The sequence below is a fragment of the Stenella coeruleoalba genome (assembly GCF_951394435.1).
Source record: "Stenella coeruleoalba genome assembly, chromosome: 14".
NCBI classification, from domain to species: Eukaryota; Metazoa; Chordata; class Mammalia; order Artiodactyla; family Delphinidae; genus Stenella; species Stenella coeruleoalba.
In genome coordinates, this window is record NC_137160.1 from 44326762 (window position 1) to 45480194 (window position 1153433).

The 1153433-nt window shown below is 34.6% G+C and overlaps 1 protein-coding gene and 2 long non-coding RNA genes across 3 annotated transcripts; 2 read left to right on the forward strand and 1 right to left on the reverse strand.

Annotated features, from left to right (window-relative positions):
* Window positions 1-226566: 226566 nt before the first annotated feature.
* LOC307197268 (endogenous retrovirus group K member 5 Gag polyprotein-like) lies at window positions 226567-228594 on the forward strand (the record flags this gene model as incomplete). The annotated part of the gene is made up of 2 exons (XM_079943034.1): window positions 226567-227252; window positions 227370-228594. The coding sequence occupies 2 exons, from the start codon at window positions 226567-226569 to the stop codon at window positions 228592-228594; spliced, it is 1911 nt and encodes a 636-aa protein (XP_079799160.1).
* Window positions 228595-427063: 198469 nt separating this feature from the next.
* On the reverse strand, window positions 427064-500237 carry LOC307197152. Its single transcript, XR_013831334.1, has 3 exons — window positions 500124-500237; window positions 430581-430674; window positions 427064-428298 (listed from the first exon to the last, which is right to left on the reverse strand). It is a non-coding gene; the product is annotated as an uncharacterized lncRNA (long non-coding RNA).
* Window positions 500238-500325: 88 nt separating this feature from the next.
* On the forward strand, window positions 500326-930506 carry LOC307197061. Its single transcript, XR_013831316.1, has 5 exons — window positions 500326-501254; window positions 528863-528958; window positions 713417-713467; window positions 848072-848121; window positions 930422-930506. It is a non-coding gene; the product is annotated as an uncharacterized lncRNA (long non-coding RNA).
* The last annotated feature ends 222927 nt before the right edge of the window (window positions 930507-1153433 follow it).

A 1153433-nucleotide genomic window follows, 5' to 3' on the forward strand; every position in this document is an offset into this window, starting at 1 on the left:
TCTCTATGTACCTCTTCATCTGGGTGTTTATCTGTTTCCTTTTTAATATTCTTTATGATAAGCTGGTAAATGTAAGTAGATGCTTTCCTGAGTTTTGTGAGTTGTTCCAACAAATTATTGAACCTGAAGGAGGAATTGGCAACCCCTATTTACAGCTGGTGATCCAGACCTGCAATTGAATCTGAAGTGGGGAGCAGCCTTGCGGGACTGAGCCCTGAACCTGTGGGGTCTGTGCTAACTCCAGGTAGTGAGTGACAGAATCAAATTGAAAGGATGGACATCCAGTTGGTGTCCGGAGAATCAGAGATTGGTTGGGGACATTAGAAAACACCCCAGATGTAAAAAACACAAAAACGATACACAAAAATATGCTTAACCCTATTATCAATTGAATGTAATTCAAAATATAGTGTATAACAATGAAATTAACTGCAAAATAAATATGTTAAATATGTATAATTTTTTACTTAAAATATTAAAATGACATTTTCATCAGTATTAGCCACAAGGGTCTTGCTTTTAACAGGGAGGAGGGAGCATTGAGTCAGTATTTGTGTATATGTTAATAGTCTATGAAACATTGTCCTCAAATAATCTTTCTTCTCTGTCTTTGAGTAATTAGTGGATGTTACCTATGATCCTAGTGATTACCCTGATCATTGGATTTAAAAACTGAATAAATAAAGCCCACAATCCTAGTATTATATTTACTTTATCTTATTTATTCAACAATACTTGGTAGAACCAGGCATTCTCTGCTCTCCTAGACTTTCCATGTTCTATGGTGGGGAACAGATGACAGAGGTGGGGAGCTAGGTGTGAGAGAGGTAATTGAAGTAGGGTCATGAAGCCTCACCAGGACAGGGACTTTAGGACAAAGACAGTTGGTGAGCAGTCCAATAATGCCACATTATTGTCTGAGATGAGAGGGTTCTCGATGGAGAAAACATTGGTGCAAAGCCCTGAGGAGAGAGCAGGCCCGTAGTGCTCTAGAACCAGAAGGAAAGCAGTCTGTCTGGAGCACAGGGATGCGCAGGAGAAATGAGGTCAGAGATTTTAGGGCCTTGGGGTCACTGGAAGAATGTGAGATGAGAAACCATCAGAGTTACATATCTGCTAAAATGTAAAAGGATCGTTTTGACTGCTTTGTTGAGAATATACCGTAGTGGTGAAAAGGTGGAAGCAGGAATTAGGAGCCAACTGCAACAAACTAGGTGAGAAATTATGGCACTTTGGATTAAAGATGTTAGCAGCAGAAGTGGTAAGAAGTAAGATTTGGAATAAATTTGAAGATCTAATAGGATTTGTTGACATACTGAGTGTAAGCTATAAGAAAAAGACAATTACAGATGACTCCAAAATAACACTCATAATAAGATAAATGAAAATTTAAATTATACTGACATACCATCTCTCACTTGCCAAACAGGGAATACAGTGTATGCGGCTAAATAGACTGTGTTATACATCACTAGTAGGAATACAAAGTGATTCAATGCCTATGGAGGGGTATCTGGCAGCATCTAACAAAATTACATAGTCATACCTGGCAACCTGACTTCTAAGAATTTTTTCATAAAGATACATCATCCATAATTCAAAAATACATATGCACAAGTTTATTTATTGTGGCATTACTTTTAATTGCAAAACATCGAAAATAATCTGAATCCCATACTGAAGTTATTGTTGTATTATCAAGCTATACAAAAAAAGAGGGTGATGTGTATGAATTATTAATTATTTGTGATTTTCAGGATATACTGTTAAGTTTTTTTTTAAAAAAGTAAAGGTAGCATGCTTTTTAATGTCTGAAATTAAGAGGAAATATGTATGTATGCATGTTTGTTTATACATATACAGTCCTTATTTTTGCAAATGAAAACTAGAATGGTATTATAATAAGAAACTGGTCACTAACAGAGGGTGATTTGTAAATAAGGAGAAAGGAATGAGGAATGAATGATACTTCTTTACGTGTGCCTTTTGCATAGTTTTGATTTTGGAATTTGTCAATATGCATATTAATAAAAGAAATTAAATCAACAAAAATGGAGAAAAAAGTAAGATTGAATATAAAAAACCCTGAGTGTATTTCCAATGAACAGCTCATCACATAGGAAAAAAAAAAAAAAAACAAATAATTTTGAACACAGCACTTTGACTATATTCCCTCAGTCTAAAGGTAAAAAGAACTTCAAAAATATGGAGCCCTAATTAGTAAGCTTGTTGTTCATAGTGGTAAGGGTGTAATAATTCTGAAACTGCATTGTGTTTTATAGGACTGAGCAAATGAATAAATATATTGATGTTGGGAGCCAGAGTTTTCCCTGTAGAATGAACACGTTGATATGACATGGGGGAAGCCATGAAAAATTCAGTAGAATGGCACTGAAAATAGAGTTACCAGTAAGAATTTCTGATTTACATGTATATATGTAAAATATATACATATATGAGCACACCTAACACGTAGACCTCCGTTTCTAAATAACTGTCCTCAGTAAAAGTAATGATGGATCCAGGGAGGGTTGTCTGATTCTAATGTTGGGGTAAGGAGTGTAAAAAGTGACTGTGGCATTTCTTGGGTGTTAGAAAATAGGGAAGTAAGAAAAATTAATGAGAGCATGACAAAAGGCCTACTTGAAGGAGCTTCCACTAGTCGAATCTCAGACCATTTAAGCACCAAAATAAATACTGACAGTAATGAAAACCCAAGGGGAAAGAAATAAGAATCTATGAGCTCAAACTTATAAAAAAGTACATAAATAATTGAATTAGCTAATTAGTAAGAAAGATGGGAAAGCTCTTTCTTACAGTGGCATATAAATTACTAACTGTAGAAAGAGTTAAATAGTAATAAAATCATCTTTTTATCATCTATAATCATCAATATTATAGTTATAATTAATTTAGCTGAGAATCATCAATAAATGCTAAGAATATTGGGTGACAATTTGGTGGAGAATAAAACATTTACTAAGTCTTAAGTTGCTTTCTCCCAGATTGCAAATGGAAAGTGGTAACTTTATGATGAGAAACCTGGCAGACACCAACTTTACAAGTGTGAAATTAACATCAATATTGTACCAATATTGAGTACAAACTGTCATGACATGCCTCCTAATGTGATACTCTGAGACGATAACACCACTCATGCTGTGTTCTTGCCAAAACGGCGTAACCTGAATGTAATCATGAACAAACATCAGGCAAGCCCACTCTACAAAAGAACAAGTCTGTATCTTCAAAAACAGAAATGCCATGAAAGACAGTTTCCATAATAAAGGAGGCTGAAGAGATGACAGCTCAATGCAATGGGTATGTTTGGTTTGGATTCTGACTTGGAAAAAGAAATACATAGAGGTAATTACTGGACAATCAGGAAAATATAATATGGACTCTACATTAGGTAATAAAATGCACACAGTTTAAATTAAATGAATTTGATAGTCATACTGATGGTATATAAGTGAATGTCCTTATTCTTAAGAGATACATATTCCAGTTACTCTCAAATAGTTCAGCAACAATAATAGGACTAATAATAATGATAATAATAATGTAAATAAATAGAGAAAAAGAAAATGTGCCAAAATGCTAACAATTAGTGAATCTATATGAAGGATAAAAGGCAGTTCTTTTAACTGTGCTTACAACTTTTCTGTGAGTTTGAAACTACTTCAAAATCAAAAATTAAAATTAAAACAATCTCCACTACAAATCCCAAGGACTTTGTCAGCAGACTGATCTTTAGAAACTTGTTGGAACTACATCAGAACTTTCAGCAATGTTTACACATTACTGTTTCTGCAGTTTGCGCTTCAACTTACTAAATTACTGGTTAAGCATTGCCATATAATTGTCTTGTTACAGATATGTAACATGACATACCATCCGGGTAACTTAGCATTTTTGTTGCTATCTGTAGCACTAATGATATTTTGCCTTATATTTTGAATAATTGTGTAGGACAATGTTCCCCCAAATGGGGCTAAGAGTGATCATTGAAAAAGAAATTAATACTGTATTATCCTCCCTAAAGTGGTTTAACATCTATTCAGGAATACTAACATATAAACAAATATGTTTGATATGGTTTGTGAATACTTAAGAAGGAGTTATATAGAGTATACTTCTGAGGGCACCAAAGAGAGGTGTCTAACTCAATTGAATAAGGTTGGAAAGAGGCAGGTTAGGATAGGTTAGGCATAAGCAGGAAAGGCTTCCAGGAAGAGATAATCGTGGAGCTGAATCTGAAGGAGATGGATGAATTAAGTAGGTGAAAGTGTGGATTCCCCGCAGACAGAGGAATAAAGACTGAAAGCAACAGTTTGGTGCACTTGAGAAGCTACAAGTGAACATAAACTACGGAAGAAGAGGAGTTGATGGCTAGTGACAGGGGTTGAGGTTGGTGGTGAAAGAGCATCCATTTCAATGTTCAAACGTTTTAATGGCCTTTAGATTATGCACGTGGAGCATATATTAGATTACATTATCTCATTAACATTCAGAAAGAGAAATGCTAGTTGTATCTCAGTCTGTATACTACACACCAACTTTTCTACTTAAGAGAATTGTATTAAATTGTATATGGTTTACCTCCTTGTTAGATTTTAAGCTCAGCAAAGGGGGCCAAACCTCATATAGTCAATGCTGTTTAGATTTGCCAAGTTTAAAAGTCTAGGGTACCATTCCTATTGGCATGACATTCCTTCCTATGCCTTCCATTTCTTTCTTTCTGAATTGCCTTCTCCAGAATTTCTTCAATGAGGATCTGTTAATGGTAAACTCTATGCATTATTGTGGATCCTCAACAAGAATGTTATTTAGCTTCATTTTTTGTTAGAAGTTGGTTGTCATATTCTATTTGTTTTCTATTATGATATACTTTTATATTTATAGATATACTTTTATATTTTTATTGAGAACTATTTTCTCTCAACACCTTAAAAATACTATTCCATCTGCCAATCTGTGGATAGATATTATTTCCCCATAAATGGATAAGACAACAGAGGCTCAGAAAAGTTAAACATAACAGGGTGAACAACCAAATGCTTCTTTTAAAGCCAGAATCTTTGGCTCTAGTATATGGATACAGCTTCTCTTCTTGCAGATACTGCCCCTTTGCCTTTTGTCACATGTAAAAGTAGGAAAAGGTCTAGATCAACGAGTGGCTACAGTGGCCCTACTGCAGTCTTAATGAGTGTTTCCATTCTTCCTATTCACACTGGGAGTAACATAGGTAATAGTGGGTTGGTTACAGTACAGGCTCTGAAATCATTTGATTGCAATTGAGTTCCAGTTCCAATTTAACACATTCTGCCCCTTGCAAAAAAATCTCTGTGCATTGGTTTCTTTATCTGCAGTATGGGGATAAATAATGTCATCTATGAGACATTAAATACATATGAGAATTAAATACATGATGAATAAAAATGGTTAGCACAAAGTCTGGCACATAATGCTCAAATGTGAGAAACCATTATGTTGAATGTAACTTAATTTTCCTACTCCTGGTAGGACTGACTGATTACTGCATTGGCCAAATCAAATCTTTCATATGAGTCTGTTTATGCATGGCTTTGAAACAAAAATCTGTAAGACATATATCAGGATAACATATCAATAGATGGGCAAAAATTAATTCAATATGTTAAATATAAAATGAAAAACGAAATTTTGACATATATAGACATATGTAGATGAACATAAAAATTTATAATTTCTACATTATTTATAAGGATAAATTGAATCTAACTTGCTTATATTGCTTTTTCTTCAATAAATTCAAAGAATTAATCCCTGAGTTAAAAGCATCCAAGAAGCAATCATGCAGCAAGGACTATGGGATCATGAGTGTCCATATATTTTTCTTGTTAAATAAATGGAAACATCAGAGATAGCCACAATTCACAGTGAAGGTCTGTGAAAACAGGGCTAATTCTTCAGGTCGAAATACATGGGTCTCAGGGACAATTATCTACCACATCCATCATTTTTGCTACTCTCCAAATACAGGCCTATAAAGTATAACAAATGTCCCTTTTGTCAGGTCTTAATCACCATCTTTTAAGTTTTAAAAGCACTTGTTTTGCGCTGCTGTTTTTAGATGTATACCAAGAAGAATAAAGCAGAAATACATGCAAAATGGAAAATCCATGGTTGCCGTGATAATTTTTACCTTCAGAAAAGATTTCTCTCTTCAGCTTAGATGTTTTCATCCACTAATGGTAATATATCTTAGTGGCAAATACTAATGACTTCTGAAAATATAAAAAGGACCTAAAGATATTTGTTTTAGACCACATACATACTTTTTAACTTTATAAAACAGACCAATACTTGAAAAATTGTGTAATTATATTCACTTTCACATACTGTCTATTTATCAGTTCAATAAGACTTTCCAAATGGTAATAAATTAGTGCTCTTGCAAATCAAATGTGTTTAAACCACCACTTAAACAGAGAAAACAAAAGCAGGATTATATTGTTTTGTTTTTACTTAGTGTAGGGCCTGTCATCATAAGCAAATTTAATCTGCATTATTAATAACTGTCAACAGCATACTTTGAGCATAAGGCAAATACAGCAGGTGGTTGAACGCCAAAAATGCAAAACAAATGATTGCTAGGAAATGCTAACCTATTTTTTGCATAAATTTAAGATAAATTAAAATGCATGCAAAGCCCCCACTGAAGGTTAACACTGGAGAGAAAAGAAAAGAAATTAACCAATTTTTGTTATTAGACCATTTGCCTAAGAGTTAAAGTGCTAAGTATTTTACTATATACTAATTGATTGATTCAAGAAGTGTGGTTTACTTACTTACATTTGTAAAATATGAGGATATAAAATTTGGAGTGTAAGTAACAGTTCTTTATACTAACAAATTTGAAAGTTGTTGCTTTGGTTGCAACACAATATTATTGTTGTGGCATATTTGTTTACTTAAAAAATAGCACCAATTGTAACTAAAAAGAAATTATAAAAAATATAAATAGGAAATGTGTAATGAGATTGTTTTTATCTGGATACAATTTTATCTTGAGTCAATTTAAGATTACCTTTCTGGTTTGGAGGAAAACCAGGTAAAACACATCATCCAAGGTAACCTGCACCTATTAAGATCACTACATATGATTATCTGAGAAGTAAATGACAATTTAAAAGAGAAATAACTTTATGGTTCTCCACTCACTGTTTTCTTTTCCATAGGGTGGGGAAAGCACCAGGGGATATCTTCTGAACTTTCTATAGGTATCACAGAAACCGTCATCTGAATCCATACTGCCAGATATCTAACAGGTGCTTACATTATAGAAGCTATTTCATCAATAAGAAAGAACTTTACTCCAGAGAACCATTTACCCACCTGCCAAACTAGATACAGAAATCTCAAAGAGGCTTTTGTTATTTTAATCTTCTAAAACTTAAAAGGTATGATAAAACAGTTGAGACCAGGGACTTTTGCAATGATTACATTTAATGTCTTTTAGTGTGAGTTGGGGCAAGAATGTGAAAATGCAAGTGAAATGCATATAATCATCAATTAAAGTTTAGGTACCCACAGGATACAGACCCAAGTACTGAGAACTCCTTGAGAGAGGAGAGTTGGTTACACAACACAGAATTTCTACAATTTGTGAACAGTTTTATGTTGAATGGATATTTCTCAGTTTTTATCCAAAGTATATATATTCATTTCAAAAGAGGTCCCAACCAAAGTTAAAGATGTTAGCGGTAACCAAGTTATTGGTTTCTTTGAAAAAATTCTATGAAAATTTTTTTTTTCCAAGCATGGTGGAACTTAAAATTAGAATCTATTTGATCCAATGGCAACCAATGCTGATTCAAACAAACAGCATACCTACAGTGGTCTTTCAACTATATCAGTGCAAGGATGGGAGATACATTAAAATGCACTTCAGGATAGCTTATATTCTGTCTTTATCCCTGCCTGCTCACTTATCCCCTATATAAATGGCATCTTCTTCCTCCAAATCTCTCTACTCCCAAACAAAACTTCTGTCACAAGTTATAGATGCGTTTTCTCTCCCCTTAACTTTTCCTTAAAGCACCATTCTTAGTTCTCTCACTAAATTCAAACTTATCATTTTGCACTGTAAATCCCTACCTGAGCTTCCATCACGTGTGCTTCCTCCTATCCCTTGCCCTAATTTTCTATTAAGAAATCACAGGATTCCAAACAAGAATATAAAAACTTTTGTTTTTGTTGGTGATATTGGCCAGGGAGTAGAATGATGAGAAAAGCTGTGATGATACAAATATTAATATGCACACCTTCCTGTGGTTTACTGTCTAATGGAAAACATGGAAAAGGCAACCGCAAATTATATGGCAACCTTATATTTGGAGACTATCACTTAGGATAAGCACATAACGTAAACTTTACAAAAAAAGAAAAAAAGAAAAGAACTTAACTAGCCCGTAACATAAGTTATACAAATGTATCATTGCTCAGCAAGCAAACCAGGACCACAGAAGAAAGGAGGAGAGGTGGGGGAAGTATAGACATGATGAGTGAGGAGGTGAGAGGCTACAGAAGGTTATCTAGTGTCAACAATGCTAAAAGTCAATACTAATCTTCATAAAGATTTTTTATCCGGACAACCATAGAAGTGGTTTTGTTTGCGTGTGTGTGTGTGTGTGTGTGTGTGTGTGTGTGTGTGTATGTTTTAACTGAGGCCCCACATACTCTTGATGGTTCTGAGTAACAGAGCTAGTTGTTTTCTTTTTCCTTCAGTTTTTAAATACTATAGCACTTTTTAAAGAGAACACAATATAAAGTAGCTTCTGTTCAAGGGCTATGCTAGAAAAAATATCAATAAGAAAGGCAAATTTTGAATATTAGCCTTGCCCTCAATATCAACCAAATTCTTGTAAGATTTTTTTTGCATAATTGCACAGAATGACCTAGTGAGTCATGAGCACAATGAGAAGAGGAAGCCAGCAAGACATAGAACATAGAATGGATTCTAACCCAGACTGAAGTCTTGGGTTAAATTGAAAACTGAAGATTGGGTGTATGAGAGGTTTTTCATAAGAAAATTTTACTGTATGGAGGCTTAAGGGATAAATACATGGTAAGTACCCAAAGGTAAGATGGTTTCAGCTGGTAGGAAGAACAGGTGATAAAGATCATAGTTGAAGTATAGCAAGGCAGGTTTAGGAATTGGATAATGATTGAAAGACTAGAGAACAGGTAGAAGGAAGGAAAGCTGTATCTCATAGTTTTGTCATTATACCAAGAGCAATAGGAAGCCACTAAAAGGGTTTCAGCAGCAAGTGATGTGATCAAATTTGAGTTCAGAAAGATTCATGGAAAGGTGGATAGAACTTACAAAATTGGAGAGCTTTGGAGTTACATCATTTGACCTCGGTTACTAGATGTGTGACCTTACAGAAGTCACTTCTCTCCTCTGTATATGTTACATCAGCTCTGAAATGAGGATGATATAATATCTACTACATAGTAATTTGGTGTAATTATTAAATGAGATCATGCTTATAAACCACTCTTAATGCCAGGAATACATAGTAAGCAATCCATAAATTTTAGCCATTGCTATTATGACTACTAACTACCGAATAGCTCTTTTAAAAATTATTTAGGTGGCTAGAAGTGTTTTATATGAGAAAACTAAGATAATTAATTTATAGTTAGTTATAGTTAAAAATATAGTTCAGTCATGATGTGAATTGGCTTGTAAAAAATTTTAAAAATCCAATTTACAAAATTGGATATTTATTTAAAGTATATCTCTTTATAAACAACATATTGTTGGAATTTGCTTAATTTTCTCCAGTCTCACAATCTCTGGTTTTTTATTAAAACTTTAAATTATTTATATTTACTGTAATTATTGATATGCTTGCGTTTAAGTCAAGCATCTTGCTATGCCAGTAATGGCTGGCCCCACTATTCTGTTTTTCCTTCTGTGCTTTTATTTGGGCTAATTGAATATTTAAAATATTTCATTCTATCGTCTCTATTGGCACTTTACTTATAATTTTTTAATTTTATTCAGTGTTCTAACGATTCCATATTCATCTTTAAGTTATTAAAATCCACCTTAAATTAACAATATATCCCTTTAAAACAAGCCTTACATCAAGTTGATTCCATTTACATCATTTCTATCCTTTTGTTGCCATATTTTATTTTTATTTATGATATTAACTCCATGATGCATTGTTACTATTTTTTGTTTTAAGGAGTCAATTGATTTCAAAGCATTTAAGAAATAAATAAATATTTTGTAATTATTTACATTTATCATTTCCAGACTGAAAGTAAGGGGATGGAAAAAGATATTCCATGCAAATGGAAATCAAAAGAAAGCTGGAGTAGCAATTCTCATATCAGACAAAATACACTTTTAAATAAAGACTATCACAAAAGACAAGGAAGGACACTACATAATGATCAAGGAATCAATCCAAGAGGAAGATATAACAACAGTAAATATTTATGCACCCAACATAGGAGCACATCAATACATAAGGCAAATGCTAGCAGCCATAAACGGGGAAATCAACAGTAACACAATCATAGTAGGGGACTTTAACACCCCACTTTCACCAATGGACAGATCATTCAAAATGAAAATAAATAAGGAAACACAAGTCTTAAATGATACATTAAACAAGATGGACTTAATTGATATTTATAGGACATTCCACCCAAAACAACAGAATACACTTTCTTCTCAAGTGCTCATGGAACATTCTCCAGGATAGATCATATCTTGGGTTACAAATCAAGCCTTGGTAAATTTAAGTAAATTGAAATCATATCAAGTATCTTTTCTGACCACAACGGTATGAGACTAGATATCAATTACAGGAAAAAATTGGTAAAAAATACAAACACTAAATGGAGGCTAAACAATAAACTACTAAATCACCAAGAGAACACTAAAGAAATCAAAGAGGAAATCAAGAAAGACCTAGATACAAATGACAATGAAAACACGATGACCCAAAACCTATGGGATGCAGCAAAAGTAGTTCTAAGAGGGAAGTTTATAGCAATACAATCCTACCGTAAGAAACAAGAAACTTCTCAAATAAACAACCTAACCTTACACCTAAAGCAGTTAGAGAAAGAAGAAAAAACAACCCCCAAAGTTAGCAAAGGAAAGCAATCATAGATATCAGATCAGAAATAAATGAAACAGAAATGAAGGAAAAAATAGCAAGGACCAATAAAACTAACAGCTGGTTTGTTGAGAAGATAAATAAAATTGATAAACCGTTGGCCAGACTCATCAAGAAAAAAAGGGAAAACACTCAAATCAATAGAATTAGAAATGAAAAAGGAGAGGTAACAACTGACACTGCAGAAATGCAAGCAATCATGAGAGATTACAACAAGCAACTCTATGCCAATAAAATGGACAAGCTGGAAGAAATGGACAAGTTCTTAGAAAAGCAGAACCTTCCGAGACTAAATCAGGTAGAAATAGAAAATATAAACAGACGAATCACAAGCACTGAAGTTCAGACTGTGATTAAAAATCTTCCAACAAACAAAAGTCCAGGACCAGATGGCTTCACTAGCAAATGATATCAAACATTTAGAGAAGAGCTAACATGTATCCTTTTCAAACTCTTCCAAAATATAACAAAGGAAGGAACACTCCCAAACTCATTCTACGAGGGCACTATCACCCTGATACCAAAACCAGACAAACATGTCACATAGAAAGAAAACTACAGGCCAATATCACTGATGAACAGAGATGCAAAATTCCTCTTCAAAATATTAGCAAATAGAATCCAACAGCACATTAAAAGGATTATATACAATGATCAAGTGGGGTTTATCCCAGGAATGCAAGGATTCTGCAATATATGCAAATCAATCAATGTGATACATCATATTAACATATTGAAGGAGAAAAACCATATGGTCAACTCAATAGATGCACAAAAAGCTTTTGAGAAAATTCAACACCCATTTATGATAAAAACCCTGCAGAAAGTAGGCATAGAGGGAATTACCTCAACATAGTAAAGGCCATATATGACAAACCCACAGCCAACCTCATTCTCAATGGTGAAAAACTGAAAGCATTTCCTCTATGATCAGGAACAAGAGAAGGTTGTCCACTCTCACCACTATTATTCAACGTAGTTTTGGAAGTTTTAGCCATAGCAATCAGAGATGGAAAAGAAATAAAAGGAATCCAAATTGGAAAGGAAGAAGTAAAGCTGTCACTGTTTGCAGATGACATGATACTCTACCTAGAGAATCCTACAGATGCTACCAGAAAACTACTAGATCTAATCAATGAATATGGTAAAGAAGCAGGATACAAAATTAATTCACAGAAATCTCTTGCATTCCTATACACTAATTATGAAATATCTGAAAGAGAAATTAAGGAAACACTTCCGTTTATCATTGCAACAAAAAGAATAAAATACCTAGGAATAACCCTACCTAAGGAGACAAAAGATCTGTATGCAGAAAACTATAAAAAACTGATGAAAGTAATTAAAAATGGTACAAACAGATGTAGATATATACCAAGTTCTTGGATTGGAAGAATCAACATTGTGAAAATGACTCTACTACCCAAAGCAATCTACAGATTCAATGCAATCTCTATCAAACTACCAATGACATTTTTCACAGAAGTAGAGCTAAAAATTTCACATTTTGTATGGAAACACAAAAGACCCCGAATAGCCAAAGCAATCCTGAGAATGAAAAACAGAACTGGAGGAATCAGGATCCCTGACTTCAGACTCTACTACAAAGCTACAGTAATCAAGACAGTATGGTACTGGCACAAAAACAGAAAAATATATCAATGGAACAGGATAGAAAGCCCAGAGATAAACCCACGCACCTATGGTAAACTAATCTATGACAAAGGAGGCAAGAATATACAATGAGAAAAGACAGCCTCTTCAATAAGTGGTGCTGTAAAAACTCGGCAGCTACATGTAAAAGAATGATATTAGAACACTCCCTAACACCATACACAAAAATAAACTCAAAATGGATTAAAGACCTAAATGTAAGGCCAGACACTATAAAACTGTTAGAGGAAAACATAGGCAGAACACTCTATGACATAAATCACAGCAAGAACCTTTTTGACCCACTTCCTAGAGAAATGGAAATAAAAACAAAAATAAAAAATGGGACCTAATGGGCTTCCCTGGTGGCGCAGTGGTCGAGAGTCCGCCTGCCGATGGAGAGGACACGGGTTCGTGCCCCTGTCCGGGAAGATCCCGCATGCCGCGGAGTGGCTGGGCCCGTGAGCCATGGCTGCTGAGCCTGCGCGTCCGGAGCCTGTGCTCGGCAACGGGAGAGGCCGCGGCGGTGAGGGGCCCGCGTACCGCAAAAAAAAAAAAAAAAAAAAAAGGGGACCTAATGAAACTTAAAAGCTTTTGCACAGCAAAGGAAAACTTAAACAAGACGAAAAGACAACCCTGAGAATGGGTGAAAATATTTGCAAATGAAGCAACTGACAAAGGATTAATCTCCAAATTTACAAGCAGCTCATGCAGCTCAATATCAAAAAAACAAACCACCCAATCCAAAAATGGGCAGAAGACCTAAATTGACATTTATCCAGAGAAGATATACAGATTGCCAACAAACACATGAAAGTATGCTCAACATCACTAATCATTAGGGAAATGCAAATGAAAACTACAACGCGGTATATCACCTCACCCCAGTCAGAATGGCCATCATCAAAAAATCTACAAACAGTAAATGCTGGAGAGGGCGTGGAGAAAAGGGAACACTCTTGCACTGTTGGTGGGAATGCAAATTGACACAACTACTATGGAGAACAGTATGGAGGTTCCTTAGAAAACTAAAATTAGAACTACCATATAACCCAGCAATCCCACTACTCGGCATATACCCTGAGAAAACCATAATTCAAAAAGAGTCATGCACCACAATATTCATTGCAGCATTATTTACAATAGCCAGGACATTGAAGCAACCTAAGTGTCCATCGACAGATGAATGGATAAAGAAGATGTGGCGCATATATACAATGGTATTACTCCGCCATAAAAAGAAACGAAATTGAGTTATTTGTAGTGAGGTGGATGCACCTAGAGTCTGTCATACAGAGTGAAGTAAGTCAGAAAGAGGAAAACAAATGCCGTTTGCTAAACACATATATATGGAATCTAAAAAAAAAAAAAAAGAAAAATGGTTCTGAAGAACCTAGGGGCAGGACCAGAATAAAAACGCAGATGTAGAGAATGGACTTGAGGACACGGGGAGTGGGAAGTGTAAGCTGGGATGAAGTGAGAGAGTGGCATGGACATATATACACTACCAAATGTAAAATAGTTAGTGGGAAGCAGCCACATAGCACAGGGAGATCAGCTCAGTGCTTTGTGTCTACCTAGAGGGGTCGGATAGGGAGGGTGGGAGGGAGACACAAGAGGGAGGTGATATGGAATATATGTATAGCTGATTGACTTTGTTAGAAAGCAGAAACTAACACACCATTGAAAGCAATTATACTCCAACAAAGATGCTAAAAATAAATAAATATGTAAACACAGACACACACACACACAAGAATATTGAGCAGCCTTTAATTAAGTAGATGCACTTAGTATAAAAATAATATGTGAAGAATTTTGACTGTGAGTGGGTAGGGACATGATTATAAATCGAGTAAAATTTGAAGGACAGGGGAAGGTCTGTTGTTTGTCCAATAAAAATACTCAGAAATATTATTTTCTTTACAGATTATAAAAGTGGAGCATGTTTTTTATAAGATGTTCAAAGAAAACAATAGAACACTACATTTCCCTCTATCACCACGTCACCAGCAAAATCATCAGTAACTCTTTATAATAGATCTTTCTTGATATTTGTATAAATATATTTGTATAATAATGGGATTAAAATATAGCATAAGTGTTCTTAACATGGGCTAAATAACTCCCTGGATAAATATCTATACATGGGCTTTCTGGAGAGACAAGCATTCTCTGAACTTCACAGAAGTTTGTGTTTATTTGCAAATATGCATTTTTCTATGTCAAATCCATAGTCCCATTAGTGGCTCCAAATGGTACATTAGGGAAACATATTTAAACGTTTCCTTAAATTGATACAGTGTTTTACCTTCTAGGAATTCATTCTAAGAAAAGAAATCAGAAATGTACCCAAAAATATATGTACAAAGCTATTTATTGCAACATTGTTTAAAATGGCAAGATATCAAATAAATGTCAAAAGTATTTGATTTCTCTATAATAAATGCTATATATTACTATATTTGTAAAGATAATATAGACTATATTTTTTGATATGGGATATTCAATATATTCTCATCTGAAAACAGTAACTGTGAAATAGACTATATTATAAAGAACATCAATTATATAAGTGATATATATTTACATAGATCTACATCAGCATGTATCTCAGATTGTAGAATTTGGGGCTTTTAATATTTTCTTATTATCTGGTTTTATTTTTCCTACAGTGAATATGGATTCTCATGACAAAATCAGAAGAGAGAATAACTACATTTTCTGGGGGTTCTACTCGTTCCATGCTAGGTGCACAATGAGTAGCAAGGAGCTGCTGGAAATGTCAATCATCCTGAAGAGGACTAATCCAGCTTGTGGGGATATGTGCTGGTCTTACTGCTCATGTTCTTTTGATGTTACTTTACTATTGTTTATTAGACTTGTCAGTCTTCCCATCTTTGAGTTTGCGGCCATTTCTACCGATCCGGATCTTAAGTTTATCACTATGGAAACTTTATTCTTAATTTCCCTATACAATAAATGTTTCCATCATTCATATTTATACATGTGGGGAAAAAATCTTGGTTGAAAACCTCTTTTTTAAAAGATTCTTTTTCCATGCCTTCCCTTTGTGAAACACTAACTTATCAGATCCAAATGACCATAAAGATACATCACTAAAATATCTAAATAACTTTCCTGATGGAAATGATTATTACAGGTTTATGCATGGATTTCTAATTTAGCAGTGACTAATAATATCTAAGTGATTAAAAAGCTTTATTTGAGGAATGAAAATCAGCAATAGACATGCACTTTTGTTCTAATTTAAGCCTCTCATATCCTACTCTGAAGAGTTTTAACTATGATGCTTACACACTACAACTTTCATATCATTTGAATTTCCTAATAATTAAGCTTGGAGTAAACTTTAAACTATTTTCCTATAACATAAACTATTTATAGACTTCTAAAGATTGTGGCTGAACCAAATATTGTAGGAAAATAGAAAACATTCCACGTGTTTAAGAAGATGAGCATGATTGTCCAGCGTTTAAACCCAGGGGTTTCTTTGGGTTTCCTAGTATTGATATAGCTGAGCATTAGACCTTCATTTCCAGGTCTTGCCCTTGGCTTAGTGCCCTGGTCTCCGAAAATTCTTCATACTTTCTAAACAAGGGGCCTTGCATTTTTATTTTGCACTGGGTCCTGAAAATTACGTAGCCAGTTCTGCTTTCTTCATTATCTCACCATTGTAAAAATCTCTTTGATATTTTAATTTGATGGGCATTTTAAAGTTTTTATTTCTTTTTTTTTTGACTTGTGTAGCGTTTAATACCATTGATCATTTTGTCTTTGAAATGCTTTTGTATCTACCTTTACTCTGCTTTCTTTTTTCTCTTACGTCTCAGACTACCTATCTCCCTACCAAGCTCATGACCATTTGTGCCTATATAGGTTGCATGTCTATGAAGCTGGTCCAGGGTGGAAAATGAATGGGGTATGAAAGAACAAATACATGATTGAGACTTGTGTTTTAAAACTTTTTTTCTTGCGAGAGAGAGAGCAGTATGTAAAGGAGATAGGGCTATGGAGGAAGGCACTTTGTTTAGGTAGAAATGAACAAGTTTATTTTCACTAAAATGTGAAACGGGAGTCTAAAATCACAAGTGAGAGAGGGGTAACTGATAAAGTAAAATGCAGAGTAAGTACCATCCCCATATGGCAGTGTTTCTCAAAATGTGGACCATGTACCACCTGTACTGAAAACACTTGGAGATTATTTTTAAAAATTCAGATTCCTATGCCTCACCCTACCCTTCAGACAAAGAATCTATGAAGGTAAGATTGAAAATAGGCAGTTTAACCAGTTCCTCACATTGTTTTTATGAACTATAGTTCATGACAGATGACAGTAGATTTCCACCTTGGCCTTACACTGGAATAACCTGGAGCACTTTTAAAAATGTACTGATGTCATGAGTGTGTTTCGTGTTTGGTAATTGCAATCATTGCTGCTTTTGTTGTGGTCATCCATTTACAATGCTTGGTATTAGTTTATTTATCTCTTGTAAAAATAAAATACAGTGTGTGTGTGTGTGTGTGTGTGTGTGTGTGTGTGTGTGTGAAAAAAAAAAAAGAATCTGCCTGCTAGTGCAGGGGACACGGGTTTGATCCTTGGTCCAGGAGGATCCCACATGCCGTGGAGCAACTAATCCCGTGCACCACAACTACTAAGTCTGCACTCTAGAGCCCGCGAGCCACAACTACTGAAGCCCGCGCGCCTAGAGCCCGTGCTCCGCAGCAAGAGAAGCCACCGCAATGAGAGGCCCGTGCACTGCAACCATAACAAAGAGTAGCCCCAGCTCGCCGCAACTAGAGAAAGCCCACAGGCAGCAACAAAGACCCAACACAGCCAAAAATAAATTAATTAATTAAAAAAAAATGTACTGATGTCTGTGTCCACCCTAGGAGGTTTTTAATTAGTCTGTGGTACAACATGTTGGTTCAAATCCACTACATAAGTGTTTCTGCGCACAGTACAATAACCTTCCACAGAACTATGAACATTTCTTTTAAATCAAGAGGGATAGGTGAGGAAATGAGGGAAGACGATGAGAAGAGATGAAATTGAGATGAAACAGATAATTGGAAAGAGTGTAAAGTGTTCACTAAGTGATTTTGCTTTAAAACTTCTTTTAAAATGTATGGCGGGGGCTTCCCTAGTGGCGCAGTGGTTGAGAGTTCTCCTGCCGATACAGGGGACATGGGTTCGTGCCCCGGTCTGGAGTGGCAGAGCCCGTGAGCCATGGCCGCTGAGCCTGTGCGTCCGGAGCCTGTACTCCGCAACGGGAGAGGCCACAGCAGTGAGAGGCCCGCGTACGGCAAAAAAAAAAAAAAAAAAGTATGGCAGTGATTCATCATAGTGTACCCATAGATCAGGTATATTTCTGGGACCGTTTTCTTTTATCAGGGCCATTGCTTTGGATGGATGGAGGAGGGAGGGTTAACTTCTTGTGAAAATCATTCAAATTTAATAACACAACATGAGCTGTCAGATTATTTAAAAATCCTGAAAATTTATGGTATTTGATTTGACTCTGAGCTTTTTCTTTTAATTAAAGTAATCCGTTAAGTGAAATCAACTAAATTCTAAATCAATTCGAGTTATGACAATCAACTTGGTACCATACCTAGGAAAGTGTCACAAAAATATCATGGTAATCAGATTTATAACCTACTTATTGGAATGTCATAGAAATATTTCTTTGTTCAACACATAATTTTAAATTAAACATTTATGTTAGCTGTAGCAATACAGATTTGCCAATCTGTCATTGCAAAAGGTACATAGTCCCAAATGTTCAACAAAACTGATACAATTCAACAGTGTGGGAAAGGAAAAGTTAGATTTTTTTTCCATTTTCTTGTTGCTATGGCTCTAACAGCAGAGCCAAACACGGAGTGAAGCATGTGATTGGGAACGGGTTGTTTTAGCATTCAAATTAGGTTTGGGGGTATGTTTTCGCAGATGCTCAACAAATTAACTGAATGATTTTTCCACCTCACCTGTGGATTGTGCCTTCCATGAAAGGATGCAGATTCTTCTTGGCCTTATCTTCTTGTGTACCTCATCTCACTTGTCCATTAGTTTGTGCCTCTTGATATTGATAGCCATTCAGTGCAAAGATAAACTCTATTTTATGGTAAAGCTGTGCTATTCCATTATTGCTCTTAATTCTTTCTTTTAATTTATTCGGGTATTTGCTGGAGCAATGTATATTGGAACTGGCTGGAGGATTAACAATTCCGATTCTGTATCATAAGAAGTTATGTCCTGAGGGCTAGTCAAGAGCAATGATTGGCCATGCTGTGCAGTTTTCAGGAAACTAGGTAGCAGGACAAGAGTGAAGAGAAATATACAGTCCCTGGTCTGATGATCCAAGAAAATATTTGTGAAATTTACAAAAATGCAGCAAAGATGACTCAGCCCCATCATCTCAGCATTATTCTATTAGACCAAGCTTTCTGGATTTAGAAGTACCTCCCTCATCCTCCCATAGAACCTTCTCTATCAAACACATACAATCATATTGCACATTCACATGCTCTTCTGAGAATATTAAATAGAAATAGACATCTAAAGGGGAAGTGCGGCATGTTTGGACTACTTTTCTCATTGCTGTCAGCTTCCTAGCTGGTATCATTCACCTGGACATAGATAGAGACTCTAATATATCATACACTATAGCTTCAAGTCAAGTAACAGATGGTATAATTTAATAAATGTGAAAAAGTCACAGTCAGGAAATAGGAGATTGTTTTTCTTTTAATACATTAATTAGGGTGAACATGTAAGACAGTGCTCTTCAACCAGTTGTTCATTTCTTCTAGCAAATTTCTTTATCTGTTGAGCTAAGTTTACTATTTAATAAAACCAGAATTAAATTTGTTTATAACTTGTTCATATATGAAAGAGTTTAGTGTAAGAATGATGCTGATAATTTGATTTTTAAGTATAAAACACATAACAAAAAATTGGTTGGTATTAACTGCGAAATTGTTCTTTAAAAAAATTTGTTTCACCTGATGACCCAATCAGTTCCAGTAGAGATTTGACTTAATAATTAGGACACAGAAAGGTATTCTATGTCTAAAAATTGTTTGGGTAAAGAAAATGGATTCTTTAAGAATAGAGTCAGTTTTTAATCATTGTATGTTGGAAGACACCACCAGTGAACTTCCTTTAATGATCTGAGAGTAAAATAAAGGATCAGTCTCTAAAATCTGGCTGTGACTAGACAGAGTTCCTATTAGCAAAGAAACTGTGTGTTCGCTGTTTTCAGTACTACAGAAGCTATGCTACAGCTTGAGGAAACAAACTACTTCAGCAGGCACTGCTGGGCACACAGGCTGACCCTTAAAGAAAAGTAGGTGTTAGGGAGTTATGAATTCTGAAATGTTAGTTCCTTTGAGCATCACCCATTTTTCAAAGAGGAAACTTATCTTAGTTTTTGATTAAACATATAGTGTAAGAAAATAAACTTTTAGCAAACATTATATTGGCTTCTGCTTCTGGTAATGAAGAAAAAGATATATAGACCAACCCTCCTCCTGAGATCACACAGAACATCTGAACAATATATTAAGGAAAAAAAATCTGTTCGAAAGAACAAAGGAGCTAAAAGATAATGAAGAATTGCAAGTTCAAGATCCTGAAGAAGAAAGAAATCCAAATAAATGAGCCCTACCTTTGAGATGTATCTCCGCCATGGACTTTTGCGAGTTCTGGAAGAATCAACTAAGACACTGAGAGGCTGAATCAATAGTTTGAAACTTCAGTAATCAGGGGGACAAAATGTGGAGTCCAGGGATCATAAGGAGGTTCCCTGGTAAATCACTGTGCTTAAGATTGGTACACTCAAGTGTGGAAGGTTTAGGAATACAAATGAAATGCAAATTAAATCATTTCAATTACTGAAATTGGAATAAGGTAATCTCAGAAAGCTAAGAGAAATGGATACCTGGCAAAAGCAAAATTATATCATTTTAAGATTTAAATTATTCATACAAACAACTTTTCAAATACGGTGTCCATTACACAATAAAAAATAATAACCTGGTACAATCTAAATATCAGAACTAAACCATAAAACTCCCAGCAAAAACAAAAATAGGATAAATCTTCATGACTTTGGATTTGGCAGTGAGTTTTTAGGTAGGACATCAAAAGCATGAGCAACTAAAGAAAAAAATAAATAAGTAGACTTCATTAAAATTAAAAAGTTTGAGGCATTAAGGGACATTGTTAAGAAAGTAAAAAGGCAAATTAGAGAACTGGAAAAAAATATAGGAAAATCACATATCTGCTAAGAATCTGGCATCCAGAATATATAAAGAACTCTTGCAACTCAATGACAATAAAACAAACAAAAAATGTTTTAATGGGCAAAGGACTTGAATGGACTTTTCTCCAAAGAGATATATGAATGGCCAGTAAACATATAAAAAGATGGTCAACATCATTAGCCATAAGAGAAATGCAAATCAAAACTATAATGAGGTATCACTTCACAGCCACTAGGATAGCTATAAGTAAGCATCATCATCATCACAAAAAATAGAAGCATTGTCAAGGATATGGGGAAATTGGAACCCTAGGTATTGCTGGTGGAAAGGGAAAATGGTGTAGGCACTGTGGAAAACAGTATGGTGTTTCCTCAAAGAATTAAACATAGAATTACCATATGGCCCAGCAATTTCACGCCTAGGTATATATCCAGAAGAATTGAAAACAGGGAACAAATAGATACTTCTATGTCAATGTTCACTGAAGCATTATTCACACTAGCCAAAAGGTAAAAAACACTGTATTAAACCCAGCATTTGATTATTCCTATTAACATTTTCCAGAGTCACATCAGTCAAGTGTTTTCACTGAAGTTGATATAGTGTTAGTTCATTGAAATTTCTTCTGTAATTAAGCCTTATATTGACCTTATTACTGATTTTTGTTATCAGGAAACCACTACATGAAAGCATTAAGCTATAATGTCACTTAATTTATGTACTTAGTCTTTATATTTAACACAGTTTAAAATATAAATGATCAGATTTACAGCATTATAATTTACTAAAATAAAATGATGTATAAAAATTACAGAATGTTTAGTCATAAGAATTTATGTTGATAAAATTTTGTATATCTGTCACATAATCAAGGAGACTTGAGTAAGTCTCATGGCCAATATTTGCAACTGAAGATGTACTTTTCAAGTCAAATCTTTGTATTCTTTCAAAAATTTGCAAAAAGACCCCACAAAACCTACAATATAATCTTGCATTATAGAATTTAAAACTTTAGACTTTCCTCTTGTGAAAATCTCCCAGAATTGTAAACCATATTATGCCATGTAAACATGTTTTTAATTAAGTCATTCTTATAATTTCGTCTCCTATAGAAATGTGATCTGGATTTTAAAACTATTCAGTACAAAGGCAAAAATGACAATACCTGGGCTTCCCTGGTGGCGCAGTGGTTGAGAGTCCGCCTGCCGATGCAGGGGACACGGGTTTGTGCCCCTGTCCAGGAAGATCCCACATGCCGCAGAGCGGCTGGGCCCGTGAGCCATGGCCGCTGAGCCTGCGGGTCCAGAGCCTGTGCTCCGCAACGGGAGAGGCCACAACAGTGAGAGGCCCGTGTACCACAAAAAAAAAAAAAAAAAGACAATACCTACTAAAATACTTTTTAAGTCTCTGTTTTTTTTACATAGGTTTATGGATATATTAGAAGTAAATCTTAATACCAATTTAAATTGTTTCAAAACGTATTTTGAATTCAATCATTGTTCTCCAATCTGACAAATATGATTTAAAATATTTGGATATATTGGAATGGTAAAATTGACTTAGTTTTAGTTGTGCTATGTGATCAAATTTAGAAAAAAGAAATAGATACCTGACTTTAAAGGCCAGGTATTCCCAGAAATATATTTATATTAAGGACAATTGACAAATTTATCTGAGAAATTCATAAGGTTAGAAACAGTGAAATATAACGACTGATTACTTTCTTTTGTGTTTGTCTACATTCTTATGGAATAATAAAAATGCATCTCAATAATAAATTTTTACTTTTATGAGCATTGCTACTATTTTTTTTCATGTTTTATATTGGCAAAAATTTCACAAATACAAACAGATGAGTACCTATGATATTAGAGCATATTTACATGTTCTCTTCATTAAGGTTATCTGTTATTCAGATATTAAACTAAGCTAAGGTTGTATGTTTGACAGTTTATGTTTATTTTTAAAGATCTGATATGATCTTTGATATTTCATTATTGTTAAGGGCCTAATAAAAAGCCAGTATGAGATTCTTCTATGTAAACTTGTCTTTCAGTAGGCACAGATAGCAGTTTAATACAGTTCTTTCTTAAATTCATGAATAGTCAGCTATGAAAAAGAATCTGCTTTACATGATTGTGATTTTCAAAATAATAGTCAATTCTCTCTTCAAAATAATTAGATTTTTACTGTGATTTTTAGTTAAGTTAAAAATACTTTTCGCTGTGCTGCAACTTTTCTTTCCTTTTTAACTTCATTATTTTTTAAAATGCCAAAAGAAGAATTTTATGTATATGTGGTTTGCACAGGATACTGGTGGAATTATATATACTATTTTGGAAGACATTTTTTTTCTTGATGATTTGGAGTATACTGCTGTTTTTCTTATTTGATCTTATTCCAAATATCCAACATCTCAACGTTCCATTTAGTGATCACCAAAGCCATAATGCCAAAAAAGCCCAAGGCTATTAGAAGTTGGAATCATCTGAAATATCCATAGTTGTTTGCATTGCTCTCTTAGCAATAAAAAAATGTGTCTTAATTTAGATTTTTATACAGTTTCTCATTGTAAATGATCTCCTGTTCAATATTAGTGAAACATATTAAATGTCAATGGAAATAAGTATACATATCAAGTGTACATTTAAATGTACATATTTTATTTAAAATTTGATGTTTAAACTCCTGTGTTCGTAAGTGTATCACAGGTCAATTAATTTAGTCACATATATAAATATGTTATTTGGGGGCTTTTATCATTTAAATTTTAAAAAAATTGAAATACCTTTAATACTTTGGAAAATAAGAAAATGTATGAAGAACAAAAGGTCATGATTCTATACCCTGGAAAATCACTGTTAGCATTTGGATATATTTATTTCCAAAATTCTACTGGGTACTCTAGTTCACATTAGATCATGTTAAAATATTTCTTCTTTTAAAAAGTTTTTCTTTATTAACCTACTTCTAGAATTATTAAACCTCAATTAACAATATTCTGTAATTTACAAAATTATACTATTATTTTAGATAATGGTGAGATAAATATAACTTTGCTGGATATTTGTTTTGCTGAAATTCTGTACATGTTTTGGATGGCTTCCCTTAAAATAAATTTTGAGACATAAAAATGCAATAACGATTATTGTGGATATTTGATGATTTTTCAGCTTCCTGGTGGCTTTCCCAAAAGATGCAATGATTTACTCTTGTCTAAGTGTATATCATTTTTGTGCCAAACATTTTTGTGTCATCTTAACTGTTTCTAAGTGTAAGTTCAATGGTATTATATATATTCATAATGTTGTACAACCATCATCCCCATCTATCTCCAGGACTCTCTTTACCTTGTAAAAGTGAAACTATATACACCCTAAACAAAACTCCCTATCTCTCTCTCTCCCAGGGACTGGCAACCACCATTCTACTATCTATCTCAGTGATTTTGACTACTTACGTAATTTATTAACTGGAACCATACAGTATTTGTTTTTTTGTTACAGGCTTATTTCACTTAGCTAATGTCTTCCAGGCTCATTTATGTCGTAGCATATATAGGAATTTCTTTCCTTTTAAAGGCTGAATAACATTCCATTAAATGTATATACCACATTTTGCCTATCCAATCATTGGTCAATGAACAGTTAGGTTGCTTCCAAGTGTCCACTGATGGATGTCAATGTACTTCCAAACAGTTAGGTTTTAGGCTATCGTGAAGAATGCTGCTAGGAACATTGGTATACAAATTTCTCTTCCAGATCCTCCTCTTAATCATTTTGGGTATATATTCAGAAGTGGAATCCTGGATCATATGGTAATTTTATTTTTAAATTTTTTGGAGCTGCCATACTGTTCTCCATAGTGACTATATAATTTTACATTCCCACCAACAGTGCACAAGGATCTCAATTACTCCACAGCCTCACCAGTGCTTGTTATTTATGGTTTTTGATAGCAGCCATTCTACCAGGTATGGAGTGATATCTCATTGCAGTTTTGATTTGCATTTCTCTACTGATTAATGATGTTGAACATCTTTTCACTTGCTTATTAGCCATTTTGATATCTTCTTTGGAGATATAAATATATCTAATACTACAAGAAAACCAAAGACATCTCTCTCTATCCTATATTTGTGGGTTATCATTTAAAGGATGCCAATGATGTTTTTAGGTTGCCTGTATTTTTAACATAGTCATTTATTTCTGAATGAATTATGCAAAAATAATTTGCAAATTAAAGAGCTCTGCATGAACATCATGAATTAACTTTTCAGCTTCCTTCAGAGAATCAGGATATGAAGGTGTTGAAAACTAAATCTACAACAGTTGGCAAGTGAGGAATCTTGCACACTTTAGAGTTTGAAAAGCCCATTTCTAGTCTTATGTGGATCTTAGATATTCTTAATTTACATTTAAAAACTATGAAAACATTTAGGCCTCAGAGAAAAGTTTCCTTGTCTCTTGAATTCACAAATTTACCCTCTGTCCCCAAATCTTTCACATGTGTTTGTCTTAATATTTATAAATTCTTTAAGTTAAAGTAACTTATACCCACTTGTATTTTAAGAAACATTTAATCTGAAACAATAACAAGCTTGAATTTAAGCATCACCAAACTTACTTTTCTTTCTGGAATAATTTGTGTGAATTTAAATGTGAATATTTAAATTCCCTAATATATTCCACAAAAGGTCATTTCCTTATTTCTTCCTGACAAGCCCTATATCTCACATATACCTATATCAGAATATCAAAAGAAAGAGTGAGAAAAAGTGAGGAAGGAAGGAAGGGAAAATAAACTGCTCTGTAATGAAGATTGAGTAATGGTGACAACAGTTTTTTTGTTGTTGATTCAGTTTGGATAAAAATAGCTTATGGTAAAATGTAGCTTTAATGTAACAAGAACTTTTATATTCATCACTGAATATGATAAATGCTTTTGGGAAGAAGCATTCAAATATGTACATCTATAAAATGTTAAGTCTCGCATGAATTTAAGAAAAAAATCACTTTGTAAATGACAGAATAATGAAACTAAGTGATGCAGGTGCTTTGGCCAAGGTTTCATAGCTAGTGGGTGGCAAGGCTTGGGACTCATGTATTCCGCCTACCAGCCTGGGACTTCCACTGTAACATGCTACCTTGCACAAGTCAAGAATAACATCAAAGAGAGGAGCTTGACGTAGCTCTTACAGTTCATCCTGCTTGCTGATTTTAGTCATTACTTTGATACTGGTGAACATGTGCATTCTCCCTGCTTTTATCTAATTGTAATCAAGACCTCTTCAGATTTTCTTCAGGAGCTTATTAGAATAATAGATCAACAAAGGAATTTATGCTCTCGGATTTTATATAAGGTAACCTTTCATGATTCTCTAATAAAAATTAAAGTAGTTGTGTTATTTAATTATGAAAGATGTGACCTCATTTCAGCTTTCCTATCAGGCAAGTATTGAAGCTGACACTTCAATTGAGTTTACCCAAGGGTTCATAAGCTTGGAGTGTTAAACACAAGCAGCTATCAAAGCACAGGCATCATCACAGACTCCCCATATCTAATTACTACAAGTAAAAAGTTTCCTCCTGAGAGAGACCACTTTCATTCCAAATCTGACAGGTAGAAATTAGTTGCCTAATGGAATGGAATAGTTCTGCAAATTGAAGGAATTAAGTGTGCTTTTTAAAGTTTAAGCTCCCTCTAAATTAGATTTTAATTTGGATCCAAATGTGAAAAGGTTGATGGCATAAAGCAGCTTAGTTTGGCCTGGAGTCAGTTATTTTATATTGCCCTTCTCCAGGTATAGTGTGTGTCTTTTATAGCCGCCAGCCATTATGGGGCAGAAAAACTGTCATGCCTTTATCAAGGGGAGTTTTCCTGAGAGCACTATGTCACTTTGGAATATTGCTAAATGGTTTGCTTCTCTCTTAAGCAACTTCACCATCACAGAGACATCAAAAGTGGAATAAGGATGAGTTAGTGTGTGTGTATGTGTACTTTAAAAAAATATATTGTTAAAAAGAAGAGTAATGAAGAAAGTTTTAGCCCATCAGAAGTGGAATACAATAAAGAGACAATTTATGCAGCCCAATTGTAGCGTGATTCCTTTCTCAAGTGATAAAACAGCAATACCAAAGAAATCAGTAAGGAGATTCTTATAATAGGTAATATACCAACAGATCAAAGTAACTGATGGAAGACTCTGCAGAACATCTATTTCATTCAATAAACATAAATATGCTAGGAGTGTGTCCAATGATACTCAAAGGGTAGCTGTGGATGTTATCGGTATACATATGAATTGAGAACTTCAGTTTATTATTCTAAATGAATATATATTACTTATATTTGAGGACATATCACACTTAACTCTAGTAGGAACAAGATTTTTCTAAATATTTTTTAAAACTTTCAGATGAAAAACCCAGATAACCATGAAAGAACCCAATTAGTCTTTAAACACCTCTTAATATGCATATAATGATAATGACATGTTATCATCATGCCAATATTGGTATATGGAGTCCAATTGATGAAACGGTGATAGGGAAGGAAGGCTTGTGTTAGGGTGTAAGAGAACAGGTAAAGGTATTTTACAGGTAATGACCACTCAATAAATGCCTTCTTGGCAACAGGGTTGAAAACATATTGTTTAACACTCAAACTGGAAAATATCCTTCATTTCTCACCAAAAACAAAGTCAGCCTATTGCTTCTCTATCACTAATGGCCAAGAACTGTGTCATTCCTGGGTAACAGATCATTTCCAGAACATTCTTTAGAAGGAAGAATCTCTTTAATACCTGGCATTAACACTGACTTGCTAAGGAGGTGGGTAATAGGGAAAGGTATGAGAGAAAACCGACTTCAACAAAAGGGTTCTGCTCAAGTTAGAGTTTCAGACAGTTGAGTCTCACTTTTGCCCTGAGAGCCTTTACCGGTAAGGGGTTGTGTGTGTGTGCTTCACAAAATGAGAAGATAAGAAATCAAGGCCCAGTGCTAACACAGGAGGGAAGTTTAACAGAAATCTTCACCACATGAAGCCAGGATCCAGAAGGGTCCACACTCAGGGTAAATGTGAAACTGATGTCCACCTTCCACTGTGAACCTTGACTGTAATAGTCTACAAAGAAGGGCTTTCTGTCGATTCTGTTCTTTGTTTGCTTGTTTAGTTTTGTGCTATTGTTTTCTTTGGCATTAAGTGGGCTAGATACAAAACAGTAAAGGTAAAAACAAAGTCCCTGAGAAGTTGTGGTCACAGCTCAGCCACCATTCCTCTAGCAGACATCTGTAGCCTGGATAAGCTAGGTAGCTTAAAACCACACTTGGTTTGAGGTGGGTCTCAACAGATTTTATGCACAGTTGCATGGAAGAATCAAACGTAAATCCTTTGTGGATGAAGATCTTTTATCCTAGGCCCAGAGAATTCTGAGTTTTAAGCATAGTGACCAACACCAGCACTCAATCAAAAATACTATTAATGAGTTCAGCAGAAGCAAGAAGTACAGTAGGTGCAACCTTGACTTCCATCATTACTGGAAGCAGAAATTCACTAATATAAGTTTAAAACAGAGAAGAGAGAAATTATAAGGTTATAAGGCAATAAAAGTATTTGAGAGATAAAAGCTGACTCCAAAACTGATGAGATAAATCATTAAAAAAAAAAACAACTAATGGCTTACTAGAATAAATAAAATAAACTTTAGATAGAGGTAGTTGAGCTGAAGGAAACAAAGATAAAGATAAATTTTTTAAAGAGAAAAAAGACAAAGGACTAGATCTAGAACATGAAAAGAATTTCTAAACCTCAATAACAAAATAAAGTAATAGATAAATGGTCAATGTCAATCATAGCTCAAAAAAAAAAAAACTGGAAAAAGAAAAAAGGTCAAAAGACTTGCTTAGACATGCCACTAAAGAGAAAATCTAAATGGTTAACCACATTGGATATAAGGGAGAAAAATTAAAGCCTTAATGACATACTATAAAATAGACAAAATTTAAAATTTTATATTAACTACTGTTGGCAAAGAACAGTGCAACAGGAACTCTCAGGGCTGGTGAGAATATACATTGATTCAATCTTTTTATATAATACTTCGGCATTACCTAGTAAAGTTGGGTAAACAGATACCAGACACCCATCAGTTTCAAACCTAGGTATATATCATAAAGTTATGTGTGCATAGGAACACTGGGATAGATAAAAAAGAATGTTCACATCAGTGATGTTCTCAATACTCAAAGCTAGACATCATCCAAATGTCCAGACATCAACTGTAGAAGGGATAAATAAATTGTAGTGTATTCATAGAAAAGTAAGAGTACTATAAAAATAAATGCATTGTAGCTAAACAAAAAAGCATAGGTGTTTTTACAAACATAATGTTGAGTGAAAGAAGCAAGATACAAACATTATATTATGTGAAATTCATTTTGTATAAAGTTAAACTAAATTGTACATGGATGAATGCCCATTTAGTAAAAGAATAAAGAAAAAGAGGAAATTGTTATTACAAATGATGATTATTTTTGTGCCTTTTGTATGCACAACCATTTTCCTTCCCCTATCTAGTCTCTTCTGAAAAAAACAGCCAAAACTTCACGTTTCTAGCCATGGGATTCCTTGACACAGGAGAGAAGACACCACTTTTGTGGTTACACTGCTCAAAAATTAAGTCATCAAGATACATAAAGAATAGTTATTAGGTAAGAAAATAGTTTTCTATTTACAACGTGACAATCTTATGTGTCAATAAAACTGGGCCAGGGGTGTCCAAATATTTGGTCAAAGACTATTCTCGGTGTTTCTGCTAGGGTTTTTTGGGGGATGTGATTAATATTTAAATTGGTAGATCTCACCATTCGATTAAATTAACATTTTAATTAATAAAGTAGATTACCTTCTATAATGTGGTTAGGCTTTATCCAACCAGTTGAAGGCCTGAATAGACTATAAAGACCAACCCTTCTCTGCATAAGAGGACTCTCTAGCCCTCTGTCTTCAGATTTCATATCAACACTGGATCTTCATGCCTGATGGCCTTTGATCTGGAACACTGGCTTTCCCTGGGGCTCCCACACCACTAGCCCACTTTGCAGACTTTGAAATTACCAGACTCCATAATTACGCCAGCCAATTCTTTATGATAAATATATACTTATTATCTCTTTCTCTCTCTCTTTTTCTGTCTATCACCTATCATCTCCTATTGATTTTATTTCGATAGAGAACTCTAATACCTAAGTGTAATAGAAGCATAGCTGTGTTCCATGGATAAGACTCTGATATTGGAAGAATGGAAGAGGATGGATATTGATACCTCATTTATATGTAGCTCCCTGGGAATAGCCGGTACTCTGAAGATGGTGGTTGCACTGTTGCCCATAATTGATCTGTTAAATGACATTTCCTTTGAAATGATAGTCAAGGTCCAGTAGCCGCATTTGGGGAAGAGGGTAAACGTACTGCCACCATGTAGTAATGGACCAAAAAGAGCATCCTAATGAAAATTACAGTTGATGGGTCCACAAAACATTCCTAAGTACTGACCCTACATCCCTCTTTCTCACCTCTGTCCTACAATAAAGAGATATGTTCTCACATGTCCAAAATTAGATGTTCAGTTACCTAGGCAAATGGAGACTAATTCAGACTTAATTTAAGGAAAAGAAGGAAATAATCTTAACCATTCATCCAAGTGGAATGGAGTAGTTTATCCTTATTACACAAAAGAGAGAAGATAAGCCATACTTATTTAACTTTTAACTGTAAATCCTCTATAAAAGTAAGCCTTCCCTTTTTTACTATATTCAACTCATACAAAAGTATGTATTTTTTAAATCAGAAAAAGGATAATTGTCAAGGCAAATTATATCTAAGGCTAATAGAAGGAATTCGCTAGTCCTATTTACATATAAACCTATTCATACTACCTACGTGTAATGTAGTCAGTGAAACAGATAACATAAATGATAAAAACATAATTTATTTAGTAGTAAAAAGAACACATCCAGTTTGATTATTCATAGCCAAACCATAAAATTGTCAGTTGTACTAAAAATACTTACAGAGCTTTGAAGGTAAGCAGAAATCTAGACGTTTCTTGCCCTGATACTGGCCTAGGAAATTTTGAAGCTTCCTTTAAACTTGTGCTTTTCTAGAATGCCCTTTTCTCTCCTTCCCAAATGTCTTGTTCTCTCCCAGGCAAGCCATTATTCAGCATTTAAGGCCCCAAATCAAAAATCACTGAAAATTTTTAAATTTTAACCTGGCTTCCTAAGCATTACTTTATTTTTTTTCATGTGAAAAAAATATATACTGGTAATTTTATGTTTTTGCATTGAATTTGTACATTAATTTGGAAGGCATATAGTCTATTTAAAGTTTATATTTTTTAAATTAATTATTTTCTATTGAAGTATAGTTGATTTACAATGTTGTATTAGTTTCAGGTGTACAGCAAAATGATTCAGTTATACATACATATATGTCAATTTTTTTCAGATTCTTTTCCCTTATAGGTTATTACAAAATATTGAGCATAGTTCCCTGTGCTATACAGTAGGTCCTTTTTGGTTATCTATTTTATATATAGTAGTGTGTATATGTTAATCTTTAAATCTCCAGGGATTCTCTCCCACTTTATTCATTCATTAAAAATTTATTGACTGACTCAACAGCAAAAAAAAACCTGATTCAAAAATGGATAAAGGGCTAGAACAGATGTTTCTCTAAAGAAGGTATAAAAAATATAAGCACAGAAAACGATGTTCCACAGCACTAATCATTAGGCAAATGCAAATCAAAACTACAGTGAGATAATATCTCATACCCATTAGGACAGGCTACTATCAAAAATCATAAAATAGGGAGACGAGGGGAAGATAGCGGAAGAGTAAGACGCGGAGATCACCTTCCTCTCCACAGATACAACAGAACTACATCTACACGTGGAACAACTCCTACAGAACACCTACTGAATGCTGGCAGAAGACCTCAGACCTCCCAAAAGGCAAGAAACTCCCCACGTACGTGGGTAGGGCAAAAGAAAAAAAAGAAAAAGCAGAGACAAAAGGATAGGCACGGGCCCTGCACCAGTGGGAGGGAGCTGTGAAGGAGGAAAGGTTTCCACACACTAAGAAGCCCATTTGCAGGCGGAGACTGCGGGTGGCGGAGGGGGGAGCTACAAAGCCACGGAGGAGAGCGCAGCAACAGGGGTGCGGAGGGCAAAGTGGGGAGATTCCCGCACAGAGGCTCGGTGCCGACCGGCACTCACCAGCCCGAGAGGCTTGTCTGCTCACCCACCGGGGCGGGTGGGGCTGCGAGCTGAGGCTCGGGCTTTGGTCGGAGCACAGGGAGAGGACTGGGGTTGGCTGCGTGAACACAGCCTGAAGGGGTTAGTGCACCACGGCTAGCCAGGAGGGAGTCCGGGAAAAGGGCTGGAGCTGCCGAAGAGGCAAGAGACTTTTTCTTACCTCTTTGTTTCCTGGTGAGCGAGGAGAGGGGATTAAGAGCGCTGCTTAAAGGAGCTCCAGAGACGGGCGTGAGCCGCGGCTAAAAGTGTGGACCCCAGAGACAGGCAGGAGACACTAAGGCTGCTGCTGCCGCCGCCAAGAAGCCTGTGTGCGAGCACAGGTCACTATCCACACCCCCTTTCCGGGGAGCCTGTGCAGCCCACCACTGCCGGGTTCCCGGGATCCAGGGACAACTTCCGCCGGAGAACGCACGGCGCGCCTCAGGCTGGTGCAACGTCATGCTGGCCTCTGCCGCCGCAGGCTCGCCCTGCACTCCGTACCCCTCCCTCCCCCCGGCCTGAGTGAGCCAGAGCCCCCGAATCAGCGGCTCCTTTAACCCTGTCCTGTCTGAGCGAAAAACAGACGCCCTCCGGCAACCTACACGCAGAGGCGGGGCCAAATCCAAAGCTGAGCCCCTGGGAGCTGTGAGAAAAAAGAAGAGAAAGGGAAATCTCTCCCAGCAGCCTCAGAAGCAGTGGATTAAAGCTCCACAATCAACTTGATGTACCCTGCATCTGTGGAATACATGAATAGACAAGGAATCATCCCAAATTGAGGAGGTGGACTTTGAGAGCAAGATTATGATTTTTTCCCCTTTTCCTCTTTTTGTGAGTGTGTATGTGTATGCTTCTGTGTGAGATTTTGTCTGTATAGCTTTGCTTCCACCATTTGTCCTAAGGTTCTATCCGTCCGTTCTGTTTTTTTTTTTAATTTTTTTTCTTAATAATTATTTTTAAATTTAATAGCTTTATTGTATTTTACTCTATTTTATTTTACTTTATCTTCCTTCTTTCTTGCCTTTTTCCTTCCTTCCCTCCTTTCTTCCTTCCTTCCTTCCTCCCACTGTCCCTCTTTCCCTCCCTCCCTCCTTTCTTTCTTTCTTTCTTTCCTTCTGTCCTTCTTTCCTTCTTTTCTTTTCTTTCTTCCTTCCTTCCTTCCTTCCTTCCTTCCTTCCTTCCTTCCTTTCTTTCTTTCTTTCTTCCTACTTCTACTAATTCTTTCTTTGTACTTTTTCTCCCTTTTATTCTGAGCCATGTGGAGGAAAGGCTCTTGGTGCTGCAGCCAGGAGTCAGTGCTGTGCCTCTGAGGTGGGAGAGCCAACTTCAGGACACTGGTCAACAAGAGACCTCCCAGCTCCACATAATATCAAATGGCGAAAATCTCCCAGAGATCTCCATCTCAATGCCAGCACCCAACTTCACTCAATGACCAGCAAGCTACAGTGCTGGACACCCTATGCCAAACAACTAGCAAAACAGGAACACAACCCCACCCATTAGCAGAGAGGCTGTCTAAAATCATATTAAGTCCACAGACATCCCAAAACACACCACCAGACGTGGACCTGCCCACCAGAGAGACAAGATCCAGCCTCATCCACCAGAACACAGGCACTAGTACCCTCCACCAGGAAGCCTACACAACCCACTGAACCAACCTTAGCCACTGGGGACAGACACCAAAAACAACGGGAACTATGAACCTGCAGCCTGCAAAAAGGAGACCCCAAACACAGTAAGATAAGCAAAATGCGAAGACAGAAAAACACACCACAGTTGAAGGAGCAAGATAAAAACCCACCAGACCTAACAAATGAAGAGGAAATAGGCAGTCTACCTGAAAAAGAATTCAGAATAATGATAGTAAAGATGATCCAAAATCTTGGAAATAGAAAGACAAAATGCAAGAAACATTTAACAAGGACCTAGAAGAACTAAAGATGAAACAAGCAATGATGAACAACACAATAAATGAAATTAAAAATACTCTAGATGGGATCCATAGCAGAATAACTGAGACAGAAGAATGGATAAGTGACCTGGAAGATAAAATAGTGGAAATAACTACTGCAGAGCAGAATAAAGAAAAAAGAATGAAAAGAACTGAGGACAGTCTCAGAGACCTCTGGGACAACATTAAATGCACCAACATTCGAATTATAGGGGTTCCAGAAGAAGAAGAGAAAAAGAAAGGGACTGAGAAAATATTTGAAGAGATTATAGTTGAAAACTTCCCTAATATGGGAAAGGAAATAGTTAATCAAGTCCAGGAAGCACAGAGAGTCCCATACAAGATAAATACAAGGAGAAATACGCCAAGACACATATTAATCAAACTGTCAAAAATTAAATACAAAGAAAGCATATTAAAAGCAGCGAGGGAAAAACAAGAAATAACACACAAGGGAATCCCCATAAGGTTAACAGCTGATCTTTCAGCAGAAACTCTGCAAGCCAGAAGGGACTGGCAGGACATATTTAAAGTGATGAAGGAGAAAAACCTGCAACCAAGATTACTCTACCCAGCAAGGATTTCATTCAGATTTAATGGAGAAATTAAAACCTTTACAAACAAGCAAAAGTTGAGAGAGTTCAGTACCACCAAACCAGCTTTACAACAAATGCTAAAGGAACTTCTGTAGGCAAGAAACACAAGAGAAAGAAAAGACCTACAATAATGAACCCAAAACAATGTAGAAAATGGGAATAGGAACATACATATCGATAATTACCTTAAATGTAAATGGACTAAATGCTCCCACCAAAAGACACAGACTGGCTGAATGGATAAAAAAACAAGAACCATATATATACTGTCTACAAGAGACCCACTTCAGACCTAGAGACACATACAGAATGAAAGTAAGGGGATGGAAAAAGATATTCCATGCAAATGGAAACCAAAAGAAAGCTGGAGTAGCAATTCTCATATCAGACAAAATAGAATTTAAAATAAAGACTATTAGAAGAGACAAAGAAGGACACTACATAATGATCAAGGGATCGATCCAAGGAGAAAATATAACAATTGTAAATATTTATGCACCCAACATAGGAGCACCTCAATACATAAAGCAAATACTAACAGCCATAAAAGGGGAAATTGACAGTAACACATTCATAGTAGGGGACTTTAATATCCTACTGTCACCAATGGACAGATCATCCAAAATGAAAATAAATAAGGAAACACAAGCTTTAAATGATACATTAAACAAGATGGACTTAATTGATATTTATAGGACATTCCATCCAAAAACAACAGAATACACATTTTTCTCAAGTGCTCATGGAACATTCTCCAGGATAGATCATATCTTAGGTCACAAATCAAGTCTTGGTAAATTTAAGAAAATTGAAATTCTATCAAGTATCTTTTCCAACCACAATGCTATGAGACTAGATATCAATTACAGGAAAAGATCTGTAAAAAATACAAACACATGGAGGCTAAACAATACACTACTTAATAACGAAGTGATCACTGAAGAAATCAAAGAGGAAATAAAAAACTACCTAGAAACAAACGACAATGGAGACACAAGGACCCAAAACCTATGGGATGCAGCAAAAGAAGTTCTAAGAGGGAAGTTTATAGCAATACAAGCCCACCTTAAGAAACAGGAAACATCTCGAATAAACAACCTAACCTTGCACCTAAAGCAATTAGAGAAAGAAGAACAAAGAAACCCCAAAGTTAGCAGAAGGAAAGAAATCATGAAAATCAGATCAGAAATAAATGAAAAAGAAATGAAGGAAACGATAACAAAGATCAATAAGACTAAAAGCTGGTTCTTTGCAAAGATAAACAAAATAGATAAACGATTAGCAAGACTTATCCAAAAAAAAAAAGGGAGAAGACTCAAATCAATAGAATTAGAAATGAAAAAGGAGAAGTAACAACTGACACTGAAGAAATACAAAAGATCATGAGCGATTACTACAAGCAACTCTATGCCAATAAAATGGACAACCTGGAAGAAATGGACAAATTCTTAGAAATGCATAACCTGCCAGACTGAATCAGGAAGAAATAGAAAATATGAACAAACCAATCACAAGCACTGAAATTGAAACTGTGATTAAAAATCTTCCAACAAACAAAAGCCCAGGACCAGATGGCTTCACAGGCGAATTCTGTGAAACATTTAGAGAACAGCTAACACCTATCCTTCTCAAACTCTTCCAAAATATAGCAGAGGGAGGAACACTCCCAAATTCATTCTACGAGGCCACCATCACCTTGATACCAAAACCAGACAAGCATGTCACAAAGAAAGAAAACTGCAGGCCAATATCACTGATGAACATAGATGCAAAAATCCTCAACAAAATACTAGCTAACAGAATCCAACAGCACATTAAAAGGATCACACACCATGATCAAGTGGGGTTTATTCCAGGAATGCAAGGATTCTTCAATATACGCAAATCAATCAATGTGATACACCATATTAACAAATTGAAGAATAAAAACTATATGATCATCTCAATAGATGCAGAGAAAGCTTTTGACAAAATTCAACACCCATTTATGATAAAAACCCTGCAGAAAGTAGGCATAGAGTGAACTTTCCTCTACATAATAAAGGTCATATATGACAAACCCACAGCCAACATCATCCTCAATGGTGAAAAACTGAAAGCATTTCCACTAAGATCAGGAACAAGACAAGGTTGCCCACTCTCACCGCTCTTATTCAACATAGCTTTGGAAGTTTTAGCCACAGCAATCAGAGAAAAAAAAGAAATAAAAGGAATCCAAATTGGAAAAGAAGAAGTAAAGCTGTCACTGTTTGCAGATGACATGATACTATACATAGAGAATCCTACAGATGCTACCAGAAAACTACTAGAGATAATCAATGAATTTGGTAAAGTTGCAGGATACAAAATTAATGCACAGAAATCTCTGGCATTCCTATACACTAATGATGAAAAATCTGAAAGTGAAATCAAGAAAACCCTCCCATTTACCATTGCAACAAAAAGAATAAAATATCTAGGAATAAACCTACCTAAGGAGACAAAAGACCTGTATGCAGAAAATTATAAGACACTGATGAAAGAAATTAAAGATGACACAAATATATGCAGAGATATACCATGTTCTTGGATTGGAAGAATCAATATTGTGAAAATGACTCTACTACCCAAAGCAATCTATAGATTCAATGCAATCCCTATCAAAGTACCACTGGCATTTTTCACAGAACTAGAACAAAAAATTTCACAATTTGTATGGAAACACAAATGACCCCGAATAGCCAAAGCAAGCTTGAGAAAGAGAAACGGAGCTGGAGGAATCAGGCTCCCTGACTTCAGACTATACTACAAAGCTACAGAAATCAAGACAGTGTGGTACTGGCACAAAAACAGAAAGATAGATCAATGGAACAAGATAGAAAGCCCAGAGATAAACCCACACACATATGGTCACCTTACCTTTGATAAAGGAGGCAGGAATGTACAGTGGAGAAAGGACAGCCTCTTCAATAAGTGGTGCTGGGAAAACTGGACAGCTACATGTAAAAGTATGAGATTAGATCACTCCCTAACACCATACACAAAAATAAGCTCAAAATGGATTAAAGACCTAAATGTAAGGCCAGACACTATCAAACTCTTAGAGGAAAACATAGGCAGAACACTCTATGACATAAATCACAGCACGATCCTTTTTGACCCACCTCCTAGAGAAATGGAAATAAAAACAAAAATAAACAAATGGGACCTAATGAAACTTCAAAGCTTTTGCACAGCAAAGGAAACCATAAACAAGACCAAAATACAGCCCTCAGAATGGGAGAAAATATTTGCAAGTGAAGCAACTGACAAAGGATTAATCTCCAAAATTTATAAGCAGCTCATGCAGCTCAATAACAAAAAAACAAACAACCCAATCCAAAAATGGGCAGACGACCTAAATAGACATTTCTCCAAAGAAGATATACAGACTGCCAACAAACACATGAAAGAATGCTCAACATCATTAATCATTAGAGAAATGCAAATCAAAACCACAATGAGATATCATCTCACACCAGTCAGAATGGCCATCATCCAAAAATCTACAAACAATAAATGCTGGAGAGAGTGTGGAGAAAAGGGAACACTCTTGCACTGCTGGTGGGAATGTGAATTGGTACAGCCACTATGGAGAACAGTATGGAGGTTCCTTAAAAAACTACAAATAGAACTACCATATGACCCAGGAATCCCACTACTGGGCATATACCCTGAGAAAACCATAATTCAAAAAGAGTTATGTACCAAAACGTTCATTGCAGCTCTATTTACAATAGCCGGGAGATGGAAACAACATAAGTGCCCACCTTTGGATGAATGCATAAAGAAGATATGGCACATATATACAATGGAATATTACTCAGCCATAAAAAGAAACGAAGTTGCGCTATTTGTAATGAGGTGGATAGACCTAGAGTCTGTCATACAGAGTGAAGTAAGTCAGAAAGAGAAAGACAAATAGCATATGCTAACACATATATATGGAATTTAAGAAAAATAAATGTCATGAAGAACCTAGGGGTAAGACAGGAATAAAGACACAGACCTACTAGAGAATGGACTTGAGGATATGGGGAGGGGGAAGGGTGAGCTGTGACAAATCGAGAGAGAGGCATGGACATATACACACTACCAAACGTAAGGTAGATAGCTAGTGGGAAGCAGCCGCATAGCACAGGGAGATCAGCTCGGTGCTTTGTGACCGCCTGGAGCGGTGGGATAGGGAGGGTGGGAGGGAGGGAGACGCAAGAGGGAAGAGATATGGGAACATATGTATATGTATAACTGATTCACTTTGTTATAAAGCAGAAACTAACACACCATTGTAAAGCAATTATACCCCAGTAAAGATGTTAAAAAAAAATCATAAAATTACAAGTATTGAGGATGTGGAGTAATTAGAACCCTGCACACTGTTGGTGGGATTGTAAAATGGTACAGCCACTGTGGAACCCAGTATGGCAGTTCCTCAAAAATTAAAAATAAAATTACCAGATTATCTAGCAATTCTACTTCTGGGTATATACCCAAAAGAATTGAAGGTTAAGTTTGGAAGAGCTATTTGTACACCCATGTTCATAGCAGCATATTTACAATTGCTAAAATGTGGAAGCAACCCAAGTATCCATCGTCAGATTGATTGGATAAGCACAATGTGGTATATACATACAATGGAATGCTATTCAGCCTTACAAAGGAAGGAACTTCTGACATATGCTGCAGCATGAATGAACCTCGAGAACATTATGCTATATGAAATAAGCCAGTCACAAAAAGACCAATATTGTATTACTCTACTGATAAGAAGTACTTGAAATAGTCAAAATCATAGATACAGAAAGTTGAATTGTAGTTACCAGGGGCTGTGGGAAAGCAGTAAGTAGGGCGTTATTGTTTAAGGGGTATAGAGTTTCCGTTTTACAAAGTATAAGTTTTGGAGATGAATGACAGGGATGGTGGCATAACATTATGAATGTATTTAATGCCCCTGGACTGTACGCTTAAAAATGGTTAAGGTGGCAAGTTTTATGTTATGTATATTTTACCACAACAAAAAAAATTGGGAAAAATGCTTTGACTATGTACTTTATGCTACATATAATCTTAGACTTACAAGGATGATCAAGAATGAAAATCCCTCAAACTTTTTACTGTCTAACGGAGGACACGAAATAGAGCAAAATATTGGAGTGGGGAACTACAAAGGTACTTCTACAGTGTTTATACTGTGTCAGGACCTAAAAGCATCATCTTCTCCAGGACAGAACTTCTCTCAACCTGTGCTGCCTATTGTGTAATATCTGAAGATATTTCTTTGCTATATTTTGTTAGGTTTCCTTGTTCTTTAAGATGAGAGGGTATTTCCAGACACTGTTACTGATTTGTGGCTCAGAATGGAAATCCTTATTTTTTAATTTTATTTTATTTTTTGCGGTACGCGGGCCTCTCACTGTTGTGGCCTCTCCCGTGCTCCGGACGTGCAGGCCCAGCGGCCATGGCTCACAGGCCCAGCCGCTCCACGGCATGTGGGATATTCCCGGACCGGGGCACAAACCCGTGTCCCCTGCATCGGCAGGCGGTCTCTCAACTACTGTGCCACCAGGGAAACCCTGGAAATCCCTATCTGGCATTTTATCTTTCTCAGGTTGCTAAAGCAGTTATCACTCATCTTTGGCTTTTCATTTTCCAAATTATATTTCTGATCTGTTATCTGCTCTCTCATCCGTTTAGTCTTTTCGAGTTTACACTAATTCTTCTTTTATTCCTTTACTATCATTTTAGCTAGGTTTAAGAAATTAGAAGGTAAATGCTTATGTTCTATTTCCCATGTTAGCCAGAATTCTCTGTATCCTCCAATTTGTTTTCTTATCTTCTCAAGTGAACCAATCTCTTCTTTCACCATGGTCAAATGACATTCTGCTTTTGAAATTGTTGTAATATATTGTATTCATTTTGTATTGTTGCTGTAGCAAATTACCACAAATGTAGTAGCTTAAAGCAACAAAATGTATTCTCTTACAGTCACGGAGGTCAGAAGCCTGAAATCATTTTCACTAGGCTAAAGTCGAGGATTTGTCAAGGCTGTTTTCTTCTGGGGGCTCTGATGAAAGAGTCTTGTTTCCTCACTTTTTTCAATTTCTAGAGGCCACCTATATTCCTTGTCTAGTGACCCTTTGCTCCATATTCAAAACACATCACTCCAGTTTCTGCTCTCATCATCACATCTCCTTCTTCTCGCTTTATACTATCAGCACACCTGTGATTACATTACTGGGCCCACCTAGATAATTCAGTACAATCTCTCCATCTCAAAATCCTTAATTATTCACATCTACAAAGTCCCTTTTGCCATATAAATGAACATTGTCATGGGGTCCAGGTCTTGGCATCTTTGGAGGACCATTTACTAAGAATACCACACATATTCCTAATTCCACTTTTTGTAATATTTTAATGCGTTTTGTTCAACAATTGTCACTAAAAGCCTGGAAGATAGGAACTGAGCCTTTATTATTTTTTTAAATCCTTGCACAATACTGGTTCACATTTGAAAACTATAAAATAAATTCAGGAATTGGTATAGGACATTTGTATATTGTCATCTGTATGTTGAAGCACATGTTCGTGATCGTACTTGCACAGTCATGTTGAAGCATTGTTGAGGAGGTACAGGAGTCATTCTATAAATAGCAGGAGTTTGTATGAGAAGAGATGAGGATCTGAGATGGTACTTGGTGTACTTAACTGTATGTGATTTTAGCCAGTTTCTTAAGAGCATTATGTCCAGGTTTCCCATTTTGAAATGAAGATCTGGATAATTCTATGGCAAGATAACTGTGAGCCTACTGTGGGTTTGTTTTTTCCTCATACTTTATCTATTTTACCCTGAACACAAATTTTAGATACATTTAAGACTGATACACTTGGAAATAAATCTCAATGACTCAAACTCCTAGGCTATTTTGCTATTATATTTGCATTGCTTACCTGTCAATGAAGATATCTGTTATGCCACCTTCATAACAAGTCTCCTTCTCTGATAACCCGTTTATTAGCATAAATTTGGATAAATTCCAAAAGTGTCCTTGAGGAAGCAAAAATCAAGATTTTTTTAGACAAGGCTTTTTAAATAAGCAAATTCAATTCTGAATATAATCCAGTATCTTTGATGACATGCTTTTTACAAACTTCACGAAAAATTACATGACTTTACAAACTAAAGAGCTGAATCAGCATTACCTTCATAACTCTGCGAACATTCTTTCAAGTAGCAATCTAAAGCTCCAAACAGACTGCAACTTCAATAAGTTCAGAATTCATGAAAAAAAAGAAAAAATCCACATTCTTCAACAAAGAGTATTCTAAATGAAAGACAGCATATAATGTGAATCAATAGACAGCATAAATTAATAATTATCTCACATCATGAGGTCAAGACACTAAAATTTGCCCTAGGATATATGTTTAAAAGATACATTTAAAAATAAAGAGATGAAAGAAAAAAATAAGACTAAATGAAAAGCAGTAACATCTAAAGAATGGTGATTTCAAAATTCCAAAATTCACTGAAAAGAAATATTGATTGGCTACTCCCACAAAAAGAATTCTAAAATTACTCACAAGGACAAAAGTGCTCAGCAACGTGGAACTCAGAGGAATGGTCGTCCGGGGAGGTGGTGCTAAGGTTGCTATAGTTACTGACCTGTCCATCCTAGGTGCACACGTAGACTTTACCTAGGGAGTTTACCACATTCATTGCAAAGCATTCAAGAGTTTCCAGATTTTGTCACCTGGGAAACCTATGCCCCTGTCCTTTTCAATCTCACACAAGTTTCTTCTCAAAGGTGACAATCCCTGTTTCATTTTAATCATGTGCTTCTATTCTCTCCTTTGAGAATGCTTGATTTTTTTGTTCTGGAAGAGCCCAGATCTTTGAAAACAATGACCTATTCACTGTCTGTTGAGAACTTCAAAGTTTAGACATCTAAGATATACAACCTTCACTACTTGGGTAGAGAAAATTAACTCTTTATTCATTTTTGTCAAACCTATGTGGTGAAATAAAGCATAGGTGGGGATTAAATAAATTAACAAGTGATGAGTTCTTAGTGTGGTATTAGCTGTTAATTCTCCTATTGTTGTTTTTAATGTTTTTAGATGAACTTGGGAAGAAAGGCATCTAAGAAAATGAAACAAATGTAAATAATTTTGCAACTGTGAATTTCTTAATTTTTTGGAAGCCCTCAATGTTCATATTTCATATCCCAATCCTTTTATCCTTTAGAGTAAAGTATAAAGTCAATTATAGAGTAAACTGTGTTATCATTTATATCTCAGTAACAACCAACAAGAATGTATGTAGTCATTTTATTAATTGTACAGTATACTCAGAGAAATTCAAAGTATATCTATAAATGTTTTTTGGCTTGTCATTCCTGTTTTTGTTATGAACAATATTAATGAATATATTTTAAGAGTATACTGTGAGTTCAAAGCTCACTTACAAAACATACGAAACTTACAAATCAGTCTTTAAGAAATAGTTTAATATTATGGAAACTCAGGAAAAACAAAACATCCAAACAAAATGAACAACAGAGTGGTACAAAAAACAGACTCATAATACACATTTTATCTTTCAGATATCTTGCACAGCTCATTTTCACAGAATTTAATTATAAACTGATTAAAATAATTAGTACAATAATGGAGATTCTGAATTAAGGGTTGAAGTTTATGTTACTTTTCTAGATGATTATTGAAACTGTTTCTTTTCTTTCTGCCTACTTTTTCTAGTAAATGAGATGTATTAAAATATGTTTCTATATCACTGGTATGCAAAAGTAATAAAATGAAGACTACTGAGTTCACCAAGTGTTAGGGATACCACTGGATTGTTTCAAAAGCAGAAGCTTGATTAAGGGCTTGAAATGGAAGATGAGAAATTCCCGGGACAGAGCCCCAGATGGAATATCTGTGATAAGATTTCTCTTTCCTGCACTGTGTTTTAAAGTTTTTTAAAACATTACAAACATTTGAAATTACTGTCTTCTCTGCAGATCTTCACAAGGCTTGCTCTCTCTCACTTCTTTCAGGTTTAAGATAAAAAGGGCTTTTCCTGATCCACCATCAAAAATAACACCTGCCAGTTACTAAATCGCTAACACTTTATTTTTCTTTCTAGCTCTTACCATACCTAAAATCACTTACTATATTCATTTGTGTATTATGTGTTCCCCATTATATAATCTCTATTGTTTTTCTTGTTTTGAATCCCCTGTGCATACCACAGTGATTAAGGGCATAGATTTTAGAGTCATATAGCCAAGGTTTGAAACCAGGTCCACTACTTAGTAGTCATACATATTAACTCTGTGCCATAGTTTTCTAATTTTCAAAATGACAGTTATAATGCAGCCTATCTAATAGGCTTATACTGATGATTAACTGATATTCTAGAATAGTGCTGGCATCTGCTTAGCACTATGTAAATGGTTTGCAATTATTTTCCTTCCTTCCTTCCTCCCTCCCTCTTTCCCTCCCTCCCTTCCTTCCTTCCTTCCTTTCTCTATTCCATTTTTGCTTTCTTTCTTCCATAAGTAGGTTTACCCAAGATGTTCCCATCATGCCCCATTTCTTACTGGCAACAGTTTTTATGCCTTTACATTTTACTAATGAAGTAAAGGCCAGCACCCATGAAACATCCCGACGTTCTCCTAAAATTTTTGAAAAGTTATCCATTCCGTCATATTTTTTGAACTTGATTTCCAAAGTTTTCCATAAGTTGTTTAAAGAGTTGCAAATAATGTTATTTACAGAATATTATAAATCTTAAAATTTTTAAATAGTTTCAGTTCATTTTTAAATGTGTCCAGTGGAATCTAAATATGTAGCAATTTTATACCCAACATTATCCATTTAAGAAAAGAAAAAGATCTCATCTTTATCAATTCAGAAATTTTACAACATTTTTTTCTTTAAACTCATGTACCTGTTTCAATTCTTCCATACAACTTTATATTAAAGCAATGTATTTTATACTTGAAAATAGTTTATTTTTTTACTCTATCATACTTCTTTATAATAATATGTTAATGCATTGAAATGATCTCTTTACTTATGTGCTAAAAATTATTCTGGATTAAATTTTCATTACGGTATCTATTAGTAAACAACTGATCAAAAATACAGTATATTACAAAGTTGGATAAATGATTATTAAACATAAGCAATAAATATTTCTAGGAAAGAGCCTTCTAATAAGATATAGGAGGCTTTGTTTTCTCCTAATTGGTTTAATTATTTGAGAATGAACATTTTCCAATGCATGAACGTGAAATGGTTTAGCATCAACTCTATTTCTGCTTTTTCCCTTAAAATGTGTAAGCTCTGAGAAAATGCATTCACATAAACAAATAGATGGGAATGGAAGGAATTTTATTATAGAAGTGTAACTTAATTATTTGAACTCCATCCAAAAATCATATAATAATCTATGTGTCAAAAATCATAAAATGATCTATCATGAAAAATTACTTTTAATGACTTATCAGCTGACAGCTAGATTAGATTTTGCTTCAATTTCTTTGTTTCCAGAGAGTTCTTAATTGTCTGTTGAAACACTTTTATGATGGCTGCATTAAAATCCTTGTCAGATAATTACAACATCTGATTCATCTCGATGTTAGCCTCTGTTGACTGTCTTTTCTCATTCATATTGTGATTTTCTTGGTTCTTGGTATGAAGAGTGATTTTTTCCATTGCTTCCTGGACATTTTGGACATTACATTATGAGACTGGATTCCTTTCAGTCTTGTTTTTTTCAGAAAGTGGTCACACTTTGAAGTGCAGCATGAGAGCTGGGTGGGTGTGTATGCTAGGCTCACTGATTCCGGCCACCTTGTTGCAGAGGGTGGCTTGGAAATTCAGCTCCTCTCTTTCCTACAGAAGGTGGGAAACTGACTTGTACTTCTCGTTGTTTCCTGCCGGTGGGGACTAGGGGTGTGTCGTAAAAGCAGGTCCTTGCTGAGCCCTGAGGTAATCAAGCAAAGGTAAGCAGAGGGGAAACTCTAACTCCTTTGTTGTCTCAGGATGAATAGGAAGGTTGATGTCAGGTAGAGGTGGAAGTCCAGTTCTCCACTGGCTCTAGCTGACACCAGGAGTTGCAGATCGTGGAGTCTGTATCAGGCTCAACTTGCAGCACCTTGTTCAGTCTCATTAACGCCAGATGGAGGTGGAGGCTGATTCACTCTGAACCCTGCTGACATTGGGGAGGGGGTGAAACATTGGTGACTGGTAGCCCTGCCTTCCACCACCTTATCAAGTTTTGTTTCTTCTGCTGATGGACCCCACTGAGAGCAAACTGGGACGAAACTCTGAAAATAGCCTGCTTTTGCCAGGTAAGAGGATGGAAGAGCAATTTCTTGCTCAGCCTCTCCTCAAGGGTGGGCGAGACAGGGTAAGAAGTGTGAGGTGGGGGGTAGGAAATCAGCTCCCTGCGTCTCGCTGCTAAAATCATGACTGTGGTGGTGTTTTTCCACTAATGGGCTACAGTGGGTACTGCTAAAAATGTGTCCTGTTGTAAGGCCTCCCTTTTCCTGTGTCTCTGGACAGGGAGAACAGTCTTTCCCCAGAGTGTTTTTGATCTCTGCCTGTTGGTGTCCTAGGCTGGAGGCGTTGGCAGTGCCGTCTCGCATATAGCAGAGGCAATGAGGAAACCTAGGGGACTCAGCAGTGTCAATCCTCAGACCCTCAGGTCAATGCATCTTCTTTCCACCTTCCAGAGTCTTCTTATGCTTGTTTGATGTATTATTTCCAGAATTTTTAAAGTTTTAAGTGGGAGGGCCTAGAAGAAATGGAACTACTCCATCTTGGTAGAACCAGAGGTTTCATAACTTCAATTTTTGAAAAGCAAGGAATTGGATACCGTTTGACATGTAAGAACATGTTGTCCAGTTCTTAGATTCATCTCTTTCTTAATTTTAGGTAAATGTATTTAAAAGAGCTTAATAAAGCTCATTAACTAATTCTTAATTTTTCTCTGCTATTTTTTCACTTAAAACCACCCTCTTTAACCCAAAATAATTTTAAGTTTGGTCAAGTCTGATATTTTGTCCAGACTGACCAGTGTGTACAGACATTTCAGCCAATCACTTATGAGGCAAAGAAAAGGAAGTTGGAGGACCTGTGTCTAGCCTTGTCATAGGTAAACAAGGAGGGTGTCTGTGAGTTTCAGTCTTATGGGGAAGGGTGATTCTTTGCATTAGCCATTTCCTGGAACACAACAGAGTGGGTGAATTAAACCCTCACTGTTTTCTGGGATCACAGGACTCAGGTGAAGTTCAACATTGTCAGTTTTAAAAGGATCACCCTGGCTGGTGTGGTAAGAATAGACTCTTGGGGGCCAGCATAGAATGAAGAAGGATAGTTAAGAGTTTATCACTGTAATAATGCTGGCTTGGACCCCATGGGTGGTTAGGTTTTAGATATATTTTGAAGGACCATTATTAAGATGTATGTATTGTCATGTGAACAGCTACTCTTGTGCTTCCAACTGCTGCTTCATAGTGTGTTATGTAGGCATCCACACTACATATGTAAAATTAATAAACAGAAACCTCAAATAAACAGAGCTGGGAGACCACAACAGGGAGCTCTCCTGCCCTGTGATGACAGCAGAGCCCAACAGAAAGAAGACTCTTATTCTTTCCTGTCAAGGACTCAGCCAATGAAAAGCCATGGACTCTTTGTTCACTATAGCCCTCCCAACTTTTCCTTTTCATCTTTATAGAAGCTTTCTCCTTACCCTGCTGTGTAGGGACTTGAAGGTTGTGGACTCTGAAGTACAATTCTCTTCTGATCCTATATAAACCCATCTTTGCTGGAGAAATGGCTGTTAGTCTGTTTGTTTCGGATCAACAACATATAACTTATCCACAGTCCCAGGGATGGATCCTCAGATTGCCTTCAACATTCTGCCACCATAAACATAACTTTGGATCCTTACAGGGTCCATTCGGATATTCTCTTCATATATATACTGAGGAACAGAGTTACTTCAACATGGAGTACAAATACACTAAAGTTACCGAGGTTCTTCTGGATCGTTCTCTAGAAGGGATGCAAAATGACATTTTCATCAATAGTATGTGGAGTTGTGTCTCTCCCCAATTACTCCTGAAATTAACCAATTTTACAATTATCCGAATTTAAATAATTCAAAATGAAATAAAATTAAAATTTTAGTTCCTTAGTTTCACTAGTCACATTTTAAATGCACAAGAGCAGAATTTACATTGTCACAGAAAGTTTTAGAATTTCAAATATCTTTCCCCATTCTCTCATCTCTATATAAATGTTGCTTTTGGTATAGTTTTTGGAATAGAAATTCCTAATTTTGCTGAAAACTAAACAAAAAATCTTCTCCTTAACAAAATGCCCTAAATTATAGAACACCGGAAGCTCTAATCAGATGGTTGTTTTATATATGAAGAAACTGATGAGAAAACTTAAGATCTGTCTATTGAGTCTATGTTTTTCCTACTTTACTACATTAGAAAACTATGGGTTAATCTGTCCATATCATTACTTCCTTCAACCACATATAACCAGAAATGGTTTGCAGACAGCTTAAGGGTGAGTTCTATGTTTAGGGCTTAGAAAATTCAAATCTTGACATTGATTTAAGACATATCCATATTCTTTCGAAAGCACCTGAGTAGCTGGCAAGATATGCAATTTTAAAGAAACCAGGGATCTAATTAATACTGGGGTATCATAAAATTGATTTTGCAAGGGTCTGTATCTGAGATAATGTTCATTAGAGCAATTTATAAATCCCCAAAGCACTGTTCAGATTCCAGTGACTGAGCCAGAGATACTTGGTGAGAGAAATTATGAGCCAGGACTGGAATAGATCCTTCAGAGTTGAACTGGCAGTTTGTCATGTGTCTGAGCTTTGTTTGTTTTGTTTTTACCTTAGTTTTACTTTTGTTCACCATTCTTCCTACTTTTCTGTCATTTGCAGCCACAGATTCACATCTGATTGGGGCAAATGGCTCACTACCTACATGAGAAAACCTCAGCTGTAGTATCTCCAGCAATGGGAGAAATGAAAGGTTTTTTTCCCCCCCTTATCTCTTCAGTGCCATAGTTACCAATCTTAGCTCCTCTGCTAATAATTAGGCAGTTCATAATATGAATTTTATTTATCATTTATTTCATTTCCCAATGCTGGTTTTACTCACACTGTTGCTTGTCCTTCTGCTTAAAGTAGGAAGTTTTCAAATATTTTGGCAACTTGATCCCTGAAATGCTGTGAAATGATCACACCTGGTAAAGGATAAAAATGGCAGAGGGTGTTGTTCATACAATGCAACACAGCTTCTGGGGATACATTCTCAGATTCACTCTGCTATCCTAGGGTCCCTCTCACATCCAATAACAACTCTTCTCTCCCACATTTGGAACACTAGAAAACAAGATACTTAATTTAGTAAATTAATAACTGATTAATTAATAATGTATTAATAGTAATTCTCAAAGAAGGACTTACTGCATAGACTCTTTAGGAACAATGTAACCATATCAGAGAACTTCAACGAAGTCAGCATAACACTTGTATAATATATCTTCCACCATGATGACAGAAAAAGGACATCTTGCCAAGGAAACATAGGTCCTTGCTTAACTTGCCTAAGAATAATAGTTCCAGTCAATTGACTCCATCCAGGGTCCACAAGAGAGACTCAATCATGGAATGTTGGTGCCAGTGGGTTCTCATGCACCATTCAAGAAAATTTCCATGTACTTTCAGAAATTTGTCAAACCGTAGATATTTGTGAGGTGATTGGATTTTATTATTAAAAAGTCAATTCTTTTTTTAGTATATTTTAATGCTCTGCATTAGTCTTCACAACTATGGTGAATTATAAAGAATTATAATAATAATATCTTGGCAGATGAAATAAATGTTTCTTTTTCTTTATAAACATTTAAGTTACACTAATGTGAATTCACAACATGTTTTGCAATGTGCTATGATGGATTGGTTGGAATATTAAGAAGTAATTATGGAGACTGTAGTTTTACAAAGGAGGATAAGCATATAGGGAAAGACAATGTGAAACTTATTTGTTATATCTTTTTATTAAAAATGTTGCCATATTAGAGCATAAGATGCTGGAATTTTTAAATTATAAATTTATCTGATCTAGTCTTTACACATTAGTTGCCCAAGTCTAACAGCCTTCTTTCACCAGAAATAGAGCCTAGTTAGTGCCCTCTGTCATTTTATTTTATATTATATCTTGGTATTTTGGAAGTGTTGCTGAAAGTCTGAAAAGTAGGAGTTGCTGATATAATTTTAATTTGGAGAAATGACTAAGCTTGACATCAAGCGAGAACAAGAAAATTCTATATTTAGTCTTTTCAAAAATCTTTCCATGTTATAGAAAGTCTAGGGTGTATCTAATAAAAACAAGAAGTTGCAAGTTACATTGGATTTACACTCAAAGATTACCTTTGTATCTGTTGTAAAAAATTAATAAACAGAAACCTCAGTTAAACAGAGTGGACACCAGAAGGGGGAGCTCTCATGCCCTGTGACTATAGCAGAGCCCGACAGAAAGAAGGACTCCTCTTCTTTCCTGTCAAGGACACAGCCAATGAAAAGCCACAGACTCTTTGTTTATAAAAGTCCTCCCAATTTCCTTTTCACCTCTGTAAAAGTGTTCTCCTTCCCTTGCTGTGGGAGGCACTTGCATTTGGCTCACCAGGCTTGCAGATGCTGAATTGCAATTCTCTGCTGATCTCAAATAAAACCATTTTTGCTGGAGAAGCATCTGGAAGTCTATTTGTTTCAGGTCAACAAGGTTTAAAGGATTAGACATTTTGCTCAAAAATGTAGCATTTTGTAATAAACATTTATGATTTTATTAAAATTTAAATAATTTAACTTTTCATATTTTGAGAAAAATTAAATACTTTTAGCATATAACTATCATAAATATGTAGGTGAGATGAAAGATACATGTTATTATATATGAAATTTTATTTATAATTTTATGTCCACCAAATTTTATTTCTTTCCTATTATCATTATTGCCACGATGAAATTATTTGAAATGCAAGAAATTGTAAGAATATCTTATGAAAAGTCACAGAAATTTAAAGCATATGAAACTCAGCAGTATTTTAACATACACTGTCTCAGAAGACTTATTACTTTTCAAAATGTCAAATATAATGAGTGACAATTTTGAATTTTTCTAAACAGACAGGCAAAATGTTAACTAGGACATTATTTCTGCAGAATCCTAACTTGTTTTTATAGAAAAATAAATATCAGTGATGAAATGTTATCACCTTAATTTTTCTGTTTTAATGAGGAAGTATTCATATGGAACAAAGAACAGTTCATTTGCTTAACTTGCAGAGGGTTTTTAGATTTAATTAAGACTCATTATATTTAATTAAGATATAAAGTACTGAGGTTAAAGGCAAACAGAGTTTTATTCTATTCTATTTATAATAGAAAATAATATCTTGTAATGAAATTGTCATTAGTGCATTCACTTGGTAGAGGCAGTGTGGGTGAGGTGGGGTGGAGAAGGAAGCATTATTCAATGAGCCCAAAAATCTTCCTGAAAGTACTGCCATATCAGTAAGAAGGAAGCAAGAAACGCAGTAACAAATAGTTCCTTTAAAATGGGTCAAATAGACAGTAGACAAATATACTTTTTTCTCCTATAGAAAAAAACATGATCAAAATACAGTTATGTCCAATTAAAGATTTGAAATTTTCCAATAATTATGCTGGCAGGAAGCAAAGACATACATAAATTGATCAGGGAGAAGGGCGTTAAGCTGTGCAAAATTCACTAATCAGAGAAAAGGTCACGTATTGATATTACCAAAATTTCATTAGGCTCAGGATCCATGTACTAGAAATCAATGTTTCCTTGGCTTCTGCATTTCTGCTCTGTAATATGTCATTCTCCAGAGGTCTCGCTTCTAATAGGAGGGCATAGCAGTGTTACATCCTCTCCGGAGCACAAAGACAGCAAGAAATTAGGAAGAATTTGCAGGTTAAAACAGACAGGGATTGTAATTCCTATAGCTGAGGGACTTAGGAAGCAGAAATGGGAAAAAATAGCTGTGACTATGAAGCTAAAAGACTTGTTGTGCTGGCCAATGCCCAGAGGAAAAATAAAACTGGTCCTGGGAACTTAGAGCTTTTTGCAGCCTTCCAAGTACAATCTAGTCAAATTAGAATAAATCCACATAGAGCCTTGCACTTCAAATTGCTGCAAAGTGGTTGTAGGACAGGGAATTACCAAAGTAATCAGATTTAACAAAGTAAAATACAAAAACGATGAACAAAAATAATTAAGTAAATAAATATAAATCCACTTCAAAGCAGGATTAAATTACATAGGCTTTAGTTTCATGTGATTTTATAGATACAAAGAGGAGCAGAAATATCTGCTTTTACTTAAATTGTATTTATCTCATTTAAATAAAAGTGATAGACAGCATTTATTAAACTTACTACCAGACGGGACAAAATGTTACACATTTTAAAGTGCATTAACTCATTTTTATTTTCATTATCACAATAACCCTGTGACATAGATATTGTTATTCCCATTTCATAGATGAGTACACTCAGTCTTAAATAAGTAACTTGCCCCTTGGCCACACAGCTCAAGGGGCTGTATCACTCAAGTTCTTGTTTGTAACTACTGCCCATGTTGATTGATGCTGATCACTTGATAAACTTGTTTCATCCTGGTTACAATTTACTGTAACTTAACTTCACCCTCTCCTTCCTCCACAGATTCTCTTTGATTATTGCTCTATTCCTTTCCATTCTATCTTCCTTTCTTTTCTTTTTCTTTCTTTCTTTCTTTTTTTTTTTTTGGTAGTTGCTCTTTATTTCCCTCTCTAACGTCCTCTACTCATTTACACCCTTTCCTCCCAACAAACACACACCCCTCACACTGCATGGTCTCCTTTGCATTTTTCCAACCATGAAGATTTTTACTACTAGGCTTCTCCTCATGCAAATCTCAGCTCAAATGTCACCTTTCCAGCTAGAATGCCAACTCCGCAAGGAGACTTTCTTTGACCACCCAATCTACATTAGCTCTCCAAGTCTCTACTACATTATCATGTTTTATGTTCTACACAGGACTTACTAATACCTAAAACTATTTTGTTTTTATCTGCTTGGTTATTAGAATGTAATATCTATGAGATTATTTTAACACAAAGAATAATAGTTCATGATGCGTAGTAATAAATTTTTTGTTTTTTTTGTTTTTGCTGCGTTGGGTCTTCTTTGTTGCATGCGGGCTTTCTGTAGTTGTGGCGAGCAAGGGTTGCTCTTTGTTGTGGTGCGCAGGCTTCTCATTGTGGTGGCTTCTTGTTGTGGAGCACAGGCTCTAGGCGCACAGGCTTCAGCAGTTGTGGCAAGTGGACTCAGTAATTGTGGCTCATGGACATTAGAGTGCAGGCTCAGTAGTTGTGGCTCACGGGCTTAGTTGCTCCGCGGCATGTAGGATCTTCCCGGACCAGGGCTCGAACCTGTGTCCCCTGCATTAGCAGGCAGATTCTTAACCACTGCGCCACCAGGGAAGCCCATGTAATAATAAATTAATAAATATTTTGGGATAAATACATGGGCTGTCATGGTTCAGACACTAAGCTTGCAGGTGATGCAAGTTAAATAACATTTATTTCATGAATGAAATAAATAAATGAATAAATAAGTAAATAAACTAAATAAATCCTCTTTAGGCTACTCAAGATTTTGGTCTATATATATATATATATATATATTTTTTTTTTTGCGGTACGCGGGTCTCTCACTGTTGTGGCCTCTCCCGTTGTGGAACACAGGCTCTGGACATGCAGGCTCAGCAGCCATGGCTCACAGGCCCAGCCGCTCCGCGGCATGTGGGATCCTCCTGGACCAGGGCACGAACCCATGTGCCCTGCATCGGCAGGCGGACTCTCAACCACTGCGCCACCAGGGAAGCCCCTGGTCTATATTTTTGTGAGTACTTATTTTTGTTCTTTTTCAAGATGGTTTTTGAGTTAGTTTTCTTTTTACTACAAGAGCAAGAACTTCTAACTCTCAAGAGAAAATATCTGTAAATTCTTCAAGGCAGTTGCTATACAACTTGGGAAAAATAACTGAAGTTAAGCAGGGTATGAAGTGGAAACTTTGTAAGTTGAACTTTCAGTTCACTTCACTGGAATTCAGTTCTTAACAACCCCAAAGGAGTTTATATATTTTAGAACTGCAAGCAAATCATGCCTTTCTCTGGACATTCTTTTAAAGGCAGAAAAATGTAACACTGGGAAGAAACATAACATTATATAACTATTTACTCTTTTGCTCTGAAAATAATGTTGGTCATGGACTATTCTAAGTATTCTACTTATGTTGTAGGCATTTAGTGCGTATATATGCCCAAGGCATTGCATGTGGCACTGAAGTCATTATGAAAATGAATGGCATCAAGCTTCATCTTTTATGGAGTTCACACTCCCATTGGCATGGCTGGGGCAGCACTTAATGCCTTAAGGAATTTCTTGCGAGACAGAGAAACTTGTTTGAGGTATTAACTACCTTATATGCCCTACGTGCAGATAATTATACTTGAGGATGGAATGGCCTGGGGTATACATCCATAGGGAAAACAAAACCTGGCACAGAAAATTGATCATCAGAAGTAATAATGATAAAAGGATTTATTTATAGTGGCATGTATACCTTTATTAATATACACGATTTTAAAAGTTTCATTTTGTTATTAGAAAAATTATGTATGTTCATGGTAGAAAATTTAGTGATTAAAGAAGTTTTGGATAAGCACAAACAATAGACAATAGCTATTTTTAGGATTCTGTATATATTTCTCATGAACAAATTAAAGTGCCCAACCAAGTAGCCTTAAACATTAGTGAGTGGTGGGAAAATTTTAAATCAAATACAATATCTATCAAAATCGGTTAATATTGGGCTTCCCTGGTGGCGCAGTGGTTGAGAGTCCGCCTGCCGATGCAGGGGACATGGGTTCGTGCCCCAGTCCGGGAGGATCCCACAGGCCGCGGAGCGGCTGGGCCCATGAGCCATGGCCGCTGAGCCTGCGCGTCCGGAGCCTGTGCTCTGCAACGGGAGAGGCCACAACAGTGACAGGCCCGCGTACCGCAAAAAAAATTAAAAAAAAAAAATAAAAAATAAATTAAAAAATTGATTAATATTGTTCCATCATCAAAAGCCATACTACTGAATGGAGATGTTCTAATGCACTCAGTATTTTAAAATCCTGGTGTGCCAAATGCCAACCGATAAATGAAAAAGTTTCCCTTCTAGGAAGTCAAGTGATTTCTGATTAAAAAGAATTATTTAGAATATGGTACTAATGAGTATGAACATGATTGCCTATGGACTTAAGAACTGAGAATGGGAAAAATGAGACATAAGCTTGTTATTTTATTATAAAAAATATTACTTATATTATTACTACTGCTACTGATACTTTTTATTAGTAGTATGAAACTTGCAATACCACTTTCCTTTTAAAACAGTGTGTATATATTATTTTTTAAATAAGAAAAAAATGTAAAAATATATCTTAAGCAAATAAATATACATGTATACAAATATATATCTATAAGGATGTTCTTTGAAGCGTGGATTTAATAATAAAAGGGACAATCTAAATGCCCAACAAGACAAAATCAGTGTAAATATAATTATATATAATGGAATATCCTGAAGCTATCAAAATAACTGTGGAATATTATTTAATGGCATGAGAAATGTTCATTATGCATTGTTAAATGAATATAAAACAGATTATAAAACAGTATGATTGCAATAGTAGTTGTTAACATTTGTTGATTTCTTTTTATGTGGTAGGCACTGTATTAAGTGCTATTCATGCATTTTTCTCATTTGCTCTCCATAATAGCCCCGTGAAATCGGTAATGTTGGTGAATCTAAGTGACTTTAAACAAGGTTATAAAATCTGTACAATAATGGTTCTCTGTTTTTAAAAATAAATAAAACTAAAATACACACGTGTGTGTGTGTACACACACATACACAGATGTTAGCGATTACCTCTATTGTAGAATGATATTCATTTTATCTTTCTTGCTAATTTGTATTTTTGATCTTCTACAATAAACATATATGGTATGTTTAATAAGAAAAAGTTAAGCAAAAGATCATTTAGTCTTGTCTATATAAAGCATTTATTAAGTCCTTATTGTGTGCCAGGAACATTACTGGGTTTGGAGGATGTTAAAATGAAAAGATAGTGTTTTTGCCTCCTTATAAATATATTTTATTTTTTTTCAAGATAATCCCTTGACTACCTGCATGATCATATGTGGAGACCCCAAGGTTGATTACGTTATTACAAGACAGCTTATATTTTTCAAATATTATATTTTCATCACAGGAGTATGTAAACTTTATTTAACAGAAAGAAATCAATATGTTACAAAGTTTTTCATAAAAGGACACATAAAACAGACAAAACACATATAATAATTTGGCTTGTCAAATGTAACGCCTTTGGAGTTTTTAGGCTGATAAGGTTTTCTATTTTAATATTTCAGTTATCCTACTTGGTTGTCTCCTTCATTCAACAAATACTAATTCAGCACTTACTGTGTACCTGATAGTTTTTTAGTGACTGGGACACAGCATTGAACAAGAACAATAAAGTCTCTATCCTAGTGAAACTTATATCCTGATGAGAGAGACAAAGATAAATACACACACACAAATACATTTTGTTTTACTTCCACTAGCAATAATCATTAGTGTCTTAGACAAAAATATCTTGCCTATTGTGTATGTTTTCTCTTGTATTTCATGATTTCCTTCATAGCATTAAAGCTCACCACAATCTAATTTATGTCTTTTTTATTCCATAACTAATTCTCCCACCTATAGCCTCTCTTTAGGTTAATCTTTCCTGTTTACCACTGATAATTGATACTGCTACAGTGTATTTTTCAAACTCCAGAAACACATTATGAAATAAATGTAATTGGTACAAACCAGCATTTTTGTAATAAAACAGAAATGTAAGCGGATAGAATAAAAAAAATCAGAGTGCTTTGTAGTTAGTAAGAATAAGTAATGTTTCATGAAATATTTTTTCAAAGGTAAGGGGATTGAGTCTAATGTAAAATATATTTCTTACAGAAGATCGCAGTCAAAATTTTTGAAAGCCACACTACACTCCTAAACTGTTATGCTCCCCATATTATCAGTCTGCTCAAAAGCATACTGTAACAACCTATTTTCTATCTAATTATATATTTTATTATCAACTCTTGTCACTGCTATGGGATATTTTCTTCTCCATAGTTTCCTCTAACCTCAGATTTATTTCTCTCTTCAACTTGACAGATAGATAGATGATAGATAGATAGATAGATAGATATCTCTATGTGTAGATAGATAGAAAGATAAATAGATATAATTAAACCACATGTTGCTTCATGCTTAATCTTTACTCAGAATATTCTCATACTATCTTCCACATTTTCACTGTCAATTTCCCATGCTCTCCAGTTTACATGGCATTGTTCAAAGCCATTTTTTTATGAAGCAATGTTTTTGCCCAAATTAAGAGCTCACATTTATCTTAACTACATGACTGCTTTATTAACATTCCTCAAAATGTATGTTTTACATGGAAGAGGTAATTTTTTATCATATTCCTTTCAGAACAGCTTAATTATGTCCTTATAGTTCTTGCTCAATAAATTAAGTTCATTGAAATTGAATTGGGTAGAGATGTTAGATTGAAATCCAGAAAATAATCATAGAAATACCCAGGACTTTTCCTAAAACAAGAATGAAAATATGTAGAGATTTTAATTTTATATAGCAATAGCGAATGAGTTTCATGTTCTTTTTTGTTGGTCTGTGCCTAGCATATAAGAGGTATTCAATAAACGACATTTCTCAGAAGAGTTTGTCCCGCTTAAAAAGTCTAATACCCTGATCTACTTTAAAATTTCTCACTTCCTAAATGGAAAGTGTTTGTTGAAAGAAGAAACATGGCAGAGAACTTTTGATTCTTAGGTTGTTCTGGTTTATAACACATTTTCTGCACTTTTACTGCCCAGTATGTCAGAAAATTACTTGAAGAGCTGTAACTTTCCATAATAAATTACTTTATAGAATCTTTTATGTTTACTGACTGTAATATAAATTTTGATAAACACAAAGAAAAAGAAAGTAAACTTGAACAGAGTGATTCTAAACAGTGTTTGTTTATTACAGTAGAATTTCATTTAGTCTGAACATTTGACTTCTCTTTCCGTGTGTTTTCTACTTGCCAAAAATGTTCTTTATTCATATTAGAATTAATCATCACTGGATATAATAGAAAATATGAGTGAATTATAACTGGAATTTTTAATACTGATTTTCATCACAGTTTTATCTTTGTGCAATTTGCATACCAAGTGAAATTTCTCACTCTGGTGTACTAGAAACCAAACCCCATAAAATGGTGTTGCACTTTAATGGTGGTAACATATTCCCATGAAGAAGCATGCATGGAGATGGCCTTAAGCATATTAAATCAAAACAATAATTTGGTATAAATGACCATACCACACTAGATATGTAGCATGAAATACACAGAGCTAGCTTTCAACAATTCATCTTAATGCCAAAAGATTGGCAGTTTGCTCTGTCACATAATTCTAACACAGAAATAATGAAGCATGCCAAAACAGAATAACAATATTTTAGTGCCCTGGGCCAGAAATAATGATAAATTAGAAATCTTCTCCCCTGTCAAATACCCTCATTGAGTTACATTATTAGCCACCATGTGAGAACTACAGAAAAATTTTCATTTTAACAGTGGAGAAGTTTGATATTGTAAGTGCTTAAGTTAATTAAAAATGAAAAGAAATGCTTCATAAGTTATGATATGATTCTAACAGTTTAATTTATGAAATATGGCTAACTAGAAAAGGATATACATTATTAATTGATGCAAAAGTATTTTATGCATAATTGTACAACGAACATTAGTAAGCATGGGGAGACACTCAGAATACCTAAACAAATGTCCTTATTACTGACTGCTCTAACAGTACTGAAATACCATCGACTCAAGTGACTGTAGATTTTCGTAAGTTGTGAGCATCTGAGGAGTCAAGATGTCTATATCATTGGGGAACAGTAGACAGAAAATAGTTTTAGTGCAATTTGGGGAAAAACGAATTTTGAGTCAAGTGTGATAGCACAAAGAGAACTGCCCACTGATGTTTGGGTTCCAAAATAAGTTACCGGGTTTAGAGTTGAATAGGAAGTGGGAAATGGGTTAGAGGAAGAGGACAGGTGGTAAGATGGAGAGAATATACATTAAAAATGTTGAGTTACACAAAATTTTGTATTTTGACACTTTCTCAATTTTCTTGTTTAGGGACGTATGGAAGAAAATAAATTTATAGAAATAAGGGTATTTATTTCGCCATAGAGAGAATTCCCTCACTGAATACAACAACCATAGAAAGGAGTATTATGCCCAAATTACAAGAGTAAGTAAATATTGATAAATCCTGGTACACGCATAGAACAGGATGTTACACATTTTAAAATATTTTTGAATAAGTTTAATAATAGTTAAATTAATTTTAAATAATAAAATAATATATTACTACACATTAAATATAATCTTAGATATTAGTTGAAAACTACTACAATGCAATTCACAAATATCACATATGGTGGTTATATATGTGTTGGTATTATAGGTACTTCTCATTTCATTTTTACTACTTCATCCTTTTCCCAAACTTTTAAATAATAGTTATCCATTCCTTTTAGAATACGAATAAAAGGAAACAGTATAAAAAAATGACTTTGGAAAAATTATTCAGTAATCACAGCCATTTTATTTCCTCATTTTGTTTGATATCAATGTTGCGGGAACTTTTCTGGCTTTGTTTATTCTGGTTGTATTTTCTTCTACAATGTAAACACTTTATAAAGGTAGTTATGGAATCTTCATTATTTCATCATAGCCCAGTTAACTTGAAAACACATATTTTTACAAATCTTTTTCTATTCTGTGCAGAATGATGATGTGTATCAGGTGAATTTTGGGTTAAAGGCTGGGGGCAGGGCAGGAATACAAATGTAAGTAATACTTTGATGTGGACAATATTATAGCAGGTTTATGTTGTGAAAAAAATTCAGGTCTTCCACATTAGCTCCTACCTGTTTGCTAGTGGAAAAAAACAGTTAACTTCTGATCACTTCAACATGATTTAATCATATATGTTCTCTCTAGGGCACTCAGTTTTTGCCAGGACGGACCAGGTAAGTGAATTGGTGCCCTCCCCTCTGTTCCACACACACTCTCCATATGTCATCTAGCTGAATGGGGAAAGGAGACACCATGAGGTCACTTGGTCCCCTTTACTCCTTTCAGCTCTATTTCTGTCCTCTCCTCACTGCTTACCTTCCTGGCATTTAAGGCTAAAGTTACCTAATGGTAGAACTTATAATCTGTTCTTGGCTTCTCTGAGAGACTTCCCTGGCTGGTTTATGTGAGAATCTAAAATTCAGGGCTTCCTTTTTCTCCACCAGGTTCAATTTGACAAGAGATAATTTGACCAAGAATAATGTCAATTTAACGCTAAAAATGTTATCTAAAACACTTGAATATAAAGGTGAAGATAGAAAAGTTTTTTGTAGGTAAAATTTCAAAGATATGTAGTGAGATTTCATATCTTCTAGCTGTGATTATTGCTTTGAAATTTGTGATAACAGATCATGAGTTTTCTACTTTATATTCCTGAGTTCACACTAATATCAGATTAAGTCAGTCTGTTACTTCGTACATAGTAGCTGCATGGCAACATTTTTACCAGGCGTACAAATCTTATTCTCTCACTGTCATCCTTTGGCTAGTCTCTTGATGTTCATTGCTACAGCTCGACGGATTTTTCCTGACTCTAATTTAGCTATTTTTCATGACTCATTATCTTAGCAGTCACCACCACAAGAGTTATTGAGCATTCACTCTGTGCAAAATCCTGTCCTACATAGTTAAAGGCAGGGGGTTACAAAGGAAATAAAATACTTGTTCCCTGCTGTCAATGACATTACAATCTAATGCGCTTTAAAAATCTCTGCTGTCTTAGTGTTTAGGCTGGTGCCGTATCAGTTTCTGTCTTAGTATTAAACACACCAGAAACTCACTAAAACACCTTTTAGTACAGAGCAGAATTTTCTTTGAAGAAGATTAACTTTGACATTATTCTTGGTTAATGATAAATTCAAAAGACTTTTTAAGTTTTCATGGATATTGAGGACAATATTATGTGCCACTTTAGAATAATAATTATTTTAATTTATTTAAATAGCATTTTACATTTAAACTATTAAATATATAAAATATGCTTATTATATAAATATTATTTATTTTATTTTTATATAAATATATATAAACTTACTACTAATAGAAAAAATGGTTGATGTTATGATAGCCTTAAAGTTGAGGAAATCTAGGCTCACAGTAGATTCTATTACTGCTGGCAGAGTATGATGAGAAGTCAGTGTCTTGTTTTCAAGACGAGTGTTTAGAAAGAGGCTCTGCTTTAAGAAGAACTGATAAACATTTGCAAAGAATATATTTAGTTAAAAGGTCAATTGAATATTGCCACTACTTGTTGTCTATGTTAGGTAAAATACTTCTAATGCATTGCTGCCATTTGAAACTCTAATCTCATGTGAGAAAGCTCCAGTCACATATGGAGAAAGGTTGATATAAACTGTAATTCTAACTCTAACCAAATGTCCTGCAAATGTAGGGAACCAACTTAGATAATTGCTATTCAAAGCGGTAATTCCTAGCCAACATGTAACAACATAAAGACCACACTGGTGAGTAAATATCAAATCCTTAAACAGGAAAATAAACTTTATTCTAACTATTGAAATGTATTTCTTTTATATGGGTTTATCCAGCATTTTGGTGCATAAAGAGAAGTAACACAGAACAGGACTTGCAAAATACATGGGAAATACATTTTAGACTCTGGAGAACAAAGAGAAGAAATGATTAAATCTAATTTTCTGAACCCTTCTGTGTTGCATGCACTATTTATGAATCTTTTTCTTAATTGTGAATTTTCCCTTTGTGGGATATTATCCTGTATTTTACCTTATTATGTTTATATAATGCTATATATTATTTGTTATGTAAACAAAATAATTACATAAATTTAGCAAATATGGTATGTATCTACAATAAGATTTACAGTTTTCTGTATTTAGAAAATAAACCTTATACTGTCTTTTTTCAGAGCTATAGTTTTTATTTAATATGAAACTATAGAACCTACTCAACTGACAAAAATTTGATCTTACCTAATTATAACATGATATAACATGCACAGCTGTATATAGGCATGGATTATATGTTAAAGCTTGAAGGATGTACAATTAGCTTAACAAATATATGGAAAAGGACTTCCAATTGTTTAATGTCTCATCTTTACACTTCGAATACTATTATTGCTTGGGCAGCCTATAGGTCTTGCTCACTAGCATTTAATCTTGAAAAGATAAAGGGTGTCTAGGCTGAGTTATTCCTTAGTCTAACAATTTTTGAAGCATTTTAGAATGCCCTCTGATCATTATAGTTCATATCCTTGCAGAGATCAAAATCTATCCAGAGAACACCTTTGCAGTTTTCTTCTTCCCACGAGGTAATTTCGAACAGCATGTCTCTAGGCTGTGAAGTGTTTTGTTTTCTTTTTCCCTACATTGAGAAATAATTTTTTTAGAAGCCAAAAAATTACTTTCTAGTGGCAATCTTTTACTCTCCAACAATCTAAGTTATGACCACTGTGTTTTTTCAGGAGTAGATATTCTTAAAGATTGTATTTATTATTCATATTATTTTCAAATGCTAGATTGACATTTCAATTTATTGATGCTAAAATTCTGGCTAACATACAGTCACAATAGTAATTTTTTTCTGATGTTATCAGAATCTCAGCCCTTTCTTTATATTTTATAATTACTTTTCTGACATTTCCCATAGTCTCAAAACAAAAAAAAGCTTTTAAAAATAGAACATCTTACATTACTTTATTATGAAGATGCCAAAAAGATATAGATTGCTTAACAAAGAGCAAAGCAAGGGACATGTGTAAAAGTGTTTATTAGATGAATCTTAGAGAAAACTGAATCCTTCAAATTAATATTAAAATATGGTCATGATATTATATAATCTAGCTATTTTTTTACCCATGTATTCTACTTATAAATAGGAGTTAAAAAGATTCATGTTGGTATTACCTGGGACAAAACCATTTTAAATATCTGATTATTTGGTTAAACCCAAATCTGTCATATTTTTTAGGGAGTTGTTGGTACACTTAAAATTGATCTATTGATATATTTTAGTGCAAATTTGTATGTCTCCACTGAGCCTGTACATATAATTTACATAACTTATTTCAAGGTTTATTGTCCCATCATTAATTATAACTACACCTTCTATTTTAGTAAGCATGAAGCATATCTACACAATTTATGCTAGGTTTGATTAGGTCATATATGTCTTCTTAGTGACATTAGACCAGAAACAAATCATTGATATCAACATTTTCCAAGAGTCCAGAATATGATGGTTTCTGGTGGGAGAATGTGTGCCATAATCTGAATTTTAATCATCTCCTGGTTAAGAGTATCTTATACTAGCTTGACATAAAGAGTAAGGTAGTCTAAATTTCTAGGTTGATAGAAGAAAATTATTTACATAAAATCTGGAAATAATTAGCATGTCCTGACATCATGAGGTGATATCACCAGGTGATATTGGGATGAGAGTTACATCAGTGTGTGTGCCTGAATTCAGTAGCAGAGGGGGTTCCCCTACCATCCTTGGATTGACGCTCTACACTGAACCACCAGGCAGATCAATAAAATGCAAAAGATGACGGGCAGAAAAATAGCCAGTAGTTTTTTACACATTCCTACTATTGTTTCTTGTATAATGAGGTAAAGAAAGCAGTTGGGATCAAGGTGGGGATAGAAGCATCATCTCAGGGTCAGTGACCCTTCTATGTCACAGACAAGATTTTCAGTGATATTTCCAAGTACCTTAATGTCAGTGAGACTCTAAATGGTACACAGATAGAAAACGAAATTTTTCATCCACCTAAAGCATATTTAAATATTATATTCTGTTTAAAAGAAAGATATCAATTTCAATCACCAGAAAGACTAGTTTAGTGTCAAGGAGAATTCTATTACAGACCCTGAATTCAAGAATAGAGAATCCCTCCTCAAACGTCAGTTTACCTTAGACAGAAGTTGGGAAGAGTATAAAGCAAGAGTGGAATAAAGAGTCAACCATTCAGACATGAATTCTGAAAAACATTAATTATTCATAAAAGGGAACCAACATTGAATAGGAACAGTTTAAGCCTCTCATTATGTATTCCATCCTTGAAAAGAAAACTATTTTAAGCCTCTTATTGAAACATTAATGGAAGGGGGAATCCAACAATTTTATACAAGAAGTTTTCCTTATTTAAAAGATATATTTAAAATCTTCCAACAGTCCCCATTCTACTCAGAGCAAAAGCCAAAGTACGTACAAAGGCCTACAGAGCACTGTATCATTTAAGTGATACAGATGACTTTATCACTTAAAACCCTATCACCTGTAAGACTTCATCTCTAGTATTTGTAACCTCGACTCACTTGAGTTCAAATACACATGGCCCTGTTGTTGTTCACTGAATACATTCAGCATGCTATTGTATAGGCCCTTCATTCTTTTTGTTCCCTTTCAGAAATACTCTTTATAGAGCTATTCCCTTGGCTCATTCCCTGTATTCCTCAAGTCTTTGCTTTAATCACTGAGGACTACTCTGACCAACCTTAAACTTGTAACCCATCCCCTCACCTTGTCCATAGTTTATACTTTTCAACATGTACTATCTTTTAATATACAGTATGCATTTCTTATTTATTATGTTTTTGTTTTCTAATTTTCTTATTATATACATTGTTTATTGTATGATTTTTCCAACTTGAGTGAAAGTCCTATGAAGGTAGGGCTTTTTGCCCTTTTAGTTTTTCTAACTGATGCATCACAAACACTTACAACGGTGTCCAGCACATAGAAGGCCCTCAGTAAATATTCACTGAATGAATGAATTCTAACACAAATTATATTTTTAAAAGAAAGCCCTACAAAGATCATGAATGAAGGTTTAACAATTGTATGATTCAAATGGAGATGTTTTTTCCTTTCATAGGAGAATTGAGTGTTCTCTTCTCCTTCATGCTTTGGCATACCATCCAGGAGAAGGCAGTGAACACTGTGATCCTTTCCACAAATTTTCATGACAATCTGTGCTCCTAACTCTTTTAGTTGCTCAATAACCCCAGGAGTGCTCACTGAAAACAAGTTTTAATTCTCCCAGTTGAGATCCCTTTGGTTTTTTCTTTCTGGCCTCATTCATGTCTGGGCTCCTTGTGTCAACACTTTAGACAAAGTTGGCATTTTTCAATGGTTTTCCCTTACAATTATGGTTTATCTCTCCTGGACAAAGTAGATTCCCTCTTGCTTTCTCTGTATTTGATAAAATACCTAACAAACAAATAAGCAAATGCACACAAAAAGAAAATCTGATCTCAGAGTGTACTTTTGTGTCCTGTCAGCTCTCTCCTCTCTCTTTACTCTTTGAAAAGCCATGAAAACTATATATTTCTGGGGGACAGTTTTTACACTGCACAGTAAACATAGGTTGCAAGAGGGTCTAAGATGAAAAGCTCAATATTCTCCATAAACACACAATGCAATTGATGCCAAGTAGATTTAAGGTGCCTATTATACAGATACCTGCTTAATACTTGAGTGTGTGACTGTTCTCTCATGTATAGACATTCAATGGCAAAACAACTTTGAAGAAGCCTGTAAGCACCATTAAAGACCAACAAAGCTGTTTCACTTTACATTGTATTTTAGTACAACATTTACAGTTGAATTTGTGATTTTGGATCAAACAGGTAGGAACTTACCTTTTTCTCCAAGGGTAGAGAGATAGAGGGAGGGATGATCCTCACTGGAACCAGATTTATTTCCAGTTTGTGATATTTTCCCTTCACCACATGGTTCCCACACAGGCTCTCTAATCTTCTTTTATGAATCCTATTTGGTCTGTTTATATTAGAAGAAAGCATGGAAAGAAGATGAGATTTTCTCCCCCTGTGGAGCTTCAGAGGGTAGTTAGTAGCTAGGATGGCGATATGACTTAATATAGCAGAGTATTCCTGATGTGTCCACTATTTCAGGCAGAAAAATTTTTCTGGAAATTCAATCATATTTAAAATGAATCCTTTGACCCTGCAACTCCATATGAGGGTGGTAGTCTGTCCTAAATACACACACACACACACACACACAGACTATATCAGCAACTGTTTTTCTATTTAGGTGCCCAGTTCCTCATATAAATGTCAATATAAAGAAAGATGACTTTCCTATGCAGCCCATCCAAATGTAAGCATGCTCTAGTGGGTAGGAATATTTAAAATGTCCCTAGCCTTATGAGAATTAGAAGTCTTCTGAGATGTATATTATAGCTTATGTTCTATACTGCTTGTCTTTCAGTGAGGAGGAAAGAAATATAAATGTTAAAACTTAGGTATAATTTACTAGAATAATAGAAATAGAAAGTTACCGGGTAGAGGAAAGTAAGAAAATAGAGAAAAATTAATCAATGAAAAGGAAGTCAGAAAAAAGAAGTAAAATGTAGTAAATTAAATTTCAAAATAAAATAGCAATAATAAACCCTAATATCTCAGCAACTGCAATTAACTTTTAAGTAGGATTTACTTCTCCTATAATTCATGTATTAATTCTAGGAGATTTTTTGTATATTCTTTGTGATTGTCTACATAGACACTTGTTATCTGTGGATAAAAACATTATTTTTGCTACTCAAGTCAGTTCTCTTGCTTTCTTGTACTGCCAGGGACTTCCATCCATTAAGGTAAATCTAAGGTCCTTGACATAGCATAAAAGGCCCAGCCTAGGTTTTCAATTTCAGGGAATTCTCTCTTTTTTACACCAAATGAACCTTTCAGTTCTTCAAAAGTCCTAGGCTCTTCTCTCCTTCAAACTGTCTTCAGTGGTTTCTTCTCCCTGAAACTCTCCCCCAACATCCCTAATTTTGTCACTTGTTAATTACTACTCATCTTTGGGCTTTAGCTCCTTTGGGATATCATTTCCTGAGCTTCACAATCCAGGACATACCTTCTTGTTATTGCCATACAATTACCATGTTCATAGAGCTTTTTAAATTGTAATTACATGTATAATATCCATTTACTCAGTAGACTATTTTCATTTGGGTAGAGACTACATCTATTTGGTTTAGTCCTGCATTCCTGGTGCCTAACAGAGTGATAAGCTACAAAATAGATGTTCTTTAAATATTTCTTGAGTATAGCTGAATAATATGTAAGTTAATAATACATAAAGAAATTGATTACTGCAGTAGTTGATTAAATCCTTGAATGTAAAAATATATTTCTTCTTTCTAAATTTATACATCTGGGATATCAGGTTAATAAAGTCCAACTATAGCAGACTGAATAATCCTTGTCATTATTAGCAGCAGGAGTACAACTTTACCAACTACTATTTACTGAGCACTTTTCACATAATAAGCATAGTAATAGGTGATTTACAAACACTTTATTATTTGTAAATTATATAATCAAATGTTTAGGTATTATAATCCCCTCTTGCCATTAAAAATAGCAAATATGTCCACATATTAGGAATTTTGAGGTGATTCTCTGAATTTCACAAGTGAGATAAAACCACTTTACTAGTGAGATAATCATTTCAGTATGAACACACAATTCATATAGCTATAGCCAGTCAGAGTTTAAGACAATTCTACTATATTCATTAATTACTTACTGTTGGCCTGCTGGTCACTAACAGTTACAGATGTTACAAATGAATGAAACATAATTTCTCCTTTCCCAATTAAAGAACTGTGTCAATAAATACTTTGATGACTTTATGGTAAATCAAACAATTATATATAAAGACCAATGTAGGTACAAAGTGTCTGAGGACTTGAAGAGCGAAAAATTAGTTCTGAAGTCTTTTAGGAGGGACACGACTCAGGTAGATTCTTAATTGATTATGAAAGAAAAATATTTGCTAAGCATAATGTAAAATAAAGAATTAAAATAATGATATGAGTAATTTTGCAAGCTCCATTCTCCTACCTTTTCAATAATCGAATAATATGAATTGATTCTCTTGTGCTTGAAAGAAATAAAAACTCACCCTTAGCAAATTTTTCTTATTTTAAGTCAGTACTCACTATATTAATAACACCCAAACATTTCATTTATATTTCTCAGAAAATGCAGGGAGTCAAGAAGATATTTCTATTAATTTTGAAATATTTCCCTATATTCTCATCTTTATCTTTAATATATTCTAAATGCTACCATTTCACCATTGGATGGCAATATTGTTTATTATTTTCCTTTTAATATTCCAGTAAGCATTTAACTAGTAATGAAAATATAATGTTGCCTAAGAATTAAAATTAATTATTCAATTTTATTTATTTATTTGAGTTATTTTATTTCATACTGGCATATCATAATGAAAATACACGCAGAATGATGTTCCCCGCCAGGCTGTTGATGTAGTCTTAATTAAGTCAGTAGGTCCAACATTCTTTCCTCTGGCTGGAAGATGAGGTTATCTGTCTTATACGAAGCCTGACTGTACTCTTAACTTGCTGTTATGGATAAATATTCTGTGCCCTAGTCCTTCCAGAGCCAAAAATTGCAACAATTAAGAAACATATGAAAAGATGGTCAATAATCATTTGCTATGAATCATTAGAATCTCAATTCCCTGAAAATAACCTTTGCCCAATAAGTACTATTAAAATGGTTTGAATCAGTAGACATAAATTTCAAAGAAGAAAAGTTATAATGTGTTACTTCAATAGCTGTAATTTATGTTCTGATATCACAGTTTACCGGGTCCTCAAAGTAGTCCAGCTCTAGCTAATAATGCAAATGTTAAAGTATTTCTCAAAGGAAATGGTGTTTTTTATAGAATATTATGGTGGCCTACCATTCATAAGAAAGGGAAGAATAAGAATTGTTACAAAATACTATCCCATAAATAGAATGCTAATAGGACAATTTTCAACTAAACAATAATTTATATTATAAGTGGATTAGACTAGAAAGCTATGATCTTGTCCACAGTCAATGACAAAAATATTTTCCTACTATGCACTTCCATTTATGGATTATAGTTATTTATATTCATATTCATAAATAAATAAAATATTTATAATTCATTAGTGAATTATAACTAATTGAGTTTCACTATGACTTCCAGTTTAAGACTAGTTATAAACTTCATAGAGATGTTTGTCTCTGTAAGGATTATTTTAATCAAAATAATATCTATTATTCATCTTAATTTAGTAATGTAGTCATGCATGTTCAATATATCTAATCCTCTAAATAAATTGGGTAAGTTTGTACAAATTATATCTTTTAAAATTAAACACTGTGACTAAGATCATTTCCTAAATTGATAAATCATCTGATCTGATATGTTCATAGTTACTTTTACTTATAGTAGTGTTTCATAGAGTTGAGTAGTATATTTTAATAACTATAAGATTAGCTCATTATTATCCCCACTCTGTTTACTAAAATTTGTTTCATTATGTTAGGGATACAAGTCAGGGTTCGTAGAGAAATACCATTTCAGTCCAGATCAGGCAGTGGATTGGTTCAGATCAGATGAGTCCCAGTCTACGACTTGGGTGATCTTTGATTATTGCATGCCAAGACAGTCCACCTACTATGACCACCATAGTAATATTAACAGTATGTCTGATGTCCTGATGCTATGTTACATAAAAATTCACCATTTTCTAATATCTGATATAAGAACTTACTATTCATTACTCATAAGTCATATTTAAAGTATCTCCATATACGGTAGCACTAGATATATTTCTGGGAAATATATACATAAATTCAAGTTACTTAATAATATTTGCACTTTGGAACAGTAACACCTGTAGTACTTGGTGAGTACACTAAGTATATATTCAGGACAAATGAGAATTCATATTGTTTCAATGGTCCCAGAGTCAGACATTATGAAAGATTCACGGTTTGGAGTTTGTCCTTAGATAGTAAAATAGCTTATAAGTTGGACCCATTTACCAGGATACAGCTTTCATAAAATTACAGATAATCATATTCTGTATTAGTTTGGCATTTGTTGTAGTTTAGAAACACAGGCTTCAGCTTCTATATAAACACATAAAGATTTAAAGGTCTTCAATTTTTTTATACTGACAATTTCAAAGGAAACAGTCTTAACTTTACCACTGCCTCTATATCATCACCAGATTCTTTCTACTGAAATATATTCTTTTAATTCTTTTTCCTTTCACATCATGAAGTTGAATAATGAGACAGTGTTTCTAGAGTCATCTGATAATGCACTACCTCCACATACCTTCATAGGACAATTTCTGTTTTTTATTTTGATGAGTAATAAACTCATCTTAGAAAAACATTAGGATTTTAAATATGAATACACAGTCATTTTCAAACATATAGCTCTGTCTTCTGCTAAAATTATAGGCAGATTTCTATGAAAACTGTGACTCATGCAATATGTTAAAATGAAAATGTTGCATATTTTATAAACCTCATCTCATTCTACAACTGGCAAATAACTTTCTTGAACAAATAAAATGAGTACTGTGGACTTGTAAATAAAGTACTCACTTTTTTAAGAAAACCATTACTCTGGGACATATTTGACAAATGGCACTGAAGTTACTTAAATCCTATTTTCATGTCTATGACCTGAAAGTAACAATAGAAACAGCAAGAGTAGCCTACTGTTACAAGTGGGAAGAAAAATTAGATTTGTATGCAGAGATCAGTGTAGTCTTTGAATTGAAACAGATTCTAAGGAAAATAATTATTGGATACATTGCCAGGGTAAGGCTATACGCAAAGTTTCTATTTGCCCTCTGTGACTTGTGGTGACCTGAAATGTCCTCATGTTCTTTTGGAGTCGTGATGACCTTGCTGGCACCATGTGCCCTGTGCCTCATTTCAAAGAAAATGCACAAGCTGATTACCTAGTGTCAATGATAATGAAAGAGGATTTTGAGAGTGAGCTATTAATGGCTCAGGAAACTATCTGCAAACACAATTAAACACTTCATTTAAAACTTTATATCAATTGGGCTTCCCTGGTGGCTCAGTGGTTGCGAGTCTGCCTGCCAATGCAGGGGACGCGGGTTGGTGCCCCGGTCCGGGAAGATCCCACATGCTGCGGAGCGGCTGGGCCCGTAAGCCATGGCTGCTGAGACTGCACGTCCGGAGCCTGTGCTCCGCAACGGGAGAGGTCACAACAGTGAGAGGCCCGCGTAACGCAAAACAAAAACAAACAAACAAAAACTTTATATCAATTATTAAAAACCAACAGAATTGCTATGGTAACAAGATACCACAATGAATCAAACAACTTTGTTAGATTAATTTCTTGAATCATAAATAAGTGAATAAAAAAGAGATGACAGGGCTATATGAAATGCTTAAACATTCCAAAACTAAATAAAATCTTTTCACCTGCTTGATGATTAGATATAAATAAACCAACTTACAGCACTGATCAGATGTCTTCATTTAGAAGCCATTCACATTTAGTTGTTGAACTTTACCATAGAAATTTCAGGGGAAAGTAATTATAGAGGCAATTTCAATTTAAAACCACACAGGGAAGTAATTAAGGGTAATAATAACAACAGCCTATAAACAAAGATATAGAAAATAGACTCTGTATCTTATTTAAATGAAAGAGGTTAAAAAGAAAATGTGGCTTTGGGTTAAGGAAAACAACAGTATTAATAAAACGTCTATTTCCAGATATACATCACTCACACAATTATGCGTGGCAAGATTGTGCTCTGGTATTTTCTAGCAATATTTTTAAAATATATGATATAGATACACATAAACAGATTGCATATGTTGCTTCTTATATTGTTATAAATATTAGTTTTGGTCTGATCGCTCCAGTCTTCTGATAATCACATTTCAAAGACTTCCCTTTAGCGCTCAAGGGAAGCTCTCTCAGCTTTGCAGCCCTGAGTCTGGTGTTCAGAGAAGAGAAGGCATAGAGATAGAAAGAGAGAATAAGGAGGAAGAAATGTAATAAAGATAGTGCAAGATAGTAGTAAGATACGTGGTTTTATGGATCAAGAGAGGCAGCATATCAGAATGCTAAGAAGTCATCTTAGCAACCAGAGAGTTGTAGGTTCAGATAACAGCTTCAAAATTGTAGGAAGGATGATTTTGAAGTATTTAAATCCATTTTTAATTTTTAATTTGGAACAATAATATCAATCGGTTTTTTAACTCCTAATTTAAAATAATAAAACCAAATTTCATGTTTAATTTACTATAATAATAGTGGAGATACTATTTAGAATACATCGAGCAGAGCTTGGTATGTACTTCATAAGCTCTTAATGATTATTTATTGTTATTCGAAGTTCTTTAACAGCCTTTTCTTAACAAATCTTCCACTCTCACATTCTATTTTTCCCCATTTCAATTCATTATGATCCAATGATTCTGCCCAAGTGAGAGGTTCAGGGGTCTACGTGCTATGCTGTGTTTCTGTCTATCATCTATCTGTCTATCTATCTATCATCTATCTATCAATCTACCTATCTATCTTATTTCTACCTTTATCTCTCTAGCTATCCACCTTTATTTCTATCTCTATCTCTGCTGCTTTTTACTCCTAAAATTACTTTTCCTCCATTTTCACACATTGAAATCTACAGATATTTCATAATGTTGTGTTTTCATGTTTGCACAGTCTTCATGTGCCTTTGGCCATATAGATTCACAAGCATCCTTCACTCTCACTGGGGGAAGTGCAGAGAAGACAATTGAGAGAAGTTCATGGGACTGCTTTTAGCTTGGTTATGAGAGATATGTAGCACTCCAGGTTATGCAAGGAAGATTAGCTGGAGGTTAATACTGTCTTTAAATATTCAAAGGGATTTCATACAAGAAGAGACTTGGTCTGTGTTATACCAGAGAACAATGAGTTACCTGTTAAATGTGTTGGGTCTAGGCTGAGGGACTGCCAGAAGAAAGATTTCAGTTTGGTGTAAAGAAGACTATGCTAACGATTACAGCCAGGTAGTACTAGAAAACCCTCTTTAGTTATCTAGATATCCGCTTACACTTGAACAGGTTATGGGAAACTGGACATCCATTTGTCAAGTAAACCTTTTCCCTGAATATACGTGAGATTACAGTAGATAGTGTATGAGATTCATGTAGCTGCTGTAACATATTACCAAAAACTTGGTTCTCATCGTTTGGAAGGACAGAAGTCCGACATCAAGGAGGGAGCCTCTGCACTCCCTCCAGAGGCTCTTGGGGAGGATTCATCACTTTTTTTTTTTTTTTTTTTGCGGTACGCGGGCCTCTCACTGTTGTGGCCCCTCCCGTTGTGGAGCACAGGCTCCGGACGTGCAGGCTCAGCGGCCATGGCTCATGGGCCCAGCCGCTCCGCGGCATGTGGGATCTTCCTGGAGTGGGGCACGAACCCGTGTCCCCTGCATCGGCAGGCGGACACTCAACCACTGCGCCACCAGGGAAGCCCCATGCCTTTCTTTTAGCTTCCGGAGGCTACTGGCAGCCCTTGGTATTCCGTGACTCACAGTCACATCATTCTAATCTTGGCCTCCATTTTCACATGGCCTTCTCCTCTTTGTATCTGTCTCAAAACTTCGGCTTTTCTCTTACAAGGATACATATAATTATATTTAGGGCCCATCCAGATAATCCAGGATAAGATCCTCCTTTCAAGAGCCTTAAACACATCTTTTGCTATATATGGTAATATTCACAGGTTCCAGAAATTAGGACGTGTACATATAGTTTGCGGGGCCACCATTTAGCCCATTGCAGATGGCTTCAAATGTTCTAAGTCTTAGATTCTAGTATTCTATGATTCAATAAATGATTTCAGTTTTGAATAAGTACTGGAGGAAGCAAATAATAAACAAGCTCCAAGGAGAGTTAGCAATTAACAGGGTCAATGCCTCCAGTTAAAACATAATATATACCAAATTTCAGGTTTACCACATCAGTAGAATGGGCATATCCTGATTGCCCTGCCCACTTTATCTCTCTGCCATATTACGGATTTTGTTAATATAGGACTTTCAGCATATGAATAAAAATATATTACTAAGCCTACAAATATGTGTCAACCAGATGGAGTCAGACAAAAATGGCCCTGCTTCTGAGAAGTAATGTGCAAATATATATGTATTTTTAAAATATACGGACATATTGAACTACTTCAAGACTTGAATTTATTCATAAAAATTAACACATGTGAGAAAAATAAATCCACTTGTTTCATAAAGACTGGTGTATAGGTAAAGAGTAAGGGAAAGTGATTTCACTAATTCTCCTTTCAATATCTGTCATACATACAACATCTTTTGCCCATATTCACTTAGGTGGATAAGAAGCACTGAAAGATGTATCTTGGATCTTGCTTCTCACTTCTCTAGAATGTTAACGATTCTAGTAGCTATTTTTAAAATGAATTAAATCCTCATGTAATTTACTATCATTTCATTAAATTATTCATCTGTATTTTTACAGAAAACTTAAGTTAGACAGATAAAAGCAGTTTTAAATGACTCTAATCATTTTTCAAAACTTAGTTTGACAGTTCAATCTCATGATTGCAGCTTCTACTTTTACTCTGTAGTAAAATAAACAGTAAGTTCTTGGGTAATGGAGCAAAACAAGTATAGGAAATTTCAAACAACTAGCTATTATTTTTATTTTACATAAAACAAATATTTATGTTTTTATGCATGTAAATGTTTACAAGTAAACTTTTTGTATTTAATAATTGTTGCAATGTCTTTTGAAAAATAAGATTTTTTTTCATTTTTTATGATGGCAACTGCCAAGTATGAGTTGGATATAAGAGAATTGTTACTTTAAAGATACATTAAAATGTGTGAATGCTTAGAAAAAACACATTAGCTTATAAAATAGAGTATTACATACAGACTATAACAACATGTTATTATATTTATTAACTTCATAGATTATTTTCATTTACTGATTTATTTAGCACTTCATTTTGTGATTCACATTGTTCTTTGGATCCATCTCAAGGTCGTAAATATAGTTAAGAGATTCAATGGTTTCCTGAAAGTAATCATTTACAAACAGATTGTGGTATCATACATAAATAAGTGTTGTTTTAGGTCAAATTCACATGGTTTACTTTGGAGCATTTTAATTCAATTTAAATTATACCTTAACTAATTAATATGGTGGGTATATAGGTATTAAAGAAATTATCAGACGTTAGAACACTTTCTCTCTTACAAAAATATTTTACCTCAAAAAAGAATGTAAAAAGATTTTGAGATACGCTAAGTGCAAATGATATGCATCCATATATAACTCTAATAAGCTTTACCTTTTTTTTCACGAAGATGATGCTGATGTACCATCTGTAAAATTGGTACCTTATTTTATTTTATTTATTCTGTCAGGTGAAAATTTGCATTGACATATTTTCAGTCTCCTCCTGGCACCTTCTTACCATTTATAATATGATCTTGAATAGAATCTGTGACATAAAGAAAGGGAACTCTTCACAAAGCTATCTCTTTTTCTTAAAAACTTAGCCAAACCTAAAAATTACACCTGAATTAATCTGTGTCACCTTGCTCATAAATTCAGGTTGCTTTGCAAGACCCATATATATGTTGTCTACAAAAGACCCACTTCAGACCTAGGGACACATATAGACTGAAAGTGAGGGGATGGAAAAAGATATTCCATGCAAATTGAAACCAAAAGAAAGCTGGAGTAGAAATTCTCATATCAGAAAAAATAGATTTTCAAATAAAGACTCTTACAAGAGACAAAGAAGGACACTACATAATGATTAAGGGATCAATCCAAGAAGAAGATATGACAGTTGCAAATATTTATGCACCCAAAATAGGAGCACCTCAATACATAAGGCAAATGTTAACAGCCATAAAAGGGGAAATCGACAGTAACACAATAATAGTAAAGGACATTAACACCCCACTTTCACCAATGGACAGATCATCCAAAATGAAAATAAATAAGGAACCACAAGCTTTAAATGACACATTAAACAAAATGGACTTAATTGATATTTACAGGACATTCCATCCAGAAACAACAGAATGTACTTTCTTCTCAAGGGCTCATGGAACATTCTCCAGGATAGATCATATCTTGCATCACAAATCAAGCTTTGGTAAATTTAAGAAAATTGAAATCATATCAAGTATCTCTTCTGACAACAATGCTATGAGGCTAGATATCAATTACAGGAAAAAAACTGTAAAAAATACAAACACATGGAGGCTAAACAATACACTACTAAATAACCAAGAAATCACTGAAGAAATCAAAAAAGAAATCAAAAAATACCTAGAAAAAAAAGGACGATGAAAACATGAGAACCCAAAACCTAAGGGATGCAGCAAAGACAGTTCTAAGATGGACGTTTATAGCAATACAATCCTACCTCAAGAAACAAGAAACATCTCAAATAAACAACCTAACCTTACACCTAAAGCAATAAGAGAAAGAAGAACAAAAAAACCCCAAACTTAGCAGAAGGAAAGAAATCATAAAAATCAGATCAGAAATAAATGAACAAGAAATGAAGGACACAATAGCACAGATCAATAAAACTAAAAGTTGGTTCTTTGAGAAGATAAACAAAATTGATAAACCATTATCCAGACTCCTGAGGAAAAAAAGGGAAAAAACTCAAATCAACAGAATTAGAAATGAAAGAGGAGACGTAACAACTGACACTGCTGAAACAAAGGATCATGAGAGATTACTGCAAGCAACTATATGCCAGTAAAATGGAAAACCTGGAAGAAATGGACAAATTCTTAGAAGAGAACAACCTTCTGAAACTGAACCAGGAAGAAACAGAAAATATAAACAGACCAATCACAAGCACTGAAATTGAAACTGTTATTAAAAATCTTCAAACAAACAAAAGCCCAGGGCCAGATGGTTTCACAGACGAATTCTATCAAACATTTAGAGAAGAGCTAACACCTATCCTTCTCAAACTCTTCCAAAAAATAGCAGAGGGAGGAACACTCCCAAACTCATTCTAAGAGGCCACCATCACCCTGATACCAAAAACAGACAAAGGTGTCACAAAAAAAGAAAACTACAGGCCAATATCACTGATGAACATAGGTGCAAAAATCCTCAACAAAATACTAGCAAACAGAATTCATCAACACATTGAAAGGATCATAAACCATGATCAAGTGGGGTTTATCCCAGGAATGCAAGGATTCTTCAATATATGCAAATTAGTCAATGTGATACACCATATTAACAAATTGAAGGAGAAAAACCATATGATCTTCTTAATAGATGCACAAAAAGCTTTCGACACAATTCAACACCCATTTATGATAAAAACTCTCCAGAAAGTAGGCATAGAGGGAACTTAATGCAACATAAAAAAGGCCATATATGACAAACTCACAGCCAGAATTGTTCCTAATGGTGAAAAACTGAAACCATTTCCTCTAAGATCAGGAACAAGACAAGGTTGCCCACTCTCACCACTATTATTCAACATAGTTTTCGAAGTTTTAGCCACAGCAATCAGAGAAGGAAACAAAATAAAAGGAATCCAAATCGGAAAAGAAGAAGTAAAACTGTCACTGTTTGCAGATGGCATGATAGTATACATAGAGAATACTAAAGATGCTACCAGAGCTAATCAATGAATTTGGGAAAGTAGCAGGATATAAAATTAATGCACAGAAATCTCTTGCATTCCTATACACTAATGATGAAAAATCTGAAAGAGAAATTAAGGAAACACTCTCATTTACCACTGCAACAAAAAGAATAAAATATCTAGGAATAAACCTACCTAAGGAGACAAAAGACCTGTATGCAGAAAACTATAAGACACTGATGAAAGAAATTAAAAATTATACCAACAGATGGAGAGATATACCATGTTCTTGGATTGGAAGAGTCAACATTGTGAAAATGACTATACTACCGAAAGCAATCTATAGATTTAGTGCAATCCCTATCAAATTACCACTGGCATTTTTCACAGAACTAGAACAAAATTTCACAATTTGTATGGAAACATAAAAGACCCTGAATAGCCAAAGCAGTCTTGAGAAAGAAAAATGGAGCTGGAAGAATCAGGCTCCTTGACTTCAGACTACAGTACAAAGCTACAGTAATCAAGACAGTATGGTACTGCCACAAAAACAGAAATATAGATCAATGGAACTGGATAGAAAGCCCAGAGGTAAAGCCATGCACATATGGTCAACTTATCTTTGATAAAGGAGTCAAGAATATACAATGGAGAAAAGACAGCCTCTTAAATAAGTGGTGCTGGGAAAACTGGAGAGCTCCATGTAAAATAATGAAATTAGAACACTCCCTAACACCATACACAAAAATAAATCTAAAATGGATTAAAAACCTAAATGTAAGGCCAGACACTATAAACTCTTAGAGGAAAACATAGGCAGAATACTCTATGACATAAATCACAGCAAGACCTTTTTGACCCACCTCCTAGAGAAATGGACATAAAAACAAAAATAAACAAATGGGACCTAATGAAACTTAAAATCTTTTGCACAGCAAAGGAAACCATAAACAAGACGAAAAGACAACCCTCAGAATTAGAGAAAATATTTGCAAACGAAGCAACTGAAAAAGGATTAATCTCCAAGATATACAAGCAGCTCATGCAGCTCAATATCAAAATACAAACAACCCAGTGCAAAAATGGGCAGAAAACCTAAACAGACATTTCTCCAAAGAAGATATACAGATTGTCAACAAACAGATGAAAGGATGCTCAACATCACCAATTACTAGAGAAATGCAAGTCAAAACTACAGTGAGGGATCACCTCACACGGGTCAGAATGGGCACCACCAAAAAATCTACAAACAATAAATGCTGGAGAGGGTGTGGAGAAAAGGGAACCCTCTTGCACTGTTGGTGGGAATGTAAATTGATACAGCCACTATGGAGAACAGTATGGAGGTTCCTTAAAAAACTAAAAATAGAACTACAATGTGACCCAGCAATCCTACTACTGGGCACATACCCTGAGAAAACCATAATTCAAAAAGAATCATGTTCCACAATGTTCATTACAGCACTATTTACAGTAGCCAGGACATGGAAGCAACCTAAGGGTCCATCGACAGATGAATGGATAAAGATGTGGCACATATATACAATGGAATATTTCTCAGCCATACAAAGAAGAGAAATTGAATTATTTGTAGTGAGGTGGATGGACCTAGAGTCTGTCATACAGAGTGAAGTAAATCAGAAAGAGAAAAACAAATACTTTATGCTAACATACATACATATATATATATATATATATATATATATATATATATATATATATGGAATCTAAAAAAAAAATGGTTCTGAAGAACCTAGAGGCAGGACAAGAATAAAGACACAGACGTAGAGAATGGACTTGAGGATACTGGGAGGGGGAAGTGTAAGCTGGGATGAAGTGAGTGGCATGGACATATATACACTACCAAATGTAAAATAGATAGCTAGTGGGAAGCAGCTGCATAGCACAGGGAGATAAGCTCCGTGCTTTGTGACCATCTAGAGGGGTGAGCTAGGGAGGGTGGGAGGGAGACGTGAGAGGGAGGGTATATGGGAATATATGTATACATATAGCTGATTCACTTTTTTATACAGCAGAAACTAACAAAACATTGTAAAGCAATATACTCCAATAAAGATATATTTTTAAAAAATGTGTCCCTATCAGGAATCAATGATTTTTAGTGATTTTATTTTTATATTTTCCACAACTTTGATGATTTATAACATTAATGTTGACATTTCAACTTTTAATTTTTAGAAACCCTTTTCTGCTGACTGCATAACAAAAGAAAGCTGATATAGAGTCATTCAAGTCTAGATTTTGGTACTTCTTATCTCATGTGATTTTTAGTAAATTACTTCACCTCTCTGACCCTCAGTTTCTTTACCTTTAAAATAACAATGATAATAAAACTAATACCTACCTGATAGGATTGCCATGGTGATTAAATGACATAATGTAATAATATTCCTGGAACCTATTAAAGTGTTCCTCTGTTTCTCTAATGAAGTGAGGGTGAGGGTTATGTTTAGGGTTAGGCTTAGGGTCATATGCAAAATTGCACCCAGTATTAAGTGCAAACCACCGATATTCTACAAGGCTAAAATAACGAGTCCTGTTTTTTCCTGATTGTTTTTCCAGCTATTGTTCATCATTTAAATGGTCTCTTTTGCAGCATCATAATGTTAGGTTACTATCTTCAGAAAGCAATCTGCCCTGATTGCCTTGCTGTTGACTGAGGATTCAAAGCCCCAGTCCTAAGAAGTGGCATTTGATTTATACTAGATCACTGACTTTCTCCTTAAGAGACCTGCACTGATCGTTTCATGAATCTGTAAAACTCCTAATACTATTATAGAATGTAATTTCTCTCATAAAATTCAGTAAAACATGAAACTCCTAAGTGACCCCTTGGACTTTTAATGATTCCATAAATGCATTACTAAAATAATGCCTTTATTAAGGCTAAGTGATTTGTTCAACACATCAGTGTGGGTAATTCAAATAGGTGCTTCAGCAAAATTCCAAACTGCTACAAGTCATGGACCTTACCACTTTACTCCACTTACTGCTAAATGCATCTCCTCAACTACACCACTAACCTTACTTGGTAAATTATGTAAACCTGATGATTCCACATCAACTTTCTCAGATCATTAAATTATATTAAGATTATTCCCTGAATGCAGATGATTGCATTTCTTTACTAAGAGAATTTATCAATCTTTTTAAGGATTTTATTTGTTTCTAAGCACGTTAATATTTGTTTTTTTTAAATTAGTAATAGTAAATACTTCAAATATATTATGTGTTTACTGTGCCTGATGAACTAAAAGTCTTTAATTATTTTTGTAAAAAAACACTCAACTTTGCTTTCATAGACTTTATGGTAAAGGGGCACTTTTTGAGTAAATGAATATCTGGATTTTAATCCAGCTACAATTTTTTTAAAGCACTGTGACTATTCAAGTTACATAAGACTCACTTTCCTTGTCCATAAAATATTGATATAGTATGAGATTGTCAGGAGGATTAAAAAGAGTAAAATATGTCAATATTTATTAAAGGAAAGGTGTTGAATAAATATTAGTTCTCTTCTCATTTCCTTCTAATCATACAGGTTTCTTTTATGCTCTCACATGGTGAACATAGTATTTTAAAAATAGAGAACAAGATTAGAAATGTATTTGCAAGCCCTTTTATTATCATTGTTTATTTCTATATCAAACAAATAGTAAACATTTTCCTATTATCCTCTCTTACATTTAACATCTTAGGATCATATTTTCTTCCCAAACAATTTTATTTGCTGGCTATTCTTTTAAAAAGTTTTTATATTATTTCCTATTGGCATTGCCATTTCTTTGATCTCTATTTAATAACAGACATGATTTCTATTTTTGGAAAAATTACTATTTGGCTTTGTATGAAGCTTTCTTTATTCATAATTTTGTTAACTTTCGGCATTACTGGGCTAATTCATTAAGGAAGGTATTTTATTACCAGTTTTTTCAGATGTATATTGTGATAAGGAAGTAAGTGACATCTAATAGTTTGAATGACAGGGGAGATCTAGACTTGGCAAAGAGTCTATTTATTGTTATTAATTAGTCAGAATCAGGTGTTAAATATGTTGTTTTCAATATCAAGATATTGAAAAAATCATAATTGATTTACAATTAGCCACAACTTAAATATTTATGGATTTTCAGGGTCCCCCTCAGTATTCAAATCTCAGGGTAAGCAAATCTCACAATGCTCATTCTGAAGGGTACACAGAATCAGCACTTTTTATAGAAATTCTCCCTATACTCTTTTCTTTCCCCATAGGTATACTCATTCCACAATATTTATGGAAAATATGGACAGATTTTCATATTCCTGTCATTTCTTCTTCCTTAATTATTTTATTTTCATTATAATTTTTAGTTCTGTCAGTACAGAAGTTATTTTTACATAGCAATTGGGGTTTAAAATGTGCATTCACATTTTTTGTTGAATAACTGAGTTAATGGATTAATGATGTGTGTAGGGTAAATGAAGTAATGCTATACTCTTCTGTGAGTAAAAAGTGATTCTGATAGTTTATAGCTTTGGCCAAGATCCCAGAGCTGGGACTCCAACCATGATTTTCTAAGTCCTTTATGCCTTCAATTATTCTCTACTTTTCAACTTTGCATTTTCTCTTCAAATCTTCCTAATATCAAGATCAGCTCTCTTCCTAAAGATTTTAGTTGATTTATTAGGCCTTGTTTTTGCCTTGCTCTTTATGAAACAATAAGAAGCATAATTTATAAATGTAAGAAGAGTATTAGTCTCTAGAAAAACAAAATCATTATGAGATATATAAATACATATATGAATTGGCTCATGTGATTATGGAAGCTGAGAAGCCTCAAGGTCTGCAGTTGGCACCAGGAGGCTCAGGAGAGCCAACGGTATAAGTTACTATCTGAAAGCCATCAGACTCAAGATCCAAGAAGAGCTGATGTATCAGTTTGAGTCCAAAGGCAAGAAAAAGGAAAAGACCTATGTCCCAGCTCAAAGCAGTCAGACAGGAGGAGTCCCCTCCTACTCACAGGAGAGTTAGTCTTTTTGTTCTATTAATTCTTTCAACTGATTGGATGAGGACCACCCACATTAGGGAGGGCAATCTGCTTTACTCAGATTAATATTCAAATGTTAATCTCAGTTAAAAAACACCCTCACAGACACACCCAGAATAATGTTTAATGAAAAATCTGGGCACACAGCGGCCCAATCAAGTTGACACATAAAATTAACCATCACATCATCTCTTTTTTTCATGCTGTATGAGAGACATCATTTATGTGGAAAGCAAAACAAATTATTAAGGCAATATGCATCACTTAGGCTCTACATAACCAATAAATCAGAAAATGACAAAACTTCTTGAAGATGTACTTAATTTTTTTAGGTTTTAATACTTTCTAAGCATTTTCTCAATGTAGCTGCAGAATCAATTGAAAATTATTTCAGAAGAAAATTTAATTACTTTCCAGGATTAAAATTTTAATTATGAGTAGTCAATTAAATGCTAATATTAAGAATTACTCTTCAGATTTGTATGCAAATATGTACTTTCTTATGCACAAACTGAAGATAAAGCAAGTTCATAGCAGAGATTTTTTGCAGTTCACTAAATCAGTGATAATTTGCTTTGAGAAGCATTTTGTGCTCATGATATGAAAAGTAATAAGTCCACTCTTACCTGATCTACTGGAAAGAAAATTGGTTGGTTGAAAGAGAAAGTAGCTACATAGAAAATTTAGGAGATGGGCTTTTCTTATGCAAAATTGGAAATAATTTAGCATTTTAGAAAAGAAATAAATGAAAATGAATAAAATGGATTTTTATATTTCTCTTTTGTTACTTTATAACTCCCACTAACGTAAAATGTATTTACAGTTTCATTTAATTTTAAATTTGAAAGAGCATCATATTTTATCTAATTTAACTTTCTTAATATTGCTGATGAAAAATGTGAGGCTAGAAGAGTTACATGACTGTTAGTGAAAACCTTATGCTTAGAAAAAAACTTTCCTGTTTGAAACACTGTGCCAGTATACTATTCAACATCACCCGTGGAAGGAAAGAACACTAGCTCACAGACCTGGTGACTTGAGTTTTACTTCCAAACCTACCAAACTAGTATGAGATGTAGATCAAGTAAGTCTCTGTGCTTTTGATTCTTCCTCTCTAAAATGAGGTGTTAGAATACATAATTTTTATGATACCTTCTAACTCTAATGGAGGGGAAGCAATAGGTACCTGTAAAAAAAGAAAAAGAATATAAAATAAAATATGATGGTCTTTACATTGATGAATGGTGATGGTATGCAATGAACAACTTATTTGTTTCACTGGAGATTCTTCCTCAAAATAAAAAGATAATTTTTAAGCATATTACTTACCCATCTGATACTACACTTACCTCTATTATGTGATAAGATTAATATTAATCTTTTAAGTAGTCTGGATTGAAACTTCAAATTATCGGTATATTTCTGCTAAATCGAATTATGAAATAAATTTTAAAATTTAATTTAGCTTAATTTTATAAAGTCTGGGATTTTTATTTGCTACATTTATTTTCTCTTTTTGAAATGGACTGAATCCTTTGGCCAATAATGTAATGTCATATCTTATTGGGGGTTTTGAAGGAAAAAAAAACCCACCAAAATAAGTCATCTGTAGTAAAGTTTTCTTTAAATTTTAATTATTTTATTCATGAAAAAATTAACACTACAATGATTCAATCTAAAACTCAACAAATTGAAAACAAGAATTTTGATAACAATATGGGATAAGGGGTTTATGACATGGTATGATGTCATCTTTATGGATGACAACATGGACTAAAAGTAAAATTTCGTGATAAAAGTTGAAGGAATTCATTGTCAGAGCATCTGAGAATATCAACATTTAGCAGGCATTTTTTTCATTTCTGCACACATCTAAAATGTCATGAAGTGTATTCTGGTTGCTGCAAAGTGTGTAACATAGGAAATCCTTTAAAATTGAATCTACTTTTAACAACTGAGATAAGTTTTCTCCGCTATTTTCTTTGTTGCTTATAAAATATATTTTATCTCTGTCATTGATACTATGAAAAATATCATAATATAAATATATATTTATATCATATATAAATATGATGAATTAATAAAATATATCAGTATATATATTTACACACACAAGATTTCAGCTTCTTTGAATACTTTTGACATAATTAATTTAGAGAATTTTTATGTTGAACTAGTAAGTCTAATTGGAAATTGAAAACATATCTTGTGCATTTATGATAATATTTCTAGAAAAAATCCCATATTAATACAGCTGACCCTTGAACAAAGTGAGGGTTAGGGGTGCTGACCCCTACATAGTCAAGCATCTGCATATAACTTTACAGCTGCCTTCCAGTTCACTGTTTCTCATCTGTGGATTTAACCAACCATGGATTATGTAGTACTGTAGTACATATTTACTGAAAAAAATTCATGTATAAGTGGACACATGAAGTCTAAACCTGTGTTGTTCAAGGGTCAACTGTATGTTATTTACTATGGTTAATTTAAAATGGTATTTTCCAATATAAATAGTTGAGGTAATTTCATAGATATTCTACAGTCTTATTCTACACTCCCTTAAAACAGAGTGTGAGGCAAGTGTTAAGTACTAATGCGTTATTTAGTAGATGCAATCCCGTGCCAGCAGGAGAGAAGAGGAAAGGAAAAGAAGAGGGCAGAATGGAAAAGAAAATAAAAGTGATGTGTTACTCTACTGGTCACCATTCTGCATCAAGTTGTAGAACAGGTGCAGTCACTTGGCAAGAGACCACAGGATATCACCAGACAGGCAGTTGAGAGAAGATGTCACAGAGCAGTCCATAGGAAAAAGACAGTTTTATTGTTCCACTATTGTTTCTTATTGGTCAAAGTACATCCTATGAAGAATTAGTTCTTTTCTTCTTCAGAGTTGCTTTCTTGTACATTTTCCCCTTTGCCAGCTTCTCCAGAAGCCCCACCCATGCCCAGAGGTGTTTTGTTCTTCCATATCTAGAAGTGATCACAAATGGCAGAAAGTCAAAAAATGTGGCAAGTTGGACTTCCAGAGCAGCAGTAACCAAGGGTGAGCTCCCAATCTTATTGGGCAAGGAAGTGCCTAATTAGCCAAAGTGGTAAAGTTGAAAGCATGACTTTAAGAAGTAACTACAGATGCAGCTGAATCAGAACAAGTTGATAATGATCTGGAATTGGGGGAGCCACACTGTATTTGCTTGAGAAATATATAGTAGCTCCTTGAATGTTTTATGTATTTCATTTATGTCATATGTATTTTTGATAACTGACTGGTATATAACTTCTGGATGATATTTTAATACACACAAGCAGCAGCGTATGTGTATTTAATACAAGGAAGCAGCATATGTACAAACCAAACAACATAGCAGATTCTGATTTTTCCCTTTAAAGGCCAAATGATCTAGTGAAAATTAGCAGATATAAGTATTTTGAATAATTTGTACCACATTTAAAAACACATTGGCTGCATTTTTGTCTGATCAGTTCTACCACTATTATTATTTTCCCTTTAAAGTAGCAGTGTGTAGCATACAAAGATTTAAAAATTTTCTCAGATTATCAGGACAACATAATTTAATTTTTAAAACTGTCTTCTAAAATGTCAAGCTGCAATAAATAATTTTATAATATGTAAAAATCTTAATACATCACCAATTTCTACATCTAGGTTTTAGTTATGTTTCTAAAAGCATAATTTTAGCAAATAAGTGTATTTTTCAGTTTATCCCCTTTGATTTTTTCTTCTTCTTAAGTGTAAAATATATTAACTTTTTGGTGTAAGTTTACTGAGTGAAACTAATTATTTGCTGTTATCATTTTGAACGAGGTGGTAACCCCAAAACAGATGCAGAGAAACTTTATTCCAAAGATTTATGAAGATAGAATTATGCATTGTTCACAGTCTGCAAGTGAAACCACTCTCATAAATTGCCTCAGGAAAATCTTGATCAAATGGATTTTGAACAAGCCTGGATCAGGGAGAGCTCTGTGTTGCTTCTGAAGGAATCAATGCCACAATATAAAATTTTACACACTTTACTGCATTAAATAGATTCTGTATTTTCTTAAATATACACTAGTTTTTAAGATGTTTTCCAATTATGCAATTAAATGAAATCAGAAAAAAAATCCTCAAACTATAATATATACTTTGCTTCTAAATTATAATATGTTAAAACATCCTAAAACTTTGACCCACATTTCTGTCACAGTAAGAAACTCAGACTATATTGTGGAAAGTATATTTTCATGTGAAAATTATAACTACATTATTAGGTACTGTGATGCCTACTGGATTAAGCAAATAAATGCATTTCATATAGGATAAGATTCAATAAAACTTGGTGTGCCTAAGAAGTTATTAGATGTTTACTGTAACATGCCTTGTAATATATTAGTTTTATGCAGTTTTACATTTTTAATGTTTGCCAATAAAATATGTACTGCATATAGAATTTTAGACTCAATTTAAATTATTGAGTGTGTTACTATTCATAGCCTTAAAAACAAACTTTACTTGAAATTAACTGTTTAAAAATATAGCATTTAAGTAGTATTGTTAACTGTTTTATCTCTAAAATACATATTTTGCACTACTGATAAAACTGCCTCTACTTTAAGTATTGGAAATACCAAAAGTGGGTGTCCAAAACTAGTTTAATATGCGCATAGATGTTTGTGACTTCTTCATGAGTAAAGATTTCTTGACCTAGATCAGTAAGCTTTGATTTGTTTTCTAGTCATGGTTTATATACATATGTTGAGTTAATCTATGATTAACATTTTATTTCTTCACCTATCATTAATGAGTGCTTATCTGTGATAGACATTGTATTGCACATGGAGGAATAAGCATAAATGAGATTATCATCCCTGCTTTTAAAAGGCTTTCAGTCTTGCATTTTTTTCCTTTATGACCGCATCATGCATTTGTATCTTTGACTAATTGTAAGATTTCAGTGTATGGCCACAGAATAAAGAAAACTAACCATATATGTCACTGAAGCTATGGTTTTTAACTCATTAGTATTTTCAACAAACTGAGCAGCTAAAAAATTAAGAGGTATGGTTTATCATACATTTCCAAAATTTCAGTAATTCTTTGAATATTGTAATCAAAGGTGAATATTTGAAACAAAGAAGTTTTACACATCAATGATCAATATCCATATCAACATGGTTTTATAATTTATACTGTTTGGTGGATAGCTGTGGTTTTGTTATAATATCCACACTTAAGCAGAACCAAGTGAATAAATTCATTGATTTTTGTATCTTTGTGTATATGTTATTGATGTTATACATGTATACTATTCATAGGTAATTTGAAGAACAACGTAATCTGTAGTATTTTACACCTCACATTTTCTTAAGTTCTATTTTAGTATGTTCTATGTAATTTAATAATAACATGCATTCATTTATTCTTAGGATTTATACAGAATGAAATACTCTAGCATTACATAATTCAATAAGACTCTCTTTTCTGATCATCTGGTTTTAAATATGATTTTTTCCATGGCAATCTAGTCTAGTTTCAATAATCTGTCAAGATAATGCTCAGGTATTTTTTCCTTAATAAGCATCAACTCTACCAAGAATATAATGTGCATAGATTAATCCTATTTTACTGGGGTAGATTTACTCATAATTAAGTGAAACTTTAGATAAGCTAATATCTAAAGAGAATTACTTATTAATGTTACTAGATGAAAATCTACCAGCAGAACTGCAGATGGACAAAATAAATAGGGTAACAATGAAGGCAAGAAATTTGGCTAAATTTCTGGAAAATGTGATTAAGATTCCTTGGAGCAAACACTGCAGAGTTTTAAAAGTATGATAGACCAAAGTTCAGGAGATAGCTCTCATGATCAAGGATAGAAGATTTCATGATAGAGTGAGAACTAAATCAAAAGAGTTTCTGTGAATTTTGACAAGAAAAGATGGCTTTAAAAAAAGGATGTTTTGATCTAGAATCAAAGGATTTCCAAGCTGTTGTCCAAACTAAAGCTCTTTCTTTCTCTATAGCAGGCAGTGTGTCGACCCTGATGCTCACTCCATTCTGAAATCAGATTACTTTTAATTAACAAATAAATAGAGTTTCTCAAATTTCCAGCTTGCCATGTTTTTTCTTTAGTATTCTGATAAATTTTTTTAAATTAATTAATTAATTATTATTTTTTTGCGGTATGCGGGCCTCTCACTGTTGTGGCCTCTCCCGTTGCGGAGCACAGGCTCCGGACGCACCGGCTCAGCGGCCATGGCTTACAGGCCAAGCCGCTCCACAGCATGTGGGATCTTCCCGGACCGGAACACAAACCCGTGTCCCCTGCATCGGCAGGTGGACTCTCAACCACTGTGCCACCAGGGAAGTCCTCTGATAAATTTTTTTATCAGTACCCTAAGAAGGTCAGAACTTTAACCTAGGAATTCTGAGGATCTGAAGGGGGTCTTTAATTGCTGTCTGCGTTACTGGTTTTCTCTGCAGATCACCTTTGTCCTCCTCTTCACCATCTCTTCTTGCTTTTCAGCTCTGTCTGTGCCATACCTTTCTCTTGTATCTTGTTATTTGCAACATTAATTCCTGACATGCTGCGTTATGTATGTATTATATATTAACAAATACAGAAGAAGGTCTCAGAATATTTTAAGAAAATTCAGTAGCTTATAGGAGAATATTTTCATTTACTTCTTCTGAGCTCAACATTTAAGAACAGCTGATGTACTGATAGGCATTTCTAGGCCATGACTATGAGAAAGGTATTTATAAAGTGTAATGTGTATTTCACTTTTAATTTTTTCTTTCCAGGATTTTCAACATGATAATTTTTAGGTCTGCCTTTCCCTGAATAGGTTTATGACAAACATCTCAGGTAAACTGTAACTGCAGCTATTTATTCTAAATTTTTTATATCACTTAAAGAATGTGAAAGTGTCAAGGATGAATATAGAGTAAAATTTGTGAAGGAAGGAAAAAAATGTGGACTTTAATAGAGCATCTAGTTCAGAAAAGGAATTAAATTGGAAAACAAATAAAGGTAAGAAAATTCCCTGTGTTCTTCTTTGCAAATTATGACCTTACTTCCATATAGCAAATCATCCTTTCAACCCATTTTGTTATCTCAACTGAATTACATATTATAATACAAAATATGAAAAATAGTTTCATTTATTAAAAATATGTAGCCTCTATGCAATACCAAACGGAGAGTACATTTGTAACCCACAGAAGAGCTTCTAAAAATTTAAGAAAAATATGTGTTGCCTTCCCTCGTTTGGCCTTCACCTTGATATCAATCTCCATCAAATCACTCACAAACAAGACCAAGGAAATTCTCTTACGTCTCCCTTAAAATATCTGTGGCTTAGCTCTCTGTCACACAGATCAACTTAACTCAATCTAAATCATTCAACTTTCTTCTTCCTCTTACATTTGGCTCAAAACTGCGAACTGCACACAACCACTTGCTGGAAGAGGAACGACTGTAGAGGTTACTGAATTTGAATGTTTTACTCTTCATATGTATCTTAATGCTTTGTCCTTCTGCATGTCCCTTCCAGGTCAGTGATCAACGGGGTTTCTGGTGGTTGTGTGTCCATGAAAACTGTCAATGGCATAGCCTGCTGAACCTCACACAGCTCTGCATTTGAAGTGTGTTATCCCTCTTTGTTTCCATAATGAGTTCCAAACACTGTTCTCCATCCTTTATTTCAGGCCATGCTACAGTAAATCCTGAGTTTTTCCAGTTATTATTTTCGTAACAACATATTCCAAAGATTTTAAATTGCAATTATCACAATTGGAACCAAGTCCCCATAGGATTTAGACAAAAGTTTCCCCCAACCCCAGCTAGACCATGAATGTCTAACATTGTCCACATTGTCCAGAAAGACTGGTTTCTTAAGAACTAAGTTACCTGTGGAGACTGTGTTAAAACATATTTTAAATACTCATTATCACAAGGGAATTTTTAGGCTTTCAATAACTGAAATTAAGAGAGGTCTACTTGGTTCTCAGAGAAGTGCATCCAGTTGCATTTTGCACACTAGTCCCAAAATTATCGTGTTGTTCTCAGAGTGATTTCCATCATTGCCTTTTAGTTTTGTGGTATTATTCTAAAACCAACATAGTTCATGTTGTCCCAGTTAGTTAAAGACTAATGTTTCATAACAAACAAAACTTAGTAGCATATAACATAAACATCTATTTCTCACCTTCATTCCTATGTTGTGGCTGAGAAGTGGCTGATCTAGGTTGGGTTCTAGTTAACTTGGTCCATATCTGCTCCACATGTCTTTCATTCTTCTGGAATCACAGACTAACATGGAATGTTTTTCTCATGCTATGCATGACTGCAAAAGCTCAAGAAAGCAAACACAAACATATTATTTCTTGAGATTTCAGCTTGTAACAAGTACATATGGCACTGGCCAGAACAAGTTATTATGCCAAGCCCAAATCAGTGAGGTACAAAAATATACCTCACCTGTAGTGGAAGAGAAGGAGGAGTGAATGGTTGCTGAACAATAATCCAAATTTTACAATGTCCAATAAAATTTCATTATTTGGGGTTATAATGTTAATACTGCAATTTTGTTTCAAAACACCAAATTATAGCCCCCAAATGTAAACTATAGATTCAATTAGAAAGCTTCTGGCTACAAGTAATAAGAATTTTTACTCACACTGATTTAAACAATAAAGAAATTTTAAAGAAATCCAAAGGTACTGCTGATTTAAAAGCAGATTATTTATCACCCAGCAGGGCCCTCCAAATACCCTGATTCTTTCAATTCCTTATTGCTGCTATTTTCAGTGTTCTCTTTACCCTCAGTTTTGTTGTAATGTGGGTATACTGATCTCAAAATTTACAGTAAGAGATGATAACACAAGAGGAAGAAGAAAATATACAACTTTTTACATGGTCTGTATTGGCAGATATAAACTTTCTTTTCCTGGAAACCTTAGTAAATTTTCCCAGTTACAGGCTAAAGTTGGGTTTCATACCCATTTCTGAACCATTCACTCGTAACGAGAATTCTATTGTCTTTAGATCAATTCTTCCTACCTCTGTCTGGAGCTGGCAGAGCTGGCAATAAAGGTAAATTTCTTCAGATGCACTTTGTTTTGTGGGTGGGTGGGTGGTGATGATCTATATCAAAGTTTTGTAAAGAAAAAGGGGAAATGGAAGTTGGATATTAGTAAACAGTATGGCCCACATTTAATTCTTTTTTTCTTCCAGTTTTATTGAGGTATAGTTGACACACAGCACTGTATAAGTTTAAGGTGTACAGCATAATGATCTGACTTACATACATCATTAAATGATTACCACAATAAGCTTAGTGAACACTCATCATCTCATATAGTTACAAAATGAAATAAATAGAAAAAAATATTTTTCTTGTGATAAGAACACTTAAAATGTACTCAACCATTTTCATGTGTAACATATACAGCAGTGTTAATCATATTTATCATGTTGTACATTGTATCCCTAGTGCTTATTTATCTCGTAACTGGAAGTTGCTGCCTTTTGTCCACCTTCACCCAATTTCCTCTCCTCCCATCCCCCACCTCTGGTACCCACAAATCTGATCCTTTTTCTGAGTTTGTTTTTGAATTATAATTGGCCTAAAACACTATGTTAACTCCTGGTGCTTAACACAGTGATTTGGTATTTCAGTACATTTCAAAATGATGACTATGACAAATCTAGTTATAATCTATCTCCATACAGAGATTTTACATAATTATTGTCCATAATTCCCCACATTCTATATTTCAAATCTGTCACTCATTTATTTTGTAACTGAAAGATTGTATCTCTTAATCTCCCTCACCTATTTCTCTCATCTTCCACCCCCATCCCCTATGTCAACTACTTATTTGTTCTCTGTTATCTATGACTCTCTTCCTGTTTTGTATTTGTTCTTTTGTTTTGATATTTAGATTCTACATATAAGTGAAATCATACAGTATTTGTTTGCCTGTCTGACCTATTTCACTTAGCATAATACCCCGTAAATTCATCCATGTTATTGCAAATGGCAAGATTTAATTCTTTTAATGATTATTATTCCATTGTATATGTGTGTGTGTATATATATACCACAACTTCTTTACCCATTCATCTATCAATGGGCACTTAGGTTGCTTCCATATGCTGGCTATTGTAAAAAACACTGCAATGAACATAGGTGTGAAAATATCTTTTTGAATTAGTGTTTTTGTTTTCTTCAGATAAATACTCAGGAGTGGAATTGATGGATCATATGGTAGTTCTATTTTTAATTTTTTGAGGAACCTCCATACTGCTTTCCAATGTGTTCTTACTCAGATAACAATGATATGTTGCCAAAACAAAACAAAAGCACCACTTTTTAATTTTGCATTGACGGCTATATATTAAAAGTGATTTTTTTCTATCAGTGTGTCTGGCAAAATAAAAACAAAAATAATTAATAGCAATTTTATAGATAAAATTCTGAATATTTCATCTATAAAATTTAATTCTAGTAATAAGTTACAGGGGGAAACTAATACAAAGTAAGATACTTGTTTTGTTTTCAGAGTTGAACTATAAAATTTCAGTAATGGCTTTAGCACACTAAAGAAACTTTATTTATTTAAAAATTTTTTTTGAATTTTACTTATTTTTTTATACAGCAGGTCCCTATTAGTCATCAATTTTATACACATCAGTGTATACATGACAATACCAATTGCCCAATTCATCACCCCCCAACCCCCACCCCCCCACCACTTTCCTCCCTTGGTGTCCATACATTTGTTCTCTACATCTGTGTCTCAATTTCTGCCCTGCAAACCGGTTCATCTGTACCATTTTTCTAGGTTCCACATATATGCATTAATATACGATATTTGTTTTTCTCTTTCTGACTTATTTCACTCTGCATGACAGTCTCTAGATCCATCCACGTCCCTACGAATAACCCAATTTTGTTCCTTGTTATGGCTGAGTAATATTCCACTATATATATGTACCAAAACTTCTTTAGTCATTCGTCTGTCAATGGGCACTTAGGTCGCTTCCATGACCTGGCTATTGTAAATAGTGCAGCAATGAACACTGGGGTGCATGTGTCTTTCTTCATTATGGTTTTCTCTGGGTATATGCCCAGTAGTGGGATTGCTGGGTCATATGGTAATTCTATTTTTAGTTTTTTAAGGAACCGCCATACTGTTCTCCATAGTGGCTGTACCAATTTACATTCCCACCAGCAGTGCAAGAGGGTTTCCTTTTCTCCACACCCTCTCCAGCATTTGTTGTTCGTAGATTTTCTGATGATGCTCATTCTAACTGATGTGAGGTGATACCTCATTGTAGTTATGATTTGCATTTCTCTAATAATTAGTGATGTTGAGCAGCTTTTCATGTGCTTCTTGGCCATCTGTATGTCTTCTTTGGAGAAATGTCTATTTAGGTCTTCTACCCATATTTGGATTACGTTGTTTGTTTTTTAATATTGAGCTGCATGAGCTCTTTATATAGTTTGGAGATTAATCCTTTGTTGATTTGTTTGCAAATAATTTCTCCCATTCTGAGAGTTGTCTTTTTGTCTTATTTATGGTTCCCTTTGATGTGCAAAAGCTTTAAAGTTTCATTAGATCCCATTTGTTTATTTTTGTTTTTATTTCCATTTCTCTAGAAAGTGGATCAAAAAAGATCTTGCTGTGATTTATGTCAAAGAGTGTTCTTCCTATGTATTCCTCTAAGAGTTTTATAGTGTCCGGTCTTACATTCAGGTCTCGAATCCATTTTGAGTTTATTTTTGTGTATGGTGTTAGGGAGTGTTCTAATTTCATTCTTTTACATGTAGCTGTCCACTTTTCCCAGCACCACTTATTGAAGAGACTGTCTTTTCTCCATTGTATATCCTTGCCTCCTTTGTTATAGATTAGTTGACCACAGGTGCGTGGGTTTATCTCTGGGCTTTCTGTCTTGTTCCACTGATCTATGTTTCTGTTTTTGTACCAGTACTACATTGTCATGATTATGGTAGCTTTGCAGTAGAGTCTGAAGTCAGGGAGTCTGAATCCTCCAGCTCGTTTTTTTCCCCTCAAAACACCTTTGGCTATTCGGGGTCTTTTGTGTCTCCACACAAATTTTAAGATTGTTTGTTCTAGTTCCATAAAAAAATGCCATTGGTAATTTGATAGGGATTGCATTGAATCTGTAGATTGCTTTGGATAGTATAGTCATTTTCACAATATTGATTCTTCCAATCCAAGAACATGGTATATCTCTCCATCTGTTGGTATCTTTCATTTCTTTAATCAGTGTCTTATAGTTTTCTGCATACAGTTCTTTTGTCTCCCTAGGTAGGTTTATTCCTAGGCATTTTATTCTTTTTGTTGCAGTGGCAAATGGGAGTGTTTCCTTAATTTCTCTTTCAGATTTTTCATTATTAGTGTATAGGAATGCCAGAGATTTCTGTGCATTAATTTTGTATCCTGCTACTTTACCAAATTCATTGATTAGCTCTAGTAGTTTTCTGGTAGCATCTTTAGGATTCTCTCTATATAGTATCATGTCATCTGCAAACAGTGACAGTTTTACTTCTTGTTTTCCAATTTGTATTCCTTTTATTTCGTTTTCTTCTCTGATTGCCATGGCTAGGACTTCCAAAACTTTGTTGAATAATAGTGGTGAGAGTGGACAACCTTGTCTTGTTCCTGATCTTAGAGGAAATGCTTTCAGTTTTTCACCATTGAGAATGATGTTTGCTGTGGGTTGTGTTATATGGCCTTTTTATGTTGAGGTAAGTTCCCTCTATGTCCACTTTCTGGAGAGTTTTTGTCATAAATTGGTGTTGAATTTTGACAAAAGCTTTTTCTGCATCTATTGAGATGATCATATGGTTTTATTCTTCAATTTGTTAATATGGTTTCTCACATTGATCAAATCACATATATTGAAGAACCCTTGCATCCCTGGGATAAATCCCACTTGATCATGGCGTATGATCCTTTTAATGTATTGTTCCATTTTGTTTAATAGTATTTTGTTGAGGATTTTTACATCTATATTCATCAGTGATATTGGTCTGTAATTTTCTTTTTTGGTAGTATCTTTGTCTGGTTTTGGTATCAGGGTGATGGTGGCCTCACAGAATGAGTTTGGGAGTGTTCCTTCCTCTGCAGTTTTTTGGAAGAGTTCGGGAAGGATGGCTGTTAGCTCTTCTCTAAATGTCTGATAGAATTCACCTGTGAAGCCATCTGGTCCAGTACTTTTGTTTGTTGGAAGACTTTTAATCACAGTGTGAATTTCATTACTTGAGATTGGTTTGTTCATATTTTCTATTTCGTCCTGGTACAGTCTTGGAAGGTTATATATCTTTCTAATAATTTGTCCATTTCTTCCAGATTGTCCATATAATTGGCATAGAGTTGTTTGTAGTAGTCCCTTAGCATGCTTTCTATTTCTGCGGTGTCTGTTGTAACTTCTCCTTTTTCATTTCTAATTTTATTGATTAGAGCCTCTCCCTCTTTTTCTTGATGAGTCTGGCTAATGGTTTATCAATTTTGTTTATCTTCTCAAAGAACCAGCTTTTAGTTTTATTAATCTTTGCTATTGTTTTTTGTTTCTATTTCGTTTATTTCTGCTCTGATCTTCATGATTTCTTTCTTTCTGCAAAGTTTGGGCTTTGTTTGTTCTTCTTTCTCTAGTTCTTTTAGGTGTAAGGTTAGATTGTTTGAGATTTTTCTTGTTTCTTGAGGTAGGCTTGTATAGCTATAAACTTCCCTCTTCTAACTGCTTGGGCTGCATCCAATAGGTTTTGGATAGTCGTGTTTTCTTTGTCATTTGCCTCTAGGTATTTTTTGATTTCCTCTTTGACATCTTTAGTCATGTCTTCATTATTTAGTAACATATTGTTTAGCCTCGATGTGTTTGTGTTTTTTATGTTTTTTTCCCTGTAATTGATATCTAATCTCATAGCATTGTGGCCATAAGAGATGCTTGATATGATTTCATTTTTCTTAAATTTACTGAGGCTTGATTTGTGTTTCAACATGTGATCTATCCTGGAGAATGCCCCGTGTGCACTTGAGAAGAAAGTGTAATCTGCTGTTTTTGGATGGAATGTCCTATCAATATCAATTAAATCTATCTGGTCTATTGTATAATTTAAAGCTTCTGTTTCCTTATTTATTTCCATTTTGGATGATCTGTCCATTGGTGTAAGTGAGGTGTTAAAGTCCCCCACTATTATTGTGTTACTGCCAATTTCCTCTTTTATAGCTGTTAGCAGTTGCCTTATGTATTGAGGTGCTCCTATGTTGGGTGCATATATATTTATAATTGTTATATCTTCTTCTTGGATTGATCCCTTGACCATTATGTGGTGTCCTTCCTTGTCTCTTGTAACATTCTTTATTTTAAAGTCTATTTTATCTGATATGAGTATAGCTACTCCAGCTTTCTTTTGATTTCCATTTTCATGCAGTATCTTTTTCCATCCCCTCACTTTCAGTCTGTATGTGTCCCTAGGTCTGAAGTGGGTCTCTTTTAGACAGCATATATGTAGGTTTTGTTTTTGTATCCATTCAGCAAGGCTGTGTCTTTTGGTTGGATCATTTAATCCATTCACGTTTAAGGTAATTATCAATATGTATGTTCCTATGACCATTTTCTTAATTGTTTTTGTAGGTCCTTTTCTTCTCTTGTGTTTCCTACTTAGAGAAGTTCCTTTAGCATTTGCTGAAGAGCTGGTTCTGTGGTGCTGAATTCTCTTAGCTTTTGCTTGTCTGTGAAGCTGTTGATTTCTCCATCAAATCTGAATGAGATCCTTGCTGGGTAGAGTAATCTCAGTTGTAGGTTCTTCCCTTTCATCACTGTAAGTATATCATCCACTCCCTTCTGGCATGTAGATTTTCTGCTGAGAAATCAGCTGTTTACCTTATGGGAGTTCCCTTGTATGTTATTTGTCATTTTTACCTTGCTGCTTTCAGTAATTTTTCTTTGTCTTTAATTTTTGTCAGTTTGACGACTATGTGTCTCAGCGTGTTTCTCCTTGGGTTTATCCTGCCTGAGACTCTGCGCTTTTGGACTTGGGTGGCTATTTCCTTTCCCATGTTAAGGACGTTTTTTTACTATAATCTCTTCAAGTATTTTCTCGGGTCCTTTCTCTCTCTCTTCTCCTTCTGGATGTGAATGTTGTCGCATTTAATGTTGTCCCAGAGGTCTCTTAGGCTGTCTTCATTTCTTTTCATTCTTTTTTCTTTATTCTGTTCCTCAGCAGTGAATTCCACCATTTTGTCTTCCAGGTCACTTACCCGTTTTTCTGTCTCAGTTATTCTGCTATTGATTCCTTCCAGTGTAGTTTTCATTTCAGTTATTGTATTGTTCAGCTCTGTTTGTTTGTTCTTTAATTCTTCTAGTTCTTTGTTAAACATTTCTTGCATCTTCTCAATCTTTGCCTACATTTTTTTTCTGAGGTCCTGGATCATCTTCACTATCATTATTCTGAATTCTTTTTCTGTAAGGTTGCCTATCTCCACTTCATTTAGTTGTTTTTCTGGGGTTTTATCTTGTTCCTTCATCTGGTACATAGCCCTCTGCCTTTTCATCTTGTGTATCTTTCTGTGAATGTGGTTTTTGTTCCACAGGCTGCAGGATTGTAGTTTTTCTTGCTTCTGCTGTCTGCCCTCTGGTGGATGAGGCTATCTAACTAAAGAAACTTTCTTATTATTAGAGTGACAAGCACTTTCAATCAGTAATAATAGCAGGTAGGTTTCACCTAAATTTGTGGGTATTATTCCTCTTGCTTGTTGCAAAAAGTGAGAAGTTTATAATTTTAAATAATTATAAAATTAGATTCATAAGCTTCCCATTTAGTTTACCATTGCAATTATCAAGAAGATTATACTTATCTTTAGGAATAATGAAAGTTAGGAATTAAACTTCAAATGGCTTCTCAGGAAAATATTAGTATTTCAAGAGAGAATATATAATTTTATAGAGACCACAACTTTGATTAGAATATAAGAGGGAAAAAAAGAAATGGAAAAAAAGGAAATATGCAAAGGAAGAGATTACTAAGAAAGGTTTATGGCTGATTATTCCCCATATATAAGAGGTGGTAGAATTAAATGTCAGCATGCTAGTTCTGAATGGGATATCTCCCAGGAAACTGACAAAAAGTGATAAGAAGAAGTGACAAGAAGATTTTTACATGGTACATCCTTTCTTATGCACCAGAATAAATTAATGGTTTAGCATAATCTCAAATAGGCAGTAAACTCTTTCAGGGGCTGCTTTTTTAAAAATTACTTTAAGAAGTACAAATCTTAATCTGAAGCCTTATTATCCATGATTTTCTAGAACACATTCTGGAAAGTAAATTCTAATCAAGATACCCTGTGGCCTTTATATAATGCTAGGCTTAAACTTAAGTATGAATTCAAAATATTAGTGGGTATAATTTTCTTTTTTGTAAACTTTTCTGTTCATCATTATTTTAAAAATTTTAATGGCCCATCTTTTCCTCTTTTCTTTTGTGGGTGGTCACTCTTTGAAAAATCTTTGTCTTTTTGCATCCATATATGGAGGGAGTTTTCACAAGAATGATATAACTTCTGGGTTTTTAATACTTGCTTTTATTTTTTTCCAATACATATTTGTTGGAAGTGTTTTAGTAATAGATTGTTTAAAAACAACTTTGAATGCTTGAAAACTGTATCATATGTGGTTTCAAATAATCCTTTTATAGAGAATAAATGCATGCATTGATTATACAAACATTTAACTAAACAAATACTTTTCATTTTGTGATACTGAAACCCATTTTTCTCTTAGAAAACACAGATGCTGGAAATATAGCCTTGGAGAATTCTAAAAGTGGTATATAGAGATTTCTATGGAAACTCTACAGGCTACATTTCTATGATACTGATATATACAGAATTAAACAGATAGGTAGGTGGTTTTGGATATAAGAGGTGGGGGGCAAATCTGTTGAGTGAGAAAAAATACTGATGATTCTAGCTCTCACATTTACTAATGATTCTTATTCTTAGCAAATGTGATTATAAGTGGATATAAGGGCTTTGGTAAGTTCTTGTTTTCTTTGGTTAAAAGTCACTACATAGATTTGAAAAACTCCTAAAACCTTAAGTCTTCAATATGTGAGAGTAAAAATATATAAATATGTGATTGAATACGGATATTCATTCTGTGGTTTATGTCTTATTTGAAATAACATTTAGATATTTCCTGCTGATTTCAAATGGAGATACAGATCATTAGACATGCAGTAGAGCGTGATGCTTACTAGCAAGTTTTTTTGTTTGTTTTTTTTTTTGTGGTATGCGGGCCTCTCACTGTTGTGGCCTCTCCCGTTGCGGAGCACAGGCTCCGGACGCGCAGGCTCAGCAGCCATGGCTCACGGCCTAGCCGCTCCGCGGCATGTGGGATCTTCCCGGACCGAGGCATGAACACGTGTCCCCTGCATTGGCAGGCAGACTCTCAACCATTGCGCCACCAGGGAAGCCCTAGCATGGTTTTAAAGACAAATTGCCTGGGTTCAGTTATCGATTCTGCCTCTTATTTATTGTCTTACGAACTTATAAAACTTACCTCTTTGTGTTTCAGTTTTCTCATTTGAGAAGTGTACATAATAATGGGATAAAGAAACTGAAGCACTCAAAAAAGTACCTGGCATATAATGCAGTCAAAATAAATATTAGTTTCATAGAAAACAAAGAACTTAGTCAGTGGTTGATGAATTTAGTTGATGTTTAGTAAGACTTGATCAAGAATTGCTTGATTTTTTTTCACATTTTTAGTGACTTAGAATTTTTAATATCTTATCTACTTGGAAGGGACATTCTAATTGAGTTAGAAGTTTGTTAATGAAAGAAAATTATCCTGAATTAAGGAAAATCAGACCAGGATTGGAGACAGAATTTGTGTAACCTATGTAGTCAGGTATAGAGTACTTCTTCCTCTAACAATTCTTTCTTTCTGACCTGGAAGGAGGAGAAGGGAAGGAGTGATAAGTGGTGAAGGAAAGAGATGGGATCATAAAAAAAGACTTTTAATCAATTTTCACTTTTAGGAGAAGAAATGGCTCCTTGAGAGGGCTGATTGATTTTTCCCCAAAGGTTTTAACTGACATACCAGGAGAAATTTGTATAAATACTTTCAGTATCTACATCACAACAACTCTCAAAAGTAGGTACTAAATTTACCAACATTCCATTTTACAGAGGAGGAAAATAGGTCTCAGAGAGCTCAAGCAATAATAAATAAGTAAAATGCTTATTATCACCATTTAGTAGATAAGAAGATTGAAGCAGAGAAAATTCACAAATTACTATTGGAGAAAAAGATAAAGAGCACTAGCAAATAATTCCAGAAGCTTAGAATTATACATTTGAATAATGTCATAATCTACAAGTCCTTTTCTTCATTTCTTCAGTGGCTATAATGTTTATATCCTGTCACATTGGGACTTTAAATCTTTCCTAACAATAATGTTGGAATTGTTCATTAAAAAGAGTAATTTCAAGTTTGTAAGTCATTTTATCTTTAATACACTCAAAGTTTTAAGTAAACATACCAGTTACCATTCTAACCAAATGGAAATCATTTATAGAAAACTGCAAAACGTCTACCTTTAAAAATGATACTTTTAGTATTTAGATATAATTCAGAATGACAGAAAAAAGAGCTATTCTTAATTTATGTTTTTAAAGAGACAAGTATAATACAGAACTAGAAGGCTCTTGTTCTAAATTTAGGACATATAGGTTTCTACTGTGCTCAAACATTATTTAACTGCAGTTAATAATGTATTATTTACTCTAACATCATGCCTAAAGAATTGAAATCATTTGGAATATTATCTCTATTCCACCTTAAAACATCTTTTCGAAGCCATGTCATCTACGGTATTTTTCTGCAGCTGTTAATATCAATTTAGTCTGCAAAATGCTAAAAGATGATTTGCTATTCTCACCACCTCTCTGCTCATGTCAGAGAAGAAATGTTGCAAGTTTACATGCGAGTAGCTCTGTCTACATGATGATCAGGTCTAATGATAAATATAGATTTTGAATGTCTGATCGAGCCAGAGTATTTCTAAATATCAGATGACTTTGGCGGGGGGAGAGGGGAATGTGTTCTCTGCTTCTACTTCTAAAGTATTTACATAATCCCTTTCTGAAGATATGTGATGGTCTTTTGTTTAGCAAAGTGCATTAAAAGGTAACATTTGTTATAAAATGTGTGCAGCTGGGGTAGAGTTTGGATGTAAACAAACGGGTGGCTATATTCCCTCGATAAGAAAATTAAATGAATGTAGGGAGTGAGGGAGCTATGAGAAGGGAAAGGGAATTTGTTGGCTACTCCACAACATATACTTACTCTATAGTCTAATGCATTAAACTGCAGATTCAGAACTTACACTTCTTGGGTTTAAATATGGCTATACAATTTTCTTGCCCTGTGATGTAGGTACTTGACAAACAGGAGATAAATCTCTCCCCCCACCGTGTATATATATATATATATATATATATATATATATATATATATACACACACACATATATATACATATATAATTTCATAAACAGCAAAAAATGCATTTCCCCTACTTTAACCCCAAAATAACAATTTCTAGATATTTTTGAGATTCTTATCACATGTTCATTTACAGAATATATATTATACATTTTTTAAACATCTTTACTGGAGTATAACTGTTTACAATGGTGTGTTAGTTTCTGCTGTATAACAAAGTGAATCAGCTATACATATACATATATCCCCATATCTGCTCCCTCTTGCGTCTCCCTCCCACCCTCCCTATCCCACCCCTCAATTTGGACACAAAGAACTGAGCTGATCTCCCTGTGCTATGTGGCTGCTTCACACTAGCTATCTATTTTACATTTAGCAGTGTATATATGTCCATGCCACTCACTTCATACCAGCTTAACCTTCCCCCTCCCCATGTCCTCAAGCCCATTCTCTACATCTGTGTCTTTGTTTCTGTCCTGTCCCTAGGTTTTTCAGAACAGTTTTTTTTTTTTTTTTAGATTCCATATATATGTGTTAGCATATGGTATTTGTTTTTTTCTTTCTGACTTACTTCATTCTGTATGACAGTCCCTAGGTGCATCCACCTCACTACAAATAACTCAATTTCGTTTCTTTATATGGCTGAGTAATATTCCATTGTATATATGTGTCACATCTTCTTTATCCATTCATCTGCTGATGGACACTTAGGCTGCTTCTATGTCCTGGCTATTGTAAATAGAGCTGCAATGAACACTATGGCACATGACAATTTTTGAATTATGGTTTCTTCAGGGTATATGCCCAGTAGTGGGATTTCTGGGTCATATGGTAGTTCTATTTTTAGATTTTTAAGGAACGTCCATACTGTTCTCCATAGTGGCTGCATCAATTTACATTCCCACCAACAGTGCAAGAAGGTTCCCTTTTCTCTACACCCTCTCCAGCATTTACTGTTTGGAGATTTTATGATGATGACCATTCTGACTGGTGTGAGGTGATCCCTCATTGTAGTTTTGATTTGCATTTCTCAAGTGATTAGTGATGTTGAGCATCCTTTTATGTGCTTGTTGGCAATCTGTATATCGTCTTTGAAGAAATATCTATTTACGTCTTCTGCCCACTTTTGGATTGGGTTGTTTGTATTTTGATATTGAGCTGCATGACCTACTTGTATATCTTGGAGATTAATCATTTGTCAGTTGCTTCGTTTGCATATATTTTCTCCCATTCTGACAGTTGTCTTTTTGTCTTGTTTATGGTTTCCTGTGCTGTGCAAAAGCTTTCAAGTTTCATTACATCATATTTGTTTATTTTGTTTTTATTTCAATTTCTCTAGGAGGTGAGTCAAAAAGGATCTTCCTGTGATTTATGTCATAGAGTGTTCTGCCTATGTTTTCCTCCAACAGTTTCATAGTGTCTGGCCTTACATTTTGGTCTTTAACCCATTTTGAGTTTATATTTGTGTGGTGTTAGGGATTGTTCTAATTTCATTCTTTTACATGGAACTGTCCAGTTTTTCCAGCACCACTTATTGAAGAGGCTGTCTTTTCTCCATTGTATATTCTTGCCTCCTTTATCAAAGAAAAGGTGACCATATGTGCATGGGTTTATCTCTGGGCTTTCTATCCTGTTCCATTGATCTATATTTCTGTTTTTGTCCCAGTACCATGCTTGATTACTGTTGCTTTGTAGTATAGTCTGAAGCCAGGGAGCCTGATTCCTCTAGCTCCGTTTTTCTTTCTCAAGATTTCTTTAGTTTTTCAGAGTTTTTTGTGTTTCCATACAAATTGTGAAATTTCTTATTCAAGTTCTCTGAAAAATGCCATTGGTAGTTTGGTAGGGATTGCATTAAATCTGTAGACTGCCTTGGGTAGTATAGTCATTTTCACAATATTGATTCTTCGAATCCAAGAACACAGTAATATCTCTCCATAAGTTTATATCATCTTTAATTTCTTTTATCAGTGTCTTATAGTTTTCTGCATACAGGTCTTTTGTCTCTTTAGGTAGGTTTATTCCTAGGTATTTTATTCTTTTTGTTGGAATGAAAAATGGGGGTGTTTCCTTAATTTCTCTTTCAGATATTTAATCATAAGTGTATAGGAATGCAAGAGATATCTGTGCATTAATTTTGTTTCCTACTAATTTAACAAATTCATTGATTAGCTCTAGTAGTTTTCTGTTAGCATCTTTTGGATTTTCTATGTATAGTATCATGTCATCTGCAAACAGTGACAGTTTTACTTCTTCTTTTCTGATTTGGATTCAATTTCTTTTTCATCTCTGATTGCTGGGGCTAAAACTTCCCAATCTATGTTGAATGGTAGTGGTGAGAATGGACAACCTTGTCTTGTTCCTGATCTTACTGGATATATTTTCAATTTTTCACCAATGAGAATGATGTTGGCTGTGTGTTTGTCATATATGGCCTTTATTAAGTTGAGGTAAGTTCCCTCTATGCCTACTTTCTGGAGGGTTTTTCTCATAAATTGTGTTGAATTTTGTCAAAAGCTTTTTCTGCATCTATTGAGATGATCATATGTTTTTTCTCCTTCAATTTGTTAATATGGTTTATCACATTGATTGATTTGCGCATATTGAAGAGTCCTTGCATTCCTGGAATAAACCCCACTTGATCATGGTGTATGATCCTTACAATATGCTGATGGACTCTGTTTGCTAGTATTTTGTTGAGGATTTTTGCATCTATGTTCATCGGTGATATTGGCCTGTAGTTTTCTTTCTTTGTGACATCTTTGTCTGTTTTTGATATCAGGGTGATGGTGGCCTTGTAGAATGAGTTTAGGGGTGTTCTTCCCTCTGCTATATTTTGGAAGAGTTTGAGAAGGATAGGTGTTAGCTCTTCTCTAAACGTTTAATATCATTTGCCTGTGAAGCCATTTGGTCCTTTGCTTTTGTTTCTTGGAAGATTTTAATGACAGGTTCAATTTCAGTGCTTGTGATTGGTCTGTTTATATTTTCTATTTCTTCCTGGTTCAGCCTCAGAAGATTGTGCATTTCTAAGAATTTGTCCATTTCTTCCAGGTTGTCCATTTTATTGGCATATAGTTGCTTGTAGTAATCTCCCATGATCCTTTGTATTTCTGCAGTGTCATTTGTTACTTCTTTTTCATTTCTAATTCTATTGATTTGAATATTCCTTTTTTTGTTGTTGAGTCTGGTTACTGGTTTATCAATTTTGTTTATCTCCTCAAAGAACCAGCTTTTAGTTTTATTGATCTTTTCTATAATTTCCTTCATTTCTTTTCGTTTTTTTCTGATATGCTGTTTAGGATTTCTTTCCTTCTGCTAACTTTGGGGTTTTTTGTTCTCCTTTCTCTAATTGCTTTAGGTGTAAGTTTAGGTTGTTTATTTGAGATGTTTCTTGTTTCTTGAGGTAGGATTGTATTGCTATAATCTTCCCTCTTAGAATTACTTTTGCTGCATCCCATAGGTTTTGGGTTGTTGTGTTTTCATTGTCATTTGTTTCTAGGCATTTCTTGATTTCTGCTTTGATTTCTTCAGTGATCTCTTGGTTATTTAGTAGTGTATTGTTTAGCCTCCATGTGTTTGTATTTTTTACCGATTTTTTTTCCCCTGTAATTGCTATCTAGTCTCATAGCGCTGTGGTCAGAAAAAATTCTTGATACAATTTCAATTTTCTTAAATTTACCAAGGCTTGATTTGCAACCCACAATATGATCTATCCTGGAGAATATTCCATGAGCCCTTGAGAAGAAAGCGTATTCTTTTGTTTTTGGATGGAATGTCCTATAAATATCAATTAAGTCCATCTTGTTTTATGTATCATTTAAAGTTTGTGTTTCCTATTTATTTTCATTTTGGATAATCTGTCCATTGGTGAAAGTGGGGTGTTAAAGTCCCCTACTATGATTGTGTTATTGTTGATTTCACCTTTTATGGCTGTTAGAATTTGTCTTACGTATTGAGGTGCTCCTATGTTGGATGCATTTAAAATTGTTATATCTTCTTGGATTGATCCCTTAATCATTATGTAGTGTCCTTCTTTGTCTCTTGTAACAGTCTTTATTTGAAAGTCTATTTTGTCTGATATGAGAATTGGTACTCCAGAGCTCTTTTGATTTCCGTTTGCATGGAATATCTTTTTCCACCCCCTCACTTTCAGTCTGTATGTGTCCCTAGGTCTGAAGTGGGTCTCCTGGAGACAGCATATATAGGGTTCTCATTTCTGTATCCATTCAGCCAATCTATGTCTTTTGGTTGGAGCATTTAATCCATTTACATTTAAGATAGTTATCGATATGTATGTTCCTATTACCACTTTCTTAATTGTTTGGGGTTGTTATTGTAGGTCTTCTCCGTCTCTTGTGTTTCCTGCCTAGAGAATTTCCTTTAGCACTTGTTATAAAGCTAGTTTGGTGGTGCTGAATTCTCTTAGCTTTTGCTTGCCTGTAAAGGTTTTAATGTCTCCATCCAATATGAATGAGACACTTGCTGTGTAGAATAATCTTGGTTGTAGGTTTTTCCCTTTCATCACTTTAAATATGTCTTGCCATTCCCTTCTGGCTTGCAGAGTTTCTGCTGAATGATCAGCTGTTAACCTTATGGGGATTACCTTATATGTTATTTGTTGTTTTTCCCTTGCTGCTTTTAATATGTTTTCTTTGTATTTAATTTTTGATAGCTTGATTAATATGTATCTTGGCGTGTTTCTCCTTGGATTTATCCTGTACAGGACTTGATTGACTATTTCCTTTCCCATTTTAGGGAAATTTTCAACTATAATCTCTTGAAATACTTTCTCAGTCCCTTTCTTTTTCTCTTCTATTTCTGGGACCCCTATAATTTGAATGTTGGTGCATTTAATGATGTCCCAGATGTCTCTGAGACTGTCCTCAATTCTTTTCATTCTTTTTTTTTTTATTCTCCTCTGCAGTAGTTATTTCCACTATTTTATCTTCTAGGTCACTTATCCATTCTTTAGCCTCAGTTATTGTGTTATTGGTTCCTTCTAGAGATTTTTAATTTCATTTATTGTGTTGTTCATCATTGTTTGCTCTTTAGTTCTTCTAGGTCCTTGTTAAAGGTTTCTTGTATTTTCTCCATTCTATTTCCAAGATTTTGGATATTCTTTACTATCATTACTCTCAATTCTTTTTCAGGTATTTCAGGTGCTATTTCCTCTTCATTTGTTTGGTCTGGTGGGTTTTTACTTTGCTGCTTCATCTGCTGTGTATTTCTCCATTTTCTCATTTAGCTTAACTTACTGTGTTTGGGGTCTCCTTTTCACAGGCTGCAGGTTCGTGCTTCCCATTGTTTTTGGTTTCTGCCCCCAGTGGGTAAATTTGGTTCCATGTAGGCTTCCTGGTGAAGGAGACTGGTGCCTTTGTTCTGGTGGATGAAGCTGGTTCTTGTCTTTCTGGTGGGCAGAACTGTGTTTGGTGGTGTGTTTGGGGGTTGTCTGCAAACTTATTATGATTTTACGCTACCTCTCTGCTATGGGGTGGGGTTGTGTTCCTGTGTTGGTAGTTGTTTGGCATGGGGTGTCCAGCACTGTAGTTCGCTGGTCATTGAGTGGAACTGGGCCTGAGTTTTGAGATGGGGATCTCTGGGAGTGCTTTTGCCATATGATATTACATGGGGCTTGGTGGTCTCTGTTGGACCAATGTCCTGAACTCAGCTCTCCCAGGTAAGAGGCTCAGGACTGACACCCAGACAGAGCACCAAGATCCTGTCAGCCACATGGCTCAGAAGAAAAGGGAGAAAAAAAAAAAGAAAGAAAGTTATTAAAATAAAAAAGTATTAGTAAAAAAAGTAATGAAAAGAAAGAAAGGGGAGAGCAACCAAATGAATAAACACATCCACCAATGATAAGAAGCACTAAAGACTATACTAAAAAAAAAAGGACAGACAGACAGGACAAATGGTAAAAGCAAAGCTATACATAAAAAATGACACAAAGAAGCATACACACAGACACTCACAGAAAAAGGAAAAAGTATGTATATGCATATATATATATATAAAATAAAAAGGAAGAGAGCCACCAAATCAATAAACAAATCTATCTATGATAATAAGTTCTAAATACTAAACTAAGATAAACATAAAACCAGAAACAAATTAGATGCAGAAAGCAAACCCCAAGTCTACAGTTGCTCCCAAAGTCCACTGCCTCAATTTTGGGATGATTCGTTGTCTATTCAGGTACTCCACTGATGCAGGGTATATCAAGTTGATTGTGGAGATTTTATCTGCTGCTCCTGAGGCTGCTGGGAGAGAGTTCCTTCTCTTCTTTGTTCACCCAGCTCCTGGTGTTCAGCTTTGGATTTGGCCCTGCCTCTGCATGTAGGCCACGTGAGGGCATCTGTTCCCCGCCCAGAGAGGATGGGGTTAAAGTAGCAGCTGATTAGGGGGTTCTGGCTCACTCACACTGGGTGGAGGGAGGGGTACAGAATGCAGGGTAAGCCTGCGGTGGCAGCAGAGGCTGGTGTGCCATTGCAAGAGCCTGCAGCGTGCCATGTGTTCCCCTGGGGACGTTGCCTCTGGATCACAGGACCCTGGCAGTGGCGGGATGCACAGGCTCCCTGGAAGGGAGGTGTGGATAGTGACCTGTGCTTGCACACAGGATTCTTGGTGGCTGCAGCAGCAGTCTTAGCATTTCATGCCCATCTCTGGTGTCCGTGCTGATTGCCATGGCTTGCGCCACTCGCTGGAGCTCATTTAGGCAGTGCTCTGAATCCCCTCTCCTCGCACATCCCAAAACAATGGTCTCTTGTCACTTAGGCAGTTCCAGACTTTTTCCCGGACTCCCTCCCAGCTAGCTGTGGTGCACTAGTCCCCTTCAGGCTGGGTTCACGCAGCAAACCCCTGTCCTCTCCCTCGGATCTGGCCTCCAAAGCCCAAGCCTCAGCTCTCAGCCCCCACCTACCCTGGCGTGTGAGCAGACAAGCCCTCAGGCTGGTGAGTGCTGGTCAGCAGTGATCCTCTGTGTGGGAATCTCTCCACTTTGCCCTTTGCACCCCTGTTGCTGTGCTCTTCTTAATGGCTCTGAAGATTCCCCCACCGCCCAGCCCATGTCTCCACCAGTGAAGTTGCTTCCTAGTGTGTGGAAACTTTTCCTCCTTCACAGCTCCCTCCCAGAGGTGCAGGTCCCATCCCTATTCCTTTGTCTCTGTTTTTTCTTTTGCCCTACCCAGGTACGTGGGGAGTTTCTTGCATTTTGGGAAGTCTAAGGTCTTCTGCCAGCATTCAGTAGGTGTTCTGTAGGAGTTGTTACACATGTAGATGTAGTTTTGATGTATTTATGGGGAGGAAGGTGATCTCCACATCTTACACCTCTGCCATCTTGAAGGCCCCCCCCATGGAATATTTAGGTCTTTCTATTATATTTACCTTTTTTATATTCACTATTTTAAGTTCTATTAATATATTTATTAAAGGCACATCTGAGTTTTTACTGGAACATTTATTATTCTTACATTGGTATTATCATAAGCATAAATATTATAGAACACTTACAATCCACAAAATTGTGGATTTAGAGAAAATGACTTCGAAATTCCTGTTCAATCATATGCAAAATGACACATAGTAGGTTAGTCATAAATTGCACTTTCGAAAAAGAATGATATATCTATATTTAGGTCAAAGGTATTTGGTTTAGGGTGCTCACTGAAAGTGCTTAGGTCACTTGCTTACTTAATCTATAGCTTAAACACTGGGCATTTATCATTGTTCTAAAATTACTCAACCAGACTCTTACAAGTTGTATTCCTTGGATTAAAAACTTACAGTTTGTTTTAAGCTCTTAGAGACGTATAAACATTACCTACCATATTTCTGAAATGAAAGAAATATATACATATTTATTCTTAATTTGTTGAGATGACATTTTAATTATGTATTCTGCATGATTTTTTTCTATTCAATAAAAAGTGTCTCAGTTGGGAAGAAAAATAATTGATAGCCTGCGTTATAACAACACATCATTTTAGCATCAAACTCTGGTTTATGACATTTTTACTTTTTGGATTTTGTGTTCTTGTATTTCATAATCCTAGAAGTGAACTAATTCAAAGAATGTCTTTGTAATGCCTGGTCAGATGTACTATCTTCTAGGGGTGAGCCATTAGTAGCAGTCAATAGTTAGCTACATTTACTATTTTACCTACCATTTACTCTAAAATACACAGTAGGCCTGTTTACAATATGTGCTGAACAGTTGTAACCCATCTATTCAAACATTTTATTCCAATTTTGCCCCAAATGTACAAAAAAGCATCTATCTATAAAAAACAATTTACTAGCAAAATTTTCACAGTGGGAGGTATATATATACTAAAACATCTTTATATAATATGACTTTCTCACTTTATCTTTATAAAAATAAAAATTGCTATCTTCAACATAATTTGAACGTTTTATTTGTATGAATGTATCAACATTTTATATTTTTCTCCCTGGTGGGTTTGTTTTGTGAAGGATCATGGGGGTAAAATTGCAGGAAAGGCTCTCAAATAAAATAGTTTTAAAACTTCTTTCTCAATCTTAATGCACACTTCCTGGTATCAAAGGAAGATTATGTTAATATGCCTGGGGAAAAGATGAAATGTGTATTCTAGACTGACAGATACGTTTACCAGACATTGCAGAAAGCATCTGAGGGATCAAATAATATACATCTTTTTTTTTTTAATTTAAGTAAGTGGGATACTTAAAAATCTGGTAGAGAAGCTATCTTTAGGGATGAGTAGTTACCTGACCCATGCTAAAGCTTTCAAAAATGTAATCAATGTTATCAACACCTGGTAAGATCATATTGTTACTCCACTCATGAAACATAACTGGGAAATAGGCTTTATACACCATACTACCAAATAGGATGAGGGGTAGAATAAAATTCTTGCAAACCAATACATATCTAAATGAGAACAGGCATATTCTTGACTTCAACTGATCAAATGTAGAAAGAAACACAAAACTTAATGCCACTATGCAATTTCAGACACAACCAGGATGTCCAAGAGACAACTCCTCAGCTAGGCTTTCAGGTCTTTCTTGACTATTCCTTTTCTTTCTTTACCTCTCCCTTCCATATACCTTCCATTTTTTTGTCCTGCTCAAAGTTGTTTACATATTTTTGTAATCATGAAAGGAAAATTAAAAGATTGAGAAGAGAGGGAAGAGGTGGGTGGAAGAGACAAAATCTAACTATTTGTTTCTTAGAAAAAGAAACATGGACAAGAGGGGCAGCCAGTTCTAGAAATGTGCTGGCCCGACATCACATGATGAATGTAAACACTATCAATGAGCTCCCATATTTATGGATCCTGCTCTCATACTCACTGCCATCAGGTCACCATCAATTCAAGCAAAGAGTCAGCTGTCAAGCAGTGGCTTTAGTTTCACGAAGCTGTTGACAACTGTTGTGAAAAAGTTAAAATGTTTCTGCTCCTAGTAACTTGCTTTTGAAGCATATTGTGAAATTATGAAGAGAATCCGTAGGGAAGAGCTGAATGTTTTATACAATGTATCTACCGAAAAACATTTTCATTCAACTCAAGTACGTTGTAAAAATCAGGGAGAATTAAGGAACTAGTCAAACTGGAAAAGAAGTAAGAATTTCCTAAGTGCTGCACTGGGATCTGTTGTTAAAGGGAGCTTTGACCTCTGGTTTCAATAGAACTCTGTGGTAGAACTGAATCCACTCCATGTACCTGGCTGTGTGGTATCTTTGATTTAATTACTTTACTGTTGTTTAATATTCTGAGCTGTTAGATTTGACTTTTTGAATCAGGAGGGGAAAAATACTATTCAGATTTAGAGTTTTATAAAAGTTTAATCAGCATTAAAGAACTAGGCAAAAGAACCCAAGAAGAAAGTATTAATGGTGACTAAAATAAAAATTTTAAAACACTTACTATGAAAAAAGTAGCATACCAAATTTAAAAATGTATTAGTTTTGAAAACAGCATGTATTCTTACCAATTATACTTTAGTTTCTTAAAGGAAATGACGTCTGTCAACTTCAGAACCTAAGGTACAAAAGACCTTTTCAATGCATATATTTCAATGGATAGAGAAATGATTCATTAATATATTCCCTAAAAAGATTTTCAATTAGTGATATTCAATGCAATTTTTGAATGAATAAACAAAAGATTAAATATCAAGTCTGATATGGACTATAGTAGATACCTCTCATGCACTGGTTTAGGTAACCTCTGATCTCTTATTTCAGTTGTCTTTATTCCAGCCACACTGGGTGACCATTTGTGTATGGCCTTCGCAACTTCATGAAGATGCAACTTGACAGCACTTCATATTATGTTTATATCATGTGTTCTTGCCTCGTACTGAGGGCATTTTCCATAATGAGGTTTGAGGCACAAAAGGATGTAGTTTGGTACCCATGAACACAACAGCCAGAAGAACAAGGGATTTAACATTTCATAGGATGAACTTTTGTCCAATGGGACTCAGGACCCATCCCTCCTTTTTTATATCACTGGATGGATTGTGTGAAAATGAAGTTTCTTGGTTATTTAACATACAGTCCCACATGACCAAATCACACTAGCACTTAGATGCAGCCTTTTCAATAACATCTTTCTAACTCTTCTTTTCACCTTTCTTCTCACTCCTTATCCCTAGGTTTGTACTCTTTCATACAATAACAGCATATTTCTTTACTTCACCCTCTGCATTCTTGGAAACCCAGGCAAGGCATGGGTAACGCTATCTGAAAATTTCAGTACTGAATTTGAGACTCTTGGTGTGTGTGTGTGTGTGTGTGTGTGTGTGCGCACACAGTGCTTTGGGTATAGATTAGAACCCAATAAATAAATACAAAAGCAGTACCTCATCCTCTGAGCAAATTTAATAAATAGTTTTTAAGATAATCTGATTACATACATTCCCACCATGAAGCACTAATTTAACTGAGCTATTCTTTGACTAAAACAGACTCATAAAAGTTTACATTGATCTTGACCATAACCTTTTTATTCTTTAATTTAAATTTTATGTATATATATAATTAATATATGTGTAGTCCAGCAATTAAAAATAAATGTATTGCAAGGTTTATTAATATGAAATGTAAAGGTAACTTAATAGGTCATGTCTTCACCTAGTTGCTTCTCCCCCAACTGTGACATCTACTTCCATGTGAAAGAAGCCCCAAGAGTATCTCATCTGTATCTTCTCTCTGCCCCTTTATTCATTTGGTCCTTCTGAATGGTCCTAAAAATGACTTCTATAACAAGTTTAGAGTAAAAAACTGATGCATCACGTTTTTTTCTCTTCTTTCACTGGAGATCAAATAGTTCTGTAAGCAAGATTTCTTCCATGCTCCCAGTTAGCTCAGTGTGAGTAAGCACTGAGTACTACTGGCCTGCCTCATTCCCATATTGTCAATGACTATGTATGGCAAAAATGGATAAACAGTTGTTATGGACATTAATTATGACTAATAATAAAATTATGATTATATTAATGAATATAATGTATTAAATGAGTTCTATTTAGCAAACATAAAAGCTTTAATTATGAACATCTTCACTTCATAAAAAAATTAAAAGCTTAAAATCAGTTCAATGCTCCAAGTCCCAATGCCTGGAAACAAGTCAAAATTCCAAATTACAATTCTGCTCAGGGATCATCTTTATATAAAAGGAAGAACATATTGCAAAATGATAATAGGGCTTACCTCTGGTTAGTGGAATTATGACATTATTTAATTTTCTTCCAGATGATTTTCTAACTTTTAAATGTTTATAATCACAATTATAAAACACCTTTCCTGCTTATTTTGATCATGCCTGTAATTCTTCCATCACAATCATTATTTGAGGCAAATCATTATATTGGTCTCAACTTTTCAAATGCAAATTCCCTTAAAAACATCATAATTTAAACTCTTTAAATATAATAAAAATTAGCTTATTACTTTGTTAGATTACTTTTTCTCTGGCAGGAATAATAAGGAATAAGAAATAATAAGGCAATGCTTTGGGGAGTTGCTGAAGACTATGAAATATAAGATAGTGGAACTATTGATTAAAAATTTTCCATTGTCAATTCAACAAAAATCATTTGTATATTCTGACTTTTTAAGACAATTTGTGCATTTGTATATGAGATAGTTAGGTTTTTCTGGAGAAATACAAAAGATGTCCTTTGCCTGTACAGAAACAGAAGAGAAGTAAATACGGTCTGCACATGACATTTTTACAGAAGTATTATCACTTCTATAACCCTCAATCTCCCTGCTTTCCTTTGTTTTTTATTACAGTTCAGCTTTTGCCTTTAATGCTATGACATCTAGTAGATAAACATCTACATGCGACTTAACAAAGTAGAAAGTTAAGTATTAATCAGATATTCCTGATTCATGGCAAAGTCACTGGCTTAACTGGAATTAATTCTTCAAATTTTAAGTGTTAAATGTTATAGCATTCTCATAACAAGGGACTCTAAAATTAAGTCATAGTTTTTAAGTTAAATTTTATGTCATTGACCACTGGCGCCTGTGTTACGTCATGCTATTTCATTGTTTTCATTGTTTTTACTATAAAAACTTCTCTAAGTGGGAAACACAAGATAAAACCCCAGAAAAACAACTAAATGAAGTGGAGATAGGCAACCTTACAGAAAAAGAATTCAGAATAATGGTAGTGAAGATGATCCAGCACCATGGAAAAAGAATACAAGCAAAGATCGAGAAGTTGCAAGAAATGTTTAACAAAGAACTAGAAGAATTAAAGAACAAACAAACAGAGATGAACAATACAATAACTGAAATGAAAACTACACTAGAAGGAATCAATAGCAGAATAACTGAGGCAGAAGAACGGATAAGTGACCTGGAAGACAGAATGGTGGAATTCACTGCTGAGGAACAGAATAAAGAAAAAAGAATGAAAAGAAATGAAGACAGCCTAAGAGACCTCTGGGACAACATTAAAAGCAACAATATTTGTATTATAGGGGTCCCAGAAGGAGAAGAGAGAGAGAGAAAGGACCAGGAGAAATATTTGCAAAGATTATAGTCGAAGACTTCCCACACATGGGAAAGGAAATAGCCACCCAAGTCCAGGAAGCACAGTGAGTTCCACACAGGATAAACCCAAGGACAAACACACGGAAACACATAGTAATCAAATTGGCAAAAATTAAAGACAAAGAAAAATTATTGAAAGCAGTAAGGGAAAAATGACAAATAACATACAAGGGAACTCCCATAAGGTTAACAGCTGATTTCTCAGCAGAAACTCTACAAGCCAGAAGGGAGTGGCATGATATACTTAAAGTGATGAAAGGGAAGAACCTAAAACCAAGATTACTCTATCCGGCAAGGATCTCATTCAGATTTGATGGAGAAATCAACAGCTTTACAGACAAGTGAAAGCTAAGAGAATTCAGCACCATGAAACCAGCTCTTCAACAAATGTTAAAGGAACTTCTCTAAGTAGGAAACACAAGAGAAGAAAAGGACCTACAAAAAAAAACCCCAATCAATTAAGAAAATGGTCACAGGAAAATATATATTGATAATTACCTTAAACGTGAATGAATTAAAGGCTCCAACCAAAAGACACAGGCTTGCTGAATGGATACAAAAACAAGACCCATATATATGCTGTCTATAAGAGACCCACTTCAGACCTAGGGACACATACAGACTGAAAGTGAGGGGATGGAAAAAGATACTGCATGAAAATGGAAATCAAAAGAAAGCTGGAGTAGCTATACTCATATCAGATAAAATAGACTTTAAAATAAATGATGTTACAAGAGACAAGGAAGGACACTACATGATCAAGGGATCCATCCAAGAAGAAGATATAACAAATATAAATATATATGCACCCAACATAGGAGCACCTCAATACATAAGGCAACTGCTAACAGCTCTAAAATAGGAAATCGACAATAACACAATAATAGTGGGGGACTTTAACACCTCACTTACACCAATGGACAGATCATCCAAAATGAAAATAAATAAGGAACCAAAAGCTTTAAATTACACAATAGACCAGATAGATTTAATTGATATTTATAGGACATTCTGTACAAAAATAGTAGATTACACTTTCTTCTCAAGTGCAAACGGAATATTCTCCAGTATAGATCACATCTTGGGTCACTAATCAAGCCTCAGTAAATTTAAGAAAATTGAAATCATATCAAGCAACTTTTCTGGCCACAACGCTATGAGATGAGGAATGAATTACCGTGAAATAAATGTAGAAAACATAAACACATGGAGGCTAAAGAATATGTTACTAAATAACCAAGAGATCACTGAAGAAATCAAAGACGAAATCAAAAAATACCTAGGGACAAAGACAATGAAAACACACCAATCCAAAACCTATTGGATGCAGCAAAAGCAGTCCTAAGAGGGAAGTTTATAGCTATAAAAGCCTACCTCAGGAAACAAGAAAAATCTCAAGTAAACAATCTAAACTTACACCTAAGGGAACTAGAGAAAGAGCAAAGAAAATCCAAAGTTAGCAGAAGGAAAGAAATCATAAAGATCAGAGCAGAAATAAATGAAATAGAAACAAAGAAAACAATAGCAAAGATCAATAAAACTAAAAGCTGGTTCTTTGAGAAGATAAACAAAATTGATAAACCATTAGGCAGACTCATCAAGAAAAAGAGAGAGAGGACTAAAATCAATAAAATTAGAAATGAAAAAGGAGGAGTTACAACAGACACCACAGAAATACATAGCATCTTAAGCGACTACTACAAGCAACTCTATGCCAATAAAATGGACAATCTGGAAGAAATGGACAAATTCTTAGAAAGGTATAACCTTCCAAGACTGAACCAGAAAGAAACAGAAAATAAGAACAGTCCAATGACAAGGAACGAAATTGAAACTGTGATTAAAAATCTTGCAACCAACAAAAGTCCAGGACCAGAGGATTTCACAGGTGAATTCTATCAAACATTTAGGGAAGAGCTAACACTCATCCTTCTCAAACTCTTCCAAAAAATTGCAGAGGAAGGAACACTCCCAAACTCATTCTATGAGGCCACCAACACCCTGTTACCAAACCAGACAAAGATACTACAAAAAAAGAAAATTACAGACCAATATCACTGATGAATATAGATGCAAAAATCCTCAACAAAATACTAGCAAACAGAATCCAACAACACATTAAAAGGATCATATACCATGATCAGGTGGGATTTATCCCAGGGATGCAAGGATTCTTCAATATACGCACGTCAATCAATGTGATACACCATATTAACAAACTGAAGAAGAAAAACCATATGATCATCTCAATAGATGCAGAAAAAGTTTTGACAAAATTCAACACCCATTTACGATAAAAACTCTCCAGAAAGTGGGCATAGAGGAAACCTGCCTCAACATAATAAAGGCCATATACAACAAACCAACAGCAAACATCATTCTCAATGGTGAAAAACTAAAAGCATTTCCTCTAAGATCAGGAACGAGACAAGGTTTTCCACTGTCACCACTATTATTCAACATAGTGTTGGAAGTCCTAGCCACAGCAATCAGAGAAGAAAAAGAAATAAAACGAATACAAATTGGATAAGAAGAAGTAAAACTGTCACTATTTGCAGATGACATGATACTACACATAGAAAATTCTAAAAATGCCACCAGGAAACTACTAGAACTAATCAATGAATTTGGTAAAGTTGCAGGATACAAAATTAATGCACAGAAAGTTCTTACATTCCAATACACTAATGATGAGAAATCTGAAAGTGAAATTAAGGAAACACTCCCATTTACCACTGCCACAAAAAGAATAAAATACCTAGGAGTAAACCTACCTAGGGAAACAAAAGACGTGTATGCAGAAAACTATAAGACACTGATGAAAGAAATGAAAGATGATACCAACAGATGGAGAGATATACCATGTTCTTGGATTGGAAGAATCAATATTGTGAAAATGACTATATTACCCAAGCAATCTACAGATTCAATGCAATCCCTATCAAATTACCAATGGCATTTTTTACGGAACTAGAAGAAACAATCTTAAAATTTGTATGGAGACACAAAAGACCCCGAATATCCAAAGCAGTCTTGCGGGGAAAAAATGGAGCTAGAGGAATCAGACTCCCTGACTTCAGACTATACTACAAAGCTACAGTAATCAAGATAATATGGTACTGGCACAAAAACAAAAACACAGATCAATGGAACAAGATAGAAAGCCCAGAGATAAACGCATGCAACTATGGTCAACTAATCTATGACAAGTGGGGCAAGGATATACAATGGAGAAAAGACAGTCTCTTCAACAAGTGGTGCTGGGAAAAGTGGACAGCTACATGTAAAAGAATGAAATTAGAACACTCCCTAACACCATACACAAAAATAAACTCAAACTGGATTCAAGACCTGAATGTAAGACCGGACACTATAAAACTCTTAGAGGAACACATAGGAAGAACACTCTTTGACATAAATCACAGCAAGATCTTTTTTGATCCACCTCCGAGAGTAATGGAAATAAAAACAAATATAAACAAATAGGACCTATTGAAATATCAAAGCTTTTGCACATCAAAGGAAGCCATAAATATGATGAAAAGACAACTCTCAGTATGGGAGAAAATATTTGTAAACGAATCAATGGACAAAGGATTAATCTTCAAATATATAAACAGCTCATGAAGGTCAGTATTAAAAAAACAAAAAAACCCAATCCAAGAATGGGCAGAAGACCTAAATAGACATTTCTCCAAAGAAGACATACAGATCGCCAAGAATCACATGAAAATCTGTTCAACATCACTAATTATTAGAGAAATGTAAATCAAAACTACAATGAGGTATCACCTCATACCGGTTACAATGGGCAACATCAGAAAATGTACAAACAACAAATGCTGGAGAGAGTGTGGAGAAAAGGGAACCCTCTTGCACTGTTGGTGGGAATGTAAATTGATACAGACACTATGGAGAACAGTATGGAGTTTCTTTTAAAAACTAAAAATAGAATTAACATATGATCCAGCAATCCTACTACTGAGCATAACCCAGAGTAAGCCATAATTCAAAAAGACACATGCACCCCAATGTTCATTGCAGCGCTATTTACAATAGGCAGGTTATGGAAGGAACCTAAATGCCCATCGACAGATGAATGGCTAAAGAAGTTTTGGTACATATATACAATGGAATATTACTGAGCCATAAAAAAGGAACGAAATTAGGCCATTTGTTGAGACATGGATGGATCTAGAGACTCATACAAGAATGAAGTAAGTCAGAAAGAGAAAAACGAATATCGTATATTAATGCATATATGTGGGACCTAGAAAAATGGTACAGATGAAGCAGTTTGCAGGGCAGAAACTGAGACACAGATGTAGAGAACAAATATATGGACACCAAAGGGGGAAAGCTGTGGGGGGGGGTGTGGGGGTGTGTGTGATGAATTGGGCGATTGGTATTGACATATATACACTTGTGTATATAAAATTGATGACTAATAACCTGTTGTAAAAAAAATGTGCCTTCTTGATAAAATGTTTAAAAACAAATTTTTGAGAAAATATATTACTCAGATATTTTTAAAACTCACAAAAAATGCACCAAAATCTTTGAGAAATTAATATGGAAAGCTTAAAATTGAAAAAGTAATACTGGAAAGAATAGTCAGTAGCAATTAAGCCAATTTTACAAGATAAAAACAGAAAAATAAATTTACTTACCTTACATTTAGAATGATTGTGATGATAAATAGCTGTCATATGTTTGTAACAGAAAATGAAATAAAAATATTTAAATTAAAAAGCAAAGTATAAAACACAGCAAATTAATACAATAAGTAACTTTTGAAAAGTCAAAAGTTGTTTTTTTAATTTCAATTAGGTAAATATGTCTGTAAAAATCTTGGAAAATGAATTTTTACCTAAGGTCTGTTTTGATTAAAAACAAGGATACATATATTCTAAATCATTTCAGAATTATTTACAGAACAAAAAATTCACGAAAGATAGAACAAATACACTAGATAAGGTAAAATGTTATTGTTTAAATTCTGTTTATAGGAAGCAAACATTTGAGATTGTATCAAAATACAAAATTGGGAAAAAATCTGCTTCTAAAGAATTAGATTAAAACGGAATGATGTGGAAGAGCTTAAAGCCAAAAATATATGTTACAGAAACCTACACCCAATTAAGGAAAAGACAACAATATTAATATCCAGCAAAAATAATAGAAGAGTAGCACAGTCAGTGATGAATATCAATCAAACTTGAACTTCAATGCACCAAATTAATAGGCATGCAATTAAAAACAAGGTTAGGGACTTCCCTGGTGGCGCAGTGGTTAAGAATCCACCTGTCAGTGCAGGGGACACAGGTTCGATTCCTGGTCTGGGAATTTCCCACATGCCACGAGCAACTAAGCCCGTGTACCACAACTACTGAGCCTGTGCTCTAGGGCCCACGTGCTGCAACTACTGAAGCCCACACACCTAGAGCCCACAACAAGAGAAGCCACCGCAATGAGAAGTCCGTGCACCGCAAGGAAGAGTAGCCCCTGCTCGCCACAACTAGAGAAAAGTTCACGTGCAGCAACAAAGAAGACCCAACGCAGCGAAAACAAAACAAAACAAAAAAAACAAGGTTAGCCACTGAAAGACAAACCAACAACTCTCTAACAACTTACTGGCATGCTTTAACACGTGACCTTATTTCACCCTACACAAGAATACCTGAATTTAAAAGAGAGGATTTGGTTAATCCAATCAACATAATGGAACTAACGGATACGCAAATCCTTATGCTTTACTAAGATTTTACTCACATTTTACATCTCTATTTGAACATATGTTCAATGGGCTATTTATGTAACTTTTCTTTATAAATTTTAAAAAATTAAAAATAATTGTGTACATTAAAAACCTAAAGTGCTTTTCTTTTTCTTTCTTTCTTTTTTTTGGCCACGCAGCTTGCAGGGTCTTAGTTCCATCACCAGGGATCCAATCCTGCCCTGGCAGTGAAAAAAAAGTCTTTTTAAAAATTAAGACTATAATAAAAACATAGTTATAAATAAATGGAAGTCAAAAAAGCATTACTGCATCTAAGATTTTATTTCGTAAGCCAAAAATTGATAAAAATTAGTTTTTTGAAAACATGATTAATAATAAAAGAACAAAATGGTCCTAATTCATACCCATCAGCAGCATTTTAGGTGACACACAAACATCAGATCTAAGGGGAAAATTGTTGAGGGAAAAATTACCATCTCAGCTTTTATATTTTATAAAAAAAAATTTAGATACTTAATGTGAACACAGATAATGCTTCTTTGAAAAGAAAATAGGGTTAGCCTTGAATTCTAACAAGCTGTGATGTTGCTGAAAAGTAGGCGTAGAAAATGCTGTGTACTTTCTGAGGGATGTATTATATTCAATCTTTGTATATCCTGTAAATGTATTCATTTATACTTATAGAGATTTCAGTGTGCTTTCAAATTTGGTTTGCCTAATTCTAGAAGGTTGCTTATTAAATTGTACAATGGAGTTTTAAAACAGACTTAAAAAAAAGAAACTAAATAGAATAGTTTCTCTCTGAATATGGTTTTGCTGTAACTAACATTACTATTGACCCAATGATTTCTATTTTGCATTGTGATCATCAAAGTTCTATTCTTAACCTTCTTGCTGTACATTTTTTTCCTAGACAATTATGTCCAATTCATTATTTTAACACATACACTGATAATGTCTGATCATTATGACCATCTTAGACCAATAATACCTATGGATTCAATATTTTTAGTTGAAGTCCTCAAAATGCCTCAATTTTGATATAGCTCAAATATAGAACCTAACACGAACTCACCTCCAAAATCTTCATTTCCTTGCACATGCTTATTCAGTAAGTGTATTCACTATTCCCCCAAGGCAGGAATCTGTCAACTATCTAAAGTGCTATTCTTTTTTTTTTTTTTTACCAACCTAACAAATCAAATTAAATTTAGGGTTATATTAAAAAACATTAAGCTACTTTCTATTCCATATCCCTACTGCAATTGCCAAGGATCTCCAAGGTGGTTATCTTCACTCCAAGATTTCAAATTCCTACTTCTAATTTATCCTCCAGACTGCTTCCACAATTATCGTTCCTGCCCTGTAAAGTTTACATCTAAGCTCTATAACATTTGAGACAAGTTCCTCCAATATTCACTTGTTTGCCTTTATAAACATTTCACATCTGTTGCTTTCTTGACCCTCTACTCTAGACTTACCAAATTGTTTTTTGTACTGATACCATGTTTTTTCTCATCTCCATGACATTGAAGTTGTTCTTTCCTGAAACATCTTCCTCATCCTTCCTTGTTGTTCCTCTCTGCATTTCTTAAGGCTGTGTAAGCATGCTCTATAAAGCCCCCTTTGATTTCTTATAAGCAGAATAAGTTGCTTATTCTTTCTTGTAAATTGTCATACTTCCTCAATTACATATTCCTCATCTGCTCTGTTTGATTATATAAGAATTTACTTCTGTTGAGATTAGAAAAAGTTAAAAGAGGCAAAGAGTTAGATCTTTTTAATTTAAGCCTTGGGAGAAATAAACATAGCTGCAATTAAGTTAACCTTAACTTAGACCTAAAGTAAGGATGGTATTCGGAAACAACAGCTACAAGTATATGCTTTGACATGAACTAATCATGCACAAAGCTAAGATTACATTCAAATACATGTTTCTTTCTCCAGATCTATACTTTCTGCACAGTATTTCTCACCATACAACAGCTGTAAAAAATATATTGTAATCTTACCACACACATTTTTCTCTTTGCTGAAGTGTCATGCAAAGAGAAAACTCCTTAATGAACTTGAATTCAGAGTGCTTTAAGATTTTATTGCAAGTCAATTTGAAGACATTTAAAATTGGCTCTTATACCAATCAGAAAATCTTTGCAAGTATTCGCATATTTTTTCCATTGAAATGCCTTTAGAGACAAATTTGTCTTCCCTTACTTTACTATGTTTTTTATATTTTAGCTATCTGAAGACTGTGTTGTTTTATGTTAAATTTGCTTGGTTATTTGTTTTTATAATTAAAAACATTATTATTAATTCCTTAGTATAATATTTTTGCCACAAGTAAAAATAATTGTACTCCTTGGTCTCTAAGTATTCAAACTGAAGGGGAGTTGTCAGGAATAAAGGGAATTTAATTTATTTTATTTTAAATAAGTTATTAGGACTTTTTCAAAAGTTCTTTTTCTTTTTAAAGTTGGCCCATAGTAGTCAACATAATGATCCTCAAGAGATGTTCATTACTAATCTCTGAAAACTGTGAATGTGATACCTTACATAGAAAAAGGGCTTTGCAGATGTGATTAACGATCCTGAGATGGAGAGAATACCATGAATTATCTGGGTGGGCCCAACAGAGTAACAAGGGCCATAATAATGGAAAGAGGAAGGTAGAATAGTCAACCAGAATAGGAGATGCAACTACAGAAGAGGTCAGAGAGAAAGAGATTTGAAGACGCAAGTGGTCTCTAGAAGCTGGAAACAGATTCCTTCCCACTTCCTACCCTGTCAGCACCTTGATTTTAAAACTTCTGGCCCCCAGAACTGTAAGATAATGAATTTCTATTGTCCTAAGCCACTAAGTTTATGGCAATTTGTTACAGCAGCAATAGGAAACTAGACCATGGCCAAGACTAGAAACGTCTTGGATCATAGAAATAATTTTGTAAAACATGGGGAAGAGAACTAATATATATCAAATACTTCAATGTACCAGGAATAACAGAGGCTACACAATTTGCAAATATTATTTTCAAAATTTTGTGAGGTAGGTCTTTCTCCAGTTTTTCAGCTAAGACTTGGTAACTTGAACAACACCAAAAAACAAAAAAACAAACAAAAAAATCACAGTTAAACGATGTAACTGGTTTTCAAAACGAGTATCCTTGGCCTTAAAATGTACTGTTGTTCTAATGCATGATTGACTAATTTTACATCAAAATTATTTCCGAATCTGAAAACATCTGAAGGAACACCATCATCCCTGGCTTATTTTCATTATAAAGACTATTTTTTTATTGACTTTATGAGACCTTTAGGTATTTGTGATTCATAAAGGATACTATATAAAATACCATGCTTTGATTCTGTACCATTTATGTTTCTGATATCATTACTCTGCAAGCTTAAATTTAAAAAGTTGATATCATAAATTGTATTTGCATTTCATTTCAGATATGTAAAAATTAGTTTATATTCTAATTTATTCTATATAATTGTGGGTTTTCCCTACTAACCAAATTCTTAGCTTTATAGAGTCCTTTTTGTCTACCTTTTACTTCTTCTTCCGATGCATCTGTTCGTAAAATAGTGACTTACATCTGGCATTATCAAAGAACCACCAAAGGAAGTCTTAAGTTTTCTATTAGTTTGCATCTTCTGCTGTGGCTAAACACTGCTCTCCTAAATCATTATTTAATATCTCAAAGTTTCAAAATGTTCAGTGTTAGGTAAAGCATGGCACAGACACATTCAGGTGCCACTCAGTATCACTGAGTACAAGTAGAATATTGGAGCTATTGGGGAATCTTACAAGCAGAGAAGCAAAGGGGTTAGAATCATCCCATGCTTAATACCTAGCCTAACTGGATTGCAAGCATCATGGAGAGTGCTCCCGAAAAGTCCTTCTATTTGCTGAAAGCTCTCTATATTTAAGGGAGTAAATGAGGAAAAATCTAAGTTCTCTAATCAAAGAAGGCTTTGCTAGAAAGGGGAAGTTTTTGAAACTCAGTGGTCCACATCGCTCAGATCTTCCATTGAACTAACTCTGAGCTCTAGGAAAAGTTGCGAACCTGCTGAAAAAGAAGAGGAAATGTACCAAGGCCAGATAAATTGCATAAATGGCTAGAAGAATCTAGGAAACTTCAGGTAATTTGCCTTTTCATCATCCAACTGATGTTGGTCCAAACACATACAATGTCTATATTAGAGATTCTTAAACTATTGCATGCTAAATAATCATCTGGAGGGCTTGTTAAATTAAAATGCAGAGCAGTGGGCCCCATTCTAAGAGTTTCTCAGAAGTTCCCAGGAAATGCTGATGCTTCTGATCCACTATGAGAGGCCCTATCTTTCAGAACCTCCCTTACTTCATGGTATATGTGACTTCCAAGTCATTTCATTCAATATATTCCAGCCTGAAAAAGAGCTAAAGTTAACAGATATATACATATTGGCTCAGTCACGTCTGGATCCCAGTTCTACCACCCACTAATAAGCTGTTCCCTGTTGTGAAGTAAAAATGTAAAGTGTAAAACACATCAAAAACGTGTTCTGTTATAACAGCAAATCTGAAATAAACAGAATCTTTTTTAAAAAGCAAGAATGTAGGAGTACAGAGAGCATTTTGTGTATGATTTTAATACGAGAAATACTTCCCTGGTAAACCCGTATGTGGTTTACCAAATACATAAGTGACAACAGAGGAAAACTGTGAAGAGAGCTATGTACACATCTTGGGGCTCTGATTTAATCAGAATTGCTTGAGCATTGCCTCCTGAGATTTTTCATCAGAATGTCACTTTTTGAGATGAAGAATATGAATAAATTGGAATATATATTTTAGGATATGCTGTATATATTTAATATAACATGATCATGGAGTAAAACTTTAAGGTTAATCAATTAACATTAAAATGTGAAAAGGAAATTGTACCGGACACTTGTGAAAAATAGCAAGAAAGAATCTATTAACACTTACTGCAATAGGAAATAATTCAGGTGTAATTTTTGATTTCAGAACTTTCCTGTGGAATTAAGCTGAAATTAGTCTCTGCTGCAATCACATACTTGTTTAGATTTAATCCTTCACTTCTCCTGCCTTCCTCACTCCTCCTGAGGCACTGTTTTCATTTTTTTTTTTTTTTTGCGTTATGCGGGCCTCTCACTGATGTGGACGCGCAGGCTCAGTGGCCATGGCTCATGGGCCTAGCCGCTCCGCGGCATGTGGGATCTTCCCGGACCAGGGCACGAACCGGCGTCCCCTGCATCGGCAGGCGGACTCTCAACCACTGCGCCACCAGGGAAGGCCCTGAGGCACTGTTTTCTAATGAATTGCTTGAACTTCTCTGACTGCTTCTCGGAAATGCAACCTAAGATGATTGCCATGTGGCTGACAGGGTCTTGGTCTTGCTCCGGCCGGGTGTCAGGCCTGTACCTCTGAGGTGGGGAGAGCCGAGTTCACGAATTTGGCCCACCAGAGATCTCCCAGCTCCACATAATATCAAACGGCAAAAGCTCTCCCAGAGAAGTCCATCTCAACGCTAAGACCCAGCTCCACTCAATGACCAGCAAGCAACAGTGCTGGACACCCTATGCCAAACAACTAGCAAGACAAAACACAACCCCACCCATTAGCAGAGAGGCTGCCTAAAATCATAAAAAGGTCACAGGAACCCCTAAACACACCACCGGACGTGGTCCTGCCCACCAGAAAGACACAATCCAGCCTCATCCACCAGAACACAGGCATCAGTCCACTCGACCGGGAAGCCTACACAACCCACTGAACCAACTTTAGCCACTGGGGACAGACACCAAAAACAACAGGAACTACGAGCCTGCAGCCTGCAAAAAGGAGACCCCAAACACAGTAAGTTAAGCAAAATGAGAAGACACAGAGTTACACATAGCAGATGAGGGAGCAAGATAAAAACCCATCAGACCAAACAAATGAAGAGGAAATAGGCAGTCTACCTGAAAGAGAATTCAGAATAATGATAGTAGAGATGATCCAAAATCTTGGAAATAGAATGGAGAAAATAAATGAAACATTTAACAAGGACCTAGAAGAACTAAAGAGCAAACAAACAATGATGAAAAACACAATAAATGAAATTAAAAATTCTCTAGAAGGAATCAACAGCAGATAACTGACGCAAAAGAATGCATAAGTCACCAGGAAGATAAAATAGTGGAAATAACTACCACAGGGGAGAATAAAGAAAAAAGAATGAAAAGAATTGAGGACAGTCTCAGAGACCGCTGGGACAATACTAAACACACCAACATTCAAATTATATGGGTCCCAGAAGAAAAAAAGGAAAACAAAGTGAATCAGAAAATATTTGAATGGATTATAGGTGAAAACTTCCCTAATATGTGAAAGGAAAGAGTCAATCAAGCCCAGGAAGCACAGAGAGTCCCATACAGGATAAGTATAAGGAGAAATACGACAAGGCACATATTAATCAAACTATCAAAAATTAAATACAAAGAAAAAATATTAAAAGCAGCAAGGGAAAACAACAAATAACATACAAGGTAATCCCCATAAGGTTAACAGCTGATCTTTCAGCAGAAACTCTACAAGCCAGAAGGGAGTGGCAGGACATATTTAAAGTGATGAAAGGGAAAAACCTACAACCAAGATTACTCTATCCAGCAAGGACCTCATTCAGATTAGACGGAGAAATTAAAGCCTTTACAGGCAAGCAAAAGCTAAGAGAATTCAGCGCCACCAAACCAGCTTAGCAACAAATGCTAAAGGAACTTTGCTAGGCAGGAAGCACAAGAGAAGGAAAAGACCTACAATAACACACGCAAAACAATTAAGAAAATGGTAACAGGTACATACATATTGATAACTACTGTATATGTAAATGGACTAAATGCTCCAACCAAAAGACATAGACTGGCTGAATAGATACAAAAACAAGACCTGTATATATGCTGTCTCCAAGAGACCCACTTCAGACCTAGGGACACATACAGACTGAAAGTGAGGGGATGGAAAAAGATATTCCATGCAAATGGAAATCAAAAGAAAGCTAGAGTAGCAATTCTTGTATCAGAAAAAATAGACATTAAAATAAAGACTATTAAAAGAGACAAAGAAGGACACAACATAATGATCAAGGGATCAATCCAAGAAGAAGATATAACAATTGTAAATGTTTATGCACCCAACATAGGAGCACCTCAATACATAAGGCAAATGCTAACAGCCATAAAAGGGGAAATCAACAGAAACACAATCATAGTAGGGGACTTTAACACCCTACTTTCACAAATGGACAGATCATCCAAAACAAATATAAATAAGGAAACACATACTTTAAATGACACATAAAACAAGATGGACTTAAGTGATATTTATAGGACATTCCATCCAAAAACAACAGAATACACTTTCTTCTCAAGTCGTCATGGAACATTCTCCAGGATAGATCATATCTTGGGTCACAAATCAAACCTTGGTGAATTTAAGAAAATTGAAATCGCATCAAGTATCTTTTCTGACCGCAACACTATGAGACTAGATGTCAATTACAGGAAAAAATTTGTAAAAAATACAAACACAAGGAGGCTAAACGATACACTGCTAAATAACCAAGAGATCACTGAAGAAATCAAAGAGGAAATCAAAAAACACCTAGAAACAAATGACAATGAAAACACAATGACCCAAAACCTATGGAATGCAACAAAAGTAGTCCTAAGTAGGAAGTTTATAGCAATACAATCCTACCACAAGAAACAAGAAACATCTCAAATAAACAAACTACCATTACACCTAAAGCAATTACAGAAAGAAGAAAAAAAACGCCCAAAGTTAGCAGAACGACAGAAATCATAAAGATCAGATGAGAAGTAAATGAAAATAAATGAAGAAAATTATAGCAAAGATCAATAAAACTAAAAGCTGGCTCTGTGAGAAGATAAAAAAATTTGATAAACCATTAGTCAGACTGAAGAAGAAAAAAAGGAAGACTCAAATCAATAGAATTAGGAATGAAAAATGAGGGGTAACAACTGACACTGCAGAATTACAATGGATCATGAGAGATGACTACAAGCAACTATATACCAATAGAATGAACAACCTGGAAGAAATGAACAAATTCTTAGAACAGCACAACCTTCTGAGACTGAACCAGGAAGAAATAGAACATATAAACACACCAATCACAAGCACTGAAATGGAGACTGTGATTAAGTTCTTCAACAAACAAAAGCCCAGGACCAGATAGTTTCACAGGCAAATTCTATCAAACATTTAGAGAAGAGCTAACACCTATCCTTCTCAAACTCTTCCAAAATATAGCAGAGGGAGGAACACTCACAAACTCATTCTACGAAGCCAGCATCACCCTGATACCAAAAACAGACAAAGATGTCACAAAGAAAGAAAACTACAGGCCAATATCACTGATGAACAAACATGCAAAAATCCTTAACAAAATATTAGCAAACAGAATCCAACAGCACATTAAAAGGATCATACAGAATGATCAAATGGGGTTTATCCAGGAATGCAAGGATTCATCAATATACGCAAACCAATCAATGTGATAAACCATATTAACAAATTGAAGGAGAAAAACTTTAGGATCATCTCAATAGATGCAGGAAAAGCTTTTGACAAAATTCAACACCTATTTATGAGAAAAACCCTCCAGAAAGTAGGCATAGAGGGAAGTTACCTCAACATAATAAAGGCCATAAATGACAAACCCACAGCCAATATCATTCTCATAGGTGAAAAACTGAAAATATTTCCAATAAGATCAGGAAGAAGACAAGCTTTTCCACTGTCACCAGTATTTATTCAACACAGTTTTGGAAGTTTTAGCCACAGCAATCAGAGAAGAAAAATAAATAAAAGGAATACAAATTGGAAAAGAAGAAGTAAAGTTGTCACTATTTGCAGATGACATGATACTATACATAGAGAATCCTAAAGATGCTACAAAAAAACTACTACAGCTAATCAATGAATTTGGTAAAGTAGCAGGATACAAAATTAATGCACAGAAATCTCTTGCATTCCTATACATGAATGATAAAAAATCTGAAAGAGTAATTAAGGAAACACTCCCATTTATCACTGCAAAAAAAAGAATAAAATACCTAGGAATAAACCTACTTAAGGAGACAAAAAACCTGTATGCAGAAAACTATAAAACCCTGAGGAAAGAAATTAAAGATGATACAAACATATGGAGAGATATACCATGTTCTTGGATTCGAAGAATCAACATTCTAAAAATGACTATACTACCCAAAGCATTCTACAGGTTTAATGCAATCCCTATCAAACTACCAAAGGCATTTTTCACAGAACTAGTACAGAAAATTTCACGATTTGTAAAGAAACACAGAAGACCCCGAATAGCCAAAACAATCTTGAAAAAGAAAAATGGAGCTGGAGGAATCAGGCTCCCGGACTTCAGACTAGACTACAAAGCTACAGTAATCAAGACAGTATGGTACTGGCACAAAAACAGAAATACAGATCAATGAAACAGCATAGAAAGCTCAGAGAAAAACCCACGCACATATGTTCACCATATTTTTGATAAAGGAGGCAAGAATATACAATGGAGAAAAGAAAGCCTCTTCAATAAGTGGTGCTGGGAAAATTGGACAGCTCCATGTGAAAGAATGAAATTAGAACACTCCTTAACACCATATACAAAAATAAACTCAAAATGGATTAAAGACCTAAATGTAAGGCAAGACACTATAAAACTCTTAGAGGAAAACATAGGCAGAACACTATGACATAAATCACAGCATGACCTTTTTGACCCACCTCCTAGAGAAATGGACATAAAAACAAAAATAAACAAATGGGATCTAATGAAACTTAAAAGCTTTTGCACAGGAAAGGAAACCATAAACAAGACAAAGAGACAACCCTTAGAATGGGAAAATATATCTGCCAATGAAGCAACTGACAAAGGATTAATCTCCAAAATTTACAAGCAGTTCATGCAGCTCAATATCCAAAAAACAAACAACCCCAACCAAAAATGGGCAGAAAACCTAAATAGACAGTTCTCCAAAGAAGATATAGAGATTGTCAAAAAACACATGAAAGGATGCTCAGCATCACTAATCATTAGAGAAATGCAAATCAAAACTACAGTGAGGTATCACCTCACACCAGTGAGAATGGCCATCATCAAAATATCTACAAACAATAAATGCTGGAGAGGGTGTGGAGAAAAGGGAACCCTCTTGCACTGTTGGTGGGAATGTAAATTGATACAGCCACTATGGAGAACAGTATGGAGGCTCCTTAAAATACTAAAAATAGAACTACCATATGACCCAGCAATCCCACTACTGGGCATATACACTGAGAAAACCATAAGTCAAAAAGAGTCATGTACCACAATGTTCATTGCAGCTCTATTTACAATAGCCAGGACATGGAAGCAATCCAAGCATTCACTGACAGATGAATGGATAAAGAAGATGTGGCACATAAATACAATGGAACATTACTCAGCCACATAAAGAGATGAAATTGAGTTATTTTTAGTGAGGTGGATGGACCTAGAGTCTGTCATACAGAGTGAAGTAAGTGAGAAAGAGAAAAACAAATACCATATGCTAACACATACATATGAAATCTAAAAAGAACAAAAACAAAAAAAAATGGTTCTGAAGAACCTAGGGACAGGACAAGAATAAAGATGCAGAGGTAGAGAATGGACTTGAGGGCACAGGGTGGGGGAAGGGTAAGCTGAGACGAAGTGAGAGAGTGATATTGGCATATATATACTAACAAATGTAAAATAGATAGCTAGTGGGAAATAGCCACATAGCACAGGGATATTAGCCCAGTGCTTTGTGACCACCTGGAGTGGTGGGATAGGGAGGGCAGCGGGGCGATGCAAGAAAGAAGAGATATGTGGAAATATGTATATGTATATCTGATTCACTTTGTTATAAAGCAGAAACTAAGACAACATTGTCAATCAATTATACTGGAATAAAGGTGTTAAAAAAATTAGTGCAATAGAGGTCAAGTCTATAGAGAAGAGATATTAAACTCAACTCCAGTGAAACAAAAGGCAGAAAGACTTTTAAACTCTAGGTGGATGAATCGAAAAGTACTGGAGATCTTAGTGGAGGAGTGGTCTATGTGATTAGACTATCAGGGTTTGCTAACTGGTGCTTATCACAGTAAGGCTCCTACTATCCCACACAGAATGGGAGATACAGGTCTTACTTTTCTAATGATTACATTTCAAAAGGATGGTCCCAGGTCCTAGAGAAAGAACTCATGCATTGTAGAATTTTTATATCTATCTTAAAAAGGTTAGAGAAATAACTTAAAATTGAAAGTTTTCTATAGTAAATGCTTTAAGAAAAGGGAGGTGAGGGGATTATAGTCAGAAAGGAACCTGTCTAAAGTCTAGTGAACCTGAAGGGAATAGTAAGGCCTTTTTGGTCAGCGTATATGGTATATAATTTGAACAACATAATTATAATACTAAAAACATTAAAATTATCTTGAACAAATTTTAATGTTTTCTTTAGGATTTAAAATTTACTATAGAAATGTGATATTTCAGGATGTTCCTTTTTTTTTTTTCACTATCTTATAAATGTATAAAAAGGCCAGTGGGTAAATAATTCAGTTAGTAGGATGTTGGGTTATATTTTTCTCTAGTTCAAGAACATAAGGCAGAAGAATGTTTTTCTAGTATTTTTAAAAACATGACAGAGATTTTTGTTATTGCTATCAATGCTATAAAACTGAATTTTGAACAGTTTGGAAATCTAATTCATACCATACAGGTTTTTGTGAGGAGTACAACTATGAAAACTGGATAGTTCAAACAATAATGGTGATGATTTACATTTTCAATACATTTAAAAATATATATATCAACACAAAATTTGGTACCATCAATTACATAGTTTTATAACCCTGATTCATTTTTCTGTATTTATAATCAGATCAGTAACACGTTGACATGAGTATTGAAAAAAAAATTCTATCCAAGTTTATTATTTTAACTTTTGCTGGTGAGATCAAGTAAATTGTTTTTACAAGTGATGTGGGTGAGGAGAGTTCAGTTATTTTGCTTGTCTAACTGTGAAATTATTACAACTGGTAAAGACAAGAAAACACTTTAAAAAAAAAGAAATAAGTTTTATGGAAATTTAGAATAACAGTACAGAGCTAAGTAATTCTGAAGTAAATTGAAACAATCTCCATTAGGTTATGCATAAAAACAAAAGCAAAAACCAAAACCAAAATACCCATCAAGCAAAGAAAAAAACAAAACAAAACAAAATTATAGGGACTTTATTTAAATTATTCTAGCACTAAGGAGAAAAGAAGAAAAAAATCACCTCTCCAAATTCAGTGCTATTCTTGGCCCACTGAAGGGGGGCAGAATTTGCCACCCCAAAATAGGTATCTTTGGCATTAAGATTATTTTGAGCTGGTTATTTTTAAGGAACTGCAGTCACAGGAGAAGCTGTGAAAAACTAGTAGAAGTTACCGTTTTGTAAAAGACATTTACATTTATACGGAAAATCTCCATTTGTAAGGGTGTTTCCCTCTCTGTACCAGGATTACTTCATGTCTAGAAACTTATCATTGGAGAAGGTGGGAACTTAAATTTGCATAACAACCATACCCTTGTTTACTGTGCTTTGCCTGATAACCTCCCATAACTGACTGTCCCCATACCCAATATCGTCCTTTTGTTTTTAGCTGAAGATGGTATTTAAGGTCATGGCTTGGGCCATTTCAGGGAGTTACTCAGTTTTCCTAGGTGTCTCCCATGTATACAGGAGGTATACATATCACTAAATTTCTGTTCATTTTTCTCCTTAATCTGTCTTTTATTACAGAGTGTCTTAGCCAAGAACATAGAAAGGTAGAGGGAAATTTATTTTTCCTCCCCCACACTCCTGAGATTTATTGCGTATCAGAATAAAATTAGTTTGTGCTTTGAAAAGGGTCCAAATTATCTGGCTGTAGCATTTCCAAGGTTCTTAGGAATAAGACTGAATCGAAGACATCAAATGTCATTGGAGTAAGCAACAATAATAGTGCTATGGTAATATTGATAACGAGGCATATAATGAACTGGACTTCATTTTGGAGATCCTCAGTGACCAAAAAGAGAATTGCAAATGAAGTGGAAATTTAGAGAAGATTAGTCAGGGATGATGAGAAAAGACTATTTTAAAAGGTAAAATTTCAGGTTGGTGACAATTTAGTGTAATGAGATTCTACTCTAAGTGAAAATCCATTAAATGACAGAAATAATTTAAACAATGAGAAATTCTATAAGATGAGACAGCAAAGTCCATATATTCAGAAGAGATGTTCCATCCTGACATCGGTTCCTGAAAACCACAAAACCACAATGAATCTTTTTCAGTCACTAGTCCATTTTGATCAATTCAATCAATGTAAATAAGCCAAATAATCCAAGAACTCTTTTTCTTTACTTCATTGAATTAATTTATTGTTAAACTTTTGTTGAACTATTGTGCAAATTAACAGGTATATTTTATCACTTAAATGTATAAGTCTGTAAACAATTTGCTGAATTTATTTGCTTTTTTCAAGCTTACTTTATAAATTTTTTTGTATATATAATGATGCAAGTCTATCTACCTATCTATCTATGTTTACATAGAAAATAACCAAAAAGCAATCTTTAAAATGTAACAGTAATGATTCACCTATGTAAGTGTTTTTTGTTCTTAGAAAAATGTCCTTTACCATAAAAGCCTCTTTGAGAAAGCCACTTTTCCACTAACAGTGTTGTTTTCCACTGTTATAAGTAGATACCTAGTTCCATCATTTATCATCTGTATGCCAAATTATGGGAATGGGGGTTGGGAGATGGATCATTTAGGGAAGCTCGCTGATGTTCATTGAAGAAATACATAACTGGAAGTGACTTTCCAAAGCATTTAGCCCTTTCCATCATTTACAGATAAGGGAATAAAAGATCATAGAGTATACTGATTTATAAAGGTTATAACATTGAAAACCATGATAGTATTAGAATCCAGTATTTTTAATGTCTATATCAGTGCTTAGAAAGGATTTCTTTAAATATTCTACTAAGTAGATAGCATTAACTGTAGTGGTAATAAAAATAATAAATTACTCTAAAATTGTTTCAACAAACACTTTTTGCCTCCACTTTTAAATTCTCAGCATATTTATTGAGAGTCACATCCAAATTTCCAGTTCATTTTCCATTTCATTTTTTATATTCTAAAAAAATAAGTAAAAGTTTGAAACTAATTTCAAGAAAGATATGTGCCTGCTTTCAGATTATAGTTTTATCACCTATCCTTTCTTCAGGAAAAAAAGGAGTTAGTTGAGTAAATGTACACATATTTTCCTGCATACAGGGAAATACTAAAATAATATGTAATACCCAGAATCTAGAAAGGAAATATGTAAAATTAATCATTTTCAATACCCTGGAAATGTTCCATTTACACACACACACACACACATAATCTTGTAATCAATATTTAAGTAGAACAAACTTAACTGGTAATATTTAAGAAAAAGTCTATTGTAAAGAGGATGCTGGGATAAGTGAAACTGAGCCCCCGCAAAAACCGAGTTCCCCCGCTGAGTCAATTTGCCTCTCTATCCAAAATTTTATTCCCTTTCTTTTCCTTCCCCTGTTGCCCTCAGGACTGAAGAGTATCAAAGAAAAGGTGGGACTGAAATCAAGCAGGACCATGAAAGGCCTTCTTGGGTCCAAAAGTTCCACCATGTTCCCGTTTCTTGTTTGTAGAAAAAGGCTTTAGTCTCCTAGGCCTTCCCTGATTCCAAAGAACAGACTCAAGCAGTTAACTAAATAGGGAAATGAGTGAATGAAGAAACAAAAGAAAAGCAGTCAAGCAAGAAAAGGAATGATATCTTAATAGTTCAGCAATAAAACAGAGTCCTAATTCCTTCTCAAAGGATACACATAACCATCTGTTGCATATCTTTGAGTTGGTTTGCAGAAACTAAGGCCTTCACCCAGGTGGAGGATGGTGACTACACACTGACCACAAGCACATAGACTCCAGATGGGTTGAAACAAGAGGTTGATGATTAAGATTCCTGAAACGTCCTGTTACCTCACCACCAGCCAATCATAAAATCTCACACTCTGCAACCCTCACTCCCAATGTTGCCTTTAAAGCCCTTCCCTGAAAGCTACTGGGAGTTCAGATATTTTGAGCATAAGCTGCCCATTTTCCTTGCTGGGAGCCATGCAATAAAGGTTGTGCTTTCCTTCACCACAACCCCATGTCAGTAGATTGGCTTTGCTGTGCAAGTGGTAAAGCAGATCCAAGTTCAGTTCGGTAACATAAGTACTACAGTTTTGTAGATTTTTCTGTCATCAGTCCTCCCTGCTCTTTTCTAACTGGATAATTCAAGGTTAATTCATAAATTTGGATAGAAGTTTTGGTTATGAGCATGGAATATTCAGTGCCATAACTCCTAATTTCATGAGAAAAACTGAATCATAACATGCTGTATCATCTGGTAGGGTTCAAATATTTGCCTCTGGCAAATAGTAATCTTCGGCATATTGGTGTGTCTTGTTTGAACAAAAATAATTAGTACTTAATATAATAATTGTAATATGTAAAAATAAAAATTTATGTAATTCTTCATTATGTATTTATTTAAAATCTCTATAATCCTTTACCAGTCTATATAATAATTAAATACCAATTAGCTGATATAAAGAAAAATTGGATTTTATGTATTGTAAGTTGTAGTGTTTTCTTACTAATATTTAATTTCTTTTAAAATATCTAATTATAAATACAATAAAACATTTTACCTACAAGTTAATAATTATTAACATTATTATCCTTTTTTTGGTTGAGATTTTGTTTCTTTTTAATGTTCTTCCAAGTGAAATAGTTAGGAACATTATGAGTATAAATGATCTCCAAGATCATTGTCAATAACAAGTATTATTTTCATTTAGTTAATGAAACACAATTATTGTGGTTGACAATTCAGGGTGAAGAGAGAATAAGTAGTTATATTCTCAGCTTGAAACTGATGACTGACTCCTCAGAAGCCTTACTAAAATATTACTTTGTATGTGGATTCCTCCTGGGCCCAAGTTATTGAAAGTCTTAGCAGTAATTTGGTAGAACAGTTTCTCTCCTGTAACATAGACTTGTAGCCTGAATTTGGATGATATTTTCTTTTTATAACAACTCTTTAGTGTGGTTGAAATAAGCTCCATTTTACAGATTGGTCAATCTGTAGGAAAAAAAATTTCCATTAATCCTCATTTAAAATATAAAAAGGAAGCTTAATTTTTTCCTCAATCTGCTCATTACTAGAAAATAGCATAAATGATCAGAAAAGGAATTATCTAATTGATTATTTTTGTGCAATATTTTAAAAATATGAAGTAAATTATTTTATGAAAATTAATGCATATTTTGGTTTTCTCATTAGTCATGTGTAAATGTGCCAGGTACATACATCTACTGCATATATTTATAACCTTTGTTCCATAAGAGATCATGTCCAAGAGGCTGTCAAAAGTGAAATACCACAAAACACCCAAAGTCAATGAAAATATATTTCTGATTTACCAAATAAATCTTGCTCAATTGCCCTAAAACATTAAGCTCTTCACACTTCAAGCGGTCTTCTCTAATTGTTTTCATTAGCTTTGGATTTATCGCATAAGCTGGTCTATTGGGTCAAAGGAGATAGTGGAAAATCAGTTAAGAACACACAAAGGAAGTTGAATAGGGCATTTCAGAATTTAGTTAAGGAAATACCATTTTTCATATAGTAATGGGAGGAGAAAAATGTCTATAATATCGTGTCTTAATGAGTATATCTATTCTATTACTCTTCTCAGTTACTCAAAGCATTTGTGTAAATTTCCAAAGGAAAGCAAGGGTCTATTTCTGCGATGAGTCAGCAGGGGGCAGTAGGTATCACGGAAAGATGACTGAAGAAGCCTGAACAGTCTTTTCCAACGAGTTCCCTCGCAAACTCTTCTAAGAACAAACTTGTTACCAACAAATCATTTTGATGTTTCTTTGTGAGTTCTTTTATACACCTTGTTTGGAAATGAGCTGATGTAAAAAGCCAATTGTTATTCTCAATTTCCCTAGAGTATATTTGTTGAGTGTAGTTATTTTCAATGGGAGAAGTTTAATCCATATAAGTAAAAATCCCTATTGGAACATCAAGAATAACATAGTTAGATTTAAGTGAGCCCTTATCTTGATTTGAACAGCTTAGAATTTTACATGGGTGATACCCTCACCCAGTCCCCCATTCAGTAAAGATATTTAACTATAAATTTTTATTTTTCTATGTATTTGAGATTAAAACAATATTTAGAATGTAGACTATAAAGCTAAGGTTTTCTAAAATAAATCATTAAAACGTTAGAAATACTGTAGTGTCTTATAGTTCAAAAGCTGCTTCAATGAGAATATTTGCTTTGCTTTGTTTTCTGAAGTCCATTTAAAAAATAGCTCTCTGTGGTTACTATGAGATAATGGTTGCTGATTATGTGCTAGAGCTGCACAATAATAATTTGCAATCTGTCATGTGTGAAATCTTGCATTGAAGCAGGTAAACCCAGGCTGCTGAAGTGTGCTCTATATCATTGCATTGGATGTAGTAGCACAGATTGCATAACAGTATATAATAAAAACACTGTGTTTCTTCTATGATTAGAAATCAGATTACTATAAATTATCATTCTGCCAAATGTTTTAAAGATGTTTTATAAGTTTAATTGGAACTTTATACATTAAGTAAAATGATTTCCCACAAAAGTAGAAAATCTATTAGGAAGAAAAAGCAAAGTTTGCTCTACCTAGTTATTTTTCATAACCTCCAGAAGGTTTGAATAAATGTCATGTTCAATTCTACCCATTAACCTATTTCATTTTATTCTGTAATGAATATGGAAAAGATGATGAGGGGAGTTTACAAATGAGACAGGCTATGACACTCACACGCTGAATAACATTACCGTGATTTTTATCTCCCAATGAAACTAGAAAATTAAAATTGTTCTGCAGAATGACCCTCATGTAAAAGTAAGGTCTTGTCCTTGAATGTTGTGATAAAGAAAAAATTCCAAGTGTATTATGCCACCTGTCACAACTTACGTGTCACAACTTGGACATATAAGATGTAGTATGCTGTCATCAAAATTTGCTAGCTGCTTCTAGCAACATTGTTGTTAAAAATTTTCCTAGGTTTGTGCAGTAATCATAAAATTATCTTTATGTCTATGATAAAAAAACAATAACAAAAAAGCAGAAAGAATCAGCTTTGTGTGTGAGTGCATAAATTTTATCCATGTGAAGTATATCTGGAACTTAAACCAAGGTAAATATGAAATGCAAAATGTGGGAAATTAATTTGGCAAGAAGGTTTAACAGGTTGCAAGGCTGGTTAAGAGAATGTAGAATCTTTATGGATGGGAAAGGTCTCATAGTTAATTAACATTAGTTTAGGATGGACCATGTGGAAAGAGACTGCTTGCCCGTCTTTTTAGCAAGAATAGGATAACTGGCTATGATGCCAAGAAAAAAAAGATGCCCCAGTCAAAACCAAGTATGAATAGAGTAAGCACCAACCTTTTTCGAAATTGGGTACTTTCAATCTTAAAAAAAAAAAAAAAAAGAATAAAATTAAGTTACAGGAAAAATCAAATATTAACAACTTACTTTTCTGAGTGAAAAATCTCTATCAATCCGGGATTTCAGTGACATCAAATTTCTTAGGGAATAGGGCAATTACTCCCTGCCACAAAAACAGATATTTAATCAATAATAGTAGTAATGATGATGATAATAATAATAGCTAAAATTTCTTATTCTAAAATGATGTGCCAGGAACATTTCAAAGTACTTTCCCCATGTTGTCTTATTAAATCCTCATGGCAAATGTTTGAGGCTGATATTAATTTCATTCCCATTGTATAGATGAAAATATTGAGGCAAAGAGTGGGTGGCATGCTGAACATTCTGGGAGCTAGTAAGTTGTAGAGCTGCGATTTGAATCTAAGAAATCTGAATTGAGAAATATAGGCTCCTTAATCAGATCTATAAAGTTATTTATTGAGAACTTGAAATAGTTAACAAATTTATGTTCTGATTTTCTGTTTCTAATTAATTTTTTGGACCATTAACATGTTACTAAAAAGCTTTTGGTCATATATTATAATGGTCAAAAATTTAAATCAACTAACACTGAAATTGTCTATTTCTATTAATTAACACACAGTGTAGTGCCTTCTCAACCATGCTTGGAGGTTTTCAATATGTCAGCTCTGATGGAGTTGAATGAAATGACATGAGATTTTATTTCACTAAACAAAAAACTTGTAGAGAACTACATGGGGGTCTGAAGAGGTTTTGGTTTTGTCTAAGCTTTCATATGAGGAAGGGGATAAAAATAGTTTAGGTGGAAAAATGCAGAGTAGAAGTCAGAAATAAATAACATGAACATTCCATTTCCTCTAAGTTGTTAGTTATAATATAACTCATATATTTCTCTGATTCTCTTCTTCTTTGCTTTCTCTATTATATTAACGCTATGCATTTTTCTTTTTATCCCATGATATTCTCACCTGCTTGAGATCAAGGTCCTTATTCATGTAATTTATTGGCCAGAAAAATGCATTGAATGATAATGAAAGAGGACAACATATATTGGGAAGTAACTATGTAACAGAATCTGTGCTAATTATTATATGTTCATTAGTTTCACTTAATGTTTACAACACGAAGTCCTGATAAATAAGTAGCTTAAGTTAAGCTTAAGCAATACTTAGTGGTGAGGTTGGAGTCCCTTCTGCTAACTCCAGAACTTAAGGTCAAAAAATGGGGAGTGGAAAGAAAGTGTGGTGAATAAACGAATGAATAAATGAACATACATATGAATGAGGCATGGTTCTCTGTTTTGCCTTATATTGCATGAAGCTAGTTGTTTCTGTATGTGCTGTGAAGTTTTTTGTTTTTTAAATTCTACTCTCGTAAAGTGTTTCCTTATATTTTAGAACTCTTTCTCACTAACAGAATTTATTTTCAGGATAAAAACTATTGAATGATCTATTCCACTGTGACTGTTTTGAAGTTTACACGGAATTGCTTAAGGTATAAGAAATTTACTGAGCTTTTGATAAACTGCCAAAAGCTTATACTGTTGTAATGTAATTTAAGAAAAATCCTTTTTCTCTGATTTTACATTCTTTTCTTCTAATATGATGTGTGTGTATATGTGTTTATTATGTGGATAATGGTTAAAAGTCAATGCAGTGAATTGTTGAGAAATTTTCATCATTGCTTTAATTTTCAGGGGAGTAAAGGAACTACTGGAGAGAGCTGGCTGCCATTTCTATCACAGACACCTTGCTTCTGCTATGTGTCTTGAATCAGAGAGGTGAGATGGGAAATATAGCCATAAATTATGAAATATGCGACTTAACATGATCTTCAATAGGATTTCTGACATGATCAGATTGCCAATGTTCTGATCCTCACCTCTACAAACAAAGAGAAGTGGGCACAACTTAGGTAGAAGAGAGATTGATTTCATTCATTTTTTTAAAAAAATATGTTTATTCTTTGTCTCTGTCAAATAAATTAAAATCAGGTTTAAAAACATCAAGATTTTAACACAATTATCATGCTATGTTAGTGGATTTATAAAAGCAATAAAAAGCTTTTCTACAATTTCTATGAACTAGATATATTACTGATAGGGAGTTGAAATCTTGTGCTTGTAACTTACATGTATATAAATTGGAACAGAACATGGATATTTCAATTTAAGAATCCTGTTGTTAGTTTTTGTATGTTTTCGTTTTCATATTTCAGGTCTTTTATTATGCAACAGCTACGATGAACATTTAAACAAAATAAAATTTAGAAGTAACATTTTGCTTCAGGAGAAATACAGACTACCAAAGCATTCAATGGAACTTTCTTTTGAATTTATTAAATATTTGTTAGTTCAAGAAGTCATCATAAACTGACCCACCCAAGAAATTTATATATGAAAGGGAATTTTTTGAACTACCTGAAGTAAAAATCATTGAGCAAATAGTGCTTCATATAATCAAGTGAAAACTTAAAAAATCTTAATAGTATGGCCAATGCTCATATTATACTTACTACAGGTCAGATACAATCATAAATAATATTTTTGTGTACAGTTGACCCGTGAAAACTTGGACTTGAACTGCGTGAGTCCACTTATACACATATTTTGTTTCAATAGTAAATACAATACTACAGTACTACATGATCCATGGTTGGTTGAGTCCATGAATGTGGAACCACAGATGTGGAGGACAGACTATGAATTCTATCGGGATTTTCTGACTCCTTGGAGGGTCAGCACCCCTGCTCCTAACCCCCTGCATTATTCAAGGGCCAACTGTAATTTAATTTAATTCATGAGAGGGTCATAATTATCCTCATCTTATAGGTATGAAAACAGAGGCAGAAAGAGGTAATGTAAGTTACCCAGGGACATGTCGTTACCAGCAAACCACTGGTTCAGAGTTTTGAGCCTTTAATTACTACTCTAGACTGACCCCTCTATTTTGCTATCATCTCAAGAATCTAGAAATACTAGATTATTTTTGTACTCACCAATCCTTTTTATCTACAAGTTCATGTTAACATCTATTATTATCATTTGGGAAAATACCTATATCTAGCATTTGACCTCAGGGAGATTTGAGTTTCTTTTCTTTCTAAGTATCTTTTTCTTCCTTTCTTCTTTCCTCCCTTCCTTCCTCCCTTTCTTCTTCCCCTTGTATATTAGATAATTAAAAATAAAAACAACATCTCAGCAAAATCTAAAATCACTTCAGTTTGACCCCACAAATCAGTAACACAGCCCAGGTTAGAATCCACAGCTTTTCCATGATCAAACTTTTGTAAGTGGCTTACCCTGGAGCATCATAAAGACTGTCTATTGAGGTAATAAGTGACAGATGTTTTGATCCAAACTGTCATTGAAATTGATGCTCAGATGAAATTCTTAGAGTCCCCCAAATAGAAATTTTTGATATTCTTCTTGAACAAATCAGAAGTATTACAAAACCTCTCACCCAAATGATAGAAAACTCATCTTTTCAGAAAATTTTATGTCAAAGTTCAGTCAATTGACTTCATTATCCTCAGCATTATTACTTTTGCATTATCTTGAAAAAAATGAATGAATTAATTAACATATTAAGATGAAAAGACTGACCAATAAAAAACTAATTTCAGGGAAACAATATATCAAAATATGAACACAACAATGTTAAGTCATTTGGCAGATATTTTTTTGTATGCTTATTATGTGAAATACTGTACTGTAGTGGCTAAGATCCTAGACTCTATAGAAGATAGTCTTGGTTCAAATTTCCAATTTACCACATTCTATCTGTGCAAACTTGGACATTTTACTTAATCTTTGTGCCTTATCTTCTTCTGAACAAAAAGGGTAATACTAGCATCTATCGCAAAGGATTGCTATTATCTGGGACTTCCCTGGTGGCGCAGTGGTTAAGAATCCACCTGCCAGTACAGGGGACACAGTTTCTATTCCTGGTCCAGGAAGATCCCACATGCCGCGGAGCAACTAAGCCCGTGCACTGCAACTACTGAGCCTGTGCTGTAGAGCCCACAAGCCACAGCTACTGAGCCCACGTGCCAAAACTGCTGAAACCCACATGCTTTAGGGCCTGCATGCCGCAACTACTGAGTCCGCGTGCTGCAACTACTGAAGGCTGAGCGCCTAGAGCCCATGCTCCGCAACAAGAGAAGCCACTGCAATGAGCAGGCCACTTACTGCAATGAAGAGTAACCCCCGCTCACTGCAACTAGAGAAAGCCCATGCGCAGCAATGAAGACCCAACACAGCCAAGAAAAGAAAAAAGATTACTATATCTCTGTCTCTAATACCTATTTATCTATGTATCTATCTAATCTGTCTAAACTCAAACAGAGCCTGACAACTAGTGATAATGTAAAACTTAGCATTTACTATGTGTAGGATATGATATAAGGTAGTGGTTAAACAACAATTGTAGAGTTATACTGTATGGATTCAAGACCTGAATCTTCCATTTACTTAGTCATGCAGTCTTAATCAAGTTACCAAAAGTTTTTGTGCCTCAGTTTTCTCATCTATAAAACTGATATAGAATATAATAAATGCAGCTGTTGTAAGAACCTGGCAAAGGACTAATAGTTAAATGGTTACTATTTATTTGTATATATAGACCTAAAAGTAAATGTAAATTAAAATATATTATCATTTTAATTCACCTTATGTAATAAGTATATTTTTGTATATTAAAAGTGTTTGTAAAGTTCATGTTTGCTTTAGATTCTCTTTTAGATTATATACTTAATATCTTAAAAGCTTTTGCTATTAATACATGTAAAAATTTAAATTCAATTCTGGAGCTTATTTCTATATATTCTCTTCCCTATCCTGTACCAGTAATTGCCAGTTTCAATTGAAAGTAAATTCCAGTGTCACAAAACATTGGTTATTAAACCTGATCATCACATTTTGAAGACTATATACTATATTGTAAATTTGTGAATAATGGGACAAGGAGCAGGATTGGGTTTAGTGATCAAAGGAGACTTTAAATCTTTATAAGCAGAATAATAAGTAATTTAAAACATAAAGTTTAAGTAGTGATTGATAGATAATTTAGTATCTGTTATATGTTCTTATAAATGGGAGTTTTACAGCCCATTTGATTGCCCTCTATTGCTCTAGCTTTTGTCCAGCTATTGAATATTCAGTATCCTTTATCAGATATCATTTCACTCCTGCATAAACCAGCTAAAAAGAGCTCATTTCTTTATGATGTAGCTGACACTCTATTTCTACTTAATTTTTAGTAAGTTTGCATCTATATTAAATCAAATATGTATCTGTACATTTGTACTTTTTGTCATTAAGCAGTTATAAGTGACTGTTATGAATATATGTAGAATTATAAACAACAAATTAGTTCAATCAACCAACAACCACCTACTATTTGTGCAAACTCTGTATCCAGAATGATGCTAAGGACCTATAAGGGTGACCAAAATATAAGGTGGTGTCTTTGCCCACCAAGACCCAGAGGAAATAAGAGAAGACCAATTAAGAGCCAAAGAGTGAGACACTGATTTTAAAGGTAATAGAATTCAGAGAATGAAGGACTCACTGTGGGCTGAAACTCAGTGGAAGAGGTTAGGAGCGAATACTCAAGAAGAAGAAAGAAATTGAAAAGAATAAGACTTCCTGTGATTGAAAGGAATCTGGACCAAAGGAATCCACACAAACTTGTAGTTTTTGAGGTAACTCATAAGGCTAGATATTAGGAGATGACCTAAGCAAGCCCTGGAGAAATCATCGGGGATCAGTAAAGGGAAAGAGACAAATTTGGAAGGGAAAAAATGCCTGAGTCAAGAGATGAATTCTGAGTGAAGATACAGAGGTCAGAGTTAAGAAAAAGCAGTCATTGGTTTCAGACTGAGTCTTAAAGCTTTAGCCTGTAGAAACAGAAAATAAGACAAAATTTTAAGGGAAAATTACATTTAAAAGAAAATTACTAGGTATAGCAAAAATTACAAAAGGGAAGTCACACATATTTATTTTTCAAGAATGGTCATAACTATGATTAGTGGTTAAACAAAACTACTTAAGTGATACTCATTTACAGCTCATTAGAATAATACTAGTATCATTCATTTGCACAGAATTACATAATTTGTTATTGAAAACTTCATGTGTTTTCATATTCAGCGTGATTTAAAAAGAACTTTGGGAAATCAGGGTGGAATTAGTTATTGTTTTGTTTTACTAAATTTTTGAGAGAAGAGAAATATTAATAGATATTAACATTTTGTGATCCTGATAACAAGGCCTGAAAGTGTCAGATAGATCTCAGAACTTTTGAATTCTAGTTGTATGTTCTTTTATCAGTATACCTCATTTGTTCTCCATTATTCATAAATGTGTTTACCTGTATTCAATGTATTATAAATAATATACAAACATATAAAGTCTTCTATATATGTGCATTATATACACATAATATGTAAATTTTTAATTCAAAATAAATGCTTGAGTTTTGTTAACTTTAATTTTAAAATTGTTCCTTAAAGATTCAGTAGCTTTATTTTTTAAACTGCTTTATTGACATATGACGGACATGTAAAAAGCTGTACATATTTAATGTATTCAACTTGATGAGTTTGGGCATAAATATACACCTATGAAATCTTCAACACCATCAAGGGCATAAACATATTCAGGGTTGTGACAGTTAATTTTTCTCCAACTAAATGCTGTATCAACTTGGCTCACTAAAAGTTATTCTAATTGGAAGTGATCAATAGGGTTTAGAGGGTCTGAGCCCAGAACAAGTTTGAACTCTTAAATAACAATGTTCTTTAAGTCCTGGCATTTAGGAAGTCTTAAACAGTGGTACAGGGATCTGAGTTTACAGAACAACCAATATCTTCTCCATGTGGAGGCTGCATTCTTCGAAGGCACTGAGGTAGTAACTGGCTCAGGAGAAAGAGGAGAAAAAAAAGAAAGTAAAGATAAAACAAGGAAGGGAACATGATATGGGAACACTGACAAATAAAGCAGTTTCAAGCTTTTACAGTCTTCATTGGTATCAGACAACGAATTGTTCAGTGAGGTAATGTTTGAGCTCAACTTGCATTTGGAAGCCTCCTCATACTGATTAAATAATACAGGTAAGTGTATAGTCTGATATTCTTTTCTCTTTTTGTTCCAAAGCATCTCTCAAATAAACAATCTTATTTACATTCAAAAGTTCTTCAAAATAACTACTCCAAATACAAATTGTCCTTGATGAGACTGTGCCAGTTAGAAAGAATCACATGATTTAACCTTACAGTAGAAAAAAAAAATTAAAAATAGTGGGTGTTTTGCCTCAGAGAGGTGCAGTTTTGACTGAGAAAACCCCATGAGAACTACAAGGCACAAAGGATGGTGCTTGTGCAAACTTGTATCTCTGGAACTTGGTAAAAGACCAATTTTGTCCAGTTTGAGGTCAGACCCCAGCCAGCAATATCAACAGTGGTTCTTAGGGATTGACAGTGGCCCTTACAAGATTTTAGAAAACAGTTTTATTACTGTACATTAAATATACATCAACGAATAAACTCCACTATCTAGATAATGGGCCCAACTACCACCCCCTAAATTTTCCTCATGTTCCTTTATAATTCCTGCCTTCCACACTTCCACATCCTCCTTCTTCATTCTCAGACAACCACCAATCCACTTTTACTGCTATACTAGATTAGTTGCACTTTCTAGACTTTCATGTAACTGGAATAATGCAGAATGTATTCTTTGCCTGACTTCTTTTATCAGCATAATTATTTTGAGAGTCATTTGTTATAGCCTGTATCAGTGGTTCTATTTTATTTCTGAATAACATGTTGTGTGCCTCTACCACAGTTTGTCCGTTTATCTATTAACGAATGTTATGGACTGAATGTTTGTGTTCCTCTCAAGTTCATATTCTAAAGTTCTAATTCCCAGTGTGAGCATACTTAGAAATGGGTCCTCTAAGGAAGTAATTAAGGCTAAATGAGATCAAATGGCTGGGTTCTGATCCAATAGGATTAGTGGCCTTTTAAGAAGAAACATCAGAGAGTCATCCCTCTTTCTCTCCAAATCAGCATAAAGAAAAGGTGAAGTGATGGCCCAAGAGGAAGGCAGTCACCTGCAAGCCAGGAAGAGAGGCATCAGCAGAAACCAGCTTGTTTGGCATAGTGATCTTGGACTTCTCAGCCTCTAGAACTGTGAGAAATAAATTTTTGTTGTTTAAGACATCCAGTCTTTGGTATTTTGTTATGGCAGCATAAGCAGGCTAATATAATGGATGTTTGGGTTGCTTACAGATTTCCTATTAAAAATAAAGCTGGGGCTTCCCTGGTGGCGCAGTGGTTGAGAGTCTGCCTGCTGATGCAGGGGACACGGGTTCGTGCCCCAGTCTGGGAAGATCCCACATGCTGCGGAGCAGCTGGGCCCGTGAGCCATGGCCGCTGAGCCTGTGCACCCGGAGCCTGTGCTCCACAACGGGAGAGGCCACAACAGTGAGAGGCCCGCATACCACAATAAATAAATAAATAAAGCTGTTATGAACATTCATGTGCAAGTAGAATTACCATAATTAGTAAATAAAAATATAAGGCACCCAGTTAAATTTGAATTATTTCTAACTGCCTACGTATATGTACATTGACATAAAATAATATTGCACTATACTAAAAATTATTCCTTGTTTATTTGAAATAAATTACAATGATCAAAACTACATATTTCTTTCTTTAATTTTATTCCTTTAAAGATTTCACTCTCCTTAAAAGTTTTTTTCTGAATTTGCATATAGAATCCCTTGCAATTATAATCTATGTTCCATTTTCATTATAAGTGGTTATATACAACTTATTCCTCTTTTTTTTTCTTGCCCATTGAACATTCATGATAGAAAACTCATTAAGCATTAACATTATGAGCTGGTATACTGATTATTCTGTCATAAAATTAACAACTCTGAAAATCAATCTTTGATTTGTACAAATCACACAATATCATTCTTGCACATAATATCATCATTCATGCCATAACCTGTGTTCCTTCTTCAAGATTCCATTGCATCTCTTGATCAAGACTCTTAAAAATAATGTTTACTGGGCTTCCCTGGTGGCGCAGTGGTGGGGAATCTGCCTGCTAGTGCAGGGGACAGGGTTTGAGCCCTGGTCTGGGAAGATCCCACATGCCGTGGAGCAACTGGGCCCGTGAGCCACAACTACTGAGCCTGCGCGTCTGGAGTCTGTGCTCCACAACAAGAGAGATCGCGATAGTGAGAGGCCCGCGCACCGCGATGAAGAGTGGCCCCTGCTTGCCACAACTAGAGAAAGCTCTCGCACAGAAATGAAGACCCAACACAGCCAAAAATAAATAAATAAGTAAATTAAAAAAAATAATGTTTACTGTCATAAAAAAGTAACATTGCCATCAATTTTTATTCCCTTCTCTCCAACACCACGATGATTCCATGCTGGAAGAGTATTTAGAAATATCCTTGTAAAAGAATCAACTTCTTTAAAAGATAAAATCCATTTCAAAAGAGTCATGGCAAATGCCATAAGAATTATTCACTTAAAGTTGGAATGCCTTTTGTTCTTTATAAGTAATGTTGTCCCTTTTAAGGACAGCTTTGACACTTAAAAGGATAATTTTTTGGTCCATTCTTTCTTTAACACATTCAGCGATTTCTTTTAAGCAATGGAGCATTTCAACAACACAGTTTTCTTTTCTTTCAATTTGCATAATCCTATTGCTAAAGAGATGTTGAAAACTACTTATGAGAAAGTAATAGGCTTTACTCAGTGGATTATTTAGAAAGTCAACAAGAATTTTCAGAACCTTAGGAATTAAAGCATGATGTCAGTACTTCAAATAAACTGAGGATTCTCTGCATCTGTTAGAAAGCCAGAAGAGTTTTGAAGGCAAGAGGATTCAAGAATACAGAATACCAATAAAATCACAAATATAATTGCTCAGTTCAAACAGTATAAATGAAGTAAGAGTAATATTTCATGACAATTACTTCAATGTTAATAGAAAGGACATTGAATACTATTTGAGAAGCATTATGCAGAATATAGGTAGGACACCCAACACCTTCAAGAGAACCATTCATGTCTTTTTTTGTCTTTGAATAAACATTTTTTGTACCTTTATGCAAGCATCCACAAAAATTTGGATTTATATTATCTTGATGATAAACAGTATGATTTTTCTCATTAACTCTAAACTTAAGACTGTCTATGCCAAAAATTGCTCTTGTTTCTGAAGTCTTATCTGGAAGAGATTTTAGTTGCAATAGACAATAAGCAAGCCTCTTTCATGAAAAAAATATTGCAAGATCAGAATTTTTTCTGCATTGTGATTACTTGTACCCATGGTTATGACATAAAGCAAGGAATAACAACTTTTCATTATTGCAGGGATTTTTGTTTTGTTTTGGTTTTTGGTTGTTTTTTTTTGTTTTGTTTTGTCTTTTTTGGTCCAGGAACTTGAAAATTGGCTTGGCTTTCTGGAGCCATAATGCTTCTGGAAGAAGTATGTTAAACAAGCATTTGGGCTAAGAGACTGTTGATGTACAGTTTGGAAGGTCATTGTATCTTTTGCTGTGATTATTTTATCTCCTTCATCTGAATTTGTCTTAACCAAAATTTTTATTTAAATCACTTTGTTTGGTACTAGCTGAAAAAAATCATACATCTTTTATGCTTAGCTGTTAGTATATACTGATTTATAGCTGACTTTCCATGATTTCTGAAACTGAGTGAACAATAACAAATGTACAAAGAGCTTCAAAAGACATTTTTCTCTCTTTATAAATTTCCACTGTTCAGAATCCTCATCATAAAATGTATACTTTTGTTTTGCCACTTCGGCATTCAAAAATATACAAACAGAAAAACAAATAATATCAAGTATTGCAAGAGTTGAAAAAAATGAGTGTGATGATCTCATGAACACATGAATCTGTTACTCCTGATTCCTCGTAACTGATCATAAACCGAGTTGAATTACTGAAAGGTTTATGAACTTAAAAACTAAAAATAGATTGAAGTATCTTTGCCATTTAAGTGATTAAAACATCAATTACCATGGTGAAAAAAAAAGCTTTAACTACTTAATGTATGTAATTTATCAAAAAAAAAATCTGAATGCAGGATAGTTAGAGTATCCTGACAATGAGAATACAGTATACAAACCCAAATCATTCAATACCTATAAGACATGCATATATATGAGGTATCAGGCAACTTTAAATACAAGTCTTTTTACAAACATATGCTTTAACTTATATCAGGTAAATGCCTTAGAGTAGAAAGGCTACACCTTATGGTAGTATGTATTTAATGTTTGTAAACTATGAAGTTCATTTCCAAATTGGTTGTATCATTTTGCCTTCCTACCAGCATTGTGAGAACTCCTGGCCCTCCATCTCTTCCTCAAAACTTGATATAGTTAGTCTTTTACTTTTTAGCCATTCTAAAAGATATATCTTTTCACTATATATATATATATATATATATATATATATATTTTTTTTTTTTTTTTGCGGTACGCGGGCCTCTCACTGTTGTGGCTTCTCCCGTTGCAGAGCACAGGCTCCGGACGCGCAGGCTCAGCGGCCATGGCTCACGGGCCCAGCTGCTCCGCGGCATGTGGGATCTTCCCAGACCGGGGCACAAACCCGCGTCCCATGCATCGGCAGGCGGACCCTCAACCACTGCGCCACCTGGAAAGCCCTCATTATCATTTTAATACGAAATTCCCTAACAATTAATGATGATATTGACATCTTTCCATGTGATTAGCATATTTGCCATTCTCATATCTATCTTGCTATCTATGTATCTACTTAAGTGTCTGTTCAAATAATTTGCCCATATTTTACTGGGATATTAGTTTTCTTAAAATCAGTGTTTTAGAGTTTTTATGTATGCTGAATATAAGTCCTTTATCTGATATGTGATTTGCAAATATTTTTTCCCAGTCAGTGACTAGTCTTTTTCTTCTCTTAATATCTCTCAAAGAGTGGAAGTTTTATATATTCCTACTACTTTGCATTCCTGGTAATCATTTTTTCTTGTTGGGTGTTCGATATTTTTGTATGCTTATAAATATCCTTAAGCCTTATCGTGGAGTGCAGTTAGATTACTTAAAACAGTTTAAAGCTTTCTAGTCTTTCTTTTAATATTTGTTAGATGAAACTACAGCAAAGATCAGCCTCAGAGCAATGCTTCTTAAATATTTTTCATTATCCTCTAGGAAGCCTTTTTAGATTTTTTTTTTTTCAAATCACCCTCTTCTCATGAAATTTTAATGCCACAAATATACAGCATTTCAATTTATACACTGTGGCTATTTAGAGGTATACAAAATATTTTGATATCTAAGATTTCCTTGTGTCACAAGAACTGATTTTTAACCCCTTGGAAGTGATATTGTCCCTGTTGAGAATACGTGATCTAATAATAATTATTTACACCACTGAGATCAAATCCTCTGTTACTCTGTCCAAGGCATTATGAATCATAAGATTTTCCATCCATCTGTTGGGAACAGGCACTCTTCCCAGCCCTGTGTCAGTACAGCCACTGTTACCTTTAATTCTCTTGAGTTCTCTTCTTGGCCTTGAGTAGTTACCTCACACTTGTGCACTGATCTGCTGTCAGATGAATATTTATGGTGAAGCCTTTGAAGATCTCCAGAGTTCTCTTTCTATGCAGTTCTTTTCTTTCTTATATCCTGCTCTATGAACTCTAGATGTCTTGCTTTTCAGATTCTCAGATGCATTGCCTTAGATGATCTGCTGAGTCTTACCTGTACTTTCCCTCCTTGTTCCCCTTCTTGTAAATTCTTTCAATGTAGTAAGCTGGCACGATCACAGGACTCACCTCATTTGTGTCTCATTTCTCAGGGAGCAGTGTCCTTCATTGCCTGATGGAATGTCTTGAAATCATTGCTTTCTATGTTTGATGTTTTTTGTTCTTTCGAATGTGAGGGCAAATCTGGTCTCTGTTCCTATATATTGAGTTAAGGTAGAAATTTCCCTTTATAAGGTTTTGAAATGGTAATTCAAGACAAAGTTTGTCAAAAAGGCAAGGGTTTTAAACTCTTTCATTCCAGGAGCCAGCTCAAGAACTGCCTTACCATTCCTCTGCCTACCCTCTTCATATAAATTTTTTCTTTTATAGACAAACAATACTCAAGACCTGGGCGAGCATATAGATAGTAGGAGCAGGTATTAGAACACTCGAAATCAATTTCACCCAGGAACAATAAGAATCTGTTCAGATAACCAAAAATGTCCCTGGAAAATTTATTCCTGAGAAAACAAAATAAACTCAACATTGAAAAACCTCAATGAAATAATAATTGGAGCTTGATTCAGTGTGATGCTTTCCACATAGCCATGAAACTATGACCTCACATAGGTGTACACACAAAGGGTCTCAAATATTCACACACGGAATCTCAGATATCTTTGTGTAGGTTTTTATGTGGACATAAGTTTTCAACTCATTTGAGTAAATACCAAGGAGTATGATCATGGCTAATCTTTTGTAAGAAACAGCCAATCTGTCTTCCAATTTACTCTTTTAAAACTCTCAATTTCTTTACCTTTTTTTTTTTTTTGGCAGTACGCGGGCCTCTCACTGCTGTGGCCTCTCCCATTGTGGAGCACAGGCCCCGGGCGTGCAGGCTCAGCGGCCATGGCTCACGGGCCCAGCCGCTCTGCGGCATGTGGGATCTTCCCGGACCAGGGCACGAACCCATGTCCCCTGCATCGGCAGGCGGACTGTCAACCACTGCGCCACCAGGGAAGCCCTAAAACTCTCAATTTCTAAAACAACAATGAGACATCACTTCACAGCTATTTGAATGGCTAAAATCCAACAACAACAACAAAAATGTCAACATGAAATGCTGGCAAGGAAGTAGAGAAATAGAAATTCTCATTCATTGCTGTTAAGAATGCAAAATGGCATAGCCACTTTGGAAGACAGTTTGGTTTCTGGGAAATCAGCATGGGGGCTCTGGGGGTATATGGAAACTCTTTGTAAGTTCTGCTCAATTTTTCTGTATACTTAAAACTGTGAAATTTTTTGAGTCTATTAAAAAAATATGAGGACTTCATAGGGACCTGCAAATCTGGTATTGCTGTGGTAGTAGGAGAATTTTTCTCCAGTATAAATCAATTTTCCCACCATCAGGTACTATAACATCAAGTACTTAAACCAACTTCAAACAGTGAGGGCCTATATCCTTTTTTGAAATGCAATCTGAATATTCACACATGATTACTACAACCACCATATAACATGTTTCTTCCCCATTTTGCAGATTAGGGGGGAAAAAATCCAGTAAAAATAAACCAAGCATTCACTCACAAAGCTCAGGCTGGAGCATGGAATACTTTCTCTCTCAGTACAGGATTGTTACATATATATATGTATATGTGTGTGTGTATATATATATATATATATATATATATTCTATGAAATGTTCTACTACACTAATTCCTTCTAGATCCACGACATTCATGAGAGATATAATTTCTAGTTTTTCCAAATCCTAAATATCATTGAAAACACCGAAAGATAATTCTTGGTTTTTTGTTTTGTTTTGTTTTTTGCGGTACGCGGGCCTCTCACTGTTGTGGCCTCTCCTGTTGCGGAGCACAGGCTCCGGATGCGCAGGCTCAGCGGTCATGGCTCACGGGCCCAGCCGCTCCACGGCATGTGGGATCCTCCCTGACCGGGGCACGAACCTGTGTCCCCTGCATTGGCAGGCGGACTCTCAACCACTGTGCCACCAGGGAAGCCCCCGAAAGATAATTCTTAACTAGGATGAGCATCACCACAACATTTGAAAGTACTATGTAAGCTAATGAATGCCCAGGACCAACCCTCAGATATGATTCAGTAGGTCTAGATTTTGGCCTTGGCATCTGTATTTATGAAAAGTTTTTTAGGTTTCTCAATCTACCTTCCTTGTATTGAAACTGCACTGAATCACAAAACTATCTCCATTATATTAAGATGAATTTAATTGAAAAATTTTAGTAATAACTTTGGACTCAATACATTAATATGGGATTGAAGTAAAATATAAAGACACTATATTTGCTTGTGAGACAAACTTCACACTGTATTAATCCAACGAGTGTTGCACAATTGAGCACACACCTGCTACAAAACCAAAGTGAAGGTGATGACTGATGCAATTCAGTACATGACATGGATGAGTGTAAGGCAATATATAGTATTGCAGGGGAAGCCAGTTAACAGCATCACCTTCTTCTGGGTCATCAGCATCAACCTATATACACAAAGGAAAGCAGGGCGATGGAAGAGAAGGAAAACAGCTGTAACTAGAATGTGAAGGACCAGCTGAAGAGAACAACTTGAGGCCCTAAGTTCAATCTTTACAAAAATATTACCACCACAAGGCACTCATATAGAGGAGGAGGGAAATAGCCTCTTCCTTTTGATGGGGATGGCAAGGCTTTTGGAGAAGCATATGGAGTGAGAATACTGTTAAGGGCAGTTTGGAGAATACAATCTGCCTCTAAACATTAACTTTTTATATCACACAGGGATAAATATAATTACTAAGGGTTCTTAGAAGCTTTAGCTATGTTTTAGATCAAAATTGTTTGTACATCTAATATTTGTGCTTGATTAGTTATGTGAACAGATGATTATTCATTTAAGTTAAGATTTCCTAGGGATTTAAAATCTATAATTTAATAAAAATAAATCTGTTTATTCACCTTTATTTTTCAGAATTTATTAGATTTAAAAATATATTGAAATTTCTTTCATTTTCAACTGTTAAATGTAACAAAACAAGCTTGCTAAGTATTTGCCTCAGTAAACTTAGTTTTTATTTCTTACAAGAAGTGTGATTTCCAGATAGTTATGTGGTTTTTTACTGTTATTGTGATGAAAATTCAGTATAACATATTTAAGTTTCTATTTGAATTTACTGTAGTTCCATGGTGATTCACTATAATACCTCTTAGAGCAGCAACAAAGGAGAACAGAACAGTTTTGTATTTATTTTATGGGATATATTATAACTATAATGGCACTCTTCTTTGAAGGACAAGCTCCCTGTTTGTCTGTTGGACTGGTTGGTTGTTAGGTTTTATTATTTTAAAAAAATAACTGTGTGCTTTTAGTTATTCCCAGGAATCCTGGGAAAGGATAACATCTAGCTGGGCAATAATTTATTATATAACTACATGGAAAATTTTCATTAAGTTTACAAATTGGATGTGGTTTATTAGATAAAAGATTTCTATTGAATCAAAACCATATGATTTTTTTGTTTACAACTGATTTTCATTTCTTACTGTCTTGAAATCAATCATGTGATCATAACAATAATCAATGTAATGATCAAACTATCTATAATTTGACAATACGATCTATAATTGAGATTTTTATGGTAGTCTCATATAGACTTTCTACATCTCACCAAAATGGTTTTTGTAAGATGTGACCAATATTTAGACAGTCTGAGTTACAAAATAATTTTTTATTATCGATTTTTCTCAATTTTTATAATAATGTAGACTGGGTTTACTTTTGCATCATATGTAAATGGGATAGGACTAAACAGTGAATTTAGGATATTTGATTAGGTCCTCTGATTCTAGAGGACCATTCTTATAAAAAAGCACCTTTTGGGAATTAGAGAGAAGAGGCTCTAAATTTTAGTTTTTCAAGTAACTGGCTCTGTGACTTTCAGCAAGTTATATAACCTCCCTAAGCTTCAGTTTCTTCTTCTGTAAAACAATAAAATCTATGACTTAAGTATGTTATAGAAATAAAATTTAAAAATGAGTGCACAGTAACTCATAGATCTTAAACCTAAGTAGATAGTTTACTTGTTTTATCATTTTCTTAAATTTTTTCCTGTTAGAAATGAAGAAACTTACATTTTCAAAATTAGATTGGCTCTAAGATATATGAGCTTTTAAATATCTATTTAACATTATTTTCAAGCAAGACAGAACATTTAAGGGAACTGAACATATTCTGAATTTAGGGGGACATTTTCACCTATTAATATAGAGTTAAAAGGGAAACAGTATTTTAGTTCATGATGAAAAGGGTGCTGAATAATACATGGAGTGAAAAATGCATTCTCAACTCATTCAAATAAGTCTTAGATGAGCAATATTTCTTAACTAGACAATTGAGGTAATCTGTGCATTGCCATGTTTAAACAGATAGTATATTTGTTTCGGTGAATACAATCAGTGTGGACTTAAATAAATTACTATTCAGATTTAAAATCTAGCCTATAAAATACAACATTAAATTTGAAATTTAGCATTTTTGTTTCTTCTAAGTCAAAACTGTACTTGCTTTTAACAGGATGTTAGCAAGAGCATTTTTTGTTTTTCAATGATTTTCTTTTCCAAGGCAAATCACCCAGTTGGTCTCTGAAGATAAATTTTTAAATGCTTGGTGTCTACATTTTTCTGAGCTTTTCCAATCTGTTTGAAATGCAGTTGTGCCTTGTGATTTTGGAGAATTAAATGAAAGGTTCTGTAGTCTTTAGAAATCAGAATGTGAATTTGTCTCGAGCCTGATACATTTACTCAGGTTCTTAGAAATTCAATATATTCACAGATAGATATTTTGTAGCCAGCATTTTGTGGTTCTCTAACATGCAATATATATAACAAATTGCCAGGTAGGCTATTATATGTTTAAGTGTTTTAATTGCTGTGTACTTCAAACATTTCTTACATTGTGTCATCTGGCACATAGAAACATTAATGAATTTTTAAACTTAATTGGATATACTTTGCATTAGGAATGTCTGAAAATTAGTTGCTAACCACTGGTAAATGACAGATTTATCAATACAAACTTCCCAAAATTACAAACCATTGCTTTGTGCCATTAAGGTAGCAACACATTGTTAAGTACTAGTAAAAGTTGCTCAAACAATTGTCTGCATGGAAATAACGATTTATAAATACAGTAGCTCTCTGCTATTTAAATAAATTGCACTTATAATATAATAAATTTTTTCTTTGAAAGCAGTTTTAGAGAAATATTTTTGACATTAAGTAGAAAAAGTCACTTAAATTTTAAACAACTTTTTTCACGTGGTGGAAAAGTCTGATAATGTTTTCACATGCTCTTATTTTATTGAAAAGTTTCTGTTTCTGTCGTTAGAAGAAAATCTCTTCTTATTAGTCTTCCATTTCTATTGTAACTGTATTTTACATACATTAAATCTGGCAATAAAATACAATGACTAGCTACTAGAACATCTATTTCAAAAGAGTATAATCTACCATGCTGTTCTCCCCTAATAATCTTAGTCTCTACAAATGCACTAAAGATGAGATTCCCTGTAGTTATGTCAAAAAGCAAAATGCAAAGAATCAATCAAGAAAGCAAGCAGTAAACAGAAATCCATTCAACAGTATATGAAACAGAGGAAACAACTGAAGCAATCTGTTGGGTAAACTGGAGGAAATCTCTTTACAAAAGAAAATATATGTGAAAATTACAGAGAAATATTATCATAGTTTTTAGAATTATAAATGTACATTTACAAAGTATAAAAAATATGAAAAAACCAACTTAAAACCACCAGTTCAGAATTTTAAAAATTATTATAGGGATTAGCATAAAATTCATCTTAATATTCTCTATGAAAATATCCCATGTAGAAAATTACTAGAATGCCCACAATTATACTAATATAACATACAAGGTTTTGTTAGGCATGGTTATGAGATACTTTGCTTTATCTTTCAGTTGTATTATGTAAATACATACATTATAAGTATAAGCTTTCACTGCTTAAAGTATTGCTTTGCTATGTGAATTTTAAAACTGTACGACTTCAAATATAATTTCATCAGAAAGTTGACGAGAATCAGGATAGATTCCTATTAAAAATAATTTGTCAATCCCTCTCCCTATAGTTGGTGTCATAGAGAAAAACCGCCATTACACATGCCAACCCTTGCCAGGTTGGTAACTACCTACAAATGCAACACATCTTTTAGCCAGGATAAATAGTCTTGTGGGAGCAGGCAAAACTGTCTCATTAGAGAGAAGTTAGAAGATCAAAACGTACAGGGAAGAATAAAAGACCTTCGGAGATATGAGGGGTCAGAGAAGATGGAAGTATGAAGCAAAGGAGAGAATCAAACAAAAGCAATCCTTATCCCTGCCTCTCATAAAGCCGCATTTTATCTGAAGTAATGGTGCTCTACCAATCTCTAGTCAACCATTTTCTGCTTCCTTTCAACTCATGACTGGCTCTGCAGTTATATGCTACCCGCTTTTCACAACCTCAGCTGTTCCAAGTTATTTGTAAGATTGTCAGTAGCAGAGAAATTATACAGGTTATCTCCTTTCCCTCTGTTTCCATTGTGTTTATTATTTAGTCAGTACAAAACAGTTACACACTTAATTGTTTGCTAATTGTATCATGTGCTATTAGCCTGATATCCTCAATGGGATCCTAAACCCCAAGAAGGAAGGGATCCTGTTATAGCTTTTATTGTTTACAACACTAAGTTAGTTCATAGTATATTCTCAGTAAATATTGGGATACTGATAACTATTGACAACCCATGTTTCCCTAGTTTAGTGGGTTTTTTTCCTGCAAGCTTTTGTAGTTTCCTGTTAGATATAGGGGATGGCTGATTTATAATGGGAAAAGATGGTTTACCTTCAGTTGTCACCAACTGAAACATGACATCAGTCTATAAAAATATAGAGATAATAGACTATGATAAAATTGTTTAAAATATTGAACAATGAATTAACTCGAAGTGTAACCAATATTTGCATGAAAGGTAGAATTTCAAAGATAGAATTAGGGCATAGAAATTTTTTTTTTTTTGGTCAGATTTTCTGTCTATTCAGTAGCTGTGTGGACTTTGGGCAAGTTACCAAACTACCCTGCACAGTGTAAAATTGTGAAAACAATTGATCATCCTTCAAGGCATTGTTAAGAGAATTAAATGACTTAATGTTGTATAGTAAAGAATTTCTGGCCTTTGATCCTGGTTCCCTTGAATTTCCTGAGTGATAGGAGGGTCTTTGTTATTCATAGGGGGTCCCTTGGACTACATCTGAGTTTATACTAACAAGGTAGCTCATGGTGGGCCTGTGGATAGTTTCAAGTTGGAATTCGAGTGTTGGGGCTTTGAGCCATGTGATACCAGCCTGACCTCGTGACCTCTTGGTATACAGACTACAGATTGCGCTCCATCACTTGGTTATTGATTCAGTCAATCATACTTCTGTAATGGAACCCCAATAAAAGATCTGGACACCTGAGCACAGGTGAGCTTCCTTAGTTGGTAAGCATATATTTATGTGCCAAGAAGGTGATGTTTCCTGAGGACTGAGAAATTTCCTATTTAGTACCCTCCCAGATCTTACCATACACATCTCTTCTTTTGGCTAGTCTTGATTTTCCCCTTTATAATAAAACTGTAATTGTGAATATAGTACTTTCCTAAGTTCTTCGATGAATTCTTTTTCTTTTTAACATCTTTATTGGAGTATAATTGCTTTACAATAGTGTGTTAGTTTCTGCTTTATAACATTTAATCATCTATACATATATCCCCATATCCCTCCCCTCCTTCTTGCATCTCCATCCCACCCTCCCTATCCAACCCCTCTAGGTAGTTAAAAATAACCAAACTGATCTCCCTGTGCTATGCAGCTGCTTCTCACTGGCTATCTATTTTACATTTGGTAGTGTATATATGTCCATGCCACTCTCACACTTCATCCCAGCTTACCCTTCCCCTCCCCATGTCCTCAAGTCCATTCTCTACGTCTGTGTCTTTATTCCTGTCCTGCCCTTAGGTTCCTCAGAACCATTTTTTTCCTTTTTTTTTTAGATTCCATAAATACATGTTAGCATACGGTATTTGTTTTCTCTTTCTGACTTACTTTACTCGGTACGATAGACTCTAGGTCCATCTGCCTCACTACAGATAACTCAATTTCGTTTCCTTTTACTGTTGAATAATATTCCATTGTATATATGTGCCACATCTTCTTTATCCATTCATCTGTCGATGGTCACTTAGATTGCTTCCATGTCCTGGCTATTGTAAACAGAGCTGCAGTGAACATTGTGGTACATGACTCTCTTTGAATTATAGTTTTCTCAGGGTATATGCCTAGTAGTGGGATTGCTGAGTCATATGGTAGTACTATTTTTAGTTTTTTAAGGAACCTCCATACTGTTCTCCATAGTGGCTGTATCAATTTACATTCCCACCAACAGTGTAAGAGGGTTCCCTTTTCTCCACACCCTCTCCAGCATGTATTCTTTGTAGATTTTTTGATGCTGGCCATTCTGACTGGTGTGAAGTGATAACTCATTGTAGTTTTGATTTGCATTTCTCTAATTATTAGTGATGTTGAGCATCCTTTCATGTGTTTGTTGGCTATCTGTATATCTTCTTTGCAGAAATGTCTATTTAGGTCTTCTGCCCATTTTTGGATTGGGTTGTTTCTTTTCTTCATATTGATTTGCATGAGCTGCTTGTAAATTCTGGAGATTAATTCTCTGTCAGCTGCTTCATTTGCAAATATTTTCTCCCATTCTGAGGGTTGTCTTTTCGTTTTGTTTATGGTTTCCTTTGCTGTGAAAAAGGTTTTAAGTTTCATTAGGTCCCATTTGTTTACTTTTATTTTTATTTCCATTTCTCTAAGAGGTGGGTCAAAAAGGATCTTGCTGTGATTTATGTCATAGAGTGTTCTGCCTATGTTTTCCTCTAACAGTTTTAGAGTGTCTGGCCTTACATTTAGGTCTTTAATCCATTTGAGTTTATTTTTGTGTATGGTGTTAAGGAGTATTCTAATATCATTCTTTCACATGGAGCTGTCCAGTTTTCCCGGCACCATTTATTAAAGAGGCTGTCTTTTCTCCATTGTATATTCTTGCCTCCTTTATCAAAAATAAGGTGACCATATTTATCTCATATTATCCCATATGGGATATATAATATATCCCATATTATCCCATTTATCCCATATTTATCACATAAAAACCCATATTTACATGGGTTTATCCCTGGGCTTTGATTTGTTCCATTGATCTATCTTTCTGTTTTTCTGCCAGTACCATACTTTCTTGATTGCTGTAGCATAGTCTGAAGTCTGGGAGCCTGAATCCTCCAGCTCTGTTTTTCTTTCTCAAGATTGCTTTGGCTATTCGAGGTCTTTTGTGTTTCCATTAAAAAGTGTGAAATTTTTTGTTCTAGTTCTGTGAAAAATGCCATTGTTAGTTTGATAGGGATGGCATTGAATCTATAGATTGCTTTGGGTAGCATAGTCATTTTCACAATGTTGATTCTTCCATTCAAAGAACATGTTATATCTCTCCATCTGTTTGTATCATCTTTAATTTCTTTCATCAGTGTCTTATAGTTTTCTGCATACAGGTTTTCTGTCTCCATAGATAGGTTTATTCCTAGGTATTTTATTCTTTTTGTTGCAATGATAAACGGGAGTGTGTCCTAATTTCTCTTTCAGATTTTTCATCATTAGTGTATAGGAATGCAAGAGATTTCTGTGTGTTAATTTTGTATCCTGCTACTTTACCAAATTCATTGATTAGCTCTAGTAAGTTTCTGGTGGGATCTTTAGGATTCTCTATGCATGGTATCATGTCATCTGAAAACAGTGACAGCTTTATTTCTTCTTTTCCAATTTGGATTCCTTTTATTTCTTTTTCTTCTCTGATTGCTGTGGCTAAAACTTCCAAAACTATGTTGACTAATAGTGGTAAGAGCGGGCAACCTTGTCTTATTCCTGATCTTAGAAGAAATGGTTTCAGTTTTTCAACACTGAGAATGATGTTGGCTTTGGGTTTGTCATATATGGACTTTATTATGTTGAAGTAAGTCCTCTCTATGCCTACTTTCTGGAGGGTTTTTCTCATAAATAGGTGTTGAATTTTGTTGAAAGCTTTTTCTGTATCTATTGAGAAGATCATATGGTTTTTCTCCTTCAGTTTGTTAATATGGTTTATCACATTGATTGATTTGTGTATTTTGAAATATATATTTGTGTATATTGAATCTTTTAATGTGCTGTTGGATTCTGTTTGCTAGTAGTTTGTTGAGGATTTTTGCATCTTTGTTCATCAGTGATACTGGCCTGTAGTTTTCTTTCTTTGTGATATCTTTGTCTGGTTTTGGTATCAGGGTGATGGTGGCCTTGTAGAATGAGTTTGGGAGTGTTCTTCCCTCTGCTATATTTTGGAAGAGTTTCAGAAGGATAGGTGTTAGCTCTTCTCCAAATGTTTGATAGGATTTGCCTGTGAAGCCACTGGGTCCTGGGCTTTTGTTTGTTGGAAGATTTTCAATCACAGTCTCAATTTCAGTGCTTCTCATTGGGTTGTTTATATTTTCTATTTCGTCCTGGTTCAGTCTCAGAAGGTTGTGCTTTTCTAAGAATATGTCCATTTCTTCCAGGTTGTCCATTTTATTGGCATAGAGTTGCTTGTAATAATCTCTCATGATCCTTTGCATTTCTGCAGTGTCAGTTGTTACTTCTCCTTTTTCATTTCTATTTCTATTCGAGTCTTCTCCTTTTTTTTCTTGATGTGTCTGGCTAATGGTTTATCAATTTTGTTTTTGTTCTCAAAGAACCAGCTTTTAGTTTTATTGATCTTTGCTGTTGTTTCCTTTATTTCTGATCTGATCTTTATGATTCCTTTCCTTCTGCTAACTTTGGGGGGTTTTTGTTCTTCTTTCTCTAATTGCTTTAGGTGTAAGGTTAGGTTGTTTATATGAGACGTTTCTTATTTCTTGAGGTAGGATTGTATTGCTATAAACTTCCTTCTTAGAACTGCTTCTGCTGCATCCCATAGGTTTTGGGTTGTAGTGATTTCATTGTCATTTGTTTCTAGGTATTTTTTGATTTCCTTTTTGATTTCTTCAGTGATTTCTTGTTTATTTAGTAGTGCATTGTTGAGCCTCCATGTGCTTGTATTTTTCCCAGAGATTTTCCTGTAACTGATATCTAGTTTCATAGCATGGTGGTCGTAAAAGATACTTGATATGATTTCAATTTTCTTAAATTTACCAAGGCTTGTTTTGTGACCCAAGATATGATCTATCCTGGAGAATGTTCCATGAGCACTTGAGAAGAACGTGTATTTTGCTGTTTTTGGATGCAATGTCCTGTAAATATCAATTAAGTCCACCTTGTTTAATGTATCATTTAAAGCTTGTGTTTCCTTATTTAATTTTGGATGATCTGTCCATTGGTGAAAGTGAGGTTTTAAAGTCCCCTACTATGATTTTCTTACTGTCGATTTCCCTTTTATGGCTGTTAGCATTTTCCTTATGTATTGAGGTGCTCCTCTGTTGGGTGCATAAGTATTTACAATGGTTATATGTTCTTCTTGGATTGATCCCTTGATCATTATGTCGTGTCCTTCTTTGTCTCTTTTAATAGTCTTTATTTTAAAGTCTATTTTATCTGATATAAGAATTGCTTCTCCAGCTTTCTTTTGATATCCGTTTGCATGGAATATCTTTTTCCATCCCCTCACTTTCAGTCTGTACGTGTCCCTCGGTCTGTGGTGGGTCTCTTATAGACAGTATATATATGGGTCTTGATTTTGTATCCATTCAGCCAGTCTATGTCTTTTGGTTGGAGCATTTAAATCCATTTACATTTAAGGTAGTTATTGATGTGTATGTTCCTGTTACCATTTCCTTAATTGTTTTGCATTTGTTATTGTAGGTCTTTTTCTTCTCTTGTGTTTCCTGCCTAGAGAAATTCCTTTAGCATTTGTTGTAATGCTGGATTGGTAGTGCGGAGTTCTCTTAGCTTTTGTTTGTCTGTAAAGGTTTTGATTTCTCCTTTGAATCTGAATGAGATCCTTGCTGGGTAGAATAATCTTGGTTGTAGGTTTTTCCCTTTCATCACTTTAAATATGTCCTGCCACTCCCTTCTGGCTTACACAGTTTCTGCTGAAAGATCAGCTGCTTATCTTATGGGGATTCCCTCATATGTTATTTGTTGTTTTTCCCTTGCTGCTGTTAATATTTTTCTTTGTATTTAACTTTTGATAGTTTGATTAATATGTGTCTTGGTGTGTTTCTCCTTGTATTTATTCTGTATGGGACTCTCTGTGCTTCCTGGACTTGACTATTTCCTTTCCCATATTAGGGAAGTTTTCAACTATAATCTCTTCAAATATTTTCTTAGTCCCTTTCTTTTTTTCTTCTTCTTCTTCTGGGACCCGAATAATTCGAGTGTTGGTGCATTTAATGTTGTCCCAGAGGTCTCTAAGACTGTCCTCAATTCTTTTCATTCTTTTTTGTTTATTCTGCTCTGCAGTAGTCATTTCCACTATTTTATCTTCCAGGTCACTTATCCGTTTTTCTGCCTCAGTTAATCTGCTATTGATACCTTCTAGATAATTTTTAATTTCATTTATTGTGTTGTTCATCATTGTTTGTTTGCTCTTTAGTTTTTCTAGGCCCTTGTTAAACGTTTCTTGTATTTTCTCCATTCTATTTCCAAGATTTTGGATATTCTTTACTACCATTACTCTGAATTCTTTTTTAGGTAGACTACCTATTTCCTCTTCATTTGTTTGGTCTGATGGGTTTTTATCTTGCTCCTTCATCTGCTGTGTGATTTTCTGTCTTCTCATTTTGCTTAAGTTACTGTGTTTGGGGTCTCCTTTTTGCAGTCTGCAGGTCCATAGTTCCCATTGTTTTTGGTGTCTGCCCCCAGTGGCTAAGGTTGGTTCAGTGTGTTGTGTAGGCTTCCTGGTTGAGGGGACTGGTGCCTGTGTTCTGGTGGATGAGGCTGGATCTTGTATTTCTGGTGGGCAGGACTGCATCTGGTGGTTTTTTTGGGGGTGCCTGTGAACTCATTATGACTTTAGGCAGCCTCTCAGCTAATGGGTAGGGTTGTGTTCCTGTCTTGCTAGTTGTTTGGTGTAGGGTGTCCAGCACTGTAGCTTGCTGGTCATTGAGTGGAGCTAAGTGTTGATGCTGAGATGGAGATCTTTGGGAGAGCTTTTGCTGTTTGATATTACGTGGAGCCGCGATGTCTCTGGTGGACCAATGTCCTCAACTTAGCTCTCCCACCTGAGAGGCACAGGCCTGTAACCCGGCTGGAGCTCCACACTCCTGTCAGCCACACAGCTCAGAAGTAAAGGGAGGAAAAAAAGAAAGAAAGAGAGAAAACAATAAAACAAAATAAAGTTATTAAAATAACAAAAGTATTAAATGTAAAAAAATTAAAAAGTAATAAAAAAAAGAAAAGCAAAAGAAAGATAGAAAGAAGAGAGCAACCAAACCAAAAAGAAATCCACCAATGATACCAAGTACTAAAAAACTATACAAAAAAAAAAGAAAACAGACAGAACCCTAGGACAAATGGTAAAAGCAAATGTATACAGATAAAATCACACAATGTCCACTTCCTCAATTTGGGGATGATTCATGTCTATTCAGGTATCCCAGAGATACAGGGTACATCAAGTTGATTGTGGAGATTTAATCTGCTGCTCCTGAGGTTGCTGGGAGAAATTTCCCTTTCTCTTCTCTGTTTGCACAGCTCCTGGGGTTCAGCTTTGGATTTGGCCCTGCCTCTGCGCGTAGGTCACTTGAGGGCTTCTGTTCCCCACCCAGACAGGACACGGTTAGAGGAGCAGCTGATTATGGGGTTCTGGCTCACTCACACTGGGTGGAGGGAGGGGTACGGAATGTGGGGCGAGTCTGCAGCAGCAGAGGCTGGCGTGACGTTGCAACATCTCCCGGGGAAGTTGTCCCTGAATCACGGGACCCTGGCAGTGGCGGGCTGAACAGGCTCCCGGGAGGGTAGGTGTGGATAGTGACCTGTGGTTGCACACAGGGTTCCTGGTGGCTGCAGTAGCAGCCTTAGCATCTCATGCCCGTCTCTGGTGTCTGCGCTGATAGCTGCGGCTCGTGCCTGTCTCTGAAGCTCGTTTAGATGTTGCTCTGAATCCCCTCTCCTCACGCACCCCAAAATAATGGTCTCTTGCCTCTTAGGCAGTTCCAAACATTTTCCCGGACTCTCTCCCGGCTAGCTGTGGTGCACTAGCCCCCTTCAGGCTGTGTTCACTCAGCCAACCACAGTCCTCTCCCTGGGATCTGACCTCTGAAGCCCCAGCCTCAGCCTCAGCCCCCCGGTAAGTAATTCTTTAACAAAGCAGAAACTCTTTTTAGCTCCTGCTGTCTTCATCTGTGAAGTCCAGGCCAACTGGAAAGGGGGCAGGGAAAGCCCTGTTAACAGTCTTCCTGGTTGTCACGTGCAGATGGCTTGCTTTGTACCTTGCTGTGTTGTTTCCCATTGGTGTTGAGGGATTGTCTCCATCCATTCTGTTCTTTGTTGCTTTTCTAGGCCACAAATCTGTATCCTTGACCTCTAAGATATTTTCGGTGCTTTGTGATTTAGGATCTTCACTACTGCTCTGCTGTAGTCTATGCTCTCTGGGCGCTGGCATAGAAGAGGCAGGACCAGAAGATATTCTGAGTCAGATTCCCCTTTATCCTCCCATTCTAACAATTATTTCTGTGATTATCTAAAATTTCTTAAGCACTTCTCTTATCTTTCTTTAGAAGAGTTTATTCTGAAATAGTTGTACAAACTGAGACTTTAAGAGATGGCTCATGGATTTTAGTACCATGGAAGTCAGGATGAAGCCAGCAGCCCAAATACTTCTGATCTTTTTCTGTCCCATTGTCCCCTTAAATCATCTTATGGATTTAACCCCTGGAACATTGTCTCCCTAAATCTCCAAATATGTTCAGACAAGTCTGAATTTGCAATATTGGCTTTGAAGTTCCTACACAATATAAATTAAAATATATATATTTCTAAACTGCTGTTTGAATTACTGAATTCTCTCTTCCTTACAATGCCAATTTAAAGATTACTTTGAGTTATTGTGCAGTGATGACACTGCCTGCTGTGGGAAGACTGGAACCCATGTTGCATGGAAGTGAATTCAATTATTTGTTGCTAAAGATGTGTAGACATTGCTATAGTAAATGTGCAGAGCTCAGTTCCTTTCCAGTTCTACAACTGCATATTTAAAAATTCCCCATTGCCCAAAGCTGCTACAACTGTCATTCATACATATGTATATTTTTTTTCAAAGAAGCTTCTAACTGATTAAATTTGATAACCAATTTTATTAAAACACCATAGGAATTATTTACATTGGAGATTCCCAGGATGGTACCTAAAACCATCTACTCTCAGAGTGCTAGTCACAGATTCAGATCTGATAAAATGACTTAGCTTTACCATCTTGGCTACTGCCACATTTACCTAAGCAGAAGACTGGTTCAGGTCAAAGGTTTGAGTAGGGGTTACCATAATACTTATATTTCATTTATTTTTTTTTAAATAAAAGTTTATAATGAAGGAATGTTGAGGGATCACAGGAACAAATCCATATGTGCATTTGGGATTTTGTAAGGGTCAGCTTGTCAAAATATGTGTTAATAGAGCTTAAACAAAACCTCTAAAAGATGAATGCTAGTGGTAATTCTGAAACTTTGTGGTCCAGCATACCCTGTCTCTAACTTCCTCCTCCTCCTCTCCCACACCTGGATTCCAAGACGTCCCACAGAGAACTCAAGGAGGCCTTGAGCTTGTCTCTCAGTTCAGGAAACTCACAATTTCCTGGTGGTGGTAGGAACTGAGATAATATGCAAAGTAAGGTTCTGTCTTTTGTTGCTATGATCTGTGGTCACTAGGGAAAAACAGAGAGAAAAAAAAAATGCCACAACCACCTTTATTTTTGAGAGAACAAGTGTAGCTGAATGTATAGTTTCAATTATTTTGTTGGAATCCAACCACCACGTTGGAGTTAGTGCAGAAGGAGGAGCCCCTAGAGGAGAAAATATCAGGATCAAATTCCCCAGCTCCTGTCTCTGGGGATAGCCAACAAAGCTCTATGGCCCTCCCCTCAAATTCTCTATCCACCTGTGAAAATGCTCATTCTCAGGATTTTGGGATCCATGAATAGGAGATGCTTTCATGAAAAATAATTAGAAATTTTAATATATATTTAGCAGTCTGGTTAAATTACACTTTTTAAAAATTTGATTTTTACACATTTCAGTAGAACACATTTTATGTAAAACGTGGGTATTCTCTGAAAAATTCTTCTTTTTTAAGGAAGGGCTGAAACTATAGAGTGTACAATAACCCTGTAGGTGTCCTTGGTGTCAGCTTAAACTCCTGCTATGTTTTCTGTGGGAGTAACTGATGTGCCTTCTATTTTATAATTCTGAATGTCAATAGTGAAAACAGTCGGCAGCAGTCACGAGTCCTCATGTACATCTAGACAATGGTATATCACTTAGTGCTAAAAAGAAATGAGCTATCAAGCCGCAAAAAGACATGGAGAAATATTTAATGCATATTACTAAGTGAAAAGAGCTGATCTGAAAAGATTACATACTGTATGATTCCAACTACACGACACTCTGGACTATATGACATTCCAGAAAAGGCAAAATTATGGACAGAGTGGTTAGGGGGAAGGGAGAGATGAATAGGTAGAGTACACAGGAATTTTAGGGCAATGAACCTATTCTGTATGATAGTACAATGGAGGGTACATGTCACTACACATTTGTCAAAACCCATAGAATGGACAACATCAAGAGTAAATCTAATGTGAACCATGAACTTTGGGTGATAATGATGCATCACTGTAGGTTCACTGGGATGTTGATCGTGTGGAGGCTGTGTATATGTGGAGTCAGTGGGTATATGAGGACTCCCTACACTTCTTTCTCAATTTTGCTTTGGACTTAAAACTGCTCTAAAACATAAAGTCTGCTTTAAAAAATATTAAAATGATATTTTCTGATTCTATAAGTGAAATACTAAAAGTCTAAAATCTCATAAGCTTAGTTTTTATTACATTTTTTCTGTGTATATAATAAAGTCATTGATACCATACTGTATACATACAGAATTTATAAAATTTTGTATATAATTTGGAAGTCTGTTTTTTATTTTCCTTTCCTAAGCCAGTCCACATTATTAAGACCTCTTTATAAGTATTCTTTCTAATTACTTAAATATTCATCCATATTAATATACTAATAATTTACATAATCCTTCTATCATTGGATATTTGGGATATTTCCAATTGTTGATTATTCTAATAATGCTCTATGTGCATTTTCTATACATCTGATTGTTTTATTATAATATATTACTGTATGTGAAATGACAAAGTATGGGTTATGAACATTGTTGAATACTGTGAAATACTTTCCCGAAGATTAAATCAAATGTTACTATTACTAGGAGAATATGAGCATGTTTTCACATTCCATATTTTAAATTGAAACTTATTTGTAATTTCTGATAGGTAATAATTATTCAATCAACCTTTCCAGTATTTTTTTAAAGGCATTCCCCTATCTCCTCTTCTTTATCCAGAACCATAAGAATCTGATTAAATACAGAGGGTTGAAATTACTGCTTAAGGGATTTATTCACAGTGCATTTACAGTGTCATTTCATTAATAGGGTTTGACATAAACCCTAGTGACATAATCAACCAGATATGTAAAGTTGTTTTCAGAACACAATGTGTGAATAAATGGTCGGTCTTTTAAAATTTTTTTAAGTTTTGTGTGAATGGATGTATCTCTTTTAAATTCTAGTCCCTCAGATCATGTCCCTGGTAAACTGGTGAGAAATTCCTATGGTAAAGTGGTTTGATGGGATCCTTAGTGACTAATTACTATGAGTATGAACATACATGCTACTAAGACTTTCAACAAATTTTCCCCCCAAAATCATAGTGTACATTTATAACAAGCTTCTAGAATCATGTGATCTTTGAAATCCTGACAAAGTCTCAATTCTCCTGGAAAGTTTGTCAAAGGACATCTTGAGGAAATGCTGTAGGCTCATGAATATTTATAAATACTGTTGTAAATCTGGCAACATCCTCAGGCTTTTTGCCTTTCGCCTTTGGATGTGATATACAATGTGATCTAAATTATGATATGAATGACTAGGAAAACTGATTAGGTGATGCGATTGCTGTGACATTTCCTTAAGTCCAATATATTATACTGCATATATACTACTCTTTCAAGATAGTTCTTGCTTTGGCAAAATATGCACTTTTCATCCTCTAATCTGAAGAATTTTCTTTACTGTAACATTCCAAAGTCATGTTAGGGATTAGTTTGCCTGCAATTTTCAGTTATTTTGAAGGATGTGTAGTTGACAAGCTGTATATAATGGACATTTGTATTAGAAGTTACTACTTTAATTTGTGGTACATTGAATATACTTGAATTTGTCAAACACTGGCTTTTTGCCAGCCTCTGTTCTAGGTGTTTGTTTACCACAATATCTAAGCCTGACTCTGGCTCTACACTCGTGGAGATGCTGGCTATGGGAAAAAAGAATTTGATGACCTATGATGACAGCTACAAAAAAGGAAGCACAGTGTGGGACAAAAGCACATGCAATGGAAACTAAACCTAGAATGATAGATGGAAAATCTTTTTTGGAAAAGCAGTACTTAACCTGAGATTGGAAGAGCGCATAAGCGTTAGCTAAGAGATTTTGTAGAGGAAAGAGGAAGCAATATACTGAACACTATAAAGTATAACAAAGGGACTAGAAAAAAGACCGCTAGAGCTGGAGCATGGACAGTGAATGTTAAGCCCAGAAATGTGGACTGACGCTGTGTTGTAGAGGTACATACACCTAAACCTTGTCAAACATTTTGAACTTTACCTCAAAGGACGTAAGTGGAGACTTTTAAGCAGAGGAGCAATGTAAAAATATTTGTTTTTTGGGCTTCCCTGGTGGCGTAGTGGTTGAGAGTCCGCCTGCCGATGCAGGGAACACGGTTTCGTGCCCCAGTCCGGGAAGATCCCACATGCCGCGGAGCGGCTGGGCCCGTGAGCCATGGCCACTGAGCCTGCGCGTCCGGAGCCTGTGCTCCACAATGGGAGAGGCCACAACAGTGAGAGGCCCGCGTACAGCAAAAAAAAAAAAAAAAATTTGTTTTAAAAATATCACATTGGGTGAAGTAAAGAAAGGAACTGGAATGAAGTAGGGGTAAGGTACAGAGACCTGGTAGAGGTAATGGTGGCAGGGGAGTCATGTTACTGTTGGGGCCAGGGCAGGTCACCCTAAAATACTCCTCAGTGGCATATTGATCATTTTGAATTAAAGTTACTCAAGAAACTGCCAGTGCAAGACCCTACTCTGTCACCTTGAGAGCAGGAAATAAATCTCTCATGTGAAAGGTGCACCTTCTGTGTCTGGAGGTAGAAGGACATCCTTATCACTAGAGATAGAGAATTTTGGGCCCAGAAGCTTGTATAAATAAAACTTGTTATTTCTTTAATTTACTACCTAAACCCAAACTCTGTTTAGATTCCTCACTCATTAAGCACCAAAGCCAAAGTTTCTATGTCTTGTCAATTCCTCACAATTTTATTGTTGATTTTTCTAAAAAGTTTAAAAGCTGCCTGCTTTGGCCACTTTGTAGGCCCCATTTCTATAAGACCTCGGTGTGCAAGAATTAAACTTGTTTCTTTTTTGTCATTTTAATCTGTCTTGTGTCAATTCTAGTATTAGTCCAGCCACAAGAACTCAAGGGGTGGGGGGAGTGGGATTTCTTCTGCCCTAACATTACCATATTGGCTTGATTGGTCTAGTGTGTAAACAATGGCAAAGTGGAAAACAAACTATTTTAAAGAGACACTTGGAGGAGAAAATTAATAGAGCATAGTAACTTATTCTATTTGGAGTTGAGTTAGTAGATATGAGTGAAAGGGTTAGGGTTAGCGTTAGAATTTGAGCATGTTGAAGGGCCTGTGGAACATTAAAGTGGAGACAGGATTTAGGCAGTTGATTACAGAGGTCTGAAGTACAAATGATAGTGCTGGGCTAGGATTTGGGCATTATTAGTATACAGATGATGAAGCCATGAGAGAGGACAAGAATGCCTATGGAAGAAATTTAAAAGAAAAAATAAAGCACTGAAAAACAAAACTCCAAATTCAAATGGCTGTAGAGAGAGCTGACCTCAACATTTCCTGTGGCTTCACAGGGTTCTTCAAGGAGACACGAGTCTGTCTCCAGGCTCTTAATCTCCCTTTTCTTAACCCATTTAGAAAATTAGAAAACTTATCATTGTAAATTCTTTCCCTGCCCTTTGAGATGTAAATCTTTTAAAAAGCTTGTTGCTAGTTTTACAGTACAGGTTTGTTTTTCTCAAGGACCTGGGAGCCATCCTTTTGAAATAGTAGCTCCCAATTTTGTGGGAGGACAAGAGACTAATACTGGAGAATATCCAGCTCCAAGTTGTTAAAATACCTCCTTTCATTAAGATATTAGACCTGTACTGGGAAAACTATAAGATACTGACAAAAGAAATTGAAGATGACACAAACATATGAAAAGATATACCCTGTTCTTGGATCAGAAGAATTAATATTGTTAAAATGACCATACTACCCAAGGCAATCTACAGATACAATGCAACCCCTTTCAAAATACCAATGGCATTTTTCACAGAACTAGAACAAATAATTCTAAAATCTGTATGGAAACACAAAAGATGCCAAATAGTCAAAACGATCTTGAGAAAGAAGAACAGAGCTGGAGGAATCATGTTCCCTGACTTCAGACTATTCTACAAAGCTACAGTGATCAAAACAGTATGGTACTGGACAAAAACCAGACACATAGGTCAATGGAACAGGATAGAGAGCCCAGAAATAAACCTATGAACTTATGGCCAATTCATCTAGGACAAAGAAGTAAGAATATACAATGGAGAAAAGACAGTCTCTTCAATAAACAGTGCTAGGATAACTGGACAGCCACATGTAAAAGAATGACATTGAAACATTCTCTAACACCATATACAAAAATAAACTCAAATGGATTAAAGATCTACATGTAAGACCTGAAACTATAAAACTCCTAGAAGGGAACATTGGCAGAATATCCTTTGACATAAATTGAAGCAGTATTTTTTTTTTTCGATTTGTCTCCTAAGGCAAAATAAATAAAAGCAAAAATAAACTTAAAAGCTTTTGCACAGGAAAGGAAAACACTGACAAAACAAAAAGACAATCTACTGAATGGGAGAAAATATTTGCAAATGGTATGACTGATAAGGCATTAATATCCAAAATATATAAACAGCATATACAATTCAACATCAAAAAACAACCTGATTTAAAAATGAGCAGAACACCTAAGTAGACATTTTTCCAAAGAGGACATGCAGACGGCCTACAGACACATGAAAAAAATGCACAACACTGCTAATCATTGAAGAAATGCAAATCAGAACTACAATGAGCTATCACCTCACACCTGTCAGAAGTGCTGTCATCAAAAAGAACACAAATAACAAATGTTGGAGAGGATGTGGTGAAAAGGGGACACTTGTACACTGTTGGGGGGAATGCAAATTGTTGCAGCCACTGTGGAAAACAGTATGGAGACAAATAAAAAAAAATAAAAATAGAACTACTATATGACCCAGCAATTCCACTCCTGGGTATATATTTGAAAAAAGGAAAACATTAATTCAAAAAGATAGATGCACCCCAATGTTCATAGCAGCATTATTTACAATTGCCAAGATATGGAAGCAACCTAAGTGTCCATCAACAGACGAATGGATAAAGAAGATGTGAGATATATATATATATCACTGTATATATATCACAGTAATGAAATACTATTCAGCCATTAAAAGAATGAAGTATTGCCTTTTGTAACAACATGAATGGACTTGAAGGGTGTTATGCTATGTGAATAAGCCAGAAAAATACTGTATGATATCACTTACATACGGAATCTAAAAAATACTACAAACTAGTGAATACAACAAAAAAGAAGCAGACTCACAGACAGATTTAGAGAACAAACTAGTGGTTACCAGTAGGAGAGGGAAGGGAGAAGGGGAAATATAAGGGCAGGGCATTAAAAGTTACACACTATTATGTATAAATTAAGCTACAAGGATATATTGTACAATACAACACAGTATTTTATATATACTATAAATATTTTATAATATTTTTAATAACTATAAATGGATATTTTATTGTAACTATTTTATGATAACTATACATGGAGTATAACCTTTAAAAATTGTGAATCACTATATTGTACACCTGTCACATATAATATTGTACATCAACTATACTTCAATTTTAAAAAGATATTAGAAAGTTTATTTTTCCTTTGAGTAATACCAGTTAGCAAACACAGATGGCCTACTATGTCCCATTCACCTCAGCTCTTAAAAACCCTACCTCCTGCCTTTCATTTTAGAGAAATTGAGTTCAGACTGAGTTCTGGACTTTCTTCTGTACTGAAACAGCCATGAATACAGTCTTCCTTTATCTGGTCCCACAAAAACAAACTGAAGTGTTATAGATAGGAAGAAAACCAGGATGTTATAGCATTATGGAAGCCAGGGAAAGATAATGGTTCAAGAAAGAAGGAATGCCCATCACTGTCAAAATTTGCTGAAATGTCAAGCACGGTAAGAACTAAACAAATTGTACTGGATTACATGTTACCTAAGATATAAATGAACATATCGAAGTGGAAGTGTATCGAGTGTGTAGATGGAAACCATTGTGAAGTGTGTTCAAGTGGATAGAAAATAAACGGAAATGGTAAGGGTTGACAAGAATAAGATACACAGTCGCTTAATTGGAGGTCTTTATTAAGTTATATATTTGTACAGTTATGAAAACCCATTGAAGACATCATTCTACTACATATCATTTTTATAACAGAACCAATTTAAGAAATCCATATAAGAAATTCTGCAACTATATTGTTGACTTCATTTGTGAAATTCAAGGACCCGTAATGTTGTTACTGAAAAGTGTTCTTTTAATAATTTTACAGGTTCCTAAAATATGTTACTTCTGTGTGAATCTGAAGGCTATGAGAAATCTTATTAGCACAAGAATACAGGATAAAGCCAATAAGTAGCGTATCATCATTCTGTTTAGGTCATTTATTTTGTTTCCTTAAAGATGAATTGAGAACTTCTTAGTACATCATATTTGGACGTTGCTTTACTGACAAAACTGCCATCCATATGTCCTCACTCAGTCATTTCATGCCATGGTTCTGCTCAAAATCTCAGATAGAAATAGTATTTCACAGCTTATTAATAATATTTTAGAATGGATTTCTATGACCTGATTTTGATCAGAATTATTTTTACATAAGGATTTACCCATTTTGATTGGGACAGAATGCTATAGTGGGAAGCTGTAAATACCCAATAAGCGAACAGGCATTAAAACTGTCATTTCTGAAACTGTGACGAATCTCTGTATTGATAGTAGAAATAAGGGCATTGTATAATTATATGGATCCACAAGGAAAATGGCTCATGGTCATCATACTCTGGCTCACGCTTTTCTAACAGCAGCTCAGTGAGGTTTGTATTCTGTTGGACACTGCATTTCATTTAAAGGAAGATAGTTCTACGTGCTCAAAAGTGTTATGTTTTTGACAGTGAGGAGGTGTAAAAAAGACCGGAAAAGAAATTTGAAGGCCTCTTGATGGTAATAGGAGAAGGGTGCATTTTGACACAAAGCTCAATTCCTGTGCTAGGCAAGCCCAGTGCTCTGGGAGAATATATAATCACAGTTTGCAATGATTTCTCCAATTCCAGGAAAGAATAAAAGTGAGTTTATTTTTTCCAAGACATAGCTCCCTTTGGCAGCAAAGCCAATGGGAAGTATTGACAATGCAACATGGGTATTAAGCTGTATGACTTGCTGCACATAATGGCCTGACCACGCTCAGGTAATAACCAGAGGTCTCCAGAAGTACATTCAACTGCTCTTTCATCAACAACTCAAAATCTTCCCCAGCATGAATCTATTCTTTGCCAGTAGGACAACCCAAAGCAAATCCCGCCGCCGCCCCGCCCAGTTTTTCACCCAAGGTTGAGCTAAAGAGTTACTAATTGCTGTTTATTTCATTTACATGATATTTTCCTCATGCTAATGTTATTAGCTTGAAGGTTGTTTTGCCAGGACCACAGGGAGTGGCATTCACCCAACTTCAGTCTTGTTAGAGACCTGGAACCCATCAATCAGATGCCCTCTGTTTTGTCTACTTAAATCTTTTGGTGATCACTAACAGTCCAAATCATTTCACAATTTGGTGAAATTGCTTTTTATCCTTGCATTTCTATCTCCTTAATATCTGGTTGACCTGTATAATTTTTCTTAAATTTACTACTTTAATTCAAAAGAATAAAAGCTCCCTTCCTTCTACATGGTTATCATAAATCCAAGCCCTTTGGGGCTTACATTCCTGTAAAGAATTGACAGTGTGATTTAATTCTCTTAAATTTACTACATAATTTCATTTATTTTTAAAAGTAATTGTTTCATTCTTCTTTTATTATATAATAGAATTCCCCTTTAATCAAGACTACCCACCCAACATGTCTCTTTCTAAATATTTATATCTCCCTAAAGTTATCACATTTATTTCATCATTTAATATTTAATTTCCTTTTTCTTCTTTCATTTTATTTATTTCTTTATTACAAATTACACTAACAAAGAATAATGATTCCCCATTTATGCAACCAGCCTTAACAACACCCCAGATCTGCTTTGTCACTTCTGCCTTTTAGACCACAGCCATCTTCCTTGCTTTGGAACCTAAAGGGGGACTGTCTTTTGCATGGTCACAAAGCGGAAGTTCTGTCCCTCTTGTTTCAACTCTTAGTACACAGACTGTCTCAGCCTCCCCCAGTGTGCAGGCTGTGAGGTAGCAGGTTTTCCATCATGCCTCCCAGGCAGGGTTCCTGGCAATTCCAGCAGAGTCTGGAAGCTCCAACTTCCCAGGCAGTTGACTGCAAGGGAAAGGTAATATAATCCCTATATACCAGGGGTTAACACTTCTTGGGGTTGGGTTTGGCCACCCTGTCCTTCCCTCACCCAGTGGTCTTTCCTGAGGCAATGATTCCATGTATATTCTGCCATGTACCTTCACATGACAGATTCCTTATCTATCATATAGGAAAATCTGTGTTTGTTTTCTTTCTCTCCTCACTTCACCCTCCTGGGACTGCAGGTCTCAGCCTTAGCCAGTAAACTTGAGTCACGCTCTGTTTTCTAGACTCCACTATCACTTCTATTATAATTCTTCTTTCACAGCTACTGTTACATAAACTTTTTCACAGCCTCAATTTCTCCTCTAAAGAGTGGTATCCTCATAATAGGACCCTGGTGCTGCATCCAGGAGTACTAGCATTTCAATACTTCAGAAAATTCTGATCAATTTCATTGTCTTTTTAGTCTAAGTACTGTCATGTTTACCAAACACTGTAATTGCTACACATTGCTACTCACAATTTTTCACTGCTCTTGCAATAAACACCAATATTTCACGTGATTTCCCCTTATGCCATAACCACAGTGTTTCTTCTACCATGTGCCACTCTAATTTAACTTGTAGACCAAAAGTCTTCCATGATGCATTTTGCATGGTCCATGTTTTTGAGTGAAACCAGAGAAGATTCTCAGGGCCTCTTCTCTTCTTCGCAATATAAAATTTAGAAAATTTTATTTTTCCTCCAAATGAACGTAAAACATAATTACGTATCCCTGACAACTGCACTTAGAGCCAGATCATACCCTGTATAACTTTCATCTCAAGCACAGTCTTTTTAGTCCAGAACTGGGGCCCAGATATCCTGGTAGAAGTCAGAGTGACAGTCCAAAGTACTAACATTGACACAGATGGGATTTCCAAAGTTTTGCAGGCTGAGTGACCAAAGTAGAAGATTGCAAAGTAGTTTGATACTAAGAAAACAGGGAAATGCCAAAAAAACCCTTATCACCCCTCCTTAAAATTTTGCATAAATCTTTTTACTTATTTTATCTCCATTTAGAAAACAAGAGCCATGTTTATATCTTAAATCACTTAAATTTTTAAAATTTCAGTTTAGGACTCATATAATTTGTATTGATCAGGAAATTTATATATGCATGTCAATTACTTTTTAATTGTAATTTGTAAGATAGTACCTTTTTCTTGCATCATTATACTTTCATGAATTTTTCAGAAGATTCCACTTATTCTTATCAACTGTAAACGTTGCTACCCTTTTTGATGCACAAATCACTCATATTTGCCCACTAGCAGAACTCTGTTCAGGTTGGCCTATTTGTCCTGTTTAGTAATTTCAAGGAAGATCTGAGAGCATTCTTGTTTTCTTCAAACAACACATTTCAGATTCAATATATTTATTATTTTCTTTGTTGGCTCCAGAGTGTAGGATAAGCTATTCTCTGGATACCAAGGATGCACACTGATAAGTAGGAGAAAGAATAGGTTCAGTCCTTTTTGATGATAAAATAGGAATTTTCTTTTTTTTTAGTATATCATAAACCAATGTTGTAATTAAATTTACTCCTTCCTTTCTATATTTCATATTTTAGTTTACTTGAACTTGAATTTCGAGTTGTCCATTTTATTTTTTGTTTTGGCCCTTTGGTCTGAACAATCCTAAAAGTGAGTCCAAATCACACAGTTCCAGGAAGTACTTATTTTCAGTATCACTGGAACACCAACCATCTGAAAAGTAAACTAATCCCCCAAACACTGAACTATTGTATCAAAAACAGAAACCCAATACATTCATAAGACACAGTGATTAAAAATAAAGACAAATATTGGGGCTCCCCTGGTGGTGCAGTGGTTGAGAGTCCGCCTGCCGACGCAGGGGACATGGGTTCGTGCCCCGGTCCAGGAAGATCCCACATGCCGCGGAGCAGCTGGGCCCGTGAGCCATGGCTGCTAAGCCTGCGCGTACGGAGCCTGTGCTCCGCAACGGGAGAGGCCACAACAGTGAGAGGCCCACGTACCGCAAAAAATAATAATAAATAAATAAATAAAAATAAATAAAGACAAATGCTTACAGATGCTAACTAGACTTATTATGGTGATCATTTCACAGTGTATAAAAATATTGAATGTTGTACACCTGAAAGTAATGTAATATTGTATCTCAATTATAATTCAATAAAAATAATAAAATAAAAATTTTTTAAAATGCTGTTTTTCAAAGTTTGGCTTAATATCTTCTAGCCTTTTGTGTTTGGACCCCACTAACCAAATTTTTTTACCCTTTATATAGTGCTTTACTAGTGTCATTATTTTCTTATTGCATGTGCTTTTAAGTCCTTACTTATAGAATCACAGAGGTCCCTGTATATTCATGTTATTATGGTATTGTTCTATTTCAATTCCCCAAATTAAATAAATGATTCAATAACACCTACCAGAATTAACATCCATAATTATCAAAGTCAGATATGGAAGAACAAATGTAAAAGTTACAACTCAGAAAACTAGTATATACTAGCTTCTGTAAATTCATATAACCTCCTTAATATTAAGCAGTATTTTGTAATACAAGAACTTTCTTAAGATGAATAGATAGATGAAAACTATGTAAATAGATAAAAGATAGATGATAGATAGATTAGATAGATAATAGATGAATCACAAACCAATAGGTTTGGGTTTACTCTATCTGCAATATATTTTCCCCTTTACTTGCTGATCAGCAGTCCTTTCTTTCTCCTGTTCCCAGCAGCAATGGTATAGTAAAGTCACTTTGCATTTCTTTGTAGACCATCTGGTCTATCTCTACTCTCTTACATATTCCGCGGCACAATGGGGAAAATATTGGGTTATATTTTTTTAATGTATCAACATATGAGCTTACAAATGTAATTCAGATTCTAATGATATATTAACAGAAGGCAATGTTGTTCAAATAAAATTATTCTATTTTTTATTTTTAAACTCATTATAAGAAATCGGGTACAATATGTACATATCCCATCAAATTTAAATTCTCTCTTTAAGTCCACTTGAATGCAAATATCAGGTTACAGCTCCATTTTTATAATGCACAGTATATACCAATGCTGGCACCTCTTTCAGTTCCCTTGATACACATCCAAAATATACGGATGAGATTTTGGAGCCTCTTGCTGAAAATTTAGCTGTAATGGCAAGAGAAGTGACTGCACACATCCACAATGCATGTCACTAAAATTACACCTCATGGAGACATAGAAAGACAGTGTTTATCCCTGTCAAACTGGAGGAACACCTGCAAACATAGATGGGGATGAAGGTAAAGAGCACCATAGAGCACCTGGTATAGGGAGTATTTTTAATCATTTATCTCTTGGAAAAGAAACAATGCTAAATCCCTCTCTCAATTGAACTAACTCATTACTAGCAAATTCTTGCCAAGTTTCTGTTGTGGGATTTTTCTATTCACTAGAGGTAGGCTATTTAACCAAGTGAAATACACTCCTTTCCAGAATCAGTGCATTCCTGTGTCATGAATAAGAACAGCCATTGGACCTGTGTTAGATTTCATTTTACCTAAGAGGAACACTCTGCGTATGTTCTTTTCTGTATTTCTATTTTACTCTGCTATCCCCATTAGGCTTATAAGAAAAACAAATGTTTTGATCTTAGAAGAGTAGAAAATATAACGTTATATGCAACTGAAATTTATGGCAAATTGTCATTAAGTGGCTGATTCAAAGGAATTACCTGCCATATATTTTTTTAGTACCTTATTCTTCTCCTAGTTACACAGGAGAACTGCAAGAGTCTTTTAGTTTTTCTAAAGACATGAGAATTTACACAATATTAAAGCAGAAAACACTGTAACAGTTTGAAAAGATTTAGGAGGTATTCTGGTAATATTAGGCTAGGAAAAATACACTGACTGTAACCAGGAGAATTTCAAGATTATAGAGCAGTTGTATTTGTGGACATATAGTCATGAACAATAGTTCATGTAAGAAAAATTGCATTTATAACAAAATGAGTTATTGCTCAGCTTGAGGCAAGATATACAGTTGATACTTTTTTCCCATGCTCACTGAAGACTTTAGAAAATGTAAAAACAACAACAGTAAAACTTCTGTGCTATAATTCAAGCTAACATTATATATATTTACATGTAATTTCATGGGGCTGCTTCTGTGTTAATGCTAAGATGGTCTCACATCTCTGAATGTTATTTGAGTGCTTACATTGGGTCAAGAACTCAAGGTTAACCTTATCCTATATATGTTGTAGCTAGACGGTGCTAGCCATCACATATTAATAATCTGATGAACAAGCAAAACCAGCTCGATATTTCTCCATAATTATGAAATCCTTTCAAGGCACTACTGATATCAGCTGGGCAGGGGAGGCAACCTATTTAATTCTAAATTCCTTTGATTGTTGTGGTAATTCTTTTTTTTTTTTTTAACATCTTTACAATGGTGTGTTAGTTTCTGCTTTATAACAAAGTGAATCAGTTATACATATACATATGTTCCCATATCTCTTCCCTCTTGCGTCTTCCTCCCTCCCACCCTCCCTATCCCACCCCTCTAGGTGGTCACAAAGCAACGAGCTGATCTCCCTGTGCTATGCAGCTGCTTCCCACTAGCTATCTGTTTTATGTTTGGTAGTGTATATATGTCCATGCCACTCTCTCACTTTGTCACAGCTTACCCTTCCCCCTCCCCATATCCTCAAGTCCATTCTCTAGTAGGTCTGTGTCTTTATTCCTGTCTTACCCCTAGGTTCTTCATGACATTTTTTTTCTTAGATTCCATATACACATGTTAGCATACGGTATTTGTCTTTCTCATTCTGACTTACTTCACTCCATATGACAGACTCTAGGTCCATCCACCTCACTACAAATAACTCAATTTCGTTTCTCTTTATGGCTGAGTAATATTCCATTGTATATATGTGCCACATCTTCTTTATCCATTCATCTGATGAATGACACTTAGGTTGCTTCCATCTCCTGGCTATTGTAAATAGAGCTGCAATGAACATTTTGGTACATGACCCTTTTTGAATTATGGTTTTCTAAGGGTATATGCCCAGTAGTGCGACTGCTGGGTCATATGGTAGTTCTATTTGTAGTTTTTTAAGGAACCTCCATACTGTTCTCCATAGTGGCTGTACCAATTCATATTCCCACCAGCAGTGCAAGAGTGTTCCCTTTTCTCCACACCCTCTCCAGCATTTATTGTTTGTAGATTTTTGGATGATGGTCATTCTGACTGGTGTGAGATGATACCTCATTGTAGTTTTGATTTGCATTTCTCTAATGATTAATGATGTTGAGCATTCTTTCATGTGTTTGTTGGCAATCTATATATCTTCTTTGGAGAAATGTCTATTTAGGTCTTCTGCCCATTTTTGGATTGAGTTGTGTGTGTAATTATTAAAGGTAGGACTCGGTTGAGAAATGCCCAATGGACAATTGCAGGGCGGTGTGACATTTTTAGCATTTCTTCAGTCTAATCGTCAGAAAATTATAGAAATCTTTTCTACATGTTTATTCCCTATTAAAGTAAAAATATCTGCAACTGCAGAACTCTATCCTTTGGTGGTGTTTCACATTGTCATATTCATGCAAGATTTTTCTTTCTTTCTTTTTCTTTTTTTTGAAACTGGGTCATTTGATCATTTTAGATTTCCTGGGACAAAGCAGAAATGCAAGTGAAAAACATCTACTTGAGCAATTTTTCCTTACTTTTCCCTTTCCCCTTCATTTTATATTCTGTCTGCCCTCTGAGGATCACTGGAGCAATGGGAATGCAAAATCTCTATTCAGCAACTTCAATATTTAATAGCATGACAAGAGTAAGTCAGTTGAGTTAAACAAATCTCCCATTCTTCTTTGGATTTTTTGTTTGTTTCATTGCTTCAAAGCTATGGGATGGCAAGAATTAATATTTGTCATTTTGATATGAATTTGACTAATTTTACCAGATGAAAATACAAAAGCAAAGAAAAAATTTTCTCTAGCTATTTCTAACCATTTTAGTAATAGAAATATCTTATTTACAATTTTTAGAAGGCAGTCAGTAAGGATAATAAGATGATATTTTATAAATACCTAATACTGAGCATTATTTTCAGTGTTAGCATAGCAAAATATATGGTTTCTCTCTTGAGCTACCTGGGAAAGAAATCCAGGTGAGGAAGACTCATCATTTTTTTGTTTTTTTTTCCCCAGCCAGGACTTTATTTTCCTGCACAACTAATGAAGACTAGAAAGCAGAGTGAAATACTGAGGGATCGGTTTTGATGGGAAATAACATCTGCACATACACATATGCCCCCACACATCATAAATATAATCACATAAAGAAAAAATAAGAGGGGACATCTGATAGGAAAGCATGAACCACCTGTTTGCACAACAGTTGTTTCTCTATTCTATCCATCTTATGTACAGAAGCCATATTTTCTATGGATCGTCTATGATATTGCCAGAATATTCTAACCACCATCAACACCTCCCAAGTAGGCAACTGCTGCCAAAATTATATGTTTACTAAGGCATTTTTAAAAAAAGATTTATTTATATAACAAAACAGGTATAAAGTTTCAATAAATGTGGGCATAAAATGTTTTTAAGTTTTCATGAATTTTTGTTACTTCAAGAAATGTCTCTTGCTACTAAACAAAGTCAGAATGTATCCAATCTAAACTGAAAAATTATACAAGTGTTTGATCTCCCAAGGAAAATAAAATAGTGAATTTCCCTATACTCAATAAATAGCTAATAATGGAAACTATTTCATTAGAAAACAGTCTTACGGATAAACATGTAAGAGTCACTGAAAAGGCTTGCATATTTTTCACACGAAATTAATGACATTTCCTATTAGAGTATAAAGCAAAAGCATGTTGTTAAAGCTTAAAAACTACCTGAAAGTCATCTGTCCATAATTATATTAGCAATATTGGTAGCACTTTAATATAAGTGATGTGACTATTACGTATACTTCTATATAATTTCTACTTTTGCACGAATGAACTCGTCCATTATTGTATAGTGCCACCTAATTTGAGTTCTTCTATATGGCTATGATGATTTATCTTTGAGTTATGAAATATGATGTTTCTATACTCTCAATTAATTAACCATACATATAGTACATATTTTGAATATGCCATTTCTTTAAGTCAATTTACTTATGAGATTAATGAAATGAATCTGAGTAAAGCTCCCAGGACAAGAGTCAAGTCCCCTCTTTTAGTTGGAGGACTGGCAGATTAGAAATAAACTGGCACATGGTAGGACCAAACATTTCTTTACCACTTCTCCCTCAAATCCTTCCACTGTGGAGCCTAGAGCTCTAGCCTCTTCCTGTTTTCTGTACCTCGTAAGGTATGGTGACACCAGTTCGGAACAATGAAATCTCATGGAAGGCTTGCTGACATGGTGCTTGCCTGATAAAAGGACCAAACAAAACTAATGTTTTTTTCACCTTCCTTTCTGCCTCAAAAGAATTATGAGATCTGGAACTGAGATAGCCTTCCTGTAACCATGAAGTACAAAAATAAGTTAAAAATGTCAACACACTAAGGATAAAGGAACAGAAATAAAGAGAGAGCACAGGTCCTCGAGTCTAAACAAATTGTCTTCTACTAGGACTTGTTTCACAAAAAAAAAAAAACCCTCTTTTTATAATTAATATGCTGTTAACTGGGTCTTCTGTTACTTGAAGATATAAATATTCTTAATTGAGTCACATTTCATTTATATTTGTTAAATTTTTAAATAACATAGTTACTGTATTACATTTGGCTATGAGGGACAGAAAACCCCAAATTGCAATAGTTTAAATAGTTAAAAGTTTACTTCTCTCTCGTGGAAAATATTGAATGAAGGTGGTCCATGGCAGATATCCTAGGCTATAATGCTACGGGTCCACGTATCTTTTATATACACATGTATGAAGCTTACATTTCAAGATCATTTTAAGGTCCAAGGAGGATATTTCAGGCCCATATAGCATATTTGCCTTCCAACCAGAAGGAAGGAGAAAAAGTGGGGAAAAAACGTGAAAAATCCACTCCACTTGATTCTTAAGGGCATGGAAGCCTATCTGCATACATCCTGTTCACTAGAACTTAGTTATATAACCACATCTTACTAAAAGGGAGGTTGAGAAACATGTCCAGTTGTAAATTCTATTATCAAAAAGAAGAGGAGACTAATATTGGAGGGTCTGATATCAGTTGTTGCTCCTGTCCTCCTCTTTGGCCTCCTAATTATCCAAGTTTTCTATACATAGAATATTTTTCCTACACATAGACTATTTCACCTTCTTCCCAAGAGTGAAAAATCCTAATGTCTCCTCCAGCTTCTGCAAAGTTCAGTAGCTTTTAATGTGTGGAGCAGTCTTCTTCAGGTATACATATACAATGGTGAAATATATGCAGGAAACCACAAAAACATACAGCCATTGCTGGGTCATAGCAATAATAAATCCATCAGGCAGGGACAGTGAACACTCTTTCCTCTAACAGAGTATAAATTCCTTTGTTAGCACATCTGGAAGCCCTGACTGTACTCTCTAAGAAGAATGTCCTTTTTCATTGTCTTCTGAGCACCATCTGTGCCCTCAGAGTACTGCTTCAATATTCTTTATTCTTTATAACCACATCTATAGTGGGCATCAGAAAATATTTCTTTCCTGGGGACTGGGCAGACTTAGGAGGCCACCTTCTGTTGGTACATATTTGTAATTCTTGAGACTGCTATTGGATAGAAAATTTACTGACTTTTGTAGTCCAGTCTGTCTTTTGTTTTCTGTATCAATATAATCTATTTGTAAGCAACTTATTTGTTTCTACTTAATTTCATACTCATGTTCCCTTAGTAGAATATCTTGCTTAAACCTAGTTTTTAACCTTGAATTCTCTGGTGAGTCCATCTCTCTAAGCATTTTGTTGATAACAATAATAATATTTTCTGAAATGGTAGGAACCATTACTTCTGGGTCAGCAAATGGTCTGGCTTCCAAGTTGCAATAGAAAACAACTACAAGTTTTTCTATGGCATGACAAGGATAACGAATAACTCAGCCTTCATAATCTGAATCTTTGCTACCATTCTCATAAATACTTCCACTAAGCCTACATTTACTGATTCTAAAATGAGAAGTCCAAATTCCAGTAGACAAAATCTTTATCGGTCTTCAATTCAGCCAAAATAACAGAAATTCAGAAGTTCATTTCCACTAATCTAAAAGCCCAAAGGTCAACATGGAAGGATTAGTGTAGCAGTATTGTTCCACTCAGTTCTTCATGACCCAGACTTCTCCATCTCTAGGGAATGGGCTTATTGTAATGGTTCAAGATGGTAGCATTTGCATTCTAGACAGCAAGATGAAGGAAATGATTTAGAAGAAGGACAATGTGTGCACAGAAGCCATGTCTCATAGAGGATACCCTAGATTCTGTCAAACAAACTTCTGCTTATATCTCACTGGCCAGAATTTAGTCACATGGCTGCATTTAGCTGCAAGGGAGTTTGGAAATACAGTCTTTATTATGAGTAGTATTAAGCCCATACAGAATACAAGGAAAAAGGGAAGAATAACATTAAGGGAAAATTGCCATTTTTATTATATTATTCTACCATTGTTTTTCTTTCTTTAACACAATCATTGGAGTATTGTGAATTCGAGGGTGCTATTTGGGGATGAATAGATGGAGGTGGTAACAAACTACCCAATTCCTATTCAAAGCAACAGTAGCAGAGGAATAAGTGATTTCTTAGAATTGGCAATCTTTTGATGTGAAAAACACTTTCTATGTTCCCTAAGGAAAGCCTATGTGAACAATGGGGCATCATATTATCTATATACGATATTACTCAGTCATAAAAATGGAAGAAATCTTGTCATTTGCAACAACATGGATAGGCCTGGAGGGTGTTATGCTAAGTGAAACAAGTCAGACAGAGAAAGGTAAATAATGTATGATCTCACTTATATGTTGAATCTAAAAATGCCAAACTTATAGAAACAAAGTAGAATGGTGGATGCCAGGCGCTGGGGACTTGATGGAATGGGGAGATGTTCGTCAAAGGGTATAGACTTCCATTTACAAGATGAATACATTCTGGGGACCTAATGTACAACATTGTGTCTGTAGTTAACAATATTGTATTACATGCTTGAAAGTTGCTAAGAGCAGGTCCTGCAAGTTCTCACACACACACACACAGAAAAGGGAATTATGTGAGGTGATGGACATTTATTTATCCTGGTTATTATTTTGTTGCAGGAAGAGGGTCCCCTTCCAGGGCGCAAGAGTGGGCTCTTGTCTAACACTCAGAAATGAACTGTCCAAGGAGACACATGTGCTGACAAAGCAAGAAACTTTACTGGGCAGGAGCACCCGGGCAGAGAGCAGCAAGGTAAGGGAACCCAGGAGAACTGCTCTGCCACGTGGCTCGGCAGTCTTAGGTTTTATGGTAATGGGGTTAGTTTATGGGTTGTCTCTGGCCAATAATACTGACCCAGAGTCCTTCCTGGTGGCAGGAGCATCACTCAGCCAAGATGGATTCCAGCGAGAAGGATTCTGGGAGGTTGGTAGGACATATGAACTGGCCTCCTCTCTTTTTGACCTTCCCCAAATTCTTCCTGTTGGTGGTAGCTTGTTAGTTCTGCTTTCCTTACCAGGACCTCCTGTTGTAGGATAACTCATGCAAGTGGTTATTATTGGGCCTGGCGAGGGTGGGCGGTTTTGGTCAGTGGTTCCCCTTACAATTTCACAATATATACATGTATGAAATCATCAAGTTGTACATTTTAAACTTACACAATTTATGTGTCAAGTATATATCAAAATAGCTGGGAAAATTTTTGAAAACTAAAAAAAAAATTTTTAAATGAGGAAAAATAACTTTAAAACATGTATTTGTTTAATAATATGTATTTGTCCATATGTATAAATGAATATTTAATTATATATTCATTTGGAATATGGAAATTTAGGGACATTTAAGTGCATTAATAATTGATAAATACCATTTTATGGTAAAACATATCATGTATATTATAAACAAAAATACTGATTTTAAATTGAAGCTATCACTCATACATACAGAGATAAGTTCTTTTTTTTTTTTTTTTTGCGGTACGCGGGCCTCTCACTTTTGTGGCCTCTCCCCTTGTGGAGCACAGGCTCTGGACACGCAGGGTCAGCGGCCATGGCTCACGGGCCCAGCCGCTGCGCGGCATGTGGGATCTTCCCGGACCAGGGCACGAACCCGCGTCCCCTGCATCGGCAGGGCAGGCAGGCGGACTCTCAACCACTGCGCCACCAGGGAAGCCCAGAAATAAGTTCTTTTAAAGCAACATTCCCATAATAAATGTCACTTTGCCTATTTTGCCCATTCTGTGCAGCTGAAATTGTGACATTCAGGAAAAAAACTTAGAGTAGACAGTCATCATAGTAGATTTTTAGAGGTGTGACACATAGTACACTAGTCCTCAGAAATATTCAGGGAAAAAAAAAAGAATTTCTTGGCTAAATCATTTTGGGATATTACCCCTTTTAGAGATCTACAGTGCACTTCAGCAATTTAGAGGATCCAACAATTCCCAGAATTTCTTTAGAAGCTGTCTTTTTTACACAGAACTAATTACTTTACTCTGAATAATACTGTGATCCCATCCCCTCCCTCCCCCAAGGTTAGGAGTAACTTGTTGGTCCTCTCTGACAAGGACAATTGGACTGATTATTTGCAACCACCTATTCATTAACTTTCCTTCTTTACCTAGAATTTTGCCCTGCAGGGTTAACCGGAGTCCAGGTATGTTTAGACAATGACTGACACTGATTGATAGAGATAAAACACCATGGGTAGAGAGGTGGAGTTTTGCTCCCTCCTGTCCTGGTGTACCATTTGATATTTGCTCTCTTTCTTTGCCTAAGGCAGAACTCCCATCTGGCAACCCCATACCCATGGCTACACCTCTCCCTGGGACGCAGTAGGGTTCCCTTCCCTTGTCTCTTCAGGCCTAGGGATGGTAATGGCTCCCAACTTCACCATTGCTTTCACTTAAACTCCACCCACTGCACAGTAAATCATACTTTATTGAATTCTATTTAACTCAAATAAATATACGTTTTGTTTTTTACTGCAACTCTGATACAGAAATAATATGCAATTTTCAAAGTCAAACTTAAATTTGTCTCTTCTTTATGAGAACTACATAGAACACTTAAATTTATAATGATTACACACTCTCTGAACCAAAACCTTTGACTTTTATATGATAAATTCAACATTTAATCAGGTATGACCTTATAAAATAATCTTGTCTTTATTTCTTTAGCAGTAACCCCTGTATCACTATTAATCTTTTCATGTGTTTATATCTCTATATTTTAAGCTTCTTGAGAGAAGTTAATATCTTATTTATTATATAAATATTTCTTGATTGTATTTGAGTGACTGTATAATAGTGGCCACTAAATACATTTTTATATAAGGAGCTTTGACACAGTAGATTATATTACTTCTCCATAGACATCAACCGTTTCCAAGGAAGCATGTACAGTACATGGACATCTAGTTTGATGATTTAATTTAAAGTCCCAGTTGATATTTTCCTCTGCTGAATTTACTAAAATCATTAACTTTTGATTTAGGTGATTGCCCGTATCAGTCCAGGAAAGTCTTTAATGAAAAGATAAAAAGATATCTAATGAGATGTCAGATCTACCAACTTCTACTTCATTTTTCACAAGCCATGAGACCCAAAATGAAATAAAATAAACAAACAGCAGAACATTAAGGAAGTGAACTGGTTGGTATATATACATAGTAAATACTAATGTAGCACTGCGTATGCATTAGGAGAGGTAGTTCTGAAATCAGCCAGCCAGAATCCAGAATATTGGCTAGTTGTATAACTTTGAGAAAGACACTTGACAGCTCTGAGCTTCTGTTTTCCCCTTTGACAGATGGGGTTATTAGAACTTACTTCAGCGAGTTGTGGTGAAAACTGAGGCAATTCGTGTAACATACAATGGGCTAGTGCCTGGCTGCTTGCACATGCACAAAATAAACAGCAACTATTTTTAAGGTGTATATATTATATTTGAAATTTACAGGTTAAATTACAAAATCAGAAACAGAAAATTAATATACAAATGTGAAAATGTGTATTAATATAAAACAAGAATTTGAACATGATATCCTTCCTATATATCTACATGGACTGTCTTTCCTCAAGGGAACATTGCTTAGGTTGACTTTTCACTTATGAAAAGTGTTAAATTATTATTAGAATAATTGTCAATCTACAATGTCATATTTTTGTAAGCTATATGACCCAGTGACATGTAAAATAGACAAGTGACTAGAGTGAATGTAGTATACATTATTTAGGGTTATTTCTATGACTCCATTCAGATTAGATCCTTTTGATATATTGTCTAAACATATCACTGATAACTGAAAAATTCCATTCTATTTATTTATTTATTTATTTAATTTATTTATTTTTTTGCAGTACACGGGCCTCTCATTGTTGTGGCCTCTCCCGTTGCGGAGCACAGGCTCCGGACGCGCAGGCTCAGCGGTCATGGCTCACGGGCCCAGCTGCTCCGTGGCATGTGGGATCTTCCCGGACCAGGGAACGAACCCGTGTCCCCTGCATTGGCAGGCAGACTCTCAACCACTGCACCACCAGGGAAGCCCCCATTCTATTTATTTTTAAAGGAACCTTAATATATTTTAGTTTGCCACTGTGAGGCATTTATGCCATGCACTAAACTTCTCAAAACTTTCCTTTCTAATAATTTATATTTCTCATCTTTCCAATTGGCTCAAAAGTCTTGTCTACTATGACATTAACCTACAATGACTCTATGTGATTCTATTTGCGACTCTGTTAAAAACATCTCAGAACTTTGGTAGAGTATGTTAAATTCATATTGTAATATTTTGTCTTGGAAAATCATACAAATTTTATAGTATTTCCAAAACATTCTGATAATATTCTGAATATACAGTACCATTGTATGTAATATATTATAGAATGAATAAAATACCAATTTACATAATCTTTACAAATTGAAATGTGGTCATTTAGTTCTGAAAATGAAAGACTAACTTATGACACTGCAATTCTGGGTTTTGTTTCTTAAGAGTATAGAAAAATGTGTCAGCAGATGTCAAGTGAATAAATTTAACAATAAAAATAACAGAATGGCTATTATCAAAAAGAACATAAATTAACAAATGTTGGTGACAATGTGGAGAAAAGGGAACCCTCATACACTGTTGGTGTGAATATAAATTTGTGCAGCCACTGTGAAAAACAGTATGGAGGCTTCTGAAAAAAACTAAAAATAGAACTACCATGTGACCCAGCAATGTCACTTCTGGGTATATATACAAAAAACCCCCAAACACTAATTTGAAGAGATACATGCACACCAACGTTCATAGCAGCATTATTTACAATTGCCAGGATATGGAAGCAACCTAAGTGTTCATCAAGAGATGAATGGATAAAGATGATATGGTACACATGTACAACGGAATGCTCCTCAGTCATAAAGAATGAAATTTTGCCATTTGCAACAACATGGATGAACTTGGAGGGTATTATGCTAAGTGAAATAAATCAGACAGATAAATATTGTATGACATCACTTATATGGGGAATTTAAAAAATACAACAAACTAGTGAATGTAACAAAAAAGAAGCAGACTCACAGACAGAGAACAAACCAGTGGTTAACAGTGGAGGGAAGGATGGTGGGAGGGGCAATATAGGCGTAGGAGATTAAGAGGTACACTATTATGTATAAAATAAATAAGCTACAAGGATATATTGTACAACACAGAGAATATAGCCAATATTTTATAATAACAATAAATAGAGTATAACATTTAAAAAGTGTGAATCACTATGTTGACAATTGTAACTTATATAATATTCTGCATTAACTATATTTCAATTTTAAAAATCCAGAAAAAAAGAAATATTGTTGGTTCTGTTTAGAGATAACTCTATTATAAATTTCCAATGAAAACCTGACTATCCAGAAATATTTGTGAATTAAATATTCTAAAAAGCCAAATAATACATACAGGTAACTGATGGTTACTCTTTGTAGGTGGAAAATGATTTGGCTGTATTTTTTGTTTTGTTTTAATCATGTTAAAGAAAAATTTTGATAAAAAATAGAGAAATAAATGGACAAAAACAAAGTTTTTAAAAAAGAATGGAAATTGAATGTGCTCTCAAATTCCTGGTTTTGGACCACATTTTTACAACAATATTCCTCATAATTTTATTGGATATTACATCACAAAATCTGACTTATTTCAAATATTATTTTCTAGTTCCAGATAAAGAAGTCATTTTTTTTCCCCAAGGAAAGTAACCAAATTAAGAGACACTTCTCTTTCCATGATTCTGCAGAAGCTGAATCTGTTACTAACTGCACTCTCCAGGCACTCTGCAGCCAACTAAGTTAAGAATGTGTGCACTGTCAGCTGAATGACTTGACACTAAAAAGTAAGGTTTCTAGTCAGACTCTAATGAGAAGAGAATTCTTAAGGGGAGGAGAAAAAAAAAGCAAAGAAAGAAAAGAAAACCCTGAAGAGACTTGACCACATTTGCAGACAATTAGGAGGAAAACCTAAGGTTTTGTGTTAGGATGATGATGGGCATTCCTGGAATAAAAATATGATTGTATCAGTTGTTGCAGAACACCTAGCAATTCTCATCCCTGACTGATACCAAAATGAAAATTAAAGCTACCTACACTGGAGGTTAAAAATAAATACATAAAGCAGATATGTATAAAGTTTAAAGACAGTCTATTTATAACCAGTATTATTTTCTCCTCAATAGCATTAATCATGTATATACATTCCCATCACATATCATATATATGATTTATATCTATCTACATAGACATAGATTTACATATACTTTTCAAAGTTTGCCAGCAAATCCCTAGCCTAATCTCTGAAATCTTCATTAAGTTTTTTTTTCCCTTTGGTAAACTATAACTTTAAAAAAAAAACTAATTCCCTTTTCTTGTCCAAAATTTAGTCATTCCTTAATGGTGGTTTATCCTTGTCCTTAACTCCCTTTACTCAACTTCATTCATTCTCCCTTTTCCTCATCTCTACTGCACAGATCCCCTTCTAGCCATGTTTGTCACATAGCAGATTTATCTCATTCAGATCTCTTTTCCTTACCTTAAATATTTCTCTAAACTCTCCAATATCTGAACCCCTAAACTTTGAATCACAATGTAAGGTCATAGCTGTAATGCAGTTGCTGACTCATCTGTCACATCCTCAGAAGTGACCCAAATTTAAGTAGCTCCCCCACCACTACATCCAGGGCATGCTGCACCACATCATCCAGTCATATTTTCTTATTAGCACCTATCATTTGAAATTATTTTACTTTTTATTCAATTTACCATATTTACATTTGTCCTGTTAGATTTTATGTATACTCAGTGCTTGGAGAATCATACAGCCCTTAATAACAAGTACTTGCAAAATAAATATGTGCTATAAAATTTTCATAAATTGATCTTCTAAATCACTAACTCAGCTATTAATCCCAAACAAGGCACATTATAATGAGAATTATATGAGTTATACAGTTAAATTTTATGTTAGGGATGTGATATATGTGAAAAGAGGAGCAATAATTCTTCATATTAAGAATCTTCTATATGCCATACATCTAAATGTCTTTAATATATCTTTTAATTACAGAATTGCCTGTGAGAAAATAATAATAATATTATTATAATTTCTAGTTTACAGATTTAGAAACAGATTTATATAAGTTAAATAACTTGCTTATCTTTTCATCAAAAGTAATTACAAGGTCAGATTTCTAACTCATTTCTGTTTTCCTCCAATGACAATCTCTTTCAAGAATACTATGAGATTCTAAATTTTTTGAAAATAAAGGCTATATTAAACTATGCAACCTTTCTTCACTTTCTAGTATATTATTATGAATTCTAAAGGCAATAAAATGCTAGCTTAAAATCTAAACCGCCAAATTTGGCTCTTAGTGGCTTTCTAAGGACTGGCCCTTTCCTAACCCTTAAACTTTTAATCCTCTCTACATTTTGTTCCTTAGATGTTTCTAACGTTTGAGATACTTGTGTATAGATATTGCAGTCCTATCCCCTTTTATCATTCAAGTTCTAACTTTAATATATCTCCTCAGAGTGGCTTTCCTTTATTACCTCAACAAAAGGGGTCCCTCCTCAGATATCTTCTCTGTGTATTCAAAAAGAAAACCATCATCTGATGCCAGTACAAGAACTGTGTGTATTCAGTCAACGGCAAGATAAGTACAGAAAGTACAGAATATGTCCTGAGCAAAATTTACAACAATTTGGTATTGCTGTAATGTTTGTGTTGTATGAAAATATTGGTCTGCAATGACTTGGGGGAGAGTGAGAGTTTGAGATGTACTGGTGTACCACATTACCTATTTTTATGTTGTTGAGAGCACTTATTGATGCATGGATTTGTTTATTTATTTTTAACTTTTTTTCCTAATCTAATTAGAAAAACTCCTTGAGACTATAGATTTGGGGAAACTTCTTCACATGAATATCCCAAAGCATAGAGCAGTACTGAAGCGCTCAGAATTGCTCAGTGTAAATATATTAAAAGGCTGTGTAATACATATATTCTTGAATTTGGCAGGTAGAGACCATAACAATAAATTGTATAATTTGTAGAATTCTCTGATAGAGAAATTTTCACAATAGATTAGTTCCAAAAATGCTAAGGAAAGTAGGTACCTTGTCAATAAATCATGAGTGGTTAGTGGATATACATACAAGTATATTGGAATCCACTGGGAGTTGCTTATTATCTTTGGAGTTTATTTGTAAAAAAGAAATAAAGATCATTTCCACTTTTTATTTAAATGTGATTTATAGCATTTAAATATAACTCATCACATAGAAGCAGTTGATGTTGACCACAGATCAATAAGATGCCATTTACTTCTGAAGAATAATCAATTATTGAATAACTGCAAGTTATTTTCATCTCCATTAATGTAGGTAGCTGAGAAATGACTATGTATTTTTTAGTCTTATTTAAAGTGCGTTCTCTTTCATGAATAAATCTTTTTAATTTAAAGTTTGTTGACTTGTGATTCCCATGTCCCTTCATGCATCTTTTTTTCAAAATTCAACCAATTATTGGCATTTTCAATACTGTTATCTCTATTATTTTAAGAATAAACAATTATATGCTTGAATATTTATTTGTTTGTTTCTCAAGTTTATAGGACCCTCTTTAAAAATCTTGTTTTTCTAAGGTTTTAAAGCACTTAATAATTAGTTGAAATAGGAAAATTTTCTCCAGTTCAAATCATTTTGTAATGATTTAAATAATACTGTCACTCCACAAAATTGAGATTTTTTAAAAAAAATCAGCATTTTTGAAGTATGATTGACATACAAAAATTCAACAATTTTATATGTACAACTAGATGGATTTTGACAAATGTATACAGTCATGTAATCGTCATAATAATCATTATATAAAAACCTCCGTTAATCAAAAATTTCCTTCATGCCCCTTGCCAGCTAGTTAGTCCTCCAGTAACAAGCCTCTGATAACTGACTTGTCTTGGACACAACTGTTTTTGTTTCTTCTGAAATTTTATACAAAGGGCACCACACAATATGTAGTCTTTTTTTTTATGGTTTTTTACTTATATTTTTGAAGTACACCCATGTTGTTGAATGTATCAGTAGTTTGTTTATACTGCTGAGTGCTATGCCATTGCATGATTATTCTGTAATCTTTTTATCCATTTTTCAGTTGACAGACAATTGGGTTGTAATTGGGAAGATTTGAGGTTGGTTGCAGGGAAGATTTGAGTAAAATATTATATATGCCTATCTATATGTTTTGATTTCTCTTGTGTAAATACCTAGGAGTAGATATGTTGTTCTGTATGCTAAGTGTATGTCTAACTTTATAAGAAACTTTATTTGTATAAAATTGGATTATCTATGCCTGGAATGATTGGTAGATCTAAGCCATAAAGCTTTCTCAAACTGGTGGTTATACTGTGGCGTCATTTTTAACAACTAAATAAATTTCTTAATGACAGTTGAGAATTTCTGTGTTTTCTTGAGGCAGTTTGGATGGCATATGATTCCAAACATTTTTTTTAATACAAAAATTTTAAACACTTTATCACAAAGTCATTTACAGTTTTCTCTTATTAGTTTTAATCTCTATTGTTCTAAATTAATGTCCCCCTTTCAAACTTTTTCTTTTCTCTTAATCAATCTTGCCCAAGCTGTATGTATAGTTTTTCAAAGAGACATTTTTTTGCTTTATTACTGCCCTCTTTTAAATCTTTTAAGTTTTTTATATTTAATATTATATTTATGATTAAACTGTTTTACCTTTCTCTTCTTGGTTTTATTATTTATTCATTTTCTAAATTCGTAAATGAGATGCTTAGCTCATTATTTATCAGTTCTGATATTTTAATAAAAGTTAGGAAATTTAATTCTAAATATTGCTTAAGATGTACGCCATTTTATAAAATAGCATTTTCAATATTGCTCAGACGTGTATGTTTATTACTTTTCTTTGACCCTTGAAATATTTAGAAATGTATTTTCTAATTTTCACTCACCTTTTAAATTAACATTTTGATGATTTGATTCTAAACTGCACTAAGAACAAAAAACAGTGTCTGTATAATATTATATTTTTTTGAAATTTGTTGAAATTTTATTTGCAACCTAATATATTATCAAATTATTCATGTTACTTATGTGCTTTAAACAATATGGATTCTATTAGCATTGAATACAGGCTTTTGCATATACACAAGTCGGTTATCACTTCAAGTTAATTAACCATGCTGATAAAATTTTTGAACACTTTTTTGTTTCCTTTATTAATTACTGGGATAGGAATGTGAAATTATTCTGTAGTCCTTCATTATGGACTTTTACTCTCTCCTTGTATATAAATTCATTTTTGTTTTATATATATCAGAACAATTTTAATTAATACATACAAATTTAGTTTTATCTCCCTGGTAAACTGTATGCTTTTTTCCCCCCTTATAATATTTTCTTAAAATCTATTTATTTCTGGGATTAGTATAGGTACACCAAATTCTTAGTATTCTCTTAATTAATCCCTCCAGTTTATTTTATTTTACTTTACTATTTTTGTGCCAATCAAATATCTGGATATTTTAAAGCTTCCATTTGTTACTTTGGCTATTTAAGATTTTGCATACTCATTCATAGTTCTTACTAAGCTATGCATTTAAAATATGTTTATTATATATTGTCCAGCATGTTTATTGGTTTCACAAAAGAAGAGTTTTTTTAGGATATTTAATACCCATATTCCCCCAAGCTGTGTTCTCAATGAATTTTCCTACTCGAACAAAAATATAAAAAAAAAAATTGAACATGTATGTTTAATATCCTTAAATGGTTTTTCCTTGTTTTTGTTGTTTTTTTTTACCACATTATATGGAATGTGGGAATATGAGGCCAGACTGCCCGTTTCTCCAGCATCAACTTTTGTCAGTCTTAAGTTATTCTTTAAATTCCAAAGAAGGAACATCTTTTTCAGGATGTCAAAATTATTATATTCTTTCTGGACTCTGGGTTTTCATACGTTGCTTTTCCCTCTACCAATAACTTGTCACCTTTGTGAGAAAGCTATCCCAGACTGTCCATAGGTCGAGTGCCTTTCCTAAGTACTTCCATAATACCTGGTACTTTTCCTATTTTTGCATATCTTTCTAGGATTATAATATTCCTTTCTTATTTGTATCATCCATTAGACTATATTATTTGAGGACAAGTATGACCTTTCTTATTTACTGTTGTATCTTTAGAGCCTGATCCTATACTTGATACATGCTTATTAATAAATGAGTGTGACATATTTCAAAATAGGTCAACATTTGGTCAGATTTATGCTGGAATTACTTTCCCTCAGTATTACGAAAAGCATACTGAGAAGACATCTAACTGCTTTAAAGTTCAAATGTTCTGTTATTTTAGGAGCTTTCTTGTATTTGAAAAATATGACAGTACCAGGTATAAATATCTCCATTTTACCTATCACGTAGTTTTATTAGAGTGTGTGTATGTGCGTGTGTGTGTGGGACCTTAAGTTCTCCAAGAAGGAGATATCAATAAGGAATAACATATGTAAAGCATTTTTTTGAGGAAATGTCTGTGAAGCACAAAGAAGAGAGAAATCAGAGGCAGGTGGGGAGAGCATTGAGACCACAAATTGACCCTGGAAAGTTCTGTGCCATAAATAGGATATCATAATGCCTATAGCCCTTTACTTGGCAAAGAGCAAAAAAATGGACATTCAGTCCCCAGAGATAAAGGTAGAGATTCTCCAGTCCAGCTGTAAATAAATTAAATCTTGTACACTTTTCTAACCCCATATTCCATGAGAGTAACCCTCTGCTCAATACCACAACCCATAAAGTACTTGATATTCTATGAATACACCAGTACTGTGCTTAGTAGACATTTCCTTGTCACTTAACTAATCATTTCTAGCTATTGGAGTTCTTCCTTTATAGATACTCACATGTGGATCCCCCACTGGGCTATGAGCTACTGAAAGGCATGGTCCAATCTTATTCATTTTGTAGATGTTTAATCACTGGAGTTAATTTTTCATTTGAAAACAGAAATAAGAAAGTTTTTTTTTCATTTAGGTAGCAATATAAGCAATTTCAGTTTAGAAACATGATCTACTATTAAGACACTATAAGATCTAAAAGTAAACACATATTTTAGTCTCTGGTTTTTAAGTTCCCACATTTCATCTTTTAGAAGAGGCTGGTAAATATACCTAATCAGAATATTCCACTCTCTGATCCTCAGCATTTAATCTCCTGAAATTGGAGCTAATGCTACTGAAATCTATTTTAACTGTCAGTTGCAGCTTCACAAAGTTTAATGAGTTGGAGAGAACGTAAAAGCAAAAGTGGCAATTGGTAACAATTTTCTGAATGAGAGAAAAGTTCTTCAGCAACTCAAGTGTTGTGCACGTAATTATTGTCTTTAACATGATTTTGAATGCACTTTTTGTGATTTAAGTCCGAGATAAGTACACAATCTTTTTCTAGATTAATGCAAGTAGGTTGGCAGATGTGTTAAGAGGATTCTCAGTGTTCCATTTGAACTGTTGCCATCTCCTTTGCACTTAATAATCACTGCCTCTTGATTTGCTAATACCTAAACAGCCAAGTACAGCACATGGGCTACCTTACATGATTTTGTTTTCTATTCATGACTAAAAAAATATTAAAAAATTAGTGTACTTAAATTTTTTAAAAAAGCATTTATAATGTTAGAGAGGGTAGCACCTGGCCTTTGAAAAACTATCCAGTTGAAACATCAATTGTCCAAACTGCATTTCTTTGTAAATTTAGAACTATGTGGAATAAAGAAAAATTAGTCCCATGGAGAATTTAAAGCAGTACAGTTATAGGAGTTAAGAGTTTGTTGACTCTAATTTTGGGCTCTTTACATAAAGTTTGATATTATTTGCTATATTTTTAATACTTGAAGTGCCCTTGAAATCATCTTTAAGTCAATGTGTCATCCTGATATGAGTTACTACTGGCACCTTAAAGAAAATGGTTTATCCCGTTCTTTTACCTATTCTCTGTGTTTCTTTGGGAAAATTACTCTCTACTAGACAGTATGCTTGATGATGCAGAAAATTAGTCTCTATATTTACTGTTCTGGCCCTGAATATTAATAGTGCTTGGCACATTGTAGGTGCTCAATAATTACTCATTCAACAGATTCAGTGAGTAATTATTTTAATACCCAAACCTATTTTAGCCTTGTTTCCTCATATACCTAATGCATTTCTCACAAATACATTGAAAGTATATTCCGATTTTTTAAAGGTAAATAAGCAACCCCCCCCCACCCCAAATTGAATAGCTGAAAACAAAAATAATCACTTTCTATCTGTAACAGCTTTTGTGGGTCTGGAATTTAGAAAGAGACTTACTAGGTGTCTTAGTCCATTTGCACTGCTATAACAGAAATACCATCAACTAAGTGGCTTATAAACAGCAGAAATTTACTTCTTACAGTTTTGGAGGCTGGAAGTCCAAGATCAAGGCATTGGCAGATGAGGTGTCTGATGAGATCTCACTTCCTAAATGGCTGTCTTTTCTCTGTAACCTCATATGGCAGAAGGGGCAAGGAATCTCTCTGGGATCTGTTTTATAAGGGTACTAATCCTACTCATGAGGTTTCTGCCCTTGTGACCTAACCACAACCCTGATTACCACCACTTTGGGCATTAGGATTTCAATATATGAATTTAGGGGTGATGTATACATTTAGTCTATTGCACTAGGGTATTATGCAGTAAAATGGTGACTGTATCTTGAACTGAAGAGGACCAGAGCAGCTGCAAGTTTGCAAGCATCTCTCCCTCTCACTGTCTTTCTCTCTCTGTCTATCTCTCAGTCTCTGTCTCTCCCCCCACTCTTATTTAGTCTTGAGAACTCTATTATTGTCTCTCCTAGTGGAGGCTTTTGGGTTTCCTCACACATGGTCGTCTCAGGGCAGTGCGAGTGCTTACCTACTGGCCTAAGACTTCAAGAAGTAGTATTAGAGTAAGCAAGGTGAAAGCTGCATCATTTTTTATGACCAATCTCAGAACTCACACAGTTTCAGTTATAGGATACTATATTTATTTAAAAAGTCAGAAAAATCCAGCCCAACTGCAAGGAAAGATGACAAAGACCTCACCATTCACTGTGAGAAATGTCAAATAATTTTTATACACATTTTAAAACTACCACAGAAGATTAAGATAATGTATATAAAGATGAATCTGCTATTCATTTGACATTTAATTGAATTAAATGAGGAATGCCAATTTCTAATAAAACCTGTGTTCATCTATAAATGAATATCCAGTCAAAATAATAAAAATAAAACCCAGTGACCTACTGATCGCAAACTTAAATTATAAACTCATGCAGTATCTTTGTATGGGATGAGGACAGCAATTTTCTTATAATTATTAGCTACGTGTGTGATTGGATATTTTTATATTCAAGTTCAGGTTTGAGTAGTAGTTTCAAATACACATTGAATTAGAATCAGATAGTAATTAAAAAGAAAGCACTGATAAAAAAGGACTAGGCTATTGCTCTGGCATCTTAGTTTTCAGGAAATACCCCAGTATTTCCTTATTTCTGAAATTTTATAGGAGCACTCATACTCCCAATGGCACTGATTCCATTAAATATTTGCTTATGTTTTTCTCAAAGATTATCTAAAGATATATCAGAGAAGGCACTTAAAATAGATATAGATATGTAGAAACAGAATTACAGATATATCTATATATTAATAGATGAATAGATAATTTAAAATGACATGAATTAAATAGTTCAATAAAATCTGGTTATTTAGCACTATTTAGGAAGAACAGATTTTGGGGTATGGGGTCTGCTATTCAGCATATTGTTTTGGTATTATGGAGAAAATCTTAATCTCTCTTTTATAAGATAAGACAAGGATGAAATTACTATGTATGTATTTTCAAGAACAGGAAACTGGAGTTTTACGGAGTACCCAAGAAAAGTAGGCAATTCTTACTTAGACTTTATATGCTGATTGTTTCAAGAAATTAGGAAAACAAAAGTCCTCAGACCTGGTCCCAGACAGTTACCAGTGCTTTTCTTAGTGGGAAGGAAAGAATTAGTAGCAGCTCTGTAATACGTCTGCTCTGTATTTAGAACTGGACAATCAGAAGGAATAAGTATTATAAATCTTCTCATAAGCTAACATGCTAATGTAATAACCACCCCCTCAACCCCTACAGACCTCCTGACTGAAGTGCTAATATTATTTACTAGTGGAAAAGAAACAGAGTTCTTACCTATGCAATGGTTTTAGCAGGATTTACCAGAGATGATTAGGCACTTCATTTGTAAATAAACCAGGAATTTATGGCTGGCTGGAGAATGGGGGCTAGTTAAGTAAGCTGTGTAATGAATGAATTATATAACAGGAATGTTCCAAAATCTAAAGTGCTCCCTCCATAAAAGCAATACCTCTGCATATACACCTTCCTCAAGAAGAAATGCATCTTTTAAGCCTGAAAGCAAAAGATGTCTGAATTTGGGAAATTTTTTATTTTATTTTATTTTAAGAACTACATTTACTAGTCTAAGACTTCTCTAAGATAAGAATGTTTCTGCTGACCCAAGTTATTGCTTCTTTTGAATTATTAGTAAAGTTTAATATGACTTATGACTCCTTTGAATCTGATTTACAAATAAACCACCACTTGTCAATAATGCATAAAGAGATAAACATTTATCCAGCAATATGACTCTTGAATTAAGCTCAGTCTATTGTACATGGTGTCAACATTAGCAGACAAAGGTAGGAAAAGAATCTGCACAAGTTGTTCAGTGAACAAACCATGAAATCTGACTTCAATGTAGAATACAAGTCATATTTTTAAAAATTAATCTAAAATTACAATAGTTGATATGTTGACATAATATTAACTTAATGCTGAAATATTATTTTATAAAACTTTCAGTAACTCAGTTAATATTCTGTACTTTTTTTTTCTTCTTGCAACATTTAACTACTTTAATGAAACATTTATTAAAATTTGGAAGCGACTATTTTAACCAAAAGGGGAGAAGTAGGTCAACATAAGAAGAAGCAATTGACTTAGCACCTAGGGCATTAAAAATTACTATCTTTAGATCACTATTAAAAAACATATTTGAATTTTGCCTTTTGGTCCTTATTCCTTCAGGTAAAAAATACTTATTGAAGATAAAAGAAAGTATTCAATGGAAGCTTTAGGTGATCCATAAAAATATGTGTTACCATTACTTTTTCCTTTGTAGAGTGTATTTCGTTATTATATTTCATTTTCCCCCAAATTTTATAAGCTTTGCCACAGAATTATACTGGTGGTTGAATTAAAACAAAATATTAAAACAATTCAATCTGCTGAAAATTTAAATTAAAGAAATATTTTCCCCTGCTTTTTTGACATTGCAATCTATTTATTGAACCCCTAGAGCTAGATGCCATGCCCTGTTCAAGGCTTTGGGGATAGAGCTGTAAACAAATTAGGCATAGTATCTGCATTCAAAGGTCTTATGATCCAGTGGAGGATATACAACAAAAGTAAAAACAGATACACGCAAAAACCACAAACTATATATATACATATATATATATATATGTATATATATATATAATTGGTAATTTAATTACGTGCTATAAAAGAAATATATATATCTGTGAAAGAGATTGAAGTAGATAGTCCATCTACTTTATTTAATTTTTGTTTAGGGAAAATCCTAGAAACAAATCCTAAAAAAATTAAGAAAATCTTAAAAAGTTAAGATTTGAAGCATGAGTACAAGGCATGTTTATTTTTATTCAAAAATTGAGTTGCTTTCTCAGTACATGGACATTAACAATGTAGTAGCTTAAGAAATCACTCAAAAATGTATCCAAAGGATTTGAATAAAATATATTTGTGAGAAGCCTCAAATAGATCTTTACTCACTGTTTAATTTTCATAGGTTGAAGTATCTCAAGAAATATTGGATTGAACATTTGTCTATGACAGGGATTATATCTTACTCATTTTTTTTCCTCTGGCATTAGCTTAGTGCTAATTCTCAATATGGAATCATAGAGGGTATTTCTAACAAGAGAACTAATCAGCAAGTCCTTATTAGCATCCTGCTCTAATAAAATTTTTGCATATTATTTTAAATATAGCTGATATTTTCCTGCCTTAGATGAATATAATCATTCAAGTAGCACAAGCTACTTCACTATATGAGAAAGTTAAGCAGACTTAAAAAACATATTAACCCTTTTGAGTATGCTATTTTAATAATCCAGTGTTCAGTGCAGTCATCCACATCCCAGGAAGAATCAAAATGATTTAGTCACTAAGGACTGTACTGACTAATAGAAAAAATGTTTAAATAATAGTTCTCTCTCCTCCCCCCTCAAATAGAAGGCCAGGATTTTTGAGGTAAAACTTTACTACCTCTGACTTAAGAATTTCTTCTAGTAGTATAAACTGATTTCAGCATCTAAATCTGGATTTTGGTAACATACAACAAATTTACACACTTTAACAAAAACTTACACAAAAATAATTGCAAACAGTACCTAAAATTCTGTTCTATGCAACTAAATTTGATTATGATATATTGAAGAACAATTAATAATTCTCATATTTTTGAATTGATTAAAAATATGAGGTCCAATCAGTAAAAAATTTTAATGCATAAGATTTCATCACCCTTTTTCCTCTGTCTTCTGCAAAGGACTCTGTGGTTGGTTATTAGATTTGTGTTATTAGGTTTGTAATTGATGTAATGCATTCTGTTGTTGATGGTGAAGAAGAAAGTGAGAAGAAACCTAGAAAAGTTAAATTAATTTGTATAAAAAGAGATGGAGATTCTACTGATAGAAAAGTTCAATATCAAGGGCTAAAAAGACAGAGGGTAGAGTTAAGGGAATAAGTAGGACAAAAACATGCCTTTGGGCTGTGAGAATGATAAACAGCTGATGTGATTAGTGAGACTGAAAGCAGAAATGTTTAAGAAGAAATTGAGAAAACTGCTGAATTCCACATACAGAAATATGAAGTAAACATATTTTTTCCTATTTCTCCTGTTAACTAAAGCCAAAATTCTTGAATATTATATAATATAATGAACATAAGAGGACTCGGAAGAGTAAAGAAAAGAAGGCAGTCTGGTTAGGGACTTCAAGGCCCAAGGAACAAGACAAAGATGAATTCTCTGTGGCTTGTTCTTAGTGTTTGTTTATTTGTGCTTTGCTTTATATATTCTAGACTGGGTTCTGGAGAAATCAGCATCCTGGAAACACCAACAGATGCAGACACAAAAAGCCACAAGAAAATCCTACTCCCTCCAGCCAAAGGACCTGGAAAAGGGCAGTCTGGCAAAACAGAAAACTTTCAGTCAGTAAACTACTCTACGACAGGCAAACACCACAGAAGAACTGTAGCCCTACTCCCAACCCCACCATCAAGGCACAGTGAAGAGCCTATATTTCCAATCTTCGTCTGTCACATTCATCCCTACTGGACAGTACTAAGCCCCCACCTTGACGTCAGTGAGACCAAATGGGGAGCCTAGACTTCCACCTGCACCCAGAGGTAAAATGGTACCTCTCTCTCTCTGTACTTGGCTGGTGCCAGTAGAGGCTTACTAGAGAGCAGTAAACAGGTGCTCCTTCCTTTTCTAGCCAGAGTTGTACCAAAATAGGCTTTGTGGAGAGCTTGAATTCCCAGGCCAGCACAATGGAAATGAGAATGCCTTCCCTACATGGGTCATTAGAGGCTGACAGAGAACCTGAACTTCCACCCCCATGGGTCAGTTACTGTCAACTAAATTGTTATAAGTTGTAGATAACTTAAAAGTAAAGAGAAACAGCTTCCTTATATATCCAGAAAATAAAACATTAAACATCAACAGTATTCCAAACAAAAACCACAGTCACCCCTCACCAGTTTATTTAGTCCTACGTAATTGATTCTCATCCCACTCGGTCTTGGGTGAGCAGCCTCATGAACCTACCTGCTTCTAGACTTGTGTTCTGAATATCCTGACTCAGTCCACCTGTACGACCTCAACTGAAAGTTGCTGAAGTGTTGCCCTCTGGAGGCTGTAGCCGAAAGCACATAGCAAGTCCTTTTCCACAGGGCTATACAACACTCCATCTTTATTGAATATAAAGTCCACCGGCCTGAGCTGATAGCAGGAGCCTTTGGGAAAGCATCAGAGCAAAACAACAACAACAACAAAAGTATCTGTTGATGACAGAACACTTAAAATCTTGAAGATTACATGTCCATGTCCATGATGTGCTCATACAAAGTTGATTATTTTTTGTTACTAGAGAAAGGACCTTGATAGTCATTCCAAAGAGACAAAAGGATCAAAAAATGAGAATAGTTATTATTCCTCCAGACTTCTATTTTGAATGGCACTTCTTTCTTATGCACACTTGTACTGACAACCAGCAGGCAACAGTGGCAGTGTTCTCTAGTGCTTGAATTTATGAAAATAGCCTATTCTTAATATGTCAGAATTTGGAAAAAAAATTGTAGCATATGCTTAGACATAGCAATGCATAAAGGGCCATAGGGTCATTTGAGAGCTATCTTTCCATTTTGCAGAGACTATAAAACTCTCCTTTCTCCTACTATCCACAAAAAGGAAACAACAATCAAAATCACCTCCTAAGCCAGTGACTATATATTCTTTCCTTATTTTAGTACACAGCAGCCTGCCAACTCATTTTATTGGTCATAGTCTGTAAATTGGTTTTACAATTCTGCACCCTTTTCAGAAGTGATAAGGAAATAATGATTTCTATTGGAACTCTGAATTACTTTTTAGCATATCACAACTAAAATGTACATTTGCATGATTTTATATATGTTTGTATGTATATATATGTACTTACATATATAGAGATAGATATGTTTATTTACTGATTTTTTTGTGGACAGATGCCTTTAGTTAAAAGTAATACTTTTTCTTTGTTTAAATAACTTGGACTTTTGGTAAATTCTCTTCTGCAGGAACTCAGCCAACATATTCTGCAAGAAAAGCCAGTTTCCAAGAGGTCTTTAATTTAATGAAAGGTAATTCTTTAATGTCATTGAGATGGCCCCTCCAGATGAACACAATGGATTAACAATAATCAATTCAAATTAATTCTGTTCTTATTATAGAGTAGTTCATAAGATTGTATAGTTATAAGCAGACTCTAGTAGATGAATCACAATTTCTTGAATTTCAATAGACTATTTCACAGTTTGAAACAATTTTAAATGAATTTTAGTAATAGAAATAATATACTGTTCTGTCTTATACATACAAATGTATTGATAAACATCTATGGCAATTATGAATTGATGGGGAAAAAGTAAGCCAAATAAAACTTTCTTATTTAAAGATATAGTTTGAAATCACAACAGTCAGAATATTTGGAACAGATTTCTTTAACATCCTCCCAGCTGTTGCAAATATTCTGACCTCAAAGCCAGAAAGTTTTGGATGGAAAGTGTGGCTGATAAATGTGGGTAAGTGAGGGTCCTATCATTGCCTCTGTATTATCCAGCATACTGTCATCTACAATATGGGGCAATCAGATGTGAATATAGTCATTATGTAGGACACAGTCTCTGAGACTAATCAAGACCAATTAAATTCTGAAATTTAGGGCTATGTAGATAGTACATATATTGTAACAGATTCATCTAACGGAAAGCATTATAATAGACCCTTGGACCAGTTGACAGCTGTGAATATTTAAGATGAGTTCAAAGCAACTTAAAGACAATTATTTTTAAAAATGTTTAAATAAATAATTTGCATTTTTAGTAGAGATAGAACATGTTTTAATAGTCCTAACAATTTGTTTGAACAATCTTAATGAAGTCCTTTCAACAGTTTAAGAATCCTTTACATTACAATCCATACATCATAGATTCAAATTCTGAGATACTTCCAACATTTACCTGGTCCCAGGTCACAGTGGGTGGCACGTATTTCCCAAATTATTTCCACCAAAGATTTTAGCAAGTAGAGTGATTTTGGCTTGCATATGGTCTCACCAGTGGGCAAAATTAGTAATAAAATAAAAGGAAACTCCAGAAATATAGTTCTTATGGATTGAATGACATATTTCACTTGATTGGTCTGAGCACTGATTTCATTTTAGAAAGGCAAAAAGTTTATTTCTCACTCATGTAAATGTCCATTGAGGGTTGGCCTCATCTTTTTCTCCACATTGACTTTACCCAGGGGCTTAAGGCTGTCTGAAAACTAACTACATGAAATTTTGGAGGAGGAGAAAAAAGAAAAATGTCAAAATATGCCCTGTATCTTTAGGTTTCTCTTTTGAAGGAAAACCAATCACTTCCACACAAACTTCACTGGATAAAACAAGTTCAATGATAAGCAGAAGACCAATGGGATGAAGGTAAAATATGACTATGTATTTACATCTTATTCACTTGCTCTTATGTTAAACTGACATAAATGTGACCACAAATATAAACTTCACATCGACACAAACACGTATGTTATATATGCAGATTTCCTATCAGAAATCCCCTCTTAAACAACTGTTTGAAAAAAGATGCTTTAATATTCCTACCAAAGAACAAAAAGTTGTCTAATAAATATACTTCACATGAAATAATGGAACTATGATTGGATATATCTCTTGCCCCTTTTATTTTTGTATTAAGATAGAAAGAGTATGTGAACAGTACCTTCCCACCCCTGCATTTAAGCAGATGAATCTGCTGGTAAAACCACATTACTGTTCTATTCAGGGGGTCTACTTCTTCTCAGACATGAAAAGGACTGAAATCTCACAAGCAGAGGGATAAAAACATCATGCTTATATTAAATGTTATAAATAAATAAATTCACATACCTGTAAAGATAAATACAAACTTTTTTTAAAGGTAGAGAATAAAGGGGCAAGAGAAAAACCTTTGGTTTCTAGGAATGTCATATCCTAAAATTTCCATCTCATTATCCATTTTAAAATAAATCAAATAATAAGGCTTAATCTAGAGATTCTGTATTTGAATATATAGAGGGAATCTTTATGTTTTAAATTATCATGGCTTCTTCTTCAGCCTAGTCCAGGACGGGGAATGAGGAGGAAGAATGATTTCTTTGCCCAGGACAAGCCAATAATGACATCCTGGACAGGTAAAAGATTTCCTGGAGGTGGAATCTTTAAGAAAACTGCACAATGATGATACTACAGTGTGGCAGAGATGTACAATGAATATATGATTTTTTTCTTGTTCTTTTTGTAGGGAAGAAAGTAAAAAAAAAAAAAACTTTTTTTTTTTTTAACTATCCTTACAATTCAGTACTTTTACCACTATAGGCCTAGGTGTGCACTTTTTCCAATTCGACAGGATTTTGATGTGACCTTTTGATCTGGAGTCCTCTTCAAAGCCCAGGGAGATAGTCTCTCAGTATTTGTTTAACCCTTGACATTCTTTGAACTGTTTGTTCTACTTATAAATACCCTCCGAGTCTCTTTTTTAAAAATAATATTTGCATTTCAATATTTTTATTGTTTTCTTTGTGATATTTCCTTCACTTGGTTTTCAGGTCATTGTTTTATGTCTCAACAATAACTTTCCTCTCCTTTAATTCCTATACTGAATATTTTTTTTCAAAACCATTTTTAAGCTCAATAATGCATATATGTGTGTGTGTATACACACAAACACACACACACACACACACACACACACACACACACATCTTACTATATATAAGTTCTGGAGGATGAAAGTCCAAGATCAGGGTGCCAGCATGGTGGGCTTGGATATTTTATTTCACTGCATGTAACAGTTTGGGTTCTGCCTAGAAAACAGACCAGTCTAATGTATTTCAAGAATAAAGATACAATATAGGAAGGAAGGTTTACTTAAATATTGGAAAAGTGAGGAATGAAGTCTAGGGAAGGTACCAAAGATCAGAGCATCTGTGGCAGGAAGGTCAGGAAAGCAAAGATTTAGGAGTTCATCCTGAAACACCTAAGCTTTTGATTCGCAAAACGCATCAGGAAATTTCAGCCAGTCTTAAGAGTGCTGAGTGAGTTCCCAAGATGCCTCTACATTTGAAGTAGTGAAATGAATGATGATCAACTGCTTATCAAGAAGCAGTTGTGAATGTCATGGTTGTAACCTTTTCCATAAAGAACCTTCCTTCCATTGCACTTTCACAATCTCACTCAAGTTCCTCTCATGGAGAAAACTCTTAACTCAAAACCAAGCAGGCGAGAGGACTCTGGAAACCATAGCTCCAAAATGCAGAGGAGGTCCTAGATAGAGTGGTGGTGGTCCCAAGTTGAGGAAAGACAAGGGAGTAGTCTGTTTTCACATTCTAATTGTTTTACTTATTCCTTTTTTTCTCTGGTTGCTGGAGTCGTTTAAATCAGCTGCTATTTTGCTCTGTTTCCTGATTTGGGGCTCAAATGCTGGTAACTAATATGTTCTTAATAACACGAATTATGTAATATTGCTAAAATGACCATACTACTCAAGGCAATCTACAGATTCAATGCAATTCCTATCAAAATACCAGTGGCATTTTTCACAGAACTAGAATAAATAATTTTAAAATTTGTATGGAAACACAAAAGAACTCACATAGCCAAAGCAATCTTGAGAAAGAAGAACAGAGCTGGAGGGATCACACTCTGTGACTACAGACTATATTACAAAGATACAGTCATCTAAACAGTTTGGTACTGGCACAAAAACAGACATATAGATCAATGAAAAAGAATAGAGAACCCAGAAATGAACCAACTTATGTTCAAGTAATCTATGACAAAGGAGACAAGAATATCCAATGAGGAAAAGACAATCTCTTCAATAAGTGGTGCTGGAAAAACTGGACAGCTACATGTAAAAGAATGAAATTAGAATATTCTTTAACACTATATACAAAAAATAAAATCAAAATGGATTAAAGACCTAAATGTAAGACTGGAGACCATAAAACTCCTAGAAGAGAACATTGGCAGAACATTCTTTGCCACAACTCATAGTAATATTTTTTTCGATCTGTCTCCTAAGGCAAAAGAAAGGAAAACAAAAATAGACAAATGGGACCTAATTAAACTTAAAACCATTTGCACACCAAAGGAAACCATCAACAAAATGAAAATACAACCTATTGAAGGGGAGAAAATATTTGCAAATAATATGGCCAATAAGGGGTTAATATCCAAAATTTATAAACAGCTCATACAACTCAATATCAAAAAAAACAAAGAACCCAATTAAAAATGGGCAAGAAGACCTGAATAGACATTTTTCCGAAGAAAATCTACAGATGATCAACAAGCACATGCAAAAATGTTCAGTATTGCTAATTATCAGAGAAATGCAAATCAAAACCATGATGAGATATCATCTCACACCTGTCAATATGGCTATCATCAAAAAGTGTACAAATAACAATGTTGGTGAGGAAGTGAAGTACACTGTTGATGGGATTGTAAACTGGTGCAGCCACTATGGAAAACATTATGGAGGTTCATGAAAAAACTGAAAATAGAACTGTCATATGATCCAGTATTTCCATTACTGGTTATATATCTGAAGAAAATGAAAACACTAATTCAAAAAGATACATGCACCCCAATGTCCATAGCAGCATTATTTACAGTAGCCAAATATGGAAACAACCTAAATGCCCATCAACAGATGAATGGATAAAGGAAATGTAGTATGTACATAAAATGGAATATTACTCAGCCATAAAAAGAATGAAATTCTGTCATTTGCATCAATGTGGATGGACCTAGAGAGTACTATGCTTAGTGAAATAAGTCAGAGAAAGACAAATACTCCATGTTATCACTTATATATGTTATCACTCACAGATGTAGAGAGCACACTAGAGGTTACCAGTGGAGAGAGGGATGTAGGGAGGAGCAAGATAAGGGTAGGGGATTAAGAGGTACAAACTACTATGTATAAAATAGATAAACAAGAAGCATATATTGTTTGGCACAGGGAAATATAGCCATTATTTTATAAGTTCAAATGGAGTATAGTGTATAAAAATTTTGAATCACTATGTTGTACACCTGAAACTAATATGATATTGTAACTCAACTCTACCTTAAAAAGAGGAATTATATAATTTCTGAAAGGCTAAGAGGACTCTGGACCTTTGGAATCATGTTGCAAGGAGAGCCTGTTATTTGAGGAAAGTAATTTTTTTTTCTCAATGGATTTTGCATTCACCTAGCTTCTAGATTAGTAACCAATTTGGCCTTCTCTTTGTCAGTGACTAAATCAGCCTCCACTCCATGTCAGATCCACACAGAGCTGAATTTCCCTCTCACTTCAACATCGGTGCTGTATTCCTTGCCCTGGGCTCCAGTGCAACATTCTTGTGGACTCTGAAGACCATGAAGAAGGAAGCTGCACCCCAGTCCTCTCTCCAGAGCCCAAACAACTTTGACCTAACTCTTATCCAGTCAGCTTATGTTCACCAGAACTGCTTGGCTTAGAGAAAGTTTAGATTTGGAAGTTGGAGGGAAAGTGAACAGCAGTCTGGTTGCCATATTCCAAGATTAGCTCCTGAAATATGACTTTTTTCCTGGTGAAGTATTTTTAAAGGGAATAATAATTAATTAAAACCCTTTTAAAGAATAGGATATACACATGGAAACCACTAATTCAAAGATAATATGCCACACACTTGTTGGTTACTTGTTTAGAGAGCTTTTCTTAAAAACACTTTATATAGCATTCTCTCTAAATGTTGGGAATGACTGCTAATTATTTCTAAATATTATGTGTGTTGAAAAGAATGTATTTTATTATAAATTATGGTATTAAATAAAGACACAAATGGTGATCATACACATTTTCTTTTCATTTTAAGAAATTAGAAAATAAAACCAAAACACAGTACTTTATATTATGCTCTTTACTCTGATTTGACTTGAAATTCTTACATATATAGTATTAGTAGAATTATCTTGCCTTAATGTTTATTTACTGTCTACTAGAAGTATGTTATAGAGCAAATGCTAGAGTAATAATAAAAAAATCACAATTGAAGTACTATCAAAACCTTCCCTAAAATCTTACTTGTGAATGAAGGGTTAAAAAAAAGATTTAAAATAATTGTACTGATATTGCTTTTATATTGTAAATGACTAATGTGTGCAGTAAAGTTTTTTAAATGATGGCTGATGAAATGTTTGAACTATTAAAAGCCTGCAAATCTTATATGCCTCCCACTAGTGAAATTTAATGACAACTTCTCTGTTGAATTAGCTTGTTCAGTGAACAAATCTGAAATGCAACAATTATTCAAAAGCAATATGGTACATACAGTGACAATTTCATAAACAAGTAACGACTGTGAGAAAATTTTTCTATTATTATTTTTGATGTTTCAGAGTCAATCAACCTGGAACATTCAATTTTGTAAGGTTAAGTTTTGCATGACTTCCTTTCTCATAATTGTACCAACCTGGCTCTACAATAGTCATATGGGAATTGCTTATGCCTTGAAGCTTGTTCTTAATTGTAACTAACATCTTCTTTGAAACAGCAAGACAATGCCTTTTCATACTTCTATTAAATTATGGTAGACTTGGAATTCTCTAACCTCCATGAGCTAGTAGAGTATGATAAGTAGAATTCTAACTATACAGCTTGAATGATGGGGGGCAGTTTCTAACTCTCCGAGAGCTAAAAACTGTGTGACCTTAATAACACTGGGTAATATCTTTGAGGGTCAATATTTTTTATTTGTGAAATAGCTAACCACTTTGAGTATTGCTTTTTTCATTCATAAAATTTACTTTATTATTATTTTGTTGATTAAATGTTGTAATATATACCAGGTATGAGAAATATAGATGGCTCATGAATGGTTTTCTCAATAACAACAAAAAACTATATATGAGTGTAATTTCTATCAAATCTCAACCGATTAAGAAGAATTAGGCAGGGAGAGTTGCTAAAAAGGACATGCTTGGGGATAATGTGAGGAGGAGAGAAACTCAGAAACCTGAGATCACTCTCTGACATTTCTGCTAAATAGATTTAAACTGTGGGCAGATCACTTCACGGTTTTGTTTCTGATTTCTTTATAGTAACCTAAAGGGCTCAGGTTAGATGGTCACTTTAAAATCTTTATTTTTCTAACAATTCTAAATTCAATACACATTATAAATTAGTGAGGCATGCAGATATAGGTCACATTTGAATGTACACAGAATCTGGTATGTGAGAGTTTTTTACTATCCACTATAAGAAACTAGTGCTGTAAGGCTGATTACAGCAGCTGAATGTCACAGATATCTCATCAGAAATCATTCTTCTTTCATGCCGACTAAGTTCTAGATGCACTGTTACCAAAGAGACAATGGCTCCAACATGAGCATATGGGATGGTAATGGCACATTTGATGGTTATTCAGTCTGAGAATCAGAATGCCCAGTGCCTTCCCTTCTGGCAATTGGGTTAAGATGCTTTCTCCTCAGATCTAAGAGTCTTCTAGCTACTCTATTGTATGGTATCAGCAGGGATTCATGTTGGATCGAATATAGGTGGACACAAATTATCCTCAGTCTTGAAGCATTGAGTTTAATTGACAAGACACTGTGTGTTAAAAATTTCTCAATATATCATAAGGGGTTCCTTTGAATTCAGTCAAAGCACAATTAAAATTTTACTTTTAATAAGGAGTATAAAAACACAAAACTAGTCTTTCTTAAGTGAATTTCTTTTTATAACAGCTGTATTGAGGTATAATTCACATACCTCAGTTTTAAAATGTACAGTTCAGTGGTATATTCACATTAGTGTACCATCATCACTATAACCTAGAAACTCCATGCCACTTTTCAGTCCCTCCCCCATTCCCTGCTCCTCCTGGCCCCCAGCAACTACTAAGGTGCTTTCTGTCTCCATGGATTTGACTATTATGGAAATTTCATACAAGTGGAATGATACATTATGTGGCCTTTTGCATCTGGTTTCTATGATGTGTCATATTTTCAAGGTTAATCCATGTTGGAGCATATATCAGTACTTTCTTTTCATGGCTCTATAAAATTCCATTTTATGATATGCCACATTTTATTTATCCATTCATTAGTTGATGAACACTTGAGTTGTTTCACATTTGGCTATTATTTCAAAAAAGAATAACACCATGAACATTCATTCACAAGTTTTTGTGCGCACATGATTTCAATTCTCTTGTGTATATACCCAGGAGTGGAATTGCTGAGTCATGTTTAACTATTAGAGCAACTGCCAAATTGTTTCCCGAAGCAGCAGCACCATTTTATAGCTCTACAAGCACTGTGTGACTGTTCCAATTTGTCTAAATCCTTGCCAACAATTGCTGCTGGTTTGTTTTTGTTTTGTTTTGTTTTTATGTTATCCATCCTAGTTGGTGTGAAGAGGTATCTCATTGTGTCTTTGATTATTTGAAGTTCCCTAGTGACTAATGTTTATGAGCACCTTTTAATGTGATTATTGGCCATTTATCTATTCTTTGGAGAGATGTCAATTCAGGTGCTTTGTCCATTTTTGTTGTTGTAGGGCTGTTTGTCTTTTTATTGTTAAACATTTAAAAGTCCTTTATAAATTCTGGATTCAAGTCTCTTACAAGAAGTATGATTTGCAAATATTTTCTCATCCTGTGCGTTGTTTTTTTCAGTTTCTTTATAATATTTTTGAAATATAATTTTTTTATTTTAATGATGCTCAACTCATCTTTTTAATTGCTTTTGTTAATTATGCTTTTCGTGTCATATCTAAAAAACTATTGCCTAATCCAAGGTCATGAAAAGTTACTCCAATTTTTAAAAAATTTTATTTATTTATTTATTTATTTATTTTTGGCTGTGTTGGGTCTTTGTTGCTGCATGTGCACTTCCTTTAGTTGTGGTGAGCGGGGGCTACTCTTCATTGTGGTGCGCAGGCTTCTCATTGCGGTGGCTTCTCTTGTTGCGGAGCATGGGCTCTAGGCGCTTGGGCTTCAGTAGTTGTGGCACACGGGCTTGGTAGTTGCGGCTTGCGGGCTCTAGAGTGCAGGCTCAGTAGTTGTGGCACATGGGCTCAGTAGTTATGGCCCATGGTTTAGTTTAGTTGCTAAACCACAGGGTTTAGTTGCTCTGTGGCACATGGGATCTTCCTGGACCAGGGCTCGATCCCGTGTCCCCTGCATTGGCAGGTGGATTCTTAACCACTGTGCCACCAGGAATGTCCCAATGGTAACTTTCTCAGAGAAGATATTTTTAATTTTAATATGTCCACTTATAAATTTTTCCTTTTATGAATCATGCTTTCATTATTGTATCATGCTGTCAGAATTGTATTGTATCTGAAAACTAATTATCAAATTCAAGGTTACATAGATTGATTTCCTCCTATTTTTTCTTCTGTAGGTTTTATATTTATCTCTATGGCCCATTTTGCTAATTTTTCTAAAACTATATGAGTTATGTATATAAGTTTATTTTTTTTGCATACTGTTGTCCAATTTGTCCAGCACCATTTGTTCAAAAGACTATCCTTCCTCTGTTGAATTGCTTTTACCCTTTGTCAAAGATCAGTTGGATATATACTGGGTAGATCTATTTCTTGTGTCTCTATTTTGTTCCATTGATCTATGTATCTATTCTTTTTCTAATACCACATCGCATTGATTGCTGTAGATTTATGCTTGTCTTGAAGTCAAATAATGTCAGTCCTCCAATTTTCTGGGGTTCTTTTCAATGCTTTGATAGCTACTCTGAGTATTCTGCCTCTCTACATAAACTATGAAATCATTTAGTTCATATCTACAAAATAGCTTGCAGAGATTTTGTTGGGATTGTATTAATTCTACAGATCAAGTAGGGAAGAACTGACATCTTAAAAATATTAGATCTTCCAATCCACTAACATAGATTATTTTTACATTTATTTAGATCTTAATTACTCTCATGAGTTTTGTAGTTTTCTGCATATAGATATTTAGATTTATACCTAATCATTTCATTTTCTGGGTGCTATTATAAATTACATTTTTTAATTTTGAATTTCATTTGATTATTGTTGGTATATAGGAGAGCAATTAACTTTTGTAATAGAAACTTCTATCCTGCAAACTTGCTAAAGTCCTGTAAGTGTTATATTCACTTACAAGTTCCAGAAGATTTTTATTATTATTCTTTTTCATACAGAAAAAATAAAAATTAGCAAAATTTTATAGTATGCAGTAACTTTTAACAAAGATTTAACAAAAGGATGTAGCATAAAATAATGGCTAGCAACTTGGGTTTGAAATTATAAATCTATGACTCTGCAACTTAGTAATGTAATCTTTCTAGTCTTCAGTTGTCTCCATTGTAAAACAGGGATATTAATAACTATCTTATAAATTGTTATGATTATTAAGAAAATATATGTTTTTAGCACAATTCTAAAGAAGCAAAGTTTAAAGAAGCAAAAACAAATCATAGAATTTAAACAAAAATAATAAACTAAAATAAATATGTCATTTAAATATTGCTAAGTATTGACAGAATTAGGATATGTCAAAACCAAAATATATATATGGACGTATAACTAATTTAATACATACAGTAGTTGTATAAAAGAGTAACTCTTTTTTCCTCTCAATAAACTCTATCAATTTCAAATAGATCAAACAGTTATATGTATTTTTAAATCTAGAACATAAGATATAATATATATCCTAGTATAGAGAGAGAAATTGAGGAAATAGCGGATGTGGCCATTAGTCACAAAAGATGTATGCAAATATATAAAAATAAAATTTTTATATCAAAAAATAAATTCGAAAGATACATTAAAAACTACACAATCCAGTAATAGTTTGATAAAGTGCTGATCTGTATATGACATCACTTGTAGCAGTTTCGATATGTATGGACATGTGTATGAAGTTAATGAGAAACACTTTTTCTATTGCCCACCAAATAAACGGTTTACACATGGCCTGAGGGACTTCTTGGCATATTTCACTTTTCAGAGGGAGGCACGGTGACCCAGACCAGTAAATAGGCTTTTCTGTTAAACAGACAACATGTCTTTCAGATTCGTTTGGAACGTTGGCTTAGTTTTATATGTAGCACAGTGAGTATAAAATAAAATGAATAAAAAAAAAAAAGGGCTTCCCTGGTGGCGCAGTGGTTGAGAGTCCGCCTGCCGATGCAGGGGACATGGGTTCATGCCCCGGTCCAGGAAGATCCCACATGCCGCAGAGCGGCTGGGCCCGTGAGCCATGGCTGCTGAGCCTGCGTGTCCGGAGCCTGTGCTCCGCAACGGGAGAGGCCACAGCAGTGAGAGGCCCACGTACCGCAAAAAAACAAAAACAAAAAAACAAACAAAAAAAACTGACCAAACGTCTTCTTTGGGGAAAACAACTGTAAAAGGAAAAATAGTTATAATGTATATAAAAGCAAAATTAGCCCTGCTAAAGTTCTCCTTTAAGGTACAGTAACACAAAACACAGAATGAGAGAGGGAAGCCTTCCCCCTTGGCCAGAATCCTTTATACACGTTGGTACTGTGCACCCAGTACATCAGAGATGTGGGAGCAGTGGAGACCAAGGTGCCCTGTGGACCTGCAGCAATCTTAAGACACTTGTAAGACTCCCTTCTGATGACTCTGACAAGCACCTCTCTGAGGGAGAGAATTTATAGGGGACTAAGTGACATCATTTAATATGCACTTAAATGAGACAAGACAATATAATATGTATTATTAATTGATTTACTGTTTCTATTTGTGCCCACAGAATTGTACAATCTGAGTAAATTCTGTTTTCTAAAAGAAAGGAGATAAGTTTACATAAATATTTCATAGGGGAGGAAAGAAAGAAATGGCTAGATATTATGTCACAAATTATAAATTAAAGAAATGTATAGATTTAGTAACAATTAATAGAAACGCAATTAAAAGACTTCTCTAGCACAATCTGAAAATGCATTAAAGTAGCTAAAGTAAACGAAAGTGATAAAAAACCAACACTGCCAAGATTACTGATGACACTCAAATTTGGTTCACTCTTTCCGGAGAGCAAACACATATGTTACAAAAGCTAAAACTGCTCACATTTTGCCTAGTAAATTTTACTGTATGCATCCGAAATAGCTTATAATGGATTTTATTAAAAGTATAATGTATTCATAGATCCAAAGATAGTACTGTTTGTAATATTCTAAGATCAACACAACAGTACAGAAACACCCATGCATCTTGTGATCAACAACGGTATTCCATAAACACTGAAGTCCACAGGAAAAAATCATTGCATTATTTCTTCACATTCTGCAGTGTGTAGTGTATTATGCCAACCTGGAATGGTATCTATGTTGTCTCACAGCCAGGTGGTTTTCAAACGGCCTTGAATTAATATACACAGGAATAATAAGAGTGCTGTGACATTGGAATATGTATTTTTGAATACTGATGATTTTATTTTCTTAAGATCTGTCATGAAAATGCAGTTCAAATCCTGTGCCAGTTACCACAGAAAACAATTCCATGGAATGATCACCTTGTGATGCCACTTGATGAGGGTCACTCAGGTATGTAACACATTCAATTTGCTAAAATCAACTTAAATACATGCTGTGAATTAAGATGTGATGTACGCTGTAATGGTTATATTTTAACAGCTTTAATTATGCCTCATTTCTAGAAAGATTCCTGCAAGTCAAAATAAAGTACTAATGCAATAAAAAAATAATTTCTTCTGATAAATCAAAATAGACAAGAACTCTACCCTGGAGAACAGATGCCTCCTGCCTCCTTCCCCTCTGCTCTTGAGCAGAAGAGGTTCATTGCTCCACTAGTCATTCAAAAGGAGGACAGAAAGTGTTGTTTCAGAGCTGGTGTGGATAAAATAATGTTTCTGGCTTTTACATTATGTGCCATATGCTACCTTATGATAGGACACCAAACACTGGATGGACAACAAAACAACTTGATATGATAAAGGAAGACAGGTAATGGTCAGATAGCATGTCCCTCATAAGCTGAATTCTTTAACACTTGTCAACACAGGTATAAGAAAATTGACATGCTCATTTATACCACATTAACATCTGTTGGCACAGTCCACAGGAAAATAAAAATCAGTGTGAGAAACTAGGTGATTATATGTGACAATGTAGAAAGTATTTGTCATCTTTAGTCATTGTCTTTTGAAGTTGTATTTATTTTGTTGTTTTGAAATAAAGTATCAAATTAAACTCAGAGGAGTGGGTCTTTTTATAGTGACTATATTTTCAGTTGAGATAAAAATAGTTTGTGATCTGAATTGTCCAATAAGATGACTAAAGTCAGAGACCCAAAGGGCATTTAATCCAAATGAGCAGAAGCCTGAGGGATCTCTCTTTTAATTGCACCATTCCCACTTTCAGAGACATTCAGGTGGCACATAGAATCACATACTCTGTCCTTTCTGCTCTCATACATTCCATTCTTAGAGTTGAGTTGGGAGAAATAACATCTTGTGTTTTAGAGTCAACTCTGTCACAGAAATGATCGAATTGTTTCTATTCTTAGAATTAGTCTAAATAAAATAACTTTTAAGTGACAAAGTTCTAGGTAACAATTTCAATGCCAAAAGCATCAGGAGTCATTTATAGTTATAAATCAGAGCCATGATTCCAATTGTTGGTTCTGAATTCCAAATCTTTGTCAGCACAGACACGGAAAGCAGATAAATGTACATGTGCTTCTTACACATACATCTTGGAGAAAACAGATCTAAGACTGAGTTGAGCATGTGATTTTGACATAATAGTGAACATTTTAATAACTTATTTTACTCAACATGTTTTTGCTATTCCCACAGAATCCTTCATATAAATTTGGTAATTGTTCACTTAGAAAATTCTGCAGACATCAATTTGCAACTTCTGGAATTAAATTTATCAAAACAACTGGGAAACTATTTGACAGGCAACAGGAAGAGAGGAAGAGTGCTTGGCATATTCTGTTGTTGGAAAAATGATGCATACAAAAATAATAAGATGTGGTTTCTACAAGGAGTCATCAAGATGAGAATTTCATACTCCAGTAAAATTCAATAAAAATATTTCCACTATTTTTGCAAGTTGAGTAATTAAATTAAGCACTCTTTTCAGCAAGAGAGCACCTAGCATTTTAAAATAAATTCAAGTCTCCAAGCTCTGATGAATTACAATAAAATGCAGTATAATAATTTTTTGTTTTAAAAGCCAATGTCCTAGCCCCACATGAAGGGACTTATACGCAGTATATCACTGGTTTTTGATTATAGGTGCATTGGATATTCTCTTTAATGAATACGTTTTTAATAATAAAAATATGCTTCTATCATTTTAATTTTAATCATGAAGTGTTCATGGGCTCCAGGATTCCTGACTGGGTTACATGGCTAAACATAAAAACAACTTATTCATAATCTCTAGAGCAGCAATTATTCAGTTGAAATAATCCTTATAAGAAAGCTAAAAAACTGATCTAAATATCAAATAAAAATAGCTCTATTGAGTCAGTGCCCCCATCCCTTCCAACATATATCTATATTCTTTCTCTCTCTCAAATACAGGTGTGCATGTATATATATGCATAAATCATGACAGATTTTATTTTATTATTTTTTAACATCTTTATTGGAGTATAATTGCTTTACAATGGTGTGTTGGTTTCTGCTTTATAACAAAGTAAATCAGCTATACATATAACCCCATATCTCCTCCTTCTTGGTCTCCCTTCCACCATCCCTATCCCATCCCTCTAGGCGGTCACAGAGCACAGAGTGGATCTCCCTGTGCTAGGTGGCTGCTTCCCACAGGCTATTTACTTTACATTTGGTAGTGTATATATGTCCATGGCACTCTCTCACTTCGTCCCAGCTTACGCTTCCCCCTCCCCACGTCCTCAAGTCCATTCTCTATGTCTGCGTCTTTATTCCCTGCCCACAGGTTCTTCAGAACCTTTTTTTTTTTTTTTAGATTCTATATATATGTGTTAGCATACGGTATTTGTTTTTCTCTTTCTGACTTACTTCATCCTGTATGACAGTCTCTAGGTCCATCCACCTCGCTACAAATAACTCAATTTCATTTCTTTTTATGGCTGAGTAATATTCCATTACATATATGTGCCACATCTTCTTTATCCATTCATCTGTAAACGGGCACTTAGGTTGTTTCCGTGTCCTGGCTATTGTATGTAGAGCTGCAATGAACATTGTGGTACATGACTCTTTTTGAATTATGGTTTTCTCAGGGTATATGCCCAGTAGTGGGATTGCTGGGTCATATGGTAGTTCTATTTTTAGTTTTTTAAGGAACCTCCATACTGTTCTCCATAGTGGCTGTATCAGTTTACATTCCCACCAACAATGCAAGAGGGTTCCCTTTTCTCCAAACCCTCTCCAGCATTCATTGTTTGTAGATTTTTTGACAATGGCCATTCTGACTGGTTTGAGGTGATACCTCATTGTAGTTTTGATTTGCATTTTCTAATGATTAGTGATGTTGAGCATCGTTTCATGTGTTTGTTGGCAATCTGTATATCTTCTTTGAAGAAATGTCTATTTAGGTCTTCTGCCCATTTCTGGATTGGGTTTGTGTTTTCTTGATATTGAGCTGCATGAGCTGTTTGTATATTTTGGAGATTAATCCTTTGTCAGTTGCTCCATTTGCAAATATTTTCTCCCATTCTGAGGGTTGTGTTTTAGTCTTGTTTATGGTTTCCTTTGCTGTGAAAAAGCTTGTAGTTTCATTAGGTCCCATCTGTTTATTTTTGCTTTTATTTCCAATTCTCTAGGAGGTGGGACAAAAACGATCTTGCTGTGATTTATGTCATGGAGTGTTCTGCCTATGTTTTCCTCTAAGAGTTTTAGAGTGTCTGGCCTTATATTTAGGTCTTTACTCCATAAGGAGTCTATTTTTGTGTATGGTGTTAGGGAGTGTTCTAATTTCATCCTTTAACATGTAGCTGTCCAGCTTTCCCAGCACCAGTTATTGAAGAGGTTGTCTTTTCTCCATTGTATACTCTTGCCTCCTTTGTCATACATTAGGTGACCATACGTGCGTGGGCTTATCTCTGAGCTTTCTATTCTGTTCCATTGATCTATGTTTCTGTTTTTGTGCCAGTACCATACTGACTTTATTACCTTAGCTTTGTAGTACAGTCTGAAGTCAGGGAGCCTGATTCCTCCAGCTCCATTGTTCTTTCTCAATATTGCTTTGGCTTTGGGGTCTTTTGTGTTTCCATACAAACTGTGAATCTTTTTGTCCTAGTTCTGTGAAATATGCCATTGCTAGTTTGATAGGGATTGTACTGAACCTGTAGATTGCTTTGGGTAGTAGAGTCATTTTCACAATGTTGATTCTTCCAATCCAAGAACATTGTATATCTCTCCATCTGCTTGTATCATCTTTAATTTCTTTCATCAGTGTCTTATAGTTTTCTGCATACAGGATTTTGTCTCCTTAGGTAGGTTTACTCCAAGGGATTTTATTCTTTTTGTTGCAGTGGTAAATGGGAGTGTTTCCTTAATTTATCTTTCAGATTTTTCATCATTAGTGTATAGGAATGCAAGAGATTTCTGTGAATTAATTTTGTATCCTGCTACTTTACCAAATTCATTGATTAGCTCTAGTAGTTCTCTGGTAGCATCTTTAGGATTCTCTACGTATAGTATCATGTCATCTGCAAACAGTGATAGTTTTACTTCTTTTCTGATCTGGATTCCTTTTATTTCTTTTTTTTCTCTGATTGCTGTGGCTAAAACTTACAAAACTATGTTGAATAATATTTGTGAGAGTGAGCAACCTTGTTTTGTTCCTGATCTTCATGGAAATGGTTTCAGTTTTTCACCACTGAGGATGATGTTGGCTGTGGGTTTGTCATATAAGGCCTTCATTATGTTGAGGTAAGTTCCCTCTATGCCTACTGTCTGGAGGGTTTTTATCATAAATGGGTATGAATTTTGTCAAAAGCTTTTTCTGCATCTATTGAGATGATCATTTTGTTTTAATTCTTCAATTTGTTAATATGGTGTATTACATTGATTGATTTGTGTATAACAAAGAATCCTTGCATTATTGGGATAAACCCTGTTGGGAGCCGTATAGGAAGTGCTTTTGAGTCTCAGCACGGACAAGACCTATAGTGCCAAGCAAAGCTGGTGCTGTCAGGTGTAAATATGGAAAAGCAAAGTTCTCGTTTGCAGGGCTTCCTGCCTCCTGGTGGCTGGTGCCGTGCAATTGGCCTCTCTTGCCCAGTGCTGTAAGCTGGGCCCTCTCTGGAGGAGAAACCTGGGTTCCCGAAGACATGTGATCAGAGCCGGGGCCCCGCCAGTTGGCGAGGGAATCCCAGGGCAGGTGCTGGGCGTGGAGGCCACGGGGGCATAGGCTACCAAGGTGACAGAAAACTGACCTTCTCTGGGGGCGCTGCACCTCGCTCACTCGCACACCTAACATCTCCCTGCTTGGCCCCGGAGGATGGCTGGTTAGCCAAAGACGGGTAAGATTCCTCAGGGAAGGAACAACCTAAGACAGGCACAGTCGCAGAGGGGCCATCAGGAGAGAACTTGGGGGCCAACAGAGGTGGGGCATAGACCCTCACCCCCCCAACTTTGCAGGAGCCTGAACCCTCACCCCTTTTGAGAGAGGTCTCTTGCCCCCATGGCTGCTTCGCTTCCCACGCCCAGCTCAGATGAGAACCCAGGTAGCAGACCAGAGACCTGGCCAATGGCAACTGCTCTTCCACCACAGCAGGGCTCTGTTTCCCATTTCCTCCGTGAACCATAGCTTTTCTCTGTGTTTTTCCCTGCCTTTGCCTAAGGTGATTTTTATAGGATTGCTATTGGTGTTGGGAAAAATGTATAGTTTTAATGCAGGGGTTTAGGAAAGACCCCAATTTAGGGTAAAAACCAAGAGGAGGATTATAGCTACTTTGGCTCCTTTAATGATTATATTTGTTGGGGAAATACAATGGTGGGAACATTTCTGCAGCAGCTTTGTACTTTAAAAGAAAAATTGCAAGAGTTATGGCCTCCCAGTGGAGTTATAAACATGCTGGGAAATACCTGGGTATGGTGACAAGGTTTTATGCAACAGTGGGTTTAATCAATGAGCTTACGGTACAATGTCCGCTCCCATGGTTTTTTAGAAGTATAAAAAATGATGTGTATTGTTTTGATTGTTTTGATTACTATTGTAGGTTAGGAAATTTTTGGCTATGGTGGTGGGAAGGTTTTATGCTACAGTGGGTACATAATAAATTAGAGTAGGCTACTTGGTAGCCTTTTATAAGTAAAATTGTTTTTTGTATAATTTAGTGCCTTGTTTTGATTATAAAGGTAGAAGAAAATAGTCTATAAATATTTACAATTGTTAAAAGAATAATGTGCTTGAGTTTGTGCTTTGAATAGTTGGCTGATTGAACAAGAACATATAGGTACAAGAACATCTAATTTTCTAAAGAAGACAATGAAACCACAGACTGTGTTCCTGACGTAGATGTGACCAACATGTGACTAACCACAGGAGAAGAAAGAAACTCTGGGCGATGGGAAAATTACCTAACCTGTTTTAATCAATCTGCTGATGTAAATTACCTTTGTTTTGTGGCCTATGTGGGGGAATTTTTGGCGTGGGAATGAGAATGTTAAATTTGAAAATGAGATCACTTTATAGTATAAAAGCTTTTGGAATCTTGAAAATAAATTTGTCAGATCCTTGCATCCTCTGAGGTGTACTGAGTTCTGTCCACGCCGACTCCGTCTTCTCCTTTGGGTGAATCCTGTTCAGCTGGGGCTGGTCCCCGGCAAGTGGCGCCCGAACAGGGACCTGAAGGGGTAAGTATTATTTCTTTTTCGGACGGATAGGAGTCTCACCGTAGGGTGCTGCAGACCCCCAGTTAAAGGAGAACTGGTTAGGAAGGTGAGTAAGGCGGTGTCAAGATGGGACACGCTGAGTCCAAAGAGAGGCTCTTATTTATTGATATAGTTAAACATATGATAAATGGAAGAGGAATTAAGGTAACTAATAAGCAATTAACTCAGTTTTTTCAGTTTGTACAGGAACAATGTCCTTGGTTTCCAGAAGAGGGAACAGTTAATATAGAAACCTGGCAAAAAGTGGGGCAAACTTTGCAAGTATATTACAGTCATTTTGGACCTGAGAAGGTTCCAGTAGATACTTTTACTTTATGGAACCTTATTAGAGAGAGCATTGCTCCCTTGCCTGAAGGTCAAAAGACCCCATATAAATATCCTGCAGAAGTAATAGATGAATGTACTCCGTTACTTTCTCCAAAAACATCAAAAGGAACTGAGGTCTTGGCTACAGCTTTAAAAGGTTGTAACCTTAACGATAATGATTCAGAGGAGGAAACTGAGTCACCTATTGATAATAAGTTTAATTTGTTAAAAAACCCTCCTTTTGATGATGAATTGCCTCCTGCAGATCAGGATGATTTAGATGCTGCTGCATATGATTATGAAAGAAGGAAGTATGAACCTCATGATGCTTTTTCAATACAAGAAACTAAGAAAAATAGGCCTAAATTACAGGATATGCGCCCTTTGGGTCGTTTACCGACCGCCCCACCAGCACCTTTAAGTTCTTCACTTCCCCCTTTAAAAGGGTCAGGGCATTCAATTTTAAATGTTGGGGGCCTACCGCCTCCACCACCTTTTAAGGCCAAGGGCCCACCACCTCCACCACCTTTTAATAATAATCAAGGCAAAAATAAAAAGCATAGGAGAATAAACGGTGAAGATGATGATTATGCTTTTGCAGCCTGTTTTCCAGTTATTTTTGATGATTTTGATGATGATGATGCGGTATATTGGGAACCCTTACCTTTAAAACTTTTAAAAGAGCTTAAAAAGGCCTGTATAGATTATGGACCGTTAGCGCCTTATACTATGACTCTTATAGATGCCTTAGCAAATAGATGGATGACTCCATATGACTGGATTCAGGTTACCAAGGCCTGTTTATCGGGAGGACAATATTTACTTTGGAAGGCAGAATATGAGGAACAGGTGGCTAAACAAAATGCTTTAAATAAGAAATGGGATAAATTTAATATTACTAAAGATATGTTATTAGGTCAAGGAGAATATGACTCAACCCAACAGCAGATGCATATGGGAAAGGAGGCCTTATGGCAAATAACTACATGTGCAGTGAATGCCTGGAAGTCTTTGCCTTTGACTCCAGGAAAAGCTTCCATTTTAACAGATCTAAGACAAAAGCCTGAAGAACCATATGAAGATTTTGTTTCTCGCTTGTTAACAGAGATAAAACGAGTAATAACTGATGAGGATGCAGCTAGCATGTTAGCTAAACAATTAGCCTTTGAAAATGCCAATCCTGTTTGTCAGAATTTAATTCGACCAATTAGAAAAACTGGCAGCATTTTAGATTTTATTAAACAGTGTTCTGATGTGGGTCCCTCTTATATGCAAGGGATTGCTCTGGCAGCCGCTCTAAAAGGAGAAACACTTCCTCAATGTATGATGAATATGGTTCAAAAAACAAAAAACCCTAAGGGATTAAAAGGAAATAATTGTTTTGCTTGTGGAAGTGCAGGTCATTTTAGTAGGGAATGTCCCAATAAAAATATACCTCCAGCAGGCCCTGTTAGAATGATATCTCCTGGTAATGTTGGGGTCCCAAAGACTCCTTGCCAAAGATGTGGGAAAGGAAATCATTGGACTAAATTGTGTCGGAGTAAATATCATAAGGACGGACACATTCTTCCCCCTAATGGGGTTTCTGCAGTGCCTCAGGCTGGAGCTCAGATGCCAATAACTAATTCGGGAAACTTACTTCGGGCCCAACCCCGGGCCCAACAAACAATAGGGGCCATTCACCAGACGCTCAATCCCTTTCTTCCCTCAGGGGAATCGATGAATTGTTTAGGGCCACCCCAGGCAGCGCAGGATTGGACCTCTGTGCCACCTCCGCAACAATATTAACTCCTGACTCTCCAGTTATAAAAATACCAACTGGGATTAAAGGTCCATTGCCCCCAGGAGTAATGGGTTTAATTATTGGTAGGAGTTCAACTTCCTTATCTGGCTTAACAGTTTTGCCTGGAGTAGTTGACTCTGATTATACAGGAGAAATTCAAATAATGGTGGCTCCCTCTAATAAGACGCAGCAAATTTATGTAGGACAAAGAATAGCACAATTGTTATTGCTACCATATTATAAGACAGGAAAGAATGTAATTCAAGAAACTAGGAATGAGAAAGGATTTGGCTCCAGTGATATGGCATTTTGGATTCAAGAGATTACCAGAAATAGACCTATGAAAATTTTAAAAATTAATGGAAAAAATATTCAAGGTTTATTAGACACAGGTGCAGATGCTTCCTGCATAGCAGGAAAAGATTGGCCTAGCAGCTGGCCCACCAAACATGCTGACAATATGTTAACAGGTCTGGGAACTGCTCCAACAGTAGCTAAGAGTGCTCAGATTTTAACTTGGGAGAATACTGTTAATAAACAAGCAGGCTCCTTTTGTCCTTATGTAATACCTGGCTTGCCAATTTCCATTTGGGGAAGAGATATACTTATGCAGATGGGAATGCTCCTGTATAGTCCAGATGATTGGGTTTCCTCACAAATGTTAAATATGGGATATGACCCAGATAAAGGTTTAGGAAAAAATCAGGAGGGAAGATTATATCCTGTGGTTGCTGAGCCCAAAAATGATAAACATGGAGTGGGCTATCCAAATTTATAAAGGGGGCCATTGTTTTAAAAGCAGCTGACCCTATAGTGTGGCTGTCAGAGGAACCTATATGGGTAGAACAATGGCCCCTAACTTCTGAGAAATTAGCAGCTGCAGAAGAATTAGTGGAGCAGCAATTATTGGCAGGACATATTGAACCCTCTAATAGTCCTTGGAATACTCCTATATTTGTTATAAAGAAAAAATCAGGAAAATGGAGATTATTACAAGATCTTAGAGCAATAAATAAAACAATAGAAACAATGGGGGCTTTACAGCCTGGACTTCCCTCTCCAGTAGCCATTCCTAAAGATTATGCTATTATAGTCATAGACCTGCAAGATTGCTTTTTCACGATCCCCTTACATAAGGAGGACAGAAAGAGGTTTGCGTTTAGTGTGCCCTCTCCTAATTTTACCAGACCATATCAGCGGTATCAATGGAAAGTTTTACCGCAGGGCATGAAAAATAGCCCTACCTTATGTCAGAAATATGTAGACCAAGCCATATGTAATATAAGACAAAAATATAAAGAAATATATTTAATACATTATATGGATGATATATTATTGGCCCATAAAGATAAGGCCTATTTACATCAGGCATTGCAGGATATGATGGAAGCCTTACAGGAGTATGGATTAAAAGTTGCTCCAGAGAAAATTCAAACTGAGCCTCCTTATAATTATTTGGGCAGATTAATACAGGAATTTTCCATTCAGCATATACCTTTTCAGCTAAGAACCGATCATTTGGTTACTTTAAATGATTTTCAAAAGTTTTTAGGAGATATAAATTGGATAAGGCCTTTATTAAAAATTATTACTGTGGAATTAAAACCTTTGTTTTTGATATTACAAGGAGATCCTAACCCCTTATCCTCTAGAGAGTTAACTGCAGAAGGAAAACAAGCCATAGAAAAAATAGAAAAAGCTTTAAAAAATGTTTTTATTAAAAGACTAGATTATACCAAACCTTGGGATTTAATTATTTTAAGGACTCCAGTTATTCCTACAGGATTATTATGGCAAGATGGACCATTAGAATGGATACATTTGGCTGCTAGTCCAAAAAAGATTGTTGCCTCATACCCTTTTATGGTTAGTTTGCTAATTATTAAAGGTAGAAAGAGAAGTAGAGAGTTATTTGGAAAAGATATGGATAACATAATTATACCTTATAATAAAGATCAATTAGAGGCCTTGTTGTTGTTAGAAGATTCATTAGGAATAGCCCTGGCCTCATTTGGAGGTCAGATTTTATTTCATCTGCCTAAAAGTGTATTGTTACAGTTTTTTAAGGAACATATGGTGGTTTTTCCTACATATTATAAGATGAAACCTTTAGAAGAGGCCATATTAGTATTTACTGATGGATCCTCCTCAGGGAGGGCAGCCTATATTATTAATAATGAAAAGAAAGTATTAAATACAGAAAATTGCTCAGCACAGCAATCAGAAATTATGGCAGTTATAGAAGTGATAAAATTAACCAGGGATAAAAAGATTAATTTATATACTGATTCCTTATATATAGTTAAATTATTTCCAGCAATAGAAACAGCAGCCTTTCCTGAGAATAAGAGTACAATTATTAAGTTGCTTAAGAGACTACAAAAGAGTATATGGAAAAGAACACAACCTTATTATATAGGCCACATTAGAGCTCACTCTGGATTGCCAGGGCCTTTAGCAGAAGGCAATGCCTCTGCTGATGCCCTGACTAAAATTTTTATAGTAGATGAGAATAAAGTACAAGAAGCAATAGAATCTCATCAGCTGCATCATCAAAATGCTAATGCCTTAAGATATCAGTTTAGTCTAACTAGAGAAGCAGCAAGGGAAATAGTAAAAAATTGCTCTGTGTGTCCTACTCAAATTAATGTACCTCAACAAGGAGTAAATCCCCGAGGTTTGCGAGCTAATGATTTGTGGCAAATGGATGTGACTCATGTACCCAGTTTTGGAAAGCTGTCATATGTACATGTTTGTGTAGATACCTTTTCACATGTAATTGTAGCCTCAGCTAGGACCGGAGAGGCCTTTAAGGATGTGTGCCAGCACTTGATGTTTTGCTTTAGTTATTTGGGTATTCCCCGAAAGTTAAAAACTGATAATGGCCCTGCTTATGTTTCTAAATCTTTTCAGCGATTATGCCAGCAGTTTGGCATAGCCCATAGTACAGGGATTCCTTATAATCCACAAGGACAAGCTATAATTGAAAGAACTAACCAGATATTAAAAAATATGATTTATAAATTGCAAAATGGAGATTTAAAATATTTTTCTCCTCATCATTTACTTAACCATTCTATGTTTGTATTAAATTATTTAAATATGAATGATAAAGAGAAAACTCCTATGATGAGACATTGGGAGATAAATGAAGAAAGTATAAAACCAAAGGTATTATGGAAGGATGTTTTAACAGGAAAATGGAATGGACCAGATATATTACTAACTAGTGGTAGAGGATATGCTTGTATTTTTCCTCAGAATTTTGATTCACCAATTTGGATTCCTGATCGATTAATTAGACACCCTGAGGTGGGAAATTTATCGAAGCATTTTTCAGAAAAGAAATCGCACTGCTGAGATGGCGGAATTACATCCCCGGGAAGAAAAACCAATTAACCCTACGGCCTGCGATAAAGAGGTACAAACTTCTCCTGAATTATTGGAGAAAAAACCTACACTGCCTTCTCGTTCACGAAAAAGAAGGTATGCTGTTTCCACCACTGAAGCGGCTCCAATGACTTGGGGGGCAATTAAAAAACTTTGCCTGACTGCTAAAAATACTATGATTACACAAGAATTGCCGTTGACGACTCCTAATTTTTTTGTGGCTATGCTTACTTTGCTTTCAGTTCAGGTGAGCGCCAATGATACGTATTGGACTTTCTTTCCAGATCCTCCTATTTTACATACGTGTACTTGGACAGATTCCATTATTCCAGTGACTTCTTCATTCCCTGACTTGACCGATGGCATTCGAGGAATACAGGGCTATAAACAATTTGTTATTAATTTTAACTACTCATTTACAGGTCAGACTGACTTTCCTCCAATATGCTTTTTTCTTGGCTCAGGGTCAATAGAAAATAGTCGAACAAAAAATGGATGTTTGTCAGTAGTTGATGCAGGATTTTTGACAGATTCCCCTAAAAGACCCCCTAAAGAGCCAGTAGGAAGAGATAAAACCACAAGATATTTATGGTCATTGTTAGGGAAAGTTGTAGGACAAAATCAAGTTTATGTTAATAAATATCCAGCTAAAGTTGTTCATCCTTCTAGATATGATGATTGTGATGAGGCTGCAGGGGAAGCTACAAATGAATGGATTCAGATAAATATTAAAACTGGATATCCTTTATGGATATATTGTATGTATAATAAAGAGAATAAAATAACCATTCCTGGAACTAGATATTATATTTCAGATTGGAGTACTAATTTTCCTGAGGGAGATTATAGAACATATTTAGAGAAAGGCATATTATATCCATGGAATAATTCCTATATTCCCCGTCCATTGAAGGTAAATAGATGGAATAGTCATGGATGGGTGGCTCCTATTTATACTTTTGTATATGAAAATAAAACCTATTATCAACCTCAGTTATGGAGATTACCCTTAACCACTCGTAAAATAACGTTAATTAGAGCTACTACCCATATGGAAGAATACCATGTTCAAACCTGTGTGTCATCTCCGTATTCCTTATTGCTTTCTAATGATAGTGAAAAGTTGCAGATTATGCAGTATAATATGAGATTTTATATTACCTGTCAGCAATGCATACTGACCACTTGTATTGTTCCTGAAATGAATGTGTCAACCATAATGGTGTTAAAAAGACCAGCTTATATTATGTTGCCAGTAGCGCTTAATGAATCTTGGTATACAGATATAGGGGCGGAAATTGTAAGACAGGTTGGAGAGCTCATACGGCCAAAAAGATTCGTGGCTACTTTGATTTTGGGAATTTCCGCTTTGATAGGAATACTGAGTTCTTTTACTGTTGCAACATATACTTTAGTAAAAGAAGTACAAACAGCTCAATATACTAATGATTTATCAAAAAATATATCCTTGGCTTTAGCGACTCAGGAAATAATAGATAGAAAGTTAGAAGCTAAAGTTGATGCCCTTGAAGAAGCAGTTTTACATATTGGTCAAGAACTTACTTCTTTAAAAATTCGCCTATTTTTAACATGCCATAAAAAATATTCTTGGATATGTGTTACTCCCTTAAAAGTAAATTATTCTGAATATTCCTGGGAAAAAATTCAAATGCATATTTTAAATATATGGAATTCTAGTGATGTAGGAATTGATTTGGAACATTTACATAAACAAATTCATGATATTTCAGCCTCTCAATATGATATGAATCCCTCTAAGGTTGCTGCAGAATTTTTACAAAATTTACAAAGTTATTTTAAGGGTAATTCCTTTATGCATATTTTAATAAATTATGGGGCTGCCGGAGTGGTTATAATTTTGCTCCTTATTTCTTTTCCAGTCATTATCCGATTAATTCAAGTTGCCCTTCGGAGTGTATATAAAACCAAAGTGGAATTGCATACTGCCTTTTTAAAAAATAAAAAAGGGGGAGATGTTGGGAGCCGTATAGGAAGTGCTTTTGAGTCTCAGCACGGACAAGACCTATAGTGCCAAGCAAAGCTGGTGCTGTCAGGTGTAAATATGGAAAAGCAAAGTTCTCGTTTGCAGGGCTTCCTGCCTCCTGGTGGCTGGTGCCGTGCAATTGGCCTCTCTTGCCCAGTGCTGTAAGCTGGGCCCTCTCTGGAGGAGAAACCTGGGTTCCCGAAGACATGTGATCAGAGCCGGGGCCCCGCCAGTTGGCGAGGGAATCCCAGGGCAGGTGCTGGGCGTGGAGGCCACGGGGGCATAGGCTACCAAGGTGACAGAAAACTGACCTTCTCTGGGGGCGCTGCACCTCGCTCACTCGCACACCTAACATCTCCCTGCTTGGCCCCGGAGGATGGCTGGTTAGCCAAAGACGGGTAAGATTCCTCAGGGAAGGAACAACCTAAGACAGGCACAGTCGCAGAGGGGCCATCAGGAGAGAACTTGGGGGCCAACAGAGGTGGGGCATAGACCCTCACCCCCCCAACTTTGCAGGAGCCTGAACCCTCACCCCTTTTGAGAGAGGTCTCTTGCCCCCATGGCTGCTTCGCTTCCCACGCCCAGCTCAGATGAGAACCCAGGTAGCAGACCAGAGACCTGGCCAATGGCAACTGCTCTTCCACCACAGCAGGGCTCTGTTTCCCATTTCCTCCGTGAACCATAGCTTTTCTCTGTGTTTTTCCCTGCCTTTGCCTAAGGTGATTTTTATAGGATTGCTATTGGTGTTGGGAAAAATGTATAGTTTTAATGCAGGGGTTTAGGAAAGACCCCAATTTAGGGTAAAAACCAAGAGGAGGATTATAGCTACTTTGGCTCCTTTAATGATTATATTTGTTGGGGAAATACAATGGTGGGAACATTTCTGCAGCAGCTTTGTACTTTAAAAGAAAAATTGCAAGAGTTATGGCCTCCCAGTGGAGTTATAAACATGCTGGGAAATACCTGGGTATGGTGACAAGGTTTTATGCAACAGTGGGTTTAATCAATGAGCTTACGGTACAATGTCCGCTCCCATGGTTTTTTAGAAGTATAAAAAATGATGTGTATTGTTTTGATTGTTTTGATTACTATTGTAGGTTAGGAAATTTTTGGCTATGGTGGTGGGAAGGTTTTATGCTACAGTGGGTACATAATAAATTAGAGTAGGCTACTTGGTAGCCTTTTATAAGTAAAATTGTTTTTTGTATAATTTAGTGCCTTGTTTTGATTATAAAGGTAGAAGAAAATAGTCTATAAATATTTACAATTGTTAAAAGAATAATGTGCTTGAGTTTGTGCTTTGAATAGTTGGCTGATTGAACAAGAACATATAGGTACAAGAACATCTAATTTTCTAAAGAAGACAATGAAACCACAGACTGTGTTCCTGACGTAGATGTGACCAACATGTGACTAACCACAGGAGAAGAAAGAAACTCTGGGCGATGGGAAAATTACCTAACCTGTTTTAATCAATCTGCTGATGTAAATTACCTTTGTTTTGTGGCCTATGTGGGGGAATTTTTGGCGTGGGAATGAGAATGTTAAATTTGAAAATGAGATCACTTTATAGTATAAAAGCTTTTGGAATCTTGAAAATAAATTTGTCAGATCCTTGCATCCTCTGAGGTGTACTGAGTTCTGTCCACGCCGACTCCGTCTTCTCCTTTGGGTGAATCCTGTTCAGCTGGGGCTGGTCCCCGGCAAAACCCCACTTGATCATGTGTATGATCCTTTAAACGTGTGGTTGGATTCTGTTTGCTAGTATTCTGTTGAGGATTTTTTCATCTATGTTCATCAGTGATATTGGCCTGTAGTGTTCTTTTTTTATGACACCTTTGTCTCATTTTGGTATCAGTGTGATGGTGGTCTCATAGAATGAGTTTGGGAGTGTTCCTCCCTCTGCTATATTTTGGAAGAGTTTGAGAAGGATAGGTGTTAGCTCTTCTCTAAATGTGTGATAGAATTCACCTGTCAAGCCATCTGGTTCTGGGGTTTTGCTTGTTGGAAGATTTTTAATCACAGTTTCAATTTCAGTGCTTGTGATTGGTTTCTTTATATTTTCTATCTCTTCCTGGTTCAGTCTTGGAAGGTTGTACTTTTCTAAGAATTTGTCCCTTTCTTCCAGGTTGTCCATTTTATGGATATATAGTTGCTTGTAGTAATCTCTCATGATCCTTTGTATTTCTGCAGTGTCACTTGTTACTTCTTTTTCATTTCTAATTCTATTGATTTGAGTCTTCTTCCTTTTTTTCTTCATGAGTCAGGCTAATGGTTTATCAATTTTGTTTATCTTCTCAAAGAACTAGCTTTTAGTTTTATTGATCTTTGTTATCGTTTCCTTCATTTTTTTCCATTTGTTTCTGATCTGATCTTTATGATTTCTTTCCTTCTGCTAACTTTGGGTTTTTTTTGTTCTTCTTTCTCTTATTCACTTTAGGTGTCATGTTAGTTCGTTTTTTTGAGATGTTTCTTGTTTATTGAGGTCGGATTGTATTGCTATAAACTTCTCTCTTAGAAATGCTTTTCCTGCATCCCATAGGTTTTGGTTCCTCGTGTTTTCATTGTCATTTATATCTCGGCATTTTTTGATTTCCTCTTTGATTTCTTCAGTGATCTCTTGGTTATTTAGTCGTCTATTGTTTTGCCGCCATGTGTTTGTATTTTTTACAGATTTTTTTCCTGTACTTGATATCAAGCTTCATAGTGTTGTGGCTGGAAGAGATGCTTGATATGATTTCAATTTTCTTAAATTTACCAGGCTCGATTTGTGACCCAAGGTATGATCTATCCTGGAGAATGTTCCATGAGGAATTGAGAAGAAAGTGTATTCTGTTATTTTGGATGAAATGTCCTATAAATGTCAATTAAGTCCATCTTGTTTAAAGTGTCATTTAAAGCTTGTGTTTCCTTATTTATTTTCATTTTGGATGATCTGTCCATTGGTGAAAGTGGGGTGTTAAAATCCCCTACTATGACTGTGTTACTGTTGATTTTCCCTTTTATGGCATTTGCCTTATGTATTGAGGTGCTCCTATGTTGGCTGCATAAATATTTACAATTGTTACATCTTCTTCTTGGATTGATCCCTTAATCATTATGTAGTGTCTTTGTCGTCTCTTGTAATAGTCTTTAAAGTCTATATTGTCTGATATGAGAATTGTTACTCCAGCTTTCTTTTGATTTCCATTTGCATAGAATATCTTTTTCCATCCCCTCACTTCAGTCTGTATGTGTCCCTAGGTGTGAAGTGGGTCTCTTGTAGACAGGAGATATACGGGTCTTGTTTTTGTATCCATTCAGCTAGCCTATGTCCTTTGGTTGGGGCATTTAATCCATTTACATTTAAGGTAGTTATCGATATGTATGTTCTTATTACCATTTTCTGAATTGTTTTGGGTTTGTTATTGTAGGCCTTATCCATCTCTTGTGTTTCCTGCATAGAGAAATTCCTTTAGCATTTGTTGTAAAGCTGGTTTCGTGGTGCTGAATTATTTTAGCCTTTGCTTGTCTGTAAAGGTTTCAATTTCTCCATCGAATCTGAATGAGATCCTTGCTGGGTAAAGTAATCTGGTTGTTTTTCCTTTTCATCACTTTAAATACGTCCTGCTAATTCCTTCTGGCCTGCAGAATTTCTGCTGAAAAATCAGCTGTTAACCTTATGGGGATTCCCTTGTATGTTATTTATTGTTTTTCCCTTGCTGCTTTCAATGTTCTTTCTTTGTATTTAATTTTTGATAGTTTGATTAATATGTATATTGGCATGTTTCTCCTTGGATTTATCCTGTATTGGGACTCTCTGTGCTTCCTGGACTTGATTGACTATTTCCTTTCCCATGTTAGGGAAGTTTTCAAATATAATCTCTTCAAATATTTTCTCAGTCCGTTTCTTTTCCTCTTCTTCTTCTGGGACCCTATAATTCGAATGTAGGTGCATTTAGTGATGTCCCAGAGGTCTCTGAGACTGTCCTCAATTCTTTTCATTGTTTTTTCTTTATTCTGCTCTGTGGTAATTATTTCCACTATTTTATCTTCCCGACATTTATCCATTCTTCAGCCTCAGTTATTCTGCTCTCAATTCCTTCTAGACAGTTTTTAATTTCATTTATTGTGTTGTTCATCATTGTTTGTTTGCTCCTTAGTTCTTCTAGGTCCTTGTTAAACGTTTCTTTTCTTTTCTCCATTCTATTTCCAAGATTTTGTATCATCTTCACTATCATTACTCTGAATTCTGTTTTAGGTAGACTGACTATTTCCTCTTCATTTGTTTGGTCTGCTGGGTTTTTACTTTGCCCCTTCATCTGCTGTGTAGGTCTCTGTCTTCTTGTTTTACTTAACTTACTGTGTTTGGGGGTCTCCTTTTCACAGGCTGCAGGTTTGTAGTTCCTGTTGTTTTTGGTGTCTTCCTCCAGTGGGTGAGGTTGGTTCAGTGGCTTGTATAGGTTTCCTGGTGGAGGGGACTGGTGCCTGTGTTCTGCTGGATGAGGCTGGATCTTGTGTTTCTGGTGGGCAGGACCATGTCCGGTGGGGTGTTTTGGGGTGTCTGAATTTATTATTTTAGTCAGCCTCCCTGCTATGGGTGGGGTTGTGCTCCTGTCTTCCTAGCTGTTTGGTGTAGGGTGTTCAGTACTGTAGCTTGTGGTTGTTGAGTGGAGCTGGGTCTTAGCATTGAAATGGAGATTTCTGGGAGAGCTTTTTCCATTTGATATTTGGGGCTCGGAGGTTGCTGGTGGAGCAATGTCCTGAACTCGGCTCTCCCACCTCGGAGGCACAGGCCTGAAATGCGGCCAGAGCACCAAGAGCCTGTAAGCCACATCATCTGTCTGAGCTTCAGGCTCCTCATTCATAAAATGGGGATAATACCACCACCGAGTTTCTTGGTTCCAGCAAGACACCAGCTGCCTTCCTCACATCAGGAATTCTCCACACCACAAATTCAAATCAATGCAGGTTTAAGTAAGGAGGTTATTCAACATGTATTTTTTTCTTCTGCCGAGGGACTGGCCAATGTGCAAATAGAAGCTTCTCTATCAATCTATCTCCCTAACTGAATAAGACATGGAGAAATTCTGTAGTCAACCACGATGTATATGGATCATGAGCAAGAGATTCTTTGCTGTTATTTGATACCCCTGAGATGCTGGGGTGATTAGCTTTCATAAAATAATTTAGTCTATCATGATGAAGAAATCATGGGATTAGTTGCTTAGTCACTATCATAGGGAACTTATGTTGGAGAGAGCAATTGTGTCATACCAATATATAAGTTGATGGTTAACCTATAGACTGGCTTTTAGTCACATAGCTAATGCTATTTAGTCAGTGGTGGCCAGCAGAGAAGGTTCAGGTAGCAACCTACATGATGATGTGCATGATGATGTAGTCATAAAGAATATGTGAGAAGTGGACTTTGGGCATGGTATGCATTCTTAATAAAAGAGTCATTTAAAACAACAAAGACCTATTGTATAGCACAGTGAACTATATTCAGTATCTTGTAGTAACCTATAATGGAAAAGAACCTGAAAAATAATATATATATGTTTATATATACACATATATATTTATATTTATATATATGCATGTATAACTGAATCATTTTTCTGTATACCTGAAACATTGTGAATCAACTATACTTCAATAGAAATAAAATAAAATCTAAAAAAATTGTTTAAAAGTCATTTAAATGAGAAGCCAACTTGCCTGTTTAATATAGATCCAAGAATGCATGCAATGTAGACACATAGCCAGGAAAATAGTATTTTTCAATTTAGAAAATAAATCCCTTCATAATTCCGACTACTATATCCATGTGCTAAATGTCATTGTGACATAATTTTAAGATTCATGCAACAAATTTTAACCTATAGAGATTACTTTTATAATGAAATCCTTTCTATTTTTCTTTTTTGTGAGATAAAATATCATCAGTGGTAGTTTCAGTGTGATCTTTATTCAAAGTTGCCACTATTATGCTGCATTAAAATATATAAAACATGTACTGCCAGAAAGAACTGTAGAAAAGAAAAAATCACTAATCACACCTTGCAAATATGCAGACACTTTACATGTTTATGAATTTTCATTCACTCAGTCATTTTTTTAATGCCATCATTTGATCAGTGAATATTTATTGAGTGTTTATTATGTGCCAAGAACTATGATAAGTATTTGAAAGGCATCAGTAAAATACACACAAGCCCATGTGCAGCTCTTTCAGCATAGTTGCCACCAAACTAATAAGCAAAAACTTCAGCTTGCATTCACTCTTATGTGTATTTCAACTAAGATTTTCAGTCAAATACGCAAAATTAAAAAAAAAACGAAAACAGAGACCGGATCGTAGTTATTCCAACCACAAAAAGAAATGACAATTATGTGATGCGATAGAAATGTCAATTATATTAGAATATATAAAGGTAGCAAGTCAACGTGTTGTACACCTAAAATTACACATTATGTCAAACATATTTCAGTACACAAAAGTCAAACAAATCAAAGGAAAACAAAGAGAAAGTGGGATAAATATAGATTTTTTTCACTAGAAAGAATAATCTAATAGTAAAGTGCTGAGTAATATAAAGTAATGGAGGATCTTTAAAAATTTAAAGGGGATAGTAGAAAGAGAAATTAAATATAATGATGCAGAGCAAATACAATAGGGTAAGGCCATATAAAGTCTTTTCTTAGCAAAGAAGGGAAACTCGGGCTTCCCTGGTGGCACAGTGGTTGAGAGTCCGCCTGCCGATGCAGGGGACATGGGTTCATGCCCCGGTCTGGGAAGATCCCACATGCCACGGAGCGGCTGGGCCCGTGAGCCATGGCCGCTGAGCCTGTGCGTCCGGAGCCTGTGCTCCGCAATGGGAGAGGCCACAACAGTGAGAGGCCCGCGTACCGAAAAAAAAAAAAAAAGAAGGGAAACTCAAAGTTCTTGATTCTGGTTATGGAAAAGTTTCAAGAATTGAGGAGTTCAGCTAATGACTATACCTTAATTAGGACCAAAATAAATTTTAGCTTAATGTGATAGAATTAATTATGCTTACCCCAAGCTTATTAGTTTTTCATAAATTAATTTTTCTCTTGATAACAGAACCAGGCTGCTAAATAGTTGGGACTAAGAGAAAAGCTCAGCATTTTTTTTATAAGCCATATCACAAGGATTCGAAAGATGATGAAACTGATAATGTATCAGATTTTACATTATTACTTGTCTATATTTGGCAAGCATATATGCACTCTATTATATTGTTTTCTCTTCTGAATACCTAACTCTTGTCCTAAAGGAGCAACTCAGCATATATTTCCAGACAACTTAATACAACTGGATTTTGATGGATATTTGGGTAGAAAAAACTTGGGAACAAAATTCTTTTCTGACAAACTTGCGGTCAACTTATTTGTTAAGTGGTAAGGTAAAAAGTCCATTGTTTCAAAGGAGAGATGATACCAGTGCAATTTCATTGGTACCCATTTTATTTTTTCTCCCACCTAGTTAAGTATGGAGAATGTATTGCACAATAAATAAATATAGAGTGTGGGGTTATCTTTATTATGAAACTATAAGTATTTTGTCTGGAAAATGCACCGTGGTACAAAACAACATATAATAGTAACCATTTAAATAGTATTTAAAAGTAGTATTTCACTGGAAAATAAATGAAGTATAAGCATTTAGGTCATATCTTAATATGAGAGTAAAGAGTTAAAGTGATTATCTAAAATTTACACATAATGATATGATTTTGTTTCAGTTAATTTGAAACATAAAAATATCTTTTCCAAAGGAAACAAAAACACTAATTTGAAAATATATATGCACTCCTATGTTCATTGCAGCTTTATTCACAATAGGCAAGAAAAGCAACCTAAGTGCCTATGAATAGATGAATGGATAAAGAAGACATTTTACATATATATATATATATATATATATATATATATATATAAAATGGAATATTATTCAGCCATAAAAAGGATGAAATCTTGCCATTTGAGATTACATGGATGGACCTAATGGGTATTATGCTAAGAGAAATAAGTCAGACAGAGAAAAACAAATCTGATTTCACTTACATATGAAATCTAAAAAGCAAAACAAATATACAAACATAACAAAATAGAAACAGAGTTTACATACAGAGAACAAACTGTTGGTTGCCAGAGGGTATGGGAGGATGAATGAAACAGGTTAGGGAAATTAGGGGTACAAACTTCCAGTTTTAAAATAAATGAGTCACAAAGATCAAATATATAGCATGGGGAACATAGTCAATAATAATGTAATATCTTTGTATGGTCACAAAGGTGATCAAAAGGTACAAACTTCCAGTTATAAGACAGGTATGAGGTATGTAATGTACAGTATGATTAATATAATTAAAACTGCTGTATGTTATATGTAAAAGTTGTTAAGAAAGTAAGTCCTCCAATGGACAGATCATCCAGACAGAAAAATAATAAGGAAACACAAGCCCTAAATGACACATTAGACCAGACAGACTTAATTGATATTTATAAGACATTCCATCTGAGAGCAGCAGAATACACTCTCTTCTCAAGTGCACATGGAATATTCTCCAGGGCAGATCACATCTTGGGTCACAATCCAAGCCTCGGTAAGTTTAAGAAAATTGAAATCGTATCAAGCATCTTTTCCAAGCATAACACTGTGACATTAGAAATCAACTACAGGGGAAAAATTGTAAAAACCACAAACACATGGAGGCTAACAATAAGCTAGTAAATAACCAATGGATCACTGAAGAAATCAAAGAGGGACTCAAAAAAATATGTAGAAACAAATGACAATGAAAACACAATGACCCAAGACCTATGGGATGCAGCAAAAGCAGTTCTAAGAGTAAAGTTTATACTAATACAATCCCACCTCAAGAAACAAGACAGGGCTTCCCTGGTGGCACAGTGGTTGAGAGTCCGCCTGCCGATGCAGGGGACACGGGTTCGTGCCCCAGTCTGGGAAGATCCCACATGCCACGGAGCGGCTGGGCCTGTGAGCCATGGCCACTGAGCCTGCGTGTCCGGAGCCTGTGCTCCACAACGGGAGAGGCCACAACAGTAAGAGGCCCATGTACCACACACAGAAAAAAGAAACAAGACAAATCTCAAATAAATAACTAGCCTTACACCTAAAGCAACTAGAGAAAGAAGAACAAACAAAACCCAAAGTTAGTAGAAGGAAAGAAATCATAAAGATCAGAGCAGAAATAAATGATATAGAAATGAAGAAAACAACAGCAAAGATCAATGAAACTAAAAGCTGGTTCTTTGAGAAGATAAAGAAAACGGATAAACTTTTAGCCAGACTCATCAAGGAAAAAAGGGAGAGGACTCAAATCAATAAAATTACAAATGAAAAATGAGAAGTTCCAACTGACACCTCAGAAATACAAAGGATCATAAGAGACTACTACAAGCAACTATATGCCAATAAAATGGACAACCTGGAAGAAATGGACACATAGCTAGGAAGGTACAAGCTTCCAAGACTGAACCAGGAAGAAACAGAAAATATGAACAGACCAATCACAAGTAATGAAATTGAAACTGTGATTAAAAATCTTCCAACAAGCAAAACTCCAGGACTAGATGGCTTCACAGGTGAATTCTATCAGACATTTAGAGAAGAGCTTACATATATCCTTCTCAAACTCTTCCAAAAATTGCAGAGAGGAACATTCTCAAGCACATTCAAGAGGTCACCATCACCCTGATATCAAAACCAGACAAAGATATAACAAAATAAGAAAATTATAGACCAATATCACTGATGAACATAGATGCAAAAATCCTCAGCAAAATACTAGCAAACAGAATCCACCAACACATTAAGGAATCATACACCATGATAAATTGGGATTTATCCCAGTGATGCAACATTTTTCAATATACACGGATCAATCAATGTGATACACGAAATCAACAAATTGAAGAGTAAAAATGATATGATCTCAGTAAATACAGAAAAAGCTTTTGACCAAATTCAACACCCATTTATGAGAAAAACTCTCCAGAAAGTGCACAAACAGGGAAATTACCTCAACATAATAAAAGCCATATATGACAAAGCCAGCAGCAAACATCATTCTCAATGGTGAAAAACTGTGAAAGCATTTCCTCTAAGATGAGGAACAGGACAAGGATGTCCACTATCATCACTATAATTCAACATAGTTTTGTAAGTTTTAGCCACAGCAATCAGAGAAAAAAAAGAAATAAAGGGAATCCAGATCAGAAAAGAAGAAGTAAAACAGTCACTGTTTGCAGATGACATGATACCATACACAAAAATTCCTAAACATGCCACCAGAAAACTACTAGAGTTGATCAATGAATTTAGTAAAGTCACAGGATACAAAATTAATAGACAGAAATCTCTTGCATTCCTGTACACTAACAATGAAAGATCAGAAAGAGAAATTAAGGAAACAATTCCATTTACCATTGCAACAAAAACAATAAAATACCTAGGAATAAACCTATTTAAGGGGGCAAAAGACCTGTACTGAGAAAACTGTAAGATACGGACAAAAGAAATCAAAGATGACGCAAACAGATGGAGAGATGTACCATGTTCTTGGACTGGAAGAATCAATATTGTGAAAATGACTATACTATCCAAAGCGATCTACAGATTCAATGCAATCCCTATCAAATTACCAATGGCATTTTTCACAGAACTAGAACAAAAAATTTCACACTTTGTATGGAAACACAAAAGACCTTGAATAGCCAAAGCAATCTTGAGAAAGAAAAATGGAGCTGGAGGAATCAGGCTCCCAGACTTCAGACTATACTACAAAGCTACAGTAATAAAGACAGTATGGTACTGGAACAAAAACAGAAACATGGATCAATGGAACAGAGTAGAAAGCCCAGAGATAAGGCCATGCACCTATGGTCACCTAATCTATGACAAAGGAGGCAAGAATATACAATGGAGAAAAGACAGCCTCTTCAATAACTGGTGCTGGGAAAACTGGACAGCTACATGTAAAAGAATGAAATTAGAACACTCCCAAACACCATACACAAAAATAAACTCAAAATGGATTAAAGACCTAAATGTAAGGGCAGACACTATAAAACTCTTAGAGGAAAACATAGGCAGAACACTCTATGACATAAATCACAGCAAGATTCTTTTTGACCCCCCTTCTAGAGAAATGGAAATAAAAACAAAAATAAAGTAATGGGACCTAATGAAACTTAAAAGCTTTGCACAGCAAAGCTTTGCACAGCAAAGGAAACCATAAACAAGACAAAAAGACAACCCTCAGAATGGGAGAAAATATTTGCAGATAAAGCAACTGACAAAGGATTAGTCTCCAAAATATATAAACAGCTCATGCAGCTCAATATCAAAAAAAACAAGCAACCCTATCAAAAACTGAGCAGAAGACCTAAATAGACATTTCTCCAAAGAAGACATACATATGGCCAACAAACTCATGAAAAGCTGCTCAACGTCACTAATTATTGGACAATTGCAAATCAAAACTACAATGAGGTTTCACCTCACACTGGTCAGAATGGCTATCATCAAAAAATCTACAAACAGTAAATGCTGGAGTGGGTGTGGAGAAAAGGGAATCCTCTACACTGTTGGTGGGACTATAAATTGATACAGCCTCTATGGAGGACAGTATGGAGGTTCCTTAAAAAACTAAAAATAGAACAACCATATGACCCAGCAATCTCACTCCTGGACATATAACCAGAGGAAACCATAATTGAAAAAGATACATGCACCCCAGTGTTCATTGAAGCACTATTCACAATAGTCAGGACATGGAAGCAACTTAAATGTCTATCAACAAAGAAATGGATAAAGAAGATGTGGTACATATATACAATGGAATATTACTCAGCCATAAGAAGGAATGAAATTGGGTCATTTGCAGAGACGTGGATGGACCTAGAGACTCAAACAGAGTGAAGTAAGTCAGAAAGAGAAAAACAAATATCGTATATTAACACATATATGTGGAATCTATAAAATGGTATAGATGAACTTATTTGCAAAGCAGAAATAGAGACACGGATGTAGAGAACAAACATATGGATACCAAGGAGGGAGGTGGGGGATGAATTGGGAGATTGGGATTGACATATATACACTACTATGTATAAAACAGACAACTAATGAGAACCTACTGTTTAGCACAGGGAACTCTACTCAGTCCTCTGTGGTGACCTAAATGGGAAGGAAATCCAAAAAAGAGGGCATATATGTATTTGTATATGTATAGCTGATTCACTTTGCTGTACAGCAGAAACTAACACAACATTGTAAAGCAACTATACTACAATAAAAATTAATTAAAAAACAAAGTCCTAAGAGTTCTCATCGCAAGGAAAATACAATTTTTCCTTTTCTTTTATTTTGTATCTAATGAGATGATGGATGTTCATTAAACTTATTGTGGTAATTATTTCCTGATGTATGTCAAACCACTATACTGTACACCTTAAACATACACACAGATATATGTCAATTATATCTCAATAAATCTAGAAGAAAAAAACACAAAATAAAAGTTCACGTTGGATTATCTAATGTATCCAGTTATGTTAGAAGGCTTAAATGTAGCTAATATTACCCATACACTGTTTAAACACTTCTAAAAATGATTTTCTGGTTATATATGAGTCTTCCTTTGGAAAAAATATTATAGCAATTATTTTATTTTTTTATACTTGAATTAAGTCACTGTTCTAAAATACAGCTATAAGTCCCTTTTACAATAATTATAGAAGTTCTATATCTTGAAGAAGGGCACGTGTTGCTTGATTTACCTGAGATACTCAAGGTCTGCCCTCATGGGCACATACACCTCAGGATCTTGGCTATCCTCCAACTTGGGCAATTACTCTCTGCCTCCTTTTTTTCTTACTGCCATCTCAGTTAATGCTCTTTTTAAAGCTTTCCATTCTTCCCTGCAATGTTGTACTGCCTTTAGAATTGCCCTATAGTGTTCCTTTGTTTAATCTTTAAAATATCCATTGGTTAACTTTTGCTTCCAATATGAGGGTGTAAAGACATCTTTTAAGATAAAGGTTTTCATTGCTGCATATCTAAAGATGATTTGGAAAACAGACTGTGTTAAACAACTTTCGGTTCCCACTTCTAGCCTACCAGTAAATGGAAGGGTATAAAGCTAATTTTAATGACAATTCTGAATTAAATTTGTAATTTTCTTTTTTATTATTAACTACTTCATACTTTTATTAAACAAAAAAATCTCTAGTCTATTCCTCTGTCAAATCTTTTAGAAATAGAGGTCATAAAATGCACTTGTGAGCATCATGTTGGAAATGGAAAAAAAAGCCTAAAAGATGCTTATTTTTCTAGAGAAGAGTGGACAATTAAAGTGAAATGTAGGGAGAACAGATGTCTGACATAATAAAAATCTGGCTATAAGGCTCCATAAAACTCTATCAACTATTTTGAAATGCATATGGTAATCTGAGTCTAAGATTAATTAAACAAATTCTGATTGGTTATATTGAAAATATAAGGGATTATTTAAAATTTGAATAGGTAAACTTTCATGATTGAAAAAAGTAAATATGTCTTTAATTTTTTTACACTACTAATACACAGCATACTTTGAAAGCTGATGTTGGTAAAACAAGTAACAATTCATCTATGAATTAAGCTGAGCAGAATAAATAACAGTAGAGTCTAATATGCATTATTTTCAGACACTGAGGTATTCTGGGCCATTTTATTTTTTAAAATAACTCAAAAGCAAAAATACATTTAGGGATGATGCACTCTTTTGCCTGCCTTAAGCTATGAAGAACAAAAAAGCCTTTTTCAAATAAACTTGGAGAAAAACTGAAACTGTCACATACAGCAGGATGTTCCAAAGAAGGACAAGTACCAGATATGGTAAATCTGGGTTCTGTCTCTTGGTGATTCTGTTTCACCTTGTTTATGCTAGCACTGCGTCAGACTCATTTTCATGTTTGCAAGATGGCTATTAGCAGAACCTAGGGCAACTGGCTCTTTTTCATGTCTAGTGTGAAAGAAAGGAGACTTCTTCAGTAGCAATAAGATGAAAGATTTTTTTTTTTTCATTTGTATCAGGCCAGTATAAGACATGTACCTACCTTTAATTAGTAACATTTACCTTGGGAATACCCTGTTCTATGTCCTGATTCAACTTGGCCTGTTTCTACTTTAATTATAGACAAGTGCGATTGTGTACACTGGACTGGAGGATGAGTTTAGCTTGCTATGATATACAACGTCTCTGTAGCGTAAGAGTGGCCAATTGAACAAAACAGAGATTATTTTAAAAAGTAGGAGAAAATAAATTTCAATTTAGCAAGTGACAGCATCTACTACAGAGGGAGTTTTATTTTTTATATTAAAGAAAACACTGAATAAAGTGACTCAGGTGGAAATAAACAGATTCCATAAATTTCTGGCATTTGAAAATACTTGCAATATGTTGTCAGGGATATTTAAATTTTTACTATGTACTCAATAAATATATTTTTACTATTTAATATGTGTTGGGAATTCATAGATAATGGCCATTAACGATAACATCTGAGCACAAGTAGTCTAGAGGAGCAGCAGAAAATGTACACAACAGAGTAATATGGTATTTACTACACCAATCTGGGATCCAAACCTTCTATAAACTCACTGCAGTGAGTGTACTCAAGTAACTTTGTGACTCTGTTCCAGTTGGCTATCCTTGGTGATGTAGTTAGTTAGTCATCCTGGGTGAATCATCCACCTGGATAACACCACCAATTTACCCCATTACCTCACAGCATGGCCTGATGGCCTAGATTTGGGGATCTGCTTCAGGACATTTACTCAGAAAAACTGGATTTGAAACTAAGCCTTTGTGTGCTTAAACTTTTTTTTTTTTAAGTGTATCAAATCATGCTGGCTAGAAAAGGAAATGAAGCCTATGCGCATTAAAATAAAAGATTTGCAAAGACAAGCCACAATACAAGACAGTTAATTCTGATGATATTTGTTTTCCTAGCTCTAGTTTTTCCTGAGCCCAACCTCATTACTGTCATTGAATTCCTCAAGCCACATTAATAACATTTTATTAAATTAACCTTTTTGCTTAAACTGTCTTGAGTCCTGCTTCTCTAACTTCTGATGGATTGATTCCCAAATAATATAGGCCACGTGTGCAAATAATTATTTTTATATTTGTGACGCACTTCAGGCATCTCACATGATGCGATATTAGGTGTCAAAGTTAATTTAAGCTACACTTTGGGGGCAATCGGTACCCTCCCTGCTCAGGTAATTTCAATCCAGCAGTATGCATCTATGAATTAATTACAAAGCCACACTCAGGGAAGGCTATACTCAGGGAAGTACAGACAGTTCCTGACTTACGATTCTTCGATTTACAATTTTTCCATTTATGATGGTACAAAATTTTAAGCATTCAGTAGAAATTATACTTCAAATTTTGAATTTTGATCTTTTCCTGTGCTAGCAATATGCCCTACAATGCTCTCTCATTGATGCTAGGCAGCCACAGCTTCCAGTCAGCCCCATAATCAGCAGGGTAAACAACTGATACACTTACAATCACTCTTTACCCAGACAAACATTCTGTTTTTCACTTAGAGTACAGTATTCAATAAATTACATGAGATATTCAGTACTTACTATTAAAAAAAGGCTTTGTGTTAGATGATTTTGCTCAGCTGTTGGCTAATGTAAATGTTCTGAGCAAGTTTAACGGAGGCTAGGGTAAGCTGGGATACTTGGTAGGTTAAGTGTATTAAATGCACTTTCGACTTACAATATTTTCAGGATGTTACCGCATTCTAAGTCGAGGAACAGCTGTAATTACTAGGTCTCCTTCAGCTATTTGTGTCATATAACTTTGCCAAAGTCCAAAGGAAGATAAAAGTGGACTTCAAAACTCATCTGGCTCTACTGTTTGGGATTTAAAAAAAGTGGACCTATATTTAAATATAGAGTGTATTTTTCCAAGTTTTTATTGCTCCTTGAGGTAGTTATTAGCACAGCTAATAGAATATTTATAGCTCCTTGTCCTATCCATACAGTAGTATTTCACTTTCTGGCCCCCCTACGTGTGATTAGGTATACTGACTAGTTCTGACTAAGGGGTTGTAGCTAAATGTGACATGCTTACTTCTGGGCCGAGCATCCCCCCAACTTTGGTTTGAGCACAAACAATACTGGAGATTGTGGTGGCCCCATAAACATGTGTCCCTGAGATAATGTGCTGAGCTGAGAGCTAATTGATTAGAATTAAGTAACTGAATCTTTCACTTGACTGTGAAAATTTAGGAAACATTTTTAATAACTAAAAAGTCACCATATTTTACGACATTTTTCCACAGTTTTAAAAGACAAGCAGTGTTTTCATCTCTAGATAACAGCTTGCAACACAGATGTACACATTAGTTTACACCTGTATAATGTTTTAAAGTCACATTACTGGAGACATTCAGCCAAAATCCCTGTGTGTGTTTTGAAAAAGTTTGCTCTCTGATTGATGTGAACAATTGATTTTTGTTTAAATGTATTTAACATTTGAGAAGCTATCCATCAATGAAAGAAATAGCACAATAAAAAGATCAGTCCTCTGAGCCTCATGTAGGAAGGGGAAAAATACACCCGATTGTGGGAAATTTCAGTGAGTGAGAATAAATTAAGTAAAGTTCATCTTCCATCTGGGCTTTTTTGTCAGTATTTTATGCCATCTTGGATGGAAAGGAGAGAAGGAAATTCACACTATTATGCAGTTGTTATTTGTTAAATACTATCTGCAGTAATGCAATTAAGATTTCCTGCTTAAGAGTATTTGATATATTATTAATTATAAGGAACCTAGAATTAGTTATATTAAATTTGCAGAAAGAATATGCTTACTGACTCTTCAGATGTAGTCCAAATATAATTTAAAAATTGTAGTAAACATTGGCTTTCATTACTTATTTGTTAAAAACACATATAAAATTACATTTACTCCTTTTTCAATTATTATAAATATTTTCCCTATCTCTTATGTTCTTTGAAGTTAAAACCATCCTACTGTGACCTTTTTAGTATTCTGTAATTTGATTCGCTTGCCATGCCCAACTTTTCCTGTTTACCACCCCAGAAATTTATGATTGGAACAGACAACCAGTCAAAATGTAGAATACTGAAAAGGTCAAAATAGTTGGATTTATTGTACAACTTTTCCAGGGCAAGAAGGAATATTTACATTTTGAAATATGCTTCAAATGACAAAGTGTCAAAAGAATAAAAGTGGGCAAGATTATATTCAGCTTATGATAACAAAAATAAAAGGCAAAGAGACCCAAAAAGGTGTTATAATTAGTAGTAATCTCTGTGTTTATTATTTTGGATGTTAAAAAAAAAGGCCTCTTATCAATATGCCAAAAGCAACCTTGAAATTTGAGAAGAAAAAGACAAAAGAAAACTGCCTTAATTTCATAATTTTCTAACTGACAATTCATGGGATAATACATGTTTGCAAGGTTTGCTAGCATTAAAATGAGTGTTCTCCACTTCAACAGAAAAAAATGAATAAATAAGATAGAGCTGGGCAGTCCATTAATGCATCTATTTTAAAGTGGGAAAATCATTATATAATTAATATACGTATAACTAGCCAAGTTTTATGACAAGGATTTACAGCATTTTGTATTTTTGCTCAAGCGACATGAATTTGCTTTCTACGAGCATCGTTAAAAATATATTTAATTTGCATGAGTGCATTTTATGTGCTTTCAAACCATAGAAGCTCAGCATAGGCTATCACAATCTAGCATTTCATGGAGGAAGTTCATTCATCCTCTTATGCAGTAAGCATGTTTTTAGTGCCTAATACCAATATGTTCCCATCACTATTTGATTGTTTTGCAAAGAAATGGTGGCAACTAAGATGACTTTAGTCTTGTTAAGCCATAAGACAAGTTAAAAAAGGTAAAATAGAGGCATACACTCATAAAAAGTAGCCATATATATATAGATATATTCACCAGCTGGGAATTATATATAATACATATATATCATCAGAGCATGTTTGGTTTTTGAAGGCTATGGATTTGTGGTTAGAACTTGTAAAAGAAGAAACCGCATTAGCAAAAGTATAGTGAGAATATGTGAGGAGTTTCAAATTCAAATGTAAACAATAGGAATTGAAAATAGTGTAAATTGTCTTCAGAAGGTATATTGGACTTGAACATAAATGGTTTTCAACATTAACCTCTGAATTAAAAAAAAAAAAGCATAGTCATTGGGAATGATTATTAAAAAGAGAATTCTATAATAGAGCATTATCAGCCACTAGAGGAAGCCAGGATGTTTCATTACCTGAAACACAGGGACATGATTAAATATAGGTCATACTCTTGTGGTTCATGCTCAATGGGTAGAATGAAATGCAAATAGCAATCTGAGTTCTATTACTGAAACACAACTTGAAGGTGAGAAGTTTGTAGGAGACATGCTGTCCTGTAAATAGAAAATTTTTAGAAAATGACACATTGATTTTTACAAAATCTTCAAGATGCAATTGCCTTTACTAAACATAAGGCTACCATGGGAAGGCAAAGAGCAGAGATAAGAAGATAATGCAACAAAGCCATAATCTCTGTGGGCATAACATCTTCATTGCATGTATAAAACAGGAACAAATAGTGAGGGCAATTAAATTTAATGCGTGAGAAAAAAATTAAGAAACTGTTCTAGAATGCACAGGAAGTGTATCAGATCAAAAATTGAGATACAGTAACAGATAGAAGGCAATTTATCTGAAACCAACTTGTGAATGATTAAGTGTTCCAATAAAGAAAATAGAATTAGAATAAGGCAATGATCAAAAGCAAAATAAAAGAAATATATTTGAGACATAAGAAGGCAAGCAATAGCTATAAGACAAACAAACAAACAAAAATCACATACAAAAGCAAATCTGGAGTTTCAGAATGCACTGGACAGTGAAAAAAATAAATGTAAAATACTTTTGAAACATTTAGAAAGGTGTTGAAGCATGGAGAAGAGAAATTCACACAACAGGCCCAAAATAAAATAGATCTCAGTTGAGAATTTTGAGGAGAAAATTTCCAACATGCTATTCCCAGTGGAATTTTTAAATAATTGATAATATAACCAAATATAACCAAAAACTTACTGTCTATTAAATATGAAAGAGTTTTTCCAAATCACTAATAAGCTGTTTAACCTAAAGATCTTGATATTGAAAAAGTTGGTAGTTAAAAAAAAAAGAAAAAAAACTACCCTGCAGAAATAAAGCAACTATAATTGTTAATTGCAATTATATTTTTTCATGAGTACTCCCACTATTAGAATGCATAGTTTTTATGATAGGGACTAAAGTTTTTTTTTTTTTAATTCCAAATTTTTAAACAAAGTATCCCTAGAAAACATGTTGTAGATGCTTAAAAATGTAGGTAAGTGAGATGCAATGGAAAAATAAATGCTGATGTTATAGGTTAATAATTCTTAAACCATTTTGACAAAAATGAATAAAAAGGACAAATAAATAATGGACATTTGCAGTTCAGAAAATTATAGACTATTCTTCGCACTAAAAATTCAAGAAAGAAGAGCAAGAACACCAAATTCATATCTTTAAAGGGATACAAGGAACTACTTCGTCATAGTTTGGTGGAAAATAATTTAAAACATTTTGTTAAAAACAATGACTAGAAAATTGGCAAAGGTTACCAACACATAGTTTATATAAGAGAAAGTACAATTGCTTAATAGGCATATGATATGTTTAAACTATTGAGAGAAATAATTGCAGATTAAAACAAGATACATAAAGATAATCACCCAAGTATGATGAGGTGTGTCTACCAGAAGCAATGATGAAAAACAGAAACTGAGAGAGGCAGACATAATACTTGTCAAGGAATAATGTACAAAATAACCTAGATCCCACAAATTATTCTCTTGGTTCAAAATCTAATTTCACTCGAAAGCATTTCAAGTTCCTTGATATTTACTGCTATTATTAAAATCCATACTAACCCGTAACCTTGTAATATATAAATTCTCCATAAACTGAGAAAATTCTAAGTAAAAATTCTTTTTACAAACAAGAAGAGCTAAAAAGTGATACATACACATGAAAAAAATTATCAACTGCATTAATAACAATGCATACCAATCAGTCTTGGACATTAATCTCCTACTCTTTACTGGGAATATATTCTGCAAAGGCCCACCTTAAGTTCATGGGGTTAATAGCAGGAAAGCACAAAAGCAAAGCTTTTGTGAAGATTAATGGAAAAGAAACAGGTAAAAATACCTGCCACTGTGGAAGGAGTCGTCCACCCCTCCCTCTCTGAACTCAGGCTGACATTACAATTTAAGGAAAGCCTGTAACCAATGCTGCTTTTCCTCCAGGTGCTAAAGCTGATGTCCTGACTTGAGGAATTGCTTGATACAGTTATATACACACACACACTACACACACACACCAAAAACCAAACAACAACAAAAACTATCTTTTGAGTGCATGAGGCTTTTTTCCCCATAGAATGAATCCTTACACTACTCCTTGAACTCATCTAGAAAGAGACAGACAAATGCTTTAGCCATTTCTCTGTACTGTGGCCAGAGTCACCAATGCCTATTGAGGAATATAATGTCCCAGACTCAAAATAAGAAAGTTTCTGAGGAGTAAAAGATAATTCTTCAAAAGACAATGAAGAAATATTAGGTGCAGATGTGTCTACATGTATTTACTTTGTAATGAGAAAATAATTTTTATTTCACATTTATTTTACAAAGATAAAACATGAAAATATATTGCAAAAGCACGGGAGAAGATCTTAAAAAAATGGAGATATATGCTATGTTCATGGAAAGGAGAAATTAATAGTGTAGAGTAAAATTCTCTCCAAATTGATCTATGGTTTTAAAGAAATTTTAAAGTGTGTATGAACTTAGAAAGGGCTGAGAATAAGAAAAACCCTCTGAAAAAGAACAATAAGGAGTGAGGATTCTATCTATAAGATATCAGGATCCATGAAAATTGATATTGGCTTTTCTGAAATGATGTAGACTGAAAGATCAATGAAATAGAATAGTGAGCCCAGAAACAGATACCTGTATAGAAGACATAACAGACCCGGCAAGCCAGATCAGAGAGACAGATTTACAGTAAGTGGAGGTAAAATATAATTATCCATATGAACAAACGAAATGGGTCATTTACTTCACATCATTCCAGGGAAACGAACAATTTCCAGGGAATTAAATGTTAAAAACAAAACTTCAAAATTTAAATTAAATAAAATGATGACTTCCTGGCAGCATATAAGTTTTTGAATGACATAGCAACACGGCTTACTCTAAAAATTCGTAAGTTTGCTTAAATAAAAATTAATCAAAGACTCACTCAGATAATTAAAATAAGATTTTGACCTGGGATAAAAATATTATAATTGAAGTTAAAAATTAAATGAAGTTAAAAATAGGTAACACAACTGAAAAGACAATTAAAAATCTTGAAGATAAGACAAATAAAATATGGACATAAGTATGAAGAGGCAGAAAGAGTGTGAGCAGAGGCTAAGTAAATCCAAAGACTAAGTAAACATAAGAACCCAAATAGGATAAATGCAAAGAAAACTATTCTCAAACATATCATAGTGAAACTATTTAAAACTAAAACCAAAGAGTAACATTTTAGGGCAAAAAACAAAGTTATTACTTGCAAAGGAACTAAAATTAGAGTGATAACGGACTTCACAGAAAAAAAAAAAAGAGGCCCAAGTAAAATGAAATATCTTGGAGTGCTAAAAGCAAACAATTGACAACCTTGAATTCTGTAGCTGTCATAAATACCTTTTAAGAATAAAGGTGGGGCTTCCCTGATGGCGCAGTGGTTGAGAGTCCGCCATGGGCGCTGAGCCTGCGCGTCCAGAGCCTGTGCTCCGCAACGGGAGAGGCCACAACAGTGAGAGGCCAGAGTACTGCAAAAAAAAAAAAAAAAAAAAAACAATAAAGGTGAAACCACCAACAAAGGTAAAGTCACGCTCAGACTTTACCCCAGGCCCTTCTACAATGTTATCAGCCCTCAGGATGTAAGGCAGTGTCTTTTGATAAGTTATCTAGCTTAGATATGACAGAACTATTGCTAATGTATAAAACACTTCATTGTATAAGCTTCAGTGGTACAGATGAACCAGAATGAATGTGTATATTCTCAGAAGCTCTCCTTCAATATTCTGTTGGATCATTCTGTTAATGTAACTTGGGATACAACTCTTCATGGTACTACAAACCTCTGTCTCATTCAGTCGTATTTTTTTTTTATCCATAGGAAATAAAGGACTACATTAGGTATAAAGGTGTACAATGTATTCTTATACTGTGACTTCGTCTTTATCAAGACTTTTACACTACCCACAACAATGTATTCATGTGCACTTGCAAAAGGAAATCTTGGACGTGCAAATGTTACCAGAAGAAATCCCGCTTTGTCTACAAGGTGACTGTAACTCAGAACTAAACGTGGGCTTTATAATATGGTGTGGAGTGAAGAACAAGTTGTATGTTACTAACAGCCCTTTGAATTTAACAAAAACTGGTAATACATTTGGAAATGGATTGCATCATGCCTGAACATAAGCAGGACTGCTGAAATTTTTAAAAAATTAAAAAAAAAATTGTTTTGCTGTACGCGGGCCTCACTGTTGTGGCCTCTCCCTTTGCGGAGCAGAGGCTCCGGATGCGCAGCCTCAGCGGCCATGGCTCACGGGCCCAGCTGCTCCGCGGCACGTGGGATCTTCCCGGACCGGGGCACGAACCCATATCCCCTGCATCGGCAGGCGGACTCTCAACCACTGCGCCACCAGGGAAGTCCTGAAATTGTATTTTTAGCTGTTGAAAAAAGTGTTTGGACTCGTACTCTAAAAATGTTCTAATGATAAAGTTTTGAGTCCAAATAGAAAAGAAAAACTCTGCATTCCAGGCTGAAGTTTGTATATTTTTATTGCATTCAAAGTCGCTATTCTGTGATATTGGGAAATCAAGTGGCCTATCGTGTATATCATGTACTTAAAATGTTTTCACGAACTACAGTTGTATTTGTATAAAATATAGACAACAACTGTATTTTGTGTGTGTGCATAAGCTGCGCAAAATAGCAATCACATTATGAAGCTGCAGTGAGACTACCTTCTGAACATCCACATCCAAAGAAGCAGGCTATTTTTTGTCCAGTTACCCAGATATAAAATATTAATTTGCTGCTAATTAAACAATAGTACTGCAGCTTCTTGTGGCCTAGAGTGTTACGTTTGCTGTAAGAAAAAGATATGTGAACTCCACAAAATATGTGAATAGAAATTATAGAATGTTTTTTTTTTAAAAAAAAAGAATAAAGGTGAAGTAAAGCATTTTCAAGGGGGAAAGGAGAGACTTCACAAATATTGACTACATAAACCAACAAACAACAACAGCAAGAAAAATAATATCATCTTGTGAGATTTAGAAGTATATAGAATAAAAATATACAGCAAAAATACCAAATAATTTAAAGAGTTAACTGGAGACACAATGATGTAGGATTCTTTTAAATTCTGAGAAGAAATAAGAATTCTTGTTTCAATTAGACTTTGATAGTTAAGAAAGGATTCATGTTGTTATCTCTTTGTTAATTTAATAAAGTTATAAATAATTTTCTGTGTAACAAATTATCTGCAAATTTATCTCACATAGTTGTTGAGAGTTCAAAATCCAGAAGTGGCCCATCTTTGTGGTTCTGGATCTGGGTATCTCATTAGGTTTCAATCAAGGTGTTGGCTGGGCTGCACCATCTAGAAGACAACTGGGACTGAGATTTTCAGTTTCCAAGGTGCCTCAGTCATATGGTTGTCCTGCAGACCATGGGACACATCATGGATCTGCACGTGGATATTCCCAAGACATAGAAGTGATGTACCCCAGATAAAGAAATCCAGTAGAAGGAGTAAGAGGGAAACAGTGATGTCTTTTTTATCTGAATCACAGATCTGTTTGTTAAATTATTAACACTACATGCAGATTGACCTGAGCACAGTGGACCCGAAGAAGCTCCGAGTTAAAGAGCTAAAGAGGATCCTGGACGACCAGGGGGAGAGGTGCAGACTGTGCAGAAAAGTCTGACTACATCCAGAAGATGCCTACTTCTACTACACACCTTCACTTCTACTACATTCCATTTGTTAAAACTGAGTCATTTTGTACCACCCAAACTTAAGGGGGAAGGGGATTGGATTTTCACCTTTTGAAGGATAATAATACCAAAGAACATGTAGACATAAATTTTAAAACCACTGCACCATCCTGTTGGAAAGTCCAACTGAGGAGCTACAAACACAGCTAAAGCTTTCTAAGCCTAAGAACATCATTTGGTAAGCAATGGAATGCTCTGAGATCGTTCAAAACTTCCGATAATAAGGTCAAATCACAAATAGCTTGCCAAGATCCAGCACACATTACCCTTCTGCTGAGCACGTATAACCACCATCAAGATAAATGAAAATCACATCACCCCCTTCCCTCTCATACAATAGATTTTCTTACACAAGGACTGATTGGATTCATTATTGATTAAAATAAGCTCCATGTAAACATATATGTGTACCAGTCTTTTTTTTTTTTTGGTACGCGGGCCTCTCACTGTTGTGGCCTCTCCCGTTGCAGAGTACAGACTCCAGACGCGCAGGCTCAGCGGCCACGGCTCACGGGCCCAGTTGCTCCGCGGCATGTGGGATCTTTCCAGACTGGGGCACGAACCCGTGTCCCCTGCATGGGCAGGTGGACTCTCAACCACTGCGCCACCAGGGAAGTCCTATGTGTACCATTCTAAACTCCTTGTAATTCACCGACCTGATCTGTTTACAAAACAAAGAATGTCTTTGAAAAAATTACATGTTCTTTTGTAGTAAACTTACAGTAACATTTTTAGTATGTACTTTGAGTGCACTTTTTCATGAACATTTTATATTGGGCAAGAGAAGAACAATGCAGCTATTTTGTTAGGATTGCATTTTAATAACTTGAGTAACAGATTTTCTATGTCTTGTGCACAGATTAGAATTGATTTATGAGTAAGGATGAAAAGGTGTTCATCATTTATTCCCCAAATACTCCTGTTCTAACAAAATGTCAATTTAAATTGATTGGTTAGCTAGTGAAGCACACATGCATACAACTCAAAAAATGGCATGTTCACCCTAAAGCTTAGAAAGCTAACATTTTGGTATCTTCAAATACATTTGCCCAAGGTCTAATGAGTAGCTTTTTATATTTGACATGTATTTGTATTATACTGTTAGTTTAAATAACTTAAACTTTATTGCTTCCTTGATTTAAGTACTAATAATCATTTTGTCTGAAGTTATTTTTTATGAGCAATTTTTATTTACAGATTGATGCTCATTGCAAGTTACAAAAGATCAAATATTATTGAGGATAAACATAATCAGAAATTATACACAGTTATTTTATTTCTTTTATAAATTTATTTATTTTTGGCTGCATTGGGTCTTCATTGCTGTGTGCTGGCTTTCTCTAGTTGCAGTGAGCAGGGGCTACTCTTTGTTGCAGTATGCCGGTTTCTCATTGCAGTAGCTTCTCTTGTTGTGGAGCATGGGCTCTAGGCACGCGGGCTTCAGTAGTTGTGGCACATGGGCTTCAGTAAATGTGGCACGCGGGCTCAGTAGTTGTGACTCGTGGGCTCCAGAGCACAGGCTCAGTAGCTGCGGCGCAGGGTCCCAGTTGCTCTGCAGCATGTGGGATCTTCCGGGACCAGGCCTCGAACCTGTGTCGCCTGAATTGGCAGGCAGATTCTTAACCACTGAGCCACCAGGGAAGCCCTGTACACAGTTATTTTTATTACAATGTTAAGCTTCATGAAAACATGTAAACTCCAATTTTCCAATATGAAAACTCAATTGTTGGTTTGATTTCAGTGAATATATAAATATAATTTAGATGCCTATTAATTTTAGTTTTCTTAAGTGTAATACAGTTTAAAAATGTTTACATTTATATGTAAAATTTGTAATCAAGTGAAAATAACAAACATGCTGAAAACTCCTAAAATGCTTTCATTTTAGTAAAATAATGCTTATTTTAAGTTCCACGGACTCAAGATTCAAGCTGCTTGTTTATGATCAATAGTTGTTGCATCTCAGGAATGAGCAGCAATGAAGGCATCTATTTCTATGCCATCATTTTCTTAATACATCAAATTACTCAGGAAGTTAAATTCACTTTTTTATCATGTTATTGACAGAAAACTGGTACTCCATATTTGAGGTGAATTTTTTTTAACTGCTATAAAAGTATATAGTCAGTTTTGTTATGGACAGTTTTCTATCTATTTTACTTGCCATTGATGTGTTGGTATTTAAACATTAGGCATTTAGATGGGTTATTTTCATCTACTTCATTCTATCACAACACACGAAAAAACATACCTTTTTTAATTTAAAAAATACTGCAAACATCTCAGATATTTTCTCATTGCTGCAGATGTCAATACAGTTATTTTACTGGGTTTAATTGGATTATAATGAAAATTGGAACATTCCATAAATGTCTTGCTTATATCTTTCCTTATCTTAATACTAAAAATGTCTTTTCCTCCCCTTTAAAAAATTATGTTTGTATTCAAAATAGTAAATTACATGGTGCTTCCCTCACATCAGAAACTGATCAACATTGGAAAATGACCAACATATACCTTTCAAGCTTATGAATAATACATATAATTCACATTACTATTAATAGGTGTTATTCTATCTTTTTTTTTTTGTTATTCTATCTTAATTATTTTCAACCCTGCAGTGCAGTGAAACATGGGCATTTCTTAAGTAAGTTAGAAGATAAGCAAGTATAGCTCATAAGACAAAGGGAAAAACATGTCATTGTCTTCAAAGTGACGTGCATAAGAAAACTACATTAATCTAAGATAGCTTTGACCTTCAGTGCTGAGGGGTCACAATTGGTCAAAAAACTTTATACCCCATTAATATCTAAAAGGACAATTACTGAGTTCCATTTTATTTCCAATATCTTCAAATCCTCTCTGTTACACTTCTGCCATTAGTCTTTACATTCTGAAAGTAATGGGAGTTTTATGCCTTTTCTAACAGATCATTCAAGTAAAACCAATTATAAAATTACTCATAAGTCTACCAGCTACCCTGATCACTTTAAATATTCTTAAATCTTGCACTGAAATTTGGATGATTCTCTTTTTGAGTTGTGGAAGACTAGTAACAGCATTTGAAAACATGTTAATTTATCAAGGCATCTGACCATTTGATATCAATACTTTTCAGATTAGCTAAGTTGTTCTATTCTATTTTTAAACACCCTTTGAATTAATAGGTAAGTTCCCTGTATACAAATATATTTTATTTCAGTATTTACTATTCTTTATTAATAGGGTTTAATTCTATTTTATAAGTGACAGCTTAGACTATATGGAGCTTGAAAACTAGAATTCATCAAGAGGAAAAATGGTTCTCCAAAAGAAACACAGACATTATCATTCTAATGTCTATATGTGGTGCTGAAATGAAATGTTTTTGTTTATCTACAACATCTAATCTTATTAGAGCAAAAACTAAACATTCCCTCACCTACCCCCAGATTCTCACAGACATAAAAAAATGCAATGCTCAGCTCCTTCAGTGAAGTTGCTCTGTCCTCCCTTTATTCTAACCCTGAGGGATATATACTGTGGACCATATTGCCATTGTTATTATTGTTATTTCCTTGTTTTGTTTTTCTTAAAAGCCGTTTTTTTCATTGTATCAGTGTTTTTTTGTTTGTTTTCTGGGGGGGATTTTTTGTTTTTAACTTATATTTTAACTTATATTTTCAGTTCCATTCTCTTGTCTTTCATGATTTATTGAAGACATTGATGTGGAAATTTATAATATTTGATTTTATTTCTTAATATTCAAACCTTGCTATCCTACTGAATTAAATGAAAATTCTTTATCTTTCTATTTCTATATTGCCCTTTTTCTCTCCCTTTCCTTCTGTTCCAATTCTTCTGTCATTATCAACATATTTAAGAAGGCTTTCCATTATTCATAAAATGAATGTCTACAAGAAATGAAGATTTCATGTTGCTTTTTTGGTATAACTTATGAATTATTATTGATTGATCTATTTGTTATGCAAAGAAAAATGGAAGGTGAAGTATGTGGGGAATGTTAGCTGTCCTGCTTGAGACAGAAGATGAAACAAAACTTTCTCCAAGAGAAAGGGAGAAAATTTTATTATTTTGGAATTATTTTATTCTATCATTTTGAAATGTTGACCTCTGCCAACAACAACAAAATTATATTTTTGCTGATGATGTGGCTGGAATTTAGCTTCCTAACAAGAATGTTTCAAGTGATATATGTATGACTAATGTCAACCTCTTAGGTAAATATTAATCCCTTACATCATATTTTTCCATTTTCCTATATTGTTTTCATATCACTTGGTTGTCAAATTAAAATCTTAAATGTTTCTTCATTGAATAATTGACTAAATCAAATCGCTATTGAAAAATTAATTCAAGTTTCTCTTAAACTATTACTACCTTATTATGCATAGTTTCTGACAAATTGTCATATTGATTTTTGTTTATTCTTTGAGAAACTGACATATACTGGAGAAAATATTCTTAGAAATAAACCAATGGAAACATGTATTAAATTTTCTGCTGATGCTCACATGATTTTTACAGAAATCTGCCCTGGAATGCTTAATCATCTTTGTTTCTATAACCCCATATCGAAGCATAAATTAACTCTTTTTCTTTCTCCCAAACCTTTCCCTAGGTATTCCTTTTTTTTTTTTTTCAGTTTTTATTGGAGTATAGTTGCTTTACAATGTTGTGCTAGTTTCTGCTGTACAGCAAAGTGACTCTGTTATACATATACATATATCCACTCCTTTTTATATTCTTTTCCCATATAGGCCATTACAGAGTATTGAGTAGAGTTCCCTGTGCTATACAGTAGGCCCTTATTAGTTATCTATTTTATATATAGTAGTGTGTATATGTCAATCCCAATCTTTCAGTTTATCCCTCCTCCCCCTCCCTTACCTCTGATAACCATAGGCAGAACAAGGATTAACTGCATTTCTTCTGATGTTTTTATTCATATTCCCCAGTAATTTTCTCAGGTTAATATTATTTAGTGTTTTTGTTTATACATATTACCAACTGCTAGAATATGAAGAATCCATGAGATCTTATATACCTCCATCTACTTTGCCTTCCTCTATTCTTCCAACACTGTCATTTCATAACGTTTAAATCCATATTAAATATTGTGGTAAGCAGATATCTAAATTGGCTACCATCATCTTCACTGTGTATAATCCCCTCCCCTTGAATGTGGGTGGGACCTTTGATTTTATTCTCATCAGTGCAATATGGGAAAGGTGATAAATAGGCTGCCACTCTTGATTAGAGTATCTTGTAAAACTCTGTATTAGTAAAGTAGTAAGATAAAGCCTCCTGCTTGCCTCCAAGAAGCGAAAAGCCATGTGGTGAACTGCCTACAGGGAGGGGAACATGGCAGGGAACTGCAGATGGCCTCTAAAAGCTGAGGGTTTCTTCCAGCCAACAGCCACTAGAAGTCAGGGCTATTATCACACGACCACAAGGAATTGAATCCTGCCAACAACTACATAAATTTGGAAAAGGGCCTTGAGTTCCAGAAAGAAACACAGCCCTGCAAACACACTGCTTGACATCTTGTGCAGAAAACCCAGCTACACTTTGCCTGGACTCCTGACTTGCTAAACTATGAGACAAACGTGTGTGTTTAAGCTGTTAAGTTTGGTGATAATTTATTACATGGCAACAGAAAACAAATACAAATATTTACATTATTGTGACTGAAAATAGAAGTTATAGTTAAGCTTTGCCTTATCCTAAATTTACATTTCGTTTCTTATACAACTTCTTGTTTCCATGAAATTAATGTGTTTTTCTATTGAGGTTAGTTATCCATATGCCTATGATTAATTATCACACAATTCTCTCTGGATGCAAAACCCTGCATTCATAGTATTAAAACACCTGTACCTTGAGGCCACTCTTCTAGGGCCCCTCTCTTCATGCTCCAAACGTGACTGTGTTCCCTCTAGACGGACCTAATGAACAAATGTCATTCTAGCATCTCCATTTCATATCAACCTGAAAAGTCCTTTCCCTCTCTTCTATGGTGGTTTTTCTGTTCCTTATATCTTAGGGTTTGTACTTCTTTGTTTAATCTTTTGTTTCGAGGAAAGACACCCTCCAGTAGTTTTCAAAAGAAGCATACAAGGGGGATAAATTTTGTAGTACAACCCTAGCAACTTCAGATATGTCTGGTGAAATCCAGTTAGAGTCACTTTGATTCATTTTCTCCAAAATTAATCCTTTCTCTTCTTTCAAAAGAAGACAGGGCAGCCACTTATATGAGATAATTAAAGAAATGAATCTCCAGCTCTCTGCTTTCCCTACCCATTCACCTCCACTTTTAAATTTTCCTATGGCTACCAATAGGAATGCCATAGGAAAGTGGCTTTAGGAATTCAGTCTTAAAATGGAATTTAAGAATTCAGTCTCAAAATTATTTCTGGTGGTTTTGGTGCTGAGACTTTATCTGGCTCAGACTTACTATTTCAGTCAGTATTTATCCACCTCTCTTACTGCCTTCAAATGCTGTTGCTGTCATCTTTTCCCATTTTCTTTGTCACGAGGGTTCCTACCTTTTAATTTTTATCCAATTAGTGTAATTTCAGTATGGTTTCAGAAATTTAGGAGGCATTCCTGTGTTTGGTCTGCTATTTTTTAACCATAAGCTCTAAATTATATTAATAGAGTCATAATTGCCCTGCTAACCACTAGACACTAGGACATAAGCTATTTTAAAGGAATACTCCTAATCTAGATTATTACTTGTGAATGCAAATATGACTACTACATACTATATGCATGCATATACATGTGTAGTATGCATAGTAGAATATATAGAAACTATAGAATATATAGTATTCTTTGTATGTTTATGTTTCTTTAAATACTATATATATGTAGTATGTAGTGTGCTATATTTTATATTTGTATAAAATTTACACACACACCATATATGGTATACATATATTATATATTTTTGTTCATTATATTCTTAATTATTTTGTTTTGAAGCTGAAAAGACTTTTGAACCACACACATTATCTAATTGGCTAAATCATGTGAGATATATATGTTTCTATTTTCTAGGAACATGTCAGTCTCAACAATGCCATTCATGGGAACAAATGGTACAGTTTTATTTGGTAATATCAATGTAGTGGTGATGGGAACATCTGTGATTCAGTTCCTTATTTGAATGGAATCATGGCTGCTCTCTAGTTTGAGGTTTCAAAACTCTCTTCAGATTTGTAATAACCCACTAGTTGATGATGCCAGTTACCTTTATTATACTATTTAGAATAAAATATTGCTATAAGACCTGCTCTGTTAATACATATCAGATTACCTAAAGCTTGGGTAATTTGGGCTCAGGAGTTTTTTGTCATCTTTACAGTCTAGTGTTGCATTCACTGAAATAACACATTAAATTTGTATGTTCTTAAGCACCTGGCTTAACTGAAACCCATGGCAATGACAGCAATAATAACTGGTCTGAATAATAAACTATAGGTAATCACTGTGCAGTGAAAGGTGTCAAAGACATGCTTATATGGAGTCAAAGGCAGTATAGAGGCCTTTTATTTGATTCAAAGGTGGGGGAAGAATTGAAACTTATTTTCCAATGTTAAACTGCAGATTGAGTGTGGCAGTCTGATTTTTTAAATTCTAAATGAACATTGATCTGTTTTAACTACATATCAAAAAAAACATGAAGAAACTGATACACTTTTGTTTCTTTAAATGCCACATCAATTCTGATTGAAAAACAAAGGACAACAGAGATATATTTAAAACATAAAAATTCGTGGAGATTGAATACAAATAATCCAAAGTACAAGGATGTTTTGAATCTCTTAATGATGAGTTCTATGGCTGAAATCAGAAGCAAAAAGCAAATGATTCAGGAACCCTAACAAGAATCCAGGAACTGTAAATCTTTTATTAAAAAGATTTACTTTTGGAAAAAATTCCCTAGGTGGCTCTGAACTTACGCTGAAAAAATTCCAAACACTCATCACCTGGAATAATTGGTACTAGTGTGATCCAAGAATTTTTCATCAAGCTGTAATTGGGCTCTAGTCCCAAATACATGGCATTCTAATTTAACTGAACTACAGACACATGTTTTTATTTCCTCACCAAATTGCAATGTTTTTTAAGGTAAGATTTCACAATACCAGAAATACTGTTGTTCATGCTGATATGTTCACATTTTGTTTGATGGTCTCAGATGGATGACTGTTTTAAGAGGAGGGAAACAATTTCTATATTATGACAAAGCCTGCTGTTATGGGTCAAAAAAGAAAAAAATGCTTTGAGATCATAAAGTGTTAAACCACAAACTCATGTTATTAAAATTTGAAAAATTAATGAAAAAATTTAATTATATTTAATAAATTCAGATTTCTTACTACCTTTGTACTTCTAGATGACAATTTTTGTTTTAAAATGTTAAACACTGGGGCTTCCCTGGTGGCACAGTGGTTGAGAGTCCGCCTGCCAATGCAGGGGACACGGGTTCGTGCCCCGGTCCGGGAAGATCCCACATGTCGCGGAGCGGCTGGGCCCGTGAGCCATGGCCGCTGAGCCTGCGCGTCCGGAGCCTGTGCTCCGCAATGGGAGAGGCCACAACAGTGAGAGGCCCGCGTACCGCAAAAGAAAAAAAAAAAAAAAAAGTTAAACACTGTATTAGTCAGTGTTCTCCAGAGAAACAGAACCAATAGGATATATGTAGAGAGACAGGTAAGATAAAAAGGAAATTTTTATAGGAATAGGTTCACACAGTTATAAAGATGAAGAAGTCCCATGATTTGCCATCTGCAAGTTGAAAAATGAAGAAATCTGGTAGTATAATTCAGTCTGAGCCTGAAGGCCTGAGAATCTAGGTGTAAGTCCAAGTTTGAGTCTGGAAGCCCAAGTAACTGATGTGCTACAATAATTTTATGGCTTAAAATTATTAATTAAGCACTCTTAAGCCTCAACTTCTAGTTGGAAATTGAAAAATAACATATTATCAAGTAATTGGTGTGAGGTTTAAGTTATCTAGCATAATGCCTAGAAAACAGTGAATATTCATTCCTTTTTAATTAATTTAACACTTTCTCCATAGAATATAAAAAACCACAAAGCAGAATAATCTGACATGTCAGAAGATAACTAAGAATTATTGGTACAATTAATGCTGAAGAAAAAACTGTCTAGAGAAAGAGATGTAAAAGAGAATAGAGGAAGCAAACATTCGTGTTCCATTTTGAAGGTTAGTGGAGATTTATAAGAGCAAAATTTTATCAGAAATAATATCCAATGCACAGAAGGTATATAGGATGATACACATCCTATATACCCTACACAGCACACAGATAATTTTATCAGTGAATTTTATGGAACATTTAAGGAAGAGATATTAACACTACAGAATTCTAAATTATTTGAGCAATAAAGGAGTAGAAAGCATTTCCAAACTTATTTTATGAGGAAAGCATACCCTGATACCAAAACCTGACAAAGATATTATGAGAAGAAAAATATATAGATGAATATCAGTAGAAAAAAATGGAGAAAGAGCTAAAGAAGCTATTCCTAGAATGTCCTTAATGTCCTTGCTTGTCCATGGCAAGGAAGGCTTATTTATGCCTGTTGTCCTAGCGTAAGTATTAGTTGAACCTCCTTTCTTTAACTATTAAAAAAGTTCCAATTTGGATAATAAATTATGTGTTCACCCTAGCTATTCTCTACAACGTTCATGGTATAGGTGCTTTCACAGTAGAATTCTACTAAAATTTTGAGGAGTAGATAATTCCAATGGCTTAGTAGATGATCAGTGGTAGTATAGAATGTGATTAAATATGAAATTTTAACTTAATGGTATAAGGATGAATATTTTTAATAAATTTTTTTATCTAAAAAAAGTATTTGACATTATTTACCAGGATCAAATATTTGAATGTACAAAAAAAAAAAAAAAGGAACCATAAAAATACAAAAAAAGAGTAAATTATTTTAACATAAGAACAAGAACTTTTTGAAATTATGCTTCAAATTCCACAAAAAGTAAGAAAAACTATTAATAAAGTTGACCTTAAAAAATGAAAGCCTTACATGTCAATATTTCAACTGCAAAGTTAAAAACACAAATGGAAAAATGAAAAAAAAAACAAATTATATGTTACTCATCACAAAGTTCATCATTTCATATAAGCAGTTACTAGAAACCTGCATGAAAAAGATTAGAAACCTAAGAAAATATGAGCAAAGTGTATATGAAATGGACATTTCACAGTAAAATAATCACAAATGGCCCCAACTATTTTCAAAGATACTCAATCTCACTCAGTAAAATATATAATAAAACTAGACTGAAATATAAATTGTAACCCATCTGATTTGCAAACAATTTAATAACAGACCTTTTTAGAAAGATATGAGAGAAGAAGGTATTTAGACATTTTGGGTAGAAGCTTGGAAACTTCTCCCTCTACACAATCCTTCTCCCTCACTCCACCCCTTCCACAGGGAATTCCAAGAGCAATCCCAATAAACATCCACACTTTTAGCTTCATCTTTGTGTCTGCTTCCCAGGAAACCCAACGTGGGATACTAGATTACTTACGAAATAACATGAATCTGGTTACTCAAAAGAACTGTTTTTTCCTACTTGTAAATATTTAAAAACAGGTCAAATGTAATTATTAAGGATTTGATTAAATTGATTATAATGCATCCAGGCAATTTAATATATGCACCTTAAAAATGAGAAAGCTTTCTATACACTAATGTAAAAAATATTTCCATAATATGTATATGAATGTAAATATGTATATCAAAGTACAATAGCATACATAGACCACTCTCTTTGGTATGAAAAAGGATTGCTTCTCTCATCAAAAAGAAGCACTGAGAGAATACACAAGGAACTATTAATAGTGGCTAATTTTGAAAAGTAGCAGCAAGAATTAGTGAAAGTTAGGGACAGAAAAGGAAGAATTTCCAATGTTTATAATTTATATTATTTTAAGTTTTTTGGACATACTTATTCAAAGCAATATCTATGTATCTATCTATGTATCTATGTATCTATCTATCTATCTATCTATCTACCTATCATCTACATTTATCTATCTCTCTGATTAAAAACTTTGCTCAGAATCTGCCTACCAAAAGTACATTTAATGAACCATTTTTGTATTTGGGTCCCCTAACTGCTTCATATAACTTTCTAGGTTAAAGTCCTTCAGAATGGCTGATTGTTATTTTTCATGGTGTCTATGGGAAATGAATCATTTTCTACTGTAGTGGAAGTGCAAACAGCAATGACTGCACTGATTTCCCATAAAATGTCGTGCAAACTTGCTTCAATCAGCCTGCTTTACGTCCTCCAGATAAATGTCAGGCATCAGTATCCAGAAGCCACATAGGCAAGAATCGTTAAGTCTGACTCCATCAAGAACCCCCTATTGAACTCTACTTGAGTATCACATAGGAGCCAGCAATTGCATCATTTAATATACTTCCACCTAGGAAATATGATGTAAGTCTTCCCTTCTGGCAAGCATTCACGCTCCCCAAATATGGTTCTCTTAAAGTTACAATTATTGGATGAAAGAGGGCATCTCTTTCATCTTTCCCAAATGGAAGGGATTAAAAAAACTCAATTGTACTATCAAGTTCATTAATGTATGCTCTTTATTGTTTCTTGTCTTTTACTTTCTTTAGATTTAATTTTCTGTTCTTTTTCTAACTTTTTAGAATGAATGACAAGATTAGGAACTTTTTGCCTTTCTATTCTAATAAATGTGTATATCTATAAATGTTCCTCTAATAATGGCTTTAACTGCCCTGTACCATTTTGGTAAATAGTATTTTAATTATCATTCAATTTCTAGTATTTTCTAATTAACATTGTGATTTTCTCTTTAATATATCAATTATTTAGAAGTATATTGCTGAAGTTCAAAATATATGCAGATTTTATGACAAAGAAGGGAAGAATATACAATGGAGAAAAGACAGTCTCTTCAATGAGTGGTGCTGGGAAAATTGGGCAGCTACATGTAAAAGAATGAAATTAGAACATTCTCTAACACCATATACAAAAATAAATTCAAAATTGATTAAAGACCTAAATGTCAAGACGATATAAAACCCCTAAAGGAAAACATAAGCAGAAGATTCTTTGACATAAATCACAGCAATATATTTTAATCTGTCTTCTAATGTAAAGGAAATAAACAAAAATAAATAAATAGGACCTAATTAAACTTAAAAGTTTCTGCACAGGAAAGGAAACAAATGAAAAGACAACCTACTGAATGGGAGAAAATATTTGCAAATGATAAGACCAATAAGGGATTAATATCCAATATGAACAGCTCAAACCACTCAACATCAAAAAACGAAAAAACAATTAAAAAAATGAGCCAAAGAACTGAACAAACATTTTTCCAAAGAGGACATGCAGATGGTCAGCAGGCACATAAAAAGATGCTCAACATCACTAATTGTCAGGTAAGTGCAAATCAAAACCACAATGATATGTCATCTTACACCTGTCAGAATGGCTATCATCAAAAAGAACACAGATGATAAATGTTGGTGAGGGTGTGGAGAAAAGAAAACACTTATACACTGTTGGTGGGAATGTAAATTGGTGCAGCTACTGTGGAAAACAGTATGGAGGTTTTTCAAAAAACTAAAAGGAGAATTACCATATGCCCAGCAATTCCACTCCAGAGTATACATCCAAAAAAAACAAAAACACTAACTCAAAATGGTACATGCACTCCAATGTTCATTGAAGCATTATTTACAACTGTCAAGATACGGAAGCAACCTAAGCGTCCATCAACAGATGAATGGATAAAAAAGATGCGATACACACACACACACAATGGAATACTACTCAGCCATAAAAAATGAAACTTTGCTATTTTCAGCAACATGGATGGATTTGGGGGGCATTATGGTTAAGTGAAATAAGTCAGACACAGAAAGACAAATACTGTATGATATCACTTATATGTGGAATTTAAAAAATAAAACAAACTAGTGAATATAACAAAAAGAAGCAGACTTACAGATATAGAGAACAAACTACTGGTTACCAGTGCAGGGGGTGGGTGGGGGGAGAGGAGCAATAAAGCAGTGAGGAAGTGGGAGGTAAAAACTGTTGGGTGTAAGACAGGCTACAAGGATGTATTGTACAAAATGGGGAATATGACCAATATTTTGTAATAACTATTAATGGAGTGTAACCTTTAAAATTGTACAAAAATTTAAAAATTAAATAAAACAAAATATGTGTAGATTTTTAGTGATTTTTTTTTTAAATTTGGTTTTTGACTTGGCTATGGTGAGAGAAGATATGGTTACAATGGTTAAAATGACTTCAACGTTTGAAACATTTTTGTGACTCAGCATATGATCCATTTTTGTAAATGTTTCCTGTGTACTTCAAAAGATTGTGAATTCTTATTGTAAAACTCTATCTTTTATTGTTTTTGTCTGTATGTTCTATCTTTGTTGAGTGTTGGAATTTCCCATTATGATTGTGGGTTTGAGTCTATGTTATTAGGTGTATGCAAATTTAGAATTATTTTACCTTTCTAGTGGACTGGCTCTGTATTATTCAATGTCAGTTTTCTAATGCTTCTTGCTTTGAAAGCTTCTTGGACAAATAGTGTCACTATACGTATAAGCTTAGTTTTTGCATGATACATCTCTTTTTATTTCCCATTATTTTACTTTCAATCTTTTTTTAAAAAATTTTTTAACATCTTTATCGGAGTATAATTGCTTTACAATGGTGTGTTAGTTTATGCTTTATAACAAAGTGAATCAGTTATACATATACATATGTCCCCATGTCTCTTCCCTCTTGCATCACCTTCCCTCCCACTCTCCCTATCCCACCCCTCTAGGTGGTCACAAAGTACGGAGCTGATCTCCCTGTGCTATGCGGCTGCTTCCCACTAGCTATCTATTTTACGTTTGGTAGTGTATATATGCCCATATCACTCTCTTTGTCCTAGCTTACCAATCACCCTCCCTGTACCAACAGGTCCATTCTCTAGCAGGTCTGCGTCTTCATTCCTGTCTTGCCCCTACGTGCTTCATGACCTTTTATTTTTTTTAGATTCCATATATATGTGCTGGAATACAGTATTTGTTTTTCTCTTTCTGACTTACTTCACTCTGTATGACAGACTCTAGGTCCATCCACCTCACTACAAGTAACTCAATTTCGCTTCTTTTTATGGTTGAGTAATATTCCATTGTATATATGTGCCACATCTTCTTTATCCATTCATCTGTCGATGGACACTTAGGTTGCTTCCATGTCCTGGCTATTGTAAATAGAGCTGCAATGAACATTTTGGTACATGACTCTTTTTGAATTATGGTTTTCCCAGGGTATATGTCCAGTAGTGGGATTGCTGGGTTGTATGGTAGTTCTATTTTTAGTTTTTTAAGGAACCTCTATACTGTTCTCCATAGTGGCTGTATCAATTTACATTCCCACCAACAGTGCAAGAGGGTTCCCTTTTCTCCACACCCTGTCCAGCATTTATTGTTTGTAGATTTTTGGATGATGGTCATTCTGACTGGTGTGAGATGATATCTCATTGTAGTTTTGATTTGCATTTCTCTAATGATTAGTGATGTTGAGCATTCTTTCATGTGTTTGTTGGCAATCTGTATATCTTCTTTGGAGAAACGTCTATTTAGGTATTCTGCCCATTTTTGGATTGGGTTGTTTTCTTGATATTGAGCTGCATAAGCTGCTTGTAATTTGGAGATTAATCCTTTGTTAGTTGCTTCATTTGCAAATATCTTCTCCTATTCTGTGGGTTGTCTTTTCGTTTTGTTTATGGTTTCCTTTGCTATGCAAAAGCTTTTAAGTTTCATTAGGTCCCATTTGTTTATTTTTGTTTTTATTTCCATTTCTCTAGGAGGTGGGTCAAAAAGGATCTTGCTGTGATTTATGTCATAGAGTGTTCTGCCTATGTTTTCCTCTGAGAGTTTTATAGTGTCTGGCCTTACTCTTAGGTCTTCAATCCATTTTGAGCTTATTTTTGTGTATGGTGTTAGGGAGTGTTCTAATTTCATTCTTTTACATGTAGCTATCCAGTTTTCCCAGCACCAATTATTGAAGAGGCTGTCTTTTTTCCACTGTATATTCTTGCCTCCTTAATCAAAGATAAGGTGACTATATGTGTGTGGGTTTATCTCTGGGCTTTCTATCCTGTTCCAGTGATCTGTATTTCTGTTTTTGTGCCACTACCATACTGTCTTGATTACTGTAGCTTTGTAGTATAGTCTAAAGTCAGGGAGCCTGATTCCTCCAGCTCCGTTTTTCGTTCTCAAGATTGCTTTGGCTATTCGGGTTCTTTTGTGTTTCCATACAAACTGTGAATTTTTTTGTTCTAGTTCTGTGAAAAATGCCAGTGGTAGTTTGACAGGGATTGCATTGAATCTGTAGATTGCTTTGGGTAGTTGAGTCATTTTCACAATTTTGATTTTTCCAATCTAAGAACATGGTATATCTCTCCATCTATTTGTATCATCTTTAATTTCTTTCATCATTGTCTTATAATTTTCTGCATACAGTTCTTCTGTCTCCTTAGGTAGGTTTATTCCTAGATATTTTATTCTTTTTGTTGCAATGGTAAATGGGAGTGTTTTCTTAATTGCACTTCCAGATTTGCCATCATTAGTGTACAGGAATGCTGGAGATTTCTGTGCATCAATTTTGTATCCTGCTACTTTACTTTAGCTAATTCATTGATTAGCTCTAGTAGTTTTCTGGTAGCATCTTTAGGATTCTCTATGTAGAGTATCATGTCATCTGCAAACAGTGACAGCTTTACTTCTTCTTTTCCAATTTGGATTCCTTTTATTTCTTTTTCTTCTATGATTGCTGTGGCTAAAACTTCCAAAATCATGTTGAATAATAGTGGTGAGAGTGGGCAACCTTGTCTTGTTCCTGATCTTAGTGGAAATTACTTTCAATCTTTCTGTATCCTTATATTTAAATTGTGTCTCTTATAAGAAACATATTGTTTTATTTTAATCCAACCTGACAATATTTGTCTTTTAATTAGAATACTTAGTACATTACTAACACATCTGCATTCACAGCTACAATGTAGCTATTTTCTATTTACCACCTTTCTTCACTAATTTTTTCTCTTCTCTTGTTTTTTGATTACCTACTGCTGTGTGACATACCTCCTACCAAAGTTAATGGTTTAAAAAAATAATCATTTCATTATTTCTTGTGATCTTTGTGGTGGGAGAGCTGTGCTTAGTGAGTGGTTCTCCTGTATTTTGTAGTATCACCTGGAGCAATGGGGCTACAGTCATCTGAGGGTTTGCTTGGCCTGGAATATCCATGATGGTTCACTTACATGGGTGCCAGTTGAGGTTTGATGTCATCTTGGAGCTCACATGGTGCTTTCAACTACAGCACCATACTCTTCCTTCAGCTGGTCTCTCCATGTGGTTTTGAGATTGAAATATTGTGGCTAGGTTCCAAGAAAGAGCATCACTGGTGTGAGTGATACAAGATGAAGGAAGTGAGAGATGAGAGTCTTCTTCAGGTTTGAATCTGGAATTTCCAGATTGTTGTTTCCACTACATTCTATTAGTCAAAGCAATTACAGAGGCAGCACTACTTCTAGGGCAAAAAGAATAACTTTCAACTCTCGATGAGAAGAGCAGGGAGGGGAAAAATTCCTTGGAATCATTTGTGAAGATTAGCTACTACATTTATCTTCTTGTGAGTTAACTGATTTTTTATTACATTATTATGCCCATATATTATCATGGTAGTTATATGTCATTTTGCTAATTTTTTACTATTCGAGGATGGTAGTTTTTTCCAGTCCATTAAGGATATTATTACTTTGTCTTCTGACATCTATTGTTTCTGTTGAAAAGTTAGTTCTCAGGTTTTTGTTGTTCCTTAAAGGTAATGTATCTTTTTAATCTCTAGCTGCTTTTAAGATTTTATTATACGGTTTGCTTAGTTTTATTAGATCATTAGTTCTTGTTATTTTAATTACTCACTGTTTATCTAACTTAAGGTGTATAGTTCTTCTATGGCTTGGTTTCATTTTTTAATCTTGGAAAATCCAGAAAATTATCTCTTGAAAATTGAGTTTCTGCTTCATTTTCTCTCCTCTTTGAGAATGAATTCATATGCATTAACAACTTTTGATTATATCCCTGATTAACGGTTTTTGTTATGACCTCACTTCCAATTCATTTATTTGTGTTTCAACTATTCTGTTGTTAAACCCATTCATTGAGTTCTTACTTCCAGTTATTCTATTTTTAGTTCCAGAATTTTCATTTAATTCTTTTTAATAGTTTTAAATGGTCTGATGAATTTCTCTACTTTAATAAATGGGGCATACTAAGCATTGTTATTTTGAATTTGATGTCTGATAAAACTATTTTCTGGATATCCTATGATTATTTCTACTGTCTACTTTCTGTATTCTTCTTTGGTCAAATCTTTTTATTTCAAAAGTTGTAGTAATAATTTGAGGCTCCGTATCTTAGTTTTGTTTTTGTTATAACACACTAATAATCTGGCTCATCTTTTCCTACTCAGTAACTGAAATTGTTTGAAGCTGGCTTCAGCCCATCTATGTCTGTTTCATCTACATTTCAGCTCCCATGTGAAAGCTTGCACTTTTTACCAAGGCACCCCCTTCTCATTAGGCCTTGAAGGATTTTGTTTTTGTTGTTTTTCTATTCTGTGTTATTCCCTCCCCCAGTCATGTGAGTTTGTTAAGTTTTCTTGGTTTCTCCATATATACTTCACAGTTTTGGAATGAAAACATTATTTTAAAATAAAATATAATACCAAAGATCAGACTTGCCCCTCTGGAATTCCTGTAGGCTCCTTGATTCCAGTTCTAAGGTTCTCACTTTCTTGATAGTATTCTGATACCTTTAGAAATATTTTTAACTGATTCCTCAGGTTTTCAAATTGTTTTTCATTGAAAAATTGGTCCAAACCACCCTGCTCCTATTGTATGAAGTGTAATTTCCCCACAGTGTTCTTACTGTTACGCATCTTATCTAAACAATCTTTCCCTATGATTTACATAATCTTTAAAGTATTATTATAACTCCAAGAGTTGGGAGACAGGAAAGCATTGCATTAATTTTTATCCACTCTTTAGCAAGAAAATAAATATTTCTTTTTTAAACTCTGTTTACTAATTGCACTTTTCCCTTAGGCATGTGGTCTCAACCAAAACTTAACATTAAAAGGAAAATTCTCATTCATGATCTTATTACAAGTATGATACTAAGCAGTTTATTCTTTGTTGTTGGTTCCTACATAGTTTTCTTCTGTATTTCTTTGATTACCCTTAAATGTGTATAAAGTAGAGGATGGCAGGTTTGATATAATGCATTTGATTTGGAAAATATTTTCTTCACAATAGATAGCCTAAAGCTATTAAAAATAGAAGCCTATATATATGTTGTGTAATTACCTTCTACACTCTTATCCTTTCAGGAAGTATTAAAAATGATAGACATGAGCTCTCACTTTAGAAAATCAGAAATACTGAGTAACTTATTTCTGTCTCACAATTATCAAATAATTATAAACATTTTAACGCACAGATGATCTTCAACAGTACTTCACTTTAACACACAATAAACAAACAAAAAAACAATAAAAAATAATACATACATATAATAATGTAATTGAATCTTTACTCTAGGTAAAGCGGTAAGCCCCTTATATACATTACCTGATATAACTCTCAGAATTGTAAGTTTGGCAACAAAGCTGAAGAAGTAGGTTCAGAAAGGTTGAGAAATTTGCTCCAGTTTACACAAATAGTAACAGAGGCAAAATTGGAACTCAAATATGACTCTAAGAAAATTTCTCTTAAGCACTTTATTACTTCTCAGTTGAATATCACTGCCTGAAAGCAAATGATCTCATAGTGAAGGGAGAATTGCTGCAACGGAATGAAGATAAAAGGACGCCAAGTGTTGAGTGAGGGAGAGTAGGAAAGGGTAAGGAAGAAATAAAAGTGTTTAGATTCTGGGAGAAGTATATATGCAGAATGGCTACTTCTTTAATAAGTCACTGCTTCTTCCCCTTGATTTTGCTTTTTATACTACATACAGTACAGACTTACAGGACTCTTGAGTACACTGTACATCATACTCTCTTAAGAGTGCAGGGCTGATATAACAGCATCAGAACTGTTCACAAAACTCTTCACAATGAGAATCCTTTTACCTCAGATCTAAGATTACTTTTCAATAAAAATTAAAGACTCAGAATTATTTTGGATGATGACAGCCATTAAAATAAATCACATGTGTGAATGCTATCAGTGTCTGACATTGCAAATAAATTAAACAGATATAAAGTGAACAAAGAAAAGTTAATCTGGTAAGAATTCAATAAAATTGCAAAATCATTTGCAGTTCAAAAGTGCATGAAACGAAAACATATATTTTATTATTTTGGAATATATGATAAAATGTCTTAAATGTATATGTTTTTTTTCTTTTTGAATACTCTAGGAATTCAGTAACAAAAATTATAAACTGAATTATAAAAATTATAACACAAATTATAAAAAGTTAATAGAACAAAAAAGCATAAATATATACATATATGCATGTATGTGTATAATATATGTATTTATATGAATTCATATATGTATGTACATTTATAACTTTATTTTGAATTGGTATCCTGAGATGTTGCAAAACACACTTGTCTGGGAGCTCTGTGATAGATTCTTTGGAATTTCTACAGAGGCATTTAAGTCCATCTGTGAATAGAGGTTTTAATTTCCATATGTACGTTAATTACTTTGCTTGCCATATTTCACTGCCTAGGACTTCTAAGACTGTGTTGAATAGCAGTGGTCTGAGAAATCATCCTTTCCTTGATGCATATTTTAGGGTGAAAACACAATTGTGATGTTAGCTGTAGAATTTTAGATGTTTTCTATCTAGTAAAGGAAGTTTCTTTTTCTAGTTTTTAACTTTAAATTCAATTTATTTTAGAGATTGTATAGACCTCCTGACAGTTCTTATCAATATAATTGACTGTTTTCAAAGAACCAACTTTTTAGTTTATTGGTTCCCTTAGGTTTACAGAAAATTAAGTAGACTGTATAGAGAGTTCCCTTCACGCACACACTGTTTCTGCTATTATGTCATACATTGCAATCATACAGTACATAGCCTTTTCAAACTGGTTTCTTTCACTTAGCAGTAACTATTTAAGGTTCCTCTGTATCTTTTTTGGCTGATACTCATTTTTTTAAATTACTGGGTAATATTCTATGTATGAATGTTCTTCAGTTTCGTTACCCTTTCACCGATTGAAGGGCATTATGATTGCTTCTAATTTTTGGAAATCATGAATAAAGCTGCTACAAACAGTCATGTGCACGTTTTTGTGTGGACATGAGTTTTCAACCCATCTAGGTGTATATATATATATATATATATATATATATATATATATATATATATATGAATGTGATTGGTGGACTATGTGGTAAGATGGTGTTTAGCTTCATAAGAAAATACCAGACTGTCTTTCAAAGTGGCTCTATCATTTTGAATTCCCAAGAGAAATGAATGAGAGGTCCTGTTCCTCCATATCCTCAAGAGTATTTACTGTTTTCAACTTTTCTGGATTTTAGCCATTCTAATAAGTGTAGTAATACCTCATTGTTTTAATTTGCAATTCCCCAGTAACATATGCTGTTGAGCATCATTTCACATGCTTATTTTCTACCTGCATATCTTCTTAACAGTGGTATATGTTAAGATCTTTTGCCCATTTTAAAATTATCATTGAGTTTTAAAAGTTCTTTGTAAGTCCTTTATCATTGATTTGTTTTGCCTTAGTCATTCTTTCCCAGTCTGTGACTTTTCATTCTTTTAACAGTGTCTTTCACAGAGCAGAAGTTTTTAATTTAATAAAGGCCAACATCAATATTTTCCTTTTATGGATCTTGCTTGTGATGTTGTATGTAAAACTCATGACCAAACTGAAGAATATCTAGATTTTCTCCTACGATAACTTGTAAGAATTTTATAGTTCTGTGTTTTACATTCAGGTCTATGATACATTTTGAGTTACTTTTTGTGAAAGGTGTAAGATCTGTGTCGATACACTTATTTTTTAAAATTCTACTTTATGTTTTTAGCAGCTTGAAACAATAAAATTTATTTTCTCACAGTTTCTGTGGGTCAGGATTTAAGGCCAAGATCAAGCTGTTGGCTGGCTGTGTCCTCATCTGGAGGCTTGACTAGGGAAAGTCAGGCTTCCAAGCTCCCTCATGTTGTTGGCAGAATTTATTTCCTTACAGCTAGGACTGATGTCCTTGTTTTCTTAAGAGCTGTTGCCTGGGCCCACTCTCAGGTCAGGTCCTTGCCACGTGGCTTATTTATTAATTTGCATGAGGGTGTCCAGTTTTTCTAGTACCATCTGTTGAAATAATTACCATTTGTCTTTTGAAGTACATTTGCTCCTTTGTCAAAAATTAAATGAGCTTATTTATGTGAGTCTGTTTCTGAGCTTTGTATTCTATTCTGTTCCACTGTTCTATTTGTCTTTTCCTTCACGACAAATACCACATTTATTATTTCCTTCCTTTTGCTTGCTTTGTTATTAACTTATTCTTCTTTTTCATGATCCATAAGTAGAACTAGTACAGACTTCAGACCTATCTCTTTTAATACAGCATTTTAATGCTATAAATTTCATCTAAACATGGCTTAGATGCATTTCACAAATTTTGATATGAAACATTTTCACTTTTATTCAGATAAAAATCTTTGTAAATCTCTATTGAGACACACTCTCTGACTCATGAGATTTTTTTCATGCTTGTAATTTAGACTGCAAATATTTGTGGATTTTCCAGACAATTTCTGCTGTTGATTTCTAGTATTGTCACAGTAAAAAAATATATATATGCTTTGTATGATTTCTGTTTCTTTTTAATGATTCCTAAGGTTTATTTTATGGCCAGAACATGGTCTATCTTTTTGAATCTTGAGAAGAATGTGTATCTGCTTTTGTTGGGTACAGCATTCTACAAATATCAACTGGATCAAGTTGATTGATAGTGTCCTTTAGATATTCTATATATTTACTCATTTTTCTGAAAATATATTACATTAATTACTGAGAGAGGATGAAAAATATTCTGTTTACTTACTAGTGTACATATGTTGTCTTTTCACCTATACTGCTGCCTTTGTCAGGAAAGAATTTGCTTCTATTTTACCTCTTTACCTTAAAGCCTCAGCCACTCTCTTCTACACTGGCACACAGTGCATCTCCATTCAATGGCTCATCCTTATAAGAAAAATACAACACATTTATAGTTTATCTTTGGAAAGCTATACAAATGACAGCAGAGATCCATGTTGGCAATGCTGCACTTTTTTCCAAGAACTTCATGGTTTTGTATATTCATGTGAAATAGATTAGAAAAAGTGGTAAATCAGAAATTTTAGATCAAAAGACAACTCACAGAATGGGAGAAAATATTTGCAAACAATGCGACCAACAAGGGATTAGTCTCCAAAATTTACAAACAGCTCATGTAGCTCAATATCAAAAAAACAAACAATCCAATTAAAAAATAGGCAGAAGAACTAAAGAGACATTTCTCCAAAGAAGACATACAGGTGGTCAAGAGGCACATGAAAAGATGCTCAACATTGCTAATTATTAGAGAAATGCAAATCAAAACTACAATGAGATATCACCTCACACCAGTTAGAATGGCCATCATCAAAAAATCTACAAACAATAAATGCTGGAGAGAGTGTGGAGAAAAGGGATCACTCCTACACTGTTGGTGGGAATGTAAATTGGTACAGCCACTATGGAGAACAGTATAGAGGTTCCTTAAAAAACTAAAAATAGAGCTACCATATCCAGCAATCCCACTCTTGGGCATATATCTGGATAAAAACATGGTTTGAAAGGATACACGCACCCCAATGTTTATTGCAACACTATTTACAATAGCCAAGACATGGAAGCAATCTAACTGTCCAGCAACAGATGAATAAAGATATGGTACATATATACAATGGAATATTACTCAGCCATTAAAAAGAATGAAATAATGCCATTTGCACCAACATGGATGGACCTGAAGATTATCATATTCAGTGAAGTAAGTCAGACAGAGAAAGACAAATATACGATATCGCTTACATGAGGAATCTAAAAAAAAATGATACAAATGAACTTATTTACAAAACAGAAACAGACTCACAGACTTAGAGAAACAATTTATGGTTACCAGGAGGGAAGGGTCGGGGGAAGGAATAGATTGGGAGTTTGGGATTGACATGTACACACTGCTGTATTTAAAACAAAATGCCTTCCCATGAACAAGAAAATAAATTAAAAAAAAAGAAATTTTTGATCAAACTTTTATTCAGAAATATGATACAATAAAGTTCAGAAGACACTAAATTTTGTGACTGATAGTAATTATAGAATACTTTTTAATACCTAAGACTGTCTAGAAAGCTCAAAAGGACTAAGTTTTCAAGCAGGATCAAAGAAGAATATCCTCACTAAATATGGTTGACCCTTGAACAACAGGGGTGCCAGGGAGTGTGTGTTAGGGTCTCTGATCCTCTGCATGGTTGAAAATCTGTGTAGAGCCTGCTCTCAGTATCCACAGCTCCTCCATATCTGTGGATTCAGCCACCTGTGGATCATGCAGTACTACAGTATTTACTATTGAAAAAAAAAATCATATAAATGCACTTGCACAGTTCAAACCCATGTTGTTCAAGGGTCAATTATACAATTTAAGAGGCTAATGAAATACACATTTTTCTCTTTAATTATACTACCTAAATCTTGCTTATTCAAATTGAGATAAATACATATGTATTTTTGTCCACTAAACTAGAGGATATACTGATTTATAAAGTATATAATAAAAAGCATTGTAGAATATTAGCTCTGGTTGAAATGTAGTCACCAAGTTGTCCATCCTCTGTTTGGCCAAATAGAAGTATTTTATAATTACAAAATCTATGTTTCAGCAGAATAAAGTAACCAAAGACTATAATAATAGAGTTCTTAACAGCTAAGGTAGTAAATATCCTCTGCTTCATGTTGCTATTGGGAATTTGTGTCTGGATTTTAGGCATTCAAATGCTATAAGAATTCACATTGTGGTAATACCTGAATCAGCAGTGGGCTTTAGCAGAATCACACATAAAGGTGCTTTAATTTGCCACCTTACATATTAATAGAGGTCAAGTTAGCTGATATCATTTCATGGAATTGTATATTTTGCAGTCAACTCACTATTAGACATGTCTCATTTAGGATTCTTATGGTAGCTTGACTTTGTTCTAGCCTGTTACTCCTTGCTGTTTCACCATCTTTAATTATTCCTCCCCTCCGCATGTCCTGAAATGGAATGCCTCAAGGATACTGTGATGGCAACACTAAGCAGCATTGTTTTCTCTTATAATGTATCTTGGGAAGGATACTGTTAGACCACTAGGCAAAATAGAAAGGTGGATTTAATTTGCATCAAATAAATATATTAAAGTTAAGTGAATCAAAACATATGCAAATGAATCAAAGATGCAAATTCATTCTTAACATCTAGTTTAGAATGTTTAGGAATTTGTTTCACTTCTAAGTATTCAAACTCATCACTCCTACAGAAAGAAATGTGGCAATCTCTTCTCCAGCAGGGTACATGTCCTGTCAAAACACTGTCACTTTGAATATAAGGTCAGAATGTAAAACACATGTCAAGGCCATTGTTTCTTGCTCCTCTGTGTAGTGTATCAAGCTGTAAGCATGATATTTTCCTGCCTCATCTTTCCTAGACAAAATAATAAGTATTCCTTGGTTTCTATGATTTAACCAAAGGGGAAATAAAGAGAAAGATATTGCTTTGAGGGCAAGTCTTTTTAAAAAATAAACTAAATTAGATTTTTCCTTACAAATTTCAGTGTGATTATTGAGTTTTATTTTAGATATAAATGACGAAGTGTTCATGTGTGAAATATTTATACATTTGGAAATTACTGAAGTTTTTTGCAAGTATCATTCCCATAAGGCTAAAGATTGAGTCCTCTTTCTAAAAAATGTGTTAGACAACTTAAATTACCAATTCTGCAACAAGTAAGACCCACGCAATTAGCAACACTACTTTGATTTATGAATAATCTAACTATAATTTCCTAATAGATAAATCTAACTGATTACCATTTTCATTTTCAGTAGTGACTTTTCAATATTAATACCAGCACTTTCTAACATTTCCAAGCTCTCTTACTGGGATAAGAAATTTATTTCACTAACATGATTTTTTTGTAATGATATAAAGCTAATATTTAAGTAGAAAGCTCCTGGTTTATATTTGAGAGATTTTTGCTTGAAGGAGGCCTTCAAATGTAGGTGATTCAGGATTTTCAGTTTCGAATAGCAATAGTCAGATTTCCTATTTGATTCAATTCAGAGATAACATAAATAATTTTTATGATTATCTTCCTTTCAAGCTATAAACACTGTTTTTTTACACCATTAATTGACCTAAATTCAAACTGATTATTGCAGGTCAATTGCCTACATATATATGTTACTAGGTTATCTACAAATGGGATGTGACATATCCCTCAGATCAGATAATATATTACACCAAATTAATTTTAAATTGAATTATCATGTTCTAACATCTTTTTACTTTCATTCACTTATTACAAAATTATTTAGCAAAGAAAGAAACTAAAAAAGACAGTTTCCCTCTCCTCAAGACCATTTAAGTAACTGTAATAATATTAATACTAGGAAAATGCTAAATGAAGATAGATAATAATGAAGAATGTAAGAGATGAAACTAAATGTTCTAGTACTGAATTCACAGATTTTAACACCATAATTTGTTTACAAAGATTGGAGGGAGCTTAACATATTTCTGAAAATAATAAATAGATTTTCACCATAAAGCAAGGTACTAGAACATAATATTTAGAAGAGGGGAAAAGCATATATAGCAAAATTGCCAAGAAACAAAGGCAAATAACAAAATAAGATTAAATTCTAGAAACTAAATGTGGGACAAAGGCCGCACGATCAATAGTGAGAAGATGGGTATGGGTACTAAACACGTATCTACTAATAATGAAATATACATAGCCACTAAACACCAGAAATAAATTTGTCTCCACCATTAATAGAAGAGTGGGCATTATAATGACAATAAGAAAACATTTACCCTACGGGATTGGAAAGTATTAGAAGAAATGTCAATACCCAGTGTTGTTGAATATATGGGAGAAAAACAGATGAACAATCTCTAATGCTTAGATTATAAATTAGTAAAACGTTATGTAGTATAAATTTAATATCTATTAAAAGCTTCTAAAATGTGCATCATTTACCTGTAGTGTTGATTTACACTTTCTTTTGTAATCAGAAAATATTATATAAATTAATGTTCATGATAAACGTTTTACTAGTTATATTAAACAAAAAGACAGCACTTGGAAAATGAGCTATTTCTTTGTGGTACAGATAGAACCAATTCTAAAGAATTCCTTCTGTCCCTTTCTATTCTTAACTATGCTCACAGCTGTCGCTAGCATTAGTTTTCCAAAAGATGTATCTAATCATCACTTTACTGCTTAAAACAATAGATAGCAGAAACATATGACTGACTATAGCTTACTGCTAACTGACTGCCAGGTCACTTGATTTTTTTTTTTTTTTTTGTCATGAGATGTGCTATAATACATGCACACATATAAACATACATGCACAACCGTGTACATATTATATGTGGCCTTTATAATCTGTTATTATAAATCCCAAACTTTATGTTAGATGCTCAGTGTGGTAGAGACATATATTGGTCGTATAATATTTATCCTACTCCCCTTTTTTAAAATAATAATAGAGTCTTAATATTTAGGTGGACCCAGAGACATCCTGAATAAAAATTGAATTTTTCTAATGGCTTTGCTCCTAAAGTTGCAGATCTGATTTAGATTCCACAAACTATGTCCTGCCATGAATTTTGGAAGATAGAAGATAGAAGTGTTTTGCACTTTTTTCTTCTTTCATGATTTTTTTTTTAGGGTTTAGGTTTTTTTCTGTGGGAAAAGAAGCAGAGGTCTTAATAGCTAGTTGGTACCATTTTATAAGATTTATAGGTGTGAAAAACACATGTAATCACATCTTTCCTTTTTATTTAAAGCTATTAGGCTCAAAATAGATATGGAGTCAATATTCTTGATTCCAGTGAGGCCTCCTAATTTTCCACCTTCATGATTTTTACATATATCTACCCATTATTTTAAATATATTCTTACCTAAAATAGGTAAGAATATATTTAACCTGCCTGATTACACTTAGCTTTGTAAATGCCCTAGGTTAATGGTAATCGACCTTTCTATAACTAACATTTTTAACACTCTGTTATCTTCAAATTAATTTAATAGATACTGTAACTTACATATATAATTTCAGGAACAATCCATTTAAAGGTATAAATACAATCAAAATAGAAAATACAATTTATTTGTAATAAATATATAATTGTCATATATAAATACTCAAGCACAACAAAATTAAAAGATAAATTACACATATGTATATAGAGAATCACTGTGAGTATAACAGCCACAAATGTAAACCAATACAAATATGTTGTATTAGCTGTTCAAATGCTATGTGCTACATTGCCCTCTGTGATGCAGTTTTCCAAACTGCTGAGCAATTTTTGATAAAATTAGAAACTTAAAAATTATAATTTCCCTTTAGTTTACATGTTAGTTGTATTCCTAAAAATTCAAACTGTTCAAAATTTAAAACCATGTAAGAATTATTTGAGTTCACATGTGAAATGCTAAATACATAGTCTCAGGTAAATACAAATAAATTTTCTTTTACCCGAAGGTTCAGCAAGACATTAACAAATCACATGGGAACTGCCACAATTCTTTATGTGCAGAATATTTGTCATCCTAGGCCCCCAGTCAATAAATACCAATAACAGCCTGCAAATTTTTATTAAAACAATACCTATACATTTCTAGGAGCTGATTCCATGTACGCGCGCACACACACACACACACACACACACAAAACCACAAACCCTGCCTTAAGAACCACTTCCTGAGGTTCTTTCTTCTCCTCTTTCTTCAGTCTGAATACTGTTATAACTACTCAATTCTCTAAGGGACAAACTACAACGTAAGCTTCAAGATCCAGATAAAATGCCCCCTGCTTCTGGAGACATTATTAGAGCTCTGAAAATAACATGAATCCCTCATCCTATATTCTATAAAACTACATACATATGTGTAACATATCGAGCATATGTTATGCTGAATGAATTAATTAAAATTTCCTACATTTATAGCTCTTGTTTTCATTTTGCTTCTCCCCCCACCTTATGTCCTTATAAATCACTGCATCTTTACAGAAAATAAGTCTACACCTTAAAGTTCATTATTTAATATTGCTACATGAAATAAGTTTGGACAGGCAATTGTTATTAGTTTACTAAATCTACTAATTTGTTTTCCTCAGATGGGAAAAGTTGGTCAATTATCGGATTCTTCTGTGTTAGTTTCAACCACCAGGGCTTTATTGGAAAAGAAAAAATCACCTGTAGTGTATGCTAAAAATTTTAATTGGAAAAATCTGATTGTCCAAATACAGGAAAGAATGAATTTAATTCACATTAACATACTTGCCCTTTATTATATATTAGCGACTTAAAAATCCTAACATATATAATAGCTGGCATTTACACTAAAAGGAATATTCTTTCACAATAATTTTCATATTAAATATGTCAATTAATAAGAAATAGCTGAATAGAAGAATATGAAAGACTAGGCTGGGCTTTATCTGAATTACATTTCATCTGGAAGCCCCCAGACCTCATAAATCACAATTTTCTTAAACCAGAAAGAAGAGTTATATTGATACTACTATAATTCTTTATAAATAATTTTTCTACTTTTTTTTTATGATCACTTTTGTTAAGCTCTTAAAATGAATCAGGAAGAAATACAAGGAAAGCACATTCAATACTCTGAACCCATCATATATTAACTAGGGGCAAGGAAGGTAACTTGACTTTCCCTAGAAATATAGACATAATAATGGCCTGCAACCACTTAAAATTTTGTCTAAGTGTTTGAGCAAATGGATATCTCTGCAGCTTGCTTTGAGTCAGTGTTGCAAAGAGGAAAGAATACTGTCTCTTGAGTTAGACATATCCTATTTTAAACTCTAGTTTGGCCATTTATTGTGTTGCTTTGGAAAAATAATTTAAATTCTTGGAACCTTGACTTTTTCATAAAAAAAAGAGACAATAAAATATAACTCAGAAGACAGTTGTGTTGACTAAATGAGATAATTGATATCAAATGCAGAGATTACACTCAATATGTACCAAAATATACAGATCATGATCAATTTGAAAAATCTAATCCACCTCTGGTTTCATTTTAACATATTTATAGATCAAAAAGGATTAGAAGTGACAACCCACAACTGGGAGTAAATTCATACATTAAGTCAAACAGATTCCTTCAATATTAACATTGTGATACATTAAGCCTACCAATAGGCTGCTGAACTTGACTTTCAAAGTTTATTTAATCAGGCCTTTTTTTTTTTTTTTTTTTTTTTTTGCTGTACGCAGGCCTCTCACTGTTGTGGCCCCTCCCGTTGTGGAGCACAGGCTCCGGACGCGCAGGCTCAGAGGCCATGGCTCACGGGCCCAGCCGCTCCGCGGCATGTGGGATCTTCCGGGACCAGGGCACGAACCCGTGTCCCCTGCATCGGCAGGTGGACTCTCAACCACTGCGCCACCATGGAAGACCAATCAGGCCTTTTTTTGAAAGGGGTAACTGATGTAATGTTGAAAACTTCTGAGTTTTAATTTGGTGTTTTCAGTTACGGTCCATGCTTACCTCTCTAAGGCAGTGTGATGTAATGGGGCAAGAGCAGTCTAGACTTCAGCTTACCTTGATGTTAACCATTGCTCTGCTGCTTTCTAGCCCTGGGGCCATGGGCAAGTCACAGTGCTCTATGGATTTCAATACCATTTTATGTAAAATGTAATAAAAATTTATCTTCATCTCACATTTTTAAAATCATTATTTGTAACTGTGAATAAAAACACCAAATAGACAGAGGATATTACTCATTTTAGAAAATACATTATTATGTCTCAATTGATATAATATTTTATTGGTAAAATAAAAACACAAAATAACTAAACAAATGAACAAAAATCCCTAAAATCCCATACATTTACTGGCCTCAATCAAATCTTATTGAGTAAAAGTTCTTGAAAAATTTTCAAAAAGAATTAAATCACAATCAGTGGAGTTAAAGGTAGCACACTATATTTTTAACTCTATCATTCTTGATAGACGCTAAGTGATTTTTCTTCTTTTGTCTGAGATTTATTGATATATAGTTGGAAAATACCTTAGAAACTTTCTTACACAGACACGTACTATTTTGAAGTTAAGATACTGTTAAATATTAATTGTTCTTTAGTTTCCTTTTTTATTTATGAAATACTGAGTACCTATTACAGATAAAAGGAGAGGGGTCATATTAAAAATAAAACTTGAGTTGGCCATGGCCTCACCCTTTTAGTGGAAAAGATTGAATGCTAACATATATTTAGAATATTGACCTCCAATTCTTTTAATTAACACATGCATGAGCATTCTATATCATATTGTACAACTTTTGATTGACCAGGTGTTCACAATTGCCTACTTCTTACCCTTTGCTTTGTCTTGACAAAACGTCAGTCAAAATTCTCTCCTCCCCACAGCTCCTTGACCTTTGGCTTGTCCCCAAGCCTGAGCAAACACTAAAGTGCAGAACATGCCCCCTGTATAGCTTATCATGAGAGTAAGTTGACCACAGTGATACACATTTCCTCTCACACCACACTGATCATGCTGTTTACTCTCTCTCTCTTGCTTCCCCAACTTTTCTTGAAAAGCTTCTGCTAAGGTCTGCTTACTCCTCCATATAAAATAACTTTACCATCACAAATTATAAATTATACCATCACAAACTATGATTATACCAACATAAATTATAATGCTGAATAAACTTTTGTTTTTAGAAAGAACACCCTAGGTTAAATGTATTTAGGCTACATTTTGATTCCAAGTGTTAGGCTTATTTAGGCTACAAATCATTTAGGCTACAAATGATTCCAAGCGTTAAAAAGTCAATTTGATAACATCACTTTAATGTGTGTACTGGGTGATAAGGTTCTTGCTGACACAAACTACTACTCCCTTTTAGAAATTTTCACATTTTAAAAAATACTACAGCTTGACACGTGCATATATTTATAGTTCTTCCTTGACAATTGACTTTCAGAAAAATCTCTGTAAAATATTTAAAAATCACAAATTCTTGTTATAGACATTGTCAGGACTAACACAATGAGAAAATGCATGACAATTCAGTGAGGGCTGGAAAAACGGAAGGAAACAAAATCAATAGTACATAAGGAGAGTGAATACTTTTGTTATATTTTTCACAACCAAATCTGGACTTAAGGACATTTAGATATATCTGACGTATTATCTGAGTCCTATCTCATTGCATTAGGTAATGAAAAGGCCAGCTGTAGAACAAAGAATCAGTAAATATGTCACAAAACACAAAGCTTAACCTGGAATGAGTGCTTTTTCTATTCAGCAAGGCTCAGTTTAAGAAAAAAAGGTTTCAATAAAGTTTCCAAGGGACAGAGTTTAATTAGGAGAAAATGACCTTGAGGTTTACACTGCATTTAAAACAGCACCTTGGCAAATCGTTGTGGGCATGAATGTCAGCTTAAGATTGATGTTTATAAGAAAACTCTGAAATGTGATATATGAATGAGAACTTTGTCATCTGGCCGTATATGGCAAATCTTAACCCTGAAAGTCATTCTTTATTCCCTAATGCTGAGAAAGCATGTAACATATTTCATAAGAATGAGTACCCGTCTAGTGAAAGATCTAATCGAAAAATCTATCTCCTTTTCAGAAAAGATTCCACTTCAAGAAAAAAAAAAATCCTTGATTATAATAGTACTCTGCAAATTAATTTTTTTTTCTTTTTTTTTTTTTTTTTTTAGCGGTACGCGGGCCTCTCACTGTTGTGGCCTCTCCCGTTGCAGAGCACAGGCTCCAGACGCACAGGCTCAGTGGCCATGGCTCACGGGCCTAGCCGCTCCGCGGCATGTGGGATTTTCCCGGACTGGGGCACGAACCCGTATCCTCTGCATTGGCAGGCGGACTCTCAACCACTGCGCCACCAGGGAAACCCTGTAGTTTATTTTTTAAGTGCACTGATATTTTGTAATGTGCCTACAGCTTCACCCTTTCTAAACAGCATATCCCCTTCAAATGCAACAATTTCAAAAACATACTTTTTTAATTTTTAATGCAGTAATTTTGAAAACTAAAAATGGAGGTTATTGTCTAAAACAGTAACGCTTTCCTGAATATCACAGATTTCACTCACATTATTGGGGTGGAATTTTGGGGAGCAATGTTGAAAGTATTTCTCATGCCACATTTAACTTTCCCAGTCCAATTAGCATCTCAAGAAACAATTTCTTCTGAAACTAAAATCCTCAAATATCTGGTAATTAGATCAGGATCTCTATTATCTATAGAGAGTGTAATATGAATCGAGGTATGAGTAATTTCACCTATATCAGATGTTTTATTTGTGGTTCTAAAAAATATGTGGCCTGGAACATGGCTGATTTAATACATGTATTTGTATCATGGAGAAGAAGGAAAAATTCCCTGGTGAGTATAAAACAATGATTAGTGAAATGGTCTGATAGTGTGGCAAAGTGGAAGTTCAGAAAAAATTCTAATATAGGATTTAGAAAACATAAATTTTAATCTAAAAGAAACAATTATTAGCTGTGCAACTGAGAAAGTTACCCACTTTCCATAGAGATGCTTTGAGGATCATTAAAGACAATGAATGTGAAAGTGACTTGAAAACAAAGATATTGGAAAATGGTAAAGCACTTTAATATTTGACAGTCCTTACAGAAACCAGGTATTATCCAATGATCAATTTCATAAAGAAATTTCCTTACATCACCCAACAATTTCATTTCAATTGCTAAGCTAGTAGAAGTCATTATAAAGGTAAGGAATATCCTGCAACTAATTTTCCATAGACTTTAACCCCAGTAGCTCATTCATACCCAGGTTTTCAAGTGGTAGATGGATAATTCAATTGTACTTGGAAACAGACCACAGACTCTAGATAGAAAATTTTCTCTTGTGCAATGAAGTCATAATATTAAATGACAAACACTATTTAATGAAATAATGAATAATGAACTAATAACACCAACATAAAAGTGAAAAATCATAAGTGCTCAGCTTGATGAATATGCATAAAATGAGCACAACAATGTAATTACTGTCTACATCAAGAAAAAACAAAATACCATAAAATCCAAAGGTCCCTTTATGTCCTCCCATAGTCACTCTTGACTCCCCGTACGCAAGCTAATTATTATTTTAATTTCTAAATTCCTAGATTAATCATGCAGTATATACTCTATGGTGTCTAGATTCTTTCATCCAACATTGTATGTTTGAGATACATTCTTTGTATCTCTTTGTTGCTTTGGTGGAGAGGTTTATTTATTTTAACTGATAGACAGTGTTCTACAAATATAGTTTAATATAGTTCATTCACTTTTATTGGTGGATGATAAGGATGCATCACCATTTATTTATCTATTGGGCTACTTGGGTTATTTCCAATTTGGTGTTGTTATGAATAACGCTGTAATAAGCATCCTTTTATCTACCTGTATTCTGGGATATATATATATACACATTTCTATCAGGAAAATAATTAGAATACTAAAATATGTATATATTAAACTTTAATAGATATTCCCAGACATTTTTATCAAATGACTTGACCAACTTACATTGTTACCACTGTAAAAAAATTAATTAATAGAAACTTCAATTAAATAGAGTTGGGATACCAGAAAGGGGAGCTCTCAGGCCCTGCGACAATAGCAGAGGCCAAAAGAAAGAAGAAAGACGCTTCTTCTTTCCTGGCAAGGACTCAGCCAATGAAAAGTTGTGGACTCTATTTTCACTATAGTCCTTTCAAATTCCTTTCCTCTGTATAAAAGCATTCTTCTCCCCTTGCCATGCAGACACTTGCGCATGACTCACCATGGTTGCAGACCCTGAATTGTAATTATTCACCAGTCATGAATTTCTGAATAGATCTTTTATTTTTTCTTGATGGAGAAATAACTGGCAGTCTGTTGGTTTTAGGTCAACATTTTGGTGGCCTGTACAAGGACCAGAGCCCCAAAGGCTCTGGGACTGGTGAGTAAATAGGTGTCATACTCACAATTAAGCCCATTGTACTCACTACTTTTCTCACTAACACTGGAGTTTGAAGGTACATCTTTCTTCTGGACCAGAGCTCTTGGCCTTTTTGTGTTTGAAGCTCTCCAGGTTTTATTTGGGACTTGTTTTAAGGTTTAGTTCTTTCTGGTTAAGGCCTTATTCTGTATGTGAGTACTTGTTCATACTTTGCTCTGATTTTAAGGTCAGACTACTTCAACCAAAGCTAAGAAGCTCTTGATCTATTCCTTTGGGAACAGGCTGTTTCACTGAAACTGTGCCAGTTCAGTCATTGGCCCACTCCTGTGGAAGGGACCATTCTCTGGAAACTCACTGAAAAGCCTTTGGCCTGGCTCCTCCAGGACCAAGCTGCTCCCCAAGAACTGGCTGATAGTAGCTTGCAAACTGTTAGAATTGAGCTGTTTGAGCTGTAAGCTGTTTGAGTTGATCTGTATGAAAATTATTCTTTTACTCTAGAGAAAAACCTTTGAGAAATGGGATCCCAGTTATCTAAATATTTTGAGGACATCTCCTCTATAGGGACTCTGGCTGATTCTATGTTTAAAGACCGTGGCCCTTCTTCAAGCACATTTATAAGTAGATGGACAGACCTGACCAAAGGCAATTTAGAATATCAATAGCCATTATGGGGAACTTTTGAAATCCCCAAACTTAATTTTCTAAAAACCAATTTGGACTACAATAGCTCAAAATTGTTTAAACTGAAAGGAATGCCTCTTTCAATTGGTATTTTGAGGCTTCCCAGTGTTATCACGACCCTAAAAGTACCTTTCTCCAAAATGAGATTTTACATTTAACTGAGGCACACAAATGATCACAGAAAGATAAAATGGCACCCGAAGCCTCCGGCTCTTTTTTCTTGGCTTCTTTGCCTCAGATTCTGCCTCGAGTGCCCCCTCATCTCTCCCTGGGCTCCTTGTACTCAGACTCTGCCTTTGGCGCCATCTTCCTCCTTTCCTTCTACACCATCTTCACCTCCTCTATTCTGTCAGTTCCACCATACTGATTATCTTGCTAAACTTTCCCTTTTCTCTGAAAGTCTCTCCACTCCTTTTTCCTCTGAACTTGTCAGAACCTGTCCCTTTAAACTTAAGCCTTCTGAGGAGCCAGAGGTGAAACCATTAAATTCTTATATTCCTTGGACTTTAGTCATAATCTAAACTTTAGTCACAATCTAAACTGTGATTCATAATCAAAAATTTTCCCAAAGTAACCAAAGATCCTCATAGATTTCTAAGGAATTTAATATAGTCATTCAAAATTATTAACCTTGTTTATCTTATATCTGCTAGTTCATATGCTTGTCGGTAAAGGTCAGTGCCAGTGCTGGATGAAAACTTCTAATTGGGAAAATCCTGAAAGGTCTCTAGAATTACAACTGAGAGACCAGCCTGATAATTTATTATATGATCTGGTTTGGAAAATTTCTAGGTGACTTCACTGCACAATTCCTAGGGATGTTCCACAGACTGATGATTAGAACAAAATTCAGTCTTGTACACAAAAATCTGTTGCTCCTGTTCATGACTATTACAATTGACTTCAGATTGTTTTTAAAGAAAATTCTGATTTTTCTTTAGATGTTGATTCCACCCAGTTAGTTTTTAACTCTATGTTTATTAATGGGTTGAACCGGGACCTTTCCCTTCCAGTAGAAAGGACTAGAATAAAATGGGAAACTGTGTGTACTCCAGATTTAGTTAATCTGGCAAACCAGCTCTCTCAAACTCTAGACAAGTCACCTAAGAGGAAGACTGCCAAAATTCTTAATCTTCAGCCCCAGCAAAGAGGGCTCCTAAATGGAATCAAAACTTTCCTAGTTTCTGCTATTATTGCAAAGAGCCAGGACATTGGAAAAGAAATTTAAGCACTTTAGGCAACTTCACTCCTCTAACCAGCCTTTCTAACGTCCCCTCGATTCTTAATGACAGGGCTCCGAGGAACTATAGGGGGTCTTTCCAAAACCCCCTCTTATACTGGCTTGAAGAAACATTTGTGTAGATTGGGGATGAATCTCTTCCAGTCCTAACTGACACCAGAGCCACACTGGTCAACCGCACTACAATAAAGCAGTCCTTGCCTCGAAGTACTAAAACAGTTCAAAGAGTGGGGATCTCTAATGAACGTCAAGAGGTTCCTGTATCTTAACTTATTCCCGTTATTTTAGACCTTTTGAGACATACACATCCTTTTCTTCATAGTTCCTCCACCCTATCCATTTATTACGCTGAGACTTCTTAGAGAAGTATCATACCAGAATTTATTTTTCCCAAAAGGAAGACATTCTATAAATTGACAGTAGTCATCAAAGTAACAGACCATGTGAATTAAACGACCTTTTGAAATCTTTTATTTGTTCTGTCTCTGATGGTCCTAGAGCTGAATCTGGAAACACTGATTATTTGTACCTATTGAATCAGCTATCACCTTCGTTATGAGTGAAATTTCCAACTGATACTGGCAAAATTCACAGTGTACCTCCCATCAAGATTCAAACAGATCCCTCAAAACTTCTTCCCACAATTAATCAACATCTGATAAGTAAAGAAGTCCTTCAAGGAATAAAGCTTACAATACAAGATTACAAGGCTCAAGGTTTCATTGTCTCTTGTTACTACTCCCTGTAACACTCCCATTTTACCAGTGAGAAAACAATAAGGGTGTAGGGTGAGGTTTGTCCAGGATCCCTGAGCAATAAACACTGCAATCCCTTGACTCCCTCCCTATTGTTTCTGACCCTCATACATTACTAACATCCATTCCACTGGAAGCAAAATTTTTACTGTAGTTGATTTATGAAGTGCATTCTTTAGTATTCCAGTTGTTGAAGCTAGCGAACACCTATCTGCCTTCCCTTGGGAAGAAAAACAATTCACCTGGACAATAATGTCTCAGGGTTTTACTGAAAATCCTTCTTATTCCTCACAAATCCTGAAAGCTAATTTGTTTGATATAAAATTTCTTAGAGGTTCTACTTTGTTGCAATAGCGGATGATTTGCTTCTTTGCTCTCCTTCTCAAGCCTTCTCACAGGCAGACAGCATCCACTTGCTAAAGCTTTCAGCCTTAAAGGGACATAAGGTCACGATAGAAAAACTGCAGTTTGCCCAAACCCAGGTTTGATGTTTAGGGCATCTGATGTCAGAGCCAGGGCTACACCTAGATCCAGATATGCTTCATGGTGTACTAAGTTTCCCCAATGCCTAAACTAATTGCCAACTGCAAGGTTTTCTTGGGTTAGTTGGCTACTGCCAAAATTGGATTCCAAATTTCTCTCTTATGGCCAAACCTCTCTATGTTTTACTCAATAATAACAACCCTGACCCAAGTTTATGGGAAGAACCAGATGAGGGATGTAAACTTCAGTGCTTAAAGGAGAGTTTGATGAATCCACTTGCCCTTGGGCATCAGAATTATCAGAGTTCCTTTTTCCTTTTTGCATATTCAAAGGAAGGGAATGCCCTTGGGGTACTCACCCCCAAACACAGGACCACCCTTGACCCATAGGATATTTTAGCCAGTATATCCCCTGTGGCATGGGGATACCCCTCTTATTTCAGAGCCATTACTGCCAACACACTTTTGGTGAAGGCCATTGAGAAAGTTGTTGTGGGATCCCCTTTAACCATTTTTGAACCTCACATAGCAGAAATTCACCCAAATTGTCATCATACTCAACATTTCTCAGCCAGTCACCTCACCTCCTCTGAAGTTCTTTTGCTAATTGTTCATAACATAACTCTTTTACATTATAGTAACTTTAACCCTGCTACTCTTGTTCCCTCTATCAACAACGATGTCCTTACAACTGCTTAATGCTGACAGATCACCTCCTGACTCTTTGTGACGATCTACAGGATATTCCTCTGGGCAATAATGACTTCCCATGGTTCACTAATGGTTCTTATTTAAAAGTTGACAGTGGCCAATACTGTGCTGGTTATGTTAGTGCAACCCCTTTTGATGTTGTTGAGGTAGCATGTACCTGTGCCTACTTAGGCCCAACAGGCTAGATTATATGCTCTTACATGGGCTGGCACTTTAGCCAAGGACAAAACTGCCAATATTTATACTGACAGTAGATATGCTTTTGGAGTATCTCATATTCTGGAATACTGTGGAAGCAACGTGGCTTCTTCACTTCCAATGGATATAAAATTAAAAATGGCCCCTATGTCCAGGAATTACTGGGTGCAATACATTTACCTGCCAGTTTAGCTATTATTAAGATTCAGAGGCATTATAAACTTGACTCTCTGGATGCTAAGGAAAATCACCTTTCCAATATTTCCACAAGAAATGCTGCACTTAAGGGGACCAACTAAATCTAAGTCTAAAGGGACCAGCTAAATCTCCATCATGGTACAAAGAGATATTTCCCCAAATGATAAAAACTGGCTAGAAAAGCCCAACAGTTGGCCTCAGAAAAGCAAAAGCAAGATTGTTAATTCAACAACTGCTGGTTTGATAAAAAGAGAAAGCTCTGGTTTGAATCAAAGAACAACTCCATTCTATGGGAGACTCTAAAATTCTTACTCCTCACCACTGTACATGCGTTGAGCCATTGGTCTACTGACAAAACAATAGCACTCATGAGTCAACATTGGTGGGAAACATTAACAAGGCCGCAAAAAAAATGCCTACTTCATTTGTCCTACTTGTCCAAAGTACAACCCAGGGAAGCATATTTTTACGCTCCTGGATACTTTAAACTGCCTACTGGACCATCTGAAGACTCAGAAATGGGAAATGGATTCCATACAACTTCCTCCATCTCATGGATATAAATATATTTTAGTTATGATCTGTCTGTTTTCACACTGGACTGAAGCCTTCTCTGGCAGACAGGCTGCTGCCTCATCTGCAGCTAAAGTCCTTTTGGAAAAGATTATCCCTACCTGGAGAATTCCTCTTAAACTTAATAGTGATTGAGGGACCCATTTCAACAGCCAGGTGCTTCAACAAGCCTGTGCTGTTTGGCTAGTTTTACAACAATTTCAGTGTGCTTACTACCCTCAGTCTTCTGATTTAGTTGACATGTTAATGGCATTATTAAGGCTCAATTGGCAAAATTTGTAAAGGACCTCCTAGTACCTTGGCCAAAAGCCTTGCTGTTGGTTCTTCTAAATCTCAGATCCATCCCTTTTGGAACTCATAAACTCTCACCTTTTGAGATAGTCACACAATGCATAATGCACTCGGTTTCTGCTTCTTTTGACCCACGACTGATAAAAAGAGAGATACTCCAATATTGCAAAGGCCTAATTGCTTCTACTGAAAATAACCGTGCTTCAGCAGAACAATCTTTTCACAGTGCACTCTCAGGAGACAAATAACTTAAACATCACACCTTGTAACCCAAGGATTTCATCTATTAGAAAAGAAACCTCCAAAAGACACCTTGCTGGAGAAGTCCCTATCAGGTACTGCTAACCAACCTTTGTGCTGCCAGACTCTAAGGAACTTTTGGATACACAAGACACATCTAAGGAAAGCAGCAAACCCAGATGGGACCTGCACATTATCTGGTAACCTAAATGTAAAGATTTCCTGGAATTAAAGCAGGTAACATATAATGATACAGCTTTCCCAGGATATCTGGATCAGGTCTGGTGGAAGTTTGTCACCAAATCTTTCATAATGACATAAAGCTTCAGATGATCGTCAATGTTTATGACCTTGGTAATATATTGTCAATTAGGCAGCAGTAGGAAAAGGGAATGGATGGGGTTAAATCAAAGTGTGCTTTATTTTGCAGAAACTAACCATTAAGTTGCAGAAAGTTCCAGACATCAGATGTTCTGAAAAGGTTACAGTATATTCCAGCCAACATGATAGCACAAATAAACAACCAAGCACTTACTTGCTTGTGGTTTTTAACAATCTAAAGTAACCTTTACATAATCCTTGTCTCATTATAATGATCATGTCTACCTTTTCATGAATATGCAAGCCCCCTAGGCTTAAAACTGCCCTCCATCCAGCTATTCAGGGAGACAGTGCTTTGAGAGCTATGTCCTTGTCTCTTTACTTGTCACAAGCAACAAATGTTTCTGCTTTAATCAAAAGTACTTGGTGTGTTCATTTGCTATGCACCCTAAGAGATGGACCCATTGTGACCTGTAAAATATAAACTTTAGATAAAAAGTGCCTGAAAGTTCTTCCTCCTATCCTGCCTTGTTACTCAAACGTGACTTCAATAGGTTTTTAATCTGTGCACTTTCCCTCTGACTAGAGACAATACACCCAAGAAAGGTCCTCCTTGGCACTGAGGGACAAAGCTGCTGAAACTCGAAAACCTGCCTCTTGCTCAGTGATGCTTTCAGAGAAAGATTTTGATCAAAAGGATTTTGTAAAAAAAAAATGATTAACAGACACTTCAGTTAACGGAGTTGGGAAACCAGAAGGGGGAGCTCATATGTCCTGTGATGACAGCAGAGCCCAACAGGAAGAAGAAAGACCTCTCTTCTTTCCTGGCAAGGACTCAGCCAACAAAAAGCCATGGTTTCTTTGTTTGCTACAGCCCATCCAACTTCCTTTTCCCCTCGATAAAAGTGTTCTTCTCTTGCCCTGTGGCAACTTGCATGTGGCTCTCCATGCTTGCAGACCATGAATTACAATTCTCTGCTAATCCCGAATAAACCCATGTTTGCTGGAAAAATATCTTGCATCTATTTGTTTTAGGTCAACATTATCATTGTTATATTTTTAATTATACTTACTTTCTAAAGATAAAAAAAGAAAAAGAATGAAAGAAATTACAAGAAAAAAGATAGTAAAAAAAGCAGAGGAGACAAAATAATAGCAGAGATAAAATGAATAAGGAGGAATCATGTAGAATAATTTTATGCAAATAAATTTGAAAACAGACAAAATGAACACACTGAAATTGATAACTGCACTGGATTATGTGACAAGATATCCTTATTTTCCAGAAATATACATTGATGTATTTAGAAAAAATGGGTAATGATATACTTAACTTTTAAATGGTTCATGATAAAGTGATTTGGACAATATTAGCCATAAGTGATGTGGGTAATGGCCATGTGAGAATGGCCAAAAATGGCCATTCTTTGTACTATTCTTAAAACTTTACTGTAAATTTGCACTAGAAATTTAGAAAATCTTTATATGTAATTTGTCACATTAGTGTATTAAGGAATTTCAAGAAAGCCAGAATAAAAGAATCTTATAAAATTCAAGACTCATTCATGATTTAAAACTCTTAGCAAAATAAGAGTAGAAGGGAGTATCCTCAGCCTGATAAATAGCAACTTACAAAATGTCCTCAAGAAAATCTTTAATTTTAAATCAATTTTATTGAGTTTTAATTTACACAGAATGAATTGATATCACTTAAAGAGTCTTTAATAAGATTTAACAAGTGCATATTCTCATGTAACCACCACCACTATCAACATATAAAACATTTTCATCATTTCAAACGATTTTCTTGTTCCCTTTCCCAGTCAATTCTAATGTTATTGTCCAAGTTTACATTACCACCAGCAGATTTTTAGGTCTCCATATCATAGCCAACACTTGAGAGGTGTTTATTAATGTGCTGAAAGTTTACTTAAGAACAGCTGAGTCTGAGGTTTTCTTGCTAGGAGATACTTCCAAATCCCCTGCTCAGGTGGTTTAACCAGGGTCTAGTTGGCCTGGTAAATCCACCATCTTTGCTGCCAGCATAAGTGGAATTGATTTGGAGTGGAGGATACAAGCCCATGCCTGGTGGTGGTGTCTTTACATGTAGTGCAAGTCCAGACAGTTGGCTTTTCTTTTTATAATGCAAGCGCCAGACTTAAACTTTGATTGCCTAAGCATTAACTTCAAAGAGGCATCTACTTAAAAGATGGCTCTATTGAATAAATACACTGCCAACCACCAGAGTAGATAAAAAGCCAGGCTGTAACACCCCATCCCACCCCAGGCTCCTTTGTTTTAGATATATTGGTTGATTTTGATAACTGACCTTTTGGATTGCTTGTTTTTTTTCTCTTCCTGCACTTTAAATTCCTGCCCTTACGTTTTAAGTTTGCCAATAAACGGTGATGCCAGAAACCCTATACCCCCAGCTTTGACTCCAATAAAAGCAGAACCCCAGGCCTGCTCACTTGCTCTCTCTCTCAACTCGCAACATCACTATGTGCCCTCAGGTATGTCTATAATTTCCAGGACCTGTGAGTAATAAGCATTTTTTCCCAAAGTTTTCTGATGATTATTGCTGAGGGTATCTTGCAATCATAAGAACCACAAGGGCCACTCCATCCAAAACATTTGTTATGGACAGGCTGAGACCAGCACATAAAACAGTGTAATTGGAAAGCTCATAAAGGAATGAACAGAGCAGGCCCCCAGATCTGTTAACCTGAGCTTGTAATCTAAGTTGGCAAATGTGTAAACCAGCCAGAAATGTAATGATGAGAACGTGTATATGAGAATGATAAACTCTCCAAACCTCGCTGGATGACTGAAAAGCCACCACAGTCACAGAAGAAACAAAAGAGGGCCCAGAAAAAAAGTATAGGCTCGAGGAATGGCTACACTTTGCACTCCCTGTCTGCCTACAGATCCTTTCACAGATGGTAGAAGCCATGGAACTTCTGTCCAAATCATAGGCTGACCACTCTGTGACTACAGGAACACACTTTATCCCCTATGAAATCAGAATAAAAACCAAGAATACATGTAAGAAAACAAACCTGAAGAGACACATCAGCAACTGCACATCCAAGGGGAGAAAGATTCCAGAGAGTATATCTGGAATAGAAAAAAATAAAACAAGGACAGATGACATTAGGATCTGGAAAAATATTCATACTGAACCAAAAATTACAAATCATGAAGAAAACTGGAAAACTGTGACCCATAACTAGAAAAAAAGCATTCATTAGCCATTAACTCTGAATGGGCCTTATGCTGTTTTTAGCAAGCAAAAACATCAAAGAAGCTATTATAAATATAATCAGGTAATTAAAGAAAACTACATTTAACCAAATAAAAGAAATATTATCACAATGACTCAACAATTAGAAAATCTCATAAATATATAGAATTTATTAAAAGGTGAATATGGAAATTCTGGACCGAAACAGACAATAAATAAAGTGAAAAATTGGCTACCTAGGGTCAACTGAACATTTGAGATGGCAGAAGAAGGAATCAGAGAATTTGATGATTGTTCAATAGAAACCATCCAAACTAAAGAACAGAAAACAATATCTGTCAAAGAAGGTTAAAGAAAAATGTACTGACAGAAAGAAACAGTCCACCAATCCTTTTATGAAGAGCAGCACAAATGATGACAGAATAAAGATATTCTCAGAAAATATAAATAAATAAACTGAAAAAATTCATCGCTAGAAGAGCTACCTAACAAGATATGCTAAAGGCCATCCTACAGATCGGAAGATAAATAGAAAAAATGAATGAAATGAAATGAAAATCCCAGGAAGAAATGAAAAAACTTGAAATAATAACCATTTTTGTGTGAAAAACTGTAAATATTTTTTCACTTTCCTATTCTTGTTTTCTTTAAACACATAAGATTTTGTGAATTACTAATTATAGCTTTGTATCTATATATATTTATATTATATACATATTGATATAATTTATGTTATATTATATATGTACTGCCAAGGAGGGGGAGCTATACTGGAGCAAAGTTGTTTTATTTTGCCAAAATTAAACCAATATTACATTGAAGTTAGTAGTGATACCTAAAGATGAATAGTTGAAACTCTATAATAACTACTAAAAATAAATTAACAGAATAATTAAAATGGTAGACTAAAATGTATTTGTTTTACCCAAAAGAAGACATGTCCCAAGACATATTTAATTGTTATTACTGGGAGTTTTCTATTGGCTTGTAGCTGGAAAGGGTGTATAATACTGCTAAACATCCTTCAATGCACAGAACAGACTTCCACACTATGGAATAATCTAGCCCAAGACAACAGTAATTCTGAGGAACCCCACCACGACCAAGTGAGATTTATCCTAAGAGTAAAGTTTACTTTAACATCTTAAAACTAAACTCTGATGTTAGCTAAGAGCTGCTTACCTCCTCAAAACTAAAGTATTTTGTCCATACACAGTAAGTCTGAGTAACACAGATTAATAAGCATTCAAGGCAACCAGATGATTCCATGTCACATAGCAGTTTATCTATTTATGAGCGTTTTTTATCTTTGTCAAGTCCTTTTAATTAGATGCTTTTGCTTCCTAAAATGAGGCAGATCATTAAACTGGCTTTTGAAAAATATAAAGGCTCTGGTATTTCAAAGCAATGAGCACTGTGACACCCACTATTATATTTTAACAATCTGTGACCTTTTGTCATTTCTTTTCTGTCTCCTTATGACTGCTGGGATAAGGGCCTAATGTTCGTGGGTGCCAGGTATCTCATTTAGCACCACAGAAAATTGGTAGGAAAGGAGTAAAAGCTCAAGCTAAGCTGACTTCTCTATGAACCCAAGTTTCTCTGGTAGAGTCATGTCCCAATGCCAATAAGAGAGATCACCATCACCCACCTGTGGGGCACTGCTGGGTGCTAAAAGATGAGGTATGTGAGAGGGCAAGCATGGACAGAAGACGAAGAGTCATAGAATGGTGGCCTGGGAGGGGAAGACAATTTCTACTCTCACCATGGCCAAGCCCAGTCCCGCTGGTATTTACCTTTTACCTGAAGAGAACTTCAGACGTCAACAGTTAGCGGACCAGCAATCACTGGATTCAACCTCTCTCTTCAGCACATTCTCAAGCTGTTTGTACACTGTAGTATCTCTCATCACTAGGTGATATGGACTAAATGTGTCCTCCCAAAATACATATGTTGAGATCCTAACCCTTAATGTGGTGGTTTTAGGAGGAGGGGCCTGTTCATGAGGGTAGAGCCCTCAGGAATGCAATCAGTCCCCTTATAAAAAAGACCCCCACAAAACTCTCTTGTCCCTTCCACTATGTGAGGACACAGCAAGAAGATGGCCATCTGCAAACAAAGGAGGAGGCTTTCATTAAGAATGTGACCATGCTGGCACCTTGATCTTGGACGTGCAGCCTCCAGAACTGTGAGAAATAAAGTGCTGTTGTTTATAAGCCACTCAGTCCATAGGTATTCGATTATATCCGCCCAAACTGACTCAGACACAAGGTTAACAGTTTCTAGCTATTTTCAGAAAATATGAAAACCTCTCTTTACCATTAAACATTTTCTCAGGTCTCCACATGACAATAGCTATATTTCACTCCTGGATGGTTGAGAAAACATGGTGACAAATAGTAACTGAATCCCAGGGAAAATAGCTTAGGGGTAGAGAATTTGACTGTAAATATTTCTTTCTGTAACTGTTGAGAATATCATGTGTTTATTCTTCTTTATTCTATTAACATAAATATTAAGAGGATTACTCCTGTTAATACTCAACATTTTTGGTTTTCAATATTATACTATACTTACATTCCTTTGATAACACTTATTTGGTCAGAACATTTCATGTGTTTTATTCAATATATAGTCCTTGCTTTGATTTGCTAAAGTTTTACAGAGTTTTTTGTTTTGCATCTAAGTTCATGAAGATTATTGGTCTATAGATTCATTTTCTTATAATACATTTGTCTAGTAATGGTACAAGGTAATTATGGCCTCATAAAATGATTCAAAGGGACTGATTTCAGATTTCTCTAAATAGATTCCAACTCTCCGATAGTTTGTCCTGCAAATTAAAGACACCTCAGTCTCCCTGAACTCCAGTTTCTTCAACTCCATAAGATCATGGTGGTACTTAGAATCTGCTTCTCTGCACTGGGGTCCTGTGCTATTTGGGGGCTCACTCCCTTGTTTCTCTTCTTGTAGAGGTCACAGTCCTGCAGAGCTGGGTGTGCAGTGTCTGAAAACAATTGTTTCATGTATTTTGTCCTCTCAGTTTTTTAAAAAAATTACTCATGTATCATTACCCGAAGTAAATGATTAATATTATATACAAAGAAATTGTTAAAGGGCACAAAATTACAGTTATGCAGGAATAATAAGTTGTAGAGATCTAATGTATTTCCTTTGGAGAAATTTTAGTGCGTGTTGGCTTAATTTTTAAAGATTGGATTTTCTGGCCAAACTTCACTCGTGATGGTACAAGGAAATAGGTTATATTAGGGATAAAATTATTTCAATATTAAGAACCAAAAAAGAGCTGGGCATATTTTATTTTTTAAATGAATCATAGAGAAGTGTGGGCTATTTAGAAATATAACTTTTTAATTTTCATATTCTACCTTGATTTTGTAGGATGGCATCTTGACATTCGTTCAGTTTCTTATATATTTATTTCATAATTATTTATTGAAAGATTACTAATTTTCTGGTCCTGGAATAGACTTTGGAGATATAATTGTACATAAGACAGATATAATTCCTGACTTTCTACAGATTAGTCCAAATGGGTGGAAATGATTTTAAGAAGAGATAAAATATGAACTGTGTGGTAAATGCTATTTTAAAAAAAAAAGATAAATATATATAGAAGCACACGGAGGAGAATCTAAGTCAGGCAGACAAAGCTTGATCAAGAAATTGCATTTTGGTTAAATTAATTTGGATATTTCAAATTAGACTGGTTGCTGGAGTTTTATCTTAGGAAGTTGCTGGATAAAACTAGAGGTATAGAATAAGGATGTAGGAACTAGTATGATAAGAAATGATATTTTAAAAAATATGATTGACTGTAAAAAAATTAAAATAAATAAATAAATAAATGATTGACTGGATATGAGAGTAGAGGGAAGGGCATCATCAAGGATGACATCCAGTGTTCTGGCTTGGAAGCTGAGTCAATTAGAGATACTGTCTTGAAAAGCTGAACTTCTAAGGAGAAAGAGCTTCATTTGGGGCATGGTGATTTTGAAAAGCTTGTAAAAACTGATAACAGGTAGTTGGATATATGAGTTTAAGTGGGAAGGGAGATCTGAGTAGGACATAAAAATTTGGGGTCATCAACATTTAAATAGAAAATGCAGCAATGGAAATAAATAAGTTAACTAGAAGGAAATATAGAGCAACACATAAAAACTTGAATGCTAGTGGGGGGTGATGGTGGTGGGATGAATTGGGATGTTGGGATCGACATATATACACTAATATGTATAAAATAGATAACTAATAAGAACCTGCTGTATAAAAAAATAAATAAAATTAAATTTAAAAAAAGAAAAACTTGAACGCCTATATTTTAGGACATTATAAATTTGTTATTATTCCAAGGTATAGTAGTTATTAATGATGAGATGTAAAGTAAATATTTGACTTGTTAAAGCCTCAAATTTATTATCTGTAAAATGTAGGGGCCTAAGCAAATAAAATAGAACATATAACTCTAAAATTCAATGAATCCAAGACTCTTCCTGTTTGTTTTCAGCCCATTGTCTTAGCTGAACAACATAAACGTTATACATATATTAGTGGCTTGTCTTCATATGAACTAGGAATTTCCTATTCATAATACCATGTATATTAAAATAATATTGCAGTTATGCCTGAGGAATACTGATATAAATTCATTACCATTCTCTGTAGTTGGTATTCAAATTAGTCTGATATTTTTCAAAGGTTGTGCAGAGAATATTTATCAATCACCTGCTTTATGCTGGTTGCTAATAATGGAATTTTGAAATTCCTTACTTTCTGGAAGGACTGGTCAATTGTAGAGAGTTTCAAAAATTTCAAGTTGTATCTTGATTTATTATTTATCTTGCCCTAGTTTTAGCATGAGGTTTGTAAAAATAGTAACAAATAAAATAAGCATATGTAATACCATTCCCCAAATATATGCCATATCATGTTCACGAGAAATAATGGTTATTGCCTAAATTCAGTTAGTTAGGAGTAGCAAGGGTTACATTTGAGCTGGTTCTACAGGGGTGAAGACCTGGTAACAAACTTTCAGATCCACTGCTTTCTCAAGTGTTAGGTTCTTTGAAAAGTAGAGAACCAAAGAAAACGCTACACTATTCACAAAGTTCAGCTGCTTTTGTAAATGGCATCTGCTTTGTCTGTTCAGAAAAATCACTTTCAAGTCCAAAGTCTCCTTTCTTTGTCTGTGACACTTATTTTTTCCTATCCGGTGAAAGAATCCACACCAATTTTATGGTGTTTTTCCCCTCTTCTGCCTTATAGGACTCTTCATTTTTGCCCTCTGGAAAGCAGCACAAGAATTACTGGTCAATTGACAATCCATTCAATTTTACAAGGCACATTTCATTTCTTCTCTTACGAATTCAAAGAGTTTTCTGGGGAAGGGGGAAATCTACTTCTATTCACAATCAGGATGGCTTTGTTTGAGTTAAAAATGCCACCCCGTGAAATATCTTTGCTGAGAGGTAATGAATAGTGTTAGGAATACGGGAGAGGCTCAAGGGGTTAGAAAATTATTAAAACTTCCAGTAACCAATAGGGAAATTGGCAATTCACCATTTTTATTAGCACATTACAGCTTTTATAGGATAATTAATTGTAAAACTGCATCTCTCCCATCTCAAACTTCACAGTCATCTGTCTATTTAATGAATGTTTATGAATAATACTGAAGTGGTAGTGATCAGTGATATATACATATATATCAGTATACATATCTATCTATATGATATTTTTGAAAAGATAAACATGCAATAACTTCTGTAATTTCTATTTTAAACAAAGTAATACTAAAATGCATATACACACAAATAAAATAATAAGGCATGATTTCCAGAGCAGAAAATTATTGTTTATTTTGGCCTCCTCTTCCTACTTTGACATGTCGTTGGAATACATCAAATGCATGTGCAATAGATATTCAATACTGACATTATGAAAAAGAGCATTAGGGTTCTATAGATTGACAAACCACAGTTAAGAAGAAAGAGAGCCAGTTACTAAGGGAACTGGCTGCTGCACTTCTGATAAGAACTTGTGCTTTGTGTGAATTCATAGATACATGTGTATTTTGTTGCTATAAATATTTTAAAAATTATCACCAACTGCATATTTCAAAGTTTGTCCATGGACTAGAACTGTAAACACAATTTTGTAATCTGTAGAATTTATAAATTATAAACAAAAGAGATGCAAATGAACACCAGAAAAAGATGATCGACAGTAAGGCTGTATAAGTATTTTAATTTTGGTGGATAAAAATGGAGAAAATTGGATTATACATTACTCAAGTTACTGGGCATGAAATTTGCATGATGCACACTCATCTGTATATCTTACTGTTTCAGAAATAGCAATGGGGTGAAGCATGGAAAAGTAGGTTTAATATTGCTTTATGCTAAAATAGTTTGCATGCCACAGTCCCTTGATGTAAGTAAATGATAGGAACTACATTAATGCATTCAAAGATAATCAAAACAAGAAAGATTTTTAAATTAAAAAAAAAGAATTCTACATTTTGCCAGAGTTCTCTTATATCTGTTCAGACAAAAACTGTTACTGCACTCTACTTTTATTTTACTCTCATTAAATTTTCCTATTATGGTGGTATTTTTTATAAAGGAATTTATAAATTGAATTAAAAGAAACTTCCACTGGAGAGACTCAACAAGTAAAAATAATTACTGAAATAATCTTTAAAGAAAGTATTTCCCCAGAGAAGTCTTCACCATCATAAAAATTTCCATACAAAGAAAATATGCATATTGAGCTAAATGAAAAAGAACATACATTTGAAGAATTAGTAATTTTGAGAGTTCAAAATTACTTTTCTCCCAACAGTTTTTTAATTTTACAGCACTGATAAACCCAAATTGGTATTATTACATCTACATTTTCTTTCTCCTGCCTAGACATTTAGTCTTTTAATATGACTTACAACTGTATTAAAAAGCCTGAAACTGAAGAAGGAAAATCAATTAAATTAAATAAATATTTACTAAATATTTATCATACACAGGTAACTGTGACAAGACCTCAACAAATACCTATTAAATTTCACTGTTCTGTAGATCTGTTGATCAAAAAAAAATCAGAAAAGAAACTAAATTAGGTGCAAGGAAGAAAAATAATGGCAGAATGTATTGAGACTTCCTCTCAACTTCCCCTAAATTATGTTTTAACTGTCTTAAGCCTCCTGGACAGAGGGTCAGAGACTATTTTTGAGTGACTTAAGCAATTCATTTCTGAGAATGCTTTTAATATCATATGAATCCTTTAGTCCAAATAAAATTGCCTCTTAATTTAATGCAGTCTAATATTTTGGAAAAAACTGAGGCATATACAAGAAATACAAGGATCCTCTAAGGAAGAATTTAAAAAATACTGCAAATCACAGAATGAAAATCAACAGAAAACTTAACCATGCAAACCATATAAGGAAAGAGCTTAATTTATGCAATTGATCCATCTTGCTTCAAAAGTAAGTTTCAAGTTAAATGAAAATCTCTTAAGATATAATCAATATACTAGTATGTAATCAAAAGATGCTGGTCTTAGGCATCTACCCAATTTTACTGGATAAAATTACAACACTGTTAGCACAAGAAGTAATTCACCTTACAAGTTAAAAGTAAAGTGTCAGTATTACTTTTCTCACATGTAGCAGCTTTACAAATAATTGTACAATGAAAATAGACTCCAAATGATCTTTTGGGCTAATAAAATAGGCATTGCTCATCAAGAATTTTTTTCTTGTTTCTTGAATTTCATAATTCTTTTAACTGAGACTGTGTGATCCAGAAATTAAAAGATAAACTCTCTAAGGTCCCCCCAATATAACCTTTCTCTGTCAGGTTGCATACTCTAGGGATGAAAAAGAAAATTCTCATGTTCTGAGCTAGAAAATAATTCAACATAATTCTTGTGGTAGGTAAAATTAAGGTCCCTATTCCTTTGTGTATACACCTTATATAATCTCCTACCCTTGAATGTAGCTGGGACCAATTACTATGATGGAATATCACTCCCACATTAGTTTCCCAATCAGTTGAATATGATTCAACCCAAAGGGAAATCATCCTGGGTGGGCCTGACCTAATCAGGTGAGTCCTTCAAAAGAAGGTGAAGTGTGGGAAAGATGTTCTCTTGATGGCCTGGAAGAAAGAAAACAGCAGTTTTGAATTTCCTGTGGAGAGGGTTGGCCTCTAAAAGTTGGGCACATTAATTCTACAGCTACAAGTTGAATTCTGCCAACAATCTGTATCAGTGAGGAGTAGGAGGACCCTGAGTTCCAAATGAAACCCTAGCATTTTTGATACACTGAATGCACTTTATGAGGCTCTAGGAATAGTATCCCCTAGATTATGTCTAGACTCCTAACCCAAAGAAATTTTAAGACACTAAATGTATGTTGTTATCAACTGTTAAGTTTGTGGTAATTTTTTATGCAGCAATAGAAAAGGAAAACAGCTTCTTCCCTGCACCTATATGGATTAAACCATGATTTATTATAAAATACTCATAACTATATATGAAAAATGCCAAGCAAGTGTCTACATTATAGTTTTACGTGCCCAAACAGTATTAGTTTCCTCTCATCTTTATTTCTTCTTTCCCAAGCTTTTCACACGATGACTACTTTGGGGTCAGAAGCCAGCAAATCATAAACCTTTACGCAGGGTTCTTTAAACCACTAATTACAAAATTCTACTTAATGTTATTCTCCAGAAGGCCTAGGAAGAATCATGTAAATGTTATAGTAGAGTAGTGGTCATCTGGAGTGTTATGAGCTGACCTGTGTCTCATCAAAATTCATATGGTGAAGTCCTAAACCCCGGTACCTCAGAATGTGACTCTATTTGGGAACAGGGCCTATTAAGAGGTAAGTAAGGTAAAATGAGGTGGTATGGATGGACTCTAGTATGATTGTTGTCCTACTAAGAAGAGCAGATTAGGAAACAGACAATTCACAGACCAAGGGATGGCCATATGAGGACACAATGAGGAGGTGGCCATCTGTAAGCTAAGGATAGAGGCCTCGTAAAAAACCAAATCTGCTTACACCTGGATCTTGGACTTCTAGTCTCCGGAACTATGAGAAAAAAAATTTCTGTTATTTAAGCTACCCAGTCTGTGGTATTTTGTTATCGTAGCACTAGCAAACTAATACATGGAGTAATATGACTGTGTTGGGAAATGGATTTCCATTTAGAAATGGAATATTTAATCACATATATTGTTTTATTATATGATATATGAATGTAAGTACTGCAGTAAAAGCAAATACTCCTGACTTACCAATACATGGTAAATATGCCTGGTCGCCAATTCAGGAGCTTTAAACAACACAGACAGGAAAATTATAGAGAAAATCACCTAGCTTTTCAAAAGCTTTGACTCTCCCCTGACTTATATCACCACACTGTTGGCATACTGATCTAGTAGTGCAAATTTATACTGAATAACTTTTTGTTGAAGATGTAGGAGGAATATCTTAGCTATATGGTATGCAGTAAAGGGACCATAGGAAAACCCACTCACACATGTTAGGGGAAGACATTAGAATTGGTCTAGAACTTTAACCATTCAAGTATTCTAATACTAAGGAAAATTTTTATGATATTTAATCCTAAATATTAAACAAATACAATTATAAAAGAATGTCCTCAATTTTTAACTTTTTAGGTATATGTATTTAAATTATTTTTATTTTCTTAGTTGGATTAACTATTATCTTTTGTTTTTACTTTCTTTTGAAGGTATGCATCCTTATTCTATTTATCAATCCTACCATTTTTATGATTTCTAAAGTATGTATTGATATTTCTGTTCTTATTTAAATTTTAACTTTCCCAATTTTCTTAGGTGATTATTGATATTCTGTTTATTTTTAAAATATTTTCACTGCACAATTTATTTAACTACTACCCTGTGCATGGATAATGCTAGTATTTGGAGATAAAGACTTAAGCAAGTTAACCTCTGACCCTAACCTTATGATTAGTGAAGACATATTAACAAATTGATTTGTGTACATGGCACACTTTTTAAGTTGTTATTTACAATTCTGACTTTTTTATGAATGAGAGGATATAGATTTTCAAAAAAATCACGCAGGTATATTTACTCATATTTTCATGGCATATTTGAAAGTCCCCTATTTGAATTTACCTGTATTTTCTTCTTATAGTCTTCATTAGTTTATGCTTTACATTTGTGCAAAATTTTTAAATAAACATTTTAGCTTTAATAATTTTGCATTTTCCAAAAAATTGCAAAAGTAGAATGGAGAGTTCGTATAAACCCCACACTTAGTTTCCCCTATTACTAACGTTTAACATTACTGTGGTGCATTTGCTAAAATTAATTAACAAATATTGATACATAAGTCAATACTTTATTCAGATTACCTTAGTTTTCTCTAATGTCCTCTTTTCTCTTCTGGGACTCCATCTAGCTACCACATTACATTTCACTGTCATGTTTTCTGAGGCTTCTCTTGGCTGTAACAGTATCTCACATTTTCCTTGTCTTTGATATCATTAACAGTTTTGAAGAGTAATGGTCAGGTATTTTGTAGAGTGCCCCTCAATTTGCATTAGACATTTTTCGTAGGATTAGATTAAGGGTTTGTATTCATACAGACTTACATTTACATATATATAAATTTCATGTATTCATACATATTTATACAAAATATTTATGTATCAGTTTATATATCAATAACTAAATACAATATATGTGTATGTGTGTATATATGTATGTATATATGTCTGTACATATATACACATATATATAACGATTTATTTTTTCTTTTTCTTCTATAATAGTTAGTCTGAAATAAATTTACCTACTTATGCTGGATATTTTTTGCAATGGAGATTTAACAATGAAAGGAGAGGGCTGAATCATATGCTTTTTAGAGAAGATGTTATAATAAGAACATTATCAAATGTTTACATTTTTTCATTCAATTGGATTAGATTTAAAACTTTGCATGAGTCTATGAAATTCTTAAATCAGACTGATCTTTGCTTTACTTTCATTTTCCTATAGGTCTCAGGAGCTTTGATTTATTTTAGGACTCTATTTTAGGAAAATTATCATTTAAAAAGATTTGGCAGGGTTCTTGTTAAATGTATTGTTAGATGATGATGATCATCATCATCCTGATCATCATAATGATTTTGTGTTATGGTTGTGAGATGACTTGTAATTTTCCTCATCATTTCCAAATATCTATGACTGATAACAAGGACTATTAATGATTTTATCTGACCCTAATTCCCTTTTATGTTCCAGCCAAAACCATATCCCCTGAAAACCTACACAGTCATTGATTTAAAATAAGAGTATGAATAACAAAATGTTGATATTTGGCTTTGCTTTTCTGGGTGAGAATTTAAAACTGACAATACATCAACTTAATTTCACTTATTTTATCCAATGAGGGTTTGTTCTAGACATTTCACTTGTTATTGTAAGTTTTTGTTTTGTTTAGAATCTGTATTCTGCCTGAAAAAACACACAAATAAACAAAGAGACACAAAAATGAAGATAGTGTTTTAAGACCAAGATTCATGGCTTGATAGGTATTAAGACAGAAGAGTATCTTACTTTCTATCACCTCTCCATGCAGATTGTGCCATGCAACCCCATATGTGTCATTACAGTATATTCTTTGTGGTCAAATATGATATTTGGACCTTTCTTAGAAAAGTTTACAGAGGGGATTTTATTTTTTTCCATCTTATTTCATAAATATCACAAGGTCAGGATCATTGTTTACATTTGAAAATTTTTCAGCTTTCAAAAATCCCTTACACAGACCCTAAGGAAAAAAATATAGTATCTTAAAAGATGCTATCAATCAAAGGTGCTCAACATTACTAATTTTCAGGAAAATGAAAATCAAAAGCACAATGAGACATCACATTATACCTGTTATCATGGCTATTATCAAAAAAAGCAAATCATAACCAGAGTCAGTGAGGATGTGGAGAAAAGGACCCCTGGTACACTGTTTGTGGGAATATAAATTGGTACAGTCACTATGGAAAACAGTATGGAGGATCCTTAAAAAATTAAAAATAGAATTACCATCTGATCCAGGAATCCCTCTTCTGGGTATACAACCAAAGGAAATGAAATCAGTACCTCAAAGAGATATCTATGCGCCTATGTTCATTGAAACATTATTCACAGTAGCCAAGAACTGTTAACAACCTAAGTACCTGTCAATGGATTAATGGCATATATATGTGTGTATGTGTGTATATATGTATATAATGCTTCTTTAAGTAAGAAAGAAAAGAAAGAAATCCTATCATTTGTGAGAACATGGATGAACCTGGAAGACATTAGGCTAAATGAAATAAGCCAGACACAGAAAGAAACATGCTACATGATCTCACTTATATGTGGAAAAGAAAATGAATTCATAGAAGCAGAGAGTGGAATGGTCGTTTCCAGGGAAGAGGAAGTGGAGAAAATGGGGAGATGGTGGCCAAAGGGCATAAAGCTGCAGTTATGCAGGATGAACGAGTTTTAGAGCTCTAATGTAAGCCTGGTGAGTATAGTTAAAGATACTGTATTCTATACTGAAAATTTCCTGAGAGTAGATCTCAGGTGCTCTTATCACACACACACACACACAAAATGATTAACTATTTGAGGCAATACTTAATTAATTAGCTTGATAGTAGTGATTTCACTATGTATATGTATATCAAAACATCATATTGTATACTTTGAATATATACAATTTTTATTTAAAAATACAGTAAATGAGATTTAGTTAGTGGCCAGATGAGAATAGGGATGTGGTAACATTAAGAAGATTGGTAAGTGCTTCCCTGGTGGTGCAGTGGGTTGAGAGACCGCCTGCCGATGCAGGGGACACGGGTTCATGCCCCCGTCCGGGAAGACCCCACATGCCGTGGAGCGGCTGGGCCCGTGAGCCATGGCTGCTGAGCCTGCATGTCCGGAGCCTGTGCTCCGCAACAGGAGAGGCCACAACAGTGAGACGCCCGTGTACCGAAAAACAAAAACAAAAACAAACGAAAAGAAGATTGGTAATGGTTGTTACCAGTAGGAGAGAGAGGTGTTCATCACCATCTAGAATATGCTCATCTCTTAGGTCACTAAGGCACCTGGCCCAATATTTGGCTATTTTATATCCTAGCGCAAGGCTTAAAGGAAAACCAGAGGAAAAATTATTTTTTCTCCCTTTGTATTGAATTTTAAAGGCTTTGATAGTGTTCCTGAATTTATTAGATATATAGGTATCTATAATAAACATTCAGAATAACATCTTTAGATGCTAAACTACAGAAAAATTTCTGAAACAGTATTTCTGACTTCAAGCCAGGTTATAGGAAGTTTCCACTGAGGCACCACCAACCAGATGGTGGTATAAAGAATAACTAAGCTTTTGCATTGGAGAAACTTCCACATAAAGAATAGTGCACACCTAAAATAAAATAAACATCAAATGGTTATCATATAACACTCTGTTCTTTCGCAACACTAACAAATGAGTTGTGAAACTAAAAATGGAAACAGTTCTGCATTTGCTGTGGTGTCCTGATTAAAGTGTTGTCAGATGTGTGAAGCCTTGGTTTTTGTGAGGACCAAAATAATCTTGCACCTTTCCCTTCTGTACTTGATAGGAAAACTCACACATTAGCATGGTAGCTCAGCAGTGAGATTTGCAAGGGCTTTGAGATATCAGAAAACTTAAAAATTATTTAGATGATTGATTTCTGGTGTGCTTTTTCATTACACTGAATTGCCCTTCTCCTTACAAGTATATTAGCTATTTATACCCATAATATATTCAAAATGAGTGTTTGAAATAACCTTCTTTAATGATGGCGTTTAAAAAAACAAACAAAACAAAACAAAAAACCTTTCCTCTTCATGGAAAGTTTTCTTTTGCTATTTTTTGTGAAGTTTCTCTCAAATCTCAGTGTCAGTATTGATTATTATAAGACACATAAATAGTAGGAGATAAACAAATGCTTATCTCAACTCATAGCTGCATTTTACTCTTTTCTGACATACAATGTGACAATGGATACATGGACAATTTATTTCCAGAATGATTACTGAATGTGAAACAACTACCCAGAACGTTCAATACATTTAACCTTGTGTGGTATTTTGGGGAGTCCTGAATGTAGCTGTCACCAATATTATCTAAAGAAGACCATTTTAGAAGATGATTTCCACACATGTAACTATATTTGATCTCTATGCCTCTTTCCCAGTTAGATCCCAGGATCAAAACACCTGTAAACACTCCTTTCCTACAAGGTTTATTCCATCTGATAAGATTTCTCCTTTGGAGCTAAGGTGTTCCCTTAGCTCTATGCACTTTAAAGGCAAAGTATACACATGTATATATATATATATACATACATACAGAGAATTAACTGCTACCTAGTAGAAGGGAGTTGTGCAATGTAACTAAAATGTTTTGAGATTAGACACACTGACTGATTTTTAGCTCATTTTACCTAGACATATGGCATTAACATATCCTTTACTTTAAACTGTAAAAATTAGCAGCTCCTGATATAAGATTGTGTGGGCATTATATGAAATGATAAATACATCATCCTAGTACAGGCTTCAGTGCAATAACTGTTAATTAACATCCATTTCTAAAACACTTGAAGCTGTGAAAGTAGACGGAATATCACATGAAAAAATACATAAACAGAAATAAAATAAACAGGTGAGAACTGTGGGGAGCATTTGATTAACAGGAGAATGGAAGTCAATAAGGATAATGACAGAACAATACAAGAGGTAGAAGAATAAAGAGAGATCAATATTTTATAGGTCAAGGATTAACAAAGCAAACTTTATTTTTTGTGCAGAGATAAAATGGAAGGGGGAATGTGAAGAGGTGATTGATTTGGAAATTGGGTAATTATAATTTAAAAGACACTTTAGCAGAATGAAGGGAAGAAGAAGAGGGTGATAAGAAAGGGAGATGAGATGATACTGGAAAAGAGAAGCATGAGGAGAAGTTGAAACTGTATGAAGAAGAGTAAAAATAAAACTGAGAAGGGCTATATTAAAAATGGAAAAGAGGGAAAGAGGAAAATATATTAATACTAATATATATAGTATATGTACTGATATAGACACTGATCCTGATTTAGGCACTGGGATGAAGCAGAGTTAAAAACACACATACACACACAAATGCTGACCTAATATGATTTGAAAAATAATTCAAGGAGAAAGGAGTGGGACTGACTAGACTGTGGGAGAGACATTAACATCGGGCCTGAGGACACAGTCTACTGAATTTAAAGCAAATATAACAAATGTAAGGGTGAGTGAAAAAGAGAGTTAAAAGGTGGGAGAGATGAAGCTTGAGGGAAATCATACATAGTATATTAATTATATACATTTTTGCTTACATGAATGGAGGGCTAGCTTTGAAAAAGTAGTAAAGTTTGAAACTGCTGTAACTGAAATGCTCAAAATGAATAGAGAAGCATGTCTTGATTATATTTTCTGCATTGCTATTCTTGATATTCAAGCTACTGAATATCATCACAACTTCAGGACTCTCAGTAAAAGCTTCAACTGGATTTTACCCCCACCTCTCCTCCCTGCAAGCTGTTACTTTAGAAGGAGATAAGAAATAGAAAACATATTTGGTGATAAACTTGTTTAAACAATATTTTTGGTCAACTTGGGTGAGAAGATGAGAAACTGATGATACATTCAGTTAAATGCTTTACTGGATTGTTTAGTGATTTCTTTAGGTATTTTAAATATTTTAAATAACTGAATGTTTCTCTTTGAAGTCAGGAGATATCAAAATAATGTAATCTTAAAACCTAAAAATATAAAAGTGTTTCTGTAGTTTATCTACCTTTGAAAATGTTGTTTATCCAAGTAAGATATAAGGTTTTTGCTCATTGGAGTAAATATTATCTGAACTAAATGCTTTGGCAGCTGAGCAGTTCTCTGTATCCTATCTATACCTTTTCAGAAGGCTGCCTTTTTTTCATGGGTGAAATGGGTTCTGTGCAGCCCAGAATACCACCATTATTTAACTACTATGTCTTGAAATGTGTAGCATATTTTGTAAAATCAAATCTTGCTTTGGGAAGCTCAAAGTATTTAACATGAAATTCTGCTCTATTTAAAATGGTTTCGGAAACTATAAGATAGTATCTAGGATTTGATTTAAACCTCTATTGCAAATATAATTTATCTTATACTGTAACCTTTGTATAATTACTCATGACCCTGAAATTTCTGCACTGCATAATATATTTGAAGCCAATGTCATTTGTTGCTTTGTTATAATATCTCCAGAAAGACTTGTACAATAAAAATCCATTTGTAACTCATAAAAAAGCATTTTAAGATAGAAAAATTAGAATTCATGCAATAAATTCAATATAATAGTGTGAAAAGTTATAATGTCTTATTTCAGTAGCAGTTGGTTTATGTTACTCTGAAACTTCTGATGAGGAACAGAAATATATCTAACTTTATTCAGTATTTAGATGCCATAAATAAAATTACCTATAAAATCTTCTAAACACACAAAATGTGAATATACCTAATGCCACTGAACTGTACATTTTAAATGGTTAAAATGATAAATTTTATGTTTTGTATATATATATATATATATATCCACAATAAAAAATTTTCTAAACACTAGGACGGTTCAAAAGTACATTTAATTTATATTGATGATTTGTAAAGATGTGTCAGATGTTGACACTGCTATAGTGTCTAAGATATTTTAAAATGTAGTGCTATTAATCATTCATTATTACTTGGCCTCTAGTTTACTAAAAAGAAAAAAAAATGTGTCTTTGCTATAGGAATAGTCTTGATACCTATGTTGGGTGAAATCACTGCCTCCAAGCTACATGTGATCAAAAAGTATGAGTATGATAAGCATAAATATTGACGTTAGAAACAGCCCAAAAAGTTTATTCAGAAATGTTTGACAGATACACTGAGATCAATAATACAGTAACATTTGATCATCGTTTAATTTATAAAACATAAAGCACAGACATTAGTTCAAAGAGTAAGAAAAATAAAGTGACAAATAAATTTTCAAATTGATATATAAATCTATGTGCATTTGTGACTAATGAAAATAAATTATTTAATGACTATTATGTACACTCAATATGTAAGAAATAGAAAAATGTGAGATAACATCTATAAAGTGTCAGAGCATAATAAAAGATCTAGCAGAACATTTTGTTAATGAACATTTTAATATATGCTATGTTTTGACAGAAAATAATGACATCCTTAGCATATATATTTTAAAATTTTAATGGTTACATATTTGAATTTTTAAATGTATAATAAGTTTAAAATTTTTGGGTGAGATGGAAAAAGTAAGCTTTAGAATTAGTATCTATGACTTTCAGACACACAGTAGATACACAATATATTGAGTGAATGAATGAATAAATGAATGAAGAGCAGACCTATTCAGGGTGGCTTTCAAGTATTAGAATGTTAAAATATTACTTTATAATAAAAAATTTCACACTAATTTTTTTTTTTTTTTTGCATTACGTGGGCCTCTCACTGTTGTGGCCTCTCCCGTTGCAGAGCACAGGCTCCGGACGCACAGGCCCAGTGGCCATGGCTCACGGGCCCAGCCGCTCCGCGGCATGTGGGATCTTCCCGGACCGGGGCACGAACCTGTGTCCCCTGCATCGGCAGGCGGACTCTCAACCACTGCACCACCAGGGAAGCCCTTCATACTAATTTTTAAAGTAAGAGGTTTTATTTTATCTTTGGTGTATTTCACTTTCCTTTTAAAGTAGATATTTAAGGAAAAATTTAACCGTGTAAAAATGACTTTTTAAAACTTACTTTTTAAGAAAAAAAATCAATTGGGGAAGAATTGGGCTTGGATGATTGCCTGATGATGACACATTGGGTGCTCTTAAGCAGCCATATTCAGATAGAAGAAGATGCTATGGACCGAAAACTGAATAATTAACGAACAAACAAACAAAAACCCTGATGATGGGAGTAGTGGAATTATACAAGAAAAGAATTTCTCCTATACTTGTAAATTGTTATTTAAGGGCAAGTACATATTCATGTATGTGTGTTGTGTGTGTACTAGTTGTACTAGATGTCCTAACCAGTGCAACAGCAAAGAAAAAATAAATAAATAAAAGGCATACAGATTGGAGGGGAAAAAAAGACCCCAAAGAAACAGTTATTCCCATACGACATGATTGTCTATATAGAAAAACTCCAAAGAATCTATGAATACACATACATACACACACACAAATCTTTTAGAACTAATAAATAAGTTCAGTGTGGTTGCAGGATACAAGGTCAATATATGAAATTCCATTGCATTTCTACATACCAGCAAAAAACAACTGGAATCTGAAAGTAACAAAACAATACCATTTTCAATATTTAAAAAATGAAGTATTTAGATATAAATAAAAGAAAATTAAGAATCTATATGTAAAAAACTACAAAACACTGATGAAAGAAGTCAAAGAATATCCAAATAAGTAAGGAGTTATACTGAACACATAGATTGGAGGACTTCACATTGTCAAAGTATAAATTATCTCAACTCTGTTCTGTAGATTCAACACAATCTCAATCAAAATCACAAAAAGCTCTTGGTTAATATCAACAAGCTAAATTCTAAAGTTTATATGGAATGGCAAAGTTATTATAATAGTCAATCTTAAAAAAAAAAGAGGAATTACATGATTCAATTTGAAGACTTACTATAAAGCTACAGTAATCAAAAGGATATTAGAAATTGACACAATAGTTAGAATAAAAAGCTCAGAAATAAACCTGCATAGTCAACTGATTTTTGACAACATGGGAATCAATCCAATGCAAAAGGATGCTTTTTCTTAACACATGGTGCTGCTAGAACAATTGTATATCCATATGCAAAATAAAGTAAAATAAAATGAAAAGGTAATCTGGATACATACCTCGTACCATATATAAAAATGAACTCAAAATAAGTGATAGGTCTCAATATAAAATGTAAAACTATAAAACTTCCAGGGTAAAACACAGGAGAAAATCTGCATGACCTTCATTTTGGAAAACTTTTAGATATAACCCCAAAAGCATGACCCATGATGATGAGGAAAAAACAACTTTTATAAAACTTTAAAACATCTTCTCTGTAAAAACAAAACAAAACAAAACAAAAAAACACCCAAAGGAATAAGAAGACGTACCAAAGACTGGGAGAAATAATTAAGTAGTATTACATATTATGCCATAACCTTATTGAAGGGAGTGAGGGAAAAAATAAGCTGACATGAATAACTTTAGAATACATTGTTTTGACTGAAAATCATAAGTACATCTAACCCATTATTGCTCTATAATCTGCCTTAGTTAATTGATAGCTTCAGTGCCATTTCTAGGAATAAGTGTATCCCTTTCCCAATTCATCATTACATTAAGCATCTTAAGAGAATAATTAGTGGCTTAATAAACAATGTATAGCTATGTTTTGATAGAATAATGGTCCCATAATATATACCTCTATCTCTACCTCTCTTTTTTTTTTTAATACTTAAATAACTTTATTTAGGTATAATTGACATATAATAAGCTGCACATATTTAAATTGTACAATTTTGTGAGTTTCTGACATGAAACCATCATTATAATCAAGATCTACCTCTCTTATATCTAGCTATCTATCTACCTACCTACCAATATTGATATCATTCATCAGTAGTTATACTATAAACGACAGCACTCAATTTAATTAAAATTCTAAAGAAATATTTTTTTTCTGAAAAATATCAATTTTGAAAATCACGGGCTTCCTGAACATTTTACTCGAGAACAGTTTCTAATTAAAATAAACATGACCGGGGCTTCGCTGGTGGTGCAGTGGTTGAGAGTCCGCCTGCCGATGCAGGGGACACAGGTTCGTGCCCTGGTCCGGGAAGATCCCACATGCCGCAGAACGGCTGGGCCCGTGAGCCATGGCCGCTGAGCCTGCGCGTCCGGAGCCTGTGCTCCGCAACGGGAGAGGCTGCAACAGTAAGAGGCCCGTGTATCGCAAAAAAAATAAAATAAAAAAAAATAAACATGACCCAGCATAGGTCTCTGATTAAAAATATGTTTAAGGTTAAATTAATAAAACATAGCTACTAGGACTCAGAAATTTTTCAGTTTTTTTCAGTGATAAATGACACAAATTCAACAATCTTAAAAAATGGACTATAGCAAATCTAAATTGCTAAATTATACATATTTTAATAAAATTCCTATTTGAGATGTATCAATATAGCCTGTAAGGTGAGGAATTCTAATGTTTGCCCTTAGATGTAATATATTTTCACAATGCTAATATTATTTTATATTAAATATCAAATATGTGAAATTATATTTCTCTAAAAATAGAGAGCTTCTACAGAAAACTACAATGAAATACATCTCTTTGAGGTATTAACTTAGGTAATTTAGATAGTGAAAATATTAATCATATTACTGTTATTTTTTTAAATTATTCTTTTTTGAAAGTGAAGTTTTAATTTATACTTTAGATCTTGTTTATTTTTCCAGAAAGGGTAATGCTTAAATTTATTTTTAAAATGTTTCCATAAATAAGTAGAAAAAACATCCTCATTAATTAGATTGGTAGGTTTTTTTTGGTGGGAGGGGCTAGAAGTTTCTTTCTGAGTTCCAATTGTTTCTTTAACTTTAATACACGTGTTTTTAAAATCACTGTTTCATTTATATGTAAAATAGGACAGCCTTTCTTCTGTCTTTTGCCAATCAGTGGTTTTTCCACTCAAGCAACCCTGTATTTATTCTGTTAGAAAATATCTATTTATGTGAAAAAAAATCTAGCTCTTCCAATTTTCATTTAATTTGCATTGGTATCTTGGAGTTACTCTGAAAGCTGTTTTTCTTCATCACTAAAAATGTTATTTTTCTTCATGCTGCTTGAGTTGTAAGTAACTTCAGAAGCGTAATGTATACACAGTAAGAAGGTAAAAAACATAATATTTCTTTTGTCTATGAATTTAAGTTCAGTAGCAAAAGGTCATATCAGCAAAGCAAAATGATAAGCCTTAATAGGGAAAGAAGACATAGAAGGAAGTGGAAGGGAAGTATCTCTCTACATGCTTCTTTAAAAGAGAAACTAAGGATTACCTGAAGCCTGAAATGCTAATCTAGGTTCAATTTTCTTGAATCGTTTCTCATTTCTAATTCACTGTGAGAGAACAAGCAACATAATATTAAACTCCATGCTGGAAGTCATAATACACAATATTCTATTGAAATTGCATTAGTAGCTATATACTATCTAGGAAAAGTTGGCATATTTCTGCACTAATAACATTGGCGATTTAGGGGGTAATATAGCAAATAAAACTTCATTATCATCCACTTTTATTTAAGATCAAATATAGGTCTCTTTCCTAGTGGGAGGCTATTGTTACAAGAGAAAACAACTGAAATTATTTCTGTTTCATAATTGTGTTTCTGTTCACATTCATGTTTTATTTATATAAGATTTATAACCAGGAGTTTATATCAACTTTGGACAATACATATACACTATAAGTTTTTCTGCTCTACAGTAGCAAAAATTCAGTCAGAGAGAAAGAGGAGGAAAGGAAAGAGGCAGGGGAGGAAGGGGAATGAAGGGTGGGAGGGACAGGGAGAGAAAATGAGGAAGAATCCAAAAATAAATCGGAAATATCAAAAATTTTATATATAAATCACCTCATTTAAAAATAACCTCTGAATCTGCATTACATTCAACAAATATTTACTGAAATTTTTATTGTGATAATATTAGTATGTGGAAAGTGAATATCAAGTTTCTGTCCCCCGCCTCCTCAGCCTTACCAGCTCCCTTCCCCAGCAGAGAGGAGATACAAATTCAAATAACAATGTAATAGTTAATTTAGGTTTACTTAAATGTCTGGGGGATGAGGACATAGTGCCAAAATAATTTTCTAAGTATTTAAAGATACATTAGAAAGTTACTTTTGATTTTATACGGAACAACTGGCTGAACTAGCATGCCTTTCACTTTTTAAGATTGGAATCATTTTATTTTTTATGACTTCATCCCGATTATTATATAATTTTTGTTTTGGTAAGGTATACATAGTATAAAATTTACCTTTTTAACCATTCGAAGTGCATAGTTCAGTAGCATTAGGAACATTCACATTGTTGTACAACCAAACTCTAGAACTCCTGTCATCCCATATAACATCAGCTCTGTACCCATCAGAAAATAACACTCCATTCCCTTCTCCTCTCAGCACCTGGCAACCACCATTTTACTTTCTGTCTCCATGAATTTTTGTCTCCAGCCACCTCATATATGTGGAATTATACAGTATTTGTCTCTTTGTGACTGGCTTACTTAACTTGGCATAATGTCATCAAGGTTTATCCGTGTTGTAGCATATGTCAGAATTTCCTTCATTCTTAAGGCTAAGTAATGTTGTAATGCACATATATACCATATTTTTTGATCTATTAATCTGTTGATGGTCAGTTGTGTTTCTTCCACCCTTTACCTTCTCATAGGTATACAAATATCCGTCCAAATGTTTGCTTTTGATTCTTTCTCCCAAAGTGGAATTTCTGGTCTTATGATAATTCTATTTTTAATTTTGGGGGAACTGCCATACTGTTTTCCGAAGCAGTTTCACCATTTTACATTTGCCCCAGCAGTGCACAATGGTTTCAGTTTCTCCATATCCTTGACAACAATTGCTATATTCAGATTTTTTTTTTTTAAAGTTATCCTAATGGGTGTGAGTAGGTATCCCATTGTGGTTTCGGTTTGCGTTTCCCTAATGATTAGTGAAGTTGAGCATCTTGCCATGCCCTTATTAGCTATTTGTATATCTTTGGAGATATTCTAGACCTCTTTTTTTTAATTTGTTTTTTTTAATCAAGTTATTTGTCTTGTTGTTATTGAATAGTAGGAGTTCTTTATATATTCTGGATAGTAACCCCTATCAGAAATATGACTGGCAAATATCTTCTACTCTGTTTCTCTTTTATTCTGTTGATGCATGAAATATTTTAATTTTTATACAGTCCAATTTATCTATTTTAATTTTCTTGCCTACAATTTTGGTATCATATCCAAGATATCATTACCAAACCCAATGTCACAAAGCTTTTCCCTATGTTTTCTTCGAAGAGTTTTAGCTCTTATGTTTAAGTCTGTCATCCATTATGAATTAGTTTTTGTATATGGTGTAAAGGTCCAACTTCATTCTTTTGTATGTAGATATCCAGTTTTTTTCAATGCCATTTGTTGAAATCTGTCCTTTTCCCACTGAATAATCATGAGACTTGTCAAAAATCTCTGTCTATATGTAATATAAACATATACACACACACACACACACACACACACACACACACACGTGTTTATTTCTGGATTTTAAACATTTTCCAACTTATTTTCAAATACGCTTTCTTTTTTTAAAAAAAATACACTTGCTGCAGGGATGACAAATATGAGTATGAGTATTGGGAAATTGAAGTATACAAAAAATACTGCATCTAGTCTGGGGTAGATAGTTTTTTGGGTAGCATCTATTAATTGGCACTAATTACATAGTAACTATAAAGTAAGTAACAACTCATTGGTTATTTAAGACATTGTTAAGTTAGATAAGTGACTAAATTAATAACTAGTGACAAGTTAACTAGTCACTAAATTATATATTGAACTATTTCCATTTTGTTACTTGTTTTCTGAGTGCTTTGTATATATTTTTCTCATCTTCTCCTTTACTAACTTCCCTCGTGTTTAGCTGTTGTTTTTGATAGCGACACAAATAGCAAATAGTAGGTGCTCTAAAATAATATATAAAAGAGCTGGCACTGGTCAATACAATAGGGGAACCACTATACACGTGTGGCTACTGAACAGCTGTAATGTAGTCAGTGCAACTAAGGAACTGGCTTTTTAATATTTTTAAGTTTTATTTCATTTTAATTAATTAAAATTTCAACACCAATTTAGTTCCTAATGGAAAATTTTAAGTATATTTGGAACAACTTGTGTATGTGAATCTTTTTTTTTTCTGTGAATTTTATAAACTCTAAATTCAGATGAAATTTTCTGATGAAAATTTACCATCAAAATTGAGTTGTGGTATAAATGTAAAATAGAATTTCAAAAAAAATTAGTGAATAATAATGTACAATTAACTTTAAATACTGATTATATAAACAAATGATTTTTTTATATATTCAGTTACATAAGGTATATTTTTAAAATAATTTCACATTTCTTGTTTGCTTTTTAAAAGTAGTTATTAGAAATTTTAAAATTAGGCCTGGGTTTCAAATTATGTTTATACTGAAGAGCACTGATCTAAGACTTTCATCAAATTCCAGATCGAATACATTCCCTTTATGAAATTTTGTAATACCAGTATTTTCTATGTTAATAAGTATTTAATTCCTAGCTAATTTCTGACTTGAATCAAAGTATGAAGTCAGTAAGCTTGTTAAAGCAAGAAACTAATTGTGATATGTTTTGGAGAAAAGTGCATTAACGATCAACATATAAACCATTTTCTAGGAAAAATAATTTCAAAAATCCTTTCTCCTGGTTGCGGTGAATAATATCTTCATGATTTAAACTTATGGTGATTAAGAAGAAAGCTGAGTTAAGCATAGTTCAAATCTTTAAATGCATTTAATTGTGTATTAAAATTTCTTTTAAACTCATACTGCTGATTAATTGTTCACTAATATTAAAAGGTTTTTTTTTACTGCTTTTTATTACATCATTAATGATATTTTATCTCTAAGATACAACTAAAAGAAGTATGTAAAGTGATTATTCAAGAAATTCTAATTCTGATTTTTCTTATATGTGTGTGTGTATATGTGTGTGTGTATGTGTGTGTGTAATGTTTACTTTTCTCCCTATGGGATCTTTGGTTTAAGTTTTTATATAAAAAATGGTTTTAATATTCCCTTAGTTATTTCATCTTGCACAATGTAGAGCAAACAGAGTAATCAAAGGAGGTTTTCAACTTTAGTTTGAAATATTCAACTTTTTGAAATTGGTGAAAACCATTTCATTTTGTCCATTTAGACAAATTAACTGTTAAATACAATAGGGTCAATATAAATTTATTTGTAATATAATGCATATAAATCTTTATAAAATGGCAACTAAAATCAAAATGTAGTCAACTGTTTCACCAATCAAATTTGTTAGTTCAGATGAAAATTATTTTACATAATACTTTCTTAAGGAAGGAAGCAGTGCCTTAAATTTCATTCTCAGATAAGCATCCTGAGTTGTTGAGTAACAGCATTTTGAATAGTGCTGGTCTGGAGTAAGAGACTTTCTACTGGAGGTCTTCAGAATTATACAGCTAGAAATTATGTGGGCTCAACCATCGTAGAAAGTGACTAAAGTCCATATAGAGCAACAAAATTAAGTTTAAACTTTTATGGTAGGACTTCTCCAAATCCTTCACTGAATGAATCTAACGCAAGCCAGTATTTCTACTTTTTTTTTTTTTTTTTTGCGGTATGCGGGCCTCTCACTGTTGTGGCCTCTCCCATGGTGGAGCACAGGCTCCAGACGCACAGGCTCAGCGGCCATGGCTCACGGGCCCAGCCACTCCGGGGCATGTGGGATCTTCCGGGACCGGGGCACGAACCCGTGTCCCCTGCATCGGCAGGCGGACTCTCAACCACTGCGCCACCAGGGAAGCCCTATGATGTTTTCTTTTTTAAAGAACAACAACAAAAACAATTTAAAGAAAATTTAAACTAAACTAGAGTGACCTTTCCTTTGGTGTCAATAATCTTAAAAAGAAAAGAAAATATTATTTCTAAGTGTCCCCTGCCTTACCTTTTCTCCTTTTCTCCTTTGCAGGAAGTGCTAGTTTAAAAAATAAAACTTCAAATAGCAAGATGAGAGAATAAAGATATTTTTAAAGCACTTAGAAAATTGCTAAATGTATGTAATTTAAATTTTAGGAGCAGCAAGGTAGAAAATGGGTCTTATAAAGTGTCATTATGGAAATGTTACATTCTGATTAGTTAACAGCTCTGATACTATTCTAGATTAGAACAAATTTAGGCAATTGAAACTTTTTCTGTATTATTAGAGAATTTCACTAGGTTTCCTAAGAGAAATTTCACTAAGCTTTTCTCAAGTGATTTAAAAATCACTTCCTTCTATTATTTATTTTCTGCAGTGCATAGCATGTACAACCTTCACTAACACTGACAGCATCCATTTCTGTTATCTCTCTCACTCCTCAGTGATTTTCACTTTCCCCATATGTATTTACTCTCCCCTGATTCTTGATCTCTCATTTGGTTTATAATTTACTGTAAATGGCTCATCAGACACATTACAAATTTCTCTCCATGTATGTTATTTATTCAACCCTCATCTTTTATTTGGTAAGCAATAAAAAATTAAGTTCCAAATGAGAAAATATATATGAAAGTGTCGTAAGAGAAGGCAAGTGCTGTTAATGATACTGTTTATTATAATGTTTGGAAGGTTTATAATTTTGAAAAAATATATTTAACAAGAGTTGGCGACAGAGATCTAAAACTACATTTTTTTTTTTTAATCTGTGAGGGTTTATAGTTATTATATTTCTAGGAAGGTAGGATCAATTCTTTAAATTATCCTAATCCAGTGTGGTGGGGAAAGAAAATCTGATCATATTCCTTCCTTAAAGACACTTCAAAAGACAGTGAGTAGTTACTTAATTTCTCATAAATATTTTCCTTTCCTTTAAATTATGCAAATGTTTTGATTTCTATTTAACAGATTAATTAATTTCAAGAATTTTATAACTGGAAAATATTTATACATTTTACTACAATGTTTAAGATGTGTGATCAAATCATGTCATGTCAAACCTTAGGAATCCTGAGTCACTAGATTCTTCTGCTCTTACGAATATAAGGGCTAGAAAGTATTTAGATAGATTGATACTTTTTATGATACCCATAGCCACATCAACTTCCTTCTTGGTGAAAATCTGATATATCAAGGAAGTAAATAGATTAAATGATAATTATTCAGCATATAGCCACATAAAGCAAATCAACTATGATAGAACTATATTTCTTATATTTTAATAGTTGCATCAGGTTGTTTATTTCTTCATATGAAACAGTGTCTGAAAGATATGCCCTCCCTCCATTCCTTTAGATACTCAAAAAAAGCTATCGATTCATAGATTCTAACAGAAGTCTGTAAAGTGAGATGACACTCCTGATTTATTAGTTCACATTTTGGCTTGACAATATAAGCATATATATAAAATTATAAAAATTGTATTAACTAAATTAATCATTGTTGGTTATGCACTAAAGCACCACTTCCAAAATACATTCCACATGTGCCAAAAAAGATCTTTTTTAGACTTTAACCAACATTTTGTATTCACACTTCCCTCACCTTTTGGTTTACTTTATTTCTTTTTTCTTTTTGCATTTAATTTGCCATTAGATTCTTAAATCCGACAAAGGAAGAATATGACTTAGCAAAAACCAAAAAAAGAAAGTTCTTCTGACTTGGGGATGAAAACCTTAGCTAAATAGAAAATAATTCTAGGGAAATAAGGTAACAAGATTTTAGCAAGTGTAAGGATAGAACCCAAGTACCATGTCACAAGTTCTGTGCACTTGCTACACATGAATGTACATTTAGATTTATGTTTTCCAGGGCATGTGTAAAACACAATAACAAGACTGTCACCACCACTGCTACCACTTCAATCAGAAAGGAATTTTCTCTGCAGGTCTTCATAAAGAAGAGTTTCCTCAGCATCTTTAGAGAAGCATTTTCTAATGTTCCCTGTAACATTCTTTAAAACAAAATCTATAATTTATACTCACTTTATTTTGTTGAATTATATGACATCTTTGTGAGTCAACAAATAGTAGTTTGGGAAAAATTAATTAAAGAAAAAAAGAACAACATGGAAGTAATAAGTAAATAAGAAGATAAACGTTTATGCCATAGTATATTTTATCAGGGTTTTATTTAGATTAAGATATATCATGCCTTGAATTCAGACTTTGAGATTAAACCAGTATTATTTGTTTGATTCACATAAATGAGAAGAATCTTTCCTCTCTTCCAGAAAGTGTTATTATCAGAGCCATTCGATTCGTTTGCATTCTAAATTGTTTCTTTAGAATTCTTTGTAATCTCTATGTATGAACTGACATCAAATAATATTTTGTAGTAATATATTTATGCCTTAATATTATTGGTGAATTGTACATTGTTCTCTTCCTTTTACTCTGACATAATACAAAAGTATAATAATTCTATAGTTATGACTGAAATACTTTTTCAAATCTGAGTCAAAGTTACCAGTAACACTGACACATATAAAACAAAAAGTTACAGCTAACTTAAAAGTGGCTTTATTTTCACACCATATCAAGAATGCTATTTAACAAGAGAGAGTTGCCCAATAAAGCTGAATTTTTAAATTAGTATTAAATTTTTCTTAAAATGTTCTTTTTAAAAAAAATTAAATCAATGTAGTATATTTACTAATTCCATAAGAATTAAAATACTTAAAAATTTATTTAGAAAACTGTTTAAGGACTTAATTTATATTTCCTATAACTTATATATAAACTATCTTTCTCACAAGAAGCTCCAGTTCCATTTACCATAAATTTAGATATACATCTACTGTGAATGGCCATTAGCACAAGCCTATCAATGTACCATAATCTGTTTTACCTTGGAGAAATTCACTCACATTTTAATACATAGTATTGTCTTACTGACATTTATTTTCTCTTTAGTTATAATACCTCAGTTTAAAATAAAGTTCAATTTTGAACCATATGCACACTTTCTGACATGTCTGGATTATTGCCTCCCAAAACAGGACATTTTCATTGTGTGTGAATATCACCAAATAGTTTTGAAATTGATATTTATAATTTAATAACTTCTTTATTAGTGTTTAATGTTAGATTTCATAAATTTATGAGGTAAACATAAGATGCAATGTTGGTTAATAATTCTCTACTTGTTCTCAGGGAAACACCAAATGTGGAATATTTTGAGTCAATTCTGATAGGTTTCCTTTTCATCTTATAATTCAGAATAACATTACAAAGATAGATCAATTTGTTCATAACAGTGGTTTACAGAGAATGTCATACTACAAAAATTGTATCTCTCTTTGGCATCATTGTGGTTTTGAATGGATTTTAAAGTTCTGTTCTGAAATTGCTGGTATCATTTTAATCATGTAAATGGTTTGAAAATAGTTCTACTAGGTAACCTCTGAAGACTCATGAAGACCAATGCATAACTATATAATAACCACATATTTTTAAATACTTTGAAATTGATGTCTGCAATCTCAGTATGATTTCAAATATTATATATTTGAGAAACAGTAATACACCTGACATTGATTTTGAGCTAAATATGTGCCAGACAAGTTTATAGGTGTTTAATATATCTAACACAATTAACCACCTCTATGAGGTAGTTAAGTATTCTTTTTCTATACTATAAATGAGAAAACTGAAGCCCAGAATGTTGCAATACTTGTGAAGTTTTCACACTTATATGTAGCAGAGTTGATACTTATTCCCAAGAAGCTGATGCCAGGGCCTAGACTCTTAATTACCCTGTTTGCTTATGTACAAATGCATATTATAGGAAAGATCTAAAATAACATTGTCTCAGTAAAATTATAAAAATAATATTAGATTATGAATATTAACATTGATATGGATTGATATGATCAACACAATCTTCTATTGTATGTCCATTTGTGTTCAAATTTTTTTACATTTTTCTGATTATCAAAAAATTCATATTTTATTTAAATAAATATAAACTTAGACAAAGACTGAGAGCATTATTTGCAATGTCTGTAAAGATGCTTAGTAAAAAAAAGTCACTGACTTCTAATATTGATGTTTTAAAACAGAGTCAGTTTCTTAACTGATTTACAAATTAATTGGAAATAAAAATATATGGGTAATATAAGGAAGCATAAGATTAAATAATTCAAATTAAAGTTCATATTGATTGCCTTTATAAGATGAAATTTCCAATTTTATCTTAATAGACTCAGTAATAAATATGCATAGGTACAAGAAACCTATAATACCATGGATTCAATGTCAACAGTATTTCTGATAAAATGTTGATTTCAAATGAAATTTCTCATTTGCCCTATTATTTTTATTTTGGTAAAATATACATAAAATTAACCATTTTTAAGTGTACAGTTCTTTGGCAATAAGTACATTAACATTGTACAATCATCATTATTCATCAGTATAACTTTTTCATCATCTCAAACTGAAATTCTGTACCTATTAAACAATAATTCCCCATTTCCTTCTCCTCCCTGCCCCTATTAACGACTGTTCTATTTCCTGTCTTTACGAATTTGACTACTGTAAGTACCTTATATAAGTATACAGTGTAATCATACACCATTCGTTCTCTCGTGTCTAGTTTATTTCCCTTAGCATAATGCCAAGTTTCATTCACGTTGTAGTGTGTATCACAATTTCTTTCCTTTTTTTTTTTGCGGTACGTGGGCCTCTCACTGCTGTGGCCTCTCCCGTTGCGGAGAACAGGCTCCGGACGCACAGGCTCAGCGGCCATGGCTCACGGGCCCAGCCGCTCCACGGCATGTGGGATCTTCCCGGACTGGGGCACGAACCCATGTCCCCTGCATCGGCAGGTGGACTCTCAACCACTGCACCACCAGGGAAGCCCTCTTTCCTTTTTAAGGCTGAATAATATTGCATTGTATGTATATACCACATTATGTTTTATCTGTTCATCCATAGATTGATCAAATGAAACTCTCAAGTAAAATGGAATTATTTCCCCCAATATGCATATACTTAGAGAATTTCATGCTATTGATTTAACAATACATTTCTTATTCAGTCAATGTGTTCACAGTTAATTCATTATATAAAAGACAGTCATGAATTTCTGATCAAAGTACCTGGAAGACTCAGGAAAGCATATATTTTCCAGAGAATGATGCTTTTAGAAGCCTCTCTTACAGCCCTATGAAGTCTGCTAGGTCACAAAGTACAGGGAAAGATCAGCAGACAAGTGACATCATTAAAATTAAACACTTCCTTTAGGAATCATTTATAATTGTGCTTTGTTTCTGTTTAGACTCTCTCTGAACATTCAACTTTCAAATTCTTTTAAAAGACTTAAGAATACTTACAATGTTTGAAGCATTTTACTATACCTGGAAATACAATTTAGCAAAGAAAGAGACATTGTAATTGAGCAGGGCCCTGTGGGGCCTTCCTGGGACAGACACCCCCGCACCCCCCCATGCCCTCTACCTGCCTCTTGTTTGTAGAAAAGCTTTAGTCTCCCAGTCAGTCCTCCCCTGAGTCACAAAAGGCTGGCTTAAGAATTAATGACTGAAAGAAGGAGGAAGAGTAGGAGGACACTGGGCCCACATCCCCTCATGAACACACCAAAACTGCAACAACGTATTGAGTGACTCTGGCTGAGATTGACTTGGGGACTTGCAAGATGGCTCTTCTACAGCCAAGCTGTAATAAAAGATCCATACACAGCCTGGTAGGAGGGGAAGAGATGTGATCTGGTCAGGATCTGCACCCCTAGCAGGGAACACAGAAGAGAAAGGAGAGATCACAGGCTAGAGGATCCTCTCTGTGGAGAGAGAGGTTAAAGCCATATATTAGGCACCCCAGCCCAGGGGTCCAACACTGGGCTGTAAGAAACCTAGACTCCATTCTTGAAGAGCACTCACATATTTGCTTGCTCCCAGTCACAGCACCACAGCAGCAGACTGAAAACTGTCTGGAGTTCTGGCTTGTTTGCTAGGACTACATCATGCCACCCAGTCTGCATCAGGCTCCTGATAAAGCCCCTCTGGTCCCGACACTGCTCTCTACTAAGACAGAAGCTGCAATTACCAACGAGAGTGCGCATACTTGGAGGGAACAGAGCCAGCCCTCCATCTGATCAGGGCAGAGGCGGCCATTGAGAGCTCGCACACCCCTGTACACACTCTGGAGGGAGTGAAGCTAGCTCCAGGGTGGAGACTGCCATCTCTGGAGCATGCTCATCCCTGTACACAGTTGGGAGGAGGTGGGACCAGCTCAGTGGTATGGCATCCACATCTCTGGCTCTGACCCAGCCTCCAACCTAAGAGAAACCCAACACCCTAAGGGTCCTTCTCCAGGGACTTGGGTCCCATTCCTGCCCCCAATAGGGCACTAATGGCTGTTGAGAATAGGAGAAGCACTGGCTTACACCTGGCTCTGGCTCTAGGCCCTCCAACTTCACCCTATCTCCCCAAAAAGTAGTGGATGCCAGCATACCCTGGGAGAAATGCAGCCCATACTCACTTCAGATCCAGCACTTGCATCAAAGCTACTGGGCACACGCAGATTGATAGAGATTTTCCCACATAAGAACATGATCTAACAACCATGACAGGTAATTGTTTCACCTAATTTGACAGAGATAGAGAAAGTTAAACAAAATGAGAAGACAAAGGAATATGTTTCAAATGAAGGAACAAGAAAAAAACCTGAAAATACCATAATGAAACAGAAATAAATAATTTGCCTGTTAAAGAGCTCAAAACAATACTAATAAGAATACTAATTGAACAGGGGAAAAGAATAGGTGAACACTGTGAGAATTTTAACAAAGAGCTAGAAAATATAAAAAAAGCAATCAGAGCTACAAAAGTACAATAACAGAAATGAAAAATACTCTAGAGGGGAATTAACAGCACATTAGGTGATACAGAAGAATATATAAATGATCTGAAAGATAGAATAGAGAGAATGGGTAGAAAATGTATTTGATGAAATTATGATGGAAAACTTCCCAAATCTGAAGAAGGAAACAAATATCCAGGAATGGGAAGCACAGAGATTCCCAAACAAGATAAACCAAAAGAGAACCACACCAAGATATTTCATAATTAAAATGGCAAAAATTAAAGATAAAGAGATAATTTTAAAGGCAGCAAGAGAAAACCAGAGTCACATACAAGGAAAACCCCCATAAGGCCTTCAGCTTATTTTTCAGGAGAATCTTTGCAGGCCAGAAGGGAGTGGCATGATATATCCAAAGCCTTAAAAGGGAAAAACCTACAGCCTCTGATAGTCGACCCAGCAAGGTTATCATTAAGAATAGAAGGAGAGATAAAGAGCTTCTCAGACAAGCAAAAAATGAGTTCATCAATGCTAAACCAGCCTTAAAAGAAGTGTTAAAGGGTCTTCTGTAAGTGAAAAAGAAAAGGCTACAAGAAATAAGAAAATATTAGAATGGAAAAATTCCACTGGTAAAGGTAAATATATAAGAAAGGCTATGGATCAACAATTTAAATAGGTTAGTACAAAGACAAAAATTGTAAAATCAATGATAACTACAATAAATGGTTAAAGGATAGATACAAAGATGTTAAATATGATATCAAAAACACAAAATGTTGGGGGATAGTAATAAATGTATATCTTTTAGAATGTGTCTGAATTAATTGGCTATTAGTTTAAAAGAAGCATATATAGTTATAGGTCAACATATATGAACTCCATGGTAACCACAAATCAAAAACCTACAATAAATACACAAAAACTAGAAAAGAAAGGAACACAAGCATGCTGCTAAAGAAAATCATCAAACCACAAGGGAAGAAACTAAAAGAAGAAGAAAAGAACAGAGAAGAACTACAAATGCAACCAGAAAACAAGTAACAAAATGGCAATAAGTACATACCTACCAAAAATCACTTTAAAAGTCAATGGACTAAATGCTCCAATCAAAAGACATAAGGTAGCAGACTGGATTAAAACACACACACACACACACACACACACACACACACACACACACAAGACCCATCAATATGCTGCTTAGAAGAGACTCACTTCAGAGCTAAAGACACACAGACTGAAAGTAACGAAATGGAAAAAGGTATTCCGTGCAAATGGAAATGACAAGAAAGCTGGGGTAGCAATACTATTATCAGACAAAGTAGACTTTAAAACAAAGTTTATAATAAGAGACAAAGTAGGGTGTTATATAATGATAAAAGAATCAATACAGGAAGAGGATATAATGTTTGTTAACATACATGCCCCTAATATAGGAGCACCCAAATATATAAATAAAATATTACAATACATAAAGGGAGAAATTGACAATAATACAATAATAGTAGGGGACATTAACACCCCACTTAATCAATGAACAGACCATACAGACAGAAATTCAATAAGGAAACTGTGGCCTTAAATTACAGATTAGACAAGATGGAATTAAGAGATACTTACAGGATATTCCATCCAAAAACAGCAGAATATACTTTCTTTTAAGTGAACATGTAACATTCCCCAGGACAGATCACATGATAGGCCACAAAATCAAGTCTCAACAGATTTAAGAGGACAAAAGTTGTATCAAGCATCTTTTTTGACCACAATGGTATGAAACTTGAAATCAATTATAGGAAGAAAAATGTTAGAACATAAACACATGGGGACTGAAGAACATGCTCCTAAAAAAAAATGAGTCGACAAAGAAATCAAAGAGGAAATCAGAAAATACCTTGGGACAAATAAAAATAAAAACACTACTTTCCAAAATCTATGAGAAGCAGCATAAACAATTCTAAGAGGGAAGTTTCTAGCAATATAGGCATATCTCAAGAAACAAGAAAAATCTCAAATAAACAAGCTAACCTACCACTAAAGGAATTAGGAAAAGAACAAACAAATCCCAAAGTCAAAAGAAGAAAGGAAATAATAAAGATCAGAGAGGAAATAAATAAAATAGAGACCAAAAAAAAATAGGGCTTCCCTGGTGGCGCAGTGGTTGAGAGTCTGCCTGCCAATGCAGGGGACACGGGTTCATGCCCTGGTCCAGGAAGATCCCACATGCCGCTGAGTGGCTGGGCCCGTGAGCCACGGCCACTGAGCCTGCGTGTCCGGAGCCTGTGCTCTGCAACAAGAGAGGCCACAACGATGAGAGGCCCGCGTACCGCAAAGAAAAAAAAAAAAAATAGAAGAGAAGTGAAACCAAGAGTTGCTTTTTTGAAAAGATAAACAAAATTGATAAGCCTTTGGCCAGGTCATTAAGAAAAAAGTGAGAGAACCTAAGTAAAATAAGAAACGAAAGAGGAGAAATTGTAAACGATATCACAGAAATACAATTAGAATAATATGAACAGTTATATGCCAAAAATTGGACAAGCTAGAATGGATAAATTCCTAGAAACAAACCATATTCCATGACTGAATCAGGAAGAACTAGAAAATTTAAACAGTCCAATTACTGGTGTTGAAATTGAACCAGTAATCAAAAAACACCCAGCAAACAGAAGTCCAGGACTAAAGGGCTTTACCAGGGAATTCTATCAAACATTTAAAGAAGAGCTAATAACTATTCTCAAACTATTCCAAAAGACTGAAGCACTCCCAAATTTATTCTACAAGGCCACCATTACGTTGATACCAAAACCAGAGACAATACAAAAAAAGATAATGGTAAGCGAATATCCCTGATGAATACAAATACAAAAATCCTCAACAAAACATTAGCAAACTGAATTCAACAATATATAAAAAAAGATCATATATCATGATCCAGTGGGTTCAATATCTGTAAGTCAATCAATGTGGTATACCACATTAACAAAAGGAAGGATAAAAATCATATGATCTCTATAGATGCAGAAAAAGCATTTGACAAAATTCAACACCAATTCATGATTAAAAACTCTCAGAAGTTGGTATATAGGAACTATATCTCAACATAATAAAGTCCATTTACAACACACCTACAGCTAACATTATACTCAAGGTTGAAAAGTTGAAAGCTTTTCCTATAAAATCAGGAACAAGGATTCCACTTTTGCCATTTCGATTAAATGTAGTATTGGAAGTCCCAGCCACAGCAATCAGACAAGAAAAAAAGAAAACATCCAAATTGGAAGGGAAGAAGTAAAACTGTCATTATTTGCAGATGACTAATAAATACTATAAATAGAAAACCCTAAATTACCTACACCATAACTAATAAAATGAATAAACAATTTGTTTACTGAATTTCAGTACAGCTGCAAGATACAGGATTAATACAGAAGTCTGTTGCTTTTCTATACATCAGTAAACTATCAGAATGAACTATCAGAATGAGAAAGCAAGAAAACAATCCCGTTTATAATCACATCAAAAAGAATAAAATATCTACGAATACACTGAATTCATACAACATAATATCAAAAAAACAAACAATCCAATTAAAAAATTGGCAGAATATCTGAATAGACATTTTTCCAAAGAAGACATACAGATCGCCAACAGACATATGAAAAGATGTTTAACACCACTAATCATGAGGGAAATGCAAATCAAAATCAAAATGAGATATCACCTCTCACCTGTCAGAATGGCTATTGTCAAAAAGACAACAAATAATAAATGTTGGCAAAGATGTGGAGAAAATTAACTCTAACTCACTATTGATGGGAATGTAAGTTGGTAAAGTCACAATGGAAAATGGTATGGAGTTTCCTCAAATAATTAAAATAGAACTACCATATGAACCAGCAGTTCTACTCCTGGGTATGTATCTGGAGGAAAAAACAAAAACAAAAACACTAATTTGTAGAGACACGCACTTCAAGTTCTATAGCTGCATTATTCACTACAGTCAAGATTTTGAAGCAATGTCAATAAAAATAATAATGTTAGAGTAGCAACGATTACACAGATATGCATTTTCTCTTTTAATACACTCTGTTTTTAGGGCAGTTTTAGGTTCACAGCAAAATTGGGTGCAAGGTACAGAGACATCTCATACATACCCTAGCCCCAAACATTCACAGCCTCCCTTGTTATCAGCATCCCCACTAGAGAGGTACATTTGTTAAAGTGGATGAACTTATATTGACACATCATAATCACCCAAAGCCCATAGTTTACATTAGGATTCACTCCTGGTGTTGTATGTTCTATGGGTTTGGACAAATGTTTAGTGACATGTATCCATCATTACAGTACCATGCAGAGTAGATTCACTTCCCTAAAAACCCTCTGTGCTCCACATATTTAATCTTTTCCTCCTCCAAATCCCTGGTAACCAATAATGCTTACATAGTTTTGCCTTTCCAGAATGTCGTATAGTTGGAATCATATAGCCTTTTCAGATTGGCTACTTTTAATTAGTAATATGCATTTAAGGTTCACCCATGCTTTTTCATGGCTTGATAGCTCATTTCTTTTTAGTACTGAATAATATTCCATTGTCTGAATCAACCGCAGTTTATTTATATATTCACCCACTGAAGGACATCTTGGTTGCTTCCAAGTTTTGGCAATTATGAATAAAGTTGCTATGAATATCCATGTGCACGTTTTTGGGTGGACATAATTTTTCAACTGCTTTATGATTGCTGGATCCTACAGTAAGAGTATGTTTAGTTTTTTAAGAAACAACCCAAATATCTTCCAATGTGGCTGTATAATTTTTCGATTCCCATCAGCAATAAATGAGAGTTCCTGTTGGTCCACAGCCTTGCAAGCATTTAGTGCTGTTAGTGTTTTGGATTTTGGTCATTCTAATAAGTGTTAAGTGTATTTCAGTGTTGTTTTAATTTGAGTTTTCTTGACGACAGAGGATATGGAGAGTCTTATACTTATTTTCCATCTGTATATCTTATTTGGAGAGGTGTCTATTAATGGTCTTTGATCTATTTTCCCATAGAGTTATCTTCTTATTGTTAAGTTTTAAGAGTTCTTTCTATACTTTGAATAACAATCCTTTATCAAATGTGCCTTTTGGAAATATCTTCTCCAAGTCTGTGGCTTGTCTTCTTACACCCTGACTTTGTCTTTCACAGAGACGTTTCTAAGTTTAATGAAGTCTAGTTTACCAATTCCTTCTTTCATGGATCATGCCATTTGTCATACCTAAAAAGTAATCACCATACCCCAGGTCATCTAGGTTTTCTCCTACCTTATCATCTAAGGGGTTTATAGTTTTTTTTTTTTTTTTTTTTTTTTTTGTGGTACGCGGGCCTCTCAACTGTCGTGGCCTCTCCCGTTGTGGAGCACAGGCTCCGGACGCGCAGGCTCAGCGGCCATGGGTTACGGGCCCAGCCGCTCCGCGGCACGTGGGATCCTTTCGGACCGGGACACGAACCCGTATCCCCTGCATCGGCAGGCGGACTCTCAACCACTGCGCCACCAGGGAAGCCCAGGTTTATAGTTTTGTGTTTTACATTTAGAACTGTGATCCACTTTGATTTAATTTTTGTGAAAGGTGTAACATCTACGTCTAGATTCTTTGCTCCATTGTATTGTCTTTGCTCCTTTATCAAAGATCACTTGACTATATTCATGCAGGTCTTTTCTGGACATTCTGTTCTGTTCCATTGATCTATTTGTCTATTCTTTGACCAGTACTACACTGTTTTGATTACTATAGCTTCATGGTAAGTCTTGAAACCAAGTAGTATCAGTTCTCCAACTTTCTTCTCCTTCAATATTGTGTTGTCTATTCTGCATCTTTTGCCTCTCTACATAGACATTAGAATCAGTTTGTTAATATACGCAAAATATGTATGAAATGCTTGTATTTTGATTTGGGTTGCATTTAGTTTATGTCAACTTGGGAAGAATTGACATCTTGACAATTCTGAGTCTTATCATGAATATGGAGATACCTCTCCATTCATTTAATTTGTCTTTGACTTCATTCATTGCAGCTTTGCAGTTTTCCTCATACAGATCTTGTGTATATTTTGTTAGATTTATTATGAAGTATTTAATTTTGGGGGGCGCTAATATAAACAGTATTGTGTTTTTATTTCAAACTCTACTTGAAATAATGATTGACTTTTTTGTATGTAAACCTTGTGTTCTACAACTTTGCTATAATCTATTAGTTTCAGGAGCAATTTTGCCAATTCTTTCAGATTTTACACATAGACAATTATGTCATCTGTGAACAAGGACAGTTTTATATCTTCCTTCCCAAATGTATAACTTTCATTGCCTTTTCTTGTTTAATTCCATTAGCTAGGACTTCCAGTACAATGTTGAAAAGCAGTGGTAAGAGGGGACATCCTCACCTTGTTCCTGATCTTAGTGGGAAAACATTGAGTTTCTTGCCATTAAGCATGCTGTTAGCTGTAGATTTTTATAGACATTCTTCATAAATTTGAAGAAGCTCCCCTCTATTCCTAGTTAACTGAGAGTTTTTATCATAAACAGATCATGGATTTTGTCAAATGCTTTTTATACATCTACTGATATGATAGTGTGATTTCTCCTTTTTTTAGCCTGTTCACATGACGGATTATATTAATTGATTTTCAAAGGTTGAACCCAGCTTGTACACTTGGGACAAATTCTATGTGCCACAGTTTTGTGAAAATATCATACATATGCATATATATATATATATATATATATATATATATATACACACACACATACAGTGTAACACAAAAACAATTATAGGTATTTAGAGGTATTTAATAAAAATTATAAATGAGATTATGCTGAAATAAAAACTAGCTGAAGTAAGAATATAATATGTCAATGAGACAAAAAATAGGAAAGGAATAAAGTACTGTTACTAGAATTATAATTTTGCTGAAATTGGTATAGATTCACAATTTTCACTGTGAATAGTGAATAATGAAATAAATGTGAGCTAGATATAAAAGTCCTCCATAAAACTTTCCAGAGTATTAGAAATGAAGTGAAATTCACTGAGTTACACATATATATGAATTATTTTTAAAATGTGAAAAGATGATGAAAATGCTCTCTCATCAAGTAAGATATGACCTCTTGAAACAGACTTTTCCAAAATAATTTATTTGTGAAATGTTTGTTCTTTTTACCCTTTTCCCATTTGTTCTTTGATCCTACCACAAAAGGAAACACGTTCTCACAGTGCTTCAATTCATAGGGCTTCTAATCAGCATAGCTTCTCTGATACAGAGATAGCTGAAAGTTATACCTAAAGGCCTTAATACCACAGCATTCATTTACATAATTCCTCACTGGGATAAATTCTCTTATGAAGAATAATTCAGATAACATAATTTTTTCCACATTCCTAACTTTCATAAAATTTCCCTCTACATTACCCACAGTGCTCACATTTGAACTGTTTCTCCCCAGTACTACTAATGGGTCGTTCAGTAAGGTATAAACCCTTGACAAATGTCTTTCCACGTTCCTTATATTCATATAGTTTCTTACTATTGTTTCTTCCCTGATGTTGAGTAAGTCACGAGTCTTGTGGAAAGGGCTTCCTACATTCATTATATTCACTGGAATTTTCACCTGGATTAGTCCTCAATTTAAAAAATAAATACCTAAAAAATGATGTTTCTTGAGTTTTAGGGTTTATCATCCATGTACATAATCCAAATATAAGTAAATTATATGTGCAGACTATATATATGGCTATATTCTGTCCATTCATAGAGTTGCTCACCAGGTGACTCTGCTTTTGAATAAGTCTGAGCCGTAAATAAAGTTATTTTTACATTTCTTAACAGAGCATTTCCTTCATTATTCATACCTGGATATAAAATAAAGGCTGTGTGCTGAAAGTGAGCATGTATTATTAGGTGAATATTACATGCTTAAAATATCCTCTTGAGATGTTTTTCTGTTTTTCAAATTGGATATTTTATTTCTAATAACATCTTCAGCCAGGAAATTCACACCCATGTATTCTAATGTTTCCATCCTTCCATTATTTTTCATTTGAATGATCCTATTTCATCTATCTCAGTTCTATAAGATAATTTATTGGCCTTATACCTTGATTCCTAGTCTGAGTGTAGGTTTCTTGTCAGTTTTGTGTTCTCCATCCAAGACTCCTACCCTTACTCCAACAAAGGGATGAATAATGCAAATGTCAGAAAGGATGAATTCATTAAAATTTCTGTTTAAGAGAAAAAATTGTGGATGGAGGCTGTTATTTATTAAAATGTTACAATTTCAGGGAAGGTTTGATCTGCAAAGAATTTGAAATATAAAGTCTCATTAAAAGCAAGCATCTTAAGTTCTGTGTACAGCCCTCTGTGGTCACACCACTGAAAAATGACTTGACTATGAATCATGTTGTTATATTTTCAAGAGATGATCAGTTTTATTCTAGGCCCTTAAAAAAAAATCCTGAGAACTCAGAGCCTCACGGTACCCTATGTGTTATATGGCTTCTGTGGTGGGGTTATACTCTCATTTTAAATGATAGGAAACTGATACTATGAGATCATAAAGACCATCAAATTAGAGGAAGGACTCGTATTCTAAAGTTAAAGACTGATGTCCCATTCAATAATACTTGTGTAATTGTCTCTTGGCTTTGTAAATATATCAAATAATGCCTAAATAAACACAGTATTTCTCCTTTCCAACCAACCATCATGTGCTTTAGGTTCTATTCTTTTTTACTTAATCTCTCGATTTAGGATAATACTTAAAAACATGTTTTTGTTTGTTTGCTTGGTTGGTTTTAAATCGTGTATTTGGCAAAAATTAATCTTATCGTTTTATCTCACAATGTATCTTGTTAAATTTATTTCTTTAGGTATTTATTTTCTTGTATTTTTAATCATGTGTTGAGAATAGAAATGCTAAAGATATAGAAGAGGTATGATTTTAAAAGTCATACACAACACAAGATAATATTCAATAACTTTTACCACTAGAAGTTAATTTTATCTGCTCATGAATAATTTTTTTTTCTTTAAAAGAATGCAAAACACTTGACAAGGGACCATCAACAGAGTGCTCCTAAATCACATTCATCTGAAAAATGCTCTTTGAACAGCATGTAGCCCAACAGTCTTCTACACCCTTAAAAACTCTTCCCCTAATTTTATTAATTTGGGGAGGCAAGAAGAAATGACCATTTCATTCAAAGTAATTAGCCTTTGAATTCACAGCTTGAAAATCTAGATTGATAATATACTATGGTTTGCCAGCTAGGTTACCAAACTTGTGTAGATGGCTAATCAGGACTAAATAGGTTAACAATTTCTAATTTACTGAAAGAGAAAAAGTCTCTCAGAAGAATGACATCACTTTTGAAATAGCACTGTGACATTATGAGTTGTTAGGTTAAAATAACCCCCAAAATAAATATCTGTGAATAGCAGCTGATTGCTGTATCCAATGCTACAGAAAGTTACTGTCCACCTTTAGTGTTTTCTTTGCAGATCAAACCTTCCCTGAAATTGTAACATTTTAATAAATAACAGCCTCCATCCACAATTTTTTCTCTTAAACAGAAATTTTAATGAATTCATCCTTTCTGACATTTGCATTTGTCTTTAAATGCCAGAAGATAACAGAGTTTTAATCATTCCAAATAGCTTTTTAATTATAGACCTAATTACTTTTGCAGAAGGTTAAGCTCCATAAACAGGAATAAAACTGTTTGCTTGCACTTTGTATGAAGAAGGATGTTGTGCTCTTGAGTTAGGTATTTGGTAAATTTATTTGGTCAGTTTTATCTGACTTTTTCAGTGAAAGAAGAGAGTTGAGTTTTAGTAGAATTTGACATCATGCACTGTGAATCAAGTAATGTTATTTTAATTAATTATAGAATCAGAGATGGAGTAAGAGACACTGTACATGAGAAATAGCATTATTAGTAACTGCTAGCTCCAGCTTCCACAGCTGCACCAGAAGCATTGGTATTTCAGTCCCCAGGAAGCAAGAGGTTGTTGTCTTTAGTGTTCATGAAATAATTTACTGCTATAAAGTTCTTGGCAATAAAGAGAATTACTATTTTGGAGGTGTGTTCTGAGTGAGGGCTGGACTATGACTTTTAGAGAAAACAAAATCTACTAAATTCTTATTTGGGTAGTTGTTAAATACTTGTTTTTCTCTTGCGTGCTTCCCATTGCCAGGCTCAAATGAGTGATTTTTGAGTGTATGGTATCACAGAAATAAGAAATTTGTAGTATTCAGTCATCCTATTTAACTTATCCAAAAGGTTATATGTGAACGTTGAGAAGGAGCCCCAAATAGGATCATTTTTGCAAGTTATGCATTCTCTTTTATGAAGAAATGCCAGAATTGTTTATATATTCCTATTTACTGTAGGTAAAAATGGTCAAAGTTCGTGACGATTTGATTGTTCACATCACTATAGAATATATTTTCACATTTCTCAGACTTATTATGCTGCAACAGACAGACAAAAAGAAAAAAAAGACCAATATCATACTGACACTAAAATCCACTAAGAACAATCAAGAACCCATTAGTTGGGCACCTATGTTTAACAAAGAGTGTCTGTTTGGCTAGTTGAGTTCACTCCCTATCCCCATCGAATTCTGCAAACCAGATATGACTCCTGGTCTCTGAGGGAGGAACTTGTGGTTACAGGAGATGCTCTATAGTCACTGACATTTCAAGGTTGGAGAAGAATGGAGTTTCCATTGCTGGGGATCACAATTCACATGAGGAGAATGAGACCATTTAAGATGGAGTCAATTGAACAATGTTTGTAGATGACTGGTAAGTACACTCTTGTGGAGGTTTTTCTAAAGATTAATTGTACGCCTTTTAACATAAAGATTTCTCCGTTCAGCTTAGTTAACCCAGCTTTTATTGCTTGCCCTCCATATATCAGACCTGTGTCATGTGTTTGGGATAAAACAAGAGTAAGTAGTATTTCTGCTTGAGGCTTCTTGCAGTCTGTTCTGCAGAAAAATTAATTATGAGGCACAAAATGTTAATGATGGACTAGGCATAGAAGCATAGAATATGGATGTGGTCTGAATTGGGGGTTCAGGTAAGGCTTCCTAGAAGAGCTGATTCTAGGGCTCTCCCTAGAATAACTATGAGTTATCTAAGTGAAATTGGTCGGTATCTCCTGACACAGAGGAAGCATTAGCAAAAAATGGAAAACTTGAATCATCAGTGTCATGTGCAAGTGAGATACTGTTGCATGGGGCAGAGTATGGAGTGAGAGACAGAAAGAACAAGCAGATGAACTTGTAAAAGTAGGGCGTTGCTAGATGAGTTTTCTAAGTAAGGCCAAGAATCCTGTTCCTTCTCTTGCAAGGATAGAGAGACACTGAAGAAATGTAGTCTAGAGAAGAATATCATGGGATAAAGAAGATTTTTATTTTAGATATATTTATCTATGAGAGGCACTGGGTTGTGTTCACTTATTTGAGATGTTATAGTGTTCAATTCCTACCTCGAGTAATTACTGGTTGTGTAACATCAGGTGAAGTAATTATTTTTTTCAATTTTAATTTTACTCATCAGCAAAATTAAAAACAACATTTCTAACCTCAAAATTCCAAGGATTAAATGTTATAATCCTTTTGAGTAGTTGGCACATGGTAATAGGTAATAATAACTAGTAAGTTTATTTTCTTTCTTTATCTGAATAATGGTTAATCTATGAAGAAATTATTTTTAAATTGAGGAAAATTTCCTTGCTATTTAAAATAATAGGGCTTACATTACACAAGATATAACAAACAAACCCAGATGTGTTAAAGATTTAATATGAAAGTGAAAAAAACCAAAAATCCCTGTAAGACTATCAGGAAAAAAAAAAAATGTAGGCGATAGATAGAATTATAACTCTGTAGTAGAGAAAAATTTCTTTAAATAAAGCACCAAACCAAAATAGGGGAACAAATTTATGATATCAAAATTAAATGATATGGCATGAATAAAATTTAACAAATGAATATTAAGTGAAATATTTGCAATATGAATAACCATTAAAAGATTATTATCTGATGTATATGGAATTCCTGAGAAGTTGCAAGAAAACTCAGTCAATTTCATAAGGAAATGGGCAAGTCAAATTAATAAGTACCAGGAAGGAAATCTCATTGTCTGATTAGCATATGAAGTGATGTTCAAGTTCTTAGTAATAAAAGGAAGCAAAAAAAAAAGTTTTTAGTTTTGCTCATCTTTTGGAACAATAATATTAAACAAAAGATGATAACAGAAGAAACCTTAAACAATATGTACTGTAGGAATATAATGTTGGGAAAAATAGATATATTTTAATCAGGTTTACTGTGCTCATATTATATCACTCAGAAATTTTTCTTCCAAATACATATCCAGAGAAACAAAGAAGTATGCACAAGGAAGCTCATTACTGCAAAATTCATCACAGCAAAATAATGGAAACTACCCACATGTCCATCAACTATTAAAAAAAACTGAATAAATAAAATGTGTAACATGCTAACTATGAAAACCATATAGCAGTTACAAGGAAGAAATTAGATAAGCATGTACCAATATTTAAATATTTAATATATATATTGTATTCTGTGAAAAATGTAAGATACAACATATCATTTATGGAAATAAAAAAGTGACTTGTGACAGAGGATAATGAGATTACAGCTAAAACATAAATGAACAATGATATAAAAACAAAAGCCAGACATCTTATAGAACAATGATGAAATTATACCACTATCTTAATATTATAATCTAATTTTGTGAATCTGAGGCCCAAAATGAAGAGGAAAAGTAAGTGTAAGTAAAATATACCTTGGATTTATTTATAAAATAAACATATGAAGGAGCTAGAAAAATATTATAAAAACAAGTTTTATACCACATGTAAATTCTTCCAAAACTTTGATAGTAGTATGCAAGAATTAAGAAAAAAAGGTCAAAGAGAATAGTATTTTAGTAAGAACACGTTAGAAAAATTAAAGCACAAAGTATATGAACAGCAACAGAAAAGCATACTGGACAAAAGCTAGTTAGGAAGCTAGTCTCACTGATGGCAGGTAATTAATCTAACCAGTTTCTAATCACGACACTATTTACAATTCCTAGAACTAGAAGGACATGGTATTGTGCTATGATACCCTATTTATAACACAAATAGATTTGGCCAGGCCACTGACAGACCTATTGGCAACTTGGAAGAGTAAATAGTGAATCTCTGAGTAGTTAAAGTTGGCTTTTCATCTTGATGCCTTTTAATTTATGTCTCCTATATGTATATAGAAATAGCTCATGCCAAATTCTTGACAGTGGAATAATAATTTGGTTGAAGATAAAAATGAAGTTTCTTCTGAATTACTTTTTTTTTTTTAAAGAAATTTATCTATCTATTTATTTATTTATTTATGGCTGCATTGGGTTTTCGTTGCTGCTCGCAGGCTTTCTCTAGTTGCAGCAAGCAGGGGTTACTCTTCTTTGTAGTGCGCGGGCTTCTCATTGTGGTGGCTTCTCTTGTTGCGGAGCTCGGGCTCTAGGCTCGCAGGCTTCAATAGCTGTGGCACACAGTCTCAGTAGTTGTGGCTCACAGACTCTAGAGCACAGGCTCAGTAGTTGTGCATGGGCCCACTTGCTCCGTGGCGTCTGGGATCTTCCCGGACCAGGGATTGAACCCATGTCCCCTGCAAAGGCAGGCGGATTCTTAACCACTGTGCCACCAGGGAACTCCCTGAATTAGACTTTTAATAAGAATTTTAGAAGGGATTCAATGTAGCACAGGAAACATGCTCAGAGTCTTTAAATTATTCAAAGCACATTCATGTCTCCCTAAATTGCACATAATCGGTGTTTACAGGAAGGCAGAGGCAGATGGAGCAAACTTAGTGTACCATAATCCAAAGTAAAGTAGATGAGCCCATGCTCATACTAACTGTAAGGATGTGAAAGATTCATTGTTACAGAAGATAAAATTAATCCATTCAAAGCAGTGAATACATAAAACCAGGTATCGTCTGGACATTTAATACATATTTAATCAAAATATCTGATTTGTTGGGCTGGTAAATACAGTTCTTTAGTTATCACAGTGTGAAGAAGGGAATGAAAATTTTGTGTTTGCTAATGGATATTTGAGTGCCTGATAAATAAGAGACTTTCCAAGGGCAAAGACACATGGCTACATTAAGTTATTGTCCAATTAAATTCACATACTTATAAAATGTTAAAATAAGAAACTTTTAAAAGAACATCAGTGATTGCACACTTGGATTTTTCAGCGCAGTTCAGAATGAAGTATTTTATAGAGAGAAAGAGTAGCCAAATTTGGTAATTTTTCTTGGTTTGGCAGCCTATGTGTAATGAAAATACCATCTTACAATTAGAACACTTGGCATGTAATATGACGGCATTGCTTTTTGCATTGCATACTTCAGAATAATCTAATTATTCTAACTCAATTTTATAATGATTTCTTTTTTTGCAAATAGCATGAGCCAGGATTTATTCCTCATATGCAATGTTATTAAGACTAACTTATCAGATAGTTTTTATAACTAAAATTTCAGGTCATTTAAATCTTAAAAAAAGTAATTATACTCAGATACCAGAAATCTGGCTTTAAATCCCCAATTACATGAGAAATGGATTTTATAATGTGTAAAATATAGCCATATTTCCGTGTAGAGTGTCATTTTAGTGACTAGTTCTGATGGATATTTGGAAATATTCCAACACATTTTGTGTATGTTTTGCTTACTTGAGGGAAAATATTTATAACTGTTTTTTAAATGCATAGAAACTGGAAAGTAAGGTTCTAATCATGTCACCATATTTAGAAAACAGGTTAGTTTTTCCTCAGGATGACCCTAAAGGAAAGCTAATAGTGTACATATGAAATAGTAAAACCTTATCTTCAGGTGGACAAAGTTTGACATTTATCTGAAAAAAAAATGTAGGTTTATCTTTTGCTAAATATTTTACCCTCAAGCAATAGAAAACTGAGTAAATTAGATAACAATAAATTCATCCTAGATTTTTTCTATTATTTCTTCATTTAGAACTTAAGTGTAGAATTCCAGTAATTTTCTCTACCATATAAATAAAATATATTACTTTAAAATTTTTACTGATAGATTCATTTATTCATTCATACACTTATGGGAACAGTAACTCATTCTACCACTGTGAAACAGTATTTTAATTTTAGCATCATGTAGTCTATTTATAAGAATATTTTCAACTCAGAAAATTTATCATAAGTAGTCTCTAAAAATGTGAAGAAGCTGTCAGTATAGTATAGTGGATAATTTATATATCTTGTTTAATTTTCCATAGAAGTTTTCTCTACTCAACAATAAATTACAGGCAAGGGCAAGTTACCCAGGAATGCAGTGTGTTAAGACTCACATACATGGGAAGAGTTAAATCATGAGAAGTGTTACTAGACCATTGTTAAGCAAATTTGCTGGCAATGGATACCAATTCGTACAGCTGTTTGTATACCTTCACTATACTTTAGTTTCAGTGAAAGAAAATATCAGGATAGAATCAAAGGTTTCAATTTTCAAACTTCCTTCTAACAACTGACTTGGTATGTACCTTAGTAATGATGAGATTTGCCATTAACAATAATTTTTACTCTTCTTCAAGGACTTTTTCTTTTCTCTCATCAAGTAGCTTTCACCATACCCAAGCTAGCCCATCATACATAATTAACACGGTGCATGTCTTATTGCTTTCATTTGCATTAACAGGATGCTGACAAATCTGAGGCTGGTTCTATCATAAATTTATGTATGCATTAGAAAAATATCCACCAAAAACGTTTCTAAGAAAAAGATGGCATAAAATGATTGAATTTGGACCTCTCTTAGGTGACTTTAATTTTCCATTATTTACACCAATATCAGAAAATGGTTGTTTAAATATTTTTAAAGTACTAGTAAATCTTTCAGTATTCTTTAAAATAAATAGTATATTCAGTGTAAACCAACTGTTTATTCTGTGTATATCCTCAGTGATACGTCATATGAAAGACTGAAGGCTTCAATCTGAGTCTCATAGCAGTAAGTAGTACCTTATACGCCAGGTAAAAATGCTATATATACAATTGTAAAGTTTTGATGAAGAGTCATTTTGAGTTATTCCTACCCTCACCATAAATTTAACATTAAAATATGTAATTCAAAATGCTTGAATTGATTTCAATCTAATTTCCCCAACTATATTTACCGCTAGACAAATTGTGAAGAAAACGTTTTATCTCAAAAGAGAATATCAGGAAAACTATGCAAGAAAACTAGATATTACAAAGAATATTTTGGAAGCTCCATTTATGGTATTTGCTACTGAAAACTTTGTAATATTATCATATTACTTTACCACTTAAATTCTATTAGGTTTCCTTTGTTAAAAGCAAAAGTCCAAACTAATTGAATATTAGAATACATATGTGATAAAACATGTGGAAACTCTCACATACTCTATGATAAACATAAAAGCTTCATCCCTTAAAATATGCTTTATAGTTGTTGATAATATCTTCATATAAATCCTGAGTAACTAAACTGTTATCAGAATACTGGATCATTTATCCGGCTGAATATTTAATTATGTAGTATCTGCAATTTGAAAAAATAAGTTTTATTACTTCTAAAATTACTGTTGATTTGCCTGACTTTAAATTTAGATTCATATTATAAATGTGTATTGAGTATAGGATATATTTGTTTTTCACATAATATTAATTTTCTCAACTTTCAGAAGCATTTTTTCTAAGGACCACATTATGATATTTCCTCTGTATTTTAGGTTTAGCGCATGTGCATGTGTCTCAAGTAGGCAAGATGATTTTCCTGAAATTTACAAGTCAATTTTCAATATACAAATAGGAAAATCTCACGTTTTTTTCTACCTCAACCTAAACCATGATTCATGTTATAAAAAGTAAGTTTCTGAGCTTATAATCGTATTAAATGTATGAAAAATGAAATAAAATCAAAACCTTATTTTTGAACAGTTTTGAAGTTTATACATAGAACTGACCACCACCCAGTGCCGTGGAAAGCTGTACAGCATGTAAATCTGCCTTGACCTTGGATTGTTGGTGCAGTATTTTTGCATCTGTGGGATCTACTTTTTAGTTCAGTAGTTTGAACTATATATAAACTGTATAATCTGTAAAATTTTTATAGAATATTCAGCTGTGAAAACTGGTTAAATAAAACAAATATTTCTTAACACACACAGATACATACCTATATATCTATACCTATATATATCTATATATATATATACATGCAGGCCTCAAGTGAGTTCTTTTCTAAATACTCTTGTCCAGATCAACCCAAGAAAATACTGGAATAACAAGGCTATTTTGGTTGTTATCTGTGACCATCCTTTCTTTGCTTTCACCATCCTTTCCCATTCCTGTTACAGCGTTTGAAAACTGTGATAACCACCGCTATTTTGGAAGTTACTTGGGGATAAATCATTTAAATATTTTCTCTATCATATTAGCATACGATTTTCTACAAAAGCAACAATTTTGTCATTTAACATCTGAGAAGTTATGTAATGATCCATAATGAAAAGTAATCATCCCCATCAAAGGATGAGCATTTGAGTGAAGATTTTAATAACAATTATAAGTTTAGAATTAAACATATAACGATAATATTTAATCTAATACATTTAATCTTTTCTTATATCTGTTGTCTAATTTAAATGAAATCTAGTATGATTAGATATCCTCACAATTATTCCATTGAGTCATTAGGAATCCCACTTTAGTACTTCGCTTTATTTCTAGTCTACTACCTTGAAAACTTGGCCTTCGAAGACGTCAGTTGTATGACGCTGTGGTTAAACTTAACTGGAACTAAAAGCAGTCATTATTTTTATGTATTTCTTACATTTTGTCAAGCTTTTGTCCTAGCTTATTTCAGCTCATTTTACCAGATGTATTAGTTTGCTAGGGCTGACATAATAAAGTAACAGACTTGGTGGCTTAACAGCAGAAATTTCTTTCCTGACAGTTTGGAGGGCTGTCAGTCTACAATCAAGGTGTCAGCAGCGTTACTTTTTTTTCTGAAGGCCTCTCTCCTTGGCTTGTAGATGGCCACCTTCTCCCTTTGTCTTTAGATGGTTTTCTCTTGTTTGCCTGTTATAGCTCTTAGCTAGATTTTAGAAGGCACACTATAAATAAATGGACAAGTGAAAACCAAAAGGATCTTATTTTTTTATTTATTCAAATAGAGTGTAAACTTCTTGAAGGCAGGACTCTGTTTCACTCATCTTTGTGTCCAACACATTCACTAGCATGGTGCCTTCTTCAGTAAAACACTGATACCATCAGACTCTGAGATATTAAACTAAGCACACTTGACAGGGAGCCATCTTATGTAAAATATTTAATCAAGCATTCTGAACATGCAATGTAAGGATCTTTAGAGTGTCTAAGGATTGACTCAAGTCAATCTGTAGTGTAGGAATTCTCCTCCCCTCCCCAGCTATGGCAAAACATTGGAATTGTGTGAATATATTAATTTCCTGGGGAAAGCAGCCACCATTTCATCAGAAAAAGTTACATTTCTCCATTACAAAAAATAAAAAGCCACCACAAATTTTACAAATGGTTATCTGACGATTTTCCTCAAGACTTATATCTTGCAGTCAAAATTCTAACTCTCTTAACTCAAATACTGCTTGCCCCATTCATATATCAAACAGAAGGGTGCTTGTATTAGTCTGCTTGGGCTGTCATAACAAAATACCACAGACTGCATGGCTTAAACATTTAAATTTATCTCTCACTTTTCTGGAGGTTGGGAAGTGTAAGACCAAGGCACTGGCAGAATTGGTTTCATTCTGAGGCCTCTTCCCTCGGTTTGTAGGTGGGAGCCATTTTTGTGTGCTCACATGACCTCTTCTTTGTGTGTGCACAGAAAGAGAGAGAGAAAATGCTCTCTGGTATCTCTTCTTTTAAGGACAATAGTCCTATCAGATCAAGGCCCTACCCTTATGACCTCATTTAACCTTAATTACTTCCTCAGAGATCCCCTATCCAAATTCAGCACACTAAGAGTTAGGGCTTCACAATATGAATCTGGTGGGGACATAAACATTCAGTTTCGGAATTCATGTCCTTTTTGTATGCAAAATATATCCATTCCATTCCAACAACTCCAAAAGTCATTCCATCAATCCTAAAGTCTAAAGTTCAAAGAGTCAGGTATATGTCATCTAAATGAGATACGGGTGAGACTAGAGGGGTGATTCTTCCTGAGGCAAAATTCCTCTTCATCTGCAAATCTGTGAAACAAGAAAAGTTATGTGCTTGCAAAATACAATGGTGGGAGAGCCAAGGAAGGCAAAGGACCAAGGAAGGCAAATTCCATTAGATCTTAAGAGTGGAGCATAATCCTCCATGTCTCAGTACCCTGCCTCTGGACCCACCGGGACTGTACTCCCACCTTCTGGAGTCCCGGGGTGGGGGGTCTTGGCTGGGCAGAGTTTGAAACTGAGTCAGTGTTCCTGATAATCTCTGAATCACCTTTGGGGTCATTCTTCCCTTTTCTTGAAGAATAGAACTTGTTGCAGGCAGATAACTTTATGGTCCTGTTGTGCAAAATAAAAAAAACTCACAGGCTTTCTTCATTTTGTATAGTCTCCATCTCCTTCAGTTCAAACTGGCAGTGTGTCTGCTCATATAACCACATAATCTCTTTTTTTTTAACATCTTTATTGGAGTATAATTGCTTTACAATGATGTGTTAGTTTCTGCTTTATAACAAAGTGAATCAGCTATACATATACATGTATCCCCATATCTCCTCCCACTCGCATCTCCCTCCCACCCTCCCTATCCCAAGTAAGTCAGAAAGAGAAAAACAAATACCGTATGCCAACACATATATACGGAATCAAAAAAAAAAAAAAAAGGTTCTGACAGGAATAAAGATGCAGACTTGGAGAATGGACTTGAGGACACATAATCTCTTTATCCAGTGATAGTCCAGTCACATCTTTGGTATTCTCTCCAGAACATGCTTTCTCATTTTTTGAAATATGGACAGGCTCAGAATTTTCCAAATCTTCAAGTTCTGGTTCCTTTTTATTTAACAATTCTGTCTTCAATTTATTTCTACTCTCAAATATTCATATAAGCAGTCAGGAAGATCCAAGTGGCACTTTCAGTATTTTGCTTAGAAATCTCCTTAGCTGATATTAAATTTCGTCATTGAAAAGTTCTATCTTGTGTAAAAACACTAGAAAACAATTCAGCCAGTGTCTTTGCCATTTTTTAATAAAGATTTCCTTTCCTCCAGTTTCCAATTACCTATTCCTCATTTCCATTTGAGACCCCACCAGAATGTCCTTTAATACCTATATTTATAACATTTTGCTAATGACTATTTATGCATTCTCTAAGAAGATGGAGGCTTTCTCTCCAGCTCTTTTTTTTCTTTTTTTTTAATTTCTGAGCCCTTACCAGAATCACCTTTAACATCCATTTTTCTACCAACAGTCCCTTCATGGCAATCTGGGCTTTTTCTAGCATGTACCTTAAAACTCCTCCCAACCTCTAACCATTATCCAGTTCCAAAGCTACTTACACATTTTTAGGAATTTGCTAGAGCAGCACCCCACTTTTTAGTACCAAAATCAATACTAGTCTGCTAGGGCTGCCATAACAAAATATCACAGACTGTGTGGCTAAAACAACAGGAATTTATTTCTCACAGTTCTGGAAGCTGAGGAGTCTAAGATCAAGGATCAAGGTGCCAGCAAGGTAGGTTTCATTCTAAGATCTATTCTCTTTGCTTATAAGTAGCTGCCATCTCTCTTATGTGTTCACATGATGGTTTCTTTGTGAACATGCAGAGAGAGAGAGAGAGAGAGGCTGCTGCTTCTTATAAGGACACTAATCCTATTGACCTCATTTAACCTTAATTACCTCCTTAGAGACTCCATCAGCAAATATAGTTACACTGGGGGTTAGGGTTTCAACATATGCATTTGGGGGAACACAAAACATTTGGTCCCTAACAGTGTTTTAACAGAAAAGATGGCCACAGAAAAAGGAAGTACCCAAGACAATAAAAGTAAAAAGGGTGTTGTACTTAGAGGACAGGAGATTCTGGTTCCTTAGCAACGAAAAATGAGAAACATGCCCTTATAATTGACCTGTTTATAAATTCAACTCTTTGCATAATTCAACCACAGGTAAACTAATTCACTATTTAGCTTAAAATTAAAATATCTAGGTAATATATTTCAATTCTTATGAGCTTGGTGAACACCATCAGGATATAACTGTTATCCTAAGAAGTATTTCTTAAGTGGAAATAAATTGTTCAACTTTATTGCTCATATTACTTGGCGACTTTTTCCACTGAATATTTGCAAGATATGTAATTTCAAATTATCTGTAGAAAGCATGGGTGTTCATACATGGTAGAGTTGTCTAAGGCCCTGCTTCTCTAGCTCTTCTTCACATATCATTTGCAACAACACTTAGTGATACTGATTAAGGGACAGATTCTTGGGTTCCACAAAGACCCACTGGAAAAGAATCTCTGCATGCAGGAATTCAGAATCATTAATTAAATAGTCTGTGATGTATGTGATTTGTAAGTGATGGTCTAATTGAGAATTACTGGTCTAAAATGCCTTTATCTTATGACATACTATTTTAGTGAAAACTGAGAAATATAATTTTTTAAAATTTCCTTTTTGGTGTTACTTATGGAAAATTTGTTATTGATGCAAATCTTTTTTTTTTTTCTGGGAATGAGTTTTATGCTCTTAAATGCTCTGTGGTCCATGTCACCTTCAGAACTGTATATTAAGGCAGAGAAAGGAGTGAGTTAATCAAGAGCTTCGAGCATATTGGTGAATAAGAGCCTCACTGTCATTTCACTTCGGTGCATCTAACTCTGTTGGGCTGTATCCTGTGAACGAGCTTCCACTCAGGATTATGCCTGTCCACAGGGTAAATGTCTATCTGGGAAAAAACAGAAGAAATACAATATAGTAAGTGCCTTTTTAAAAATTATTATTTAACATAAAGGAACACAGCTTCCAGTGTCCAGGACCATCAAGTCAAATCAATTGATATGTATTCCTCATCTAATGTCGCCTTTATCTTTCATAGTCAGAAACTGAATGACAGGTTTTATGTGACAGGCTTTATGCTCCTTTGGTAAGAACATGGCTTGCTCCAAGATGAATTAATAAGTGATTCTATACCCAGGTCACTACAACACAAAATGAAGAAAAGAATTCCATCATTCTCTGCAGAAATTATGCTGTATAAAACAGCAAAAAAATCAGTCACTTTGCCTGGGTCCTTAGGCAATCATGCCCACCATGTATATTCTGATATTATCATTGATCATGACCAATGGAGAAGTTAACCAAGAAAGAGGACATTAGATCAATTTTTTTTTTTTCATTTCACCACATGCATGATCAATAAGTGGAACATCAATTAGAACAGCAATTTCATACAGGGGCCTCTGAAGAAGACTCCATTAAATTCTAATTTTTTCCCTATACATCAGGAATGATAAGGAAAAGTTCCTTACTTAGTAATCAGCATATTTATGAGCTAGAAATTACAAAATATTAAAGTATGAGAGAGAGAGTAAAGATCACTTTGTTATAACATTATTTTACAACTTAGATATAGGAGACTCAAGCAGATTAAGTAGTTTATCTAAGGTCAAAAACATAATAGTGAAAAGTGGGACAAAACCTCTGTTCTACTGTTTTCTAGTGATTTTTTAAAATGTGCTCTGCTGATTTTTTATTTTCCAGAATTTGGAACAGTGCGAATATAGTTAGAGATGACAGTGAAAGGGCCGTACTTTCAAAAAAAATCTTTCTGTGGAAGTTGAAACCTAGGTTTGAAACTTCAAAGACAGAAAATATCATCTCTATATACTTACGCGAGAGGAGAAAGAAGTCTTGGCATGTTGATTATGTGGGACAGAGCACTGGATGTATGTGTTTGCAGTTGCACCATCAAATAAATGTTAGCAAAGAAAAGAGGAACTAATCTATTTTAGGTAGCTTGTACTTTGAACACTGTCAGAGTCACAAAGGTTATTTCTTTCACCAGAGTAGCCTATACCTTTATATAGACAATAAATCTTATTTTTATTTCACCACTATAGATAGTATTCATTGTTTTTTCTCCTGGTGTCTATCAAAAATTCACTTCACTACACTAATGACAAAATTGCTATTTGTATACAATTACTTAGTGAAGTACTAAAGTGATACCTCTATATAAGTTATCATAAGAAATATACTTATGTTTATTAACTATTTATATGTATTTAATTAACTAATGGAATGTATACCCCTAGATGAATTCTAATACTACATTTTATAAATAACAAATCTCATTCCTGTTATAGTTTGTGAAAAGAAGCAAATCATTATCTAGACACACCAAGTCAACTATTCCTATTTTTCTTCCTGAAGACTTTCAAAGTTGGAAAATAAGTCTTTTTCTTAAATAGAAATTATTTACTGAATGCTTCAAGCTATGATATAACAGCTTGAAAGAAAACGAAAGCCTTTTAGATATACATTTATTTTCTTATTTTTATTGTTGATAGACATGAAATTCAGAGAAGTCCAAAAGAAAAAAAATACAGTTAAATATATTGGGAAAATATATATTCATTGTGATCAGAAACATACATGCTAGAAGAGTCCCTGGATATCAGCCAATTCAGGATGTGTTTCTGATGAAGAGCTATCAGTGGCTAGACCAACAAACAGTTCAAATTTAAATTTTTGAAAAGTATTGAATTAATTAAAAAAAAATTTTGATAAGAGTAGACAAGAGTGTCTGGCTGAGAATGTATGTGACATCTGAGTACATAAGTTAATCACACTAATTTGAGTTTAATAACTCTTGAAAAATGATGTGAGGTCATTGTACATCAGATTTTAAACATCAAATGTGCCCACGTGAGACAGCTGGTATACAAAACTAAGATCCAGAGAAAACTGGAAAACAGAATTGAGATACATTAAATGAATGGAAAAACAGTATTTACTTTTTATCTCTATAGTCTGAAATAAAGTTGAAAGGCAAAAAAGCAATCAAACGGCATAGACATCACAAAGAGATTGTTCTAAAGAATAAATTAGCTGTTATTGCTTTGAATATTAACATGAATATTTAATAAAATCTAAGGACTATAGGATTTTAATTATTTGGATTATCATTATATGTAAATTATGCATGTGATTTTTAGCTAAGGATCAGATTTGTACTTCATTACATAAATGAGTATTATGTGAGATAATTTGTTCTTAAAATTAAATATACATGATATATGTGTGTTTTGAGGGAGCATGTGTTGCATTTTAACAGAACTCTGCTCTAAAACTTAAAACCAGCTTGATACCAACTTATCTTTATAAAAATTCAGTCAAAATTTTAGTAATTCAAAGATGATTCCCTCTCTGGAATCCTCTAGAAACATCATGTTGCTGAGGAATTTAAGCATCTTGTAGATCTTAAAAAGAACCTCAAAATATTAATTCCAATAATAGTGCAAATTGAATAATTTTTCTGCTATTTTCTTCAGTACTTTGAATTAAAAATGCACTTAATTTGAAGAAATTAACCAATTGTGACTCTGAGAAGTCTGAATTCAATCGATTTAGTCATAATTTCATATAGTCCATTGATAATTTACACTTACTTCACTGTTAATATTTTTGACTCATTGACACTTAGCAAAAAATTAATCAGAGAAAACAACATCTGAAAAATAAAGGTTTGTTTGAACATGAGGCTGAAACATATCTGAGAATAGGGCTCAGGGTTTGGTGGAAACTAATTTTTCTCTCTGCCTTGTTACTTGCTATCCTTTTTAAGAGAATCACACTCCCTCTTTCATTTTCTTTTGGGGGCTTGTATTTTCTCCACTCATCTATTTGTTTCCACTGGGAACCTCTATGTCTTTACCTGACAACAATCTCTGGCCATAGTTGACTAGTTCAAGAGTAGGCTCAAGTCAAGCAGAGATTTTCCTTGAGAGTTTTCAAAATATTCAGGCTTTGTGGTGACAGATATTACAAGATGAAGGACTGGAGATCTGTGAGTATTCAAGCATCCTCCTTAAGGGAAATCAGCTTGCAGAGAGAGAGAATGAAGTATACAAGTGGAGAAAACTATAACTGAAAAACTAAGAGGGAGACCTGATGGCATACAAGTTTGTGGCCTGGTGTAGCTTTTGTTTGCTTATTTTTAAGTATATCCCTCTTACTTTACTTTCATCATTTAATCAGTTTGTCTTTGGAATTTCCTTTTTCTTTTTTTTTTTTCTTTTTTTTCCTGTGTGAGTTCAAGTTCAATTTCTGTAACTTGTAACCTGAATAGTCACGAACAATAGAATTGGCCTAGGTAGGATTTTATGTTTACAAATATTTTAGTAGGATGGATAAAAAACCAAACATTTCTGCTGAATAGTTCACTTAGATTAATTGTATTTAGCAATTTCATTAGTATTTTTATGCATAGTTATCCTATATTGTCTTCATAGCAGTAGAATTACTGCTGGGACGCTACTCTCTCAGATAACATTCTGCCTCATCACAAACACCTTCTCAGCTTTCATTGCTGGTTCCTCCTCTTCTCCTTGTCTTTGACTGCTAAATTTTGCAGGAACTCAGGGTTCAGACTTGGAGCCTCTATTCTTTACCATCTATATTCACTTATAAGTGATCTTGGGGTTTTAAATATTATCTATGCTAACTATTCCAAATTTAATTCCCTAGCTCAGGTCAGGCATATTCTCCACATGCAAGACATGTATATCATAAGGTTTACTTGACACCCTCACTGGGGATGTCTAGAAGTCAACTCATGATTAACATCCAGATTTAGCTTCAGCATCCTCATATCCTAAACGTAGTTTCTGATTGCAGTCTCCCAGTTATGCAAGCAAATAAAAGAGACACTTACGGTGATTTTTGAAATTAAAAAAATATATATATATTATTTTCTGTACAAAAGCAATTTCTATTCATTCTAAATAAAAAGTTTATTCAAAATTTGGCCATTAAAAATCGAACTAGCCACTACTTGGTCAAAATTCTCATCTCCTGCAGCTTTTGCCACAGCATACTAACATGTTGCTCTGCTTTGACCTTCTGCAAATGAGTTATTGTAATAGCTTCTGAATGATTCTTTTCACTCTATATGGAAGGAAAAGAGATATTTCAGAAAGAATCTGTCATTGCTCCATTCAGATCCCCCAGTAGCATCCCATCTCTTTCTAAATAAAAGCCCAGATCTTTACAATGTCCTTGGAAATCTAAATTAATCTGGCCACAGGCTAACTCTGATTTCATCTCCTACAATTCTCTCCTTCTCTCTAACCAATCCACATATGCCTTCTTGCTATTCTTTGAACACACCAAATATGAGACCACTTTGTGACATTGAATTTTCTGTCTCTTCAGTCTGGAAGGGACAGAAATATTAGTAAGATTTCATCCATTAATTTCTTTAATTATTATATTTTTTTCTCTTAATGTAACATTCTATAATTTTTCTTATCCTTGATATTTTATAATTCTTTTTATAGATTGCATTACTTTATTTAAAAATCCTCAATTTAATCATCTTCATTTTTATCATTATAAATCATCATGTATTTATAATATGTAATTTCTATTAAGTTCAATAAATGTTTTATCTTTATTATTTTTTAATAGTTGATTCATTAAATGATAAGTTTTAGTTAAGTCAAATAACTCAGTGGAATAAGTGTTAATTTTCCATTTCACAGGAAACCAAGACTCACGGAAATTCCCTCAATTATCCAGTCGTACAACTAAATATTTGAGAAATAGGATTTAAACACATATCTTGTTCCTTTGGCAAATGGGCTTTCTCACTGGACCTCAGTTCTATTCCATATCTTTTGAGTGGTGCAACAGAGTCTATCACCCCTTGATTTAAATTCTTTCCCATAAGCTTCAGTCTTTTTAATATGTACAAACTAATTACTTAATTTCTCTGATCCTTAATCTTTTTTATGCATGCAAAATGATTAATTTATGTGATCCTAACATTTATTTCATTAGTGAACTTGGTACATATGAAAGTGCATGATGCCCACTGCATACATATTGAATTGTATATGTTATTCTTTCATATTTCATAGCAAACTTTATAATGCCATAATTAAAACTTTATAACTCACCAGATACTTTGAATTTAAGAAAGAGCTGATTTTTTCCCCTTGACTATTATATCTTTAGGGGAAAGAGTCTTGTCTTCATTTGTCTTTGATGAAAGTTGTTGCTCTTTATTTAATACAAATTACATGGACAGCAATGCTGTGGATAATCTCTATGCCCATCACTATCCAACACATAATCAATGCAATCTGGTTTTAGTACTTTAAGATGTTAAAAAAGTTAGCAACAATTGATAACATAACAAATTTATCATTTAAGATAGCTTAATTGGGAAATAAAATGTTTTAATTTGGTGACTGTCAAAGAAAATGTTTAAATTAGAACATTGTTTATTCTCAATTTATATTACTCATTTACTTTAATAAGTGTTCACCGTGGTCAAAGCTGAGTATTTTTCATTTGAGTAATAATGCCAAATTTTTATAATTTTAGGGTTTTACAATATCCCATCTTGTGTGATTTACTCTCTTAATTCTATAACATAGGGAGGTGGAAGAAGTATTAACCTCATTATATAGATTAATAAACTATATCCCATATAAAGTAAGATATACTCAAGGGCAAATAACTAGTGCATGAACAATCTAAGTTGAAACGAGTTTATTTGGACTTTTAGTTTACTGCATCTGAATATTATACATATAGTACAAAAGTCACTGAGTTTGTAAATGGTTCTCTAAGAAGCAAAAAAACTGAGTTTACATTTCTATTGTTTTTCCATAATAAATAATTGTATAAATGATATATACACTGTCATTATAAAACTTATTTTAAACTTTTCTAAGTTAAGATAATGTTATATAATGGCCTTTGAATTGATAACATAATCAACTAGCAGTGGTATCAAGAAGTGGCTACTATACCTGACACTGTCAATATTTATATGGCTTTTCCAGAGAACTTTAAAAGTATTATTAACTAAAATATTCATTGATGGCTTTATTATAACTATTCTTTTGGACCAATACCCTGCTTCTTCAAATAGAGTGAGATGGGATAAATGATAAAGAGCAGAAATAATCATAATTTCCTCTTTAAGACATGATTAAAAGGGTAATTTAGAATCTAATAATTAATGTCAGTGATAATTACATTACTGTATGACATGCTGAGACAGTCCATGTCATTTAACAGGTTTGGATTTGCAAGGCAAACTTCTAAACGTGGTTAATTCTTCCCAGGCAGTATGCCTACAATTTGGATAGCAGCCACCAGATTCATTATTTTGGATGCAATGGGGTGGACATAAATGAATAAGTTAGACTTATACCAGGCAATAGTCTGAGGACATTCTCCACATCATTCAGTAAGCATTGGATTTTTAATAGGAATATTTTGATTCAATTCATACTATAACATGTAACCATCAACTTAAAGTTATAATAAGGTAGATACTACCATAAGTAAGTGGTAAAATGCTGGTACACATGCACATATACGCATACAAATTGGCAAAAGGTAAAAACCTGTATTTATTCATTAATTTATGTATTACTTTTGAATACCAAGTAACAGATATAAAAATAAAGAAAGTTACAGTCTAGTGAAGGATACTTACAAGTCAAAACTAAATGATACCATTCAGTAGACTGATAAATGCTATGACTGAGGTTATAATGGATGCCTTGAGGGCAAGAGCAAGCAGTGACAGGAAACCTAATTTTATGGGCTCAGAAAAGACTTCCTAAAAAAGGTAATGTATATTGATAGGTAAAGAATAAACATATGATAACTAGGTAGAGATGGTAGTGTAAATGAGGGAAAATTCTCACATACCCAAAGGCAGGAGAAAATAGGGTGTTTTGCAGGAACTTCATGTATATTTGGATGATAAATCATTAGAGGATAAAGAGAGAGATCAAGAACTAGATCATGAAGGGCCTGGTGAAACATATGAGGAGATTGGACTTTATCTTGAGGGTAAAAGAAATGACTGAAGGGATTTATTAGTAATTTATACTCAGATTTCTCTCTTAGTATGGCAATTCTGACTGCAGTGTAGAAAATGAATTAAAGTGACTTTAGAAATAAAAGGGAAGTATTTATGAATTGATTGCTATGATCAAAAAATGTAACAAATCACAATCCAAGGCAGTAATGGTGTAAATAGGAAAAAGTAAGTAGATTTGAAAGATGATGAGATAGTTATAAATCTTATGAGAAAAGAAGATGTATTAGTTTACTCTTGCTGCTAAAATAAATGATCAGAAATGTAGTTGCTTAAAATAACACAAAAGTATTATTTTACAGTTCTGTAGATTAGAGTCTACACAGGTCTTGCTGAACTAAAATTAAGGTTAGGGCAGCATTGTGTTCTTTTCTGGATGGTTTAGGGGATAATCCATTTCCTTACCTTTTCTAGCTTATAGTCTTGGCTCCTGACATCTTTCTCCATCTTTGAAGCCAGTAATGTTGCATCTTCTTGAATCTGCTTCCATAGCCATATCTCCCTCTCTAACCATGGCTGGGAAAGACTACCGGATTTTAAGGACCAGGTTAGATTGAGTTCACCCAAATAGTCTAAGAAAATCTTCTCTTCCCAATGTCCTTAATCACATCTTCACAGTCTCTTTTGCCACTTAAACTAACATATTCACAGGTTCTGGAGATTAGGACATGTACATTTTTTTTGTTTTGGTTTGGTTTGGTTTGGTTTGGGTTTTTTTTGGCGGTACACTGGCCTCTCACTGCTATGGCCTCTCCTGTTGCGGGACACAGGCTCCGGACGTGCAGGCTCAGCGGCCATGGCTCACGGGCCCAGCCGCTCCGCGGCATGTGGGATCTTCCCAGCCCGGGGCACGAACCCGTGTCCCCTGCATCGGCAGCCAGACTCTCAACCACTGCGCCACCAGGGAAGCCCAGGACATGTACATTTTTGAGGACCATTATTCTGTATATCACAGAACAGGAAAGGTCAAAGGTGAAATACTCATTTCTGATCCGGAAAATTCAGAGGTGAAGAGTGTAAAAATTTCATTCACTGAGATAGATAAGAAAAATTAGGAGCATTAGGCCATCATGACTAAAGTAATGGGGTGAAAAAACTAAACAGAAGATGCAGATTATGAGAGAGGAATGCACTGGTGACTGATAATGGTAATACTAGTAATTGGAAAAAGAAATATATGATTGAGACCAGATTTGGACAAGAATACGTTGAAATATAACCCTTATAATGTATCCTCTCAAGTCCACACATATGTGAATCATTATTTTTTGTTAGAAAACCTTTGAATGTTTTGGACTGGGCATCCCATAAGACTTTTTTTTTTTTTTTTATTGTTATGGAGGTAAAATTCACATAACATAAAATTAAAAGTATATGGTTCAGTGGCACTTAGTACATTCACAATGTTTTGCAAACATCACCTTTAACTAGTTTCAACTTTATCTGGTTCCAAAATATTTTTATTACCCTAACATAAAGCCCTATACCCATTATGAAGTTATTCTCCATTTCTTCCTACCCTCAGCTCCTGATAACTCACTGATCAGCTTTCTGTCTCTATATACCATAATACAGCTTTAAACTTTGGGGTTATAATATATTTTCTTTTTATTTCAAAAGTTGGATGGACTAGGACAACAGATCTACATGAATAATGGTGGACCAGAGTAGGTTTTATAAATTTTATCCCAAGGCTAGTTATATATGACTCAGACAGTAACATCAACTCTGTATAACCCAGATTCCAGAGACATAACATATTACAGATTTATTAGGAAACATGACTGGTTTCTGTAGTAGTATATTTTCATAGGCAACTGCTAAAATGACAAAGGGGGAAAAATCAGACAGATTTATCTCTGTGCCATATGTAACAAAGTAAGATATTTTGTTACATTTTAGAAGGATCAATTATGAATAAAATTTCTTTATTAGAAGAAAATAATTAGTCAACTGTACCAAGTAATCTAGAAGCTCAATCAGTAAGTTAATATATGTGGCAAACAATCTGATTTATAAGAGTGCAAAGTTTATGTTAAAAGAAAAGTGATTTGCAATGTATTTCATCAATAAATTTACAGTCTGTACTTCACTATTTCAGGTGTGAAAATTACTTGCCCTTTCAACATTAATCTTCTTAGAAAATCTTAACATAAAATTTCTAGGTCTTTATAATTTGTTTCTCCTCTATCTAGGCTCATGTTAAATATTTAAGATTTGGGGTTGTATAGGGAAGGCAAAGTAAACTCTTTAAATACTTAGATTAAAAGGGTAATCTTTGAAAGTGAGGCCAAGGTTTAGCTTAAGCACCTTCAATATCCACTTCATATAAAGTTTTTCTGTGCTCCTCTGGAACCTGATTCCCTAACATTTTTCTTATTTTTCCTATAGAACTTTGCCCTCAGAAATTATCTCAGATTTATTCTTGGCAATGTCTTAAGAGCTAATAAGAGTTTAAGGGGAAATTGATTATTTAATAAATATGTTAACATTAAGTTAAAACATTAAACTCATTAAAAAAAAACATTAAACTAATTGGATAAAGTTCTAACCATCAAATTATTCAGGGAAAATAGAAATCATGAAAGTCCCAGGAAAAAGTACTGAGGAAACCTGCTAGACTAGTAAGACATCTTTCTTGATCATGCAGATGAAATGTGATGGTGCTCTACCTCAGTAGTTAGTAAGTGAAAAGTAGAATATGCCATTATTTGATTATTTTTTAACATTGAGAGAAAATAAACTGTTTTGCACTTCAGTGAACATGTATTGAATAAGTAATGCAAGCAGAAAATAAGTTAAAGGAAAATATATAGGACGTAAGACTATACTAAAAAAAATCCTAATGAGGGAAAGTATCTTGATAAAGTACTATATTCAAGGAAGTATATAACAGACACCCTAAATATGGTACAAGAATGATACTGGAATTCAAAAGAAGGAGAAAAAAATTATCACTGGCTCTTGAGGAAGGCTAAATAGAGTCAGTGAGTAGAAGCTGGAAGTGGAAAAAATCCAATTTCTAGACAGCAATAATCTTAATCAAAATTGTGCAACATGACCAAAAACCAAATTATTGTTCACATTTTATACACACTCAAAGTAAAACTTGTGTTTGTGTTTATTATCAATGAAGCACAGTGATGTCCTTTGAGAGTCAATGGAAACCAGGATCCATGGGTGGTTCATCGGATGATGCAACATCACGCAAAATTATATAACCATAGTTAAATAAGTAGTATTAGGAAATTGGGAGGCAAGAAGAGCTATATTGTTTCAATATAAACATGTTCCAAAGACTCATGGCATTATGAGTAATAGTAGCATTGCTACTTATCCTCACGTTGAGACAGGAACAGATGAAATTAGCCACATTTGAAAATAAAGTACATGAATAGATATTTTCTGGACACTACAGAGAATTCCTCATATGCACTGATTAGACAATAAGTCAAACATATAACTTTCTTCTCTACTAATTATTCTTACTATCAATAGATCGGTATTGCCCACATAGGACAGTGAAATTCCTAACAGATTTTTTCAACAACCTCCTTTTAACAGAGAACCCTAAAAATACTTTTTTGGTGAAGTCTCAGCATGTTCACAAGTCTAACATGAATAAAAAGTAATTATATGAAAAATAATGACTGACACTTCCTGAGTGGATACACTGCGTCACACACTCTTCTAGGCATTTTACCTAGAATGCTCCATTACAATGCCTGGAGCAACACTGTAAACAAAGTACTACTATTACCTTTATATCCTTTTGATAGTTAAAGGAATTGAGGACACAGAGATTTCTAGAATTCAATAAAAAGTTTTGTGTACTTCCGCTGCTAGAACATTTTTGTGCAACACATAGAGATTGGTAGATGTACCCCTTCCTCATCAGCTTTGTATCCTTTTTTCATCTGGCTCCGAAACCTCTCCTTGGATTTAGCACCTCACCAAGTCTTTCTTGACCAATACCCCTTCCCACACTACAGATATCTCATTAAAATAAACAGCTCTCTCAGCTTCTGAGCCTTGTGCTTCTAAACGGAAGAGTTCAAACCCATGTAAAGAGAATAAATTTTTAAAACTCATATGCTTTGTGTCTGGGCCAGCCACAGAATCACCAGTATTCCTGCCTTCTCCCCTCCTCCAAAATAAAATAAAACACAGCAAAAAGCCTCCATGCATAACATCAGTACAAACAGTGAGGTGCCAATTACTGTAAACACATCTGAACTCTGGCCTAGCTAGGCAGAAAAGTATGTTATCTTTGTCTAATCTGCAACACTTGCATATCTAGACACCTTTGGGTGGGTATTAATAAGCATTTTACATAGGAAGAAATTACTTACTGGATCAAGTTTATCTCTAAATATTTAGTTTTGCACTGATTGACATTTTTTAAGTTTTTCATGTGCCAATAGATTACTGTTTTGTAGCTCTAGAGAGCAAAAGACCTATCACTTAAATAAGAGCAAATATATCAGCATACTTAAACAGTTACCATTTTAAGTAGAACACATTCAAAGGAGAATTAAATGAATCATAAAGGATAAAGCTCACACCCCAGTATCAACTTCTTTAAGTAAAATTCATCAAGTGATATTGTAGAGAGATAAAGCTGATTATAGGGAGAACATTAACTAATATGTCAACAAATAAATGGTTCAAAAGCATTTCAGAAATATCATCTACTATACAAATACTTCACTATTAATGCACATTTTATTTAATATTGTGTACTATAGGTACAGTTTCCTAGCATTCACCTTTTAGTTTGCCATAAAATTCCAAAACAACAACTTGATTATTTTTGAAAAAACAATTTGCAAACATAAATGGGGAAAAAGTAGTCAAATCTGTTATTTACTGACACATGGCTTTAAAATCTAAATAGATGAACTCAAATTTTTCAGCAGCCTTTGTTTTGGTTGCAAACTGAATTTTCTCAGTAAAAAGCATCTGAACAGAAACCTCAATGTTCAATATTATACTTAAATTAAAAAGGTATACAACCTTGAATTTTCACAATGGATATCATATCACAAACTCCAGCATAAAAATTGATTTCATATTTTACTTGTTTCTGATGGTTTTACTAATGCTTCATGAAAAAAAATTATAATAAACCTCCACTCAGGAAAAAAATGGATTTGGATTGAAAAAATGAGTAACACTATGACAAAAGAAGGTATTAGTAACGTTTTCCCACCCTTATCATTTTTTATTTTTGTATAAGTACCTTTGAGCCTCGGTATTGCACTATCACTGAACTTTGCAAACACAGTTCAGATGTACATGAGAATGTTATGTTTTAGTACATTCAGCTTCTGTTAACTGCTTGTTCTTGGTCCAATTCAGATCCTGATATAACAACTATCATTCTGACAAATGCTATGTACATTAAGGACAAACTTCCTCACCTCCCTTCTTTAAATTTCCCTATTCTAAACATGTTAATTGGGTAGCAATTACTAGTACTATGAGTACTGCTACTATTCCTACTATGACCACCACTACTGTTTCTATTTTCCTTAGACGGCTAATTTCCAGTTGCAAAGTACATCACATCCATCATTAATGTTTAGTCATCACAACAACCCAGTTAAACAGGCAAACAATTATGACTCTCTTTATTGAAGAAGAAAATTTGAGGCAGAAATGGAAAAGTCCATTTCCTTCCTTAGTATCACATAGTTTAATTCAACTAAAATACATGGATATTTCAAAAACTGTGCTAATCACTGACAAGGAAATGATTTCTATGCAATGTGGTAAGTAGTAAAGTAGAAATATGCACAGGGTACTAGAGGAAGCACACCCAGAGTTTGCAAAGCCAGAACTCTACCCTATGCCTTCTCTTACTTCAGACTTTTTTGCAATATGTTATGTTCCTCTTCATCCATAAGAAGAGTCATAAAGTGATGAGGATCTAGGGCTTTCTTTAAAGAAAGAGAGCACGTCAATGGTAAATGCACTGGAACAGAGGATTTGGAGACCTAGAGTCTGGTCGAACTTGATACTGGGTGATATTGGGCAGACTGTTTCCTATGCTTCTTTGGAACTGTTTCCCTATCTGTAATGCCAAAGCACTCAATAAGATAGTTACTTTCAGTTTAAAAATCTGATCATTTAATCTCTGGACCTGATCACTGTATCTCCCTCCTCCTGCATCCCACCCCTGATGCTGAGTCTGAAACTTACGCTGTGGGGTACAATAAATAAGGAAACCAAAGTCACTCCCTGCTTGTCTATCAAAGCTCTGTTCATAGTGCTGATCATGTTGTTTATTCTTGGAAAGGCTTCCATGATTCTTTCCTCACTCTTTAGCTTTCTCCCCCATATTTATCTAGTAGTAACAATAAAAAAGAATAAGGGGTTCTAATACCAGTGTAGCTGGAGGAAGTGGTTTTAGCAGATAAGCTTAGAAACTGATGTTCCCATAGACTTCCTACCCTAGGACAGCTTTGTGATTGAAGCATTACAGATTGCCTTGAGGAGGTCCTTGATAGGGGAAAAGGGTTGGTTTGCATACGTAAAGGTGGTGAGCTTATCATCTAAACATAAGACTATCTCCGTACCACCAAGAACCAGATCTTATGCTCCACCCCACTCCCTTCAATAAGGTAAAACTCTATCTATAGCAGGAATATATTTTTGTAAATTCTCTGTTCATGCCCTCATTTATAAAAAATAGGAGATTAGACTATGTTCATGCTAATATTTCTTCTGGCTTCAGCTTTCTCGGAATTCATTTGGCATAACAGCATTCCTTATACTATATGAAATCAGAGGTGTGCCATGTGTATAGTGATGCTTCTTTTATATCTCCATTTAGACAACCATTCATTTTATTTACTTTTCATGTTTTCATTGCTACACATTTTATTTTGGTGTCAGGTTTCAGCCTATTGAAATGACATTTGCTCATTCATCTCATTTTTTTCTCTTCAAGTATTTCCTCCCTTGGGGCCAGCTGAAAAAAACCTCAATCTATAGACATTCCCCAAATCATCTACCATTTCTGCCTCATCTTCTAAAACATGGCTGTTATTACCCCTCTGCTCTGTGTTTTGTTTCTACTTTAAAATTGGATTGGTTAGAGCATGCCTCAGGCACTGAAATACAATTATTTCTCTATGTTATGCTCACAGCAATTTTTTTCAGAAACTCCTTTTACAGACACATGAACTCCCAGCCTTTTTTTTTGTTTGTTTTGTTTTGTTTTTTGCAGTATGCGGGCCTCTCACCGTTGCAGCCTCTCCTGCTGCGGAGCACAGGATCCGGACGTGCAGGCTCAGCGGCCATGGCTCATGGGCCCAGCCGCTCCGCGGCATGTGGGATCTTCCCGGACCGGGGCACGAACCGTGTCCCCTGCATCGGCAGGCGGACTCTCAACTACTGCACCACCAGGGAAGCCCCCTCCCAGCATTTTAAGTGCTACAAAAGCCATCGTGAAACTGTCACCGACATGATTTCAACATAGGGACTGAAACCGTGCAGGACCCTGTGGGGCTCCTGGGCACAGAAGCCTTTCTGTACCCCATTTCTTGTAGGAAAAAGACTCCAGCCTTCATAACTTTCCCTGCGTTCCAAAGGGCAGATTCAAACAGTAGCTAATCCAGGAAGGGAAGGGATGCAAAGACAAGAAACAATAATGCAGCCTTGGGGCAGGGTCCTGGTTCCACCTCAAGGGATACACATAATAATGTCTTTAAGCTTTTTAAAATGTCAGCATTCTTCCTGGCAGAGAAAGACTATGTGAGGCCACATTAAAGGAACCAGAGAAGCTCATCAACAAGATTAACTGAGACCAGATTAGAGGATTGCAGGCCCTGCACAAGGGCTAGTCTTATCAGCAACCCCACCCTTGAACCACTGCTATAAAACTCCTCATCAAACCCTCCCGGGTTGGGACATACAGTTTTTCAGGACAGGAGCCTGCTGTGTCCCCTTGGCCTGGCAGAGCAATAAAGCTATTCTTTTCTATTGTACTCAAAACTCTGTCACCGAGATTTGATTTGGCACCAGTGTACAGAGCTTTTGGCATCAGGACTACTAACCATTTTTGCCAGACATGCTGACAAAATCATTATGGGCTAGAACTTGGAACTGGGATATATGCTTCTGATGTTACAACCACATGAGGCAGGTATTAGCCAAGAGGTCTGAAGAGCCTGCAAAATAAGAGGTTATAACATTCACTTTTATATGCACAGGCACACCTACTGTCTGCCCCATTGTGACTCCCCCAGACCCCGTTTATTTGGGGGTACCTGGGCCATCTCATTTAGTAGCTGTATCACTGGAGAAAAAAATGGATGCTCATCCTTATGTTAAAAAAAGAGAAAATATCAGACCACAGGGCCTATCTTTTCCAGATTTAACAACACAACAACAACAACGATAACCAAATCTATTGGGCCTAGAATCAAAACAATCTGAGTTTGAATAATAGTGTACTCTGAGTTTAGGCAATTTGCTAAACCTCAAAGTTCAAATTCCTCCACTTTGAATTACAGAAAATGAATATCTATTAAGAAAGAATTTTAGAATAATTTCATCAAGATAATACATGAAAATACAAATCACAGCATATATTCATTGAACAAACATGTACATGTAATTTACTTGTGCCAGACACTGTTCTATGTGTTTTATCTACACTATATTACTGTCATTTACAGATGAGAAAGTTTAGGAGCAAGTTTAGGTAACTGAGTTCTCAAAGCTAATAAATGGGACATCATGATTCAAATCCAGGCAGCACAGCCCAGGACTTATACCCTTGTAATCCCTGTCTATCTCTTTGGATTCATTCCTCCTCTTGATAGGAAACAAAGGTTTCCATTCCTGTCATAGTCCACATACAAAATTTAAATAAACCATGAACACTTTGCTACTACTACCTCAAATTCTTCTATGGCAATTCATAACTCCCATGGAATTTTTATTTTCTCTCATTTTTCTCTAGAACAGCCTAAGCAGTTTAATAGGGCTCCAACTGACCCTAAGATTTCTTTTTCCTCTGACACTGAAAATAGCTTTAATTTGACATCAGGTACTTGTAAACCACTTATGACATTTCAGAGCAACCATAAAGGACCTTGGAAGAACTGATTAGGTCAAAACCCATTAACCTCTCTTTGAATGGGTTTTGGTGGTTCACAGAACTTATGAGGCTAGAAAGTCTAATAGGCTTCACTTGTAACTCTGAGAACATTCTATAACTCTGGGAGTATCTGTTTATATATTATTGGATTTGTTTGTTTCTTTGTTTTCTCTCTATGGGTAGGAAAATAAAGGACAAGGAGAACAGGAAAAAGGGTTGTGGGACACCTTGCTTTTATTATTACTATTATTATTAATTCTTTATTTTTTTCTTCTGCACCGTGGCTTGCAGGATCTTAGTTCGCCAACCAGGGATTGAACCCAGGCCTTCAGCAGTGAAAGCACAGAGTCCTAACCACTGGACCACCAGGGAATTCCCTGACACCTTGCTTTTAAATTTACACAAACTGGTATTTTTGTAAATATTAGGACAACATTAGGCCTACCTTATTCTTTCAGATTAACACTAAATCCTATGCCTTGGCATTACAAGACATAACATGGTTTCAATGATTACTAGAAAATTCTAACCTCAAAAATATTTGGCCACTTGACATATACCAAAAATCTCAAAAAGAGGAAAAATTAGATTATCCATTCTTTTATATAAGCTATGATAACTCTCTGGATTTATTCAATCTATTATTTGGACTATTTGGAAGATATTCTATTCTTTCAAATCTTCCCTCCAAACCCACTCCCATTTTCTTTTACAAAATTGCAATTTGTCTTTTAGCCATCAGCCTATAGCAAAGGGTGTTATTGTAGTAAGTATTCTAATATTTATCACTGACTTTGTGAGGATGCATTAGAGAATGTTAATTGTTTTATTGAACAGAGTTGTGTTTTACTAGGGCTTTGGTTGCATTTAATTTCATGAGCATAAAAAAATTTAGTAACTATTTTTAAGTGTTTGCTACAATAAAACATAAATCCAAATCCTATATGAAATGCATAAGGCATCATCATCATGATCATATTTAGTGTTTACTGAACATTGACTGTACTCTAAATACAGGTATAAAGGTTTTGGGTCACTTTAAAATTTGTTTTTTGGGTTTTTTTTACATCATCTCTGTGAAGCAAGTACTGATATATCAATCTATATTTGAGACTAATGAACCTTAGAGAATTAAAGCAATCTGTCCAAAGTCAGGCAAATTTGCAAAAAGGAATTCAAACCTAATTTAGTCTAACTCCAAATCTGTGCTCTTACCTACAATATATATGATTCTGCCTGGCATACATTTTTTTCTAGTAAATATACTCATACTTTCCTACCTCCATTTATTATTCCATTTATCACCTAATTCAAATATTTTATCTTACTGAACTATATTTTTTCTCTACCTATATAAGTATAAATCCATATGCTTATACATATGCACTGAAAGCACTAAATATAAGAGGACACAAAGCAGAATATAAATCAATACTATATAGGACACGGAAAGCTATATGTCAATAATATATAGGAAGTGATTCATGGTGGGGGGTTGCTGGTTACAGAGGAGCAACAAATCAATAGATCAGTAAATACATAAAATAAAACAGAATAAAGCAGAACAGAATAGAATAAAATAAAAGTAGAGTAAAACCAGTGACAATCAAACATACATCTTCAAAATATCCCTTGCTATCCAGAACAATTCAAATGCAATTTAAATTGCAGGACTATATTTCCAAATAATGTTACTCAACTTTTTAAACCAATACCAAAATAATCAGATATTGAAAACCAGCAAGGTATCTGTATGGTCATTAAGACATTTCCTGGTCAATTATATCATGGGTTTTGGCCAGCCACAGGACCTAATTTTCATACTTTCATAAAGACTATTTCTTGTTTCCTTCTTAGTTTTGTAAGAATGAAATATTTCAGTTTTCATAACAGGAATTAACATGTAACTAATTAGAAGTATGTTAAATGTTTAACAAATTATATCTCTACTGAAACAAAAACTCTAAAATAAACCCTTGTTATTGAGACAACAGGTTAAATTTCACTTTTGTTTAAGCTGTTGGCCTTAAAATATGCTTCTTTGACAAAGTTTTCTCAATTATTCTTTTTTTTCCTACTGATGCTGAGGAAAAAATTCTTCACCCTTATTAAAGTGCACATTTTTTGTTTTTTTACAATTTCAACAGCTGCTCATAAAACTATGTAAACAGATTTTTGCAGAGTGGTCCATAATTCTATATTGTTTTCCCTGAACACATTTAATTTATGAGCACCATAAGACATGAGATATTTGAACTAAATTCATAGCTAGAGGTGGCAAATTTCATCCAATTAGGAACAAGAGAGATATTAACATTTGCAACTAATATTTTGCTTATAGATTAAAAAAATGGCTGAAGATAAATGAAGCAGGGGTGGAGGGAGAATGAGATGCATGAATTTACAAATGGTTGATGAATGGCTTGCCTTTCTGGGATACATTATTTAGTTAACTTTTAAGATAGCAACTATTGCCCTGGTAACCTTTTAAATAAACTTATCTAATCAGAACGTCTCACAAATGTAGGGAAGATGCTCAGAGAACAGGTTTTAGGCTTTTCAGTTCATGTTCTGAGGTGAGCTTTGAAAGAGCTATGAAAGAAAGACAGAAAACTTAGTACATAGCAAAATGCTCAAAGGAGGCTGATGTGAATATCTGAAGCTCATCTGAATGCAATTTATGTCCCTTCATTAATATTTAATTTACTTGATAACATTATGTAGTAGGTAAAACTGTTCAAAATGTGAAAAACATAAAATTATTAATGAAAAATTAAGGGGAAATTTTTCTTAAAACATTGATTTATTCAGTGCTCACAAGGATTGGACTTTGTTTTTAGTCTCTCCTGTATGTTATTTAATTTAACCTCCCAAGAACTCTATGAAGTGGTTACTAATGTAATTCCTACTTTTTAAAAGAGAAAACACTGCCACAATGTGCAAAGATGATACCACTAGCAAGGCATAGAGAATAGGGATCCTGACTCAGGCAATGTACCCTTAACTGCTAGGCAATGCATCATGTTTGGTTCTGCATCATTTTAAATAATGATGCTGTTGGATCGTCACTCGCATCCAACCTTTCCTTAGGATTATCATTAAAGCTTCATATTACCAAGACATTGTTAATTTCAATGTACAATTTGGCAACTAGGTAATTCACTCAAAAGTAAAACCACAAGGTTAATTGGTATGTGAAGGGACAATCATGCTTATTAGTAATCAGGAAAAAAAGTGAATAGATAGAAATAGATAGAAAAGAGATTAGACAGAATACATTAAGCACATTCTACAGTTTTTACACTTATTTGCAAAAACTTAGAAAACTGGATAATGCTATTTGTCTGTGGGTATGTTGATACATACAAACATTCCTATCAGGAATGTCAACAGTTGCAGTCATTTTAGCAAGCAATATGACAATAGCCAAGCTAAAAATAAAATAATCTCATACCCTATGCTATGAACAAGAAATTCCATTATATATATATATTTTTTCTCTCTCACATAGATTAAGGACTGTGCACAAAAAAATATTCTTTGCAATAATGTTTGTGGTAAGTCTTAAACGTATGGTAGGAATCTAGGTCTCTATCCTGGGAAGGACACTAGGTAAAAGGTAGAGGAAAATATCATAGTATACCATTAAGTTAAAAGTAATTGACTAGACATAGTTTAGTCACATGAATTGAACTTAAAAAAGATGTCTCAATGAAATAAAAAAGAAAAAAATGAGATACAGTACAAATTACCTTGATGTATGTTAATAAAACATACATTACTAAACACATTTTACACGAACAAATGAATCTACCTGAATGGTTCGTAGTAGGATGAGAAATGGAGAGGAAAATTATATGTGAATAAAATCAAATTAATAGACAAAAGAGGGTCCCCCTGGGTGCTTATGATATTGTTCTAAGAACAGAGGATTATGATTAACTTAACCTTCTGCACTGTGGTCTAACTGAACTGGGCAGTTAGGATGGAAAGATAGGATATAATTAATTTCTTATTTGGCAATCTCCCTTACATTGACATATTCTAACATGCTATAGTAGCCTATTCATTTCAGGCTAGTCTACATACATCGTAACCAATTGCCCCAAGGAAAATATTTTTTCTTTCCTTAGTGTTAGTTAAGAGAAGATGTTCTTTTACATTCACATGAATTAGGATTGTTGTAGTCTGTATCATTTGAAACCCAAAATTTGTTTTACTTCACTGAACAGATGGTATCTTTGTATGGGACTACCTGTTGGGCTGAACACAAATAAATTTCTGAGCTAAGATATATAAATATTTTATCTCCTTAGGGGATTCATCATTTTGCTTCTCTGTTTATACAGTTTGTTAATGATCTGCCTACTAGTTGGTTTGGCATGAACACAGTTCTTCACATAGGCAACCATATTGTTTCATAACAGACTGTCTGACATTTTCAAGATAAATTCCAACAGGGAACTTTTGGATTTTTGGAATTAGCCTTTATATTCTAAACTGAAGTTACTATAATTATGCTTTTCTTTTAATGAGTTTTGAAAGAGCTTCCTCCTACTTTAGTCTGCTCTTTTAGAAAAAAGCCCATTAATGACATAACAATGACAGTTTAAATCATTTAACTTCTTACTTTTGGTGCATGACCATGATTCTATGTAGTCACACACTTTTGGAGTATAAGCAGATATCACTTAAACGCAAAAATTACTTTGCCATTTCCTCTAATTTAATTGTTTTTGTTACTCTAACTATCCAGAGTCAATTATTCTAGATTGATATAAAAGATGTATCAGTTTCCAGAAGTCTGAAAGTTACTTTATCTTTATAGACAGGCTCAGAAATGTATGAAAAAAGCAAACTTTACTGTTGTTGAAGCTGATTCCCATTACTTTTTTTCTATAAAACTTAACTTCTGTTTCTAATCACCATGCTTTTGCTCATGATAGATAATCTATCTAGTGTGGATTAGTTTTCCCTTGTCTTTTAATGGATTAGTCTTTCCCTTCTTTCACTGTTGTTTTGCACTCTACACCAGCTACTGACCAGGATAGCTTCAATCTTATCAACATTATTATAGAACACTTCTCACCCTCGCCTATTTTGAATAGGTATTCTGCTCCTAGAATCAAAAACTTCCTTTCTTCTGGTTCCCTCACACTTATTTAAATAGTTGCTGAACATCCCACATTATTCTGTCCATTAGCCCAATTATGACTACACTTTATATTCATCCAGATTGGGGTCACATCATTGTACATTAAAACTTTAGGAACCCTTGCCATTTTTGTCACGTTTCACTGAACTAGTCTCCAATATAGAATCCATTTTATCATTCACATTCCTGTTTATATACATACACAAACACACATACATATAGAGAGAATGTTATATATACACATTTAAATATTAATATTTTTCTAAAAAGTATGTATGTTCAAAGAATAATTTGGAAAATATAGACTGCACAATGAAGATTTTTTCAAAGTTCCAAATCCAACCACACAAATATAACAACTATTAACATTTTTAATGTTTTTATTTTTGATAGTAGAGTCTTATTTTTTTTCCAGAGCATACAGAAAAGGTATCAAAATGTACTACTGGACAACTATATTTTTAAAGGAAGTTTAAGTAATCTAAATGAGTCTAATAGATATACCTATATACAATGGAAATGTTCTAGGGGCTGGTAAAGTCTGTGCAAACTAAGTTATAAAGATAATTTTTGTTTACACAGGTTGACAGGAGTATCTCCAACCTCTTCTCCACTTGATCTTAGCCAAAAGGCCGAGAAGCGATCTCTCCAACCTCTACTCTATCAATCTTGCCACATTCTGTCAGAACCAATGCTTGCTTAAAGAAATCTATGAGTTTAATGTTAACTTGTTATAATAAACCCACTGACTTGAGCGGGGGGGGGGGGGGGAAGATGAAGCAAACAAAATATTTTCATATTTGCCTTAGAATATGTTCTTGTACTTTGATTTTTTAAAATGCATGTGTTAATATGTTATTGTGTTAGAGTTGACAATCCACTGAACATGAACTGTCCCTTCATCTCTATATTGTGTATCTTTCCTTCTCTATTCCTTCCTTATCCAAACCTCTCAGAACTCCCTTATTCCCAACTGCCTCCTAAAATAAATTCTGTGAAGAAATAGTTTCCTATTGATAAAATACTTGATTGCTTTTTAAATATCAGTTTTGTTTGCATTCTTTTTTCCTTATACAGACAAGAAAAATTTTAACAGGGGAAAATGGCAAGCCATGAAATTCTGACCTGTTATAATGTTACATGTTCTATCTTCAATCATTTCCTGAGTGATACTCAGTAATCCTCTTACTCAACTATATGCACTTCTCATAGTGCTTATTTACAACAGCCATGCTCTCTTCAACATAAAATCACATCTACCTTTGCCATTCTCAGAAATAAGAACTCTATTTACTGAAGACTGAAGTCAACTTTACCCTCCTCTTCCTAACATAATCAGCGTATGTACGTGTATGTGTGCATATTTATTTATTTATTTTTCCATCCTTTCTTCATATGTCTACAAAATGCATGTCTGGTCCTCCCCAGCCTGCTTCCAACCTGCCTTTTTCATGAAGGTCCTTGTGGTTTATCCCTGAAGAATATATGTGGCTGGGACAAGATGCAAAATAAAGCTGAAAAGCCCAGGAGCACTCAGAAGTGAAGCCAAATGGAAGTGTGGTATTTTTTATTGCAAATGGGAAGGAGAGTTTTGGCTTCTTTGCCAATTTTACAGTGGGAAATTTTAAGATCCATGAGACCTAAATCTTGCTACTAGAGCCACATCCTTTCTCCTTATTGACTCTGTCTTGACTGGCAAGATTAGGTCTCTATCTACACTCTTCTTTGCATCATTTCTATCACCTAATTATCCCATTTTACAGTAAAATCTTTGTTTCTCTAGTACAATATTCTGTCTTCATTGCATGTAAGCATATTTGGCTACTTCTAGAGCCTGCAAAAATTCATTTGATACTGATGCTACTTCCCTGTACTGATTTTTCTCCTTATTTTAGTAATCGACACCAATGGCTCTATTTGCCAACATGGTTTTGTACACATAAATGCATTAAATAAATGCATTCATGGAAGTCAATGATGAAATTATCCTTTGTCAAAAAAGGGGATAATATTAATTTTTAATTTTCTGCAGCATGTGAAAATCTTAACAACGCAGTTTGCATTTATTTGACACTCTTCCTCATCAATGTTAAACCTTAAAATCTGGCAAGAATTTATTTAATTGCTTTACTCCTTCACAATGCTAACATTTTTCCTTTGCTTCAAATTCAACCTCTGTGTGAATACTCTAATATCATGTTTGTGATAGTGTATTCATTATTTTCAAGGCAAAGCATATTTTGAGGTAGCATTAATCACTCTAAAATCAGGCTTCACATTGACCAAAATCAATGTCATAAGCTTCTTAGCTCTCCTAGTGTAATAAAAGTAAAATACACATTTCCATTAATATTCTTTAAGTATTTGGAGACAAGTACAAGTATTGATATATCCTTCCCATTGCCACTACTCCACCTATTCTTTAGGCAAAATGATTATAGTTCTCTCAAAGATTATTCACTTGACATTTTCCAGCCATTTCACTATCGTAATAGCCATCTTCTTAACTTTTAATATCCTTCTTATAATGTGGTGACTAAAATTAAATTCAGTATTTTCAGTTATAATATTAATAAAAGAGGACTGAACTCTGCCCCCCTCTTTCCTCCAGCCTACAGGGTGGTGGCAGCATCCTGCTGTTACTAATTCCTGGATTGTGACAACATTTTCTGTTGTCTTTTCAGCTTGCCCACACCTATTATCCCATTTTAAATTTTCATGTGGAACTAACTAACATCAGCTGTGATCTCCTGACTGATTTCGACTGATATAAATGCAAAACAATTGTACACATTCAATAAGTCCTTAAAATAAATGTTACAAGGAAAAAATCAACAAAAATAACAGCACAACTCTGAAAACAGCAAAAGGAACAAAGTACAAAAGACACATTACAAAAGAAGAATCAACAATTCTGGGTGTTTGAAGGTAAGGATAAAGGAAAAAGAGAAAAGGAGCAAAAAGTTATGTCAATATTTTAGACAGACAAGGGAGCCCAATGTATCAATTTTTGAGCAATAGTGCAGTTTGTTTTTGGACCTTATGAAAATGAGGTGATGCTAGAAAGTTCAAGTAAGAATTGGGAGTAGATAGTTGCCGATCATTTCAGAATTAGAAAGAGAATTGAGATTTATCCATATAAAATCAATGTGCAATCTAAGATATTTTGTAGGACAAAATGAAAAGCATTAAGAACGAACCTTGGGAAAATTCAGTGGCATGCATGGGGAAAGGAAAAAGAGCTGGTGCAAAATGATACACTAATATGTGAATAAATCTTTACAGTTTACAAAACACTAATAGATACAGATGCTTATTTTGCCTTTACACACCCTGTTAAGTTGGCAGGACAGATGGCAACAGTTCTTGTTTATAAGCAAGGAAAGAAAGTGGGAGAATAAGAGAAAGAACAGCAAAAAAATGGAAATGAATAGGAAGTGAAAACAGGATAGGATATGATCATGGAGCAGGAGGGTAAAAAATTTGTTTAACTATTAACAACATTATTGCTGCTCATATTGGGAATTGAGATACTGAAGTACTGACATTACTTCTGAATTATTGGAATTAATTCTATTAATAATAATTTATATCTAAAAAGAACATTAACAGATAAGAAGGGGGTGATTAGGATGATAAATTCTTGGAAAAATGCCACATTAGTAATGACTGGTTTCAGAATGTGGAGTCAGAGGGAGATAAATATTTCCAAGTTACATTATGAATGAAATTAAAAGCTAAAATTTATATATTGGTGTACAATATTTTGCATAACAATTTATGACTATAATAGCACTTTCCTAAACATGATTTCTTTAATTGGGATCCAAAGAAATTAGTGCTGCCCAGTGGAAACTGAAACCACCAAGGAGCCAGAGGCAATTCTGAAGCTTCTGATTAGAGCAGAGGAAAAGAGGGAGGAATATCCTAGTTTATACCTTACTCTCAACTTCCAGTCTCCTGCCAGGACAGCCATTGGCCAAGCCTAGCTGGAAGCCAAGAGTCATGAAGGCTTGAGAAACACACAAGTTGCAGAGGTAAAGCTCCTGAAATAATTAGCACACCAGATGAAAGAAAGGGAACGCATCTGAAACAAATGACAGACTCTCCTGTGTATCTCATTTAATCCTATTGCAATCTCATGAGGAAGGTATTATTTCCATTTTACTAGAAAGGAAGGCTGAACAAGCTGTCTCATTTTTTTCTCACTACATGTTCTGGGATGCTGCATATATTAAATTAAAATTCAATAAATATTTATTATTTCAAAACTGTTATCTTGACTTATAGTACTATTGCAATATTTATTAGTTTTCTTTTATGTTTCAGAACATGTTAGAGACATAAGTTAGACTCCAAATAACCCACTGATCTTTTCTAATAAGAACAAGTGATTAAATAAATGAAAACAAACATAGATTTTTGTGCAATGCAGTATTGGTATCCAAACTGTGATTGCAATTATTTACATTATGTGCATTCAAAATTAATTGGGATTTATTTAATTTAGTAATTAATTCTGCACTCCCAGAAAAAATGTAGCTAAGAGAAAATTATATTGAACTCTCATATATTTAGTCAGTGGCATGTTTTCTTCCTTGGTTCTGATTTATAAGTTCAAAATTTTAAGTTTCATCCTTCATTGAGATTAATGGTTTAAAGTATGTGAAATAATTTATATCCCTGCTAATGATAGTTTTAGAATGCGGGTGGGGAAATTAAATCATTCTAATTTATATTATAGATAGTCAGAAGCTAAAATGCATAAACTTGTGTATAACTAACATTTGCACAGCAACTGATGACTAACAAAACACTTTCCTAAATATCTTTTTGATCAGCAGTTATATTAATCTTTTTAAAAAGTAATCTCTATTTTTATATCTCAAAGTATATGTTATTCTTAGACATTATGTAATATTATTTAAATGTCAATTTTATTTTTTATTCAAACAGAAAGTCACAAAAATTATAATCATCCTCATCAGTTTATATAATACTTCTTACATATTATTTATCTCAGATTATTTTATTACAAATATTCCTTTCTCTGGAAGGTAATTAGATTAGTTTTCTAGAGCTGCCATAATAAATTGCCACAAACTGGGTGGCTTAAAATAACAGAATTTCTTTTCTCCTACAGTTTTGGAATCTAGACCTTTGCAATAAAGTATCATCAGGGCCACATTACCTTGAAAGGCTCAAGGGAAGAATCCTTCCTTGACTTATCCTAGCTCTGGTGTCTCCACACAATCCTTGCCTTGACTTGTAGCTGCATCATTCCAACTCCTGCCTGTATTGTCAAATGGTCTTCTACCCTCTGTGTATATATCTGCATATGTCCTCTCCTCTTCTTATAAAGGCACCAGTCACTGGATTTAGGGTCTACCCTAATCCAGTATGATTTTGTCTTAACTAATTATATCTGCAAAACCCTATTTACAACTAAGGTCATATTCTGAGATTCTGAGTGGACACAAATTCTGCAGGTCACATTTCAACCCAGCAGTGTAGTGATTTAAACAAGGAGGACAGGAAAACAATGATGTAAAAGAGTTCCAAGACCAGGAATGAGACTTTGCTTCCAGTCATCCATCATTAAAGCATTCCAGGAATCTATTCAAGGAAGAAAGCACCCACGAGTGATTTGAAATCATACCTGTAAAATACTTTTTTTCTAATAAGTTATATTACTACCAAAGTATCAATTAAGCAAAAGAATATAATGTCTCTTAAAACCAGTACCTACATATGCCCAAAGGGCTTGTAAAATTAGTAAGTAGTGCATCCATAATATTTTTAATTAGTATTTTTTAATTAAAAAAATTAAATCCATACAATTTCCCAGCTCACAAACGACAGCTGCAAATTTTTTTTAATTTTTTTGGCGGTATGCGGGCCTCTCACTGTTGTGGTCTCTCCTGTTGCGGAGCACAGGCTCCAGACGTGCAGGCTCATCGGCCATGGCTCACGGGCCCAGCCGCTCCGCGGCATGTGGGATCTTCCCGGAGCAGGGCACGAACCCATGTCCCCTGCATCGGCAAGCGGACTCTCAACCACTGTGCCACCAGGGAAGCCCACAGCTGCAAATTTTAGTAATTCTAGTTCTATTTTTTTGTATATGTGGAAGTGTCTGTGTATACTTGTGTGCTTACTAAGGATCATATTCTAAATGCAAACATATTCATTTTCCACTTTTAATAGGGTCAGTTTTCCATAAAACTCAATACTATTTGAAGATATAATTTTATTTTATATCATCAGTGACTCATCCTCATGGGTCTGACAAAAGGTTGTTATTATGTATATGAGTTTTGTGTTTTCTACATTTTCGTAAGTATTTTTGTTCCTTCTTAGAATGTACAACACTGTAAGGATGGTAGTTAAAAAGCTGGAACAAACGGGGTCCTCAATGTTATTGAGCAACTATACTAGCTCTGACCACTACCTAGACTATTGTGTGATAAATTATTTTCATCTTGTTTAAAGGATTGTATTTTGTTATAACATATTACAACAGTCTAGTCCATTTCACATGTAATTAAGTTTGCCTATTCAAAAATTCATTAAGTTGTTTTGCTAAACAAATGGTATATCTAGCTTGGGTCTACAGTTTTTCCAAGACTTTCTTCACACCCAAATAGCAGACACAATGAAAACTATCTCAGGGAAGAGCGCTAAGCCTAATCAAGAAACTGGCATGCCTGCCTGGCTGGCTTCAGAACTGCTATTGACCAGTGACTGCTGTGTCTCCCACTTTCCCCCTCTGTGTATGGGCTTGTCTACTACGCTTATCCTACATCTGTCTCACCACTGTTTATTGGTAGCATGGGGATAAATGGCTTATTTTAATTCTCTGATGTTCATACTGACAAAAATCAGACTTGAGCAACCAAACTCAAGGAACTTCTGCACCTAGACCTCATGTAGATGATAAGATCCTGGGCCTGGCCTTAAGTATGATGCTGTAACAGAGTGCAACTTGAAGGAGGTGCTGGGTGTTGGAAGGAGAAACTCATATTTTACACAAAGGAGGAAAGTAATTAAATTGAAGTCAGAGGGCAGGCTGTGGTGTTTTTAAAACATGACTGCTAATTCTTTGGCACTCTTCTTATTGAGAAGTGGGTCTATGTTGCTTCCCCTTGAATCTTGGTGGGCTTACAACTGCTGCTTCAGCCAATCAAGTAAAATAAAAGTGACACTATATACCATAAATAGACAGATAGATAGATAGATATAAGTTTCCTTTGGCTCTCTAAACATATTTATAATAGCTTCTTTGAATTCTTTCTCGGCCTAATCCCTCATCAGTGACATTTCCAGCTACCCTTTTTCTTTTCAAGTGTATACATTTCAGTTTCCTGCTTCTTTGCATGTCTCATTATTATTTTCTTTTGAAAACTGGACATTGTAGGTAATATGTTGTTACAACCATAGATTCTAATTAGCCCTTCTTGTGTGTGTTTGCTTGGGATAATTCAAGATTATGTCTTCCCCCCAGTGAAGGTCCACCGAAGTCTCAGCTCAGTTTTTATTCTATTTGTCTTTATTTTTATTTGTAAGCCTGACTTCCTAGGATCAACACAGTTTAACGGTCGGTCAATGATTGGTAAGCAGTGTGGTTAAAATCATTGCTAGTAGTATCTCTTTGCTGATAGATCTGTGTATAGTTTGGAAACACATCCAAAGTTCAATGTTTCTACAATTCTTCTCCAGACTTTAATTTCTGTATGCTGAAGGTCTCGTAGTCAGCAAAGACAAAGAGACAACTAAGGCTTTCTCTGGTCTTTCCTGAGTCTGCAGAGATACTTGCATAAGCCCACAACATTCGAGACCACCATGTTATGTGAAAGCTTATCAAGACCACCGTGGTTATGTGAAAGACAACACAACTTGTCTTATCAGAACTTCTACTACATTTATGGCTTGTTGACTGGTCTGTTGCTTGCTCCAGACTGTAGCATGGCATTAAACTAGGTGTAGGGTTGGCCATCTGAGATTGTTTGCTACTGTTCCTGGATTGTTTCTCTACTGTTTGCAACAGTTTGCCCAGGTATGGATTTTACCAAGCTCCCATATCAAATCAAATCAGACCCTTTGGCAGCAGAGAGGTAAGACCTCACATCCTGCCCTGTACTCCACGTGAAGAAGTTGTACGGGAAGAAATGGAAGACTCTGGAAAATTAAAGTTTTACTGAGCTCTGCCCACCAGAGCAACAGCCAGCTCTACCCACCACCAGTCACTCCCATCAGGAAACTTGCACAAGCCTCATCCACCAGAAGGCAGACAGCATAAGCAAGAAGAACTACAATCCTGCAGCCTGTGGAACAAAAACCACATGCACAGAAATATAGACAAGATGAAAAGGCAGAGGGCTATGTACCAGATGAAAGAACAACAAAAAAACCCCCAGAAAAACAACTAAATGAAATGGAAATAGGCAAACTTCCAGAAAAAGAATTCAGAATAATGGTAGTGAAGATGATCCAGGACCTCGGAAAAAGAATGGAGGCAAAGATCGAGAAGATGCAAGAAATGTTTAACAAAGACCTAGAAGAATTAAAGAACAAACAGAGATGAACAATACAATAACTGAAATGAAAACTACACTAGAAGGAATCAATAGCAGAATAACTGAGGCAGAAGAATGGATAAGTGACCTGGAAGACAGAATGGTGGAATTCACTGCTGAGGAACAGAATAAAGAAAAAAGAATGAAAAGAAATGAAGACAGCCTAAGAGACCTCTCTGGGACAACATTAAATGCAACAACATTGGCAATAGAGGGGTCCCAGAAGGAGAAAAAAGGACCCAAGAAAATACTGCAAGAGATTATAGTCAAAAACTTCCCTAACATGGGAAAGGAAATAGCCACCCAAGTCCAGGAAGGGCAGAGAGTCCCATACAGGATAAACCCAAAGAGAAACACACCGAGACACATAGTAATCAAATTGGCAAAAATTAAAGACAAAGAAAAATTACTGAAAGCAGCAAGGGAAAAATGACAACATACAAGGGAACTCCCATGAGGTTAACAGCTGATATCTCAGCAGAAACTCTACAAGCCAGAAGGGAGTGGCATGATATACTTAAAGTGATGAAAGGGAAGAACTTACAACCAAGACTACTCTGCCTGGCAAGGATCTCATTCAGATTTGATGGAGGAATCAAAAGCTTTACAGACAAGCAAAAGCTAAGAGAATTCAGCACCACCAAACCAGCTCTTCAACAAATGCTAAAGGAATTTCTCTAAGTGGGAAACACAAGAGAGGAAAAGTACCTACAAAAACAAACCCAAAACAATTAAGAAAATGGTCATAGAAACACACATATCGATAATTACTTTAAACATGCATGGATTACATGCTCTAACCAAAAGACACAGGTTTGCTGAATGGATACAAAAACAAGACCTATATATATGCTGTCTACAAGAGACCCAGTTCAGACCTAGGGACACATACAGACTGAAAGTGAGGGGATGGAAAAAGCTATTCCATACAAATGGAAATCAAAAGAAAGCTGGAGGGAGTAGCAATAATCATATCAGATAAAACAGACTTTAAAATAAAGAAAGTTACAAGAGACAAGGAAGGACACTACATAATGATCAAGGGATCAATCCAAGAAGAAGATATAACAATTATAAATATATATGCACCCAACAGAGGAGCACCTCAATACATAAGGCAACTACTAACAGCTATAAAAGAGGAAATTGGCAGTAACACAGTAATAGTGGGGGACTTTAACACCTCACTTACTGCAACGGACAGATCATCCAAACTGAAAATTAATAAGGAAACACAAGCTATAAGTTACAGTAGATCAGATAGATTTAATTGACATTTATAGGACATTCCATGCAAAAACAGCAGATTACACTTTCTTCTCAAGTGCGCACAGAACATTCTCCAGGATAGATCACATCTTGGGTTGCAAATGAAGCCTCAGCAAACTTAAGAAAATTGAAATTATATCAAACATCTTTTCTGAACCAATGCTATGAGATTAGATATGAATTACAGGGAAAAAAGGTAAAAAACACAAACACATGGAGGCTAAACAGTGCATTACTAAATAAACAAGAGATCACCAAAGAAATCAAAGAGGAAATCAAAAAATACCTAGAGACAAATGACAATGAAAACAAGAAAATCCAAAACCTATGGGATGCAGCAAAAGCAGTACTAAGAGGGAAGTTTATAGCTATATAAGCCTATCTCAAGAAACAAGAAAAATCTCAAATAAACAATCTAACCTTACACCTAAAGGAACTAGAGAAAGAAGAACAAACAAAACCCAAAGTTAGCAGAAGGAAAGAAATCATAAAGATCAGAGCAGAAATAAATGAAATAGAAACAAAGAAAACAATAGAAAAGATCAATAAAACTAAAAACTGGTTCTTTGAGAAGATAAACAAAATTGATAAACCATTAGCCAGACTCATCAAGAAAGAGAGGTAGAGGACTCAAAGCAATAAAATTAGAAATGAAAAAGGAGAAGTTACAACAGACAGCGCAGAAATACAAAGCATCCTAAGAGACTACTACAAGCAACTCTACGCCAATAAAATGGACAACCTGGAAGAAATGGAGAAATTCTTACAAAGGTATAAACTTCCAAGACTGAACCAGGAAGAAATAGAAAATATGAACAGACCAATCACAAGTAATGAAATTGAAACTGATTAAAAATCTTCCAACAAACAAAAGTCCAGGACCAGATGGCTTCACAGGTGAATTCTATCAAACATTTAGAGAAGAGCTAACACCCATCCTTCTCAAACTCTTCCAAAAAATTGCAGAGGAAGGAATACTCCCAAACTCATTCTATGACGCCACCATCACCCTGATATAAAAACCAGACAAAGATAGTATAAAAAAAGAAAATTACAGACCAATATCACTGATGAATATGGATGCAGAAATTCTCAACAAAATGCTAGCAAACAGAATCCAACAACACATTAGAACTATCATAGACTATGATCAACTGGGATTTATCCCAGGGATGCAAGGATTCTTCAATATACACAAATCAATCAACGTGATACATCATATTAACAAATTGAAGAATAAAAACCATATGATCATCTCAATAGATGCAGAAAAAGCTTTTGACAAAATTCAACAGCCATTTATGATAAAAACTCTCCAGAAAGTGGGCATAGAGGGAACATACCTCAATATAATAAAGGCCAGATACGAACAACCCACAGCAAACATCATTCTCAATAGTGAAAAACTCAAAGCATTTCCTCTAAGATTGGGAACAAGACAAGGATGTCCACTCTCACCACTATTATTCAACATAGTTTTGTAAGTCCTAGCCATGGCAATCAGAGAAGAAAAAGAAATAAAAGGAATTCAGATTGCAAAAGAAGAAGTCAAACTGTCACTGTTTGTAGATGACATGATACTATACATAGAGAATCCTAACAATGCCACCAGAAAACTACAAGAGCTAATGAATGAATTTGGTAAAGTTGCAGGATACAAAATTAATGCACAGAAATCTCTTGAATTCCTATATACTAATGATGAAAAATCTGAAACAGAAATTAAGGAAACTCTCCCATTTACCACTGCAACAAAAAGATTACCATACCTAGGAATAAACCTACCTAGGGAGACAAAACAGCTGTATGCAGAAAACTGTAAGATACTGATGAAAGAAATTAAAGATGATATCAACAGATGGAGAGATATACCATGTTCTTGGATTGGAAGAATGAATATTTTGAAAATGACTACACTAGCCAAAGCAATCTACAGATTCAAAGCAATCCCTATCAAATTACCAATGGCATTTTTTACAGAACTAGAACAAAAAATCTTAAAATTTGTAGGGAGACACAAAAGACCCCGAATAGCTAAAGCAGTCTTGAGGGAAATAAGTGGAGCTGGAGGAATCAGACTCCCTGCCTTCAGACTATACTACAAAGCTACAGTAATCAAGATAATATAGTACTGGCACAAAATCAGAAATACAGATCAATGGAACAAGATAGAAAGTGCAGACATAAACCCACACACCTATGGTCAACTAATTTACAACAAAGGAGGCAAGGATATACAATGGGAAAAAGACAGTCTCCTCAATAATTGATGCTGGGAAAACCGGTCAGCTACATGTAAAATAATGAAATTAGAACACTCCTTAACACCATATACAAAAATAAACTCAAAATGGATTCAAAACCTAAATGTAAGACTGGACACTCTTAGAGGAAAACATAGGAAGAACACTCTTTGACATAAATCACAGCAAGATCTTTTTTGATCTGCCTCCTAAAGTAATGGAAATAAAAACAAAAATAAACAAATGGGACTTAATGAAACTTCAAAGCTTTTGCACAGCAAAGGAAACCATAAACAAGACAAAAAGACAACCCTCAGAATGGGAGAAAATATTTGCAAATGAATCAATGGACAAAGGATTAATCTCCAAAATATATAAACATCTCATGCAGCTCAATATTAAGAAAACAAACAACCCAATCCAAAAATGGGCAGAAGACCTACATAAACATTTCTCTAAAGAAGAGATACAGGTGGCCAAGAAGCAAAAGAAAAGCTGCTCAACATCACTAATTATTAGAGAAATGCAAATCAAAACTACAATGAGATATCACCTCACACCAGTTAGAATGGGCATCATCAGAAAATCTACAAATAACAAATGCTGGAGAGGGTGTGGAGAAAAGGGAACCCTCTTGCACTGTTGGTGGGAATGTAAATTGATACAGCCACTATGGAGAACAGTATGGAGGTTACTTTGAAAACTAAAAATAGAATTACCATATGACCCAGCAATCCCACTACTGGACATATACCCAGAGAAAACCATAATTCAAAAAGACACATGAACCCCAATGTTCACTGCAGCACTATTTACAATAGCCAGGTCATGGAAGTAACCTAAATGCCCATCAACAAAAGAACGGCTAAAGAAGTTTTGGTACATATATACAATGGAATATTACTCAGCCATAAAAAGGAACAAAACTGGTTCATTTGTAGAGACGTGGATGGATCTAGAGAGTGCCACACAGAGTGACGTAAGTCAGAAAGAGAAAAAGAAATATCGTATATTAATGCATATATGTGGAACCTATAAAAACGGTACAGATGAACCAGTTTGCAGGGCAGAAACTGAGACACAGATGTAGAGAACAAACTTATGGACACCAAGGAGGGGAAGCGGCAGGGGGTGGTGGTGGTGGTGTGCTGAATTGGGTGATTGGGATTGACCTGTATACACTGATGTGTATAAAATGGATGACTAATAAGAACCTGCTGCATAAAAAAATAAATTAAATAAAATTCAAAAATTCAAAAAAAAAAAAAAAAAGAAAGAAATGGAAGACCCTCCTCAGGCTGAAACACCAGAGATCTTGAATAAACATTTCTAAATTTGTTGTATGTCTTTGGTCAATTTCTAGAATCTTAAAGTAGTTGTTTTTGACAATTATGTCCATTTTTATCATTGCTTTTCAAGGAGATGTTTTATTGAGCTCCTCACTAAACCATTCTAAAAGTTACCCCTGCTTACTCATTTAAAATGTACCTTGCGGGACTTCTCTGGTGGTGTAGTGGTTAAGAATCCGCCTGCCAGTGCAGGGGCCATGGGTTTGATCCCTGGTCCGGGAAGATTCCCCATGCCGCGGAGCAACTAAGCCCATGCGCCACAGCTACTGAACTCCAGAACCCGTTAGCCACAACTACTGAGCGTGTGTCACAACTACTGAAGCCCATGTGCCTAGAGCTTGTGCTCCACAACAAGAGAAGCTACCGCGATGAGAAGCCCACGCACTGCAACAAAGAGCAGCCCCTACTCGCCGCAACTAAAGAAAGCCTACACGTAGCAATGAACACCCAACATAGCCAAAAAAAAAAAACCAACAAATATACCTTGCATCTCTCAATTCCCTAGCACATAGTGCTTTGTACACAGAAATCGTTCTACTGTTTGAATTAAATGGAATTAAATGTAGGTGTTTGATTGCATTTATAAAATGGCATTTGTCCATTTTTACTTAATGTCCATTCCTCTTTCTTTATCCCTCTTCTTCCAGATCAATTTTTTAAAACTACTGACTAAATACACTCTTGATTTTTGCCTAGCTACTCTTTTTATTCCTCTCTACCTCCTGAGCTGGCTCATTTTCTCATCTCTGTCTTTTATATGTTGGAATTTCCTAAAGTTTTGATCTCAGATCCTCTTCTTTTCTCACTTGATACTTTTTTCTGGGAACCTTCATTCACAAGCTTGACTTCAGTGGGCTCCCTCTAAGTGCAGATGTACTAATGTCGAGGTCAGCTCTCTGAGCTCCACACTTTCACTTCTTTCAGTCTAATTGATACCTCCTTTCTGATGCCACAAACATATCACACACACAATATATCTAAGTCTGAACTCATGTTCTTCCTACCAGAACCTGTCCTGTTCAAGGGTTTTCTATTTAGTGGAATGGCAGGACAATCTATTCATTTGGGCCACTGTATAGTACATGGATATTCTTGCAATTGTACTTATTTGTGATTCCACATTCTGGTCATCACAAAAATGACTTTCATTGGTGCTTTTCATTCTACCCTCAGAGTTTATGATTTCTTATACAAACTTTCTCATAAAAAGTTAATGTGTCTCCATAAAATTGTACAGTTGTGTGCCCTTTCTTCTTGAAGAAAACAGCATTTTGGTGTTGTCTTCATAACGAAAATATGTGTACAACTGCCACTATACCAGAAGAATAAAATAATATAAACTTTAATACAGTACTCTTAAAAAGTTATTTCTTGGTTATGATATTATGATATTAAAAACACTGGTTGCAGTATTAAAAATATTGTGCTGAGGTAATTGTCTTTCTATATAGGAGTCAAAATTTTCCATCTCTTTCAGAACAGTATTACATCCACTTCTCTACCAAAGTATTTAAGAGACACATACATGTCTGAAGAGGTTCCAAGAAAGGTCAGTGATAATGAGTAAGAGGTGAAAAAACAATACCTATGCTGAGAAGATCAACTGCTAGAGAAGTATAAAGGGGATTTTACAACAGTTTTCCAAAAGACTTACATTATTCTTCTGTCAAAGTTTATTCCAAAGGCTCAAAATCCCAGCCAGGAAAGATGAAGATGATATCATCATTACATGGATGACAAAAACAATTGAGGTTCAGGGGAGATGGCTTATACAATGTCACAGAGCTATTATGGAGGAGAATTTTCTGCTTTTAGATTCTGGGCTTTTTCTACTCTAATAGCAATCACATAGCCAGTTGTTACACTCATTTGGTCAGTGTGGAAGGCTGGCAAATTTTTCAAATTATAAACAAAACTGACAGAATTCAAAGAAAAATTGTCCATTCATTTCAAAATAGTAAATTAATTCAGTTCAACAGAGTTTTAATGAGCCTGTGTTCTAAACCTAAGTCTGTCCCAGGAATTGAGTTGTAAACAATTGTGCTTTTGGTATAACTCATGATCTGCTAGGACAGAGGCAAATGCTTAAGTAAACCACACCTAAACAAAGATTTTCTATCATTTCAGAAACATGAACTTTTTGCATGCTAATGAAATTTCAGAAAAAGAATCAGTAATCATGTTAAAATCAAGCAAACTTTTTAAAGAAACACATCTCTAAGCATTTATTCTCCAGTCACTTTCAGAATAGAGAAAAATATGAAATGATTTTAAGTTAAAGCTATGGGGATACTGTAGTTTTATATAAATATATATATATATGGAAATATAGCTTTGACATATTAATCATTCTAAAGCATATTTTTAATGTAATTTAAGGGAAAAAATCTGAGAAAGTATATGCATTCCTACCTAGATTCACAGAGATGGGAAATTAGAAAGGTTATCATTAGACCTAAAAAATTCCACTTCTTTTTTTCCCTCCCTTTAAATTTTTTTTTTATCCTCTTTGTTTGAAATTATATTCCCACCTAAGAAAGCGGGTGGTTGTTTTTTCTTCCACTGTAGCTTTTAAAGATTCTCTCTCACTTGTGGTCCCAAGATAGAATATGTGTTGGTGAAAGATCAACACAATTTGTGACCAAAAAATGAAAAAGAACTCTCTTGCTTTTGTGCCATTTCAAGTGATTTATTTTACTCAGCAGGTCTCTCTTATTGGCCTGGGAGTTTACTTTGCCCAGTGAGCCAAGATGGGTTGGCTGCAAAAAGTCCTTAAAAGTGCCAGACTCACACTGATCCAAAAACAGCAACTATCAAACCAATAGCCTCTCAGCCTCTGGCAATGGCTGCATGCACTCAGCATCACCTGAGAATTTTATACTTGTTTGATTAACAAATAGGAGGTGGAAGAACAAAAAAATAACATGATATTTGGCACAAGGATGAAAAACAGTTAAGTTAAATAATGACTACAAATTATGTCAAAATTAAATAAATGAAATAAATTACTACTTGGCAGGTAATATGATGGTTGCTATCACATGATCTATATCAAATAATCATATTGACTGCTACATGAAAAATTTTATTTTTTACAGATGAGAAAATAAGCCTAGATGTGTAAATAATTTGCTGACTAATGTATTTAGGTGATCATCAATTAGCTATTATTTGAATAAACAAATGAATATACATTTAATGTGGCAAAATTAGGAGCAGAACCTAGTTCTTAAAAATGAAACTACGATTTTCTTTCCAATTTCACCACTTGTTTCAATGTAGAATTTGGGGAACAATTAATTTTATAATGTAAAAACACTTTAGATCTATGAAATTGTAATATTAATAATTCCCAAAAATTATTTTATTTTGTAGTGTCTGAAAATAGTTTCAACCTATTTTCATTTATTATTTGGTTGCTGGTTCAATTTTTACTTTATCATATTTTTCAACTTATGTTAATAGAATTCATCTTTCTTGAGGATTGATTATATATAAGTTTAGCCTGAAGTGTTTATAAAATATTATTTTTTTGAAAACTATCAAGGCTTCAATCTCAATGTAAAGGACTTGCTAATCTATATGTCTAATTGACATCTTCCTGATTCCTAATTTCCTATTTATAAACACTTACTAGGCATGTCTGTTTGGTTAATTACTATTAACCCAGCAAACAAAACAGAACTCATAACCTTTCTTCTCTTAAAGAAGAAACCTTCTTTCTTTGTCTTCCTTGTAAAAGAGAAAACCAATAACCCTTTCTGAAAAAGATAAAGTACAAGACTGAAATACATTTCCTTCATGGGAGGAAGTAACTGGTAGAAAATTAGAGGCACGTGTATTCATTAGTATACTGCCTTGGGCAACATGTAAAATCAGAGGTCAGACTAGCAGGAATGTCAGAGTAACAGTGAAGTGGTTTGAATGGAGGAGGGTGGACCACTGAATTATACAGAAGATGTTGGAGGTGAAGAGACATTTTTTAAATAGGTAGAGAATAAAGACAATCTACAGGTAATCAATCCACAGATGCTTAATGCAGGCCTTGTTTTAATTCAGTTCAAAAGAATACACTCTGCATTCTTATGGGGTTCGTTTTAAGAATTAATCTTAATGTGTCAAATTTTCTGAAGATTTTACAACAACTAAGAAAAAACAGGGCTTCCCTGGCGGCACAGTGGTTGAGAATCTGCCTGCTAATGCAGGGGACACGGGTTTGAGCCCTGGTCTGGGAGGATCCCACATGCCGCGGAGCAACTAGGTCCGTGAGCCACAACTACTGAGCCTGCGCGTCTGGAACCTGTGCTCCGCAACAAGAGAGGCCGCAATAGTGAGAGGCCCGCGCACCGTGATGAAGAGTGGCCCCCACTCGCCACAACTAGAGAAAGCCCTCGCACAGAAACGAAGACCCAACACAGCAAAACTAAATTAATAAATTAATAAACTCCTACCCCCAACATCTTTAAAAAAAAAAAAGATTTCCCAATTCTAGTAGTTTAGAGACAATTAAAAAAAAAAAGAAAAGAAAAAACAGATCTACATCACCATGTTTGTTAATGGCTTCTCTACCTTAAAAAAATGGTTTAAAAAAAAGTTTGTCCTCTGAAATGTTCAAAGAGGACAAGTATGGAAGGTAATTTAAAATTTCCAATGATCATCATCTCTTGTCTAATGATAGTGTAGCACACTAGTGAATTTCGCATGAATCATAAAGGGCTACTGGGCACTGAAATCTAAACATTCCACAACAGGAACTTAAGTGAAAGATCAATTTAACAGATGAAGTTCACCTCTAATCTCTGTAATTGTTGTAGGGCAGACGTACACTACTCAGCGCTAAAAGAAAGGAAACAGCAGTGGTTTGCTTCAGGCCAAGAGATAGATGTCTCTAGTATTATCAAGATGAGCTGGTGTCTTAGGTCATGCATGGTAAGGCCACTTTTAGGCATAACCATGCGGTAAGTAATAAAGAATAAGAATCTGTACGTAGCTCCAGTAGTAGAAAGACCTCTGAATTCTGATGTTTCCTTCACACCCTAATGGTATAAGGGTCAAAAGTCTCAGTTTCTTGGCTACTTAATCAGACTTGTTTTTTTCCTCTGGAAAAAAAGGGCGAATTCAAGGAGCTGTGTAAATTTTATATATTAAAATGTTTGTATCACTTCTTTGCTGGTTTGTGAGTGAACCGAAGTATATCGCCGTAGGCAAAGATCTGTGTTTGGCCAGGCTCAGCTTGACCCATCATGAGTTTATCAATTAATTAATCTATATTTTGAATATGAAAGCTTTAAATATTGTTTCTTGGTTTAAATTATAGGATATTATTCAAGGATATATCAAAATCTCAGTTTCTTGATTTATAGTGAGATCTGATAGAACTACTAGATCATTTCTATAGCCATATTTAACTTTAAAAAGTATTAAGATATAGAAAGATAAGAATATTTGAAAGATATCTACCTCTGGTCATTCTGTTTATATACTGTATTTTACTGATTGCCCCAGGTCTATAAGTAGTTAAATTCATCTCATTAGTTCAGCAAGGATTATGTTGTTTCCTTGCACAAGCACTGTTCAAAGTGCTGTAGATTGAAAATAAATAAATATCTTTCATTCCTCAAAGATATAAGTAATCGAAGAAAGTATTAAAGGTGCTCTGATAAAAGCAAGGGTCATTATGAAGGCATAATATAAGTAGTGGCCAAATAATTTGTTTTTGATAATTTTAATTATAATATGAAATTTAGAGTTGGGTAATCATTTTTGTTTCAGCAGTAAAACACTTACAGGGACCAGAGTCTCCTGCTAGGATCTGAGCAACAGCTTATTTTACGAGAGCCAAGTAGTTTATGCTGCCAAGTAAGAAATCTATACATTCAAAAGATTAGCGTCAGGCCTAGGGTTTTCATTACTTGAACTGCACAAAACTTAAGTTGCACACTCAGGTTCACTTTTTCCACATGGAGAGTTCAATCAGATACTGGAATTAAGTCTTCAGGTACTTATATGAAAGTGAAGCTTTCATTTCTCTCAGAGTTAATAACATTAGCAATGTTCACATCAGAGTAAGGATGATGATGATTCCGTTGAAGTTCATGCCAGAAATCACTCTAAAGTTATAGTAAAACTGCCTGAATATCTATAATAGTCTACCACTGAATAACTATTTTCTCCACAATAGTCTTTTTTTATTTGCCTAAGAACATGCAATCCATTTTCTTAAGGCCAGTAACAGAGGAAATCTTAAATGTAAACTTTGATGTAGTGCTCATATAGAAATTCTTACTAAATATTAATGCTAATAAAAGGTCACAGGTACATTGCTACTACTTGTTTCAAAGGATCAAAATGCCTAAACTTTCAGCAGCTATTTATGAATACAGCACTTATACAAATATAAAAGAAATCAATAACATATTTTTTCTTATAACTATACTTGAATAAGCAATAATAAACGGCAAAACTTAGGTTTCCAATTCCTTTGCTCATTACAGGTTTACAGAGAAAATTACTGAAATATGCTGGCATTTTTCCAGCTATTAGTAAAGTCTTTCTTGAGTTTCCCCTTTCTATAAATGGTCTTGTATATGATCAGATAGAGGAATCAAATGCTACAAAGGGAGTATTTCAGGATTATTTTGTGAATAAAAATGTCATGGACCAAAAGAATAATTGATGTTGCCCTTGGAACTCCACTTATGAATGTCATGAAGCAATTTTTTTGTGAAAAGGCATGATAATACAAACACAATACAATTCACTTATCTGTTTGCAAAAACCAAGGCCTGGAGAGAAGCACGATTCCTTAAATCATAAATCTATAACTTTTTTAACTCTCCATCTCCAAAAGCTATTTTGTAGTTTACCAATGCTTCTGTAAATGTATTTTAGGAAGCTTTGTTCCAACTGACCTAAATTCAGTTTTTTCCCTTGTTTGGTTAGTGTTCATTCATTTATCAGTTTTAATTTTATTTTATCATATATATTCTAATGCAAAAAAGAAAAAAGTGTGGAAAACAATTATATCAATATTTCAGCTTAGATTTTTAATCGTAAGATTTGGTGGATGATTTAATTGTATTGTTTAGTTCACCAAACTTGTAGAACACTTTTTCTGTTTTTCAACAACTTTATTTCAGGCAATTTAAAAAGGACTTCCTTCATGCCTACTCAAACCAACTACTTGTTCAAATGCCCACGGAATTCAATATGAATCATTTCCACTTGAGTGAAAAACTGTTTCACAAGCCAGCAAATCTCAGAAAGTAAGAGTATCTGTTCTGGTCATATACTGTCCACTGATACAACTCATCCTTTATTACCGTTGCCACATTTTTGTAACAGTGGATCCAGCTGTGGGACTGTTGAGAAAATATTTTATGTTTCTAAATGCTTAAGGCTTTATGATTATATATAATATTTCTGAATATATAAATTCTAATTATATAATTATAAAACATATACATTACAATACTTTAATAACCATCTCTTTTAAATTTCTCAATTATAAAATGGTATTTGTCAAAATATTTTGTGTAACTACACCTCCCACCTCCACTTATAACCCAAGGAAGAGGTTCTACTAAGTGTTTCCAAGATAGAAACAGCAATGAATATTCCTAGGAAGGATTATGTTCTTAACATTAGAAGCTCCTATTATTAGAGTCCTTTTGTAAAAGTTAATGGAAACTTCAACTGATGCTTTATCTATGTATGTACATAAGATTTTATTGAAGAAACCAAAGAAAAAGTAGCTCTTTTAAAAAGAAAAGAGAAATTTTAGCGAAGCATTTGTCAAAAATATAGAAAATCTGAAGTTGTTACTAAACAATTTGGAAGATCACCTTTAGCCATTTGATAGATCATAAAGCTAAGGATCAAATTAAAAATGAACAGTAACGTCCTAGCTAAAATGAATAGTCGTCTGATTAAATATCTATTTTACTAATCTTTTATTGGCTGATTGATGAAATGTGTTATAAATTCAGTGGATGATTAGTGAAATAATGAGCAGGAACCTCATCAGCCTGTGCCCTGTGTAAGTTGCTGATGATCAGGATACCTGGCTGAGTCGTTTTGATCAGGAAATATTAATCTCTGTCCAAAGAAGCCACCGTATCAGGGAAGACAAAATAAAAATAAAGACAAATAATTACAACCACAACAATGAGTATATTATATAAAAGTGTTTTCAACATGTCAAGAATTTTTCTAGAAGATATCCTCATTTTATGTTCCTCCTGCTCAGCAGATAAAAAAAAACTGAGGCACAAATCATTTTGCCCAATATTATGTAACTAGTAAATGACAAAGCTGGGATCTGAACACAGGCAAAATTGGATCCAGAATTTGAATTTTAAAACATTATGCTTAAAAGTGATCAGATACCAAAGGAGGAGGCCTGAGTGGTTATGAACTGTGGAAAAACCCATGAATTCCTGTTACCTGGGTTACAGCTTTTAGCAGCACATTTCTCATTGTCTTATATTTCTCCAAAGTTACTACTCCATTTTATTATATAACATGTTTGCACCTCAAATCCTCCAGGTCCACTAAGCTCTCAGCTTCATATTAATGTCTTCAGTTTCCTTAGTTCTCCAGACTTTTTTTTTTAATTAAGAAACTTATAAGCTATAAAATATGTGGATTATGCTAATAGCCCCTTGAAATCTTCAGTAAAAAATAAAGTTTGCTTATATACCTTGATTGTCATGTACATTTAAAAACTGGTTAAAGGACTAAACATTAAGTATGATAAACTCAATGAACTGAGCTGTGAAAAACAAATGGTTTCAGTTCTTGTCTTATGACAGATATTCATTAAATATCTAGTGCAAGTGGCAAAGAAGCATACAAATTAAGTTTGCAAGTAATGCTAAATTTGAGATTTCACCACTATATAGGTAGGACAGAAGAAGAAACCATGAGACCTCCTAGGACTCAGAAATACAGGCAGAGTAACAGAGGATGAAGGTGGTATCTATTATTAGAGATTTCTAGTCTGTGGTTATAAAGAAATCTGAGATTGAAGCAAACTCTCATCAGAGTATGGAAATTTCCTCTATGAATATGTATTTTAAATCTTAATTTTCACTCTGCTTCTGTGCTATTCTTTGGTTTAATTTTGAAGGAATATAAATGATTAATCTTGATCCTCAACTATTTATAAACTAGTTCATAGATTCTTTCCTATATGTCCACCTATTGTATATTCTGATTTGGAAAGAAACAGTGTGACAAAGGCTCAATCGTCAACAGAATGTCCTCATCCAGTGATGGGAGTGGGGGAGATGACACACAGCCATTAATTACAGTTGGCTGGGGATCAGGAGTCCAAGGTAACAGTTCTGGCTGTACCACTAAATTCTCTTTCCAATTTTAGAAATGTAGTTGACCTCACTGAACTTCAGTATTTTAGAATTCAGGATAATGTAATATCCAGGGTCATTTCCAGCTCCAAAACACATCAATTGTGTAAATAAGAATCTACTAAAAATACCTTGAGAAAAATATATTTTATATCTCACTGGGAACTATAAGGAGTTAATATGATGTGAGGGACTCACCTGAGACAGAAAGTTCTATAAGCAGTATAGATCTTACTATTTTCTGAGCCTAAAGCAAAGTTTTTTAAACTAAGGATTTATGGATTGAGAAGGTAATTAACTTAGTATATTTACTTATGTTTTTTGTTTAAAATTTTCTATTTTTGATTCTCCTTATTTTTATAACCTATGGAAATGCTATAATATTCCTAATTAACCTAAATGTTCCTTTATGCATTAAATTGTGAAATATGCACAGTTTAAGCACCCCCGATGCATTTATAGGATAGATCCTTCCTGTTGATTCTTTGACAATGTTAGCAATAAGAGATTATATAGATCTAATAAGCTTAAATCTTAAATTTCATACAGAAACTCTTGCTGACCCATACATTTTAATCTTCAGTGCAACTGAAATGTGCCACATGTTCTAGAAGCTTTTCCTTTATGAAAATGATAATGGACACCAATACTATCTGCAGTGATATTCTGGGAAACTGACTAAATAAAAATAATTGAAACCCTAGAGATAATAGAACATCAAAACTTCCACATAGGGTAGCACAGTTAATTCAGAGAACTAGAAGGCCAATAGTCAGCAACTTAAGAAAATTTGCAAGCCATATGAAAGATTAGCCTGAATAAAATATATTTTTTCTTCTTCCTCAGGGACAGAAACAACTAAGAAGTACCAATATATTGAACAAAAAATTATCTAACTGGTTTTTTTTAAAAACAACTTTTATTAAACCACCATAGGGATAACATGGGAATAAAGAAATTGCATTTACATGTCCTAATACAGAAAAGAAAGCAAAACATAGTGTGGTTGTATGAAAGCCTATATTTTTCAAATTATTAAAAGGCACAAGGGAAAACTGGTGCATATTGTGAATGTGTAGGTTTAAGTTAGATTGGAGGAATAGAGTTTGCTTTGAAATTTGTGAACAGAGAGCTTGCCAGGTCTTGTTTAGTCTCATTTAGTAAATCTCCATATTGGAGACTATAGAAATTTAGATAACACCAAAACTTATCAGATAGTCATCGAAAATCTGTTTTCATTTTTCCCTGATTTTGCATTCATTGTGAATATAACCCAAAAAACAGATTAAAGTTAACCAAACCAAAGTGGAATGTAATGTAATTATTTTCAGGTCAAACGGACACTGACTTGATCTGTTAGAAGAAATAAGGAATACCAGCTTGAAAAAAAAAAAAAACTATAACTACTAAACAGAAATTCTTTGGGAGAAATAGGCAGAGATTATGAGCGGTAATATAAAAGAATATGGAATTAAATAGTATCTTACTTCTGTTATAAATGTATGCCTCAATTTTCTCCTTAGTTTACTTCCTTCTTTTGCCTTTTTTTTCATCAAACACTGGTATAAAGTACTTTTAACAACTCACTGTTTCCTCAAAGTTTAATGGAATCACAAGTATAAATAGATTTCCATGTTACATAAGAAACAGTGGAGGTAATCTCATCATTTCTCACCTACATCAGACTTGAGTGTCTTCCAAAGCAGAGGAGAAAACTGATCTCAGAATTATGTCATTGATAAAACTTTATCTAATAATTCCTGGTGTGACTGTGAATAGGCATTTGTTATGTTACTTCATTATCCTATTAACCCACTTTAAATAAAGCCAAATTCAGATTTGACAAAAAATCTCTATATTCCTCACATTTCAAGACTCCAAACCACCTTACCTGAAAGTGCGTCCTATAAATTAATTCTGCTTTTACACTATTAAACTCACATCTGCCCACAAAATCCAATATTTATTTATTTCTTGACTCTCTAGGACTATACCTTCAAAAATGGTAGCCACTAGCTGCACGACGCTAATTTAAATAATAATTTAAGTATAAAAGTAAATTCAATTAAAAATCAATTCATCAACCCACAGCTAATATCATATTCAATGAGGAAAGACTGAAAGGTTTTCCTCTATGGTCAGGAATAAGACAAAGATGCCCACTCTCATCACTTCTATTCAACATAGTATTGGAAGTCCCTGTCAGAGTAATTAGTCAAGAAAAAGAAATAAAAAGCACACATTGTAAACAGATAACTAAAATTATCTCTGTTCACAGATAACATGATCTCGTATGTAGAAAACCCTAAAGGTTTCACAAAAAAGCTATTATAAATAATAAATGAATGCAGCAGAGTTGAAGAATACAAAATCACAAGCAAAAATCAGTTGTGTTTCTAAACACTAGCAATAAACAGAAAAAGAAGTTAAGAAAACAATTCCATTCACAATAGCATCAAAAGAATAAAATATTTAGGAATAAATCTAACCAAGAAGGTAAAAGATTTGTTCACTGAAAATACAAAACATTTCTTAGAGAAGTTAAAAAAGACACAAATAAATGAAAGACATCTGTGTTCATGGATTGGAAGACTTAATTGTTATGATGCCAATGCTGCCTAAACTGATCTAGGGATTCAATGCAACCCCTATCAAAATGCCAATGATATTTTTTGCAGACACAGAAAGGAATCATCCTAAAAATCATATGGGAACTCAAGAGAACTCAAATAGCAAAAATAGTTTTGAAAAAGAAAAACAAACTTGGAGGACTCATAATTCCTGATTTTGAAGCACATTGCAAAGCTACAGTAATCAAAATTCTGTACTGGCATTAAGAGAGACGTATAAACCAATGGAATAAAATGGAGGGTCCTGATATATACCCTTGAGCATATACTCAAATGACCTTCAACAAGGGTGTCAAGACCATTCAATGGGGAAAGGATAGTCTCCAACAAATTGTACTGGGAAAATTGGATATCCACATGATAAAAAATAAAATTGGATTCTTACACTGTATACAAAAATTAACTCTAAATGGATTAAAGACCTAAACATAAAACCCAATACTATAAAAATCCCCAAAGGAAAACATAGGGAAAACCTTTTTGTCATTGGATTCAGCAATGACTTTTTGGATATGATAGCAAAAGCACAGGTGACAAAAGAATAAATAGACATTTATTATGACATCAAACTTTAAAATTTTGTTCATCAAAGGATACAATAAACAGTAAACAGGCAAAACCTACGGAATGGGAGAAAATACTTGCCAATCAAAGATCTGATAAGGGATTAATATCCAGAATATATGAAAAACCACAACTCAATAACAAAAATCTAATAACCCAATTTCAGAAAAAAAAAAAGGAGGGAAAAGACTTAAACAGATATTTCTCCAAAGATGATATATAAATGGCTAAGAAGCATATGAAGAGATGCTCAACATCACTAATCATGAGAGAAATGAAAATCAAAGTCAGTGAGATATCACCTCACATTCATTAGTATGGCTACTATTAAAAAAAAGAGAGAAAAAAATAAATTTTGGCAGAGATGTGGAGAAATCGGTATGTGCACTGGGATTTAGTGGGATTGTAAAATCGGACATTTATAGTAAATAGTAAAAACAGTTAAAATTTTAAAATAACAGTAAGAATAATTAAAGTTAAAAATAGAATTACTCATACAATCCAGCAATCCCACTTCTGGGTGTGTATCCAAAAGAACTGAGAGCAGGATCTCGAAGTGTTACTTGCACACGCTTATAGTAGCATTATTTACACAACAGTCAAGAGGTGGAAGCAACCCAAATGTCCATTGACAGATAAACTGATAAACAAAATGTGATATATCCATACAATGGAACACCACGCAACCTTAAAAAAGAAGGAAATCCTGTCGAATATTACAATTAAGGACATTCTTAAGGACATGATGCTTGGTGAAGTAAGCTAGTTACAAAAGGACGAATACCGTATGACTCCACTTATATGAGGTATCTAAAGTAGTCAAACTAATAGATATAGAAAGTACAATAGTACTTTCAGGGGCTGGAGGGAAGGGACAAAGGGGAGTTATTGTTTAATACATACAGAATTTCAGTTCTGCAAGATGAACAGGTTCTGGAGATCAGCTTTACAACAATATAAATATATTTAACACTACTGAACAAAAACTGGTAAAGATAGTACATTTTATGTGTTTTTTACCACAGTAAAACACATGAAAAAAAAGATTCAGTTCCTTTGTTACCCTACCCACATTTCAAGTGTTCAGTAATTACTGTATACCATATTGGACACCCAAATTATAAAATATTTCCATCTTTACAGAAAGTCTGACTGTACAGCCCTGTTCTAGAAGCTTACTTTATCCTTTGCTCCAATCTATTATTCTATCTTCACTTGCTTTTCTATAGACCAGATCTCACAGACGTTCACTACAGATATTTACACTTTCAACATATTGACTCCTTCCACTCTTCATTTCACCATTAACACAAGTATCAAACACTGTATCAACACAAATTTCCATCTTTTATTTGCCACCAAGGCTGCTAAACAGTGCAAAAGAAAAACAACAGAAACAAAAACAAAACTGAGAATTGTGCTATTATAAATTCACTGTTTCCATTATCAGTCGATCAGCCTTCAAAATACGTGAAATTATCACACCCTCATCTCCTTCTCCACAGTCAAGCTATCCTAAAATTTTATCACCTTTTTCATGCCCTTCCACTTTTCTCTGCAAAAGCACTTGCCTCTGTGAAATAGAAATAAGTGCAGCTATAGCAGATAATCTGTCAGTTGTTGTCCTACTATAGGGGGTTCGAGGGATGTGAGGGCTGAAAATTTTTTAAAAATATACGACCAAGAACTTAGAGTGGCACACACAAGCTTGATCTGTGAGACTCTGACATGTGAGGATGTGAGGAAGTCTCTCACAGCATGAAACTCTCCAGAGGCTATGGGAGCATGAGGGCAACATCCAGAAAGGGAGAAAAGTATTGAAAAGGGGGTTACATGTCTAGGTGATGCTGATCATCAGCATGACAGAGTCTCTGGGTTAGAGAGCTTGGAAGGGCAGCAGCAACTTGAGGTCTTCATTGTCCCAGATTTTAGACTGTCCACGGCTAGCAGATGGTAAGCCCAGTTTCATGGGGTGGGCAAAGCAAGCAGACTGAAGATGGCAAAATAGCTGATTTGGGCTAGGTTTAAAATAACTGGATGTATAAAAATTTCAGTTTAGCACCAGCAGGATTTTGTGCTAATAATGAATGGGTCTCAGCCTGCTGTGAAGAAACAATCAATCTGGCGGCCAATATACAAAGGCCATCTTTGGGTCATTTATATAACACCTACTTATTTGAACCACCTACAGCCTACACACTTCTTTCTTCTTTAAAGTTTCATAAATGAGGACCTTTCCTCTTTTTAATCTCTTCTTCTGCTCTGGATTCTATGCCTTGTTGATCATCAGGAAATGAGACTAAGCAATAGGGCCCTCCTTCACCTGGAATGTCATTTATGAAATATGGGAAGAGAAAAAAAAACGGTTGCTTTTAAGAAATTAGTGCTCTGCTTCTGCCGAACATAGGATAACTCTGTATTTATCTTGAATTTTCATTGAATAGTTTGAATTAACAAGGGGAAAAATGCTAAGTATATTAGGAACTTTTTTCTACTTCCTGCCCTAAAACTCAAGATTGTGATTATAGTTCTTTAGGTCACACAGGTTTATACCTTACTGGAAGAGAGGGAATGAAAAGAACACTTTTAATTACTTCTTTGCAATCTGTGTCACACAACAAACATAATGCTGTAATCCTTTATTTTGCCCAAGGGTGAGCTTTAAACCTAATACCTCTCTTTGATTCAAATACTTCGTTACTCTATATACATATTTTTAAGTTTAACATTATTATATTTCTCTCATAATATTTAAGCAAAATCAGACTTTCTCTGTCTTAAAATAGATATATACTAGTGTGTGAGCACACACACACACACACACACACACACACACACTAATGGCCTCTGGATCTTGGTATTCAACTTCCCTCTAAACAGCAAGGCCTTTGAGGGAATATAATCAGTGTTAGCAGATATCTACAGAATGAGTTAAACTTCTCTTTTTATATCATAAGTCATAACTGCATACCCGTCTTACATTATTATATAATATATAATATTTTATTCAAAATATGAATTTATATTTCAATATGATACATAGTTTTATGTTTTATAGTTTCTGTATTCTACTTAGAGACTTGAAAGATAAAGAGAATTTGTACAAATCTGCATCATTTTGTTAACTATGCTATCGTAGGCAAGTTACTTGATCTTACAGCTTTATTTGCTCCTAGATAACCAGGAATAAAACTGTATGAACTACGTAACACAATCAGAAGATGAAATATATACAGCTTGTCTGGTAAGTAGAAAACCTTCAATCAATATTTACTACTAGAACAGAAACATCTATGTACCAACAGTCATTCTGACTTCATCCTACATTTTCCCCTTACTAATCAAACCTCAGGAGAAGCACTGGAATCAGTCTTAGCCTCTCGTGGATTTTCATCACATTTTTTCTATAGATTCATTTAGGATTGTGCATATAATCTAGTTTGGCTACTGGAATATAAAAGAATTCTCTTTGGAATTCTAAGAAATATTGCTCCTCCTAATGAAAAGAGAGCAAAGAGCATAAGGACCCAAATCTTTATGCTATTCTTCCAGCTTTTGGACAATGGCTATGTGAAGACGATGCCAAGCACTACTGTGGCCCTCTTGACACCACTGGGGGAGTCACCACTGGCATACTAACTAAATCTGAAAAGGGTCTGGGTCCTAGATGACTTCACTGAATTGTGGAGCCAGCCCCAGACAAATAAAAGCCTACTGCTTAAGCAAAATTTAATTAAATACTGCCTTTCTCACAGCATTCTAATGCAGCTGCTAGTAGGAGGAGGAGGAGTATTACATGCTATCTTCAGAACTGAGCGTTCATGCCCATAAAATTGAGAGCAGTTGATGATTTTTATTGTCTCAATCTATTCATTATTATTACCCTTAGCTCTGCCTTCCACAACTTATTCATAGGTAATTTTTCTTCTTCTTAGAATGCTTTTCTTGGTTTTCTTTTTTGTCACTAAGAGAAACTGTTGTTCCCTCATATTTTACTAAATTTTTTAACTACTTCTCCAAATATTTGCAATATATTTCTCTAAACTTTTTTCCTGACTCACACAATTCTCCTTTATATTTTCCCTTTTACATCATGGGTCACATTTTTAATATTAATTCTCAATTTCTAGTTATTTTGTTTATTTTTTTTACTTTTTAAGTTTTTGTATTTTTGCCTTTGACATATATAAAACTCCTTTAACAGAAATGACATATTTGATTTATATGGCTTGTATGCATTCTACTTTTCTTCATTTATCCCTCTATTTCCCTGGTCTTTTTTTTTTAGTATTCACATATTGCTTTCTTTCTGGAAGTCACATGTCATATATTCTGAGTCTGAGCAATCTAGTTTGAGCTATACTCATCCTCTAAGAATCCAGTTTTCTAACATTTGTCTTTAGTAATGCATAGATGTTTTAAAAAGCCAAACAAAGCAAAATACTCAAAAAATATGCAACATTTTCCTAAAATAACATAGAACACAAATCATAAACAGGTAATATTAAAATACCTACAGGTAAAATATGATTTATCTTTAACTGTGATGTATTATGGCTATGGAATTATAAGTCTATATTGATGCACTCATTACCCTCAGAACAATCAAATGAAATGTTAATAAATTAGGTACTATCCTTTTCTACAGGAAACATGCATCTAGGTTTACCTATTAGGTTGGATAGAAGAATGTAAAATGAACAGTCTGGGGTATTTCTTTCAACTCTTTATCACAAACTTTAAGGAACCTAGAAATAACTAGTGGTAGCAAACATTAGCTCAGATAAAATTACTAAAATTTACCCCAATAATATAATAGCAGTGAGTAAAAACTTATCTCTCCCTATTATCTTTACATAAAGCTGATAGTTTTATGAACGTATAAGAATAAAAGTCGATTACTATTTATTCAGACAAATCATGGAGATTCTAGGATATTTACATTTTCTTCTTTGTACTTAAAGTGTTATGAACACCATTGGTAACTTAGAAAATACTGAGATTCCTTCCCATACTAAGACTGTCAAGATTGTTCCTTAATGTGGAACAAAGTTCAGTCACTCTCACTTTTTCAAGCCCTGCCAGAGTGGATATAATGGTTTCAAAAGGTAAACCACCAAGTGGATATTACGTTAAAATTTAGAAGAAGACTGTGATCTCATCTTTGTTTTGGGAAAAGCTAATTTTGAAGAGTTCCTTTAAGAAATTCCTGACGAGACCTGAATTGCTTTCTGCTCCTGACTCCACCAGCCCTAGATCTAGAAGCCCTTCTTGTAATCTATCTCTACCAGCGGTTACACAATTCTCTCAATGTTGAAACATATGCCCAGAAGCCTCCATTGTGGAAATCTAAATAAATGAATCATCTCTCCAGAGTGTAATGACTCCACTCAATGTCTACCTTCCCAGACACTCCCCATGCAAATATGGGGAATTGCTTTGTGACAATTCCTGAACTTGGTATCAGCGTTTCATTGAAAACTTTACGTCAGCAATGACTCCATTCATCCTGACTTAATTCTCAAATATTAAGACCCCTTATTTTATTTTATCAGTTTCCTACAACCCTATGTGAACTTTTTTCCTTCCTCCCTCTATTTCTTAAATGTTACAATCAAATCCTTTGGAAACTATTCTAGGAAAAAACAGACTTCTATACTCTACACACAATATTTTCCTTGAACCTTACACCCATTGCTTTGCTTCACATGAAACTGGGCTTTCCCATAAGAACACACTATGACCTTGATCCAGACATGGCTTCCTGACATGTGACCTGTGAGTCACACAGGGCCTGTGCTCAAAAGAACTGCATGTTTGGTTTAATATGGTGTTGTCACTGTTTGATTTTCTCAATAATATTACCTCTAACTTCTTTTTTAAATGTGGAAGTCTAATTTGCAATGAAGTATAGATGTAGACAGAGAAGACACATGCAACATGTCTTCTGTTGTTCCTTGTCACCCTATTTGTGTACATGTGTGATTCCCCAGGAATACACAATTCCAATGAATTTATACTGTAGGTGAGTTCAGTGAGACTAAAATGAGTACAAAGTAGTATGTATGGCTTCAACTGAGTAACTGGGGCACTGACAGTCCTGAGATGCTTGAGAGGCCACACTTTAAATTAGAGGCAGAACTTCCTTTGAATCTAGAAAGAAATCAATGGCATTCAAAAACAGAAATGAACAGAACTGTCCTCACCTCAGAGGCTTTAACTATGCTCCCTCTGCTTGCAGGTTCTTTCCCTAAACATTTTCATGGCTTCTCTCTTATATTATCCAGGTCCCATTTCAAATATACCCCCAATATAAAAGAGCACTCCCTATCACTTTCTATTTCCTTTGCTCTCTTTTCTTTTCTTTATGACACTTTTCACTACCTAATACTCTAGATTTATTAGTTTGTTTATTGTCAGACTCATCCTCTGAAGTCTAAGGTCTGTGAGTGAAGGGAATCTGTCATTGCTTTTTGTAGTTGTGATTAAGGATGTCTGATGCACACTAGACATATAAGGAATATGCTGAATGACTATGTGAATTTGAAAGTTAATTACAATTAATCACTCATAAAAAGTTGAATATTCAAATAGTAACCATGAGAGATACTGGAAAAGTTCTCAATTCACTACAAACCCCCACAGCTTACTACAGTACAGTTTATTACAGTCTACTGTCATAAATTTTAATCAAATATCAGATCAGTGGAATGCTTTTAAAATGTTTTAAAATAGAAACAAAACAAAAGAAGTCCTGTTTCCTAATAAACTGAATTAATAAGCTCATCTCTTATATAAAAAACTGACAATGCTTGCATATGAACAATTATAAATTTGATCGATAAAACACTAAACATGATATTTTTCCATTCAAATCTATCACTAAAATAACAATAAATCTCAAAGAAGATGTATTACTATAGAAAATTGAAAATTAGTTAATTTATATAATTAATCATTTCAAAATATCAGAGGAGGGAAAAACAGACTTTTGCATTTGAACATATAATCGATAGGGTTATCAAGGTCAAAAGGCTTGCTAAAAACAACTAAATATTTAAGATACAAAAAGACCTGATAAAATAATAAAGTACTTCTTAGCTATGTGGTTATCCTACAAATTGAAGGAAGACTGAAATGTGAGGCTTCCCTGGTAGTGCAGTGGTTGAGAGTTCGCCTGCCGATGCAGGGGACACGGGTTTGTGCCCCGGCCCAGGAAGATCCCACATGCAGAGTGGCTGGGCCCGTGAGCCATGGCCGCTGGGCCTGCGCGTCCGGAGCCTGTGCTCCGCAACAGGAGAGGCCACAACAGTGAGAGAGAGGCCCGCATACCACACACACAAAAAAAGACTGATAGGTGTTTGGATGAGAATTTTAGCAAGGATTGTAGACTCTCTGGGAAAATTTTACCTCTGATAAAAAGACCACTCATGGTATTTGAGAGACCAATTCAACACCTTTTATTTCCTACTTATAGGTGCAAGTATCTAAATATTTCTGGATGCTAAATAATACAGCTGCACCTGGATATTTACATATTTAGATACATATTACACTGATGACCTTCACAAATAAAAAAATGGTTTGTTCTTATTTACTTGAAATAAAATGATAATATATCTAGGAAAGATTTAATAGTGTTCAAAGAAAAAATCAAATTACAAAACTCGATTTTATTAAAGATAAAAGGTAATTACTGTTAAAGAATAAACTATATGTAGCAACAAATGTCTCTGCATTTCTTAAAAGAGGTTTCATATATCAGCTTCTTGGGATCCTGCAGTTAAATGTTCTGTGGCACAGTGAGCATCAAACACAATGGATTTGAACTGTGCACTTTATTTACTCTAGGTACACCTCTTCAGACATTGAAAGGGTTCAGATTTCTGAGTTATACAGAAAAAAAAAAACAACACAGGGGTAGAATTAAGCTGATAAGAATTACAAAAATGGCATTACTTTTGGCCTATTAAGTTCGTTTATTAAACGGTGAAAGTACCTTAAGGTCCTGACCCAATTCTAATCATTTATTTCTATTGTTCAAATTATAAGTGTTATTATGCAAACAACTTTAGACAGGTTGAATGTCTAAACTAACACTTAGGTTCACTCAAACATCAAATGGAAATTTTAGACCAAATGGATATCTATTTCAGACAATTGAATACAAATGGACAGTTTTTCAAAGAATTCATTCGTGTGAAAATCTAGTGAATCCAACCACAATCTTAATATGGTAGTCACATGTCAACACATACATAATTGAAATGTGTCTTAAAATATGAGTAGTCTATTTGCCTAAATTCTAAAGAAGACTTGTTTGAAGAAAGTTGTACTTTGTTTTATTATTTCCACAGTTTAAAAGAAAAACATGTTTGATAGTCAGTGGAAAAATAATATAATTCTGCTTTGACTTTTAAGTGATTGAAAATTTAATTTATAAATCAATATTCCAATGAAAGGATCATTGTGCTATTTAAAAAAACACAAAAACAAAATGAAACACATATGTCTGACCAACATCTTTTTCCAGAAAGGAACTTATGCAGTATATGAACTAAAAAGCCACAATTGCTATATAATGATGTCTATTAGATATATTTATAGGTGAGGGAATGGGTTGCTATCTGAATTCTGCCATGGAATTTCATATTATATTTCAGTACAAGGTGAAAGTTTTATTTTTATTTCTTGAGTTTGTTTTAAAGATAGCCTATGTTTACTTAGAATCTATGCATAATTTTATTCTGGATACTTTACAAAATCACTCACTTTTTAATTTGTAGTAAAGTTCAATATAAATTTTGTATGTATGGTAAAAACTGAGACATGGCATCTTAACTTCATTTTTGAAAGACAGCTCTTGCCGGAACTGAGAGAAAAATCAAGTTCCAGGAAGCACCCACTATAGTACAAATGCCCACCCCTCTATCTTTACCTCTACCATGTATTATTTTTTTTTTGCAAAACAGTGCATATTTATGTCACCCAGGTAGCTTTAAAACATATCTGCAACCCAAGCCCCACCTCCAGATACACAAATTTAATTAGTTTGATGGTAGGATCCAAGCCAAAGTATTTTTTAAATTCTCAGGTGATTGTACTATGCAACTGCGTTTAAGAAAAACTGGATCAGAGAAAGAAAAATGAATTACTGCTACCTGTTATATATTTTTTAACCTAGATTATTGATATACGTTAATTTGTAATGTTGTAATTGACAGAAAGAATATCTTTTTTCATATTCAAGTTACATACATAATGTTTCTTATTATGAAGTCCCATTAGCAGCAGTGACAGGAATTTGCCCCTTCCCTTCCAGCTCTATTTCCAGATTCCTTGCCCCTATTCTTTTCTATTTTGTGGAGGAAATGTGTTGAGGAGGGAGAAGAGGAGGGGGCAGGCCTAGGGCACCAATCTTAAGCTACAGCTGCCAAATAGGGGTGGTTTTCCCACGCAGTATCTCTTGTCTGTCACACAGTAGGTGCTGAATACGTTTGTTTCCAATTGACAGTGGCTTTATTTTTATGGATTGTGATTATATAACTTACCTTCTGTTCTAGAAGCTCTCGTCACTGATTAGATAGATCAAGGACAAATAGTTCACCAACTGTTACAACATTATCTTCAGATTTACAGAAGTGTGTGTGAGCTGAATAGGGAAAATGCATTTTCTTTTTCATCTCTGTTTGTTTGTTCTTTAATTCTTCTAGGTGTTTTTTCTTTAATTCTTCTAGGTCTTTGTTAAACATTTCTTGCATCTTCTAGATCTCTGCCTCCATTTTTTTCCGAGGTCCTGGATCATCTTCACTATCATTATTCTGAATTCTTTTTCTGGAAGGTTGCCTATCTCCACTTCATTTTGTTGTTTTTCTGGGGTTTTATTTTGTTCCTTCATCTGGTACATAGTCCTCTGCCTTTTCATTTTGTCTGTGAATGTGGTTTTCGTTCCACAGGCTGCAGGATTGTCGTTCTTCTTGCTTCTGCTGTCTGCCCTCTGGTGGATGAGGCTATCTAGGAGGCTTGTGCAATCTTCCTCATGGAAGGGACTGGTGGTGGGTAGAGCTGGGTGTTGCTCTGGTGGGCAGAGCTCAGTAAAACTTTAATCCGCTTCTATGCTGATGGGTGGGGCTGAGTTCCCTCCCTGGTGGTTGTTTGGCCTGAGGTGACCCAGCACTGGAGCCTGCAGGCTCTTCGGTGGGGCTAATGGCAGACTCTGGGAGGGCTCACACCAAGGAGTACTGCCCAGAACTGCTGCCAGTGTCCTTGTCCCCACAGTAAGCCAGAGCCACCCCCTGCCTCTGCAGGAGACCCTCCAACACTGGCAGGTAGGTCTGGTTCCACCTCCTAAGGGGTCACTACTCCTTCCGCTGGGTCCTGATGTGCACAGACTACTTTGTGTGTGTCCTTCAAGAGTGGAGTCTCTGTTTCCCCCAGTGCTGTCAAAGTCCTGCAATCAAATCCCGCTAGCCTTTGAAGTCTGATTCTCTGGGAATTTCTCCTCCCATTGCCAGACCCCCAGGTTGGGAAGCCTGACATGGGGCTCAGAACCTTCACTCCAGTGGGTGGACTTCTGTGGTGTACGTGTTCTCCAGTTTGTGAGTCACCCACCCAGTGGTTATGGGATTTGACTTTATTGTGATTGCGCCCTTCCTACCGTCTCACTGTGGCTTCTCCTTTGTCTTTGGATGTGGGGTATCTTTTTTGGTGAGTTCCAGTGTCCTCCTGTCGATGATTGTTCAGCAGTTAGTTGTGATTCTGGTGCTCTTGCAAGAGGGAGTGAGCGCACGTCCTTCTACTCTGCCATCTTGAACCAGTCTTCTTTTTCTTTTTTATTATTTTATTTTTTTAATTTATTGTTGATTGATTTTAATTGAAGTACAGCTGATTTACAATTTTGTGTTAATCTCTGCTGTACAGCAAAGTGATTCAGTTATACATATATATACATTATTTTTCATTATGTTTTATCATAGGATATTGAATATATAGTTCCCTGTGCTATACAGTCTGACCTTGTTGTCCATCCATTCTGCATGTAAAAGCTTACATCTGCTAACCCCAACCTCCCACTCCATCCCTCCTCCATCTCCTCCCCCTTGGCAACCACAAGTCTGTTCTCTATGTCTGTGAGTCTTTTTGTGTTTCATAGATAGGTTCATTTGTGTCATATTTTAGATTCCAGATATAAGTGATATCATAGGGTATTTGTCTTCCTCTGTCTGACCTACTCCACTTAGTATGATAATCTCTAGTCTATCCATGTTGCTGCAAATGGCATTATTTCATTCTTTTTTTATGGCTGAGTAGTATTCCATTGTGTATGTATGCCACATCTTCTTTATCCATTTATCTGTCAATGGACATTTAGGTTGTTGCCATGTATTGGCTATTGTGGATAGTTCAAAAAATTTAAAAAAAAAGAAAAAGAAAAAAGAAAAGACCACCTCGTTCCCACAACCACAAGGAGATGAATTCTGCAAACAATCCGTGCGCTTGAAACAAGTCCCTGAGCTTCACATGAGCACCACAGACCCAGCCAACACCTTGATTGCAGCTTGGTAAGACCCTGAGCAGAGAACCTATACACCCTCACCCAGACTTCTGACCTATAAAACTAGAAGATAATAAATGAGTGTTGTTAGAAGCCACTAAACTTGTGGTGATTTGTTATTCAGCAATAAAAACAAACAGGTTTCTAATTCTTTGGAGATGTTAGTGGTCAGATTTCCTTGTGTGGATCCCAGTGGTTCCAGGGAGCATTACAAGAGGTGAGTGTTCCTGGGCGTATATCCAGACAAAACTCGAGTCCAAAAAGATACATGCACCCCTATGTTCATAGCATTTTCTTTTTCTTTTAGTTATAATTAACATACAAAATTAGTTTCAGGTGTAAAACATAGTAATTCATATTTTTGATAATGTATTTGAGTATTAAAGATTTACCCCTGGGCTTCCCTGGTGGCGCAGTGGTTGAGAGTCCGCCTGCCGATGCAGGGGACACGGGTTCGTGCCCCGGTCCGGGAAGATCCCACATGCCGCGGAGCGGCTGGGCCTGTGAGCCATGGCCGCTGAGCCTGCGCGTCTGGAGCCTGTGCTCCGCAACGGGAGACGCCACAGCAGTGAGAGGCCCGCGTACCGCAAAAAAAAAAAAAAATTTACCCCTTTATTGCTCTAATATAATTTACTATACTTTTAAATTTCATTCTGAAATATTTCCTGAAAGTAAAATGAAAATAACATAGCAAATATCTATGTAACCATTTTCTAGAACTTTAGCATTTTAGTTTTCTTTTTCAAATCAATAAACCATTTGGGTTTAAAAAATAATTATTGCCATTAAGAGAAATATAAGAAATGACACACAAATTTACAAATGTTAGCACTTGCAATTTTAGCTTTTTTTTTAATGAAATAAGACAAATTTGAAACCTGTTCACTTAATGCTACTTGCTTTTTTTAAAAATAAACACAGAAATAACAGTACTCTTTTTCTATTTTGTTACATAGGTAGTATAGATGGTAAGTTCAGAACTTTAAAGATTGAAATTAGCCTCAGATTTCACAAAATGTAGATCTAGTCAGGCAAACAGGATTAGTTTATTCCAAAGTGGGAAATACTTTGAAAATGAGAATTTAGGTAAATATCTCCTTAACTTAAAACAAACTGAGAGGATACACATTGCCGTTTCCATGAAATATGTATTTGGGAACACATATGAAAAAATATAAGCAGTAAAAGTAGGGAAATCCTGAAATGGATGTCTTTTTAAAAATAATTCTTTTAAAATTTGTTTCTTTTTTTAAACCATTTTATTGAGGTCCGACTGCTATACAAAAAGGTATACATATTTATTGCCTACAACTTGACAAGTTTAGTGATAAGTATACACTGTGAAACCATCACCACGGTCTATGCCATAACCTATCCATCATCTCCAAAAATTTCCTCCTGCCCTCTTTGTTGTCGTCGTCGTTGTTATTATTATTATTTGTGATAAGAACACTTAACTTATCTTATCATTATTGTTTTTATTATTATTTGCCCAAATTGGTGTTACTAGACCTACTCTGTTAGCAAATTTCTAGGCACACAATATCGTATTGTTCTCTCCAGGCAGTACTCTGTACAGCAGATCTCTCTCACTTATTCAATTGGTCTGGCATTAGTGTGTCCTTTTTTTATTTTTGCATTTTGTTTTGCCTCATAAAAAATAATATTATAAAGCAATATAAATTAAAACATTGAACATTCTGTATTGGTTTTCACAAATTAAACTTTTTAGCCATCTTATGTTAAGAAAATTGGGTGATGCAACATTATTAAAACTGTCATTGGTATGCACCTTTTACATAAGGAAAAATTTATATGACCAAGTGCCATATTGAAATTAAGATTTTAATGCTTCATAAATGAAGTTATTTTTAACATATTATTTTTTGAGTGTAATTTTATAATACATGAGCATATTAGTTTTCCTGTGGTATCTTGGTGTTCAATGCTTGACAACAGTTGCATTCTTTTTTTTTAAAGATAGTTATTCTATCATTGAACCCATTTCCAGGAAGTGTATTGTTCTAAGACTAGCTGCATCTGCACAGTATTCTAATTGCCTTCACATCAAAACCAAAAGATAATTTGTAGTCAATTTCATTTAACAGGAAGATTTAAAAATACTAAAAAAATCTAAATAATCCATTTGAATCCAAAATATACATTAGTATAAACAGGTTTGCAAAGCTCAGTGGATAACTTCTGCTTTGGTATGAACATATATAAGCCATACTTTGTTTCAACCTGGGTTATGGAGTGACGAGATAAAAGAAGATAAGCTAATATACCTGGGTCATGGCCTAAGTGGCTATTCTATAAGGAAACATGTCTCCTGGAAAAACACTTTGCTGACAAAATTTATACCTGGAAGAGTTCTATCTTCATCAGTTTATCTTCTTCATCAAAGTTAATTCACCACTGTATCATTTTTGAGAAATTAAGTCTTCTGTATTTTAAGTTTAACTTTTTTCTTATTATGGTCCCACCTCACTAATTCCCAAGAAATTATTCTAAACTCATTTATAGTTACTTCCTTAGTGAAGACTTTGCATAGTATTTAGACTATGAGGACATTCATATACAGTGACTTTCATCATTGATAAAAATATATTCAACCCTGTGCATACATTTTCCACCTACAAAGTTACATAATCAAGCCGGACTTACCACAAATGTTCAAATTATCTATAATTTGACATACATTTTGGGTAAAACTATACCTTTTAATTTTTTCCTACTCTAAAATTTCCTCACTTCAGGTACCTATTTATCTACTCACTGGAAAACAGACTATTTCTGACTTACTTTCCGACTTGCTATAAAAGCTTAAACTTCTAAATAAAGGGCAGTATATACGTAACAATTTTTGTAATTTATATACAAAGTGTGAAGTTTATTCATATACCGCTGACATATTAGATTTTCTAGTGCCTGAGGTGCTAGCATGTGAATGTAGTGAATGCTCACTAAAAGAAAATTGAATTATGAATCAATTTTATTATAAATCTTTCCCCAACTCCAAACAAAATAAAGCAAACAAGCAATAAAACCTCCATCTCAAAAACATTTATTGCTCATCACTTTACACATAAATGGGCACTCAATCTCATTGCTGTGCACATTATCTTATCATTATTGTTTTTATTATTATTTGCCCCAATTGGTGTTACTAGAGAAAGCAAAAAAAAATTTTCATGGATAGATGGAAGAGAACATTACTAAAGGAAAAAAAAAAAAAAAAAGAGAGAGAGAGATAAGAAACATCTGGGATCATGTTCTTTTCTTATGCCCTCAATGTGCATGGCTTTAGCATGTTACTAAGTTTCACTATAAATTGATAAAAAAAAGTAAACATCCAGGGCCTTTGTGTAAGTTAAGTGACTCAACTTAACTTACACAAAGAGTAAGTTAAGATATGAGAAGAGTATATCACATAGCTTCCTATTTAAAAGGAAGCAGGGATTAACAGCCACATGTATTGAACAGAAAGCTCTTTAATGACATTGTTCACATTGCAAAATGATTAGTTAAGGATTCACTAATTAAGAGGATTTTCACAATTAAGGATTAAGAATGTGAATGCTTTAATGACATTTAAAAGAATACCTTTTCAGATATTTTCCTAATGTACTTTAAAATTGGTAAGGATTCATTCCTTGGATTGATTTGGGTCATTTTAAATACGTCAATAGATCAAATGATATTTATTCTGTGCTCCTTGGATATGTTTGAAGTAAACAGAACCACATGCCATGCCCCTGTATTTCCTTTGTGTTTTAACTTACTATTTCAGACCGTAGCCATGAAGAATTCTGTGAGATTTTCCTTTAGTGGAAGAAAAAATAAAATGTGTCCACTCCTGTATAGCTAAATTTCACAAAGAGTAGGCACACACAATTTAGTCAGAGTCATCACTGGTTCTCAGGACTAACTTCTGCATCAGAACCTTTGGAGATGGAACTCCATAGTTTAGCAAGCTCCACAGGTGATTTTCATATTCTTACCATTCATCTCTCATCTCTTCCAATTAAGCTGACATTCATTGCTTTATTACATTATTACATAAGGGAATACAAAAGAAGAGTAATCAGTTTTATTTTTTAAACCAATAATGTATGTGTGTGTGTGTGTGTGTGTGTGTGTGTGTGTGTGTGTGTGTGTGTGACTGAAAGAGCATATTTGGAATGTAGTGTATTTATATCGATATCTTATCAAGTATGAAATTTCCTTTGTTCCTCATCAATTTAACACAAGGACAAAAATATCTTAAATGTATGGGAAATTTTATAATTAATCACTTTGTGATTTTATCAAATTGTATGAATATGATGCAACTTATATGGAATGACCATAAGAACACTGATTAAGGTTTAAAGAATGAGAGCTATTACTAAAGATAATCATTGATTCAGCATAGTTCAAAGAATCATGAAAGGTAAATATGTAGTGAGAAAGAAGAAAACAAATTTAGTCTTGTTAATGTTACATTTGTAAGTGGCCAGTAAATCCCTAGAGTGTTAGCAAAATGGAAATCTCGTTTTTCAGAACTAAGCTTTCAGTCTCTTGGAATTAGAACAAACTGAAGTGAACAAAGCATCGCCATTTCTTTTTTTGTCTCTGAGAACCCAACATGAGTTCAACTTTTCTTAGGCCATGAAAGTGAGGCAAAGGTTCACCTACTAGAGGTCAGGGGCTTTTTGATGTCAGATCACTCTGCATGACATAGCACTACATGTAGAATACGATGTGAGGCTTCAAAAAGACAACCTCAAATACCATAAAGAAGTCTTATCGTTTAGTTTATACACCATTTCTCAAGGAAAGGACTTTAACTGTAGTTTATATCCATTAAGATTTTAACTGTAGTTTATATCCATTAAGATTAGTCTAAAATAAAGAAAAAATCTTTTAAAAATATGATCTTCAAAGATACAATAATTTTAATTTTCTCAATCAAAATGTGAATGTTGTATGCTCTCTGATACCTCATCTTCTGTCAGTGAATGCCTATTTAACGTCTAATGTGTTATTTCTACTGAATAATACATAGCTGAAAATTTTCTGTGTAGAAATTTTCCAAGTCGCTTCTGGCGACATGTACTAGTGGCAGAATCGTCCCTGATGGCCAAAATAACAACAATTCTTCTGGAAGAATTAATACAAACAGGGTGGGAAGAGAACATACTCCAAGACTCGAATTAGACTATTTTAACTCACTGTAATTCGGGTACTAGAAATGAACTACTGTTGAGAAGCAACAACTATCCCCATGACAACGTCTGTTTCTTCTAACACTAGAATCACTTATTATTCCTTCCCCATGCATGGTAAACATTTGCTGAACAAAGAAGATAAATTACTTCTTCTCTGCCTGATATCATCAAGGCTTTACATATACATATTAATATTTTGAAACACATCACAGTTCTTTAACACACCTTTGTCAGGCAGTTGTTTTGCTGTGCCCTAACTCTACAATGCTATCCACTATGCACGTTGATCCACAAGGTCTAGCTCAAGATCTTTCCTTCAGGAAAGCATTTCTGGATGCTCTAAGCTGAAGGGTTGCATATTACTTTACTCATGTGTGTTATAGGATTCATTATGTAAACAAATATTTGTTTGCTCATTTTTCTTGTCCGTTATGCAGGATGACCCTTGATACTAGGTATCATAATTATATACCAACAACTTCCAGAGAGCCTGGCACAGAGGGTCTACTGAATGAACAAATGCATAAATGAATGAAAAAAATTAAAAATAATTTACCCTAGATTACCTATTATTAATAATTTTACCTTAGATTATTGAGGTAAAAGTACAGTTTATTTTTTCCTCATTTCTCTTGTCCAGTTGAAACAGAAAAGATGTATCAATTTTTTGAGTGTTTACTAATTCTATATACTTGTATACCTAATCTCAGTAGAAAAGGAGAGGACGACATAGCATCTACTAAGGATCTCTAATCTACTTGACTAAGTATATCTTGCAATCTCTTACTATATCAGGGAAACATATTATAAAGAAATAGAAAAACTAATGCTAATGATTCATTTTACAAAATAAATGTAGTAAAAATATCCATATAATTTCTATATATGATCTGGGTTTTCTTAATGCAATTTTTAAAAGTCAGAAAAATCAGATAATTTCCAGAAACATGTTTTTAAAAAGATATATCTATAGATGTTTATTGAACATATGGATTCTAATTAGAAACGTAGGAACTATCCAATAAATTTCTCAAAATTCGTGACTGGAATGAAGCTAAGTCTCTCAAATTATATGTCTATCTCTGTCTTTAAATTTTATGAGTAGAAATGGGTCAATTTTAAATTGTATATTTGTTAATGTTTAATGATGTAAATAATCTATGGAAATTTAATAAAATTTATTGCAAATTATATATTTTAAAATTGAATAAAATCTCCATTAAATTACTGAATCTCTAAGTAGTCAGAATGTATAATAACTGTGCATAGTCATAAAAGAAACTTAATTTTCCCTCATGAAAACAAGATGACTAATATAAATATTACTTCTCAAAAAATTTGGAAATTTAAAATCAGATTAATAGAAATATAAGAGTATAAAATAAAGGGTACATAGTATTATTTTCATTAATCCACATTTAGGATATATGTGTAGTAAAATCTTTTAACAAAGAGAGCTACTTTTGTTCAAAATACAGTAAGTGCCCTATGTATGAACTTTCAAGTTGCCAACTTTCAAAGATGTGAACATGTCCAATTACATGTTAGTTCATGTGTTCACGTGTCTGGCGTACACTGTCACATGGGTGCATCCTCTAAAAGTAGTTGTGCTTTTCTGTACTTTACTGTACAGTACTGTATAGAGTACAGTAGTACAGTAATGTAAGTTCCCTACATACAAATGAGTTCCATTCTGAGAGTGTGTTCATAAGCCCAACAAAGTTAGCCTAGGTACCCAACTAACACAATTGGCTATATAGTACTGTACTGTAATAGGTTTAGAATACTTTTCACACAAATAATACATAAAAAACAAACAAAAAATAAAGAAAACATTTTTAATCTTTCATCTGGCATTGAGTGAACAGGCAAGAAGAGTTACTGAGTGGAGGAGGGAGAGGAGGTAGGAGATGGTAGAGCTGAAGGATCGTCAGCAATAGGAGACGGAGGGCAAGCTGCAATTTTACTCATGCCTGATGTTGATGGCACAGGTTCTGGTTCCTTGCTGGATTCAATTCTAACTACCCTCTTGAAAAAATGATCCAGTGACGTCTAGGTGGCAGGTCTTTTTATCTCGTCATAGATGACACGGTAGTGCTGGACTGAATTCTGAATGGCTGCTGCAACTTTCATGTACAATTCTACATTCAGGTCCTGTGCCTCAAAAATTAACAGTACCTCCTCAAATAAAGAAAATCCCCTTGCCATTTCCTGCATTGTGAATCTCTACGGTTCTTCAGTTACTTCTTCTTCGTCTCTCTTTGTCCTTTCTCTGGCCCTCCAATTCCATCAGGTCTTCATTAGTAAGCTCGCGTTGTAAAGCAAGGAGATCAATGAAGTCGTCCTCTTGCAGATTTAGCTACAGCTTCTCGCTGAGGGTCACTAAGTTGCTGAAGATCTCTTTGGACTCCTCATCACCTTCTCAAATCCACGAAAATCCTGAACAAACTGAGGGCAAAGGTTCTTCCAAACTCCATTCATGGTGATGGCCGTAACTACACAACAAGGAAAGTCAATGTTTTTTATGGGCTTGTAGATGTTACAGCCCTTCCAAAATTGTCACAAGGTTGCTCCTGATTCATCACTCGCCTTTACTGCCTGAAGAAAAGTATAAAAGTGTGATGTAAATAATATTTCTTGAATGTCACTATAACTCCCTGCTCCATAGGTTGGATGAGCTGAGCAAAGTAGTATTTGGTGGCAGATGCACTACTTTAACATTGGGATGAAAGTCATCCATGATTGGGGGGTGAGCCAGAGCACTGTTGAGCAGCAAAAGAGTGTTGAATGGGATGTCCTTCTCCAAGCAATATTCCTCTACCTCCAGGATAAAGTAGTGGAAAAACCAGTCCTGGAAAATGGCCTGTATAACTCAGGCTTTGGGGTTACTCTTCCACACAACAGGAAGAGAGCCCTTGGCTATGCTTAAGGGCTCTTGAGTTCTCTGAATGATAAACTAAGAGAGGCTTCAGCTTAATATCTCCAGAAGCATTGCCACCAAACAACAGAGTTAGCCTATCCTTTGCTGCTTTATAGCCTGGCATCAACTTCTCCTCCTTACTGGTGTAACTTCAGTCTGGCATCCTCTTCCAGTACCGTCCTGTCTCATCCACATTAAATACCTGGTCGGGTAAATACGTGCCTTCATCAATAATTTCTCGAAGCATTTCAGGAAATTTCCAGGCAGCTACCGTATCTGCACTCGCTGCCTCACCACTTACTTTTACATTTTGAAGGTTGGCTCTAGCCTTGAACCGATGAAGCCAGCTATGGCTGGCATTAAAAGATATGCCCTCTGATTCTTCGCCATGATTCTTCTTCAAGTCTTCATAAAGGCTGTTAGCTTTCCCTTGAATCAGCATTAAGCTGAGCAGGACTCAACACTGATGCTGATCCTGCATCCACACACTGAGAAGTTTCTCTACCTCCTCCATCACTTTTCCACGCTTCTTCAATATTATTGTTGACATCATCGGCACAGCAGACTTCACATGCTCCATGACCTTGTCCTTGTTCTTTAGAATCATGCGATGGTTGAACGATTCATGTTATAAGAACGAGCGATGTCTATCATCTTTTTGCCTCACTCTATCATTAATATTTGGCAGTTCTTAGCAGCACCGGCTACATCACCACTGTTTTTACACTTGCTTCCGGACATCCTGGACTTGAAAAAAACATACAGTACTACTGTACTCTATACAGGACTGTACAGTACACAAAAGCACAACCACTTGTAGAGGATGCATACACGTGACAATGTACACCAGACACGTGAACTAACACGTGATTAGACATGCGAACGTACATTCACATCTTTGAAAGTTCGCAACTTGAAGGTCTGTATGTAGGGAACGTACTGTATCTTTATTTCAGGCCCAGGATGTCTGGAAGCAAGCATAAAAGCAGTGGTATACAGCTGATCTCTTTAGTTGGGTACCTAGGCTAACTTTGTTGGATTTATGAACAAATTGGACTTATAAGCATGCTCTCGGAATGGAACTTATTCGTATGTAGGGGATTTACCGTCATAAAAACATTTACAATAAATTATTCAAGTTATATTCTATTATTATTTAGCAAAATCAATGCTATATTTATTATTAACAGCAATATTTTAAAACTTACAAAAATTGTTTATACAAGAAAGAGAGTAGTAGGATATAACTATAAATATGTATCTGGTGAGTTTACATTTTAATATTCTTTCAGGATAGTGGAGATGGTCAGAGGACTATTTTCAGTATTTAAAAATGTCTAAAAGTCTCATAATTCTGCCAAGATGGAGAATTATCAGAAACTATTGACTCTCTTTCCCCAAATCAACCCTAGATAAGCTTTAGAAGCAAAAGGCACAGATACTGAATATAAAGACACAACAACAACTACAGTTCAAGTGAGATATCTATGGGACTTCTATAGGATATTAGGATGTATGGAAATTGATGTAGCTTGGAATGGAGGGGACTGATACACAATGAGAAAATAAGTAAATTAACACACTTCAAGTTATCTTCCTGCTTATTCCCCAGGTACCTATGGCAGTGAAAAGCAAAATTTGCTGAGGTAAGGATACTGTCTAGCATTCATTTCTCCATGCACTTCCCATCCAACATCCTGAAACTTGCAATTAGAGATGGGGTAAATCTCTACAATACAATGCTGCCTGGTAGTGTGGTGGTAAGAGGTTTGAACTCTGTCCTGAGGCTCAAACACTCCCCTCGCATTGAAGTAAGTTGACTGACATGAGTCTAATTTCTCATTTGTGAAATCTGAGATAATATACTTATGGTTTTTAAAATAATGCTTGGTAATGAACTTCACTGATGACGAAAATAAGGATAACAATGAGAAGAATGATGATAGTGATGAAGACAACAACGTTTCTTATGATAATGCACATTTAACACATACTAAGATTTCCTCTCTCTTGCTCAAAACTGCTGGCAATGATTGGAAAGTTAAGAGCACTGTTCTAGGCACATGGTAGATTTTTAGCAAGTTTTCCACTGCATATATTTACTATCAATCAATATTATATAAATCTATTACATAGGAGTTTGAAACTAATTTTCAGCTCCTCTTTTGCTTAGTTTACCAAATATTTAGTTGGCATTAAAGTTCTGCAATTTAGAGGTCTGCCCATCCTTTTCTCTGAATACAAATGGTAACATTTCTCCACTGGAATTATTTTGATTTTCAGCTGAAAGCAGGCAATTTATATGTAAACATCTGTAGGGATTTTGCAGATTGCAGAGAAGTAAGCTGTATACTGTTTACCACAGGAAGCCACTGAATAACCTGAAACTGAAAGTAGCTCCTGAGTCTGTATCTAGAGCCACACGGGCATCTTTGATTCATTCAGTTTCTAGACTAAGATGCACTTCATGACAGAGATATAGAAACACTCTTGGCATAAGTCTACTCTTGTGGTAGATTTAACATTCATTAAAAGTATTAACTTAAAAATGCAAGTTTAAAAACTACCTGTAGAATATAATTTTCTTCCTCAGATTTGATAAATATCAAATCACATAAAATGTCATATTTTATATTCCAACAGTGTTGTCTTAATAGAGCATATCTACGATTTCCATTTGTGAATTAATCTATTTAAGGGAACTGTCTATGGGTAAAATATATTATTGATTTTTTTATTTTGTTTTAAGTGGACTTTAAATTTTCCTCCTTAATAATGTGGCTAAGGATATTTTGGTAAGTGTGACAATGGAAAATTTTAGCTGTTGTTTTAATTGTATTGCACAATCCATGGAGAAATGGACTTAATCTTTCTCTCCTGTATCATCAGTAACTTGCAGAGACATATGCAGTGCATATGTTAAGCACTAAGTGATTGTTATCAAGTAAATTACTCAAGCACCATATAAGACTCCTGAATACACAGAGAATCAACTACTTTTTAAAATCTTTTCTTTCTTTTTTGGATTTACTAATAAAATGTATTAAGCTACATTAGTGATCATTTAAAAAGGGAAGAAGCAAGTAAAAATTGCAAGGTTCTGAGAAGTGATGAAGTAGTAAAATCTTCCAAAGGGAAGATAAATTGATGTTGAGAATTAATTAACATTTGGAATAAAGTTCTGAAAAATTGACATATAGATCCCCTGTGAGTAACTAAGTGATGTGGATTTTCATATTTAGGAATGAACAAAGAATATCCTAGAAATCACCACATTGAATTAGACAAAAAGTGACTAATTTTATCAAGGGTAACAGTCACAGACATCAATTTACTGACAAGAGTTATGATTATATTATTCAACTTTAAAATATAACCCACTTACTTCATTGAAGAGCTCTAACAAATATTTACAGTATTTCATTTGTGCATTTATTTGTGGTTTATTTTTGTTAATAACATTTTCATACACCAGTATGCTTAAAAAATGGGATATTTTTCTTCACATTTACTTGAATGGCTACGGCTGAAATTCTATAAACCCTAAATACATATTTAGGGTGAACCACATGGAACTGCATAAATATGACTGTTTTGAAATAAAAACTACAATTTCAAATGTTTTCACTGATACCTGTAGCTACAAACTTAAAGGGTTGCTTCTAGTCTTAGGAGTATTGTTTTGAATTCATGAAATTTAAAGCGATCCATGTTTTCAGCTTCAATAATTGAGTCAAATATGATCTATATACTCTAAGGTTATTAGTTTCCTATGCTTGATTGAGAGTTCGAGCAAGTTGCAACCACTACTTTGCTTCTGTGTCTAGTTTTCTTAATTGAAAACTCAGATCTCAGGCTGTCTTGTGAACTGACGACCCTGTGATAGTCATAGTACTCTTGGCAGGAAAAAAAAAAAAAAAATCATGGCTTCTTTTAACTTATTTCTGGAGCAACAACTACTATGATGAGGACTTTTATATACTTAGTTGTTATGCAGAAATCATTTGCCAAGAATCAAGGATGTTTATCCTCGCAGTTCACTTTGCTGATACAACGTTACTGCCAATTAGTCACTGCTGATTTAAATCACCTTTGAATTAGCCAACAAGAGTTGGGGGGTTCTGTGTACTTGCTCTTACAAATGCCCTGGCACAGCCTGCAACGGCGCAATGTAGTTCACAGTTTATTCTTGTGTGGAAGTGCTTCTTTCTTTCTGAACTCTCATGTTATGGGCTAAGGAAAATGAGTGTAGTTTTCATTTCACAGCTTATATCTAAGTACTTCTCATCCGGGAGAGCTTCAGAATTTTGCTGTAAGCTAAATGCATGTTTCTCTAAATGGTAGCTTTGACCTATGAAACATGAAATGGTTCTTTTAATAGAAAAATTCCTAAGTAGCTAGGAGTTATATAGTTCACTAAATAATTCTTAAACCAAAAATATAATAATTTATACACTATTTTATATATGTTATATATACATTTTTAAATGTAAATTTATTTATTTATTTTTGGCTGCGTTGGGTCTTTGTTGCTGCACGCGGACTTTCTCTAGTTGTGGTGAGCGTGCGCGGGCTTCTCATTGCGGAGCACGGGCTCTAGAGTGCAGGCTCAGTAGTTGTGGTGCACGGGCTTAGCTGCTCCACGGCATGTGGGATCTTCATGGACCAGGGATCGAACCCGTGTGCCCTGCACGGGCAGGCGGATTCTTAACCACTGCACCACCAGGGAAGCCCTATATATGTTATATATTTTAATATATGATTTTATATTATGCTTACCATAGTGATTCAAATATTTTCTATAGTAATTATACCTCTTTTACATTTGAAAGATAATGTACTATATATTACTGTATTACAACTATTATATGAAAAAACCTTTAACATAAAATATGTTAAAGTTAAATTCTTAAACCAATGTAAGAATTTTTAAAAACTGAATATTTAGTGTATTCTTAAGTACTTACTTCAATAAATATGTATTGATGTACAAAGATAGCCTGTTAGGTATTATAGCATATGTAAATACAAGAACAAATATATCCCTTAACTCCAAGTTCTTAAAATATACTTCAAAATGCAGAAAAATGCACATATACCCCTAATAACAGAAACAGAATGGTAAGTGCTAGCACAGAAACACAAGTCTATCTGAACACAGGAGAGAGAAAGAACAATTTCTATACGGGAGGGATCTGTCACTGAAGACTTCTTTTTGCAGACTGCCTATGGGAAAAAAGGGAAGCGAGCACTATATTATATTTATTGTGAATTACTAAATATGTTTTGTATCTGGCCATCCTCAGAACACAATTGTATGGTGATTAGAAAACATCTTATTCCACACAGTTGCAAGATGTTAATTTCAGGGTATACATGAGACTTCTACTATATAATAAACACAAAACCACGGACAGTAATCACTTTTAAATGAAACTACTACCTTATAATCAAGCAAAAAGTCATCATTAAGAAGCATCAGTCTTCTAAAGTGATATGTCTCAACAATAAATGGCCCTGGAAATTTTATCATTTAAAAATAAAACCTATGGACACCTTTATTTTGGTATTCAAGAGAGTGTGCGTTTATGTGTTGAGAAAGATAGAGTTTCTATCTTTAAATTTTTACAAATGATGTTGAGGAAAACAATGACAGTTCTCAAAATGATCAATTTTTCATGGTTTTAACAGAAAAAGCATATGTCAAACAAACAGAAAGTGGAAACACTGTAATTCAGTACTTTGAAATCTATAACACAAAATATATGTCAACAAGGTACATTGTAAATATTGATTTTTAAAATTATCCTCTAAAATACTTTTAAAGTTGTCATTAAAAGGAAAGTGAAATTTCTATCCTTAGTCTTTAGCTGAAGTACGTAAAAGCAGTATTTAATATATGTTCAGTGCGATGTCTCCATATATTTTTCAGCACTAAGTTGTAAATCAGAAATGTACATCTCAGAGTTCTGTGAATCTCTACTGATTTGAGACAATGAATCCTTTGCTTAATATCCTCAATTATATTACTTCTCCTAACATTATTTATGGGTTTCCGGCTTTCATATGGAAATGTGTCAGAAAGTAAACACAGGTCAAATACATTAGAATTCTCACTCAAATGAGTTCATAATTCCAATAGAGAGAGTTTTTATCAGCAGCTAGAGAAATTGCTAAGAAAAAAAAAAGACAAAGGAGCAGTTCAAAGCAGGTGGGTTTGCCACTAAACAGATGGGCTTTGGAAAGAGAGAAGAAAAAAGAAAAAAAAATGACTTCAGACGGAGCGAAAAGAGTAAATATTAATCAGAATGTTATTCCAGCATATAGGGTAGTGTGAAATGAGGTGTGAAGTCTGGAGTGGGTGAAGAAGACAAATATATAACATGCAGGCATACTTACACTAAGAAGTTATGATATTTGGATTTCTCACTTCTTTGCCATTGAAAGATCTCAAAATCCTTGAGATCATGCCCTAAGGATTGGTTACATTTGCCCAAGGAATGGTTACATTTGCATTATTTCTTAATTTATAGAAAAACTTAAGAAAATATTCCGTTTAAAGATACTTCACCTCTCTTGAAAATCTACCTCACAAGAATATGAGCTATATGAATAATGACAATTAATTAAAATAATTTTTCGTGATATTTTGGCTTTATTGTTCATGTTTTACATGTATGCTTGTTTTCTTTTGAGTTATAAACTCAAATGCCATTATAGGTTAAGCAGTTTTCAGCTATAGATAAAAAGACCTGTGTAAAGCAATAGCTGTGGTGAAGTTTGGAAACTAAAGACAATGGAGCACTTAAAAAAAAAAAAAACAATCTGCTAGCCCAACAAAAACAAAAACAGGCAGCCCAGGAGGCCTGAAACATTCTAGAATGACATGGGTTAAACATATGCTTAATCTGGACAATTAATAATCATCCATTTAACTCTAATCAATCTCTCTTTACTTTATTAGAAGTCATGGCCCAAACTTCAGTCACCCTGTGTCACTAAAACAAACTCTTACCTTTTCTTCCCTTCTTTGCCCTTATCCATCAAAACCAGAAAGGGGTATGAATTCCAATGATCAGGAATTGGCTCTCGAACTCGTTAGCTGACATCTAGAGAAGGAAATGACATGATAACCAAGGTTCGTGTCATTACAAATTCATGGTCCAGTACAACGTGGTAATCCAATTAGGTTTACCTATATATGGTTCAATAGTCAAATTCCAGTGCCATTCTCCAAAACAGTGATTCAAATCAAATCTACATTTTTTAAAACTGTTTGTCTCCAATGACACTGTCATTCCTACTGTATCAAAGATAAGTCTTGCTAACTGGATTCTGAATGCATCCCAGTGTGCATCACTTGGAGTCTTATCTATGTTTATTCTGTATCTTACATCAATTTTTAACCTTTCTGTCCTGCTGGTTACTTTCCATTACTATGCAAGTATTAAGTGATCATGAGAAGTCAAACAAGGGAAGGAATAAGAAATACAAACTACTATGTTAGCTACATGTAGGCCATTGATAATCCTTGTGAGAATAGTTTCAGTCAACTATTAGGGCATGGGGAACGCATCAGCAGATGCTCCCTTTCCATCCTTCTTCCATATTACCATAAGAGTAATTCCTCAACAATATAATTCTGATAACTTCAGTCCTCTACTTAATACTTTAATGGCTTCCAATTTCTCTCAAGATAAAATATACTTAGCTTAGAAAGCTAAGCATAATACATTCCTTCAAATATGATAGATTTTTTTCTTGACTCTGACCCCTCATTCATACTATTCCTTTTGATTGGAATAGTCTTAAGTTCTTCATTTGCTCCATCAAAAGTCTGATTAAAACACCATATTCTTAAGAGATGTTATTGCTGTCTTGTTTGTGTGTATGTGGGGGTTTGTGTGTATGTTTTAATCTCTAAACTAGATTAGATCCTCATGATGTCTGTACCCATTGGTGCCAAAATTTTATTCTAATACTGATGTCAATTAGTTTATATGAAGTGCTTATATATCTATTTAACTCCCATGAAGGTAGAAATTTTGTTACTTGCAAATGAACCATCAGGAAGTGCAGAATAATTAGAACATATAAATGAACTGAACACATGAATGAATGAATGAATAGAAGGCTGGATGTATAGATTTGTAAATGAATGAATGTTGCTGTTTTGTGAAAAAAATCTGAGGTCACAGAGTTAAATAAAAATTCTGTGTTAAAGACTGAGTTACTCTTTAAATCAAGGCTTGGATAATAATCATGCGCATTTATAAGAGGTCCATAAGAGACTAGTAAATTAAAATTTTTTGGTGAAATTTATGAAGTTATTACATGATTCCTGAAAAAGAACTGTTGTATTTAATTCTTACAATGCAGTGGAAATGATAAAGGCTTGGGAAAGATAATCCCTATTTATCCACATAAACAGAAAGTTGGTTAGGTACTTTTAATTCTCTAAACCTAGTTCTATCAGTAAAGCAGGTGATATTAATACCTATTTAAAGGCATAGTGAGAATTACAAAAATTCAAAAATTGACATGTGCCTGTCACATAGTAGGCATTTAATAAATAATACTTTGAGTTATGTTTCTTATGTTATGGACCTCTTTCATGTTGCTTTTGTTCCTAATAATCTTCTGGCTATTTTGGGGTCCAGGCCTACCCATTCTCTCACTGATAACCATATAAAATGATGTGTAAATACTCAGTTCCTATTACCATGAGAGACTAAAAATAGGAAAAGAATACTTTTTGATATAGTTCATTCATTTAACAAATATTCACTTGAAAACATAATAAATGCCAGGATCTATCTAGGTCCCTAGGTAACTGACAATTATTAAGTGTTATGAATAAAAATAAAGCAGAAATGGAGAACTGGTATTGCTATGTGGAGTTATGGTTTGGGTTGCACTTTTTTTTTTTTTTTTTCCGTACGCGGGCCTCTCACTGTTGTGGCCTCTCCCTTTGCGGAGCACAGGCTCCGGACGCGCAGGCTCAGCGGCCATGGCTCACGGGCCCAGCCGCTCCGTGGCATGTGGGATCCTCCCGGACCAGGGCACGAACCCGTGTCCCCTGCATCGGCAGGCGGACTCTCAACCACTGTGCCACCAGGGAAGCCCTGGGTTGCACTTTTAACAGAACTGTCAGGGAAACCCTTTCTGAAAATGGGGCACTTTACCAAAGACCTAAATATATCTGAAAGAAGAAGAAATAGCAAGTTCAAGGCCCTGAGACAGAAGAGTGCCTGGCATATTTAAGGAATACTAAGGTTGGAACAGAATAAGTAGAGGATTAGTGGCCAGAATAAAGGTTAAAAATAATAACATGAGAGGACTAGTAATACAGTGTTTTCTTCTACTCAGTGTAAGAAGGGAAAACCATTGAAGAGTATACGAAGGATATGACAGCAAGATTTGAGAACAAAAGGGAAATATACTGTGTAGAGAATAGACTGTAGTAATCAGTAAGACTAGTAAAGAGGCTATCACAATAATCCAAAAGAAAAGATGATAATGGCTTGAACTGGGGCAGTAGGTATGGAGACAGTGAGGCATGAACAGAGTCTAAAGGTGGCATCAATAGGATTCACTGGTAGATGACACAGGGGATATTAAAGGGAGAAGTCAGTAATGACTTCAAGATTTTTACCCTGTGCAACTGCCAGTTTCTGCAAAGTGGAAGGCTGTTCCAGGAGCAGGTGGGGGTATGGTGTGGCAGACACAGATGTGTTCTCAGGACGCTCTCAAGAAAGAAAGTCAGCCCAGCCTAGATGAATATGGCTAGTTGACGGCTGTCAATTGATGGTTCCTTCAGGGTTTGTCCAGCTGTCAAGCCAAGATCATGCTTTCTCAGGGTGACTGTAGCGGAATAGCTAAGGAAGGTGATGGTGCCAATGAGACCATTTTTCTTAAAGCAGCTCCCAGAGAAGGACTAAGAAAGACATTCAGGGAAGTAGCCATTTCCATCCAACGTGAGACACTTCTAAAAAGGGCAATCTTTACTTCAAAGCTTCTCATTGAGCTGTAGAAACTGTCAGGTCCACATCCTGATCTAATTGCTCCCCCAAATGGATCATGTTTGCTCTCTTTAACTTTCACAGGTGCTACTCCTGACAAGTCTTCTGCATTCTGAGCTCAGTTTCTGCAGTAAGACTCCTCAGATTTTAAGGAAATAACCTGTCAGAGGAATTTAATTTCATTAATCCTTCTAAGAAATAGAATCCTCCCACTTAGACCAGATCTCTACAGAGGACAAAGTACAACATTCTGGCACGTGCATCAAGTGTAACAGCATAAGTGAAGACTCACCTTCCCTTTGGGCATAAGCATCGGCTTATATGGCCTGAGTACGTTAGTGTCCAAAACTATACATACGAACCTTCCTCAGGCAAAAAAGATAGCATCTCATGAAGTCTAATTACTTATCTCAGTGCCACAATCTGATGATATATAGAACAAATTCCTACTCTTTCAAATGAATGTTCTTAAAATGACTGAAATCAGCTATCACAGTTTCCTATATCTTCCCTCATTTTAAGCAAAGTATTGTGAATTTTTTTCTAACTTTCCTTGCATTTGTCATTTCCTCTGTTGCTAGCACTATAGTCTGACAAATCAAAACTTGTGACATTTCTCAGAATAGACCACCTACAAATTATCAGTTATCAGCATTATCAATATTAAGTGAATGATATTACCGTTCTCTTTGATCTGGGGAAGAAAATATACTCTACTGGAAACCATAATTCAATCAATTAAAATAATTCACATATATACACTGCATAATAAGATTATACTTAAGTAGAAAGTAGAAAATAATAGTGTTAGCATTTACTTAAAATTTCTATTGTTGTAACTTTAAATATGGCAAATTTGGGTTCCTTATTTTGAAAAAGTGGGGTAACAGATGTAAGCATTTTGTAAATTATATAAATACACAGCTATGTACATAGATAACTACATAGTTATGATGTGTTGGTTGGTTTGACAGTTTGTATATCAAGCTGGTTAGCTCATCTATCATAATAGTCACATATTAACCAACATGTTTGATGTCTGATTCAATCAGCAGTTATCTATAAAGTTTAACAGGCACAAATCACCTAGCTCATTTGCAAGTTAATTGATTGCTTGAAGATAAACTTGTAAACAGTCAATCTAACTGATCTTAGAGAACTAGCCTAAAGTATTTTCAAAAGGTAGTGTACTTAGCGTGCACTTGTCCATTTATTCATTTTGCAAACTACTGATCAGTATTTATTGTATTTCAAAGGAAATGTGCTAAGTCTACTCCAATACTGTAGCACTCTAGTAAAATATGCACCAACGTTATTGTTTGAAACATTCACTCTCATTACTAAAAAACTATGTAAATGATAAAACTACATATATGCATATCAAGATATTTTAAATTCAAAGATAAAGTTCTGCTGTTTTATGTTGGTATAAAATCATTATTGTTTTTTCTTTAAATGTAATTTATATAAAGAGCTAAAACCATCTTATTTCAATTTCTCTTCAAATTTGACAAGGTATATAATGGAATGTCATTAATATTAATGAAAACCTGAATTTATTTATAAATATTTGATTAATTTGTTAATAAATTCATTACTATACAATAATTATATATATTATATATACATATATATTATATGTAAATAATTATGGAAACACGTTTATATATTATGGAATTTTTTTTTCCAGAATTGGACCACTTGATAAGGCATTCATGATAACACGGATATAAACAACCGGATTAAATCATTCATCCATCCATTCATCATCCATTCTATACATAGTGTTTTGTTTCCCACTCTGTGTCGTTAGCCCAGTTTCTCTGAATGTGAAAGGTGCTTAATACTTATTTGGCTCTCATTTCGGAAGATCTTTCCCTTGCAAGAGCCAGAAACATTTATTATATTACGTATAGACAAAAAGTACTATTTAATCATGGCTGGTTAAACTGTTCCTTTGAACAAATCATCCAGTAACCTCAGTTTTACATTCACTGTATATTTATCTTAGCTGGGCAATGAAATCTGACCCTATATTGTAGAAAGAAGAGATGAACTTTGAGGGATGGCTAGTTTTCATTTTGTTTTGTTTTGTTTGGACTTGGTTTGGTCCTAAAAGCATAGCATATGTAACAAGAGAGCCTGCTCATCGTGGTCCCTTTTTGGTTTGTTACTTCTCTATATAGTGTGTATTGAAAGCTGGCTATTGAAATCAGAATGTGATGTGCAACTGGACTCACATTCTGACTCATTCTTCCAGAATAGACTGTATTCCTCTGAACTGACATAGAATTGATACATTCTAGTAAGATTCCATCACTAAGAATAGCTCAACATGAGAAGGCAAATTCCATAGAACTCTATGGATTCCCTGTAGCTCTAACATTTGAGTGGACATCCATTTTCTCAGAAATTTCTGGAGTTCTCAGAAGACAGCAGAGCTTCTTCTTAATGATTCTTAAAACTATCCATCTGTATTACCTATAGAGCTGGAAGTTTGAAATTTTTAGAAAAAAAAAATTAGAGAAAACATTTGTCTCTCTTCCCTTAGCATCTTCTATAATTTCCTGTATACCAATAATCTAATTTTATGTAAAGTATCAGCCAAGTCTCAAGCCAAATGGAAACATAAAAATAGTAGCTCCCAAATCAGAACACATTTACAAACCTCCCTGGCCAAAGAGCTACACATTTTGAATACATTTTCATTAAGGAAAGCTACCATATGCATAAGGCTTGAATATTTGTACCTTTTCAGTTTTGCTCATTACTAATTTTAATGGGACTTTGTGTAATGAGAATAATGCCAAGGTATAAACAATATATTTCTGTAATGAAAATGGAGATAATGATTATGGCTTCTGATGCATGTAATGTGATAAAGGCAATAATAAGTAATTTTGGAGGCAATTACTTTACATAATATTTTTATTATGCATTATTTTCATTTAGCAGATTTTGTTGAAATAAACAAGTGCATCAGCAGTTTCAATGCTATTGTGTAAATAATATGCAGCACAATATGGTGTAAAATTTGAAAAAGAATAATAAGACTACTGCTAAATGTTTTATTGCAATCTTAATATTCCCTAAACTGTTCAGAAACCTAAGAGCAGAGTTGCATTATATGATGACCAATATAAAAAATTAATCCTTTTTAGAGTTTATATAATGGTTCCTTATTTAAAGAAAGATTAAAACCACCTTCATTGTCAGTCCTTTGGATTAACTTATAATGCTATAAGGGCCAGGATGAACTGTTATGTAAATAACAGTATTGAAAGTATTATAATGAAACAATAGGGAAGAAAAAAAATTTAGTCTTCCACAAAAATAACACAGACTGGCTCTAAAACCTGAACATCCATCAGAATCAGACAGAAATCATGTCAAATATTGATTCCTGCATGGCCAATCCAGATATTCTTATACGTTTGGCCTTGGAACTAGCCTAGAACTTGTATTTTTAAGAAGGTGATCTATGATTTTGCTTATGAAACTCTGTCTCTGCGCAGAGCAAAACTAAGTTACAATAGTTAAAAGAATGCCTTGTCTATAGCAGGATAGGTGACTATACTGAGGAAACAGGAATACCTTATTAGAAACAAAAGTTAATTTATTTTTTGTTTACAATATATATGTATTTTGCAGATAATTTGACCCTTTCATACTTAATCTATTAAAAGCAGCTCAAATTCACATATTCACGCCCAAATATATCTTCAGACACATCTTGTTTAGACTTCTTAGTTTTTATAAGAGGTTGCCAACCTTACCTTATAATTTTATATATGTTTTATATATGTTTAATATATTATACAAATGATAGTAATGCATATACTATTATATGCATATACTAATATTATATACATTATATTAATGCATATAAATTTAAGAGTAATAATGTGCCAACAATTTACATAAAGACACAGAATGTTATCTGAACTTTTGAAGAACCAAAATCCCTCCTGGATTCAATCCTACTCCCTTCGTCCCAGAGGTAATTATTATGTTGACTTTGGTTTTGTTATTACTTTGCTTTTATTTTTTGGTGACAGATGGATGATCCTCAAAATATTTAAAATCAAATACTAAACAACCAGAATGGATGTTGCTGGGTAGCTCTGGAGTAGGGTCCTGGAGACCCCATTTGGGCCAGGCATGCGTGCATTCAGATATTACTGGGACTGAAGCTCCTACAATATGGAATGCAGCAGGGGAGGAGGCGAGAGGAGGGGAGAATCTCTTTCAATGTACAAAGTAGAAACTAGGGAGGCGCCCCTGCAAGTAAAAGACCATGAAACAAAACAGTGAAGGCATCCAGAAATTCCTAGGCTAGGGGACAGAGCATTCTGGGCAACTGGCATGGTTTGGGCAGGGAATACCTGCAGTGAACAGGACAATGGCTGTTTATCAAACAGTATAGAAGTATAGTATGGCCTGACTTACAATGGTTTGACTTACAATTTTTTGTCTTTACAATGGTGCAAAAGCAATACACATTCAGTAGAAATCATACTTTGAATTTTTATCTTTTCTCAGGCTAGCATGGGATATTCTCGTGGTGCTGGGTCACAGCAGTGAGCTGCAGCTCTCAGTTAGCCACAGGATCAGGAGGGTAAATAACTAATAACTATAGTTGTAATCAAATATATATATCAAAATGTGGCCACATATATTTCATTTTTAATATTAAGCTTTATTTTTATTCATAAAATAAATAATTTTACTAAAATACTTGATGTAGCAATATTATCTATTAATTCTCTGTTCCATTTCCTCTTTTTCCTTTTTTTCAAAATTCTTTTTCCTATTTAAAGGAGAGAGATGTTACTTCTGATTGACAGCTGATTGAACAGTCAATCCTAGGGTTATTTCCTGAAGGGCATCTCTCTCTCTGTTACTCTCAAAATTTGGTCATTTGATTCCAGTTTGGAGGATATTCCTTTGATCTCACTGCTACTTTTGAATTCTAATAATCAAAAGAACATTCTTTTGTTTGACCTTCTTTAGCACATCTTCATAGTAATTCACATGACCAATTTTTCTATAGATCGTTTTTCACTTCTCCTCAATAACAGGGAAAGGACTGGGTATTCTGTAGCATCAGTTCTTATAAGAAATGTATCAAGTACATTGAAGCTAAGTGATACTTGAGATTAGTTTGAAATTAAGTAAAATATATGTGGCTGTTGACTCACTCAATTATGGCAACAGTCAATAAGAGTGACACAGAGAATGTCATTTGTAAATTATAACTGATATGAAGACAATTGGACAGCTGGATTCAATATTGGATACAGTTTGCAAAACACTTATTTCTATATTAAATTGTGAGAGTGATAACAGAATTTGGAAATACTTTCTCTCTCCACAATGACATAGTGAACAATGTGTACAATGATTACAGTTCTTTCTCTAGAAATTATTTAATTTATTTTTAATTTGCTGTTTCTGACTTTCTCTAAATAAATTCCCCAAAAGGCAGTTCTTGCATAGATGATTCAAGTCTATTGGATGCTATCTACAGATTGCACATAAAAAGAAACACTGAGAGAAGAGTTTATGGTCAACAAATAAGCACCTTATTATATCTCTAGATTGGCTTTGTAGACTTGACCAAGCTGATGTGCACATAATTCAGTGTACAGGATCCAAAAAAGTATTAACACATTAGTCACATGAATTACTCAAAATAATATATATCACTTGGGATTACAGATTAGATTTCGCAATTCATCTTGAAAAATGAAAATCCTGCCAAAATATCTCTATACATTTCACAACCATACTTCTTCCCAATGACACTAAAAAACATATTTGTTACTGAAATATAAGTATTATGTACTTCATCAAAGTAATAAAAATACTGGAATATCCATCTATTTTAAGGAAAGGTTTTTTTAAAACTGACTCAGACTTTGAATATATACTTTTAATCAAAATATTTTTAAAATTCTACTAAATATTCATATAGGAAAGTGAATTAGACTTTTTCACAAATAATCATTTCTGTGAATTATGAATAGATCAATAAGCTCAAATCAAAGATGCTTTTCAAGTAGGCAAACTCATACACTGTCAACCACACATTTTATATAATATTGACAGCATATCATGGTTTGATCACATTTGAAGATCTGTTTTCCCCCCTTTATTTATGGTTTACTTGCACAAGGCATAAGAGACCTTATACAATAAATTTATAAAGTCAAGAATTTCTTGCATAATTATTTGAACAGTGCTTTTAAAATAAGTGACAACGTTTGAAAAATTTCAGAGATATATTATTTTCATCTCAATATATCATAACTTCAAATTACATTATTGGTGTGTTTCTTATATGGTAAATTTCTCAAGTTCCTAATATATTTTGTTTTGTCATTGATTATTTAATCCAAGTACCATCATGCTTACTGATCTGTGGAGACTGCATTTCTTAACTGACCTGTGACTCATCTACAAATATACAGACAAGTTGATATATCATTACAATATAAAAATAGCTACTGTGTCAATGATTCAATACAACCTTTTGAAGTAAGGAACAGACTAACAATGCTTCTGTCTAAACCCCCATAGTGGCTACATTTTCTTCGAAAACAAACTTCACATTTTATCATAAGCAGTGTATCATATGAAGTTAGTAGTATAATATTTATGCTTTTCTGGGGTCACTTAGTTTTATTTCAAAGGGCATCCACTGAACCATTAGTATTTGTTAAATGACGTAAAATGAGATCATTTTCTATGCTAATTAGTTTATAGATTTCCTTCACACACACACACACACACACACACACACACACACGCTAAACAGTTACAGCTAGCCTACAATAAGTTTAATTTGACCTACCATTTCTAACTGATTTGGAGCTTAATATGAACCTTTATGCCTCCAATTAAAACACTAGGGAAAACACCACAAGTGCATTCAAGCTTTTTTAGTCAATCTGTCATCGTAGTAAGCATGGCTGTCTGTTCTGTTATTTTCCAGTGCCAGTGTGATATTCACACACCATCTGCCAACTTCCACTTATTGCTATCCAGGTTCCATTGATGGTTATTCATTTCTCATTTTGGTTATCATAAGTCAGCATGTTTGTGAAAATTTGGTACTGCCTGCTGAACTAATACATGTACAACTGCTATTGAATTTAGGCTTTGGGACTTATCGCTGCTCTGATAATTTCCTGTAATTCATCTTCCACAAAATTCATGGACTAACATATTGTACTGAAACCATGCAGTAAAATAAGGCATTCATTTTTCAAAAGGAAAGAATATGAGGCATTAGTTTTTCATCACTATTGTTAAAAGTGCAATTTTACTTGCATACACTGGTCTCTTAAAGCTCTTTGAATACAATCTTTTGAGTGAGCATATTAATTAGCAATTTGCCTCATAAATATTCGTATAAAAATCAAGCATTTCTGAAGTGCAAAGTGAACAGTTAAACCCCTACCCAAAGCCCCGATTCTAAACATGGAGAGGAATAGCCACAGTTCTCCACTGCTACTGATAACTATAACTTCATATAATTATTGTGCACAATACCTCATGATCCTTTTTTCTCTCCTAAATTCAAACAGATACATCTAATATCAATTTTAAGTGTCTATCATTCCTGGTTCTTCTTATAAGCCTCCATATAACATACTTCAGCAAACTCTTTTCTCCCAAAACCCACAAAACCACTTAATTTCCCCTTTTAAACTCAGATTCTAAGGGTGATTTAGTTGTGCTTCTCAGATTATGGTGTCTATGCATTGCTTGTTTGATCAGTTTCTCCTTCATTTAAAGAATAATGCTACCTATCAGCAGGTGTGATTTTGCATAGTTTTATTGAATATAAGAAGAAGAGAGCTTGAGAGTTCTGGATGCTCCATTTAAGACCATCCTCCTGTTGCCTCCATGACTCCATGGGCAAAAGTAATTATTCCTTGGATGGCCACCCTGCCTTCCATGCCACCCTTATCTCACCACCACTGGTGTCTTATAACGATCAATACTAATCTCAATTGTCCTTTATTCCTCAGTTTGTCAGGACCCATGAGAAACCCAGAACTCCAGTTCATCCCTTTTCCCCCAGATTCTTATGCCTATACAAGTCTGTACATACCCCTTTGTGACCCCATCTTCCACTCTTCCCAAAAACTCTTGAAATATTTCCCCCATGTCCTCCTCACATGCTCCATGACCAATCGTCATGTTCTGTTTTAACTAAAATTCAGCTGTCTCTGGGGGACACTGCCTCTTTCACGGCCCTCTCAGGTGGTATCAGCTTTAGACTCTCAAATTGTGTTCCACTGTATTTAAATGTGGGGTTTTACCAGTCTCCTATTGCTGCTCTGACAAATTACCACAAACTTAGAAACTTAAAACAACACAAATTTATTGTCTTCTAGTTTGGGAGGTTAGAAGCCTAAAATGGGTTGGCAGAACTGAGTTCCTTCTTGAGCCTCAAGGAGAGAGTCTGTTCCTCTCTTTTTGCAGCTTCTAAAGGCTTCCCACATTCCTTGCCTCCCAGCCACATCATTCTGACTTCTGCTTCTGTCATCATATCTCCCTCACTGACTCTGACCCCCCTGTCTCCCTCTTATAAGGACCCTTGTGATTTGGCCCACTGTGATGATCCAGAATAGTTTAGCCAACTTAAGATCCTTAACTTAATTAAATCTGCAGTCACTTTGCCATGTGATAGAATATATTCAAAGATTCCAAGGATTAGGTCATGGACATATTTGGGTGGCCATTATTCTGTCTACCACAGGAGTATATGTCCTTTTTGCTTCTAATTGCAGCCTCTAGACAACTATGCCTCCATCATCTTGAAAACCAAGTTTGAATCTCATTATCATCAGAATACTCCACCCACTACTCCACCTATTTACATATGGACACTTGACATGCTCTAGTCACTTCCTTAAAGGTTTTAGACCCCATCTCACTGTCATAATTACTGTCATAATTCTGGACGATTAATACTTCAGAGGAGATGACCTTTCAAACATTTTGGCAGCTGAGATCCTTCACCTCCTCTCTTTGAACAATCCTGTCTTCTTTCTCATGTTAGTCATTCTCATCACGTCTCAGCCAAAGACATCTGTCATTACCAAAACCAGAATTGTTTCCAGTCTCAATATGAAACATCTCACTTTGAAACTTCTGGCACTTACCTATCAACCACACTTGCTCTAGTCACCATTAACTGAAAATTAATCAACCTTCACTGAAAGCTACAATCCACCAACCCTATTACTTTTCACTGTCTTCCATCCTTATGCTACCACTTTATCTTCAAGTAGCTCAAATATTGATGGATTGATGGTCTATAATCATGCCCTTGAAAGAAAAAAAAAAGGAAATGAAGGAAGGGAGGAAAAGAGAGACAGAGACAGAGACAGACAGAGAGAGAGAGGAAGGGAAGGGAAGGGGAGTGGAGGGGAAGGAAGGGGAGGGAAGGGAAAGGAGAGAGGAAGGAAGGGAGGGAGGGAGAAAGGGAGGGAGGGAAGGAGGAAGGAAGGAAGGAAGGGAGGGAGGAAGGGAGGAAGAGAGGGAGGAAGGAAGGAAGGAAGGCAGGCAATCCTCCACCTCTTAGCTTTTCACACATTAATTGACTCTCTTACTTAGATATGAGCATATATTTCAAATTAAATCCCTGCTAAAGGCACTTTTAAATATTTGATGCAACTGACTTTCTCATTTAACAAGTAAATGGAAGCCTAGTCTCACATGTGAAAATAACTTTTCACTATAACTTTTCAGACAAATGAGAAGGTTTGAAATAAGCACACTATCAATTTTTTTGAACATTAGAAAAGATAAAATTATAAACATTCAACTATATTTACTACTTCTTAAAAACACAAACTTCTAAATTTAAATCTCTTCAATAATTTCTTTGTTACAAATATAATTTACAGGGTACATTTAAAAATCCATAAATCCATTAAGCCAAGTTTGATAAATCAAGAGGTTGTTTCCCTCCTACCTAGAAATATGTTTTATTTAATAAAAGTATAACTTGTGATTCTTCAAGTATTTGTTTAAGAGATATTTTAAGTTATAGTGTTAATGAAAGTATAGAAGAATAAACATACTTTATAACAGAAACAATTATATATTCAAGTATATATATATTAAAAATTCAACACATTCTCAATAAACACTGCATTTTCCTACTTATTTTATCTGTAGAGCTTCCAAAAACTTAAAGCAGTCCCCCATGTAAAAAGAATCACATACTTTTTCATAATTGCAGAATCTCACAATATTTTCAATCCATAAGAATATGTTTTGAGGGCTTCCCTGGTGGCGCAGTGGTTGAGAGTCCGCCTGCCAATGCAGGGGACACGGGTTCGTGCCCCGGTCCGGGAAGATCCCACATGCCGCAGAGCGGCTGGGCCCGTGAGCCATGGCCGCTGAGCCTGTGCGTCCGGAGCCTGTGCTCCGCAACGGGAGAGGCCACAACAGTGAGAGGCCCGCGTACCGCAAAAAAAAAAAAAAAAAAAAAGAGTATGTTTTGAATAACTAAAAAATGCAAGTATTGTAAATGTTACTTTAAAGCAGTTTTTTCATAAGTTTCTGTTAATCTGAAAGTAAGTAGATTTTTCTCTATAAATTGAATATAATAATTAAAGCAAGATATTACACTGTGATCATCATCTACCATTACTCCTATTCTATAGATCCCCAGTAAATATGTATTTGATATGACTAATTCTCTACATCTTGACCTGGCTCTCCATGTGATGCAGCTTTATATTCTGTAACCATTCAGCTTCACGTTTCATGTTTTGCTATCTTAGCTGTTCTTTCTATTTTGAAGGCCATGCACTTCTAGCTATTTACTCTGCCCAAATCACTTTAGTGAAGTCACTGATCCCCTAGTGACTACACTTCTGTTGTCCCGCAGCTGAACAACTTCCAAAGGCAATAAAGTTATGCCACTTCTCTTCAAATACATTTTCTTCCCCTTCCTCCCCTTCTCCCTCTCCCTCTCCTTCTTCTAATTAAATATAATGTATCCTTGCTGCAGGGACTGCAGTGGAAAGGGAACATGGAAGAAAGGGTCTCTAACAAGAAACAGGAATGGGCCCTCTTCATTCCTGCATTAGTTATGAATGGGAGCTAACTGAAACAAAGCAACATCTGCCCCTGTTTATGGACAGAGGTTGCAGGTAGTTTACACAGTTCTAGGGATCTAACACAAAGGGCAAGTTAAAGGATCTAGGCAAGTGGATAATTAAACTATGATAAGATAATCCTAAGTATTGCTATATCATAAGGCAGAAAAGCAAGGTACTAATTTTCAGTTGCATTGTAGGAGTTAGGTGAATGTTGGTTGACTTTAGGAGAAACATTCTATGATACAGGATCTCTAATCTTGCCTCCACTTGGGGCACAAGTAGAGAGTATCCTGTGCTCCAAAGGAGAACTAAGGTAAGTGGGAAATTTTGGTCCCAACCAACGGAGTGGATTTAAGGCTTGTATTCAAAATACAAATAAAAAAATGAAATTTTATATTAGTATTGATTATTTTCAATAATTATTAAAAAGCCATATTCAATGTACTGCATATTTATATGCCACGTGAGAAAAAAATTTGTAGGTCATTTTGTTCAAATCCATTATAACATTATGTATGCCTAAATATGATTTTGAAATAACTATTAAGTATTTAATGACAATTATCAAATAATGAGATGAGTGTGTGTCAGTCACTTTCTTAGCAATTTCCTGAGTAGACTAGTCAGGGATCATCTCTAATTCTATTATCTCTAACATTTCAGAGCAAGGAAAAAAAACCTCAATGAATATTTTTTACAACTTCAAAAGCCTCAGCATGAAATTCTCTATTAATTAGCCTTCAGTGAGAATATCTCAACTGAGGGTTGGAGACTTCTGTTCCAAAATAGAATTATGATTTTTTTCTAATATTAACTGTTTCACTATTTTTAAAATTTTTTACTTTTTATTTTACACCATAATTAAGGTTACTTTCCATTTACAGTTACAACAAAATACTGGCTACATTACCTGTGTTATACAATATATCCTAGAGCCTATCTTACATCCAACAGTTTGTACCTCCCATTCCTCCACCCCTATATTGCTGTTTTACTATTTTTAAACACTGCCTGTGATATATTGGAATTGTATTATTGTTCTTGAGTAAAAATAGCGAATTTTTAAAAGTTTGTTTCACCTCAAGAAGAATATACTGAGTGCTTACAATGGACTCAACAACTTAAAGCAAGTTATAATCGCTTTACAATGTTGTGTTAGTTTCTGCTGTATAACAAAGAGAATCCGCTATATGTATACATATATCCCCATATCCCCTCCCTCTTGCATCTTAAAAAGCAATTTTAAAATAATAAATTATGCATTTCTTTCTATATCTTTGAAAATTGTTTTATTATTTTAATTCAAAGTGCATGCTTTTATCTTCATTTTATCATGTATATTATTAAGACGTTGTTAGTACTCATTACATGTGTAAACTGACCGTTTTCTTTACTTAGAATTTAAATGTATGCACATACTCTCTGTATTTTAGAGAAGACGATCTTTTGGGGGAATACATCAGTGAACAAAGCTCTTATAAGAAATAACATTAACTTTTACACACACACAAGTACATATACACAGTCTTTGAGATCCCTGAAACTATGATCTACGATTTATGAAGCATATATACCGACACATATAATAAGACAGATACGGTTTCTTAAATTCTCTTTAACTCTTAAAGCAGATATAAAAAAATCTCAAATTTTTGAAAGATAAATTCTCCATGTTTTGTAAAATAAATACTGTTTTACTTCTTTCCACCGTATCAGAAAAAAATGATTTTTTTAAGACAATTTAAGTTAGGTGACAAAACTTAAATAAAGTAATCAAGCTTACATATTTAAAATGAAAATAGGATTATCTACCACCACCACCAAAACAAAATCTTCAATTATGTTTTGCTTTTGATTTGACTTATGTCTTATGTCTACAGCTACCATACGATTCAGCAATCCCACTCCTGGGCATGTATCTGGAAAAGACGAAAACTCTAGTTCTAAAAGATACATGCACTACAATGTTCATAGCAAAACTATTTACAGGGCTTCTCTGGTGACGCAGTGATTGAGAGTCCGCCTGCCGATGCAGGGGACATGGGTTCGTGCCCCAGTCCGGGAAGATCCCACATGCCGTGGAGCGGCTGGGCCCGTGAGCCATGGCCGCTGAGCCTGTGCGTCCGGAGCCTGTGTTCCGCAACAGGAGAGGCCACAACAGTGAGAGGCCCGCGTACCACAAAAAGAAAAACACTATTTACAATAGCCAAAAACATGGAAACAACCCAAGTGCTCAGCAACAGATGATTGGTTTAAGATAGGTTTATAAATACTATGAAATATTACTCAACCTTAAAAAAGGAATGAAGTATTGCCATTTGCCGCAACATGGATGGACTGAGAATATCACACTAAGTGTAGTCAGTCAGGCAGAGAAAGACAAATATTATATGATATCACTTATATGGTTACCAAAGGAGAAAGGGAGTAGGGGAGGGATAAATTAGGAGTATGGAATTAATAGATACAAACTACTATACACAAAATAGATTAGCAACAAGGATTTACTGTATAGCACAGTTAACTATATTAAATATCTTGTAATAACCTATAATGGAAAATAATCTGAAAATATATACATATATCTGAAATCACTTTGCTGTATATCTGAAATTAATACTGTAAATCAACTATACTTCAATTTAAAAAAGAATGTTTCATTTCCTGTGCAAGTGTGTACTTGCCTTTTTTTTAATATTAAGTACCACTGTACACATAATTTTACAATATAAATTTTGGGAAATCTTTTCACATAGTAACATTCCATAGAGTAACATTTAAATGATTTGCTATAGGAACAAACTATTCTTAAGAGAAAAAGAAAACTACAATAAAATGGCTCTAGAAACAGCAATGTGAAACTCATTGTATGTAGAAAAATTGAAGAACGATAGATACATACAATTTTTATCTTTTCTCTCCATGTAATATTGATAAAAATTAATTAGCAATGATAACTCATAAGTCCTAAAACAAAGCAAACTCTTTTAAAGTTTTTCTTTGGATTTTCTCTTTGTGGTAATGGGAATAAAATTCACACAGCAGAAGGATAATGTACCCCATAATGTGACATGATGTACTGAGAATATGGTATTACATTTCTAATGATTACATTTCTAATGATATGCTTTCTAAAGCTGTCTTTATTACATGGTAGACAACCCTGCCCTTAGCGAATGGATCTGTTGAAGTGGCTAGGTCATTCTAATAGCCTTAAAATTTTAGATTTGTAGATTCTAGCACTTACACATCTCCTTTATCAAGGTGAGCAAATGAACAATGAAACCAAACTAAACAGCAAGAAAAGAAAAATCAAAATTTAAAATAGAACTAGTGATTTCTCAGTCTTTCTCTGTCTTTGTGTGTCTTTTTAATCTCCCAAGTACTCTTGCCATTAAGAAAAAGATTTTATTTACATATAAAATCTATATTGAGATACGATAATTTGGAATAGTATAAATTTACTTTTTAATATAATACAAAGACATTTTTGTGCTGAGCTATTGAGCTATTTTTGTATTGAGCTATTTTCTCTCACTGTCATACCTATCTTTCAGTACTCTGGTGGCACTGGGGCATTTGTTTTTCTTTGTTAGCTTCATTACTGCTACATTCAACTAATAGCAAACACTAGAGAGACTGAGTATCTAAATGAGTTTGAGTCGTCATTATATAACTAATTTGCTCCATATTCTTCTCAGCATCACCCTAGCAACAGTTCTCACCCCCGCCACGGATAGGTAGTTAAAATGGCTGCAGCTGTTTTCAATTTCCTGTTAGCACTGATCAGCTGTAGCCTCATCCTAAAAGGTCTGAGTCCAACCTCCACATAGGCCTTCTGAGCTCCTCAGACAATAACACTTCTTGGTCAGTGCCCTCTGCTCACTGAGCTGAGCCCTGTGTCTGTGGGAACACTTTTCCAAGATTCTAGGTTCTAATGACTCTAACCTCTTCCTTTTGTTCCTTCAGCCTTAGATGTGGTAGCTATTTTCTGCAGTTACTACTTTCGTTTTGCCACAAGTGTTTCAGTTTTCTCTTTTTAGTTAAATATTTTAAATCACCGTATTATTTTCTATCTGTTAAATATATCCAGTTTTTGATAACATTTATGGAGAACTGAAAGGAGAGTTCCTTCTAACCTTATTATAAGACAATGGCTGAACAAACTGAGAAATAATGACATTTTTGAACACCTGAGAGAACTGAAATTGTAGAGAGCAAACAGCAAGGTTGAAATCTGAAGAAAAACAGGTAGCTACAGTGAGAAACAGGATCAGAGCATTGGATGACCCAGGACAGATGTCACTGAACAAAAAGATTCAGGCAAAGATGATTTAAAAATTGCTCGACACTGAGTGATGTGAGAGTGAGGAGTTGCTGGGAGCTGTATTCAGAGGAGATTCACATTCACACCCTCTTATAGACTTTTCCTACAGGAAACTCTCAAGGTGCTCACAGGGATGGTCATGTAATCCTGGGGAAATTTTCCCCAGGATAATTAGTGCTTGCTTAAAAAGAGCAACTGCTACTGTACCAAATCCACCCAGAATCATGTTCCCTATTCTCAAAGGAAAATTTCACTGACACATTAAGAACCACAAGGAAGACTTTATTTAAGGTTATTGTAATAGGGGTCAAGAATTTTGCAACAGGAGAGAGAGACTGAACTCAATCCCAAAGGGTGCTGGGGGGAGGTGCAAGGAATTTAAACACTGGGATGAGGAAATGTTCTGGAGGATTTTGGGGTGATGCTGATAAATGTTGATTAGACCATCTGTGTTTGTTAACTGGTGTTTATCGAAGCTAGACTCCCACCCTCACACAGAAACTGAGAAATAGGGATACTATCCTTGTTAATGATTACATTTCAAAGAGATGTCTCCCAGGTTGTTGAAAAAGACTTTCCTGGTTGTAAAACTGGCAAGAGGATGAGAGAGGATTTACCTCTCAAAGAGGCAGAGAAATATTTTACAGTTGCAAGTTTTCAAATGTAAATGCTAAAGAAAAGGGTGGTCCAGGGTCTAACATCAGGAAGAAGCCTGTCTAATCTTTAAGGACACTGAGGGGAACTGTAGACTCTCTTGGTCACTATCTACTTCCACTGTGACACTATGAAAAAGCCTTAATCTGCAGGGGAATGGACAAGAAAATTATACTCAGGAGTACTGGAGGAAACTCACGACATCTGTGGGAGAGGAACAGGCAAAATAAAAGCTCTACCTACGGGGGAAGGGTAGGAATACATAACTACAGCTGACAGAGGAGCAGGAGTAATTTTGAAGGCCACATTATCAAGACACAGATTCAGAGAGCTTATCTAAGACTAAGGTTTAATCAGTACATCAGAGATTGTCCCCACTCCTGTGTTCCCACCAGAATGCAAACAAGTGTCAAGGAAAATTAATGTTTTAATACAGATGGGAGTGTTATCCCAGAGACCAGCACATATACAAAATTCAAACAGGGAGACTCAAAAGGCAAGCAAAGAATAAACATCAAAAAAGCCCAACTCCTATCTGCATTAACACAAGCCCCCCAAAACGGCTCTGCAGAAAAAAATACATGCTCATATTCAAGTCTAAAAAAATGTTGTGTCCATTGTTTGGTTAAAACATATTTGCTTTCAAAAAATGCAAGGTATATGAAAGGCAAGGAAAAGCACAGTAAGAGGAGAGAAAGTCTTCATCAGAATCAGACTTGAGATATGATACAAATGTTTGAACTATCAGAGAGGGAATTTAAAATAACCAAGATTAATTTCTTAAAGGCTGTAACACAAAAGGTAGACAACAAACAAGATTAGAAAAGTACTTTCACCAGAGAGATGGAAATTTTAAAAATGAATCATATGGGAATGCTAGAAATGAAAAACAATTGAAACAACAAAAATATCTGTAGGAATGGAGATAAAGAATGTCTTTGACAGGCTCATCAGTAGGCTTGACACCACTGAGGAAAGAATCAGTGAGATTGAAGGTAGATCAACAGAAATTACACAACCTGAAGTGTAAAAAAAAAAAAAAAGAAATGGAGGGAAAAAGACAAAAAACAGTACATTTAAAAAAGTACATTATCAAATAGTCTAACATATGTATACGTGGGACAACAGAAGGAAAAGAGAAGGACTTCCCTGGTGGTGCAGTGGTTAGGAATCCACCTGCCAGTGCAGGGGATATGGGTTCGAGCCCTGGTCGGAGAAGATCCCACATGCTGCGGAGCAACTAAGCCTGTGTGCCACAACTACTGAGCCTGTGCTCTAGAGCCTGCAAGCCACAACTACTGAGCCTGTGTGCCACAACTACTGAAGCCTGTGTGCCTAGAGCCCGTGCTCTGCAACAAGAGAAGCCACCTCAAGGAGGAGGCCGTGTGCCACAACGAAGAGTAGCCCCCACTCATCGCAACTAGAGAAAGCCCGCACACAGCAATGAAGACCCAGAGCAGCCAAAAATAAATAAATAAAATAAATAAATTTATAAAAAAGAAGGAAACGAGAGTCAGAAGAAATATCTGAAGAAATAATGGCTAAGAATTTTGAAAAAATGATTGACATATTCTAAATCATATGTTCAAATATCTTAGAGAACACCAAAGAGGGAAAATACCAACAAAAACAAATAAACAAACGTTTGCATGCCATATTCAATCAGCTGATACTCCAAGTCAGAGAAAATATTAAAGGCAGACAAAAAAAAAAAATACATTACCTACAGAAAAATAAGCATAAGAATTGCAGCTGACTTCTCATTCAGGAAACATACAAGCAAGAAAATAATAAAGTAACAACTTCAAAGCCTTTAAAAAATGTCTACCAACATGGTATATTTTAATCTATCTCCATTAAAAAGTATTTTAAATGAGAATGTTCTAAATACACTAATTAGAAGACAGAGATTTTCATATTATATAAAAATGCAAGTCTCAGGTGTATGTTGCCTATAGGAAATATACTTTAAATATAAAGATACAGAGCCATTAAATGTAAAGGATGGAGAAAGATATGCCAGGACTGATCAAAGAAATCTGGGATACCTATATTACTTTCATGCAAAGTAGACTTGGAACAAGTAATATTCTCCAGGATAAGGTATATTGCATACTGACAAATGGGCCAGTCATCCTAAATATGTAAATACCTAACAACAGAACTTCAAAATACATGAGGCAAAAAATAAGATATAAAAGAGAAATAGAAAAATATATAACCATAGCTTGAAACATGAACACTCCTTTCTGAGAAATTAAGACAAGTGGCAAAATATCAGTAGGTCTATAGATAAATTATTTAAGATTATCAACCAATATGACCAAATTAACATGAACAAATACACTGTACTCCAAAGCAGCTGAAAATACATTTTTAAGTATATGTTCAAATTCACCAAAATACATTCTGGGCAAAGAAAACTAAACAAATATGAAATAACAGAAATCATATTAAGTAAGTTATCAGACATAAGACAATGAAGCTAGGAATCAATATAAAAATACCTGGACAATTCCTAAATATCTGGATATTTATGAATAAAATACAGCAAAATATAAGCTGAATAATATATTACAACAAAGTGCATTTCATCCCAGGAATGCAAGGCTGCTTCAACATTCAAAAATCAATCAATATACTTTACCATTTTAACAGACTATGACTACAGTCATCTCAATTGATATACAAAAAACACTGTAAAACCCATTCTTGGTTAAAAAAAACTCTAAAACTCTCAGAAAATAGCATATTGGGAACAAAAGGAAACATCCTTAGCTTAACAAAGGACAAACAGACAAAACAAAACAAACCAAAAATCCTCAACATATATCACACACATTATACAAAATTAAACTCAAAATATATCATATACATTAACAAAAATCTATACAACTTCTAGAAGAAAATATAGAAAAAATGTTTTAATAACAAGTGTTCCAAGGAGAAATGCCTGAATCTAAGACTTCTAAGACTGGGGCAGGGAAACCACAAGGTAACCTTGAAGTTTATCAAAAAACAAGGACAACATTAAATAAGTAAATAAATTAAACAAACAATGAGTACATAAATGAATGAGGGCATGCCAAAAGAGCACAAAAGTCAACCTGAAAGATTTCCCAATTACTAAAACTGAACCTATTTGAGCAAAATTAAACATTCATGAGTTCATACTGATATGAATAAATTACTGAATAAATAAGCAAATAGAGAGAAAGTATAAATCTTTTCTATAGAAGAATGCCAAGTAATAAATGTAGAAAGAATGTAGGAAATAGAAAGTCACCCACCCACAGAAATCCACTGCAATAATTACTGTATCCAAGATACACAGATGAATATTAATTAGTAGGCAAAATTTTTTAAAAGAGCAGTGGTTTTGTATAGCTTCAAAATATCTCCTCCAATATATTTATTTATTACTATGGTTGTTTTAACATATGTTTACAAATTCTTTGTTACTCTTCTTCCAGTAGATGGACTTAAATTCCCCTCCCTTTAACTGTTGTTTGAATTTATTGATTCCCTTTATTATTCATTATTAGAGTATGGAAATGGAAAGGAAAGCAATTTTACAGCAGAGAAACCTAGAGGACACCCCCTTAACCAAGATATAGGAGGTTAACATCATCAGACTGTGTTGATATCATGTGTTCCTGATACGAAGGCACTTTCATGACCCGAATCTAATCATGTGAAATCATCAGGCGAACCCAAATTGTGGGGAATTCTTCATAATAACTGACCAATACTCTTCAAAGTTGTCAGTGTTACGAAAACAAGGAAAGACTGAGAAAGTGTTAAAAGTTTGAGGAGATTAAGGATCTGACACTAAGTGCAATGTGGTCTCCTGTATAGAAGAATCATGGAAGAGAAAAAAAAAGGACATTGGTAGGAAAAAAAAATGATGACATTCAAGTATAGTCTATTGTTGTATACCAATATTAATTTCTCAGTTTTGATCAACGTACCAGGATTATACAGATGTTGACATTAGGCAAAGCTGGTGAAAGATTATACAGGAACTCTTTTTACTATCATTACTAGTTTGTATTAACTAAAGTTATTTCAAAATGAAAAGAAATGGAGTGATATCTGTTTTCCTGACTCAATACTAGTGTCAATGCAATCCTATACTTGGCAATAGGAATGATCCCAAGGATCAGAGTCTCATAGATAGGAAGGATGAGGGTGAGTGTCTAAACCACAGTGTCAAGCAAAACCCTTTTGGCCTGTTTTATTCAACACCTAGAGAATTACTTTCATCTGCATGGTACTAGAAAGGCCACCCTGCCATGTTCCCATAAAATGGAGGAGAAATGAGAGCATGCCCCTCACCCTTAAGATTATGACACAGACTTTGCACAAATCACTCAGCCTGAACATGTCATATTGCTTCTCTTATGGCTATGTGTGGCTGAAAAATATGGATTTCAGTTGGTCCTAGATAAAAATTCTATTATTATGAGAAGAGGATCATTTTATTCAGTTCCCTATAAGCAAATATCTGTTTACAGACAGATTTTCTTGATTATTTTATTAATAGTTGTTGTCTCACAAAAATATAAAAACACATGAGATAGAAGCATATAAGATTTTTAATTTTCATTTTATTTTATTATTACTTTTTAACATTCTGTACCTTTATCACTGACAGGTTCTGGCACATGTTACCTACTGAATTCATATCCTTAATTTATATTTATAAGTTTACTCTAAAAGAAGATCCTACCAGGTAAAATATTTTGTAATCTAACAGTAATATATTTTATTACACTTTCTTTCTTCAATATTATTTATAATGGTTTCAGAGGATTCCATTTCATGTCTATTTTATAATGATTAACGAAGTAACTATTAGCATTTACTTGGTTTCCAATTTATTACTAATACAAACAATGCTGTAATAAACATCTTTGTAGACAAATCTTTGTTTACATCTATAATTACTTCCATATGATTAAATTCCTGAGCCAAAAGATTTACGCATTTCAATATGTTTTGAACTAAAAGGCAAATTGCACTTCAGAAATTCTGTACTCATTTATAAATTTCTCTGCAATGTTTCAGTGTACTGACACTTTTGGTAATACTGAAACAACACAGCCTGACAGACTGAAACCATTGCAAGCATTTTTAATTTAAATTGATTGGCTCCTATTGATCAATTTATATATTTATCGTAATTTGCTTGTAATATTACATATGTAAAATATGAATTCCTCTACCATTGAGATTATTAAGTTATATTGCCAAAAAGTAATTGACTACAGTGATTCAAGTACATCCAAAAGGAGTAAAATTGACTACTTCACCTCAGAAAAATCAATATTTTGGAAAGAAGCAATCAGAAATATAATGCTTAGATAAGAGATGGTATTTCATCTTGTTACTTATTTAAACTTTCAGATTAGGAATCCTCAATTCCTGGAAAGAAAAACATTTCCATTTCTTTTTATACTATCATGGTATTATTAGGGAAGAAGAACAGTTCACCTTCTACACACGTCACATTCACGTTTTCAAATATAACTTGAGTCTTCTAAATTGCTATTATTTCAATAGTCAAAAACAGTGAAGATTTCTAAAATAAATGTACAATTACTATGGCAATTTGAATTTTATACATATTTGAAGTATTACGCATATTACAACAATCAATCTACAGATTTCCTAAGAATTTAAAATACATTTTATAATTTTAATATCGAGCAGTCAAAGCATTTCAGAAATGAACTCACAAAAAAGAGATTGGTTTCTCTGCCCTACTGAACATATTTGAATATAATAATGATGGTTCTATTTTTAGTAGTAATCATATATTCATTTTTGTGGTCCTTCAAAAGATATTGATGGAGTCTGTTCTTTAAAGATGGCAGAAGAAGGTAATTTTATATTCCTCTCCTCTCGTGTAAACCAAAGTATTGAAAATTATCAAAGAAAGAAAAAAACTGAAAGGAAATATACATTTTCAATAAAACAAGAAAAGATCTAAGCCACAAATCACAAATGTGCAAATGTAGACATATGTGCTCTACGTATCTAGTATTAATCAATGATAGAAACAAGAGAGAGTAACATACTTCCTCAGTTCTGGAACAGGTTAGACAATTGCCACAATTCGAATTGCTTATATAGTGATAACTTATTTAGAGGAATTAAATCTAGAGGCAAATGCCTGGAATGGATTAACAATAATCACAAAAACATCCCAGCTTAGCTAGATCCATCCATAAAAACTGAAAACATAAAAAGGAAAAGAAGAACAAGGAGGAGGAAGAGGAGCAAGAGTAAGGAAGGGAAAAGAAAACAAGAAGAACAAGGATAAGAAAATTAAAAAAACTTACTCAACAGACATAAAAGACAGTAGAAACAAAATCATCATGAAAGAGAAATAAAGAAACAAATGCTTGTCCTGTTCTTTAGTGAAATTAAGAAATCATTCAGCAGGACATGTCTGAAAAGTTTTAAAGGAAAAATATAGCTCTGCACTTGATTTCAAAATTATTGAAACTGCACATGCTACACTATAACTTCATTAAAAAAATTTCATAATTTTTGAAAATAAAATCTGTTAAATTCATAGAATAAAATCCATATTTATTTTGTAAAAGAAGAAAAATTCTCAGAGGACTTGTGAAACTATGAGAAATCACCAGACATAGACATGCTCAAGATGGAGATTATAACCTAAGATGTACAAATAAGGGTGGAAAACTCCAAAAGTAAGCTGAAATTGGAGTTGGAAGAATATAAGAAAAAGATGCCAAGGAGGAAATAATCAATCATGATGGGCAATTCCTCTCTCATAGAAGTCAGTGACTAGAGCAAAGACATAATGCAGTAGAACAGTTCAGTGCTACCACATTTCACAACATAGCAAGGCAACCTTTGAAGCACAACTTCAGATGACAATATAAATAGCATTCTGGAGTTGTGAAATTCAGTGACTTTAAACTGGGGCCACTGCTTAAGTGTCTAAGTCCTAAGTCAATGAGAAAGAGAAGGTCAGGAGACAAACCTAGAAGAGCTTGCAAAATTCACAACTGTTTCATTTTATACATACATATCACCTGAAAATTTGTAAAAATCCATATTCTGACTCAGTGGGTCTCAAATAGGGCCTCGGATTCTGCATTTCTATAAAGTTCTGAAATGATGCTACTTCTGGCTTATAGACCATGTTTAAAATAACAAGGGCTATACTACAAGCATAAACGATTGATTCTTCCTTTCACAATTTATATGCTTATGCAGGATATCTTAACTCCAAAATGGAATTGATAAAAAAAAAAAACCAGATATTTAAGGAGTAACATTTACATGAAATAGTGTAAAACAAGAACCAAAATTAGTAAAACAAAATTTAAACATGTATAAACAAAAGGAAAAGGAATGCTATTGCACCTGTATCATACTCTTTAAAATTAAAAATAAAAGTTTCAAGTAAAATTTTTCAGTCACTAGGATGAATAGCAGATTGTACATAGTGGAAGAGCAAACTGATAAGCTGGAAGAACACAGAAAGGAGTTCTTTCACTTCTGAAGGAGTTGGAAATATTACGACAAGAGACATGAAGAGGGTTCTGATTCTGCTTAGGGTGCAGAAAGTTGTAAAGAGCATCACTCCCACCCTAAAGTAGAGAAAATGATAGAAAAACTGAAAATCATATCTTCTCTTGAGATGAAAGGTCTAAGAGAAATATATATATAACACAGATTTTTCTATTAACTTGCCAAGAAAATGAAATGAATGAGAGAGAGGTTTTTTGTTGTTATTGTTGTTTTAACTGCTGCTAGAACAATGGGATACCCATATACAAAAAAAAAAAAAAAAAAAAGAAGGAAGGAAGGAAGAAAGGAAGGAAGATTTTGACTCATACTTCACACCATATATACTTTTTTTTTTAATGTATCTATTTTATTTACTTAATTTTGGCTGTGCTGGGTCTTCGTTGCTGCACACAGGCTTTCTCTAGTTGTGGTGAGTGGGGGCTACTCTTCGTTGAGGTACGTAGGCTTCTCATTGTGGTGGCTTCTCTTGTTGCGGACCATGGGCTCTAGGCACAAGGGTTTCAGTAGTTGTGGTACGTGGGCTCAGTAGTTGTTGCTCGCAGGCTCTAGAGCGCAGGCTCAGTAGTTGTGGCACACGGGCTTGGTTGCTCCATGGCATGTGGGATCTTCCCGGACCAGGGATTGAACCCATGTCCCCTGCATTGGCAGGCAGATTCTTAACCACTGCGCCACCAGGGAAGCCCTATATGTACTTATTAATTTAAAATAAACTATAGATCTTCTTCAACTTATGATGGTGTCATGTCCCAATAAACACACTGTAAATTGAAAATATCCTAAGTTGGGACTTCCCTGGTGGCACAGTGGATAAGAATCCACATGCCAATGCAGGGGACACAGGTTTGATCCCTGGTCTGGGAAGATTCCACATGCCAAAGAGCAACTAAGCCTGTGCACCACAACTACTGAGCCTGCACTCGAGCCCACGTGCCACAACTACTGAGCCCGCGTGCCACAACTACTGAAGCCCGCATGCCTAGAGCCTGTGCTCCGCAACAAGAGAAGCCACCTCAAGGAGAAGTCCACACACTGCAATGAAGAGTAGCCCCCACTCGCCACAACTAGAGAAAGCCTGCACTCAGCAATGAAGACCCAACACAGCCAAAAATAAAAATTAAATTAAATCTTTTTAAAAAAAGAAAATATCCTAAGTCAAAAATGCATTTAATATACCTAACTTAACATACACCATAGCTTAGCCTAACCTACCTTAAAGTTCTCAGAACATTTACATTAGCCTAGAGTTGGGCAAAATCATCTAACACATAGTCTATTTTATAATAAAGTGTTGAATAGCTCATGTAATTCATTGAATATTGTACTGAAAGTGAAAAACAGAATGGCTGTCTGGGTATAGAATGGTTGTAAATGTTGGTTGTTTACCATTGTGATCACATGGCTGACTGGGAGCTGCTGCCCAGTATCACAAGAAAGGATCATACCACATATCGATAGCCCGGGAAAAGATCATAACTCAAAATCTGAAGTATGTTTTCCACTAAATGTGTATAGCTTTTGTACCACTGAAAAGTCAAAAAATCATAAGTTGAACCATTGTAAGTCAGGGACCATCATTACAGACCTAGGTATAAAGCCTTAACTATAAACTATAAAACGTCTAGAAGAAAACATAGTTGAAAAAATCTTTGTGATCTTACATTAGACCGACTTTTTTTTTTTTATAAATAGGACTCAAAAATCATGAACAGGCTTCCCTGGTGGCGGCTTCCCTGGTGGTGCAGTGGTTAAGAATCCACCTGCCAATTCAGGAGACACGGGTTCGAGCCCTGGTCCGGGAAGATTCCACATGCTGTGGAGCAACTAAGCCCATGAGCCACAACTACTGAGCCTGTGAGCCACAACGACTGAAGCCTGAGCATCTAGAGCTTGTGCTCCTCAACAAGAGAAGCCACCGCAATGAGAAGCCTGCGCACTGCAACAAAGAGTAGCCTCTGCTCGCCGCAACTAGAGAAAGCCCGCACACAACAACAAAGACCCAACACAGCTAAAAATAAAATAAAATAAATAAATTTAAAAAAATCATGAATAGTAAGTAGATAAATAAATAAACTGGACTTCATCAAAATTATAACGTCATCTTCCTTGAAAGACACACACACACAAAAAAAGAGAGAGAGAGAACCAGACAGACTGGGAGAAATGAAAAACACATTATCTAAGCAATGATTCACATATAAAAACATTCACAAATCAATAATAACAAAACCACCAATCCAATAAATAAATGGCCAAAGAATTTGAATAGACACTTCACTACTGAATAGATACTGATGGTAAATAAGCACATAAAAAGATACACACAATTTTTAGTCATTGGAGAAATACAAGCTTTTTTTTAAATGAGATACTACTACAAACCCATTAGAATGGTAAAACATAACAAAATAACAACATGTAACAATCCCTGGCATTGCCAAAGATGTGCCACAACTGTAGCTCTCCTATATTGCTATTGAAAATGCAAAATGGCACAGTCATTTTGGAAAACAGTTTGGCAATTCTTACACAGCTATACAACCCAGCCAAACCATTCATAGGCATCTGCTCACCAGAAGAGTCCCTGGACCACCAGCCCCAGCAAGAGCAGGAGAGGAAGAGAGAGGTCCTCAGCTGCTGGGGAGTCCTTGCCCCAACCCCATCCTCCAACACACTGAGAATCTCCCGACCTCCACACAGTTTCCATCCCAGACCCCCTGACAAAGCAGAGGGCCTTAGGGAGCCCTACCTTGTCATGTACAATCAATAAAGTACACTGTACCCAGGAAAAAAAAAAAAGTAAGTCCATGGAAAAATCAATACAAGAATGTTTATATCAGCCTTTTCCATAATTGCCAAAGTCGGGAAAGAGCACAATGTCCAACAAATAATGAATGCTTAAACATATGGCCGTACATTGTCTGTGGTACAGACAATGGAATACTATTTAAAAATATGAATGCAATACTTATACATGCATGGACAAATCTCAAAAGTATTCTAAGATATGAAAGAAGCCAAAGTCAAAGGAATGCATACTATATGATTCCAAATATATGACAAATATTGATACTTTTGAGTTTTTCTTGATCTGATGGGTAAAAATATGTTAGTAGCTTTTTGTTTGTCTTACTATATGTGACTATCTTTTCACATTATTATTCCATTTCCTGTGAACTGTCAATATGTGTCTTTTGCTTATACATATATTTTGCCCATTTTTGAAAATTGGGTTTTTGGGTTTTTTCTCCTTAATTTTAACATAACATGTATAATAAATTCATATGCATAGTATCAATTTTTAATAATATAATTCAGAATTGTCTATGCTAAAAATGTTATTTAATATTATCATTAATATTCTCACGATACACGGCAAATTACAAGTCAGACATCACTGTCAAATTATTTCACAATTAAAAATGAGAAATAGTTAAAAACTTAAATAAAACATACTTCAATAATGTGCTCAGAGAGTGTAAGCAGGAGGTGTTTGGTGACAATGATGTGAAAGGGAACTTGATCAGTCCTATGGTGGTCAGCAAACTTTTCTCCAAGGAACTATGTGTCTTCCAATCTCACTCTATCTATTCAATTAGTAAATCTCTAAAGAAGTATTCCTTTCCCAAGAAACACATAATTCAGTTTTGGAAAGAGCCCAGCAGATTGTGAGTCAGATGGGAAAGTGATTGAGTAAGAATATTTTTATTCTTTCATTGAAAAGTACCAGAGCATTCTTTCCTGTAAACCATCAATAGATTCAATCCATATACTGGCTCTGCAACTGGTGTATTACTTACCACAAGTGCACTGTAAAACCCCATCCTTTGCCAACAGGAACATTTTAATGTCAGTGAGATACTGAAGTAATTAAAATATAAACTCCATACTGTTTCATCTATCTCTATCCAAATAGCAAATTTATTTTACTGAATCCCAACTGCTGAGTGCCAAAATTGCCTATGTACTGCATTAGTCATTTAAAATGATAGGTTCTGCTTTATTACTAGCTCCAACACAAATTGACCAATATATGTAACCTAGTAAATTATAATTGCTTACAGTTAGATATTTCATTTCTGTTAACTATCTTTTGACCATCAACATGCGATTCAATACAGCAAATCAAACTTGGCGTAACACTTCTGATCACAAATTTAGTATTCTTAACATTTCATTTCTTAGCATATAGTTTAGTATCAGTTATTTCATCATTAAACAGAGAATCTTTCAAAGGGACAGCATAGCCATATCAATCATTGTTTTCTCTTTAGGAATAATGTTGCATTTCTCAAAACATCACAAGTTAATGACTACATACTTATTTTTATTTTAAGATATGATCAAATATTTGCATGTATCAACCTAAATAAAGGAGGTAAACTGAAGCAAGTTCAAATGACCAGAAATTGAGTTTATTCGGGAATAACAGAGGAATTGTAATTCGGGACACACAAAGTGTACCAAGCTACAGATGAGTCTGTTGGGTCAGTCTATAAGGGCAAGGAGTGCAAAAGCGGGAAGCCCAGCCAGACTTGAAGCAGTAAGTCCACTTGCTGGAGGATTCAGAAAGATTCTTGGCAGACATTCATTCGTCAGGAGATAAGTCTTGGTCTTCTCGGTCTTCTATAAATCAGACATGTAGAGGAAATCAATCTCTCAGCTCTTAAATTCTGTTCTTCTGAGGGAGCATGAGTAAGAAATTCCATTTCTATATTCTCCAGTTTCATTTTAGCTTGAAATATTTTTACACATGTTAAAACTTGCCAGTAAATATTCAAAATGATGTGATAAATACGATATACTGAGCTATATCATATTTTTCAATTCATTTTACTTCATAATTTAATGTTTTCCATACTATATTCTAAAACATATAGTAAAAATGAAAAGACAAGACAAATATTTAATATTGTTTGAGCCAATCATTATTAACCTTTTCAAGAAAAGTTCTTGAAAATTAATTATATCTTGGAGAACCTAGAAACACATTTTTTTCCCCTAAGCATGTTGATATTTTATTTGTTGTTAATATGGTCTCAAAATTCACGTTGTTCTGATAAGGCTGGCACTAACTGACTCAAAATAAATATCAACTTGCTAGTTTATTGCCACTTAACAGTTACTTTCACCATTTTATAGTACAATTCATATAAATCTAAGTGGGTAAAATTAAGAACTGTTTTCTTAAATATCCAGAATATTTCCCACCTTTAAAGTATTTATCATTAGATGTTTGCAATATTAATTCTACCACAGTATATATTAATATGCCATGACACAAAGCTAGCAATAAGTCATTTAGAATAATATAACCCAGAATAAGAAGAATTATGTATATTTAAAGGGTGATTTATAAGTTCCAGAGTACTTTTATGCATATTATTTTATTTGATCCTTATAACAAACCATGTATGATTGGGAAAGCAGTCAGTTCAAAGCTTACTTTATTCACTGGAAAAATTTGGGCTCCCAAAAGTTTACTCCCTTAATTTTGGTCAGTGGTTAATAAGGAACAAGACTGAGGCCCCAAAACAAGAGTCTGACTCCAAAATCAGAGATGCCCTTCTTTGTAACAGCCATCTGACATTAGCCATATACATTTGAAAATAAAATAAGAAGGTTCTTGGTGGTTTTTCTGTGGGGGAAAAGTTCAAATATCAAGTAAACTTGTGATGCATACTGTCGATTTTGAATAATGCAACGCACACTTGTGTATGTTAAAAATTTTATTTGATACATTTTCATTAACATTTTGATAAACTACAGATCATATATTGATGTCAAATTATTTTTTCACAATTAAACTTTATTGAAAAAACTGATATTTTTGACATGGAACATACAGAACATGGGTTCCTATAAATTAAATAAAATGTGCTGAAAATTTAAACAAATTAATAGTAGCTCTACATGTAACCAACTTCTCTAAATGTATGCTTAATAGTACATTATTTCAGTACTTTATAAAAAGATACTAAGCAGATTTTAGATGACTTTTACATTTGATTTTAAATATCTCAAAATAAAAATAATTTCTATGATAATAAATAAAAGTGTTTGAATGCCTCATTTGCCTCCCTTGAAAATCGCAGATTTAAAAAAAAATTTAAAGACACTTTCAGATTTAATTTTGAGTTTTAATGTGGCATTACTCTTTTTAATGGAACATGGTAAGTAGTGAGCAACTTGAAATCACTTTCATGATCAAAATGATGGCACTGTATTACTTTGAAGCTCATGCTTTAGATGAGGTATGGACATATTAAATGAGTTCATATGGCAATACCTATCAGTCTGTACTGAATGGCAGACTTCAAGTGGTGCTGCGTAGGATATCACCTCTTCCCTTCTTATCATGCCTTTGCCATGGATAAGCAAAGATGTAGACTCTGATGATTAGTTTTTAAAATAAATGACTGAAGAAATCCTTCAAAAATGGATTGAAGGGGCTTCCCTGGTGGTGCAGTGGCTGAGAGTCCGCCTGCCGATGCAGGGGACACGGGTTTGTGACCCGGTCCGGGAAGATCCCACATGCCGCGGAGCGGCTGGGCCCGTGAGCCATGGCCGCTGAGCCTGCGCGTCCGGAGCCTGTGCTACGCAACGGGAGAGGCCACAACAGTGAGAGGTCCGCGTACCGCAAAAAATAAATAAATAAATAAAATAAAATTAGAAAATAAAAATTAAAAAATAAATCGATTGAAGGTAGACTTCTTTTTCTTTTTTTAAATTTTTATTTTATATCGGGGGAGGGATAGACTGGGAGTTTGGGATATACTTCTTTTTCTTATCTGCTGTTTTAGAGTTTAGAAACATTGATGATTATATACAAAAAACAATGCCTTAAGTCCTGCTTTCTCATCATGCAAGGCCAATATTTCCTGTGATTACTATGATGTAAATTGATCCATTCAGGAAGGTAGCTCTTACTGCTTTGTGTTTTACTGAACTCTAAATATTCATTTAAAGATTCACCATTGTGTTTGATTATAGTCCACGATAAAAAGGAAATCCCACCTAAATTAAGATGCAGATATTTCCACTGGCCTATCATGGCTGCAATGGGCCAGGCTCTGGTTTTGTCTAATCCTATAATCTATACTCGATTCATCATTCTTAGAGCCATCTAACCTATGAAATTTTTATAAGCATATACAGGATACATTCAAGAGCACTTCAGTTTTATTTCAAGTGTTCCACCAAGACTTACCAAGTGAAAATTATTCTTAGGATAGATGTTTAGTTAACCGTGATCTTCAGATTTTTAAACTAAACATTTGATTATAATAAAATGAATTGCTCAACTTTGAAGAGATGAAAGTATAAATATTCAAAGTACATTTTATGCCAAGACTGAAATTTTATGTTGCTTTTCAGAGAATCAAATGGGATTATTGCTACAGATAATAAAAGAGAACAAAAAAGCCTAAAATGATAAATATATATATATATATATATATATATAAATAATTTAAGAGTGAATAAACTGAAACCTCAAAACAATCATTTTAAAATAAATGCTTTGGGGCTTCCCTGGTGGCGCAGTGGTTAAGAATCCAGCTGCCAATGCAGGGGAAACGAGTTCAAGCTCTGGTCCAGGAAGATCCCACATGCCACGGAGCAACAAAGCCCATGCGCCACAACTACTGAGCGTGCACTCTAGAGCCCGCGAGCCACAACTACTGGGTCCGCAAGCCTAGAGGCCATGCTCCACAACAGGTGAAGCCATCACACACCACGACAAAGAGTAGCCCCCACTCACCACAACTAGAGAAAGCCCGCATGCAGCAACAAAGACCCAAATATGCAGTCAAAAATAAATAAAATAAATAAGTTAAAAATTAAGTAATTAAATGTTTTCCTAGACATTAAAAACATAAAAACTAGCCAAATTCTCATGCCACAGCTTCTCATCCTTAGTAAATCCATAAAACAAACAACAAAAATGTGATGGTTATAAAAAGAATCTGGGCAAATTATAACAGTAACATGCAAGTTGTATCGAAACATCAAATTTCACATCTTAATGAAAATAAAGATCATTTCCAACAGTTTTTCTAAGAACTTGACGTTTGCTATGAATGTTTAGAGCAAGAAGAGCTCACTGACTGCTAGAAAGCATATAACCTGTTGGCATGTGTCTCTGTTTCTTTACAACGTTTACTCACATTGACAATGAGAACAATTATTTCAGACAACACTTCTGTAAAACTTTTCATACAATAACTAGTTGGTGTACAGAGCACCATAAATAGTATTTTCGGCTATTTTTTCTTTCTCTCTTTTTCCAGTATTATTTTCAGTATCTTCCTTTGCCTGGCCCATGGCTCTGGTCTTAGTTCTTTTTGCATTTCTCATTCTCCTATGATGACATACTCTTTTAAAAACTTGGTATTTCTAACTCTAATGTCATTCCAGAACTCCAAACATACATGAGATTACACTTGATGCCTCTCTCCTTGAATATTCCATTCCACTCGTACCTCAAAAACAAATTCATCTTTGCCCTTCTTTTTAAAAAAGTATTTTATTGTGAAATAAAACATAGATATATAAAACCGTTTGAAACAATAATATAGATTACTGAATAAAACACTTTGTAATGACAACCTAAGTCAAGACAAACCTTTGCTATCCACTCCAGAAATCCCTTTATTTAGCCAGCTTCAATCACACTGCCCTCCTCTCTTCAACAAATAACCCCTATCTTGACTTTTATATGAATTACTTTCTTATACTTCTTTATAGCCCACATGTTCTTCAATAGACATTGCATGTGGTGGATTTATATCATGTCAATTTATTAAAACTGGAACTATTTTACGTCATTTTTCCCTTCCCAGCATAGTTATGAGTTAGCATTAGCCCCAAGAGGCATTGTGCTTAAAATTTAGAAACTGAAAGTGAAGGAGTAGCCAGATATTTTGCATTTGCAAAGTTAACTTTAGAAATAAGACTGGCAAGACCAAAATCTGATCACTAGGATTGGTCATTCCTACTTGCTGGGTGGTTTTTAGGCCTTTTCAGGGGAAAAGTTAGGAAGGAGAGATGATAGGGAGATAGAAAGCTGATGAAATCTGTGATGCTGATATTTCTAATTCAATTTGGGACTCTAGGGTGCTTAATCTCCTTTATAATTACACCTATATCTTATTTTTTACATACTAAAAATTCTGGTTTTCAAGAGCACAGGAGATGGCATAATTAAATATCTTATAATTACTCATGTGCTATATTCTGCATTACCAACACAATACTGTTGCTGCCACCACTGATTATTATTGGTAGAAAATAAAAATAATTATTTTGTGTGTATTATCCCTATCTTCCCTTTTCTTTGGTGTTCTACATCTACAGTGTCAGTAACTATGGTCATTACATAGCATATTCCCTTTCTATAAAGCCTCATTTAATTATTATCCTATAAGTAAGCATATATTTGATGCTTACTGCCAACTCTTATGTCAAAAATCTCTCTACTTTGGTTGTCTGAAGTTCATTCCATAGCAATTTCCTCCATTGATCTGTATTTCTAGCCTTATGACAGTACCACACAATATCGATTATTATAGTTTTGTAGTAACATTTGAATCATAATGTAAGTCCTCCAACTATTTTCTTCCTTTTCAAGATTATTTTGTTTATTCTGAATCTCACACATTTTCATATGAATTTTAGGATTGACTTGACTATTTCTGCAACAACAGAAAATGCAGTTGAAATTTTGATAAGGAGTATGTTGAATCAATAAATCAGTTTAGGAAGTTTTGTCATCTTATCACAATTAAGTTTCTAATACACGAATATGGGAAGTCTGTCCATTTATGTAGATCTTCTTTAACTTCTTTCAATGATGTTTTGTAGTTTTCAATGTACAAGTTTTGAAATTATTGTGTTAAATTTATTCCTAAATCATTTATAGTTTGATGCTTTGGAGGACAGAATTGTTCATAATCTCTTAATCTCATTTTTGTACTGCTCATCGCTAGTGTATAGCAATACAATTTATTTTGCATTAATCTTGATACTTGCAACTATGCTGAACACCTTAATGAGTTCCAGTTACATTTTTGTGTATTACCTTTGGTTTTTCTATATGGAAGATACTGTCTTTTGAGAATAGAGATATTTTTACTTCTTTTTCTATCTGTATGCCTTTTATTTCTTTTTCTTGTCTGCTTACCCTGGGCAGAACTTCCAGTAATATGTTGAAATGAAGTGGCAATTGCCAACATCCTTTTCTTGTTCCTGATCTTTGGAGGGACACATCTAGCCTTTGCCATTTCATAATGTTAGTGTGAGTTTTTCATATATAGTTTTTCTCAAGTTGAGGAAATCCCCTTCTATCCTGGTTGAAAGTTTTTTATCACAAAAGGGTGGTGGCATTTGCCAGTTTTTTTTATGTCTATAGACATAATCATGTGGTTTTTGTTCTTTATTATCTTAATATGGTACATTACATTGATTATCACATTTTCAGCCAACCTTACGTTCCTGGGATAAATCCCACTTGCCATAGTATATAATCTATTTTATGTGCTGCTGAATTTGGTTTGCTAGTATTGTATTAAAGATGTTTGTGCCTATACTTACAAGGTAAATTCACCTATATTTTTCATTTTCTTGTATTATCTTTGACTGAATTTGGTATCTGGCTAATACAAACTCTCACAGAATTAAGTGGAAGTAGTCTCTCTAAGTTTTTGACGGATTGGAGTCAATCTTCTAATCAGAACATTCTCTAACACCACAGACACAAATAAAGTCAAAATGGTTTAAAGACCTAAATGTAAGACCAGAAACCATACAATTCCTAGAGGAAAACACAGGCACAAAAATCTTTGACATAAACTGTAGCAGTAATTTTTTGGATCTCTCCCCTGAAGTAAAGGAAATAAAAGCAAAAATAAACAAATGAGACCTAAGTAAACCTAAAAGAGTTTACACAGCAAAGGAAAACATTGACAAAACGAAAAGACAACCTATGGAATAGGAGAAAATATTTGCAAATGATATGACCTATAAGGGGTTAATACACAAAAAATATAAACAGCTCATACAACTCCACATAAAAACAAAAACAAACAAACAAAAAACACAACAGCTGATAAAAAAAACTAGCAGGAGAACTGAACAGACATTTTTCCAAAGAGGACAAGCAGATGGCCAATAGGCACATGAAAAGACACTCAACATCGCTAATCATCAGGGAAATACAAATTAAAACCACAATGAGATTATCACCTCACAACAGTCAGAAGAATGGCTATCAGCAAAAAGAACTCAAATAACAAATATTGGAGAGGATTTGGACAAAACGGAACCCTCATACACTGCTGGTGGGAATGTAAATTGGTATAGCCACTGTGGAAAACAGTACAGAGGTTTCTTAAAAAACTAAAAAGACAACTACCATATGATCCAGCAATTCCACTCCTGAGTATATATATATGAAAAAAACAAAAACACTAAGTCAAAAAGATATATGCACCCAATGTGCATAGCAGCGTTATTTAAAATTGCCAAAATATGGAATCAACCTAAATGTCTATCAACAGATAAATGGATAAAGAAGATGTGGTATATATATATATACAACGGAATACTATTCAACCATAAAAAAGAATGAAATTTTGCCATTTGCAACAACATGGATGGACTTGGAGGGGATTATGCTATGTGAGGTAAGTCAGAGAAAGACAAATACTGTAAAATATCACTTATATGTGGAATCTAAAAAATACAACAAACTAATGAATATAACAAAAAAGAAGCAGATATAGAGAACAAACTAGTGGTTACCAGTGGGGAGAAGAAAGCAGGGAGGGCAATATAGGAGTAGGGGATTAAGAGGTACAAACTATTATGTATAAAGCTACAAGGATATATTGTACAACACAGGGAATAGAGGCAATATTTTATAATAACTATAAACGGTGTATAACCTTTGAAAATTATGAATACTATATTGTATACTTGTAACTTATAAAATACTGTATGTACATCAACTATACTACAATTAAAAAATATTCATATGAGGCAACAGCCAAAAAAAAGAGTCTTGTTTAAATATTTGATAGAATTCAACAATGTAGCCATCTGCTCCTAGGCATTTCTTTGTGGAAAGATTTTCGATTACATGTTGACTTACTTTTTTAGTTCTACTCAGATTTTCTAACTCTTCAGTCAGTTTAAGTAGTTTCTGTCTTTCTAGGAAACTGTTATTTTTCCTTGGTTTTCTAATTTGTTAGCACTCAGTTGTTCCCAGTATTCCCATCCAGTTTTTAAAATTTCTGTACAGTTAATAGAAATGCCTTCTCTTTCATTTCAGATGATAGTACTTTGATATTTTTATCATTTTTTTGGGTTAGAATAGACAAAAATTTGTCTATTGCTCATCTATTCAAAAAACCAGCTTCTGGGAGGTGAGCTCACTCCCTCTCAGGAGAGCACCGGAATCACAGCTAACTGCTGAACAAGCAGCGACAAGAAGACACTGGAACTCAACAAAAAAGATACCCCGCATCCAAAGACAAAGGAGAAGCCTCAGTGAGACGGTAGGAGGGGCTCAATCACAATAAAATCAAATCTCATAATCACTAGGTGGGTGACCCACAAATTGGAGAACAATTATAGCACAGAAGTCCACCCACTGGAGTGAAGGTTCTGAGCCCCACGTCAGGCTTCCCAACCTAGGGGTTTGGCAATGGGAGGAAGAATTCTCAGAGAATGAGACCTTGAAAGCTAGTGGGATTTGATTGCAGGACTTTGAAAGGACTGGGGGAAACAGATTCCACTCTTGAAGGGCACACACAAAGTAGTGTGCATCTCAGGACGCAGGGGAAGGGGCAGTGACCCCATAGGAGATAGAACCAAACCTACCTGCCAGTGTTGGAGGGTCTCGTGCAGAGGCGAGGGGGTGGCTGTGGCTCACCATGGGGACAAGGACACTGGCAGCAGAAGTTCTGGGAAGTACTCCATGGCGTGAGCCCTCCCAGAGTCCACCATTAGTCTCACCAAAGAGCAGAGTAGGCTCCAGTGCTGGCTTGCCTCAGGGCAAACAACCAACAAGGAGGGAACCCAGCCCCACCAATCACCAGACAAGTGGATTAAAGTTTTACTGAGCTCTGCCCACCAGAACAACACCAAGCTCTACCCATCACGAGTCCCTCCCATTAGGAAGCTTGCACAAGCCTCTTAGATAGCCTCATCCACCAGAGGGCAGACAGCAAAAGCAAGAAGAGCTACAATCCTGCAGCCTGTGGAACGAAAACTACATTCACAGAAAGACAGACAAAATGAACAGGCAGAGGACTATGTACCAGATGAAGGAATAAGATAAAACCCCAGAAAAACAACAAAATGAAGTGGAGATAGGCAACCTTCCAGAAAAAGAATTCAGAATAATGATAGTGAAGATGATGCAGGACCTTGGAAAAAGAATGGCGGCAAATATCGAGAAAATGCAAGAAATGTTTAACAAAGACCTAGAAGAATAAAAGAATAAATACCTAGAAGAATTAAGGAACAAACAGAGATGAACTATACAATAACTGCAATGAAAAATACACTAGAACAAATCAATAGCAGAATAACTGAGGCAGAAGAATGGATAAGTCATGTGGAAGACAGAATGGTGGAATTCACTGCTGTGGAACAGAAGAAAGAAAAAAGAATGAAAAGCAATGAAGACAGCCTATGAGACCTCTGGGAAAACATTAAATACACCAACAGTCACATTATAGGGGTCCCAGAAGGAGAAGAGAGAAAGGACCACGTTGAAAATGTTTGACGAGATTGTAGTTGAATACTTCCCTAACATGGGAAAGGAAATAGCCACACAATTTCAGGAAGCAGGAAGAGTCCCAGGAAGGATAAAGCCAGGGAGAACTCCGCCAAGACCCACAGTAATCAAATTGACAAAGAAAAATTATTAAAAGCAACAAGGGATAAATGACAAGTAGCATACAAGGGAACTCCCATAAGGTTAACAGCTGATTTCTCAGCAGAAACCATACAAGCCAGAAGGGAGTGGCATGATATACTTAAAGTGATGAAAGGGAAGAACCTAAAACCAAGATTACTCTAACTGGCAAAGATCTCACTCAGATTCAATGGAGAAATCAAAAGCTGTACAGACAAGCAAAAGTTAAAAGAATTCAGCACCACCAAACCAGCTCTACAAAAAATGCTAAAGGAACTTCTCTTAGTGGGAAACACAAGAGAAGAAAAGGACCTAAAAACAAACCCCAAAACAATTAAGAAAACGGTAACAGGAACATACATATCAATAATTACCTTAAATGTGAATGGATTAAATGTTCCAACCAAAAGACACAGGCTCACAGAATGGATACAAAAACAAGACCCATATATATGCTGTCTACAAGAGACCCAATTCAGACCTAGGGACACATACAGACTGAAACTGAGGGGATGGAAAAAGATATTCCATGCAAATGGAAATCAAAAGAAAGCTAGAGTAGAAATACCCATATTAGGTAAAATAGACTTTAAAATAAAGAATGTTACAAGAGACAAAGAAGGACACTACATAATGATCAAGCAATCAAGCCAAGAAGAAGATATAACAATTAAAAATATATATGCAACCAACATAGGAGCTCCTCAACACATAAGGAAAATGCTAACAGGTAAAAAAGAGGAAATCAACAGTAACCCAGTAATAGTGGGGGACCTTAACATCTCATTTACACCAATTGACAGATCATCCAGACAGAAAATTAATAAGGAAATACAAGCTTTAAATGACACAATAGTCCAGGATAGATTTAATTGACATTTATAGGACATTCCAATGAAAAACTGCAGATTACACTTTCTTCTCAAGTGCGCAGGGAACATTCTCCAGGATGGATCACATCCTGGGTCACAGATCAAGCCTCAGAAATTTAAGAAAATTGAAATCGTATGAAGCATCTTTTCCAACCACAATGCTTTCAGATTAGAAATAAAATACAGGGAAAAAATCATTAAAAACACAAACACATGGAGGCTAAACAATATGTTACTAAATAACCAAGATATCACTGAAGAAATCAAAGAGGAAATCAAAAAATACCTAGAGACAAATGACACTGAAAACATGACAATCCAAAACCTATGGGATGCGGCAAAAGCAGTTCTATGAGGGAAGTTTATAGCAATAGAAGCCTACCTCAAGAAACAACAAACATCTCAAATAAAATACCTAAACTTACACCTAAAGGAACTAGAGAAAGAAGAACAAACAAAACCCCAAGTTAGTAGAAGGAAAGAAATCATAAGGATTAGAGGAGAAATAAATGAAATAGAAACAAAGAAAACAATAACAAAGATCAATAAAACTAAAAGCTATTTCTTTGAGAATATAAACAAAATTGATAAACCTTTAGCCAGACTCATCAAGTAAAAGAGGCAGAGGACTCAAACCAATAAAATTAGAAATGAAAAAGGAGAAGTTACAACAGACAGCGCAGAAATACAAAGCATCCTAAGAGACTACTACAAGCAACACTCTGCCAATAAAATGGACAACCTGGAAGAAATGGACAAATTCTTAGAAACATATAACCTTCCAAGAGAACCAGGAAGAAATAGAAAACATGAACATGAATCATAAGTAATGAAATTGAAACTGTGATTAAAAATCTTCCAACAAACAAAGTACAGGACCAGATGGCTTCACAGGTGAATTCTATCAAACATTTAGAGAAGAGCTAACACTGATCCTTCTCATCCTCTTCTAAAAAACTGCAGAGGAAGGAACACTCTGAAACTGATTCTACAAGGCCACCATCACCCTGACACCAAAACTAGACAAAGATGTTACAAAAAAAGAAAACTACAAGCTAATATCACTGATTAATATAGATGCAAAAATCCTCAACAAAATACTAGCAAACAGAATCCAACAACACATTAAAAGGATCATACACCATGGTCAAGTGGGTTTTATCCCAGGGATGCAAGGATTCTCAACATACGCAAACCAATCAATGTGATACACCATATTAACAAAGTGAAGGATAAAAACCGTATGATCATCTTAATGGATGCAGAAAAAGCTTTTGACAAAATTCAACACCCATTTATGATAAAAACTCTCCAGAAAGTGGGCATAGAGGGAACCTACCTCCACAAAATAAAAGCCATATACAACAAACCCACAAACATCATTCTCAATGGGGAAAAACTGAAAGCATTTCCTTTAAGATCAAGTACAAGACAAGGATGTCTTCTCTTGCTACTATGACTCAACATAGTTTTGGAATTCCTAAGCATGGCAATCAGGGAAGAAAAAGAAATAAAAGGAATACAAATTGGAAAACAAGAAGTCAAACTGTCACTGTTTGCAGATGACATGATATTATACACAGAGAATCCTAAAGATGCCACCAGAAAACTACTGGATCTAATCAATGAATTTGGTAGGGCTGCAGGATACAATATTAATGCACAGAAATCTCTTGCATTTCTATACACTAAAATGAAAGAACAGAAGGAGAAATTAAGGAAACAATCCCATTCACCACTGCAACAAAAAGAATAAAATACCTAGGAATAAACCTACCTAAGGAGGTAAAAGATGTGTACTCAGAAAACTATAAGACACTGATGAAAGAAATGAAAGATGACCTAAACAGATGAAGAGATATACCAAGTTCTTGGCTTTGAAGAACCAATATTGTGAAAATGACTATATTACCCAAAGCAATCTAGAGATTCAGTGCAATCCCTATCAAATTACCAGTGGCAATTTTTACAGAACTAGAACAAAAAATCTTAAAATTTGTATGGAGAAACAAAATACCCTGAATAGCCAAAGCAATCTTGAGGGACAAGAAACGGAGCTGGAGGATTCAGACCCCTGACTTCAGACTTACTACAAAGCTACAGTAATAAAGACAATATGGTACCAACACAGAAAGAGAAATATAGATCAATGGAACAGGATAGTAAGCCCAGAGATAAACCCACACACCTATGGTCAACTAATCTATGACAAAGGAGGCAAGGATATACTATGGAGAGAAGACAGTCTCTTCAGTAAGTGGTGCTGTACTGGACAGCTACATGTGAAAGAATGAAACTAGAACACTCTCTAAGACCATACACAAAAATAAATTCAAAATGGATTAAAGGAACTTCCCTGGTGGTGCAATAGTTAAGAATCCGCCGGCCAATGCAGGGGACACGGATTTGAGCCCCGGTCCGGGAAGATCCCACATGCTGTGGAGCAACTAAGCCCATGTGCAACAACTACTGAGCCCGTGCTCTAGAGCCTGCAAGCCACTACTACTGAGATTGTTTGCCACAACTACTGAAGCCTGCACACCTAGAGCCTGTACTCCACAATAAGAGAAGCCCACACACCGCAACAAAGAGTAGCCCCCACTTGCCACAACTAGAGAAAGCCCATGCACAGCAATGAAAACCCAATGCAGCCATAAATAAATAAATAAATTTATTTATTTAAAAAATGGATTAAAGACCTAAATGTAAGACCAGACACTATAAAACTCTTAGAGGAAAACATAGGAAAAACACTCTTTGACATATATCACAGCAAGATCTTTTTTGGCCACCTCCTAGAGTAATGGAAATAAAAAGAAAAATAATCAAATGGGACCTAATGAAACTTAAAAGCTTTTGTACAGCAAAGGAAACTATAAACAAGATGAAAAGACAGCCCTTAGAATGGGAGGAAATATTTGCAAACGAATCAATGGACAACATATTAATCTCTAAAATACATAAACAGCTCATGTAGCTCAATATTAAAAAAAAAACAACCCAATCAAAAAATGGGTAAACGACCTAAACAGACATCTCTCCAAGAAGACATACAGATTGCCAACAAACACATGAAAGGATGCTCAACATCACTAATCATTAGAGAAATGTAAATCAAAACTGCAATCAGGTATCACCTCAACCCGTTAGACTGGGCATCATCAGGAACTCTACAAACAACAAATGCTGGAGAGGGTGTGGAGAAAAGGGAACCCTCTTGCACTGCTGGTGGCAATGTAAATTGATACATCCACTATGGAGAACAGTATGGAGGTTCCTTAAAAAACTAAAAATAGAATTACCATATGTCCCAGCAATCCCACTACTGGATATACACCCAGAGAAAACCATAATTCAAAAAGACACATGCATCCCAATGTTCACTGCAGCACTATTTACAATAGCCAGGTCATGGAAGCAACCTAAATGCCCATCGACAGATGAAGGGATAAAGATGTGGTACATATATACAATGGAAGATTACTCAGCCATAAAAAGGAACGAAATTGGGTAATTTGTAGAGATGTGGATGGACCTAGAGACTGTCATACACAGTGAAGTAAGTCAGAAAGAGGAAAACAAGTATTGTATATAAACGCATATATTTGGAATCTAGAAAAATGCTGCAGATGAACCAGTTTGCAAGGCAGAAATAGAGACAGATGTAGAGAACAAACGCACAGACACCAAGGGTGGGAAAGCGGGGGGGGGGGGGTGCTGGTGGTGGTGATGGGATGAATTGGGAGATTGGGATTGACATGTATACACTAATATGTATAAAATAGATAACTAATAAGAACTTGCTATATAAAAAAAATAAAATTCAAAAAGAAAAACCAGCTTCTGTATCTATTGTTATATTTCATTTATAGCTGCTGTAGTTTTTGTTTATTTTTCTTTTGTTCCGTTTGTTTTGAATTTTGTTTGTTCTTTTATTGTGTAGTTTCTTAAAGTGAAAGTTATTAATGTAAGATCTTCCTTTAAAAAAATAACTGTTTACAACTTTAAATTTTCCTCTAAACACTGACTTAGCCACATTCTGTTACTGATTAGCTTCTAATGGTTTCTAATTTTATTACATATGGTTAGAGAACGTATTTTGAATGACTTCAATCCTTTTACACTTAAGTCACATTTATATTTATTTTTGTTTTTCAGAATGGTAATCTCAATTGATCTGTATTCATGTTCCCTGATATTTCCTCTGTTAGCTCAAATCTACTGTTGAGCCCATCTGGGGAATATTTCATTTCAGTTATAACACTTTAAAACTTCAGCCTTCCTATTTGACTCTATCTTATTTTTATTATATTCTTGATTTGGTGTTCCATGATTCTCATATTTCCTGTTGATTTTTTAACCATGGTTTTCTTCAGTTCTTTAACATATGTACAATAGTAGTTTCTGTCCAAGTCTTTGTTCACTCAGCCTACATCTGGGGTTCCTTTGAAACAGTTTCAATTGACTGCTTTTCTCTTGTGCATGGCCATACTTCCTTTTGCTTGGAGTATCTCGCAATTTTTTGAGAAAACTAAGATTTACATGATATAATGTGGTAATTATAGAAACTAGATCCCTCCCCCACACAGGGTTTATTGTTTTAGCTGTTTGTTTTTGTTCTTAACATCTGTTTTGTGACTTTCCTGGACTAATTCTGTATTGTCTGTATTTTTTGTCATGTGAGGGCACTGAAATCTCTGTTCAGTTGCTTAGTGGTCGCCTAATGACTAAAGAGATTTCCTTAAATTACTTGAATGAATAATTCTCTCAGCCTTTGCTGATAGGCTCATTGTGTGTTGGGTCACATCCTCCATGCACTGGCAGGCAGATTACTAGTCTGTCTTAGTCTTCAATTTCTAGTTTTATGGAGCCTCAAGTTCAGCCAGTCAGATTGGGGCCTTCTAGGGTATATCCTGGGCATGTGCACAGCCCTCCCTGTATGTATGTATAACCTTCTAGATTGCCATGAATATGTTGGAGCTTTACAAATCTCCTTATGGATTATTTCATTTGCCAGTTTTTTCTTTAAGTTGTTTTGCCAGCCTCTTGTTAGACCTACTTGCATTGCTATATTAGACACTTGCAATGTTAAACAGTTGCCCCTGATGATTTTTGACAAATGCCCTGTGGGCAATGCTGTTTGCAAAGAGTAAGCTTGTCAAAGGCAATACCTGGGAATGGAATTTACCATTGTCATTGACACAGGTTAAATAGTGCTAATTCTCTGGGGATGAAGCTTTTGGGTAGCTCCAAGCTTGTTTTCCCTCCTCTAGTGGCTGCTATACTGCTTGTTTTGACAGTAACTATAGTTGCAAGACTTGTTGGTTTTCAGAGGGATGGGATTAGGAAAGGTTAAAACATAGTAAGAGTCACTCTTCTTACAAGACCGCATTTTTTTCTTGAATAAACACTTAGGTTATAAGTTTTTTGTTAATGCCCAGAGTTCTTTAAAAGTTGGTTTTTGACAGTTTTGCCAGTTTTCTTATTGCTTTTAGTTAAAAGTGGATTTTCAGAGGTTGTTATTCTGACATTCTAGAAATTACCATCCTGGTTTTCTTACCAAATAACATCTATTTTCTGTAAATTAGAATGCTCTGTTTATCTTACATATTCATATTATTTCTTTTGGAAAACATAGGAAAAATGTTAGTGACAGAATATGGAAAAGAGAAAAGAGGCAAGACAAGACCTTGAAGAAATATTTCAGCTAATAGAGATATATAGGAAATTTAGTAGAATAAAGCAAGAGAGAAGATGAGATCAAAGAGACAGCAAGAAAACCAGGAGATTATGTCATCATTAAAGTTATAGGGAAAAAGTCTGTAATATGAAGAAGGGGCATTTTTTAAAGGCCACTGAAAGGTCAGATAAGATGGGTTCTGAAACATCCATTGACTTTTGAACATGGTGTCACTGAACTCAGTTATTCTTGTTGAGTGATGGTAGCAGATGCCATATTAGTGTGGGTTTTTCATTGAGTGTAGATGTAAAAACAAACGGGGAGTACAGACAAATCTTTCAAGAAAATCAACTTTGAAAGAGAGGTGAGAGATAGGAAAGTGTCTGAGATACTAGGTTCAAATATCTTTACTTTTTAAAAAAATTTAAGATTTTGAGATCTCCTGAATTTTCCCCCCAGATACATATATCCACAAATCATTCCCTACTCTATTTTAATTATTAAACTGGGTAGTGGAAAGCATATCTTTTTTTGGTTGTTCTTTTCTAATTATACAATGATTCCCCTTTAGGTGTCATTACATGAAGTAGGTATCAGAAATGCCATAAAATGCTATTGGATTTCTTACCACATAGTTAGGCATTCATTTGACTGGAGCTCCATAACAGACCCATAACTTAATACTGTTTTTGATATTTTTTCCTATGGCAAATTAGCCTTCTGGTCAACAAGCTCATGCCTAGGCACATCTACCTGCCTTTAGGCAACAACTTTCTTAGTGAAAAGGTTTTTTAAAAAAGCTTATTAGAGGCAAGTAGTTCAAAAATGGCTTAACTCCCTGTCAATACTATCTACAAAGTTTAGATTCCAGCAGAAGAGATTAACTAAAGTTTCATATAATCTCTCCTCCTGGCTCTCCAGAATTCCTATGATATGTTATATATTAGAGGATAAGTAATTAGACTCTGCTACTGTCTAGCTGCATGACTGTCAATAAGTTATTTTCTACATTTATATCTCAGCTTCCTCAACTTTAATATAAAAATTATAATTTTCTAAAGTGTTCTTGCATGGGTCAAATACTACACAAATATTAGGTATTTTTATTACTACCATTGTAATAAAACCCTATTCATCAAAAAGAAATTTGCAACTTAGTGCTAGCTCATTTATTATTTGCTATTAAATTTCTTTTGTATTCATAACTAATATGAGGACAATCTTACCCTGCCAAGCCAGCAAGTACACTTGTGTATGATTATGAATCTTATCAAACCATTGAGCATTACAGTTAGAAGCTAAAATTCTGATGTAATACTTTATACTTGTAAATTTTGGATTTACCGCTTAATAACTTTGCCATACTGATCAAGCTACCTACCTTCTCTCTGCCACAAGCTAACAATCCTTAAAATAATAATAACTACATTATAGGGTATGGTGAGGATTACATAGGTGACTATATGTAAAGAAGAATTTACAATAATGTCAACAATAAATTTAGCTTTGATCACTTGAAAACACTTTAGACAGAAAAGTAAATATTATGCATGAGAAACTAGTTAAACAGTTATTTCAACAAAAATGTATTTTCCTCTTACTTTAATTTTAAACAGGAACATAGAATTTGGTCAAAAAATGTGTCCATTTGAAAAAAAAATCCTGTAAATTTGACTCATATTGGTAAAAGCCTGGAAATGTAACCATAATCCCTGAGAATATGATCGAACTTCAGAATTTCCAAGTATTCTCATGAAATTGTCTCTTTCACTGCATTACTGTTGACAGAATATATGATTTTTCATTTTTTATTTTGAAGGCTAAATTTTTAATCTCTTTATTGAGATATAATTTACACACCATACAATTCAAACATTTAAAATGTGCAATTTAGTTTTTCTTAGTTTTCACAGAATTATGCAACTACTATCAACATCAATACAGAACATTTTCATCTGCAAGAAAGAAACCTTGTACCCTTTGGCAGTCACCTCTATTTCTCCCCAACTTCCCCTCCAGCCCTAAGTTACCGCTAATCTACTTACTGAGTCTACAGTTGTAAGCTATTTTATCTAAAATAATAGCTATATTTTTTAAAAAGCGAATATTTAAAATGAAAGGGTTAAATATTGCAAAAACCTGGAAAGAGTGAAATCGCACTAAAATCTAGCTTTTGTTAATTTGAAAAATTATATACATTCTTCTAATAAAGCACTGTATTAAATTCAGAAAGGTCAAGGTTAGAATTCTGGGTACATCTGAATAAAACTGGGACAGGTTACATCACAACCATATTAAAGAAATAATTCAGTTTGGGCATTGGGCATGATTTACCATGTTGCCTTCTTTTAAAATGCAAATAGGGTTGCTTCACTTTCCATGTGGAGAATATTAAAAGAGCAGTTGGATTTAGACAAAAAAATGCACACAGCAGTGTGACATGAAAGCATAATCCATCTTAAAAATATTTCAGAAAGACCAGTAACTTTCCCAGTGTGTGGTAGTCTATCATTCAGTCTTTTTGGAGGCTACATATGACAAGACAACTTTGATTAATTTTATCTAATTTCAAACTGTACAATAATTTTCTTTTAATTTTGATTCTCTGAAGAATCTGTGACCTCCAATATTACATGTGTATATATATTTCATTATTACTTGAAAGTCTGATTATTGCTTTACTTTTTTTTTTTTTTTTTTTTTTTGCGGTATGCAGGTCCCTCACTGTTGTGGCCTCTCCCGTTGCGGAGCACAGGCTCCGGACGCGCAGGCTCAGCGGCCATGGCTCACGGGCCCAGCCGCTCCACGGCACGTGGGATCCCCCCCGGACCGGGGCACGAACCCGTGTCCCCTGCATCGGCGGACTCTCAACCACTGTGCCACCAGAGAAGCCCTGCTTTACTTTTTAAAGAATTCAGAGGCATCTACATACAACTATTAACACACTTCTATACATTTATATTTTGGTGTATTCGAATGATATAATAATGAATTAATAATATCTTTAATCACCTTAGCATGTATATGCTATTCTATTATTTCAATAATACAAAATCTGTATTGATTTATTGAACACAGCTTTATTGGAGTATGATTGACAAATAAAATTGTATGTATTTAGGGTGGACAACATGATAATTTGATATATGTATACACTGTAAAATGGTGACTACAGTAAAACTAATTAACATATCCATCATTTCACATAGTTACCTCTTTAGGTATGTGTATGTGGTGAGGATTCTTAAGATCTACTGTCTTAACAAATTTTAAGTATACATCATTTTTAATATGGTCACTGTGCTGTACCTTAGATCTCCAGAACTTATTCATCTTATAACTGAAAGTTTATACCTTTTGACCAGTACCTCCCCATTCTCCCCATCCCCCAGTAACCACTCTTCTATTGTTTCTATGAGTTCAATTTTTTTAGATTCCACATACAAATGAGATGATCCGGTATTTCTCTTACTGTGTCTTGCTTATTTCACTTGGTATAATGTCCTCCAGGTTCATCTATGTTGTTGCACATAGCAGGATTTCCTTCTCTTTCAAAGCTGAATTTTATATCTATATCTATATATCACGTAAATTTTGTGCATTTGTCCATCAATGGACACTTAGTTGTTTCCATACTTGGCTATTGCAAATCATGTTGCAATAAACACGGGAGTGCAGATACCTCTTCAAGATAATGATTTAATTTCCTCTGGATATATGCAGAAGTGGGATTGCTGGAACATATGGTAGTCCTATTTCTTAAATTTTTGAGGAAAGTCCATAGTGTTTTCCATAATGGCTGTAACAATTTACATTCTATCCACAGTGCACAAAGCTTCCCTTTTGTCTACATCTTTACCAACACTTGTTAACTTTTAGCTTTTTAATGATAGCCATCCTAATTGGTGTAAGGTAATATCTCATTGTGATTTTGATTTGAATTTTCCTGATGATTAGTGATTGATACAGAAATTTATATAGATATCTATATTTTATGTATTCAAATTATGTAATAGTGCATTGATTATATATTTATATAGTTATATAATTATATATTTATATAATCATCTGAGCATCATTCTAATAATACAATTTCTGTTCTTTTATATAACATGGCTCATTAGACTATAGCAGTTCCTAATTAGTGCCTTATCCCTAAAATAGTCAATATGCTAGACGTATAACCAGAGTCAAGCTAATTTATCACTCAGTCTGCTCTTCCTCATCTATAAACAGGAATGATATCTTATTAGTTTACTGGGAGAGTTAGCTGAAAAAAATGCATATGAATTGCTTTGTACAATGCCTGGACTAAAGTAAGTGCTAAAAAACTTACTGATTATTAATACCATATCACTACTGTTAGCCTTTTATGGGATAATTTGGGCTACAGGGCTGCATATTCCCTTTAGCCAAAGAATCATATATATATATTCTATTATTTGAAGATGCTACTCTTTTGTCAAGATTTTTAGATCTTTAAGAAGAGGAAGAAGCTAGAATATGAGCAACAAGACATAAATTCTGGTAAATTCAAAGTTTGTTTCCTTTAATCTACTTCAGGAAACCTCAGCTGTTCAGGTAGACTATGCAGAATATGCTCAGCTATAAGGAATCTTCTGCTTTGGCAGGAAGTCAATTTTCGGGGTGCAGGGGGCAGTTCTGTTAAGAAGCTTTTAATCTGAACCTTTGCAGCAACCAATGGCAGTCGCTCAAAACATTAAGAAAGCTTCCACGCCTCCCTTTTCTCCCATGTAATATACTTCTAAATATCATCATTCCTCAACTTTTTTTTCCTGAAATAATATATTTTCAAGATATCATGAAAACAAAATTACCTTTTTTGAATACAACTTAATTTGCCAATAGTCTTAAATGATGACACATGGAATAAAATACTCAGGAATAGATCAAAAACTTGATTCCCAAAGTGTGGTCCATGACCAGAATCACTGGCGCTATGAGTTGTGGTTGTCAGAAAGCAGAAATTCAGGCCTTAGAACAGATCTACAGAATGAATAGCACTGCTAAACAATATATATTTTTACCCTTTGTCTCCCTTAATAGGCAAACCATAACAAAGATGGTCCTTAATGCTGAAATCTTAGAAACTATATAAAAACATTTCCTCATATTGAAGGAGACTTAATCTTAAAATAGTCTGCACATGAATTATGGGTTTGTCATGCTACTTAAATATCAGGGTTTTAACTATTATTCTGAACCCTACTTTATGTTATTTTTCTTTGAAAAATTACTGGGTGCCTCATATAAAATGTTATTTTAACTATATAATTTGTTTCGTTATTTAACATTTTTAATCTACTATGGGTCAGAAAATTGGAGAGAAAGTATAATTAAATAATAAAATAAATTAGCTTTTAACTGGCCTAAGGTATTCTCTCAACTAGTAAATTTTATTCATGAATAATATGACATCATTTTGGCTGAATAAGAATGTATAGTTTCCTTATTCTCTGTGCATGGCTTTTACTCAGAATGAGAAGTCAAATAAACGACATCTAGGAAAATGAGGTTTTTTTGTTTTTTTTTTTTTTGTGGTACGCGAGCCTCTCACTCTTGTGGCCTCTCCCGTTGCGGAGCACAGGCTCCAGACGCGCAGGCCCAGCGGCCATGGCTCATGGGCCTAGCTGCTCCACGGCATATGGGATCTTCCCGGACCCGGGCACGAACCCTTGTCCCCTGCATCGGCAGGCTGACTCTCAACAACTGCGCCACCAGGGAAGCCCTGCCATGTTCTTTTTTATATCTATATTCTAATAGAAACTGCCATTCTATTTATGACCATCTCTAGATATAATTTTAAAAAACATTAATTCTGACTTTGTTCTGATCTTATTACAAATTAAAAACTAGAAACACTGGCCCTAGTAGAACAATTGAAATAAAGAAATGACTAGTCTCAGTATCAATGCTTTTTTCTATTGCCATGAACATAATTTCACCTAGAACATAAAGCTGATTTCCTGCCAGATATAAATTCTCATAATGTCATATATTATATATTTTGTGCCACATAATTACCTACTTATGAAAATACAGAATGCTTATATTAAATCAAATTAAATCATATTAGAAACTAATCAAGTTTTGTTAAGAAGCTTTTCAAAGTATACTTTGAATGATTAAACTATTTTATTAATAAGTAAAAATGACTAAAACGACAACTAGAAGTGTTGTTTAAAATATACTGCCTTGCCAAGATTAAACATGAGCACTCAACTGAATTCCTTCTTTCAGCTCTGCAGCTACTTTGGAAAATCTGAAATAGCAAGTCTTGTGATGGAAACACAAACACCTCTCTAAGACAGAGGTAGACCAGAAAACACTATAGTAGTCATAAGATAATTTCATCTGCTTTCTAACTCAATTATGTTTTTATTTTAAGATTGTTGCTATAAAAATCCAGAAAGTACTTAGAAAAGTAAACTTAAAACAAGTTTAACTTAAAGCAATTTTTCTTTTAAATTGGAAAATGAGTGGAAATAGTAAAATGTCAGGAAGCAAGGATGTAATACAGACTTGGATCTACCTATTTCATCATCCATTACTCAACAGCATTTTGCATTATGCTGAACAATAGTAAGCTGAAATAAAGATGTGATGACACATCATAATGTAGGAGCCAGATAAACTGTAGAAACTCTCTCAGATTTTATGATGTAGTTATATGTAAATGGCAATGTATTTTCAGTATTTTTCAGCTGAAAATATACAAGTATCTATATTTGCAAATGCCCAAAATATTCTCCAATAAGTTGATTGAGTTAATTCATATCACTCTAGATTTAAAAAAGCAAATAAAACTTGACATCTGGTTTCTAGTTCTGCATGTAAGGAACTAGGAAATCACCACTTCATCCTAACAACAAGTAAAAAGCTGAGCTGACTAAAAAAAAAATCAACAATTCATTTTTGGATCCATAACAAAGGTAAGAAAACAGGGCAAATTGCTGTCCCAAGACCAGAGAGACAGGTGAATACAGGGAGTCATGGCTTACTGGAGCAGACTCAGTGCTAGGGCAGAAAAGCCTACACTGTAATTGATGAATTGCAAGAGGCTCAGCATGGAAAATTCTGAGAGTTAAAAACTCCAGGAGGACCGAGTCATAGAAGGTACTCCCACAATTTTGTGAGATTTTCCTCCTGGAGCTTGAGCAGGTTCTCACACTAAATATCAGAAAAATATCCCCTGTGCTTTCCGCAAGGAGAGGGCAACTGAACCATTCTGAAATACCAGAGCATGCTGTTCTTCTTAACAAGGTCTGCTCTCAGGAGAAATGAGTTAACCAAAGCCTAACCTGCTGGGATATTATCAGAGTCTAACTGATCTGGGGTAAGGGAAATACCCAACTCCAGTCAGCTCCAGCCTTCCATGTGGGAGAAGGGAAATACCAACCCCAGCCCACTCTAACCATCTACTCTCACACTGCATGGGGCGGGGGGACGACCCTGAGAAATACTTGGGAAGTTCACTGTCTAGAGGCTTAGGCTCACTAAAAAAACTGAGACCTAATCTTAGGACTATAGAATGCTTCTGCTTCCACTATACTTCACCACCACATTACTATTTACAGCATTTCCTTTATCTAGTATGTATGACTCTCAAGAAGAAAATTACAAGGCCTATTAAGAGGCAAAAAATACAATTTGAAGAGACAGAGGAAGCATCAGAATCAGATATGGTAGATGTTGGAATTATCAGGCCAGGAATTTAAAACAACTATGATTAATACACTAAGGACTCTACTAAATAGACAATATATAAGAACAGATGAGCAATGTAAGCAGAAAGATGAAAATATTAAGAAAGAACTAAAGAGAAATGCTAGAGATCAAAAACACTGTAACAGAAATGAAGACTGTCTCTGGTGGTCTCACTGGTAGATGGGACATGGCTGAGGAAAGAATGTCTTGAATTTGAGGATATTTCAATAGACCTCCAAAACAAAGTGAGCAAAAACTGGAAAAAAAAAAAAAGAAGAACAGAATATCTAAGCACTTCAGGACAAAAACAGAAGTTGTATCATACATGTAATGGGGATATCAGAAGGTGAAGAAAGAGGGATAGGAACAGAAGAAATAATATGTGAAACAATATGATAGAATTTCCCTCAAATTAATGTCAGACACCAAACTACAGATCCAGTAAGCTAAGAGACACCGAACAGGATAAATACCAAAACAAAACAAAAATAAAAACAAAAAACCACACCTAGACATATCACTTTCCAACTACAGAAAATAAAGAATGAATTCTGAAGGAAGCAAGAGGGAAAAAAATAACTTACCTATATAGGAACAACAAAAAAAAATTACATCGACTTCTCAGAATTAATGCAAGCAAGAAGACAGTAGAGTGAATATATAAAATGTTGAGAGAGAAAAAAGAAAAACACTAACCTAGAATTCTGAACACTGCAAAATTATTCTTCAAAAGTGAAGGAGAACTGAAGACTTTGTCAAACAAACAAAAATTGAAGGAATTTGTTGCCAGTAAGCCTGCCTTGCACAAAACATTAAAAGAAGTTCTTTAAAGAGAAGAAAAATAATGTAGGTCAGAAACTTGGATCTGCATAAAGCAGGGAAGAACACAGAAGAAGGAATAAGGTAAAATATTTTTTTTATTCTTAATTGATCCAATAGATAAGTTTGTCCAAAATATAATAATAGCTATGTGTATTTGATTATGTATGATTATATATAATATTTATAAATGAAATGAATAACAGAATGACAGCAATGACATAAGAGATGGGAGGGAGGAATTAGGATTATTTTATTATTATAAGGTACTCATACTACCCATGAGGTGGCATAGAGTTATTTGAAAGTAGACATGGATTAGCTACAAATGTATATTGCAAACTCTAGGGAAACCACAAAATAAGTCAAAAAAAGATAGTATAACTGATATGCTTAGAAAGGAAAGAAACAGAGTAATATAAAACGACAAAAGGCATTTTCTTTGGATAAATACCCAGGAGTGGAATTGCTGAATCACATGATAGTTCTATTTCATGTTTTTAGAAGCCTCTACAATGCTTTCTAAAGTGGCTGTATCAATTTACAGTTCCAACAACAGTGCATTAAAGTTTCCTTTTCACCACATGCTCACCAGCATTTGTTATTTGTTTTCTTTTTGATAATAACCATTCTGACAGATGTGAGGTGATCTTGTGATTTTTGACTTGCATTTCCCTGATAACAGTGATGCTGAGCACCTTTTCATGTGCCTCTTGGCCATCTGCATGTCTTCTTTGGAAAAATCCCTCTTTAGGTCCTCTGCTCAAATTTTAATTGTATTGTCTTTTTTTTTTATATTGAATTGTATGAGTTCCTCATATCTTTTGGATATTAACTACTCATTGGATGTAACATACAGCACAGGGAATACAGTCAATATTTTATAATAACTCTGTATGAAGAGTAATGTATAAAAACATTGAATTACTATGTTCTGCACCTGAAACTAATGTAGTATTGTAAGTCAACTAAACTTCAATAAAAATAAATAAATAAATAATACAATTTTAAAACACACAGAAGGCAGAAATGAGTGGGAGACAAAAATGGAAACAAACAGCAAGGGCAACAAATAGGAAACAGTAACGGACATAATAAATGTCAACCCAACTATATCAATAATCATTTGAATGCCAACGGTCTAAATGTACCAATTAAAAGTCAAATAGTGTCACAGTGAATCAAAAAACAAGACCCAACTATATGTATCTATGACAAGCTCACTTTAAATAAATTTTAAAAATGCACGTACATTAAAGTAGATAAAGGAAAATATGAAATTGGGAGTTTGGGATTGACATGTACACCCTACTCTATATAAAACAGATAACCAACAAGGACCTACTGTACAGCACAGGGAACTCTGCTCAATATTCTGTAATAACCTAAACCGGAAAAGATTTTGAAAAAGAACAGATATATGTATATGTATGACTGAATCATCACTTTGCTGTACTCTTGAACCTAACACAATATTGCAAACCAACTATAGTCCAATATAAAATAATTTTTTTTAAAAAGGAAAATATGTCATGCTAATACTGATGAAAAGAAAGCAAAAGTAGCTATATTAATTTCAGACCAACAAAACTTCAAAATAAGGAAATTTATCAGGGACAAAGAAGTTAATTCTCTAAGAGTACATAAAATTATTCTTAACATTTATGTATCTAACAACAAAGTATCAAACTACGTGGGGAGGGATTAAGAGGTGGAGCACAAAGGCATTTTAGGGCAGTGAAAATACTCTGCATGATACCATAATGATGTATACATGGCATTATGCATTTGTCTAAACCTATCCAACATTTACCACCAAGAGGAAACTGTAATGCAAACTGTGGACTTTGGGTGATTACGATGTGTCAATGTAGGTTCATCAATTGTAACCAGTGTGCCACACTAGTGGGAGACCCTGATAATGAAGGAGTCTGTGCATGCATAGAAGCACAGGGCATATGGCAAGACTCTGTACCTTCCATTCAATTTTGCTGTGACCCTAAAACTGCTGTAAAAAAATAAACTATTAACAAATGCAAATAAATACCCATAAGATCTTTTACATTTGATATTAAGAAAATGAAAAATTGTTAACATCCTAGAAAGCATTAATTTTGAAAATGCACTTATGGAGATAATTGTACAGAGAATCCCTAAGTATTTTTGTAGATTTTATTTGAGAAATACTCATGGGTTACTAATCTAACAAATAAAAATGTTACAGAATTGAAAATTATTCAAGGCTACTAATTGATGAATTTGAGTCTTCATTGTAACTGTTGTGTTATGCTTTTTCTTTAAGCTTGGATTCTGACCCCATTTCTCTCTTACTATTTAATTCCTATCATTCCAGGCACATCCAAATGACAACCTGCCACAAGAAACCATTTCCTTTCCTGAAGTCTACATTCATCATCACTTCCCTGAATTCCTGAAAGCCACTTATAGGGCAGCATTTTTATGAGCTATTTTTCATAAAGTAAATGGGTTTATTTGGTCCTAGCAACTGAAGAGTAATTCGAGGAAAAGTAGACATGTGACAAGGAATTTTAAAATTAAAATTAAAAAAAAAGTCAAGGTATTAAATGAAGCTGATGTTCATAAAGGGTTGGGTTGAACTTTCAGGGTTTTGAGCACCTGCAAAAGTAAAAGGCTCCAAGTAAAACACAGAAATATGAGAAAAGGATTTACCAAGAGAAAACAAGTCCGGGAGGGTGTGGAACATACTGCTGGAACATTAATGTTTCCTACTGCTTCTCTGAATTTATGAAAGGGATAAATCCTGTACTCAGATGAAAATGGGGTAGAGGTCATTAAAGGGAAGAGCAAATCACATCTTGGTTTTTTGTTCTGTTTTGTTTTTTCAAAAAGGGATGTGGCTCCTGAGGTGAGGAGTGAATCTAAAAATAGAGAAATAAGCTTAGATACTAGGTTATACATTTACAAGCCCCATATAAATAATTTCCCCTCCCTGGATTAAAGAAATTGTCATATTCAGAGTATGAGCTTAACTACATTTCTTCTTCACCCCTAAGGACCATATTATACTGCCACTTATTTACCCTCAGCTCATTTATAAAGGTTGGTAAAGCCCACAAAGACTTGAGTATGTTAGTGCAGGGTACAGAAATGTGGCAGGAAATGAAGATGATTTTTGATGCGTCCCATGTGAAGGTGGTAAAGTCTCACTCAGTCCAAGTAGTGACTCCTGGCAAAATGAACTTTGGTCCACAGGACTGGAAATTGCTGAGCAAGGCAAACAATGCTGTTGATTGAATGACATAAAAGTTAAACTTGCACTTTCACAAATAATAACAAAAGGAGACCTCTGAAAAAGCAGTGGCTGGGATTGGGCTACTTGGGAAGAGCATTGTAGTCCTCCAGATGAAAGAATCACTCAGGCTAAAGTTATAGTACAAAGAGCCAGAGATATACAAAGCACATTATTAAGGGAAAAAAATCTTTGATAATTTCTGTCCATGAATAAGAAGAGTACGTCAAAAATTTTTTCCTATATTTCAGCGGATGATGTTTTCCCTCATTGTGATTGAATATCTTGGATAAAGAACACATTTTATATGCGTGCTGACAGGTACAGTCTTGTTTTGGTTGAGTTCTTCCTTCTCTTTCTTTTTTCCCCTGACTTCATTCTATTGCTATGAAACAGAGGTCTGAAAATTGTGCAAATTGCTTTTGTAAATTTCTTATTACAGCCACTTATAAATCAGTTCAGTTTTCTTATCCTCTATGTTTACCAACAAACTCCTTGAATGTCCCAGCACAACATACGTAATCATAATAAAGAAAATATTACTGTACCCTTATATATTCAAAGGCCTATTTTTAAAGAAAGGCTGTTTATCCATTTTAAAAAGGAAATGACATGACATTCCTTTTAAGCAATAAGGTCCCTCAAAAGCATAACTCAGTTGACGAAAGACTGATATGTACGTAACTTTTGGGAAAACATCGTTTAGCAGCAGTGTGAATAAATGCTGTGAGGCCAGCAATATGAGTAAGCTTACTGATAAATCTGTACAATTTTATTTCAACATTTAGATAAAACTTTCACTTTAAAACTGTACTCCCACTAATTTTTTAAGCCCAATATTTCAGTCAACCTTTGGTTCTACTGGCTTCTATTCAGTGAGTTATATTTCATGCCTCTAACGCATTAATTTATATCTGGGGAGATCTCAACACTAGAGAAAAGAAAACTTTAATGACTATTGTTTCAAAGATAGTTTGTAATAGTGTGTGCAGTATTAGCAATTCAGAAGGGGCTTTGAATTTTTTTTTTTTTTTATAGTGCATTAAAGGAAAGTGAGTTGAAGGAAACAGGACATTTTGAGCAGTAAGTGTACCTGGGAGAGAAGAGCTGTCAACCTAAAATGAAAAACAATAATAATTAAGGCAAAGTAAGAATCAGCAGCATTTGCAGTGTCTCCATGGCATATTCTTGAGGCTGTACTCTGAGAACATGACTACAAGAGATTAGTTATTTCTCTGCCTGTAGATATATAACCTACTAAGTCTTACTACTATGATTAGTTATTGTGATCTTCTTTGGGGAAGGCCAGTAAATTCTGACAGATACTCAGCTCCTTGGGAGGACAGTATGTATTTTTGTGCATTTCACATACAATATCCTAGTACAATTAAGTGTTTTTCTTCAGTACTGTTGGTGTTTCTATGCTAATTAACCACATCAGGAGTCTGGCATTTTTTTTAGTTCAAAAAAGAGAAAAAGTACTTTCTACTTAACTGTCATGTGTCAGGATTAGAATTATCATCAAAGACCTGGAGTCAAATGAAGCTTATTGGAGTATTGAAATACACACATGAATACAAAAAATACAAAAAGATTATTATATGATATCCAATTTATGTAGGAGATGCACTGACGAATAGGCTAAAGTAAGAAAAATGTGAAGCCAGATGGGTGATTAATTCTTCTGAATCCAGTTTAAGGGTAAGCTAGAGAATATGTATTAACTGTTTCATGCTTCTCAATAGAGTTAGGTAAACAAAACACTTTGCAATTATTAGCAGCTAAACTAATTGTTCTACACACAGCAAGATGCTTTGTCTCAATTCTTGTGATTAATTCTCAGAGTAAGGCTAGTACACCTTTAAGTCTTCTGTTCTTAGGACTCACAGCAGCCTAAGAATAGGCATTTCCCAACAGTGTAAAGTAGGCCTTATGACCTCTACTTCTCCCTTCTCTTCTATGATCCTATTAGCGGGTTCTGTGCAACAGCCAAAGGCCCGTTAAAAGGCAGAAATGCGATTTTGATCTTTTTAGTTTCTCACTAAATTACAGAATCAGTTCTCTGGTTGTCAGCTGCTGACAATTTTCTAACAGTTTATTTTTCAATACATCTCTAAAAAATACCAATTTATGGTTTAAGCTGCTCATTTATATCAAGACAGAGTCCTCAGTGGTTAGATGGGTCATTCTGGCAAATATTTGGTTTGCAAGTGACCTTCATGCTTGGAATCTATTTTTTATAACAAGAGAAAAATTAAACATGCTTTAATATACTTTTTAAAATTTTTAATAGAGTCAGATACAGTTTTAAAGTAGGTAACATCCTTTCCTGAGGGAAGGAACATATCTCTTGAAAAGTAACTTATCTAAGATCTCAAAAAAATAAAAGCTGTGAAGTTGACTATCTCTACTTAAAATATGGTTAACACAAATTTTCTCAATGAGACTCTGGCCTGGGGTGCTATTTTTGAGAATAAACCCTGTTGCATATTCCCTCTCATGTGATGAACTTTGTCATTTTATTTTCTTTTTTGTTAAAAATATATACTCTATTTCCAACAAAAATGTTTGTACATATCATACATGTATGATATGTACACCATATATGACAGATACACATATACATTAACTTGATACGTAAAAATAAACTTTATATTTTGTAATTCTATCACATGTAGTCCATTATTCTCATAATCTTTTTCTAAAATACATTAATACAAATGAAATCTCAGAAATCTTTGTGTATCAATGATAAGATATTCTTCATTAAAATTTAACTTGGTGTTAAAATTACTGAGCAGGCACATGTAGAATATCCTATTCATATAGGGAACAAGAAGTATGTGATTACCTTTGAATTCAACCAGTGTTTATTGCATATCAGTTATACTTAGGCCCTGCCAAAGGGTCTTGTCTTTAAAGGACTATTATTTGGTCCCTGAGGGGCATCCAATAAAGTGGATAATAAAAAAATATTATTTAATATTTTTTAAGAAAGGATAACATCATTAAATCGTGGTAAATGTTATGCTGTGCATACATTCAAGGTACTTCAAGATAATTTAAAAGGATAATTATTCTAGCCATTATTGTTCAGGAAAGATTTTGTGGTGAAAATAACAGTTGACCATTATTAGAAAAGGCTGAGGGGAATTAACCACATGAGACAGGGAAAAGATTTTCTTCAAAGGAGCATTGTGAATAAATCATGAATCTATCATGGTATGTGCTGGAAACTACTGTTTAAAGTATAGGATATGAGGTGGCAGATGCTGAGTTGGAAGCAGTCTGGGGTCACTTCATTAAGGGCTTTTATGCCAGACAACAGAAATTAAACATTTCCTTTTAGTAGTTGCAGAGCAATTGAGAATTTTTAAACAAGGGAGTAAATAACACAGCCGTATTTTATTTAAGAAGGGTGAATCTTATTGAAACCATTTTAAAAATGACAAGACTGGACAAAGGGAGACCATTTAAGAATTAGAAAGATTCAGATGATAGATAAATAGGGGGCTGAACTAAGTGGTCATATAAATAGAGATAGAATATTGGAGTGTAATGAAGCCATATTCAGAAATAAGATTCTACAAGACTTGGTAAAAAATCAAATGAGGGTGAATAAAAAAGAGAGGAATTTGGACTGATTATTAGGCTCCTGACATTCATAACTGGATACTTGGTGGATGCCCAGGGCTATATGGAGGCTGGGGAGGAAAGAATAGGAGTAATAATTTTGTAGAAAAGAAGCTGAATTCAGATTCGGACAATCAGAATTTTAAGTGATGATGGGACATTGAGCATTTAAATGCAAGTCTTCAGTTTTAGTTTTAGATTGGAGCATATGCATTCAAATGAATGTTTGAGCTTCAAGAATTAAGATGTCCTCATGCTAAAATAAACAAATTATATTGTCATTTTAAATTATTCTGCATAATTATTTCTTAAAAGAAGTGTTTATTTACCTGTACATTTTTTTGTATTTTTTCTAAGTTGAAAATAAGTCAATGACCACCTTTACTAAATTTGACTAATGATGCTTTCCTTTAAGACTTCCTTTTCCCTTCCCTTCCTTACTGTCAGCAAATAATTTTTATTGTTGATTTTACTCACAAAACTAAGTGATTAGACAATCTCTGAGTTATTACAGGTATCTACTTTTCTATCATGTTTTGAAAAATCGTTCTAGTAAATCAAATATTAAATTGAACAAAATTTGCCATAAACCAATTGGATTATTACATTCAAAAAATTAGATATAGCATAATTTTACTAAGTATTTATATTGAATATAAGTTTTCCTAAAGGAGTAACTTAATATTATGATATGCTACAGTGATAATGCTTAGTATCAGGTCTCTAATAATGATCAGTCATTGTTAACAAATATATGTTTTTAACCTTACATTCCATCCATTTCAATTATAGTCACTGATTGATGAACTTAGAGAATTCAAAGATGAGTGAGCTGTTATTGGAGAGGCAGTATAAACATGTATAAAGTACACAGCCTTTGGAGCTGAACTACTGGATTCAAATCCCCAAATCTGCCATTCACTGGCTTTGTGACTTTAGACAAGTTATTTAACTGTTTGTCTCATTTTTCTCTGCTGCCTCAACTTGGCACATAGTATCTGTAATGTAAAGATTTCATAAACATCTAAAAGAGCTAACAATCTGATAGAGACAATGGAGCAACAAAATTATTTACAACTAACAAACTACAAAAAAAGTCTTACAGATCAAGAAAGGTTATTAAATACATAGAAAACTGGGGGTTCAAAATTGTGTCATGCTTTCTGCCTAAAAACTTAAGCATAACAGACATGGTGATGCATAATGGATATCAAGACAGGTTTAACTTGGTTTTTAGCAGTGGCACCTAAATACTGTCATATATTGGACAAATTAATCACTATTTTCTCATTTGTAAAGTGGGAATAACATCAGCTTTACTTAATAATTTAATAATATTTATATATTCATATAAATTTATTTATACTTATATATAAATACTATGAAACATATTTTACTGATAATAAAGATTATATATTCTCTCATTTAATTACCGAGTAAAATGAGTTACTATATAGTGGAATATACAGCTGAACAAAGAGGGATATAGAAGGGTTATAAATTACTTTCTCAGAGTCATACTCTCTTTTGAATTTTATTTATTTTTTTATACAGCAGGGTCTTATTAGTTATCCATTTTATACATATTAGTGTATATATGTCAACTCAGTCTCCCAATTCATCACACCAACATCGGGGTCATACTCTCTTAAATGGCATATGTGAAGGTCAGTGTTCTTTCTGAATCCACATTCAAAGTTCTTCCTATTACCCTATGCATGGAAGGTCTGTCCCAAATGAGATCTTCATAAGAAACTGTTTATAAACTATAAAATACTGTAACACAAGTGGTGTAATTTTAGGTATACCTTTAGGGATGAATAGGATTTTAACAGAACAGTTAGATAAATTACTCTGATATAGAAAACAAGAGGAAATAAACAGTGAGGTGTCTTATAATATATCCCAGGAGAAACTAATTTAGTTTGGTTGAAGACAGCATATTATAGATTTGACTTAGATTAGAAGGTTATAATACACTATTTGACCTGGGAACATTCATTCATGTCCCACTCTTTCCCTTGAAGTCCTCAAAACAAACATATGTGCGGAATGATTCATGGAAAGGGGAAGGAAAGTAATAATTTTCTTTAAGAAATTAGACACAAGACTCAATACAGAACTGTGGTAGGTTGAGATGGACCATGCTGAGACACCTCTCATCTACCCTTCTAATCCCCAATTCGAATCAGGCTGTCCAACTCAACACACATGTTTCACAGGATAGAGTCATCAAGAAATAATTTGGCCCCTTGCCAAACAGTCTCTGAGTATGCTTAGCAAGTCTGGGGGTAGTGCTCAAATGAACTGTCTACATTACAGATTTACCTAGCTTATCAAAAGAGAAAAAAAAACCATGACTACAACTGTCATATCATTTGAAATTTTACTTATGTAACCAAGTCAGTTTCCAAGATGACTAAAAAAGTATAGTTATTATTGGAGTGATTCAAATAGAAGAAATATTTTAAAATGGATAATAACTTTAAAGGGAAGAGTGCAAAGGGAATACACTGTATAACTAAATTGGGGAGAAGGAAGAAGAACACACAGCATACACATAGGGAGATATAGGAAGACACAGTTTTAACTCAACTTTGAGGAAATTAATAATAATTGGCTTCAAGCCACCAACTCTGCTACCAAGAGACTGAAAGATGTATCTACAGAGAACAAGACTGGACAAAAGCTCGCTTTTGCTTACTGTGATAATTTAGCCTTAAAAAACAAATCAATTGTCTTGTGGTTTGGGTTCAATAATGTGGAAGTCTTAATTTGCCCTTGAATGCCAGACTAAAGGTCTAGTACAGAAAACATTTGAATAGCACCTTTCTTAGTTCCTTTCTAGCCCTTACCCACCTTCTATTCTGATGGCGATAAATGATCAGTTCAAGGAAAACAAACAGCCCAGGGAAAGTTGGCCTTTGTGATGCCTGGAAGAAGTGGGAGCCTAATCTGACCCCTTTCCAGTGCAAATAGCCTCTAGCCTATACAAAAAGTGCTTTGACAGAGAAGGGCCATCTCTAGTCTCAGAAAAACCTCTTTATTCATCACTGTGATATTCCATGGCCTTGTTGCTGAGCTACTCTTGGAGGAAAAGTAGAAATTATATGCTTTCTGGTTCCTTCTAGAGCCTAACATCAGAAGAGGTAATACTGCTTCCACCTAGAAATGGAATCGCAAGTATTTAATTCTCCACCCTCAAAATCCCCACAGCAACATCTGAAGAATATAAACATAAGGTACAATTCTGCATCAATTCTGGAGAAAAATAAAGGTGAATCAACAAGACTCAGTTGACGAGAAACTGAAATTACATGAAAAGTTTAGAAGAGAGTAAAGTAAATAAAATGTGCCAAGATATTTTGTTAACAGGGCTTTCTCTGCTACCATTCTCTTTGCCTAGAATATTTTCTCTTTCATCGCTTTGCAAGCCTGATTCCTTGTTATCCATCAGGACACAGATGAAATCCTGGTAGAGATTCCTGAAACAATCATTTTTAGTACCTTGAGCCCTTCAATAGCATTTCAAATTTAATAAAAACCTAAATAATCTAAGGACTTAAAGCTTTATTTTTTATTATTTCATATTACATGAATATATATATATCACTTATTATATCATACTATATTATAATCAGGAACAACCTGATTACAATAAAGCAGTTTGAATTTAGGCATCAAAACTGTGGATGAAATTGAAAAGAGCAGTTATGCTTAGGAATATATTTGTAGAAGACTGCTGAGTTACTTGAGCCTGGCCAGCCTAGCCCCTGAATGTCTGGCCACACTTCACTACATTAAGACCATAACCAAGTAGTCTGAGAGGCCCAATGGCCATCTGTCCAAGACAGTCTTAGATAACACAGTGTACACTGGGTGGTGCTAAAAACTGTCATAACCCCAAGACACTCAGAAAAGTAAGTTTTCTTCCTGAATGGACAAGTTAACAACCCAGTTTTCTGGAGGATGCAGAGACTATCAAAACAATTTCAATTCCCTTCTCCACTATACCTTGATTAGAGTGATTAAGGACACTAACAATTTGATTTCTCTTTTTTCTAAGTTTTCTACCTTTCCTCCTTGTATGATCTTGAGAATAACTGAGGCAACATTAAAGTTAACTTATATTTTATCCATAACTCTTTTGCATGGTTTCTTTATAAAGACTCAGTCATTTGGAGAGGAAAGAAGGGGAACATTCTTTTCTTTTTTTTTTTAATTTTTATTGGCATATAGTTGATTTACAATGTTGTGTTAAGTTTCGGGGGAACATTCTTATTATCCTTATTTCTAGAATTAGAAATTTAATCCATAACACAAGAAGTTGCCTGATGACTCCCAACTGTCTATTATTTAACACCTTATTCTTGTAATTCTTACACTTTTCCACGGTTTCATTGTACATGTTTGTTTGTTTGATTATACATATTTAATTCTTGTTTGTACACCAGACAGTGAACTTCTTCTATAATCATGTCTCTTTTGTTCTCTATTATATATTCATTTCCTAAAATAGTGCCTGGACTATAGAAGGAACTAAATAAATACGTATGGAATGAATGAATTAAGGAATAAATAATCACGCTTCAGAAGCATACACTGATGATTTATGATTCAGAGACCAAAAGATGCTGGCAAAAACTAGCTTTAATTTCATAAGATGAGACCATATCTCAGTTCTACTGAGTCTTCCCAGTTATATACATGAAAACAAACATTCATGATGTTCATTCCTAACTGCACTTGCTTAGGACAGCATAATACGGAGAGAGACTGTTGTAACTTTTAATGGCAATATTCGTCCCTGTTAATAAATAGGGCACCGTGGCCTAATTAGCATGTTGCCACAATATACATGAAACAGACAATTACAGACAAAATGTTTTATTTTTACTCAGGCTGCATCTAGCTTCCCCTCTAAATCATGAAAAAAGTATATCAGTAGCAATATGCAGATTTTCCCTTCACATTTTTTTTTTCTGAGCCAGAACAGTTTAAATAAGAGTAACTCATTCCCTGAAAAGCCCCCATGTCAACAATCAAAACTGAATAACCACAGACTTTTCTTACTATGAGCAAACAGAACGATCACTGAAAAGATAAAAAACTTGGAAGTTTTAAATACTAAATAAAGTAACTGATCTGATAATACTAAGCAAATATTCCAAAGTGGTTTAAATATAAAAAAGTAATGGAATAAATACAAAATGTATTTTAATAAGATTTGCGAAGAAAATGCGAGTACAAACCAGAATATGCACTTTGGTGAACACCTATATAAGTATTGGTCTAGAAAAGTTTCTCTTCCTAATTTAAAAGGGGTAGGGTGAAAATATACTACTATAGACATTAACATATAAACGCAGACTTATTTTCATTAAAGATAATGCCCAATTAAAGCAAAAAAAGATATATTATGCTTGAGTTACAAGAGAAACATCTCTCTCACAAATGAAGAGGAATAACTTTAAACAAATATTAGCAATCTGACTCAAAGAATACAACACCCCCAAATGACACAAATGACATCTTTTTCAAGAAACTAACCATCTGAAATTTAATACATAATTGATTATAGCCATAAGTCAATTTAAAAATCATATCAGTAGTTGTACGAAATTTAATTGATAACTTCAAATACTCATCCTTAATTAAAAAAAAAAAGACACATCAAGAGGTCCCAGTGAAAAGAAGAAACAAATATTTTATCTATAAATATTTTTCTAGGTCCCACTCAAAGAAAATACTCAAATTTCCATGTCCAAAATAATGCATCATGGGATTTGGGTATGTAGATAATTGGTACAGAGAGAGTTAATGCTAATGAATCTGTTGCCTGTGGTTGAGAGAAATTCCTACTTAGATTGAGATGACTGGCTTTTGTAGGGGTTGCACAGGACCGACCTGCGGAGGAACAACTAAGTGGCACACTTAAAAATGTTGGGGAAAGAACACCAACAAAACATCCAAAGAAGGTAGACACAATAAGCTAAAGATAAAATCTCATATTAACTAAAAAACACATAGAAACAACCAAACCAAAAGTTGCTTTAAACAACCCAGTAAAATTCTTAATGTTTTTATCCTACTGACGAAGAAACAAAGATTTAGCAAAAGAAATTAGCAATGAAACAGGTGACGTAAGCAAACATACACACAAAGGTTAGCTAGATAATTCATGACTAGTACGCACACGTTCACGCCAACCTAACTTAGATAAAACTGAAAATTTTCCTCAAAAATAAAAGACTCAAATAAATGGACCAAAATGGCTGCACTGAAACTTGGAGCCCTCATCCAAAGCCCCCTCGCCCCGCCCTAGGGTCCATTTGAACTATCAGGTCAGCAGCCAAGGATTCCAGGTGAGGGATTTTGGCATCTGGCTGAAGAACAGAAATATTGAGGAAGGTTGGAAGGAAGCGGGCACGGCCCCTCGCCCCTCGCCCCTCCCCGCGGCCTCGGCCGCCCAGAGCGAGAGAGACGCGCTCCCTGAGGGAGGAGGGCGAAGTGAGCGCGCCGCAACCACCGCGGACCCCGAGCCAGGCCAAGCCCTGTGGCCCCTCAGGAACCCAGGCCCGGACGCACCCCGTACCTGTCCCTCCAGTGGCTCTGGACGGCACCCTTGTTCCCCGGCTCTCGCCTCTCTCAGCGCCTTTAGGGCCCAAGGCCCCAGGTGGCTTCCACAGCTCCAGGCTCCCTCCCGCGTGCTCCCAAGAGCCCGGGCCCCCAGCCCACGCGAGCGCCCGCTGGCCCCAGAGGTCCCGGGTGGCTCCCTCGGACTCAGGCAACACCGAAGACGCCAGGCTCTAGCAAACTGCTGCGATTTCAAGCTCTCCCTCGCGTCTTAGAGCAAGACGCCCCAGGGCACAGCCCTTGACACCAGGAACTGATAGGCTCCCAGGAACCCAGGCCCCGGCTCACCTCAGTGTCCGCTGGCTCTAGTGGCTTCAGGCGGCTTCTGTTCCTCGGCCTCCGGCCGCTCCCACACCACCGTGTTGCACAGCTGCAGCAAATCCAGGCCTGCGTCTGCAGCCTCAGGCGGCTTTCTCAGTATCAAACTCTCGCGAGCACCAAACTCTCGCGAGTTCCGGGAACTGAGCCTCAGCTCACCAGGGCACGGACGGCTCCCGCGGCCCCAGGTGAGTGGTTACTGCTGTCCAGGCTCTCAGAGAGCCCACTAACGCTAGGCCCCAGCTCTCTCGGGGGGCCCTGGTTCTAGTAGTGTCAGATGCTCTTGCGTGACGCCCCAGGCGGCTTCCCAGCACCGAGTTCTCGCGGGTTCCCACGAGCCTAGGCCCGGATCCAACGCTGCACTTCAGGGTTCACACGGCTTCTGGGCCCCAGTGTGAACTCAAGAGGCCAGGCCCACTGCATTATTCCCTGGCGCCTGGTTGGCCCCTTTGGAGCCAGAGTCAAGGGCCCAGGCTCATCACAACAGACTCAAGTGCCAGGCCCACCTCCGTGAACCCAAGCTCCAGGCCTGCCCCCTGGACCGGAGCACCAGGCCGGTCCCCGGGTACCGAAAACCAGACCACTTGCTGGCCCAGGCACCAGGCCTACTTGCGCAAGGACTCTAGCAGCCCGTGGACACCAGCAGAATAACTAGAGGGCTCAGTGGGGAAGGGGTTTGCCTGCTGAAGCCAGTCCGTAAAGACTGGAAGAGGTACCTACATCCTCAAATGTGCAGACACCAATTGAAGAGCACAAGGATCGTGATTATCAAGGAACTGTGACACCACTAAAGGAAACTAATAAACACTCCAGTGACTGACCCAAAAGAAAGGGACATCTATGAACTGTCTGACAAAGCATTCCGAATAATCCTCTTAAAGAACTCCCCTTCACTTACTGTATTCATTGATGATGAACAGGGATTCTGATAGATTTGGCCATGCTGGTTCTGCAAAACTTTCCTGGTATTGTCTGCAGAACTCCCATTTGACCCGGGGAAGAAATGAGCCTGCAGGACCTGGACCTGTTTCTGGATTGGAGATTGGGAAATGCCAGGCCTGGGCTGCCTTTTACCGGCTGTGCTGTTTCTCAAGTTCTCAGGTATCTCTTTAACAAAATCAGTTTACTTTCTTACTGGTTTTAGTGTTCTTTTTTTGGCGTTCTTTTGTGTTCTTTCCAGGGCTTATAGTTGTATTTAAGTGAGAGGAGCAAGGAGATGAGTCTAAACTATTTTGTCTTCTTTGAGACCTTCCTACTATAGAATGAAAAATATGAAATTCCAACACCTTTTCCATATACTTTTTGCATACACAGCTACTGAGGGGGAAAAAGACATAAAATATAAACAAAGAGTTACTAAGACTTAGATGACAACAAAAAAGTAGTGGTTTTATTTAAAAAACAAGAATATTAGGAAATTAATACAGAGTTTTGTTTCTAATTCCAATTTTTATAAATCTCAGTGAAATTCAAAACACACTCCTCTTTGTTTCTTTTAGAAATGTTTGTGTCAATGATTTGTTATTTTGAAGTGTTCCTTGGCTAATAATATTATTACCACAGGATGTACATTTTCTCTCATTTTAAGAAAATACATTTCATTCCCTGCAGAAAGTGTAATTAGCTTTTTAAAAAAGAGAATAAAGTTAGATGAAATTTTTTTAAATACATTTTTTCTTAAAAAGTATTTTGAACATTTTTTAAATGAAGAAGTGAGTGTCACTAGGTGTAACTATTACTTGGATTCATAGATGTTTGTCTAAAAACTACACAGTGGAGTTTAAGAACTATGAGCTGTTTATCATTAAACTGCAAAGATGTGTAAAGGCTTCTAGTTATCTAATTAATCATGATTACTCATAATTTTTAAATAATTTTATATATTTTTGTTGTTGAAGTATAGTTGATTTACAATGTTATATTAGTTTCAGGTGTGCAGCATTATGATTTGGGTTTTTTTAATATATTATACTCCATTAAAAGTTATTGCAAGATAATGGCTATAATTGCCTGTACTGTACTATATATCCTTGTTGCTTATCTGTTTTATACATAGTAGTTTGTATCTCCTAATCTCATACCCCTAATTTATCCTTCTCCCCTTTGGTAACCACTAGTTTGTTTTCTATATTTGTTTCTGGTTTGCATATGCGTTCATTTGTATTATTTCTTAGGTTCAACATGTAAGTGATATCATACAGTATCTTTGTCTGACTTATTTCACTAAGTAGAATATTCTCTAGGTCCATCCACATTGTTGCAAATGGCAGAATTTTATTCTTTTTTACAGCTGAGTAATATTCCACTATAGACATAGGTATAAATATACACACAGATATAGATATAGATATATAGATATACCACATCTTCTTTATCCATTCTATTCCTCTTTGATGGCACTTGGGTTGCTTCCATATCTTGGCTGTTATAAATAGTACTTCTATTAACATTGAGGTGCATGTATCTTTTCAGATTAGTTTTTTCATTTTCTTTGGATATATACCCAGCAGTGGAATTGCCGGATCATACAGTAGTTCTATTTTTAGTTTTTTGAGGAACCTCCGTACTGGTTTCCATAGTGACTGTACCAATTTGCATTCCCACCAACAGTGTACAAGGGTTTCCTTTTCTCCACATCCTTTCCAACGTTTGTTACTTGTAGACATTTTGGTGATAGCCATTCTTACAGGTGTGAGGTGATATCTTTTTGTTGTTTTGTCTGATTATTCAGACAAAACTGAGGTTGCCTGATTACTCACAGCTCAGACACATTCAATTCTTTTTAAGCACTATGGGCACAATATTTTTTCCCCTTGCAATGTCAAACAGAATTTTAGATACCTATAATTCTCATCATTAGCTTTTCCATTACTGTAGTTTTGTAAATTCACTGACATGTACTATTCTACTGATCATTCTAAGGTTTTAGAGGAAAAAAAAAGTCATATTCACATAAATGCTAAACATAGATTTTTCTAAAAGTTTGCAAAACTCAGAAACCTTAACAACTTTCCTTTTTCAGAAAATAAGATTTTCTGAGATTTAAACATGTGAAATGATAGATAAGGGACCTACATTTTCACATATATAAACTCTTTAGAAATTGAATTATGTGGAAACATAACAAAACTATATTCTGCCAATAATCTTAGAATTTTATATCTAGTAAAAATATATGACTTAATAGAAATGAGTGAACATTTTATTCTCTTTGCTACCTTCATGGTTTTCAAACTCTCTCAGAATGATGCTCAGTTGTGCAAAAAGTCCCTGTCCGCTGTGGGATAAACTGTGGGATGCCATTCTAGGAGACATTTCATAAGGCTTCTGTAAGAATTCTGCTATATTGAGCCAAACTTTAAGAGTATTAGGTTTTCCTAGCAGCGGATATAGTGTTAAATCAATCTCATTTTTTGTCACAATGGTCAAACTGAGAAATAACTGATTCTTATTTGTTGGTCCTCTTTACTGTATGTGCTAGAAATTTCTTATATGCTTCATAACTAAGATAGAGGGGACACTAAAATATGAAACACATAAAAATAGTCCAAGATCTGAGTTGAGCATAGTCCTTTTGAAGGAGACCTAGCTTGCCCATCAGCTCTTGCTGTCTAATAGTGCAAAAAACTTATATTAGATGTAGTGACTGAGAGATCAAATCCTAATGATGCAACCAGATAATCTCTAAGAAATTCAAACTCACAGAGAGCACTGACCCAACGTTGCCAAACAGTTGAATATAAGGACAGCTATCCATGCATCCATCATGAATATTCTAGAGTTTCTGAAATTATTAATAACCACACTAGCTATCTTCTCAGAAAGAGGGAAGTATGATAGGGAAAAGGGAAGAGTGCAATACATTTTCAAAATAATATTTATGAATGAAGACTATGAAAATGGATTTCTATTCCAAATCAAAGAGCTACTGATCTCATATGCCTTTCAGGCTTCTTCCTCTGAGGGAGATGACAGTTCAATCACTTGATATCTTTTTTGCTCCAAATGCCATTTGCCAGGAATGTGACTCAGCAAATGTAGTGAGGTCACTGAAAGGTGATACACATTTTTATTTAATGACTCTGAAAGGAGAAGTTGCTTAGTCAGCTTCTAAAAGGCCCAAGCTGTAGTTAAAAACTCTCAAATTTCCTTAGTTGTCTGTAGGAAGAGGGGCTTTTTGTGGTCTTTGATCATAGAATTCATAGTATGCATCATACATGTTATAGCATTGACTACTTGTTGAGGTAGTACCGTGGCAAAATTAGATTAACACAGAGAATGTTTGTAGTCATGCCTTGCATACAGTATACAGAAATGTAAATCCTTATGTTTAATGATACCAACCATTTCTTTGTCTCAGCCAAGCAAAAATCAATCAGAGAGAATTATCACAGCAAAAACAAAAACAATAGCAGCTGATCTTTGTTGAGTAAAATATGGACAAAATAAACCCCCAATAAATTTCAGACCTAAGAATTTAAAATCAGTCTATCTGATCCTGGTGCCAATATACTTAAACATTTATTTTGCATGCAGAACATGCACATTTACTTACTGCTTCCTTCAGAAGTCTGAAGAATACTGCTCCCAACTGATCAGTAGCTGTTACAGACTAAGAGAAGAAAATACGGGAATTCAGGAGTCTGTGTTACACATCAATCTGAGAAAGCCAAGACAAGCAGCAACTTCTTACAGTACTTCCTCTGTTTATGTTTATTTCAAGGGCAATTCAGGCTGGCTTCTCAGAATATAGAACCACCCAAATCAGTGGGGTTTAAAAACCACATATTTCTGCTACTGGGAAGACAGAGAAAAAAAGGACACTTTACTAAAAAACCATAGTAGCAATATTGTGCTTACCATCATACCTGGTACAAATAATTTTTCACCATTTAGTTTTTTCCTCTTCTTTACAACAATACAAATTTATATTGCACACAAACACATCTAAAACATATTTTCAAATATGTTTATTTTTTGTTAAAATCCTCAGATATTTAAAATCATAGTAAATTCAAATATAATCAAAATCATAATGTCAATTAAGTGATGTTTTTGTCTTGACTAAAAAAGTATCATTTTAAATATACAAGAGCAAGTTCATTTAAATGTTTATGAAGATCCAAAATAAGCTGTATTTAGGCCACACACACAAACACACACATCCCCCACTGAGTTTTTCCAAAGCGTTTTAGCTATACTTGCTACTGGTACCAGTGAAAAAAATTCACTCATGGCATTTATAAGGACAGCCAAAAAGTATTTCTTGTTTCAAACATCATCAATATAGCCATCTCAGCAGTTTCTCCTGAATTCTTTCTAAAATATTGATAAAACTCAGAAATCACTAATATTCATAACAATATCAAAAATTACTTAGGGCATTCTACTTATCTCCAGTGTTATGGAATTCATTCCGGTGAGATAGTATGACTGAACTGAACTCATCAGCGTCATTGGCTAGAGATGCATGTTTTGTTTCATCAAATGGAGAAAACCCATCAGCATGAAACAAAGTAGAGAGGAATGCACACTGTCTTTCTAGGTTAGTGGCAACAGCAGGAGGTTCTAGAGCAACCACAATGTCAAAAACCACAATGTTGAACTAAGTGCTGTTATACCTCCTCTTCCACCATCAGTATTTCCACTTTATTATTTTTTCAGAGATTGAAACACCTACAAATAATAAAAGTGTGGAAAGACTTACTTTGATATACCTTGGAAATGGAAGTAAAGTGCTGTAGGCAAAGGTGAAGGCAGGGAAAACCCTATTAGTACCATATACTGGGAATTGATATTTTTCATGTCCTCTCTCCTGAATTATCAGAGAACTAGATGATAAGGGTGTGAGGAAATCCAGCATCAGTCCAGAAGAGCTGAAGTGATCGAAAGAGCGCTAGACATTAGAAATAGGACTAAGAAATTTACATGTCAATCTGTCCTTAACCTCTCTTTATTTTACATTCTTACAAAACTATTTTTTTACCATTAATTTCAAGCTGAAAAATGGAGTATCTCACACCAAATAACATGGATAAGTTTGACACATTAATAGATTTTAATGTTAATTACAGCATTTTAAAATAGTTCCTTACAATTTTATGTATACCCCCCACCCCATGTCAGATCATATGTGTTGTGAGGGCACGTCCCATGTCTTATACATGCTTTGTGTCTTCAACAATATCCAGTTAATTGATACATTATGAACATGATGAGACTATGGATTACTTTAGCTCAAAACTCTCTCTTTTCCCATTGCCTTATAGTCTATACAGTTTTTGACACATAGTTGGAGGGGGCTGGTGTTTGATAAATGTTTGCTCAGTGAATATTAACACAAATAATTGTTACTTTATTTTGAGAGTGAGTCATTTTCAGTAGAGGAATAAATTTAATTAACAAACTCACATAAGATACACTTGTCACAAGTGACTGAAATTTGATAAGAAGTTCTAATAAAGTTAAAAGATAAAAGGATTGTCATTTATAATGAATAAAAAAAGAATAAAGTTAGAATTCCTACTAGGGAAATAGAAATTCTCTATAATTTTCTTCTGTTTTATATTTAAAATTATTTTAACTTTAAAATACTTTGAAGGTAATTCATTACCCTGTTTAATATAATTTAACAATGAATTTTTTATTTCTAATATTTCCATAACTGTATTCTACAACAGCATGATTTGAATTCCAAGTGATTGCTAAAATATGAAGTCAACCTTTTTATTCTCTTTTATGTTAGCTTTACTTATATCCTCAAATTACCCAAGTTTATGTGAAAAGTCATATAAAATTGACATATTATTAACATAAAATGATTATTTTTAAGTTTTAATTATATAATATATTGAGTAGTAACCATATAGGATCAGTATATCCTCAGGGCTATTATAATACAATTTAAAATTGAGGTGAAATCATATTATTTATGCCTAAAGTACAATTAAAGAATTTCACAAAGCTAACTAAAAACAGTAAAATTTCATCCTTGAATAATACAGATAATTGTCAAGATTCTCCATTTCAGTCTTGAATGAAGAGACAGCCTAGTAGTTACTTGGCTCTTCGTCTTTCAAGGGAGAGCACAAAAGTTTACATTGCTATTTCATATATATAATTTCATTTGATTATCATATTAATTTGTGTGATGGGCATGCATAGAGGTTACAGTTTTCATTTTACAGCTGACATAGAAACATCACTGGTATAGTAAGAAATAAATTTTGGTTATATTTATATTAATTGTGAAAGACTTTAGTATCCAAATGTACTTACAGTCAATCAAAGACAGTGAGGTTATGCATTACATTCAATAATAATATTACATGATGAACAATACAGGTTATGGGTCAATTAAATTCCATTGGACACTGTGCTACTCTATGTGAGACTGGAAGAAGTTATCTTAGCCTAGTTAATAATTTTCAATTCATCTAAACAGATATATGTAGAGTACAGTGCCTTATACATAGTAGATGATCTATAAGTGTTGTTAGAAAATTGAGTTGATATTCTGAAATGATTTGTATATTCCAAACAATAGAGAGTATCGCATGTCAATTTCCAGAGTCACAAAGTGTCGTAAATTGGCATTACAATGCATGTAGGAAATTACCTCAAAGGACCTTGATGTTAAGATTCATGAAATCATAATAATATGGAAGAAAGAATATAATATCCCCCCACCTTCCATTCTCATCTCAACCACCACCATTTAGCCCTTGATGTAGATATCCCCTTTATTCCAAATACAGGACTACCTACACACTGTTCAGAGTGGCTTAATAAAATGTGAATGGGTCCATGTAGGATAATAGCATGATAGCAATATTGGGTGAGATATCTGTAAGGAAAGTGTTAACCGGTGATCTATGATTCTTCCTTTTAGCTTCAGGAGAGTCCTTGATTGAATCACTGAAACACTAATTCAGTGGATTTATAAGAGTATATTAGGTCTATGATAAATGCTCTGTACCAGAAAAGAACATGTAGTTCATTTCTGATTACTTATTGAAAAAGCAGTAATTGATTAGTTACTGACAATGATATTAATGATAATTAAAGTTAATGATATTACGCTACGCTAAAATATGGGTACTAGTCACATAGCTATAAGAAAATATAAAAGGTCAAGGGACCCCAGAATATCTTTTTCCTGAGCTGGAAGTGGTCTGCACCCTATAAGCCTTGTAACTTGTGACCTCACCCATCCTATGTACAAAGTGGAGGACATTGGAAGCTGTGCCTGGGAGTCACCAAAACTTTGTTATGCTGTTTCTATTCCTGATGTCACCTATTCTAAATCCTTTTTAAAGTAGATAAACTTACCTGGGATAAAGCCTATTGTGTCTAATGCATTTGATCATCAATTTCAACCTAAGACTATTATTGCTGGCAGAGCAGAGTGTTCAATACCTCATCATGCAGGTTATTCTCAATATTATAATTATCTAGAATATTTCTTTGTCCAAACAAAATATAACAGAGATTTTAGATGTGGGAGGACATATTCTGGTTTATAATTTATAAAAACTGAAACAAGCAAAAATGGACAGTGTATTTGAAACAATGGTTTCAATGAGCTAGATGTTAGACAGTGAAGTAGAGTATCCCTTAAAAAAATGGGAAACAAGTAAGTTCAGCCCTGTGAACACCCAACTTTCTACCTTAGGATTGATTTCAGGTGTTAGTGCAGAGATGGCAACACAGGCAAAGTCTTGCAAACTCCTGACTGTGGAGACGGAACTGAGAGTCTGGGGAGGCCAAGGTGTTTAAGGTTTTCTGGACAGAGTACTGGAGAAGAGAGAGAGAACACGATATATCTGTAGGAGAGTGTCCTCAAATGTTCAGATAATTACTGATCAGCACATGCATGTGATACAGGCTTAAGAACTACCTGAAAAGTGATAAATAGTGCCTGGATGTCACACAAATCCAAGCAAAATACTTGTTCCCACTGAATGAAAAGCCTCATGATCTATAGGGCATTGAATAGCATAACAAGTGTCTTACCTTAGTTTTGAGGAACAATTTTACCTAGATTTAGCAATGTTCTGGTACCATCTAACAGATATTAAAAGAAAATCTAAAAGGATGAAACTGTCTCCAACTAATTTAACTGTGTTCCAGAATCAAGCTCAAGAAAATTTATGGTAGTAAAAAAATCTAGCAGCTAAGAAGATAGTCATAATATCTGGAATCAAAAAAAACCAAAATGAAACAAAAGCAAACAAACAAACAAAAACCAGGTAGTCAAAGAGCAGGATAATACTATCTATAATGAGAAGCAACCAATAGGTATCAACCCAGAACTAACTCAGATGTTAGAATTGAGATGACACTAAAAGTAGTTACTAAAAATGATTTTATATATTCAAAATGTTAAATAACAATATGTACATTATTTAAAAGATGGAAGTAAGCTTTTTAGATACTGAAACTACAATTGCTGAGATAAAAATAACTGGAGAGGATTAAGGATAGATCAGTTGTTGTAGAATAAAAGATTGGCAATCTTGAATATATAGCAATACAAAAAATCCAAAATGGAATACAGAGAAGATAGGGTCAAAAACAAAAACAAAGAAGCAAACAAAAATAGATAATAAGCTGTGGGGAAAATTCAAGGGTCCAATACACTTGTAACTGGAAACCCTGAAGTCAGGGGGGCAAAAATATTTGAAAAATAATGGCCAACGACTGCCCAAATTTAATGAAAAATGTAACCACAAATTTCCAGGGTGTTCAACAAACATCAAGCACACCAAATGTTAGTAAAATCACACCAAGGCACATCATAATCAAAGTTCTCAAAATTGTGATAAAGAGAATAGTTCAAAGTCATCAGATATATAAGATATTTTATATACAGATTATCAAAGGTAAGGATGAAAGGAGGTTTCTCATTGGAAACAATGCAAATAAGAAGCAGCATCTTCAAAGTATTAAAAGAAAAATATTATGGAAACTAACACCATTGTAAAGCAATTATACTCCAATAAAGATGTTAAACAAGAAAAAAAAAAGAAAAATATTATGAGTCTAGAACTGTATATTAAGTGAAAATGTAATTCAAAACAAAGTCAAAATAAAGACTTTTCAGATATATAAAATCCAAGAGAATCCCTAACCAGCAGACCTAAACAACAAGAGGTGTTGAAGTACTTCATTTAACAGGAAAATTATACCACAAGGAAATAAGAATCTGCACAAAGGAACAAAGAGCACAGGTAAAATAATTATATGTGTAAACATATAACATTTTTGTTATTTAAATTTCTTTAAGAGATAATTGACTATTTACATAAAATTATAAACATGTAGTGTAAGATTTATAACAGAAAAGATTAAATGAGTAACATAGTAGCACAAAGTTTGGGAGGTGGAAATATACTACTTTAAACTTACACTAAACATGAGATATTAAAATGTCACTTGAAGATAGACTGTGATTAGTTCAAGACTTACTATAAACCCTAAATCAACCAGTAAAATAACAAATCACAGAATATAAATATATAATAAATTTAACATTAAGCAATATGTAGGGAAAAATTTATAGCACTAAAATCCTACACTGAAAGAGAAAATTTAAACCAATGACCTCAGCTTACAACCTGAGAAACTAGAAAATAAAGAGCAAATAAATTCCAAGTAAAAAAAGGAAATGATAAAGATAAGGTGGTAAGTCATGAAACAGAGCATCTTTGCCAAACATTTAGGTTTGCATCTAGAATATATAGAAGAAAGCTCAAAACTGAAAAATGAAACAGTAGCATTTTTAAATGGATAAAAATTTTGGAAAGACACTTCAAAAAAGATATACAGATAGCTAATAGTGCATGAACAAATGTTTATTGCATAGGTTACTAGAGAAATACAAGTTAAGATCACAATGAGATACTACTACACATTTATAAGAATGGCAAAACTTTGGTGAAATTGTTGAAGAACTGGAACTCTCATACACAGATGATTGAACTGTAAAATGGTGAAACCGCTTTGAAAAGCAATTTGACAGTTTATTTTTAATTTGCATGGATTAATTTAATTAATTAAATCCATTAATTTTTTTATTCCATTTCAATGTTGAATTGGACATTCTGTGCTTGTTCCTGATCTTTGGGGAACTGCTTTCAGACTTTTACCAACTGTAGTTTTTTTTGTAAATAACCTTTAAATGTTTAGCAAGTTTAATTCTGTTTCTAATTTTTATTTGGTTTTTATAAGAATATTGATCAAAAATATAAGTTGGATTTTGTCAAATGCATTATTGAGTTAATCCTGTGGTTTTCTATTTCATCTGTTAACATGGGATGACACTGATTTTCTAATGTTAAACCAACCTTGCCTTCCTGGGTTAACCCCACTTTATCATTAAATATTACCCTCTCTTGTAGTCTAGTTGCTAAAATGTTGTTAAGGATTTTTTGCATATATGGTCATAAGGGATATTTGTGTATGTGTATATATATATATTTTTTTTCTTTGTAATGACTTTGTTTTAGAATCAGAGTAATGAACAGAATAAGACAGGAGTACTTCAGCAGTTTCGATTGGAAGAATATTTCTAGAAATTGTATTTTTTTTTCCGGTATGCGGGCCTCTCACTGTTGTGGCCTCTCCTGTTGCGGAGCACAGGCTCTGGATGCACAGGCCCAGCGGCCATGGCCCACAGGCCCAGATGTGGGATCTTCCCGGACCGGGGCATGAACCCGTGTCCCCTGCATTGGCAGGCAGACTCTCAACCTCTGCGCCACCAGGGAAGCCATAGAAATTGCATTATTTTAAATAATTTTTTCATAAATATTTAGTTGAATTCACCAGTGAAGTCAGTAACATCTAGAGTTTTTTTGCGAAAAGATCTTTAATTATAAGCATAAGGGGTATTCTGGTTATCAATTTTGTCTTAAGTGAATTTTTGTAGTTTGTAGTTTCCAAATAATTTTCTCATTTTATCTAACTTGTTTAATCTATGACAAAGTGTTTTATAATATTCTCTCATCTTTTTAATATCTGCAGGATCTATAGTCACATCAGCACTTCCATACATAATACCAGTAATGTTTGACAACTTTCTACCTATTCTTTCTCCTCTGAGGTTCCCATGCAAATAGGTCCTCTTTAAAAGGATCATGCCTTTCTTTTGTATCTTGATGTGCCTATCTACCTGTTGTGAAAGGACCTTCTGTGTACACTAAGGGCTACCATATCCTAGTGTACATAGACAGAGTGCTTTTGTGGCTCCTATAAGGCAAGGTACGTGAATTGATAAATATATTCCTTCTTAAAATGACAATGTCATCTAGTATTTTAAAAGTGCCTGAGTTATAAGAAATGGGTCCATGATTATGGGCCCTATAAAGTGTACTAGTTTAATTAAAGATATTAATCCCACTGTTAAAACTTACACCAAAAAATAAAGCTATGGCTATATTTAAAATATCTTCTCTCTTGATCAAATATAAGAAATAGAACCCATAATTAGACAGCAAACAGAGCATAATAAAGAAGAGATGTTGGCCTGTGACAAAGGAAAAAAAGAATTGACAAGGAAAGCTGGCCTCTTTATAGCTCTGTATAAGATCTTAGAGAAATAAGTAAGTGTGTGATTCCTCTGATTCCTGTGGTACCCAACCCTGTTACTGTCTTAAGTTCTGTACCTGAATCAGCTAAATATTTTTCTGTAATAGGCTTAAATTCAGTTTTTGGTTTTTTTTCTATATCTTTGTGAGAGGAATCAAGGTTCCTCTTTATTTTTACCTGTGGTGTAAAAATATTTTTTGCATGGATCCCTCTGTGTTTCAGGGGGAATAATTGTATAGAAATGAACTTAATCTAACTTTACTGAGGAATGATGAAGGATGTGACAAATCACAAGTGCTAGTTACATTGTCAAGAGCAGCCATAGGAGAAACTGATAAAGAATTAGAAAGAACACAAGGTCAGGATAAGCCTTATAATGAATTATGAAAACAGAAACCAAAATAAACTCAATATAACCACTAACTTAAATTTAGTATCTGTTGACTGTTTCCTAAAAGAATGACTATGTAAAACAACTATAACTTTAATCCTATATCCATAGAGCTGCAAAATCTAACTATGTAGGCACTTGTTGGCTATATTAGTTTCCTAGGGCTATTTTAAACTAAGTACCGCAAAAGTGGTGGCTTAGAACAAAAGAAATTGATTGTCCCACAGTTCTGGAGCCTGGAATTCTGAGATCTAGGTGTTGGCAGGTTTGGTTCCTTCTCAGGGCAGTGAAGGAGAATCTGTTCCATGCCTCTCTCCTAGCTTCCGGTGATTTGCTGACAGTCTTTGCCATTCTTTGTCTTGTAGATGCATCAACCAGATTTCTTCCTCCATCTTCACATAGTGGTCTCCCTGTGTACCTATCTATCTCTGTGTCCAAATCTCTCCTTTTTATAAGAATTCAGTCATGTTGGATTAGGCCTATCCTGATTACATCATCTTGATCATCTGCAAAGACCCTGTTTCCAAATAAGATCACATTCACCAATACTGGGGGTTAGGACATCATCTTTGGGTGGGACAAAATTCAACTCATGACACTGGCTAACTGCATACATTTAGAATATTTACTTTTCTCAATAATAAAATTAGTTAATTTTATATTTATTAATTGGCATGTTCCTTTGGTCTTTGATTTCTTTTTTTTTTATTATGATTTGGAATGTTTTAATATTCTCCATGTCGCTACTTAACATGTTCAGTCTTTTCTCTAGTTACTTAAAACTTTGACAAACATAATCATTTTAATGTCTTTTTCTATTAATTCTATCATCTTTGCCATTGCTGGGTCAATTTTGATAGATTTATCTTTTTCTAAGTATGAATCATAATTACTAATTTCTTTTCATGACCAGTAAGTTTTGACTGGATGCAAAGTGATGTCAGTTTTGCCTTGTTGAATCCTGACTAGTCTTGTACTCCTATAAATAGTCTTGAGCTTTCTCTGGGATGCAGTCAAGCTGTTTGAAAACAGCAATAAGGCCTTGCTTTTAAGTTTTGTTAGGTGAAATGAGTGAAGGCTTCAGTTTAGTCTAATTTCCCCGATTAACAAAGCAACTCCTCAAGCAATCTACCTGAAGTCCTTTCAATTATAAAATACTGCATTCTACTGATGGCAACAGAAATTTTCCATGGCCTTTGGGATTTCTGGGAATCTCTCCCTCTAATCTCTGTGTAGTGCTTTTCCTGCCTTGCATTGTTTTCTCACATATATGTGACAACCAGCATAGTAAAGACTGGAGGGGCACCATCTGCAGATTTCCGGAGTTCTCTACTCTCCAATGTCTGCCATAAAAACTCCATAGTCATTTTGCCTCACTGGACCTTGAGCTCTATCTCCTTATCTCAGGGAGAACACTGGGCTCTTGCCTGCATTTGCCTTTCCTGCACTGTAACCCCAAACTGGAAACAACCCACACGTATCTATGCATAAATAGATACACACACACAATGGAATACTATTTAACAAAAAGTATTCAACTTTTGCTACACACTACAATATGGATAAATCTCAAAGTAATTATGCTGAATGAAAGAAACTAGACACAAAAAGTGAACATACTGTATGATTCTATTTACATAAAATGAGAGAGATTGCAAACTAATCTACTGTGAAAGAAAGCAGATCAGTAGTTGCCTAAGGATAGGTCTGGTGTAAGGAGAATGAGGAAGGAGGGAGTACAGTAGGGCACAAAGAAACTGCTGTGGGTGGTGTTTAGTATCTTGTTTGTGGTGATGTTTCATAGGTATGTTCTTGTATAAGAAATATATCAAGTTATACTCTTTAAATGTGTGAAGTTAATTTTAGGTCACATAGCTCAGTAAAACAGTTAATAAAATTAATGATAATGAAAAGAAAGTACATAGTCATCATGAAATTTAAAAACCTAAAAATAGATCAGATCTTTATTTTTATTAAAAAGACTAGGAGTTCAAGGCAGAAATATGCTATGATTGTTTATTTTATATTTTCAGGAATTTTTTATTTTAATTTTTTTTTAAAAAATATTTCTATATCTACATTCAACATAATGATTTTCACATTGAATGTGGAAAGTTGAAACCCAAATTTCTTCAGGAGACAGTGGTGCTACAGTAGAGAATACAGTATAAAAAAAAGTTTTCACAATAAAAACTACAGAAAATGGTTGAGAATAATAGCAATAGCATTCATGTTGAATCCAGAATATTCAATAATATATTATCTTCCTGGAGTTGTATTACCATTTCACCACTTAGTGCACAAATATATTTTTAAATGTGGCATCAGCAAAGTCAGTAATACTCGTGAATGTGGAAAACGAAGTTGAGTACTATAATACAGTGAAGATCAATACCATATTACCATTTCTGGGAAAATGGATCTGCTGATGAAAAAGCTTTCCAGAGGTTTGTTTGCAATACTTTTAACAGGACAATATTTTGTCCATTTTAAGGTCAGGGATGAGATGTCAAAAGAAGTCATCATCCTATATCCCAACAATGAACTGAACAAAATTGTTATAAAATCAAGCATGGAATGATAATTATTCCAAAATATTTCTCAAAAGAAATTCTATTCACTCTTGCTAAAAACATCACACACAGACACACGCACAGTGATTTCTTTCACCAGCTAGGGATTGCTACAGTTGCTCTTAGAAAGACAAATGAATGGTTAATTTATCCTCTTTCATTACAAATTTTCAGCACAATGGATTATTTTAATAGCCACCTCTCTAATGATAGCATTTAAGTGATTTTCTCCCTATCTTTTTAGAGGATATAACCATGGATTCATGACTTTGTTACTTATTCAAAATATTACAATTATTTACAATCCTTTTTATTTTTAATTCAGGTGGTCTCAAATTTAGCTAGTAGAATCTGTTCAAGCTAGCTCATGGATACTTGCCCAAGTTTTCTTGGTATTTGTATTCTTTTTTTCTTTTGGCCCTAACAGTATATACCAGCTAGTTATATGGAATAAGTAATTTCACCAAAGAGTTTTCTAGTTTCCTTTAGTGAAACCAAGACCTTTATGTTAGGTGTTACTATTAAAGTGTCATTTCATCTTGTCAATTTCAGTATAGATATACATAGATATAGGTACAGATATAGATGTTGGTGTGGCTATGGCTCTGGCTGTGGATATGGATATATACATATGTACACATATACACATGAGCATTTATACTAAGAATATAAAATCATAGTAAATAAATATAAGGTCTATTTATATTAAAATATTAAAATATATATGTTTATAAATGTCCAATATGAATTACACCTGTGTAATCTCTGTCCACTGAAATGCATGTACATTGACACACAGATTTTAAAAAGTGACATACTATGCATAATACTTTGCCTCTAGGTCTTTTCATGAAACAATATATCCTGGAAGTCATTCCACAGTAGTGCATAGAAACTTTACTCATTGTTTTAGGAATACATACAGTTTCATTGTGTGGATATGTCTTAGTGTATTCAGTCATCCCATATTGATAGACATGGATAATTTCCAAATTGCTAATATTAAAAATAATGCCATTATGAATAACCTTTGGCATACATTGTTTTGTATCTGTTTAGATTTCTAAAATTGGCAAATGCATATATATAACTTAATAATATACTGACAGGTTAACTTACATAGCAGTATTCCATTTTGGACATTAGCCAAGCAATGTATGAGTCTGTTTTAATCTTGTCTTTCTAACAGTTCATGTATTCAAACTTTTAAGATCTCTTCCTAATTCAATGTATGAGATTTGATATTTCAGTTCAGTTTGCTTTTTGTATATAGTGAGGATAAGCATGTTTTCATACATTTAAGTTCTGTTTGCAAAAGTTAGACTACATTAAAAGATAAAGATATATAGAAAAATTATGGAACTATTTTCTGTAAATTATTGGAAAAATGATAATAATGCTCAAATTATTGGAAAGTAATATTTTTATCATAATTATGGAATTTATTTTTAGGTAGTCATTGTAAGAGCTCTTGAAATTGATTGCTGGAAGATACTTTAGAGATTATCTCATTCAAGATTCTCAATCCTGGTAGCTTGTAAGAGTCAGTATGGAAATTTTAAGAAATACCAGTGTCAGGGACTTGTCACAGAAAATGTTCATAAGATATTTTTGGGTGGGATCATGGTATGCATCAGTTGTCTTTAAAAAATAGCCAGGTGATTATAATGTGCAGGGAGAGTTGAGAACCATTGATCAAATGCCCACACTTTACAACTAAATCAGCTTGTTCAAGGTCAGTTTTTTTTTAATTGAGATGTCATGTACATCTAATAAAATACATTTTTGTAAGTATAGAGCTTGATGAGTTTTGAAAAATTTATACATCCATGTAGCCATAACTTCAATAAAAATATATTACCATCATTCTAGAAATGCCATTTACCCTTCGCAATCTCTTTATGCAAGAGCCATACTAGATAGTTATATAAATGGAGTCATACAGAATGTGCTCATTTTCTTTTCTATCTTTATCTGACTTTTTTCGTATAATATAATGATTCTGGAATTTACCCAGCTTGTTTTTTGTAGTTTGTTCCTTTTTATTGCTGAGTAATACTTTATTACAAAATATATCATAAATTGTTTATTCTTTCTCTTGCTGATGAATATTTGGGTTATTTCCAATATTTGACTATTATAAATAAAGTCACTATCAATATTCTCATAATGATCTTTTTGGTTACATGTACAATTTTATTTCTGTTAGGTCAGATATCTGAGTCTATTCCATGTTACATGTATAAGGTTAAATAAATTTTTATTGTTATATGAAACTGCCAAAGATTTTTGGAAAATAGTTGTATCACTTTACAACTCTAATGACAATGTATGAAATTTTTGGTTCTGCATACTTGGCAACTTTTGATATTGTGTGGCTTTTTAATTGTAACCATTTTAAAGGATGTGAAATGGTACCTCACTGAGTTTATATTTTGCAATTCCCTGAAAATATTTCTGAAAATCTTTAATGTCCATATTGACCATCTCATATAACAGTGCTGTCTTTTGATGAACATACAGTTTAATTTTGATGAATTCCATTTATCTTTTTCATGTTTATATGCTTTTTTATAAAGACTTTAAATTTTTTTTTGAAATATTACAGATTCACAAAAAGTTGGAAAAATTTGTAGAGGGGTCTCTTGTATTCTTCACCTAGTTTCCTCCAATGAAAATATCTTGTGTAATTATAGTAAAATATTAAAACCAAGAAATTGATATTGGTACGTTCGACAGAGCTTTTTCAGATTTCACTGTTTCTTCATGCATTTATGGGCGTGTGTGTGCACGTGCGTGCACCTGAGCAGGTCTTTTATCACGTCTGTAGATTCATGAAACCACCACCACAATGAAGACACAAAGGCTTTCTCATGCTTTTACTTTGTAGCCACCACCCTCCACTACCCATCCCTAAACCCTGGACTACTTATCTGTCTTCCACATCTATAATTTTGTTATATGATTTTTTTCACTCAGCATAATTTCCTTGAGACTCATCTAAGTTGTTACACATATCAATAATTCGTTCCTTTGATGAATAGCATTCCATGGAATAGATGTATCACAGTTTGTCTAGCCGTTTAAGGACACTTGGCATGTTTCCACTTTTTGGTAATTATCAATAAAGTTGCTATGAACATTTGTGTACAGGTTTGTGTATGAATATAGTTTTTCATTTCTCTGGGATAAATGCCAAATAATGGAATTACTGGGCTGTATGGGGATTGCCATGTTTAGTTTAACAAGAAATGTCCTAACTATTTTCCAGAGTTGTAATATCATTTCATATTCTTAACAGTAATCTGAATTTATTCAGTTTTATGTCTTGTCAAAGAAATCTTTCCTTAACACAGGTCTGAGATATTTTTCTGTTTTTTAAATAGGACCTTTGGAATTTTAGCTTTGATATTTAGGTATATGATAAATTTCAAATTAATTTTTGTTTGTGGTATGATATAGAGGTAGTGGTTCATACTTTCCACTTAATTATCCAATATCTCTGGTTGAAACTTTTTTCCTTCTCCATTGAACCGCCTTTATATATATGACAATCTACTTCTGGACTCTGCTATGTTCTATTGACATATATGTCAATCCTCATTGCAGCACAACATTTATTGATTATAATAGCTTTACAGTAACTTGTTAAATCAGTATAAGTTTTCCAATTTTCATTTTTAAAAGATAGCTTGTGATATTCTAGTTTTTGTGCATTGCCATATAAATTTTAAAAACAATGTGCTGTTTTAAAAAGAAAATCTGTATTTTATTGAGATTTCACATACCTACAGATCATTTGGAAGAGATGTCTATCATGAAACTATTGTTTTCCATTCCATCATCATCTATCCATTTAATCAGGTCTTTTTATTATATTAACAATATTCTGTACTTTAAAACTATAGATCTTGTACATTCTTCATAAATCTATTCTTATGCATTTTATCACTTTATTGAGGTATAATTGACACACCATACACTTTATATATTTATAGGTTATCATGAATTAAATTTTGAGCACACATCCATGAAATTGTCTCCACAATCAAGATAATGAACATATCAGTCACTTCCAAAAGTTTCCTCCTGCATGTCTCTATCTCATGGCCCCATTCCCGGACAACAGCCAATTTTTCTGTCCTTATGCACTAGTGCACTTTTCTCTGACAATTATATAAATGGGATCACACAGTATGTACTTTTTAAAACTAACTTCTTTCACTCAGCATAATTATTTTTATATTCATCCATTTTGTAGTATGTATCGGTTGTTCATCCCTTTCTGTTGCCGAGTAGTATTCAACTGTATGGCTATACCATAGTTTATTTATCCAGTCTCCTGTTGAAAAGCATTTGGGTTATTTCCAGAATTTAACTATTACCAATCAGACTTCTGTGATACTTTATGTAAAAGTATGGACATATGCTTTCATTTTCATGGGGAAATAGGAGTGAAAGTTCTTCATTACATAATATGTGGGGGGAAATTATTCAACATTTTATTATTAATTATTAGGTTAGCTGATGTTTTTTCAAAGATATCCTTTATCAAATTCAGAAAGTTACCTTCTATTCCTAGTTTTCAGAGGGTATTGTCTGTTTGTTCCACTGATGGCTAGAGAAAGGTATATCCACATAAAATTGTGTATTTTTCTATTTCTCCTTCTAGTTCTGACAGTTTTTGCTTCAAACATCCTGAAGCTCTGTAATTAGTTGCATACAAATTTAGGCCTGAAATATCTTTCTGAAATACTGACCCTTTAAGGATTATAAAATACAAATTTTATTTTTAGTAATAATCCTTTATGCCTATATTGACTGGTATTAATATAGACATACTATTTTTCTTATGGATAATGTTTGTATAGAATGTAATTTTCTGTTCTTTGACTTCTGACATGTCTACATCTTTATATTTAAAGTCCATCTGTAGGACTTCCCTGGTGGCGCAGTGGTTAAGAATCTGCCTGCCAATGCAGGGTATGTGGGCTTGATCCCTGATCCAGTAAGATCCCACATGCCACAGGGCAACTAAGCCTGTGTGCCACAACTATTGAGCCTGCACTCCAGAGGCCACGAGCCACAACTACTGAGCCCATGTGCCACAACTACTGACGCCCTCATGCCTAGAGCCCATGCCCCACAACAAGAGAAGGCATCGCAATGAGAAGTCCACGCACTGCAATGAAGAGTAACCCCCTTTCGCGGCAACTAGAGAAAGCCTGCACGGAGCAACGAAGACCTAACGCAGCCAAAAATTAATAAATAAATAAATTTTTTAAAAAATAAAAAGTAAAAAATTAAAGTGCATCTGTAGTAGCATCATATATTTAAGTCAAGCTTTCTTGTCCTATTTGAAAAACTCTTGACTTTTTAGAGGGTGTTGTCCATTTAAATTATAACGATATGATTGAGTTTGTTGGACATTTTGTTACTTGTTCTCTATATTTCTTTTATTCTGTTCCTTTTTTCTATTTTTCTTCCTTTGGGAAAATCTATTTTAGTATGTCATTCTTTCTCAACTACTGGTTTTAATCTATATCTCTTTATGTTTTTATTTAATAGTTGATCTAGATAATGCACTATGCATTCTTAACTTACCATGTTTTCCTTGACTTAATCTTATACAACTTCAAATAATGTGTATCACATAATGGTATATAATTTATTTCTTTTTTTAACCCCAGCTATACTTTATGGGTTTTTTGGTCAAATATTTTGCTTCTAGAAATGCCAGGAACTCTGCAGTTCATTATTATATTTTCACTCTTGAAAAATAAAACTGACTATTAAATAATTTAAGAAAGAAAAATACTATTTTTGAAAATATTATTCATATATGTACCATTTCTGGTAGTACTTATTTCATGCTGAAGATCTGTCTGATTTCCCATTCAGCATAAAGAATTGTTTCCATTCTTTCTTGCACTATTTTATCAGAATTGACTTATTTTTGAGATAGACTTTATCTTCAATTATGCGAATTTCACTTTATATAGAAATCTAGATTGACTGTTCGTTGTTATTTTCCAGCACATTAAAAATGTTACTTCATTGTCTTCTGCATTCTATTTTTATGATAAAAAAAAGTCAGCCATTGATGTTAATGTTGATTTTCCACATATAATCTCTTTTTCCTCTAGGTACTTTTAATATTTTCTCTATATCTTTGTTTTTCATCATTTTATTTTTTTTAATTTTTATTGGAGTATAGTTGATTTATAATGTTCTGTTAGTTTCTGCTGTACAGCAAAGTGAATCAGTTATACAGATACATATATCCGCTCTTTTAGATTTCCTTCCCATTTAGGTCACCACAGAGCATTGAGTAGAGTTCCCTGTGCTGTACAGTAGGTCCTTATTAGTTATCTATTTTATATATAGTAGTGTATATATGTCAATCCCTATCTCCCAATTTATCCCTCCCCCCAACCCCATTTCCCCCTGGTAACCATTAGTTTGTTTTTACGTCTGTGACTCTATTTCTGTTTTCTAAATTAGTTTATTTGTACCATTTTTTTAGATTCCACATATAAGTGATATCATTATGATAGTTGTCTTTCTCTGACTTACTTCACTCAGTATGACAATCTCTAGGTCCACCCATGTTGCTGCAAATGGCATTATTTCATTCTTTTTTATGGCTGAGTAATATTCCATTGTATATATGTACCACATCTTCTTTATCCATTCCTCTGTCGATGGGCTTTTAGGTTGCTTCCATGTCTTGGCTATTGTAAATAGTGCTGCAGTGAACACTGGGGTGCATGTATCTTTTTGTGTATCTAGAGAAATCCATAATGTCATCATTTTAAATAGGATATTCTAGGTATGTTTCTTTGCACTTATTCTGCTGTCATTTGCTGCAATTTCTGCATATGTAATTGGATTTTTAGTTTGTTTTAATCAAATTTAGAAAAATGTTGGCCCATATTTTTCAAACAATTTTTGGCCCTGCTATTGTTTTCTTCTTTTTCTGGGACATCAATACACACATGTTAGACTACTTGATACTGTCCTACAGGTCTTTAAGACATGTCATTTTTTCCAAAACTTTTTTTTCTGTCTGTGCTTCAGTTTGGACCATTTCTGTTGACTTGTCTTTATTCCTATTGAACCTGTTTTCTGTTGTGTCCACTCTGTTGTTAATCCAGTTCACTGAGATGTGGTTTGGCTATTAGTGTGTGTGTGTGTGTGTGTGTGTGTGTGTGTGTGTGTGTGTGTTTGGTTGTATTTCTTACCTCTAAGATTTCTATTATATACTTCCATAAAAGTATCCATACATCTCCTGAAATATCCTATCTGCTGTTTCATTTCAATCTTGTGGATTCTCCACCATATTTATCATAGTGATTTTAAATGTAATATCTGCTAATTATAGTACCTATGTCAGTTTGGATCTGTTTATATTGACTATATATTCCTTGATGTTGAACACATTTTCTTATAATTTCTTATGTCTATTAATTTTTGTCACAAACTGGAAATTGTCAATCATGCATTGTAGGGAAAGTATGAAGTCTTTAATATTCTGAGATGTGTTGAATTTTATTCTAGGAAGCAGATAAACTGATGCAAGATCGTCTTGGTATTATGAATGATGGTTTTTAGTATTTACTATAAGAGTTGTCCTTAGTTATGAGATGCAATTCTAATTTCTAACATGTGGACTTCCTTAAGGTTTAATCACAAGTTTGAGGTGCTTATCAAGTCCTTCTAACTTGGCAGGACTATAACCTCAAACACTGTATCCCTAGTGGCAGGGATGATGAAATCCCTGCAAAGATTTTTTAGTCTTCTATCTGTAGTATTTCCCTGGCTGCTTGGAGTCATTCTTGCAGAATTGCTGGTCACGTGTCAACCAAGGATGTATGGTATGTTTCTGTTCACCTCCTGGGCCTCCCACCCTTGTAGCTCCATACTTTTCAGTTGTTCTTCCAGGCTCAAACTGTAATCTGTGACTCCTCAGCTTTAAGTGACTGCTGCTTCTGCTTGAGCGTCATCTCTCAAACAAGCTGTAACTAGAAGAGTGCCTTCAGAAAAGAAGGTGGATGAATGTGGATCTCACTCCATCATGTTTACCTTCTCTGAAGGTCGTATTTCCTCCAGGTTCTGATTCTTTTGATCCCTCTCTGGTGCCTTCAAAATTAGTGTTTGTTTGCTTGTTTTTATTTTTATGGGATTTTTTTTGGTGGTTGTTTCTACATTTATAATTGTTATCAGCAGAGAGATAGATTACTCTAACAACAGTTGTTCCACTTGTCAAATGAAAAAAAATGCACAACCTAAAAGTTGAGAATTATGTTTTGTTCAGCAGACTTGCTGAGGACTTAAGCCTGAGAGACAGCCTCTCAGACAGCTCTGAGGGACTGCTCCAAATAGTTAAGGGAGGAGCCAGGATGCATAGGAGTTTTTGCAACAACAATCAGGTAGTGGGAACATCAAAAGATGACTGTTAATTAAAGAAAAACCAGACATCTCAAGTTAGTGAATTTAACACTTTTCTATGTATGGGAACAGACAAGAGTCTGGACTTATCAAAACCATTCCTTTGATATGCACCTTAACTATCTAGGGCCATTATCTTGTTTTTCTCCAATCTGAATCCCCTCAGGGTACACAGTTGTGGGTGGCTGTAGTGGCTGACAGCTTGATGGCTTCAACATCTTTTGTTTACTGATGTGGCAGGTAATATTTTTCATCCACATACTGTAACTTTAAACCAACTGGAACCCCAAATCATTTTTACTCACTGTATTACTACTCACTTTTTGGCACAATACATTTTAAACCCTCAGGCATATCCTCTGCCTCAGGAAAACTTCAAGTCAACAATGGCAAGAGAAACAAAACAGACCCCCCCAAAAAAAACACAACCAAAAAACTACATTTTTCCTGAAAAACATATATACATGCTGGCTGCTGTTTTTCTGAAAAGTAAGATCATTTTACTGTTGACAGGCAATAAGAAGAACAAAGCAGTTTTAGTTGTTCTGTCACCAGAGAAGATACACAAGTTTGTGGATCGTGACATACTGACGTACTGGGAACTCTACAGAGCACTCTGACAATACCTAAGAAAATGGTAAAACTTCAGAGAGGAATTATTCCCTGGTGAGGATATCAGTATAGGCACAATAGAATAGCGATTAGGGGACTATTCCCCCCACCCACGCTCTGTGTAAAGCCTACTTCATTCAAATGTGATTCTAGAAGAGTACAGATAGGGAAGCCCACTTGATAACTGAGGTTAAATTTCCACCAGTTCAGGAAAATGGGAACTTCTGTAACTTTAATTTATTCAAGCTAAATAAATAAAGTAATATTTCTACAAACTTCAGTGCCTAAATTGACATTTGTAATTGATAAAATTTCTGGAAGGGATGACAGGATAAGCTTTCCAAAATAACTCAACTTAAGTAAAAGAGATTAGCTGCGGGGAGAAGTTGTTAGTTTTGTATGTATGCATATAGGTACCTAAGACTGTTTTGGATGGGTAAATCACATACATAAATACTAGAGGCAAGAAGAAGATCAGAAACTGTATATGTATCTTTCTTAAGTAAAGACAATAGATGAAAGCATTAGCCAGCTATATATTTGTGTATTACCAGGGATAGGTAGGGAACAGTAGATAGGAAAGGAAATTTTAGGAGAGTGGAGGGGAGAAGATTAAGACACACATTTAACTTTCATACAGTCAACCTGGCTGTTGAATACAGAAAGTGTATATTTAAACTCTGTAGTATACTAGTACATAGTTTAGAGAATCTATTTCAAGAACACATAATGCTCTACAAATCAATTCCAAAGCATTAAGAACAAACCAGGACAAAAGAGGAAAACTAAGGGCAAGTTTTGGCAGCTCAGCTTCACTTAAGGGGTAATGGAACATTAAAAAAAAAAAAAAATCCAAATCTGCCATTTATGAGATCTCTTAGAATTTGTAGCTGTACCCTGTTTGCAGGATTTAGACATAATAAATGAATTTCCTATCTCAGTAAAAAAAAATGCTATAAGATTGCAGTTATAAATAAGGTCAGCATTTGATGTATGATGTCATAGGATAGTTGACACTCATAAGGTAGCACATATGAACTGCTTTAATGACCTTGGGAAATCTAATGCAATTTGGATGTCAAATTAACCATTTTGTGGAAAGAAAAGAAGCTGGAAAGAGTTTGGCCAATGAATTTTTTGTCCTAAGTGTTTTCTTTCATGTTGAAATGCAATTTGATGCAAAAAGAAAGGAAAGTACAATAAAAATTGTTCTATGTCTCTATGTTCTATAACAATTTGAGTAGTCTAGAGCTAGATGGTCTATTGAAGAAGCTGATGTTTTTGAATGCATCTTCTTTGATTTTTATGGAATGATTACATTTATTTATTTATTTAATATAACTTTTATTACCCTGTAGAAAGTAGTTAAGTCCAGAAGTACTGACTTATAATTTTGAACATTAAAAAAAATTTTTCTTATAATTTTGGCTAACCACAAATTAATCATGTCACCCTAAACAAATCTTTCACCAATTTTTGTATTCAATATTTAATAAGCACTTATTAAATGCTAGCTACTCTTACTGATTGTCAAATTTTAATCCTGTCTTGTAGTTAAAGTGTCAAATATTTACTAGTGAAACAAAGCATCATTAATAGAGGATAATGATAAGGGTTTCAGAATTACGGCAGAGGATATTTGTAATAAAGGAAGCATAAAGAACTGAAGGTTTACTGAGGACCTAACCCAGTAAGAAAAAAAAAAAAAAAAGAAAGGCAAATGGGATATCAAAATTTATCAGTACTGTAAATTAGAAAAGATGAATCAAAAATACCAGAGAGATATAGGGTCATGATTATGTAGGAAAAACCCATAACATGGGTTTCTCTTACCCATGTTATGGCTGGTTTTCTGTGCATGGTATGGTTTTGAGTATAGGGGTATTTGCTGTGTTTAGTCATTCTGGAGCTAAGCACAAAGGCTAGTGGAGGAGATATAAAAAAAAAAAATAGCTATAGTATTTGAGATGAGAGCTATAAGTGAATAGCTAAACTGCAGTGAGAATAGAGATAAGGAAAAAGCTAATCTTTAAATAACAAGAGAAAATGTGACTCCCAGCTAGCTTTTGCATAAATAGTGCACTGAAACCTATGGAGAAGTTAAAGAGGAAGGCTATCTCTCAGAGCCTCATATATTAAAATGTGTTCATACTTAATGCTACCTAGTGAGAAGATGACACTTGAGAAGTAAATTGGGCCTGGGAAGGGCCTTGGATGTGTGAAGGGCTAGGTGTTACAATGTTCTCATGGCTCAGTTGGGATATTTCTCACTGGATGTTTTTAATCCCTCCTTGGTGAATTAAAGAATTTTCCCTCACTGAACTCACTCCATAAAACATGAAAATGTCTGTATATATTTGGAAGGAGGGAAGTGATTATACTCGTGCTGGAAGTTGTCACCATGAAATAGAACTGACTCACTGGAGCAAGTGTGTTTCTAAATAGAGTGAGCCATAGATAAGAGTCACTTCCCATAATGATCAATGTGTTTCAGTTACTAGTTTGTAACTGGCAATATTGATTCAAAGTCCACACAGCTCCACAACGATGGGGAAGGGCAGAATTTGATATGGCAGAATCTGGTAGCTTTGCAACATCATGCTCTACCCTCTACTTCATTTCTTGAATCTTCTACTTTCTGTGATCTGCTTTATCTATTCTGTGGGATAAAATACAAACCTTTATTTTCAAGTTCTCGTTTGATATTGAATCTTTGTGTCTTGTACCTTAAAGTTTTTGTGCTTAATAATCCAGTATTGGTATCCCTGGTTTCTTTTTCTGTATTTGTTGACTCAGGACAATCTCAACTGCTGTATCTGCCTTTTCTGTTTCAAGATGTCATTCCCAAACATGTGAAAGCCCATTGAAACATATAAAACCTAATACATGTTGTGAAACATGATTTTTTAAGGTCTACAATGTGATGATTTAGTATAGGTACATATTGTGAAATGAATACGACAATTAACACATATATCCCCTCACACAGTTACTTTTGTGTGTGTGTGTATGTGTGTTGTGAGAACACTTAAGATTTACTCTTAATAAATTTCAGCTGTATAATACAGTGTTATTAATCCTAATCATCATGCTGTACACTAGATCCCCAGAACTTATTCATCTTATAACTGAAAGTTTGTACCCTTTTGGCTGTACAGATTTTTTCATATGCAATTTGTCTGTCATAAATAAAGCTCAAAAAATTAAAAATATATAATAAAGTAAAAACGTTAAAAATATAGAAATGCTATTATTTTTTAAAGGACTATGGTTTATATATGTCAGCTTCTATGATACTGATAAATAAAAACAAGGAGTTTCTACCCATAGTGTAGCCAATGTAATCATTGCCAGTATATTACTGTTTTTAAAGGGAGAGATTTTTCAGTATAGTACAATACCACAAACAATTTCCATACAGAGTAATATGATATATTCCCTTAATACCTCCAAGTGCTTTGAGAATAACAGACAATTTACACAGTGTAGATACACAGAGCTGCAGGGCTAAGGAAACATGTAGAGCAGCACACAAGCAAGCAGCCAATATCTTTCAGAAAATATTGTGAAAATAAGTAGATAAAACCTGAAAATACAGTAAAAGTAGCTTATAATTAGCAAGGAAAAGTAGAGAGTGGAGTTAATTCTTCTCTTATCCTTTCAATAGAAATCAAAGAGAGATATACATTGAAGCCAAGAGAGATTAAATAATTTACTCAAGATCACTCAGCTGATAATTTGACTGAGCTAAGGTATGAAATCAATTGACCTTACTAACCACACTCAAAAATTCATTTCCAGGGAAGACAATTTAGCAGAAACTGGTGAGGGCACAAGAGAAGATCAACAGAAACATAATGAAGAGGAATACAGAACAGTCTAGGGCACACACTCATCTTACCCACACGTTGTAAGATTTCTTTCCAGTTCCTAATGAGGAGAAGTTAGGAAATAATGTAATCTGCTACAGAGATCATTGTATATGTAAGAAACTAAGATGTTTCATTGTTTTATATATTTATGAATAATTATCCAGTATAAGTCTTGTTATTTATTAAAGGTTTAAATAATCTCAATCTTTTATTTTTCTTTAGGAAATTTCTGAGATGAATAAACAGCTAGACCCGATTGAATGATTAAGTCCTCCTGAGAATGAAAACTATTTGGCTGTTCACTGTAGGAAATATTAGGTAAGTAGCTCTTTTACAAAATGATGCCTTAGTAAGTCTTTTTTGTTCTGTTAGTGTCTGCTACATATTGCATATTATAAACTATTAAATGTTTTTCTTTCCCAGAAGTTCTTTGGTAAATAGATTTTAGAAAGTAGAAAATATTCCCCCATAGTAGTAATTTATTAAGAATACTCATGTTCTCAAACTATCTCCCAAATCATTACTTAATCTAAAACACAGATAAAACAATAAAAATAACTCTCATGCAGTATTACTAATTAGACAAAACAGAAAGCAATAAAATGTAGTAAGAACTCATTTTAAATTTACTTTGATGCTAATATGCAATGATTAGCAGATCCTAATAATAGAATAAGGAGATAGAAGAAAGCATTTTTACATAGACTGAAAGAGATTTGGGTACATTTTTAAAGGCTTTAATGTATTATTGTTGTTGTAAGCTATTTCCTTTTCATGATTCATATTTTAAAAATCTAAAAATGTTACCTGCTCATTGTATTGTTGTAGATCTTTATATACCATGCTTTCATAGGATTTCAGTGGAATTACTGACTGCTCTGGCATGACTGAGGCTTATCAAGTGATCAATATTATTGCACTCAAAATAGAAATAATATTAGGAACTGAAATAGAGAAGAAAAGCTAGTTGAGTGAATATTCTTAGAGTTCGTAATGAGTAAAGACATTGTATTTCTATGTTAGTTGTTTTCATGGCATACACTCCTCTAAGTCTTTACTAATTTGAATAGCAAATCAATCGTGGAAAGGGAAAGCAACTGCCAGGAGGGGAACAGGGGTTCCCGTGGTTCTTTTGGCTGTTATAATAATTAAATTGACACAAGTCATATTAACAGGAGAAAAAAACTAAATTTAATTATATACAAATAGGAATCTCATAAGAATATGAGACCCAAAGAAGTGACCAAAGCAGGAAGCCTTTATAGTTTTTCAGACAAATAAGCAATTATTTGTGAAGATTTGACAAATTAAGGAGGCTTGTTGAGGTAGCACATTAATAAAGAAGTAACAAATTTTGTTCATACAGCCAATTCTTGGCCTTGAATTTCCTATCTCTGGCGATAAGAATGTCTTTTATTCTCTTGGTGTAGGGATGATACCTTCACATGGGCGTTTATTTCTTGCTTTCAGGAGAACAAAGGAGGGTTAATGTGTCCTTCTTGTACTGGCTGTTTCTTAAGTAACTTTAATTCAAAATAATATACCAAAATGGTGTATTTTGGGGTGACCTGCTGTGAACCCCATCGCCATACAACAATAATATTTGAAGTCTGAAGTTTAACAATAAGAAACTAAGATGGTAGAGAGAAGTAAATTGTCCCTTATCTCTCAGGTTGTAAGAATAATATATTTCAGTGAATAGACACTAAGTATCAACAGAACATTTGCAAATTAGGCTCTTACATGTTTTTTCTTTTTTTATTTCTGTTAAAATTCCAAGGAGTGTTCTATTGTGGCTTGACACCAGTACACCTTTCCATGATGCTTATGGGATTGTGAAGATGTTGGGTTTTGTTTTGTTTTGTTTTGTTTTGACACCAGACAAGTGCCAACAAAGAGGAGACATGTCCATTTCCAAACAGGATAGTAACAGACCTTGGGGAACAGAACGCTAGCAAGAGTGAGGAAAATCTAAAACCTCAAGGTCATAGACAGAGCCTTGGGAAGGGAACCACTGGGAAACATAGACTGGGGGTGGGAAGGAACACAAGAGGGAGGGGCTGGAGAAAGGATGCTTTAAATTTAAAGCCAGGTGTTGAAGACTTGTATTTACCCCATAATTGCACATGTATAAAACTGACTTAATTCAGCACAGAAAAGGCTTTGAACGTTGAAATACAATTTAAAAACCGATGCTCAGGTTTCAGACTGGGTATTATAAATAGATATCAGAAGCATAAGCAACAGAATATTGGTAAAGACATTTGACCTTGACCTAACCAGACTGACTGCCTGCTAAAAACAAAAACAGCAAATATCAATATTATTTAGACTTTATAAGCAGGACCCAGAGTCACATGACATAATATTTCAAATGACAAGGATATACATACCAACATTTTTTTTTAATACGCACAGAGAAAAGAAAACCTAAATCTCAAATGAAAATGTCATCAATAGATGCCAACCTCAATATAGATCAAATGTTGGAATTGTAATGCAAAACTTGAAAAGAAGTTTAAAATTCAGAATTTTAGGGACCCGTGGAACAATATCAAAATTCTAATATTCATATCATAGGAATCCCAGAAGGAGAAAAGAGTGAGATTGCAGCAAAGAGCAATTGATAAAAAATGACTAAAACGTTCCCACATTGGATTTAAAATATAAATTCATAGATCCAAGAACACAGCAAATCCCAAGTGAGATCAACTTAGAAAAATTCAAACCAAGTGACATCATAATCAAAAATCTGAAATCAGAAATAAAGGAAAAAATCTTGTTAGCATCCAGAAAAAAACAGCAAATAAGCCACTGAGTCAAGAAAAAATGCAATAACATTTTCCGGGTGCTGAAAGAAAAGAATTGTCAATCTTGAATATACCGGTATATCTTATATCCTTCAGGACTATTGGCAAAACAAACCATTCTTAAATGAAGGAAAACTAGGAACATTTATAGTTAGTACTAATACTATAAAAGAAATGCTAAAGGAAGTTTAATTGTGGAAAGGACACAATTAAATTACCCCTATTCACAGATGGCATAGTTGTATATGCAGAAAATCCCATGAATCTGCCAAAAAAAGTTCTTAAAACTGAGTGAATTTAACAAGATAAATATACAAATATCAACCAGATTTTCATATACTGGCAACAAAATGTTAGAAACATAATATTAAAAATCAGTATCATTTACAGTAATTTTAAAGAAAATGAAATAGATACAAATCTAACAAAACGTGTGGAGTATCCATATGCTGAAATATAAAATATTGATGAAAAATATCAAATATAACACAAAGAGTCATTATATGTTCATGGATAGGAAGATTTGTATAGGGAGAACATATACAAAACAATGTCAAAAAAACCCAAACAATCCAATTAAAAATTGGGCAGAGGACCTGAATAGACATCTTTCCAATGAAGACATACGGGGATGGCCAACAGGCACATGAAAAGATGCTCGGCATCACTAATCATCAGGGAAATGCAGATCAAAAGTACAACAAGATACCACCTCACACCTGTCAGAATGGCTATTATCAAAAAGACAAGAAATAACAAGTGTTGTCAAGGATGTGGAGAAAAGAGAACCCTTGTGCACTGTTGGTGGGAATACAAATTGCTGCAGCCACTATGGAAAACACTATGGAGGTTCCTCAAAAAATTAAAAATAGAACTACCATGTAATCCAGCAATTCCACTTCTGTGTATTTATCTGAGGAAAATGAAAACACTAATTTGAAAAGATATGCACCCCAGTGTTCACAGTCATGTTATTTACAGTAGCCAAGATATGGAAGCAACCTAGGTAATTATTTTTTTTAATTACTCAGCCATAAAAAATAATGAAATCTTGCCATTTGCAACAACATATATGATCCTAGAGACGAGGTGAAATAAGTCAGACAGAGTAAAACAAATACCATATGATGTCACCTATGAGTGGAATTTTTTTTTTTTTTTTTTTTTTTTGCGGTACGCTGCCTCTCAGTGTTGTGCCCTCTCCCGTTGCGGAGCACAGGCTCCGGACATGCAGGCTCAGAGGCCATGGCTCACTGAGCCCAGCCGCTCCGTGGTATGTGGGATCTTCCCAAACTGGGGCACGAACCCGTGTCCCCTGCATCGGCAGGCGGACTCCCAACCACTGCGCCACTAGGGAAGCCCTAAAGGGTTTTCGTTTTTTTTTTTTTATGAGTGGAATCTTAAAAACAAAACAAATGAACAAACATAAAGCAGAAGCAGACTCATAGATACAGAGAACAAAAGTGGTGGTTTCCAGAAGGACGTAGCGGGGGGGTGGGGGGGGAAGGACAAAATAGATGAATGCAATTAAGAAAGCTGCATACTCAAGGGGGCCATCTTCAGGTCTCTGGAATTTTCTGTCTGTGCAACAGTTTCCTCAGGGACTTTGTCCTTCTTACTCTAGATGTCTTCTTCCCCACATTCTCTCAGCTCATCTCCTAAACGTAACATTTCTACAAGGCTTCATCTGGCATTCCTCTACTGTACCAATGACCAGAACCTAAGGAAGTAAGCTGATATACTTTTTGGATTTATCTTGTTTGTCTCTCATTTCTTGGCAATGATTATCTTTCATTTCTCCGATGTCCTGTCTGATGCCCAATGTCTTCAAAATCACTTTTTCTTATATTTTGTTCATTTTTGGATTATTTCAAGTGGGTGGTTAAATCCACTTTGGCCAGTGGGAGAGTCTCAGACATACTTTTATAATTGAAAAAAGTGCAGTGAATCCATTTTTACTTAATTTCCAATATATAATTTTCAGGCTGAATGAGGAAAATATATAACCACCTAGGAGAGGTACCTTCATTATTAACATGATGGCCCCAACTAACATGAAAAAAATTATTTAATTAGAGAAATACAAAAAGTTTTCATCTTTCCACTAATTGCTTTCAGAAAGCTTCTTGTAATTTAACTAAAGGCCCCAATATTGTTTTTACACGTATTCCTGTAATAAAGAAACCCACTGTGTCAAAAAGAAATTTTAGATATATGTGTTTTATTTTGAATGACCCATGACTTTAAAAATATATAGATCAGTGCATTTATAAGACAAATGAGATTCCACTTAAAGGAAGTGATTTTATCAGACAGATGACTGTGTGTCTGTCTGCAGACACACACCATTATTCCATCTGATTCCTAAGCGATACTACTGCCAATGGGTTTTTTTGGTACTCAGACTCATTTACCCAGCTCCCTATCTACATAAAATTATATGAATAAATTTTAACTTAAAGTTATATTAGAATATCCATTTTGACTCTAAATCCCAATATTACTAAAAACACCTGAAGGCTACCTTACCATTCCAAAAGTAAAGGACAATGCCCTATATACTGAGATCTATAAATCTATCAGGTAAGGTGATTTGATATGAAGATTGGCTTGAATATCTCAAAACTTGTTTTAATAAATCTCAATTAAAACCAATGAAAACCATGACTTATGGTTGGGTTGTCTTCATGAAACAAAGTTTCACAAGTTATGTGTAAAATGAAACACAATTTTACTTAAGCATACATTAAATGCAACTCATTATAACAGGTGCCTTTTTATATGTGAAGAAATACTACCACTATTTCTAATCTGAAAAATCCTAACAAATCTTCTCAAAAGATTCATGAAAACAAAGCGATATGCTTTTATTATAAAGCATTATTTCTGCATGTAGAGAATGGAATCACATTCTAAAAAAATGTTGTTATTCATCTCAATCTACATCTTTTAAACAAATTCAATCTCAGAGGTAAAAATTGCTTAAGATGCTTTTTTTTTACAATTTCTTGGGAGGCTTCTTTTTGAAGGTTAGGTGAATACCAAAATGTTACCCTTTGTTTTTCTTTTGATATCTGTGTGTACCATGAGATTCCACATATCCTAATTTGAAGCTATGCTTTCTGCTGTATCTATGCTGCTCGTATCCCCTTCTATTCTGGCTTGCTTTTGACTCTTTTCAACTCACTTTTTTCTTTTAGCTCTTCAGCTGTGCAATTCCTTGGAGTCTTATGCTTGTAGAGACATGACTTGGTTGCTAGTTTTCAAAAGTCACAAATGAAATGAGTTTAGGAACTTGAGATATCTGGTGCCAAGTGCAAAAAACTTTCCTAAATGCTGCAGTTTGGGCAGTCAATTACATAAACCTGTGAAGACATGGTAACATAATAAAATTATGGGAGATACTGACTGGAATGTCAGAAAAGAGATGCAGTATTAATTTAATGGATTGTAGTCACATTGTAGTCACATTATTGATTTTGTTCCTTAAGAACGTGTTTGAAAGAAAATCTGTCATTCTGCAATAACATTTTAGAGTCCAGGTATAAACCATATCATAGTAATATTCTTGGAACATAAATAACTTGAGACAATATATTTTGTTTAATTTAATATGAAAAGTAAGAAAAAAGTAGAGTTCACTTATAAACTTTGGACTCCTAAACATGTGGGCCCATGTACAAAGTAAAACTACTACAAAATATTTTATCATTAAAATTAGGAACTATTGAAGGAGTACCTATTAAGTGTTTAATGTGTGAATTAACATCCAGAGTCAACCCCTGTTTTCTATCATCTTAGCGTGTCATAGAATATACAGATAGTAAATGACTATACATTTATATAATATAAGTTCTTCAAACAACATCATTAAGCACTTTAAAAAATAGTGATACCAATAACAAATGGACTATCTAATCTCCTTGTGGACTATAGCATTTGAATTCATGAAGGGATTGAAAAGAAAAAAGAAAAACTTTGAACAAAATATAGTGATTGAAAGCAAAAATAAAATCCATAAAAATTCTCAAATTGCTAAATGTATGTGTATAATCTTGGGCACATCAAGAAATTAAAATAGGTGTCTTTTTAAAAACTTTGCTTTTAGCCACCTCTGTGTGGATCCTACATTCTCAATTGGTAGGACGAAGCATGAACCAGATGCTATAATATTCTTCACTTTTTGGCCATCTGTAACCATCTGTGAACTCAAGTCTGTTTGCTACATCTGAGTTTTGTGTGTCTTTCCTGAGAGGGGATCCTTATATTCAAGGGCGTAGACCCTGCAAAAATACACCGTGATTTATATAGCCTCGAAAATTTATGAGATCTAGAGGTGGGTGTCCCTAGATTCAGATTCTGGTTCCACCACCCAGAAACTCTGTCACATGAGATAAATAGTTGACCTCAATATAAACACTGTATTTCTTATCTATAAAATAAAAAATTTTATAGGAATAAGCACAGAATCTGTACAAATATACAATGTATATGAACATATCTCGTGTTGTACTTGATTGACACATACTTGTCATCTGCACATTTTATTCTTCCTTTGTGCTCCTCAGTGAAACATCACAAAAGGAGTTCCAGTTACATCTACTGACCAATTTACACCTAATTGCAGTATTTTGTTCATTTCCTAGTTATATCTAAACACCATACAACTAAGTGTTTAGATACCTAGTATCTAACACCTAGTTAGATACTAGGTTCTAGTATCTAACTAGAACTGGATGTTAGATACTAGTTCTTACCTACCATTCATGTTCTTACCTACCATTCATGACCTCCATTCTGAAGGCCAAATGTTGAATCCTGATAAGTATAAGTTAAGTGATATATACTAATTACTGGCTTATCATATTACACATCATAGAATTCTGTTACAGTTACAATTTCAGAAATCCACTGTGAAGACTCTATAACAACAATTTTGGCTTTTAATGCTATAACTTACCCTTTTTTTTTCTGCAGAAGATATGTTTAAATCTGCCTGAATTCTAGTGGATATTAGTAACATCCAGACAGGTAAAAAGCTACAAAAATTTTTCTTAAGATTTTACTGACAAATAGCAGCATGCTCCAAGGGGTTCTTTCTTTAGAAGATGTTCGATTGAGCAAACTGGCCCATCATTATTTATTCTACACTTTAAAGAACCTAGAACATTTTAAGTTGCTTACTCAAAGCTGCTATAGTATGAAGCCAATTCAGTAGTGATGGAATAGGGGATCTGATTAACCCACCAACAGACAACCAATATATACTCTGGAAAATTATGTAACAATAACTGCTTGAAGTTTAAAGAATAATTTAAAGAGTGACTCAAAAAGGCAGAAATTGAAGGAAAGTGGACACTGGAAGAAATGAAACTACTGAGTGAGATTCACCTTTGTAAGTCTTTTTGCCTGAGAGAAAATACAGTCCTCGCTGTGTAATATGAACAGAGAAAGTGCTCCAAAATCTGCATATGTACTCTGAAAATCCTTGTCTGATCACTGAACTGCACCTACATGGAAGACACCAAAATTTCCCAGAAAAAAAAAGTAACATCTGGAAATCTAAAAGAAAAGAGTAGAGATTTCAGTTATGGTTCACCATAAGGGTGATAGAGTTTGGGATTTGAACTGAGTAGAATTCCTGCCATCTAGACCAAAGATCAATGCTACTGAAAGGAAGATAACAGAATTGAATTCTCTACAATTATGTTAACCACAACGGCAAACCTCATACATAATCTACAAGAAATACTAGAAATAATGAGTAAAGACATGAATAATTTGTGGATGAAAATGGAAACCATAAGAACAAGGACAATGGTAATTCTATGAAATCAAATCAATATCTGAAATGAAAAATTGTACTCATCAGTTTACTAGCAGATCATAGAAGAATGTACTTGAACACAAAATAGTAAACTGATTTATTCAGAGAAACAGAATGACAAAGGACTTTTTAAAAAATGAAAAGTGTTTCAGAGATCAAAGGGGCAAAAGAGGATTCTAGAAGTAGAATATAGAAAGAGAAAATGGGGCATGAAATCATTTGAAGAAATAATTTTGCAAATTTCCTAGATTTGGTGAAAAACTTTTACTTAAAAATCAAGGATCTGAGTGAATCCTAAGTGATTCCTAAAACCTAAGTAAAAAGTAAGCCAGATATAAGTGACTAACAGCCAAAGACAAAGAGGCAAGTATTGAAAACAACTAGAGAAAAAAGGAATAATTTGCATAAAGTAAGTGATATAGATAGATATTATATATATATAATATATATATGTTTACCTTTTGTCAAAAAACAATGGAGACAAGAAAACAATGGATATTATCTTTAAGTCCTGGGAAAAAAATAGTCAACATAGAATTCTGTATCTAGCAAAAATACCTTCAATAAAGTTGGAAAACTGACCAAATTAAGGAATTGATAGACAAAACGACAAACATAAGTTGAAGATTTTTGAGAAGCCACTCAGAACCACTAGAAAAAATAGAAAAAGATATAGAGGATTGATCAACACCATCAAATGCCCAACTGCAAAATATACATTCTTCTTAAGTACACAGAATGTTCACCAGTGTAGAGCAAATGCTGGACCATATAATAAGTCTCACTGAATTTCTAAAGAATTCAAAGTTACAGGGTAAGCTTTCTGACAAAATTTAATTAAATTATAAATCATTAACAAAAAGATGCTTGCAAAATCTTCACCAAATTTAAAAAAATCACTTCCATCTTTTTTTTTTTTAATCACTTCTATCTTGATGAATGTTCATGAAAGTTGAAAATGATGTGTATTCTCCTCTTGTTAGGTAGAATGTCAGTTAGGTCAATTTGCTTGATTGTGCTGTTGAAGTCTTGTATACCCTTACTGATCATTAGTCCATTAGTTCTACGAATAGACAGTTATCTACCAGTAATCAAGAAAGGGCCCTGAGATTCCTAGCTATAATTGTTTCTCCTTTCAGTTCAGTCAGTTTTTGCTTCATGTTTTTATTTATTTATTTAATATTTATTTAATTAATTTATTTTCCTAATTTTTTTTGGCTACATCGGGTCTTAGTTGCAGCACACAGGATCTTTGTTGAGGCATGCGGGATCTTTTCTTTATGGCACACCGTCTGCTTGGGTTTCTCTTTAGTTGCAGTGTGCGGGCTTCTCTCTAGTTGGGGCATGCAGGTTTTCCCTCTCTAGTTGTGGCTCGCGGGCTCCAGAGCACGTGGGCTCTGTAGTTTGCAGCATGTGGGCTCTCTCGTTGAGGCACACGAGCCCAATAGTTGTGGCATGTGGGCTTAGTTGCCCTGTGTCATGTGGGATCTTAGTTCCCCGACCAGGAATCGAACCTGCGTCACCTGCATTGGAAGGTGGATTCTTTACCACTGGACCACCAGGGAAGTCCCACTTCATGTTTTTTAAAGTTCTATTATGTGCATATTCATTTAGAATTGTCATTTTCTTGCTTTCCTCCTTTTGGCTCTCTTGAATTGACTGCTTTATCATTATAAAATTATTCTCTTTGTGCCTGCTTGTATTCCTTTTCTGAAGTCCACATTATCTCATATTGATATAGTCTCTTAGGTTTATTTTGATTGGTGTTTCTATGGCTTATCTTTTAAAATTTATTTATACCTTTAGTCATTCAAGTTTATAGAGGGATCATTTACAAACAGTTAAATTTGTTCCTTTTAGCTGTACAATCTGATGAGTTTTCACAAATGTATGGAGACATGCAACCTGTACCATAATCAAGGCGTAGTGTATTTTCATCACTCCCTAAATGTCCCTCATTCCATACTGCGGTCAATTTACTCTTCTTGCTCCAATCCCTGATATCCCCTGATATTATTTCTATCTTCTAGAATGATGTATGATACAGAATTTACTTTTTGTCTCTGGGTTCTTTCATTTCACATATTTTTGAGTTTGATCCTTATCATTGTATTATAGTAAGTCTTACTATCACCGAATAATATTCAGTTGTAAGGCTTTACCAGAATTTGCTTACCATGGATCAGTTGGTGGGCATTTGGCTTGTTTCCTGTTTTTGTAAATTATGAATAAAATTGCTATAAATATTTTTTGTACATGTTTTTGTATGGATTTATATTTTCATTTCTCTTGAGCAGTGACTACAGGTGAGAATGTTGGGTCATATGGTAATTGTTAGTGTAATATTGTAAGAGACTGCCATATGTTTTCCAAAGTACTTGTAGTTTGCATTTCTGCCAGCAATTTCTTCATGTTCCAATTACTTTGCATACTCACCAGAACTTGATTTTGCCAGTGTTCATTTTTTTCTCCCATTTAAAAAATATTACCCCTGGTAAAAAGTATGTACTATTATCTCATTTTATTTCCCTGATAACTATTGATATTGAGCATCTCATGCTTAGTTGCTTGGAATCTGTTTAAACCTTTTTCCCATTAAAAGGTAAACAACTAAGTTGTTTGTTTTTTTAATCAAGTTTTAAACATAATTTATATATTCTGGATATAAATTCATTATTATATATATCTTACAAATGCTGTTCCCAGTCATTTTCTTAATAGTAATAGTGTCTTTAAAAATGTAAATTTTTAATTTTGATGAAGACCAACTAATCATTGTTTTCTTTGGTTTTTATGTGCTTGGTATTATGTGTAAGAAATCATTGCCTAAGCTAAGAGGGAAAAATGTTTTCTCTGACATTTACTTCCACAAGTTTATTGTTTGAGGTTTTATATTTAGGTTTATCAACCATGTCAAGCTATTTTTTTTTACCATGGTATGAGGTAAAGGTAAAATTTTATTTTGTTTTTAGATATGGATTTCTGATTGTCCAGCACCATTTGTTAAAAAGATTTAATTACCTTAGAACTTTTCTTGAAAATTAATTGAATATGTGGGTGTATTTTTAGACTCTGCGTTCTGTTTCATGACCTAAATATCTATTCTTTTGCTAATATAACATTGTCTTAAAAGCTTTCGACATACAGTAAGTTTTAAAATCTGTATATCCTCCAAATTTGTACTACATTTTTCAAAATTATTTCAGCCATTCTAGGTCCTTTGTACTTCCAGATGCAAACTATTAATAAGAGAAAATTTTAAATATCTAAAATGGAGAAATACAAAGTATATAGAAGAATAAATATTAGGAGGATTTTATGTAGGAATTGACAAGCTTAACAAGTGTTTTATTTAATATTCTTGTCTTATTGTGCTGGCTGTGACTTCCAGTGAATGTTGAATAGAAGTGGGTAGAATGGAATCCTTGCCTTTTTCCTAATTCGGGGAGAATGAAAGTAGTGTTTCAACATTAAGAATAACGGTAGCTACAGGTTTTCACAGATGCATTTTATCTGGCTAAAGGATTTCCCTTTATTTTCTAGTTTGAAGAGATTTTTTAAATGAATGCTATGTCAAATTTTGTCAAAATTTTTTTTCTAAATGTATGTGATATTAATATTAGATAGATGATGATAGATAAATGGATAGATACAGAGTTTTTAATTTAGTTTGTTGACAATAAGAATTATATTGCTTGATTTTAAAATCTTGAAACAACCTTGTATTTATTGGACAAACCATACTTGGTCATAACATATTGTTAATTCAACATATTTCCAGGGGCTTACTAACATTTTGGTAACAAAGTTTGCATCTAAATTGATAAGAAATATATGTCTGTAGCTTGTAATTTCTCACTTTCTATCTTTTCCTCTTTTATCCTTCCTTTGTCCCTCCCTCCCTCCCTCCCTCCCTCCCTTCCTTCCTTCCTTCCTTTTTTCTTCTTTTTTCAGCACTTTTCCTGTAGCCCAGGGAACTTGTTTATTATTTTAAGAATTAAAGAAGACTTTGCCATTCTGACAATGGTGTTAGAGTAACCTCAAGACCATTACCAGATTTACTCTTCTTTCTTTCCAACAACAGGTTGGGAGTGAGGCAGGAAAATATATCCTAAAGTGTAATGAGGAAATCCTGGTGGCATTTCCATAAAGACCAGTAACAAGACAGTGATACCTACTATCTCTGCTACATGTCAGTATTATTTTGTAGGACCCCGAATGTCCCCTTGCCCTTGTTTTTCCCTTCATCACCTAATTGCCAATAAGCACTTCTCCCTTTCATTTTGCCTTTTGTCTTCCCTAGAATGTATTCATTTTGACAACTACCCCTTCAAAGTACATGCAGTTTTAAATCCTTTTCTTGTAGTTCACAGTCTGATCACAGGATACTTTCAGGGTAGACTTAGACATTTTGGTAGTGTTTTTAGAATACATTAAATTTAGTAATTTAAGCCAATTACTAGCTCTCCCCTTCTCCCTTTTTTCAGTGTGATGGGGATGGGACAAGAGCATGAAAAATTGTATACTGAACTTTTTTTTTTTTTTTAACTCACAGTTAATTTGATGCCTGGGCATTTTTCATTTATACCAAGGGTGTGGTGTTTATGTCATTTTAGTTTTTCCTTCTATTATTTTGTGTTTGGAGGATAAATTGGGCAGTGGAACCTAGACCGTTGCCTTTGTCTTCAGTTTCTCAGAAGTCATCACAATTACCTCTTTTTTTATATATATATATATATATATATATATATATATATATATATATTTATTTATTTATTGGCTGTGTTGGGTCTTAGTTGCAGCATCTTTCATTGTGACACAGGCTTCTCTCTAGCTGTGGTGCACAGGTTTAGTTGCCCTGAGGCATGTGGGTTCTTAGTTCTCAGACCAGGGATCAAACCCGTGTCCCCTGCACTGGAAGGCAGATTCGTAACCACTGGACCACCAGGGAAGTCCCCACAATTACCTCTTGAAGATATGTTTTAAATGAGAATACAAAACTTTTTCACTTTCTTTAATTAATTATTTTTTCTGAATAAATTTCCTTAACATTTCTTATATGGTGTGTCTGATAGTGATGAATTTTATCAGCTTTTGTTTGTCTAAAAAAAGACTTTAATTTATCTATGCATAGAATTCTTTAATTTGTGCATTTTGTTGCCAAAAATGTTGGCAACATTTTTCTTTCAGTCCTTTAAAGATTTCACTGCATTGTCTTCTAGCTTGCAAAACATCTGGCTAAAAGCCTACTCTCCTTCTTATTTTTGTGACACTGCATATAATTTGTATTGTGCTTTGGCTACTTTCAAGATCTTCCATTTATTACTACTTTAAGCAATTTTATCTTAATATGCCTTAGAGTTGTTTTCTTTATGTCAAAAGTTTCAAATCACAAATTTTATCAATAATGTATCTAATTTATACAACTGTCTTCACAATAATGCCACAAGCTGTTGAAAGATAAAATTAAGTAAATTAGATTTTGTAGGCAAAAGTATATAATAGTGAAGTCTAATTAACTCAACACATATGTCTTCCTTTCTTAGCTTTGCAATCTACTAGTTATATCATTTTGGAAAATAATTTATCCTCCCTCAGTTAAGTCTTCAGGAAATCTTTTCCTGACCTAGACTGCCTAATGTATTAACATTTGTTGTAATTTTTAATCACTCATCTAATATATTCATTTCTTTAAACATTATTTATTGGATGCAAATTTTGTGTCAATCCTATTTTATTTTTATTTTTGTTTTTAATTTTTATTAGAGTATAGTTGCTTTACAATGTTGTATTAGTTTCTGCTGTACATCAAAGTGAATCAGTTATACATATACATATATCCACTCTTTTTTAGATTTCCTTCCCATTTAGGTCACCACAGAGCACTAAGTAGAGTTCCCTGTGCTATACAGTAGGTTCTCATTAGTTATCTGTTTTAAATATAGTAGTGTATATATGTCAATCCCAATCTCCCAATTCATCCCACACCCCTTCTCGCCGTGGTAGTAAACTTGGTAAGTTTGTTTTCTACATCTGTGACTCTATTTCTGCTTTGCAAATAAGTTCATCTGTACCATTTTTCTAGATTCCATACATAAGTGATATTATACGATATTTGTCTTTCTCTTTCTGACTTAGTTCACTCAGACCCTATTTTAGATGCTAGTGACATCATAGTGAAAGAAACAAAGACCCTATTTTTATATATTATATTTTGGTGGTAAGAGATTAAACAATAAAAATGTACTATAATGAAAAGACATGAAGGAAACTTGACTGCATATTGTTAAGTAAAATAATCTAATGTGAAAAGGCTGCATATTATATGCTATGTTTGAATGTTTGTGTCCCCCCATAATTCACATTGAAATCTTAACCCTAATACCAGGTATTAGGAAATGGAGGATTTAGGAGGTGTTTGAATCATGAGAGTGTAGCCCTCATGGATGAAATTTAAATAGGCTCTGGAGAGAACCCTTGCCCTTCCCATCATGTGGAACACAGTAATAAAGTGCTGTATGGACCAAGAAGTGTGCTCTCACTAGACACCTCACTCAATTTGTCAGTGCTAGGAATTTGCAGCCTCCCGAATTGTGAAAAATAAATTTCTGTTGTTTATATAAACCACTCATGTATTTTGTTACAGCAGCCCAAACGGACTAAGACACTGTATTCCAACTATATGGCATTCTGGAAAAGGCAAAACTATGGAGACAGTAAAAAATTAGTGGTTGCCTGGTGCTAGTGGGGAGAGAGGGATGTGTAGGCAGAAGACAGGTTTTTTAGTGTAGTGAAACTATACTGTATGATATTATAATGATGGATACATGTCATTCTACATTTGTCTGAACTCATAGAATGTACAATATCAATAGTGAATTATAATGTAACTATGAAATTTGTGTGATTATGATGTGTCGATGTAGGTTCATCAGTAGTAGGAAATACACCACTGGGGTGGGGGACGTTAGTAATGGGGGCAGCTACGCATGTGTAGGGGCAAGGGGTAAACTTTCTCTAAAAGGAAAATCTATTTAAAAATGTAATACATATCAGGTCTAAGTTCTATGAAGAAAAACATGGGTGAGTTTATGAATAGTTATAGATATTATTAGATAATGTAATCAGAAAAGACCTCTCTGATGAGGTGACATTTGAGCAGAGATTGATTTTATCATGAGAGTGAACAAGTGAATATTTCAAGGAAGACTGATCAAGGCAAAGGGGAGAGAAGTTGCAAAGGGCCTGAATTTGGAACATACCATTATTTTAATGGACCCTACCCTGCTCAGTAAATACTATTGATTGTATGAACTGTGGATTATTATGTCTACAAGCTGATAAATGAACTTATAACTCATAACACTTCCAAATAAAATTATGCCAAAGAATTGTTATATGCAGAGTTAGATTATGATTCTTTTAAAAACTGTAGATATTCGCAATAAGAGGAGATTCTAGGCACAACTGTTAAAGTAAATTGTATTAATCATTTTTATAGAACATTTGCTTATTTTCTAAAATAAGCATAACAGCACAATTGCTTTGAAATCGCACTTACTAATTTTAAAAACATTTTCACATGAATTTTATTTTCCTGCCAATTCTTCCATGAATTAGGAAGAAAATGGTGCTCATTTTGCAACAAATGGCCATATTATTTTCAGTATTACAGACCTATATGAATTACCTGTACCACAAGTTTCTACGTTAATAAAATGCTTTCAGGGCTTCCCTGGTGGCGCAGTGGTTAAGAGTCCGCCTGCCGATGCAGGGGACACAGGTTCGTGCCCCGGTCCGGGAAGATCCCACATGCCGCGGAGCAAATGGGCCCATGAGCCATGACCACTGAGCTGCGCATCCGGAGCCTGTGCTCTGCAACGGGAGAGGCCACAACAGTGAGAGGCCCGCATACAGAAAAAAAATTTAAAAATTTAAAAAAAATAAATAAATAAAATAAAATGCTTTCAGTTCTCACCATGAACCAAGTATTTTATATTATTTTTTCTTTTGTATCCACAGTACTACTGTACAATAGGGGTTATCCCAGTTTTGTTGTTGATAAAACTGAGGATTATAAGACATTTAAAACTAGGGTGACGTAGTTGTATTTGTATAATATGACTTCAATCCCCTGCTTTTATGACTATATCATAGACATATGTTTACATTGATATATTTCAATATATTTATTGAAAATGAAATATATATTCATTATACTTAATGAAAACTTAAGTATACATAATTATTGCTAATGATGATAGCCTAAATATAATTTGTGTAAACAATTGACAGTTTGAAATACATTAGTGTTATCCCACATTACACCTTATTTAAATAGTAAGGTAGGTACAACAGACATGGAAATGCCAGTTTTACAAACTAATGCTCAGACATGAGATTGAGAAAAGTTCCACAGTAATTAAATAGTACTCGGTAGTTTTCTGTGTTTAGGCTTGCAAGTCACATGGCCAAAGACATATGTATATCATGTAAGAGATGTGAATGATATCACTGAAGTTAAAATATAATTTTCCTTTTTTAAAAGCAGATATTTTAAATAATTAGTGTCATATCCTTTGATACCAATTTTGGAACTTATTTTGGAAATCTAAACAGGTTAGAAAGTTAATAATGTGTCTAAAGGAATAAACTCTCCTAAACAGCCCAGTTTATTCTCAGTGGAGGAGCCTTTGTGTGATATTCATTATTTGCTGAAGCTGACATATAATCCAGCTGGATCTATATTCTCATATTACTAGAGTTCTTTTTTAATTTTATAAAAATGATTTTGAATATGAAGTATAATTTATTACCTTATTGAAAACTAAAGATTTTGTTTTTTATTATAAGTGAATAAGCAAATCTGAAATGATATATTACTAAGCTCAGTTTTAGTATGAAAGCAATTTATTTATTTATTTGTTTATTTATTTATTTATTTTTTGCTGTACGCGGACCTTTCACTGTTGTGGCCTCTCTGCTTGTGGAGCACAGGCTGCGGACGCGCGGGCCCAGTGTCCATGGCTCATGGGCCCAGCCGCTCTGCGGCACGTGGGATCTTCCCGGACCGGGGCACGAACCCGCGGCATGTGGGATCTTCCAGGATCGGGGCATGAACCCGTGTCCCCTGCATCGGCAGGTGGACTCCCAACCACTGCACCACCAGGGAAGCCCAATTTTTTGATTTTTTGACATCAACAATTATTGAATGAAATACTCTTCAAAGACATGTCTAAAGTATAACTCACAGAGAGAAGACCAAACTCTCCTAAAAAAAATCAGTTGTTAAAGAAAGAAACATGGCTAAGTTATAATTTACAATGGAATTTTGAGTTCTTAGAGTGTTATTGAGTTCCCATCCCACTGGAATATTTGCTTGTAGACATATTTCAAACTGTGTCGATGTTTGTGAAAATGATTTTCCTGACCAAAATCAAAGAGATAAAATCTATTTGCATAACAGTGCAAAATGAGTAAAACATTACATTAAATAAACTGTTGCCTCATTTATTTCAGCAATATTAACTGTAGAACTCTTAGGAACTACACAAAAACAAAAATAAGTGATACATTCTTTGCTATCTAGGAACTCTGTATTTCATTTTCTGGACAGTTTCTCAATTTTAGCACAAAATGATGTATTTTAGACCTGTGATAATCTTTTTATTTTATCTTCATACATTTCCATTTACAGAAAGGAATGTAAATCTTGGGATGTTAAGGAATTATTTATTAATTCCAAGGACTGAATAAACAATAAATTGCCTAATTTTATGTAGCAAGCAGATAGTTCAGTAATTTTGAAGATCCAATAATGTTCATCTATTTAGATTGGTGTTGAGGCAGGGAGTCAGCTGTCAGTTGATATAGAGGGATATACATAAATATGAAGAATTCTTTGCTTCTTTGCCTACTTTCTGTACACAATTCCGGTTTGAACACTGAATCAGTTATTCATTCCTCACTACCTTTTCTCTCATGTTTTCTCATCAGAGTCTTAACACCTGTCATGTCAAAATATATTTTAGAGATGGTGAAGAGGAACTATTTTAAAGAATGTGGTTAAGATGCGACCCTTCTTGTTCTCCTTTATCTGTTCTGTTGTGTGTCGAAGGTCAGAAGTAGAAGGAGACGCTTAGGCTATATCCCAAGCAATATGGACCCTCCATGAATTTTAGCATCATTCACCAGGGAACCACACTGGGATTTGGAAAAATACCTCAAGGCAATAAAATGTAGCCATTTACCTGGATTTAATATCCTTCTAAGGACACAGAAAGGACCCAAAAGCAAGCTTCTGTAAAGACTAATGCAAGTAGGTATTCCATTGAGACTCACTACATCTCAGTCACTGTGCTTGGGGATTTTATGGTTATTTCATTTAATTCTTTTAACAATTATTGAAGCAATTATTTTTAGTCACATTTTAAATATGAATAAAAACTGACTTTACGTAATTTTCCAAAGCTTGCAAAGCTAGCATATAACATAGCATATAGTTTGCAACATACTTTATTCTCATTCCATATTCACTGTTCTTTTCACACATCATCATTTCCAAATCTGTTTAGTTGAATTAACAAATATGTGAAGAATTTATGTCAAAGGATTCACATTTTCCTACGGCCTTGTAACAAAGACTTTTTAAATTTATTTAGAATTTTTAAGGAGATTGGAATCCACATCATAGTTTATCAAAATGTTATTTGGATCATTATGGGTCAATGAAGAGAAATGTCCAAATAGTCTTTTTATCCCTATTTTCAGAAGCCTCAAGGAATCTCCAACTGGGAATAAAATAATGTATATACTAAATGTGACTCAAAAAACATTTGTCCTTTCAAAATAACAAGTGTCCTTTCAAAATAATAATGTTTTATATAATGTACTAAAATTTGAATTTAAATTATGGCTAATTTACTATTTGAATTATTTGTTCAATGTTCACTAGAGAAATAATCATGGCCCAAGTTGTAAAATACAGAGAAAAAAGTTCTATCAGAGTTAGAGAGAATCACCTCTCCTCTTTTTACCTCATGAGGTATCCAAATATCACTGACTAGGAGAGAAAAAATGAGCTAAAAATTACAGTATTTTTTGTATTAACATATGTGATAGTAATAGTAAGAAGGAAAGAATCATTTGTATGAAACTATTAGGATTCCAGAGTTTTACATCTTCAAATAAATTGATCTTGAGTAAAAAAAAGATATTGCTGGATGGAGAAAAAGAGATATGTTATAAATTGTGTTTTATTAAAGAGTTCTAAGCCAAAGGGTAGCTTCTGAAAGGAATGGCCATTATATTCCGATATTCGATGAGATCATTTTAATTTAAGTGATAAACCATAGAAATACAAACTGTGAAAGTTCAAATGATAAAAGTAGAGAGCAAATCGTTCATATGTACATAAAATTTTTACCTGAAAAATTAGAAAGTGCACATAAAAAACTCATATGTACACAAACACCAGAAACACACACTTACTCATTGATTTAATGTAAATACAACCCAAAAAATAGAAAGCCTTCAGGATGGCAATGGTAAAATATCTTTCTAATAGCCAGAGAGTGCTAAACCTGTTTCCAGACTCCTCTATCAGTAAAATTTGCCCTTAGGTCGTAAGCAATAATCTGGTCTGCTAGAGAGAAAAGACTGTTAATCCTAAGAAACAAAGAGTGTGAATAAAAGCAACAGAGTCAGTTTTAGTTGCAGAAGGACCTAAGTAGGTTTAGTTCTTAAAAGTTTTGGGAAGATACTCCAGTTCACAAAAGTAGTGCCTAAACTAATCTGTGACATTTCAAGATCTCGTTCTCCAGCAGAAGAGAGAATCAAATCTTACTGGTAATTCGGGGCATGCTTCTTGTTTTGCATTATGAAAGTTTTAATTTTTTTCCATTAATGCATATGTCTACAGGAAGAGATTGCCACCTTGGAAAGAAGCAAACCTCTTAATCAAATATTGCAACATTATATTTTCAAACATTATTATGGTTTTTTTTTTATTTTCACTTTTTCTCTTTGACAGCACAAATGATTATATTTTGAGGGTGTATTTTATATTTATAATATCATACTAGGATACAAAATTATTATGGAAATTTGCATTACAGTTATCAGAAGTGTAAACAAAATATCAAACTGAAAATCCAAAAAGGTTAGGAAATAGAAAGTGAACAAGTAATTAACTACAATTACATTTTATATTTTGAATTGGTTATGGTTTTCCCCTGTTATCTAAAAGCTAAATCAGACTTGGATTCATGGAAGCAATGGGCACTGGAACCAGCTTGCCTTGGTTCTAATTGTGGTTCTCCCTCTTATTATCTATTAAATTTGTATACTTTAGCTGCAATGCTTCTACTTTCTCATCCCTAAAATGGGATGCTAATAAAACCTTAATGAGAGGACTGTTATGTGAAGTAAACTTTTAAATCACTTAGAACAGTGTCTTCCATATAATAACCACTTAATAAATGTAACTATAATTTATCATTACCAGTAGTAGTAGTAGTAGTAGTAGTAGTAGTAGTAGTAGTAGTAGTAGTAGTAGTAGTAGTAGTAGTAGTAGTAGTAGTAGTATTTAGTAGTAGGGAAAAAGAAAAGAGGTAGAGAGTAAAGATTTATTCAAGAATGGGGAAGCACATTAACAGAGTAAAATCAGGAGGTCAACAAGATGAGTAGACAACTAAAAAAGGCAAGTTCTTTTACTGGTTTTCTGTGGCTAGGTGACAAATTACCACAAACTTTGTGGCATAAAACAACACACCTTTATTCTATTACAGTTCTAGAGGCCAGAAACCCGAAATCAGTTTCACTGGGTTCCAATCAGAGTGTTACCAGGGTTTAGTCCTTCTGGAGGCTCTAGGGGAGAATCTGTTCCTTGCCTCTTCCAGCTTCTGGAGATTACTGGCATTTTTCAGCTTGTTGTCACATCTTTCCAATCTGTATTTCTGTCATCATATCACTGTCTCTTCTGAAGTCACCTCTCCCTCTGGGTCCCTCTTATAATGATACAGGTGATTAAGTTTAAACCTACCTGGACAACCCAGGAAAATCTTCCCACATCAAGACCCTTAATTTAATCACACACGCAGTGTTCCTTTTGCCATATATAATATTTACAGGTAACATTTACAGGTTCCAGGATTAGGATGTGGGTATCTTTAGGGGTCATTATTCATCCTACAGCAACTTTATTTTCAAATTCCTCTCAATATTTTTTATAACTTCAATAAACATGAATAGAATCAAGGTTTTTTGGTCGTTTTTGGAGAACAACTACTTACTTTTAAATTAATGTTAATGCTTTTTGAAAACATAGGCAACATAAAGTTATGTTTAATAATAATATAAAAAGTAATGGAATGCTTCATAAGATATCTTTTACTTGTCAAACTTTCTACTTCTGTAATCATATAAGGGGTTACTGAATGTCATAATAACAAAATGTTACATGTATATATCTACTCAAATGGGAGAAATAACTCACTTTTCATTGCTGCTATAAGGTAGTATACTAGATTTATGAGACATTAATAAATAAATTAAATAAAGTCACATTTATTTCTAATGTGCTGAGTATAAGTTATAATATATGAAAAATTTTGCCAGATCCCCACCTGAAACCAAGCACTTCAACCACTTCTGTCTGGGCCAAGTAGGCATTTCTATTCAAATCTGGTTAAAAGCATAGAGTGGAGCACACACCCAGTGATTCAACCAGAAACAAGGACTGCAGCCTCAATTCCAAATACCAGAAACTGAAATCTTCAGCCCTCCCTAAGGGAACACTTCTATCTTTGAACCTTTATTGTGTTGTTTTGTTCTCTGTACTAATTTGTTATGATTATTTTAAAAAATAGCAAAACAGCTTACATTTGTATTTATTTTCTATTCTACACCTCTCTCCTTCATGTTTTTTCTCCTGAAATCCGTTATTTCAAAAATAAATAAATAAATCTTTTGGAGAAATGAAACAAAACAACAATAAACAAACAAAGGGACAGAGGCAGCGTTTATTCCCAGGGCTGGATTTTTACATAGTTGGTCTCACTTGAGCCTTCCACACCCTCATTAGGCACCAAAGCTCGGGTAGCAGCTGGAGACACTCTAGCTGAGGATAGTGAAGGTTCTTCTAAGTAGCAGAGGTGGGACTCAGCTCTGATTTCTGGTTACGAACGAAGGCAGAGAATCTCACAATGTTGTTCTTGTTTTCTAGCATCTAATCTCTGTGTTAATACCATCATTATTACAAATTCCATTTGTCCACAAATGTAAATTTTCTTCTAGAATTATTGTTGTCAGGATCCTTGTTTAGAATTTAAAATAAATGCCAACTTTCAGCTAATGAAAATTCAGATAAATGATTGAGTGTAAGCAATAGTCTTATTTTAGTCTGAGTTCATTCTCATCGAGGAATTTTCTTCTATAAATGATTAAAACTTCTATTTTTTGTATAAATTCTTGAAATGGCCAAATAACATGGTTTTAGAGTTCACATAATTAATAATAAGAAAGCTGAATACTTTGTGGTATTTTTCATCTTCTCTGATTCTCTCGAATCTGTCTCATTACTTTTATCTATTTCTGTCATTTTCTGCTCAGTTTATTATCTAAATTGTCAGAAAGCTAGTAAAAATATTAGCTGTCTTTAAAATTGGAAAATAATAGAAGATATTACCTGAAATTATAAAAGTTTTTTAAACACTTGAATTTTTTCTGAGATATATAGCTAAGATAACTTATTTATTTTCAAGGTGTTTCATGATGTCTTGGAGGCATTTAGAGTATATTAAAAATATGAATTGTATGGGAGAAATTTCAGTGACTTTCAGTCATATAAATCAAAAAGTTTAGTATACCATGGCTAATATTATTTACACCAGTAAGATCTTGGTTTGACACTTCCTTGGGAAGCTTTAGTGTTTCTTTTATTGATCAAAAGAAATATTTAGTATTATATAAGAAATCGGGTTGCTTTTTTGTAACTAATTATAAAAGAGAGGTCAAGTTTCGTAGAATTTTGAGACTGTTACTCTGATACTAAATCACATGTGTGTTTCACCAGCTATTGAAGTATCAAAGTTTGTAAAGTAGTAAATGATATTTCCTTCATATTAAATATATTTTTTTTTCTTAAACTTAGAAGAAAAACGCATCAAATGCTATCTAGAAAATTGTAACATCAAGACTAACAGAGTCATATTAAGGAGAGGTTGTGGTAGGTGTATTTAATCTCTACCTGAAATTCAAAGACATTAACATTCTTTAAGTTCTTGCTACCTTTATCTCTTTTCCCAAAATATTGTGTCAATATTTTCAAATTTCTCTTCTGAGTGGCATTTATTATTTTTATCTCATTAGCATTAATTATTGCTATATTTTATTTTTTAACAGCTTTTTTGAGGTGTAATTAATATACAAAACTGCATGTACTTAATGTATACAATTTGACGGGTTTGAATATATGCACACACCTCTGAAACCATCACCACAAGCAAGGTAGCAAACATATCTATAACTTCTAAAAGTTTCCTCCTGCCCCCCCTCCACCGTTTTTTATGGTACGAACACTTAACTTGAGATCTACTCTCTTAAAAATTGTTTCTGTTTAAAGTGCAGTATTGTTGACTATAGGCACTGTGTTGTACAGCAGATCTCTAGAACTTATTCCTCTTGTATAACTGAAACTTTATGCCTGTTGAACAACCCTCCTCCCACCAGCCCCTGGTTACTATCATTCTTCTACCTTCTGCTTCTGTGACTTTGACTATTTGAAATGAGGATATTGAAGTGATAGCTGCACTCTCATGTTCACTGCAGCATTATTCACAATAGCCAAGATATACAAACAACCTAGATGTCCATCAGCAGGTGAATGGATAACAAAAATGTGGTATATACATACATTGGAGTATTATTCAGCCTAAGAAAAGAAAGGAATCTTGCTATATGTGATAACATGGATAAACCAGGAGGATGTTATGGTAAGTGAAATAAGCCAGTCAGAGAAAGACAAAAATTCTTGCTTTATTGGACAAGTATAGGGACTAGCACTATTCTGCTTTAAAATTAAAACCTGTGTTAAGTGTGCTGCTACCCTACATAACAGAAAACAAAAAAGAAATCTCCTCAGCATTAACAGTTCCTTCATTTTATGCAGAATCCTGTCCTCTCCCAGACCTTTAGATAGCTGGAGGACTGTTTCAATGATGTTTCCCCTTATTTCCCGTGACCATAGAAGCCCAAGTCAAATAAACTGTAAGAGGTGTTTCCTTTGCTCTATACCCTCCACTTTTCCTCAGCTACTCTTTTATCCAAACATAGATAAGAATTTACCCTCTTGAAAATGCTGATTTGGATTATTGAGCATTCCCCTTCTCTTATAACCTAATTATTTATTCTTCCTCATGTAGGCCCAACCTACACAAATTATATTAGGAATATTCATAAACTTAATCTCAGAAAGAAATAGAAGTCTGATACCTTCCTCTCTAGGAGAACAATAGAATCATTGCTTTCCTTCTCTTCAGTTCCTTAGTTGGAAGAAAGTTGAGCCATATGGTCTCTACAGTGTCTTCACATCAAAAGTTTCATGAGAATTCTAAGCCAATGAGAAATTTTGGCAATAATACATTTTTGAAGCATTTTAAAATTCTCCCTACAGTATATAAATGAGAAACACATTTCCTTCCCCAGTAAACTCTTGTACACATACTAAAGACATATGTAAAACACACCAGCAAAATCTGGTGCAGTCAGGCTTAAAAAGCAATAATTTGAACAAGCAAAAATTTGAATAAGTTTGTGATTGATTTTGCAAAAATAAATAAATTTTATCCAGTGTTACTAATTATATATCGCACTCTTTAATTTTAGAATGTGAACCCAAGCCACTATTTCCACACTTAGGTTGTTTCTGAATTATTAAATTATATTATTATTAGATAAATTATATCCTCTGGGTTACTGGGGACCCAAGGGAAGCAATTATTTTGCTTAGAATTTGACTGGCAGAACTATGAAAATAATCAGTCTGCACATTCTTTAACTTTACAACCCCTTTTGGGTTTTTTCCACTTGTAATAATGGTAATTATTATTAATAATGCATATTGCATTAAAAGGAAAGAAAAGAAATAGAAGCTAACCTCAGTATAGTTATGTAATTTGAATGTTCAATTCAAGGGAAAATCATTTAGTCTCTACTTTGTGTAAGGCATGTGGCAGCCATAGTAGGGGATAAAAAAGGGATATAGGCATTATTCCTGTTCTGAGTAAAACAATATTCAAGGAGGAATAATTATAAACAACATAGAGTAAGAAAGTGAATATTACAGGCACAAATAAACACTATGGATTCATAGAAATTCTTACTTTTTGATTGTTGAAGCTATTGTGGAGAAATTAACTTTCAAGTCCAAATTAAGAATAGAATTTGGCAATGTACTATTATAGGACAACTACATATATACCAAGGTATCCATCTATCTATCTATCTATCAATCAATCTATCTAGACATGAAGATATTAATAGATAGTGTGTCTTCAGGGAATTATGAGGGTACAAGAACTGAATAAGACACATAACCTAAGAGGTAAGTTAAGACCAAATAGTAGAGCATCTGGCATGGAATGCTATGTATTTCAGTCTTTAACTATTCATTAATAGATGTAGAGCAGGTCTTTAGCATAAACAAATTGGACCTCAGAACATTAACTCTGTCAGGATTATGAAAATTATTTCATTGAAAGAATTTCACTTGGGAAAGAAAAAAAAATGCAGACTTTGTGAGACCATCCACCCATTCAACATCTATGTCTCAATACCTAAATGATGGTAGAAAATAATAAAATATAGTGATAAGATTTTTTTAATTCCTGGAAACTAAGCTCAAATAAACATTCAGAATCACCTGATTATTCAATGATACTAGCCTAGTATATTTGACTTACTACTTGTGAGAAACAATAATAAAAACTGCTAACATTTGTTGAGTACTTTACATTGTGCTTACTTTGGGTTCTACATCATGCCTTGACCTAGGTATATCTAATCTCCACAGCAAACCCATGGCATATGTACTATTTTTAGAACCATTTTACAGATGGAAAAACTAAGTCATGTTAGCAGTACAGAAAGTGACGTAGTTTCAGTCCATGCTCTGAACTGCTATGCCATACTCCCTCTACACCACTTTTTTTTCATAATATTAATGAAGTTTATCTGCTCTCATTAAAACTCAGTTTCTTCACTTATGTCCAGATTCCACTTTGGAAATCTTCTTAAGAGCTGTGTCAATTACATGGTCTTCTCTTTTGCTTTATCAACCAATCTCTGCTCTTCCCACCTTTACCCTTATTTCTTATGTGGAACTCATTCTTAAAATGCCATGTCCTCTGGCAATAGAAACTACCTTTATTCTTCACCCCACTCCTCACCCTGCTTGCTCCTTTACAATTCCCTCCTCCACTATGGTAGTATATTAGTCCCGCAAAGATGTCTATATCCTACTTCCTTGAACCTGTGACTATGTTATGTTACAAGGAAAATGTAAATTAAGGGAACTAATCACCTAGCCTTTTTTATTAGGCTGGAAGTTTTAAGATTTCAAGCCCGGGAGGCAGCATCTCAGGTAACCCTGAGAGAACTGCTACAAGGCGACAAGGAGGGGAGCTGGGACATTTAGGAGTTTTGCAACAAAGGGCAGGTAGTCTGAAAGTCAAAAGATTATTGTGAATTAGAGAAAACCAGATATCTCAAGTTAAGGAATTTAGCGCTTCTCTATGTATGGGAAGATGCAAGAGTCTGGGCTCACAGAAATCATTCCTTTGATATACACAACAGCCATCTGGGGCCAGTATCCTGTTTTCACATCCTGAATTTTCTCAGAGTTCACCTTAGGGATTGGATGCAGTCTTATGACTGCTAGATGGCAGGTATTCTTTTTCTTTTCCTTTCTGAGTTCCCTCAGGTCTCAACAGCTCACCATTGGTGGTGGCTGCAATTGCTGATAATTGTGACTTCCTTTGTTTACTGATATGGCAGGAAATATTCCATTTGTCTGATGGAATATATCACCTGACCTTAAAATAAAGAGATTATCATAGACTTTCAGGCAGACCCAGTGTAATCACAGGGTCATTAAAAGTGAAAGAGGACAGTCGAGAGTCAGAGGGAAATGTGACTATGGAAGACATACCAGAGAGATGTAATGTTGCTGGCTTTGAAAACAGAGAAAGGGGGCCAAGAGCTAAGGAATGTGGGCACTGAAATTGATTTTCCTTTAGAGCCTCCAGAAAGAACGCATCAGTGCCAACACCTTGATTTTAAGCCAGTGAGTCCTACGTCAGACTTTTATACTATAGAACTGTAGGAAAATGAAATTGTGGTATGTTAATACACTACATTTGTGGTAATTTGTTAAAGTAGCAATAGGAAATTAATGCAGTCCCTCACATAGGCTTACCTTCTAACTGAGGAATTTGTCTTAAATTCCTGTGTTCTAAATAAGTTCTTTGTCATAATTTTATAAAAAGCATCAGTTTATTAAATGCATGTTAGTAAGATTTACCTAATATCATGAATATGTCCATTTCTCAATACCAGCCCTTCCAAGCCTACACACCAGTTCATGTCTTCTTCATAATTGAAGTATGCCTTTTTTTAAATTTCATATTATTATGTCTACTTTCAGGACCTACTTTAACATTTTCTTTTCTAAATTTTAATTGCCAAGTAAGATTTTATACATTCCTAGACAATTTTCCAACATTTTAGTTTTTTTTTCACCTTATTTACTTTCTAATATACATTTGTTCTGCCAGTTCAACTTAAATCTGCCAGTTAGAATTAAATACTTTATAGAACTAGGTCAGTGCCCTGATATTCTGTTTAATGCCTCATTAAGGCTTAGAGAAAAAGAAAAAGATTGTCAAAACAAATAACAGCACCAAAATCTTGAGGAAGAATGAATACATAATTTGACATTTCTGTGAGGTTTTGACCGAGAGATTTAGCTTCAATAATTTTTAAAAGAAACCATGTTAATAAAACACTTTAATCTTACAAATGTAGTGGAGTTAAAGAAACATATAACAAAATCTTGGAGGTAGACTTTCATTTAGAATTAATTTAGGGAAATTAAAACCTTCCATAATACTGAACCTTTTTCTCAAATCATTTTTGGAACTTTCAAACACAAATGGAAATGAAAAAGTCAGGCTAGGGGCAAGATACAGCAATCAGGAACTTTTTTAAAAAAATTTTGTCTGTTTCTAATGCAATGCTTGGAACTGTATAATTTTCTCCTGTCATCTCTGAATTGGGTTCTTGTCTAGGAAATGTATCTATCTATATCCATATCTATCTCTGTCAGTCTATATCTATATCTATGTGTATCTGTATATATTACTCATGTTTTCATTAGGCTGTGTAGGATAATAACTATATCAAAATAAATGTTTTTAAAATGAAATTCAGAGGAAAACTAGTTTTATGAGAAAAGGGTTTTAACTTAAAACACTATTCACTGGCTTTTATAAATTTGACAGAACAAAGCCCATTTAATTATTTACAATATTCTTAGTGGGGATGGTCTCAAACATTTACGTGTGTTGTTCTGTCCCTTGAATCCATTTAAAAATTACTGTTTCAGTTTAGTCAAGTACACAGCTTTGGAAACAATGCCTTATGGGACAAATCTAGCCCTTTACCTGTTTTTGTTTGTTTAAAAAATGTTTTATTGGAAAATGGTCAACTCATTTTGTTACATACTATCTCTGGCTGCTTTCATGTCGCAATGGCAGAGGTAAGTAGTTGTGAGAGACTCCATTGCCCACAAAGATTAAAGCATTTATGATGTGGCCCTTTACACAAAAAGTTAAATGTGGGTTCAAATTCAGGAATTACTTATGCATCATGCAAGTTCTATTAGGTTACCTAAATTTTCTAATGGCAGACACAGTTTCTTGAATTTGGTAGGCATTCAGTAAGTATTTGTTGAATACATAATGGTTCTAAATCTTCTCACCAGTAAAATATGAGAACTATTTACTCATACCAGTAAAATATGAGAACTATTTACTGTTTCCCATGCAAATGAAATAATATGTAAACTATATAGAAATATACCAGGGTTATAGTAGGTTTTTAATAAACAATGGTTTCCCTTAATTAACTTTCTCTGTTGAATTTTGGTATAGGCATAGCCCTTATCCAAAGAGCAACAGTAGTACTCAGAACCTAAAAAAAAATTAGGTACCTCAAGATCCTGACTCAGAAGCTAACATAATATCAATATCATCTTATTCCTATCTGAAATTCTATTTTGTGAATGATTATGGACATAAGAAATGAGCAGCTGAAGATGAACATTGGTTCTATCTTTGAATGTTTGAATCTTCTCTATTTAATATATTTAATGCATCATGACAAATTCTTTGTCACTTTGGATATTGTGAGCCTAGCATTTGACAAGAGAATCAAAAGTCTTTGAGCTGTGTCTTATCAAATGGAAACTGAGCATGATGTAATTATAAAAAAGCAGCAACAAGACAAATAAATTAAAACAATTATCCCTTAAGCCTAGTGTCTTTGTAGAGTAGAATGAACCAGCCATTGGTTCTGAGTTGTTTTTTCCTCTCTATTTCTTTCTCTTTATCTGTAAAATGAGAATAATGGAATGGACATGTGCTAACATTCTTCAGAGAAATTAGGGGAGATATTTAGGGTACTATATAAGCAGAGAGAAGTGTCTAGGTACTCCAGTGGGGCAAAATATCTGAGGTAGACAGGAGTGGAAAGAGCTGCTGAGCTTATTTTAAACAAAATTTAAGGGTGTTTAGATTGTCAAGGCAGAAAAAAGAAAATTAGTCAGTCATTCTAAAAGTAAGTACTAAAGTGAGAAATCAGAGGTAAAGCCAAGGTTTGCATAAATCCAGTTATATTTGAATAATTATTGACAACAGAACTGATACGTCTGCAACTGGTCTTATCAAATTTGAGTATGCATGTGATGAGTTGGTTTAACATTTATGATTGGACTTCCTCTTCCAGGCAAGATAGAACAACAAGGATTAAATTTATCCACCCCCAAACACTTAAACAACCAAAACACACATACACAATATTTGAAACAATGGTCTTCAACACACTGGGCATCAGGCAATAAGGGACAATAATATGCGAGAAATGAGATGAGTCCTATGACTGCTCTAGTTGACTGCCTTGAGAGTATTTACAGGTTTTGGTGTTGTGAGAGGGAATTCATGTAGAGCCAAGCAGACTCCTAAACTGATAAAACAGAACTGAAAATCTGGGGAAGCAAAGCCATCTAGAGTTTGAAGAATAGAAAACTACAGAAGAGAGAGCTACACAGAGAACTCCAAATATGATAATATTAGAAGATGTCCGCAATGGGAGAGGCCACAACAGTGAGAGGCCTGTGTACCTCAAAAAAAAAGAAAAAAGAAAAAAGAAAAGGTTGAAGGTAAAAGATAATTGGTATGATCCTTTCTCTTTATGGTATATTTTTATATGGGATGGAACTCTTTCTTCAGGGAGGAAGAGTTCATGATTACAGAGCACTAGTTACTTGGCATGGAGTGTATGATAAGTAAATATAGTTGAAATAAATTAAATGCCAACAACGTGTCTACAATACAGTCCAGGGATCTGACCTCCCCTGATCTCATTGAGATAAACGAATGTTCCAGTGTTTAATTCAATTCAATTAATAATTATTAAACATGATTTATGCCTTATCTTAACACCTTAGAACATCACTGCTATATGACAATCAAAGCTGTGCTTGTTATCTTTATGGTACACTACTTTATTTGTAATCAGTACTGTGCCTTGTTGAATGCCCTCAACCTAAACGACCTGGTCAGGTTATGGTAATTTGACTGTGTTCCTCATACCTCTTAGACAACTGCAGCTAATAACACTTTCAGCTGAACTATCCCTCAGTCATGAAATTAGGGAAACATTAATTGGGAAATCATCATTCATTAATGAATTTTTTTTTTCACCTTGAAAGTTAACATGCAAATTACGGCAGAAACCATTATCTCAGAGAAGCTGAATTCAAACTGGAGACAGATTTATAAATAATTATGTGTGAAAAAATGTTTCAGGTGCTTTGATAGTTCTGGGTCAAAATGGAGAGACATAAGGAAGTGGTGGTTACTATTTCTTGCGTTATGATCAGAAAAATACTTAATATTGAGATGAGATTTGGGCTGAGATTTTAAGAATCACCTTTCTTTGCTAGGAAAAATAAATCACAGAAAATGGTCATTTTAGAAAGATAAATGACTATACACAAGCAGGATAGCAACTGAATTAATTGCATAGTGAATGGAGACTCAGCCAAAGATGAAGCTAGAGAGGTATCTAAGAGTCAGATTATAAAAGAGGCACATTGCGTAGGGGTTTAAACCAGACACTTCAGATGATACTGAGCCTTATGGCCCTAATGGATTACTTGCTTTATCTAAATTGTTCTTTCATTGCTATAATTACCCAAAGTTTATTCTGAAATATAACAACTTCCCTTCTATGCTTTGTATGGACGTATTATCTAAACCACTTAGTAAAAGCTCTTCACGTCTTAAATTCTGCTAAAACATTATATTGACACACAGCATCAGTTTTTGCAAATTCCCTAAACTTATTTAATTACTCCTGTGGTTTAGGTCACATGGAACAAGTTGTAGTATAATCCAGGAAGACACCTCTCCCACAGTTCCCTCATTTGTCCTCCTCATCTCAGTATCAATAAGGTCCTTCAAATTTCAGGGGACCAGGGGTTACATGAATTTTAGAATTAACATATGATAACAGTAAATTATACTTAACAAAAATATTAATATTAATCACTGTGCATTGAGGGCTAGCTCTGTGATAGACATAAAGTGAAGTGTTTGTATATCTGTTCCTTTAATTCTCACACTAACCAATGAGATTGCCATTTCACTGATGAGCAAACCGAAGCTTCAAATGGTTGAGATCAAGCAGATAGAGACTGGAGTGCAGCTCTGTCAGATTCTAAATAATGTAAGAAAACATAAGGTTAATGAAATAACTGATACCTTACTAAACCAATATAGCACATGTATTCTCAGGATATAATTTAGACCCTGAAAAGAATGTAATATGCCCAATTACTATTAACATTAGAATGAGAAAAGCAATTTCATTGTTAAATATTCTATTACTCAGTTAAAATTTTATCTACACGGATTTTTAAAACAAAGTCCATAAAGAACATAATTTGAATTCAAATGTTAAGTGCTTCTGATTCTAGTGGAAGCATTGGAAGTTGTTTGGAATTCTTGAACGACTATCTATAAATTGGACATTTACATAAAAAAGAAGTTTTATTTATGAAGGCATATAATTTTGAATCTGCAGAGTGTATATGTGCTTGTTTTCATATAATGAGTCAAATTGGAATGCTGTTGACCTGTAAGAATAGGATCTGTCATCTTCAAGGCTGAAATGTAACCCAGGTACAAACTATTTAATTGAAAAACAAAATAGTAACAGTGTGTTGCTTCTTTTATATGCTTCAGATGGAGTAAACTGTCAAAGAGTAACAAAAGGCTTTAACAATTCAACTTCTAATGACTTTAATAATAGATGCAAGGCTAAAACCCCATGCAGCATCATGAAAATTTTTCCCACGTGTCCTTTAATCATATGTGCTAACTTTACAGACAAAGCCAGATTGTTCTAGCTGTCACCATAACATATCAAATATAAATGTGACTGCATATGGCACACTGTGTGCTGATTTTTCTAAGAGCATTCAAGCATACCACCAGTTTCCTTCTTGACTTTCTTTAACATTAACAATGAACCTTAAACCAAGATGATGATGGATAGAACACAAAATTAAATTGTAATCTTATTCTCACTTCAAGAAAAAAAAAGGAATCATAGATTTTTCTGTATATAAGCTAATAATGAATAGAATTATTAAAACATCATTAGCATGTCTGTCTTTGATCAGAAAGTCACCAATGAACTGATAACATGCAAAACCAAAACCTTTTAATAGGAAATAATTTAGTGGGTGTATTAAGAGTACCAGAACAAATACTGAGATAGTTGGATCTCAAAAGTATACTTATTCTAAATGAAAAATACAAGTTTGCTTTAAAATATCAAATTGAATGCTTAACCCTGAAATGCATTTCCTTTATACCTAGAGATCACTTATAATTATCACTTTCACCCTAAATCATTTCATTACTTTGAATTTATTCTTAGAGTAAGCCTGCAGTTCAGGCAGGAAATTTATTATTTTAGTATTATTTCAGAGATTGACTCCCAGAAGTTGAAGCTACTCAGTGTGCTTTGACATTCATGTTTGCAGAAATTGAAAAGTATGCATCTACCTATGGAAATATACTAAATGGATAAAGCAATTATATCAAAGGCCTTAATTCTTTATCCTTTCCTACATCCATGTCATTTGTCATGTAACTTTGCCTTTCTCCTTGTTTTCATGTTCCACTGCCTTTACCATGAGAACATTCCAGTGATAGCCTGTTAAATGAGGTAAATGTGGGAGACAAATCTACCCAGTCATCCAACATGAGGCCAATCTGTAGCTGGTCATCAGACATATGAGTAAGTCTAGATTAGCCCAGACTAAACTGTCAAACTACAAACTTGTGAACTAAATGAATACGTATTGATTTGAGGCACTGAGCTTTGCAATGATTTACTGATCATAATTGTAGCAATAGAGCATTGACTCACATCACTTTCTTTTGAGTTTAGTTTTGAACTTATGCTTAAAACATATCACTAAATGGAGCTGTACCTAATTTAAAGATTTAAAATTTCAAGTTTTATATTTTTCCACATTCTTGTACTTGAAGAATATTTATTAACTTTAAGTAACGTGATTTTATCACCAGATAGTTGCTCAATCACAGGAGACCCGGTCCGTTTAACTAGAATGCCATCTCTGCACACTGGCATGGGAAATAGAATACTGTTCCATCCATATCTTCTTACTCAATCCATAGAAAGATTAGATCATTTTCTGAGTAAACTCCTATTTCCAGACCAGTTCATGATTCTTCTAATTTAATCATTGTTTAATGGGTAAAATTTCAGTCACATTGAATTTAAAAGTTTTGGAGCTTGATAAATTGCCACTGAGATCTGCAAGAACCACTAAACCCTTGTAAAGTAGAAATTTCTGGAGTAGCTTCTGTTCTCATTGTGCTTAATGAACATGGGTGTTCCAAAAATGCATGATCTTTTTACCTACAACAAATACAGTTCTGCAAACTATGGTCCGCAGGCCAAATCCTACTTGCCACTTTTTTTTTTATCAAGTTTCATAGAATACAGTTATGCTGATTCATTTACATATTGTCTGTGGCTGTATTCATGCTACAATGACAGAGTTGACTAGCAAAGGCAGAGAATGCCCCTTAAAGGCTAAAATATTTACTATTTAACCTTTATAGAAAAAGTTTGCTGTCTCCTGGCCTATAACATCAAGTATGTCTTCAGTTTATCTTTTGTTTAATTTTGAATGTTAATCAGTCATGCATTTATCCTATTTTTCATTGATTTCACCAAGTCCATTCATTATTTCCATGTATTTTGGCAAAAAATTTTACATTAAATATTTATATATTTTTATGTAAATAAAGAACAGAATCAGATGAGTAGATGACAGATAAATAAAGGTATTGTCTGCCCTTCAAAAAGTAGCCTAAATCCAAGTGATTCATTTGATTATTCGAAGTTCTTTATAGCTTAGCTCTGTCACTATACTGCAGTTAATTCATCACTACATTATCCTTTTACCCTTTACTATATTTTTAAAATATTTATTTATTTGGCTGTGTCGGGTCTTTGTTGCGGCATGTGGGCTTCTCTCTAGTTGTGGCGTGCAGGTTTTCTTTTCTCTAGTTGTGGCACAGGCTTCAGGCTCTGTAGTTTGCGGCACGTGGGCTCTCTTGTTGAGGCTCACGAGCTCAGTTGTGGCGCGTGGGCTTTGTTGCCCTGCCACACCACGGGATCTTAGTTCCCCAACCAGGGATCGAACCCACATCCCCTGCATTGGAAGGGGGATTCTTTACCACTGAACCACCAGGGAAGTCCGTACCCTACTATTCTTTAAAATCATGCCCCACAGAGGAAAATATTCTATTCATCTTCCACTATTCTCATTGTCTTTTACTTTCCATTTTGAAATGTATTATTTCCTTAGAAAAATAAAAGAACAGACATTTACAGGCATCATTGTTCTTGCTAATTTTATTAACATAATTTTTTCAAACCTTCATATGCCATTTGTATGCTGACCTTTAAGATAATTATACAGTTATGTCTACTTCTGATGTCATATTTCAAATCAGAAATTTTCAAGCAAAAGCTGATTTTATAAGCAAGATATAAGTACTTAAGCCAATTGTAATCTTTTCATATATTTTACATTTTCTAAGAAATGAGCAAATTGCTGGTTTCAGAGTGTTTAATAAGCGTTTTTTGAATAAATAAATGGTCAAAGAGTTCAAATTAAAGAGTTCAAGATGCTCAATGAGTCTGGTTTCAAATAAACACTAGCAATGAATAGTAGAAAATAAGGAATGCAAGGCCAAATATGATTGTTTGAAACTGAAAATTGTGGAACTAGAAGAACATATTCATAGAACTAGCTGTAAAACAATATAAAAATAGTTGATCTTAGAAAAAGGAATTGATATGTTTAATAAACATATATCACGTGTTCAAAATGAAAAAAATCTGATTTATACAATAATTGTATGTATGTCTCAGTAAATGTGGAAACATAACTATAGGCTCTATGTCTGACATCATCACAAACAATCTATACAATCTGGAGAGTGGCTATGCCTAATTTTTTCAATTATTTGATCAGTAAGTAGAATATCTACAAATAGTAAAAGGAGTTTCCTGAAGTCATTGAAAGAATTATGAAAAAAATATGAGATGTAATTTTGAATACAAGTGAAGATTTAGTTTATAATTTATAAATGTAACCATCATTTCCTAACCATTTTATAAAAAACTATCAGCTTTCTGCCACTCAGATATTAATATTTTCATCTACTCTTGATTAACAGGGACAACAACACTGTGACCCAATCTCTGTATGTTATACTAAGTGACCTGAGACTGGAAAGAATTTATACAGAGATTAAATTTAAAACACTTAAACCATTTTGGGGTTTTTAAAGGTGAAAAAGGTTGAATTTTTATTGCTAATCATGTCACAAGGTTTAGTAGAACACTCCTTTAAAAAACTGAAATTCTGAATGTTTTATTCCATCTTATCAGAACCTTTTGAATATAAAAACGTGATATTTAAATACCGTGGGGAAAAATATAGTTTTCTGATCTTTTCAAGGTGAGGCTAAAATTACTCTAAGAACAGTCTCTCTTGGGACATCTATCTCCTTAAATAACCCTTTGACAGTATGCTACTTAAAATCAGAATTAATTTCATATTTTCCAGTTAGATATCAAATAAAAATTGCTAAAACACTAAAATTGCATTATTTGGTTTTAGATTTTGGTGAAATATTTCAACTGAAATTTCTCATACTCTTATTTATAAATCTTCTAAAATCAGAAAAACTTTGACTAATTATTGAAAAGGGAGTGTTGTAAAATACCAGTCTGAAATAGAAGATCATTTGAAAAAGGCAAAGCTTAATTACTTTCTAGAATGAGAAATATTTAATAAAGAATAAGAAAATAATAAAATGTGAAATGAAAGAGCTATTCATTTTTGTGCATTTGTTAGCATTTATAAATGCTATGGCACATGTCCAAAAATGATTTTCTGATATTACAATAACTTAGGACAGTGCTAGCAAATAATAGTTACTAGAACAAAGTTTATTAAATGATTGATTTAATTTACAATGCCTTTGTGTGCACCCTCACAATGAAAAAAAAAAAGAGTGAAGGCAAAAAGGAAGCTATTACTGAGAGATCTGGCTTTTTGGAGAGGCTTAAGCTTGTCAACTGGAAAATTTCAGCATCATGAAGAGGATGGAAGATGAAATACTGTGAAATTTGATCTTGTTGGGTGTAGGGAATGCAGGCAGAGATAAACTTGGGGTAAAGTTTTAGCTCAGCAGGACACAAGGCTGAGCAGTAAGTGTCTGAAGACACTTGGAGGTGCTGAAAGAAAACTGCATGAAAAGAAAGAAAAGAACTAGATAAAGGTGGTGAGTAAAAATGAAGATATAATACTTGGCTATCTCAAAAGTGAGCTTCATGTATGGCAGGTGAATTTATAAATTAAATTCTGAAAAATTTAAAACCTAATGTTTAAGAGAGGGAAATTGATTTCTACCTTCCCACTTCCAACCTACAAAACTATGTTTTATTTTCTTTGGGGGATTAGTGCTTCTGGAAATAAAGTAAACATATCAGTCATTGGTAAATTCAACATCTTTAAAGGTCCTGTGAAATCAAAGAGTAACCAAATAAATCAACTTACTCTGTTTTCAACTTAAAAATGAATTTTTATACAGACGTATCATCTGTTGTCTGGGTTGATTTGCAGAATGCCCACCACCTCCCAAAAGAGGTGGTGGGCATTCTGCAAACGATCTATGTTTAATTCAAATTGGAGAGGTGCTTATAGATCTCATTTCCTAAAGATTTTATTTTGGTAGTGAAATAACAAATAGAAAAACTTTATATATATTGAGGGAAAACCACATGATTAGGTCAAAATATGTTATAGAGTTGGAATCATAGTTGACTTATTTTTACTATCTTTGTTATACTGTGTTTCTGTAGAACAATCTTTATTTTTAAGTAATTCTTGATACAGAGATCTATAAAATTATAAAATAGAGGGTCTTTAGAGAGCACTTACTGCACTTCACACAGGAAGGAATTTAAACCAAGACAAGAGCAAAAGTGGGAACAGAAAGGTACTAGAATCTAGGTATATCTTTTTTTTTTTAGGACTAATCAAGTTTTATTTATTTACTTATTTGTTTTCTAGGTATATCTTAAGTTGAATTGTTTTTGTTTGTTTACTATAACAATGTTATTGGTTGAAATGTGTCCTACCAGAAAAAAAAGAAAAAGACAAGTTGAAGTCCTAACTCCCAGTACCTATAAATTATTTTATTTGGAAAGAGGGTCTTTGCAGATATATTCAAGTAAACATGAGTTAATTAGCATAGGCTCTAATCCAGTACGACTGGTGTCCTGATAAGAAGAGGGAAGTTTGAACACAGGGAGATGGCAATAGGTTTCTACGTTTCATAGGTACACAAATGGAGAGAAATTTTGCCTCAGGATTAAGTATACTTAGAGTCTCACCCATACTTGAATTATGTGACTTACTATATGATATTTGGGATATTTTGCTTTTGAGTTAATTATTCTTAGATAAGATTTTCAAAGTGATTGATGCTGGAATGGGTTAATAAGACTTTGGGGATGTTGGGATAGAATGTATTTTACATGTGAGAAGTACATGATTTAATTATTGCCCATTTGTTTTCACTTTATTTTTAATTTTCTAAATGTACTTATTACTAATTGATCTGACTTAAATGTGTTCAGTGATATAAGATACCTGATTCCTTTATGTTGAAATTATTTCTTCTACAGTCTTTTGTTCTTATATTCAAAACTGTACTACTTGCTATCTGGATTTTCTGGAGAGCTGTTGTTCTGGGATTTCACCTTATCCACATTTTGGGCTTCCTTATCATTGGATCCTCATTTTAGGGATTCCATGTCTTCCTCACATTTACTCTCTTGTTCTGGTAGGGTGTATCTTCTTCTTCTAGTAGCTTCCAGAGAAAGGGAGGATGGCACGTGAATCAGCCAAACTGATCAGAGAAGCCAAACTACTATTGATTTTTATCAAAGATTTTTTGTAGGGCTCAAACCTTCCACAACTGTAGGAGATGGCAGAGCACTTACTGCAAGCTAGTGTTTCTGCATCTAGTATTGAGCCTGAAGTCATTATAGGTCAGCTGGATTGGCAGCTGGGAAGGAAAGCTGAATGTGCAGAAGAACAGATATAAACTGGAACCTGAGATGACAACTGGAACATGCAAGGACATACTAAAATTGTCTTCCATCACCTCCTACCTTGATGCTGTGAATGGTTAGCAGAAGAAAAATTTTTTTCCATTACCATGGAGATACACATGCACTTGACCTTCCAAATCTAATGCAGAATGTCTCTTCTGGCTAATACTAACCTGAAGCCATAAGGAAGAGGAAATTCTGGAAATACTTAGTTGGATTTCTAGTGTAAGTGGAAACAAATATGTATGCTCACATCTACAATATAATCCTTAACCTTCAGGATGCTCTTTGTATGGATTTATTATTTGTCAGAGCTTTTATCAGCTGATACCAGTTTACTAGAATATGGACAGGACACAATTCTGTAGTAAGAGAGCATTAGCAAAGGATTTAGAGGCAACATGTGAAGGATTTTGCTTCTATCTAAAGGTCTTCTGCTTTCACATGAGGGCAAATTGTACCCTCTAGGTCTGATTGTTCTTCATGGATGCCAATTTAAATTATTCTTACATTTTTATCATTTAAGTCATTTTGTGAGGACTCTTTGGCTTAAAAATATAATAGTTATTAATTCTGAATAAATGTTTCATGGAATATGAATTTGAAGTTAATAGAGTAAGGCAATACTTGAAATTTCAGAACTATAACAAACCAGTGCTTATCAGAATCTATTGCTCTGTCTAAAGTTTCAGTTTAATGAGCATACTAACATTTCAGCATCCATTACACATTGAAAAAAAGTTTTCAATAATTAAGGATAATTGGCAATAGAAATAAAATGAGCAGATGAAAATGACTCTGCATTAGACTTTGGCAACCTGCTCTTTCAGCATGTGCTGGAAAAAGAGAAGGGAGGATGAGGATTGTAAGTAGCAATCCAAACTGGTCAACTATGTCCTTATTATTCTGCACTTTTTTCCCCACATCATATACTTCAGCTTCCCTTTTAAAATTAATTTATAAGGTTTCCTCAGATTGCCCACAAAACAGTATTCTGGGGTTAAATACCAGTCAAATTATGACTATATTTAATGATTATGCAGTGTCATTGTCTAAGTGTCAATTAGCTTCAATTTGTAATGCCATTTAAACAGTCAAGTCATTTTGAACAACCTATCTAATACAGAATACCTTTGTTTTTTTATATTTTACTATCTTTAAACCTAACATGATTTCATTGGGGATATTTTTGTTAAAAATAATTTTTGAAAATAGCATATTTGGGGCTTTATTTTATATTGGTGCCTATAGGAAAGAGGAATATCTTTTATGTCATTAAGAAAATGATAAAAAGTTAAATTATAGTCTACCCAGCTTCATTTAATACCAGATTAGATGCTTGTGTATATTAGATTTATTTCTGGCTGTACTATATCATTTTCATTAAAAATATTTGGGCACTGAAATTAAAATAGCATCTTTAGCATTATTTTCCAAATGTTCATGAAAATACTTCTAAATACAAAGCACATACAGACTCATATACACACGTAGACAGGCATACAAAGGTATATATGCTTGCACATGCATATACAAAACTGTACTCACGTATGTGGAAGTTCTCACATACAAACAAGCACACATGTAATAAAATGAACATTAATAACACTACCACTGCCAAAAACTAAGCCTGAAGGAAATTATTATTTGAATTTGGGAGGAATTATATCAACTGTAAACCCAAAGGATTAAAAGAAAATGACCAATAATGCATTTGGAGGGTAGGAAATTGTCCCTCATACTTTTGAAACTTGCTGTTAAATCTCCTCCTATTATAATTATATACCAGTAAATCTCTTAACATCAAAATTACTTGGAAGTATTTGTTAAAATTCAGGTTCACGAACATTATAGAGATCTTCTGAATCTTATGTGTTGTGTGGCGTCAAGATATACATCTTTAATAGAGACACAAGCTGCTTCAGTTGCACCCTAAGGTTTACAGATCATTGCAGGACAATATTGGGTCTGTGTTTTTATGACAGCATAGTATCACTCTCCATCATCTCCAGTTTAAAAAAATATTCGTAGACTATGACTCTGAAGAAACAATAGTGAAGGAAGAAGAGAGGATGGCAGGGGACACTTTTCATTCTGTGATGTGCAGTTCTTTAATGAAGTGTTCTGTAGATAGTTTAAGTGTATTGGAGAAATAGAGGGAAAACAAAATGAGCACTGTGTGGTTGAGCTTTCAGTTTTATATACTTTCTAGTCATGGAATATCTGAGAGACAGGCCAAGGAGCTAAGAGACTTCTAGATCATTGCAGTAGTGCTGTATTAAGGGAAATAATGGGACTTGGACCTATACCTATAAAATCATTCATCATATTTAGAGATGAGGGGAAATTAGATGAACAGAGAACAGAGTCAAACCAAACCAAACCAAACAAAGCAAAACTCAGCATCTCCTAGTCCATGCATTCATATAACAAGTATTCCCTGAGTTTTTGTTTGGGGTTTTTTTGGTTATTTTGTTTTGGTTTTTTTTTGTTTTGTTTTGTTTTACTATACCAGGCACTGAAGATACTACAAGCAAAAATTCACACTTCCATGAATCTTACATTTTAGTGAAGAGAAACATAGGAAACATGAAATACGTAAACACAGAAAGTGATGTGTTATGATAAAAGAATAAAGCAGGAAAGGGTAGGCAGGAGTGTAGGGGGAGAGATATTATTTTAAATAGAGAAGTCATGGATGATATCAATGAGAAAGTGACATTGAGCATGGACCTGACATGGTGAGGGTACAAACCATGGGCATTTCTTAAGGAGGAACATATGCAATTGAGAAAAGAGCAAACTCAAAGTTTTGAAGTGGGAGCTTATTTAACTTGACTATAAAAGCAAGGAAGCCAACGTGGCTGATGTGAGAAAAAAAGGGGTTAAGAACATTCATTCAGTGAGGTGGGGGGTTGAGGAGCAGGGATTTGGAGTACATTTTTGACTATGGTAATATCTACATATGAGTCAGATGGCAAACTCTAAGAGGAATTTGAGTGGAAGGATGACATGATCTGGCTTATCCTTTAAAAAGGAGACTTTTGTTGCTATTTTGTTAATACTTGTAAATGGAAAAAGATGGAAGCAGGGGGATAGGAGGATTAGGAGGATATTAAAGTGATTCAAGAGAAAGATTGTAGTAGCCTAGACAAAGTCCTGATAGTTACAGAAACGAGATGAAGAGATTTGATTCAAGATACATTTAAAAAGTATTGCATCCCACTCCATCCCAATATGATTTAATGAAAAGGGCACCTCACTTCTGTGGTTTTCTTCCCCAGAACCTATTACTCCAGTCTAACCATGAGAAAACAAACCCAATCATAAACCCAAATTGAGGGACATTTTGTAAAATAACTGACTAGTTGACCTCAGAGTTTGTGGAAAAAAAACAAAGAAAGACTGAGAACATTTCACAGACCTGAGAAAATTAAGGAAAAGTGATGACTAAATGCAATGTGAGAGCTTGAATTGCATCCTGGGAGAAAAAAAATGGCATTAGTGCAAGATCTGGTATAATCCATTTAAAGTCTGTGGCTTAGTTAATAGTATTGTTCTAATGATGATTTTTTGTTTTGTTAAATGTACCATGATAATTCGGGAAAATAAGTGAAGGGGTATACAAGAACTCTCTCAACTATCTTTGCAACTTTTATGTAAATCTAAAATTATTCTAAGTTTTAAAAAGTATTTAAGTAATGCCAACAGGATTCATCAAAGAATTTGCTGTATGATATCGTATATAAAGAAACAAAAAAAATAACATTAAGGATTACTCCAATAATTTTAGCCTGAGTAGTTGTAGAACACATCTCCTTTCACTTTATTAAAAGGATTTTTCTTTTCCAGATACTGTCGTAGATTTTTCAAAGCATAAAACTGGAGTCAGAGAAGAGAAGACAGGAACATAAAAGTTGGGAGAACAAAGGAAGAAATATGTAGGTAGATAGAGAGAGAAAGAGAAAAAGATATTTGGGGGATTAAAAATGAGAGACACAGAATCAGAGAAAGGACAGTTATGGATAATAGAAAAGGAAAGATTAATAAAAATTTTATTGAAATTTATGGATTATATCAGTTTTAATGTTTATCAGGAAAAAAGTATATGTTGGAATTTAATTTATTTATTTATTTTTGGCCTGGACTATATTTCTTCAAAAGGACTTCACTACTGAGATTGGACAATTTGGTTCCAATATCCATAAAGGTTACATCTGATTTTTGTTTGTTTGTTTTTTAATCTTTACATTTTCAAGGAAAATAAGAGAAAAACTATGGTGCACTGAATCTAATAGTACAGAATTAGATAACTGCAGAATCATCCTGAAAAACCAGAATAAGAGCATGCTTTTTACAGTTAATCACTGCAGAAAAGAAATTTAGAAAACTAGCATCATAAATCTAAAAACAAATGGATAGGGAAATGTATGCAGAAAATTCAAATAAGGTGTTGTGATAGCAGGTGATTGTTTAGCTATAGAGATTGCTCTTGTTTGATTACATAGAGTTTTGGCAGAAAAATATATTCTCTGGGTGATGTGTCAAAAAACAACAAGCCATGTAATAATCAAGGGATGAACATATCAAATAAAGAGAAAAACTAGTATAAACCCTTAGGGCTGTAGCTAGCTGGGTGTATGTAAGAAGGGAATAAAGGTCAACATGACTACAGCACTGAAGGCAATGTGCAGAAGAATATGTGATGGAGTCACATAGGAAAGGAGGTTCCACTCTGGTTGTTGACCCTTAAAAAAAGAAGGTTGAGTTTTTAAAGTGGGAGCAAGGAAGGAAGGAGACAACTAAAAAAAAGAATGGCAAGAGGCTAACATTTCATATATATATATGTATGCTTTGAAAGGAGGTAAGAGTAGGATTACTATTATCAAAAATTGAATGTCATGTACTAGCAGAAACTGTGTTCATCAGATGTTTAATGTGCTCCTTTCTATTTATGAGCTTCTTGTGTAATGAAGTTGGGGTGATGTAAGTGGTTTCAGACAAATTCCTCTGAGCAGAAGTGAAATATGGCAATTTTTTTGGATTGAAACTCATAAGACATGGTATGTCCCTTGATTGCTTTCATCCCCACTGTGATAACCTCTGAGGCCAGGTTTCCCATATGGTGCAGCCACCAAGCAGGTGAGCCACCTGAACACCATCAGACTGTACCTAACTGACAAATAGGTAAATCTTTATTGTGTTAAGCCACAAAGGTTTAGTGGTTTGTAGGTTGCAGTAGCTAACATTAATTATGCTAATACATGCACCTATTAAAATTATGTTCAGAAAACTTAAATTACTTGAGTCAGAGCTCATGATATTGTGCTTAATGACAAAAGCAGATATGAAACCATCCATGTACCACACCCAAAACACATTATAATCAAAATAACTGGCAGGAATTATACCAAAATAGTAACCATGTTTATTGCTGGACAGATTATTTTAATTTATTTTTACACATTGCTCTGCATCCTCTGTTTCTCTATCTATATATATATATTTACATATTTTTCGGCATTGGATAATTGCATTTTTAAACAAGTCATATATTTTTAACAAGAGAAAAAATAAAATTAAGAGCAGTTTCTTAGGAAGTAGAAGTATATTCATCCCCTTTCTTACTTACTAGCAGCAAGGCCTTGAGTGAATCATTTAGTTTCTGGAGCCTCACTGCTCTCATTGTTCAATGGGAATGATTCCTTACCTAAGTAAAGGCAGGGGGCTCACGGAGAGCACCTTTTAAAAACCATGAAGACATGCCTCTGTGGCTAGTCTACATGTACTTGAAAGTAAACTCTTCTTTATCTTCTAATTCTCCATGAAATTATAGGTGCTGTGCCACTAAATCCCATGTAATATCCCTATAGTTATTATTTCCCACATTATATATAAATCCAATAACCTTGACTCATCTTATAGAACTTATTTAAACTTTAGTTATTTTGTGTATCACTTTTCTGAACTCTATCAAAGTTCTTCATTTATATCTCAAGTTGAATATAGAACTCCAATAATGTTCTATTTAATGCTGGCTATGTTTCAAAATGATGGAGTTTTATTTATGTACTGTTGGGAAAACAATTCTGAAAGTATAGCTGAATCACATGCATATCTATTTAATGCTTATATATTTATACATATGCATATGCATATTGCAGAACTATAAAACACATAAATCATTTAACCATACTTTTATGCTTGATTTTCAGTGTTATCATGTAGATACTTTTAAGGGACTTTTTGCTGATACTTGGCCTATTTGTCCTCAGAGCCGTTCTTTGCTCTTCTGTGTATGCTTGGGAAGTGGGTTAGAGGCCTTGAGTGTGTGTTTCCCATGTGTGTGTGTTTCCACATGGAATCAGTGAATGAGAGGCAGTAGCAGTGGCAGAAGTTGAAGAGCAGGATGGTAGGAGAAGTTGGGGTATTTTTTTTCCCTTCTTACCTTTGGAAGCACCAACAACAGAAGTGATATATCCTTTCTGCCTCCATCTTCCAGTGAACAGCCTGCTATAATTTCATCTTCAGTGTGATTCTGGTCCCCAAACTCTGCTTATCCCTTTTATTCTTCAGACTAGAAACATTAGTGATTTCTAGTTGTCACCTGCTAGTTGTTACCTGCTTGATTATCTCCTAGTCCTATATTTGGTTTCATAGCTTTTCAATCATTTGTATGGCCAAAGTTTTCAAATCATAAGATGGTATATGTTTTCCTGTTTGGACCCTAACTGGTACAAATGATGGTACCTAAAGTGGTCCCTGAAGGTAGACCTTCAAAATGAGATTCTGAACCTGGGTTTCTCACTTGTTTCTCAAGTTACAATGATGATATATTTTCAGATAAGGAACTCAATATAGTGGACACTGTGGTGTGCATCCCAGAGTCCCTTCAATGAAGGGCATTCCCAACTGCTAGGAATACTACTTGAAAATAGCTTTTAGTTCTCAGCTCCTTCATGAATTGTTTTGGAGTTACTATGTAAACCATTACACCATTTCCATGGGCAGCTGACACCCAGGGATGGATCAAAATGGGTAGATAAAGACTTTACCATCTTAGCCCACTTTGGAATGACTCTGCAGGGCCATTCTAGTTCCAGAGTTCCCCTTGTAGTTGATGAAGGTTGCATTAGGCTTGCTTCACAGTTCAAAATCTCTCTCTGTCCTTTCCTTTCACCCTTTCCACAGGTGTGTTAATTACAGTTACTCCATAATAAATATCCTGCAGACTAAACTCTGCTCAGAGTCTTTACCCAGGGAACTCAATCTAAATAAGATTACTTAAATTATTAGATTGCTTTATATGAAAGCAGCAATTTGTTATATCAAGTAGAGAATGTAATAATCATATGGTATTATCAAAATGATGATGATACAGATACTGTGGAATGGGATGGTTGCCTCTGGATGAGCTAGAAATCTACAAATAAAAGTATGATAACCTCAAGATTTTGGAATATTGACTCAAGGAATGGATAGAGATCAAGAGAGCTTCTATGGGAACCATTTAAACAAAAATCTGTTATATCTGGTATCACAGGGCAACATGGCAATGAATTGGAGCCCAAATATAATTGTAGGTTGCAGAATTATAAAGGAACCTAAATTCCCACCCTCATATGTATTTTATATTAACCTTAGGAATGAATGTGGATTTGAGATTTCAGATGAAATTATTTGAATAGACTCAGAGAGGAACTGCTTTGGACTGAATATTTGTGTCCCCCTAAACTTCATATGTGATGGTATTTGGAAGTAGGGCCTTGGGGAGGTAACTGTGTCATGGGGGTGAATCCTCCATGATGAGATTAGTGTTCTTTTAAGAAGAGAAAAAGAGCTAGCCCTTTTTTTTTCTCTCTTCCACATGTGGATATAAGGAGATGAGGGCTATATGTAAATAAGGAAACGGGCCTTTGCCAAGAATCCAACTGTGCCTGGTAACCTGACCTTGGACTTCTAGCCGCTAGAATTGTGAGAAATAAATCTCTGGGTTTTTTTAAAGCCACTCAGTCTATGGTATTCTCTTATAGAACCCCGAACTGACTCAAACAGAAACATTAAACACCCTAATATCCCAGGTCCTTCCTAGTGGAAGCAGGTTCCTTTCCACTGTCTACAAAAAAATATCTTTCCACCAATTAACTACTCAGTAATGACTTTATCTTACGATTGCTGTCTTACAAAAGGATACTTACTCTTTTGCAGTGTCCTTAACTCCTCATTACCTCCACGTCTGTAACTAGAGTTGGATCCCAGCATGTTCCAGGGCAAGACCTGTTATGTCTTCTCCAAGAAGAGAAAACATATTAAAACAAACAAACAAACAAAAACCTGAAAGATAATTTAAATCATTAGGAATCAGGGAAATATGCATGAGAATATATACTAAGAGCTTTAGACTAAGATGGAAGGAATACAGTATTTGATTGAGCATAATTTATGTATATGAGTGCACTTCCCCAAGTCTCCAGACTTAAGATTCTAGCTCATGGAGCTGGAAGTGGCTTTAACACTTTATTTTCTGTTTTATTTTTTTTTTAATGAAAATTTGTTTTGATAATGGCTTACTTTCAATAAAGTTGAGATGTTTGATTTTTTCCTTACACAATATGAAGGAAGAAATTCAATGAGAGGGAATGTATTTCCATTAGAACACTCCCCACACTAAGACACTGAGAAATGCATTCACTAGTGAATGCATGCTAGTACTCAACACATGCTTGAGTAGGATAGAGTTGATGTAGGAAATATGGCTATTAAAATGGCATCCTGATTTTAAAGAAAAATTATGGAAGTCTGAAACAATGGAAGTCAGTTACAGCATTTAACATTTAGAGATGAAGAAGTTGCAATTACCACATAGGCAACAAGTATTTATGGAGGTGCCTAGTTGGTAATGGGCTTACTAGCTATGAAACAGATACTAAAGTGTAACTTGATCTATGTAACTGGGACAATTTAGTTCTGGTGACCAGAAACCTAACTTGAGTTTTTGCAACAATTCACAGACATGAATTGTTCCTAATCATAAACTGGTCCCTACAGCCCCATAATTGAAGGGGAGGCTGAGGAAGAGGAAGAATGCTTCATTCTTTGAAGAAGAACCCCTAAATAATTCCTTGAGTATATATAGAATTTTTCTGTCAAGTCTTGCCCGAGGGACTTTGAGCTACCTGTAGCCCTGGTGGGTATGATTTGGCACAGAAAAATATCCAAACTTTACAGAGATTAAGAAACACTTACCTGGATTGATTCTAGCCCGTAGGAACACAAAAAGAAAAGTCACCATGTTCCACTGATTATAATGGAGACTCATTTAGATCAGTTGGTAAATGGACTTTTGGTGTGAATTTGTTTATAGTGTATCCAGTCTGTACATGGTCCTATCTATTGGCTATTCCCCCAGTTCCTTAATCCATAGCTGGAATGGTCATATCAGTGTTTCACTCAGGGTTCAACTAGGAAAACAGAGAAACAAACAAAGAGCTTGTTATTTAAAGCAGAGGTGTTTTTTCTTCCATAGCCAAGGAGTCAAACTGAAATGAACTCTCATTTTTATTTCTCATTCATGAAATTAGGCTTTACTGGTTTAAAGTTCTTAGTTCTCAAGGCCAAAATATTCCCTCCAGAGGATTAAAAAAAAAAGGGGACCCATAAAACTGAAAAATGAATGAGTACCGCTATATTGGGCTCCTTATGCTCCTGAACCAATAGGCAGAGGAAAAAATAGAAGTAATTCTTCTGACTCTAGAGATCAATTTCCATAATTTCCTCAGGTGGAAAATTAGGTTTCTGTTAAACATTAGGGTCGGGGGAACTATATATAAATCCTTTATGTCCCTTTATACTTCAATGTTCAATAATAAAGGACAACAGAAGACTATAGGAACCCAATAATGGCAGAGAAAAATAAAGGAATCAGACACTTTAGGCCTGAAGTGTTGGGTTATCCTACACCTAAAGAACCCTGACCAAATCAGGAGGTAACACATTGAAACCTGATGGGCATGAGTTCTTATTCTCAGGGAATCCAGGATCTGAGATGAGTACAAGGACAAATAGAACTTTGTGTATCAACTTTTTCTGAGGAAAGACTAAAATTATTTTTATGAAGGCAGACACATGAATGTATTAAACAAAGTTTACATATGAGTAGAAGAGGAAAATAAATGCCTAGTTTTGTTAACAATTTGAAGCCTTTAATTATCTCTGTTTTAAGTGATGAGACAGTTTCTGTTTTCCTGTTTGGACCCTGCCCGATGCAACACCCCATATAATAAAAGCACCCAAGGTATTGAATACTTTGTGAACTTTTTATCTCAAAGTTGCTTTTCTAATTTAAGATACAAACTGTATTCTAGGCAGTGAGATATCTGTTTCCTCAAGGAGAACATATTTGAGACATATTGAATGTCAGAGGAGAAAATATACTCGTAGAGAACTTATGCTCTAGAAAGGCCCACAGAAGGAACAAATAATGCCAACTTCACTTTCTTTGTTTTCACGTCAATAAAGACATTGATTATAATGTCACACTAGAACTGTGTTCTCTCCCATATTTTAAATTTTAATCACGTTGGGATTAATTGATAGTTTCGAGTGATATTGATCCAAGACTTCCATTGTGAAGACTCTTGGAAGTGCAAGGATTTGAGTGGACAACTTTCTTTGTGTCTCCCCAAGAGCAAATGCTCCGTATAATATAAATTCTTTCATTAATTTTTTAAAGGGGTGAGAACTTTTAGAGTTGATAATACTGGTTAATTATAATACATATAGCACAAATATTTGTTATTTTTAATGTGTTTTCCATGTTATATGAGCATATGGAACACAGATTTTCAAAGGCACAGACACATACAAAGAAACTTAATCAGTTTCACTTAGAAGCTTTAGCAAAGTATTGATTCCTCCTATTCTTCTCATTAGTTTCATGCTTAAAAGCATTCCAAATCCCCATTCACTCATGCTTTCCCAGACCATCTTCTTGTAAGGCTCTGTTTGTTTTTTCCCCTAACTTCCACCACATCTGAAAAAAGAAGGGGCACCCTCATCTGCTGAAATTCAGAGAAAGAAGGGACTTGAAGTTTAGATAAGATTTTATGGAAGAGAATAAAGACAGTAAAAATAGTGTCAATTTTATTGAAAAAGATAGAAATTAATGTTGTTCACTAAAAGTGAGACAGAGATTAAACAGTTAGGAAACATGAGGGAATAGTGAAGATTAGGAAGAGTCAAGGCTAGAAAAGGCACATAAAGTATAAGCAAAAGGATGGGTGGCCCTGAGGTCATCAGCTAAAGCTGGAGACAATTTTAGTGTCACAAATGTGTAGTGTTGATGGATTTTTTTTTCCTAGTACATTTTAGCTGATTGGGTAAAGTAATAGAGAAAAGAAGATTTCTAAAGTAATATTTTGCTATTTGAACGAAGGAAAAAGACAAGATTTCAAGAGAATCAAATTTGTTAATAAAATCTTAGATGAACAATCATAGGGTACAATAACCTATATTGATGACACCCTTTTCTTTTAATATTTAGCTATGTTACCTTTTGAACTCTATAAACCTTATTAAATGATTAAACACACATCCAGTTGTCTCCTTGATATCTGAAGACTTAATAGACCAATATTGAAATCTTTATCAACTTCTAAAACAAACAAAACCTCTTAGTTGAATCTCATCAACATTATTATGACAATGCAAGCTCCAATTTTGCTTTTTATTATTACTATTTATATTAAATTCACCATTAATTGCTATCAATATTTTCTATTTTGTTATATTTTTTTTTTGTTATTTGCTGCAAAAACTCTTCCTTTCGTAGTAAAAGAGGACACGTTTTAGAGTCAGGGAAGTCTTGGTTCCAGTGATCTTTCTTTGTCTATGAGATGTGGGTGATGTATTCTTTGTAGATTTATTTTGAAGATTAAATGAAATTTTGCACATCCATGAACACCCATATACATATATATGTATACATTTGTGTGTATATATTTATTCATAGCTTTAGCGTTTTTCTTCTTGTCACTATTGTTCTGTTATCCACATCTCCACGGTTGTTGTCCTTGTTCAGGAACAAAGAACTAATTACTGACTGTCCATCTGCTCTGTTGGGGGAGGTAATCTGCTGTGGACCCTGAGAATCCCTTTATGTTCTTCTGGTTGTGCCAGGAATGCAAGGCCCTGACCACTCTTCACCCAGGCCATCTCTAAGGATTGTGTTTGAGAGATGAAGTGCCTTGCTTCCATTTACTAGAAACATGGTAAATCTCTCCAGCTCAATATTTCTCTTCTGTAATGCAACTCAGTGTGTGCAGGCATTCATAATATGCACTTTGTGTCTCACCTGTGGGGTATGAGGGAGGGGAGCAGAGGGTGTGATTAACAATTGCAAATGGTTGGAAGTTCTGCATATTGATTTTGTCATGAATAGTGAAGTTATTTGCCTCTGATCCAGATCTCTCATCTTCTGCTTTGAGCCACGAGACAGTAACAAACTAAATAAGTAGTTTATTTTATGCTGTAAATAAGGTGAAATCCTAGAGTCTGCATGCTTTTTTATCACTTCCTTTGTTGTATCCCTCTTATCTATAGTTCACACTACTGGCAGGGAGGTATTTCCAAAACAAATTGTACCTTATACTCCCTTACTCAAAATCCTTCCTTTATTCTGCAGTGCTTACAGGATCTGCTTCTGTAGCTTGTTTTTTATATGGTTAACTTGCGTCTCACTAGGAAGCAAAAATTATGTATTCATGTCTCTCTACATACCTTATGTCAGGTATTAGTTTATGGTGTCACATAATACACATTCTTAATGGTAAATAACCTGAGTTGTTAATTTAATAAGTACAATTAATGAATATATTGGTATTAAAATAAAGAAGAGGAAGATAAGTACAAAATAGTATATTGTCCAGTTAATGGAAAAACAATCAAAGTAAAATCAACTTAATACTCTTATTTCTTACCTATAACGATATTGTGTTAAATTTAAACATTATATTGTATATAGTGTATGTCCCAATAACTCTTATTTTTATCTAGTGTTTTACCAATTTGACAAATAATTATACAAAGGATTATTCTGAGTACTATTTCCAAATGATTTTCTTACAAAGAATATTCTTAAGTAACATCTAGTGCTGTTTATAGCTGTCATTTGATCGTACTGTCCTGCAATTGCATTTAATTCAACTAATTTAATTTTATCCAGATATAATTTAAACATGATACATAAAAATATTTTCTTCAAAAAATCAAATGTGCTATCTTTTTTCATTTAGTTACTACTGTTAGCATATGATTAAGTGGGATTTATAGGTTATTTCCTTAACAAATTATCTCTTGTTACAATAACAATATGGAATGCCAATATAGTTTATTTTGTTTTGATTATCAAACATCAGCTTTATAATACAGCAAATGTAATAAACATCCTTTTATTAGACTTTTCTGCTTTACAAAATATCTTCTACTTTGCAAGTATTTTCTCATTTGATAGAATACTTAGAACTGCTTAAATGGAAAAATATATAGATAGGTTCCAATTATTTGCCAGTTAGGATTCTTTTAGATGTAGGTAAAAGACTCACAGATTTCCTTAGGCACAATTTTGTATTTATTGAAAGATCATGAGATTTTACATTAAATACATGACAGTATTAGCTTTGGCAAGGGGAAGGAACAAAAAAGAAGGAACCTCTGGGGAAGGGGACGTGATGAGTTAAACAATAACCTCAGCAACAGCAGTAGTTGATCTTTTCTTTTCAGCACAGCCACAGCACTAAATCAACTTCAGCAATTCCCAGTCTCTGGGTTTCTTTGTGCAAATTCCAAGTTCTAAGATGGAGAATTTGTGTGTCAGATTTGGAGTCTGATTTTCTTACATGGATCAATCAGCAGTAACTAGGAGCCAGCATAGAAAGTTTCTTCTTAGGTGACGAAAACTTCCAGACCCAAAGAGCCCAGAATGAAAGGGGCAAGAGGCAATACATTTTAGTGCATCATTAGGTGATAAGAAGTACTCACTTTACAATTTGATCCCCCAACAGTTATGTGGCTCATGAGAAAGAAAGCTCTATATGTAGGTACCTGGCTAGAAATATATATTTCATTTTTCAAATAATTAGTCTTTAAATATATTATCTCTCTACTAGCACCATATAGAAAGTATTAATAATTCATTCTACCATTGTAGCTGTGTTGAGATTGAACCAGTGACTGTCATGAATATCAATCCATTGATTCCCTTCTTTGGCTGGTAACAACTTCTTTAGCTGGAATTAATATAGAGTGAAACGAATTGATCAGATGGTGATTCTGGAAGAATTATGGAGATCAAAGAAAGAAAATATAAATCTTTATTAAGTGATTATTATAGAAGAATAAATTGCTAGCCAAAACATGATGTAATGGCACTAATTTGTCCCCAGAGAGCAGGTTTCCTTTCTACACGGTGCCACAGCTAGGCATGGGGTTGGTTGCTACTATAAGGGAATTGAAAACTCAACATGGAGGACTCGGTTAGGGGATGTCTGTGTTGCCCAAACTATGCCTGGGCTGCAGTCTTACACCATGCCTGCTTTATACATGAACACAGTAGACAACACACTCACACTGTGAGTGACAGAAGGTGGAGGACTGACATCCACAGAGTGGTCATCCTGCCTAACTGATTATACAGAACATCTTTTTTCAGTAAAGAACTTCTGATGAGCATTTATATGGATTTGGATATTTTCATGTGTTGGGGTTTATAATGAAACGTGCAACATTAGCCACCTGCTGATATACTTAATACCAATCCTTAATTTTGTTTATCCTTTGCATCTAGCCAGCCCATTAGCCACTGACAAAGAACAAATAATGATTAGGTATTAGATAGATTACTGGATGTCATCCATCACAGCCACTCTTCTTTGATTAAGACTATAATGCAGAGACAGTTATAAATCAGTTTTGATATGTACATTTTTCCAACTTTAATGGAATATAATTAGCATATAACATTGTTTAATCAAATAAAAAGAGGATGCACCCTAGAATAACAAAGGTGAAAAGAAAATTCTCTGTATGTCACTTTTGAATGATGAACAATTATTAGTGTCTTACTGTGTCTTTTTTGTTTGCTTCCCCCAGTAATGTCCTCTGCTTTTCTCTGCCTTATTCTACTATGCTGGAGGTGACAGCTGTGGGCTCCATCTCCTGGATTATCTAACATGTTAATTTCTTGTTGGGTGATGGCCAATGGAAGACATTAGTGGGAAATCAGAGGGCAGTGAAAAAGCTCAGGACATCTTTATAAAGTGAGGAATGAAACTGACTGGATTGTTGCCTACTTTAATAATCTTAAATCGATACTTTTTTCTTTCTAATAATGAATTTAAGCTTATGTACTTTCTGCTTTATTGGTAACACAGTCATTAGAAGAATCTAAATAATTTCTAGTTTTATGATAATTACTTCTTTGCCATATTATTTATTGACCATTTTTTCTTAATTTCCAATCACAGGGGGTTTTCTAGTTTTTATTATTGATGTTGCTATTGATATGTAACTTAGTTGCATATTGGTCAGAAATGTGGTCTATATGACACAAAGTTTAAGAAATGTAATTGGAATCTTAATTATACATTTTGGACAAATGGATCCCACTATCCTATCCTGATAGAGAACATTTCCATCTCTCCAGAAAATCCCCCACCCCCAGAGGCAGGCACTGTTCTAAATTTTTGTACCTTAGATTGTCCCTTTTAGAACTTTGTATAAATGGAATCATACAGTAAGTATTTTTTGTATCCAGCTTTTTTTCACTCCATAATGCTTTTGACATTCAGCCATGTTGTTGCATGTGTCAGTATTTTGTTCCTTTTTATTGCTGAGTGATCTTCCACAGTGTGGATAGACCACAGTTTGTTAATGGACCATCTATTTTGATTAAAGCTACTATGAACATTTTCATACAAAAAAATGTAATTGGATAACTTATATTGTCTAGTACGATGTGAATTTTCATAGATATTCTGTTTGCTCTTGAAAAATATGTTCTCCAATTCTTGAATATTATATTCCAATATCATCCAAAAATTTTCCCAATAAATTTGCATTGTGAATTGTTCGATTCAAATTTTCTATGTTTGTAATGTCATTTTTATTTATTTCACCCATTACTTTTGAGAATTTAACTCAAATATTCCAGCATGTTCTTGGATCACCTAATTCCTACTAAAATTGGATAAGTCCTTTTTTTATGTAATCCATGTATTATGAAGTTATTTGGTGTTAAAAATTTGGAATTATTATACCTTGCAAGTGAGTTGAACATTTTCTCATTTTCTGGAGACTCTTTGGTACGTATTTTATTCTAAAGTTTGCTTCTGACTGATTACTATATTTCACCAGCTTATTTTTTTCAATTCTTGAACTTTCAACCTTCCTATATTCTTATGTTTTAAAATTTTTCTTGTAAATAACACATATTTAAATTGTCTTTGTTTAGTTTTCTAAGCCAGTTTTGTAAGTTTAATCCATTTCAATTGTTTAATGATATTGACCTACATCTTACTATTCTTTTACCATGTGCTTGCTATTTCTCTTTCCTTTTTTTTTTTTTTAATTTGTTTTTTATTTTCCCCTGCCATTTCTTGACTTCCTTTGGAAGGATCAAGTTTATTTTCACTTTAAAAATTTTTTTTCAAATATATATTATTAGAAGTTTTATATCTATGATCAGTCTTGTCTGATTATTAAACAATTTTAAATTGTAGACTTAAGAAAGACTAATCTGTCTTGTAATCAATAACTCTATGTACTTTTGAACTGATTAGCTACCTTCCACACTATAAGCTACTTTGAGTTACGATTATCTCTTATTTTTCCTATATATTACACATTTTTTGTTACTTTGTTTTATATAATCAACAATTGTTTTGATATATCCAGTATTTATGAAAGATTTTAGCAGTATTTTGGATCACCATTTCTTCATATATTTTACAACTTCTACTAGGGTCCATGTTCTTCTGCAGACTAAGCATTCTTTATCATTTCCTTTAGGTAAGATTTCCTAATTAAAAGTTGTCAGGGTTTTTGTAAATAGTGTTGCAATGAATACTGGGGTGCATGTATCTTTTCGAACTATGGTTTTCTCCAGATATGTGCTCAGGAGTAGGATTACAGGATCACATGGTAGCTCTATTTTTAGTATTTTAAGGAACCTCCATACTATTCTCCATAGTGGCTGTACCAATTTACATTCCCACCGACAGTCTAGGAGGGTTCCTTTTTCTCCACACCCTCTCTAGCATTTATTATTTGTAGACTTTTGCTGACTGATGGCCTTTCTGACTGGTGTGAGGTGATACCTCATTGTAGTTTTGATTTGCATTTCTCTAATAATTAGCAGTGTTGAGCATCTTTTCACGTGCCTTTTGGCCATCTGTATGTTTTCTATGGAGAAATGTCTATTTAGGTCTTCCATCCATTTTTGGAATGGGTCGTTTGGGTTTTTTTTTGATATTGAGCTACATGTGCTGTTTGTATATTTTGGAGATTAATCCTTTGTTGATTTGTTTGCTTGCAAATATTTTCTCCCATTCTGAGGGGGAAAAAAGGCTAAAAAAGAAAACCTACAATATTTGTTAGAAATAAATTAAAATAAATTTACCATAAATAGCTTTTTAAAAGTAGAGATTATCTAATTGGATATCCAAAATACACTGTACTTTGCTTGTAAAACTTACATATAAACACAACTTCATAAGTAGATAGTTTCATGATATATAATAGACACCAAAGGAGTCCCAGCATCATCAACCTGTGGCCTAATTCTTAACATGTACAAACCTTGATTTTTCTCGACTATAAATTAGTGATAATGGTACTCACCTTGAAGACTACTTGTAAGGATCAATTATGATATACTTAAAGCATAGTGCCTAGTACATAATAGGAGATTCAATAAATAATTGTAGAAATAATATTTTGTTTATTAGAAAATGTTAACACAATGCAGAATTAATTTACTAATTCAAAAACCCCAGCTTATTTTCTGTTTATGTGGCTTAACAAAGGCCTACTTTAATTTGGTTGGATATTTAAAATATCTAATTTTGTTCAGAACAAAACAAATGATTAACTTAGATAGAAATGTTAAACCTCAGTGTTGGGCAGTTTACCACATAGAAAAATATTTATGGCCTTGCTAAAAAATTCCTGCTATTTATGTATTCAGTAGTCTTTGGTCACAGAATAGCCCATGTTTGGGACTTAGCAATGCTCTGTCAGAGAAGGAATTAATGGAAGTGAAAGTATTAACAAGATTAATGGCTTGTTCACTTAAATGTGTTGGATTGCACAATTTAAGGAATAAAGTTTTTATTTTTAGTGTTTACAATAAATGTATTTTCTTCCTGTTAAAAAAACCCTGTTTACGTACTCTACATTCTTTCTCCATACTAAATGGTTCCTCTGGTTATCCTGAGATTTTATTTTTTCTTCTCATGGATATTCAGCTTAACCATTGATATTTTCTCTTAAAATTTTTTGAGGTTAATGTAGAGGGGTGTGGTGTGATGGAGCTTCAAAAAGAAGTTTCCTAAGAAAATATATCATAAACAATTTTAATTGCTTTTTTCTATTACAGGGACTGCATAAATGTTATTTATGGCTATGTTAAAAAAGAGAAAAAGGAAGAGAACATATAACTGAGTAGCATTGGCTCCCTAATCTGACTTTTTACTTTCTATTTTTTTTGTTTTTGTTTCAAATATATTTTCTATTTCCTACATAAAGAACGGAATTACATTAAAAATTAAACATAAATGAATGAGTGAATGGGTATTTAAAATGTTTTAATGGTGATATGTCTTATTTGTAAATGTGTGGTATAATTATAGAGTTTTTAAATTAGTATAATTTGGAGCAGTAGAATGCCTTAACTGTCATCAGCATTGGAATTTTCTGCTTATTTCTCACAGGTCCAAAATGTATATATAACTAAGTTAAAGTATACATATGTCACTGGCTTCAGTATAACTCACATATAGCTGGGGTACAGTATAATTCACGTTACAGTCACTGATGTATGTGCAGAAAATAACATTGTTTTATTTCTCTAAACTTATTGTATACCCTTTTTCTACCTGTGAAATTCTGTACTATAAGCAAAATAGAACAAAAATAATTTTATTAGATAAATATTGGTCTAATCTCATACATTATAAAATATCTTTTCAGATTATTTTCCTCTCCCTCTTCTCTAAGATGGCTTGTGTTTGTGCATGTTCTCTTGGCATTGAAGGAAAAGACAGGCAATTGGAAAAGGGGAAATGCATGGTGAGGTGTAGACCCTTATCCCAAGGGTCTTATTCCCTAACTACCTGCCTGACTGAGATTTCACCTTGCTTTTCTTGTCTGAATACACCCTGTGTCACAACCTTCTTTGTGAGATGGCATATTGTCTCTACCACCCTCCTTTCCTGGAACCATAATGGTGGACTGGGTGTGAGGAGAGGGAAACTAGCTAACCTAGAAAGAGCCATACTAAGAGATACTTCAGAAGCACCAAACCAGCTATACCTATATATATATACATAGATGTGTTCAGGGGAGAGAAAATATTCTATGAACCAAAACTGTGCCTAATTCTGTGTTATTATAACAGAGGGAGCATGTTTAAAATCAGTGTGGAAATCAACTTCTATTCATTTAAACGTGCAGAAAACAATTTGAGAGTAAGAAAGGAATAGAGAAGTTTAAAAATCTCTGCCACTTCTTTATTGCAGTTACATAGGTAGGTGACCTACTGGTTAGCAGAGCATATCCAAAAGAGGCAGTTCACAAAGATTGGAACTCAGGAAGGTTTGGGGAGCTAAACCTCTCAGCAAAATAATATTAAGAAATTTGTATTTCTGACAAAAACCAGTGAGGTAGAGACTTCAAAAATCAAAAGTCAGAGATTATTTAGAGGAAGCCATGGTACCAAACAAGATAGCAATGTCAAATCTACGTCATCCTAAACATTCTGCAAAGATTATGGCAGGCAGGCATTCTGTAAGACTTTTGGATGAGACCCTAACATAGCTGCAGTGGGTATAAGGAGAGCTGCAAATTGGAAGGTTAGAAGATTCATTGAAGAACATGATTCCTTGCCTATGTTGACTAAAAAAAAAAAAATGTAAGCCATTCCCAAGTTTTTTAATCCTTAAGGAAAAGGGTAAAAACACAAAATATCCTCTATAGAGAGCATAAGCTTTGAATCACAAGGAGTGAAAACCATGAGAGACATCTGGGGAAAATGCTTGTTAAAACATGTGTCCTCATTTTGGTAACAAGTAACATATCGTTGTTGTGACTGAATTTCACATTTGGGAAGAAGTAACTGGATATAAAGCTATTGTCATTTCTCCATGTCAAATAAGAGGAAAAGGAAAGGGGGATACTGGTATACAGGGTGATAATACATGTGTTTTGAATCAATGAAAATTTCATAGAAGATTAGTCTGTCCCTTTTTAAACATCCAATTATATTAAATTAAGGAAAAATAGCAAAGTTTATAGGGCACAATATTTATATGCTTATATTTAAATGGAATTTTAAGCACTGTAATTATAGAGCAGTATTATAATGACACTGTCTCAAATTTAGCTTAGTGGGATAGGCTCAGTTATGTAAGAGCACTGGTGCTGTGCTATTGATAATTAACAAGTTTTAGAAAAAAATAAATTGTAAGGAAATTTAAAAAAAATCTTTTATGTAAGGCTGAAATGTAATGATTTAAATGAAAATTCTTAAGTCATAATACTTATTTTTAGTTAGATTGAGCACAGTTTTTGGAAAAAGAAGAATGAATCAGCTTGGTAAATCTCTTAAAAACCACATCACTTTTAATCACTGAAAAAATGATAGGAATAAGTAACTTATAACAAGTTAAACTTGCATCTTATTCCCGAGACTTAATGTTAGAAGTTTTGAGTATTATTAAGACAGATGTATGTAGTCCTGCAAAATCTGCATGATGAAAACATGTCTGAATGAAGAAAATATTTGTCCTGATATGCTGGAAAACCTTGCCTTTTTAATATACCATGAGGCTGATGTTAGGGCTGAAGTTTTGTTGTACTCATCTAAAGCTTCCGATCTCCAAGCTAATGAAGAGATCCCAACAGTTTTTCTGCAATGTCAGTAGAGAGCTTTAATGACTAGAGATTAATCAGTTTCCAAGGCAGCAATCTGTGAGGACATCTACCCCATTAAGGCAAGAAAAAGAAGTGCAAATATTTATGTCACCAAACAGGAACAAAAAAACAGGCAAAGAGCACTTTTGCTCCTTAAAGAAATTGCAAGGGAAAGGGTCTTGGATTTAGTGGTGCATTCACTTAATTAAAATAGCCAGGATTTTCATTTTCTTCTCAATGTAAATCACTATTGAGAAAAGCATCTGCCACCTCTGACATTTTCTGGGCAATAAATTTAAATGAATTAATCATTCTGCCTATTCAGAAATTCTGAAGAGTGATAGGCACTTGCCAGTGGGCTGTAGAATCCCTGGCTCATTGATTTTTAGATGCCAGAGGATATTGAAGAAGCTGTGAAATGATTTAAATAGAAATAAAAGAAATAAATCATTCTAGATTAGGTTTACCTACTCAACTTTTTACCCTTTAATCAAACGTGGGTTATAATATTAATGTACATAATAGTATAATAACACTTGTGTAATCTAAATTTATGCTTAATCAAGGTTTGTAAACACACCATGATTTTGAACTAAACCCGAATCGGAGTTTAATTTTCAATAGAAACCTTTTAGAATTCTGATATATCATTGATCAAGGCACGTCCCTTAAAACTAGAATGTCTATGTAGTTTATCATTTAAACAAGGCCAGTTTTAAGGTTGAAAGAAGGCACAAATAATAATTATGGGAAGCTACAGATATAAAACAGAAACCATGAATCAATGAAGATGAGGAAAGTAGTGAAGAGAACAGTGGTTAGTAGGTTTTTAATCTGACCACTCAGTAGATATTTACTGATGAATATTTGATGGAGTAAAAAAGTCTATATAAATTTATAAAGTTAGAAGTAGGGTGGTTAGTGTATTAATCAAGTCAGGTATCTTCAATACTACTCAAAGATCGTTGTAACCTTGTGGTCTTTATAACTATTTAAATACATAGTATCCTAACTTGACAGTTTATTTAATGAGGACAGTAATTCTTGCCACCTGCCTTACAGGGATGTGAGAATTAATAAGATAAAATTCCTAAAGTCATTTTGAGCCCTTCATGGGAAAGTCACTATATGACACTCCTAGAGAGGGGATTCACTAGAGCATGAATTACAGTTTTGCCACAGGAAAAACATTTTCAGTAAGAGTGAGAATAAAAGAATATGCTTCAAAAGATTTATTTCTCCTATATTATTAGCTGATGATGTGATATGTATTAATTTGAAGGTCCCTAATTCTTAGATATTCTTGAGAAATTAGTATATTTCCCTTTTGGGAATATATCTTTTTGTCCTTTTAGGATTTATTTATGGATCATCTCTTCTTTAAACCTTTCCTACAACAGCACACACTATCAACTCCCTTCTTTAAATGCCCTCATTAGAACCTCCCAGTAATAATTGTCTCTGGCAGAGAACTATGATGCTCTCACCTCTCAAATAACTAGCAAGACGGGCAGATTTAATTATCATCATTAAACACAGGAGGTCAAGATTGGCTCTCAAAGGAGAGAGATGAGGCGATTGAGGATGAGATGGAAAGCTGTCTCAAGTTCAAGGATTAACTTGTGGCTTTCTCTATGTTATTCCCTTCTTACCTCTATACTAATTCCAGTGAACCTCCCTTTAGCTAATTTTTTGCATGGTCACTGGATGAAAAATGACATTATGAAAATGACATTTATTTTGCAGTTAAACATCTAAGATTTTCTCTCTTGTGTACTATATACCATTACTAGTTGTATGAGCTTAGGGAAATAATTTACCATTTCTAGCCTCAAATATTGGTGAGAAATTGTAACGAGATCCAGCACTTAAGGAACTTAGCACATAGCTGTATTTTAATGGCTTTCTGTTTTTCCTTTGCCTGCCTCCTCTGCTGTGAAAGCCATCTGTTTCTGCCTGCTCTGTTTGTTCTGATTATGGATATGTGAGTACATTTTAGATACTCTGTACTGCTCTGATCTCTAATATTATTATTTATGTACTCAGATTTTTATGAGGCACTTGGATTTTGATGAATCACTGTTCACACCCTCTGGTTCTTATGGTTATGCTCCTTATGCCCTAGAAACAGGTTCAAGTACGTGCACTCCCCAAATCCAGTACGTATATCTTGAATATAGCATTTACTGACTTTTATTATTAGTTATTTTTGTTCAGTTTGCCTCCTCAATGGGATTGTAAAATTCTTACAAGAATTAAGCATCATAGCACCTAGTGGACACTAATAAATATTTAGTAAATGATTGGTATGTGGATACTTATCTGCTGAATGCTGCACAACACAGTCAGTTTGAGCAACGAAGAAACTTCAATTTGTTTGGCAATAAGTAAGCTAAAATTCAGTGAAAAAGATCCCAATGTTTTAATAATATTTATTGAAAATTCATTAATTCAATAATCTCTAATTTATAAGTAAAGTTTAAATTAAAGAGTAAATTCTTCAATTTGTTAAATAATATCACACTGCTTTAAATTTTGTGAAATGTCAAACCAGCGTAGATACATTTATTATGCAGAGCCCTGTATTATTTTACATTTTTATAAGTATATCCTATGTCACTAACAATATTGTGAGTCACAGTTTTATTTTTAAAATGCCTTATATATTATCTGTATTCAGTGCACACTTGATAAAGTCTAGTTCTTATACCCACAGGAGGGGGAAACCAACAATAACTCACAGATGGTTTGCCTAGGGTAGGAAATTAGAAAAAAATGCATTTAGAAAATATAATTCAAACTAGTTAAGGTAGTAATTATTCAAACTATTTAAGGTATAGCTCTATCAGTTACAGCCTAGAGCACAATATAAGACTCATTGTATATTGCAATTTTCTGCATCTGAAATCTAACATCAATGGACACCATAAGGAAGAGTATATCCAAACCCTAAATGCGCCAAAGCTCAGCACAAGATGTATACCTCTAGTTGCATCAACATCTCCTTTCTCTGAATGACACTTTTGACAGTACTGTACTACTAAAATAATATATTTCTAGCTCCAGGAAAAACAAATTTTTCTCTATATTACTTTAAAATGAAGAGCAGCAAAATTCTCTGGAAGAAGTTTGAAAGGGAGTTATATGGATGTCAAAGAAATTGTGAATTAAGACAGTAATTAGGTGAAAATTAAGTGAAAGACCTTGACCTAAATTATATACAGCCATACAAAAATTATTAAAGATATATATAGGAAGAAATTTTTAAAATATATTTTGATTTCCAAGAGGTTAAAAATCTATGACTTTATTATCTTTTTCCTCACAAAGTATCTGCCACATTTTTGTACATGCTATCGTGGTCAATTACTTTTTATATATTGAATAACTACTTAAGTTACAACTTGTAAACTAATTTGTGGAGGGGTAACAAGTAAACTTGCAGGAGAATATATAAAGAAAAATGAAAGTGAAAGTTAAATATAAAAATCATGTTCGTTATGGAGAGGAGGACTTTGAAATATTTTCTGATTTTGAATAATTATGAGAATGGAAATTTTGAATAATTATGAGAATGGGAATTTGAACATTTGATCTATTGAGGAATTATTGTATTTTTTCAGGTGTGATAATACTATTTGCATTTAAGCTAAATAAAGGGAGTACTTCTTTTTAAATGCATGCTAAAATTTGATGGCTGAATGGATAAACTGTCTCAGAATAATATGGACGGAGAATGTGTGGTACTATAAGTGGTACAGAATTAACTTTACTTTTATGCAGAATAAGGGTTTATTATAGTCTGACTACTCTTCTGTATGTTTGAAATTCTCTGTAATATGAAATATTCAAAAATATATAAAAATAAAGGAAAACGGATAAATATGATGTAACTTTATAAAATTTTTTAATATTAATTATTTTTATTGTTTTTAACTTTTAAAAATTTATACTAGTGTTTTTATTTATTCTCTTGAGTTTTGTAGGAAGATGATTAAATCATCTACAATGATATCTTGACACCTAATTTCCAAAATTAAGCTTATAATATGAATTACCTGACTTGTCTTACTTCTAGGACTTCCAAAACAATATTACACAATAAAGAAACTACATAATATCCAAAATATAAAAAGAACTAATACAACTCAATAGCAAAAAACAAACAAACAATCTGATTAAAAAATGGGCAGAAGATCTGAGTAGACATGTTTATAAGGAAGACATACAATGCCAACAGGTATATGAAAGGATTTTCAACATTGTTAATCATCAGAAAAATGCAAATCAAAACCACAACAAGATATTACCTCACACTAGCGTTGATAAGGATGAGGAGAAAAGGAAACACTTGTGCACTGTTGGTAAGAATGTAAATTGGTGCAGCCACCATGGAAAACATTATGGAGATTCCTCAAAAAATTACAATTAAAAATAGAACTACCATATGAACCAGTGATTCCACTTCTGGGTATTAATGTGAAGAAAATAAAACACTAATTTGAAATGATATAGGCACCCCAATGTTCACTGCAGCATTATTTACATAGCCAAGGCATGATATGGAAACAACATAGGTGCCCATGGGTGGATGAATGGATAAAGAAATTTTGGTATATGTGTATATATATATATATATATATATATATATATATATATGTATATAGGTGTGTGTATATATCTATATATCTATATAGATATCTATATCTATATATCTATATCTGTAGATATCTATAGATATATCTGTAGATATATACACACTTTTCAGCCATATAACAGAATTAAATATTGTCATTTTATGACAACATGAATGGACCTCGAGGGCATCATGCTAAATGAAATATGTCAAACAGAGAAAGACAAAGACCATATGATTTCTCTTATATGTGAAATCTAAAAGAAAAAGAAAACACCAAGCTCATGTAAAGAACAGCTTGATGGTTGCCAGAGGTAGGGGATGGGTGGGGGCAGGGTAGAAATGGGTGAAGGCAGTCAAAGGTAAAAAATACATACATGCATACATACATAAATACGTAAATATATAAGGCACTTAGGGCCACTCACACACTAAGTATTCAATAAATATTAGCTATTTAAAAAAAGTTAAAGAAATTACATTTCACACAATACATTTTTGTTACAGAAGTAATTGGATAAATTAGTAGAATGCTTGTAGACCTCCTTGTCTTGTTCCCGGCTTCAATGATAATCTTTCAGTTATTAAGAATACCTGAATAATGACAGAAACTGTGGTTAAAGATGGCAGAGTCAAAGTACATTTGCTACCTCATTTTAGTCCACTAAATATAAAATAGGTTTTATTTTAAAATAATGTTATATAAATTATAATATATACAATTATATAAAATATTATTATAAAACTCCCTTTTCAGTTATACCAGTCAATTAATATAGGACCATATGAAATTGTGGCAGAATGCCAAAGAAAGAGAAGATGAGAGCCATTAAACACTTTTCTAGGTTTTAAGCAGGGAAAATTTCTCGAAAAGTGAGAAGGTTCAGAAAAACTTGGCCAGTGAACCTTCACCTGGGTTGCTGTGGACCCTGGGCATGAACCAAAGAAAAGAAAAAGCTACTCTTTTCTGTTCCTCTTCCTCACAACAGACTGGCAAGGGAGGCAGGGTTCAAGGAGAAATGTTATCAATATGTTATCTTTATTTTTTTCCAACAATAATCACTCATTTAAATATTAACTCAAAAAATGAATACACTTTAAAGTTAGTAAATATCAAAATCCCTCACCAAGGAATAAGAAAATAAGTTTGAAACATTTAGAAAAGTTCATGATCTACAGTACTGTTCTAAGATCTGAGGTCAGTTTTCTTGAATATTTTACCCATGCATCATACCATATCCCCTGTTTCAATATTTTCACTTTAAAAATATCAATCTAGGAATTATATATACATTATTTTGACAAAATGTACTTAAATTATTGCAGTATTATGTCACATTAAATTATAGGATTAATGGAAAAATTATTCCTTTGAGGATTTTTTAATACAGAAAGCAATATGGCATCTGTTCAGTTGTTTAATACAAACATGTAGTCATTCCTTTTCAGGGACAGAGAAAGCATTAAGTCCGTTTAGTAAAATGTGTTGATTGTTTTAAGAGGAATTTTTAGGTTACAAGGTTTAAATCCTTTCAATTGATGACTATTAAAATCCATTCTTCTTAGAACATCATTAAGTCCATAAATTTCAAGTAAGTATCTTATTTACCAATTAGCAAGAGGACCCCAAATTTGCTATTGTGAGGCAGGTTTGACCAAAATGGTAATATATAATATTTCTGGTTTAAAATTTTTTTCTTCCAACATAAGTGCAAAAGTAAGAATTGGCACACATGTTAGAATGTTTAATAAAAGAAAGACTTTCACAGGTCTATAATACTTTGTTTTTGCCTAAAAATTATAAGAAGACAAACTAGAATTAAGAGAATCAAATTTAGGTTTTAGACATAATATTTTTAGAAAAAAATAGAATAGATTCTTTACTTTTACGGGAAACTTCAAATGGTTGAAATTAAAAGTCTAAACTAAAATATGATTAAAATATTTGTTTAGAGGCTCAACTCGTTATTTTACTGCTGGGCCTTGTCCTTGTGAAAATTCACTTGTTCTAAGTCATAAGCATTGAATTGTGTGCTTAGAAAAGGCTCAGAGATCATCTTTCTCCAGGTCTCTCATTTTATAGATCTGGGCACTGATAACTCAGAAATATTGAGTTCTACAAAGTCCCAGAGCTAATGAATGATGGAGTCAGAGCAACAACTTGGTTCTCCTCATACCCAGAATAGTATCTTTGTATAGGACAGTGTTGCTATCTCTTTCTGAAAATAGTTCAAACAGTTACAACTTTTTCATTGTCTTCTGTGATGCTGGCATTATGATAAGAGTAAGAGTGCAAAGGAAAATATACAAAGCGTATATACGTACTTAAGTTTTACCTCCATTGGAATAGGATAATATTTCTAAATTCCCATCAAAATGAACAGTTAACAGTATATCATTATAATGAATCACATTCAGTGTTTTGCAAATGCTAATTTTAAATGAAAACATTCCATTTTAAAGACTTGACATTTTAAAGTGCTCTGAAGTGGCTTGTGTTTTCCCTAAAACTAACAGATTCTAAGAAAAAAAAAGTCATTGAGGTGCTCCAGAGTATAGTCAAGTATACATACAGTTTCTTGTTAGCAAAGTAATTCATAGCCAAATCTTCGCCCCAGAAATGATTCACAGTGGACAAGTTGCTTGAGCAAATAAATACAAAAGGAGATTTTATGACTAATCTCTAGAGATCTCAACTTGTCCGGATGATTTTCTGAGTTAATAATCTGGAGACACAGTGAACATTTGGCAGGATCTCAGGCATGCGGAGAAAAGTTGACCGGAAATTGAGGACAGCTATCTTTACAAGAAAAAATAAAATAGCAAAATTAATGCTAACAAAAGAAAGGGAAATAGGAGAATGGGTTTGTCTAGAGAATTGTGGACTTGTACATCTACACAAAGAATATATGCCTAACGGAGCTTCTTAATGGAAGAGCCACAGAAAAATGTTTTAGTGTCAGATTCTATTAAAAAAAAAAAAAGCCTGCTCTTTTAGAAAATTGATTCCATGGACCAATTAGGACATACAGACAGGCTATTAAAATAAATGTTTAGGGGCTTCCCTGGTGGTGCAGTGGTTGAGAGTCCGCCTGCCAATGCAGGGGACACGGGTTCGTGCCCCGGTCCGGGAAGATCCCACATGCCACAGAGCGGCTGGGCCCATGAGCCATGGCCACTGAGCCTGCGCGTCTGGAGCCTGTGCTCTGCAACGGGAGAGGCCACAACAGTGAGAGGCCCGCGTACCGCAAAAATAAATAAATAAATAAATAAATGTTTAACACTGATGGAACAGAGAGGAAAAAATTCCTACAATTGACTGCTTCAGACTATGGGAACTACAAATTATCTTTAGCAAACATGTTATATATATATATATTATTTAAACAAATGTTTTACCATCTTGCATTATGTATTACAGTTGATTTCTGATTATCTTGGTTAATGGAAAATCCATTTATTTTTACTTGGTTTTGGCATATATCGGGTATATTCTCTGATTAAAGATTTGTACTTCTGACTTCATTTTACTTATGTTATATAAATCAACTGTAGGGATTTGACTATTTAGATCCTGAGTGGAAGATTATAGCTAGGGTCATATTCATATATATATATATATATATATATATATATATATTTGAATAATTCTCACTTATATAGGGAAAGAAACAACTGAAGACATCTCTGCTGAATTTGACATTGAGAAGAAAAAGCACATCATTTTCTTATTTTAATGATGTAATTGTGTTAAAATGATGAAGATGGAATCAGATCTTGAAATGCTTCTATCCAGTTTCTCTAGGTCTTCTGTCTCTGATGCCACCATAATGAATGTTCTAATACAAAATATTTTTAAATTAATGATATTTAATATTTATATCAAACGTGATGAATATTAATAGCTGTTAATGGATGCAAATCTATTTATCAAACATCACATTTGCATTAAGTATAGAATTCCTCAACTTTAACATTCCAAATGACTATGTGTTTATGAAACAATATAAGCCTATAAATGACCATGAAGTTTCTCTCTAAACTCATAGCTGAATATGCTGTATTTCTTTTACTTTTTCCATTATGTTATAACTTTAACAATTTATCATATTCATAGTGATAGCCAAAAATAGGCCACATTTATTATCAAAAGTAATTTAAGGACTTTTTTTTCAATACTTTATGAATGGTTGTTCTGAAATGACATTTTTTACTTGCAAAAAAAGGAAGACAGTGGCTCCACATTCATAACGAAGGTATAGGAAAGAGTGAATATAACATAAAAAGGAACACATTGATATTGTGAAAACAACAAGCAAACATTGGGTGTTGAGATCAGTAACCTGGGTAAAGCAAAGGCCAACTGGTTAGCTTAGTTGAAAGAAATACGTTTGTTTAAATTACATAGGAGGCAAGTAAAGCAGAGAAGCTATGTGGAGTGGACTGGGATTTTTAGATCTTATGTTATGTAATATGGGCATTTACTTCAGTGTCCTGGGTAAGATGATGAAAATGGTGTTTGAGGGAGCAGTGATTATAACTTCACCAAAAATAATGGCAGAAGTTATAAGAACAGAATCTTGATGGAGATTCTGAGTCAGTCTGCTAATAATTGCATATAAACTACAAAGGCTCTTGAAGGAAAGTTAAAGGTGGAGCTTAAATGAAGCTTTGTTAAGGCTGGCATAATATAGCCACAATTAGCAGGAATGAATCACATCAGGAAGGTCTTTCTTTTTCTCTCTACATTGAATCTACCAGAGCTTCCGTGTGACTCTCTAATCTAGGAATAATGACTTAAGAACTTCTGGTATTAATGTAGACTGAAATTTCTGGAATTCAGTTGTGTTTCAAAAACATATTAATTGGTAACAAGTTAGGGGTAATTTCTTTTTTGTCCTATTGATTATTTAGTAGTGTATTATTTAATTGTCTAACTTCTTGTCACATCTATTTAGACTGGCATGGTTTTAACCAGATTAACATCAAAATAAAACTTTTGCAAGGGCTGAGAGACATGACATGTCTGTGATTTCAATATTGTTAGCTTTTACTTGCATCACTTAAATTATTATCAGCCATGTATCAGCCATGTATCTTTATCAGCCATCTTTCTTTTTTATGTGTTAGTTCCTGGTTGTAAAACTCCAGACCAGATGAAGATGGAAGAGACACACTGTAATGTTATTCACAATGAGTACGTGGGCCTCTCACTGTTGTGGCCTCTCCCGTTGCGGAGCACAGGCTCCGGACGTGCAGGCTCAGCGGCCATGGCTCACGGGCCCAGCCACTCCGCGGCATGGATCTTCCCACACCGGGGCACAAACCCGCGTCCCCTGCATTGGCAGGCGGACTCTCAACCACTGTGCCACCAGGGAAGCCCCCAAGAATCAATATCTTTCCTATACAAGAACAATGTGCATTTTTCCACTGATTCAAGTCTTGGCAAGATTTTGGAATATACTTTACAAATCTACAATTTACTTCCCACTAAGACAATGCCAAGAGATTATACCTGGGTCACTTGCCTTCTTTCTTTCCTGGGAATAAACTGCTGGGAAATAGATTGCAAGCCAGCTGCTCAATCCCTTTCTTTTTAAAAATGAAGCCATGATGATCATTATTTGGCACTTTAAAATATTTATTTAGATTATTCCTCAGGTTACATTTCTAAAAATGAAACTCTTCTGTCTTCATGTAGTTCTTGAAAGGCTTTGAAAAATTGCTTTACGTGAAATTTGTCTGAATTTTTATTGCAACCAACTACATAGTATAGTAGCATTACCTCTGCAACATTGATAGAATTGATTACTATTGATTTAAATGACTTTTTGAACTAATAGATTTAGAACTTTTAATCTGGCTCATTATATGATTTGAACTCAATAAGTCAAAACTGTAACTGGGCAGTGTTCTTTTTTCCACAGAGCCTCTAATCTGTTTTGTGAGCTGTTTTTCTTTGGCAAAAGCTAGAGCAGGATTCTTAACTTTCTCCATAATTTAAAATATATTTTCTTTTATTTTTTTCCTTAAATTTGTCTTCAGTATAATCATCAGAACTCCAAACTTCACTTAACTAAAACATAGTCCTATTCTCCAGGTCAGATATCTTCAAGTCTTGGACACTGTCATGAAGGATAGGGGTGATTTCTTCAATTTCCCTCACTCACCTCCTACCCCATTACCTAGCTCCTGCTTCTAACCTCTTTAGTGTCGTGCTCATGAGGAGGTAACATTGAAGAAAAAAAACGCAGAACAGTCTTTCTGATGGTGATTTTTGTGATCTAGTATTGATACATAAAGCTAACACTCTCTGATGGATAATTGATGTTTTTCCTTGAAATATTTTTTTATCTTCCAACTATGATTTTCCAGACCCAAATATGTCTCCTCTAGATGCTGCCTTTACTCCCCGAAAATCTACTTTGTTCCCTTGGAATTAGTGATTTTCCCAATTGTGTTTCTTTGCCCTCAGATGATGCTCTTAGAAATGTTCCTTCTCAGGATCGCTCCAGACCTGTCTTCCACCACACATTCCTCATAATCCCCTTAATTAGGCACCTTTTTCCCTAAGTAGGTGGAAATAGAGCTTTTTCCCAATACAATACCCACCCCCACTCTCTGCTTTTCATCTCAGTCCAATTTAGCCACGGTCTCTCATGCCTATCCTTACTACTCCACAAACGAAAGCACTCTGAGTAGTCGGCTCCTTGAAGGCCCTTTCCCTGGCTTATGGTTAAGGGAAACATTCTCCTCTTGCCTCCTCCATGGAGATAAAGGTAGAATGTGCCACCTACTGACAAATCCTTGCAAAAGAACCTTTTCTCTTGATTCTTCTCTGTTCCTTAAAACCGGAAGGTAGGAGATCACTTATGTTGCAGGATTCCTTTGATAGTCTCTTAAAAATATGCATAGGTAGCCTAACACCTTACTTACAATATGGGGGCACCTGGCACCTACTGCATTTCTCTTAGATTTAGTCTCTTGAGAAACTTTGAGAAAATGAATGATGATGAGAATTACCCTTGTTTACATTTTTCTTTAGTAAATCTTTTTTTTCCCCCCATGAGTGAATTGCCTCTATTTGTATCTGGAATTGTTTTCTTTCCTGTAAGTTCTTAATTATTTGTGTTTTATAGTTTTTTTATGACATTGTTATTTACTTTCATCAGGATTTATAAGTGAGTATAGTCACCTTTAGAAGTTATCACTAATTTTTTTAGCTCACTTTGTAGGGTACACTGAGAGGGTAATTCACTACTGTTTCTTTTTTTTTTAATTTATTCTAGAATATAGCTGTATAATCCACTGAAAGAGAAATGTTGAATTTGTGTAAGTGGTTAGCTTATGTATTTTTGAAAGCTAGTAATCTCATTCTATACTTAAATATGTTTAGAAATCTAGAACTAAAACAACGATTACAGATGATTCTTGGCAATGTAATTTCCTTATTTCTGTATATTTAAAATATATAGAGCGGGTATTACTGTAATAGAAAAAATTTGGTGTACAAAGATTACCTACTGTTTTCTCTATAACTACATACTTCCTAAGTCTTGAATCTCATTTTTGTTATAGAGGAAAACCAATTGTTGCCAGTTCAAAGTGAAATCAGTGAGTCCCAAATTTTCCTAAGTATTTCTTGGCGTAAGGAGTATATATCATCACCCTCACTACTCTTCCTTCTAAAGAAGGTCTATGCTTGAGTAGATGATGGGAAGATTTGAAAGTCAGGGGAGACTTGAGAAAGGCCATGTTGGTATGACACGTGTGAAAATGCAATGCTGAGATCCCTTTTCAGAAAGGATTTGCTGCCCAGCTGCCAAGATGGTGGTTAGGTGAGAGCCTCAGTCTTTCTCTCAGCTTTTGAGCCAAGAGCACACTATGTTCAGGGTGAAACCTGTAAGCAAGACAGTGGTATCCAAGGATATTCTCTTCTCTGCACTGAGCAGAGAAGTAACTGAGCATACAAAGGCTTAGTCATTTCTACTCAGCATGGATCTAATTGTATCTATTTATTCTGGAGCTTCCTATTGAGCTGATAGAGACTGTTAAATCAGCTTCACTATGTAAAGGCTTCCCCTGCTCAATCTTGCTTCCTCTCTTTTCCTTTCAGTAGCGTTATTTCCCAGTAAATATTCACATTCCTAACTATGTGTCAGTGTCTGTTTCTTTGAGTACCTGAAACTGACACACCTGGTATATGTAAGGAGTTTGATTGTTTCTCCTCAGATATTATTGTTCTTATTCTTGAGTTCGCTAAGCGTGTGATTCAGTGATTCATCCGGTCAGTTCTTGGTTCTTTGTTCTGTTTCCTTACTTCATTCTTGCTGAAGATGCCTTCATACTTCTGTTCTGGGGTCATGATCTTTATGGAGGTATAGCTGCCAACTTCTGGATCCAACCTAGAGGCCTCACCGAGTCCACAGCTAATTCTTTCTTTTTCCTTACTCCTCATGGGAAGCATGGGAGACTTTTGAACATGGAAAATTAAACTTGACTTGATAACTCTTTCTAAATAAGATATGGCACAATATCTCTTATAGAGTTACTGCTATTCTTTACTTTTAATATTATTAATGGTTCATCTTTGCAAAAACAATTGCTTTGTCTGGCTTCAACAAAAAAGGATGCAAAGATTTCCTCAGCTCTGGTTCATTCTACTTGGTATTTCTATTATCTACTACTTAGGACATGAGCAAGAAAAATTTCTCAGGTACTTAACTAGTCATAGTCCTTTGCTTCTCATCTTCAACCCTATGTTTTAACGTGAAGGGTCAGTGCACAGTTTCCTGCTCTATGACTTATAGTATAATACAAGGTCCTTCACCCTTAATACTAAAAACTAATCCTTAGTTAAAAGAAAGAAAGAAAGGGAGGAAAGCAAAGAATATAGCTTTTAAAAAGTCAAGATTATGTTTACTTTAAAAATCTAGGGGCTTCCCTGGTGGCGCAGTGGTTGGGAGTCCGCCTAACGGTGCAGGGGACGCGGGTTCGTGCCCTGGTCCGGCAGGATCCCATGTGCCGCAGGGCGGCTGGGCCCGTGGGCCATGGCCACTGGGCCTGCGCGTCCGGAGCCTGTGCTCTGCGGCGGGAGAGGCCACAGCAGTGAGAGGTCCGCGTACCGCAAAAAAAAAAAAAAAAAAAAAAAAAAAAAAATTAAATTAAAATTTACTATTTCAAATGTATCAGCCTTTAACCTTACTCAGGGAAGTGGATACTGAAAATTGTCACTTCTGCTAAAATGTTGGATAATGGATACAATGGTGAAAGTAGGACAGAGAAAACCTGTCTCAGCTATTTCATAATATCCTCCTACTTTTCTCTCCCTAGAGAGTCTCTGTGCCTTGTAGGGGAATTTGCATACACATTGGTTTGCGCTGTGTTTTATTTTGTAGAGTGTATTTGCGTATACTCTATGTACTCCCAATTCTCTCAGCAGGCTTTCCTTTTTCCTTATCATCCAAGAAGCTCAGATGAGAATATAAACTGGATATTGCATGAATGAGGGTAGTAAGTCTTGTCGATTTAAAAAAAAAAGAATAGGAAAATTTCTCTTCTTAAACCAATAAGAAATTTGGCCTGGGGATGGGGCTAAGAGGTAATTTTACAAACATAAATTTGAGAGTATAAAAAGAAAACTTGACTTTTCAGTATCTATAATTATAACTCAATAGTTATTTCCCAATAATTTCACAACTCTTAAGCCCACATTTCCACAGACGGTTTTAAATCAAATATTGCCAATTATCAACTTAGTCATGCCAGACCTTTTTCTCAGTCTTGGTTTTGGGAAAAACACTAATTCAATTAAAGATTTTTCCTTTTTTGTTTGTTTGTTTGTTTGTTTTGATTTCTTCGAAAGGGAACATCTAAATTTCGGAGTGTTTACATATGAGCTGGGCATCAGACTGAAGAGTCATCAGTTTCTTCAGTTGCGTCTCATTTCCATTCTGACTTTAACTAATGATGTAGTATTTTATCTTTATCATTTTCTCTTTCCCTATTGCATCTTTACTGATCTCTGGACATTAGTTAACTTCATATAGAGCTGAACATCATATGCAGTGTTAATAACTAGAATACACAATGAAATTGTTCTTTTCTACAGCACCAATAATCTGCTATTTTCTGAAGCCCCTGTTTATCTGCTAACTTTTGCAGAAGACTTTCTTTATCAACCACAGCAAGAAATATTCTATTTCTTAAACTCATGGCTTTAATTTTACTTTCATTAGTAGTCTGACATATTACTTTATATTTTGATTATTTATAGGCATAAAATTTTCATGTAGTTTTTTAAGTATTTGGTCTATGGGATCATTTATTAAACCAATTTGTTTCTCTTTAATACTTGAGTCGGTATTATTTAAAATCAATATATTTAATACATGCCTATATATTATTACTCACTAAATATGATTTAAGGAAATTATGGTTCAATTGACAAATGACTAAGTTGACCATTAATTGGCAATATTTGATTAAAAACCACCAGTGGAAATGTGGGTTTAAGAGTTAAGGGAAAGCATTGAGAAATAATTATTGAATTACTGAATTATATTTATTGAGTTATAATTATAGATAATAAGAAATAAAGTTTTCCTTTTACACTCTTGAGTTCATGCCTGTAAAATTACCTCTCAGCCCCATCACCAGCCCAAATTTCTTACTGGTTTTAAGCAAAGACAATTTCCTATTCTGTTCATAGGACATTAACATATGACTGATGTAGAAATTAATCTCAGTGGAGGGATTTGAAGAACCTAAATTTAAAATAATTTTGTCATAATATTGAGTTGAAAGATATGTTAACTAGAATTTAGATCTGTTTTAACTATGTGTACCAAAAATAGGGCTATTATCTATGGTTGACAGACTGCTCAATAAAAGTAGCTACTTATTAAGAAATTAGTGTATTAATCTTTATTAAATAATCAAACCAATTTTACTAAAAAGTATACAGAATCTGTAAGTAAGGAAATAAATAACTGTCTGTTCCTACAGTGTCACACTAGAACATTTCTTAATAAGTCCATCTAAGAATAATCTGACTAAAAAAATGTAACTATATAGTATTTATTAAGGCTTAGCTAGCTATTTATAAAGTCAGATGTCAACTTATGCAAACTAGTAAGATTCAAAAGATTTTTCTTCTACTATTAGACAAAATAACCCCAAAGTTTTTGTTTTATTTTCCTATGGTAGATTAATCTCTTTCAGATTTAATTTGGTAATCTTATTGCAGGATTCATATCTATCTATATCTTTATTCATATCTATCTATATCTATATCAAAAGATCAGTTTCTCAAACTCTTTTGCCTCAGGTATTTCATCTTCCTGTTCTCTTATTAATGAGCTAAAATTTTGACATGTTCTCACTCTGTCTATATGGGAAACTTATGTGTTTAGCATTTTGTAAATTATGGTAGTAGTCATCAATAAAAATAACTGAACTAGTTTGTGTTTATAGCATATTCATTTTGCAAGATTTTATCATTACATTTAAATGAAGAAAAGATGCTTTAGGTTTATTAAAAAAACAAAGAGAGATAAAATTTTATGCTTTCTCCATATGTAATATCCCAAAAGCATCACATTAACTTACTTCTTACAGTCAATATGTATGGCATTACACATCTAACTTTCCAATATATATTGATAATATTGGTCTTGAGCCCCTTATTGGAGACCAAACTTTCAACATAATCCTGGTTAGAAAAAAAAAGTTCTCTCTGAATCTGGCTTCATTTTTACTTATGTTTCAAAATATCCTGGATTCATCAAATAAAGTATCTAAGAACAAATTAATGTTGAAAACAAATTCATAATTAATTTAAATGCATTAAGTGATTCCCTTGCATGGAATCTAAAGTTAGTATAAATGCATTGTATATTTATTTTGAACCTACTAAACATTATCATTGCTTCACTAGTAAAGAGAAAGGGAACATGAAATTGTATTTATCAATGTTCTGTGTTGTTTGTGGGTGCCACACAAATTGCAATCTGTTTGGTGAACATTACTCTCAGAGCTACATAGCCCAGAATGCATTCTATAAGATTGCTTTTAACAGAAAGGGCTCACTGGCACAAATATATCATTTTATATTCTATCTTTATACTCTGTTCTATTTAACATTTATGCTTAAATCAAAGGATTACAGGGGCATATTTGTGTATATTTTAATATCTTACTAAATTAGCAAAGCTGCTGCACATTTTGAAAAACAATATATTTCCTGAAAGAAGTGCACACTTACACTTCTCTTTTGTATTCTGGCAATTTTGTGAAGTCAGTGCTTTCACATTAGCACTACTGGGTGACCAAAGAGAGAGAGGAAAGAGTAGAAGAAACAGTGGATTTAGTAACCTTCAACAATGGGTAACTACAGAGCTAGATGATAACTCTACATCACAATCTTCCTGAGCGTGATGTGTGGTTTATGTGTATTTCTGTCCTTTTGTTTATGAAAAATTTTATACTACCACTTCATCAGTTTTCCTCAGCCGTTAAGGTCAAAGCATTTATGGATTATATGAGGTACTATCACTCTACTATAAACACCAACCAGACTGCCAGGGATTTGGATTATGACTAGAAAATAATCAATTTAGTAAATTTCTTTTTGGTAATATTTTTCATACTAAGAGAAAAAAGTAGTTATTAACAAATTAATTCATATATTTGATCTTTTATGTACTTATTATGATTTATTTCAATTTGTATTTGGCATTTAAAAGTAAAAAGCTAAGAATTTAAACTTATACAGTTAGGCAAATATTGGTAAAATGGTTGGTATGCATCCCAGAATCTATTTTTTTAGATAACATTAACAACAGCATACCATTAAGTTTGTAATGCATGCCAGAAACTAAAACTTTAGTGAGGTGGTTCTCATTACCTCAGTTTTTTTAAATGACAAAACTAGGACTTCAGGAGACTCTAAAAAAGTTGTCCAAGTTCAAGTAACTACTGAGTGACAGACATAATTTTAACTACAGTCTTTATAACTATAAAACCTAGGCTTTTTCTATAGTATACATCTGAAATGTTTATATATTTTATATTTAAATAGTATGAAATTAAAATTGTATTAAAATCCTTTAAATTAAAATATGGATTTAAAGTTATATTAGACATTATTTAAATATTTATATACAATTTATGTGATATACACTATCAGGAAGTAAAATTTAAAAATGAGTCACCTGTGTAAGTATGATGGTTGAAGTTGTAACTGAGAAAAACATAAGACCTAAACTGAAGTTTCAGTATGTCACATGCACAAATGAGGAAGATGAAATAGGGCCAGCAATGGAGGAGGTTTATAGAACTGAATACATGAAAGTGTTACAACAAGGAAATGAAAGACACTTTTTTGAGAATTGGTGGTGGTAATGAATGCAAAATGTTCCAGGTGGGTTAGAAAATTGAAGACTGAAAGAATCCTCATTTAAATTTTCCCATTTAGTTTCAAAGACATGGGATATTTTGTTGATCTAGTCAACTGCTACATAATCTTTAACTGTATTTAGTCCATTTTATACACTTGGTCACAAATTAGTTACAGGTTACGTATAAATTAGTTTAACAAATATTTATCGAGTGCCCACTATGTCTCATTACTAAAATGATATATTGGAGAACAAGACAAAAAGATCCCTGATCTCATGGGAGCTGAAATTGTAGTGGTGCAAAATTCAATACAAAAATAAATATATAAACCAGACAATTTTGTATTTTGAAAAGTGCTGTTTAGAAAAACAAAAAAGATAATGGGACACAGAGTAATCAGTGAAGTTATACATTAGGTAGGTTTTGTCTGAAGAGAAGATAAGATATGAAGAACAGAATGACTATATTCAGATTCTCTCAGAAGCAAATGCCCAGAAGATATTATATTTTCCAAAATTTTCTTAGGGAAAATGCCTGTGAGAGAAATTGGGGCAAGTCTGGGTAAGTCTAGAAGAGCCATCAGACTGCATTACAAGTATGACCTCAAATCAAGGTCAGAGGAAGGGAAGGTTGAAAGTGAAAATATCCTGATCTCCCTGCAGTCTAAGAAAAGTTTGGCAGGGCCATGTGAGTCCTGGAACCAAAGTCAGCCGTCAGGAGATCAATGTGCCTCTTGGGGAGCAGCCTGCCCAAGTATCCTTGTTATGTCCATCCCTTGACCAGGAACAGCCCATGGAAAGCAGGGACCTTGGTGCAAACCCAGAGATGAATTTCAGAAAACAGTGGCTGAGTCTTTGTCAGCTACCTTCCCTCTGGTTGGATATCTGAGATATCAGTTCTCATGGCTGCCCCAATAAGCCAGCAGAGATGGAATATTCTGGGTAGAGAGGATACATGGATTTGAAGTGGAAAAGGGGGTGACAATTAGGAACATAAAGAAAACTGGCAGGACCAAATATTAGTGAACGAGAGGAAGACTGTAAAATGATATGATGAGATTGGAAAGGTAGGCTGGAGTCAGATCTCACTGGACTTTCTAGACCATGATAAAAAGTTTTTATTTTTAAAGAAGCAATTATAGAGTAGTTTTAATCAAGAGAGTGTCATTCTATCAATATTATCAGATGGCTCTGGATTCTTTATAGAGAAAAGATAAAAATGTGAACAAACTCAAAACAGGGAAACTAAGGTGAACCCTGCCTTGACAGAAATGTGTATTGGATTACAAAATGGCAGTGGAGGTGAAGATAGTAGTTTTGTTAGAGGCACAGTTTTAAAATAGAGACTGTAGTGTTTACTACTGGGTTATGTATGAGGTTTTAAGAAAAGAGGAATAAAGAATTATTCCTGGCTTTGAGCCTGGGCTCCATAATTTAATGTGGGTAAGAATGGTGTAGGATTTGTTGTAGTTGCTGTTACATTTTTCTTTTTTCTTTTATATTATAAAGCTTTCTTTATTGTAGTAAACTTAGAGAATCAATAAGTGTAAGAAGAAATTGAATATTGCTCATATTCTATATACAGTAGCAGCTTTTGATTTTGTTTTACTATTTTTCATTTATTCCCTGATATTTTGTGGATATATTTTATGGTTAAGATTATGAGGTAAGACTAGTATTGTTCCTACCATTTTCCAGATAATATGAAGACCTTTAGATTGATGCATAATATTAAATCATATATGCAAATATTTGGCATAACCTTTCCCTCACGTGTAGACATTTAGGTCATTTTTTTTTTTCTTTATTAATATTGTATCAGCATCTTAAGGAATTAACCATTTTTGAATTTCAAATTAATTTTGAAATAGATACAATTTAGGTAATGAGTATTTATAAAGTTTCTAATATTTCTAAATTAATATTTCACTTCTGTCAGAGATGAATGAAAACACTTATGTCATATCACTTACCAGCATTGCATAGTGCTGTTTCACAATCTTTTGTCATCACAGCATTAGAATCAATGTGGTGAAACTGCCTTAAAAAAGTGTACTTAATTATATCCCTTTTATTAATTACTTATTTTTATTTCCCCTATTAATTGCATACAAGTATTTTCCCTTTAATGCATGATGAAAAATTGTCTAAACATGAAAACTACATATTTTAGGATACCTATTCTCTTCTGCGGATAGATATTACTCCTTATCTTGATATTCATCTTGTGAAAAAGTGTCCTAAATGAGGTAGTATGTCCATGGTCTTTTTGATATCACTTCCTTTTATAACTCGAATGATCCCACTGTTTAGAGCAGTTTGAATTTTTTGGTGATGTGTCCTGTGGCTGTAATTGCATAGCCTTAATATTCCCCCAAAGCACACTAAACATTGACACTTACAATGAAGAACAACGACAGTAGGTCTGTGACTTTCTACTGTATAATCTCAGGATGGCATTCTGCTGACTCACTGAGCTATCATTCTTGCTGAACAAACATGCACAAAATACGTTAAAAACTCTACCTAAGAAGACAAAATCACACACTCTATGTCTAGACTCAAATTCTGAAGTATATCTATGCAACATTATCAAACACTGCCTTCCACTGTCAAAGGGTTTAACAAATTTGTCAATCTGAGCTTGATCGGCCCAGCAAATCCAGAAAAATCTGAGTTTGTTTGACAAACACTTGTCACTAAAATTGTCTTACTAATTATGCTATCTTCCTTTGAAATATTCATTTAAATAAAAGAATGAGCTAGTATTAAAGCATAAGAAAACACCCACCACATGTATCCATAAGAAGTAAAAATATGTTTGTCCATATTATTGCCTCCCAAAATGGTTTATTCAGTGATCATCAGTTTGTACTTGGCATATTTCACTAGATCCTTTTCAAGAATTCAGTAGGGGAGAATATAATCCCATTTAAAATGTGAAGACCTTGAAGATAAAAGACATTTCATACCACAACAAATAAGGGACAGAAAAGTATATTTGACTCCAGACATAGAACCAATTTTTCTAAAATAAATTATATTTTAACAAAAAATAATTTCCAAAAATTTCTTTATTTTTAATAAAAACTTCTATGTACTGATATGATACTATGTGAAAATAGATATGCCCTGACCTAATTTAGAGTCCTAAAATACAAAAGACAAAAATGCATCAGATAAATAAGAATAAACACAAGACTAGAAGAAACGGTATACAAGTTTTTGTTTGTTTTTTTGCTGTACGCGGGCCTCTCACTGTTGTGGCCTCTCCCGTTGTGGAGCACAGGCTCTGGACGTGCAGGCTCAATGGCCATGGCTCACGGGCCCAGCCACTCCGCGGCATGTGGGATCTTCCCGGACCGGGGCACAAACCCGTGTCCCCTGCATCGGCAGGCAGACTCTCAACCACTGTGCCACCAGGGAAGCCCTGTATACAAGTTTTAAAAAAATAAAAAGCAATGGATAATGAAAATATATGTAAAGAGAAAATAGATTGCATACATTTAGGCAATCTATGAGAGTTTTGTAGCATATATTTATATGTTGTATGAATATATATTTGTAGATGTTTTATTTTATTTGTCCCAGCTTTATAGAGGTATAATTGACATATAACACTATGTAAATTTAAGGTTTACAACATGATGATTTGATACACGTATATATTATGAAATGACTGCCACTGTAGCATTAGCTAACACTTCCACCACCTCACATGATTACACTTATTTTTTGTGATGAGAATATTTGTCTACTCTCTTAGCAAATTTCAACTATATAATTCAGTTAACTATAGCCACCATGCTGTGCATTAGATTTCCAGAACGTATTCATCTTATAACTGGAAGTTGATACCCTTTGACCAACATCTCCTTCATTTCCCCCCTTCCCCAACCCCTGGTTGTGACTTTATTAAATTAACACTTGTTAAGTAAAGCCCAGGGATGTCGAGTGGTGAACTTCAGTTCAACAAAAGATCACAAGGGAACTGAGGGTTTTGATAAACTCCATGGGAGACTCATCTCAAGGGCACGTAAGAGGAAGGCCCTGAGAGTGAGGAAGACTGTTTATTACAAGGACTGTTGGGAAAATCAATCAGGAACTTATATTAACTTGTGATTCTGTGGGCTGTTATGTAGGGCATGTGCTTGCATGAGGGGTGAATGTCAGTTTAAGGCCCTTGCAGTCCTCTTGGCCAAGGAAAATGCATGCCAAGGAAGCAACACAGGGACTAGCTTAACTAAACTCTCGACACCCTGGTAACCACCATTTTACTCTTTGTTTTTGTGAGTTTGGCTGGTTTAGAATTCATACAATATTTATCTTTCTCTGACTGACTTATTTCACTTAGCATAATATGAATAATGAACCTCAAGATTTATCCATGTTGTTGCAAATGGCAGGATTTCCTTCTTTCTCATGGCTGAATAATATTACATTTTATATGTATATAAATGTTCAAGTCTTTTATGTTCGTCTTTAATTCAAGTTAATTTTTATGAGTGCTATAAGATAGCAGTCTAATTTCATTTCTCTGTATGTAGTTATCTAGTTTTCTCAACACCATTTATTGAAGAGACTGTCCTCTTCCTATTGAGTGTCCTTGACTCCTTTGTCAAGTATTAGTTGACTATATATGTGAGGGAATTTTTCTGCACTTTTCTTTTTTTTATCAAGGAATGAATGGATGACAAATAGATTTTGAGCTGAACATCCTAAATATATTATTATTGATATTAATTTAAAATCATGCTCTTTTTAGACTGTTAGTATTTATTTAAAAAACTATATGTGATCATAGCTAAGTAGTTCAAACATAAGAGATATTATTTGCATAGAAGATGGTAGGATTCTCCGATGTTTGTGAAACTTCCCAAATTGGAATCATGAAAATATATCTTACTGAAAATCCAGAGAAATAACAATATTTATATTAGTGGAAAATACTAATCAGTTATCATCAGAGATGTCTAAAATATGAAGCAATTTTGGCATGCCTTAAATATTTTGTTTGTATTATAAAACAATGTAGGGACAACAACAATGCAAGATACCCATCTACCAACAAGCCAGCCTAGAAATACAAGATGACAATTGACTTTGCAAAACTTTTCTCCTTCTCTGTGACTTGTATTTTATTCTCTTACAAGTGCCTTTTGATACATTTTTGTCTCATTTTTAATCAAATTCAATTCATCAACATTTTCTTAAATGCATTTTCTTAATGTATTTAAAGAAACTTGTACCTATCTTAAAATAATAGGTTCTTCTTAAATCTTTCCTAAATTTCTAAAAACCTGTATTTCACTTTTTTATGATACATTAGAAATTTATTTTAAAATATAAAAAAAATTAAGTTTAATTTTACTTAACACTTTTCCCAATCATATTAATTAAATAAGATGTACTTTTCCAAAAGAACTCTGATGTCATCATTTTCCATATATAAACCTGTTTTCTAGTCTCCAGTGTCATTAGTGACTTTGTGCAAGTGCTATGCTGTCTTGATTCATAGTGCACTGTAATAACTTTTTAAATTAACTTTTGTTGGAGTATAGCTGCTTTACAATGTTGTGTTAGTCTCGACTCTATAGCAAAGTGAATCAGCTATATGTATACATATATCCCCTCTTTTTTGGATTTTCTTCCCATTTAGGTCACCACAGAGCACTGAGTAGAGTTCCCTGAGTTATATAGTAGGTTCTCATTAGTTATCTATTTTATACATAGTATCAGTGGTGTATATCTGTCAATCCCAATCTCCCAGTTCATTCCACCACAACTTTCCCCCCTTGGTGTCCATACATTTGTTCTCTATATCTGTGTCTCTATTTCTGCCTTGCAAACCAGTTCATCTGTAACATTTTTCTAGATTCCACATATATGCCTTAATATACGACATTTGTATTTCTCTTTCTGACTTACTTCACTCTGTATGACAGACTCTAGGTTCATCCACCTCACTACAAATAACTCAATTTCATTTCTTTTTATGGCTGAGTAATATTCCATTGTATATATGTACCACATCTTCTTTATCCATTCATCTGTCGATGGGCATTTAGGTTGCTTCCATGACCTGGCTATTGTAAATAGTGCTGCAATGAACATTGAGGTGCATGTGTCTTTTTGAATTATGGTTTTCTCAGGGTATATGCCCAGTAGTGGTATTGCTGGGTCATATGGTAGTTCTATTTTTAGTTTTCTAAGGAGCACCTCCATACTGTTCTCCATAGTGGCTGTACTAATTCATATTCCCACCAGCAGTACAAGAGTGTTCCCTTTTCTCCACACCCTCTCCAGCATTTACTGTTTGTAGATTTTTTAATGATGGCCATTCTGATGGGTGTGAGGTGATACCTCATTGTAGTTTTCATTTGCATTTCTCTAGTAGTTAGTGATGTTGAGCATCTTTTCATGTGTTTGTTGGCCATCTGTATGTCTTCTTTGGAGAAATGTCTATATAGGCCTCCCACCCATTTTTGGATTGGGTTGTTTGCTTTTTTGTGATATTGAGCTGCATGTGCTGTTTGTATATTTTAGAGATTAATCCTTTGTCAGTTGCTTCATTTGCAAATATTTTCTCCCATTCTGAGGGCTGTCTTTTCATCTTATTTATGGTTTCCATTGTGTGAAAAAGCTTTGAAGTTTCATTAGGTCCCATTTGTTAATTTTTGTTTTTATTTTCATCACTGTAGGAGGTGGGTCAAAAAAGGTCATGTTGCAATTTATATTAAAGAATGTTCTGCCTATGTTTTCCTCTAAGAGTTTTATAGTGTTTGACCTTAGATTCAGGTTTTTAATCTACTTTTAGTTTATTTTTGTGTATGGTGTCAGGGAGTGTTCTAATTTCATTCTTTTACATGTAGCTGTCCAGTTTTCCCAGCATCACTTATTGAAGAGGCTGTCTTTTCTCCATTGTATATTCTTGCCTCCTTTGTCATAGATTAGATGACCATAGGTGTGTGGGTTTATCTCTGGACTTTCCATCCTGTTCCATTTGTCTATATTTCTGTTTTTGTGCCAGTACCATACTGCCTTGATTACTGTAGCTTTGTAGTATAGTCTGAAGTCAGGGAGCCTGATTCCTCCAGCTCCATTTTCCTTTCTCAAGATTACTTTGGCTATTCGGGGTCTTTTGTTTTTCCATACAAATTGTAACATTTTCTGTTCTAGTTTTGTGAAAAATGCCGTTGGTAATTTGATAGAGATTGCATTGAATCTGTAGATTGCTTTGGGTAGTATAGTCAGTTTCACAGTATTGATTCTTCCAGTCCAAGAACGTGGTATATCTCTCTATCTGTTTGTGTTTGATTTCGTTCATCAGCCTCTTATATCAATAGTTTTCTTTGTACAGGACTTTTGCCTCCTTAGGTAGGTTTACTCCTAGGTATTCTGTTCTTTTTGTTGTAATGGTAAATTTATTTTACTAGAGAAAATCTTTTCTCATCATTATTCTCCTTTTAGTGCCTTGACTAGTCTTTTCTTTTTTTTTCCTTTGACTATTCTTGGCCTTCTGTTCTGCCATATGTTTTAGGAAAGTTAACTCTGAAATTCATAAAACAAAATATAAAACATCATGAAAAACTTAAGTAAGCCCAAGAAGGCAAAGTAAATTTAATATTAGAAAATCATTACCCAGTTGTCTGTAATCACCTATATGGGGAAAGAATCTGAAAAAGAATAGATATATGTGTATGTATAACTGAATCATTTTACTGTACATCTGAAACTAACACAACATTGTAAATCACTATACTCCAATATAAAATAACAATAAAAAAATATTAAGGACTGATAACCCTTCTTAGGTTATATTGTATAGGTAAGTGTTATCAATGTAAATGTTCTAGAAATTATATGAAATTCTTAAAAAAAAAGAAAATCATTAATATGATTCATCATATTAACAGTTTGAGGTGAAAATAGCATTTTATAAAATTAAATATCCTATTCTTTGATGGGTTCAATGTTTGAATAACCTTTTCTTCAAAAGTTTGGTAAAATTATCCTGAATAACACTGTTACCTCATGTTTTCAGTCCATCACTCCAACAGTTTTATTCTCTTCCCTGTATCTCTTTCTCCTTTAATTTCTTCCTATAGTTACTTCATAGTTATCCTTTGGAGAAAGAATTTTGTTCTTGCAAATTTAGCCTTTTAGTGGGAACTAGGACCAGAATTACTTTCAGACTTCTTTATTTTTTTTTTCTTGTAAAAGACCACCACTGTTTATTTTGTCTCTGATTTTTTTCTAATTTCGGGTCTTTTCAAAGAATCAGCTATTAATTTTATTTTTCTTCATGTTTTCTATTGATTTCTGCTGTATTCATTACTACTTTCTTGTTTCTAATTACTCTTGATTTTGAAGACCTATAAGCACAAAGCAAGACTTATAAGTACAGAGCTTAGGTCATTGACTTTCATCATTTCTTCTTTGTTATTAGTTACTAGTTTCTAATTATATTGCACTATGAGGAAGGACTGCATCTTGTTAAATTACAATTATTGGAAAATGTTTGATTTACTTTACAGCCTGCTGCTTGGTTACTTGTTATAAAGGCATCATATGTGTATTCTCCAATTACTAGTAGTATAAGATTCTGAATATGTCCCAGTAAAACAAATGTATTATTTATGTTTTTTATAATTTGTGTATGACCTCTATAAATTCTTGTCTAATATCAGAAAAAAATTGTTGTGTTTGTAGATTTGTAATTTTTCCCTAGTAATTTTGGTAATTTCTACTTTATGTAGATTGAGACTATTTTAAAAAGGACTATGAATTTTAAATTGTTATTCAATCCTGGTTAACTAAACATTTTTTTCATCATGTATCTATCATCTGTCTGTTTATCTAATCTCTCTATTAATCTTAGAATCTACTTTTCTTGTATTAATGTAGTTATGTCAGTATTTTTTAAGAGTCTCAGAAACTTTGCCAAAGCACCCTTACTTTAATTATGTAAACTTTAAAGATATTGTATTAAGAACTTATCCAGAGTCACTTGTTTTCTTATTATAAAGAGGTACACCAGGAGGAAAATTATTGCCTAATTTTATTCTATATGTTCCCTCTCCTTCCTTTGTATTATTTTAGCTTTTTTTTTTTTTTGGCTACAGCATGTCTAGCATTTTGCATAGCTTATAAATATTTCATATTTATGATGATAATTATCACCAGTTTATTTTTTAATAATCTCTATGTCTTAATTTGTCTGGAAAAAATGTCTATCCTTTCTTGTTTTCCTGGAGTTCACTTGTCTTAAATCATATTACTTTTCTGCTTTGAATATTTAGAAATTGTATTCTAGTCTTCTGAGATAATTAAAACTAGCTAGTTTCATTCCAAGGTCATTGATAAAATTGTTAGATCCATCTAGTGAACAATTTTTAAAGCCACATTATTTTAATAAAAATTCCTTTTCTAGATCTGCCACTTGCACCCTGTATTTGAGCAATTTAAATTCTCAGAGACTTCATATTCTGTGCAAAATGGAGCTAATAGTATCACTAATAATAAATAATAATAGTAATAATAGTGAAAAATGAATAGCATACCTGTTACAGAATAGGTATGAGAAAATTATTGTTTAAATAAGAACACTGCAATCATTGTGACCAGCATTATAATAGCTCATATTTACAAAGATCCTTTCAGTGTTCCAAGCACTATTTCATGAATTAATTTACTTTATCTCTATAGAACCTTATGTGATAGAACGTAAACGGCATAATGTCATACTTAAGCACTTGAGAGTTGAAGCCAGACTTTCTGGATTTGAGTCCTGGCTCTAAAACTTAATGGCTGTATAACCTTGGAAAATTAATTAACTTGTCTGTGCGTCAGTTTCCTTATATGTAATGTGGTGCTGATAGAGTTGATAGGAGGATTAAGGTAAAGCACTCTACCATATAATAAATGTTATATTGGTTCTTAAAAGATATAAGTATTATTATCTCCATTTTACAGATGAGAAAACTAAGGCATAGAGAGACTAATTAAATCATTCACAATTATTACAACTAATATTATGTGGAATATATTGGATTTTTCCATCAGTCTTTAAGACAGTCCACCTATACTCATGCCTAACAAAGGGAGAAGTGTAAGTCTTCAAGATTTTTTTTTTCCTATAGTTTACAAAATGCATGGCTGGTAAGTCTGAAAACCTGACATCAGGATTAACAAATCATAGGAACATTACAGAAATATAGTTCTGTCCATGAGCAAAATAATTTTGTGTCATTGAACTATATAGACAGAAGAAAATAACAGAAAGGTAAAACAATTTATTTTCAATTACTGTTAAATATTTACAAATCTAGTCAAAAGAAGTACCTTGAAACTTTTAAACATTTTCAACCATACCATATATATATGGACCTGCTCCAGCACCATGTCCCCTGATGACTCACTGAAAGAGGAAATTGAAAATAAAGATTTCTTAGTGGGGATGGAGGTATGACTTAGGAAAAATAAAATAAAGCCTGTAATCTGAAGACAAAATCTGTGTTTAACATACACAAGCTATAAAAATAAAAAAAGAAAAAAGATGATCTGAGGCATTCACAAATGAGAATTGACCCCTTTGTGAGAGCCAGGTATATATAGCAGAGAGAGGACACACCACTTTCTATTTTATGTAGGAGAGATGGCTTTAGAACAGCAAGCAGGAGGTTTTTGAATGAAAGAGAGGAAAAGGAAAATAAGAGAGTTCGCTTATACTTTTTGGCTTATAAACATATTTGTTTAGTCATCAGTTACAGCAACAGGTCTATGAGCAAGTTAAAGACAAATGCTTCAGAAATTGTCTTAGAATATTAGACTACTCAACTTTATTTAGCTATGATTTTTGTAGAATCTCTGTTAAAAAAATGAATACTATTAATAATAGAATAATATTCAGATTCACTTCACGTGGAAAACCATTTAATACTTCTCTTTAGTTTTCTCAAAGCTCTTGATTTAACAGAGTGAACAAGGTTTAATTACAAACCTGAAGGACAGCTTCATCTTGCAGTCATTTCCTCTCATGCTGCAGGCTTCCATTTTAGCTTTATTCATTACAGCCCTAAAGCTCGTGCTTTCTAAACGTGTAGGTTAGAGGAAGTACCTTGGAGCTCACCTACCTGCTCAAGATTAATAATATCACTCCAAGAAGATTAGAGCTATTACTCTTTCTGACCTGATCCAAATGGTGCAAATGGGATTCTAAGGATGATATCTGTTCAGAGATCCAACAGAGTGATGAGGTGCAGGGAACAGCTACCCCCAAGGAATCAGGAAAAACAGACTGTTGAGGTTGTACAAATGATAAACCATTAGCTTTAGCTATTATCCAAAGAAAAGATTATGGCTGTAAATAAACTCATCCAGGCCTTTAGTACAATAGACAGGCGGCCCAGTGGATGGACAGGCCAGGAACATAAGTATTGTTTAAAAAGAATGCCTTAGGCTAAGGCATTGCGCGTGCGCACGCACATGTGATTTAATTTAAAACCTTAGAAATATCAATTTAGAATTTAAAAAAATATTTCTTAGAAAGTATCTGCTCTTGCCCTATTTTTAGGCTATTGTGATTCTGACTGTGAAGACTAGGTTTCTCCACTTTTCCAATTAAAAGTTTTTTGTGATTGACTCAAAGAAGCATTCAAAAATGTGTAAATCTATCTACCTTGGAAAACAACTACTGAGAGTACATACACACACACATTTTTTTCATGATACCCTACATAGTGACTTTCACATACTCTATGTTTAATAATAATAATATTGATAAAATTAATAGTATCTAATGCTTACACATGCCACACTTTTTTTTCATGTACTCAATATGCATTAATTCATTTTACCCTCACAAGTATACAGTTATTGTTATATGCCCATTTTAAAGATGAGAAAATTGAGTGATAAATAGGGTATGTTAAATATGTTGATTGACCTCAGTTTTTATAGATTTAAATAGAGGAGATAATCGAGTACAACTCCATAGAGTTGAACTTAGAAGAATGTATAAGTGTCAGTCATTGATTTTCATTTTAGAGATCAAGAAACCAGGGCAGGTAGCATATTGGTAATAGAAATAGAACCCTGGCTTCCAGTACTCTGGAGGGATGCCCTGGATGACTGGGGAAATATTTATGTTCTTTATCACTACTACCAACATCTATCAAGAGAGAACTTTTTTAATCTGACTCCAGTAGAACTAATTATTCCATATCTCACTTCATATATAGGAACTTCTGTTGAGTACTCAGTGTGCTTGAGACACTGTATTTGTGACATTGGTAGGCATTATATTAGTTGATCCTTCTTACAGACTTGTAAAGGGACCACTACCTACAATTTATAAATAAGGAAGTAGAGCATAAGTAGGAAAAGGTCATACAGCTTATAGGAAAGAATTTCAACTTAGGTCTTCTGCTACACTGCCCTGAGATCTTTATGCTGTTTTGTCATTGTATGTTTGTTGGTTGGTTTGTATTGTTGACTGATAGAGAAGGCCTATCCTGGAAGTCCTAACAGAGTGGAGAGATGGGATAGCAAGGCATATTTCATTGAGTTTTCGGGTTTTTTTTTGCTGTTTTCTGGTCACTTTAATTACCTAATATATTGACGAGTTTGCTAATATGGTAAATATTTTGTTGTGCCTTTTCTTTATGTTTGTATGTTGCATTTGTTTGCATTTGTTTGTTTCACCTACTTGATTGTGGACATAATAGAGGTCCCACCTGATATTATTAATGGAGAGTTGCCATTCATTGACCTATTCATTCATTCACTTGACTTTTGTAGAACAATAAATATATGTCAAGTTTGTGGTAGAGCTAAAACAGTGATAAAAAGAGACGGTGTTCTGGCTTTGATAATGTCTACTGAAGAGAGAAAGAAACCAAATCATCACAGAATTAAATGTAAAATCACAACCATGTTAAGTTATATAAAAGACATAAACTGGTGAATGTAAATAATAAGAATCTGTATGCTTTTTAGGGATCAGTAATGCTTCCCTGAAGACGTGATGAAGGAGACCATAATGATGAGAAGAATTTAAGAAACTTTTGATGAGTATATTTAAATAAATTAAGGAGGTAGAGGAGGAAGGAGCATTCCAAGGTGATTTCAGCTTATGAAAGAACTTGGGTCTTGGGTAGATGGCGGGGAGGATTCTGTAAACCAAGAACTGAAAAGCACCCCTATGATGGATGGATGGAGGGCGACGAGAGTTATACTGTAAGATGATCATCAATAGTCATGTAGAGGTAGGGGCTGAGTGATATACTTTAGGATCATGGTTTTCCTTAATGAAAAATATTAAACAGGATGTTGAAATTTTAGTCTTTTTTCTTTATTTTTATAAGTTTACTCTGTCATGAGGAAAAGAGATTTAAGGGGGAGTCAGAATGTATGTGATTAGTATAATTAGAAATATATCAACTTTGTTATTGATAGTAGACTGGGTTACATTGCCATTAAGTCAGAAACTGTGAAAGGTATAAGGTGTTAACACTTTCCTTTCAACAAGTTAGCCTGCACAGTTTCATATATGTTTTCTGACCAAGACAGGAGGCTTCCTAGATCATAAAGACAGGCAGTTTATTACTCATAGAAAAATGCAGTAGCCAGAGCAGTACCTTTGTATCAATTCCCCAAGCCCCAAGCCTCATGGGGCAGCATGATGAGAGCCAGGTACTGCCCTGCATGTGTAGTAGGTTGCACCACAGGAAAGGAACTCTGAGGTTAGAAGACTCTGAGTTTATAAAAGGCAGCTGGCACTTCTGCCCACCCTCCTCTCTAGAGAAATTGCATATTAAGCAGATTTCCTCCAGAGCAGAAGAGAAAGCTGTCTCTACATTTATTACCCTGGAAGGTAAGCAAATGTTTCTAGGGAGAGGAGGGTAGAGCCTTCCTGGCTCAAAGTATTCCCAATGTCTCTGTCTTTAGGGAGATACTATCTCTAATTTCTAAAACTGCCTGTTATACAATCATTCTTTTAGTACCATTTGTCAGAAGATTTGCAAAAATGCCAGAATTATGAAGCATAGTTTCTCACAAGTATTAAAGAGATTTTTATATAAGTGGAAGCTAACTTTAGTAACTTCAGATAATGTAGACCTCTGAGAAAAAGTAACAGGTAGGCACCAATGGATAATGTTATGTAAAAGTATAGTACAGACCATGAGCAGAGCCTCAGATAACTGTTAGTTGTCTGGGAAAATAGAGTGTGTTCTGGTTATCTATTACTGCATAAAAAACTATTCCCAAAGTTAGTGGTTTAAGCAACCCATTATTTTGCTTGGAATTTTCTAAATCAGGAATTCAGGAAGGCTCAGCTATGAGGTACATCACAGATCTACCTGGTATCAGCTGGGGTAACTAAGGATGAAGCCTCACTTCCAAGGTGGCTCCTTCTTTCACATTTCTGACTCCTCGAGGCTCCTTGGCCTGTCTTTTCACACACTGTCTCATCCTCCAGGGTCTCTCTACATGGTTTTGGTATTTTACAGTGTGGTCACTTCAATGTAGACTTCTAACATGGAGGCTATTTCCCTCAGAATGAGCATTCCATTAAAAGTTTCTCAGTGGAAAGAATAGCACAGAATTTATGGCCATCTTTAATGCATTGTTTATTTAGAAAAATTCTGTGAAGAAAAGTGTATTAGTTTTACATTGCTACTGTAAAAAATTATCACAAATGTAGCAGTATAAAGCACAGGCATTTACTAATCTCACTGTCCGATAAGTCAGACTTGCATGCAGGCTTGATCAATACTATTCTTAAGGTTTTACAAGGCCAAAATCAACATGTCAGATGGCTTGAGCTCTTATTTGGAGGCTTCAAGAGACAATTCACTTTCAAGCTTATTCCAGGTTTTTGGAAGAATAAATTTCCCTCTCATACCTTCCATGTGTCCCTATACTAGCAGAGTCATTTGGAATCTCTAACTTTCCCTTCTGCTAAATCCCTCTAACTCTCTTTTGCTCTCAACTGGGAGAAAGCTCTACTTTTATGAGTTTATGTGATTATATTGGGCTCACCCAGATAATCCAGGGGAAGCTCCTTATTTTAAAATCAACTGATTAGTAACTGTACTGTTTTGAATGATATCCCTCCCAAAATTTCAGAATGTGACCTTATTTGGAAATAGGACCTTTGAAGACATAAGTAGGAGAGTTAAGATGAGATAATACTGAATTGGGGGGGGGGCTCTAATTCCAGTATGACTGGGGTCCTTGTAAGATGAGTAGAAGTACTTATAAGATGTAGACGGACACAGAAAGAAAGCCATATGACAACCAGAGATTGCATGGGTGCAGCTGCAAGTCAGAGAACACCAAGGATCACCAACAACCACCAGAACCTTGGAAGGAGGCAAGAAAGGATTCTTCCCTAGAGCCTTCATGGGAGCTTAGTCCTGCCAAAACCTTGATTTCAGACTTCTAGTCTCCAGAATTGTGACAGAATAAATTTGTATTGTTTTAAGTCACTAAATTTATTATAATTTCTTATGTCAGCCTTAGAAAACTAATACAGTAATCTTAATTACATCTACAAAGTCCTTTTTGCTGTGTAATACAACATATTCACAAGCATGACACCAGGGTCTTAAGGTCATGGGGCCAAAATTCTGCCTAGCACACTCTGTCCCCGAGTCCCTGAGATCCACATTATTAGCAAATGCAAGACATATTTATTTAATCCTTCCCAAGGTTCCAAAATGTCACATTACAGCATTAACTAAAAGTCCAAAATTTCATCCTAATTTCATCAATTCAGAAACTCCCAAATCTCATCTAAATCTCATCAGCTCATAGGTCCCAAAGCTCATCATCTAAGTCATATAAATCAGGTGCACATGAGGGGCCCAGGCACAATCCTTTACCATCTGCAGGCCTGTGAAGCTAATGGAACAAGTTATCTGTTCAAAACACTAAACATTCAAGGCAAGGCAAACATAAAATAACAATTATAGACATTTAAATTCAAAACTGGGAGAAAAGCAGGGAAAAAGGAGTCACTGATCCAAAGCCATTTTTAAATCCAGCCAGGCAAGCTTCATTATGGTTCCAGGCTTGGAAAAAGTCCTCCCTGACTCTCATTTTTACGCTCCTACCTCTGAATTCAATATTCTGGGCTCTTGGTTTCACCCTCTGAGGCATGCTTCCATTTGCATGAAAGCTGGCACATGTTTGCAGCTGAGTTTCATCATACTGCTCTCTGTCAGTAGAAGTTTGGGGGTCAGGCAGTCTTCTTTTTTTAATTATTCTTCCTGTCCTCTTCATTTCAATCTAAACTGGCAGAGTTTCTGCTAATACACAGTTCTCAAGAAACTTGTGGGTTTTGCATGGATTTAACAGGGAATCACTCCATTAGAAAAAGGCTGCTCCACAGATCTTTCTGAAATAATCCCTTTACTACTTTTGGCTTCTGCTGAAATGGGTGATGGACAAAAAAGAACCTTAAAATGTCTAGAGAGCCTCTAATCTGATTGAGGTGATCTGTGAGTCTCTGAAGAGCCTTCTGTGAGACTGAGTACTTTGATCTACTGATCTTTCTGATGTGTTAATGAAACTTTATACCACCACACCCTCAGCCTTTCCTCTGTGTCACACTTTCTGAAGCAATTTCTTAATTTTAGTATGTTATGCCATCTGGATGGGCTGAGAATTTCCCAAATCATAATGTTCTGGTTCTTTTTTTTTTTTTTTAACATCTTTATTGGAGTATAATTGCTTTACAATGGTGTGTTAGTTTCTGCTTTATAACAAAATGAATCAGTTATACATATACATATGTTCCCATATCTCTTGTGTCTCGCTCCCTCCACCCTCCCTATCCGACCCCTCTAGGTGGTCACAAACCACTGAGCTGATCTCCCTGTGCTATGCAGCTGCTCCCCACTAGCTATCTATTTTACGTTTGGTAGCGTATATATGTCCACGACACTCTCTCACTTTGTCACTGTTTACCCTTCCCCCTTTCTATGTCCTCAAGTTCATTTTCTAGTAGGTCTGTGTCTTTATTCCCGTCTTACCCCTAGGTTCTTCATAACCATTTTTTTTTTCTTAAATTCCATATATATGTGTTAGAATATGGTATTTGTCTTTCTCTTTCTGACTTACTTCACTCTGTATGACAGACTCTAGGTCCATCCACTTCACTACAAATAACTCAATTTCATTTCTTTTTATGGCTGAGTAATATTCCATTGTGTATATGTGCCACAGCTTCTTTATGCATTCATCTGTTGATGGACACTTAGGTTGCTTCCATCTCCTGGCTATTGTAAATAGAGCTGCAATGAACATTTTGATACATGATTCTTTTTGAATTATGGTTTTCCAGGGTATATGCCCAGTAGTGAGATTACTGGGTCGTATGATAATTCTATTTTTAGCTTTTTAAGGCCCTCCATACTGTTCTCCATAGTGGCTGTATCAGTCTGCATTCCCACCAACAGTGCAAAAGTGTTCTCTTTTCTCCACACCCTTTCCAGTATTTATTGTTTCTAGATTTTTTTTTTTTTCGCGGTACGCGAGCCTCTCACTGTTGTGGCCTCTCCTGTTGCAGAGCACAGCCTCTGCACGCGCAGGCTCAGCGGCCATGACTCACGGATGCAGCTGCTCTGTGGCACGTAGGATCTTCCCGGACCGGGGCACGAACCCCTGTCCCCTGCATCAGCAGGCGGACTCTCAACCACTGTGCCACCAGGGAATCCCTCTAGATTTTTTGATGATAGCCATTCTGACCGGTGTGAGATGATATGTCATTGTAGTTTTGATTTGCATTTCTCTAATGATTAATGATGTTGAGCATTCTTTCATGTGTTTGTTGGCAATCTGTATATCTTCTTTGGATAAATGTCTGTTTAGGTCTTCTGCCCATTTTTGGATTGGGTTTTTGTTTTTTTGTTATTGAGCTACATGAACTGCTTGTAAATTTTGGAGATTAATCCTTTGTCAGTTGCTTCATTTGCAAATATTTTCTCCCATTCTGAGGGTGTCTTTTGGTCTTGTTTATGGTTTCGTTTGCTGTGCAAAAGCTTTGAAGTTTCATTAGGTCCCATTTGTTTATTTTTGTTTTAATTTCCATTTCTCTAGGAGGTGGGTCAAAAAGGATCTTGCTGTGATTTATGTCATAGAATGTTCTGCCTATGTTTTCCTCTAAGAGTTTGAGAGTGTCTGGCCTTACATTTAGGTCTTTAATCAATTTTGAGTTTATTTTTGTGTATGGTGTTAGGGAGTATTCTAATTTCATACTTTTACATGTACCTGACCAGTTTTCCCAGCAACACTTATTGAAGAGGCTGTCTTTTCTCCACTGTATATTCTTGCCTCTTTTATCAAAGATAAGGTGTCCATATGTGCGTGGGTTTATCTCTGGGCTTTGTATCCTGTTCCATTGATCTATCTTTCTCTTTTTGTGCCAGTACCATACTGTCTTGATTACTGTAGCTTTGTAGTATAGTCTGAAGTCAGGGAGCCTGATTCCTCCAGCTCCGTTTTTCATTCTCAATATTGCTTTGGCTATTTGGTTTTTTTTGTGTTTCCAAACAAATTGTTAAATTTTTTGTTCTAGTTCTGTGAAAAATGCCAGTGGTAGTTTGATAGGGATTGCATTGAATCTGTAGATTGCTTTGAGTAGTAGAGTCATTTTCACAATGTTGATTCTTCCAATCCAAGAACATGGTATATCTCTCCATCTATTTGTATCATCTTTAATTTCTCTCATCAGTGTCTTATAATTTTCTGCATACAGGTCTTTTGTCTCCTTAGGTAGATTTATACCTAGATATTTTATTGCTTTTGTTGCAATGGTAAATGGGAGTGTTTTCTTGATTTCAGTTTCAGATTTTTCATTAGTGTATAGGAATGCCAGAGATTTCTGTGCATTAATTTTGTATCCTGCTACTTTACCATATTCATTGGTAAGCTCTAGTAGTTTTCTAGTAGCATCTTTAGGATTCTCTAAGTATAGTATCATGTCATGTGAAAACAGTGACAGCTTTACTTCTTCTTTTCTGATTTGGATTCCTTTTATTTCTTTCTCTTCTCTGATTGCTGTGGCTAAAACTTCCAAAACTGTGTTGAATACTAGTGGTGAGAGAGGGCAACTTTGACTTGTTCCTGATCTTAGTGGAAATGGTTTCAGTTTTTCACCATTGAGGACAATGTTGGCTGTGTGTTTGTCATATATGGCCTTTATTATGTCGAGGAAAGTTCCCTCTGTGCCTACTTTGTGCAGGGTTTTTATCATAAATGGGTGTTGAATTTTGTTAAAATCTTTCTCTGCATCTGTTGAGATGATCATATGCTTTTCCTCCTTCAATTTGTTAATATGGTGTATCATGTTGATTGATTTACGTATATTGAAGAATCCTTGCATTCCTGGAATAAACCCCACTTGATCATGGTGTATGATCCTTTTAATGTGCTGTTGGATTCTGTATGATAGCATTTTGTTGAATTGCATGTATGTTCATCAGTGATATTGGCCTGTAGTTTTCTTTCCTTGTGACATCTTTGTCTGGTTTTGGTATCAGGGTGATGGTGGCCTCGTAGAATGAGTTTGGGAGTGTTCCTCCCTCTGCTCTATTTGAGTTTGAGAAGGATAGGTGTTAGCTCTTCTCTAAATGTTTCATAGAATTCACCTGTGAAGCCATCTGGTCCTGGGCTTTTGTTTGCTGGAAGATTTTTTTTTTTTTTTTTTTTTTTTTTTTTGCGGTACACGGGCCTCTCACTGTTGTGGCCCCTCCCGTTGCAGAGCACAGGCTCCGGATGTGCAGGCTCAGCGGCCATGGCTCCCGGGCCCAGCCACTCCGCGGCATGTGGGATCCTCCTGGACCATGGCACGAACCCGTGTCCCCTGCCTTGGTAGGCGGACTCTCAGCCACTGCGCCACCAGGGAAGCCCTGTTGGAAGATTTTAAATCACAGTTTCAATTTCAGTGCTTGTGATTGGTCTGTTCATATTTTCTATTTCTTCCTGGTTCAGTCTCGGCAGGTTGTGCTTTTCTAAGAATTTGTCCAATTCTTCCATGTTGTCCATTTTATTGGCATAGAGTTGCTTGTAGTAATCTCACATGATCCTTTGTATTTCTGCAGTGTCAGTTGTTACTTCTCCTTTTTCATTTCTAATTCTATTGATTTGAGTCTTCTCCCTTTTTTTCTTGATGAGTCTGGCTAATGGTTTATCAATTTTGTTTATCTTCTCAAAAAACAAGCTTTTAGTTTTATTGATCTTTGCTATCGTTTCCTTCATTTCTTTTTCATTTATTTCTGATCTGATCTTTATGATTTCTTTCCTTCTGCTAACTTTGGGGTTTTTTTGTTCTTCTTTCTCTAATTGCTTTAGGTGCAAGGTTAGGTTGTTTATTTGAGATGCTTCCTGTTTCTTAAGGTAGGATTGTATCGCTATAAACTTCCCTCTTAGAACTGCTTTTGCTGCATCCCATAGGTTTTGGGTCATCAGTTTTTTCATTGTCATTTGTCTCTAAGTATTTTTTGGTTTCCTGTTTGATTTCTTCAGTGATCTCTTGGTTATTAAGTAGTGTATTGTTTAGCCTCCATGTGTTTGTATTTTTTACAGATCTTTTTCTGTAATTGATACCTAGTCTCATAGCGTTATGGTTGGAAAAGATACTTGACACAATTTCAATTTTCTTAAATTTACCAAGACTTGATTTGTGACCCAAGATATGATCTATCCTGGAGAATATTTCATGAGCATGTGAGAAAAATGTGTATTTTGTTGGTTTTGGATGGAATGTCCTATAAATATCAGTTAAGTCCATCTTGTTTAATGTATCATTTAAAGCTTGTGTTTCCTTATTTATTTTCATTTTGGATAATCTGTCCATTGGTGAAAGTGGGGTGTTAAAGTCCCCTACTATGACTGTGTTACTGTCGATTTCCCCTTTTATGGCTGTTAATATTTGCCTTATGTATTGAGTTGCTCCTATGTTGGGTGCATAAATATTTACAATTGTTATATCCTCTTCTTGGACTGATCCCTTGATCATTATGTAGTGTCCTCCTTTGTCTCTTCTAATAGTCTGTATTTTAAAGTCTATTTTGTCTGATATGAGAATTGCTACTCCAGCTTTCTTTTGGTTTCCATTTGCATGGAATATCTTTTTCCATCCCCTCACTTTCAGTCTGTATGTGTCCCTAGGTCTGAAGTGGGTCTCTTTTAGACAGCATATATATGGGTCTTGTTTTTGTATCCATTCAGCCAGTCTGTGTCTTTTGGTGGGAGCATTTAATCCATGTACATTTAAGGTAATTATCGATATGTATGTTCCTATTCCCATTTTCTTAATTGTTTTGGGTTTGTTATTGTAGGTCTTTTCCTTCTCTTGTGTTTCTTGCCTAGAGAAATTCCTTCAGCATTTGTTGTAAAGCTGGTTTGGTGGTGCTGAATTCTCTTAGCTTTTGCTTGTCTGTAAAGGTTTTAATTTCTCCATCAAATCTGAATGAGATCCTTGCTGGGTAGAGTAATCTTGGTTGCAGGTTTTTCCTCTTCATCACTTTAAATATGTCCTGCCAGTCCCTTCTGGCTTGCAGAGTTTCTGCTGAAAGATCAGCTGTTAACCTTATGGGCATTCCCTTGTGTGTTATTTGTTGTTTTTCCCTTGCTGCTTTTAATATGTTTTCTTTGTATTTAATTTTTGACAGTTTGATTAATATGTGTCTTGGCGTGTTTCTCCTTGGATTTATCCTGTATGGGACTCTTTGTGCTTCCTGGACTTGATTAACTATTTCCTTTCCCATATTAGGGAAGTTTTCAACTATAATCTCTTCAAATATTTTCTCAGTTCCTTTCTTTTTCTCTTCTTCCTCTGGGACCCCTATATTTTGAATGTTGTTGCGTTTAGTGTTGTCCCCGAGGTCCCTGAGAGTGTCCTCAGTTCTTTTCATTCTTTTTTCTTTATTCTACTCTGCAGTAGTTATTTCCACTATTTTATCTTCCAGGTCACTTATTCGTTCTTCTGCCTCAGTTATTCTGCTATTGATCCCTTCTAGAGTATTTTTAATTTCATTAATTGTGTTGGTCATCATTGCTTGTTTCATCTTTAGTTCTTCTAGGTCCTTGTTAAATGTTTCTTGCATTTTGTCTATTCTATTTCCAAGATTTTGGATCATCTTTACTATCATTATTCTGAATTCTTTTTCAGGTAGACTGCCTATTTCCTCTTCATTTATTAGGTCTGGTGGGTTTTTACCTTGCTCCTTCATCTGCTGTGTGTTTTTCTGTCTTCTCATTTTGGTTATCTTACTGTGTTTGGGGTCTCCTTTTCTCAGGCTGCAGGTTTGTAGTTCCCGTTGTTTTTGGTGTCTGTCCCCAGTGGCTAATGTTGCTTCAGTGGGTTGCGTAGGCTTCCTGGTGGAGGGGACTAGTGCCTGTGTTCTGGCGGATGAGGCTGGATCTTGTTTTTCTGGTGGTCAGGTCCACGTCTGGTGGTGTGTTTTGGGGTATCTGTGGCCTTATTATGATTTTAGGCAGCCTCTCTGCTAATGGATGGGGCTGTGTTCCTGTCTTGCTGGTTATTTGGCATAGGGTGTCCAGCACTGTAGCTTGCTGGTCATTGAGTGAAGCTGGGTGTTGGTTTTGAGATGGAGATCTCTGGGAGATTTTTGCTGTGTGATATTACGTGGAGCTGGGAGGTCTTTTGTGGACCAGTGTCCTGAAGTTGGCTCTCCAACCTCAGAGGCACAGCCGTGATGCCTGGCTGGAGCACCAAGAGCCTTTCATCCACGTGGCTCAGAATAAAAGGGAGAGAAAATAGAAAGAAAGAAAGAAAGAAAGAGGATAAAATCAAATAAAATCAAATAAAGTAGGATAAAATAAAACAAAGTTTTTAAAATAAAAAATAATTATTATGAAAAAAATTTTAAAAAGTTAAAAAAAAAATAGGAACGGACTGAGAGAATCCTAGGACAAATGGTGAAAGCAAAGCTATACAGAGAAAATGTCACACAGAAGCATACACATACACACTCAGAAAAAGAGGAAAAGGGGAAAAAATAATATATCTTGCTCCCAAAGTCCACCTCCTCAATTTGGGACGATTCGTTGTCTATTCAGGTATTCCACAAATGCAGGGTACATCAAGTTGATTGTGGAGCTTTAATCCGCTGCTTCTGAGGCTACTGGGAGAGATTTCCCTTTCTCTTCTTTGTTCGCACAACTCCTGGGGTTCAGCTTTGGATTTGGCTCCGCCTCTGCATGTAGGTCGCCTGAGGGCATCTGTTCTTTGCTCAGACAGGACAGGGGTAAAGGAGCAGCTGATTCAGGGGCTCTGGCTCACTCAGGCCTGGGGGAAGGAGGGGCACGGAGTGCAGGATGAGCCTGCGGCGGCAGAGGCCAGCGTGACGTTGCACCAGCCTGAAGCGCGCCATACGTTCTCCCGGGGAAGTTGTCCCTGGATCATGGAACCCTGGCAGTGGCGGTCTGTACAGGCTCCCGGGAGGGGAGGTGTGGATAGTGACCTGTGCTCGCACACAGGCTTCTTGGTGGCAGCAGCAGCAGCCTTAGCATCTCATGCCTGTCTCTGGGGTCCGTGCTGATAGCCGTGGCTCGCGCCTGTCTCTGGAGCTCCTTTAAGCAGCGGTCTTAATCCCCTCTCTTCGCGCACCAAGAAACAAAGAGGGAAGAAAAATTCTCTTGCCTCTTCGGCAGCTCCGACTTTTCCCGGATTACCTCCCAGCTAGCTGTGGCACACTAGCCCCCTTCAGGCTGTGTTCACACCGCCAACTCCAGTCCTCTCCCTGCGATCTGACCGAAGCCCGAGCCTCAGCTCCCAGCCCCGGTCACCCTGGCGGTTGAGCAGACAAGCCTCTCGGGCTGGTGAGGGCTGGCGAGGGCTGGCCTGAACAGATCCTCCATGCGGGAATCTCTCTGCTTTGCCCTCCACACCCCTGTTGCTGCGCTCTCCTCCTCAGCCCTGAAGCATCCCCTCTGACACCCACAGTCTCTGCCCTCTAAGGGGCTTCCTAGTGTGTGGAAACCTTTCCTCATTCACAGCTCCCTCCCACTGGTGCGGGTCCCGTCCCTATTCTTTTGTCTCTGTTTTTTCTTTTTTCTTTTGCCCTACCCAGGTATGTGGGGAGTTTCTTGCCTTTTGGGAGGTCTGAAATCTTCTGCCAGCGTTCAGTAGGTGTTCTGTAGGAGTTGTTCCACGTGTATATGTATTTCTGATATATTTGTGAGGAGGAAGGTTATCTCCCCGTCTTACTCTTCCGCCATCTTCTCCTTGACCTGGTTCATTTTTGTTTAACAAGTCTTCCCTCAATTTAATCTTCCCTCTCTCCCATTTTAATGTAAGTACTATCTGTAAGTAGCATCTTCAACATTTTGAAAATCTTCTGAGTTAAATAACCATATTCATTGCTTACAAGTTCTGCTTTCCACATAACTCCAGTACACAATTTTGCTAAGCATTCTGAAACTATATAACAAGAATCCTATTTCCTACCATTTCCAGTAGCATTTTTCTCACTTCCTTCAGAGCCCTTACTAGTAGTACTTTAGCATATTTGTTCTTACAGTCTATTCAAGGCAATGCAGGTTTTTACTGCTATGCTTCTCAAAATTCTCTCAGCCTACTCCCACTGCCCCATTCCAAAGTCACCTCCATATTTTTAGGTATTTGTTACAGCAGCAGCCTTATCATTTCAATGTAGGTGGATTCCTCACATGTAGGCTTACTTCTTGTAGAGCAAGCATTCCATTGAGAATTCCTCAATGGAAAGAGTAAGAGTGATTTGCTGCCTAAGAAAACAAACTAATTTCAAATAATTGTTAAAATCATTTCTCAATCTCCTTTAATTTGAATTAAGATTAACATTTTAAAATTTATTTGAGCAGGCTGAATGCTATCTTGACAATTAGTTGATAAACCATTTGTTACTAATTACAGTTAATATGAATTAAACCATGTATTTTGAAAGAAATGCTATGATTTAGACTTGTGTGTAACTACTTCAGATTAGAATTTCTCAATTATTTAAAATTAGTGCATGTCACTTTTAGCTCATGTAGATTTACTCTTTCTCATCTTATTGAAATTTAGCATAAGATCTCAGAAAATAATTTTAAAAATCAAGCATTTACTTAGAATTTTTATTCAAAATAAGAGAAATAGAAATAAGCAGTAATAATTCAAGGATCTCACAGAGATGACTGAAGAAAGTGGAATAAGTGATATCCAAAGGAAAGCATGAAGAAATGTGATATTACTTAACCTCTTCTGCTTTCACTAAGAAGCAACTAAAAGATCAGATTTTTGTTCAAATGACAGTTCAATGGCATTTCATTTCTCAGGAAAAAAAATGAGTTCAGAAAATGAGGCCTGAAATCAAGCATTTATGAAAGTTCAATGGGAGCCTAATTCAAAAACTCAAAAGATACAATCCCAGATATTCTCTAGTAGTGCTTCTTGAGAAGGTTACTTTTATTCTTGGAGATTTAAAACCTTTGAAGCGGTATTTCTGAAAGTGGTGTCAGCTAAAAATCAGGTATGTCTTATATGTGTAGATTTGTAATATTAAGGGTTAAAAACAGAATTAAATGCACCAATATAGTTGAAAATATTAGATTTAAAGAGTTTTAGGGGGCTTAAATATTTTTTTTCTTTCTTGTCAAATTAAAATTTAATTTAAGATGTCATAAAGTTACTTTAAATCATCTTAAAAATCAAATGTTTTTTTAAACTTCAGAATGGAAATAAGAGAACTAGAGAAAAGCAGTAATGTGTATGATTTTCAAAGAGATGCTCAAAGAAACTAGAATAAATCATATTTAATAAAAATGGGAAAATATGTTAAATATGTATAATACATTCTCAAGCTACCATATAAGTTCTACATAAATGTATATATTAATTTATATAACAAAATTTATATTACACATATGTTATATATTATAAAGTATAGTAAAATACAACTTGTGTAATATAAATTTATATATAATTGAAATATAACATATTTATATAATGTATCATATTAGTTCATATATGTTTATTCACATATGTTTTATTTATACTTTATGGGCATATGAATATATTGTATAAAATATGATGCACTGAATTATAAATATATAATTACATATATTTATATGATTGTTTTCCTTAGCTTATATGTTTCTGCATAAACATAAGCAAATCTTAATATACCTTTCAGTGCTGATTAAAATGACTTTGGCATATAAATACAATTTATTTTGTTTATTACCACTGGTATACTGCAAACCCTATATAGCTATTCTAAATCACTTAAAGTTTCATCATCCTGTATCTAATTACTAGGATCCTGGCTAAAATGTATGACATTTCAGTATGTGTCAGCAACTGTCTACAGAAAATTAAATTATAAAATTTGTTTTAGTAAAATCACTGTCATTTGTTTAAGAAATATTAAATAGAGTACCTATTATGAGCCAAGACTATGCTATTTACTAACATTAAGCCAATAAAAAAGAAATATATAATCCCTGCTCTCTTGGAAAGGAATTACAATAAGGATACAGATATTACATAACTGTATACATAATCAGTTTTTTAAAACAATTGTGGTGAATACTAACAGGGTGCTATGTTGGCATATGAGAAGAGGGCCACATCAAGACTAAATGTTCAATGGAACTTTTTATGAGAAAGTTGTTTTAGGTAAGCTGTGAATAATTTAGACTGAATTAACTGAAAAAGAGGAAGAATATTCTAAAAGAGGGAATGGCTTCTAGTAAGGATCCAAAACAGAAAATAGTTTAGTCATTAAAGGAGCAAGACAAGTGTAATTTAATCAGAAAGAAGAAAACAAAGGAGAAAATGGTACAATTTAAGTACTATAAAGTTGGCAATATCTAGATTCTGCAGGCTCTTCATGTTCAGTTACAATGTTTGGATTTCAATGAAGAACAATGAGCAACTATTGAAGATTCTTTAGACAAGATATTATGGAAACTTGGTATAGTAGGGATGGAATGAAGTAAAGATTACTTAAAAGTCAAGTCTATAAAACACAGTGGCTGGTCAAATATGGAGATATGGGGGAAAGGACCCAAGAAAAACCCACAAATTTCTGCCTTTTGCAGTTGGGCAAATAATGTTACTATCCATTGAAACGAAGAACATTAGCATATTTGTTTCCTTTATGTGTGTGTGTGTGTTGTTTTTACTTGGCTTTGTATTTTTTCCCCTTTGTTGGGATGCAATCATGTTTTAACATTTTGAGTTAAAAATACTTATATAGTATCCATATAGGTGTGTCAAGTAGGCAGTTAATTAAAATGTCTGGTACTCAGATTATATCATGAACTGCATTCTAGGTTTGTGCTCTTGGGATAATAACTTCTAAATGGCACTTAAAGTTATGAATAATAATGGTAATTAAAGTTATATCATGTCAGGAGAAAGCAGTAAGTAAGAAGTAGATAATTCCAAAGAGTGAAACATGAAAAAATGCAGCATTTAGCAATAGTCATGTATGTATGTGTGTGTGTATTATTAACACTCCAGGAAATATTTAAAAATCCTCATTTACATGTATTTTTTTGCACAAGAGTTATAAAGTTATCTTTACCAACTTTCTATTTTTGTTTTTAGGCACCATATCTTTCCTCATACCTACTTTCCTTTCTATATTTGCTGTTATTATAGAATATTAAAGAATAATGTAAGCTTGATCCTATCATTCCATAAGTACATACTGGGAGACAGAGGCATAGGGGAGCCAAATAACTGAATTTGTAACTGAATTTGTAATGAAGGAAAGCAACTCTCTGAATGAGAGAGATTAGAGGAAAGTAAGAGAATAAAAACTGAGACAAGTTGGCTTTGATCACTTAAGGGGTTAATTTCCACTATACCCATGACATTGGTAAGGTCACAGTATTCAGTGTGTTTATGCTGGAGAGTAGAATAAATAGGCACTAATTACAGCCAGCTAGCTGCTTCATGAAAAGTAAGAAGGAAAAACTTTATATCCTTTTGTAGAGAAATACAACTTGAGCTAGGATCTACAAGGTAAGACCAGATAACTGAACAAAAGTTGACCTCAAAATATATTCCCAGTGGGTTTTACAAGAACCAGGCTCTTGGCGTAAAGTACCCAGAAAGTCCAAGTTCAGGAGGCAGATCACAAAGTGAATGCATCTCAAGATCTTGCATTACCACACAAGAATAATAATAACTATATATTTGTATATCATATACCATATATCTGATATATATATATATATATACACACACACACACACACCATTTGTATATATATATGTATGCATACATGCTTATATCAGAAGTGTTGATACATTTGCAAAATGAGATTCCCTAGAATTTATGTTCTGTATTGGTTGTATACCACATGGCAAAATACATGATGTATAATATTTTCTGTTAACTCTACCTCCCAGTCTAAGTTTATGACAAAAGTCCTGGACATGAACTTTAGATATTACTGGGAGCAGCAAGCACAGGAGATTAAGTCTAAACTATGAAGAAATAACTTATGGTATGAATTACCTAGGGAAAATTAATTGCCTGTTACAGGACTGTGGTGCTACAGGAGATTGTTTATTAGAAATATGTCATTACAATGCATATTCTTTACAGTGTTAAAAGTCACTAAAAATATTAGCAGGGGCTATTCAGCATGTAAACAGATAGGTGGTGGTCACTCCTGTTCTGACTATAAGAAAAATCTGGACAAACTGAAAAATTTACAGTTTTTTCTTGGGCCTATCAGGGAACTAAAGACACAGAGAAAACTATCACCCAAAATTGGAAGAGACGGGGGCATTCAGAGAGATAAAACCAAGATGTGCTTACATGGAACAAAAGCTGCTAGAGACATAAGCTGGTAGGAATATTTAATTGGCATTTTGGTAAATTGGCAGAGTCTGCTGGCTGTGGACTAGCATAAGAGTGAAAAAATCCTGGAGGGTACAGATTTAAGGAATCCCCATAACTTTTGTGAGACTTACCTCCAAGAACCTAACAAGGTACTCATGTAACAAAGTCCTACATTCCATGGGAAAGAATTTTGACAGTCTTATCTTAGCTAGTGGAAGGTAATTTCTGCTTACTCCAGATTCTTCCAGCTTTCATGTCTCACCTAAGGAGAAAAATTTCAGTTAAAAGGTGTGAGGACTTCAAGGACATAGATTGGGGATGATATAGCTAGGGAAGCAAGTAAGTGGCAGTGGGGAGAAAGCTATATATAGGAGAAACACTTCTGAAAGTTAAAGGGTCTAATGAAAAAACAGTAGACAACATGTAAGAACAGATGGGTAATATAAGCAAAGATATTCAAAGTCTGAAAAAAAAAAAGAAATGCTAGAAATAAAAACACTGTAATGAAAATGAAGGATACTTTTGATAGGCTTATCAGTAGAATGGACATAGCTGAGAAAAGGGAGCTTGAAGATACGTCAGTGGAAATGCCCACAACTGAAATGTAACAAGAAAAAAAAAAAGAGACCTGAATATCCAACAACTGTGGGACAATTTCAAAAGGTGTAACATGCATAATTGGAATACCAGAAGGAAAAGAATAAGACTAGAACAGAAGAAATGTTTGAAGTAGTATTTGCAAAAAAATTTCAAAATTAATGACAAACACAAAGCCACAAATACAGGAAGTTCAGGCAGAATAAACACCAAAATTTCTGTACCTTCAGGTATATCATATTAAACTGAACAATATTGAAAACAAAGATAAAATTTTGAAAATAGCCTTAAGGGGGCCAGGAGGGAATGAGACGACGTACAAGTATAAGAATTACATTGGACTTCTCTATAAAGCACACAGTGAGAGAGTTGAGTGGAATATATAAAGGTCAGAAAACAAAACCATCATCCTGGAATTCTTGTATCCAGCAAAATTATACTGAACACTGAGGGAATGCATTTCTAGCAGATCTGCCCTGCAAGAAATGTTAATAGAAAGTCTTCAGGCAGAAGGAAATGATATAGTCAGAAACTTGGATCTACATCAAGAAAGGAAGAGTGTCATAGAAGGAATCAGTGAAGGCAGAGTAAAATCATTTATTCGTAGTATTCAGTATTGATCTAAAATATAACTGTTTAGATCATAACAGTTATAATATATTGGGTCAAAACCAAACTTATTAATATATTAAGGCTTTAATAGATTGGTTATTAATATTAACATCAGTGCCTTATACTGCTTGGAATTGTTTGTACACGTACTACCATTTAAAAGACAGCTGAACTTTTAGAATGTGCCCAATTCATATGTTGTAATTGTGTTTTCATTCATATAATGTAGCAGTGTTTTTTTAAAAAACTATTTTTTAGAGTAATTTTAGGTTTATAACGAAATTGAGAGGAAGGTATAGAGATTTCTCAGAAACCTCCTCTCCCCATACATGCCTACCCTCCTCCGTTAGAATATCACTCATCAAAATGGTGCATTTTTTTACCCAGGATGAACTTAAATTGACACAACATAATCACTCAAAGTCCATAGTTTACATTAGGATTCACTTTTGATGTTGTATACTCTATGGGTTTTGACATATATAGCGACATGTATCCATCATTATAATATCATACAGAGTATTTTCACTGCCCTAAAAATCTGTGTGCTCTGCCTATTCCTTTCTACCCCCAAAGTCCCCTGGCAACCACGGATCTTTTTATTGTATCCATAGTTTTGCCTTTCGCAGAATGTCATATAGTTAGAATTCTACAATATGGAGCCTTTTCAGATTGGCTTCTTTCACTTAGTAAAATGCAGTTAAGCTTCCTCCATGCCTTTCTGTGGCTTGGCAGCTCATTTCTTTTTAATGCTGAATAACATTCCATTGCCTGGATCAACCACAGTTTATTTATTCATTCACCTACTGAAGGGCATCTTGGTTGCTTCCAGGTTTTGAAAATAATGAATAAAGCTGCTGTAAACACCCAGGTGCAGGTTTTTGTGCAGATACAGGTTTTCAACTCCTTTGGGTCAGTATCAAAGGAGTGTGAATGCTGGATTATACAGTAAGAATATGTTTAGATCTGTAAGAAGCTGCCAAACTCTCTTCCAAAGTGGCTGTACCATTTTGCATTCTTAACAGTGTTAGTAGAGTTCTGAGAAGGAAGAAATAATAACAATTCATGTTGATGTATATGTAGTATAGTAATTTTCAATGCAATCTTATATTTAGAACATTGCAGTTTCCTCATGATAACTTGGTATATTTAATAGTTACCATATTCCCATTTGATCACATAGCAGAGAAAAGTGATTGCATATGATCGTTCAGCAAATTATAGGCACAGTATCTCCTGATACTCTTAACTAAAAACCAGGTTGATTAATTTTTACTGTTCTCAAAGCTGTATAACCCATTCAGAGACCAGTGACAAATACTAATAATATTAGAATCCCTTCTCAGAAAAAATTTACCTTTCCTTGTGAAATACAGAGACAGCTACTTTACCAGTGTTTCAGTTCTAGGCAGCCATCTTATGTGACTGCATCAGGGTGGAGGCTGGACTATGTGACTCAGGCTGCCTACATTTGTGAAGGCCACACGACACTGTTTATAGCTTGTCACTCTTCATTCACCGTTGAAGTAAGCCCTACCAGCCATGCGCACTGACTCTTCTTTCCAGATAGAGCTGATAAAATTATATAGTGTTGCACATTACATTGTATTATAATCTGGTCAAATATCAGGTAGTAGTTCTGGCTGTGTTCTTCAGGATGGAGGGCAGAAGTGCACAGGACACTAGTCTGTACATGTGCAGTAAAGCAAATGCTGAGGTCACTGCCTATAATTAAGTGTCCTGCCCTTGTTAGTGGGCCCTGGGATTAATTTATGATAACTTTCTGCTGTTGCTAACCTTTCTTTATTTGACTTATCTACATCAGTGGATATAGTATGTATACTATACTCCACATCAGTTGAAATATACAATTGACTCTCAAACAACACGGTTTGACCTGTGTGGGTCCACTTATAAGCAGTTTTTTTTTTTTTTCAGTAGTAAATACTACAGTACTACAAGATCCACAGTTAGTTGTATCCTCAGATGCAGGAACTGCAGATACAGGGGCTGACAATAAACTATACAAGGATTTTCCACTCTGTGGAGGGTCAGTGCCCTTGACCCCTGCTTTGTTCAAGGGTCAACTATCTTTGTTTTGAAATAAACATCCTTGACTAGGAGCTTGGCCAAGTCAAGCAAGTGGCAAGTGGTAGAATAAAAAGATAATGATAATTGTGCAGAGTAAGATCATTTAAGAATTTTACAGGTCGGATTGGAATGCAAGATGGTGGAGTAGAAGGGCATGCTCTCACTCCCTCTTGCAAGAACACCAGAATCACAACAGGCTACTGGACAGTCATTGACAGCAAGACACTGGAACTCACCAAAAAAGATACCCCACATCCAAAGACAAAGGAGAAGCCATAATGAGACGGTAGGAGGGGCGCAATCACAGTAAAATCAAATCCCATAACTGCTGGGTGGGTGACTCACAGACTGGAGAACGCCTGTACCACAGAAGTCCACCTACTGGAGTGAAGGTTCTGAGCCCCACTTCAGGCCTCCCAACCTGGGGGTCCGGCAATGGGAGGAGGGATTCCTAGAGGATCAGACTTTGAAGGCTACTGGGATTTGATTGCAGGACTTCGACAGAACTGGGGGAAAAAGACACTCCACTCTTGGAGGGCACACTCAAAGTAGTGTGCACATTGGGACCCAGGGGAAGGAGCAGTGACCACAGGGGAGACTGAACCAGACCTACCTGCTAGTGTTGGGGGGTCTCCTGCAGAGATGGGGGTGGCTGTGGCTCACCATGGGGGCAAGGACATTGGCAGCAGAAGTTCTGGGAAGTACTCCTTGGCATGAGCCCTCCCAGAGTCCGCCATTAGCCCCACCAAAGAGCCTAGGTAGGCTCCAGTATTGGGTTGCCTCAGGCCAAACAACCAACAGGGGGAGGGAACCCAGCCCCAACCATCAGCAGTCAAGTGGATTAAAGTTCTACTGAGCTCTGCCCACCAGAGCAAGAGTCAGCTCTACCCACCACCAGTCCCTCCCATCAGGAAACTTGCATAAGCCTCTTACATAGCCTCATCCACCAGAGGGCAGACAGCAGAAGCAAGAAGAACTACAATCCCTCAGCCTGTGGAACAAAAACCACATTCACAGAAAGAGAGACAAGATGTAAAGGCAGAGGGCTATGTACCAGATGAAGGAACAAGATAAAACCCCAGAAAAACAACTAAATGAAGTGGAGATGGGCAACCTTCCAGAAAAACAATTCAGAATAATGATAGTGAAGATGATCCAGGACCTCGGAAAAAGAATGGAGGCAAAGATCGAGAAGATGCAAGAAATGTTTAACAAAGACCTAGAAGAATTAAAGAACAAACAAACAGAGGTTAACAATACAACAACTGAAATGAAAACTACACTAGAAGGAATCAATAGCAGAATAACTGAGACACAAGTGACCTGGAAGACAGAATGGTGGAATTCACTGCTGCAGAACAGAGTAAAGAAAAAAGAATGAAAAGAAATAAAGACAGGCTAAGAGACCTCTGGGACAACATTAAATGCAAAAACATTCGCATTATAGGGGTCACAGAAGGAGAAGAGAGAAAGGACCAGAGAAAATATTTGCAGAGATTATAGTCGAAAACTTCCCTAACATGGGAAAGGCAATAGCCACCCAAGTCCAGGAAGCACAGTGAGTCCCATACAGGATTAACCCAAGGAGAAACACACCGAGACATGTAATAATCAAATTGGCAAAAATTAAAGGCAAAGAAAAATTATTAAAAGCAGCAAGGGAAAAACGTCAAATAATATACAACAGAACTCCCATAAGGTTAACACCTGATTTCTTAGCAGAAACTCTACAAGTCAGAAGGGAGTGGCATGATATACTTAAAGTGATGAAAGGGAAGAACCTACAACCAAGATTACTCTACCTGGCAAGGCTTTCATTCAGATTAAATGGATAAATCAAAAGCCTTACAGACAAGCAAAAGCTAAGAGAATTCATCACCACCAAACCAGCTCTACAACAGTTGCTAAAGGAAGTTCTCTAAGTCGGAAACACAAGAGAAGAAAAGGACCTACAAAAACAAACCCAAAACCACTAAGAAAATGGTCATAGGAACATACATATCAATAATTACCTTAAACATGAATGGATTAAATGCTCCAACCAGAAGACACAGCCTTGCTGAACGGATATAAAAACAAGACCCATATATATGCTGTCTACAAGAGACCCAATTCAGACCTAGGGACACATTCAGACTGAAAGTGAGGGGATAGAAAAAGATATTCCATGCAAATGGAAATCAGAAGAAAGCTGGAGTCTATTTAAAGTCTTTTTTCCCTCATATCAGAAAAAATAGACTTTAAAATAAAGAATGTTACAAGAGACAAGGAAGGACACGACATAATGATCAAGGGATCAATCCACACAGAAGATATAACAATTATCAACATATATGCACCCAACATAGGAGCACCTCAATACATAAGGCAACTGCTAAAAGCTATAAAAGAGGAAATCGACAATAACACAATAATAGTGGGGGACTTTTAACACCTCACTTACACCAATGGACAGATCATCCAAACAGAAGATTAATAAGGAAACAGAAGCTTTAAATGACACAATAGACCAGATAGATTTAATTGATATTTATAGGACATTCCATCCAAAAACAGCAGATTACACTTTCTTCTCAAGTGCGCAGGGAACATTCTCCAGGATAGATCACATCTTGGGTCACAAATCAAGCCTCAGTAAATTTAAGAAAATTGAAATCATATCAAGCATGTTTTCTGACCACAACACTATGAGATTAGAAATGAATTACAGGGAAAAATCATAAAAAACACAAACACATGGAGGCTAAACAATATGTTACTAAATAACCAAGAGATCACTGAAGAAATCAAAGAGGAAATCAAAAAATACCTAGAGACAAATGACAATGAAAACACAACGATCCAAAACCTATGGGATACAGCAAAAGCAGTTCTAAGAGGGAAGTTTATAGCTCTACAAGCCTACATCAGGAAACAAGAAAAATCTCAAGTAAACAATCTAACCTTACACCTGAAGGAACTAGAGGAGGAAGAACAAACAAAACCCAAAGTTAGCAGAAGGAAAGAAATCATAAAGATCGGAGCAGAAATAAATGAAATTGAAACAAAGAAAACAATAGCAAAGATCAATAAAACTAAAAGCTTGTTCTTTGAGAAGATAAACAAAATTGATAAACCATTAGCCAGACTCATCAAGAAAAAGAGGGAGAGGACTCAAATCAATAAAATTAGGAATGAAAAAGGAGAAGTTACAACAGACACCGCAAAAATACAAAGCATCCTAAGAGACTACTACAAGCAGCTCTATGCCAATAAAATGGACAACCTGGAAGAAATGGACAAATTCTTAGAAAGGTGTAACCTTCCAAGACTGAACTCTGAAGAAATAGAAAATATGAACAGACCAATCACAAGTAATGAATTGAAACTGATTAAAAATCTTCCAACAAACAAAAGTCCAGGACCAGATGGCTTCATAGGTGAGTTCTATCAAACATTTAGAGAAGCGCTAACACCCATCCTTCTCAAACTCTTCCAAAAAATTGCAGAGGAAGGAACACTCCCAAACTCATTCTATGAGGGCACCATCACCCTGATACCAAAACCAGACAAAGATACTGCAAAAAAAGAAAATTACAGACCAATATCACTGATGAACAAAGATGCAAAAATCCTCAACAAAATACTAGCAAAATACTAGAATCCAGCAACACATTAAAAGGATCATACACCATGATCAAGTGGGATTTATCACAGGGATGCAAGGATTCTTCAATATACGCAAATCAATCAATGTGATACACCATATTAACAAATTGAAGGATAAAAACCATATGATCATCTCAATAGATTCAGAAAAAGCTTTTGACAAAATTCAACACCCATTTATGATAAAAACTCTCCAGAAAGTGGGCATAGAGGGAACCTACCTCAACATAATAAAGGCCATATATGACAAACACACAGCAAACATCATTTTCAATGGTGAAAAACTGAAAGCATTTCCTCTAACATCAGGAACAAGACAAGGATGTCCACTCTTGCCACTATTATTCAACATAGTTTTGGAAGCCCTAGCCACGGCAACCAGAGAAGAAAATGAAATAAAAGGAATACAAATTGGAAAAGAAGAAGTAAAACTGTCACTGTTTGCAGATGACATGATAGTATATGTAGATAATCCTAAAGATGCCACCAGAAAACTACTAGAGCTAATTAATCAATGAATTTGGTAAAGTTGCAGGATACAAAATTAATGTAGAAATCACTTGCATTCCTATACACTAATGATGAAAAATCTGAAAGAGAAATTAAGGAAACACTCCCATTTACCACTGCAACAAAAAGAATAAAATATCTAGGCATAAACCTACCTAGGGGAAAAAAGACCTGTATGCAGTGAAGTATAAGATACTGATGAAAGAAATTAAAGATGATACCAACAGATGGAGAGGTAAACCATGTTCTTGGATTGGAAGAATCAATATTGTTAAAATGACCATACTACCCAAAGCAATCTACAGATTCAATGCAATCCCTATCAAATTACCAAGGGCATTTTTTATGCAACTAGAACAAAAAGTCTTAAAATTTGTATGGAGACACAAAAGACCCCAAACAGCCAAAGCAGTCTTGAGGGATAAAAACGGAGCTGGAGGAATCAGACTCCCTGACTTCAGACTATACTTTATAGCTACAGTAATCAAGACAATATGGTACTGGCACAAAAACAGAAATATAGATCAATGGAACAAAATAGAAAGCCCAGAGATAAACCCATGCACCTATGGTCAACTAATCTATGACAAAGGAGGCAAGGATATACACTGGAGAAAAGACAGTATCTTCCATAAGTGGTGCTGGGAAAAGTGGACAGCTACAAGTAAAAGAATGAAATTAGAACACTCCCTAACACCATACACAAAAATAAACTCAAAATGGATTAGAGACCTAAATTTAAGACCGGACACTATAAAACTCTTAGAGGAAAACATAGGAAGAACACTCTTTGACATAAATCACAGCAAGATGTTTTTTGATCCACCTCCTAGAGTAATGGATATAAAAACAAAAATAAACAAATGGGACTTAATGAAACTTCAAAGCTTTTGCACAGCAAAGGAAACCATAAACAAGACGAAAAGACAACCCTCAGAATGGGAGAAAATATTTGCAAATGAATCAACGGACAAAGGATTAATCTCCAAACTATATAAACAGCTCATGCAGCTCAATATTAAAAAAACAAACAACCCAATCCAAAAATGGGCAGAATACCTAAATAGACACTTCTCCAAAGAAGACATACAGATGCCCAAGAAGCACATGAAAATCTTCTCAACATCACTAATTATTAGAGAAATGCAAATCTAAACTACAGTGAGGTATCACCTCACACCAGTTAGAACAGGCATCATCAGAAAATGTACAAACAACAAATGCTGGAGAGGGTGTGGAGAAAAGGGAACCCTCTTGCACTGTTGGTGGAATGTAAATTGATACAGCCAGTATGGAGAACAGTATGGAGGTGCTCCTTAAAAAACTAAAAATAGAGCTACCATATGACCCAGCAATACCACTACTGGGCATATACCCTGAGAAAACCGTAATTCAAAAGACACATGCACCCCAGTGTTCATTGCAGCACTATTTACAATAGCCAGGTCATGGAAGCAACCTAAATGCCCATTGACAGATGAATGGATAAAGAAGATGTGGTACATATATACAGTGGAATATTACTCAGCCATAAAAAGGAGTGAAATTGGGTCATTTGTTGAGACATGGATGGATGTAGCGAGTGTCATACAGAGTAAGTAAGTCAGAAATAGAAAAACAAATATCGTATATTAACACATATATGTGGAACCTCGAAAAATGGTACAGATGAACCGGTTTGCAGGGTAGAAATAGAGACACAGATGTAGAGAACAAACGTATGGACACCAAGCGGGGAAAGCAGTGGGGTGGTGGTGGTGGTGGTGTGCTGAATTGGGCAATTGGGATTGACATGTATACACTGATGTATATAAAATTGATGACTAATAAGAACCTGCTGTATAAAAAAATAAATAAAATAAAATTCAAAAATTAAGAAAAAAAAACCAAAACAACATCCTTGACTATATTAATGATATAACAAAATTTTTTCCTTCCTTTATGAAATACAAATATTAACCCTGAAAAGCAAGAGAAAACTTAGATTTGTAATTTAAAACTGTAAACTTTTGTTTTTTCCAATTATTAGCTAACAATAGTAGATGAGTCATTTTGCTTCTTTGAGCCTCAGTTTCTTCTTTTGTAAAAGTGGAGGAATATCAATATATGTGGACACAACTTATAATCTGTAAAGAAATAACTTAGAAATCTTAATAAAGAATGATTTAAATGACTTAACCTAGAGAAACATTATTCATTTAAGTCCATTTTTTGCAGTGGTTTTGTTTCTTTTCTACAATGTTAATATATTGAAGGGAGGTTTAACTTGCTCAAAATCATTGTGATTTACAAAGTGTTAAATAGGAACAGTTATAGGGGTTGTCTTGTGAGTGAATTTATATTCCTTCAATTTTTCTTTATTATTTTAACATGATAATTCTTAGCTTTTTGAGGAAATATTTTCTTGTACAGAGTGTCTCCTTTGGTTTTCTCAATTTTAGGTAAATATTTTAATACTCACCCATATGTTGCATATCTTATTATTTACATTTTTTCCTTAAGATGCTATTACAGATTGCTTTGTAGAGCTGGAATAAATTGCAGAGTCATTTATAGAAATGTCCTTTCACAGCTGGCTAACTGAGGCACAGAGAAGCTAAGTGGTTTGTGCAAGGTCACTCAGCTAGTTTAGTGAAATCTGTCCACATTCACTGCCTAGGTTAGTGATCCATGTGTTTTTCATAAGACCATTGCTTCAGATAATGACACATAGATACAAAACGGTGTCAAATATGTGATAGGTTAATCATGCCTTAAAAGAAAGATCAATCTTAAAGAAAAGAACTTTCATATTCTTCCTCGTTTGCAGTCCCCAAATTTCCAGCTCCTCAGCTGAAATGTGTCAGCATATTCTTTTGGGGGAGAAGGATCAGTAAGTTTTCTGACATCAAGCACAGAGAATTCCTTTAGTACTTCTTAGCTTTTATTTTGACCTAGTCGTCTACACTTAATAAAATCCCCCCAAAGACTAGACACTCACTTGAAGGAAAAAAAATTCTATGATCAAATCGCATCACATCATTTTGAATTTTCAAAATAAGTTAAGAGCTAGCTATATTTTCACAGCCTTTATATATATATATATATATATATATTTTAGTATATGCTAGAAATTACTTATATTCAGCAGGATTTCTGTAAATTGAGTGTTCCTAAATTGGAAAAGTTAATACGTATTCCTGGTCCTATATTTATAATGGTTTCTATTTTCAGAAACCTTATTTTGATGTTCATGTACTGCATTCATTTTCTGTATTCTAATATTCTTTTTTTATAATACAACCTTCTTATTAGACTAAAATATATTAGGAAATGTGCTTTCTTCAGCTTTATTTTTCCATCACCAAACAGAATGTCTGCAACATAATCAGTACATTAAAAAGACATCTTGAGTTAAACTGCTGACAGTTGAAATAATCTCATCTGAGAAGAGCAATCCAACATTTACATATGCAGTCTCAGTCTCCTAGCTGAACCCTAATTCCTTTATTCCAATTACCTGATAAATGGTGTCTACTGAATATCGTAGTGTATCACTGATATCAACATGTATATAATTTCCACAAGATTTAGTTCTCATTCCAAATAAACTCCTTCAAGTAATCAATTGTATTATCTCAGACACTGTGGCTTAAAATGTGGGATTATATTCTCTGTACTTTATTACATTATGAACTGTACTAATTTTTCATTCATTCTTTTAATCACTCATGCATTAGTTTGTTCATTTTTTCATCCACCGAATATTTGAGTGCCTGCTGTATGCCAGAGTGAGCAGTGTATGCAAAGGCTATGTCCAGGGGTATGCATGATAATTTTATTAAAAATTTTTATTGGGGTATAGTTAATTTACAATGTTATATTAGTTTCATATATACAGCAAAGTGAATCTGTTATACATATACATTTATCCACTCTTTTTAAGATTATTTTCCCATATAGGCAATTACAGAGTAATTGAGTAGAGTTCCCTGTGCTATACAGTAGGTCCTTATTAGTTATCTATTTTATATATAGTAGTGTGTATGTCAATCCCAATCTTCCAATTTATCCCTTACCCCCGGTAACCATAGTTTATTTTCTACATCTGTAACTCTATTTCTGTTTTGTAGATAAGTTCATTTGTACCCATTTTTAGATTCCACATATAAGCGATATCATATGTTATTTGTCTTTTTCTGACTTACTTCGCTCAGTATGACAGCCTCTAGGTCCATCCACGTTGTTGCAAATGGCACTATTTCGTTCTTTTTTATGACTGAGTAATAAGCTGAAATACGGCAAGGATTTCCAGAACTCAGAATAGAAGGAGGAAACCTGGTGTGAATGTAGGCTGAGTGGTAGGTCAGGGCCAAACCTCTAGGGAATTATAGGCTATATTAAAGATAAGGTAGGGTATATTAATTACTTGCTCCCTGTTCTGAAAGCAAACCAGAGCCCTTAGAGTATTTTATGGCAAGGTTGTATGTTGAATTTAATTTTGTAAAGATCTGTCTTACTCCCTGTTGAGAGGACATTGGTCAAGGAGTTGGTTGCACAATACATGCAAAGAGAAAATCTAGATTATTGCTTGTCATTAAATGATGGCAATGGAATAGGTTGGTGGTGGTAGTAAATCTCTATAGTAATGGTTAATTACAGAGTGGATTAGAATAAAAGGATGCATCAAAAAGTATTTCATTATTTCTTTGTTCTTAGGTATTCTGATTTTTTTCAGGTTTCCCCTATTATTATCTTAACACAGCAGCAGTTCTCTCTGTACATAAATCTTTGACAACCTCTCTGATTACTTTGTAGGTTAAACTTCTATAAGTGAGATTACTGGTAACAGAGTATTGATATTTTAAATATATGTTGGCATCTACTGACTATTTGTTCTCAAGAGAAGGTGTGGTAATGTGTATTTGCCTTCAACTAAATAAGAAAAAATGTCACAGTATTGAACGAACATTTTGTCAAGCTTTAAACCTTTGCCAAGTTTATAGATTAAAATAATCATTGTTTTAATATACATGTGTAAAAATTTTATGAACACTTTTGTCTACTTAAATTACATAATTATATGATGTTAACCACGTATCTGATTTATTTGTGACAATTTTTTCCAGAGTCTTGTCTCTCTTTTGATTTTATGCATGTTATTTTTAATATACATTTTGTCAATTCTTACTCAATCTCAGTGTATCAATGAAGTCTATCTTTACTACTCTGTATTGTTAACTGTCCCTGTCCATTTGTGCCAAAAATAAGGGCAAGATCATTGTATGCTTTATTCACTGATGAATCCCAAACATTCACAACAATACATAATTATTGATCAATAAATATTTGTTCAATGAATGTTAAATTTTTGTTTGTTTCAGGCCTTTTTTATGTGACTTCTGTTGATATATCAATAGAATATCTCCATCTATAAAACTGACAAATATTCAACTATACTTTCTTTATTTTGAGTATATATTATTCTTTCAATTCTGTTAAGGTAATATAATCTTCTTGCTTAATTTTGCAAGATTTGCTTATTTGTTCATCCAGCTAACCTTTAGAAATTCTTTCTCTATATTATTACAAAAATCCCTTGAGGTTTTGATTGGAGTTCATGGTATACTTCTGAATTTATTCAATTTGTAAAGCTTTTAACCTTAGAATTTGCAGAGGATAATGACACAAAGCATTTGAGTTAGACCATAATCACATATCCAGATTTTCACAATATCACAATTTCACAAGACGGCAAATGGAAATATAAATATTTAGAGCATTCGAAATAAAATGATTAAAACTTAAAAAAGAGAATTTCAAAATGTACAGACATATTGAGAAATTATCGCAAGTAGAATCCTAGAAAGAGTATGGACAGTGAAATTCCGTGGTCCACAGTGGTACTTAGATTGGGCACAGATCAATAGAAGTTCAAAACTGTTTTGCCCACAGTGGAGAGCCTTTCCAGAACCAAAACAAACATATTTCCACAGCCTTTTCTAACTAAGAGTTTCACTATTACCCGAATAAATTAGAGAATAATGCCAGGGCCATACTGTTACTTTACATATGTATTATTTATATATATTGTCAATTTAGGTATCGAAGTGAAGTTATGTAAATACGAAAAATACTTTAAGCATATAAATAGCAGCTAGACATGCTTTTGCTACATTTTTTTCCCTAAAATCTTTCAGTGGCTTCTCATTTTTCTTAAAATAAAATAAAAATCTACTAGCATGGCCTAAATAGGATCAGTATTATCTTGCCTCTGCCTACCTATTCAACCTTCTTTGATACTCTGGGCCCCTTGATAACAACTCTCCAGAAAAATTGCTCTCTTTTATTTTTCCTCACGTATCCCAAGCCCTTTCAAATCCCAGGCCCTTTAGACTTGTTCCTACCTCCTCCTGCATATATCTCAGTGCTCTCATCCACCAATACCATGTCAAGTATCAACTCTTCAGAAAACCTTCCCTGGCCATCATATCAAAAGGAGTCCAAAACCCAACTCTCCAGTTATTAACTCTCCATCATTTTACCCTTGATATTTCCTTCATCTCACTGATCATAACCTGACATTATTATATCTATTTATAAGAAGAGACATCATGAAGTCTAGTAAATCTTTTGGTCAAACCAAATGCTCTGGTAGCTTAACAGTAATTGATGATTTAACTAAAATTCTAGTGGTAGAACTTTCAGAGGTGTATTTATCTCTTTCTTCCAACTGTAGTATTTGACCATTAATGTTACTCAACTGTCAATTCCATCTTTACTTGTTTCTAAGTGCCTTTCTGTTTCTCTTCCTGATGGCATGTAGTTTATCTCTTATTCAAACACACCAAGATAGAGAATCAGAGTTGTGCGGCAAAGCTGTCATATAGCGCTTCTCTTTGGTTTGTTAATGAAATCTATGATTGGGTGCCTTTGGGTCAAATTTCTTTTCTTCTGATGTAAATGACCATGACCAGGTTAGGGAATAATGTATAAAACCTTCCCAGGGCTGCCTCTCAGCTAAGAACTATGAAAGATAGCCAAGAGCTACCTATAGGAGAAAAAGGTGGTAGACAGCCAAGTGGAACACAAGAAAACTGTCCCTACTATAGTAGACAAGATAAGTTATATTCCATTCTCAAAGATGACCAGGAAAAGTGTAATCCAGTTTAAACAAGCTACCCTGACAACACTTTTAAAAAAGACTGAGTCTTTACTAAAATGAAAGAATAAGTAAGTGAATTAGAGGAATTTCTATCATCATAGTCATTGGAATTTTCAGATGACTGGAACATAAGATTTGTCGTAAACTATATGCTATCTAGCTAGATGTCTCTTTCCTAGATTTAATCAAAAGTGATTTTAAAGAAAGAAGAAAAAGACAACAAACACTGTTCCTGTTGAGGTTCTTCTTTCACATGGAAGAGGCTCATTGTGAATTAAGTTGCATTTTTCTCCATTGCAGGTTTTAAATTCTGCAGAGCATCTTCATAAACCACAAGGGAGGCTGTGAGATTTTTGAGCTAATACTCTTTTCTTTTGTCTTATTGAGGATGAGAGTGATTTACCCAAGTGGCAATTCAACCCTTAAAATAGAAGATGCTGAAACAGTTATAGAGTCCCACAAATATCTGTTGGCTTTGAGTATACAAGTGAAGTTTTGTCCAGTCACCACTAGGGAAAAAAAATAACCTCAAACTGCTCTAGTGTAGCTTTACAGTTATAAATTGTCCCATTGGATATTCAGGAGGGAGAGAAATGTAAATACCTATTCAAGTGGAATCTCCTTGTGGAAGGAGAAGAACTTGAGCACACATTTGAGACCTTGGAGATTGCTGTGAATTTCTATTTTATATTACAAAATATTCATCAAATTAAAGGATGAAAGTGCCTCAAGTAGATATGGATATATCAAAAAATTACTATGGAAAGTGATAACAAAGGTGGAATAGACAATAAAAAGCCTTTGGAAGTAGACTTAGATTCAAATCTCAGTCCTGCCACTTTGTGTATGTAAATCACAGATTTTTCCCTATGAGTCTTTGTTGCCTTAGGTCTTTTAGAAGATTACAAATTCTCTCTTGTAAAATTTTAAGTTAGGGAAATAGTGAACATAAAACAGAAAGAATAGCGTCTGACTGTCAACATATGAAAGCTATCAGACATTAAGATGTACAGGATTCACTAGGTTTATTCACTCAATCTGATTTGCTTACTATAATGATCTGAAATCGATGCACTCAGCTAATGTTCAGGCATTTCCAGCAATATTGATAATATTTATCCTCAATGTAAACAGTTGTTCTTTGATTCACTTATTTAAAAAAAATTATTTTCATTTGTTTTAAATTGTCCTCCTGTAACCCTGAACTGTCATTAGGGCTTTGACTCTCTTTGACTCTCTAGACTTTGTTGTGTTTTTGACAGGTAATTTACTCATACACAAACAGACACAAACACACACACATAGAAGCCTCACTACAGTTAATACTTGTACGTAATTACATTTATAGATTCAGATTCATTCATTAATGGTTAAATGGTTTACAGTCATTAGTTTAGTCATTAGTTTAGAAAAGAACAATGAACCAAGAATGTGTTCTCAAAACATGTACACACACACACACATGTCTTAATTTTGATCGAATGCCTTGTGTTTGTTAACATTAGAACTCAAGGTGTTATTTTAAATATAGGTATATAAAAGAGATTAATGATTTGGTGTCTGTGTACACACAGCTGTTACTGGTTTTCCAACTGTAGAGTCTACTTAGAGAAAACATTTAGTTTGAAAGGCAATTTGTATTTATTCAATATGAATTTTTTTATTTTTGTGAAATGCTATACATACAGTTACGAATTATAAAAATGTACAGCTCAGTGATTTATCAAAAAGTGAATATCCGTATGACCATAACCCAAAACAATATTAAAACATTATCACCTCCCCAGATGCCACCCTCATTTTCCCCTGGTCACTACTCATTCCTCCCCACAAAGATCACCACTGTCATCACTTGTATTTCTTTATAAATATTGATCCTTGAAATAAAAGTTTTACTTTTAAAAAAATATATACTTGGAATCATAATATATATTCTTCTGTGTCTGACTTTTTTCAATCAACATTTTAATAAATTTTACCGATGTCATTGTATATATCATTGTGTATATTAATGTCATTGTGTATATCAATGTCATTGTGTATACCAATGTCCAATTGTTGACCTGAGTTTTCTATCTTCTTTTCCTAGTCAGTCTAGGAAAAAGAATTGCAAACTTTGTTTTATTTTTTCAAAGAATCAACTTTTGGCTTAATTGATTTTATCTAATGTTTTCTGTTTTTGATGTCATGGCTTTTCATCCTAATCATTTATAGCCTTCCTTCTGCTTGCCTTGCATTTAGTTTGCTTTTCATTATTTAGATTCCTAAGGTGAAAGCTTAGGTTATTGATTTCAGATCTTCCTTCTTTTCTAATATATACATATAAAACTATAAATTTCCATCTCAGAACAACATGTGCTATATCATACATTTTAAGTAGTTTTAAAAATTACAATTCAACTTAAATTATTTTATAATTCCTATTAATATTTATTCTTTTAGCTGTTGATAATTCTTATTAATATTTATTCTTTAGCTGTTGTTTATTTAAATTTGTGTTATTTAATTTCAAATATTTGTAGTTTTCTGGACTGTTATGTTTTCTAGTTTAATACCTTTGTAGTTGGAGCTGTGCTTTGTAAGAATTTAATTATGTGATGTTTAATTCTATTAGTTTTATGGCCTAGCATCTGGTCTATCTTGGGGAAAGTTCCGTGTACACTTGAAAATAATTGGCTGTTATATTTATTGGGTAAAATATTCTAAAAAATACAATTATCAATAAAAAGTTATTTGACAGTTATGTTCAAATATTTAACATCTTGGCTGATGTCTTTATTCACTTGTTTATAAATTTCTGGAAGAGAAATATTAAATCTGTTTTCATTGAGGGTTTGCCTATTCTTCCCTTTAGTTCAGTCAAATTTTTTGTGTATTAGATGCTATTTTTAGGTGCTTATACATATAATATTATTATTTTTTAAACAGTGACAATTGTAAAATGCTTCCCTTTATCTCCTTAAAAATCTTTATGTAGAAATCTACTTTTTTTATGTTAAGATAGCCATAGCCACTTTAGCTATTTTATATTTGATGTTTGCAGTTATATCCTCTTCTACATTTTTATTTTCATACTCATTTGTATTTAAGGTTTGATTCTTATAAAGAGCATAAAATAGGTTCTTGCTTTTCTATGCAACTGGAATTATCTAGCTTTTAAGTGGAGTTTTCATTCAATTTATTTTTGTTATATTTATTGTTATATTTAAAGTTGTCATAGGATATTAACTATTTTGTTGCTCTGTACCTCTTTTCCTAATTTCATTTTTGTTAATTGTATAGCATTAGTAATATATCTTATCTCCTGCATTTTTTTTTTTTTTGGCTATACCTCTTATTTTCATTTTAGTGCTTGGTTTTTCTAAGGATTGAAATGTTAACCTTTAGGTTACCCTATTCTACCTTCAAATAATATACTGTGGTGAACAGTGTAAGTATCTCACAACAGTGTATTTTTCCTTCTCTCATATCTTGTTCTCTTGTTATCTTACATTTCACTGTTCTGTATAACTCCCTACTAATCTGTTTTTATTTTTACTTTGAACAATTAATATTTTTATTCTTAAAACCATCAATTTTGTTTTATATTTACTTTTATGCATACTATAACACTGTCATAACTTTTGCTTTCAACCACTAATATTTTTGTAAGGAAATTCTTTCAACTTAAATGTTTTCTTTAAGCAATTTTTGCAGTGCAGGTCTGCTGGAAATAAATTCTCTCACCATTATGCTGAGAATGCCTTTACTGAGACTAGATTTTTGAAAAATATTTTTACATAATATTTTCAACATGTTTTTTCTTTATATTTATTGTAAATGTTAGTCCCAATAATAGATTTGTAGTTTTCTTTCAATTTTTTCAGCTCTTAAACTTAAAATTCCATTATATTTTTTCTCTGTTGTTTCTACTTAAAGTTAGCCATCATTCACAGATTTGTTTCCATGTGTGTAATGTCTTTTTTTCTCTGATTCCTTACAAGATTTTCTCTATATTTTTCTTTTCATCAGTTTTTCTCTGATGTGCTAAAATGTTGTTTTTTAAAATATTTGAGATGTTTGATATTCTTGTATCTATAAGTAAATATTTTTCACTAAAATTTCAAATTTTACATTTATTTCTTCAAAAATATTCTGTAATGTCTTGCCTTTCTTTATCTGAGATATATCTCATTCCATCTGGACACGTTTTAACTTTTCTTTTATGATCTGCTTGTCAACAAGTTTCCCACTATTTTTTATGTCATTATTTTTCTTTATTCCTTTGTTCTTGTAGGTTAATTGAAATGCTTATTTTCATCTATTATTTATATTTTATTGTTTCTTTTTTTTTTTTTTTTGGTATGCGGGCCTCCTGTTGTAGAGCACAGGCTCCAGACGCACAGTCCCAGCGGCCACAGCCCACAGGCCCAGCCACTCCGCAGCATGTGGGATCTTCCCGGACTGGGGCACGAACCCGCGTCCCCTGCATTGGCAGGCAGACTCTCAACCGCTGCGCCACCAGGGAAGCCCTATTGTATATATTTTTAAACATACACAACTTCACTAATTCATATTCAAATTACCAATTCTTATTCACTAATTCTCTCTTCTTCTGTGTTTAATCTGTTCTTAAATCAGTTTGTCTTTATTCAGTTATAAAATTTTTCACTTCTATAACTTAAATTTTTTTCCTTAAATATTGTTTCAGGATCGTTTCAAAGAATTTTTTCTTTAGGTTTATATAAAGGACTCACTATAATGCTAGCAAAAAGTTAACTATTTATAACTATTATTCAATGGACACTGAGCAATCATTATGGCTTTTTAAGCAAATTAATAATTCATAAGGAAATGAATTGTTTCAAACAATTCAAACAAAAAGTGATAATTGCAAAGCTCATTATAACACAAAGAGAAATCTAAATATCAAGAAAAGTGGGGCAAAGAAATGTGATTTTACAGCATCCACCATTAAGCAAATTATAAAATATTAAAGGGAGATCATGCAAAGCAGCTAAGATTAATTGCGGCTAATTGATGAAAATCACAAAAACCAAGTGTTGGTTTCATTTGTGATGCTAATGTCATTTACAAGGTTAATTACTATGTCACCTCACAGTCCCCAGTTGTTTTTCATATTGTGGCAGACAATGTGTGAACAGATGGACCAGAATAACATCTGGCTTAGGTGAGCAGTAAGACTACAGCTGACATCCTTGAATGATTTCCTTCACTTGCACAGTCTCAGAAATAGAAAGTAATAAGAGGGAAACACGGGTGCCAAAAATAAACAACTTGATACATACTTGTTAGCATACTGGCCCTTGCCAAATCCCAGAGTGAATGTCATAATCAACATCTAACAGGACTGCAGTAAAGTCCTTATCAATATAATCTTTTAAAGAATACTTATATTTGATTTAGTCAATTTGTCAATTAAATCTTACTTTCCCAGCCTTGCTCCCAAATATGCTTTTGCATGCAAAACAAAATAATACCTTCTATTTTATAGGAAAGCCACAGTATTTAAAACCTGCAATATCCTTCCTGATCCTCGGGATAACCTTGTAAATTAGATATTACTAACATGATATCCAAATTAATAATCAAAGCCCAGAAATACTGTATCCTACGTTAAAAAGGTAACAAATGGCAAAACAAGGACTCAAAACCAGAATTATTTCCTTTAACCTATTGCACTCACATTTAGAGCTATATTATGTCAGCACCAGGAAGAAGAAAGCCTTTTATAATAATAATTAGACTATTAGAAACTTTGAAGTTACAATTTACAAATTACATTTTTTACTGTGTATTAAGTAGTAGTATAATAATTTTGCTATTCATAATGGCACAGATCTAAGGAATTTGATTCCACATACTCTGGTCTAACATGATTTCAGTTTTATTTCATGTGTTAAGCACATTAATCTTTCAATGGCCCAGGAGTGTGCAACAATGTAATTTCTAGTTTACAGAATCATCTCACACAATTCAAGGTGAAAATATACACCCAAATAACACCCTGCAGTGTCACTAGAAAAGAGATCATTGTCAGAAATATGAAACTGTGGCTATTTTTTAAATGTATTTGAATTTATCCTTTAATTTGTTTGTGTGCTATGTTTGTTTTTGCTGAAGGCCTGCCCTGTTCTGGTTTTGCTCATTACAGAGAGCACAGGCTGTACATGACACATCAGAGAGATAGTTCAAGGGTAAGCTCTCTTGCCTTAATCTCTCTGCACAAGATATAATAGTGTTACTGCTGTCTTGTCAGTAAGGAACACACTGAACACTGCACATGGAATTAATTATCACTGTTGTTGTTATCACTGAGATCCAACTAGGCATACTCCACCTAGCTTTGTTGTTCTCTTTTAGTCAGGGATATCTCATAATGTATTCCCTTTCTCTCTTATAGAGCTCCAGAGACAGTTTTTGTCCTTAGAGCCAGTATTGTTTTTGTACCTTTGAACATAAGAAATTTATGGAGAAGGATGGTTATTCAAGCTGTGTTTTTTTTTCCTAAGATGATTTTTCAGTCATAATCTTCTTTCTTTTTGAGTTCATCAGTATACATGGATCTCAAGGAAAAATATTTTATTTTTCAATAAAAAGGATAATTTCAGTATAAAGAATAGTTCAGCAGACTTATATCTGTATAAGTCTGTATCTGTGTAAGACTATAAGTAATGCTTTCTAAAGAAAAATGGAGAATTACCTACACCACTGAAATCTAGTTTGTTCAAATTTATTAGGAATACAGTAGTATGTAGGCTACTACAGATTATTTTTATCAGCTTGATTGAGATATAATTCACATACTATACAATTCACCCATTTAAAGTATACAATTCAATGAATATTTTAGTATATTTGCAGTTGTACAACCATCACTGCAATCAATTTTAGAACTATTCCAACACTCCAAAAAAAATAAATAAATCCTATGACCACTAGCAGTCACTCTCCATTTCCTCCCAACCCAGTCCTAAAAAATTATGAATCTATTTTCTGTCCTTGTAGATATGCCTATTTTGGACACTTCATATAAATGGAATTATAAAATATATGTTCTTTTGGGCTTCCCTGGTGGCGCAGTGGTTAAGAATCCACCTGCCAATGCAGGGGATGCGGGTTTGATCCCGGTCCGGGAAGATCCCACATGCCACGGAGCAACTAAGCCCATGTGCCACAACTACTGAGGCCATGTGCCACAACTACTGAGTCCCACGTGCCTAGAGCCTGTGCTCCGAAATAAGAGAAGCCACCATAATGAGAAGCCCGCACAGTGCAACAAAGAGTAGCTCCCGCTTGCTGCAACTAGAGAAAGCCCGTTCACAGCAATGAAGACCCAATGCAGCCAAAAAATAAATGAAAAATAAATAAATAAATAAAGACTAAAAAAGAAAGGAGAAAAAAATATATGTTCTTCTGTAACTGGCTTCATCCACTATGCATGATCATTTCAAAGTTCATCTTTTTGTAGCAAATATAAGTACTTTATTACTTTTTATTGCTTAATAATAGTCTGTTGTCTGGACAAGCTGCATTTTATGTATCCATTCATTAGTTGATGGGCATTTAGCTTGTTTCCACTTTTGGCTCCTATGACTAATGCTGCTATGATCATTCGTGCTCAAGATATAGTGTAAACAAATATTTTAATTACTCCTAGACATAGGCAAAGGGGTATATTTACTGAGTCATAAAGGCACTTCTGTGTTTAACCTTTGCGGAGCTATCAGACTGTTTCCAAAGTGGCTGTACCATTTTACATTCTGACCAGAAATGTATTAGAGTTCCAGTTGCTTCACACCATTGTCAACATTTGTTCTTACCTGCCATTTTGATTATACCCATCCTAATAGCTATGAATGGTATCTCATTTGTTATGTTGAATTGTATTTCCCTAATGGCTAATGAAATTGAGCATCTTTTCTTATATTTATTAGCCATGTCTTTATCTCCTCTGGAAAAATGTCTATTCAGTACCTTTGCTCATTAGCCTTTTTATTTTATTTATTAATTTTTTTGCGGTACGCGGGCCTCACACTGCTGCGGCCTCTCCCGCCACGGAGCACATGCTCCAGACGTGCAGGCCCAGCGGCCATGGGCCCAGCCGCTCCGCAGCACGCGGGATCCTCCCTGACTGGGGCACGAACCCGCACCCCCTGAATCGGCAGGTGGACCCCAACCACTGCGCCACCAGGGAAGCCCTGCCTTTTTATTTTTGAGTTGTAAAAGTTCTTATATACTGTAGAAACAACTGCTTTCCTGATATATGATTTACAAATATTTACTCCCAGTTTGTGGGTTGTGCTTTCACGTCATGATGGTGTCCTTTAAGGTTCAATTGTCTTAATATGGTTGAAGCCATTTTTTTTCTCTTGTTGCTGTGTTTTTGGTATAATATTTAAGAAAGTTTTGTTTAACCCAGATCATGAAGATTAAATTCTATGTTTTCCTTAAAGGGTTTTATAATTTTAGTTCTTATGTTAGGTTTAAAATACATTAGTAGCTAATTTTTGTATACAGTGTAATTCTTTTCCACGTGGTTACCCAGTGTCTTAGAACCATTACTTGAAGAGACTATTTTTCCCCTCTGAATTATTTTTTGCACATTTGTTGAAAATAAATTAAACCTTAAATATCAGGTTTACTTCTGATTCTCTATTATATTCCCATAATCTTTATGAATATCCTTATGTCAGTTCCTTTTTCACCCATTCACTTCAGTAAGTGTGTTTCATAAATTTGTGAGAGAGATTACTTTGTCACATTTTGCATTATATCCTGGTGTCCCTGAATTCCTAATTGATCATTTCTTTAAATTAGCACACATTTGTGATGTAAAATTATATGAATTTTGACAAATGCATGGTGGTGTATGTCCACCATTATATTCAATCTCCTTCCATCCAGAAACAGACAACCACTGATTTGTTTACTGATGCTATAGTCTTCCCTTTTCAGGAACTTTACATAAATGGTATCATACAGTATGAAACCTTTTCAAATTAACTTCTTTCATTTAGCAATATACAGTAAGATTCATCCATGTTTTTATATGGCGTGATAGCTCTTTCCTTTTTCTCGCTGAATGGTAGTCTGTTTTAAGGATGTACCGCAATTTGTCTATCTATTCACCTACTTAAGGGCATCTTATTACTTATACTTTTTGGTTATTATGAATAAAGCTGGTATAAATATTCATATACTGCTTTTTCTGTTGGAATAAGTTTTCACATCTTTTGGTTTCCTTGATCATATTGTAAGATTTTCCTTCCTTCGAAAGAAACTGCTAAACTGTCTTCCAAATGCCTCTACTGTTTTTGTGTTCCCACCAGCAACACATGAGAGTTCTTGCTCTACATTGCCTCCAGCAATTAGCATGGGCAATTTTTTGGATTTCTGCCATTCTAATCAGATTATAATTTATTTCATTTTTGACTTATTTTGCAAACTCATAATGACAAAGAATGTTGATCGTCTTTTCCTATGTCTAATGTCCATCTATATTTCTTCTTTGATGAGGTGTCTGCTAAGATTTTGAGTTGTTACTTTCATGGTTGAATTTTAAGAGTTCTTTGTATATTTCAGATACAACTCTTATATCAGATATGTGTTTTGCAAAGATTTCTTCCAGTTGTGGCTTTTCTTTTCTTTTTTAATAAAGTATAATTGATTTACAATAGTGTATTAGTTTCAGGTGTACAACATAGTGATTTGATATTTTGATACATTACACACAATCCAAAGTTATTACAATATTATTGACTACATTCCCTGTGCTGTACAATACATCCCTGTGACTTATTTATTTTATAACTGGTAGTTGGTGCCCCTTAATCCTCTTTACCTATTTTACCCATTCCCCTGCCCCTCTCCCCTTGACAACCCCTAGTTTGTTCTCTGAATGAGTGAGTCTGTTATTGTTTTGTTACATTTGTGCATTTGCTTTGTATTTAGATTCCATAAATAACTGGAAACTGTGGTTTTTCTTTTTATTCTCTTAATAGTGTATTTTGCAAAGCAAAAGTTTGTAATTTTTAAAAAATATTTATTTATTTATTTGGTTGCACCAGGTCTTAGTTGCGGCAGGTGGGCTCCTTAGCTGCAGCTCGCAGCCTCCTTAGTTGCAGCTCGCAGGCTCCTTAATTGCTGCACACAGGCTCCTTAGTTGTGGCATGCTAACTCCTAGTTGCGGCATGCATGTGGGATCTAGGTCCCTGACCAGGGATCAAACCCCAGCCCCCTGCACTGAGAGCACAGAGTCTTAACCACTGCCCCACCAGGGAAGCCCCAAAAGTTTTCAATTTTAATGAAGTCTAACATATTTTTTTCTTTCATGGATTATTTTTTGATGTATCTAAAAACTCTTCAACAAACTCTATTTCATATAGATTTTTCTCCTATATTTTCTTTTAGTTTTGTAATTTTGCATTTTACATTTAAGATTATATCTAATTTTTTATACAGTGTGACATCTGTGTCTACTTTCCTTTTATTTCCCAATCCAGGGCAAGAGCTTGCACATTTTGAACGTCATTCTGCAGAAGCTACAGGATGGCCTGCATAGGCTTTCTTATCCACTTAACCAGATGTAGGGGAAGAGGGGAAGAGGGAGGATGAGGCTTGAAAATTGTCCACAGTTAAACATCAAAAATAAAATCAGACTCTTGAGTACCTCTTTTCTTTTCTTTCTTTTTTTTTTTTGATGATATAGATTCACTCTTATTTCTTCTTGAAGTCATAATTTTATTTCATTTCCCCCACAGAATTTTATCCCAATGCAGTATACTTTTTTTTATTGATCTTGAGGACATCTTAGTTCTGGAAAAGGGGTGAGGAAAAGGGATTAGTGTGAGGATAAAAGGATCTGATGATTGGTCCAATATAAGTATTATTAAAAGCAACTAAAATATGTATAATTTTAATTTTTTACTTAATACAATTAATTCAAGTACAACATTGAGAAAAGTACAACTTGGGAGTATCTTTATTTCTCCTGATATTCTCCAAGGACCTCAGCTATTACCACATGCCTCCAGATTTTGGAATATTTGGACCATTTCTGATATGCCTGTTGCCTAAGTCAGAACCAGACACATAGGCATGCAATAAATTTTGTTATGTAGCATATGAATATATTAGTTGAATCAAATGTGCTGCTACCACAAATGTGATTTATGCCTTGGGTCTTATAAGTGGTTAATGGCCTTATTTTAGTGCCTGAGCTTGCACACTGGACCACATGTCTGATAATGTGTTCCTATCTTATACCATTTTGACTAAATCCCCTCTTGGTTTCCTGCACAAATCCACGTTGCTCTTTAGCTGTAGCTCCATATTTGCTATCACGCAGCATACTAAGGACAGATGTTTTGCCCTAAACCCTAATCTATCTAGTGTTTGAAGCTACCTCCCTACTCCATCCTAACCTGCTGCCCGAAGCCCTAGTCCTTAACAAATTGCCTCCTGGTAAATCCAGCTGCTGCTTCTTTTAAAATCTATCCTACTTTTAAAATTCCTTTCAAACTTAATTTTTTACTCGGATTGCTGATACAGTCCCTTCCCTGATGTGCTCCATCCTCTGGCCTATCTTCTTCCATGCTTCTGCCAGACCAATCATTCTATCCCATCTAATCATTTATCAGTTTAAAATACTGTACTGAATCCCCATTAACTAAGTTGAGACATAAACCCTTTAGCATCAGTTGTCTTTTAAAAACTCTATCTCCACCTATCTTTAAAGGATTTCTATCACCATAGCCACAGTAACCTACCTTGAGCCTGAACACTGCAAAGAAGATAGTCATGGATTGGTACTCCAGGAATTAAATGTTGGGATGCTAAACTCATGGGTGATACTCTGGTGATGCTTTTATGTTGCCAAGACATCCACTATTAAGTATAGGAATACTGTATGTTTTCACCTTCACTAGGTTTCTTCTCATAGTCTGCAGCTGCAGCTGCCTTCAGGAACCTACCAGTAATAGCGGCTAGTACATTCCTTCAGGTCTAATTTCTCTAAGTAATATCCATCCTACAGGCTTCTCCGTTTTTCATCCTACACTCTGACTAAGCTTTTATGACAAATAATGATGATACCAATACAAAAATAGTACCAAACACTTCTTGAATATTTATTTATATTACAGAGAGTGCATTTAGCAAAACTAATTTAATCCTCATGAAGATCATATTGATAAGTATCATTATCCCCTTTTTACCAGATGTAGAAACTCAAATTCAGAAATGTTACTTGTCTAAGGACATACAGCTATTAAGGAACATATCTGTTATTAAAATCTGATTGTACCAGATCCCATAAGTTGTGCTCTGAATGTTCTATTAGGATACTACATTCTCTCTATCTCTTTCTCTCTCACTCTGTCTCTCTGTCTCTCTGTCTCTCTGTCTCTCTCTCTCTTTCTCTCTCCCTCTCTCTCTCTCTCTCTCTCTCTCTCTCTCTCTCTCTCTATATATATATATATATATATATATATGTATATATATTCTTTACAACAGGACAGCAGCAGCAACAGTATCTTTTGATGATTGAGAGAAGAGCAATAGATTGGTTAAAACTGCAAGAAATGGGGCACACAAAAACAAAAGCATGAGTAGGTGGAAGGGAGTGGAGAGAAGAGGAGGGAAAGTTCACTAGTGTAAGGGGATTTGGGATTTCTGAATGCATGCATCTCTTAAAGGGATTTACTCAGCATTAAAAAAAAAAATCAAGTTGCTCTGCAAATGTGTTGTCTGTACCATGTGTCATACTATGCTAGAGAAGTGAGGCATGGTAATGATAATTAGAACTTTTTACAAAGTACTTTCCAATGCATCATTTCATTAAATTTCAAGTAAATTAGGTAGTACATGCAAAAGTTTTTCCTCATTTCACATAATGCTCATGAGCCATGTGTCATACGTTAATAATCTGGATGATATTCAAGGCATTGTAGCATTCATAATATCACTCCAGCTAAGAGTGAATATCCCAAAAGCTATCTGAGCTGGAATGTTTTACCTTAAAATCAATTACGTATATCATGGATGAATAATAAGTAGATTGAGTACCTCTCCAACTCTTCCATAAATATTTAATGTTCAAAATAATCAGGGGAAGAAACTTGTTCAAAAACTCTAATATGTCTTTTGGGCCTTGTACTGTACCCTGTGCTTCTTGCACGTGGTTGGCTCTGTGAATACTAACACTAAACAGCCTTGTTCATAAAGACAACTAATAAGAAAAACAATATTAATTTTAGGAAAACAAGGCACTTGACACTCATTTGAAATTATTTTAAGCAGGTCATTCTGTGTGATACTTTAATTCCTAGGGATATCATTTCTGTATGATACAAAGTCACTCCATTCCATGTCTGTGTGTGTGTGTGTGTGTGTGTGTGTGTGTGTGTGTGTGCACGTGCGTATGCATGAGAGAGAGAGAGAGAGGGAGGAGGATGGAGAGAGGGAGTGAGAGAGAAAGATTGTGTGTATTATGAGGCTGGGATAAATGTCAGGTAGTTTAGATTTATTTGTTATGTATGGAGGTGTTACTACTAGATTGCATAATATAAATTAGAGATAATAAGTAGAAAATTGTGCAGTAGAAATGAAAGTAAAATTAAAGTCCATAGGTTCAAACACATAGAATAATCTTTTTTCAAATAAACTCATAAGAAATGTATTCATATCTGCTAGCAGCTGATGTAATCTTGCTGTTCTTATTTGAAACATTCATATTTTTATACTAAGAATCATCAGTTTTCATGTCGTAGCAAAATCCTCTGTTAAATTGATCCTCCAGACCTTCCATCACAAATTCTCAAGTGTGTTGATAAATCACCGCTTGGTATTTTGTCATGGTTTTTGTATTTCAATAAGTTATGCAGCATCTGGCCCAAGTTAAAGGCATGTAGTTATTCTACCTAAACAAGTTTTTCAATAGCATTTTATAATATCTTCCTGCATTAGTGGATATGAATTTCGTAAATCCTTCTACCTCTTTTTGTTTTATAATTTCACTTTCCTCTGACCTAATAAAAAAAAGTTTCATTTGTACACAAAGGGAAGGATAACATAAGTCACTAAAAGAGGATAATTTACATTTTTATTGCTGTTCTGTGCTAATTTCACATGTGTTGAGTAATCCTAAGGGATGTTATGAATGCTATTAATATGCACTGAATATACAATGGACAAACTGTTGTGTGACATTGTTTAATTTTTTTAACATAAATTCAATTTCTCCTTGTGGTGGCCTCTATCCTTTGCTGAGAAAACTATAAACACTGACATGGAATTTTAGACAAAGATAAACTACATGGAGAATTGTGGGCAAGGAAATTACCTTCTTAGAAGTTTTAAACACGTGTTACATATTTAGAGTCTTAAGGATGCATTAATTCCTGTTAAATCATGACTCATTATATTTGTTATTTTTTAAAATTAATTTTATGTATTTATTTTTTGGCTGCATTGGGTCTTCATCATTGCGCACGGGCTTTCTCTAGTTGTGGCGAGCGGGGGCTATTCTTCATTTTGGTGTGTGGGCTTCTTATTGCAGTGGCTTCTCTTGTTGCAGAACGCGGGCTCTAGGAGCACGGGCTTCGGTGGTTGTGGCATGCAACCTCAGTAGCTGTGGTTCAGGGGCTCTAGAGCACAGGCTTAGTAATTGCGGAGCACAGACTTAGTTGCTCTGCAACAGACATGTGGGATCTTCCCAGACCAGGGCTCGAACCCGTGTCCCCTGCATTGGCAGGCAGATTCTTAACCACTCCGCCACCAGGGAAGTCCCATTACATTTGTTATTTAAGCACAGAAACCAAGGTTGTCAGACTACAGCCTACAGCCCAAATCTGATCCACTGACTGTTTTTGCAAATAAAGTTTTATTCAAACATAACCATGCACATTCATTTATGTTTTATGTGTGGATGCTTTCCTGCTACAAAGGCAGAGTTAAGTTGTTGCTACAGAGAGATCATATGGTCCCCATATTTGCTCTGGCCCTTTAAGAAACATTTTGCCAACAATAATATAAACAAATATAAATATAGATCTGTTTTTAACTGTAAAACTATCCTTAATAATAAAAATTAATCTTTAACATCTGTTACTTACATGCTATACCAGGTGGTTTTGAACAAGTTACAGTAATTAACCTCATTTAGTCCTCATCTTATGAGATAGACACTATTAGTATCCCTGCTTCACAAAAGATGAAAAAAACTGAGTCCTAGAGAATTTGGATAGATACCGAAGGTCACACAGCTAGTAAAGGACAGATGCTAAGATGTGAACTGAAGCAATCTAATTCTAAATAGAATCATGTATTTGTGCATCTTATATTCAACCCAAGTATCAGGAAATAAATTAGATTTCGGAATAACAAGTTAAATATAGAATAATCCAATAATTTTATGTTGACTTTTGTAAGCAATCTATCATTAAAAAAGGATTCGTTTCGGAAAGAATTCACCATATTTGTAGATATTTGATTCTGAATTCCTAAATTAAGAATCTTTGAAATATTTTCTTGCATTCTATAGTTTTCATTTTGTTCATTGTTTCCTTTGTTGTACAGAAGCTTTTCAGTCTGATGTAGTCCCACTTACTTATTTGTGCTTTTGTTGCTTATGATTTTGGTGTCAAATCAAAAAATTGGATCTCTGTCAAGATCAATGTCAAGGAGTTTTTTTCCTATGTTTTCTTCTAGGAATCTTACAGTTTCCGGTCTTAAGTTTAAATCTTTAATTCATTTCGAGGTAATTTTTGTGAGAGGTAGAAATTGGGGACAAATTTAATCTTTCTGCATGCAATTATCCAGATTTTTCCAGCACTGTTTATTGAAGAGACTATCCTTTACCCATTGAGTATTCTTGTCTTCCTTGTCAAATATTAGTTAACTGTATATGGGAGGACTTATTTCTGAGTTGAGAAAATAGTCGCAAACCATCTAACAAATAAGGGGTTAATGATCAAAATATATAAGGAAGTCATACAACTCAACAGCAAAAAAAAGAAAAAGAACCTAATTAAAAAATGGAGAGAAGACCTAAATAGACATTTTTTTTTCCAAAGAAGACTTGCATAAGGTCAACAGGTACATAAAATGGTGCTCAACATCACTACGCATCAGGTAAATGCAAATCAGAACCACAATGAGGTATCACCTCACACCTGTTAGAATATTCGGCCATCATCAAAAAGACAAGCGATAAAAAGTGTTGGCAAGGATGTGGAGTAAAATGAACTCTTGTGCACTGATGGTAGGAATATAAATTGATAAACCACTTGGAAAAACAGTTTGGAGGTTTCTCAAAAAATTAAAAATAGAACTACCATATTATCCAGCAATCCAACTTCTGGTATACCTCCAAAGGAGATGAAAACAGTATCTCAAAGTCATTTCTGTACTCCCATATTCATTGGATGAATGGATAAAGATGTGAATTTTATATATATATATATAAAATTCAGCCATGAGAAAGAAAGAAATCTTGCTATTTATGACAACATGGGTGGATCTTGAGGGTACTGTGCAAAGTGAAATAAGTCGGACAGAGAAAGACCAATACTGTATGATCTCATTTATATATGGAATCTAGAATAGCCAAACTCACAGAAACAGAGAGTAGAATATTGTGGTTGCCCAGGGCTGGGGGGTATGGGAAATGGGGAGATGTTTGTGAGAGGGTACAAACTCCCACTTATAAATAAAATCTGAGGATCTAATGTACAGCATGATAACTATAGTTAACATTACTGTGTTACATACTTGTAAGTTGCTAAGTGAGTAGATTTTAAATGTTCTCACCAAAAAAAAAAAAGTATGTGAGGTGATGGAGTCATTAACTAACCCTACTGTGGTAATCATTTCACAATATATATGTGTGCCAAATCATCACATTATATACCTTTAACTTACACGGTGCTCTATGTCAATTATATCTCAATAAAGCTGGAAAAATATTTGAAATAATGCCTTAAATTATAATACATGACCGATTACTAAGAACTAGTTAACGCCATGAGTAAACAGTAGAAACAGTAAGGCCAGTATCTAAAGTTGGTAATAAACCTGAAATGCACAGAATTCATCCAAAATACAGATTTTTGTATTATAAATTCACACAGTAACCCAATTCAGTAACCTCAGGACCATGAATTAAATTTGCCTCTAACTGAACTATTTATGAACTTATTTATTCCTGACAGAAATGAAGTCCTTTGGAATATGACTTCTCAATAAAGCAGCACATAAGTGCTATAGAAGTAATGAATTATTTTTTAAAAACTTTATTTTAATTCCTTACCTGGATTAATAATGTCTTCCAGTGAGCATTCCTCCAGACCTTTCCTTTCTTGAATAGAATTGTCCATCACTCCAGCCAAAACTGTCTCTCCAAAGTTTCTGGAGACCAGTTTCCTGTCTCCAGGAATGTATAAATTCCATAAATAATGGAATGGACTCTAAAATAAGTTCTTAGAAGACGAATATCCTATTTAGTTATGTTGCTGTCGCTATTTCCTTTGATTTTTGTTTTCTGAAAAAAGGTGTCCTTCTGTTTATAACTTTAAAAGAAGTATTCTTTGTTATCCACACTTTCATGATAAACATGACTTTTATTCAGACAGTAGTAAAAAGGAGACACTAAATGTAAGGAACAGTAGTAAAAGGGAAAGACAGAGGTGAAGGAAAGGCAGGCTAACATTACTGAATAGAGATGCAGGTCAATTAGGATTGAATATAAAGTAAGCCATAAAGTTTAGAAACTTTAGTAGAATTTTCTTAAGTTGCTTTCAGATGCAGGGAAGATTTGAAGCACTACATTTCATCTGCATTAGGTGCTGAATCTCTAATATTCAAGTTTTTATCTGGGTAAAGGGGGTGACATCTTTTAACATGTCTGAATCACTGCTTTCTCGCTTGAAAAGTGAGCCGTCATTACATCTGTTCTCTGAAAATCCCAAAGTTGTATAAGGATCAATGATAAAATAAATCGCAGAAAAATTTGAAAATGTAGAGGATTTAGTTTTCTGTATTGTTATTTAGAAGATGGAAGGTGACCGAGGGACTCTTGTACAAATAAATTTGATAATGAAATCAGAAGAAAGAAACAGTGATTTCCAGTAATGGTTTTGCAGACACATGGAGAACCTTCGGTGAGGGTCTTGAACGGACCAGGCTGAAACACAGAAGCATGTTGAGGAGGGAACTGGAACAATTCTGATAATAAATGGGTTAACAGAAGGTCAAATAATCTTCATCTGTGATGAAGCAGGCCGAAATTCACTCACAACTGGATGGAAGGGGTAAACCTTAGATGTGGCAAAGATTCATACATTTTAGTGGAGGAAGGACTCCTAATTAATAATAGATAAAAAGCACCAACAGTCAGTGTGCTCTCATGTTAAATTTGTTAAGGATTAGAAAGTGATAACACTTTTTAACCTAAAGTAGACGATTCTTATTAAATACCTTTTCTATATAAATTGGATGGTTCTTCACATTTTTGACTAATTAGAAATAGAAAGTGGAGATTCAAATAGTCATTTGTCAGATGCATGCAGTCTCTGTAGAGCAGTACTGCTTCATCTGTATACAAGCTGTCTTTCTCTCTCTGTCTCAATGTCTCTTTCTCACTCACCTACACACACACACACACACACACACACACACACACACACACACACACACACACACACACACACACACACACACACACACACACCCATAATAAGCAACCATGACAGTTGTTTTATTCAACATAGATTGGGAAGGAAATCCATTAGGGACAAAGTCCACAGTGTAATTAAAACTAACAAATTTTCTTTCGCTTTATTTCCAGGCCTCTGGCTTCTAGGGGAAAGGACTCTTACTACCCTAATATTTTTTCAGTTTTAATTTCTTCACTGACTTTAATTACCTTCTCTCAGGCCTATAAATGTATTACTTCTTTCTAAAAGAAAAACAAGAGAAATAAACTTGTTTGCTGAAGGCCTTTACCAAGCTTTCACAGCTGGAGCTATTTCAAATAACAGTATTGCTAGTAATTAAACTAAACATGGAACTCCCACTTCTACTTTCCACAAATTTTAGCCCCGACTCTGTTCCTCAACTCTAAAATTAACCCTTGTTTAATATTTTGATGAGTATCTCATATTTCTTCTCACATCTTGGTTTACTCGAGGGTTTTTTAAATTGCATTCAAGTATGTTCTATGCCTGGGTATATCTACATCAAGATGCCTATCTTTTTCTAGAGGAAAGATTTCTCATCATCCTGTTTGTAAATCATTAAGCACGTTCATTGCATAATTAAGATGTTATTTCTTTTAAAAGCAAAAACCATTTGAAATCTCATTTATTCAATGTATTTTATTTTATATTTTATACAACAACTAAAAGACAATAATGACAATACTACAGTGGATTTTCTAATATAGTATTTTTATTATTCAAATTGAATTATATTACTAAAATGAATTACATGGGTGATTCCTAATGATTTTAAACATGGGAATGTTGTCTCTGCACTTGAAATAAAACAATAATTAAAAGCAAATATAAGTATTAGGAAGCTTGGATAACTTTTCAAAAGCACTTCCTGGAGAGATGGATAGCTATTATCAAATATGTAATTGTGCCTGTTGATAAAAATATAATTTGGGAGTATTATGACATACCGAGATGTTCGCATTTTGATAGGATACTCTAGAAAATACACTAATTACAATAATAACAAAGCTATTGCTGAGATACAGTGAAAGTTCCTAGCACAGTGCCTGGCACAATTAACTTGCTCACAATTAAATAAGGCTATAAAATGTTAAGTTTCTTTTGCCTCTTGCTGAATCAGAAGGTCAGGCAAAAATAGGCCTACATTCTTGATGGACAGCAAACTACTAAAGCTGGACAGAATAGGGTTGCCTTTTATGTGGGGCAAATGATCTCTAGTTCATGATACCCTCTGTGCAGCATTTTTAAAAACCAAACAATATTCTCATTTCCCTGAACTACACACTGCAATTCTATATACTCTCTCCCCCGACACATGTTCTAACCTACACTCATTCCAAACTCGCAATTCTCCAAATACCTTTTTCTTTCCAACATAAACGTGTCTTTTGCTCATGCTCTCATTTCACCTGATACAACTCGTCTTCTTTACCTGTAAATTTTTTTTTACTGATTCTTGAAAGAACAGCTCAGTATCCGTGCCTTCATGAAAATTCTCTGACTCATTCAAAGCAAGGTGTTGATTCCTTTTAATTTACCAAGAACAGTTTTGTTTTATATTATTGCATTGTTACACAACTTTAACACCTGTCCTTTCATAGTTACACGAGTGCATGGACCATATATTATTTATCTTTGAATAGTCAACACTCAATAAAGTGCCTGACATATATTAATACTCAAATCAATGCACTTTTGTCAAAATTAGTTTCTCACTGAACAGTGAGAAAGATTTGTTTTCTTTTCTTTTTGCATACCACCAGGTGATGTTGTTTAATTCCATTTATTTCTTATTCCATTTGAATTCCTATATTTAGGTGTATTGAGGTCCTATATCTTAACTGCTTAAAAGTGAAACAAGTAAGTAATGGCTTAGCTTTGTAACTTTTGTGTCAATAGAGGAATATAATTTTCTTGTCTCATTTTATATTATTACTTGAACATAATAGTAACTGAAGGGTCAATAGTTAGAAAAAGTCAGATTGTGGACAGAACCAGGACTAGAACACAGGCTGCTTCTCATTTATTTCCCTGCCCCTTGTTTTGTACAATGCCACCTCTACCTCTAAATGGATCTATGCATAGCTACAGTGATTCATGTTACAGATGCCAGGGCTCATGAAATATCAGGGAAAATGGCTTACTTTACTGAAAATTGGTTACAAATGCATATTACCAAACAGTTATTTAAAACTAATAACTATATAAAAGCAAGTTAATTTTAATCCAAACTATATCAATATATATATAAATCCTCCTAATAATTTAAATTATGTTTTGAAGCCCTGTTCACAAAAGGATAACTTGAAAAGTGAATAAATCTTTTTCTCATTCATAACAAGTGTTCTAATTTTCTGGTATGTTTAAATCATAGAGATGTTTTCATTATATACGTTTTTCACCTGAATATGAAGATAATGATGTTTACAGTGTAAGGAGGATCTGAAATTTTCCACTATTTTTCCAGTGTTGTTGAAATAGTTGGTGCTGAGTAATGCATACTCCCAAATGGTTTTCAGCTGAAGCCAGTGGCAAATTTCCCGTGTCACTGTCTATGAGAAAGTAGTTTTCTAAATTAGTGATACTAAAAAGGGGGTTTCTCTGTTCAAGATGTGTAGGGTTTTAAGGTGATAATATCCACATACTTGGTTTAATTATCCATATATTCAACTAGATAAATAATAAGATAGAAAGAGAGTGAAAGGCAAAGAAGAGAAATAGGAATTTGTATTTTGAAGATTTTCATGTCTCCAATTTTAATGTGGGAAGGATGTAGATAACTAAAATGCAGCTATTGAAAAACATTTTATTTTATTTTGTTTTACTTTTTAATTTAATTTTATTTTACTATTTTGTTTTAATTTAATTTAATTTAATTTTATTTTATGTTTACATAGCTCTTAGAAAGTATCCCTCTTACAGCATTTTAGCTAGCTAATTTTATTACATGGCTCAGAGATTATTAGTAACTGGTTTACATTAGGTATTTATCTCTGCATAATAGATTATCTCTAAATTCAATTGCAACTTAAAACAGTAAATATTTATTATCTCAGTTTCTGTGGCTCGGGACTTTGGGAGCAGCTCTTCTGGGTAGGGTGATTCTGTCTCAGGGTCTCTCTGAGGTTTTTTCAGCTGAATCTTCAGTCATCTGAAGACTAGGCTGGGGTTGGTGGATACACACTTCCAAGATGGCACCCGCACCTGGCTGGAGGAGGGCTTAGTTCCCCACCATGGGGACCTCTCCATAGGTCTACTTGAGTGTCCTCAAGTAAAGCAACATACTAGTTGGCTTCCCCCAGAGCAAGTGAGGAAGAGAGAGAGAGCGCAAAGAAGTCTGCAATGTCTTTGTGATCTATCCTCAGAAGTCACATGTTTTCACTTCTGCTTAATTCTATTCATTGAAAATGAGTTACTAAGTTCAGTCCATGCTCTGAGGAAGGAAAACTAACCTCTACTTTTTGAGGGGAGAATGTTAAAGAATTTTTGGACATATTTTAAAAACTACCACACGGATCAAAATTACAGAGGCTCTATAAGGTAAAATAGAACAAAACTTGTTGTTGTACTTCACATGAAGTGCTTTTTTTAACTGAATCATGCTATTGTCTTATTGGGTGGGGCATTTTTTTCACTACATCCTCGATCTTCTTATAATATTAAGAATACCACCTTCCTTATAGATGAGTGGAAATTCCAGAAAATTAATGGTAGAAATTTGGGAAAGGAGAGGAAGGCTTTGGTAAAGGGACATGGATGGTTGGAGAGATGTTCGGTTTATAGTTTGAAGGCAACACTAGATATATGAAATATTGCTAGGATATTTTGGAAATCTGGAAAGAGTGTGTCAGTTTAGAGAAACAGTTCAGATTTGGGAAGACCAGATACCAGTGAGGTACATCTATTTTCATTATTTGCTTTTTCAGTGATAATAGTTAAGGACCAATTTACCTCTCTCTGAATATTAACAATAACCCAGCCAGAAGCCTTATCTGAGTAGTTATTCAATCAGCTGTCCAGACAGATGGCTCTCCTTGACTCTATTCCTTACCTTTGACTCTAGTTTGATAGCACTGCTATTTTCTTTGATGCCAGGCTCCATAATGCAGGAGGCAGTATAGACTAGAGGTCCAAAGCATGAAATTTTAAATAAGATGGCTTAGGTTCAGATCCCAGATTTGACTACTTACTAATTGTGTGCATGCAGGTTGTGAAGTAACTTATCCCCTCTGTTATAATTTGCTCACCTATAAAATGGAAATGATGATGTCAATAATAAAGCCTACCCCATGTAACTGTTGTGAGAGTTAAATGAGATAACGCAGAAAAGGTGATTAGAAGCTTGACACATAGTAAGAATCATGCAGTTATGAAATATTATTTTCACTGACCAAATATCCTGTGACCTGAAGATTTATACACTATTCATTGAAGAAATGTTTAAACTTAAAATAATAATTTCAGCTAAAATTATTCATCAGCTATTATTCATCAGTATTATGAATGATAATAAACATTTTATAAGTTATATTTTATCCTCTCAACAACTCTATTACCTTTATTTATTTAAATGCAGGATTAATATTAGATGACTTTTCTAAGGCCACACAGATTCAAATGGTCAAAGCAGGGTATCTGTGTAAGGAATTGTGATATTATTTAGATATGTTCTGCTGCTATATAACCCTATCTATTTCAAAAGGGGAATTAGCTTGAAAATTATTTTTAATAACACTATGAAGCATACATTGCCAAAATTTATGACCAATGGAAACATTTTTAAAAAGCATATTTTGATACCCAGTATGTTTTCTTGCCATTGGCTTACATAGTTTATTAGTGTTAAAATAACTGACCTTAATTGTTTTAAAAACTACCATCTCAAAGCAAATAAAATCAGTTCTTTCAAAGTCCACTCAGAAACCACACTTTGAGTTGGAGATCTGCTTGCAGGAAATTTTTTTTGGAAAATAGCCATGGTCTCAACCCCTAAGGGAGTAGAGGAAGCAGAATTGGGCAGTTGAAGAATGATTCAGTCACAATAAAAGCCTTGGCTAATCCAATGGGGAGCTCTGGAGCTGAGAAGGTCCTCAGGGTTGTTCCAAAATGAGGTAAAGTGACTAGAAGACATTTGTACCCCCAATTGAACCATCACTGGATATGGTCTGCCCCCAGAGAGGGAGGACAACTTTGGATATGGCAGTTCCCCTCATCTGAGAGCAAGTCTCATGAAATAATATCATCTACCTTGCAGAAGAATGAGGGCATCTGGTCAGTTTACCACAGCACATACAAAGAGACCACCATGTTGTACCACTTAGAGCCACTTGCTACACATTATAGATTCATCTCATCTAGAAACAGCTCTTCTAGAATTCTGGTTGATTTTTTTTTTTTTTTTGGAAGGGAAATCTGTAAGAGGAATGTTAGTGGATGATCCATAGACTTAACTTCTGCAGCTGGTCTCCTAAAGGCAGGTGATGCTCATCATCCTTCTTCTCTGCTATCCATTCTAGATTTGGTTCACCATCTACTGCTCTAAATGATTGCCTGGTGCTGTGACCCAGACCCTTATTCCTCAAGGGTCTGCGTCAGTGACATACTCAGACCATGGCTGCTTCACTTATACACATACTATCAATATTGGACAAGGAAGTAGAAGAATACACCTCCAGGGATAAACCTAGGTACCAAATATAATCTTTCTTAACCTACTGTATAGCAGCAGCTCTACTGCCTCCTCATCATTAGGGCCAGTTATCCCTTCCAGGATGGTGGCTCCTTTTCCTTGCTCTTTGCACAGGAGTCTGGAGTAACCAATAAAGAGTAGTTTAAAACGTTTTGGGAATCTTGCTGTGTCCTCTGGTGACAGTGTTTTCTTTCTGGAAAACAACACCTCTAAATCCACAGAGACCAGCATTGGAAAAAACAGGAAACAAAAAGTGAGTCACTGGGAGTGATGGTAAGCCAGGTTTCATAGACAGGATTTCATGCCCCATGAGCTTCAGCCTCTGGTGTTACACCTGTGAATAAGTTACATTAGATGATAAAAGGAAATTAAGGTTGCAGATGGGATGGAATTAAGATTGCTAATCAGCTAACATTAAAATAGGGAGATTAGCCTTAATTATCCAGATGGGCTCAAAGTAATCACATGGCTTTTAAAACTGGAGAAGGAAAGTAGAATGGTAGGTTAAAGAGATGTGATCATGGAGAATGGGGCACAAAAGATTAGAAGCCTGAGAACACCTTGATGCACCATGGTTGCTTTTGAATATGGGAGAAGAAGGCCACAGGCCAAAGAATGTGGGTGGCCCTTAGAAGTCAAGAACAGACCTAAGCTAACAGCCACAAAAGAAACAGGTTTTTACAACCATAAGAAATTGAATTCTGCGACCTTCCTAAGTAAGCAAGGAAATGGAGTATCCACTGTGACTGGAAAGGAGCACAGTCTGTCAATACCTTAATTTTAGTTCTGCTAGATCCATTCCAGACCGTTGAGCCACAGAATTGTAAGAGCAAATATTTGTGTTGTTTTAAGCTGCTACGTTTGTGGTATTTTGTCATGGCAGTAAAAGCATTAACTAATATGCAGGGCTGCTCCAACTTTCACCCCTAAAGTTATTGTATTTGAAATTTTGGGGATACAGACCATGTAATGATCATTGAATTGAATGGCAACCCATGCTGGTGGTGCATGCTAGTAATGTATATTCTTTATCACTGCTCCCAAAGCCACTCTGTTCATGCTCCCATCATATCAGCACTAGGGAAGCTGAAGACTGGGGCTGGCTGAAAACAAATGGCCAAATCATTATGAGTACTTGATTTTTAGTGCCTGCACCATTGTGGATGCTCGCAAGAAGGCATTAACAGGTGATTCAAAGCTCTTAATTTACTGTCTGCAATTTTAAGTGTATCCACACACCTCTTTCCTAGACCTTCCAGTCTTTCTCCAAAAGAGACCAGCCATTTACCACGGTCCATGAATCTGTATTATAAACTTGGACTGTTTCTTTCCACACCTTTCATGAAGTCATTAAAAATGCAAAATATTTACTTCAGATAGTTTTAAATGCTTTCATCATTATTAAAACAATGGGGTTTAATTGACTCAAAATTGAAGCAGTCAATGTATACAGACCAAGATATGTCGCACACATCTGTAGTGTAAAGTACCATCATATGTATGGACTTTGCTTCATAGAATGGAGTCTGAAATTAGTAATCCAACGAGATCAACCTTTTTTTATTTTTAACAGCAAATTCTTAAATTAGGACATCTAAAATCATAGTGGTTTTGTTTCTTTTGTTGTTGTGATAGTTAAGTATAGTCATCAAGGGCCAAGAATAACAGTTGATAATAGTTCCCCTGACCTCGAAATCTAGTCAGTTTCCTTTAAATGAAGGGTTTAGACTAAATAGGCTATAACTTATGTGGTGTTGTAAACTCTCCATCACTTACACCTCTTGCATTCAAGGTTAATATCATTGGAGAAAATTGTTTGAGAGGCAGCACTTTTAGCACCATAGCTCCTGGCAGTTTACAATCTCAAATGTAATAAGCTGGGGAACTGAAATTTATGAGTGCGTATTTGTGGTGTGAGGAAAATGTGGGCAAAAGGTGAGGGTCAAGAAATACAAGGTCATAGGCAGCAAATTAGCCTGAGGAACAAGCATCTAGTGTGTCTTTCTCTTTGCTTCTTTTCTCCTAACAGCTGCAACATCCTTTTCAATCAAATATCAGCCACAGTAACTTTCTCTACTGGTTAAAAAAAAAAAAATGTGTCAATATACAGGGCCGATAACATTTTTAGTAGTGGAACTAGATCAGATTTAGTTGAGGAAGCTATAGAGTTGTTTTTCTTGTCCTTCTTTCCTTTAAACTGGTTATATTTCTAGCAAGAAAGCTTTATTGTTACTTGAAAGCCCACAAATATCTTTCTTGGAAGCATAAACTTATCGCTTTCATAAACCCATTAAGAAATGCTTAATCCATAAATTCAAATATAATTAAAATCAGCTTTGGAAATTACTAAAACATAAAACTGGAAAATTTTTATTCCATCAACCAAAAATATGCATGTTTATGAAGTTTTGAATCTACCGAACCACGCAGAATAGAGGATCAATAAATAAATGCTGATTCATTTATGTAAAGTCCTGTTTCTTTGTGGAATGAAATATTCCACAAAAGGAAATTTCCTGTAAACTAATGTTTATATCTTTGGATGCCAATTTTAAACTTATTTGATATTTCCAAAACAAACCCCTATTTGATTAAGTAAATTAAATAGAATTTAATGTTTTCACTGAAGTGCTTTCTCTTTAAAACAAGCACGTTATACTTTTTGAGAAAATGTGTATCTTTTATTCAATAAGGACTTTTTCAGTGGTATTTTGCCTCCCTTCACCTCTACTCTCCCTTCCCTTGTGAATAGTTTGCCCAAGGTTATATAATTTGCAAACAGTAGAGTTCCGGAGTGACATTTGATTCCAAACCCATGTTTTTAAACAATCTGCATCCCAGAGGCCAAGGAAAATTAAGCTTTCTATATGTAGTCCTAGAGAGTTATCTACACTGTTACAACCAAAGTTTTTATTAACTTTAAGTAAAACAATTATATTTCCCTTTACTATAAATCCAGATGTACCAGAAACAAAGAAACTTGTCTAAATCATTTTAGTTATAATCAACTTTTTTACTGGATTCTATGAATCTAACCTTTCATTCTGTCCTCCACAGTGCAGCTAGAGTAGTAAATCAGTTGCTTATAACTAAAAACCATTTAATTGCTTCCCATTGCTCTGGCAAGGCAGTTCAAGATCTTCAACATGTCTACAGTTCTGCATGATGGGGTCCAGATTTTCTCTGAAGTTCCACCAAAATCATGATATTCCTTCTTGTCTCAGGATTTCATACATGCTGTTCTTTCTGCCTGGAAGAGTTTCCAACCTTTCCACCCACTGCCTTCCTCCTTGCTTTCCCATCTCACCAAACTACCTTTACTCTTTGTAATGCCTTCAGTCTTTTTTTAGGATTGCTTCTTTGATCACTCCTCTTTTTAAACTATCTTAATTACCTTTCATATGCCCTCTTAACTCTCTCTACATCCTTTTGAATTAGATATCAAAATTGTTCAACATTTACAAACTTTTAGCATCCCTTTCTCCTCTACACTTAAACTTCAAAAAATAGTCAACTTAATTACTCCCATTTTTGTTTCAGTGTCTAGTAAAATGCTTGGCACATTGTTCATACTCCATATTATTAACCAGATGAAGAATATAAATGATGTGAGAAATTCTATAGCAATACTGCTTCAAATGCAATCCTCCAGTCTGCATTGTGGTTGTCTTCTGATACACGAAGTCATGTCACCTGAGTTTTAATCCCCGCTCAATGGCTCACTAGCTATGTTTGGATGAAACATTGGACAGGTTGCTTAACTTCTCTGCTTTAGTTTTCTCACGGGTAAAATTGAAATAATAGTAGTTCTTATAAGGTTACTGTAAGAATCAGTAGTTAATACATCTAAAGCTATTATAATAGATAGTTAAAGCTATTAGAATAGTTAATACATCTAAAGCTACTAGAACAGTGCCAGGCACAGGTTAAGCACACAAAATATTAATTGTTAGTATCAGAATCCTTCTTTGTATGTGGAGAATCTGTTTATACTACCATATCCTGCTAATGTTTTATATTTCTTAATTTTAATTATATTACAATGAATGCACCCATTCTTGACAGTTATAAAAAGTAGAATCTTTACTAATGAAGAATTAAAATATGATTTCTGATAGGACTACTCGCCGAAGTAAAATTATAAGCTGTCAAGGAAATAATATAAGATTTTAGTCATTATTTCCCTAGAACCTCGCTGGTTCTTCTGGTTTGAAGCTGTGAGTTAGTAGCTGATGCTGGTTTTTCTGACTGCAAAGTGATGGAATTGTATAGCCAAAGTGGGCCACAGATAGATATTTAAGAGAGACATTTAAGAAGTTCATATTCAAGAAGTTCAAGCAGTTAGTAAAAATAAGAACGGCTTGTGGTAGACATGGGAGCCAAAAAACGTCAAGGAATTAAGAAACCACGAGGTATGAGAAAAAACAAAAATTCAGACCAAATGGGGAAGTTAAAGGGTGAATGTTAGAGACTAGGTGCTGGTGTTTATCTGGAAAGGTTTGTTTTCTGCTGTACATTGACTAGATTTTTATAAAGTCCCATTTGAATCCTGAGTACAGGGGGAAAGTAAAGTGGTCTTTACAAATAAACAAACATTAATTAAAATTTAAGGCAAATAATAATCCATCTGTGTGGTTCCAAGATAATTAGATGATAGATATTGCAGTAGGAAATAAAATTCAAATCTATTCTTTCTCAAAAATGACCTGTCCCAGCAGCTGAAATAATGACCTATGGAGACTCACTAAATAATATGCTGCAACCAAAGTTCTCTCTGATCTAAACTTTTAGAAAGCATGCTCATCTGGTTTATTAATTGCAATTTCAGGAAAATAAAGGCAAACGTTTACAGTCCCTCTCTCTAACAGTACTTCAAGTGATTACTTCAATATGGCATTTTGTTAGCACAAAAATGTCTGAACTGTGAAGGTCTAAAGACACATCATGGAAATAACTACACATCTTGCTTGCAGGTTGCCCATGCAGCAAGCAGGACCTAGGTAAAATCAATATATACCATAGTGGACAGGCATTGTGTTCACTCTAGGAAATAAGACACCAGAGAGATAAGTGCCATGAGGAGGAAGTTTGAAATAGTAAGGGTACAGTGGAGAACAAGAAATAAGACTTTGAAACTAGGGGATTTAGCCAAGGAAGCGACAGCAGTGAAGTAAATAGTCATTATTATCATTCAAATAATTGACTTCATTATTCAGGGATATTTTTATTGATTTAAGAAAATGTGTTCCTGCTTTAATGACCAGCACTGGATATAAGTTTAATAACAATTGTTATGGCATATAAAAATATAATCAGTGAATTATAAACAATGCACATATTTACTACATTTAAGCCGTATCCAGTCTATGTGTCTATAATTAGCTTGTTAATAGACTAACAAAGCGCCTAATGAGAAAATAGTATTTCTCTTTTGCTCCCCAAGGAGCTTCTCCTCTTCTTCTAGTGTATGTTTTCAATTCATGTTATTTCTCTTGTGACTCTGGATTCCTTCCCGAAGATGAAACTCAATCACTGTGGGCGGGAATCCTCCTACTTTGACTATAATGGCTCCAAATCAGCCCAGAAAGCATTGTGCTTCTAGTAACCTAGAATGATGCAGCCAACTGTTTTTATCTAAATCTGTGTATTTTATAAGCTTCAGAATGTAGAAGGATTGTGAATGAGTTTATACTATAACTTCACAATGTAGAACGATTGTGAATGATCTCACTAGTTTAGATAAGGGGAAAAATAGAAAAGAAAATCTCCAAGACTGAGTAAAGCTTCAGTAATTCAATTGAACAAATGTTTATGGGATGCCTTTAATAATTCTTGCCTTTCACTGATGCCGTTGAGCTTTTTGAGCTGAATACTGGTAAAAATCATTCAGTTAACTTTTTCAAACTTCATAGGTAAGTTATAAGATAATTTTAGCTTATGCACACACAAAAATGGGTGAGGAAGGCAGACATACTATTTATACACAATTTCTATTTGAACAATGGCTGTCCTACTTAGAAACTGTTAGGAATTCAATTTTAGGGCAAGTAATAATGGCAAAGTTATAGGGTATTGAGAAATTTTCACAATATACATTATAAGTTGTAGGCATAGTCTTGCATGTACTTATTCTGACCTTAGGAGAACCTCAGACCGCTTCAAATTGCTGAGGATAAATTATGCTCTTTGTATACAACTGGCCAGACAGAAGGCAGGAGAGGGTATTCATCCTTACTCCAGCATAGCAACATTATTTAAAAAACCCTTAATGCTGAGGTTTCAAAGATTTCTTAAGATTGAAGGGTTGGAATCTTAATACTGAAGAGTACACAGAACCTAAAAAGAACTCTGGCAGATAATGAACTTGTATAGATACTAGTCATTTAAGAATAAGAATAAAACAGCATAAGATCTATTTAAATAGCTCAGATTTAAAAGAAGAAAATCTCTAAGAATAGAAAAAAATTCTTAGGAAAAATAAGAATAAATTATTTTAAACTGTTCAAACATGCTAGCTGAAATAAATTTATAATCAAACTGGGTAGGCTTTCCCATAAGGAAGTCCATGGAAGAAAGCCTCTCATATTTTGAAGGATGAGTATTTGGGTTGGTCTTAACCGATCTTGGCTTCAAATTCTTTTCCCGTAAAATGATGAAATTGAACTAGATGGCCTCTAAGATTTACGTCTAAAATTCTAGAGATTTCATGACCATCAGTAAGAGAGACTTTGCAAAAGGGAGGTTGAGTAAATTATTCCAAGGGAAATAAAGAAGCAGATCAAAGAGACCACACCTAAAGTAAGACTGTCCAAAATTTAGGTAAAGGATTGTAAATGGAACATTCAAACCCGGATCCTAATCCTTTGCTTGGGGCAAAAGCCACTGTAAACAATTTAGATTCCAGATAAACCCTTTACCTTTTCTTGATTCACTATGAAAATGCCATCTTTCCATCTGTATTTACATTTATTTGTTAGGCTACTTTCCATTAACTATTTACTTGAGGATTTCCTTTTGATTTGTCATTTGATTAATGCTTATTGTTGTGGCCTGTTATTGCTTTCCAATATGAGCAGACATATTGAAATGAGATAACTTTTGAGATAGGTGACCTTAGTCTGAGTGGGAATGATGAGCTGAAAAAGGCTCATGGTAAAAAAATAAATCCTGAAAATCTACTTCCTCAGCATTTCTTTGATACATGCAATTAAACTTTACTTCAAACAATGATTCTCCTGGAATACATATAAGACAGCTATAAGAATAACATTGGTGTGAATAAATGCTTCTTATTCATTTATTCTTGAATAAAAAGAATAAACTATAGGTTAGTTGGCAAGAGTATTTGCTTTACAATTAATTGATCTGGGTTCCTGTCTTGATGAACTGTTTTATGAACTGTTTAGACACATTAGTGAGGTTAAAATTTCATTCAAGGTCTTATCTGTAAAATAAAGAGAATACATTTCAAAATATTCTGAAAATCAAAAGAGAAGAAGCAAGCAAAGTACTAAGCATACTGCCTAGAAATTACGAGATAATCGATGCTGGCTAACATACATGAATATCACTATTATTTTGAGGGAGTATTTTTATACACAGATGCTTAATCATTACTGTTGGAAACTTATATGTGCTAATTGTTTCTTTTAACTTGAAGTAAATATTTTCATTCAATCTTAAATTCATTTATTTCAATTTCTTAAAATTAAGACATTCACAACCCCCTGGGCAGCAGGAAGGTGGGGGTGGAATTGACAAGGAGCTCTGTATGATTTCATGTTAACATCTTTATTAAAATATAATTCATAAACCATAAAATTCACACTAAGAAATTGCGTGATTAAATGTTTTTACTGTGCAATCATCACTGCTGTCTTATTATGGAAGATTTTTTCCAGAAAGAAACCCCATACCAATTTCCTATCCCCCTCTCTCCCTACCCCTAGGTAACCACTAATCTACTATCTATAGTCTCTATGTATTTGTCTATTCTGAACATTTCATATGAATTAAATCATACAATATATCTTTTTATGACTAGTTTCTTTCACTTAGCCTAATATTTGCAAATTTGATACATGTTGCAACATGTATCAGTATTTCATTCCTTTTTATGGCTACATAATATTTAATTGTATGGATATACCACATTTGTTTGTTCATTCATCAGTTGGTGGCCATGTGGGTTTTTCTACCTTTGTGGCTATAATGAATAATGCTCCTATAAATATTCCTATACAGATTTTAAACAGATGTTGTTAATTCTCTTGGATATACACCTAAGAGTGGATTTGCTGGCTCATATGATAACTTTGTTTAACCATTTGAGGAACTGCCACACTGTTTTTCAAAGTGCCTGCACCCTTTAAAAATCCTACCAGCAATGTATGATGGCTCTAATTTATCCACATCCTTACCAAACACTCACTATCACTTATATTTTCTTTTATTTTTTATTGAAGTATAGTGGATGTTTTATATATATTTTTTGTTGTCGTTTGTTTGTTTGTTTTTAGTTTTTTTTTTTTAGTTTTTCTAGTGGTGTGAAGTGATATCTTGAGTTTTTTATTTGAATTTCCCTAATGATTATCTTTCCATGTGCTTTGTTTTTTCAGTATATCTTATGAGAAATGTGTATTAATATCCTTAGCACACTTTTAAATTGGGTGATTTGTCTTTTTATTGTATATATTAATATATTCTGCATATAAGTACATATTTTATATATTTATATATTATGCATACAAGTCCCTTAGATATATAACTTGCAAAATTTTTTTTGCAGTTTTGTGGGTTGAACTTTACTTTCTTGGTTATGTTCATTAAAGCACAAAAGGTTGTAATTTTAATGAAGCCAGATTTCTTTTTTCTTTTGCTGCTTTTGGCTATTTGGTGTTATATCTAAGAATCTGTTAACAAATCTGAGTCATGAAGATTTACCCCTATATTTTTTTCTAATGGTGTTATAATTTTAGCTCTACAATATGGGCAATAATCCATTTTAATTTAACTTTTGCATATCGTGTGAGGAGGGGCTCAAGTGTATTCTTTGGCATCTAGACATCCAGTTGTCCTACCACCATTTATTGAAAAGACTGTTATTTCCTATTGAAATTCTTGCCTCACTGTTAAATCAGTTTACCATAAATGTAAAGGTATACAGTTGACCCTTGAACAATATAGGTTTGAACTGCATGGGGTGACTTATATACAGATTATTTTCAATAAATACATACTACAATACTATATGATATATTATTGGTTGAATCTGTGGAGACAGAACCACAGATATGAAGGGCCAATGATAGTTATCTGGGGATTTTTGACTGCGCAGAGGGTTGGCACCCCTAATGCTTGCATTGTTCAGGGTCAACTGTATAGGGCTTTAAATTATTTTCCCAAAGACCAGGAAATATCTTTTTTTTTAAAATTTCCTTGTTCTTTCTTTTACTCTATAGTTTTAAAATATGTTCTTAAAAATTGCCTTTGGCATTAAAATTAACATATTTTTTCTTCCACTAGTTCAAATCTGCTATTAAACCACTCTAATAAACGTTTTATTTTAATTGTTGTAATTTTAACTCCATAATTCCTAATTTTTAAAACACAGCTTTCATCACTTTATTGATGTTCTCTATAATGGCAAGATATCTTTCTCATTTTTCTTTAATCCTTAGACATGGTTTCCTTTAGTCCTTTGAACATACTTAGAATTGCTGATTTAAAGCCTTTGCCTGGTAAGTCCAACATCTGGGCTTTCTTAGAAACAGTTTCTATTGACTATATATTTTGTCTGTGTATGGGCTATATTTTCTTGTTTCATTGCATTTTCATATGTTTTTGTTGAAAATTGGATTTTAAATAATATAATGTGGCCACTCTGAAAATCAGAGGTTCTTTTTCCTACTCAGGATATTTTTGTTGCAGGTGGCTGTAATTGTTATTTGTTTAATTAATGACTTTCCTGGTCTAATTCTCTGAAAGTCTGCATTCATGTATGGCTACTGAAATCTGTGTTCAATTAGTCTAGTAGTCAGCTATCATTGGACAGATACTTCATTAATTGTCTTGACCTAGTAAGTCTCTCAGGCTTTGCTGAGAAGTCAGTGTCCTGGCGGCAGGTCCTCAATGCTCTAGCAGTTTACATCTCTGCCTTAAGCTTAATGACCTGCTGGTGCAAAGCCTCAAGGCAATCAGAGGTGAAACATTAGGGCTCTCTCATAGCTCTTCCAGAAATGTCTACAGCTGTGCATTTTCTGTAGCCTTCTAGATTCCCACAAGTATGTTGGAGCTTTTGCAAGACCCCTCATTCCCAGTTTTTCCTTTTAAGCATTTTGGTCACCCTCCTGTTAGCCCTAACTCTTGTTGCCACTTCAGTTAGCTATGATGTTAAACAATTTCTGCAGATTATTTTTGACAAATACCTTAGGGATAGAGCTGTTTGCAGAGAGAGAGCTCCAAGTCAAGTAAAATAAAGACAAACCCTGAAGTGCAATTATCAGGCTGCTACCAGCTGAGTCCAGATGGATCAAATAGTGATAATTCTCTGGGAACAGCGCTCTGGGGAGAATCCCAACTCATTCTGACCCCTAACAGTGGCTGCTAGGATGCTGACTGTAGTTGTGAGGTTTTTGGTTGCAGTGTTATCATGGAGCTGGGGAAAAGAGCTTGGGAATAGGGTACATCAAAACATCCAAAAGCTCAGTGTTCTTAGAGAGATTCAACTATTTTTCTTGAATAAATGCTTCTTTTTTTTTTTTAGAAGTCTTTTTTTTTTTTTTTTGCGGTACGCGGACCTCTCACTGTTGCGGAGCACAGGCTCCGGACGAGCAGGCTCAGCGGCCATGGCCCACGGGACCAGCCGCTCCGCGGCATGTGGGATCTTCCTGGACCGGGGAAGGAACCCGTGTCGCCTGCATCGGCAGGTGGACTCCCAACCACTGTGCCACCAGGGAAGCCCTACAAGTCTTTTGTTAACATCCAGAGACCTGAAAAGGTTGATTTGGACAAAGTTTGTCAGTGTTCTCATTACATTTATAGAAAGACAGTTTCTTGTTTTGGTTTGGTTTGGTTTGGTTTTGGTTTTGGTTTTGCAGTTCTTGTTCCAGAGGTGACTCTCCATTATTGTTTCATTTTTAAAAATACTTTCATATATTACATAATCATAAAAAGCATGTGAAATAAGACAAGAATTAAGTTCACTATTTTACAAAAAAAGAATATTAGGATGAAAGAATCTATTTGACACATATTTATCAAATAGGCAATGCCAAAAACTAAATCACATATCCTAGCTCTCCTCACTTTTATCCAAAATTGCATAAAAGCATTACATACATTTTTCATTGTCTAATTTTAAAATTCCTAATACTCTAATAACTTCCTTGAATAGGCTACTTCATAAATAGGTGATCAAAATCTACCAACTATTTAGACATGAAAAATTTCAATCACTGTTCTTGTGATTGGACATTACTTTATACTCATGTAACTCACAATTTTCCTTAGCGATTAGAGGCATGGTGTACTTTACTGACAGGATAAATTTTGCTCTTATATATGTTTATATTGGATTTTGGTTTTGACTTAAACTAAGGTATATGTAGGATCTGTTGGTTTTTCAATATACTAAATTACAAGTATCTATTCTTTCAAAAGACTACACAAGATCACTTAAACAGCCACTTCTGTGTCTAAATAGTTCAGACATTTTTCTCTTTTTTTCATTGACACTCCCATGTAGAGAATAAATGGGGAACTACCACTCAATGCCAATGTAAAATTTAAAGACGAGGATAATTCAGGCAGACACGTTTATTGCATACATTCTGACTGACCTTGATGAAGTGCAAGTCATCACAAGTACAGAAAGGCAGATATTATGTATGTATCATCATAGGCTTAGGTATTTCTTATTGAATTCTACTGAAAAAAGCATAACAATTACATACAGTGTAATTATATTAAAATTAGTTTTCAAAGCACTTTTTGAAAGAAAGCAAAAGAAACCAACTCTGCCAAACTTCAGCAAAAGGAAATTATTAGCCCATATGATCAAAGGAAAAACAGAATTATCAAGCTTAGAAAAGGATAAGAACCTAAGATGTCAGTATGTTTTCCTGGCATGTGGTCTCACAGTATTTTCTGGCACAACATCAATTTCTAAGCTCTGTTGTCTTTCCATTCCTGTGGTCTCAACCCAATTTCAGATTTACATGTCGGTCTAGCTTGATATGTGTTATCACCCCTGTGGTCAGAGGATCAGCGTCCTATAAACTGATCATGCAGAGTTTCTCTCAGTGTCAATGAGATCAGGAAATGAAACTTCCTCTTCAGCATTTCAAGAACAATTATTCTCTGGCCAGGGTCACAAAATCCTCTGATTCTTGTAAAGGATATAGTGAATCATGGGATGTGCTGAACACGCATTTTATCCAATGATGCAATCCAGACTGCTCCCTTTCCTTTCGTTCATGAATATTATGCCAAGAAACATCAGGGTTTTATGTACAATTCAGTGTAAATTAGCATTAATTAATGAAATGAAATGTTAAAATGGCTGGACCATTCAATGAGAGAATTGAATGCATGTTTTGTGGATATAGAATTCTTGATTGGTTCAGCTTGAACCACTGTATATTCAAAAACTATTCTAAAAATTGTGTTGTTCTGATTCTACAATTTCTCCACATCCTGGCCCTCTCTGCACTCCCAGAAAATTTGAGTTTGAATAATGGTTACCACAGACTCACAGATTCCTCAGACTAGAAAGATACAGTGGGCATCATGAGTATCTGATGCTTTCATGTCCTGGGGGTCTCCAAATATCAGAGATTATTGTCCAAGCTTTTTTGGATTTTTCTCAAACTAGCGCCCTTTTTTGGTATTTTTGTTTTGCATATTATATTTATTGTTAAAAACTCAACAACGTTGTTATAATTATTACTTCCCAATCTGTCATCATTTTCCATTACATCTTTGCTCCTACACAGCTGCTTTGGGTCATTATTGACAAATGTATTACACACATTACATATATTTGTTCCAGGCGCAATGATAACTTATATTTTTATGCCATTGCTTTTAAAATTGGTTAAGACAAAAAGGGGGTAAATATGTAATAATAGCATCCATTATAATTACGTAATTAACTTTGGCATATTTTTCTCTTGATTAGTTAACATTGTATTGCCTTCAAGAAACTTTCCTATAGTTTATACCTTATTTATCTTCTATTAAAAAAGAATAAGGCAAAATTTCCCCAACCACCTGAGTTTTCCCATCAGTGGGAACATTGTCCCAGGTGATATGGCATCTAGATTCATTGTTTCCTCACTATACATGGCTCCAATTAATTGAAATGTAAATCACTCTGCCTTTAACCACATCTTAACCGAATACCCATTTTCTAATACCCCATGTCTCTGAGAGAACACAGTCCCACCAAAATAATTTATAGAACTTGTGTCGGAATCACTTATACTTCATAATTGGAAGCAACCAAAAAATTGAGTATCAAACAAAGGAATCTCAATAGGAAGAGTGTGTGGATGTCTCTGTAGTTGATTGCCATTAGATGAGCCGGTACTAACTCTCCTTAGTTTCTGTTTATATGTATATAATTTCTGAATTCTCAAGAAAGTCTGTTTGGCCTATTTAATTTTGAATAGTTTTTATTTATTTTATTTGCAAGTCTTTATAAAAAATAGATGCAAGTACTTTGTCAGATACATGTACCAGAACTAGTTTTTCCTAATCAGTATATTGTCTATTCATTTTAATTGTTATTTTTGATGAATAGAAAGTTTTAGTTTTAAGGAGACAAATTTACGGTTTTCCTTTATGGATAATGTTTTTTTGTATCCTGTCCAATACATCTATACCTATCCCAAGACTGCAAAGGTACTATCCTACGTTTTCTTCTAGAGGCTTTATGTCCTGGGCTTTTGTTTTTAGTCCTGTGATACATCTTGTATTGATTTTTTGAGTATGGAGTAAAATGGCTTCAAAATGGATCTTAAAAAGATGCTTGCACTATTCTTGTATCCCTTCTTTAGACTGACTTTTTCTTCAAAATCAAAATATTGACCATAAGATAAAAAATTGGCATTTTAAAACTCCATTCGTACTAGATCCCCTTCTCTTGATGCTCCTCCAGGGGTAAGAAGACTGTCTCCTTTCTTCCCTTGTCACTTTCTAAAATTTAGTTCACTTAAGGTTTTTTATTTTCAGCTCTCTAGTGTTTTGTTTGTTTAGAATTTTCTGTTGTTGTGTTGTTGTTTCTATTAAGGAGAGACCTTATTTAAAAGAATTATTGCAAAGTTGATAAAAGAGATTATTGCAATAGGGAGAGGAAGCTATTGCAATCAGGAGACTACTCTGACCAGAAGATCTGAAGCATCTCTTTAAAAATTATTTTTTACTGCTTCTCTGGTGTGTTCTAACAGTTTGAGAGATTACCTCTTGTGAAATTAGATGCTTTCTAGAGATTTTAAGTGAAAGTGCATTTCCATATATATTGTTTTTCCTTACAGTACTTTCCTGTATACTTTTATTTTTCTTATTTGGAGCCTGGAAAGACATATATATATATATATATATATATATATATATATATATATATATATATACACATACACATATATACACACACACACACACACACACATATATATATCTTTTAGTTTCTCTAGTATTACTTTTACAGATTTAATTATTATAACCAAGTTTATATTTTCATTTACTACTTTAAGAAATAAAGTGCCATTGCATTTCATTACCTTCCTCAAATCATTTCAAACTCCCAAATGTTCTATGAAGCTTCAGAAATAGTTGCACTAAGACATTATATGTACTAATATTAAATGTCACAAAATTTATTTAAAGCATTGTAATACTTTTGTTATTTAAATAATATCTCAAACGTTTTTAGCCTTTGTTCTATATTTTACTAAATCCAGTACTCACTGCCACATTTTTTTATGTCATGGCTCCTCATTCCTGATAGATTGATTTTTAAGTTCTCCCTTAGATAGATGGAACAATGTTTAGCTGGATGTAATGTTAAAAATTATTTTTTTAGGGTATATAGGTGACATATCTCTGATCTATTATGTTCAAGACTACTTTCTTTTTCAATATATTGCAGAAATTAGTCTACTCTTTTCTGGCATTGAATGCTATGTGGAAAAAAATAAAAGTAAAAACAACCACCCACCATAAAAAGTCAGCTTTTTTTCCATCTTAGATACTTGCTCTTTCTCTCTGATGTCCAGTAAAATCCATGATTTAATTACTAATTTTAAGTAACTTAATATATATTCTCAAATTGTTTGCAAGTTTTTACCTTTCTCTTTAATTTTTGTGTGTATAGGAGTAAAGGATGAGCAAAGAGTTCACAATAAAATCTATCTGTGCACATTTTTCAAAGTTTATATTACAGGCATACCTTGTTTTATTGCACTTTGCTTATTGTGATTTGCAGATACTGCATTCTTTATGAATTGAAAGTTTGTGGCAGCCCCCATTCAGCAAGTCTTTTGTCATTTTTCTAACGGCATTTGCTCACTTCATGTATCTGTGTCACATTATGGTATTCTCACAACATTTCAAACTTTTTCATTGTTATATTTTATGGTGATCTGTGATCAGTGATCTTTGTTACTTTTGCAAAAAGATTTGGACTCGCTGAAGGCTCAGAGGTGGTTAGCAGTTTTTAGCAATAAAGTATTTTTAATTAAGGTATATACATTGCATTTTAAGATACAATGCTATTGTAGACTTAATCAACTACAGTGTAGTGTAAACGTAACTTTTATATGTACTGCAAACCCTAAAAATTCCTGTGACTCATTTTATTGTGATATTTGCTTTATTGTGGTGGTCTGAAACCATTATCTCCAAGGTATGCCTGCATTAGGTTGCACCCTCTTACCCTGAGCAGTGATAGTAAATGCTTTGTTCCTTCTACTTATTTATGTAGCATTTTTTTCTGACATTGGCAGGTGTAAGTTTTATTTTTAATTCTATTCTAGAAAACCTCAGTATCTGTTTCTTAGTTGATAAGTAAACTGCCACATTACATCTCTGAGAGTAAAAACTAAAACTAGAAAACACATGTCAAAAATCTGTATATTTAATTTCACTTAAGAAATATGTGAAGTTTAGTATTTTGGCTATGATGGATAGTATTTTTCAAACATTTGAAGTACATTTATATTCAAATTTTGAAGATCAAATGGGAAATTTCTTACAGTCTTATTACATTTTGCAAATATCAGCCTACACTGCATTTTGTTAAATGTCTCTCTTTTTCTTAAGATGCTCTAATTCTATCAAGTCAGCATTTTATTTCCAAAATCCAAATCAATTAGCATGGCACACAAAGCCCCTCAGCACTTCCATGTAGTCTACCTCTTTCTCTATATATCCAACAAGATTGATCTCTTCAAACAATCTGTACAAAACTAGGTTCAATTTTTCAAGAAACATGTAAGATTCTATATTCTACCTCAGTGCCTCTGTAAACATGACTCTTGCTACCTGGGTTCCTCATCTTTCTTCTCTCATCACAGAGACTCAAACTTGTCTTCAATGTCCAAGTCATATGCCATGTTCTACATCTGCATCATAGGGGAAATTGTCAGACCTATATATACCTAATGTATAAGTTGCAATTTTTATAAAGTGTTTTAATTATTTGTTTGTACTTCCTGTTAGACTATGTGTTCCTGGAAATTAAGGGCTATGTCTATTTGTCTTTATTTTCTTAGTGCCTAGCATAATATATTGCCTATACAGTTTTAGTATTTTTGAGTGTGTGAACCACAATAGTTTTATGGTTATACAGCTTATTTTCATTAATTATTGAACCACATTTTCACACTAATATTTTTTCACTAAGGATAGTGAAACAAAGCAAAGACTTGCAATTTTTGAGACCTCAGTCAACTCAGTAATAACGTCTCAGTACTTTCTATTTACCACAAATGCCTTCTCACTCTCCATTCTTGTTGAAAGATTTTTATATTTGTAGATACAAAATATGTCAAAAATATAACTTAAATATAAGGTACATGTATGGAGATTTAGATGGAGGGGGATAACTATGGAAACTGTGTCGTATGAGTACAAATGCTTTCATAACTGTAATAAGGCAATAACTTAGACCTTGACTATTCTGTCAAGTAAGTCAGGGCTAGTGGCCCAATTTTTCGTTATGTGAAAAAGGCACATTACCCATGATAGAAGCTATGGGAGGCAAGAAGGTTACTAGCAATTAAGAAAGGGGCAAAAAAGGGTAAAAACTACAAGCTGAGCAATAAAATTTCAGTATGAAAAGAACAAGAACAAAATATTTATTGGCAACATTGGTATTTTAGCATATTTCTGACTCAAAGTTGTATATCTTATTACTCAGTAAAAGTTTAAATTTAAAAGGAACTCTAGTTGATCCAAAGAAAAGAGAAAATATTGATATTGTGCTACTGACATTGATAATTTTTTTTAAATAAACAATTATAAAGTTTTCTTGACACTGGATCAAAAAGCCTGATGCTGAATTGTTCTGATTCTTAGCAGATATCCATCTCATGTCTTTAGTCAAATAGCGTATGTCTACTACCTGAGAAAAGGTTATTTCAAATGATTACTCTGCCAGAATTATAAATATTCACTTACATGGATGCAGAGTAAGACACACATTGTTCTTCACAAAGAGAAAATTAGTGAAAATATTGATAATAAAATTATTAAACTCACTCCACTCTCAAGTAAGTGGTGATTTCAAATGAGAAAAAATAAAAATTTATGGCCCATGAAACTTTCATCTTTTCATTGTTTTTCTTGGCCATTTCCAGTAATGATCAAAGTATTTCTGTTTCCAGATAACCGTGTCCCCTAACAACCTGTTTTATGATGCTAATTGTTTTTGGGATTAAATAATCATTCAAAATAATAGCGTTTTTCAATATTTTACCCATGATATTTTGCTCCTCTGGTAAAAGGCATTTTACCCTTCATTTCAGTTAAGATACTATGATTTCTTTCTTTATAATATCTAATTGTTGTGTGATTTCATTTCCCATATATCTATTATTTTCCCTTATGACTTACAGAATAAACCCATGGTCCTCATTCCTCTCTAAAAGTTCTTAGAGACTGCTTACCAATCCTTAATTATAAAATGGATAGAAAATGTCAGGGGATTAGTTATCTTTTCTGTCTTCTTTGTCACTATGTCCCCAGGTTCTAGAATATTGGATAGCACATGGTAAATATCTGGGGGATAACTAAATGAATGAAAACAGAGTAGAATGAATTATTTTCATTATAAATTTAGGAACAATTTAAGCTAGAGTCTCTTGTAAAAGGATCCTCATTTATTTTAAAATATTTAATAATCAGGAGCTTCAATATGAATCACCTTCAAAGCCAGCAATTCAACTGTTTTACACATACCTCTGCCAAAGAGGAGTAATAGCCATGTACCCTCAAAGGTAGTCTCTTCACTGCGACATCTTGCTCCTTTTAGTTGTTTTGCATTCATATAAAACTCCTTGGCAGCTGCTTCCCACTAGCTATCTATTTGACATTTGGTAGTGTATATATGTCAATGCTGCTCTCTCACTTCGTCCCAGCTTACCCTAGCACAGGGAGATCAGCTCAGTGTTTGTGACCACCTAGAGGGGTGGGATAGGGAGGGTGGGAGGGAGACGCAAGAGGGAGGGGATATGGGGATATATGTATACATATAGCTGATTCACTTTGTTGTGCGGCAGAAACTAGCACAACATTGTAAAGCAATTATACTCCAATAAAGATGTGAAAAAAACTTCTTTGGCAGCAGCTTAGAGCCATCTGAGGACTTGAAATGTACACCTAAGTATCAAACAAGCTCTAGAAGCAACTTAGTGGCATTTTCTTCTCACATCCTAGATGTTTTGATGACGCAGCCACCTTTTTCAGAGTTATGCCTTACGTTTCAAATGAGATTGACTTCACTGCTACTACTGAATTTCAAAATGCTTTCAGCAACGCTATAAAATCTATTGTAATGCCAAACCATTAAAACCTGTAGAGCTTTCTTCAAGTGTAAGAGTTATAGTGTACTAGGCAAAAAAAAGTTCACTCCAAAACAAATTAATTTTCATTCTCTAGACCCCGTATGTATCTGAAATTGCTAAAGAACAACATTTATAGTCTAAAGATCACTTTGCACAAAAGGTGATAAAATTAGCAATATTAAATGTCATTCAGTTTACATATGGATTTGGCATAGGAAATTGAACATTGACAAAAATTAAATGGCTGCTTTTTCTTTCTTAGCTTCTACTGGTCACAGAATGACCTGAAAATATTTCAGACTCTAAAAATTCAGTTGAATAGAGGTAATGGAGATAGGAAAACGTAGGTTATAAATTCACAGAAAATTTTTGTAGCTATCAATGAAGCTAATTAGACTTTTTGCCTCTACTGCTTTTTCTACTGATTTCAGTTATCTTCAGGCAGATCCAATAACACACAAAGAGCCCTGTGGAAAAATAAACATCCCAAAATAGAAAGTGCATGAATGTACAACAAGACCTGTACAAAGATCACAGGGGACTATGCACCTGCCAAAGGGCCAGATACATCTGTAAAGTGGTGTTCATGTAATAACAAAGGCATGGGTAGCGGTGATGAATTCTCCCTAGGACAAATGACATGAAGTTAATGGTAGGTGAGGAAAGACATTCATTCTTGGGGAGATTGGGAGAGCAGCAAGAGGGAGAAAGGCATCAGGTTGATTAATCAGTGGGATTAAAATGATATTGTTGAAAGCATTAAAGAAGTAGTTACATTAAAACAATTCTTGTCTTTATTATTTGCTAGTTCTGTGAGTTTAGGCAAATTATTTTTACCTAACAAGGTGATATTACTAAGTTAACATTTTCTTATAATGATTGAATCATTTAATAGATATAAAGTTCTTAGAATTACCTGGTCTATAGTTAATGCTTAATAAACATTTAATGATAATCGCTATTTAAGAATAAATGCTTTTCTTTTTGCTTGGAGCCATTCCTTTTCAATCAGGTAACTGTCTGAGGCTTACTGCCTCCCTGAAACATAATACCCATGATTTCTTGATGTTTAAAGTCTCTCTGTCTCTCTCCTCAAAGTTATTTAGGACTCTGTCTTGATAAATGAGAGGAACTGTCATAGGTATACTTGGGAGAGCATATTTTCTAAGTGGAAGCATGACTATGAAAAAAATTATATATATATATAACTATACATATAATATTTATACAATTATTTGTATCTATATATATGAAATCAATATTTCTCATATTACAGGAGGCATATGGATAAATAGTGGGAGAATATAGTGGAAAAATATAATGGTGACAGATATCACACAGGTGGACAAAATGAGAAACTGATCAGGAGATTAGTTCATTATATCAAGATGAAGCCATAGATTAGTGTGTAGCAGGGATTAAAAAGAGAAGAAAATTGCAAGAGAACCTGGAGATGTAAATTTGGAAATATTTAACTACAAGCAAACATATATGCCAAGTCAAATAGGAATCTTTGATGACGTTAAAGAATAACTGAAAGGAACCTTATTTAATTCTCTATTGATTAACTTTCTAATGGTACCTGTCACAGAAACCTCTGAATACATGTGGTAGATATCCAAATACCCGGATGAAAACCCGAATCCTACTTTCTTCAATCTAGTTGCATTTCAGTATACCTGAAAGGCCAGGATATATCAAGTTTCCTTTTCTCTGGGCTAAATATTAAAACCTGTAGCTTAACTTTCCTACAGCAAGATAAGTAAAGAAAAGAAAAGTCTCTTAGAAAACCGTCAATATATTATAGAGCCAATATATTGCTATTTTAATTGAAATGTATACATTTATTTTACATTGTGTTTAATTGGTCCACAGAACTTGTGCATATCATTATGGCATGACATATTTTTCCATTTTGCATTACTCACAATACTAAAATTCACATCTAATTAACATATGCCATTTGAATCCTGAATTAAGATGATATCTGAAATATCACAGTTATACAGAGAAACGATGGTCATAGTTATGGTCCATGACAAATATAGTACAATAACAGCTTTGCCTTTAATTTAGAGAATCATTTAAAAATTCAAGAAATGCAAAATTATTTGAGTAATCATAGAAAAACTCCATTCCATACATTAACTTTTAAAAAATCCCTCCTGTTCCTCATAGAGAAATTGACTTCACTACATATAACAAAAGTAAAATTTATCAAACTCTTCAGATCATACCTTTCCGTTTTACCATTCTAGAATCCCTAGAGAACAGCCTAAATTAGAAATAAGAGCATATTATCTTGTACAGCCTGAAGATATTTATATTTCCTCTCTGTGTCACATATCCACTATACCCAGGTGTCATATCAGGGCTTCAAGAGAGGGGAATGTTACTTGATGGTTACCTGAGAATTCCCTTTATGTCTACCCATCTTGCAGAAAGAGTATTAGATTACCTGTTTTCACAAACTTGAGGATACTTATACACTCTGTAAATATGAGAAACATTTGAGTCAGCATCAATCTCAGAATAAGAAATACCATTCTGAAAATATACTAAGTCCTCAGAAACCCAGTAAATTATACCAATCCCTGGTACAGTTTGTCTGTATTTGAGACTATTAAACCTTATATTTGATTTTGTCTAATCTAACAACTTCCTTTTACACAATTAATTTATTAATATGCAACTTTTGTTCATGTTACATATTTAAAATACTAATTTTGCATGATGTGAAAATAATTACATATTTATGCATCCAAGTTATTTGTAAACCTACCTTTAAAGTTTGGATTACCATAAAGTCTGTTAACTATTTGCATTCATAGTTTTTTTCTTACTACTTTTATGCCTATCTATTTTCTTTTAATACATTAACATTTTAGATTTAATATTTATCTATAAAATATTAATTACTTTAAATGAGTATTAAGAAGTGGTAAAATAATAGGGGGTTATGTGGATATAGTTCTTGTCTCAAATGGAGAAAACTTGTGTTCTATATTATGAAAGTTTACTGTACACAGACCCAGACCCATACTGATACTTTAAAGCAGGTACTATAAGTTGGTCCTTAATTCAAATATATGTGGACCAAGGTTTAAATGCCTACATTTGTAATTAAAAGGTCTATAGGCCGTGTTATGCCTTCATGAAAATGATAAAGCCTGTCCTTTATATGACCAAGGGTATCTCTTTAATTGCCTTACTATGAGGCTTCCAGATTAAATTAATTTTTTTAATGTTGGTTAATTAGACCCTATAGTGAAATACATATTTGCTTATGGAGACATCTGAGCAGTCCATGCTGTGGATTAAAAATTAGGGAGTTGGGCTTCCCTGGTGGCGCAGTTGTTGAGAGTCCACCTGCCGATGCAGGGGACAGGGGTTCGTGCCCCGGTCCGGGAAGATCCCACATGCCGTGGAGCGGCTGGGCCCGTGAGCCATGGCCGCTGAGCCTGCGCGTCCGGAGCCTGTGCTCCGCAACGGGAGAGGCCACAGCAGGGGGAGGCCCGCATACCACAAAAAAAAACAAGAAAACATTATTCAGTAGTAAGGCCATATGAGACTATAAAGTGAAGGTTTATTGGTTGAAAACTAATTTTTAATTTTATTAAGTTATCTTTGTAGGTTTTCCTCTCCTCTTCAGTTTAAAATTGAAATAAAATGAAAGCAATAAATAAATAGCAGTTTTACTGCCATTCAAATAGGATAAAGTATTAGCTGTACAGTTTATGTAATTTGGTGTTACATTGTTTCATAATGTATCACACAACCAGTTGTCTTTGTTGTAACTCTAATAAACCTTCCAAGAACTTTGCCTGTAACAAGAAAGGTAAACAGTAAGTTGTGCTGGACCTCCACAGATAATTCCTTGTGATGGGTTTTACGTTTATCTGACTCCCAATGACAATGTTTATAACTCATGTCTCACTAATAAGGTGGATTTTTCAATAAAGTAGATCAAGTGAATGCCATTATTCATAATAAATCCATTACCATATGTGCCATTCTGAAAATTTTATATTTAGCCCTTATAATATACAAGCAATATTTTAGTTTTCAAAAACTTTTAGTTAGTGTCTACCTGGCTGTCAGTGGGAAGATATTTGCCAGATATGTGAGCTGTTGGATTTCCAATAGGATAAGTTTAAATATGCAGATCCATAATTTGGGATCTATAAATAAAATTAATATAAAATAAGTATATTAATAGCATCCTAAATTGAGAAATTGAAAAGTAGCCATAGATTTATAAGGCAAAACGGGTTGCTATTGTTGGGAAAACATCATTTTGTGCCTGTAAGTTATTCATATTAACTACCTAGATTGATCAAATATACCAAATGGTTTATGTACCACTATATGTACCACATATACCACTCTGGTTTATGTATGTTTGACAAAGCCAGAGAGTCTGTGAGAAATCTAGCCATAAAATAAAATTCTGGTCATCATGAAATTGCTGTGTTAATGAACAAAAAGGCGGATAAGCTAGAGGCCACAATAAAAGCAAGGGCTAATATTTATTTAACAATTTCCTAAATTTCAGCACTCATAAATATACATTTGCTTAACTTTTGGGCTGAACGTACTTACTGTTACTTATTCATGCCAATTCTCATTGTGTAATGTAGTTAGAACACAAAGAATTTCCAGCATATCATCAGTGTCATTTATATGTCCCAAGCAGGAATTACAGGACCCCAAATACTACTATAATAAGCATATGCCATAATAAAGATACTCTGAATGACAAACCATTTCACTAAAAGGCAGTGCTCTACCCCTCAGAGTCCTTTGTACCTTTGGGTTATGTAGGATTCTAGCAGAGAGGGGTCATTGCCCCATCTTGTATCTCTTGCCCCAACTTCTACCCCAATGGAGTCAGCTTGCTTGCAGAGCCTTAAGTGTACTGTCGTATTTATATTAATACTTCCTTCTTCCACATATGTTGTTCTCTCTTCCTGAACCACTCTTATAAAACTTTTTCATCCAGTTCAGTCTTATTGTGCCTTCAGTACTCAGCAGAATCTGTGGCACATATGGAATTTGTTGTTTCCCTGATAACAATTTTTGTTTTTATCATTCTGCATACACCTCTCTCATGTAATTAATCGTAATGCATTTTAAATGATCGTTTATAATATATATTGTTCTGGATAAGCTCTCCAAAAGGAAGATTGCATGTCTGTATCTTCAATTCATTACTTTATTGAATAAGTGAATGACTTTGTTATATACAATATAATCTTCTAGTGCTTTTCTTGATATCTTTAATATGAGTCTATAAATACAGTTGTTCTTAATATTTTAATGCATATTTTTAAAAAATAATGCTCTATAATGATTAAAATTTTAAATTTTGGAGGCATTTACACTATTCTTATCACCATGCTAATAACTTTACCTGCTTTATGCAACGTAGTCCTGGAAACAATCCCTTAAGGCAGCTTCTGTTAATTATCTCCATGTTAGTGATGATAAAAATGAAACAGTTTAAAACATTTTTTAAATGTTTCAAAACTCAGAAGAGTTGAACTCAAATCCAGCTCTCTGTGAAAACAAAGATGGTCTCTTAGCAACTATAAATTTAAGATACCTTTCCCTGTACAATCTCACCTAGCTCTTCTAGGAAGTCTTTTGGAGGCCTGGTACTTATTCTACCATTTTTGATAGCCTTGCATTGTTACCCCTAATGGAGCTGGTGTTTGTGTCAAGACCTTTGACTCCAAAAGCTACAGACTTCAAGTTTCTAAGGTATCATTGCATTTTATAGAAAATTCAAAGCCCCAAAGCCAAGGTTCCTTCTATACAAAAGGAAATAAAATGTAGCCAGCATCCCTGACTCCATGTCACACTTCGCCATCTGGGCCTAAAATGAGCTCTGCACAAATTCCAAGGTGAAGGCATTTCCTCCAGATTCTAATTAGAGCTCTGTCTTCCGTAAGTCTCAGGCATGTTTCCAAGAAGCTGGATCAAGTGACAAATGTCTAAAAAAGAAAACAAACAACCTTTCCCTTATCTTATTAGCCCAAACATATCCCTTCTCACTGTTTCCAAAACCCTTCTTGGAAATTGTCTCATATAAATTGACTTGATCAAATCTATCTTCTCTGTGAAATCTCACCAATTTTCCAGTTATATCTGGCACTTCTACTTTTCACCAATGATTTACCAGCTCCTAAACTAGTGTGGATCACATTTTAAGTGCTCCCTGAATATTTGTTGAATAAATAGATGAGTATATTTCTCAAACCGTATCTTAGTAATAACACAGCTTTTTTTCCAATTTTGTTCCAACCTGCCTGCACGCAACAAATACATGCTCAGAAAGTGATGTATGGAAAGGGAAACACTGTATTTAGCTTCATTTAAATAAACTCACTTAAACAAAGGTCTCACTGAATTTTCCTAACTTCTGTGCTTTATTTCCCATTGTTCATTCTGTTTAGAACACATTTCTAACTCTCTCTACCATATTATCTACTTCTGTAAAAATTTGACACATTTCATATGCCAGCTTTATTGTGATACATTCTCTGACTTCCCAAAGGGGAACAAAAAATTCTTGAAAAGCAATGTTGGCAATAATCAGCTTTGATTAGAGATAACTCAGTCATTAGAACATTAGAGAGCATAGTAAATACTGTGAGTTGAATTGAACCAGAGCTGCCAAGTGTTAAAACAAAAATTAGTGCATTTTTGATGATGATGGTGGGTAAGGTATGAGGAAATGGGGAGGATAAATTGAGAAATATATTGTGGAAGTTTGGTAAGAAACCAAACTTCAGAAGTTACATTAAAGGCAATGGATGTCTGAAGGAGCCACTGGATTAGAGAGAGAGCGAGCTGGGGTCTAGGTAAAGCTAAGATCCCAGTGATAACTAACCAGAGCTCAGTGGTGGAAGCTTTGAAAGCTCTGAGCACAGCAGAGCAGTCAGACAAAAGGCTGAGTGTCACTTTAATATTAGTCTTAAAATCAACAATATGTCCTTTTCTTTGGGGATTGCTAGAATTTCAAAACTACCATCTGCTGCTAAAGTAAATTCACCAGTTTGTGGTCAGAATTCTCAGGATTAAGAAAAGCTAATACTAGTCATTTAAGTTATATTAGGCCTTCTAGTTTTTTCAGGCATTTTTTTTGGTTCCCAAAAGGATAAAACAACAACAATAAAAAGTGCATATTTGGGAAGTTATTCAGTAACACCTGAACAAGTTGATCTAGTAATTTTTTTTTAACTTTTGCTTCTTAAATCCTAGAAATTAAGCTTTGTTTAGGTTTTAGCAACACATATTGCTGTATAAGAATATTAGTGCTTATACAATTATTTTTGTTGTACTTCTTTAATATTATAATTAGTGAAAATCAATATAAGGACACAGTGGATGGACTGTGCACTGAAACAATGGAGGCTAGATGTCTTCTTCCTTCACCCCTTGCAGGCTATTTCAATACCCCAATTTCTTTTTCTCTAAAAAATTCTGGCCTACCTCTAGATTCTTTTCTTCTTGAGAAGGTTGACAGACCCATATTTTAAAATGTCCTAAGAATCAGATAAAACGTCTTTTTAAAATTCTCCCTTAAGTGAATAATAAGCCCACCTCCAAAGATAGCTCAGGAGCTATTGAATGGCTCAATTCTTCATATTCATAAATTTGGAAACTATAAGGAAAACCTATAAGGATATGCAACAGTGATGCTAAATTTGAATATTTACTTAGCATAATCATCTCCCACATTTTTACAAATTAATGTTTGAAAGGTAATAGGGAGTAGAATGTCACAGATTTGGAAGCACCTTACAATGTGATTTAGTCTAATTTTAAATATAAAAGGAGGTTTAAATCAAAACTTCTCCTTTCCCCTTTACTCTGATTTGTTTTAAGTCAATATATTCAATTCATTTTGCAATGTCACATAGAATATGTGTTTAGTTTATGTATATCAAGAGCCAAGAAGGCATAATATTAAAAAAGATTGAGGTATTCCATGTTAGATCATTACTGAAGATTTCAGAAACCCTGTTACTCTTTCCTTAGGAAATAAGTAACAAATCATCCATATCCATTAATAAGGCTCAAAAGTACATATCCTCTTACTGTGTCTTGAGTTAGTTTCCTACTGCTACTCTTACGCATTAGCATACAATTTAGTGGCTTAAAAGAATGCAAATGTATTATCTTGGAGTTCTATAGGTTAAAATTGCAACACGTATATCACCAGGATAAAAACTAAGTTGTCAGCAGAGGTGCTTTCCTCTCTGGAGACTCTAGGGGATAATCTGTTTCTTTACATTTTCCAGTTTCTAGAGGCATTCCTTGGCTATGACCCCCTTCCTCCATCTTCAAAGCCAGCAATATTGCATCTCTCTAACCAACCTTCTGTAGAAGGTTAGAAGCATCTCCTTCTAATTTTCTTCTGCTTCCCTCTTCCGTTTTTAATAGTGTTTGTGATTATACTGTGCCCACCCAGATAATCCAGTATAATCTATTTTAGTGTCAGCAACCTTAATTCCAGTGGCAATCTAAATTCCCCTTTGCCATGTAACATAACATAGTCACATATTCCAGGGATTAGGAACATCTTTGAGGGTGAGCATTATTCTGCCTGCCACGTTTTGTATATACTATTTTCCTCATTTTACCTGGAAATTAAACTGGAAGTTGGCGTCCAGATCATTATACACGTTAACCTCTTTAGGTTTCAACTGAGCATCTACTCTCTTCTCTTGAAATTAGATAGAACAAATCCTACCTTGAAAGTTATTTCCTCCTATCTTACCTCCCAATACTGCCTATGTTTCAGTTGTGGACAAAAAGAACACCTTGGTCCCTCTAACTAAGAAATTAATGAAAGCAAAACTTACAGGTATGTTATGAAAAGAGGTTGGGAATTCCAGATGGGCTTACTAAAATCTTCTGTGATGGAAGTCAGGTAATCTAGAAGGAAACTTTTCTGAGATTGTATATGTCTTGTTGCAAGAATATTATGGTTGTGATGTAAAAAAATATCTATATATCAAGGAAGCTTCCAAAGTAGAGTAGCATCATCTTTCTGGATGTAATTTGTGGAAAGTTCTTAAAAAGTGAGTTCCTTCTTTACATAAATTATGAGCATAAATGTAATGTCTCTCAGAGCAGAAATACAGTTGAAGGGTATTAGGTGGTCAGAAATACATGTACCTGACACATATGATGCCCCCATTACCTCTTCCTGTTAGGATAAATTGTGCTGATTTATCTGTGTGTGTATGATAAAACTTAAATTATTATTGCTAGATGATGAATTTACAATTTTTAAAAATCCCTTCTAAGAATTCAAGATCTTGTTCAGTTTTTTTTTGTTTTTTGTTTTTTTTTAATCAGAATCACTCTAAAAACATTTTAAACACCTCATTCTTCCCACCATCCTAACCCTGTCACTATCAATATGTCCCCTGGTGCATGGGAGATGAGAGTGTGGGGTGTGGACATACTTTTAAAGAAGAATGTTTCAAACTGTTTTGATATCACAACAGTTAAGAACCATAGGTCTATTCATTTATACATAAGTGTTTAATATATAGTGAAAAGTGTTGGGGGAGGAGCCAAAAAGAGGAGAGTTAAGCAAGACTGTCTTAGCACCAATCTGATCTAACCTGACTCTTGGAGGATATAAACTGGAGGGGAGGAGCAAATTCAGTACAGAGGAAATCACATGAACAAAGGCATAAAAACAAAAACACAGTCGTGTGTTCTAGGAACTCAAGCAGTTCTATACTGCACAGCAGGAACGGTCAGAATAGGGCTGAAAATGGTTGAGGCAGGAAGCTATGAGCGATTAGACCACAGATGGTTTTATACACTAAATGCTACAAAACATGCTTTATTCAGTTAATAACGGGAATCATTGATGAGTTTTAATACATGGAATTTGTATTGGTTATTATGTTGGCATCACTCTAAAAAAATCATTTAAAAATGACCACACACTATCCCCACCATCTGAATCTCGGTAGTATCCGGTGTTTTTTTGTTGGACTGGGAATGGAGATGTAGGATTTGAATATGTTTTTTAAATGATTTCAAGGAAATTCTTATATTAGACATAGTTGGAATCCCAGATATATTCATGTATAGTAATTATAGTAATCATAACAAATAACTGAAGATATACTCCCTATAGTAACTGATAAATAATGACTGAGGATAGAGACTTCTTCAAGCAGTTTGCTAATAACTGAGATTCTAATCTTTAACTCAGAACATCAATTCCATTCCTCTGTAAGAGTGCTTACCAGTTTGTGAAATTCATTTACATATCCTGATTCTCCCACCCCAGAAAATTATCAGAATAAGATTTGCTTATTAATTAAATGAATGTGATAAATATTTGAAACCAATAGAGTATCTTCGGGTGGCTCTGAGGAATAGAAAAGAAAATACAGGATAGAGGGCTGAGTCACTGCTTAATCCTGTAGAAAGTGCAACTCAGACACACCTAGTAACACCAATATTCTCATTAATGTCACCTCAAAGACCTGTGAAGTTTAAATTGGACAGTTGTATTCAGAGTTACTTACATACTTTTTAATATACCTTTGCTGTTATTACTATACGAGGTAAACCAAGAGAAAGGCTTTATGTTTGGTTATAAATGTAAATGTGGAATAGCACACCGTTCTAAGTCTATATCTTGGTGGTAATTCATTCATTTAACTTTCATTCATTCAAACAACATATTTATTGGCATACATGTTTTCATATATATCAAAATATATATGTGCATATATATGTTCATTGGTTTTATACATATATATGTATGTATATGTGTGAGTGTGTTTGTATGTGTGTTGTTTCTGGAGATTCAGTGGTCAACAAAACAAATCTGTCCTGAACCTTTTGTGAGTGAGGGGAGGGGATTTTTTATATCAGATGATGAAAAAGTTCTTTGAAGCATAAAAAGTACAGGGATAATTTAGGATAGAACAGGGTAGGATAGGATAACATAGAATAGAATAAGATACAATAGGATAGGATATTTTAATGTGTAAAGGATAAAATATAGAAGGGCAAGATCTGAAGCTAGAAACCATTTAAAAGTTTATTTTAATAATCAGGGTAAGAGATGTTGATACCTTGGACCAGAATATAGTGGTAGGAATGGTAAGAAATGACAATTAGATTCTATATGTTGAAGCCAAAGCTTACAGAATTTCCTGATGTTTAGATGCAGTGTTGGAGAGAAAGAGCTGTACAAGGTTGACTCCAAGGTATTCAACCTGAACAATCAGAAATATGGAGTTGTAATTATTGAGATGGAGAAGATTGTATGAAAATCAGATTTGTGGTGGGGTTTGTGTATCAGGAGTTCAGTTTTGATCATATCAAGTTAGAATGTTTTTTTACACATCCAAACGGTTTTGGATATAGAAGTTTGGAATTCAGGGGAAATAATGGGGCAAGACATAGGCATTTGGAAATTATTAGCATATAGAACAGGTATTCTTTTCCTGGTTGTTTTTATGATTAGATGAGATCAACTAAAGTGAAGGGGAAAAGGAGGTCAGGAAAATGATCCCCTGGGGTCATGAAAGGAAAAAGCTTTCAAATTATTGATTGGCTTTGTCAGCCACTGCTGATAGACCAATAAGATGAAAAATGACACTTGACCATTGGCTTTGGCAGCATGGAGCTCACTGATGATCCCCACAAGAGCTGTTTCAGTATCCTGGTGGATTCCAAGAAGCATGAGACAACATTATCATTAAATTTGAACAATTATATTGAACACTTCGCTCTAATTGGTAGCAGAGAAAAAGACAGAATGGAAGGGGATGAGGAGCAAAGAAAAACTAGTTTTAATGATGAGAAATATACCATGATGGAACTGATCTAGTATAGAGTGGAAACTGTCCATATACAGAACGCTTTCTGGAGCAAGATTCTTAGGTGGAAAAGAGATCATGGAATCCAGTGAATGTGTGAAGGAATTGGATTTGGATAGAACTAAAAAATGCAATCCATTGTAGGGAAGGTAGAAATAAAAATGCAAGTGGGGGCTTCCCTGGTGGCGCACTGGTTAAGAGTCCGCCTGCCGATACAGGGAACACGGGTTTGTGCCCCAGTCCGGGAAGATCCCACATGCCGCGGAGCGGCTGGGCTCGTGAGCCATGGCCGCTGAGCCTGCGCGTCCGAAGCCTGTGCTCCGCAACGGGAGAGGCCACAGCAGTGAGAGGCCCACGTACCGCAAAAAAAAAAAAAAATGCAAGTGGCTTAAAGTCATTGAGAGACAGCATTTGTTGTTGTTATAATTACTTTTATATCTTAGTGAAATACCAACCCTGGTCATTGGTTGAGTATTGGAGGGAAGAAGTATTAGAGATTTGAGGTGACGTTGTAGAATAGTAACCTAGATAGTAAATAGATGAAGAAAATATGATAATAAACATAAAAGAAAGCTTAAAACAGAAACAAATTGAGTGCAAATTAGAGAATAAATTGTTATTCAGTTTTTTTCTTCTCATTTCAAGTTTAACAGGTGTCTTTTTAATAAAATTATTTTGACTTCTCATTTTTACTTGTTTAAGGGGTAAAACAGAAACCACATATACATGAATCCAGGATACTCAGAGGAAGAATGACAGGAAAGCGGCAAAGTGGGATTTTAGGAAAATATAGAGAAAAATAACAAAACAGTGGATCAATGGCTGTGGTAAGAACAGAAAGAGGGAATACTGATAAATAAACTAGAGATGAACAAAAACGAAAAATAAGTAAGACAGTAGAAGATGTCTCATGCTATGTTCAAAGTTTAATATGAGGCATTAAGGAACTAAATAAGGCGTATAGAAGCAGAGAAAGCAAATCAAAAGCAGATGTGTTTGCCAAATAGTATTAGAAACAGAAATTTAGAAATGTAGCCATATAAAGAAACTAGAAATATTTTAGAGTAGAAAATTCTAGTGTATTAAAAGACAGTGTCTATTGGGACTGCACTTTCATTAGATTTTAATTTGTAAACTAATTTGTAGAAAAAACGCATCTTAAAAATTTCATCTAAAACTCTCCAGGCCAGAATTTTTCAAATTTTGAAATGTTAATATGGGAACTATACTAAAAGACTGTAATGAAATTTACATTCATTTCTCCTTTGTCTAGAGCTTCAAACACAGTGCTTTTGTTTTAAGGGGAGAAAAGAGCTACAAAAAGGTTCATGACACTTTAGATAAGGATTTGTCACAAAGCAGCATTTGGAAAAGATAAATATTTGAGAGCTTTTTGTATGGCAGATGTGGTATTTTGGACTAACATTTGGTTTTCTCATTCAGAATCATATAACATCTTTCCATTTATTCTAAGGGGGAAAAGCCAACTTTAAAAAAATTAATAAGAATTATAATGTTAATACAGTTCTCATGAGTGTCTTACTCTATTTGTTTACCAATTTAGTGGCATCTGTAAATGTGAAACTTCTGAAAATAATAAACAAATTGGTTATGATTACTACATATTATTTTGCATAATTATTCTGCATTCAGCCACATTACTTGAATTCTTATTATTCTAATTGTATTTCAGTTGGTTCTTTATTATTAATTTAGGTAAACAACATTTTCTTCTCTTTTTGAATATTCATGTTCATATTTCCACTCCAGTATTTATTGCAATGATACGAACACTTTAAGAAATAGTAAAGACAGTGGTTTACATTTTCTTTACCTTAATTTAAATAAAAATATATGTGTGTATATATGGATGCATATATATGTGTTCATATATGTATTCATTGAATACATTCATATGTATTCAATTTATATGTATTATATGCATACATATAATACATATAAATTATGTAAACCTAAATGAATGTGTGTGTGTGTATAGCTTCAAGCTAATGAAGCTAATCAATGCAAAGGAGGCATTTTGAAAAAGTTCTTATTTATTAATAATTATTATTTTTTAAACTGGATTGACATTTTGATGTATTGAAATGCTCAAATATCTAATTCCTTTCACTTCATGCATTGATGAAATACATTGTTTTATTTTATAATATTAATATCTCAAAAAAAAATAATATTAACGTCTCATATTCTTTTAAAAAGCACAAAATATCACTAAAAAGTAGGTATTTTCATCATTTATTTATCATATTTTTGTTTCTGTTTCATAAGAGCTCCATATAATAAGGTCTGAAGATGTGTTTTTTTTCTTATCACTTGGGAATTTTATATAATAAAGAAATTTCCCCTATGTGTAAAATAACAATGCTATTGTGTGACTTGAAGCTCTTTGGAGGATAATTCCTTAATCAGTTTACTGACTTCTTTCCTGGTTTTTGTGTAGCCAGGTTTTTCCCTTTTCTTGAATTCATTTGTGGTATCTATATTTTCCCAAGATATATCAGTTGTGAGATTTTTAATGAATTAGCATAAAGTTCTTCATAGAGCATAATTACAATTTTTAATTTTGTGTCTGTGTTTTTTTAAATTTTAATACTTCTGATAAACTTTGAATAAGGTAAATGTGTTGAAATATAAATTATTTACAAGATGTCTATGCATAAGAACTTACATATTTATACAAACAGGTAAGTATATGATTATATATTTAGTTATGTAATTCCACATTTGAATATAACCATATTATATATACCCATATTTAAATTAAACAATGAAGCAAAATAGCTCTGAAATAGAATTATGTGTGATATCATACACTCAGATCTCACTTAACAGGTTGACTTTGTCTATAAAACAAGGATCATTTATTCAGTACTGATATAGACTTTCCTTAAAAAATATTGATACCAAAGATATCTTAAGGCAAAATATGAGTTTTCGGAATTTTATATCATCTAAGAATATTTCCAAGTGATGATTATATAAATTCTTAGGAATACTTGAACTATCTGTTGGGCAGTGGGTTTATACAAGGTTAAATACATTAACTAAAAATGGTCTCCTCAGAGAAAATTACTTCAACCAAAAGGGCAATATTTTGTTAATCTCATTTATCATCACAATTCTAAAATGTTACGGCAGTACCTGGAATAAATGTAGGAATATTCACAAACCAATCTCTAATCAAAAAGCCATGATAGTGACTTCATAGTAACCCCCTGTTAATAACTACTAAGAATTAATTAGGAATATCTGTAATGCAAGGAATCTATTAATTCAGAACAGACTCTTAAAAAATTACACCCTACTACATTCTGACAGAATGACTATATAACTAACAATCTAGGGTTAATTTTACTTGAATTTCAGTTTCCTCAATGGAAAATTTAAAAGTGAGTTTTAGTCTTAGCATCTTTATGTTGATTTTATGCTATTGCTCATATTTCCAAATAATTACCAACCTGAATTTTTATGTAGTGCCATCTGGACCTAATGACTAGATAGTAAACATAACAAACTAGAAGGCAGAGGAGATGTTATTTTTAAGAGGAGACTAGTGAAATTCAAAATTTGGCCTGATAATCTGTTGGCATAGGATTCCTACATGTCTTATGTCTATGGAATTTTCAGTAGTTGGAAGTCATATCTTCTTCAATAGAAGGTTGATACAATACAAAGATAAATTGAATTTTGGAGTATAGTCATGAACACCTACTAGTATGCACCAGACAGGCATTACTTTTATTTTGTGTAACTTTATTTCCATCAGTTGCATACTTATGAAAGTCATCATAAATGTCATTGTTAAACATTTGATTTAGCCCCCAAATTCACAGTAAGACAATAGTATAGGGCTATTCTGGGAAATAAGAAACTCAATAAACAACTGTATAGTTAGTTGTAGGTCACTGTTCAAGGTAAAGTCTTTTTGTTCTCAGTATCTTTATTACTAAATGGGTATGTATAATGAAGAATCATTAAGAATTTTTACTTCCAAGTTCTAAATGTTGAACAGTCTTTGAACCATAGCCTATTTGATACGTTAATAAATGAAATGACTCCCATTAATTTTCATAACTCTTGCTACTTAAAATGAGGTGTGTGGATGCAAATAAGTAAAAAAGTTTCCATGATCATAAGCCAATGGTGAATTAGTGGATTGTGTACTATAATTAATTGAAACAATTGATTATATTTCTGAAAATTATAAAAACAGTTTAGAGCCTCACTGTCAACTTACATCAAAATAAATTTAAAATGGAATAAAAAACTTCGATGAAAAAATATAGCTATAAAATTATTAAACAATACAAAACAACTATAAGAGGAAACAGTTATTTAGAGCTTACTCTGTGATAGGTGAGAGCTGAGTGAAAGAATTACAGAATTCTGTGAGCTGGTAAACAGCATGTTGGTTGCCTGACATGGGTGTCTCATGAGCAGTAGGTAGATTTTATAGATCTTTACACTATAAAAATTGACAAATCCACAAATCAAGGGTTTCTTTATTTTTTCTGCAAAGAGCTGGTTATTAAACACTTACTGGCATACCACTGTGTGTAACTCTTTACAATAAGCTTGTTAACTAATTTGGTAGGGATTACAGATGAGGAAACTTAAGAACATAAACTGGAAGTGAATTGATATCTGACTAGAAATCTATTTTTAAAAATTAAAACCACAAGTGAAAGTACAAAGGTGGTATTGGTATATTGTACTACATAAAAGAGATGACAGATAAAAATTATTATTTTGTATGGTAAAGAGCTCAAACAGATTATGAGATTAGCACTCTAATAAAAATCCAAGTACAGGGAATATAAAAGCAAGACAAAGAGAAGGAATATGCAAGATCAAAATATAGGAATCAAAACATTTACTGAATGTATAAGATTCTAATTTTTCTCTTAAATTGGCAACAGAATATAAAATCTAAATATTCTACATGACATCAAGTGTATAGAGAACACTCACATGCACAGATACCCCATTGGTGAAGCCCAGCGTTGCTGGTAAGCAAATATTGGTAAGCAAATATTTGTGCAAAACAAGAAGGGAACAAATATATATCCATCCACTTTTACAAACATACAAGTTTTGGAAGGATATACAGGAAACTAGTAGCAGTGATAACCTACCCTCTGGGGATATCATGGGAATCACCGAAGACAGGAAGCAGTGCAAATAGAGAATCCTCACTTTATACAATTTTGATTTTACTTTAAAACCATATGAATGTATTTTCTAATCAAATATTAATTAAATAAATTTATAATGTTAAAAAGATATAAATTATACAACATGTGATGTAGATTGTTTTGTAAATTTTATGCAGATATGCATGCATAGAATGAAGAGTCAAAAACACATTTATAGCATTTATCTTTGGTTGGTTTTAGTTTCATATTTACTTTGCTGTATTTTCCAAATATTCTGAAAGATAAAATTTGATAATCAGAACAAAATACATACTGTGGATGTAGGATAGTTATAGGTTTGGGAGGTTCATAAACTCCTTTGACAGAGGTAGGAGAATATGGCATTTTGAATATTTCACAAAACCTAATAGGGTAAAACACAAACACACACAAACACACACATACATAGCATATGGGAATGTTTTTATTACTTAAGGAAATTGAATGCATAAGATTTCCTTGATTTGCAAATGTTGGGAACAGCTGCTTCAACACTGAAAATATGCATAGTTCACAAATGATTTTGTGTGTACGAAAAATTATCTGAGGTGCTCATTGAGATGCAGATCCCAGAACTCCATTCCCTACAAATACTTCTTCAATTGCACAGGGTTTTAGATGGCATGGTCAGAGGTACCCAGATCACATTTTCACCCTGGCTTGGAACTGTATTTTCCCTGAATCTAACATGTTAAGAATGTATTCAAGTACTGTCAAGGTTGAAATGGGTAGCACGAAGGTGTTCATCTTTATATAGGAAATGGCTCACATTCCTCATTTTACAAATTGTAACAACGGTTAAATAAGAAAAGAACTGTTTAAAAAATCCTCAAATGTAAAGTATTTTCTGTATCCTGGAAGGTTGTGAATGTTAGAATGAAACAAAAGATATGTGTTACACTATTGATCCATAAATTGTTACATTACTTATCAATAAATCGTGAAATTAACTATGACCCTTCTGTGATTTCTCCTTAATTATACAGATCACAGAAGAAAATGATAGATATTAATACAAATATTTATGTCAAAACTGAGCAATAAATATATGTGTAGAAGTACAGTTTAAACTAGATCTTTGATAAAACAAATGAAAAGCGATCAGGAATTCGGAATGGCCGTGAGACTGACCTTCTGCTTAAAAAAAAAAAATCACAGTCTAGATAAGTGTTCTACTCAGGATAAAAACATTATGATGACTAGAGAGATAGCTCTCTTTCATAACGTTATTTCATAGGACAGTAAACAGAAAGGGTAAAAAAAGTAAGAGCCTGGTAAAGCCACAGAAAGAAGCTAAGAAATCCATGACACTTTGGAAAATACTCTGGAGTAAAACTCTGTGGTTGGGGAGCCAATTATAAACTACAACAAAGGAATTGCTCCATAAAGGAGCTACTAACAGAACTGTCACCCAGAAACCGATATCCAGGAGATGGATGATCCATGAGGAAAACTTCATAACTGTATGGAATATTTCTGAGAGACAGAGAAAAGAAAATCAAGGAGAGGCAGCAGGAGACTGACCATGAATGCTGATACATAAATATATTTTGAAATTTTGAAACAAGTAGCAGACATTGTATCACCTCATCTCTGTGCTATGTGTATAAATAGATATGCATATATGTATAAGACTTAGGTTATTTTGTTTCATTTTGCTTTAGTTTTTTAAACCTTGTTTTTTATTAAAAAAATTATAATTTTGTTTTACATTATGTAAAATATTTTATATTTCCCAAATTAAATCTACAAAATAGTCTATATTCAGAGAAATTTACCCTTTCTTTCTTCCTAGGAATATGCTGCTTACAATTCAGTTCCTGGTTCCTGGGTTGGGGAGTGACAGGTATGTGACCTTTTAATTTCTGTGATGTCTGATGCAAAAAGTTGGAAATAATGACAAACTGTATCTCAAATATACTTTTCTCTAAGTACTAAATTTATAGTAAATGATAGCAAATTTCTTTCAGGTGCTTATTGTATTCCATTACATGTGCAACATTATTATCCATTTCAATCCTCATTACAGCCTGGTAATAAAATAATTATGTTTTTTTGCAAACAAGAAACTAAGGGATCTTAATTTTCTAAGGTACTAACAATATTAAAATTTGAACTTGAATTTAGTGCTATCTAAAAAGGAAACTGAAGAATACTGTGACTGGCTGCATTGAGAAACAGGTAGCACAAAGAAAAAGATACATTGATAAGCAAAGTATTTAATTAGTGAAGAAAAAGAATAAGGAGATTCCTATTGTCAAATTATTATGACAGAATTGAGTCATATTTTAAGGTAAAGTCAATGAGGTGGTGTATTTATGTATATAACAGCAGCCAAAAATGTGAAAAAAAATTACTGTGAGGCAATGTACAAGAAATGGTACAGGTGAAGAGCAAAGATGAAAGGTTTCAGAAAATACATCTTTGTTATTTTTTGTCACATAATTATGAAAAGAGAACTCTGTTTTACAATGGTGCATTTGCACAGTTTGACCTAGTCTCCTCTTACCACACATGCAACGGTAACAGGACAAAATTTAATTATTAATATTTTGTCATATTTCCTCTTCTTTGGTAACCTCTGTCACTTAGATGTTTGGTCACCTTAGTTGTCTGTATCTATTAGTTTTCAATTAATTATTCAGAATCCTTTGTCTTTTTCCATTGTCTTGTATGTTTTCTTTCTTACGTATGTTTTCTATATACACGATTGTGTTTTTAACAGTATTTATTATTCTCCTTTCTGCTACTTAAAATATATTTTACTTTTAATTCCATTCCTGAGGTTATCAGATACTTCTCGGTCTCTTGTTTTACACTTTTTTCTTTGATTTTCCACTTAGGGTACTGGTTTGTTTTCAAAGAAGGAGTGAGGGGGCGTGTGCATGCCTGTGTGCGTGTGTGTGTGTGTGTGTGTGTGTGTGTGTGTGTGTGTGTGTGTGTGTATGTAAAATGGCCCTTTCCTATTAAAAAAAATATTGAGTAGGTATGCATTGGCACCACATTGATCCATTTCTAATAATAATTGCTCCCTTTTTAGGTTCATTATTCATGCCAACTGTTTAATAAGAATTATAGGGTGGGAGTAGCTAAGGAGTGTATGAGGGATATAACAGTTTGAAATTCAGTATAATATCCTACAATACTTTTTCTTAATCTATATTTTGTCACTCTGTGCTCTCAGCAGTCTGGATTTCTCACTCTTGAGTGATCAGAAGACTTTGATAACTTTGCATGAAGCTATGTAGATTATAAATTGTTCATATTATGATAATGTCCATGTACTTTCTCCTGCCTGGATCAGTAGCCATTTATGTAATTGCTGCCCTCCAGCTCTCAATCTCTCCACCAACTCCCCACAAATTGCTCTTTTAAAAACTGGTAATGCACTTGTAGGGTCACATTCACCGCCATCTTTTCTAACCCTCCACCATTTTTAAAAAATTCAAAGTTGCTTACTTTATTTATTTATTTTGCTTAACTAATGTGGTTACATATGTACAGTATTCATATTTTTCTGTGATATTTATATTTCTTCTTTTCTAAAATGATCATTAGTTTTCTTGGTACTTTATTGATAACCGTTTTTGTAAATTTCTTTGTATATTTGCTATATAAAACTTTCATAAATATTATGGATCATCCCCAATTCATCATTTGCCTTTTATTTTTGTGGTTTTCTTTTTATTTTATATATATATATATATAAAATGTTAGAAGTTTATGAAATCAAATATAGCAATATATTAGTTTCCTCTGTTGTCATTATGCTTAGGAAAGAATGTTTCACCCTGAAATGCAAAAATTATTTATTATATTTACTTTTACTTTTTAAAAATTTCTTTTTTCTTTTTTTTTTTTACAGCAGAATGAGTTTATTTATTTTTTACATCTTTATTGGAGTATAATTGCTTTACAATGGTGTGTTAGTTTCTGCTTTATAACAAAGTGAATCAGTTATACATATATGTATGTTCCCATATCTCTTCCCTCTTCTGTCTCCCTCCCTCCCACCCTCCCTATCCCACCCCTCTAGGTGGTCACAAAGCTCCCAGCTGATCTCCCTGTGCTATGCGGCTGCTTCCCACTAGCTATCTATTTTACATTTGGTAGTGTATATATGTCCATGCCACTCTCTCACTTTGTCACAGTTTACCCTTCCCCCTCCCCATATCCTCAAGTCCTTTCTCTAGTAGGTCTGTGTCTTTATTCCTGTCTTACCCCTAGGTTCTTCATGACATTTTTTTTCTTAAATTCCATATATATGTGTTAGAATATGGTATTTGTCTTTCTCTTTCTGACTTACTTCACTCTGTATGACAGACTCTAGGTCTATCCACCTCATTACAAATAGCTCAATTTCGTTTCTTTTCATGGCTGAGTAATATTCCATTGTATATATGTGCCACATCTTCTTTATCCTTTCATCTGATGATGGGCACTTAGGTTGTTTCCATCTCTGGGCTATTGAAAATAGAGCTGCAATGAACATCTTGGTACATGACTCTTTTTGAATTACGGTTTTCTCAGGGTATATGCCCAGTAGTGAGATTGCTGGGTCATATGGTAGTTCTATTTGTAGTTTTTTAAGGAACCTCCATACTGTTCTCCATAGTGGTTGTACCAATTCACATTCCCACCAGCAGTGCAAGAGGGTTCCCTTTTCTCCACACCCTCTCCAGCATTTATTGTTTCTAGATTTTTTGATGATGGCCATTCTGACTGGTGTGAGATGATATCTCATTGTAGTTTTTTTTTTTTTTTTTTTTTTTGCGGTACGCGGGCCTCTCACTGCTGTGGCCTCTCCCGTCATGGAGCACAGGCTCCGGACGCGCAGGCCCAGCGGCCATGGCCCACGGGCCCAGCCACTCCGCGGCATGTGGGATCCTCCCGGACCGGGGCACAAACCCGTGTCCCCTGCATCGGCAGGCGGACTCTCAACCACTGCGCCACCAGGGAAGCCCCTCATTGTAGTTTTGATTTGCATTTCTCTAATGATTAATGATGTTGAGCATTCTTTTATGTGTTTGTTGGCAGTCTGTATATCTTCTTTGGAGAAATGTCTATTTAGGTCTTCTGCCCATTTTTGGATTGGGTTGTTTGTTTTTTTGTTATTCAGCTGCATGAGCTGCTTGTAAATTTTGGAGATTAATCCTTTGTCAGTTGCTTCATTTGCAAATATTTTCTCCCATTCTGAGGGTTGTCTTTTGGTCTTGTTTATGGTTTCCTTTGCTGTGCAAAAGCTTTGAGGTTTCATTAGGTCTCATTGTTTATTTCTGTTTTTATTTCCATTTCTCTAGGAGGTGGGTCAAAAAGGATCTTGCTGTGATTTATGTCATAGAGTGTTCTGCCTATGTTTTCCTCTAAGAGTTTGATAGTTTCTGGCCTTACATTTAGGTCTTTAATCCATTTTGAGCTTATTTTTGTGTATGGTGTTAAGGAGTGTTCTAATCTCATACTTTTACATGTACCTGTTCAGTTTTCCCAGCACCACTTATTGAAGAGGCTGTCTTTTCTCCACTGTACATTCCTGCCTCCTTTATCAAAGGTAAGGTGACCATATGTGCGTGGGTTTATCTCTGGGCTCTCTATCCTGTTCCATTGATCTATATTTCTGTTTTTGTGCCAGTACCATACTGTCTTGATTACTGTAGTTTTGTAGTATAGTCTGAAGCCAGGGAGCCTGATTCCTCCAGCTCCGTTTTTCGTTCTCAAGGTTGCTTTGTCAATTTGGGGTCTTTTGTGTTTCCATACAAATTGTGAAATTTTTTGTTCTAGTTCTGTGATAAATGACAGTGGTAGTTTGATAGGGATTGCATTGAATCTGTAGATTGCTTTGGGTAGTAGAGTCATTTTCAAATGTTGATTCTTCCAATCCAAGAACATGGTATATCTCTCCATCTATTTATATCATCTTTAATTTCTTTCATCAGTGTCTTATAACTTTCTGCATACAGGTCTTTTTTCTCCTTAGGTAGGTTTATTCCTAGATATTTTATTCTTTTTGTTTCAGTGGTAAATGGGAGTGTTTTCTTGATTTCACTTTCAGATTTTTCATCATTAGTGTATAGGAATGCCAGAGATTTCTGTGCATTAATTTTGTATCCTGCTACTTTACCAAATTCATTGATTAGCTCTACTGGTTTTCTGGTAGCATCTTTAGGATTCTCTATGTATAGTATCATGTCATCTGCAAACAGTGACAGCTTTACTTCTTCTTTTCCGATTTGGATTCCTTTTTTTTCCTTTTCTCTGATTGCTGTGGCTAAAACTTTCAAAACTATGTTGAATAAGAGTGGTAAGAGTGGGCAACCTTGTCATGTTCCTGATCTTAGTGGAAATGGTTTCAGTTTTTCACCATTGAGGACGATGTTGGCTGTGGGTTTGTCATATATGGCCTTTATTATGTTGAGGAAAGTTCCCTCTATGCCTACTTTCTGGAGGGTTTTTATCATAAATGGGTATTGAATTTTGTCAAAAGCTTTCTCTGCATCTATTGATCTTTTATGCATCTTCTGTGCATGCATGTTTCATCTGGATACTGTTTAATATCTGGGGCAAAATGTGTCCACCATCTGCACATTCCCCAGATTTGTTTCAATTGTCACTGCATCTGAGAGCCATTTTGTAGAAATCATTGTTTGGAATTGGGTTTGTCTCCATGTATGGGTATGGAGTTTTCTTTCCATTTTCATTTTCTTTTAATTTTTAGTACATTCACAGAAAAGAGAGGGACATTGAGTTTTACCCAGATGTCTCTAAGAGTCTTTTTCAGTTACAGGTTGGGCCTATATAAAATGAAACTGGAAGAACTTCCTTTTGATTTATCCTTCAAGCAATTTTAGTTTTTAGTTTATATTGTTAAGACAGGAGGTTCCATCTCCTCTTATTTAGACCACATCCCTAGAACAAGCAGTTTATATGCAGGATGAGTGGAGGGACAGAACATTCACCTCTCCCTGCATATTTGTTCTATTTTGTTTTATTTTTCTATTACTGTCAAACAAATTACCTGAAAAGTCCATGGCTTAACACAATGCTTCATTATTTTCTGAAATCTGTGTTCAGGAATCTGGGCAGTCTTCTGCTAATCTTGCTGGGATCACTCACGTGGCTGCAGTCCTCTGTTAGGATTGAAGGGCTCAAGAGGCCCATACATAGTTGGCAGTTGGTGCAAGCTGTCAGCTGGGCATCTTGATTCACTACCTAGTGGCTTCTCATCCTCTAATAGGCTAGACTGGACTTTCACAACATGGTGTTGTGAAATGTAAAATGTGAAAATGGAAACTGTATGGCCTCTCAAGGCTTAGGCTCTAGAACTTGCATGCTATGTCTGCCATGTTCTGTTGGTCAAGGCAAGTTACAAGCAAGGCTCAGAGTCAAGGGAGTTGCTATGGTCTGAATGTCTATGTCCCCCCACTAAAATTCATGTGTTGAATCTTAACCACCAGAGGTTATGGTGTTAGTAGGTGAGGCCTTTGGGAGGTGCTTAGGTCATGAAAGTGGAACCCTTATGAATGGAATTAGTGCCTTATAAATGAGGCTCCAGAGAGATCTCTAGCCCCTTCCACCATGTGGAGACACAGGGAGAGATGTGGGCTATGAACCAGGAAGAGGTCCCCCTCATGTAACCATGTTGGTGCCATGAGTGTGGGTGTCCAGCCTCCAGAAATGTGAGAAATAAATTTCAGTTGTTGATAAGCTACCAAATCTGTAATATTTTATTATAGCAAACTGAACAGACTAGACAGGGGTGGATGAACTTCAACTTTTGATGGTAGCGATGGTAATGTCATAGTGCAGAGCCATGGACCCAGGGAGGCATGATTCTTTGGAGGTCATTAATATAACATAAGGCAAAGCCAGAAAATTTCTAACAGGCTTAGTCGTCAGCACACATAATTATAACTTTTATATTGTATCATAACACCTTTTGTGGATTCAATAATCCTCTTGTTCTGACAAAGAAAGCTGGGGTTTAATGTTTTAATTTTCAAAAGTACTGCAGAGATGAAATCAGCCCATGTTGTCAATAAGAAAGGGGCTGAGGGTGATCAGTAAATCATTCCTACTCAGTCCTCTGACAAAATTAGATTAATACTGCAACCATTTACTGAATGGTTATTTAGAGCCAGGGTCTCGGGTATGCACTTAAAATAATTATCTGTTTTAAAATTCACAACATCCTTGTGAGGTCTATATTGTTATCCTCCTTTTGCAGTTGAGAAATATTAGACCTGGAAATTAGTAAACAGAGGAACTCTGCTTCAGACTCAGTTCTCTGTGATTACAAAAGCTTACTGTTAAAGATTATTCTGTAATCACCAAATATCTTAAATAGATTTATTAAAATTCCAAATTTTCATTGATTTTATTCATTCATATATCTTTTTTTTTAAAGAAGATGTTGGGGTAGGAGTTTATTAATTAATTTATTTTTGCTGTGTTGGGTCTTCATTTCTGTGCGAGGGCTTTCTCTAGTTGTGGCAAGCAGGGGCCACTCTTCATCGCAGTGTGTGGGCCTCTCACTATAGCAGCCTCTCTTGTTGTGGAGCACAGGCTCCAGATGCACAGGCTAGTTGTGGCTCACGGGCCTAGTTGCTCCGCGGCATGTGGTATCCTCCCAGACCAGGGCTCGAACCCGTGTCCCCTGCATTAGCAGGCAGATTCTCAACCACTGCGCTGCCAGGGAAGCCCCATTCGTATATCATTTTTAAGATGGCAAATTAGTCTGTATTTAACCTGAGAAGAATGACCCATGGAAAAAATCTCAGAAATGTTTTAAATGAAAAATTATTCAGTGAACTTTGCCCCACAAGTAATAAAATGAACTAAAATGCTACACTAATCAAATGAATTTAGTATTCTTACAAGGGTAGACACGTTGCTCAAGGAAGCATAAGAAAGCCTAGAAGTAGATTCTTCAAAATATAAAAAATCCATGTGTAATTAAGGTACATTTTGGAAGAGTGGAGAAATGTATGACTATTTGGTAATGTTGAATAATTTGTCCAAGCACAGTTTTTAAGTATTTTGAAAAACATAATTTTATTCATATATAAGACATTAATTCCAAACATGAATTCCAGATACATTTAGGTTTTAAATAAGTGAAAAAAAATGTAAGGGAATAACTTTTAGGTTTCAGTATGGAAAACACTTTTTAAAGAATAAAACCAGCTAAGTGATTTCTATAAAATATTAATAGATTTATTCAAGTGGTTATGTTAGAAAATATGTAACCTGATTAGCAGTCAAATGAATGCAAAATAAATTTAGGCCCTCGTTTCAGATGTGAGTTTTAGAAAACTATAGAAGGTACTAGAATTTTCAGTACTAGGAAGAGATAGAGCAACTAGGCCCATGAGCCACAACTAATGAGCCTGCGCGTCTGGAGCCTGTGCTCCACAACAAGAGAGGCCACAACAGTGAGAGGCCCGCGCACCGCGATGAAGAGTGGCCCCCGCTTGCCACAACTGGAGAAAGCCCTCGCACAGAAACGAAGACCCAACACAGCCAAAATTAAAAATAAGTAAATTAAAAGCAGTCTCAACATTTAAAAAAATAAAAACAGTAAAGAGGAAACTGTGAGATATAAGATTTGGTGGGAGTAAACCAGAGGTTCAATGAATAGGAACATTGATATCAATGAGGTATCAATTGGTACTAATTTGAGCAATCCACTCAAAGTAAAAATGCTGTCTTCAAGAAAAATAGATTTCATGCATTTTTTTTTTAAGATTTAATTTGTATTTAGTTTTTGGCTGTGTTGGGTCTTCGTTGCTGTGCGCGGGCTTTCTCTAGCTGCAGCGAGAGGGGGCTACTCTTTGTTGCGGTGTGTGGGCTTCTCATTGCGGTGGCTTCTCTTGTTGCAGAGCACAAGCTCTCGGCGCGCGGGCTTCAGTAGTTGTGGCTTGCAGGCTCTAGAGCACAGGCTCAGTAGTTGTGGCACAGGGGCTTAGTTGCTCCGCGGCATGTGGGATCTTCCCAGACCAGGGCTTGAACCTGTGTTCCCTGCATTGGCAAGCGGATTCTTATCCACTGCGCCACCAGGGAAGTGCCTCATGCACTATTTTAAAACAGTTTAAATTTGAGAATATAGTAAAGAAGACATACATGTATTGCTTCAAAGACAGAAAGAAAAAAATTAAAGCATGGACAATTTAAGGTAGTGAGCAGAATGCAAATGCAATCAGCCTTGAAAATATAAAGGTAAAGGTACAGCTGAAAGAACTAGGAAGTGAAAGAGCATCTATTAAGGAAAGGCTTTTGACATTAAAATATTCACTTTATGTTGTGGGAGTCAAAGCTGAAGGAAAATGTTGATTCAAGCATATTATCTGAAGTTATATCTAAAAGCCCTAGAAGAGGTAAAATCAATTGTGCAGGAAATTTTCTTCGGGAGGGATTGAGTGGAAGTAGAGGTTGGGGAATGTGAATTAAATCTTTGCTTTTTAAACTGGACATCAATATTTTAACGTGAAAAAGTAATAATATAAGCTTTGTTTTGTAATTTAAAAACTACTTTGAAACTAAAATGAGAACCAGTTAAAATTTGTGTCTCTAGAAAGTGTGACAAGATTGAGGTGAGTGTTTAGAGTTGCGCTGTTCATTATAGGACTCTTTGTAAACTTTGTTTGTCACATACATACTACATTACATTGGTAAAGGTATCAAAGTAAAATTTTGAATCAGAGCTCATGAAAGCACCTGATAGCTTGCTTTTGATACTTGATTTAAAGGTTTCAAGTACTTGTACATATACTAGTTCGGTTTTTTTTCTTACATTAAAGCTGTCTTAAAATAAAAACCACTAAGCCTTGCCCTCCACTATTTTGTTACCTTTTATTATACAGTTGAAAATTTCAGATGTCTTCATTCTAAGCCATTTTAACAAATGCTACAAGAGACAAAATATGGAGGAGCTTTAGGCTAAAACAGAATTTAAAATTATATAGATATATTAACATACTTTTGTCTCTCATAAGTCTTTCTTCAATATAAAGGCAAAATAAAGTTTACTCAGCTAGTTTGGGACAAGATATTTAGTCTATGAAGGAGCAGTAGAGTTACCAACTAATGTACAACAATAATATATATAAAGTTATATACATTAATATATTATGTATATGTACATAGTGATATGTGTTATGACTTATTTCTCCCTGAAAGCAAGAGCTCATATAAAATAAAAATAAAGGATAATCAGACATGTCTCCCTAAAAATGTAATTGTGAAATGATTTGAAAGTATTTGCCAATAATAGCTCTCTTTCTGGAAATTTATTTCTAAGTCCAACTGTATCTCCTTCCTCTTCTCAATAGATTTAATACACACATTTTTTTTCTTCCATGCATCATTTCTGCAATTAAATTATGACTATGAATTGTCAGTATTGAGCAAAATTTCCCAAGGGGATCAATAAGTGCACAATTGAATCTTGGTGTAGTGGCAAAAACAGCCAAATATAAAAATAATTAGCCAAATAAAGGAGCAATTAAATTCTATGCTTATAAAAATGCAGGTGCAAAATATAATGCCACCGCTAAATCTCATGAAAAATTCAGCTCTTCATATTAAATTGTTGGTCACTGTTTCTTGTATAGACACAAAGAGCATTATATTCTAGGAGAGAAACAACTTTGAGTTATAAATGTCTCTCCAACAGAAGCCACCCTAGAATCTGTTCACTGTAATCACATTTGAAAAATTCTGCACTGTCTCAAATAATTATGTCAATTGAAATATCTCCCATAAAGAAATACTTTGAAAAAATTGCCTGGTAAGAATGAATGGAAGAAGCAATTATGTACCTGGAATTGGAAACCTGATACAAATCATCTTTCATTATATTATTATAAAATCTGAAGTCCCTATTATATAAACACAGATTATTATCCCATTAGCCAGACTTTTCTTTAGTTGTGAACATGATACAGGAAATGTTAATGCTGAAGATAACAATAACAGAAACTTTCCTGCATTTTATAGGACTAAATTATTTTTTAAATTCAATAAAATAGCTGCCTTCAAATATTATTTAAATATAGGTGACAAAGCACTTATTTACAAATTTCAGACATTTAGGAAACATTGCCTGGGATTCCCTGGGCACAACTGAGTATATGAATCTCTTCCAAATAATTAGTGACACATAATTACAGGTTAGGTCATTCTTTCTGTTGTCCTAAATAATGGTAGGCCTAAATAAAACAACCATTTTCATTTGCAACTGAGATATTTAATATGCCAGTTGCCTAGAGAAAGACTTTTAAATTTGATCCAGTATTATTTAGCTTTCTAAAATTGATTTGACAGCTAGCTAGCTATTCACTTATTATACAACTATTCACCCTATTAAACACACTAAAATACCTTAATAAATTAGAGGCAATCTTGCTGCAGATATTTGTTCTGTTCCATATTGTTTTAGATATCAACAAACAAAACAGAATGGCTATGAGCTGAGAATTCCCACTCTCAAAGACAATACAAATTAAAATACACTTATCTGATAAAGGAAGAATTTTTAAAAACTGAAGTATAGTTGACTTATATTAGTCTTAGGTGTACAACATAGTAATTCAATATTTTTAATTGAAATCCATATAAGGTTAGAATGTTGGATATGTTCCCGGTGCTGTACATTACATTCTTGTAACTTACCTATTTTACTATTTTATACCTAGTATAGTTTGTACCTCTTAATGCCCCTCACCCATTTTGCCCCTCCCTCCTCTGGCAACCACTGATCTGTTCTTTGTTTGTTTTTGTTTTGTTACATTTGTTTCATTTTTTTTAGATTCCACATACAAGTGAAAACATATTCTATTTGTTTTACTCTGTCTGACTTATCTCACTAAGCATAATATCTTCCAGGTCCATTCATGTTGCTGCAAATAGCCAAACATCTTCTTTAACCATTTATCCATTTATCTGTTGATGGATACTTAGGTTGCTTCCATATCTTGGCTATTGTAAATAATGCTGCTATGAACATTGGGGTGCATATATCTTTTCGAATTAGTGTTTTCATTTTCTTCAGATAAATACCCAAGAGTGGGATTGCTGAATGGTGTGGTAGTTCTATTCTTATTTTTTTGAGGAAACTCCATCCTGTTTTCCACAGCGGCTGCACCAATTTACATTCTCACCAACACTAGAGTACTAGGGTTCCCTTTTCTCCACATCCTCTCCAACACTTGTTACTTCTTGATTTTTGATGATAGCCATTCTGACAGGTTTGAGGTGATATCTCATTATGATTTTGATTTGAATTTCCCCAATGATTAGAGAATTATTGACCAGGCAAATATATGTAGAAAATATTTTGATCCATTTTGATCCATGGAGGAGATGAGAACAATGTAAGATACCAGTTGATAGTTTCTTTCTCCAGCAAGTGCAGTGATGTGAAGTAAGAGAATTTTCTATTGCATTTGATAAATATTGCTGATAGATTCTATGCCATAAATCCATGAAACTGTCCATGATAAATTATCAGTGATACCCTATATATGTCTATTGACAGTAAATATAAATCATTATCATTTATAAAGGTAGGTAATATTATTATGCCTATATATTCAATTTTCAAGTGAGGAAACTGAGGCATAAAGAAGTAACTGAACTTGGCAAAGACACACAGTCAGTAAGTGACAAAAATGCCCAGGAAGACTAGTTCCAGATCCTGTGGAAAGCCTATACTGGTTTTAAGGCACTTTTATGAAAAACAATAACGTCCATTTAAAACATGTAATTTTCCCACTAGAAATGCCATAAATATTCTTAAACTAATGTTTTAAATCTGCCTGTCATATTACTATTTTGACTAAAGACATTATAGTGCATTTTGAAGTTTTAATAAAGCTCCAGTTTAACAGTTAAGGAAAACTAGAAAGCACACAGTAACAACCCAGCAGGGAGCACACCTTTCTTCTTAATAATTATTCCTTTGAAAGTCAGTTGAAGAGAACCGTATTTAAGAAAGAGATTTTACAAAACTATATATAAAATTATAGGCATATGTTGATAAAATACTTTCTCATCTATACTGTTATTCAGTTGAGTGTTTCAAATTTTGAACAAGTTTGATTTATCTTCCAGTTTACGACATTATATTTTGTTGTTGAGCCTCATTTCTTGTGAATTGTGCCATTTATTTATGTCATAGTTTACTTCTGTGTATTTTTTATTCTCCTGATTCATCTTTTCTTGCCATTCAAATGTAATACATTCTTAGATTCTTCCATTTCAGTAATTTTAATAGTAAGAGTATCTAGAGATTTGAAGTATTAAATTCTCACTGGCTCTTGGACAATAATCATTAGGCTGCCAGTTTTGAATTTTCAGGTTGCACATAAACCATCCTTTAAAATTAGACATGTCACACCTATAGCCTTATAAACTGTTCTTTATGACTAGTCTGAGGAAATAAAACGAACAAAAAATGTCTACACCTAATTTTTGGATGGGTCTTCATATTATGTCAACATCATCTGGAAACTGCTGTAGCATCAAAATCCCACTCAGGAATGCGCCTGAAGACAATAGGAAGGAAAAGTCTTCGTAGTAGGCAATCTATCACAAAGTACATTTGTTTTTTACCTCTGACTGGATGTGTTATAGCCAAAGATCCTGCATGAATTTACGGATAGTGGCCAACATTTTGGCCAAGTGGTCAGGAACTTGAACAAATTGGAATATAGATGAAAAGGAAATCTGGGCAAGAGTAATGTCCGTTGACGTTTTGGAATGGGTACAGAATGTGTAGATATTTATGCATAACAAGAAAGCTTGCAAAGAGTACTCACTGCAAAGGAGGATAGAAATAACTAGGAGGACAGGATGACCCATTCTTTGGCTGTCATTTAGCTTCTTTCCTTAACATCAGTGCTTGTACCACATAACCAGGTACAAAGAGGCAATAATAGCAGGAAGGGAGGTTGCATGTGTGTTTAACAATTTCGGAGTTTCTTCTCTAACACTATTTCAGCTACCGCCTCAACACGTGTCAAAGCTCCTAAGAACAGAGAGCAACCTAAGTTTATGCTATGGCACAGTTCACCAAAGAGACCACCAAGTCGCCTAGAGGCAGACTGCTTACATTTATATGACCCTTGAATCATAGACAGTGATTTATCCTTAATGGAATATCTTCTTTCCTGTAATGCTATGTCAGCCACAATATATAAATGTCTGATAGTATTCATTGCTGTGATATCATAAAAAGTCTTTCTTCTATCAAAGCAAATTAGTTTTCATTAAAATAACTGTACTGATGGCCTCACATCCATGAAGTTTACTCCTCGAGACATATTCCATTATCAAGAAGCAGTTGGCCTCATAAAATGTGGGAATTATCCCTTGAATATTCAGTTTAGGCTCTAGCTAAGAGACAACACTGTAAGTTTGGGATAATTCTATGAGGCGATATATATAGACTTTGAAATATGGACCATTTCTTGGTTCTATTTCTTTTGTTGCCAGAATGCATAGAACTAGAAATCAAGACATGGATATATATGAAAGATTTCACTGCTGTGTGTGGGCACAGTGTCAGATGCACATCCTGCCACTTTTGAACTTGCATTAACAATAAACTAAAAATGGATATGATATGTATTACTTCCACGCAGAACTTTCAACAGTAAGGTTTCCATAGCACTTTTTCACTCTCGTATTATGACCAGCGGTAATTGAGATGATGGCTGCCCCCTCAGATTGTTTCCCAGACTAACGCTGGTGAGATGGAGATTCAGCCAATGTATGATAGATGTGTAGGATGAGCAAAAAATGAAAGTTTTTGTTTTAAACCACTGAGAATTTTGAGTTTGTACCACATACTGAAATATTAAAATACATTATAATAATAAGCAGGCACTGAGAAAAAAGAAAGATACCATCTATTGTTTCATTTTATTATATATTATTTATTTATTATATATTAAATATATATGTGCATTAAATAGTAGCCAACACTGTAGTGCTTGGTTATTAAGCAGAGAGTTAGTGCCTGGAAGGATGGTGTCCCTTTTAATGCAGCAGTGAATCATTTGGGAAATATTCCCTGTGGTGATTTTGGAATTGAATTGTGTGCACTTATATTCTAAGTCTAGAGGCCATAAAACGGAGTGTTTATGCTGTGTGTTGGTTGCTCTTGGCTAAACTGGACAAGGTAGTTCAAGAAAGAGATTGCCTCAGAAAAGGGATAGTATACATACAGGAATAAAATGGAGTAAAATTCAGAATCCAGGAACTTAGATTTCTAGAAGAAACCCAGCTGCTGAAAGATAAATTTAAGAAGGTCTTGAACAGCAACAAAAAAAATGCAAATTGAAATTAAAGGATTCAGTCAAGAGTATCTGACACTCTCACTGTTAAAATTTCTGTATGTATTAATGTGTTCTAGATTAAAGGGCTATTTAAGGGCATACCACTAATTAAATCCACTAAATTGGACAAAAAGGTTAGGGAAAGAGATGAAAGATGTAGTTCTCCCACCAAAGCCTGAGAAGACAAATGTATATTCAATTAAGTCAAGAGAGAGAGAAAAAGAGAAAAAGAAAAAAAAAATGAAAGAAAGAAAGAGAGAGAGGGAGGGAGGGAGGAAGGAAGGAAGGAAAGAAGGAGGGCAGGCAGGCTAAGAAGTTTGTTAAGAATAACTTAGACATGATCATTGGTACATGGAACTGACTACGATAAAATATATGAGGCCATTAAATTTTTGAGCATCTAGTGCCACAAAGTCTATTAACTTGGAGTAAAAGAAACAATGTTTGAAACTTAACATGAACTATTAGCTAATAAATTTCTCCAAGCATGTAGCAGAATGAGACATTGGCTCAGCACCAAACGAAATCACAGGAAAACATGGAAAAAGTAGGACCTCCCACAGAGGTTAATTGCAGGAGTGTATACATCCTGCTTCTCCATGAAGGAAGTGTGTGGAAAGGAGCTTGTATTCTTATTCGTTTTCTGAATCCAAAAGGCAACCTAGTAGAAATCTGGTGCAGACAGATTTCTTCTCTGCATCAGCTTGTGATAGAAAGACTACTCCAAACTGCCCTGAAATGCTAGATTTTGAGCTTGATACAACGAATTGCAGAAACAGCAAGTGTATTTTATAGTGAAAGGGAAAATCAACCAAACATTTGTTTACCAGGAAGGCAGAAGGTGGTAGTACCCAGTTGTGTGCACCACATATTTCCAGTTCATTTCTTTATTTATTTGGCATGATTACACTTCCCTGACCCCTTAGAATTTATGTGCTGCCATATGAATTGCTTTGATCAATGAAGTGTGAGCTGTTACATGTCACTTCTTTAAGAATCAGACTGCCATTTAACATAGCTTTATTTTTGTCCCCTCTGTCACTACATATGTTAATATAATAGGGTGACTACCCTGCCAATCTGAATCCCAGAGTGAGATCAGCACGGAACAGAGCCCTAAGCCACTCCATAATGAAATTATGAAATAATTAATTAAATTATGTAATTTTAAATAGGAGAAAAATAAGTATATATTGTTTGAAACATTGACAGTTGGGGCTCCATTGTTTCCCCAGCATGTCCTAGCTACCTGTCTTACTTCTTATGTTGTGGAACCTGAATTCATGTGCCCAACACACAGTGAGGCCAAACGAACTGAAGCATTGGAGTTTGGAGCAGAGAAAGGTTTATTGCAAGGGCCATGCAGGGATAACAGGTGGCTCATGCTCAAAAGACCCGAACTCCCCCATGGATTTCAGGGAAGAAGTTTCTATAGACAAAATTTAGGGGGGAAGGCGGCAGCATATGTAAACCCTCCTCTGATTGGTTGGTGGTGAGGTAACAGGGTGGGGTTCCAGGAATCTCAGTCGTCACCCTTCTGGTTTCAACCAGTCTGGGGTCCACATGCTTGTGCTCAGCCTGAAGTTACCATCCTCCATCTGGGTGGGGACCTTGGTTCCTGCAGAAGAACTTACAGATGTGTGTCAGATTGTTATACACATCCCCCTGAAGAGGAACCAGGCAGGACCAGGCCCCATCACTGCACTGTTATTTATTTCTGCGTTCTCTCACTCTCCTAATTAGTAACTGTTTGAATTTGCCCTTTGGAACTCAGGGAAGGTCTAGGAGGCCAAAAGCCTTTTTCCTTCAAACAAGAAACGGGAGACACAGAAAGGCTTTTGTGCCCAGGAGGGTCCAGCAGGGTCTTGCTTGGTTTCACTTACACCTGATAAGCCACTCACAAAATATTTGGTGTGTGATATGTCAACTCTGGTCTCTGGTGATTCAAAGGTCTTATATCCCAATGCTTCTTCCAGGGGCACAGCAATAGTTCCCTTGGGATGGAAGTTAAAATGGCCTAATGGTTATATTGGGCTCCATATAAGACTGAATCAGTATGCACAGAAAAGATTCAGTGTAATTGCTGAGGAGCTCAGTCCTAAAGCTGTGGGGAAATAAGATTGGCTTTGTCCAGTGGAGATAGAGAGGCCTACGCCTTGAACTTAAAAACTATCTGGAGATTCTATTATTACTTTCATGTTGTGTAGCAAGTAAATGTAAGATGGCATCAACCTAATAAAATCAAGACCACAAAAGATTCAGATCCTTCATTTTGGAGGTTTGGGTCACTTCACCAGCTCAAGAACTATGATGAGTTTTAGGTACTGTCTGAGGGCAAAGGGCACATGAGAAGAACATTAGATGTGTAATTTGTAAATATCAACTGTTCACTCACTTCTAATTACCAAACTGAAGACCTTGGCAGTTATGGACTTTGGCTTCCTTGCTTTTTGGTATTTGTTTGTAGACATTAATAATTTTTCTGCTTACCATTTTTCCTACTACTTTATATAAGGAGTGTTGGCCATGATTAATTGTACAATGTATTTTTAGGTCACAGAATATTCAGGTGTCTGAATAAGAGAGGAATTAACATCACCCAGAAATGCATTTAGTGACTGACGTGCACCTGTAATTATCCTCTTTGTGCAGAAGTGTTAGTACACCTTCATTTGCGTGAGAAATAGTTCCATCATGCTGGACAAAGCCAAATTATCACTGCTGTTACTTTATGGAAGTTTAAATATGGGTAGTAGCATGAGTAAGATTGCTTAGTAGCCAAAGATGTGGAGTTTGCTGTTGATTTGCCTATTGGCTCTTAATACATATTTCCCCTTATACCTTCACCTCTCTACTTTTAAGGACAGTATAATATGACTGTATTGGACAGTACTGGATATATAATGGACAGTCTTGTATACTATAAATACTGCCTCTTAGATTTCTACTCAGATGTGAAGTGGCAGTTCTAAAAGCATAAACTGCAGCAGACTCAGTCATTAGTGTATTTATTCAACTTTATGTAACATAACTTTCTTCTTCTGTTCCTCACACGCTCAGGCCATTTCAGACATTTGAACAACATCATATATTTTACTTTGGCTCTTCCTGTTCTTACAGCCCTCTTACCAATGTCCCTCCATTTAAACTGCAGGTACCTAAAGTAATGCTTGGTTTTCTCCTGAGTCACTAATACAAATACAAAATGTGCAGCACTTTTTCCCTTTAAAATCAGGAAAGAGGTAAGGACTTCCCAGTATCACTACTTTTGCCAACATTGATTAGAAGTTTTTGCCAACATAATATGACAAAAAAGGTAAAAATAATAATTAGAAATAAAGCTATCATTATCCAAAGATAATATGATCATGTAGAATTTGAATGCAAATCAACAAGGAAAATGCAAAATAAATCTGGAAAATATTATATACAAATTTTGGTGTTAAACGAGTTTTTAGGTGAAATTCACACAAGATGAAATTAAACATTTAAAGTGAACAATTCAGCAGCATTTACTACATTTACAATGTGTGCAACTACTACCTCTATCTAGTTCCAAAACATTTTCATCACTCTAAAATAAACCCCCATACCCACCAAACAGTTCCTTCCCATTTCTCCCACCCCAGCCCCTGTCAACCACCAATCTGCTTTCTGTCTCTATGAATTTACTATATTACTATGAATATTTCATATAAATGGAATTATACCATATATGAACTTTAGTGTCTCATTTCTTTCACCTAGCATAATGTTTTCCAGGTTCACCCACATTATTGCTTCATTTCTTTCATGGTGAATAGTATGTATGTATACATTACAATTTGTTTATGTATTTTTGGACATTTGAGTTGTTTCCACTTTTTGGCTATTGTAAATATGAACATGAATGTTGATGTATTTGTTTGAACCTGTTTTAAATTATTTTGGGTATATACCTGCCATTAGAAGTTTTTAAAACAAGATAACCTTCTTTATTAGATAGTAAAATATATTATTAAAGTATGGTATAATAAAGAAACAAATTGATAAAAATTGAGGCTACAAGATCAGTACCAAATCTGTATTTTGTTATAGTATCAGACAAAGGTGGTATTTTAATTCTGTGAGAAAATGAAGAAACTTTTAATATGATAGGAACATTGGAAATATCATTGGAAAAAGTGAAGATAATTTAATTTCCCATTCAGATCATTACAAAAATTAAAATCCAAATATTTCAAGTAAATAACTATATAAAAGCCAAATTACAAAGTATCAGAAAAATATAGGACTACTATAAATTGAAAAATTGGGGATAGAATAATATACTCATGCCATTTAGAAAGTAAAGATCGTTTGAAAATATGAAATAATGTACAAAAGCAAAAACTAAAACATTAATAAATTTCAGCGTATTATTTTTGAAATTGCATTTATGATAAAATATACCACACACAGAGTAAAAAGATAAAAGATAGAATGGGATAAAACATTTGCATAATAGCCAGATTAATGTGAAAATAAAATGTGAAACCAGTGTGTTATCTCTTTTCTTTTCCTCATTAATTTTTTTTTCATAAATCTTAGATCAGGGAATTTGAATTATGCACAAGAGACCTTCCTCTGTGACCTGGAAGGTGTTGAGAAAAGGGAGAAGAAGGGGATTGGGCATCTAAGTCTGTTTCAACCAGCTTAGTTCCATTTTTATATTTTTCACATACTGGTTTTTTTTTTTGTTTGTTTGTTTGTTTTTTGCTGTACGCGGGCCTCTCACTGTTGTGGCCTCTCCCGTTGTGGAGCACAGGCTCCGGACGCACAGGCTCCGGACGCACAGGCTCCGGATGCACAGGCTCATCGGCCATGGCTCATGGGCCCAGCCGCTCCGCGGCATGTGGGATCTTCCCGGACCGGGGTACGAACCCACGTCCCCTGCATCGGCAGGCGGACTCTCAACCACTGCGCCACCAGGGAAGCCCCACATACTGTTTTAAATAAACCTTACATTTGAATGAAAGGTCCCAGGTTGAAAGAAAAAGAGAGACAGTGGGAAGAGAGAGGAGAGAAATAGAAAGAGAGAAATAATTTCTGTTGAGTAAATTTATAAATGAAGAGATTTAATTCTCATTGTTCAGATAATTGAAGAGTTAATATTACTAGAATCTGTAAGACTTGGATTTCATGAATATGACTGGTTATAGAAAAGATTTGGGCACAGTTTTTGATTTAAGTTATTGTAACTGGGTTAATCTTTCAAGTCACCGATGATATAATTTAGTAGCTGATTTCAGTATTTGAAGAAAGCAGAATACAAATAATATTAAATTCCAAAATATTAAATTCCAAACTACTTGTCTGAATACAGACAAGTAGTTTGGAATTTGTTCTAAAGAATACTGAAAATGAAACTCCTTATAATATTTTTCCTAAATAAAATGGTGGTACAATATTCGTTAATCTAGAGTCCTATTGCATATTGAGCCCATGCCCTTTATTTTTCACGTAGATCTAAGGTAACAGTAATTATTGTATAAAAAATTGATATGAACTCAGAGTACAGGTTTGGACATGAGCTGATTCTGGGCATATATGAAGTATAAAATAAGAAGTTCAGTTTGCTCCCCTCTAGCAAATACCTTGCTATATTATATCACATTTCCATTGTATGCTGAGGTAAGGAAGTGCCATTAGAAATAAAAAGAGGTATCACAGGACTTAGAAGTCTTCTGAATCTAAATGGTATAAGGAAAGTTCATAAGTTCCATACATGGCAAATGATAAGATGCTTATGAATTACAGACTCAGTACACAAGAATGCAGTTTGATCAAACCAGTATGATAACACAAAGACACTTTTATTTTAGATATTTTCCCTGAAGGCAAATGAGGTTTATAGAATGGAGGGCACTCAGGAAAATTGCAGTCACTATGAAAAACTCCTCATTTACTTTATATCAGTTTTGGATTTATTTTAAAGCCTTTCTTATATCCTTAAAATCTAAGAAAACTTTCCCATAAAGGAACTGCAAAATCAAATAATGTCACCTATTTTAATTTAAATTAGTTATGAATATATAGGGAAATTATGTAATCTATGGATGACTTTTTTTAAAAACCTGACACACTGAGAAGAATATAAAACTTCCCCCATACACCTCCTCTTCTATTCACCAATGAAATAACTACCTATTTTTAAGGTAACATAACCCACCAATTACTCTTGACAAATCGGTTATACAGAACACCTGAACACCTGCGCTAAGACATGCAGTAGCAAATCACTTTTCAAAGGTTATGATTTTTAAAAATCTAAGTAAATACACCTTTCTTTAAAAGAGTACTCTTTAATTGCAGGGCTTTTTTTCCCTTAAAGTTTTGAAATAGTTTTGTGGCAAACCACTGTCGTCTCCACACCCCCCGACTCCCCTGAGTAATTGCTATGTTCATTGGCAACATTATAACCATTTTTTTTTTTGAGGCTAAAGTACCCATATTTAAACGGCAGTAAAGAACGGTCTTGCTAAACTTGCTTTTGCAATCAAGGCTGAAGGAAAATTATTAGGTTTTCCGTGTTTTTGTTCTGCGATCTTCCTGGCGTAAAACTAGTGTTCCTCTTGGCATTCTCAAACTTACAAACAGCTGTTTATAAATAGACGATTTTAAAAGAAAAAATTGACCACATGAGTATCAATCATGGCAAACAAGTTGGGAGTATGATCAAAACTAATTTACTCCACAGAAGTGTTGAAAAAAATACCACTTCCCCATTTCAATTCTTGTTAGTTTTTTTTTCAAATCATTTAAAATACTAGTATCAGTAGTATTTTATAAAACTGAGCACACAGGAGAATGAAAGCATATTTCTAACCAAGCATTTTAGAGAAGTTCACTTCTACAACCGTTCTTTAATCTGCCTTTTATTTATAAAATAATGGTGATACAATATCTTTAATGTGGTAGGCTAATAACTCACATGAAAATCCTTTAATTGTTAAAAATTCAGGTCCTTAGAGCTGAGCCCAGATCTACATAAACAGGATTTCCAGAGTGGAGATGCTTTATTTTTATTTTTAACAGGCAGCCCACATGATTCTTAGACACAATGAAGCTTTAAAAATCTTAAGTTTTTGGGTTTTCAATGAAAACCCCAAAATTTTCCAAATTTCTGAAGATTAGGAATTGACAGTGGTGATGACAAATTGAGTTATATTAAAATATATTTTATATGATTTCTAAAAACTCCTCCCACTAACTACTCTTTTTCTACCAGCTACTGAGGATTTAGGATCTAGTGTAATGGAAGTTTTCAGGGGAGATGAAATCAAAGGGTTGAGAATTATCAAACTGCCAGAACTAATAGTCACTACATTAAGGAAGAAACTGTAATCAAAGAATTAAAATAGTAGGTATAGAGAATCAGGGAATTCTGATCAGGGAATCAATGGACATACTTTGAAATACCACCAAATGCTGCTTTACTTTTGAATTGACTACTTATTTAAATGTTTATATTTCACAAATATCAGTCAGTTACATTGACTTTTTTTCTTTTGGAAAAATTAACATGAGTATTTGTTTTTATTATTTTAACATTCTATAATTAGAACTGAGCAAAAAATAGTTAATACAAACCATTGGTGATGCTATAACCTGGCTACTACCAATTTTTGACATACTGATTCATAGACTTAGAGTTTTTTTAATGTGTGACATTGTTTAATGTGTCCATTATTCAAATGTGTGTATAGTATATATTATATAGTTAAATAAATATATATATTTAAAATTGCAAAATATATTTTAAATCCTGTTATGTTATATACTGTGAGTATATCTATATGGAAATATAATTCTAAAATATCATGTTTATAAACATATCTCTACACTGTATTTCAAATGACAGCAAAATATCTATTATTCTCTTTAGTAGGTGTGCCATAATTAACTGTACCTGTCACCACATCATTGATCGTTAAAGTGTTTTATATTTTTGCTATGCTAAGCAGTGTTGCATGGAGCAACAGTGGAGTCTAATGTTCCCGTGAGGAATGCAGATACAAATTATTTTACTGCCTTCTGTTAAATTTTTCTCTTTACAACTATTCTACAAAATTTGGATTTGTTATTCCTAGCAAATTAAAAAATAATAGAAAAAGCAAGATTATGCTACATCAAAGTATATATTTTGCAACACAAAAAATGCTAAATATGATTAATAGTAGTTCTGGATTAAATTTTCAATGATGGCATCGTACATGGAGTCTAAAAATACAAAAGCTCAAAGACTTTAGATGGAAGTAAAGATGACTAACGTGAAACTGGATTAGAGTCAAAACACAACTCTGATGATGAAGACCAAAGTGCAAATTAAATTATTTCATGAATTTGACAGATTAAGCAAGATTTCCACATATGCATATATGAACATGCATGTGTATGTGTGATTTGAAGCATGTATTTGTATCTCAATTGCTGTATTCAATATACAAAAAGATTTTTGATTGATTAGGTTTCTTTAATTATTGGCTAAATTATTATTTTAATAGTTCTCTTTGGGACACTGAGGGATTTTATATACACACTTGTTTTATACTAAAGCATAAATTTTTTGTTATCTTAAATAATTGTTTTGTATTTCCCAAAGTTTTCAAGATATTTATGTAGTGCATCAATAATAACTTCATGATTTTCCTAAGTGTTTAATTTTTGCATATGTTTTATGGGGAAAAAATATTGTCTTCAAAGCAGTAGTTCCAATGCCCCTCTTTCTGGTATAGCTTTAATAAACAAAAGTGACTTTGAAGTGAGAGGTATAAGTTGGGGTGTCATGATTGTAGTAACTACTAAGACCATCTGTCAAGGCAGGTTTCCAAGAGTGTAGAGCACAGTCCTCCAGCCTCAGGACTGGAGGGAACTAAGTATGTGGTGTTAACTGAATTGTGAGAATAAAACAGACTCTCATTCCTTTTTCTTTCCTTTCACACTGGCTTCAGGTCACATTGCTTTCTTTTTTTTCTCTAAGCAATAAAATGTGCTAAAGAGTTGATTCAACCAACTGTCTCTAATCTTTTCTATTTTAATTAATCATTATATTACTTATATTTTAAATATGTAAATATTGTTTCATTTTTTTTGCTTCTTATTTTTTCAACTGTACCTAAAACTTACATTAATTTAACATTGTGATCATTTTCAACCCTATCATAAATAGCCAATACATTGTGTATAGACAGATAAATATACCAAAGAACATTTCATTTCAGAAATGGTGAAAATTTAGAACAGTCACCTTGAAAGAATCCTTTAGAAAAAAAAGGAGTTAATTATCTAACTCTAATTTATTGATCATTAGAAATCTACCTTTAGGATATGTTTTGTTTGCCTGTCTGTTTGGTGTTTCTAATGCACAATGTAATGGAGCTGTTTTCTTGTCAGATTTTGAAGAATGGTTAACTAGACACCAATGAGTTTGTTTTTCTTTCTTAAAACTTACATGTCCTTTTCTAACATCTGACACCCTATTTAATTTTTGTAAACTCATATGTATAATCCTCTGTTTATCTCAACAGTGTCTAGCATCCCATCAATTCTATGCAAAATAATGTATTGGAAATTTAAAAGTGATAATAAGAAGCGAATCTGAAAGTATAATAGAGATTCAATATTGTTTCTGTATAAAACATATTAAAATAAGTTTATAACAATGGACATATATTGTAGACAACAAATTAACAAAATAGACGTTGATGTTTACTAAGAAATGACAAGTTCCAAATGATTTTATAGTTATTTGAATGATTATTTTGGTAGCACATAATTATTATCTTGCTTTTCTCTTTCTGTATTTTAACTTCATTGTTTGATTTGTTTCTGTGAGGGAATGCTTGTTCCATTTGGATATAATCAAGTCAGGATCAAAGAACTATAAATATTTATACTTTGAAAATACTTCATTTTGTATTTATATACCTTATAGATCTGCTATGGAGATGAAATAAGTTAATGCATTTAAAGTGTTTTAAACTGTGTCTGGCAAATAATAAGTGCCCGATAAGTCCTCGATGATGAAGAGGAGGAGGATGATATTGATCTAAGCCAGATATATCAAATGCATTGTCTAAACAATTCAGCTACTTGGTTGCAGAACAAGAACTAACACAAAATTTTCTGATTCTCAGTTCAGTGATTTTTCCACTATGTCGCTCATTTACTACTAACAGCAGCTCTGTAAAATAGATTTGAAGTCTCATCTTATAGATGAGGACATTAAGGCACAGAGAGTATAAATGACATGTTCAGGGTCTTTGTAGTCTGTGTAACTGTGTTTTGGGGTTCACTGAATTTCCAGCAGAAACTCACTCATCAAAAATATAAAGTATAGAGCTTCCCTGGTGGCGCAGTGGTTGAGACTCCGCCTGCCGATGCAGGGGACACGGGTTCGGACCCCGGTCTGGGAAGACCCCACATGCCGCGGAGCGGCTAAGCCCGTGAGCCATGGCCGCTGAGTCTGTGAGCCTGTGCTCTGCAACGGGAGAGGCCACAACAGTGAAATGCCTGCATACCGAAAAAAAAAAAAAGTGTATATATATATATATATATATATATATATATATATATATATATAAACTCACTCATTAAAATATATATATATATAGCCAATCACCAATTTCTTTCTTTTTGGAACTCAAATATTTAAAGTTATCCTACTAATTATGTTTAGCTATAAAATAAGACTTGTCCAGGTTTAGCAAACATTTCATATCTTCCTCTGACCCAGGTGTGTGTACTTATTTCACAGTAAGCCTATATAAAATTTCAACGTAGCATTTCTGGGAATACTATTAATGGATCAGAACCGATACATAGACTGAAATTCTCTTTCCACGCCTACCCTCTCTTTTCTTCCCAATGGCGAAATTCTGGTGTCAGCCCTATTGTAGAGGTGCATATAAAATTTATGAACAACTCCTAGCAGTATCTTCAAAAGTCCCCCTTGTCAAGGCAATCCTTACAAAACCTACAGTCGTTGGCAGCAGCTCCTGGTTTTAGATGTTAACTGCTGCTAATGATGACTCTTTTGGGTCTTTCTCTCAGTGAGATCATTCTAGGTCTTAGAACATCTCCCAGCTCCCAGGGTTTACTTCCAAGCATGACATGGGGAGGGAAGATGAGAACAGAATACCTCATGATATCTCTGAGAGTGAGGCTTTGTCTCAGTTTCGTGGTATGTGGTGTACTAAATTTAGCATTGTGCCGTTCGCAAGTAACTAGTTACCAATTTTAAACCTAAATGTGTGCATGACATACTTTTTAAAAATATAGTGGACTCTATTCCACGGTCATGCACATTTGGATTTATCCCTTGAATGGATAAGAAATAGATGATATTAAAGCAGGAGTTCACAGAATTGCACACAATCCTATGTATACCTAGACCTGTCTATATCACCCAGCACATCTGGTGAAACAAAATCTGAGAGTCACTACTTTCAGGCAAGTTATGGTTTTTTGAAACTCTTTTTGTGGATTAATAAGGCCTTTTTTGTTTGCTTGGTTTTGTGTTTAGGAAGATTATTGTTAGTTATTTTTCATTCTAAAGTTTTTATCTATTTATTTTAGTAATTGTTGCAGGATAACATTAGTCATTTTAAAGCTTAAGCAGTTTAGCAATGAATTTTTCTTTACTCTTGGGAAAAAACAAAATAAATTATAATTGTTAAATACTATTATTAAGTAGTAGCTACTGATTTTAAGTAAGTCCTTCAAAAATTTGTGTGTATGTTTATCAAAACCAAGCCTTAAACTAATTCAATTCATGAAATATGGAATCCTTGCAAAGATTTTATAAGAAATTATACCAGGATGATGTTTAATGTTGCTTAAATGAGGTCATGGAATTATGATTGACATCATCACTGCCAATCACATTGTCCACAGAGCACTTACAAAGAGGCACAGAATGCGTCTCTCTTTGAAGCTATATACCTGGTTGTGGGAAAAGCCATCTGGCCCTCTTACCATAAATATGAGGCATCCAGTTATGTTTAGATATATGAAAAAGGAATTGAACTACAGGCATAAGGCTAAAATCAGTTTGGTAAAATCCAAATATCGTGTAATGTTTATCTATGTAGAAAATAAAGAAGTAGAATAATTATTTGTTTGATCTGTAGGTGCTGGCATCTGGAAATTTGTCTTATTGACATTGTATTTTAAGTGAGTTAGATATTAAACTTTACTGTGATTGTGGCAATTGCCTAATATATGAATATTATCAAAGCACTCTGTTTCCTTAGGGTGCAATCCTTATGTTATCAGGAACTTGCCCACTCCCATGTTTGAAGATAAGGCTCAGTCTATTGTCTTTTATAGATTCTTCACTGTTCACTAAGCCACCCTTCCTGAGAGCTGTGGTGAAGAATCATCAATCCCTGAGTGGTAGTCAAAATAAAATAACTACAGAGCATGTAGTAAGAAGAAAAACATACATTAGTATTCAGATACCCATTCCTTTCATTTCATATAAAGGTTTTTATGCAAATCAATATTCAGTAAATCTCCTTGTTATTGGTGATTAATTTGGATAAATTTTACTTATAAGCATTATTATCATTAAACATTTGTTTCTTATGTTTAAATACATTCCACAGATCTTGAGAAGTTTGAACAGCAAAACATTTTATAAGCAAAAGATACAAGAAGATATATGTATTCTAGTTTGGAGAAAATACATTCGTTTTTGAATTTTTCTCAATTTATGCATTCCAAAAAGCGAGGAGTGTATACATTTATTCAGACAGATACTACAGAGTAAAGTATATCTTGTATATATTCTGATCTCAGCACTGGTCCAAGAAACAGAACTTATATTAAAGACAATTTACTGAATAGTGGAAGCAGCCTGTATTTATTTAATTGAAATCTGGTTTTCTGGGGAAAAAATCTGCTTTCCAGCATGGTTTGCCTTATCTCTTGCAGTTCCTTTACATAATCATCTGCCAATTTAAAAACTACATAACATGGAATTAATTATGGAAATTTTAACAGCTGATTATAAGGAGGCAAAAAACAATATTATTTTCTAGTAAGATTTTTTTATAAGGTGGAGATTCCTAATTGCTGGACAGCTGTCACCATTGGGATTTATTCAAATAGCTCACCAGCCCAAACCAAAAAGCGAAAAAGCATCTGCAAATTAACAAATACACACATACACAAACACACACATGCGTTCACACACTCACACATGTTTGTGATTGATTATTCCAAACTATTCAAGAACCCTATTTCTCAAAACAACTTCACATTAAAATTAGCAAATGGAACTTTTATAGTAAATCGGTATATGAAGTCTACCCATAACAACTGAATCAGATTATCTAAGAGTGGATTCCAGGAATCAGTATTTATTCAAAGCACTCCAGGTGACTCTACTGTAACACTAGGTTCCACTGGCCATTAGTATCCACACTACCTGGGATTTACTTATTTATATTACATTTGTATATAAATAGATAGATGTAGATAGATATGAATATATATATAATATTTAAAACCTGTGTATATGTGAATATATATTTAAAACATATAGTATATATATAATAATAAATCATCAAAACATGCATTATTACTGTTTCAATTCTGTCCTTTAAGAGACCATCTGCCTTTTTTTTCTTCACACACATTCCCTAAGCTCTCTCACTACCTTTATTTCAGTGTTCAATAAATAGCTTATTTTTACATGGATAATATACCTATAGTTCTTTTTTGTGAATCTATATGAAGAGACTTGTTTATTCTCAAAAGTTTTTTTGTTTTGTTTTCTGTACAGTAAAATAATGCAGACATTTCCATATATTAAATTTCTTTATTACTCCTTTGATCAATAGTATTATTATTAATTCATCCAATAAGAAAGATCACTGATAGGAATTGTCAGTTTAAACTTAAATAAAGTTGCTTTACAGTTTAAAGGTTTTCTTTACCACTAAGTTTTTTCAGTAAAATTAAATAATAATTGATGATAAAACTTAAAAAAATAGTGCACTCCTATCATAGGACACTTGTCTAACCCATCATTTAACAAATATGCTACACTAAATACCTCATGTAAGAAGGAAATTAGCAGATAACACCAAGGAATATAAAGAAATTTTAAATTCGATATCTACTTGTATGAAATTTTTGTTGCACAGATGACAATATTTTAGAATTTTACTTTTGCAAGATTATTCTGTTTAAAATTTCTTCAAGACATATTTTGATTTATATTGTAGTGTCATGAAAGTAATTGATTGTCCTGTCATCAGAATTGTTGTAGCTCAAAATGCTGCTGCTGTGTGTATGGGTGTTTGTGTGTATGTGTGTGTATTTCCTGAATTAGCAAATCTTTTTAAGTTTATAAAGTTTATCCCAGAACAAATATCTTAGGACAATGTTTGATATTTTGGGGTACTTGCCACCGAATAACCTTGCCACCTGTTAAGATTAAGGACAAAAGAGAAGTTAAGAGGAAGGAAAGCTTTACAGAGATGGAAGAATGATGCAAATAACAAGGAATAAACACATACTTAAGGAAAGCACTGGACCTTCAAACCTCTGCTAGATGACAGGCACTCAGAGGATGAGGACAAAAGTTTATTTACTAGTCTGATTATGCTTTTCCCCCCGCCAAAATAAGACTGTGACAGTTATCTAATGTCTACAATTGTAGCTAACTTTTGATAGGGTTTAGAAGCTTTTTCTCTTTTTACAGTAACCAGAGACAAATCTCCTCACTGCTCTCCTGTAACCTGTAGTATGACAAGGCTTTCACATCTTCAATTAAGGAGGCAGCCATTGATATGGATAAGAAATTATTTTATTAGAGTGCAATTAGAGAGAGTCCCTAATTTATGATAGTTTGGCTCATGATTTTTACAGTGGTACAAAAGCAATACCATTCAGTAGAAACCGTTTTGAATTTTGAATTTTGATCTCTTCCCAGGCTAGCAATATGTGGTAAGATACTCCCTGGTAATGCTGGGCTGGGCGGCGGCTACAGCTCCCAGTCAGCCACGAGATCACAAGGGTAAACAACCCATATGGTTACAGCCATTCTGTACACAGACAACTATACTGTTTTTCACTTTCAGTACAGTACTCAATAAATTACATGAGATATTCAACACTTTATTGTAAAATAAGTTTTGTGTCAGTTGATTTTGTTCAGCTGTAGGCTAATGTGAGTGTTCTGAGCACGTTGAAAGTAGGCTGGGCTAATCCGTGATATTCAGTAGGTTCCCAATCAATGAGAACACTAGAGCCTTTCTTTGTAGTATGTTAAGTCCTGAAAACCCTTCTAACCTGAAATTAAAATTAAATTAATTTGCTCAGCAACTTCATGATACTTACTCTTGCCTCCCTTTCCATATTGAATAAATAGTTTATTTTAGCAATTCTTATTTCACCGACAGTTTTGAGTTCTCTCTTAAGTGGATTCTATTCTCCATTTCTACTTTAGTCATCTTATAGCTTTCATTGCTAGCTTGTCATTTCTAGTTTCCTATCCCCTTGTCATTTTTCCCCAACTTCACTATTTAATTATGGGTTTTAAACTAGAAAATAGTTCAACTCTATTATTAGTTCACGCTAGACTCAAGCAGAAATATTTTTAGAATAAGCATACCTCTTTTTTTTTTTAACACTAAATGATCGTTAGGTCATCAGTTTGAAACACACACTAATATACAAATATAAGGTTTGTTTTAGTGTCACCCAGGAAACTTACATTATCATAATTCTCTCCACATTTATTATAACAATAACACTCTTCAAGTTCTTATATGCCACTACTAGACGGCATGGCCAATAGAGTTGTCCCCACCATTTTCTTACTGATGATGAACTTTAACCATTATTATTCTTGCTTTAATGTTTCCTTTGTTTTGTGTCATCAGATTCAAATTATATCTACTTTGATGGAAAACATATTCACTGGTGATTATTTGTTTTTAAAAATCTATTTATTATTTAACTTCAAGCTTCTAATAATATCTGAGGCATTTTCTAAAATCTGCACTATCATTTTCATTCAAGGAAAGCAAACATTAATGGAGCAACTACTATGTTCAAGAGAACATCTCTTCAGAATTCACAATCAAAAGAGGAAAAATTGCACAAAATATAATATGAATTAAAAGGTTAAATTCATGATATAAGCAGGCTGTGAATGCACTGCAGAAAATGCGAAAGTAACCCTAGATATGATGTGATGAGAATGGCACTTTGCCTCTGTGATATTCCTACCCCCCATCCCAAATAAAAAGACAACCCCTATACAATCATGATTAAAACATCAGACAAGCCCCAAGTGAGTTATATTCTGAAAAAAACAAAAAAAAACAAACAAAAAACTTGACCAGGACTTCTCAACAATGTCAAGGTGATCAACACAAGGACAGTTTGTGCAGTTGTCACAGCCAATGCAACATAGCAGTGGCAGAGGAAAAAAAAAATTCTAAAAAGAAATAATTCTTAAGTTGTGTGTTTTTAAAGAAAAATAAAAGTTATGCAGGCAGACAAATAGGAAGTGGGAAAAACGGTATTTCAGGCCAAGGCAAAAGAATTAGCAATGTTCTAGACATATGGGAGAATACAGCATGTTCATGGGATTTAAAATAGTTCCCCATGGCTAAAGAAAATGTGCCTGGATATATATGGTAAAATATAATGCTGGCAAATTACACTGGGGCCAGGCGATAGAAAGCTTCTGTGTCAGGCTATGAGATTTCAGTTATTCTTGAGCACCATGGAGAAATTTCACTTGGAAACACCAGGGAACCCACATGCAGAGATTTTATTTATTTCTATGAAGAATGCGTTGTGTATGTGGAAGAGATTAAAGACAGACCAAGAGGGAGGTTATTGATATAATTCGGGAAAAAGAAACTATAACCTCAAATTTGGCAGTGGCATGGGGTAGATGGGAGAATGTAGAACAGGCAGATATTTGGTAGAATAGGTGACTTTTTTTTGTTTCAGCACTCAGTTGTGAAAGTAAAGAAGAGAGAATGATCTTGGCCATTTTTCAGGCTTAAATGACTGGGTTGGGGAAGATCTTTTAATTGAAATATGGAATGGAGGAGGAACTAAAAGTTTGGGAATAATAATCCAATGTCTTCTATTTAGGATGTAGGATGACACCACCAAAATAGTGAGGGCTTTGAAGGTAGACATACATGACTTCTGGTTCTTATTTAACTCTGAGATCTCAGGCATGTTAATTAGTCTCCACACTTCACTTATTTCACTTGTAAAATGGAAAAGCTATCACTACTGAGTATCAGGAAACATGGAAATAATTTATGCTTGATGTCAACCCAGTGTTTTCCATATCATAAGCAAGTAATTAAATAGTAACAAATATAGACATATCGGTAGGACACATATAGGTGACTCAAAGCTTAAGAGAATAGATTGACTATGAAAATTACCAGCTTGAGTCATTAAAATACAGATAATTGAAGCCATGGATGTAAATGTAACCCCAGAAGATATACTATCTCTTCAGACAATTTTGTACAAAGTGTTTTCAGTAAACTTTAGGTAATTTTTCCTTTAATCCTATCATATCTCAACTCAAGTTTTATTGCTCTCTTTTCAGTACAGTTGCTTCTGTGTAGATGACAGATGAAGGGAATTTGGGACCTTCAAGTGAGGTTTAAGGTGAACCAATCTCATCATAAGCCTATCTGGTTGACATCCCCACCATTCCACCATCATTCAGCCAAAATGACTCTCGTAAGCAGCTTGTAGCTTAATCCAATGAACAATATTTTTCAGTCTTTTACTTACTTGAATTCTTAATAACAAGTTGCTACCATTAACTAGTTCGCCTTTATAACACTCTTTTATCTTTCCTTCTGGAACAACAAGACATTCTGGTTTTCCATTATCCACTCTTACCTCTCCTCCTCAAGTTTCTTGGATCAATCCAGGCATTAAATTGTAGCATTACTAAGGTTTATTCCTAAACTCTCTACATAACTTGTGTGTAGGAGTTTCAAATTCATATCTCCTGTAGAAACTATCTATTTAACGTCTCCATTTAGCTAATCCAGTCACACAAGAAATCTGGTAAGACAATTCAATTCCTATTTTTGGCCCAAAGTAGAAAACACAAGTTACATTTACTCTAATATCCATATTGTGTATACCAACAAGTCCTGCTGATCTTTACTCCCTACGTGCAAAATCCATGTACTTCTTTCTATATCCACTGCATTCTCCTTAGTTTAGAAAAATGCCTGAAATATTTAAATAACTTAAAAATAGCAAGTTCCCAGTTACCCTACACTCAGCCTCCCCTATTATTAAAGTATTACGTTAGCATTACGTTATATTTGTCACAGTCAGTGGACCAGTATTGACACATTATAATTAACCAAAGTCTATATTTAGATTTCCTTATTTTTTTCCAAATGTCCTTTTTCTCTCTCAAGATACTGTATTATAATTAGTCTCCTTAGGCTCCTCTTGACTGTGACAGTTGCTTAGATTTTCCTTGCTTTTAATGACCTTGACAGATTTGAGGAGTACTCGTCAGGTATTTTGTAGAATATCCCTCAGTCACAATTTGTCTGATGTTTTAATTATGATTATACAGGGATTGTGTGTGTGTGTGTGTGTGTGTGTGTGTGTGTGTGTGTGTGTGTGTCTGTGTTTTGGGAAGGAGGAGAATAGCTCAGAAGTCAAGTGCTATTCTCATCACATCACATCAAGGGCACATCCTGTCAACATAATTTATCGATGTTTATGTTGGCCTTGATCACCTGGCTGAGTTACTGTTTGCCAGATTTCTCCACTATAAAACTACTCTTCTTTTTTTCTCCATTTCTGTACTGTACTAATTGAAAGGAAGTCACTATATGTAACCCACACACAAAGAGTGGAGAGTAATTCTCCCCATTGTTGAGGGCAGTGTATTTATATAAATTATTTGCAGTTCTTCTGCACAGGAAATTTGTCTCTCCATTTCCATTTATTTGTTTATTAAATTGTTTATTTGAATTATTATGGACGACTGGATACTTATTTTATGCCTTGGCTTATAATCTAGTACTATTTTATTAATTTTGTTGCTTTAATAGCCCAGCTTTGGCCACTGGAGCTCTTTCTGTTAGCTCCTGTGTCCTTTTGACATAACTCAGTATTGTATTTTGTCTGAACACTTCCTTAGTTTCTGTCTTTTTTTTTTTTTTTTTTTTTTGCGGTACGTGGGCCTCTCACTGTTGTGGCCTCTCCCGTTGCGGAGCACAGGCTCCGGACGCGCAGGCTCAGCGGCCATGGCTCACGGCCCAGCCCCTCCGCGGCATGTGGGATCCTCCCGGACAGGGTCACGAACCCGTGTCCCCTGCATCGGCAGGCGGACTCTCAACCACTGCGCCACCAGGGAAGCCCAGTTTCTGTCTTTAAAAGATGCTCCAGGCCCTTGTATATGTCCTGTTCCAGTCCTAGAACTAACTATCCAAGTTACCCTGATTCCTTTTATTGGAGAATGGTATTAGAAATCAAAATCCGGATGCTAGGAATGTTTTTTCTACTGGTTGGATTATCATTGCTTCCAGGCCCTGTCAGTGGACAGAACAAAGGAATATGCCTACATATTAATCTATGTATATACACATATCTATAGAATATTTCTATGTGTACCATCTCTGTACTTACTAAGTTTAGCATGAGTTTTAACAGATGTCTCCAACTCTAATCCATTATCACATGAGTAATCTTACCTCTTCCCTTGCTTGTCTGTAGATTACCACTCCAACAGTAATTTAGCTTCTTTCACTTATCAATATGCATTTAAATTTATATATATCTTTGTATACCTTGATAACTCATTTTTTATAATGAATACTATTCTATTATATGGATTCACTAAATTTGTTTATTCATTTACCTATTAAAAGACATCTTAGTTGCTTCCTCCACTTTTCACCCTAAAGCTCAAGTATCTTTTCATTTAGTCATGACCACCCCTATATAAGCCCTACAGTGACTGAGAATAAATGTCTTTTGTTCTTAGGCTCCCAAATAATTATGGTAAACTCTTAGGATCCCAAATAATTATGGTAAACTCTTTTGACTCCAGTGTCTATATGTCTCTGCTATTACAAGATCATCTGCTTCCTGCAAATAGTTATAATATGAATTATGTATCTTAACAATTCTTTCCAAAATTGATCCAAATTTAACTACAAATTGAAGCAACATTTCTGCTTATGTTTGTCAAAGCAAAACAAAAGCAAACGAATAAAACGAATACACACTGAGTCCAAATATGTTGTTCCTCCTTATAAGGATGATATAACTGATTTTATTCTGCTCTTATTTTGCTTCAAATGCTTAAACTCCCTAAAAGTGCATTTTTTATGAAAGGAAAATAATAATTGAGGTGGAGTTAAGGATAACTCTGTCCTCTGTAAAGTTTAACATGGTGTCAGGTTAATCCTAAAACAGAAGTGAAATAATGGAATGACGGCATGAAATTCATTTCCTTATGGCGCCACCTCATTGTACATCCTTAGAAGATAAAAATAGTAGCTTTAACTGAACTATTCTCAAATTATATTTCCCCCAAAGATAAGATATACACTTTCAGGCTGCTTATTGTTTTCTGTTTCTATGATGTATAATTATATCAGTTTGACTAATGAAACTTTAGTTAAATTTAGGTAATGCTCTGGTCTTTATGACAAAAGGAAATTTAAGTAACAAATCCTTACTCTTGCTTCTTTTGAAAATCTAAACCTAGGGAAACCAAAAAGAATAATTGGGATATTATTTTTATTATCATATTTTAATCAAATACTTCTAAGTAAATAGTGTCTTTAATGTACTATTTTACAATATTTTTTAAGTATTGAAGAAAATAAGTCAATTTCCTCATGGAGAATTCACTGTACATATTCATGTCAAATCATAATATCCTATAAGGCTTCCATCCTATAAAATACTTGTAATTTTCCTAGAGAATAGATTTTTTTTCTAGAACTCTCTGACTAGCATAGATACTAAAATCAGATGGCAAAAGCCTGAGGATTTCATGGACAATCAAGGATAAAATTATGCTAATACTAATTCTGGGTCATTATTATAAATTACCATTTTCACAAAGTGTATTAAAGTGACTCTGTGGGTGCTTTATATAATAAGAATTCATAAATGATTCTGAACATACATGCACTAGTCACTAATAAGTCAAATGCCTATCTTAGTAGAATTAATAATAACAGAAATTATTTGATATAAACCTAGTAGAACAGTCTAGAGGAAAGAAAACATTTCTATATGGGAAATCTAATGAACATGATTTGGTCTTTTAAAAATATCTTGTTAAATTTCTCATAAACAAAAATTCTAAGACTGCCTTATAGACAAATCACTTAGGGACAGACAAGAAAAGTTTAGATCAATAGTCATTTAACAGAAAAAGATTACTACTAGTGTCGTGAGTTAGTTGAGAGAAAAAATATATATAGTTAAATTTCTAGTTTATAGAGAGTAATAATTTTAGGTGTATAATAGAAATATGGAAATAATTTCAAGAATAGCTGAAAATTCCAAAGTTTCAAATGTAGAGGGTAATATTGGGGGAAAATATATGTAAAGCATTAGGAATTCAATGCAGTGTAGCTCTTGGCTTTATTTTGCATTCTTTATGATTCAAATGGCCATTTACTATATCACACTTGTTAGAGAACATATGCTAAATGAAAAAGGTTAGAAAAGTCAGAAATTACTCTTATTTGGTAAATGAACCTGAAGATAGGATATTTAGTTTAATAGTAACAAAAACTTTTTTTTTCAAAATGCTATTTAAGAGTCAGACAATATAGTATAGAGGTCAGACATGAAATCAAGAACGGTAAATCAGCAAGCACAAGCTGATCCGACCACTATATAATCTTATATAAAGATAGAAAAGTATAGCTGTCTGCCTCTTGACTACTTTTATTACTTTTCTGTGGAAAGCTAAGGCAGAATCTTGTGAGAATCACTGGGCAGTTTGCTAAGGGAGGCAAGTGTGGAGTGACTGAGTGAAGATAGATCGTCCTATCAGAAATGTTTCCTTACTATTGTATTCGGGCCACTATATGTAGAGTTACATAAGGATGTGTACCTAAAAATACATGGTTCATTGTTTTAGGGAGTAAAAACTCTATAGCATAAAACAAATGGAAATTTTGAAGTATTGTATTTTTCTTTAAAAATTAATCAAGATTGGGCTTCCCTGGTGGCGCAGTGGTTGGGAGTCCGCCTGCCGATGCAGGGGACACGGGTTCGTTCCCCGGTCCGGGAAGATCCCACATGCCACGGAGCGGCTGGGCCCATGAGCCATGGCCGCTGGGCCTGTGCATCAGGAGCCTGTGCTCCGCAACGGGAGAGGCCACAACAGTGAGAGGCCCGCGTACTGCAAAAATAATAATAATAATAATTAATCAAGATTTTTAAAAAATGTTTTACTATATTTCACTGTCTTACATATATTTCTGTTAAGAGTGAGAACTCATGAGTGGGGGATTAAGACTTTCGTGAGAATCATCAAAAGTCATACACATCTGGAGTGTTGGTGGTGAGAGTAGTTGCAGTTTTCAGCTAAGTGCACCTCTTCCATGTCCCATAATTGTCAAAGAATTAATTCTTACCTGGAAGAGTCTTCTGAGAGCAAAGCTAAAAGAACACTGGCAAGAAATACTGAACATTAAACCATCGCTCTTTGGAAATATTCCAATGTAAACAATATTTTTTTTCAGTTATTCTCATCCTAGGTTATAATTAGTTAAAAGAAAACTTCACTGATTCTAATCTGTTCAGTTGTCACTGGAATAGTTTCAAGAATCACTCTTTTTTCCCTTCTATTTTGCAGTAGATAAAATCTAGAGATAACATTTCATATGCTTTCTTATAGAATTTCTGTGCATTATTTAATAAAATAGTTAACATATATTTGATCAAACCGTATCACAAAACATGTATTCTAATTACAGTTAATCCTCACTTTCTTTCATCTTACCAATGTTAAACATTCTCTACCCACTGTTAACTAAAAATAGAATTACATGGTAACTGCTGCACCAATTCATTTAGTGGCAGGAGTTTTTTGTCTTTCATTCAATACATAGAGAAAATTTAATAATGACATAAAGAGAATTTAGTGGAGTTATTTATAATTTTTATATGTGATTAGCACTTAATATTCCTCCCAAAGCAAAATAACATTTATACATATTATAACTAATCATGCCACACATTTTTATACTTTACTTCAAAGACACAATTTTAGTGAAACATTAGATCATTATTCATTAAATGAGAAAGACTGTTATCTTCTTTTTGTAACAATATAAATGAATATATTAATTATATTGTATCTTTATCGTTTTGATGCCAATCTTTCTTAAAAGATTTAGTCATTTCTTTCTAAATGTTTCTCATAATATGCCACTAAATGTATATTGATATATTTACCTAAACTGAAGAAAATGAAGTTATACTATTTTAGAGAAAAAGTATGACTGATTTTTCTGATTAGTTTGACACTGAGAAAACATTGCTAGTCAACTTGTATAACACTTTCCATAAATTGAATGAACTAAACATGAAATTCCATGTTGTTGGCTTAACATATTAAAGCCAATGAAATTTTATCAAAAATGTTGTATTGACAAAGATATATCAAAATGAACAGTGTGTTCCATTTTATTTTCAGTTGTTTCATAAGATATTCAGTCAAAAATGACTTTACTTAAAAAAAAAAAGCAGATATAGTTAACACTTATTTGGCAAGTCTTCGTAAAGCAATTTTATATCTTTTCAGGCACTGTAAAAAATGAAAATGAGTCTAAATGACTGCATAAAATATGTTTTGCAAGTTGGTTGTTTTAAGACCCCTTTAAAAATGTAAATCAAAGTCCAATTGAATTGTCAATTCGTAGATATTTCAAAATAATATTTAACAATTGATTTTCATGTGATTTTGAGCATATAAATCAAAGAGAATCCAAGTAAATAAGTGACATTGATTTAACAAAACACACTCTTTGTGAATGAACTTTTCTCTGAAAATACCAGGCATTAAAGGATCACTGAGGCAAATGTAACAATATTCTAGTAATAGGATTCAGGACATCCTTATCCATCAGTCAGGACATCAAGAATTCTCTAAACCTCAGGTGGCAAATGGCTAAGATACATGACTCCTATTTAGCGATTAAACCTAGAATGCTATTCATAAGTGTACATGCTACAGAGCCCATTAGGATTTTACATCTTGTTTTATACCTTGTTCATGCTAGGGTGAAGGGATTTCTCATCAATATTCTAAACCAATTCATACATTGTAAATAATTGATTTACAAATAATTAATTTACAAATAATTGTTATGAACCATTTTTATTGTTTTTTACTTTTGAATAATTTCATATTTGCAAAAGAGTTGCAAAGATAATACAGAGAGTTCCCATACTCCCATCATCCATTTCTTTATGTTAAAGGATTAGATATATTACCATACGTACATTAGATATATTACCATATATACCATGGTACATTTGTCACAACTAAGAAGCCATCTTTCATACATTACTATTAACTGAACTCCAGAATTTATTTAGATTACACCAATTTTTCCAGAAATCTTTTACTTTTCTAGGATCCCACATTGCATTTAGTCATCATATCTTCTTGTTCTCTTCTGGTTTATCATAGTTCTCAATAGTTTCTCAGTCTTGTCTTTTTTTTTTAATGATCTTGACAGTTTGAGCAGTACTGGTCAGATGAATATGCCTAAATTTGAGTGCGTCTGATGCATATCTCATGATTAGCCTGCAGTTATTTATAGGTTTGGGGGAAAAATACCATAGAGGTGAAGCTCCCTTCTCATCATATCAGGAACACATGGTTGCCACTTGTCTTATCATTGGTGACAGGTACTTTGATTGTTGGTTATGGTAATTTTTGTCAGATTTCTCTCTATAAAGTTACTGTTTTCTCTTTCCATACTCTCTTCCTTCAAAACAAGCTCCTAAGTCCAGCTCGGGCGTGGTAGGGACGAGGAGATAAATTCCTCCTGATGGAGGGTAGAGTATCAACACATATTGTTTGGATTGCTTTGGAAAAAAAGATTTGTTCCTTCTACTCCACATATTTATTCAAATCAGAATACATTTTAACAATGTTTAGCTTTATTTACAACCTCACTCAGGGCCAGCTTCATGGATGTATGACTTATGCAGGCATGAAGGACCCCACACAAAAAGGCCGCACTCTTGTTAACATTCTGATGTTCAACTGTCTAGAAATTCTTAATTTTTGAACAACAGGCCCTGTTTTTCCATTTTGCTCTGGTCCCCACAAATTATGCAGCCAATCCTGATATCATAAAGAAAAATCCATTTCTACCATTTATAATGCTGACTAGCAAAACCCCATGTGTTGATGAGAGATTAAAACATAGAGAGGTAGAATTTGGAGCGGTCATCCTTGTAGTAATTTTAATCAAAAGCTAACTAAACTCAGTTCCTGGAGTTCACCCCAGATGAGCTTAAACCAAGCAGCAGATTTAATACAGTATAATGTTATCTATACCAAAAGAGTTTAAATTAAAATATGGATGTCAACTCCCAATCTCTTAAAACATGGTCCAATACAATATTTTAATCATGTCTTTTGTTTAGTGCTGAAACCTCTATAATAATTACTTAGTATTTCTCATTTTCAATATCCTTTTTGCCTAGCTTCTGTCTAAGATGGTGTCCAAGTGGAGGGCATGAGTTGTGTGGTATGACTTTGGTGTGGTGAGGTGGGTAGGGTTCTTCAGTGTCATTTGGAAGTATACTGCAGGGAAAGTGTCCCTCATTCACTGGGATGTTCTTTGTTGTTGTTGAACTCTGATAGCCTCCCTCTCTTGTACTGAGGTTACCTATAGCCCATGTGGAGTCGTTGCCACATCTTCCATCTGTACTGGGCACCTCCAGCTTGTGACAGTTGGTCAATTGTTTCTCAGGTCGACTACTTTCTGTTCATCTCTACGTGGGGGAGGAGGTATTGCAGGAAGTCCTGAAGCTATCCAGGCCTCAGGATAAGGAAGAGTGGCCCTAGAAGCTCAATCTTAAGGTTCACCTTGTACCACCCTGCTCTTGGTTGTTTTAGCACCTGTGGTCTAAGGTGAAAACAGGGACGAGGGCAGAAACCTGCCTTTTCCTCAACATTGCCCTCACTCATCTACCACAATTCCAACCATCCCCCTCTCTTCTTTTTCTTTCTTTTCCTCACCCTTAATGTCTCCGAACCTTAAAGAGCGACACTTTCAAAAAAAAAAAAAAAAAAAAGAGCGACACTTTCTCTTGCAGAACTCAGTCTTCAGACTTGATCCTTAATGGCACAAAAGGGAATTCTGTGATCTGAGTCTTCCAGGTTTAGTTCTCGCTGGGCTCTGGAAGAATTTAGAAAACCTCTCTACACAAAGTCTGAATTTCAAACTTTTCCAGACTTTAACAGTGAATACTTTCTTTCCTGTCCTGGAGTAATGTACTCCTTGACTATTTAGAATTGCCTTAAAATTAGAGTTTATGAATTTAACGTACTAACATTTTATCTTTCTACCTCTTATGTCAATGAAAACCCATATGTGTAAATATTTGAAATAAGTATAATACACTCAATCATTTTATGTTCATAATTATACTTTCATAACAACCTGAAAACAAGAAAAACATAGAATTTGGGGATTCTCAGAGTTCCTTGTCAAAATGTGGTGGTGTGGGGAGAGCTGCTTCTCGCTCCCCGCATCCACTGATCCCTTTTTCTTTCCACTTTAATAGGATAATATACCACAGGGATGTTGTCCACTACCTCAGCTTGCCTACAAAAGCTCAGTCTATATCTCTCACAAGAAACTTGGGCCCTGTGGACTCTGCACTCTGGGTTGAGACACAGTTGGAGAAGGCCAGAATGAGGTGTGCTAAAACATCAGTGGGTGTCTTATCTTTGTCTAGGGGCACATTTATGAAAATATAATCTTATACTTATGAAAATAAAATATAGTCACTATCCCTACAACTTCTAGTGGTAACCAGTGTTAATAATTTGCAATACACTCTCTTAGATATATATATATATATATACACACACATACATATAAGCAAATGCAGGCTTACATATAAATATATGCATATACATACACTCAGAGAGAGGAAGAGTTTTGTACAGTACTTTTCTGATTTAACAGAATGTCATAAGCTTTTCCTTCTTATTCAGTACTTAGTCTTCAAAATATTTAATTTTATTGATATTTATAATTTATTAAATGATTCTTTGATTGGTGGGCATGTAGGCCATTGAAACTTTTAAAATATTATAACCAATTGTCTTCTTAGTTGAATACGGTAGGGAGAATCATTCTGCACCAAAATATATGAACATCTTTAATAATTATATACTGAAGCCTATATTCATAAGAATTGTACTATAATTTTATTTCTACCCCTAGAGTATATGCATCTGTCTCACCCACTCTTTGACAGTTATGTAAACAATGTTTTTTAATTTTTTAAAATTTTTCTTTCTTTATTACTGAGGTTAAATATGCTTTTAAATGTTGACTGAACATCTACATTTCTCTATTCATATAATGTCTTTTTGTTGAACTGGTATCTTAAATCTTTCAAAATATTTTATTTGTCAGGTTTGAGGATTGTTAAGTGATTATTTCCATCTTTTACCAAAGCACAGACTTTTGAATAGCATGGACACCAACTCTGACCATAAACATTTAACCAGAGAAACTGAAAATAGAAATATGTGAAGTATAAATTATATTTTATCTAAGAAAGTCAAATCCATGTCAATTAAATGATGTTTATATGTTATCTGAACTTTCTTATGAGGATGAAAAACACTCAAGGCCAGTTTTGTCTTCTTTGTTGTTGAATAGATTATGTAATATGATGTTAAAAAATCATGTAAATTACTATATGTATTATTCTTACATAATTTTATTTTATGAGTGACATTTGTGTAGTCTTACAACTAGGCATATAGAGTATGCACTGGAGAAATTAGTTTCAGATTGACAGACAAAATTTCTTTCACTGGTGAGTCATTGTGTTTTCAGGAAATGTGGCTCTTAATGAGAACATGTATGTTTATGCTAAATAACCTGTAATACCAACTGAAGTGGTACAGTCACCTAACCATTAGGAAGATTGATTTGGCCACAGTGTATCACTTTACAACAGAAGTACCCTTCGGTAAGTTGAAAACGTTATCAAGCACGTAGTTTAAATGAGCAGTGTGGATTCCAAGGGAGGCAGGAGAATTGCAACTCTCCACTGAAAGAGCATTTCAATTCTCAAAGAAGACAAGCAGTCATCTGTCAAAATAAAGTTGCTACATTTTTTGACTTTTGTTTTCCCTTTCCTTAATCTTTTTCACTGTAATAACATTTGCTAAGAAAAACACACTTTTTTTCTTTTAAACATAAAATATTTTACCAAGCAAGACTACACTATATTAAGTGCTCACTGGAAAGAGTACTTAATTATCATTTTCACAATAATGAAAGTATATTCAAGAAATTCTGAGTGTTCTTCAAGTGCAAATGGTTTTCAAAACTAACATTTTAAGTTATGTTAATTGTGACAACTGGCCTTTCCATTGTCTCTTTTCTGCAAGCTTATTGGTTCATAGACTTCATTCACTGAGTCCTTTGCTTACCTCAGCAAAACTCCGTATTTTTCACAGGAATAAGTCCTGTTTTTGACCATTACCTCTTCTGCTTCTGATATTTATTTAATTTCCATTTTCAGGACCTTTACAAATAAATCAGAAATAGTACTTCTCATTTCTTTAAATAAAATGCATCTGTTTTCCTGAATGAATTCTGGCAATAATTCTACAGCTAGCCATCTTTAGCATAGTCTGTTAGGACTTTTCAAAAAGATTAAATATTATGTAAAGAAAATAGGACAAGAGCAAAACCTTAGAAGTTTTGAAGCAAATTGCTCAAGAATAAATTCTCTTTACCCTAGATGTTGGATCTATGAAATCTTTCTTTCCTGATTGTGATCTAGTAAATTTTCTTTCTAAATATGATTTGGGAAATCCAAAGATAAATGAAAAGCAAGATAAAAGGGAGTGAGGAAGACAGAGAGATGGAGAGAGAAGAAAGAGGAGAAAACTGTATATTCTTCTTTTAATCTCACCTAGAAGTCACATAGAGTCACTTCTGTTGCAGGAAGGGGGACCCCTTCCAGGACCAGAGAGTGGGCTCTTGTCTAACACTTGGAAATGAATTGTCCGAGGAGACACACATGCTGACAAAGCAAGAGACTTTACTGGGAAGGGGCACCTGGGCAGAGAGCAGGAGGGTAAGGGAACCCAGGAGACCTGATCTGCCACATGGCTCGCAGTCTCAGGTTTTATGGTGATGGGATTAGTTTCCAGGTTGTCTCTGGCCAATCATTCTGACTCAGAGTCCTTCCTGGTGGCACTCAGCCAAGATGGATTACAGGGAGGAGGATTCTGGGAGGTTGGTAGGACATATGGACTCTCCTTTTTGACCTTTCCCAAATTCTTCTCGTTGGTGGTGGCTTGTTAGTTCCGTGTTCCTTACTAGGACCTCCTATCGTAAAACAACTCATGCAAATGGTTACCTGGCGGGGGTGGGTGGTTTTGGTCAGTGGTTCCCCTAACACTTCCATTGCATTCTATATTTTATAGAAGTACAAACAAAGGCTGGACCAGATCAAGGAGAGGAGAATTAAACCGCAAAATCCCATCATTGGGAGCTAGCTAAATAATTCAAGTCCATCTGTAGTCTGGAATTCTTTGCAGCTATTAAAAATGAGAATGGACCCCTAAAAATTGTATTGGTTAGTGAAAAACAAAGGAACAGAAGAGTCTATATAACATACTACTAATGGGGGAAAAAAGAGTATTTTCATGTACTTGTGTTTTCCTGAAAAAAACTTTGAAAGGAAGCTGCTAACAGTGGGAATATCGGTAACCTGGGGAATGTGGTATTGCAGAGAGAACTGGGCAGATAAAGAATGGAGGAAGGAGGTTTTTAAATGATATAGTTTATATATTTTAGATTTTAATTTTCTTAATTCATTACCTCTTCAACAATATTTTATATAAAATAATATATAAAGCCAACCAGATGAGTAATAATTATGTTAATCAGTTATTTGTGCATAGGAATACTCTTGTACTAAGTGCTTGAACATTTGGAAAGCAGTGATAAGAGAGTAACATATAAACCATCCTTCATAAAGCATTGGAATATATTACTGTATATGGATGCCCATAAGCGCAAAAGATATTGTATACCAACATTTGGCAAGATATGTACTTTCACATATTTCTTTTCCCGTGATTTTGAAATGCAAGCCGTTCTGCTCCTTTGAAATGTATAGCGTGCATTATTTTTTGAGGAGGAAGATTCAAAGGATGAATAATCATCTGTGAATATTTTCTCTGGTAAATGGAGTAATGTATAAATTTGGGACAAACATTTTAAAATTTGAGCTTGGAAGACATTTTGTTATGACAGCAAATATGCCTGTGGGGATACAAGACTTCCATTTGTATCCTACTTTTATTATAATTATCTCATGAAGTCAGTATAAATGTTATAGTTAGAAGCAATGTTTATAAAGAATTAAAGATCTGGAATCTAAAAAAAAATGGTTCTGATGAACCTAGGGACAGGACAGGAATAAAGACAGAGACATAGAGAATGGACTTGAGGACACGGGGAGGGAGAAGGGTAAGTTGGGACAAAATGAGAGAGTGGCATGGACATATATACACTACCAAATGTAAAGTAGAAAGCTAGTGGGAAGCAGCCGCATAGCACAGGGAGATCAGCTCCGTCCTCTGTGACCACCTAGAGGGGTGGGATTGGGAGAATGGGAGGGAGATGCAAGAGGGAGGGGATATGGTGATATATGTATACATATAGCTGATTCACTCTGTTATACGGCAGAAACTAACACAGCATTGCAAAGCAGTTATACTCCAATAAAGATGGTAAAAAAATAAAAATTAAAAAAAGAATTAAAGATATAGTCTCTCCTTTAAAAAGGAGTATTTTGTTTCAGCAAACACTTTAAGTTTAAAAATTATTGTACTAACCTATCTCTGACAATTTTATTTAGGATAATATATAGATGTTGTACTTAGGTTTAAAATCCATTTCTTATATTTTAGAGCAAGTGTGACAGTTTAAAATAGTTCTGATATTGCTAAAATAATATTTTAAATTATTAACTACAATATACTTGTATCACAATTGTGCTTTTATTTGACTCTTACTTTTGAAATCAAGTATTAACTTTCTCAAAATGATTTTTGGGATATGCACACAATTTATATTAATATTTAATTTATAATATTGTAACTTTGCCTCTAATTTTTTATTGTTTAAAGTATGAAACTGTGGAAGTCTAAAAGTGTTCTGTATATCATTTTAATAGTTCCTTAGTTAAAATAGTGTTTAAATTTGACACCAGACATGCTGTATGCTGGATAAATACAGTGTTATAGACTTATAACAGATTATGCAGTGACAGAGTATTGGCAAAATATTTTAAATGCAGCAGAATATACGTCAAGGGTAAAGAGGGAGGAATCTGAATTTTCCGTTTGTGTGCTGAAGGCAAGTAAGAGAGTCTATGTGGCATATAGATCATAACAATGGACAAGCATGAGGACATATACGCTTTAGACCAATCTGCTACTAAAAGTAATTGTCATTTAGGGGAGTCAGTGTCACTGTACTCAGTTTCCTTGTTTCAACTATAAGTGAAAGCATTATACTTGGATGCCTCTAAACAGCTTTCAGTTTTCTCTTTCTTTGGCTAGTAAAGGATTCAAAATGGAGAAAATAAATGAAAAGAAAATAAAATAAGATGACATCAATGTTAACATAAATTATATTAATAACATGGCATATAATAAAATGGCAACAGTTTTTTTGTTTTGTTTTGTTTTTTTTGCGGTACGTGGGCCGGTCACTGTTGTGGCCTCTCTCACTGCAGAGCACAGGCTCCGGATGCGCAGGCTCAGCAGCCATGGCTTATGGGCCTAGCCGCTCCGTGGCGTGTGCACGAACCGGGGCACGAACCCGCATCCCCTGCATCGGCAGGCGGACTCTCAACCACTGCGCCACCAGGGAAGCCCAACAGTTTTTTATGTAGAGTTTATTAACGATTAACTGTTTCATTCATGATGTACTGATTTTCAGTTTACTAATAGAGATAATATATATTTGCACGTGTGCTTATAAATATTTCTTAAATTGACTGATACCTTTGCATGTCATCTGCAAGATTGGAGTCCCTGGGCAAGGTTACATGGTAGTTATTTCCAGTGTCCTCTTAACTGCTCTTCTCTCACATAAATTTTTCATCAAACCCTTTTGATGGAACACACTACTTACTTGTCCCACTAGATTTAACATAGAATACATTACAGAAGATAAAAATGTTAAAAAGAAGAATGTTTAAAACAAGAGTAAATGAATTATACACTATATTCTTGAAAAGTTAACCAGAGGAAGGGAATCTACCCAATTCATTTTCTGTCCTCTGAAATGATGTATATAGTGATATATTAATTTGTCTACAGATTTTATAGAAGGTAATTTGAAATTTTATTTAAATTGGGGAAAGACAGCAATGTAGAAATGAAGGAAACTAGCTGAAAACAGAATTATTGATTGGATTCGAGATATTGATTTAGGAGATGGAAAGGTTAGGGAGAAATTTTCAGTGATCAATAACAGATTAAGGGCAATTAGCACAAGACCAAGGCTAGAGAAAGGCAACATAATATCACATCAAGATTTAATTACTAAGCCTAAAGCAAAACTGCTACTTAGCTAAGAATTCTTGTTAGTAATGAAACTAATTCATCCTTTTTGACCCATTTTTCAGAAAACAATGTGATTCCAACCTGAATACTAAATTAGGTAATTAGCATAAAACAAAATTTCCAGGTTTCTCAAAGATACTCTCTGTATTTTTTATAAATTAGACTGAGAAATTCTTCAGTAATGTCCTTCTGAGGGTTTAAGGCTTAGAAATAAAAAATAAAGTGTTTGAATCAACCTAGTCCCCAACTCTGTATTTTACTGATTTCTCTGCAACTGAAAGAAGCTAACCACTACATTCACTTGGGCAGCACTTCCAGTGTTCTGGTTCATAAAATACTCTCCTCAGATACTCTAATCCCTTAATCACTCAAAAACACCCCCTTTGGACTCAGTCAACGTATCTGTTTTTCATGGGTTTGTTGCATTTTTATTATGTGGCAGACACCGTTTTAGATACCAGTGATAAAGCAATGAATAAACATACACAATAATCCCTTCCGGCAAAAAAAATTCATATTCTTGTGGAGATAATATATACTAACACAGTGAGTCAATAAAATGTATGCTATTTTGCATTGGGATAAGTGCTATAAAAAATTAAAGCAGAAAAGCATAATTGGGAGTGTGGAGAATATTGTATAATATTAAAGTTGTATAAAGGGTAGTCAGGGGAGGTCTCTTGGAGAAAGTGATGTTTGACTGAAGTCACAGAAGTAGAGCATGAGCAAGCCGTGAGGATACGTGGGAGACTCTTCTAGGCGTGAGTGCAGCCAAGTTCCAAGAAGTGGGAGAAGGCTGCATATTTTCGAGGAAGAGATTTTTACAAAGTAATTTGAAGTTTTATTTTAATTTTAGGAAAGGCCTAGCGAAAGGGAAATAAACGTGAAAACAGAATTATTGATTGGGTTTGAGGAATTCATTTAGGACACTGGAAGTTTGGGGAGGAGTAGTGTGTTTGAGGAATAGGTCAGTGTGACTGGAGCTGAATGGCCAGTAGGGGGAGTAGTGAAGATGAAATCAGAGGAGTTAAGAGGAGCTGAGTCCTTTAGGATCTATGGCTTGCACTGACTGATTTTATTCTGAGGGTTTAAGGAAAGGAGAGACGTGATCCGACTTGGCTGCTTTATTGAGTGTAAACCGTAAGGAGATGAGAGTGGAAGTTATTGCAATAACCCAAGCAAGAAATAACAATGACTTGAGGGTAGGAAGGTAAAACTAGAAGTAGAGAAAAGTGATCAGAGTCTGGATATATTTTGAAGACAGAGCCAAGAGAATTTTCTGCAATAGTGGCTGTGAGGAATGGGAGAAAAAAAAAGATGAGTCAAGAATGATACTAAATTTCCTGATCTGAGCACCTTGAAAGCATCCACCAAGATAGGGAAAACTGCAGGTAAAGTAAGTTTCTGAAGGAAGGTAAGGAGTTTGGTTTCGGACATGTTAAGTTCAATATGGGACATAAACTCAGTTTATGTCAAACTGAGTTTGACATGTTAAGTTCAAAATTAGGGACATAAACTCAGTCGTCTTAATTTTCTGATGCGTGTAAACCACAATCCTTTCTCATAAGTACATTTCCTTATGGCTGCAAATTATTTTATGTGCTATAAGACAATAAAGTAAATATTCTTATTTTCTAAATAATTGTAAATAAGTGCATTATGATTATATAAAACTGTACGTGTTTAATTTTAATAATTATTTAATGCATATTATAAGACTGAACTCATCATCACTAGCATGTTTCACAAAATGAATAAAGTAGGAAGAGCTTTAGAAAACAGCTAGTTCTTATATTTTCACATTTTTACAAAAAAAAAAAAAAAAAAACCAGAGGCTAGACTGATAGTTTCAAGCCCAATTTGACATAAAAGGAGACTGGTTTTATATGTCTAACCTTTGTTGATTGCATTTTACCATCGACTCTTAAAATTCAACCATCCTTAAATCCATAATATCATGTTATGTTTATATTCAAAACAAATTCAAGTTGCCTTTCAAAATAAGAATTTTGATTATGTACAAGAGATAAATTTAATAAATTTTAAAATTTTAGAATAGTTTAAAAAAATTTTTTTTAAAAAGACACATGTATTCAGCTCCATGATCAGGCTATTAACATATAGCAATCAACACCATGGGTGCAAAAAAAAAATCTACATTAAAACCCTTTGTTGGAATGCTTTCCACTTTCCACAGAAGAGAAACTAAAATAACCTTTAATACAATTAGTCACAAATACAGTCCTCAAGGTTTTTTGCCCATACACATGAGTATTGTCTAAAACATGTCTTCTTTGTAGCAGCTAGGCCCTGCCACCATTGCGCTTGGCTGAGCTCACAAATCTGTTGTAACCTGTAGCTTCCCTGTCACTTCTCTGGCTCTCCTTTCCTGCTAAGCTTTGTTTCCTGGCAATAGTTAAAACCTTCTGCCACTGCCATAGCTACTGCTGCTGCTGGAACCGTCATGGCCACCTTGGTTTCATGGTTTGGCAAAGTATTGGTCTCCACCACCACAGGGGCCGGAACCTCTGCCTCCAAAGTTTCCTCAGAATAGCTTTAGATTTTAAAAAGCTTTTAGTACAGAGTTCTCATATACCGTTCACCCAGTTTCCCCAAATGTCAACCCTTTAAATTAGCAGGAGACATTTGTCAAAACTGGTAAAACAATAGTGTACATTATCTTAAAATAACCTCCAGATTTTATTTGGATTTCAACTGGGGTTGTGGATTTTGGAGACCATCACAGAGGTAAAGTACACACAACATTTCAAAGAGAATACATGCAATCAAATGATTTACCCCTGGTAATGTTTGAATTGATTACTTAGTTAAGATAGCTCCACACTAAAGTTACTTTTGTCCACCTTTCCACATTATTATTTGGAAATCTGTCACTAAGTGCTGCATCATCTCTTGGAAAGAGTAGTTAAGGAGTTGTTCAATACCTCCCCATTTATTTGTGTAATAATTTATTATATCAGTATGGACTTATATATATTATTTTGTACTTTGTGTTATAATCCCAAAAGACACTTTATTAACTTTCTGTTCAAATTGTTTCAGCTTTGCCCATTGGGAGCTCTTTCAGGTTGGCTCCTGTGTTTCTCTGATATGCCCTGATCCTTTTGCTTTTTAGTACTCCATTACTTTCTGGTACTATAAGATGCCCGGTGTCATTTTACATTTTCCCTGCCCCAGTTTTAGAATCAGACATTTCTCAAAAGAGCTCTGATTCCTTTTATTGGAGAATGGTAGTTAGAAACCAGTATCAGGGCTCTGGGTATGTTTGTTGTTATCAGGATGTCACTGCTTCTAGCCCTTCCCAGAATCTATGCATCTGGATCTATATTAAGCTAAATAAATGTGATGCTTCCAACTCTAACCCAGTACCACACAGTTATTTCTAGTTTCCCTGGATATTTATAACTCCTAAGGTGACCAACTGTTCTTGTTTGCCTGGGACCGAGGGTTTTTCTAGTAAATAGACGTCAGTGCTAACGCCATGACAATCCCAGGCAAACTGGGATGGTTGTTTACTGTAACTCCCTTTTAGAAACCACGATCTGCCATGTTTTGGTGTAATATTAATAAATATCTACAATGGTCTGAAAAAGTAAAATACTTTTTCCTTTTCCAGCTGACTATCTTTCTGAAGCTAAATTTTCTCACATACTTCAGTCAAAACAACAAATCACAACACACTAAAGGCAGAAGTAAAGATTAAAATCTTATCTGTCAATTATTAAGCAGATGAAAATTCAGCTATTGTCCATTAAAAGGAATTTTAAAAAGTTAAAACAATGCCATATTTTACTATAATTTTCCTTTTTTGTTTGGAAAAAAGTTGTTACTTTTCTATAACATTTTTTGTGTTACCAGGAAATGGAATTATTATTATTAATTTAATCAAATTATAAGCAATGTTTTCAAATTTGTTTGAATTCCTAATAAGGCAAATGTTTATAGATATTATCCATATAACATAAAGCTCTTGGAATCCTTAATAACTTTTAAGAATGCAGAGAGAGTCCCAAGATAAAAGTGTTTGAGTCTTAAACAAATATTTGAAAGGAGAATTTTAGTCATTCTGAATACTAAAAAACAATAGAGAGATTTTCAAAATGATTAATAAAAAATAGGTTTGAAACTTGTTGTTCCCAGCTAAATACTACTACTATGACTACTACTACTACTACTACTACCACTACTACTACTACTACTACTACTGTTAATGGTTCTAACTTTAATTTTCTTAACTTCATTAAGCATGTATCCTCTCATGTAGGTTACACTTTATAAAATTCAATGGAAGTCCTGTTACATCAATCATGATTGAACTATCTCCAAATATAGGGTGGGTCAAACATTTTATTTTGAGATAGATAATGGAGTCTTGACATATATTGTAGAATATATAAATATTACACATATTTATATATATTAAACATATATTTTTATAATATATAAATATTATACACATATGTAAGTACTAATATATATTGCTTTCATTGTTGTTTTCTATTTGAGTCCTCTCTTATGTAGCCCTCCACAGACTATTACAACCCTTTCTGTTTCTCAAAATCTTAGCCAAAAAAAAGTCAGCTACTCGGATCTGAAAAGACTATCTCTGTAGTCTTAATTCACCATAATTAAGAATTAACAGATCACTGTCATTTTCAGAGTTATGCTTTGAGTAGCACATTCCAAGAACAGGATACATCCTCAGGATAGTCCGTTTTCAAACAATGTGTCAAGCTGGACTTATAAACCATAAACAAACCCTGAAAATTCTGTCATTTTTGTACCCAAATAATGTTCACTCCTTCTTTCATTTGGAATTTATTGATGCTGACAGGATTCTAGCCATAGGGCTGAGCCTGAGTTGCTGTGTGTAAAGCTTGGTCTGTCTTCAAGGAAATCAGCGTAAAGAAGCAGAGGCAGATGCATATCCAGAGAGTCCCAGTGAAGTTAGGTTTGTGTGGGGAAGGTTATTAACTGACGAAACAGCTCACAGGATAGTTTTGTTAGATAAGTTATTAAATATGGAACAGTTGGAAGAACTAAAGAAGTCAGCAAGTGCATTGTTGTTGTGAGGGTCTTATTTGAATTAATCAAAGGATTTTGACGTTTCCTTGGAAAGCACATGCAATGATTTCTTTTTAAGAAAGAGATATAAATACACAGAGTTTTACTTCATTAAGATCAATTTAAAAAGATAGAAACCTGAAAGAAAAATAAATACCTATCAATAGGAAATAGTTGAATAAATTGTGGAACTTCAATACAGTGGAATTTTGCACCATTATTATTAACATGAGGTAGATTTATATCAATTGGCTTTTAGTGAGTTTTAAAATGTGAGTAAGGCAGGCTGCAGCAAAGTAAGCTCTATATAAGGAAAGAATTGGAATATGAAATAATGATGCATACCTTATATATGTGTTGTCATTTTCCACTTTTATTAAAGAACTGTTTAGTAATATGTTTTTAAATGTTTGAATGTCCTGGAGAAAGATAATTAGTTTTTTAATTTTGTTATTACATCATAATAAAATAATGGTGTTTGTGTTGTTCCCAATTTATTAAATTTTGCATTGCTAAATGAATAGTAATATGATATTATAATAATGATATACATTTATGTTCCTCATAAACTTGAAAAGATGGTATGTTCACTATATGTAGGTAAAATTTTGATATATTTAGTAGATCCATTAGATCTACTTTACTGATGATGTTGCTTACATCTTCGAACACATATTCATTTTTTCCAAAACTTGACCTGTCTTAGACTAAGAATGATATTTTAATGTTTCCTGTTGTTATTAGATTTCTTCTATTTCTTCTTGCTATATCAGTATTTCTACTTTGTTATATGGTGCATGGGTATTCATAATTTAATTGTAACTTATGGTATTTGAAAATTTAAATATTTTATATTCTTAATGCTTTGGGGACGTGAATTCTGTCTCATGTGATCATGGTAATAACTCTAGCTTTTTTATTGCTTGCATTTGCCTGATAAAGTCTTCCCAACTTTTTTTTTTTTGTAAAGACATGTCTTTTGTCTACAAAATAAGGTTGAGTTTGTATATTTTTCATACACATTATGTACATCTAGTCATATTCACTTGTTCTTGCTTTATGTTTTTAATAATATCCCCTTTCTCCCTCTCTTTTGAAGCTTTTAATATGCATTTTAATGTGTATTCTGCTATATCTATTTTTTTCTTCTGCCTGTTTTAAAGTTTTGTTTTATCTTTTTCTAATGCCTTCATTCCTCATATGGCTTATTATTTTTGACATATTTCCATAGGACTACTGGCTACTTTGGATGAATTTGCCTTAGAGTGGATGTGCAGAAACTTGTCCCTGTGTAAATATATCGCACAGAATATTGTGATATCCAGAGAGTTGATAGGAGGCTTTTTGCTAGGCCTCGCATTTTTAGGATGTTATTGTTCTGTCATAAGGGGTACAACAGTGACAAAGGCAGTGGTAGTGACAAGGTATATGTCACCACATTCTCTAAGGCAGGGAGAAATGACTAGCTGGAAATACCAAATTTACGAATTAGTGTTTCCCCTTCTCAAACTTGGCAAACTAGTATCTGCTGTAAAATAAACCTTATAGTATATTTATAACAGTATTTATGAGCACAATATGACTGTCAACATTTTATAAAAATGTGCATCTGTTTAGAAATTAGTCTGACAACATTGGATGTTGATATGAAGAGAAAAAAAATCTCTTTATTGCACTACTCTCTAGTGAAATAATACTCTCTTTTTTATTTAAATAAGTAGTTCTTCCTTGTGCTTTATAGTATAGTGCCAAAAATTAAAAATTTGCATTATAGCTTCAACATCAGAACTGACTTTTAAAAAGAAATATTTGCAATGGAACTGTAATGCCCTATATGTAAAGATTTGGGAACAATTGATAGAATTAACAGTGAAACTAAACAGAAGACAAGAGCATGAGAGAAATGCTTTCTCATAGTCTGTCATCATCCACAGCCCCCAGCTCTTTTCTTTCCTAGGTTATTTCCTTTACTTACACCCCTGTCCATTGAGACCCAATCACCTATTTTTCTCTTCACATTTTTGAAACGTTTTCATTTTGAGTTCTGTGACCCACCATGTTTCTAAACCATATCAAGTAGAGCTGAGCAGCAATTCTTCTTTGTTCCCCATATTTCAGTGGCTTCCCTTTGATCTGAATTATAGATGAGTGGTTGGCTTCTAAGACAACAACATTTATTAAGGGTCTAGAAATACCCATCTCCCAATAATACATTATCAAAATGTGTTATCAGCTAACTGGATGCATTATTAGAAAATTCAGTTCACTGTACTTAGAGATGGAGCTTCTATAGTAGTTAATTTTACTTTCTATATATAATTAAGTATTAGTGTATTCATGCATGGATATTTAGTCATGGGCAATTATCAGATCAAGTGAAACATTTGAATATGTATCTTCCACTTTTAAAGCTTTCAAGGGCATTTTTTTCATATAGCATTTTTTCCGTTTATAATATTTGAAGAAAAGAAAAGCAGTTGCTTAAAAAATAATCCCTAAGTTCCACAGAAAATGAAATTAATAATGAAACAAAAATATTGGCACTGTACGTGGAATAGAAAACACATAATGCATTTCTTGAATATATTTAGCAGTGCTAGTTGATGACACTGTTAAGTACTTACTAGAAAATACTGTACATTTTCCCAATAATTCATGTTATAAACTCTATTTTCAATGCCACCTTGCCTCACATGCTTTATTTCATCATTAGGAGAATGTATAAGCTGTTATAAAAGAAGATAAAATTGCTTTTATTGAGATGCATATGGACCATTTTCCACTCCAAATTGATTTGCTTTTTGGCCACGTAGTTTAGCATTGAAGAATAACAGTAAGGTATACTTCTTTTAGATTGTACATTCCAGAAGATCACAGCAGGAACTTATGATGATTTTTATAGTTCTAAAACTACACAAAAGAATAAAATTGTGCAGTTATCTAATTTACAGAACAACCCGTTATTTTGCAAGATGGTCTCATTCTGAGAGTAAGCCCTTCACCGGGATTCCAGTACAATGACATCCTTACCAATCATTTCCACAATTCTAGTTGTGCCAGTCTTTAATAGCATTCTGATTGTAATAAAATAAATCAGTGCAACTGTCTGGTGAACCTAAGCTTCTTTAGAATTGAACTGAATTAACATATATAAGATTAGGTAATATGAGTTCTTATTTACTAAATTGATGATTCAACTGGATCTTAGGTACAGGTTTATGCTATGAGACCTTAAAATGAGATATTTTTATTTCCAGTATCTGTTTTTTCTTGTACAGAATCTAAGATAGATCTGTCCTATCATCAAATATTACTCTACAGTAGCAACTGGTATTCATTTGAATTATAGTCACTAGCTTAATAAAAGCAACAGAAGACATGATTAATAATCAGTATTGAACTAAAATATAATTAATTTGCAGCTCAGCGCTTCACCTGAATTCCATGACTTTTCTCCTTAGCTAGGAATCATTCAATTCCCACTTCAAAGAACCACAGTGAAGGGGAAGTCCTTGATATTTGTAATAATAACTGAGATCTGATCAGATTTCCTTTGGAGGATGTACCTATCACCTCTGCAAAGATCAGATTCAATTAATATCTTCTTATTTGTATCTACAGAAGCATGCAAGTCAATTTTAGATATAAAATGAGGTTAAAGGTCAGCCACTCATCAAATATATCTGTTTAAACTAGAATTGCTCTTGTCCAAATGCTCATTGCTTTGCAAAATGTGTTCAGTAAGTTTATTTGTTTTTCACAGTTGGTTAAATCTTGACCTACATTGTAACACGGCATTCCTTCACAGTAGGGTGCTCACACCTGCTGAATAAAATACAAATGGAGATGAAAACTCAGGATGAAATAAATGAATGTGCATTTATTTACGAAAATTCTTAGATATGTGAGAAAAAATACTCTTCATGTGTGTTAAAGCACTTTCTTTCGATTTACATTATTTTTTAACCAAAGAAGGCCATCTCTCTCCCTAGGTATACATGAGTTAAAGTGATTTTAAAGAAATATTTGTTTAACACTCTAAATATAACAGAAGTTTGTCTTAGCACTGGGTTCAGGTATGCCTATTAACTTCATATTCTTGTAAAGATTCAGAGAATGTGGAATGGGAATGTTAGAAAAATGGACAGTTGATACATAGAATATATTAGGAAATCAAGGGAAATTAACAAGGAGTGAATTTCTCAAAAACAAAATTCCCAAATTTGATTTTAGGAGAATTGGGGAAACTGGGAAGTCCTACATGACAAGAAAATAAAGAGAAATTAAGGAATAAAATTACATGGGAAGAAAATAGTAATTCATAAAGTATTTAAAAATGTGAAGACAGTGAATTATTAGAGTGCCAAATAAATTCTAGTAGGGCACCTAATAATTTTGTACATTAATATTGTACATTCTCATACAAAGTTGATAACAATGATTTTGTTAATCAAATGAAAAGTTTTAAATGCCAGATTTTGAGACTGAAATGAATTTTCTCATTTTCATACATAGATTTCAAGGGAAGGATATTTAAATATTAGATCTTGTGAAAACCAATTTAGAAGAATTTTACTATATGACTAATTAATGATTATAGTGACATTTTAAAGTATGAAGTGCCATATAAACATGAAGATACAGTGCCATTGTTACATGCAAAAAATAAATTATAACCAACTTTCTAGATTATTGTATGCACATTTATAAAGTTAGTAATAAAATATAATATGAAATGAGGGATAATATAAATCACAAAAAATAAGCTAAAAAATATAAACAACAGTAATTTGAGTTTTGGAGTAGCAAATATGAGTAGTAATCCCTGAATACACAGAGTTTCATATAAGTTATCATAGCTTTAATATAAAATCTAATCTTCATGGTGAAACCAGATTCTCTGTATATACACAGATAGATCTGATATAGTTTTCTTCAACTAGATTTTAAATCACAGTCAGATTTGGCTAGGCAAGTATTCCCATACTGAACATTGGGCTTCTGAATATCTTGTACATATGGATATTTAATTATGCAGTATTATACTTCTGCTTCCATTACTCATAATAAGCACATTGTAAACATGTTCAGTATTGACTAAAACCATCTTTCCTGAAGCTAGTATTACTGAATAGTGACCACTATGGAGGAGCTATATGATTTAAAGCCTCGCTGAACACAGGGAACATTTTTGGCAATCTCAGATCTTACCCTAAACCTCTTTTATCTATTTTAAATCTCTCATAGCATAAAAAATTTTGTCTAGGAAATGATATCATATTTATGAAAATAATAATAATAATTATGTTAAGCCCTTTACTCATTATCTCAGTTTATCCTCACAACTGAGTTAGAAGGGAAATACTACTATTAACACACTCATAACAGATGAAACTAAATTTAAGATGAATGAAGAGTAAATGGCTGAGCAAGGATTTATTTTCATCATTATCATTATTATTACTGAAGAATAAAATTCATGTAGACATGTACACATACCATAAATTTATAGTATATTTCAGGAATTTATAAGAATTCATTGGTGAAACCATGGGAATTTTCTATGTAAAAAAGTTTTTAATTATGAAGTCCATTTTTTATACATGTAGGATTATATTTATTTTCTATTTATCCCTTCATTATTAGCTCTACTAAATTGTATTATAAAGACATTTTAAAATTTCATCAGTTATAAAGTTTATTGGTTTACATTTGTGTATGGCATCCACTTTTTAAAAAAAATTTATTTCATTGAAGTGTAGTTGATTTACAATGTTGTGTTAATTTATGCTCTACAGCAAAGTGATTCAGTTATACATATATATACATTATTTTTCATATTCTTTTCATTGTAGTTTATCACAGCATATTGAATATAGTTCCCTGTGCTATACAGTAGGACCTTGTTGTTTATCTATTCTATATATAATAGTTTGCATCTGCTAATCCCAAACTCCCTATCCATCCCTCCCCCACTTCCATCCCCCTTGGCCACCACAAGTCTGTTCTCTATGTCTGTGAGTCTGTTTCTGTTTCATAGATAAGTTCATTTGTGTCATATTTCAGATTCAACATGTAAGTGATATTATATAGTATTTGTCTTTTTCTGACTTACTTCACTTAGTATGGTAATCTCTAGGTCCATCCATGTTGCTGCAAATGGCATTATTTCACTCTCTTTATGGCTGAGTAGTATTCTACTGTATATATGTACCACATCTTCTTTATCCATTCATCTGTAAATGGACATTTAGGTTGTTTCTATGTCTTGGCTAATGTGAATAGTGAACGTAGGGGTGCATGCATCTTTCTGAATCATACTTTTGTCTGGACATATGCCCAAAGGTGGGATTGCTGGATCACATGGCATCTCTATTTTTACTTTTTTGAGGAACCTTCATACTGTTTCTGATAGTGGCTGCAGCAATTTACATTCTCACCAACAATGTAGGAGTGTTCCCTTTTTTTTACACCCTTCCCAGGATTTGTTATTTGTAGATTTTTTAAATGATGTCCATTCTGACCAATGTGAAGTGTTACCTTACTTTAGTTTTGATTTGAATTTCTCTAATAATTAGTGCTGTTGAGCATCTTTTCATGTGCTGCTGGCCATCTGTATGTCTCCTTTGGAGAAATGTCTATTTAGGTCTTCTGCTCATTTTTTATTGAGTTGTTTGTTTTGTTGTTGTTGAGTTGTATGAGCTTTTTGTATATTTTGGAAATTAAGCCCTTGTCAGTCACATCATTTGCAAATATTTTCTCCCAGTCTGTAAGTTGCCTTTTCGTTTTGTTTATGGTTTCCTTTGCTGTACAAAAGCTTGTAAGTTTGATTAGGTCCCATTTGTTAATTTTTGCTTTTATTTCTATTGGCATCCACTTTTTATTGAACCCATAATGATGTCCTTTTTTCACTTAATAGCCTTTATTTTGTTTTCTTTCCCTCTCTGTCTTCTAATTTTCTTGATTAAATTGCTAATGATTTTTCAATATTACTAATTGTTACAAAAAGCAACTTTTTTCACTTATTAATTGTCTCTACTGTCTATTTCATCTATTTCTGTTTTTTATTATTTCTTTTTAAGGATGACTTACTGTTTTGTTTTGTTTGGTCATTTGTTTTCTTATGTATTTGTTTTTTAGTTTCTTCAGTTAGAAGGTGAAATCATTTGTTCAAATTCCAAACAAGTGCTGTTACTCTGTTTTTACTTTTTAAAAAAATTTTGATAAAAAATATGTAACATGACATCTACCTTTTTAATGAAGTTTTAAGTGTACAGTACAGTACTGTTAGCTATAAGCACACTGTTGAAAGGAGATCTCTAGAAAATTTTCATCTTTCACAGTGGAAACTCTAGACTTAATGTAAAGCAACTGCTAGGGCAATCAGCAGTGACCAAGTTTATTGGGATCAGATGATATGCAGGACTAACCATTTAAAACTTTCAAAAAAGATGGTTCACTAAGAAGCTGTGTGCCTGCACAGAGTGGAAAGGATGATTATTAATGGTACAATTTGGCATAATGTATATAAAACATTTAATAAAATTAACATGTTTTATAAATGATTCCTTGTTCAAGACACTATTATTTTGGATTTTTTCCATTTTGTGCCACTAAACACAATACCTATCTGATATCAAGAGTAAGTCTGTTTTCTAAGCATATTTTGGGCCAGGCAGAAATAATAATTTAAGTGTTCTCTTCATTAGTTACATAGCATATGGCATACTAATCATTCACAAGGTTAACACAAAAGAATATGCTAGTTTTAAAAAGTTATAATTCTTGATCAATCCAAGAACAATCTCATATTTACAAGTTTTCACAAAATGTAACAAGTTTTCACATCAGTGTGTATGCATTGATTTCAAATTCCACCATGACCATTTTATTCTAAAAATCTCTCCATATTCTGGCAACTGATGATGCAAACACAATCCAAGAATTATTTTGCTGATTTTAGTGTTGAATGGATATACACATAGAAAGATGTCAGTTAAAGAACAATAGAAATACTGTCATTCCTTTTAGGAGCAAATTCTTCTTAGGAACATGGGTGAGATTTTGATTGTTTGGTATTTTTTAGGCTTTTACTCCACGTTAACTGCCTAAATGAGATAGACACATATACACAGAGGAATAATGGACAATAGAAAACAATGTGTTTTGTCATTAGCTTTACTCTAAGTGTTTCCAGCACCAAAGCATATTTAAAGAAAAAGCCTATGGCCTATGCTTAAGGATTAAATAGGGCCTCCTACCATTCTATTATTCATTTAATATCAATTCTAGGAAAATCAAACTCTTCCTGAGGAAAGTCAGCTTTAAACTAAAGTCCCCGACTACTTTACAATTTGAAGAGGAGATTGTGCATAAAAGCATAACGATTTTACATACAACAATCCCAACCATTGTTAATTATGGATCAATATTTGCAATATGACATGATTGGTATTTTCTTCTCCTTTTGGTGGAAAAGAGAGGGGATGAGTTACCTCAGAAAGCAGCAAAGAGGCAAAAGCATTGTTGATGTGTGGCAAAAGGAATGAGAGCCTCTCTCCCTCTTCTCCCAATTATAATTTTTTCCTTAAACTATTTGGCTTAATGATTAAATCTGTGGTCAGTCATGGATAGAGTTTGCCATTCAGGAGACAATATCAGTTAACCATCAAGGAAAAATTATTATAATCATATATGATTCTTTATTTTTTAAACACCATTGTTTCTTTGTAGACACTTGGGACCAGGGTACATGACACATTAGCTGCTGTCTAGATCCCTTTGAACAAGACATTAATTTACTTCAAGGTCAAAGATCCAGTCTGATTCTATTTCCTAAATTGTATCCTATTCCATTGCTCACACATCATTATACAATTTCATAAAATTCATATGGGTGATAGCTTAATGCAATGAAAAAATATGCCCTATATGTGAACAATATGAGTGACTTCCTATTGTGAAATTTGCCCAAAGAATTTTGATTTCTAAAATAAACAAATCCCCTCAGTCAGAAAACATATAGCATAATAAATTAATATTCATATATCTGAAGTCCCGATGTGATTTCAATCATTATCATTAATAATCTGAGTCCCTTATTTGTTAGATGTAGCCTAATCTGTCACCCACTTTTATGACCACCTTAATTATCTCAAAATTTAAATAAATTTAATTCTAATCTCTCATGAGGCTCATTTTCAAACCCTCCCAAAAGTCAGTCTATTATGGTAATGTACCCTACCATACCACATAATTTAGGACACAGTGTCACTGCACCAGGTGTAGCATTTCCTAAGCAACTAGAATGTTTTCATATTGTAAGTGTCTACCATGAAGCATAGTAGACATTTACTGCTGTTGTAAATGGTAAGATAACACGAGAGGGAAAAAAAATCTTAGTTTTAGATTGTCCCATGCTCAATTCAATCTATGTTAGAGTAAAAGGAGGATCCAACCAGCAATGAAGAATGATATCTAGAGCTTAACTGAACTCAGCTGCCTATATTGAGGTGTAGCACCTCCATATGAGAAAGAAGTCAAGGTAACCTATCCTAACTAAAATGATGGACTTTCTTATTATGTAAACATGAATGGAGAAAGCAAAAACCTGAGAGATGACTTTATCGCACAGTGATACTCCCCACAAATAACTGTGCTTGAATTAACGTCTCCTACTTCGAACAAATGGATTAACATTCTCTTTAAATTAGAAAACATGGAAGGAGTAGTGAGGCCAGCAGAAGGCAGGAAATATTCACATATAAGGTATTTTAGAGGTCTGGGAAATTTCTCACTTGCACTTACCTTAACTATTCCTTTATCTAAAGCATAAGCTGAAAAGGTAGAGATAATTTTCACAATTCTGTACAAACGAAAGAAAGAAAGAAAGGGAAAGAAAGAAAAAGAAAGAAAGAAAAGGAAGGAAGGAAGGAAAGGAAGGAAAAAAGATAAAACTGTAACTATATATTAATAAGGGCCAAATAGTGTTGTGTAAAAGCAGAAGTATTAATACCTGAAGAATTTGCCTTACAGGAGGAAATTTGCATAAATGGAAAAAAGAAAACAGATTGCACACCTATTGCACACCGGTATACATAATACATTTATTGAAAGAGAAAGTAAGAGTTGAATTGCTATTATCATTTGCCTTTCTATGATTGCAGAAAATCACCAGTAATTTTAGTCATTCATTTCTGCTTGTTTTCATACATTTTAAGACCCAATTCTTTATCTGCTTGCTAAGGGGAAAATAACAAAAGGATCATATAGCAAAAGCTTCTATGTGATACCTACTTAAGCTTTACACTTGGGGGATAATTTTCCACCTAATTATTTTTAGTGAAGAACTTATGCAGAATTGAAAGGCAAATTGTACATATATGTAGTGGGTTTGATTTTCCCATTTAGAGTACAGTCATTTTAATAGCAGACATAATTAAGCTAAAACATTCAGAGGTTTAAGAAGAGATCCCACTCATGGATATTTGTTAGATGAATCCTTTAATTTTATGTTTTAAGACATAACATTGAACCATAAAAGTTATCTGAAGATATATTTGGAGACATATTCAAACCATGATGTTTTTTTGTCCTATTAAATTTTTTTTTTGTACTTTTTCTAGAGATACTCTTAACATTTGTTTATTCTTGTAGCACAGTGATTTCAGGTAGGTATAGTCAATAGTAGATCTGGCAAAATTGCTCCCATTACTTTCAGATCTCTATTTGTTTTAGAATATTGAATCTAGCCTGGCACTGTCAGCTAGATAGAGTGATTGTGTTTTTACACTTAATAAGAACTGATTCTATGATTCTTATATAATATCTCATACCATTTAACATTTAAATTTGGTACGTAGGCACTTTTCCCTGTGTTAATATAGCAGTGTTAACTGTATATGTATACTGTATCTGTTTGCTATCCATCCATCTAAAATATAGCACAAATTAGGAGCATATAAAATTTAAAATAAACAAGTATGACAAATTAGAAATTATTTGATTAGAAAACTGAAATTATATGTTACACTTTAATGATAATCAGAAACTATGGTGGGCAATTTATGTACATTAGCCCATTTAAACTTCTACAAATTCCTTAGCAAATTAAAAATGTTTCATAGAGTTTAAAAAAGCTATTCAAGGTAACTAAGTTATAGTTTAAAGAAACTGAGATTGAATGTTTACTCTAACATACTATCCAATTAAATTAAATAAAACAAATACTTTTGCAGGGTGGGGGTCAGGTTACGGGGACATAGATCCAGTCATTAAAAAAATTCTAGTTCATAAAATTCCTCAATGTTTTCTCCAAACTGCTGCCATTTTTGTATATCTTATCCTGTAACCCCTCTTTCAATATTGTTAAAAGATATAGTGAAGTTAATTGTTATTTCTGTCACTTTACTCCTGGATTCTAATTTGATTTTTTTTCCGGCTACATTCAGTATGGTGTTTTTATCTTCAATTTCCATCAGTTTTTCAGCATCACCAAAGTTTGACTATGATGTGTCTAGCTCTACTTTTTCCTGTGTTTATTATATTTTTATTTCTGGATAAAGATTATAATCTATTGTACAAATTTAATTTTTATTATAGAGCTATGTGTAGCTAGCAATATTTTAAAAATTATAACTCTTGCTTTAAGTGGCTAATATTAAAACTAATGAAATAAATAACATCCCATATTGTAAGCAATAAATGCATATTTTTTCTTAATATTTGATATGAAAAAAATGCACTAAATATCCATTTCTGGTTATACTCCTCTTTATGAAGAGAATGTGGTATATTCCTGCCTGGTGGCATGTGCTTTAACCAGGGAAGTATTATAGAGGTGGTTAGCAGTGTTAAAAGATTTCTAGGATACAAAGAGAAAGGCTTGTTTCTAAGAGTAGCTCAGATCACTCTAAAGTAACTTCAGAGTAGGTGAAGCTTCTGGATTTGGTTCCCTTTGAATAGTTTTCCTTTCAATAATCTGTGTGTTATAGGAGAGACCAAATTTAAAACTTCTTCTCAAACATTAGGTCTTTACTTTAAAATTTGACAAAGGATAAGGACAGACAATTCACAAAGCAGAAAATAAAAATAGTAACCAACTTCTGAAGAATGCCCAATTTTATCATTTCACTAGTTTTAAAAATGATCTTTTTGGATATTATGTTTCAATATCAATATATAATTAAGACTAACATTGGTTAAATCTTGATAGGAATACAGAGATTTTATATTTTCTTTTCCCTGGGTTTTTCTGAATTTTATATTAAAAAAATATATAAATCTACCTCTATCATCTACCTCTATTGAATCTACTTTAATGGAAACAATGGGAACAGTGCGTTTAAAATGCTTATTTTTTAACCCTATACATTATAGCCATAGACTCAGATATAAGATATCACATATGAGTGATTAAGGCACTCCAATAAGGCAAGAAAGAAAATTAAAGTCATTAAAGTTTAGAAAGGAGGAAATAAAATTGCCCTGATTTACAGGTGATACAACTTCCAGCATAGAAAATCCCAAGGAATCTATAAGCAAACTCTTAGATAATAATAAATGTGTTCAGAGAGGTTGCAGAATACAAGATCAACACACAATTAGTCATATTTTTATGTCACAACATTTCTATCACAATGGCTATAATACAAAAAAATAGTGACAACCCTAAATGATGATGAGGATGCAAAAAACTGGATAACTCATACATTGCTGGTGATATGTTAAATGTATAGCCACTTTGGAAATAGTTTGGCAGTTTCTTTTTGTTTCTTGTAAATTACCATATGCAATTACTATAGGACCTAGCAGTTATGCCCCTGGGCGTTTTATCTCAGAGAAAAGAAAACATATTTATTCAAAAACGTAAGCATTAAAGATCATAGCCTGTGCATTAATGGTCATAAATGCATTAAATTTTTTTTAATTAAAAACAGTAGATGCCCTTCAACTGGTGAATGGCTATGAAACCATAATATATTGATTCCATGGAATACAATTCAACAATAAAAAAGAAAGGGCTATTGATAACATAACAAACTTTGATGAAACTCCTGCGAATTTTGCTGAGTGAAATAAGCTAAGCTAATCCAGAAAGGTTGTATACTGTAAGATTCTATTTATACAACATTTTAAAATGAAAAAATATTAAATGGAGAACAGATTAGTGGTTGCCAGGAGTTAGGTATGCAGCAGGAAGTAGGGGGTGGGATGGAAATATTCTGTATCTTGACTGTGGTGGTGGATATAAAAACCTTTACACGTGATACAATTGTTTTGAACTAAATACACATGTGCACACCACACATAAACACACAACTTGGAGTACCATTAAACATGGGAATTTTGAATAAGGTCAGTGGATGGCAGCAATGTCAATATCCTGGTTTTACAAGATGTTATCATCGAAGGAAACTGTACACAAAATCTCTTATGTTTTAACAATCATATGTGAAGCTATAAATTAGCTCAATAAAAATTCAATCAAAAAATTTTAAAGATTAAATGTATCCTATCATCACAAAGAAACAAGGACATTTTACATCTATTCCTCCAAATTCAGAACAATATCTCATATAAGTTAACCTTAAATTATCTAGTTAGTTTTTATTCAGGTGCATATTGAAACTTATGCAGTTGAGGGTTTTCTGATTCATTTCACTTTTATATTTAGCCAATGGACTATATGTTTTCATTTAAGTAATTATAATGAAAAATTACATAAACACTCACATATTAAAGATACTCAGTAATTTTTTTAACTTGTTAAATAAGATTATACACAGAAAGTCTACTTTAATCTTATTGACTATTTTTAATATTCTATAAAAATATGGCAATTTTAAATATATATTTTTGTAAGTAACTATTCATAATATGGTGAACCTTATGGATAAAATATAAATGAACAGTGGAAATTTCTGCAGGATGTGTGTGGAGGGGATGGGAACCTTTGCTTTGTTGGCTTCATGCAGTTCCAAATCTGCGATCTGTTTCAAATCAGTGTTGCAACCTATTAAAATGTTGAAGAATTTACATTTTACTTGTGTTTTGCATTGAAAGGAAAATGACTAAAACTCCTCTATTTTGTAAGCATCATTTAATTTTGATTCTATAAATGTACAAAAATCCATAGGACAAGACCAGTAACATGTATTTTGTTCATCTACCCACCCATAATCATTTTGTCAATCAGAATTTTCCCATAGACATCTGAAATTAATTGCAGGGAAGAGCACTTACCAATGATAATTTCCTTTTGGACAGCCTTAGAAAATCTGTTGCCCAAAGAGATGACTATTGGAGAAACATCTGAAAATATGACCATATTTCAGGCTGTTTTTTGGGGTCCAAAAGAACCATGACCTTGTAGCTTGTGACAAGTGACCTGTGAACACTGGGATTGAAGTTTAACCACTATTTTGATGTTCTGCCTATTATGTGTGTCATTTAAAACAAATACTGTTAACTCTTTTTGTGCTTATTCAACACACTACATTTATAAGCCAAAACTGTCCCAGATATATACAGCACAAAAATGCCCCAGATATGTACAGCACAATTTAATAAAATGTAGTTTTTACTAAGGTGATAAAACACTAAAAATATATATGACTTTTTAAAACCCCAGATGTTCATAGCATTTATAAAACAACTATAAAATAGTTTAAATATACTGCACAAAGAGTGGGAAAAAATCACTACTAGTTCTATAATGACACCTTTTAAGGAATATTAGGAGCAGACTTCTTTAAATCAAAAGCACTCAAAGACTCAATACACAGTAACTGAAGACCATTGGACCAAGAAACTAAAACAACAAAGAATAGAGAGACAGAGTTTTATTTCTTTTTATCTGTCTTCTGGTTCAAGAAAGGGAATAGGAAAGAAATTTCAATTTGTTTGCTTCTTTTTAGACCTTGCCTTTTGGAAAATGTATAGATCCCATTAGTTAAGTCTTTTTCAATATGGAAAAAAATATGTTCTTCCAACAGTTATAAATGGGGACACGTGAATTTCCATTGTCATTGATTGTCTTGGTCAACTAACTGGTTTGTTGGCTGTGATAATTTATGACCCGTAACTATTTTCAAAGACAAAAGGAAAATATTGCAAATAAATATAAGTAGGAAAAAAATTACCTGGTCCAGCAATGTTTTTGTTAGTTCTGTTAGTAAGAATGAAGACTTTAGTTCTACTGAGAAAAAGGTAGTAATCTTAGTTCCCAGTGAGCCTAAATTCCTGTGATGATCTAAATTTTAAAGTAAAATGTAGACTTCTGGCCATTGTCATATTGTAATAGCATCAAATCAAAGTTCACTTCTATTTTATATACAATAATTAGATAACTTCCTGGTGATAGACAAGAAATCCTGATTACATACTGCTGTCATCCTATGATGTGTGATTATATATAGGTGCATTCTATTCAATTTCTTATTAATTTTCACTTGGATGCCCATGGACACTTGAGTCTGACTATGCTCCAAACTGGTTTCATCATTTTCCTCATATGTGTTCTTTCTTCTAGATTTCCTCTCTTTCTACTTGGATTCTTTATTTACCATCCACCCATGTCAAAAATTTGGAAATTCTGTAAGAGTCTAATATTTCAATTCTCTCTTACATTTAATCTCTGACCATATCCTGTTTCTCCTATCTCCATAACATCTCTAATATTCATCTTCTTTCATTTCAGTTTCTATTCCTTTATTACTTGCAATAATTATCTCATTGGTCTCAGTATCAGAACTTTTGATCAGTCTTCCCCAGAGTGCCTGTGTTGATCTTCCTAAATTACAAACATGTTTCATATTTCTCCTCAATTTAGGGCACTTCCCAATTGTTTACAGGATGAAATCCAAATTTCTTAACTTGTTCTTTACTCTACTTACCTTAAGGTCTTACAACTGCTCATAGGCTTCACCTAGGCTGGGATTAATTATTCATTTCACCACTTTATATTCAGCATATTTACTAATACCTGACACATAGTAGATGCTCAAATATTTATTGGATGGAAGAAAATATCTTTTGCTTTGTTTCTCTCACTGCCTATGCTCAAACTAAACTGTCTTTGCTTACGTAGCTTTCTCTGACATGAATGCCCTTCTTTTGCCATGTTCAATATTGATTGTCAGCTATGTGAAATCAAAGACTAGTTTTGTTCAAATTTCTAATGCCACTTGCTAGCTCAGTGCTTAGTTTTTTAATGGGATTAATGTACTGGTTGAATAAAAAGTATAGTTATAAATCCATTCACATATTTACTTTCTTCAGTACTTTTATTCCTAAATAAAAGTAATCAAAATAGTAAAGAAAGATGTAGAAGTGACCAGTGGGAAGGAATGTGTTATAAGGCAAGCAATGGATACGGAGAACAGTATTTTGTGCTTTGTAGTGCAAACAAAGAAAGCCATGGGAAGCAATTAAAAGAGTTTCAAACAAGGAAACAATATCATTATGTTTTAAAAATATGGCTTTGATGCACTGGAGAATTTAGTAGAAAAATATAAAATTGGAAGCTAAGAAGCCAGTTAGGAGGGTATATCTAGGGACTAGGCAAGAGGTGATGGTGATTTGTACTTGTGATTTGGCAGGAGGTATGAAATTAGAATCAAGAAAGGGAATACATGAAGTAAAAATTAGAAAATTTCAAGACATCAGTAATGATACCCACTTTTCAGCTTGAGCAACTAGATGGAATGAGGTATCCTTTACTGAGACATAGCAAATTAACTGTGCTATTGGCAAAGACTAGATAGATAGGCAAATGGGATAGATTACTATAAGCCAGGTGTTTATAAAGCAAACCATTACAAATTAATGGAGAGTACAAAGATTATTCAGTATATGGTGTTGGGACAATTTATTAATTATTTGCTTTAAAGACACCTATTTTTTTAACCTCTCATAACATTACAAATTTTTTAAATCTTATTAAATAAAGATACAATTGAAAATTTGGTAAGTCTGAAAGAAAATGAAACTAAATGTCAGACTTCTTAAAGGAAAATACTAAAATTCGAAGTGATAATAAATATCACAATTAAAGATGTACTTGGTTTCAGTATCATAAGAACTAAAAACTTTAGTATATAGCATGTAATCCAAATTGATTTTCAAATGAGAACCCTATTTGTAGAATATGGCCAAGGGTTAGCACATTAAGAGTGCATTGGTAGAAATCAGGAAAATAAATAAAATTCATGATCAAAAATAGGCAAATCATTTGATCATATAATTCACAAAAGAAGGGCATAAGAAAGCTATTTTCATGTTTTCTAATAATTAAATTAATATAAATTAAGTATAGATATACCTTTTGACCACTAAGTTACCATACCAGAAAAAAAATCGTGGTCATGTCCTATTCTAGTGAAAAAGCAACTTTCATATATTGCCAATGGCAGTATAAATTGATCATTAACTTGATCATAAGATATTCTTGTAACACCAAAAACTGATGATATATACAGCATCATTAAATGATTACAGATGTAATACCATAGTCATTTGCTGTGCTATTATTATTGCTAGGATATTTTTTAACGTGGAAAAAGCTTGTGACATACAGATGATACCAAAATTTATGTACAATATTAGTGCAATTATATTTTAAAATACTCTATATTCAAAAACTCTAACATGGAAAAAAGATGAATTTCTATTTCTGACCTTAAGGCAGACAAGATATTTTAAAATGACCTTCCACTACAAAATAAATTAAATCCTTCATGGGACATAATTTTTTACTGCATGTAAAAGAATTAAGATCCCCCCCCAATTTTTTTTTAATTACTAAATATTTAGGAAATGTTTGAGGAATTTTTAAATGGCAAAAAAAAAAAAATAAGCAACCAAGAAGACACATTCTGAAATATCAGATTTGAAAAATAATAAAAATAAAACATAAGGAAATAGAAATAAAATAACTGACACAAAAAAAACTCAGTAAGTGGGCAAAATGAAAATTAGAGACAGGTAAAGAACGAATTAATAACTCAAAAGACAAGTTTTTAATTATTTAGAATGTAGGCCCAGAAGATGAGAATATAAAAATATTTTTAAATGAGGTTAAGAAATATGAATAACTAATGGGATAGTTTACACATGTCTAATGAAAGTCACCAAGAAAACATAGAAAGAATGATAAGAAAAAGCAATATGAATAAATAATAACTGAGTTTTGACCAAAACTGATGATGAATCTGCAGAAGAAGAAAGTATAATGTATACTAAGCAGGATAAAATAAAAGAAAATTATGATGTAAACCCATTGTAGAGAAACTGAAGAATACTGAAATTAAAGAATTACCTGTAAATAAATACCAATTAGGTGATTAGCACACTTCAAAATAGCAAAAGAAAAAGTTGGAATTCGGTCCTGTAATCTCTTCAGAATTTGGGAAGAAATTGACCATAAAACCTGAAATTTGTGCACTAAAAATCATCTTTCAAGAACAAAGGAAAAATAAACATATTTTCCATCAAAATTTGTACTTACTACTGTGAAAATTACACAAAGCAAACTTCTAATGGACAGTCTTTCAAAATAACAAAAGTGATCCCTAAAAATCTAAGATGAGAGAAGAAATGCTGAGCATGTAGCTCAGTACTACAATGTGTTTACATGTAGTTTGTCTACAGAAAATACTGACAAGGATAATGTCTAACTGATAGAGTATAAAAATGGACAATGAAAATTTGTGGAAAAAAAGTTATGGAAATTAGAAATATGTTGATATAGAGTAAAAGATCCTAAGCTTTTATTTAGGAAGATGATTAAGACATTAACTTCATGTATTACCTTGCATAAAGTGGTAAAGTTTCAGTGATATTGCCTTTAAAATAAAAGAGAGAGTATAAAACACCCAAACCAGCAGAGAGGGAAAAAAAAGTAGGAATTTTTAAATGATTAAAAAGTTAAATGGAAAATGATATCAAAGAACATAGAAGAAGCATAGCAAAAGCAGGATAAACAGAAAGTCTATAAATTGTGATCAAATTTACAGTATTAGACAAAATGTACCATTTGAAAGATAATTGTCATATAGTATTTTTTAATGAGCTTTGTACTTTTTACAAGAGATTCACTTAAAACATAAAAAAAAAAGGGCTTCCCTGGTGGCGCAGTTGTTGAGAGTCCGCCTGCTGATGCAGGGGACACAGGTTCGTGCCCCGGTCCGGGCAGATCCCACATGCCGCGGAGCAGCTGGTCCCGTGAGCCATGGCCGCTGAGCCTGCGCGTCCGGAGCCTGTGCTCCGCAACGGGAGACGCCACAACAGTGAGAGGCCCGGGTACCACACACACACAAAAAAAAAACATAAAAAAAGATTAAAATACAAGAGATAGAAAGCAATAAAACACTAACTAAAAGATTGCTGTATTTATATTATTCAAAATATAATTTAGGGCAAAACGTTTTAAGAATAAAGATGGTTCCCATATAATAAGAAAACATCAGCTCCCCAGGAAGCTGTATGAAGTCAAAACCTTCATGCACCTAATAAACATTCACAAAATATATAAAACAATATTTGTTAGAACAACAGAAAAATGTTTTAAAATCTACCATTAGGGTAGGTGATTTGAAAATGGCACTCTTAATTATTGATAGGTCAAAACACAATTAAAACAATGAAGTTGTAGATGATTTAAACAACTTAATAACGTGTTTGGTTGGTAGTGTGTGGCACTTAAAACACACCGCTATCAAATCTAGTGAATCCACATTCTTCTTGAGTATACAAAGAACATTTACAAATGAATAATCACATACTTTGCCAAAAAAAAACCTCTCAAAAAAGTTTAAAAAAATAATTACAGAGACCACATCTTCCCATTATAGAAATAAAAGTAGCAATCAATAGCAAAAAGACAAAAGAAATGAATTTTGTTTAAAAAAAAGAAAAAGGTAAATCTATATTAAAAAAATGACAATTAAAAATGGGCCAAAGACCTGAACAGACACCTCAGCAGAGAAGATATAAGGATGGCAAGTATGTCATCTTTATGAAAAGATGCCCTATGAAAAACATCTCTATGAAAAGATGCTCTACATCTTATGTCATCAGGGAAACACCAATTAAAACAACAGTGAAATACCACTAACCATCTATTAAAATGGCCAAAATCCAGAACACCAAATGCTGGCCCCAATATAGAGGTATGGGAATTCTCATTCATTGCTGGTAGGAACCCAAAATGGTAAAGCCATTTTGGAAGACAGTTTGGAGTTTCTTACGAAACTAAATATATTCTTACCATACAATTCAGAAATCACACTCCTTGGCATTGACTCAAAGGAGTTGAAAATTTATGTCCACACAAAAAACCTGCACGTGAATGTTTATAGAAACTTTATTGATAATTGCCAGGACTTGGAAGCAAACAAGGTGTCTAATAGGTGAATGGAAAAATAAACTATGGTACATTCAGACAATGAAATATTATGCAATGCTAAAAAGAGATGAGCCATAAAAAGCCATAAAAAGACATGGTGGGAACTTAAATACGTATTACTAAGTGAAAGAAGCCAATTGGAGAAGGCTCCATGCAGTGTGATTCCAATTATATGACATAAGAGCAAAACTATAGAAGCAATAAAAAAATCAGTAGATTCAAGGGAAGAGGGGAGAGATGCAAAGGCAGAAGAAAGAGGATTTTTAGGGCAGTGAAAATACTATGCATGATAGTATAATTATGGACATATGTCCATACATTTGTCCAAATTCATAGAGTATATATGCAGATATATTATCTATATATATTTATTTATATAATATGTATATACATGTGAATATATATAATTTCAGAAACTAGATTCTTAGCATTTAGGTTCACAGTTTTAAAACCGAAAAGGTCCTTAAATGCCTAAATGTCTTATCCAATATTCACATTTTATGTCACAAAAATGAAAGTGAGTAATTAAAATTCACACAACAAAGGATTTAGGCTAGAAAGAATTAATTATTCATATAAAAGCTGTGTATTTTGGTCAGAAATTCTTACCTATCTGCTACATATGTCTATCTCTACCTCTCTGTCTCTCTACCTATACCAATACCCATCAATACCTATACCTACACCTGTATCTGTATCACTTAACTACAGTTGTAAGGTTTTGTAGAAATGACAGCTGATGTCCTTTTCCAGCTTGCATAGGGTGTGTCTCTGTGTGTTATGTAACTAATTAATTGCAGAATTCAGTCTTCATTGGACAAAAATTTTGACTTCAAAATTAAACACTCTTTCTACACTATATTCTTTCTACACTTTCTGCTGCCTATAATGAGTTACATAATTAACAAAACATTGGTTAATTTTAAATGATTATAGATTGGTAAAATTAATATAGTTACATGCCAGACAGAATCATTTTCATTTTAAAAACACTATTATACATCAAATATTGTGTCTTTTATTTCTCACAAGGAACGGAAGCTCTCTCCAAAATCTTAATACATCTCAAAAGTCTGATATCTTTTATATATCATTTAATAGATTAGTCAATCCAATTACAACCGATCCACTAATTTTATTTTTAAATGTTTCTTAACATATAGAGGGTAGGACTAGAAGACCATCTGATACTAAGTGACTCAAATATGCAATAAGAAATATAAAATATATATCTATCCACATTCACACCAAATGAAAAAAGAATGGTTTTAACAATTCAAGTCACACTTTAGGAAAAGGAAACAAACCGGGGCTAGTAAACCGAACATCAGTTTTCTGGCCCACTTAATTATAAAAGACTGAGACATTAAACTGTGCAAACTAGAGAAAAGCTGACACTACCTTAATTAAATTGATACTACTAGTGATGCCCTGATAGTGTACTTGTCAGGGTATAAATTCTTATAACATCAAATAAAAATGACAAACTTCCCCAAGGATCTAATGTAAGTTCTTCTAGAGGGGATTAGTTAACACAAATTACTTCTAGGATATTTCATTTAAATTACTTAGAGTCCAAGTGAATGGGAGCTGAGCTAAACCACATATCCCACCTGCTGCATAGGCAGAAGAAAAGACGAAAAGAGTCCTAGGAAAACTCATTGTGTAACACCAGCCAGAGGTGTAATTGTGGAGCAATTTTTTTTTTACAATTTTTGAATACTGTAATTTAAGAAGTCTTCAGAGATAATACAGACATAGACATCAGAAGGTCACTTTTGTAGGGATGAATAGTTTATAATAGAAAAAGCTATTGTCATTTGCATCTCATTGCAAGCTTTGCATCTTGAGAAAGATTATATGTGACTCCTAAGTTAAGAATTTTAGTTTTCATGTATAATTTCAACTTTCTTTTCCAATTCTCTGTGAAATGAGGTCTAGCCTTGCCAAAGCAGAACACATGTCAACTGAAATCATGAAGGCTTCTGAGCTACCAGGACAGTGATTCTTAAGAAACTAAGTGTTAGTGTAACACTTGTCTCTCACGACTGAGGAGATGTGATGGCCTTGCTGGTAGTGTGAAGACAGTGATCACCAGTATGACAGTGAGAGGATGAAACACTGCCAGGCGGCCAGGCTTCCAGACTTCAGAAATTTATACTGAACAAAGCTGACAGCTTTGAAGAAGCATACTAAATTCTGGCTGCTTCCCTCTGAGCTAGAATGCTCGTACCTTTCAATGATGTGAATGGAGTCAGGGCTATGCTGAGAGTTTACCTAGAGAAACATACTTTGGTGGCAGGTTCAAAGATCTGGAAGATATAAAATATTAAATATTTATGCAAGAAATTGGAACTACGTGACATAATTGAAGAACATGCACTAGGCTCCATCTGTTCTTAGAACATGAGCTCCCTTAGCTTTTAAGGTTGCCTGTAATATACCACTATTTGGTGTGACTTCTTTTTAGCTACTGCCTCCCAAAGACTTCTTTACAATATGCACTCGTGGACAGAAGCATTACCTTAGCAACCACCAATCAATAGAGATGCTTTTCTAGGATTATCTAGTAAGCTCCCTTTCAGACACCAGGTACTATAGGTACTATAGTACAGAAGAGAAAAAAAAAGTAAAATAGACATTGAGACCTTAAAAAACATCTAGAAAACAATTGGGTCTAGTCAATAGGGCTCCCCTTTGTATGGGATACCCTCCCACAGAAGACTCTCTGTTTTACCATATATGTCTGCTGCTTTTGTCCAGCCATGTTTCTACTAAAGATGAAAGGTCAAGAGAATATTGTTTGATAGTTTCACAAAATTCTATGGAAATAAACTTCCTCTTAAACCATATAGGTTCTTAAACCATATAGAGAACTTTAACCTCCACCTTCCCTCATAAAATGCATGACAGTAAGAGCTGGAAAGAGTTGGAAAGTTCCTTGAGCTTGGCAAATGGAAGAGAGTGTTGGTTAAATGTCATGGAGCAAGCACTAGACTATGGATTATTGATTCGAAGTGGAGTAAAATCAGGATTCCTAACCTTGAACAAGGCATTTCTGAGAATATCTGTACAATTCCAGTGGCATAGAATCCTTTCGGTTATTGATTCTTGCCAAAGTTCATACTGAAATTTTACTGAAAGATATATGGAGATGTGCAAAATAATACTTCTCTCAGTGGGCTCTTGTTTTATTTGTTTCTTTTTTTATTTCTCAACAAGTCTAGACTCAGTGTCTCCATTTTAATTAAATTGTATTTTAAAGTCAAAGAACACAAATAGATAGATCTATGTTGTATTGAATAAAGTAAAAACTAACATTACATCTCTACCACTACCCTGTTTACTCTTAATTTAGACATGATTGAAGTCATCTAGTATGGACATCTCTTCATTTTCCTGCTCTCTTCCTTTTAAGTTCTCTGTATCTTCATTGTTTAAGGAAGTATTCTGTTTAAGTAAGTATCCCTTCCTTCAAAGTTAGCTATTCCACTTTTACCTTTCTTTCTTTTTCCAACCTGACTAATGTAAAATAATATCCTACCAATTATTTCCTTATATGGCATTTTCAATTTTTCTCTTTCCAGTGTGTCCTTCCTTCTCAGTCTTTACTTGTGATTGGGTCTCCTTCTTCTAGAAAAACTAACCTAACCAACAAACAAAAACACTTTTTTTCTCATTTATTCTAACCCACTAGCATATTTAAAGCAATCTCTCTCCCCTCTCACTCACACATAACTCCATCACCAAGTCCTACTAAAATGTGTCCCAAAGTTGACTGTTTCTTAGTACCTCCATGACTACCACCCCAACCCAAGTCAAGTCTTCCTCGTGGTGGATTAAGTGTTACTTACTGGTCTCCTCCCTGCTATTGCCCTTTCTCCCCAGTTCAGCATTATGAGACAAGGAAGACATATGCTGATCTCTGTTCAGCAGATAGTTATGCTTTTAAGACGAAAGTAATTCATTTCACCCCTATGCTCAGAACTTCAAAGGTTCCCCCTCTCATATGAGAATATAATCTAAAATACTTAGAATGACATGCCGTTATTCCTGTTAACTCTCTGATTCCATCTCCTATTATTATTCCCTTACCGGAGACTTCACAACACTGTGGCCTGGCTACTCTTCCTCAGCATGTCCAGTGTGCTCAAACCCTGGAAACGCTGCACTTAACTCTGTCATTAACCCTTTTCCCTTAACATTAACCAGGGCGGTGGGCATCATTCAATTTCTTGAGGGCCCAAATGGAACAAAAAAAGAACAAAGAAAGGGAGAACTCTTTCACCGTCCTCTTGAAATGGGATATCTTCCTCCCCAGAACCACTTGTTCTGGTGCCCTTGAATTCTGACTGGGAGTTACACCACTGACTGTTTCTCAGGCTTTTGGACTGAGTCTGAATTATACCATGGCTTTCCTGGTTCTCCACTTGTACATAATAGTTTGTGGGACTTCTTGGCCTCCGTTTTCCAATTCCTATAATAAATCTTCATACACACACACACACACACACACACACACACACACACACACACACACACACACACACACACACACCACCCTAATGGTTCTGTTTTCTGTTTTTCTGGAGAACCCTGACTGTACAACTACCACCTCTCTGTTTCCTTTTACAATTGCTTAACTTTTCTTCATATCCTACACCACGTCTCTTGATATACCTACCTGTTTATAGTCTTCAATGAGATTTGAGTCAATGTAAGCAGGTTTTGTTTATTGCTTATCAAAAAACAATTAGAGCAGTGCCAGGCACATGGTAGGTTCTCAAATATATTTGTAGAAAAAATTGATGAATCCTTTGAAGTTTGCTTTAACGTTCTTAATGACAAATGATAAATCACTTTGTGTCAGGAAAACTGAATTATCTGGGGGAAAAAGCAGCCACTTTAAGTGACTTCTTTTAAAATGTGAAACAATTTTCAGAGTATAAATAATGAGAAAAGAGTTGTATTGGGAGGCTATCTTGAGAAAATAAGCATATAAAAATACTTTTTTGTATTATATTATAACATTTGGGATTATAACAGCAACTACACTCCAGATTTTAGAACCACATAATTCAATCATTAATATTCACAGAAGGACATAATTTGTCTTTCTATAGTGTGTGCAGTATTTCAGATACTATCATTCATTTAGCATTTTGAGAGTGACTTTTGGGGCATTTTTAAGAAACAACAAAAAAATGTGATGGTTCATCAATTTTCAAAATATCCTATCAATAATCTTGTACTCGGTTCACTCATTGTGGAAACTTCTCATTGATTTTCTTTCATTTGAGTATTAACAGATCAAACTGTCAGATTCTAAGTAGTCAATGAGCTTGAGTATGATTTTAAAACTATTCCAAAATCATCAAATAGAATACTGAATATTTTTAAATAATTTGTTCACTTTTCCATGTATAGAACTGTATTTACAACACAAAGATATGTGAAACTAATAAATATTTTACCACCATTAGAAAGTATATGCCCTAAGCTAGTAGTAAGTGAGAAGAAATTTTTGAGAAGTCACTTCTTTAGTAAATGCTTGTATGTTACAATGACTTCTGTTGGAAGATTTGGCTGACTTTTTTTCCATGAAACTCAGTTTCTAAAGATTCAGATAAGAAGTACTCTGTGATGCAGAGTGACTGTTTTATAAAAATAGATCAGTTTCACTTGGAAAATAGGGTTGGACATTTTAGCTTTGAGTTCCAGCTCTGTCCTTTACTGTTAATAATAACATTTGTATATAATAACTTGATATACAAAGTTATCACCTAATTAACTCTGGCAAAATATATACCTCCAAACTGTTTCCACGTCCTGAATGAATGATTTCATATCAGTGTGACTGAAATTATACCAGCAGGGATACTGACCATGGAATTTAACATGGAATTAGTATATGGAAATGTAAATTTTGGTTCAGATGACAAAAGAAGTAGATGCCCTTTGAGTTGAATGGACAGATCATAACTTAGAAAAAAGACAATGAGTAAAACAAGAATATCAGCAGTTGTTATATCTAATTGTTGAGTGCCAGACAAATATCAAACTGTGAAGAACTCGGTTATTTCTTGGAATAGGTGTGCAGATAGAGGCAGAATGAAGAGATAAAATTCCAAGTATATGCACATGGGTTTTAGAGACTTGTTAATCCTGTTTCTCGGATCTGAATGCACTAACAAAAGGGCACGATATTTTAATATCTATATTTTGGTCTCCTATGGTAGGTTATTCCTGTAGAAGGGATTGTGTCTGATGAATACTCCTCTGTAAGACAGGATTTCTCAAAAAGCTAAAATGTTTTCAGGATATTAATAGATTTTACCTAAAATACCCATGATCCTTTAAATATAAGAAACTGTGAATTAAACAAAGGCTACAGATTTTTTTTGCCTGCTTGCTTTGTTTTGTTGTTGTTGGTAGTGATTTTGGTGATGGTCGGGATAGAGTCAGGCATGAAAAGTTGATTTTATTTCTCTAAAACTTTGCATAGACAAATGTGTGTTTTTTAATTTCTTAATGGGGAAAAATGAAATATGGAGTTACCAAAATTTATATAATGCTTCAAAAACCAAAATTATACTTTATGGAGAGTTGTATTAAGGTTATTAAATTCCTGTTGTTCTGCCTACATAGTTACTAAGCAGTGGTCTGAAAATAAACTGGCTTCCTGCACTTAGATAAAAATGGAACATGTTGGCCAGTCACAGTGTATTCTAATCTCCCTAGAAAATTTTTTTCTTTTGTTTTCTAGGGTATTGATCCATCATTAGCAGACACTGAGCTCTCAGTAAATAAGAGTATGTTTTTAGACACAGAAAACTGAAGTCCCAAATAACATGAGCCTCTGCATAAGTGTCCGGCTATCCCCTCTTTGGAGCATATGTTCATTAGTAGCATAAACATTCCAATTCAGCTTTACTTAAGGATGTAAATGAGGTAGAGTAGCATAGCTCTAATTTAACAAAGAAAATACAGCCATCTCTCCTGGATGGTTGTGTTGATGCAAAAATCACTGTGGTTACCACATTCCTTACAACTGTCAAAAAGTATTAGGAGTAAATCAAATAAAATCGATTGACTTCCACTGGCTGGTGAGCTAATTCAGGGGGAAGTGTTACTACCTCATTTTGAACTTAACTAATGTTTCTTTTAATGTGTAATGATTAAGCCAGAATTGCCAAAAATTTTCCACCTTTCTTTAAAGAATGTCCTTGAAATACTCAAAATTACTTCAATGCTAGAAATAAAGAATAAATAGATCATAGAGTAACTCCCTACATAACACAAAATTGCTTCCAAGTAATGAGCAGTAATGTTGAATTTAGTATATTCTTTATCTCAAATCCAGCCATTCAGAAAAAAATGAAAATGGTTCTTACATTGAAAATAGCCACTCTGGGTATCTTTAGTTCCTTAAGAGTATAGCATATTCCATTCCTTACTAAGATAAAAAGAGACAGAGACAGACACCGAGAGAGTATTCCTTGATGTGAATTTTTCGGCAATGCTAATCTGTTTCTTTTTATTTAAAACACATATTAACAACTTCATAAAATGCACATATTCACCAACCTAAGCATGACTCTGCTAGATTATTTTAGTTTCCAGTGTGTCTTCTTGTGATGACTCTTATTTTACATCATTAGTTTTAAGAAACTGTGACAAGGAAGCACTACAATTAGTGAAAAAGTTGACAGAAATTCAAGTCTATGAATCAGAAACCTGCCAAGAAAATGTATTTTTATCACATACAACAGAGAAATAGTATGTATGCGTTAGACTTTTTTGGACAATGATGAAAATGGACTAATATAGATATATACTAATAATATAGAGTCCTAGCTCTGTGTTTTCTTCAATTTGCCCCCAAGTGTCCTATCATATTTAAATCTTTCCTCTGGTCATCCATATGGTCTAGGACAAAAATAACCCAGTAAGAAGAGACAGAAGGTGAATGGTATTGGCAAAACTAGTGTTGAAACCAGAACATGGAAGTAAGCAGTGGAAAGAGCCCAGGCTTTAGACACTTCGTTGATCTGAGTTTGAGAATCATGACTGAGTAATATTCACCACCACATTATAATTCTTAAATCTGACTGAACAATAAGCTACTCTGATCCTGAGGTGACTTCAGAAGCCAGGCTTAAAAATATTGTAATAGTCATCCTGGCAGTCTGAAAGACTGTCCATCCCCATAGCAGAGCCATCTAAGGAGGGAGCATTCAAAACTAATAAGATGTTTATGCTGACTCAGGGCAGATCCCTAGATAAAAGATTAAAAACGAGGGTAAAAACTCAACAAGGACACCAGAAGCTTTAAAATTCAGGAGAACTATTTTGCAGAATTAGCAGTATACAGAAGGAAATAAATAGCTATAAATGCTTACATTAAAAAAGGAAGAAACATTTCAAATCAATAGCCTGAGTCAACCTTAAGAAACCAGATAAAGAAAAACAAATAAAATACAAAGAAAGCAGAAGAAAGGAAATAATAAAGGCAAAGACAAAAATAAATGAAATAAAGAATAGAAAAATAATAGAGAATTTTCTCAAATGATAATTTTTTTAAAAATCGATTGAACAACTTTAGTTGGGCTGACCAAGAAAAAAAGAGAAAATGCAAATTTTAAAAATCAAGAATGAAAAAGCACCTTCAATAAGACCTTACAGAAATAAAAAGAATTATGAGAGAATACTGTGAATAACTATATACCAATAAATTGGAGTAAATTGAAAAACTCCTTTACAAAAACACAAATTACTGAAACCTAAGCAGGAAGAAGTAGAAAGTTGGAATAGACCTATAACAAGTATAAAGATTGAATTCGATTTTTAAAATTCCTACAAAGAAAACCCAGGCTCAGACAGCATCACTGGTAAATTCTACCAAATTAAAAAAAAAAAAAAGAAATCTATACTCATCTTCCACAAATTCTGCCCAGAATACAAGAGGAGTATAGTAGTCAGCTCAGGCTACCATAATAATATGCCATAGACTAGGTGGTTTAAACACCAGAAATATTTTTCTCAAGTTCTAGAGACTGGGAATTCCATGATCAAGGTAGCAGAAATGTAGGCCATTCCAGTGCCTCTTTTCTTGGCTTGGAGGCAGCTGTCATTTCACTGTGTGATCACGTGACCTCTTCTTGGTGTGTGCAAGGAGGGAGAGAGATTGAACTTTCTGATGCTCCTTCTTGTATCTCTACACTACTCCCCTCAGATCAAGGTCCCATTTTTATTTAACCTTCATTACTCCCTTAGAGGTACATCTCCGTATACCGTCACACTAGAGGTTAGGGCTTCAACAGATGAATTTTGGGAAACACAAATATTCAGCCCATACCAAGGAGAGAACCCATTTCAACTCACTCTATGAAGCCAGTGAAACCCTGACTTTAATATGAGACAAATATAACACAAGCAAAGCAATCTGCATATCAATATTTCAAATGTAAATATGTACAATTCCCTCAACAAAATACTAGTCAGAATCCAGCTATTTATAAAAAGAGTTATAAACTAAGATGAAGGGGATTATTATAGGAATGCAAGGTTGGTTAAGCATCTCAAAATCAATTGATATAGTATACCATATTAATGCAATAAAGAAAAACATGTGAACGTATCAATGGATGCATAAATAATTTTGACAGAATCCTACACACCTTTATGATAAAAATGTTCAACAAACTAGGAGTAGAAAGGAACTTCCACAAACTGTTAAAGGGCATCTATGAAAAACCCAGAATCAACATTATAATTAAAGGTGAAAAAATGAGTTATTTCCCTCCAAGATTAGAAATAAGACCAAGAAGTCTTCTCTTGACATTTCTATATAACATTGTACTGAAAGTTCTAGCATGGGTAATTAGGTAAGAAAAATAAATAAATAAGTGTTGAGATTGGAAAGGAAAAAGCAAAACTATTTCTATTAACACATAACACGATCTTGTCATAGAAAATCCTAAATAATCCATGAAAAAACATTAGAAGTAAAAAAACAATTTCAGCAAGTTTGCAGGACACACTATCAATACACAAGCATCAGTATCATTTCTATATATTAGCAATGAACCATCCAAAAACAAAATTAAGGAAACAATTCCATTTACAATAGCACCAAAAGAGCCCAAAATACTTAGGAATAAATTTAACCAAAGAGGTGTAAGAGTTTTACACTTAAAACTACCAAGCATTATTGAAAGGCATTAAAGACTATCTAAATAAATTCATGTTCATGTAGCTTAATATTTTTAAGACAGTACTCCCAAAATTGATCTACAGATTCAATAAAAACATATGAATATATAAAAGCATATATGCAAATGATTAGATCAACATTATTTATAATAACCAAAATGGGAAAACAAACCAAACGTCCATCAACTGACGAATGGATAAATAAAATGTGTTATTGCCATACACTAAAATATTATTCAGCAATAAAAGATAAGTAGTGATACATGCCTCAACTTGAATAATATTATGCTAAGCGAAAGAAGGAATTTACAGAAGGTTGCATATTGTATGATTATATTTACTTAAAATGTCCAGAATAGGCAATTCTATAGAGATAGAAGGCAGAGTAATGGTTCCATAGGACAGAGGTGCTCAGGTTATGGTAAAATGAGAAGTGACAGCTAATGGGTAAGAATTTCCTTTTGGCAGAAATTTGAAAATATTCTGAAGTTAGATTGTGTTGATGGTTGCACAGCTCTATGAATATACTAAAATACATACAACTGGACACTTTAAATGGATGAATTGTTATGTGAACTTTATTTCAATAAAGTTGATTTATAGATACATAGTGAAAAAAGGAAGAAAGGAAGGATTTTGATGTTTTTGAAATATCCTCAGATTTTTCTCATATGCACTTAAAAAACCATTGAGAGAGGAATGTTGGGAATAAAAGAAGGAAGAATGGGAAGAAACAAAAATATCTGACTTAAGCTATGGGTGATATCAACCGTGAAAGATAAGATAGGCCTTTTGGGTTTTTTTTTGGTCTAGGTAGAATGCTTTATAATGATAATATTTTGCACTTCCTCAGTCTCCAACGATTTTCTATAGAGGACAAGCAAAAATAAGGTATAAAGGATTTTCTCTTCTTCATGTAATGAAATTTTACTATTATTTCCATTCAGATATGAAACAAAAATAAGCTTATTGACAATTTATTATTTATTAAAACAACTCAATTTTTCTACATTTGTGAAATTTCTTATTAATCACACTGTGGACTTAAAGATACTTAGCACTCTTCACTGCATAAGACTCATTTGTCCTGTCCAAAAACGGACAGTATACCATCTCAGCCCGTATGTTCATTTTTGCACTTGGGTGCTGTTTAACATCATTGTTACATGAAATGTGAGAAAACGTTTCTCAGGATTTTTTGGATTTAAAACTATCTGATTGCCAATTATTTTCAGTTTAGAAAACCTGCTGTTTCTTACAGCTTCACTTGCTTTATTCCCAAGAAAGAGTTTCCCACTTGTAAATACCCAGCATAAGTGTCAATTACCTTCAACCCCTAAGTTTCAGTTGCACCCCACACTCATTTACTAAACCAAAACTACATGTGCAAACATTTGATGCAAAACACTGGTATGGGTGGTGTCTAACCAAAATTATAGAAGTGTGAGTGCCTAATGAAGATCAAAGTTCAAGATTTCCATAATGATGTAGCCAGATAAAATGAGTTCCAGGATGCCTTTGGGAATCTAGCAACTTTGTCACACATTAATGCTTTTTAGATGAAAATGAGTTTCACTGTCCAAATTAGCTCTTGAAAGCTATTTCTCCTCACTTTCAAGCTGATTACTATCAAATATTAGCTGGCTTTAATTTATTCAATAAGTCCAATAGTTATATTTTATTAATTAACTACAACTGATTTAAATGTAAATATTACTATAGCACAAGAGTAGATGAACAAAGTCCTTAAAGAATATTGCTTACGATTTTAAAAATAATGCAATATGATAGTCAGGAAATTGCATGTATATATTATATGCGTTTATTTGTGGGTATATGTGTATATATGTATATAATATATGTGCGTGGTGTGTATGTGTGTCTATGTGTATACACACATATAAAACATTTAAAACACAGTTTTTACATTTAGTGTATCATTTGACACAAATTCTTTTTTTTTTTTTTTTCTTTGCGGTACGCGGGCCTCTCACTGTTGTGGCCTCTCCCATTGCGGAGCACAGGCTCTGGATGCACAGGCTCAGCAGCCATGGCTCACAGGCCTAGCCGCTCCGCCGCATGTGGGATCTTCCCGGACCGGGGCACGAACCCGTGTCCCCTGCATTGGCGGGCAGACTCTCAACCATTGCGCCACCAGGGAAGCCCTGACACAAATTCTTAAAGAGTTGGTTTTGGATTAATATATTAAAGTTGAAAGATTTGTGCAAGTATGATAACATAATGATTTAATGAACAGAACAAATGACCGTGACTACATCCAATGTGGAATCTTTTCCAGACCCACCATCCTTCATTAACTGTAATGCACTGAAACATTTACACTTGTGGTATAGTACTTTAAATGATTTTGGAAATCTCCTTTTGGTCAATCTAGCAGTAGGCATTTTATCATCTGTTAAATATTAAAATGACTTTTTTTTTTTTTTTTTGGCTGTGTTGGGTCTTCATTGCTGTGTGTGGGCTTCTAATTGTGGTGGCTTCTCATGTTGTGGAGCACAGGCTCTAGGAGCACGGGCTTCAGTAGTTGTGGGACGTGGGCTCAGTAGTTGTGGCTCTTGGCCTTAGTTGCTCCATGGGATGTGGGATCTTTCCGGACCAAGGCTCAAACCCATGTACCCTGCATTGGCAGGTGGATTCTTAACCACTGTACCACCAGGGAAGTCCCTAAAATGACTTTTAATAATAAAAATTTTGTTAATTAGGCAATACTTTATAGCTATTAAAATATTATTGTGTAGGTAAACACAAATGTTATCCTATTGGGTAAAATTAATGGTTGATCATGAAAATCAGCTTTGTTTTATTAATCTGGAATGCAAAATTTATTTATTCTGCTATTTTCTCTGAAAACTTCAAAATAGCACCTTTGTGTTAACTTCTAAACAATGATTTCTTTTTTTTTAAATTCTGAAATGGTCAACTAATGAAGTGATCAATTGTGTTGTAGATAATTTGAGTTTATTACTAAATTATTCGTTTGGACTAAATAAAAGCAACCTGTGTGAAACTATCTCAAAACACTTGATTCACTAATTATCTAACCTGTCTCTCTCCCTGATTCTACTAGTTCCTAAGTTCTTTAAGAGCATGCAGAGTATCTAATTCATGTTTTATTCTTAAAAGTAAGCTAAAGTAGGCACTCAAATATTTATTTATGATGAATGAGTGAATGAGTGAAAGAATAAATGACAAAAGGGTTTCAGTTATGCAGGATGAATAAGTTCTGGAGATTCTAAAGCACACTGTATAGGGACTATAGTTAACAATATTATCTAATTGAAATTTGCTATAAGTGTTCTCACTACACACACATTCAAAAGGTAACTACGTGAGGCGATGGATATATGAATTAGCTTGACTGTGGTAATCATTTCATAATATATACGTATCAGAATATGACACTGTGCACTTTAAATATATTCAATTTTTATCCTTCAATTATACCTCAATAAAACTGAAAAAATAAAATAAAGACACCAAGGCAGTTAAATTAATGCAATTATTTCTCTAATACATTCAGCTCACTAATTTGAGATTATTGCATATTATCTTAGATTCAAAGAATACTTTGTCAAGTGGCAACTATAACAACAATCTTCTAGTAATAAGTAAAAAGATATGCTAAGCCTTTTAACTTGATTGATACAGGCCGAATCTACATTTGTTTAGAGCAAAATTTTATCAAAACCAGCTTTTCCAGCAGCTAAATATACTGCATGACAATTAAAAATATTTTCCTTCACTTCGTGCCAAGAGTGAAATGTATTTACAGAAATATATTGTTATGAGTCCTAATGGAAATGAATAAATTATTTCAGCCCACATGTCACTTCAATCAAATGTGACCAAATGTGTTGTATATAACACAAGATTCTGCCCCTCTTCCCAAGCTAATATATGATGTGCTACATTAATTTTTATTCAAAAATTAACATATTTTAATGTCTTTGCAGTGTTTCTAGAAAGAAAAGAATTACACATTTTTAAGTTTGAAGGGATGTGTGCCAAGTATTCACTGTAGTCAAAGAAATATTCAACTATAATAAGGATATGCATACACAGTTTCATTTTGAAAAAGAAAAAATATTTGAATTCTAAATTATTGATACATTTTAATTGCATACATTCCCAATAAATACCAATGTGTAGTCAATTCTCTTATCAACATGTTTTATGATAGAAATTGCATTTTTTCACTGAAACAAAATCGTCCTGATAAAAAACATGCTCTGATGTGTGCATGCCTGGCAGAGCATGACTGCAATAATGTTGCTTTGCATTTGTTGCAGTTTGTCGAGGTTGACTCTGTCATTGGCAGCAATCTTAATATAATGTTTACTAATAGCTCTGTAGAGAAGCAGTATTTCCATAGCAACAAATGAACAATACTAGAGAGATTAATCGCTTCTATGTTATTGGTGTACAGTTTGCTGTAAAGCAGTGTTTTGTAGTCTGATAATTGCAAGTCTGGAATGATTGTACATTATGAGTTGATTAGCATAAACACTTAAGATGAAGAATGTCTCTGTTGAAATGGGGAGAGTGTTGCAAAATAGACAGAACTATATAATAAATATGGCCATGGTTCAAAAACTGTGTGTAGAGCTATTAAATTGTAGCATTAATCATATAATTTGATACTGGTCATTTGATATGGGCCATTCATGGAGGGTTCTTTACTGGCAACACACACACACACACACACACACACACACACACACACCCCACCTGAAAAGAATGACATTAGAGATTTGTCAGAGATCCCTAATGAAATTATTTCTACACAAAGGATGATCTCTAGATGATCTCTAGAAAGTACAACCTTGACTCTAAGTAGAAGCTATGTGAGCCCTGTTACAGGCTTTCTTTTATGAACACCTATGTTTCATTTAAAAGTTATTTGATTATAGTATAGATTTGACTACAATGGATTACCTCAGATTATTATACTAACCAGGTAGTATCCTTAATTTTACAGAAGAATGGATTCTAGTCAAAAACCTTGTGTCCTGTTGCCTCTTAGAAGCACAATACATATTTTATATGTACACAGCACAAAGGATTGTATTTTCTTAGTAACTTCTTACTACTGATACAAAAAAAATGATACTGATACAAAAAAAATGACAACAGAATTTTTTTGTTTTATTGAATTGAGTCCCTTTGATAGTTCTATTATTTCATTTGTTAAGAACAAACAGTTCCATAAGGATGAATGTCTACAAAATCAGAAGAAAAAATAATTTCATTTAAATCTACTAAAATTGGAACTGATCTATGGGTTTCCTTCTATTAAATGGAAAGTATTAAAATGATTGCTATATTTGTCATTGTGTACTACAGTAAAAAGTAGGTTTATCATAAGCAAAAATCTCTGCATTTTTGGATTCTGTAACATTTCTAGAGTTTATTTTAATTATATTTATAATGGTTATTTATTTTTAAAGGAATAAAGGACAATATATAACAAGTGAAAAATATTCACTGCAGCTGTTTGGTAATCAGAATATCATTGACTGAACAATACTTGGAGATATTCATTTGTGCTGAATATAATTAGTATATAGGGAGTACTGTTCCATTTGGGCAGTAAATATTGCCCATGTGATTCCATTAAAATCACAGTTCAGAATGATTATAAAGGAAACAACCACCACCAGTATACCTGGGGACCTATGTAGTTAGCATCTTTGGAATGAACCCAGTAAATAAGATTTTTTTTTTCTCAACAAGCAGACCAGCTGTTCTTTCCATGGTTTCTCTAATAGCTACTTCCCCATGCACTATGGATTAACTAGCAAATTGATCCATCCCTTCATTAACCCATGGTTATTCTCACAGATTGTATTGAGGAGGCTCAATTGAATTTGAAGCACAAAATATCAAACAATTCTTATGGGAGGAATAGAAAAATTAGAATTGAATGACTATTCTGTATTGATTTATTCTATACGTAGATTCTTTATTGCTATTTTCACTTAAGATTTTACTCTTTACAATAAGTGAATTCCTAAAAATTTATGCCGAATTGTTTTATAAATAATGTTTTTCAAATTAACTCTAGATGTTAAATTTTATAGATTACTGTATTGATATTTGATTAATTTCCAATAAAAAAAGAGTACCTAAGATGCTCTATGAATGTCTCTGACAGTGCTTACTAGTCTACAAATAAACAGATATCACCAGTACAATTGCCACCAAAAATTTTCTTCGAAATAATTAGTATCTCTTTATAGCTTCTTTAAATTCAGGTTTTATATATCTGATTTTATTAAGGCAGATATTATATGTAGAAAGAATGGTGCAATATGTAAACAGTGCAAGATTCTGTTAGTCATTAAATAATACTCTGTTTGAATAACAAATTTTGAAATTACTTTTACTTTTATAATAAACGTTATTCATATATTACGTATATGATATGTATTCTGCTGTAGTAGGGCATACAATGCATGCATTTAGATCAAAACCCCAAACCAAGACACTAAATCCAAGTGCAAATCTCCAGATATTAATATCCAAATTAGTTTTTCTTAAAACTGCTTTCAGGCTTCCCTGGTGGCGCAGTGGTTAAGAAGCCATCTGCCAATGCAGGGGACACGGGTTTGAGCCCTGGTCCGGGAAGATCCCACATGCCGCGGAGCAACTAAGCCCGTGCGCCACAACTACGGACCCTGCGCTCTAGAGCCTGTGAGCCACAACTACTGAGCCTGCGAGCCACAACTACTGAAGCCTGCGTGCCTAGAGCCCGTGCTCTGCAACAAGAGAAGCCACCGCAATGAGAAGCCTGCACACCGCAACAAAGAGTAGCCCCCACTTGTGGCAACTAGAGAAAGCCTGCGCACAGCAACGAAGACCCAACACAGCCAAAAAAAAAAAAAAAAAAAAAAAACTGCTTTCTACCTCATCCTGGTGGAAATTAATTGTGGTTAATTGTGTGTGTGTGTGTGTGTGTGTGTGTGTGTGTGTGTTGGGATTAGGAGGAGAGGGTTATTGCTGCTGTCTGTGATGGACGGTGCCTTATCCTTCTCTCTGACCCACTTAGTGTTTTGAAGACTGGGGATATATACAGTAGGGCTTTGCATAAATAGATGAGTACATCTGCTTTACAAAAATATAATACATATTTTCTAGGTTTACCATACTGCCTTAAATGGGGAGCAATCTATTTACAAATTACCTTTCTTTGGAATTCCTTAAAATCACAGCACTCTTAATACATAGTAAAATTATAAAAGTGTCATATATGTGGTATAGAAACATCTGACAATTTGCACATGCACATGAAAAAAGGTCTGACTATGTAAAGTTTGTTGTTCTTTTTTTACTGAATTTTTCAGAGGAGAATTTTGTCAAGTCCTCAAAAAATTAAAGCATAACTCTTAGTAATTGCAAAGTAATTTATCTTATCAATATATTTTATATATCATTCTATAGCATTAATATTTAGATTTTTTACTTTTGATGTTATAAAAAGTAAGAAAATATTCCCTTAATACATACAAATCACATCTACATAAATTTCTGATTAATTGCTTTAGATTGTGTATTAGGTATAAGGTTAATTTTTTTCTACATGTATAGCACATTTTAAATTATTGTTTAATTAAGACTTTATTTTTTCAAGTAGTTTAAAGTCTAAAGAAAAATTGAAGGGAGGATACAGGGATTTCCCATATACCCCCTGCATAGCATTCCCTTTATCAACATCTCCCACCAGAGTGGTACATTTATTACAATTTATGAACGTACATTCAACATCATAATCATGGGAAGTCCATAGTTTACATTACAGTTCACTCTTGGTGTCCTACATTCAAAGGATTTGAACAAATGTATAATGACATATATCCATCATTATGGTATCCTACAGAGTATTTTCACTGCCCTAAAAATCCTCTTTGCTCTGCCTCTCCATCTCCCCACACCTCCAAACCTTGGCAACCACTGATCATTTTACCGTCTCCAACTTTTGCCTTTTCCATAATGTCATATAGTTGGAATCATACAGTATGGAGCCTTTTCAGATTGGCTTCTTTCACTTAATAATATGCATTTAAGTTTTCTCCATGTCTTTTTATGACTTTAGAGCTCATTTCCTCTTAGTGCTGAATAATATTCCATCGTCTGGGTGTGCCACAGTTTACTCATTTATCTACTAAAGGACATCTTCGTTGCTGGGCAGTTATGAATAAAGCTGCCGTAAACAGCCATGTGCAGGTTTTTGTGTGGACAAAAGTTTTCAACTCCTTTGGGTCAACACTAAGGAGCTCAATTGCTGGATCATGGTAAGAGTATGTTTGGTTTTGTAAGAAACCACCAAACTATCTTTCAAAGTGGCTGTACCATTTTACATTCCCACCAGTAGTGAACAAGAGTTCCCGTTGTTCCATAGCCTCACCAGCATTTGGTGTTTTCAGTGTTCCAAAATTTGGGCATTCTAACCGGTTTGTAGTGTTACCTCATTGTTGTTTTAACTGAATTTCCCTGATGACATATGACGTGGAGTATCTTTTCATATGCTTATTTGCTCAGGCATCCATCAAGATCTTTGACCTTTTTTTTTTCCTGCACCTCACAGCTTGTAGGATCTTAGTTCCCCAATCTGGGATTGAACGCAGGCCCTTGGCAGTGAAAGAGCAGAGTCCTAACCACTGGACCGCCAGGGAATTCCCCCATTTTTAAAAGTGGGTTGTTTTCTTATTATTGAGTTTTAAGAGTTCTTTTTATATTTTGGATAAAATTGGAGTTATACTTTTTATCACTATGTAATGAATTGGTCTTACTAACCATTATTAAAAGTTAGGTTGAAGGCATCCCAATAATACAACTTTATTTTCCAATTTTACAGCTATAGAAACCATTTTATTTTATTTATTTTTTTGCCACACTGCACGGGCATACGGGTTCTTAGTTCCCTGACCAGGGATCGAACCCATGCCCCCTGAAGTGGACGCTCAGAGTCTTAACCACTGGACCATCAGGGAAGTCCCTATAGAAACCATTGTTAAAAGTTAGGTTGAGGGACTTCCCTGGTGATCCAGTGGGTAAGATTCCGTGCTCTCAATGCAGGGGACGCAGGTTTGATCCCTGATCAGGGAACTAGGTCCCACATGCCTGCCACAACTAAAAAAAAATACTGCGTGCCGCAACTAAGATCCGGCACAGCCAAAATTAAAAAATAAAATAAATAAACAAATTTAAAAAAAATAAAAGGTTGAAAGAATCTCAATATAATTTTGTGTTTTCAATTTCACAACTATAGAAATTATAAATCCTTTAAATTGCATTAAATATTTTAAAGTCAGAAATATCAAATTCATAAATGATAATATTTTAAAAACTTGCATATATAATTTCCACGTTTTCAATTGTGAACTCAGTGAAAACTATCCATGAGCTCAAACTGGCTTTTAATATATTTTTTCCTTGATTACTAGTCAGCTGTTAAGGAAAATCATTTTAAAAAGTTTTTGTGGATTTCCATCTTTGAATATATTTCAGCAGATAGCGATTCAATGTGAAGACTCTCCATCAACTTATATTTAGTTTACAGACTTAGCTTCTTTAAATTTACATGGAAAACTAGAAATAAAGTCTGATCTGCAAACTACAATTGTATGAATCCATTCATTCCTAGCAGATGGGATTTAAATGCTTCAACCAAATAACTACTTTAAACATTTAGTACTCAAAAAGTACTTTAGCTACTAGGCATTTTCAGGGCTGGCTGTTAGAATCATTTCCTCTAGAGAGGCTAATGCAAGAAAGAAGAGAGAAGGCGCAGATCAGGAAAAAAGAGAAGAATGTATTAAAGAACTAATTCAGGGCAGGCCAGAATTGAGAGCTCTAAGAGGGAGGAGCAAAAGAGAAAAAACAGAGTTGGCAGCGCTAGTGTAGCTCAGCTTTTTCCTGAAACCAAGTTAACCTGAAAAGAGGAGACAATGTTTCTTGTTTACAATGAATTATTTTGGCGTTAAACAATATGCAGGATCTTACTACTTTTAAAAAATGTGTTCTTTGATGGGCTTGGGTATTAGATATTTTGATTTAAAAAATTAGGATTGGGGCTTCCCTGGTGGCGCAGTGGTTGAGAGTCCGCCTGCCGATAAAGGGGACACGGGTTCGTGCCCCGGTCCGGGAAGATCCCACATGCCGCGAAGCGGCTAGGCCCGTGAGCCATGGCCGCTGAGCCTGCGCGTCCGGAGCTTGTGCTCCGCAACGGGAGGGGCCACAACAGTGAGAGGTCTGCGTACCGCAAAAAAACAAAACAAAACAAACAAACAAAAAATTAGGATTGTTTCCTTCTGGCCATCTTGTGTTGGTCACAAATCCAAGAAAACATGTTTTAGTTATTATAATAGTTAAATTTCCTGACATACAATGTCAGTTTAATAATTCTCAATAGACTGCTAGTTTATTATTTAATATTTATCATATTGAAGCTGGTTTGCTTCAGAATGTGAATGGAAACTACTGAATGAGATATTATGTGACCTGAAATCAATTAATCAAAGAATTTGTTCGTTGTTTACCCATCAATGTTAGACACTTATGATCTAGCAACTGTTGAGTTTATTATTCATGATGTAAACAATTTCTCACCAAATTAATACTATTATTATTTTAAATTAATGTTACAGTTAAATAAATAGGATATTTAAAGTAAAATATATTTGACTGTTCATCGAATTTGTTTCACTCTCGCTTTTATTCTTAGAGTAATATTTTTGTGTGTAATTATTTGACCATAAAATGACATAATTAATTAAAGAATTAAAAAAAGAAAAGCATAATAGGACCTCTTGAGAACTTGGGGGTAAATTACTCAGCTTGACGATTCTTTGGAGATTTGCTTGCTGGCATGTGTGATTCAGGGTTAGTCCTCCAGACCTCTATCATACGATTCTATCACATAGAGAATACATTGAACAAAACTGAGCACATTTTACAGTCTGATGTCTGACATAATTTGTCCATTCCTATTACAGTCAACTTCTCTTTCCACCTAACCAGATCATCTTTAGTAGTGAATATTTTATCCATCTTTAAAAAATGTCCCTGACTGACATATTAACTGCATACGAAATATCCCAACTTTTTAAAGGATATATCAATATGTATATGATAATCTTTGTTTACAGTGATGCATTTTGACAAATGCTGTTATTAATAAGGAAAATTTACCAGTCTAATAGTTCTAATGTGATTTAAAATATTAAAATGAACCATGTTTAACAAATTAAAAAATATTAAATAAAATTTGGAAACAAGGGTAAAATCAGTCAGCATGTCAGTTTGAGACACATTCCTCTCTTTTATCATTTCTGGCATCCAAACGTTATCTATTTTTGTTTAATTTTATATTTTTCATGGTGAATATCATAATTAAGAAAACAATAAAATGCATATCCATGATACCTACATCTCACATAAGAAATAGAATGTAACTGACTACTAATTCAAAGACGTCTATATACTCCTGGTAGATGTCATAGCCCTTCTTCCCCTGACATAACCATGTATCTTATTTTCTGTAGTCATTTCAAAAATAGATTTACATACTTTAATGTATACTAAAGATATATTTTTAGTCTTGATTATTGAAGACTGTATGTTATAAATAGAATTATATTATATTGTTTGTGACTTGCTTTGTTTGTTCAATATTCTGTTTTTCAGTTTCACCCATTCTGTGTGTATATATATTTCATTTGTTGATTTTCACTGCTATGTAATATTATATTGTGCATATACAAATAATTTATTTTTCATTCAGTTGCTGATTGAAATTGTTTTGTATTGTTTTGTGTTATTAGTTGCTATTATGATGGTATTATAAATGTACATAGCTTCATAAGGATCTACTGGTACATATTTTTAACTGTACCGTTAGAGCATATTTATAAGAGAAGGCTGTTTTTACTCACAGATTCAAAGGAGTTATGTATTTTGGTGTAAATCCTTCATAAACTGTATATGTTGCACATATCTTCTCCCAATTTGTTAATTATACTTTCACTTTCTTTATGATGTCTTCTGAATAAGAGAAATTCTTAATTTCAATGTATTCAGATGTATCAGTCTTTTCACTTGTGGTAGATGCCATCTGGTCTTAAGAAACACATCCTTAATCCAAGGTTATAAATATATACATCTATGTTTACTTTTGATTTTGAAGTTATTTTTTAAAATTTGAGTTCTTAATCCATTTGGAATTGATTTTCATGTAAGTTGTCAGATAAGAATCCATTGTAATATATTTTTTATATTTAAATAATATTTTTTTCAGGACCATTCATTGATTAGGTTGTTTCCCCCTTTGATTCTTGGTGCCATTCTGTCAGAGTGCAGGTTCCTGTACCTGTGTAAATTCATTCCGTGCTCTCTGCTTTTCCACGGATCCCTTTGTCTATTCTTCTGCCCCAAACTCGCAGGTTAATTACCATACCTTCCTAAAACTTCTTAATAATTAGAAATATAAAGACTCCACAGTATTGTTCTTCAAGAGTGTCTTGGCTGTTTCCTCTTGAACTTTTTGTTCTTCTGTCAGCTTATTTTAAAAACTCTGATGGAATTTTTTTGCGATTGAATTAAATATATGGATCAATTTGGAAGATTTACTTACACAATATGAAGTTACTTGATGTATATTTTGTGAAAATATATTAGGTATTTTAATGCTCTACATAATGAATTTTTATATAAAGATCTTAAAATCTTTTGTTACATTTTATTGCAGATATTATTCATTGCTAGTAAAAATGGTATCAGTTAAGTTATATATCCCCTCTTTACACAATTACCATTAATATTTGAACACCCTACAATGTTTCTATACTACTTGTTACAGCCAAATATTTATATTGAACAAATAAATTCTTACTAGATTTTTGAATATTTTATGAGTATTTTATCTAACAGTTTTTTGATGGATTCTATATATAAGATCATTTCATCTGTAAACAGATACTATATGACTTCTTTTATTCCAATTTAGATGCTTTTTATTTCTTTTTCTTGTCTAATTGCTCTGGCTAGGACTTCCTAAGTGCCTAGGATAAGAGTGGGCACCCTTATCTTATTCCTTACCATAAAGAGAAAGTTTTCAACCTTTTACCACTGAGCATATCTTTAGCTATGAGTTTCTCATATATGGCCTTTGTTGTGTTGAGCTCTGTTCCTTCTATACACAATTTATTAAGAGTTTTGATCATGAAAGGATGTTGAACTTTGTTAAATACTTTTTCTGCATCTATGGAGACGATCATATAATTATTTTTCATTTTATTAATGTGGTGTATCACATTTATTGATTTGCATATGTTGAATGATTCTTGTATCCCAGGGATAAATCTTGCTAAATTGTGGTGTATGATTTTTTTAATGTTCAGTTGAATTTGCTTTGCTAATATTTTGTTCAGAATTTTTGTATCTATATTCATCAGAGATATTGACCTGTAGTTTTCTTTTCTTGTACTGTCCTTACCTGGCTTTGGTATCAGGGTAATGTTGGCCTCATAAAATGAGTTTGGTTGTGTTTCTTCCTCTTCAGTATTTTGGAAAAATTTGAGAAGGGTTGGCATTAATTCTTTAAATATTTGGTAGAATCACCAGGGAGACCATTTTGTCCTGGGAGATTTTTGATTACTGCTTCACTTTCCTTATTTGCTATTGGTCTGTTCAGATTTTATATTTCTTTGTGATTATCTTAGTAAGTTGTATGTTTCTAGAAATTTATCCACTTTTTCTAGGTTATCCAATTTTTGCTGCATAATTATTCATAGTAGCCTCTTACGATGCTCTATATTTCTCTGGTGTCAGATGTATGTCTCATTTATTTATAATTTTATTTATTTTAGTTCTCTCCTTCTTCTTAGCAAGTCTAGCTAAAGGTTTATCAATTTGGTTTATCTTTTTAAAAACCAACTGAGTTTCAGTGCTTTCTTAAATGTCATTCTCATCTCGTATTTATTTATCCTCTACTCTTCATTGTTTCTTTCCTTCTGCTAACTTTGGGCTTAGTTCATTCTTCTTTTATAATTCCTTGAGGTGTATAGTAAGGTTGTTTATTTGAGATCTTTCTTTTTTCTTAATGCAGGCATTTATCATTATAAACTTCCTTCCCTTAGAACTGCTTTTGCTGCATCCCATAAGTTTTGATATGTTGTGTTTTCATTTTCATTTATCTCAAGATACTTCTGATTTCCCTTTTGATTTCTTCTTTTGCCACTGGTTATTCAGGAATGTGTTGTTTGCTTCTATGTATTTATGAATTTTTCAGGTTTTTTTCCTGTTACTGATTTCTGGTTTCATACCATTGTGGACAGAAAAAGATACTAGATATGATTTCAGCCTTCTTAAATTGGCTAAAGCTTGCTTTGTGACCAAATATATGATATATCTTAGAGAATGTTCCATGTTCTGTTGAGAGGAATGCATATTCTGGTGTTGGATGGCACGCTCTAGATGTGTCTGTTAGTTACATTTGCTCTATAGTGTTATTCAGATATGCTGTTTTCTTATTAATTTTCTTTCTGGTTGAGCTGTCCAGTGTTGAAAGTGGGGTATTGAAGTGCCTTGTTATTACTGTATTGCTATCTATTTCTCCCTTCAGTTTTCTTTTTTTTTTTCCGCGGTACGCGGGCCTCTCACTGTTGTGGCCTCTCCTGTTGCGGAGCACAGGCTCCGGACGTGCAGGCCCACTGACTATGGCTCACGGGCCCAGCCGCTCCACGGCATGTGGGATCTTCCCGGACCGGGGCACGAGCCTGTGTCCCCTGCATCGGCAGGCGGACTCTCAACCACTGCACCACCAGGGAAGCGTTCCCTTCAGTTTTCTTAATATTTGTTTTAAATATTTGTGTGTTCCAATGACAGGTGCATTTATATTTATCATTGTTATATCCTACTGATGAATCTTAAAGCTAAATTGAGTCTCTTGTATGAAACGTATTTTTGGCTCTTGTTTCTTTATCCATTCAGCCACTTTTTGAATTTTGGTTGGAGAATGTTGTTTTCTTAAATTTAAACTAATTACTCATAGTTAAAGACTTACTGTTACCATTTCCTTAGTTGCTTTCTAATTTTTTAGTTTCCTTATTTTTTTCTTTCTCTCATGCTGTCTTCCTTTGTGATTTTTTGTAGCGATGTGCTTTAATTCCTTATTATTTATCTTTTGTGTAACTACTATAGACTTTTTCTTTGTGGTTACCATGAGGCTTACATAAAACATAGATATAACAGTCAAGTTTAAGCTGATAACAACTAATCTTCAATTGTGTACAAAAACTATGCACTTTTACTTTTCCTCCCCTTACATTTTATGCTATTGATGCCACACTTTGCATCTTTTTATATTGTACATCTATTAACAAATTATTGTAGTTGTAGTTATTTTTAATATTGTTTTTTAGCTTTTATACTAGAGATAAAAGTGATCTACATACCACCATTATACTAAAAACAAAATATCTGCAGGACAGATTAAGAAAATAATCTCATTTATAATAACATCAAAACAATAAAATACTTAGAAATAAATTTAACCGAGGGATTTGAAGATCTATACACTGAAAACAAAAAGTTGGTGAAAGAAATTGAAGAAGATGCAAATAAGTGGAAATGTACTCCATGTTTTTGAAGTGGAAGAATTGATATTGTTAAAATGTTCATACTACACAAAGCCATCTATAGATTCAATGCAATCTCTGTCAAATTTCCAATGGCATTTTTCACAGAAATGGAAAAAACAGTCCTGAAATTCATATAGAACACAAAAGTCTCTGAATAGCCAAAGTAATCTTGAGAAAGAAGAACAAAACTGGAGGCTTTTCCTGATTTCAGACTATATTACAAACATATAGTAGAACTACGTCAAACTAAAAGTCTTCTTCAAGCATTCAAGAGGCAACCTACAGAATGGGAGAAAATACTTGTAAGCCATATATTAGATAAGAGGTTAATATCTAAAATATACAAGGAAGTCATACACCTCAATAACAAAAATATCAATAGCAAAATAGTCCAATGAAAAACTTGACAGAGGAACTGAGTAGACTTTTTTTTTCTGAAGAAGATATACAAACAGGCAATATGTACATGTAAAGGTGCACAGTCTCACGAATCATCAGGGAAATGCAAATCAAAATGGAAATTGGTACATTCACTATGGAAAACAGTATGGAGGTCCTTCAAGAAATTAAAAAATAGGACTACCATATGATCTAGCAATCCCACTTCTGGGTTTGTATCCAAGAAAAATAAAATCACTATCTTGAAGAGATATTAGCACTTCCATGTTCATTGCAGCATTATTCACAACAGCCAAGATATGGAATCAACCTATGTCCATTTATAAATGAATGGATAAAGAAAAAAATATATATATATATATATACACACACATATATATATAGAGAGAGATAATGAAATATTTTTCAGCCATGAAAAAGAAGGAAACCTGCTTTTTGTGACAACATAGGTAAACCATGAGGGCATTATACTAAAAGTGAAATAAGTGAAGCAGAGAAAGACCAATACTGTTTGATTTCATTTATAGGTGGAATCTAAAAAAGTGTCAAACTCATATAAACAGAGAGTGAAATGGTAGTTACCACAGGCTGAGGAGTAGGAGAAATGGAGAGATGTTGGTTAAAGGGTATAAACTTCCTGTTACAGATGGATAAGTCTGGGGATTCAATGTACAGTGTGGTGACTATAGTTAACAATACTGTACTCTATACTTGACACTTGCTAAGAGAACAGGTCTTAAATGTTCTCACCACACAAACACAAAAAAGTTATAATTATGTGAGGGGATGGATGTGTTAACTCCTCATTGTAATTATTTTACAATACATAGGCATATTAAATCATGTTGTACACCTTAAGTTTACACAATGATATACGCCAATTTTATCTCAATTAAGCTGGGGGGAAAAAAAAGAAAAAGTAATACATTTTTACCAGATGCATGTACAAGAATGTTCATTGAAGGATTATTCACAGTAAACACAAGCAAGTAACAGCACAAAAATTTTGTTTTACCAATAACGGAATGCATAAGTTGAAGTCTGTTCATACAATGGAATATCATACAACAGTGAGAATTAATGAACTACATCTACATGAAGGGAACTGATGAATCTCACAAACCTAAGATAAGCTACATCATTTAGAAATGATCTCAAAGCTCTAACATTACTGGAATTTAGTCGCATGACAGCAGCTAACAACATTGGGAAGCTAAAAGTAAAATCTGTGTCCAGGTAAACCTTTGGGGGTTCCTGCTTCCCTTATTAAACGAAGATAGAATTAGAGGTATTGGAGAAATATTGTTGATATCTGTCATAGATACTGCTTTTAAAAGGTAGTGATTTACAAAAGCATATAATATTATGAAATAACATTAGCTCTTTTACCAGAAACATAAAAATACATTGCCAACAACTATAGGGAGATATCTGATATACCATGTGTTTCTACCATCTCAAGTTACTTTTTTTTAATGTACACAATACATTTCAGGCTTTCTTTTAGAAGCCTTGCATTTCACAGTTTCTCAGAAATCTTTTCTCCTTGTCCTATTTTCCCATCATTCTTGTCAAAATTTGTTTAATGCACTGGTTAATTAGAAAGGTTCACATAAATTCATTTATACTCAAGCTTAAATAAGAAAATATTTGAGAGTTAATATCTGCATTTTAATAGAGATTCCATCCCTTAATAAAACAATGAAACTACAGTGGGGAAAAGTTTGGGATCAGAAGCAAAGAAACAAATTTGAGCATAGAGTTGAGACATTCTCAGAGTCTCTCATGTTTTCTAATATAGAAGGTTGACCTTAAGGTTCTGTATATAATGCTTTCTCCATTTATTTCAGGCAAAAGAAGGTTTTTCAAACTTGAAAAACCAAATGTACACACTGCCTAAAATCTCACTGTTGATAAGCCCTGTACTTAGAGGTAATTTCCTTCTAGCTAATCAGAGTAAAGTTTATTATACCAAAGAAATAATTTAACAGTATCTTAAAGAATATGGTCAAGTTAATGAGGTTTGAATTTGCTTAATTTAAAGTCAGTGTAGAATTTGGGCACAGATAAATTTATATTATTCCATCTTTCATAAACAATATTATAAATTTGGATCAAAATTGCAATATTTTAAGTTTATTAAACTCAAAGAGTTTATCCACCTCTATAAACTTTGTCATATTGAAATGCATAGTCAGCTAAATGACCATGGAATGGAATTAAAGACATCTTGTCAAATTCATTTTCCATCACTAATGATGTAAAGCAAAAATATGTCATGGCACTTGCTTTATTCAATCTACTTTGCATAGCAATGATGAATTATGTAACTGATAATGTGACACTAAACACAAAGTGGTATTTGTAATCATCTAGGATGTTCATTTACCTCCATCAGCTAACATTGTCCCAATATTTAAGGCAGCATTTCATGCTCCAATATTATCTGACAGCTGTAACTGTCTATATGGAATTAAATTATTTTAAAAAACAAACTTAATTTTATAGGCAGTAATGTTGTGCTTTCCACTGAAACTTAGTTTTCCATCATATTAAAGAAGTTCAACAGACAAGTTGATCAGATGTTACTTCAGATCTCCATCCTTCCCTCTCTGGATCAGGCACATATACTTGTTAGCTAATTGGCTAAGGAAAAAAAAAAGAAAGCAAGAAAAGAAAAGAAAAAGAAAGAAAAAAGTGTCCAAAACTTGAAATTCAGATTGAAACAACTCTTCTTCATAGAGAAACACATGGTTAATTTCCCTCAAGCCATCCCTATACCGCCCCGCGGAGTTGGGAAAATTTGCAAAATATTCAGTCATATAGTTTGATTGAAAGCACCTGGGGCTTCCCTGGTGGCGCAGTGGTTGAGAGTCCGCCTGCCAATGCAGGGGACGTGGGTTCGTGCCCCGGTCCAGGAAGATCCCACATGCCGTGGAGCAGCTAGGCCCATGAGCCATGGCCGCTGAGCCTGCGCATCCGGAGCCTGTGCTCCGCAACAGGAGAGGCCACGACAGTGAGAGACCCATGTACCACAAAAAAAATAAAAATAAAAAAAATAAAGAAAGTACCTGAATTTGAAACCAGGATTTGTAGGTCCAAATTTGATATTATTTTTAAAAATATTGTCCTATATTATGATAGTTATCAAAGCAAATATCATAAATATGTGTAATGTGTTTTGTAAATATCAACCCATAATATGTGTGATGTGTTTTGTAAATATCAAAAAGAAGCTTGATCTCCTGGAGAAAATACTATCTTTGCCATCTGACGACTACTAACTACTTTCCCATGCATCACATTAACCTGTGATCTTGAAAGAAACAATAATTTAAATTTAGACATTCAAATTGTTCATTTGCAATTAGAACATAATTAATACATAAGAGCATTGTGCAGATTAAGCATATGTAAACTTACCATTTCAGCATCATAAAAACCCTCTGATGAATTTCTAAGTGCCTAGCACAGAGACTGGCATTGTAAAAATAAAGGTCGGTTGTTTTATATCTTCTAAGTAAGGCTTGAATGAGGTAAATCTTGCCTTGTTGGCAAGAATGAAAAGGAATGCTTCCCATAAAGGTAGGGAAAACAGCACTTTATCAACACAGAAGTGATAAGATAAAATTGGGTCCTAGATTGCAGGCAATGGAAAGTCACATACCATCTCAGCAATCAAAAATAACAATGTCCCTCCCTAGTGGGTGAGAAATGAGGATCAGTACTTTTGCAACAAGACAATCTCCCTAGTAAGTTACGCTTACATAGCTCAGATCATAAATCAGGTTTACTGGGTGTTGTGTCTACAGGTATGAAGCTCATACATGTAGACGCAATTTCTATTGAAGAAAATCATGAAGAAATTGAAGAAAATCATGAATGTTAACACTGGTAATTTTACAGGTGATTGATAATTATAAAATTAATTTTTATAAGTTTATACTGACACCTGGTGTTTTATGGATGATTTTTGTATGTCATCAAGTATAATACTTTTGTAATATTATTGCAGAGATATTTACATCACAATAGTATAGAACTCTAGATTTTATAATCAAAAATAAAGGCAAGAAAGATTGATTGCTTCTCAACCTTCAGGTCTTGATAGTAGCTAATCTATTCAGAGACTTGCCTAAAAAATACCCCATCACCACAACTCTCCATGTGTTTTAACTCTTATGCTCTGAATTTAACTTTACCTAAATTATCTGTTGCTCACAGTTCCCTGAATAAGAATTTGGAACTGGAGCTTTCTGCCATATCTATTGCTCTCTGTGAAGAAACAAAATTTCATGCAGTTGCACAAGGACATACATCATCTGTTTTAATTCTTTTTAGTAAAATTCTTCATTATTCCTTAGTCATACTTTGCTTGTCATCATCTTGAAGTTTCTCTATCTACAGTATTTCACTTCAATGAATTGTGCTTAATATAGTGTTATTACAAATTAAAAAAAATTTTTTTCATTATTGTTATTAACTTCAATTATAGGGGGTCCTCTGAATATCATTCACCAAGACTGAAAGAGATATTTATTTATTTGGGAAAACATCTGCAAAAATAGGAAAATGGAAAAGGCCCCTGAAAGATGTTAAGAGGTGGTGGTGATGCAGGTCTGACTTCTGTGAATGAGACAAACAAGGAAAGAAAGCCTTTTATGGTAATGTAGTTCTAAGAAAGTTTCAACAGAGTCAATGGCATCTTCAAGACAGAATTGATCATGTCTCTCAGTAACAAAGTTACCTTATTATCCTTGCCATATTCAATCATTGGCTGGGAACAACCCATGGAAACCTGGTCTCTGATGGAAGGCAGTGGTGGATTCTCAGTAAAGCAACTGGGGATGACAGTCAATTATGCTCCTGAAGTAGGAGATCTGAAAGATGTATTTTTGTGGTCAGCACAGGAGCCCTTGCATACCAACAAGGATGACTAAGGATTTATTTTAAATTTAACTAATCCTATGGAGTTTCACTTAGTTCTCTGAATATTTCTTTTTCTAAAAAAAAAATATATATATATATGTATTTATTTACTTATTTTTGGCTGCATTGGGTCTTCGTTGCTGTGCACAGGCTTCCCCTAGCTGCAGCGAGCAGGGGCTACTCTTTGTTGCGGGGTGCGGGCTTCTCATTGCGGTGGTTTCTCTTGTTGAGGAGCACGGGCTCTAGGCGCGCGGGCTTCAGTAGTTGTAGCACGCTGGCCCAGTAGCTGTGGCTTGTGAGCTCTAGAGTGCAGGCTCAGTAGTTGGGGCACACAGGCTTAGTTGCTCCGTGGCATGTGGGATCTTCCCGGACCAGGGCTCGAAACTGTGTCCCCTGCATTGGTAGGCAGGTTCTTAACCAATGAGCCACCAGGGAAGTCCCCTCTGAATATTTCTTTCATCAACACTGTCTATACTGTAGTTCCACATTGAAAATTATTTCTTAAGAACTCAGAAAAATTGTAGTCAAATGTTTATCCCCTTTTGATTCATAATCCAAACCAGTTCTATTACAGATGAGCTTCTGAAATGGATATAACTGTTTGAAGTCTGGGATCCTTACAAAGTAAGTAGGTAGGAAATATTACTGTGAAAGTACCTTCAATTTCATCTCCAGACATAATTCTCTCAAAATAGTCATATGTTTCTCAAATTTTCAGAATGATTTCTGGTTGCTGCAGTAATAAATCCTTCATTTAATTTCTTCTCACACCTACCTGCCTCTAGAAAATTTTTAATGAGCTTTATCCATATCACTTCAAATCAGTACCAAAAAACAACAACAAAACAAAAAAAACCTGTTTTTAAAAAAATTCCTTATTTTTCCCGTGGTCATTAAAGTGAGGAGTGGGAAATGACATCATATCCCCAAAGATCTTCAGAAGTTTTCACATACTCTTCAAAACACATTGCTACTTACTCAAAATCTATTTCTACATTGATAAATAAACCTATAACAAAAAATATAAAATCTCTGTGTTAGTTTCTTGTTACTTCTGTAACAACTTACCACAATATTATTGCCTTAAAGTTGTTGAAGGACAGAGTGAATGAAATGAGCTAAGATATAGTTAAATATAACATATACATGAGGAACATAAGTAAACAGCAGAAGCATCAGTATCAGCAGTAGGAAAATGTGCAGTGAAAGAGCCAAAGGGAACCCCTACTTCCTGAGGAGGATATGTGCAAGCTCTTCAGACCACCTCTGGCTCCTGCCAAGATGGATTCTCTGCTCATTACAAGCCAGATTAACACTTACTGCCAGAACATCAAGTAGCTCACTACCCAAAACTTAGGCACACTCTTCAAGGTACAGTCTCATCAAGAATACAACTAAGAAAAGGAACTTTCCAGAAAAGGAGTTAACATGGACTTTTAAGATCCCATGGAGGGGGGAAACTCTTGGAAGAAATACATTTGCATAATGAAAAGTCTTTCTAGCTAATAATAAAATAAGACAACAGCAACAATAAAACCAGTGCCTTAAATATTAGTGCTATAACATAACACAAATTGATTATCTTACAGTTCTTTTGGCCAGAAATTCAGAATGGATCTCATGGACTGATATCTATTCCTGTAAACAGGGCTCATTCCTTCTGGAGACTCTAGACTCCCATTCTCTTTCCTTTCCTTGTTTCTGGAAGCTTCCAACATGCCTTGGATTGTGGCTCCTTTCACCTTCAAAGCCAGCAATGGCCAGCGAAGTCTTTTTCATTCTGCACCACTCTGCCTCTGACTCTTCTGCCTTACTCTTTCACTTACACTTTTATGATTGCATTAGGCCCACCTGCCTAATCCAGAAGAATCCCATCACAAGGTTTTTAACTTATCACATCTACAAGGCCCCTTTTGTTTTAGAAATTTCCACAATTATGTCTTCTTAAATAATGACAGTATTATTAACCCTGTAAAGTTGGTAGCATCTATAGTGATACCAATTTTCTCATTCTTGATTTTAATTTGTGTTTGCTCTTTTTCCCCTGATCAATGGTATCGATCATCTTTATATATGAATAGAGAATCAGTTTATAGTTTCATAGATATTTCATAAGTTTTTCTATTTCTACTGTATTAACATTTCAGCTTATCTTTATTATTTCCTTCCTTTTGGTTTACTTTGGGTGAGTCTGCTATTTTTTTCCTAGTTCCTTTAGTTGTAAGCTTAAGTTCTTAATTGTAAATAGTTCTTCTTTCCTGATATAAGTATTTAATGCTATAGATGTCCTTCTAATTGCTGTATCTAAGTGCAGCATCCCACAGATTTAGATAGGTTGGATTTTGTTCAGTCAGTTCAAATAATTTACTAATTTCCCTTGAAAATTCTTCTTTGAACTTGAATTTTGAATTTGAAATTTATTTAGAACTTCATTGTTTAGTTTCCAAACATTTAAAGAACGGATTATACTTTTTATCTCACTTGTAGGTTCTTCAGCTGTTATTTTGTTAAGAGATTTTCCCTTCCCCCTTTTCCTTCAATATACATATATTGAACCATTTGATATTGTGTCATGAGCCACTGAAATTCTATTCATTTTTTTCATGCTTTTTTTCTACATCTCTGAGCCTCAGCTTGGATATTTGTCACTATGTGTTCAAATTCACTAATTTTCTTCTGTAGTATTTACTCTGATGTTAAATTTGAGTAAATTTCCCCTTTTAAACATTATATATTTCTTTTTATAATTTCAATGTGATCTAGTTTCTTATACCTTCAATTTATCTCATTATTTTAATGTTTTTCTTTTAATTGTTTATCATAGTTATAATTTTCATAACTATTTATATATCCCTACTTGTCTATAAATGTAATAGAGATCAAATAATTGCTGTCATTTCTGGAATTATATCTAAAAACTGATTTAGGTTATGTGTTTTATGTATCTTTGTTTGTTTTTGTTGTTTTGGGGTTTTTTTGCTTTTTTTCATGATGTGATAGACAAATAATGCTGCCACTTGCCCCAAAGATGTTCATGTCCTGTCATGGAATCTATGAATATGTTACCTTAAATGGTAAAGGAGACTTTGCCTTTAAGGTTGCAGACCTTGAGATAAGGAAATTATCCTGGATTATCTGGGTGGGCCCTGTCTAATTACAAGAGTCCTTAAAAATGGAGAAAACTTCCTGACTGAGGTCAGAGAGATACCACCTTAGAAAGAATCTACCTCAAGGTCCTGGCTTTTAAGATAGAAAATGAGGGTATGTGCCAGGGAATACGATAGTTTCTTGAAGCTGGGAATGACCCAGAGTTTACAGCCAACAAGACTATGAACAGGGCGGATGGGGTCTTCGGTCCTACAACCAATGAGAACTGAGTTCTGCTAATGACCCAAATAAGCAGGAAACAAATCCTTCCCTAGAGCCTCCAGAGAGGAAGGTAGACTGTCAATACTTTGATTTCAGTTTGGTGAGACTCTTGCCATACTTTTGACCTACAGCACTGTAGATAATACATTTGTGTACTTCAAATCACTAAATTCGTGCTAATTTATTGTGGAAGCAATAAAAAGCTGCTATATATTTCTAGTAAAATTTCATCCATTGCCATACATTATGAATATTATATTGTTGAACGTTTGGATTTAGTTTTCTTTCTTTAAAGAGTGCTGGATTTATTTGGCAGGTAGTTATGTTACTTGCAGAAGAGGTTGGTCTTTTCAAAGCTTGTTTTTAAACTCTTTTAAGTGTTATCAGACTTAGTCCAATTCCTAAGGCATGGCCCTTTTGTGGTCTCTACTGATTTCCCAAGGTATTCAGATAAATTTCTATGCTCTGGCCTGATGAAATTCAAACTTGTGTTGCCCTGGGAATTGTTCATTTTAGAGCTTCTCAACAATTGTTACTTTCCTCTATTTCATGGTTTTTCAATCTATACAAGTGTGGGTTAATATTTAGCTAAAGATTCAGAGCAAATTTCTGAAGCTGTTTCTCAAAGTTGTTCTCTTCTCTCCAGTACCTACCCCATCTACCCAAAACCTGATATCTACTTCCTTATATCAGCAGATTGCAATGTCCTACTTTGGATCACCTTTTCCCTTCTGGGAAGTGCCTCCAGACAGAAAGCCCGAGCTGCCATAGGAATCATCTCATTTGTTTCCCTTTCTAAGTGATCAGAGTTTTGCTCTGCATAATGTACATTATGTGAAGATAATTGTTTCATAAATTATCATACTTTTTATCCAGTGTTCCCTTTATTTATGGCTTTGTTTTTGGTGAGAGGGTAAGTTATACTCTCCTGGCTAAAAAACACAGTTTTGTCTGCTTTTTTTTTTTTTTTTTTTGCTTTTTTGTCTAAAGACAACTCAATTTCATGATAAAGGTTTAGAAAAGGCACACACACACAATATTAACAGTTAGTTCAAATAAGTTTTAGTGCAGTCATGCATCTTCCAGGGATCATCCCCTAAACTGTGAGTATACAATATTTAACTATTTATAGACTCTTTAATTTCAACAAGAAATTTGTCAAGTGGGAGAAATAAAAGAAATTAAAAAAAATATTTGATAAATGGATTATTTAGGGACATTGGCTATAAATGTAGTGAAAGTACACTCAGTGAGTGAGCAGAAACATAGCTATCTATTTTTATATATGCACACACATCTACATCCTTAAGCAATTCAATGAAGCAAATTTTTACTTAGCAACCCCTATTTTTAAAGCAAGAAGGTGATTCAGTGAGAACTGTGATTTAATAAGATTAACCAAACTGAGGTGTGTACCTTGTAGGGGAGACAGGGGAATCTAGAGCTAAAGAGACCAATTAGGAAACTACTGCCTTAATCCCCAGGGTGAACTTGATAAGGACTTGGAATATGGTAGCAGTAATTAACTGCATAGGTAAAGGTCCCTAATTATCTATCAAGTGATTTTTTTTTACATTAAAAAAGTACTGGTATCCATCAATATTATCACCAAAAACTTTATCATCTCAAAGAAGGTATTCAAATTAACAGATTTTTTGAACAGTTAATAGTTTACCCTTTAAAGGGAAGAGAAATGAGCTAAGATCATGAATTTTTCTCCTCTAATGTCTTGTAGTAAATCCATTAGAGAACAATTTGTATCTAATTGTCTAATCACAACAGAAGACTAAGAGTGACATAACTCTAATGCGATGAAAGTAGATTATAGTTCAATATCCTGTATTCTGATACAGTCTGCATATAGCAATAACCTTGGAGACCATTTCATTTAATTTACTTAGAATTTAAGAAGGAGGGGAAATTTTTATTAAATGGACTCATAATAATTAAATGGAATCATGTTAAGTGGAATTTTTATTAAACAGGACTCATGATGGTTTGGTTGTACCTTTAGAATGCAAAGTTAAATCTGGGCTTATTATAACATTGCCCTTCAACCACAAAGAAGAAATTCAAACTGAAGCTCTAAAAAGAAGTCAGCTGAGACTCCTTGAGTAAACAAGAAGCTAAGTGAAAACTGACTAAGTAGATTCCATGTTAGATAAGAAAATAACATCATTGCACATGGTAACTATGTTGCAAAACCTTAGACAAGTCTATAGCCCCTTTTGCTCTGTCACAAGATTTTTTTCATTCTTTCCTGTAAGAAAGAATATTAGATTAGATGGAAGAGAATTCTATTTTAACTCCAAAATGTATGACTTTCATTTTATTTCATATTTTAGGGTACACTTTCCTCCAATTTTTCTATATACCCACTAAAATTAGGTTTACAGCCCACCACCCCATAAAAAGTGTTCTTTTCCAAAAACTAGTAATAACTGCAGTGACTATTATATTGTCAAATCCAACAGTCTGTTTTCAGTTTTAACATTCCTTTCAATCGGTCCTCCTCACCCCATTACTTCTCTGGCCTCATCTTGTAGCTCCCTTCTTCTTTACTCTACTTTAGTAGAATAGGCCTCCTTTCCTGGGGGTTTCTGCATTGCTCAGCCCCTCACCATTGCCAGGTATTTGCTCAAAAGACAACTTCTCAGTGACAGCTATCCTAACCATTCATTTTGTGTGTGTGTGAAAAAATAGACATAGCATAAAATTTACCATTTTAACTGTTCTTATGTACACTGTTCAGTAGCATTCAGTACATCCACATGTTTGTGCAACCATCACCACCACCCATCTCCAGAACTATGTCATCTTTCCCAGCTGAAAATCTGTGCCCATTAAATACTAACTCCCTATTTGCCTCTCCCTGCAGGCCCTGCCAACCAACAGTGTACTTTTTGTCTCTATAAATTTGACTATGCAAGGTACCTCATATAAGTGGAAACATAAAATATCTGTCCTTTTGTGACTGCCTTATTTCACTTAGCATAATGTCCTCAAGGTTCATCCATGTTCTAGCCTGTGTCAGAATTTTCTTCTAACACTGAATGATATTCTTTTGTGTATATATATCACATTTTATTTCTTTATTCATTCATCAGTGGACACTCAGCTATTGTGAATAATGCTACTATGAACATGGATATGCAAATATCGCTTCAAGTTTGTGCTTTCCATTCTTTGGGGTGTGTACCTGGAAGTGAAATTGCTGTATCAAATTCAACGTTTAAATTTTTGAGGAATTTCCGTACTATTTTCCACAACAGCTACATCGTTTATATTCCCACTAGCAATGAACAAGAGTTCCAATTTCTCTACATCCTCCATAACACTTATTTTCTGGGAGATTTTTTTAGTACATTTTTCTCCTCCTTGCCTTCCCTTCCTCCTCCCTCCTCCTCACCTCCTCCCCCTCCTCCTCCTCCTCACCTCCTCCCCCTCCTCCTCATCATCATGTCCTCCCCTCCTCCTCCTCCTCCTCCTCACCTCCTCCCCCTCCTCCTCCTCCTCATCTCCTCCCCTCCTCCTCCCTCCTCCTCACCTCCTCCCCCTCCTCCTCCTCTTCCTCACCTCCTCCTACTTCTTCTTCTTCTTCTTCCTCCTCTCCTCCTCCTTCTTCTTCTTCTCCTCCTTCTTCCTCTTCTTTTTACGTCCACCTAATTGCAAAATGTGAGCTCCATGTGAAAGGGAATCCCCCCCGTTTTGTTTTCAATAGTGTATTCAACATGCCTAAAATATTACTTGGCATATTATGGATACTCGATAAACAGTTGTTGAATCTTTAATAATGTAAGGATGGATAACATGTGTTTGCTTATATATATGCTTGCCTAGATATAATACTTGTAAAGAATAATAATAGTTCAGAAGAGAACGCAAAAAGAGGCACACAACTTCATATAAACATGATGGATTGTACATAAATATTTTTACCACTGTTTCAGCTGAAACCTCCATAAAATGAGAGTAAAGGAATAAAAAATAATAATAGTAAATCAGCCAGGGCAAAGAAAAAAGGAGAAGAAAGGACAGTTTTTTACTTGTTGGAATATACATGGACAGCAGCTACCTAACTAAACTGATGAAGAAAGTGAAACCTATCCTGGCAGCAAGAGAAACACAAAAGTCAGTGATGTTCACTGAAGATCAGCATAAAACATTAAGAACGGGGGCACCAAGTATCTCATAAAATGGAGTGTGGAATGGCACTGAAAACAGTAGAAATTTTTATAGACTTAGGTCCTACAGCTCCGCTCCTAGAAACACTTTTGTCTCAGAGAACATAGGCTCAACACCTGGTGGGATATTACCCCCCAAACAGGAATGAGTGAAAGACTACACATTGAATAATGAGAAAGCTGGTTCCCTCTTCCATTCAGCCCATGAATACTAACATCCCAAGTAAGAGATTGGAGAGGTCCTCTCTAGGAAAACTGACTAACTAACCACTACAATCAGACAACTGGGAGAAATACAGGTTCTACTCAGCTTTTTAGTGCATCTCATTGAACGTGATCTATCCAATGGTTGCCAGACATTTCATCAAACCCTCTCTGCAAGACAGAGATTAAACAAGTATAAGAAAAGAAAACCAAAACATAGTGTGCAGACAGTGGAAGAAAATTTCAAAGAAATAATAAAATGCCATTAGATATATGACAAGATACTGCATTTACAATACAAGAATAAAAGTTTATAAAGAAAAGAACATTCAGAGACCAAAATAGGTCTCATAAAATAAAAACATGACACCAAAACTGAAAACAAAATCACAAAAGTTTGAATGTCAAATTTGGTAGTTCTCCCAAAATGTGAAACAAAAATATAAAGATGGAAAGTAAAAGGTAAGAAAATTAATGGAGGAAATTATAAGGTGAGTAAAAAGTAAAATTTCGTACAAGTGACGATTCTGAATTTCTAGACCAAGAGGGCCCAGCAACTACCCAGCACAATTTGTAAAAATAGTCCTATTCCAATGTAAATAATCAAGAAATTTCCAAAACAGTAGGTAAGAAAAATATCCCAAATGCATCTAGGGAGAAAACCAAAATAGGTCTCATGCAAAAAACTGCAAGTAAGAATGACTTAAGACTTCTTACTAGGCTAAATTGATTCTAGAAGATAATGGGAGAGTGCTTTCAAAATCTTGAGGAAAATGTACTTCCAATCTTGAATTCTATATTCATCCAACTGCAAATTAAGAAAGAGGTAGAGTAAAAACAGGTTCAGAAATCAAGACTTCAAAATAAATGTATTTCATCTTTCAGGAAGTTACTAAATAATATGCTCCACCTATGCCAGGAAGTAAACCAAGAAAAAGAAATACAAGAGTTTCACCCCAGAAGTGATGTAAAGGAAATGACCAGGATGATGGTAATAGAGAGACAGAGCTCCCACCATGCTGCTGCTTAACAAGCAAGCAGTCCAGTTGGAAGCACAAGAAGGAAAGGCTCCAAAGATCTCTCCAAGGAAGGAAAAGATGAAATTGATAGATGGCCTAAAGCTTTAAATGTTTTGGGATGATATAGACACTTCTGGAAGAGGGTTTGGGGGTAAACAAGTAAAAGATCCATAGAAAACCATGCAAAGAGCAACAATAGGGAGTTAATGCCCCAGAAAACAAAAAAGTGAACAAGAAAGCCGATCACTGTGTTGATCGGCTGTCAAAATATTTACAGTCACTCAAACTATTGCGTTTATACAATTAAATAAGATATTGGGAGGATGGGGGTATATGAGAGTAAATATATCTCACAATGGGAGATAAATAGAAAAACTGAGACATAATAAAGAAAAATTAAGAAAAAATTGATGTTAAGTAGAAAATTTAAGGAATGGCTATATAACATATTATTAGAAAGATTTTAATATTTTTACCTGAAAAGACTAAGAGTTTGTCATGAGGAGGTACGGTTCAAGAGATTGCTAGGATGTCTGTTAATTTGTTTGTTTGTTTATAGGCCTTATACATGTAATTTTTTTTTTTTTTTTTTTTTTGCCGTACGCGGGCCTCTCACTGTTGTGGCCTCCCCCGTTGCGGAGCACAGGCTCCGGACGCGCAGGCTCAGCAGCCATGGCTCACGGGCCCAGCCGCTCCGCGGCATGTGGGATCTTCCCAGACCGGGGCATGAGCTCGTGTCCTCTGCATCGGCAGGCGGACTCTCAACCACTGCGCCACCAGGGAAGCCCAAGAAGACAATTTTTAAAGGGATTTAACAAAGCCAAGAAACATCTAATTAAATTGTACTATATGCCAAGCACTGTTCAGTCATTAAGCTGGAGGTACAATAGTGAACAAAACAGGTCATGTTCTTATTATTTTGGAACATATATTCTGGTGAGAGAAAAATTAGGTTAGCAAATAAATAAATATCAGGTGGAGGCAAGTACTATGAATACAAATGAAACAGGGTAAGGAGACAGAAAATGAGAGAAAAGTGAGTCCTGTTTTAGGAAGGTGGTCAGGGAAGACCTTTATGATATTTGAGCATAGACAAAAATGATGTGAGGAGACTAGTCAAGTGTTTGTCTGAGGGAAGAGTGTTCCAGGCTGGTGCAAAGACCCTGAGGCAGGAATATGCTTGGCATGTACAAAGAGTGGTAAAGAGGTCAACATGGCTGGAATGAAGCAAGGGGCAACGTATTAGATGAGGTAGAAAAGTAGCTGGTAGAAAATTAGTCTAGGTCCTTATAAGCCTCATTTAGGATCAAGTGATATGGAAAACCATTGAAAATCTAGAGAAAAGAGTGATATGTTCTGAGCTATGTTTAAAATGTTTCCTCTAGATACAGTACAAAGAATAGACTGCAGTGGGACAAGCCTGGAAGCAGGCAGAGAGCCAACAAACCATGCAGTAGATAATGGTGGGTCAGACAAAGATATTAGCTGTCAGTGGAACAAGGTAGTGAGAAACAGTTGATTACAGATACATTAAAGGAGTTGAGCCTATATGCTGTGCTTATGCATTAGACACAGTATGAGAGAGGTTTTTTTTTTTTTGAACTGAGAAATTGGAAAAATGGTGTTACTGTTTAATAAGATAAAAAGTTTAAGGGAGGAACATTTGGAGTATGTGAAAGTAGAGGTATTTTTTTAACCACTGAGATTGAGATGATGCCTGAAAGCCACATGTAGAAAATAGATTTTCGGAGAAGAAGAATGAGTGGACATTGGAAAGCAATTTAGAAATTTAGCAGAGGGACTATAAAAATGTAGAGGGATTGAGTATAGAGAGTAGAGTAGACAGACAATTAGGAAGTAGAAACAATTGGACTTGGTGATTAATAAGTGAATGAAAAGGAGGAATCCAAGATGACTTTGTTTTCTGGCTTGGTTGACTCTTTGGAAAATAATGCCATTTATCAAAATAGCAATTACAGGAGGAGGTATACCCTTAGACATTTATTGTAGGTGATTTTTATAAGAACTCATTTTAACTGAATAGTACCTTTATAATTTCAAAAGTTAGTGACTTTGAGAGATTGAATATTACTCAGTTAAGCAGGTTCAGCCACACTGGCTTCAACTTCCAGGAAGGGAGAATGTTTCCAGACTGAATAACATGAATATTCTCAAAGCCACTAATATGAGGTTAAACAGCAATGTTAGGCTAATGATTGATCCTCCAATTACTCTCCTGTGAGTATTAGGTTTCTATATCAGGCAAATATATTCATAGGTCCAATCAATCCACCTGTCGTTTGGAAGGCTTAAAAACACCCGCAAACAGAAGCACATTTTTAAAAAATTGTTCTTGTTGCTCATCTTAGGATCAGAGTAAAACTCAAAATCTTAACATCATCCAAAGAAACAAGCAGTAACTACAATGAGAAAAGGGTATTGATTTCTGAAAAATATTACACAATTTATTGAAAAATATGTTTATAACTAAGATCCCAGAAAAACGCTGTTACTTTTCTACGTCAAAGTATTCTCTGTAACTTCATGGACTGATTCCTACAAATTCTCATGGTCACCATTAGACAGCGCCTCCTTCTGCCGAAGAATCTGCATGAATCCTGTGTTAATCTGTGCACTTGCGTTTCCTCATGCTTTGCTCACAAGATATTATTTGATCAAATTTGATTTTCAAAGTAATATATTTGGGTCATCTTCATGTTCTGACCTTTAAACTGAAACTAAACTACTTTTTATTACCCTTAAATGAATAAGATACATTTTACTAGTTATCAAGCACTAGATGAAAGTGAGCTCTACTTGTGATTCCTAGCGGAGGAGCATTTATGTATTTCATGGATCACCTCTTAGGAAGCAGTCATCTGTGACTAGTATGGCTATACTCCTCGTCTGTAAAAGCTGTCTCCTGTGCTCAGTCTCCTTCTTCTGTGAGAGCAATTTTACACTTTCTCCTTTTTCCCCTCCTTCTTGTCCTCCTTTTCTTCCATTTAGCATTTATTTTGTCTGCTACACATGGATATCTGCAAAGTACTGTGGCAGGTTCCAAAAAAAAATGATGAAAAAATACAGTATCTGCCATCAAAGATCTTATAATCCAGTAAATATATATATATATATATACATATATATATATATATATATATAGAGAGAGAGAGAGAGAGAGAGAGAGAGGGAGACAATGATAAATGATTTCAGGAGTGAAGTGTCCAAGAGTGCAGTGGAGAAAAACACAGTGAGGGGAATAATTTACTCTGCACAGGAAAATCATGTTCCTAGCAGAATGGAAATAATGAGCTGGGTGTTGAAAGATGAGTAGAAGTTTACTTGTTAGAGAAGTGGGTAAGAGACATATCTGATACAGAGACCATCATATATAAACCACACATTGTGAAAGAAATGCACTCAGGGAACAATGTCTGGGGCATAGACAGTATTAGGAGGAGTGGCTGGGGATGTGTCTGGGAATTTAAATGGAACTAGATTATAAAGTCCTCGAATGTCACAAGAAGAAGTTTACACCCACTACTAAAAGGGGGTAGAATCAATAGATGTTATAATAATACCTATACAAACTCAGCTGAGAGGTATGCTGACTGTGGGGTAACTAAGACCAGGGAGGATACCTTTACAGTGGGAAAAAATACGACTGTGTTTAAGGAAGAATGTAGACTATAGTAAATATTGATAAAGTTGAATTGAGTTGCATATAAAAGTAAACTCAAAATACCTTAAATAATAAAGGAGTTTCATTGGCTTACATAGCAAGAACTTAAACAGACTTCAGGATTTGGATTAAAGGTTTTTGAATGTTGTTCATGGATCTGGTTTCTTTCTGTCTCTTTGCTCTTACTTGCATGGTGTCAGTAGGCTCCCCATTGTGGCTGCAGGATGTTTGTCAACACCACCTTAAGTTTCATTCTTCATTATGCAACTCTAATGATTGCCAGAGCACCTGGGGGATTTCAATTTGTGGATGAAGCCCAGCAGCAGTAATTTCTGGCTATTGCCTACATTTGCATTAAGAGGGCAGATGTGTTTTGAATCCAGAGAGGAAGTATCTAATTTAAAACAATGTCAATTAGCAGCTGGAAATATATGGTTTAATACTCTGATCATGATGTTATAAAGTGCTAGGAACTATGGACTCTAGCCCTGTTATCTGACTTTAAAGCTAGGCTTGAGTTCTAATCGGAAACTGAAGGGAAAAATAAAGGCTTGAAATGATTAAAATGCATGGACTGAACACAGCTGGTAGGGTAAAAGTTGTATAATGGGAAGATAGGGGCTGATAATTCAATGCACAGGGTATGCCATTCAGATCCTTATTTGGCATATGTATGGTACTTGCCACTATTGGGAGCTCCAGATCCATTTAATGTGTGTGCTGAAAGATAAGGTAAATACAGTTCCCTTTGGGAATTTTATATATTTACTCTACTTTCAGATTGTAGATTAAATATTCAAAAGTATAATATTTAATTTACTATATATATTTAAAATTACACATAACATAAAATAATGAAACTTTTATTTGGTTTTTAATTTTCAACATCAGAGACTCTTACTTTATCAGAGTGATTTCTTTTGGATTTATGTAACACAGATGTCTATAAAATATCATCTTTTTTGAGCATGTATGTTGTCTGAGAGGTGGGTAATGATCAATCCATGTATTATGCTGTCACAGTGAATTTTATCCAAAGCCACAATAAGCCGTTTGTATAACAGAACATTTTAAAATTTCTCTTCCTCTTGGAAAAGCTTTGTTATCTCTGCTACAGAACCATTTTCTCTATTGCTCCTTTAAAGTATTTAACGAGCTTGTTTGTAATGACATGGGGCCTTTAAATCTGTGAGGTCACACTCCCAGGAATAATGACTAATTGGTGTTAATTTTCTTTGCTTCCTTTTTCACATTTCTATTGGTGACCTCTATAAGTTTCCCAGATTAGCATTGATTGAAGTCATTCAGGCTAATGTGTCCTCTCTGAACATTACTTTGATGCTCCACGTAAAGGAACTGAAAAGAAATAAACAAAAAAAAACATAACATGAGAGATGTGGGAGGGATTCAAACACAATAGTTGTTCTTAGAGAATTTTTGGGAAAAGAGTGACGGGAAAAAATCTTGGTATATTTAGGGGTATAAGGTATTCAAAAGCTTACAATTCTCCTTCTGAATGTTTAAAATGCACCTCAAATTCAATATGGCCAAAATAAACTCAACATCTTTTCTTCATAAATTGGCTTTCCTTCCTATATTCCAATTCTCAAAGAATAGCAACAATATTGATCAATATCTCTTCCTTATTGTCTATATCTTATCAGTCCCCAAATTCCTCCATTTCTAGCTCTTCAGTATCTATTTTGTCTCCTTTCTCTTTCCAATGCCTCTGATTCATTTTAGACATCATCATTTAGTCCCTGAACTATTGTAAAAATCCTCAAACTGCTATCCCTGTCCTAATTTTTCACAATCTCAGGGACATCATACTATTGTTCTGGTTAACTTTTTAAAATGTGCAGTTGAAAATGTTATTTCCTGAACTGGGAGATTGGGATTCACACGTATACACTGATGTGTATAAAACTGATGATTAATAAGAACCTGCAGTATAAAAAAACAAACAAACAAACAAAACAACTAATACTAAACTTTCATTGCATTATTTGTATGGAAATATGTTAATATAAATGTTTCAGACGTTACATGAAATTTCTAAAAATCTTATATGTTCTGGTATAATGTTATAAGTCATAATTCTAGTTATTACTTTAAAATGTATATCTCAGAAATAACTAAATTTCCTTGTCAATTGCATTGTTATGAACTTTCATCAAATTTTTAACCGTGGTCATTTTTAAGTCTTTTGTCATTTACAGACAGTTCTGGGTGTACTCTGATGCTTTTGCAAATATGTTCCTATAAAAGGGTTTCATCTTCAAGGAATTCATGGAAAAGACTCTGACAAGTACAGGTTTCTGGTAACGACTATACTGCTGAACTGAATGAATAAGCATTTTCAGAACTCTAATGAGAAACTGATGAACTCATAAAAGTGCTAACAAAAGATCAAGATAAAAAACAATTAATTACATGGGACTGAGTGAACTGATGAGGATGATTATAATTTTTGTGACTTTCTGTTTGAATTAAAAAAAAAAAAACCCAGAAGGACTCAGAGGCAAAAAATATACAAATCAATTTTCACTGCAAAGTATAGGAGCTGTTACAGTGGAGGATTCCTGGACTGAATGTCAATATTATGACATAGTATGAGTGTGTTTCGTGTTTGGTAATTGCAGTCATTGTTGCTTTTGTTGTGGTCATCCATTTACAATGCTTGGGGTCAGTCTATTTATCTCTTGTAAAAATAAAACTGTGTGTGTGTGAAAAAAAAATGTTATTTCCTGATTTAGTCATGAATGACTACTTGTGGTTTCTTGAACTGTATATGCCTTCTAACACTTGCAAAATTTTCACATGCTGGTATCTTTCCTAGGAATATTCTCTTCAATATGCATGCCAATAGTAGCCTTCCCTTGTAGAATTATGTTGTGTTCAATTTTGTATCTGCAGAGTATAGGCTACATAGCTCCTCAAGGCACTTACCATGATGCACATATTACTGCTTCCCCCAGTCTCTGAACCCTTAAAGGAGGAAGGACATATTTTTTCTTGTTTCTCCAATATGAAATATTGATATTTTGCAGAGGACAGAGTAAATCCTTATGTTGAATGAATAAATGAGTGAAGGCAAGAAATTAACTCAAAGCATAGTATCTATATCTTTGTTAAACAAGAAAAAAGAGCATTTTCTAGAGGTGAAAAGTAGAGGATGATGTTAGGAAAGTTGACGGGACTGTTAAGTGTAAAACCAATTGCAAAGACTCCATCCGGGGCTAAGTATAATAATGGACCAGCGGTAATGAAAGTTCTAAATTGAAGTGTAATTCTACATTTTAATATACTAAACAGTAGAATCTTATAGTTTAGCCAGTAGGAGAGAAGAAAAATGACTTGAGAAAAAAAAGACAATATTTTATTTGAAATGTCCCCATGGTTTTCAGAATGAGAAACACTACCAGGAGTAGAGAAATTCAAAAGAGGAACTATGGTTTTTCAAAAGACGTTTATAGGAAATGAAAGCATGAGAGAGGTGGAAAGATGGGAGGCTATGGGCAGAGCATAGATATATTATGAGTTAAGTTCAAGGAAGTTTGTAATTTTTTCCCAAAAGCCCTCTTAGTTTAAATGTCATCACTGCCTTTCTCATGATTTTGAGGCATCTATCTATCTATCTACTAAGAGTATGTAGTGAGAATGTTTTTGACTTATTAAAGTCTATTATGAAAAATAGCATGCATGTCCTTGGTAAAGACAATTCCTATCAATAAATACATTTGCATTGAAAAATATGAGTCTTTCTTCCATCCCAAATTTCCAAACTCACACTCAAGAGCAAGGACCCTGGGCCCCTACCTGTAGGGCTTTGGGGGTCCTGGAGCTGGTGTCAGCCCGTGATGGGCAGGGCCAAGGCAGGCAGTCTGGGGACTAGTGCCAGCTCACCGGTGTCAGGTCAGAGGATCTCTGGCTATAGGGTCCTAGCAGTCCCAGAGTTGGTCAGTCTGCCCACTGGTGGGTAAAGCTAGTGCTGTCCCCTAGTAGGTAGAACTGGGTCCATGGGTCTCTGGCTGCAGAGCCATGAGTTTCCCCAAGCTGGTGCAGGTGCACTGGTGTGCAAGGTCTGGTCCTGGGCTCTCCGGTGGACAAGGCTGAGTCCTGAGGTGGCTGTGGGCTCAGAGGGTCTTACGGCAGCAGGCCGGCTGGTGGGTGGGGCTGTGTCCCTCCTCCCTCTCTGAGAGGTTCTCCAGGATCAGCAGGTAGGTCTGACCCAGGCCTCTTTCAAATTACTTCTATCCTGGGTCCCAGAGCATGTGAAATTTTGTGTGCACCCTTTAAGAGTGGAGTTTTGTTTCCCACAGCCCTCTGAGTCTCCTGAAAGTAAGGCTCGGTTGCTTTCAAAGCCAAATGTCCTGGGGGCTTAACTTCTTGGTGCAGGACCCTGGAAATGGGGAGCTTGATGTAGGACTTGGATACCTCGCTCCTTGGGGAGAGCCTCTGCAACTATATCCTCTCATTTGTGGTCCACCCACCAGGGTGTATGGGTCTTGACTATACCAAGTCTCTGCCCCTCCAACCCATCTCATTGTTTTCCTTCTTTATATTTTTAGTTGTAGAAGAGGTCTTTTTCATCAATCATTGCTCGGTAAATAGTTGTAATTTGGGTGTGCCTGTGGGAGGAGGTGAGTTCAAGGTCTTCCTAGTCTGCCATCCTGGCCACCGAGTCTTTCATTGGCAGAGCTCTTGCCCAGCAAGAAGAGGAAGACTTTCTTCTTCCTGTTGGGCTCTGCTATTGTCATAGGGCATGAGAGTTTCCCCTTCTGGTTTCCTGACTCTATTTAATTGAGGCTTCTCTTTATTGATTTTTATAGTATTCTTGTTTTTCTTTCTTTATCATCAGTTTTTCAGTTTTGCCTATTTTACTGGTCTTTTCAACATTTACTTGTACTTTATTTATTTATTTATTTTTCTTTGCGGTACATGGGCCTCTCACTGTTGTGGCCTCTCCCATTGCAGAGCACAGGGTCCGGATGCGTAGGCTCAGCGGCCATGGCTCATGGGCCCAGCCGCTCCGCGGCATGTGGGATCTTCCCAGACCGGGGCACGAACCCATGTCCCCTGCAACGGCAGGCGGACTCTCAACCACTGCACCACCAGGGAAGCCCTTACTTGTACTTTAAATTAAATCTATTTACTTAGTATGGCTTTACACTATTTTTTTTTTACTTGTTTTCTTAGCTTCTTGAATTGAATGCCTAGTTTATTGATTTTTTCCCCCTAATAAATTTTCCTCCAAGGAACTGTCCCACACAGTTGTCTTTGCAGAGATTTTATTGTGTTGATTTCTAAATAATTCCCATTATGACTATCTTTTTTATTGTTTAGAAGTGTCTGTTTCCTTTTTTTGTCTGTTGGGTTTTGCTATTTTTGTTGATTGGTTGGTCAAGTGGTTTATACTTTCCATTTGAAGGGTATATTTTGGTGTCCCCTTTCATTGTTCATTTCCAATTTATTACATAGTAATCAGATAGTATTTGTATGCTTTTCACTTTTTTGCAAATGTTTGAGGCCATTTTTAAACCTTTGCTACCCTGTCAATGAGATTTCTCTTGTTGTAGCATTATCTCACTTGTTACCTCATCACTAGCCATCTTATTGACTTCCATCTTACTCTTTTTCCTGTTATCTTTCTTTGCCATATTTTAAAGTGAATTAAGACAGAGGTCCAAAAAATTGGGGGGAATAACCAAATTTAATTTATTTGCCTCAGGAAATTATGGGAAAATACTCTGGGACAGCTTTCCTCTGAGATCTTTAAACAGTTTGTGAATAGAAAAAAAGGATATAAAATTTTTCTCTGTGGCAGAGATCTTGATAATAAGAGCTGTTGATGTAAAAGAAATTTTCAAATAGAAAAAATTCCAGATTTCATAATACAGTCATTTCAAAAATAGAACACACATTCACAGGCAAACTGTGACTATATTAAAGCCTTTACTTGTGGGAATTTCTTATTTTCACAGAAAGAGAAAGAGACACATTTCTCAGTGTATCATAAGCTGATATTAAAAATAATGTATAATAAACTGGGTCATTCAAATGATATATTCCATTTACTTTCAGTCTCATATGTCCAAACATGAATGTAAAACTTAGAGCGCTATAAGATGTAACTTTTTGATTAATCAGTAGTTTTCTTAAGTCAGAAATTATTTCCATAATAACTTTTCAAGAATTTACTTTTTCAGTCTTCCAAAACAAGTATCCTATTTAATTTGTGGAAGTCAATGATAAACTAAGCTAACACAGACCTGTTGACATCATATATAACAGCAATATATTAAGATAAACTGCCTAGCACTGAGATACATACACTTAGAAAGTAAAATTTATTCTTTCTCTTTTTGATACTTTGCTGGAGAAAAAAAGTAAAGATGCAGCTTAATGTCTTAAAGATAGAAAGTGTCTTAAAATGTAGGTAAAAAGCTCTAAATGACTTTTGAATTGAGTCTTTCTCAATTCAGAGTCACCTATCAATACTGTTTGAGAGTAAAACAAGGACAAAGTATGGGGTTTGTTTTTAAACTAAACGTGTTGAATTTAAGGGACCTTATTAAATTTCTATTTAAATTCTCTCCTCAGTTTTTTGTGTAAACATTTATTTTGCTTTTACAATGCGCTGATATAAGTAGTTATTTTTTTAAATGCACTCACTTGTTAGAATAGAAATTGCGACAGAGTAAAAGGGCATTTCTTTTTAATTATTTCACGGAGAATTATGAACTTTCCATGAGTTTAAGGTCTGTTCTAAGTTTTGTGAGGTGATATACCTCGCTTGCTTTGCTTATTTGGAACCATCCTCATTAAAACATATGGACACAAGAGAGAGGAAACTTGCTATAGAGGAAACTTGTTTTCTACTACCCTCCCTGCAAAAAGAAAATGGCCAATACCTCCTGCTGTGTAGAACAGAGCTTGCTGAATTCTAACTGGCAATCCACAAAAGAGCTTTCAGTAAACAGGAGCTTAACATTTAACTGCCAACATAAGAAATTTAGAGTAAATTGAATTTTCTGTGGCCTCCCAGGTCTAGCAATGGAAATCAACAAGCTGAAGAAGCCACACTTAGCTGTTGCTAAGTTACAGTGAATACCCATTGTAATGCTGGTGGATGTACATTAATTCCAAGTACTGTCATTATGCACTGTGGTAATACAAAGAAGAACAAATAGATTTTAAATGATTTTTTAATCTCATTAAATTAAACAGAAGCAGTATTCCTCTTTCACCATTTTCCCTTTTGTCTTCAGGCTTTTTTTTGTTTTTTCAAATTATTATTGTTGCTAAAACTTAATAGTAAGAGAAGGAAGGAAAATGCAGCTTTACAGGTGGAAATATAGCATACATTTTGTTTCTGCCTATGAGATAACAGAATAGTAAGCAGTTCCAAGAAAGAAATAATATGTGCGTAGGTTGCAGGAAGGGGACCCCTTCCAGGGCCCGAGAGTGGGCTCTTGTCTAACACTCAGAAATGAATTGTCCGAGGAGACACACGTGCTGACAAAGCAAGAGACTTTATTGGAAAGGGGCACCCGGGCAGAGAGCAGCAGGGTAAGGGAACCCAGGAGAACTGCTCTGACATGTGGCTCGCAGTCTCAGGTTTTATGGTGATGGGGTTAGTTTCTGGGTTGTCTCTGGTCAATCATTCTGACCCAGGGCCCTTCCTGGTGGCACGCATCACTCAGCCTAGATGGAATCAAGCGAGAAGGATTCTGGGAGGTTGGTAAGACATATGGGCTGGAGTCTCCTCTCTCCTTTTGACCTTTCCTGAAATCTGGTTGGTAGTAGCTTGTTAGTTCCACGTTCCTTACCAGGACCTCCTGTTGTAAGATAACTCATGCAAGTGGTTACTATGGTGCCTGGCCAGGGCAGGTGGTTTCGATCAGTGGTTGCCCTGACACTTATATACAATGTAAGTGTAGAACATATCTTCAGTATTTTCTTGCTGCTCAGCAATAACACAGTGCTCTTACTGAAGCTTACTTAGAATACAGTTTAGTCTGAGACAGAACTTTACAATTTCTACCTGAAAACCAATAATGGTGGCTCATCTAAACTGAGTTCCCAAACTGAGAACAGAGATTTGTTTGTACATCATTTGGGAGTAGATATTTCTTACAAATTCTATTCACTCTAAGGCCCAAATTGCTATCATAAATGCCACATCTTCCTAAGAATCCTAAAAGGACGTATCACTCATATCTTTAAAAAGACAATGAACTATTTTAAAAATGAATTAATCATTGTGTATGAATTATACTCTATCTGTATTTTATTGAACAATTTTCTTAAGTCCTTTCTATTAATGTTATAGTAAGTACATATATCCTTTACAACGACTAACATAATGAAGCTATATAAATACCACAAGTATAAGTAAAAGTAATATATAAATAGACCTGATATTAACCCATAATCTCCACTCATTGGGACGCATATCCTTTTCCTCTTTTTCATTTGCTAATCCGCCCCTGCTGTCCTTGCCATTCCATTCTCCACAGCATTTCATATCTCTCCACATTGCATCTTAACCGTGCTTTCTTACAGTCGTTCATTTAATCAATAAATATTTGAATGCCTGTCAGGTGCCAGGTCTGTTATAGACACTAAAAAAAATGATAGCAAGTAGTATCAGATTTGGTAACAGCTTATCACTTAAATACAAATATTAAATACTGTTATTACACAAATACATATATATAAGTGTACCCATAATAAATGCTATGGAGTAGAGTGGCAGGGTTCAGTGAAACCACATACCAGAGAAGTTTGAGCCAGTCAGGGAGGTCAGAAGAAAGCTGACCTAAAGAATTAAGAAATGAGATGAGAGCTGTAGGAGGAGTTGGCATTCAACCAGGCAAAATGAGTACTAGAAGTAGAGATTTCCAATCAAAAGCATGCGAATATATGAAATAATCAAGGATACCAAACAGTACAGCATGTGAATGAAAAACTTATGTGAAATGACTGCCTTGAGCAACGTTTTAAGGAAACTGGTATTTATCCTAATAGCTTTGGAAAGTTTTTGAAGTGGCACTAAGCTGTGGTAGGTAATAGAGTTTGAAAAGTGAGAAAAGAATTAATAGGGACACACCATGTAGGAAGGTAGTGCCTTAATTTAGTTTAGAAAGGAAGATGGTGAGAACAAGATCCAGACAAGTAGATAGACTTGGAAGCATTTAAAAATTAATATTAAATAAAAATGATGCATAGGATATGGAATGTGGGAGATGGATGTGTTAAGGATTACTCCTAGGGGATGCCTTTCACAGGGATAAGGAGTGAATTTAGTGTCCAATACATTAAGTTTGGAGCACCTTTGAAAAAATCCAAGATGAAATGTTATTTAACAAGTTCAAGGCCGCTGGTGGCAGTGTATGAGTCAACCAAATGCTGGTGGAAATTGAAGCAGTATAGATACCATTCATTGGAGGGAGAATATAGAATGAGAAAAGAAGAGAATCCAGGAATAAACTTTGAGTAATTCCAACATTTAATGACCAGGTAAAGGGAACATTTCCAAAAGAAAGGCTAAAGAGTGACCATAGATGTCAGAGGAAATTCAAGAAAGTGATGTGTATGGGAGAGAATATTTCAAGGAGAGAGACTTCAAAAGTGTCGAATGTTACTAAGAGACGAAATACAATGAGATCTAGAACGTTCTTATCAAATTGAGAGACAAGGAGATAGGTCATTACTGATCCTAATGAAAACTGGAAGTAAGGGCAGATTGGAGTGGGTTGAAAGGTGAATGAAAATGTAAAAAATGGGGAAAGGAAACATAGAAAACCCTTTTTATGATTTTCCTTTAGTTTTTCTAATTGCTCAAAATTAATTCTTTAATGTAGTTCTGAGAATCTATTTAGTTCTTATCACATAATGAAAAAATATGCATACCATTCTGTAACACATGGGTGCTACATGGTATCTTCTCAAAACATATTAGTACTACAGAATGGCAATTGCTGCTCTACTTGGGGATATTTCGTAGTCTTACTACCACTGAACAAAAGAACAACAGTCAGACTTGGAATTAACCCGATGGCTCTTGTTCAGTTTCTTAGAATTTTTATTTTTTGTTTAATCATTTTTTTATTTGCTTTATTCTTACTTCTGTTTCTCTACAACACTCCAAGTTTAAAGACTGTATATTTTCCACTTGACTTGTGATTTTGACTATGCTCAGATTTCATGTGTTTTACACTAAGTTGACTGTTTCTTAGATGCAGAGGGGAAATTAAATCAAGAATTTATTTTCCAATCATTCCTATTTCCCCCACATTAGTATTTTCCACCTTGCACCACTAAGTGGAGAACACAATGGAGAATATGGGGTGTTTATAGTCAGAGGAGTACACATTTTTTAAAGTATTCACTTTTATTGAATAAAAGTTTTTTGAAAAAATAAAATAACTTATTTTATTGAAAACAAAAACACTTCACGACATGAGAGGATGAAGCAAGTTGATAAGACATCTGTTCTTCTCTAGCAGTCCTTAATTTTACCCTCAAAGTTCCTAAGCATTTTAAGGAAAGGTTGAAGAAAGTCTTATTTTTATACTTCTGCCCTCCCTTTAGACCTCTGAGGGCTGCTCAGTGGCAGCGTTTGGTGAGGTAGCATATAAATGGGTCATATGCCTCTTTGGAAATAAAGTGGCCTGGATTGAGTAGGAGAGCCAGAGGGAAGATGGGTGAAGGCAGATGCCAGGAGGTGAATCAGAGGTTGGAGTTAGTCGGCAATGTTTTACCCTATCTAGAGAGAACCTCATGATGAAAGCTGTAGTAAGAACCAGATGTTACCTATTTGCTGTAACAGCATTAGTGGTCTCTCAGGCCAGGGTAAGGAAGGGCCTCTGGACAGGTTCACAGCAACTATGTACTGTGTAAATGTCAGTGCCAAATTTGAAAGAACTAAAGTGGCTGGTGAGAACAGGGTTAAGGCGCAAAGGTTAGAGTACACCAATTCACAAAGCTCTAACCCCATGTATGCGTATATATATAAAACATACATAGACTTATTTGCATACACTTGTGCACGCACGCACACACACACACACACACACACACACACACACACACTTGAACAACCACTCTTTCATTAATATTTCCTGGTGCGGAGAGACAAAGGGCAAATACTAGGGTGATTTGGTTAAAATAATGCCCAGTATTTAAAAGAGCATTATTTGAACCTATCTTTTTGTAAAAAAAAATTTTTTTAAGCTCAGGTTCTATGAACTATACATACAGTATTTCATTGAAAGTCATCTCTACCTCTAGATGCTTCCACATGCTCTTGAAATAATCTAAAATATAGAATATAGGGGAAAACACCTGGATGCACAAGTGTTTGTACAATATTCAATATTACTTAAGCTATTAATGTACCAATAAATAATTTATTTGAAAGAAGATTAAAAGCTTTATTATGCTACCACAGAAATATAGTCAATCTTCCTTATCTAAAGTAAAAATTGGATTAAAATTATTTAATACTCAACAGATTCCTGTGACAAAGTTAACTTTAAGTCTGACAAAATAAGTGCCCTTCAGATTCTTCCTAAACAATGAGCATCACTTTTTTTTTCCAAGAAAGCTGAGATCATTTTGCTGAGATAGGCAATGCCTCTCAAGGAGTCAGGCTTAGTGTAATGTAGCCTTAGGAACTGAGAACTCCAAGGTTTCAGCTGCCCATAAGTATATTTTTGTGTTCATCTGCCATGATCTCACCCTTTCTTTGTGCCTAGCATGACATTCTAGTACAAATATAAGGCTGTCTCCAGAAGGGCATGAAAAGATGAAGGGAAAACCCAGTCTCTCCAACCTACCGTTATCTACAGATAGAGCTAATGAATGAGTTTGCCAGATTTCCTAATTGGCTTGGAAGCACAAGAAAAAAATTTTAAGCTTAGGTTCTATGGAGGAGGTACCCAGGTAGGAAAGGAATAGCAACCACTTTCTCCTTTACAGCTGTGCTTGGAGTACTCCGTGGGTCTTCACTCCCTGTTCATACTTACTCTTATTTGAATAAGCTTAATACAGATGAAGAAATACAGCAAAAAGTAACAAAGAGTAATAAGCCAAACATAGTGCATTTTTTGAAAGAAGTAAATAAAACACAGTGAAGTGAGGAATTAGATCAGATATTAGGTCCTGAAAGTACAATTATTTTTGGAAAAAATTAATCAATATTAAACATCAGAATGGAAAATATAGAAAGCCACCCATCCCAGACATCTCTACTTGCTTATTTGGTGCTTTGCCAAATTGTGCCTTGGAGGAAAAATAGCATTTATTTTCTCAATGTACTAATTCAATTAAGAGTAAACTGTTGGGGCTTCCCTGGTGGTGCAGTGGTTGAGAGTCCGCCTGCCGTTGCAGGGGACACGGGTTCGTGCCCTGGTCCGCGAAGATCCCACATGCCGCGAAGCGGCTGGGCTTGTGAGCCATGGCTGCTGAGCCTGCGCGTCCGGAGCCTGTGCTCCGCAACGGGAGAGGCCACAACGGTGAGAGGCGCGCGTACCGCAAAAAAAAAAAAAAAAAAAGAATAAACTGTTGTATTTTTCATATGCTTTCTGGTGAATTTTGAAAATTCAAAAAGGTCATGTGGACATTTAAAAAAGAGATAAATCATTTATTTCATGTGTAGTCTTTCCATATTTGACATAATTGTATCCCAAAACTGAATTCTGGAAAATATTGGAATTAGTCAAGGGAAAATTGTTTTCTTTTTTTGGTAGAAATTTCCACATAACTTAGTAGTAGAAGAGCATTTTGTTTGAACTGTTAACTATAATAGCTGCCGCCAAGAAAGAACAGGGTTTCAGGCAAGAGTAATCATTCCTGACAGCTCAACTCCCCATAAATTTAAGCGTATGCTGTCAGATTAAAATAAATGTTTTTAATCATCAACCTTTGTCTGGGTGATACTGTCTTCAGCAGGTGGTTCAGGATCAGATTTTCCAAGGAACACAGAAACAATGCATAATTGTTATGTCATTAACTACTATGCCTGTCAGAATTTCTATCCCGTCATTTATGGCTTTTAAATTCAGCTTCATGATTAATTTTTCCATTCCATCTCAAATGTATGGCCAGAAAGCTCTAAGGTCTGTTTGGTATAATTAGCAGCAGTGCCCACTTGTTCTAGAAGAGACTATTTATTAAGCATTTTCATTCCTTATTGAAGATGACATCATTTATCTCCTTCCCAAATACATACATACAAGTACACACACACCCTTTTTTCCCCTTAATATTCACCCTCTATTATTTTGCTTTAGAATTTCATAAGTGGAGAGAAACAGATCCAAGAATTGTATGTGTTACATACAGTTTTTGCTCTAATAGAATCCTGGAATATTCCATTATAAACGCTATTTTTTCCTTAGGGAATTGACACATAAAATTTCCTTAAGTGTTCTGAGAGTCATGCAGGTGAGAAGAATGCCGGGTCACAAGCAACAACAGCCTTAAAAATCTTTCTCAATCATTCTTGTTGACAAACATTCATCAGCTTTGTGTTGCACAACAAATCATAACACTGCATTATTTATGTTTCTAACAAGGATTTCCATTTCAACTCTCTAATGGGCGAAAGTCCAATTCTACACGCAACAGCCCAATGCAGACTGGAATTCTAGGAAATAATAAGAGATGCCAGGATATCAGCTAATCTAACACATTTTATTTCTTTAACCTCCTTCAGAATGTCAAGCTTGACTTGCCATTTCCATAAAATTTAACTCCAGAAATTATACATTATCCATTTTCAGCTTGTTTTTATATATTTCTATTACCACTGTAATTACAATATTTATAAATAAATATTTACTTTGGTGCTTCCATCATACTGTCATCTTCATTGTAATATCAGTGCTATTTAAAAATATTGTGTACTATGACTTATAATATAGTATAGACATAGGCTCCTTCATTTGTGAGTGGTGATTAGGACAGCAATTTTAAAAATATTTAAATAGATCTGATAATTTCAGAGAATAAGTCCATGATTTTCATGTTCCTACAGCTTGTAATTGACCAGAGTTGATTCATCATTGTCCCTTCAAATTTTTCAAATTAAAGATGTAAAATGTTTTACATATAAAGTTATTCCCTTTATCATCCTACTTTCTAACTTCCCTCCTCCTCACAAGAGGCTGTTATCATAAATTGGTGTGTATCCCCCAGTGTGTGTGTGTGGTGTGTGTGTGTGTGTGTGTGTGTGTGTGTGTGTGTGTGTGTGTGTGTGTGTGTGTGTGTATCTCCACATTGTTTGAAGAACGTTTTCTTTTCTTGTCATAAATGACTTAAGTGACATATTACAACTTTTGTTTTCACTCAGCATTGTGTTTTAGACCTAGCCATGATGATAAATACAGTTCAAATTCATTGATCTAGATCATTCATTGTAATTGTATGCAGCTCCTCCATAAGCAATTACCACAATAGAAGTTGGAGTTGTTTCTGATTTTTCTTTATGATAAATAATATTGCAATAAATTTGTGTCCTTATGCATATGCACATAAGTTTCTCTAAAGTAAATAACTGCAGATGAAATCTCATAAGTTACATGCATTTTCATATTTATTAAATATTGTGAAACTGAAGGAAAGGGAATTTAACTTGGCTAAGCTGTGAGAAAGTTACATGCTCTTCATATGCAGTGTTTTTGCTGACTCATAATATCAAAACATCTATGGATCAGGATTTAAAAGATTTTTATGTCAACAGCATAAGATTTAATAGTTACAATTTAACCAGTAGTAAATTACAGTAAATACCATGGCATTGTTTTCCAAGCTCAAATCTTTATAAATGTGAAGCAAAAGTGAATAATATTTTCATAACTTTTAAACTGCTATAACAATAGTCTTTTCCTAGTAATTGCTTGCTGTAACCAAAATCTTATATTTTTATGCCATAATTATTTCTAAAATCATATATATATATTTTTAATTGAAAGGAACCATAGAAACCAACAAGTTATTTTAGCAATAAAATAAAATTCAGGCCAAATAAATTTTCAATATTTTTTGGATACCTTCCTTTTCCATATTCCTCAGAATGAGTATAAATGTATTCACAAGAGGAAAAAATAGTGCCTAGATACTCACAGCCATATTTTTATATACTACCTACTATCAATTTCCATTTATTTTTATATACATTCTACTACTTCCAGTATTTGGAATACTCCCCAAATATAAGATTATATTTTTATTTTGTTTTGAAGATTAGATAATAATTTATATTTTGAAAGTATGATGTTGCAGATGATAAAATGATTTACTTGTGTACTCATGTATTTAAATGTAGATTTCCTGCAATGAGCTTCAGATATACACTTGATTAAGACTAATCAGACAGTTAAAATACTATATCTTTGGATCCTGATCCTATCATTTTTTGCTTTACTCAGATGGTATAGATTACAAACTCAGATAATATTTTCTCCTAATTTCTCCCTTTCATTTTTATGAATATCACTCTCACTAATTAAGAAATATGAAATACTTTTGTACCACTGCACTACCCCATTATAATTATCCTCAACATCATTTGCATGATTAGGTTGTTGACTCTATTTGATCTGTGCCCTCTCTCCTTTAATTTGGGATGCTGCAGGTTATATTGTATATATGTAAATCAAAATCTACACTAGTTTGTTTTCCAGATAGGTTTCATTTGTGTTCTTTACAGCAATGCTCATCACTTTACCGTTATATCCTGATAGTCACTTCCAATATATACTGACTCCATTACAGTAGTGGATTCCTAAAATCTCTGGGAGAAATCATTTACTTCCTCATTGCAGTAGCTGGCCATGCAACCCTAGTGAAATCAATCTGTGTGCTGTAAATAAATTGTTAATAAACACACTCATTTATTGGCATCGGCCATACGAACAGATAAAATCCCCGGCCAATTTTTCTTCCGTCCTAGGAATCGGGTAATTGATTTGCAGTCAGATACACTATCCTGATATCCTACCTACGTTATCCTTGGGAATGCTTCCTAAACTACACAGGTGTCACCGCATCGTAGAAAAACCCCACAGCAATCGGAAAGTCTCTCGTCTGTGCAAAGTAGAGGGGAAAGCTGCAAGACCCCAAATCTTTCTCCTCCTTCCTAAAAGATGTAGAATTTGCTGCCAATAAAACAGGCCTCTTAAAAAAGAAAGAAAAAGCTACGTGTGCAAGCAGCATACATAAATAGGGGCTAGGGAAAAGTCCCTCCCTCCCTCTCTCCCATAGCTCCCCCCTTCTCTCTCCTTCTCCCCTTGCCCCCCCCCTTCCTTTGCTTCTAATTGCACCTGTAATAGGATGAAAAATCACATTCACCGGAACACCGGGGCAATTGCCCCTGAGAGTGGTGCCAGCCCGCAGTCTAGAGCACTGACTTTGAGAAGGGGCAGGAACATGATCAGAAAGTGCAGCCAAGGGAAGAGCTTGGTAGTGAGTAGACTGTATACAGAGAGAGAAGGACGGAGGAAGAAATATTTAACATGCAATGTAAAGTTTTTAGTGGAAAGTGTGATGAACTTCTATATAAATGTGCTAGTTATTTGCAGTATGTTCTAAAAACATTGTCTCTGTGATATTGTAACATTGTCTCTATGATATTGTAACATTCTAGGCTTCCTTTGCAGATAGCCTGGCACAGAGTCAACTCTGTGTGTGTTTCTGTGTATGTGCTTGGATATGTGTGTGAATATTCCATGTGATCCCCAAAAGAATAGCTCTTCTTGGGTTTAATATGTGTGTGTGTATTGTTATATGTTAGCCCAAGATTAATTTCTTATTCAAATCTGTGGTACCTTTACATATTAAATATAATGGTAATCTCTTAGTGTCTGAAAGGGGTGTTGAAATCTCCCACTGTACACTTTGATATAGTTCTGGCTTCTCTTCTAAGTTCTAGAATTTTTGCTTTTTTAATTCTGGGCTATACATTTAGAGACATACACAAAAGACCATGATTTATTTTTCCTTTTATCAATGTGTAATGCTTCTCTTTATCTCTTGTGATGTTTATATCTTAACTTCACTTTTAGACCTAAAGTGTTTTTTTGTACAGGTTTTAGTGTCTTTCAATTTAAGCATATTATTTGCTTGTTTAAATAGGATTTCCTTAGCTAAATAGTATTAGATTATATATTTGTATCCAACATGAGGAGGTCTCTCCCTCTCTTTCTCTCCCTCTCTCTATCTCTGCCTGTCTCTCTCTGGCTGAGTTTTACTTATAACTTTTCTTATATTTCCATTACATAAGAAATTCTGCCATCTTATTTTGTGCTTACTGTTGTATCTTTTCCTACTTTCCACTATATAAATCAAATTTTTTATGCAGAATTAAAAAATGTATTATTAAAATCTACCCTTAATGTATCTACCATTTGCTTAATTGTATCTACCAATTAAGATACAGTTAATTAATACAATTAATCTACCAATTAATTTCTCAATATCTATATGCTTCACTGAAACACTGCAAGAACTTTAGCACATTCTCGATTTTGCTGGGTTCCCAAAACCAACTTGCACCGGTGGGATAGTTAAATCTAGATTAAGGATACATTTATTTAGCTTGCAGATTTAGATGATAGTTTATCAAGCTATAAAATTACTTGTGCAAAGTTCCTTTTCTCTATCAATTTGAAAATATTAATAGTCACCTTGCATCTAGGAAACTGTTGAAAACTCTGAGAACAAACAATATTCTTCCTTCATAGGTAGTTGCATTTTTTTAAGTTTTTAGAATGTATCCTTCTTTTTAATCTTCTTAAATTTCCCTATAATACTTTTATAATGTATTTTTTCTTTTTATTTTTTTCTAATATCATTTTGAGACTCTAAATAAATTTTAGTTGAGACCCGGTATCTCTCTTTAATTCAAGGAAATAATTAATTCTTTAAATATTTTCCCTTGTTTATTACTTTTTTTCTCCTTTGAGACTCCCATTATAAATATATTGATGTCTGCTTTTTTTTCTCTGCATTTTTTACCTCTTATCTCACTCTAAAATATCTGTTTTTTTTAGATATTTTCCAAGAGAGTGCTGGAGTTGATCTTCCTCTTCAGTAAATTGAGGTACAACCATTATATACTTTGACTATGCACATACATACATATGTGTTTACATAACACATACTATATGCCATTGATTTCAGTATGCACATATTTTCATTCAGTTCTTTAAAACGGAGATATATCTAACAATTGATGATATCTCAAATATCCTACTGTCAGGTAGCTGTCAGTAGTTGCTACTGCCTATGCATGCATGAACTAGGTTAAAGCCATTCATATGATTGTGAGTTTTTCCTTTGTACTGTTAACACTGCACATTTATAGTTTAATTTCTTTGTAAACTTCAAAACTATTAAACCGTAATTTGACCTTAAAATGAAAATTTACTGTATACACAACAAGGCATAGGAAGAATGACATCAGGGTCAGGTTGATGGTAGTGAATTAGATATTTGTCTTTGAAGGAATGTGCACAATTTCATAGTGCTTGCAACACAATAACCAAGTACTTTATGAGACCTAAGAAAAGAAGATGGCTTCCAGTAAATGAAGCTATGCTACATGTTGTAACTGATATGTATACAAAAAGCTTGTAAAAAAACATGTTTTACTAAGGTTCTCCAAAGAAACTTAACCAATTGGATATATATATAAAGAAAGAGAAAGAGATTTATTTTAAAGGATTGGCTTGTACAATTTTGGAGATTGCAAGTTTACAGGGAAGGCTGGTAGGATGGAAATTCCAGCAAGTGTTCATGTTGCTGTTTGAGCTGGAAGGCTGGAAACTCAGGTAGAACTTTTATGTTGAAATCTGGAGGCAGAAATCCTACGTCTTCACGGGACCTTGGTCTTTTCTCTTAAAGCTTTCGAATGATTGGATGAGGCTCCACATTAGAGAGACCAATCTGCTTTACTCTAAGTCTACTGATTTAACCCTTAGTCACATCTAGAAAATAAATACCTTTAGAGCAATATCTGGGCTGGTATTTGATCAATCAGCTGGGTATTACAGTCTAGCCAAGTTGACACATTAACCATCACACAGGCCAAGTAAGGTAAATGAAGGGAGAATAAATTGCCAAATCCCTAAGAATTCATCAAAGAAATTTCAAAGTAATGAGAAGTTGGTGTGGTCACACATTCGGGACTAAGTGTTGAAGATCATTTTTAAAGAAACTTTCTGCTGACTTTGAACAAAAGCTATTTAATTTCCAGTGATATATTTCAGTAGAGGGAAAAAAAGTAACTGTGTTTAGTAAAATTTTTTAAATTGCTGATGAAATCTTGGTGTTCTTACATATGGCCTTGAGACAGCACTGTGCATGGTAAAGATTCTCAGATCAATACATGACCATGGGTTATGGGCAATTTATATCTAAATATGTCTAAAAGAGATTTATCCGTGAGTATATAATAAAAACTCTAAAAAACAAGTGTTATAGATCAATACATAGCATTATTTTTCTTATGGAAAAAATACTGGAGCATTCTGTAGTTAAAGATGACTTGTTTCTTTAACTTCTTGTTTCATCCTCCTATTTCCAATATAAGCATTTAATTCTAAGAACTTTTATTTTAAATTTCTGTTGTGTCTAGTCCATCAATTTGTCTTCTTCTTCCATAAAAGGTTTAGTTTTCTTTCTGAGATTTATCAGCCACATAAGTATTTGTACCCGAAAGGAGAAATAGAAAATCTATATCTTAACTTGTACTCCTTCAGGGAAGGGACTTAGAGCGTTCCTTAGAGGGGGAAGGAGAGAGGGAAGTGGAGAGCATGTCTCAGAGCAGAGAGCCTTTTAGGTTGCAAACTGAGCTCAATCACTCCCTGCCTCCCTGATACCTGACAAGGCAAAATTACCCTGCAGAAAACCTCCCAGAAACTCCTCCTAAAAACTGGTCTTTTATATAGTTCCCCTACTGATTGGGACTTGAGGGGAGGTTGGCTTGACACAACGTAAGCTCATATTCAGCTATTGTACACCATGACAACTATACCAACTGGGAAAATGTTTGAAATAACTGCTGTTTCGAGACCCCATTTTCACCTTTTGTTTTTAAAACATACATTTATTTATTTATTTATATTATTTTTTTTGGCCATACCTCACCACATGCAGGATCTTAGTTCCCCAACCAGGGATTGAACCCGTGCCCCCTGCAGTGGAAGTGTGGAGTCTTAAACCCTGGCCCACTAGGGAAGTCCCCCATTTGCACCTTTCACTCAGAAACCTCTCTACTATCCAGTAAGAGATATTGGCTGGCACAGACAGAATCTCCATGAGCACCATTCCACGATGCCACTTGTATCAGTCAGGAATATGGTGTAGCACACTTCTTCAGGGGTTACCACTACAGCCACTGTTTGTTCTGACAGATCAGTGACTATGCCTTAACAATTATTAAATATTTTGACTATGTAACTGGAGGAAATACTCAGGGCTGTGCATCTACCTGTGCTTGTTATTGTAGGGTCCTCATCCCAGCCAGGCTACAACACTACCCCCCCAAATTACCAACTTGCTTGAAGTAGTCATGGCAAGGGATGGTTTTACAGAGAGATATGCTGCACCATAACATGGGGAGTCTTTTATGTGTTGTTAAGAAACTTGAATTTGATCATTCAGGTCAGAGATTTCAAAAATGTTCTCTATACAGCACTGTAAGATGACGATAGTAAATCTTAAAAGGGGGCTCTCTAACCATAAATGTTTAGCAAATTCTCAGGCCAGAGAAAACAAATTTAAACAGGTATTCTTACTGCCAGACTTCTCAAAGTTGTTATAAACTAATATGTATTGTGACCATCCAAAAAAGAGATATAATATTGAGCATTTTACAAACACGTTTGTTTCTACACACATAGGCGCTCTTTAATGAGTACCAGTGAACAACTTTCAGAGCTTTAAATTTCTAGAACTTTAGTATGGTGTGACTAGGGGAGACCATACTGATATAGACAATGAGGAATCATGAAGGAAGGGATTTCAATTATAAATATATTGCGTTGATGGTGTTTTGGAGAGTACAAATGAGGTAGAGGGGTAAGAGGAATGGGATTTTTATTGTGGAAGTCTAAAGTGGTATGAGGGACAAAACTAGCTTTGCAGCAAAAGGGATGAAGAGAGAACGTATCTGTTCATTCTACATGGTGCTATTTTTAGTACTTTGCTATTTCTTGGGCTTTCTGCCCCTTCCTGAAATGCCCTTTATTTCCTTTTTTCCTCATCAGCTAAGATTCAACATTAAAAACTAAATCTTATCAAAGTTCTTCCAGGAAACATTTCCTAACTCATCCCTGGTACAAGAGTTGCCTCCACATTGTTTTTTTTTTCTGAAATATCTAATCCGCATTTCTATCCTCATACTTTTCATATTGGATTGTAATTATCTTTCTATTTTCTATCATTTACACTAGATATTGTGTTTCTGAGGAATAGAAACTCTCTTATTAGTCTTATCCACAACAACTTATACAGTGGCTGGACAAAATAATCACTAAATAAATAATTGTTAATGAATGAGATAATTATTATATGTTTAAATTGTGTCAACAAGATAAGAGTACATTACCTACCAGTTTATTTCTATTTCCAATATGAACATTTTTTTCATTGAATTAAATAATTTACCAACTGTAAATCCCAATTCTAGGCCTGTTGGTTAGCTCTGATTAGGATTTGTGACATAGTAGTAGAGACATACAAGGAAAGAGCCAACTCTAACTCAAGAGCAAATCTATATGTATCATAATGGGAGTAAAAATCCAATTGTTATGAATTCAATGCAGAGGAAGTTCATCATTTTCACTTGCTTCAGAGAAGTGATTTTTGAGTTGAGATCTACAAAACAAGTAAGTTATCAGGAAATGATGTGCCCAGTGGAAGCAATGCATGAACAAAATTATGGAAACATGACAATGTGTGATATGCTTGAGCAGCTCAGTATGTCTGAGGCATAGAATCCATAGAGAAAGCAGTGAATCAGAGGCTGCAAAATCTAGTCAGATAGGCTCCCAGGCAATCTGAATCCTCTTCTTAGGAGATGATCGCTGTTGTTACACTCATGGGGTAGAATATGCCAGTTCAAAACAGTTTCTGGCTTTCTTTCTCACTGTAAAAACAATTCACATAGAAGACAGATTTTAAAAAGGCACTATGGTTGCAGGAACATTTTATGTAATAACTGTAATTTTATAAATACATAAAATATATAATTTATATACATATGCAAGTATTTCCAAAAAGAGAAAGAGAATAAGAAAAAGGGGGAAAAATGAACAAAACTAGGGTAATGTATCATCAAAGAGAAGACCAGTACTTCAACGAAAACTTCTTCTGAATTAAAATACTTGCTCTCCTAAGGGGATCAGCTTGAAGGAGGTTTGTAGAAAGAAATTCTCATTACCAAAAATGACATGTCCAGAGATTTCAGAGAGATTAAGCTTGAACAGGGAGTGCAAGGAGCGGTGGGCTTGATATTGAAGAGTTGAGCATCTAAGAACTAAAACAGAATTTCCCCTTTTTGAAAATCAGATTTAAAAAACGAAGAATAAAAAAGAGAAAAAGAAAAGAGCTTACACTGTTGAAATATTGAGTGGCTTAGCTGTAGACAAGAAAGGAATAAAGGACATGAGCTAATTTCTAGCCAAGGATTTAGGACTTAATGCTTGAAATTAGATTTCAGTGATCTTTTGGATCTAATTTGCACCTGCAGTAGGGGAAATAGATGTGGGTTATTTGGAGTTCTGTATTCTTCATAGAGTTAATACATAGAAGATGTCCCAAGGATCAGGGTAAGGAGATAAGAATTAAAGTCATTGGCCAGTTGGCCAATACTATTTGTAATGGAGCCAGGAAGCAGGACTGAACAGGGGCCAATGCCAGGGATCTGATAGTAACTCCTCCAGAAAATTTTGTTGCTATTGTCCCCTCCCAGGTATTGCTGTACCATAATGATGTCTAGAAAGCTAGGGATGTTGTAGAGAAGAAACTGAGGGAAAACTGCATAATAAAGGGACTTAGTGACTCTGTGTCAAGTTTTATAGGGTAAATTTGAGAACTTAAGTGATTATGTGAATAATTTCAAGCAAATAAAAATGCCCTCCCTTTACTTGCTTAGATTTTAGTAAGAAAGATTTAGGAAGTAATCAAAGATCCATTTCACCTTACCTCTTTAGACAATGTACATTGGCAACATTCAATATTTTTAAAGAAGTTTAAGAATTAATATTTATATGTAAGTATTAAATTGTTATAATTACATTCTTTGTATATAGACTTAATATATAAATTTAATAATTATACATTTATATTATCTTTTATATATCTTCTTGTAGAAGAACCAGGTTTTTTGAAATAAACTAATGACCATCAATATGACATATATTTAACATATTTATAAGTGCTTTTGACTGTTTTGTTCTCAAGCAACCATAGTTAATTCTCTTTGGCATGTCTTCAGTTATATCTCCCAGAAAAAAAACTTTAAAACATTAGCAACTACATTAAACAAATACACATTATGGCTGGACTAATTTGAGAGCATTTGGGGAGTTACAGGAAGACATGCCTGAAGGTGAAAGTTGCTAATTGCTCTAATTGGTTATCAGGTGATATCTTGTATATGTTGTGATGGTCTCATAGGAGATTTAACTGTGTTTCAACAATCCTGATCCCTTCCAGGCCTCAACAAACGGTTACAAGGACAAAATGGAACCCATCACCAATGAAAAAACAGCAAATTTTTAAAAATTAATATTCATTAAATCGTATGAAGTGAAATATATATAAATGTCTGTATCTCCAAAACCCAAATACAAAATTTAACATTTTATGAGGGAAAATTCAGAGTTCACTTACATGTTAGACTCATAAAAATTGCATATGTAACCACACACACTATGACATATACATAAGGAAGATGCCTGAGAAATATAAAACTGAACAGTTTCTGTTTTCATTAAAAATTTATTAAACAGACATTATCCAAGGGTCTTGATGGGAAGATTTATGCTTCCTACTGCAACTTACCATGACAGGATCTGTGTTAGCCTTTGTTCCCTGTTCTCTAATTTTCTCTCATTGCCATATAATTTTACTGTGTATGTTTTACACCACATATGCCTCCACCTTGCCCTTTAGACACTATTTTGATTTGTGTTCTGCTTGACTGGATCTGCATCATCAGATACCTCCTTTTCAGGTAGTCAGTGGAGATGTTGGTTTTATTGCCCATAACAGATAAAAGTTATCTCCACTCTTTAAAGCTTATCTGTGACTCTGAGACACTACAAGTTCAACAGCACTCAATGACAGAAGGCTCTAGCACCAATAAGTAGATGAGACAATGAGATTGTAACCATTTGTTTAAAGGATTTAGGACCTCTTTATAGCCATAGCAAGCCACTAGGAGTACTTTATTGTCTTCCTTTAGAAGGACAGATAAGTCAAAAGGTAACCTGAAGGTGTGTTTATAAGTAGATAAGACTGGGAAATCATTAAACAAAGGTTTCTGGGAGTTATGAAATCAAGGGTGGTTTGGGAAATTGTTCATTAAAACCAAAGGAAACAATTTACATTAGCTTACAACTTTTTTATCATTGAAACCAATTAACTTTAGCGTATTTCAAAAACTCTCTGTAAAACAACATACACTATAGGCAGTATTTTCTGCCACATATAATTTTGTAAATGATGATGCATATTACTGTTATGTTCTTATGTGGCATGATATGGGGGAAATATAGTAATTTTGAACCATGATAGGGGAAATTCATCCCACAAAACATAGGAGATAAATAAATGTGATGGTGAAATTGAGGTCCGGAGCTAAACCATCAGCTATAGTTCTCAGTAGTTTAATATATATAGAAAACTACAAAAAACCAACAACAACAACAAAAAACTACAACTCAAAAGTTTCACATTGAAAAAAATTCATTGCCTTCCTTTTGAGTTAGGGAGAAAGGTTGGCTTTATGATTGCAAATGTGTATCAATATTTACTTACTATATGCCAGGTTCTTTGATTACCAGTTTATGTTGGCCATCTGATTTAATCCTCATAATTGTTTATGAGTTGGGAACATTTACTGTTATCATGCACGTTTTATGGATGAAGTAATTCAGGTTTAAGTAGTTTACCCAAATTAATATTGTTTGAGTCTGGCAGATTAGGAGTTTGAATACAGAGTGCTCTGAAAATTGAAGAAAACCTCTGTAGGGACACAGCTGATCATACGAAGTAGACAAACTTAAAGCAAACTGTAATTGGTTCAGCAGAAATGAATTTTACAGGAGCCTTGAGCATATTTCCTATAAATTTAACTTTGCTAACATTGGGAAAATGAAGAAATAAAATTTTATAATAACTCATGATATTATCAAAATAATATCAACTGTAAGATCCATGGGGATATTATGACATCTATAGAGAATGGTTGACATCAAATAGAAAAAATACAATAAATTTTTCTTAAAGGGTTAAAAAAGGAAAATAATGTATTTAGTAGACCTTTATGGCTTGAATAACCACACATTCCACAGCAGTGGCAGAATTATCGATGCACTAGGGCAAACATAGTTGCATCATATTCAAACAAAGCGCGCGCGCACACACGCACAACAAAAAAAACCCTGCTTATTGTGTACACAGAGAAGCCCACAACAAATAAGAAATAATTACTCCTCCTATCAGGAAAGAAACTCTGAATCTCAAATTAAGAATTTTGATTGGAAAAGGCTATGGAATTTTAAGAGCTCAGTCTCAGCCATAGCTGAAATATAGCTACTGTTTTAACTAAGTGTTAAAAAAATTTTTGCATCCTTGAGGAAAATATAATAATAATAAACAACATTGTTCCCACATATAGTATATACGTATATACACATATATACATATATATATCCAAAGGAAAATATAATAATAATACACATTGTTCCCACATATAGCATATATATGTATATATTTCCAAACACTCAGATTAATATCTTTCATTATCAGTAATTGTTTTATAACAGGTACACTGCATTTCTGTCAATATTTCTTCATTATATGCCTTAGGCAGCCATATTATTTCCTTAGCCTGGGCCTCTAAGAACCTCTCAAAACAGAGCTCCACTTTCTATCGATTAATGAGAATTGATATATAAGATTTAACTCACCTATCTGCTCAGGTTTAGATATATTATTTTGAAAAGCTGTTAGTAACGTTCCTAGATTAGTGCAAACATTTGTGTTCTTAAATAGTACAAATATATTTAATAGGACATCTATCATATTCATAGTTTTAATTGAGCTGTTGTTTAAAGATTACTCAGTAAAACACACTACTAACTTTATGCTTAATGCAGAAAATAAAGGCCAGAAATTATCTCATTGGCTCCATTTCCCTTCTAAGTGGTTAAGTAAGTTATGGTGCACTTGTAAAGAAAGATGCCAGGAAAAGACTGGAAAATGAACCCATGTTCATATAAATCATGGAGGTTCACAAATTCTCACAAAGAAATGCTTCAACAGTTTTAATTCTTTCTTTTAGTAGTTTGTTCATGTAAGTCTACTGTAAAAATATGCTTATGCAACAAGTTTTGCTGTATTAGAATAAAGATTGGTCAAGTTGTAAAAAAATATAAAATTCTGTTAAATATTAATTCTTAACTGTTTTCTTCAAGATACCTTAAAATTGAGATAAATTTTTATTGCTGAGTTAGAATTCCTTCAATTTTAATAAGCTTAGAAGTAATCTTTCATGCTTAAAATATAGTAGTATTCTCATCTTTGGATAGTTTGATTTCTTGTATATCCTGCAGGTGTTTTTATGATGAAGTTCTCATCGCAGATCTTATCATAACTACTAATGAAAGTAGCCAGGAAGGCAATTTACATAATTTTGAGTTGTAATTTTATTGTATTATGTAGTTTTTTCTTTATATTATTTTGAAATATAGAATTAACCTAACATTTTTATCATATATCATTTTATAGAATTGAATAACTAATCAATGGATGAAGGTAGTCAAAATGTACAAATGTCCAGTTATAAGGTAATAGTGACATAATGTACATGATTAATATAATTAACACTGCTCTATGTTATAGTTGTCATGACAAGGAAAATTTTTTTTTCCTTTTTCTTTTATTTTGTATCTATATGAGATAATGGAGGTTCCCTAAACTTACTGTGGTAATCATTTCATGATGTATGAAGGTCAAATCATTAATGCTGTACAGCTTAAACATATATAGCACTGTTAGTCAATTATATCTCAATGAAATTGGAAGAAAAAATTGAATAATCAATTTTATGACTGGAAGAGACAAATAAATAATTTTCAAACATTTTCATGAATCATCTAGGGTTGTTTAGAATCTTTTAGGGAACATTGGGCAGAGGAAATGAGGAGGGTGAGAGTGGAAAAGAAATTTAAATGGGGAGGGGAAGTCCCCATCACTCTTCATCAGAACAGTTCTGTATATGTGTGTAAATGTTTATGTGCACATATGCATGTGCGTGTGTGTATAGGATTCCTAAGGATTTTAATTGAAGTAAGTACTCTGCTGAAAGAAAATGTTTGAAATCCTCCAATTATGTATCTGAAGTCTCATGATCTCTTTTATCAATTAAGTTACCTGAGATTAATTGCCCTGAGACTCAGTTTCCTAATCATATAATGGAAGTAAGCCAAATTTTCTCTAATGTTCATTATACATGAAAGATTTATAAGCCATCGTTTACACAGAAGCACCTCATCTCCAAATACACACAAATAATTGTGAGAATAAAATGTTCTCTCCATATATTTTAAGATTCTATATTTACAATATCAATGATTAATGAAATGAGAAACAAAGTATATTTTTGGCAAGCCTATATTTTCATTGATTAAATTTCCAGATTGCTTCAACCTTCATTCATTCATTTGTTAAATAATTGAACAACTATTTCTTGAAGATATTTGTATTGATTTCCAGTATAGGGAATGTAAAGTTTTTATGTGAGTCACATATTACTTGTGAAACAATATGAACTATTCATATTTTCTCCATCATAAACACACTCTTTTATAATAAAAAATTGAACTTTAAAAAGTATTACTTTTGTGAAAACAAGTCTCAGCTAACAGTGAAGAAAAATATACTTGTCATATAACAAGGAACTAAAGAGGTGCCTATTGATTTCATAAGCATGACCTCACCTCTCAGTTCAGCCTTCAACTGAATAACAGAAATTTAGAAATGCCTCAATATCACATAGACTGCAAGCAGTGGATTTAGGATCCAAATCAACCTTTCTAACTCCATATCTCATCCACCTTCCACTCTTCAGCTCTGCCTGCGACTGTGACAGGGGAAATCAGTCAAACCTTCCGTACTTTATCCAGATATGGAAAAGTGTTTCACTGCGTACTATGGCATTAGAAAAAGACAGTCTGGCAACTTCTAATTGTCTTTTATTATGTTAATAAATGAAATGGATGAAAACATTTCAGAAAAATTAATATTAACAGGACATCAGAAGAATTTTTATTTCTTGAGAGAGAACAATGGTATACTAGAGGAAAGACTCCTATTGTAGGAAATATAAAAAATAATAATTTTGATGATAGTATTAATAGTCATTTCTATCTAAAAATACTCTGATTATAGTCCCTCTAGTCAGAGCAAATGAGACTCACTCTTAGATATTCAAGTTAAGCAACAAGTGGAAACTTTTCCTGAAAGATTTATGAAACCATTATTCTCTCTCTTCCCAATAATATGCCACAGTGGACTGACAGTTCATGCAGAACTGCATAAAAGGCAATTAATTAATCCAGTAGAACACTACATAGAGGCAATTTGTCTGACATGTAGCATTTGATTTTTCAATAGTTGCTTATCTACCCAGGGAACATACCAAGTTCATCCTTTAGAAATGAGATAGGGCAATAAGCCAGTTTTGTGTCCTGAGACTCAGGGGTACCATTTAGTTCAAGATCTTATAAGTATGGCATTAGAGGCATAGCTAAAGAATAGGCTGTAAAATTTATTCTCTTGAATAAAACAGACTTTGAATTATTGTATTAAACAAATCATATCATTCAATATGTGGTCATTTATGCATCTGCAACTAGCCCATGAGAGTTTAGATAAATAGATAATAATAATCATGATAGATAGATAGAGATAGATAGATAAAGGTAGATAGAGAGGTGTGCTGTCCTCTCCCCACAGCTATCAAAATCAGTCTTGATTCTGCTATTATCCCCACCTGTGATGTAACCCTTATAGCACTCAATTTATATTATGTTGTTAGGATTAATTGTAGAATACTTAGAACAGTACTTTATTTTTAGTAAGTGTTTGATAAATTTAGCTATTACTATTGGTGCTGTTATCGTGATGATGGTTTTTAATAGAAAGATCAGACTAGCAACCCTCTGCTTGGATCAGCGCATATCTCACTCCAAACCACAATCATAGTATAAAATAATGGGCTGATTTTCCCTTCCTACATTGCCACCCTTGTCAGTGAACCCTTTGTGTCTTTCTTATCTGTGTAACCTCAAGCCCCACCCAGCATGGTGCCTGGTACAGAATACATACTCAGTAGGTATTTGTAATGTGACTGTTGTACAAATGAATAAACACTTTATATTGTGTTATTTAGGAATTTTTTTTTGAATGTCTGAGTGAGGTATGAAAAACTTCCTAAACTGAGTGCTAATTAAAAGATTGTTTTAAATAAGCAAAGTTCTTTCCCTGTTTTGTTTTTTATTTGTTTGTTTCTTTCACTCCTTTTCTATCCTTCAGTAATTCAGCAAATAGAATATAACCAACCCCCTCTTCTAATCAGTCATGTTGTCATCAGGATCCTTATGAACTTCCTGATATGCTAATAATGATATGTGACATTACTGTTTTCATTCATTTATTCAGTTAGCATTTGAGCACCAATTGGAGGACAGGCATTGAACAGGCATAGTCTGTAGCAAGACTGTTTGATCAAAGTACAATGAAAGAAAAAAGGATAGAAAGACTGAGTGAAATTAATTGCAAATGATATATTCAACAAAGGACTAGTATCCAGAATTAATGTTTTTCGAGCCCTCAAAACCTAACACTAAAAAACAAATTATCCAACTAGAAAGTGGGCAGAACCCATACACACTTACACTGAGTAGGATATACAGACATCAAATAAGCACATGAATTAATGTTGAACATCATCAGCCGTTTCAGAAATGCAAACTAAAACTGCAGTGATGGATCACTACCCACTAATCCTCATTCTAAAGTAAAAAATAGTGATAATACCAAATGCTGGAGAAGATGCAGAGAAATATCACTCATATATTACTGGCGGGATGTAAAAGGGTACAACTACTCTGGAAAATAGTTTGTTAGTTCCTTTCAAAACTAGAAATCCCAGCAATTGCACTCTGAATTGATGACTTATTTTCAGGCAGAATCTAGTACACCAATATTCATAACAAGGTTATTATTTTTTTTATTACTGTGGTAAGAACACATGATATGAGATCCACCCTCCCCACAGATTTTGAATTGCACAACACCCTGTTATTGTCTATAGGCACAGTGTTGTACAACAGATCTCTAGAACATCTTGCATAACTGAAATTTTATAGCTGTTGCTTAGCATCTCTCCATTTCTCCCTCCCCATCCCCTGATAATCACTATTGTATTCTTTGAGTCTACAAATTGAATTGTTTTAGATTTCTCATATAAGTGACCTCATGCAATATTTGTCCTTCTGTGGCTGGTTTATTTCACTTCGTTTAATGGCCTCCATGTTCATCCATGTTGTCATATATGGCAGGATTTCCTTCTTTTTAAAAACTGATTAATATTCCATTGTATATAAATACCACATTTTAAAAATCCATTCATCTGTTTATAGATATTTAGGGTGTTTCCACATCTTGGCTATTGTGAATAGTGCTGCAGTTAACATGGGAGTGCTAATATCTCTTTGAGATCCCTATTTCAATTAATTTGGATAACTGCCTAGAGGTGAAATTGTGCGATTATATGGTAGTTTTACCTTTAATATTTTGAAGAATCTCTATGCTGTTTTCCATCCTGGCTGCACTATTTTGCATTTACCCCAGCAATGCACAAGGCTTTCAATTTTTCTACATCCTCACCAACACTTATAGTCTTTTTTATTTTGATAATAGCTGTCCTAACAGATATGAGGTAATATCTCATAGTGGTTTTGATTTTTATTTTCAAGATGATTAGTGATGTTGAGCATCTTTTCATATACCTATTGACCAGTTGTATGTCTTCTCTGGAGAAATGTCTATTCAGGTCATTTGCCCATTTTTTAATTGAGTTTATTTTATTGCTATTGAGTTATAGCAATACAATATTGAGTTCCTTATATATTTTGTAAATTAACATCTTATTAGACGTATGGTTTGCTAGAATTTTTCCATTCTGTAGGTTGCCTTTATACTCTATTGATTGTTTGCTATGCAGAAGCATTTTAGTTTGTTATAGTCCCATTGTCTGGTTAGCTTTTGTTGCCTGTGCCTTTGGTCTCATATCCATAAGATTATTGTCAAGACCAATGTAATGAAGATTTTCCTCTATGTTTTCTCCCAGAAGTTTTACAGTTTCAACCTTAGGTTTAAGAATTTAATCAGTGTTGAGTTAATTTTTGTGCACAATTTAAGATAGGGGTTCAACTTCATTCTTCTACCTGTGGTTATCCAGTTTTCCCAACATTTGTGGAAGAGACTTTCATTTCCCTGCATATATTCTTGGCACCCTTGTTGAAAACCAGCTGACCTTATATGCATGACTTTATTTTGGGTATCTCTATTCTGTTCCATTGGTTTACATGTCTGTTTTATTCTGGTATAATTCTGTTTAAATTATTGTAGTTTATGATATATATTGACCTCAGGAAGTGTGATGCCTCTAGCTTTGTTCTTTTGTTTCAAGATTGTTTTTACTGTTGTAGGTCTTTTGGAGTTCCAAATAAATTTTAGAATTGTCCTTTCTGTTTCTGTGGAAAATACCTTTGGGATTTTTATAGGGATTAGAATTGTCTTCTTTGAGAAAGCACCCAGCTTTAGTGACATAAACCACTGCAATGATCCAAGCCAATCTTGAGTTTACACTAAGAGAGACTCATACAGTATTTGTCTTTCTCTGTCTGGCTTATTTCACTTAGCATAATGTCCTCAGGGTCCATCCATGTTTTCTCAAATAGCAGGATTTCCTTCTTTTTATGGCTGAATAAAAAGACACACACAAGCACACACAGACACGTGTGTCTGTGTGTGTGTGTAAAGTGAGGGAGAGAAAGAGAGAAGTTAAAAACAAAAACAGAGAGAGAGAGAGAGAGAGAAATGATTTAAAGCATATAAATACAAAAAAAACCCCAAAAAACAAAAACAAAAAACAACACAAAAGGAAGTTAGCAAGATGGGAAAAGAGGGACAAATAACCACAAGAAGAAAAGGAAATGATTAACAAAATGGTAGTAAATCCTTCCCTAGTAATACTTTAAATGTATCCCTTTTGTTTGCTAATCTAATTAGACCCATTTTGTACTGTTTTACTCTGTCTTCCATGTCTGTTAACCTTTCTTCCCTGTTTTCAATTTCTTTGTCTTTTTTTGTAGCATTCTGTTTATATTTTATTCTTTGAGTTCACTAATTCTCTTATTAATAATAGCTAATCTGCTAATAAGCCCATCTACCAGGTTTTCGGTTTTTAATTATTTCTAAAAATTCTATTTGGTTATTTTTAAAATCTCTTAATTGAAAATATCTGTATCTTTTCATTTCTATGATTTTTCCATCCCGAATTAACCTTAAATATTATTTTTACCTACTTTTTATATTATATCTAATCACTACTCTAAAATTCCTTAATATTTTAATTCTGTTATTTGTCTCTGCTGAAACTTGCCTATATTGACTTGTGAAGGACTTCAGGCTTATGTTCTTTTGAAATTCATCTGTGTGAAGTCTGTTAGACCCGACTTGAACACATATTCCTCCAGAAGGAAGTTGCTTCTATAAATTTTGGACCTGTCAAGCTATTTTTCAGCTTTGGATTTTTCTGGACCATGCATGTATGCAACTTCATATTACAAACCTGTTTGAAGTTAAGTTTGTATTTATTAATTCTTAAGATAAACTTTTTCCTCATGCAAGGCCTACACTAAGATAAGTTTCAAACATTTAAGGGTTACAGTTTTATATGGCAGTTTAATTCTCTCTATTTTAAGAAGGTGCATGCCTTACTCTCTACCCTTTCTGTGGTCACTGAAACTAAGAATATAGGTCATGTAGCTGTTAAGCACTACAAAAGAAGCACAGCATCACTTGTGAAATAATTCTACCACTCCCCTGATTTCCACCTTTATGTTTCTATTTGATTTCTGGGGATTTCCACATGTGTATGGGTGTGTATGTATGTGTGTATATGAGAAAGAGAGAGGGAGAAAGCAAGAGAGCAAGTACTATGTGTTTTGAAGGATATTTGTTATCTAGTATCTAGTGCTTCTGAGTATTGTTAAAGTGAGAGGATTTTTCAGAAGATCTTGTTTGTCCTCATCTCACATCTCCAATTTCAATATAGAGCCAGGTCCTATAGTAGTGTTTGGAGTCTCCTGCCTTGTGCTTACATTGAAGATATCTAAACGACAGATAAGAAACTAGTTAATGGTGTTATTTAATACACATTTGTAAAGAAGCATCAGTGTCATTGCCACAGCTGCCTGTGAAGGCCATAAAGCCCTTCTCTCATTATGGCCTTCAACAATAGTCTCAAACTCACTGCCAGCTTTTATAACTGAAACTCAAGAGATCCATATCAGCCCCTCTCAGTGCTTTGTGTTTCTTGTCCCTGAAGTTATTTACATTATTTACTTATGTAATTATTTATTAGTTTTTAGTTTTTTGAGATGAGCTGTGCCCCTTTAGTGTTCTCTTTTGCATTTTATATCTCACTTCTAAGTGTTTGAAGCAGAGTATGTTATCAAAGTGTGAACTGTCTGTCATATCTTCACTGAATGTCAAATATACAATTTAAAAAAACATTCTTGAAGGAGGAGGGAGACCAGTTAGAAGGTTTTTGCAATAACTTGGGCATGAAAATAAAGAGCCCCTAAGTCAATGAATTATCTATGGCAATAGAAAAATGGAGATTGATTCAAGAGATATTCTAAAGAGGCAGAACAATTGAATCATTGTAAAATTGGATGTAGAAGTCTAGGAAAAAATCTAGACTTACATAACCTTTATTGAGTGCTTACTGTGTTCATATGTCTGAGTCATTGGATATAAGACATTAAATATAAATATTAATATAATAGATATTATATTACAATATTATATTAATATAATAAACACTGAATATAAGTATTTAAACATTAAATATAAGACAATCCTACAAAGCATGTTCTTGAGTAATTTCACAGAGCTGGAGTGGACACACCCAGCTAGGTCCTGTGTTTCTAAGACCTTCACTATTAACCTCAATATTATATTGATCTGTAGTGTAGAAAAGAAATTTATGAGATGAGATAGCTATGAGTCTGATTAAATTTTCCCTTCAAGACTGAAGGGAAAAAAATCATAAAAATGGATAAGAACAAATAAGAAAAACATACAAACAATCTGTAACAACAATCAGAGTCGGAGATCATAGGTTGAGTTGAGCCAGAGTTCAGCTGGGTGTGACTTTTGTGAAGTCTCTTCATCTTTCTTTGTTCTTTCTTTTTCTGAAGAGAAGTGGTGCTGAACTTATCCCTAAATTCCTTGTTTTCTCTGATTTTTTTGCTCTAATAGATTTTTTTGAATACATATTCATGCAAACAGAAAATAGTTCCACTAAAACTATAATCAGTAATCTTAGGTTCACTGAAGATTCCAATGACCTTTTAATGTAAAATGTAAATATAGACAAGCTGGCAAAAATAAACATAAATAGAGAAAAAAGACCTCACCATTCATGACTATCTTCAAATGACTGACCTAAAACACAGGTTTTTTTTTTTTCTTAGCAAAATAACTTCTTAAGTATAAAACTTAAAGTCATATTTACTGCAAGTTGCCTTCAGTTTCTCTGCTTCTTCCTACTCATTTAATAAACTATAACTAAGGTGAGAGAGCAAATACTTCTTAGTAATTTATGCCAGTGGAAAAGATATAAACTTCTATGTAACATATTTACACAAAATTAAAACAGTTATAACTTTGGGGTATACTGAAAGTGATTTTATGTCCTATTTCTGTGTTTTGAATCTCAGGGAAAAATATCTTTCATCTAATTAAACTATTCCATTCTATTACAAGTTTATTTATTAAACACTTTCATATACTTGACAATGGCCTGGTTGATAACAGGAATAATAAAGTAAATAAGACCAAATTCTTATAATAACAGCAGAATAAGATTTCTTCTATGTGGGAGTAGTTTGGAAAGGCCTTTGGAGTAATTAGTATTTGAGTTCAACCTCAGACGACAGGAGAATTTCAGCCTGTAAAAGAAGCAGAGAGATCATTTCACATGGGCATGAAGGTGAAAATGGAGGTGGGAATCCATGTTAGTGGGTGTTTTTTTTTAGACTTATTTTTTATTGAGGTAACATTTGTTTACAATATTATGTAAGTTTCATGTATACAACATTATATTTCTACTTCTCTATACACTACAGCATGCTCACCATCAAAATTTAGTTTCCATCTATCACGGTACAGTTGATCCCCTTTACCAGTTTCGCCCAGCACCACCTCTTCCCCTCTGGTAACCACTACTCTATCCTTTGTATCTTTTTGTTTGGTTTGTTCATTTATTTTGCTTGCTTGTTAGTTTTTTAGAGTCCACATATGAGTGAAATCATATGGTATTTGTCTTTCTCCATCTGACTTATTTCACTTAGCATAATACCCTCAAGGTCCATCCATGTTGTCAAAAATGGCAAGATTTCATATTTTTATGGCTAAGTAGTATTCCATTGTGTGTGTGTGTGTGTGTGTGTGTGTGTGTGTGTGTGTGTATGCCACATCTTCTTTATCCGTTCATCCATTGATGGGCATTTAGGTTAGCTCCATATCTTGGCTATTGTATATAATGCTGCATTTTGGTTCATTTTAACTGGCAGTAGGGACCCCACCAGTTGAGCTAGAGCACAGATCACTTGCACCTCAGTAGTGCAGATTAGAGTGGTAATGCAAAGGGGGCAGTTTGTATAGCAGATCACATATCAAGCAGGAAGGAATTTGTCAAAATAACATGACTTTTATATTTTATATAAGTTGCTTGTTATTTATAGTCACATCTAAAAGCCCTATTATCCCTGATTTGTGCCTTTTGAAAGTAACTTTTGATTCAAATATGTGTTTTTCTTTTTTCTCCTGTATGTGTGTGTGTGTATCTGGACATTTATGTACTAATCTTAGAGGGTGAGGAACATAATTATTTAGCATTCCTATTTGCATATAAGTGGATTAATTCCCCACTTTTCCCAGAAATGAATAGGGACTAACATATCAGAAGATGAACTGAGTATAAACATTAATCTCCCTCTCCCTCTCCACTTCCTGTGCTCTTATCATTTCTCATCTTGATTGCCACAAAGCTAGCTTTATATAAACCAAGACTTAATTTAACTAAAATTAATAATTTTAATGAGAGTTATTGTTTAGCAGCTATTTGAAAAACAATGTCATTAATTTAGCTACTGCTATGAAGTATTCTTTAACACTAAAAATCAAAACTTCAAATATTCCCAATTCTTTGTGCTTAATGAAGCATAAGGGGGTCTTGCAATTTCCTTAGAAAGATTAAGCAATATCACAAAGCAAATTTGTTTAGTAAAAAAATGTGATACATTAAAGATTTGTTAATGGCTGTGTATTTATCTCATGAAAGACAGTTAGAAAGGTAATTATAACATGCAAATTAGCTCCCATAAGACTGCATATTAAAATTATATATTAATGTACAATATCTCAAGTTGCAACCTGTGCTTGGGCTTTTTCCAGGTAAGTAAGTCACTGAAGCTTTTGTCTTAGGTTTGTGTTCTCTCTACTAATCATTTCTTTCAGGTATTTTATTTAAAGTCCTCGAATGCTCTTGTCTAAAACTCTACTTTTTTCCTGTTAGTCTATTAGACATATGCATTCTAGCCCCTAATTTTTGCTTCTCTCTTATGTATTCATCTGTTTCAATCCTACCATTTTCTTATTTCAGCAATATGTGCAATATTGTTAATAAATAGAGTATAGCCATGAAACCAGGAAATAAATCATTCACAAAGAGTTCAACTATAGGAAATGTATGTTTTTGTTTAAAATCATTCAATTTTTGTGATCTATTAACATTTACCATAGGATTGTTGAGCTATTCTGAGAAAGAAAATGTACCTGTGACTTTAGGAATTCAGATTTCTTCAGCTCTGTCTTTCATTTTCTGGTTAGAACAAACAGTAATTGATTTCATCTTTGTTTGAAACATCCAGCTGTCTCAGACACCCTGTGCTGTGTTCTTTGTAGTTGTTAATAGGAAATCACTGAATAGTATTGTTCGCATAATACAATCCTTCTCCTTGATTTCACTGTGTATATGTATTGTCATCTCTTCTGGTTTGAGAGAAGATTGCTATTTGGGTTATTAGAAAATGGTAAAATCCCTCATTTCTATGGGAGACTGAATATTTCTTCGCTTTACTGTATACTTTATGCCTCCCCTATTGGTTTACCATTTTGTAGTCCCTTCTCTATTGGCCACCATTCCCCCAGTAAATATATTTGTCTTATTATCCAGTTCTTCAAGATCTTTGCATGGAATCTGTTTTTTTTGTTTTGTTTTGTTTTTGCTTTTTAATGTGTGCATAGAAATGTTCAAGAGTGCTAAATAAAAGAATTTCCTTGTGTTTATTAGTGACCTTTATAATAGATATAAAGAATACTCTTGTATTTAGCACCTAGATTTATTGAACCTTACTATTCATCCAAATTTACATTAAAGTTTTTAGAACTAGTAAAATATTACAAATATGTTATATCACCTGTGTGCCACATCTACTACCATTCTTAGACCTCCCTGATAGTTGTTATTCAGAGATAACTATTATTCTGACCATTTAAAATTTACTGACTACTTTTTATTATTTTGCTGTGTAGGTAAGTATCCAAAAAATAATAGTTCTATCACTTATGTTCAATAAACATTACATTTTTTGACTTGATTTACTCAATATATTTTTGATATTTATGCAGATTGATGCATGTAGCTTTCATTCACTTATTTTAATTGATATCATAGTCTTATGAATGAATAAACCACAAATATATTTATTATTGCTTATATTTGTAGACTTTCATCTGTTTTCCACTTTTTAAAAGTATTATCAAAAAACTGCAATAGTACATGTCTCTTTTTACAAATCAAAATTAAATAATTCTAATGACTGAGCCCCACCCCCAGAGATTCTGTATTAATGGGATGCCATGGAAGATTGGTAGTTTTACAAGTTCACCAAGTGATTTCAATATGATTCATATGTTATTTGCCGTCTGTGCATCTTCCTTGGAGAGGTGTACCTTCAGATATTTTACTCATACGTTTAATTGGGTCCATTTTTTGTTTCTCTGTCTGATTTTTGACTTGTTAAGTGTTCTTTCTATGTTTGGATACAACTTTTTTCATAGATGTGTGTTTTGTAAATATGTTCTCCCAGTCTGTGGCTTGTTGCTTTTTTTTCTTAACAGTATTTTTCATAATACAGAAGTTTTTAATTTTAATAAATTCAAGTTACTAATTTAATAGCTTTATTGAAGTCCAAATTATCTATTTCTTCTTTCTTGGATCATACTTTTTGTGTTGTATCTCAAAACACATATCCATTTCAGAGGTCACAAAGACTTCCTCATATGTTCTCTTTTAGAAGTTTTTATAGTTTTGCAGTTTATATTTAGATCTCTTATCCATTGTAACTTAGTTTTATGAGAGGTAAGGTCTGTGTCTAGGTTTGTTTGTTTATTCATTTATTTTTATAAATTATGAACATTTATGCACATCCAATTTTTCATGCATCACTTGTTGAAAGTCTTTTCTTTCTCCATTGGATTGCCTTTGTGTATTTGTCAATATCTGCAAAATAGTTTGCTGAGATTTTGATGGAATTGCATTTAATTGATAGTGAGGATTGACATCTTAACAATATTGAATCTTCCTATCCATAATCACACAATATCTCTCAACTTATTTAGATCTTCTTTGATTTTATTCATCAATGTTTTTTACACTTCTGTATACAGAGCTTGTACTTATTTTGTTAGATTTATACATATTTCACTTTAGGTGCTATTTTAAATGTATTTTCTTTTAACTTCAAATTCCAATTGTTAATCGCTAGTGTACTGGAAAGCAATAAATTTTAGTACATGGACATTGCATACGGAGACATTTTACTAAGGAATACATTTATTAGTTCCAGGAATTTATTTATTCTTTGGGATTTTCACATGGACAATCATGTTATCTGTGAATAAAGACAATTTTTTTCCCCAATTTGTTTGTTTTCTTTTTATCCCTTTTTTTCTTTCTTTCTTTCTTCTTTTTTTGAAGTGCTGTTTTATTACTTAATTGGTTACTTATTTGTTTATTTTTAAGCAGGAGAAAATCAAACATTTTTTATCTTTTGCACTACATTTTAAAAAATTGAAGTATAATTGATTTACATTATTATATTAATTTCAGGTGTACAGCATTGATTCAGTATTTTTGCAGATTATATTATACTCCATTTAAAGTTAATACAAGATAATGGCTATAACTCCATGTACCATACAATATATTATTGTTGCTTATGTATTTTTTTATTGAAATATAGTGAATGTACAATCTTGTGTTAGTTTCAGGGAGGGTCTGGCTCAGAAATTAACCAAAGAGTAGCAGAGTTCCAGAGAAGATTAAACTCTCAACCCAGACAAGGCTGCTCCACTAATTAGGAAGGAGTGGGGTGCTAACATTTGGAATAGTAACATCTGGATCGATGCACTGGGAATTCTTGAGTGCTCAAATTTCCCTGAACTCGCTGTGCCTACCTAACTGGCCTACTCCTCTCTGTTAACGGATAATGTTCCCCTTTGCTGAAACCTGATGCAAAGATTGCCTTGAAAGACCAACTCATGCCTCCTTCCTGTCCTCATCCTCCTCTCGTTCACAAAACCTCACATAATCCAGCCAAGGAAGTGATAGGGGTGGGCGGATTTATAACTCCGCCAGAGTTATAACTCCGCCAGAAAGGATTTATAACTCAAAGGATCATCAGAATCTAGCCAATAGGCACCAGCAGGAGCCAGAAGAATATGTGTATAGGATTGAATCCAATCCTCTTGGATCAAAGAGGTTGGAATATAAAATTGGATGTAAAAAAGCCAGTCAATATGTCAGTATTGTGCTATGATACAGAATTTTATACCTTGGCAATGACCCCACTAATAGGGCTGTGAATTGCTCTTGGAAGCAATAGCTCCAGACTAAATGAAGTAGAAATGCCAGAACTGTGTGAAATATGGTGGGAGAAGAGATTTAAAAAAAAATCTCAGAGAAGTGGGCATGCTAGAGTATATAAACAACGTCTAGGGGGAAGGCCTGAAGGATACTGTTTACCAAAGCAGTAAGGAATGTTCTCATGAAAGGGGCATAAGAATCATTGAGAAGCTCAGTAGTGCCCATCATCTGTAAGCCAGGGGTAATGATGAGAGATGCTGTCGAGAACGTATCTCTCTGAATGTAATGGGAATGACAGGATCTCAAAATTAGAGAAGCCAGGTGGCAGCATTAATCATCACAAGTAAGGCGGATGCAATTATATAACAAGTGGCAAGGCATTCTACCTAGAATGAGAGCTATGGAGATGTTATCAGAACAAGGTTCCCCAATGAAGAGATATAAACTTTCATCCAGTGTCTGGACCCAGTTTTCTGACCTGGAACCCTTTATAAAACATTAGTATCAAGTGAAAAGATTGAGGCACAGGTCAAATGAGGCTTTATTCAAGAAGAGTATTGCAATAAGGGGAGGTGTATTATTGCATTCGGGGCAAAGGACCTTACCATAGGGAGAGAGCTCCAAACATAGCAAGCATCCCAAAATTCAGGCAGAAAAGAGCTTTTCTTTTATAGGGAGGAATAAATAGGCTGGAAGGAACTGGGTGTGGGGGAGTGGAATGAATGAGTGTCATGATCAGATAGTTACTTTTTGTCCCTGATTTCAGTTGCTTCTCCTGGGGAGCTGGAGGCATGTTAAGGAGAGGTTTTTCCCATGTTCCGATGCTCAGTAAGGCTTAGGGGTTAGTGAAAATTCAGGGCCCTGTGGAAAGGAGAGAATTCGGTCAAGTTAACAAGCATTCGGTTCTGATTAATCAACGAGGACAAACACCTCAGTAATCATTTATGAGACAAAGAATGGGAATTTTGAGGGTCTGTGTCTGGCTTTTTCATAGGTAAATATGAGAGTTTTCCAGGAAGCTTATCTAAGTCATATGAGAAAGAATGTTTCTTTGAAGTAAGCAGTTTTCTTGAACACAAAGGGTGTGGGGGCGGTTATTAACCATCAGTTTTTTCTAGGATTATGGGGCTCTGGTAAAGTTCAACATTGTTAAGAGGAAGGACCTGGTGATGCTACAGTAAGTGAATATGGTGATGATCCCTTAAAGGGAACTATGGCTATTTATTCAGGTAACTATATACTGGGGGAAAAGGGACACCCAGGACTGTTCCACTATGTGTTTGAGTTGGTATTTCTAGTGAGAGAATCAAAGCAACATCATGGGGCTTTTGTCAGAGTGGAAGCATATGTAAGCCAGGTAATAAACGAGGTCTTGACACTTGTGTACTCTACAGTGTGTTTACTGAATCCATGAAACCATCCAGTGGTCATTTCCCCAATCCGAATCTACAACTGAATTGGACATACTTGTTGGTTGGCAAAACTCCAACATTTATTCCTTGACCTTGGACGAAAAACTGTGGTTGAGGAAAACCAAGTAGAAACGTCAGAAACTGTACTAACACCAAAGCAAGGAGTAATTTTAAAACAATATTTCACTCTGGGGACAAAGATAAGAATGAGAACCTCTCTCAGAGACCTAGATGATGCCTGGCTGGTGATACTCATCACATCTCCATTTCATTCACTAGTCTGACCCCTGGAAATACTGGGTGGATTCTAGAGAACAGCAGTGGACTACTGAAAACATAACTAATTAGTACTTCAAAATTGTAGGTAGCTGCTGTGCCAACTGTGGTGTGTTTGCTGAGCAGGTTAATATAGCCTCAGGTTCATGATATGTGATAACTGATCTCGTATTTCTATTCCTATCTGAGAAACAGAACAGAAATAGCTCACATCCACTGGAATGAATAACAAATGCATTTATGGTTTTGTTCATGGGCTATGTTAACATTCCAGTCACTGCTGTAATATGGTTCAAAGAGACTTGGACTATCCACACATTCTGTAGAATATCATATTTGTTCTTCACTTTGATGGCATAATATTAAGCAAGCCATATGAGCAAGAAGTAGTATGCACATTAGAAGCTTCATTAAGACACATGAATTTTAAAAGGGGGGCAGTGTAAACTGTATGATTATTTAAGGATATATCACATCAATGAAGTTCTTAAGGATCCAGAGGTATGGGAGGACATCTCCTCCAAAGTAAAAAAACAAATTACTGTAGTTCATACTTGTGCTTGATAAAAGGAAATCACAAAGTTGAGTAAACCTTTTTGGGTTCTAGACGAAGCATATTCTGTGCTTGGGATTAGTTCTCTGAGGGACATGGAAGTTCGCCAGACTTGAGTGGGGTCTAGTGAGTCTAGACTGTGGTGCAAGTAACTCTGCTACTTTGGCCATACAGCCTGGCAGACCTTATATATTAGAGATCTCTATGGTAGAAAAATATCATGTGGAATCGTTGTAAGCTCCAATAGGAGAACCACAAAGTCGATCCTTGCTGATGGGGAGCAAGACATTGCCATCTGCAGCAGATAATTAGACACAATATTATTAGGCCCTAGTAGATATGGATTGCTTGTCTGGAGGACATGAAATGACAACAAGCAATCCACTCTGATGGATGTGGTATATCCAAAATTGGGTATGATCAGGGCCGAGAGGCACAATTAAGTTTCAAGAGCAGCTGGTCTAGACTCCTGTGATATCCACCATATTTGTGCTATTGCTCCTACCTCAGGTCATACCTCTGGCCATATGATGAGATTCTTTATAGCCAGCTACTAGAGGTAAAAATGTTGAGCTTAATTCATGGATAATTCAGCTGAGTATGTGAGCGCCAGCCAAAAGTGGACTACGGCTGTAATACCTTCAAGGGTGGTCTCCAAAGACAGCAGAAAGAAAAAGTCTCCCACTAAGTCATCTACTCTGTATGGAAAGAGAAACAAGTATAAAGCTCTTGGGCAGGGGCAAATGGCCTGGCTAATTAGTTACAGGTCTGTAAGGAGAAAAATTAGAAGATGGGGACAAGGAGATCAGAGGAAAAAGCATGTGGATAGACTGATGGGAGTGGCTATGAAATATGAAGATTTTTGTATGACATGTTAAGGACACCCAGAGTAGTCACTGTGGAAGTCACTAAACAACCAACTAGTTGACATCAGCCAATCTCTGTTATTGTCACCATTCCCTGCTCTTCACCCACTCCCACTCTTGCCAGTGTTAGCACCGTGGACACACAAAGGGAGTAATCATATGAGAAGGATGGAGGTTATACATGAGCCTATACTGCTGCCATCAAATTCTCAGACTACTGGTGACAGAGACTAATATTGAGGCCTATATATGGAACTATCTCTCAAGGACATCCAATAACCACAGAGTGCTACTTTAATTACTTTAGACCCCTATCACCATGGAAAGCACAACAATTTATCTTGACTAGAGTATATAAATATTGTGCCTGTGGTTTTCCTTCTCTGACCACAGGGACTCTGACAGCACTACTATCCAAAGGCCTACAGAGTGTTTAACCCACTGATACAGGATCCCACACAACACTGCATTGCAACAAGGGACTCACATTACAGCCAAAGAAGTGTACATAACCACAGGACTCAGTAGTCCAGGTACATTGTGTCCTGATTGAGTGTTGGAAAACATTTTAAAAACACAGCTTCCTTTGAGCAGATACCTGCAAGGATAGGGAATTATTATCCATAATAGTATACACCTTAAGTTAGTGATCCTTATATGGCCCTGTGTCTGCAATAGGTAAGAAACCATGGAGGTCCAGAAGTTCTGGTTCTCAAAAGGCAATGCCACAAATGCCATCTGATCACTTCAAGTTCTTGGAGTATTGAACCCTATGGCTGAGGAAAGTAGTCAACATTCTGGCAGAGGTAATTGTCCATGTTCATTATCAGAAGGTAGGATGCGATTATATAATGGGAGGCAGCAAAGAATATATTTAGTATTCAGGGAACCTACTGGACATCTGTGGGTAAATCTCTACCCAATTTTGATAGTAAATGGGCAAGTGCAATGGCCATAACACAAGGAAGAAGAAAATCATTAGGGGTGAGAAAGTTAAGGAACTGGGAATCAATGACTGAATGAATAATGGTCATCATGAATGTTTAAATAACTCTGAATTATAAAAGAAGTAATGTTGAGAGAAATAGTAACATCTTCAATTCTAGGGCTAGTGACTTGAATATTGGTATAGGAACAAAGCAAGGAAGGGTGTTGGTGGTAAAGTTTGATGTCATAAGTTTTCAGATAATTGGAGTGAGGATTTAGGGAATGGATAAGAAACAATGCACTAGAAGTAGTAAGGGGAGTAAGGAGGATACTACCCTAACCTCCAAGATCAGTGACTGAGAGACAAACATGCTTGAGAGAGTTGCAGTGGAAGCTGTATCCTCAGGGGAGAGCCAGATTTCATGTAGAGAACGGGGAAAGGATCCTCCAGAGAAAAGGCTAGGATATGAGATTTTGATGATGACACATACTGTGTTCCAGAGTGGAGGTGTTGAAGGATGCAAAAGTGCTGGGAAAATGTCCCTCAGGTAACTGTATGAATAAGAGTTTAAGAGATGTGTGATGGCCTTGAAATCTTGGGCTTGGTGGTAACTGAGATAAATAGGAAAATAAGAAATCAATGGATTCAAGTAGGTGGTCACTTCCTGGAGGGAAAGTAGATAATTAGTTTGAATTATAGCTTCCCTTTGAGAACTGGACTCTTCGGCAGACTGTGGTCATAAGAAGGGAATAAGTGCATGGCAGAGGCTTGCCAGGAGCACCTGAAGTTTTCTTGGCATCCTCTTTATTCCTGCCAATGATGATACTGGGGTGAGAGGAGGGGCATGTTGTCAGGATACTGCAGTGCTCTGAGCACCCCATGTACATGCCCGCTGGTGAGTATCGTCATTATCATCATTTTGGTTGCAAGAAGCCACAGCAGGAAGGATAACATCAACACATTAATAGATTAAAGGAAAAAAAAAAACCGTCTCACAGAGGCAGAAAAATGATTCATAATTTTTAAAATATGTGTTCAGCAGCCTAGAAATAGAAGGAAAATTTTCTTTATCTCATATAGGATAAAAATCTTGCAGTTAGTAATATTTCTTAATGGAGGTACCTTAGAAGCATTTTTTTAAGATTCAGGATGGTTTTATAAATGAAAGTTATTATCACTTCTATGTACCATAACAATAGAAATCCTAGTCAGGGAAGTATGACAAGATAAACAAATAAAAGGCACATGGAGAAAGGAAGAAACAAAAATATAATTAATGCTTTACATACGTTATAAAATCATATATGTTCGAGACTATATTTGTTATAAATACATAAGTATAATATGCACGGGAATTGTAAAATACATCCATCAAATTTAGGATTATGAATTACTGCAAGGGAGAGAAGAAAATGATACTGCAGATGGTAACACAGTTTCAAAATTATTTATAATATTTTGTTACTAAAATTGAAAATAATCTAAAACAAATACCATAAAATTTTACAATTTGAGAAAACTAGGTGGTAGATATATGGATGTATGTTTAATTAATATAATTTCATCTTGAAATATTTTTAATAAAAATTGTCTATCTATCTATCAATGTCATCATGTCATTGCACTTTAAGAATCATTCCTGAAGAGGATACCGTCTAGCCCAATGTAAAATACCATCCATTATCTGTCCCCAGTTGTCTTTTTAGATGTGTTAAGTGCACTTCAAGAGTCAGAGTAAGTGTCATCACTAATGACTTTACAGTACCCCACAATTCTGCATAGGGTTCTTCTACTTTGTACTGTGTTAACACCCAGGGCTTATATCTATCATGGCGTGTATTACACTGGATTGTAATATTGTTACTTGTGGGTGTCTCACCAAGTAGGTTGTAAATTCTTTGAGGTAGGAACTGTATCCTTTATCTTTGTATATCCAACTTCTGGGTATACAATAGCATATAATAGGAATGAGTGGCTTTTGAATGAATAGGGGTCTACTTAAATTTAAGAAAGCCATGAACACTAGAAGCCAAAAAATTGAGCAATGACAATGATAGTATTAAGAAAAAAAGAGGGTTTCCCTGGTGGCGCAGTGGTTGAGAGTCCGCCTGCCGATGCAGGGGACGTGGGTTCGTGCCCTGGTCCAGGAAGATCCCACATGCCGCAGAGTGGCTAGGCCCGTGAGCCATGGCCGCTGAGCCTGCGCGTCTGGAGCCTGTGCTCCGCAATGGGAGAGGCCACAACAGTGAGAGGCCCGCATAACGCAAAAAAAAAAAAAAAAAGAGAGAGAATTCTATCTTTGTCACTCTTAATATCTGAAAACAGAATTTTGTTGTCTTCAAAAGGAAGATCAACTCTCATTTACAAAAAGTTCATTTTTCTGCTCATATGATCTACCTGTTTGATAATGTTCAAAACTTTTTGGAATCTCTGTGGCTGTTATTTTGTTGGAAGAATCATTTGAAACGTACATAGATTATTCATCTGCAACTGTTGGTATAGCAGAAAGTCGAACATTTTAATATGATTAATTTTCCATGTGATGCACTAAATAGTAGCCTGCAGTGAAATATACATTTCCATAATATTGTGTTTTTCCCGAACTGTATTTTATTTATATTAAAATGTTGGCTATATTTCTCAAAATCAGTTTAAATTTCTCCTACAAGAAAAAATATCTAGTGACTTCAAGTATAATTAGCAAATGTCACTGCTCAATGAAAGAACGATAACTTTTATACCTGTTGTTTAACTCAGAATGTATGTCTTATATTCTTTCTCCATTTATGACTCATAGGGTACCCAGAATAGAGTCTGTGGCATAGGCATTAAATATTTTGAAGTCAAATGACCTGGGTTCAGGGTTCAACTGTCAGTTACCAACCCCTCTGTGTGGCCTTCAGCAGGCCACTTACTGTATCTCATCAATTTCCTAGTTCCCGGTTGGACAAAATAGTATTTTTGCCTGGTTTTTTGGTCCAAACTAGATGATGTTATTATTGCTCCTTGAAGCTTAAAAAGCACGTTAAAGTGTGTTGTACCTGCTAATATCTGATCAACATGTCATATTTTACAAAGCTTAATCTTTAAAAATATCTGAGATAACTGTTACCACAGGCCAGTGACCTAGGGTCTAACACATGCAGTGGGTACTCATTCTGTTTCTACTATTGATGTTGCTAATATAAATGCAGAAAAGAACCCTGGAGAAACATAACAAAAATGTCTCTGATGATATATTAGAAATATATGACAATATACATTAATGTAAAGGAAAACCAAATTATTGCAATTAATATTGATGCTAAATAAAGATCTAGTGACTTAACCCAATTTTTAATCACTACTCATGTGGATAAAGCATTCATTCCATCTGTTGGTCTATTTGCAGTATATGAAATGGATTATAATTGAATGATTAGAGATCTAGTACTTCCTTTTTGAAAAATGACTGGTGTGAAAAAATTACCTAATGTTAAAGCATTATCATTTATATGCAGACCGTTTGGCACCGATCTGCATTATGTTTTCTAATAATCAAAGTAGGTTCAACTGATCATTTGGCACAATCCATTTTGTAACCAAAAACATGTATTTGCAAGAAAATTGGCTGAGGTTAAATGGGAATCTTAATTAAAATTAACTAAATCAAATGGTTCAGTAGAAGGACAAAACATTGCCTTGGTCTTATTCATTAGTGATGAAGTCTGATCAAATGAATTGGCCAGCCTCAAGTCACCACCCACCAAATTATTGCCTTATAGAATAATTTTCCTTACCATGGATGCTACTTTGAAATGATGCCTACATAAAACAAAATACAGACTATCAGAAGGCCTTTATTTTTTTACATGATTGCAAACATCTGCATAATTCAAATTACTTAAAAAATTCAAGTGAAATGTTTGATGTATGTGATAGTTTGTTGTAGCTAAAATAAAGGATGACTCGATGCTTTTTGTAATTAATTAACTGATTTATTTATTTTTGGCTGTGTTGGGTCTTCATTGCTGCGTGCAGGCTTTCTCTAGTTGCAGTGAGTGGGGGCTACTCTTTGTTGCAATGCGCGGACTTCTCATTGCAGTGGCTTCTCTTGTTGCAGAGCACAGGCTCTAGGCATGTGGGCTTCAGTAGTTGTGGCACGTGGGCTCAGTAGTTGTGGTTCACAGGCTCTAGAGCGCAGGCTCATTAACTGTGGTGCATGGGCTTAGTTGCTCTGCAGCATGTGGGATCTTCCTGGAGCAGGTCTTGAACACGTGTCCTCTGCATTGGCAGGTGGATTCTTAACCACTGCACCACCAGGGAAGCCCCAAGCATGACTTGATGCTTTTAAGAGGTGAACAATTGTTGGTTTCAGTATATTGATATGTCATCTTTAATATCTACCAGTTTTATTTGGCAGCCATTTCCTAACCAAATTTTTTTAAAGACATTTAAATATTCATTGGTTATTCAAATGAAGTAAACTATTTTGTTACCTTCAAACTGTTTCACATTGGTATACATACCTATATATATACTATCAGAACAATATTTTAAATTATTGTTATAATTGTTATAATTTTAATTTTATAATTATAATGTTTGTAATTATAATTTTTATAGTTTTTATAAGTTATAAATTTTAAATTATTCAGTTATAAGACAGAGCTTATTCCAGTTCCTGTGAAATTCTCAGAACATATTTTTCTAAAGTAGAAACTGAATGACCTAGAGAATGTCATACAGAGTGAAGTAAGAAAGAGAAAAGCAAATATCATATAATAAACGCATGTATGTGGCATCTAAAAATGGTATAGATGATCTTATTTACAAAGCAGAAGTAGAGACACAGACGTAGAGAACAAATGTATGGCTACCAAGGGGGAAAGGAGTGGGGTGGGAGGAACTAGGAGACTGGGATTGACACATACACATTATTGATACTATGTATAAAATAGACAACTGATGGGAACATACTGTGTAGCACAGGGAGCTCTACTTATTGCACTGTGGTAACCTAAATGGGAGGAAAGTCCAAAAGGGAGGAGATATCTGTATGTGAATAGCTGATTCGTTTTGTTGTTCAATGGAGGCTAACACAACATTGTAAAGCAACCATACTCCAGGAAAAATTAAAAACATGATTTTATCACCAAAAGAAGGTAGAAACTGAAGAGGGAAGTTGAAAGCACCTAAGTCAAAATAAGAAAGCTCTCTCCTATAAACAGTTGCTCTCTGAGAGTATTTCTTATAACTTTATTAAAGTTAAAATGAGTGGAAGAAAAGAGAAAGCAAACTCTTTCTCATGACCAAGGAGAAAAGAGAAGTTGGAGGGCAGAAAGTGGTGGTAGGAGTGAGGTAGCACAGTCAAGATACGAGAACACAAAAACCAACAAGAGGAAAGTTGGAGTAAACAAAGAATGAGAAAAAAAAAAAAAAAGGAAGGCTCTCGAGCCAAGTGAATGAGATTATAAAAGGAAATTTAGAAAGATGAAGGCAATCTAATCCTACAAAAAAACGAATAACAAAAGAAAACTAAGAAGTAATTTGAGATTCTTCAATTTTATAAGGAGAAAATTTTTAGGGAAATACCTTTTTTTTAGGGAATAAAATAAACACAGGGAAATTTTAAGAGAATAGTACTTAAATTTATGTTTTCTACAAATATTACGTACCTACTCTGTTCAGGCATGATGGTAGGCTTTGACTGCAAAAATAAGATATGTTTGCTCAAGGAAAAAAACAGTTATAATAGCATAGTTGCTTTCTGAAAGTATGTACAATGTACAGTGTGAGAACATAGGAAAAGAGGGTATAAGTTGGCTAAAAAGACAACAGAGGATTTATTCTGAGACTAGAAAGTTAAATAAGCATTTATAAAATAAGGTGAAATGAAATCTGATCAAAGGGAACAGATTCTGAGGTGGCCTAAGGACCTTCAAGAACTCTGGCTTAGTACTGTAGTACTATAGAAGGCATTGGTGATTCTGGTGACCAGAAACAAGAAGGCAAACAAGATGATCAACAGTCATCTCACGTGCCTGAGAAGGAGTTCCAGACTCTATGCCAGAGGTGAAGTGGAGGAGCTGGGTGATTTTGAGTCAGAGAGTGACTTAATCAAATTTGCTATAAAAAGATGACTTGATGGAAATATGAAGAAAGAATGAGATATGGAAATATTAAATGCAGAGACATTATTAAAAAGATAATTGAAACATTACAGGTGAGAAATTATAAAAGCTTTAACTTGAACAATGGTAATAGACTAGGAAAAGAGGAGATAAATATTTAAGGGACAGAGTTAATAGGACTTCGTGATCCTAATTCTTCTATATTTATGGGTTTCAAGTACCCAAGATTCCTTCATCCTCAAGACATCCAAGCTCCCTTGACTGTTTACTCTGCTTCTGTGCAGAACTGTGATCCTCCCCTATGTGAACTATGATGGGGAAAATGTTGAAATGTACTTATCAGTTTTATTAATGTTTTAAAAAATATTTTCAATAATTAAAAATTGTAGTTCCTGAAAGATTTATTTTCCATAAAAAACAAAGTCCATCAGTTTTGATTATAACCAGGATAGTATTACTTCACCGCTATGGATTTCTGTTGTCTCTCGGTAAGGTAGAAGAGATAGATTTCAATCTGCTACCTCCCCCCTCCCAGACTTAGTTTTTTTGAACTTGTGATGTCCAGCAATGACATGAACACCTAACTATGCATCAAGCACAGGTTTTAGACAATTAGTAAGGAGAAGGGAGCCCCTCCATTTATAGAATTCAAACATAGTAGAAGAGAAAAATATGATATACATATTAACAGGAATAAGTACATAGTTACCAACCACAGCAAGTGCTATCAAAGAAAAATGCAGGGAGTCATGAGGCATCTCAGTGGAATGACTTTAGTGTAGGATCTGAATGGGAAGAAGCCAAAAGGAACCGGTCAGAAATAGAGTGGAATGGAAGACCATTATACCAGAAGTAAGGATGGGTTAGATCCATGACATGGGGCTAGAGGCTCTAGAGGATAGATAAGACAGGGTATTTCTATCCTTGTTAGGATTCTGAGTTTATGCTTGGGTCATGGAAGGACCTTGAAAAATGCTGAACAGAGGAGCGTATGATCCAATTTACATTTTAAGAAGATCTGAAAACTGCTTAGAGCACTGATAGGAGATGAAAGAGCCTGGAAGTGGGAAGCTCATTTAAGAAACTTTTATATTGGATTGAAGTGAATGAATCCAAGATACATGTTGGAGATGGAATGAATAGGATTGGAATAATGTAATGACTCCAATCTAACATAAATAAGCCTCATTTTAACCAGAGCTTATATATTAGAATAAAAACATTGATTTTAATATTTTCTCAAATCCTTCCTAGTGAACTGCTTTCCTTCCCACTGCTCCCTTCCACAGCAACTTCTGTTCCATTACATGTACTGAATTCCTTATCAGGAGAGGTAAACTGAGCTACCCTGCCCAAACTTCCCAAGTCCTCAGTTTGGAACTGTTTGTATTAAAGGGTTTTATACATTATACATTACATTTTATACATTATACATTACATATACAGTAATCATTTTTCTTTTTCTTTCTCTTCTTTTCTTTTCTTTCCGTTTTTTTCTTTTGAAAACCTATTGGAATTTTGTAACCCATAAAATCTGAGAAAAACCCACATTTACTACATCAACGATTTCAAAGTCTTGATTTCATAGTGTGATTCAGATTACCCTACATAGACAGAAATAAGGTTATTTGAATACCAAAAATTATTTTGATCTTTTATAACCATAAGAAAAAAGGGGAAGGCAATATGTTTTAAGATTTAAAGGAACAAAAGTTAGCCCCAGCTGGTCCTGAATAATGGAATTTCAGAATCATAGAAATTTGTAACTGAGTCTAATTCTGAAGAACAAAGGGGAAACAATGGGACTCCAAGCCCTGCCTTCACGTCCTTGCTGCTTAATTGGAACTTCAGTGTAGCTTTCGCAGTTCTGATTCTGAGTGCTGTCTTTGATTCCCCCTTAAGAGCACAAGCATTTCTGAGAAGGTATATACAGGGAGAGAGGAGAGGGGTTGGGGGAGAGTGAGAGAGAAGAAGAGGAGGAGGAGGAAGAAGAGGGGGGAGAAGGGGGAGGGAAGGTGAGGGGGAGGCAGAGGAGAGGGAGGACGGTGAAGAGCGAGAAGATAGGGAAAAGGAGAAGAAAAAAACCAATAAGGGTACAAATATGCACAGGTTAGGAAACAGTAAATAAAATTTGAGGTGAAAAAAAAAAAAAATTTGAGGTGAAAAGGGTCTGATGTTTTTGTTTGTTTGTTTTTTGCGGTACGCGGGCCTCTCACCGTTGTGCCCTCTCCCGTTGCGGAGCACAGGCTCCGGACGCGCAGGCTCAGCAGCCATGGCTCACGGGCCCAGCCGCTCCGCGGCACGTGGGATCTTCCCGGACCGGGGCATGAACCCGTGTCCCCTGCATCGGCAGGCAGACTCTCAACCACTGCGCCACCAGGGAAGCCCGGGTCTAATGTTTTTAATATGACTTTATATTAATTAAAATTTAATATTACTTTGCTAAACACTTGACTTGTATTTAGTTGATGATGGATTGGTTGGTCTTATGTGTGTATGACTATAAGTACAAGGAAGCACGTGAGTGGCTGTGTTTGAGGTTCAGTCCTACCTCCCAAACTAAGGAATAACCACACCCACTTATTTGTGCCTTGATCTTGAAGTATGCTAAATGACTTGTTAATAACCTTTAAGGATGTGGTTTGTTCTGGTTTTTTGTTGATGTGTTGTTTGTTGCTAGGAAGAAGAGTTTGCATTTCATAATCATGGGTTGAATTTATGGACTTTCAGTGAGTGTGGAGAGCATTAAACTTTAACTGGAGAATAGTTTAAATGACTCATCTGAGCTCCTGATTTTTAGAGCCTGCTTCACTTTCTGATCCACTCCAAGAGGCTTTTATCTAACTCTTAGAACCTGACTATAAGTATGGTGATTCACATTCAATTTTTTTTGCATTGTATAAAGAAGTCGGAAGCAAGAAGAATTGGTCAATACAGAAATTATGTGGCATCCTTTTGTATTTCAAAATAATATTAATGCACAAATTCTAACCAGGGCCTATAATAATTTCATTTCAAAGTTATAAATTGGCAATATAACAAACTAATAAAATGTATCCAAACTGAAATATAGATTAGAGAAATCAATGACAGAGACATGCATTCTCTTAGGTTCTCTTTATAACATACTGGTTTCCACTTCTTTAACAGTTTGGTGATGAAGCATCCCTCCTTTGCCTTGGATTACATTTCCGTTTTTGACATTTATAACTTAAATTCTGTTATACTCTATCCACGTAATTCTTCTGTTTCTACTTACAACAGAACTAAAAGTTCTGTTTACCAGTTGACTATATCTCCCCACATTGATGATTTTTCTGCATCAATACAACAACTTGATTTAACAGATAGGTTGAGTTTAGAAAATACTATTATTTTAAAAGGAACATTCAATTCTTTAGGCTCTGATGGGATACTTCAGTATATGCTAATCACATTTATTAAAATTTCTTTGACACCGTTTTTTATTATAAATTTGTACCTACTTTGTTTTTATTTCTATCAGCCACAAGTTTCTTTGTAAGGTAGTCATGCAGAAAATATTTTCCAGCTATTAGAAATCAGTGTTTGGATGTTTCTCCATATATATATATCCAAAATAGCATTAAGAAGTGTGAACATTATTTGGTTACTCCATTGTGGATCTCTTTTTATTGTCTGTTTATGTTCTCTGGGTGTTCATATCATCACCCAATTTAGTATCATTTGTGATTTGAATTAATGTGCTGTGTACCTCTATGTGCAGACCAAAAATAAAAGAGTTAACATTCTTCTGAGATACTTTAAACTGAATTCAATTTAATACCAATAAAGCAGTGCCGTGATGTTTTTCAGAATCGGATTGACAGAATATTTCTACCTAAGGGAAGTGCAGCAGCATACTGATCATGAAAAAAGATTTCGAACTTCCTTAAAAAGAATCCCTTAAAGCCTGCACTTAATCTACTGTATAGCTGCAGTAAAGAAAGATAACAGTATGGTCAGTGAAATGATTTATTTTTAAAGCACTTAGATTGCAAAGGAAATGACTATAAGAGTTAATCTTGCATGTTATCACCATGAAACTTTAGAGACAGTAATGAGCATAGCAAGTGTGAAAAATCCTTACACATTAACATGAGAAGAAGAGCAGAGTGAAAATTCCTGTTCAGGATTTCCACAACTTAAAAGATAAGTTGTATGCCCACTATAACTGTATTCCTTAGGATGCCTGATTTTATTACTCTACACATGGGTAGATAGAGAGACTTCAAGTATGCCCTATATGTATTTCCTCATTGAGAGAAGTTTATGATACCTCAGAAATGCCCCTAAAAGGGTATGGAATAAAAATCCAAAAGTAACAACACCCATCCATACGGCTGGAAATCCCATGCCAGACAATGCTGCTTGCAATTGTGACATACTTTATATTCTTCCAGCAAAATCTCATTGCATTCACAGTTTTTATAGGTATTGTGGTAATGTAATTTTTTACTATTTCGTTCTTACTTTGGAGTCAATGAAGGGGGAAGAAGTTTGGACTATATGGAACTAAGGAAGCATGACCTTCATTCACTGTCCTTCTGAAACAAATTTATAAGCTTTATATGGTCAACCATAGCATACTGAGCTTTAAACATTGAAGCACTTTGAAGACACTGGTGTATTACTTAGGATTGTCTTTGCAAAACAAAATTTCTTATATTTTTCTTGATATATGAGTAATATACTTTGCTATATGAGTGAATTCATAGTTCCTTGTATGTTTATAGTCTTATTTGCTGTGTCCTTTCCATGATGAGATTTCTAAGATCCTTTTCTACTATAAAGCTCTGCCTATTATCACTTACACTTTCCCTATTCCACTAGTTTAATCATTGATGCAAATGATAGACTTTTTCTGAATACGAAAAAATTCAGGTAAAATGTATTTCCAAAATTCTGTCTTCTCTCTTAGGTGCTTTATAAAAAATGATTCTAAAATACACTGTGTAGCCAGCAAATGGTAGAAGACCAGCTTAACTTTTTCTAAGATCAGAGGTACTCTTTCATCTAAAAATAGGCAAGCATATAGAATTTGCCAAACCAATAACTAAAGCACCCAAAATTTGAAGGTAGTGGACACTTTCTTAGCCCTTCTGAAGGGCAATCAGGGCGATTTGGAAGCTGCTCATTTTACTTACCGAGAGTTAAAGCATTAGGCTGTCCTTAAGGAAAGAAAAATATTGAATTATAAAGTATAATTTTATGCATAATTTAACTCCCCTTCTAGAAATATCTGTCTTTATCTGAAGAGATTAATTGCCTGAAGAATCTGCATGCCCCAGTACATCTAGAAAACCTTTATGCAATAAGCATTGTTGGATAAAAACAATATTAAAATAATATTTTGGACTATTAGGACAAACGTTGTCTGTTAAATGTAATTAAGGTAATTTCAAGACGCGAATAAAGTGTCATGGAATCATGAAAAATGACATGTATGGAAATAGAGGCTATTCCCTCATACAAGTTCAAGACAGTTTTGGAGCTTGCATATAATTGATAGTTTGATAATGAGAAAAAAGTTGTAAGCCTCAAAAAAAAAATCATGGGTAGGAAATAAAAATCAAATAGTGCTTCTATAGTTCCTCTTGATATAAGAAGCTACTTAAATATGAAATTAGAGCAGAATATGTATGACAAAGAGCAGGACAAGAAGCTCATTTCCTATCTACACTAAATAGTGAAGTTCAATTTCGTGTATGCTTGAAGGGAATAACCAATTTGTATTAGATTTGTTAAAGTTACAAAAAACACTATATCCTGATTTTGAAACATTCCAACTATTTTGAATGCTGTTTAGAAAACATACTTATTGTAATTTTATGCAGCACGTAAATACTCCATAATCCCTGCACTCAATGCCCTATTGTTGTTCTCACATGTCCTTGTACACACACATATACACAGCACACACAGAAAAAAATATAGAGATACATATTCCAAAGCACACACATAAATTGAAATAGACTCTAGCCTCTGACATATATACATATTCTACATTTATTTGAAGCTACTTATATAGCCATTGCCAGCAAGATACAGATTTTAAAGTTTGAAATTGTTTTGAAATCTCTCACAACAATTTTCTTGAATTTATGCAATTGCCATTATTTGACATAGCAAAAATCTGTTTTTCCTTAGGCCAATTTGAACATGAAAATGTTGATATGTTGTTAATTCCATGGGAACCATCTCTCTGTCCTTTAAACTATTTGTCTACAATTGTGATGACACAAATAATAAATAGCTTTACCCTTAAACGTGGTTGGCTTTCCTGATTCAGCCTTGGTATCCCATAATTTAGGTAAATAGATGGAATATTTGTAGGTCAAAATAAGTTAGGAGAGTATAGAAAATAAAAATTTTAACACATTATATCTGAAGTCCATGAAAACATAATAACTGAAAAAAGATTATTAAAAAAACACAAATGAAGATGCAAGAAAATGAGTATTTTAAATTGTTTCAAAATGATTCAACAAGTGTATCCCTAAGTTGTAAAAATTTGACCATTGCTGGCAAGTACACCCTACTTTTTTTTTTTTTTTTTTTTTTTTGCGGTACATGGGCCTCTCTCTGATGTGGCCTCTCCCATCGTGGAGCACAGGCTCCGGAGCGCAGGCTCAGCGGCTATGGCTCACGGGCCCAGCCGCTCCGCGGCATGTGGGATCTTCCTGGACTGGGGCACGAACCCGTGTCCCCTGTATCGGCCGGTGGACTCTCAACCACCGCGCCACCAGGGAAGCCCATTCCCTACTTTTTCTAATCAGAAAAAACAAGAGTTTATGTAAGCAGTAGGGAGCAAGCTGAGTATAACAATAGATCTTCAAAATGACTTTTCCATTTAGAACTCAAAGGAAAGAACTCTTGATTTCCTTTCAGAATGGATATCCCTAAGTGTCCCAGGGAACAACCATCAGGGACAGTGTAATGAGATAGATAGAGAACTCACCAATTTGATTCAGAATGGAAAAGGTTAATTCATAATGAGCATCATTGTGTCAAATATATGTATTTTGAAGTGAATTACAGGAAATATCCTCTTCATAACATGATAAATAAAATCACAAAGTTCTACCAAAATCCATGGTCACATTACTGCAAGTTCAGGGAGCTGATCCCAGCTGCAGTTTGGGGCCTCCTCACGATAATTGTTCATTATGGCTTATATGTCAAAGGAAAATAATATTCTGGTTTCAGAGGATTTCTAGAACATGGAAGGAATTCAAGGAGTTTCCATTTCCATTTCATTGGCATTTGTTTCCGTATGTATAATTTCTAATTGTGGTAATAAAAATTTGCTCTCTAAATCTACTAGCTGAACTTCTATTAAGTGTACTGTTCAGTAGTGTTAAGTACATTCACATTCACATTATTGTTCAGCCAATTTTCAGGACTCTTTTTACCTTACAAACTGAAACTCTATACTCAAGTAAAACTCCACATTTCACTCTTCCCCCAGCCCCTGTAAACCACCATTCTACTTTCTGTTGCTATGAATTTGACTACTCCAGGCACTTTATATATATGGAATCATGGAGTATTTGTCTTTTTGTGACAGGCTTATTTCATTTAGCATAATGCCTTCAAGTTTCATTCATGTTGTAGCATGTGTCATAATTCCCTTCCTTTTTAAGGCCTAATAATATTCCATTGAATGGAGATACCACATTTGTTTATCCATTCATCTGTCAACAGACATTTGGGTTACTTCCACCTTTTCACTACTGTGAATAATGCTGCTATGAACATGGGTCTACAAATGTCACTTCAGAAACCCTGCTTTCAATTGTTTTGGGTATATACCAAGAAATGGAATTGCTAGATCACATATGGTAATTATATTTCTAATTTTTTGAGAAATAGAAGGATATTGGGCTAAGATAATTCTGGAGGTGAGTGAATTCTCTTTCTGTTACATTTTTCTGTTCTTTCTCCACCTGACTTTGCCCTCTTCTCCACATCCAGTAGCTGAAGTGAACAGAATGGGGAGAATAGGAAGACAGAAATGAATCACATGTCACCTAAATCCGCATTTATAGCTATACCATGAGTTTTAATATACTATGAAATTCAGTGTCATTCTTGATATATAATGTGACACTGATAACTCCTCTTCATTAAGGCAGGCAATCGGGGCTCTTCAGTAGTGCCTGGACTTACATTAATTTGTATATGCTCTATCACCCAGGCTTTCTTACAATATTAGCATAAATTAGAAATCTGTGATTGCTACCCACAAAGTCATAAATGTCAACTTAAATCTGTACTTTCTGCAAAAAAATGTTGGTTATGAAGTAAATATGACATGATACAAAGGACTCTTGATTTTTTTTTTTACCTTTCCATTTAGCCAATATAATGGACATTTGTTGATTTTTGACCACAGAGACTCCATAAACTTTCATCACATTTCAATTACCTTTTGGGAAATTACCCATTTTCTATTAGATGTAGTCTGATGGGATTGTTAATTATGTTCCCTGACCTAGGGGAAGGTAAGAGACCTAGGTTAGACCAATCAGACTCACACTCTCAAACTGAGGAGGAACTAATAAACAATAGTTGGAATTTATTCATCCCATCAACAATATGAGGACCAAAATATTACTAGTATGAGGAGTTTTCCCTGATGTTCGTGATGATAACTCCCTCAACAGACTCTTCTCCAGTTGAAAAGGGGGAAACACCTCTATGTAGCTGTCCGCATTTATGTATATGGGAAAAATGTAATGATGTAAGCAATTCTATTCCAGATTACACTTTACGTAAAGATTATTGGGAAAAATTCTGCTTCCATTTAATTTTGCCTAAGTACATTGCAATTTATCTATCATAATGTTTATGGAATCTTCATAATAAAAGGTTTTATTGTTCTGATTTGGTTTGTTGGTTTCCATATTATAACACAAAATCTTCTCGGTTTATGAGTTTTCATAAAGACCAGTTACCTATAATATCCACAGTGGAGAAATGGTTTCTTTCTTTAATTTTGACTAGATAGGATTTTATAGAACAATATATATCATACAGATTTATATTATTATTAATTTATTTAAATTTAAAAAAAAAAGAAAACCAAAAAGGCAATTTACCCATTTCTCTCATCCCCCATCCCCTGCCTCTACCAACCACCAATCAGCCCTCTGCATCTATGAGATTGCTAAAAAAATATACAGTAGTAGTTCCCCCCTTATTTACAAGAAATATGTTCCAAGAACCCCAGTAGATGCTTGAAACCGTGGATAGCACTGAACTCTATATGTACTAAGCATTTTGGTATACATACAGACCTATGATAAAGTTTAATTTATAATTTAGGTACAGTAAAAGATTAACAATAGTAAAAAATAACAAAATAGAACAATTATAACAATATACTGTAATAAAAGTTACGTGAATGTGACCTCTCTCAAAATATCTATCATACTGTACTCACCTCCTTCTTCCTGCGACAATGTCAAATGATAAAAATGCCTATGTGGGGCTTCCCTGGTGGCGCAGTGGTTGAGAGTCCGCCTGCCGATGCAGGGGACACGGGTTCGTGCCGCGGTCCGGGAGGATCCCACATGCCGCGGAGCGGCTGGGCCCGTGAGCCATGGCCGCTGAGCCTGCGCGTCCGGAGCCTGTGCTCAGCAACGAGAGAGGCCACAAAAGTGAGAGGCCCGCGTACCGCCAAAAAAAAAAAAAAAAATGCCTATGTGATGAGATGAAACAAGGTGAATTACAGAGACATTGTTATCTGACCATACCTCAGAAGGAGGATCATCTGCTTGGGGTGATCCTGGATCATCCAGCCATGACTTGTTGATGGTTGGGTATCAAGAGCGGATGATGTTGCTGATGAGGGGATCTCAGGTAGGATGGAGCGGGATAGCATGAGATTTCATCATGCTTCTTAGAATGACAGCATGAAATTTAAAACTTCTGAATTGTTTATTTGTGGAATTTTCCATTTAATAGTTTTGGATGAATGTTGCCTGTGGGTAACAGAAACCATGGAAAGTGAAACTGCAGATCAGGGGGAACTACTGCATATAATTTTTAGATTCCACATATAAGACAGATCATATGGTATTTATCTTTCTCTGTCTGACTTATTTCACTTAGCATAATGCCCTCAAGGTCCATCCATGTCACAAATGGCAAGAGCTCATTCTACTTTTATGACAGAATAATATTCCATTGTATATACACACCACAAATTCTTTATCCATTCATCTATTGATAGACACTTAACGTTGTTATTATTATATAATATCATTATGTATAATGTAACAATATATAACAATGTATTACATGTAATGTACATAATATACATAATGTAACAATAAATAATTCAATAATATAATTATATAAATCTATAATACAGAAGGATCATATATACATAATATAGAAAGATTATATATCATATATTTATAAATATATAATAGAAATTTCTTTCTTCATTCCATCTTCATACAATGGTATGTACCTTATACCCTTCAGATAAACAAGACTGTGTAGATGTGACTATATAAGACACAAATAATTCTGGTCCATTTAGCCAATATATTCATACATTGATCCACGTATTTACTCCTTAAAGCAACAATTACTAAGTACTGACTGTCTCCCAGCATCATGTTATGTACTAGGGGTAGTAAAATGAATAGGTAAGAGGGCCTGACATGACTCAATCATACAATTTTTTTAAATTAAATTTCTTGAAATTTTTGTGCTGCTTATGGACAAATGTAGGATGATGTGAATTGAGAGTATACATTAATTTACATGTTTAAAATTGCTATCTGAAATAATTCCAGTGATAATTCTGGTATATTTGAGAATGATGGCTCTTTGTTTCTTTCTACATTACAATGAATTGATAATCCAGGCTAGAATGAAAAGGAAAGTGTGACTTTTGCAAATTCTGCTGGTGAAACAAGATAAGCATCCAACAGGATAAGAATATTGACAAGATTTCTAAAGATTTAAGAAATAATGCACTTTGAAAATTGATTTATAATGGTGATAAATAATCTACATTTTAAATCAAGTACATTGCTAATAAATGGTATTAAGCACTTAATAACTTATTATTAAAATGAATGAATGGATAGGTAAATGTAAAAAGAGATTATTGCTTTTTTGAATAGAGACGGATAAATAAAATAAGTAAATAACTGATTGCGTAATGAGTGCAATGAGGAGAAAAGTGTAAAGTATAATCCCACTTTATGGACATGTTCATCCCTAAGTATCATATGAGAAAAAAAGGCATACCAGGATTGTTGATTGATGAGAAGAGAAAGTGGTCAGGACACACTTAGAGCATAGAAACACGTAGAGAGTAAGATTTAGGCAAAGGAACTTGCATGAATCAATAAAGCAATATGAGAATAATTAGGTAGAGTGTGATGGAACACCTATAGTACTCAGAGTTAAGACAGGGTATAAAATCCACTGCTTATATCCATTTGTATTTTACAGTAAACACATGTATATTATTCAGTAAACACCTGTTTAGTGTCTGTTATGTGTCAGGCACTGTGCAGGAGAAAAAAAGTGTGCAAAATACCTTCCTCCATTGATATGTGGAAAGGCTTATTCTTACATTTTGCAAATATTTATTGTGTCCTTGCTACTATTAGGTGGCACCCACAGGGAACACTGCAATGAGAAAGCTAGACCAAACTACCTGCCTCATAGGTTCTACATTCTAATGGTGGTATAGCTGAGGGAGATGGTCTTTTAGAATAAAAGATTGAGACAAAGAAGGAAGGAAGAGAATGGGCAGGAGAAACAGAAGTAAGAGTATAATTAAATTACCATAAATCTGAGTATGAGTTTCATTAGGCTTCTGTTAGGTGTCATTAAATAGTACTGAGGAGTACTTAAGGACCAATTTCATTTTCTAGAGATAACACAGAGTCATGAAAAATCTGAAACCCATACTGGGAGTAAGATTGAGTTAGACATTCATAAAGAGAGAGATTATTGTGAGTTGAGTAACACCTATAAACTTGTTTGCACTGTACAAGCATAATATAAATACTAAAAGTAGTTTAATGGTTGAGGCCTGTAAAAACAGCCAGACCTTGTTAGTCTACCAAAACAGGCATCATCAGGAGACTTAGGATCTTAACCCAGACTTGGATCTGTAGCTTCTTATACCTTTCCCTATCTCAGGAAAAAACAAAAACAAAAAAGGAAGAACGTCAGCTCAGAACAGTCCCAGTAAATGCCGTGTGGGTTTACTATGGATATAACCTTATTTTTATTTTATTGAGTCAATTTAAATTGAAGCCAAGTAGGGTTTTCTGTTTTGTGTTCTCCACACTACACACACTGACTCCACAGAAACAAAGAGCCTGCTCTCTTCCAGGAAAAATCAAACAAAATTTTTTGTTTTAAAATTTGAATCCAATTGATTTCAGAATTGAGATTCATTGAAAAACCATAAAGAAAGGTAATGTAGAATGTCTCAACATTCAAATCTCTAGGCATCTAAATGTCACTTTATATACTTTATATTAACCATGGTGTTTCTCAATTATTGCTGTAATATTTCAGTAATGGGATAGAAGCTGTCAAGGTCAGAACAGCCTCATAAGGGAGATGTGCAAAGGGAAAGCATTAGATCTAAAGAGCACAATTGTAGCTGTTCTAAGGAACCTTTTTATGAAAGTAATGGACCAAGTGATATTATGTAGAACTGTGAGATTCCAGAAAACACCATGTGGCAAATTTGCTCAGAGATGAAAAGTGGTTTTTCCTTTCTGTAATCTTTATATTTTAGTACATAAAACACCTTGACTCCTTGCATTCCAAGTAAAATGTATATTTAATATCGGTAAAGCTTAATGAAAGTGGCTTTTCTAAAGAAAGACGGATTTAAACGACTTTAAATTGCATTTTTAGTCCACAGACTAGCAACATTATTTGCAGTACTCCTGGTAGCCTGCAGGAAGAGCACTGGGCTGCACAAATGGTGGGTGCAGCCTCCACCGGTGTGTGCCTCAGACATCTCCTGTCTTGCTCTTGAGAGGTCCTGAAAGCTGCATACAACCACTAGGAACATAGCTTGGTCATTACTCTTTCTTCCTAACTAAGATACAGAATGTTTTTTCATATTCAGTTGCTCAGTCAGTGGCCAAATTTCAGATCGTGGGGTAAGTCTTCTACCTTGCTTTCTCATCACGGTACTCTGTTATAAAAGAAGCAAACGGACAAACAGAAGAGAAAGCAAAACTCTTAGCAATGGATATTGGATTGTAACTCCACAAATCATCAGCATGTATACAGCATTCACAGTTCATTAAAAGTCTCTGTTGTCTGTGTTCTCTTTTGATCCTCCCACTACCCCTGTGAAGCATAGTTGATTAGCATCCTTATTTGGCATCTGACAACTCTGAAGTGCAAAGATATCACATAGCTGATGATACTGCGTCAATAGGTGTTTGAACAGGACCCAATCAAGACCCCCTTACGTTATATATTATATAATATGTGTAATTATTTTCTCTGCACTTATACATCCTACAAAAATATTTTAAACATTTTTTTATAGTACCGTCATCCCAGAGAGATCCAGGTGAGTTTGAACCTTCAGGAGCTGTGTAATCCTAGAGAAGACTGAAACACTCCACCACTTTTTTTCTCTTTCAGAATAACGAGTATAAGTTTAGAAATTGATTTTTTCATTAAAATTTAATATCATCCCTGGCACAGTATTCTATATAGATATTTGACTTTTACTTCTGTGTAGGTAACAGTTATATTAATAGTGCCAAAGGTATGAACTTTTGAATAATGTTGCTTACTTTTTTTCTTGTTTGTACTAGACCTGAGATAAAGGCTCTTGAACTCACACTTTCTTTAAAAACCTTTATGAAATCCCCAAATAAGGTCATACTAATATTATTTATTGTAGTCTCTCCGTGTTTTATTAAGTCAACACATATACCTTGATGCATCAGAATGCTTTTTCGGTGAAATCACTGGACTGCAAAATAATTGTTCTGTTTTTCTACATCATTTAACCAGCAATGATTTTTGCAATGTTTTTCTATGTAATTAAATGTGTCTGTGAATCATTAATGCCATCCAAAAGTAAAACATCCATAAAATTGTTGATTTGACAGTAATATAAACACGAGGCATGAATGTTCTCAGGTTTTCTGAGAGGCAAAACCTGTTTTGGGAAACAATATTTCGCCACGATGGGACACTTAATTCTTAACCAAATACAAAGCAAATTACTCTAGCTTAAATAACATTCCGAGACTTCTATTTTGGCATAGTATTTCAAATATTCTTGACTGTAAGATTATTCTAGATGATCAATAGTTTTTAAGAGCAAGCCCGTCTTCAATTTAGAATAATCATGAACTTATTCCAAGAGGAATTTCAAATGATAACCATTATTATTTTGAACAGTAATTAAATATCTCAAGTAAGATTAGCACAAGGCCAAGCAAAAGACCGGTACCAGCACAGGAACAAGAATCAGTCAATATTTCCTATCTTTCAAAAATGTGTCTTTTAAAAAATTTTGTATTTGTTTTGTTTCCTTTGTTTTTGTTGAATTTTTGGAAAACCATTATTCTCTATATGGGGGAGGGTGATACCAATATTCTTTCACATACATTCATCTTATTAGGCCAGTTATTTTTCCCCCCCAAAATTTTGGTTACAATTGAGCAGAATACCTAGAACATTTAAGTAGTTTTTATTAATATAGTGTATGAGGAAATGTATGGTATTTCCATCACATTGACTTGACTTGAGATACCATTTCTGCCATACTTAGCTGTTTAATTGCAAGAAAACCATTTGAACTCTATCAAGCTTACTTATTCTTTAAAATAGAAAAACATACCTCACGTATTTCATAGATTTCTTAGGATGTGTTCAAAACTTTTAACAGTTCATAGAATATAATAAATGCACACGATGTAGTAGCTATTTGCATATTCTTCTTACATGGAAGTATCTGGATCACTTGTTTACAGTGTCCAAATGTATTAAACAATTAGGTGATTATTCTCTTTGACAGACTGTATTTTTTAATCATTCACTCATTTAATAAACATTTATTGAACACTTATCATGTGTCACTACAGAACTAGGGATATAGATATTAGTAAAGCAAAACTTTTGCCTGAAGAAATTTACAGTATTATTAGAACCATAATAGTTCTTATTTATTGAAAAAATGTCATATAAAAAGAATTGCATTAAACACTTTTAAAACATTATATTTTAATGAAATATATGTTTCATGAAACATATATTAAACATATATTAAAATATATGTTTAATGAAAACTGTTCTCAAAGTCAGGATTTGAACCTCTATTATATTCTGACCTTTAAACCCAAGTTCTCGATTGGTACAACATACTACTATGGAAATAGGAAGCACATTTTGATACAGGAAGACAAGAGCAATAATTAATTTGCTTAATGACAAATATCTACTTTTTTTGCCATTTATTTTTCAAATGCATATTGATTTTGGAAGAGGAAAACAAATGGGTTTTATTTCTTTAAATTTTTCTTTAAACAATATGTTTATTCTCTCACACTTCTGGATGTTAGAAGTCTGAAATCAAGGTGTCAGCTCTACAGAGGAATCTTTATTTGCTTCTTCTAGCTTCTGGTGGCCTCAAGCATTCCTTGGCTCGTGGTAGCTTAACTCCAGTTTGTGACTCTTCTTTGCCTCTGTGTGCGCTCCTTTTCTTATTAAAGCACTAGTCATTAGATTTATTGTCTACTCTAAATTAAGCATATCATCTCGATGTTCTTACTAACACATCTGCAAAGACTCTATTTCCAAATAAGGTCACATTCTGAGGTTCCAGGTGGATGTGAGTTTTGAGGGACACTGTGCTACCCACACAATTTATAATCTGTAAATTATTATAGAAGAAATTTTGTATCAAAAATGCAGCAATATATATTCTTTTATTAAATTAATGCAATTTATTAATTTTCTAGGGCATATATACTACAAAATTTGTCTTTAAGTAAAATATGCCTTGAAATTTATTCTGCATGTCTATTACTATATGTGATAGGTACGCATGGAGTCCCAAATTTATGGATTACCTTATAGTCTCACAATCTAGTAAAGAATCCAAGCATATAACAACTAATTACAAAAAAATCATTTAGTTATATATGGGATGTGTAGAATAAGGCAAATGAACAAGTATTCTGAATACTTATATCAGATAGATTTGACCAAATCTTGGAAATTGGATTCCTTGAGGAAGTAATGTCTAAATTGAGATTATAAGAAGACTAAGAATTAACTAATTAAAGAGAATTTATCTATGCTTCCACTATCTACGCTTTCATTGATTCTGACCAATCTCTCGTATAAAATCAGTTATTCCAATTTTCTGAGGAATGTGTTAGTTAACACTCCTTTTGTTTATTCACTCTTATAGTATGACCTAATATCCCCCAAAGAGAAACCAATGAATTGCCCTGTGAGTAGGCAACATAACCTCACTTTTTTTTTTTTCCTGCGGTACGTGGGCCTCTCACCGCTGTGGCCTCTCCCGTTGCGGAGCACAGGCTCCGGACGTGCAGGCTCAGCGGCCATGGCTCACGGGCCCAGCCGCTCCGCGGCACGCGGGATCCTCCCAGACCGGGACACGAACCGGCGTTCCCCGCGTCGGCAGGTGGACTCTCAACCACTGCGCCACCAGGGAAGACCCATAACCTCACTTTTGCATTAACTTTTCGCATTTAGATGCAGTTGGACAGAAACAGTAGGAAAACTTCAAGAGTAAAAAAACCCTAATTTGACCTCTAAACTCTTCTGAAAAATCTTGTTTTATAACAGTATAATTATAGGTAGAACTCATCCAATTTAACACAAAACTATAGTCCTTGGTAGATTTCAGAGAACTCTCATTTGCAGGGAAAAGCTTGTAAGTACTGTATTTATCCTAACATCATTTCTTTCATCTATTATGCATAAATGGACCTGTTGATGAAGATATATATGTGTATATATACACATGTATATGTATGTTTTAATATATACATATGTACAATTAATATATATGTACATATATATATTAATCCATCCAGGCTTTTACTATCTATCATGTACAGTAGGACTCCTAGGAGATTACTGCTTCTGTATATTTTTCCATTTCCTTGGTAATTCTGGGAAAATGGGGATTTCTTTTTTTACTTGTTCATATTACTTTATTTTTTTTATTTAATTGGAGTATAATTACTTTACAATGTTGTGTTAGTTTCTGCTCTACAATGAAGTGAATTAGCTATATGTATACATATATCCCCTCCCTCTTGGACCTCCCTCCCACTCCCCTCATCCTACCCATGTAGGTGGTCACAGAGCACCAAGCTGAGCTCCATGTGCTATACAGGAGGTTCCCACTAGCTATCTATTTTACACATGGTAGTGTATTTATGTCAAACCTAATCTCCCAATTCGTTCCACCCTCCCCATCCCTACTGTGTCCACATGTCCGTTCTCTATGTCTACATCTCTATTCCTGCTCTGCAAATAGGTTCATCTGTACCATTTTTCTAGATTCTACAAATATGTGTTAATATACGATATTTGTTTTTCTCTTTCTGACTTACTTCACTCTGCATGACAGACTCTAGGTCCATGCACATCTCTACAAATGACCCAATTTCATTCCTTTTTATGGCTGAGTAATATTCCGTTGTATATATGTACCACTCTTCTTTATCCATTCATCTGTTGTTGGACATTTAGGTTGTTTCCATGTCCTGGCTATTGTAAATAGTGCTGCAATGAACATTGGGGTACATGAGTCCTTTTGAATTATGGTTTTCTCAGGGTGTATGCCCAGTAGTGGGATTGCTGGGTCATATGGTAGTTCTATTTTTAGTTTTTAAAGGAACCTCCATACTGTTCTCCATAGTGGCTGTATCAGTTTACATTTCCACCAACAGTACAGGAGGGTTCCCTCTTCTCCGCACCCTCTCCAGCATTTATTGTTTCTAGATTTTTTGCTGATGACCATTATGACTGGTGTGAGGTGATACCTCATTGTAGTTTTAATTTGCATTTCTCTAATAATTAATGGTGTTGAGCATCTTTTCATGTGCCTCTTGGCCATCTGTATGTCTTCTTTGGTGAAATGTCTATTTTGGTGTTCTGCCTATTTTTAAATTGGGTTGTTTGTTTTTTTGATATTGAGCTCCATGAGCTGTTTGTATAGTTTGGAGATTAATCCTTTGCAAATATTTTCTCCCGTTCTGAGGGTTGTCTTTTCATCTTGTTTAGATAAGAGTCTCTACAAGCTTGTTCCTTAAACAACAGACGACTGAAGTGAAAAATCTCAGTGACCATAACATTAAGGTTAATTGATGCTATTAAAAATAAGTCAAAATATCTGAGTAAGATTGTCCCATGTGGAAACATGTCTACTTTCTGATAATATGGTTGACTGCTTTCTATGAATAGCTTCCATGGAATATCCTAAGAGCCCAGAGAGGAAAGAGGGAATTTAATAAATAATCCTCTGTCACAAACAAGCAATTCCATATGAGACAATCTTAGAAAAACAAGGTGACAATTTAATCTAATTTAATCAAACATAATCATATCTCTATTGTACCAGTAAGACCTTCCCTTAGATGGAGACTGTTTGCAACTTTTGTGGTCTCTTATCAATTAAACAGTCAGCTGAAGCCCTGTTTCCAATATGATTCAATCCTAACAGTGATTAAAATGACTACAGAAAACCTCCTCTTTGTTGGGTTAGCAGTTTTGCATACATCAGTTGGGAACAAATGCACATAATTCTGTTGAATACATGATGATACTCTTATCCTTCTATTTTCAGTATTGAAAACCAATTTAAAAAAAGATGTTTGATTATATCCTCCACGGCTCTTAATTGGGCAAATTTTCCTCCTTTATTTTAAAGTATAATAACCCACTGCCTAGAAATGGTTGTACATTTGTCATATACGTCCCTTCACTAGTGTCTGAAAAGCAAACTTCTTACCTGCCAATTGCAAAATTCATTTAAATTCTGATCACCAGATATAAATCAAGGACACTCGTCCAAGCACTGAGTTCATCTCCACAGGTACATGAGTAAATTTGTCTTTTCTCCTAGAGCCATCTGTACCCTAGACAGAACGATTATGCAGAACATTTCCATACAATGTTAAAAGTGCTATAAAAACAACAGGTATTTATTGGTTTCTCACTTTGTGCCTGGGACTGTTCCGAGCATTCTTCATGCACTAACTCATTTAATCCTATATACCATCACCATGGAAAAAAGTTACAAGGCAAATTTAAGTAATTGGCCAAATGTCACAAAACTAAAAGGTGGGGAAAATACCACCTTTTTTACACTTCAGACAAATCACTAATTACTATGTTTATACATTGGCAGAAATAATACTTATTGGTCCTCTGTGCTTTTTATCCTAGCTCCTTCCACCTTCTGAAGGACTTTGTTAATCATTTTTTGTTTCTTCCACATAAAACTTCTCTCTTAACTCCATTCTTCACATTAACATTTAAATATACTCAAGTCTCCTGTCTTACAACAAACAATAATAAGTATAGGACTACATTAATGTCTTATACCAGGATTTGTTGTTGTTGTTATTGTTGTTTCAATACAACCTTTTTCTAGGAAATATTACCCTTTCCCAGGGCTTCCGTTATCATTAATGTGGCAATAACTCCAAATTTATAACTTCAGTTCTTAACTCTTGGTACCATGCAATAAGTGATCTTCAGCGTCCCCTGCTTCAGTAAATGGCATCTTTATACACCCATTTTGCATGTCAGAAACCTAGAAGTCACCCTACCTTCCAAGCCTCTCTTTCACTCCATTACAATATCCTACAAGTTTTTGCTTTCTAATTCTCAAATATATCCACTTATCTCCATCTCATATCACATGACCCTAGATCAAGCTTTTTTCCTATCTGGAAAGAAATAGCCTCAAAATGGATTTCCCTTCTTTCACTTTTTCCATGCTGCAATTTAGTATCCACTCTATAATGATGATGATTATTTCAGAACATAAATGTGACAAAGACATTTCTCCCATTAAACCCCATCAGTAGTTTCAAATATCTTATTTGACAGAAATCTTTAGCATAGCCATCAAAGTCTTATACGGTCTGGTGCCTTACTACTGACTTGACAACACTGTCTAGTGTTTAAAATATTTTTTCAGGAAGAATTTCTGTTTCTTTAGCTAAAATTTTAAGTTGGGGGTCTTAGAAAGAACTGATTCAAAGTATGAAATATATAACTCAGAAAAATGCAAGAGAATTTTTCAAGGAATTTAGTCTATTGTGCCTGCACTTTCTTCAATTTTCTAAGAAAATTATTCTTACCTGAAATTTGCTAGCACTAAGATTTAATGGGCATATGCATGTGACAGTCTTTCTCAGAAAATGAACACAAAGAAAATGAAAAAGAGTGATTGACAGAAATGTAAATTCAAGAGAGCAGAGAATAAACTGCGAAAGTATATGTCCGGATAACTATATGACACTAAAAGCTATTAAAGGTGACAGTGGCTTCATTCTTTGTCCGTGCTGTGTTTTATGCAAAATACACTCAGACTAGACCTGGAGTGACCTCTCCTCAAATGGCACAGCTTGGGGTTTTTGAATGCATCTCGGATTGACATTATATTTTATTCATTTTTGTGCTGACAGTGGCAACTCCATCTAATAATATAAAGACTGTAGATTCTGCCTGTATGATATTCGGGTCACTTCTACACCACAGTTGTCTAGGTCTCTCTCTCTCTTAGACAATTGCAGTGTAGCCTGTCTGAATGTACAAATTGGAGCAAAGGGTGAACTGCTGGAGGAGGAGCTTCAACACTTTTCGAGAAGCAACTTTAGGGGTCCCTGGTAAGTGCAAACAGAATCAGTAATAATCACTCAAGAAGTGAAGGTGACTATGGTAGTACTTTCCAGATCATACGTCATTCAGTCTGAGAAATCCTATGGCGGGAAAAAAGAAAATGCAATTGAAATGCTTTCCACAGTGCCTTCTCCCACCTCCACCTATTATATATTTTTCTTCAAAGTGTTTGCCTATAAATCCTGACCTTCCTGCTTGTAGTGTGAAGTCAAGTTACCCCAGAAATGGAGCTGCGCTAGATATGGGATTTTCAGTCCTCCTGGTCTTGCAATTGTGTTTTCTTTCACTGCTGGCACTGCTAGGTCTTGTCCATTTTAATGAAGAGGTAAATGCAAACTCTTATTCACAGGGCCTTCTATAATGTCTCATGTATTTGAGACCCCAGCTGTCAGAATTGTATACAACTTTGACATAAACATAATCTCAGTGCTGAAAATTGACCCAAACTATTGCAGACTTTTAGAGCTGCATACTTCCCAGCTATGAGAAGGGAAGAATTCAACTGACTATAAAAAAGGGTTGTTCCACAGTTACCGATGTCTGAAGATGGAAAATAAAAGCTATATTAGGGCTTCCCTGGTGGCGCAGTGGTTGAGAGTTCGCCTGCCGATGCAGGGGACATGGGTTCATGCCCCGGTCCGGGAAGATCCCACATGCCGCGGAGCGGCTGAGCCTGTGAGCCATGGCCGCTGAGCCTATGCGTCCGGAGCCTGTGCTCTGCAATGAGAGAGGCCGCAACACTGATAGGCCTGCGTACTGGAAAAAAAAAAAAAAAAAAGCTATATTAGGAGTTTTCTGTCCCCTTATCATGACAGTTTTTTAATCATAAATTGGACAACTACATGATTAAGTTGATATAAAAAGACATCTTTAGGAACCTTATGAATGAAGTATCTTTTGAATCCCTATGTTATTAAAACAGTTTTCCTGTCTATTTAATAAAAATGTAAAATGAGAATTATTAAATTTATCTAAATAAGTAAGCTAAAAACAATGAAAACACTCTTAGTAAAAGTTCTCTACATAAGCAGAAGCACCTGGAATGGAAACATAGTTGGTACCATATGGGTTTGACACTGAGGCAAGTAAGGAAGATAGGGTTTCTTGTTGTTTGGGATAAACATTAAAAGCTGCTGAATTTATAAAGTGCAAAAATATTCTAGTGACCAAAAGAAAGAATAACTTAACAAGAGATTGACCTAATCTCTATTGTGAATACATCACCTATGTGGTTTGTAGACGGCTAGAGAAACAAAAGGAGATACAAGTGGGAACAGTGCCCATAGAATCAGCAAGAAAAAAAATCAATAACAAATTTGGTGTGAGTACTAAGGGAGAAAACATCTCTGTGTTGTGTTAGTAAAATGAGATTCGGTTAAATGGTGGGACCCAGGACTTTTGTTTAAGTGTGATAAATGGCACGCTATCAGTGAGCATATTTTAGTTTCCAAGATTAAACTTATCTGCGGTTCTTGGGAAGAGACAATGGAGCAGCTGAGTTTTTGCAGTGTTCTTCAGCCTTCCTTCTCTTTTTATGGTAATTTTCTCTAAAATACTTAATAAAATGTAATCAAATATGAAATCTTATAAACAAACACTCACATAAATGTGATTTATGGCATAAAAACTGACATAGAACAGCTCATGTGCATTAACATTTGGAAAAGTAAATCTGTAACCGCCACGAAAGCAAGTGGGTACGTGATATTTGTTATGTCACAGAGACGGAGTGATAGATTCTCAAACAAATAATTCAAATTAAGTCAATATAATTAATTGGATGCTATAGTGAAATAGAAATTTTAAGCAAGCAGCATCTTAAACCATAGTAAATCTTCTAGGATACAGATCCAGAGCCATTGAGAGGAAGTATGTCATGATTCCTGGTCATCCATAAATCGGCAGACAAAAGAGGATGGGAAGCATAGGAAACACCTTCTATTTCTGCTATATCCTCTTTTTCACTTAATGTCAGGGAGTTCAAGTGGATTTTTTTGTGTAACCACCTTTAATCTTACTGTGAGCAGGCAATATCATATAAACTGGTAAATTCCCACTTCCTTCAGAAAACTCACTACCACCTAATTATACATTGTAAGTTGAGCATAGGGTCAGCTGGCACCCTATGAATAATTCAGTTTTATTAATTCATCTATATCAAAGACAATAAATTATGTAATATGTGCAAGTTAATACAGTGGAACTCACTTATGGTATTGAACATTCAGCTTACATTTTGGTTTAACTAAATGCATGCCCAAAATAAAACATGGTCCTATAGAAAGATATTCCACTGTGATATGAGGGTTTCAATAGAGGTAGCAACATGTTACCAAAAAAACAAAGACTGGAGGGGACTCTTGTTAATAAGACTAGAGTAAAATCTTGTATCTTGGGTTTGTTCATTTAATTTTTCATTAAATTCATTTATTCAATAAATTTGTGTTGTTGGAATACTATGTTCTAAGCACAGTGAAAAATGTTCGAAAAAATAGTTTAAAAAATAGTGTTAAAAGTTTTACAATTTGATGGAAAAACATGCAAATAAATAGATGATTATAATAAAGTGTGCTATGAGAGATAAAAACGCAAGGTCTAGACATATGACTCTACATGTGCAGAATCCCCCAGTAACACAAAGAGCATATAATTCCCAGGGCATGACTGGCAAAGTGAAAGTAGGCAGTGTGGTAAGAGATGAGAAAGAGATCCTTTGGGGAGCAAATTATTTAGGAAAGATGAATAAAATGGTATTTAGAACCAGGTTGGGGAATTAACCTTTAGAGGCAAAGGAAACATCTCTTCCACTCATAAAGGGTTAAAAATGACTATAGATACACACTGAAACAGTTAGATTTATTGGGGACAGGATGTGAGGCACCCAAGTGTTTTCACACCTCATAGCCTAAAAGTTCTCTGTAGAAAAGGAGGCAAGATATTTTGATAACTGAGAAATGGGAAGAGATTAGCTAAGATGTTTGAGTATGAAAATGACTATTTGGAAGAGGTATTATGAGAAACGACAACAAGGTAAACAAGCAAAACGATTGCTAATAGAACTGAGTGTCCAGTGAGTATGAAAAAAATGTAGAAGAGTCAATCTATATCGATGTATGACTTCCTCTAGCAAGTCTCAGCATCCTGAGGAGAGGAGGTAGATGGCTTTATTGAGCAACTTACAAAAATTTTTGTGGCGCTTATGTCAAAAAATCATATAAGCCAGAAAAGCAATCCAAACAACCAATTCAAACACTTTGCAAACTTCAAGTAAAGTGTTGATATGACTCACCACTGAGCCTGGGATTTATAGGAAATAAACTGAAGCAATAGGAATGGGAGAAAAATGAGGGAGGAGTTGAAAATCCAAAGACTTGATGAAGATAAATACCGTATAGTGGGCTTCCCTGGTGGCGCAGTGGTTGGGAGTCCGCCTGCCAATGCAGGGGACATGGGTTCGTGCCCCGGTCCGGGAGGATCCCATGTACCACGGAGCGGCTGGGCCCGTGAGCCGTGGCCGCTGAGCCTGCGCCTCCGTAGCCTGTGCTCCGCAACAGGAGAGGCCACAATAGTGAGAGGCCCGCATACCGCTAAAAAAAAAAAAAAAAAATACTGTATAGTGAAAGTAATGAAGTGAGAGGCTGAAATAAATGGAGGCTCCGATCAGAGATTAGTATTTTGAAATTTATTATATTGGAGGTAATAAAAATATAAGTGATGATAAAATCTAACTGAGGCCAGGGGAATAGTTGTCTAAAGGAAGGTGGAAGTTGAGAGAGCTGGGATCCAGGATGTCAAACATCCATGAGAATAAGGTGTCTAGTGGTCTAGCCACATACACTTTGAAGTTATTATAGAGGCTGTGATGATTTGAAATAGAAAAGAAATACTGTGAGCCGTGTGCCCAAGGGCCTCAACGGATGACAATATCAAAGGATGATAAATAGAGGTGAAGCTTCAAAGATAGGAAAGATTTTGCATGAGCCAAACAGCATTGCTTGGGAAGTAGCAATGAGAGTTAAGGAAGTGCAGATTCCGTCTAAGACTAAATGGAGTGGGAATGAATGAAGCATGTCCCTGCAGGAGAAACTGGCAGGCACAGGAAGAGTCAGACTGTGGTGGAGTCCAAATGTTAAAAAAATATTTGGATGAGAATTTATGCATGTTTAAAGGGTTGGTCAGACATTGAAAAGTAATCAGGGGGAGGGAAATGCAGTGTAAATTAGGGATGATATTAGAGAAGAGGAAAGTTAATCAAGAAACTTGAATTCTACACATAGCTGTGAATGGAAAATTATGTAGTATGAAGAGCATTATTCAAAGTGTGACAATGACGGGGGTGGAAAAAGTAGCAAAGTCCAAATAATGAAATTTAATAGACTGTGTTTATAAGTTTTTACTTTAACCTAAGAACGTCAGGGAGAAATTGAACATTTGGGGCAAAAAAATGTCATAGTCCGATTCTTGATTTGAAATATTGTTCTGACTTCAGAGAGACTAGATTGGGGGCAAATAATGCTTGAAGTAGGGAGAACAGTTAAGAGGCTCATGTAGCAAACCAAAAGAAAGATGATGATGGACAGATTTAGAATTACTGAGTGGGATGGGGAAAAGTGGGTCACTATAAGAGATACTTCAGGATTACTTGACAGGATTGTCATGTCAAACTCACGGAGAAGTTGTCAGATGATATGTGAAAAATACTGATGTAAGTGACGGTGATGCAAAGTTTTATTAAGAGTACTAGTTTTGTAGGTTTTATATATGCATTGATGTTCTGAGCCACCAAACTATCCCCCTTGTCACACAGAGTCTGGAAACCTAAAAACTGTATTCCCCAGAATCCGTTGCCAGCAGGGTCTTATTTTATACTGCAACAGGAAAGTAAAGTTTTGAGATTCAAAAATCAGAAGGAAATATGTTTTCCTTCCTTTAGAAGCTTCAAGGAAGTGGGTGAACAGACTACATATATGAAGCTCTCATTGGTTTCCTGGAAAATTCCTTTGATTCTGGAGCTTCAGTGCTCCAGGAGTCTGAAATCATTAACAATGATTTCCTGCAACACTTGCACTTCCTACTTGCATTAAATACAGCAATGCTTCTCCCTGGTCCAAGTTCTGCTAGCTCTTCAGATGTAAGCATCTAATTCCCTCTGTGCCCTCTGAGTTAGAGTCATTTCTGTTTTTTCCCTAATCAAACCCTTAACTGATTCAGAATTTTGTAAAATAAATGGCTCAGTGATGGGAAACTTGAATTGGTTAACTGACTCAGTCTTATTTGAAAATAATAATGAAATAATTACTAAAATAAATGAAATATTAGTAGGCTCCAGCATGCCTGTAGTTGCCTGAAAGGAAATGTTTCTTCATTGTATGGCTTTGAGAGACCACAGTGATTATTGCAGTAGAACCTAATAGAGGAAATAAAGCTTCTAAGTACTTTGAGATGGCTACTTCTGACTGTGTGGTTAGCTTACAAAAAAATTTACAAATTCAGGGCTTTAAATTTTTGGCTTAAGTCAAGACCAAAAACAAACAAAATTAAAAACAAGGTTCTATCAATATTACTGCTTTTAAAAACTAATCTAGTGAGGTGGATGGACCTAGAGACTGTCATACAGAGTGAAGTAATTCAGAAAGAGAAAAATAAATACCATATGCTAACACATATATATGGAATCTAAAAAAAAAAAAGGTTCTGAAGAACCTAGGGGCAGGACAGGAATAAAGACGCAGACGTAGAGAATGGACTTGAGGACACGGGGAGGGGGAAGCGTAAGCTGGGATGAAGTGAGAGAGCGGCATGGACTTAAATATACTACCAAATGTAAAATAGCTAGTGGGAAGCAGCCGCATAGCACAGGAAGATCAGCTCTGTGCTTTGTGACCGCCTAGAGGGGTGAGATAGGGAAGGTGAGAGGGATACTCAAGAGGGAGGAGATATGGGGGTATATGTATATGTATAGCTGATTCACTTTGTTATAAAGCAGAAACTAACACATCATTTTAAAGCAAGTATACTCCAATAAAGATGTTAAAAAAAAAAAGCTCTCTAATCCCCTAGAATCTCAGGGTCAATGTTAAAAATAAGACCAAAGTAAACCTTTCAGGGTCCAAAATTACAGTTCATGGATATTCAGAGAGTCATTCACAAACTCTGTAGGGCCCTTATATGAAACTCAAAGCACTGAATGAAAGAAAAAATGTGACACAATAATTTAGAATGATGATATTTAATAAATTCTGGTGATTATGAATAGTCTGAACCTCAGAATTTCACTGTGTCTCCCTTGGCAACAGAACCATTTCCTTCTCATCTGCCTGAGATCAGTCTCCTCATATTGGAAGACCCTATAATGAGGCAATTTGCTTATTTCAAAGGGTTACTAATTCTCTTCAAGACCTATCCCCACCAAATTTCGGTGCCTACACACTGATAACAAAAGTTAAATCCCAGTTCATTCTAAAGAAATGGTTTCCTTCCAGCTTACCCTAGAAGGAGGGAACATATAAACCAAAATAATTCTAGTTGTTTTGTCAATTTATATCAAAAGAAAATTGGAGAGTATTTGTAGGAATGGATTTTGAGGGTGCATCCCAGAGAAGAAGAAACATAATAAAATGCAGGGATGTTGATAAACAGAACATGTCTCTGGTCCACCATATCAGAGTGGGAAGGAGAAGTAGCAAATACCATAACAGACGTGGTAAAAATCAAGCTTGGCCTCACAAAAATTCTGAATGCAGAGCCATGCCACTTTGACAAAGTTTTTAAATTTCAAAGCCTTGCCAAAATGTCCTCCAAAATCAAAGAAAAATTGCTCTGCTTTACTCCCCATACCACTAAAAAGAGACAAGATTTTTTTGTTCTCTTGGGATTCTGCAAACAGATACTACATTTGAGCATGCTGCCCCCAACCATTTACCAAGTAGCCCAAAGCCTCAGGATTTGAATGAGGATGAGAGGAAGCAAATGCTCTGCAGGCAGTAGAGACTTGAGATGCTCAGCCAATTAGACCTTGTGAAGCAGAAGGTGCAAAGATGCTCAAAGTGTCTATTGCCAATCGGGATGCAATATGCAGTCACTAGTCATTTGAATCAAAGCAATGGCCTCGTCCACAAACAACCGTTTTCACTCTGAACACCAACTGCTGGATTGCTATTATATTTGTACATAGTAACTCATTTTACGTTTTATTCTTCTTGTCTTCCCACATTACTTTATATGTGGTATGTGTATAGTGTTTTTATTTATATTTCTATTTTTTCTTTTAAGTTATAGAATGTAAAGATAGTTTGTAACTGAACAGGAAGTACAACAATCATTACACAGAGATGGATACAATAACTCATGGGATTTTGTGTCTGTCCCTCCCCGCACCCACCCCAGGGTGAGGTGTAGGGACAAACAACCTCATTTGTTTGTAGGACAAACAACCTCTTTCCTCCCTCAACCAGGGAGGAAAGAATATAGCAAAACATCCATCATCATGTTAGAGGGATACATGCTGTTGCTTTTACTTTTTATTTTTTTGCTTTTATATTATTTTTAAGAGTTTAAATGTCAATAGAAGTGTTTCTTAGATACCAGGAATCCAAGGGGGAGGACTGAATCCCATATGGTTGTTGATATTTAACACTACTCCCATTATTCTAAAGGCTTTAGAATCCACAAACTACACTTTCCAGGTTCTTGTCAGCAGAATTCCAGCTTAGATTTTAATAATAAGCATTTGTGTGAAATTGGGTAGGTAGAAAGCAGAAGTCATTTTTCTCTTCCAGTAGAGGCTAATATGTATGTACCTAGGCAGTAAGTGTAACCTTCAGAGGGATCCTGACCATCTTCAAATCATTTTCCTCAGTTCAGCAGTCAGAAGAGTTCATAGACAGTTCACACTTTCTGGTTTCCCCAAAGCCAGCAGTGGTTCTTTCTGACCTTTAGTCACCCAGCCCTTTCAATAGTTTTGTTAAGAATCGAATTCCCTATATAAGTCCTGTCTACCAAAATATCTACATTCCTGACTAAACTCTGACTTATGTAATATAGCAAAATGGAAATAAAAAGTGAACTTTAATCAATTTTAATGAAGAAAGAAAAAAAAAGAGTAAAGTTTAACCTAACAATTGTGATATTTGGTTCTGACCTCATCCCTCCAAGTGTATCATGTATACACATTTTTGTTATTCTTTATGATCATTCTCTCAAGGAAGATGTCTCCAAATAACTTTTTTCTTTTCCATATATATATATATATATAATTTGCTATATATATATAATTTCTTTATATATATATATATATATATATATATATATATATATATATATATATATATATATATATAAAACTAGCTAACTCCACATTTGGGATTTTCTGGGATTAAATAAAATGTTACTAAGGCAAGTACTGTAATCAAGTAAGAAACAAACTATTTTTGAGCAACTGCTGTAAATGCTAAAATTTTAATGGTCAGGCAGCAATTAAGAGATATGAAGAGATTGTCCCAAATCATTCAAAATAATTTTCTGAAACTCAGTTTTCTTATAAGTAACATGAAGATAATAACACCTCATAAAATGTATAAGAAATAAATGAAATAAAATATGAGCAAATCTCATTGTTAACAGTAATTTGCAGTACAATTGATAGTTACTGTTTTTGTTACTACTATAATGTGGATTTATAATATCTTTCTAACATTTTAATCATTATTTAAACAGATGTGCCTTATTATGTGGTGATTTCTTCATGATAAATCTGCCATAATTAAAAGAAAAATAAAGAAGATTTATTTAGCATTCTTTCTGGGAAAATAAAGAAGATTTATTTAACATTCTTTCTGCTAAATTTATTTAGCATTAAAGGAATTCTACTAATACCACTGCTGGCAAATAGGAGGTTTCTGAAAATGTATTCTAAATTGGTTTCTCAGCTGTTCACATCACCACAGCCACTACAAGATGCAAATGACTGCCACTTTGGTCTCTTATTCCCTCCACCTGGCCCTCGTGTAAAGGCCAACTGAATAAACCAACTGATTATGGCTGGTGAGAAAACTAATAATTATGCTAAATGTCCTCACAATACATTGATGACCACTAATCTCAAATGGGCCCCTGACGTTGCTGAACTTTCACTTTACATTTCTCTAAGCTATTTGCTCTCTTCGTTGGCTTTTCACACCTTTCCCTCTCTCTTGAAATTTTGACACCATCTCATTCATTCTAGAAAGCTCAGATCCTATTTAGTGTAAAAAGTTTTTCTAAATCTAAAAATAATTTCCATCAACTCGCACCATATCTACACTCATGTGCTTTGAATACCTGCTTTCTGCTGTCCCTTTTCCTTTTATGAAATTGATTGTCCATATCCCTAAAGGAAGCCTCCCCAATTTCTGTACTAGATACTATCTCTTTTGGCCCTTTTAATGGCTGGAGCCCAGTAACACTCTAAAATTGCAATGTATCTTTCTCTGTTGGATCATTCATAAGACTGTACAAACATGCTCTTTTTTTCTTCCATGTTCAGAAAACATTTCCAATCCCAATTCAGTCTGAAGTTACTGTACCATTTCTCTGCTCCTCTGTAAACTCCTCATGAGAACTGGCAATGCTAGCTATCTTCTGGTCCTCTCTTCTTATTCTATCTTAAATGTCCTTTAAGGAGTCTTTGCCTGCAGCCATGCCATCAAAACGTATGTTGTCATGACCCTGATGCCTTAAACTTGTTAAATCCAAGGATTAATTCTCAATCCCCCTACAATTTCAATACACTTGACTAAGTCCTCACTTCCACAGCTCATCGCTTGGATTCTAAGGCTTCATCTTCTGTAGGTTTTCATTCAATCACACTCACCTCCTTTTTTGGTTCCTTCTCCTTTTTTCAACCTCTTAATATTGGGTCTTGGCCTTGGACGATGTATGAGTTCAGTAGGGCAGCTGTAACGAAGCACCAGGAACTGGGTGGCTTAAACAAGAAATATATTTCCTAACAGTTTTGGAGGTTTGAGATCAGGTTGCCAGTGCGTTGGTTCCTTCCAAGGGCTATGAAGGAGAATCTGTCCTATGTCTCTGTCCTAGCTTCTGATGGTTTGCTGGCAATCTGGCGTTCCTTGGTTTGTGGACCTATCACCTCATCTCTGCTTTCATCTTCATATGGCATTCTTCCTGTGTCATGTTTATGTCCAAATGTCTCCTTTTATAGGGACACAGGTCATATTGGATTGGGGCCCACCCTACTCTAGTATGACCCCACCTTAATTAATTACATCTGCACTGACCATATTTCCAAATAACATCACAATCTTAGATATTTCAACATATAAATGTTTTGAGGGGACATAATTCAACCCAAGAGAAATGATTTCTTGAACACATATTTTACACAGCTCATCTAGATTTATAATTTACATTGTGTCTATGCACTAAAGACTCTCTATACCCTAGGCTAGACTTCTCTGAATTCCATACTCATATATCCAAATATATTTTCAATATTTCTGCTTTGATATATAACAGGCATCTCAAACATAGCAGTCTTGTAAAATGAACTCTCATATAACCTCAAACCAGGGCAATAACATAGACCATGATGAGCACTCCAAAAGCCTCCCACGTGTCTGACAAGTATTCCCAATCGTTAATCTCTCCCTTCTCCAGGAGTAAATAATACTCTGACTTTAATGGCATTCACACCTTTGTTTTTTAAATTATGATTATCTAAACAATATAATCTAATACTATTTTTGAACTCACGTATGGCTGTGTCTTGCTTCTTTCATTCAAAATTATATCTTTGAGATTTTTTTCAAGTTATTGCCTTTCACTGTGTTTTATTCATTGTGAAATAGTATTTCATAGCAAGATTATCTCATGATTTGTTTGTCTTCATATTTCAGCCTTTATAAACATCAATGTTGTTCTATCCAAATTTGGTCAGGAAAATGGAAGTTACTTTCTATATTCTATATTTGAGGGGTTTATATTTCAAAACCTGCTTTTCATTGTATCAAAAGTAGCAGAAATTAAGAAATTGAAAAAGCCACCCAAACAACCACCCCCATAGGATCCTTATGTTAATAGCTGGTTAGAAGAAACTCAGACTCAGGATATTTAAATATGAACTTGAGTAATAAAACCACAGGCTTGTGAACACAACTATGTAAGGAAAACAGCCTAGAAATGTAAAATGAGAAATGAAACATTTGGCAGACAAAATAACTTCAGAAAAATATTACCTCAAAGCAGAAGAAATATAACAAAACAGTGTTATTCAGTGTGGTGTATATACATTGCATTAATGGCCCTAAATAATGTCCCCTCCCATTCTGGCTCTAAGCCTTGTCATGTGACTTGCTTTAACCAATGAGATATTAAAAATATGGTGTCAGCAGAGGCTTGACAAAACTCTTGTGCCCTTCTGATTGCTCGTTATCCTTTTGCCCTTGCTATAAGAACAAGCTCGTGATAGCCTACTGAATAATGAGAAACCACATAAGCAGATATTAAGTCATCTTAGCTGAGCCATAACAGACCTGCTAACCCCAGTCTACCTGCCAGCATGACAAAGACAAAAATGTGAACCTAGTTAAGATGATCTCAACCTGGCCCAAAAAGTAGAACTGAACTGTTGGCCCATAGATTTGTTTTAAACTGCTAAGCTTTGGAATGGTTTGCTATACTGTATAATTGTTGCAATAAATAACTGCTATTAGCACCATGAAAAAGAAGTGCAGAAACTGAGAAAAGAGGATATGAAACAAGAAGATGTGAAATGGAAAGGCAGAAAATAAATTGGAAAAAATGACAACAATCTTTTCATAAATGAACACATAATTATGAGATGTATAGAAGAGATTGTATATGATCAAAAGTGCATTAAGGGCTTCCCTGGTGGTGCAGTGGTTGAGAGTCCGCCTGCCGATGCAGGGGACGCAGGTTCGTGCCCTGGTCCGGGAGGATCCCACGTGCCATGGAGCGGCTGGGCTCGTGAGCCATGGCCGCTGAGCCTGCGCGTCCGGAGCCTGTGCTCCGCAACGGGAGAGGCCGCAGCGGTGAGAGGCCCGTGTAATGCAAAAAAAAAAAAAAAAAAAAGTGCATTAAGAGAAATAGACAACAGATAAGAGAAAAATACAGGGGAAATCAACAGAAATTGAGAAGAGATCTAAAAAATGGCTGAGAGAAAACATGAAAGACAGGCAATGGATCTCTAATATACATATATGTAATGCTCTGAAATTTAAAAAATAATAGTTAATTTAAAATATTTTCTAATCGTCTTTTATATTAGTAGGTTTCGCTGTTTTTCAGGCATGAATTTATTTATGATAATTGGGTTTCCCAATTATGAAGCTTTATATCTCTTATAAGTTCTGGAGAAAATACCAGCCATTGCATCTATAAATATTGCCCTCATCTTACAACTTCTCTGTTTCTTTCTGAAACTTAGTTTGCATATATGATAGATGTTCTCATTCCATCCCCCATGAATCTTACCCTTCTTTTGTATTTTCCATCTCTTTGTTCCCCTGTACTGAAATTTCTTCATATCTGCTTTTCATTTTATTTTTTCCCTCAGCTATTTCCAAACTTCTTTTTAAAATACCCATAGAATTCTTGGAAATGGCAGAGTAGGGAACTCTAAGGGTCTCTTCCTCCACAGAAACAAGGAAAACCTGGCCAAAATGGTCACAATCAGTTTTATTAGAACTCAAAGGTTGACAGCAACCAAGTGAACTCTCAATCAACAAAAAGGCAACTGAAACACATAGGAGAGATGTGTGGCATTTTAACTTACCCTTGTCTTATCTACCCTCCCCAGTTCATTGGTGGTTTGTGGGTTCCTGGTTGTAGAAGTAACAGAGCTGACTTTGTCCTCAAGAAATTCTGGTTGTCTTTTTTTGGCTAGCCCAGAGGACTAACTCAAAAAGAGTGCCTTTATTTTCACTAACTCTGAATCAATCAGGGTGGAAAATCAGCAATTCTGAGGACATTCCATGAAAACATTGAAAGGCAAAGGAATAAGGCATTGCCACCTTGGGCAAAAGATAATGGTTGAGTCAAACAATAAACATACTGAAAGTCTGGGAAGAAAAGCTGGGGAGTGTGAAACTTTAGAGAATAAGAGTTTTGAAAAGCTCCCATGCATGCTGAGGAGTATAGATTTACATTCAGACCAAATGCAGGACACATGCTCAGAAAATGCTAATCATTAATCTCTGGCTGACTTTTTTTAAACTGTCTTTACCATTTTTAAGAGTGTAGTTCAATATAGTTAAGCGCATTCACAGTGTTGTGCCACCAGTCTTCAGAACACTATTCTTCTTGGAAAACTGAAACTCTATGCCCATTAAACAACAACTCACCATTTCTTCTACCTCTAAGCCACTGGTAACCACCATTCTGCATTGTTTCTATGAAACTGAATACTTTAATACCTCATATAAGTGTAATCATACAGCATTTGTATTTTGGGACTGGCTTATTTCACTTACCAAAATGTCCTAAAGATTATGTTGTAGCATATGTCAGAACTTCCTTCTTTTTTAAGGTTGAATAATATTCCATTGTATGTATAATCACATTTTCTTTATCTGTGTGTTGATATTTGGTTGCTTCTACCTTTTGTATATTGTGAATAATACTGCTATGAACATGAGTATGCAAATATCTCTCTGAAATCCTACTTTCAATTCTTTCATAAATATACCCAGAAGTGGAATTGCTGAATCCTGAATCATTTGTTAACCCTAGTTTTAGTTATTTGAAGAATGATTATACTGTTTTCCATGGCAGCTACACCATTTTACAGTGCACAGGAGTGAAAATTTTTCCAGTGTTTACTGATACTTATTATTTATTTATTTTTTATAATAGCTATCTTGATGGGTGTGAAGTGATAGTTCACTGTGGCTTTGGTTTGCATTGTCTCAAATGACTAGTGATATGACCATCTTTTTATATGCTGTGAGCCATTTATGTATCACCTTTGGAGAAATCATTATTCAAGTCCTTTGTCCGTTTTTAAATTGCATTATTTATTTTGTAGTTGAGTTGTAGAAGTTCTTTGTATATTCTGGATATTAATCTCCTATCCAATATGTGATTTTCAAATATTTTCTCCCATTCCATAGATTGCCTTTTTAGTCTGTTGATTTTGGCCCTTTGATGCACAGAAGTTTAAAACTGTGTAGTCCCATTTGTCTATTTTTGCTTTTGTTTCCTGTGCTTTTGGTGTTATAACCAAAAACTCGTAGTCAACTCCTTATGTTTTCTTCTAGGAGTTTTATAATTTTAGGTCTAATATTTGTCTCTAATTAATTTTGATTTAAATTTTGATTTGGATGGAAGATAACATTCTAACTTTATTCCTTTAAAAAAAATTACAGTTTTCCCAGCATCATTTGTTAAAGAGATAGTCCTTTCTCCATTGAGTGTTGTTGATATGTTTTTGAAAATTATTTGACCATAGAGAAGGTTTATTTCTGGGCTCTCCATTCTGTTCCATTGGTCTATATGTCTGTCTTTATGACAGTACCACACTGTTTTGATTACTGTAGCTTTGGAGTATGTTATGAAATCAGGACAAGTGAGTTCTCCAACTTATTCTTCTTTTTCATGATTGTTCTGGCTATTCAGGGTCTCTTGAAATTCTATATAATTTTAGGATAGGTTTTCCTATTTATGGAAAAATGCCATTAGGATTTTTATAGGGATTGCATTGAATCTGTAGGTTGCTTTGAGTAGTACTGACATCTTAAAAATATAGTCTTCCAATTCAAGAACATGAGTTATCTTTCCATTTTTTTGTGTGTCTTTTAAAGTTTCTTTTAGCAATGTTTTGTAGTTTTCAGTGTGCAAGTCTTTTCCCCCTGGTTAATTTCATTGCTAAGTATTTTATTCTTTTTAATGCATTATTATGGAATTGTTTTCATAATTTGCTTTTCAGATTGTTCATTGTTAGTATATAAAATGCAATTGATTTTTGCATGTTGATTTTGTGTCCTGCTACTTTACTGAATTTGTTTATCAGTTCTAACAGTTTTGTTTTTCCACCTATAAGATCATGTCATCCAAACGTCCAACAGGTACATAAAAGAATGTTCAACATCACTAATCATCAGGGAAATGCAAATCAAAACTATAATGAGACATCACTTCACATTTGCTAGAACAGCTGTCATCAAGAAGACAAGAGATAACAAGTATTGGCAACAATGTGTAGAAAAGGGAACGCTTGTACATTGTTGCTGGGACTGTAGATTGGTTCTGCCACTATGTGAAACAGTATGTAGGTTCCTCAAAAAATAAAAAAATAGAACTATTATATGATCCAGCAATGCCATTTCTGGTTATATACCCAAAGGAAATGAAAACAAGATATTGAAAAATTATATGCACTCCCATGTTTAGTGCAGCATTACTCACAGTAACCAAGATATGGAAACAACCTATGTACCAGTCAATCAGTGAATGAATGAATAAAGAAAATATGGTATGTGTGGGTATGTGTGTATATATATATATATATATATATATATATATATATATACACACACACATACATAGGAATATTATTCAGCCATGAGAAAAACGGATATCCTGCCATTTGGAGCAACATGGATGGGACTTGAGGACATGATGTTAAGTGAGACGTCAGACAGAGAAAGACAAATAGTTGATGGCATCACTTATATGTGGAATCTAAGAAAGCTGAATTCATAAAAACAGAGTAATATGGGGGTTACCAGGGACTAGAGGGTGGGGGGAGTAAGGAAGACGATGGTTAAGTGTACAAGCATGCAAGTAATAAGTAAATAATAAATAAGCCCTGGAGATCTAATGCACAGTATAGTGATTGTAGACAACAATACTGTATTATAAACATCTACCTTGCTAAGAGATTAAATCTTAATTAGTCCCAGCACAAACACAAACAAAATAATGATAATTATGTAACATAATAGAGGTGTTAGTAACGCTACCATGGCAATCATATTGCAGTATATAAATGTATCAGATCAACATGTTGTACACCTCAAAGCTGATTTGTCATCAGAAACCATGAAGACTAGAAGGAAGGGAATGACATATTTAAAGTGCTGAAAGAAACAAAAGATATCAACTGAGAATACTATATTTGGGAGAACCATTCATAAGAATGGAGAGAAATTAAGATATTCCCAGATAAACAAAAGCTGAGGGATACTGTCAATAGTAGATCAGTGCTACAACAAATGTTAGTCTTTCACACTGAAATAAAATGATACTAGAGAGTAACTTGAAGCTATATAATGAAACAAATAATTCTAGTCAAGGTGACTACACAGATAAATATAAAATCCAGTATTTTTATATTTTTGTTTTGTATCCTCTTTTTTCCCTATATGTTTTAAATGACAAATGCATAAAAGTATAATTATACATTTACATTAATGGGTACATGATGTATAACAAAAATAACAACTTAAAGTAGGAGGGAAAGACCAGTATAGGAGCAGTTTTTGTATACCATTGAAATTTTGTTATTAATTCAAAATATTGTTATGAACTTAAGATGTTAAATGTAATCTCCAGGATAGCTACTAATAAAATAAATAGAATATACCCATAAAAGGAAATGAGAAGGGAATTAAAATGGCACATATTACAAAAAATAAATGAAATAATAAATCTGTAATGGGAGATTTGAGGTACAAAAGAGATATAAGACAGAGAAAACATATAGCAGGATGACAGAAGTAATTTATTCTAAATCAGTAATTGTTTGGGGAGTAAATTGGTTAAACTCTCCATTTTAAGAGCAGATATTAGCAAAATGTATTTTAAAAAATGATTCAACCATATGCCGTTTACAAGACACTCACTTTAGATCCGAAGACACATAAATCGAAAGTGAAAAGATGGCAAAAGATTTTCCATGAAAATAGCAACTGAAAGAAAGCAGAGGTGGCCATACTTAATAACAGAAAAAAATAGATTTTAAGATAAAAATCATCACAAGAGACAAAGAAAACATTATATAATGATGACAGGGTCAATTCAACAGAAATATATATCTATATATCATCAGACCTACCTAATATATAGAGCAAATATTTATAGAATAGCAGAAAGAAGTAGACAGCAGCACAATAATAATGAGACAATTCCCCACTTTCAGTAATAGAACAGGCAGACAAAAAATCACTAAGGAACAACACTGTATGACAACACTAATGGACATATACAGAACATTCCACCTGACAACAGCAGAATACACATTTTTCCTAAGTGCACATGGAACATTCTCCAGGATAGGCCACATGTTAGGCCAGAAAATAAGTCTCAGTAAAGAAGACAAACTATGCAAAATATCTTTTCTTATTGCAGTGGAATGAAACTAGAAATTAATAGCTGAGGAAAATTGGACAATCCCCAAATATGTGGAAATTAAACAAAATCTCTTAAACAACCAAGAGGTAAAAATAAATTTCAAGGGAAATTAGAAAATAACATGAAGCAAATAAAAAAGAAGTTCAAGCTAAATGCAAAGCTAGAAGAAGGAAGAAAATAATGAAGATTAGTGTGAAGATAAATGAATTAAGAGAATAGAAAAATTATGGAGAAAAATCAATGAAAGCAAAAATGGGTTCTTTGAAAAGATTACCAAAATTGAAAATTATTTTCCAGATTAAGAAAAAGAGAAAGAAGACTAAAATTACTTAATCAGAAATGAAAGTTGAGACATTGCTACAAACCTTACAAAATATTAAGTATTATAAGAGAATACTATGAACACCGGGATGCCAATACATAGGATAACCTCGATAAAATGCCAAATTTTTAGAAGTACACAAAATCATAAAGCTGGCTCAAGAAGGAATAAAAAATCTGAATAGAACTCTTAACAAGTAAAGACACTGAACCAGTAATCAAACACCTTTTAACAAAAGAAAATTCACGACCAGATGACCTGTGATAGTCAATTCTACTGAACATCTAAAGAAGAATAAACACTTCTCAAATTCTTTTAAAAAGTAAAATAAAAGAGGAAGGAACACTTCCCTGCTTAATGGATACAGGGTTTCCTTTGGGGATGACAAACAAGACATCTGGAACTACCTATTGGTGATGGTTGTACAACATTGTAAATGTACTTAATGTCACCGGTGGTACTTTAAATTGGTTGAAATGGTAAAGTTTATGTTAAGTGCATTTTATTACACACACATATACAAACACAAAAGCCTTAGAGCTTTACATTTTAATTATTATATTATTTTCATTTCTGAGGTTAATATTTGGACATTTTAAACTGTAAATAATCGATTTTTATGCTCTCTTTTTCCTTTCCATATTTTAGATTCCCTCTTTTATTTTTAATGCAAATACCCATATTTTCCATTCTATAGATGATAATTCCAATATCTAAGGCACTTTTATTTGATCTGGCTGCATATTATATTAACTATCATTTATATTGCTTTATTGCCTCATTTGCTTTGTGATTACTTTTATTGGGAATTCACTGTATTTGTGGGAAATCCTTGTGACCAAGACTGAAGTTTAGTTTCTTCAGAGGGCATTTGCATTTGTCCCTGCAACAGTGGCAACGCATGATCGCCTCATGGGATACTTTAAACCTTATTCTCCTGGGGTTGTCAGCCCACATAGGTAATGTGAATTTGAACCACAAAACCACATGAGCACCAACTTGCGGTTAAGAATTCTGAAATCCAAAGCTGAGATAGATGAGCTTCAATCATTCTATCTTCGCAAATGACTACTTTTCTGCTTTACTTATTTTTCCAGGTTCACTCCCAGCTTTATGTGTGATCCCTGATTTGATCTTTCACTTTGTGCAGGCTCTGGGCAAACAAGTGTTATTAAAATCAAAGCTCTATATTAAGGGATGTACACCTTTTCCCAGGGAAGCCATGGACTTGACTTCACTTACTACTGTGGATTTATGCTTTCTATTTGCTTTCTGCCTCTAAGGATTACTCTGATTTTATTGCTAGCTCAGACATGCATTTTAAACTCTTCTTTAAAAAATATATTCAACATTTTCTGGCATTTTTGGAGTAGGATGTTTTGGGTATCTCTTCTGACATATTGCTAGATATGATATAGTCTCATCTTGTTTTTGTCAGGGCCTAGCACTGTATCACTGTCCAAATTATCCTAATGATAAATGAATCCACCAATTCTCCTTGTCAGTCTATCTGTGTGATCATTAGTGCTTTCACCAAGTATTTCCAGTTCTTTAACTTTCATGTACAGGGTTGGATTGCCTGCCATCAGTTTGAAGTTAGAGTTAGCCACGTAGCTTTATTTGGCCATTGAAATGTGAGTGAAAGTGAAATGTGTAACTTCTGCCCAGAAAATTTCAGAGACAGTGAGTGATTCTGCACATCCCACTCCTGCTCCTCAGGTCGAGTGCAGGTCCAGATAAAGCCTTTTTCTGGATGGGTCCCTGAGGGATTATGATGACCAGGGACAGTCCCTCCCCATGTGGACCTGCATTAGAAATGCAGGCTGTATCACCAGGGAAGCCCTGTTTCATTGTCTTGAGCCACTGAGGTTTGGGGAAGTTTTTGTTACCATAGCATATTTTAGCCATACTGTTGGCTCTACAGTCAAATACCATTACCTTTTTAGCTCAATCCAGTACCTACTGCTTCATGGTGACTTCCCTGATGTTTCTCAAAAAATAGTCACTCCTAGCTCTGTACTATACTGATAAAAATAACAATAAAAATGACTAATTGTTTACTATTAGCAAGTTGCTGTGTTAAGACTTTCACATTAACTCACGTAATATCACCACAGAATTGTGAAGATGTATATTATCCCTATTTTACAAGTGAGAAATATAAGGCTTTAAGAAATTGAGGAACACGCATATTGCTCCTGTGATCTCTGTCATAATTTTTACCGAGATTACAGTTATTGGTTTATTCATGTATTATCCCACTTAAAATTAGAACGTCTATTAACTTTATAACCACCAGTCCCAGCCCCATGGGATGCATACAGGAGGTGCTCAATTCTTAATTTTTTTTTTTTTCTAATTAAAAAAATACACTGAAGGGCTTCCCTGGTGCCGCAGTGGTTGAGAGTCCGCCTGCCGATGCAGGGGACACGGGTTCGTGCCACGGTCCGGGAGGATCCCACATGCTGCGGGGCCTCTGGGCCCGTGAGCCATGGCCGCTGGGCCTGCACGTCCGGAGCCTGTGCTCTGCAACGGGAGAGGCCGCGGCAGTGAGAGGCCCGCGTACCACAAAGAAAAAAAAAAAAACGCTGAAAATTTAAAGATGAAAGAAAATATAATTGATAATATAACAAATATGGTTACGTTTACCCCTCTGAGACGGTCTTAAAAGGGATTTGGTTTATTTCTTTATACTTTTTCTATGCATGTAAAATTTGTAGATTGTTGTCAGAATATTCTGTGTGCACATTTGTAGATTGAATTTCATGTTTAAATACAAATATTAAGCATTCCATGCTCTTGACATCTATATTAATGACTAAATAAAATGCAATCATATGGGTAAATCCACAATTTACTTCACATTTCCTGTGATATTATTAATTTCATCCATTCTTTAATTAAAAAATATTTATTGAGCTTCTCTTATATTCCATGTACTTTTCCAGACATTGGACACAGAGCAAAAACAAAAAAATCCCTGCTCTCATGGTACTTGTTTTCTAGTGGCAGGAAATAGATAAAAGATCAATAAAGATATAACCTAATATAATCACTGAGAAGAAATAAAGTGGGGTAAAATGAAAGAGAATGATGGATAATTCTATATTTTAGAAAGTTTGGTCAGGGATGCTTTTTGATGAGGTGATAATGTTTCGGGCAAGGGTGGAATGAAGCGAGGGGTAAAACCATCTGGTTATTTGAGGGAAGAGAGTTCCAGGCAGATGGAACAGCAAATGCAAAGTAAAGTACTGATGCAAGTGCTGGGCACCTCGAGAGGCACCAAGGAGACAGGACGGCTTGAGGAATCCAGTGAATAAGGAAGCGATCATTAGGGATCAGATCAAGGAGGAAGCATCAGGGGCCCAGATCTTATTAGCCACGGTGGTTTCTGAATTTTCCTTTGTGTTTATAGGGAAGTAATTGAATTATTTTGATCATAAAAATGTTATGATTATATATATATTTCGGTATGCAGGCCTCTCACTGTTGTGGCCTCTCCCGTTGTGGAGCACAGGCTCCAGACGCGCAGGCTCAGCGGCCGTGGCTCACGGGCCCAGCCGCTCCGCGGCATGTGGGATCTTCCTGGACCGGGGCACGAACCCGTGTCCCCTGCATCGGCAGGCGGACTCTCAACCACTGCGCCACCAGGGAAGCCCTAGGTATATATTTTAACAGGATTTCTCTGGTTGCTTTATAGACACTCTCTGAGGTGGAGGAATCAAAAGTGTAAGCAGGGAGAGCAGTTAGAGTCTATTGCAGGGTTCAGGCAAGAGAGGAGTGTGGCTCAAAGCAGAGTGGTAGTGGCTTAGGTGGTAAGATGTAGATGGTTTGATCATTTGGGATGTACTTTGAAGGTAAAATCAGTATGATTTCCTGGTAGATTATATGTCAGGTATGAGAGAAAGAGTTAAGGCTGATCCCTAGCCCTTATGTGGCTTGTAATACACAGTAAGATTTCCAAATTATCTATAATAAGTTACACCTCAGTGGATGCCTTGTGCATAATTGTCTATATCCCTTGGAGATATCCCCTATCCTTAAAATATTCCCCTAGAAGGGGATAGGTATATCATGGGGGAATTTTAAAGAAATCACTTGTCAAATCATTGGCACACAATGGCTTTTGTGGAGGCATCTTTTTGTTCACATTTACTTTTGGTTCCATATTTATTTGTTTGTGTGTACTTTTTGATTTGGATGTTTTTCTCATTCATTCATTGTCATGTGTGTGTGTCCACGTGGATGTGGATGTGCAAACACAAGTATACGTCTGTAAAGCTATGGATTTGCAATTATTATATTTAAGACAAATTTAAAATATGTTCTCATACAGTTTTCAGGCCATCTCTTCGTTCTAAGGCATGTGTAATTTTATTTTGATTTCCTCACTGGTCCATTTATCAGGAATAATGTTTAAAAATCTCTAGTAGTTATGTTGTTTTATAATTTTCTTATTAACTGGTTGTACTGAAAATTCAGAGATGTGGTCTGTATAGTTTCATAGGTATATCCTTTCTCTCTGTCTTGTCTATTTTATTTTCCAAACACTGTTAGCCATAGTGATCTAAGTTCAGTGTTAAAATATATGAACTCTAATTTTCCATCAAATATTAATTGCTGCTTTAGGCTTATAAGTTAACAGCTAGAAGGGTCATTCCAGGCAAATGAGTCCTGCTTATTTTGAACTCAAATCTGTCATCTCCCAGCTGGAAAAATTCCCTATTACTCATGTTATCTGTGAGAAGTCCTTTCTTACTTACTAGAAAAAAACCCTTAAGATCTCTCTTCCATGCTCATTATTTCCTGGGTCTCCATCCTGGATTTATTTTGGCTTTAACATGTGGAGAAAGGCCTCGGAGGAATGGGAAACAATTCTTCCAAACAAATAGAAACCTCTTTCCAATTAGAAAAAGAAAGAAAGAATCTCCTTCCTGTTACGACACAACAGAATAAGATCCAAGAGAAAATAAGACAAAATTAACCAAAGATCTGGAGCAAAACAGAAACAACCACAGATTATGACATGTGCTCTCCATGTGAGAAAAAAGTCACCATTTTGCTTTTTCCAGTGAAGATTACATCATCCAGGGCCATGACCCAGAAGTCTGCCCTTGATCTGTATCCCCATTCACAAGAGTGGAATGATAGCCTTAATGGTGATCATGGAGGACAGAAACCTTTGAACCCCTTCCATATGTTTTACTGTGATAGAAAAATTATTTAGTTCTTTCACCTTCCTCTTTCTTGCTAAATGTCTATTTCACAGAGTGGCATGTCTCCATATTATTCTCAGAGGGCACTATCTACTCACTCACAAAACCACTGCAAAGAATGCCAGGTGGCTTCATCTGTTAACACATTTTGGAAGGTACTTGCTTGTTGAACATTTCCACTCGGGGAAGAACAGCTACTATACGAGCTTATCCTATTACAGTGTTACTCTTGGGATCATCAGCCCAAGAGTGGTGGGTTTCTGCTTTTTGTTCCTACCAACGCTGGGAGGAGTCTCTGTTTGGCTTTTTCCATGTGGAAGACATCACACCTAGACAAAGCCCTGCTGCTATGTTGGATTTCTGCTTCATGTGTCCACTAACCCCTGGGTTATAACATGATCTTCTCCACTTACAGTGAAAAATATAACTAATTATGCCTGCAAGACTAGTGAAAGGATTTCCAGAACAGATGGTATTTGAACTGGCTTTTTGCAGAATGAATTGCAATCTGCTATATGGAGAAGGGCAAGGGAAGTATTTTCAGGTTATAGGGAAAACATCTGCAAAAGCTGGATTCGGAACTAGATATTTCCATATTCAAAGCATATGCAATGGTACCTCTGGGATGCTGAATTTCTATGACTTTCCAAAGAAGAATTTACATGCCTTTTCAAAAACTTTTTATATTATAGTATGGCAGTGTCAAAATAAGTTTACATGATTGGATTTTGGGGGGTGATAATTTTGGTATACTAGTCATGGGATTAATCAGCAAGCTTTCTGTCAACTTCTCTATATCTCCCCACGATCAACAGAATCCACTCAGACTGATCAAAACACTAGGAGTTGTGTTTTAGAAGTAGTTTTAGCTCCTTCTGTAAAGAAGGTTGAGTCCGCAAGTGATTCAGCGATGAAGGTAAACAGTAACCTCTCTGAATATTCTGTTTCTGGCTCAGTGCCCACTCACACTCTGGGGCCTGGTTCTCAGCCAGATGACTTGGATTTGTTTCCAACTTTATTCTTCTCAGTCCTATTTGGAAGGATTCTTTCAATGATCAGGTTCTGTCTGAAGATCCCACTAACTCTGCCTTGCATTCTGTAATACTCCAGGACCTGTACTTTTTCGTTGTTGTTTGTTTCTGTAAAGGGCCAGATAGTAAATATTTTAGGTTTTGTGGGCCATAGGTCTCTGTCACAACTACTCAACTCTGCGATTGTGGTGCAAAAGCAGCCACTGATAATAGGAAAAGAATAGGCATGACTGTGTTCCATTAAAACTTTATTGATAAAAAGAGGCAGTAGGTTAGATGTAGCCAAATGGCTGTAATTTTTATCTCCTGTTCTAGACCTTCCTCACCTTTATTCTCAAGGCCTGCTTGAACTCAGCTGAATTTATTACATGTTGATTTCATCCTTAGACCATCACCTAGCTCCCATTATGTTGTGTTCAAAAAATATTTCTTATTATTTCTGTACTAAAGCAGCATGGCTAACTTTGCTTCCCAGACTCTGTGCAGTTAATCCTAATTATCATGTGGCACTGAGAACAGTTAATGTTGCAAGAGCTCAGGAAACTGATTATGAAGGCCAGAAGAATCATAAAGGTGATGGGAATTAATAGTTAATAATAGTATCTAATACTTTGTAAGTGTTTACTATGTGTCAGACACTAATTGTTTATAAATAAAAACATTTAATCCTCACAATGATGCTTTGAGTGATCCTCTCTATTTAAAAGAAGACAGAACTGAAACAGATTAATTAAGTAACCTGCCCAAGACCAAACAGCTGGTAAGAGGTGGAGCCAGCATACAAACTCAGGCAGTCCAGCTCCAGAACCAACATTCTTAACCACTACACTCTTCTGAGAGGTGCTGCAGAACAAGAGAGAAAATTCTCTGAGTGGGAATGATCAGTGCTCAGCAACCAATTAGATGCAGTGAGAGAAGCAGAAGAAATACTGAGGATAAATTGCAACTCCATTTAATTGGGAGATTAAAGAATACAGGAGAATATTTGTTGACTATGTTAATTTTTCAATTATTTTTTTAATTTATTTTTTATTGGAGTATAATTGCTTTACAATGGTGTGTTAGTTTCTGCTTTACAACAAAATGAATCAGTCATATATACACATATGTTCCCACATCTCTTCCCTCTTGCGTCTCCCTCCCTCCCACCCTCCCTATCCCACCCCTCCAGGTGGTCACAAAGCACCGAGCTGATCTCCCTGTGCTATGCGGCTGCTTCCCACTAGTTATCTACCTTAAGTTTGGTAGTGTGTATATGTCCATGCCTCTCTCTTGCTTTGTCACAGCTTACCCTTCCCCCTCCCCATATCCTCAAGTCCATTCTCTAGTAGGTCTGTGTCTTTTTTCCTGTTTTACCCCTAGGTTCTTCCTGACATTTTTTTTTCTTAAATTCCATATATATGTGTTAGCATATGGTATTTGTCTCTCTCTTTCTGACTTACTTCACTCTGTATGACAGACTCTAGGTCTATCCACCTCATTACAAATAGCTCAATTTCGTTTCTTTTTATGGCTGAGTAATATTCCATTGTATATATGTGCCACATCTTCTTTATCCATTCATCCGATGATGGACACTTAGGTTGTTTCCATCTCCGGGCTATGGTAAATAGAGCTGCAATGAACATTGTGGTACATGACTCTTTTTGAATTATGGTTTTCTCAAGGTATATGGCCAGTAGTGGGATTGCTGGGTCATATGGTGGTTCTATTTTTAGTTTTTTACGGAACCTCCGTATTGTCCTCCATAGTGGCTGTATCAATTTACATTCCCACCAACAGTGCAAGAGGGTTCCCTTTTCTCCACACCCTCTCCAGCATTTGTTGTTTGTAGATTTTCTGGTGATGCCCATTCTAACTGGTGTGCAGTGATACCTCATTGTAGTTTTGATTTGCATTTCTCTAATGATTAGTGATGTTGAGCATTCTTTCATGTGTTTGTTGGCAGTCTGTATATCTTCTTTGGAGAAATGTCTATTTAGTTTCAATTATTTTATAAACAGTTTTGTATGAATTTCAAAGTAGGTTTCTCATAGACAGAAGTAATTACTTAGGCCTTGTTAGAGAGTTCCTAGCCAGAAATACTATCTTAAGATCATTTTAGTCTATCAGTGCTTCTCAAAACACATATACAAATGAATCATCTTGGGATCTTATTGATTATCAGATTATCATTCAGTAGGTCAGGGGTAGGGGCTGAGGTTCTGCATTTTTTTTTTTTTTTTTTTTTTGCTGTACGCGGGTGTCTCACTGTTGTGGCCTCTCCCGTTGCGGAGCACAGGCTCCAGACGTGCAGGCTCAGCGGCCATGGCTCACGGGCCCAGCCGCTCCGCGGCATGTGAGATCTTCCCGGACCGGGGCACGAACCTGTGTCCCCTGCATCGGCCGGCAGGCGGACTCTCAACCACTGTGCCACCAGGGAAGCCCTGGGTTCTGCATTTTTAACCAGCTCCTGGGCCGGGCTGGATTCTCAGATTTGTGACCTGTGCAGTTACACAAAGGCTTCACACTTAATTTAATGCTCTGCTGTCAGCATTTTAAGTTTCTTAGTAATTTATGAGCAAAGGGCCCTGCACTTTTATTTTGCTTTGGGCCTCACCATCATGTAGCTTGCTCCCAGGGAATGCTGCTGCTGGTGGGCTGTGAACCACACTTGGAGTTGAAAATTTCTAGTGCAGGAGTTTGCAAACTATGGTTCACTGGGCGGATTTAGCCAGCTGCCTGTTTTTGTAAAGTTTTATTGAAACATAGCCACACTCATTTACTTATATGTTGCATATGGCTGTTTTTGAGCTACAACATGAGTTGAGTAGCTGTGACTTACAGAAGAGAGGGCTGTCAAAACCTAAAATATTTACTATCTGGTGCTTTACAGAAAGTTTTCTGACCTCTGGCCTAGTAGTTGATAATAGAGGCTATAGGATCAGGAATAGCATATTAAACAAATAGTTTTCTAATACTTTAGAATAATTGGCTTACTTTTTTTTAAACACAGCATTTTTAACATATTTAACTCAATTTCTCTCATAACGCCCCTTGAGGTAGATGTTATATTCTTAACTGTATATGTTAAAAACTGGGGTTCAGAGAGCTTCACACACTTGTCCAGGATCATATAATAGCCTACGAAAGAGACCAGGCTCTTCCCACTTTCTCACACCTTATTCACATGCTCTGTTTCTCTCTGGTAGTCTCAGAGCATTTTTTTGCTAAGCAAAAGCTATAACTACTTCTAGTCTTTTGACGCAAGAACATCATTTTTATACTGTAATTTACTGGTTATCAAACTGCATTCCACATAGCACTAGGGACTCTTAGAGATAGTTCAGAGGCAGTCGAAAATGGATAAGTTTCAGAGGGTAGACAAGCAGGTCCAGGATACTTTACTGATATTCCATAGAGGACCTCTGTGTTACATTTAGTTTGAAGAAGTATTTCATTTGAAATTGTTTTTAAACACTGCTTTAATAATTACTAACTCTTATTGTTTTGTTGCTTAAACCACTCTAAATCCCCTGGAACCATCTGCTTTTCTTCCCTCCCTCCCCCTCCCTCAAACAATATAACAGCACTCTATTATAAATTTTGTACAGCATTATCTTTAACAAAGTTGATTATCTGTGAATCATGTTTCTCAGCATGACTACATTAAAGCATTATGCAAATTGGGTCAATTATTTCTTCCCTTTTGTATATGAATGGAGGATTGTTTAGGTAGAGGTAAAGGGGGAGATTGATTAGACATTATATCCTATTATACCGCAACAATAATTAAGATAGTGGTTGGAATCCTCACAGATATGTGACAGAAAGGCATATTTAAGAAATAATGTTGAAACTCTCAAAAAAAAAGGAACATTATATGGCTTTTAGGGCTTTTATCCAGGAATAACGAGACTAAATATGACTGTGGAAAGTACTGTATCTGGTTTTAATAAAGCGAATAGAGTCACATTTCACTTTTTTTCATATGAAACACATAGCCAAGGAGAAAATGAACTTCCCTATTAGCACTTCAAGACCTCATTGATAGTAGAGATGGAAATGTATCTTTTTAACCTCATATGTAGGTTTATCAGAGATTATTTTAATAATTTCCTTAATTAATTTTTCAACTATGCTATCGCCTACTGAAATTGTCATCCAGTCCAGTACTGTCATCTAATTTTTGTACTCCTGTTTCTTAGGACTGAATCCTACTTTTATTTCTTCTCATGAGCTTCAATCCATAGAACATTTTCAGCGTAGAATCATTATTAACTTCTCAGATTGAAAAATTCCCTACAGCTACCCAGTCTGTTTTCAGTAAACTGAAATGTAATTGTTTCAAATAGGTAAATTTCAAAGACTTTTACTAGACGGTAAGTAGGCCAATGTCAAATTACTTTGAACAAATGAGAATTAAAGCTAAATCCAAAATACAGATTCTGATTTCTACTGCTCCTTAGTTTGTACATGTGTACATGTATATGAACAGGGCATCTCTCTTTCTATTTGACTTCTCTTTTGGGAATTTTTGATTTATAAAATATAAAAATGCCTATATGATTTCTTAAATAAAATATATTCAAAAAGTAATCATCTTAAAGGAAAATATCAATAAATTGGATTATATTAAAATCAGGTTTTATTGATTAAATAAGAGTTCAAAGAGCAATCCACAGATTGGCTTACATGGCTAACATTGTTGGCAATGATGTGGGGTGACAGGAACTCTCAAACCCCGTTGGTCAGAGCTTAAATTGGATAATCACTCTAGAAAAGTCTTTGGAATTATCTATCAAATTTATTCATCTGGACCGATAATATCATCGCTACTTATAAATGCTGTTCTGTTTTGTACCCAAGGATATGCACAGGAATGTTCATGGCAGCTTTGTCTGTAATTGCCAATATTGGAAACAATCAAAATGACCATCAACCACAGACAAGGTAATTACATTATGCTGTATTTATATAATAAAGTTCTACAAGGCAATTACAATAAATTGCTGGTACATGACAATAAATGCTGCTACAGGATCTGTGAAACAGCCCTGAGGAAAAATAAGTAAGATGTGTAAGGGCACTTAGAAAGTTGTTACATTTATATAAAGAACAAAGACAAGCAAAAACTGTACCATATTGTTTTCAGCCAGGATAGTAGTCACCTTAAGAAAAGAAGTGGATAGTGATTGTGAGAAGAATGAGCATGGCTTTTGATATGCTGGTAATGTTCTCTTTCTGGACCTGGTGGTGTTTACTTGGGTTTCTATTTTGTAATAGATCACTGAGTTCTATATTTATGTTTCATGCACTTTTGTGTGTATGTGTTATATTTCTTTTTGGAAAAGGGGGAAGGTTTCAATGATAAGATATAATCTATATAGTAAAAAGAATACCTTTTTCCATTAATTCACTGGAAAATAATGCATACTAGTGACAGCTGCAATTTTATCACAGTTCAGCAGAGGTATTATTTTACTTCCCACTCTTGAAAATATATAAACATCTAACACTTATTTGATTGACCTAATACAGTAATTCTATAAATAACTTGCAACAAATTATTAATATAATTATAGCAATGATAGAATGGCTTTTACTATCTATAGAATAGATATTCATACTGATAAAGTTACCAATTGAATCACTTTAACTTAAAAAGTAGTGAGATTTCACTTGAATTAGCATTTGTTCTGTACATTTGAAATGGTTAAGAGATAAACTCAACTTTGTATCTGTTAAAGAAGGAGGAAAGATCTTCCTTTTACAAAATCTTGAATGAATTATTGATAACTAAGTAGATATATTAAAAGCTATAAAAGAGAAGCAAAGATGAGGATTACTTCTGCCTAAAGAAAATATTCCTAAATACAAAAAAAAAAGTAGGAAAAAAGCATAACTGTGACACAACTACACTGGTAATGAAATACTTTAGAGTTGATATCAAACAGTGGCTTCTAGAACATGTTTGCCTTAGCAACCAGGCACATGTCCTTCAAGAAGAAAGATGGGAGCCATCTGAAAAACAAGATTAATAAATTTCAAGCAATGTATTTGGCAGAATCAGTAACAGTTCAGGTTTCAAGAACTCCAACGTAATTAAACAAACAAACAACAATGTGGGGAAGGCATGGTCAAACCAAGTCATTATTCATAAATTGAGGAAATGGATATATTTAGCAAGAGGCAGGCTCTAGAAAACATGTTAATTATTTAATTGCTACTTTAAAAAAATAGAGCTATATTTTCAGGACAGTCAAATACCAAAGGGTCCTATAGGAGCTAATAAAAGGGAAGCAAAGCAGTTTCTACAAGGAGATCCACAGGAAATAATGTCATGAGAGATGGATAGTAAAAACATGTAGGACAAAGTGGGGAATACCAGGCACCGTTGAGAGAGATTTCTATCAAAATAGAAGTATAATGGGATATAACTTACACTATAATTTTCAGAAAAGAAAATTCTAGTCTGTTGCCTGATCACCTTGTGTGAATATTATTTTTAGAGTCCCTTATTTTTCCTGAGAGAAAAATAAGTACAAACAGGGTGAATTTTCACTATAACCCTCAATCTATGGTCAAAATGAACAAACACAGAGATCTTAAGTGACAGCTGGGAGCCAAAAAAATGAAGCTTCTCAACAAATGTGAGGTTATTTTTCTTATGATCCTTTAAAGATCCCAAGGAAGGATATTGTTTATTTGATATTGTGAAATCAAATTAGCATGATAGGAATTTTAAGAATATTAGTTTTCCACTACTCCCTAGAATTACAATGTTATAAGTCCAAAAATAAGCACACAATAGGAAAATTAGAGTGAGGGAATGGAAATGACTTTCCGAGTGTGTAATATGTACAAAGAACAGTGCTTATATAAGGTTGAATTAGAAAAATGCAGGTTTTTTTTCCTTCTGTGTAGGGAAAAACCCAGTTCTTCCTTCCCATGAGTTTCTTCCTTCTGAGTCTCCTTTACTATTCACACAGAACGCTTTATTTCTGACACTTCTAGTCACCAAATGTGTGTAGGTTTTTCCCCAGAACAGGCAATTCTCAATGACACTAGCCCAGTGTCCTTCAATTTAACTCAATTCTGACACTATCTACCTGGAGATACCTTCACATCCCACAGGTGAAGAGCTTAGTCCACAAAACTGCCCTTTCCCACTTCAGATGCCCGTCACAAGCCCAGGTTGTCACCTGTGCTTCTGACCAACACCCTGTAGACTGGCGGTCCCCATGACCCCCCTCCTTGGGCTCAGTTAACTTGCTAGAGCAGCTCATAGAGCTCAGGAAAACACTTATTTATCTTTGACAGTTTTTTAAAGGCTATGCTAAAGGATACCAGTGAACAGCCAGATGAAGAGATATGTAGGGCAAGGTCTGGGGGAGGTTCCTGAGTGCAGAAGCTTCTGTCCCCATCACCCTCCCAGGATGGGTATGTTTGTCAACCTGGAAGCTCCCTAAACCCCTACTACTGGGAATTTATAGAGGCTTCCTCATGTAGGCATGATCAGTTATTAAATCCATTTTCAGCTTATCTTCCCTCTCTAGAGGATGAGTGGGGCTGAAACTTCCAAGCTTCTAATCAGGCTTGGTCTTTCTGGTGACTAGCCCCCATGCAGAAGCCATCCAGAAGCCCACCCAGAGTTGCCTCAGTAGAACAAAACATGGCTCACAGTGCCCTTAGCACTTAGGAATTTAGCCCTGTGTCAGGAATGGGGTCAAAGACAAATATTAAAACAAGAGATGCCCGTAGTGTTCTTATAACTTAGGAAATTACAAGGGTTTTAGGAGCTTTGTGCCAAGAACCCAGGGCAGAGACCCATATATACATTTTCTATTATTTCACATAGGTGTATGATTTATTTCCCACAAGGTTACATGCATTCAGATTCAGGCCCACAAAAATAAAGTAAATTGCTAGAGGTTAGTTAATGTTAAGTGCTGAGTAAAAAGTTGAAAACATACCTGTTTGAGAGATACCTTTCCCGTTCTACTACTTGGTACTCAATCCCTAGAACCCAAGGAACGAGCAAACGTAGTGGGCTTTGCATGGTTGACCTTATTGTAAGGGTCAGGAAGGCAGTCACTTCTGAAACACAAAATATTCCTTTGATGGCTCTAACATGTTCTTGACATTCCTACTGTTCGTGTCTGTATTTAGAGTTGAGGGCCTCAGTGTAAATATTTTCAAATGAAATAGCCATCACAATAATCAATCCCTCAAGAACTGAGTGCCTTAGAAACCCAGGTAGCTTGAGGGAATAGCTGAGAAAAAGACCTAGAGAACTGTTCCATCTATTTCCATTGATTCCTGGAGATAGTTGTTCATTTGCTACAGCTACAGCTTTTATAAAGTTTAAACATTATCAAGTGCATGTACTTCTTATTAGTGGCTCTGAAAACAAAATTTGGCAAAATATTTTTGAGAAACTCTATGATTTGATATATTAAATCATAAGCCCAAGCCACTATCATTTAGGGGTAGATTTCAATTTGTTATTATGTATATTAGTCTATTTCACAAATATTCATTAAGATTCTACTCTATATCAGGCATTCTGGCATGTTCTGGGGCCACATAAATGAAAATAATTTTACCTCTGGAGTCTGAACTTAAAAAGCTTAAGTCTGTTGAGCATACAGACTGTTCTTTACACTCCACTCCTGCCCTTGCTTCAATTCCTTAAGCAGCCATCTCCCTAAAGCCACACTCCCTGATGAACAGCATGTGCTAGTCACCCCACTCCCACTTCCTCTCACCCAAGTAATACCTACTTATCCTTGAAAACCTAAAATACCACTTTCTAAGAGAAGCCTTTCTTTATTTTCTGTTCTAGGTCATAGGAAGGAATAAATATTTGTTGATGACTTGAGTGATTCATTGAAATAACAAATGAAGGTGACTTGAGGAGAATTTAGAAATGTTTTGATAACGACTTTAGAATGGGGACTCTCATGACATTCATTGGGATCAGCATATGCGCTGCATGGATGTGAAACTCTTTGTTGTACTGGAAGTTTATCTAAACAGCAGGGAATAATGTTAATGATTTCTAAACATATACATCACAGTCATCTGTGAATCTTTTATCAAAATACAAATACTTCAGCCTCACCATCAGAAATAGTGATTTTAAAACTTACCCCAGTGTCATCTCCTCATGAAGCCTTCCTTGACCCCTCCATTCCCTGTCATTGAAAATACAATTCATGAGTTCAGAAGTCTTTTTGTCCAGTTCAGTTCTCTATCCTCAGTGTACAATACCCAAAAGAGTTCCTCAATAAATAGTTGGTTGAGAGAATGAAAACTCCTTTTAACTCCCCATGGTACTTATATCAGCTTGTGATTTTCCAGAAATTATTTAAAACTTTGTCTCTTCCATAAGTGTGAGTTTCTTGAGGACACAAACAGCATGTTCCAATTACTAATATTTGTTAAGTGCACAGTCCTACATGCTTTTTAGGAAAGCATACATACAATGCCTGGCATACAGAGGATGGATTTGAGAAATTGAAGATTGGAGTCTCTTAGAGCAATAAAAACATAATTACAACCGTACATAGAAAACATTGTGTGTGTGAAATATATTAGCCATAAAAAGGGGAAAAGGAGAAGGAAGGAAATAGTTTGCGATGATTTTGGTGAATAAATAAAGGAGAGTGCATTAATAAATATTTAAGACAATTTATAATTTTGAACCTAGGCAACATGGATACCATTAGCCAAAATAGGAAATACAAAAATGAAATTCCAGTTTGCAGCAAAAAATATGGCATTAAATTGAATTTGAAGCAAGAATGGGATATGCAGACCATTACACATGTAGACAGTTGGAAAAATGAGGCCTAAGTGTATTTCTGAGGAAAGAAGAGTGAGTTAATATACGGTTCGGGGACATGATAGTTGTTGACACAGCAAAACATAAAGAGTGAGAAAAAGATTAAAGTGACCATATGATTTTTATCTTTTATTTTGTTATTTTGTTAATGTGGTATATCACATTGCTTGATTTGAGGATGTTGAACCATCCTTGCATTTCTGGAATAAATCTCCTTTGATCATGGTGTATAATCTTTTTAATATATTGTTGAATTCAGTTTGGTAATATTTTCATTGTGGATTTTTGCATCTATGTTCATCAGGGAAATTTTCTTTTCTTGTAGTATCTTTGTCTGGGTTTGGTATTAGGGTAATGTTGACCCGGTAAAGTGAGTTTGGAAGGGTTCCGTCCTCTTCTATTTATACAATAATCTATACAATATATTTTTGAACATTATTGAGAGTAAATTACTGTGTATGCAAAGAACAAAGCTGAAAAAATATTTCACGGGGTTTTCTGAAATGAGAAAGTTCATTTCTAAACAGTATAATATGAATTTTACAAAATGGTTCCTTTGACTTCATATATGCAAATGAAAATGTCATTTCTAATTTTACTTCCACAGGCATGGTAAGTCCTGATACAGTTAAAAATAAATCATTTATGAGTATAATATTTTCCTAATACTAACCAGAATTTTTACTAGTAAGTATATAACATTAAAACTACAGAAAAACAAACAAACAAAAAACCCGCATATGGATGTTAACTGTATATTAGCTAACAGATTTTTGTTTCCATTTCAAGAGAAAATGTATTCTAAAAATTCTAGTTAGGGCTTCCCTGGTGGCGCAGTGGTTGAGAGTCTGCCTGCCGATGCAGGGGACACGGGTTCACGCCCTGGTCTGGGAAGATCCCACATGCCGCGGAGCGGCTGGGCCTGTGAGCCATGGCCGCTGAGCCTGCGTGTTCAGAGCCTGTGCTCCGCAACGGGAGAGGCCACAACAGTGAGAGGCCCACGTACCGCAAAAAAAAAAAAAAAAAAAAAAAAAAAAAATCTACTTAGAGATTAAGAAATACATGTATATATAATATCTTCTAATATAACCCACCAGTTGATGTTTCTAAGACCAAAATCTCCTTTGCTTTCTGTTTTTTGTAAAGTAACTCAATCCAGAAGATGTTGTATGGTTGTATCTATTACAACCTAACATCAGCACACCTTATGATCCAGAATTTCCACTCCTGGGTTTATACTTGGCAGATATATGTTCCTATGTTCACCAAAAGACATGTACTGTAATGTTCAGACCAGCACTATTTATAAGAGCCAAAACCTGAGAACAATCTCCATATCCATCAATAGAAGAATGGAATAAAATTTGTAGTATAATTATACAATGGAATACCATAAGTCAATGAGAATAAACAAACTACAACAACACACACGAATGAATCTAAAAAACATTTACTGAATAAAAGAAGCTAAGCAAAACACAGAACATATTGAATGATTTGTTTATATAAAGTTTATATATTGGTAAAAGTAATCTACAGTGATCAAGTCAGCATATTAAATACTATTAGGGAGGGTGATGACTGGAAGAAAATACAAGAAGGGTTTCCAGGCTACTGGTAATATTTATCTTGATCTGAGTGCTATTTACAGTGTGTCATTTTGTTAATATTTATCAAGCTATACACTTCCAGTGTATTCATTTTTATATATGTAATACTTTAAAAGTTTCCATTAAAATGATATGTTTTGGAAACTATGAAAAAGACAATTATATTGGCAAGTCCCTCAGGAAGGATTCCAGTTCTAACTTAAATATTTTCTGCCTGTTTAGCTACACTGTGACTAAGTCTTCACCTTCAGCTTGGGGTAGGGGAAGTACACTCTACAACTATCGACATACCATTTGTATGCCTAATTTCAGGGAATTTTCCAAATTTCAGGGAATTCCAACTGTGTATGCGTATAACCACAGTCAATGTCTGTTAATAGGGATACTTGGAAAGAAGATAAATTTAGGTGTTTTGATGAACAGATTGTGAATCCAGATGAGGCTCGTTGGATATTTATTCACAGCTCCCCAGAAGCATATGAAAACAAAGTTTTTTTGACCTTCTCAGGATAAGAGAGTCTTAATTTTATTTACTCTCTCCCGTTTTCCTCAGCAAAGCATTGCTGAGGAACATCAAGTCTAAATTTACTGAGTTAAATTTTGTATGAGTTTTCTTCTGCTAGATGACTAGAATAACATTTCGCTTAGGAAAAAAGGACCATAAAATTATGTCTGTTGTAAATAAAACAATTTCATGTTTTAAAAAAATATGACAGCAAACCATAAACTGAAAAACCAACAGGCTTGCCTGGTAGGAGGTGCCATATGGAAAGAATGAGTCAGCCAATCTGTCAACAAATATTTGTTGAGCATCTACTTTGAGCCATTCTAGCCCTGAGAATATAGTGGCAAACAAAACAAACATGACACCTGCCCTCTTGGGGCCTGCAGTAGAAGGACCACGGCCAGTTAATCGAAAATAGTTGTTGAAACGAAGGCTGATTAAAGAGATACAGACAAAAATCTAAGTATTTATTTAATTTTATGCTTTATACATAGTAAAACATAGTTTAACAATTAGTGAATACAATATTAAGATGTTTTCTCTTATTATATATCCTTATATTGGAGTTCTGCATTTTATTTTTTTCATTAACTACAACCATAAGATCATTCTATGAGATCCAGGTTCATTTTCTTTAAGTACAGCAGGAACTTACCAACACTTGCAATGTAGCCTGCATACAAAACCCTCTAGCTTTTGATAATTTTTCCTCAGTCTTTCAGTTGTTTCGACTACAACTAATTCAAAAAAATACTTCTGGTGTCTCTCCTTTATGAATCCTTTTCAAAGTATTTAACCTAATTTTCATAGAAACAACTCTGTTTCTTTTCACATTAATGTTTTATTCGTTTATAAACAAATAAATAATTATTATAATGAAAAAATTTACTGATATGGACTGGTCTGGGAAAAATACAATTAATTCTTCATAAACATTTAATTCAGTTGGTGGAAGCAGATGTTCACGAATGTCTAAGAACATTGCTGCATGTGCCGGGCATTCAGCATCCTATAAGCACATTTTAGTTAACAGAAAAGAATAGAGAATGGTAGTTCATCAAGTAGGTTGCTTAAATAGGTGTAGGTTAGAGAACACCTAATGCTGTGCTGTGCAATAAGGGAGCCACCACCAATGTCTGGCCCTTGAGCTTTTCAAATGTGGCTTGTCCAAATTGAGATGTGCAGTAAATGTAAAATATACACTATATTTTTTGGTATATTTTGTACATAAAAATATAAAATACCTCATTAATTATTTTTATACTGAAAACATGTTGAAATACTATTTTTAATATATTGGGTTAAGTAATCGTATCTTTAATTTTACCTGTTCCTTTTGTTCTTTTTAAAGTGATTACTAAAAGTCGTAAAGTACACATGGCTCACATTTATGGTCCTCAGTGTATTATATTTCTATTGTTCAGTGCTGTTCTAAAGCATCTGTATGTGTATATACGTACATACATACACACATATACACATAAGTATGTATATTTCACTTATGAATAAAAAAAAACCCTGAAGAACAAATGTATTTTAAAAATGTGCTCAATGTCTCACACAGCAGGAAGTGGAGAGCCAAGCTAGAAATGAGGCTGCTGGTCCCAGAGGCTGTCCTTTTCAGCACCACTCATGCTGCCTGCTATTAACACATTCTTGACATTAGTAAAACAGTTTTTTTATATGTTCCTCCAATAAAATGACAATTTAAAAAAGACATGTTAGAACTTCCCTGGTGGCGCAGTGGTTGAGAGTCTGCCTGCCGATGCAGGGGATGCGGGTTCGTGTCCCGGTCTGGGAGGATCCCACATGCAGCCTGCGTGTCTGGAGCCTGTGCTTCTCAACGGGAGAGGCCACAACAGTGAGAGGCCCGTACGTACCGCAAAAAAAAAAAAAAGGCATATTAAAATGGATCCGTTGAAAAGACTTCAACAAAGGACAGAGTTTAGGAAAATGAGTAAGGAAAACTGTAATACCCTTAGATTAGCAGCATCAGGGAGCCGAACTCCACCTAGTGCTCAAAGGGCAGAGTAGTTTCCAGAACCTAGAGAAGTTACACGGAGGGTTGAGGCTCATTCATAGTTCCTCAGTAAAAAGTGTTCCGGGAGAATATAAATTCAGACTTCCTTCTTCTCCTGTTCTCTGATCTGCTGGTGTCTCCCATGGATGAGAGACAACAGGAAGCCAGAGGACAAGGGCACCATTAAGCAAACCCTGTGGATCAGCTTCACAGACCACAGATGAGAGTCGGAACAGGGTGATCCATAAGTGGATTATGAGCTTATTTCTATATAAGCTCCTAGAATAGATAGATGAACTTTCAATGCAGCAGAAGACAATCAGAAATGTTACTGAATCTAAACTGTGTGTACACTCAAATGGAACTAATATTTTTTAAGGAAGAGGCAAGAAATACAATGTGACAATAGTTTAAAGCACTAGACTGAAAAATAATATATACATTTTGGATTCAGATCCACAGTTCAATAAAATCTTTTTTTTTTTTTTTTTGCCAGTGTTAAAGATTAATTTTATGAGGCAGCAAAAATACTGCCTCAACTATATAACAGGATTGTTGTCAGGGTCAACGTTTCACTACTTCAAAGGGATAAAACTAAAAAGTACTATACAGTGTAAGACAGCTATTAGTTTGGGGTATTGGTCCTTAAGATTAGAAAGGAAATAGTCTAATGCTTGATCTAAACCCTGAAAATTCCAAAGCTCTCCCCCAGGTTGCTGAAAATATACAGAGGGCTATGTTCTCATATCCACATCCCCCCTTGACCCAAGCTTATTGATCAACATTCACTTTCTCTGTGTTATAATATGAATGAAAATATATTTCTGAATTTTCATTAAAAAAATAAAATCCCACTTGGAAAAAGATTTGTGAGTGAAATAGTCCTGACTTTCAATTTGAAGGATAAATTTACCCTAGCAACACAAATATGGAGCATTTTTATTATAAAATACTGTGTAACTTTGGGCATGTCATGAAAATATTTACCTCTGAATGACTTCATCTATAAAAATGAGCTGGCTAAAAGATCATTATAATTTTGAGGATAGTCCCTAAAAATAATAGTGTAATAATATAAAAATAACAAGATGATAATAATATAAATATTAGTTTGGTCAAACACATTCATTTTCTAGTTTGGTTATGTTAGTGTTATGTAGCGACAGTTATAAATTTGCTCAATAATAATATTATTTTATGATTATTGAAGAGGTAAGCTGAACGTACCTCCAAACCATTTTCCATACTAACACCAGATTTTTCTTCTAGATCCCAAATAGGAACATGTTAGTGGTTTCCAACTACAAAGGCCTCAACAGCTCTTTCACGTTCAAAATAAAATTTGAACTCTCTAACATGATAATTTTTGCTTATGTTTCCAGCTGTCTCTCTAATACCTTCTGCCAACATCCTCATTGTTCACATTCTTGTCATATGAAACCTATTTGAGACATGTTTTCTCCCACAAACCCACATGCATCCACTCCTTCTCTCATTATCAATATCAAGTCTGGATTGGAATTATTTGTCCATAGCATGCTTCTCTATAGTCAGTATAAAATAACTCTATTAAACCTACTATAATGCATTATTATTGTCTGTTTACTTACCTCTCTCCGCACTAGACTTTATGACATTTCAAGACAGAAATTGTGTCTTTAACACCCTTATATCTTTAATATTTGGCAAATAAATGAGATATTAACATATGAAAAACTAGGTATTGACAAGAAAAGTAAAATCATTGGTAGTAAATATGAAAATTGGCCAGATTAAGTAAACAAACCAAAGAAGAATTTCCAAGATAAAAGCAAAAGGGAAATTTATATAGAAGCCAAGCTAAGAGCTATTTCTTAGGCACAAAGATGTGTTAGTACAACTCAACAAATTGTTTAAATTTAGGATGACAGTTGAGGAGCAAATTATAATAAATTCTTAAGAAATGAAGTTATGAATGAAAGATAGAGTCCTACTAAGTATAAGTTAATATTTCTGTCAAGCTCTTCTCTTTTATTAGAGAACATGAAAGAATATTTATGTCCAAATAGTCAGTGACTGTTGTGTTTATGGGTATGGACACCAAATCGGTTATTACGTATCAATTTAAAATGGATACTTTCTTCATGCCCACATATTTAAACTACCCCATGGGCTATTCATAAATGCCTTATTGTTCTCAGAGGAGATTATATACCTTATCCAAGAATCAATAGAGTTAAATAGTAAATTGCATTGTAAGATTATTTTTAAAGATCTCTGTCAAAGAAAAATTGTGCTAGACAGAATTAAATAGAGAAGGAAGGCTTTATTCAGGACTATTACAATGGTGGGGGAGAGAGATTAAACCCAACTCCTTGGAAACAAAAGGCAGGCGAGTTTCTAAACTAAGGCAAACTTGGAAAATTAATGGAAGTCATTAGGGGTGGGGTTGGTCAATGTTATTAGGCCCTCTGTGTTTGCTAATAGGCACTCATCAAAGTTAGGTTTCTATCCTCCCACAAAGACTGGTAGATAGGGGTGCTGTCTTTCTTGATGATTACATTTCAAAAGGATGGCTCCCTGGTCCTTGAGAAAGACACTCTTGTGTATTAAAACTGGCAGGAGGTTGAGATATTTACATCTCAAAAGGGCAGAGAAAAAAATTTACAATTGCAAGTTTCCTAAAGTAATTGCTCTAAGCAAAGAGAGGTCAGGGGTCTACAGTCAAAAAGAAATCTGTCTAAAATGTAGTGAAGCTGAGGGGAATTTTAGGGCTGTCTTTGTCACCTCAAGATTACGGTTTTTACGTGAGGAAATCTCTCCCAAGAGAAGAGGTATATGAGCTACCTCACTCTATGTCAGCTCCTTTTGCTGCATTATCTCTCCCATAAGGAAGAGGTGCCAGGAGAAAAAAACACCAGATATGCATCTTCCAATATCTCTACAGGTAACCCCTTTTCTAAAGAAGGTATGGTTTTGCCTGACGCGTAGGTAAAATAGGTATTTGTTGGAAAGCAATTTTCTCTCTCCTATCAAACATACACACCTGAATAATCAGAATCACAGACATTTACTTAAGTGCCTCCCACAGTTTAGTCCTTTGCTTAGAGTAACTCTAACTCTTTTTTTTTTTTTTTTTTTTGCGGTAACGCGGACCTCTCACTGTTGTGGCCTCTCCCGCTGCGGAGCACAGGCTCCGGACGCGCAGGTTCAGCGGCCATGGCTCACGGGCCCAGCCGCTCCGCGGCATGTGGGATCTTCCCGGACCGGGACACGAACCCGCGTCCCCTGCATCGGCAGGCGGACTCTCAACCACTGCGCCACCAGAGAAGTCCTAACTCTAACTCTTAAAATGTCCTGGAAATATATTGTTTTGTCCACTTTATATCTGAGGACAATGAGTTTTAGAAAGTGATCAATCCCGTTATAGATGTAGATGGTATCAATCATGCTCTATATTACCAGACATCTAATGCATTATGATTTTTGAGGAAACTTATTTTCTAAGCAGTAGAACTATTCCTTTATTTTTTCCATACTGAGCCTAGTGTCATACCAATATTGTTCTATTTACAAAAAGACCTAATTGGGGTAAAAAAAAATAATATAGCTAATTTCTTTATGTCCCACTGGTAGTTAGATAACCATCATTTGTTCAATTAAAAGATGTATTTGAAATAGCAACAAGAAAGGTAACTCCTCCAGAATAAGCTTAACAAAAATGAGCAAAATTTTTATAAAGAAACCTTTAAAACACTCCTGAAAGATATAAACGTAGATTTAAGTAAATAGACATCCTTTGTGTTTTGGTTGGGACATCTCAATATCATTAAGATCGTAGCTCTCCCTAAGTTAATGTATAAATGTGAAACTATTCCAATTATTATAGCATGGAGCTTTTTTTTATGGAGGTGGAACAGCTGCCATTACAATAATAGCCAAGTAAACAGTGGAAAAGAAAAGCTATAGGGAGAGATGGGAATGAGTTCTACAAAAAATAAAAACAAACCATAAACCTGTTATAATTAAAAGAGGGTGTACAGGCAGATGCAAAGAGAGAGCAACTAATGAAACAGATTGGAAACCCCAGAAGAGACAAAACTATTCAAGAAATCTGGTAGATGAGAAAGGTGGAATTAAGAATCAATGGAGTAAAGCTTTTGGTTTGTGTGTTTGTTTTTAATAAATAATGTTAGCTCAACAGCTTGACTATTTTGAAAAAGATAACAATCCCTTACACTAAACTCCAAGCAGATCAGATATCTAAATATATCAGATATCAAGTATATCAGATATATTTTAGATCAGATATCTAAAAAATGTTATCTTTTTTTACCGTAAAAATAAAATAACATAAGGAAAGTCATATATCATAGGTAAACAGCTAGTATCCCTAAGATACAAAGAACTTTTAACAATCCAGGGGAAGATCCCAACAATGTTATAGAAAAAAATCAATAAAATACATAAACAATTCACACACACAGAGATTACTTAACATAAAGTTTAAGCATAAAAGATTAACATAGAAAGATGTACACCTTCACTCATAGTGAGAAAAATGCAGAATAAATCACACAGAATTACAATTTCTCACCTATCTGGAAAAAATTCAAAAGCTTAACAATACACATTTTGGCAAGTCTGTGGAGGAACAGCCACTCTTATACATGCAATGCTAGTGAGAATTTAGAAAATGCAAAATGATTCAACCCCAATAGAAAGAAATTTGACAATATCTAAGAAAGTTACATGTGCATTTACCCTTCAACCCAGCACCCCTGCTTCTAGGAACTGACCCTGAAAATACACCTCCAACAACATTAAAATTCATATGTGTTAAGGTTATTCATTGTAACACTTTTTGTTTTCATAACTGCAAAATATTGGAAACTACCTGAATGTCTAAGTGTAAGAAATTGGTTAAGTAAACAATTGTACCTACACACAATGTCACACTATGCTACTGCTAAAAAAAAAATGAAAGAAAAATAAAGAAGGGGAAAATCTCTATGCATTGATATGAAGTGATTTCTAGGCGATATTAACTGCCAAAAGCAAAGTACAAATAAAACAATTCATGTTTTGCCTCTTATATAGGGAGAACAATATGTATCTACTTATCTTTTCAAAACGAAATGCAAAAAATATATCAGTAAATAATAAAATGGGTTACTTCAATAGATGGAGTGAGGGCGATGAGGTAGAAAGGAAGTGGGAGGAAGGGATGTGTCTTTGAGTAGGATTTTTTGTGTTCTGTTGATTTTTGAAACATGTTAACATTGTACTTACTCAAAAAATAGAATTATGGCCACTTGAAGACTCTTTATAGTACTGGCAATGCCTTTCAGCAACACCTACTGGCTAGGTGGCAACACCTCTTGGTAACACATTTTTATACTTGAGAGGTCAGTTCTGTGCCTTACTGTGTCCTCCGGGAATCTCTAAATCAGTGACCAAAATGTTGTGCTGTTTTTTTCCATAACTAAGGTTTAAGGTCTGAAAAATCAAAGGGTGGAAATTGGTGCGTCTTTTCTCACTATTTATCCACTATTGCAAGTTTGGCTTCCCGTTGGGTAACTGTTAGTCTTGAAGTTTTGGTTCCCAAGGAAAAACGCTTTGTTAGGGGACCCAACAATTGTGCCATTAGACTGGAATCTGAGACTGCCGCAGGGCTACTTTGGGGTCCATTTGCTAGCTAAAGAACAGGCCAAGAAGGGGGTTGCTCATTCTGGCTAGAGGAGTTGAGCCTGAATATTAAATGGAAGCTGGATTGATTTTACCCCACGGGGATAAGAAGGTATATATCTGGAATGCACATGACCCTGCAGTCATTTACTATTTCTGTATCCTGTGATTAAAGTTAGTGGAAAAATAGAACAACCCAATACCAATAGGACTGCTAACACTCCAGATTTTTTAGGAAAGAAGATTTGGCTAACGCCAGCTGTCAAAAACCGTGACCCACAAAATAGCTTGCTGAGCACAGAGAGAACATGCAGTGGGTTCTGGGAAAAGATAGATATAAATACCAGCTACCACCACCTGACCAGCAGCAGAAAAGGACTGTAATAATTATGCGTATTTATTCCATACTTTGATATAATGTGTTTGGGCATACATTAATTTCTTTTCTTTCATTTCCCCTACCATCTAACATTCTACGCATTAAAAGCAGTTCACCTTATATCTCAGTATTAAAGTCCCAGGATATCAAAGGAGAATGTCTCATCTGAAAAAGAAATGAAAATAACTCAAACATGGAGAAACCCTATTCTGTAGAGAGGACTAAAATAATTTTGCTGTACAAGAGATAATAGCATTAACGTAGGCAGAAGCACTTTTTTTTTTTTTGGAAGGTAAGTATGGTTCAAAGAGGTAAATGTGGATTCTAACTTGACAAGGGATGGATTATGGTGATTTATATTGTGTCAGTGTAGCTAAGCTGGAACTATATTTCTTAGAATTCCCTTACACAATTAAATCTGAAATAACATGGATTGTAAGAGATTTTCCCCACCAGATTGGGAAGGCAGAAGTAAAGGAGTAGCCATATTCTTTTTATGTTTCGGACCTCCTGTTGCACATCATGCATGTTGTCACTTACCTGCTGCTCCAGGTTGACTTGGGAGCAATAACTAGCCCAACAAACTCCTCCACTTCCTGAAGATCTTCTGCTGTAACATCTCCACCTTCTGGTCCAGTCAGAGCTCAGCTCTGTTCTGAAGGGCACTAACTCAGAACATCCCCATCATTGAAGCTGGAGACTTGGAGGCAGTGGGAGACTCACGCAGGTTCTATTCCACCCATGTGGATTCCACCTCAGCCTCACAGATTTTACCTTTTCCTTTCTTCTCCCACTTTATATCCATTTTGCCTTTCTTATAGCCCACCCTGTGGATGTCAACCTGGAGCATCATTCAGAAATAGGCTGTTACAGACTGCTTAACCAGGTCTTAACAATCACACACGCTCCAATCCCTAAAAATACAGTGGTTCTGCTTCTCTGATCTGATATACAGAGTTACCTGGATGAGATTTAGGTGAATGGGGTGGAAGGGATTTAGGAAGGAGTGACACTTCTCTCAGTACATCATTTTGTACAGCTTTCATAATGGAAACATGTAGATATTCCACGTAGTTGAAAAGTTAAATCAATGAGAATGTGAAGAGGGGAAGTGAAACTAAAATGGAAAGCAACCTGAAGCAAATATAGCTAATTGTATTTCAAATTAAAGTTATAATTAAACTGACAGGGAAGAAAAATAAAGCAATAATCCAAGTGACTTATGAACACAGAATTTGTACATTCTCAGTCTTTGGCTACGTAGGAGAGAACTCTTTTAGTAGATTTGTTTTTTGAAGAGGAAATATGGACAAATCAATTATGAATATATTTTAGATGTTTTATAGCATTGACAAGTGCTAGGGGTTGAAATTTTCACATGGAAGGAGAGACATAAAAATATGGAAAAGAGGAAGGCAAGAAAAAACTCTGTTGAGATATAACGCAATTGGAGATATTGGTATAAACTTGCGATTTCTAAAACATGTACTTGTGTGTATGTATATATATGCTCATATATATGAATGCTGAGGTACGTGTATATGCATGTGTCTACTGTGTATGCTTGAAAGAGCCTGGGGAAAAAATCTAAATGAACACAACTAGAACCCAGACCTTAGTCTCCAGCACCATTGCCCACTAAATGGAACCAATACGGTTAAGGTAAATAACTAGTTGATTCCAGTGCTGGGAAAGAGTAGGTAGGAAAAGATCCTGTAATATGTTGCTATGCCAGAAAGTAAGAAAGTGCCCCCCAAACTAATAAGCATGTCACAAGGATTCAAGAGCCTGTTTGTAGAGCAATTCGAATACTAAAATAATTAAGTATTATGATGAATTATTAACCATTGGGAAAAAAATTCCATATGTCCATACTGATAATAAATAGGTAAATAAATGGGGGCGAACAAAGGGTTCTTGCTTATAATAGAGTGTCAAGTGGTGAATGTGGTGAGAGTTTTGGAGGGGGAAAAAACCCAGCATTTTACAACCATCACAGTGGACTGATTCAAGCAAGAATCAATTGTTTATGCATTTCAATGAGGAGCAGGATATTTGTATTGCCTTAAAGTGTCAATACCAGACTATTTACTAATTGCAAGGAAAAAAAATAAATTAACTATTAGTGGATAAACTAACAACAGTTTGACAGTATGATTCAAATTAAAATCACCAGTGAGGGGCAGGCATGTGGATACCTTCTAAGATGGACACAATATCACATAGTATTGTGTCTGGGAATGCATAACCTGAACCAAATATGAATACACTTCAAACAAATCCAAAATGAATGTTTTCATATTTTAAAAAGTATTCTTCAAAATGTCAATATCAAAAGACCTACTGGAAATGTTCCAGATAAATGGGAACTAAAGAGACTACCTCTGACATCTAAACATAGTATTTGAGCCTAGACTAGATCTTATACTGGAAGGTGGGGAGGAGCGGAGAGGGATTGCCATTCAGGGCATTATTGAGTCAATTGGCAAAATGGGACTATGAGTAGTAGATTAGCTAAAAGTGCTATTTCAATTTTAAATTTAGGGTATTTTATAATTTTAATTATGATTATAAATATGTACGGGAATATTCCTATTTGTTAAAATAGGAATTTATTTATTTAATAAATAGTGGAAAGGGGCGTGTACTCTCTAATGAGTCACAAAAATATTATACGTGTGTTTGTGTATGTGGATACATATACAGAGAGAAAGGGAGAGGTAGAACAAATGAGGAAGCAAATGGGGGAAATGTCAATGATAGTTGAACCTGGTACTATTTGTTATTCTTATTCCTGTAACTTTTCATAACTTTAACGTTACTTCTAAATAAAAAGGTTTTCTTAAATGTACTTGAAATCATGCAATGGTAGCTGTCTAAAAAAGTGTCTAAACAAAATCTGAAATGTCCTTAATCCAATGACATAAATCTTATCCCACTAGTTGAATATAGAAGAAGCATACCTAACTTATCTATGTAAGAAAAGGAGGACTATAAGGTTTATACAGAATAAGGACTGGATAAATGGTTTCCTGTATGTAACCATTGATGCTTTTATTGTAATGGTTTTCTTTTTTCATCTTTCTTTGCTTTCTTCCTTTTTTACTTTCTTTCTTCCTTTCTTTTTCTTTCTTTCTTCCTTTCTTTCTTTTTCTTTCTTTCTTTCTTTCTTTCTTTCTTTCTTTCTTTCTTTCTTTCTTTCTTTCTTTCTTTCCTTTTCTTTCTTTCTTTTTCTTGAGACATTTTAGTTTGGACTATAGAAGAGGAAATGAATAGTTTTTATAGAAATGTTGATTTATTTTTCACTTTTTTACTAGACTTCAGGCAAGTGTCAAGAATAGATTCCCAGCCAAATTCCATGCAAAGAAGGTCTTGAAGGAGTTAGTGCTGAGCCAAGGGTCTGTGATGATCTCAATTCTTTTCACTGTGTACCTGAGGCTAATACATTAAATCCTGCTTGGAGTCTTTTCCTAGCGTTAGTTGCTTTTGAAACAAACCGAGTTGTCTCCAGATAAACGGATGTTCAGGCAAGGCAACGACTTAGTGCTTAAAATGGCTTGCCAACTCTTGATTCATATTGACCAAAACTAATTAAGAGTAAGGCATGGGCAACATAAGCTGCGCGTTTGATGGAAAACAGCTCCATTTTTCACTTTGCTATGGTAGTAGCTATCTGAATGTGGGTTAAACAATGAGAAATTTTCCTGAATGTCCACAGAAGTAAAAAAGAACTCCTGCATATTTTTAGTGAAAGCCAATCTTGGCCAAAGGTGCTCTATTTCACTTAAGCTGTAGATTCTACAAGGTCAGACCTATGCTCACATGCTGCTCTTGTTCTTTGGCTGGACCTGGGAGTCCTGATAAGAAATGGGGGAAGCTTTACTCTCCCCTTCTCTGTGACTCAGGGAATATGCAGGCTCCATGACAAGGTCATCATTAACCACTGGTACATCCCTCCTCCACAATAGATAAGTGGATCTCTCTGGATCCCCTAGAAGAACAATACTGTCTGGATAGTAAAAATAGTGGGGTTCTATGGAGGGGTAATATTACAGTAATATTTCATCCAAGAAACTTGTGAAAATCCAGTCTTTATCTACAGCCTATCATTCTTTTCTGCAGCGTTCCCAAAGGATATGTACATATAAGCAAAACATAACAAAAAAGCATTTTATACTTTGCTTTGGCCATAAACTCTGAAGTGAAATTTCAAGAAACTAAGCTAAAGCATATGAAAGACTTTTATTTTAAAGATAGACAAGTTTGATTGCGATATTTACAATCAAAGAAGTATGAGATCTGCTTTCTGATCCCTAGAGCCAAATTCTGGTCTGTGGGTTTACCCTTTAATGGGACAAATGTTTGAGGGACCACAACTCCCAAGTCCAAAAAGATGCTGCCATATGTTTAGATTTATAGAGACTTATTAACACCATCTATAAAACACAATCCAAAAAGTGGCCTTGAATCTGACCAATCTAGGTAAATTTTACTAGTCTTTGGGCATGGAATAAAACGTGATTGGAAAGGACGTCCTTCTTCTGGTGACTAAGCAGGTGGCATAGGGAAAATAATTTTTTTGTGTCTATGCATGAATTTAGAGACATAGGAGGCTTCAGACTGGTACAACAAACCTGTGTTCTAGAGGCGTTGTGGTCTGTTAGAACTCTAATAGCTTTGGGGAGAGGTCTAGATAAATATTTTGGCTCCATTGCTTACTGCGTGAGTAAATCTCAGCAATTGTTCTAAACCTAATTCCCGTGAGTAGGGGGAGTAAAAATGTGAGTAATAATAACATCTATTTCAAAGGCTCAAATTCCATGTAGCAGACATGTATTGTATACCAGGCACTATTCAGAACACTGCAGATGCAAAGATAAATAAGATATAAGCCCTTTCATCGAGACATTGCTTGTGGGGTAAACATTCATGTGAAATATAAATAATTTATACACGGTGTGATAAGCATCATCATACTGATATTCATAGGACAAGGGGGGCATAGAAAAGAGACATTTAGCCTAGTTGCGAGGCTGGAGAAACACTAATTAAAGAAGAGGATGGTTATCCTTAGCTTTGCCAGACTTGTAGGAACTCTCCAGAAGAAGAAAGTGAAATATGTTTTCAGGGTATTAAGCAGGAAGACAACACAATGTATTCAGATAACAATAGGAATTTTATATTCACTAGAACAAAAACTGATGGGCAAAAATTGGAAGATAAAACTTAGGAAGTAGAAAAGGGTCAAATCATGAAAAATTATTACGTTGGTTTAAGAGACTTATAGACAATGGTAGCTTTTCAAAAACATACACATGCATGCACACACAAACACAAATCAAACGAATACAAGAAAACTTTGAAAGCCTGAAAATATCTCATTATTCCAGTGCTTGCCTATTCCAGAAAGCTTTTGGAGAGAGAAAAATTTAATCACTCTGATCAGGAAGCAATGAGGTTCATGGTAGATTTAGCCGAAGAGAGAACTGGAATGATTATTTTATGCATCGAACCATCCCCAACTTTACCCCTTTAGGGCTCTCCCTGTGGAGTCTCACTTCTGGTGGCCAGCTACTGACTTGTGCTGGATCCTAAGTAATATGCAGGGAGTGCCAGAGAGGTAGAGAGAGGCAGAATATTCACAATTTAATACATTGTAACAAATGCAAATAAAAATGCAGGGTTTCTGACCTGCATGATTCTTTTTTATCTTAAGAGTCAGTGCCAAGTTATTTCTGTTCTCACAATATTATGTAAAGTACGTCAAGTGCCTGCTAAAGGCGGACTGAGGTCGCGATCCGCACCAGGTGAAGAAGCTATATGCTAAACTGTAGCTGTCATAGTATCTTAGGCACATCATTACCAAGAGCTGAAACCATGCTGAAAAGCTAGAACAAAGAGGGGTGACACTCCAATCACAGGTAGTTTCAGCAGTGGGAAGAATAATGCTTGCAAGGGTGAAATCTCATAGTAAAAATAAATGGCTGGAAATGGGTCTGTGCTAGACAGCTTTAATATAGAAGCAGTTACACATTTAAACTCCGAAAAAGAGCATAGAGCAGTAACCAGGGTTAAAAAGCTAAAGGGGTCCAGATGAAGGAAAGACAAAGAGTGGCATAAACACTACAATTGGGTAGGCTTGATGGGATCAGGTCAGAGGAAGAACGGCATTAGAGAGATGGAGGTGTCCTCTTCCAGAAAGCAAATGGGATAATATCAGTCAAGGTGGGCTCGTGTGCCTGCCTTTATGCACGTGTGCTCCCCTTGCTGTATGCTTTGCTTTGTTTCCAGAGAAAATCCTTGTGGCCTCTGGCAGTATACATGATATTTAAATCTTTGTGAACCCAATGTAACTACTCTGTTCTCATGACCCCCAGATGATGAAGGGGACTGTGTTTTCCAACATACAGGGATTAGATCTGTCCCTTCACCAAATCAGTCAGCAAATGTGTGTTAAGGATTTTGTAACACATATCACCTGCCACAGTAGAAGCTAAAGGAGTTAATACAGGCTTATATCAATGAGCCCAGTCTAAGTTTAGGATCTAGTGCAGAAGAGAAATAGCAACAGTGCAGGAAAAACATTTTAAATAAAAGCTACAAATTACTTTATAAACAATATAGTATTACTATTTATAATATCCTTTGTTGAAGGAATAATCTAAAACCATTTTCCTTTTCTATCTAATCAAATTAATTTTCTTATATTTTGTGAAATTTAGTACAAAGCCATTTAAATGTACAACTAAGTTAAATATCAAAGTCTTCATGCTTGGTTTATTCATAAGGAATAGGTTAAATTTTTACACTGGCCTCTAATATTGAGATATGGAAGAGGAGTTCAGAAAGACACCAATATTTACATTATGAAGTAGCAATACAATTAGGTGTTAAAAAACTTTTTTCTAGAAGCTCAGATTTTGATTGCATAGAAGTGTTTTATTTCCACACTATCCAAACAAGTAACAGACACAAAGTGCTTTTATAACCTGAAGGCAAAGTCATTCCAGCTGGTATATAGGTCATCAGTTGTTTTCTGGTTCTGTTTTTTTCCAAACACATACTTCTTTTCACTCATCATTGGCCATTAAAGCCCTCTACCATTCTTCAAATGTAATTTTTAAATTGTTTTCCATCAAGGAAACCTTAAAAATCTTACAATGCAGAGTCTAGAGTGGGCTCCAGCTGAATAAAGACTTCAGCGGCAAGTACAAGGGGCTCAGCAGAAGGGAGGTGGAGAGGGGGTGATGCAGTGTCACACTGTTCTCTGGCACGGGTGGAAAAGGCAGCTGGACTCAACAGCCTCTAAGCTCTTTCTGTCATTAACATTTCCCGCCTTAATCTGTTTTGATTCCTTCTTCCCCACTGCCTTGGCCTGAAAATTTTTATTTTTAGATTCTTAGTGCTTAAGAAAATACAGGCAGAATAATTTCTTTATGTGACAGCTTGATGCAGCAGTAAGAACATAAATAATTTCTGCAATCAAGCCCCTTTTTGAAGCTTGACTCAACTCCTAAAATTTAAGCTATCTGTACCTCATTCTCCCAAAATGAGAAGAGAGAAAGAGAGAGAGATTATCTTTACCTGTAGCTTAAAGGGTTGCTTTGAGGATCAAATGATTTAATAAATACTACATATTGATATGCTTTACAAACCTAATGACATTTCATGAAAATTAAGCCACTTTAAAAATATATTTTATCCAGTAGAAAAGTACAGGGCTCCCTAGCCTTATTTTGCTATACAATTATTTGTTCAAATTTATAAATTGTCACCATCTGAAAGAGGGAAGTGATTCAAGACAGGTAAAATCTGTGACTACAAACCAGGAAAGGAGTTTTCGTACCCCACCCCTGGGGCTACCAGTAGCCACTAGACTGGCTGGTGGGAAGGATAAGAGCCCAGTTCCTTTGCTTCCAGGTCAATAAGCGGGGAGTTGAAATTTACATTCCAGAGCTCTTTGTGGGAACCACTGGTGTGTGGACTTCAGCTGAAATCCCATCCTCGCTTGTCTCCTTCCTATCCTGCTCCTCATGGGAACAATGTCCTTAAGAAATTACTGCAACCCAATCCTTAGCATAGCGTCTGCTTCTGAAAGAAGCCAATGTAAGAAACCCAACGAATTAATTTTTCATTAATTCAACAAATATTTATTTAACATCTCCTAACTGCCTAACATTAGGCAGAGGTGAACAAAACAAACTCCCAATCTATGCACCTTATATTTTATTGGGAATAGTAAGAAAATAAATAAATGACTAGGTCTATAACACAATTTGTGTTAAAATCATGGTAAAGATGCTATGACAAAAAAATGAACCAGAGTAATTTAGGGAGGGGATAGTGAAGGACAAAAAGTACTATTTTAGATAAATAGGTGAGATAAAGCTTGTCTCAGAAGTGACCATTGAATAGGAACAAAAACCATCCTTCCCCAAAGTGTTATTTGTTCTTATATTTCAATACTGAGAATGAGGTTAGTGTAAGACTTTATAAGAACTTAACATGTATCGGACACTCTGATAGGGCCTGGGAAGATACTTTCTCACAGAAGAATAAGAGGAATACAAGAGGGCATGGGGCTGAGGTTGGATTTAAGCCCTGTGTAGGGGTGAGTGGGAGGCGATGTATACATTTTCTACCTCAGCATCCTAGCAACACAGGACAGAGACAGGAGGAAATGTGGAAATGCTGAGCTTGTTCTGAAGGCTACAAGAAGGCAATTCAGACTTCGTAGAATCCAAGAAAAGGGTTTATTCCGTTGCTTCTTGCTCTTCTTTTAGGGAAAAAAAAAATGTATTCTTATCTCTTTGTATGCTCCATAGTGGTGCTTTTCTGTACACAATTGGTATTCCTTACATGTCGGTTGATTAGAAATGTGTGTGTGTGTGTGTGTATGTACATCCTGTAAACTTTATTTTCCACATTGAGGAGTTAGCTGGATTCCTCCTCCTGAAAGTAATGATTAGATATTTCCAAACTGTCCTTTAAACTGATTATTGTGAACTTAACCATAGAAATATACAATTAAAATATACATACCTACATAGAAAATATCGTATGTTACTACTCCAAGTCCACTTTTGCATATATGGATTTGTCCTTTCTTATAACTGTTATTCTACCAATTTAATCTTTTTCTCCAAAGCATTTGACTTTGCTTGAGATTACAATAAGAGCATGCTGAAATAGAGCTAATACATAATGTATCCTAGTCTCCTATCTTTTTCAACCCTTGGAGACAAATCAAAACTGAAATATAACCCAAGATTCATTCTGTGAAATTCAAGTTTCCCATACTCAAAATCTCCTCAAACTAAGCATCTGAAAAGGGCTATTCAGTAATCAAGTACGGCTGGACTTGTTTCCTGGGAGGAAAGGCTAAGTGGAATATTTTAAGCAAAACGTAGATGCAAATGTGAAGCTTTGCTTCAGAATTTCTGTGCCTGATTTCAAGAACATCAGTTCCCTGGGCTTCACCAGGTTCTAGTCTAAGATGAATGAACCATTTGGACATAAACCGTTTGGACGGGAGCAGTTCACCACAAGTTATTTCCATCCTGTGAGATTGCATTCCTCTTTTTCTTTTCTGTGAAGCAAGAAAAATATAAATAGACTTAGCAATGCAATTCCTTATTATATCGATCAGAATTTTGGCATTAAAAATGTCTGCCCTTTAACCTTTTCCTTTTCAGAAATCTTTCAATGGCTCCCATGTGCATGACATCAATATGCACCCCAGGAGACACTATTAGCAATACTTTTTTTTGATTACTGACAGTGTAAAAAATGGAAGTGTTTTAAACCCTCTACAAACCACTATTTAAAAACACAAGACATGATTGATCACCAGATAGAGCAATAAAAATGAAAACTGAGAGATAAAGATGGAATACAAATATTTAATCATAAACGGAAAAACAGTGGAACTCTGAGGATAACAGTATTCTGTTTGCAGATAATAGCCTTTCATGTGAGAATGAGTCACTTACAGTGTCAGGCACAGCAACATAAATCCAGTTGCATTATAAATACAAATTTTTGCCTGCAACACTCTTGCTTATGACCAAAACATTTTGTTTAGCTATTCTAATTTAGAAAAGTCCGATATGTTAGAATTTTTACATGATATCAGTCGAGAAACATTACTTCTCTTAACCAAGTAAAAAAAGTCATTTTCTTCTGTTACTTAAAGAAAATAGGACAGCTTTTTAAAGCATATTGAAAGCTTTCTGACAAAAGGTTTTGCTCCATAATAGTCGAGGCCTTATGTAATACTTTTGTGAGATAGAGATTTTACTTCAGCTCTGGTATGTCCCAGAATGTTGATAAAATGAAAATTTATTTAAAAATGTTTTGCAGATGGTGTTGCATTATTGCCTTATGTCGTTGACGTTTTTAAAATCAGTAGACACAGGGATTCCTGGCAGTGCAGTGGTTAAGACTTTGCGCTTCCACTACAGGGGGCTCCATATGCCATGTGTTGAGGCAAAAAAAAAAAAAAAATCACTAGACACGAACATGATACATTAGACCATAACTTGAATCATTTTATCAAAAATTAACGACCTACATCATCCTTTGTTTTAAGTTTGATATTAAGACACTAATATTTAAATTCATTATACCAGCAGCCCCCAACATTTTTGGCACTAGGAACCAGTTTCGTGGAAGACAATTTTTCCACGGACGGGGGTTGGGGGCTTGGGGGGCACGGTTCAGGCGGTAATGTGAGAGATGGGGAGTGGTGGGGAGCGGCGGTAGATGAAGCTTCGCTTGCTCACCCGCCACTCACCTCCTGCTCTGCGGCCTGGTTCCTAACAGGCTGTGGACCGGCCGTGGTCCGCAGCCCGGGGGTTGGGGATCCCTGCATTATACAAAGATACATGGGTAAGTGTAGGAATTAAATTTTCTGTCACCATGTAATTTAGAACCAAAAAAAACACTAACTATGAAAGACAAGTTACATTATAAGTTTTCTGGCACTTAACACAAGCACTAACATGTAGTATTGACTAAAGAAAGCACATGTTACATTTATGACATCACAACATCTTGTGTCAGCTACTTGCTTTCACTAACTTCTCCACCCCACTCATGGTACCCAGTAGAGAGCTCTGCCTACGATAACATCCATCCATCTTCTCAACCCCAGATTGTGAAAGGCCAAGCCTTTGAAAGTTTATGATTTGGCATCTGTCTAAACATACATAATAAATATACATACTAAGTCAAAATATCTATAAGATATATGGTAGCCTAGGAATATCTTACATATTGTATTGAATATGACTTTTATATTTGTTTCTACAATACTTGATTGCAGGTTTGTCCTCAAAGTTTGACTTAATTTTTAAAGTCTACAATATTATGTATTTAGTCCACACCCCCGGTTCATTGACAGTGAAGAGGCAGGGAAGACACAGCAGTAACTTCTAAGACACCCAGTGCAAGAGGTACACAGTTTTATAAGCAATAGTATTTGAGGCACGCATGGCTTGAATTTCAAGGATAAACGAAGCTGTTACTGGTCTCACTTCCTACTTTCCCACGGCCTGTCCAAGAACTGGCCAGGCGAACACATTCATGAGAGTTCAACTGGCAAAAGAGAAATAAGGCAAGTTGTCCCATTTTTGCCATCTTAAACAGGGAGCTGAGACAAGTGAAATATTTTGGCCTTAATCAATATATGTTATTCTAGTAAAAACATTTTCCAGGTCAGTGTAAAACATTTTCTCAAACGTCATCTGTTTGTGATTATGCCTAGTACTTTTATTCTTGTAGCTTCGAATTGTCTCATTGTCTAAGTTTGACCAGATTATCCACCTGTACGCTGCATTTACTGGTTGAGGTCAAGGTAATAAATAACTTTAAAGGGCCACAGCAATTCTACCAGTAGTGCTTTATTTTTTTTATTACATTCAAGTCAAGGCCAATTCAGCTATGTTGGGGCCTTAACACAAGATGTACAGACCTTTCTTTTCATTTGTTTTAGTTTCTCATGTTCTAACTAATAATTTCATATGTGTCTGCCAGTATTCCACTGTTTCAGGAACATCTAAATTGTAGCTCAGAGCCTTGGAATTCAGATTATTCAGTAAGGTCCATGGTAATTCACTCAAGAATAAAGTTCATTCACAGAGAATATTTAGCAGATTATAATCCATAGCAATCTTCCCAAGCATTTTTATCTGTCACTTCAGTGTAATATCAATGTGAGAAAATAATACTTTCCTAGAAGAGACCACTTGCTCTATTCAACTACAGCTTCTTAGATTCCTAACACTCCATGATTTCTTGCTAGGACTATTAACCTTCTGGGAAAAGATAAACGAGCGTCAGCTGTATCAAATCAACCCACTGCCACCTAGATGATGACTCAGTAGGAAATCCAGTGTCTGCCTTGTTCATTACTATTCTCCTGAAATGAGTACAATGTGCTGGGGACATGAGTGGTAGCGGAATTAATTTAAAAAATGCCACTTGATTAGGAAAAAAAAGTGTGGTACATCTTTGATAAATACAATACTCAATAATAAGAGGCTTTGAATAAATTTATTTATCTAGTTTCCTGAGTGGCTATGTAGCTCTTTAAAGGTTTACACCCTAGGGAAAGAACTTTGCTCTCAGATAAAAATAGAGTCTAATTGCAAAATGGTTTAATAATACCTGTTAAAGTTACGAATATTATATGGAATAATGCATGCAAGTGGCTAAGGCATGATGTCTAGTACAATTAGGAGTGTTCAACAAATGTTCATTTTCATTATTATGAACACTCTTGAGGTGAGTTTGCTTATAACACCACTGAGGATAAAAATCAAAATATTCTGTTCAATTTGCAATAGCAGCTCAGTAGTTAGAGTGAGTCCAGAAGAAAATAAAAATAGAAGAGAAATCATATGTCCTAGCTAATTCTAGATAATAAATAGCATAAAGTAGATGTTAGATGTTGCTACCTTTATTTTAGAAAATTGGCCAGCTAAAAGCAAAATTGTAGCTGAAATTTGTGCTCACATCCAGAATCATCATCACTGGCAGTCTGGGCACCCAAAACCCTGAACTATGACCTTCACCTGAATCTGCTTCTCCTGTATCTCAACGTACAATGTATATTTTAATTGTTTCATCTCAAGTATCTAATTCCAGGTATTATAGTTTTGATAGGCGTTCTTTGTATCAGCTAGATTATCTGATGTTACCTAAGAGAAAGTGCTGATGAATAAAAAGTGGTTGCTGACTTAGTCTTAAGGAAGAGCATATTTGCATTTTTCTAACGTTTTGTTGTTGGCTTAAGGCACTGGAAAGAGTGACTGAGGATCCAGGATTCTCCACTCCCACGCCAGCTTCTCTGACTCATTTTTTTCCCAAAGGAAGACTCACTTATCTGATGGGTGAAATTGTGTTGTAGGTGCCTCTTCTTCTTCTGGGCTTCTTAATCACCCATTTACCCACTCCATCATAAGGTCATCTTACAGGCACACTGTATCCTCCAGGAGTCAACCCTGACGTTCCAGATGCAGAAGGATAATTGGGGATGAGGGATCAGGACAGAGTAGAAGCATGGTTCCAGTTTAAGGCTAAGCTACATTTTCCAATCCAGTTTTTAAAAATGGATTATTTTGTTTCTCTGACCCCTGTGCTTATTTCTCAGTTATGGAGAGGGAAAAGATAAGATCATCACCCAAATGACTGGTTTACGTTTCTCAAACAACCTATTTCTTTGAGTTTATGAGAGAGCATTCTATGGTTCTCTGGGCACATGATAATCTAGGAAAGAAAACAAAAACAAAACAAAACCTTAAATGTTGTAAGATGACTATATCATGATAGAAGAATTGATGACAATTCAGGAATAGAAAAAGTATAACCGCTAGGAAAGATATATCAGAAGTTGGGCATCCACCATCCTTCCAATAATATAGCTGAGTTTCTGACTCCCAGGGTGAAAAGCAGACATAGATGGTAGGGTTTTTTTTGTCAGTCACCAATGATTCCAGCTTTGAAGGTCGCTACTCTTTCTCTTCTATTCACCATTGCTTACACTGTTTCTGAAAGGAATTTAAGCTGAAGTTATCTATGTGGGAGGTAAATATTTAAAACACTGAGGATTTTTGCCCTTACCTTCCAACAGTCCCAATTTTTCCATTTATTTTTTTCCAGTGCTGCTGCTGCTTAATGAAAATCAAGTCACTGAGAATGATTGTTTCATGAACATCCCTTCAATTAATTGAAATGTAGTCATATTCTAGTTTTAAAAAAGAAGTCTCACACATATTTAAAATTGAATAGCATTCTTAAGAGTGGGGAAGCCACTTTCTTTCTGTAGCAGAAAGCATTTTATTTGATTCACAATGAATAGGGTTCTTTTTTGTCTGACAGCAACACATGCTGGGCCTAACATTACAATCGGTGTTCACAGAGAGAAAGAAAAATGTATGTTGTAATATTACAGGTTGTTAGTTATTATTATTATTATTTTAGTATTTCCTAAAATTACAAAATGGTTAACACATATCAACCTGAAAGTTGTCTTCGTTTCCTGAACAATTCTATATGCCCACTAATGTTTTTCCTCCCTTTCTTATTTAGAGTTCATGGGAAAATGATGCCATTGAATCTTATTTGATGAATAAATTGGTTAAAATATTTGATAAAGCTCTTCTGTCCTTCCTTTACTTGAAAAGCTTTTTAAAAATTAGGATACATTTTGAAGTTTGTCATTTATCAATGACAGTAACAGAAAAGTTACTTTTATTTTGCTATTACAAATGCTGCGTGAATTCCCTTTCACGTATAGCATTTCAAATGGGAATGTATATCTGTTGGATAAAGCCCCATAAGGAGAATCACTGGATTGAAGAGTATATGCAATTATAATTTTAATATGTTGCTAAATACCATCCATAGGGTTGGAGTGTTCGTACACCCCCACCCACACTTCAGCAGGTTAGGAAACTTGAATTTTTGTCAGATAGGAAGCTAAAAGAATGGTACATCAGTGAAGTTTTAGTTTTTTGTGTTTTTTTTCTAATTATGAGCGAAGTTGAATGTTTTGTGAACGTTTAGCAGCCATTTTATTTTCTATTCTGTTCTATTCTCCCTCTGCTACTCCTTCTCCCCTCCTCCTCCCTTGTTTTGCCCATTTCTATATTTAAGTGTAGGTCTTTTTCTTATCTATTTGTGGGAGCTCTTTATGTATTAGGAATATTAGCCATTTGTTTACCATATGAGTAGTAGACATTTTACTAGATTATTGTGACTTTGATGTATAGAATTATTTTTATTTTTATGGAATTTAACAATTTTAATTTTAACAATTTTAATAATATATCTACTGGACTTTGAAATAGGGGAAGAAAAGCCTTCTCCAATCTAAGGTGAAAAAAACATTCCACATTTTCTTCAGATACATTTATGCTTTTATTTTATACATTTGAATGTTGTAGCTAGTTGCAATGTATTCTGATATGTGATGTGATGTATGGATTCTACTTAATATTCTTATCAGACCATTATCTACTTGTTCCCACATCATTTATTGCCTAACTCACCTCATCTCGTCTATAAATTGGGTCTATTCCTGGGTTTTCTATTATGTCGCATTGGACTATCTTTTTCCTTCATGAGCCAGTAACTCACTGTTTTAATTATTGACAGATTTTAGCAACTTGAAGGGCAGGATTTTCTTCTGTGCTTTTCTCTGTAAGTTTTCTTGTTGTTCTTCCTTGTTTATTTTTTCCTTAAAGTGTAGATTGACCCAGATTGTCTAGTGCCCTCTCCTCAAAAAGACCTCATTGTATTTGCATTTGATTCATATTTAATATTCATATAAATTAACTTAGAAAAAACTTGACTTTAGGCAATAGTGTCAGGGTTGAAAACCTGTCCAACTCCAAATCCATAGCATCTCTGGTCTCTCACCCACAGATGTGACCCATTCTTTATGTATTGTATCACATATAGTAAATATATTCAAAAGATTGCTTTGATCATGGCCATTCCTCTGTTCAACAGTCATCAGTGGACACATTTAGCTTATCCCAGTACTTCTTCACTCACTAAATGGGCAGTTAAATGCTGCACAAAACAAATAAAACTTTCCGTCTTCTTTGCTCCCATTTTCTACCCTGGCCAAAAGTCTACTCCAGTTACTGACTCACACCCCTTTTTAGGATCAAATCACATCTACTCCATGATACCCTCACAGACCACCTAAAACAGCAGTGTTTATTCATTGCTTTGCAATCTGCTTACACTTCCTGTGTCAATCATTTGCCTCCAGCCTTTGAATTTAAGGCTAATTACCATTTTATGTGTAGTATCTTCTTAATTAGATCATAAATTGGTTAAAGAAAGGAAATAATTCTCAAAAATTTTTTTTACTCCTTAGACAAGAATTTGTGTGTGTGTGCGTGCCTGAACTTCTTTTCCACTGCTTTCTCAGGATTCTTCACTTCCTCTAAGTGTTTGTCCTCAGAAGTTCAACGCAATCAGCTCACTTTTTCCTATTCTAAATAATGAATTAAATGCATGACTCTCTTCCAATAAGCAGACAGTTCTTTCCTGATAGCAGCGAGACATTATTCAGAATCCTGCCTTTTTGTCCTCTATCCAGTTTTTAATCACTGACAGAACTTTCCCTCTCATCCCTCCATTGTGAAGAATTTATAGGTTCTTGGGAATCGACCTGCAACAAGAAATGTATTTGTCTGGGGGTGGGCTTTGGTAAAGCTGGACCTTAGATTGGCCAGATGGCAAGAAGGCTTCTTGTGTGTTCTCTAAATGCAGACAGATTCTCACTGTCAGGTGATACTTAGGATAAAAATATCTCTCTTAAGAGGCATTGAAAATCTAAACTGAGTACATCTGGCAACCCTTCTTTATTTACTCTCTGTTAAGCATCATAAAGTATCCTTTCAAGGCAAAGAGGGAATGATTTACATTTGCAAAGCCCAGGCTGATTTATTCCTAACAAATTTTGCTCACCCAGATGATTTGTGTTCCACCTTCCCAGATCTTTTAAACTAGTTTTCCAGGTGCAGAGGTGAGAGTTGACAGTGTATAATTTTTGGATTACCCTTAACTCCCTCTGCAAGATGTTCAACACTTTGGCTACACTCCAATCTCTAGCTGTAGTCTCTGCTTGAAAGGATAAATTACATATTTTTGTAATTATATAGAAATAAAAACACATTTCACCAGTGAGGATGCCAAATCTGCCAACGATCTTACAACATCTTTATTCTCATGCATTCGAATCTAAAAATAAACCCTATTTCAAATTAGATCTCTTTTGCAGGGTTTTACCAGCTTATAATGAATCATAAAAAACAAGTGCCCTAAATCTAAAACACATAGCATTAGATGGTATAATTAATGATCATTTTAAAACAGACATAGCAAGTAATTGTCTTAGACACCAGACGCAGGCCAAGCCCTAGAAGAAGCCATTATATGCAGGTATTCTATAGGGACCTCTCCATCTTTAAATTTTAGCTTACCATGACACAGAAATAAAGCTTACATCTATGACTGTCAACTTAACCAATTATAAAATACATGATTCCTATAAGTTGTTATTAGTGCTTACAATATCGATAGAAGGTCGGTATTACACATATAGACAAAGTGTTTAAGAGGTGGGTTGCCAAGGTGTGACTAAGTATCGCTTGCTACATTTGGTGGTCAGAGAAATAATATTTGAAGATCCTGTTTTCAGTTCCCCTATAAAAAGTGCTCCTGCAGAGCTTAATTACTCACAATGCATTAGTACACTTGAGCAATAAAATAATAGACTATTATCTTAGGAACATTTGGGCAGAGCATGGACCAGCATGTTTGAAATGGTATGCAGGATCAGAGCATTGCATTAAGATCTGAATCTTTCCTTAATTTTATCCAGGAAAATAATGTTATCTTTCTATGTAAAATCATTGAGAGTAATCAAATGGAAGACAATTATTAGGAGAAGGAAAATTAAAGCCAGAGAGAAATTAAAATCACACAAGAGTTAATCAATGATAGATAATCGATAATAATTAATAGATAGTAGAATAAACAGAGACAGTCCCACAAGAGGAGTAAATGAACATTGAACCTTATTAACTTTCATTGATCAACGTGTAAATGTATACCTAGACACAATGCATCTGAGCAAGTACATTAGCCTCTCCAAACCTAAAAACTCAAATCCATGACCTTGCATTTTAAATGGTTTATTAAAATGGATACAGAGGGAGAGTAGTTGGAATTAACCATCACTCTTTCCATATTGACTTGTATAGATGTCAGTCCTCTAGCACTTTTCATATTGCAATTACTTCTCTTAATTTATTTTATCAAAGTATCACATAAAAGTTTGAAAGATCAGACACTACCAAAAAGTGTGCAATAAAGTTAACATTAATATTGCCTCAGTATCCCTCATGTCCAGTTCCCCTACCCAGAAGCAATCATTTAAAAATATTTCTGGATTTAATTAGCCTGATAAATACCCCCAGAATTGTAAACAGTTTTTTAAAAAAGGGAGTTTAAACTTTTGCTCTTATTTGTCAAAGAGTTATTCCATAATTCTCAGTCCTTCCTCTACTCATCTCATGTGCAAATTCAAATAACCATGTTCTATCAGTCTTAATTATCATATCTTGACACCCACTTTCTAAGATGAAGACACAGGTGCCCCCTTCCCTCCAACTCATCTTTATTCACTCACTTCTCTTAAAGCAAAATGAAGTCTTTTATAATTTGTCTATAGGTTATTTTAAAAAGAACAATGCAAACATAAATTGGAGTTCAGAGTAGGACCAAATACTGGTTAATTACATTTTCTCCTCTCCTGTTCCCCTGTAATGGTCACTGGGTTATATAAAGAGAATATATGTGAATATTTGGATATTAATATTTCTGATATATATATTCTTACATTATATATATTTCCTTCTCATCTAAACTAGACTTTAGGCTACTACAATGTTAAAATTGAAACTTCCCTACCTTCTTTTCTTATACTTACTATTTCCTGAATCTCACATCTTCCTATCTCTTAGTTTACTATCTTGCTGAAATATATCTTTAATTAATTTCCTAAGAAAGATTTTTTTGCCAAGTATACTCTCTGAATCCCTTCAGGTTTTAGAATATTTTATTATTTTATTTATTATTATTTTATTTATTCCTCATATTTCAGTGAAACTTTGTCGTGTATATAAATCTACATTGAAAACCGTTTCCCCTCAGAACTATGAAAGCATGTCTCCATTTTCATCTAGGATGCTAAGGTAATGACTGTCTAGCTGTCATTTATACCTGATTTTAGGATCTTTGATCTTTGTTTTTCTTATGTTTCACAGTAATGTACCTAGGTATTTTAAGGTACAGTGCTTGGAAAATCTTCTTAAATTAGAATTAGATTTGCTTCTCCCATTAGCTTTGAAGGACTTTTTGGTACTTTATCTTTGATCGTTTTACCACTGCTCTCTTCATCCTCTTTACCAAAAACTCTTATTAGTCAAATGTTAGGCATCATGAACTGATCATTTCTTTTCTCTTGTATATTCCTTTTGTTTGTATTGTAGTTATATCAAATGAGAAATTACTTCATATTTATCTTCCAACCTTCCTATTGAACATATATTCCAATAATGACTTAATTTCCAAGATTCTTTTCTTCATTCTCATTATTATTATTATTATTTTTAGCATTCTGTTAGTTTGTACATGCAGAACTTTCTCAAGTTCACCTGAGGATGCTCATGAGATTTTTAAAACTCATTTTCGTTCTCTAAATTAATCGTATTTCATCACTTTAGTATTTACTTAGTATATCTTCATTCTTTTTCATGTTGGAGTGTTTTCATAATCTTCTGGTGAGTCATGGTGGCCAATTCACACTTAATAATAAGGGACTAGGAATATTGAATTGAGAGACTTTGAATTCAATAGGAAATGCTTTATAGTGAGAATTCATGTGAGTGACTCCTGTACTGGGGGACTCATATACGACCAGATAAGAAAGATTTCACTCTGGGTCTCTATTGGTTTAACTAATTACCTTTATTTTCTGCAGACGGCTTTTTTAAAATTTGTATTTGTGCCCTGGGGTAAAGCATCCCGCATAAGGAATTGTGGGAAGAGGTGTGGGTAGTTTACTTCTGCCATATATGTCCCCCATTAATCATCTTGTTTTTACATCTATTTCTTCCTCCCACCCATCAAAGCATCTGACATCACTTAGTCTGCAGTCCCTTTGGAGTTTCTATCAGAAAAGTCTGGTTTTCATCAGTTACAACTCCCTCTACAAGTGTTCTAGATTGTGTCTTTCTGTTCTTTGATTAGTCACTCAACCATCCATCTCTTTTTGTCTACCAGAAGTTTGTTGAAATCTGCCTTTCACTGATGTCTCCCCATTCTCTTAGTTATGAATTTATTTCTTCTTTTCCTTCATTTAATTGCATGTTGGGACCTACAAAGAGAAAAGGTGAGTGCAGATACTCTGTTTACCATCTTGCCCTGGCAGACCTGTTTCCCAGACTAAACAGTGAGTCCCTTAAGTATAGTGATTGGATCTTTTTGTCTACATATTTCTATTGCCTATCACAGTGCCTGGAATGTATTAGGTATTCAAAAAGTATGTGATAAAAGAAAACAAAGCAAATTATATCCTAGGCAAAGTGTGGCATCGAAATGCTGCTGCATTTCTACTATACAATTCTTCCAGAAAGCAAGGCTGTGCTGTGTAAAGCAAAATGTCCCTGGAAAGAGTGCCACCATTTCAAATCCTTCTTATGAAAATTTCTGAGTTAACATGTTATAATAATGAAAAAATGGTAAATTTCCTTACTGAGGAAAATGGTAAAACCATGAGCCTGTTAAATTAATAAGACTTTTTATAAGTGAAATATATTTGCAATGGGAAGCTCATCCAAGGGAAATACTTAATTTACATGAAATCCTTGCACAGAACAGCAGTGATAAATAAACTTGGATTTAATGGCATGTACTCATCAAATACTCAGTCTGTGTATAATATTAAACATTTATGTACAATTATGTTTGTCACCAATGCAGGCTGTTGATAGCTCAGTAGCTCATTCTACATTTTTGCTTCTGAACAGTGATCTTTAAATATCACCCACATAGTAGCTCTTGCAAGGTTTTTAATGGATAACATTATTATAACTTCTATAGTATTTATGGAGAACATACAATTTAGTTTAACATCATAATGAAGTGCTGTCTTTTTTTTTAAAGACAAAGTACCCCATAAACACTTTGTTTTCTTTTTAAAACTTAGTGAACATTTTCCAAAATGCCATTTCTTATCTTACTTACACAAAAGAGAAAAGGTAAATTCCTACATAAAGGTCAGCTGACACTCTGATGCTATACAATTATCACCTCATTACATGAATTTTTCAGATGAGAAAATAGAGTGCTACGGACTTTGATGTGCATCCAATACTACAAAGTTATTTCCATTGTAAGAGCTAAAAATCAGGGTACCTGGATTCCAGTTCAATATACTATTCCATACATCACACACTGCATAGGACATATGCCCATATGTGGGGGAAAAGTGAGGAAGCAGGAAACAATTTGAAAGATATTGGCTTAGGTAGACCTATGCTTTAAAAGACTGGACTCCAGATCCTAGAAGAACCAGCACATAATTTTCCACAATTTCCATAAAGAATTCCAGGGAACAAAGCACATCAGAACAACTTGGGCCTTGGAAAAGGAAACTAGAGAAGTTTGGTGATTTCACATCTAGAGTTACTGAAAAAACTGAATGTGGGTCATTGCTGGTCAGGGTGTGTGTCATATTGCTCAAGGACACATCCATGTTGCTATCCACCTAACACTCCTACTGACCCATGTCTAGATGGAAAACACTTAAAGGACCATACCTTCTTGGGTCAGAAGACGAAAGACTTGGGAGCACAGATGGTGCTGTCATCACACTGAGATAGGACCTGAGAAAGAAAGAGCTAAGATATGAACAATGGACTGTGCAGATGGTATCAATAAGCAGGATCTTGATTCCTGGATAATGGAATTACATGTCAAAAATATGAGCTCATAGCCAGAGGCAGAGTTCATCTCATGAGAACAGGAAAAATTATTTTTACTAGAGCCTAGAAGACCTGCTCAAGAGGGCTTTGGACTAAATATAGATAAGTGAGGGAGAAAAAGGTAATAAATGTCAGGCGATGACTAGCAAATGAGCAAAGCACAAAGAAAGGGAAGATGTATGGTTTAGATGATGTCACGTATCATCACAAAACATCTGGCTAGGGTTACCTGGTTGCCCCTCTGGCTCCTTGCAGGAATGTACCTTGACAACCACATATTCATTTTGCTGTGAGGCTTTAGTGGCCTTGTAAAAACATTTGAAACAGTAGTCTGAAAAATGTAACATAATTAATAAAAGATATAGTGCTATTGGTTTCCGTATGCAATACTTTTAGGCAGAAGACTGTTATTTGATACAACAGGAGAATTCTGTTCAGACATTATAAAGCATTTTCTAAGACTCAATAAGCAACATATTACACTGTCCTAAAATACGAAAGCTAATATCTTCCTAAATATTTGTTTTAAGGGGCACATCATCAGTAGACATAGTACAGAATGGAAGCCCTAGGATTCACTGGATAACCTCTACAGGTCCTTTCCAGCACAGCATCTCGTTTCAGACAGTGACATACATTAGTGATACAAAGAGCAATCTATGTTATTTTACATAGGAGCTGTCATTTGGATGACTATAACATGTAACTATTTTGAGCCTTATATCCTGGTTCCTGAGTTTTTACCTCTGCCTACAGTTGTCTTTGGAAGACTAATAGTTACCTCTGTAATGTTTTGATATTCACATATGTAATTATTACTTTACATTCCTAGAGCTCTAAAAATTTTGTCTTCTACTTTAGAAGCATTACATTACATTTCATTTGGAGAGAACATACACACACACACACACACACACACACACACACACACACACACACACACACACATACACACACAGGAATGTACATAAAAATTACCTGAAAGAGGCTGGAAACAGGAGCTTAAGGTGCATGCCACTGAGTAGAAGTGAACTGGTACAACAGATTCAAAATCTTCAAATGGGTCATGGGCTTGTATCTTTTCTCTCTTGTGAAAAGTAATTAAATCAAGAAAATCAGCATGCATCGGTGTGTTGTGAGTGTAAGAGCTGAGAAAAATGAAGAAGATGTGAGGGAGAAGGTACTGGAAATAAAAGGAAATTAAAGTGATACAATTTTTAAGAGGATTTAGGAAAGTAAATGGAGGGGTATTCATATTACTCCAAATTTGATAGATAGTTATATGCACTTTGAAGAGATGGGTAAAATGATTCCAATTCTTGATGATCATAGACTGCTAATGTCACATGTGGTGGTTAATTTCACGTGTCAGTTTGGTTAGGCCACGTTACCCAAATATGTGGTCAAAAAGTAGTCTAGATATTACCGTGATGGTGATTCTTAAATTAGATTAACATTTAAATCAGTAGTCTTTGGGTAAAGCAGATTATTCTTCAGAGTGTGGATGAGCCTCATCCAATCAGTTGAAGGCCTTCAGAGAAGAAGACAGAGGTCTCCCAAGAAAGAGGGAATTGTGCAGCTACGCTGCCTTTGGATTTGAGCTGTAATGTCAACTCTTCTTTGGGTCTCCAACCTACCAGGCTGTCCTGCAGATTTTGGACTTGCAAGTTCCAACAATCCTGATCATGTGAGCCAATTCTTTAAAGCCTCTCTCTCTCTCTCCATTTCCCTCTCCATATGTCTCAAATGTGTGTACATATTTACCCACATACACTACACATACCCTGTTGATTCTGTTTCTCTAACACACCTCAGCAGCAACTATTTTGAATTCCACAGTTTTTGTCACTTTTCTTGTATCAGCCTTGACATTGGAAAAAACGTTTCATCAACCATTTCAGATACTAAGCTACCAGCCTTTCTTGTGTAAGTGAAAACACAGTCCATATTTTTCTGATTCACTTATTGCTACCCATAAAGTTTATGTCGAAGATGGTTTAAAAAATATATGTACATTTTTTCTTGGAAAAAAATTTTTTAAAAAGGTAATGTTTCAAACAGTTCCATATGCAGAGCTTAAAATTTGGTTCTTAATTCAAATCCTCCTAGGTATCCTTAGATTCCAAAGTTGACAAAACTCCTTAATATTGAAAAAAAACAAACTACCATCAACAGTGTCCTTGCTCTATAAAATACATTACTGATTCTGATTTAGTCAGGGGAGGTGGAGGAATCTATTGTTAAAAAGCTGTATATATATATTTAAAAAATACTTTTACTGTATGTATTTGATATGAATGCATAACTTTAAAAAGTATATATTTCAAAGTATAAATATGTCATGGGTAAATTAAATCTGAGACCAAGCCATACTCTTTTCCACAAATGAACTTATTTTTTAAAAGAACCGCTCTCTATCCTTCCCTAGCCATTCAAGCAATATACTGAATGAGGGCCTCAAAGTGTCAATTAAAAAGTGCCTTTTTGCAGAATGCCCTGTGTGTGGTGTCAAGCAGTAAAAGGTTACCAGCTGAGATTAGGGAAAAAGAATTATCTAAGAAAAAAATGGTCTTGCAATTTAGTCTTATTCTATATTTCATGAGATTATCTCAATAGAATGCTATCTGAAGAAGTAATAAGCAAGCAAATATCCAAGGAATTATAGATGGTTTAAAACCTTTCTTCTTCTCCTCTAGACTAAAACATCTGGGAAAGAAAAAAAAATGGTGATATTTTTATAGTCTTCCCAATAGCAGATTGGACATTTCTAAGTAAGTCTTACTGTTAAGTGTTTGTTGCTTTATTTACTATCATTGTGTGTCACCAACACATCATATAAAACATGACATGCTGTAAATGGGGGAGAAAATAGTACCAGTACCAAATCTGGGAAAGAGACGTTTCAGTTAGCCAGCCTGGCCTTTCATCCTGTTAGTATCACTTGGAAGCTTGACAGATGTGGGCTGGCCTCTTCAGCCCCACACATCAACAAAAAGTCCACTCTTAGGACTGTTATTAATGTAGTTAACCTTTCAGTTTACTTATTTCAAGGGACTGGTATGCCATATATCATGAAAAGATCAAGGAGTGGCTACTCTCCTCTGACCTATTACAATTATTTTTGATCCTGAAGATTGTCAAAGACTTTACATGTCTGTTATTCCTAATGAAAACTACTGCTAGTGTTTGTATAAACTCCACAATGCTAATGGAAAGAAAAATGAAATGCCTCCATGACCATGTTTGTCAGAAAGAAATTTCACTTCCAATTCGTATATGGATGCATCTGCCAGGAAATCCCTGGTGATATGCAGAACCCTAGCTGCAAGAGAGCCTGGGATACGTAGTCTTTAGCATTCTGGGTAAGTATTTGAGCTTACCCAGAGTATAGACTACCAACACCCAAAAGATAAATCAAGATGGAATGGCCACCAAATGCTGGAAGGAGATTAGGGAGTTGTTAGAAAAGATACTAGGGGAATTATAGCCATACTTTCTCTGAATGTTTCTAAGGGTTTGATCTCTCATAGATCACGTAAATGAATTGTGTTACTCTCAGACCAACAATTAGGTATTTTACAGTGCATTATAATAGCTGTCCTTTTACTCTTTAAAATAATTTTCTTAAGAATGTGATACAGGAAAAACACTGAAAAACATCCATGTTAATATTTTATCTGCTTGTATTGGAGATTTCTTTTACTCAGTTGGTAACACTGCTAAATCCTGAGTCTTCTTACCAAATGATTTTTTAAAATTACTTCTCATGTAAGAAATGACAGCATTTCCATGCTGGACAACAGGAGGTCATTTATAGTCAATTTAGCTCATGCCATTTACTATAATCATATGAACCACTGCACTTTCATATCCAGTGTTATTTATTACAGAAACTGAACAACATATCTACACTGTGATGTGAGGTATAGGTCATAAAATTTAAACTTTATAACATATCAGTATAGATGTGAGAGCAAACCAGTTTGATTTATAAGCATTTTAAAAATAAAATCAGATGGTGCATGAGTAAGACGTGGACATCACCTTCCTCCCAACAAATACATCAGAAATACATCAACATATGGAACAACTCCTACAGAACACCTATTGAACGCCATCAGAAGACCTCAGACTTCCCAAAAGGCAAGAAACTCCCCATGTACCTGGGTAGGGCAAAAGAAAAAAGAAAAAACAGAGACAGAAGAATAAGGATGAGACCTGCACTACTGGGAGGGAGCCGTGAAGGAGGAAAAGTTCCCACACACTAAGAAGCCCCTTCACTGGTGGAGATGGGGGGTGGTGGTGGGGAATCTTCGGAGCCACGGAGGAGAGCGCTGCAACAGGGACGCAGAGGGCAAAGTGCAGAGATTCCTGCACAGAGGATCGGTGCCAACCAGCACTCACTTGCCTGAGAGGCTTGTCTGCTCACCCACCAAAGTGGGTGCAGGCTGGGAGCTGAGACTTGGGATTCAGAGTTCAGATCCCAGGGAGAGGACTGGGGTTGGCTGCATGAACACAGCCTGAGGGGACTAGTACACCACAGCTACCCAGGAGGGAGTCCGGTAAAAAGTCTGGAACTGCCTAAGAGGCAAGGGACCATTGTTTCGGGATGCACGAGGAGAGGGCATTTAGAGCACCACCTAAACGAGCTCCAGAGACGGGCACGAGCCGCAGCTATCATGTCGGATCCCAGAGATGGGCATGAAACGCTAAGGCTGCTGCTGCAGCCACCAAGAAGCCTGTGTGCAAGCACAGGTCACTCTCCACACCTCCCCTCCTGGGAGCCTGTGCAGCCCGCCACTTCCAGGGTCCTGTGATCCAGGGACAACTTCCCTGGGAGAACACACGGCATGCCCCAGGCTGTTGCAACGTCACACCGGCCTCTGACACCGCAGGCTCTCCCTGCATTCCATACCCCTCCTTCTTCCCAGCCTGAGAGAGCCAGAGCCCCCTAATCAGCTGCTCCTTTAACCACGTTCTGTCTGAGCAAAGAACAGTTGCCCTCAGGCAACCTACACACAGAGGCGGGGCCAAATCCAAAGCTGAACCCCAGGAGCTATGTGAACAAAGAAGAGAAAGGGAAATCTCTCCCAGCAGCCTCAGGAGTAACGGATTAAATCTCCACAAACAACTTGATGTACCCTGTATCTCTGGAATACCTGAATAGACAATAAATCATCCCAAAATTGAGGTGGTGGACTTTGGGAGCAACTGTAGACTTGGGGTTTGCTATCTGTATCTAATTTGTTTCTGATTTTAAGTTTATCTTAGTTTAGTATTTGGACTTTATTATCATTAGTAGATTTGTTTATTGATTTGGTTGCTATGTTCCTTTTCTTTATATATATATATATATATATGTTTTTCTCTTTTTGTGAGTGTGTATATATATGCTTCTTTGTGTGATTTTCTCTGAATAGCTTTGCTTTTACCATTTGTCCTAGGGTTCTGGCTGCTTTTTTTTTTTAATATAGTTTTTAGTGCTTGTTATCATTGGTGGATTTCTTTTCTGGTTTGGTTGCTTTCTTCTTTCTTTCTTTTTTCATTGCTTTTAAATTTTTTTATTTTTAATAATTTTTAAAATATTTTATTTTAATAATTTTATTTTTTTGTGTATCATTCATTCATTCTTTCTTTCTTTTTTCTCCCTTGTCTTCTGAGCCATGTGACTGACTGACAGGGTCTGGGTGCTCTGGCCGGGTTTCAGGCCTGTGCCTCTGAGGTGGGAGAGCTGAGTTCAGGACATTAATCCACCAGAGACCTCCCAGTTCCACATAATATCAAACAGCAAAAGCTCTCCCAGAGATTTCCATCTCAACACTAAGACCCAGCTCCACTCAACGACCAGCAAGCGACAATGCCAGACACCCTATGTCAAACAACTAGCAAGACAGGGACACAATCCCACCCATTAGCAGAGACGCTGCCTAAAATCATAATAAGCTCACAGACACCCCAAAACAGGGAGTGGGAAGGGTAAGCTGTGACGAAGTGAGAGAGTGGCATGGACATATATACACTACCAAATGTAAAATAGATAGCTAGTGGGAAGCAGACACATAGCACAGGGAGATGAGCTCGGTGCTTTGTGACCACCTAGAGGGGTGGGATAGGGAGGGTGTGAGGGAGACGCAAGAGGGAGGACATATGGGGATATATGTATATGTAGAGCTTATTCACTTTGTTATAAAGCAGAAACTATCACACCATTGTGAAGCAATTATACTCTAAGAAAGATGTTTAAAAAATAAAATAAAATAAATTGTTAGATACTTGTGTATATGAAAAATGTCCCAGTCCCATAATCAGCTGAGTTATTTGTATTTTCCTGAAGCTTATATCCACTTTGCCATCCAAACCTTATTGTTCCTTTCACATACCAATCATTCTCTGTGCCATTTACCTAGCACTGAGACCAGGACAAGGATGTTTTAACCTTACTTTCCAAGCCCATCCTATTGTTGTCATTGATGGATATCATTGTTTAGACTGAAAATGTTGCTTCTGGAACCGATCAAATGTAGTGATTTGCATTTGCTTGCATAGAAAGAAGAACTCTACTTACAAAACTGAGGCGTGTAACACAATAACATTTTTTTTTTCAGAACTGTAATTGTCTTGAGCCTTAGGCCCCTCATATATTTTTCCGTCTCATTTGTGTACACACTCTGTCATGCTTTGGTATTTGTAATCAGAATCTGAAAATTACAAGTTCAAGTATATGGAAACTTCTCCTTACCCCTCTCTAAAATGACAGTAAGCCAAAAAGCAAACAAAAAACTAAAAGAAAGAAGACATGTTTATGCTTAATTTCATAGTTAAAAAATAGTTCTTGTTTTAGAGATTTATCTGGCACTGGATTTAAATGAATAGTCTAGCTTCTAACTAGGATCTATTCCTGAATTGATTCCATAAACAGTTTTGCTTGCTAGGGATTTACTCCTGGTATTTGGAGAAATGGAGACTGGTCATATTTTGTATTAACTGATTATTTTTATCTTTTGAAAACCCTCGCAGAATGTTGTGTTTCACAGTGTATTGAAATGTAAAACAGCTTCCTTTTACCAAAAAGTGTAGCTGTTGTTGGTTAACACCTCATCAGTGAATTTCACAGACATGTTTTGTTTCCTTTCTGCACACTAAAACCTAGTGTTTTTAGGACTAAAGATCTTGGTCCTGTCACATTAAACTATGACAAGCTCTGAGCCATCCAGCTGATATCAAGACTCAAATAGCTTTATTTACTTCTGAATATACTGGAGGCATTGGGGGGTGGGGGAGACCATGAACATTTTAATATGAGCCAGCTGTGAAGTTTCCAGAGCATCCCTCTGCAGCCAGAGCCGGACTAAGATTAAACCAGGCAAAATGCCTGAAGAGATACTGAATAGGTTTGATATAAATTACATTGTCCTGCCGACTTGAAAGTGTACATTACTGGAGTCATTAACCATAATCATCCTCAATTACAAGCACTGTATGCCTGCATGCAGCACCCCTGCGAATGCAGCCATTGTTTGCATGCAATGTCTATCATCTGTAAAGACGTTGCCTCCCCTGGATGGACTAGAAGCCACCTCCTCTCTCCTATCCTTTGATCCCAATTTCTCAAGTTTATCTCTAAAATAGTGCAATTAATTAAAGTATTTTTTTGTCCTCTGACAATTCAATATTGTTGAAGATACTAGTTTTTCTTATTTCAGGCTATGGAATGTGTAACGGTTATGACAAGTTTCAGATTAGCTCTAGTTTGTACTATTTGTTTCAGATTAGCTCTAGTTTCAGATTCGCTCTAGTTTATACTATTAGTTTGGCCAATTTTTTAAAAATGATAATTGTCTAATGATTATGTAATGAGATACATAAAGCTTTGTATCACGACGGGGTAGTAAAAGAGGGAAACAAATAGGAAACATGCTTTACAACTAATATATCACAACCTTTCATGATCAGAATCTGTATGCTTTCAGTGAAGGCTGAACTCATCAAGAGTTTGGGGATATATGTTTTTAACTTTTCTTTTGAAATAATCTCAGACTACTTCAGTCAAAAGTACAAAGGAGCATAAAAATAGTGCAAAGAATTCTCATATACATTTCATGCACATTCCATGAATGTTAACATGTTTTTACACATGATTCATCATTTTCTTTTCAATCTCTATCTGTCCCCTTTTCTTTATCTGTGTGTCCATTTATCTGTGTGTGTGTATAGTTTTTATATTTTTGCAAGACTCAAATTTTACATTTAAATACCTTTTACCTCTAAATACTTCAGCATATTTTTTTAAAGATTTTTTTGATGTGGACCATTTTTAAAGTCTTTATTGAATTTGTTACAGTATTGCTTCTGTTTTATGTTTTGGTTGTTTAGCCACGAGGCAGGTGGGATCTTAGCTCCCCAACCATGGATCAAACCCGCACCCACTGCATTGGAAGGCAAAGTCTTAACCACTGGACCGCCAGGGAACTCCCTACTTCAGTGTATTTATAAATTCAGTGTATTTATTAAAACAGAACATTCCTTTACATAGCCACAATACAATTATCAAAAGGAGGAAAATAACATTGATAATGCAGTATTATCTAATCTATGGACCTTATTCAGATTTTGCCAATTGTGCCACTAATGTCCTTTCCTATTCCAGGATCCAGTCTCTGATGACACATTACCTTTAGTTTTCATATCTGTCAGACTTAACATTGCATTATATTATTGAAAAGTTCAGACCAGTTACCTTCGAGAATGTCTCAAATTTTGAATTTGACTAATTAGCCCATATTGTTAGATGCAGGTTGTATAGTTTTTGCAAGAATCCAGCATGTGTATTGTGTCCTTCTCATTACATCACATCAGGAGGCATCTGGTATTGCTTTGTCCCATCACTGATCATGTGCATCTCGAACCATGGTTAAGGTTGTGTGTGCTCTTGCTCATGGCTAAGGCTGTGGCTGGAGTGTGGAGATCACCTGCTGGGATGTGGTAGGTTTTTTCCTTGATTCTAGAAGGTAATTTGTAATTTTGAAAATTTCTATCTTTTGAACACATTATTTTTGTGTAATTTTCTTTGGTCGTCTTGTTTTTCTGCATTGTTTTTGGAGTAACTATGGGGCAACGTAGATTTAAGTGGCTGACATTTTCCATGGTTATGTGAAAGTATGAGTGGGTCTATTTTAATAGGGAAGTATTTAAAATAAGTATAATTATATGTCTATGTTTTGCCAGTTTATATATTTTGCACTTGGAAATTTTTTTTTTAGTCAAAAAAATACTACACACTATGAGTAATGCTTGAGATACTAGCTGTTTGAGGGAAATAGTGATATTCTTTATTCTTATTGAAGAATCATTAGCATACAATATTATATGAGTTTCAGGTGTACAAGATAGTGATTTGATATTTTTATACATTATGCATCATACGAAGTTATCAACATATTATTGACTATATTTTCTGTGCTGTGTAGTACATTCTTGTGACTTATTATTGTATAATAGTAGTTGTACCTCTTATCCCCTTCACCTATTTTGACTCGCCTTTCACCCTTCTCCCCTTTACCCAAGTAACCATTACTTTGTGCTCTATATCTTTGAGTCTCTTTGTGTTTTATTATATTTGGTCTTTGCTTTATATTTTAGATTTCATGTGTAAATGAAAACATACAGTATTTGTCTTTCTCTGTCTGACTTATTTCACATAGCATAATATCCTTTAGGTCTATGCATGTTGTCCAAGTGGCAAGTTTACATTCTTTTTTATGGCTGATATTCCATTGTTTATGTATATCACAATTTGTTTGTCTATTTATCTATCAGTGGACACTTAGGTTGTTTCCTTATCTTGGATATTGTAAATAATGCTACAGTGAACATTGGAGTGCATGTAACTTTTTGAATTAGTATTTTGGTTTCTGCTGATAAATACAGAGGTGGAATTGCTGGGTCACATGTTAGTTTTATTTTTAATTTTTTGAGGAAATTCCATACTGTTTTTTATAGTGGCTATACCAATTAACATTCCCACCAACAGTGTACCTGGGTTGCCTTTTCTCCACCTCCTTACCAACACTTGTTATTTCTCGTCTTTTTGATGATAGCCATTCTGACAGGCATGAAGTATCATGTGCTCTGACTTCAAACTATATTACAAAGCTATAGTAATCAAAACAGTATGGTACTGGCACAAAAACACTTAGACCAATGGCACAGAATAGAGGGCCCAGAAATAAACCCATGCACATATGATCAGTTAATATATGACAAATGAGTCAATGATATATAATGGAGAAAAGACAGTCTCTTTAATAAGTTTTGCTGGGAAAACTGGACAGCTACATGTAAAAAAATGAAACTAAACCATTTCCTCACACCATGTACAAAAATAAATTCAAAATGAGTTAAAGACTTAAGTGTAAGAACTGAAACCATAAAGCTCCTAGATGAAAACATAGGCAGTATGCTCTTTGACATCAGTCTTAGCAACATCTTTTTAGCTCTGTCTCCTCAGGCAAGGTCAACAAAAGCAAAAATAAACAAATAGGACTACATCAAACTAAAAAGCTTTTGCACAGCTAAGGAAACTACCAACAAAACAAAAGGCAACCTACTGAAAGGGAGAAGATATTTGCCAATGATATATACAATAAAAGATTAATTCTAAAACATATAAAGAATGCATACAACTCAATATCAAAAAAACAATCCAATTAAAAAATGGACAGAGAACCAGAATAGGTATTTTTCCAGAGAAGACATACAGATAGTTAATAGCACATGAAAAGATGCTTACCATCAGTAATCATCAGGGAAAGACAAATCAAATCTGTATTTCTTATTTTTAAGGAAAGATAAGTAAAGTGTAGGAGAGGCAAAAAACTTGTATCAGGAATATATTGATACAAGAATCACAAACAATAAAGCTAGTTATTTATAAGTTTTTGTTATTCATTCACTTTCATGGCTTTTGTTTTAGACTCTTCAGTAAATCTCACTGGATTTCCTGTCCTATTTCAGTCTTTGAAGTGGGCGAGGTGCAGACTACATGGGAAGTTCTTTCAAACCCAAGTGGATTCAGTTTTGTATGTACAGTTGTTGCTGAGTTATTTGCCAACTGTTGCAGCAGTATGAGATTACCTTGTGCATTTTTAATAACTTCCTTCAAGCAATGAAAGAAATATCAACAGACTTTTTGCCAAAAGTATACCAGTCCTTAAAATTTATTTAATAGTTATGCCAAAAATTTTTATATATTCTTTTAGATACCACTGTAAATCTAGAAATTAAAAATTATGCATTGCTCACTAAAAATAATTTTATTCTAGAATTTAGCTAATAATAAGGCTATTAATATGAATTTTATCTAAAGCGTCTTAAGTTTGTTTTTATGTTGTTTGGTATTTTTGAATTTTATATTTTTCTATTAGTAAGCAAAGTGGTATTTGAAAATATTTCCCTTAGATATGGGGCACAGAATCTGTTATTGAGATTTCATATTTTATCTATAATTTAATATGTATGAATAACTGTGAAAGTTAGTCCCCATTCAGCATCCTGGAATTCAAAGACAATTGTCAGATAGATAGAAATAACAAAAGAGAAAAGAAAAAAAAAAATAATTAGTTGATAACTTTATGTTATGGACAGAAGGTTTTTACACCCCCTCCCCCTGCTAATTCATCTGTTGAAATCCTAATCCTCAATGAGATAGTATTAGGAGGTAGGCCTTTGGGAGGTAATTAGGTCATGAGGGTAGAACCCTCATGAATGGAATTATTGGCCTTATAAAAGAGCCCCCTGAGATTTCTTTCTTGTCCCTTCTGCCTTGTGAGGATACAAGAGAACATGACCATCTGCAATCCGGAAGACGGCCCTCACCTTAGCCAGACCATGCTGGCACCCTCACCTCAGACTTCCAGCCTCCAGAACTATGAGAAATAAATTTCTGTTTTTAAAAGCCATCCTATCTATGATACTTAGTCAGCCCACATTGACTAAGACATTTGGCTAAGTAATTTATCTGTCTCATTATTTAGAATAAATTTTCTAAGCTACTAGTTATGCAGGAAATCCCACAAAAAATGGAAGAATCTTCTTTCAGGAAAACTAAAACAAGATACCTGAGAATATTTCTGAAATGTCCAGCAATAATCGTCAGCAATATTTATCATATTCTGGGATAGGTAGAATATTTTTCACTACCTTCTCCACAAGTACTACTTGGAATCCCCTATCCCAAGTGATACTAATAATAATAGCTACAGTTAGCTATTTACCGTATGGGTTTAGCACATGCCAAGCTCTGTCCTAACTGCTTTAAATAAACAAACATGTTATCATCCATACAATGCCCTATGAATTAGGTTCTAATATCATACCACTTTTAAAGATGAGGAAACTGAGGCAAAGAGTTTAAGTAGCTTACCTGAGGTTATCCATCTAGTGAGTGAACGAAAAAGTCACCGTTTTAACAGAACATGCATTTATAGCAGAGAATGACTGAGACACATTTGGCTTCAGTGTTCATGCCCTTTGACCAGCAACATTGAAAACTATGATGTATAATTTGGGAATTTGGTATATTCACATCTGGCATATACACAGAAAACTTAATATGTTAAGAGGCTATTAAAAATCCCTAACAAAAAAAATGTGAAACAACAAATTAACAATTCACTGGTGAACATTTTCAAATTTTATATTTTAGCTTGCAGTATTTGATTAATAAAACTCACACTTTAGAGATCAAAATGCTACAAGTATAAAATTAAAAATAACATTCCTTATCTGGTATATGTATAGTAGAGCAGATGGCCTTTGTTTTTTTAATTTGTAAGTTCTTTCAAAAATCACCCCCACCTTTGATTTCTGAATGCTCTTAATCAGGTGATTCTCGCCCCCGGATCTAATGTCTACTCTTGTACAGGCTACTTGCACTTTAGTGAAATAGAAGTGGCAATCCTTTAAAGACTTTTGAACTTAACAAAATTTGATATTTTAGAATTGCATGATACCATAAAATCTTACCAGAGTGACACAGATAGAATTACAACAGCAATAAAAGCAAGTTTATTTAGATGTTTAAAAAGTTACTCAAGGGCTTCCCTGGTGGCGTAGTGGTTGAGAGTCCGCCTGCCGATGCAGGGGACACGGGTTCGTGCCCCGGTCCGGGAAGATCCCACATGCCGCGGAGCGGCTGGGCCCGTGAGCCATGGCCGCTGAGCCTGCGCGTCCGGAGCCTGTGCTCCGCAATGGGAGAGGCCGCAGCGGTGAGAGGCCCACGTACCGCAAAAAAAAAAAAAAAAAAAGTTACTCAAATGTCAGGCAGTGATTCTGTTCTATGTAGGAGGCCTAGGAATCTGGGGTGGGAAATTCCAGGTAGAGATCTCGCAGCATCAGTAGTTGTGTCAAACTGCTAGAGATGCAAAGGGACATTGCAAGCAAATCTTAGTACTCTTAGCCCTTACGGAAAAAGCTAATAACATCTGATGCGGGAAAATGTTTCGAAAAAGTTATTTTTATAATTAAAAGGAATATATGGGCAAATTAAAGGAGAACACGTATAATTAGAACGAGTCATAGCAGTTCTGTGCACGTTGGTAAACTGTCTTGTAGAGCTATTTCCCTGCTTCTCAACATCTGTTTTTTGTTTTCTACTGTATGAAATAAAAATTGTAAACGTTTTCAGAGTTTACATTGTTACAAAATGTAACCCACAGGATTCTTGCATCCCATCATTTTGGGTGTTTGTTAGAAATGCAACTTTTTAGGTTCCATCCCAGATCTGCTGAATAAGAATCAAAAGCGGTTGAGTCTGGGCAGGTGCCAATTTTAAACATCACAGGTGAATTTTGCGCATCTAAAGATTTAAGAGCCCCTGGAATAGAGACTCTGTATGGCCCAGAGAACATAAAAATAACATTATCTTTATTCATAGTTTAGTCTCAGTTAGAAGGTTGAACGAAATCCTAGTGGTTGAAACTGGATGCTTAAAGAGGCAGGAATGGATAACCACCATTACTTTTCAGGATGCACTGCCTTGGCTTAGTTCTTCCTCTCCAGGCAGTATCAGGACATTCAAATCACAAAAATAGTGTAGAGAAAGGGAAAGGAGTAAAGAGAAGGAGATGGCATATGGGGAAAGGGAGGAAAAATATGTGTTCATATATATGTGTGTGAGTGTATGTATATGTTTAAAATTTAAAATGTTTGAATTGCAACAGTAAATTATGAAGTGATAAAAAATCACAAAAATACAGAAAATGTAGCATACACTTTTTTGAGACTACTAGCCTGGAAAAGGATAAGACATATTCACATATACTCCTTGATATATATGGTAATAAAGCCAAATGTTTCTTTCTGAATTCAACTTTCTCATCCCCACTGTAGAATCAAACCAATAACACTGACTAGTATTAAAACCCAAGCCCCAATATTCATGCCTACTCCATCCTCATCTTTAAAAGTAAACGCCAGGACTTCCTTGGCGGTATCCAGTGGTTAAGACTCTGCGCTTCCAGTGCAGCAGGGGGCCCTGGTTCTATCCCTGGTTGGGGAACTAAGATCCCACATGCTGTGTGGTGCAGCAAAAAAAATGCCAGAAGTTACATGGGACTCACCACATCTCCTCGCTGAAAGCTAGCACTGGCCAGAACCAAAATTGCCAAATTGCACCAAATACCTAAAAACTCTGGGAAGCCCATTATATTTAGGTCCGCTGAGGCCTCACCAAGATAATGTCAGGCCTCTTCTTTCACTCTTATTGCAGTCGGTGGCCATCCTCACACCGTCATAATTCCTTCCATTGCAGTGTACCTCTCAATTTCCTTGAGTCCTATTACTCAAGTTCAACCATAAGTTTTGCATCCCGATTTAAAACCTTTGATGCAAACACAAGAGATACTAACCACAGATTATCTATTGGGAAAAATTAGGGAAGAAACACAAACTATTCATTGTAAGCCAAATAAATCAACATTCAGTGCAGCCTCATTAATATCCTATAAAAAAGCAAATGCCATAGTGTTTTTTCATGGTTTATTTGGTGGGGAAAGTTTTTTTAATGATAATAACAACACTTGTATTGAATATTTAGGTAGTATTTGACAGTTTCGAAAATACTTTCAAATTATTTGTTTATTTGATCTAAAAATAGAATCAAGTGAGGGACTGCATTATCACCATTTCTCAAGTAAGGAAAATGAATAGGATATTTCTCTTAGTTCACATAGTTATTTGGCGTAATTATTCCTTATTCAAAATCAGATTCCAAATCCAGAAGATTTCATTGGAATTTATATTTTAAGTGGGGACTTTTAGGACAAAAATAAAGGTGGTAGTCAAGATAACCATAGCTGAGTGTTATGAGATTTTGGCAAATGCATTTTACTTACTCTTCTGATGTCATGTTGTATCAACTGGATTAATTGTTCACTGACTTTGAAAAGCAGTTGCAACAACTTTTTTCCAGGGTATGCTTGTCCTGCAGTCCAAGATGAGAATCAGTGGGTGAGATATATATCTTTACCTTCTAGGTTTCTTTGAAACAGAAAATCTGCTGAATAGATTTTTATCCTTACATAATGCATTGTACTTGATGTTTATTGGAAATGTAGAACCAAACCAATAACAAGTGCTACACTAAGAGGTCAACATTTTGAAGTCAGAAGACATGATAAAGTGTTTCTAGCTTTACCTATACCATCACCAAAAGAGCAATGTAAGATACTGTAGACATAAAAGCTTACAAGTAGGGCTTCCCTGGTGGTGCAGTGGTTGGGGGTCCGCCTGCCGATGCAGGGGACGCGGGTTCGTGCCCAGGTCCGGGAGGATCCCACATGCCGCGGAGCGGCTGGGCCCGTGGGCCATGGCCGCTGAGCCTGTGCGTCCGGAGCCTGTGCTCCGCAACGGGAGAGGCCACAACAGTGAGAGGCCCGCGTACAGCAAAAAAAAGCTTACAAATATATAGAGTTTAAGGGCTAATCAAGAAAACAATAAGGAGATTGTTCCAATTTTTAGATATTTTTATGTAGCTATATATACACTTAAAAAGCAATTACTTGAAATTAGAACATAATTCAAGTATACTCTTGAGATTTACAAAACGTTTCATACATACAAATCATTCTTTATACTGCTACCTCATCGCTAAAAGAGAAGATAGAATCAAACCATACGAAAATTGTAGAAAACTAGATCAAGGGATATTTTTTTGGAATGGCATGTATTCAGCAACATGACTGAAATACCTACAAGCTCAGCAAAATGCTAAGCTTTCCACTTTTCTTTTTTTTTTTTTTTTTTGGTTTGATTTAGTACGAGTGTATCCTTTTATTGATGGAAAATTGCACCACTGAAATATTTATACTAAAGTCTATTTCAGAGTCCTTGGAGGTTTAAATAACTTAAAGTCACTCTTTGAAGAATAGCAGTTGACCTCTGAATAGGTCTTACTTTAGTGTTCTTTACTTCCAAAAGAAATAAGAGCACTGGAAAGATTTAGAAAGTCAATCAATTTTTATAGAAAAATGAAACAATAATTTTTCCAGTAGTTTATGCCAATAGTCAAAAATAGGATATGACTTATGCCAAATTTCAACTGAACTAGAGTTAAATATAGGATTCTCAGCTTACATGAAGGCTAACCTGAATCACACGTAACCACATTGAAATAATATAGAAATCCATGGGTTTAGGTGCACATTATGGAAATAGAATCATTGTGCAAACCACGTGAACATTTTCATGGAGTGAAAATAATATTGTATCTCTGGGAATTCATTCCTGAGAAATTCCCACTCGCAAATCCACGTAATCCATTTCTTTATCATATGTGACATTTGTTATAGGACTTTTGGATGTAGAGTAAGGGGAGTCGAACTGGTATTTGGCGAGTGACATTTCAAAGTAGGAAATTAAATTACAGAGGGGCTAAATGTTGCACCACAGAACCAACGGGTTCAGCAGCAGCAGAGGCTTCAAAGTCATTTTCAGCCTTTTCTCTAAAGGATCATTTCACAGTTTATGCAGAAAGCCCAATATTTCAGTGGTAATTAACAGAAGTTAATCCAGACGACTGTCTGTGGAATAGTCTTCATAAATTTACAGGATGTGAATTAACAGTCTATCATGAAAAAAAAAAAAGAGTACTGTAGAAGTAGATTCATCACGTTGACAAGAGAAAAAGAATCATCTATTTCACACTGATCAGTTGCAAAGTCATCTCACTTTAGCAGATGTCCAATCAAATGACACAGAATGTTTATAATCAACATTTTTTCCACAATTTTTTAAAATTGTGTAGCTAACTTACATCTTATTTCTGTAATGTCCATCATTGTCAACATCAAGTCCTCTATAATTTAGACCATGCAACAGTGCTGTGTTGTCTAAATTAATTAAAGAGACAAATTTTAGGCCCATTGGAATCTGATAATATCAAACAATGATACGAACAAACATGCAAAGTTACATTTAGAGCTGTGTAAGCAATGGAAATATTTTATCAAACGTGTTGAATATAAAAAGTATGCTCCATGGGAAATGTCTGGTCATTCCTTTTTTTTAATTAATTTTTTTAAATTAATTTTTATTAGAGTATAGTTGTTTAACAATGTTGTGTTAGTTTCTACTGTACAGCAAAGTGCTATATGTATACATATATCCCCTCTTTTTTGGATTTCCTTCCCATTTAGGTCACCACAGAGTATTGAGTAGAGTTCCCTGAGCTTACAGCAGGTTCTCATTAGTTATGTATTTTAAACATACTATCTATCTATCAATAGTGTAAATATGTCAATTCAAATCTCCCAATACATCCCACCCCACCTTCCCCCTTGTTATCCATACATTTGTTCTCTACATCTGTGTCTTTATTTCTGCTTTGCAGATAAGATCATCTATACCATTTTTCTAGATTCCACATACATGCATTAATATACGATATTTGTTTTTCTCTTTCTGACTTACTTCACTCTGTATGACAGTCTCTAGGTCCATCCATATCTCTACAAATGACCTAAGACCTAAATAGACATTTCTCCAAAGAAGACAAACAGATGGCCAGAAAACACATGAAAAGATTCTCAGTATCACTAATCATTAGAGAAATGCAAATCAAAACCACAATGAAATATTACCTCACACCAGTCAGAATGGCCATCATCAAAAAATCTAGAAACAATAAATGCTGGAGAGGGTGTGGAGAAAAGGGAACCCTCTTGCACTGTTGGTGGGAATGTAAATTGATATAGCCACTATGGAGAACAGTAGGAGGTTCCTTAAAAAACTAAAAATAGAACTACCATATGACCCAACAATCCCACTACTGGGCATATACCCAGAGAAAAACCATAATTCAAAAAGACACATGAACCCCAATGTTCATTACAGCACTATTTACAATAGCCAGGACATGGAAGCAACCTAAATATCCATCAACAGAGGAATGGATGAAGAAGATGTGGTACATATAAACAATGGAATATTACTCAGCCATAAAAGGAACAAAATTGGGTCATGATGTTCTTGATGTATCATAAGCCCCTACTTTCTTCTTAAATCCACATTAAGAACATATTAGTAAGTTTACTTTAACTTAAAATCTTCATCAGAGTTTAAATTATATAATTCTACTACCAAATAACTGTCCAGTCTTGGGCATGTCACCTGAATCTTTGTGTCTTGGTTTTCTCAGCTATAAAACAAGTGTACTTGCTTAGATCATTTCCAAGGACACTTCTAGATTTCTTGTAGTAAAGCTTTTCATTATTTCAACGGTTATAAAACTTTCTTAAGTAACATTGTATAAAATCATATTTTGAAACATTCAATTTCAGAATTGGGAAAGTTGTCGATTTTATAATCTATACAATTATGATGCCACAAATCTCAAATACTGTGATACTTATAATATCAAGTATACACTGATGTCATAAGTACTTAATAAAACCAAATTTAATATTTGAAGATCTAGAAAAGGAGTTTCTGGAAGCAGATAAAAGATAGCCCGACTTACGTTTATTCTCCCTAACTCTGATCGGCCTCCTATAGCTCTTTTCTTGTTTCCATTGGTACCACCCATCTAGGTCTCCATATCAGAAAATTCACTCACCCTATATTTTCATCATCTCTCACAGATAAGTAGTTAGTATATCCTGTCAATTAGACCTCCATAAAGTGACACATATCTATTCAGTATTCTCTTACTACCACATTTGTAAGTTTCCTGAACTATAGCCATTCTTTTGTGAACCATTCTCAGGCACATTATCTCGTTGCCAAGAGCTCTGCCTATTCTCTAGCTGTTATCTGACTGTATTTGTGAATGACAGGAAAACCAGACCCAGCAGCTGCAAAAAAAGAGAATCTTGGCAAGATTACAACAGCCAACCAGATGACAGGGGAGTAAATTGCCCCTGTCAGATTTACACAAGTCAGATTCTTATTATTTGTTTTCCTTTATGATTTAATTGAGCCATTTTTTCTTGTCTTTCACTTAAGGAAAAGGAGTTTGGAAATATTTTCATTTTAGTTAATCAGCTAAGAGCTAGATTTCACAATCCCAGAGAGGAAAGGAAAAGGGCATCAGATTCATCTGGGAGTCTATGTTTCTTTGAAATTTCTTGTTCTTAGGCTTATGTTGGTTGCACAGGACTAGTACCTCCCTTCTCTTTTTGAGGAAACTGAATTTTATTTGTCTTTTAGTTAGAAAATATTCCCATTTAGTTTTGAATTCTTTAGAATCAATAGAAACATCACATGGTCAATCTTTGAAGAATAAAGATTCTCTACTTGCTCAAAGGTCCAAAGGACATAGATATGGTGTTCTAGAATGATTTATATATATATATTTTAGTACCTTGAGCACATCCCCCAAAACTTGAGATATTATTTGCCCCTCTTAAAATATAATGGAAATACAGCTGAAAGAGATAACTTCCGAAAATGAAACATCTGATAAGCAGCATCATTGAATTTGAAATCTAGTTCTCATACATATCATTGTTCTTGTGAAAGCAAAACTAGAAGGCTGCCTCAAGTTTTGTTTTCTATGTATATACAGTTGATTCTCATTCACAGTAGTTATGTTGTGTAAAGTCAACGCAAACACTGAATTAGCAAATACTGAACGCTTATTACTAGGAGAAACACAGGGGAATTCTGCAAGCCTCTGGTCACATTTCATCAACTGATCCATGTTTTATGTGTGTTTCTTCTTGAAGATACCTTATTTAGGTATCTTTTTTACTCTTGGTTTTTTAACACTGAATGTACACATACCACTATAACTCAAGCCTGAATGAAGCTTATCTATCTCACGCATATTCTCTGTAAGGCACGTGGCAGCTTTCTTGCACTTAGGATCACTAGACAGTACTTGAACACTGTAGTTGAGAACCAGATTAAACAGCAAAACCACCCACAAAAGACACCAAAATGTGAAAAACTAAATTTACCAAAGAGGACACTTGTTTGCAGTTCGAGAGCTGACACCAGAAGGCAGAGTATCAGCTCGTTCGACCTTAACTGGGAACATGTGTGTCAGGCAACCCTCATTTTTTTGCTGCTCTGCACCATTTGTGAATGACCAGGAAATCACTTGTGAGTGTTCATTTTGGGGTTACAAATAAATTTTAGTGAGTAGATGGTAAATTCCACAATTAGAAATGGTAGAAGTTGGATCTTTATAAAGATCTGTAAGACTCCAAAGTCCACAAGCAGAGCTGCATTGCAGATAGTCTGTGTAAAAATTCACTCACCCTCTAAAATCAAATGCAAATTCAATGAAAGATTTCTTTTTATATGGATATGATTTCTAGGGTCATTCAATCTTCAGATGTCTGGCTCAGCTTATTCAAATTCCTCACAGTGGCAGTTCTGGGCTCCCTGATATCATTTGACATATGTATTTCCACATCATTTTCTCACTTCATCTTCTGATTGACATTTATGTTTTAGTCTAGGCCAGAGAGACCAAAATTGAAATTTAAGTCCTAGCTCTTCAAACACACTATTAAATATTATCTAACTTAGTAGTGATATGATAGTCCCAGAATAGTATAAGTCAAATTCAACTTCATTCAAGAAATAATTATTGTGCTCTTTGCTTTAGTACATTTCATCTCCCTGATAGTTTTACTTCTTCATTGATGATTCTCTGAAATGCATTCCCTAAGTAATTTGGTAGACCTACACCCATAAAATTCTTCCGTAATAGTCTACGTATGAAGTGAATACATTTAAATGACTGTCATGATATTTTTCCTTACCTCCCAAAATATCCAGCCATTCTATGGTAAGTGGCTATTCAAAAAATTTATATATATTCTAACCCTCTCTCTTTCTATACCTATATATACATATATACATGCATATATATTTATACACATATGTATCATATATTTCAAAAAGTATCTGAGCATTTGTTACAGGTCATCTATGTCATTGCAAATACTAACAAGTTCCATTTTTAGTAAAAGCCAAGCTTTATATTCTTTTCATGACTGTCACAGAGAAAATACAATGAAGAACTAAGTATAAGGGAAGGGAGAGTATCTGGACTAGGATCTGGGAACAATGCTACCAAGACCACATTGTTCTTTGAAGAGTGTTAATTCCTTCCTCAATTATCCTTCCTGTCTCTGATGCCCAGGACATCATAAAGATTAAGAAAAATGTCTGAATATGTGATTCCAAAATACAAGAGCTATCCCTTGGGGTTTAAGTGTGAACCACCATCACTGTGACCTTTGGGACACTGTCAACAGTTTATTATGACAGCAGTGGACAAGTAACTGTCTTACACTGAAGAATTTGCAGCAAAGAGGAAAGGCAAAAGAAATTGATCCTCCTGTCTACTTCTTGCTCCACATGTTGGAAGTTGGGGACGCCCCTGTAGGCTAAGTGATATGATAGGGGCTCTCTTGTCAGATTGGGCTGCCATAACAAAATACCATATTTAGTGACTTAAACAACCACATACTCACAGTTTATTTTCTCATGGTTCCAAAGGCTAAAAGCAAGATCAAGGTGCAGCCAATTTTGTTCCTTATGAGGGCTCTCTTCCTGGCTTGCAGACGGCCACTTTCTCATTGTGTCCTCACATGGCAGAGAAAAACAGTGACCTCTCTAGAATTTCTTCTTATAAAGTTCCTAATTACCTCCATAAAAGTCCTGTCTCCAAATACAGTCACATTAGGTGTTAGGGATTCAACATAATAATTTGTGGCAGGGTAGGGGTTGCACATACAAACATTTAGTATCAATATATGACATGAAGTAAGTTAATGGATCAGGAGGAGACTTGAAGATGGAAGTATAGGATTTTTTAATCACTTGGAGAAGTTGTGACAACAGCAGTTAATTGGAGAAATCAAAGTTACATTGCCGTATTTGTATGGCAGGCTGGTGGTATAGAACATAGTACCAACATATATATAAGAAGAAAACAAAGATTTAAATACTACTACTTTGTAAATTAGTGAAATTAGACTAATATTGATACAAATAAGCCCATTTGACTGTTCATATAGAATCCTCTGAGCAGTAATCAGATATTTTCATTTGAATTAAGTTTTTTATAAATGCACTTAAAAAATACATGTAAGCGTTTTTAAAATGCTTAATTTGCATTGAGCTAGAAATAGGTTCTAACTAGGGATAGTGTCATGCACGAATAAAATGTTTTAGCATTTACCTTAACAAAAACATAATAAAAGCCCAGGGTTTATAAACAAGAGAAAGACCCTACTTGTTATTTATTACAGACAGGATTAAATACAGACAATTTTTCCCAGCGTTTATCTGTTCAATGTACTATGAAATATAATCGACTCATGTAATAAAAGACAGCATCTTTAGAAGATTTATGTCAATGTTCTTATTAGCTAATGAGTTTACATGTAGACCCCTGGCATTTTTGTTTTCCTCCGTATAATCTTTCCATTCCCAATCACCACAGTTTCATCAGCAATTGCATCCTTTGAAGAGCTATTCTTTCACTGGGATGTGTGAAAATGTAGGACTACTTTTCAGAAAGGAGGCCACTCCCTGAAATCCAAGAATGAATGTCAATGAAAATGAGGTCAATAAAGAGAAAGTAAAAAAGAAAAAATCACACTTTATATAAAATATTCAGCTTTTTATAAAGTACATGAGATTTATACATGTGTAATCCACTCAAATGTTTAAAGTATTAAGTATACACAATATATTCCATATTATTTGAATTTTGAAAACTTTCCATCAGGCTTTATGCATCCTAATATCTTCTACATGGTCATTAAAGAATACCATAGAATTTATTTTTGAAAAATAAAATGAAAGTGGTAGAAAACATAGTAAATTAAATGTCATTTAAAATGCTACTAAGACAGGCAACCATGTCAATTGTTTTACAAAAACCATCACCTATACTTAGAGAAACCAGAGAATTTCCAATCTGTGCAATATACTATTGTCAGTTTATCTCATGGAATTAATAAAATGGTATTAAGAGAAGCAAACGTTTCTCTCTCTTTTTTTTTTTTTTTTTTTTGTCTGCATCGGGTCTTAGATGCGGCATGCGGGATCTTTTGTTGCAGAGTGGGGGCTTTTCTCTAGTTGCGGCGTGCGGGTTTTCTCTCTCTAGTTGTGGTGCACGGGCTCCAGGGCGCGTGGGCTCTGTAGTTTGCAGCATGCGGGCTCTCTCATTGCGGCCCACAAGCTCAGTAGTTGTGACACACAGGCTTAGTTGCCCTGTGGCATGTGGGATCTTAGTTACCCGACCAGGGATCGAACCCACGTGCCCTGCATTGGAAGGCGAATTCTTTACCACTGGACCACCAGGGAAGTCCCAAAAAAGGCAAACATTTCTTTCTTTCAAATAATTACTAAAAATTTCAAGTTATGTTTTAAACCTCACTCATGCTAATTTTAGTAAATGAAACAATCATTATAGAATTTGCCTTTCATTTGCTTCAATTTAGTTAAATCTTCATGTGTGTACCCTGCTCTAGAACTGTATTTACACATTTTCCTGTTCACTCCCTAAATAACACTTGATAAATCTAAAGAGCTGCTATGTATTCTGAGACATGTATGCAAGCAAATTTAGAATGCACGGTATGGTTTCCATTGTATCTGATTTAGAATAAACTAAATATTTTCCAGGTGGTTTTGCAATTTTTTTAAGCTGATCGTAACGCAGAAGCTTTATTTTTTTTCGGTTAGCTTTGGTGTTTTTGAAGTAAAGAATGACAAAAAACAAAAACAAAAACGCTTTACATCTATCTATTAAAATATTTGATAGAGCATAATTGAAATAAGTCTAAATGGCTGACAAGAATTTGAGCTTAAGCTTGAATAAGTTGACAATATATTTTCCTTAGAAAAAATAAACTAAAATTTTTAAATATGTACATAATTGTGGTGGACAGCTTTAAAATAGCTCCCCATGGTCCCTGCCCCAGGGTGTTTATACCCTTGAGTAACTTCGCCTTGAGTGTGGATTGGACCTAGTGACTTCCTTCCAATGAATAAAATTCTGCAAAAGTGATGTGATGCCACTTCAGATTATAAAAGACTGTGACTTCTGTCTTGTCAGAGCTCTCTCTTGCTGTTCTGATAAAGTCATCTGTGGTGTTTTGAGCTGTTCTATGGAGAAACCCAATGGCAAGGAAGTGAGAGCAGCTTCCAGCAATAGCCGTCAAGAAATTCATGCTTAGTCCAACAGCCTGAGAGACACTGAGTCCTATCAACAGCCACTGAGAGAGCTTGGAGCTAAATCGGTCTATCTGAATTGAACCCTGAAATGACTGTGGCAGGCCAAAATCTTGGCTGCATCCTTGTAGGAGACCCTGAACCTTAGGACCTGTACAAGCTGTGCCCAGATTCCTCATCCACAGAATCTGTGAACTAATACACATGTGCTGTCTTAAGCTGCTAAATTCTGAATCGCTTGCTGTGCTGCAATACATAATTAATACAATAATTAATATAAATAATTTTTACTTTAGGGCGCTAATAATGTTCTATTACAGAAAATGGTTACATGCTGTGATGTTCCAATGCCCCCTACTCTCCATCCTTTGTTTCCATGTTTGTAAATTGAGAATGCTGAGAAAGAATATCTCTGCTATTGTTTCCAGATATAAATTTTATCTTATTTACATAATCCTATGACTAAATTCACACTTAGTCTTGATGTCAAAATAGAAGATAAGAATTGTGAAGATTACATGATATTATGCATGGAAAAGTACCTAGCTCCATGTGCTGTTCACTGTGAAAATGCTCAGCAAATAGATATTTGCCACAGGATGGAATGCAGGGAGCAAGCCTGCACTTCCAGTTGAGCTCTTTCTTGGTCAGTTTGGGTTTGTCAGATGGGGTAAATAGGAACAGTTTGGGGCTAAAGTCTTGGTAGGACAGGTAGAAAAAATTCAGTGCTTCAGCATCTTTCATCGTCATTTATTTTGGATTCACTTTTTTAAAAAAAACTTTTAAGATCAATTCTTAAACTTTCTGTAGGAAAATGTTTAGAATGTCAGAATAAAAATAAAAGTGTGAAATACACATTCACAGCCTTACATTTTCAAGTTTAATAAGAACATGATGTTAACAGATATACACGTTGAAAAGCTGAAACGGGGTGGGGAGATGAGGACGGAATAGTTGGTCTATTTGATTTTTGTATTTTAAGATTCAAAAGTTTAGAAGCTCTGGTCCTAAGATTTTTATGACTTAGATGCACACTGACCAGGATTCCTCTGTAGAATAGGTATGAAAAATTAATTTTGTAATGTTACTGTAGTAGTAGATTAAAGATGGCTGCAAATTCTTTGCTGCTCTTTCTGTTAAGAGGTAGAGGAAAAATTCATCTCCCTTTGAATCAGGGCTGAACTTATTAGCTTGCCTGACAAAAAAAACATGACAGAAATGATGCTGTGGGACTTTCAAAGGCAAGAAGCCTTTCAGCTGTCACTCTGACAATGTTATTATACATGCTCTGGGCGAAACCAACAACCATGTAAGAAGTCTAGCTACCTTAGACCACCGTCCTGGAGAGGCCACACATAGGTCCACAATGTGAGCTCTCAGTTCAGCCTTCTAGCTGTTTCCACCAGTAACTAGACTTGTGAGTTTAGCTAACTTGGACCCTGCCACCATAAAAAATGGAAGAATTACCCCGCTGAATTCTCCCCTAATTCTTGATGAACTGTAGTAAAATCATTGTTATTTTAAGCCAATTAATTTTAGGGTAGTTTGATATACAGCAATCATTATCTGGAAACTTCATCATACTCACCTAGTTTTAACCTAAGTGTTTAATATGCGACCAAATGCATAGTCGTCTCAAAGTGAAAAATATATTTTGCAACATTATTTAGAAGTGATAATTTAGGCCCCAATTTATATGGGACAAGGGTGTCATTGGATACCCAGAGGAAAATCATAAAGAAAAAGAATCAATAAACTGAAGGATTTTCATATTGGAAGCATATTGTATGACTTTACAGAAATTCTATATTTCTGCTTTGAGTCATCATGGAACAAAATATAAAAATAAATAGAAATGCATGTATATGTGTGTGTGTTTATATTTACATGCATACTTATATATATGTATATGTTTACAAACAAATATATATAGAAGTTTTGAGTTTAAAAAGACCTGCATTTATTATTCTATGTAGGTAAATAGATTGAATGAAATCTACCAATGTGTATTGCAGTAAAGTTTTTGATATCCAGAATAGATAAAACTGGGTAAAGAACATCGCTGAAAGAACTCTATTTTAAAAAGATTAGTAACTCTTTATGTATCATATGCTTTAACAGTGCTTTAATAATTAATTCTTTAACAGAATTAATTATTCATCTCCCCCACCCAAGGGAAAAAAAACAACCCACATCTTTATTCAGGTAAATACTGAAAATAAACAAAAATGGTAACTTGACTAACAAAGTCCTACTTAATTTCTTTCTCAAAAACCTCAAGTTTACAAAGGCTCACTTTTGTATACTAGGCAGAACACTGAAGTAGATATTCTCAACTGATAAATCGCCACTGATGATTTTCCATAGTGATGCATAAACACGGTTTTTAAAAAAAGGAAAGGAAAACCATCACATCCAGAAGAAGATTTAATGAAAAGCATTAATCTGGCAGCTGCCTTAACTGTGGTTCTTTTTAGAGTCAATCACACTTATTTTTTCATTTGTCAAATTTCCCTATGTTTCTTTCCAAATCCTCAGTATCAAGCTTATACTGGTACTTCGTATTCATACACATTTGGTACTGATACAATTTAGATATTTTCTGTTGACACTTTTCATTGACATTCAACCATGAGAGATAATGATTTAGTTTCCTTATACCACTCTAGGCACCTTTCTCTCTCCTAATTCTTCTTAATTCCTTAATTTTGCTGCTCAAATTCAAACTGCACTCTTAATTTTGTACCCTTTACACAAATAATACTACATTTTTAATACGAAATACTTACAAAATCAAATCTCGATTAACTCACTTTTGATAATTCAACATAATATTATATCATTTTTGTTAAGATGTGTCAGTTTACACGTTAAAGAGTTTTCACGTATATTTAAAATTATTCTAAACATGTTATGACATAAAATTTCCAAAATGTACTGATCAAATATGTCTATTTCATCCAGACTGCTCCCTTTCAGCCCTAGGTGTAAGTTCTTCAGAAGAGTCATATATAGAAAGAAACAATAAAAGGGATTTTACACTGAATAAAATTCCTTGATATGGCTTGTTAAGAATGCTGTGTCTGCTCAAATCTCAGAGGCTGACACATCCTGGTGTGGTACCAATTCTCCAGTTCTGTGAATCAGCATGATGTCTCAGTACAGGAAATCTATAATGACATAATGTTCACTAAATGCCATCAGAAAAGTAATTGTCAAGTTAAGAAAAAAATAGCACATTTTTGTTAGGAAGAAAAATATTTGAAACATGCTTAAATATTTATCCATTGATTTTTATGGTAATGAATAATAGATAAAAGGCTTAAGAATATCTTTGGACAGCTAAGTGGTAGATAGTAGTGACAGGTTTTTGTTCCCTTTTCCAATTTCCACGATTGCTGCTCTGGAGAAGCTTCAGGGAACTCTATCTGGAGAGAGGTATTTTGCTTTCTCTTTCAGCTTAATGGCAGAGTTTTAATAACTAAAGATCACGCTATAGCCATATTCCATTCAATAGTTTTCCCTTTGTGGCAAAAGATAGAAGCAATTATGTTTCTATTTATTCATCACAAAATGAAGATGAAACTCCACTGCTAAATTGCCATTCTGCAGTGTTTAATGTTCCACTGAAGATACTGCCTTTTTGGAGAAGTTATATGTGCTTGATTATAAAACTATTCATTGTTTCTCTTCTGTTTTAACTTGTAGAGCATGACCTTTCCTTAATTGTTGTTGTTACATTATAATTTATATATGTTTTATAAAAAAACAATTTCTAAATTTAGTGATGGGAACTTTAGTTCCTTGCCATAACACAGATCAGATATCCTGAAAATACTCTGAATAAAAACACCAAAATAAGCTGAAAAACATAGACTAAACATACTTTAAGTGTGTAACTGACGCTATAAGTCATTAGAATAGTTCTATTTGGGGAGGAACGGCCAAGATTCCAAAGGATAAGAAACAAAGACAAAGAGAAAAACCTACTTACCCCTCAACACATGGTCCTAAAACTATAAACAAGGTAACAGGGAGATCTTAAACACAGTCAGAGAGAAAGGAAAGATAACAAGGACTAATAACAGGCTTCTGAGCAGTCATTTTTAGAAGAGAGTGAAATAATACCTTTCCAACTATGAGAAAACAGTAAGTGACAACCTATACATTTATACATAGCTAAGGCATTATTATAGAAAAAAGCTGAATAAAAGACTTTCAAAGAGAAAAATCCAAATCTCAAATAAATCTTAACCATATCTTTTAGTAGAAAGGAAATTGAATTTAGAAGGATTAAAAAGTGGTACAAAGAAGAATAATCATCAAGGAAATTAGTAAAAAGTAGCTAAACATATAAAGTATTGATTTAAAAATAACAGCAAGGGTAATTAATTTGGAAGTAAATATAAAAGAAATCTAAAAGACTGGGCAACAATAAAATGTAGAAATTAAGGGGATAAAATGTTTTCAGTGCTTTACCATTATTGTATAGTTTTGTTTGAGGTCATAGGTATTGATTTACTCTACATTTTGTTAAATATGTATGTAAAATGTTAGGTGCCATATGAAAAAAAAGTATGGGTCAAATGCACATTAGAAATCAAAATGTTTAAAATTAAATACTTAAACGATCAACTTAAGAAATGAAAAAGAACAGGGTAAGTTGAAATAAAGAAGAAAAATGAAAATAAGATAACAATAGAAGTTAATTAAATAGAAAAAAATTAGAACAAACCAAAAGTAGATTCTATATAAAACCTACTAATAAAGAAAAGAAAAAAAAAATGTTGGTATTGAACATCTTTGTGTCTAGAAAGAGGAGGCAATGCAAGGTATATAGAAAAGATTAAAAATGGTATGAAAAAGCAATGAATATGTTTGTTCAAATGAATATAAAATTCAAATGATTTGGAAAATTTTCAAGAAAGGGTAATTTAACAGCACTAACGCAAGAAAAAATTTTAATATAATAATAACTATTAGAATGTTCCATCAGAAGTTTAAAATCTATCTCCAGCAAACATACACGCTTACAAATCAACCCTCAAAAACTGATTTTAAATTTAATCACTAAACCTTCAAGAAACTGCTAATTACTTTAAAAAATTCTTATGGGAAGTAGGAAAAAGTTGTTACGTAACCCATTTCTCAGCTAGTATACTTTAGAATAGTGTTACTCAAAGTAGCCAGTCAGCTGTTTGCTATTGATCAGCAATGAGCTAAGGAGTTTGCTGCACTGGAATGTAAATTAATGTGTTGCTTCCTTCACTGAGAAAGTTTTGCATCAAAAAATATCAGGTGAACTAAAATTGTCATCCTTAGTGATGTAGTTGATTTATATTCTGGCTCAAGGTCCTTATTTCATTGTGATCCAATAAAAAACAGTTCAAAACCAGCATCACAAAACCAACACCAGTTCATATATCACACTTTGAGTAGCATTGTTCTGGAAACCAAGAGAGGACAGGATAAAATGGAAAAATTTGAGAAACATTTTTGAATGTAGAGGTAAAGTGCCCAGCCAAGATATTCTCAAATTAAATTTATTAAGGAATTAAAACAAAAAAGCCAAAGTTAGGTTTATCCCAGGAATTTTATTAAAACTCGACACCAATACATAACAAATGAATAGGAAAAAAAAATAAGAAAATGATGGACCTTTCTTAATCTAATGTAAGGTACCTAAAAAAACCAAACCAAACAAAAAAACCACAGAGCAACTATGTGATGGTATTTACCACTTTGTGGTAAAAATCATAATCCACCCTTTAAAGTATGAAAGTAAGCAAAAATCATAATCATCATGGTTTATATCTAATATGTATACTGGAAGTAATAATCAACTAAGAAAAGAAAATAATACAAAAGTTTGGAAATAAAGAATGACTGTGGTACAATTACATAGAACATCTAATAAACTCTAGAGACACATTATGGGGATTAATAAGATTAAGATTGTACAATAAGATTTCTGTATGTTATTTCTAGAAATCATTTCTATTAGAAATGCAATTTTTAAAACATAATTTTAATTGTAGCCCAATATAAAGGATTCACATAACCATAACAAATGTGGATGAAAACTACAGAAAATACATAAACTTTGTACTGAAAGCCTTTAATGAAGAGTTAATTAAAGAGATATAAATGAAGTTTATAAATAGTAAGTCTCAAAATATTAAAGGATGCTGCTTCTTGTCTAATTAATTTTAAATCTAGTTTTAAGGAATACAGTATTTTAAGTAAGGTGGTTAAAAACATGTTTATGGAAAAAAAGAGACCAAGAATAGCAAAGATGATTCTGATAGATGAAAACAACAGATGAGGTTTTAATTATTATAAAGATATGAGATATCTTATAAATATACTATATATAAAGATATATAATTTAGAAATAATTCAGACAGTGTTGAACTGACCCCTCCAATGAGATGAGTAGGATAGGATACGATAGGATAGGGCAGATGATGAATAGGGCAAGATTGGATAAGATCAGTTAGGATAGATAAGGATAGAATATAATGGGCTAAGATAGACAAGAATAGAATAGAATTGAATAGAATCTAATAGCAAAACATTTAGTAATATATCCATCAGTGTATAGAAATTCATTATTTTAAATGAGTGGCTTTGCTGAGAGGGGTGAAACAATGGCATATTGAATTAAAGGTACTGAAAAAATGTCACTTAACATAGAAAAAAATCAAGTCCGATGCAAATCTTTTTAATCTGAAAATCAAAACTTTAAAATTCTGATTTAAGCAGAATATATTTATGACACCTGGATCAGGGTGAACTTCTTTAAAAAGACACATAAAGTACAAACCATAAAATATACTTTGTAAAAAGTATTTGTATAAAATCACACACACACACACACACACACACACACACACACACATGCACACATAAAACTGGGAGAAACACTGGTAAGGCATAAGATAGACAAAAAACTAGTATGCTGAATATGAAATAAACTGTGGTAAATCTGGTAGGAAAATTTTTTTAAAAAGGAAAGAAGGAAAAAAGGAAGGAAGGAAGGAAAAAAGGAAGGGAAATAAAATTCCTACAAAATGGACAAAATATAGCAACAGGCAATTCAAAGGAGAGGAAATATGACTAGTGTTTAAAAATGTCTAACCTCAGTAGAAATAAGAGGAATGTAAGTTAAAACTGCAATAAGAAAAAAATTTCACGTTCAGAAACTGGCAACATTTAGTCTGAAAATAGCATGTTTTGACAAGGATACATAGCAAATATATATATATTTTATAACCCACTGGTGGGAATTTACATGGGTACAACCAATTTGAAGGGTAATTTGACAATATATAGAAAAATTGAAGATGTCCATACTCTTAAGACTTAGTGGTTTTCTCTAGAGAGGCAATCACATACAAGTACACCAGGAGATATATACACAGAAATGCTTGTAATAAAGAAAAGTTAGCAATAACCTAAATTTCCATAAAGTAAAAAGCAGATATATATATATCTATATATAGAATATGTATAGTATTTATTAGCTAAATAAATAATTTAGCTAATAAATAACTTATTTAGTATTTATAAATACTAAATAAATCTATATTTAGTATTTAGTTTAGTATTCAGTAGCTGTGAGATGGATGTATGTGAATTATATGTTCCAAAGTGAATTATTCTCAAAAATATATTGAACAAAAATAAGCAATTTGCAAAACACTGTGGACATCAATAAAATAAATATAATATGTACTTTAGGGATAAAACATATATGCCATAAAATGTAATATTTGCTAAAATATAAGAATACCAAATTAATCATAGTGATTACTTAATATTTATTTACTTATTTCTTAAATAGGTGAGAGAAAGACAAATGTATAAGGGATTATTCTTTCAAATTTTTTAGGTCTAAAGTTTTTCACAGAAATAAGTATATTATATGGTCATCAAATTCAGCCAAACTACTTACACAAGCACAGAAGGCCATTCAAGTGCAATGGAAAAGATGGTAATCTTCTAACCAGGAAAATGTTGATATTAAATGGGCTGTGAGTATAGAAAGTATCTTGTGAGAGCTTCATCTGTTCAGTAACAGGAGTCTAACTAGTGTGAAATCCTGCAATGTGGAATTATAGTAGTAGGACCTGACCATCACCAAAGTCTAGAATCTGTTTATGACTGAAGCTATGAGACCTTTAGGTAGACAAATGAAACAAGACTGAGATAAGGAAAAGGAACATAGGCTTTCAAGCTCAAATTCAACTTCATTTACTTCAGCATTTTAAAAATCTCCTGAAGCCTTTATAGGATATGCCATACCCTTTTTTACACTTTTTAAAAAAATTTTTTTTCACAATAAATGTTCCAAAGAAAAAATTATTAGTATCTATATCTGTATCTCTATGTATGTGTGTGTGCATGCATTATGTATGTATATGCACATAAGTACATGTATTAACTTTCTAAGAAAGTACAAGGGGGCAGAGTGATGCCCAAATCATAACAGCAATTAAAATTTAGGAAAAAGTCAGGAAAACCAACTATGCTAGGAATAGAAAAATAGAATGGAATAGAATTGAAAGAATTAAGCTGGGACACTCATCACTTCTCAAGGAATTTCTCTCATTTCACTTGTATCTTATGAGGTAGGGGTATTTTCTGATAGATAGACAAGCCTATTATGGTAAACCCAGATGCATTTTCAATAATGCCTAGAACTAAGTATAGTTCAAGATTGAGGTAAAGCCCAGTAATCTACTTTGGTCAATAACTCCCCAGGAATAATACTATAGCAATTTGCAGTGCCTGTTCTTAGAGTAGGCACATAAAATATCACAATTCCCATAACTGGAATTCAATGATGAAGATTGCATCATTCCCATTTCATAAACAAAAAGAAATTCAGAAAGGATATAAAATTTTCATATAAATAAACGTATATCAAATAAAGTTATTTTTTTCAAACAATGAAGTGTCAGAGCCTTGAGTTCAAAACCAGCTATATCTGATTTCATACACCATATTTTATGTTGCCGAGTTAAATGGGGTTATTACAGTCATGGCAGGACCCCCTAGGATGGGAGCTGTATTACAGTGAAAAGAGACCCAAAGCCCAGTCTGTACCCGCTCAGAGGGAACTGCCAGATTTCCCTATTATTTGAAACATTACTGTGATTTAGATATGGTACCTCTAAGAGGTACATAACACATAACTGGATGGGAACTCAAATTAAGATTTTAACTTCTGTTAAATCAATAATAATTAAATTTCAGATTAGTTTGCCATCATTTAAATAAAAAATAATAATAATAAAAAAAAAAACTAAGGTAAAGGACTCTGTGACAGGGAAGGAATACGGGGACACATCTGGGCAAGAAGGATTTACGTCTGGCAATCAACCTGAATGAGATCCTGGACAAAGGGGCCTGGGAGAATGGCAAAGAGGAAATGAATATCTTTTTTGCATATTTAAGTGAAGTTTCCAAAATCACCTGATGTATCATATCTTGGTGATAAATCCACATGCATTTAAAATTTATAAACCTGTTATGCAGTACTTAATAGACTCTGGAATTTTTAGGCACATTATCTCTGATAGACACAAGCCGAGTGTTGAAAGAATATGGTGTTATTTACTTGCTGGGTAGAAGCTAGTGCATCCTATTGTTTAGTGAGGTTAGTTTAGCTAGTGAGTCCTATTGTTTAGTCAGATTAGCTTGGTAGTGTTCCCCGGTCAAAAAGTCTAACTGGGATATTGTTTCATCACTATCTTCATCATCATTAGTACTGTTACCATTGCCAATATGATAATGTTCATTTACAGTTCAGAAAGTATTTATACATGCTTATTTACCTCTATGTGTTGGTATTGTATGTACAGGTCGGTGAATGGTGTATGTCTTTCTGAAGGAGACATTTGATCTGTGATAGATATATTTTATTCTCATTGCAAAAGGATTAACAGGGTTTTAGAAGGGGAGCAATAATTATTTAAAGCTTTAGAAATATCAATCTGGTTGGTTTGTGGAGCATATATTATAGAGGAGCAAAAGAGCCAAAGAGACCAGTTTGAAGAGTTTCAGTTTAGAGATGATCATGGTTTGTTCCAAGATGACAGATAAGAGGCAAAGGCATAGATCTGAGGTTCATTAGCATGTAAAATGCTATCCCTATTAGATAGGATTTAATGGGATTTAAATGAGTGCTTCTAAGACAGAATAGACAGAGAAGAAGAAAGAGGAAGGACTTTGGGTCACTGCAACATTTAGAGGACTCAGGAACCAGGGATGGAGACAGACTGGTATTGAGTTGCAGACTAAGGTAGTGTACACTATCCTAGAGAATTAAGGGTTCAGAGGAGGTGGTGACCAACAGACAACTAACCGTTGACTTTGGAAAAATATAAATCACCAGCCCTCCTTGATACAGATACTTTAGTGCTGTCTTAGAGAAGAAAGTCAAAACAGTCAGAAATATGGCTAACTGCAGCCTGGTCAACTGCAAGTGTGGTGTTGTTGCTTCTGATTACTCATATTCTGTGATTTGCAGAATATCACAGAATACTCTGCGGTTGTGTAACTCATGCTCCATACCATTACAGGTTCTGTATAATTCTATTGAACACTCCCTTTGATTATGATTGCCTGGGTTCTATCTCTTAATAACTTCAGGTCTAATGATTGGTTATAAAAATCTTTACTTCAAGTTTCACAGTACGAAGCCTAAGAAAATTATCAATTAATATTATAGCAAACGTCCCTTGAAGTATGTGTAAAATTTATCCCTAATTGGTATTTCAAGTAAATAATACCCTGTAAGAGCTTAATTCCTCTTGGAGGAATCTGGGAATAAATAAGAAAATATATAAGTAAATAAGGTAAATAAATAATTCTGACTTCCATTACCTGTTCACACATTTTAGATAAATTCAACTTATTAATTTCATTGTTCTCTTTAATATAATACAAACTCTCATTGAGACATAATTCATAATTATAAGAAATATAACTGTGAAAAGTAAGAAATATAATTGTAGGTAAATACAAAGAAAATATGCACCTTGCTTTTTTTGTCTGTTTCTATACTGTATCTACTGTGTGATTATATCTTCTAAACATATGAATATTGTAATACCATTTGTTCTTATATTTAGCTATCCTAGCTTTTAAATTTTATCAAATAATGTCTTTTTAAAATCACACACACACACACAAAAGCATGCACACAAACAAACGAGTATTGTAATGTCTATGTGTTGGCAGACAAACCACACAGGAATGCTTTATTTTGCTTGAAGCTCTGATAGAGTGTTTGTTAGGTATCTACAGTTTCACATCTCCTTCAATTCATCTGACATTTTCAAATATCACTACTGAAAAGGTTACAATTGGATAAAATGCTTTGCAAAGTTTGAGATATACTCTACAAAGTCTTCCCTTTGATTTATTTAATGGAAATTTTATATAGCTTATTAGCTATAAAAACTTCTCAGCAATCAATAATTCTTATGTCCCCACCATCTACTCATTGACAAACAGGCTAATCCCTGGCCAACGTTGTTTTTAAATATGCCTACGAACACCCCGCCTACCCCCCGAAACACAGATGCACACAGACACACAAAAGTAGACCCTTCTTTACCCTGGTCAAGTTCCTATCTCAGCAAACAACAATCTGGTTTTTTTCATTTCCAGGAAGTGTAAATACACACCTTAAGGCAGCAGGTTGTTCCTTCTCAACTGCTAACACATCTTTTGAAAAACATAGTCCCAGCCTTTCTTCATTATATAGAATTCAATTTCCAAAGTAAATTTTATTTATGTTAAGTATGAACAAAACTCTGTCTTAACTAGAGTTCAGCCCTCAAATATTAAGTGTTTTGTTTCATTCCTGCTGTTATAAAAAGTCCCCATACGATAAGGTAAAGGATTTATGTTGTGATTCTGAATTAAAAGATACTTAAGCGATGATGTATTCAAATGATAAAATGAAAAATTTGCAGTAAATGATAGTAGTATAACCATAAACATTAAAAGGCTTTTTATTGGTTTTTACTTCTTAGAACTCATCCTATTGGCAAAACATAGAACACTTGATTTAGGGATTAGAGTGCAAATGTTTAATATTGTGACCCTATAATAGCAATGGCAGAACTGACAAAAAGGAGAAGTGGGGGGAGGGAATGTGGGCTTACCAGTTTACCCATTTACATAATATGGAGTCATAACTGTGATTAGAAATACAGAGTCAAGCATAGCATCTAAAGTTATAAAGGTAACAAAGAATGGTTTTAAATTATATACCTATCAAAATCAGATGGTGGTAGAGAAGGAAGCAGGAAGGTAATATAAGTCAAGTGAATTCCTCAGCAAATAAAGGTAAGGGAATGTTATTTTTATTGTTACAATAGTGACCCGCAAAAGAAATAACATTTGAAATACTTAGAAGTCAAGATCTCTGTGAAATTAGTCCAAACTTGGAGAAAAGGAGAGAATCACCTCTCCACTGCCTGAATATTTTTCCTTATGCATGTGTTAGTATTATTTACATATAATTAATAACACGTTTTATAATTTGGTAAATAGTTTTAAAGACAGCTAAACTTTTTCTTTAATATCAGAAAACAGCGCATAATCAATAAACTGAAATGAAAAATCAACATATTTGGTACACATTCTTCTGCATTAAAATTGATAATAGTAAGCAATTCTACTCGAAGATTTAATTATCAGAGGGTGCGTTTTGTGGCTAATTCATCCTGGCGGACTCGTTGGGTTACAATTTTGCACATAAGTGTTCTTCAGGAACAATATTAGGGTTCCTTTATGACAGAGGCAGGCAATTAGCTACTCCCACCTAAAATATCTCCCAGGCTAAGATAATGTCTTATATGTTTGTGATACAGAATTCTAGGCCTTTATCAAAGTACTTTAAAAAAAATAAATATGTATCACAAAATACTTTTTAATACAGTCAGAAAATACTGACTATGCCTATAGGCATTCTTGCATTTAATCTCTGTACAAAATGAGGTGACCCATGTGGACTTGAAAATAGTTTTTAAAAATTATCTTAACAAAGTATTAAATTTCATAACTATATGTTTTTTATGTAAAATAATTTCCCTTTTAAAAAATTATACAGAATTTCTCTAGTTTAGACATCCACCACTGGCTTAACCATTAATTGTGGTCAATTCATTTCTCATCAAAAAACTCCACTGAATCAAATGATATTAAGGGGGGGGGCACAGTATGAGAAAAAGTGAACATTTATTTCTCAATTTTCTCTACGTTCATGCTTTGTGTCTTACCAAATTGCTAGCAAAGTGCATTGGTAATATTTTTGTATATGTATTTGTGATAGAAAATACTTTATAGAATCATAGCATTATGATTCATAGTTAATATCCTTGGTAAATGAAATATATGAGGCTTAAATAACATAACATGCAATGTACTCTTTTCAAAGTTATTTTCCCAAATTAAGACAAACCTTATCCATAAAGTCAATTTTAAAGGCATAAAATTTTAGGTCATGTTTCAGACATTGGGAGAGTTAGTATAAATTATTTTATTCTTAATAAGATTTCCAAATCCTTTCTCCCCTTTATTATTTTTCAAAAAAGAAAGAAAGAAGAAAAGACAGAGTAACTGTCATTCTGTTATGATTTTGGATAAGCCCTGATGATTGAAAGCACCAAAACAAATTATATTCACAAAGGTCAACTCCCCTGCCTAGCTTTTTAAACTGTTCATATTCCAACCCACCCTATCTAATTAGCTTTAGGTCCCCAAATACACAGTGGATGAAGTCCATTTTTTCCTTGTAACCTTTTCCAATTTTCTGGTCCTGTTGCATATTTTGTTTCCTGAACACCTATTGCATTTAAAGCCATCTATACAATAAACATCATCTCAAATTACATTAAAAAAAATTTTTTTTCCAGTGAGTCTGTTTGTTACAGGAAGAATTCCATGTCCTAGATATATCAATTAAACATTGACCCAGTGTCCCTACAGTGACAAGGAATTCATAAAAAGCAAGGAGGAAATTCCAATATATATATATGGGAAACAAATACCCATTGGTATAATAAGTTTTTCCAAGAAAATTTAGTAGTTTTAATTTAATTTATTTACTTAGAGATGTCTGAGACAGTCTCCAAAGTGTCCTTCCCTTCTGCAATGTATGCAGAAGCATTACTTACACAATGGGAAATCATTTTGGTTTTAGATTCTCTTCATGTTATCCACTGTTAGTTACACATTTTACCTGTGTCCTAAGTATCCAGTCAACAATGCACCATAAATTCATAATTCCCAGGTTTATTTTCATTGTGCAGAGAGATCAGATATAGCCTACTAAAAATCATTTTGTGAATAGGACTTACCTTTATCTTTCTGCTAGTGAATGATACTAACATGAAGGCTTTGATATAAGGTCATTAACTTGTTCACAACGTAATTTTATTGTAACCATTGTTCTTCTGGGTAGTTGCTAGTAGAGAGAGAATGAGTTCTATATCTGCTGTTAATTATTTCTTATCCACCTCTGGTATATTAAATTTGAGGATTTCTGTTTATCAAGAGAAAGAATTAAAAGAGAGACTAGGAAAACCACCAACAGGAAGAAAATAATATACCTATCCATCAAAACTTTATATCCAGAATATTTGTAGAAGTATAAATCAATAAAAAAAGACAACACAGAAAAAAGGAAAACAAGAGACGAAAGACACTACTAAATAAGATACCCAATGGCTAATAAATCTATATAAGGTGCTAGACCACAGAGAAATACAAACTAAAACGACAGAAATACAATTCCACACTTACTAGAATGGCTAAAAGACAAAAAATATCAGATGTTGGTGAAAATATAGAAGAACCAGAATTCCCAAACATTGCTGGTATGAGTCTCTACTAGTACAACCACTCTGGGGAACTTTTAGACAGTGTCTACTAAGGCTGAATGTGTGCAGTTCACAAAACCTCCACTCCTGGTAATATATCAGTCAGAAATATGTGCACGTGTTTATCATAAAAGCATGTCCTAAAATGTTCAAAGCAGTACCATCTATAGCAACCACAAACTTGAAATTTCCCAAATGCCCCATCAACCACTGAATGAATAAGTGAAATAAATAAATGATGTTCCATTGTAGGGATACTTTCATACCATTCAACCCAAGTCCCTTTATCCCAGTGCTTTATTAGATTGGATGTAAACTCATGTAACACCTTCTCACATTAGGGAAGTTGTTATTAATAAGGTAGAGCACAGAGGATATGAAAGTCAAATTAATATGCAGAATCTTAAATTAATTACCAGTATTGTTTTCCAGAAAACAATGAAATTAGGGATTATATTTCTCATAGAATCTCAGTTTGACTTTCTGTATCCAAAACTCTGGATGGTTTTCTAATCAAATATCTATCTGTAAGCTTTATCAGTCGATGACTCACTTTCATGATAGGAACAGATAAATACTTATTATTACAAAATTTTAAAAGGGCAGAAACTCAAAGAGTAATGCATTTTAAAATTTTGAACCAAACAAAAGACAAAAGTCCACTAGAAGACACCAGAAAATTAAAAGCTGGCTTGTAGTAACTCTGGGCACCAACAGGAGTATATCTTGCCAATGCACTCTGATTTACTTAAGCATGTAATGTTATTTTTTTACTCTTATAGCCTGAAGAGTCACAATGACCCTGTTCCAAACAAACAGACAAACTCTTATCTGTGAGGAAATTCAGAGCTGAGCTGAGGCATAATTTCCATAAACACCCTGACTACAGACATATTATTACATTACTAATTGAAGTATTTCTTTGAAATTGCTGGTCGAGAGCCAATAAAATCTCTACTGAATGACACCCAAGCCTGCTAAAAAAATTACCTTTAATCAGAATGTCAATAGAGCTATTAATAATTTTTCAGAAGCTGCTTCATACTTACAGAGGTAACCAGGCAGCTTCTGTGAAAAAGAGGAGCAAGATATTCCCTCTCCCCATTCCTTCACTATGACAGTGTAATTCGAGTCTCATTAATCTGCAGTGATACCTTCGATTGTCAGCAGGCATGGCAGAGATGGTTTGGGTCTAGGCTAATATAAAAATGGCAGGAGTAGAGTTTCCCACTCATTTTCATTGAGGTTTATTCACAGCACTGCAATACATGTAATGGAAGGCTTGGCCATCTTCTTAATAGTAGAAATGTAAGGACCGCCTATCAGTGCCAGAGGCAGGAAGTTGATATGATATATCAAGCGTCACTTAGCACTTGCACTTTCAGAAAGATCCATTATTACAATATTTATTTTAAACTGCCCAAGTTGTATCCACAATAGTAAGACATCCATCTTATCAGTTACATAGCTTTAATCCCTAACGTTGTTAACTGGATATTGCATACTACAGCCAGCCACTCTCTGAATTCTGAGAAAGTAATCATTTTTAATTTCTACTTAGACATTTCTCAATTTATCATCCTTTTCTTTGAATTCAATAAATTCTTGTTTTATGAATCTACTCTGTAAGTCCTGGCTGAATAAACTATAATAATTGTGCCATGTTGTTAACTGAGAAATGGCTGTACTGCCTCATTTCTTAAAACTGTGAAGAAAAGATTGGATAGAATGATTGTTACTCAGTTATCTCATACTTGAACTTTCAGAATCTCCACAAAAACTGTGTTCTCTGCAACAGTCTTGTGAACAAGAACCTGTAAGGAAAGAAAGGGAAAGCACTTATAAACAAAATTAAATTTCTAGTGACCATGCTCCCAATTGAATTCTTAATCTATTTAACCCTGCCCAAGTTTTCCTCTTTCTGTGGAAGGCTGAAATTGTGTGCCAGGGAACCACTAGTTTTGATGTTAATAATTTATAGATGTTGGCAACAGATATAATCTCTTTAAGTGTTATGGGAATAGCAGCTGTGAATAACTTAAATGTGTAGAATGAGGATTGAGGAAAGAGAAGTAGCATTCCTATTACATATTCAAAGTATCTTTACTTGCAGTGCAGAATTAAATTCGCTCCCCTAAATCAAACCAGAGGATGATGATGAATTTGCATTTAACTATACTGAGAAAATGGACAACATGTGGATTTTTAGATTAAATATCTAAATACAGAGGGGAAGAGGGAAATTACAAGTACCTTGAAAAAACATAACTGAAACACTCATAAGATAAGGAGATGTAGGCTATTCTGGAATGATTGCAGCGTTCTTTGTGTTTTTATATATAACTGTTAAAATGCAGTAAGGAACCTTTTGTGAGATTGCTGATTTCACAAAATTTATGTTTTATCAGTATTTGCAGCCCTTTTTCACAATTCCTAAAAACTCTAAAAGAAGAATAATGTTTAACGTTCATCATTTAGTTTCAATTTACTTTCAAAGTATTCTTGTTACTAATATCTAAAGTCCTCTTTGCCAGGAATTAACACTTTCTTTCCTTTAAAAAATGCAAGCTTGTGGGCTTCGCTGGTGGTGCAGTGGTTAAGAATCTGCCTGCCAATGCAGGAGACACAGGTTCGAGCCTGGTCCAGGGAGATCCCACATGGCGTGGAGCAACTAAGCCCGTGCGCCACAACTACTGAGCCTGCGCTCTAGAGCCCTCAAGCCACAACTGCTGAAGTGCCCATGTCTAGTGCCTGTGCTCCAGGACAAAAGAAGCCACTGCAATAAGAAGCCCGTGCCCCGCAATGAAGAGTAGCCCCCACTCGTCGCAAACAGAGAAAAAGCCTGCACACAGCAACGAAGACCCAGCACAGCCAAAAATAAAATAAATAAAAAATATAAATTAAAAAAATAAATTCAAGGTTGTATCTCCAAGTAGATGAATTCATGTAACATAATGGCTAACTTTGTGTCACTAACCCTACCCGGCAATCTTCCTTTTTCTCCTTTCTGTATCGGTATGAAACCTATCAAGGGACTATAGAGAAGCTGCCTGAAAACGCTAAAAAGCTCTTCTTTACCAACCCCAATCTGCAATATTTTTTTTGTTACATGATCATCACACTTTTATTGTTCAAAATAGTTTGCTTTGGTGATTGAATATTAGGCTCCAATCTTGAGTACTCAACCTATTGGGTGCGCCGCCTTGAACAAATTACTTAACTTCTCTGAGTCTCATGTCTTCATCTATAAAATGAGAATAATAATATGAAGGAAGAGATGATACATGTGAAATTCTTAGAAAAATACATACAAACAGAAATCAAATAGTAATAATATAAAAATAGCTATTTTAACAATAATGCACATTTGAGGAATTCTCTCTGCCAGGCACATTTCTAAGTTCTTTATGTGTTTTATATTTAATTCCAAAGACAGCCCCATGAGACAGATAACTATCTCCATTCAGGAGCCCTGGATTCTATGATACTTGCTCAAGTCACAATATGTTGGCTGGTCTTAGCCTTACTGTAAGTTGCTCTAGAACCAGGCGTTTGGTTTCTTCTTTTATATCTTGACAACTTTGAGATGAATTATTAATGTGATTGATGTGCAATAATTCTAAAGTGTCTAGATTCAAAGTGAAGTAGTCTACAAAGTTTCATGTGTAGGATAGTGTATTGTAAAGTTCTCACAGTCATTTACTATCACCTGTTAGGTGCAAATTACTGTCCTAAGTAACTCTTCAGTTAGTAAGTTTAGGAAGTGATCTTTATAGAAATTAAATAATTTTCCCAAGTCACTGAGACAGCAGATAGCATAATTAAGGTTTGAACCAAGGAAATTCTGGCCTTTACATCCCTGACATGTCTTCTGGAAATGAATATTTAAGACTTCTACAAAGGCATGACAAAAAGTATAAAACCCAAGGTTACTATTTCCAGGCAAAAGCCTCAGTTATACAACATAGGAATTTTGCATGTCTGGGAAAAATATATTTTGTTCAAAACATTTAACTTGCAAATAGTTTTATTTGTTCATTTTTTACTTTGTTACAAAAATCCTGAACAGGTTCTAAAATGCAACTCACAGCTAGAATGCAGAGCAGATCTCAGAGTGCTCAGACACAGAGATAGACCAGAATTGCATTATTGAGGAGATGTGAGAGGGTAACTGATTCCGGAAATAATAGTTATTCACATACATTTACTCCCACTCCCTAGATAAATCCCACTAAACTTGTAGTGAAGGGATGGATATAAAGGCATAAATATGATGACAGAGAAACTAGGAGAGAGAGAGAAAGAGAGGGGAAAAATACCTGAAGAAGCCTGCGGAAGGAGTCCAAAATTTAGTAAGACCTAGCTAAGAGTGATTAGCAAATGTGACTCTGCTTGATACTAAAGGCTCCAGTTTTGCAAATCCAATGGACAGAGAAAAGGAAAGGTTAGACTATTCTGTGAAAGACAACTAACCCATCCAGAACCATACACATTCCCTCTTACACAGACACAGCTACACTTACCTACACTCTCATACATATTCTTCAGCTTGTGTGTAGAACACTGCAGAAGTCTATCGCCTATTAAAAAAGGGAAATAATAAAAGAGTTTTCTCTGGAATGTGAATGGGCCACTCAATCTGGTATTTAGGACTTCACAAGTAAAGATCACCCACTGCTCAAACACCCAAAAGAGCAAAGCCTGCCTGTTCACAAGCCCCACCAAGTTACTATTTTTTCCACACAATAGTAAATGTGAATTAACAAGACAAGACACATAAGATATTTGGGGGATTCTTTTAAGTAAAAGAAACAAAGATAAACAGATAAAATTACTCCTAAAAAGATATGTGAGTGAAAAAATTGTACATCCTTAAAACAAGATACACTGTAAAAGAAACAATTAGAAGACAACGTTTTTTGTCTTTGTTTTTGAAACAAATATATGCAATAAATATCAAAATTTTAAGATTCAATAAATAGAATTTAGGTACTGGGTAAACAGGTTTCACTACAAATTTCTTTGAAGTGCTTTATGTTGGAAAATTTTTATAATAAAATGTTGGGGAAAATCAATAGAAATATTCAAGAATAAAGTTTGGTAAGTTTCCTCAAAAGAGCTGAAAACAAAGAAAAAGAAATTTAAAAGTTGTGAAAAAAGTAAGGAACATGAAGAAACAATTCTGTATCCCCAATATGCAACTAATAAGTGCTTCAGAAAGTCCAGAGAAACTGGAGTAAATAATAAAGAAATATGTAAAAAGAAAATTCTCCAAAACAAGACATGTTGCTCTAGATCGAAAGAGCCCACCCAGCATGAGTGGGGAAATTATGCACTTACTTACAACATAGTAAAGTTTCAGAATTGTAAATATGAAGAGATTTTATAAATTGGGCCTGGAAAAATGAAAGGGGAGATGCAGACATGGGGATAAGACCAGAACAGCGTAACTCTCAGCAGCCATGCTGAATGCCGGAAGACAAGAGAGCAATTCCCTCCATGTTCCCAAGGGAAATTATTTTTTGCCTTAGAATTCTATTCATACCCAAACTATCAATCATGTATGAAGAAAGAATTCAGCTATTTTCAAACATGTAAGATCTCAAAAAAACCACCTCCAACACATCCTTTAGACAGTTACTTGAAAATGCAGCTCTTTTGCTCTGACAAAACCAACAAATAAACTAAGAATGAGGATCCAGACAAAAAAAGTGGTTTGAGTCCAGGAAAACATTAAATGCGATCAATCCCCAGGATGACTGCAGTTCTGAAGTATCCCAAGAAGTCAGTCTGCAAAATTTGAGGACATATAAAACTAGAAGAGTAAAGCAAGGGGAAAAATAGCCATAGAAAATATTCAGAGTGGGGAACCACAAAAATTTTATGAAGACCAATGTACTCATCATTTATGACTTGGCTTTGTAATGAACATTTTTAGAATAATTTTTAAAATGTAAACATTGTTTATGTGAATGCTACCTACCTAGAAATTACAAATATATGAACAAGAACAGGAATACAGTTAAAGGAAAGAAGAACAAATGGATACATCTTACAGAATGGGGGATAAAATGTACTTTTTTGCTGGCACAAGAATTAAAGATAGTTATAAAAGGTAACCAACAGAGTAAAAAAAAAATGCATCATAACTGTTGCGATTTGTTTGCCAGATGAAATACAGATTGCTTAGTTAAATTGGATTTTCAGATAAGCATAATTTTTTTAGTATAAGTACATGTTGTCTTAGGCTGTTTGGGTTATTATTACAGAATATCATAGAATGGTGGGTTATAAACAGCAGAAATTTATTTCTCACAGTTCTGGAGGCTAGGAAGTTCAAAATCATAGTGCCAGCAAATTGAGTGTCTGGTGAGAGCCTGATTTTTGGTCCACAGATGGCCATCTTCTCACAGTGTTCACTCATAGCAGAAAGGGGTGTGAAGCATTCTTGGGCTTCTTTTATAAGGACACTAGTCCCATTCATGAAGTCTCCACCTTTGTGACCTAATCACCTCCCACCTCCAAATACCCTCACATTGGAGATTAGGTTCTAAGGCATGAATTTTGGGGAGACACATTCAGTGTATAGCACATGTAATACTTGAGACATACTTTTTTGAAGATATTATTCTTTGTTTATAGGAATTTTAATTGAATTGGGCATTTTGTATTTTTATTTGTGAGGTATGGCAACCCTATCTTGTTAGAATGGGGGAGGAAAGTTAGAGGTTGGCATAAGGTAAATCTTTGCCTATTAAAACAAGAAATTAATATGAAATATCATATCAAGTCAATTTTAAAAAGCTGTAGAAACATAATACATAAGAATACTGAGACATCAGAAGAAAAAAATTAAGACGCTAATAATCCTGACTCCGGGGACAGAGGTTAGAAGGGACTTAGCACAATAATATTAGCTTAGCCACATGCCTTTGTTAATTTAATCATATTACACTTTTAAAAATTAAGTAACTAATGAGTCCTATTTCACTGAGTATATTAAAGAAAATCAAACTGCAGTGATGAAGAACAATGAAAACTCTTTATAGTAAAACTATGAGCAATGATAGATTGGAAATGAGAATAGTTAGTACTAAGAATCCCCAAATTAGAGAATGACTATTCAGAGTATACTGGCAGGTATACAAGAATAGTGTGGGTCATAGAACCAAAGCAGAAAGGTAGATGCCAAATTTAGACAAGCATAGATTTAAGAACAATATAAAAGCATTCACTGGAAACAATCCAAATGTCCTTCAGTAGATATATGGACGTACTGGGACACATCCACAAAATGGAATATTATTCAACATTAAAACGAAAAAGGACTATTGATTCACCCAGCTCACACATGCATGTAACTCAAACACATTACACTAAGTGAAAAAATTCAGTTTCAAAATACAGGAACAAAGAGCAGATCAGAGTTTGCCAGGGGTTGTGGTGGAGCAGGGTCTGAATATAAAGGGACAACATGAAGGAATTCCTTGGTATAATGGAATTATTCTGTATTCTGTATGTGCCAGATGTTACAAAAATCTATTTACATGTAAGAACTCACAGAACTATATTCCAAAAAAAGTGAATTTTACTGCATGTAAATTTTGAAAAAAAACGTACAATAACAAATTACATCAAGGTGAAATGAAGGGAGGATGGGATTTCAAAGGAGATAAAGGAGCAGAGGTAAAAATGTCAAATGCTAAGCAAAATCATCTTTAGGTAAATCTAACCAAAATAAGTCTGAACCCAAGGAAACATGTCTGATCCTAACTGGAGATAAATAAATAAACTAGTAGTGATATACAAGTATATATAGGCTTTGTACTGGTTACCAACCACACTAAAGCAGAAACCCAGCGAACCAACAGTTCAACGAAAAGGAAGCATGGCCCACACATTGCCTGCTTTATTAAGAGGCGTCTGTGGAGTTGCTTTCTAAAATGTTGGTAAAATTCTGAAAGCAGACAATTATGCATATATAACAAAAACAGAACCCTATTTTAGCTAGAAAGAGAACTATGGCTATTGTTTAATAAACTTTGTTATTTGGAAGTGAAGACAGGGAGCAAATGACTAGCTACTCCTTACAAACATCCAGGAGAACGCTGGGAGGGTGTGGGGTAGTCAAAAGCCAATATATTAAATGGTTAATGTAATAATTTAGGGAACAGGGCTTCCCTGGTGGCGCAGTGGTTGAGAGTCCGTCTGCCAAGGTAGGGGACGCGGGTTCGTGCCCCGGTCCGGGAAGATCCCACATGCCGCGGAGCGGCTGGGCCCCTGCGCCATGGCCACTGAGCCTGCGCATCTGGAGCCTGTGCTCCGCAACGGGAGAGGCCACAACAGTGAGAGGCCCGCGTACCGCCAAAATAATAATAATAATAATTTAGGGAACAAAATTTATATTCTTAGCACTTGGTAAAATAATTCTCTTAATGGGAGAAAACTTCTGTTTTTGAGATTGATATCTATGCAAGATAAATGCAAGAGTCAAGTGGCAGTGGTTGAAGAGAGAACCCCATTTTCCAAAGGAAAACAGAAACTAATCTTCAAGGTGTGGGGGAGAGAAATTTGATATTTCAAAAGGGATATGTGAAACAAAGGTAGAATACAGGAGCATCGTTCAACAGTTGATGGAGAGAAGATTTAGGGAAGAAAACACCACTTCTTGGCTATATGGCCTACAGCTTGAACTTGAAAGAGAGAAAAAAAAAGTGTGTGTGTGTATTGCATGTGGTATAAAAAAGAAATATCTTGTAGGAGATATGCAATATTACCACCGACACTATCTCCACCTACAACCTCCTCCTCAATGTGTTTCCCCTGCAAAATATTCACCACAATCCACAAATACATGACATACTGAAAAGCAGAAGAGACCAGGTTACCACACAAGTTGGAACAAGGTTAAACAGAGTTGGTCCATGAAGGCTAGGCTACAGCTGATATTCTGAGTTACCTAAATATTTGAACGGTCTTTGCTTAAGCTTTAAAAAAAATCAATAAATAAATGACTGCTACAACATTTCTGTAAATTACTTTCTGCAGCTGTCCTGATGGATTGCTGACTGAAACATATAACCTCTGTCTTTCCATGGGAGGTGGGAGTGGAGGTGCTTTTCTAGGATAAATTTTACATGTAAGGTTCTCCTGTTCTATTCAGAAATCTTTTTTTTTCAGGAATAGTTTTTCTCTTTTACCACCAAACGCCTCCTGCTGCAGCTTGAGAGCTTAAAAGGATTTTGCTTGATGCCTTGTACAAGGTATTAATATGTGTTTTTTTCTTTATATTCTGTTTGCCCTTTTCATATTATATTGCCTCATTTGATATGAACATGAATAAAAATAAACTAGTAGAGCAGACCTTCTTATTACCAATTAAAATTTGAGAAAATTGAGGGTCAAGTATCAATGTGTTCAGGATCACACTGCTTGTAATTGGTAGAGAAAAATTATATTTGGAAATTTTTTTCTTTTCCTTTAGTTTTCTTATTTGTTGTGATGGTTTTATTTTATTTACATCAGAATAACATTGAGTTATCAGGACAAATCTTAAAAAATTTAGAAAACAAGTTCAAAAGAAAAACCCAAAGTTTCTGAAAGAGGAAAACATTAAGGGAGAGGTTAACAATAATCTCTGATATAAGAATAGCATCATATCCTTATCCAAATGTATCCAGGAGATACAAAAGAAAATACCATAATAGGTACAGTATTGCAATCTTGGGTTAAGAATAATTAACTACAAGGACAAATTATTGCTTTAAAATAAGGAAAAATCTTGTGCTTGCATTTTACTTCAGCAAGTAGGTATTTTTGATGTTGCTTTAATTTTTTAAGACTATATTTTTTAGACAGTTTTTAGGTTCACTGCAAAGTTGAGAGGAAAGAACAGAGACTTCCCATTTACACCCTGCCCCTACACAGGCATAGCCACCCTTTCCATGCCCCGCACCCCCATTATCAACTTCAGCCAACAGAGTGTTACATTTGTTACAATGGATGAAGCTACATTGACTCATCATTATCATCCGACGTCCATAGTTTGCTTTAGGGCTCACTCTTGGTGTTGTACATTCTTTGGTTTTGGACAAATGTATAGTGACATGTATCCACATTAGAGAATCACACAAAATATTTTCACTTCCCTATAAATCCTCTGTGCTCTGCCTATTCCTCCCTTCCCCCAAACACTGGTCTTTTTACTGTCTCCATAGTTCCCTTTTCCAGAATGTCATATAGTTGGAATCATACAGTATGGAGCCTTTTCAGGTTGTCTTCTTTCACTTAAAAATAATGCATTTAAGATTCCTCCATGTTTTTTCACGGCTTAACGACTTACTTTTTTTTTTTTTGCGGTACGCGGGCCTCACTGTTGTGGCCTCTCCCGTTGCGGGGCACAAGCTCTGGATGCGCAGGCTCAGCGGCCATGGCTCACGGGTCCAGCCGCTCCGCGGCATGTGGGATCTTCCCGGACCAGGGCACGAACCCGTGTCCCCTGCATCGGCAGGCGGACTCTCAACCACCGTGCCACCAGGGAAACCCACTTACTTCTTTTTAATGCTGAATAATATTCCATTGATAGTATGTATCACAGTTCACTTGTACATTCACCTACTGAAGGACATCTTGGGTGATTCCAAGTTTGGGCAGTTATAAATAAAGCAACTATAATAAACACCCATGGGCAGTTTTTTATGTGGACATATGTGTTGAACTTCTTTGTGTAAGTACCAAGGAGTGTGATTTCTGAATTTCATGATTAAAGTGTGTTTGGTTTTGAAAGAAACTGCCAAACTGTCTTCCAAAGTGCATTTTGCATCCCTACCAGCAATGAATGAGAGTTCCTGTTGTTTAACATAATAACCAGCATTTGATGCTGTCATTGTTTTACATGTTGACCTTCTAAGTGGTGAGTAATGGTATCTCATTGTTGTTTCACTTTGCATTTCCCTGATGACATATCATGTGGAGCATCTTTTCATCTGCTTATTTGCAATATGTACATCTTTGGCGAGAAGTCTGTTAAGGTCTTTGACGCATTGATTGAGTTTGCTTTCTTTCTGTTGAGCTTTAAGAGTTCTTCATCTATTTTAAATACCAGTCTTTTATCAGATGTGTCTTTTGCAAATATTTTCTACCAGTCTGTGGCTTGTATTTCCATTCTCTTGACAATGTCTTCCACAGAGCATAAGTTTTTAATTTTAATGAAGTCTAGCTAATCCATTATTTCTTACATGGATCATATTTCAGTGTTGTATCTGAAAAGTCATCCTCATACCCAAGGTCATCTAGGTTTTCTTATGTTATCTTCTAGGAGTTTTATAGTTTTGCATTTTACTTTTAGGTCTATGACCCATTTTGAGTTGGGTTTTGTAAAGGGTGTAAGGTCTGTGTCTGGATTTTTTTTTTTTTTTTTTTGCATGTGGATATCCAGTTTTTTCAGAACCATTTGTTGAAAAGATTATTTTTACTTCATTGAATTGGCTTTGACCCTTGTCAAATATCAGTAGGCTATATTTATGTGGGTCTATTTCTGGGCTCTCTATTCTGTTCCAATGATCTATTTGTCTGTTCTTTAACCAATGGCACACTGTCTTGATTACTATAGTTTTAGAGTAAGTCTTGAACTCGGGTAGTGTCAGTCCTCCAAATTTGTTCTTCTCTTTCAATATTGTGGTGATTTTTCCAGGTCTTTTGCCCCTCTGAATAAGTCTTAGATTCAATTTGTCAATATCCATAAAATAACTTGCTGGGGTTTTTATTGGGATTGCATTGAATCTATAGGTCAAGTTGGGAAGAACTGACATCTTGACAATCATCTTCCTATCACAAACATGGACTAGGCCTCCATTTATTTAGTTCTTTGATTTCATTCATCAGAATTTTGTAGTTTTCCTCACAGGGCTTTACATGTTTTGTTAGATTTACACCTATTTTATTTTTTTGGAGTGCTAATGTAAATGGAATTATATTTTAAATTTTAGATTCTATTTGTTCATTGCAGAAATATCGGAAAGCAATTGGTTTTGATACCTTAACCTTGTATCCTGCGATCTTGCCATTATAACTTGTTAGTTTCAGTATGCTTTAATTTTTGCACTTGAATGAAGAATCTGTTTTCATATAGAAATAGTTACTAAAATCAATATTTCAACAAGCTAAATTGTTCCATGAACATTGTGAAGCAATATTTATTTTTTTTAAACAATATTCCTTTCGGATAGTACTTGGTGTGACACTAAATTTCATTTTTGTTTTATTACTCATAAAATGCTCTTATTAAACTGTCACAAAAATTATCCTTCAAATTGCTCTGTGCTATTTCATTGCCTCTATTTTTATTTTTCTTGAGTACCGTATGAAAAATACATCTTGTTTAAGTGTGAAGATATGAACTATTTTGTCCGTCCCATATGCTATCCTTCTTCTGGAAACTGCATCTTTCTTTTGGGGAATTGTTCCTCTCCCACTCTAATCACATGGCTCTAAAGTGGTGTGAGTCAAGTCCTATCAGAGGCCATCTTTGCATAGATGTGATGTTGGCTGATTTGTTAAAATCTCACCATTTCCCAGAATGAATCAGAAATAAAAGATAGAGAGAAGCACATCCTGCTGGTGTCAAATCTCTTATTCTAGTTGTAAATCTGGCTTCCTATTTTTTTCAATTCTGAGCTGAGTCATTAGCAACCACACAAGAATTGACATGCACACAAACATATATACACAAACCAGACTTTCATACACACACATATATACACGCATACTCACACTGGTAAGAACATGTAGAAAGAGTCAACTTTCTCAATCTGTGGCTTTTTACACAATTTTTTGGGTTATGTTTGATTTTATGCTTTTATTTGTAAGATAATAATTACCACTTTAACATACAATATCTGCTTTCAGCGTTGTTAGATTTCTTTCTTTACCATTTTATTTTGAAATAATTTCAAAGAAAAGCTGAGAAACATTAGACAGAAAACGCTTATGTATGCGTCACATAGCTTCCACTACATAATCTGAGTGTCAAACTAAGGAAGTGACATTAGTACAATACTATTAACTAAATTACAGATTTTATTTTTATTTCACCAGTTTTTCCACTAATATCTTTTGATATGTTTTTACAGCACCCTATGCATTTAGTTTGCATTGCATTTGGTTTCATGTCTCCTAACTTTTCTCCAATCTGTGACAGTTCCTCTGTCTTCCCTGGACTTTCATGACCTTGACACTTTTGAAGATTATCGATCAATATTTTTATAGAATGTCCCTCAAATAGGGTTTTTTTGATTTGCCTTATGATTTGATTCAGTTTGTACATAGGCAACAATAGCACAGAAGTGATATTCCCTTCTTATTGCATCATCAAGGGCTATGTGATGTAACTATGTCTTATCAATGGTGAGGTTAACCTTGATCAAATGGTTAAGAAGGTGTTTTCCAGGTTTCTCCACTGTAAAGTTAACATGTTTCCCTTTGAAACAAATAATTATTTGGAGGAAGATACTTTTAGGCTATGCAAATATACTGTTTCTAATTAAGTTTTTCATCCACAAAATTTAGCATTCATCAATATATCATGCCTGCAACAATTATTACTGTGATTCTCTAATGGTGATTTTGTTTTTATCTCATTCCTTTTACATTTATTAACTGGAATTCTTCTGTAAGAAATAGCTGCCCCTTCTCCCATTTAATCTATTAAATTATTTATTCATATTACTATCGACGCATAGATATTCATTCATTGTAACTATTCTATACTTATAATCCAATAATATCGTTATTTAGTTTGGTGCTAAAATTATCAAAGCTTTAGCCATTGGCAGTGCCTTTCAGGCTGGTTCCTACGCCTTTTCAATATGTTCCCATCATTTAAAGAGTATTCTCTCTTCCTTTTGTAGAATGCAAGAAGCCGCAGGCTCCTCTTTTGTTTTTCCTGGAAATAATGACTTCTCTAAGGACCCCTAGTTTCTTCTATTGGAAAATGATATCTAAAAACAAGACCTGGGCACCATTTCATTGTTACTGAGGTGTCATTTCTACTTGTCTTTCTCACCATACAGCACTACAATTTACTTCTTTATCTATATGTATTCTGTCCATGTACATATTTACATATTTAAAGAATGAATTAGTACTAATACCTCCAGTTAAACCTCCAATGAACACCACGGGGTTTATTGTAGTCTTCAAGATTCCCTTATTTGTAACTTATTTCTCTGACAATGACAAACTTGGCTCTCAATATCAATGATATGTTTACTTATTTTTTCAATCCTTTTACAAATATAAAATAATTTTGGAATTGGTAAAACAGATTTATTAAGTAGGGAGTACAGTATTTGTCTGTTACAGTATTTATGTCTTTATCCATACAGTATCTAGCCAAAATACTATTTTCCAAAATTGATTTTGGTGTGTTGACTTTGTATCCTACAACCTTGCTAAACTCATTAATTATTTATTGGGGCTTTCTTATACATTGGGATTTTCTACAAATGTCAATCATGTTGTCTGCCAAAAAAGGTTGTTTTCTTACTTTCTGTATGCATTTTTTTTACATTTATGTAACTTGATTTCATTTTTTTTCACAACTCACACACACACACTGTATTTTATTTTTACAAGAGATAAATAAACTGACACCAAGCATTGTAAATGGATGACCACAACAAAAGCAACAATGATTGCAATTACCAAACACGAAACACACTCATACTATGTCATAATACTGACATTCAGTCCAGGAATCCTCCACTGTAACAGCTCCTTTACTTTGCAGTGAAAATTGATTTGTATATTTTTTGCCTCTGAGTCCTTGTGGGATTTTTTTTTTTTCATTCAAACAGAAAGTCACAAAAATTATAATCATCCTCATCAGTTCACTCAGTCCCATGTAATTAATTTTTTCCATCTTGATCTTTTGTTAGCACTTTTATGAATTCATCAGTTTTTCATTAGAGTTCTGAAAATGCTTATTCATTCAGTTCAGCAGTATAGTCAGTTACCAGAAACCTGTACTTGTCAGTCTTTTCCATGAATTCCTTGAAGATGAAACCCTTTTATAGCAACATTTTTGCAAAAGCATCAGAGTACACCCAGAACTGTCTGTAAATGACAAAAGACTTAAAAATGACCATGGTTAAAGATTTGATGAAAGTTCATAATAATGCAATTGACAAGGAAATTTAGTTATTTCTGAGACATACATTTTAAAGTAATAACTAGAATTATGACTTATAACATTATACCAGAACATATAAGATTTTTAGAAATTTCATGTAATGTCTGAAACATTTATGTTAACATATTTCCATACAAATAACCCAAAGAAAGTTTAGTATTACTTGGTTTTTTTGTTTGTTTTTTTATACTGCAGGTTCTTATTAATCATCAATTTTATACACATCAGTGTATATACATGTCAGTCCCAATTTCCCAATTCAGCACACCACCATCCCCACCCCACTGTGGTTTTCCCCCCTTGGTGTCCATATGTTTGTTCTCTAATCTGTGTCTCAACTTCTGCCCTGCAAACCGGTTCATCTGTACCATTTTTCTAGGTTCCACATACATGCATTAATATACGATATTTGTTTTTCTCTTTATGACTTACTTCACTCAGTATGACAGACTCTAGATCCATCCACGTTTCTACAAATGACCCAATTTCATTCCTTTTTATGGCTGAGTAATATTCCATTGTATATATGTACCACATCTTCTTTATCCATTCGTCTGTCGGTGGGCATTTAGGTTGCTTCCATGACCTGGCTATTGTAAATAGTGCTGCAATGAACATTGAGGTGCATGTGTCTTTTTGAATTATGGTTTTCTCTGGGTATATGCCTAGTAGTGGAATTGCTGGATCATATGGTAATTCTATTTTTAGTTTTTAAAGGAACCTCCATACTGTTCTCCATACTGGCTGTATCAATTTACATTCCCACCAACAGTGCAAGAGGGTTCCCTTTTCTCCTCTCCAGCATTTGTTGTTTGTAGATTTTCTGATGATGCCCATTCTAACTGGTGTGAGGTGATACCTCATTGTAGTTTTGATTTGCATTTCTCTAATCATTAGTGATGTTGAGCAGCTTTTCATGTGCTTCTGGCCATCTGTATGTCTTTGGTGAAATGTCTATTTAGGTCTTCTGCCCATTTTTGGATTGGGTGGTTTGTTTTCTTAATATTGAGCTGCATGAGCTGTTTATATATTTTGGATATTAATCCTTTGTCTGTTGATTCGTTTGCAAATTTTTCTCCCATTCTGAGGGTTGTCTTTTCATCTTGTTTATGGTTTCCTTTGCTGTGCAAAAGCTTTTAAGTTTCATTAGGTCCCATTTGTTTATTTTTGTTTTTAGTTCCATTACTCTAGGAGGTGGATCAAAAAAGATCTTGCTGTGATTTATGTCAAAGAGTGTTCTTCCTATGTTTTCCTCTAAGAGTTTTATAGTGTCCAGTCTTACATTTAGGTCTCGAATCCATTTTGAGGTTATTTTTGTGTACGGTGTTAGGGAGTGTTCTAATTTCATTCTTTTACATGTAGCTGTCCATTTTTCCTCACACCACTTATTGAAGAGACTGTCTTTTCTCCATTGTATATCTTTGCCTCCTTTGTCATAGATTAGTTGACCATAGGTGCATGGGTTTTTCTCTGGGCTTTCTATCTTGTTCCATTGATCTATGTTTCTTTTTGTGTGCCAGTACCACGTTGTCTTGATTACTGTAGTTTTGTAGTATAGTCTGAAGTCAGGGAGTCTGATTCCTCCAGCTCCGTTTTCTTCCCTCAAAACTGCTTTGGCTATTCGGGGTCTTTTGTGTCTCCATACAAATTGTGAGATGATTTGTTCTAGTTCTGTAAAGAATTATGCATTGATGTTTTTCCTTGCCTAATTTCACTGGTTAGGACTTCCAGTAGAATGTTGATGGGATTGATGAGAGCACATTTTTGATATCTGTCATAAATTATAGAAAACTCTTAACCAGTTTTTCTTCTAATATTTCTTTTTTCTTGTTCTCTCTCTCTCTCTCTCTTTCTCTCCTCTTTCTTGGTTACCAGTTATATGTATTAGACTGATACTGACCCACTGCTCTTGGATTCCCTGCTTTGTTTTGTTTGTTTACTTATATTTCTCTTTATGATTTTATTTTTATTTAACGTTTCTGTCTTCAAGTTCACTGATTATTTATTCAGCTGTATGGTGTCAATTTATGAGTTCATAGAACATAGTCTTAATTTTGTTCATTTTTTAACAAATGTCTCACATTTCTATTTGATTCTTTCTTATAGTTTTCTTCCCTGTACTCAGTTAATCCATCTATTATTCATGTTAACCTCTATTTTGTTGGAGAGTTTAACATATTAAATTTAGTGATGTTAAGTTTCCTGCCAAATATTTCCAACATCTGTGTCATATCTGAATTGACTTTTGTTGATTGGTTCATATCTTAGCAGTGTGTCATATTTTTCTTCTCTTTTCTATATCTAGTAATTTTTGGATGAAATAAACGCTTCCAGTACAAAATAATAGAGACAAAGATAAAAGTTTTTTGTTTTGTTTGTTTGTTTTAGTATGCCTGGAAATACGTATAGTTTTACATCTGCTAGGCCTTTAGCATGGGAATTTGACTTAATGTAGACATGGTCTGGGTTTGTGGTTTCTTGCTGCTACAGTCAACCTCCTAGCACCAGCCTCTTCATATTCCTCTAGCACCACCATTTGTTTAAAGTGGGAGGAGGTTTGCAAAAAATATTAAGGTTTTTCTTAATATTTGTTCTACCTTTAGCTTTAAATGTTCCCTTTAAGGCTTTCGTGCTCTTGAACTCTTCTGGGAGTATTCACTGTTATTTGTTACTTGATGCTTGTTAGGCTGTGATGGTGGTTGGGTTGGGGTAGGGGGAATTCTTGTTGTGTTGATTAAGCATCAGTATTAAGTAGGAAGTATGTCCCTACTTGTCACGACTGTGATCTTCCAGTTCCTCTAACCGTCTCTTAGCTGTATTTCTGTTCTGAGAATGTATCCTTCCTTTCCCTCCCCTTTACCCCCAAGATGAGTTGTTGTGTTGTGGTTTTTTTCCCCTGTTACCTTCACGCAGCTGCAATGGGTTTTCACAAATGAACTAAATGTGATGGCGTTTGATAGCCTTCCTTGATCCAGATTGATTTTGTTCCATGAAAAAGACTGGTGAGAAGATTTGGGTAGCTTTTCACAACCCTCCCATAGCAGTTACTTTTCCCCTCCCTCAGGTCTTCACAAGAAGAGACACATTATCACAAATCTAGGCAATTGGGGTTCATGGAGAAAAAGAATCCAGCAAAAGAATATGAACTCCACTTAGGTCTGCAGCCCCCAAGGTTCCACTCTGTTTCACCCCCCTACACTTGGCCTCCACCAGTTTGTTAAATATTCTAGCTTACTTCTTCTTACTGCTGTTTGGCTTTACGTGCCCCAAGTGCTAGCATCCTTTCACTCTCTGCAGGTGCCTGTATTTCCTTAGACTTCAGGTTATTATACTGCACTGTGACACCCAACTCTCTGATAGGCCCAAAATAATTCATGAAGTTGCAGTCTGTCCAACTGTTTTTCATGTGAAGTGTGGAAGTGATGCAATTTCCAGTTCTCTTTATCCTCATGAGAAACCAGAAAGAAGTACACATCAATCTTTTTTATATAAAGCTATTTAATTTTCAAACAATTTCCTGATGATTAGGAAATTCCAAATGATTTAACTAAATTAAGCAAAAGTCTAGTAATCTCAGCTTCTCCAGCTCTCTCTGTAAACCATTTCATCACCATCTACAAAGTTGAAACTAACTTCTCTGTCTAGTTTTCATAGATATTCTTCTGTTTCAATAATTTCATCATTCAAACTCTGCTGTGTAGTAAATACATCCTCTAAACTCATAGCTCTTAAACTTTTCATTTCAATCCTTAAAAATTATTTGGGGGTGCTTATTAAAAGGAAACTTGCTTAGTTTACCCACAGGAAATCAGATTTCCTAGATTTGAGGTGAAGCTAGGAAATTGGCATTTTTTATAAGCCTCTCCAATATTCTGATACAAGGTGGTTCCTTTCCCATGCTCTGAGAGTCTCTGTCCTAAGCATTTGTCCCAGTAGGCTACTGCTTTTGAATTTCTTCCATTTGGATTTTCCTTGGTGTCGTATCTCTTTTTCCATATTTTGTCCCTCTTTCAAGAATATTTTTCTACTCCAACCCCTCTACTTGGAAGTAGGGTGATGATCAAATGCTTAATAATTGGTGAGCCCTCTTCACTAACCAATCAGAACAGAGGCCAACCCAAGCGGAATAGATGTCAACGTTAAAGAACACTATAGTTGTGCCTATGTCTACCAGCCAATATCAGCCTTCAAAGAATCCATTTTGATCACTTATATTTCTGTAAATATCAGTTTGCACATAGTATTTTTTGTTTTGTTTTTTGAATTTTATTTATTTTTTATACAGCAGGTTCTTATTAGCTACCTATTTTATACGTATTAGTGTATATATGTCAATCCCAATCTCCTAATTCATCCCACCACCATCGCCCCCCCACACCCACTTGCGCCCCTTGGCGTCCATAAGTTTGTTCTCTACATCTGTGTCTCTGTTTCTGCTTTGCAAACTGGTTCACCTGTACCATTTTTCTAGATTCCACATATATGCGTTAATATACAATATTTGTCTTTGTCTTTCTGACTTACTTCACTCTGTATGACAGTCTCTAGGTCCATCCACGTCTCTACAAATGACCCAATTCCATTCCCTTTTATGGCTGAGTAATATTCCATTGTATAAAAATACCACATCTTCTTTATCCATTTGTCTGTCGATGGACATTTAGGTTGCTTCCATTGACCTGGCTATTGTAAATAGTGCTGCAATGAACATTGGTGTGTATGTGTCTTTTTGAACTATGGTTTTCTCTGGGTATATGTGAGGACACAGGGAGGGGGAAGGGTAAGCTGAGACAAAGTGAGATAGATAGTGGCATGGACATATATACACTACCAAATGTAAAATAGATAGCTAGTGGGAAGCAGCCGCATAGCACAGGGAGATCAGCTCAGTGCTTTGTGACCACCTAGAGGGGTGAGATACGGAGGGTGGGAGGGTGATGTAAGAGGGAGGAGATATGGGATATATGTATATGTATAGCTGATTCACTTTGTTATAAAGCAGAAACTAACACACCACTGTAAAGCAATTATACTCCAATAAAAATGTTTTAAAAATGCACGTATTATTTTTAAGCAGATTTACTGAGAACAATTCATATACCATAAAATTCACCCATTTAAAGTGTGCAATTTAATCATACACAGTCTTTTCATTTTTTATGCTTTACTGATTTGTGAATGTGTATTATCTATACCAAAAAATGATTTGAATTACTTTTTAAAAAGATATTTGTCTTCTTATCTTGTATTTTCCACAGTCACTTGCCTAGTCCCCCCACATAATAGGTGTTCAATAAACACAGCTTTATTGAATAAGTGAGTAAATAATGTTGATTCTTAAATATCCCCTATCTACTTGAGTGTATATTTATGTTCCAATAACTGCAATGTTCAGGAGTCTGAATACATAAAAACAGAACAGCTACAACAATTTAAAAAAAACAACCTTAATTACCAAGTTTAGTGATATACAAAAATTTGAATGCGTCTAGGAGCAGGCTATTACCATTCCAATAAAAACGAAACATTCAAAACTAAAAACACTGAAATATAAATATTATATGCATACATCTACAAACAGTATATAATAGGTATATAAAGCGTTCTGCATTACTCACGTGAGAATTCAGTTAAGCAAAATATAAGCTCCTTCTAATCAGAGTCTAAGATAAACTCTTTGTAGACATTTTGATATGTCACAAATCTTCTGGAAATGTCAATATTCTTACATAAACAGTCTCAAGAATGCCATTTTGTTACAATGTCCACACAACATTAAAAGAATACCCGATAAGCAACACTGAGAGAAGATAGCATACTTTGCAGTTTAACAAGTTATTTTCTTTTCTCTACCCATTCTCTAAGGTGATTATGACTGAATGATTTGGTATACACTCTTGTAAATCTAGGACACATTCTTTAATCTCCATAAATGTTCTTACCAGTCCTCCTAGTTATAACTCTGCTGTCAAGTATACTTTATTCCTGAGACTGAAATCCTTTACACAATCTGTGTTAAAAATATTCATAAATCATCTAAAACACAGCTGCCTGTATTTTCAGTCAGGACTGACAAAAATACTCCAGAGTTAGCTTATAGTTTTGTCTCTACCAAGTTAAAAGAAAATAGGGTTGATCAAAGCAAGTCAATGAAATTTGTCTTCTGTGTCACTAAATCCACAATCCTCTTATGTTTCTCCTCTCAGTATTTACTTCTCCCCATCATTCAGGTCTTTAGTTTTCTTCAACCTTTATCATTTCCCCTTTGTCATACTTGATAGGGATATAACATCAGTCATTTAGATGTTAGAGAAAATTAATTGTAAATGAAGACCATTGTTTTCCTTTTGGTCACACGGACATCCCTGAAGCCATACCTAGCCTACATACCCTGAAGAGGAATGCTTTAATCCTTTTAGCATAATGTTCAACAATTGTGTAGGGACTCTCATCAAAGAAGAAACCCTTAGGAGGATGAGCTTTGGAATAGTTGGGCTTCTGCTCATCACCGAAAGCTGTCCAGGATATGGAAAGAGCCCTGTGTTATTTTTCATGGCTTTTTCCAAGATCTGAAGCATGTCATTTCTTAATTCAACAAATAGTTTTTCAAGCACCAGTCCTTCATTAAGAATGTAGCAGTGATTATGATAGACAAGTTCTCTACTGTCATTTGGTTTACAAGGGTAATAAGGAAATAGATCTTATAAAAGTAAATGAACATGCAAGATAATTTCAAATACTGATGAGTGTTATATTGACACCATTCACCAGCTTCCACCCCAATATTAATGTAATAAATTGCCTTTAGGAAGGACCCAGGGAAAATCATGGCTACTTACAGAAAACAATCAATATATATATATATATATTTTTTTCTGTGAAGCTGACATTGTCAATGAGTCTACATGACAGAGAGCCAAGTAGTCCAAGAGGGAAGAATCTTCCTTTCAGAAGTCCTGTCTCCAGGGACAACAAATCAAAGGCTTTTAAGGAGAAAAAACTCAATGTATCGGAGAAACAATGAACAGGCCAGTGTTGCTCAAGGATCCTGGACAGGATAGAATGATGTATGTATGGGGAGCAGAGCAAAGTGGAAGATATTTTAGGGTCTTATAAATGAAGATAAGTTTGGATTTTTGTTTTCTAATATGAGGTGACAAGCCATTGGAAGGTTTTAGTTAAGGAAATAGTATAATTTGATTTGCATTTTAAAATATCACTTAAATTACTTCATGGAAAAGGTATTGCAGATAGGAAGTTGGAAACAGGAAATCAATTAGAAGGAGATTATATCCAGGTCAGAGGTGATATGGCTTGACTTCAGATAATTCAATAGAGATGAAAGAAGGAAGAGGTATAAGATGTATTTAAGATCTTTCATAAGATGGATTCAATAACCTTGGAATCAGACATGTCTTGCGTGAATCCTTCTCTAAAACTGACTAGGTGTGAGACTTTGATCAAATTATTTCTGACATTCTATTCAGGCAGTCATGAGCAGTATCAACATATGATAGACTGTAAAAATGACGGCAGATTCTTCTCATCCCTGCATCTATACTCTTGTGATGTGATTTAGCAGGTCTTCCTAGCAAGAAATAGAGCCTATTAATTGAACGTTTGAATCTGGGCTGGCCGTGTCACTTTTATGGGCCAATAGAACATTAGCATCATGGTGCAAGCAGAGACCTAAAAGCTGTTGCACAATGAGGTTTTCCCACTACTTAGGCTCTTTGGATATTTGCCACTACCACCATATGACAAAGCCCTGGCTGGCTTGCTGTTTGATGGGCAACATGTGGTCCAGTCACTGTTGTCAAAACAACCTACAGGGCTTCCCTGGTGGCGCAGTGGTTGAGAGTCCGCCTGCCGACCCGTGAGCCATGGCCGCTGAGCCTGCGCGTCAACGGGAGAGGCCACAACAGTGAGAGGCCGGCGTACCGCAAAAAAAACAAAAAACAAAAAAAAACCCCTACAGCCAGCCAATCCCCAGCAGCAAAGCCTTTCAACTGACTGGCAGGTGACTGTATTTACATAAGTGATCTTCGTTGAGACCAACAGAAAAACAATCCAGCTGAGGCCAGCCCAAACTGCTAACCCACAGAATCATGAGCTAAATAAATGGTTGTTTCAAGCCACTGGCTCTGGGGTGGTTGTGAAACTATGGGTTACTGATACATAGAGTCGGTGAGAATTAGGGTTGGGCTTGATTAAACACTAATTAGAGTTTGTGAATGGAAACACTGAAAGTGTAAAAATTCTCCCTGATAATTTACAGCATGTATTAAGAGATGGCAATGAATCATTATATTGGTTTGAAAATCAAGGAAACTAGCTTATCTGGATTGTAACAGAAATAATAAAGGACATTCCGTTTTTTGGTTTTTGGGTTTTTTTTTGCAGTACGCGGGCCGCTCACTGTTGTGGCCTCTCCCGTTGCGGAGCACAGGCTCCGGATGTGCAGGCTCAGCGGCCATGGCTCACGGGCCCAGCCGCTCCGTGGCATGTGGAATCTTCCCGGACCGGGGCACTAACCCGCGTCCCCTGCATTGGCAGGCGGACTCTCAACCACTGCGCCATCAGGGAAGCCCTAAAGGACATTTCTTTTTGAGAGCATGAAGGAATCTATAGACCGTGCTAAGGATGAAATATATATTTTGGGGGCCAATTGTTCATAAAACCAACATATAGTCAGGTCACCTGGTATTCCTTAAAACAGAATTCCAGTCCCTGTCTCATACTCACTGAATTTGAAATTTTGGGGTAGTGGAAAAGTATAGACACATACTTAGAATGTCAACCTAGAAAACATATTAGAAATTTTATTCATTGGGACCATTTAAATTTATAATAAAACATTTCAGACTTCAACTTTTTCTTCCTTAAGTTCCATGAATCAAAAAGTTTTTTCCAGTCCTCTTTCTGTTGCAGAAGGAAAGATGGGCTTTGGCATGAAAACCTTTATGGACTTCTCTGGAGACCTAGCTTGCAAATGTTAAATTCTATTTCTAGTAAGACAGAATCAAATTCCAGAAAACCAACTCATAAAATGTCTTTTGCAATAGAAATATTAACTGTGCGTGTTTAATTCCTAGATGTTACGTATATACATCAGAAACGGAAGAATATTGTATGATTTCTAGATTTAGATTTTACCTGTTGTTTTGGCTTGAACAAATGATTTATCTGCTCTGCATCTTTGTTTCCACATCTGTAAAATCAGAGGTTGAATTAAGGTCTCTAAGGTAATTTTAGCTTCCAGGATTCTATGATTGATAGCACAGCTTTGTATTTTCAATTTCATATAATCCAACATATACTAACCATTTAATTTAACAATGCCGCTATTCTCACTAGAGTATTTCTTGTTTGTTTATGTAATTATGTACACATAAGAGGACTAATCCATTAAGTCTCAATCTTTATTGTGGCTATAAGCAGTGAATGGCCCAGACATCAGCTTATCCCATCTATCCGATATAATCTTCTTCCCAATGAATATTATGTGGCCACCTGTCAGGAAAATGCAGCCAAGACCGATCACCACAGGTGCACCTTCAACCTTGTTATCGATTTGCCATCTCTGATTTATAAAATATATCATGATTTCCAATGAATGTTTTTCAGCTGTGTTTGATTGCTTCAGTGTTTAAGGGGTTTCATTATTGATTTGTTTTAATGGCAATCACATTAAGCATCCAATCTATGCTATGTAAACTTTTAAGACATGTGAATATATTTTTTGCATTCAATTTTTTTAGCAATTCTTTTAATGGAAAAAAGGCTATGAAGTTATTTTCATTCATACATAAGATTTTGATTCTTGTATTGCTTGGTATTAATTTTCAAAGGAAAGATTAAATTACCGTGAGGGAAGGAGAATTATAATACCAAATTGAGGTAGACTTCTTAAAGGATGTGGTCTCTGAAAGTGATAATAGATTAACCAGGCACAGAGACAATTTCTGGATCTGATTTGACAGATCCAAAAACTCTAATCAAGATAAAAGTATAACTTTAACAGTCTAGTTCACAATCTAGAATTCTCTTATTAATGTAATCTTTTGTTTAAAGCATTTATCTCAAAAAAAAGCATTTATCTCAGAAAAAATTAAAATACATCCACTTAATATATAAGTGATTTATAACTAATTCATACCTATCATTCTAACAGGATGCATAAATTAGATCCATTCACTGGAAATTCTGTGTGATTTAATGTTATCAAAATGGAGCAAATAAAATATGAATTAATGTCAATGTGCACATTTAGATATTAGGAGTAGAAATTTGACTGGCAGGGTTAGGTCTCTCAAGAAGCCAAATTTAAAGTTGACGCAACCAGGGGAAACAAAATTTGTGTGCAGATGCCCTTTTTACGAACACGAATAGGTCTACAAGTGCCAAAGCTCACCCTGGATTCTCCTGATTAAGCACCCTGGGCTTCTCATGACTGGATCCCATTCAGAATCTGACTCAGAGACTCTAAGATATGTCTGTAGCAGCTGTGTTTTTAAGAAGCTCCAAAAAAATTTTAGATATTCACTGGTGTTTGAGAACCTCTAATTTAGACTAATTATCACAAACAAACTAGAGGAAAGTGATCCATGAAAGGCTGGACACTAAGAACAAGTAAAAATGGAGCTATTAACACAGCACCTTTCTACACTCTGCTTCGCAGGAGTAACTGCAACAGTAAAACTTCAAACCATTACAAGAGGATGTTAGAGTTTAAACGAATGTTAGAGTTTAAATAAAGAATCGCAATTCAACCAGAGGCAGGCAATGGATATGAAGGAAAGTAGATATTGTCAAGAAGTAAATAATATGATGTAGTTTTAAAAAAAGAGTAATTTTTTTAGAGCTTAAAACAAACAAACAAACATATAAGCCTATACAAATGGAGTACCATTTTCTAAGTATTCAAGACTCTCCTAGTTGGAATATGGTCTTTAGTATGATTGGGGCAATTACAATTATATTAAATAAATCAATGTAATATAATAATATAATAACATAATCTGAATTCATCAATTGTTTGCTACCATTTTTGATGTTTGTTTTACATTTTAGTATAGCTACAATGGAAATTCATCTAACACTAATTGTGTCTTGGTGTCTTACAATTACTATTGGCCGGGTAGCAGTTTTGATGTAGTTGATAAAAACTTTCTTTTGATGCCTTCTGGTAAGATCAAGAAAGCAGTAGAATCAATGACTCTCAAATTTGATATATTAAATATTTTACAAAAATTATTGCCACCTCCTTAGTAGGAAGCCAGGACCATAAGGCATACCTCCAACTAATGTATCCATTATAATTCCATTGTTATAATTTTAACTATTACTTATGTGAAAAGGCTGAGACTTCCTGATAATTCATTTCAATTAAAAATCTGGGTCCAAATGGACCTAAGGAAAATCTTGAGTCAGGTATATTATTTTCTTTTATTTATCCTTTTCCAAGTTCTTGAAGTTTTTGGAGAAGTACTAAGGCCCAGAACATGTCTAATCATAAAAACCATCATAGAACACTTGGTAAGACTATATACTTTCAGGACCTTTCCCTAGAAATTCTGATCTATATTTTGGGAGAAATCTGTTTTTTTCAAATAAGATCTCTAGGTGATTTTATGATCAAGCAAGTCTGATCTTATTTGTTTATAATTTTACAGGTTGATATGGAGACGGGGGAACAGAAAAGATTTTAATGGGTGAAAAAAGCAAACAGTTTAGTAAATATCTATATTGTTATATCATCCCCAGGACTATTGACATCAGATACTGGGAATGGGGGGTGTGTGAAAACTTAAGAGAAACTGCTGGGCAGGGAAAGGTGGTTATCAGTAATCAGATCCAGGTGCAGGAATCTGAGAAAACAGAGCATCCAGGCTGTTCGGCCTCACTGGGTAAAGGGACCCATCTGTTCCAACTTCAAAATTGTTGATACCCAACCATCAAAATCAGTTTGACACTGTATGACGGTAGGTATTCAGGTTAATGGAAAGTGTGGAAGGGCCAGTGCAGTAGAGCAGACATTGACTCTTCCAATTTTTCATATCCATGACCATCCAGGAAGTACTTTTATGACAAGGACTCTTGACACATTTACCACTAGGAATATATGAGGAATGCAATAAATCGTTGATCTTCATTTTTTGTGGATTTGATATTTGTAAATTTGCCTACTTGGTAAAATGTATTTTTAACCTCAAAACCAATGCTCAAGGCAGTTTTGCAGTCATTTGTCGTCATGTGCAGAGTGGTGAAAAATTTGAGTTGCCCAATGTGCTCATTCCTGGCTGAGGTTGAATGAGGCAATACTCTACCTTCTTGTTTCAGCTCTCATACTATAAACAAGTGCCCTTTTCACAGTCTGTTTAGTGCCACACTTTTGCATATTTGTGCTTTTTTGTTGGTGATTTCACTGTTTAATATAGCCCCCAAGTGCAGTGCTGAAGTGCTAACTAGTGTCCATAAGTGCAAGAAAGCTGTGATGTGCCTTACGTGTTGGATGAGCTTTATCCAGCTTGAATTACAGTGTTGCTTGTGAGTTCAATGTTAATGAATCAATAGTATATATCAAATAAAGTATTCTTAAACAGAAACACACATAAAACAAGGTTATATATTGATCAGTTAATGAGAATGTGATCAGAAACTTGCAGAAACCTAGCCCTCTGTTTGACCTAGGAGCAATGGTTCAGTATTTGCTAATTCAGTTTTTACAGTGACTTTATAGAACATAAATAAGAATCAACTATATCTGTGGAATATTAGTCTTTGCAGAGATAGGAAGGGAGGAAAAAAATAGCTTCAGACCCAAATGATACAGGCTAACTCAGTTGTACCCTGCTCTCCCCAAACACTCCAACCCTCTATCAAGCAGGCTGTTTAAGTGTGAGGCCCAGCTTTGGAGGGTAGTGTGGAACCACATAATTCAGAATTTTTTCTTCTGAGATGGAGATGAAAGCAGAAGCTCAGCCCTACATTTTGGGCAAACATGAAAGGAAGAGAATGTGACCACTCAGTTTTGTGAAAACCCAAGTGTCAACTCTGGAGTATTGAATCCAAGATGTAGGAAGTATCTTTTAACTCAAGGTTCTAAGAAAAGGGAAGGCAGATTGATGAGGTCATACTATGTGTACACATTGTGCTTGTATTAGTTCTCTACTGCTATCTAACAAATTACGCTAAAATAATTTTTATTTTATAGTTTATAGCAACAAACATTTATTATCTGACAGAGTTTCTGAGAGTCAGGAATTCAGGAACAGCTTAGTTGGATGACTCTGGCTCACCTCCTCTCACAAGGGTACAGTCAAACTGTAGGCAAAGGCTTTTATTGTCTCAAGACTCAACTAAGGCTGGAGAATTAGCCTCCAAGTTTCCTCAAATTGTTGTTGATAAGCTTCCATTATTTGCTGGCTGTTGGCCAGAAGACACCATTCTTTGCCATGTGGTCCTCTCTACAGGCCACTTGAGTGACCTTATATGTGACAGCTCACCTCCCTTAGAGCAAGTGAACACACACACACAGAATCAAGATAGAAGCAATAGTCTCTAGAATCAAAACTAGGTAATGATATACCATCACTTCTGCCATATTCCATTGATCACACAAACTGGTACAATCTGGGAGGAAACTACACAAAGGTGAGAATATCGGGAAGTAGAGATGAATGTGTAACATCTCTCTGAGGCTGGCTGATACAATGCAATTTTGTGAATGTTTCAATAAGATCAGAGCTGTACCTGAAAGCAGGGGAGGGGGAGGGTGGTGACCTTCAGCGGGAAAATGTAGCAACAAGTAGAGAGGGCAATATCAGATCTATGACACAAAAGTCAATCTTCAAGAGACAAGAGACCCTGGAAAGAGGGTGGACTAGTGTCCCCAAAATCATCTCCCAGTTGCCGGTTAGAGGGAAAAGGATTTTATCGGAAAAAACTGGGAAGTTTCAGGGGTGTGCAGGCAGGGGCTATGTTTAGAACAGCACAGTCAGCTCCAACAGTCATCTTGAAACTGTTCATGTGGTGGTCTGGTCAGCATCATCTGTCTAGTTTTTTGTTTTGGGTTTTTTTTTGCCATGCTGAGAGGCTTGCAGATCTTAGTTCCCTGACCAGGGATCGAACTCAGGCCCCTGGCAGTGAAAGCATAGAGTCCTAATCATTGGACCACGAGGGAATTCCCATCTTGCTTGTTTTAATGGGTTTGTTCCCATTTTCTTGAGACCAGTTCCTGGAATCGTGCAAAGCCACACATTCAGTACTGCTCAAGATGGAGCAACTTATGGCATGGCTACAAGCAGTTAGCTTTTTCCCTCTGGTGCCGGTTTTAGTATCTGCAAAATAACTCAGGAATGTGCATCAGACACTGTTATCTATTTCCTTCAGGGAAGAACTAAAGATTCTGTGACTGCTAACTGACTGATCTGTTGTTTAAATTGTTACTGAGTTCTCCTGGCCCAACTGCTGTTTTTTGTTGCTATTATATATTCACATTCTTTCAGTCATTAATTCTTGAGCCAGGCTTTTATGACTCGGGGGAAGCTTGCGAGCCTAATGCTGTTCTATGAACAAGAGGCAAGCAGAGGACGTGGGGGCGAGGGGGTGTCCATCCTGGGAAGGCCCCATAGCGTCCTGCTCGGTTACAAGCCTGAAGAAATTGCTTACCTACAAAGTGGTGGTTGAAATGGGAAGAGGAAGACAGAAAAATATATAATATTGTTACTTTACTCAAGGAAAATCTGATCCATGGAGAATCAGTTGTCCTCCCCAAGCTCAATGAAAAGATATAAAACAAAAGACAGGTTTTTTTTTTTTTTTTTTTTTTTTCCTGCGGTACGCGGGCCTCCCACTGTTGTGGCCTCTCCCATTGCGGAGCACAGGCTCCGGACGCGCAGGCTCAGCGGCCATGGCTCACGGGCCCAGCCGCTCCGCGGCATGTGGGATCTTCCCGGACCGGGGCACGAACCCGTGTCCCCTGCATCGGCAGGCGGACTCTCAACCACTGTGCCACCAGGGAAGCCCAACAGGTTATTTTTTAAATCAGTGAGTAAACAGTTTAAAATTCTAAAAGACTGAAATCAATGAAGAAGTTTTTTAGTCAAATGCTTCTACTTTTATTCAAGAAAACACTACATAATTACCATATTTTCCCAAGCTAGTTATATAGTTCTTAGGTGCAGAGGTTTCTTCTTTAATTTCTGGACTCTTCCAATGGTCTGAACAGACATTTGATTCTGTTCCTTATGCTCAGAGAGGGGGGCTACAAGATGTTTTTGACTTTGACTTTGACAGAAAAAGTTGGATGCTATTTTGTTCTCACTTCCTTACCTGAAATTCCCCACCTCCCTCTTTTATACCAAAGATGCTATTCAATTATATTTTCTTTCTCATTTGGGATTTTGAAGTGGTGCTTCTTGAATTCTCTATTATGAAATAACCACATGAAGAAAATGTAACCTTTAAAGACCTAGAAAATACCCAATGCTTAGTTCCACTGCCTCATAAGTTATAACTTACATGAATTTCCTGAAGTAGTAGACTTATTCTACAATGGTTTCCAAGATTGTTTTCCAAATTCGTGTTCATAAGGAAGCGTTGGTACTAGCAAAGGGCCAGGAAGCCCCCACCCTGGTTGGCAAGATGGCCCATTGTTTAGCTTTTAGTAGATGGCAAGCATTATACTAAGTGATAGGTAAAAATTTATACACATGACAACCCTGCCAGGGAGGTATAATTGGTCTAATTCGCTAAGAACAGCCTTGGCTTGAAACATGCTTTGAAACTTGTCTATTATGTTGTCTGGGGCAGGGTGATAGTTTGCTCTGCTGTCATTCATTATAGCCGTGCATTTTGGAAGAAAGGCAGTATTTCTCACTCTTGTCCACTGCAAGATTGGAAGTTTTGGGAGGTCACAGATGTTGTTAGCTTTGCTCTCTCTTTCACAGCACACTAATATATAGTAGGTGATCCGCAAATGTTGAATAATTACCACAAATCTCCTCTTCCCTGTCATAATACTAATTGCATCCCATGGTGTTCTATTCAAATCAATTCAATTCAACAACCGTGTATTGACAACTTCTCATTTTGTAGGCATGAAACCAGTTATAACTTGAGCTTTCTGCACTAAGGCAAATTCTAAAATATTTCCCCAAATTGAGAGTAAAAAAAATATCAGATCCCTTTGCCAGGGCAGCAGGAGCCCAGTTGGAATTAGCAGTAACAATGAGAGCAGCCCCGAGAGTCGAGAAAACAGTGCTTTCTCTCAGCTGAGGTTTCCACTTCCGGCGTTTTTTTCACCACACTACCTGTCCAGGCAAACATAGCAGAGCTAGAGCATTAGAATGGCTAAAACTGCAACTTCTGGCCGGAGTCTGGTGAATGTCTCCATTGCATGTGAGTAAGTAGCTCCCACTCACATGGTGAGATCTCTGGTAATTTACTATTTTACCGGGCTTGTCTTTAGTAATTTGTTTACTCTTGGACAGGCCTTACATATGCAAATAAATATTCCTAAATAACGACTCTGAAACTCTGGCCATGGGTTATTCTGATGATGCCACCTTTTGAAAGCTCCTCTTCTAAAATTACTTTTAGAACCAGTTTATGAGCCATAAAGCAAAAGTAAAACAAGCACATTCTTTGTTATCAACCATATAAGCAAATCAGTTTCCTTCCTCTACTATCATAGTTAATTTATTTTCCTTAATGATTGTCATACATCATTCTCAACCTTACTCAGCCACCTTGGATGATAAAACATGGCTATGAAAAAACAACAATAACAGCAGCAAAACTGTTCTCAAAAGATGTAGATTTGGGACATATCACTGTATGAGTTTTAGTTCATGGACATCTATTTACCACTTGACCCTCATAAATATAGCTGGTCCCACCAGGATAGACAGAAGTGGTTAGAACTTTTTCAGGCACTATACAAATAAGAAAACTAGACATAGAACTGAGAGAAAAAAATTAGAGAACATGAAAATTTTGTCAATTTAGCATAAGCCAGTAAATACAGAGAGCCAGAAACTGATGAATCTATATGATGAGATCTGTTAAATCCTTGACTGGTTAAGAATCTTAAGAAAAAATCTTAGTCCGGACTGGAGTTTAGAGCAGGGTGGAAATAGAAATAATTTCTCAAGGACTCAAGGAAAAATGACTCTGTGCAGGTAACAGGTTAGACATGTGTCAACACAAGGCTAATCAGTACAAAAATGTGCAAGTGTCAGAGGTCTGCAGATGAAAAGATAAGGTCAAAATGAAGGAGGTCCACTCTTTGCAACGGAGTCTAACAGCCGTCACTGCAGAAAGAATGAGACGAATTATCAGAAGGCACCCAGAGCAAATATTTCTGGCCCTGTGTTCTCTCCTGTGTTTGTGACCAGTGTGACCACACCACCCTATTTTCACCACTGCTTGAAGCTGATATTTCTTTTCCATTCCCAGCATCAGGGCCTGTCATATCCAAACTGGATAACAGTAATCTCCTCTCCCCTAGACTACCTAGTGTGAGCAGATGCTGTGATATCTCAAATTGTTATCTGTTACAATCAGAAAAAATAGAGCTATGAAGTATACTTTTCTAAGGGCAAATAAATTCCAGATCTTTTTCTTTGCCAGGTGAAGAATTATATGAGAACTGGGACCATTAGAAAGTCCTCTTTGAGAAGACCTCTGATAAAATAAAACCTCATATATGAAGACTTGGTAAATAATCTTAATTATGGAAAGGATAGAAATAAACATAGCCTATACATAAGTGTTCACAGGGATGCTGAATCAGAGAGGGAATAAAAAGAAGTCACATTCTGAAAATATTTATTGAGATTCTACCATTTGCGTAGAGGAACATCAAAGTAAATGAAGTATCATTACTACCATCAAGAAGCAGTCATTGAATTGAAAAAGATTTCTTAAAACGTCCAAAGTGAAAATCAAGTGACACATGATTTTAGCTAATAGATAATGAAAATTTTATAAGGAAATGTCCAGGAAAAAAAGCAGTAGATTTTGACTTCTTCAGTTGCCTTTCAAAATAAGGCAATAGCAACCAAAATATTACAGTGCTATATGAAATTATTTTTGAAGAAAATTCTCTCAATTACCTGGTATAGGTTTTACCAGAACAGAAAATGGTCTGGGGCTGGCTCTGATGTAAGGCTGAGACATGTACCAGAGAGAAGAAAGTAAACAGAAGATAACCTAGAAAAACAAACAAACAAATGAATTCGAAAAACTACGTGGTCAAGTAAGTTTACAAAATGCAACATACATTGCTCTGCCATCCTTTTAGCAATGTAATGCATACCAAATTAAAATCTCAAGGAATCTTAGTAAAGAAACCAGTAAGTTTCTTGGATCCAACATGTTTTTCAAACTTAGAGCAGAATCGTTTTCCCCTTTTTCTGTCTATTTACAACCAATAAAACTAATTTATGCAGAGCATACATTTTACATACAAGACTCCTGTAGTTGTTAGGGGCAAAGGTTTGTGGTCAAATCCCAGGTCTGCCACTTATTAGTAGTTTGATCTGAAAAAATGTCAAACTCTCAGGCTTTTTTCCTTTTATTTCAAAGGGTAAAAGTTGCATCCACTTGGATTGAGAAGGGGTCCTGAGCTCAGTTCCTGTTACAATGAACACTGATCATTATATTAATTACACGCAAAGCACTTATTATTATGCTAATTAAAAAGTGTATCAAAGGTCTTGGAGAAGTATGGCTCTCTGGAAATCTTCCTACCTTTTTTACCTGCCTGGAGCAGTACTGAGGAAATCTGGACAAACTGGAGCCAGACATTGAGAAAGAAAGGCACTGGACTGCTCTAGGAGGACTCAGTCTCACAGAACCCCTTCCCACTCCCGCTCTCCTATTTTCATGTTTCCTCCTCGGTTTTATAAAACATTCCAATATAAATTCTTGCCTAAAAGTTGCTTCATTGACCTCTCCTCTCAACCCAAACACTTTTAAACAAATTCTTACCATGCGCCAGCCACTGTATTCACATTACCAAAGACAAAAGCAGTGAAGGATTGAACTAGTTGAACCAAACCCACCCAATTGCATGAAGTCTGGCCTCACTGGGAAATAGTGTAGTGAGCTCCACTGCTAGATTCAGGATTCTTGAGACAGCCCTCGTGACATCGCACCTGAATCTTAGGAAAGCTATTTCAAGAATGTAAGCCATAGAGACCTCACATATAAAGCTATCTATGTTCATCTTTCAAATTAATAACAAATGTCAATTCCTCTCAGCTTCTCTTATCAGAAAAATAGTTGACTTTTCCTTAAAAACTTGTGCCCTGATTACTGACCAGAGATTCCACACCTAAAAATTCTATAATTAGAATATGAAATTAATTCTCATTTAGACATAATTTTTTTTAAATGTATATATCTGGCTCTGTATGATAATGCTATGCATTTGTGGATGCCACATACTACATTACTTTTTGAGACTTTAAGCTTATGAAAAGCAGGGCAAATGATTGCTTTTCTTTGAATTTCATAGCACTTGAACTGGCATCCAGTCTTTGATAAAGGAATGGGAAGGGCTTCCCTGGTGGCGCAGTGGTTGAGAGTCTGCCTGCCGATGCAGGGCACACGGGTTCGTGCCCTGGTCCGGGAAGATCCCACATGCCGCGGAGCGGCTGGGCCCGTGAGCTGTGGCTGCTGAGCCTGTGCGTCCGGAGCCTGTGCTCCACAACGGGAGAGGCCACAACAGTGGGAGGCCCGCGTACCGCAAAAAAAATTAAAAAATAAAGGAATGGGGAAATTAGCAAAATTTTTAGAAACTATCTAGAAGGGTTTTTAAAATTCAGAACATTTTTTGCAGTGTTTTTATTTTTCTATTTATCCTACCTTAAAGCTCTTATCTCCTATTAAAAGTTGAGATATTACAGTAACTTAAGGAATATTTGAAATTGTAATTTAAATTTTATCATGGTAGGAGGTACCATATACAACAAATAAAAGTTTATTTTTAGAATATATTTAGAATGTGTTTAAAAATATAATCTAATTTTAGGTTATCTAAAAAAAATCTAGTTTCTGCCATTCCCCATTATAACAAAGAAAACTGTACTTTAATTGTGAATTAAAATAACTTCTATGCAGTATAATTATTTATTCCTTTAATTCTTAGATAAATAAAATTCATTAATTATTTGATTAAAGACATTTGAAGTTGCTGAAAAAATGTAAGGACAAAATTTTAGTGTGAGCTCTCAGATGTTCGCACCTCACTGTGCTTATTCAATATACACAGACTCTAGGAATCATCAATGTTTTATATTAAGAAATCAAACCATCAGAAAAATATTACATTTCTGAATTCCACCTCTATAAAAGAAAATTGTTATCATAAAATGAAGATGCATTATAATAACAAAACTATCACAGAGTAACCCTTGCTGAGAAGAGTATTTGACTTGTAGTTTAACCAAATATCCCCTGAGAGAAGGGAGACATTTAAAGAACCTAAACAAACTGCTTCTTTTACAGATCAAACCCAGAGAGGCTGCCCAAGACCCCGGGTAACTAGAGGACTTAGAACTAGAATCCCTGTCTCTCGGCTTCATAATCTAAGTAGTATATTTTGCTTTGTCCTTTGACTTATAGGCCTTTACATTTAAACTTTCTACCTGTAGATATATCTGTTCAACTCCTGAAATATTTTAGGTCATACAGTCCCCCATGCTTCAGGTTTCCATTTATATAGCTATTAAAAAGTAACATTTTTCATTCAGCATTCCTCATTGGTAGAACGCCTAATGCTTCCCATTTAAATACAAACTCTGTAATAGCCAAAATAATTATTAAAAGAAAAACCACTTTCCACTCCACTGTGATATTATATTCACACATTGAGGGTTTTCTCCTCAGGCAAAAAGAGTTAACAGTTCTGATAGAGAGAACGCAATTTAAAGATCATTTAAAGTGATTTAACTTTTTTTAATGTTCAGTTTAAATGTGAAGGGGAAAAACTCATTCCCCAAAACTAGTATTTTAATTAGGGCAAATTGAGAATTTTGTTCCACTATTAGGAGAGAAATTCATGTAAACTGGCAATAATGTCTAAAAACTTTCTGTTGGCAAAATAAAATATGTCACTGTATAGTAGCCTAGAAAAAGAACTAAATTTACTAACACAGCATCTCTCTCTCTCTGTCAATCTCTCTTTCTGTGTTCTCGTCTGCCTGTCTGTCTGTCTCTCCATCTGTCTCTTTTTCTTGGCTACTTCATCAGCTGTTGTGAGCTGATCGTGTACACAAGGTATGCATGAAATGATGCTCTTTGGTTTTGCAATGAAATGAATTCCCTCAGTGACTTTCAACAGTGTACTGTAGACTGGCAGCTTGCCATCTGGAAAAACTGACACTTGGCTCCCTTGGGCAGACTGAACAGCATTGCTGTGAGATAGCATTAGTAGCTGAAGAAAAATGGAAATGGGAAGCACAAACTACTTGACACAAATAAAATGGCGCAGTTAGTCTGCTTTTAAGGTAGAAGAAGGAGAAAAATAAAAACAAACAAACAGGAACCATGGACCTTTCGAAAGAGTTTTATTCAACTGCTTTTCTCAAAAAGGCCATTTAGAATTCAAGAAAGAGTGCAAAATAAAAAGTGCAAGAATATTTAATTTTTATTCAGTTACTTAAAAGAACAAATTGAGTAGTTTATTAATGAGGAATAATCTAAACTGATCAGTGTAGATACAGTACAGTTCAAAGTCATACCAAGAACTGCGGGAAACGGTACTGATGAACCTAGTGGCAGGGCAGGAATAAAGATGCAGACTTAGAGAACAAATTGAGGACCCAGTGAGGGGAGGGGAAGCTGGGAGGAAGTGAGACAGTTGCATTGACAGATATACACTACCAAATGTAAAATGGATGGCTAGTGGGAAGCTGCTGCATAGCACAAGGAGATGAGCTGGATGCTTTGTGATGACCTAGAAGGGTGGGATAGGGAAGGTGGGAGGGAGGCTCAAGAGGGAGGGGATATGGGGATATATGTATACATATAGCTGATTCACTTTGTTGTACAGCAGAAACTAACACAACAGTGTAAAGCAATTATACTCCAATATATGTTTGAACTTCCCCAGGGTTTTGAGTGTGCTGTTAGTAGCATCTACCTTAGCTGTTAGTCGATTCACTTTGTCAACACCTATTGGCAATGAAGAGTGAAAAATAACCCAGATTTGTCAGATATGCCTTTATTTAATGCAAACAACAAAAACATAAACCATTCAAGAAAGGTAGGTTTTCTCTTTCCCACTTGAGCAATTCATTATGAAATCTTATTCTTTTAACAGTTTCCAGCTTCAATCTATTTCAACTCAAAACTATAAGCTGAAAAATAGTGTACTAGAAGACAGTCTGAATAATACTACTAATTTTTAAAAACTTGCCCTTGAGGAGTTCCCAGTATAATAATGCACAAATAATTGTATTCCATGGTAAAATGGGAAATTGAAAATAGTTCCAAAGCAAAATTTAAACACAAGGACTATTAATTGGACTGTCTTCAAGGATCTGTGGATTTAAGCTCTGTGCCTTGGCTAACCTCCAAAATTCTCAAAGGATTGCTCAGGATGTAGGATCTAGAGAAGCTCTATTTTTCTCAAGTCCCCAACTCTTCATTTAACATGAATGGAGAAAGCTTTCTCCAAAAAAGTTGAATGTGCTTTATAAGTTAAGCGTCAGACAACCTACAAGGTCATCACAGGAAGCCTAAGTTCTTTCTGTAAGCACGTCATTTATTAATTTCCTACCAAAATATCTGTCCTTACTTATTGCAAGATTACCCAAGGCCAAATATTACCTACTTTACTGACAAATCAATAGATTTAGTCTGGAATGGGATCACTGAATGAAGAGGGTACAATAGTTTCCAGACAATTTAATCTGAGAAAAAAATCCTAATTTTCAATGTCTTCTTGTCAACCATTCACTAGCAGCATTCGAAAGTTCATTAAATTTTGGAGATGAAGCTATGTATTTTTTAGGACTTGAACTTAGAACTAAATCTTGACCTACCAAAGTGTACTTACATGTCTTTTTGCTAAAGGAAGGAAAATGTGTTAGTTAAAAACAAACAAACCAAAAAAAGAAAAAGAAGTCTAGACTATAGGAAGAGTTCTGGCTCTGTCAATTCTTAGGTAAGTTTCTGGTGGTATGTTGAGACTCGTTAAGGAATTGATCATTTGTAAGGCAAAAGGAGAAAAAGTAGAGAATGGTTAATATTGACAGGATGGATTCTATTTCCAAAGTAAAATCCATCCTACCTGAAGAGAAGCTGGGCAAGGGAGAAACCAATGGTAACAATAGCTGAGAATGTCCTTACATTAACTTTAAAAGGCTCAGATGGAAGAGGATGACACAAAACATTGTACAAAGTTAGCAAAACTGCATTAGTTTCTATCCTCATAAGCTTATTCCCCTGAGCAATAGATTTATCCAAATATTAATTAGGAGACTCACATCATGTGACTATAAATGTAGTAAGACAGTCTGGGAGTGCTGGTGATAGAAACAGGACTGGGAATAGCTCTGCTGCATCATAAGAAGAGAGACATAGTAGGTACGTGTGGCCCTGAAAACCATCTGATGATTTGCGGAGCCTCTACTGTACCCCACCCACTTTCACACATGCCAGGAGATGCAGCAAATATAAGCTTCCTGATAAGCCTTAAAATGTATCCTGAGCACCCAGGGTGGTTACCACCCCCAAGTCAAAATGGTTCTTATCCTAATGGCTCAAGCTGTACAACTGAAATGATATAAGCCACTTTTTCAGATATTTGCAGTGTAAATAGTTTAAACAATGAAAAACCCTACCAGTATTACTCAGTGGAAGAAAATGATTTATAATAATATGAATTCCTGATTCTTTCCCTTCTATTCAAGACCAGAAGTATGCAGAAAAGCCCACATTGTTTCATGCAGCTATTGTCTTAGTGCACGTGATTATAAAGAACCAAAAGATTAAATCTGTAGTACCTACGCTAAGAAAGTCTTTTTCCGGGCTTCCCTGGTGGTGCAGTGGTTGAGAGTCCGCTTGCCGATGCAGGGGACACGGGTTCGTGCCCCGGTCCGGGAAGATCCCGCATGCCGCAGGGAGGCTGGGCCCGTGAGCCATGGCCGCTGAGCCTGCGCGTCCGGAGCCTGTGCTCCGCAGCGGGAGAGGCCACAACAGTGAGAGGCCCGCGTACCGCAATAAAAAAGTCTTTTTCCAACAGTTGCAAACTGCTAGAGGAAAGAGGGCCATGATTTGCTTTTTTCTTAAAATGTCATCACAGTCCTAGGAGCTGTGTTGTTTTATATCATCCCTTTACTTAACTGGTAACCTCAGTGGGCATGCGCAGTGCTATTTCAGCTGCAATCTCATTTCTTCCCCATTCTGTATTTGATGTGTCTGAATTTCTTCATGATCTCAAGTAGCCAGCAGCAGGACCTGTCACACAAGCAGTGAAACTGTGTATATTTGAGTGAATATCACAGTGGCCCATTATCAGTCCAGTGACAGAGACATATGATGAATGTTTCTGAAATGACATTTGAGATGACAGGGGATGAAAATCCCCAAATCAGAGACTATAGTTCTCAGGGTCTCCAGAGCAGTTTATTGTCAGTAAAACTGGCTGTGTGCAAAGATGTTGCAACATGGACAGCCCCCAAATCAATTCATCATCGCAGGCCATGAAACTCACTTGTGGCAAAATCAATACAGAATTTCAGGCTCCCTGATAACCAGAGAGAATTTTATTTACTCTTTTACTTTGCAAATGTTACCTTTAAATCCAATAAGAAAAACTGTATGTCAAACTTTTCTATAAAGTTGAACTACAACTTTAAATAGTGTCCAAATACTATTTTATTTTATTATTATTTAAAAGTTTTTATTGGAGTATAGTTGATTTACAATGTTGTGTTAGATTCAGGTACAGAAAAGTGAATCAGTTATACATATATATGCTTTTTTTTAGATTCTTTTCCATATAGGCCATTACAGAGTGTCGAGTAGAGTTCCCTGTGCTATACAGTAGGTTCTTATTTGTTTATATATAGTAGTGTGTATATGTCAATCCCAATCTCCCAATTTATCTCTCCCCTCCTTATCCCCTGGTAACCATAAGTTTGTTTTCTACATCTGTGTCTCTACTAAAGAAGAAACCTAGAATGTTTTCAGGGCCTAGGAACTCACTATTTCAGTCTGATGTTTTGATAGAGAAATAAAGATAGGTTTATAATGATAAATAAAACAATCCTGATAGGTTAAAAATTGTACAGTTCCAAATGGAAAAAGTCTGAAAAGTAGCACTTATATAAAAATGAAAATATTGTAATCTTATTTCACAATCATGAAATTCAAATATTTTAACCACTGCAAAATAGTTATTATAAAGAATAAGGAAAATGTGTTATGGGAAGTTCTGATTTCTGTGAGAACACTGTCATTATAATATTTTGGTTAAATAATAACAAAAACTAATGATATCCACTTTGAGTCAACATTTACTTTGCCAGGCACTGTGCACAGAGCTGTATGTACACTTATAAATTAATCTTTATAGTAACCAATGAGGTAGATACTCTTAATATTCTCATTTTACAAAAGAAGTAATTGAAGGACAACAAAAGTAAGTAATGGCAAAAGGATGTAAAGCTAGTAGGTAACTGAGCTAAAATAGGAACCATGAAGCCTAACTCCAGAGCATGTGCTTGTAAACACTACAGAATAATCACAAAATTCAAAAGGAAACCATTTTTTCCCCCAGTCAGCTGTAAGACTTTTGTGTCTAAACCCAAGGATTTGGGGGAAATTACCTGTAAGGTGGCCAGATCTTCTTCGAATGGCGTTTGATGTCATTATTAAAAATACTGCTGTAGCCATAATCATACTATGTGTTAGCTCTGTGAACTCCTTGAAATTGCTCAAGTGGTAATGAAACTAATGAGAGTGTTCTCCAAAGAAAGCATTTGTATCTAGGGTACTCACCTATTATCAACTTAGTTGATTCCAGAAAAACTCCAAGCCATTCTCATCTAAGCCTAGGTATCTTAAACTTCCCAAAATTAATTCCAGTGGAAATTAGCTAAAAAAAAAAAAAAAAAGAAGAAGGAAAGAAAATACCAATTTGCTTTAATTTTAGAAACCTTGACAATGACACACACACACACACACACACACATTGAATCTAAATTCTAGGGTTGATCTGGCAATGCTACATAAGTTCCATTCCTCAGATTAATCTAGCATTGATTTACTATTCTACTACCGCCCCCTTTCACTTTGAAGCTTACAATGTAATTGTACTTGTTTACTAAATTAAAAACAGTTTTCACAGAGGCAATGTTTAGAAAACAGATGGATTGAAATCATACAAAACACAGTTCAAATTTATTCTGGCACTCTCTACAGAAGGAATGAAGAACACAACATAAAATGCATACTATTCTATGTAAAAACAAATCAACACACATCCCATAAGACATCAGCCTGGATTTTGTGGTCAGAAAATTTCCATAAATTTACCTTTGCCATCCTGAGAAGTGTTTTAGGGATATTAGAAGAATGGTGTATCAGTTTCCTAACTGGACGTATCACCATATTCAGAGGTCTAGCTTTCTGCTTAATATTACTCTGAATTTTGTCAGAATTCAAGCACTGGATGTTGGTCCATTAAAAAAAAAAAGATGTTTTAAATACAGCTTGCTAAGAACATATGGAGACAAAAGAACACTACAAAATGGCAATCAAATTGCTATTTCTCGTTTTATAGAACAAGGTTATAGCTGAGTGGAATTTAAAATCCTAAAATCAGTAATATATTTACTCTGAACAGGTTTGAGGAGCAGAAAATTTACAAACTTGCTGCTATTTCGATTCCCAATTCTTTTAGGACAAAATTCAGCCAGTTTTTTTTTTTTTTCAATAAAAATGTTGAAAGTTCATGTACCGTACATACATAGAATGAATTCACTAGGTTATGACTTCTTTCAGTATGGATGTAGGCAACAGGGTTCTGAAAAATATAAAGAAACATTTCATATGAGAGAATCCCAGTCTGTTATTGAGAACCTAGATAAAAAATACATACATTTTGTATTTATAATTATAGTATATATTTTTAATATCTTAATATGTATAGTAGAATAACTGAGTAAAAGAAAGAGTACCATTACCTCGCCCCACTAATAAATGTATGCAGCTGTACACCGGTATTTATTTGCTCTCTTTCTTCCTAGAACATCAGGTCAAGTGTTCTTGACAGCTCATCTACAGATCCCCACTGGTAAGGCAGCATGAAGACTGCCTCTGTTATTTCATTTCAGAATTTCTTCCTGCAGGGATATGCAGGTACAAGCTGGGGATCATGTATGCAATATCTTCCTCCTTATACCTACCTAGGATGGCTTTAACTCTTCAGGGAGAATTTATTTACTTTTTCCCAGTAAGGGGGCCCACTTCTCTTGCCCATATTCATAGATTACTGTTAAAGATTAAACTTGGTACAGTGAAATATTAACATGGTTTCAATTTCTGTATTGCTATGATTCAGACTGGTCCAAAATTGGACCAAAGAACAAGGTAGATTGTACAGTTTAAAGGATTCTTGCGAATCTATATGACATCAAATTCTAACCACAAGAACCAATAACTTTATTCAAAGTGCTGAGAATTGAATTAACACCAGAAAGCTATAGATAATATATTCCTACGTATACAGGAACTAGCCATGCAGGTTCTTTAACATGTTTCATATATAGAATAAGACAAGCAACTGTTTACATAAAATTCAAGTGGGGTTTTGGTTGATTGAGAGTTAATTAGATTCAAGTTATTTTGATGTGACAACCAAAGCCAAAATTTTTTAAATTAAAGTTATTATTTATGAAGTTATTTAATGTATACATTTTAGTTCTTTCGTAAAACAAATAGTAATTGAAAATTTACTAAGAACATAAAGTTTGCTAGGAATTGAGTATACAGTAGTAAACATGGTAGATATTTTTACTGCCCTTGTGGAGTTTACAGGTTAGCAAGAAAGACAAACAATCAAATAGGATATTGCAAGGATAAATAAGTTTTAAGACAAAGAAGCGCAAGGGTTATACAAACTCCGTGCTATAGGAACCGGCATAGTTAGGGAGGAAAGAAAGAAAAGACAGACAGGAAGAAAGAAAGAAAGGAAGAAAGAAAGAAAGAAAGAAAGAAAGAAAGAAAGAAAGAAAGAAAGAAAGAAAGAAAGGAAGGAAGGAAGGAAGGAAGAAAGGAAGAAAGAAAGAAAAAGAAAGAAGAGAGAGAGAGAGAAACAAAAAGAAAAGAAAGAAAGAGAAAGGAAGAGGGCTTCCCTGGTGGCGCAGTAGTTGAGAGTCCGCCTGCCGATGCAGGGGACACGGGTTCGTGCCCCGGTCCGGGAAGATCCCGCATGCCGCGGAGCGGCTGGGCCCGTGAGCCGTGGCCGCTGGGCCTGCGCGTCCGGAGCCTGTGCTCCGCAACGAGAGAGGCCACAACAGCGAGAGGCCCGCGTACGGCAAAAAAAAAAAAAAAAAAAAAGAAAGAAAGAGAAAGGAAGAAAGAAAGGAAGGAAAGGAAGGAAAGGAAGGAAGAAAGGAGGAAGGAAGGCTAAAGATTGAGAAGGAGTCAAGAGCAATATAGAACGGAAGGAAAAAGGAATGATCTATGAAGTAGTAACAGCTGTTTAAAGACCAAGAAGCAAGAGAGAACATGACATATTCAAGAAACTAAAAGAAGGCAGTATAGGGAGAATACAGAACGTGAAGGTGAAGGTGAAGTTAAAGGATCGGGAAGAAGGGAGAAGTATTAGTAGCAAGACCTAGCAAGAACTCATAAACAAACTTGAGAATGTTTAGCTTTATCTGAGGAGTAACAGGAAGCTTGTTAAAACTGTTTAAACACAGGTTTAAACCTGTGTAGTAAGATGATCATCATGTTTTGTAAAGATCATATTAGACCTAGATATAGGCTGAAAGACTTTAAGAATCTGAGATTCCCATTTGGGAAGGGAATATGTAAATTTTGATCTGAGCACGATAAGAGAAGTTTAAAGCTGAGATCCAAGAAAGAGATTCCATCCCTAAAATAACAAAAAAAGAATAATAATTCCATTCACTCTCTCTAGGAACTTATCTCTGCCCCAGACTCCATGTGGGGAAAAGAAATTTAACAAAACTGAACTTATGCCAGACCCAGGAATAAGTTCCAAATTTACACAAGGGCATGGAACTAAAATCCTGAAATGGTAACTTACATTTTAAACAGATTCCAGGTCAGTGAAAACCCTGGATTATGACAAGAATAAAAAAAAAAATCACTCTGTAACAACAACAACAACAAAAATCTAATGAAGCTAAAAATTAACCCAAAAGGAAAAAGTTAAAATCACACAAGAAAAATATCCAAAGTGAGAGGCAACATACGTAAGAGTGTATAGGTTTAGATTCCCAGCAATTTCATATAGGACATTCTAAAAAAGATTGCACAATATGTATATTTGAAGTGACTAAAGAGATGAAAGAAGGATTAGAAAACTTAGACATTTTTTATTACCTTTCTATTACATCTTACATTTGGACACTTAGCATCAAGCTGTTTTATGGACCTTCCTGCTCAGAAGAATCTTACCATATTAGGGAACTAAAGTTAAAACAAAAACTAAATTTCTTTAATCTTTGCCTTTCCCTGGACTAATCCCAAAACAGCCAATGATGATGATTCTGGCAGTAGTCAATGAAAAGTCTCAGGGTTTACATTATTACATCAACTTTCTCAGGGTTTCACATTGATAGCAAATTTACTCTATCAGGGACAATCCCAATTGCTTTGAAAGCACATTAACCTTGAAATCCTTAGAAGTGAATTGATTGCAAATCTAATCTAAAATAGTTAATTTAAAACACATTCAACAGATAGTGAATGTGTTTTCATTTAGTGTTTGGCTTCAGCACCCTGTAAAAGGATGAGAAAAAAAAAAGAGGAAGAAAGACTTGTTTTCTAGTTCTTAGGCAATCTGCTGGTTCCTTCAGATTTTTTCTGTTAAACAATTATCAGCTCAACACAGTCCACAGATTCTAATCATGAGTCCCCTGACAAATCAGGAGGAATGTGGCCTGATTTACCCTTATAGATATAAAGCTATTTCCACCTCATCTTCAAATATAGCCTGGGGGCTAATTTTTTGGTAGAGGTAACAAGATACAGTAAGTCCCCTACATACAAACAAGTTCCGTTCCGAGAGCGCGTTCATAAGACCAATTTGTTCGTAAGTCTGGCAGAGTTAGCCTAGGTACCCAACTAACACAAGCAGCTTTATAGTACTGTACTGTAAGAGGTTTATAGTACTTCTCACATAAATAATGAATAAAAAACAAACACAAAAAATAAAACATTTTTAATCTTACAGTACAGAACCTTGAAAAGTAGAGTAGTACAGTACAACAGCTGGCATACAGGGGCTGGCATCGAGTGAACAGGCAAGAAGAGGTACTGACTAGAGGAGGGAGAGGAGGTGGGAGATGGTAGAGATGAAGGATTGTCACAGTAGGAGATGGACAAGCTGCAATTTCACTCACGCCTGAAATTGATGCAATGTAGGTTCTCTTCTTTAAAAGTTCTCAACTTGAAGGTTCATATGTAGGGGACTTACTACTTCAAAGTTTAGTGTCTCAAAAATTTGTCACAATAACCAAAAATAAATAAAAGTGACAGTACAGTGCTGCCTACCTTCCTCTGCAAAAGCCTCAATTGGCAAATGTCTCAACCAGGCACATTAACAATCAGTGGTTGCTCATTTAATTAGTACTAGTGTAGACTTTTAGTGGGAAATTTTCACAATGGTGAAATTTCACAATGATTTTCCTGCTAACTCTAACTTTTTACTTTTGGTTGATATCTTAGTTTAGAGAGCCTTTTGAACCAACTATAATTCCTTCATAATTGGGCAGAACGTGGAAGGAAGACATCTAATAAAACACCTTTGCCTAATCCCTGGAGGTGAGGACATAAGGGTAAGACACAGGGGTAGGGAGAAGGGAGGTCTCCCAGTATTCTGCTGGAAAGGAGATTTGATTATGAAGACATCTTTGTATTCAAAGTATTGTCAGTAACCACAAGCCACTGCTAAATTGGTAGGGAGTAGCATCAACAATGTTATAACAGAAGCTTATCTTTTCACTTTTACATTGTGTTGATTTTCTTCATCCTCTGAGTGGGTGTGAGCAGATAATCTTGGGTGAATTCCAAGGAACGCATTGAAAGATAAACTGAAAATACATGTGGGATCCATATTTGAAAGTCCTTGAGGGCCATGTTAAGGCATTTGACCTAGATTTCATAAGCATGGGGATCAGAATTTAGGGAAAATATTAAAGCATGTTTACAGTTATGGCTTAGGAAGAGCGGTTTGTCAGATTGGAACAGAAGCAGTGCTAAACATAGGAAAATATCTAGGCAGCTACCACAAAACGTAAGATGAGAAGTTGTAGGTCAGAGCTTTACTTCTGAACTCTTGTACCTTCAGCAAATCTCTTTCCAGGAGCTCCCATTTCTAAAAAACAGTAACACCTGAGTATAACATTTACACCGGAGGTTTTCACTCTTAAGTGTGTACAGAGATCATCCTGGGATCTTTCGAAAAAGACATATTCAGGATCTTTCCATCAGAAATTTGAATCAAGAATTCTAGGCTAAGACTCATGGAGGTTTCAACAATTCCCCAGGCAATTTTGATGTCGGTGACACTGGGATCATAATCTGAAAAAATAGTGCTTTAAAGAATCTAAGCATTTTCAAAAAAATTCCTCGGTTCATCCTCTTCCATATAGGAAGCCTTCCAAAAACAACCAATTGCAAAGAGTTCTCAATAATGGAAGTTCAGATCTACTCTACTTTAAAGGAACATGAAGTTATGCTAATATGAACAAATTGTTAACTCAACCATTACATACAATAAACAAGTAAGAAAATATGCATAAATTGCAAAGGTTTGGCATTATATATAACATTTATATACATATAAATTCCACTTAGAATTTGCTTGTTCTAAATAGAAAAACAGATTTTCTTTTCTCTTTTTTTAAAATTTTTCTTTCTTTTCTTTTCTAATTCTTCTATCAGGAACACATAGAAAAACATAAAACCTTGATGTAAGTTGTAAATACATGGTGTATGCTTGCAAAAAAAAACCCAATGAATGCTTTTTGTACTTAATTTTAAGGCAATTCTAACATGAAATGTCCCTGGTACCCCATTGAATCTTTTTTTTATTTTAACATTTTTACTGGAGTATAATTGCTTTGCAATGGTGTGTTAGTTTCTGCTGTATCACAGAGTGAATCAGCTATACATATACATATACATATATATATATATATATATACATATATATATATATCTATCTCCCCATATCCCCTCCCTCTTGCATCTCCCTCCCACCTTGCCTATCCCACCCCTCTAGGTGGTAACAAAGCCCTGAGCTGATCTCCCTGTGCTATGTGGCTGCTTCCCACTTCTATCCTGTTCCATTGATCTATATTTATGTTTTTGTGCCAGTACCATACTATCTAATGTACATTTGGTAGTGTATATATGTCCATGCCACTCTCTCACTTCATCCCAGCTTACCTTTCCCCCTCCCCTTATCCTCAAGTCCATTCTCTACGTCTGCATCTTTATTCCTGTCCTGCCCCTAGGTTCTTCAGAACTTTTTTTTTCTTTTCCATATATATGTGATAGCATACAGTATTTGTTTTTATTTTTCTGACTTACTTCACTCTGCATGACAGACTCTAGGTCCATCCACCTCACTACAAATAACTCAATTTCATTTTTTATGGCTGAGTAATATTCCACTGTATATAAGTGCCACATCTTCTTTATCCATTCATCTGTCAGTGGACACTTAGGTTGCTTCCATGTCCTGGCTATTGTAAATAGTGCTGCAATGAATATTGTGGTACATGACTCTTTTTGAATTAGGGTATTCTCAGTGTATATGTGCAGTAGTGGGATTGCTAGGTCGTATGGTAGCTCTATTTTTAGTTTTTTAAGGAACCTCGATACTGTTCTCCATAGTGGCTCTATCAATTTACATTCCCACTAACAGTGCAAGAGGGTTCCCTTTTCTCCACACCCTCTCCAGCATTTATTGTTTGTAGATTTTTTGATGATGGCCATTCAGACTGGTATAAGGTGATACCTCATTGCAGTTTTGATTTGCATTTCTCTAATGATTAGTGAAGTTGAGCATCCTTTCATGTTTTTTGTTGGCAGTCTGTATATCATCATAGGAGAAATGTCTGTTTCGGTCTTCTGCCCATTTTTGGATTGGGTTGTTTGTTTTTTTGATATTGAGCTGCTTGTGTATTATGGAGATTAATCCTTTGTCAGTTGCTTCTTTTGCAAATATTTTCTCCCATTCTGAGGGTTGTCTTTTCGTCTTGTTTATGGTTTCCTTTGTTGTGCAAAAGCTTTGAAGTTTCATTAGGTCCCATTTGGTTATTTTTGTTTTTATTTCCATTTCTCTAGGAGGTGGGTCAAAAAGGATCTTGCTCTGATTTATGTCATACAGTGTTCTGCCTATGTTTTCCTCTAAGAGTTTGATAGTGTCTGGCCTGACATTTAGGTGTTTAATCTATTTTGAGTTTATTTTCGTTTATGGTGTTAGGAAGTGTTATAATTTTGTTCTTTTACATGTACTGTCCAGTTTTCACACAACCACTTATTGAAGAGGCTGTCTTTTCTCCATTGTATATTCTTGCCTCCTTTATCAAAGATAAGGTGACCATATGTGCGTGGGTTTATCTCTGGGCTTTCTATCCTGTTCCATTGAACTATATTTATGTTTTTGTGCCAGTACCATACTGTCTTGATTACTGTAGCTTTTTTAGTATAGTCTGAGGTCTGGGAGCCTGATACCTCCAGCTCTGTTTTTCTTTCTCAATATTGCTTTTGCTATTCAGGGTCTTTTGTGTTTCCATACAAATTGTGAAAATTTTTTGTTCTACTTCTGTGAAAAATGCCATTGGTAGTTTCATAGGGATTGCATTGAATCTGTAGATTGCTTTGTGTAGTAGAGTCATTTTCACAATGTTGATTCTTCCAATCCAAGAACGTGGTATATCTCTCCATCTATTTCTATCACCTTTAGTTTCTTTCTTCAGTGTCTTATAGCTTCTGCATACAGGTCTTTTGTCTCCTTAGGTAGGTATATTCCTAGGTGTTTTATTTTTTTGTTGCAGTGGTAAATGGGAGCATTTCCTTAAGTTCTCTTTCATATTTTTCATCATTAGTGTATAGGAATGCAAGAGATTTCTGTGCATTAATTTTGTATCCTTCTACTTTACCAGATCCATTGGTTAGCTCTAGTAGTTTTCTGGTAGCATCTTCAGGATTCTCTATGTATAGTATCATGTCATCTGCAAACGGTGACAGCTTTACTTCTTCTTTTCCAATTTGGATTCCTTTTATTTCTCTTTCTTCTCTGACTGCTGTGGCTAAAACTTCCAAAAGTATGTTGAATAAGAGTGGTGAGAGTGGGCAACCTTGTCTTGTTCCTGATCTTAGTGGAAATGGTTTCAGTTTTTCACCATTGAGAATTACGTTGGCTGTGGGTTTGTCACATATGGCCTTCATTATGTTGAGGTAAGTTCCTTCTATGCCTACTTTCTGGAGGGTTTTTATCATGAAAGGGTATGGAATTTTGTCAAAAGCTTTTTCTATATCTATTGAGATGATCATATGGTTTTTCTCCTTCAATTTGTTAATATGGTTTATCACATTGATTGATTGGAGTATATTGAAGACATTGCATTCCTGGGATAAAACACACTTGATCACGGTGTATGATCCTTTTAATGTGCTCTTAGATTCTGTTTGCTAGTGTTTTGTTGAGGATTTTTGCATCTATGTTCATCAGTGTTATTGGCCTGTAGTTTTCTTTTTTTGTGACATCTTTGTCTGGTTTTGGTATCAGGGTGATGGTGGCCTCGTAGAATGAATTTGGGAGCGTTCCTTTCTCTACTATATTTTGAATGAGTTTGAGAAGGATAGGTGTTAGGTCTTCTCTAAATGTTTCATAGAATTCACTGTGAAGCTGTCTAGTCCTGGGCTTTTGTTTGTTGGAAGATTTTTAATCACAGTCTCAATTTCAGTTCTTGTGATTGATCTGTTTATATTTTTTATTTCTTCCTGTTTCACTCTCAGAAGGTTGTGGTTTTCTAAGAATTTTTCCATTTCTACCAGGTTGTCCATTTTATTGGCATATAGTTGTTTGTAGTAATCTCTTATGATCCTTTATATTTCTGCAGTGTCAGTTGTTACTTTTCCTTTTTCATTTCTACTTCTGTTGATTTGAGTCTTTTCCCTTTTTTTCTTGGTGAGTCTGGCTAATGGTTTATCAATTTTGTTTATCTTCTCAAAGAACCAGCTTTTATTTCTATTGACCTTGGCTATTGTTTCCTTCATTTCTTTTTCATTTATTTCTGATCTGACTTTTATGATTTCTTTCCTTCTGCTATCTTTGCATTTTTTTTGTTCTCCTTTCTCTAATTGCTTTCGGTATAAGGTTAGGTTGTTTATTTGAGATTTCTCTTGTTTCTTGAAGTAGGATTGTATTGCTATAAACTTCCCTCCTACAACTGCTTTTGCTGCATCCCATAGGTTTTGGGTCATCATGTTTTCATTGTCATTTTTTTCTAGGTATTTTTTGATTTCCTCTTTGATTTCCTCAGTGATCTCTTTGTTGTTTAATAGTGTATTGATTAGCCTCCATGTGGTTGCATTTTTTACAGTTTATTTCCTGTAATTGATATCTCATCCTGTAGTGTTGTGGTCAGAAAAAAATACTTGAGATGTTGAGATGACTTCAATTTTCTTAATTTATCAAGGCTTGTTTTGTGACCCAAGATAAGATCTATCCTGGAGAATGTTCCATGAGCATTTGAAAAGAAAGTGTATTCTGTTGCTTTTGGATGGAATGTCCTACAAATATAAAAAAGTCCATCTTGTTTAATGTGTCATTTAAAGCTTGTGTTTCCTTATTTATTTTCATTCGGGATGATCTGTCCATTGGTGAAAGTGAGGTGTTAAAGTCTCCTACTATGATTGTGTTACTGTCAATTTCCCCTTTTATGGCTGTTAGCATTTGCCTTATGTATTGAGGTGCTCCTATGTTGGGTGCATAAATATTTACAATTGTTATATCTTCTTCTTGCATTGATCCCTTGATCATTATGTAGTGTCCTTCTTTATCTTTTGTAATAGTCTTTATTTTAAAGGCTATTCTGTCTGATACGAATATTGTTACTCCAGCTTTCTTTTGATTTCCATTTGCATGGAATAAATTTTTCCATCCCACCACGTTCAATCTGTACATTTCCCTAGGTCTGAAGTGGGTCTCTTGTAGGCAGCATATATACAGCTCTTGTTTTTGTATTCATTCAGCCAAATCTATGTTTTTGTTAGAGCATTTAAACCATTTACATTTAAGGTAATTATTGATATGTATGTTCCTATTACCATTTTCTTAATTCTTTTGGGTTTGTTTTTGCAGGTCTTTTCTTTCTCTTGTGTTTCCTGCCTAGAGAAGTTCCTTTAGCATTTGTTGTAAAGCTGGTTTGGTGATGCTGAATTCTCTTAGCTTTTGCTTGTCTGTAAAGGTTTTAATTTCTCTATCAAATCTGAATGAGATCCTTCCTGTGTAGAGTAATCTTGGTTGTAGGTTTTTCCCTTTCATCACTTTAAATATGTCTGCCACACCCTTCTGGCTTGCAGTGTTTCTGCTGAAAGATCAGCTGTTAACTTTATGGGGATTCCATTGTATGTTATTAGTTGCTTTTCCCTTGCTGCTTTTAATATTTTTTCTTTGTATTTAATTTTTGATAGTTTGATTAATATGTGTCTTGGCATGTTTCTCCTTAGATTTATCCTGTACCAGACTCTCTGTGCTACCTGGACTTTATTGATTATTTCGTTTCCCATAATAGCAAAGTTTTCAACTATAATCTCTTGAAATATTTTCTCAGTCCCTTTCTTTTTCTCTTCTTCTTCTGGGACCCCTATAATTCGAATGTTGGTGCATTTAATGTTGGCCCAGAGGTCTCTGAGACTGTCCTCAATTCTTTTCATTCTTTTTTCTTTATTCTGCTCTGTGGTAGTTATTTCCACTATTTTATCTTCCAGGTCACTTATCCTTTCTTCTGCCTCAGTTATTCTGCTATTGATTCTTTCTAGAGAATTTTTAGTTTCATTTACTGTGTTTTTCATCATTGTTTGTTTGCTCGTTAGTTCTTCTAAGTCCTTGTTAAACGTTTCTTGTATTTTCTCCATTCTATTTCCAAGATTTTGGATCATCTTTACTCTCATTACTCTGAATTCTTTTTCAGGTAGACTGCCTATTTCCTCTTCATTTGTTTCATCTGTTGGGTTTTTAACTTGCTCCTTCGTCTGCTGTGTGTTTCTATGTCTTCTCATTTTACTTAACTTACTGTGTTTGGGGTCTCCTTTTCACAGGCTGTAGGTTTCGTAGTTCCCATTGTTTTTGGTGTCTGCCCCCAGTGGGTAAGGTTATTTCAGTGGGTTATGTAGGCTTCCTGTTGGAGGGGACAGGTGTCTGTGTTCTGATTGATGTGGCTGGATTTGTCTTTCTGGTGGGCAGAACCACGTCTGGTGGTGTGTTTTGGGGTGTCTGTGAAGTTATGATTTTAGGCAGCCTCTCTGCTATTGGGTTGTGTTGTGTTCCTGTCTTGCTAGTTGTTTGGCTTGCAGTGTCCAGCACTGGAGCTTGCTGGTCGTTGAGTGGAGCTGAGTCTTAGCATTGAGATGGAGATCTCCGGGAGATCTCTTGCTGACTGATGTAATGAGGAGCCAGGAGGTCTCTGGTGGACCAATGTCCTGAACTCAGCTCTGCTACCTCAGACACCCGGGCCTGACACCTGATGGGGGCACCAAGACCCTGTCAGCCACATGGCTCAGAATGAGAAGGAGAACGAACGAACGAACGAAAGAAAGAAAGAAAGAAAGAAAGAAAAGAAGGAGAGAAAGAAAAGAAAGAAAGAAAGAAAGAAAGGAAGGAAGGAAGGAAGGAAGGAAGAGAGAAAGAAAATAAAATGAATAAAATTATTAAAATAAAAAAATTAATATTATTAAAATATAAAAAATAATTTAAAAAAAGGAAGAGAGCAACCAAACCAATAAGCAAATCCACCAATTATAACAAGCCCTAAAAACTATACAAAAAAAACCCAGACAGACGGAACCCTAGGACAAGTGGTAAAAGCAAAGCTATACAGACAAAATCATGCAAAGAAGCATACACATACACACTGAGAAAAAGAGAAAATGGGAAAAAAATGTGTATATATATATTTTTTAAATGTAGAGAGCAACAAAATCATTAAACAAATCTACCAATGATAATAAGCTCTAAATACTAAACTAAGATAAACATATAAATCAGAAACTTGTCAGTCGCATACAGCATACCCCAAGTCTACAGTTACTCCCAAAGTCCACCACCTCAACTTTGGGATGGTGCATTGTCTATTCAGGTATTCTACAGATGCAGGGTACATCAAGTTGATTGTGGAGAATTAATCTGCTGCTCCTGAGGCTGCTGGAAGAGATTTCCCTTTCTCTTCTATGTTCGCACAGCTCCTGGGGTTCAGCTTTGGATTTGGCCCAGCCTCTGTGTTTAGGTCTCCTGAGGGCATCTGTTCTTTGCTCAGGCAGAGTGGGGTTAAAGGAGTAGCTTTTTAGGGGGCTCTGGCTCACTCAGGCCAGTGGATGGAAGGGGTATGGAATGCGGGGCGAGCCTGCAGCGGCAGAGGCCAGCGTAACGTTGCAACAGCCTGAGTCGTGCTGTGTGTTCTCCTGCGGAAGTTTTCCCTGGATCACGGGACCCTGGCAGTTGTGGGCTGCACATGCTCCTGGGAGGGGAGGTGTGGATAGTGACCTGTGCTTGCACACAGGCTTCTTGGTGGCTGCATTAGCAGCATTAGCGTTTCATGCCTGTCTCTGGTGTCCGAGCTGATAGCCGCGGCTCACACCCGTCTCTGGAGCTCGTTTAGGCGGTGCTCTGAACCCCCTCTCCTCATGCACCCCAAAACAATGGTCACTTGCCTCTTAGGCAGTTCCAGACTTTTTCCTGGACTCCCTCCAAGCTAGCTGTGGTGCACTAGCCCCCTTCAGGCTGTGTTCACACAGCCAACCCCAGTCCTCTCCCTGGGGTCTGACCTCTGAAGCCCGAGCCTCAGCTCTCAGACCCCACCCGCCGCCACGGGTGATCTATCAAGCCTCTCAGGCTGGTGAGTGCTGATTGGCACTTATCCTCTGTGTGGGAATCTCTCCGCTTTGCCCTCTGCATCCCTGTTGCTGGGCTCTCCCCGATGGCTCAGAAGCTTTCCCCCGCCCAACCCCATCCCCACCAGTGAAGGGGCTTCCTAGTGTGTGGAAACTCTTCCTCTTTCACAGCTCCCTCCCAGAGATGCAGGTCCCATCCCTATTCTTTTGTCTCTGTTTTTCCTTTTTTCTTTTGCCCTGCCTAGGTATGTGGGGAATTTCTTTCCTTTTGGAAAGTCTGAGGTCTTCTTCCAGCGTTCAGTAGGTGTTCTGTAGGAGTTGTTCCACATGTAGATGTATTTTTGATGTATTTGTGGGGAGGAAAGTGATCTCCACATCTTACTCCTCCACCATCTTGAAGGTCCTCTACTCCACTGAATCTTGAATGGCCCCATGTAATTTGCAAAAACCATGTGTATTAGTGCCCAGACTGGATTCCTATCTACTCAACTTCTGGTTGCTTTGCTTTCTTCAGCCTACACCTTCAACTTTCTTTGTAGGAATGTCCTTGGGCTGCCAAAGATGCTTTGCCCACAAGCACAGGGAGCAAAAAGGTAACTGGAAATTTATGTCCCTCCACTATAGCCGTTTGCCGATGACTGACTGGTATGGAATTGTGAAATTCCAGCTCCCTTGACTGAACTTGGGACAAATTCTGGGCCTTGATGTACACCCCAGAGTTTCTCTGAGGAATCAAGCTGAGGCTGGGACTTTGTACTTTCCCCTCTCCCATGTGGGTTTCTTCTGGGAGTACTTTCTTAGTAAATAACATGTAGCTGATTCTTCATCTCAGGGTGTGAGTCTAGGGAACCCAGCATAAGGCACGATGTTAACCACACTTCCAACTAATGACCCTTCCAGGAGGAAAACAACAAATAAAAAAACAAGTGAAACACAATACAATGTAAACTTTACAAGTGTAAACACAATAAATAAAAACACATTTTGGTGTTTTATTGTAAACAAGGAAATCTTAGAAAAGTCTTCGGTCTTACATGGAAAGGGCAAGGATTTATTAATGAAGTTTAAATAGGAATGTATGTTACTATATCTACTTACCTCCAGATTTTTCTCACCAGATTCAAAATCCTCCCATTATTCACTCCTACATTTTAATACTAAACACAGACATTGTTGTGTTGCTTACAGTTCAAGACCAGTATTTCCTAAAGCAGGATCTGTGAAATGCTGGTACTTGAGGCTAATTGTAGGTAGTATGTGAAAAGAAAAAATGTTGGGTAAATGATCCCAATATACAAAGCATTTGAGAAATGATAGTTTAAACAAAGTAAAACAGGCTATTTGAGTTAGGGTATTTCAAACATTTAATATAATAATGCTCATTGGAAATGTTCGATAAAGTGCTAGCCTTTATTTAAGCCTTACTTACATATCTTATTCGATAATCAGACTCTTTTTCCTTGTCTTTTCATAGCTTTATTGAGGTATAATTGACATATAATAAAATGTACATATGTATACACCCATAAAATTATTGCCACAATCAATTTAATTCACCTATCCATTACCCCCAAAAGTTTCCTTTTACCCCTTTATAATATATTCCTCCCAGCCCTTCTTCCCGTGATTCTTCTTTCTGACACTATTGATTAATATGCATTTTCTCAAATTTTGTAACAATAGAATCATATGGTAGATAATCTTTTGTGTTTGGCTTCTTTCACTCAGCATAATTGTTTAGAGACTCATCCATGTTTATGTGTGTATCAATAGTCCCTTCCTGTTTATTACTGTATAATATTTCATTGTGTGGATATACCACAAATATTTACTCACATGTTGATGATCATTTGGGTACTTTCCAGTTTTAGGTTATTTTTAAAAAGCTGTTTTGTGTATAAGTTTTATATGGACATTTACTTTCATGTTTCATGAATAGAGTGAAATAGGTAACAGTAGGTGTATATTTAATATTCTAAGAAACTGCCAAACTATTTTCCAAAATAATTGTAACCTTTTACAGGAGGAAAATGTGAGAGTTCTAATTGTCCTACAACCTTGCAAATACTCAGTATCATCAGTCTGTTTAATTTTAGACATTATAGTAAGTGTATAGTGGTATATCACTGTGATCTTAATTTGCCTGTATCTAGTGATGTACTATTCAGCATCTTTCCATGTGCTCACTTGCCATTTATACGTCTTATTTCATAAAGTATATGCTCAAATCTTCTGCTGTTTATTAATTTTACTTTTTGTTATCTTATTGAGTTTTAAGCATTCTTTATATATCCTGGATGAAAGTCCTTTGTCAGATATATCATTTGAATATATTTCCTCTGTCTGTAGTTTGTCTTCTTATTCTCTGAAAAGTGTCTTTGGAAGAACAGAAATCCTTAATTATGATAAAGTCCTATTCATCAATTTGTTTTTTTCATTGATTCTGCTTTTGGTGTTATAGCTAAGAAAACTTTGTCTAAACCAGTGGTTCTCAACCGAGGTCAATGTTCTACCCACAGGACATTTTGCAATGTTTGGAGAAACTTAATTGTCACAATAGGAGGTGGGTAAGGTGAGACACTACTGGCATTTACTGGGTAGAGCCCAAGATTGGTACTAAATATCCTATGATGCACTGGAGAGCTCCCCTCCTCCTCCCCACAAAGAATTATACATTTCAGTAGTGAGAAAGTGGAGAAACTCTGGACTAATTCTAAGTCATAAAGATCTTACATTTTCTTCTACAAATTTCATACTTTTAGTTTTTACATTTATCTCTGTGATCCATTTTGAGTTATTCTTGTTTATCTTGAGAGGTATGGCTCATATTTTTGCACATGAACATACAAGTTTTTGCGACACTACTAATTAAAACGACTATGCTTTCTTCACTGAATTATCTTCGCACATTTGTTGAAAATCAGTTGGCCATATGTGTGATGATCTATTTCTGAACTCTATTCTATTTCTTTGATCTATTTGGCTATCTGGACACAATGTCTTAATTACTGAAGGTTTACAGTAAGTCTTGAAATTAGGAGTTTACATTTCTCTTTTCAAAGTTGTTTAGCTATTTATCCCCAAGTAGTTCATATTTCTTAATGCTAATGTACATGGGTATTATTTATATTATGTATTGTGACAAAATATACATAACATAAAATTTACCATTTTAAGCATTTTTAAGTGTGCAAGTCAGTGTCATTAAAGTACATTCACATTGTGGTGCAACCATCACCACTCCAACTATAGAATGTTTTTTATCTTCCCAAACTGAAAATCTGTATCCATTAAACAATAACTTCTCCCTCCCTCCAGCCCCGAGAAACCACCATTTTACCTTCTGTCTCTATAGATTTGACTCCTCTAGGTACCTCATATAAATGGAATCAGAGTATTTGCCCTTACAAATAAAGATGCTTTAGGAATTCACATGTCATCCTTGTGCAGGGGCCATGCTAATCATCTCTGCATTGTTCCAATTTTATTGTATGTATTGATGAAGTAAGCATTATTTTTTATTTCAACTTCTGATTTTATTCATTTCTAGTATATAGAAATACAGTTCTTTTCATTTATTGATCTTGTATCCTCTAACCTTGCTAAGCTTAACCAATCACACAGATAAAATTACAATTACAAGAATTTTATTTATTAAAGTGGAGACTGACCTTTAGAAGGCTGAAGAACAGGGCATACTAGTAAATTTGACCCTATGTGAGCCACCGAGTCACACCTAATTTGTAGGAGTCAGGGAAGAGATTCACAGAAACAGCTTGTTGGGTGGAGCTGAGGAAAACATGGAGATTCGTAGATTCCACGTTGCCTCCTAGAGAGAGGAACACTATTTTATCTGTCTTTGCGCTGCCAATGTACACTTAAAGAGATTGTTTCTAAAAAGGAAAAACTCTCTGCTCCAAAACTATTTCTCTCTGCCAAAAGCCAAACATTTTCCAGCAAATGTAATGTTTAACATTAAAAAAGAGATTTTACAATGTATCTAAATACTTATACTTGTCCTTAAAACTAAATGAATTGATCAGTAATAACAATATTGTTTAAGGTCCCAACTCTCTGCTAGAGCTAATACATGTAAGTCTCTCTATAAAAGTGTAAGAAGAAAAGGGGAAAAAAATCCAGAAATAAAAGCACTTAGCATCAAAAAGAATAGGACAAAATGAGAGTTGAGAGCAAATGATGCTTTGTAAAAATAGTCATTACAAGAAGAGGATTCTTTTGCAGAAAATTAGAAAGCATGTTGCATTGGTAAATCTAAAGCAGGCTTTTATGAAAATGGAGTAATATCAAAATGAGGGAGTTCTTGCAAATGCAAATCATGATTGCAAGACTTTTTTTTTTTAAAGCAGTGAATAATACATTGAATAAGGCAGAAAAGCAAATTATTGAACTAAAAGAGAATCCTAGGAAATTCTCTGAACTCCAAGGAATAATATAAGGCAAAGACATAGAAGTTAACAAGAAAAAAAAAGAAAGAGATGGGGAGGGCTAATTTGGGAAATCTTATATATAGGAATCCATATGGAAAGAAAAGAAAAAAGAAGAAATAATCAGAGAAGAATATATTTCTTTTAATGTCCAAGTATAAGACACAAATATTTTCATAAAATAATTCACTAAGTATCTGGCAAATAAGTCATCACCTTGTAACATTTCTAAATTATAAGTGTAAGAAGAATTATTATATAATCATCCATGTTAAAGAATTGGGTTATCCATGAAGAAAAAATACTTGAAGACTAGTCATCTACAAAATTAAATTCTAGAAGAAATGGGGCAATTTCAAACATGTATTGATTCAGAAAATGTATCGTTCACATTCTCTTTATGAAAAAAAAGTATGTATAAGAAAATAATTATGTCTGCATTTCCCTGAATAATACCTCACATAATTGTGGCCCAACTGGACAGTCTCTAATACAAAGTGCCTGTACAAAATGCTTACCATATTACTATTAGATTTTTTATTTTTTCATGTATAGATTCATAGAAGTTCTTTATATACCCTGAAAATGCTTTATATGTGTTGCAAATGTGGAATGTCTTTACGTTGCTTTTATCGTATATTTTAATACACAGAAATTCTTTAAGGAAGTTGAATTTAGCAATTTTTGTCTTTTTGATTTCTTGTTTGTTTACCAGTTAAAAAAAATTTCTTTTTGTGAGGTCGTGACAGTGTTCTCCTATATTGTCTCTTAAAATTGTATACATTTTCCTTTCATATTTAGATTTTTAACCACATGGAGTTTCTATTTCTGTATGGTATAAAGAAGAAATTTAATCACCCTCTTCTTTATTACATAGAGATAATCACTCATTCCAGCACAACAGGATAAACAGACTTTTTTCCACATTGACCCACTTATCTAAAATGTGTGTGTATGTGTGTGTGTTTGTGTGTCTATCTCTGAGGTCTGATTTATGCTCCATTTGTTTGTGTATTTCTGCACCAATATCACACTCTCTTGGTTACTAGAGCTTTATCATAAAAATTCATACCTGGTAGGGCAAGTCTTCCCAATGTGTTCTTTAAAATTACCTTAGTTACTCTTGGTTCTTTTCACTATGTATAAACTTTAGGCTAAAATAATCAGTGTAATCACACACACACACAAATGGATTTTGATTAGAATTGCATTTCATCTATAGATCAATTTTGAGAGATTTTATATTTTTGATTATTGAATATTTCAAGCTATGAAATATCCCTCATTTAGTTTCTAAAATTTTTAATCAGATTAAAAATAATTTTCAAAGAAATTTTGCATAGGAATTTGTATGATAAATTTCTAGACAGCTTTCATTTTTATAATTTAAAATGGGGTTTATTTTTTTAATATTTTAAACATTTATGTAAATGTATATATAATACTTTCATTTTTTAACTGTTATACTTAAATTCAGCAGTCTTAATAACTTGATAAATTATTAATAAGTTAACAAGTAATTTATTACTTATGTTCTATCAAATTGCCTTCATTCACAGGGATGTGATTTGCAACTATTGGCAGGTTTTTGTTTGTTGACTTTTTGTTTCCAAACTGCATATAATTTTTTTCTTTGTCTCTCTACACTGAACACCCCAAATTGTAAAAAAGTTGTAATAACAGTAACATTTCTTGTTCAAAAAACTTTAAAGGGAATACTTTCAGCATTTCACTATAAAATATTGTGTTTACTGTATTTTATGTGGATAACCTTTATCAGATTAAAGAACAAAATAGTAAAACATTTCTTTCAAGTAACATCGAAGCCAGAAAAATAAAAATGACCAGTGAATCATGAACAATCCTGTTTCTGCCAGAGGAGAAAAAAAAAAACAAAAAACTATAGAGTTGCTATAGTTACTAACTTTAAATAATAGATTATTGCAAAGTATTCTTATAGCTCTCATTAACTGGTTTTAAGGAATGGAGTTGGCATATCTCCAGAGCGCATATCTGTTAAGGATAAGTTACAATCACTTGAATAGGATTTCCAGAAAATGCCTTGCCAAAGTCTCACAGAGATTGATTTATTTGTGCTTAAAGTCAGATCATTTAATCTCTACCATTTCAAATTCTCATTCTTACATAGGTGGGTCCTACCACCCCAATAAATGTTGGAAACGGGCAGAGAAACATCACTGTATGCTACCCCTCTTCTCAGTATTGTATTGAAAGTGCCTTCTTTAAATTAACAGTACCTCATTAGCTAAAGTTCCAGGTGTTCACTCTACTTCCTTTATTGAGTTCAAGCAACAAATATTGACAATTATCTTTTTTTTTTCTCTCACTGAGAGTGCTACATAATCTTCTCAAGTACCAACCTATATTGGTTTTCTCCTGACTCCTGTCAACTCCTCTGTGACCCTAACTCTTCTCAAATAAGTTATCAGTATTTTCTTCCATTCTAATAAAAGTTAATGTCCTACAGGCTCAGAGATGACCTATTTGAACTTGCAGATCACAAAGAGACCCATGACTTCCTCACTGAAAACCCTATTCCATGAGCTTATACTACTCATTAATAATGAATAAATTAATTAAAACTCATGCAGTTTTTGAATTAAATTTAACTCCCCTTGAATTTCTGTGTATTAGTCCTAGTTATAGTCTCTGGAATTGCATAGTAGGCTAAATAATCCCTTTCTCACCTGACATATCTTCCTTTATTTAAAGACAGCCATCATGGGACCTCTGAATCTTCTCTTCTCCAATCTAAACACCGACAGTACATATGTATTTTCTCATTGCTTGTGAGAGATAAAATTGACAAGCCAAAAATTTTTCATATTATCTGCTTTCCAAAAAATGGAACTCCTGCAGATATCTGAAGAGTGGATTTCCTCAATCAGTGTCATATCTTATCTCTGCTCCTTCTCTATTAGGGAAGCAGCATGCATGTTCTTGCTTCTAGCCTATTAGTTTGTAACTTCCTCCCACATTCATATTCATTTCACCCTCACTGGAATTCTCTCTACTTGCTTCTACTTGCTTAGATTTTTTAAACAGTATTCAGACTTCTTAGCAGTCTTCTCTCTACTATATTCTACTGAAAACTATTAGTCTCCTTTTCCATTACAGCCCTTCTTTAAATTTTTAGTCAAATACATATTTTTCCAATATGTCTTTTGTTTTGAATTTCATGCTATTTATTTCTTTCCTCTCTCCTTTTCCATTTACATGTAAAGCTTTCAATTGACTGGCAAGTTATTTTTCAAATACATTCTTCTTCAAGGTATGTTATGATTCTTAGTTATTATGGAAATTCTGGTATTTTGCAGGTCAAACCTTGTTTTCTGAAATGCAATATATGAAGTCAACTAAAGCATGATTGAGCAACAAAAGCATCTAAGGTGATAGTATTTCACTTTACCAATACCAGAGTTATAAATGCTTTCCACAGAACAGATAGTATTTGTAAACTCAGCTGTAAACATCAGACGAAATCATAAGTATGGTATTAGTAATTTGAGTCATGCAGGTGTGCTGCATTTCAAAACAACCAAATGTAAGAAATTTGAAGCTGCAAATAAGTTGATTTTTTTTTATATTTAGGTTTGAATTATGTTTGGAATCTGATATGAATTCCTCCCAAAGGAACCATTCTTGTATGTGGCAGCTTGATTCTGCAAATCAGCCCACAATTTACATTTAACCTATTTTATAAATGAAACACTGTACAATTCCGATGAGCAATAATAAAACTTTAAAAAAAATTGTCTAGTTAAAAATTTAGTGAATAAGCTAAGCCAAAAGGACTAGTAATTCTTTTATTTCTCTCAAAGGCTAATATTGAAGGAAAAGATTGAAAGGAGGTCCACTTTGCTGGTGACTACATATAGTATAAAAATATTTTAAGCCATAGAGCCTATACGTGAAGTGTGCTTATTGAATATGGAAGTCCTTGAGTCAAGCAGGGCAGCTTAGCAATGAAAATCTATGGGCCTATCTAAAACCAGGGTGTAGCACAGTCCTAGTATTCCTAGTATAAACTCTATTGTTTTAGATACTAAAATTATATACTAAATATTAGCTGCAAGTATTATATTACTGTATCCAACTCTCCCAGAGCTAGGCTCCATTGGACACTCTACTTGCAGGTCAGTTTGGACTCAGTTTCTGAACTATTTCTGACTAAGTCAAAAAGGGGCTCCAGTACATAAATATCTCATGGCAAGGGCTTGGCATTCCCTCACCTTCCTTCCTTGGCTGGCCAGGAGCATCTTCTGTGTGTTTTTTAAGCACAATGCTCCCAGGGGCCTCCTCCTGGCTCTCCAGACCTGAGGATCTCATCTCTCATTCGCTGGGGCTTTCTCTCAATCCGTGTTTGAAATGCTGTCTTGATTATCTTCATCCAACACAACTTACATGGTACTAAGCTCTCAATAACCGCCAACTTGCTTCCCATTCTCTACCTCACCTCTGACAAGGACTAAAACCTGCCTTGTTGCCAAACACTCTCTCTAGGGACTAAGATGTTATATCAAAGCCTAAGCTTTAGTCTTGTTATCCTTGTACAGATTTCTTCTTGGGCCTGTTTACCTGGAAGGCAATAACTGATAACACAACCTAGAATTTTGATGCTATGTAAAATCCCTGTTTTTCCATTAGACTTACATAGTTAATATTTTCTTTTACATTGGGCAGACTTCCTAAAAATTAGACTTCATTCCTGTGTCCTCTTATTTGAAACGGTACTGTCAGCATCTGTTTCAATTCCCGCAATCTCTTGGCAGATCTAATGCCAACCCCTCCAACCTACCCTCCTAGACTTTTTAGACAAATGACCGTGCTTCTACAAGTCATTAGATATAATAACTACATCCAATCTAATGATATAGATATACACACATCTATATGTATATATACTCATACATACTTATACATGCATTAATTCTATACATATATACAAAATATGTACATGTACGTATATGCCTGTATTTTATATTTGCATATATATATTCTTTTCTTTCCTTACACACTTAGAACTCAGAGGATATCATATAATGTATTGTAATTACTATTTAAGAGAAACCCAAATTTAAAAATAAATATTTAAAAATCTGCTGACCCTTAGAAGAGTTATTCTTGGAAAGGGACTGAGTACAAGCCCACACTTGGCTGGGCAATAACTAATGCTATCTGCCTGTCATTTTAAAAATAACTAGAACTGATTGAATGTACCCTTGCAAGGAAACAATACAATGGCACATTTTCACAAAGGATAAATTCATGTAAAATTGTTAGTGCAAAAATTAATGAATTCGGTTCTTCATTTTATATGAGATACACATAAAAATGTGGACATGTCATAGTTTCTCTTCTGAAAGTGCATTAATAGGAACAGTTAACTGTTTTGCTATCTGTCTGACAAATGTAATATAACAATAAAAGCCTTCTGAATATTTTACAGAGATTTAGCCATCTGTTGCATAGAACCCAAGATCTCTATTAGCCCATGTATTTAATCCGAATTGTTTTAAAAATAAATGCCATAAATTTTAGCCATAAGTTCAGCAGTGAAAACTAGCAGGAAGATTGTTGAGAATGCTAAAACCAGTGTGTCTCGACTAGGCAATGGCAGTAATTTATTAAAAGGCCCTATCGCTCTGGAGATCAATTAAGATGCAGTCAAAACTCATCTGTCTTCTTGGATGATAAAATGTGAAGCAGTTCAGAATAAGGCAATAGAGAGTGGCAGGGTCTGTGGTGAACTGGAGACTGTCTGCCCTAAGAGCAGTTTACAAATATTTATTTATTTGTACATTTATATATATATAAACATAAATGCAGAGACACACATCAATTGTTTTGACCAAAATACATCTGTGAGCCAGATCTAAACATATGTGCAGTAAAAGTAAGCAGCAAAGTCACCAAAAACAAGTGGAAAAAACAGTAATATTTATTATAAAGGCATACATCCTTTTTTTAAAATTGGTTTGTTAAAATGTAGATGGAGCAATAAGATCTTTCAGATTGTGATGTGGAAGTGACGATGAAAAATGCTGACATTTTCCCCTACAGAAATTTTTAAAAGTCAAAGAAAATATGGGAAAAATGAACATCAAGAATGTCATTTTGTGATTTGCTTGAGAAGCAGATATGTTTTAGATTTGAATCTAAACACATTTTCTCATTAGGAATAATTTCTGAATTATCAAAACAGCATTATAAAATTACTATAAAGTCGTTATGTGTCTTTGCTTGAAGTTACTGTAAGAACAATTGCATTATGAAAGAAGTATGCATGTGTGTACGTGTATATGTTTGCACACACACCTGTATGCATATATATTCTGCAATTCCAGGGAAAGATTTAAAGGTATAAAAGGTAGCTATTATTTTTATCCCTCAAATAAGAATGTGAATTATTTGCTAGCTTAAATCGCTGATAAAATCTTTGTAAAGTTGTAGCTATGGTACTTTATTTGAAACAGTTCATCTTAAAATTTATAATAAGAATTATTTTTCTGAGTAACTCTTATAAGCCAAGCCATTTCTATAAGTTTTAGCAAATTAAACATTCAATATTATCCTATTTCACAGATGAAGAAAGTGAGCTTTTGAAAAAATAAGAAACATTTCAAAAATCACCTCATAAGTAGGAGAAATGGTTTGAATTTAAAACTTGATTTTCTTGATTTCTAAGTGTATGCTCTTTACCTATTCTGACTACCTTATAATATTTTGTTTGATATTCAACATATTAACCGATTTTTGTGGTGCACTTTTTTTTCTTTCCTAGGTTGACCTAAACTAGCGATCATTAGCTAGACAATAAGAATCTTTTTTGGTTGTTATGTGTATTGTATTCTAGATCTAATTAATTGGACTTGATTTGACTCAATATCTTGTCATATTTGATCATTGTTTAAGCTTTATAGAGTTCATACATTTCTGAAATAATTAAAATAGAAATAATTAAATTTGGAAACCTGAAACCAGGTTTAGTGATAGAGTTATACGGAGGCTGTTGAGAAATGGAAAGATTGCTTTCTCTAGGGACGGATAGGTCAGATTCAATGCAAAAGTCCTCCTCTCATTTGCGTGTAAGCAAAGCACAAATCTTAAGACAAATTTATTTGTACTAATTTTGTAGTTAGTTCAGAATGTTGGAACCAGCTGCCCCTCTCTGATTACTTTTATATTTAGAATTCATATTTTGGGCAAGATAAAAAGAAATCATTTTCTTTTTTCCAGTACTCTGAACATAATCACCCCAGGGTCTATTCCTTTTTATAATAGGGCTGCTGATTTCGGTGATTAAAAGAGAAAGAGGCGTCCTTCAACACTACTGGCGAATGTTTTTTGCTGCTGCTTAAAATTATATCTTAAGAACTTTTTGAGATGGGTTTTTACAAACGAAAATTAGCCTTATTGGGCAAATGCGACCTTCTCTCAGAAGAACTGGCTGTCAAGGGGGAAAAGTGTATATTCAGGTTAGCAGAATATCAAAGTTTTAAAGCTCCCTAGGAGTTTATGAATTTTGAATATAAGCAATATCACCTAGTTATGAGGGAAAGACTTTGCATATAAATCAATATATTATATTGCAGTTTTGAGTAAACGAACATCATTGAGTTAAGCTAACTTTTCTATTTTTTTCTTACATTCATTTAATCAAGAGATGAATAGCCGCACTTACACTCCCCACACCCCAAAACAGAAATGTTCAAAATATACACCATGAACTTTATCACAGCAGATCAAAAACAATTGCTGAATTATGGTTATTTCTTTGCATTTCTGCTAATTATCTCAGAGTTTTAAAAATGGTCTCAGAATCTGTCTTCCAATAGTTCCTTAGTGAAGAGTTAGAAATTTAAGAGAAAAAAAAATCCTCTAAAGCCTCTTGACGACTATTCTCTGAAGAATAACTTCAGGTTTAATCTCCAAAGTACTAAAACAGATGTAAACACTTAATATTTTCCACAGGTAATAACCACATAATTTGAGAATGAATATTTAAAAAAAATAGTCAAAATCTAATCGAATTACATCTTTCTCTCTTGGGTCAATATAATTTAAACAGAATGAAGGGAGGGAGTAAATGGGTTCAGTTCTCACATTAAAAAACCACTTTCTAGTGCCCACTCAGATGTGGAATTTCCTAATTAGTCAAGGAGCTCCAAGCTCAGTTTACCCCTAGAAAAAGAAGTAAGATGGACATTATATATTTCATTATGTTTGTTATTATGTTTATTGTTTCCATTATGTTTATTGTTTCCATAATCTTATACTGGAAGGCTACATGAACTTTGAGCTTGCTACATTTGGTAATAATATGTAATTAATTAAATTTAAATCTCATTCTACTTGCCTTTCAAATTAATAAATGTCTCTATATAATAACTTTCTTTTGCAGAGACTAGAGTCTGCTTACAAAAACTTATGTTATCAATGGGTATATTTTATACATTTAAAATCATTTCTTTTTTTAAACGTTCAATACTTTTCTTCCTAAACAAATTATTTTAACATAAGGTTTTCATATTCTTAATTATATTGTAGTTTCAACATAGTTAAATGTTTTATCTTACTCATTTGAAGATAATTTTTCCTAATGTATACCACATGAGTAATCATTATTTCTCACCTAAAATATAAAAAGTGAATAATCTTACCTTAACAAACTAACTAAAACGGAATAAAACCTTTCTACAAGTATCATTTAAATCAATAGGCTAAAGAAATACACCCTTAAAAATTAGAAATTTAATATTTGTTAGTTATTTTAATAAATATCCATGTGTAATTTATGGAAGTACTATTTATACTTTATAAAATGTTGATTTGTAAACGATTTGGAGAAAGAAAGTGTTCATTTATTATTTATCAATGATAGAGCCAGTGTAGCATTTTAGACATTTCAGAAATGGTTTTCCACTTAAATGGTAATGGCAGTGGATGAAATTCTTGATTATATTTTCCTGCTTTCTGGCACTATGTGCTGTATTTATCTTTTGACACATAGAAATGTAACTGCACAACAGCTTCTACTCACCAATCATTTCTGTGACCTGTAATGCAGTAGTACATTTTAATATGTAGGAAGGTTAGGAACTGGGGTCAATATTTCACATGCCTGTATGATTCAGCAATTCCTTTGAAAAAGGCAGCATTAATACAAATATAATTTAAGTAGCTAGTGAATAAAACAGCAAAAGGGAGAAGGAAAGGATTCAAGAAATAGGACTGGAAATGACCTGTAGTGAAAGAAAGCAAATTAAAGTTGAACTTGAGCAGGGACAGAGGTTAATTTAGTCCTGATTAAAGGCCTTTAATTTCTAGGAACTCTCCTCCTATCATATATCTGAATACTGTCATCAATTTATTAAGGTAGATCAGCTAGCTAGTTAGCTAGCCAGTTAGATAGATAGACACACATATATATATATATTCATACTCTTAACCAATATATTTTGAGCTCCTATTATGCATGAGACATTATCCTAAGCACTGGAGATATATTAGATTAAATCACTGAGTAATTAAAATAGATGAACAGTAAAAACCTGAAGACATGAGGAGGAAATGAGTGATAACTCTTCCAAGGATATCCACTTAACCTAGACAAAAATTTTAAAGCACTATGCGGAGTTAGGGAGTGATTTAGGTATATAACTTTTTTATTATTTAATTTCTACTTGCTCTTTCAGTTAGAGGTATAAATACCATAATAAAAGCTTCCATCTTAATAATTCATCTGTACTGGAGTCTACAAAAAATTTATAGTCCCTCACCTACTGTTCTCTAGAGGACGTTGTTTCTTTTATACCATAAACAGAGAATTGCTTCTTCATTGCTAGAGCTCAAAAGAAAAAGAAACTGGTCTTTCTAAGGTCATTGTGTAATAATAGTCAAAGAGAAAATATTAGCTAAAAAAACTTGCTACTTGGGTCTTCCCTGGTGGCACAGTGGTTGAGAGTCCGCCTGCCAATGCAGGGGACACGGGTTCGTGACCCGGTCTGGGAAGATCCCACATGCCGTGGAGTGGCTGGGCCCGTGAGCCATGGCCGCTGAGCCTGCGCCTCCGGAGCCTGTGCGCCGCAGCGGGAGAGGCCACAACAGTGAGAGGCCCGTGTACCGCAAAAAAAAAAAAAAGTCTTTTAACTACCACCTAAATCTGGAAAATGTTTTAAAGAAGTCTAAGAATGTCCAATTGCTATAAGTTTGGAAGGTCCAAAGAATTCATTGTAGGTCTTCTTTATATGAACAGATAAACTCAACTGTGTTTGGTTACTTAAAAACATTCTTTAAAAATCTTTAAGCTTAATGTTCAATAAGGAGAGAGAAATTAATTAAAGTTTTATCTATGATTTTAGTATCAACTCAAATAAGGTTAAAAAAAATCTGTGATAGTCTTTTCTGACTTACTAGTGACTGGTTCATGCCAATAAATAATGATTTGTGTAAATTTCTGAAAAGTTTTAATTTTACAAGTTTGTATATTATATGGCCAATCTCATACAGACAATGTTTTTTCCAGAGTAAAATTTGTAACTGAGAGATAAAATCAGTGGTGTTCTGGTAACAATTTAACAATCAGCTCTCAGGGAGGGGGCGCCGATTTTTAATGTTTGCTGATTTATGTGGTGTTAAAACTCCCACCATGGCTAACTTCAAGTTACCAACTTGACATGACTGAGCATGGAGTTGGGAAGAGATGCTCACACTCTACTTCACAAGCTGGGAGGAGCTGACTTCAGCACATCACGGCTGATTTGATTAAATACAAGCTGCTGTCCATTACATAACATCAGTGTAGGTACCACTAAGAAGGAAGTAGGGCTGGCAATTAAATTGTGACAAAATGTTTTCTTATCATTCGATTGATTGATTTTTATTTTGCACATATTACAAAAACCCTTTCAAAGATCCTCTGCCCCAGAAAGGCTCCCTATCATCTATTCAACTTGAGAAAATGAGAGAGAGAAAAGATATACAGAGACAGAAACAGAGAGTTCTGGCAACCAACACATTTGTTTAGCTAAGTTTTCACGTGACGAGCAATATACCTTGCCTTTTGAACAATATCCCTTCTATGTGTTCACAGGAAACGATCATGAAAAGGAAAAAATAGGGCACATTTCTTTCGCTTATTTCTATTTTTTTTAACACCTTTATTGGAGTATAACTGCTTTACAATGGTGTGTTAGTTTCTGCTTTATAACAAAGTGAATCAGTTATATATATATATATGTTCCCATATCTCTTCCCTCTTGCGTCTCCCTCCCTCCCACTCTCCCAATCCCACCCCTCTAGGTGGTCACTAAGCACCGAGCTGATCTCCCTCTGCTATGCGGCTGCTTCCCACTACCTATGTATTTTACGTTTGGTAGTGTATATATGTCCATGCCACTCTCTCACTTCATCCCAGCTTACCCTTCCCCCTCCCCATGTCCTCAAGTCCATTCTCTAGTAGGTCTCCGTCTTTATTCCCATCTTGCCCCTAAGTTCTTCATGACCTTTCTTTTTTGTTTTTAGATTCCATATATACGTGTTAACGTACGGAATTTGTTTTTCTCTTTCTGACTTACTTCATTCTGTATGACAGACTCTAGGTTCATCCACCTCACTACAAATAACTCAATTTCATTTCTTTTTATGGCTGAGTAATATTTCATTGTATATATGTGCCACATCTTCTTTATCCATTCATCTGTTGATGGACACTTAGGTTGCTTCCATGTCCTGGCTATTGTAAATAGAGCTGCAATGAACATTTTGGTACATTTTTTGGTACATTTTTTTGGTACTCTTTTTGAATTATGGTTTTCACAGGGTATATGCCAAGTAGTGGGATTGCTGGGTTGTATGGTAGTTCTATTTGTACTTTTTTAAGGAACCTCCATACTGTTCTCCATAGTGGCTGTATCAATTTACATTCCCACCAACAGTGCAAGAGTGTTCCCTTTTCTCCACACCCTCTGCAACATTTATTGTTTTTAGATTTTTTGATGATGACCATTCTGACCGTGTGAGATGATATCTCATTGTAGTTTTGATTTGCATTTCTGTAATGATTAATGATGTTGAGCATTCTTTCATGTGTTTGTTGGCAATCTGTATATCTTCTTTGGAGAAATGTCTGTTTAGGTCTTCTGCCCATGTTTGGATTGGGTTGTTTGTTTTTTTGTTATTGAGCTGCATGAGCTGCTTGTAAATTTTGGAGATTAATCCTTTGTAGTTGCTTCATTTGCAAATATTTTCTCCCATTCTGAGGGTTGTCTTTTTGTCTTGTTTATGTTTTCCTTTGCTGTGCAAAAGCTTTGAAGTTTCATTAGGTCCCATTTGTTTATTTTTGTTTTTATTTCCATTTCTCTAGGAGGTGGGTCAAAAGGATCTTGCTGTGATTTATGTCATACAGTGTTCTGCCTGTGTTTTCTTCTAAGAGTTTGATAGTGTCTGGCCTTACATTTAGGTCTTTAATCCATTTTGAATTTATTTTTGTGTATGGTGTTAGGGAGTGTTCTAATTTCATACTTTTACATGTACCTGTCCAGTTTTCCCAGCACCACTTATTGAAGAGGCTGTCTTTTCTCCACTGTATCTTCTTGCCTCCTTTATCAAAGATAACATGACCATATATGTGTGGGTTTATCTCTGGGCTTTCTATCCTGTTCCATTGATCTATATTTCTGTTTTTGTGCCAGTACCATACTGTCTTGATTACTGTAGCCTTGTAGTATAGTCAGAAGTCAGGAGCATGATTCCTCCAGCTCCATTTTTCATTCTCAAGATTGCTTTGGCTATTCGGGGTCTTTTGTGTTTCCATACAAATTGTGAAAATTTTTTGTTCTAGTTCTGTGAAAAATGCCAGTGGTAGTTTGATAGGGATTGCATTAAATCTGTGTAGATTGCTTTGGGTACTCTAGTCATTTTCACAATGTTGATTCTTCCAATCCAAGAACGTGGTATATCTCTTCATCTATTTGTATTATCTATAATTTCTTTCATCAGTGTCTTATACTTTTCTGCATACAGATCTTTTGTCTCCTCAGGTAGGTTTATTCCTAGATATTTTATTCTTTTTGTTGCAATGGTAAATGGGGGTGTTTTCTTAATTTCACTTTCAAATTTTTCATCATTAGTATATAGGAATGCCAGAGATTTCTGTTCATTAATTTTGTATGCTGCTACTTTACCAAATTCATTGATTAGTTCTAGTAGTTTTCTGGTAGCATCTTTAGGATTCTCTATATAGAGTATCATGTCATCTCCAAACAGTAACAGTTTTACTTCTTCTTTTCCAATTTGGATTCATTTTTCTTCTCTGATTGCTGTGGCTAAAACTTCCAAAAGTATGTTGAATGATAGTGGTGAGAGTGGGCACCCTTGTCTTTTTCCTAATCTTAGTGGAAATGGTTTCAGTTTTTCACCATTGAGGATGATGATGGTTGTGGGTTTGTCATATATGGCCTTTATTATGTTGAGGAAAGTTCCCTCTATGCCTACTTTCTGCAGGGTTTTTATCATAAATGGGTGTTGAATTTTCTCGAAAGCTTTCACTGCATCGATTGAGATGATCATATGGTTTTTCTCCTTCAATTTGTTAATATGGTATATCATGTTGATTGATTTGCATATATTGAAGAATCCTTGCATTCCTCGAATAAACCCCACTTGAACATGGTGTATGATCCTTTTAATGTGCTGTTGGATTCTGTTTGCTAGTATTTTGTTGAGGATTTTTGCATCTATGTTCATCAGTGATATTGGCCTGTAGTTTTCTTTCTTTGTGACATCTTTGTCTGGTTTTGGTATTAGGGTGATGGTGGACTCGTAGAATGAGTTTGGGAGTGTTCCTCCCTCTGCTATATTTTGGAAGAGTTTGAGAAGGATAGGTGTTAGCTCTTGTCTAAATGTTTGATAGAATTTGCCTGTGAACCCATTAGGTCCTGGGCTTTTGTTTGTTGGAAGATTTTTAATCACAGCTTCAGTTTCAGTGCTTGTGATTGGTCTGTTCATATTTTCTATTTCTTCCTCGTTCAGTCTTGCTAGATTGTGCTTTTCTAAGAATTGGTCCATTTCTTCCAGTTTGTCCATTTTATTGGCATATAGTTGCTGGTAGTAATCTCTCATGATCCTTTGTATTTCTGCAGTGTCAGTTGTTACTTCTCCTTTTTCATTTCTAATTCTATTGATTTGAATCTTTTCCCTTTTTTTCTTGATGAGTCTGGCTAATGGTTTATCAATTTTGTTTATCTTCTCAAAGAACCAGCTTTTAGTTTTATTGATCTTTGCTATCGTTTCCTTCATTTCTTTTTCATTTTTTTCTGGTCTGATCTTTATGATTTCTTTCCTTCTGCTAACTCTGGGGATTTTTTGTTCTTTCTCTAATTGCTTTAGGTGCAAGGTTAGGTTGTTTATTTGAGATATTTCCTATTTCTTAAGGTAGAATTGTATTGCTATAAACTTTCCTCTTAGAACTGCTTTTGCTGCATCCCATATGTTTTGGGTCGTCATGTCTCCATTGTCATTTGTTTCTAGGTATTTTTTGATTTCCTCTTTGATTTCTTCAGTGATCACTTGGTTATTAAGTAGTGTATTATTTAGCCTCCATGTGTTTGTATTTTTTACAGATCTTTTCCTGTAATTGATATCTAGTCTCATAGTGTTATGGTCCAAAAAGATACTTGATATGATTTCAATTTTCTTAAATTTACCAAGGTTTGATTTCTGACCCAAGATATGATCTATCCTGGAGAATGTTCCATAAGCACTTGAGAAGAATGTGCATTCTGTTGTTTTTAGATGAATGTCCTATAAATATCAATTAAGTCCATCTTGTTTAATGTATCATTTAAAGCTTGTGTTTCCTTGTTTATTTTCATTTTGGATGACCTGTCCATTGGTGAAAGTGGGGTGTTAAATTCCCCTACTATGATTGTGTTACTGTCAATTTCCCCTTTTATGGCTGTTAGTATTTGTCTTATGTATTGAGGTGCTCCTATGTTGGGTGCATAAATATTTACAATTGTTATATCTTCTTCTTGGATCGATCCCTTGATCATTATGTAGTGTCCTTTGTCTCTTGTAATAGTCTTTATTTTAAAGTCTGTTTTGTCTGATATGAAGATTGCTACTCCAGCTTTCTTTTATTTCCATTTGCATGGAATATCTTTTTCCATCCCCTCACTTTTAGTCTTTATGTTTCCCTAGGTCTGAAGTGGGTTTCTTGTAGACAGCATATAAACGGGTCTTGTTTTTGTATCCATTCAGCCAGTCTGTGTCTTTTGGTGGGAGCCTTTAGTCCATTTACATTTAAGGTAATTATGAATATGTATGTTCCTATTCCCATTTTCATAATTGTTTTGGGTTTGTTATTGTAGGTCTTTTCCTTCTCTTGTGTTTCTTGCCTAGAGAAGTTCCTTTAGCTTTTGTTGTAAAACTGGTTTGGTGGTGCCGAACTCTCTCAGTTTTTGCTTGTCTGTAAAGGTTTTAATTTCTCCATCAAATCTGAATGAGATCCTTGCTGGGTAGGTTATTTTTGGTTGTAGGTTTTTCCCCATCACTTTAAATATGTCCTGCCATTCCCTTCTGGCTTGCAGAGTTTCTGCTGAAAGATCAGCTGTTAACCTTATGGGGATTCCCTTGTGTGTTATTTCTTGTTTTTCCCTTGCTGCTTTTAATATTTTTTTTTCTATTTAATTTTTGATAGTTTGATTAATGTGTGTCTTGGCATGTTTCTTCTTGGATTTATCCTATATGGGACTCTCTGTGCTTCCTGGACTTGATTAACTATTTCCTTCCCCATATTAGGGAAGTTTTCAACTATAATCTCTTCAAATATTTTCTCAGTCCTTTTCTTTTTCTCTTCTTCTTCTGGGACCCCTATAATTCGAATGTTGGTGCATTTAATTTTGTTCCAGAGGTCTCTGAGACTGTTCTCAGTTCTTTTCATTCCCCTATTCCTATTGTTACCAACATCTATGTGCTTCAGATTGCGAAACAAAAAGTGATCACTAGGTAAATAGCAAGATTTTTGTCTTCATTGCTTTTACAGCTTTGAGACTTAAATCAGCATCTGAGAGAATGAAATTATAAAAGAGAAACAGAAACACCCACTCTGACTCTATAAAATCAGAGAACTCTGGAGCACAATTTACTCTGAAGAGCATTTAGAATCTTAAAAAAAGTCGCCATTTACTGCCAGGCACAGATATCATTATATCAATTAGTCCAGGTTCACCATCAGCCACATCAGAACAACACAGCCTTCAGAGAAATTTTAAGAGACTTATCCAGTTATGTCCCAAAACAGTTTCAACACCTAGACTTCAAAATCATGGTGATGAATATATGAAAAGGGAAAAAGTGTAGAGCACATTGAAGGAAGAGTTCAAATATTGCTGTCAGCTTCAAACCAATGAGGAGAGACAAACTGCAGTGCTCCAAAGGATTGTTAAAATAGCAGATGAAGGAGGAAGCTTCCAGAAAAATAATTTTTTTCTTGAAAAAATTTTTAGTTTTATTGTTATGTTTATATCTTTTGCACTATTAATTGTTTGATTTTTTTAAGTGCATTAAAAATGTTGTAGTTTTCTTTTTTGTTGTTTTTGTTTTTCACCTTTTTAATAGTTTTTTTCAAAATGTAATATGCCTCCAGGAAAAAAGTACACAAATATATGAGTGCTCACTATATAGCCCTACATCGTGCCCCTTTGTTAATTAGATAGAATTTAAAACAACAAGATATAGAGATAAATATGTCTCATTAGTGTTTGGATATACACCTACTTCCAAATATATCATAAAATTAATTACTTCAAGTTAGCAGGTGGAATAAGTTAAAGTAATAATTTAAAGGCTAATGTCTAAAAGGCAAGGGAAGAAGAACAGAGCATTATGTCTTAAGAAACAGATATTATAAAATAAAACACAATAGACTGTTGAAATCAGGTTAAATACACATAATTGATAGTCTAAATCAGACTTTTCCAAGCACAGCTTTCTAAAACCGTATTTATAAAAAATGATTAAACACTTATTAGCTAAACATGTTACTTTCAAAGTCTATATTAAATAGACTGGCAGCCAAGATGTGAAAAATAAAGGGCTACACCTTGCTCACTAAAAAATGTGGTGCCAGTGCTGGCTACAGGCATCATACTGTGCAGAAATAGCACCCATCACTGCCACACCTGAACATAGAAAACAAACAAATAAATAGATTCACTAGGCTGGATGGAGTCTTGATAGCCCATGTACTCCTACCATGCCTCACCCTCACCCAGCTGCAGTGTCACAATGCCAGAGAAGTAAATGAATTTTAAAATCTATAATACAAGACCTGAGAAAACAAAGCAATCTACTGCCTCTCCTAATACTACTTACTGGCTTTTCACATCTCATATTTAGGAAAATTCTTAATAAATTCTAGATCATATATATATATATATATATATATATATATACATATATATATACACACACACACATATATTCTGTTTGCAACCCATGTTAATTGTAGAGAAATTTTTGTTTCAAGGGTTGCATAATATGCCAAAAATAACCATGAGACCTTTGAAATAAACCAGGTTATTTGATTGCCATAGATGTATGGATAGGTCAATCCTACCTGTAGAGAAATCATGGAGAGACCATCAAGATGACAGAGGAGTAAGACGTGGAGATCACCTTCCTCCCCACAAATACATCAGAAATACATCTACATGTGGAATAACTCCTATAGAACACCTACTGAATGCTGGCAGAAGACATCAGACTTCCCAAAAGGCAAGAAACTCCCCACGTACCTGTGTAGGGCAAAAGAAAAAATAGAGACAAAAGAATAGGGATGGGACCTGCATCTCTGGGAGGGAGCTGTGAAGGAGGAAAAGATTCCACACACCAGGAAGCCCCTCCACTGGTGGAGACGGGGGGGGGGGGTGGCAGGGGGGAAGCTTCGGAGCCATAGAGGAGAGTGCAGCAACAGGCGACAGAGAGCAAAGCAGAGAGATTCCCACACAGAGGATCAGTGCCAGTCAGCACTCACCAGCCTGAGAGGCTTGTCTGCTCACCCACAAGGGCGGGTGGGGGCTTCAGAGGTCAGATTCCAGGGAGAGGACTGGGATTGGCTGCATGAACACAGCCTGAAGGGGGCTAGTGTGCCACAGCTAGCCAGGAGGGAGTCTGGGAAAAAGTCTGGGACTGCGTAAGAGGCGAGAGACCATTGTTTCGGGGTGCACAAGGAGAGGGAATTCAGAGCACCAACTAAACAAGCTCCAGAGACAGGTGTGAGCCGAGGCTATCAACGTGGACACCAGAGACGGGCATGAGATGCTAAGGCTGATCCTGCAGGCACCAAGAAACCTGTGTGCAAGCACACCTCCCCTCCCGGGAGCCTGTGCAGCCTGCCACTGCCAGGTTCCCATGACCCAGGGACAACTTCCCCAGGAGAACACACGGCGCACCTCAGACTGTTGCAACATCACGCCGGCCTCTGCCACCGCAGGCTTGCCCCGCATTCTGTACTCGCCCCTCGCCCGCCCCAGCCTGAGTGAGTCAGAGCCCCCTAATCAGCTGCTCCTTTAACACCATCCTGTCTGAGGGAAGAATAGATGCCCTCAGGTGACCTACATGCATAGGCGGGGCCAGATCCAAAGCTGAACCCCAGGAGCTGTGCGAACAAAGAAGAAAAAGGGAAATCTCTTCCAGCAGCCTCAGGAGCAGCGGATTAAATCTCCACAATCAACTCGATATACCCTGCATCTGTGGAATACCTGAAGAGACAACGATTCATCCAAAAATTGAGGTGGTGGACTTTGGGAGCAATGTAGACTTAGGGGTGCTTTCTGCATCTAATTTCTTTTTGCTTTTATATTTATCTTAGTTTAGTATTTAGACCTTATTATCATTGGTAGATTGGTTTATTGATTTGATTTCTCTTTTCCATTTTTTTATATATAGATTTTTTTTTTCCTTTTTCTCTTTTTGTGAGTGTGTATGTGTATGCTTTTTTGTGTGATTTTGTCTGTATAGCTTTGCTTTCACCATTTGTCCTAGGGCTCTGTCTGTCCGGTTTTTTTCTTGGCTTTGTTTCTTTTAATTATATTTTAAGTTTTTTATTTTGAATAATTTTTATTATTTTTTATTTTAATAACTTTTTAAATTTAATTTATTTTTCTTTCGTTCTTTTTTTGTGTTTGAATTTTATTTTATTTATTTTTTTATACAGCAGGTTCTTATTAGTTATCCATTTTATACGTATTAGTGTATATATGTCAATCCCGATCCCCCAATTCATCACACCACCAATCCCCACCCCCACCCCGCCACTTTCCTCCCTTGGTGTCCATACATTTGGTCTCTACATCTGTGTCTCAATTTCTGCCCTGCAAACCAGTTCATCTGTACAATTATTCTAGGTTCCACATATATGCATTAATATATGATATTTGTTTTTCTCTTTCTGACTTACTTCACTCTGTATGACAGTCTTGATCCATCCACGTCTCTACAAATGACCCAATTTTCTTCCTTTTTACGGTTGAGTAATATTCCATTGTATATACCTACCACATCTTCTTTAGCCATTCATCTGTCAATGGGCATTTAGGTTGCTTCCATGTCCTGGCTATTGTGAATTGTGCTGCAACAAACATTGGGGTTCATGTGTCTTTTTGAATTATGGTTTTCTCTGGGTATAGACCCAGTAGTGGGATTGCTGGGTCATATGATAATTCTATTTTTAGCATTTTAAGAAACCTCCATACTGTTCTCCATAGTGGCTATATCAATTTATATTCCCACCAACAGTGCAAGAAGATTCTATTTTCTCCACACCCTCTCTAGCATTTGTTGTTTGTAGATTTTCTGATGATGCCCATTCTAACTGGTGTGAGGTGATACCTCATTGTAGTTTTGATTTGCATTTCTCTAATGATTAGTGATGTTGAGCAGCTTTTCATGTGCGTCTTGGCCATCTGTGTGTCTTCTTCGGAGAAATGTCTATTAAGGTCTTCTGCCTATTTTTAGTTTGGGTTGTTTGTTTTTTTAATATTGAGCTTCATGAGCTGTTTATATATTTTGGAGATTAATCCTTTGTCCGTTGATTCGTTTGCAAATATTTTCTGCCGTTTTGAGGGTTGTCATTTCATCTTGTTTGTAGTTTACTTTGCTGTGCAAAAGCTTTCAAGTTTCATTAGGTCCCATTTGTTTATTTTTGTTTTTATTTCCATTACTTTAGTAGGTGGATCAAAAAATATCTTTTTTTTTTATTTATGACAAAGAGTGTTCTTCCTATGTTTTCCTCTAAGAGTTTTATAGTGTCCGGTCTTACATTTAAATCTCTATTCCATTTTGAGTTTATTTTTGTGTACAGTGTTAGGGAGTAAGCTGGAGTAACAATTCTCATATCATACAGAATAGACTTTAAAATAAAGACTATTACAAGAGACAAAGAAGGACAATACGTAATGATCAAGGGATCAATCCAAGCAGAAGATATAACAATTGTAAATATTTATGCACCCAACATAGGAGCACCTCAATACATAAGGCAAATGCTACCAGCCATAAAAGGGGAAATTGACAGTAACACAGTTGTAGTAGGGGACTTTAACACCCCACTTTCAGCAATGGACAGGTCATCCAAAATGAAAATAAATAAGGAAACACAAGCTTTAAATGATACATTAAAAAGATGGACTTAATTGATATTTGTAGGACATTCCATCCAAAAGCAACAGAATACACTTTCTTTTCAAGTGCTCATGGAATATTCTCCAGGGTAGATCATTTCCTGGATCACAAATCAAGCCTTGGTAAATTTAAGAAAACTGAAATCGTATCAAGTATCTTTTTGGACCACAACGCTATAAGACTAGATATCAATTACAGGAAAAAACCTGTAAAAAATACAGACACATGGAGGTAAACAATACACTACTAAATAACCAAGAGATCACTGAAAAAATCAAAGAGGAAATCAAAAAATACCTAGAAACAAATGACAATGAAAACACGACGATCCCAAAACTATGGGATGCAGCAAAAGCAGTTCTAAGAGGAAAGTTAAGAGCAATACAATCCTACCTCAAGGAACAAGAAACATCTCAAATAAACAACATAACCTCACACCTAAGCAATTAGAGAAAGAAGAACATAAAATATGCAAAGTTAGCAGAAGGAAAGAAATCATAAAAATCAGATCAGAAATAAATGAAAAAGAAATGAAGGAAACAATAGCAAAGATCAATAAAATGAAAAGCTGGTTCTTTGAGAAGATGAACAAAATTGATAAACCATTAGCCAGACTCATCAAGAAAAAAAGGGAGAAGACTCAGATCAACAGAATTAGAAATGAAAAAGGAGAAGTAGCAACTGACACTGCAGAAATACAAAGGATCATGAGAGATTACTACCAGCAACTATATGCCAATAAAATGGACAACCTGGAAGAAATGGACAAATTCTTAAAAAAGCACAACCTTCAAAGCCTGAAGCAGGAAGAAATAGAAAATATAAATTGACCAATCACAGGCACTGAAATTGAGACTGTGATTAAAAATCTTCAAAAAAAAAAAAAAAATCTTCCAACAAACAAAGCCCAGGACCAGATGGCTTCACAGGTGAATTCTATCAAACGTTTAAAGAAGAGCTAACACCTATCCTTCTCAAACTCTTTCAAAATATAGCAGAGGGAAGAACAGTCCCATACTCATTCTATGAGGCCACCATCACCCTGATACCAAAACCAGACAAAGATGTCACAAAGAAAGAAAACTACAGGCCAATATCACTGATGAACATAGATGCAAAAGTATAGAACAGTAGAACAGGATAAAAAGTCCAGAGATTAACCCACGCTCATATGGTCACCATATCTTTGATTAAGGAGGCTAGAATATACAATGGAGAAAGGACATCCTCTTCAATAAGTGGTGCTGGGAAAACTGGACAGCTACATGTTAAAGAATGATATTAGAACACTCCCTAACACCATACACAAAAATAAACTCAAAATGAATTAAAGACCTAAATTTAAGACCAGGCAGTATAAACCTCTTAGAGGAAAACATAGGCAGAACACTCTATGATATAAATCATAGCAATATATTTTTTGACCCACCTCCTAGAGAAATGGAAATAAAAACAAAAATAAACCAATGGGACCTAATAAAACTTACACGTTTTTGCACAGCAAAGGAAAACGTAAAGAAGATGAAAAGACAACCCTCAGAATGGGAGAAAACATCTGCAAATGAAGCAACTGACAAAGGATTCATCTCCAAAATGCACAAGCAGCTCATGCAGCTCAATATCAAGAAAACAAACAACCCAATCCTAAAATGGGCAGAAGACCTACACAGACGTTTCTCCAGAGACGATATACAGATTGCCAACAAACACGTGAAAGTATGCTCAACATCACTAATCATTAGAGAAATGCAAATCAAAACTACAATGAGGTATCACCTTATACCAGTCAGAATCGCCATCATCCAAAATATCTACCTACGATAAATGCTGGAGAGGCTGTGGAGAAAAGGGAACACTCTTGCAATGTTGGTGGGAATGTAGATTGATAGAGCCACTATGGAGAACAGTATGAAACTTCCTTAAAAAGCTAAAAATAGAACTACCATACAACCCAGCAATCCCACTACTGGGCATATACCCTGAGAAAACTGTAATTCAGAAAGAGTCATGTACCACAATGTTCACTGCAGCTCTATTTACAATAGCCAGGACATGGAAGCAACCTAATTGTCAATCAACAGATGAACTGATAAAGTTGTGGCACATATATACAATGGAATATTACTCAGCATAAAAAGAAACGAAATTCAGTTATTTGTAGTGAGGTGGATGGACCTAGAGTCTGTCCTACAGAGTGAAGTAAATCAGAAAGAGAAAAACAAATACCGTATGCTAACACATATATATGGAATCTAAAAAAAAAAAAAAAAAGTGGTTCTGAAGAACCTAGGGGCAGACAGGAAGAACAATGCAGACGTAGAGAATGGACTTGAGGACACAGGGAGGGGGAAGGGTAAGCTTGGACGAAGTGAAAGAGTGGCATGGACATATATACACTACCAAATGTAAAATAGATAGCTAGTGGGAAGCAGCTGCATAGCACAGGGAGATCAGCTCAGTGCTTTGTGACCACCTAGAGGACTGGGATAGGGAGGGTCTGAGGAAGACGCAAGAGGGAGGAGATATGGGGATATATGTATATGTATAGCTGATTCACTTTGTCATAAAGCAGAAACTAACACACCAATGTAACGCAATTATACTCCAATAAAGATGTTTAAAAAAAAAAAAGAAATCACAGCAACACTGTATCTTGGTTATTGAGTTGGAAAAACATTAGCCTTGTTTGTTGGAAATCTGAGTAGAAATATTTCCTCAGAGAAAGGAAAAAGACAAGGTTATTTCAGAAACAAGTCAGAAAGGATTCTCCTTCAACGAATAAAGCAACCCAGAGCTGCTGTTAGCAGAGGTAATATGGAAGTACTGTAAGTACTCATTACATCAGAGCAGCACTGATCAATATAGATGGCGTCCCTGTTGGAACATGTGAGTCTACCAGTGAGCACCAGCTGACTTTCAGGCTAGATCGTTAGCTCCAGGATAACCCAGTCAGTCCTCTGGATGGGAACAAACACCAGCCCACCCAACATCGAAGGAAAGTGGGACAGATGGACACTCTGGGATACAATGAAACCACTACATGAGGGTTTTTCACAAATCCTGGTTCCTGGACTACTCACCTAAAAGTCATTTGAGGTATTTGTTTAAATGTGCAGATTCCTGAGTTTCAGAGAGACCTTTAGAATGAGAACGTATGGAGTTTCTTCGGGGAATTGGAAACTTTACTACACATTCTGGATGATTTTTATATTCACTAAAGTTAGAGAATCAGTGTACTTGTATATATGAATCAACTTAATGGAAGCATTTAGGGACAAAGTTTCCAGGTAAATTATCTCTGTAGAGAGGAGTAATTGGAATTGTAACCTAAGGTGATTATAACCATGTCAGAGCCAAAGGGGCAAGCACTATATAAGTCCAAGAATGAGTCTTCACATTAGAGTGAGAATGAAATTATATAGTGCTCCCTGAGTTTTTCAAGATAAGAGACACCTTTATAAACTCTCTGCTTAGTATATGTTTCCTAAATTTCTACGTAGGAACTTAAGCCAGTTAAAGTATGACTACTTAATCAATTACAAGGATATAACCAGTGCATGTAATTTAAGCTCATTCCCTTTTCAATCTTCTATAAGAACTGAAAATATATATTTATCTCCATTCATTAATAATCCTTCTACTCCTTCCTGCCACACCTGGCAGACAAGAACTTTATAGTCACTGGAGCTACATCCTCTGTTATAGCAGCGGGTAATTCATTCTAGGTAGAAAAAAAAACTCTAAAAGTTCTACTTTCTTTGTTCTGATTTCATATATACCAAAAAACTCCATAGTTACAAATTCAACTTTTCTAAATTCTTTGATACATGGCAAATCTGTGTAGTAATGTAAACTATTCATTGGTATTGTTTTATATGTGAGTCTCCTGTGAGATTAGTTTGTGTGAATTCCATTACATTAAACAACTTTCAACAGCTGAATGATAATCATGTTTCTAGACTTCTAAAATATCACCTCCATTTGATGACCCAAGGAGTATAGGGCTCAGAAATTATTTACAATATTCACTTACTATCTCTAGATGACATCATGACATCACTAACTCTTCACTTCTTAAATGCATTACCTCTTCTGTTGTTCAAGAAATTGTTAAGGGCTTTATTGGTAAAAGCCTTTAACAGTACAAGATCAAAACAACACTGTGAAAATACTCTTACATGAGTCTCCATGCTAAGGAACCACTAATAATAAAATGAGCCTTTTCAAGAGGTAACAACTCCTTTTCTCTCTTACCTTTACTTTAGAAATGTGATAGTACCTATTTTCCTATATTTTATAATCTATTCTAATCTTAATTTGTGCAACATTACTGTAATATATATGGAAGTTTTGAGATGCATTATTTTATTATTATCTTACTTATCTAGCAATAGAAACAAAATGTGCTTCTTAAAGACTATGTTTCATATGTTCATACAGAATGTAATTTTCTTGTCCCATCATGATGTACTTTAATATTTAGAATCTAGGGGCAATTTTTATTTATTCATTCATTGATTTTTTTTCCCAGTAAGCATTCATTCATCCAGGAAATAGACTTAAGCACTTACCAGAATACCAGGCTCTGAGGACTGAGTCAACTACTGATGAAAACTCCCTTCTATGTTGTAATTCACAAAAGAAATAATACTGACATTTAAAAACTAAAGGCTAAATGTATTAATTTCCTCATCTGAAAACATTTGTCCTGTACTTACTAGGCTTCAGGCTGTGTTCTAGGTCTTAGATGTGTTTTAAATGATAAGGTCATGCAACCTAGGTATACCCATACCCACCTCTGTTTCCTCAACAAATGATAGATTCTGATTATTTCTAGGGAAATCAGAAGATTTGATCTCCTGCATGTGTCCGGTCTCTTTGATATATAATATTGCACATAGTATATACAATATTTATATAGTACTTATATACAGTGTACTTTTGGAGTGTGGCCTTTCTGATATTTTGCCAGTGAAGACCCCTGAAGTGTACTTTCTCATATAGGACAATTCACTGCCCTTAGAGTTAAAGTATGAGCTAGTTAGGCCAAAGGATACCATCGTGTCTATGTGTCAAAGTAAACAACAGACATTATAACAAAGTGTCCTTGTTCCTTTTTGTTCCTAATCCTTCCTTCTCATGTTTGCACATTGACCATATTCCAGACAAAATGCCATACCTGTCTATGAGCCTTTGTGTTCCATAAGCCCTACTGCTTCTCTGGGGAAGATCAACCTCCTCCCAACAACAGGAAGCCTTTCTTTTTGTTTCTTTCCTGAGCTTAGGCCTGAAGTTGAATTCAGGACTTAAGTTGAACAGGTATATATGGTCAATTCTGCCCAGACTTGTAGGTTGTAAGGGGAGCATGGGCTTCAAACTATGAGCAGAGCTTCCTGAAGGGATGAGATATTAAATAACATACCTCTTATAGATAAATATTTTTCAGAGACTACAAAGTCTAATCTCATATCAGAGACTCTAGTCATATAATATAGTTACAGTGGTCCTCCACTATTGTATAAAGCCTTGTTGGGCTTTCCTGCTCATCTTAAGGTCTAGTACACCACAAAAATGGAACTCATTCTCACTTCCTGGTGCTTTGCTCATTTACTCAATCATACATTGAACAAATAGAAATTGACTGTTTACTGAATGTCAGACATTGTTCTAGGCTCTGGGTGTCACCAATATCTAAAACATCAAAGCCATAGTCTTAGAAGAAATGTTTTTGGCTATCAAACAACAAGAGATATAGGTCTTAGATCATGCCATGAAGAAATCTAAGATTTAAAGGCGATAGAAGAGGCTGAGCTTGGAAAAGAGGGAACAGATAGGTGAGAGGAACACCAGGGGAGTGTTGGGGCATAGAGACAAAGGGAAGAGAATGTTTTAACATTTTTTAAATGTAGTTGAAAAGTCTAGCAAGTGGAGAAATGGAAAACGCTCATTAGATTGAATGACATAGAGATTATCAGTGACCTTGGTGAGAACTGTCTGGTGGTGTGATGGGAATGATAGTGAATCCAGACTGAAATGTTTTGAAGGTAAAGGGAGAGATGAAGAAGTAGACATAATGAGTATAGACAGCTCATGGGCAAGGGAGGGAGAGAGCAGGACTATGTGGGGATGGGTTGATGACTTCATTTTGTGTTTGTTTCTATAAGGGAAGATTTGCACATGTTTAAAAAATAAATAATAGGTTTTTCTATTTATACTTTTGGGAGGGAGTGAATGCAGCTGTCATCAATTTAGCCATTTTGATTCAGGGTCTCCCTATTTATTCTACCAGAAATCTTTGATTAAGTTGTTTTGATTTAATAATGTTTTCTGAGATTAAGGGAGTAGGAGGGGGACCATTCCAATAAGACAGATTCATACTCTCAAGAAGAGTATTGGGGAGAAAAATCCTTAAGTCCAAATGACTTTTTAAATGGTGAGTTACAGAAATAGATGTCACACCATGAGATCAGAGAGGAGGGAGTAACAATTCAAATTGGGTCAAAAAAGCTCCCCAGAGATACTTCCCTTTGAAAGACAAGTAAATTCTATAGCCAAGAATACAGCAATTCTGGGAGAAAGATAGTATGCATGAGGGTAGTGAGAATTCTGAATATATTGTATATTCAGAAACTGGAAGTATGTGGATTTAACTCATGCAAAATCCTTTTATATGGTGTGGGGGAAGGAAAACTTTGGAAGGAAAGGAGGCAAAACCCTGTTAATGCAGGCCTTTGTGGCATGAGCCATGGAGTTTGACCTCTATCTTGAAAAATCTGGGAATTAATTGAAGAATTTCAGGAGAATGACCCTATCATCATCATCATTGCCATTATCTCCATAAAATTTAATTTATATTGAGGATTTATACTGTGTCATGCTCACTTCTAAGCACTGTATATGCATTATCTCATTTAATCTTTCTAACCACCCACAGAGGCAAGGATGAATTTTATCCCCAAGTTAGTAATTTGGAAATGAGGCTATTGCTTACAGAATTGATGCTTGGAACTGAATGTCAGAATCTTCACCAATGCTTCCCACAAAAGCCAGCCATCTTTACCACCCCATTCTCTCAAAGATGGTTTCTGTGGGGCCTGCCTGCTTTTTTACATTGTTCTCTTCTGCAGCAAAGTCTCATATGTGAGTTTTCGGTTCCTGGATTGTATTCTTGTTCTCAAGCTATTTTCATAAAAGAGTGAAATAATACAAAAAAAGCTGTATATTTGGAATCAGAGATCCAAGGTGAGATCCTAGTTCTGCCATGTAGTAACTATGTGACTTTTTTTTTTTTTTTTTTTTGCGGTACGCGGGCCTCTCACTGTTGTGGCCTCTCCCGTTGCGGAGGCCATGGCTCATAGGCGCAGCCGCTCCGCGGCACGTGGGATCTTCCTGGACCGGGGCACAAACCCGTGTCCCCTACATCGGCAGGCGGACTCCCAACCACTGTGCCACCAGGGAAGCCCAACTATGTGACTTCTAAAAGTCACTTGAAGTTTTATGACTTAAGTTCCTCTTCTGTAAAATAATTTATATGCAATGACATGTGGACTAGGTGCGATATACAGATGGGGCAGTGGTTAAATAGTGCTGATTTTTAAAAGGCAACAGTTTCTGCACTCTAGGGTCTAAGCTGAAATCTGCCTTGGGTAGGCCTTTCATGTGAACATTTAGAGGTGCAGAGGTAAGGCCAGGATCTATCTACTGTTCTTTTAGAAAATATGCATACAGAAGGTGGCCCACCTGTATATATGTGAGTCTGGACTGTAAGAATTCTATTTAATAAGAGGTAAGATGATTTTTATTTTCCTTTGAAAAAATAATTATAATATTTTTTTGTTAACTTCTTCTAGTGCCTTAAAAAGAGTTTGTGGAATGTGCCCAGGAAGAGGAAGATTCTTATGTTATTTGGGGCCAAGGGGCCACTCAGATCTGCAGAACAGGGAGAAAGCCGAGGGGTCACTCTAAGGACTGGCAGAACCGTAGCACTTAGGGGCCAGTTAAGTTTTCCTTTTCTGCTTTGTAGTTCTATCATGTTATCTTAAAGATTTACTTAAGTCTATTCACTGCACAACTTTGTGTTATTGTGATGAAAGAGAAAGGCCTGACCCTCGGGGCAGAGCTGACCAGGGAAGCAAGGTTACAGCTTGGAGGAGCAGCTCCCAGATGGTCAGGGGAGCAGACTGACAAAACCAAAGGAGTCTCCTTGAAGGGACAGGAAATAAGCAACAGCAAAGAAAAGATAGAGCCTTGTTGGGATTCTTCAGAAATAACTGAAGAAGAGCTGGACCTTCTGTTCTCATGCAAGATGGAGTTGTAGGTGACAACTTGTCCACCTGGGACTGGTGGACAATTCCCACAACCACTTCCCAGCTTCAGTGCTCTTTCCAGCTGACTGCTTGTACCCGCTGCTCCCAGAGGCCCGGCACTCACCATCACGGAGAGCTGGAAGTGCCAGAAGCACGGGGAATTTATGCCCCCAGCCCAGCCAGGATCTCTAACAATGACTGACTAGCATGAGAAGCACAGAATCTTGTCTCCTCTGCCTCTAGTCTGGACAATCCCAGGGTGTTGTTATACTACAGAGGTCCTTAAGGGCTTGGGCTGAGTCTAGGTTTCCAGTGAAATCACACAGCTGTTTGTCTGCTTCTTCCCTCTCTGCTTCTGCTTTCTCCTGGGGAAACTTAACAAATCACTTGCAGCTGAATCCTTGCCTCAGGGGCTGCTTCTGAGAGGTCTAGCAGAAGACCAGGCTCTGCTAGGTGTGATCCCTGATTCCCATCCGGAGAGCAAAGGGAAGTTAGACCCCATTAGCCAGAGAACTTAAGGATCTTGGGTTTAATTACATAAAGTTGCCTAACAGACAGTTGACAATTGCTAATGGCATCTCCTTTCACACTCCCCCCACCTCCAAGTTCCCATGTGGAAACTTAAATTAATTAATTTCTTGTTCTCCCTCAATAAAATGGTCATAATTTTTGGATTGACTTACTGTTTTATGGGAACAAAAAGAGACTATCTGCAAAAGCCATTTTTTTTAAGTGCTACTTTTTAAAAACTACAAAAATATACAGATGAAACTATTTGAATCATATACAAATAGATTTCAGGTATGACTTAATATTTCAGAAATAGAATTTGGGGGGATGTTTTTCAAAATTAAAAAAATTACAAATTCAAAAGCTCCCTTTTTATGGTATTTCATTGTAATTTTGATTAGAATGGGCTTTCTTTGCATGATGACTATCTGAACATGTAGACGTGAAGTTCTTGTTATTTCAAGGAAAGCAAATATGATGTTTGCCAAATAAATAGATGCAACAGTTTATATATCATCTTATACTAAATACAGACATTTTATTTTCTCCCTTCCTGCCAATAAAATGACTAGCTCTTGTATTAATAATATTTGAATATATGTAGGCAGTAATTATATATGTAATTCTTACTTTTTTTTTTACAAATGTGTTTCTATTAACTACTTTGCAAAGCTGAACTTGAAAGTAGTATCCTTAAAATATCGCTTCCCTTCCCCTTCCTCTCTCTCCCTTTTTTCATGTGTAACACCACAAACCTTTTAAATATAAATCTTTATGTGATATAATATTCTTCTCTTTAATACACTGGCTTACTGTTATTCATATCAATGCAATTATTGACAGAAATGAAGCTTTCATTTCAACCTGATTATTATGCATTGTTTTGTGTAGATTGGTTTGTACCATAAATATTTTTATGTTATCATTATGACAAAATATAGTCCTCTGTTATAAGTTTTCATCATCCTGGAAAAATAGAAATGACTTAAAGCTCTCAAGGTAAAAATAAAAAGTACCGATGGAATTTATATGTGTGTAAATGTTACAGTTAATATTTAACAAACCCACAAGTGTATCTTACATTTTGAAAGTGGTTTTAAAGGCACATGAGGATTACCTTGGAGTTCCCCTGCTTTTTAGGATGGAGTAAGAAGGAAAGTCATCTATATCACTGTGTGTGGTATTAAATATTTAATATCACTACTATGTGTGATATAAAATTCTTATTATCCCAGGCTGTGGCATTTAATGTTGCTGGCCAATGGTGCTACCACTGAAGTGTATTAGCTGGCTTTAGCAGCAGTTCATGCTGTTCCCAGAAATAACATTTACTGCACTGCCAAAATAGCACATGGCCCAGTGATGGATAGGATGGACTTGACAATTAAGCCATCTGCTTGCTGGCTTCTCCGATTTCTCTGCTTCTTCCTCTGCTTTGCTGCACAGCGCAAGCATGGCTGCCATTTAGAAGGATGATTAGACCAGGAGATTAATCTCTACCATATTTCCTGGATGATTTTAACTAATAACTTCCTGGGCTGAAAGGGAAAGATTTGCACATGATATCCTTTTCTAGGTCCCTAATGCTTGGAAGACGTTAAATACATCTAAACAAGATGATACTCATAGAAAAACACTGGTCTAGGAATTAAAATAGGGGAGGGTGGGATGAACTGGCAGATTAGGATTGATGTATATACACTACCATGTGTAAAATAGATAGCTAGTTGGAACCTGTTGTATACCACAGGGAGCTTAGCTCAGTGCCCTGTGATGACATAGATGGGGGGGATGGGGGGGAGAAGAGTGGAAGGGAGGTCCAAGAGGGAGGGGTAATATGTATACATATAGCTGATTCACTTCATTGTACGGTAGAAACTAACACAACACTGTAAAGCAACTATACTGCAATTTAAGAAAAAAAAAGATTCTTCTTGTGGGACAAAAACTACTGAGTCACTTAAGTCCAGTTCTACTAATGAAATGTATGTCTGCCTTGTGGAACGGTTTCAAACCAACTATGAGTAGAAGAAACAGAAAGATAACTCTTTTTATTTTCTTCTCTAACTTTTTATTTTGTAGACTGAACTCCCCCCCAAAATACTAGAAAATATGTTTACTTTGTTATATTGACTTTCTGAGGGTTAGCAATATGATGCCTGAGGGTTGAATTTAATATATCTCATCATTTTGTCTCATGAGGAGGAATTATTTAGCTGATTATCTTCTTTTTCTCCTTTTAATACATTTTTCTATCCCACTGACCTGTCACTGATCGTTTCCATTGCAAATGTTGGTAGCCGTTGATGCATTCAAGAGTAATACCTATCAATCCATTGGAATCCAGTAATTTGGGGCAATGATTATGTATTGATTTAGAGATTAAGGTAGAATTACCACTTTCTCTTAGACTTTTTCCTATTGGAAAAGGAAAGTTCATGGGTTTTGGAAAAGCACTTTAGCTTTAGTTATTGTTTGAAAATTCAAGAATATTTTGAAAATGTTTACTTACTCTAAAGAGAATAACACGGGTACTTATATTACATAGAACAAAAACTATTTCTGTACTCAGAAATGATAGACTTTTAATGCACTCAAGATAAAAACCAATATTAATGGCATCATTTTACAGAATAAATGCAAAAATAGAGATTCTGACTACATATTATTGCTTGATTTGGAAAAATGGAAAGGTTGGCATTTTAGTAATTTAGACCACACTTAACAAGCACCTACTTTGGCTTAGAAAGTTACTTTAAGTTTGAGAAATAAAGAAATAAATCAGACACAGATGTCTCCCCACAGAGACACAGTCAAGCAGTAGAAATAAAATTGATATCCATTCAAAATGCAAGTTAGAAAAGGAAGAGAATGAATAAATACTAATCTGGAATTAGCATAACATATAGTCTATTTAACTTTCCTTCTACAATTCAAAAGTCACATATATGAAATTCTTTTATTTTCTGCCCCACATATGCAGTATGCCGCCTTATTCACTTCAGGAGAGAAACTCTATTCTGTGCAGTCTCTAAGATACAGTTTGCACCCTGAAAATGAAAGCCAGGGAAAGAGAAGCCTTGTTGCGTTTTGTTGAGGTTAGATTATTCTCCGATTATACATCATTTACTTTCAGCTAGACTTTGTTAAATTAGGATAGAAGATCCTGCATGAGATGGAATAATATGTAATAATGAAGAACAGATGTTTGTACAACACTTGTAAGAACATTTTTTCCCTAAACAGTTCAACTACTATTTTTGACTGTTGACTATCAAAAGATAGCATTAACATTTATTTGCAAACTCACGGACAAATTAAAAAACAAATGGTTGAGCTGGAGACACAACAGAGGGCATGCGCTATGATTTTGCTTTTATAGTTTAAAATCAGGCAGACTTCTCTGATATCTGTTGTCATGATGGAGATCACCCTTGGAGGAGGACTGTGACAGGGAGCAACCCTGACAGGGCTTTCTAAGGTCCTGGTAATCTATTTTCTGATATGGTTATAGGAGTGCATTCACTATGTGAAGATTCATAGAACTGTGTACTTGTGATTTGTGCCATTTTCAGGAAGAAGGAAGAGAGAAAAAAGCAAAAGCCAAATATTTCCAAAAATTTTTGCTAAATTAACATTGCAAGTCTTTAAAAGGAAATCACACTAAATTTATGGTTTTAATAATTTAGCGTACTTATGACCAAGTTTTACTACCTAAAGTTCTAAAAGGAAAAATAGGAAATAAAAATTGCTAAGTTTTGTATTCATAAAAATCCACAAAGCAATAAATATGGAGAGTCATATATTTTGAGAAAAGAAAACACACTCCATGTTTCCCATAAAATGTGTGCAATGAACTTTTTCAGAGACAACTGAAAATTTCGTAAGTAACGAAACTGTAAATTATAAAGAAGCAAATTTGTTTTTTAATTTGTAGAGTAATATGGGAAGGATAATTGAACACCTTAGAAAGGTTTATGAATTCTCTAAATTCTTTCAGGTTTCTAGGGAAACTAATTGCTTAAAACACCAGTGATAGTTCACTGGGCCTGAAAGCCTCTTGGGTTAGAATAAAAGAATCCTAGTCACAAATAGGCAAATACTATTCAATGGAAACAAGCATGAGGGTATTTATGCATGCAGTAAGCAATACCCTCTAAACATTCAGCTCAAGCAGATGGTGTGAGATTTAGAGATTGAAAGAGTATATTATTCCAGGGTATACTGTATAAAAGTATTATGTTATAATCACTCAACAATAATGATAAATAATAATTAATCTGTTACATTTTAACTACTTGAAAAGAGAAGCATTATATAGCGTGTACCTCACCAATTCAAATGTTAGGCCTTTATTTATTTTTTATTTTATTATTATTTTTTAAATTTATTTATTTTTTTGCGCTACGTGGACCTCTCACTGTTGTGGCCTCTCCCGTTGTGGAGCACAAGCTCCGGACGCACAGGCTCAGCAGCCATGGCTCACGGGCCCAGCCGCTCCGCTGCATGTGGAATCTTCCTGGACCGGGGCACGAACCCGTGTCCCCTGCATTGGCAGGCGGACTCTCAACCACTGTGCCACCAGGGAAGCCCAGGCCTTTATTTAGATTCAGTCTTCCTAAGTGCCACCTCTTTTTGCCATATTTTTAAATCCAGGTGGGTTGCTTGGATCAATGTGCCACCCGTTCCCTTGTTGTTCTTATCATTTTTTTATGATATAAATTAATGACAAGAATAAATGACAATTTCTCATGAAAATTTTTTGATTTGTTACTGGCAGTTTTCACTAAATCTCTTACTAAAGTTATATAGGCTATTTTTAATATCTGAACTAAAGTAAATAAGAACTCAAAAACTTAATTAAATCCTAAATTATACCCCCAAAATTTGATACCCAAAAAGTTAAATCCAGGTCACAATCGCATCATAGATACACACAGTAAGTGTGTTCTTAGAAGTTTTCCAAAAACGTTTGCTGAATCTTCTCAAGGTCTGGCAAGTTCTGTAAAAAAGCCAAAGCCATATTCTGAAGCACTTTTTATAGACTCAGATGCCATCAAGATATATTAAAATTCTATATTAAAATACCATTATTTTATCTTGGTAAACTGCTGGGACTCACCTGATTCAAATATAAATAAGGTTGATAACTTAAAGTTTTTCCACTGTTGCAGAAAATGCTGTTATGTGGTAAGCAAATTCTAAGACCTCGCACCTTTCTTTGTATTTTTATTCTAATTAGGTTTTAGAAGATTGTTTATTGTATCTATTTGGAGGAATGTGTGTCATGCTGTGTCCTTCATTAAAAAGATTAAGTACTTGATCAATCCTTAACCTCTTAGTGCGTCTCATTAGTTTGGTAATTTATTCATCAAAAATACACTCTGAGATGTGTTGGAATTGAGGCTCTGGTGTTGATCCAAGAAAGCGTGCTGTGGAGTACTGTGAACCTCATCACTTGAGTAATGTGCCTGCATGAGGAGAAGGCACGGGATTCCTTTACAATATGAGAAGTATAGAAATGTTTACGTCTTCTGCTTCCAATCCAAATGAACGCTTTTGAGATTTGCCTATCTGTAAATCTTTTTGAGGTAAAAATACAGTAGAGCTGTAGCACAAGGATAAATTTATAAAAAATAACATGAATTCTAGTAACTATTTGAATCAGCATTTCTTTTTCAATGGATTCTTTTATAGACTAAAGGACTATAAAACAATAATTCTAGAGAAACTTCTTTAAAACTGAAACCATCTTAAAATTTTTAATATATTGATTTGCCCCTCAACTTGATAAAGGAGTAATATATATATATATGACTGTGTACATTCTGCACACACACACATATAGACAGAGAGGAATTATATAGTTCAAATTCAGTGGAAACAAATTAAAATTCCTACACACATACACACACACACACAGCTTTTAATTAAGTTGCACTATTTTGGCCTCTTTAATCTGAGGGACCTAACAGTCAGAAATACATATGTATCACACTCACACACATTCACATTATATTTTTTATTTAAGTTGACAACTTTGAATCTCAGTTATTTGGAGGGACTTATAATCAGGAATCTCAAATCCAAGTTTTCCTAATGATGAATCCAAATTTAACTCTTCTATCATAACTGAGTGCTATGTGTTCCTTAAAATGCTATTCAGCTCAGAAGCATTATCTTTTTAGTATGCAATTAATCTTTTCTTTTCTCATTTTGGTATACACATGCCCATCTGCTACTCATCATTCTTACTATTTAGCAAGGCAAGGGAAGTGGCTTCTCAGTGTTTCAAGCCTCACCTTGATAAAACCTGAGAAACCGTGCTGATCATGTGAAAAGTAAAGAGAAAGGATAAAGGGAAATGGAGAGAGAAGAGGAAGAAGAAAGGAAAGCAAGGTCAAAGGCAAGGACCAAACAAGAAAGGACATTGATTTTATTCAGGCTATTGCAATGGGGAGATCCAAACATCAGGGTCTGAACAGCACAGTTTTGCCTTAGACTTTTAGAGGGAGAGAAGACAAGTTAAAAGTAGAGTGATTCATGTATACAATGGAATATTACTCAGCCATAAAAAGAAACGAAAGTTATTTGCAATGAGGTAGATGGACCTAGAGTCTGTCATACAGAGTGAAGTAAGTCAGAAAGAGGAAAACAAATACCATATGCCGACACATATATATGGAATCTAGAAAAAAAAATGGTTCTGAAGAACCTAGGGGCAGGACAGGAATAAAGACACAGACGTAGAGAATGGACTTGAGGACACGGGGAGGGGGAAGTGTAAGCTGGGACGAAGTGAGAGAGTGGCATTGATACATATAAACTACCAAATGTAAAATAGATAGCTTGTGGGAAGCAGCTGCATAGCACAGGGAGATCAGCTCAGTGCTTTGTGACCACCTAGAGGGGTGGGACAGGGAGGGTGGGAGGGAGACGCAAGACGGAGGAGATATGGGGATGTATGTATACATATAGCTGATTCACTTTGTTATAAAGCAGAAACTAACACAACACTGTAAAGCAATTATACTCCAATAAAGATGTTTAAAACAAAAGTGGGCTGATTACAGGGGTGATGTTACACAATCAGGGAAATCTCGCTCAGTTACCTAAAAAGGAAATGTTTATCCCCGTGTCTAGCTAGTTTCAGCAACACTACTGAAAATATGCAAAAAAGAAAAAATACAATTAAATGGTGCAGTCCATGAAAAATAGTGATAAAATAAGATCAAGTAAAAAGTTTTAGCACTCTTAACCAGATTAATATCAGCTTCAATTTCCTAAATTCTTTGTTTTTAAAGTTCTTGTAACCCAGCCTAATATCAACAATTGCTCACCTAGAGTAACACAAGTATCCGAATCTCAAGGGAAGCTGCTTCCACAAGAGTTGGAAGGCAACTAGAGTTGATCCAGTTTGCTTATCAGCTTTGAGTACCTAGTGCTGATCTGTTTTGTGTTAAGTAAAGGAAGGGAAAGGGTGTTCGTGGGACAGCAGTTTCAGCTCCAGGGCAGCCTCTGGGTAATTTTCTAAAGCTGAGAGTCTGAGGCAAAGAAACTTGAAATCTTTATATTCCTTATTTACAGGAAGTCATTCTTAGGGCAGGATCATACCTGGTCAAAAGCAGAAAACCAAAGTTAATTGACAACTCCCAGAGTTCTCAAGATTATCTTCTTTATTATTGAAAATGTTATTCCTTCACACGTAGGTTTTCTGGAAGTCAAGACATTTAAGAAAAAAAGAGATTGTTTTAAAAAATCAATGTATAGAAATATGAAATTTCAGTATAGCTTGTAAAAATAGAAAATTCCATTATTCAATTGTGTAGGCATTATGTTTTCATATAAATGGTAAGAGGCTTAGGCTCTTGTTTCCTTTCTTATTAAATGAACTAAATAATAAATAATAAATAGCTAAATAACTTGCAACTTCCCTGCAAAGGTGATTTTTTAGAAAGAAAAAAAAAATCGGGGTTCAGCTAAGAACTGAAACCACCATACTTACCTGGTCCCATGCTGATCCATTCTGGGACAAAGCATCCACTCCTGATTTTCTGCTAAACAATCTAAACAACACAGGCATCAGGTAAAAATTATCTAGCTACTTTCTCCAAGAAATACTTGCTTTGGAAGCTATGAGAGTGAAGTACTAACATAGCTCACGCATCAGTACACACTTGAAAACCCTTTTCTCTCTCTGCCCACCAGTCCAAAGCTACTATATCACAAACTCTGCCAATCCCAACCAGTATTCCATCTTGCAAATCACCCAGCCCAGGTCCTAAGCCCCATAAAAGTATCCAGCCGAGTCCATAATCATGATAAATACCCTCCTCAGGGTTCTCACTTCTGAAACACTATAAAGACGCTGTTAAGGGAGCCTTCACCCTTAAGCCTAACCAACTTAGCTTTTACGTATCAATAGGTTTTCATGGTGATACTTTTGAAGAATTATCGATCAACCCAGCAGCACTATTTACCATATTTAAAATATTTGAACCTCAATTTTCTAACCGAATATTGGGTACTGTAATCATTCTTTGCTCAAATAACTCATGGCTTTGCACATTTTAAACAATGATTAAGGAAGGCATGATCAAGATGGTGGAGTAGGAAGATCCTGAGTTCACCTCCTCCCACAAACACCCCCAAACTACAACAATATAGAACACCCTTCTCTGAGAACTACCTGAAGACTAGCAGAACATCTCTTTTATTTATTTTTTATTTTTATTTTTATTTTTTTTTTTTGCGGTACGCGGGCCTCTCACCGTTGTGGCCTCTCCCGTTGCGGATCACAGGCTCCAGACGCGCAGGCTCAGTGGCCATGGCTTACGGACCCAGCCGCTCCGCGGCATGTGGGATCTTTTCGGACCGGGGCACGAACCCGTGTCCCCTGCATCGGCAGGCAGACTCTCAACCACTGCGCCACCAGGGAAGCCCCAGAACAGCTCTTTTATAACTAAGGATATAATGAGAAAAAAAAAAAATTGACATTGGAAGATGGAGCAGACCCCACCCTCCTGGCATGGTGCTTCACACGTGTGAGGAAATATCACAAAAACAGCAGTCCTCTTTAAGAATGGAGTTGGAGCCGCGCATCGGGCATTGAAGCTCTGGGGACTTACACCAAGGGGAAGACCTCCCTTAATATCTGGCTTTGAAAACCAGTGCGTCTTTCATTCCGAAGAGCTGGAAAGCTGCAGGAAACCAAGACTCTGCTCTTAAAGGGGTTGCACACAAACTCACTCTCTCTGAATCCCATTGCAGAAGAAGCAGTATTCAAAGGGCCTGAGTCATTCATGAAGGAGATTCATTGACTAATTTTAGGATGAGTGCTGAATGGGTAGGGAATCTGTTGAAGCATTCTCCAGGGACTGACACTGGTGGGCTCCATTTTTTTTTTTTTTTTAATTCTCCATCTACAGAGCTGACCCTCTGCTGGAGGGTGTCATTTCTGACACTCACTGTCTACTTTGCCAACAGGGCTCACTCCACCGTGGCATTCCCCTGTGGACCAGGCCCTTCTGGCTCCTGTCAGTAGCAGCTCCTAGCCCACCACAGCCAGCAGGCAGCCTCAGCTGAACCCACCGCCCTCTCAAAGTGGGCAGATCTAGCTCCCCGACAAAGTGCATACGAGAATATCATCTAATTACTTAGAAAAAGAGCAAGCTACTCTATCTCTAATGACTGCTTATGTGATCCTAAATGGAGTGAGGCTGTAGACCTGGTCTGAGATGCTGCTATTAATTAACCTCTGAATAGTCTGTTCAGTGACTGAGTTTTTATTTTGTTGGGTATGAAACTAGAAAAGACCCCAAATAGTTAAAGCAACCTTGAGAAAGAACAAAAATGGAAATATCACACTCCCTGACTTCACACTGTGCTACAAAGCTATAGTAATGAAAACAGTATGGTACTGACACAGAAACAGATACATAGATTAATAGAATAGAATAGAGAACCCCAAAATAAAACCATGCACATATGGTTAATTAATTTACGATAACAGAGGTAGGAATATATAATGGGAAAAAATATAGTTTCTTAATAAACTGTATTGGGAGAACTGGACAGCTACATGCATAACAAATCCGGACCACTATCTTGAATCATATACAAAAATAAACTCAAAATGTGCTTAATATAATTCACTTAGTATTTCTGAAAATTTCCAGGTTTTATATATTCTCTTTCAGAAACACTGAAGAATACAGAATCCTCAGAATGTTAGATACATGATTCTCTCTTCTCCCCAAACACTTATCCTTCTTCTACCTGCTGCTCATGTCAGTCATATTTCACTCAATTTAGATGCTAAACTAAACTTTCCTGAGGTCCCCTTATAATATGTTATAATATAATAATATAATACACAATGTATATTATATAAGTTATAAATATATATATATGTTATAGAGCATAATAAAATAATATATATTACTTTTTATAATGTTACAATAATATAATAATAAGTATATCTTACAGAACATCTTTGCTTAAGTAAACTTGGATTTTTCTTCCCATAAAAAGATCCATGTAACCTGACACAGTGTTGAGTACTTAGATATTCAAGTATTAAATAGATTCAGATTGAATCTCTATAATTTAAAATTAACTATAAAGTCATAGGCTTAATTTTATAAAAACTGCCCACAAATCTTTAAAACTTCCACATCTTTTAAAGGTGAGTATCTGGGACTTCCCTGGCAGTACAGTAGTTAAGACTTCACCTTCCAATGCAGGGGGTGCGGGTTCGATCCCTGGTCAGGGAGCTAAGATTCCCACATGCCTCGCAGCCAAAAAACCAAACATAAAACAGAAGCAATATTGTAACAAATTCAATAAAGACTTTAAAAATGGTCCACATCAAAAAAATCTTTAAAAAATAAAGGTGAGTATCAGTGTTTCCCATTTTCACCACTTGGAAGAAAAGTAAAACCTTATTATGCTTTAGTGACTCAAAAAATGTGCTTATGTTTTCTGCACAATATAATATATCCTGTAATCTGCTTTGGGGAATCTCATTAATTGATTTACAAATATTTACTAAATACCATGATATATACTTACCAATCACACATATGGGTTTAATGGATTCTAATTCATGTTATATAACCAATACCACATTTAAGGAATGTGAACATTTTGGGAGAAATAGAACATACATATCTAGAATTAATAACCCAAGACTCAATTGTTATTGTTTTCAAGATTTTTAAGTACATCTTTTAACTGCTTATTTCTAGTGTTAAAATTGTCAACAAATTCTTTTTGGGGGGCAGATTCATGCTTCTAATAAGTAGAATAGAATCCTCATTGATAACATCTCTGACTTAGAGAAGGTGTTGTATTTGTAGACACATATATTTGACTTGAGGATGTGAACATGAGATGCGTTTCTTACCAAGGTCCTAAAGTTATTCATTCCAATACTTTAAAAATGCCATTTATAAAGGTATAATTAACATTGAATGTGGAAATATCTATTCTGGAATAATTAGTTTAAAATACTTTTGAATGAGTAAATTTTGCTTATGTCTAGAGGAATATTTTAGATTCTGAAAATAATTCATGTGTCACAATTTCTGTTTATTCTATTTTAACACAGTTGTGTCTGAAGTAAAACTTGAAGAGAGGCACACATACCATCAGCAGCACACACAATCTGGGCTCTTCCAAATATAAGATAACTACTTCAGCAGCCTGTAATTTCTAGTTCATAAGTCAAAATGCAAGGAGTCTTTAGATCTGTGAAGCAATATATTGTCAGTGATATAGGACTAGCATGAGTCTATTCGCTTCAATTCTCTCATTAAACCATCTGTTCATAACATTCTAAATAATTGACTCACAAAAGTGATATTATTAGAAACTAAATAGTTCTATTTATTCCCAAGGGCATTATCATCCTGAGAAATAAATTAGTAGGGATAAAAAGAATCTAAAATTTTGACAAAGGAAATTGTAGTAGAAATGACTTGAGCTTTCATTAATGATTAGGCTATTCTAATATTACTCTTGAAATAAAACAAAACTATGTTGCTTAGTAAAAAGCCAAAGTTTCCAACAATCCTTTAACATTGCCATATGCAACTTATTCTTTTGCATGTGGCATATTTTTAGATCTGTCTTCAGCAGGTGTAATAATGACTAAAGAAACAAAAATCATTCAAATTTTTACATAAAAATCTAGTTTTCCCTAAGAGGTGGCTGAACTTTTTTAAACTAGTTGAGGCTATTCATATTGAAGATGTGTATAAATAGATTCTAAAACCTCTTTTTCCATCAGGATGCTCTAAGAGCTGTAACAGTCAATAAGGCAATAAGTAGAAAAGCACTGTAAATTGTTAAAATTTAATAAATTAAATTGATATTCAGTTCACTGCTCACAATTTAATCCAAAATGTTATTCATTTTATGAGATACTGTGAACAGTTTTGTTTGACTTCATCCTTCATCCCTTTGATAATCATAAAATGTAGTTATGTTGTTTTCTGTTTTCCTAAGGTCAAACCTGTAATGGCCTTCTAAGTGAGCAGATTAGAACCAATAGGCCCTTTTATGTTCCTAAATTTTTTAGAAAAAGTTAAGTTTTACAAACATTAAATTATAATAAAATTACACCTACAAATTTACAGTGAAATAAGGGACTTTATTTTATTAAGCATGCATTAATTCCCTACCGCATACTGTTGTTGGCTTCTTACAATAGATTCATGAACATTTTCAAATCAAACAGCAGATCTGTGTTGGTGTCCTCACTCCTTTGTACAGCTCAGAGACATCTTGTCATTAGTGACTGCCAGTGATGGGCGGCTATTGGTGCTATAACACCAGATTTACAAAAATATTTGTCCATGCCTTAAGCTTTGCTGATGGAAAACCGCCACTGAATTTATTAAAGTATTTTGCATTACATGTTTTTAACAGTTTTAGGCTAGGAAATTCTGCATCTGAAGTGCTTTCTCCCTCACTACATTCAGCTCGTGGCTTAGTTGTCAACTTCTCAGAGAGACCTTCCTTGGCATCTGATCTAAAATAGCATCCATTCGTTCCCATCTCCACTAGAGTCCATAACCCTACCTGTTTTATTTTTTCTTATAACACTTGTTACAACCCAAACTATTATCTTTTTATTTGTTGCATTTGTTTACTCCTTTATTTCTCAACTAGAATGAACACTCCATGAGATCTGTCTCAATAAATATTTGTTGAATAAATGAACTCATAAGCTCTGTGAAATATTTATTTTTTGATTTTTGTTTCTCAGTAAAACAAAGAATTAGCCACATAAAAGTTTACCTTTTATTTTTGAAGTAGGTGATCTTATGTTCATAAGCCATATACCGTCAGCATTGACTGGTTATATCTCAAAGTCTCCCTGAAAATAGCAGGGGTAGAACTTCATCCTTTTAACTTATCTGGCGATACTTTGCATTGTGTTCTGGTAATTCCGTTGTCCAGGATTCCCTCTTTTGTCTATAATACTTGTTCTCAACCAGGGACCTTCTGTGCAGCTCCTCCCCTGCCCCCAGCCACACACACCTGGGACATCTGACAATGTCTGCAGATATTATTTTTATTGTCACAACTGGAAGGGTACTACTAGAATTTAATGAGTAGAGGCGGGGGATTCTAGTATACATCCCACAATGCACAGGACAGGCTCTGTACACTGAGCAAAGAATATCCATCCCAAAACATGAATTGTGCCAAGGTTGAGAAATCCTGATTTACACAAAACATTTACTTCAGAGGCTTATTGTTAAATTCAAGGTCTTTCTTAAGGCATTATAAACATCAAAGTAATTCAAATAAAAGGCATGCCAACACTATTAAAACAGATGGCGCTAATTTAACAGTAATTTAACATTCAACTCTTTTCATGACTTAAATTTCTGTGCCATGACCGATGGTATTTTAAGAAGTGTACCTTTGAAAGTCCCTGTTTGACCGAGTGAAAAACAATATTTGGATCCCCCAAATTCTCTGGAGTATACTTCTGTTCAGGGTCATCTCGTTGATTTGACTCAAGATAGAAAGTGTAAAATCCACTTAAAATGAATCCTAGATATAAAGTTACCAACATAAGACCCTTCAATGTGCCCTCAAGTAATCTTTAAAGCAGATAATATGTTCAGGTTCCAGCAAGAAATCAATGCCTTCGTTATTGTAGGAGTGAATTTACACTGCCTGCTGCTGCCTCCTCCCAAGAGACCAGGTCTCAAATGTACATGTGATGTTTGTGTCCTCGTATCCTTTCCCTTGAGGAGCTCTGCTCCTCCAACTCTATGTATTTGCAATGAGCCTTTAAATCAACGGACTTCCACCCTTCTTCCCCCTCCCAACCACCAGCCCAGAAGTAGGCATGTGACCCAAGCTAGACCCATCCACTGCCCCTACAGACTTTGTGAATGAAACTCATGGGGCAAAACTGGATGCATCTGAAGACATTCCCTAGGGAGCCAAGTCCCTTGTGTCATGATGAGTGAGTTTTGTGCCTCCTCTCAATTCCTAATTTCTGTGATTAATACCATCTTCCCAATAAAACATGTTTTTATGTTAACAAGAGTCAGAATCCTGGTGGATTTTTATCTTGTTTCTAGGAGAAAACATTTTTATGTACTGTTTATGTACCACTTACCAGGTATATGACCTTGGAAAGGTCAATTTATTTTCTTTATGCCTCACTTTTCTCATCTACAAAGTGAGAATAATAACAACCTCATAATGCTGCTGTGAGATGTCCATGTAAAGCATTTTGAAAAGTCCTCAATACAGTAAGAGCTAACCAATTTTTATCATTATTATATGAATAATATATAATTTTTAAAGTATTTTGAGACTGGCCTTTTTACTGAACCATCATTAATTGAAGTATTTTTAGACTTAATTCTCTTGAAGTTTCTAAATAGAAAATCATGCTGTCTATAATTAATGGTAATTTAATTCTCTTCTTTTCTCTTGTGTCCTATATTTTTCTTTTCTTAAAGTATTTTTTGATAATTTTAAAGTTCAGAACTTTTACCAATTTTTAAAATTATTTTTGCTTAGTAGTTTGTGAAATCTAAATTAATGTCAAATATTTCAAGTTTTTCTTAAAATCTTTAAACTTTTAAATCGTGATTTTTTTTTGTTAATTATTGCTTCTTTCCCATATACTTTAATATCCCCCTCCTCCATGGAAATTATATTAACTGCATAACCCATTTCCCATTTTGCCTCTTGGGTTTTTTTTTTTTCTTGTTGTTCATTTTTTTTTAAGTTTTTTAAAATCCATTTCCTCTTTGCTCTAAATTTTCTTAAGTATATCTTCAAATCTAATGAGTTTCATGTAGTGTCCAGTTGAATCCTCCACTAGAATAAGATTTTTATTTTTAAAACTGTGTTATATATTTTTTAAATGTTTTAATTTTATTTATTTTTTTATACAGCAGGTTCTTATTAGTTATCCATTTTATACGTATTAGTGTATATATATGTCAATCCCAATCTCCCAATTCATCACATCACTGCCACCCCCCTGCCACTTCCCCCCTTGGTGTCCATATGTTTGTTCTCTACATCCATGTCTCTATTTCTGCCCTGCAAACCAGTTCATCTGTACCATTTTTCTAGGTTCCACATATATGCGTTAATATACGATATTTGTTTTTCTCTTTCTGACTTACTTCACTCTGTATGACAGTCTGTAGATCCATCCATGTCTCTACAAATGACCCAGTTTTGTTCCTTTTTATGGCTGAGTAATATTCCATTGTATATATGTACCACATCTTCTTTATGTGTTGTTATCTTAATGCATCCTTTTCTGATAGATTGTTGTTCATGTTCCATTATTGTTTCATTTTTTCATTATATGTGATGTCCTCTAATAGTGGAGAGTAAGACATTCACTACTGGCCAGTGGTAATAGGGCTACACCCCCAAGGGTGTCAGTGGAGGCCATGTGGGGAGCAGCAATGAGGCACTCTAACCCCTCTCAGTCTGAGTTTGGGCCCCAAGAACCAAAAAGATCTCAAAGGAAGATATCAAACTATTACCAACATCAGGAAACAGGGCACATCATTTCTAGCCTTTGCAGACATCAATAAGGAAATAAGGCAATATGCTGAACAATGCTACACACATTCTTTGGACAACTTAGACAAAACAGATCTATTTCTTGAAAACACAAACAAAAACCCAGCCAATATAAAATAGATGATTTGAATAGATCAGTAACTATTAAAGAAATTGAATTAATAAATTAAAACCTCCAGAAAAAAGAAACAACCAAGCCGAGATGGTTTCAATGGAGAAGACTACCAAATGTTTAAGGAAGAAATACTGAATGCTTTTCCTCTAAGAATGAGAATACTGCAAGGATGTTTACTCTCACCAATCTTATTCAATATAATAATGGACAATTTTGCAAAGTCAAGAAAAGTAAATAAAAGAAGTATGGATCAGAATTCCTTATTTCATATAACATGATTTTCTATGTAGGAATTTCTAAGAAACCTAAGAAAAAAATTCTTAGAGCTAATAACTGTTATCAGAAATGTTGCAGGATATAAGATCAATATAAAAATCTATTTTGTTGTCTATATACTAGTAATAAACATGGGAACACCAAAATTAAAATATGATGCCATTTATACTTTCTTTAAAAAAAGAGAGAAATAAATGTTGATCCAACAAAACACATACAGGACTTGTATGCTAAAAATTGCTGCAAAATATTGATGAAATAAATTAAAGATTAACTAAATAAATGGAGAGAGACACTGTGTTTTCAAGGATTAGGCACTAACACAGTAAAGATGCCAATTCTCCATAAATGGAAATTTTCACAAAACTCCTATCAAAATCCAAGCAATACTTTTTGTAGATATAGATAAGATTATTCTAAAATGTATGTGGAAAGGCAAATGAACTAGGATAGCTAAAACAATTTTGAGAAAGAATAATACAGGGAGGAACCTACCTAATTTCAAAACTTATTATGGAACTGCAGTATTCAAGACTATGTGGTATTGGTGAGGGATAGACACAAACCTATAGAACAGAAAATACAACTCAGATTTAAGACACAGAAATATGCCCAATTTATTTTTAACAAAAGTAAAAAATTAATTCAATGGAGGAAGGATAACCTTTTCAATAAATGGTATTGAGACATTGAATTTCCTTAAGAAACAAAAACAGAAACAAACAAACAAAATCAACCTTTACCTCATATGAAAATTAACTCAAGATGTAACTCATAAGGCTGTAAAATTTTTAGAGAGAATATAGGGGAAAATGATTGAGATCTAGGGCTAGGCTAAGAATTCTCAAACTTGACACCAAAAGCATGATCCATAAAAGGAAAAAATGATAAATTGGACTTCACAAAAATTAAAACCTTTTGTTCCACAAAACACCCTGTAAAGGCGATGAAAGGACAAAAGCTACAGAGTGGGAGAAAATAACTGCAAACCACATAACCAACATAAGACTAGTATTTAGAATATATAAAGAATTCTCAAAACTCAACATTAAAAAGATAATCCAGGGAATTCCCTGGCGGTCCATTGGTTAGGGCTCTGCACTCTTGCTGCCGAGGGCCCGAGGTTCAAGCCTTGGTCGGGGAACTAAGATCCCGCAAGCTGCGCGGAGCAGCCAAATAAATAAATGAATAAATAATAAAATCAAATAAATAATCCAATTAGATAAAGGACAAAAAACATGAAGCGACATGCCACTGAAGAGGATATACGGATGGCAAGTAAGCACATGAAAAGATGTTTAACATCATTAGCCATTAGAGAAATGCAAATTAAAACCACAATGAGACATGACTACACACCTATCCAAATGGTTAAGATAAGCAACACCAAACGCTGGTGAGAACAGAGAAAGTGTACCGCTCATACATTACTGGTGGTGATGGAAAATGGTACAGTCACTCTAAAAACAGTTTGGCAGTGGCTTAAAAATTAGGCATTCAACTATTGTATGAGCCAGCAATTACAATGCTGGGCCTTTATCCCAGAAAAATGAAAACTTATGTTAATGCAACAACCTTGATAAATCTGTAACAAATTATGCTGAGTGAAAAAAGCCATTCCCAAAAGTATCTCACACTGTAGGATTCCATTAACATTTTGGAAATGATGATTTATAGAGATGCAGAACAGATTAGTGATTGCCAGTGTTTAAGACTAGGGGGTAATTGTGGCTATGAAAGGGCAACAAGAGGGATTGTTGTAGTGATGGAAACGTGTATCTTGACTGCACCAATGTCAATATCTGCTTATGATATTGTACTAAAGTTTTGCAAGATATTACCATTGGAGGTAACTTGATAAGGGACACATGAAATATTTGTCTTATTTCACACAGTTGGTTGTGAATCTATAATTACCTCAAAATAAAACATTTAATTAACAAATAGGGATGGTCTTTAAAGAATCTGAATTATAAATGATAATGAAAATGATAACTGCCTTAGATAAAGACTCAGTGTTAGATAAAAAATATTTATCATTTACATCAGATTAGTGAAAACACAATTTCATATATTGTCTAAAAATTCCCAATCTAATGAGTGTTATTAGTAGTTTACTCTATAATAAGCTAAATTTATATCATAGCCCCTAGTAATTGACTTTGCTAATTTGGTTATGGTGAAAAATTCTTTACTACACATTCAGTGACACCATCCATGTAAATGTATACCTGATTATATACTATATATATTTAATCAGAGAAGAGAAAATCATTGTCCCAGTATTTTTAATATTCCTCATAGCTTTGTATCTGAACTTTCAGTAGATTTTCCAAAAACAAAGTGTCAGAACCCAAATCAGTAAGTTGGTATTTGGGAGAGAATAAGGGTAAGGTTGTTAAGTGTGAAAGTGTTTTATTCTTCTATTTCTCGTATAGGTTTCAAAACTTCTTTTAAATTTCTAGTTTATTACAGCAAGCTAGACATCAGTTCTGTTTCATTTACTATTACAGAAAACATTACTTTGTCTAAGAGTATTACTAATGAAAAAATGATATTGCTGTCTCATGGGACTTATAAATTAGCTACATAAGCTATAGCTAACAAAATTAATAAATTATAGCTAATTTTTAGCTAAGTTAATAAAAAACTATAGTATTCTTTAGTTTTCAAAAGAACATTACCTACAACTTATTTACTCAAAATGACTGGTGGCCCATGAATGTACAGGATTAAAACAAATACTAATCCAGCAAAGAAAGACATGGGAGAGAGCAGGATTTATAAAGAACTATGTTTAAAAAATGAATATATGTATATTCTTTTCAGATTCTTTTCCCATGTATGCCATTACAGAGTATTGAGTAGAGTTCCCTGTGCTATACAGTAGGTCCTTGTTGTTTATCTATTTTATACATAGTAGTGTGTACCTGTTAATCCCAAACTCCTAATTTATCTCCCCCTCCACCCCACTATCCCCTTTGGTAACCATAAGTTTGTTTTCTATGTCTGCAAGTCTATTTCTGTTTTGTAAATAAGTTCATTTGTATCATTTTTTTATTCCACATATAAGTGATATTTGTCTTTCTCTGTCTGACTTACTGCACTTAATATGATAATCTCTAGGTCCATTCATGTTGCTGCAAATGGCATTATTTCATTCTTTTTTATGGCTGAGTAATATTCCATTGTATATATGTACCACATCTTCTTTATCCATTCATCTGTTGATGGACATTTAGGTTGCTTCCAAGTCCTGGCTATTGTAAATAGTGCTGAAATGAATATTGGGGTTCATGTACCTTTTCGAATTATGGTTATCTCTGGGTATATGCCCAGGAGTAGGATTTCTGAATCATATGGTATCTCTATTTTTAATTTTTTAAGGAACCTCCATACTGTTCTCCATACTGGCTGTACCAGTTTACATTCCCACCAACAGTGTAGGAGGGTTCCTTTTGCTCCACACCCTCTCCAGCATTTATTATTTGTAGACTTTTTAATGATGGCCATTCTGACTGGTGTGAGGTGATACCTCATTGTAGTTTTGATTTGCATTTATCTTCTAATTAGCTATGTGGAGCATCTTTCCATGTGCCTGTTAACCATCTAAATGTCTTCATAGGAGAAATGTCTATTTAGGTCTTCTGCCCATTTTTTGATTGGGTTGTTTGTTTTTTTTGATATTGAGCTGTATAAGCTGTTTGTATATTTTGGAAATTAGTCCCTTGTCAGTAGCATCATTGGCAAATATTTTTATAAATATTTAAATCATTTTAAATGATCAGCATATCAGTTATTAATCAAACATTTCCTTCAAAGACCCATTTTCATTATCTCTATTCCAAAATTTTATCATATGTTTTTCTTAAAATCTTTCCTGTGAGATCAACCAACAAGAAAACTCAGAAATTTTTCATAATGATGCATTATTTTCTTATTTTTATACAAAGTTTTATTCCCTTTACTAGAGTAATTTTAATATTGTAAAACTGTTTGAAATGTTCTCCATTTTCAAATAATATCTTTTTCAGTTTTTTTTAGCTTTGGTTTTTAAATAAGTCAGCATCTTCACTTCAGTGTTCAAGTTTTGCATATGTATTTTTTAAATACTATTATATTTTGCTGAACAATCTCTAAACACTAGTACATAAATCTAATTTATGAATTCTATGAAATTGTATTCAAAATAGCTAGAAAAACATATAAGGATTTAGTGCTTAATCAGAGAAGGATAATTTTTTCCAAGTTATCCATTCACATGGATCTACTAAAATACACCTATTTTCACAAATCTTCATAATAATGTAAGGTTCTTTTATTTTTCTCCCCACTTTAACCTTTCATTTTCCCAACAAATGAAGTATTTTGTATGCCTCTCATTCTATCCCTGACTTGTATTTGTAGAACACACATTAAGGGAATTGTCACTGCAATCCCCTTAATCATCTTTAAACCCAGTCCTAAAGAACATCAGTAGTCAGTTTTTCTCCAGTTACGTAAGGTAAATTCGACGAGGCTGTTAGCAGGAGAGTACATCATTTTTCAGCTGGTTCTTACGAATCTCTTACCAGATCATTCACCCAGCATTAGTATGTATACAGTCTCTACTTGATGGAAGAAATGCTGTCTACAAGGAGGTGAAATGCCGTTTATGAAATATAATCTTTTTTTTTTCCCCACTGGCCAGAAGACAAAGCTCCAACTGGAAGTTTAAAGCTAAGGTATTATCTCTGCTTCTTAAAATGCTGAATAATAACTAGGTTTTCCTACTGAAAGATAAGTCCAGAACAACTGAAATTCACTTTTTCAGTGGAAAATGCTCAAAGAACAAAGCATGCACATACAGGGAGAAATTGAGCCTGATTATACCCTCCAAAGTGAAAGGGAAAAAAATTCCAAATCCCACACAAAGAGAGTATGTGGTCAGATAAGTATAACTGCTGGCCAAAACAATTTAATCAACCATTCTTCCTAAGATGTTTATGTGACTTCTGAGAAACAGGGTACTTTTGTAACAAAGATTAAATTGCTTCCACTGTGAGTGGTACCAGCTAGTCATATCCTGATGTGTCATAGAGGACAGACAGCGACTAAGTCCAATACAAAAGGAGGAAGAAAAAAAAAAAAGGAAGCATTGCTGATCAAACAGCTAGTTGTTCACAGCAGTGATTTAAAAAAAACAAAAAACAAAAAACCATCTACATCTAAGCAAGAGGATGACTTCTAACAATGTGCAACAAAAACACAGCAGAAAATTGTTTACCTTAAAACAAAAAAAAAAAAGATCATTCATTTCAAAGCAAAACTGCAGTGCACAGCATTCTGCAGCAAACCTCAAATAACCATGTAAGCATTAAAGACGAATTCCTTTTCACAATAGGAAGAAAAAATATTAGCTAGAGAGTTCTACTTTTGACCTACTAAGGCAAAGCATGTATTAAAGGAAAGAGGAGACGAAAACTTAAAAAGCAGACACCAGCAATATTTGACAAGGCTAAATTTTTTAATCCAGTTCCAGTAAGATAGTGTTTAGATTTCCACATGAGACATAAACAGCCTTGGAAATGGTTTTCAAAAATCATTAGGTCTACAAAATTTATGTACAGCTTGCAAAATTTACATTGACCAAGTCCACATGTATCAATTCACATTTGCCTCTTTCATCCCTCCCAGCCAATTCTAACTTTTGTAGTTTCCATGTTGTTAAAGAATATTCATATACAGGACTTCCCTGGTGGTTCAGTGGTTAAGAATCTGCCTGCCAATACCAGGGACACGGGTTTAAGCCCTGGTCTGGGAAGATCCCACATGCCGTGGAGCAACTAAGCCTGTGCGCCACAACTACTGAGCCTGTGCTCTAGAGCCCACGAGCCACAATTACTGAGCCCATGTGCTGCGACTAATGAAGCCCGCGCACCTAGAGCCCTTGCTCTACAACAAGAGAAGCCACCGCAATGAGAAGCCCATGCACTACAACAAAGAGCCCACTTGCCGCAACTAGAGAAAAGCCTGTGCGCAGCAATGAAGAACCAATGCAACCAAAAAATAAGATAAATTAATTTAAAAAAAAAAGAACATTCACATACAGATTATATGCTGGTAGACAGAGAATTAAAACTTTTATTAGTTGAACATAAACAAAACATGGATGTATAAGTACATATATGTATATACAAATGTGTGTATGTGTGTAAACACTAAAGTATCCAAATTTGTTCTTCAGTGCAATGTAGAAATCACATTATATGTACGAAGTTTGCATAGCTATGTCTCTATGTGTTTATATAAGGAAATATATATGAAGTTTGTATGCGTGAGAGGGAGAGAGAGAGAGACAGTGAATAAGACAAGTATGTTTATTTCTTTAGGTAAGGTGCCCCTTATTATTCTCTATAGACAATTATCCTAGAAATATAAACATTTAAATTTTCAAGTGGTGACTTGCAACTATAGATATTTGTTCTCTTGCTTCCTTATTGGTTATATATTATAAATAAAGATTTGTGTTATTTATAGATTACCTCTTCTAATAGTAGACAATGAAAAATACTAGGGCAAATTAGGAATGAAAATAATAAAACAATATTTTGAACTAGGTTTGGTTAATTTTTCTGGATTAATTTTCCTTCTTTCATTCCATTGTGAGTAGATGTGGTATATCTTCATGAAGTAAAATCAAACTGTAGCCAGATAGTTATTGACTACCTTGAGGGGTTCTAAGGTCGGTTTAATTTATGCCAAAAATTGTTTGATATTTGAAACTTCTATAAATGGAAAGGTAATAAAGTAAATAGAATCTCAAAGACATTTTATAGCAATAAAAGGAATGTACTACTGATGTATAATGTAAAAGATATAGTCTTCAGACTCTTAGGTACATTCAGAATATTACAATATTAATTTGAAGAGACAGATAATGAAGACCACTGTCAACCAAGTGGACATTGCTGGACAAAGAGGTGAAGGTGAAAAATTCTTTAAAATGTTTATTACAAATATTTAAAAATAACTATGAATGCATAAAGGAACCAATTCTGACCAAAAATAATGTCTAGAGTTTGAGGACTGACTTACCTCATGCCAGCTAATATTCTAAACAGCAATTTGATCCTTACATTTACTCAGTTGAATTTTTGTTGTTTAACAGATTTGGTGGCAGTGTTGGGACACAATGTAAACTTCTGATGGTATTTGAGGACAATGAGAAACACAGGTGTGGTACCTGCGAACCGTTTTTTGAGTTCACTGCCTTTCTTGCTGTTTCCCAGGGCTGTGGGCAAGTGCCTCTTGGTTCTGAGCTCCGCTCTCTTTACATTGAGCTTCTGTTCTAATTGCTTCTCCAGTACAAGGCAGGCAAGCTTGAGCTGGCAGACCCTTCGCCTGGTGCCCAACTGAGCTGGCAGATGGTTCTACCTGAAGCTAAGCCCCTAGCCTTTCAGACTGCAATTCCTAGGCTTTGGAGTGGAAAACCCTCTGCCCTTGATTCTATCTGAAGATTCACGTGGGAACTGTATTCAGTTCATTCATGTGGACCTCCCAGTCTTGAGTCCCCACTTGTAGAGGTCTGCTGGTTTATTCCTTGCCCCAATCCAAGGTTCCATGGGAATTGTTGGTGAAGCACACAGGGCCTTCTCTTTGCCAGGGCTCAGTAATATCTTTTGGTTACTGCTGGTATGTTAAGGTGCACATGCCTGTTGTGTTTTGTGTAGATAAAGACTATTTCTAATGGGGATCTCAAAGGCCAGAAAGCCACAAAAGTTGGTGGGTATGGATTGAGCACTCTCTTCAGCTTGGCGGAACTTTTTTCTGTTTGCTAAATGGGATGCTCTCCAATTCATGAATCATTTAATAAAGCCAGTTTGATCCTTAAATTTACTCAGTTGAATTTTTGTTGTTTAACAATTCACAGTGAGGGGTATATGAATGTGAATTACATATGAATTTCAAAGACACACAACTAGTCTATCTGAAACTGCAGAAATTCATCTCAGGGGGCTTCGAAGAGCTCTGGTTCTTTATGTCTCAGCGCAGAAAGAATCCAGTGAGAGGCAAAGTGATAAATAAGAAGTGATTTATTAGAATAGGACACTTGTAAGGTTTACGAGTGGGCAGGCGGGCAAGAGGGTGCCATGCCAAGAACTTAGTGGGCTATTTATAATCAAAGGAAAAGTGGGGAGGGGGAGAAAACCACCTTCTTCCTCATTCTTGAGTAGACATGAAGCTTCCATCATCAGTTCCTTCTCCACATCAGGTGGGGGAGTTTTCTTGTCCCTACATGGTCAAACCAGGACTGTCATGGCACTGTTTAAGTTAGTAGGAGGGTGGTAATATATGCTAAAAATGGTAAATCATCTCAAGTTTTAGTATAATGTCACCTTTTCCTTATATATTTTTTTAGTGATGCAGAGGGACATGTCCTAGGAATCAGTAACTTACTGACCTCACTGGGCAGGATATGGGTCTCATTCTACCATTGTTTTATTGTTTGGGGGCATGTCTCATGCTTCTGTTGCATGGTTTTGTTGCTAAGCAAGCCTGCTCGGTTTTGTTGTTAGGCAAGACTGCTTTCTTGAGTGATCATTAACTTACATGCATTTCCCATACTTTTTTCTTTATGTATGATCCCTTAGTAGTATTAACTATTTAATCACCTACTTTGTCCCTTTAATCTGTCCCTATCAGATCCACAACTCTATCATTTATCTATCTATCTCTCTGCTTATCTATCTATATATCTACCTATTTTTCTCTTTTCTCTGTTTGATGCCAGACTCCCAGTTTTGAAACACATTCACATTGCTATTAGCTGTGGACCTTTCTGGATCCTTTATAGATGTGACTTGATTTCTTTGTGCTTCTGTTTTCTCATTGGAGAATATGAGAAAAATAATCATTTCTCTTTGTAGCTCTTTGTAGAGTAAAAGAGAGAATCTATGGAACCCCATTCCTCTCCATAAAGGAAAAGGGCCAAATATCGAGGTTCCGTGGACTTTCTCCTCAGTAAGTCTTATTTATTAATTTCTGCTTCTGTTGAAATCTTGATTTACTCATTTCTCATTATCTGTGCCTTTTCTCTCTGCACTTTGTTAATCCATCGCTGAAGCACAGGTGTTTTTTTTTTGTTTGTTTTTTTATACTGGACTTCTTTTTCTTTTTTTTAATTTTTAAATTTATTTATTTTTTTATACAGCAGGTTCTTATTAGTTATCCATTTTATACATATTAGTGTATACATGTCAATCCCAATCTCCCAGTTCGTCACATCACCAGCACCCCTGCCGCTTTCCCCCCTTGGTGTCCATACATTTGTTCTCTACATCTGTGTCTCTATTTCTGTCCTGCAAACTGGTTCATCTGTACCATTTTTCTAGGTTCCACATATATGTGTTAATATACGATATTTGTTTTTCTCTTTCTGACTTACTTCACTCTGTATGACAGTCTCTAGATCCATCCACATCTCTACAAATGACCCAATTTCATTCCTTTTCATGGCTGAGTAATATTCCATTGTATATATGTACCACATCTTCCTTATCCATTCATCTGTCAACGGGCATTATGTTGCTTCCATGACCTGGCTATTGTAACTAGTGCTACAATGGACATTAGGGTGCATGTGCCTTTTTGAATTATGGTTTTCTCTGGGTAGATGCCCAGGAGTGGGATTGCTGGATCATATGGTAGTTCGATTTTTAGTTTTTTAAGGAACTTCCATACTGTTCTCCATAGTGGCTGTACCAATTAACATTCCCACCAGCAGTGCAAGAGGGTTCCCTTTTCTACACACCCTCTCCAGCATTTGTTGTTTGTGCATTTTCTGATGATGCCCATTCTAACTGGTGTGAGGTGATACCTCACTGTAGTTTTGATTTGCATTTCTCTAATAATTAGTGATGTTGAGCAGCTTTTCATGTGCTTCTTGGCCATCTGTATATCTTCTTTGGAGAAATGTCTATTTAGATCTTCTGCCCATTTTTGAATTGAGTTTTTTTTTTTAATATTGAGCTGCATGAGCTGTTTATATATTTTGAAGATTAATCCTTTGTCAGTTGATTCGTTTGCAAATATTTTCTCCCATTCTGAGGGTTGTCTTTCGTCTTGTTTGTAGTTTCCTTTGCTTTGCAAAAGCTTTTAAGTTTCATTAGGTCCCATTTGTTTATTTTTGTTTTTATTTCCATTACTCTAGGAGGCAGATCAAAAAAGATCTTGCTGTGATTTATGTCAAAGAGTGTACTTTCTATGTTTTCCTCTAAGAGTTTTATAGTGTCCAGTCTTACATTTAGGTCTCTAATACATTTTGAGGTTATTTTTGTGTATGGTGTTAGGGAGTGTACTAATTTCATTCTTTTACATGTAGCTCTCCAGTTTTCCCAGCACCACTTATTGAAGAGACTGTCTTTTCTCCAGTGTATATCCTTGCCTTCCTTTATCATAGATTAGTTGACCATAGGTGCGTGAGTTTATCTCTGGGCTTTCTATCCTGTTCCATTGATCTATATTTCTGTTTTTGTGCCAGTATCATACTATCTTGATTACTGTAGCTTTGTACTATAGTCTGAGGTCCAGGAGCCTAATTCCTCCAGCTCTGTTTTTCTTTCTCAAGATTGCTTTGGCTATTCGGGGTCTTTTGTGTTACAATACAAATTGTGAAATTTTTTGTTCTAGTTCTGTGAAAAATGCCATTGGTAGTTTGATAGGGATTGCATTGAATCTGTAGATTGCTTTGGGTAGTAGAGTCATTTTCACAGTGTTTATTCTTCCAATTCAAGAACATGGTATATCTCTCCATCTGTTTGTATCATCTTTAATTTCTTTCATCAGTGTCTTATTGTCTCTGCATACAGGTTTTTGTCTCCTTAGGTAGGTTTATTCCTAGGTATTTCATTCTTTTTGGTGCACTGGTAAATGGGAGTGTTTCCTTAATTTCTCTTTCAGATTTTTCATCATTAGTGTATAGGAATGCAAGAGATTTCTGTGAATTAATTTTGTATCCTGCAAATTTACCAAATCCATTGATTAGCTCTAGTAGTTTTCTGGTGGCATCTTTAGGATTTTCTATGTATAGTATCATGGCATCTGCAAATAGTGACAGCTTTACTTCTTCTTTTCCAGTTTGGATTCCTTTTATTTCTAATTCTTCTCTGATTGCTGTGGCTAAAACTTCCAAAACTATGTTGAATAATAGTGGTGAGAGTGGACATCCTTGTCTCATTCCTGATCTTAGAGGAAACGGTTTCAGTTTTTCACCATTGAGAATGACATTTGCTATGGGTTTGTTGTATATGGCCTTTATTATGTTGAGGAAAGTTCCCTCTATGCCTACTTTCTGGAGAGTTTTTATCATAAATAGGTGTTGAATTTTGTCAAAAGCTTTTTTTGCATCTATTGAGATCATCATATGGTTTTTCTTCTTCAATTTGCTACTATTGTAGATCACATTGATTGATTTGCATATATTGAAGAATCCTTGCATCCCTGGGATAAATCCCACTTGATCATGGTGTATGATCCTTTTAATGTGTTGTTGGATTCTGTTTGCTAGTATTTTGTTGAGGATTTCTTTATATATATTCATCAGTGATATTTGTCTGTAATTTTCTTTTTTTTGTAGTATCTTTGTCTGGTTTTGGTATTAGGGTGATGGTGGCCTCATAGAATGAGTTTGGAAGTATTCCTTCCTCTGCCATTTTTTGGAAGGGTTTGAGAAAGATGGGTGTTAGCTCTTCTATAAATGTTTGATAGAATTCACCTGTGGAGCCATCTGGTCCTGGACTTTTGTTTGTTTGAAGATTTTTATCACAGTTTCAATTTCAGTGCTTGGGATTGGTCTGCTCATATTTTCTATTTCTTCCTGGTTCAGTCTTGGAAGGTTATACCTTTCTAAGAATTTGCCCATTTCTTCCAGGTTGTCCATTTTATTGGCATAGAGTTACTTGTAGTAGTCTCTTAGGATGCCTTGTATTTCTGTGGTGTCTGTTGTAACTTCTTTTTCATTTCTAATTTTATTGATTTGAGTCCTCTCCCTCTTTTTCTTGATGAGTCTGGCTAATGATTTATCAATTTTGTTTATCTTCTCAAAGAACCAGCTTTTAGTTTTATTGATCTTTGCTATTGTTTTCTTTGTTTCTATTTCATTTATTTCTGCACTTATCTTTATGATTTCTTTCCTTCTACTAACTTTGGGTTTTGTTTGTTTTTCTTTCTCTAGTTCCTTTAGGTGTAAGTTTAGGTTGTTTATTTGAGATGTTTGTTGTTTCTTGAGGTAGGCTTGTATTGCTATAAACTTCCCTGTTAGAAATGCTTTTGCTGCATCCCATAGGTTTTGGATTTTCGTCTTTTCATTGTAATTTGTCTCGAGGTATTTTTTGATTTCTTCAGTGATCTTTTGGTTATTTAGTAACGTATTGTTTAGCCTCCATGAGTTTGTGTTTTTTACTTTTTTTTTTTTTTACCTGTAATTGATTTCTGATTTCATAGCCTTGTGGTCAGAAAAGATGTTTGATATGATTTCAATTTTCTTGAATGTACTGAGGCTTGATTTGTGACCCAAGATGTGATCTATCCTGGAGAATGTTCCATGTGCACATGAGAAGAAAGTGTAATCTCCTGATTTTGGATGGAATGTCCTATAAATATCAATTAAATCTAACTGGCCTATTGTGTTATTTAAAGCTTGTGTTTCCTTATTAAGTTTCTGTTTGGTATAAGTGAGGTGTTAAAGTCCTCCACTATTATTGTCTTACTGTCAATTTACTCTTTTACAGCTGTTAGTAGTTGCCTTATGAATTGAGGTGCTCCTATGTTTGGTGCATATATATTTATAATTGTTATATCTTCTTCTTGGATTGATCCCTTGATCATTATGTAGTGTCCTTCCTTGTCTCTTATAATATTCCTTATTTTAAAGTCTATTTTATCTGATATGAGTATTGCTACTCCAGCTTTCTTTTGATTTCCATTTGCATGGAATATCTTTTTCTGTCCTGTCACTTTCAGTCTATATGTGTCCATAGATTTTTAGTGGGTCTCTGGTAGACAGCATATATATGGGTCTTGTTTGTATCCATTCAGCAAGCCTGTGTCTTTTGGTTGGAGCATTTAATCCATTCACGTTTAAGGTAATTATCGATATGTATGTTCCTATTACTATTTTCTTAATTGTTATGGGTTTGTTTTTGTAGGTCTCTTTTTTCTCTTGTGTTTCCCACTTAGAGAAGTTCCTTTAGAATTTGTTGTAGATCTGGTTTTGTGGTGCTGAATTCTCTTAGATTTGCTTGTCTGTAAAGCTTTTGATTTATTCATAGAATCTGAATGAGATCCTTGCCAGGTAGAGTAATCTTGGCTGTTGATTCTTTCTTTTCATCACTTTAAATATATCATGCCACTCACTTCTGGCTTGTAGAGTTTCAGCTAAGGAATCAGCTCTTAACCTTATGGGAGTTCCCTTGTATGTTATTTGTTGTTTTTCCCTTGTTGCCTTCAATAATTTTTCTTTGTCTTTAATTTTTGTCAATTTGATTACTATATGATTCGGTGTGCTTCTCCTTGGGTTTTTTCTGCCTGGGACCCCCTACACTTCCTAGAATTTGGTGGCTGTTTCCTTTCCCATATTAGGGAAGTTTTGACTATAATCTCCTCAAATATTTTCTTGGATCCTTTATCTCTATCTTCTCCTTCTGCGACCCCTATAATGCAAATGTTGTTGCATTTAATGTTGTCCCAGAGGTCTCTTAGTCTGTCTTCAATTCTTTTCACTCTTTTTTCTTTATTCTGTTCTGTGGCAGTGAATTCCACCATTCTATCTTCCAGGTCTTTTATCTGTTCTTCTGTCTCAGTTATTCTGCTATTGATTCCTTCCAGTGTATTTTTCATTTCAGTTATTGTATTGTTTATCTCTGTTTGTTCTTTAATTCTTCTAGGTGTTTGTTCTTTAATTCTTCTAGGTCTTTGTTAAACATGTCTTGCATCTTCTCGATCTTTGCGTCCATTCTTCTTCCGAGGTCCTGAATCATCTTAACTATTATTATTCTGAATTCTTTTTCTGGAAGGTAGCTTATTTCCACTTCATTTAGTTGTTTTTCTGGGGTTTTATCTTGTTCTTTCATGTGGTACATAGCCCTCTGCCTTTTCATCTTGTCTATCTTTCTGTGAATGTGGTTTTTTGTTTCACAGGCTGCAGGATTGTAGTTCTTCTTGCTTCTGCTGTCTGCCCTCTGGTGGATGAGGCTATCTAAGCAGCTTGTGCAAGATTCCTGATGCGAGGGACTGGTGGTGGGTAGAGCTGTGTGTTGCTCTGGTGGGCAGAGCTCAGTAAAACTTTAATCTGCTTGTCTGCTGATGGGTGGGGTTGGGTTCCCTCCCTGTTAGTTTTTTGGCCTGAGGTGACTTAACACTGGAGCTTACCCGGCTCTTTGGTGGGGCTAATGCCAGACTCTTGGAAGGCTCACGCCAAGGAGTACTTCCCAGAACTTCTGCTGCCAGTGTCCTTGTCCTCACAGTGAGCCACAGCCACACCCCACCTCTGCAGGAGACCCTCCAACACTAGCAGCTGGCTCTGGTTCTGTCTCCTATGGCATCACTACTCCTTCCCCTGGGTCCCAATGCGCACACTACTTTGTGTGTGCCCTCCAAGAGTGGAGTCTCTGTTTCTCCAATTCCTTTCGAAGTCCTGCAATCAAATCCCACTAGCCTTCAAAGTCTGATTCTCTGGGAATTCCTCCTCCTGTTGCCAGACCCCCAGGTTTGGAAGCCTGATGAGGGGCTCAGAACCTACACTCCAGTGGGTGGACTTCTGTGATATAATTGTTCTCTAGTTTGTGAGTCACCCACCCAGCAGTTATGGGATTTGATTTTATTGTGATTGCACCCCTCCTACCGTCTCATTGTAGCTTCTCCTCTGTCTTTGGATGTGGGGTATCATTTTGGTGAGTTCCAGTGTCTTCCTGTCGATGATTGTTCAGCAGTTAGTTGTGATTCTGTTGCTCTTGAAAGAGGGAGTGAGTACACGTCCTTCTACTCTGCCATCTTGAACCAATCACTTCTCTGAAGCACAGGTTTTTGTTTGTTTTATCTTTACTTAACCCCACTTAACACAAGATGATTTCATATGAGCATAGTTTATCATAAAGTCTTGAGGCGTAAAGAAAAAGGCATTGAACAATAGTGCTGCGCAGTAAATATTTTTTAAAAATTGAAATACCAGTGCTCATAAACTATTGTAATTATTGCAGCCTCTGGAAATCCTTCACATGTAGATAGTTCAAAGGAAATGCTCAGGTTCCCCCCCCCCCCCGCAATCTCCCACCTGACCATACCCACAACAAATCCTGTTACAATCTTACATACAGCAATCTAGCCCCAACCAGCTGTCTCTCTACAGCCTCATATTCTTGACTAAATATCTTTATTAGGTGTCTTTCTAAACAATTCCTAAGATGAATTCTGTTGTTAGCTTTTAACTAGTTTTTATTTTGCACAGAAGAAGGAAGGAGGGAAGAGGGAGAGGGAGAGGGAGGGAAGGGGAACAGAATAAAGGAAAGAAGAATGGGAGGGAAGAGAAGGAAACCTTAAGAAGCCAGCCTACTTAGGTATAAACAAGAACATTTTAAGGAAATCTCTTCATTTGACACAATATAAGTGCTGTGTCCTCATGCAAAAGGCACCTAGCTCAAAATGATCTTTTTCACTGATTAAAGAATTTTTTCTGAAATTCTTACCTCATGAATTGTCAACAATTCAAGTGCCCCAGATGCTGAGCTTTTGCCCAAATTACCAATTGTATGTGAGTTTACAATAGACACAACTTGATAATGTTGCTTTCCGAAACAAATCAATACAAGGTTATTTTATCTGACCTTTAAGGTCCTTTCCAATCCTGAGATTTGAAAAGGCTGTGATTTCCTCCTGTATATACAAACCTCACAGAAAGTTTAGGGATTTTATTAAGTCCTATTCAAATTCATGGGAAAGGCTAAATGCTGATTTCTGAATGGTTCAGTCAAATGGATTTATATGCTAATGTTACCAGAGATGTAGCCAGCCTGTATTTATTGACTTGATGACTATTATCTATGTAGGCTTTTCTAAAATATTCATTACCATATTATCTAATGAGCTCCAACTCTGAAGGCCATTTAGGTTCAGAATTTATCTATGTGTGGCTGTGTTTGTCCCATTAGATTAGGAAATGATCTTTGGACGGCTTCACATTGCTCTTGGAACACAATGTCTCTCCTTGAATTCACCTCCCAAACATTAAAATAAATATAGTCACCTGGTTTATCTTGCTTTGGTTAGGATTCCATCAACACTGCAGTATTCGGGTACACTACATTTATTTATGTCTTTTCCCAGGGCTTCTTTCACTAACTGTTCATATTTTTCTTCCTTTGTTATTTTGTGCCCTGTACCATAGCTCAGTCAATCAATTATTACAGTCAGGGCTGATGCTGCAGGATTCAAAGGCCCACTAAGAACAAAGAAACAATGGCAAGAGCAAGCTGTAGTCTGTGTGTCACTGGATCAGCTGATCAATCCATGACTGAATTGTTTTTAAATGTATGTCAATTCAAGAACAGGGCTCAGAGATACATTTGAAGCATGAAAGAAAGGGGGAGGTGAGATTTCAAAACAGTTTTCTTCATAACAGTGTAGAGCTGACCTTGCATTTAAAGCTAGAGGATGGGGGGAAAGCTATAGGAAAGCGTGAGCAGTATGAATAAATGCTGTTTATAGGAAGCTCTTTTAATGCCCTTGCTAAAGCTGAACAATAGAAAGAGACAAAGCTGTGAAAAATGTGATCCTTTCTCTGTGATTGATCCTTTTATCTTTCCATTCCTGCCCAGATGATAAAATGCATTTACAAGCATTTACAAGGGCAAACAAGCAATAGTGCCTTTATTTTCTCCAAATATGAGAAATGTTCTTTATTTAGAATTTTGCTATTGAAGCATTTGCTGTAGCACATTCCTCCCACCCACCCCCCACTCCCCACCCACACAAGTTTAAAAACAAAAAAGGATTTGAAGTTTTAAGGTAAAAAGCTAGAATTCCTTACACTAGAAACCCTTTTGTTTTGTTTTGTTTTCCTTTATTTTTTGTAATTAATGAACTCATTCTTGGCACAAAGCTACCTGGAGTGTTGCTAAAAATAAAATAACCTTTGATGAGAGACAAGCCTTGTTTCAAATCTAGATGACACTATTGAAAAAACACCCAGGACAATTGCCAAATATAAGTGCTCAGCCTACCTCAATTCCCTTCACCCCCCCCTCCCCCACACACATTTCAACTATGTTATTTCTAGGTTTCTCTAAAAATCCGTAATTCCATAATAGCAACAGAGTCTATAAAATAGGAAAATTCACATTTATTTAATATCGACATTTTATCAGACAATGGGATAATTGCTTTCACCTACTGTGTCACTCACTTTTCATAACAATACTTTGAGGTAGTTCCCATGACCTTGCTTAAGGAAACTGTATTCTCGAGTTATTAAAAACATTCTGACTTCATGTGGCTTATAAATGACAAAAGTAAGATGTGAAAACAGATTTGGTTAAATCCAAGGGTCTGGTTTCTCTTTATTAATCATTCTCAAATGTGAGGGCAAATCAGCATCAATTGGAGGGCTTGTAAAAGCACAGATTGCTGGGCTCCTGCCCTAGAGTTTCTATTTAGTAGGTCTGTGTGCAGTCCCAGAATGTGCAGTTCTTACATGTCCCCAGATGATGATGATGCTGCTGGTCTGGGGACCACACTTTGGAAACTGCTCTATACTATGGTGTCTCTCATTAGAAAGACTTACATGGGGTATTTTACTACTGAGAAGATTTGTTATTCAAGATAAAATACTTGAGAATCATTTGAAAGATGAAATACTACATACTGATGAATTAAATTTTATTAAATTCTCATTTCTTATGCATCTAGAAATTACATGCTATGGGGATTAAGATAATGAATAAAATATAATCCTTGTCCGCCAAGAGTTCATCAAACAGTTGAGATTACAGTCATAGATACATACTTAAATTTATCATTAACAAGGCAAACACAATAAATTCTTCAGCAGAAGACTCTTAAAAAATGTGCTCTGGGAACATGAGGTAGGAAATTCTGTTTAAAAAAACCCAACAAGTCCTCACCTTCAACTTGCTTTATCCTACAGTCACTTCCTCCCTCTGTCTCTTGCCTTCTGATAAGACTAAATTTACTCTCTTTACTGCGGCTACTTCTTCAAATCCCATTTACACCCGAATCACATAGTAAAGCTTCCACATCAAACATGCCAGTAAAACTGCAGTGGGAAAATTCACCCATAACCTCCTAATTGCAAAACCCAAGGATCTGAAAACAGCCCTTATGTTTCTGCAGCATCAGGCACTACTGATCATTCTCTGCCCTGCACTTGCCCACCTTGGCCCAGCTGACCCCATCCTGTCTCCTGCTTCTCCCTCTCACTGGCTTGGAACTTTAAGCTCACTTCTCTTTGTTGTCTCAAAACCCTTTTTACCTCCATCTGGTCTTTAAAGTTGCTGTTCCTTGAGTTTTGCCCTAGGCCTTCTTCTTATACTTCACAAGCCTTTCTTCACCTCACAAAGGGGTGATTTTTATTAAAATGCAAGTCTGTTCACCTTAATCCCCCTTCAAAAACATCTACTGAATCCCATTTGCCTCAAGCAAGCAAGGCTTCTCACCATCTGGTCTGACTAATTTTCCATCTGATCTCGCACTCCTCTTTTCACTGCTCAATTCGTTGTTTGTCTTCATAGGCCCATTATCCTGTTGGCTTTTTCTAACATAATTACACACGATGAAGCTAATTACATTGTCCACCTTCATGAGTACACAAGAGGCTTCTTATGTAAGAAAAACTTCAGTCTATCTCTTGTGCTTCTCCTTTTCTTTCACACCACCACTTCACTCACGGGACACTTCGCGTATGGCGCTTGTGGTCACCAAATATGTGGAGGCAAGTCTCCAGGACACCAGCTGGGTGTACTACACTTTAACTCAATTCTGACACCGTCTCCCTGGAGACAGTGTCATATCTCACAGGTTAAGGGCTCAGCCTCATGAGAATCTCCCCCAACCCCCACAACACTTATGCTGGGCCTATTGTCTCTTTTTTAACAGAAGGTGGAGAGTTTGGGAGGTAATTAGGGTTAGATGAAGTTATGAGGATGGAGGCCCCAAGAATGCGATTAGGGCTTATATGAAAGTATAGACCAGGCAAAATTAACCTTTAGGGAAAGAAATAATAATAATGGCTGAGTCTGGAGCAGAGAGTGTGGATGAGAACTAACTGGAAAGGGATGGAGGGGAACTTTTTAGTGTGGTAATGGAGTTCAATAGTTTGATGGGATACTGGTTAAAGGACTGAGTACATTTGTCCAATCCCATCAAACTATACTCTCAATATGTGTGCATTTTATTTTTTCTGACTATTAAAAGAACCTATACATCTGAGTCAACCTGACTGGTTTAGATCAAGTTAGCTAAATAAGGTGGTAAGAAAGAAAAAAATATGTATAAATTCTATTTACATTTCTTACTGAAAAATTCTGACAGAAGGATTTAGTTTTATTTTAGTGTTTGGTTGCATAGTTTCCTAAGTCAAAATGCAAGATGAACAAAATTTTTTAGAATGATCAAATAAATCATAGAATGATATATACTTACTGTTATGTAGCCTTTCTTAATTGCTAATTTCCAGTGTTATATCACTAGAAACAAAGAAAATGGGTGCACATACGTATACAATTTTTATTTCTGTTGAAAGATTGATGTTTTAGCCTTCAAACAATAGACAGTAAAAAGGCTTGTGAATGAATATAAACTTCTCTAAAATATGAAACCAAGCAAAATGTGGACCTCTTTTTCACGTTTTTTAGGCCTGTGAGGCACAGTAAAAAGAATCAGAAAAAATTATCCAGTTACTGTGACCTACCTGACCCATTATTGCCAAGGGGAATAAAAATGAGTTTTATGCATTTGAAGGTATAGTTAATGAAGAGTTTTTAAAAACTCATAAGTTGATAGCTTTGTGTAATTATACAGAGTAAATATATCAGAAATAGTTATCATAATTTTTACATTATAACAATATGTCCATTAGAATTACCAGAATCTGTCTAGCATATATTTGTAGAAGAAAATTCAATGCACTATGTGCTAATCTCCATTTGCTCATGTGCAACTTTCCAAGACACTCCTCTTGTAGAGCAAAATATGAATGAAAGTGAGCTGTCAGGTAACAGGTGTTGTAAGACAGATCAAGTAGAGATCTGATTTTGTGTCAAAATAAAATAAGAATTAAGGAATGGAGCTGCAAGTCTTAATATACTCATATTTCTTATTTTCACAGTAACATATGACTATGATCTGGGTTTCTGTGGCAACAGGCAAGGATATTATCAGACTCATGATGTAGATAAATGGCTCCTTACATATCTTCTTTCTTATAATCATAGAAGGATATGTATCAGAAATGAAGTTATAGCTATAATTGAAGAACAAAGCAAAATCTGTATGTTAGCAGCAGACATGTTCTTGTCAGCACAGACAGTGCTAACTACAGGAGCACCTGTATTCTGCAAAGAACAACACAAATGAGTATCAATACCATGTGAAAATCGGCTATTTTTCTTGCTTTCTATACCATTGCCTTTCAAGAATTATAGCAAAACTTGAAGGCTTCCACATTGAACCTCATATTGGAATGTGAATTAAGTATATTCATAAGTGAATTTGCACAGAAGAATGAGGTCCACATTTTGCTTTTCATTCTCCATAGATATTTTCAATATCAGAGTGAGTGAAAAGATGCATATATTATATGTATAAGAACATATCCCTATAAGCTTTTATATTATTATAAGGGTAAATAACATAGTTGATTGGATTTTGTATTTTATATACATAAAAATATAAAATATATTACAAAACTTATATTTTTATTCATAATTATTTGCTTTTCTAAAATACACTTAACTTTTTAAAAGCACATTTAACTTGTAATATATAACACCATGTATCAAAATGTTACTATAAAAGTTCATATATAATATTGTATGTTTATGTTGTGTTGTTTTAATATTCTTCCTATCATCTTATGACATCAGAGAAACCCAAAGATGGTATTCTAAATTCTAAGCTTTCAAGTAATGCTGTGAAGGAAAAAAATAAGGTGATTCCAAATAGTATTAAAATGTTTTTATTATGCTAATAAAGAAATGGAATACTTCAGAATTAATATTAGTCCATTCTGAATAAACAGTTTCATATCATTTTTATTTATTCACTTATTACTAATTATAAAATCATTATCTTGGGATAAATTAGAAAGGGAGTATAAGATTAAATGCAAATTATTGTGAGAAAAGTTTTGTAAATACATTAGAAGTCATAGAGGTGAAATATCAAAAATCATGACTGATATTTGATATTTAACCTTATTCTACTTTATACCATTCCAGCAAGTTATTGAACTTGAGGAAGGGGTCATGGGTACTCCCAATTTATAGCTGGTCTATCAGAAGTGAGGGGACAACTTGGGAATTGTGATTAATGTCTGAAGTAGGGAGCAGTCTTATGAGACTGAGCCCTTAACCTGAGGGATCTGCACTAATTCTGGGCATTTAGTGTGAAAATTTAGTTAAATGGTGGGATACCAGGTCTGTGTCCACCAAGAATTGGAGAATTGCTTGGTGTAGAAAACTCTCAATCTGGTGTCAGTAGTGCTGTGATTAGTACAGAGAAAAAGGGTGACTTCTTTTACAGATATTGTGAATTTTACTTCCTTGAGCTCTGATTTCTTTTATCCCTATAAATATTCTAGAATTTTTCTCCTGAAATGCAGTTTAGTTGGAAGTAGCTTGATCCATTCTGGTTTTGCTTTTAAGACTTATTAATCAGGACCAGAGCAACATTCAGTCTAGGTCAAATTACGCCCAACACTAAAGTAAGATCCTTCTGAGTTCTGTGTCCGATGCCCAGGGAATTCTGAAGTTTTCTAGACTGGCTGTTGGGATATTGTAGACATTATTGCCTGCTCTCTACGAGCACCAGGTACTATTACCTCTCACCCTTTCCCCAGCCCCTGAAGTTTCCTCACATGTGTGCACTTATCAGTACTCTCCTCTGTACCCAAGGTAGATCCTCTGCAGGCATCTGGAGTTCTCTCTCTCTCTCTCTCTCTCTCTCTCTCTCTCTGCAGCTTTCTTCTCTCCAGTACTCTCTGCTGCAAACTCCAGCCAGTTTGGTCTCTTGGACTCTCAGCTCTATCACCTCAACTCAGGGAGCCCACCGCGCGATGCTTGGGTTACACCTCCTTGCTCCCTTCCCAGAAACTCTTTCAAGGCAATGCACTGTGACAATCAGAGGATTCACCTTGCTTATTTCCAGTCTCTTGGGAATCACTGTTCATTTGATCATGTCTAGTGTCTTAAAAGCCATTGTTTTATGTACTTTGTCTTATTTTTCCTAGTTGCTTCAGGGGGAAGAGTACATCTACTTCCTGTTTTGACATCTAAGAGTGAGGCAGAATTCATAATCCACTTTTTACATTTATCGTATACTGATCTTAAACCAGACTCTTCTTCTCACAAGGTTTTATCTCTATAGTACATTTGAGTGCTTAAATTCCTAGGTTATACAAGTTATGTTTTTCAAATTAGAATATCAAAATGGATGCAAAATATGAAATATTATCTACATCATCTGGTCTCATTTTACTACTGGGTGGTAAGCAGCCTTCATTTTTCTAGTTTCAACATAAATACTGAGCTAATTCTTCTGCCATGCCGGTTTGAATTAGGTGTGTTTAGGAAACCCTTGAGTTATATAATAAATGTCTAATTCAGCTGGTCTGGTATGCATCCTTGCTGAGGGCATAGATTTTCCTTCCCTATAAGTGGGTGTACTTGTTAGATGTGATAATCTGTGCAAAATATTATCTATAGTTCTAACTTCTGTATGTGTTTTTCACATATCTCATTCAACATGCATAACTTTTGAGTAAAGATTTATTTTTCATTATTAATGAAATATATTTTTCTAGTCATATAAATCCTGGAGAGGTTGTATACATGTTAAATAAAGAAAAAAGAAGCTAAACAATATGTTTCATTTAAAAAAATTGTACTATCCTCATGAGACGCTTTTTCTAAATTAAACAACAAAACACAGAGAGGCTCAGAGAGTCCTTGTGAGCAAAATACGAACTTCTTTGAATGCTATGAAAAAAATACATAAATATGAAATACAAAACAGAAACTTATGGAAATAATCGTACATGTTATTTTTCAGACCAATTCAGAAACCCAAACCAATGTTTTATTCCTATAATCTGTCACTATTAATTAGCCATTTAAAAATGATGACTTTTACTTCCGGATGTTCAACTCATGTATCAACTCACATTTTTATTTCTGAATTATCAGTTACATAAGGTCTTAGTCTTTTCTGGAGAAATAAAAATATCAAGATTTTCATTTCCAATAATATGGCAGTCTAAATGTTATAATGTTCCTCCTTCAAAAACAATTTAGGGGCTTCCCTGGTGGCGCAGTGGTTGAGAGTCCGCCTGCCGATGCAGGGGACACGGGTTCGTGCCCCGGTCCAGGAAGATCCCACATCCTGTGCTCTGCAACGGGAGGGGCCACAACAGTGAGAGGCCCATGTACCGCAAAAAAAAAAAAAAAAAAAAAAAAAAAAAAAATTTAAAATGGTGTATAAAATATTCTTCTTGCATTAGACATGCACCTCTGGCCTAGAATAATAAATGAGGTTTCTAAGTAATTTTAATGTGGTTACCTTACACAGAAGTCATTTATGTTACAAAAAATCTCCACTTTGTACTCCAGAGAGTGTATAGCTTTCATATTCTCCAGGGATTCATATTCTATAGATTCTGGATCTAATTAATCCTTTACCCAGAGATACCCTGCTAAAGGCATTCAATAGATCAGGTCCCTTCCTCTGAGAATATATCATTAGACATTTAATTGGAGGTCTGACAAGGAGATTAGCTGGGTCATTTTCTTTCCTTTCCCTAGAGACATCTCCTCACCCCTCATAAAGACAGTAAATGCACACAAGCCAACTGTTTAACTTCCTACAATGCATCTACTCAGGAGAAACATGTATCAAATATAGTTTTATCTTCAAAGTGAGTATAGCATAGAATTTTAAAGTGCTTTTATAGTCATAATTTTAATGAATAGCTAGACCCTTTCCATGTGGCTATACAATTAAATCTCGAAAAAGGCTGATACAGTCAATCAGATAAGTGTGGCTTCTTCATGCTTCTCATTAGCTTTCTGGGACATTGTGCCCTCACTGATCTACAAATGTACAAAAAGCTTTCCCAAATTCTCAAAACATTTACAAAATATTCAAATATTCAACTTCCAGTTATTTGTGTATGCAACAACATCAACACATCATAAATTCTTCCTTCCAGACAACTCAGAAATGAATATTACTCTTTAATGTGAGATCTTGGTTGAGTTTTTCTTTTTCTTCCCCAGAAGGCTATATTTCCCTGTATCTTAGCCTTATCGTGTACACAACTGTTAAATATTATTTAGATAATTTTCACAGTCTTTGAAACTTATTTTTCATAACAAAAATGAATAACCATTAATTAGGAAATTATTAGATACTTTGAAAAGGAGAGAGTTAGAGATATATTCTAGGAGTGGAGACATAAACAAAATCAAAAAGAACAAAAAAAATCCACAAGTTTTGTGGAGACACAGAGGATATAATTTTAATCTAGAGATTAAGGAAAGTTTTGAAGAAGAGGAAATGTAAGGTAAATTTTGAAGGATAAGTAGGTTTTTAACAGGAAGAGAAGAACAAAATTCCAGGTAGATTTAAGAACATCCCTGAATGCACAAGGCATGTAGTGCATGGTATGATCTGGGAACCATAGTAGTAAGGTGTGTTTGCGGTGGAAATAAAGTTGTAAAGGGGGTCCTTCTTCATGGTGGGAAATCATGAATATCAATCTAAAGAGTCTGGGCTTCCTTCTGTAGGTTATGTGCATTCACCAAAGTATTTTGAATAGTATGAGCCTTTGACAGTTAAACTGTTGAAGAACATTTAGAACTGCTGTATAAGAAAAGGAAAGAAATAAAAATAACATTTGTTGAGTACCAATCAAAGGTCTTGGCACTTCTGTTTATTCAAACACATTTAATCCTGGCCCTACCTAGTCCAGTGTTGGAAGTGTGATATGTAATTTACATCTGGTGAAAAAGCAGTTTTATAATTTATTCCAAGTCACACAAGTAGTGAAGTGGATGGATTTGAGGTTTACTGATGTACTGATGAGGGGAGTGGAAATATGCTGACTGCTTAAGCCAGAAATAGCCCATCCTTAGATCTGAGTGAACTCTCCCATCTAAATGTCAGAATTGGAATATTCAGGGTCTTTTTGAAAGGCGGAAGTGGAACTGAATGCTGGGGATTGCTCTACAACGCACTGTAGCTAGTGAACTTGGACTAGCAATGGCTCATTTCTCCAGTGAGCAGAACCAAAAGCCCCAAAATATCTCCTCCAAAATTTCTCAGTTGTAGGGAGGAGAATGGAAACTTCTGAAACATAAGAGGCTGTGAAGTTTCCTTTCCTAACACATTCAATAACGAATTATATATTGTCATAAAATGTTAATAGTGATGATATCCTACATTTTTAAGTAGGAACAAATAAACTGTTTTGTAGTAGTTATATATTAATGATAGATAATATTATGCATGTATTGTCTTTAGATTTAAAGTTAGAAAGAGCAAAAAATTAAAAATTTAAGAAATATAAAACAATACCACATTGGCTAAGGATCAAAAGTAATATTTTTTTATTAAGGTAATGTAAGTTTGTTAATCTTTGAAGTAATTCTACATGTCTTCATTAAATTTTCATTGCAATCTTTGTAACATTTATGCTTTATAAATGTCACAAAAAGGTCCTATTTTCAATTTGTGCTTGAACTTTCTACGGCCAACAATTTTCTCTACCAACACCTGCTAGAAATAACTTCATCCTTAAATATAACATGCTTTTTCCTTTGGTTTGTATTTTCTTTTATGACCCAATTAACTCTAATTTAAGTAGGCTTTATGATGAAAGAACACCATCAAGTTGACATATAAATAATGCTATAAATAGACTCCCAAAGAATGAACAATGAAATCTGTTAATGCAACCCATTTTTAAAAGCCATCTCTTACAACAAGCATGCTATAAATGTTTTTGCTTCCAGAGATTGCCATTTTATTTAAAATAATCCAAATTGTGATAGAAAATGAATTTTACATTTTCCTGGAAAACAGGGACTTTTAAAAAATGATGTCTTGTGTATATTGACCAAGTTTAACTCACACCTCCAGGCATTGTGGTATGAACAATTTCATGAGTCTTTAGCTTTTATTTACGCCATATGCTTACACCTGTATCAGCTAGATTTATAACACCTATTCTGGAAGAAATGTCCTTTACCTTTAGAAAGAAACTTTTCCACACACATTTCTTTTTTAAAGTAAAACATACGTATATATTATTTAAATAAAAGTTTTATTTTAGAACATTTGTAGATTTACAGAAAACATGTTAAAATAGTACAGAGTTCTTGTATACCCCATACCATTTCTCCTATTATTAATGTCTTACTTTAGTATGATACATTTTACACAATTAGTGAACCAATATTTATACATTATTATTAATGTAAGTCCATAGTTTATTAGGATTTCCTTGGTTTTTACCTAACATCTGTTACCTGCTTCGGGATCCTATCCCAGATACCATATTACATTTAATAATTATGACTCCTTAGATTCCTCTAGGCTATGACCGTTTCTTCAGACTTTTATTATTTTTAACGATCTCACAACTTTGAGGAGTATTGGTAGGATATTTTGTGGGATTCCTCTTTATTTGAATTTGTCTGATAGTTTCCTCATGATCACACTGGGGTTATGGGTTTTGAGGAGGAAAGCCACAGAGGTAAATATTCTATTTTTCATCACATCTCATTAAGGGTACATACTATCTGTATGATATATGACTGTTGATGTTGACCTTGATCACAGGCTGAGACTGATTTGTCATGTTTTTTTTCTTATAAAGGTATTCTTATTTCCCCTTTTCATACTGTGCACTTGAGGAGGAAGTCACAATGTACACTAAACGAAAGTTTGATTTCTACATTTTCAACTCATTTTCTTTCTTTTTTTTAAAGTCTTATTTTATTGACTATGACCTCAAACAGAAGTAGTGCTAGTGAACACCTTGTGTTGTTCAAAATCTTGAGTAGAAAGCTTTATGTATTTCATGGTTAAATATCATGCTTGCTTTTTTTGGATACACTTTATAAGATTAAGAAGCCACCTATTATTCTCAAAGTGTCAGGGAGTTTTAAATTATAAATGGATGTTCAATTGTTATCAAATTTTTGTTCTACATTTACGGGTATTCTCATATGATTTTTTTTCTCTTTATTCTATATATGCGGTGGATTACATCAATTAAATTTTCAATTGTTAAAAAATCATCACCTTATACCTCTTAAACTTACATATGTTAAATGTCAATAATATCTCAGTAAAGCTAGGGAGAGAAAAAAGAAATGACATTTGTGGTTACCCTTAGATGGACTCATTGCCGGAAAGAGGCACACTACGGAGCTTTTAGGAGGCTGGAGCTGTTCTGTTTCCTGATTCGAGGACTGACTGAACAGGTGGGTTCATTTTGTGAAAATGCATGGAGCAATGTGAGCTCTTTTCTGTATGTAGGTTATACTTAGATAAAAAACAAAGCTTAAAAAGTCTTTCATTCTTGACATAATCTCAACTCAGTCTGATCTTTTTGTATATTTCTGAATTCTACTTCTTAAGAATTCAATTTGCTAATTTACTTAGGATTTCCTTAATAGCTATGAGAGTAATTGGCCTAAAATTTTCATTTGCTGTTAAAATTGGAGCAGCCTGTAAAACAAGGTGAGTAGTAGTTCCTCCTTTTTAAAGTCTCTGGATAAGTTTGTATAATGTTATTTTATACATTTCATAAATGTTGGGAAAACCCATTACTGAAGACATTATGTAGTCTGGAGATTTTATTGTGGGACATTTTTTTAAATTACAGATTCAATTTCTCTAATAGTTAAAAAAAATTTTATTTTGTACTTCTTTGTGAGTCCGTTTGGATAAGTTTTGCTCTTCTAGGGATTTGTCCATTTTATCTAAATTGTCAAATTTACAGCCAAAGATAATTTACAGTATTTGCACATAGATATGTATGTATATTATATATAAGATTTGTGGTGATATCTCCCTTGTAATTTCTTATTTGGTAATATTTGGTCCATTTCTCATTTTTCTTTTAATATAGTCTTTTAAATAAATCTATTTATTCATTTATTTAATTTTTGGCTGCTTTGGGTCTTCACTGCTGAACGCAGGTTTTCTCCAGTTGCTGAGAGTGGAGGCTACTCTTTGTTGCAGTGTGCGGGCCTCTCACTGTGGTGGCCTCTCTTGTTGCGGAGCATGAGCTCCAGGCATGCGGGCTTCAGTAGTTGTGGCACGTGGGCTTCAGTAGTTGTGGCTTGCAGGCTCTAGAGCGCAGGCTCAGTAGTTGTGGCACACGGGCCTAGCTGCTTCGTGGCAAGTGGGATCCTCCCAGACCAGGGCTCGAACCCGTGTCTCCTGCATTGGCAGGCGGATTCCCAACCACTGTGCCACCAAGGAAGCCCCATTTCTCATTTTTATCAGGTTTGAAGGAGTTTATAAATTTTTATTAGCCATGTAAATTAACAAATGTTTGCCTTTGTTGATTTTCTCTATTTTATGTATATTTTGTATTTCAAAGATTAATGCTCTTATCTTTTTTGCTTCCTTATACATTCTTAAATTTTTAAACATAACTTCTTGAGATGAACACCATAGATTCTTGTCCTTTATTCTTTCCTAAAACATCAATTCATGGTTATAAATTCCTTCCAAATTATGTTTTTGCTACATCTCACTTATATTGATATGTAATATTTTTGTTACCATTCACTTTAAAATATTGTCTAAATTCATCTTGATTTCTTTTTCAACCCATAACATATATAGATATATATTGATAAATTTCTAAATATCCAGGAATGTTTAGTAATTTTACATATTGATTACTACCTTAAGTCCACTCTAATCAAAGAAAGATCTGATTTTAATCCTTTGACACTATGGTGGGTTGCTTAATGCAGCATATCATCAAATTTGATGAAAATTTCATGTGTGCTTGGACATAATATGTATTTTGCCATTGTTGCATGTAAAATTCTGCATATAAAAATTTTGTAAAAGTTTTTGATTGCATCATTCATATACTGATGTTTTATCTAATTTTCATATTAGTAAATGACAGAATTATACTAAAGTCTCCTAGTTTTGGGATTTGTTAGTTTTTCCTTTAATTCTTTCAAGTTTTGCCTTATATGTTTGAAGCAATGTTTGTATTTGCATACAAATATAGAATCATTATGTTTTCTTGTTGTATTGAATATTTTGCTGTTATAAAATATTCCCATTTATCTCCATAAAATATTTGTCTTTAAGTTTATTTTACAGTTAGCTAGTATTAATTTAAATATGTCAGCTTTCTTTTAGCTATTGTTTTCATATCACAACTTTCTTTCTTCAAACAATTTATCTTTTCTTTTTATTTAATGTGTGTCTCTTGTAATCAGAATATATTTCTTATTGTTTATTTTTATTCTAGTCAGATTATCTTTACCTTCTAATTATAGTATTTAGTTCATATATATTTTATTACTGTTTTATTCGGACTTAATTCTAACTTATTATTGATTTTTCCATTTATTCCAAGTTTATTTAATTTCTCTCTCCTTGTCTTTATTAAGTTATTCAGGCATTCCCTGATCCCATTTTTATGTTCCATTCCGTACTATATTCTATGTATACATTCTTTTACTATTTCTCATAAATTACCCTAGATATTACTACTGGAAACTTGGACTTATGAGACTTTATTATAAACTATTCCTTTTACAACTCCAAAAACACTAAAAGCTTAGAACACTTTAACTCAATTTACCCTCATTCCTTAATTTCCTTTTTTGGATGCATTTTACTTAAACATAAATTTATTTGCCATTTGACTGTATTCTGTTTTTCATTACTTTGTTGACGAGGCAGCTGACATATTTACTTTTCCTTCTTTTAATATAATATGTCTTTTTACTCTAACTATTAAGATGTTTAAAATTATTTTTATTTAAAGTATTTTATTATGATATCACAATATATTATCTTCCTTATATTCATCTTGTTTCATATTAATAGTGTTTATTGAAATTATGACTTGAATTCTTTCACTAATTTTGGAAAGTTTTCAACCAGTATGTCTTCAAACATTTATTCTACACATTCTAACTCCCAGTTCCTCTGGGACTCTACAATACATACATTGGTCGTCTGTATCAGGTCTTCCATAATGCTTATGTTTTTTTCCCTCCATTTCCCCTCTGTTTTTCTTAACATTTTCCATCTGGACTTTTCTAGTATCATTAAATTTACAAATTGCTTCCTTAGCTGTTTCTCATCTGCTGTAGCACATTGACTAAAATGTATTCTATTTTTTCAGATAAGACTTTTGCTTTTTAAGTTGTTTTTCCAATTTTTTGATGAAATTCTCTTTCTTGGTATCTGTTATCTTAAATGTAATAATCAGTTATTTCAAAGATTATATCTAATAGCCCTAATATGTGGATCTCATGTTGTTCTGTTTCTATTTACTTTATTTTTTCCTTCCTAGGTCTGGGCCTACTTCCTTGTATACTTTGTATATTTTTATTGACTGTCACGCATTTTATGTAAAAATTACAGATATCCTACAGCAAAAGTGAGGGTAGATCACCTCCATCAAATCAGGAATGAAAATGACTAGATCCTTGGTTGCAGATTCTGTAAGGTTCATTCTATTTCTGGACTATTTCCGCTTTCCAGGAATCCAAGTTGAGGTTGGGCTATTACCTGGGACATTTATCTTTTTCCTTGGCTGGTCCTGAACTCCAATGTTAATTCTCTAGTTCTATGATGTCCACAACAGCTCAATTCAGATTTCCAACCTCTTTTTACTTGGCTCTTGTTGATTTGCGAATTTGCAATTACCTTGAAGATAAGACCTATGGAGAAAGCATAATGACATGAACTGACATCTTGTGTTGTCTGACATGATGCCCTGAGAGGGGCACAGCCCCACTTCTGGATATGCATGCCAGAAACACAAACTCTGAATCTAATCCTGAGGAAACAGCATACAAACCCAATCTGAAGCATCTTTTGCAAAAGAACTGTAAGTACTCTTCAAAAATAATAGGGCCATATATGAAAAAGAAAGGCTGCAGAACTGTCCCAGTTTAAAAGGTAATTAAAACTAAATGACAAATGAAGTTAATGCTTGATTTTTGATTAAATCTTGCACCAGGAAAACAAATCTCTAAAAGATAATAATGGCAAATTGACAAACTTTAAATTTGGGCTACAGAATAGATAATCTATAAACTAAGGACAACAAAAGCAACAACCAAACCCAAGTCCCGCTCAGTTTTTGCATAGAATAACTCAACTCCCAGACTAAAATCTTAGCGGAAGATGAAGAATGACCAATTACATATACTATCAGGGTGAAATTTATTATATGTAAATTATGCCTTCATTTAAGAAAATAAAAACGAAATAAAGGCATTTTCAACAAGATACAAGCTGAAAAATTGTTCTCTCCATTAAACCTGTAATCCAAGTTAAGTTAAAAATTTTAAGATTAAAAGAATCTGACACTAGATAGAAATGTAATTCAGGAGAATGGATAAAAGAACATGAAAGAGTGTAAATATATTGTTTAACATAAGGCCTTTTAAAAGTTATTTTATACATATATGTATATAAATATGCATGTATGTGTGTTTATGCGTATGCATGTGTATCTTTAAATCTCTTTAAAAATTACTGACTAAAGTCAAAATAATAATGTAGTGTGGGCTATATAGCATAAATACAAGAATAAAATACTAAATGACAATGAGAACAGAGAGGAGACATTAGTAATATAAATATGTTATTGTAAAGTTCATACATTGTTCATGAAATAATGGAATCATTTTTGAAAGTAGATAAGTTAGATAGGTTAAAATTGCATATTTAGCAACCACTAAAAAATAGCGAGAACAGGCATAACTAAAATGGCAATAAAGGATAACAGATGAAGTATGAAAATATTTTCGACTAACCTGCCAAAGGAGGAGAAAGAGAGCAAACAAAAGGCAGATGGGAAAAACAAAATAAAAACAAAAATGTCAAAAGACACCATTAATGAAATAGGCAGGTAAGTGGTAGGCTGGGAGAGTATGTTTGTGACACAAAACACTGACAATAGGACTTGTATTCACAATGTAGAAAAACTCCTAAAATTCAATAATAAAATGGCAAAGGACACATTAAAAGGTGGCAAAAGTCTTGAGCAGTCATTTCACAAGAGCAGCTACACAGATGACCAATGAGCATGTGAACAAGTGTCTGGCATCATAAGTCATCAATGAAATGGGTCTGCACTTGGGGTTTAGGGTTAGGTTTCTGTGTTTTGCTTGCAGCTCCTTCAGTCCCTAAGCTCTTCAATAACAGAGTCTGCATCTTCTACATCTTTTAACATCAGTGACTTGCACACAGTTGGGGTGCAATAAATATTTGAAGGAATCAATCATACAAAGTCACACAAAGTTAAATTAAAAAAAAGAAAACAGAGAGAGAAGAGAAGAAACCTAGAATGAGAAAGGGCATGCTATTTGCTGAGAAGAAAGCCAACACTTCCCCAGGACCTCTAAGGAGCCAAGAGGTTGTCAGGGAGCCGAGAACACAGCCCTCAGCTCTGTTTGGCTTCACGCTGCATATCTGTGCTCTTCTGTTTGATGAGCCACTCAGCACATTTCTTCCAATTTCAAGAAGCTTCTTGCTTTAAATTAGCCTTAAAAAGAGATTTAAATAGTTATAAGGCTCTTCAAAAATTTTGCACAGACACTGAATTCCTTTGAGACCCGCAGGTTCATTTTCAGCTCTATCCCAACACTTTCTATTCTTGCTGAGAACCATAATATCAATAAATTTTGGTACCAATTTTTTTCTGTCAGCTTTCAAAAGACAAGTCTAAAACACCCTCCTCATGAAGCGATCTGTGCCATAGTTTTCTTTTTCCCTCTTGGTAGCAATTTTATTAAATGCTCTCCATGACAATAATCCCCCAACTGAAACTCTTTTTTACAGTTTTTACAATATTTCAGCTTAGTTTGGCTCTCTTGAAGTATCTCACTGAGTTTGCATTTTTTTACACCAAGAGACCCTGATAAGCTATTATATGAAAGTTGTAAATGAATCTAATTTAGTTTCAAAACATGAGACTTATTTTGACATGAAACACTGAGGGTAATATGAAAACCTTATCTATTTAATAATTATCATATGTGAGTCAATATATACAAATTCTTTCAGAGCACTTATGAACCCTAATATAAGTGCACTAACACCTTTTTTTCTAAAATTGGATGTCTTTATTTTGCTGACTTATGATTTTCTTCCTTAAAATCTGAAACTTAAAATCTTTTCCCTCTGCAGTTTTTCCTCTTCAGATCCTCAAACAACTTATTTACTTTAAAATTTAGGCTGCTTGCTAGAAATTACTACAAAAAGAAGTAACTAATCCTTTGTCTTGGTAAGCATAGGTGAAAGAAAAGAGTCTTATTATCTAATGCTAAATATTAACTGACATTTTGTTTTCTGTACTGATTGGAGACTGAAATAGAATAAATAAGTATTATATGGTTAAATTATGGTGATACTGACCAGGGTTCTTGGCCTTCCATAATCAATAGAAATTGATGAGAGGCCAGACAAGAAATTCAGGCAAGGTTTTGTTGGGGCTCTTTTGCCTGCAGAAGGGAGTGAAAGCAACAGATTCCCTTGGTCACTCCCCTAGGAGGGGTAAGCTGGTTCTTTTTATGGGTTGAAGGTAGGGGTGGGTCCAGGGGTGGAGCCAGAAGGGTGGCTTAGGTGTTTTGCCCACCCCTTTGGTGGTGTTGAGTGCAGGGAGCATGCACAGTACCCTGCTTTTACTCCAGAAAACCTGTTTTTCTCCTGGCACTTCAGAATATGAAGAGATATATTGTTCTTGGATTGGAAGAATCAACATTGTGAAAATGTCTATAATACCAAAAGCAATCTACAGATTCAATGCAATCCCTATCAAACTACCAATGTTTTCACAGAACTACAACAAAAATGTGCACAATTTGTATGGAAACACAAAAGACCCTAAATAGCCAAAACAATCTTGAGAAAGAAAAATAGAGCTGGAGGAATCAGGCTCCCAGACTTCAGACTATACTACAAAGCTACAGTAATCAAGACAGTATGGTACTGGCACAAAAACAGAAATATAGATCAATGGAACAGGATAGAAAGCCCAGAGATAAACCCACACACATATGGTCACCTTATCTTTGGTAAAGGAGGCAAGATTTTACAATGGAGAAAAGACAGCCTCTTCAATAAATGGTGTTGGAAAAACTGGACAGCTACATGTAAAAGAATAAAATTAGAACACTTCCTAACACCATACACAAAAATAAACTCAAAATGGATTAAAGACTTAAATGTAAAACCAGGCACTATAAAACTCTTAGAGGAAAACTTAGGCAGAACACTCTATGACATAAATCACAGCAAGATCCTTTTTGACCCACCTTCTAGAGAAATGGAAATAAAAACAAAAATAAACAAGTGGGACCTAATGAAACTTAAACACTTTTGCACAGCAAAGGAAACCATCAAAAAGACAAAAAGACAGCCCTCAGAATGGGAGACAATATTTACAAATGAAGCAACTAACAAAGGATTATACAAGCAGCTCATGCAGCTCAATATCAAAAAAACAAACAAGCCAATCCAAAAATGGGCAGACGACCTAAATAGACACTTCTTCAAAGAATATATACAGATTGCGAACAAACACATGAAAAGATGCTTAACATCACTAACTATTAGAGAAATGCAGATCAAAACTACAATGAGGTATCACCTCACACCAGTCAGAATGGGCATCATCAAAAAATCTACAAACAATAAATGCTGGAGAGGGTGTGGAGAAAAGGGAACACTCTTGCACTGTTGGTGGGAATGTAAATTGATACAGCCACTATGGAGAACAGTGTAGAGGTTCCTTAAAAAACTAAAAACAGAACTACCATATGACCCAGCAATCCCACTACTGGGCATATACCTTGAGAAAACCATAATTCAAAAAGAGTCATGTTCCCCAATGTTCACTGCAGCACTATTTACAATAGCCAGGACATGGAAGCAACCTAAGTGTCCATTGACAGATGAATGGATAAAGAAGATGTGGCACATATATACAATGGAATATTACTTAGCCATAAAAATAAACAAAATTGAGTTATTTGTAATGAGGTGGATGGACCTAGAGTCTGTCATACAGAGTGAAGTAAGTCAGAAAGAGAAAAACAAATACTGTATGCTAACACATATATATGGAATCTAAAAAAAAAAAAAAAAGTGCTGATGAACCTAGGGGCAGGACAGGAATAAAGATGCAGACTTAGAGAATGGACTTGAGGACACGGGGAGGGGGAAGGGTAAGCTGGGACGAAGTGAGAGAGTAGCATTGACATATACACCTTACCAAATGTAAAATAGGTAGCTAGTGGGAAGCAGCTGCACAGCACAGGGAGATCAGCTCGCTGCTTCGTGACCACCTAGAGGGGTGGGATAAGGAGTGTGGGAGGGAGGTGCAAGAGGGAAGGAATATGGGGATATATGTATGCATATGGCTGATTCACTTTGTTATACAGCAGAAACTAACACAACATTGTAAAGCAATTATACTCCAATAAAGATGTTAAAAAAAAAAGGCAGTTGTGGTTTTTTGGTCTGTTTGTATCTTTTGTCCAAAATTTGCCTCAACTGCACATTCACACAGTTGTTTTTAGTCCCATATAGTTTCTTTGTATTTTGTTGCTCAGGGAGACTTTGTCCAGGTGCAAACATTGCAGCAAAGGGTTCCAGTTCCCAGCCTGTCGCAATGGTATTTTATTCTTCCTTGTTCCAAGAATAGATTTTAAAAATCATGCTTATGTTATAGATTAAAAAGTGAGATAGTGGGAAAATTTTTTTTCAGGAAACTTTGTAAAAAAGATAGTTTAACCTCAAAAACTCTATTTTTTTACCTCATTTCGGAAGAAGAGTAGAGAACATCAAATATTTCTCCAACTTATGCTGAATGCAAAGTTGAAATCATTATGATATTTTAATAAAATATTCTGTAGCTTTCAAGTAGCAAGAGCTCTTTTCTGACCTCAGGATTTTTACATTTTCCCATTATGTAGATTGACTGTTTCCATAGACCAAGGTGACCGATGGCTGAGTCTCACAAGGTGGGAACAAACTTGATTGTCTATAAATTGGGAGAGAAATGAGTACTCAGAGCAATTGTCAGTTATGTTTTTGGCATCACATTAGTTCCAAATCCAATAAAGCTTTGAAACCTCTAATAATTTTGAAATGGTCTTTGAATGACAATTTTAACAAAATTGGAGTGATAGAAAGACAAAAATGAAAGTGATAGGAAAATTAAAAGGAGTCTTGCATATTATTTCTGATCCATATCATTTATATTGTTTCAGTCTATGCTAGAATGTAATGAAATATTTGCCATGCACAGGAAGGGCTTTCCTGCAAATCTATTGGAGAGGTTTTCTATTATGTCTCCCGTGAAAGACTTAAATTTAGCACAACTAATATGAATAATAGTTTCTGAAACATACTTATGCATGTATGTATACTCATAAATTCTTAAATATTCATAAAATTGATGAAAGTATAGATTACTTCATTTTGTAAAAAAGTAAACTTTTAGTTAACAAGTAGGTTCAAAAATTACAAAATTATACATAAAAGATGACAAGAAAAGTTGCTCTTTATAACCTAGGTTCTCTCCTTTCAGGAATAAGCACTCGGGTAGTAACTAAAATGTGACAGCAAAGTTATATCAGTTTTGGAGGTTCTTTCGAACTCTCCTTGGTTTCTTTTGTGTTCAGTAAGCAACCTTCAGTTTATAATTTGTCTTCAAACATAAATTGGCCAATAAGGAAAGAAGTTTTGATCACTAAACATAAAAGATACAGCTCACTTGGTAACTATAATTATCATTATAAATTAGTTCACTTGCATCTTCATTTATACAGTAGCCTCTGGTGTGTTTGGAAGCCATGGAAGTGTGTTGCTTGAGCACGATGACACAGCAGAGTTTCTAGACATGAAAAATGATGATCACATCTTGGATTGTTGTGATTCCAACCAGGTACTACAGCTCTCTAAGGTTCTGCTAAACAAACATTTGGCATCCCTTGATTTTATCAAGATATTATTGTTGCAAAGTTCTTGTTCCAAATTTTACTTTGAAAATCTGTGTATAATTGAGATAACTCTATCCTCTTAAATATGCCTTTCAAAAATATTTCCTCCATATTCTCACATAAATTATCAAAAGACATTTTAAAAGATTACTCAGTGTGTGTGTGTGTGTGTGTGTGTGTGTGTGTGTGTGTGAGAGAGAGAGAGAGAGAGAGAGAGAGAGAGAGAGAGAGACTATGATCTAAAAAACTCTGAATGTCTACACCTTCCAATTGTCAGACGTTCCCACCACCAGAATATCACATAGATCAGATGATAAAAAACAAGATATACTGCCTCAAAAAGACTCCTGATGAAATGAATAATGCTATGGTCTGAATACTTGTGTCCCCCACAAATTCTTATGTTGAAATCCTAACCCCCAAAGATGATGGCATTAGTAGGTGGGGGCCTTTGGGAGGTGCTTACGTCATGAAAATGGAGTCCTGATGAATGGGATTAGTGCCTTAATAAAAGAGGCTCCAGAGAGCTCCCTCCCCTCTTCCTTCCTGAGAAGGCACAGTGAGAAGGCACCAGCTGTGAACCAGGAAGAGGGCTCTCACCTGAATATGACCATGTTGGCACCTTGACCTTGGATCTTCCAATCTCCAGAACTGTGAGAAATAAACTTCTGTTGTTTATAAGCTACCCGCTCTGTGGTATTCTGATATAGCACCCCGAATGGGCTAAGGCAAACAAATAAAATAGATAATTCCTCCCCACTAACACATGGGCAGAGATTAAGTGAGCCATCAAAGAGACAGCATTAGGATAGAGGAGAGGAGAAAGTGGAACAAAATGATGAAGAGTGTAGGCTTTACACTCAGATTGTCTGGCTTGAATCCCAGCTCCCACCTTGGAACATTTACCAAAGTTCTTTTTGCCACAGTTTCTCATCTCTGTAAGGGAGGTAGCAGTAGTGCTTTCTGGGTGTTGTGAATATTAAATGAGTTTATGTAATGAATGCACCTGACCTGTAGTAAGCATTTTAGTAATGTTAGCTTTTATTATGACAGTGGCACGTTCTAGGAGTTTGCAATTCTAAAAGGCACCAGGTTACCTATGGCAGATTTGGGGTATTATGACAGCTGTTACTTTCCTGGAATAATTTGGAACAAAATAAAACAAAACAAAACGCTGATAGTTAACACTATAGTGTAGAGAGCAAAGGCAAATGTTTCTCTCTCAAGATCACTTAGGACAACATACAAATCTACATATAATTGCTTATATGATCAGCAGATATTTAATGAGAGGCTCCACGACCCTACCAAACTATCACGTGTGGCTATCACCAGTAAAAGAGACTATACTTACCTAACTACAGAAATGTCTCCATATGTACATACTAGAGCATATATTAACGTATATGCGCACATTTTTGTGAGCTTGTCAATAAAATAAAACATTGGTATTTTAAGGTCTTTTCTTAGGCATAGAAATGTTTTCACGGCAGATACTATAATGTTTCTTTGATATCTGTGACATTTTGTTGTAGATTACAAGATTCTTCCAGTACATAGAACAGGAGATGTATTAATGCAGTCCAATTTCTTTCCACAAACCATCTATCATCCAAAGTAAAATAAATGGCTTTCAATAAGAGATTTAATCATAAGCTAAAGAGAAATGGAAGATTTAAAGCAAGATTTACAGAAAAGAAATGAAGCCGTAGCGGGAGTGGAGAATGGGATGTACAGAAGGGCATCCTGCCTGATTTTCCCACCCTGGGTTTTTCCCCACAAAGACCTAGTGACCAAGGGATTGAATGGTATTAGTACTCACTGTCTTCAGCTGGTTAAAGCCAAATGGTTATCACATTAACCCCATCCTCTAATTAATGGTTCCCTATGTTGGTCAAAGAGTAGCATTTTCACACACCACTTGACCACATCAGTAAAATCCTTCTAAGATCCACTTATAGATCACAAGAGGAAATAGAGATGGGAGATCCCAAGATATTCCCCAAACATTCTAGAATCACCCACATAAAAAGACAAATGCATGCGTACCCAAGCACTTCTACCTCAGAACGCCCTGTTCCCTCTGCCCTTGGAAGAGCCATGGGAACTTCAGGGGTTTATAGTTTCTTTGAATATTCTCATTTATTTCTCTGAGGATTTTCTAGGTTGGGGTTAAAAACAAACAAAAAACGGAACTCAAAAGTCCTTCTAAATAATCCAGAAGTGCTAATTATCATGTCTCTGTAGCTTCACTCATACAGTTTAATACTGTTCATTTTAATTAGAATTTTTCTGAATAAACATTTAAATGTTACACTTAGAGTATACTGCTGGAGTCTCAATTTGTATCATTCCTAACACCTTGTTTTCCCAGCTGGGTATCATTAAGACCAATGCTTCATATACCTGGGAAGAAGAAAATAATTCCACTAAAGGATTTACTCCCCTCAATTTTTCCACTCGCTGATACCCAGTCACACCCAGTCCTCAAGCAATGGATTGTGAACTATTTGTTACTTGGTTCCAAAAACCTTTCCTTTGCCAAACTATAAATACTCCTCTTACTCAAATTTTTCATATTTTCTTTCTAAAACAACCTTTGGAATCTGGAACTTTTATTAAATTATTTTATAAATTTTGAAACGCTGTTGCTAAAAGTACAACCCATAACAAAAGGTGAAAGGCCGCTTAAAATCTCTACTGTACCAATTAAGTTACTGAATGCAGGAGAAACATCCCCTTTACAAAACATGATTAAAATCTGATATAATTAGTTTTCCATAAAGATGCATGAATTTTAACAAGCTTTAACAGTTTCACCTTGAGTCTTTTTTTAAAAACCGTATAATGTTTCATTTCTTCTATCTTTTTTTCAGCTAGTCTATTGGTATTGAACCAAGTGTATGTGGTTTTCAAGAACTATGACTGAATTGACAAGGAGAACTACTAGGTTAAACTGGTGACATGAGCTGTTTTAAGAGAAATTCATATTGTACAAATTTTTTTTTTTTTTTTTTTTTTGCGGTACGCGGGCCTCTCACTGTCGTGGCCTCTCCCGTTGCGGAGCACAGGCTCCGGACGTGCAGGCTCAGTAGCCATGGCTCACGGGCCCAGCCGCTCCGCGGCATGTGGGATCTTCCCGGACCGGGGCACAAACCCGTGTCCCCTGCATCGGCAGGCGGACTCTCAACCACTGCGCCACCAGGGAAGCCCCAAAATAATTTTTATTTGAAAAATTAGCTTAACTTCTGAATGGAGAGTAATGCTTGCAACCAGAATGTGCTATTTAATAGTAAAAAAAAAAAAAAAAGTAAATGCATTACTGTGTATTAGAATACATGTTACATTGTATCTTTTATCTCACATTTTTGCATTTCAAATCCCTAAACTTACATAACACAGGGAAACTGACATTCAAAGCAATCTTTACGAACAGTTTTTCTGTTTCATAGCTTTAAGATAAGAGCTTCCACCTGCTGCAGAAAAAAAAAGTGTCAACAGAATCCACGTCATCAGTTTTTGTCAGTTATTAAAAGAGAAAAAATCCACAAGTTTATGATTCTGTTATCTTTTCCGTTTTCTGTTTGCAGCTTATACAATTTTCATGCTTTCAAATTATAACAATAGTTTAACATTTTAAATACTTTTTTGGCACATCGCTGAGGAACATTAGGGATATTTGCATTTTTTC